Source organism: Pongo pygmaeus, chromosome 8 (genome assembly GCF_028885625.2).
Source record: "Pongo pygmaeus isolate AG05252 chromosome 8, NHGRI_mPonPyg2-v2.0_pri, whole genome shotgun sequence".
NCBI lineage: Eukaryota > Metazoa > Chordata > Mammalia > Primates > Hominidae > Pongo > Pongo pygmaeus.
In genome coordinates, this window is record NC_072381.2 from 17,856,049 (window position 1) to 18,986,535 (window position 1,130,487).

Sequence of the window (1,130,487 nt, forward strand, 5' to 3'; positions counted from 1 at the left end):
CTCCATGACATTGACTTTTTAAGCACCCCTGCCGGTTGTCTCGTAGAATTTCTTATGTTCTGGATTTCTGACTTGATGCTCTATTCTCATTGCCTCTACTCCTAGTACTTATTCCTAAAAGAATTACAATCAGAACCATATGAGTTCTGGTTAGAGGTAATGAAATTAAATTTTTCAGGCTTGCATCAGAAGCTGCACACATAGAGGAACGTTGTTAACCCTAACATGTAGCTGCTCTGTGATAGCCTGTCTCCTCAGGCCATTGATGCTGCCGTAGCTCAGTACAGTTTTATGTTCTTCATCTTGAATTGCATTGAGAGAAGCTGAAGAAAATTTGTGCCCTTTCCCCATTCAAACCCGTCAGCTTTTCTCCATTTATTCAATACCCACCTTATTCACTCTGGATGGCTTTTAGGTAACTCTAGAAATGTAACCAGCAAATAGAGTTCTATGTTTTTAGATGCAAACATTTTGGCACGTTTGTTTTAAAAGACTTCTAGTCATAACCTTCTGCTAAAATACGGAAATCACTGAAGGGGAGGGAAAGTCCTTTCTTTTTAAAAGTTATCATTGTTACTTATTTTCCTCAAGTTGATAACTAAATTGGAAGCAGACTGAATAAAATATATAAACACAGTCAATTTTGAAACACGCACATTACAGTAACATTTGCCATCAGCTTATTAAAGAACTAGTTTGGGACTTAATTTGAGTTGGTTAATGGCATTTAAAAAATAGAATAAATGTTTGTAATCAGTTGTTTCTATGGCAGGATACATCAAGTTTCTTAACTGTAGGGTGATCACATTATCTTGTTACTTTAGAAAAAGATACGCTGTATAAACAGTTAAGAATGTTTTTGGTTAATTATAGGTGATATTGTCTGTTAGCCAGGTAAGATGCAAAATAGGAAAATTTATGTGAGACATCCATGTATGGTTATTTTTCTCTGAACCAAAAATGGAAAAAAAATGTGTTTACTGTTTCAGAATTTGTTTCTATTTCTCCAGAGAAAAGAAGGGTTTGATATGAGTATCTTTGTTATTCTGTAATTTAAAAACATAATACCCTGTAAAGGAGTGGCTGAAAGTGACAAGAAGTTGTAATCAGGAATACAGGTAAGTTCACTTAGAGGAACCATTATAACAAGTTCATTTTTATAAAAGGTGGATGGCTCATGAAAAAATGGTTTCATTAATTTGCATTGTAAATGTATCATACTTTTGTGACTACATGGATTTCTTTTAAAGAAAGGGGTGGATAGTGGTGATGGTATTTGGGGTTGAAGATAAGAATAAGAACTAAATTAAGTTGTAGGAATTTACTTGTCCATTCTGCTATTAAGTGGAAATTTCAGCTCATGGCTCTAGGAATTCAGAGAACTAGATTTTAATCCAGATATATCTTTTGTTGAAACAATATCTTGGTAGATAAGTGATTTGGGGCAGCTCCATGTATCTTTCTGGGTCGTCTACTTATTTATGCATTGTAGGGCTAATGTAACATGATCTTTTGTAGCTTGTATAAATTTTCTGTTTCATATCATCTACCTCTGCCTACCTTAAATATCCCTGCCATTCAGCCTGAATAGTTCACCTATGACAGTGAATGGACCTGGGTACCATGGTACTGAGACTTGGGTGCATGATTTCTAGCATGTAGTTATAGCAGTGTACTTTCTGAATGTAACCTGGGGGTACTTTATCTCCATTAGTATCTGGTGAGCCTTTTGTTCTGAGTGATTTTACCAGGAACATCTGCATTCCAAGTAGAAGCGCTTCAGCCATAGTACTTTAACTTTCATTGGTGTTGATTTGAAAAAATAAAAATAAATAGTTGCAACTCTGGGACAGATACTGTATTTGTATACTGCTTCAAACTAAAGGAAATAAGTAGCATCAGACTACATGAAATTTTATTCTTGATGTTCTTGTATGCAAAGTGGCATCTTGGTCTTGGTGAACTGAAAATGATAATGTCACCAGTATACTACACTTGCCATTCTTTAGCTGTTGTATTGCTGAGATGCTAGAGTACTATGGAAACTAATAGTTTCCATCTTTTGTGCTGGCTAAAATTGTCTACCAAGTAAGGTGCAAAATCAGCAGTGATTTTTTTTTTTTTTTTTGCATCGCAAATATTTGGCCTAGAAAAATGCCATTATATACTGCTTAGTTACAAGTTATTAATATAAATAAGTATTAAAGTAGACATTAAATTCAAGGAAGGTTGATTTGTTTTTTGTTTGTTTGTTTGTTTGTTTTTTTAAAAAAAAAAAAGAAAAGAAAGAAAAATACACACCCATCAAACAAGTAGGATTTATTTCCAAGGCAGATTAGAGAAAGTAGATGTTACATTGATTTGTTTTTTAAAATCAGCTTTTTTCTTGTGTTGTCAGTTACATTTATCTATTATTTTATATAGTTTTATAAAACAATTCCACGAATAAAGAATACTTGTTTTTAGTTTTCCTATTTGCACTTTAGAAGATTAGATACCATGCTGGCATCTAAAAAGCTTTCCTAAAAGTTTATATTATTTAATGGAATCTGATGAAGAAGTTGGGGCTTACTTCAAGTACTAAGTAAACTGGATAAGGCTTTTATACTTGTTATGGGGGAAAGACAAACTTTTCTGGTTGTTTATCAGATTGTGTGTTGTCTCCCTTTGTAAATAGGTACCTTTTAAAATCTTTTTTGCTATTTTTTGCTAATGTTTTATAAGAATGGTCACAGAAAGGAATATTGGTCGGGCTCTACCAAAAAACAAGAAAAAAAGAATTCTTATAGTAAATACCAATTCTGTGTTTATACAATTAATGCCTTTTTTCTTTCTTTTTAAAAAAAGCCACTTAGATTCTAATAGATTTTAGTGAAGTATTTTAATATCAAAATATCAGAACAGTCTCATTTCATTCAGCTGGTTGCTGAATGTTAATTTACATGGGGTGTAGGGGCAGACAGTCAAGTGGATTCTCTTCAGGTTAAGTTAAATAAGCATTCGATGTGGAAAGACCTAGTGGCTAGAATAGAATTACATTAGGCTACGAGTTAAATTACTGTGCTTTTGCTTCCTTCATTAAGCTAAGTAGTAGAGTATTTCTACTTTTCTTCGTGCCTCTCTTGTATTTGAAAAAGAATAATTTTCTTAGGTTTTTAGCATGATGGAAGCAAATTACATTTTAACTTTTCACCAACATTTGTAGATATTTAACTGTGCTGAGTTGTATATTTTAAAGGCAAAAAAAGCCTCCAGATTTTTATTTGTCAGAGCATATTTGTTGAAACATGATTTTGTTTATGCTTGCAGTGGGGAAAATTTAAAATTGAATAAGTGCCTGGTTTATGCTAAATGTTTGTTTTATGTACGTAGTAATTTAAAATGGTCTCGGGATTTTCTTCAAAGTTTATACGAAGATAGTGGTATTAAACACTAAGGGAGCGGTGTGTAGGTAATATGTCTTAGTAGTTTTGTCACAAGTAAGTATTTTGAGATTAAAACTCTGAAGTGCTAGTGCTCGTTTTTGACCAAGTGGTGAACATCACTAAATTAAAATTGAGTAGCATGATCTGAATTACTGTTTAATGTCTTTTGAAAATGACATTTCTAAATATTCACGGCTTATTAATCAAATGCTGTTTATAATTCATTTATTTCTAGATGTTTATTCCAAGAGCTGTCATTTGAGAAATGTAAAATGCTATACAGAATGCTTAAAATAAGAGAACTCTGAACATTGGGGGTGGTTTCCAGCAGATACCTCTTGGATATTGGACTTTAATTGCTATAATTTTGATGAAATTATGCTCACAATAGAATGCAGTGAATCCTGCTGTTAATGCACACTTGCCTTCTAAAAACCAGAATGCTTGGCAAAATTGCACAATAAAGAGGCCTTAGGATATACGGGGAAAACTGGGTTAGAGGCTCAACACCCCAAAACTTCAACAGTGACATACCTAAGAATAAAGATAAGAATCTAATAAGAGCAGCACAGTTTGACACATGTTAAATGGTTAATAAATATGGCACTTTACCTTGGAAAAGACCTGAAGTGTGCCTGTAGAAGTGGGCATAGGAAGGGTTACAGCTCGTGAATTAAGGTGAAGCTGTGGAAGGAGAGTCAGCTGGAGTCAGAGGGTGAGCTCTAATCCCGGGAGTGGGTAAGTGTGACTCAGTACTTGCAGTGAACGGAGGCTGCTCGCTCGTGTTCTGTGTGTTCCGATGCTGGGTGTGGTTTTCCACATTTCACCTAGCGTTGCTCCTGGATGAGACCATGCATAAGCAAATTGTGAAATTTGCATTCTGCTCATATTCCTTGTAGTTCTGCTCATATTCCTTAGTAATTTCCTGGAACAAGTTTGTGTTTTCCAAACAAATGTGATATGAATATTGACTTAAAAGACACTTTGTGGTGGAGAATGAGCGGCTATTTACCATTTATTTCTACCCAGAAAAATACTCTTTGTACTTCTAAATGAATAAGAATTGTGGGCAACATCTAAGATACAAACCTCTTTCTTCCCCCTTACCAGATCAGAAATGATCCCAACTGAACATGTAAACACATTTAGATTCAAATAATTATTTTATGTGTTTTGCTTAAAATGTTTAAAATCTGTGGGAAATTAAATGCCCTGTAAACCCGGTAAGAAAACACAAAACATATAAAGCCTGTGAGAAATTATATGCCCTACAATCCTGCCTCTCCCGAAAAAACAGGGAAAGAAAAGGAAATTAAGGATAAACATTACTTTTTGAGATAAGTGGTCACAGCCATTATGTCCTTAATTTATTTTTGTTTATTAACTGTTGATGGTTTGGTCTTCATTTGCTTGAGTGTTTACACTATTTTCAAGATACACTAACTGCCTTCTTAAGTTTTGCATTTCATAGCACTAAATATGGCAGGCATTTATTTAAATATTTAAGTACCTTTAGAAATCAGAAAACTTGAATCCAGGACTTTTTACAAGTTCATTTTGATGTCAACATGTAAACTTACTAAAAAATGAACAATAAGGAAACATAGCAATGAGCCCACTCTAGTGTTAAAATTTAATTGTTACGCTGTATGTTAGAAGGTCTTTTGCACAAGTCTTCCCTCATTTACGTGTTCCACAAGCTCATTTGTAACATAGTAAGTTCTAGGAAATGTTTTAGAACAATGCTGAATTTGATGACTGGGATGCCAGGCTGGGGTCCAAACCCCATTTAATCTATGATATAACCAGAATGTAGCGTAGTGTTACTGGTATGTCTGGCTCATACCCCGTGAGTGCTTTGTAGGAAGGCACACCAAGTCCAAGGGAGATTGCCAGGGGCACATCTCCTGGTGGCCATCCGTGGGTCCTGAGGCTCCTCCACCTCCCCAGAAGCGGTGGGGCTTCTCATCGCTACCCTCAGAATACATGGTCTAGTCCAGTATGCTGTCATCCTTTTTTGGGAGTCCCAGAGATAAATCTACCTGCCTTCTTTCCACTTTGACAGCTTTACCTGATCCATGGAAAGACTAAAGACAATTTCTCAGCTCCTCCTTTTCTCTCCCTGAAGCAACTCTTTGTGGTTTTCCAGTGGATTGAAGGCTGAACTGTAACGGATAGAGGCCCAAGGCAGGCTAATTTGATACCTGTTTATCATGATAATCCTTAAATTTGTTCATTTATTTATTTTTTTTCTGAGAGGCTACACCTTGTATATCCACCTGAGGAATCCGAAGCCCAACACCCATCCTTAGAGGCAGCTGAGCAACCAGTTATTGGAGCAGGGCCCTTGGTGGGGAAGGGGACAGGGGAAAGGAAGGTGGTCATTTTCCTCACCCCTAAATGCCTCATTAAACAATCTTTTCATTGTAATGCTCTTTCAGGGTTTCAAAGTCAATGTTCATTTCATTATGATTTTCATTTCCTTATGATTCCATCAGTTTTATGGCATGTTTTATCTTAATTCTGCTGTAGGAAGCGCCACGGTAAACTAGGTAAACCTTTGCCCTGTCTTGCTTTTCATTCTTAACTGGGGGAAAATGCAAATACAGAAAAGAATGAGTATAACTAATCAGGAAAATATGTTCTGTTTTCTTCTGGACATTTATGAGTTGGGAAAGATCCTAATGAGAAAAGAGATCTTCTGCTTTCCTGCTTCCCTGTCAAACTGTCCCTTGAGTGAAATGGGAAGCAAGGGTAGGTGGGATGGCATGGGACAGGCTGGGGAAGAGGAACGCCCACTGCCCAGGAGAGGCCTTGGTCCTGGGGGATTCTCCCTGTGTGTGGTCATTTCTTAAAGACTGCAGTGCTGTAGCTCCCCAAAACTTTCAGGAAATAAGATCACTCTGTGTGATTCAAATTGACAAAATAGTAGAGAAGGAACCAAAGTAGGAGATGGGTACCTTAAAGCTGAGGTTAAACGCTGCTGGCTTAGCCAGATCAGTCTGACATGTTTTATGTGGCCTGCAGAGAGTTAAAAAATGTTTTTTGAATAGATGATATCTTATGTCTAGGTGATTTCCCACCAAAAATACAGACTTTTGGCTCCTTGAAAAATCCCAGATCTAGGCCGGGTGTGGTGGCTCACGCCTGTAATCCCAGCACTTTAGGAGGGCTAGGCGGGCAGATCACGAGGTCAGGAGATCGAGACCATCCTGGTTAAAATGGTGAAACCCCATCTCTACTAAAACTACAAAAAATTAGCTGGGCATGGTGACAGGTGCCTGTAGTCCCAACTACTCGGGAGGCTGAGGCAGGAGAATGGCATGAACCCAGGAGGCGGAGCTTGCAGTGAGCCGAGATGGCGCTGCTGCACTCCAGCCTGGGCGACAGAGTGAGACTCCGTCTCAAAAAAAAGAAAAGAAAAATCCCAGATCTAACAACATGAGGCCTGTGTTCCCACAACTATCCATGCTGTCTCCAGTTTGCTACTGAGCCCTCCCAACTGCTGGGGAGAATCAGAGATGGACTCTCATCGAAGCAGTAAAGAGACATTTATTATTATTATTATTTTGAGAAGGAGTTTCGCTCTTGTTGCCCAGGCTGGAGTGCAAGGGCACCATCTTGGCTCACTGCAACTTCTGCCTCCCGAGTTCAAGCGATTCTCCTGCCTGAGCCTCCTGAGTAGCTGGGATTACAGCCATGTGCCACCACGTCCAGCTAATTTTGTATTTTTAGTAGAGGTGGGGTTTCTCCATGTTTGACAGGCTGGCCTCGAACTCCCGACCTCAGGTGATCTGCCCGCCTCCAGCCTCCCAAAGTGTTGGGATTAGAGGCCTGGGCCACTGTGCCCGGCCTGAGAGATTTTATACAGAAACTATTGCAATAGGGAAAAGAGACTTGCGTCCAGAACTGGGCTCAGTGGAATACAGTAAAGACAGATGGGGACTTACAGCCAAGGGTGGAGGGGAGCAATTCATGGTTGGAAAATCTCTAAGAGGAGACTTCAGGGATAGAGAGAATTCTTGCTAAGAGCCAGCCAGGGTGATCAGATAGCCAGGATGGAGTACGAGGGATTTGATGAGATCTCAAGGGCAGGAGGGCTTCTCTCTAAACTGACTTAGCAGGATTCTTGCTAAAACTGGGCTGTGCAGGCCTGGCAAGGATGGTGGCCAAGACGGAAGCCTGAGAAGAGGTTTTGGAGGTCAAGGAGAGCATCTTGTCACCACTTCACTCTTTTGCCTGACCCAGGGGATGTTTGAAGCATTGCTTCCTGCTTTAAAGAGAGGGTGGATCTAAGACCTCACTGTTCATTTGGACTGTTGAGCACTTGGAATGGGGTGGTGTAATTGAGGGACTGAATTTTAAATCTGATTTCGTTTGAATTAATTTAAACTTAAAAACCAGCAGTGTAAGCTATTTCGTAAGCTGTTTTGGTGGGACTGTATTTCATGGTAACCATTGCATCCATAGAATAGTATTGTAGTGTATGTACTTTTCACTTTTTTTTAATATGGTTGCTAGAAAATTTAACATTACACACATGTCTCACATTCTGTTTCTCTTGGACAGTGCTGGACTGTGGCTTCTAGGACCTGGCCGTGATTCTAAAGAATATGTCTATGGCAGACAGACTCTAGAGTGGGTCCCCATGAGCCCTTCCTTGTGATGTTCAGACCTTTATTTAATTCCCTTTCTTTGAGTATGGGCAGGACATGTGACTTGCTGAAAACCAATAGACTATGGCAAATGTGATGGGCCATCACTCGTTGCTGACATTACGTCGTGGTTTTGCCGGCAGGCTGAGCTTGGAAGCAGACCCTTCCCAAGACGAGCCTCCAGAGAAGAACCCAGCCCTGGCCAACACTTGGATCGCAGCCTTGAAGAGGACTCAGCTAAGCCCTGTCCAGATTCCTGGCCCACAGAAACTGTGAGATAATCAGTGTAGGTGGTTTTAAGCCATTAAATGTGTAGTAATTTGTTATGCAGCAATAGAAAACCTGTGGCCGGGAAGGTTTGGGGCACATGGAGAACTATGGAAATCCAGCAAAAGGACGATGCAGGATGGGAGGAGGGTGAAGACCGAAAAACTACCCATTAGATACTGTGCTTACCACCCAGGTGATGAAATAATGTACAGCGAACCCCTGACACAATTTACCCATGTAACAAAACTGCGTATGTACTCCCGAACCTAAAATAGTTGGGAAGAAGGCTGGGCGCGGTGGCTCACACCTGGAATCCCAGCACTTTGGCAGGCCAAAGCGGGAGGATCACCTGAGGCCAGGAGTTCAAGACCAGCTTGGCCAATATGGTGAAACCCCGTCTCTACTAAAAATACAAAAATTAGCCAGGCATGGTGGTGTACACCTGGGATTACAGAATCCCAGCTGCTTGGGAGGCTAAGGCAGGACAATCTCTTGAACTCGGGAGGTGGAGGTTGCAGTGAGCCAATATCACACCACTGTACTCCAGCATGAGTGACAGAGCAAGACTCCATCTCAAAACAAAACAAAAAAATGTTGGGAGGTGAAAAAAGGTAATCTAGCGAAAGGGAACTCTGCTGATGAGAGTGAATCTTAGCTGGTGTCACTTAAGTATCCTGGTCCTGTGAATAAGCTGTTTCTCAGGTGCTGACTGATGCAGCTTTGGTGCTGATTAGCTGGCTGTCCTTGGTGATGATTACTTTCATCCTACGTTGGTCTGCTTCAGGGAGAGGAAGTTCAGGTCCATCTGATTTTTGAAGGTAAACTCATTGTTTGTGAGAGTTAAGTGGCTGGGTCCAGGCCACTGGGGTGTGGTTGAAGTTGGCTTTATCCTACTGCTTGCAGTGTGTTGGTGGTAGTTTTAATTAAATGTGCCATGGAACAGATTGGGCCGCAGCCTCTGTCAGACAGATTAATCATAGTGGCTGATGGATTGGCGTATGCATGGAAAAATTTGCCAAAAACTTAATGGTGTAGAAACGAAAGGTAGAACTTGTTGGGAGATAATCCTCCATAGTTCTTGCACATCTTGCAAGCAGAGAAAATGACAGTGCTTTTTCTAGGCTGTCTTTTCCAGGATATTTGTATAGCACACAACCTTGGGAGATACAGATAGCGTCTCCTCCTGGAGCAAGGGGCAGGTTTGTTTACACCCTTGGAGGATGGAGTTGGTGTCTCTCTTCAGAGCAGAGCGCAGGCAGGCTGACCGTGATGAAAGATTGAGAGATCTAGCTCAGGGCTCCTGTTTTGTTCTGCAGCTCACTGCCTTTGCCCTTGTCACCTGCCCTTCTTGTCTCCCCTGTGCTTGAGGAACTGGCACAGGAAATGATACTCTGGCTCCTGCTAATGCTGTGAGTAGCGTAGTTCTTCGTCTTGGAGCCATGCCTCTGTGCCTTCTGTCAGCATTCCGGGAACTGTGGCCGGCTGACTTTTCAGCTTGCCTTCATAGGTCTTGACAGTTGTGTTGGATAGTAATAATGAAGTCAAAAAGTCGTTTCTTGTGGAACAGAAGTTAATCCACTTATGACTAAACCTTTCCCAGAATAGGGGTGGAAGCCCATGTTTTTTCATTCCCTAGGGTCAGGGGCAGGGATTTTTGTTTTGTTGGATAAAATTACTCCCGTTGATTTATAAAATATGTGTATCAACAAGCAGGTCTTCCCAGGAGTGAGGTGATCACACCTTTCACAGTGGCTTACTGAATTCACCTTTTCTGGGCCTCAGTCTTATCTCTAAAATGAGAAAATTGGCCGGCTATGGTGGCTCATGCCTGTAATCCCAGCACTTTGGGAGGCTGAGGCGGCAGATCACCTGAGGTCAGGAGTTCAAGACCAGCCTGGCCAATGTGGTGAAAACCTGGCTACTAAAAAAAAAAAAAAAAAAAAAAAAAAATGCAAAAATTAGCCAGGCATGGTGGTGTGTGCCTATAATCCCAGCTATTCAGGAGGCTGAGGCAGGAGAATTGCTTGAACCTGGGAGGCAGAGGTTGCAGTGAGCGGAGATCATGCCATTGCGCTGCACTCCAGCCTGGGCAACAAGAGTGAAACTCCATCTCAAAAATAAATAAATAAATAAATATTTAAATAAATAAATAAAATAAAATGAGAAAATTATATTTCTCTTAAAGGCCCTTCCAGCTACAGTGGCTCCAGGTGATGTGAAAAATACCATCACTTTATTTATTCAACAAGCTCTTATCTTGTCCTTACTATGGGACAGGCACCAGTCTAAGTGCTTTTCAAATAACTCATTTAAACTAGGATGATACTAATAACCCCCTGCCATAGGTGAGGATACTGAGGCACAGAGAGATTAATTATTTGCCCAAGGTCATCCAGCAGGTGGCATAGCTGGGGTACGAACCTAGGCAACCTTTGTGCTTGTGTCCGCCATGCTGTGCTATCTCCCATCTTGTCACTGAACAATTGATTCAGTCTCCGCTGTGTGGGAAGCCCCTCCTGAGAATGCTGGAGGCCACAGGGGAGAACGAAGCAGGTCCTTGTTCTCCAGGGTCTTGCACTAATGGAGAATTTTGTATTTTTCTCTCTCCGTGTGTGTGTGTGTGTGTGTGTGTGTTTGTGTGTGCGTGTCCCACAGAAGGACTCCAAAGTAAGCATTTGCACGTAAGAATGCCTCACTAGAATGCAGAAGTCTACATTAAGTGTAGGTTAAAGAATTGGTTCCAGGTTTTTAGTTTGCTTATTTAAGATCGTTTAAATAAACCTTAGTGTTCTAATCTGATGGTAGTAAACTAGGTCAGACTCCTGTGGGGGAACTATAGAGACATAATTGGTCCAAAGTTCTACCTATTCAATACCTAAGATTAATACAATTGTGTATAGAAATTTAAGTAGTTATGCTGAATCACATCCCTTAAAAATGTTTTTTGTCAACCTAATCCCCTTCATGTGTGTAAATTTAAGCTTCTCGCGGAAAATAATGGAATCTTTATTATCTGCTATTACGCCAAGAGCAATCATTTTTGCAATATTCACTTAATAAATGTTGAGTGGGTGGCCAGTTCCACTTCACCGTATGCAAGCTGGGTCTCCAGAGCCCTGGAGAATCACACTCAGGAGCTTCAGGGGACAGGCTTTTCTGAAAGAACTATTTACTGAACGCCAAGGGAACAGACACCCTCAACTGTCACCACCCTGGGCCCAAAGGAGCAAGCGTTCAGTGGCAAGTGTGTACAGTGATTGCTGGGCCTAGGAGGAGGGATGGACTGACAGAGCTGAAACTGGCACAGTGAGTGGGAAAGAGGGAAAAGGGAATCAACACCCTCGCTTCTCCTGCTGCCCATTGACCTCCTGCCAGTCCTCCCACTGGCCAAACCCAACTCGAATACAGAGTGATGGGGAAATATTGAGGACAGGGAGAGAAGTGGAGGAGAGCCAGCATGCTGGAGACATACTCAATTGAAGCAGGCATTGTCTAGCTCACCACCTGCAAAAACATTAAATTTTTCCTTTAGCAATTATATTACCATGCATATTATTTTGTGAAAACCCAAAACATGTTCTAGGTTCTTTTGAGTTAATTGTTTGCTGTGTACATTGCTAAGAATTTACATAAAGCACTGAATTTAAATTATCAGTAGGTGGTGCTGCTGAGATTGACTCTTGAAAAATCCAAATTAGCCATTTAACAGAAGATGATCTAGACTTCAGACAGATTATTTGGGAAAAAATGTAACACTGCAGGACAGTTCATTTATGATTCACTGTTTTTTATGACATCTGGAATGCACCAATTTTTACAATTTTATTTCCTTTATATGTGGACCATTCTGGGTTTTCTCAACAATTAAAGAGCAGGAGCTGATGTTTCTCCGCAGAATTAGAAGGATGGTCATCTTATAGGCTATATGCTAGATGAGGGGTAGCTGTTGCCTTTATGTCTTAATTTTCTGTTAGAGATTCACATAATGAATTATAATGTGGATCAAGATTTTTAAAATGGTTCAATTTGAATTTTCTGGAGAAGAGAATTAGATGCAAGGAACTTCAGAGCCACGTCTTCTGAAAGCATCAGAAGTGAGCCCCTGAGGGGCCATTTTCCTAGCAACCCCTCAAGAAATACAATACTACAGGCCTTTACCAATAGAAATAGGCCCATAAAAATCCGGGAGTTGTGAAATGTTTAACCTGGAATATGGATTTTAAAGATGCCCAAGTCCTCTATTTTCCAAACAACATCAGAGGGGTACTTGGTAAAATACAGATTCCCTGGCCTTTTGCCTGCAGATTCTGATTGAGTCAATCTGGGATGGGACTGGAAAGCTATAATTAGCAGGTGCCTCCCCACCCCCCCAGGAGTCCTTAGGTCACACTAGTTTGGGAAACACTGATACTATGCTGCCTCCTCCTTTCCAACAAGTGTCTTCACCTACTTGGTCTAAAGCTTCACAGACATTCTGAGGTCACAATCACCTTTGAAAATTGAAGAAAGCTAGGGACCCTTTCACCAGAAAAATACTCCTGCCCAGAGTTTTACATATAATTTCAGGTGCTTCGGGGACCCTTTAGAACTCTTTTTTTCTTTTTTTTTTTTCAGACAGACTCTTGCTCTATCACCCAGGCTGGAGTGCAGTGACATGATCTCAGCTCACTGCAACCTCTGCCTCCCGGGTTCAAGAGATTCTCTTTCCTCAGCCTCCTGAGTAGCTGGGATTAGAGGTGCCCACCGCCACACCTTGCTATTTTTTTTTTTTTTTTTGTAATTTTAGTAGAGACAGGGTTTTGCCATGTTGGCCAGGGTGGTCTCAAACTCCTGACCTCAGGTGATCTGCCTGCCTCCCAAAGTGCTGGGATTACAGGCATGAGCCACCACACCCGGCCTAGAACTCTTTTCTGTAGCCTTTCTTATGAACCTCTATCCTAGAGTTGGTTTAAAACTCTGCAGCCTAGATTTCAAGGCTTTGCCTAATCTTGCCCCATCCTACCAGTTGAGCCTCTTGTCTCATTATTCCCATGATAGCCAGGAGCTGTGAAGAGGAACCAGTTATATTCCAAGTCAAAATCAAAGGAACCTCTGTGCTTTCCTTTAAGCATATACGAGGCCTTTGCAATAGAGTGGAGTCTGTTAAGGAAACACACTAGGCAGGATTTTGTAGATTGTGGTCATTGGCATCTTCCAGGGAGAAAAAAGATGATAAAAGTCACTGGTGATCTGCCAAGGCAGACATCTCACTTTGCTTTCTTCTCTTCCCAAGGACACAGTGTCTCATTTGTAGAGCATCATTTTGGGCCCTGTCATGGCACGGCAGAAGTCATTCTTACAACCCCTTGGTGAGCCACAGGGGCTTACTTCAGACTCCACCAGAGTCTTGCTGAAATATCTGTTAGCATCAGTAGGCTTCGATCCTACCAGCAATTAGAGTTGTCCAGTCACTCAAAAAAATTTTTGTTTTTTAAAAGAGACAGAGTCTTGCCATGTTGCCCAGGCTGGTCTTGAACTCGTAGGCTCAAGTGATGCTCCCACCTCAGCCTCTTAAGTAGCTGAGCCTATAGGAGCACACCACCACACCCAGCTCCCAGTCACCCAAATATTTTAAATTATTAAGACTAGTAGGTTTATTACTAGCCTGAATCAATCTATCAACAGTCTGATACTGGCCTCGTACTATAAGTTCAAAGTATTATTGTTATTACAGGGGAGGGTCATATAGATTAATTTAAATACCTTAAGTCAGATCATACATAAATGTTGAAAATAGAAGTCATACCTGGGCCACTACCTCTGTGGTGGTGATTTAAACCATTACATTTTGTTTACTTCTGTACTTATGATAATAACTAGATATTTACATTAAATTGGCTTATCCATGCTTAAATAATATAGGAACAAAAAGTATACTCAAATGGCAAGACACAGTTTTAAAAAATATACATGCAAACAGTTTAAAAGTGTAACTAATTGTTGATATGTATGATGTTTTCATTTAATTCCCATTGTTTCATTTTAACAATGATATAAAGGTGAAAACGGAATTTAGCAGATGTTTAACCACTAGAAGAATCTAACATTGAGTAAGTGGACAGAAAACAGTTAACCGAGCAGGCTGGACTGCTGTCTTTTGAAAGGCCTGTTTACAAAGTTGGCCCTTGGCTGGCTTCTGGGAACTTAAATTTCGGGAGGGTTCCCACAATTCCCAGAATTGATAAGAGTGGCTCACTGTGCCTAAACGATTTGCATCAATGACGTGGTTTATGCTGAACACCTACTTTCCTTCTGGGAGTCCGGAGTTTTGGTGGGTTCCAGGCAGAAGGTGCCTTGGCAACCAGCACCCAGTAAAAACCATGGGCACTGAGTCACTGAGGAGCTTTCCTGGTGGCAACATTTCATGTGTTGTCATGGCCCATTGCTGTGGGAACTCAACATGTCCTGTTTGACTCAACTGGGAGAGGACCTGTGCAAACTGGTACCCCGTTTCCCGTGGACTTCACCCCCTGTGCCATTTCCCTTTGCTGATTTTCCTTTAAGTGCTTTCAGTGTAAAAGAACATAGCCCTGAGTACAATCATATCTGACTCCTGTGAGTCCTAGACATTTATTGAAACGGGTGGTGGTCTTGGGGTTCCCCCAACACAAGATACTCTCACCACCTTTAAGGAAGTAAAATGAATAAGATACATGTGCATTTGAAACTACAGCACAAGGTTAGAATGTAAGTATGATAAGAAGAAATAGGGACCAATATTGTTTGCAGCTGAGTAATTAGATCTAGTCTTTGGTTATCTCAGTGTTTTGTAGCAAATTTAGTGTATTTCGATTAGGACCTTTGAAAGAATCCAGCTAGACTAGTGTTACATGAAATTTATGGGAGGCCATTATTTTGATCTAGGCTCCCAGCAGATCAGACTAAACCCAAATGCAGTCACCAGCTGAAAGTTGAAAGTGCCATGTCATCAAATTGAACTTTGAGAAGTTTTCCAGACACCTGGAGATTTATAGCAGCCAATCAGAAGGGGCCCAGTGTACCTGAGCCAACATGCTAAGGAGGCCCCCTCTGATGTAAACTTATAAAGTAACTATTAAAAGACCAATCTGCTATTCATTTCTTATTTCTGCTTTCTTCAGCCCTTTTCTGTCTATACAGCCAGTCTCTTCTGCTCTACTCATCAAGGTTTTCATACTACTTTATAGAATGAGATGCTGTCCTGATTCATGAATTGCAATAAACGTCTGCTCAATTTTTAAATGAATTTTATTGTAATTTTTTTTTTTTGAGACGGGATCTCACTCTATTGCCCAGACTGGAATACAGTGGCATGATCATAGTTCACTGCAGCCTTGACCTCCTGGGCTCAATCAATCCTGCCACCTCAGCCTCCTGAGCAGCTGGGCTACAGGCGTGTACCACCACGTGTGGCCGGTTTTTGATATTCTGTAGAGATGGAGTCTCACCATGTTGCCCAGGCTGGTCTTGAACTCATGTGCTCAACCTGGAGGTTCAGGTAAAATTTCCTGAATAACAACTGGCACATTCTCTGTGCTTAAACTGTTAAAAAAACAAACAAACAAACAAAATTAGACTCATGCCTATAGTCCTAGCATTTTGGGAGGTTGAGGTGGGAGAATCACTTGAAGATAGGAGTTTGAGACCAGCCTGGGCAATATGGCGAGACCCTGTATCTACTAAATAAAAATTAGCCAGGAGGTGGCTAAGGTGGTGATATGCACCACCTAAGTCCCAGTTACTTAAGAGGCTGAGGTGGGAGGATGACTTGAGCCCAGGATTTCAAGGCTGCAGTGAGCTAGGATTGCACCACTACACTCCAGCCTGGCAACAGAATGAGACCTTGTCTCAAAAAAAATTGGTGGCCAGTCACGGTGGCTCACATCTGTAATCCCAGCACTTAGGGAGGGTGAGGCAGGTGGATCACCTGAGGTCAAGAGTTCGAGACCAGCCTGGCTAACATGTTGAAACCCTGTCTCTACTAAAAATACAAAAAAATTAGCCGAGTATGGTGGCGGGCACCTGTAATCCCAGCTACTTGGGAGGCTGAGGCAGGAGAATTGCTTGAACCCAGGAGGCGGAGGTTACTGTGAGCCGAGACCGTGCCATTGCACTCTAGCCTGGGCAACAAAAACGAAACTCCGTTGCAAGGGAAAAAAAACTGGTAAAAATTCCTGCTGTCAAGAAACTTACATTTCAGTTTGAGGGAGACAGGCAATTAACATAAAAGTAAAATATTATGTTAGATAGTGTTAAGTGATAAAAATGAGGCAGAAAGAGGGATAGGAAGCCAGGGGGAGGTGTTGAAATTTTAGATAAATTGTCTCATGAGAAAATATCACTTAAGACCTGAAGAACGGGAGGCGGTTGGCTTTTTGGATATCTCTGGGGAGTTTTCCAGGCCAAGAGAATAACAGGGCAAAGTCGAACAGAAGCCTTTATGCTTGGTGTGTTTGAAGAATATCGAGGAGGACAAGGAGAGAGGAAATTTAGTCAGAGAGAGAGGTGGTAGGGGAGAGATTGTGGAAGGCCTGGAAAATTATGGTGAAGCCTAGGGCTTTGATCTAAGTGGCTTTTGAGATGGGCTCTGACGTACCTCACTAAATATCAAACTAAATGAATCAAATTTACATAGTTTAAGTTGGCGTATTATCTTCCACAAGACTCACAACTTAATAGCCTAAATTTTAAAAAGCAGTAATTTAGGTTGGAAGATTTCAAAGCTATAATATCTTTTAAAATATCAACTCAAGGCCAGGCACATTGGCTCAAGCCTTTAATCCCAGCACTTTGGGAGGCCAAGGCAGGCAGATCACTTAAGGTCAGGAGTTCGAGACCAGCCTGGCTAACATGGTGAAACCCCGTCTCTACTAAAAATACAAAATTAGTTGGGCATGGTGGCGCATGCCCGTAATCCCAGCTATTTGGGAGGTTGAAGCAGGAGAATCGCTTGAACCCCGGAGGCAGAGGTTGCAGTCAGCCGAGATCGCGCCACTGCACTCCAGTCTGGACAAAAGAGTGAAACCGTGTCTCAAAAAAATACATATGTATATATAGATATCAACTCAAAAATTGTGATGAAAACAGAACAAAACCAAACCTGCACCACCCAGTGGAGTTAGGAAGCACTGCATACAGGCAGATCACTCGGAATTTTTTTTTTTTCTTGAGATGGATTTTTGCTCTTGTTGCCCAGGCTGGAGTGCAATGGTGCGATCTTGGCTCACCACTCCCGACCTCAGGTGATCCACCCGCCTTGGCCTCCCAAAATGCTGGAATTACAGGCATGAGCCACCGCGCCTGGCTAGAAATTTTATTTTAACTTCTATCTACAGTGATCACATTAACTGCACAATTATCATTTTTGCTTACTTTGTGAATATATGGTGGGCAGGACTACTAATAGTTATTTTAAGATATTTTAACTTACGTAAGGGAGAATTGGAGAGTTGCAAACTTATCAAGTCCTCAACAGTGAAGATGTGGGAAATTCAGGTTAAAGCATCCTTGTGAACTTTGGGATGAATTTATGCTAATTGATTAGGCCTGAACCTACATTTTTGCCTGCCTAAATTTGTTACTCTGGAATACCAAAAGGCTAACTTGTTTTAGTCCCTTGAAAAATAAAATTTGAGAATTGTTGCAAACAGTGAAGTGACTTCCTTTTCTCCTTTAATACAGTTTTTTAAAAATTTCTAGCTCATTTACACATTACCACACACACAATTTGTGTGATGACTACATAGTGGAGTGGGAAATTTTAATTCACTTTCTTTCTCTTTTAAGATCTGGGAAATTTTAATGGAATGACATTTTAAGGGAACATAATTTTTTTTAAAGTAAGGATTTCCTGTACATTTTGTTAATTTCAAGAGCAGAGTCGTCCAGGCGCAGTGGCTCACACCTGTAATCGAGCACTTTGGGAGGCCAAGGAGGGCAGATCACGAGGTCAGGAGATCGAGACCATCCTGGCTAACACGGTGAAACCCCGTCTCTACTAAAAATACAAAAAATTAGCTGGGCTTGGTGGGGGCTGCCTGTAGTCCCAGCTACTCGGGAGGCTGAGGCAGGAGAATGGCGTGAACCCAGGAGGCAGAGCTTGCAGTGAGTTGAGATTGCGCCACTGCACTCCAGCCTGGGTGACAGAGCGAGACTCCGTCTCAAGAAACAAAAACAAAAACAAAAAAAACAACAACAGAGTCACCAGTTATAAAAGGGCCAGAAAAGTGAGTACACTGTCGTCTTTGCTTTTACAAAGTTGCTTATTTGATAGCCAAACAGATGAAATAATACTTTTTCCTATAGTATATATTTAGCATAATCTGGACTATGATAGCATAAAGTTGGTCAAGGGGGCTTATATCAGATAGTAATATCATCTTACTAAATTCACTTCAAGTGATTCATTTGGTCATGCCTGCGTACGATGATCAGCAACTCTGGAAATTTTAAATAATCAGTAAACCAGGCCCCGGAACCTACTTTCACTTCTTCCCTAGGCTCTATGTACATTCAGCTCCATCCCAAAAGCAGTTTCACTGCCACTAGCTCCTGTCTTTTTGCACATCATAAGATCACAGGAAACAAACCACGGATATGCCAGAACATTCCTGGCAGTTTGTACATTGTGTTTCACAGACCCTACGCTGAAAACAATGAGCAAACCTTGAGATTACAAATGATCTTCCTAACAATTTTAGAGACTCGATTTTTGACTTCCTGCCTGCAGGAAGGAAATGACAGTTGGAAGTGTGGAGAACAGGTGTTCCCCTGAACAGAATGATATCTTCTGCTTACTAAAATAAAAAACACTGCATCAACACTCCTACATGGAAGTGAACTCTAACCACAAGGCTCAGTCTTTTCACCACGGATCCAGCTTCAGAAACCCAAATCTGTTTCCTACCAGGAAGCTGTTAAACCCAGCATTAAAGAGCGAAGTAAGGCGCAGAGTTCCTCGAATCAGTACTGGGTTAATCCAAGTAAAGAATCTGGGTGGTTTGAAAATGTCCCCTTCCATGTCTTTCCAGTTACCACAGTGCAACTGCGTGGCACACTCATCAGAGGACTTAGAAGGGCAGGAATCAGGATTGGAGTAAACGGGTCCCAGCTGAAGGGTAGGTAGGTGATCTTAAGCCCTCTTTCATCTCCCGTTGTCTTTGTCTCGAAGTCAGGGGTCTGGGATTATTTCCTCCCGGTAGCTTAGTGTTGGCATAATAGCTTTCTTTTTCTTTGCCAAGCTCGCTAGTTGCTCTATCCCTCATGAAGGAACCTTTGCTGCGTCCTAATCCTTTTTGTAAAATTCAGGCAAATGACACCTTAAAAGGGCTGAAGACTCTGACATAATTGAAGGCCATGCCTCGGGTCAGACAAATACCAGACAGTCCTCTCCAGTTTCCTTCATTAATGGTGCAAATCCATTAGGGCGTGTACATTTTCTGAGGGCCCACAGATTGGAGAAGGCTGGGGAAATATTGTAGCATTCACATCTATGAAGCCGTGGTGAATGCTTGGAAAGGGTCATAGTCTTTTTCAACAGGCATCACGAGATTAATCAATTCTGCCATCCGCAGTGACTTTGTCTTTTCTCTTTTACCTTGTGACCGCAAGGAGCCATGCTATGGAGAAAGAGATCTGGTAGCTTTATTTGGAGCCAAGCATTGCAAGGGTAAGGAGGAGCCAGCGAGGAAATTGAAGCCTGTAGACTGAGTGAGTAGATTGAATTGAGACTCATAGAACATGATTTCTCCTTCTGAAATGTCAGCGTGGGAGACAGCTGACTCTCCCTTGGAATAAAAAAAGAGTTAACCATGATCAAATCCCTGCACATTCCTTCTGCTGCCTGCTTCTCTCTCTTTTTTTTTCTCTGCCGTATTCTTGTTTATTTAAATTTTTTTTTCTAATTTTTATTCCCAGCTCACCACTTTTCTCTCTCTTTTTGAGTTGGAAGGGGACAGGGTCTCACTCTGTTGCCCAGGTTCAGAATGCAGTGGCACAATCATAGGTTAACCTCCTGGGCTCAAGCGATCCTTCCTCTTCAGTCTCCTGAGTAGCTGGGACTGCAGGTGCACACCTCCATGCCCAGATAATTTTCCTATTTTTCATAGAGACGGGGTTTCGCCATGTTGCCCAGGTTGGTCTTGAACTCCTGGGCTCAAGCAATCTGCCCACCTCAGCCTCCCAAAGTGCTGGGATTACAGGCATGAGCCACTGTGCCTGGCGGTCTGCACTTCTCTTATACTTCTCTTGTGCATTCCTTTTTTCCAGGAATACATATTAAGGGACTGTTGTGTGCTTGGCACTGTGCTGAGAAATGAGGACACACAGATGAAAAGCAGATGCTCTCTGCCTTCCAGGAGCTCACGGTTTTGTAAGGGACCCAGTGTGTAAATGAATGGTATAAGAACATTTTATCATTTGTGCTACCCTACAAGTATCCAAAAGATGTTTTGGGCCGGGGCACAGTGACTCACGCCTGTAATCCCAGCACTTTGGGAGGCTGAGGTGGGTGGATCACTTGAGGTCAGGAGCTCAAGACCAGCCTAGCCAACATGGCGAAACCCCATCTCTACTAAAATACAAAAATTAACTGGGCATAGTGACAGATGTCTATAATCTCAGCTACTCTGGAGGCTGAGGCAGGAGAATCGCTTGAACCCGCGAGGCGGAGGTTGCAGTGAGCTGAGATTGTGCCACTACACTACAGCTCAGGTGAGAGAGCAAGACTCTGTCTCAAAAAAAAAAAAAAAAAAAAAAAGTGTTTTGAGAAAGGAGGGAAGACTTAATTCCGCTTGGAAAAGGAGAGTAAGAAAAGGTTGCACAGAGGAGCAGAAGAGAAAACAAGTGTCTGTAGAAAGATGAAGCTTCCCTTTTCAGCCTTTTCCTATGAAAGCAGGAGAGGATGATCCAATTCTATACAAAGGCCCAGCCAGAAAACAGTGGTTCAAGCCTGTCTTCTGTCTTCTGCTTGCCTCTTGGCTATTTCACTGCTCTTAGGTACTACCATTAAAAGGATAATTGAAGTGCAGTTTGATTATTTGGCTTCTATAAAGTAAGGGAAATCAAATTGGTGGAGGAAAGATTAAAAAAAAAAAGCACAAAATTGTTATTAAACTCCCTCCTCCCCACTTCACCCATTTTCTAGGGACAGCACTGTGAACAGATTGACAAGTATCTTCCTGGATTTTAAAATTTACGTAGAAACCTACAACTACAATATTTGAAAGCAAAAAGATTGTACCATTGATGTTGTTAGACATAGTATCTGCAACTTGCTTCTCTCTCCCACCCTCTTCCTTGTCTTACTACATCATGAACATTCTTAGAACTATTTTTCCTTGAAAAAAATCGTTATTATTTTTAGTGGCAGGGTTTTGCTCTGTTACTGCAGGCTAGAATGTATTTGCTGTTGACAGGTGCAATCAAAGTGCACTGCAGCCTCGAACCCCTGGGCTCAAGCAATCCTCCCACCTCAGCCTCCCTATTAGCTATTAGCTGGGACTATAGGTGCATGCCACAATGCCTGGCTAAATTTTTAATTTTTTTTTTTTTTTTGGTAAATACAGGGTCTTGCCATGTTGCCCAGGCTTGTCTCAAACTCTTGGCCTCAAGCAATCCTCTCACCTTGGCCTCCCAAAATACTGGGTTTGCAGTATTTCACTGCACCCAGCCAGAACAATTTTTCAAAGGAAATATTATTACACTATACAGAGAAAATTGCTGTAGCAATATACAGCTACTGCTTTGAGTCAACAGAAAGATTGATACAAAGCTTACCTCCTCTGAGAAGCCTTCTCTGATTAACTCTGAGTTTTTTCCATCCTTTTCCCTGTATTTTCTGGTAATTTCCCATGGGATTTCTGAATGGTATTTGGCCTCTGCTCATAAACACACTCCTTTGTCTTATTCTCAAGCCCTTTCTCTAGCAAAGAACAAAGACCACCTTTTGTAAGGACACATGTGAGCTGGAAAGTTCAACAACTCAGACTCCTATAAAGACTGGTCTTTCTTGGCACACTTGCTTCTCCCTGTTGGTCTGTCCTAGCCTTCTCACTCCGAGGTTCCTTGCTCAACTCACTCTTCTGTTCCCTCCCCGCCTGGCTTCTATTTGTTCATTCATCAGATAGAATTGACAACATGCCAGGAGTGGAGGTTCCAGCCCGTAGAGTTTGGCTTGCTCTAATTCTGACTCAAATGCATGACCTTCTTTAGCTCCACTTACCAAATTCTCCCCATGTTTCTGAGTTCAAATTCCTAAGTTCAAATTCCTAAGTGAGAATCCGATTGACCTGGTTTGTGCCAGGCTACACATAGATGGCTGGACACTCTATGGCCCAGGACCCATTCATTCAAGAAGATGTGGCTGGAGAAGGGAGATGGACTGTGGGCAGGTCCCCCTTCTCAGCCCTAACTTGCCCAGTGTACTTACTCCACCAATGTCCTCGGGTCTTTGCAGGGCACTTGTGTTATCTCCCTAAGCAGAGTGTGAGTTAACAGGGACTGCCATGATCTGCACGCAGGAAGTGTTCAAAGGACAATGTGAACACACTCAACTGTTTCTTTACATGGAGTTGGACTTGTGGCGGGTAGAAAGCGAGACTCACAGCCTTCCTCCTAAAGAAACCACAGCCAGTGACCAGGGCATTCCAGGAGGTAGAAAACACTGGTCACAGGTCACGTCACATGAGTGCTAACACTCTTGGGGTCATCTTTAAAGGTAAAGGTGACCGGAAGCAGTGGCTCAAGCCTGTAATCCCAGCACTTTGGGAGGCCGAGGTGGGTGGATCACTTGAGGCCAGGAGTTCGAGACCACCCTGGCCAATAGGATGAAACCTCGTCTCTACTAAAAATACAAAAATTAGCCAGGTGTGGTGGTGGGTGCTTGTAATCCCAGCTATTAGGGAGGCCGAGGCAGGAGAATCACTTGAACCCAGGAGACAGAGGTTGTGGTGAGCCGAGATCGCACCACTGTACTCCAGCCTGGGCGACAGAGTGAGACTCTGTCTCAAAAAATTAAAAAATAAAGGTGGAGGAAGATTATGAACCAGAGGAACATTACAGGTGGGAAATGGAAAGCTAGTGTCAGTTTTAAATTCTCATAAATGGAAATAAAAATTGAGCATTCAAAATGGAATTATAGACCTGGGTAAGAGACTTCTTTCTCAAGACTCAAGCTATTCAATAACTCTCTTCAAATGCTCAATAATTCTTATTCATACACAAAATTTGTAGCAGAAGTTATGATTCAACAGAGCACTAGTGACTCAAGACGGACTGTTAGGAGGTTAAAATATAATTCATATCCAGTATCATTTAAATAGGCATTTTCATCAGGGATGATACTGACAATTGATGTCAATGATAAATTATCAGAAGTAGTTGACAACTGGGTGCAGTGGCTCACACCTGTAATCCCAGCACTTTGGAGGCCGAGGCGGGTGGATCACCTGAGGTCAGGAGTTCAAGACCAGCCTGGGCAACATAGCAAAACCCCATCTCTACTAAAAATACAAAAATTAGCCGGGCGTGCTGGCACATGTCTGTAGTCCCAGCTACTCGGGAGGCTGAGTCAGGAAAATCGCTTGAACCCGGGAGGCGGAGGCTGTAGTGAGCTGAGATTGTGCCACTGCACTCCAGCCTGGGTGACAGAGTGAGACTCCGCCTCAAAAAAAAAAAAAAAAAAAAAAAAAAGAAGTAGTTGACGACAGCACTGCTGCTCAGATTGGCCTCCACCCCATCCTTTCATATTTTATCATTGTTCTTCTGAGTCTCTTCTTTGGCTTGAAAGAACTTCTGCTAAACTTCAATGGATTCAAAATCCAAGTTCAAATAACATAACTAGATGGCTTGAAAAACCTGCTGACTAATTGTTTGGCAGTGGGAGGGCAGAAGGCATCAATCCTCAGGGCCACACCAGGAGCCTCCGATGCACCCTGGAAGTCCAGCAGCACAGGGCCTCTTCTGCCGGGGGCCTTGAGAGAGAGAAGCCTAGAGAAATACAGGTCTGCATCAGTGTGATTGCAGGCACGGGGAAAGCCACAGAAGGGACAGGGCTCAATGTCTGCTGGTACGTCGCCCCCCTCATCACTCCCGCTCCATTTGTGTTGGCCAGGGGGCTCTTACCTCTAGCCCAGGCTCCTCTCTGGTTCCCAGCTGGCCTCCTGCCTCCAGGGTAACACTGCTCTGTCCTTCTTCCCCATCAGCATCGAGCCCCTTTTCCAGATGACCAAAGGACTGCTGTGTTCAGAAAACCTCGCTTTTTCACTGCCGGCTACACATACCCCCCAAATCCTTCATGGGACACGACATTCTTACCCCAACCTATTTTGTTGTTGTTGTTTTGAGATAGGGTCTCGCTCTGTTGCTCAGGCTGGAGTGCTGTGGCACGATCACAGTTCACTGTAGCCTCAACCTCCCAGGCTCAAGCAATCCTCCCACCTCAGCCTCTGGAGTAACTGAGACCACGGGCATGCGACACCGTGCCTGGCTAATTTTTTGTATTTTTTCTAAAGAAGCGATTTCAGCATGTTGCCCAGGCTGGTCTCAAACTGCTGGCCTCCTCAAGCTATCAACCCACCTTGACCTCCTAAAGTGCGGGGGTTACAGGTATGAGCCACCCCACCTGGCCCCCAAACTATTTTTCTAACATTGCCTCCTCCTGTTTCCTGCTGTGCCACACCAGACTCTCTCCAACCCCTGCAGCCTCCTTGGCTGTGTCTGAAATGTCACCGACACCACAGTGCCCCCGTCCATCCTGACCGTGCTTATATGCCTATCCTCTTCCACAACCCCAAGGTGAAGCAAGGTGAAGTTCACCTGTGTCCCTGTAGCACTTCATTTACACTCTTCTGACCTTGGTTTTTTGTTGTGGTTCCTCAGTTTATTTCCTCCATTGGACCTCAAACACATTCGGAACAGGAACTGCTGTCATTCATTCATCTTCACACCCTAACACTTACTAAAATGCTCATTGTAAGTGCTCAAGTATGTTTTTTTTTTGAGAAGGTGTCTTGCTCTGTTGCCCAGGCTGGAGTGCAGTGGCATGATCTCAGCTCGCTGCAACCTCAGCCTCCTAGGTTGAAGTGATTCTCCTGCCTTAGCCTCCCAAGTAGCTGGATTACAGGCATGTGCCACCACGACCCTCTAATTTTTGCATTTTTTTTTTTTTTTTTTTTTTTTTGAGACAGAGTTTCGCTCTTGTTACCCAGGCTGGAGTGTAATGGCGCAATCTCGGCTCACTGCAATCTCCACACCTCCCAGGTTCAAGCGATTCTCTCATGCTTCAGCCTCCCAAGTAGCTGGGATTACAGGCATGCACCACCACACCTGTCTAATTTTGTATTTTTTTCTTTTTTTGTGCAGATGGGGTTTCACCATGTTGGTCAGGCTGATCTCGAACTCCTGACCTCAGGTGATCTGCCTGCTTCAGCCTCCCAAAGTGCTGGGATTACAGGTGTGAGCCACCGTGCCTGGTCTTAATTTTTGTATTTTTTAGTAGAGACGGGGTTTCACCATGTTGGCCAGGCTGGTCTTGAACTCCTGACCTCAGGTGATCTGCCCACTTCAGCCTCCCAAAGTGCTGGGATTACAGGCATGAGCCACCGTGCCTGGTCTCAAGTATGTTTTTCGAAGGAAGGATATTCATGGAGACAATTGTCATCCTTTAAATATTTGATATGCATTTGAGCTAGTCACAGATAGCTGTTAATGTGTAAATCCTGATAACAGGCTTCTAATGTCACCATTTCAGTTTGCTGGGCAGCAAAACAAAAATAACATTAATTTGTGTTGTATGGCAACTAATGCACAATAATGAATGAATATCTTAAGTATTAGGGAGAATCCTGGTTAGAAAGTTGATAAAGTGAATTCAAACTCCCTTTTCAAGCAGTTGAAAGGGAGGGGTGGTTTTCCAAGATGAAGACTTAGGTTTGAGTATCTCCCTTTGCCTGAATTTGCTTTTATGTAAAAATAGAGGGTTGGATTCTGTCTATTCCCCTTTAACTCTAAAATTATATTATTCCAGCAGTTTTACTTAACAAGAGTTGACTATTACACAAATGGTTCCGTGCTAACGTTAGCAATAAACACCTTTTTAAAACCCTGCTTTTACCCATGCTCCTGGGCATGCTCTAAAGTTCATTTGACTTCTAATAATGGATGTGCAAATATGTTGAGTGATCACTTCCACAATGGCGCTGTTCCTTTAAGAGACGACGGTTGTTAAGTTAGGAGATCATTGAACCATATGAGGGTCAATAAAAGAATAAAAAGTCACTGGTTAGCAATTTGAGGACAAGGAACTTGATCCCACTTCGGTGTCTGTGGGTCCGTATGCTGCCCACAGTCAAAGAAGGAGTCCCAGGTTCTTGGCAGCTTGCTTTTCCTCAGGATGGCTTCTGGAAGGCTCATTAAGTTCGTGGTTTTTGAGCTCCTAGAGTTTGCCGCTTTCTCCATCCCCACACTCGTGATCACAGAACAGTTTGCCACCGCCTACCAAGGAACAAGGGCTAGATCTGACAACACACACTACTGGCTGATCGTCTCCTGTTCTATTGCCTATGTTGCGTTAGTGACTCTACTGATCTGGGTTCCTGTAAAAGTTATCCTGCACAAGAAACGTTATATTTACAGAAAAATTAAAGGATGGTAAGTAAAAGAATTTTTTTTTTTTTTTTGATATGGAGTCTCGCTCTGTTACCCAGGCTGGAGTGCAGTAGGGCAGTCTTGGCTCACTGCAACCTCTGCCTCCCGGGTTCAAGCGATTCTCCTGCCTCAGCCTCCTGAGTAGCTGGGATTACAGTCGTGCACCACCACACCCGGCTTATTTTTGCATTTTTAGTAGAGACGGGTTTTTGCCATGTTGGCCAGGCTGGTCTTGAGCTCTTGACCTCAAGTGATCTGCCTGCCTCAGCCTCCCAAAGTACTAGGATTACACGCAGGAGCCACCATGCCCGGCCTGTAAAAGAATCCTTTAGTAGGGAATCCCCGTGATGCTGTCAAAGATATGTTTGTTTGTTTGTTTGTTTGTTGTTTGTTTTAACTTTTAAGTTCAGGGATACAAGCATAGGTTTCTTACATAGGTTAACTTGTGTCATTAGGGGTTTGTTGTACAGATTATTTCGCAGGCATGCACCACCATGCCCAGCTAATTTTTGTACTTTTAATAGAGGCAGGGTTTTCATGTTGGCCAGGCTGGTCTCGAACTCCTGACCTCAAATGATCCACCCATCTCGGCCTCCCAAAGTGCTAGGATTACAGGAGTGAACCACCATGCCTAGCCCGTAAAAGAATTCTTTAGCAGGGAATCCCTGTGATGCTTTTAAAGATATGTTTGTTTGTTTGTCTGTTAACTTTTAACTTTTAAGTGCAGGTTTGTTACATAGGTTAACTTGTGTCATGGGGGTTTGTTGTACAGATTATTTCATCACCCAGGTATTAAGCCTAGTACCTATTAGTTGTTTTCCCTGATCCTCTCCCTCGTCCCACCGTTCACCCTCTGAAAGGCCCCAGTGCGTGTTGTTCCCCTCTGTGTGTGCATGTGTTCTCATCATTTAGCTCCCACTTATAAATGAGAACATGTGGTATTTGGTTTTCTGTTCCTGCGTTAGTTTTCTAAAGATAATGGCCTCCAGCTCCATCCATGTCCCTGCAAAGGACATGATCTTGTTCTTTTTCATGGTTGCATAGTATTTGATGGAGTATATATACCACATTTTCTTTATCCATTCTATCACTGATGGGCATCTAGGTCGGTTTCATGTCTTTGCCATTGTGAATAGTACTGCAACGAACATACGGGTGCATGTGTCTGTATAATGGAATGGTTTATATTCCTTTGGGTATATACCCAGTATTGAAATTGCTGGGCCGAATGGTATTTCTGTCTTTAGGTCTTTGAGGAATCACCACACTGTCTTCCGCAGTGGTTAAACTAATTTAGACTCCCACTAACAGTGTATAAGTATTCCTGAAAGATATGTTCTAACATACTGTGGGTAAGGATGTGAGCAGAGCGTAAGGATAGAGTGTGACATTAATGGGAGACTACAATTACTGCTTCTGTAAATGTATGGATATTATGGTATCTTCCATAATTTTTCTACAGTCATTTATACTGAGTGATAGTCACACATGAGATGGGTTAGTAAGACTGGAGTTTGTGCCAGTTCATGCTATTCTAAGTAGTAAATGTTGGACTTAATTCTCCTGGACACTAAACTACATAAACTTATCGGAATGAGCTTACACAACTCATAATCAGAAGATGATAATGTAGAAGTTTAATTTTGCGTAAAACTGAAAGTAATGTCTATTTTTAATTATTTACATTGCATTTTGCAGGCTTACATCATACTTTGACTATTAACTAAGACTTTTAAAACAACTGATTCCTTTAGACTTTTTATTTACTTATTTATTTATTTTGAGACCGGGTGTGGCTCTGTTGCCCAGGTTGGAGTGCAGTGGCGTGATCATTGCTCACAGCAGCCTCGACCTCCCCAGGGGGCTCAGCTGATCCTCCCACCTCGACCTCCTGAGTAGCTGGGACTACAGGTGCGCACCAACACGCCCGGCTACTTTTTTTGTGTTTTTTATAAAGATGAGATTTTGCCACATTGCTCAGACTGGTTCCAGACTCCTGGGCTCAAACAATCCACCTGTTTTGGCCTCCCAAAGTGCTGAGATTACAGGCATGAGCCGCCAAAGCTGGCCTACTTAGACTTTAAAAACAAATAATTTACTGTGTTGGTAAATTCTATTACCCTTGTAGGGGAGGAAAGTACTTTAATAACAATACAGAGATACTTTAAATAAATCAGGATTTAATGTTAATTTAACTAGCAGTTTAGCTAATGGGTATACTGATCCACATAAGGGTATTGAGAACAAATAGTCTCTGATATCAATGTATTTTTCTTTTTAGATCTTCAGATCTGATTCTTACTTATCTTGGACTTCTCTCTTTTCTTTAATAAGTTAATATAAGCTAATTTTTCTTTCATACTGATGTTTATTTATTTATTTATTTGAGACAGAGTTTCACTTTTGTTGTCCAGGCTGGAGTGCAGTGGCGCGATCTCGGCTCACTGCAACCTCTGCCTCCTGGGTTCAAGCAATTCTCTTGCCTCAGCCTCCTGAGAAGCTGGGATTACAGGATCCTGACACAACTCCTGGCTAATTTTTTTTTTTTTTTTGTATTTTTATTAGAGACAGGGTTTCACCATGTTGGCCACGCTGGTCTTGAACTCCTGACCTCAGGTGATCTGCCTGCCTCGGCCTCCCAGAGTGCTGAGATTAAAGGCATAAGCCACTGCTCCTGGCTGATGTTTTATTTTGCAAGCGAATGACATAGAACACATGTGAAAAGTGAGGCACTGGGAATTTGGACATACACGCAAGGGCAGAAATGTAAAAATAATAGACTCTGCAATAGAGCTAGAAATACCATTGCTGAGGTTGGGAGGATGCTGATGGAGAGCTGACATGTGAAGTCATGGTGCTCTCTTTAGGTACCGATTCCAGATATGGCCACTTCTGCGAACCTTGCCAGGAGATTTTCATTTCCCTGAGAGCAGGGGTCTTAAGGGGTTTCCGGAAATAAAGCATTTTGTTGTTGGCACTGCTTTTATCAGTAAGGTTTTGGGGCTTTCCAAACCTTGACCGCAGCCCCAGGGTCATCTAAGCGGTAGCTTGGAGCTGGGCTTGACCCTCCACCTCTCACACCCTGTAGGGGTGGCTTTGACTGTCCAAGATTCCTGGCTGGGTTGGAATTTTGAGGGAATGGTGGAAGGTTCAGATGACAACAGGAATAAATCAATGGGAAACTGGCCCGCCACGGCCCAGGAAGAAGCTCTTGGGTTTTTTTGTGTTTTGGTTTTTTGTTTTCACATTGACTCAAATCCCTAAGACTCTAGATTCTGAATGTCATTTAGGCAGAAAACCTTCCCATGTAACTTACTGTTATTAGGCTATAATTGATTCTTTATAGATCATTGATTATGTGCCATGTAAGTACTGATATGAGGTGGTACAGAAATATGTACTTCATAGGCCAGGCACAGTGGCTTACACTTTTAATCCCAACACTTTGGGAGGCCAAGGTGGGAGGACTGATTGAAGCCCGGAGTTAGAGACCAGCCTGGGCAACATAGTGAGACCTCCTCTATACAAACATTACAAAATCAGCAGGATGTGGTGGTGCACGTCGGTAGTCCCAGCTATTCAAGAGAATGGCTTGAGCCCAGGAGTTTGAGCCTGCAGTGATCTATGATTGTGCCACTGCACGCTAGCCTGGGTGACAGATGGAGACCCCCAACTCTGAAAAACAAAAAGAGAGAGAAATATCTACTTCACCTTATAAAGTATTTTTTTTTTTGAGATGGAGTCTAGCTCTGTTGCCCAGGCTGGAGTGCAGAGGAGTGATCTAGGCTCCCTGCACCTCTGCCTCCCAGGTTCACACGATTCTCTTGCTTCAGCCTCCTGAGTAGTGGGGATTACAGTTGTGCACAACCACACCCGACTAATTTTTGTATTTTTAGTAGAGACAGATTTTCCCCATGTTGGCCAGGCTGGTCTCGAACTCCTGACCTCAAGTGATCTGCCCGCCTCAGCCTCCCAAAGTGCTGGGATTACAGGCATGAACCACTGTGCCCGGCCTAAAGTAGAATTTTTATGAGTTTATCGTTATTATTCCCTAGAGAAAATTGCTGATTAGAGAGGTTCCGCAACTCTCCCAAAGTCAGTGAACTAGAGAGAGTGGAAGAGGCAGACTTTGGACCTAGGTCTACCTGTCTCCATAATGGGTACTTCTAGCCACTGTCCCAAACTGCCTCTTTGAAGGACAAGATCCCATTCTCCTGGGGCAATTGAGATTAAGGAACAGAGTAGGCTTTCGTTTCTGCCCCTTGGTGCACGTGGTATACCAGTCATCTCTGGTGTCTGTTCAGATTTCATTTTGTACATCTGGCTCAGGTACCTCCCCTGTGCTAAAGTGTTTCGGGTTGTCATGACTACATCTCTCAGTAATTTCTTTTGGGAAATACACGTCCAGTCTTTAGTTTCTGTTTTGCGGGTGTGGCTGGCCACACGTGTTTTAAATAGTGTTTAGACAGTGGACAGGTTATCTGTAATTTCAGTGAAACTGAAACTGTTTCCTTCTGGCCACATTCGTGAGCATGATCATATAGTTATCTTTTACTGGCATAGAAGAGAAGCAGTAGCTACTGAGCACTGTTGTAGGAGCTTTACACCTTCTGTACTGTTAAGTTTAAACTTTCAACAACTCAGTGAAGTGTACATGCTAGTGTTCTCATTTTATAGACAAACTGGAACTTGAAGTAATTAACTCTGTCAACTGATAAAGCTAGCAATTGGAGCCAGGCATGGTAGCTCCTGCCTGTAATCCCAAGACTTTGAGAGGCTTAGGTGTGAGGATCGCTTGAGCACAGGAGTTCAAGACCAGCCTAGGCAACGTAGTGCGACCCTGTCTCTATAGAAAAATAAAAAAATTAGCCAGACATGGTGGTGCGTGCCTGTAGTCTCAGCTGCTCTGGGAGCTAAAGGGGGAGGATCACCTGAGCCCCGGAGATCAAGGCTGCAGTGTGTTAAGATCATGCCACTGCACTCTAGCCTGGGTCACAGAGCAAAACCCTGTCTCAAAAAAAAAAAAAAAAAAAAGCTATGTAATGGGGGAGCTAGGATATATGAGCCTAGGTCTGTCTGCTTCCATACAATTTCCTGTATCTCATACAACTTTCTTTTCCTTTATTTTTTCTGACTTTGAATGCCACGTATGTTTCAAGAAAAACGCGATGCGTTTTTTTTTGTGTTGTTTTGTGTTTTTTGAGATGAAGTCTTACTCTGTTGCCCAGGCTGGAATGCAGTGGCATGATATCCGCTCACTGCAACCTCCACCTCCGGGGTTTAAGCTATTGTCTCATCTCAGCCTCCCGAGTAGCTGGGATTACAGGCGTGCGCCACCATGCCTGACTAATTTTTTTATTTTTAGTAGAGACAGAGTTTCGCCATGTTGGCGAGGCTGGTCTCCAACTCCTGACCTCAAGTGATCCGCCCACTTTGGTCTTCCAAAGTGCTGGGATTACAAGTGTGAACCACCAGGCGCAGCCAGAAAAATGCAATGCTTTTAATATCATTAGCATACATTTCACCCAGAGGTGTATTTCACTCTTATAATATATGGGGTAATATATAGGGTGTCATATCTTGATTGCTACTTGAAGATGATGCAAAAATAATTGCTACTAGACAAAGTAAGGATTGAGCATATGAATTATTTTTGAGGAATAGTCAAATAGTTGTTTATGTGAAATTTCATAGACCCTGAACTTTCATGATCTGATGTTGATGAGGCTTATCTGAGAGCTTCCCTGAAGGTCCGGGCTGGTGTCATGAGCCCTGTGAGGCTGGTCTTCAGGAGAGAGTGAGTCATCAGTCAGTAAAGGGTGTGCCCCAGGAATATATGTAAAAGAAAACTGGCCTGGATTCAAATCCTAGCTTTGACATTGACCGTGAAAACTTATGTGAGTTATTTGAATTCTTTGAGCCTTAATTTTTTCGTGAGCAAAACAGAGACAGCTTAGTTTCTTTCTTGGAGTGCTGTTTTAAGAAATTTCATAAGATCATGCATGTAAAGTTCCTAGCATAGCAACTGGTCTGTAGTAATCATTCAGTGAATATAAGTGTTATGACCTCAGACTGAATTTACTATTTTCATTAAAAATGTGATTGTGTTAAATCTTCAGAATGACTCTGAAAAGTGGTAGAAGTGACAATAAAACTGAAGAAAAATATATCCTGTGAGTAATATTCCTCGATTTTGGAGAATTTTGCAGGTTTCTTTTATTCTTTGAGAAGAATGAACACCATTATGGTGAGATCATTAGTATCTCAGAAATGTTTTACATTAACAGAGGTATTATGTGTTATTTTATGTCACATTTATGTTTTATTATGTTACATTTTTCGTTTCATGTTCTCACTAGGCCTACGTGCCAGTGTTGTAAAGTTGACCAAGCAGACATAATTCCCATTTTCTGAGGGAGGAAACAATTTCAGAGAGCTTAAAACGTACTGGAGGCTGAACTTTAATCCAGTACTTTCCCCTTCTCTCGTTAACACTTCCTGATTTTTCTGGAATTATGGCTCCATTCTAGGGATGCCTGCCAGAATTCATAATCAACAAGTGAGATGCTTGGGGGAATGAAGAAAGCTATTTATATACACACCAAACTGTGTATTCCAGGAAATAAGAGAGTTATTTTCCTGGAATATCAGTAAATGTGTGATAACATTGAGCTACAAGGCTAGCCTGAAACTGGAGCAGATCTTCATTGAGAAGGTACATTGGCAGTAGCATAATCCTAGAGTATTTGTGGAGGTTCCCAGAGTGTCTTGGGACCTAGAGCTGTATTTTGGGTGTTCTTTTGAGTCCTTTGGAGTACAATTAATTCAGATTATGAACACGCCAGGAATCCTGGGCAGGGCAAGTTTAAAAGACCATTTTGGGCAACATTTTACCTGGCTTAAGTTTTTAACATATTGCAGGAGATTTTGCTGTTGATCTGCTTTAGGTAATGGTGGTGGTGATCATAGTAGTAGTAGCTGTTGTAGTTGCAGCAAAGTAAGAGCAAATATTTACTGAGCAAGTACTATGTACCAGGCATAATTTTAAACACATTGTCTGTATTATTTTAGTTGATTTCTTAATCTTGATATGCAAGAACAATGATAGTCTCCACTTTACAAATGAGGAAATGGAGGCACAGGAGTTAGAAGATCACAGAGCCAATGAATAGTTGAGTCAAGACTGCCCCAAGGGAACCATCCTGGCTAACACGGTGAAACCCCGTCTCTACTAAAAATACAAAAAAAAATTAGCCGGGCGTGGTGGCAGATGCCTGTATAGTCCCAGCTACTCGGGAGGCTGAGGCAGGAGAAGGGCGTGAACCCGGGAGGCGGAGCTTGCAGTGAGCTGAGATCGCGTCACTGCACTCCAGCCTGGGCGAAGGAGCGAGACTCGGACTCAAAAAAAAAAAAAAAAAGACTGCCCCAAGGGAGCCTTGAGCACCTTACTCCTCCGCTCTGGCCCCGACAACTGAAACACACAGCACTAGTGACATCTGTGCACTGCTGGACACACGGGCTACCCTGAAGGAAATGGAGCTCACTTTTCAGCACCCCTGAGAGATCATTAATTGGTAAGACCCCATTAACTAAACACTGCTGCTTACCAGTTACTTCTCAGAATATTCCAGTTTCTCTTACTGAGTCTATTATCTATTGTGTTTAACATTTTCTCATAGATTTATTGGCTATTTGTATTTTCTAAAAATTATATATTTTTGTCCTTGATCTCTTTTTCTGTTGGTATGTCCATTTTTTTTTTGCTACTGATTTATGAGTTCTATAAACATTAAGGATGTTCATTTGTTTAAATTGCACAAGATCATCAAGCAATAACTATGTTGAATTTGATGTAGCATACATTTCAGAGTTATCATTAGTCTTTTAATTTTACTTTGGTGTTTTTGATATGGAGAATTTTTATTTTTCACGTAGTTTAAGCTATCCATATTTCCTTTACAGTTTGGTCTTATACATGAAAGGATCAATAATTTTGTCATAGTTGACTGCAGGCTTTATCTTCCTTGCACTACTATATCCAGTGTATTAGTCTGTTCTCATGCTGGTAATAAAGACATAGCTGAGACTGGGTAATTTATAAAGGAAAGAGGTTTGATGGACTCACAGTTCCACGTCACTGGGGAGGCCTCACAATAATAACTGAAGGCAAATAAGGAGCAAAGTCATGTCTTACATGGCAGCAGGCAAGAGTGCATGTGCAGGGGATCTCCCCTTTATAAAACCATCAGATCCATGAAACGTATTCACTATCACAAGAACAGCACAGGAAAGACCCGCCCCCATGATTCAATTACCTCCCACCAGGTCCCTCCCATGACATGTGGGAATTCTGGGAGCTACAATTCAAGATGAGATTTGGGTAGAGACTCAGCCAAACCATATCACACAGTAAACCAGCACGAGCGTATTTACTTTTTCTTTTCTCTCCTCATCCTGTGCAGGAAGTCACCATATTCTGGTAATTCTTCCTCTTCGTCTCTTGCATCAGCTCCTTGTTCTCCATGGCTGTTTCTCTCATCCCAATTAGGCCCTTATTTCCAGACCATCAAAACTTCAGTTTCTGACGTGGTCCCCCAAATTTTCATATATTCAAATCCAGTGTCAGACCTGATTTGTCCTGATTGTTTCAGTTCGAGGAAAAATGAAGACCATTTCATTAACTAACACTTGGGCTCTGGCAACCTTCACCCACTGGTCTTCTTGCCTCTTGCTTCTTTTCTCCCCATGCATTCCCTCCCAGTCCTTGTCAATAGGGTAATTCTCTTCTTAAAAAAGGTTTTCTGGGCCAGGCGTGCTGGTTCACACCTGTAATCCTAGCACTTTGGGAGGCCGAGGCGGGTGGATCACTTGAGGTCTGGAGTTCAAGACCAGCCTGGCCAACATGGTGGAACCCCATCTCTACTAAAAAATACAAAAGTTAGCTGGGTGTGGTGGCTCGTGCCTTTAGTCCCCGGTACTCAGGAGGCTGAGGCAGGAGAATCGCTTGAACCCGGGAGGCAGAGTGAGCCAAGATCGTGCCACTGCACTCCAGCCTGAGTGACAGAGTGAGACTGTGTCTCAAAAAAAAAAAAAAAAGAAAAGAAAAGGAAGTTTTCTGTATCTCAGCCACACCCCTTAAAAATCTCCTCTTCCCCTTGCTTGTAAATCAAATATTGACATTATTCCACAGCATCCTGGAGCTGGGCGTACTCTTAGTGTTCATCTTCAAAACAATTTCTCACAATACAAATACCTCTGATTCTACAGAGAACTCACTACTTTCTGTGGCTCTTCATAGAACAGCCTTCTTTATTCCCTTGTGTTGAAACAAAACCTATCACTATGTAGCTCTCTTTCTCATCCACTTTGTAGACTTCACCTCCTCTGCCCTTTCGTTCTCCACGGCCAGGAGCTGTGCCCATTACTGCCTAATTCCCCATTTCTATTGCTTTCTGAGCACTCCCATCAGCTCGCATAAAGTAAACTGCCACTTGTATGATGACAACTCCCCAAATTGTGTCTCCAGGGGTGACTTCTCTGAGCTTACTGTATCCTTGTTAAATTTTTGCAACATTTGAAAGCAGTGGCATCATTCTGCCATCTCAACCATGCCACATCTCAGTCTGCTAAGTTTTCTCTTCTCCAATGGGCAAAGTTCCATCAGCCATTCCTATCCCATGATTTCTGGACCTTTGACTCTTTTGAAAGTCTCCTTGGGATGCTGGCTTGATTTTTAATGCCTGGATATTATCTCAGTGACACCCTGATGTCCTCTTGATGCAACTACTGACTTCATGTATTGATATAATGCAATTGGCTTCCATTGCAATGATGTCACCTATTTCGTAACAGAGTGTATCATTGACTAAACCTAGTTTTACTAGAAATCCTCTGGGTTAATAGTGATCCATGAGTCTGCTCTATGAGTTTGTTTAAATAGGTATACATTTACCTATCTGAATTTCTTGTGTGTATATATATATATATGTATATATATATATACATATATATATATATTTAGGTTTTATTATATGTAAATATATATATTTAGGTTTTTGTCGAGACAGGGTCTTGCTCTGTCACACAGGTTGGAGTGCAGTGGCATGATCATAGCTCAATGTAGCCTCAACCTCCCAGGCTCAAGTGATCCTCTCACCTCAGCCACCTGAGTAGCTGGGACTACAGGTATGCATTACCACACCTGACTAATTTTTAAATTTCTTGTAGAGACAGGATTTGCTAGGTTGCCCAGCTGGTCTCGAACTCCCGGACTCAGGCAATCTACCTGCCTCGGCCTCCCAAAGTGCTTGGATTATAGACATGAGCCACCACGCCCAGCCTCCCTACACGAATTCTTCATGTTAGCCAGCATTATTTCCAGGCTACTGCAGGCACATGCCTTTGTGCTCAGGTACTGCCTCCATCCTCAGGGACTCTGTAGTCCACTGTGGAGTCTGGACAGTTGTACATGAAAAAACTAGAAAGTGATATAAACCACTGTACAACAAACCACCAAATTTTATGTGGCCCACCACTAGTCCTTTATTATCCCAGAGAAGAGCATCATCAAAACTTAGTACTGACTGGGCACAGCCTTGGAAGGCTGAGGCAAGAAGATTGCTTGAGACCAGGAGTTTGAGACTACCCTGGGCAACACAGCGAGACCCTGTCTCTACAGGAAGTTTAAAAAAAAATTACCTGGGCATGGTGGTGCATGACTGTAGTCTTGTTACTTGGGAGGCTGAGGTGGGAGGATCACTTGAGACCAGGAGTTTGAAACCAGCTTCAGCAACATAGCAAGACCCTGTCTTTCTATTAAAAAAAGAAAATAAAACCCTCAATACTGACAGTAAGGGAGATGTCCTATTTGGTTCATCCTTCCTACCCATCCCTTTCTACCCTGCCCCACCAGCCCACCACAGTGCCTTGAACTCAGCAGCTTTTTAGTACATGTGGTTTATGGACTCAGGTTTATTAGAAAAACACTATGCTTTGGAGTAATCAGAGAAAGTCTCATAAGGAAAGCTTGATTTGCACTGAGCTTGGAAAGATGGGTGTGGGAGGGCATCCAAAGGAGGAGGATGAGTATGAGGAATGAGTTGATGTAGTGAATTATTTAAGGGATGGGAAAAGACCTACTTGCTTAGAAAGGAGCAGGTGGTGAGAAATGGGTTGCCAGCATCGCAGAGTGGTTAGGGGCGTGAGTTTTGGAGTCCTCAAGACCTGGATTAGAATTCATCTTTCACTTTCCAGCCATGGGATCTTGGGCAAATTAATTCAGCCTTCAATGTCAGTTTCATTGCTTGTAAAATAGGGTTGATACCTCACTCAGAGGGTTGTTGTGGGGTTGTTGTATGTAAAATTCTTTCCTGTAGCGCTTAGCCTGTGGCATGATGTGAGCTCACTGAGTTGTCGTAAAGAGCCGAGTGTTAATATATGTTGGAGCGTTAATACTAGATCTTGGAGAGCCGTGAAAGATGGGCAGGGAAACTTTAACTTCATGAGTTAGGTAAAAAGTTTTATGTTTCTGAGCAGAGAGTCATTTCCCAAGTTCTCTTCTGATCCTTTCTACCCACCATGCTTCCTCCATGAGAAATCTCAGGGCCAGAATCCTTGCTACACAAACAGGAATTTGCAACCCAATGTGGCTGAGCTTACTTAGTTCCTCCTTAATGGGTCCCATTCCTAGGAGGGTCCTTCTCATTACCAGTTTATTATGATGCACACAGAGATCTATGGGCAGTACCCTAACTCAGTCTTTCATGTGGAAATTGCACCACATGCCCACATATCCTTTTCTTTAACCAACCCTACTATGGTCGCAAACTTGCATTCTTTGCAGCATGAATAGTCCTTCAAAGAAGTGTCTGTGATATTTCCAACCTAAATTCTATTACTTGTAGTACTTCCTAGGACTGCTATAACAAAGTATCACAAACTTGGTGGCTTAAACAACAGAAATTTGTTTCAAATTCTGAAATACCTAAAAGTTCTGGAGGTGGGAAGTGTAAGATCAAGCTGACGGCAAGGTTGGATCCTCGTGAGAGATGTAAGGAAGGCTCTGTTCATGCCTCTCTCCCAGCTGTTGGTGGTTGCTGGCAATCTTTGGTGTTCCTTGACCTGTAGATGCATCACTTTGATCTGTGCCTTTGTCTTCACATGGCATTCTTCCTATGTGTCCTTGCTTAGTCTTCCCCACCTGCATGTCTGTTTTCAGATTTTCCCTTTTTTTTTTTTTTTTTTTGAGACAGGGTCTCGTTCTGTCTCCCAGACTGCAGTGCAATTGTGCGATCTTGGCTCACCTCAACCTCTGCCTCCCAGATTCAAGCGATTCTCCTGCCTCAGCCTCCCGAGTAGCTGGGACTACAGGCACGCACCACCATGCCCAGCTAATTTTTGTATATTTAGTAGAGATGGGATTTCACCATGTTGGCAAGGATGGTCTTGATCTCTTGACCTTGTGATCTGCCCACCTCAGCCTCCCAAAGTGCTGGAATTACAGGTATGAGCCACCAAGCCCAGCCCAGATTTTCCCTTTTTAAAAGGACACCAGTCATATTGGATCAGAGTCTCCCCTTACACCCTATTTTCACTTGGTGACCTCTATAAAGACCTATTTACAAATAAGGTCACATTCGGAGGTACTGGGGGCTGGGACTTAAACACGTCCGTTTTGGAGTATATAATTCAACCCATAGGATTCCACTCTCTGACCCTCCCAAAATTCATGTTCTTTTGGTGTGCAAAATAGACTCATTCATCCCAACACCTCCAAAAGTCCTAATCATCCCAGCATCAACTCCAAGTTCCAAATCTCAGCTATACATCATCAACTCAAAATCCCAAAACTTTCCCTCTAAATCATCCAAACAAGGTATAGGCAAGACTTGGGATATGATTCCTCCTGGGTCAGAGTTTCTTTCCATCTGCAAACCTGTGAAGCTGGACAAAAAGTTACTTGCTTCCCACATACAATGGTGGAGCAGGATAGACATTACTATTCTGAAAGGGAGAAATTGGAAGGGAAACAGGAGTCATGGGTCCCACGCAAGTTCAAAAGCTAGGAAGGAAAATCCCATTAGCTTTTAAGGTTTAAAAATAATCCTCTGCGTCTTGATGCTGATTCCTCTGAGCCCATCATCCAGGCCTATGAGGGTAGCAGCCCTAACCCTTCAGACTTGCATGATCGTAGCTCTGCCCTGTGGTTTCAAGTTGGGCACCTCTGGGCTTGTGGTTGCAGCACCAGTCTCCCTGGCTTTGGAACCACTGTCAAAGTCATTTTTCCCTTTTCTGAAAGATAACACATTTGCAGCCAAATAGCTCTATCAACCCATTTTCTCCCTAGAGTCCTAGAAGTCCAACAGCATTCCTTCATTTCATCTTATCTCTGCCACCTTCAGTCCAAGACAGCAGTATTTCTGCTCAGATGATTGACTGGATTCACAAACCACGACCTTGGTGTTCTCTTCTGAGCATGGTTTCTTATCATTTCCAATATGCATAGCCTGAGAATTTCTCAAATCTTCAAGTTCTAGTTCCTTTTTGCTTAAAAATTCCTTTTTCAATTTATCTCTCTTTCTTCGTTCACATCTTGTTGTAAATAGCAGGGAGAAAACAGGCTGTGCCTTCAACACGTTGCTTAGAAACATCCTCAGCTAAATATCTCAGTTCATTACTTACAAGTTCTACTTTCTATCCAACAGAGCACAGTATAGCCAAATTTTCTGCCATTTCATAGAAAGGATCACCTTTCCTCCAGTTTCCTATAATATGTTCCTCATTTCTATCTTAAACCTCACCAGAAACACCTTAGCATTCATATTTCTAGCAATACTCTGTTCATGACAATATATCTACTAAGATGCTAACAGCTCTCTCTATATCCCTCCTCTTTTCTTTCTGAGCCCTCACTAGAATCTCCTTTAACACCTGTGTTTCTACCAACAGTCTCTTCAAGGCAATCTAGGCTTTTTCTATCACGCTTCTCACAACTCTCCCAGTCTCTACTCATTCCTCAACTCCAAAGCTACTTCTACATCTTTAGGTGTTACAGCAGCATTCCACATTCCACTCGCAAAATTGGTGTAAGTTTCCTAGAAATGCCACAACAAAGTACCTGGATGGCTTGAGCAACAGAAATTTATTGCCTCAAAATTCCAGAGCTGAAAACACTGAGATCAAGATATTGGTAGGATTGCTTCCTTCTGAGGGATATGAGAGAGAATTTGTTCCATGTCTTTCTCCTTGCTTCTGGTGGTTTTTTTTTTTTGGCAATCTTTGATGTTCCTTGGCTTGTAAATGCATCACTGTGATTTCTGCCTTCATCATCATGTGATATGCTGCCTGAGCTTCTTCACATAGTCTTCCCTCTGTGCAGCTCTGTCACCAAATTTCCCCAATTTTATAAAAACACCAGTCTTATTGGATTAGGACCCACCTTAATGATCTTATTTAACTTGATTATCTCTGTAAAGATCTTGTTTCCAAATAAGATCACATTCTGAAGTACTGGGGTTTGGGATTTCAACATATCTTTTTGGGGAGACACAATTTGATCCATAATACTCAACAAATTATAAGCATATCTAGCCAGGCATGGTGGCTCACGCCTGTAATCCCAGCACTTTGGGAGGCTGAGGTGGTTGGATCACGAGGTCAGGAGTTCGAGACCAGCCTGACCAACATGGAATATAAAAAAAAAAAAAAAGAATATATATATATATATACACACACACACATATCCTAGCAGTAAGTCAAGATTTTCAAACACAGGTTAACATAACTTCTGGTTAAATAAAACATAGACTTGGGTTGTATTTATTTATTAATGAATCCATTCATTTAGTATTTATTGAATTCCTACTATGTGTTGGACATTCTCTAGCATCATGAAGTTCTTGAACTTGGATGAGTAACAATTTACATTGTTTCTTTCATTAACCTCTAATTGAAAGCTACCAATCTTTTCTGATGTGGATGTTGGTAACAAACCACAGTAGTATTAGCAGGACCTGTAACTTTATTACATAGAGCTTTTCAGACCATGTATCACAGATCTTTTCATATGACACAACAGTTGTAGGAGAGATTTCAGTATATGGTTTATGATCTTCACTATCTTGAAGTTATGAGTGATTACAATTTTTACTGGATCTTAAGTACTCCCCCCCCTTTTTTTTTTTTTTTGAGACAGAGTCTGGCTCTGTCACCCAGGCTGGAGCGCAGTGGCGTGATCTTGGCTTGCTGCGAACTCTGCCTCCCGGGGTTCAAGAGATTCTCCTGCCTCAGCCTCCCAAGTAGCTGCGACTACAAGTACACACCACCACACCTCGCTAATTTTTGTGTTTTTTTTTTTTTTTTTTTTTTTTTTGTAGAGACGAAGATTTGCTGTGTTGCCCAGGTTGGTCTCGAACTCCTGGGCTCAAGTGATCCACCCACCTTGGCCTCCCAAAGTACTGGAATTACAGGCATGAGCCACCAGGCCTGGCCTGCTTCAAAGAAAATAAAAAAAAGACAATGTGTTCATAGATAGACACATATATTGTTACGAAGTTAATGAAAGAAATGATGTAAATTGTTTCTCATCCAAGTTTAAACTTTAAAAAGAATTTGGATTACTACCCAATTCTTTAAAAAAGAACCATAAACTGTATACAATTTTTTTAAAAGGCTTTAGATAATTTTTAAAATTTGGATAATTTCAATATAATGGATTTATTTTCTAAAAATCTGTATATTTTATTTTACTCATTTAAAAATGTTGTCCTGAGAAGGGTTCATAGGATTCACTAGATTCTCAGAAGTTTCATCGCACAAAAATGATTCAGAAACATTATTCTAGTTGCTGGAAATAAAGTAGCAAACAAGTCAGATAAGGTCCTGGCTTCCACAGAAGTTACCTCGGGGGATGAGGAGAGAGGAAGATGACAATTAACAAACAATCAGCAGATTTCTAGGTAGTCATAGGGCTATGTATACAACTCATATGTGTGTGTGTGTGCCTGTATGTGTTTCCTATACTATATATGAGAGTAGGAGCAATAAGAGAAATCATATCATGTACAGTATGTAGACTAGGGTAATAAGTTTCAGTTTTCTTCTAATCACATTGTGTGTTCATCAAATATTTTTTTAAATTGTGATAAAATACATATAATGTAAAATTTACCTTCTTAATCATGTTAAGGATACAGTTTGGTGGCATTAAGTACATTCACATTGTTGTGTGACTCTTGCCACCATCCATCCACAAAACTCTTTTCATCTTGCAAGACTAAAGCTTTATACCCATTAACCAATAACCCCTTCCTTTCCCCAACATTGGAGCAGTGACAAGACGTGTTTTACATTTCAAAAGCATGACTTCATTTAAAAAGCATGAAGACGATGTTGCTAGGCAAGAATAGAACCACCAACAGGAAACCAGTTAGGAAATATGGCAGGTGAGAGGTGACAGTGGGTGAACTATGGTGTTGGCAGAAAAGGAGTTTAAAATGGACTTTGGCAGTAAATCAGACAGGATTAGATGATGGGCTGGAACAAGTATGGAGGAGGACTTGGGTTCTGTTTCGGACATGGTAAGTCTGAGTTGTGTCTTTGCCATCAAGTGGAAGTGCCTAACAGTTGGGTAGACAAGTCAGAGTTCAGGAAAAACACCAGAATATATTGTGGAGTCCTGGACAAGTGAGTGGTATTTGAAGCAATGGGAATGGATGAGATAATCCAGGAAGATAATATAGATAAAGAACAGGCCCGGGAATAATCTCTGGGGCATTGTCATCATTTAGAGGTCAAGTTGAGAAGAAGAGAACTTTATGAGTGGCTTGTCCAATCTTACTTAGAGAACTTAGTGTTGTAGGAACGTGGATCTTGGCTCAGACAAACAGAGAAAGCTACCAGCTGAAAATTCCATCAGGCTAGTCTTAGCCAGGTTATACTGGGTCTGGCCATAAGAGAGGGGTAATCTCATCTTCTAATTTATATTTACACCTAGGACATCTAAGATGGCGCTGGGATGGGGGAGGCAAGACAGCAGCACCAAAGAGAAATTGTTATCTATTATTTTATTCTTTATAATTTCAACTTGTATTTTAGATTCAGGAGGCACATGTGTACGTTTGTTACACTGGTATGTTGCATGATTCTGTGGTCTGGGGTGTGACTGATCCTGCCACCCAGTTAGTGAGAATAGTACCCAATAGGTAATTTTTCAACCCTTGACTGCTTTCCACCCTCCCCTCTGTAACGGTCCCCAGTGTCTATTCCCATCTTTGTGTCCATGAGTACCCAACGTTTAGCTCCCACTTATAAGTGAGAACATACAGTATTTGGTTTTCTGTTCCTGAATTAATTCATTTAGGATAGTGGCCTCCAGCTACAGCCATGTTGCTGCAAAGGACATGATTTCATTCTTTTTTATGACTGTGGAGAAATTAATCATTTGAAAGCATTCAACACTGCTTGTACGTAGAAAACATTATATAAATGGAATTAACATAATATATATTAACGAATCAAAGAGGAGGTAAATATTTCATTGTAGAAAACCTTTGAGTAGGTATCTTTTGTTGTCCCATAAATTAAGGATGCTAAACATACATTTAAATTTTCTATTTTTTTAATTAGTTAGTTTATTTATTTTGAGACAGAGTCTCGCTCTGTCGCCCAGGCTGGGGTGCAGTGGCGCGATCTCGGCTCACTGCAAGCTCCGCCTCCCGGGTTTATGCCATTCTCCTGCCTCAGCCTCCCGAGTAGCTGGGACTACAGGCACTCGCCACCATGCCCGGCTAATATTTTGTATTTTTAGTAGAGACGGGGTTTCATCATGTTAGCCAGGATGGTCTCGATCTCCTGACCTCAGGTGATCCACCCGCCTTGGCCTCCCGAAGTGCTGGGATTACAGGTGCCCAGCCACGTTTAAATTTTCTGTGTCATAAGATATACTATTTTCTACATATTATATCTCAATAGCTATTTGATTGGTTGATCATGCAAGGTTTGAGAAGTGGTCCAAAAACAAGTATGAAAAATTATGTCATTTTTATGTATGTATGGTTTTTTTTGGTTCTAGTAAAAAAAGTATATGTTTTTAAGTGATCTTTAAATATTTAATAGTTTATCATCTCTAAATGTACTTTTTGAAATATAAATTTTACAACATGGGATATAATATAACTTGAAAGTCATGCTGTTCATTTATTCAGTTGGTCACTACAGCCTGACCTCTTGGGCAGGATTTTAATTAATGAATTATGAACATGTTGAATGTCATTTGACTTGCGATTTGATGCTTTTAATAGTTTGTGGTTTGCTAATTATTTGGAAATCTCTCACCCCTTTGTTCTAGAAGAAGCATTCTGGTTTCTGCGCGTGTTCCTCTTTGCCATATGCAAACATTTGGGAAATGGAAATAGGGAAGCAGCAGCTTCTTAGAAAAACTATAGATGAATGGAACAGGAACTGCAAAATTAGCAAAATGTAAGAGGAACTGTCGATCTTGTCCATGATTGCTTTGGCTTATTTTTTCTCCTTTGCTAGGAGACCTGTTCTGATGATGTGTGTGGTCTTCACCACAGTGCCCTGCCTCACCTTTTCCATAGCAGTGACTGAGGTATGGAATTTTGATTTCTTCTGCTACAAGATTATGAGATTTTATAATTTCTTGTTATTGGAATTTGATAGAGCGGCGTGCTCAACAAATTTCTTGACATTTATGTAATCCAATCTTCTTCCAGGTTGCAGTATATGGTATTTAAAGTACTAAGATCATTGTTACTTCTGTGATTATGAAGGAAAGTCTAGTAGCCAATTTTTAAAAACTAATTTTCTGTTTGTGTGTGAGAGACAGAAATGATATTTGAACATTTAAAAAGTGAAAAATGTGAAAGTTGATCTATATTTGTTTCTTCTACCAACCTGATGTTTTTCATGATTGTCTTCAATTCTAAATGAATACAACAAGATCTAAGGGAAGGACTGCTTACATTTTAATACCTTTGATAAGATGTCCATTGATAATAATTTGCATGTGTTATTTATTTGAAAATAATGCTAAGTTTATGTTTTGACTAAATATAGCTTCAAAAGGTCTTGGATAGATACCTGCAGGGCAGGAATATCTTAGGCAGAACTTTCAGGCTGTAAGTACTTTATTATCCAAGAAGGTCAGAGAAGAATGCCCCACTAATCTTTTTAATTTGCAAGGTGATGTGAAAGATAACTTTTATTTTTCCAAAGCATACTTAATTTACTTAAATTACTTAATTTACATTGTGATATTTCACTTATATGTGAAGCAAATATTCATTAAGTGTATATTACAGGCCAGGCATTGTTAGGTACAGGGCATAGGGGACTCAGGAAATATGGCTGAGTCTCTGATATAATTTTCTGACATTAGAGAGAAAAATAAACAGGCAATTAGAACAAGTATCACAAGTGTTGTGAGACAGGGCAGTACCGAGTAATGTATGACATTAGAAATTAAATGATTGTTAGAATGCATCGTAGGTTCTACTAGAATACATCATAGATGCTAAATTAGGACAATGTATGAATGCGTAGAATAATTTTGGGAGGCCACACACATGTGCTTTGCTTCCAGTGAACTGCAATAGGTGAGTATTTCAATCTAGATCTGTCTTTTCCCCTCCCAAAGACCTTGTAAATCATTTGGAAGGTTCCCAAAAGCTGTAAAAGTTTAGTTTACAACCTTCTAAGAAACATCACTGTGGTAAACTGGTGGCATATCTGGAGCTTGATAGCCCTTTTTGGTTCTTTTTTATGATGTCTCATCCATTGTTACATCTTTTTCTTTCCTTTCCTTTTTTTCTTATTTAATTTTCACCGAAGTATAACACATAAACAGAAAAGTGCACGAAACATACAAGTATAGTAACAATGGAATACCACAAAGCAACCCCCTGGGTAAGCATCACTTAACTCAAGGTCAAGAAGGAAACCTTGGCCAGCTCCGTGCCCACGCTCCTTTATTTTTATTTATTATTTTATTTTATTTTTGTATCAGAGACCCATTGCTTGCTCATTCTTTTTTTATGCTCCTTTCAATGACTCCCTTTCCCTCCTTTCCAGAAGTCACTTCTAACTTGACTTCTGATACTGCAGGCTAGTTTGCCTGTTTTTGAAATTTTTCCAAGGAGAAATCAAATGATGTCTGGCTTCTTTTATTTAAAATATGGTTGGAGGGTCATTCGTGTTTCTGTGAATATCTGAAGCTCATTTGTTTTCAGCTGTAGAGTATTTCATTTTATGAAAAGATCATAATTTATGAAAAGACCAAGATCTGTTCTACTCTTGGTCGCCATCTTGGTTGTTTCCAGTTTTGGCAATTACAAAGAATGCGGCTGTGAACATCTGTGAATATGTCTTTTGGTGTGCATGTGTAAGCATTTCTGTTGGTGACATATGTAGGATCAGAATTGATGAATCATGAGTTATTGAAATGTTAAATTGTGAGAGATAAGGTCAAACAGCTTTCCAAACAGATTGTACTGATTTCTATAGCATCTCTATAGAACTCACCAGCAGAGAAGGAGCATTCTCCAGCGCTTGCATTGTGTCTTATTTTTTTGGAGACAGAGTCTTGCTCTGTTGCCCAGGCTGGAGTGCAGTGGCGCGTGTGATCTCGGCTCACTGCAAGCTCCACCTCCCAGGTTCAGGCGATTCTCCTGCCTCAGGCTCCCCAGCAGCTGGGATTACAGACACCCACCACCAGGCCCGGCTAATTTTTGTATTTTTAGTACAGACGGCGTTTCACCATGTTGGCCAGGCTGGTCTCGAACTCCTGACCTCAGGTGATCCACCCGCCTCGGCCTCCCAAAATGCTGAGATTACAGGCATGAGGCACCCCTCCAGGCATCACTGTGTCTTTTTATTTCAGCTCTTCTGGTGGGTACAATCCTGAATCTCATTGTACTTTTAAATTACATTTCTCCAGTAATTAACAACGTTGAGCATCTTTTCATCTTGCCCATTTTTTATTGTGTTGCTTATCTTTTAAAAATCTATTTGGAAGACTTATTTTCATGTTCAGATTACACAAGCCCTTTTTGAAGTATTGCAAATATATGTAACTTGTCTTCACACTTTTATATCTTTTTGATGAAAAGAAGTTCTTAACTCAAAAATAGTCCAGTTTATTTCTTTCCTTTATGGATAGTGCTTGGGTCACTTGTAGAAGATTTTGTCATTGTGAATCTGAACTTCAAAGTCTTAAAATCTTTCATATATATATTTTTTTTTCTTTCTTTTCTTTTTTTTTTTTTTTTTGAGATGGAGTATTGCCCTATTGCCCAGGCTGGAGTGCAGTGGTGCAATCTCTATTCACTGCAACTTCCACCTCCTGGGTTCAAGTGATTCTCACCTCTCAGCCTCCTAAGTAGCTGGGACAACAGTCGTGTGCCACCACACCCGGCTAATTTTTGTATTTTTAATAGAGATGGGGTTTCACCATGTTGGCCAGGCTGGTCTTGAACTCCTGACCTCAAGTGATTCACCTGCCTTGGACTCCCGAAGTGCTGGGATTACAGGTTTGAGTCACTGTGCCCAGCCTCCTAATTATATTTTGAAGGCTATATTGTTTCTTCATTCTTTTTTAGATTTACAGTACATCTGGAACTGATTTTTGTATATGTTATGCAGCAGTGAGTTAATTTTTTCCCCACATAACATTCAATGGACCGAGCACTAAAAAATCCATCCTTCCCATATTTCTCTGCTGTGCCACCTTTGTTATAAATCAAGTGTAGGTATACATAATTCCTGTGCCAACTCTACACTGTCTTAGTTCTTGCAGCTTTATACTAGTTCTTCATATCCAGAAGAGTAAATCTTCCTAGCTTATTCTTTTTCTTCCAGAATTTCCTGCCTTTTTTATTTTCGTATAAATTTTAGTGTCAGCCTGTCCTTTTCCTCAAAAAGTTGGAATATTGATTGAAGTTGCATTGAATAGTATCATTTTTTTAAAAAAACTCATATATTTGAACTCTTTTGTCTTTGTTATTTAGAAATAATTTATCCATTTGGGGGAGATTTTCTCTATGTACAATCAAATAGTCTATGAATAATGATATTTTGTTTTTCTTCTTTCCAATATTTACACTGTTAATTTCTTTCTTTCTTTCCTCTCTCCCCTTCCTTCCTTCCTTCCTTCCTTCCTTCCCTCCCTCCCTCCCTCCCTCTCTCTCTTTCTTTCTCTCTTTCTCTCTTTCTTTCTTTCTTTCTTTTTTGGAGTCTCACTCTGTTGCCCAGGCTAGAGTGCAATGGCGTGATCTTGGCTCACTGCAACCTCTGCCACCTGGGTTCAAGTGATTCTCCTGCCTCAGTGTCCTGAGTAGCTGGGACTACTGGCATGTGCCACCATGCCTGGCTAATCTTTTTTGTATTTTTAGTAGAGACGGGGTTTCACCAAGTTGGCCAGGCTGGTCTCAAACTCCTGACCACAGGCGATCCACCTGCCTCGTCTTCCCAAAGTGTTGGGATTATATGCGTGAGCCACCGCACCCAGCCTACACTGTTTCTTTCTTTCTCTGGCCCATTACCCTGGCTAAGACCTCCAGGACAATGTTGAACAGAAATGGCCATGGTGGCATCTTTGTCTTATTCCTGATTTTAGAGGGAAGACTTTCTTTTTTTTTTTTTTTTCCTTTTTTATTTTATTTTTTTTGTTTATTTATTTATTTATTTATTATTATTATACTTGAAGTTTTAGGGTACATGTGCGCAATGTGCAGGTTAGTTACATATGTATACATGTGCCATGCTGGTGTGCTGCACCCACTAACTCGTCATCTAGCATTAGGTATATCCCCCAATGCTATCCCTCCCCCCTCCCCCCACCCCACAACAGTCCCCAGAGTGTGATGTTCCCCTTCCTGTGTCCATGTGTTCTCATTGTTCAATTCTCACGTATGAGTGAGAACATGCGGTGTTTGGTTTTTTGTTCTTGCGATAGTTTACTGAGAATGATGATTTCCAATTTCATCCATGTCCCTACAAAGGACATGAACTCATCATTTTTTATGGCTGCATAGTATTCTATGGTGTATATGTGCCATATTTTCTTAATCCAGTCTATCATTGTTGGACATTTGGGTTGGTTCCAAGTCTTTGCTATTGTGAATAATGCCGCAATAAACATACGTGTGCATGTGTCTTTATGGCAGCATGATTTATAGTCCTTTGGGTATATACCCAGTAATGGGATGGCTGGGTCAAATGGTATTTCTAGTTCTAGATCCCTGAGGAATCGCCACACTGACTTCCACAATGGTTGAACTAGTTTACAGTCCCACCAACAGTGTAAAAGTGGGAAGACTTTCAATATTTCATCATTAATACAATGCTTTCCATAGTTTTTTTTAAATTGTGGTTTGTTTTTATTTCTGTTTTTTGTGGGGCAGGGTCTTGCTCTGTCACCCAAGCTAGAGTGCAGTGTTGCAATCACTACTCACTGCAGCCTCGACCTCCTGGGCTCAAGTGATCCTCCCACCTCAGCCTCTCAAGTAGCTCGAACCAAAGGTGTGTGCCACCACACCCAGCTAATTTTTTAATTTTTCGTACACATGGGTTCTGGCCTTGTTGCTCAGGTTGGTCTCGAGCTCCTGGGCTCAAGGAATCCTCCCACCTCGGCCTCCCAAAGTGCTGGGATTATAAGTGTGAGCCACCACAGCTGGCCTTGCCATAGCTTTTTGTAAACACTTTAAGCAGATGAAGGAAGTGTTCCAAAGTGTAGCCGGAATTATCTGAGTTCTGTCTTCTTGGAAGACCCTAAATGTTAATATTTGTTCCTCTAGCTCTTTGAGGCTGGATTCTTAGAAGCTCTCCTCAGCAGTAGAGTTGGAAGGAATTACTCCTTCAATATTACAGGGAGCCCACTACTATATTTTTGCATGCATTTACCAAGGTCTGTCTTTAACTGAAAATATGCTTCCATTGATATGAATCCTTATGACAGCTTTAGAAATGGTTCAAAACCTTGTGGTGTTTAAAACCTGACAAGTTAAAAACTAACCTTCTAGTTTTTTAGTCAACGTAATTATAATTAATTTAGTGTTACATTCAGACTATTGAAAGCATTTTGAGTAAAGAAAGCACAATAATTTAATGCTTCTAAATGGTTTTCTCTAAACAGGTTCAAAAGAGCATTAATGGATCCGCTGATGTCTTACCTGATATGTTACCTGACCTGCCTGTATCTCTGGTTCTGTCATCCCTGATCATGGTTGATATTATTGAAAAGCTCAGGATATATCCACTTAGAGGGAGTCAAAAGAGTAAGTGTTTTTTTAAATATGAATATTTTTTAAAGTTTGATATGTCTTTCACCTTTCTGCCACTCTGTTATCTGACAACATGTTTAATCATACCTTTTCTTAGGGCTAACATTACTGATAGAAGATTGCAAATGAAGATATCTAAACATAATTATTTTTAAACCTACCTTGATAGCTAGATAGCTGCTTTTGTTTGCTATTTGCATTTTAGTAGTACTGATAAATTAAAAATTATCAAATAGTTAATACCAAAAACCTTAATGTTTATTCCAGCAGGAAATTATCCAAGTAAATTATTATAGATGTATATTTTTCTAGGAAGTCTCTTAAACCTTATGTTTAAATGAATTAATAAAAACTTAGTTTGGAGACTTTTACTACAGGAATTAATATGACTGTGGTAGTTGTGTCCTAGATAATCATGTGTTTTTCATTGTGAATTATAAAAATGCCAAAGATCACACTAATAAAACCAAGATATGGCTGGGTGCGGTGGCTCATGCCTATAATCCCAGCATTTTTGGAGGACAGGATGGGAAGATGGCATGAGCTCAGGAATTTGAGACCAGCCTGAGCAACATAGCAAGACACCATCCCTATAAAAAAATAAAATTTAAAGAAAACCCAACAAGATATGTCACATCTCCTCCAAAGTGATGAGTTGAAACTAAATACAGATTGGCCCTTACAAAAAGATGTTTTGTTAATGGAATATTTTATTTATTTAGTCATAAATTACTCCAACTTTCATTAAATTTCATGCGGTAGTATCTGTGTTTAATTGGCAATATTTGTATGCTAGTTACCGTGTGGCTAAGATTTTGTCATGTTGTGCATTTGAAATGGGTAAGGTTTGTCAGATTTTCTGACGGGGTGAATGGAGTCAACTGAGTGAGCCTCAGGAGACAGCTTCAGAGTGACGGGGTCACCACTGTGGCTCGTCAGTCATTTATGGGTCAGATATCAGTACCTTCCAGTCACTCTTGCTGCTCAGATGGAAAGCAAAACTGAGGTGGGGGCCACTAGGAAGTTGGAGAATCTGAGCCTGTCACTTTGTGCTTCATCCCTGGGTGGGAGATGACGGTCTGTTATGTCTAACATAACACAGGTGACATGTAGGTAGATAAGATGGCAGCCGGGGCCATCTGTTGAGTGGAAAGCACACCCAAGTCACATCTGTCCTCCAGAGTCAAGCGTATTTGTCTTAAACTCAGGAGAGTTGGGAATCTCCAAATCCTTTGCTACATCTCTAGATTCCTTAAGAATGCAAATCTATTTTTAAATTTAATTTTTTTTTCTATTTGAGCTGGGGTCTTACTATGTTGCCTAGGCTGATCTAGAGTTCTTGAGCTCAGGAGATCCTCCTGCATCAGCCTCCTGAGTAGCTGGGATTCTAGCTGTGCACAGCTGCACCCAGCTTTAAATTGGATGGTTTCTGATGACTCTGTATTTTCCATATTAATATAAATTTCCTGTCTAAGTTAAAAGGTCTTTTTAAAAAAGAAAGACACATGTATCTTTTTGGGAATAAGTTAATGACATTTTATTTTTGTTAGTGATAAGTTGTTTTTTTTTTTTTTTTTTTTTTGAGATGGAGTCTTGCTCTGGAATGCAGCGGCATGACCTCTGCTTTCTGCAACCTCTGCCTCCTGGGTTTAAGCAATTCTCCTGCCTCAGCCTCCCAAGTAGCTGGGATTGCAGGCATGTGCCACCATGGGTGGCTAATTTTTGTATTTTTAGTAGAGACAGGGTTTCATCATGTTGGCCAGGCTGGTCTCGAACTCCTGACCTCAGGTGATCCACCCACCTGGGCCTCCCAAAGTGCTGGGATTACAGGTGTGAGCCCCGTGGCTAGCCATTAGTTGGGTTTTTAAAGGGGAATTTCCTTGTATCCATAACTTCAATAATGACATTGAGAACTGAAATAAGACATCTAAAGAAGAAGTAGATCTGGGGGAGAAGACTCTAGCACATTTTGTACAACTGCTTCTCACTTGAAGAGCCTCCTTCTTGAGCTTTTCTCCGTCCAAATTTAGGAAGATTAGTGTCTGGTTTGATAGTTCCACTGTTTAATAAATTCACACTTAAAAAAACAAGCAGTCACTTGAAATGCTTTTGTAAATATGAATGATACATGCTTTTAATTTTTATGTAAACCTTGAACCCAAATAGTCTCCTACACTCATTTTAACATGAAATTAATGATATAAATTATGTAAATTTGGAATCCATGAGGTTTTCTCATTTATTCCTTGGAACATGAATTAATATATGAATACATTAACGTGTAAATCTTAAATACATAAATCTGAACCTAAGCAAATATAACATAAATATAGTTTCACTACAGGTGATACTTGCAAGTAAAAAAAATTGACTAGAGGCGGGGGATGAACAAGATCTAGAATAATTTGGCTCCCTTTAGGAAATGTGGGAAAAGTGAGTATGTTCTTAGCTCTTTCCAGATAGTCTGAAATGCATACATGTCTGTCAGCTAGCAGCAGTTTGGACTTTATGCTAGATGAAACCAACATAATCTACAACGCTTTGATTTATGGACACTCTTACAGCATCCTAACCATCTTCATTCCAAGCTACAAAACTTTTATCTTCGGGTAGCTTTTCTTTTTCCAAAATTTTAAATAAGTTATTCTGCTGACGAAATATGCTTATGCTTAAAGTAGTCTTCACTGGACCAAGGAATCCTTTCTACTAACTTCCTATTACCAGTGGAAATATCTCAGTATCAAGTAATTATCTTGCAACAGCTTCTAAGTGCATCGTTTCATGGAGGTTGAGCCGTGCATGGGAGCATTTTTCTGACACATGGATCTCTGCCGCACGGCAATCTCACAGATGTACGTGGTACCTAGGAATGCCAATCCCCAGTCCTGTGCACAAATAACAAGAATACAAAGGATAGCCTGTGGGTACAAATGAGCACACCTTAATGCTTCCATCTGAATTTTGCTAACTGAATCTCATCTGTCAGTGCTCATTTAGCATTGCAACCATACCTGTTTCTAGGACATTACCATTTCTACGGAGAGATAGATAGGTTGCCAACTCTCTCTCCAGGCCCAGCTCCCTGGCAATCATGACCTTGAACCACCTAGAGGCAAAGTGAGCTCACATCTAAGGTCTTGTGATTGCTGCTGCTGCTCTGGGCAATTTCAGCTTTGTAGGCAGAGTGACCCATCTTGGTGGGGTACACACTGATTTGAGGCTCAACAGTGAAGAAGAGGACTTTCCTCTCCTCTTCCTCACTGTCTTTTCTCTGCTCCCATTTAATTAATTAGTTAATTAATTAATTTTTTTGAGACAGAGTCTTGCTCTGGTGTCCATGCTGGAGTGCAGTGGTATAATCTTGGCTTACTGCAACATTTGCCTCCTGGGCTCAAGTGATCCTCCTGCCTCAGCCTCCCAAGTAGCTGGGAATACAGGAGGGCACCATCATGCCTGGCTAATTTTTGTATTTTTAGTAGAGATGGGGTTTCACCCTGTTGGCCAGGCTGGTCTCGAACTCCTGACCTCAAGTGATCTGCTTGCCACAGCTTCCCAAAGCGCTGGGTTTACAGGCATGAGCCACCGTGTCCACCTGCTGCTGCTGTTTTAAACCAGACCCACAGTGGGTCTCCTGTGCCCTTATTTGTTGGTGCAGACCCCTGACTACCTTGCTGCATCTGCTTTGCACTCAGCTTTTCACTCTCACTTGCAAACCCCTCGGCATGCTATTTTCTACCACCCCTGCTCGGCTCTGCTCTAAATGCTGTTGGTGCTGCTGTTGCCTGTGTCTGGGATATTGGTGGATGTTTTGCTGGTGCTTTAGATTGACTTCCTTTCTTCTGCTGGTGGGAATATTGGCTTCCTGCCACTGAGTTCTAGTTTTCTAAAGAGGTCTCAGACAGAGCACTAGAATAACTGTTTTTTCTTGGAAACAACAGCCTTTTAGCACTTAGAGTGTATATGTACCAACAAATTGGCTGGGCTTCAGTGATTTCAGGTAATGGCCATTCTGCTCCCTTGGAAGCCACCATTTCCCCTCCCACCTGTAGACCTCGTGGCTGAATGTGGCAGAGCCAGACTCCTTCTTTGAGGCAGCTTTTCTCCATGGGGGTCTCATAGGTCCTCGAATCAGGCATAGCTGTATTGCCTGAACCTCAATCCTTGCCACCATTAGAGTCCTCTCCCTGTCACTGCCTTGATTCCTTAACCCCCATCAAAACCAGTGGGTGCAAACAGACCCATGAAAGTGTCCATGATTAGAGAGGGAGTTTTCAGTCCTATCTTCAAGACTTATTTAAATAGGACTTGCAGCCCAGGCCAGACACCCTGTTACAAAGTGCTACAATGGATTATAATAGCTAAACTACTATGGTGCCACAGATGAAGGAAAACTTCATTTTATCTAAGGTGTTGAAGGTAAGAAAAGACTAAAGGGAAGATCTTGGATTTGCAGGAGTTCGTAGGTAGACATGGTAAAGAAAGCTTTCTACATAGAAGAAAGGTTGGGCCTCCAAGAACTAAGGTGTGTATGTAGCAAATGGCCATGTTTGGGAAACGAAAATGAAGCAGTGTTGTTGTCTGGGGTGAATACCCAAGGTTCATCATCTTGTGCCAAGAAGATTAAGGACATGGACACACACAAGGAGTGAGTTTAGGAGCGGAGGTTTAATAGACAAAAGAAAGAAAGGCGAGAAGCTCTCTCTCTTTTGAGACGGGGGGGCTCCTAAATGGGAATTCTGGCCCATGACAGAGTGCACCGGGTTTTATAGACATGCTTTAGGAGGTGGTGTCTGATTTACATAGGGCTCACAGATTGGTTGGACCGGGTGTGATGTTTACATAGCACCCGGAAAAGGCTGGTTGCCCTACCCTAATCTTATTATGCAAATGGGCTTTCCACTTGGCTGGTGCCATGTTGCCTGCTCCTCACTCTACACGCAGCTGGAAAAGAGAAGGGAAGATGGTGCCACCATTTTGACCATGCCTGGTCCCAGGTGGCCTTTTCCTATTGGCACAGCTTCCAGCATTCACCCATGCACGCTTCCAGCTTGCTTGTCTATGTCTACAGCTCGACTTTACAAGCTGCTGTTTGTTAGAAAATGATTTGGGAGTGCTTTTCATTAAAAAGAAAACCTTACCAAGGACTCCTGTACCCTCATATCTGCCTAAATAATTTCTTCTTAACTCCTATATCAAAATAAGCTTGGTTGGATTTCACACCTTGATCAACAAACCTGGTGCTGGGAGGCAAATTGCCTTCTTAAAACCAACTACTGTTCATTAAATTGTCATTTCAGAAACCTAAAATGTTACTTCAAGACTGACTGTAAAAATTTGCATGCAGCCGGGCACGGTGGCTCACGCCTGTAATCCCAGCACTTTGGGGGGCTGAGGTGGGGGGGATCACCTGAGGTCAGGAGTTCGAGACCAGCCTGGCCAACATGGTGAAACCCCATTTCTACTAAAAATACAAAAATTAGCCGGCCGTGGTGGCAGGCGCCTGTAATCCCAGCTACTGGGGAGGCTGAGGCAGAAGAATCGCTTGAACCCGGGAGGCAGAGATTGCAGTGAGCTGAGATGGCACCATTGCACTCCAGCCTGGGTGAGAGAACATGACTCTGTCTCAAAAAAAAAAAAAAAAAAAGGAAAGAAAATTTGCATGCGTGTGTGTGTTGTTGTATGTGTGTGTTTGGGAGAAGGGAGAGCTTCATCATGATGAACAGTATTTTCGTGTGTTTAAGAGTTTATGTTTTATGTGAGATTTTATTTGGGGGGAAAAAGGTTCCTATGCTAAATGTTTAAAAATCATTAATCTAGGGCTTCATTTAGCATTGTAACCGTACCTGTTTCTAGGACACTACCATTTCTACGAAGAGATAGATAGGTTGCCAACTCTCTCTCCAGGCCCAGCTCCCTGGCAATCATGACTGCACCACCTAGAGGCAAAGTGAGCCCCCATCTAAGGTCTTGTGACTGCTGCTGCTGCTCTGGGCAATTTCAGCTTTGTAGGCAGAGTGACCCATCTTGGTGGAGTACAAACTGGCTTGAGTCTCAACACCTTTGAAAAACAGATAAACCTTTTAACATGCCATATTGAATTTTTTCTTTCTAATGTTTCATTTTTCCAAAAGAACACATACTCATTTAAAAAAGTTATAAAGAGAGATAAACAAAAAAGAAAAGGTAAACCAACCATAACCCTACAAACTAGAAATTTTTAACTGGATAGCATCTTGATGTACATTCATCTATTAAGAAAACCTATTCTGCAACTATTTTTTTTTCTTAATATACGGTGGGCATCGTTCTCATTATTACGTCTTCTTTTTGTTTTATTTTGTTTCATTTTGAGACAGTCTCACTCTGTTGCTCAGGTTGGAGTGCAGTGGCATGATCTCTGCTCACTGCAACCTCTGGTCCTGGGCTTAAGTGATTCTCGTGCCTCAGCCTCCCAAGTAGCTGGGACTACAGCCATGCACCACCACGTCCCTCTAATTTTTGTATTTTTAGTAGAGACGGGATTTCACTATGTTGGCCAGGCTGGTCTTGAACTCCTGACTTCAAATGATCCACCCACCTTACCTCCCAAAGTGCTGGGATTACCGGTGTGAGCCACCGTGCCCAGCCTTATTATTACATCTTCTACTGTGTAGAAGGTGTTATTGGTCAAATTATATTCCCTTATGTTAATGAACCATGATAATATACCTAGCAGATCCCCAGTTGTTGAACAACTAGATTTGCTCCAGTTTTTAACTATGATAAATCCTGCTGTTATGAGTCTTATTCAGAAGTAAAAGGGTTGAGAAGGACAAGGATATGGTTAGAATGCCTAAGGTGATATGCTTTTGAGTTAGGCAGGGCAGACAAGTCACGGTTAAAGCACGTGTCCATGTATAGTGCAGGTGGGTTGTGTTTAAAGTGCCCTGTGCTGCGTGTGGGAGTCAGAAACCTCTCAGTGAGTTGACTGGCAAAACAGAAGCTGGGGATGGAGAGAGTTAACTGGATGGGAGTTAATGATATCATTGGATGGGAGCCGAATGATATCAGGATGATGACTGCAGAGTGTCCTCAGAAGGCCTGGAGCATCTGCTTATGCCCAGACTCCTCAGCAAGAACACTGCCAGAAGAAAGTGACTACTAGGGACTGGCTACACATGCTGGGAATGTAGAGGCGCCCATAATGGGATCGTATATACCGTGCGGTGTGGCAAGAGGGGTTTGGCTGCATTAGGGAGAGCCGCATGGTCAGAGATGGCTGGCTAGAGGTGAGGTCAACAGGCTATTTGAGTGGAAAACCTCAGCGCCCTGCAAAGGAGGCGGTTTCCACTATCACATCAGCGACAGGTGCCCGGTATGATGTTGGCAGGGTAAGGTTTTCAAATAAATCTGCTCCCAGTGGCCCTCGTCCAATGCCTTCTGTGTGGTCTTTTAATATCAGAAACTTGAGTCAGTGCCTGCAGGCACCTCAGCAGCATAGATGGTTATTTCCTTAGGTCAAATGTTTAGATGCAGAACTTCTGGCTCAAAGTCCATGCAAGCTTTTAAGGTTTTTGATATGTGTAGTTAAATTGCTCCCTCTAAAGAACTTACCCTCTAAATAACAATGTAAAGAAATACCTGTTTCTCCTTAACCTTACAACCTAGCAACACTGGAAATTTATTCCATTTCCTCTCTTGCAAAATAGTATCGTAGGCAGAATAGTACCTTACCGCCTTTATAATTTGCTTTTTAAAGTAGTAGTTGTAGTTGTGTTTGCCATCTTCTCATAGGCTTATTGGCCATTTGTATTTTCTTTTAAATCATATATTTAAGTCCTTGATCTGTTTTTCAGTTGGTGTGGCCATTTTTCTTTTATTTTCTTCTTCTTCTTCTACTTCCTTTTTTTTTCCCACTGATTCATGAGTTCTATAAATAGTAAGGATGTTAAGTTTTGCCTGTCATAGGTGTAGTGTATGTTTCAGGGTTCTCATTTGCCTTTTAATTTTACTATGGTGTTTTTCATATAGGGAATTTTAAATTTTGATGTCATCCAAGCTATTAGTATTTCTGTATGGTGTAGTTATGCTTAAAAAGTCTTTTTTTCACTACAAGTAAAAATTATTTACCAATTATTTTCCCAAAGCAGTTTACATTTAAATGTTTAATGAAGAAAAATTGAATTCTCTATAGGATACAAGTTGGTTAATTTATAAATAACCAATAAATCAGACAGGATAGTCAACATGTTTATTTACCTGAGCTGGCAAAGTTTTTAGACTTCTGTTTCTATTGTATTTCTTCTGGTGTTTCCAACATATAAAAAAGCACTTAATAGAGTGCTTTAAAAATATCAGTGCCAAGCACAGCTGCCCCAGATGAACTGAATCAGGATCTTTGGGGATGGGATTAGGCATATTTGGATTTTAAAAAAGGAAACCTCATTGAGTGACCCTGATTTATATCTCTAATTAAGAGCAGTGCTTCTCATCCTTGGCTGTACATTAAAATCAACTATGGAAATTAAAAGTTTTGATGCCTAGGGTGCTCCCTGGTTAATGAAATCATAATTTTCTGGAGTGAGGCCCAGGCACTACTAATTTTTAAAATTAGTGATTCCCAGGTGATTCACAGTTGGGAAAATAATAGGAGTGGATAGGGAGAAAGCAAGCAGGGGGAATTTACATCAGATAATGCCCCAATTTCTTCACGAAATAGGAAGCAAATTTTCTGCCGAGAACAATGGAGATGGATGGAGGGGAGAGGACCCAAAAGAATGGGGAAGCTCTGGGGTAACTGCTGTGGGGAATGGAGATGAAGTGGGCGAGGGACAGGGAGACAGATGGATGAGTAATGTTGAGTGTGCAGCAGAAATTGGAACCAGGAATTTGTTCTGGGGCCGATCAAGATAATGTGATTTTTTTCCTCACTGAGGCTCAGAAATCTGGGCCTTGCAGGTTGAAAAGATAGAAGCGTTAGGACTGACCCAGGTTTGGGAGTTTGGAGAGCCGGAAGGAAGAAGGAAAAGGAACTGTTTCTTTCTGAGTTATTTCTTCTTGGTGTTGACTTACCAGAATATAATTTCTGAAAATGAATGCCAACAATAATTTTTATGGAACGTCTAAGCTATTGCCATTGAATCGGGGGCCACTGGTTATCACAAATGCAGGGACTCTTAGCCGTGGGTTTCCACCAGAGATCATCAACGTGTCTTCACTATACATATGCATGAGCTCTACCTACCGATCAACAGACCGGAAGACAGAACCTGGCATGTGTAATTTTTTAAAGCTCCACCATCGATTATGATGCCCACTCTGAGAACCCCTTACTATAGAAAGTACTAGGAGCTGTCATAAATATCAAGTTAAAAGCAGAGAGGCCATTCCAAGCACAGGCCAATCCAAATTCTTAAAGGGAACTGGCTTTCCAAATTTCCTTGAAATGTAACTCATGACACTTTAACCAAATAGCATGTAAGAGATGTCATAGACATTAAAAGGAAAAAAAAAAAAAAAGCACGCAGCTTTTTTTTCTGAATAAAATGAATGGCATTTTGAGTTCCTCTTTAGTTCTTTTTAAGAAATAGCTTATTATACAAGATGAGCCCCGAGTGTGAGCTGGATTTCCATAATGTGTTGTTTTGCAATGTGCTCAGGGGTGAGTATGAGGAACACTGCGTCCGGGGACCAACCGGGGGGGGATATTTCCTTTCCTACCCTCCCTTTGCTATTTAGAAGAAGGAAGTTTCAGGAAAGTATGTTAGTTCTAGGATTTTTTTTTCCTCTTCTCAAGAAATAAGTGGCCATCTACTAGACTGGGGTAAGAGAAGGGTAGGATTTCTGATTTATATCTTCTAATGAAATGCCAGCTGTCTGGATTAGAGATTGGGCCAAAAGCTATACTGGAGTGAGCTGGGTACCAACAGACATAGAATGTCAGGTGCTATCAAAATTTTCAGTGAAGGCTCCCTTTGATTTTGACAGCTTTATATGATTTTAATAATTTGGCATTAAATTGTTTTTTTTTTCTCAGTGGGCAAAAGAATTGTGAATAATTTTAGTTTATTAAATGAGACACTTGCAAGTCACAGAATACTTTGGAAACAAATATTTCAGGGAGACTGATGGGAATAAGGGAATAAAAGAATTCAGCATGTGTTACTTTATAATACCAAGCCTTGTGTTCCATATTATTATGGACCACGAAAAGCTTATGGCCCCAGTTTGACATTAAAGGCATAGGTCACTGATTTTCAGTATTTACATTTTCATATCTTAGGTTAAAGAGAGCTGATCAGCTGCGTAATGTGTGGATGTTCTTTTTCTCTTCTGTTTTTTGAGACAATGTCTCATTCTGTTGTCCATGCTGGAGGGCAGTGCCACGATCACAGTACACTGCAGCGTCGACCTCCTGAGCTCAAGTGACCCTCCTGCCTCGGCTTCCCAAAGTGCTGAGATTACAAGCATAAGCCCCTGGCTCAGCTGATGTTCTTGATCATTTGTTGTTGACATTGTGTGTATACTAATAGTAAGGTCCTATCTAGAAGAACACTGCTTTTCTCACGCTCTGCTTCCACTTGCTATTTTGGGACCCTAAGTCCTTCTGTTTCTGGATGTGTGTGCATAGGTGGGTAGGTGGGGGGACTGGAGGGTTCTCAGGGCTTCTTCCTATGAGATCACAAACACGATCTTCTTGAAATTACACATCTGCCCTGATACAGTTTAGCTGTGTCACTACCCAAATCTCAACTTGAATTGTATCTCCCAGAATTCTCACGTGTTGTGGGAGGGTCCCAGGGGGAGGTAATTGACTCATAGGGGGTCTGTCTTTCCCTTGCTATTCTCATGATGTTGAATAAGCCTCATAAGATCTGATGGGTTTATCAGGGGTTTCTGCTTTTGCATCTTCTTCGTTCTGTCTTGCTGCCGCCATGGGAGAAGTGCCTTTCACCCTCTGCCATGATTGTCAGACCTCCCCAGCCATGTGGAACTATAAGTCCAATTAAACCTCCTTTTCTTCCCAGTTTTGGGTAGGTCTTTATCAGCAGCATGAAAACGGACTAATACATGCCCTTCTTCCCCCTGCCTGGTGACCCCTGACACTACTGGTGCCTGGATGGTCTCTGGCATGCTTTGAAGCACTGCTGCTGCTGTTGGTGCCAACTGTCTGCCCAAGCACTGTGGACTGTGCCATGCCAGTCTGCGCTGGCACCCTCTGTGGGGCCTGATGTCGCATTACATCCTCTCTTAGTGTTGAGCTATGCCGGTCCCCAGCCTGTGCTGCCAGGTGCTCCCCACGTCTTCCAGCATGTGTTAGTGGAATCAATCCTCATGGCCTCGCTTCAGGGGCTCCCTCCAGGACTGGGCCAGAGGGGCATCTGAGCAGTAGACTCTGTGCAGAGCTCCACATTTTACCCATTGACTCTATGGGAACCAGAGTCAATGGTTGGGCTGAGCTTTCATGCTTTGGCTTCCTTGCCTTAGTGCAGGTTTTTTCCCCAGAATGCTCATTGCTCCCTCATGCTAATAGATTCCAGAAAAGAAATTCCTCCGACCTTTTTTTTTTTTAAATTTATTTATTATTATTATACTTTAGGTTTTAGGGTACATGTGCGCAATGTGCAGGTTAGTTACATATGTATACATGTGCCATGCTGGTGCACTGCACCCACTAACTCGTCATCTAGCATTAGGTATACCTCCCAATGCTATCCCTTCCCCCTCCCCCCACCCCACAACAGTCCCCAGAGTGTGATGATCCCCTTCCTGTGTCCATGTGTTCTCATTGTTCAATTCCCACCTATGAGTGAGAATATGCAGTGTTTGGTTTTTTGTTCTTGCGATAGTTTACTGAGGATGATCATTTCCAATTTCATCCATGTCCCTACAAAGGACATGAACTCATCCTTTTTTATGGCTGCATAGTATTCCATGGTGTATATGTGCCACATTTTCTTAATCCAGTCTATCGTTGCTGGACATTTGGGTTGGTTCCAAGTCTTTTTATTCAGCAAATCTTTATGGTGGATCTGTTCCATATCAATACCAGGCACTCCACTGGTGCTGGGGGTACAAAGCTGAGCAGAAACAGGCAGAGGCTGCCTTCTGGGAGCTCCTGGTCTAGACGCTCCAGGGCTCTTCAACTACACTAGTAAATATGCATAAACTGGGCTGACGGAGGTTCTTAAGAATGCAGTGACTCAGGTTTAATCCATTATGCATCAGTTTCTGTCATCCGCTCCTGCTGGGATTGCTAGCTCATGTCTGTATCCAAGCACTTAAAACTCCTGAGTATTTGGAATGAAGGAGGAAATATGGGTAGAGGCATTTCAAACCATTTCAAAGTATAGGATTATTTCTCTTTGGCAATGAGATAACTGTATGCACCTTGACATTCTACCTTACTATATATATATTTTTAAACATATTCAATAGTGTATTACTTTTATATATATTATAAAATAAATAAATGTTTCAGGGACACTGATAAGAATAACAGAACATGAAGAATTCAGCATGCATTTATTTATATATTATATATTTTGAGTAAAATATATCTAGAAAGATATATCATTATAAGTAACATAAATAATATAATTAGTTTTATATAAAATATATTGTAAATTAAATAACATTTTCTAGTCTAACCATGTATCTCTTGGGGAGAAGGACCACAATATGAATGAAAAGCTGAAGATTAGGAATTTTAGATTGGAACATTTTTTCAATATTTAAAAATAGAATATTTAAAAATGGATAATATTAAGATTTTAGCAATACTTGTCCAGTGTTAGATAAGTCTATAAAGCAGCAGTAGAAGGAAAAATGATCTCTAAACCATCCAGTGGGCTGGGCATGGTGGCTCACACCTGTAATCCAAGCACTTTGGGAGGTCGAGGTGGGAGGGTTGCTTCAGCCCAGGAGTTCAAGACCAGCCTGAGTAACATAGCGAGACCTCATCTAACAACAACAAAAAAAAAGTTAAAAAAATTTAAACCACCTAGCTTTCTAGTTGTGTCCTCTGACAAAATAATTCTCTTAACATTTTACATTGTATAATATACAGAAATGATACATTTATTTATTGTCAGATTTAAGCAATGAGTGGCAAGGAACTGAAATGGGATCTTAGGGTTTTTGAATTTACTGAACAACAATCTCATGCTTTCTGTAAAGAAAGTTGCCACAACTATTTCACAGTTGGGAATGCATGCCCACAGGCTTTTCCAGAACTGATGATGGGTTGAATGTTTGTCTTAAATTCATTGTTATTATTTGGTGAAAATTTGTACACAGTTTTGAGCACAGGCAGTAGTATACTGGTCAGTGTTTAATCAATTGCCTTTGTGGAGTGGGGTTGAGGAGTGGGGAAGTCCTGATTTGTAGCATTTGCCAATGTCTGTGGTGTAAATTCTCCCACTATGACCGATTTCAAGCTACCAAGGTGATGTCACCGAACACTGATCGTGGAATTAGGAAGAGATACACACCAGAGGCTCTTGTTAGCTGGTGTAAGCTGCCTTCACCTGTGTGGGTTGTATCTGTAGGGTAGCATTTTTCTTTGTGACGTGAACAGGCAAATATGAGAATTAAACTTATGATCTTGTTTAGTCTCTGTAGTGTGACAGTCTTTCTCTAACTTGTGACCTCCCCTGATATACCAGATAATGAGTTATAGTGTAACTGTAGCCAAAGTTAAACAAATTATAGTCACTCTTACTATTTACTGCATTCTAATATATTCTATTCTGTCCCAATTAATTTAAAACAATAAATTATTTCACTATTGCTACTTTTTATTTATTTAACTCATGCATGACCATTCTATATGCCAAACACTATTTTTAAGTGCTTTACAGATACTGACGAATTCCTTCATTAGAACTGACCTGTGAGGTTGATGTCCCATTTCATCATTTATTGCTTGGCAATATTACTTGTCTTCCCTACCTCAGAGAGAGTGTGTCAAAATAACAGTGTTTAGCTGGGTGTGGCGGATCATGCCTGTAATTCCAGTGCGTTGGGAGGCTGAGGCAGAAGGATCGCTTGAGGCCAGGTGTTCAAGACCAGCCTAGGCAACATAGTGAGATCCCCATCTCTACAAAAAATTAAAAAATGAGCCAGGGCCGGGCGCGGTGGCTCATGCCTGTAATCCCAGCACTTCGGGAGGCCGAGGCGGGCGGATCACAAGGTCAGGAGATCGAGACCATCCTGGCTAACATGGTGAAAGCCCATCTCTACTAAAAATACAAAAAAAATTAGCCGGGCCTGGGGGCGGGCACCTGTAGTCCCAGCTACTCAGGAAGCTGAGGCAGAAGAATGGCGTGAACCCGGGAGGTGGAGCTTGCAGTGAGCCAAAATCGCGCCATGGCACTCCAGCCTGGGCGACAGAGCGGGACTCCGTCTCAAAAAAAGAAAAGAAAAAAAGAAAAAAACAAAAAACAAACCAAAATAAAACAAAACAAAAAAATGAGCCAGGCGTCATAGCGCGTGCCTGTAGTCCCAGCTACTTGGGATTCTGAGGTGGGAGGATCACGTTTGCCCAGGACATCAAAGCTGCAATGAGCCAGGATTGTACCACTGCATTCCAGTCTGGGTAGAGCAAGACGCTGTCTCAAAAATAATAAATAAATAAATGATGAGGTTGAAGTTCTGCTTTCTAAGGTTTAGTCCAGAGTGCTGTATTTGAATGGAAGCTGCTAGAAGGGTGAGAATCATACCTATTGATTGTTGCATCTTCCACAATTCCTAGTACAGTATCTTAGACATTCTAAGTGTTTGAGACAGTGAATAAATGAACGGATGAATGAGTGAGCCTGTAGTCCCAGCTCGTTGGGAGGCTGGGGCAGGAGGATCGCTTGAGCCCAGGAACTTGAGGCTGCAGTGAGCTGTGATTGTGCCCCTGCACTCCAGCCTGGGCAACAGAGTGAGACCATGTTTCTGAAGTAAATAAATAAATGAATAAAGAAATAAATAACAGTGTTTCTAATTTACCTTGAAGTGTATTTTAATTTATTGCCTTTTTCCCCTTGTCCTCTGAAATTATTATGACTGCCACTGCTTCGTGTGCTGAATGTTTTTTCGAAAATCATTTTAAAAGGACTGGTAATTTTCTTCTGCTTCATATATTTTTCTCAGTGTTATGCCTAAATCATTCGTTTTTAGGTTCCTCTAACCATTTTCCCCTTGGGAGAAATAGATTTGGTGGATTGTTAATTAAGACTAGCCATATTTGTTTCTGAGTAATTATGTTTTGGCTGCTGTGAATTGGGTAACAATCTCTTTGCACATCAGCTGCCTCTGCTGACTTCTGTGTCTTCATTCTACTGCCTCACATTCGCCTCTAAGTGGCTACTTTTGCACCAACCTAATAAACTTAGAATAAAATCCAAAACTTTTATCCCAGACCATAAGACTCTCTATAATCTGTCTGCCACAGACAGTGTGGTACAAGGGTTAAGGGTTTGGGACTTAAGTTCTGGTCTCTCTACTTGCTAGCTGTGTGACCTTGGAAATAGTGCATAATCGCTCTGTGCCTCAGTTTACTCATCATTAAAATAGGAAAATAGGCTGCATGCAGTGGCTCATGCCTGTAATTCAGTGCATTGGGAGGCTGAGGCAGGAGGATCACTTGGGTCCAGGAGTTTGAGACCAGCCTAGGCAACATAGCAAGTCATCCATGTCTCTATAAAAAGTAAAAATAAAAAAAAAATTATGTGTGGTGGTGTAAGCCTGTAGTCCCAGCTATTTGGGAGGCTGAGGCAGGAGGATCGCTTGAGTCTGGGAGTTGGAGGCTGTAGTGAGCTATGATTGTGCCACTGCACTCTGGTCTGGGCAACAGAGCAAGACCCTGTCTCTAAAATAACATAAAGTAAGATAAAATGGGAAAACCATAGGGTTTTAATAAGTGAGTTAAAGCATATAAAGGGCTTGGAACAGTGCCTGATACGTAGAAACTTCTTAATAGTCACCAGCTCTTTTCCTCTCCCACTTCCTCTCTGCATCCCCCACCTCTCACCAAACTCCTTTCTTTCAGTTCCTGCTAGCTGAAGGATATTTACACAGGCCATTCCTACTACCTGCAAGTTCTTTTTTCCATTCTTCACCGAATCAACTCCTACTCATGCTTCCTATCTCTGCTTAACTGTCAAGTCTCAGACGAGCCTCCTTTGACTCCCCAGTGAATCCCCTTTGATTATCTCTCATCACAGAATTTACTTTCCTTTAAAGCCCGGCCACCATTTATTATTCTATATTTATTGGTGTGATTGCAGGAGACTCACAGTCATGAAGCTAGGAGCTACTTCCATGCTATTTGGCACACCATTTGCCAACGTCTAGCCCAGGCTTGGTACGGCACTCCCGTATTTGCTCATTACAGGCAGTTGGGAGTCTAATGAATGCATTTTTAGCATCAGCTTTCTTCCTGGATGTTTTTAGATGCTTTTCTTTGTGATTCCTTTTTCTTTTCTTCCTCTTTAATTAATTAATTAATTATTTGAGATGGAGTCTTGCTCTTTCGCCTAAGCTGGAGTGCAGTGGTGCAATCCCGGCTCACTGCAACCTCCATCTGCTGGGTTCAAGTAATTCTCCTGCCTCAGCCTCCTGAGTAGCAGGGATTACACACGTGCACCAACGTGCCCGGCTAATATTGTGTATTTTTAGTAGAGATGGGTTTCTCCACATTAGCCAGGTTGGTCTGGACGTCCTGGCCTCAAGTGATCCCCCTGCCTCGGCCTCCCAAAGTGCCGGGATTACAGGCATAAGCCACCATACCTGCCTCTGTTTTTATTTAGATAACATATTGTTTTCCTGTTCTCTTTGCAAGAGAAATGAACACTCTAGAAAATGCCTCACTACTGAATTGTTATCATGTGCCTTTGTTTTACATTAGGTGTTAAAAACTTTTGGAGAACAAGTTAGAGGTAAAAATAAATCCATAAATAAACAACTAAGTAAAGTGTGTACCAGTTGCCTACTTAGCCTCTTGTCTGCTAACAAAATGACATTTTCTTGGTCATTTAGCTTACACAGTGACGACCAAAAGTCGTTTCAGCAACTAGAATCAGATGTGGGAAACTAGATCAAAAGGCTGCTACTTTTACTTTTTACAGGGCCATGTGAGCCTCTCAGGAGGTGAGGAGAGCTCTCTCTTTATGCTTATATCTTCTATAGATTTTGCACCAATGCATATTGTTTTACCCAAACAGAGCAAATAACAACTAACAACAATGGGAAAAAGAATTCCAGCTCTAAGTGGACATTTAGAAAGTACTTATTTGGAAAGAAAACTCATCCTGGAGCTAAAGGGAATAGTATCAAATCCATGAACCTGTACCTTGCTCTGAGATGTACTTGCTGGTCCCCTCCAATGACCAAAAGATTTCTCAGCTTCCTTAACTCTCCCCAGCCCTCTGGGAGGCCATCAGAGCTTTTGAGTTAATGGTTCTAGTACTTCTCACTTGAAAAGAGGAAGCAGAGTCCCTGTACCCCCTAATTTAATTTGAGCTGTGGAGAGATATGAAGTTCACAGACCTAATCTCACCACATACACATGTATCTCATTAAAACCAAACTCCAGCTAAGAATTCATTGTTCATAGCAGCTGCTCTTAGCATCTGAAATGTTAAGACTCTCACTGACTGTTTAAAAAAATGTTAATGTGTCACTTTTGGGGTTTCCACTTCCTGGCTTTGAAACAATGCTGAATTTGCAGTCATCTCTCAAAAGCCCAAATTATACACTGTGTTCTGAGTGTTGACAAAGCCATTTGGATTTTCATTATGACAGTTTCACCTACCGAGAGGGGAACAAAAGTTCTCTAGGACACGACATATTATAAGGCAATATTTTCTATATTGATTTTTAACTTCATTTTTATTTATTTTATTTTTTTGAGATGGAGTCTCACTTGTCGCCCAGGCTGGAGTGCAGTGGTGTGATCTTAGCTCACTGCAACCTCCTCCTACCGGGTTCAAGCAATTCTCATGCCTCAGCCACCAGAATAGCTGGGATTCCAGGTGCCCACCACCACTCCCAGCTATTTTTTTAAATCTTTAGTAGAGATGGGTTTCACCATGTTGGCCAGGATGGTCTCAAACTCCTGACCTCAGGTGATCCACCTGCCTCAGCCTCTCAAAGTGCTGGGATTACAGGCATGAGCCATCACGCCTGGCTCTGTATTAATTTTTTAAATAATACGAGAGGTGCAATGGATACAAATCAGCATCTGAGTTTAAAAAGATAGTTTTATGAATTTAAGAATAATAAATTGTTATATAATTTTCTCCCTTACTTGAGTATTATTTATTAAGATGATTCCCACTCAGGCCACTGTGAATTCTAATATTGGTAAGGAAGTTTCTAAGGTCATGGGTGCTGACATTTACCTATCAATGATTCATACTGGAAGTAATGTGTCATCAAGAATTCAGATTATCTTTTTAGTTTATAAAAATGCTCAATTCACACTTAAACTTTAAAACTAATTAGTTACTTGTATAAAAGAAACTAGAAATGTATTGTATCCTTTAAGCAAACTCCTACTTACAGTAGTTAAGCATTTTATTAGTTATCAATAATAATTTATTTATTTTAAAACGTTTTCACGTTTCAGTTCCATGCGCTTCAACAAATTTTTATTGACTTTGTCTCTTTGACCTTTAGAGCTATTTGGTCTAATGACTCCCTTTAAGTTTTGTCTTATCATATCATATGGCAGCTCAGCATGTTTGCTGAGTAAACTTTGTCAAGTCCTGATAATTTCTTAGCAACCAAAATGGTGTTTTAGTGGATAAATGTTTGAAAAAGAACTCGTTATACCTTCTGTGCATAAAAAAAATGCCATCAACATTGTTTTAGGTCTTGAGATTTGAGAATTTGTACATAATCCAACCTCAACACCCATGTATACATGGAGAGGAACACACATACACACACACGCACATACACACACACACACACACAATGGTATTGCATCACGTGCCCTATTCATTCAGATCACTGGTGTGTTGACCATGGCCACAGAAGAGATGCTTTAGGTTAACCAATCCTAACGATCACTTCAAGAATCTTTGCAAAAGAACAGCTTAAAAACCTTGGATTCAGCATGTCACTCTTCACTATGAATCTCTAGTGGTCAAACAGATTCCCTCTAGGCCGGGCACCGTGGCTCACACCTGTAATCCCAGCACTTTGGGAGACCGAGGCAGGAAGATCACGTGAGTTCAGGAGTTTGAAACCAGCCTGGGCAACATGGAAACCCCGTCTCTACTAAAAATTAGCCAGGCATGGTGGTGTGCACCTGTAATCCCAGCTACTCGGGACGCTGAGGCAGGAGAATCGCTTGAACCCGGGAGGTAGAGATTGCAGTGAGCCGAGATCATGCTGCTACACTCCAGCTTGGGTGACAGAGCAAGACTGTGTCACAAAAACAAACAAACAAACAAACAAACAAAAACAATGGATTCCCTGTTAGTACCAAACTTCACGCCTGGAGATCTGGGGTATGGTAATCTCTGCGAGCCTCTTCTTACAAAATGGCAGGGCCTTTGTCTTAGAAAATGACAGGGTTGGATTGGGGGACTTTTAGATTCACTTGATTTTATGACACTCAAATGTTTTATAATTAGCTCATGATCTATTGCATCTAGACAGGTAATAGCAGCCATAAAGTTAAGAGTTTGTCAATTGGAGTCAAACAAATCTAGGTGTGAATTCCAGCTCTGCCCAGTACAAACTGCATTTGAATATCGGCGTTCTTTAACCTCTCAAGCCCCAGTTTCCATAGTTGTAAAATGGGATACTAATCCCTATTTCTCAGCTTTGTTCTGAGGATTAAATGAGATAATATGTGAAAGTGTATAGCTTAGAAACCAATAATGTTTGTTATTATGCAGTGGTAAAAAATGACTTCGGATCTGAATCCAGGAAAATACCAAGACACCAAGAGCCTTCTCTACCTCTATGTTTTTTCAATGTGCTACTTCAGTGTTATCTTGAAATTCCATGGGTAAAATCGGCCTCAAATAATAGAATATGCGGGGAGGGAGAGCATCAGGATAAATAGCTAATGCATGTGGGGCTTAATATCTAGGTGATGGGTTGACAGGTGCAGCATGCCACCATGGCACATATTTACCTGTGTAACAAAACTGCACGTCCTGCACATGTATCCTGGAACTTAAAATTAAATTAAATTAAATTAAATTAAGTGAAAAACAAAAGAATACGGAGAATTCCACCTTTAAATGGAATAACATTTAAATTCGAATAACATTTGAGCTAAAATGGATACATTTTAAAAACTAAAATGTAAATAAATCTGTTACTTGCAGGTAGCGAAAATGGACACATCCATTCAACCTCTTTGCAACACATAAAAACTGTGACGGAGCAAGTGAGGCAAAGTCACGAAAACGCTGCATCTCCCCAGGCAACCAACAGCACCCAGGCGTCGCAGCCATCAGGAGCCATGACACTGAGCCAGGTGTCTGTGTTCATGGGACCCCAGGAGCCCTCCTGTGACTCTGGAATCCTGAGAATGATGTCCCGGCGAGATGTCCGGGCAGAGTTATTCTTATGGAGCTTTCTCCTGTGGTCTGACACGATAGAAATGGTGCGTGTGGCTGGTCACCCCAACGTGTATAAGTCAAGCTGGCTATACCCAGTCTACATATTCAGTTTTATTTCTCTCCTTCGAATTACATTCACTCCCCAAAACCCTCTTCTCAATTCCCTGAGCATCCTGCTGCAAGATTTACCATTCGTTTTTGTTAGACTTGGTTTAATCATTGCCCTGGGGACTATCACACCCGTACTGGGCCTGTGTAAAAATATCCTCGTGACTCTCTCTTACATTTACTTCAATTACCTAACCAGACTCAGGATTTTTTCTGCCTTCGAAATGTCTCCATTTTAAAAAGAAAATGGGATCTAGTAAGGCCTCTTTGTGATACCTGTGTACACATTTGTAATCCTTCTATTTTTCTTGGGGTGTAGGTGTTTGCACTATAAAGGAAATGACTAGATTGTAGAGAATAAGCCATTTTTACTAACTCTAGCATATCAGTTTTTTTTTTTTGTACATATACAAATGGTGCTAAATTTAAGTAAAGTAATATTCTTATAAGTTGGCTCTCAGGTATTTCTAGAAAATGTTAGCAGTTAATTTTAGTTAGTTATGCATACTGAGGTCCCCAACCCCCGGACCATGGTCCCAGTACCGGTCCGTGATCTGTTAGCAAGCAGACCGCACAGCACGTGGTGAACCTCAAACTGAGCATTCCCGCCTGCATTCTGCCTCCTGTCAGATGAGCAGCAGCATTAGATCCTCATAGGAGCCCAAACCCTATTGTGAACTGCGTATGCAAGGGATCTAGCTTGCGCTCTTTAAGAAAATCTAATACCTGATGATCTGAGGTGGGACAGTTTCATCCCAGAACCCAACCCCACCCCCAACCCTGGCCGTGGAAAAATTGTCTTCCACAAAACTTGGCCCTGGTGCCAAAAAAGATTGGGGACCGCTGATGTATACCACACTTTTTCTAAGAATACTCTTCAATAGAGCCTTTTTAAAAACTAAGAACCTTTTCCATCAAGTTAGCCCAAGAATAAGATTTTTATCTTTTCTATAGATAGCATTATATGAATTGATTGATTAAATTTAGTTTTAAAAAACACACTTGAAATTATTGAATAATTTTTAGATTATACTTTTTTTTTTTTGAGACGATGTCTTGCTCTTGTCCCCTAGGCTGGAGTGCGATAGCGCGATCTCAGCTCACTGCAACCTCTGTCTCCCGGGTTCAAGCGATTCTCCTGCCTCAGCCTCCCAAGTAGCTGGGATTACAGGCCCCTGCCACCACGCCGGCTAATTTTTGTATTTTTAGTAGAGACGAGGTTTCACCATGTTGGCCAGGCTGGTCTCAAACTCCTGACCTCAGGTGATCCGCCCGCCTTGGCCTCCCAAAGTGCTTGGATTATAGGCGTGAGCCACCACGCCTGGCCAGATTATACTTTTTAAAAATTTGAAAATTGTAGTTTTAGGGGTTCCTTCAAACATGGAATTATATTCTTTATTCCATTGTGGCAAGGGACTTTTATTCAATAAATTGATTTCAGCATAAAAAGTAATTCACTTTAATAGATATTTGGCTCAGTTTAAGGCTTAGCTGTATTGCCAGTACTGAAGTACTAATATGAGTGTTGTTTAGTATAATGAAGTCAAGATACATCTGTAATACCTAGATAAAGTTTCATAATAAAAAGCCATAAAGTGAAGACAGAGATTTCAAAGTAAAAGAATATTTTATTTGTGGAATTTGATACTTTGATAAATAATCAAAGTACAAGCCCTGTTTAAAATTAAAAGTTCAGCTTACAAATATACTAGCCAATGTATCAGGGTCTTATGTGATACTATATCATGGATATATTGATGTTATAAAATAATTAGATACAAAGTCATGCAACTTGCTTTCACCCTGTTGGGACACATTCTGATATTCCCAGTCAGCACTGTTCATTTGATAGGAATTTTCAGATGCTAGAGAGATTTGTGAGAGGCTTATGAATGCAAGAGTAATGATTTATGTAGCCAGTTTCTTCAATGATCTGTGATAACAAATAGCTTAAGAATTTGACATATGGCAGGCTGTGGTGGCTCACACGTGTAATCCCAGCACTTTGGGAGGTCGAGGCAGGTAGATCGCTGGAGTCCAGGAGTCTGAGACCAGCCTGGGCAACATGGAGAGATCCTACCTCTACAAAAAATACAAAAATTAGCTGGGCATGGTGATCTGCACCTATAGTCCCAGCTACTTAGGAGGCTGAGGCAGAAAGATTGCTTGAGCCCAGGAGGTCAAGGCTACAGTGAGCTATGATCATGCCACCGCACTCCAGACTGGGCGACAGAGTGACACCCATCTAAAAAAAATAAAAGAGAATTTGACCTTGTATTATTCTACGCTCCACCAAACACCTCTCCCCCTGCCACCCTGTCTCCCTTTCCCTCTGTTTTAGGATTTTTCTCACACTGTAAAAGAAGATTTACTTACAGTTGTTAAAAGCTTACCTTCCAGCTTTCCAATTTGAGGTAGGTTCTTTAACCTCTGTGGGTCCGCATTTCCACATCTAAAAGATGAACATAATACTAGTACTACATTAATAGGGTTAGGAGGATTAAAAGGTAAAGAATCCTTTGAGCACATTATCTGGCAAACCATACTAACTTGACAAATGCTAAGCATTGGAATGGGTACCAAGTCTCCAAGAAACAAGTATCTCAATGCAGTTTTAGAAATTTCCTGTTTTATTCTTTTCTGTGGCCCTGCTCACCCTCTGGGAATAATCATTTAAACTTTGCATTTGTGAAAAATAATACATACAATCTTAAGGTTACTTCAGACTATACTTTTTCATTGAGCAGTATTGTATTCAAAAGTGATTGATCTGCTGAATATATAAATTAAAATGGACACAAGCCTCCATTCATCAGACATCTGAGTGTCTGTCCTCTGAGTTCCCGTAGAATCTGAATTACAGCACTTAATTCATACTTACATTATGTGTTTACTTTTCTGAGTGTCCTATTAATGTTTATTCCTTAAAGGAAAGCCTGAGGGCATCTTGTTTAACAATGCATCTCTCTCTTCATCAATCAACCCTGCAGGTGCTTACAAGATTTATAACTTAAAAAAAATTATAATACGAGGCCCAGAGCAGTGGCTCAAGCGCCAACAGTTTCAGAGGCCTTGGCAGGCAGATCACTTGAGGCCAGGAGTTCGAGACCAGCCTGGCCAACATGGTGAAACACCGTCTGTACTAAAAATACAAAAATTAGCTGGGTGTGGTGGCATGCGCCTGTAGTCTCAGCTACTTGGGAGGCTGAGGCAGGAGAATCACTTGAACCTGGGAGGCAGAGGTTGCAATGAGCTGAGATTGCACCATTGCACACCAGCCTGGGTGACAAGAGTCTCAAAAAAAAATTATAATACAAGTAATTACTTTCGAATTCTGCCATGGGGATCTTTTTATTATTAAGAAAAGCCTATCATCAGGGGATTCATTTATGATATTCCTAAATATGAAAATATTTTATGTAAGTATATATTTATCTCCATATTAGAACTTAGCAACAGTGCTCAGATAAACTCAAAAGTATTACTTGAGTTTAGAATGCATTTTGTATCTAATATTTTAATATGAATGTGCCTGATGTTTTCGGAAGTCACAACACTTTATACAGATAATGAAGGCATGTACAGAAGATTATGTGTAGGAGGAAAATTGAGTAGCTAATTTAATTTAATTTAATATTTTACTTAGAGTGTATACATGTTTATAGAGTGCAAGTCTATGGGATTTAATAGATATTACAGCAAATTACACTGGGAAAACATTGATAGTTCTACACTGTAATTAAATGTTACATATATTATTAAAATTATTAGGTTGGTGCAAAAGTAATTGAGGTTTTTGCCATTGAAAGTGGTGGTGCATGCCTGTAATCCCAGCTACTCGGGAGGCTGAATCAGAATTGCTTGAACCCGGAGGGTGGAGGTTGCAGTGAGCTGAGATCTCGCCACTATGCTCCAGCCTGGGCAACAGATTGAGACTCTGTCTCAAAAAAAAAAAAGTCAAGTACAGTTAATTATAGGAATGTACATTTAAAAATTAATCTATGATTAGGCTATTAATATATAGTCTAATAATTTTATTGCATTATAATTATAAAATAGTTTTATAATTTTATAAAATTTTATTGATGCTGTAATTTTAATAAAATTTTATTTATTTTATAATTTTACAAAAAATTCTAATACCTGTAATACACTTTTTAGTGCCTTTTCTTTCTAAAAGTTAATGTTTGAAATTACAATGTGTAAATGTTATCTCATCTTGTTTTTCTTGTTAGGGCCCCATTTCACTGAATGACAATTGCAATGAGGCATAGGAAAGAAAAGGGAAATGAAATTGCTTGATGAAGTCCTACTATGTGCTGGGCACTGTGCTGTTTGCCTAATAAATAATTGCTTTGTGCTGTGTACCTTGGAGCAGGGCCTTACATAGTGAATATATCAATAGCTTTTCACAAAAAGAGCAATATACCACTTAGAAGCTACAGAACTTAAAAATAGCTACTTATACTCCATAGAAGATATAGTAAATAATAGAAGAAAAAAATGAAATGGCTAAAGACATTTTGTTTTACAATGGGGCTATTTTCACATGTTAATTAAAATTCTATGTTTAAGCAAATCTCTTGTGATGTCAGTTTCATTATGAGAGGCTGCATTTGTATTAGTCAGTTCTCTAGAGGGACAGAATAGGATAGATGTATATATGAAAGGGAGTGTATTAAGGAGTATTGACTCACAAGTCCCACAGTAGGCCATCTGCAGGATGAGGAGCAAGGAAGCCAGTCTGAGTCTCAAAACCTCAAAAATACGGAAGCCGACAGTGCAGTCTTCAGTCTGTGGACAAAAGCCTGAGGGCCCCTGGCAAACCACTGGTGTTGGTCCAAGAGTCCAAAAGCTGAAGAACATGGAGTCCAATGTTGGAGGGCAGGAAGCATCCAGCACAGGAGAAGGATGGAGGCCAGAAGACTCAGCAAGTCTAGTCCTTCCACGTTCCTCTGCCTGCTTTTATCCTAGCTGTGCTGGCAGCTGATGAGATGGTGCCCACCCAGATTGATGGTGGGTCTGCCTCTCCCCGTCCACTGACTCAAATGTTAATCTCCTTTGGCGACACCCTCACAGACACACCCAGGAACAATACTTTGTATTCTTCAATCCGATCAAGTGGACACTGAATATTAACCGTCACAGCCTTTATACAATGTTCAGCTTCCTGGTTGTCTGTCTCACGTCCACCTTCTGTGCTCTGTAGTAATCGAATGCAAACACACAAACAGTAGAGACAGAAGGTGAAAAAATAGAGAAACAGAGAGCCATGTACACCTGCCCACACAGAGACACTGAGAACCAGATCCAACTGCATTAGAAAGGTGTTTCCAATATTTACAGGTGAGATTAATTAATGAATTCTAACTCATACAGCGCCCCTTCAGGTTGAACAATGCACAACCTCTACATCCCTGAGTACCAGTGATTAATAGCTTTAGTAACCTGAGATATTTGTATTAACAATTATTTACAAGAGCTTTTACATATATTACCATATCCTGAAGTTTATTTTTTGGAAATTTCATTAATTTGCCATTTGACAAATTTGAGTGCCTGTTATAGACTAGGTATGGTTTTATATGAACTTCAGGATAATATTTACTAAAGTAACACTTGCTGTGAAAGTGTGCATTTATATATACACAAATCTTAATTTCCCAAGATATGCCTATTTTTAATAAGATTATTTTTTATTTTAACTCGTAATTATTCTTATATTGAAATGGAAATAATGGATTTTTAAGGAATGCCTTCTTTCTCTACAAAACTTTTTTTCTTGTAAATATTTAACTCAGATGCCTTAGAGGTGTTCAGAATATTTGAGTGAATAAATAGAAAATTTGCGTTTCAAATTGCTAAAAATTATACATAACCTTACATAGTTAGTGTTGTTCTGAAGAACCAGCCCAACATTGTTGTGTCTTGGTTTCCATCTGTAAAGTATAGGTCACTTTCAGATTATAAATACATGTTTAATCTTATTCTTAAAATTTGTTTCTGCCGGGCGCAGTGGCTCACGCCAGTACTTTGGGAGTCTGAGGCGGGCGGATCACGAGGTCAGGAGATCGAGACTATCCTGCATCCTGTCTAACACGGTGAAATCCCATCTCTACTAAAAATACAAAAAATTAGCCAGGCGTGGTGGCAGGCGCCTGTAGTCCCAGTTACTGGGGAGGCTGAGGCTGGAGAATGACGTGAACCCAGGAGGCGGAGCTTGTAGTGAGCCCAGATTGCACCACTGCACTCCAGCCTGGGTGACAGAGCGAGACTCCATCTCAAAAAAAAAAAAAAAAAAAATTTGTTTCAAAAATTACATGGGTCAAATAGCCTTTTAATTAAATTACTTTGTAAAATTTAGTATATTAAAAAGATGTGTGCCAAGACAAACAGAACCAAATGAAACAAAGTATTGGTTATAGAAATACAAAATTCAAAGACCCTTCAAATAGTATGAATCTACACACTGTAAATTACAATAAATCTAAATATATTATCTGAAGACAGTTACAATTGAAGCCTAATTTTATGTAAGTAATTGAATGCAAAGAAATTGGATTGCTATGATATAGTCATTTTCTATTAAACTGTAAATGCATTGTTGATGTTTTGCTGTATTTTGGTAAGGATTGAAAAATATGAGATAGAACATCTAAATTTTTAAATTTTTACTCAAAAATATATTTTTTTTCTTTTGGCTGAGTAGGAATTATGTTGATAAGAGTTGAATAAATTTGTTCATTAAAAAATAGGCTTACTGAAAACACCATTTCTGAAGGGCTTACCAGTTTTATCTGTGAGAAATGATGTAACAGGTTATGAAAAAATTTGCTCAGCTATTTTTCTTGGAACTATCTCAGAGCAAAGCAGACACTAAGTTCATCATACGTGAAACTGAGTGGGTAGGAGGTGGCTGATGTTTGAGAAAGTCTAGGAGGAAATGACACAGTTGATTGTCTTGCCAATAAAAAAATGAGAATTTCCTTTATATTTTAGCTTGAAGAAAGGACTAGTTAAAAATAACCACCATCATCAATAGCTAACCAAAATTCAGAACCAGAACTTAGTAGAAGGGTGTAGACAGGATGGCATGAGTTGGATTTTTTAAAAAAAGTTGGTAAAGGATACATAACACAATTATTATTGTAGTCATTTCAACTGTACAATTCAATGGCTTTAAATATATTCACCATGTTGTTTAACTATCACCACTCTGTATTTCCAGAACTTTTCATCATCCAACATCCAATGGGCTCTGTGCCCATTAAACAATAACTCTCCATTCTCCTCCATCCTCCACCTCCCACCCTTTAGTAAACTCTCTTCTTCCTATCTCTCTGAATTTACCTATTCTATGTACCTCACATAAGTGGAATCACATAATATTTGTCCATTTATGTTTGGCTTATTTCACTTAGCAAAATGTTGAAAGGTTGTACATATAGCAGGTATCAGGATTCCTTTTTACAGCTGTATAATATCCCACTGTATGTTCATACCACATTTGTTTATCTGCTAACAGACACCTGAGTTGCTTCTACTTTTTGGCTATCATAAGTAATACTTCTTTGAACATTGTTGTACAAATATCTGTTTGAGTCCCTAATTTCAGTTCTTCAGGGTATATACCTAGAAGTAGAATTGCTGGATCATATGATAATTATATTGTAATTTTGTGAGGCATTGCCAAGCTGTTTTCCGCCGTGGCTACACCATTTTACATTCCCGCCAGCAATGCCCGAGGGTTCCAATTTCTCATATTCTCACCATCACTTGTTATTTTCTGTTTTTTTAAAATAATAATTCTTTTGGGTGTGAAATTTTATTTCATTGTAGTTTTGATTTACATTTCCCTAATGACTAATGATGTTGAGCATCTTTACATGTGCTTAGCTTATTGGCCACTTGTATATCTTCTTTGGAGAATTATCTGTTCAGGTCCACTGACCATTTTATATTTGGTTTTGTTGTGGTTATTGAGTTGTGGTTGTTAATATATTCTGGATATTCATTCCTTAATCAGATATGTGATTTACAGATATTTTCTATTTTGTGCTGTCTTTTCACTTTCTAGATAGTGTACTTTGATGGACATAGTTTTTAATTGTGATAAAGGCCTTTTTATCTACTTTTCTATTGCTTGTGCTTTTGGTATCCAATCCAAGAAATCATTGTCAAATCCAATGTTGTGAAGATTTTCTTTCCTGACGTTTTCTTCTAAGAGTTTTATAGTTTTTAGCTCTTATGTTTAGGCATTTGATTCACTTTGGGATAATTTTTGTATTTGGTGTAAGGTAAGAGTCCAGTTTCATTCTCTTGCCTGTGGATGGCCAGTTTTCCCAGCACAAATGCTGTTCTTTCCTCATTGAATGCTTTTGGCACATTGTTGGAAATCAACTGCCCACATAGGTTTATTTCTGGCCTCTCTATTCTATTCCATTGGCCTATATGGCTATCCTTATGTCCGTACCACACCGTTTAGATTACTGTCATTTTGTAGTATGATTTGAAATCAGGAAGTGTGAATCCTTCAACTTCATTCTTTTTCAAAATTGTTTTGGCTGTGCAGACTCCCATGAAATTCCATATGAACTTTAGGATGGGGTTTTTCATTTCTGCAAAAAAAAAAAAATCGTTGGGATTTTGATAGGGATTGCATGAATCTATAGATTATATTGGATAATATTGACATCTTAACAATATTAAGTCTTCCATTTCATGAACACAGGGTATCTTTTCATTTATTTGGGTCTTTTTCTTTCAGCAACCATTTGTAGTTTTCAGTGGACAAGTCTTTTGTCTATGTAGTTAAATTTATTCCTAAGTATTTTATTCTTTTTGATTCTATTGTAAATGGAATTTTCTTAATTTTATTTTCAGATTGTTCATTACAAGTGTATCAAAATTCAACTGATTTTTGTGTTTTGATTTTGTGTCCTGCAACTTTGTTAAATTTGTTAGTGCTACAGTTTGTGCGTGTGGTATGTATGTGCGTGTATGTGGTGTGTGTATGTGTGTGTGTGTCTGTGGTGTGTGTGTGTGTGTGTGATGTGTATGTGTGTGTGGTATTTGTGTGTGTGGTATGTGTGTGTGTGTGTGTGTGTAAGCTTTAGGACTTCCTACATTTAAAATCAGGCAACCTGTGTACAGAGATAATTTCACTTCTTCCTTTTTAATTTGGATGCTTTTATTTATTTTTTTCTTTGCTACATGCTCTTACTAGAACTTCCAGTACTAAGTTGAAGAGAAGTGATGAAAGCAAATAAAAGCACCAATCAGAACACACAGTCCTGACATTTGGAGGGCTAAATCCTTGTTGCCCAGGCTGGCCTTACCAAGCTGCACTGGGCATGTGGGTTGCTTCCCCCTTCACAGCTGCCTGACACAGCCATAACCACAGGGACAGGCTGAAATTCGCTGAAGTGTACCAGCCTCTTTATCAAGCTTTCCCTTGGATGCTCCAAGTTTCTGACTAGACTAGTTCCAAAGTACAGATGGTCCTTGACTTAGAATTGTTAGACATAATGATTTACCCACTTTATGATGATGTGAAAATAGAAATGGTGCATGCAGTAGAAACTGTATTTCGAATACCCATGCACCCATTCTGCTTCTCACTTTTAGTACCATATCCAATAAATTACATGAGATACTCAACACTGTATTATAAAATAGGTTTTGTTAGATGATTTTGAAATAGAAGAGTTCCCTTATGACCCTCGCAGGGCGTGCGACAGGAATGAGGCTTGCTCCTTTGGTGCCCTGCTGCTCAAACCCCTAGGGGGAGCATGCAGCATGCAGATGGGCAGGTGCAGAGGCTGTGGGGAGTGCTTTTGGGCTCCGGCCCCACGGCAGCATCTAGGACTCCTGAAGCCCAAGTGGGCGTGTGTTACAGTGTGCTCTTTCAGCTATACCACCTGCAGACAGCTTGTGTTAGCTCAATAGACCCTCTGCCTTATCGCAAGGACAGGGAGCCAGTGTGACAGCCTGAGTTCTTGCCCAGTGTACTGGAAGAATCAGATCACATGTGGGCTGGAGGGCTGAGTGCAAGGTTTTATTGAGTGGTGGAGGTGGCTCTCAGCAAGATGGATGGGGAGCTGGAAGGGGGTAATGGAGTGGGAAGGTGGTCTTCCCCTGGAGCCAGGCTGCCTACGCCCCCAGGCTGTTCTCCAACCACCGCTGGCCAAACTCCCCTTGGTGTCCAGATGTCCTTCTCTCTTTCTCTGCTGTGCCACCCCACTGCTCTCCACCGCTCTATTCCTTCACTCCTCTCAATGTTTAGCGCTTGTGTCTGTGCCCACTAAGGTCTCAGGTTTTTATGGGCACAGGATGTGGGGTGTGGTGAGCCAGAGTGGTCTTGGAAATGTAACATTTGCATATGAAAACAGGAGTGCCTGTTCCCACTTAGGTCTGTGGGCACAGGTCCGAGGGTGGAGCCTTCGCCAGGGATCCTGCCCTTCTCTACCTAGCACTTCTCTGCCTCCTGTCCATATCAGTTTTGCCCAGTTGGAAGCTAATGTAAGTGTTCTCAACACGTTTAAGGTAGGCTACGCTAAGCCGTGATGTTTCGTAGGTCAGGTGTATTAAGTGCATTTTTGACTTACCATATTTCAACTCACATAGGGTTTAACAGGGCCTAATTTGATCATGAGTAGAGGAGCATCTGCAGTTGCTTCAGTCAGTTCCTGTCCATTTGATGGCTGCTTAGACGGACGGATGAATTCCTGGAGCTTCTTACACCACCATCTTCTGTAACATCCCTTCCCCAAGATTTGGATTTATTTTTTGCCCTGGTGGCCTCTTGTAGCCTGATAAATCTTTGTTTCAATGAGGTCAAGGTCATGGGGTAAATTCCTTGTGGGGTGGTTGGCTGCATTTTGTTTAAACTTCACAGATTTTAGTGCTGATCCTAATTTTTAATTTTACTAATGTGATATACACACTTAGGTAATTAAAATACAAACCCTGGGCCAGGTATGGTGGCACACGTCTGTAATACCAGCACTTTCAGAGGCCAAGGCTGGCGGATCACTTGAGGTCAGGGGTTTGAGACCAGCCTGGCCAGCATGGTGAAACCCCATCTATACTAAAAATGCAAAAAGATAGCTGGGCATCATGGCACGTGCCTGTAATCCCAGCTACTTGGGAGGCTGAGGTAGGAGAATCACTTGAACTCGGGAGGTGGAGGTTGCAGTGAGCCCAGATTGCGCCACTGCATCCAGCCTGGGCAACAGAGCGAGACTCTGTCTCAAAAAAACAAACAAACCCTGAGTGTGATTATATACATAATTCAATTAAATTGCATTTGCTTCTGAAATTTATATAAATCTAAATTAGGCAGTCACTTTTTGTATATGATTTATTTATATTTGAAAGCCACAAATGACCCATTTAAACTATTTTTTTTTCATAGGTCAGTGAAACAATGTCTTAGAAAGAAACATTTTTGTTTTCTCTCTTCTATTCTATAATCAACATTTTTTTTCAGTCACGTACAGCCTTAGTGACAAAGAAACACTGGTCCTCTGTCCTACATTTTCACTATCTTTTTCCCTCCAGTCAGAATAATCTCAAATTTACACGTTAAAAACAATCAGTAAGAGAACTGTATCACATTTTTAATAGGATGGAAAGTTTTCAACTTTATCACAAAGACAATGAATGTGGAGGCTTTCTGTTTGAAGATAAAACTATTCATTTAAAAAATTTTAAAAATTACAATGTTTTCAGTAGCTTCTTTTTGAATTACTAACATATTCCACACTCTAGTAATGGTTTGGCCAGCTAATCGTTAGTTTCTGCTTTAAAATGTTCTAAATTCCTGTTCTACTTTTGAAAAATGACAACACAGATGTTTGGAGGGTTATTTTCTGCTTAATGAAAGATCTAGAAACATTTTTTTACTCTAAGAAAGAATTCCACTTGCCTTTAAATAAAGATATATCTTTTGACCAAACAATCAGATTTTCTTTTTCTTTTTTTTCTTTTTTTTTTGAGATGGAGTTTCCCGCCTGTCACCCAGGCTGGAGTGTAGTGGTGCGATCCTGACTCACTGTAACCTCCGCTTCCCAGGTTCAAATGATTCTCTTGCCTCAGCCTCCTGAGTAACTGGGCTCACAGGTGTGCATGACCACCGCCGGCTAACTTTTGTATTTTTAGTAGAGACGGGTTTTCGCCATGTTGACCAGGCTGGTTTCAAACTCCTGATCGCGGGTGATCTGCCTGCCTCGGCCTCCCAAACTGCTGGGATTGCAGGCATGAGCCATTGTGCCTGGCCAGATTTTCTTTTTCTAGCAAGGGGACCCATTTAAACTTGAAGAGGACCGCGATGGTTGAGGCTGGGCAGCAAGGCTTTACTGCAAATCTTTTACCACTGTTTTTTTCTGGCTTTCTAGAGAACGTTCTAGCAAAAGGTTTCTAGAACTTTCTCCTTCCTGGCCTGACTGACATTCCCTCTTAGGTGTAGCCTCCCTTTCACTTTTCTTCTGCCTGGAGGAAATGAAGCTCCACGGAACTTTCTCTTGAAACTGTCCAAGAAAAAAAAAAAAGGCTCTAAGCACTGAATGTGGAGACTGAGGGGGATGAGCTTCAACTCTGAAGTGTTTCCAGAGTAAAACTGTCCTTTCCAGGGCCCGTGGGGCTGTCACTTCAGAGTGGAGGTTGTCTGCTGAGGGACCCCTGACTCAGCTGCTTCCCAGGGGAAGCTTCGTCTTCCGGCACAGGTAATGGCCTGCAGCTTGATCTCCACCCAGCCCCATCTGAGCAGGCCGGGAGCTCCCAGGCTTGTTTCACTTCTCTCCTTCCTGACTCCTCACCATCACCATCGCCCTCTCTCCTCCCCACCCCGCCACTCCTCTCCCACACGTGTCCCTTTCTCTCCTTCCTCTGCGTCTGCTCTTCTCAGAAGTTAGCTTACGAAGCAAAGTTGTTACTTTGAATTCCTGTTTTTCCAGCCACACTCATGTGACAGGATGTCTCCTCAGTAGAGGCTTTCCCTAAATTCAGGAGCCCTTTAAAAGGGAGGGCTTCCTCTGTAGTTCTTTTCAGCTGGGCAGCTCTGGGAACTTGGATTAGGTGGAGAGGCAGTCGGGGGGCCTCGTTGTTTTGCGTCTTAGTTCCGCCCTCCTGTCCATCAGGAGAAGGAGAGGATAAACCCTGGGCCATGAGGCTACCCCTGCTCCTGGTTTTTGCCTCTGTCATTCCGGGTGCTGTTCTGCTACTGGGTAAGTCTGCTCTGAGGCAGGGGGCTCTCTGACTTGGGGGGCCGGAACCACACCTTTCTCTTCTGGGTTACTGTGAATGGGTTCGTTTCAACATCTCTGTGAGGAGGAAACGGGGTTCCCCTGCACCACGCAGTCCACGGCTGAGCCTGCTGCCTTCACCTGGCGGCCAGGCTTGGGAGGCCTGGAGCTGGAGGAGAGAGGAGGATGCGTCTCAAGTCTCGGTTGCTGTCCGGCCGGGAGCCCTGCAGACCTTCAGTGTCCTCCTGACTTCTCTCATCGCTCGTTGTTCCTTCCCTGTTTTCTTCGTGCAGAAATTTCCTGCTCTGTGGTTTACTCTTTCTGGTTTTCAATTCACACTAGTTCTGTCTCACCGCCAACAAACACCTTCTGAGTGTCTTTGGCTGGAAGGAGGGCAGCACTGATATCTCCCCGCGTCTTAGGTCCAAGGATATCATCGCAGATCATCCCCCTAAAAGTGATTCTAGGCAATTTCCATGCTCATTTTTTTTCTGGCAGAATCATTCAGACACTTGATTGTTAGAAAGTTCATCCTTATCTGTATTCTGGACTATTCAAACTGCCGCATAAGCAGATCGATTCCTGTTTTTCTTCTTTTTCTGGAGATTAGAGATTACTCATTAGGAACAGCTCCAGAGTTGTTCAAATTCTCGAATACTTTTTCCAGTCTGTCTTTTCTATTTCTCTGGACTCAGTTGCTTAAACTTCAGGATGGGAGTGCCTCGGGGGATTTTCGTTCCTGGTTCTATTTGGAGATGATATAGAAGAGATTTCAAATTTGATTTTTTGGTTTCTGATCCCCCTTTATTTCTATGAAATCAACAAGCACTTGCAGAGAATGGTTTGTGCCTATGATCTACTCTATGCACTGATGTGAAGGTGGGTAGGAAGTTTCCTAGGAAGAGAGTGTTTTAGTACCGCAGAGGTTAAATCATAGTGAGTATTGAGTAGTAGTGATTATAAAAACACAAGTGAAGGCGGTATGGTTTACACCCTGTCTCTCTCACTCACTAGCTTTGCGACCTTGGGCAGGCTACTTTATTTCTTTGTGCTTTAGTTTCCATGTCTATAAAATGGAAAGAATAATATTACGTGCCCCCATCAGTTCTTGTGACGATTCAATGAGTAACACTATGTGAAATGTTTAGAACAGAGTATGACCCATAGTAAGTGCCTTATAAATGTTAGCTGTTAAAATCAGTGGCAGAAAAGAAGTACATAAAAGGCCAAATAAAAAGGATAGATGAAATTAATTTTATTTTTATTTTTGAAACAGACTCTCATTTTGTTGCCCAGGCTGGAGTGCAGTGGCATGATCTTGGCTCACTGCAACCTCCACCTCCTGGATTCGAGCGATTCTCGTGCCTCGGCCTCCCAAGTAGCTGGGATTACAGGCATGCACCACTATGCCCAGCTGATTTTTGTATTTTTAGTAGAGACGATGTTTTACCATGTTGGCCAGGCTGGCCTCGAACTCCTGACCTCAAGCAATCTGCCCTCCTCAGCCTCCCAAAGTGCTGGGATTATAGGCATGAGCCACAGCGCCCAGCCCTGATTTTATTAATGTATTTTATTTCACCCAGTAACTCGGAAATATTATCACTTAACATTTAATCGATTTGGGATATTGGGATATTTTCCCATTCAATTCTTAAAACTAACTCTTCAAAATCTGGTGAGTATTGTATACTTATAGCACGTCTCAATTCACAGTAGTGTCATTTTAAGTGTACAATGGTCACATGAGGTGACTGGCTATCATATTGGGCAGCACAGATACAGTGCCTAATTTTCTTTAAACTGACTCAATAATGCTTCTGAGCAATAGTGTTTCTCGGTTTGCTCAGGAGTGTTTCCCTCTTCCTGACAGCAGGATGCCCTCCTCTGACTAATGTCTTCCTCTTCATAGGCACCGATATTGGGGAGAGAAGGGGGATGCTGAAGATCTGTTTACTTGGAGAATAAAGAAACAAAAAATTCAAGGGACCCCCCTTCCAGATTTTTTTTTCCTACCTGAAAGCCTGTAATTTGTGTTGTTTGGTTTTTTGAGACGGGTTTCACTCTGTCACCCAGGCTGGAGTGCAGTGGTGTGATCATGGCTCACTGCAGCCTTGACATCTGGGCTCATGCAATCCTCTCACCTTGGCCCACTCCCAACTCTCCAGTAGCTGGGACTTTGGGCTTAAGCCACTATGCCAGGCTAATTTTTAATTTTTTTTATTTTTTATTTTTGTAGAGACAGGGTCTCACTATCTTGCTCAGGCCGATATCAAACTTCTGGGCTCTGGTGATCCTCCCACTTTGGCCTCCCATAGTGCAGGATGATAGATGTCAGCCACTGTACCCAGCCTGTAACTTTTATTTTATCTTTTCTTGGCCCAAAAAGCATGTGATTGGAGGAATTTGTGTAAAGGCAGGGCACCTGCTTAGTTAGCAGCAGGTTAAAGCTATGCTAAGCCTTAAGACCTCTCCCCTGGCTTCCTGCCCACTAGGAAAACCCATGGGAAGGTCTCCCTACTTGCCATCGGTTTATTTCTTTTCAATCCACATCCCTTCTTTCTGCCTTCAGGAGAGCATCCCACAGCATTAGCACCGTAAGTCTCTGTGGGCTGCTGACAACGGATGGGCTGGTTCTACCTGGAGGGGTTCAGGAGGCTAGAGGTTAACAGGGCTAGACGCTCACCTTTCCTACTGTTGTTCTTGCCGCACTATCTTTTTAGCACTAGGCAGCAAGGTTTCCAGCTCAGTTCAGTTATAATCATGGTCATGTACCATGAGAGCCAGTGAGACACAGAAGTTAGACCACAGCAAAGAAGTTTAACTTGGAAATGGGAGGGTTTGGCTCACAGGTAGTTGTGTATTGGCAAACTTAACTACTGGTTCCAAGAAGGAAAGGAAAGGAAGCACTGATTTGATTTATGCTGTTTACTGATGTCCATGCTGTAAATATTCCCACCATGGTTGATTTCAAACTACTGACTTGATGCCACTGGGGGCAGAGTTGGGAAGAGATGCCAACAATAGGCTTTTTTTTTTTTTTTTTTTTTTTTTTTTGAGATGGAGTCTCTCTCTGTCACCCAGCCTTGAGTGCAATGGTGTGATCTTGGCTCACTGCAACCTCTGCCTCCTGGGTTCAAGCAATTCTTCTGCCTCAGCCTCCCGACTAGCTGGGATTACAGGTGCCAGCCACCACGCCCGGCTAATTTTTTATATTTTTAGTAGAGATGGGGTTTCACCATGTTGGCCAGGCTGGTCTTGAATTCCTGACCTCGTGATCTGCCCACCTTAGCCTCCCAAAGTGCTGAGATTACAGGCATGAGCCACCGTGCCTGGCCAACAATAGGCTCTTGCCAGCTGCTGCTATTGGTCCCCGGGCAACATGGAGCCTTTCTAGGCTCTGGGAAGGCGCTCAAACAGTGGGTCAGGTAGTGTCATGATAAGCCTAGAACATCTGCAAAAAATGAAAATGAGAGACGCCTTAGTGGACAGAGAAGCCTTAGAATCATGGAGCGTTAAAGCAAGAAGAAACTTGGAAATGATACATTTTGACATCATCATTTTATAGATGAAGCACCAGGCTCAGGGAGGTAAACTGTCCAGAAGGTGACTGTTTAGCAGGTACACGTAGATCCAGGACTTTGCTCAACAGCTTGTACTTTTCCACGTCCCCTTAGATTTCTTGCTGCGCTGTTAGATCAAGTAAGTGCAAATTAGGTTATCCCTGTTGCCATTTGCGGGGCTTACATTTGGCTGGAAGGGATCCAACTGTGGTTCTGACCTTGACATCACGCTAATGGTATAATCCTGATAGTCCTCTATTTCATTTCCCTCATTGAAATGCTAAGAAAGATAATTATTATCATGTAATTATCACAGTAGTGGTTTTTTACAATCACTCTTGAAAACTTTGATTCCAATATAAATGTATGTCTTATGTTAAATATTGATTGTTCAATGTATTTTTCACAAAACTGAATAAAGTGGGAGAAAAATACAAGCATCTTTCTCCTTTTTAAATTTGGTCTCCATCTTTCTCAGTGTTTGTATTTAGAAGGCTGAGCTAACTTTTATGCTTTGGAACATATGGCTAGATTTTATATATATATATATATATTTTTATTTTATTTATTTTTTGAGACAGGGTCTCACTCTGGAGTGTAGTGGCATGACCATCGCTCACTGCAGCCTTGACTTCCCGGGCTCAAGTGATTCTCCCACCTCAGCCTCCTAAGTAGGTGGCACCACAGGTGCATGCCACCATGCCTGGCTAACTTTTGTGTTTTTTTGTAGAGATGGGGTTTTGCTATGTTGTCCAGGCTGGTCTCAAACTCCTAGGCTCAAGTGATTTGCTCACCTCGGCCTCCCAAAGTGCTGGGATTACAGGCATGAGTCACCATGCTCAACCTTAGGTTTTGACAGTTGTGCAACTTCTGGTTTAATCTGCAAATATTGCACGTGAATAACTGTAGTTGAAACTTAGACCTCAGGGGCCCATAGCTTCCCATAAAGCAGATGGGAAGATGTCACTGTTTACGTTTCCCTATGTGAGAAAGCTGAAGCTCTGAAGATTCAGTGACTTGCAGAAGTCAGGTAGTCAGTAAAGACCAGAGCTAACTCTTCATTATGATCTTTAGACTCTGAGGCTAAGAAGTAGATAAAGTTACTACCTGGAGTGTGTTGATCAGGAAAGATATAATGTGGTTCAAAATAACACTATGTTAAAAGAAGGACTTAGATCCCTTTATCTGTACCAATTTTTTTAGACTTTTCACTTCAAGAGGGGGAAAGGAAGGAATTAATATTTATCAAGTGTGTATTAGATGCAAATGATATGCTGGGTGCTTTACATAAATGATCTCATTTAGAAGTTCATGGTAGCTTTACCAGACAGCATTATTATCCCCATTTTACAGAAGAGGAAGTAGAGGCTAGAATGGCTAATAGCACTAAGGCAACACAGCTAAAAAATGGTGGAACCAGGATTTGATTGCAAGTCTATCAACCCCAAAGAAGATAACCCTCCACACCACGCCCCCTGAGGCTGGAAACCCTGTGGTTCCGTGTTCTCAGTCCTTCCGTCCCTCTCTTTTTTTTTTTTTTTTTGAGACAGAGTCTCGCTCTGTCGCCCAGGCTGGAGTGCAGTGGTGCCATCTCGGCTCACCACAACCTCCACTTCCTGGGTTCAAATGATTCTCCTGGGATTATAGGCGTGCGCCACCCTATAATTTTTGTGCCCGGCTAATTTTTGTATTTTTAGTAGAGACGGGATATCATCATGCTCACCAGGCTGATCTTGAACTACTGACCTCAGGTGATCTCTCCTGCCTTGCCCTCCCAAAGTGCTGGGATTACAGGTGGGAGCCACCGTGCCTGGCTGGTCCCTCTTTCTACACTGCTGCAACAGTTCTCTGCTCTTTCATTTCATCTTATTCTGAAACATCTCACACTGTCTGTACGACTGATTTTGCCAAGTTAACAATAATAATAATGAATATATATTAAGCAATTCCTGTGTCAGGAACTCTTCTAAGCCCTTTATTTAGATGATTTCATTTCATTCTCACGACGATGAGGAGGTCCTGCTATTTCCCCCTTTATTTTACAGACGGGGAGGTGGAAGCACAGAATAATGTTGAACTTGGCCAAGGTCACACAGCCAGCGAGCAGCAGAGTCTGTTACCTGGGAACCAAACCCTAGAGCTCTGATTATGTCATGATCAGATTGACATGATACATACATAAGGTGAACGAATTAGTTAGTGGGGCTATGCATGGGAGAACAAAGAGCAGCGTAGTGTCAGCTTCTTACCTAGTAAAGGGTTTTGTTTATTTATCTTAACGGGGATCTGGGGAGACTGGCATTCAGAGACTGAAGAAATAGGAGTGAGAGCAGAAACTAGCTGTGGAGAAGTAGGAGGGTTCACAATCCAGGACACGGGTAGGGCAGTCAGCAGGAGGAAGGAAGCCTCTTCTACTGACATGGGAGTGAATGGCCCCGGGAAGGTGTAGATATTCATATCTTTAAGGTGGTAGGAGGGAAGTTGGAAGAGTTTCTTGGCCTCTGTTTTGTCCTTGCGGTCAGACCCATACTGGGTTCCTATTTTGTACTTTTCCAAATGGCCAATTGCAATGACCTAAATCAGTAGTTTCCCTGAATATTTTGGGTCTGAATGAAGGATCAAAGTGACAAATGAAGTAATTCTCCATTTTTTTTCTTTCGTTCAACATTTCTTTTCTTTTTCTTTTTCTTTTTTTTGAGATGGTGTCTCACTCTGTTGCCCAGGCTACAGTGCAGTGGCACGATCTTGGCTCACTGCAACCTCCGCCTTGTGGGTTCAAGAGATTCTCCTGCCTCAGCCCCCCACAGCTGGGATTACAGGCATGCACCACCACATCCGCTAATTTTTGTATTTTTAGTAGAGACGTGGTTCCGCCATGTTGGCCAGGCTGATCTCGAACTCCTGACCTCAGGTGATCCGCCTGCCTTGGCCTCCTGTTCAACATTTCTAAGCCTAAGATTCTGACTAACACCCCTCATGAGCCCCCAGCACCTGGCATAGCTTCTTGAATGTACTAGGTGCAGGGTAAATATTTGTTTTTCACTTAATTTGGGGTCTTTTGGGAAAACATAGGTACATTCATTTAACTGAGGCTGGTGAACATATTTCTTAGTTTGGATTCCCCAAGAAGTTGTCCTCAGACAATTGCTCTCTGGTTTGAGGGCAAGTTAGTTTATTTAGGAAGTGAGCCCAGGAAACACTGGCAGGGTAACGGGGAAGTGAGACAGAAAGGGAAGGTGTGTGGACACCCAGTGACCGCCGTGGGCAATGGAGTGTAGGAGCTCTGGGCGACGCTGTGGAATGGGTGCCTCAGACTCATCCCATCCAAGGTGCAAGAGATTTAGAGCCTTCAGCAGTTCTCCTTGGCCTCTGATGAGGGCCTCCTCCTACAGGGCATTCGTTTTCTGATCCATCTAATTTGTGCCATGTTTGAGCCTAGAGGGCTCTGATAGCCAGAAAAAGCCCCCAGGCCAAAAGATGTGGTGCTGGCATTTGGGAGTGGGGCCTGCATGCACCTAAATAGTGAAGGCCAAGGAGAAATAGTATAAATCTGGAGGCATCTGCTACAGCTACTTGCTGCTTTTCCTCTTATCCGGCTTCTCTGTCTTCCAGAAGTTATTGTCTTTTGTGTTCCAATGTCAGCATTTTATTTGCTGATAGTCAGAAAAATCTAAAAATGTATAAGAAAATGTAGCATATCATACTTATCTCCCTGAACAATCACCTTTAATAACCACATTTTCTTTGCTACTAGGCTTGGGAATTTAATGACTTGTTGAATGTTGTGGAATAATTTTAAAAATGGTTAAAAGAAAATCCAGGCCAGGGGCGGTGGCTCACGCCTGTAATCCCAGCACTTTGGGAGGCCGAGGCAGGTGGATCACTTGAGATCAGGAGTTTGAGACCAGCCTGGACAACATGGTGAAACCTCGTCTCTACTAAAAATACAAAAATTAGCCGGGTATGGTGGCACATGCCTGTAGTCCCAGCTACTGAAGAGGCTGAGGCACGAGAATCGCTTGAACCTGGGAGGCGGAGGTTGCAATGTGCTGAGATCGCGCCACTGCACTCCAGCCTGGGTGACAGAGTGACTCTGTCTCAAAAAAAAAAAAAAAGAAAATCCACACCTATGTTACTGGATGTTTAGTCTTTAATCATTTTTAACCTGAGATATTGGGTTGAAACTTATTGCTTCTTTACTAAATGTATTTTGACCCTTGATCTTTTTGCCCTTGAGTTAACCACAGCAGAGAGTGTGCTCAACGTGGCAGGAAACTTCTCTTTTGTTTGTCTTTGTATTGTCATTAGCATAGCATCTGGCATGTGGTCATTGTTTGTCAAATATTTGTTGAAAAATCAATGTGAGATTAGTAAGATCAAGTTGGGATGGAAGGAGAATCACTGCAATTCTGGAAATAAATTTCTGATGTGTAAGTATTAAAGAAAGAAACTCACATATTAGATCCTACAAATGAGATTGCAGAGAAATGAAAACAGCAACTGACTGTGTCGATCTGTTCATCTTTGCCATATTTCTGTTACAAAAACATAATTAGTATGGACAAAAATAGGATGTTTATAAATGTTAGTGTGGTTAATATTGGTAAAAATGCCACAAGTTGCCTTTTGGCCAACGTCTTGAATACGCCTTCAGAGGAAGAAGTATGACATTTTAAGTCAGACGTATTACAGAGATGATGATAAAAGCAAAATGACATGCTGATTACTTGGGGAGAAGAATAATGCATGATGAATGTATCACTACAGAGCAATAATTTTACATTTCCTTGTATTGTCTGGCAAAGGCAATATCAAACTTACACTGCTTCCTAATGGCAAAAGATAAATAAAGGAAACAAGAATAGATAAGTGTGTATTGAAATAGAACCTTTTCATTTCCAAGTACTCTTTTTGTAAGTATACACATTTCTAAATTGCTTTTCAGTAAAAATAAGCTTTCAGGGGAAAAACGAATATTCAGTATACCTGTAATCATTAATCTATCATTAGATAAATAATTTATCTGGGTTACTAGTCAAGATGCTGCCGCCTTAATAAACATTCTTTCATTCATTCAACTAATTACTTGTTGAGAGATTATTTATGCTCCCCAAAGAGAGACTGCAGCACTAAATCAGAAAGATCAAGTACCTCGTCTCATGAAATTTACATTCCAGTAGGGGACTATGGACAGAACATTAGTAAACAAATTGAAGAAGAATATATTTTAAGATGGTTATGGATATTATATGGTAAATAAAAGAATAAAATGAGTTAGGATGATCTGCCTGCTAAGATGTTGACACTTGGCTGGGCACAGTGGCTCACACCTGTAATCCCAACAGTTTGGGAGGCCGAGGTGGGCGGATCACTTGAGGTCAGGAGTTCGAGACCAGCTTGGCCAACATGGTGAAACCCCACCTCTACTAAAAATACAAAAATTAGGTGGGTGTGGTGACATGCACCTGTAATCCCAGCTACTCGGGGAGCTGAGGCAGGAGAATCATTTGAAATCAGGAGGCCGAGGTTGCAGTGAGCCAAGATGGCGCCACTGTACTCCAGCCTGGGTGAAATAGCAAGGGTCTGTCTCAAAGAAAGAAAGAAAAGGAAAGTTGGCACTTGAGCAGTGACCTTAGTGAGCATCCCAAGAAGAGGGAACTCAAAACATGAAGTCACTAATGCGGAAGTGAGCCTGGAGGGTTTGAGGAGCTGAAAGGTGGTGTAGTTGGTGGTGAGGGCAAACAGGTCACTGTTCCCTTTCTAACAAACAATGACATAGGGGCTGGTTGTATTTTTCCTGGGTACAGTGGTTCCCTTTTGCAGGGTTTAAGTTGTTGAGAACTTGTAGTTAGAAACCCAATCTCCTTCCCACCCAGAAAACCTCTCCATAAAGGTAGATGAGAAAGAAAAGAATTTTACTATTGAGTGAACATTCAACCAGAATGTGGTGTACATCGCAGGCAATCTGCAAGAGATGGGAAAAACAGAAAGAAATCTCACTGTTGTAGGTGGCTCAGTGAAGACCACCTATTATATTAGATAGGTTTTGCAATTTGGCATCAGGTGACAAGTCAGGCCCGGCTCCTCCCAGAAAACTGGGAGATCAGGTGTTATCTTTTTTGATGATTCCATTTTCAAGAGAGGAAGACTAGAGCCAAACCATGGTGGCTTCGCCTGGGATGGTGTAAATGGAGTTGGAGCAAAGAGAATGAATTAGGGTATGTGTATGAAGTCAGAGTTGTATGTGTGTGTGTGTGTGTGTACACAGAAAGGGAAGAGAAGAGGGTAGAGAGAGGGAGAGAGAGAGTTATTTAAGGAATTGGCTCACACAATTGTGGAAGCTGGCAAGTCCAAAACCTGCAGGGGTAGAGGATTGCGGGAAACTCAGGAGAGGGTTGATATTGCAGTTCGAGACTGAAGCAGTCTAGAGCTGGGTGAGGTGGCCGATGCCTGTAATCTCAGCACTTTGGGAGGTCGAGGCAGGAGGATCACTTGAGCCCAGGAGTTCAAGACCAACCTAGGCAACAAAGTGACACCCCTGTCTCCAGTAAAAATAAAAAATATTAACGGGGTGTGGTGGCACAGGTCTATAGTCCCAGCTACTCAGGAGGATGAAGTGGGAGGATCGCTTGAGCCCAGGAATTGAAGGCTGCAGTGAGCTGTGATTGCACTACTGCACTCCAGCTTGGGCGACAGAGCAAGATCCTGTCTCAAAAACAAATGAACAAACAAAAACAAATAAAGTAGTCCAGAGGCAGAATTCATTCTTTGGGGAATTCCCCCTTTTTCTTCTTCTTCAGCTTGTTTCTCTTAAGATCTTTGCCTGATTGGATGAGGCCCACCCACACTGAGGAGGGTGAGCTGCTTTACTCAAAACTGGCTGATTGAAATGATCATCTCATCTTTAAAAAAATTCCTTTATAACAACATCCAGTCTGGTGCTTGATCAAATATCTGGGTGCCAAGACCCAGCCATGTTGACACATAAAATTAACCACTGCAGTGTATTTTTGGGTAGAGATGGTAGATGTCACTATTGTTTTAGAATGCAAAAACAAGCTGAAAATCCAGGAAGACTCCTACGTTTTTAGCTTGTGGATCTCGGGGGATGGTGGTGCCAAGAATGAGAAAGAAAAGTTTGGATGTTACTCATTAAATGCTGTCTTAGAGTAAAATTAAGATGAACTGCAGATAAAAATTAGGCATATAAAAGTCAAGTATAAAAACATCTGAAGGAGGAACCCTATTCATGCGTAAAGATTTTTGAACGCCTTCTCTTAAAAGTCTGGTTGCCAACCGGTTAATTGACTGAATTTGACCAGTTAGTAAGACTGTTGTTTGACAATACAATGAAAATGGCCAACGTATAAGGTGGAAGATATATTTACTATTATTAACAATGAGGTATTACTAAGCAAAGCTATCTGAAAAGTGGAAGATAAGTCCAGGTTTTAAAAAAAACAACACTAGGTGGAATAACACAAACAAATTACATTAAATTTAGAGGCCAGTATAGTGGAGTTTACATATATCTATGGCAAAAGTTTCAGAGTTTGTTACATTTTGAGATTAGAGAAGATAATTTACCTTTGCATAAAGTAAATGATCGTTGTCACTGTTTTTTAAAAAACCGTTTTTATTTTCCTATTTCCTGTGTTCCATTGTGAGCAAAGCCTTATATTATCAAAATTCTCATTTTATTGCCAAGGTAGAAAATTACTCATTTTGTCCCACTAGGGCATGAACAGTTACAAAATGAGATCAAGTGTGGAAGGAAGCTCAGCTAGACGGGAGGAGATTGGGACAGGTATTGCATGTTCGGTGGGCAGATGTCAACTGCAGAGAAGCCAGCAGAGGCAGGTGTCCGGATCCAGGCTTTACTGAGTTCCGATTCCAAGAAATCAAAGCAGCATGAATGAGTAACCCAGCAGAGGAGCCCAGGCAGAGGTTTGAGGTTGCAGAGAACTAGGAACCCAGGTGGCACAGAGGCAGCGAGAGTAAGTCTTACTCACTCTAAGTAAGACAGCATTTAATGCGTAACATCCAAACTTCTCTTTCTCATTCTTGGCACCATCATCCCCCAAGATCCATAAGCTAAAAACCTAGGAGTCTTCCTGGATTTTCAGCTTGTTTTTGTATTCTAAGGCAATCGTGAAATCTACCAGCTCTACCCAAAAATATACTGCAGTGGTTAATTTTATGTGTCAACATGGCTGGGTCTTGGCACCCAGATATTTGAACAAGCACCATACTGGATGTTGCTATAAAGGTATTTTTTTTTTTTTTTAAAGATGAGGTGATCATTTCAAGGTAGGATAGGGGCAGGAGGTCTGGAACTAGTGTGGACAAGAGCATATAGAGGAGCATGTCAGGAGAAAATAATCTTTTGAAGCAAAAATTTATTATAAGCTTTAAGCTTATGGGTCTAGAACTGATCTCAGAGTGTAAGTGGTGCTAACCTCCCTGGGGCGTTCAGAACAGGAAATAGAATACGGCTTCAAAAATGCTTTGGAAATACTGAAGGACTCTACTAGTGGTATGATTCTAACTTTGTTTGATTTCACTGGAATTATTTAATTAAAAATAATGAGCTCATTTAGTCAGAACCTCAAACATCTGCACTACTACCAGCTCATTTTGAAAGAACAAGGTGAGTACATGGAATTTAGGAAAACTTCACAAAATGTGTTTAATTTATGTTTATGTCACAAAATTAAAGCACTCAGTTACTTTCATTTCTATATTCCTTAACAATAAAGAAGAAAGAGAAAGCTTTACATGAACTCAATTTTGATTTAATTAAAGGAAAAAAAATGCTTACCAGATCCTTCGTTCCTCTTTTGCAAGAGGAATTTCCGTTTTGCCAGCTAGCAGCTATGTGCTGGTAAGTATAAGCCATCCTTACATATTTACTTAAATCACCACTTCCAAATTACAAATATAAAAAATGTTATTTTTAAAGTTATTCTCATAAAATATTCTCTCCAATGATATAAAACTTACATTGATTTATCCTTTATTGCAAACTTCACTATTAAATTATTAACAAATAATACCAAAATGTGTTGAGATGTGTCACACTTCAAAATCCTATTCTAGTCTGGGCGACGTGGCTCCCACTTGTGATCCTAGCACTTCGAGAGGCTGAAGTGGGAGGATTGCTTGAAGCCAGGAGTTCAAGACCAGCCTGGGCAACACAGTGACTCCATCTCTACAAAAAATAAAAAATTAGTTGGCTATGGTGATGCAAGCCTGTAGTCCCAGCTACTTGGGACGCTGAGGCAGGAGGATCACTTGAGCTCAGAAGTTGGAAGCTACAGTAAGCCATGATTGCACCACTGCACTCCAGCCTGAGCAACAGAGCGAGAACTTGTCCTTTAAAACGACAAACAAACACACACCTTTTCTAGGACATACATGCATTTAATTTCACAGTTTATTCATATTACCCAAATTTTCTTTTCCCAGTTGATATTATTCCTTTCTGTTTTCTGCCTTGTATGTTCCACTCCTGGACAATCCTTGGGCATGTAAGGTGGGCCTTTTCATGAGACTCCTCACAGTGAACTAGGACATTTTGAGGACATCCAGCTGAGTGCTGGTACCTTGGCAGGCCCTCAGTCCAGGTTCTCCCTCCAGCTTCAGGGATCCTCAAAGAGAGCTGGCCCAAGCACAGTCATCAGTACCTCTTTTCCTGCAATCTTAAGTCTTTAGGGAAATGGAAGAGTTGGAAACTTTTGACCTAAAAGATTGTTCTTGTTACATGAATCCACTTACCCATGCTTGCTTTCTTCTTCTTTTCCTGCTTCTTTCTTTTTAAACAGACACCAGGCAATTTTTAATCTATAATGAAGATCACAAGCGCTGTGTGGATGCAATAAGTCCCAGTGCCGTCCAAACCGCAGCTTGCAACCAGGATGCTGAATCACAGAAATTCCGATGGGTGTCCGAATCTCAGATTATGAGTGTTGCATTTAAATTATGCCTGGGAGTGCCATCAAAAACGGACTGGGTTGCTATCACTCTTTATGCCTGTGACTCAAAAAGTGAATTTCAGAAATGGGAGTGCAAAAATGACACACTTTTGGGGATCAAAGGAGAAGATTTATTTTTTAACTACGGCAATAGACAAGAAAAGAATATTATGCTCTACAAGGGATCAGGTTTATGGAGCAGGTGGAAGATCTATGGAACCACAGACAATCTGTGCTCTAGAGGTTATGAAGGTAAGATGCCTGGAATTTTCACCTTTGTGTCGAAATTTTCTCGTCTTCTTAGTTGGAACCTAATTCAAGAAAATCATCATGTTGTTGTTTGGCGTGTACTAGAAATATCAATTGATCAGCATCTTTGTGTTTTCAACTATTCTGTAGGACTATTCTGAGGACATGATGGTGAATAAATGTGGTTAAAAAGTCCTGAATGATACTTCCGCTATTTTTACTCAATGGGAAGGCATTCTTTTAACTTTCTCTGAGGTTTTATTTTTTTAACTATGGGCTACATTTTTCAGAAAATCATTTTCATTGCAGTCTTTGACCCAAAGCCTCCTAGTTAACATTATAAAGTTGTAGTGATAAATACATTTAGCCAAATATTTCTTTTCCTTTAAGTTATCCCTGGAAAAATGATCCATAGAACATTCTTTCCCAATTTAGATTGCCTCAGATGAAATCTCGGCAGGTCCCTTGGCAACATGGGATTCTAAATGTTTCTGATTTATTTTGTCAGGTTATGGGTATTTAGAGACTGTAATAATAAGAAGATTATAAAATCTGAAGTATTAGCTTTTAAATTAATAGGCAGTCTATTTAGTTAGCCATCAGAGAAGGTGATACCTCCAATGCGGTGGGAGGAATCCTCTTATATGTAGTTGGTTTCTTGACCTCTTGAAGGTTAAATAAAATCAGAGTATTTAGTTCTTTCTTATATTGACCAAATTTCACTATCTGGTGGCTGCACAGAAAACAAAACAAAAATACAACACAACTTGAAGCCTTGTTGCAAAGGCTGGTCTCTTGAGTCAGATGATGGTTATAATCACATTTTAGGTTTGGATACTTGGTTATTGTGAAGTGTTATCTAGAACAACCTCAAGGTCAGAGAAAGAGCCTACTTTTGGGGACAAGAGATAACCTGTTTCCAAAATTGCTATGTTACTGGGCTACTAAGATTGGTTGAACCTAGCTTATCTCAGCTAAGACTGAGCATAGCAATTTAGTTCTTTGTAAGGCGATAATTTTTGAGCTTTCTATTTTCCATCTACATACAGAAGAGGGGAGAGTAGGAATTGAAGTAGGGTGAGAGAAGGGCTCAGAAATAAGTTATTTTGAAGCATTTTTCAAACATAATATAGGTTTAGAAGTGATATGAGAGGCAAGCTAAATGAACACAAAAAAACCTTTCAGGAGAAACTCAACAGAAAATTACAAGGAAGGAGAAGGGTGAATTAAACTTGACTGAGTCAAATTCCACAGATGGGACAATTGTGCTAATTGAGGAGTTTCACTTGAGGAAGATTGGTGCTAAGAAATCGGGCTTTTATTTTATTTTAAAATATAATATTATACGTCCTTCACCCCCTATCCTTTCTGTTTCCCTGTTGGTTTTGAGACAAATATGCATAGGGTTTGGGCTAATAGTTCTCAAACTTTAATATGCTTAAGAATCACTTGGAGAGTTTGTTAAAAACACAGATCCTAAGCTCCCCCTTCTGCTAGATTCTTAATACACATATCGGGAAAAAGCCCAGGAATATATTCAATGATTTCTATGAAGACCTGGGTGATTCTGCGGCATAGGGTCTATTGACTACATTTTGCATACTCTCCAAAGATCTCCCAGCACTTAAGATGATCTTGCTCCTCAGTTCTAGCTCCGCAGAGTGACCATGAGATTGGGAACACACATTAGAACTGAAGACAGTGTCGAGAGGATATATTGTAGGGTCTCTGTATCTCTGATGAGAACATGGGGGAGGGGGTGGAATGGTGGGACTTTTTGAAAATAGGAATTATTTTAGAAGAATGGAACCAGAATTGTAGACTTAGATGGATTTGATGGTTGTTTGGAAGCTCAGACTCCAAGAAGAAGACATTGACTGCAGTTACATGATGTGTCAGTGAGGTAGTTGGGGTTCTTTTGGCCTCATCAGTGTTGGGTGTATAGAATGGCTCAGTAATTATTAAATAGAGTTAGTTAATAAAGCTGGCAGGCGTGGTGGCTCACGCCTGTAATCCCAGCACTTTGGGAGGCTAAGGCAAGACGATCGCTTGATTTCAGGAGTTCAAGACCAGCTTGGGCAACCTAGTGAGACCCAAACAAAATGTAAAAATAAGCTTGGTACTGTGGTGTGCACCTGTAGTCCGAGGTATTCAGGAGGCTGAGGTGGGAGGATTACTTGAGCCCAGGTAATTGAGGCTGCAGGGAGCCATCTTTGCACCACCTACTGCAGCCTGTGTGACAGAGTGAGATCCTGTCTCAAAAATAAAATAAGTAAATGAAGCTATATCTCATTGGCATCTATAGATCCAGCATTTCTTCCCTAATGATGGACAGTACAACTAACCCCAAGGTGGTCTTGACTGGTTTCCTTTGTACGAAGAAACAGTTATCCCAGTGACTAAGAATGGCGCAATTATTTCTGAATACAGCATGTTCCTAATACAATATATGATTTGGAGACCTTTCCCATAACTTAGTGGAACTAAAGCTAGAATAGCATTTTAAAGTTATTAACAACTACCTTATTGACAAAAAAGGAATTTTGAGGTCATTAAAAATAAACCTAACATTTAAACAGGACTTGATAATTACAATGAGTAAAGGAAAAAGAAAAGAGGTCAATAACTCACATTATTGTGCTCTTACTATGCGCTACATGTTTTACAAGCTTTATAATATCAGAATGACTAAATGTCTTTTAAGAAATTTTTCTTCCTTTTTTTTAAGATTTATTTTTTGAGACAGAGTCTCACTCTGTCACCCAGGCTGGAGTACAGTGGTGTGATCTCGGCTCACGGCAACCTCCGCCTCCCGGGTTCAAGCGATTCTCCTGCCTCAGCCTCCTGAGTAGTTGGGATTACAGGTGCCTGCCACCATGCCCAGCTAATTTTTCTATTTTTAGTGGAGACAGGGTTTCACCATTTTGGCCAGGCTGATCTGAATTCCTGACCTCTAGTGATCCGCCCGCCTTGGCCTCTCAAAGTGCTGGGATTACAAGCGTGAGGCACCACGCCCAGCTAACAACTTTTTCAAGTCATAGAATCTACAAAACGTAATGAAGAATTCCTACCTAGGATAAATTCTGAATATCAGTTGGTGGCAAGAGGTCAAATACTTTAATTTAAAAAGTTGTTATCTCTACAAAGGTGGAGACTTTAAACATACTGGACAATGTAGCTATGTGCATTGTTTGGTTCTTAGTGGAGAGATGAGCTTCCTTAACCTTTTTGGCTTAAGCCAAACCATTATCACCAATGATTCTGTGTTTGTTTCAATTAACATTTCTAGTTGAACCCAGAGCTTCCCACTCAATCTGTTGGCCTTCACTTGTTGAAAAGAAAAACCTTGATTGTAGATGGTATCTAACAGTTTTGAGTGGTTTATTTTCATGATAGGGATTAGAGAACAATGCCAAAATGTCTATCCTTCCTTATGGTCATTGTTGAGGAACTCAAGTGAAGGCTGGCTTGACAAAAAGTGGTTGGAGGGGATTTAAGTATTGACTATGTGTTTGGGCTATACAGCTTTAAGGTTAATTTTTATCTAGAGATTCCAAAGCTCCATGATTCCAATCAAGAGAAAGAACTGTTTCAGAGGAAATTCAGAAGTTAAAGCTTGTGTCAATAGAGGAAGGAGGAAAAGACAGTGGAAAATGAAGTGGTACTATGAGTTATTATTACCACTTTAACTAGTACCACTTCATTTTCCACTGTTATTGGTACTACTTTGAATTGTACCATTTGAACATTTTCAAATGGTACAACTTAACAAATTAGTCTCATTTGAAAATCTTCCAAAACACAGTGGAAATGAAGTGGTACTAAGAGTTATTTGCTAAGTACAGACTGCTCTATGTACCCAGCAAAAGACTAGGGTAGAAGGAGAAGGAAAAAAAATAACCAAAAAAAAAAAAAGAAAAAAATTCTTGTGTGGGTGCACCAAGTGTGATCAGAAGAGTAAGACCAATTCCTTCAGTGGGCTTCTTATTGGAAAGTCAATGTTCAGAAATACCACTCACATTCCAAGTTCAAGTCAATATGTTTTTCCAGCCATGTATACACTACTAGGCAATGCCAATGGAGCAACCTGTGCATTCCCGTTCAAGTTTGAAAACAAGTGGTACGCAGATTGCACGAGTGCTGGGCGGTCGGATGGATGGCTCTGGTGCGGAACCACTACTGACTATGACACAGACAAGCTATTTGGATATTGTCCATTGAAATGTAAGTACTGTTTATCACCAAGAAAAGCTGGGCACATTTAGTCTGATAATGTAGTGAAAGACCTTGAATTTATCTAGAGCATTTTTCCCCAAAGTTATTTCACATTTACGACCTCATTGTACCTACTACTGCCCTTTACAGATGTCATTATTTCCATTTTCCAATGGAGAAAATGATCTATATTGGCTGAAGACTAGAACACAGATGTTGGACTTTATACTGTAGGCTTTGTATGTGTATTTTGATTTTGCCAGTAAGACTAGACTCACCCCTACTATCTCATCATTCCCTGAGATCATGCTAAGAGGACTAGACTGCACCCCCATGGTCCCACCATTCCCTCCATCAAGTGACCTCTTTATTTATTTATTTATTTTTTGAGACAGAGTCTCACTGCGTCTCCCAGGCTGGAGTGCGGTGGCGCAATCTCCACTCACTGCAAGCTCTGCCTCCTGGGTTCACGCCGTTCTCCTCCCTCAGCCTCCCGAGTAGCTGGGACTACAGGCACCCGCCACCACGCCCGGCTAATTTTTTGTATTTTTAGTAGAGACGGGGTTTCACTGTGTTAGCCAGGATGGTCTCGATCTCCTGACCTCGTGATCCGCCCACCTCGGCCTCCCAAAGTGTTGAGATTACAGGCGTGAGCCGGCGCGCCCAGCCATGACCTCTTTATTTTTACCAACTATCAGTTACTTAGCGAAAATTATCCTGTACACAATATAATATATACTTAACACTGGAGGTAGGTAGGCATGCTATTATTCCCTCATCTCTGAAATGCCTTACCTTTATGAAACCATAGATCAAAAACAGAATTCGAAGGAAGCCACAAGCATGTGGTTTGATGGAGAAAGACGTGAAGGTCCTGAATTTTGTATCAATGTCATCAAAAGTGTTCTTCACAGTGAAAATAATAGTCAGGATACTCTTCTTACGTTTAAATTAAGAAGCGTGCCATTTAGTTTCACACAGCTGGAAATCAGTGGAACTGGGTAATTTATATGCTTGAAGGTTTCTTAAAAATGAAAATTCAAGTTTTATTGCAAGGATGCAAAATAAGCAGTATTGCATTATCTTAGTGGGAAAGCACCAGAACAGATGAATTCTTGGTGTTCTTCCATGCTTGAAAATCTGTGAGCAAACAGTGAAGCAGATTTTAGGTGGGGTGGAGGAGGGCATCATGTTGCAAGGCAGAGCTGGGGCTGAGGAAAGAGGAAAAGGAAGTATTCCTCTTTGCTTCACATTCCCCATCACCAGACACCCTCTTCCTGATGCTGCCTCCACCCTTCCCAAACTTCTTACCCCCGACCTCTCACCTGCTACTTTAGACCAGATCAGAGCAGCTCTTGTTTCCTGGTATCACCCAGAACTCTTTCTCCTGCTGCCCTGCAAAGGGACTGGGCAGAGCAAAGAGCATTCGATATGGTCTGGGATGATTGTGACACCACCTGAGTAACAATAGAATCACAACTATCACAATTCAACTTTCCAGACCACAAATCCACACATAATCACACTATTTCAAGCATTATTGTAAAACAGAACAACTTACAAAAATATCTGAGTTTGAAGAACAAAAGCCAGAATTCTAAGAATTGTCCTTATTTATCTTTCTGGATGATAATCCCTAATTATTGCACTAAAAGTAAATTTAATTTCTGAGCCCCATATACTATTGTAATTGTCTTCAGAGTGCAGTCTCTCCAATCCGAATGAATACTCACAAAATCCCATAGGCTTTCTGTTCATAGCGACACTGCTCTCTCGGTTTTAACTGAGGTAGTTCTATTTGTCTCTCTTATGTCAATCTTTAGAAAGACATTTCATTTCCATTCAAGGTTTATAGATGTCGAATTTTTGTATTCGAAGTATTTTTGTCTGAAACACATTGAGCAATTTTTTTCTCAGATAAAGCAATACTTGGTTTTCAAGTGATTGAAAGTGTCTTTCTCCTTTACTTAATAGGAATGATATTTTCTTAATCTGTTTCATGGAGTTTCTTAAGGGTATATATTTCACGGGTCCAACTATAGCATCCTCCACATAAGTGAAATTGACAAAGGAGTTAGATGAATGTGTGATTTCATGAATGAAATGTGGAGGACAAATGGTAAGTTACTAATCACAAAGAAAACTCACAACCTTGGAAATCCTTGGATGTGTGTTGGAGACATATCTTGAGTTTGTTCAGTGGAATAATTTTTTAGTCTTATTACTTGTGTTTATGCCTTCACTGTCAAATTATATATTTTTTCCTGTTAAATGTAAAATAATCATAGAAAATAAATTGATTTGATTTCAATATGCATTAAAATTTTAAAGCACATTTTTTACATTTAATATCTTTCTTAAAGGGCTTTATAGTCTTCCAGTCTGTTTCATTTTGTGTTCCTTTCAAAAGAGTTTTTATTGTATTTATTTATTTATTTATTTGTTTTTGAGACAGAGTCTCACTCTGTCATCCAGGCTGGAGTGCATTAGCCTGATCTCGGCTCACCACAACCTCTGCCTCCCAGGCTCAAGTGATTCTCCTGCCTCAGCCTCCTGAGTAGCTGGGATTACAGGCACCCACCATCACGCCTGGCTAGTTTTTGTATTTTGAGTAGAGAAGGGGTTTCATCATGTTGCCCAGGCTGGGCTTCAACTCCTGACCTCAAATGATCCACCCACCTCAGCCTCCCAAAGTGTTGGGATTACAGGTGTGAGCCACTGTGCCCGGACGAGCATTTTATTTTATATCAGCCTTAAAACTGGCAGGTTTTATACAGGAGGATGAGGAACCAGTTATTAACCTAGTAACACTTAATAGATGCTCTCCATTTTCTGTTGCATTGTTTATTGTAATGCTTTCCTTCCATGTAGACATTTATTTTCAAGTATCATGAGAACAGGAAAAGGAAAAGTCTTGGTTCTCTCAGTTCTCTGTAGCAACTTTAGCTTCCAGCATCAGTTGTGTTGGATTACTGTGGGAATTTGAACTCCTTGGGGAGATGGTATGCAATCAGCAAACCTAAACATTAATTGAGAAATATGTTGAAATCCCTTGGTTTAAAATATACTTTCTTTAAGTGAAAGGTCAATTGCGTTTCCTTCTTACATCATTTATGTCACTTGCCTCCATTCCTAGGTTTAAAAAACAACAACAACAAAACCCTTTTTTATATCTCACATTTTCTACTATATTTATATATATTTTTGGAGATGGAGTCTTGCTCTGTCACTGAGGCTGGAGTGCAGTGGCATGATCTTGGCTCACTGCAACCTCTGACTCCCGGGTTCAAGCGATTCTCCTGCCTCAGCCTCCTGAGTAGCTGGGATTACAGGCATGTGCCACCATACCTGGCTAAATTTTTTTTGTATTTTTAGTAGAGACGGAGTTTTACCATGTTGGTCAGGCTGATCGTGAACTCCTAACCTCGTGATCCGCCCACCTTAGACTCCAAAGTGCTGGGATTGCAGTCGTGAGCCATGGCCCCCGGCATTTTCTACCATATTATAAGCAAAACCTTCCTCCACTTGTCTAAAACGAGTTGTTTAAAACATCTCTATCTTCAAATATACCCGAAATTAGTCTTATTTGAGTGGTCTCACCGACACAGACATGAAACTAGCAAGACCTCAGATCATTATAATTTAAATTTAGCATTACTGATTCAAATTTATTTTTATATAAACATATAATGATTTTGTAGTTAAAGCATCTTAAAAATTTCTATGCTGTTGCCTGAATCAAATTTTGATATGTTTTCTTCCTCTTCGATATGTCATGGGACCACAAGTTTCATATCATGGTGTGTGGTTTGCATATTACAAAAAGGTCTATGATCGCTTCCTCATCAGATATAAAGGGCAATTAGATACAGTTAAGAGTTACAAGGGTGTAGGCTGTGTGCTTATGGAAAATTGCCTAATTTCTTACCAAATTGAGTATTTCTCAGAACATTTTCAGAGAAGTTATATAATACTTCCTTTTTTCCTTACAAATAAATGAAAAGATTATTACTTCACGTGGCTTGTAAGCAGAATTTTATATTATTAAAAAGAAAAAAGAAATATTCACTACATGAAGCATGCCAAAATATTTCATTTGTTTACTAGCTTCGCAAACATCATATATGTGAAAAACTATCAATAATATTTATCTGTATATCATTGGCCACTTATAGAGTACAACCAGGTTTATGGAATTTATTAGGAATCATAAAATAGCAAAGGAAGAAATCAGCTTGTGATTTTTTACTCTGTGGAATGAAAAAGTTACAAGCAACATTTCCTATTGCTAAGAGCTCCACCCGTATTAAATATATTCTAGCAATGAGAAAATGAGACTTCAAAAGTTAATAATTTATCTGAAGTCAAGTCTCCAGTGAGCGATAGGACCTCAGGTGCAGGCCCAGGCCAGTCTGTCTGCAGGAGTCCGTGACCTTCCCTGCTGACAACCTTATGCTTCCAGAAAGACCAAACTAGAATGTGCAGACAAAGGCAAAATATCCACCTGCTGAGAAGATGTACTTTTATTTTCTTTGCTTCCCCTGCCTTACTTTACTAGATCAAGGAATTTGGGCTGGTATCTGTTCTTTTAAAACATGTTTTATTCACTTTGGGAGGCCGAGGCGGGTGGATCACAAGGTCAGGAGATCGAGACCATTCTGGCTAACACGGTGAAACCCCGTCTCTACTAAAAATACAAAAATTAGCCGGGCGTGGCGGCGTGTGCCTTTCGTCCCAGCTGCTGGGGAGGCTGAGGCAGGAGAATGGCGTGAACCTGGGAGGCGGAGCTTGCAGTGAGCCGAGATCACACCACTGCACTCCAGCCTGGGCGACAGAGCGAGACTCCGTCTCAAACAAAACAAAACAAAACAAAACAAAAAGTTTTATTTATTTATTTATTTATTTATTTATTTATTTATTTATTTATTTATTGAGGCAGAGTCTCGCTCTGTCTCCCAGGCTGGAGTGCATTGACACGATCTCGGCTCACTGCAAGCTCCGCCTCCTGGATCCACGCCGTTCTCCTGCCTCAGCCTCCCTAGTTGCTCGGACTACAGGTGCCCGCCACCACGCCCAGCTAATTTTTTTTTTGTATTTTTAATAGAGATGGGGTTTCACTGTGTTAGCCAAGATGATCTCGATCTCCTGACTTCGTGATCCGCCCGCCTCGGCCTCCCAAAGTGCTGGGATTACAGGCGTGAGCCACCGTGCCCGGCTATTTTTATTTTTATATATTTAGGGGGTATATGTGCAGATGTCTTAATATGCATATATCGCATCATGGCAAAGTCTGCGTACCCGAACTGTGAACATTGTACCCAAAAGATAATTTTTGAATCCTCACCCTCCCACCCTCCCACCTTTTGTAGTATCCAAGGTCTATTGTCTTTATATTTGTCTCACTTCCCAACTCAATTGATCCCGAAGGGGAAATGGTGCCTGCCTCTCTTTCTTTTTTTGTTTTTTTTTGTTTTTTTTTTATTGCCATGAGTAAGATTTTATTTTATTTTTTTATTTTTTTTCTTTTAATTTTTTTTCTCTTTTTTCTTTTTATTTTTATTATTATTATTATTATTATTATTATAATACTTTAGGCTCTATGGTACATGTGCACAACGTGCAGGTAAGTTACATATGTATACATGTGCCATGCTGGTGTGCTGCACCCACCAACTCGTCATCTAGCATTAGGTATCTCTCCCAATGCTATCCCTCCCCCCTCCCCCCACCCCACAACAGTCCCCGAAGTGTGATGTTCCCCTTCCTGTGTCCATGTGTTCTCATTGTTCAATTCCCACCTATGAGTGAGAATATGCGGTGTTTGGTTTTTTGTTCTTGCGATAGTTTACTGAGAATGATGATTTCCAATTTCATCCATGTCCCTACAAAGGACATGAACTCATCATTTTTTATGGCTGCATAGTATTCCATGGTGTATATGTGCCACATTTTCTTAATCCAGTCTATCATTGTTGGACATTTGGGTTGGTTCCAAGTCTTTGCTATTGTGAATAATGCCGCAATAAACATACGTGTGCATGTGTCTTTATAGCAGCATGATTTATAGTCCTTTGGGTATATACCCAGTAATGGGATGGCTGGGTCAAATGGAATTTCTAGTTCTAGATCCCTGAGGAATCGCCACACTGACTTCCACAAGGGTTGAACTAGTTTACAGTCCCACCAACAGTGTAAAAGTGTTCCTATTTCTCCACATCCTCTCCAGCACCTGTTGTTTCCTGACTTTTTAATGATTGCCATTCTAACTGGTGTGAGATGGTATCTCATTGTGGTTTTGATTTGCATTTCTCTGATGGCCAGTGATGGTGAGCATTTTTTCATGTGTTTTTTGGCTGCATAAATGTCTTCTTTTGAGAAGTGTCTGTTCATGTCCTTCGCCCACTTTTTGATGGGGTTGTTTTTTTCTTGTAAATTTGTTTGAGTTCATTCATTAGGCACGTGGAAGAGACTGGATGTAGTTGATACTTTGAAACCTCATCCCCCACCTCCTACTTCATTTCAGGAGTAAAGAAAATCTCAAAGACACCTTAAAAACAAGTAAAACAGTCCGGGCATAGTAGCTCACCTTTGTAATCCCAGCACTTTGGGAAGCCGAGGCAGGAGAATGGCTTGACAACAGGAGTTTTAGACTAGCCTGGGCCACACAGAGAGACCACATTTCTGCAAAAAGTTAAAAAATTAGCCAGGCATGGTGGTGCATGCCCGGAGTCCCAGCTACTTGGTAAACTGAGGTGGGAAGATTGTTTAACCTCAAGAGTTGGAGAGTACAGTGAGCCAGAATCACAGCACTGCACTCCAGCCTGGGTAACAGAGCAAGACTCTGTCTCAAAAAAAAAAAAAAAAAAAGAAGTAGAAGCGGGGAAACAAAAGAAAGGAAAGAAAGAAAGTGCTTCAGGCAAAAATGCTCCTAGGCTAGTTTAAATAATACTATTCACTGAAAGTGTTTTCTACGCACAATGAACCAAATTCCATCTGATTTCTTTCACAGTTGAGGGCAGTGAAAGCTTATGGAATAAAGACCCGCTGACTAGCATTTCCTACCAGATAAACTCCAAATCCGCTTTAACGTGGCACCAGGCGAGGAAAAGCTGCCAACAACAGAACGCTGAGCTCCTGAGCATCACAGAGATACATGAGCAAACATACCTGACAGGTAATGACATGAAAAGAAAAGTCGCAAGTAAAATCATGACTGCTTTATTTTTATATAATTTAACTTAGAAGTCAACAGCACAAGTGTTTATAGATGTTATGACAGAAGCAATTCTTAAGCAGTTTATGCAGATGTCATGACAAATCTGTACTCTGAAAATGACACCAGGGATGGCAAATAGCTCTCATTTCCTGAGCCAACTATTGGTTGTAAGAGTATCTAGAGCCAGTGCTAAGAAGGATTCTGAGGGCTAATCTAGAATCAGAGTAAAAGATGCCACAATCGATTAATGATGTCGTTGTTGGACGCAAGGCAGTGGAACAATCCTGGTCAAGTATCCATCATCCAGGTCTAACCTGAAGCCACAGGTCTTTCATTAGCCTCACAGAGGTCAAAATCATAAATTAAAACACTGCTAGCACTGGCAGAGACAAGTCAGAGGCTGCTTTGAAACCCTGAAACCCTGAGTTCTTTTAGCCTCCTGTCCCTCGAACCCCCAGGCTCTACCGGTTTTCAGGTTTTATTGATTCTCTTTCCACAAGAGTATGATTTTGTTGTTGTTTTGTTTTGTGTTGCGTTGTTTTGTTTTGTTTTGAGACGGAGTTTCCCTCTTGTAGCCCAGACTGGAGTGCAATGACGCGATCTTGGCTCACGGTAACCTCCACCTCCCGGGTTCACGTGATTCTCCTGCCTCAGCCTCCCAAGTAGCTGGGATTACAGGTGCTTGCCACCATGCCCAGCTAATTTTTTGTATTTTTAGTAGAGACGGGGTTTCACTAGGTTGGCCAGGCTGTCATAAACTCCTGGCCTCAGGTGATCCACCCACCTCGGCCTCCCAAAGTGCTGGGATTACAGGCGTGAGCCACTGTGCCTGGCCAATGTGTTTGTTTTTAAAATATCTGTTCTTATTAGATTGTGAAGACTAAAAGGGCTAAAGTTTACTTGAGAAGCGAGTATCTGTTTTAGCTTCTAAAAGACACACTCGGGGAAACAGAGAGATTAGGACCAGAAATTAGTGTGGAAACAAAAGCATCCCCGATTTCTTGCCCCCAAAATCTCCTCCCTCCAGTTTTTCTGGACACAGCTAGATTAATATTAGTCTGTCTCTGCTCCTATGATTGCCATTTTCGAAAAACCCCTTGTGCCTTCTCATTTCCCATCAAATAATTAACAAAATACATTTTGCCTGACGTTCAAGATTGCCACCTGCCGAACATCTGTACCGTTCCCGGTCTTGAATTTTGCGGTCCCGAAAAAAGAAAAGTCAGTCTTGGGTTCCTTGTTTTTCCGCATCCATTCTCACCCTCACATCTTTTCCCATGTCGTTTCTTTTGCCTGGAATTCTCACAATTGCATACAGTTGAAATGCAGTTCTATTTCCATCTGCATTTCTCTTATTTGCTTATTACCACTTTTATTAGTATAATAGCTACTTACACAGATGTCCTACTTCCTTGACAACACTATAAATACATTAATTTGTTATTATTTATTTACTCATTCATTCATTCCCAAGATATCTGGTACCCATGTGCCAGGCTTTCTGCTAGGTCCTGGGGACATCAAAGCTGACCCTGTCTTGTCCACATGCAGCTTAAAGTCCAATGGGAAGAAACAGATGTAAACAAGAAAACAAACAAATGAATAGGTACCAATTATAATAAGTCCTGCATGGAAAGCGAACTGAAGGCCGTGTGGAGATTGCATCAGAGGGGGAAATAGCTGAAAACGGGGAATGTCTTGTGAATATCTGTGCCCCCTCTTCCCCCAAGGAGATTGACACAGAGCCTTCCAAGGAAGAGTCTCACCAAACGCTTGCTGACTGACACGTTGACATGCAGCAAAATAAAAATACTTAGAAATTCAGTCTCCTGTTTGGAAAACTAGACAGTTCATGGCAAGAAGACAGTAAATGCAGTGGTTCTTCTGGGTGAAGTGGCTTATTCATCACCTTGGAAGTGATGATGCCTGGGCTGAGACTCCGAAGACTCTAGATCAGTAGGTGTGACACATGGCACAGTAGGTATGACACAGGGCACAAGAATCTGCCTTTTGTCAAACTCCCGGGTGATTCTGGGGCAGGTGGTTGAAAGACCATATCTGGCAAAACACTGTTTTAGTTCCTGCTGTGTCTAGGTGCTAACACCAGGCAGCAGAGCAGAGGGGCTAAGGGCAAAGATTCTGGAGACAGACTGCCTAGGTCCCAGCTCTGTGAAACTGGGGGAGCTTGTGGGGATTTCCTGAGGCACCTGTGCTTTGGTGACCTTGTCTGTTAAAAGAGCTGATGTGTGTGAACCAATACAAGGGCAAGAGCACACTCCCTACCTTGCCTCATTTCTTAGCACCTACCTTTTTCCAGCTATTTTCAGATGACATCCGTCACCAACCAGAACACATCTCTTCTATAAGTTATTATTAAGGAGACTGAGGTTAGAAAAGCAATATGATGTCACTGTGGATTCATAATCTTAGAGATGGGGTTCTTCCTCTGTCTGCTCAATTATTCTGTTTTGCATTGGCCTTTGGGACCCTTCTAATAGTGGAACAGAAAGGATCAGAGTGATTCATATTTACAACCATGCACAAAAATTAGAAGGAAGAGGAGAAAATACAGAATAGACAAAAGTAAATTTATGTAGATGATTAAGGAATAGAAAAGATGATTCGAGGCAGTCCTGTGGTTATTTGGGCAGACTTGCAGGCACGAGAGAAAATGTATCAGAGGTGGTCTGGGCACAGTGGCTCACCCTTGTATTCCCAGCACTTTGGGAGGCCGAGGTGGGTGGATCACCTGAGGTCAGGAGTTTGAGACCCGCTTGGCCAACATGGTGAAATCCCATCTCTACTAAAAATACAAAAAATTAGCTGGGCACGGTGGCAGGCTCCTGTAATCCCAGCTACTCGGGAGGCTGAGGCAGGAGAATGGCTTGAACCTGGGAGGTGGAGGTTGCAGTGAGCCGAGATCACACCATTGCACTCCAGCCTGGGCAACAAGAGTGAAACTCGTCTCAAAAATAAATAAATAAATAAATAAATAAATAAATAAATAAATAAAGGAAAGAAAATATATCAGAGGTGCAGAGAGGTGAAATGGTTTCAGTTGGTGTGTTTTTGGTTTTTGTGTTTGAATTTGTTTGTGGGGTGTGTTATCTCTTGGAAGCCTGGGGACAGAGCACAGGTTACTTCGTGCGCTCTCCACCAGCTGCAGAGGAGCGAGTGATTTGAGCGGACAGCGGCTTTGCCCAAGCACAGACTCATTTCCTGGTTCCCAGACTCGCTATCGGACTCGGGCTGCAGGAAATACTTCCCTAATCAGCCAGGGCTTTTCTTGTGTCCATGAGGACAGCAAACAAGCCCCAGGAGATCCAGAGGCTGGGTTCACCTCAGATACTTACTTGAATCTTATCCAAGCCTCCGGAATTTCAGTCAGCAAATTTTCACTGGCATCTGGATAAGAATGGCATCTCTAATGAGATTTGTAGTATTCCTGCCTTTCTTTAAGTAAAAAATGTCAGGCATTAGGACAAGAAAAAGTCTGACAGGGAATTTAAAAAATAGGGGAAAGATATTCCCTCCCGACTGTTTATTTGAAAGAAAGGGATGACACTCGCTGTTGATTGAGATATATTGGGGAATAATCTAGAAAACAGTGGTGTGAGTGCATGTTTGCGATCCACTCCATTTTGGGAAATATGCCATTAAAATGAAAAAACAACCTACAAAATATTTACACTTTTAAAATAAGTTTTCTTTTATGTGAGTGTTTTGAAAAGTCAGTATCTTTTTATTTTATTTTATTTATTTATTTATTTTTATTTTTTTTGAGACAGAGTCTCACTCTGTCGCCCAGGCTGGAGTGCAGTGGCACCGGGACTTAAGTGATTCTCGTGCCTCAACCTCCTGAGTAGCTGGGGCTACAGGCATGTGCCACAAAGCCTGGCTAATTTTTTGTATTTTAGTAGACACAGGGTTTCACCATGTTGCCCACGATGGTTTTGAACTCCTGAGCTCAGCTGATCTACCAGCCTCAGCCTACCAAAGTGCTGAGATTACAGGCATGAGCCACCATGCTCGGCCAGAGTCAGTATCATTTTTTAAAAATGTAGAACCTAGTTTGATGACTCTAATTAAATTGTCTGCCAATTACTGAAGAGCTACCATGTACTAGATTCTGAGCTTTAGTTCTAAAGCCCACAGCAACCTCATGAATGAATGTTATTAGCCCCACTGTATAGATGAGATAACAGACTAGGAGGGAGAAGTTAGGAAACTTGCTTAATGCCTCCTGTTTAGAAAACAGCTGAACTGGAATTCAGCCCTGTCTTCCATTTCACCCTGCCTGTGTGTCACACACAGAACACCCGGGGATCCGCTGGTTCCCAAAGCACTGATGAGAATCCTTAATTTTGTCAATATCTCCTGGCTCCAGTAAATGTATTCCAGATTGGTGGTGATCTGATTTCATATTATCTGCCAGGTGAAATGTTTCTGCCCGGCAACACGTTTGCACACTACCCACAGCTGTTTTATCGTCTTCCCTTCTGTTTCTACCCTGAAAAATGTTGGGACGCTCTATGGAGTCTCTGAGTCCTGAATCAGATTTATGGCTCCATGTTTGCAGGATAAGGATTTACAGAACTGAAATAAGATATAGGAAGTGAAATTCGGCTTGTTTCCTCGATTGTTTTTACCAGTTTCCTTTGGTACTGCCTGAAAAACACATTGGACCTCAATTTAAAAAAAGAAAAGAAAAGAAAAGAAAACCAGTGTAATATTGGACATTTGTGTATCTTCTATTACATCTAAGTTCAAACGTTGGTATATAACCATTTCAGACAATATACGCAGAAAAGTTACACCTTGAGCATGTGAGGCTGGGCGCGGTGGCTCACGCCTGTAATCCCAGTGCTTTGGGTGGCTGAGGTGGGAGGATTGTTTGAGTTCAGGAGTTCGAGATCAGCCTGGGCACTATAGTAAGACCCCAACTGTACAAAAAAAATTTCTGGTTTGAGTTGGTGTCTGGAAACAAAGCAAACAACAAAAATTTAGCATGTGGAATTGTTGCTTTGTGCAGCAATACTAAAATATTTTGGTCTGCTCTTTTATAAAATTACAAAAGCATATTAGAGAAAATTATTTGTAGACAACACTCATCTGCTTTAAGAGATATATTTTAACCCAAGATTTGAATTTTGCTTCTGAGTCACACCTTTTGCCAACCTTAATTCAATATGAAGCTATTGATAATAATAATAATAATGGTAATAGTAACAGTAGTAACTTACATTTATGTGGCATATACCATATGTCAGGCCTTGTTTTAAAAAGTATTAACTAATTCAGTTCTTCAAGACAAGTTTATAAGTACTTAGAGCTGGTAAAAAATGTCAAAAGATAATTCTCTTAAAGAGTATTATCATTTCTCATCATGCCAAACATAGTAATTTAGTTACGCAGTCTCAATATCTACTTCAATTCTTCTTTAATCAGCGAATTATTTATAATTTTTAAAACTTAAATACACTTATTTTCTTAATTAAGGTTTTTAAAATCCCAGAGTAAATTGCTTTTGGGAATAGCTAGTATTAAAATGCTACTTTTAGGAGCATGTCCTGTAGGATACATCTGTGCAAGTAGAAAGATAATTATATTCAAGTTAGTACAACTTTAAAGAATTTGTGAAAATTCTGTTAAAGAATTTTTTTAAAGGTTGTTGAGTACAGTGGTGTGCACCCTGTAGTCTCAGCTACTTAGGAGACTGACGTAGGAGGAACGCTTGGACCCAGGAATTTGAGAGCAACCTGAGCACCATAGTGAGACTCCATCTCTAAAAAATAAAAATAAATTTTTAAAATGTTTTTAAAAGCCAAAGGATAGTTTTTATTTTAATTAATTGCTTTTGATCAATTAAAATAACTCAGAACAGAGAATTCTCATTGATGGTTTTAAAAAAGATAGAGGTGGCTGGGTATGGTGGCTCACGCCTGTAATCCCAGCATATTGGGAGTCTGAGGTGGGCCGATCGCCTGAGGTCAGGAGTTTGAGACCAGCCTGGCCAACATAGTGAAATCTCATCTCTCCTAAAAGTACAAAAAAAAAAAAAAAAAATTAGCCAGGCGTGGTGGTGGTCACCTGTAATCCCAGCTACTCAGGAGGCTGAGGCAGGAGAATTGCTTGAACCCGAGAGGAGGAGGTTGCAGTGAGTGGAGATTGTGCCACTGAACTCCAGCCTGGGCGACAGTGCGAGACTCCAACCCAAAAAAAAAAAAAAAAAGATAGCGGTAATAATAGGTTAGAGTGTTTACCGCTGAAGAGCTGAGGTCCGTGTTATTTCTGGTTTTATGACTTCCACATCAGTCCTAGTACAGAATTTGAAACATTCTAATTTTGATTTCTTAACTGCTTAAGCAAAGCATCCTTGGTGTTAGCATAAGCACTTAGTGATTAGTATTTAATCATCACTTTAACGAAGAAGAGAACTTGACTTTAAAAAATCATAAAATAAAATTCTTAGAATAAGTTTTGAAATATGCAGTGGAGGTAACACCTATTCATATTCACACAAGAAGACTTTGCACTATCTTTGAGAAAGTAGATAATAGTCAAGATGATGGGGTTTGAAGCCTCATTAGATCTGGGTTGGAACCTTAAAAATCTTACCAGATTACCTATGCTCCTTCTGCCTCCATTTCCTCACCTGTCAGTGAAGGTGATAATTTTACTTGCCTTAGATTGTCAGGAGAATCAAAGGAGACGTGGTAAGCATGATTATTATTACTTCCCTCAATTACATTTTGATTCAAGCACTTAATTCTGAATTTAATTTCAACTGTTTTCTGAATGCCAAGTTCTTGTTTGTTTGTTTTGCTTTCTTTAAAAATATAGGATTAACCAGTTCCTTGACCTCAGGACTCTGGATTGGACTTAACAGTCTGAGCTTCAACAGCGGTTGGCAGTGGAGTGACCGCAGTCCATTCCGATATTTGAACTGGTTACCAGGTAGGGTTAAGCCTGTCTGTGTCGAATTAATCCAAATTTAAGTCATCTAGACGCCCTGAAGATGTTTATTATCTCACCTGTTGATCTCAAAGAGAAGAGTTGGGAGACTTCATCAAATACAGTTCATTTCACCTTGCTTTGAAATCTACGCTAGATTTCCATATACTGAATTGTAAGGTTATACCAGCTTCCTGGGATAGAGATTTGTCTGCCAGGATTCTCACACAAATCAATAAAGGTGTCTGTTTAAAGTTTCAATTTTCAGAGTATCCCTGATGTGTTGGGTATTATATTCAAAAGCAGATGTTGTGGCTACTCTTAAACATGATTTACTAAATATGCTAGCTGCCTTGTTACTATATACTCGCTGTTGCATCGACTTTGTCAATATCCTTGAGAGGATTAGCCAACATCTCTTTGTAAAGTTTGAGAAGTGGACTGAAATTATTTTGGGTTGGAGAGTTTTTTTATGACTGTACCTTGAGTCATGAGGTATTTGCAATACTGCTGTCCTTGTGACAATGATTTTAACATCTACATTAATGCCCACTTTTCCTGTTTTTGATTTAATAGCATTGGCTTAAAAATACTATCTCAGTTACAGCTTATGATATTCCATACTGGCATAAAAATTCGTTAGAGGTTTCTTGACAGTTTGTAGTTTATAGAAAAACAGAGTTGGGGTTGATAAAACCTACAACAGCTTTCTAATTTTTTTAGAGGATAGAAAATGCTGTGAACTAATTATTTCTACATTGTCATAACATAAAAGTTACAGAATATAAAATAAGTTTACATATTGAGCAACTATTTAGAGAAAACAAAAAAATGATATAAAGTTTTTCTTATTCACCAGTACCAACTGGTGTTAGTAGCCACTTGAGGCCTTCTGTTGGGTATAAATCCACTCCCCACCCCTCAATCCCACCCCAGTGCCATTTTTTTTTTTTTTTTTTTAGGAAAGAGTGAAATTAATGATTAGTGATGTCTGCCATGGGTGTGGGAAAGGAGAAAAGTATCATATTGGTCACATCTTTACTTATCAATTCTCTTGTGGGCCATACCATTATAATATGGTGTTCTTCAGACAGTCAGACATCTCTTTTAAAGCCATTGAGTGGTTTTTGCATTTGGCTTAGAAAACTAAACTCTCCACTTTTTTTTTTTTTTTTTTTTTTTTTTTTTTTTGAGACAGGATCTCACTCTTTGCCCAGGCTGGAGTGCAGTGTCACAGTCTCGGTTCACTGCAACCTCAGCCTTCCTGGCTCAAGTGATTCTTGTGCCTCAGCCTCCCAAGTAGCTGGGATTACAAGCATGCACCACCATGCCTGTCTAATTTTTTTATTTTTTGTAGTGATGGGATTTCCCCACATTGGCCAGGCTAGTCTCGAACTTCTGAACTCAGGTGATGTGGCCTGTCTCAGCCTCCCAGAGTGCTGGGATTACAGGCGTGAGCCACTGCACCTGGCCAAACTCTCCATTTTCTATATTGGTTTATTGTATTAAAAGAAGAAAAACTTCAATAAAATAACATTTCAAATAGATGCTAAAACATGAGAAAATTTTTAGAGAATATATTTTGGCTTAAATAAATTAGATTTTACTATGAAATTCCAGTTTCAAAGCATTAGTTCAACATATGATGGTTACAGTGCTGTCACTCAAGTCTTGAGCTAGTAATCAGTTCTATTTTTTTCTGGAACATGGAAGGTAAAAATTTCTGGAATATGGGAAGACTTACTGCAAGAGAATACATATAAAATATCCTTTTTTGTGGATGAAAATTTAGGTGTCTGTCTACCCATTCAGCCAGATGCAATTAGAGAATACTAGTTGGCCTCAATCAGATTATTAGTCAATAAACCTTATTAGGGGACTAGAATTTATTCTTCTTTGTGTTGCTAAATTTTTATACATATTAGGTAGTCATTTAATTTATTCAATTGGGGGTGATGATTGTATTTAACCGCTTGCATCCTACAAGTTCAGGGAGAAAATTTCTGGGTTAACTTTGGGTGAAGTAAAGAATGAAAATGGAATATGATTAAGAAAGGGAAGTAAATGCTTTTGAAAATTAAACTTCACTTCCTAAGAAGTAGGTGCAAGATTAAATCACCTTGCGAAATGGTATGAGAGTTTCTTCCAACTAAAATTAGAGATCTTGTGGAAATTAAAAATCGGTTTCATATAAGTTGTTCAGTCAAGCATTCAATTGAATAATTACCAAGTAATGAATCTATTAAAATATATTCACTTTTGAAGTGAGGATATTTTGCATAAATGATGTGCAAGTGTGAATTCAAATATATAATAACTATGGTAAACATTAAAACCACTAGTTGATGTCTCAAAGTTGAGAGAGGTATTGTATTGATAAATAAATGTGTAATATGATTTACTAATTAACACATTAATTAATAACTTATAGCTAGAAAATGTATTTTTTTGAAAGTTTCTTTTTAGTGCTGATAACCTTATCTGTTAGTTCAGTTATCCTGTTATTTTAGTTACAGTATCAACAAATGTTTAAGATACCTTTATGCTTATTAGTAACTTTATGATAACTTTATGCTTATTACTGACTTTAAGATAACTTTGGCCAGGTGCAGTGGCTCACACCTGTAATACCAGCACTTTGGGAGGCTGAGGTGGGTGGATCCCGAGGTCAGGAGTTCAAGACCAGCCTGGTCAAGATGATGAAACCCCGTCTCTACTAAAAATACAAAAATTAGCTGGGCATGGTGTGGGCACTTGTAGTCCCAGCTACTCAGGAGGCTGAGGCAGAGAATTGCTTGAACCCGGGAGGCGGAGGTTGCAGTGAGCTGAGATCACGCCACTGGACTCCAGCCTGAGTGACAGAGCAAAACTCCATCTCAAAAAGAAAAAAAAAAAGATAACTTAATGCTTATTACTAACCATTATTTTCTTTGTGTGGTAGTTAAATAAACTTTTAAAAAATCATTTAATTACCACACAAAGAATACCAACAAACCTTTAAAAAGGTTATTTAGGTTATTACCTGCTCCAGACTTTGTGGAGCAGGTAATATGATTTCCGTCCTGCAGGAAAGGAAGTGACATTCAGTCACAGGTTACATACACATTGGAGGTCACAAAGCATAGTTATTAACAGAATGTGGCTCATTCACCCTGTCTTCAGGTGGAAGGTGAAGCTAGTTTGGGGAGTACTGGTTTTTAAATCATATATTAGAGTAGCAAAACGCATGTGAAATGTATCAATGCCTATACTTATCCCTTTAGCAACGTTGACTTTATCTGGTTCTTTAATCAGTTTCCACTAATAAATGGATAAGGCATAGCTGCTGAGAGCATTCTTCAGTAGACTGAGTTGAAGATATTGAGAGAGTTTTAGTTCTGGGAGCACAGCATGTTGCCCTTCTAGCTCTCCCATTAGCTTTTTCTCCTCCGTTTATTTTTATTTTTATTTCTGAGACAGAGTCTCACCCTGTCACGCAGGCTGGAGTACAGTGGTATGATCTCCACTCACTGCAACCTCTGCCTCCCGGGTTCAAGCAATTCTCCTGCCTCAGCTTCCCAAGTAGCTGGGATTACAGGTGCCCGCCAGCTCCCTGGCCGATTTTTTTGTATTTTTAGTAGAAATGGGGTTTCACTGTGTTGGCCAGGCTGATCTCGACTTCCTGACCTCAGTTGATCCACCCCCCTCAACCTCCCAAAGTGCTGGGATTACAGGCGTGAGCCACCGTGCCCAGCCGTAATAATGTGGCAGGTTTGGAACATCGTGTATTTTTTCTTTTTAATAAATTCTACTTTTAGATTCAGAGATACATGTATACGGTTGTTATATACCTAGGTAAATTGCATGTTGCTGAGGTTTGGGATATAAATGATCCATCCCATCACCCAGGTAGTGAGCATAGAACCCAGTAGTTAGTTTTCCAAACTTTGTTACCCTCCATTCCTCCCCCATCTCATAGTCCCCAGTTTCTGTTGTTGCCATCTTTGTGTCCATGAGTACTCAGTATTTAGCTCCCACTTAGAAGTGAGAACATGGCTATTTGGCTTTCTGTTCTGCATTAATTCGCTTAGGATAACGGCCTCTAGTTGCATCCATGTTGCTGCAAAGGACATGATGATTTCATTTTTTTTTTTTTTACGGCGGCATAATCATGCATTCTTTTCATTAGGTACCTCTCTTTGATAATGTAATCCATTGTGACAACTGTTCAAGTTTTAAGGTGTAGCTTTATTAGCTGATAATGGGGGAAAAGGTTGTTTCAAAGAAGTATATTTGCTTTATCAACATTCTAAGTATTGGAATGATCCAACGATAAGAAAACAATAGACACCCATCGTGTCTTTTGCTCTGCAGTCAGTAAATATTTTTTTGTGAATGTGTAGCAAAAGACAGAATGGTGGTCCATTGAATCCGCAGGATGAAGACATGAGGAGACGTGGGAGGGATGCTATCTATCTGCTGGGAATAGCTATAATAGTCCACTTTAACTTTTCCTTTTCCTCGAAGGAAGTCCATCAGCTGAACCTGGAAAAAGCTGTGTGTCACTAAATCCTGGAAAAAATGCTAAATGGGAAAATCTGGAATGTGTTCAGAAACTAGGCTATGTTTGCAAAAAGGGCAACACCACTTTGAATTCTTTTGTTATTCCCTCAGGTAAGTGATCTATGGGATCTGAAGTGCCTCAACTATTAGAATTGAAAGATAAGTAACACTACAGCTTAGGTGTAGCTGTTGGAATGCCGCCAGAGGTTTTGTGGATAGTTGATGGGGTAAACTTAATGATATTACTGCAATATCTCTGTGTGCTGGTTGCTAATATTTCCTGAGTGTGCGGCGGTGTCTGGGTGTTGTGGAGATCCTCTGACCTAAATAAAAATGTTACCTTCACAAGCAGTCCTCTGAGGTAGGTGTCGTGATTCACATGCTGTAGTTGAGGAAAAAAATATTCAGAGGATACAGAAACCTTGCACACATGGCAAAACCGGAATCCAAGCTAGAAAGTCAGTGTTTGGAAGGGATGTTTATATTAGGTCCTCATGGCTCTATCTGGGCTTCCTTGCTATTCAGTGTAGCATCTTATACTGAAGTTTTCATAGAATAGAATAAAATGTCTAAAAAGTTGTAACTGAATTTTATTTATTTATTGAGACAGAGTCTCATTCTGTCACCCAGGCTGGAGTACAATGGCGCGATCTCAGCTCACTGCAAACTTCGCCTCCTGGGTTCAAGTGATTCTCCTGCCTCAGCCTCCCGAGTAGTTGGGATTACAGATGTGTGCCATCACGCCTGGCTAATTTTTGTATTTTTAGCAGAAATGGTGTTTCACTGTGTTGGCCAGGCTTGTCTTCAACTCCTGACCTTGGGTGATCTACCCACCTCAGCCTCCCAAAGTGCTGGGATTACAGGCATGAGCCACCATGCCTGGCCTGTAACTGAATTTTAAATATCGGCTAGACTTCAAGAAAAAAAAAATCAATTGTGTTGTCCCTTACAATTTTATAGGAGAATAAACTACTAAGGCAAGAATTCTTTCTTCCAATTGATGAAAGACAAACTACATATTTTTATTATTACCTCTTTTTGGAGGGACAGCGAATGCTTTAAATGGTTTAATTTATTTCTGTTTTTCTGCTGGAGGAAACTGACAATGTGGCATTCTTTTTTTTTTTCTCATTGGCTTTGAAAGCAATTTCGTGTATTTTAAAATACGCTTGACATGGCTAGAGATTCAAAAGGTACAACATGGTAAATAATAAGGTTTTCCCTACCTCTTACCTGTAACACCCGGTTTACCTTCCTGGAGAATAATTGTTTCTGGGTGTGTATCCTTAGTTATTCTGTGACTATATAAAGAAATATGTTTATAATTATTTTTGTTTCATACAAATGGCAGTATACTATAATATGTTTTTATCCTAAGTTTTCCACTTAATAACAATTTTGGACATCATTCCACGTAGAATATAAACAGCTTCTATGTTTATTTTTATGGCTGTCCAAAAGCTATTGCAGAGACAGCACATATATTTTTTTGACCAATCTCCTGTGTAATGGATTTTTAATTTAATTTACTTCCAATCTTTTATTAATACAAACAGTCCTGAGGTAAATAACTATATACATTATATGCACATCATTTCATGCGTGTGATCATTCCTGGAAGTGGACTTGTTGGATTAGGGAGGAGATGTGTTTGCAATTTTAATTGATATAGATTTGGCCAAGATCCTAAATAGATATAGATGAGGGACATGGATGTTGGGTTGGATTATCCTTTACAGGCTCTCCATATCTTTAGACTGGGTATCTTTAGAGAAAGCCCACCATTTTTGCATTTTACCTCTACTATTCCTCCTCTAGGAGAAATAGCGTATTTTTTCCTTTTTGGAAGCCTTCATACAATTCTCTTTCTAAGACTTGGAATTTCCATGTTGCCAAAGAGGAGAATAGTTATTTTATAGTTTCTCTGGTACAGCATTCAGAATTCTGTAACTTGGCCTTACTGCTTAACCTGCCGGTGCTGGGATCCTCATGTGTAAAATGGAAATATTCATGACTCTTCTTCCTGAGATCAAATTTTGTTCATTTCATCAAACACTCAGTACATTCTTATTTCTCTATGATGCCTCCTTCACTTGCTAACCGCTTGATATCAGTTTCTGAACATCTCTATACTCCCTGGATTAATGATTCTGTTTTATCTATAAACTCAAATAAACTAGAGCTTGGAAAAGCGTATCAGAGTTCAAATTATGCAGCATACAGGATTGGCAACATCCTTAGGCAAGAATTCAACCTCAAACCCTGTGAATTCTTGTAACGCTAACCCGGTTGTCCATAATCCTCAGGTCTCTAGGGCTGTACTCTTCTGGTTTAGCAGCCACTTAACCGCATGTGGCCACTGAGCACATGAGCTGTGGCTAGAGGAACAAATCGTCTTCTGTGGCTGCCGCAGGGAACTCCCCTTCATTTCACTCAAGTTGGTTGTTTTCATGCTTTCAAATATTTTTAAAGTTCATCAGTTCAGTTTTTGAAGGACTCAGCATTGGCTGATACTATTTTCAATTTTCTAGGTAGCAAAATTAAAATAACCCAGCAGAGGGCTCCAAAGCTGTACTAACCTTTCTTTGTTTTTCTTTTTGTTCTTTTTTTTTTTTTTTTGTAACCACTGGAAGTGCACAGAATCTAAATTGTATTGAGGGAATAGAATTTTTTTTAAATATGCATTTTTTATTACAATTGTACAGCATTTGAGCCTCATGACTGAGTAGTTGTATGACTGCAGGGCACAAAATCCTGGGCTTAAACAATGATGTTTCAGATACTCTCCATCTTTAAGGGAAGATACGACCAATTCATCAAAGGAATAGTGAAGAAAGGTACCCTATAACGAACATATACTAAGGCAGCCATTTGAAAACATTTAATATGAGCTTAAATAATATATACGTTCACTTTCATTTGGTAATATAGTCCCCTTCTAAGCAAAACATGTTGCCAAATTACTGTTTGAAATAGTATCTCTAGAATAGTAATAACAAGCAGCCATGTATCAACTATAACTTCAATTCTTTTTCTCTTCCAATACTCAATACGCTTCTATGTACCAGGCCCTGTGCCAGGCTCAAGGCAATAGGGATGAATAAACATCTGCCTTCAAATGTCTTTATTGTCACTTTCCCCTAGCTCATTACTATTAAAGTAAATTTTTGCAGCGTATAATCAAGATTATACAATTTGATCCTATTAGTAGCAAGCCTGAGGATGTTGACAGCTGGTTTAATTAAATAATGATTGTGTGGTGCTTGTGATTTACAAGGTCACTCTCTCTACTCTTTTCTAGTTCAGAAGAACACGGGGTGGGTGGTTTGATATTAGTGTTAGTACTAATCTCATTTAAAAATTTTCACCTGTATGGGTACTTCTGTTCATGTGATGTGACTTGCCTAAGATCACGCAACTTACCGCAAATTCAGGTTTTAGGGGTTATGACTCCAGATCCCTCTCCTTGTCACAAGAGCACATGTCAGTTTTGGGTAGCAAGTAAATGGTAGTGGGTCTGTTCTGAGGCAACAGGTGGCTGACTCATGTGACTATGGTGGCGGAGGCTCCTTGGAGACCGTTTGTCCCCCAGCCATTCCAGCTCTCTACTTCAACACTAACCTGCCTCTCAAGAGTGACTGGCTCCCTAATGTCCATAGAATAAAGTAAATTCAAATCTTTTAGGGGATGTATTTAGTCCCCCAAAGCTTTCAGGCCTCCAGCATTTAAACAGTGCGTAACAGATGCTTAGTTCAGGTTAGCTGACAAGATTTAGATAATCTAATATATATTAGTATAGTCTTGTTGTAGATATAACTTTTTAAAAAGAGATTTCCCATAGCCAAGTACGGTGGCTTATGCCCTGTAGTAGCAGCTACTCAGGAGGCTGAGGCAGGAGGATTGCTTGAGCCCAGGAGGTTGAGGCTGCAATGAGACATGATCACACCACCACACTCTGGCCTGGGGAATAGAGGGAGACCTTGTCTCTTAAAGAAAATAAATAAATAAATAAATAAATAAAATTGATAAAGTGATTTTCCATTTGACTAAAAAGTAGGTTATTTTGTTTTGTGTAAAAACCAACAAAATAGTATATGCCTTGTCTATCTTTTGTGAATATGTATGCTGCAAAAATAAAAACTAAATATTACCTTTATTTGCCTAGTAACTATAAGCTGTTTCATGTATTATATAAAATGATTAAAATATTGTTATAGTTTTAATCAAATCTTTAAAAACTTTTTTCCAACCCCCCCCTTTTTGTTCCTAGAAAGTGATGTGCCTACTCACTGTCCTAGTCAGTGGTGGCCATATGCCGGTCACTGTTACAAGATTCACAGAGATGAGAAAAAAATCCAGAGAGATGCTCTGACCGCATGCAGGAAGGAAGGCGGTGACCTCGCAAGTATCCACACCATCGAGGAATTCGACTTCATTATCTCCCAGCTAGGATATGGTGAGAAAGCTGACAGTGATAATATACTTGGCTTTAATCCTGGGAGCACCCCTCTCTACCCAACTCTGGAAAATTCTATTATAAACATCAAATTTAATCAATGTAAATTAATAATTAAATGAACAACGTATGAATTTAATCAGAAATGCTGAAAATGCCACAATGTGAAAATTGTATAATAATTGAAAGAATTCTTCTCACTGAAAGATAATTCAATTTCTTTTTCTTTTAATGTGTAATCCATTTATGGATAGTTTTAAAACATTATTTTTTTCATGTATTATCTAGATTCAGAGCAGTCTACCTTACACTTGTCAACAATGCTTAATTCCTTGGAATTATCTGTGTGTTTGTGTGTATCTTTTTTTTAGGTCCATATTTTATCTCCTAAAAAAGATTTTCTAAATGGACTGTTTCAGACTTTGGATTTCTTTTTTCTTTGTGAATTTAGCTGATGCTGGGAGGGTGTTGAACAGTGAAAAATATAGGAGTTTTTTTTTTTTTTTGAAATGGTTAGATATCAGCCTAAACCTTTTAAAGAAATATATTTCTTTGCCAAGGTACCACGGCTCACGCCTATAATCCCACCACCTTGGGAGGCCAAGGTGGGGAGGATAGCTTGAGCCCAGGAGTTTGAGGCCAGCCCAGGGAACATAGCAAGACCTCATCTCTACTAAAAAAAAATTTTGTTAAAGAAATGTATGTCTCAATCTTAGGTGCATAATTAAAAATACATAGAAAATGTACTAACCAGAAAAAAAAATAGATGAATAAAATGAGTTGGGAATGCTTGTCCCAAAGACGAGCGGCTTGAGAAACAGCATAATGATAATGGGCACTCAGCAGTGCTTGTTGATTAAATGATGATCATTTTCATCTTCCACTGATGAGGCTGCTGAATAGCTGCAGCTGCTCTTCATTTCCCCCCAGCAAAACAAGAGGAAATGGATGGTGGAGATGGTGGAGACAGCTTCCTGACACATAGTGCCTGGAAACTGATGGGGCTGGGGGAGGGGAGGAAAAAGCAACTAACAAATAGATGAGAAAAAAATAGAGTAGTAGCAGAGAAAGACTTAAAAGTCCCGGAAACACTCCTACTTCTAGCACCTGCCAAATGGTATCCATCTTCCTGTGTTGACCCCATTGAGTGTCTTAGGACATGAGAATAGCCCAGCTGCAGCCTATGAACAATTTCTTGGTTATTCTGTGTCTACCTATCCTGGAAAATTCACAATCGAAGATAATAAGAGAATCAGAACTGATATGTCTGAATAACAATTACTTAAATTTAGTGTGGCACTTATAGCCAGTAAAGTTTGCAAATGATTTAGCAGAAAACAGGTTAGGATGCTATAGAACTAGAGTGCACATTTAACTCTACTTTGTATAACATAATATAGTAAAAGAAAAAAACCTGATGTTTTTATTGCTATAATTATTTTAGGAAATTGGATGGCCAAAGTTGCTTTGAAATTCAGCTTGAGAATTAGTAAATAAATTAGAAAACCTTCCATTAAAATTATTGGTAAGATTTTATTTTAAACAATAAAATAATATTAATAAAAATAAAGTTGTAAAGTTAAAATTATTGTTTCTAAACAAAAGCCTAGAAATTTTTTTTTAGATAGTTGAGATGATACCTTTTGTATTAATCATGGAAGTATATTTCAAGTGGACACATTAAGACCTATACACGTAAGTTATGATTATACCAATGAATACAACTTCCCCAACTGATTGATAAAAATCAGCATGACAACTTTATACTCACATCTTATATATTTTTCTAGGATCAAGATTGTGCTTAGGAATTGAAGAAGCTATGGGGAGAACAATTTAGTGAGAAATATGTATATAGAAAACTCTTAATACTATAATTGTGGGACTTAGGAGTTAGTTTTTCTTTGATCTTCAATTGAAATCTTTGAGGGGTACGTGAGGTCACTTTGAAGCCTGCATTTGTTGCTGAAAAGATCACGATCTGCAAATCAAGTGAAAGGAGAAGAGGATCATCCTGGCAGTGTCATTCATTCTCCACGGCACTGGAAACATCTGCCAGTGCTGGCGCCAGGCCAGCTAGAGACTTCTCCAAAAGCAAAGTTGAATGACAACTTTCAGGAGGAAGAGACTAAACCCCTTAGGGAGATTCTTATACATTGTGATATTTTCCTCATTTTCTACCACAACATCATCTTTACAATACTTTGGCAACTAATTTTATTATACCAGTAAATGATCATACATCAAGTATTCATGATGGGACTCCCAGTCATGTGAATTAGATAGATATTGATTTGTGTATTCTTTAACTTTTTTAATTTAGACATGTTTATTTTTTAGCCATGACATCTTAAACCTTCATTGACTTTATCCCATTTTTGTTGTGATATTTAGGAATTTTTAGCATGGCACCTACTTATAAAATCAATAATGCTCTCCATAGAATTTCAAAACAGAATGATCACGTTTTAAATCTATATTGGTCGTTTTGGTTTTGACCTCATTTTTTATTGAAGTTTTGCTGGAATTTCATGGCATTTCATGATGAAAATGATTACAGATTCATTTGTATATACAGACGAATAAATAGGTTCCAAATGTCAGACACAAGTCTCACCTCTTGGTTTATAATTCTTTCACTATACAGATAACTTTCACTCCCAGTACAGCGATTGATCTTTAACAGAAGTACCTAGAATGTTCTTGATAACAAGAGTCAGTAAAATAGAAGCAGTTTAAAATTTTTGTTATTTGAAAACATTCATCAATTTAATCATAGTCAAATAGAGGTATATAAATAGGGTACCATCAATAATATGAGTGCGGTTGGCATGGTAAATAATTTGTAACAATAAAAGCAGCTTCGTAAGATAGAGCATAGTAATAGACCTACCTCAATTTTGTTTTTGTAACTGCCAGGAGATACAATCTATAATATTTCCACTAAAGAATACAGTCATATTCACAATGTAAAGGGAACACTACACAGCCTAAAACTAACAAAGTAAAATGTAGTTGGCATCTAAGTTGACAGCATGTAGGTCAGATGAGCACTCATGAGGACTGTCTTTCATGATGGTGATCATATCAAGGGAAGTAGAGCCCTGTTGATAAAGCAGAGTGCCTTCCGTTCCTTTTACCCCCCGACCTTTGGAAAGCAACCCTTGTATATACCACTGTGTGCTTCTTCCTGTTTAGAGCCAAATGATGAATTGTGGATTGGCTTAAATGATATTAAGATTCAAATGTACTTTGAATGGAGTGATGGGACCCCTGTAACATTTACCAAATGGCTTCGTGGAGAACCAAGCCATGAAAACAACAGACAGGAGGATTGTGTGGTGATGAAAGGCAAGGTAAGGCCACTTGAATGACTGATATTTATAATGAAAGTCATGGAGGATTTTTCCTTCTGTCCCAGTCAGTTACATATATTTGTTTAGATTGTTTTTATTCTACATAAATTGGCATGGATCCAAGGTGAACCAAAATTCAGATTTGATTTCCTGAATCCCTCTCAATTGTCTGGCAAAGTCAAATTTTCAAGAGGATCACTGACGCAATGGACAGAAACTTTTGGTTCAAGGATGAAATTGGCCTATAATGAATACTCATATTGTTCCTATGGCACTATATATATATATATATATATGGGCATATATATAGTGCCATATTATAATGGTGTGTCTATATATCCACCAAAGCTCTCATTTAACCAATTAAGCCATATATATGGTTATGTATGTATATGTAAAAAGTTATTATAAGGCATATGTATGATTACAAGAGATGTCAAAAGAGATATATATGTGTGTGTGTGTATATATATGTATGTTATATATATGTAAAAAGAGATTGTAGTCCCGTATATAAGTGAGATATATATATACATGAAGTAGATGCAGTTCTACTTAGAACTATGGTGGATTAGGTCTGGAACCTGTACTTGGGGAGCTACGTTCATTTTTTTCAGTTTACATGGAGATGTCATATGAAATCATTGCTTCTATGATTGAAATATGAGCTTAGTGACTGAAAAATGTTATCAAATTTATCTTTTATTAATAGATGATAAACACAGTGATTAAGGGGCTGAGTTTTGCTGTGTGACTGACTCCTTTATTTGCAAAATGGGAATAAGAGCTGTACTCAGCTCACCTGTGGATATGAGGTTTTTGTTGTTGTTGTTTGTTTGTTTGTTTGTTTTTTAAGACAGAGTCTTGCTCTGTCACCCAGGCTGCAGTGCAGTGGTGCAATCTCAGCTCATTGCAGTCTTGACCTCTTGGGTTCAGGCCTCCCAAATAGTTGTGACTGAAGGTGCGTGCCACCACGCCTGGCTAATTTTTTGTATTTTTGGTAGAGAGGGAGTTTTGCCATGTTGCCCAAGCTAGTCTTGAACTCCTAAGCTCAAGCGATCTGCCTGCCTCAGCCTCCCAAAGTGTTGAGATTACAGGCGTGAGCCACTGTGCCAGGCCCAGGATATGAGTATTAAATAATGCATGTATGGTACACAGTTCCCAGCCCATATTTATTGTTCAATAATTTTTGTCATTATGGTTGTTTATTTTTGTCACTGTGGCTATTATTTTTGTCATTGTGGTTGTTTTTATTGTGATGGATTGAAAGTTTAAGAACATATTAGGTATTAACTATCCAAAGAGTAGACAGAAGAAACCAGAAAGCAGGATGCTTGGAGGAGGTGAAAGGTCAGTGTGGTTGAAATCATGAAGTTAGAGCCAGAAGGGTGGGTAGGAACTGAGGTTCAAGAAACATGAGTTGTCTTGGAGGGGTAAAACCAAAGTGGCAATTTATAAATGTTACTCTGGCTAAAGGCTTACGTGTCAGATTGCATTGGGCTGAGACCAACTAAGATATGAGGAGTTAAAGACAGACAATACAGAAAACATTTTATTTATTTATTTATTTATTGAGACAGAGTTTCACTCTTACTGCCCAGGCTGGAGTGCAATGGCGTAATCTTGGCTCAATGCAACTCCTGCCTCTAGAGTTCAAGCGATTCTCCTGCCTCAGCCTCCCGAGTAGCTGAGATTACAGGTGTGCACCACCACATCCAGCTAATTTTTTTGTATTATTAGTAGAGACAGGGTTTCACCATGTTGGCCCGGCTAGTCTTGAACTCTTGACCTCAGGTGATCCACCCGCCTCGGCCTCCCAAAGTGCTGGGATTATAGGCATGAGCCACCACGTTTGGCCCAGAAAACATTTTTTTCAAGATGTTTAGCAGCGAAGGGAAGGAAAGGAGAGGTCCTGTTAATATGAAATCTCAAAGGAAAAGAGAGGGGACAGAATCTGAAATAAAGTGGAAGGTTGAGCCTCAGATCCAGGAGAACACTCATCGGTAGAAATAGGAAGAAGGGAGAAAAGATGACTGTGGTTTCATGATGCTTTCACGTTGGTGTGTTGGGTGCAGGAGATTTTTCTGGATGGCTTATATGAACTTGATTAATTTGAAGACAGAGCTGACTGCAGGGATTGATGAAGAGGCTGCCTGCGGCCGGGCCCGGTGGTTCAGGCCTGTAGTCCCAGCACTTTGGAAGGCTGAGGCGGGCGGATCACGAGGTCGGGAGATCGAGACCATCCTGGCTAACACGGTGAAACCGCGTCTCTACTAAAAATATAAAAAATTAGCAGGGCGTGGTGGCAGGCGCCTGTAGTCCCAGCTACTCGGGAGGCTGAGGCAGGAAAATGGCGTGAACCTGGGAGGCGGAGCTTGCTGTGAGCCGAGATCAGAGCCACTGCACTCCAGCCTGGGCAACAGAGCGAGACTCCGTCTCAAAAAAAAAAAAAGGCTGCATGCAAACCTCTCGCGAGCACTGTCATCTAAGGACTTACAGAGATTTTTAATTTCTCCCTGGATTCCTCTAAACAATGGCTTGGACATCTCAGATATAAAATCATATTGGGGCTCCAATCTCTTTTTACATGTTTGTAGCCAGAGTCAAAATTACTGTTTACATGTGAACATGTCAATTACCTTTCCTTTTAGTAGATGCCGTTTTCTCTCAATAACCTTGGATCTTAATTTTCCTCCTCTGAGGCACAGTTACAAGAAAATAACATCAAAGTCCAAAATTGGCCGGGCTCAGTGGTTCATGCCTGTGATCCCAGCACTTTGGGAGGCCAAGGCGGGTGGATCGCCTGAGGTCAGGAGTTCAAGACCAGCCTGGCGAACATGGTGAAACCCCATCTCTACTAAAAATACAAAAAATTAGCTGAGCATGGTGGTGAATGCCTGTAATCCTAGCTACTAGAGGGGCTGAGGCAGGAGAATCACTTGAACCTGGGAGGCAGAGGTTGCCGTGAGCCAAGATCATGCCACTGCACTCCAGCCTGGGGGACAGAGTGAGACTCCATCTCAAAAAAAAAAAGAAGTCCCCAAACTGATAATCCTTAATTTTTTTTTTTCTCTCTCCACCCTGCAGGATGGGTACTGGGCAGATCGGGGCTGTGAGTGGCCTCTTGGCTACATCTGCAAGATGAAATCACAAAGCCAAGGTCCAGAAATAGTGGAAGTCGAAAAAGGCTGCAGGAAAGTGAGTGCACCAATGCCCACAGTAACTTAAGCTGAGCACATATGAGTTGACACCGTTGGCTTTATTTTTATGTGTGAAAGTGCCTTATTATTGCAGTAGCCAAGGGTTTCCGCTGTCTCAGTCTTCAATAGTTTATTGTTAGTGTTTGATCTCACTGTTCTCCTTAAAGTTTTCTTTGGGAATTCTGTATAGTTAATACGGAGGTACACAAGGCCGGTAGCTCCTTTCGGAATGTCATGGGAATTGGAAGAGAGAGAACAGGAACTAAAAATGGCGCATCAGAGGGAGTCTGGCTAAGTTGAGGACAGGCCATGGGAGAAGGTGTCATCCACCTTCTGTAGTAGAAGGTGACAGTCTACTGTATTCTGTCATCCTATGGGTTGTTAAGAACATTTCCAGTAGATACCCCCAAGTTGCTGATAGCAAATGATCCTTAGTCATTTTCTTCCCATTTATAATATTCCTGATGCGGCATCTGCTGGAGAGGATTCTTCTCAGTAGGTCACCGCAGTTGGGAGGTGGGAAATCCAGCCTCCAACTGGTACCCACAGTAACTCAGTGGTCCCTGTGAAATAGTTTTCTAAAGCACACAGAAGCTACGAAAACACAGGGTTTATGGTTATCATTTTCCTGTTTGATTGCTACTTCTTGTTTTCTCCTTTCTCATTTTCTTTGAATAAAAATGAAGTAGAAACTATTTTTTCCCCAAGAGTATTATGTTGTGGTCACATAATCTTATAACACGTACCAGAAAGCTGATAATTTGGTACTATAAAAATAAACCGTAAAGAAATAGAGCAGATAATGGAAAATCATAGCATGGAAGAGGCACAAAGGACCTGGGTGATTTCACAGTTCCTCTTCTAAGTTTTGAATTCTGGAAACTTCAGTTCAGAGAAGCAATGTAGCTTTCTGATAGAAACAGAGGCAAGGCTAGATCCCAGGTCTCCTGTCCCTAGACAACTATTGTTTGTTTCTGTTCCAGCATACGTTCATATTCTTTGCCTGATCATATGCTTACACACGCTTGTATATTACTGTCATTTTCTAAAATAACAAACCTTACATTTTTATTACTTTTAATCAATCTGTTTTATTTTTTCTATTTTCCTACACATCTAAAATCTTGATAATAATCCTGTTTAATCATTAGGATGATAATAAAAATAAAATAATAGCAGTCCCTTATGAAGTACAATTATTGCATTCTAATAGATTTACAGGGTGAATATTACAGTCCTGATTAAAAGGAAGAGGAAACTGAAACACAAAGAGTTTAAACAACTTGACCACTTTAAAAACACCTGTTTGAGGCAGTGCTTTCCTTACCGGGCTGGGAAGACTGGGGAAGAAAAAATCCACTCATCAACAAAGGAAGATAATAATGCAATTTTTTCTGTCTGGGCTTTGGCATACAGTGGTGTTGAGGGGTCTTTCTAAGAATTCAAAAATCACAGGCTTGTTGTTGTCGTACAGACCTGAGATTTAATTTTCAATTCAATGCTATCAGTGTGGGAAACCCTAAACCAAGAAATCAACCTAAAGTGGCCATAAGTTTCTAATATTCCAGGATTCCTGACATATATAAATGTAAATCCTCATTATAAAGAAGTCTCATTATTCAAGCTGTGGGAACTCCACAGGTGAGACTGAAACCCCAAATTATAAGATATACCACCAAGATCTTCATATGGGGAAAATTTATAGATATGACATTAAAATAAAATGTGTTTTAAAATGTTTACAGAAAAAGACAGAAATGAAACCATTGATCAGCCACCACATTGTCTGAGAATGTCTTAAATTCATCCTCACCCTGAATAATAGTTTAGCTAGGTCAGTTTAGAATTCTGGATTGATGGTTGTTTTCTGACAGCAATTTACATATTATTTTATTATATTTTCTCCTGGCCTTATTTTTGCTACTGGAATTCCTGCTGTCACACTAATTCTTCTTCTGTTTTGAATTGGATATGCTGGTGGTTCTCTCTGATTGATTTTAAAATCTTCTCCTTGTCTTTGGCATTCTGCAGTGCCTGGGTGAATGCCGAGTACCTAGTGGAATGCTGCAGTGTAGCATTCTACTACATGTGCCCAGATCTGGAATTATTTTATTTGTTGCCTTTGCTCCCCAGTGTGATTCTTTTTTTTTGAAATGAAGTCTCGCTCTGTCACCCAGGCTGGAGTGCAGTGGCATGATATCAGCTCACTGCAACCTCCGCCTCCCGGGCTCAAGTAATTCTTCTGCTTCAGCCTCCTGAGTAGCTGGAACTACAGGCACAAGCCACCATGCCTGGCTAATTTTTGTATTTTTGGCAGAGATGGGGTTTTACCATATTGGCCAGGCTGATCTTGAACTCCTGACCTCATGATCCATCCGCCTTGGCCTTCCAAAATGCTGGGATTACAGGCATGAGCCATCGTGCCAGGCCCAGCGTGATTCTTTGAGGTTTCACAGCCATCTTTCAGTTCTTGAAAGTGACCCGTCATTAGTTTTATTCGCTGCTTCTGAAACTTCTGAAACTTATCATAGGCGGTTGTTCAACCTTCTCATTCTATTGTCTATGCTTTCTATCAATATGTTTTTTAACCTCTTTTCGTATCTTCTTCTCTTCCTATGCTATCTTTTCTATCTTGCTATCTTTTTATCTTTTCATCCAATTTACTAATTTCCTATGAAACCCTGATTACTATATTTAATCTGACCATTGAGTTTTTAACTTCATTGCTATGTTTTTCTTTTATAGACATTCCATACTTTGGAGTTCATGTCCTCCTGTTCTTTGTGCATACTATTTTGATCTTTTGTTATTGGATTTATTCTTCTGTTACAAAGTCATCTCAAACATGCTGTTTTTTTAAATAAGATCTTTCTGTTTTATTATGTTCAGTTGTTGAGTCTTCCTTAAAATGGGACATTTTCTCATATGGCTTGTTGTTGTTGTTTTTGAGAAGGAGTCTTGCTATGTTGCCCAGGCTGAGGTGCAGTGGCACTATCTCGGCTCACCGCAACCTCTACCGCATGGGTTCACACAGTTCTCCTGCTTCAGCCTCCCAAGTAGCTGGGACTACAGGCGCCTGCCATCACGCCCAGCTAATTTTTGCATTTTCAGTCGAGACGGGGTTTCACCATGTTGGTCAAGGTGGTCTTGAACTCCTGACCTCAAGCGATCCACCTGCTTCGTCCTTCCAAAGTGCTGGAATTACAGGTGGGAGCCACTGCGCCTGGCTGGTTTGTTGTTTTTGGTTGTGATTTAGTGACCTCTCCATCCCCACCCATCTCCCCAAATGTCACAGTCTCTCTTGACCTGGTTGGTGGGCATATTTCTGATGTGTGGTTTTGCATTCTACTTCTTGGAGTGCTTTAGAGATTCTCCTTTTACAGATTAAGTATGACTTTAATTTTTTGGCTGTGGATTCCCATGCAATGTGGATAGCATAAACTTGGAACTGTCACTCATCTGCGGCACAAACTTGGTATTTATTTTCAAACTCAGGAATTGTTTTTTTCCAGTACTCAGAACCCCAGGTAGATGACAAGACACTGTCATTTTCAGGTTCTGTGGGCAGAATGTTCTAGTTCTCTTTTAACCAAGGGGTTACAGGGGTTACTGGTATCATTTTTATACAAGGACCTTGGTTCCAACTCCCTGCCTCAAGTGAGACAAAGGCCAAATATCATATTCTGTATGGACACTAATACCACAGCCTTTAGGACCTTAATCTAGGATCTCACATGTCCTTGGCCAACAACAATTTAGTTTGTGCATTTTCCATTCAGCTTTTAGTATTCTACTAAATTTGGGTACCTGGAGATTGCCCCCTTCTTCTTCTCAAACTCTAGTATGGATTTTTCATTTATCGTTATGTTTTTATTTAGCATTTCTGTTGTTTTTTTTTCCTGAGACACGGTCTCACTTTGTCACCCAGGCTCGAGTGTAGTGGTGTGATTGATCATGGCTCACTGTAGCCTCCACCTCCTTGGCTTAGTCAATCCTCCTGCCTCAGCCTCCCGAGTAGCTGGGACTACAGGCACATGCCATCACGCCTAGCTAATTTTATAAAATTTTCTGTAAAGATAGGGACTCACTATGTTGCCCAGGCTGGTCTTGAACTCCTGGGCTCAAGTCATCCTCCCGCCTTTGACTCCCAAAGTGCTGGGATTACTGTGCCTGGCCATTTCTGTGTATTTGGAGTATGGGAGAAGGAGGAACAATGCTGAATCATACTGCCTGAAGTTTGAAAAGTGCTCTCCTATGACCAAATGATGTAACTTTATACCCACCTTCTAGTATTGTCTTCCATAGGCAACTAGGTTTGCTCTTCCCCAAATTCTTTCCCGTGGTTACCTATTCTAAAACTGGTATCTTAGCCGTTCTGTTCAGTTTCCTGAGTAAATGTTTCACAAATAGTTTTCGTTGCAAGATACATTATAAGTGGAGAGAATGGCTGCCCCCATTTATTTGCATATTTGTCATAAGAGGAATGATGTACTACTGTTTCTTTTATTCGTTTATGTGTATAATTTTCATTGCATTTCAGATTCTTCAGAGTTGTGTTCTTTAGACATTCCTATTGTTTATCCAATAGTTTCATGATAGAAAAAGTATTAAAATAGTATTTTCTAAGGCTGGGCACCGTGGCTCACGCCTATAATCCCAGCACTTTGGGAGGCCAAGGCGGGCGGATCACTTGAGGTCAGGAGTTCGAGACCAGCCTGGCCAGCATGGTGAAACCCCATCTCTACTAAAAAGACAAAAACATTTGGCCAGGTGTGGTGGCACGTGCCTGTAATTCCAGCTACTCTGGAGACTGAGGCAGGAGAATTGCTTGAACCTGGCAGGCAGAGGTTGCAGTGAGCCAAGATTGCGCCATTGCACTCCAGCCTGGGCGACAAGAGCAAACCTCCATCTCAGATAATAATAATATTTTATAATATATATGTGCATGAACTCTGCTCATTTATTCACTGCTTGATAACATTAATAGGGCTGGAAAAAACATCACTTTTACTGCTATATGATTGGACATACGCTTTCAACATTTGCAGAAGCAAACCAAACCTGTAATAATGAGAATGCTTATTTAACAACTATTGAAGACAGGTATGTAACTATTTTAATTTCATTTTAAAATATGTCAAATAGAAAAAAGTTTCAGAACAGCCCGAGTATCAACATGCTCTAAATTTCTGAGTATATTTTGTGTGATCTTGAGGTATGATTTGTAAAGGTAGAAGCATTAAAAATAATATTCTTATTTGGATTCTTCATTGCAAACATTATAAACCGTTTTTGCTAAATTTAGTAATATAAAGCAACATTCAGAACACATTACAAATAATAATCTAGTAAATGTAGTTTATAGAGCTAACTTTTTAATGATCCATTCTATGTTGAATTTTTTAAAGCAGGAAAGTAACTAAAAGTTGCCAGCTCAAAATCACGTTATGTCTTTACCACTCTCTCCACCAAAAAAGAAGGCAAAGAAGTTTACTGAATAATTCATTCATTCTTTCCATTCTTCCATTCTTTGCTTTGCTTTGCTAGGTTAACAGACTCATAGGTCAGGAAAATCACATGAACATAGAGGAGCTTATGTAATTTTTTATCTCTAGGGTCCTATCTATTTTGAAGATTTATTTATTTACTTTTCACCTACTCTACGCAAAGCTCTGGATTAGCCGCAGAAGAAAGTTTACAAAAATGGAAAAGTATCTATTTCACTTGTAGTAAAGAAGTAACAAAATTATGGAGTTTTAGTACAATAAGTTATATTTAATGGTCTTTTGAGGCAGACCGAATAAAATATAGGGAATACTGTTGATATTAAAAATCTTTGGATAAAAATGAGAGATGTCATAACATTTCATAGTCTTTATAAAAGAACTGTATTTCTATCCACATGCTGCTTTCATATATATTTAAATGTCTAATATATGGTAGTAGCACCCTAATACAGTGCTAACATCTGAAACTCAGAACGTAGGTACTTTTTATCTTCTGTGAGGGAGGTGAACTGCTCACCTTTAAGTACCATGAGATCATATTCTGGTCTGCAGTATAATTGATCTTTTGGTCTGTTGGAGATTATGTACATGATTTCACTATACTTTATATTTAGTTTTCCTTATGTATCTTCTGTAATATTTATACCCAGGAGTTCACTAACTGTTGTTAAATATGGTTTAGAGACATTTAAGGCAACTAAATTGAGTTTGGAACTTTTAATTTTTTTGGTTTGTTTTGTTTAGGGAATGAAATTATTTAGACTATGGTCAAATAAAATGTTGCATTGCTGTTAGGTTTCTCTATATTCTCTTCCTGCTCTCTCTGAAGTCATCTACAACTCTCTCCGTTCCTGGAAACTTCGGACACCATTTTTGTTTTTCTCGAAAGACAGATTTTTTCCTATGTTGCAGCCTCCATTGTTTTATTTGTCATTTTAGACACGTTTTCGGTGCCTTGTCAACTGAATTTTATTGTTCCCAGATTAATGCCAAATAGACAAGAATCCTAAGGGAGAGAAAGTGTTCGAATTCATGATTCTGCCTCTCATTCATTCTGGAGATTGAGTCTCTGCTTCTCTATATTTCATGATAATTTTCTCTTTTGTTTCAGAGCTGAAATATGAGAGAATAAAATTGAGGGGGGAAATTCATGCAGATTATTCCATGAGTATTATCCTTGATAATGTTATTAACCTTGAACTTGCTGAATCAAGAATTGAGTAGAACTATTTGAAGAGTGGACTGATTTTTTAAAACATTGTATTTTAAAATACATTAGTTTTCTTCTTTGTATTCTCAAAATTCTCTGACATTTTGAGAATAGGCAGAGGGGCTGGTGAGGGCTAGAGGGAGATGGTTTGAGTATCTCTGAATGATTTTATATACTCAGCTATATGGTATTTTTCCATCATAAGCTCACATTTCCTTGGTGACAATGTGTATAATGTAGATGACATACAAATATAACATAATATATTTAAATTACCGATTCAATTATAGCTCAGACATAGAACTGAGATAGTTTTCAGGTTGATAATTTTGAAAACTGGCGTAAATGTTTCGAAAACTTAATTGAATGTTAATTCTTCTTTTTAAAGATATGAACAAGCGTTCCTGACTAGTTTCGTTGGCTTAAGGCCTGAAAAATATTTCTGGACAGGACTTTCAGATATACAAACCAAAGGGACCTTTCAGTGGACCATCGAGGAAGAGGTTCGGTTCACCCACTGGAATTCAGATATGCCAGGTATGGGCAGCGCTTAGGTTGAGGGTGCATTCACCCTACGAATCCGTTGGATAAAGTCTGTTATTCCTCCGGGTATCTCTGCAAATAGACTAGGTAAATTGGTCATGCTTTTAGTAACAATTTATATTTCATTCTTTTTGTTTTTTCATTTCTTCCTATTTTTCTTTTCTAGAAATTTCCCAATGGGTTTAGTGTTCTAAAGAAAAAAGGAAGAAAAAAATTGCTAGGATATCTTGCTGGGTTATCTGGTACTGGTCTACTTAAAACCTATTCATGAAATTCTCAGTGGTCACAAAGGTTTCAAATGGTTGACTTTTTCTTTCTTTTTCTTTCTTTCTTTCTTTTTTTTTTTTTTTTTTTGAGACAGTGCCTCACTCAGTTGCCCAGGCTGGAGTGCAGTGGCCCCATCTTGGCTCACTGCAACCTCAACCTTCCGGGTTCAAATAATTCTCGTGCCTCAGCCTCTTGCCTCCTGAGTAGCTGGGACCACAGGCATGTACCACCACGCCTGGTTAATTTTTGTGTTTTTAGTAGAGATGGGGTTTCACCATGTTGTCCAGGCTGGCCTCGAACTCCTGGCCTCAAGTGATCTGCCTGCCTTGGCCTCCCAAAGTGCTGGGGTTTACAGGCGTGAGCCACTGCACCTGTCCTGGTTGACTTATTTCTGAAAACCTAAAACTATATTAAATGGACATAAAGCTTTTCAGTGCAATTAGGAGTTGAAATATTAGAGTGGTTGGGTGGTGCAGCAAAGGACATTGCTCATGCGGAACTTATTATTTTCATATCTTCCATGTGCTACCGTGTTTAGTCTTTTATTTGCGTTGGATTTTATTTTGTCATCATAAAACCCTGCCAGGTAAGCTTCAGTATCTTCATTTAAAAGAAGTGGAGGTCGGGCACGGTGGCTCATGCCTGTAATCCCAACACTTTGGGAGGCAGATGTGGGCAGATCACCTGAGGTGAGGAGTTCGAGACTAGCCTGGCCAACATAGTGAAACCCTATCTCTACTAAAAATACAAAAATTAGCCGAGTGCAGTGGTGCATGCCTGTCATCCCAGCTACTTGGGAGGCTGAGGCAGGAGAATCGCTTGAACCTGGAAGGTGGAGGTTGCAGTGAGCCGAGATTGTGCCATTGCACTCCAGCCTGGGTGATAAGAGCAAAACTCTGTCAAAAAAAAAAAAAAAAAAAAAAAAAAAAAAAGTGGAAACTGAGACTCAGGAAGTTTATGTGACTAGAAAGCTTCCAAGCATGAATTTAGACTAATCTGTGTCATCCCCAAATCTGTGCTACTTACACTCGCACCACCCTGCCTGCCTCTCTATATATTTTGATTTACCTTCCCTCGTAAGATGTTGTAAGTTGTTTCTGAAGTAGTCTCGGAAAGATTCTTTGACTTTTTATACAGTGGTATCACTAGCACACAACATTGTTTAGTATGACAACACACAGAGAAATTTCAACATCCCTTATAGCAAATATTTCATTGTGCTTGGGTGAAAAGCTAAAAAATAATAGCTCAAGTCTATGAATTTACTACCTGACCTAATATGTCCTAAACTTCAGTGTTCTGTAATTTGCATTCTCACCTTTCAATAAGGGAAACAGATCAGTAACCTAAATGGTGTGATTTTTGTTTATGGAATTATTGAACTTTCTGAAACATAGCAAGATTTCAGTTGATTTAAAAAGTAACAGGATGGTGTAATAAGAGCTGAGTACATACTTTAAAAACACATCTTGGCAGTAGTGATAAGTCTCACTCTGTAAGTGAAGCTGCTGAACTTTGCCTGTGGTGTCATCCAGCAGCAGGATTCTGAGGAGTTAGCCCTGGAATGTCCTTAGGGACTAACAATGGATGGAACTGGAACAGAACTCAGTTGCAACCACTGTCGTGGTATATCCTTGATGGAAGGATGGTGGCTGCCCTCTTTGGCTGAGTTTACAGCTGCAGGAGGAGTGGGCAAGGAGCCTGGGGCTGGGGCCTGAGCATCAGGTCAACTGAATTGATTCTGATAGTTAACGGGATGCCGCAGCCTCTGTAGTCATCTATTCCACAGTTACCAGGTTTTAACTCGGTGCTACAAAGAGAAGGAGACAATCTTAGGAATCAGGGAAAATCCTTGAGGTGTCAGGGAATCAGAGATTTCAGAGAAAACATTCCAAAAAAGGTGTACCTCTCCAGAACTTCATGAATGACTTCTAAGCACTTCATGTTCTTTAAAAGTCTGATAATAAAAAAATTTCTTCATCATAGCAGCAAAGAATTCTGATAATTTCAAAGCTGTGTCTTAGTTAACTGCTATTTGGAAATAACCTTGACTGTAAGGCAGAATTATAAATTAAGCTCAGTGCATCCTCATTTTGTTTTATGTACTTCTTTGTTCGTTAAAGCTGGCACTCCTTACAGCTCTATGAGGCAGGTCTTGGTATTTGCATTTGAAGAGGAGAAAGCAAGTTCAGAGTGTTTGAATAACTTACCAAAAATCTCTAGTTGAGACGTGTCTCATTTTGAAATCTGTGAAAAACTTTGGTCCTGGAAAACCTACGTGGACCTTAGTGGGAGGAAAAGAATCTCAAAAAATTAAGAAAGAAGAGAGAAAACCAGAAAGGGGGAGGAAGGGAAGAAGGAAGGAAAGAGGGAAGGAAGGAGGGGAGGAAGGGAGGAAAGGAGGGAGGAAGGAACGAAAGGAGGAAAGAAGGGAAGAAGGAAGTGAGGAAGGAAGGAGGGAGGGAGAGAGAAGCAGTAAACTACTATTTTTGCCATTATGGTGAATTTGATAATTTAAAATATTTTATCATTAAATGACTGTGTGTGGGGCACTTTGCCAAATGTTAGAAATATAAAGTGTTACAAAACCCCCTACATTTGAGATCATAATTGGGTTGGGGTTATAGACCACACAAATACCAATGAAACTGATTCAAAACAGCACAGACCAGTTGCTGAATGCCCCTGGCACAGCCAGCTGCATCTCCTCATCACATGCAGGCTTCACCACATCCCTGATGCTTGGTTCTGAGTGCCTTCTGTGAGCACGGCACGCCTTCGGCAGGCACCTGTCAAGTGAATTCTACTTTATATATTTAATACAGGGCGAAAGCCAGGGTGTGTTGCCATGAGAACCGGGATTGCAGGGGGCTTATGGGATGTTTTGAAATGTGATGAAAAGGCAAAATTTGTGTGCAAGCACTGGGCAGAAGGAGTAACCCACCCACCGAAGCCCACGACGACTCCCGAACCCAAATGTCCGGAAGATTGGGGCGCCAGCAGTAGAACGAGCTTGTGTTTCAAGGTGAGTATCAGTTATAAAGCTGATAAGAGAATCTGGAGTATGCTTCAGCCTAAAGAATCATCTAAGGACATAAAAAACAAACAAAAACCAAAACACTCTGCCCAGACTCTACCATAGGTATTTAGAAATTCTGATTTGATTAACCCGGGGATCAGTTGTTTAAGAGCTCCTTGGGTGGATGCATTTAGACCCACAAATACAACCAACAACATAAACACAACTCGCAGAAGTTTTTCCTCACCTGCTCTGCCACTATCACCTCCTCTCTGCTTCTCTCCTTTCTCCCAGGCCTTCTAGATCTACCTCCCTCCTTTCCCCCCTTCCCCCCTTCCTCCATCCCTTCCTTACCCCCTTACCTTCCCTTCCTCCCTTCCTCTTTTCCTCCCTCCCTTCCTCTGTTCCTTCCTTCCTCCCTTCCTTCTTTTCTCCCTTCCTCCCTTCCTCCCTTCTTCCCTTCCTCCCTTCTTCCCTCCCTCCTCCTTCCTCCCTCCTTCCTCCTCTCTAACCCTTCCCCCTTCCCCCTTCCCCCTTCCCCTCCTCCTCTCCTTCCTCCTTTCCCCTTTCTCCTTTCTTCTTCTGCTTTCTTCTTTCTTCTTTTTTCCTCTCTCTCTCTCCTTCTCTTTCTTTCTCCAGTGGGGTCTTGCTCTGTCATCTAGGCTGGAATACAATAGTACAATCATGGCTCACTGCAGCCTCAAACATCTGGGCTCAAGTTCCCCTCCCACCTAAGCCTCCCAAGTAGCTACAGGTATGCACCACCATGCCTAGCTAATTTTTAAAATCTTATTTTATGTAAAGATGGGATCTCACTATGTTGCCCAGGCTAGTCTCATACTCCTGGCATCAGTTGATCCTCCCACATAGACCTCCAAAAGCTCTGGAATTATAGGCATGAGCCATTGCACCCAGCCTCTTTTTGTCTTGATAGAAATTTCTGTTTCCTGTCACGCTGTGGCATTGCAATTCATATTTTTCCCATGCTCTTGGAGCCCAAGTTTTAGCTAATAAAATTGATAAAATATTCTACAATAATGCCACACAGGTATTCTAAAGAGAGTCCTCCCTTTTTCTGATTTAACCCTGATGATTATAATGATGGGTGAGGAAAGGAAATGATAGGTTGGGGCACGTGGCTTTTCAGTGCCCATTAAATGGCAGTTCAATATTCTACCATTATTTAATACATTCATAGTTTAGGCCATTCATTTTCTCCTTATGCAATCAAATTCACTAAAGCAAACAAACAGACAATAAAGGAAACCCAGAAAATAACAAACAAAAACCCCAATGAATTAAGGAGTAGGGTCTTTTACTCTCTCTCTTTTATAAGTCACATCCTTTCTAGAGAAAATTAGACTTAGCCAAATACAGAAATGTACCTACGGTATTAGTCTGTTCTCACACTGCTATAAAGATACTACCCGAGACTGGGTAATTTAAAAAGGAAAGCGATTGAATTGACTCCAAGTTCCACATGGCTGGGGAGGCCTCAGGAAACCTACAGTCATGGTGGAAGAGGAAGCAGGCACCTTATTCACAAGGTGGCAGGACAGAGAAGAGCATTTGAAAGTGTAGGAGAAGCTACCACTTACAAAACCATCAGATCTTCTGAGAACTCATTCACAGGAACAGCATGGGGGAAACTGCCTTCATACTGCAATCACTTCCCTCCCTCAGTGTGGGGATTACAGGTCCCTCCTTCGACATGTGGGGATTACAGTTTGAGATGAGATTTGGGTGGGGACACAGAGTCAAACCCTGTTACCTACCTACTGCTTAATGATACTGTTTTCTAATAGTCCTGCTCTCTGTACTTCTTTTATTCAATCCCTTTGAATGGCATATAGCCATGATATGCCCTGTAAGACAGTTTGGCAAGACTGATGAAGAATTTGCATCAGGATGAGGCTGTGCAGTCTTTTCTAACTCAAGAGGAGTATGGTTAATTGAGCTGGTCACTCCCACTAATAGAAATAGGAATCCAGGGAGTCTTCAATCCAGATTGGCCATCAGATCTAATAACATAATTTACATAGAAGGCGATGTATTGGGCTAAGACAGAAGAGGTTTGTAAATGGATTATTTGAGGACTAACACAAAGAAAATCAAGTATTTTATTGTTACCTCTGGAAACTTTTGAGTTACTACACAAAGGCCAGATTCATCTTATTCCTAGCCTTCACCTGAGGATGTTAGGCTATGGAGATTTATTGCAGTTTTTTGAGAGAATCATCAGTTTTACCCAGAGCTGAGAAGTGTATCAGGGGCTTCAGTAGAGAGAATTTTCTGGTGGATCTTCAACAAATGAAAATATGTGCTTGACTAGAAATTAGGTGGTTTTACAGGTACTTGGGGTAGGGTTTGTTTGGAAATATATAGACCACCTTTATAAAGATTAAGGTGTGAGAATTATTAATGAAATTCAGCTGATAGTAAATTTAGTTAAGAAAATAAAATCTTATATCATAGTCTAGCAAGTTGAGGCATCATAGGAGTCTGGGATATACTGATGTGGATACTTACTTAAACACCTTTGTCCAGATAGCTTGATTCAAGTTAGGGTCAAGGAGAAGGTTGTCTTCGGCTGCTTAATGACAACTTGGGCAACCATAGTGCCTTGGAAGCAAATTTTTTTTCCCACAAGGCTGTGATGTGGGAATGATGAGGAGCAACGCATGAGAATTAGAAAAGTCAATGGCCAAAATTACCTCCTTTCTATTTGCATACTGGTGGGTGTGTCCCAGACCGTCACTGTTGACTGCATTTCACTATTCTCTGCAGTCCTCTGAATATTATGACACAATTCCTAAATCATATAATCTTTTAAATGTAATTTTGCTCATAACTCCCTGCCAGATGGTTGTCTGTGGTTGCATGTGCTTCAGTAGTTGTTAAGATGTACAACCATAATGAAAAATACAAGGCGGTATTGAAGGACATTACCAACAAAATATCGAAACATTGCCAGGTTATTCATTGTTTAAGCTGAACACAGTAACAAACTGTGCACAATTTTAGAAAAGTTATTTTCCTGAAAATTCTTCTTCTTCATGTTTACTTTCTCTGTATCAAAAGTGTCTTTCATTCTTTTCCATCTCAATGCCACTTTTTACACTTAACCAAATTAATCTTGTCTTCCACATAGAGCTGTATACATAACCCATATGCCTAAAGCTCCTAAGATTTTCATCTAATTTCTCTTGTGCTATAAAATAATTTTATTTTCTAAGGTTTTCTCAATAAAATAATCCCCCAAGTTTTTTTACCCAACTATTCACTCATAAATTGATTTTAAAGCAAAAGAATTACATTGTATTGAGTCATTACAATGTTTTGTTTTTCTGTAAATGAACTCTCATCAAAAGTAAATAATTGTTTCTCTTAATCTGATAAACTACAAAGCATAAAATAATTTTTGTAACCATATCATCTTCAGCTGTATGCAAAAGGAAAACATGAGAAGAAAACGTGGTTTGAATCTCGAGATTTTTGTCGAGCTCTGGGTGGAGACTTAGCTAGCATCAATAACAAAGAGGAACAGCAAACAATATGGCGATTAATAACGTAAGTGGTATTTTTATGGATTCTTCCTTTTTGTTATCTAGTTCGTGCTTATGAAGTTGAGAAAATTTGTCTGTTTCTGAAATTGTTGTCTCAGGATGCTAGTTTGAGCACCTGTATCATCTCCCAAATCTGGGGGCCCTGTTTGATCTAGTTTCACTTTCAAATCCTTTAATTTTATAAGTGTAAATTCTGCTATGACTTGCTCTATAAAAGTTCAAGATGCTTAATACATATTTGTCTTTCAATACTATGCCATTATTTACTCTCAGGCCGTGGCCTGTTTTTAAGATATTTATGGGATATACCAAAATGCACATCTATTGCATAAGTCTTCTATTTAGCTGTTAAATCTCTTTACTTGTGTACTATTAATTTACATTTAGGAGATAACTTTCAAATATGGTTAGTCCTCATAAGTTACTGAACTTGCTTCATGCAATAGCATATGCTTTCTTTATGTTTTGGATTTCATAGAGCTAGTGGAAGCTACCACGAACTGTTTTGGTTGGGATTGACATATGGAAGCCCTTCAGAAGGTTTTACTTGGAGTGATGGTTCTCCTGTGAGTAATTTGACTTACTATGTAACTTTCTTACTTTATCGTGTATTTATTTTGATGAATCCAAACTTTTAGTAAGACAGGTCATTATGATAGGCACTATCCTGCCATGCAAAATTGATGTGCAGGTAAACTTCCTAAAACTTGAGTGTTTTATACCCTCTTTTAGATCAATAGAAATGGAAACATTTTTTATATTCCCACTAATAATGATTAGGCTTCGTCAGACTTCTCCATTTCCAGGAATGAAGAAGTGAGAGATTCTGGCATGTGCTGGCAATATTTAGAAGCCCTAGTTGTCACAAGAAGTGATTTTGTATAATTTCAGTTCTGCCTGCACCAGCAACTTTTCAAGGAACTTGAGTGAGGTGGTTTATTTGATGGCTTCATTGACATTTGGGTTTTATATTTACATCTCTGGAAAACACATCACCGTGCTTAGTCCAAAACTCTGTGTGTTATGATTCCACACTGAAAACTCCATAGAGGACCTAGACCCAGGGCCTCTGTTTGTTTCTGCTGTTCATTTTGGCAAAGTTTAGTAGCTGTTAGCAATATTTTCTGGGTCTTTTTCTTTTACAAGAAGAATTAATTATATTTCTTTATCCTACACATTTAATAAAGAGAAAACTTCCAATAACACACTGAAATATTATCCTTTCCATTGGGTTGTAAATTTAGGAACTCCCGACACTGAGAAGTGGAACTTTGTTGCCAAGTTTTTCCTGTATATAAACCCCCATTTGTGGCCCTTGGAGCCATTCTATTTAATAAGAATAAAGAAAATGTTATAATAATCAATTGTGTACGTTATTCAACATCACAATGTTCCATGTAATGAAAGCTGTTTCTTTTCTACTGTGTTTGTGAACTGTGCTTTCAAAGCAAAGCTATTGTGAAAAAAAACTAAATTGATAAAACAATGCAAACATATCTTTCGTTTTTTGTTTGGATGAATGATTGGCATTGGCTTGATACAAATGGTTAATGGTTGTAGTTTAATGTTTCTAATATAGGTTTCATATGAAAACTGGGCTTATGGAGAACCTAATAATTATCAAAATGTTGAATACTGTGGTGAGCTGAAAGGTGACCCTACTATGTCTTGGAATGATATTAATTGTGAACACCTTAACAACTGGATTTGCCAGATACAAAAAGGTATGATCACCTCTTCTCTCCTTTATCTCAGCTTGGTAGACTAACCTCCTGACACCCCAGTATCTTTCCTTTATTAGCAGAAGCAAACAAACAAAATAACAAAACCAGGAAACTGTCAGTGGCCATCATTGCATAGGATAAGCATGAAGTTGATAAGCACAGATAAATGTGCCAAAGGAACAGAGAAGATCAAAAGGCCACCTGGGAGTTCTGGGCAAGAGTCACGTCCTCCCAAATAGTTCCCATGAGCAGCTCTGATCCTGGCCCAGGTTCCATAGCAGTAGAAGTTTGTGGGTGTCCTATGCTGTCAACAGAATAATGCAAATACAACTTCCGTTTTGGAATTTTCACCTTCTGACCTACGTTAATCATCAAATAGGTGAACATTTCCCCAAATCTGAATATTCTAAGTATTGATTTCTCAGATAAATGTTCCACACAGTGAACAATCACCCTGGAGTGGCCTCTGATGCTATTAGCCCCACCATGTTATTGATGGTGAAACAATATGCATGCTGACAGTCATTATCTGGGACTCAGAAAGTTCTGCATATTCAAGTCAGGCCAGAGGATCCGAGTTCTAATGTTAAGAGAAACCAGCACACCAACAAGCAAATAAACAAACCTACCCTCGAACCAAAATATACATCAATACCTCCGTTGTAAATGGTTAAATGGAACTGCATTGCCCTCTGCTGTTGGGGAATCTTGGCAACCATTTCAACTCTGGCTGGAGATGACTTACTGCTCTGTTTATTTTCCATCCTCCTGCTTAGATTATTGCTTTCAAAGTTTCCAGAATAGAAGAAGTCAGTGGTGGCCAGTTGTCCTTTAATGGTCTCTTAGCTACCAATGGCTGGTATCCTTTTTGCATTATTGTAGCTCTGCTCTTGTAGATGTTAAATTCATTAACCTAAAAGCTAGGTAACCTGAGTCCCTTTATCAGCTTTCAACAAAATCCAGATATATCATTAACTAATTGGAAAGAAAAAATATTTCATTTAACTTTTAGTAAACCATACATTTAAGAAAAATAGATTTTCTTAAAAAAATGCATTTTCTGTTTTATAAATAAATAGTTCACATTTAATCGTTTCAAATCATGAAATCATAAATAATTTCACAGATTATAAGATGTCTGGAAAATGAACAGCTGTTAAACACCTATTACATACTAATAACTCACATATTTTCACAAACTAATCTATTTGGTTTAGTTGACAAAATTAAGGCTAAATGATTTAAACCCAGGCTTGGGATTTGAAGCTAGGCTTTCTGATTCTAAAACTTGTGATTTGTTTTTTTTTTCTTTTATATAATGCTACTTGTGCCTGAAAACTGTGGTGGTTGTAATTTCTGTTGGCTATTATTGCACCTAATTTGTTTAATTCTTCACTTCTTATTCTCTTTTCCTTCATTCTGCCCTCCACAACATGATGTGCAAATTAGAGAAAGAAAGGGAAGGGAGAAAAGAGAACAACTAAGTTTTTAGCAATATTGACTCATGAAAATAGTGAAAATAGAAGGATATGTAATTAGCAGAAGTTTAAGTACTTTATTTCTACTTTTCGCTTGTTTTACAGGACAAACACCAAAACCTGAGCCAACACCAGCTCCTCAAGACAGTAGGTGTTTTCTTATTTTCTGATCTCTGTACTGATAACCCTTTCTCTGTCTCTTTCCTTTCTCAATGAAAAAATTACTTGCCCTAGGAAGGTAGAGAGCAGAAGTCCTTAATACCTTTGAGTGAGAATATCATGGAAGTTTGGGTCTTCTTCTCCAGAGAGAAGCTCATATGCACAAACATAAGGCATGTTAATACAGTTTCTCAAGGGTTCATGAATCAATTCCAAGGTCCCAGGTTCCTTCTTCTTTAGCACATGTATTAGTGTCCACAGGCTGCTGTAACCAGTTACCAGGAACTTGGTGGCTTAAAATAACATGCAGTTACTCCCTTACAGTTCTGGAAGTCAGAAATCTGGAATCAATTTCACTGGGCCAAAATCCAGATGCTGGCAGGACCATGCTCCCTTTAGGGGCTCTGAGGGAGAGTCTCTTTCCTTGCCTTTACCAGCATCTAGAGCTGCATTCTATGAACTCTTCAGCTCATGGCCCCTTCCAGCAATGTAGCATCTTCTTCCAGTGATCACATTGCCTCCTTCTCTTGTAGTCAAATCTCCCTCTGCCCCTCTGCATAAGGATACTTGTTACTACATTTAGGGCTCACCTAGACGATCCAAGATAACCCTTCCATCTCAAGATCCTAACCTAATCACGTCTATAAAGTCCTATTTTCCATATAAGCTAACATTCATAGGTTCCAGGGGTTAGGAACTAGATATCTTTGGGGGCTTTTATTCAGCCTACTGTAGCACAGAAGTATGGAATCCCATGGGTTGGAGAAAGCCTGAGGGGCCCACTTGATACGTGAATTCCTTGCTTCTACCCTGAAGCACCCAAGTCCATCTATTAGAAGTTTGGCTTTTTTTTTCTTCTTATACTGGGGTGAAAGCTGCTTTCTCATAATTCCCACTCCTTTGATGTAGAACATTATGGGTGCATTATATATAAATCCTCACAGCTATGCTATCGTATTGATGAAAGTGACACCCGGAGTTCTTTTACCCAGTAATGAAATATGGAACTTAGCTGGGAATACAAAATGGGCCCTTTTTACCAGATTGGTAGAAAGTGGATATTTGGGCTGGGGTTCAAATGTCTGTATTTGATGTGGACATTCTGCTGTTCTGGTCTCTCAGAATTGCAGATACCTCTTGATATAGCGGCTCTGTCCCTTTCACCTTTGTGTGCTGTATACACCAGATTCTTGAATTTGTCTACGTAAAACTCATTGCCTTTTCTCATTAACTTTTCAGATCCACCAGTCACTGAAGATGGGTGGGTTATTTACAAAGACTACCAGTATTATTTCAGCAAAGAGAAGGAAACCATGGACAATGCGCGAGCATTTTGCAAGAGGAGTTTTGGTGATCTTGTTTCTATTCAAAGTGAAAGTGAAAAGAAGTTTCTATGGAAATATGTAAGAACATCAATCATTTAAAAAAATTTTAATAGTTTTAGGGGAACAGGTGTTGTTTGGTTGTATGGAAAAGTTCTTTAGTGGTGATTTCTGAGATTTTGGTACACCCGTCACTTGAGCAGTGTACACTGTACTGTCTTTTATCCCTCACCACCCTCTTACCTGTCCCTGCGTCCCCAAAGTCCGTTGTATCATTCTTATGCCTTTGCATCCTCATAGCTTAGCTTCCGCTTATGAGTGAGAACATACGATGTTTGGTTTTCCATTCCTGAGTTACTTCACTTAGAATAATGGTCTCCAATTCCATCCAAGTTGCTGCAAATGTCATTATTTTATTCCTTTTTATGGCTGAGTAGTATTCCATAGTATGTATATACCACATTTTCTTTATCCACTCATTGGCTGACGGGCATTTAGGCTGGTTCCACATTTTTGCAATTGCAAATTGTGCCAATATTATAAACGTGTGTGCAAGTGTCTTTTTCATATAATAACTTCTTTTCCTCTGGGTAGACACCCAGTAGTGGGATTGCTGGATCAAATTGTGTTTCTACTTTTAGTTCTTTGAGGAATCTCCATACTGTTTTGCATAGTGGTTGTACTAGTTTACATGCCCACCAGCAATGTAAAAGTGTTTCCTTTTCACCACATCCTTGCCAAGATCTGTTATATTTTGATTTTTTAATTATAGCCATTCTTGCAGGAGTAAGGTGTTGTCACATTGTGATTTTGATTTACATTTCTCTGATAATTCGTGATGTTGAGCATTTTTTCATAGAACATCATTGATTTAAGGATGGAACAGTGACATGTGATAAACAAAGTGTCTACAATTGGTAACCCCTAGTACAATTTCTAATTATGTGCTGAATTTGCACCTCCAAAGTTCAAGGTAAAGATGGGAATGCATGAGGAGGAGGAGGTCGTAACACAAGTTATGCCCTATTGTTTAAATATTTAGTGCAGAATTGCAGAACTCAGAATCTTTTTTTTTTTTTTTTTTTTTTTTGAGACAGTGTCTTGCTCTGTTGCCCAGGCTAGAGTGCAGTGGTGTGACCTCGGCTCACTGCAACCTCCATCTACTGGGTTCAAGCAGTTCTCCTGCCTCAGCCTTCTGAGTAGCTGGGACTACAGGGGCACACCAACATGCCTGGCTAATTTTTGTATTTTTAGTAGAGACAGGGTTTTACCATGTTGGCCAAGCTGATCTTGAACTCCTGACCTTAAGTGATCTGCCTGCCTTGACCTCCCAAATTGCTAGGATTGCAGATGTGAGCCACTGTGTCCAGTCCCAGAACCATTTTTTAGCTTGGATTTTGTGAAGATCAGTACTTGATTGCTTTGAGTTCACTAATTTGAGTTCACAAATTTGATTTGCAAAGATTATAATTCTTAACTAGTTGTTATATGTCAGTCCTGGACCCTTTGTGTATCATATAGCTTAATTTTTAATTTAAAAATCTGGCTTACTTGGCCCAAATTTTTGGCCGTATAACACAGTTTGATTATTTATTATAATCATCTTTCTCGGTTGTAACAAAATTGCGATACCATTGATATACCTATCAGTGAAGGTATAATTTATTTTTTCCAAGAGTGCTTTTCTCAGTATCTTTCTGATTAAAATTCTTCATGGCCTCATTGCCAGAGAGGAGGTAACAGAGCAGGAAAAAATAAGTTGAACAGTACTGAAAGAATAAAAATTCATTTGATTTATAAAGGTACTAGAGTATACTCTGACTTAACATCATTTTGTGGATATACCTTGCTTTGAAATTCTCAAGATGTTTTCTAATATTGCACAACTATATATATATATATATGAAAATCAAATATATCTATATATAGTAAAATGGTACATTATAATGAAATTAATACATTTTGGGGTTCCTTTCCTTGTTCATGAACACACATGTTCTCCCAAGTTTGAAGAACAGATATATCCTCCTGGCTCATACACAGATATAAATTATAATATATATGTAATATATACATAAAATATGTATATAAAATAAATACTTAAAAAACATATGAAATAAATATATGATATATGTAAAATACATATAGAAAATATATGTAATATATGTATAATATACTTTATATTATACATATAAATCCTCTCACCTCAGCCTCCCAAGTAGCTGGGACTACAGGTGTGCACCACCATCTCCCACAGGGTGACTACTTTTCATATATATATTTTGTATATATATTTGACATATAGATTTATTTTACCTATATCAGTGTTTATAATGATATAGGTAAAATAAATCTAATATATGATTATTTTTTATTTAAAAAAGAAAAATTTGTACACAATTTAATTACTTGAATTTGTAAAGCAAATACCTTAAATCATTCTCTGTAATACTAAATGCCTATAATAGTTACATTGTTGAAGACATTCTTTAAAACAAAGTAGCCAGTCAGGATTATAGGATTATGCATCAAAGAAAAGACTCCTGCTTTACAAATTCAAATTATTAAATTGTGTGCATATTTTTTTTTATTTCTAGGAAGAACGTAATATAGAATGTACTACATTTCTGCAGAAATTCCTCTCTAGAAAAGGTTTCGATTAGGCTGCCTCATTAACATGTGTGTTTTGTTTAAGAACTTGCTGATTGTGTGATTCTAAATTGAACTATACGTAAACTTCCATGTTTCAGGTAAACAGAAATGATGCACAGTCTGCATATTTTATTGGTTTGTTGATCAGCTTGGATAAAAAGTTTGCGTAAGTAAATCAAGCTAAAAGCACCTTTGCTTGGGTTAGTGTTCTGACCAATACCTATGAGTTATTTTGAGATTTTTCTTTGTGGAATGCATTTTTAAAAATCCTACAGCATTCTCAATTGAAAAAGCAACTTTAAAAAAAGAATTTAAAATCTATTCAATATTTTCAGCACTATAAATTCCAAACAAACAACTCAAAATTGGATTCAGTTTTGCAAAACTACACTTTTCTTTGTTTTCAGATGTCATCATCTGTCAGTAAATCATCTACTAAAAAGTTGTTGTTTTAGACATATACAAATACTGAATTTATTTAAAAAATTATAATCCCATCTGGGATGATAACCTTGCTAACCTTGCTGCTGGGAACCGCAGTATCCTTTCCTATTGCCCTGTTCCCTGTGTTAGCAGCACTATTTTGAAGCACACTTTCAATTTGCAGGAAATACTTTCCCTTTAAAAGGGTGATTGTGCCATTTTCTATTAGATATAGGAGCCAGGAGCCAGAAAAAGCTGTAGGGACATGAGGAAATTAATACATTTTATGTTCTTTTTTCTTGTACCTTAATACATATGTCCTCTAGAGTTTGAAGGGCAGATATGTCCTCCTGGCTCATGTACAGAATTTTTTAGCCTCATATATTCCAGAGGACTGCTATTGTCATCTTTGAGCAATAGAGACCTAAATTCAAGGTCATTATTATTATTATTATTATTATTTGAGACAGGTCTCGCTCTGTTGCCCAGGCTGGAGTACAGTGGGACGATCACAGCTCGCTACAGCCTTAAAATCCTGGGTTCAAGCAATCCTTCCACTTCAGACTCCCAAGTAGCTGGGATGACAGACATGCACCACCATACCCCACAGGGTCATTGTTTTTAAAGACTAAAAGTGTTGGATCTTCCTTTAGACAAGGAACGTCATTTTATCATTTCTAAAGTGAAAAGATCAAATTTCATGATCTCATGGCTGGTCCCCTTCTGGCTGTCACAGTCTGAATTTTTGTAATTTATAGACATAAGTTTAGCCCACCTACATTACAAGAAACTAGAGTAAACATGAGAATCAGAGAATGAGTCTAATGAGAAATTCTATACACTCTGCCTCTCCGTGGGTGGTTTGGTTTTGTGGGAATCATGCCCGGGGAGTACAATGGGAGGATTTTTGTCTCTGGCTCACTTCCAGAGTAATCAGGGTCTCCACTTTGCGACTAAAGGTGGTTTCTTCCTGGGAGGGAAAAGAAGGTAGCCTGGACATGGTATCAGGGTTGCTGCTGCGGAGCATGACGCATGGGACACACCAATACTCAGGCATTGGGGGTTTTCCTGCCACTCTCTGGAGGTCTCCCTCTTCTGGGTTGACTTGTCCTGTCCCACCAGTAGGCTGTAGCCAACTATTCTTTTTTATGAGACGGAGTTTTGCTCTTCTAGCCCAGGCTGGAGTGTAATGGTACGATCTCGGCTCACTGCAGCCTCTGCCTCCCAGTTCAAGCGATTCTCCTGCCTCAGCCTCCTGAGTGGCTGGGATTACAGGAGCCCACAACCATGCCTGGCTAATTTTTTTTTTTATTTTTTATTTTTTTTTATTTTTAGTAGAGATGGAGTTTCCCCATGTTGGTCAGGCTAGTCTCGAGCTCCTGGCTTCAGGTGATCCACTCGCCTTGGCCTCCCGTAGTGCTGGGATTACAGGCGTGAGCCACTGCCCCTTGGCCTGTATCCAATTAGTCTAATGATTGGATCATTTCAAAATGCCTGAATTTTCTTTTCCAGTTGGATGGATGGAAGCAAAGTGGATTACGTGTCTTGGGCCACAGGTGAACCCAATTTTGCAAATGAGGATGAAAACTGTGTGACCATGTACTCAAATTCAGGTAGGCAAGTCATGCGTGTTGAATTTGCTTTGTGGCATGGAGTGTCATTTGCCACATCCCTAGACTAAAAGTAGCAAGTTGTGTGCTTATATCAGGCAAGATAAAAAGAGAGAATAAAGGAGAATTCTAATTTTAGCAGCATAACAGTTCAACTTGTAACGAGAATGGATGCTTAACATTTACACTAGTAAATGACATAGTTAATGTTCTCACTTGTTCCCAAATTAGGAACCATTTTTTTCATGTTCTGATTTGAAAAAACTTATCCAGAATTTGTTTATCTATCTCCTTTATTTCTCTCTAGCTCCTTATTATTCTGCGAAATGGGAATAATGACAGAATCTATCAATTGTTGAGAAGATAAAATGAAATCATACATCTAAAATACTGTGTAGATGTTCGGTGTATACAAAGTTTGCTATTGTTAGATTATTATTATTAGCTATGACCATTTAGGCAATATATCTGCAACATCAAGTACATGTTTGGTTCATAGGATGCTTTCTATAAAGTGGAACTATTATTAGTTTAAGTAAAACAGCAAAAGGATATTGCATGGATACCTCTAGTCACATATAAAAATAAAGTTTGATTCTAGTCTAAATAAGTTTTGAGAATTCTTGTAAAATAGAAATACATTTTTTAAAATAATGTTTTAAAACATAAACATATGAATCTAATTTAACTATTTTTCTCTTTGCCAGGGTTTTGGAATGACATTAACTGTGGCTATCCAAATGCCTTCATTTGCCAGCGACATAACAGTAGTATCAATGCTACCACAGTTATGCCTACCACACCCTCGGTCCCATCAGGGTGCAAGGAAGGTTGGAATTTCTACAACAACAAGGTACTAGGAAAATTAGTTGCAATCTTGGCACTGATCAGTATGGAGAGTGATGCAAATCTTTCAGCTCAAAGTTAACTTTTTGCTAGCCTCATCACTTTAGAAAATTTTTGGCAAGAATAGGTGAAAATTCGCGTGACAAACTCTTTATGGAAATTGAGAGCATACTTGAGATATTATCCACATTGATGTATCCTTTCTCCCAAGGGAGAATAAAACTTTGCAAAGAAAGTGAGTGGGTCATAAAACTAACAATTTTTTAAATCTCCAGTTGGTGGTGAGAAAATTCTGATTTAGCTATAATCTTCATGAATAATTTTGCTTTTTGTAGAGCAAAGTTGATCATCTTTACTTAACCCCTATGGTTTTTCTTTTTTTTTTTTCCACCCCTCTTCCATCCCAGTGTTTCAAAATCTTTGGATTTATGGAAGAAGAAAGAAAAAATTGGCAAGAGGCACGAAAAGCTTGTATAGGCTTTGGAGGGAATCTGGTCTCCATACAAAATGAAAAAGAGCAAGGTGGGCAGGCCATTTGCAATTAGATGTGCATTTAAATATGGAATTTTGACTGCAAAATGGTAAAATATTGCTGACAGTAACTGACTTTTTGGTTTTCCACTGTAAAAGCTAAAAAAGTGGAAAAAATCAAATGCCTATTGAAAACTATTTTATTCAATTATAGCACATATTAAGCTGTTTATTTTATATAAAGTCATCACAACTCTAAGAAGCAGGTATCATGACCCCATTTTGTGAGTGGGGAAATCGTGCATAGACAGCTTTGAGTGAAGGAGCTTGCCTGTTAAGCAGTAGAGCTGGGAGTGAAACCTAGGTTTGTCCAGCTTTCTACCAAATCAGTTTGCTCCCAAAGAGTCAAAGAAGAGTACTTCTAAGAATAAGATGAAAAATTGCTGCTTTCTCATTTATTGCTCTTCTAGTCACTTGATCATAGAACTTGTAATGCAACATAGTTAATATTTTAAATATGAACTTTGAACAAATTTCGATTTTTCTTTTTTGAAACAAGGTCTTACTCTGTTGCCCAGCATTATAACTCACTGAAACTTCGAACTCCTAAACTCAAGCAATCCTCTTGCCTCAGCCTCCTGAGCAGCTAGGGCAGGCCTGGGCCACGATGCTCGGCTAATTTTTTTTAAAAGTTATTTTTTGTTGTTTTTGTTTTTGTTTTTGTTTTTTGTAGAGATAGAGTCTCACTATGTTGCCCAGGCTGGTCTTAAACTCCCACCTCAGCCTCCCAAAGTGTTAGGATTAGAGGTGTGAGCCACCATACCTGGCTTTGAAATATTTTTTGATAAAACATGAAAATAAGCCAGAACTATGTTGGAGAATATTCACCATATCCATAGAGCAGATGGTAAAATTCATGATATTGTCGTCAAAAGAAAGGTACCCACCATTTCTGCATGATCTTTCTGTGGAGGCATCCACTGAAATAGGTATCAGGTTAAATTGTGACTTGCCCTTTGAGGAGGGTGTTGACCAACTGCAGGAGATTAAGATTAAACTGATGAAAGGTTTCGAAATCACTGCAAGTGAGTCAGAGTTGAAAGACCCTCAAGTTATACAGCTTGGAAAAGAGAGGATGTGGACTTTGAAGGATCACCCTGTGTCACCTCAGATAGAAGACCTGGAACCAATGAGTGACGGTCACAGGGAAATAGATTTAGGCTCAAAATTAGGGGGCCATTGTTACAGAACTGATTGGATAGACTGCTTCATGAGTAAGTTGAAATTTCTAAAGGGCTGTGAAAATGCTTACACTGGAAGATACTCAAATGGATGCTAGAGCATCCTGTATGTTGGCTGGTATGTAGTATAGAAGATGCTCAACAGTTGTTTGTTGTATATATAACTTTATAAGGACATGGTAGGAGACACATGGACTGAATGTTCTGTAAGCTGTCTTTTGGTTCTGAGATTCTTTGACTTCTAGAATCATTTATTTCAAAAATGATGTGAGAAATAAAATAGAAGAAAAACATAGGAAATAAGAAGGCACTAGAAACATGTAGGGTGCTCTCTCAAAAGTTTATTTGGCTTTGTGAATGCCGCCATGTGCTCTCTGAGAACACATTGTACAATAAATCCCAACCAAGCTTTTACTGAGAACGTTTGACAAGTTGAGCAATTTGTCAGGCGCTGAAAGAAAAGAGTCAAACCAAAGCACACAGTACAAGAACATAACATTCACATTTCTCCAACTGGCCTACCCCATTTTGGGCTTAGCTACCCAGCAGAGAAACACAATAATTGATTTCCCCTCTTAACCACAAAGTGCTGATTCCTGGCACAATGAAATTGAAACTGGATAATAGAGATGTGCAGAAGGAATCAATTTGCAGATAAAATAACATTATTCCTGGCAAAACAGGCACACGTCGTTGAATTCTTATTGTGGTTGTTGGCAGAAAAAAAGTGCTGAATCTTGGCAGGTAGAGCTTTTCCATGTTTCATTTCAAGCTGGGGATGAGGCAAAAGTTACGATCTTATTTGGAAAACAAAATAAAATCAAAACAAATATCTACCCATGCTCTTTTCTTTTTAGAGATAGGGTCTCGCTTGATCACCCAGGCTGGAGAGCATTGATGTGATTATAGCTCACTCCAGCCTCCAACTCCTGGGCTCAAGTAATCCTCATGTCCCAGGCTCCCAAGTAACTGGGACTACAGGTGTGCACCATCATACCTGGCTAATTTTTAAATTTTTTTTGTAGAGAGAGGGTCTTGCTATGTTGCCCAGGCTGGCTTAAAACTGCTGACCTCAAGTGATCCTGCCACCTTGGCCTCCCAAATTGTTGAGATTACATGTGTGAGCCACCATATCTAGCTGTACTCATGCTCTTTTTCTTTTCTGAAAAACGTTGGAAGAGTTTTTTTCTTTTTTTTTTAAATCCTTAGTTAATTGAGAAAAACAGAAGTCTCTGAGATGGTAGCTGCCTCTTCTACTCTGCAGAAAGAGTAAGCGTATAGCAATGGAATTGCTTGAAATTCTATGAAATTGTTCATGAATACACAGATAGTTACATCTCTGCAGATTTCTATTTTGCATTTTCTATAAGTAACCCTGAATGCTTAGTCATTCTATTTCCTATTTATGTTCAGCAGATGTGTTTAAGTGTAAATGTTTGCAAAGTATTGTTCAGTAGAGTAGGTACTTGTCGGTCTAGGAGTTAATGGCTCAGGTAGTGGTGTTGGCCCCAGATGGCAGCTGCCATGGGAGGCCTGGAGGTACGCTGAGGGAAGGGGAGGGGCACATGTACAATTCAACCTTTTATGTCTCTTGGATGTTTGCCACCATCCTCTTGGCCACGGAATTGATAAGCAAGAAGCCATATTCCATAGTCTCATCCGGTGATGTGAGCACTTTATTATTGATTGATTTGTGTAGCGATGGGGTCTCCCTCTGTTGCACAGGCTCAAGTGCAGTGGCACAACCATGGCTGTCTGCAGCCTCGACCTCCTTGGCTCAAGCAATCCTCCTGCCTCAGCCTTTTGAGAAGCTGGGACTACAGGCGCATGCCACCGATGCTTTGTTAATTTTTGTATTTCTTTGTAGAGACAGGGTGTCGCCATGTTGCCCAGGCTGATCTTGAACTCCTGGCCTCAAGCAATCTTGCTGCCTCTGCCTCGCAAAGCGCTAGGATTACAAGCACCAGCCACCATCCCCAGCCCCTGATGTGAGCATTTTAGCATCAGGATGGTACCCTAGATCCAAGCACACTGAGTAGATGGGCAACTGATCTCAGGGATTTCTCCCCCACCTCCCCAAGAGGAATCTCAATTGGGAAACTTTTGGTTTGGCAATCTGAGATACTGATAATTTGACAGCTGTATCGGTCTGTTCTCACGCTACTATTCAGAGCTGCCGGAGACTGGGTAATTTATAAAGGAAAGAGGTTTGATTGACTCACACTTCCACATGGCTGGGGAGGCCTCAGGAAATTTACAGTCATGGTGGAAGGGGAAGCAAACATGTCCTTCTTCACATGGTGGCAGGAGAGAGAAGTGCAAAGCAAAGCATTAAAAGATAAAACCATTAGCTCTTGTAAGAACTCATCTCATTCACTATCATGAGAACAGAATGGGAGAAACCTCCCCCATGATTCAATTACCTTCACCTAGTCCCACCCTTAATACATGGGAATTATTACAATTCCAGGTGAGATTTGGGTGGGGACACAGAGCCAAACCATATCAACAGACTAATGATTCTCGTTTTGACAGTTTTTATTTTTTCAGAACTGTCTGGGTTAAGATTCCTTTGTCCCGTAGTTATTATATAAATCAGATTATCTTATTTACAGAATCAGGACAGCCGCTAATCCAGACGGTGACTTTCTGTGAATTAGAAAAGTTGTGGTTGTAGGCAGCCACAACCCAGATAGGGGTGCACAGAATGGAGCCCTCGGGCAGGGTGCAACTTGCACAAGTGTCTTCAGTGGCCTAGATAAAACCTAGACTTTTATTGTATGAAACTTTTCAAAGTCCAAAGCTCAAGTGACAACACAATGCTGATATTAGAATGTTTGTGTGTTCATGAGTGTTTTTAAGTAACAATGACACAAGTCACATGGTAAATATTTTGAAATTCATATATTTTGAATATTTTCCATATTTTGAGTATTAACCCTCAAAGTTTAAAATTATTTCATGAAATTTTCTTTCAGCATTTCTTACCTATCACATGAAGGACTCCACTTTCAGTGCCTGGACTGGGCTGAATGATGTCAATTCAGAACACACGTTCCTTTGGACGGATGGACGAGGAGTTCATTACACAAACTGGGGGAAAGGTTACCCTGGTGGAAGAAGAAGCAGTCTTTCTTATGAAGATGTAAATATCAGATTCAGGTCACCTCTCTACACACCATCAGCTTGCACAGGGTTATCATCTTATTGATTACTCTTCCATGAAAGAATCTACCAGAATACTCCTTGATCTGGTCTATGCTTGCAGATTTTACCTATTTCAGACTGAGCTGACTTTGAGGGAGGGAGTATAAATTCAGTTAAAAAATCTTTGGCTTGGGGAAGTGGCAATAGTGAGAGGTCAGGAAACCCAGTTCCATTCTGAGCCTAACTTGTAGTCAAAAGAAACACTTCAACCTAGAGTTATCAGCTTTCTTTGTATCACCTTCCCCTTATCCCTTGTAACTGTTTTAGTATTTGGGGTGTAGGCCTGGAAGCTACTACTGCTTCTAAAGATCACATATCATCATCCATCATCATCATCATGATCATGATCATGAGCTAATATTTGTAGACTGCTTATTATGTGCCAGATGCTTTTGTACATTAACCTGGGAGACAGATTGCTACTTTATTTTACTACTTTTATTCTTATATAATTGAACAGCCAACTTATCAACATCAACACCATGTTAGGGATTATAAAAAGTGTGAAGAAATAGAAGATTTTGTTTTTACCTTAATAGTGTGTACACTTAAACTAGACCACAAGTCTTATATAAGAAGGAAGATAGGAAAGAAATGAACATGTCTAGTGACAGGATCAGCTATAAACACTGTAGTAGCTAAGAGGAAAGAAACTCACTGTGGGATGGGGTGATTTAATCAGTCGACATACATCTATGGTGTCCTATGTGCTAGACACTGTCTGCATGACATGGTGGAGGGAAGAAATATAAAAAAGAATCAACTACGGGTGTTTCCTTCCTTCCTTCCTTCCTTCCTTCCTCTCCCTCTCCCTCTTTCACTGTCCTTTTCCCTCTCCCTCTTTCACTCTCTCAGTCTCTCACCCTATCGCCACCCTGTTGCCCAGGCTGTAGTGCAGCGGCATGATCTCGGGTCCCTGCAGTCTCCACCTCCCAGGTTCAAAGATTCTCCTGCCTCAGCCTCCCAAGTAGCTGGGATTACAGGTGCCCACCACCATGCCTGACAAATTTTTGCATTTTTAGTAGAGATGGGCTTTTACCGTATTGGCCAGGGTGGTCTCCAACTCTTGACTGCGAGACACCCACCTGCCTCGGCCTCCCAAAGTGCTGGGATTACAGGCATGAGCCACCACGCTCAGCCAGGTTTTTGTTTCAAGAAATTTAAAACATAATAATTAGGGGAACTTAGCAAAAGGATGAGAAAGGCCATGTTAGATGGTCAAGGTGGGCAGTCTTCAAGCAAGAGATACATGATGTGTTTGGGCAAATGGAGTAAATGGCTTTGAATACAGCAGGAGTTTTATCCAGAAAAAGAAGTAGGAGTAAGCTTCAAAAGGTGGGAAATAGAATTTAGAGAAATGTAGATGCCCTGTGATGAAGGCTGAACTTTGTTGAATAAGCAACAACAACAACAACAACAAAAAAAACCAGTGGAAAAATGACCTATTCAAAATGGCGTTTTTATGACCATTAATAATTTGGTAGCTATTTGCCGGGTGAATACATTCTGGTGATGGAGCCAGACAGCAGCCCATAGGGTTGCTCTGTCTGTGAAGTAGCCATGCTTTTGTTTCTTTACTTCTCTAATAACATTGCTTTTACTCTAGATAAAAAATAACTGGTGGTCAGGAGATTGAGACCATCCTGGCTAACATGGAGAAACCCCGTCTCTACCAAAAATAAGAAAAAATTAGCCGGGCGTGGTGGCGGGCGCCTGTAGTCCCAGCTGCTCGGGAGGCTGAGGCAGGAGAATGGCGTGAACCCGGGAGGCGGAGCTTGCAGTGAGCGGAGATCGCGCCACTGCACTCCAGCCTGGGCGACAGAGTGAGACTCCGTCTCAAAAAGAAAAAGAAAAAAAAAACCAAAAACTGGTGATGGGTAAATAATTTTCTGTGGAGAAATTCTTTCATTTTCATGATACCAATGAGGGCTGAAGACTTACTGAAGAAGTGAAAGTAGAATGGAGCGAGAGACAGCATTAGCTTAGACAGATTTAATGGATGAGAGGCGAATTTCTTGTAAATCAAAAACATTCATTATTGCACATATTTTTGTGGTTTTTAGAACATAAAGAAAGGCAGAAACAATAAAAGCAAACCAACAAACAAAATCTGTAATCTCACCAATTCACCAAACAACAGTGCTCATTTTTTGTTGAATTTTTCTCCCAGACTTTTTCATAGTGCATATAAACAGATAAAGTTTATATTTCACAAAAATGGAATCAAAATACACATAATACTTTTTATTTTATTTTGTTTTTTTGAGATGGAGTCTCATACTGTCTCCCGGCAGGAGTGCAATGGCGCCATCTTGGCTCACTGCAACTTCCACCTCCCGGGTTCACGTGATTCTCCTGCCCCAGCCTCATAAATAGCTGGGATTACAGGTGCACACCACCACAACTGGCTAATTTTTTTGTACTGTTAGTAGAGACGGGGTTTCACTATGTTGGCCAGACTGGTCTCGAACTCCTGACCTCGTGATCCACCTGCCTTGGCCTCCCAAAGTGCTGGGATTACAGGCGTGAGCCACTGCTCCCGGCAATAGTTTTTTAAAAACAATTTCAGGACTTTAAAATGGAGAGGATTAAATATAGTTAGAAAAAGAGAATGGGAGAGAACTTTTAATATGTGTTTTATGGTGGATATATGCTTGGATTGTAACAGGTTTTCTGGATCAGAGACTCTGAGCCAGGCTAATGGGGGGTAAAAATAGTTAAGAAAGGAAATAGGGTGAGTGGAGAACTTTTGAAATGTAAGTTTCAGGTTGCTTGATAGTTGTAGCACATGAGATGAAGACACTGCAGGTTGACAAGATGTCTGTGGCAGGAGTGTAGGCTGTGATTCACTGTAGCTCAAGGGATGGGTTGAAGATGTGCTGACTTCACAGTGACATGTCTCTTAAGTACTTTCATTCAGAAAAAGTGCAGTCACCTTTTTTCGGTTGTCTTTGTGTATCACTATTAGTGTATTATTATTGACTTAACATTTTCTTTAATTTCTAGGTGTTTTGGAATTTTCCAACTGTTACTGATTTCTAGTTTAATTCCATTGTGGTCTTAGAGAATATGTGTTTTCTATTCTTTTAAATTTGTTAAGGCATGTTTTATGGCTCAGAATATGGTCTATCTTGGTGAATGTTTCATGTGATCTTGAGAATAATATATATTCTACTGTTATTGGATAAAGTAGTTTACAGATGTCAATGAGATCTGGTTGATTGATGGTGCTGTCCAGTTTAACTATGTTCTGACTGATTTTTTGCCTGCTGGATCTTTCTATTTTTGATAGAAGAGTATTGAAGTCTCCAATTCTAATCATGGATTTATCTATTTATCTTTGCAGTTCTATCAGTTCTCACTTTACATATTTTGATGCTCTATTGTTAGCCACATACACAGTAGAGACTGTTATGTCTTGGTGGAGAATTGTCCGCTAGATCATTATGTAATGTTCCTCTTTACCTCTGGTAACTTTCCTTGCCCTATAGTCTGCTCTGTCTCAAATTAATATAGCTGGTCCAGCTTTCTTTTGATTAGTGTTAGTATAGCGTATCTTTCTCCATTTTTCTTCACTTTTAACTTGTGTATCTTTATATTTAAAGTGAATTTCTTATACCAATACATGAATCTTTGTCTATTAATTTGTGTAGTTAGACCATTAACATTTAAAATGATTGTTGATATAGCTGGGTTAACATCTATCATATTTGCTATTGTTTTCTGTTTTTATTCTGTATGTCATTTTTTTGTCTTCCACTCTTTCTTGCCTTCTCTGGTTTTACTTCAATATTTTGTATGATTTTATTTGTTCTCCACTCCTAGCATACCAATTATACTTTAAGAAAGCTTTTTTCTTTTCTTTTTTATTTTTATTATAAATAAGGATGGGGTCTTTCTGTGTTACCCAGGCTGGTCTTGAACTCTTGGGCTCAGGCAGTCCTCCTACCTTGGCCTCCCAAAGTACTGGGATTACAGGCATGAGCCACCACTCTTGGCCTAAAACAAAAACAGAAACAAACTTTCTTTAGTGGTTGCTCTTGAGTTTGCAGTATACATTTACAACTAATCCAAGTCCTTTTTCAAACAGCACATAAGAAAGTATCTCCTATTTCTTCCTCCTCTCCCGTGTAACTTTGCTATAATTCATTTCACTTATCCATAAGCTATTATCACCAAATGCATTATCACCAAATACATCGCTGTCCACTTTTTACATTAGAGTCCTTAGTATATTATTCATAGTTGTTTAACAACGACTATAGTTGTTTGAACAAACCGGTATCTGTTAGATGAATTCAGAATAAGGAAAATGAAAAATTCTATTTTTCTTTCATGTATTCCTTCTCTAATGCTTTTCATTTATCTATAAAGACCGGAGTTTCTGACATATATAATTTTCCTTGTTTTTTTCCTTTTAACATTTCTTTCAAGCTAAGTTTACAGGCAACAAATTTTCTCAATGTTTGTTTGTCTGAGAAAGCCTTTGTTTTCTTTTCACTTCTTAAGGATAATTTCACTGGAGACAGAATTCTAGGTTGGTGGGTTTTTTCTTTCAGCACTTTAAATATTGCATTCCACTCTACTTGCTTGCATGGTTTCTGAAAAGAAATCCAGTGTAATTACTATTCTTGCTTCTTTATAGATCAGATTTTTTTTTGGTCTGGCATCTTTCAAGATTTTCTCTTCATCTTTGATTTTCTGCAGTTTGAGTATGATTTGTTTAGATGTTGTATCTTAGTATTTATCCTGCCTGAAGTTCTCTGAGCTTCCTGGATCTGTGATTTGCTGTCAGTCGTTAATTTTGGGAAATTCTAAGTCATTATTGCTTCAAATTATACTTCTTCTGTTCCTTTCTCTCATTTCCTTGGCCACACCCAGTGAGCCTATCAGAGATAGTCTTCATTTCTGTTAAAGTGTTTTTGATTTCTAGAATTTCCTTTTGATCCTTTCTTAGCATTTTCATCTCTCTGCTTACGTTACCTACCCAGTCTTGCTTGTTGTCCACTTTTTACGTTGGAGCCCTTAGCATATTATACACAGTTGTTTAAATTTTTGATAATTCCACTATCTTTGTCACATCTGAGTCTGCTTATTATGCTTGCTCTTCGCTTCAAACTGTGTGTGTGTTTTTAAAAAATCTTTTAGTGTGTCTTATATTGTTATGTTGAAAGCTGGGTATATATTATAGTGCAGGGGTCTGCAACCCATGGATCGCAGATGGGTGCCAATCCATGGCCTGTTAGGAACTGAGCCTCACAGCAGGAGGCAGGCGGCAGGTGAGTGAGCGAAGCTTCATCTATATTTACAGCCATTCCCCGTCACTCGCATCACTGCCTAAGCTCCGCCTCCTGTCAGATCAGCAGCGGCATTAGATTCTCATAGAAACGTGAACCCTATTGTGAACTGTGCATGCGCGGGGTCTAGGTTGTGCGCTCCTTATGAGAATCTAATGTCTGATGATCTGTCACCGTCTCCCATTACCCCCAGATGGGACCATCTAGTTGCAGGAAAACAAGCTCAGGGCTCCTACTGATTCTGCGTGAGGGTGAGTTGTATCACTGGTTTTATTTATTTATTTATTTATTTTTGAGATGGAGTCTCACTCTGTCGCCTAGGCTGGAGTGCAGTGGCGCGATCTCGGCTCACTGCAAGCGCCACCTCCCGGGTTCACACCATTCTCCTGCCTCAGCCTCCCGAGTAGCTGGGACTACGGGCGCTCGCCATCACTCCCTGCTAATTTTTTGTATTTTTACTAGAGATGAGGTTTCACTGTGTTAGGCAGGATGGTCTCGATCTCCTGACCTCGTGATCTGCCCGCCTCGGCCTCCCGAAGTGCTGGGATTACAGGCGTGAGCCACTGCGCCCGGCCCTCATTATTTTATTACATATTACAATGTAATAATAACAGCAATAAAGTGCACGATAAGCGTAATGCGCTTAAATCATCTCGAAACCACCCTCCACCCCAGGCTGTGGAAAGTTTGTCTTCTATGAAACTGGTCCCTGGTGCCAAAAAGGTTGGGAACTGCTGATGTAGTGGATAAAGGGAACAGAGGTAAATAGACATTTAGTGTGAGGTTTCATGTTTATTTAGCTACGAGTTAGGCTGTGTTTGCTGTTTGCTGTCACTTTAGGTGTCAGAGGTTAAAATCTCTGGTGTCCTTGTTTCTGTCTCTCCTGTTGTCTTCGGGTTCTCCTAAAGACTTCTTAAATAATGTCAGAGAGGCACAGTTCTTCGGCTGTATCTGCCTGTTATCATACGGGAGCCCCAAGGATATGGTGGTAAGATATTGAGGAGGGGAAGTATTTCGTAGTCCTGTGATGGGGACTCTGACTTTTAGGGAATCTGTGCTGTGACCTTAGAAAGGGCTTCTCAGTTTTGTTTTGTTGCTTTTTCCTTTTAGGTGAGACAGGAAAGCTAGAGAGGCTGGAGTTGAGTATTTCTTTTCTCCTAGGTTAGTTAACATGTGGTGAAACCGCAGTCAGTTAGGCACTGGTAAACCTGTTGCTCTTGAGTGCTGGTGTTATTAAGAACAGAATGAAAGCTCTGTCGTATTTAAAAATGGCTCTTTTCCCACCTCTCCTGTTGGAAGCAAGAGGAGATTTTTCTCCAGTCTGCACTGTAAGAATCTGGTAGGACTCACGGAAGGAAAACTCACAAAACTCTGCAATCTCTCTAGGACTGCCTCCCCAAGCACTCCTCTGCCAACAGTTTTTAATTTTCAAACTTGTCCACACTGAACATCCAGCAATGTGTCAATGACATTTACTATCTCCTACCTCAATACTGGTTCCCGTTTTCTGCTCCTGGGCTTCTGCTCTGGTCAGTTCTGATTTCCTATATCCATCAGTCCGTTTCTCCAATCTGGGGGGCAGCTGTTTGTCTTGTGACCTCCTTTTCCAATGCATTTAAAAGAAGTTGTTGATGTTCAGCTTTTCTAGCCATTTTCTTGCATTGTGGATGGCAGTCACAACTTCCAAGCTTCTTACATATCAAAGTAGACACTTAAGTCCTCCGCATTTTCTTTAAGTGTACTCCTTTTTTTTTTTTTGCTTACATTTACTTTAAAAGAAAACTTCCTTTTAGAAGAAAGTAGAAAATTGATATAGTCACCATAAATAGAAGATAACCGGCCAGGCGTGGTGGCTCATGACTGTAATCCCAGCACTTTGGGAGGCTGAGGTGGGCAGTTCACGAGGTCAAGAGATCGAGACCATCCTGGCCAACATGGTGAAACCCTATCTCTACTAAAAGTACAAAAATTAGCTGGGCGTGATGGCACACGCCTGTAGTCCCAGCTACTCGGGAGGCTGAGGCAGAAGAATTGCTTGAACCCAGGAGGCAGAGGTTGCAGTGAGCCAGGATTGCGCCACTGCACTCCGGTCTGGCGACAGAGCGAGACTCCATCTCAAAAAAAAAAAAAAAAAAAAAATAGAAGATAACTGTGAAAATAAACATAGCAAAATTTGGGGGCTCCAGCAAAAAAGCAAAATGATTTGACCAGGTCTCTTGTCTTTATTTCTGGCTTCCCACAGCCCTTCCCTCCCTCCCTCCCTCCCTTCCTTCCTTCCTTCCCTCCTTGATTCCCAAGGTCTTGTTCTCTCAGCAAGGCTGGAGTGCAGTGGTATGGTCATAGCTCACTGCAGCCTCAACCTCCCAGGCTCAAGCGATCCTCCCACCTCAGTCTCCTGAGTAGCTGAGACCACAGGCATGCACCACCATGCCCAGCTAATTTTGTTTATTTTTTGTAGAGTTGGGGTCTCCCTATGTTGCCCAGGCTGGTCTTGAACTCCCAGGCTCAGGCGATCTTCTAGCCTTGGCCTCTCAAAGTGCTGGGATTACAGGTGTGAGCCACTGTGCCTGGCCTTCTCTTACTTTAAATGAGCAAAATACCATATTTCAAATTAAAGTATAGATTGTACATTGAAATGGGGCAGGCAGCATGTGTTTCTCTCACCTCTACTCCCACAGGACCAGATATGAGGATTAGAATGGAAATAATGGCATTTCAGAAAAAAAAAACTGAGATATATTTAGTACACAAAGGAAAGAAGGATTTGGAATGGCAAACACATTCACAACCAAACAAATATAATATTGTTCAAGTCCTGGCATACTCCCCTGTAAGATTATAAATAAGATGTGAAACTTTCTGGCTATACCAGCCACATACTATGAATCTATAATAATACTTTTATAAATTTAACAATGAAATATATAGATCGTACTCATTTCCCTTTAAAAATATGGTACCTACTTTTGGGTTTGAATACTGGTAATTAGTATGGAGAGGATACTGTGTTCTCCTACTTTCTTTGGTTTGTAAGTTTTTATAGTGATTGATAAAAGGTCTGATAGCAAAATTTCTCAGTCCTGTCTCCAAAATTTATCCAAATCAGTTGGGTTTTTGATTCATATAGTGAGAGTTCAAATGTGGAAGATATGCATAGTAGGTAGAGTTGGGTAGAAAGTAATGATGGATTGAGCATATCTTAAGTTAGGACAATCTTAAAATTTGGAAATCAGGGATAATGAAATATTTTTTTGCTTATTAATGAATTGATTTCAATAGTCGTTGATTTATGATTGTTTTCTTTTTCTTTCTCCATAAATATACAGGCTGACTGTGTTGTTATTATTGGAGGTGCATCAAATGAAGCAGGAAAATGGATGGATGATACCTGTGATAGTAAACGAGGCTACATATGCCAGACACGATCTGGTAAGTTCTACCAAACCTCACCTTCCTGAAAGAGCTGGGTTTTTTTGTGGTTTTTTTTCACTTTTTTTTTTCTTTCTTTTTTTTTTTTTTTTTTTGAGGCAGAGTCTCACTCTGTCGCCCAGGCTGAAGTGCAGTGGTGTGATCTCAGATCACTGCAACTTCTGCCTCCCAGGTTCAAGCAATTCTCCTGCTTTAGCCTCCTGAGTAGCTGGTATTACAGGCACGCACCACCCTGCCTGGCTAATTTTTGTATTTTTTGTAGAGATGGGGTTTTCCATGTTGCCCAGGCTGGTCTTGAACTCCTGACCTCAGGTGATCTACCTGCCTCGGCCCCCCAAAGTGCTAGGATTACAGGAGTAAGCCACTGTGCCTGACCTCACTTTTATTTTATTTTATTTTACTTTAAGTTCCAGGATACATGTATAGAACATGCAGGTTTGTTATATAGGTATACGTGTACCATGGTGGTTTGCTGCACCTATCAACCTATCACCTAGCCCCACATGCATTAGCTCTTTGTCCTGATGAAGAGCTGTGTTTTTAACTGTACTTTAAAATATATAATCATGGTTGGGCACTGTGGCTCATGCCTGTAATCCCAGCACTTTTGAAGACTGAGGTGGGTGGATTGCTTGAGCCCCTGCATTTGAGACCAGCCTGGTTAACACAGTGAAATCCCATTTCTACAAAAAATACAAAAATTATTTTGTACTTTTACAAAATTATTTGATTTTTGTAGCTGGGACTACAGGTGTGGTGACTTATGCCTGTAGTCCTAGCTACTTGGGAGACTGAGGTGAGAGGATCGCTTGAGCCAGAGAGGCTGAGGCTACAGTGAGCTATGATTGTGCTACTCACTCCAGCCTGGGTGACAGAGTGAAACCCTGTCTCACAAAAATAAAAATAAAAACAAAAATAAAATAAAATAAAATATATGATCATTCCCTTGCATAGCAACAGGTTTGATTGTTGCTTTAATCCATGGAAGCCTGTGACAGACAAAAAGGGTAATATTTTCTATACTTAATTCATGAATCTGCTTTTTTTTTTTTTTAAAACCAGACAGTTTTGGGCAGACTAAACCTGTCACTAAAACTTTCTATTAGAAATGTGGGATATTTGCTTACCTGTACCTTTTTTAAATGTCAGAATAGTAATACCTCCATTTAATTCATGTAATTTGAGAACTTTTGGCATAAAGCATCATATATGCCTCATTATTTGTCCTATGTCTTGTGTGCCTTAAACATGTGGATATATGATCTGAGTTTCTTTTTTCATCTTAGGAAGCCAGAATATGGTTAAATGAAAATAACACAGTATGCAGATATTTGCTGTCAATTAAGATGGTTTTTATACACATTTTAGTTTCTAGAGAAACTGGAATAAAAATGCCTAGTTGACAGGGCAGGTGAGCCCCAAAATTGGGGCTTAGCCCAGGAGGGTTCTTGGCTTCACCGAGGAAGGAATTTAAGGGCAAGCTGGTGGTGTTAACAACTTTTATTAAAGTGACAGTGCACAGCAGCAGCAGACATACTGCTTCTTGTGGAGTGGAGCTTATGCCATAGACAGTGAGTTCTGCACTCATATTTATACCCACTTTTAATTACATGCAAATGAAGGGGTGGGTTAGTCAGAAATTTTTGGAAAAGGAATGGTAACTTCTGGGGGCTGCCACAGTAGTGGTGGGTGTGCCTTATGGAGAGGTTTCAGCCAGTCTTCAATCTGGTCTGGAGGGAGTCCTGCCTCCTACCTCATAGCTATACAAAAGGGTCAGAAATTTAAAAATAGATTAGACAAGAGGGTCGAAGGTGGGGAGGGTTGCTGTCATCCTGAGTGGAGTTCTTAAAAGATGGGTTTGAGTTGGAAGGTACTTATTCTCCCAGACCTAAGGAATTTTTCTATACTATTTGGGAAATCAGGGAACTAATGTCAACTCATGACAATGACTGAAAACCATCTAAGATATTTTCAGATGGTTGAGAATTACTGTAGAAATCCTAACCTTCTCTTAATCCAAAAGCTGTCCCAGTGCATGTCATTTTTCTCTCTATACTACACTCTATAGCACCAGAATCTCAGGTCACCAGTAATACCAAAGCATGCCATCTTTGCCTCTGTTTTTGGGCCAAGAGGCGACACTCCTTCCAGGAGTGAATGGTGATTCACACACATTTAAAAACTTCTCTTTCTTTTCCTTATACACATACATGATAGACTATGTTGCCACAAATAAAAATCGCTTGCAAATTTTTAATGACTTAAGGAAAGATTCACAGTATTAAAGTGAAAAAAGGTAGCATATAAACGTTTATAAACTATAATTTATCACCAGGTGTGGTGTCTCATGCCTGTAATTCTAGCACTTTGAGAGGCTGAGGCAGGAGGGTTGCTTGAGGCCAGGAGTTCAAGATCAGCCTGGGCAACAGAACAAGACCCTGACTCTAAAATAAAATAAAATGAAATGAAATGAAACAAAAAAGTCGGCACTTCCGTAGTGCAGGACAAGGCCGATGGCAGGTCATGTAGGCATAAAGTGGAACACGTTGGAGAATTGGCCAGGATACACACTGGTAAACAAGGATATCTCGATCCCTAGACCAGAGTAAAGAACCAGACTGCAAATATTTTAGGTTTTGCAGGACATACAGTCTCTACTGCAAATACTCAACTCTGCTATGGTCACAGATGGTCATAGGCAATACATAAACAAATGAATGTGGCCGTGTTCCAGTAAGACTTTATTTATGGACACAAATTTGAATTTCATGTAACATCTACATGTCATGAAATATTATTCTTCTTTGATTCTCCTCTATCCCCAACCATTTAAAAACTTTTGTAGCTCATAGGATGCAAAGACAGACAACAGGTCAGATTTCATCCTCTGGCTGTTATTTGCTGACTTCTAGGGCATCAGCTAAGACAGACAGAAACAAGCTCTTTTGGGGGTCTTGACATGAAGTGGCTCAGAGTACAGGGGGCACAATGCAGTGATTAGAAACACATTCTAGGAGCTTGAGGATGAAAGATCAGAAAGCTGAAGTGATTTGGCTTGTAGGGGCTCCAACCCCAGGTCAGTTTGGATAAGATTATGGGAGGCTTTACCCATAGGCGAAGGGCATAGAAAATCATCAAGAGTAAAGCTTGATCTTGAGATCAAGGTTAAACGAACCAGGGACTTGTGTATGGCTGCATTCCAGAACCTAAACCTGTCACCTGAATGTGCATTACTCACAAGTGAAGTCAAACAGATACAAACTCATGGATCAAGTAGAACAAATGAGGGAGGAAGAGTAAGGCTTTTCTTGACCTTGACTTTTAACCTACCTTGAAAAATAAAGATTAGCAATGACACAGTCATCTATGTTGTTTAATTTGTGGGATTAAACTACGGCATTTCTTTCATCAAGATACTAGATGGGATTGAATTTGTCATATGTTTTGTTTGTTAGTTTAGAAACTTGATCATGTATTTGCCTTAATATTCTAAATATAGTTTGGAATTTAATTTGATCAGGGATACTGATGAAAAAATGTTTGTTTTCTAGTGTGAAATGGCTTATAAAATATTTCTAACAGCTGAATGTTTGGAGTTATGCTATTTTGCTTATTTTTATGATAGACGAGATACACTTGTAGTTCCTGATAGGTCTCAATTACTGTTTATTGGTAATGCTAATGAAAATAATGTTTTTATCTAGACCCTTCCTTGACTAATCCTCCAGCAACAATTCAAACAGATGGCTTTATTAAATATGGCAAAAGCAGCTATTCACTCATGAGACAAAAATTTCAATGGCATGAAGCGGAGACATACTGCAAGCTTCACAATTCCCTTATAGCTAGCATTCTGGATCCCTACAGTAATGCATTTGCGTGGCTGCAGATGGAAACATCTAATGAACGTGTGTGGATCGCCCTGAACAGTAACTTGGTAAGATGCTGGAAATATGTGCAACTTGACATGATCAGTGAATTATGGTTGAATATGATTATCTTTCTGTTTGTTCTATTGAATACTCATTATGTGTAAGAGACCGTGCTAGGCAATGTGAATGATACTAACATCAACAAGATCCAATCTTTCAGGGACGTGATGCCTTTAAGGATCTGGCAAGCTAGTGATGTGTGTCAGAAATCAAACTAAGAATTATCTGATGAATGTTAACTCTCCTATTGCATTAGACTATGAAAATTATATTCCAAATCTCAACGGTTTAATTTATTCACTTATTGCTTCAAGGTCATGATTTAACTATGGCATGAGAATTAAGAAAGCAGGTTAGGGACATAGTTGCCAGTGATGGGGATACTTTTTATTTGTTGTGGCAAGACATTCTAGACTTGTTGTAGGTCCTGAGGTTGTGGAGCTTCCATCCATTTGTGAGAAATATTTCATTGCAGTCAGTTCCTTGTATTCCATAATAGACTAAGGTTGGCAAAGACTAGGGATGAGGCAGAAAACTAAGAATGCTGATAGAGTTGCCAAATTATTCCTAAACGAGTCTTCTCTGATGCCTGGTCATCCATCTATCCTCCCTCTATTCATCCTTCTAGCTAGCCAACCAGCAAGCTTCCTAGTAGAAGTAGATGTGACAGTCAGCAACTAAGATATAAGAAGTATCAAAGAGAGGCATATAGAAAGTGTCATGAGAAGAGAGAAAAGGGACCAGTTGGGCTAGTGGGGAGGACCAAGAAGGTTCCTCAGAAAAAGTCAAAGTTTATAGATACAGTCTAGAATGGTAGAACATAAGGAAGGAATATCAAGAAGACAAAAAAAAAAAAAAATAGGAGATAAACTGGAGAGTAGATGAGTGTCACATGTTATGGAGCTCCCAAGGCCATGATGCAGAGATAGAAATTTACAATTTATACAATGAGTATTTCCTAAGTAGGGAAGTGTGTATTTAAAAGTAAGTAGTTTCAGAATGATTTCTGTGATTAAACTTAGGCAAGACATTTTTACGTCCCTGTTGACTAAGTTTTTATAATTAAGTCATTTGATAAGTCATTTGTTTTCTTCTCACAGACATGTTCACAATTCTCTTATGAGTTTAAAGTAAGCTTTTATTTTTAGAAAGATTAAGTAGTTTTTCATTGTGGCAATATTTATGACTACAACAGTATTATTATCTTCCTTATTTCGATAGAGTTAATGATTATACAAGCATTATTTGATTAAATATGGTTTAATACTACAAACTTCTAATTTGAGATAACACATACTTCTAATTTTTGTCACTGGATTTTTGGCAATTGGCTTGGTAAATTAAATAATGCAGTCAAAAGGGTGATAATTGCTTGAATCTTTGAAAAATTCACCTACCTCTCATTAATATTATATATCATCTATTCTTTTTTTTTTACATATATATAATTTTTATTTGTAAATCATGCGCTATAAAGACACATGCACACGTATGTTTATCATCTATTCTTAAACAATACCTGTAAAATCTTTATTAGACTGTTAAAAGGATATTATTGATAAATAATATTTTTGATGTTTATCAATATTCTGTATGTGATCATAAATTTATTTCACTAAATTTAATAAGAAATTGACTGTGCAGGCTGGGCACGGTGGCTCACCCCTGTAATCCCAGCAGTTTGGGAGGCTGAGGCGGGCGGATCACCTGAGGTCAGGAGTTCGAGACCAGCCTGGCCAACATGGTGAAAACCCGTCTCTACTAAAAAATAAAAAATTAGCCGGGCATGGTGGCAGGCGCCTTAATCCCAGCTACTTGGGAGGCAGAGGCAGGAGAATCATTTGAACCCGGGAGGTGGAGGTTGCAGTGAGCCTAGATCGAGCCATTGCACTCAAGCCTGGGGGACAAGAGCGAGACTTCTCTGAAAAAAAAAAAAAAAAAAAAAAAAAGAAAAAAAGAAAGAAAGAAATTGACCGTGCGAGTAGACTAAAACGACTGGCTTTTTACATCATATATATGTGATGTCATATAGCTGACAGACCACCTCACTAGAATATAGCTGAAAGACTGCCTCACTAGAAATCAAGAGACCAAGGCTTCTCTCTTCCATACCCATATGACCTTAGCTAAGCCGTTTACCATTGGTGCTGTTTCAACAACAGAATAATGAGAAGATATGAAGAGATTAGTATTTCTCTCAGGGGTCCATGAATTTAATGAAAATTACTTAATTTTTATTATAATTTCAATAATAATATAAGAAATATTTGTTATGAAGATAAAACTTCTCTTTTGCCCTGAAAACCTGCAAACAAAGAGAGTTTCATGGAATAAGAGATAAATTTTTTTTTTGTTAGTGTTTTTTGAAATAACTTCCAAGGATATATTCCTGGGGATCTCTAAGAAATAACTGTTTCTAAGAAAGGCTGCATTTACTGAATTTGAGTTGACAGAAATGATTTATAGTGTTCTTTTTATTCTCAAATGTTCCAGGTTTTATGTCAAATCACAGTCTTAAATATACTTTGTATTCTTGAACTGGTTCTTTTAGTATTTTCTAAATGAAGCAAGGCTGCGTGTTAATGCTTGTTTTTGCTGTTGCAGACTGATAATCAATATACTTGGACTGATAAGTGGAGAGTGAGGTACACTAACTGGGCTGCTGATGAGCCCAAATTGAAATCAGCATGTGTTTATCTGGATCTTGATGGCTACTGGAAGACAGCACATTGCAATGAAAGTTTTTACTTTCTCTGTAAAAGATCAGATGGTAATTGAATATATAAAAACAATCAGGGGATCTGAAAATTTCTGAATAAGCTACTACATACCACTGTTGATATTATTAAACAGTAATGTATCTTGGATAGCTAAGAATAATATAGAACATACTCCCTCACCTATCAAAAGACTATCTTTATAAACCAATATACATAGATCAAAATAATGGAGATAAACATCTCCCTAGGAAATTTTGCTTACTTTTGATGTTGGCAACACATCTATATCAAAGGAATTTTGTCAGAATAAATGTAGATTCATCAGTCAATGATGGACACCATACTAGAATTCTAAATATAGCCTTTAGTTATATCCCAGGTGCTATTAATAGCTAAGAAAGAGTTGTAGGGATTAGGATCCCAGAAAAGGAAAACAGTGACTTAAAAAAGGAAAGTCACTTTACAAATTACTTTGTGGTGACTTTTAAAAAATTTATCTTTGGGCCGGGTGTGGTGGCTCACGCCTGTAATCCCAGCACTTTGGGAGGCCGAGGCGGGCAGATCATCTGAGGTCAGGAGTTCGAGACCAGCCTGGCCAACATGGTGAAACCCCTTCTCTACTAAAAATACAAAAATTAGCTGGGCATGGTGGCAGGCACCTGTAATCCCAGCTACTCGGGAGGCTGAGGCAGGAGAATCACTTGAACCCAGGAGGCAGAGGTTGTGGTGAGCCAAGATTGCGCCATTGTACTCCAGCCTGGGGGACAGGAGCAAGACTTCATTTCAAAAAAAAAAAATTATCTTCGTAGGTATCTGTAGATCGATTGTCTTAACTATGAGTGTAACTGACTGCCACTATACCATAGGACATTCTATAGAAATATATTTAAAGTGGAAAAAATTGATAAAAGGAAACCCAGTAATAAAAATGGTGATCCAAATGATAACCATTGGAAGATTTTTTAAAATAATGATCAATGATCAATTTTTGTAGCTGCTAATGTATTATACTACATACTACAGAAACTTCAGGTTTTGCTTTATTTAAAATGTGCTTTTATTAACAGAAATCCCTGCTACTGAACCCCCACAACTTCCTGGCAGATGCCCGGAGTCAGACCACACAGCATGGATTCCTTTCCATGGTCACTGTTACTATATTGAGTCCTCATATACAAGAAACTGGGGCCAAGCTTCTCTGGAATGTCTTCGAATGGGTGAGTGCCACATTTCCTGAAGGAAAACTCCGTAATCATCTATTCTGGGGTCCACTGACACTATACATGATATATACAAAGAATGTAAAAATACCCGTTTATATTTTTAATGATTTATTTTATAACAGAATGGCCAATATCATGCTCCCCAAATGTAATCTCTAAGTTTGTAGCCTCAAATTTTAGAGAATTTAGAGAATTCAGGTAGAAAACAGCATGTTCTAAATGGTTTCTTCCTTTCAGACTTCATGTTCTAAATTGTTAGGATTCTCATTCTCAGTAATTCCAAGTGTTGTACTCACCTCTTATCACTGATAAGCTGAAGTTTTACAAGTGCCCAGGAACCATTTTGTTTTACCATTAATAGAAAAGTATTTCTATTTATTATTTTTGTGAAGACAAATAAAACTCAAATAGACACCACAAAGATGAATGATTTTTCCCCCTGAAGTAAAAAATGTCAAATAAAGTTTATTTTAAGGGTACATTTAAAAGCTACTTAGTTAAATCCCGTTAAATATTTTACTGAATTATATTTACTTCATGTTTTTTTATGCCTTAACTCAAGAGTTCTCCATCCAACAGTGGTACACACAGTTTATAACCTCATTTCCTCCATGTTCTTTCAAAAGTCAACCTTGACTTTTGACTTTAAATTCTGAGTGAGATGAAGTTTGCTTTAGCTTTGCACAGTGGCAGTATCTTAGCCAATGAGGTTTATCCGAGGCACGATTATTGCTAATTGAAGTTTGCTTTGTCAGTTTTTGATTCATGTACTTTGGGGCCCTGTTGTTAGGTACATATATGTCTACACTTATTACATCTTCCTGATGTATTAAAAATTTTTTCACTGTGAAATGTCTTTATTGTCTCTAGTACTAATGTTTATCTAAAAGTCTATTTTATCTAATATTTGTGTAGCCACTCCAGCTCTTTTTTGGCTATTGTTTGCTTAGTATACATTTTTCCATGCTTTTACTTTCAACCTATTTGTATCTTTGAATCTCAAGTGTCTTTTTTAGACAGCACATAGTTGGATCTTTCTTATTAATTAATTTTCATTCTGCCAATCTATGTTTTTTGATTGGAGTGTTTACTCCATTTACACTTAATAAGTAGAATTTATGTCTGACATTTTGCCATTTGTTTTCTTTATGTCTTATGGTTCCCCTATTCCTCTGTTACTGCCTTCTTGTGTATTAAGCAGATAATTTCTTGTGTACCATTTTAATTTTCTTTTTCTTTTTTTTTTTTTTTCTGAGACAGAGTCTCATTCTGTCGCCCAGGCTGGAGTGCACCGGTGCAATCTTGGCTCACTGCAACCTCCGCCTCCCAGGTTCAAGCAGTTCTTCTGTCTCAGCCTCCCAAGTAGCTGAGACAGCAGGCACGCACCACCTTGTCCGGCTAATTTTTGTATTTTTAGTAGAGACAGTTTCACCATATTGGTCAGGCTGCTTTCGAACTCCTGACCTCAGGTTATCCACCTGCCTCGACCTCCCGAAGTGCTGGGATTACAGGTGTGAGCCACCACACCTGGCCTCCATTTTAATTTTCTTGTTGTTTCTTTTACTATTTATCGTTTGGTTATTTTCTTAGTGGTTGCCCTAGGGATTACAAGTAACATATTAATTTACAAAAATCTAGTTCAAAATTAGCCATGCGTGGTGGCGGGTGCCTGTAATCCCAGCTACTTGGGAAGCTGAGACAGGAGAATCACTTGAACCCAGGAGGTGGAGGTTGCAGTGAGCTGAGATCGCGTCACTACACTCCAGCCTGGGCAACAGAGTGAGACTTCACTTCAAAAAAAAAAATCTAGTTCATATTAATATACATATATACATTTAATTGTAATAGTGTACAAAAACTTTGCTGTTACGTAGCTCCATTCCCTCTGCCTTCCTTTGTGCTGTTATTGGCAGACAAAATCCATTGCATACCCATAAGCACAGATTTACAAGTATTGTTTTATGCAGTTATCTTTCAGTTAGAAAAGATAAAGAAGAGTTATACATAAAAAGTACATTTAAACTATTTTTTATATTTACCCATGTAGTTTCCTTTATTGATGCTCTTTATTTCTTTGTGTGGGTTTGAGTTACTGTTGAGTGCCCTTTTATTTCCACTGGAAGTATTTTGTTCAGTAGTTCTTATAGTGATAATTTCTTTCCATTTTGGTTTAGGAATGTCTGACTTTTTCCTTCATTTTTTGTAGGATAGCATTGTTAAACAGAAAATTCCTGCTTGACAGTCATTTTCTTTCATCTTTTTCACTATGTCAGCTCATCGCTTTCTGGACACCATGGTTTCTAATGTGAAATTAGTGTTAAGATCCCTGTACGTGATGAGACCCTTCTCTCTCACAGATTTTAAGACTCTCTGTCTTCTCTCTCACAGATTTTAAGACTCTCTGTCTTTTGACAGTTTTATTGTGATGTGTATACATGTAGCACTAGATGTGTTAGGTGCAGATTTCTTTAAGTGCCTAGAACTAATTAAGTCTCCCAGGTTTTGCAGAGGATCTGTCTGTGTGTTGGGATGTGCCTTTAATATTTGTCAAAGCAGTTACAAACTGCCTTAGCTTTCACTTCCTGCTTGTGTAGTGCATCTTCAGCCAGATGTGAGAACTTAGGACCTTCTCAGGTCTTTCTCAGACGTGCACATAGCCTTGGGCAAGGGCACACTTCAAAGCATATCTGTAGCCTTCTACATTCCCCAGAATTTGTCAATGCTTTTTAAAGTCTCCTATGAACATCTCATTCCCCAGCTTTTCCTTTTAAGTTTTTCAATTCGCTAGTTGTTTGCCCCAACTATTATCACTGCCTTAGATGGTTACAATGTTAGACAATTGCCACTGATAGTTTTTTACAAACACTTGCAGGGAAAAGTCTGTTTGCACTGACTGAGCTCTGAATCAGGTCAAATAAAGACAAGCTTTGCGAGTGGGGTTTTCTAGGGAGCTGTAAGACAGGTCAAGTAATGGAGATTCTCTGAGAATGGGGCTTGGAAAGAGCTCCAACCCCATTTTAGCCTCTCCTGTGGCTTCTAGGCTGCTGGTTTTCACTGTGGTTGTGGGGCTGTTGGTTTTTAAGGCTACCGCAGAACTGGAAAGAAGGCAAAGGGATTAGGACAAGTTAAAACACTATAAAACTCACTATCATTACCAAGACACAATTATTTTTCTTGCATAAATGCTTCTTGAATTGTTGCAAGCCTTTGATTAATTTTCAGCATTCCGAAACAGTGGATTTAGAGTTTTCCAGTGTTCGCATTGGTTTTATAGAAAAAATAATTTTCAGAAGAACTTATTCCGCATTTCTCATGATGCCACCTGATGCCTTCTTTGAACTTTTGTAATTAAAAAAAGTTTTTCTTCATATTGCTAAGTATTTTTTTGGAAAAAATTGCAATGAATATGTAGAAACTTTGTTTTCCATTTTAGGTGACTCTTTTCTGGTAAATAAAATGAATGCTTCTCATTGTCATTCTCAAAATATGAGTCATAAATATTTTGAAATGGCTAATGTTTGTGAAATATATTTAATAATGGATTATGTAGTCATGCAGTGAAAACAAGGCGATAATTCAGAACTCAGCAATACGGGATACAAGTGTATGGTTAGGTGCGGACCCTCAAGGTTCAGAAAGCCTGGGTCATACCGTGACCTTCCCTCTGCTAGTGTTAGGATCTTGGCAGATTACTCATCCTCTGTGCTTTAGTTTCCTTAGCTATAAAATGGGGCAAAGATGGTACCTATTTAACGAAGTGATTGTAAAAATTTAATGGGTTAATGCTTGTAAAGTCCAAAGCAAAATGTCCAGAATGAAATGCTTAAAAGATATTAGTTATTATTAAAAAGCTAGAGATTTTTACTGTAAAATTTAATGTTGACAATCTAATGTGGGTTGTCACTTCCTTAGCCATCTAACTGGTCTTTCTGTTTTATCTCCTTGCCTTGAATTGTCCTATGCATAATAGCTGGATTCTAATAATAACTAATATAGGACCTTTCTTAGGTGGAGAATCTAACTGTTATGTATAGGACCAGTCAAAGAAGGCGATGGGTTATTGCATCATTCAGCTGCCTGAAAAAAAACTAAGTGTTCTTTATCACCACGGTGCTCTTAATACCAATCTCTGGCCTTCTGCAATGAGACCTAACCCATGTCTTTTTTTTTGTTTGCCTGTGGACCAGATTTGTGCTATACTCCAGCCAAACCAAGCTATCTTTGTTCCTGAAGAAGTTCTATGCTTCCCTTCCTCTTTGTCTTTCCTCTTATTACCTCTTTTTCCTGGAATTATTTTCTATCCTTTTTACTTGAAATCCTATTCTTCTCTCTACCGAAATTCTGTTTCCTCTATCCTCCCTTTTAGCTGCTTCACCAAGAATGAATATTTGACATGTCCATAGCATATGGCACTTAATTTCTCTTCTATAATATTTCTTTGTACTCTTATTACAGGCCACTGAACCATAACTTTCGGAAGACATACTCTACATCCTACTAATCTTTGAATATCCTGCAGGAACAAGTTCAGTGCTTGTACTCAAATGATGCTAATGATGCTTAAAAACGTATTTCAGAATGAAAACTAAAATTCTGAGAAAACAAACACCTGCCCTTTGAAATTCTTCCCCTTAAGTGGAGATGTTAGGCTGATTTTTGTTGCTCTCAATAGCAGTGTTGTTTACAAAAATATTTTCAGCCACTTAAATGTGCAGCTATCATATTTATCCTTTTATGCTTTCTAGGTTCCTCTCTGGTTTCCATTGAAAGTGCTGCAGAATTCAGTTTTCTGTCATATCGGGTTGAGCCACTTAAAAGTAAAACCAATTTTTGGATAGGATTGTTCAGAAATGTTGAAGGTAATTTTTGCAGCATGCTTATTTAATCACAAATGTTGTAAAATGTTGTATGTAAAACAAGGCTTCGTTTCCAAAATGTGTTGCCTTAAAAATGATTAATTCATGAGGAATTTGAAAATTCAAACTCATATTTTTATTTAAGAACTGAAACTTAAAATGAGTTTCATATCATGCTATCCTCAAAGTTGCTAATTAAAAAATATCTTTCGTAGCTAAGATAGTTTGAGAAGCTTTAAAATGCATTTTCTATGTTTTCGTGGGGCCAGGAAAAAAATGCTAAGGAAAGGATAAGTATAAATATTTGTACTAAGTAGAAATACATTTTTAACTAAAGCTATGTCGTAAACCTATTCTTTTTCGTTTCCTTCCCTGTAATAATTAGTCATTATAGTCTTGCCTGTTACGTCTGGTTATAAATGACTGTTGATTCTAGTATAAAAGAATATGCTTAGAAATTTCGCATAAATTGGCTGAACTTATTTTAAGATAGGTTATATTTAACTTTTGTCTTTATTGGTTTTATCTGATGACCAGGGACGTGGCTGTGGATAAATAACAGTCCGGTCTCCTTTGTCAACTGGAACACAGGAGATCCCTCTGGTGAACGGAATGATTGTGTAGCTTTACATGCGTCTTCTGGGTTTTGGAGTAATATTCACTGTTCTTCCTACAAAGGATATATTTGTAAAAGACCAAAAAGTAAGTAAGAAGTTTGTTGCTTGATGCATATCACTGGCTGCCATTTCTTTCAAGTAGTAAGATATCAGGTATGGAATCATAATGTGATTACGAGGCCATTGCAAGCTCTGTCCTTTCATCCGTGAAAAATCCATTCCGCCATTGTAGTTCATTACTGTTTGCAGCTCTGTGTGAGTGAGAGACACTCTCTGTCTGCTTAGCTGTTGTAATGATTTTTGCTTATCAATGCATTTGTAATGGGATATCTGAAGGATCTGCCAAGCTGCAAACAGTCAGGAGAGCCCATCTACAAAGCCTTACTGCATGAGGGAAAAGGTGGTAAAGCAAGTACCAGCCCAAACCTGAGGAGACCAGTGTTCTGAAGAGGGATCAGAATTGATTGTGGAATGAGTCACATCAGACTAATTCAGTCTCTTTTTAAGATGGAAAGTGAGACCATAAAAGGAACGGGATCAGGGAATTCATAGTGTTGAATGCTCACAAGGTACCTCTATCTGGAATTTAAAAATATTTTGTTGCCATGTCATGTCACATAATATCCCTCCCAATAATTTACTGATTAGATAATAGAGGTTTTTTCTTTGTTTTTTGTTTGTTTGTTTGTTTGTTTTGAGACAGAGTCTCGCTCTGTCGCCAGCCTGGAGTGCAATGGCGCGATCTCAGCTCACTGCAACCTCCACCTCCCGGGTTCATGTGATTCTCCTGCCTCAGCCTCCCGAGTAGCTGGGATTACAGGAGCACACCACCATGCCCGGCTAATTTTTGTATTTTTAGTAGAGACGGGTAGAGTTTACCATTTTAGAATTTGGCAGGTCTTTAGCCTTCTCTAACTGTTCTAAGACACACCACATCCTCTGGTGCAATGTTGGAGTTGTTTTATTTGTTTTGTTTTGTTTTTGTTTTTGAGACAGAGTCTCACTCTGTTGCCCACGCTGGAGTGCAGTGGCGTGATCTTGGCTCACTGCAACCTCCGCCTCCTGGGTTCAAGCCATTCTCCTGCCTCAGCCTCCCAAGTAGCTGGGATTACAGGCACATGCCACTATGCCCAGCTAATTTTTGTATTTTTAATAGAGGTGGGGTTTCACTTTGTTGGCCAGGCTGGTCTTGAACTCCAGACCTCAGGTGATCCACCTGCCTCAGGCTCCCAAAGTGCTGGGATTACAGGCGTGAGCCGCCACTCCCAGCCTGGAGTCTTATTTTACTTTTCATTCAAATGCTTTGTAACATCTTAGGCTTCAGTGGGCTAATTTCAAAACCCCTGTCCTTGAATGTTTTACTTATGGGTAGATTGGGTAGATTTTAAGGGTGAGTATCACTGGCTCAAATGCAGCTTGGAGAGTCACATTTCCAGATCTTCTAATGTACTCAAACTCACCATACAGCCATAGGAGACTGCTATAGCTCAGACAGATAGAGAGACAGATAGATGATAGGTGGGTAGATATATAGATAGAGATACAGATCTTTTTTTCTACCTATATTTTTATATCTATCTATCATATCATATATCAACACCCATCAAATGTGGAGGATTCCATGTATTTGTGAGCCAAATAATATTTGCTATCTACCTGCAATTATTCTGGGTTTTTATAAATATTATTTTTTTTTTTACACACAGTTATTGATGCTGAACCTACTCAAGAATTACTTACAACAAAAGGTAAGGCCATTGCAAAATTTCAAGTTCCGTGTTAGTAATACATCCGTACTCTTTGTTTTAAAAGGCATAATACTAATCCCTTCCAACTCCCCTGCTCTCTCAGTAGAATTTGCTTAAGCTGAACTATCCTTTGTCATCAACCTACTTTGAATAATACTTTAGAAAAAGAGGTCTTGGAGTCAGGTTGGTGTTTTTACTATAAGCAGTTATTGAAGGCATTTTTTTTTCTGCTGTGTTACAAACAGCTGCCTTGAACGCGTGGAAGAAATTTCTCTTAAGAATCTCTGTGGAGTTTTTTTCTTTTCTTAGAATTATTTTTTGTTTTAATTTTTATAGACTACTTGAATTAGGTGACTGATATTATTTCACTCATTTTATTGGCTGCTTAAAAAAATCTGAAAGTGAGATTTATGGCTTGCCTGTAACCTCCTTATTAACATCATGAGTGCTATTTGTTTACTAATTACATCTATGAGTTCACGTTTCCACTATTCTTATTTTATTTTTCTGTTCATTTTTCATTTCCTTTTAATTATTATCATTATTATCATTACTAATCTATTTATATTCTTATACTGTATTTTTAATAGCCTTAAATTATTTTGAAATAAGGTATATATATTTTAATACATTGATGAACTAGCCTGCTGCTACATAGACAGATGGATTATTCTTGCAACTGAATACTCATCTTAACATTCTTAATAATCCTCTATACTACAGGGACTCTTGTTTTCACGTCTTTCGTTTCTGTTTGACAAATGTCACTGCAAAGAATATTTATGCCTTTTAGTTTTTCAACAAGCAAAGTTCTGCATAGCATGCAACCCTCTGCCTCCCTCTACCTTTTCCCTAATGATTTTATTTATTTATAGCTGACACAAGGAAGATGGACCCTTCTAAACCGTCTTCCAACGTGGCCGGAGTAGTCATCATTGTGATCCTCCTGATTTTAACGGGTGCTGGCCTTGCTGCCTATTTCTTTTATAAGAAAAGACGTGTGCACCTACCTCAAGAGGGCGCCTTTGAAAACACTCTGTATTTTAACAGTCAGTCAAGCCCAGGAACTAGTGATATGAAAGATCTTGTGGGCAACATTGAACAGAATGAACACGCGGTCATCTAGTACCTCAGTGTGATTCTGAGATATTTGAATTTCATAAAATTGTAACTGAAATTTAAAATTTTTAGTTCAATGTGATTGTTTTCTTTGAAATGAGTACTGAATTATACTAGTCTGTCCTTTTTTTCTTTGCCTAATTGAAGAAATAATTGCTTGTTTTCTAACCTGGCAAGATATTTTCTTAAAAGAGGGATAATAATGCTGATTACTACCTTTTAAAATATTTTAGATAAATACACAGCACCACAGCACCAACATCTAAGCATTAGTGATGTGTAGCTGATGTCAGCTTCATGTGGATTTTAAGTGCTCTAAAAACAATGAAGCTTCTTGGCATATTTTAAGGAGCTCCCAAAATGTGTTACCTATTAAATTGTAACTCAGCAAGTAGAAGACCATTTGAAAAGTCAGGTACAAATATCCTCAAGTGGCATAAAAATGTAGTCAGTTTTCTCTTTTACCAGTTTTTATTTCCACTCCAATTATTTAGAACTTTATTTGTACATGTGTAGGAGAATAAGGCAGCTGAGAACCTTGTTTCCCCCAAGAGAGTTTTACAGGCTGAGTGTTGCAAATGTGTTCTTTGTCCTGTTATATGTATATCAGGAATACAAGGATGTGAAATAAAACTGTAAATTTGCATAACTGGATGTACTTAGATAATGTGAAATAAACATTAAAGACAAGTTCTATTTTTAATAGATTTGCATTTTGGTGATCTTAGTATAAATTTGCTTTTAAATGAGATGTATTTATCCACTCACTTTACACTTTAACTTGATACTTATGATATTATTTGTAGAGAAATTCTTTAAATGAAACTCATGAACTGTTTTGAAAAGGAGTGTTGCTAAAATGCTGTGTGTAAAATGAATTTTTTACCATAATGATTTTGCCAGATCTTCCCCTATAACATGGACTCAATCAGAATTCAACAATCAAAGCCACTAATACTATTGAGAATCAGAATTCAGAATATCCTTTTCTCCCTTTAATGATTTCTTTTCACTTAACAATTTTGCCTTAAAGTTTGAGGTATATTGTGAAATATTTGGGAGGTTTTACATCTGTATTAGTCAATTTTCATACTGCTGATAAAGACATACCCAAGACTGGGTAATTTATAAAGAAAACGAGGTTTAATGGACTCACAGTTCCACGTGGCTGGAGAGGCCTCATAATCACGGTGGAAGGCAAAAGGCACATCTTACAGGGTGGCAGACAAGAGAGAAAAATGAGAGCCAAGCAAAAGGGGCTCCCCTCATAAAACCGTCAGATCTCCTGAGACTTATTTTCTACCACAAGAACAGTATGGGGGAAACCGCCCCCACGATTCAATTATCTCCCACCAGGTCCCTCCCACAACATGTGGGAATTATGGGAGCTACAATTCAAGATGAGATTTGGGTGGGGACACAGCCAAACCATATCAATATCTCACACAGGTACCACACTGGCAGCTCACCTTCACTTTTTTATGAGATTGCCCATGAGCAGGAGTCTTTACCTAGAATCACTGGCTGGGACTCCTTGGATGGCTTTAAGGGGTCTAGGAAGGCCCCCAAATTGCAGGGCAAAATGTCATGTTTGTTTTGTGCCTTTATTTTTCTGGAAAGAAAACAGCTAGATTCTCAAGAAAGTCAGTCATTCAAAAAAGAATAAGAAACGGCATAGTATTTGGGGTAGGGTGGAGTTTCCAATACTCCAACTTAGAAACAAATAGGAAGTAAGAAGTAGGCTGGGCGTGGTGGCTCATGCCTGTAATCCCAGCACTTTGGGAGGCCGAGGTGGGCAGATTGCCTGAGGTCAGGAGTTCAAGACCAGCCTGGCCAACATGGCGAAACCCCATCTCTACTAAAAATACAAAAATTAGCTGGGCATGGTGGTGGGCACCTGTAATCCCAGCTACTCAGGAGGCTGAGGCAGGAGAATCACTTGAACTTGGGAGGTGGAGGTTGTAGTGAGCTGAGATCGTGCCATTGCACTCCAACCTGGGCAACAAGAGTGAGACTCTGTCTCAAAAAAAGATAAATAAGTAAAATAAAAATAAAAATAAAAAAAGTAAGTGGGCAACTGTTGGAAAGGTTTCTGAGCACAAACAACTCCACTCAACACCTCAAATAATAGAAATCAAGTTGCTTTTCATTTTCTTGGTAAGAACAAAGCAAGTTCAACTAGAAGAAGTTCCAGTGGAAACAGTGGTTGCAGCGTCAAAGCAGTATGTGGTGAATTACACTAAGGCAATCCCTTTCCTTCTGTCTAGCTAGCTAGCTAGCTAATTTTTTCCTCAAAGATAAAAGACAGAAATATGGAATGAGAAGAAATGCTTGAGTGAGTACAGTTTACAAATTCTTTACACAAATCTTTTTCATTATAATTCAGAGCAGCAGTTTCACAGAAAATATTTTGGACTCCATGCAACATATATCTCAGACTAAATGTCTTATCATTTCAGGAAACAGTCTGTGTTTGACAGGGTTGCTGAGTATTGTATTTCACACTCTCACATTATCCACCCAAACACATACTCAACGAGATAAGTCGTGTGTATCTCTTTAGTACTGTACTAAAATAGCAAGGATATTTTTTGGTGGAGCCGGCGGGAGGTATTGGGTAGAGAAGAGCAGTTTCTGTGTTGTTCATTTATTCATTTGTTTTTGGTTTTGGTGGTTGTAATTTATGTGATTGCACTTGCTTGAGGTTTTCATCAGGGTTCAGGAGCTGGAAAATTCTTAAGGCTGTTTTTTCCCAGTTGAACTCAAACAGTGTGGATTGTTTGTAAGCTGAGCTCTGAAAATGATGGGGATATCTGTACAGACTGGCGGACACATGACACATCCATTTCTCAGTATTCACTCCTGCATCCATTTATCCCTTTATTCATTTTTTCATTAAATATTTCTTGAGCATCTAATACGTGTGCCAGGCATTGCGCTCACCCTTGTATGTTCAGATACAGCTAAGAAGCAGGGCCCGTCCACAAAGTGCAGTCTAGTGGCCGTCCAGACCGCAAACAGATCATTTAATAACCATATGGCAGATGCATTGGTAGAATGTGCTTAAGGTATTAATGAAGCAGCAAGAAATGCAGAGATGGCTGTTGGCAGGGGCAGAACCAGGTTTTGTGGGGCCTGGAGATGTTGCTCTTGGGGGCCCTCTTTAAGAAAAAGGCTGGGTGTGGTGGCTCATGCCTGCAATCCCAGATCTTTGGAAGTCTGAGGCAGGAGGATCGCTTGAGGCCAGGAGTTCAAGACCAGACTTGGCAGCATAGTGAGCATCTGTCTCTACAAAAAGCTTTTAAAAAGCTAACCGGGCATGGTGACAAGTGCCTGTAGTCCTGGCTACTTAGGAGGCTGAGGTGGGAGCATCCCTTGAGCCCAGGAGTTTCAAAGCTGCAGTGAGCTGTGATCATACCACTGCACTCCAGCCTGGGCCATGGAGTGGGACCCTGTCTCAGAAAAAAAAAAAAAAAAAAGAGAGAATATTAAAAAATAGGTACAAAAGTGAAAATGTATTCAGAACAAGAAAAATCAGGAGAAACTGCAAATTATTAAAAGCTGGTAACTGCAACAAACATCACACACTGGGGACAGTTACACGTTATTTTTAGTAATTACCTTCCTGATGTACTTCCTATTACTTTGCTTGGGCTGTCATGATAAAATGCCACAGGCTGGGTGGCTTAAACAACAGAAATATATTTTCCAATATCTTCTCCAGGTAAACAAAACAATTGAATATATGTGTATGTGTATAGTGTGTGTGTACAGTATATGTGTGTACAGTATATACATGTGTGTACAGTACCTGGGTGCATACAGTATGTGTGCAGTATATTTGTGTGTGTACAGTATGGGTGTGTACAGTATATATGTGTGTGCTTACAGTAGACATCTGTGTGTGTACAGTATATATAAGTACGTACAGTAGATGTTTGTACAGTATGGATGTGTAGAGTATATATGTGTGTAGTATATGTGCATACAGTATATATGTGCATGCATGCCATAGATATCTGCAGTATATCTGTGTGTGTACAGTATATGTGTGTGCATGCAGTAGACATCTTTGTGTGCCATATATATGTGTGTGCATGCAGTAGATATCTGTGTGTACGGTATATACAGTATATGTGCACACACTATGTGTTTTTACAGTATATATGTGTGCGTGTACAGTGTGTATGTATAGACATGTGTATGTGTATGTGTGTACAGTGTGTACAGTATATGTGCATGTACAGTACGTGTGTGTGGTATATATCTGTACAGTATGTGTGTGTGCAGCATATATGTATGTGTACAGTATGTGTACACAGTATGTATGCATGCATTCTATATCTGTGTACAGTATATATGTACAGTATATACATGTGTGCAGTACATATGTATGCACAGTATATACATGTGTGCAGTACTTATGTGTATACAGTGTATATGTGTATGTACTTTAAGTTTAAAGTATATATGCATGTATAGTATGTGTGATGTGTGTACAGTGTGTGTACAGTATACCTGTGTGTGTGCAGTATATGCATGTGTGGCATATATATATTTGTGTGTATGGTATATGTGTGTGTGCAGTATATATGTGTGTGTGTGTGTATTTGGAAGGAAGAGAGAGATTTATTTTGACGAATTAGCTTGCACAATTATGGAGGTTTGAGGAGTCCACAATTTACCGGGCAGGCCAGCAGGCTGGAGACCCACGGAAGGGTTGCAGTTCAAGTCCAAAGGCAGTCTGCTGGCAGAATTCCTTTTTGCTTGCGGGAGGCCAGGCCTTCAGCTGATTGAATGAAGCCCACCTACATCATGAAGGGCAATCTGTTTTACTCCAAATCCATCTATTAAAATCTTAATATCCAACACCATCACAGAAGCAGCTAAAATAATGTTTGGTCAAATATCTTGGCACTGTGACCCAGCCATGTTGACACATAAGATTAACCATCACACTCCCTTATATGGCAATGATTTTGTAATATTTTTTGCAGAGAGAATAGAAAGATAATTCCATCTTTAGCACAGTCAATCAGACATTTTAAAAACATTTGATAGTTTAGAAATGCTGATTTCAACTATACAACTTGTTATTGATAATGTTTAATTTTTAGGATTGTTATCACATATGGGAGAACTATCACATAATAGGTACAATATACCCATAATAGGTACATAATAGGTATCATATACGAGCACTAATAATTTAGGACATTAATTTTGAGTTTGTGTGTGAGAGAAATAAGTACTCTTATACAGTTTTTGATGTGACGATATTAATCAGTTTATTGATATTATTTTTATAATGGCCTATGAGTTTTGGGAAGGCTGTTATTTTATGTCAAATCAGCTAAAAATTTAAATCTTTTTCTAATATGTTTGTATGATTTACTTTTCTTTAGGAGCTAAATTATATAATCTAAGAATCTCTTCAATACTTCAATTTGAAACATCTCTTTCTTGTTATAAAGTATTGTTTTGGAAATGATCTGAAAATTCTCTTCTATTTCCTTTTTGATCTCAGAATAATTTCTATGGGTTTCATGGCCAATTTTTTCCTGTTTTATATCCCCATTAATCTCATATGCATTTTTCCTATTTCTTTAATAATTTTTAAAATAATATATACTTTCTATACATCCAAACCTTCAGTCTGCCAGTATTTACAGAAGAACTTCTCAATTGTTTTAGTTGAAATGTTCCAAAAATGTTTTTCCAAGTTGCAGTTAAAATGACATATTTGACAAAACTCCAACACCACCTTCCTATCAAAACAGAAAAAAGAAAAATATGCAGTTCTTTTATAATTGCCTATTATAGACAATAATACACCTTTCATTTAATTACTTAGACCTTCTTTTTGTGTTACTTAAACCTTCCATTTTGATTAAGCATCGATGATAATTGAAATTTCTTTCTTTCTTTCTTTTTTTTTTTTTTTTTGACACAGAGGCTCACTTTGTTGCCCAGGCTGGAGTGCAGTGGCGCACCTCGGCTCACTGCAGCCTCTGCCTCCCAGGTTCAAGCAATTCTCCTGCCTCAGCCTCCTGAGTAGCTGGGATTACAGGCACCTGCCACCATACTAGGCTAACATTTTTGTATTTTTAGTAGAGATAGGGTTTCACCATGTTGGCCAGGCTGGTCTCAAACTGATAATTGATATTTCTACTTACATTTTTTATACTCTGGTGATAAAAATAATTTCTATAGACTAGCTTCATGTTTCACATATTTCAAACCTTTTTCCTCCTCTAATCCCCACTTGCTTTGCTCGTGGGTCCCCTAGGATACGCTAATAGTACTCTGTAAAATCTGGCCTTCAACCTTCTAGCAATATAGTTGGATGTTTTTGCAAAGGGGATGATAGGTATATTGCTAGAGCCCATTCATGAGGTGGCTTTCTGATGTGTTCATTTCATGAAGCTAAAGTATGGTACTCAGTGACCCAGTCAATATAAATCTAGGTGATTTGTGAAGGGATATTGCAGAAGTAATTAAAGTTCCTAATCAGTTGCCTTTAAATTAGGGAAGTTATCTGGAGAGGGCCTGGCTTAATCAGTTGAATGGTTTTGAAATTGAGCTCAGGCTTTTCCTGAGGTTGAGGGCTTCTGATTATGGAACATAGCTTTGGCTCGAGAAGTTCCACATGAAGTTCCAGTTCCAGTTTGCTCCTGATCTCCTCCCCTCCCCTCCCCTTCCTTTCTTTTTCTTCCATTCTTTCTTTTTCTTCCCTTTCTCTTTCCTTTTGTTTGTTTTCTTTTCTTTTTTTTCTTTTCTTTCTGACAGGATCTCACTTTGTTTCCCATGCTGGAGTGCAGTAACATGATCATAGCTCACTGCAGCCTCAAGCTCTCAGGCTCAAGCAATCTTCCAACCTTGGCCTCCTGAGTAGCTAGGACTACGGGCATGTGCCACCATACCTGGCTAATTTTTTTTGCTTTTTAATAAACATGAGGTCTCCCTGTGTTGCCCAGGCTGGTTTCAAACTCCTGGCCTCAAGCAATCCTCCTGCTTTGGCCTCCTAAAGTGATGGGATTACACATGTGAGCCACCATGCCTGCCCTAATCTTCCCTTTCTGATGACCTGTCTTATAGACTTTGGACTTGCTTAGCCAGTCTGACACAATTGCATAAGCCAAGTCCTTGTAATATGTCTCTATATATGTGTATGTATGTATGTATTCATGATCATCAATCTATTTTCATATTTCCTACTGGTTCTGTTTCTTTGGTTGAACTCTGACTAATACACCATTCCATTATTAACAACCACATTAATACACCATTCCTATATATATATGTATTTTTTTTTTTGAGATGGAGTTTCACTCTTGTTGCTCAGGCTGGAGTGCAATGGCACTATCTCAACTCACTGCAACCTCCACCTCCCACGTTCAAGTGATTCACCTGCCCCAGCCTCCCAGAGTAGCTGGGATTACAGGTGCACACCACCATGCCAGGCTAGTTTTTGTATTTTTAGTAGAGACAGGATTTCACCATGTTGGTCAGGCTGGTCTCAAACTCCTGACCTCATGTGATCCACCCGACTCGGCCTCCCAAAGTGCTGGGATTACAGGCGTGATCCACCGTGCCCGGCCACACCATTCCCTATATTAACAACCACGTAAATATATTATTCCACTAAAACCCAAACTAATGTATTCCAAACTCAACATCCGTTTACCCTGATTCCCCAAAATGTCCCGGTCATTCCAACGCCACCTATCACAAGAGGAGGTACCCTCCCACCCATCATGGAGGGGTAGTTGAAATGGAGAGTCTAAAACAATTATGGTTAAAATATTATCTACAGATTTTATTTTTAAAGACATAGCCATATGAAAACACTGCTAAGGCCCTCCCAGGGCCTTGGAAAGGACCCATGCAAGGTAGTGGCCCTGAAACTTAAGCCTCATTAGCGTCACTATAGAATCACTCTGAATGCCAAGGACAGCTTCTGAGAGAAGCCACTTGAAGTGAAACCAGAACAGATATTCAAAGATGAGTAGAAAATAAAGCATCGTAAGGGAAAAAGGAAGGCAGGAATGGACACTGGGCAGAGGAGAAGCTTGAGAAAAGCCATTGAGATGAGCAACAGCTGGTTTATATAAGATGTAAAGTGAGATGAATGTTGAGAGGTGAGCAAGGGATCGTGCACTTGAATAATGACAAGAGGCATTCTTCCATTTGGTCCTCCTACTACTTCATCTATACTCAGGGCCTTTTGATGTGGTGTCAGGCTCTGCCTGTGTGACTCAAGCAAGGAGATTACATGTTTCACTATATAATCAAAACTACACATGTCATCTGGCCTAATTTAAAAGAGAGCAGAAATCATACCCCTTTACATGCAGATTGATATGGTTTGGCTGTGTCCCCACCCAAATCTCGAGTTGTAGCTCCCATAATTCTCACATGTCATGGAAGGGATTCAGTGGGAGGTAACTGAATCATGCAGTGGGTTTTTCCTGGGCTGTTCTCATGATAGTGAAGTCTCATGAGATCTGATGGTTATAAAGAGGAGTTCCCCTGCCACGTGAGATGACCCTTTGCTCTTTCTTTGCCTTCTGCCATGATTTTGAGGCCTCTGCAGTCATGTGAAACTGTGAGTCCATTAAACCTCTTTCATTTATAAATTACCCAGTCGTACGTATGTCTTTATTAGCAGTGTGAGAATGGACAAATACACAGACATTCAAATGTGAGGTCATAAAGTTACTCAAATAGACTCATGAAGAATTAGAGACTCCTGAAGGTTTAGGCCACATAGCTATGGGATGCATAGAACAACTGACTTTTCTCCATAACAAAACTGGAGGTGGAAAATTCTATCTTAAATTGGAAACCTTTGTATTACTAAGATTATAAAGCATATTCGTGAGAATTTATTCTCTGCTGATAACTTATGGAAAATCTATTTCATTGACTATAAATGAGTGTTCTCAACATTGGTAAACATTGTAATCACCTTGACCTCACCCCAGACCTGAAATTGTTTTTGCCAAAATTAAAACAATGAGAAAATGATGACAGTGAAGAGATCTGACCTAACCAACTGCATCTTGCTTCTAACCTCCAAGATGCCCTTGTTCATTCTTCAGCATAGGCTGAACTAACTTTGGGAGGAACTTGGTTTATAGTTTAATTTTGAGACAAAGATAACAGCCCTTTTCTGAAACAAACCCCCTTCTTGCCTGGGGTCCAGAGTGCCCTGTAAGACTAACAAGTTAGCCACAAGATTAGAAATTATGGTTTAGGACTCATGCAGCCAGAGGCCACAAGATTCTGAACCTCCCCAATTGCTCCTAGGGATAACATCACTATCGTAAAATCTAAGGCTGGTACTCAAGATATTGTTTCAGACCTTGCATTCTGATGCACCAGCTAGTGCCACCCAGGTTGGTAATCTGCCAGTTCTATGATCCCACCCAGGAGCAGAAGACAGCAAGAAGAACCCCCTTCGATGTCCTGTGATTTCATCTTCAACCTGACCAATCAGAACACCCTACTCCCTGACCCCTACCCATCAAATAATCCTTAAGAAATTCCATCCTCTGACTTTTTTGGGAGACTGATTTAAGTAATAAAACTCTGGTCTCTCATTCATCTGGCTCTGCATGAATTAAACTTCTCCATTGCAATTCCTCTGTCTTAATAAATCTTCACTATCTGGGCAACAGGCAAGGAGAACCCACTGGGTGGTTATAGACCCATTAAACCAGAATCTGGGAGTGGCACTCAGGCATTTTCTTAATTAACAAAACAGAACAGATCAAACCAACGGAAACTCCAGGTGCTTCTATGAACTGGGTCCTGAGGGCTATGGTTTGAATGTGTTCTTTCTAAAACTCAGATGTTGAAACTTAAGGGTCAGTGTGATAGTACTGACAGGTGGGGCTTTTGAGAGGTGATTAGGTTGTGCGTGAGGGCTTCTCCCTCCTGACTGTAATTCCGGCCCTTGTAAGAGAGGCTTCTGGGAGCGTTCAGCTCTTTTCTGCTTCCACCTTTTACTACATTCAGCTCTCTCCCGCTTCTGCCTTCTACTACCCGAAGACATGACGTTTCTCCCCTCTAGAGGATGCAGCAAGAATGTTCTTGCCCTATGCAGGTGCCTTGACCTTGGGCTTCTCAGTCTCCAAAACTGTGAGAAAAATGAATTTCTGTTCTTTATAAGTCACCCCTGTGTCTGCAGCACCAATGGATTGAGACATGAAGAAATAAAGTTAACTGGTACTGGTTTGAAGGTATTAATCCTCAGTATTCTCTCTTTGGTACAACATAGTAAATCTCTCTCACAATTAGGGGAAAACAGTTGGTAAATTTCCTGATGTAGAATGGCTACCCCAAATCTTTTTTTTAACCAAAGAGAGGATATAACCAAAAAATTTCACATTATAATTTTCAACTTTTCATGCTTCTGTGATTTTTTTTTTAAAGAAAATCCATGTTTAAATACTAAGACAACTTTTAGTTTTCTTAAAACCGTTAGTTTCTGTGTGTGTTTCTTCTAAAACTCAGATGTTGAAACTTAAGGGTCAATGCAATCATATTGACAGGTGGGGCATTCAAGAGGTGATTGAAATTGTTTTCTTATTGAAATAAGTTTTCAATAAGGAACTAAAAGTTTGCTTAGTGTTTAATTTGCTGAGTTAATATTTAAATATATGGATTACATAATATGGATTATATTTAAATATTAAATAGAAAATAGCATGGATTTAAATATGGATTATAATTAAATACTAAATAAGAAAGTTTCCTTAAAATATTGTTCTTGGTCAAGCCTCAGTAGATGTTATAAAAATGTATCAGGAGACTGCTTCCCCTGGTAATTCCACCCAAACTGCTCACAATATACCAGAAACACATACTTGGTACTAGCATTTCTTTGGTGTTCTGTAAATGTTCTTTATTCGGAAATGCCTCCTGACAGGCACTTTCTTTAAAAGTGACAGTGACATTGGAAAGGCTCCTTGAGTTGGCTGGAGATCTGACTCTTCTGTGGTGCTTTAAAATATTAACACTATTCACGACAGCTCTGCAAGAATAGGTTTTGGCAGTGGTTATTGATCTTATTCAACTAGCTCTGTGGGAGCTTTCTCCTTGTGGGTGTGATTATAGCTCATGTACACACAGTTGCCTCAGTTTTAAGGAACTTTACAAAGCTACCATGTTCTTTTTCCATTGATTTAATTTTTTTTTTCTTTAAGTGCAAGAAAATTCAAGACTCTGGGCCTGTCCCTGATTGAGGATTCTAGCAGGAGTTCTCAAATACTGCTGGGCCTAAGAGCCACATGAGAAGCTTATTCTAAAGCTCAGATTCCTCTGGGTCCATGCTTGTGATTCTGATTAGGTAGACCTGGGGTGGAGCCCTGGAATCTGCATTTCAATCAATTTCCCAAAAGATTCTGAGGCACACAGCCCTTAGACTATGACTTTCAGGAGCATTCTCTTTTGGAATCCTTTTGCATTGAAATTGCATTTTCCCCAAACTGCTTGTTAGAAATCTCACCTAATCCATGAGGGAAAAGCAGTGTAGCTCAAGAGCATAGGAATTAACTAAAGCTGCAGCTTCTCCATGCTTTTGTTAATCAGGAATCACAGATACTAAAATCCACTCCCGCACTTTTCCCTAAACCCCTAATTCTCTTCCAGTGCGTGACTCCTCACATCCCTTTCATAATCAAAATTAATGAGTATGTGTGAGTGAAGCTTGGCCTCTCCTATCCAATCTTAGAATATGAGCTCCGAGAGTCAGACACCATAGGCCAGATATCATGGAGCCCTGGGCAGAACCCTAGGTCTTTGTGAAAAGAACCATCTTTCCGGGCTATGAGTAATAACAGGAAATTGGTTTGAGACAGGAATAATACACAACGGTCACAGAATAAAAAGATTGCAGGCAGCAGTTTCACGTGACTAGAGGCTAGGGGCCAAGATCCTGAAAAACCAGGGTGTGAACCAAGCTGACTAAGACAGACTGCACTCAACATAGTGCTGGATTTGACCTAGGTTTCACCTAGGACCTCATTATATGTTCATTAACATACAAATGACATACCCACTAGTACTATGACAGTTCTGAGAAGACCCCTATTGGATGTAAAAATGGCTGGCACCATAGTTCAGAGAAATCACTTGCTTCCAGGAATTCTCATGAATAGTCCACCCTTTGGTTAAAAAAATCCATAGAAGTAGCAGCTCTAAACCCCATTGCGGGACTCTCTTGAGTACACGGAAGGAAGTACAGCACTTCCTTTCTGGAGTGTGTACTTTATACTTTGCAGTAAATCTCCATACTTGGACTATTTTCTGAATCCTTGAATTTCTTCTCACAGTGGTGTCAAGAGCCTGGACATTGGCTGGAGTTGAGGTCCCACTGGCAGCCGGGAACCTCACCCAGCCCAACAGTGTCAGTTTGACCTATGGAGATATCCATCATAAAGTGCCAGTCTCCTTGGGCCAAGGTTTGCTCACCTTCTAAAAGGAAGTTAATGGAAACTTTCTGATACTCGTAACCATCAAAATTAGATAATTAAGCTTTATTCTCTCAAAGTTAGAGGGCAGAAGAAAACACATCCAGTTTTTGGAGGAAAATTGCAATAAATATTTTGAAGAGAGTTCCATCTCTTATTCTACCTCAATTTTCTGAAAGTCAGAATAACACTTGGCTATAAAAGTGATAGGGAAACTAAGTGCCTATCATACACCAGGCACAGTGGTGTGCAATCAAGTGGGATTTCATATTTTTCCCAAGTGTGTTTTGCTGGCTGCCATGTAAGACCCTCGGGTTAATTCCAAAACTCAGAGGTCCTGGCTCTTGAATGGGTGGGGACAGGAGGTGGATTTAAAGTTTCCAGCAGAGAAGAAGTGTGGGACTGATCGTCTGCTGGAACCAGTTCTCTGAATATGATGGTTTATCTGGCAAGGTTTGATTCCCTCAAGGAAGTTCTGGGCTAAAAGAGGAGCTAAGCTTCTACAGTCTCTGAGCTTTTTGTGTTACTGATCTTGAATCTTATTAAAAAAAAAAACAAAACCCTGACTTTATCTGGCCATGCCAGGCTCCCTTCTGGGGCCTTGCTGCCCTGTGTCAGTAGGCTGTAACTAGAGATGGATTGTGTAAGAAATGCTTTTGTCAGAAGAGGCTATTCCAGTATTTTATGTGCCCTGGTGCCCAGCACCTCTGCTGTGAGTCCCCTCCCCGTGTGAGTTGCAGCCTGGCTGGATACACCTGCTACTGGTCTCAAGCACCTGTGATTTATTGGTCATGAAGCAGGTACTGGGACTCCTGCTTTTATTGTCTGCACGGCCATCCCTCAGCCAGTATAGATGCCCAGGCTAGAGTTGCAGAGCATGAAGAAGGAAGCAGAACCAGTTTGGGACCTTCGCCTGAGCAGCTGACTCAGCTGCTCACTGCCAAACAGCCAGGAATCTGGCACATTTTCTGAGATGTCTCAGCCAACTGGTATTTGTGAAGCCACAGTTTTCCTCTGAGCTCCCCCTCAACATGGGTATAGTCATTGTGCTTGTTTTGCTTCTTCCTTGTTCTTGTTTAAAAGCCAGTTTTCTTCCTTGAAAGGCAGTGAAATCTCTGGGTTTTCCATGTGGGTAGAGAGGAGCAGGCAGAACAAGCTTAGAGAGGCCAGGCAGTATCAGGTAACCATTTCTTGAAGTTGATCCTCAGAGCATCCAAGCCAGTGGGTTCATTTGGATGATCTTCAGCCAGGCATAGTCCCTGATGCCAAGCCTCAGGATATCAAAGAACTACTTACAAAATTTGTGTTCCTTCATAAGAAAAAGAATGTTTTAGCCAAGAGGGCATGCCTGCCAATAAATCGCACATAGGTTAAGACACAAACTGAAAAAATCCTCAAGGACCATGAGCCACAAGTCGCTCATACTCCAGCAGTTGCCCTTAACTGCCTACCAAAGGTCCTTAGATAGCTGCCATCAACCCCTAGGAACTCACAAAAAGACTATCAAAGTGAAAATGTGTTTCAAGGACTATAGTGGGTGTAACACCTGGGTAGCCAACAACATCTATAATTCATGCGTTTTTCAGCTCTAATTTTGTCTCTTTGACTAATGGAACTTCCATTTCAACTGCATCTAATATTGAAATAACAAGTTGTAATATTCCGTAAAGAACCAAAACAGAAGACTGATAGTGGCATAAGCTATGAGTTCAAAAGCTATTGCTGGGCCCTAGCTGAGAGCAAGTGGTCAAATACTGTACTCTATTCTTAACAAACCAATTATAACATCATGACTCCTCAAACATTTGATAGATTAGCAAAGACTATCACCCTAGAGGTCCTGGCAGGCTGTTCTGCAGTTAGCACAGAAAGCAGCACTGAATGCATCTGCTCGAGCTTTGGGACCAAAACTATAACCACAGGGATGATCAATGCCATCGCCCCTATAGACTCATACCTAAGACGTCAGTGATCACCACCAAGACATGAAGAGTTGAGTCAACAGCATATGTGCCAACTGCTCTGATCAAAGAGCTGAAGGTCATGTTCAATATCACATAGACACTGCCAAACTTAAAACTTTCAATAAGAAACTTGAGATGTTATGTAGGTTGTTGATGACAGAAAAGTCTGAGGTGGAAGGTCCTCTCAGTGCTGTCGTGGCAGAGCTTAGAGATGTTGAAGGTGCTAGGAGCAAACCCAAGGCAGTGCAGATCCATCAGGTAGTGCCAGCTCCTTGTTACAAAAGCTTCTGAATGGTGCTTGGTAAACAGGTTTGCCTTTGGTGACCCTCTTAATTCCGTTGCCATAGTCACCTTTAAAAGCTACAAGTAGGACTATAACCATCAGAGCACTTAATTAGTGACTATATGTAGACAGATTATGAAGGAGTCATTGGAAGGACATTTAGCCAAATGGCTACTTCTGTATTAAGGGTGCCTGAAAGATTTGGGGGCATTTCTCCTCTTTTGGTCTGTAAGTCTAAACCAAATGTTGTGTTATGAATTATTTGCAATTTAAGAAAAATGACATATTTAATAGACATGAAATTATTTCGTTATTACTGAATCGTTCCTTCTCTTTTCAAAATTAAAATTATGAAGTTGACCAGAAACAGGAAATAATTCCATCAGTGTAGGTGGTAGGTGATCCTAACCTCAACGTGGACTTGGTCTATTGGGTCATTTTTCTACTTGATGAAATCTAAAAAGGAAATTCTTGGGGAGTTTGACATTTTTCTTTCTTTTGATATAATGTAATGTTTAAAATCCATTCTAGTTAGAACTCCTGTGAAATGCATGATGAGTAATAGGTTTTGTTCCTGAAAATAGTCATTTAATTAAAAATAAGATCCTAAAAAATGTACGAATGAATAAATGTAATTTTCATGCTGATGAACCTCATATTTACATCTTTAGCTTTAGATTCGACTTGGAACATTTAACTTGCCTACTTGACTGTTCTCCTTAAATGCATCATAGACATCTGAAATGTAACCAAATAGAACACAGTATTTTCCCCATGTGGTTACCACTCCGATGGTTTCCATCTTAGTGAATGGCAACATGATCTACTCAGCCACTCTATCTAGAAAACTGGGAGCCCTTCTTGCTTCCTCTTTCCCTCACCCTCCGTATATATCACCAAGTGTGTTCAATTCTACTTTTCACTTCTACTTGCCCAGGTCTGTCTCTCCCTGGCCACTCCCTAGCCCAGCCGCCATTATTTCTTGCCTGAAATACGATAAACTTCTTTTTTTTTTTTTTTTTTTTCATGATTTTCTTTCTTTTTTTTTTTTTTTTTTAAGTATTTATTGATGATTCTTGGGTGTTTCTCGGACAGGCGGATATGGCAGGGTCATAGGATAATAGTGGAGAGAAGGTCAGGAGATAAACACATGAACAAAGGTCTCTGGTTTTCCTAGGCAGAGGACCCTGAGGCCTTCTGCAGTGTTTGTGCCCCTGGATACTTGAGATTAGGGAGTGGTGATGACTCTTAAAGAGCATGCTGCCTTCAAGCATCTGTTTAACAAAGCACATTTTGCACCGCCCTTAATCCATTTAACCCTGAGTTGACACAGCACATGTTTCAGAGAGCAGGGAGCTGGGGGAAAGGCCATAGATCAACAGCATCCCAAGGCAGAAGAATTTCTCCTAGTCAGAACAAAATGGAGTCTCCTATGCCCACCTCTTTCTACACAGACGCAGCAACAATCTGATCTCTCCTTCCTTTCCCCACACTTCCCCCTCTTCTCTTCAACAAAACCACCATCGTCCTCATGGCCCGCTCCCGATGGTCGCTATCTCTTTGGAGCTGTTGGATACACCTCCCAGACAGGGCGGCCGGGCAGAGGCGCTCCTCACCTCCCAGACAGGGCGGCCGGGCAGAGGCGCTCCTCACCTCCCAGACAGGGCGGCCGGGCAGAGGCGCTCCTCACTTCCCAGACAGGGAGGCCGGGCAGAGGCGCTCCTCACTTCCCAGACGGGCGGCTGGGCAGAGGCGCTCCTCACATCCCAGACGATGGGTGGCCGGGTAGAGGTGCTCCTCACCTCCCAGACAGGGCGGCCGGGCAGAGGCGCTCCTCACATCCCAGACGATGGGTGGCCAAGTAGAGGCGCTCCTCACTTCCCAGACGGGGCGGCCGGGCAGAGACTCTCCTCACTTCCCAGACGGGGTGGCCGGGCAGAGGCTCTCCTCACTTCCTCGCAGACGGGGTGGCAGCCAGGCAGAGGTGCTCCTCACTTCCCAGACGGGGCGGCCGGGCAGAGGCGCTCCTCACTTCCCAGACGGGGCGGCCGGGCAGAGGCACTCCTCACTTCCCAGACGGGGTGGCAGGGCAGAGATGCTCCTCACTTCCTCCCAGACGGGGTGGCAGCCAGGCAGAGGCGCTCCTCACCTCCCAGACGGGGCTGCTGGGCAGAGGCGCTCCTCACCTCCCAGACGGGGCTGCTGGGCAGAGGCGCTCCTCACCTCCCAGACGGGGCTGCTGGGCAGAGGCGCTCCTCACCTCCCAGACGGGGCGGCCGGGCAGAGGCGCTCCTCACTTCCTCCCAGACGAGGTGGTGGCCAGGCAGAGGCGCTCCTCACCTCCCAGATGGGGCGGCCGGACAGAGGTGCTCCTCATCTCCCAGACGGGGCGGCCGGACAGGGGCGCTCCTCACTTCCCAGACGGGGCAGCCGGGCAGAGGCGCTCCTCACATCCCAGACGATGAGCAGCGGGGCAGAGATGCTCCTCACTTCCTATACGGGATGGCAGCCGGGCAGAGGCGCTCCTCACTTCCCAGACGGGGCGGCCGGGCAGAGGGGCTCCTCACATCTCAGATGATGGGCGGCCAGGCAGAGACACTCCTCACTTCCTAGACTGGGTGGCGGCAGGGCAGAGGCTGTAATCTTAGCACTTTAGGAGGCCAAGGCAGGCGGCCTGGAGGTGGAGGTTGTAGCTAGCCGAGATCATGCCACTGCACTCCAGCCTGAGCAACATCGAGCATTGAGTGAGCGAGACTCCGTCTGTAATCCCAGCACCTCGGGAGGCCGAGGTGGGCAGATCACTCCAGGCCAGGAGCTGGAGACCAGCCGGGTCAACACAGCAAAACCCGGTCTCCACCAAAAACACAAAAACCCGTCAGGCATGGCGGCGCGCGCCTGCAATCCCAGGCACTGGGCAGGCCGAGGCAGGAGAATCACAGGAGCCCGAGGCAGGGAGGTTGCAGTGAGCCGAGGTCAAGGCAGTACAGTCAAGCTTCGGCAACAGAGGGAGACCAAAAAAAGAAGTAGAGGGAGACCGAAGAAAGGGGAGACGGATGAGGGGGAGGGGGAGGGAGAGGGAGCGGGAGAGCGACAAACTTCTTTTTTTTTTTTTTTCATTGATGTATCTCTCATTTTCATTGCTTTCATTGATATATATTTTTATTTATTAATGTTTACTCTTTTTCTTTTTATTATTATTATTATTATTATTATTACACTTTAGGCTCTATGGTACATGTGCGCAACGTGCAGGTAAGTTACATATGTATACATGTGCCATGCTGGTGCGCTGCACCCACCAACTCGTCACCTAGCATTAGGTATATCTCCCAATGCTATCCCTCCCCCCTCCCGCCACCCCACAACAGTCCCCGAAGTGTGATGTTCCCCTTCCTGTGTCCATGTGTTCTCATTGTTCAATTCCCACCTATGAGTGAGAATATGCGGTGTTTGGTTTTTTGTTCTTGTGATAGTTTACTGAGAATGATGATTTCCAATTTCATCCATGTCCCTACAAAGGACATGAACTCATCATTTTTTATGGCTGCATAGTATTCCATGGTGTATATGTGCCACATTTTCTTAATCCAGTCTATCATTGTTGGACATTTGGGTTGGTTCCAAGTCTTTGCTATTGTGAATAATGCCGCAATAAACATACGTGTGCATGTGTCTTTATGGCAGCATGATTTATAGTCCTTTGGGTATATACCCAGTAATGGGATGGCTGGGTCAAATGGAATTTCTAGTTCTAGATCCCTGAGGAATTGCCACACTGACTTCCACAAGGGTTGAACTAGTTTACAGTCCCACCAACAGTGTAAAAGTGTTCCTATTTCTCCACATCCTCTCCAGCACCTGTTGTTTCCTGACTTTTTAATGATTGCCATTCTAACTGGTGTGAGATGGTATCTCATTGTGGTTTTGATTTGCGTTTCTCTGATGGCCAGTGATGGTGAGCATTTTTTCATGTGTTTTTTGGCTGCATAAATGTCTTCTTTTGAGAAGTGTCTGTTCATGTCCTTCGCCCACTTTTTGATGGGGTTGTTTGTTTTTTTCTTGTAAATTTGTTGGAGTTCATTGTAGATTCTGGATATTAGCCCTTTGTCAGATGAGTAGGTTGTGAAAATTTTCTCCCATTTTGTAGGTTGCCTGTTCACTCTGATGGTAGTTTCCTTTGCTGTGCAGAAGCTCTTTAGTTTAATTAGATCCCATTAGTCAATTTTGGCTTTTGTTGCCATTGCTTTTGGTGTTTTAGACATGAAGTCCTTGCCCATGCCTATGTCCTGAATGGTAATGCCTAGGTTTTCTTCTAGGGTTTTTATGGCTTTAGGTCTAACATTTAAGTCTTTAATCCATCTTGAATTGATTTTTGTATAAGGTGTAAGGAAGGGATCCAGTTTCAGCTTTCTACATATGGCTAGCCAGTGTTCCCAGCACCATTTATTAAATAGGGAATCCTTTCCCCATTTCTTGTTTTTGTCAGGTTTGTCAAAGATCAGATAGTTGTAGATATGTGGCATTATTTCTGACGGCTCTGTTCTGTTCCATTGATCTATATCTCTGTTTTGGTACCAGTACCATGCTGTTTTGGTTACTGTAGCCTTGTAGTATAGTTTGAAGTCAGGTAGTGTGATGCCTCCAGCTTTGTTCTTTTGGCTTAGGATTGACTTGGCGATGCGGGCTCTTTTTTGGTTCCATATGAACTTTAAAGTAGTTTTTTCCAATTCTGTGAAGAAAGTCATTGGTAACTTGATGGGGATGGCATTGAATCTGTAAATTACCTTGGGAAGGATGGCCATTTTCATGATATTGATTCTTCCTACCCATGAGCATGGAATGTTCTTCCATTTCTTTGTATCCTCTTTTATTTCCTTGAGCAGTGGTTTGTAGTTCTCCTTGAAGAGGTCCTTCACATCCCTTGTAAGTTGGATTCCTAGGTATTTTATTCTCTTTGAAGCAATTGTGAATGGGAGTTCACTCATGATTTGGCTCTCTGTTTGTCTGTTATTGATGTATAAGAATGCTTGTGATTTTTGTACATTGATTTTGTATCCTGAGACTTTGCTGAAGTTGCTTATCAGCTTAAGGAGATTTTGGGCTGAGACAATGGGGTTTTCTAGATATACTAACATGTCATCTGCAAACAGGGACAATTTGACTTCCTCTTTTCCTAATTGAATACCCTTGATTTCCTTCTCTTGCCTAATTGCCCTGGCCAGAACTTCCAACACTACGTTGAATAGAAGGGTGAGAGAGGGCATCCCTGTCTTGTGCCAGTTTTCAAAGGGAATGCTTCCAGTTTTTGCCCATTCAGTATGATATTGGCTGTGGGTTTGTCATAAATAGCTCTTATTATTTTGAGATACGTCCCATCAATACCTAATTTATTGAGAGTTTTTAGCATGAAGGGTTGTTGAATTTTGTCAAAGGCCTTTTCTGCGTCTATTGAGATAATCATGTGGTTTTTGTCTTTGGTTCTGTTTATATGCTGGATTACATTTATTGATTTGCGTATATTGAACCAGCCTTGCATCCCAGGGATGAAGCCCACTTGATCATGGTGGATAAGCTTTTTGATGTGCTGCTGGATTCTGTTTGCCAGTATTTTATTGAGGATTTTTGCATCAATGTTCATCAAGGATATTGGTCTAAAATTCTCTTTTTTTGTTGTGTCTCTGCCAGACTTTGGTATCAGGATGATGCTGGCCTCATAAAATGAGTTAGGGAGGATTCCCTCTTTTTCTATTGATTGGAATAGTTTCAGAAGGAATGGTACCAGCTCCTCCTTATACCTCTGGTAGAATTCGGCTGTGAACCCATCTGGTCCTGGACTTTTTTTGGTTGGTAAGCTATTGATTATTGCCACAATTTCAGCTCCTGTTATTGGTCTATTCAGAGATTCAACTTCTTCCTGGTTTAGTCTTGGGAGGGTGTATGTGTTGAGGAATTTATCCATTTCTTCTAGATTTTCTAGTTTATTTGCGTAGAGGTGTTTGTAATATTCTCTGATGGTAGTTTGTATTTCTGTGGGATCGGTGGTGATATCCCCTTTATCATTTTTTATTGCACCTATTTGATTCTTCTCTCTTTTTTTCTTTAATAATCTTGCTAGCGGTCTATCAATTTTGTTGATCCTTTCAAAAAACCAGCTCCTGGATTCATTAATTTTTTGAAGGATTTTTTATGTCTCTATTTCCTTCAGTTCTGCTCTGATTTTAGTTATTTCTTGCCTTCTGCTAGCTTTTGAATGTGAGGGGGATGGGGAGGGGGAGGGGGAGGGAGAGGGAGCGGGAGAGGGAGCGGGAGAGCGACAAACTTCTATTTCCCTACTTTCACTTCCATCACCCTCCAATCATTCCCCACAGTGCACCGAGTGGTCCTCCTAAAATGTGAGTCACTCTATATCACTCTTCAATTTAATACCTTTCAATATCTTCCAATTTCATTTAGAAGAGGACCCAACCTTCTTACCACAATCTAGAGGACCTGTATCACCTGCTCCTGGCCTGCCTGCCACATGCTTACTTTCTATGCTTTGGCCACACTGGTCCTCCCTTGGCATCTCAAACCAGTTGAGCTCTTACCCCAGGGCCTTTGCCCATGCTGTTTCCACTGTTGGAAACCCTTTTGATCTCTCAGGTCATTCTTCCTAAGGCAGCCTCCTACCCTGTTGTTCAACTCAGCCCCCTGATTATTTTCATCATAACACTGGTCAGAATTCTTTAATTCATTTTTTTCTGCTCTGTTCCTTTCCCCTGCAATATAATGTAAATTCCATGAAGGCAAGAACCAGGTCTAGTTAGGTTAATTAGTGAAATGTCTGGAGCCTTTGACAGTGCCCAGTACATGATGGTGCTTGATAGTATTTGTCGACTCCACTGAGTCAATGAAAGAATTGGAATAAAAAAGAGGGCTTTAGACAGAATCTAGGAGAGCACTTACATTACCATTTGAAAGGCAGGAAAAAACCTACAAGGAAACCTGGGAGAAGCAGCCAGGGAGGATTCTACAAGAGTTTCCAAAGGCCAAGGAAAGAGTGTCTGCCAAAGACTGCCCTGCATCAGGTAAGACAGGAGTTGAAAGCTGTCTACTAGATGTAACATTAGAAAAGTCATCGTGACCTTGCCAAAAGCAGTTTCAAGAAGTTTGAAGGAGACAGACCAAGCAAAAGCAGCTAAAGGGAATGTTTTCCGTATACCTGAGTACAGAAAAGAAGCTAGGGGAGGGGCAAAGTGTAAGGACCCACAGGTGAGAGGCTGTAATCATTAGAATGTGGCCTCCCTGGGATGGCGGGAGGAGAGCCCAGGGCCCACGTGGAAGAAAGAAGAGACTTCCTTTAGGAAGTCTATTAAACTACTGCCCCACCCCAATATAATTAAGGCAAATCTCTGGAGGTGAAGTCTGGAGATGGTATTTTTGTAAAACATCAGGCTCATCCAATGGCAGCCCATGGTTGAAACACTGGTTTATATAACCATCTTCCTGGTGGTGGCAGTGTTTTTTTTTTTTTTTTTTTTTAAATTGAAACAACTCTCGGGAAGAGAGATTTGGCCTTGTGAGAGAGACAAACTCTGACTTAGGGAAGTGGGCAGATTCACCAGCAGGAAGTGGGAAAGAAGCTGGTAGTTACCTTTACCTCCACCCAGCCAAGCTGCCTGGAGTCCATATACAAATTCATTTTGTTGTAATTGTGATAAAATACATATAAAACTTACCATCTCAACCAATTTCAAGCACACAGTTCAGTAATAAGTACATTCACGTTTTTGCACAACGGTTACCACCATCCATCTCCAAAACTCTTTATCTTGCAAACCTGAAACTTCGCACCCATTAAACAACTCACCATTTCTCCTCCACCCAAGCCCTGGCCACCGACACTGACATGCTACTTTCTGTCTCTATGACTTTGACTACTCTAGGAACCTCATATAAGTGAAATTATATAGTATTTGTCCTCTCATAACTGGCTACTTTCATTTAGCATAATATCTTCAAGGGGTCTATCCATGTTCTAGCATACCAGAATTTCCTTCCTTTTTTTTTTTTTTTTTTTTTTTTTTGAGACAGAGTTTTGCTCTTGTTGCCCAGGCTGGAGTGCGATGGCATGATCTTGATCTCGGCTCACCGCAACCTCTGCCTCCCGGGTTCAAGCAACTCTACTGCCTCAGCCTCTGAGTAGCTGGGATTATAGGCGTGTGCCACCATGCCTGGCTAATTTTTGTATTTTTAATAGAGACAGGCTTTCTCCATGTTGGTCAGGCTGGTCTCGAACTCCCGACCTCAGCTGATCTGCCTGGGATTACAGGTGTGAGCCACTGCACCCAGTCTCCTTCCTTTTTAAGACTGAAAACTATTCCACTGTATGAGTAGACAAGTTTGTCTATCCAGTCATCCGTTGATGGATATTGGGTTATTTCCACTGTTTGGCTATTGTGAACAATGCTGCTATGAACAGGGTATACACATAACTCTTCGAGACCCAGCTTTACATTCTTTTGGGTATATAGCCCAAAATGGAATTGTTAGACCATGTGGTAAATTTATTTTTAATTTTTGGAGGAAGCGTTCCATTCTGTTTTCTGTAGCAGCCACACAAATTTACATTCTCACCAAGAGTGCATAAGAGTTTCCAATTTCTCTACAATCATTGCCAACACTTGTTATTTTCCAGTTTCTTTTAAAACACTGGTAATGATCATCCTGATGGGTATATGGTGGTTGCATCCATTCTTTTTTGATTTAGTTTTTTTCTAAACTCTTTGAGTCAGGCTGTCATGGGCATTGTTGGATTTTTCAATGGCAGTCCACTCTCTGGAGGAACAGGAGAATGGCCATTGGACTTCAGCAATGTCCTGGCTCTTTTTTTTTTTTTTTTTTCACCCTTTTTGAGTTGAAGTTTCTGATGTTTTGAAAATAAAGAGGCTGAGCGTGGTGGCTCATGTCTGTAATCCCAGGACTTTGGGAGGCCGAGGCGGGTGGATCACGAGGTCAAGAGATCAAGACCATCCTGGCCAACATGGTGAAACCCTGTCTCTACTAAAAATAGAAAAATGAGCTAGGCGTGGTGGTGCACGCCTGTAGTCCCAAATACTCGGGAGGCTGGTGCAGGAGAATTGCTTGAACCCAGGAGGCAGAGGTTGCGGTGAGCCGAGATCACGCCACTGCACTCCAGCCTGGGGACGGAGTGAGACTCTGTCTCAAAAAAAAGAGAGGAAAAAAAAGAAAAATTTATAAGTAATTGCCAATTATCTCCTGCCACCAGATTCTCCCTCTCTGGGGAAGACATGTACAAACAGACTTCTCTAAAGTTGTCTCTCACTCTAAAGCCTTGAAGGAAACCAAAATATTTTACCCCCAAATATACCACTTTGACCTATTAGGTTGGTGCAAAAGTAATTGTGGTTTTCACCTTTAAAAGTAATGGAGAAAACCGCCATTACGTTTGCATCAACCCAATATTTCAAGATGGCTATTCAGAAGTGCTGGAAATATAAGAGTAGTTGAAAAGCTGTCTTTTGTAGGGGAGACTCGCATCTGTACAGAAAATCTGCACTGATGCAGCCTGGCTTTCCTTTTTCTGAATCTAGGAAAGATTAACTGAGAGTCGGACACCTTAAAGGTCTGAAAGAAACATTTATCCATCTGTTCTGAGAGCAGCTACCTATGGGCTTTCATCTACGTAAGAAGACCACCTTTGCAAACCAGGCCTTGTAGTCTTTCTCCCATAACCTGCCTTGCCAGCATAACCTGATTTACCACCATAATCTGTTTCTAGCCATGCTCTAAGCTCCCATTCTTTGTGTAACCTCGAGATGGTATACATGTTTCTGAAACCCATTAGGGACTGGGGTAATCACTCTGTGTTTCTTACCCAAGCACATACATTTGTATGACTTTTTTCAATCTGGCTTTTGTCAGTTTTGTTTGTTTGTTTGTTTGTTTGTTTTAAGCAAACCTTCAGAGGATAACAGGAAAATTTTCCTTTGACTTCTACACATGTCAGGAAAAGAGATTTTACTTCTCAGTGCTGCTAAGTTTTCATAGGGTCAAGTTGGCCAGAGGCTAACAAAGTGTGCAAGGGAATAGGTGGGCCAAGCTACTGACCTCTTTCTCTGGCCTTATCTGTACAGAATAAATCAGGCTAGGAGAGAAAACTAAGAGTGCCTACTGATGGGTTCAGGAGTAGAGATTTTTAAAAATACATATACCAACATGTGAAAGAAATGGTGCTGAGAACTGTACATGGTTTATCTCATCACATTTCGGCAGTAACTTATGATATACTTACTGTTTCATAGATTTTTAAAACTGGGTCTTTATACTCTGCCCAAGTTCATGCAGCTAGTACATGGTAGAGACAGACTTTCAACCCAAGTCTGGGTCCAGGTTCTGGTTATGTAACCACTCCTCTATGATGCCCTCTGTTGACTGGCCAGCTAGGACTCAACATCTTTTTTGGAGTTTGAACATAGCAAGAGAGAACTGGAGCTAAGTGGCTGTAATGGTGCAGTACGGGGGTGTAGCTCGGTAGCCTCCTGTTGAGGAAGATCCTGATAGGGCTTTGGTTTTCCCTTTCTCAGGCCTGAAGTTTCAATGCTTTCATTTTTTAATCTCTTTTTTTTTTTTATGACAGAGTCTTGCTGTCTCGCCCAGGCTGGAGAGCAGTGGTGCGATCTTGGCTCACTGCAACCTCCACCTCCTGGGTTCAAGTGATTCTCCTGCCTCAGCCTCCCAAGTAGCTGGGACTACAGGTGCCCACCACCATGCCTGGCCTTTTTTTTTTTTTTTTTTTTTTTTGTATTTTTAGTATTTTTAGACAGGGTTTCACTATGTTGGCCAGGCTGGTCTTGAACTCCTGACCTTGTGATCCACCCACTATGGCCTCCCAAAGTGCTGGGGGGCGTGAGCCACTGTGCCTAGCCTGTTCGAATGCTTTCTTAGATTCTATGAGACAGTTCTGGATCCTTTAATAAAAAATCCTTTTTTCTTTTCTTTTTTTTTTTTTTGTGATGGAGTCCCACTCTGTTGCCCAGGCTGGAGTGCGGTGGCACAGTCTTGGCTCACTGCAAACTCTACCTCCCAGGTTCAAGTGATCCTCCTGTCTCAGCCTCCCAAGTAGCTGGATTACAGGCGTGAGCCACCACACCCAGCTAATTTTGGTACTTTAGTAGAGACAGAGTTTCACCATTTTGGCCAGGCTGGTCTTGAACTCCTGACCTCATCTGATCCGACCCCTCAGTCTCCCAAAGCACTGGGGTTACAGGTGTAAGCCACCACATCCAGCCCAAAAAAAAAAAAAAAAAAGACATCCTTTGTTCTTTTGCAAGACTTATTTTAGCTAGATGTTTAACACGTGCATCTAATTGCTCCTTGACTAGGAATGAGAGTAGATACAGAATTGCTCTGTGATTCCACATCAAGATTCATGACCTAGGCAGAAAATAATTCATTAAACTGTACATTTTTAGGTCTCTCTGAAGATCATGTATTGACACTCAGAGACCTCAAAATGATGCCCTCCCCGAGTCTAGTTTTGATATTTTCAGCAATATCCCTACCCTCTTGACACTTGGTATTTGTGATGGTTGATTCTATGTGTCAAGTTGACTGGGCCATAGGGTGCCCAGATTAAACCTTGTCTTTGAGTGTGTCTGTGAGGGTGGTTTTGGATAAGGTTGCATTTGAAATGCTGTACTTAGTAATGTAGGTTGCCCTCTCCAATATGGGTGATTGTCATACAATCTACTGAAGCCTGAATAGAACAAAAGGCAGAAGAATGGAGGGGGAATTTGTTGCTTTTGCTTCTTCCTGCCTGCTGGAGCTGGGTCTTCTCCTGCCCTTGGACCGGGATTTACACCATTGACTCTGCTGGTTCTTGTGTCTTTGGTCTCAAACTAAATTCCACCACCTGTTCTCCTGGGTCTCCAGCTTGCAGATGGCAAATCTTGGGACTTCTCAGCCTCCCCAATTTCGTGAGCCAATTCCTAATAATAAATCACTGCATTGGCTGGGCATGGCGGCTCGTGCCTGTAATCTTAGCACTTTGAGAAGCTGAGGGGGGCAGATCACCTGACATCAGGAGTTCGACCTGGCCAACATGGTGAAACCCTGTCTTTACTAAAAATACAAAAATCTGCCGGGTGTGGTGGTGGGCACCTATAGTCCCAGCTACTCAGGAAGCTGAAGCACAAGAATGGCTTGAACCCCAGAGGTGGAGGTTGCAGTGAGACAAGATCGTGCCACTGCACTCCAGCGTGGGTGACAGAGTGAGACTCCATCTCAGCAACAACAACAAAAATAAATCACTTCATTTATACACACACACACTATTATCTCTGTATCTCTAGAGAACGCTGAATAATGCAAGTATTTAAAAAATTTTTTTAAACTACTTGTACAATGAGTGGGTTTTGTAAAATAAACCTATATTGTGAATATCTTAAAGATCTAAATGAGAGAAAAAAAAAACAACCTTTCCAAGTTCCTGCTTCAGTGAGCAGGGAAGATTTTATTTTAAAGATGGAAAAAGCCCCATCAAGTTCACTTTATGAAAGTTCCTATGTCCGAGAGACATTCTAGAGTGTGCCAGCACAATGCTTACAGAAATCTGAACCCCAATGTGAATTCAAGATTCAACCTTATGTGCCTTTCTCAACACTCCCTAACTCTCTTCTCAGGAAAAACCTGCACAGCCCAAGCCATTAAACCAAGTAGGCACTCAAAGGCCTCTGCTGAGTCAATATCAACTGTGACTCCTCATGCATGGGTCATTTTGAGGGTCTTATTTATTTGTCACCAGAGGAAACCTTGGGTTGTAGCTAGATGGTGATTTGTGTCCAGTGATAGCCACTTTGTTCACGGACACTTCTAGCCTCTCTGCTTCATTTGATGTCATAGAGACCTCTACATTTTATTACAGTGCTAAAAGCCACCTTGCTTTTTGTTGTCTCCTACGGCCTCAGTACTGGGTTAAGGATCCCCATTGCACACACTGAGTATCCCATATTATCGTACTGACTCTGCTACATTCTGGCTAACTGATCACCAGGCTTTCTTTGACAAACTGGGAACTCAATGTGGGCAGTGACTATCCTGTTCACCATGTGTCACCAGCACCTAGAACATAATAACATAGGTAGATACTCAAATACCTGAGTATGATACTATGTAAATGTATACATAATTCCTAAGCCTCATGAACATTTCCTGTGTGCTATGTTTGTCATTACTTGCATAACTATTTATTTTATTTATTTTGAGACGGTTTTGTTCTGTGGCCCAGGCTGGAGTGCAGTGGCGTGATCTCGGCTCACTGCAACCTCTGCCTCCTGGGTTCAAGCAATTCTCCTGTGTCAGCCTTCCGATTGGCTGGGATTACAGGTGTGCACCACCATGCTTGGCTAAATTTTGTATTTTTAATAGAGATGGGGTTTCACCATGTTGGCCAGGCTGTTCTCGAAGTCCTGACTTCAAGTGATCCATCCACCTCGGCCACCCAAAGTGTTGGGATTACAGGCGTGAGCTACGGAGCCTGGCCTCATTACTATTTATTTAACTCCTCACAACAGCCCTATGAAGGTAAGTTTCATTATAACCTTTACTTTATAGTTGAGGAAACTGAGAGAAAATCTCAGAAGCTCATCCCACAGCCAGCAAGTGGCAGAACCGGAATTTGAGCCTGGGGATTCCGGCTCTTGAGTCACTAAGTGGATTTTGAATGAAAGAAAGGAAAAAGGAAGGAAGGAAAACCAGCACTTTTATCCGTTTGAATTTTTTTCCTAGGCAAGAGTGAGCCCAGGTCACTGAAGGTAGACTAGGTCAGAAACAGAACTGGCTCTGGGATAGAGTCCTGGTGAAAACAAGACTGAAGGCCAGCACAGGCCAAAGGCCCCAGAGCAAAAACTGTACTCACGAAAAACAGCCACCCAGAGCAAGGGGCTGGTGATGAGGATGGGGGTATTGGTGGCAGGCAAGGTCTCCTGGGCTTCCCAGTGCCATTCCACTTCTTCCTGCCTGGATATGGCTGGCCCTTAAGGCCTTCCCGTGAGGGAAGAGTGTGATACAAGAGCTTCAAGCTCCTTTTCCACTCTCAGCCCTGAGAACAACAAATTGGGTATCTTATGATGTTTGTTATAGTTATCATCATCAAAGAATAGATGATGCAAATACATGTATACAAATTTTAAAATGCAAATTGTGTATATAATATATAGATATAGGTGTATGTATATGCACTCATATTTGTGTATATATAACATTTTGGCAGAATATAGTAAACTTTTAACAGTATATATATGTGTGTGTGTTTGTGTATATATATATATGCATATATATGGAGAGAGAGACAGAAAGCAAGCTTTACCTTCCCTCGTGTTTCTTTTTACACAAATGCAGGAATAAGTGCCTTATTTTTTTGCTTATGATTATGATTGATAGATAGGGTCTTGCTCTGTTGCCCAAGCTGGAGTGCAGTGGTGCAATCATAGCTTACTGCGGTCTTCAACTCCTGGACTCAGGCAGTCCTCCCACCTCAGCTTCCTGAGTAGCTGAGACTACAGGTGTGAGGCACTGTGCCCAGCTTATTTATTTAATTTTGCAGAGATGGGGGTCTTACTATGTTGCCCAGGCTGGTTTCAAACTTCTGGCCTCAAGCAGTCCTCCCACCTCAGCCTCCGAAAGCATTGGGATTACAGGTGTGAGCCCCTGTGCTCAACGTATGATTACTTTTAGTGATTGTTTCTTATTAGTACATATAAAATGAGTTTATTAATTTATTGGCTGCATATAGTCAACTGAAAAATATAAATACTATTGCCCTATTGATGGTCAATTAGGAGGTTCTAGATTTTCATAACAGTACTGATAAGAAGATCGCTTAACATGTTCCTGCTTCTTTGAGAGAAAGATGCAAGTGTTTCTCTAGGATCTATAACCAGAAGCATGTTATTTAGCAGCTCTTTCAACCACTGCCCTCAAGAGTTCCTTTATCTTCATCCTCTCAACAAAGTTATCACGTTTTTTGTTAAACCAATATTCAGTGCTATTATGTTACACTATCATGAGCCATATAGTAGGCTTTTATGTCTTATATTACTTTGTTTTGCTTTCCATTAAAATGTTCTCTCTTTTTTCTTTCTTTGAAGGCTCTATCCCTAATTTAATTTCTATGCTTAATGATTAATGTCATCTTCACCCAAACATATAGGGCCATCTATTAGAATTATGGTTTTTCTAGGAGACATTCATTCTGGATTCTCTTCTCTCCTTTCTTGTGAATTGGTTTTCCTAAGAATTTTGAAGAAATTATTATACAGTCTCTCAGCATCCAGAGTTGCTATCAAGAAGTCCGGTGCTATTCCAATTCTGTACCTTTTTTGTATGACCTACTGTTTTTTCCTCTCTGGAGGTGATTTGGATCTTTTATTCATCTCCAGCGCTCAGTAATTTTACAATGCTGGAGTTACTAGCCTCCTTCAATCTGGAAACTCATGTCCTTCAATTCTAGGAAATATTTTTGTGTTATTTATAATTTCATCTCTTTTTCTCTGTTCTTTCTGAACTTTTATTATTTGAAAATTAGACCTGTAGTTTTTGGGTTTTTTTCAATTATCTCTGCTCATCTACAATACTTCTTTTCTAACCCTATTATTGAAATATTTACTACTGCTATCACATTAGTAATATTCAAGAGCTCTTTAAGAATTTTTTTTACATTATTCTGTTACTGATTCATAGATAAAATACCTTCTCTAGAAATAAAAGCTGTACCTGAATGGAGCCAACATTTAGGATAGAGTATTACATTTATACCTTTCTTCATAGAGTCGTCCTCCTCTCCTACCCCAACCCTACACGTATATCCAACCACATCTATTATCCCCAAGTTCAGAATTCTGACTCAGCCTTTCCAGAGAGTAAACTTTGGTCTTTCTAGGGTGAGGGAAAAGTACTTATGCAGTGGTGTGGCTTGCAGAAGAGGACTGCAGTCTAACTATTTCTTGCTATGACTTTCAGCTAGTGGTGTGCTGGAGTTGGCTTACACCCAGCTCTTCCCAGTAGATGGTTCAGTGTTCTCTTATTGGTAGCCTGAAGTGAGCCACGGTGGGAGTGTTCATACTACAGAACTCAGCCATCGTTGGGAGGTGGTCCTCACCTTTCATATCAGTTACATATAAATCGGGGCACTACCGTGTCCAGCCAGTCCCCATTTTACTTTCACCCTAGTCCAGGTCTTCAAAGGTACCAGGTGCTCCATTCCTGAGCCTCCTTGTTGGACTATGATACGGGGTTTTGTTTCTCTTCAGTTCCCTCTTCTTCATGCAAGTAGATTTCCAATTTGGCATGGCAAGCCATGTCTACTCATCCATTTTCAGCTTTTAGATTTCTTTATTGCTGTTGTCCCTTCTCTGTTCTCTTTATTCAATTATTTATGCTTTTTTATAATCCCCTATTTTCATTATAAATGTGTTTGGAGGAAAGATTTGAGATAAATATATACCGTGTTAACCAGAAGTCTTGTTACATATTTATAACCTGAAAAGAGGTATTGATGGTATTGATGTAGCACAACTGGAAATTGGACCCAGAATTGGGCAGTTATCCTGGATATCTAAGGATGTTTAACCAACTTAAAGAAGAAATGAATTTAACAGAATTCTGGCTTTGCTAATAATGCTTAGCATTTGCAGTGCTGATGCTACGCTTCACATGGTCTATGTCATTTAATCTTGCCATGAAATTGGTACTAAATCATTATCCACCTTTTAGAGATAAAGTCATTGAACTTCAGAAGGCTTCCAAGGTCACAAATCTTATGAATGACCATGGCAGGGATTTATATTTACATCTGCCTGAAACATTTAACTCTTGGGCCTGTTTATTACATACTCCTATGGGAGATTCCTGACCAAGAATAGATTCAGGATCAAACTTCAGTTTGGTGAACCAATGTATGCTAGAGAAGAGAAGGATGCTCAGTGCAGGTTTCCAGGGTCTATTCTCCTCAAATGGCATTTAAGAAATAACAGTGCCATCTTAGAAACTGGTTGATAAGAATGAATTTGTTTAGTTCTATTTGATGACATTCCATCCATGATTTCCAGTGCCATTCTAAACACACTGCACCTCCAGCATTCCCCTAGATTGGCCTTAATCATTTTATACCTTTTTAGACTGTAAAGTCTGAAGAGGTTCAAATGGTATATTAGTCCATTCTGTTTTCACACTATTATAAAGAACTTACTGAGAGACCGGGTCATTTATAAAGGGAATAGGTTTAATTGACCCACAGTTCTGCATGGCTGGGGAGGCCTCAGGAAACTTAAAATTATGCTGGAAGGTGAAGGGGAAGCAAGGACCTTCTTCACATGGCGGCAGGAGAGACAAGTGCAAGCATGGAAATGCCAGATGCTTATAAAACCATCAGATCTCATGAGAACTCACTATCATGAGAACAGCATGGGGGGAACTGCCCCCGGATCCAATTACCTCCCTCCCTCAATACATAGGAATTACAATTCGAGATGAGATTTGGGTAGGGACACAGAGCCAAACCATATCAAATGGGAAATGCTACGTATCCCCAAAGAGAAGCTTAAGTTTCCAGAAGTTCTAATATAATAGGATGCTGAGTTTTAATAATATTACATTGGTGTGATTATTAATTTTAGTGTCCACTGGGCCACAGGGTGCCCAGATAATTGGTGAAATGTTATTTCTGGGTGTGTCTGTAAGGGTGATTCTGGATGAGACTAACATTTGAATTGGCTGATTGACTAAAAGAGATGGACCTCCCCAGTGTGGGTCAGCATCATCCAATCCACTGAAGGCTGGACTAGAACCAAAAGGCAGAAGAAGGGTGAATTCGTTCCCTCTGCCTGGTGGTCTTCAAGCTGAGACATCTCTCTTCTTCCACCTTTGGACGGGAACTGGAACCTATACCATAGGCTCTTCTGGGTCTCAGCTTTCACATTGTAGATCCTGGGAAATTTCAGCATCCGTGGTCTTAAGAGCCAGTTCCTTATAATAAATCTTTATGTGTGTCTATTTGTGTCTAGATCTATATTTACTTCTTCTATTCCTCTGGATAACCCTAACTAATACAATTGGATGCCCTCCCAAAGTGCATGCTACAACACTGCATCACATATCTCTAGGGGTGCTACGTACATCGTGGACTATGTGAATGACATCTAGTAGAGTTGTGTGGTCTATGAGGCTAGTTACCTTTACTCTCATGAACCTAGGCTCTTTACTAGTAGTTATGGGATCCCAGTGAGATCCCTCCTTATAATAGACAATATCTTCCAGTTCAAGGAAGATCTTACCTGGGTTTTTATAGTAGGAATGTGGGAGACAAAGGCTATTTAAACAAAAGTGCTTAGTTTAGCAAGTGAGGCACAGCCATTAGCTGGAGCTACTTTTTCTCTTCAGAAGAGGGGGATTGTGAGTAAAACAAGAGATGAAGGCATAGCTCTCATGTCACCATTTTCTCTATTCAGCACCTTATCTTTTTCATGGATTTTTTTTTTCAGTGATTGAGTCACATTCTTCTAAGCTAGCCCTCCCCTCTTCTAGTTTTGGATCTCCTGGTCACATCAATTCCCTTTTATCCATTCAAGGATCAACCAATTCTAATTAACTTTCCCTCCTTTGGCTCATATATTCAGTTATTTATCAAATATCCATTGAGAACTCACTATATGGCAGGCATGATGTGAAAACTGGGGATACAGCAGTGATAGAAAGATATAGTCCCTCTCCTTGGAGACTTTACAGCCCTGCAGGAACAGAGTTTAAACAAATAATGACAAATAGCTTATTTTTATTTAATGGAACACAATGAAGGAAACTTACAGGAAGCCATGAAGGTGCATAATGGGAATTACGCAAGGCGTGAGTAAGTAATACATAAACTGAACGATAATGCATGAGTCAGTTCAGAGAAATGGAGAATGGAGGGTTGGGAAGTAGTTTGGGAAAAGTATGTGGGAAGGAAGGTGCAGAGGGAAAACAAGATCAAGACCCACTGCTTAAGGTAAGGCTGCCTCATTTTGTGGCTCTGTGTCTTTATGAACCCCCCATTGGGTTTATCTTTTTATATTCTTTTCAATTATCCAAAGTTTAATTAAAAGGAAAATTCTCTTTACTGGTAGAACACAGGATGTATCCTCAACCCTTTTACATTAGGATGGGCCAAGATCTCCCATTAGACCAAGCACATGGGAGAACAGGGTCTTGATGCTATACATCTTTGTGTTATATAACACTGTAGCTATAGCAGTGTATTTCACTTGGCAGGCACTAAACATGTACTTGCTGAATAATTTGTTGAATTTTTCTAGAAATTATTTCTGAAAAATATATTAAGGGAAGCATTTCTTTAATACATGTTAATAATTTTTATCGACTTTTATGGTGCTAATCATTCTGGGATTATCTCTTTAAAAAAGCTGCTCTACTTCCTTTCCTATTCCAAACCAGTAGCTAGAATCTTAGTGCTCTTTTGCCTTGGGAATTTTTGCACAGAGCAAGCAGAACTGATTGATATCAAAGGGTCTTTCTGGCTTTTATAAGAGCCAACTTTCATGAAAGAGACGATGCCAGGGGCCCTGAGGATGAGGGAAGAGATGAAAGCATCTTTGAGAAGAGGAAGGAAAGGAAAGGAAATGTCGCCCACACAGGCATTGGTTCCAGTGAGAACCGGAGCCTAACCCACTGTGCTGAAACTGTGTCCCGGGTGACACAAACCTCCGAGGCCAAGCCTCAGAGGAATGCCTAAACCGAGACAAATGTCTAGTCTTGGCAAAGATTCTGAGCCCCATGAGCAGAGTGGAAATAGCAGAGTCCATGAACGAAACCAGACTGACCGGACTATAGAGATTAAGATGTGAGCGTTCTCAGCATTACTCAGGTGCACCACTGATGAGTTTCCCTGGTGTTTGACCTGGGACTCCAGCCCCACCTGAGGATGGAATTCCCCACCATCAGCCAACATGGAGGCTCAGATTTAGACTGAAGGTGACATAAGAAAATAAAAGCCACATTTTTCACATGAGTTTACTGTTCTGTCACAGCACTGTGGGTAATTATCGACTGATAGATTTAGCCATTTGAGAAAGCAATGGTTTTCCTCAATATTGGATAGATGGGTTTAACCAACTCACTGGGAAGTACTATTTCCTCAATGAATTTAACATCTTGTAGGAAAAGTTGCTGGATTCACTTGAGGTCCGTGTCCATAGTGTGGGGCTTTTGCCTGCCTCTCCAGCTCAAGGGCATTTTGATACTTCTGTATTATCACTATATAGGAATCTTCCATTGCTGGTTCCAGCCCTTCCCCTCATAGTAGGAATTCCATTCATTCATTGATATCCTCTGATTCTACATTTAGCAGTAGATCCCAACAATGTTGACTTGCCTCTTCTTTTTGTAAAAACTGGTAATAGTCTGTTTAATGGAGTTCAGTGTCTACATTACAGCTGAGTAATAGTGGCCATTATTTCCCATTCATGGATACTTATTAGTCATCAAATATAGTACTAGATGCCAGGGGACACAAAAATGACTGATGCCCATGCCCCACTAATGCGTAAGATATAGATGTGAACATTTAATTACACCATGCGACAAGTTGGATTAAAAACAGTATTATGGAGCACAGATGATGGGTATTCTATCACTGCAGAGGAATCATGGCCATTTTTTAAAAGGAAGTAGTGTTTGAGCTGGTCCTTGAAATAAAACCTACAGATTTGGCAGCTGAGGGGAGAAGAGGCCATTCCAGCCTGAGAGAAGACATGAATACCAGAATCTGGGGAAGCTCAGTGTGGCAGAAGCAGAGGGAAGGAGTTTAGAGAAGGAGCCAAAGAGAGGGATCTTTCTCTAGAGTAATGCTGTAGAGCTTGGATGATAACTCCAGTGTGATCATAGTCCTATTTGATGAGCTCATGGATGTGCTAGGTACAAAGGTGTCATAAGGAAAGATGATGCCCCCATTTTAAAAATGAAGAGAATAAGGCTCAGAGGCCCCTTAGTAAGTCCTATCTGGAGCCGGGATTCTTTTCCCTAGGTCTGTCGGACTCGTACTTTAAAAACATAAACAAAACAAACAAACAAACAAAACTGGTAATAGTCTATGTCTAATGGAGTTAAGTGTCTATATTACAATTGACTAATAGTGGCCATTATTTCCGATTCATGGATACTTACTAGCCATAAAATACAGTACTAGATTCCAGGGGACACAAAGATGCCTGAGACCCATGCCCCAATAATGGGTGAGATATAGATAAGAACATATAAATAACACCATGGGACAAGTAGGATTAAAAACAAAATATTATGGAGCACAGAATTCTTACAGCCTGTTTTAAGGAACTTTAGAAACCTGGCCCCGTCGTTTTTGTGGAGTTCCACAAAATAAAATACTTCCCAGGACACAATAATTGTTCTCAAATTTATATATTAGAGTTCTTTTCAAGATGTCTTTTAAAAGAAGAGTTTTGATGCTAAAACAAATTAGGCAAATAAATACCATTGATTTTGGATAATTATCTTTTAAAAATTATTTCTACAGTCTGAATGTGTCCCCCAACATTTATGTGTTGAAAACTTAATTGCCAATGCAATAGTGTTGAGAGGTAGGACCTTTAATGGGTAAGTAGATTATGAGGGCTCTGCCCTCGTGAATAAATATCACTTTCATGGGAGTGGGTTTGTTATAAAAGCAAGGTCAACCCTCTTGCTCTCATGCTCTTACACCATGTGATGTCTTCTGCCATGTCATGATGCAGCAAGAAGGACTTCACCAGATGCAAACCCTCAAACTCAGACTTCCCAACCTCCAGAACCATGAGCCAAATAAAGTTCTGTTGTTTATAAATTACCAATCCATGTTATTCTGTTATAGCAGCACAAAATAGACTAAGACAATGATTTTTTTTTCTGGCTGTACTAAATTATACAAGTTTTCAATAGAATTTGGAAAATATAAAAGACAGAAGGAAAAATCACCAATATTCCTACCACCAGTGGGTTACTATTATTAGTTTATTGATACCCAATGTTTTTGCCATGAATATATTTTACATAGTTTTAATCTGTGTATTATGCATAAATGCTTTACATTTTATTGTATGTTGTGCTAATAATTAAATATTAGAATGATCCCTTTTTATACTGAGACTAAAATCCATTGAATAATCATTGAACAATTTATTTGGTAGAATGCTGTCAATGCCATTAGTTCAATCCACATAAATAACATCAAATTATTCTTTCTTGGAAATAATTGAGTTCATGTTTTAAAAAGTATCATTAAGGGCTATTTAAAAGACAGGAATTTTAGCATGAGTCACACAATTTTGATACATCCATCAATTGACATCAAAATCTTAAAAGCAGGATAAAGTATTAAATATAATCCCTCTGTTTTTCTAAAAAATTTCTGAAAACAGTAATGTTTTTGGTTTGTGGAGTAAAAATCTACATCTGATAGTCCTGTACTTTAATAGTCTTTAATATGAAGTTAGAGTTCTTAATTTTAGGATCAAGTAAATAAGGCTAATTTAAAAAGAAAATTTTCAGTATTTTCCACTAATACTTAAGATTCTGAATAAATATCAAACATTGAAGATGTCTTTTGCTTGGTAATATTTGTAGCTAATTCAGTGGGATTTAAAGACAAGGTTAGAGAGTGAGTTAGGAGATACAGAAAATGTCATTAGAAGTTCCATCTACCTCCCCTGAAGAGAGTACAGGTGACAAACACAGGCTTCGGAATGTAAATTGTCATATTGACTCATAATTTTCTACCCCTACCCTCGATGCCTTATGGCACCCAGTGATCCCCACCTCCTGGTATTCTTGCCTATATGGTGTCTCCTCCCCTTAAGTGTGAGTGGGGCCTGCAATTCTCTTCTGACCAGTAAAATATAGGATGTCATTCTGTGATTAGATTACATTAGATTATCAACAATCACATGAGCATGAAAGGGGATCCTTCCCCATTTGAGCCTTCAGAAGAAACGTCAGCCCTGGCTGACACCTAGATCGCAGTCTTGTGACAGACCCAGAAGCAAAGGACCCAGCTGAGCTGTGCCTGGACTTCTAACCTACAGAAATTATGAAATAATCCACTTGACTTGTTGTAAGTGATTAAGTTTGTGTCGATTTTCCATGCAGAAATAGATCATGAATACACCTGTGTGCACAGTGATTCACTCAGAGTGACTCAGAATAGCTATGAAATGAAGTGCCCACACCCACCAGGCCCCTTGATACCAATTCTGCATTTCCACCAGCCTCTTTTATGCCTGAAAGTGTCACTTTAAGAAACAAGATGACAAGACATATCATTGTCTCAAGCTCTATGAGTGTTTGCCTTTGGCTCAAATCAACAGAAAACTTCATAAAAACAATCTCTTGGGGATAGGAGTTTATTGGTTTCATTCAACCAAAACTCCAAGGATAGGTAGCCAGGGGTTCGTAGGGTGAGTTGGATGATCCTCAAGGCCCAGACCCCTCCTTTCCTTTTCCTTCTCTGAAAGGTGAACTTTTGCAATGAATAATAAAACAGATCCAAGGTCAGGCATGGTGGCTCAAGCCTGTAATCCTGGCACTTTGGGAGGCTGAGGCCGGTGGATCACTTAAGGTCAGGAATTGGAGACCAGCCTGGCCAACATGGTGAAACCTTGCCTCTACTAAAAATACAAAAAATTAGCCAGGTATGGTGGTAGGTGCCTGTAATCCCAGCTACTTTAGAGGCTGAGGCAGGAGAATCTCTTGAACCTGGGAGGCAGATGTTGCAGTGAGCTGAGATTTTGCCATTACACCCCAGCCTGGGCAACAACAGTGAAACTCCCTCTCAAAGCAAAAAAAAAAAAAAAAAAAAAAAAATCCATATTTAATAAGAATGACATAATATTGTAAAAAGTAAAAACAATAAACTGCAAAATTACACATATAATCCAAATACACCAAGAGACCAAAGAGAGAGAAACCAAATGATAACAGATAATATCAGTTACCTCTGAAGAGATTGCCTTTTTTTAAACTCTTAGATATTTTCTACAGTCTTTTATTAATGATATTATAGGACTTTCATAAGAAAGATATTTTTTGAGAGTTGCACATAAAATTTAGAGTTTTTGTGTAATCATATTTACTATCAGCTTCCAAATCAAAGACCAAGGGGTACGTTCAGAACTGACATTTTTTAATTGATGAAAATATTATTTTGAAAGGATCACAGAGACAGAAGATATATAAGACTAGTTCCACATCTAGGAGCTGTCTTTTCAGCTGAATACTCTGCATCTATTCAGAAAAAAAGTTTAAAGAAGCAGTAAGTCCAGTTTCAGTTTTCTGCATCTGGCTAGCCAGTTCTCCCAGTATAATTTATTAAATAGGAAATCCTTTCCCCATTGCTTGTTTATGTCAGGTTTGTCAAAGATCAGATACTTGTAGATGTGTGGTGTTATTTCTGAGGTCTTGTTCTGTTGCATTGGCCTATATATCTGTTTTGGTACAAGTACAATGCTGTTTTGGTTACTGTAGCCTTGTGGTATAGTTTGAAGTCAGGTAGCCTGATGACTCCAGCTTTGTTCTTTTTGCTTAGGATTGTCTTGGCTATATGGGCTCTTTTTTGGCTCCATATGAAATTTAAAGTAGTTTTTTCTAATTCTGCAAAGAAAATCAGTGGCAGCTTGATGGGGATAGCACTGAATCTATAAATTAATTCAGGCAGCATGGCCATTTTCATGATATTGATTCTCCCTATCCATTAGCATGGAATGTTTTTCCATTTGTGTCCTCTCTTATTTCCTTGAGCAGTGGTTTGTGGTTCTCTTTTAAGAGGTCCTTCACATCCCTTGTAAGTTGTATTCCTAGGCATTTTCTTTGTAGTAATTGTGAATAGGAGTTCACTCATGATTTGGTTGTTAGTCTGTTATTGGTGTATAGGAATGCTTGTGATTTTTGCACATTGATTTTGTATTCTGAGACTTTGCTGAAGTTGCTTATCACCTTAAGGAATTTTTGGACTGAGATTATGGGGTTTTCTAAATATACAATCATGTCACCTGCAGACAGAGACAACTTGACTTCCTCTCTTCCTATTTGAATATCCTTTATTTCTTTCTCTTGCCTGATTGCCCTTGCCAGAAATTCCAATACTTTGTTGAATAGGAGTGGTTAGAGAGGGGATGCTTGTTTTCTGCTTGTTTTCAAAGGGAATGCTTCCAGTTTTTGCCCATTTAGTATGATATTGGCTATGGGCTTGTCATAAATAGCTATTATTATTTTGAAATATGTTCCTTCAAGACCTAGTTTATTGAGAGTTTTTAGCATGAAGGGACGCTGAATTTTATTGAAGGCCTTTTCTGGATCTGTTGAGATAATCATGTGTTTTTTGTCATTTGTTCTGTTTATGTAATGGTTTACGTTTATTGATTTGTGTATGTTGAACCAGACTTGCATCCCAGGGATAAAGCTGCCTTGATCATGGTGGATAAGCTTTTTGATGTGCTGCTGGATTCAGTTGGCCAGTATCTTACTGAGGATTTTTGCATTGACGTTCCTCAAGGATATTGGCCTGAAATTTTCTTTTTTTGCTGTGTCTCTGCCAGGTTTTGGTATCAGAATGATGCTGGCCTCATAAAATGAGTTAGGGAGGAGTCCCTCTTTTTCTATTGTTTGGAATAGTTTCAGAAGGAATGGTACCAGCTCCTCTTTCTACCTTTGGTAGAATTTGGCTCTGAATCTGTCTGGTCTTGGGCTTTTTTTGGTTGGTAGGCTATTAATTACTGCCTCAGTTTCAGAACTTATTATTGGTCTATTCAGGGATTCGACATCTTCCTGGTTTAGTCTTGGGAGGGTATATGTGTCCAGGAATTTATTCACTTCTTCTAGATATTCTAGTTTATTTGCATAGAGATGTTTATAGTATTCTCTCATGGTAGTGTGTATTTCTGTGGGATCAGTGGTGATATCCTTTTTATCATTTTTTATTGTGTCTATTTGATTCTTCTCTCTTTTCTTCTTTAGATGAAGAGTCAAGACCCATCAGTGTGCTGTATTCGGGAGACCCAGCTCACGTGCAAAGACACACATAGGCTCAAAATAAAGGGATGGAGGAATATTTACCAAGCAAATGGAAAGCAAAAAAAGCAGGGGTTACAATCCTAGTCTTTGATAAAACAGACTTTAAACCAATAAAGATCAAAAAAGACAAAGAAGGGCATTACATAATGGTAAAGGGATCAATGCAACAAGAAGAGCTAACTATCCCAAATATATATGCACCCAATATAGGAGCACCCAGATTCATAAAACAAGTTCTCAGAGACCTACAAAGAGACTTAGACTCCCACACAATAATAGTGTGAGACTTTAACACCCCACTGTCAATATTAGACAGATCAACATGACAAAAAATTAACAAGGATATTCAGGACTTGAACTCAGCTCTGGACCAAGTGGACCTAATAGACATCTACAGAACTCTCCACCCCAAATCAACAGAATAGACATTCTTCTCGGTGCCTCATAGCATGTATTCTAAAATCGACCACATAATTGGAAGTAAAACACTCCTCAGCAAATGCAAAAGAACAGAAATCATAACAGTCTCTCAGACCACAGTGCAATCAAATTAGAACTCAGGATTAAGAAATACACAAAACTGCACAACTACATGAAAGTTAAACAACTTGCTCCTGAATGACTACTGGGTAAATAACAAAATTAAGGCAGAAATAAATAAGTTATTTGAAACTAATAAGAACAAAGAGACAATGTACCAGAATCTCTGGGACATGGCTAAAGGACTGTTAAGAGGGAAATTTATAGCAATAAATGCCCACAACAGAAAGCTAGAAAGATCTAAAATTCACACCCTAACATAACAATTAAAAGAACTAGAGAAGCAGGTGCAAACAAATTCAAAAGCTAGCAGAAGACAAGAAATAACTAAGATCAGAGCACAACTGAAGGAGATAGAGACATGAAAAACCCCTAAAAAAATCCAGGAGCTTGTTTTTTGAAAAGATTAACAGAAGGATCACTAGCTAGACTAATAAAGTTCTACAATTTTTTTTAAAATTAATTTTTTTCTGAGACTTTGGGCTGAAGAGGCTTTGGAGAGAATGCAAAAATTAAAAAGTAGTAGCTTATTTCCCTTTTTGATGAGTGTTTGTCTGAGTCATTTGTGTATCCATACAGCATTGTAAAAAGAATCTTAGATTACAGATAAAAATATGGGGTTCCATTGCAACAGGTAATTGCCCAGTAGCACAAGCACAAATTGACACAGAGAGACCTGCATTTCTGGTGGTACCTACTAGCTGTGTGACCCTGGGTGTTTCTGAATTGTATCGTGAGAAGTTCACTAGGTTTCATTGCTATTATCTGAGAAAATATAATGTTACTTAGCAGAGTGCCCAGACATAAGAGATGATCAATGTTAATAAGCATTATTATAATTATTATTTAGCAAGGTTAGTGCCTTTGAGAAGAGGGAAGATGACATCACAAAGGGACATATGGGGAGAAGCCAGGCCTAGAGGTAGATCATAGTTGAGGGACCTCATACAACTGCCAGAGAAGGCCCCACAAGAGGTAGGCTGGGTGCTGAGGAGGAGAAGCCTCCACTGTCCCAGGAGTGCACTGGTCAAAGTGAATCAGGATCCAGTCCTGCAGCAACAAGGCAGGTTATCCAGTGAGACTTGAGCAGATTTCATGATCTGCTCACTGGAGATGGGCCAGGAAGTGGGGGTAATTGCAGGGACAAGGGCAAAGGACAGGTACTTGGAAGTATCAGGTGTAAACTAAAAATCCTAAGCCACCCAATTGACTGAGTGGATCCCCTCTTGGCCAAAGGGACCCAAGAGAAAGCTTAAAAACTGAGTTCCTGGCTATGACTGATGGAAGGTCAGATATGCCTTGTCGTACCCCTTCTCTTTTGCAGTTTAGACACAACCACTGACCAGCATTCATATTAAAATAGCAACTGTAAGATTGGAACAGCCCTTTTGTGGCAATAAGATGCCAAATTATGAACAGGTCCTAAGACCATACCATATAAGGGTTGAGTACCATACTCTAAGCTATGTTCTAACTGCCACTAGGTTTTTATTTTTCTCTAGCAGCTAAACAAGCACTGGCCTTGAGGTAAGCAATATGAAAACAATTACAACTCATCCAGCCTGCAGGCACTGACTGACACCCCATTCTACCAGCCAGAACTACAGCTTTGATTGGCAAGAGACTGATTTCAGTAATTTTCTCCTGATTGGAGACCACTGGCCATGGACTGGTTCTAGCCAGTTTTCAGAAGCTACATACTGAATACCTTTGTGTGTCTCCTTCACCTTTTGACATATAGGACCTAATTGTAATACATTTAAACTTTAAGTCTCCACCTCAAGGTGAACATGGGTTGTGTGTTACATGCATGTTCAATATACATGTATCAGGATGACCTTTAATGAATATTCATAGCACCTCCTGTAACCTATTCAATATGTATGTTTTGCCAACCTGTTCACAGCATAAGTCTCCTGCCCCAGTGCCTCCTCCTGTGAAGAGCCTGCAAATGCTGGATGGCCAAGGCTGTGATTCCCAGCCTATCACAGTGGCCACCTTGCAGGCTGTAACCCATTTATAAGAAATAAAGTCTATTTTCTAAATTTGTGTGATTTTTTTTTTTTCAAGTTAACATATGTGATAGTGGGACCAGAGAACTTGCTGAATTGGGATTGGACTATTTTTCCTTAGTGATCTCATCACCAAGTGTTAGAGGCTGGGACACAGCTAATAAATGATGCTCAATTGAGACCACCCTGGCTAACATGGAGAAACCCCGTCTCTACTAAAAATACAAACAAATTAGCTGGCTATGGTGGCACACGCCTGTAATCCCAGATAGTCGGGAGGCTGAGGCAGGTGAATTGCTTGAACTTGGGAGGTGGAGGTTGCGGTGAGCCGAGATCACACCATTGCACTCCAGCCTGGGCAACGAGCAAAACTCCGTCTCAAAAAAAAAAAAAAAAGAGATGCTCAAGTGGTCCCTGTGGGGATGAGAGCTGGCACTGAGAGGAGCTCACAGGGAGCTGTGGTCGGGTGCCCCTCTGGTCCTGAGCCTGCTCCCTCCTTGATTCTCAGCCTCCACTGGACTCTCAGCTTAAAGGGCATGACTTTCAGTCCCAACTCCCTGCTGCCCTCTTTGACTGCTGATTCTAGACTCTGACTTCAGTTCATCTCAGCACAGAGCTCACAAGACACAAGCCAAGTCCCTTTCCTTGACCGTTTAGTTAAGCCCAACTGTTCCCTGAGGGCTTATTACAGAGAAGCCCGGGCTGGGCGCAGTGGCTCACGCTTGTAATCCCAGCACTTTGGGAGGCCTAGGTAGGCAGATCACCTGAGGTCAGGAGTTCGAGACCAGCCTGGCCACCATTAAATGGCGAAACCCTGTCTCTACTAAAAATACAAAAAAATTAGCCAGGTGTGGTGGCACCTGCCTGTAATCCCAGCTATTCAGGAGGCTGAGGCAGGAGAATCACTTGAACCCAGGAGGTGGAGGTTGCAGTGAGCCGAGATCAGGCCACTGCACTCACGCCTGGGTGACAGAGGGAGACTCTATCTCAAAAAAAAAAAAAAAAAAAAAGCCTGGAATTTTCTAGGAATATTTGCCTTTTGTATTTCCATTAGTGTTACTGTGTCCAGAATTGGTGGGTTCTTGGTCTCACTGACTTCAAGAATGAAGCAGCGGACCCTCGCGGTGAGTGTTACAATTCTTAAAGATCGTGTGTCTGGAGTTTGTTCCTTCAGATGTTCAGATGTGTCCGGAATTTCTTCCTTCTGGTGGGTTCGTGGTCTCGCTGACTTCAGGAGTAAAGCTGCAGACCTTTGTGGTGAGTGTTAACAGCTCTTACAGGCGGCGCGTCTGGAGTTGTTTGTTCCTTCCAGTGGGTTCGTGGTCTTGCTGGCTTCAGGAGTGAAGCTGCAGACCTTCGCGATGAGTGTGACAGCTCATAAAGGTGGCGTGAACCCAAAGAGTGAGCAGCAGCAAGATTTATTACGAAGAGCAAAAGAACAAAGCTTCCACAGCATGGCAGGTGACCTGAGCTGGTTGCCACTGCTGCTCCTGTTGCCTGCTTTCATTCCCTTATCTGGCCCCACCCACATCCTGCTGATTGGTCCGTTTTACAGAGAGCTGATTGGTCCATTTTGATGGCGTGCTGATTGGTGCGTTTACAAACCTTTAGCTAGACACAGAGTGCTGATTGGTGTGTTTACAATCCTTTAGCTAGACACAAAAGTTCTCCAAGTCCCCACCAGATTAGCTAGACACAGAGCACTAATTGGTGCTTTTACAAACCTTTAGCTAGACACAGAGTGCTGATTGGTGTGTTTACAATCCTTTAGCTAGACACAAAAGTTCTCCAAGTCCCCTCCAGATTAGCCAGACACAGAGCGCTGATTGGTGCTTTTACAAACCTTTAGCTAGACACAAGAGTGCTGATTGGTGTGTTTACAATCCTTTAGCTAGACAGAAAAGTTTTCCAAGTCCCCACCAGTCCCAGAAGCCCAGAAGCTCTCACTGACACTAGCCAGGGGACTTTGTGGCACCTAGCCCCAGCACTAGCCCCAGCACTCGGGCAGCCTAGAGGGAGCTCCTCCCAGACAATCAAGAGGAAAAGAGGGGAAGCAAGAAAGAGATGGAGACCCGCCATCGTGGCCAACGTGCTGGTCCACGCAAGGGATTCAGTCTCCGATCAGGCCCCAATTCCTGCCCACGCCTCTCCCTCCACACCTCAAGGCAAGCAGAGGGAGCCAGCTCCGGCCTGGGCCAGCCCCAGAGAGCGACCCCCACAGCGCAGTGGCGGGCTGAAGGGCTCCTTGAGTGCGGCGAGAGCCGAAGCTGAGGCTGAGGAGGCGCCAAGAGCGCGCGAGGGCTGCTAGCACGTTGTCACCTCTCATTACTAGCATTCTCTGTGGAATATCCTACCGCGTGGTTCCCATGTTTCGTATCCAATTAGTGATGAGGCTAATCATCCTGATCTCAAATTTCCTCTGCCTGCCCACCAGCTGACTTAAACCCCTATACTGTGGGCATGCATTCTGCCCACTCTGAAATCTTAGGATTTAACTTCTCTTGCTTCCTAGAAAATGAACCACTTTGTTCCTTCAGTCATTTACTCACTAATAATTTGTTGAGAAGCTTTGTTTTGAGGAGCGTGAAGGATCTGAGGTAAGAACTACCACCGATGCTGGTGATCACAATATGTGCAGCTGATTAAAGTTCCTCGTTTACACTACCTACATCCCGGGTAAGAATTTCATTCCCTCAACCAATACTTTTCGTTTGAAAGCATCTCATTACGAAAGCCTTCAATCTTTTAGGCTTCTGCGTCCTGCAAAACAAATATGATTCCAAAGAGCCTATCTTTTCAACAAATCCTTGGTTTGAGCCTGGATGAAACGGTTATTACAGAATCAACTGGAGAGGAAAAAATCTTCATCTAACACTAAAGTCTTTCTATTCTGCAAGGTGAAATCCTTTGACCTAGATTCTGTCCCTTGAAAGGCAAGTGACAGTAGGCGAGCCTAAGAAAATTGGTTAATTCTTGATCTAAAAAGTTGAATTCATGAACCACACTGATTTGATTACCTTGAAAATCTACCAGACAGAAAGTTCTCCCTTTTATCCACCTTCATTGTTACCTTCAGAGCAGCTCTCTCCATAGCAACTGAAAACTTTTCTGGGCTGAAATAATCCTCTCTAGCTCCCAGTGCACAGTCAAAGAATTTTAAAAACAGGGAACTTTGTAACTGTGAAATACTCTCCAGGATTTAAAAGGCTGTGGAGCTCCAGATAAAGAATCGTTTATCTTTCTTCTGAAGGTAAGCACTGGGGTTAGAAATGGTTGCATCATCCTCTGTTACTTTTAAATTGCTAACATAACAACCTTAAAGTGTTGTTGTTGTTGTTTTTAACTCATAAAAGTAATCCCAGTACCTTTGTTACTAGCCCACAGTCATTTACCAGCTCATCTCTGGTCCAAGATTGGACGTGAGATGCTGTTAACATTTTACATGCCTTAAGCCATCAACAGAAAGATAATTTTTTTTTCCAGGAAGTTGATTGGCTCTAAAGTCATCCCCCACTCCTTTAGTCACACTGAGTGAGTGTGTGTGTCATGTTCTTGAGGTCTTGAAAATTCTGTTTTTCTAAGATGCTTCCTGCTCTAGAATCTTGATTGTTAATAAACTAAAAAAAAGACCTGTGTTTTCTGAACATTACTATTTTCTTCTAGTACTTTTCCTTGTCTAAAACTTTTTTTTTCTTTTCTTTTTTTTTTTTTTTTTTGAGATGGAGTCTTGCTCTGTCACCCAGGCTGGAGTGCAGTGGCACGATCTCGGCTCACTGCAACCCCCACCTCCCGGGTTTAAGCAATTCTTCTGCCTCAGCCTCCCGAGTAGCTGGGACTACAGGTGCATGCCACCATACCTGGCTAATTTTGGTATTTTTAGTGGAGACGGGGTGTCACCATATTGGCCAGGCTGATCTCGAACTCCTGACCTCGTGATCTGCCTGCCTTAGCCTTCCAAAGTGCTGGGATTACAGGTGTAAGCCACCGTGCCTGGCCTAAAACTTTTAAGCTCGACATGATGTTGGTCATTTAGTAGAATTTATTTGCTCTTTTTATTTAGGGATGAGGACCGTGAATCACTCGGAGTTCTTTATAATGGGAGAAACATAAGGTGTTTCCCAGCCTGGGTCCTGTAACTTGTACCACCTGTTGGTAAATGGAGAAACTTATGTGATGCTATGTTTAGTTTAGGGAGAGATAATCTAACAAGCTTTTTTGGCTGCTGAAAGTCTATAGCCATGGTACTTTCCTGCCATTTGGGGTTAGAAATTACCTACAGACCCCCTGCTGTGTAGAAACAGCTTGTTATTGCAAATCAGCTTAGCCACCCAATTAATGAATCCTTTCAAACATGTTGGAGGCACAATAATTGAAGGCTTTATTTTTCCCCTTTACCACAGAAATTCCTTTGGTTACAAGTTTACCCCGTAAACGGCAACCCACTCATCTCCATCCAAGACAGACTCAAGGTGGAGGAAGCGTGGAAATGTGCTTCCAGACAAAACTTTCAGTATCCTGGGTGCCATTGTTTCTTCTACTCAGCCGTGTTTTTTCTACTGAGACAGACAAACCCTCAGCCCAGGACAGCAGAGGCCGTGGGAGTTCAGGCCAACTGGCAGACCTGCTACAGGTTCTCTCTGCTGGTGACTACCCACCCCAAAACCACTCAAGAAGCCTCATCAAAACATTGTTGGAGAAAACTGGGTGCCCACGGAGGAGAAATGGAATGCAAGGAGATTGCAATCTGGTTAGTGAAATAGAATGGGGTCAGGTATCAGAGCATGTCCAAAAGAAAGCAATGGATTCTATAGGGATTTATTTCAGTAAAGCAAAATCACAGGCAAATCTTCCAATATGCAATTGGGCAATGCATTCTGGTAAAATAATTTCCATATTTGGGATACAGCAAATCAGCATTCTATGTATAGCACCTAGGGACATTTTTGTTTTTGAAAGGATGATGTTTATGTAAGGCTTTCTAGAACCCTTTTGCATATTTAGAGGTGTTTATTTGTGAGCATGAACTTTTAGTCCTCTTTTCTGATTGACTAATCTTTTTTTAAAGCCTTCAGTGCACTTGCACGTGACTAGTTTTAGATGCTATTTGTTTGCTGGAGCATAATGTGATCTGATATTTGTCCAACATTGGATTTTTGAGTACTTTTTCCTGGCCTGGTATTTCCTAATATTATGCATGGCGGGTAGTTAATGATTGGATAATCATCTTAACGATGAGGAATCTGAGCTGGGGAGACAGATGCTGCAGGTGGAGCTGAAATCGCACCCATGGCTCCTGAGGCCTGAATCACAGCCTGATCTTAGCCTACAAAGTGAATCTCAACCCTGATTGGAATCAGCTGCATAGGTTTCCCAGCATACCCATGTTTAGGTGTCATCCTCTAGAGACTGAGATTTTACTTGCCTAGGATAGAACTTTTAAAAGTCTCTCCAGGTTATTATTTTATTTTATTTATTTTGAGACAGAGTCTCTCCCTGTTGCCCAGGCTGGAGTGCAATGGCATGATCTTGGCTCACTGCAACCTCTGCCTCCTGGGTTAAAGTGATTCTCCTGCCTCAGCCTCCTAAGTAGCTGGGATTACAGGTACCCAGCACCACGCCCAGCTAATTTTTTGTGTCTTTAGTAGAGATGGGGTTTCACTATTTGGCCAGGCTGGTCTCAAACTCCTGACCTCGTGATCTGCCTGCCTCCACCTCCCAAAGTGCTGGGATTACAGGTGTGAGCCACGGCGCCCGGCCTCCAGGTCACTTTCATATGACGTCAGTGGTGTCTGAGAATTTCTTCATTAGGGAGGGTGGGGTAGGATGGAAGGTGAGAGCTCATGTGTTTAAATGACTACAAAAGAAAAAATAAAACCTACTCCACCATCCCATTCCTGACCCACGAGATTTTTTAGGATGAACTCATAAATACGTAAATGAAAGCATATATAAATAAGTAAAACAAAAGCTAACAACCGTCTCCAAAATATATTTTGGCAGACTTTCTCAATCATGCAGAGGTGAGGGAGGGAGGGGAGGGGAACATTTTCTGACCAAGTGTTTTGTTTTTTCATAACAGAAGAGGTCTTGCTCATAGAGAATTTTTCTCTGCTTTGTGTGAGCAATAAATAATTCAATAATTATTAAAATACCCAATGGTTCCCAGAGGAAATGTGTTATAATAGGCAACTCATCTGTGATGACATTAATATATATAGATAGCAACACAAGACGTCCCACTGGAAATAACCAGAAGTCATCTCTTATTCATGTCCTCTGAGGATTCGCTTCAGGGGAATGTTCTCCTTTAATGACGTGAAGTGCCTTATTAAGGCAGGTTGAATAGTAGTTTTGCCGGGGGGAAGGTAAATATGCAAAATTGTTCTCCATTTTCAGGGCTGGGGGAAGGATTGTTTAGCACTTATTGTTTTCTGTGACAGTATCAGGAGTTTAGCCAATTTGGTCCCCATTTGAATCAGTTCCATTCCTAAGACTTGAAACACCATCTTTAATAGCTTCACCCTCCTTCTCTGTGAAAGAAACGCAGGTGAAGCAGAAGTGAGTCTCAGCTTTACCTGCTCAGAAGGCTTCAGTTCACCCCAATCACCCATCAGGAAGGAGCTTAGGAAACGTCTCCCACCATTCATGAAAAGAGGGAGGAAACAGAGTCCTCTGGATTTCACAAACACGCCGGTTCTGGCGCAAACCACAGGGCTTCAGCTTGTGGCCAAGTCTGTTCTGTCATCTGAGGGGCTTTGTCTGCTGACAGGCAGGGTTCATGCTACAGATTCCGTGGTAAAAAGAGAGGTTAAGGGGGTTTCTTCATATCCCTAAATGTCTGAAAAAAGAGGGAAGTAGGTATGTTGAATTTGTTGGGAGGAAAAATGCTTCCAATTGTAGGTCTGTATAAAAAGTGAATTTTTTAACAAGCCAATCTGAAGTATCTGAGAGCACTGCACATTTAAAATAAATTCAGTCAAGCTGCAGTCTTTGAAAATTAATAGTTCTGGACTGATCCTGGCTTTTTCTTTCTTTAATGAGAAGGGTTAGAATATAGTTTTAATGAACTTCATGAGAGATTAAATAACTCCAAAACAATACATTCCACTTCAATAATTATGAGAAGCATAACCCTACACAGGTTTCTGAAAGGAAGAGAGCCCTTTTCTGGCACCTTCTAGTGTTGAGACATGTGGAGCCTCAGCTTCCTCACCCGGAAGGCTGGGATAATAAGCCCCTCAGGGAGGTCTGTGAGGACCATATGGACAAACCCATGTTCCTCAGGGGTCAGATGTCTGTGAGGGTCAAATGGATGTAGATGTGCCTCTGAGGGAGATATCTGTGAAAATCACATGGACATGTGTGCTCCCCAGGGAAATCTCTGCAAGGATCACATGGACACATGTTCTCAGGGATCAAATCTCTGAGAATCACGTGGACATACATGTATTATGTCCCAGGAAGATCTCTGTGGACCTCATGGACATGTGCTCCTCAGGGAGATCTCTGTGGGGATCTCATGGACATACATGTTCTTAGGAATCAGATCTCTGAGGATCTCATGGACACATGCAGAAAGTCAGATATAGGAGCTCAAGTTCCTTCTGTTCCCTCTGCCTCACAGCAATGTCTGATTCCTCCTTTTCCAGGGACACTACAGCAGCGCCATTCCTCAGAATCTCCCACCCACCTGTGTCCCAGGCCCTCCTCCACTGTGCTAGATTCAGAGGATTTTGAACCAAGTTCTCCAGGCAATTCTTAGACACATTCAAAGCAGAGAACCACTGCTTTAAGGGTCTCCATTTAATTCACACCTGGCCCTAGCCCCTGACATAACTGTCATGGAATAAAGTGGGGAAAACACCCAGCTTTGTCTTATTATCTAACAATTTTATCTTAACTCTTCTCAGTTAAAAACTTTTTGTCAGTCAGAAGACCCACTAAATCTAGTACAGACCCTAAAGAGCCAGTACCTGCCATCAGCAACATCCTTCCAGCTCTTTGTCAGGAAAAAAACACATACACGTTCTCTCTTATATTTACAATCAATTGTTAGCCACACCCCACCTCCGAAAAAAAAAAAGACCTTATAGAAACCTGAGAACTTAAAAGAGACTGTCTTCTTTTAAGTTCTCAAGTTTCTATATATAAAAATTCCCATTATTTAAAATCAAATGTTTAACATCTTTCAGTCTAAACCCCCTAGAGTTTATCCTGGAGGCCTGACAGCTGTCTTACTGATGTAGGAGAAGACAGCAACCATGTCGTTTTTTGTCAACTGAGGCTCTCACCTGGCATAGATCATAAGCAAAGTTGAATTTCAAGGCTGGGTGAGGCCATGTGATGCGGCTACAGGATGTGGTGGACAATTACTACCAAGTGTCCGAGTAGCCTGTTTAGCTTGTAAGGGGAGCCTCTCCTTGCATTTTAATCAGTCTTTTCCCAAAGTTTATTTCCTTATAAAGTCATTAAAACTAATTCCCAGAATTTATGAGATATCCCCCCCTTAAACCTTTTTCCCCCACCTGACAAGATTGAAAGGAAAATCAATGGATTATTCCTGAATGAGTCCATTCTTCTTAAACAAAGAATTGCTTCACCAGAGGCAGCAGCCTTGGACAGATCTTGATGCCTGTGGGGTGGCAGTATTTGCAACATTTTGCTAAATATCCTCTCCCAAACACAACTGAGCCAACTTCTAAAACCTTAACAACAAAACAAATCTAGTGGCGTTGAACTGAAAATTCCAGCTCTGTCCTCATCCAACAGCCCCAGTAGTGCTTTTTGTCATATCTATGTCCAGGGGAAGAATTCTTATTTTATGTTAGCTTTTCTGAGGCTTCCACCCGTATTCTTTCCTCAAGCCAATGCCTTCTGTATTAAAATAAATTCTTTAAGATTCAAATATTATAAAAGGGAGAAAGGTTTCCAGCCCATGGTCATTTGATTCACAATTAAGCTTTGATTTAGCAGGCCTCAAAAAATCAAAGCAAATGTGACGCAACACCTGTTCATTCAAGGTTACCAAAATCTCTGTTCAGACAAAAGAAGATGCTGCTACAACTGTTTCAAGCTTTCCAAAGCCAGAAACCAATTGTACCTTCCATATTGTGTGCCTTTCACACAGTTCTGGAATGCCTACCCACACGATTACAGTGCGGACCCTGCTCTCTGCTGTTCCATGCCATGCATTCCAATTCCAACCCTGGAAAGGTACATGGCAAAGACATTGAGGAAGAATGATGCATGGACAGGAGTCTCCGCATCTCAGATGGGTTGAAATATGGTCACAAGTTCTGCCACGTGCTCATACACCAAGCCTTGCCCTGGTCTCATGGCCCCATGAGCATCCTACTCCTTGCATCATAGACATTCTTCTTCCTACCTACCCAGCCCCATCAAACAACCTGAGTACCACTTGAAAGTATAACATAAACTCATTAAACGCTCTCGTTGTACCATGTCCTTGTTCTGATTGATGTTAGACTTGGACCAATCTCTTAGCCACCTAACTGACCTCTACTCCCATCAAATAGGAGGGAGAGAAAATTACCTGTCAAAGTGGTTGCCTATCAAGTACATCAGTGAGTCCACAGCCTGTGTTCTCCATGGCACAAAAGGAAGGAATAAAAGAATGGGTCCTGTTCTTCGAAGAGCAGGAATTGTGACTAACAGTGCTCTCAACCATTAGCTGTGTAGCTTTGGGCAAGTTTCTTACCCACTTTAGTCTTGGTTTTCACACATTCTATGAGTAAACTTTTCTCGTGAAGAAAGGTGTAATTCATGTGTTCTTTGCAGTATCCTTGCATACTGTACACAAATGTATCCATTAATTCATTGTGCATGAAATAATTGAGTAATTGGTCTTCTAGTTGCTTTATACTGTAAAAGTCAAACATTTAGAAACATTTGGTGGATTATTACATAGGCTGGAGACATTTTGTTTTTCACATTTAAAATAATAAAATAGGGTTCTTATTATTAAAAAATTCATTACTTTATGCATTTTTCTGAACCGATTAGATTATGCACCAAGGAATAACTGAATGCAAAAGGTACTCTGCACATTGCTGGGCACATGGCTACCAACAAATTGTAGCTAATAGTACCAATAGTTTAGTTTCAGGAGGTTATTTGGTACAAAGAATGGCTTTATTACACTTTTATTTCAATGGATTCGCCTTTTGGGTCTTGGTGTCAGCCTTACAATCAGCTACCAAGGTGTGGACTTTTCTTCTGGGCTACTTAGGGAAAAGAAAAGGGATGCTGAGGTTTTAGAAGTGGAGCCTGATATCCACATTGAGAGTTGGTCTTAGCGGAACCCCTGGGTCCCCTCTGTTTGAGTACTTGACCCCCTGTAGTTGGGTTCTGGAGAGATTAAAGTCTGTGTGGTTTTATGAAGAATGTGATTATGCTTTGATTTGGAGATGGATGACATTTGTTTTTTCCTGACTCAGATGATTATATAAGCAGATGCTACACAGTGGGTTGTACAGCAGACCTGGAATTAAAACCCCCAAAACTTCCACTTCAAAGAAGACTAGATTAAAAGATATTGTAGTACAATATCCCCACCATGGAACAAATCTGTCTGGGAGTCAGCAAAGGCGTTTCTCAATGCTTTCACTCTGTGGCTGTGTCCTGGGGCTGCTTCTCAGATCCTGTGAGAATTTTCAGGAGCTCCCCAACTGTCTCTGAAGAAAGGCAGCTTCCCTCTTGCTGAGAAACTTCTGGTCCACAATTCCTGTGTCCTTTTCTCACTTTCCCACAACATTTATCCAAATCCCTTATGCCACGTAAACTTCTCAGATTGCAGGAGCTGGGCATGTGCTTGTGGTTTATGAAACACAGTGGAGGGGAGGAAAGACTTTTCCTCTGACATCTTAAATTCTGTAGCTGGAGGTTGTGAACTAAATGGACAAAAGATGGATTAACAGGAGAAAAAGCACACACATTTGATGTTAATATTTTTATGTGGAATAGGGGCATCATAGAAAAAGTGAAAACTCCAAAGAAGTGGTTAGACCCAGGGGTTTATATACCATTTTTACAAAGAGTAATAAATTGTGGGGATGTGACAAGAGTAAGAAAAAAAGTGAATTTGGACCAGAGATGGTAAATTGTGGGAAAGTGACTAGGAAATATGTATGGGAAATCAAAATGTTTTCTTTAACATTATACCAATGGAGGATTATTTTAGTAAGGTTCATTTGTATAGGTTCATCTCAGCATTAGTTCCCCATCTCCAGTGATAAGAATGTTCTCCTCTTCCTGATACAGCAAGGATAACTTTCTCATGGGAAATTCATGCCCTGCTTTTAGATAGTAAGGGGAAGGGCAGAGAATCCTTCCTGTACCTGCTGTTTCTCAGTTGCCTTCAGCTCAAAATAATCAATATGCTACAGTGGCATATTTTGGGGCAGTATATTCTGATTCCCTTCAACAAAATCATTTTTGGCAATTTCCCTAAATAGGATAGAAGAGGGGCAGACGGAAGTCATTTGTAAAATTTTTATACCTCTTAAGTGCCAGGTATTGTGCTATATGCTGAGGACAGAACTACACAAAAAGCAGATGAAATCTGCTCTTAATGGACCACTGGTTCTCATAGAGAAGAGAGAGAATAAACAAGTAAACAAAGCAATTTTACAATACGAGTGCTATGAAGAAAAATTTTTAAATGGTGTGTTCCAGAATTGTGCTGTCCAGCACAGTAACCACTAACCCGCATGTAACTGTTGGGCACTTTATTCGTGGCTCATCCAAATTGAGATGTGCTGGTAAGCATAAAATGCACACCAGTTTTCAAAGACTTTGTTCAAGAAGAAAAATATAAAAATCTTAATTTTTAAAAATTTTGATTACATGGTAAAATAATTTAATCTTGGATGCATAAGGTTAAAATATTACAAAAGTTACTTTTAGCTGTGTTTACTTTTTAAAATCTTGCTGCTAAAGAACTTCAAATGACATACGTGGCTCATATTTGCAGTGTGCCTTGTATTTCTATCAGATAGTTCTGTACTAGGGAACGCAGGTTGGGAATCTTTAGGAAGGTGTTGTGAGAGGGTGACAATTTAGGCTGAAACCTGAAAAATGAGGGGAACAAGGAGACCTGGAAGATTGTGGGAAAGAACTTGGTGAAGCTGACATAAAATCACAGGGGCAGAAGTTGAGTGAGATGATGGACTAAGGCTAAGAGAAGGAAGGAGGGTAGATTAGACAGGAGCCATACCAAAAAGAAGATTGCAAGGAATTTGGATTTTATTCTAAACGCAAATGGGCATCACTTTAAAAGCCAAAGAATAATCTGTTTTACACAAGGCAACAGATCAACAACTTGTGGCCAATCTAGTTGGAGACAGGAATTACTCTTAGTGGAAAAAAAGGGTTCCCTAGACGAGCATCATTGTTATGTGGGAGTCCAACTCTCTGAATCTGGCTATTGGTCCTGCCTGCTTTTCCTTTCTATTTATAAAATGATAAGCAATGAAGACCCTGGTGGTCATTAGTGTTCTGGAACTATTTGCTAAGCTTCGTTTCTTTTGTTGTTGTTATTGTTATTGTTTTCTTCCACAGTGCTTTGAACCAGATGCACTATTACTAATAGCTGGAGGAAATTTTGAAGATCAGCTTAGAGAAGAAGTGGTCCAGAGAGTTTCTCTTCTCCTTCTCTATTACATTATTCATCAGGAAGAGATCTGTTCTTCAAAGCTCAACATGAGTAATAAAGAGTATAAATTTTACCTACACAGCCTACTGAGCCTCAGGCAGGATGAAGACTCCTCTTTCCTTTCACAGAATGAGACAGAAGATATCTTGGCTTTCACCAGGAAGTACTTTGACACTTCTCGAAGCCAGGTAAGAAGGCAAAATTGCTAACTGGCTCTGCTGCTAAGATACAGTCCTAGAGCCTTATTTTCTGTTCCTTATTTATTTCTAAGACATTCAAGGACTTCTAAGGGGGGTAAGTATTTGTGGGTTTTGGTTATGAGATGTTAAATGACATAATTTAAAATTCCAAGTCCAAAGGAGGAAATGTAATGACTAATTGGAAGAGGAGTTTTCGCCAGAAGTTGGGTGGGTGGACAGGCAGTCCAGGTGACAGGGCAGCTGTCTTCTCTTGGGTCCCTTTGAGCACTCAAATCAGTGTGACCCAAGGCTTTTTGACCAATTTCCAAGGACTGAGTTGTAGTGGTGGAGAGCAATGTTTCTATTTGCCTTGCCTTCTGGCTGGGAAAGGAGAAGGCAGAGACATTTTGAAAGAGATAAATTATCATTAGTTATTTCACTGAAGAAGCAGCTTGCAAAAAGCATTACTCGTGGTTGCCAGCCCTAGATGATATCCCTTTGTGGCGTTTGAATTGTGCTGCCTGTGTAGAGGGTCTATTCAAATGCCTCTCCTCTCTCCCAGCTCCCACCTGGTCTCTGTTGCCTTCATTACTCTTCTAGCAAAACTGGCCTTTCAGTTAGGTTTTTGCTTTCTGGTTTGCAGCGGGAAATCTCAGCAGATAAAGTTCTCTGAACATAAGGTTTATTTAAGCCATGTTTTCTTTTAAAGAATTAATTGAGAAGCCATTACTACATTTTGAAGAGTATGGGGAAATCATTTTTTTCTTGAATTATTCATAATCATGTGTACACAAATTTAGTTCCTGCTCTCAATTCTGGCATTCTGCAGCTTAACGACCAGCAAACATATCCTCTAATTTGCTGTAAATATGTTTAATTTCTTTTATTGGCAGAGCAAATGGAGAAGCTGTTTGCTAAGGACTTTGTGACTATCACATCTGCAGCTCTAATCCTGTTAATTTCAAAATGCGACCATATTTTTATTCCTATTTTCATTTTAGGAAAAGGGATTCCTAGGCCCAGTGCAGTGGCTCATACCTACAATCCTAACACTTTGGGAGGCTGAGGCAAGAGGATCACTTGAGGCCAGGAGTTTGGGATCAGCCTAGGCAACATAGCAAGACCTTGTCTCTACGAAAATAGAATTTAAAAAATTAGCTGGATGTGGTGGCATGAGCTGGTAGTCCCAACTACTCAGGAGGCTAAGGTGGGAGGATGGCTTGTTCCCAGGAGTTTGAGGTTACAGTGAACTATGACTGTGTCACTATACTCTACCCTGGGCAACAGAAAGAGACCCTACCTCTAAAAGAAAAAAAAAGAAGAAGGGGAAAAAAAAAAGAAAAGAAAAACGGGTTCCTTTACAGAACTGTTTTCTACTTAAACCAGGAGGCGTGCCTACATATAATTTCTTCAGTGCAACATCTATATAATCCAAGTTTGATTCAAACTGGCTGCTAACATTTTAATCCTACCCATTACTGCCTCATGGGTAACTCAGCACTTAAAAGCACTTAAAAGGTGATGTGGTGTGTATTTCTAGGTTTCTGGTTATCCCACACATACTGCAAATACCCAGGCTTCTGAGTATTTCTGAGATAAAACAGCCCCAGAACAGAATAAATCAGTATTAATTCTAGAACTCTTTTTTCCAGCTAGTTTCAGTCATTAAGAGTTGAACACCCTTTGTCATTAAGGGTTGAACCCCTGCTGAGTCATAACCCTTTGCTACACCTCAGACCAGTGAACACCTGGATGACACCACTGTCTCTAGTTCCTAGGAAGGGTCCATGAGCTCATTCAACTGGACTAGGATTCTCTAGGAAGTCAATCCGTCAAGACTTTGCAGAAGGCTTTTGGCACTTCACCACATCAGCTGTTCTTTCTGACTAGATGCCGTGAGGTCAGATGAGGTTCTGGCTCACCAGGCCCATCATTACTTGAATTTGCAGGTCTTGGTCTGCACGGGACCCAGCTTCCACAGATCAAGTCACTAACGGCTGCTCCAAGTGGGCCTCAACCAGATCCCTAAGAGAATCAGCTTGATACCCTAATCCAGGCAAGCTCCCTAATGGCTCAGAAAGCAACATCTCTCCATTCCTTCAATCTGTTTTGTCCAAACCTCTCTGTGTTTTATCTTCCTGACTCAATCTCTTAATGTTCCCACCACTTGAATTCTCTCCACTGTTGGCTGATTCCATGGTAAATGAACAGGGATCTCTCCCTAGTGTTCCCATAGCCCCACCTACTGCATGGAGGCTGGGCGTTCCTGACCCCACGCAAAGGACTTCAGGGATGTGAACAATGGTTGGAATTCTCCTTTATCCTCAATGGTGTTTTGAGACCATTATTGTTTCACAACCTGCATGAAACACTCATGCTTCTGTGAGGTTCAAATTCTGTTATTTCAACTTGTTCTTTTCACCCATTGAACTTCTGGCTACTTCTCCAAATTTATCAAAATTTTGGTAACTGATTCTTAGCCTTCCACTCTGCTCTGGACCATGGTTATAAATATGTTCCTGCCAAGCTCTTCAATTACAGACTTTAAAAAAATAAGTTCAATGGGCACTTTTTCTCCTTGTCCTAAGTCATTAGAATGCAACCTTGACACAATAACCTTCGCTTGATCTGTCTTTTGATGAATTTATTTTCTCCTTCACTTCATATGAAATGGGCTTAGTACAGTGCCTGGCACATCGTAGGCACTCAAATGTCTGAATGGGAATATGAATGGGAGATAAAGCAAAATTAGAGCTTTTCACATGCTTATAATTTAATTGAGGAAAATTGATATACACATTTGAAAAAGGTCCTATGTCCTCTGGGAGTTCAAAGAACATGGACAGTGTGCCAGGTTTGATGTGCAGTGAGCACATACTGAGCTTGGGACCAGAGGCAGATGAGAAGTAGAGGGGCTCTGTGATGATGCAAGGCAGCAGAGCATGTGTGAAGTCAGGGTAGGGAATGTCAGCTTGAAAATCATTCTCCTGCAGGTTGCACTTAAAGCGGGGAGAGAAACAACCCACCAGTTTTAATGATGTTAAACAATAAGAGCAGGAGATCCCCTTGGAGAAAACACATCTTTAAGAGGATAGTGAGGCTGGGTGTGGTGGCTCATGCCTGTAATCCCGGCACTTTGGGAGGCCAAGGCAGGTGGATCACCTGAGGTCAGGAGTTCGAGACCAGCCTGGTCAACATGGTGAAACTCTGTCTCTACTAAAAATACAAAAATTAGCCAGGTGTGGTGGCAGGCATCTGTAATCCCAGCTACTCAGGAGGCTGAGGCAGGAGAATCGCTTGAACCCGGGAGGTGGAAGTTGCAGTGAGTCAAAATTGTGCCACTTTACTCCAGCCTGGGTAGCAAGAGCTAAACTCGGTCTAAAAAAAAGAAAAAAAAAAAAAAAGGATAGGGAGAAAAGCTGGATAAATAAGGACCAGTGAGATGAGGGTTAGAAAATTCAGTGCCATGGTAGATAAACACGTAATTTCCAAATAGAGTTGTATCTGAGACAGGAGAAAGATGATGGTCATATTCCTCAAATGATTCAATTTTCTTTTAGACAAACTATTCCTTATCACTTTAGGGGGAAATTTCAGAGATGTTTGAATCAAAATAACTTCAGAAGTTACAATTTTCTCTTTATTTTGTATCTGATTTCAGTGTATGGAAACCAAAACGCTGCAGAAAAAATCTGGAATAGTGAGCAGTGAAGGTGCTAATGAAAATACGCTTCCTCAGTTGGCAGCCACGATCATTACTTTGTCCCTCCAGGGTGTTTGTCTGGGACAAGGAAACTTGCCTTCCCCAGACTACTTTACAGAATATATTTTCAGTTCCTTGAATCGTACGAATACCCTCCGCCTATCAGGTAAGGATGTTTTCACGAATTTGACTTCCAAGTCACACCTACTAAATAAACTATGCCAAAAACAAAGGCCAAAGCTCTTGATGACTGAATTCGTTCAGGTATGTTTTAAATACCATTTTTTATAGAGTCATAAAGTCAGACAGCTTACGTGGCCTTTCAAGGCAAGCATGCTATGAAAGCTATGCGGTGATGAGGCAAAAACAAGGACTTGGCCTATTTCTAAGTGATTGGAATTGTGGATGTAGAGGGAGTAGGAGATTTTATGATTTGCCCTAAATACTAACTGAATAGTTTCTTATTTGGGACGTAATGCTGGGCCAGGCCTAACAAACTGTCGTGTAGAATGAAAGAATAGTATTCCAAATTGTGCAAGACATTTGGCAGCAGTTTCCTTGCAATCATGAAAGTCATTTAATTTCAAATAGAAGTAATGTGAAATAGCCATCCTTGCTGCATTTCTGACTACCTGCTTTTTGGGGCTCCAGGATGAAATGGGATGTCAGAACTGGAATTAGAATGTTTGTTTTGCACATTTCTTTGTACTTGACAAGGCATTAAAAATGAAATGACTAATTCTTAAAATAGTCACCAAAATGCCCCTGAGATGGATTTTTGTTGTTGTTTTTAGAGACAGGGTCTCATTCTGTTGCCCAGGCTCAAGTGCAGTGGTGGGACCATAATTCACTGTAACCTCCAACTCTTGAGCCCAAGCAAGCCTCGCACTCCAGCCTCCTGAGTTGCTGAAACTACAGGTGTGTGTCACCATGCCCAGCTAATTTTCTTATTTTTTGTAGAGACAGGGGTCTCACTATGTTGCCCAGGCTGGTCTCTGATTCCTGGCCTCAAGTGATATGCCTGCCTTGGCAGTTGGATTTTATTTTTTTAAAGCAACTCATTATCATGAGTAAAAAATTGATAACGATTCCTTAATATCGTAAAAAATTCAGGCTGGGTGCAGTGGCTCACGCCTGTAATCCCAGCACTCTGGGAGGCTGAGGCGGGTGGATCACTTGAGGTCAGGAGTTCAAGACCAGCCTGGCCAACATGGTGAAACCTACGTCTCTACTAAAAATACAAAAAAAATTAGCCAGGCGTGATGGCATGTGCCTGTAGTCCCAGCTACTCCGGAGGCTGAGGCAGGAGAATCGCTTGAATCCAGGAGGCAGAGGTTGTGGTAAGTCAAGATTGCGCCACTGCACTCCACCCTGTGAGACAGAGCGAGATTCCATCTCAAAAAAAAAGTTCAGTTAGTGTTCATGTTTTCATAATTAAAAAAAATTATTTTTATTGAATCAAGATCAAAATAAAGTCCATAAAATGCAAATTGTTGGTTTGTCCAAGTTTCTTTTATACATGTCACACTTCACACTTCTTCCATCTTTTCTATTTTGTTGCAAGTTTTTTTTGTTGAAAAACAAAGGGGGTTGGTTTCCATCTGGAGTTTGCTGATTGCAGTCCTAGTCATCTACCACGCATTTCTATGCATTGTGTTTCTTGTGTAGGGGCTATTATATGTAGAGGCTTGATAAGGTTGCTTAGCTGTTTTACGTTAGTACCTTCCATTAGGAAGCATGTAACATCTGGTCATCTCTTTTTCAGAAGTTATAAGCTATTGGTGATAGTTGCCTAGATTGATTAATTATTTAGGACTTATAAAATAGTGATCTTCTAACTCTCATTTCTTCCTTACTAGTGTAATAATCCCATAATAGAAAAACTTCCTCTCCTCACTACCTCATCTTGTTGAGGTTCTTAAGGGAAGGTAAAAATAAATTCTTGACACTTTAATTTGACAGTTTTAAAAATAGTAATAGTGGCCATGCATATTTCAAAAGAGAACAGTTTGCTTTTAAAAATATTTATTTCCCGGGCCAGGCGTGGTGGCTCACGCCTGTAATCCCAGCACTTTGGGAGGCCAAGGTGGGTGGATCATGAGGTCAGGAGATCAAGACCATCCTGGCTAACACGATAAAACCCAGTCTCTACTAAAAAATACAAAAAAAATAAGCCAGGCATGATGGCGGGTGCCTGTAGTCCCAGCTACTCGGGAGGCTGAGGCAGGAGAATGGTGTGAACCCAGGAGGTGGAGCTTGCAGTGACCTGAGTTTGTGCCACTGCACTCCAGCCTGGGTGACAGAGTGAGACTCCGTCTCAAAAAAAAAAAAAAAAAAATATATATATATATATATATATATATTTCCCTCACATAGATTGTAGGCATTTGTTGTTATGTTTATACCTATGCCTTTAACATTCTTTTTGGCTCTCTTAAATGAAGTCCTCTTTCATCTATCTTCTAGTTGATCTTTGTGTGTGTGTTTCTAATTTTTATAGGTTAATTTTATAACCTGCTTCATGATTATTTTTGTATGATTTTTAGGGGTTTCAGATATATAATACTATCTCTAAATACATATAGTTTTGCCTATTTATTTCCAATTCTCATGCTTTTATTTACTTTCTCATCTAATTGCATTGGTTAATAACCTCAATATAATGTTAAATAGTAGGGGGGATGATCTGCATCCTTATTATGTTTCTGACTTTGAAAGAGAAGCCCATAGTATTTTCTCATTAAGTTTAGAGAACAAATGAGAAAAAATATATTTATGGAGTCTTTCATATTAACCCACATTTTTACATCTCCACTGCTGGTCATTTCTTTAAGTGAACTTAATCAAAATGGGAAATTTACCCAGGTGGTAAATTTGGTCATTTCTTTTCAGCTTAAATAACTTCATTTTGTATTTCTTATAAGGCAGGTCTGCTAGCAATAAATTCTCTCATTCATTGTTTATCTGAGAATGGCTTTTTTTAAACCTTCAATTTGAAGGATTATTTTGCTGGATATAAAATTCTTGATCTTTTTTTCTTTTTCTTTTTTCAAATTTTTGTGGGTACATAGTAGGTGTATGTATTTATGGGGTACATGAAATGTTTTGCTACAGGCATGCAATGTGCAATAATGACATCATAGAGAGTGGGGTATCCATCCCTTCAAGCATTTATTGTTTGTGTTACCAACAGTCCAATTATATTCTTAGTTATTTTAATATTAATATTTACAATTAAATTATTATTGACTATAATTACCATGTTGTGCTGTCAAATAATAGGTCTTGTTCTTTCTAGTTAATTTTGTTATACCCATTAACTATCCCCCTCCCCCAATACATTTCCTAACCTCTCGAAGCCATCCTTTTATTCTCTATGTCCATGAGTTTGATTGTTTTGATTTTTAGATCCCACAAATAAGTGAGAATATGATATGTTTGTCTTTCTGTGCTTGGCTTATTTCACTTAACATAGTGTTCTCCAGTTTTATCCATGTTGTTGCAAATGACTTGATCTCATTCTTTTTTATGGCTGAATAGTATTCCATTGTGTATATGTACCAAATTTTCTTTTTTTTTTTTTTTTTCTTTTATTATTATTATTATTATTATTATTATACTTTAGGTTTTATGGTACATGTGCGCAATGTGCAGGTAAGTTACATATGTATACATGTGCCATGCTGGTGCGCTGCACCCACCAACTCGTCATCTAGCATTAGGTATATCTCCCTATGCTATCCCTCCCCCCTCCCCCCACCCCACAACAGTCCCCAGAGTGTGATGTTCCCCTTCCTGTGTCCATGTGTTCTCATTGTTCAATTCCCACCTATGAGTGAGAATATGCGGTGTTTGGTTTTTTGTTCTTGCGATAGTTTACTGAGAATGATGATTTCCAATTTCATCCATGTCCCTACAAAGGACGTGAACTCATCATTTTTTATGGCTGCATAGTATTCCATGGTGTATATGTGCCACATTTTCTTAATCCAGTCTATCATTGTTGGACATTTGGGTTGGTTCCAAGTCTTTGCTATTGTGAATAATGCCGCAATAAACATACGTGTGCATGTGTCTTTATAGCAGCATGATTTATAGTCCTTTGGGTATATACCCAGTAATGGGATGGCTGGGTCGAATGGAATTTCTAGTTCTAGATCCCTGAGGAATCGCCACACTGACTTCCACAATGGTTGAACTAGTTTACAGTCCCACCAACAGTGTAAAAGTGTTCCTATTTCTCCACATCCTCTCCAGCACCTGTTGTTTCCTGACTTTTTAATGATTGCCATTCTAACTGGTGTGAGATGGTATCTCATTGTGGTTTTGATTTGCATTTCTCTGATGGCCAGTGATGGTGAGCATTTTTTCATGTGTTTTTTGGCTGCATAAATGTCTTCTTTTGAGAAGTGTCTGTTCATGTCCTTCGCCCACTTTTTGATGGGGTTGTTTGTTTTTTTCTTGTAAATTTGTTGGAGTTCATTGTAGATTCTGGATATTAGCCCTTTGTCAGATGAGTAGGTTGCGAAAATTTTCTCCCATTTTGTAGGTTGCCTGTTCACTCTGATGGTGGTTTCTTTTGCTGTGCAGAAGCTCTTGAGTTTAATTAGATCCCATTTGTCAATTTTGGCTTTTGTTGCCATTGCTTTTGGTGTTTTAGACATGAAGTCCTTGCCCATGCCTATGTCCTGAATGGTAATGCCTAGGTTTTCTTCTAGGGTTTTTATGGTTTTAGGTCTAACATTTAAGTCTTTAATCCATCTTGAATTGATTTTTGTATAAGGTGTAAGGAAGGGATCCAGTTTCAGCTTTCTACATACGGCTAGCCAGTTTTCCCAGCACCATTTATTAAATAGGGAATCCTTTCCCCATTTCTTGTTTTTGTCAGGTTTGTCAAAGATCAGATACTTGTAGATATGTGGCATTATTTCTGACGGCTCTGTTCTGTTCCATTGATCTATATCTCTGTTTTGGTACCAGTACCATGCTGTTTTGGTTACTGTAGCCTTGTAGTATAGTTTGAAGTCAGGTAGTGTGATGCCTCCAGCTTTGTTCATTTGGCTTAGGATTGACTTGGCGATGCGGGCTCTTTTTTGGTTCCATATGAACTTTAAAGTAGTTTTTTCCAATTCTGAGAAGAAAGTCATTGGTAGCTTGATGGGGATGGCATTGAATCTGTAAATTACCTTGGGAAGGATGGCCATTTTCATGATATTGATTCTTCCTACCCATGAGCATGGAATGTTCTTCCATTTCTTTGTATCCTCTTTTATTTCCTTGAGCAGTGGTTTGTAGTTCTCCTTGAAGAGGTCTTTCACATCCCTTGTAAGTTGGATTCCTAGGTATTTTATTCTCTTTGAAGCAATTGTGAATGGGAGTTCACTCATGATTTGGCTCTCTGTTTGTCTGTTATTGATGTATAAGAATGCTTGTGATTTTTGTACGTTGATTTTGTATCCTGAGACTTTGCTGAAGTTGCTTATCAGCTTAAGGAGATTTTGGGCTGAGACAATGGGGTTTTCTAGATATACTATCATGTCATCTGCAAACAGGGACAATTTGATTTCCTCTTTTCCTAATTGAATACCCTTGATTTCCTTCTCCTGCCTAATTGCCCTGGCCAGAACTTCCAACACTATGTTGAATAGAAGTGGTGAGAGAGGGCATCCCTGTCTTGTGCCAGTTTTCAAAGGGAATGCTTCCAGTTTTTGCCCATTCAGTATGATATTGGCTGTGGGTTTGTCATAAATAGCTCTTATTATTTTGAGATACGTCCCATCAATTCCTAATTTATTGAGAGTTTTTAGCATGAAGGGTTGTTGAATTTTGTCAAAGGCCTTTTCTGCATCTATTGAGATAATCATGTGGTTTTTGTCTTTGGTTCTGTTTATATGCTGGATTACATTTATTGATTTGCGTATATTGAACCAGCCTTGCATCCCAGGGATGAAGCCCACTTGATCATGGTGGATAAGCTTTTTGATGTGCTGCTGGATTCTGTTTGCCAGTATTTTATTGAGGATTTTTGCATCAATGTTCATCAAGGATATTGGTCTAAAATTCTCTTTTTTTGTTGTGTCTCTGCCAGGCTTTGGTATCAGGATGATGCTGGCCTCATAAAATGAGTTAGGGAGGATTCCCTCTTTTTCTATTGATTGGAATAGTTTCAGAAGGAATGGTACCAGCTCCTCCTTGTACCTCTGGTAGAATTCGGCTGTGAATCCATCTGGACCTGGACTTTTTTTGGTTGGTAAGCTATTGATTATTGCCACAATTTCAGCTCCTGTTATTGGTCTATTCAGAGATTCAACTTCTTCCTGGTTTAGTCTTGGGAGGGTGTATGTGTCGAGGAATTTATCCATTTCTTCTAGATTTTCTAGTTTATTTGCATAGAGGTGTTTGTAATATTCTCTGATGGTAGTTTGTATTTCTGTGGGATCGGTGGTGATATCCCCTTTATCATTTTTTATTGCATCTATTTGATTCTTCTCTCTTTTTTTCTTTATTAATCTTGCTAGCGGTCTATCAGTTTTGTTGATCCTTTCAATAAACCAGCTCCTGGATTCATTTATTTTTTGAAGGGTTTTTTGTGTCTCTATTTCCTTCAGTTCTGCTCTGATTTTAGTTATTTCTTGCCTTCTGCTAGCTTTTGAATGTGTTTGCTCTTGCTTTTCTAGTTCTTTTAATTGTGATGTTAGGGTGTCAATTTTGGATCTTTCCTGCTTTCTCTTGTGGGAATTTAGTGCTATAAATTTCCCTCTACACACTGCTTTGAATGCATCCCAGAGATTCTGGTATGTTGTGTCTTGGTTCTCGTTGGTTTCAAAGAACATCTTTATTTCTGCCTTCATTTCGTTATGTACCCAGTAGTCATTCAGGAGCAGGTTGTTCAGTTTCCACGTAGTTGAGCGGTTTTGAGTGAGATTCTTAATCCTGAGTTCTAGCTTGATTGCACTGTGATCTGAGAGACAGTTTGTTACAATTTCTGTTCTTTTACATTTATTGAGGAGAGCTTTACTTCCAAGTATATGGTCAATTTTGGAATAGGTGTGGTGTGGTGCTGAAAAAAATGTATAGTCTGTTGATTTGGGGTGGAGAGTTCTGTAGATGTCTATTAGGTCCGCTTGGTGCAGAGCTGAGTTCAATTCCTGGGTATCCTTGTTGACTTTCTGTCTCGTTGATCTGTCTAATGTTGATAGTGGGGTGTTAAAGTCTCCCATTATTAATGTGTGGGAGTCTAAGTCTCTTTGTAGGTCACTCAGGACTTGCTTTATGAATCTGGGTGCTCCTGTATTGGGTGCATATATATTTAGGATAGTTAGCTCTTCTTGTTGAATTAATCCCTTTACCATTATGTAATGGCCTTCTTTGTCTCTTTTGATCTTTGTTGGTTTAAAGTCTGTTTTATCAGAGACTAGGATTGCAACCCCTGCCTTTTTTTGTTTTCCATTTGCTTGGTAGATCTTCCTCCATCCTTTTATTTTGAGCCTATGTGTGTCTCTGCACGTGAGATGGGTTTCCTGAATACAGCACACTGATGGGTCTTGAGTCTTTATCCAGTTTGCCAGTCTGTGTCTTTTAATTGGAGCATTTAGTCCATTTACATTTAAAGTTAATATTGTTATGTGTGAATTTGATCCTGTCATTATGATGTTAGCTGGATATTTTGCTCGTTAGTTGATGCAGTCTCTTCCTAGTCTCGATGTTCTTTACATTTCGGTATGATTTTGCAGTGGCTGGTACCGGTTGTGCCTTTCCATGTTTAGCGCTTCCTTCAGGAGCTCTTTTAGGGCAGGCCTGGTGGTGACAAAATCTCTCAGCATTTGCTTGTCTGTAAAGTATTTTATTTCTCCTTCACTTATGAAGCTTAGTTTGGCAGGATATGAAATTCTGGGTTGAAAATTCTTTTCTTTAAGAATGTTGAATATTGGCCCCCACTCTCTTCTGGCTTGTAGGGTTTCTGCCGAGAGATCCGCTGTTAGTCTGATGGGCTTCCCTTTGATGGTAACCCGACCTTTCTCTCTGGCTGCCCTTAACATTTTTTCCTTCATTTCAACTTTGGTGAATCTGACAATTATGTGTCTTGGAGTTGCTCTTCTCGAGGAGTATCTTTGTGGCGTTCTCTGTATTTCCTGAATCTGAATGTTGGCCTGCCTTGCTAGATTGGGGAAGTTCTCCTGGATAATATCCTGCAGAGTGTTTTCCAACTTGTTTCCATTCTCCCCGTCAGTTTCAGGTACACCAATCAGACGTAGATTTGGTCTTTTCACATAGTCCCACATTTCTTGGAGGCTTTGCTCGTTTCTTTTTATTCTTTTTTCTCTAAACTTCCCTTCTCGCTTCATTTCATTCATTTCATCTTCCAGGGCTGATACCCTTTCTTCCATTTGATCGCATCGGCTCCTGAGGCTTCTGCATTCTTCACGTAGTTCTCGAGCCTTGGTTTTCAGCTCCATCAGCTCCTTTAAGCACTTCTCTGTATTGGTTATTCTAGTTATACATTCTTCTAAATTTTTTTCAAAGTTTTCAACTTCTTTGCCTTTGGTTTGAATATCCTCCCGTAGCTCAGAGTAATTTGATCGTCTGAAGCCTTCTTCTCTCAGCTCGTCAAAGTCATTCTCTGTCCAGCTTTGTTCCGTTGCTGGTGAGGAACTGCGTTCCTTTGGAGGAGGAGAGGTACTCTGGTTTTTAGAGTTTCCAGTTTTTCTGCTCTGTTTTTTCCCCATCTTTGTGGTTTTATCTACTTTTGGTCTTTGATGATGGTGATGTACAGATGGGTTTTTGGTGTGGATGTCCTTTCTGTTAGTTTTCCTTCTAACAGACAGAACCCTCAGCTGCAGGTCTGTTGGAGTACCTGGCCGGCCGTGTGAGGTGTCAGTCTGCCCCTGCTGGGGGGTGCCTCCCAGTTAGGCTGCTCGGGGGTCAGGGGTCAGGGACCCACTTGAGGAGGCAGTCAGCCCGTTCTCAGATCTCCAGCTGCGTGCTGGGAGAACCACTGCTCTCCTCACAGCTGTCAGACAGGGACATTTAAGTCTGCAGAGGTTACTGCTGTCTTTTTGTTTGTCTGTGTCCTGCCCCCAGAGGTAGAGCCTACAGAGGCAGGCAGGCCTCCTTGAGCTGTGGTGGGCTCCACCCAGTTCAAGCTTCCAGGCTGCTTTGTTTACCTAAGCGAGCCCGGGCAATGGCGGGCGCCCCTCCCCCAGCCTCGCTGCCGACTTGCTGTTTGATCTCAGACTGCTGTGCTAGCAATCAGCGAGACTCCGTGGGCGTAGGACCCTCTGAGCCAGGTGCGGGCTATACTCTCCTGGGGCACCGTTTCCTAAGCCCTTCGGAAAAGCACAGTATTCGGGTGGGAGTGGCCCGATTTTCCAGGTGCCGTCTGTCACCCCTGGAAGGGGAACTCCCTGACCCCTTGCGCTTCCCGAGTGAGGCAATGCCTCGCCCCTGCTTCGGCTGGCGCACGGTGCGCTCACCGACTGACCTGCGCCCACTGTCTGGCACTCCCTAGTGAGATGAACACGGTACCTCAGATGGAAATGCAGAAATCACCCGTCTTCTGCGTCGCTCGCGCTGGGAGCTGTAGACCGGAGCTGTTCCTATTCGGCCATCTTGGCTCCTCCCCCCGGCCCAAATTTTCTTTATCCATTCATCTGTTGATGGACACCTAGGTTGCTTCCAGATCTTAGGTATCATGAACAGTGCTGCGACAAAAATGAGAGTGCAGATATCTCTTCAATATACTAAGTTTGTTCTTTTGGGTATATACCCAGCGGTGGGATTGTTGGTCATATGGTAGCTCAATTTTTAGTTTTTTTGAGAAACCTCCAGATCATTCTCCATAGGGGTTGTACTAACTTACATTCCCACCAACAGTGCACCAGGGTTCCCTTTTCTCCACATCCTTGCCGGTATTTTTTATTGCCTATCTTTTGGCTATAACCCATTTTAACAGGGGTGAGGTTATATTTCATTGTAGTTTTGATTTGCATTTCTCTGATGATCAGTGACGTTGAGCACCTTTTCATATTCCTGTTTGCCATTTGTATGTCTTATTTTGAGACATGTCTATTCAGATCTTTTGCCCATTTTTGGATCAAATTATTAGATTTTTTTTCCTCTAGAGTTGTTTGAGCTCCTTGTATATTCTGGTTATTAATTCCTGGTCAGATGAGTAGCTTGCAAATATTTTCTCCCATTCTGTGGGTTGTCACTTCACTTTGTTGTTTCTTTTGCTGTGCAGCTTTGTAACTTGATGTGATCCCACTTGTCCACTTTTAGTTTGATTGCCTATGCTTGTGGAGTATTACTCAGGACATTTTTGCCCAGACCAATGTCGTCAAGATTTTCCCCAACATTTTCTTGTAGTATTTCATAGTCTGAAATCTTAGATTTAAGTCTTTAATCCATTTTGATTTGATTTTTGTATATGACGAGAGATGGGTTCTAGTTTCATTCTTCTGCATGTGGATATTCAGTTTTCCCAGCACCATTTATTGAATAGACTGTCTTTTCCCCAGTGTATGTTCTTGGGACCTGTGTCTAAAATGAGTTCACTTTAGGTGTGTATATTTGTTGCTGGGTTCTTTATTGTGTTCCATTGGTCTATGTGTCTGTTTTTATGCCAATACTTCCTGTTTTGGTGACTATAGCTCTGTAATATAGTTTGAAGTCAGGTAACATGATTCCTCTAGTTTTGTTCTTTTGCTCAGGATAGTTTTGACTATTCTGGGTCTTTTGTGATCCCATATAAATTTTAGGGTAGTTTTTTCTATTTCTTTGAAGAATGTCATTGATACTGTGATAGGGATTGCAATGAATCAGTAGATTACTTTGGAAAGTATGGACATTTTGACAATATTTATTCTTCCAATCCATGAATATGGAATACTTTCCACTTTCTTGGTGTCTTCTTCAATTTCTTCCATCAGTGTTTTGTAGTTTTCATTGTAGAAATCTTTCATTTCTTTGGTTAATTCCTAGGCATTTAATTTTATTTGTGGCTATTGTAAATGGGATTACATTTTTATTTCTTTTTCAGATTGTTCACTGTTGGCATATAGAAATGCTGCTGATTTTTGTATGTTGATGTTGTATCCTGCAACTTTACTGGATTTTCTTATCAGTTCTAATAGTTTGTGTGTGTGTGTGTGTGTGTGTGTGTGTGTGTGTAGATGAAACATAAATTGTGTCATCTGTAAATGAGGATAATTTGACTTCTTCCATTCGAATTTGGATGCCCTTTATTTCTATCTCTTGTCTGATTTCTCTAGCTAGGATGTCCAGTACTATGTTTAATAACAGTGGTGACAATGGACATCCTTGTCATGTTCCAGATCTGAGAGAAAGGGCTTTCAGTTTGTTCTCATTCAATATGATACTGGCTCTGAGTCTAATGTATATAGCTTTTATTATGTTGAGATATGTTCCTTCTATACCCCATTTTTTAGGGTTTTTATCATGAAAGGATGTTGAATTTCATCAAATGCTTTTTCAGTATCAATTGAAATGATCATATGATTTTTGTTCTTTATTTTGTTGATGTGATGTATTACATTGACTGATTTGCATATGTTGAACCAACCTTGCATCCTAGCTAGGGGATAAATCCCACTTAGTCATTATGAATGATCTTTTTTAATGGATTGTTGAATTCAATTTGCTAGTATTTTGTTGAGGATTTTTGCATCAATATTCATCAGAGATATTGGCCTGCCCCTCTCCTCCCCTCCCCTCCCCTCCCCTTCCCTTCCCTTCCTGATGTGTCTTTGGTTTGGGTATTAGGGCAATATTGGCCTCATGGAATGAGTTCGGAAGTACTCCCTCCTCCTCTATTTTTTGGAATAGTTTGAATAGAATTGGTATTAGTTCTTCTTAAATGTTTGGTGGAATTCAGCAGTGAAGCCACTGTGTCCTGGGCTTTTCTTTACAGGGAGGATTTTTATTATAGATTATATAGATTTTTCTATATAGATTATATAGATTGTATAGATTTTTCAAATTTATTGGCATATGGTTACTCATAGTAGCCATTAATGATCTTTTGAATTTCTGCAGTATCAGTTGTAATGTCTCTTTTTTCATCTCTGATTTTATTTATTTGGATATTTTCTCTTTTTTTCTAAGTCTGCTTAAAGGCTTGTCAATGTTCTTTAACTTTTCACAAAACCAACTTTTTGTTTCATTGATCTTTTGTATTGTTTTCTTCATTTCAAATTCATTTACTTCTGCTCTAATCTTTATTATTTCTTTGCTTCTACTCATTTTAGGTTTGGTTTGCTCTTGCTGCTCTAGTTCTTTAAGATGCATTGTTAGATTGTTAATTTGAAATCTCCTCTTTTTCGATGTAGGCACTTATAGCTATAAACTTTCCTCTTAGTACCACTTTTGTTGTTTCTCATAGGTTTTGGTATGTTGTGTTTCCCTTATCATTTGTTTCAAGACATTTTTCTATTTCCTTGTTAATTTATCCGTTGATCCATTGGTCATTCAGGAGCATATTGTTTAATTTCCATGTATTTGCATACTTTTCAAAAATTCCTCCTGTTATTGATTTCTAGTTTTATTCCATTGTGGTCAGAGAAGATGCTTGATATTATTTCAATTTTTAAAAATATGTTGAGACCAGTTTTGTGACCTAACGTATGGCCTGTCCTTGAGAATGACCAAGTGCTGAAGAAAAGAATGTGTGTTCTGCAGCTGTTGGATGAAATGTTCTGTAAATATATATTAGATCCATTTGGTCGTATAGTGCAGATTAAGTTTAATCTTAGTTTGTTGATTTTCTGTCTGGAAGATCTGTCTTATGCTGACAGTGGGGTGTTGAAGTCTCCAGCTGTTATTGTACTATGGCTTATGTTTCTCTGTAGATCTAACAATATTTGCTTTATATATCTGGGTGCTCCAGTGTTGGGTGCATATATATTTAAAATTATTAAGTCCTCTTGCTGGATTGACACTTTTATCATTATATAGTGACCTTTGTCCCTTCTTACAGTCTTTGTCTTGAATTCTATTTTGTCTGATATAAGGATAGTGACTCCTGCTTTTATTTTTGGTTTCCATTGGCATGGAGTATCTTTTTCTATCCCTTTATTTTTAGTCTATATGTGTATTTATAGGTGAAGCGTGTTTCTTATAGGCAATAGATCAATGGTCTTTTTTTTTTCTTTAATCTATTCTGCTAGTCTATGTCTTTTGATTGGAGAGTTTAGTTCATTTACATTCAATGTTATTATTGATAAGTGAGGACTCGCTCCTGCCATTTTGTTATTTGTTTTCTGGTTGTTTTATGGTCATTTTCTTTCCTTTCCGTCTTCCCTTAGTAAAGGTGATTTTCTCTGGTGATATGATTTAGTTTCTTGCTTTTATTTTTTGTGTATCCATTGTATGTTTTCTGTTTTGAGGTTATCATGAGATTTGCAAATACTATCTTATAATCCATTATTTTAAACTGACAGAAACTTAGCACTGTCTGTATAAACAAAAACCAAGCAAAAAGAAAATTAATAAAAACTCTGTGCCTTAATTTTGTCCCCCAACTTTTAAACTTTTTGTTGTTTCTATTTATATCACATTGTGCTGTCTATGTCTTGAAGAGTTGTTGTAGTTATTGTATTTCATTGGTTTATTATTTAGTCTTCCTGCTTGGGATGGGAGTAGTTTATACAACAGTTACAGTGTTATAGAATTCTGTGTTTTTCTGTGTAATTACTAGTGAGTTTTGTAGCTTCAGGTGATTATTATTATTTATTAACATCTATTTATTTCTGATTGAAGTAGTCCCTTTAGCATTTCTTATAGGGCTGGTCTAGAGTTAATAAAATCCCTCAGCTTTTGCTTGTCTAGGAAAATCTTTATTTCTCCTTCATGTTGGAAGGATATTTTCACAGGATATACTCTTCTAGGGTAACAGTTTTCTTCCTTTGGCACTTTAAATATGTTATGCCACTCTCTCGTGGCCTGTAAGTTTTCCACTGAAAAGTCTGCTGTCAGACATGTTGGAGTTCCATTGTATATTTATTCCTTTCCTCCTGCTGCTTTTAGGATCCTTTCTTTATCTTTGATCTTTGGTAGTTTGCTTATTAAATGCCTTGAGGTAGTCATCTTTGGGTCAAATCTGCTTGGTGTTCTATAACCTTCTTGTACTTGGATATTGATGTCTTTCTTCAGGGTTGGGAAGTTCTCCGTTATTATCCTTTTGAATAAACTTTCTACCCCATCTCTCTCCCCGTCTCCTCTTTGAGGCCAATAACTCAGATTTGCTAGATTCAGTAGTTGTGCTTTATTATTTTTTTTAATTCTTTTGTCTCCTCTGTGTATTTTCAAATAGCCTGTCTGCAAGCTTACTAATTTTTTATTCCACTTGATCAGTTCTGCTATTGAGACTCTGATGAATTCTTCAGTATGCCAAATGCATTTTTTAGCTCCAGAATTTTTTAAATTATTTTAAAATTATTTAATATTTTAAAATTTTTTATTTTTAATTATTGGGTTCTTTTTAATAATTTCAATCTTTGTTAAATTTATCTGAGTTCTGAATTCCTGCTCTGTGTTATCTTAAATTTCACTGAGTTTCCTCAAAACAGCCATTTTGAATTCTCTATCTGAAAAGTCACATATCTTTGTTTCTCCAGAATTGTTCCCTAGTGCCTTATTTAATTCATTTGGTGAGGTCATTTTTTCCTGGAATATCTTGATACTTGTAGATATTCGTTTGTGTCTGGGCATTGAAGAGTTAGGTATTTATTGTAGTCATCACTGTCTGAGCTTGTTTGTACCCACTGTTCTTGGGAAGGCTTTCCAGATAGTCCAAAGGACTTAGGTGTATGATCTATGCTGTATCTGCTTTAGGATACAGATCTGCTTTTGCAAATCTGCTGTGATCTGCTGTATCTGCACCCTAAATCCTGTAACACTGTAGTTCTTGCAGACTCATACAGTTATCTGGTCCTGGACAAGATCCTGGAGAATTCTTTGGATTACCAGGCAGAGACTCTTGTTCTCTTCCCTTTCTCCTAAACAAATGGAGTCTCTCACTCTCTGTCCTGAGCCACCTGAAACTGACAGTGTACTGACACAAGCACCACTGTGGCCACTACCACTATGACCACACTGGGTTAGACCTGAAGCCAGCACAGCACTGGGTCTCACCCGAGCCCCACTGTAACCACTCCCCGGCTATGTTTGCTCAAGGCCTTGGGACTCTACAATCAGCAGGTGGTGAAGCCAGCCAGGCTTGTGTTCTACTCTTCAGGGTGACAAGTTACCCCAGTTCCCAGGCAGGTCCAGAGGTGCCATACAGGAGCCAGGAACTAGAGTCAAACACCTTAGAAGTCTACCTGGTGTTCTACTGTGTTGCAGCTGAACTGGCACTCAAATCACAAGACGTAGTCCTTCTCACTTTTCTCTCTCCTTTACAAAGGCAGAGGAGCCTTACCCTGTGGCCAACACCACCACAGGTCCATGGGGACAGCTGCCAGACTACCGCCAATGTTCCCTTAAGGCCCAAGGGCTCTTGAATCAACTTCTGGTGAATGCTGCCTGGCCTAGAACTCACGCTTCAGGTCAGTGGGCTCTCCTAGGCCCAGGACAGGTCCAGAAATCCCATCAAAGGGCCAAGTCCTGGAATCTGGGGCCCCCCACCCCAAGAGTCTGCTTGGTACTCTAACACACTGTGGCTGAGCTGATACCTGAAGCCAGCAAATCTCAGAGCCTCACCCAAGGCCCTTGACATAGTACTTGGGTATCACTGCTGGTTGTTTAGGGCCCAAGAGCTCTTCAGTTAGCAGGTGACAAGTCCTGCCCGGACTAGGTCCTTCCCTTCAAGGCAGTGGGTTCCTTTCTGGCCCAAGGCATGTCTAGAAATATTGTCTGAGAGCAAGGACCTGGAAACAGGACCTTGCAACTTTCACCACTGCCCGATACTGCTGTGGCTGAGGTGGTATCCAAGATGCAATACAGAGTCCTCCCCACTCTTTCCTCTCTGTTCTTTAAGTGGAAGTAAGGGGTATCTTTTGGGGTAATGAGCTGTGCAGCCTGGGGTTAGGGAGGGGTAATGCCAGCATTGTCCTGGCTGGTGTCTCAGTAGGTCATGTGCCCCACTCTCCAAGTCCAGTGTCTCTGGGTCCAGTACAGCACTAGGACTTATGTAAAAGTCACCGTCCTTGTGACCTAGACTGCCTTTCAAGTTTATTAGCACCCCAGAGCACTTTAGCCTGAGGTTCCAAGGCTTGTGGGGGAAGTCAGGTTCTAACTGCTAGGATCAGGGGTTCCCCTCTGGCTAGGGCTGGTTTAAATGCTTCCTCCATGGGCAGATGTCAACTGAGTTTGGTCCTGTTTTCCTTTCTGCTATAACAGGACAGCATTGAGTTCAATGCCTCACAATTGCCATGCCTCCCTACTGTCAGCACCCAGAGATGCTCTCTGCACCACACTGCTGCTGCTGGGGAGGTGGGAGAGGGGTGACATCAGAGATTCAAAACTGTTTTTTCTACTTCTTCAGTGCCTGTTTCAGTAATATGAAGTTAAAAACACGTATAATGAGGGCTCACCTGAATTTTAGTTTGTGTGAAGGTGCTTTTCTTGTGTAGATAGTTGTTAAATTGGTGTCCTTGTGGGGAGATGATTGGTGGAGGCTTCTATTCTGCCATCTTGCTCTGCCTCCTCCAGTTTTTTCTGTAGCCCTTTGAATATATCATTTCACTACCCTTCTGTCCCCCATTATTTAGATGGGAAGTCAGCCATTAATTGTAGTGATGTTCCCATGTAGGTGATGAGTCATTTTCTTTTGCTGCTGAGATTTTATCTAGTGTTGTAGTTGTTGTTTTTTGTTTTCATTTTTGTTTTTTTTTGAGACAGATTCTCACTCTGTTGCCCAGGTTGGAAGCGCAGTGGTGCCATCTCAGCTCACTGCAACCTCCACTCCTGGGTTCAAGTGATTCTTCCACCTCAGCTTCCTGAGTAGCTTGGATTACAGGCGAATGCCACCACGCCTGGCTAATTTTTGTATTTTTTTTTTTGTAGAGAAGCGGTTTCACCATGTTGGCCAGGCTGGTCTTGAACTCCTGACCTCAGATGATCCACCTGCCTTGGCCTCCCAAAGAGCTGGGATCACAGGTGTGAGCCACCACGCTGATCCTCAAGATTTTATCTTTGACTTTCAGCAGTTTGACTGTAATGTGTCTGGGTGTGAATCTTTTTGTATTTAGCTTACTTGATGTTTGATATGCTTCTTGAACATGTATGTTCAGGCTTTTACTTCAGATTTTGAAAGTTTTGGCCATTATTTCCTCCAATATTTTTTTCTAATCCTTTCTCTTTCTCCTTTCTCTGACTGCCAATTTATATACATTAGTATACTTGCTCTTGTTTCAGGTCTCTGTCACTTGTTCTTTTTCTTTTTTCTTTCTTTTCTTTAGAATGAATTATTTCTGTTAATCTATACTCATGTTCAGTGATTTTTTTTCTTCTGCCCTCTCAAATATGCTGTTGAGTTCCTCTAGTGAACTTTTTGTTTCACTTATTGTCTCGATATTCTTCAACTCCAGAATTTTCATTTGGACATTTATATAATTTAGATTTCCTTATTAAAAATTGCTATTAATTGACTTAGTATTGTCAAACTTTCCTTTAATTCTTTAAATATGATTTCCTTTAGTTCCTTAAATGTAATAGCTCCGTTAAAGTCTGCATTTGCTGAATCCAACATCTGGAAATACTGAGATGTATTTATTGACTGCTTTTTTTTTTTCTACCACTGTTGATAACATTTAGGAAAATTCCATTTTAATCATAAGTAAGAAGATGTATAAATCCATATAAATTTACTATTATGTTTATTTCTTCTTTGTACAAATTATTTTTTAAAAGCCTAGAGCTGTACTGAGGGAAACTAATTTGTGATCTTTAAACTGACTGCCATACCATAGTTGCATTAGAAAACAAGATCTAGTTTGTTTCTGGAATCTTGTCTCCCTTTCAGGGCTTTTCTCTCTTTTGCATATACACTTAAAAGGAAAACAATTTGATTGACTTAACTAAAGTAATAATTAATCTACGATGGATGTATAATGCCCCCAGGGAATAATTTCCTAAGGATTAGGCCAGTTTCATCTTTAATTTACATTTTTATAGAAAAAGAAAATCCTTGACTCAATGGAAGGCATTTTCATTGGTGGAAATGTCCATTCCATCATCTCTATGGCTTAAAAAATGATGAGAATTCTTTGTAAGGGAATATCTATGCTGTAGCTATGTGAAATTGTGAGTATTCTGAACTTATCTATTCTATGTGACACCAGATTTTATATGAAATTTCTAGAACTAGACCACCTCCTCAACACTCTCTGGACCAGAAGTACTTGTATCAAAAATGAGAAAATCCATCAATTTCAAAGGAAACAAAACAACATAATAACCCATAATCAGGACTATTCTAATTTCTCTTCATCCATGGAAAAAGAGTCTGAGGATGGTCCAATTTCCTGGGATCAGGTATTGCCATTGTTTCTCTTTTTCAAGCATTTGCTACTGTCAAAGGAAGCTCAGCTGTGAAAGTTTTATTAGAGTTGCAGAAAACTTAAAGAATATTGTGTATTATCTTGAAAAGTAAAAATATTCTAGTTCCACCAATTAGTTACGGTTTTCTTTTTCTACAAGTGTATCTCTGTAGACATAAAGCCAGGGTCTTTAGGGGAATGAAATATATTGCTTTTTCCTCCCTTGGGTTCAGATTGAATGAATTAATAATTCAGAAAACATATTGAGCATTTTATGCACACCACTAATCATCCTGGGCATGAGAGATACAATGTTGAACAAAAATAGGCACATATTTTTGCTATTATGTATCTTAAAAGTTATTTTCTGTTACTTCTGCCATGTATAATAGGAATCTGTTGAAGTTGACTCTTTCAAACTCAAGTTTACTGTATTCAACGGCAGGTGACAAGAGTTGATCTCCATATTAATCCATGTTTGTGAGGTTTCCTTAATTAGGGCCAACTCTCAGGAAGAGAACAAATAGGGTCTCTTCATGGAGACCTTATTTGAATAAATAATAATTCATTTCTTATAATTTAGGGGTTACTTAAGGCATGCATCTTCTAAGAATGCTAATAATCATTTTCTGTGCAAAACAAACACAACAACCTTTTCTCCAATAATTCTTCTCTGTTCCAACGTGTGACTTTCTTTGTGATTCTTGATGGTATCCTAACGTGGGACACCAGATTTGAAGACTCTGCCTATATTATTAGGTCAGTGGTTTTCCAAGGGTTGTGCCTGGGCTAGCAGCAGCAGTACCACCTGGGAACTTGTTGGAAATGTACACCCTCAGGCCCCAACCCAGAATCTACTGAATCATAAACCCCAAGAGTAGAGCCCAGAATTCTGTCTTTTAACAAGCCCTGCAAGTAATTCTCAAAACTAAAGATTAGAAACCACTGCTTTTGAATATGTTTGTAAAGCTTCTGTAGAAATCTGATAACATCAACACAAGTACAAACATATTTCAAAATTACATAGGAAGGAATAAAGATGTTTTAAAGATTGTTGGCTGCATAATCTAAATTTTCATTTTCTTTATAAAAAATATGTCATGTTCAAAATTTTATAAAATATAATGAGTCCCCAGTGAGGACATTTATATTAGTGATTTCAGAAGAAATTTACTTAATGACCTAAATGGCACAAGAGCAGCAAGCGAAGATCAAGGGCGCAGAAGTTTGTAATAGAATAACTTACTCTCTGAGAAGGTATTCTAAAACTAGAAACTATTCGGCTTCTTGACAACAAACTGGAGAAAGACACATGGTATTCTCTTCTTGTTTCTCTCTCCATTCCTTTATTTACCAGTCAGGCTTTTTCTGATAGGAATTGTATTATGAAACTATCATCAAAAGTTTGTTGCCAGTGTCCCTTTATTTTTGTCAATATTATTGATGATGAAATAATTACATTGTGCCAATAACAAGTGGTGCAAAAAAGAATCTTGTCTTTGGCATACATTATTTTGATAAAGGGAGAAAAAAACACAAGTTTAGCTTTCTGTGGATGCTTTTTGTAGCAGAAACTTTCTGGAGTTCTTGCCCAATCCCTTACTAAGAAATGCCTTCCTCACCCACAGGAGTGAGGTTGGCACCCATGTTTGAACAGCTTTATTCCATCTCCTACTACTTCGGCAAAACTGATTGAACTAAATGGACACCTGACTCAAGAGATACCATGTGTGGCTTTGCTGAATCAATCAGATCTCTCTCAGGACTTATAGGTGCAGCATTCTTGGGTTCTTGAAGTGAAAAGTCACTTTAGAGTTGGGGCTTATATGGCCGTGAGTTTACGAGAGAGGGCCAAACTGTGAAAGGAAATAGATATATGCAGAGGGAAACAGAAAAAAGAAAATACTTGGCTCAGGGATGGGGAGGGGGTGGGGGTGGGAAGAAGTTTGTGGGTAGAGATCTTGCATCTTTGATTTCCCAGCTTGAAGTTCTCATTCCTTATGAAGCGTGGGCATTCTTTCAATCCCTGGGTTCTTTGAGACCATCTATGCCTTGCTAATACAATCTCCTCTTGGTTTTCTGATTTCAGTGGGTTCTATTCTATGCACCCAAACATTTCCTGATCAAGATAAAACTTTGTATCCATGAAATCATCTCTAAAGATTTTTATTTGGGGAAAAAGACAAACAGCAACTATGTCATCATTATTTACAGATTAGCAAAGTGCCTTCATTAAAAAAAATCTATACCGTGTGGCAAACCAAATCAGCTTTGCAAACCACTGATTTTTAAAACAATACCTTACCGATCGCAACTAAAGATCACAAAGACATTGCATTGGGGTCTTATTTCAATAGAAAACATCCATTTGTGAGAGTGAAACTACCCATCATTCTCATTCACCTGTTAAAACTTTTAAATTGTAATTTTTGAAGTGCACAATGTCAACCTTTATTCTGAGATGGACAAATGTCTTGTGGCCATTTTTAGAGACCGTGGCATTTGTTCTTTCCTTATTCTTCTCTCTCATAAATATGCCTGTACAGTATGAAAACAAATTGTAAATATTTAGGTAAAAATCAGTAAAGTCAGTAACAAATAATGATTTTTTCAACTGTGTGTGTGTGTGTGTCTGTGGAGAAGGGATATGCCGATTGAGAGAGGTAGCTATATCATTTGGTATTTACACAGCAGCTAGTTGACATAGCTTTACTTTCAAAAATTTTACCTTTACTTTTAGGACTTTTCAAAGTACACGTTGCCTACACAGGCTGACTAAATCAAACAGTATTAAAGACAGTGACCTCATTACCATAGGACTTCTGTTTATTGTATGAAGTCTTTATTAACACAAAGCTATCCTCAATGAAAAAGAACAAAAACATGAAGACATTCTAAGGCTGCTGGTTAAAACACCACTCAACACATTGTAAAACACAATGTGTCTTTCTAGGAAAGAAAAAGTGTGCAAAACTCTACTAAATAAGGCTCAGAATGAAAATGAGGTATTGCAGACTTTGGTCAGAGATTTAAAATATCCTTAGGAATTACATATAGCTGAGAGTTTGCAGGGAAACACATGTCGTACTGGCTTCATGTGTGTGTTCTAGCCATTCCATCTAGAATTCACTCCTCAAGAATGACAACTGGTGGAGAATCTAGTTTAAATATGCGGAGATTAGTAACAATGTTATGTTTTCCTCACACAGACTTGCTTCTCTGCTAGGCAGCTGGTGGAGATATTTCTACAGAAGGGCCTCTCACTCATTTCTAAGGAGGACTTTAAGCAAATGAGTCCCGGGATCATCCAGCAACTCCTCAGCTGCTCCTGCCACTTGCCCAGGGACCAAAAAGCAAAGCTGCCACCTACCACTCTGGAGAGTAAGTTCTAGATCTTCCTTCAGGAAGCTGATGTGCACAATGTATGCAATAATAATAGTAAACGCGGGATACTTACTATATACCAGGCTCTGTTCTAAACATTTTACATTTATCAACTCATTTAATCCTCCTAACAATGCTACAAGGTAGATATTATTATTCCCATTTTACAGGTGAGGAAACTGAGGCACAGAGAGATTTAAGTGACTTTCCCAAGGACACACAGCTGGGAAGTGATGGAGTTGCCATTCAAACCCAGGCAAGCTGGCCCTGGAGTCCTTGTTTCCAACCACAATACATACTACTCTTCAATGAATATGTTATTTTTGTATATGATTTATATGAATTAATTATGTCTTCTATAGTTGACTCCATCATGGATCAACATAAAAGGCCATAGCTGAGAGGTGGCATGGTAAAAGAGAAAGCAATAGCATTGGAATGTGGAATGCAGAGCTGAGTCATGCTTTTTTTTCCTCACTTTGTGATCTTAAGCAATTTCTCCCCAAGACTGTTTCTTTTCCAGCCCAGTGGAAAGCAGTGATATCCTATAGGGCTGCCTTTCTCACATCATGGCATGTATAAAAAATGAAAACACATTACAATAAACCAAAGCTCACTGGGCTGTTGTGGGATGAAGGTGACCCATGCAGGGAGATACCAGCCTCCCAGACGTAGCTGTCAGCCCCAGGAAGGGAAGGGATCAATATTTGCAGTTACCTGTATCCCACTGAGTCATTGCAATAGATGAGATCTCTCCGAGGGCTTCACTGGGTACCTGTGAGGTTCAAATGGGATAATGTGGACAAAAATATCTTCAGTAAATTTAAAGCTCTGTATACTTAAAAGACAAAAAAAAAATGGTTGAGAACAATCCATGTTATCTAGTAAAAAATGTGACAATTAACTTACCATTGATCTGAGAGCCTTAGATATATTATTTTCTCAGAGTTGTGTTTCTTTGTCTTTGAGAGAACCTGCAATACCAATCATAGCTGAGTTGTTCAGCTACCCACCTCTAACTCACAGTGGATTCTGTAACATCAAGTGGCCTAATTGAAAATGTTATGTGAACAAAAACATGCCAGGCCTGAATATCTAAGATTCCACATTCACTAAGAGAAAAAGAGTTCATTAATAGTGAGCAGCTAAATAACCCAGCACTTGGTGGTCATTCAATGAGGCTCAGAAAACGGATGAAGACAGCACTGTGGCACCTAGAGCATCCCTGGGCGCGTTTACATTCCTACCATCTGGCTTGGGGCTGGAATGTACAGGCCGCTTGGAAAAGGGTTTTGAAGTTAAGACCTATGAAAAAAGTTGTATCTCCTCTCACATGAACTTCTAGACACTTCTGGGGAATAGTCTTCCTGGGAAACAGCCCAACACGTCACACTCACTAAAGAATCTAGAAAGGGGCCGGGCGCGGTGGCTCACGCCTGTAATCCCAGCACTTCGGGAGGCCGAGGCGGGCGGATCACGAGGTCAGGAGATCGAGACCATCCTGGCTAACGTGGTGAAACCCCATCTCTACTAAAAATACAAAAAAATTAGCCAGGCGTGGTGGCAGGCACCTGTAGTCCCAGCTACTCAGGAGGCTGGGGCAGGAGAATGGCATGAACCCGGGAAGGGGAGCTTGCAGTGAGCCGAGATCACACCACTGTACTGCAGCCTGGGCGGCAGAGTGAAACTCCGACTCAAAAAAAAAGAATCTAGAAAGGCCAGGTGCAGTGTCTCACTCCTGTAATCCTAGTACTTTGGGAGGGCAAGGCAGGAGGATTGCTTGAGCCCAGGAGTTTGAGACTAGCCTGGGCAACATAGGGAGACCCTGTCTCTACAAAAAGAAAACTTAGCCAGGCATGGTGGCACATACCTGTGGTCTCAGATACTTGGGAGGCTGAGGCGAGAGGATTGTTGGAGCCCAGCAGTTCGAGGCTGTAGTGAGCTATGACAGTGCCATTGCACTCCAATTGGGTGACAGAGAGAGACCCTGTCTTAAAAACAAGAACCTAGGCCAGGCACGGTGGCTCATACCTGTAATCCCAGCATTTTGGGAGGCCGAGGTGGGTGGATCATGAGGTCAGGAGTTCGAGACCAGCCTGGCCAACATGGTGAATGAAACCCTGTCTCTGCTAAAAATACAAAAATTAGCTGGGTATGGTGGCGGGCACCTATAATCCCAGCTACTCGGGAGGCTGAGGCAGGAGAATTGTTTGAACCCGGGAGGCGGAGGTTGCAGTGAGCCGAGATCGCGCCATTGCACTCCAGCCTGGGCGACAGGGCGAGACTCCATCTCAAAAAAAAAAAAAAAAAAAATCACTGTCCTCAATCGAAAATGTTGCATTATGTGAATAGGGAAAAGCTTTAATTTCAAAAGTTCTTTCGAAATTATAGAAATGTATGATATTATATTGAAAGGAGGAAGACTTGGGGAGACATTATTAAGAAAATACTGTTCAGTATGCTGAAACTCAACCTCTAAGCACCACTTTCGACTGAGTTTCCAGGAAAGAGTATTATGGCCATGAACAAATTAAGTTTCAGACCTATTCAAAGTAGCTGCTCAGAAGTGGCTAAGAATTTAGTGGCTAGGTCAAGCTCTATTGTAATAATGGGAAACTTTAGAGCCTGTCTGCAATTTGCCTGACGCCAATCAAGACTTCATGGCACCTATGCAGGGACCTGGGGTAAATTAGCAGAGTCCTGTGACCACAGGTCAGATATTTTATGGTTTTGAGGCTATCCTTCCTACATGAAAGCAAGTGAAATATGACTCACAGAGAATCTAAAAAGATTTGCTAACCTCTGAAGTTATGAAACATTCATTGTCCTGCATGGGTAGGAGCCCACAGGGGTGGGGTGTAGCAAAATAACTGAAGAAGTTTCAACTTTGCTTTTTGCCTGGGAAATGTCGTACCCTGATTTGTCATTGTGCTTTCTTGGCCTTTTGTGGTCTTTTGCAGTTACCACTTCTAAAATGGGACAGCTTTAAATTTTATTAGACATCCAGATGCCCATGTTACTATTCAAATATCTTTAATTTATGTAATAATTGAAAAGAATGGCATTCCCATATAGAATCTGTGTGGGAAAGAATGGGATATGAAACTTGGTTGAAGATTTTCAGGGAAGTTTCTATAACATGAGTATTTTTATTACATTAGAATGATGAAAGATACGATGACGTAGGTGTCTGAACAATACACATGACATACAGTTTGCCATCTTAACCATTTGTATTTGCACAATTCAGTATATTCACATTGTTGTGCAATAGATAATAGAACTTTTTCGTCTTGCAAAACTAAAACTCTATACCCATAGAAGAACAACTCTTCATTTCACCTTGCTTCTAAACCATTTTATAGGGATTCCATAGCAATGAAAATGTGGTAGTGGGGGTACGGGAATAGATGCTTAAAAGTTTTTTTCCTCTTCTGAGTTTACTGCCAACTCTATTTTAATATTAAACCCCTGGGTAGTTTAGAACTTATATTTCAGTAAAGGTCCTCTTAATATCACAAGCCTATTTTTCTGTTACCAGTTATATTATTAAAATGATCTAGGCTGGGCATGGTGGCTCATGCCTGTAATTTCAGCTCTCTGGGAGGCCAAGGCGGTGGGTCATTTGAGGTCAGGAGTTCGAGACCAGCCTGGCCAACATGATGGAACCCTGTCTCTACTAAAAATACAAAAATTAGCCAGACATGGTGGCGGGCACCTGTAGTCCCAGCTTCTCAGGAGGCTGAAGCAGGAGAATCACTTGAGCCCAGGAGGTGGAGATTGCAGCGAGCCGAGATTGTGCCATAGCACTCCAGTCTGGGTGACAGAGTGAGACTGTCTCAAAAATAAAAATAAAATAAAATGATCTAATTTAAAGAATGAACCTTTTAGAAAAATGCAAGGATGATGAGAATGAAATATTTTCTGTTTAACAAACTTTAAGAGGATAGATTTTTTAAAAAAAATTGCAGTGAGCTTTAAGTATTTTGATACCAGGATTGTTTGATTTAAATTGTTGTATATCTATAGTCACTGAAGAAAGTGATAGTTTAATTTCATAATTAGCTTTCCTCATTGTTTACTAACTAGTTTGCCATGATGAAATGATGAAAATGATGCCATAGATAACTCCTTATCTCTATGTTGTCTGTACTTGACTCCGAAAGTCATTTCCTCCCTCTCTTTTAATCTTATCTCTTCCCCTTTCTCCTTTATTTCTTCTCCCTTCATATATACATATACATATATATATATTTGTTTTTCTTTTGAATAACCTTACAAATTGTACTTTATAAATATTTTTTGAAAAGGAAGCCTAGAAACATGAAATTCTAAGGATTATAAAAGTCATTGCAATCATCCAAAATGTAGATCGTTCAGATTTTTATTATCAACTGTTACACATTCATTGATCAGTTTTCACCAATAACATCACTCATTTTAGTCACTGAAAATAATATCACTCTGGACATTACAAATAACTCAGACAGCTTTTGGAAGGAAGTTCTTCCAAAACGTGTACTCATTTTGTACACAAACATAGGTCTACAATGCTGCCAAACCTTATGCTTCCTATGTAAGGGCTAGTTTTTTTTTTTGCCTTTGAGAAGTTTAAGATATGATTAAAGGGAAATTGTTACTAGTGTTTGTCAGTGGATGTTGTAGTTTCAAGAAATTGTTTCTTTGAGAATTATTTCTTTGGGAATTATTTCTTTGAGGGTTGGAGGTAAGCTCAGTCCTTGATTGGCGCAATAATTTTTAGTAAGGGGTAGTCAGAGTAACTTCAAAACAACAGGGTTATTTGAAAAAAGTCTTGTCTTAGTCCTTGCTATAACAAAATACCACAAACGGATGGCTTATATAAACAACAGACATTTATTTCTCACAGTTCTGGAGGTTGGGAAGCTCAAGATCAAGGCGTCAGCAGATTCGGCATCTGGTGAGGGTCTGCTTCCTGGTTCATGGACTGGTGAAGGGAAGAACTCCAGTCCCTTTAGCCCCTATAAAGACCCTAATCCCATTCAACAGGGGTGAAGAGTGTATGGCCTAATCACATCCCAAAGGCGTTACTTCCTAATACCACTCACCACCTTGGTGGTTAGGTTTCAACATGTGAATTTTGGGGAGACACAAACATTTAGACCATAGCAAATCTGTTCATTCTTTTTGTTAAAAATTTAAAAACTTTTTACCGCATATAACACTTATAAGACTGGGTGTTGTGGCTTATGCCTGTAATCCCATCACTTTGAGAGGTGAAGCAGGAGGATTGCTTGAGCCCAGGAGCTTGAGACTAGCCCAGGTAATACAGTGAGACCCTATCTCTACTAAAAAGAAAAGCTTAGCCAGGCATGATGGCACCTGCCAGTAGTCCCAGCTGCTCGAGGGGCTGATGTGGGAAGATCACTTGAGCCTGGGAGTTCAGGGTTATAGTGAGCTATAATTACACCACTGCACCCCAGCTTGAGCAGCAGAGTGAGAACCTGTCTCAAAAACAAAAACAACAAAACGCTTATTTAAAAATTCCAAGTTGGGGGCAGTGGGCTTACAACTGTAATCCCAGCAATTTGGGAGGCTGAGATGAGTGGATTGCTTGCGTCCAGGAGTTTGAGACCAGCCTGGGGAACATGACGAAACCCCATCTCTACAAACAAAAAATACCAGAAAATGAGTCAGGCATGATGGTGTGCACCTGTAGTCCCAGGTACTTCGGAGGCTGAGGTGGGAGGATCACTTGAGCCTAGGAGGTGAAGGCTACAAAGAGCTATGATAGCGCCACTACATTCCATGCTGGGTGACAGAGAGAGAGCCTGTCTCAAAATAAAAACAAAACACTTATTTAAAAAATCCATCTCCCTACTGGCTGTTACTGTAAGACCGATTCTTCTGGCATTTTTGCCAGCTGAGGCCAGAATGGAGGGCACTGGGCACTGACTGTGTTTACGATCTCCTTTGACTTAGAATACGGCTACAGCACGGTGGCTGTCACCCTTCTCACACTGGGCTCCATGCTGGGGACAGCGCTGGTCCTTTTCCACAGCTGTGAAGAGAACTACAGGCTTATCTTACAGCTGTTTGTGGGCTTGGCCGTCGGGACACTGTCTGGGGATGCTCTGCTCCACCTTATCCCTCAGGTAATCTGGTCTTTTCCATTTCAGGTAAAGTTTGCTTCATTTCTCTTCAGTTTTAACCACTGGAGGTATTTATGCAAAATTTTACTGAGACTTCAAAGAGAGTATCATGGCTGGTGTTTTCCTTAAAAAGAAATATTATTTCCCCAAGGCCTCTCTGCACTTGTAGAAGAGAAGAGATGCCCCAACATTAGGCTCGCCACATAGTAGTAGTATTTTTGAAATAAAGGAAAGAAAAGGTGGCAGGGCACGGTGGCTCACGCCTGCAATCCCAGTACTACGGGAGGCTGAGGCGGGAAGATCGCTTGAGCCCAGGAGCTCAAGACCAGCCTGGCCGACGTGGTGAAACCCCATCTCTACTAAAAATACAAAAATTAGCTGCACATGGTACATGCGCCTGTAGTCCTAGCACTTTGGGAGGCCAAGACAGGTGGATTACTTGAGATCAGGAGTTCGAGACCAGCCTGAACAGCATGGTGAAACCCCGTCTCTACTAAAAATACAAAAATTAGCTGGGTGTAGTGCCATGCGCCTGTAATCCTAGCTACTCGGGTGGCTGAGACAGGAGAATCGCTTGAACTCGAGAGGCGAAGGTTGCAGTGAGCAGAGATCGTACCACTGCACTCCAGCATGGGTGACAGAGTGAGACTCTGTCTCAAAAAAAAGTTGCCATTCAGTTAGTTCACCCAAGACCTGGTTGTTTAAAAGTCCAGAACCTTCCTGTCTCCCTCTCTCTTGCTTTCTCTCTCTCATTATGTGATGTGCCTGCTTCCCCTTCACTGTCTGCTGTGATTGGAAGCTTCCTGAGGCCCGCATCAGAAGCAGATGCTGACACCAAGCTTCCTGTACACCCTGCAGAACCAGGAGCCCATTAAACCTCTTTTCTTTATAGATTATCCAGCCTCAGATATTTCTTTATAGCAACGCAAAAATGGCCTAATTCACTAGTCCTTCTTTCTATTCTGCCCAGAAGGCTGCATCTCCTCAGCTACCTTGCAGGTTGGATTTTTGTTTGGGGTCAGCCAATAAGGGGCACAATGGAAAACTCAGAGGAGGAGGAGAGAGGGGCAGTGGCATTTGTGCTCAGCTCCCTCCTGGCTCCGGTATCGCTCTAGAAGTGGCTGATTTGCTGTGGGCTACGTCTCCAGTGGACAGCTTCCCCACAGCTCCACGGCTCACTGGCCTTCCTCCCTTTTCCCTTTCACCCCTAAGGTTGGCAATGCTTTCCTGCGATTGCCAGTCTCTGGGTGCCTCATTATCCTTTGTTTATACCCTTGACCCTGCCCACCTCTGTGATAGTCTTATCTTTCATGTCTCTTTATTTCAGCCATCACAGTGGAATTTTCCTTCTTGCCTGACTAACAGTGTCTAGATTTCTCTTAAGAAGCAGGTGAGCACCAGGAGGCTGCCTCCTACTGACGCGTGCTGAGGCTCTTTTTCAGAAAGGAAAGGAGTAAAACTTGAGTTGAGGTCATCTACAGATGAGGTTTTCTCTTCCCTCTGAAATCTCTTACCAGGGATAATGATGGTGGACCAATGATCCCCATTCCAGCAAAGCCTGAGCTGGTTAAAATTTTCCACAAGCCTCTGGCAATTTCCTGCAGGGTCACTCTTGTTGCTTAGAGGCTCAATTGTTATTCAATGTTCTGAAAATTGCAAAGGGAGCATTGGAAAAATAAAACTATTATGAGTTTTAATTGCCCTCATAATCTAATATCCTGGAAATATTTCAGGGCTTATGATTGAGTAGAGGCTGTGGCCGAGGCCTTTTTTCTAGGTCAAAGCAGTGGTGGCAGAATTGTTTACTGCCCAGGAGCCTGAGAAGCAGAAAAAGCTCTCAGGTCAGCCTGAGTCTCCCCCAATGAGGGAGCCCACAGCAAAGGTGGACTTGAGGATGGGTGCAACATGTTACAGAGGAGAACTTCAGAGATTAGCTGGGTTTCACGAAATTTTGTAGACAGTCTTTTTTGCTTAAGAAAAGAGATGAGAGCCGGGTGCAGTGGTTCATGCCTGTAATCCCAGCACTTTGGGAGGGCAAGGCAGGCGGATCACCTGAGGTCAGGAGTTCGAGACCAGCCTGGCCAACATGGTGAAACCCCGTCTCTACTAAAAATACAAAAATTAGCCAGGCGTGGTGGTGGGCACCTGTAACGCCAGCTACTCAGGAGGCTGAGGCAGGAGAATCACTTGAACCCAGGAGGCAGAGGTTGCAGTGAGCCGAGATCATGCCACTGCCCTGGGCAACAGAGCGAGACTCTGTCTCATGAAAAAAAAAAAGAGAGACGAGGACAAAAGTTGTTGGAAAGAGGAAGAAAGATGCAGAACAAGTGTGGTGGTGTGCTAGAAGAATCAGTGATCTGTGGCAAGTTTTCAAACGTTTGCACAGAAGTGAGAAAAATGTTACTCATATGATTGCCTTTTTTAGTCAGCTAAATTTGTTCAACTGAAAGATCTACATTTTATTTTGAGATCTGGGGTTTTTCTTCTGTTTTGTTTTATGATATTACAAATGTTCTCTATTTTGTGCAATAATGGTCATTAGAAGTATTAGGTGGGTATCCTTTAATGCCCTTAGCAAGAGAAAAAGTTGACTAACATATATTGGTTTTTAGTGATATTTACACATACAATGTATATATGTAGATACATATGCATACTCACATATACACACATACATATATGTAGGTACACATAAATGCCTATACACATATATGTATGAATGTATATACATATAATCTATACACATATGGTTTCTTTTTCCTTTTTAAAATTTAATAGTAACATTCTAAATCTGGAAACCATTTATGAGCTACTTCATAAATTGCCTTCTCTGAGAGAAGGGATATGGTATAGAATGATCTACTGGCTCACAAGAAATCATGAGTTTGACCAATGGAATGACTCAACCAATGGGATGAGTCAATTACAGAAAAATTCCCGACACATTTCTCGTATCCTTTTGTGTCCCAGAGACCTGACAATATTGTCAGTCATACAGTATGCTCCCAATGGAACAAGTTCTTCAAGGTGGATTTCTTTCTTATCTGATATTTAATAAAAGTTTACTTTGATTGCTATAGGGCATGAGAATAAACCCCAGATGAAATATAAAATTTATTAATATTTTATGAAGCATTGTTGTACAAACAGATGCAGATTGGACTCCTGAAAAACAATTTGGCCGAAGGACTGAGTTTGTATGAAAATCTAGGGCACTTGCAGAAATAAAGCTTAGGCCTCATTCTGTTCATTAGCACAAGCTATTCAAAGCTCTCTTTTGTTTTCTATTGTACACAATTTATTTGACCCTGATTAAAGCGTACAGTGGAAGCATTCATATACCCAAAAGCAAACTGGACTTTTAGTGATTGTATTAATAGTTGTCATGCCATTTCCCAGAATGAAAATTAAATATATTCAACACTGGGCCTACTATTTAATAGTTAAGTCATCAAGACTTATCTCCTTCTTTCTCTCTGCCTTTTTTTTTTTTTTTTTTTCCTGAAGGTTCTTGGTTTACATAAGCAGGAAGCCCCAGAATTTGGGCATTTCCATGAAAGCAAAGGTCATATTTGGAAACTGTTGGGATTAATTGGAGGCATCCATGGATTTTTCTTGATAGAAAAATGTTTTATTCTTCTTGTGTCACCAAATGACAAGGTATATTTTTAAGCTTTATTTGTCTTGTGCTTTAAAGTCTTATAATACATTCATCTGTTCCTTCACAAGTACTTGTTCAAAAGTAATGAAGTTGCCTGTGTAGGGGATGTCTAATGGAATGCTGATTTCAAGGATACACAGCTCCTTCTAATAGATTATTAATTTTTTAAAACATCTATTCCTGGGCAGTTAATGTACTTGTTACGACCTTTTGTTTAACCTTCATGGTTGGTTTAGGAACTGGGGACTATTTTATGTCTGGGGAATGAAGGGGCCCAACATTCTAGCTACTAATCAGCATTTTGGATGTCTTTCTTAACCTAAACAAATAAGCAAACAAAAGCTTTGAAAATTCATAAAATCGTATGTCATTTTCTATCTTAAAGGCATTTAAAATTACAAAAACAAGCATCTTAGGAATTTTGAAATTTGCGTCAAATCTTTTTTTCAGCTTTAGTAATTTCTTTTATTATGCCAGTAGCTGATAAATGTCTACAAATATCGGCCGGGAGCTATGGCTCACACCTGTAATTTCAGCACTTTGGAAGGCCAAGGCAGGCAGATCACCTGAGGTCAGGAGTTTGAGACCAGCCTGGCCAACATAGCAAAACGCTGTCTGTACTAAAAATACAAAAATTAGCCAGGCATGGTGCCATGTGCCTGTAATCCCGGGTACTTGGGAGCCTGAGGCAGGAGAATCGCTTGAACCCAGGAGGTGGAGGTTGCAGTGAGCCGAGATCGCGCCACTGCACTCCAGCCTGGGCGACAGAGTGAGACTCCATATCAAAAAAAAATAAAAAATAAAAAATAAATAGCACTTATTGTTTTTCATTCCTAAATTTGTTCAAAATTCTGTTTTATGAATCAACAAATAAAATGAATTTATGGATGGATAGAGGGATGATAGATGGATAGATACATGATAAAATAGATTTATCTATTTATCCAGGAAGTGGATAGGTCAGTATTTACATTACAATACAATTCTTTCAGCTTTCTATATATTTGAAAACTTTTCAGTAATAAATAGAGGTCATGAATTCAACTAGACTACGAGTCAACTTTTATAAAAGTTTTCTAATAAAGCAGGACTTTTCTTTGGCCTGGGGCTTAAACTAGAATGCTATGGTAATTTGGAAATTAGGAATGCCAACTTCTATTACAGTACTTACCCTAAAAGTTTAGGAACTTACCCTTCATAAAAGAAGTTCTAATCCCAAGAAGCATTAAATAAATAACAAATCCCCACTTATACCCAATGGATTAACATTTCTGGGTTGGGAAAACTAAATTAGAAAGCCAATATACCAATAATTCAGTAGTTAGAAATCCAGTATGGTAATGAGTGAAAGAAATTCTGAACATCCAAAAATGTAGAGTTTATTCAGATTGTTTATGGGCTTGTCAGGGAACTTAAAATGAGTCTTAACTGAATTCCAAGATTTGTAATATTGCCTAAAATAAAAGGAATGCATATGTTTTAGGAACTGCAAATGCTTTAATAGATGAATACGTTTCCAGAGACATTATTTTAGTAGTCACAGGTTACGATACAGTTTTGATTATTATCGTTGTGGTATCTCCATGAGAAAGAATTCAGAATTTAATTTTGTGTAAATATAATTTTTTTTTTTTAGTAAATCAAAAGACAGTCTAAAAACTACCACTATTCAAGCCTCATTCAATCATCACTAGACATTTTTGAAGTTGCATTCCATTCTTAAAGCATCCTAGTTCTCTTTTGTGGCAACTACCATTTTGGCCAATAGGCAATGGAATGGAACCATGGCATTGACAAAGACTGCACCTGTGTTCTTCTGGCTTCAACACTAATTTTAAACCATCCTCATCCAGCAGGGCCTGTCATTGGTTAATGGGCACGTGGGACATTCCCACCATCTTGCACTCAGCTCTGAATTAAGTGACCAGGCAGGCAGAGGCAAATCTGCTTCAACTATCCAGTTGGTAGGTTCCTCATCTGAAGCATTCTACTGATCTGATTACCTTCTCTCCTTTATTCCTCAATGAACAAATGAAAATCAGTAGGGTAGATAAACAGATTCCATACTCCTGATTTGCCTGTTCTTAACTATGATAAATGCTGTTTAGAAAACTCTGCCAAGCCCCTGAAAGCTGTAGTGAAGAGCAACAAGCACCCTCCACAGATTCAAATCATTCCTGTCTGCATCACTTTCAAACATGTATGGGTCAGAATGACATCATAGACACGTCCTTAATCCTTGTGTTTACAAGTTTTCATAAACCAGTTGATCTTTGGTTTTGCATTCTGAGTAATCCATAGCCATGACTAGGTGGATGAAAACAGATGTGGAGCAAGGGATTACTTAGTGCACCTAGGACTGGGTTGTTGGTTTCGTAATACAGGAGATAACTGATTCTGCCCAATGAGATGTTTCATAGTAAGTGCCTTCATTCTACTAAATTTTCCACAACAAAATCTTCTATATTAATTCTCAAAGCACAATGTCCAATCATGTTCAAAACAATATTCCCATTCAAATTCTTAAATTAAGAAGTATAGGAATGGGAAAAATACGAAAGTAATATATAATTGTTAGAATCCCTGCCTCCTGGAACCGTGGCCTTAGGGTAAAGGGTTTACAGTGTAAGGACTGGTTCCTCAGTAGAAATGAGGAGGCTATTCCTGAGAGATTGACATAGCAAAATAGATGTTTGGGAGTAGATTTCAGATCTCGTGCTAACTCAGAGATAGGAACCAGAAATTTCCTTTAAAATATGATTTTAAGAGCCTTAATTGTATTTATTGCTTGGATGTTCTAAATGTGGTTTGAAAGAAGATAACTTCAGGTGGGATTAGTTTTAAAAATCACTTTAATACTGACATTATTCCTTCTCTTTGAAGTGTCCAGAGCCCCAGGATGCATATAACCAAATCTCTGAAGGTACTTTAGTGAGTTTTGAGCTATTTGAACACTCCAGCTCACTAATATACACGTAATTCCTCTTGTTATTTAAGCTGCAAGTTTGACCTAAAGCATAATAGAAATTGTATAAACTTTTAGGAGTGTTTGATGAGTTTAATTTCTTGTTTTTTTCAAGAAACTCGAGGATAAAGAAGAACGTCCGTTTTTTTCCCAATCAATAAGAAGTCCTGAATGTTTGGCTCTAAATTACTTTACATAATGTGACAATAAATAGCTTTTTTTGAAAAACAAGACAAAACATTCTAGAATAAATATCTGAATTCTGGTATTTTCACAGAACTATAAAGCATTGTGATGATAATTAGGTTTTTGATATAATATAAAGGGATCACATTGTTTTTTGTTTCTATATCCTCCCAATTTCAAGTAAGAGGTCTACTTCCTGCTGTCTGTATCCTACAGGCTCTACCTTACTTCTCAGCCATCCTTCTCCAAAAACAGCCTATCATTATCTTTTGAATAGCTGCTATTATTCTAATATGCGAACTTTACTAATATGTAAAATTTACTTTCTCTCTTTTACACACATACAAAATGAATTCATCTCATTACATTTGTGTCAAAATTTGTACAACTTTGGGTGATAGACTTCTATGCATATGCTTTTAAAAGGACATATTTAATATGCAGATAAAAAGTTTTTTAGAGAATTGAAATCAGAGGTGTCAAGAGGGAAAATATATTTTCAGAAATTGGACTATGAGTCAGTCTCTGAAATAAAATCATGTAATCTTACCTCATAAAGTCAATTTCAAAATCTCACTTCTCTGTCATATAAAAGGATTAAAAAAAGTTTGAATCTATTATTGTTGTCTTTTATAAGTCAGTGGATCTACTTTCTTAATGGGCAAGATTCTTTTACTGACTGACAAAGCAGTTAACACAGAATATTATGCTGCAGTGAATGAAATGAGGTGTTGAGTTTGCATGGGTGTCTTTTCCATCCAAAATACATCGACTGCTCACAGGTTAGAGGATGGATCTTAAATCGACAATCCACCATACAGGAGAAGTGCTGAGTTAGGCCAAGAATAATTTTTTTTTGATAGCTTTTGAATTTCATAAAGGCTTACATAATTTACGAGTCTGAATTACAGACTGTCTCAGTAGCCTTCAGCTCTCTATGGAAGATTCTGACCTACCTGAGAGTGCTATTTTCATCTAAATATGAAGAGTGCAAAAGGCTTGCTTTGCCCACAGACTTTCAGCTCTACATTGTGTGTGTCTATGAAACCTAGAGGTTCTACTATACATCTAGAGTACTAAAATGTCTTTAAAAACCAACATAACTCTCCAGATGTTTCATTTTCCAACAAAATGATGGCCATTACTTATCTTTCATCAGTTATTTTTTAATTTAAAATAGAAAAGCCCAGAAGATTCACAGGCAGCTGAAATGCCTATAGGCAGTATGACAGCCTCCAACAGAAAATGTGAGTACCAAGCTAAACTTTACATGTGGAAAGTGCCATAGAAAACAGTTATGTCTGTTTTAAAATAAAATGTCAAAACCATATAGATATCATATTGGGTATGTAGTTTATTATGAAAAACTTTACAATAGAATTTGTAATAAAAACTAATTCCTATCCAGCTCTCAAATTTACTACATATTCATATCAATTTTACTCCTTCCTTTAAAAATGAAGTTTTTCTTAGTTGATTTAAACTAATTCCCTTTAGGGGAAACTTCAGTTAATGGAAACACATGTGTGTTTATCATAGCTCATTTCTAAACATATTTGTGTGATGATTGAGGCTTTTATTTCACTGTAAAGTATGGATATATCATTGGTTTTTCATCTTCTAGCACAGTCAACTGAAAATTCATCACAAATGTGTTTTATTTATCATACTGTCATTGAGATGGTAGAGTTCAAATCAGTCATCTCATTTATTCACATCTTATTCTAGAACTCATTTGTTCATTTAATTTTTAATTAACAAAGGTTGATTTTTTTTCTATGATTTTTTCTTCTTCTGCATTTAATTTACCAATTTTGGATAGAACTTTATTAACCTGTGCTTATGTTTCTGAATAATTCTTGAAAGTTTTTTGGGTTTTTTTTGTCTGTTGTGGTTTTCATCTGTTGCTCTTGAAGTTTTACCCTATTTTTCTCACTTATTTTACCCTGTTGTGACACAAACTTCTTAAGGTTTTAACGTTATGCATCATGATTAGTTATTCCCATTCTGCCATAATAACATAGCAAATAGTAAAAATAGCTAACATGTATTGAACACTTCTTGTATGCTAGGCACAGGGCTACCCAGTTGATGTGATCTCATTCAATTCTACAACTTAAGTAAGAATAAATATTATCTGAATTATACAAATGAAGACAATAGTTGTTAGGTTAAATCACGGCTCAGGATTATATAGCTAGTCAGCTCTAGCACTGGGGAACTAAAGAAATGCTAATGCACCGGCGGGCGCGGTGGCTCACGCCTGTGATCCCAGCACTTTGGGAGGCCAAGGTGGGCAGATCACGAGGTCAGGAGATGGAGCCATCTTGGTTAACACAGAGAAACCCTGTCTCTACTAAAAAATACAAAAAAATTAGCCGGGCGTAGTGGCGGGCGCCTGTGGTCCCAGCTACTCGGGAGACTGAGGCAGGAGAATGGAGTGAATCTGGGAGGCAGAGCTTGCAGTGAGCCTAGATCGCGCCACTGCACTCCAGCACTCTAGTCTGTGAAACAGAGCGAGACTCTGTCTCAAAAAAAAAAAAAAAAGAAAAAAAGAAAAAGAAAAATGCTAATGCACCAACAATTTTTTTGTGATCATTCAGTCATGCATGCATCAATGCATTCTTTCACATTGTTTTATTCATTCAAGAAATGTTTGAAGACATGCCCTGTTTCAGGCATGTTTTGTGCAGTGAAGAATAAAATAAGCATGGTCTTTATCAATGCAGAATAAAATAAGCATGATCTTTATTCTTAGCTTGGGATGTAGTCAGGGATAGAAATACTACTAAGAACAAACACCATTATAACAACTACTGTTCTAAATGTTTTAGATACATTAACTCATGTAATTTATGTATTTGATTCAAAATATGTGATTACATATTTTGTCCATTTATGCTTTTAGAACATTGCTAGTAATATTTTTCTTTCTAAACTTTTAGTTCCAAGAGTAATTTTAGAATGCTGGGCACATAGTAGGTCTGCAGTAGACTTTTTTTCTCTTTGGTTGTGGTCTTGAAAGAAGGATATGCTCAGTCAAATCAGGAGCTGAAAGAGGATGCTAGATTACGGAGTAAGGATGGTCTTCTTCAAACATTTTGTAGGCCTCCTACCTACCTGCTTACTTCCTGTCAAGCTTGGCATGCAGAATGAATAGTGAATTCATTCTGCATGCCAAGCTTGCATTACTCAATGGCCCCTTTGCCAGGGACATATTGAATTAAGCTTCAAATATTTGATGACTTGTTTTGTATTACCTCATCCATGGAACTCAACTTGTGTTTCAAAAGACAAGATGCAAAAATTCAGTCCACAGTCTGATTTAAATTTTAAAAAAGCACAATGATACCACTTCCAGCCCCCATGTTTTACCATGGAAAACCTCTGATAGTTCAGAAACATGGAACTCCATATGACTGCCAAGTACATGAATAGAGGTAAAATATTATAGGTAATTCTGTAATGAGTGCATTAAATTACCAGTGAATACTGGTCTTATCTTCCACTAAATAATTTTTTTTTTCAGATGGAAACTCGCTCTGTTGCCCAGGCTGGAATACAGTGGGACGATCTTGGTTCACTGCAACCTCCGCCTCCTGGGTTTAAGTGATTATCCTGCCTCAGCCTCCCGCTAAATAGTGTTTAAATTATTTTAAGAAATATACACAGTGTGTTCTTTATGGCTTACATGCAAATGTTTATATTTGCCTGTGGCTTGTTACCTATCCACGATCTGACATTTAGAAACCCATGATCAGAGATAACAAAATAATAGCAAATATAGGCCACACTGGTTTCTAGCAGAGTGTAATATTGGCTAAAAATCCTCCTTTGGAATATATGCTATTAATATCAACGCTACATGTTTGCATGTGGAAATTACAAGTTTATTGGCATGTTACAGTGTTGTCAAATGTATCACTTTAAGTTTTCTTAAATTTCCTTTCACAAAGAAGAGCTTTATCTCTGAAAATTGGCAGGAGCAGTTAAATGATCTAGTAGCATTATTGGATTCTGAGAGTTTCCGGGCAATGTCAATAAGAACTCGCTGAATTCAATGATTCAGTATTTATTCTTTGTTCTTATGGCTGTTGCCTGAAATCTTTCCCTTTTTAGCAAGGACTAAAATAAGTTAGTGAACCACAAGAAGGATGTAAGTTCATCCTACAGTGATATTTCTAAATACCCATGATTTTTAGAAGTAAAATACACAGGCCATCTTTGAAACACAGTAAATGGAGCTATCTCCTAGATGGTAATTTGGGTTATATCTGCTATTTACTGAAGTTATTTATCTCACAGTGTGCGATATGATATGAATCAAATCATATTCCCCAAATAAGATGGCAAACCACATTATAATGCGATCTCCCTTGTAATCTTAGGCCATGTAACAGTTAGAAACCAGGAATTATCCTCTTTCTATTTTTATTTAACACAATTATTAGAATTATGCATTTAGGACAGGTGCAGTGGCTCATGCCTGTAATCCCAGCACTTTGGGAGGTCAAGGAGGGTGGATTACCAGAGGTCAGGAGTTCGAGACCAGCCTGACCATATGGTGAAACCCCGTCTCTACTAAAAATACAAAAAACTAGGTGGGCGTGGTGGCATGTGCCTGTAGTCCCAGCAACTCGGGAGGCTGAGACAGAATTGTTTGAACCAGGGAGGTGGAGGTTGCAGTGAGCCAAGATCACGCCACTGCACTCCAGCCTGGGCAACAGGGCAGGACTCCAACTAAAAACAAAAAAACAAACAAAAAAAAAGAGAAGCATTATGCATTCAGTTCTAACAGTAACAGTAACAGTAACTGCTACTCACACCTGTCACACAATATATACGCAACTGAATAATTAATGAAAGTTTAGACTGTGACAATTGATTAATGACTATTCTTAGCAAATGGTCTACCTAGGCAGATTACTACCAAAATAAGTACTATGCTCAAAATGCTTTTCATGTCTGTGAGCTGTTCAACTCTATAATTGAGTTATGCTAACATACAATTTAGAATTTTCAGAACAGAAATTCTGTCCATTAGAAAGCTGAACCCAATTATGATCAAAATTATTTCATTGGCTCTCTCCTGACCAGATAATATATATTATGCAATAGAATTCCATGAAGACAGAAGCTTCTCTTTATTTTGTTCAACATCTAACTGGCCTAGTGCTGAAAGTTATCTTGCAGAAAGACGAAAACTTTGAGTAATTATTCCAAAGCTAACTTTGGGGCCAGAAACGTTGGTCGTGGTTCTATTGAAGTCACAGTGGAGAGTGAATGGGGCGCTTCAGGGAAGTCATTAGCACTCACCAGAAAGGGAAACAAAACAATCACACAGTGACAGAAAGCACACTGCTCTAGATTGACACAGAACAGTCTGACTCAAATAAACAGCTTTGGGAAATACACTCCATTTTAATGACATTCCACTGGGAAGTTTGTCTTGGCCCACTCGGTCTGCTACAACAAACTACCATAGACTGGATGGCTTATCAAGAAAAATTTCTTTCTCATGGTCCTGGAGCCTAGAAGTCCAAGATGAAGGTGCAAGACAAGAGCCAACTTTCTGGTTGTAGATGGCGCCTTCCTACAGCAGGAAGTGGCAGAAGGGGCAAGGGAACTCCTTGGCATCTTTTATAAGGGTATTAATTCCATCCCAAAGGCCCTACCTCCTAATACTACCACACTAGGGGAATAAGTAGAAATGTATGAATTTTGGAGAGACACAAACATTTAGTCTATAGCAAGTTTCTTAAATTATTTTTAAATGCATTACAAAAGACAGACGGGAAGGTCATCACTGGTATTTGGGGAGGCTATAACATGGGTTTTACTTTCTTGTTTTGGCATAACTGCATAAGGTGTTAAAATAATGAATGCCAGCATGTAACTTATCTCATTAGACCAGTTAGCAAAACAGTGACCATACGTTTAAGTGTGTTGGTTATCACACTTGAATCTCTAATCTTGACTTTTGCTGAAACAAAGTGATGTTATTTAATCAGATGGAATATAAGAATGTCAAGTGTAGGTGGGAAGCTTGGTTGGTTTTGAAGCATTTGGTGAAATTTGTAGTGCTCTGTTAATGCTTCTTCTGTGTTTATTTGGTTCCTTAGGTAAAGCCGTTAGTTTGTTAGCAGTCATGATTCTGGTTGGGGACAGCCTGCATAATTTTGCAGATGGCCTAGCCATAGGAGCAGCCTTCTCATCGTCATCCGAGTCAGGAGTGACCACCACGATTGCTATCTTGTGTCATGAAATCCCACATGAAATGGGTAAGTTCAGCAATGGAATTACTGTTTCTGGCCTGTTGAGAAAGAAATAACATCTTTCCAGCTGTGGTTTACTAGGATTCTTTTTCTAGCCTATGATTTAAAGATGAATACTTTCCTTTTATAATTTATTTAAACCATAAGAAGAGGAGGACTAGAAAAATAACTCCTGTACCTTGGAATAAAACCCAGTTAAACTCCTTTTTGATGTTTCCCCGGGCCAGAAATGACTGTATTTGGATTCCAGAGAATTCCATATGGGAGAGAGTCATTCAGAGAAATATTTTAAAGAATTTTGACAGGGACTTTAAAATCTGCATATTAAATGTGAGAAAAATATTGGGAGGGGAACTTTATCCATCACTTCAGCAAATGGGCCAGTAAGATAAAATAACATTTAAATTAAAACCAGCTGGGTGCAGTGGCTCACACCTGTAATCCCAGCACTTTGGGAGGCCAAGGCAGGTGGATCACCTGAGGACAGGAGTTCAAGACCAGTCTGACAACAGGGTAAAACTCCGTCTCTACTAAAAACAAAAACTTAGCCAGGTATGGTGGCCCAGGCCTGTAACCCCAGCTACTTGAGAGGCTGAGGTGGGAGAATTGCTTGAACCCAGGAGGTGGAGGTTGCAGTGAACTGAGATTGTGCCATTGCACTCCAACCTGGGCAATAGCGTGACACTCCGTTTCAAAAAACAAAAGCAAAAACAAAAGACCAAACCATGGTTTCATCAACCTGACTCATACAAAATGTTTAAAGCCAAGCCTAGCATTGAAATGACAGGTGTGTGGTGGCAGATGCTCATAAATCTCTTTTTCTGGATAATCTTAGTTGCCCTGTAACTTTTTTTCTTTTAATTTTTGTGGATACATAGTTGTTGTATATACATACAACTATGTATGTAAACATCTCATGTATTAATGGAGTACATGAGATGTTTTGATACAGGTATGTAATGCGTAAGAATCATATCATGCAAAATTGGGTATCCATCCCCTCAAGCATTTATCATTTGTGTTACAAACTATCCAATTATACTCTTTTAGTTATTTTTAAATGTACAAATTAAATTATTATGACTGTAGTCACCCTGTTGTGCTATCAAATACTAGGTCTTATTCATTCTTTCTATTTTTTTTTGTAGTGATTAACTATCTTTACCTCACCTCCACCTTTCCCTACCACCCCACTACCCTTCCCAGCCTCTGGTAACCTTCTTCTATTCTCTAACTCCATGAATTCAATTGTTTTGATTTTTAGATCCCACAAATAAGTTAGAACAATATAGCCCTGTTCTTTGCCTCCCAGGACGCAAGATGGGTTAGAACAGACATTTCTGAAACAGACCCAGAAATAGTAGAGGCTGGTCTGGCATAGGCTCCCAAGGGCAAGGGCTCTTCACAGTCTCTCTGCTTCCACTTTCGCACCTACATTGCCCCTAGGAAACTCTTGCTCTCTTGTGCTTGGAGTGCATTGCTCAAAGTCCTGACACTGACTTATTATTGACCTATCCTTCTTGGAGCAGTTTATCCAAGGTCCTTCCTGGGCTCATTAAAATGCACCTGGTCTGGAAGCCATCCGCTATCTATGGTCCTGAGTTTTGCTACTATAACAGTGATGTAGCCCCCAGTCCTCAACCCAAAACCACAGGGCAGTGTGACAGTCTGCAACAGGCCAGCAGAGATGTTTCAAGCCCCGTTCATGGGAACAATTATGCAATGGAACTAGAAAACTGGGTCCCCAAGCTGTCTACTGAATTTTAGTCTCAATCCCCCAAACTAACAAGTAGATGTTCTCAGATTTACTAACAGGTCAATCTTCTCTTGGAGGGAAGGCATGGAGAGAATGAGATCATTTTCCTATAATCATTTTCTAAACGGAAAAATTTGTTTCCTGACCAACTTTTGCAATGCTGTAAGAATCTCATATTAAGTAGTTTTCTCTCCCCACGGCAGTTTCTGCATAAGTAAATAATAAAAGCCCGTATAGTGTCATGATTTCACGTGGCAAATTTCCAGGCCCAAAGATTTAGAAACCCTGGGACAGTGAGTGACTATTTTGCATTTATCTAAGTTGGAAATGTCACAGGATATCAAGAACTCAAGAATATGTCACAGACCTCTCTGTAGATACAATCTTTAGGAGCAACCAAAGGTATGGAACTCTTGAAATGCAACTTCTTAATAGTACGATGAATGGGCTATGAATTCTAGAGAAATATAGGAAAGCATTTTATTTACTGATCACTCAACTCTACCTATAAAATTGGTTCCAGTGCTGACATTCGAAATAGCTAATAGTGCGTTACTTTAGCAAAGGCATCTTCCATTAAATGATAATTACATTTTCCTTTCTTCTTAAACTTCAGGAGACTTTGCTGTGCTCTTAAGCTCTGGACTTTCTATGAAGACTGCCATCCTGATGAATTTTATAAGCTCCCTAACTGCCTTCATAGGATTATACATTGGCCTTTCCGTGTCAGCTGATCCATGTGTTCAAGACTGGATCTTCACAGTCACTGCTGGGATGTTCTTATATTTATCCTTGGTTGAAATGGTAAGCTTGGCGGCTTTTCTATTTGGTTTTTCTAAACACTGAAAATGTGAAACAGAGAAAAAAAAAAACAGTAAAAATGGAAGGATAAATGAGTAGAAGAGAAAAATTTATAAAACAATATAAACCATTAAGGAATATTCTTTGTACTCCAAGAAAGTGCATTCTAGGCAGAAAGAACGTAATTTGAGGTACAGAAAATATTGACATTTTCTGTAGCGTTAAAGTGACAGGTGTGTGATAGCAGTTGCATGTAAGACTTTTTTCTTTTAGTGAATTTAATGGAAAGAATGAAATGTTTGCAATCTTCAAAAAGTAATCATCAGCTCATTCGATTCCAGCTTTGGATCTATATGTGATGCCTGTATTTCCAGTTGAAAAATGAAAAGTTCTGTCAATCAGCCAGCTATTTTATTTATACAATGCGGAAGTTCTGTTAAATAGCCAGCTATTTTATTTATACAATAGAAAATAATTCAATGAATTTGTCATTGAATTAAATCACTGTTTGACGTAATTAACCACACGTATTTTTAAAATAATGACTACATCTTTGAAGTTTTAATGGCCAAAGGACCATTGCGCTGATGAAATGAGAAAGAAAGATTTTTACAGTATTTGGTCTCTAAAATTGCAATGTATGTTTCCTATAGAGGTCCTTGCTGACCCTAATGATAACTCAGTCATTAGTTTTCTTCCTGTATACCTGATTAGGGAATTGAACCTGGGAAATTTCACATTGTCTTGCTTCTTAAATTCTCGTCTCCATAAGATAAAAGTCTTTTTGAAGGTCACTCTCTATTGGGCTTGTTTACAACTTTAAAAACATCTTAAGGTAAAATCATATTGATCATCCCTTCTCATGGGTTGGAATATGGCAAATAAAAATAAAATAAATTAACAAAAGAAGTACTTAAGGCTGAAATCAGGCTGAGTAAAAGTCAGATATGTTATTACCTCTGTCCTGGAGAAGAAAAAGTAAATTAATCTTGAAGGTAATATGTGGAACAGATTCATTGAGATTGACTACTAATGAAGCAGAATCCAACCATTGTCCTGGAAGTAAAAGAAATATTTCAAAAGGAAAAAAATATAGGAGGCAGAAACCTGTGCTAGTACAACCAGAAAAGCAGTGCGTTGTTGAAGTTAAGTCTTAATAAGGGGATTCTCAAAGTAAACCCTGCCATTTTTAAACCCCACTCTAAGGCTCCTGAGTTTCTGGATGTTTTTCTTAATTCTTATGAGATGCATGCAGATGAGGTAAACACCAAATGTCCTTCCATATTTAGAAATGTTCTTATATATTATCTGTGATGCTCTGAGAACATTCTAATTTTGATAGTAAAGTGAAAGTGGAGCAAATTTTGACCCAGCAATCCTATTACTGTGTATATATTCAAAGGAATATAAATCATTCTATTATAAAGATACATGCAGCACTATACACAATAGCAAAGACATGGAATCAATGCAAGTGCCCATCAATGATAGACTGGATAAAGAAAATGTGATACATATGCACCATGGAATAATACGCAGCCGTAAGAAGGAATGGGACTGTGTCCTTTGCAGGGACATAGATGAGGCTAGAAGCCATTATCCCCAGCAAACTAATGCAGGAACAGAAAACCAAACACTGCATGTTCTCACTTATAAGTGGGAGCTGAGCAATAAGAACACATGGACACAGGGACGGGAACAACACACACTGGGGCCTGTCGAGAGAGGGTAGGGGTGGGGAGAGCATTAGGGTAAAGAGCTAATGCATGCTGGTATTGATACCTAGGTGATGGGTTGATAGGTGCAGCAAACCACCGTGGCACACGTTTACCTATTTAACAAACCTGCATATGTACCCCGGAACTTAAAAAAATAAAGTGGAGCAAATTTTACCCCTTTTTCTGAACCTATCCCCCAACCTGAGGTCAATGTTATGGAATCCTGCGATTCTTTCAACTTGAGAAATCTGGATTTACAGCTTTGTTGTGACTTTGAAACCACTGTCACTCATTTAATGAAGTGAGCTATACTTTGTTTAAACAGTCTTGAAGGTAATGTGTGGAGCACATCAGTCCTCAGATTCACTCTTGAGCTTCCTAATTTTCAACTTTCGATTTCTAATTTCTCTTTATGGATCAGTTCAGGGCAATTTCTGGATTCTTTCAAAATTTACTCTGTTTTTCACACAGACTGGTTCTCTCTTCAAGTAGGATGAATGTCGATGTCTGTAGTCAATTTGTTTTCTTTGCTTTTGTCTACTCTCCCAGAATTGACCTGGGAAGGTTATCAAGAGCCATTTGTCACGCGGTACCCTAAGCTAAATATGTCATTTTCCTTTCAATGTTCCTGCTCCTTTTCTTGTAAGGGTAAGCAATTGCTTAGAAGAAAGCAATGTGACTGATATCCTGTGAGATTCCAGCTGGCATAAATCTTGACCCTATTGCAAATGGCTATTAGCCGAGGAAAAACCAGCATCCTGGCAGAAAGACAGGAAAAAAAAAATACTTGTGAGTTTCCCGGGGCTACTTCCTATCATCCAGGTCGCTTGCTCTCACGGCCTTCTGAGCAACTTCTAAACAAATGCAGCTCTTTCACATAGCAATAAGTTTAACTGTTGCTGTTCTCTGGGGCCATGCCAAAGAAAATAGTGGGTCATTGAAAGGGAAGAAAACAAGGTTGCAAAGACTCTGAAACAGTAAAGAAAATAAATGCAGCAACTAAAGGGTAAAGGGGAACACTAGATAGAATATACTAGTTAATTGCTAAATCCTGGATATTGACCAGGTACCTTCTGAATAAGGTTAATGTGAAAAGACTAGCTAGATCTTTGTTTGTTTGTTTTAAAGAAGTTGGGTGTGTTATTTCAAACTCCCAAAAGAATAAGAACTAGAGACATAAATGAGGCCATTAGCAATGAGGTCAGCAAAGAAGAAAGTCCTCTCCGGGGAAAAGTGCCAAACTTAATTCTCCAAAGTAGAATTGGCTTATTCAAGTATACTAACTCCAAATTGCCCTGAAGCATGGCTAAAGGAAGTTAAGAATGAATGCCGCTCTGGGTGGCCGGAGGAAATTAATGCTCTGTTATGAAGATCAGTGTCCTAGACTGGGTTTCCTTCAAAGCAGCTGGGAAGACAAAGGACAGGGTGAAAGCAAGTCATTTTGGAGGTGATCCCAGGGAGCAGAAGTGAAGGGCCGGCAAACTGAAACAGAGAAGGAAGAAAAGTCAATACCATCTGTGTTTTTATTAAGTTGACCAGGACTATGGGAACACCATTACACAGGACCTTCTGATGAGGCTCAAGAAATATGCCTCAGAATAGTTTACCTGGGAAAGGAAGAGGCTTTATCTACAGGCTCTTGTCCCTGTGTTCAACACTGGCCCTGCCAGCATTATCTCCCCATCTCCACTTCCAGGTTATACACACTTGAGTACTAAGAGCATTCCCGTAAAGGGGCTCAAGCCATCACATCAGAGAAGCGCAGGGCAGGAGAAAGAGGAATGCAGTGTGGACCGGAAGCAAGACTCTGCAAAACCAATCAACACCTCCTTGGAATGGGTCTCTGCAGCAGTGACTGGGGTCAGAGATGGGGCTGAGTGCATCTGAAATAGCACATGTGATGTCCATTAACGATTGGCCCCTTCCACTCCTCAAGTGCCTTCTTTTCCTCTTAACACCCATCTCTCCCCAAGTCCCTTCGTGGTGGTAGCCAGCCAAAATACTACAAAGACTTAATACAAAATAATAAGTGGAAGAAGCTCCAAACCCTGCTGGCCCTGAGGCCATAGTTGATATTCTTCATCTCTGCTCTCCAGCATCCAATCCTGATTCTCCTCAACTCCAAGCAGCTCTTGGGTTGATCTACATCAACCCAACCCTGGGAGGGGCAACTTAGGTCTTCAATGAAGGGTCTGAATGTTCACTGCTTTGTCCTTGTTAGGCTGTGTATCCTTTAGTTGCCTGGTGACCATTGTTACCAGGCATCAAGAAGCACCAAGAGATGCTCCAAGAAATCTGAATTTGTAGCTGTGTTCCTTCTCTCCTCACCATGCAGCAGCACCCCTAACTCCTCATGGTAACTGTTACAGGAAAGGAGTCCTAATCCAGACCCCAAGAGAGGGTTCTTGGATCTTGTGCAAGAAAGAATTCAGAGAGAGTCCACAGTGCAAAGAAAAAGCAAGTTTATTGAGCAAGTAAAGGGATAAAAGAATGGCTACTCCGTAGACAAAGCAGCCCCATTGCTGCTGGTTGCCCATTTTCATGGTTATTTCTTGGTGATATTCAAACAAGGGTTGGATTATTCATGCCTCCCCTTTTTAGACCATTTGGGGTAATGTCCTGACATTGCCATGGCATTTGTAAGCTGTCATGGCGCTGGTGGGAGTGTAGCAGGGAGGATGATCGGAGGTCAGTCTCATCGCCCTTTTGGTTTTGGTGGGATTTTGCTGGCTTCCTTACTGCAACCTGTTTTGTCAGCAAGGTCTTTATGAGCTGTATCTTTTGCTGACCTCCTATCTCATCCTGTGATGTAGAATGCCTTAACTGTATGAGAATGCAGCCCAGTTGGCCTCAGCCTCATTTTACCCAGCTCCTATTCAAGATGGATTACTCTTATTCACATGCCTCTGACATAATCACTAACAATTACTCTTACCATTATAGTAACTTTCTTCACTGTTGGTTGATCCACTAATATAGGGAGCCCCAAATGAGCAGGTGGTAGTGATAGTTTCAAGTTGACTGGAAACTTTATTGCAGGAGTTCTCAACCCCTGGTCCTGCTGGGAACGAGGCCGCACAGTAGGAGGTGAGCAGCAGGTGAGCAAGCGAAGCTTCATCTGTACTTACAGCCGCTCTGCATTGCTCACCTGAGCTCCACCTCCTGTTAGATCAGCGGGGGCATTAGGTTCTCACAGGAGCGTGAACCTTATTGTGAACTGCGCATGTAAGGGATCTGGATTGCACACTCCTTATGAGAATCTAATGCCTGATGATTGGTCACTATCTCCCATCACCTCCAGATGGGGCCGACTAGTTGCAGGAAAACAAGCTTAGGGCCCCCCACTGATTCAATATTATGGTGAGTTGCATAATTATTTCATTATATATTACAATGTAATAATAATAGAAATAAAGTACACAACCAATGTAATGTGCTTGAATCATCCTGAAATTATCCCCTTCACCTCCGACCCTCGGTCCATGAAAAAACTGTCTTCCATGAAACCGGTCCCTGGTGGCAAAAAGGTTGTGGACCACTGCTTTCTTGTATTCCCTGGTGCATTCTCCCCAGGAACAGGAATCTGTGGTCTGACAGTACCTAAGTTTACAGGAACAGGGAGCATAAATACCCCAAGTGAAAAAAATAGCAATACTTATCTATCAATTGCTTTATAATTTTGTACTGTTTCTAATCGCTATTATTTCCTTCCTTCTTACTTTGCATTTAATTTTCTCTTTACTTTCTTGCAGCCGTGTAAGAGCATCTCATTTTGTCTGAGAGCTGAATATTCCTTCTAAGAAAATTCTCAGAATTGGAAATCTAGAGGATTTCTTAAATCGAGCTTCTCTAAAGTTTATAAAAATTGCCCAAATTGAAAAAAAAAAGCCCTCAAAGTATTGTTTTTTTCCAGCGTTTGGATAAAACAGACTTTATTTTTAACTAATATAATTTGTTATTTAAAGCATAAATTAATTAATTAAAAAAACATAAATGGGTTATGCCAAGGGACGGTTTATTTTGGATCTGAAACAAAGTTTCAAACGTTTAGGCATTTTTCCTAGGGTTTTTAGATCCTGCCAAAATGGTGTTTCCATAGCAACAAGACTATAGAAACCTCAAGGGGCTATCACTGTAGATGTAACTAGAGATGTCCCTACAATGGGGGGAACTGGACAACTGCCCAGGAATTTAGTACATTAATAGAACCCAAGCTGATGGAGGAGCTGTAACTTAGGGAGGGAGCTAATGGAGAAGGAAGTACCTGTCCAATTCATGCCAAAACACAATAAAACATAGCCCAGGTGCCCCCTCCAGATGTATCCAAGGCAAATGAATTGGAATAGGGGAAATATCCAATTTCAAACCCTCTTCCCCCATCAACCTCCCTCATCATATAAGGTTCTAGATCTCTTCCCCCACCCTCACGTTTTTTGGATGCTCTTTAAAAACTTCATTTCCTCTCCAAGACTATCCCTTATGTTTCTTCAACCTTATTTTACTTATCCAATAACTTTGCAGGCAGGGGATTGGGGGGAGCAGGCACCTCAAGAATAAAAAGCAGTCACTCAGAGCAATTTACTTATCTTCCCTCTTGTGAGAAGTGCCTACCAGAAGTAATATCACAGCCAGACCTTTGCCTGGAGCACTTTCAATTTCCAGATAATTTTCCTTATGTGAAAGGCAGGATAAAAGGTATTTTGAATATGAATTTAAGATCCTCTACCTTTAAAACATATCCAAAAATGCAAAAATCAAACCTAAGTATTAAATCTGGCCAATAAATAGGATTATCAATATAGTTCATCCTCTCTACACTTACTGTAGGTCAGTAAATGTAGCAGCTTCAAGAACATGAATTGGGTAAAAACAAAAAAACATTAACTGAGTGACAAACATCCACCTTTCTAGCCAGGCTTCTCTTCTGTTCTTCATCATATAACTATAAAATTTAAACTAGAATCCTAGACTTTTAGAATATTGATCCCATTCCCTCCTCCCCATTTTTCTTTCTTTTTCTTGTGATTTATTGAGTTTGAATGAGTCTTTATCAGAGAAATCTAGACTCCAGGGCAATTCATTCAAAGATCTACAATCACCAAGTCGGGTCTGGTAAATGAATCCTTTCTCCATCCAAAGGATGAGTAAGTCTTCCTTTCTTTGAAGTTTGGCAATACCTAAGTGTAACTCTGTTAAACATCCACCCACAGGAAGAGATTTTGTTTGAAAAAGACATATGAAGTAACCTTGATATACGTATTTGTTTTCAACAAATATTGTAGTTAAAATCAATGAGTTCCACTGGCATCATTTTAAATATCCTTTGGCTGAGAAAGAAATAGCAAGCATTCAAAACTCATTTCAGGCAGCAAAATTAATGTAATTTAACATTCACAATTATTTCTTAACAAAAGCAAGAACGGTGAATCATTCTTACCAACAATTTTGAAAGACTTCTATCCTCTTTCTGTAAAAATCAGTCAAACCCTACACTTAGAAATTTTCTACTGAGAAAATGAGTAATTAAGCCAACTTTGGTGAAGGCTGAATTCTCTCTGTAATTAAAAGAAATTGACCAATCAGAAATGCTGGTATTTTTCTACTCCTCATTCCTCTTTTCTTCTAACTAATTTCTCAAATCATACACACACATACACACAGATCTTCCAAAGCAGTTATTTTAAAAATGCAGTTGGCCCTAGAACAACATAGGTTTGAACTGCATGGGTTCACTTATTCTTAGATTTTCTTCCACCTCTGCCACCCCTGAGACAGCAAGACCAACCCTTCCTCCTCTTGCTCCTCTGTCCCCTCAATGTGAAGATGAGGATGAAGACCTATATGATTGTCCACTTCTACTTAACTAGTAGTAAATGTATTTCTCCTCTTTATGATTTTCTTTTCATTTCATTTTGTTTCTCTTTTCTTCTCTCCTTTCTTTTTTTCTTTTCTTTCCCAAAACAAAATAATACAAAGCCCAAGCACCCCCTCCAGGTATTTCCTTCCTTCCTTTCTTCCTTTATTTTTTTGAGACAGATTCTCACTCTGTTGCTCAGGCTGGAGTGCAGTGGGGCGATCTTGGCTTACTGCAGCCTCTGCCTCCCAGGTTCAAGCAATTATCCTGCCTCAGCCTCTGGAGTAGCTGGGATTGCAAGCATGTGCCCCCATGCCCACTAATTTTTATGTTTTTAGTAGAGATGGGGTTTCGCCATGTTGGCCAGGCTGGTCTGGAACTCCTGGCTTCAAGTGATCCACCTGCCTCAGCCTCCCAAAATGCTGGGATTAGAGGCGTGAGCTACTGCATTCATCCCCCTTACGATTTTCTTAATAACATTTTCTTTTCTCTAGCTTACTTTATCGTAAGAATACTGTATATAATACACAGAGCATATAAAATATGTGTTAATTGTGTTATTGGTTAGGCTTCTGGTCAACAGTAGGCTATAAGTAGTTAAGTTTTGGGAGAGTCAAAAGTTATACATGAATTTTCAACTGTGCGGGGATCAGCATCCTAACCCCCACATTGTTCAACTGAACTAAAGCTGGCTGACGTCTGTCTTTGCTGAGCTTTACGACTAAGAATTTGTCTAACTGAATCACTTCCCCTAAGGAAAAAAAGGAGAAGAGAATTGTTAAATACAAGTTTAAAGCAGGTAACATCTTAGTCTCTCCTAATTGTGTGTGACAGTGATGTGCTCTTTATCGTGTAACTCACAGTTTTCAAAAAAATTTAATTTATATTCTGCCGCAAACTGCTTCATGAATTGCCTTGACAAGATCCCATTGGGAAGTGATAGACATATAAGATTCTGTATTTGAATTATTCAGCAAATAAAATTTTTAAAGCTGAAGATTTTAAAATAACCTTGAGAAAAGCCTCCAGGTTGGATATCCCATACAAGTTGAGAGCTGTTTGGTCTTTGCCTTCTTGCATAATAAGGAAGGTTAAAACAGCTATGTTAAGTTGTTTATTGAACATAAATACTAGTTGAAGAAGACCTAAATTCAAAACAGTGGGAACAAACCTCCCGATTTCAGGAGATTCTTGAGTCAACAGAGTGTTGAGGATTCTACTCTCACTAATCAAATATGATTCTAAAATAGAACATATTCTAACATCCCTCTTTTGATTGATGTCAAAAAGGACAACCAAAAAAATGAATTCCATGAAAAAAAGGAAAAGCACAAGATAGCCATAACCAAACTTTTATTTGAATTCAACCCTCAGAAGATTGTTAAAAGCGAGAATTCATATAATATTTGTAAGCGAACATTCCAGAGAAGATTTTTATTCTCCAGAATGTTGTAGAAAGAGAAATCCTGGAGGACCTTTTTAAGACTCTGTGGCTGATAAAACTCATCTCTGTGCATATGTAACCATCTCCACCAAGGTCCAGTCAGAGGGTCAGCCAGGTTCATTAAAAGAAAGACACTCCAGACTTCCCTCCGTCTTGTTTACAGCAAACCATCACAAAGAAACTAGAAGTAGAAAACCCTGCAGACTATTGAAAGGGCGGCTGGGCATGGTGGCTCGCCCGTAATCCCAGCACTTTGGGAGGCAGAGACAGGCGGATCACGAGGTCAAGAGATCGAGACCGTCCTGGCCAACACGGTGAAACCCCTTCTCTACTAAAAATACAAAAATTAGCCCAGCGTGGTGGTGCGCACCTGTAGTCCAGCTACTCGGGAGGCTTAGGCAGGAGAATTGCTTGAACCCAGGAGGCGGAGGTTGCAGTGAGCCAAGATCGCACCACTGCACTCCAGCCTGGGTGACAGGGTGAGACTACGTCTCAAAAAAAAAAAAATAAAGGGCTTCAATTCTGCAAAAATGGATTCGTTTGTGGTTGTTAATGAAGCGTGAGGACATGAGAGCTGAGTTTATGCTCAGGGACTTTCAGATCTAAACAAAAGTCAGAATTTCATGTTTTTTAGTGGAAAGTAATGACAATGAATCTTTACCAGGCAGTAAGTGACATCTCTTATTATCACATAGGTTCTTAGATCTAACCTAAATGGTGCTTTATTAAAAATATTGTAATATTATAATCTTTATATTATAATAAGCTAAAAAGCTAAACAATGATATTACAATAAGTTAAAAAGATAAGTAGTTAATAAGCATATTACAGTAAGCTAAATATATCACAATAAGCTAAAAAGCTAAACAGTTAAAGCAAACTAAGAATTTTAAAGTTTTAGCTATCATGTTTGGGTCTGATCCATTTTAAGTTAATTTTTATATATGGTATTAGGTAAACATCCAACTTTATTTATTATCATTATTAGTATTATTATTAGAGACAGAGTCTTGCTCTGTTGCCCAGGCTGCAGAACAGTGGCATGATCATAGCTTACTGTAGCCTGGATCTCCTAGGATCAAGTGATTCTCCTACCTCAGCCTCCCAAGTAGCTGGGACTACAGGCAACTGCCACCATGCCCAGCTAATTTTAAAAAATATTTTTTGTGCATATGGCATGTCACTATGTTGCCCAGGCTTGTCTTGAACTGTTGGCTTCAAGTGATCCCCTTGCCTCGGCCTCCCAAAGTGTTGAGATTACAGTATGAGCCACCATGTTCAGCCTGTTCTTTCGAATGTGTGTATCCAGTTTCCCCAGCACCATCTGTGGAAAGGACTCTCCTTTGTCCATTGAATGGTTTTGGCATCCTTGTTGAAAATCAATTGATCATGTGTGCAAGACTTTGTTTCTGGGTTCTCCATTCTATTCTCTTGGTCTATATGGCTGTCTGTAGCCAGTACCACACTCATTTGATTATTCTAGTTTTGTAGTAAGTTTTGAAATCAGGAAATCTAAGATCTCCAAATTTATTCTTTTTCAAGATTGTTTTGGCTATTTGAGGATCCTTTGAGATTTCATATGAATTTTAGGGTTAATTTTTCTATTTTTTTAAAAAAGTGATAGGGATTTTGATAGAGATTACCTTTAGTCTGTACTTTAAGTAGTATTGATATCTTAATAATACTAAATTTTCCAATCCATGAACATGAGATGTCTTTCCATTTATTTGTTTTAAATTTCTTTTGGCAATGTTTTATAGTTTTCAGTGTACAAGTCTTTCACTTTCTTGGTTAATTTTATTTCTAGGTATTTTCTTCTTTTTGATGATATTGTAAATAAATTTGTTTTCATTTCCTTTTTGGATTGTCCATTGTTTGTATTTATAAATGCAACTAATTTTATGTGTTTATTTTGTCTTTCAACTTTGCTAAATTTATATATTTGGATTTTGTTTTAACATCTTGGGAGTGAAAAAATATATACCTACGGCTTAACAAATTATTATTTAACAGAAAGATGTGTTCTGCAAGCAGTATTTTTAAAAATATAATGCTATAATGCATAAAAATGTGTACATTAAAGACGCATTTACAAGTCAAAAAGATTCTATAATAACCACATAAGCCCTTTCCTCTTGTTTTGTTTTTGAAACCCACTGGAAACAGAAATCAAAATTTAGCTCATTCAGTGTCTGTTTTTCCCTTCTTCAATTTTAAGTTGTTTGAATACAGAAATATGCATTTATGACAATAAATAAAGGAAATCTCTATTGTCTTTAAATGTTAGAAGGGATCATGTCTTTTTAAGTCCTTGTGCTGTATGACAAAATTAATCCTTGCATGAATTTTTTTCTTGTTCACTAGGGCAACTTTTCTGGTATTTCCTTAAAGTTTGTGATAGTGAATGCCAGGTACAAACTGCCTTGCTTGTTAGGACTAATATAGGTTTACAAATCTGATGCATCTACAGTTTGAGTGTCATAGTGATCACAGCTGTGAAGAGACAACCTATGTATGGTTTCATGTTTCTAACTATCTGGAAGAAAAGTAAAAAAGTAGTGTGATTGACTTCATGGTGAAGCACTACAACAACTAGCAAGATGGCTAGATGATGTATGGGAGAAGAAAGACGAACTAAGCCAGTTCATGCACTTTTTGGATTTATAAAGGCCAAACGGTCTTCCTAATTTATCAATTTTTCAGCAAGTTGTGATCTCATAGATGAATTTTTCAGTAAATTTTCTTGGAGACACTGCATGGATAAAGGATTATACATATTATTAGGTTGGGCAAAAACTGTATAAACTTTTGGGTACCACTAAGAACCATATTAAATCTATCTATCTATATATCTGTTTAATGGAAAGACTATTACATGTCTCTTTGTAATCATTTTTTAGTTGACATGTAAACAATAATCATCAAAAGACTCCAAAAAATTGAGATAAAAAATTAGCTGAATGCCTTATTAACATTGTTCTCAAAATGTGAATAAGTGAATACTCAAAAGATTTTTTTTTCGTTTTTTCTCTGTGTTGGATATTAGGGAGATGTTCCAGTGACTCTTCATAATAGTGATCACATTTGGGAAAAAAAATCTAGGTGCGTTGGTGGTATAATATTGTGGAAGGTGCTTGGACTAAATCTTGTCCTGAGTATCAATAAGACTGTGAAAAGGCACAGTCTAGTTGGGCCTTAGACATCAAACACTCCAGTAACTTGAAATATGCTTTAGTTTTTCCTTCTTTTTTATTTTTAAAAAATTTTTAGAGTAAGAGAACTATGGGGGTGGGACATAAAAAGTACAGAATGAACCATAATCATGATGATTCTTCTCAAAGTGGATGTGTAACTCTTGTTAAGAGTGCTTCTAAAGATAAATAATCAACTTTTTTTTTTCACCTACACTATCCAAATGGTGGCCAGTAGTCACATGTGGCTATTATGCCTTGAATGAGGCTAGCATGACTGAAAAATGGATTTTTTTTAGTTAAACTTTATTTTTAGGGCAGTTTTGGGTTGACAGCAAAACTGATCAGAAAGTACAGAGTTCCCATATGTCCCCTGTCTCCACACATGCACAACCACCCCACTATTGACATCCTGCAACACCGTGATACATCTGTTACAATTCACAAACATACCTTAACACATTATCACTCAAAGTCCATAGTTTATGTTAGATTTCACTCCTGGTTTTATACATTCTATGGGTTTTGACAAATGGATGATGACACATACCATTGTATCATATGGAATAGTTGAACTGCCTAAATGTCCCCTGTGTTCTGCATATTTGTTTATTCTTCCTTCCCCCAAATCCCTGTCAACCACTACTATTTTTACTGTCTTCATAGTTTTGTCTTTTTCAGAATGTCGTATGGTTGTAGTGATACAGTATGCTGCCTTTTCAGATTAGCATCTTTCATTTCATAATACAAATCTGAGTTCCCTGTGTCTTTTTACAGTTTGATAGTTCATTTCTTTTTAGTGCTGAATAATATTTCACTGTCTGGATGCATCACCATTTATCCATTTACCTACTGCAGGACATCCAAATTTAGTTCCTTTCAAATTTTGGTAGTTATGGATTAAGCTGCTGTAAATACACTTAAGCAGGTTTTTGTGTGATCAGACATTTTCAAATCTGTTGAGGAAATGCCAAGAAATATGATTGCTGGATCATATGATAAGGGTATGTTTAGTTTTGTAAGAAGTTACCAAACTGTCTTCCAAAGTGGCTGTACCTTTTGGCATTTCCATCAGCAATGAATGAGAGTTCCAGTTGCTCTACATCCTCACCAGCACTTGTTGCTGTCAGTGTTACGGGTTTTGGCCATTCTAATAGGTGTATGGAGGTATTTAATTGTTGTTGTAATTTGCAATTCCCTAATAATATAAAATGCTAAGCATCTTTTATATGACTACTTGCCATCATACCTCTTCTTTGGGGAGTCTCTATTCAGGTCTTCCCATTTTTAATTGGAAATTGTCTGTTTTCCTATTAACTTTTAAAACTTCCTTGTCTATTTTGGATACCATTCCTTTATCAGACATTTTGCAAATGTTTTCCCCCAGTCTGTGGCTTATCTTCTCATTCTCTTGACATTGTCTTTCACTGAACTGAGGTTTTAATTTTGGGAGTATATATTTAGGGCAACTTGAATCTATGCTCCTGGATTGCAATCCTGAAGCTTGGCCCAAATACATTATTTACTTATATATTTTTAAAAACATATTTTAATTTTAATGAAGCCCAGCTTATGAATTCTTTCTTTCATAGATCATGTCTTTAGCATCTTGCCTGAAAAGTCATTGCTATACCTAAGGTCACCTAGATTTCTTTTATCATAATCTTCTAGGATTTTTATGGTTTTGCATTTTTAATTCAGGTCTATGCTTTATTGTGAAGTAATTAATTTTTTCTTTTTGAGACGGAGCCTCACTCTGTCACCCAGGCTGGGGTGCAGTGGCACGATCTTGGCTCACTGCAACCTCTGCCTCCTGGATTCAAGCAATTCTTCTGCCTCAGCCTCCTGAGTAGCTGGGATTACAGGTGCGTGCCACCATGCCTGGCTAATTTTTGTATTTTTAGTAGAGACGGGGTTTCACCATGTTAGCCAGGCTGGTCTCGAACTCCTGATCTCATGATTCACCCACCTTTTTGTGAAGAATGTAAGACTGTGTCTAGATTCACTTTTTTTGTAAGTGGATTTCAGGTTGTTCCAGCACCATTTTTTGAAAAGAAGCCATTGCTCCATTTTATTGTGTTTACTCCTTTATCAAAGATCAGTTCACTGTATTTATATAGGTCTATTTCTGGACTCTGTTATATACCATTGATCTATTTGTCTATTCTTTTAGCAACACAGCAGTGTCTTGATTCCTGTAACATTATAGTAAGTCTTGAAGTCAGGTGGTGTCAGGCCTCCAATATTTTTCAGTGTCAGTCTTTAATATTTAGTTGGCTATTATGGATTTCTTCCACTCCATGTGAACTTTAAAATCAGTTTGTTGATACCCATTAAATAACTTGCTGGGACTTTGATTTGGATTGAATTGAATCTATACATCAAATTGGAAATAACTGACATCTTGAGGATATACAGTCTTCCTACCCTTGAACGCGGAATACCTCTCCATTTATTTAGTCTTTTGATATCATTTGTCACAGTTTTGTAGTTTTTCTCATATACATCTTGTGCACATTTTGTTAGATTTATAACTGAGAGTTTCATTTTTGGAAGTGCAAATGTAAATGGTAATGGATTTTTAACTTTAAATTTCACCTGTTCACTGATGATATAGAGAAAGGCAGTTGACTTTTGAATATTAACCATGTATTCCATAACCTTGCTATACTTGATTATCTGTTCTAGGAGCTTTTTTGTTGAATCTTTTAGCTTTTCTTTACAGTTATCATGTCATCTGTGAACAAAGGCAGTCTTATTTCTTTGTTTTTAATCTGCATGCCTTTATTTCTATTTCCGTCTTATTGCATTAGCCAGAACTTCTGTTATGATGTTGAGAAGCAGCGGTGAGAGGGCTCATCCTTGCCTTTCTTCTGATTTTAGTGGGAAAGCTCCTAGTTTCTCACCATTAGGTATATGTTAGCTACAGGTTTTTGCAAATGTTCTTTATCAAGTTGAGGAAATTACCTTAATTCCTAGTTTACTGAGAGTTTTTATCATGACTGAATGTTGGATTTTGTCAAATACTTTTCCTACACCTATTGATATGATCATGTAATTTTTTTTTCTTTAGCTGTTGATGTGATGGATTATGTTAACTGATATCCAAATGTTGAATCAGCCTTGCATACCTGGAATAAATCCCTCTTGATTGTAGTTATAATTCCTTTTGTACATTGTTGGTTTTGATTTGCCAATACTTTGTCCAGCATTTTTGCATCTATGTTTTTGAGAAGCGTTGGTCTGTAGTTGATCTATTGGTGTTCTTTGTTTGTAATGTCTTTGCCTGGTTTTGTTCTTAGGGTAATGCTAGCCTCACAAAATGAGTTAGGAAATATTCCTCCCACTTCTATCTTCTGAAAGAGATTTTAGAGAATTGGTAAAATTTTTTCCTAAAGTGTTTGGTAAAGTTCACTGGTGAGCCCATCTGGGCCTGGTGATTTCTGTTTGGGGAGGTTATCGATTATTAATTCAAATTCTTTAATACATTAAGGCCTATTCAAATTTTCTCTTCCTTCTTGTGTGGGTTTTAGCTGACTTGTTTTTCAGGGAATTAGTCCATTTCATCTATGTTATCAAATTTGGGGGCATAGAGTTGTTCTTAATATTTCTTTATTATCCTTTATTGTCCACGGAATCTGTGGTGACATCCTCTCTTTGATTTCCAGTATCAATACTTTGTATCTTCTCTCCTTTTTTTTGTTAGCCTAGCTAGAGGCTTATCTATTTTATTAATCTTTTCAATGAACCAGATTTAGCTTTGTCGAATTTCTGTATTGATTACCTGATTTTAATTTCATTGATTTCTGCTCTTTCATTATTTTCTTCTGCTTGCTTTTGGATTTAATTTGCTCTTCTTTTTCTAGTTTCCTAAGAAGGAAGCTTTGAATATTGAGTTTAGATCTTTATTCCTTTCTGACATATACAATGTCTGATTCTTTTCTGAAATTCAGTGCTCTGAATTTCCCTTTGAGCATACTTTCACTCTTATCTCACAAATTTTGATAAATTTTATTTTTATTTTCATTCATTCAAAACTTTTTTAGTTTCTCTTGAGATTTCTTTCTTAACTCATGTGTTATTTAGAGGTATGTTATTTAATCTCCAGTTCTTTTGGTATTTTCCAGCTATCTTTCTGTTATTGATTTCTAGTTTAATCCATATGTTCTAAGAATAGAAATTGTATGACTTCTATTATTTTAAATTTGTTAAGGTCAGTCTGATAGCCCAGAATGTGGTCTATCTTGGTGAATGTTCCATGTGAGCTGGGGAAGAATTTGCAGTCTGTTCTTGTTGGATAAAGTAGTCTATAGATGTCAATTATGTCCAATTGATTGATGTCCTACTGAATTCAATTATGTCTACTGATTTTCTGCCTGCTAGATCTGTTCATTTTTTTATCTTCCAATTTTTTTTAGGTTCAAGGGATACATGTGCAAGTATGTTACATGGGTAAGGTGCATATTGTGGGGATTTGGTATACAGATAATTTTGTCACCTTGGCAATCAACGTAATACCCAATAGGTGGTTTTACAATCCTCATCCTCCACCTTAAGTAAGCCGTAGTATCTATTATACCCTTCTTTGTGTCAATATTTATTTCCCACTTATAAGTGAGAACATGTGGTATTTGGTTTTCTGTTTCTGTTTTAATTCACTTAGGATAACGGCTATCAGCTTTATCTATGTTGCCACAAAAGATGTAATCTTTTCTTTTTCATGGCTGTATAGTATTCCATGGTGTATCTGTACCATATTTTCTTTATCCACTCCACCATTGTCAGGCATTTAGGTTGATTCTATGTCTTTGATACTGTGTATAGTGCTGTGATGAACATATGAGTGCATGTGTCTTTATGATAGAATGATTTATATTCTTTTGGATATGTAGCCAGTAATGGGATTGCTGGGTTGAATGGTAGCTCTGTTTTAACTTCTTTCAGAAATCTCCAGACTGTTTTCCACAGTGGCTGAACTAATTTACATTTTCACCAGCAGTATATTAACATTCCCTTTCTCTTCAACCTCACCAGCATCTGCTGTTTTTTAACTTTTTAATAATTGCCATTTTAATGGGTATGAGATGGTGCATCATTGTGGTTTTGATTTGCATTTCCCTAATGATTAGTGATATAGAGCATTTTTTCATATGCTTGTTGGCCATGTGTATGTCATCTTTTGAGACATGTCTGTTCCTGTCCTTTGCTCATTTTTTAATGGGGCCATTTGTTTCTTGCTTGTTAATTTATTTAAATTTCTTATAGATTTTGGATATTAGACCTTTGTTAGATGTATAGTTTGCAAATATTTTTCCCATTCTATAGGCTGTCTGTTTACTCAGTTGAGAGTTTATTTTGCTGTGCAGAAGCTCTTTAGGTTAATGAGGTCCTACTTGTCAACTTTTGATTTTTTTTTGCAATTGCTTTTGGAGTCTCTGTCATGAAATCTTTGCCAAGACTGACATCCAGGGTGGTATTTGCTAGGTTTTCTTCTAGAGTTTTTATAGTGTTAGGCTTTACATTCAAGTCTTTAATCCATCTCAAGTTGATTTTTGTATATGGTGAAAGGAAGGGGTCCAGTTTCAATCTTCTGCACATGGCTAACCAGTCATCCCAGCACCATTTATTGACTAGAGAGTCCTTTCCTGCTTGTTATTGTCTGCTTTGTCAAAGATCAGATCATTGTAAGTGTACAGCTTTATTTCTGTGCTTTCTAACATGTTCCATTGGTTGGATAATTAAGTCTTGTTGAATCAAACCTTTTATCATTATGTAATGCCCTTTTTTGTCATTTTTGATCATTGTTGGCTTAAAGTCTGTTTTGTCTAAGATAAGAATAGCAGCCCCTGCTCTTTTCTGTTTTCTGTTTGCTTAATAGATATTTCTCCATCCCTTTACTTTGAGTTTATGGGTGTTCTTGCATGTGAGACGGGTCTCTTCGAAGAAAGCATAATTTAGGTCCTGCTTCTTATCCAGCTTACCACTCTGTGCCTTTTAAGTGGGGCATTTAGCCTGTTTATGTTCAAGGTTAATATTGATATGCATGGATTTGATCCTGTCGTCATGTTGTTAGCTGGTTGTTATGTAGACATGATTGTATATTTGATTTATAGAGTCAGTAGTCTATGTACTTGAGTGTGTTTTTGTGGTGTCCGGTAATGGTCTTTCATTTCCATTTAGCACTTCCTTAAGGACCTCTTCTAAGTCAGGTCTGGTGGTCACAAATTGCATTAGCATTTGCTTGTCTGTAAAGGATTTTATTTCTCCTTCACTTACGAAGCCTAGTTTTGCTGGATATGAAATTCTTGGTTGAAATTTCTTTTCTTTAAGGGTTCTTAATTAGGCCCCCAACATCTTCTGGTTTGTAGGGTTTCTGCTGAAAAATCCACTATTAGACTGATGAGTTTCCCTTTGTAGATGACCTGCCCCTTCTCTCTAGCTACTTTTAATATATTTTCTTTTGCATTGACCTTGAAGAATCTGATGACTATGTGTCTTGGGGATGGTTGTCTTGTATAGTATCTTGCAAGGGTTTTCTTCTCTGAATTTTCTGAATTTGAATGTCAACCCCTGTAGTAAGGTTGAAGAAATTTTCACGGACAGTATCCTCAAATATGTTTTCCAACTTGCTTACTTTATCTCCCTGTCTTTCAGGAATGCCAATGAGTCATAGATTTTATCTCTTTACATAATCCCGTCTTTCTCAGAGGTTTAGTTTATTTTTTTTAGTTATTTTTTATTTATTTTTGTCTGACTGAGGTAATTTGAAGAACCACTCTTCAAGCTCTCATATTCTTTCCTCATCTTGGTCTATTGTGCTGTTAATACTTCCAATTGTGTTATGAAATTTATATAGTGAGTTTTTCAAATTCTATCAGCTCACTTTGGTTCTTTCTTAAAACGGCTATTTTACCTTTCATTCTCCTGAATTATTTTACTGGATTCTTTAGATTTCTTGGAATAGGTTTCAACTTCCTCTTGAATCTCAATGATCTTTGTTGCTATCCAGATTCTCAATTCTATGTCTTTCATTTCAGCCATTTCATTCTGGTTAACAGCCATTACTGGGGAGCTAGTGTGGCAGTTTGGATGTAAGGAGACATTCTTAATTTTAGAGTTGCCAGGGTTCTTGTGCTGGTTCTTTCACATCCGTGTGGGCTGATGTTCCTTTAACTGTGGTGTAATTTGAGCCTGGTCAGTTAGCTTCGTTTCTGGATGTTTCCAGAGGGCCAAGGCTTTATGCAGGGTCTTTTTTTGTGGCTGAATTCTAGTTCCTGGTTTCACAGAAGTCTATATTAGCATAGTATTTTTAGTATTGAAATTTGGACTCTAATCCAGTGTATGGTGCTTAAGAGTAATGACCAGTAGACAGGCTCTTAGCCTCTTTGTTCCTCTGTATTTTCTTGTGTTTGCATCCATGCCCCTTTTCAGTGCTGAGAGTGTAGGCTCCTCTCCTACTTGAGTGCTGGTCACAGATCTCAGCTTGGCCCTCTGGGGCTGTGCACCACAGCCCTGGGGCAAGCTCAGGCTTTTTGTTCCTTCCCTAGCTAGGGGGCAGCAGGGATGGGGACCTTGACAGTGGCAATGACAGAGGCCCTTTCACTTGTCTCTTGGGGCTCCACCCAAGAGAAACACAGAACTGCTGTCAATTAGAATGATCAGCCCAGGGTGGAGTGACTGCATTGCAAGCCCAAGCTGCCTGGTAAAGAGCAGGGATGTCAGAGGGTTCATGGGGAAGACAGTCTGGCCTCTCCTTTCTAGGGCAGCTGGGTTATGCTGGAGGTGCAAGTAAGGTACTCAGTCTTTTTGTTCCTTCCAAAGCCTGGTGGTAGGGAACCAGGTAGTACTGGTAAGGGAAGGTTCTGCTGCTACAGCAGTGGCAGAGGGGCTGTCAGTTTCCTCTGGGAACTCCATGATGGAGAGACACAAAGCCACTGCCAATGGGAATGTTCACTGGGGTGGGGTGGCTCCACTGCAAGCCCAATCTGGGGGCCCTGCCTGGTAAAGAGCAGGGAGTCCAGGGCTCACAGGGAAGAGAGACTGGGCTCCTCTCCTTATGCTGGTTGCAGTGTGCTGGAGGTGTCAGCAAAGTGATCAGGGTCTTTATTCTCTTTCCAGCCCAAGGGCAGCAAGGGTAGTTGCTCTGTAGCAGCATAGCTGAGATTCTGGGTTATCTCTGGGATTTCCTCCCCAGAGAAATGCAGAGCCACCACCAACCGAAGTGCCCAGGTTGGGGCAAGGAGGCTGTGCTGTAGACCCAGGTCAGGAGGCACTGCTCAGTGAGGAGTAGCAGGGACAGGGACCCCTGTGGAAAACAGTCTGGCCACTTTTCCATAAGGCAGCTGTGGTGTGCTGGAGGCCTGCAAGTCTTAGACTCTTTGCTCTAACTGCAGCCTGAGGGCAGAATGGGTGGGGGCTGCAGCAGTGTCAAAAAGGGCAGGCCTGTTGGTTACCTCTGGGATCAGCATGCCAGAGAAATGCAGAGTGGCTACTGGCCCTAGTGCCCAGGTGGAGGTGGGGTGGCTGTGTCGGGGTCCCAGGCCAGTGGGCTTTGCCCGGTAAGGTGTTGATGAAAGTGAGGCCTGTAGTCTGTCTGCTTCTCAATACTGTGGTTGCAAGAGAGCCTGGCTTCCCTTCTTGGTGGAGCTAAGACAGCTGGTGCCATGTGTTCAGGAATCCAAGGCCCTTGGGATTCCTCATGGGCCTGAACAGTGGCTCTGCCCTGACTCCATGTAGCTGTCCATGTCAGTCTGGAGGAACTGAGGGGAGGTCAGGGGGATCTCTTGTGCCCAGGATTGCATAGGTCCATGGAAGAAATGTGGGTCCCCAGGCACTCTTGCTCACTTAATATTTCCCTTGGTGGGTACCCTGCCTTGGCTCCATTTCTGTCGCTAGTGGGCAGCTCTCCTTTCTCACTCTTCTCCACTCTCCATGGGTCTCATTACTTCCTTGATGATTCTAAACATGCCCTCCTGGATGATCTATTTGAAGAGCTAGTGTTTACTTGCCACTCTTTGTCTTCTCTGTCAGAGAAGCACACACTAGCTACTTCTAGTGAGCCACCTTGACCCAAAATCCCTCTGTTTATTTCTAATGGACGAATGTTAAAGTCTCCAAATCTAGTTGTGAATAAATCTGTTTTTCCTTGTAGTTCTATCCATTTTTGTGTCACATATTTTAATGCTGTCTTGGTAGGTACATACACATTAAGGATTTTATGTTTTCCTGGAGTATTAAATCATTTATCATTATGTAATACACCATGTATCCTTGATAACTATCCTTGCTCTGAACTCTGCTCAGTCTGAAATTTAAGATAGCTACAACAACTTATATACCTTTCTCCAACCCTTTACTTACAATCTATATTTTCTTTTTATTTAAAGCATGTTTCTTATAGATGGCAAGTAGTTTGGTCTCATTTCTTGATCCACTCTTATAATCTCTGTCTTTTAATTGGTATATTTAGATAACTGTTATAGTGATTGCTTAGTTGAATCAATATCTACCATATTTGTTACTGTTTCATATTCATTACCTTTGGTCTCTGTTGCTCTCTTTGTCTTTCACACTTTTTTTGCCTTTTGGTTTCCAATGAAGCATTTTACATGGTTCTGTTTTCTCTTATTTTTATTTTTATTTATTTTTTTATTATACTTTAAGTTTTAGGGTACATGTGCACAACGTGCAGGTTAGTTACACATGTATACATGTACCATGTTAGTGTGCTGCACCCAGTAACTCGTCATTTAACATTAAGTATATCTCCAAATGCTATCCCTCCCCCCTTCCCCCACCCCACAACAGGCCCCGGTGTGTGATGTTCCCCTTCCTGTGTCCATGTGTTCTCATTGTTCAATTCCCACCTATGAGTGAGAACATGCAGTGTTTGGTTTTTGTCCTTGCGATAGTTTGCTGAGAATGATAGTTTCCAGCTTCATCCATGTCCCTAAAAAGGACATGAACTCATCAATTTTTATGGCTGCATAGTATTCCATGGTGTATATGTGCCACATTTTCTTAATCCAATCTATCATTGTTAGACATTTGGGTTGGTTTCAAGTCTTTGCTATTGTGAATAGTGCTGCAATAAACATATGTGTGCATGTGTCTTTATAGCAGCATGATTTATAATCCTTTGGGTATGTACCCAGTAATGGGATTGCAGGGTCAAATGGTATTTCTAGTTCTAGATCCCTGAGGAATCGCCACACTGACTTCCACAATGGTTCTCTTATTTTTAGCATATAAATCATGCTTCTTTTAAAATTTATTTTGGTGGTTGTGCTAGAGTTGCATTATACATTTACAACCAATCCAAGTCTATTTTCAAATAGTATACTACTTCACAAGTAGTGCAAATACCTTGTATAAAATATTTCTAATTTTTCCCTCCTGTCTCTCGTATCACATATTCATTCATTTCACTTACACATGAGCATACATAATTGAATCCAATACTGTAATTATTAACAACTGTAACCTGTTAGATCAACTAAGAATAAGAAAAATAAAGGTTTTTATTTACCTTCCCTTATTCATTCTCGAGTGCTATTCTGTTTTATGTAGATCTAAGTTTTTGACCAGTGTCGTTTCCCTTCTCTCTGAAGAATTTTTAACATTTCTCAGAAGGCATGGCTACTGGCAACAAACAAATTCCCTCTATTTTTGTTTTCTGAGAGAGTCTTTATTTCTCCTTCACTTTTGAAATATAATTTAGTCGGGTGCAGGATTTTCGGTGGGCGGGTTTTTTCTCTTAACACTTTAAATATTTTAGTTCACCCCCTTCTTGCTTGCATGGTTTCTGAGAAGTCAGATACTTTTCATCTTTGCTTCTTAAAAGGTGAGATATTTTTTTCATCTGGTTTCTTTCAAAATTTTCTGAAGTTTAAAGTCGATATACATAGATGTAGGGTTTTTTTTAAGCATATCTCTTGCTTGATGTTCTTGGAGCTTCCTATATCTATAATTTGGTGTTTGACATTAATTTGGAGAAATTCTCAGTATTGTTTCAAATATTCCTTCTGGTGTTTTGTCTCTTTCTAATATGTTATGCCTTTTGTAGTTGTCCCAAAGTTCTTGGATATTCTGTTTAGTTTTCTTTTTTCAGTCCTTTTTTCTCTGCTTTTCTGTTTTTCAAGTTTGTTTTGTAAAATCCTCAAGCTCAAAGATTCTCTCTTTAGCCATTTCTAATCTACTAATTAGCTCATCAAAGACATTCTTCATTTCTGTTACGGTGTTTTTAATCTCTAGCATTAATTTTTTGTTTTTCTTATAATTTCCATTTTTCTGCTTACATTTTCCTTCTGTTTTGAATGTTGTGTCCTTTTTTATTAAGTTCCTTAACATATTAATCATAATATTTTAAAACTCCTGGTCCAATCATTTCAACATTTCTATTACATCTGATTTTGATTCTGATGGTTGTTCAGTTTCTTTAAACTGTTTTTTGCCTTTTAATATGTCTTGTAATTTGAAAGGTGAACATGTTGTACTGAGTGAACAGAGTTGTGCTAAATAGGCCATTAGTAATGTGGTAAGAAGGAATACGTAGGGGAAGGGGAAGGCTCTATAGTCCTTTGGTAGATCTCAGTCTTTCAGTGAGCCTGTGCCCTTGGACTATGAACTTCATCAGTGTTTCTCATTATCCCTTCCCCCAAGTAAGACAGGATAGCTAGAAAGGGCTGAAATTGGGTATTTTCCTTCCCCGGGTGGATTAGGCTTTGATAAAACCCCAACAGGTTAGGTTCTGGTTAACCAATTTCCCCTGAGGGAAGATCTTGTTAAGAGCAGAATGCTCTGGTATATTTCAAAATGATTATTTTCCCTATCCCCCCACCAGAAGCATGAGAAGATTTTTCTCCAGTTTTCACTGTGAGAAACCGTGGAGCTCCTGGAGGTAAAACTCACAAAATCTGGGGGCCTTCTATGATTGGGTCTTCTGGAATTTTAAACTCAGAGTTGTCCAGGCTGAGTTTTCAGCAATTCATTGATTGCAGTCAGATTTTCTTAACATTCCACTGACTGGTTCTAGCAGAGGTTTCTGCTACTGGGCTTTTGCTCCAGTAAGTTGTGATTGTCTGAGTCTACCTGCTGTCTCTCCAATGTCTGAGACAGTGTGTACCTTTCTCTGATGCATCTAAAGAGAGTTGTTGGTTTTTCAGTTGATCAGCTTTACTTGTTAGGAGAGAGTGGCAATTGCTCATTTGTAAGCCAAATGGTGACTTGCACCATCAAGTTCCATTTTGTTCTTAGATGCCTGCCTTCTGCAAGGACAAACTAAGCCATTTACAAATGGGCTGGAGTTAGAGACTCCCACAGAACGTGTGTTCCTCCAGAAATTAAACATAATTAGGATGCTCCCCAAGATAAGTTTCTGAGTTTTCTTCTTTATCACAATTCTTAGAAACAAACATGGATGGTTCTGCTTATCCAATGCAAATGTATACCTGCCTCCGTGTGCACAGTGACTTTTAGGATCCCTCTTGGAAACAGATGTCATACATCAGTTAAGTGAACTTTATGAATGGAGAAGCAAATCACTTCTAAACATTCATAATGCCAAAAGCTATGCATTCCTGAGAGAGAAAAATGCTTAAAGTACAACCTTACCTTCATAGGAGACATCTCTAAATGTCATCAGTAAATGAATATTGTTTCTATATTTGAATTGCAAATTTTTATCAGTGAAAGCTCTTTGACATCTTTATCTTGGAAGCATTGGAAGCTGATCTTTCTTCTTCAGTGTGTATATTTATAAATCATGAATAAAGGTAAATGTTGAAATATTTGATAATGGGTCTTTAGTGATGCCAACAGGAAACCAGTTTCAGGTTACAGATGGAAGTGGACAGAGAAGGCTTTGCTTGTCATGAGAGTCTGAAACTTAGATGTACAAGAAAGAGGGACAAAATACGAGTTCCAGAGGATGTTTTATAGATCATCCTTCTTTGTGACAGGTCCTCCCTAGTATACAGTTATCACATAGGACCAGATGCTGGTATTTGTCTGCTTTCTTTCCTGATAGTTCTTCTAATTTTCTTCATGAGTATTTATTTTAAAGCTTCGACTTGACTAGGAAGGCAGATATAGGGATTGACTCAAATTTAAAACAGTTTCTTTCTTTTTTTTTTTTTTTTTTTTGAGATGGAATCTCGCTCTATCGCCTAGGCTGGAGTGCAGTGGTGTGATCTTGGCTCACTGCAACCTCTGCCTCCCGGGTTCAAGCAATCCTCCAGCCTCAGCCTCCTGAGTAGCTAGGATTATAGGCACCTGCCACCACACCCGTGTAATTTTTGTGTTTTTAATAGTCGGGGTTTCACCATACCGATCAGGCTGGTCTTGAACTCTTGACCTCAGGTGATCCACCCGCCTCAGCCTCCCAAAGTGCTGAGATTACAGGCATGAGCCACTGTGCCCCACCAAAACCTTTTCTTTTTTTTTTTAATTTTTATTTTTTAGTAGAGATGGGGTTTTGCAGTGTTAGCCAGGATGGTCATGATATCCTGGCCTTGTGGTCTGCCTGCCTCAGACTCCCAAAGTGCTGGGATTACAGGCGTGAGCCACCACGCCCAGCCCAAAACATTTTCTTAATGTCACTTTCTAAAGTGTTCAGAAATGCTACTTAGCAGTTAGCCATCATAAATAGTTTTCAATTAGGTAACAGAACTTGCGAGGACCATTCTCTGTGGCTAAGTCGTAGTTTGTAGACTCTGCTGCATTTTAAGGAATTTCTTACCTGTGCCTTGATTCACAATTGAAAACAGAACTCAACAATGGCAGACCAAAGGGATGCACTTTAGCTAAAGATTTTTTATTTCCAGAAAACTACAACTACTTGACTAGCAACTCTTTGCATCTACTGATTTGAGTTGGACAACTTGTGAAACATAGTGGTAAAAAAGGAAGTTACTTCTCTACTTCAAGGTTTCCAAGTTTCTGGCAGAAATCTAAAGAACATTTCTCTTAGCACTACCTCTGGGCAAGACACTTTTGCTAAAATGTCCTCCTTTTTCTCTGTACCTTTACGTCATTGTTAATATACTCTATTCATCATTTTCCCTCCTCTACTCTTAGAGTATAAATCAAGATCTGTAAAATTGCTCAATCACAGGACTTAACTGCCCTGGAGGAAGAAGGGATTTTTCTTTCTTTTTTAAAATTCAGAGGGAAAATGGTGGCATTTAAACTCCTGCCAAAAATTTTTAATTTCTAACAAAAAAATAAAATAAATACTCTTGAAAATTAATTCATATGAACCTTTATTTTCCTTCAAAATTTACTGGCTAAAATGATGGAAAAAATATATACATATGTGGAGATTAAGAGAAGGTGGAAAGCTGTAATTAGATAGGGTTTGAGTTTTGGCATTTCGTATTTGTAGCTGTTGGAAAGACTTTCAGTAGGACTCTCTGGTATTTGGTATCCAAGAGATATTATGGTTCATATGTTCATCCATAATCATACTAAAAAGAGCCAAGTATTGTCACAAAAGCAGGTTTAGCTGGGTTTCTCACCAAACTGATTTACATGTGAACATGGAAAGTTCACATATGCCACCGAAATTGAAATTGAAACTTTTATTTCAGATGAGAATCTCGATAAACTTTTTTTGAAATGTTGATTTGCACTGTTTATCCATATCTATGAGCTTGCAAACTTAGTCTTTTCTTTCTTTTTTTTTTTTTTTTTGAGATGGAGTCTCGCTCTGTCGCCCAGGCTGGAGCACAGTGGCGCCTCCAAGGTTCACGCCATTCTCCTGCCTCAGCTTCCCGAGTAGCTGGGACCACAAGCGCCCACCACCACACCCGGCCAATTATTTGTATTTTTTTAGTACAGATGGGGTTTCACCATGTTAGCCAGGATAGTATCAATCTCCTGACCTCGTGATCTGCCTGCCTCGGCCTCCCAAAGTTCTGGGATTACAGGCGTGAGCCACCGCGCCCGGCCAAGTCTTTTCAAACACGTATTGTCTGCCTTGAAAACATAGAACCAGTACTATGATATCTTTTACAACAAAGGCAGCCTAATAACTATATCGTTGGCATCTTGTAATTAGCATTTTAAAAATTATATATATATATATATATATATTTTTTAAACGAAGTCTCACTCTTGTCGCCTAGCCTGCAGTGCAGTGGCACAGTCTCAGCTCACTGCAACCTCTGCCTCTCAGGTTTAAATGATTCTCTTGCCTCAGCTTTTCAAGTAGCTGGGATGACAGGCACCCGCCACCATGCCTGGCTAATTTTTGTGTTTTTAATAGAGTCTGCGTTTCACCATATTGGCCAGGCTGGTCTTGAACTGTTGACCTCAAGTGATCTGCCAGTCTAGGCCTCCCAAAGTGCTGGGATTACAGGTGTGAGTCACTATGCCCAACCTAAAAATTATTATAGATTATACCTTTTTCCAAAATTTTTTGGACCATTTGATTTTCCTCCTCTTGAATTACCTGTTTGGTATCTTTTGCCTGATTTTCTATTGGTGTGTTTGCTGTTATTGTTTATTGATTTATTAAGTGTTGATTATTGATTATTGATAACTAATTCATTATTGATTGCATCATGTATTTTATCAAATTTTCATCAAGTGCAGTGATATTTTTATGCTTAATAGGACATTTCTACCATTGATATTTTCCGTTTTTTTCTAATTAGACCAGTTTGCCCTTGGTCATAATAGACAAGGATGAATTTCAGATAGAAAGGGTGAATCTCAGATAGAGAGTTGGTCTTTGCAGTTCTCTGTATGTTCACTACAGTTACGAGGTAACCTGGTTTCTTGTCCTCCTTCTGACATCACAACAATGTGACTGTGGATGAGCTGTTATCCTCTCTGAGCTAATGTTTCTTCAAAACTGAAAGGAGTGAATAGTTTTATCACTTGCAGGATTATGAGAAGTGAAAGGGGGGAAATATATAAGAAAGGATGTGACAAATAGACATAAATGAAAGACAAATAAAATAAGCATTGCATAAGACTTTGTAGCCAGGACAACCTGAAAGACCTGGCAGGAAAGAAGTGCTGCTAGAAGGCACAGCTAGGCCAGGTGCAGTGGCTCACACCTGTAATCCCAGCACTTTGGGAGGCCAAGGCAGGCAGATCATGAGGTCAGGAGATAGAGACCATCCTGGCCAACATCATGAAACCCCCTCTCTACTAAAATACAAAAAATTAGCCAGGTGTGGTGGTGCGTGCCTGTAGTCCCAGCTACTTGGGAGGCTGAGACGGGGGAGTTGTTTGAACCCGGGAGGTGGAGATTGCAGTGAGCCAAGATCACACCACTGCACTGCAGCCTAGCAACAGAGTGAGACTCCATCTCAAAAAAAGAAAAAAAAAAAAAGGCACAGCTAACTGTATGGCAAGTTATCATAGGGTCCATTATTTTGATTAAAAAAAATGCAGGAGCCTGTTGCAGCTCCTGAAGACATTGTATTCCACGTAAATGTTGCCTCTGGAGTTGTGCAAATATTCATGGTGTTTTCTGGTGGATAATGCCGTCATCTATATGCAAGAATAAAGAATTCTTGATTTTCTCACTGGGAGTAAGGTCACTGACGCTCATAAAAGATACATTCAATTCAGTAGGTATTGAATCCTCCAAGCAAGCAGCAGGTCTATAAGCTTAGGCTAGTGAGAAAAATAATAGATTGAACAAATGTTTTAAAAATTTGGGACAATTTTGTAATCCCAGCACTTTGGGAGGCCAAGGTGGGCGGATCACCTGAGGTCAGGAGTTCAAGACCAGCCTGGCCAACATGGTGAAACCCAGTCTCTACTAAAAACACAAAAATTAGCCAGGTGTGGTGGTGTGTGCCTGTAATCCCAGCTACTTGGGAGGCTGAGGCAGGAGAATTGCTTGAACCTGGGAGGCGGGGAGGTTGCAGTGAGCTGAGATCATGCCACTGCACTCCAGCCTGGGCGAGAAGAGTGAAACTCTGTCTCAAAAATAAATAAATAAATAAATAAATAAATAAATAAATAAATAAATAAAAATAGTTGGGACATGTTTTGGATTTACCAGAAACAGCTTGAAATTCTGCTATAATTTATAAGATATTAATTCTAGCTCTGTGTTTTTGTACCTAAAACATTTTGGTGATTAAATCGACCCTAATCTAGGATCTACTTCTCCGCAGCCAAAGAACCTTGCTGGAAGTGTGAGGCAAAGATGGAAATTCAAAAGTGAGCTTTCTAAAATGTAGGTTCATGAAGATATTGATTATTTGAAAAGTCATCTCAAATTCTATCTCTTGAACCAGAACCATTTTCACTACCATGCTTCTATCTTGCCTGAAATACTTTTCTCCGTAATAGTCCACTCAAAATAATCATGATGGTTCAATAAATGACATATACTTTATAAGTCTTTGCCAACAAAACCTTTCCAGAAAACACTTCTACTGTGTACTTTATCGAAGACTAAGAACAGCCAGGTGGCAGTAGGGACAGAGATGGGATATGCTGTTAATTCAGCCATGTTTTATAAAAGATAATTAATAATCTTGTTTGAAAAATGAGGAGGAGGAGGAGAGGGAACTACACAAGGTCTTATTCCATATTTGGAAATTAGATTAATCAAAGTTTGAGCCTGTAAATGACCACAGATAGTATAATTGTGTCTCACAGATGCAGTTTGAGATGCAGCTTACTGGGACAAAGGAAGGTGATGGCCTATGTTGTCTGGCTTTGGACAAAACTATTTAAAAATACTGAAAACTGTTGAGAATCAAAGTTTTTGGGCCTGAGTGTGGTGGCTTATGCCTGTAATCCCAACACTTTGGAAGGCTGAGGTGGGAAGATCAGTTGAGCCCTGGCGTTTGAGATCAGCCTGGGCAACATAGCAAGACCTCGTCTCTATTAAAAATTTTAAAATTAGCTGGGTAGGGTAGTATGCACCTGCATTCTTAGCTACTCAGGAGGCTGAAGTGGGAGGATTGCTTGAGCCCAGGAGTTCAAGGCTACGGTGAGCTATGATCACATCACTGCACTCCAGCCTGGGCAACAGTGAGACCCTGAATAAAAAAAAAAAGAAAAAAAAAGTATTGGAAAATTCCAATGTATGTACCTTGTTAATCCCTCAAGAGTACCATCAAATGCAAGCTCTTTGAGAACAAATACCATTTCTTCCCTATACATGTAAGCCTTAATCTACAATTCTGCCATGTCCACTGTAGATGTTGAATTAATATCAAGGCATTTAGAAACCAAAACACTCTGAATGTTGAACTAATACCAAGGCATCTAGTAAATGAAAGATATTCATTCACCACATACGAGGAAATGGGGAAAGTTTATCATAAATCCATTGTTAACTGTATGAGAAACTTGCAACAATTACGTCTAGTTCAAACATTAAATAAATGTAATTTAAAACATATATGTAATGTATAAAACATAAAATTAAATGTTTCAGCTGCTTTTTGCTGTCACTTTACTACAAAATTGAAAATATAGACTGTTTTATCCACATTCCATAGATTTTCCAAAATGGCATTTTGAATTTATAATTGATGAATCAGATAAGATTTTTCTAAAGCATAACATGTTTAAACATGGCATAAAGACACCAAAAGGGCATGTAATTTGTTTAAAATGGTCCCCCCAGGAGAGCAGTTCTGGATCCTACTTTGTCTTTGAGTCCATTGCTCCATGCCAAGATGTCAGATGGCAGGTCATAGTAAACCACCCTCGTGCCATTGAAGTAACTACCTAAGATGAAGAAATATCTCAAACAGAGCATTCAGGGTGCTCCTCTCCATGTACTTAAAAATCTGTCACCCTGGCCGGACATGGTGGCTCATGCCTGTAATCCCAGCACTTTGGGAGGCTAAGGCAGGTGGATCACCTGAGGTCAGGAGTTCAAGACCAGCCTGGCCAACATGACAAAACCCTGTCTCTACCAAAAATACAAAATTAGCCAAGCATGGTGGTGGATGCCTATTGTCCCAGCTACTCGGGAGGCTGAGGCAGGAGAATCGCCATAACCCAGGAGGCAGAGGTTGCAGTGAGCCAAGATCATGCCACTGTACTCCAGCCTAGGCGATAAGAGTGAAACTCCATCTCAAAAAAAAAAAAAAAAAAGTGTCAAACCATTTTCTATTGCCATAAACCTATTGCCATAAACCTAAAGTCCTTGATCATTCATTTGACTGAAAAAATAATCTGAGTCGTTCTCTACTGGAGGTGATTTTTATCCCCCAGGGAAAATTTGACTATGTCTGGAGGCATTTTTGGTTGCCATGATTGGGGACAGAGACACAACTGACATCTAGTAGGAGCCAGAGATACTGCTACACATCCTCTAATGGACAGGAGAGGGGTCTCACAATGAAGGATTATCTGGCCCAAAATGGCAAGATTGAGTTAAATCTCCAATCCTTGTTGACACGAGCCTGTGTCCCAATGGAAATGACTGTGTAATGAAAGATGTATGCTTGCTCTGACCTTCTCAGGGTGAGGGCTTTGAAATAATTTGAGACAAATACACCTTGGGGCACTTCACATAGATGCGTGAGTGAACCCTTCCCTCTAAATGGTGTTAGGCCATTTCACAAACATCAAATAGTTGCCATGTGTTTCTCTGAGAATAAAATATAGCCACAGGACAGCCTGGTCAACACAGTGAAACTCTGTCTTTACCAAAAGATACAAAAATTAGCCGAGTGTGGCAGCACATGCCTGTAGTCCTAGCTACTCAGGAGGCTGATGCAGGAGAATTGCTTGAACCCGGGAGGCAGACATTGCAGTAAGCCAAGATCCCACTGCTGCACTCCAGCCTGGGTGATAGAGTGAGACTCTGTCTCAAAAAAAATAAATTTTATATATATATATACACACACACACACACACACACACACACACACACACCATATATATGTGTGTATATATGTATATGTATATACATATATACATATATATACATATATATGTAGCCACAGGACATAATGTCCTTACTGTTCTAAAGATCAGGAAGACCTTAGTCATCCCTCTCTCTCTCCTTTTCTTCCTCCCTCCCCCCACATATGTGTATATATGCTTGGTCATATATGCATATATGCCTTATATCAACCTGTGCATATAGTAGTTTTATAAACCTAATAGAACTGTCCAAAATAATAATTTTCATGCATTATCTACTTCACATTTAAACATTTTCTGAAAAGTAAGAGTTGGGTTTGTTTTTGGTTGGTAACTATGTCATTTTAAGACTGCTACGAAAGGCCAGGTGCAGCAGCTCATGCCTGTAATTCCCAGCATTTTGGGAGGCCGTAACAGGCAGGTTGCTTGAGTCCAGGAGCTCGAGACCAGCCTGGGCAATACGGGGAAACCCCATCTCTACAAAAAATGCAAAAATTAGCTGGGTGTGGTGGCGTACACCTGGAAGGCTGAGGTGAGAGGATCGCTTGAGCCCAGGAGGTTGTGGTGAAATGTGATTGCAGCCGTTGCGTTCCAGCCTGGGTGACAGAGCAAAGACCCTGCCTCAAAAGAAAAAGAAAAAAAAAAAAACTTTGCCAATCCCGGGATCCTCATAACCACAATCAAATGGCTTAATTTTAGCTTACATTTCAAAGTCACAGTAGAGTAGGTATTCAGCATTTTGTAACTGTTTTGGGAATTTTAAAGGTTATTAAGTTCTGAATAACAGTCGCTCATGTTTTCCCACCAAGCTTTTCCCAGCAGTTGAATATATCTGGATCTTATTCTGGTTTTTTATTCTTTTTTTAGCTTCCTGAAATGACTCATGTTCAAACACAACGACCCTGGATGATGTTTCTCCTGCAAAACTTTGGATTGATCCTAGGTTGGCTTTCTCTCCTGCTCTTGGCTATATATGAGCAAAATATTAAAATATAAGTTAGGATCTTCAACCTCTTTCAAAAATGCATTTATATAGTCTTACTTTGTTTCTTTCATTGCACTCTATAGTGATTTTTAAATTAAGGATTTTTTATCTTAGGCAAAGCATGTCTCTTTCAATTCATTAACTTATTAATTTTATAATGCAGTTTTATTTTTGGAAACATATGAATATCAGACTGTCCTTAATTGAAATTTTGTCTTTGGTTTCCAACACCATGATGAAACTCTTGCTTTTTAAAAAGTAGTTAGTAAATACTGCATGAATTTTAGTAAACTTTAAAAAATAGATTTTTTCCCTAAGAAAGAATGTTTGTAGCATTTAAAGTGTACAGATGCCTGTTGGGATAAAATCAACTGCAACTTCTTTGATGTTAATTTTTTTTCCCTGTGCAATTATAAACTATAAGCAAGTTAAGTGACAAGCAAATGTAATAAAGACTAGTTTTAATATGGTGGTTTTTATTACCTTCTGTTACTGGATGTCAGATTCTGAGTCATCGCTTAAAAAAACAATATATAGTTCACCCACTGACTCTAGAGCGCTCGTGAACAAGCCATCTTGGGAGACCTAAAGGATAACATGTCAGCATTCTTCTATGTAAGTCATCAAATGAAATCTGTTCCAGGGAAGGGGAGCTGGAAACACAAGATGAAGTTTAACATTTTTAAAATAACAAAACTGGAGTCAGGCAGTAAATGAATGGCTAAACTCTCTCAGATTTAACAGAGGATATTTATGGGAATAATCTCACTAACACATGAGATATATTTTATCTTCTTTCTGAGGAAACAGAATCCTGAACAGGATTTCAGTAGGTAAGTTCATGAAATGTATATGCAATTTACTGATAACCTAGCAAAAGTATTAAAACAGAAAATAACCCTGGCTTTAGAAATTTTTCTTAGAAAACAGATGCCTTATATTTTTCTTATTTTTTAAGTGATATGTCTTGACAAGGGAAAAAAGCCCATTTTACTGCCAAAATGACTCATGGTGCTCAGTCAAAAACATCTCTCCTATCTCTTACTCACCAGTAGGTTTTTTGTTGTTGTTGTTTGTTTGCTTGTTTTTGTTTGTTTGTTTGTTTTTTGCTATGCCCTACCCAAACACAATATTTTTTTTCAACTACCTTTCTTTGATTTCAAAATGAGGTGGATTTCTTCTCCAGTTGTCTTTAGAGCTTAATTTAAGCAAAGGCCATGCATCATCAATGGATAGTGCAATAGTTCTAAAACTTTGGCACAAACAAGAATTAACCAGAATACTTATCTATGAAAAACACAGACTGGCCAAGCGTGGTGGTTCATGCCTGTAATCCCAATGCTTTTGGAGGCCAAGGCAGGAAGATCATTTGAGACCACCAGGAGTTTGAAACCAGCCCGGACAACATAGCAAGACCTCAACTCTACCAAAAAAAAAAAAGTTAGCCAAGTGTGGTGGTGCATACCTGTAGTCCTAGCTACTAGGGAGGCTGAGGTGGGAGGATTGTTTGAGCTCACGAGTTCAAGGCTGCAGTGAGCTATGGTCATACCTTTGCACTCCAGCCTGGGCAACAGAGCAAGACCCTATCTCAAGAACTAAACAAAAACACAGATTGCTGGGCTCCATCCCTCTATTCTGATTCTGTAGGTCTGAAGTGAGGCCTGTGACCTTGATTTTGAACCACTTCCATGTGATGCTGCTTCTGCTGGATGGGGCACCACTCAGTACCACTGGTGTGATAGATGTTGGGCCTACTTGGCTTCAAGAAAGTTTAGGCACACACCTCTGTTGCCCAAGAGTCAAGTCATGTGCTTTTGAGTAAGTAGGCTAACACATCTACAAACCACGTGCTAGATGCGAGCTCCTGGGCTAAAACTCCCTTTTCTTTGTCTTCTTGCCATGGGACATCAGATCAATCCCAGGAATTATTGGATTAGGACTCCATGCAGCAGTTTTTTTCATATTCATATTTTCCCTAAAAGGTAAGCAGATTTGACACATAGAGCTTTGCCCTTAATTTTTAAGAGGATAAACTGCAGCTGAACAAAAATCTCTTTGTACAGGTCAGCATGGTGTGGAGGTCAAAATACTTGGCACTGTCTGTGTTTGGGTTTCTATGACCAGGTTCTGATTTTGACATTAAGCATTAATTTATGCCATTTTAATTAGAAAAGTTCTGATGGACGACTTTGTTCCAAGTTCAAGTTTGGAGTCATTTAGAGCTGGCTAAATTAAAATTCTTGGTATGAGCTGCTCACCTTCAAGTTAGAGGAAGTTAAGTTTAACCCCCTGCTGAGGTTGGAAATAGTATGCAGAGAGACCTAAAGGAAGTGAGCTGTCAGAGGATTTAGGAGGACATCGTCAGTGGGTGTTTGCAAGCCTATCACTAAAGTGCCTTTATTGTAAGCAGAAACCTGTGGTCATCTGCAGAAGTCATTTGAAGAGCAGTGTGCTGCCTTGGACCCTGGGGACACCTTTCTAGATCACCATCTCTCCCCTCCTCTGCCTTATCGCTGGTTTTGTGTTCTTCCAAGGAGTTCAGGTTCCAGATAACAAACCCTAGCCTGAGATGGACCTCCAGCCACAAGCAGACTTAGAATTGCTAGAAAATCACTATTCCTCAAAACTGAGTGGCAAGAATAAAAGGATGATGGCAACTATTTTCTTTCTAAATATGTGCAGAGTCTAAATTTGACTCTCCATAGCGTCATCGCTTTAAGCTATTTAAGTTATGTGTTACTCACTGATCTTTGGGGTGAATGGTGTTTTCCTTGAAACCAGATTTCTCAATAGCATTCGGGTATTTATGTTTCCCAGGCTTAAACTTAGCATTCCACTGTATTTCGACTTGGTGATTGACTTGTCATTGTTATTTCTTTCTCTGAACTAGAAATGCTTCTGGAGAAAAATCAAAGAGCATATCACACAGAAATCTTATGTGAACATCTATCATCCATAGACAGGGCCATCTTTAGGGATGGGGAATTGGCCCATGTTTCTGTAGTGCTGAGAGCAGAGCCTGGGAAGCTGGTTCCACTGCTTTATGCTGGACAGGACAGAAGTCTTAGATAAACGTGTCCATCAATTGTGGTCACTACAAATCCCTCCCCCACTTCCCAGAACCCAGATTTGGAGGTGAGACTGTGCCTCTTCTTATGAGACACACCTCTCTGGGTTCTGCACATTTACAATTTCATTTCCCCACCTAAACTGGAAAGGAAGGGCTGGGTCATGAGGCTACTAACCACTTGGGTAGACGGCACTAATCAGTTGGGTTCTAGGCAGTCATTAAGAATTCAGGCTCTAAACTACAATTTTGGTTCAAATCCCAGCTACACTGCCTAATAGCCTTGTAACTTCTTAGAACAACAGTTTCTTCTTATGTAAAATAGGGCTAAAAAGAGACCCTCCCTCACAGAATTCTGGTAAGGTCAATATGGGATACTGCTCGTGAAGCACTTAGCACTGTGCCTGGAAAATACTAGTGGCTCAATAAATGTTAATTTGTTATCACTAACATCATCATCATCACCATCGGTCCTCCCTTCTTTCATCACAGTTTCACAGTTTACCTCTCAGTGCTGTACCTTTGGTCAATGAGACTTTTTTTTTTTTCTTGGTGGAAAATGGAGACCAAACCTTTTTATATAACTGCAATCTTCAATAAGCTCTCCAAACCAGCTCCCACCAGCCCTTTGAAGTTGTCCTGAATGTTTTTTCATATTGACTCAACTTCCAGAGCTGGAGACATGGGGGCCCCCTCTGGTGTGCCCCATTCTGCCCATTCTTCCAGGCTTACAAGCAGCATGAGCCCCTCTCTCTTCTTCTTTATCTCTCGTAACAACTGAAAATCCATTATGTTCCACTCCAGTTACACTTCTAAGGCTGAATAATGGAGACTCACAGAGAAGAAACTATCTGAGGTCATTGTTATTGTCACAGTTTGATTTCAACTCAGGGAAGACAAAAAGCAGTTCAACTAATTTCTCCTATTAGCAATGCACCTGCTGAGGAAATCAAACCACCTCTGAAAAGAGTCTAAGACCATCAAGGTAAACAGGGCGTCTGCTCACTGGGTCTCACGGTCTCAGCATTTCCATTAAATTTCAGGGTATGTAGAGTGATCATAGACAGCCCACAGTATCACATAGTGCTAGCCCTGGAACCAGCTTCAGAGATTTAATCCAACTCTTTGATTTATATTGGTGATGTAATAGCAAGTATTTTTATAGCACTTATTATATACCAGATACTGCTAACAGTGCTTTATGAGACTCATTTAATTCTAAGAACCCTGTGATTATAGGTGTAATGCGGTTTTCAATTCCATTTTACAGACGAAGAAATTGAGGCCCAGAAAGGTCAATTAACTTGCTCAAATTTACAGAGCTGAAGTAAGCTCCAGAGTCTGTTATACTAATCTCTACCTCCCACCCCTTCTGCATAGAGAAACTGGGGTTCAGCGAGTCTGAATTACTACCTAAGCTCTTATCTCTGGAAAGGAGTTTACCTAAGACTAAATTCTAGATCTCTGAATTCTAGTCCAGCAATCTTAATCTTTACAATCTTCCCTGGTCCTGCTCAATCAAGCCTTCTCACCTATAAGGTCTCAGTCATCTGAGGTTACTTTTACTATTCCAGTTCATGTTAATATCCCCCTATCGGGACCTGCAACCTATGCAGTAAGTTTTTGCGTTGCCTTCTGGGTTTTCTAATTGTTGATTTATGGGATGGTAAAGAAAGTGATCAGAAGTGCTAGCGTCTGTGAGTTTTCAGGCTTCCACTTCCTCCTCTGAAAAATGGGAGATTAGACTAGATGATCCTTTAAGATCTCACTGAATACAGGCCATTCAATCCTGAACTAAGGACTCTCTTCCCAGTGGAAGGAGTGGTTCATCCACTGCACATCAAATAGCACACAGCTTATGGCAGGTTCTGTTATTCTTGTAGAAGCCATTAGTACGGTAGGTTGAATAGTATTTCCCCAAAATTAATGTCCAGCTGGAACCTCAGAATGTAGCCTTATTTGGAAATAAGGCCTCTGCAGATATAATTAGTTAAGGTTGGATGAGATTGTATTGGTTTTGGGTGGACCCTAAATCCAATATGACTGGTGTCCTTGTAAGAAGAGGAGAGGACACACACACAGAGAAGATGGCCAGCGGAGGACAGAGGCAGAGTATTGGATGATGCAGCTATAAGCCAAGGAATGCCAGAGATTGCCAGTAACCACCAGAAGCTAGGAAGAGGCAAGGAAGGATCCTTCCCTAGTGCCTGCAGAGGAAGCCTGGCCCTGCTGACACCTGGATTTTGGATGTTAAGCCTCAAGAATTGTGAGAATACATTTCTGCTGTTTGAAGTTACCAGTTTGTGGTTACTGGTTGTACAGCAGCCTTAGGAAACTAATGAACTTTCTTTTTTTCTTTTTCTTTTTTCTTTTTTGAGATAGTCTCGCTCTGTCACCCAGGCTGGAGTGCAGTGGTATGATCTCGGCTCACTTCAACCTCCACCTCCTAGGTTCAAACAATTCTCCTGCCTCAGCCTCCTGAATAGCTGGGACTACAGGCTTCCGCCACGACCCTGGCTAATTTTTGTATTTTTAGTAGAGACAGGGTTTCATCATGTTGGCCAGGCTGGTCTCGAACTCCTGACCTCAGGTAATATGCCAGCCTCAGCCTCCCAAAGTGCTGGGATCACAGAAATGAGCCCCCACGCCCAGCTGGGAAACTAATGAACTTTCTAAAGGAGGAATATTCCCAAACATTAAAGCCCTTGGGATTCTCCTCAGCATAAATATTTGAAGAATTACATTTTTAAAACCTAGGTTAAGGACTGCAAACTAGAAAGTGTCACTAAGGGTCACTCTCTCTTTAGGTTCATTTTCTTCAACAAACTCAACAGACTGGACCCAACAGAGAGAACATGGCTATTACCTTTGTAGATGACACAAACCAAGAAGACACGTAACTATGTCTACAACAGAATGACGCTTCTAAAAAAGTGACAATCAAGCTGAAAGCAACTTGAATGATGGATGATAGGGTTACGTAAACGTCAAAAGTAAACCTCACACAGAATGCCCTTCAGCTCCTGAGAATGATGCTACAGATGAGAAATCTACATACAGAGCAGCAGCTTTCAGTATATAGGTTTATATTTTAAGCAATAAGACCTTTTTATTACAGAAAAACTTGTGTGGAATCTGCACAGATGCTCTTAAAACTGCCTTGGTAAAAGCCAAGGAATGGAAATCAGGGCCCTAATTTCTTGGTCTCTCCCTTCTCTTCCTGTAGAAGTCTCCAAGGGATCCCTACTAATATTCTTGGAAGAATAAAATCCTGTATTGTGAGTAAATATTTCAAATATTTATAGTTTAAAAAGTATTCACGACCCATTGAGTAAAAAAGCAATTTACCAACTGAGCATATAATTCCATCGTTGTGAATATACAGTATGATATACTACATATATATCCATATTGAAAATTTTCTGGAAGACTATACACTAAAATGTTCATAATATTTCCTAAGGGGTGGAATTTAAATGACACAATTTTGCTTTTTTAAAAAACAACCTATATTTCATTATTTTTGGCACTGCTATGTTATATTTAGCTTTGGAAATAAGAAACGAGTAAAATAAATTAAAAAAAATATGTAAGAACTCTGGAAGATTGGGCCATTATTAAACAACCTAAAATTTCAAAAAGATAATGAGTGAAGTCGCCTATGTGTTCAAAAATCTGCCATATGGGACTTCTGGATTCCACTCTGACATGTAAGGAGCTTAGAAATCATTAGAAGAAAAAAGTCAAACACACCAAAAAGCAACAATTCTTCTAAGGTCCTTCAGAGAGCAAAGGTCGCAGAGTAAATTGTTGGCCTCAAAATGTAAGAGACAGATACAGAGAACTGCAACTTACCAAAGCAGAAGCCCAGGAGCAGAAAACACTGCAGGACCCAGGACCAGTATCCAGTAACAAGGCAGAAAAAACTTAGATTGGCATTGATTAATTGCTCAAATCATACTTTAGAGAAGTTCGAGAGCTAAAACCCTAGGATGGCCTAGTTTTGCATGGAGGACCCTCACGTGCATGATTTTTACCTCCAGGAGCCCTACCAGGTTCTCACAGTGAAGACTGGAGAAAAATCACCCTGTGCTTCTGGCATGGGGAGGGGGAAAGTAGCCATTTGGAAATACACCAGAGCATTCTGTTCTTAACAAGATCTGCCCTCAAAAGAAGCCATTTTACCAGAGCCTATTTGATAAAAATACCAGAGACTGCCAGCCTGGAAAAAGAGAAATGCCCAACTCCAGCTCCCCCTAACCTTTCTGTCTACCTAAGAGAGAGAAAATAAAAACTGAGGTCACAGCCCAGGGACACGGGCTCATGAAAAGGATGAGCCCTAATCATAGGATTTTAGAACACTTCCCCTCCCCTACACCTTATCAACACATCAACAGAGCTCTTGTATAATAACAAGGCCATGCAACTGTAAGCACTGTGCATCTCACATGTGATTTCAGAAGAGGCATCTCGGAGAAATATAAAGACAACATGGGAGACAAGAACAAGGATACCAGAGGAAATTTTAGCCTCTGACAACTACAGCTCCAGCAAACACTAATTATAGCCTAACCCCTGGACAGATAAAGGACTAGTACCTCAGTTCCTTTCATTTTGTGTATCGTGTTGGCTTTCAACATAAAATTACAAGGCATACTAAAAGACAAAAAACATAGTTTGAAGATACAGAGCAAACATCAGAACCAGACTAAGATATGGCAAAGATGTTAGAATTATCAGGCCAGTAATTTAAAACGTCTATGACTATGACTGAAAGACAAAAGCCTCTAATGGAAAAAGTGGACACCATGCAAGAATGAATGGAAAATGTAAGCAGAGAGGTAGAAACTTTTAAGAGAACAAAAGGACTGGGTGTGGTGGCTCGTGCCCTATAATCCCAGTACTTTGGGAGGCTGAGGTGAGAGGATCACTTGAGCCCAAAAGTTCGAGGCCAGCCTGTGCAATGTGGTGAGATCCCATCTCTACAAATAATTCAAAAATTACCTGCACATGGTGACATGTGCCGGTGGTCCCAGCCACTCTGGAGGCTGAGGTGGTAGGACTGCTTAAGCCTGGCAGGTCGAGGCTGCAGTAAGCCGTGATCATGCCACTGCACTCCAGCCTGAGAGAGAGACAGAGACACAGAGAGAGAGAGAGAGAGACAGGGAAAGAGAAAGAATCAGAGAAAGAGAAAGAAAGAGAGGAGGAACGGAGGAAGGGGACGGAGGGAGGGAGGGAAGGATGGAAGAGGGAAATGCCATAAATCCCAAACACTGGAACAGAAATGAAGAATGCCTTTGAAAGCCTCCTCAATAGACTGGACATGGCCAATGAAAGAATCATTGAACTTGGAGAAATGTCAATAGAAACATCTCAAACTGAAATACAAGGAGAAAAAAGAATAAAATAGACAAAATAGAATATTGAAGAACTGTAGAACAATTAGAAAAGGTGTAACATGCACATAATGGGAATGTGAAGGAGAAGAAAGAAAAAAGAACAGTAACCATTTGAAGCGATAATGAGTTAAAATTTTCCAAAATTAATAATAGACATGAAACCCCATATCTAGAAAGCTCAGAGAACACCAAGCAGGAGAAATACCAAAAAATGTACACCTAACCATGCCATTTTCAAGCTGCAGAAAAAGGCAAAGAAAATACATTGAAAGAAGCCAACAGAAAAATATTTTTACCTTCCTTTGCAGGAGCAAGGAAAAAAATAAGAATTATATTGGCCTTCTCTTCAGAAACCATGCAATCAAAAAGAGTGGCATGAAATATTTAACGTTTCAAGGGATGTAAGCCACCAATCTCTAATTCTCCACCTAAAGAAATTATTTTTCAAAAGTAAAGGAGACATGAAGACTCTCTCAGACAAACAAAAATTGAGGGAATTCATTGTCAGTAGACTGGCCTTGCAAGAAGTGTTAAATATAAATTCTTCAGAAAGAAAATGAAGTAGAAAGTTGCATCTACATAAAGAAAGGAAGAGCACTAAAGAAGGAATAAATGAAGATACAATAACATTTTTTATTTTTCTTATTCTTAATTGGTCTAATAGATAACCATTTAATTAAAATAATATCAAAACTGTATTTGGTAATTATTGTTTACAGGTAGTTGAAATGAATGGCAGCAGTGTTATAAGGAATGGGAAGAGAAATTGGGAGTACTCTGTTAAGGTACTTGCCCTACATGGGAAGGGATGCAGTGTTATTTGAAAGAGGACTTGGATTAGTTGTAAATGTATATTGCAAAATTAAGAGCAACTGCTAAAAAAATTTTTAAATGAAGTTTGATATGCTAACAGAGTAGAAAAAATAGAAGCATACAAAATGGTCAATTTAAACCAGAGAATGCAGAAAAAAGTGGAAGACCAAAACAAAACAAGTAAAAAAAAAAGACCATGAATAGAAAACAGTAACAAATGTGATAGATATTAAATCAACTGTATGAATCACTTTAAACACCAATCATCTAAGTACATCAATTAAAAGACAGGATATTGTCAAAGTGGATACAAAAACTAAGACCCAACTATATAAAGAAAGCCAGTTTAAATATAAAGACACATATTTAACATTAAAATTAAAAGGGGCTGGGTGTGGTGGCTCGCGTTTATAATCCCAGTCCTTTGAGAGACCAGGGCACGAGGATCTCTTGAGGCCAGGGGTTCAAGACCAGCCTGGGCAATATAGCAAGACACCATTTCTACATAAAAAATTTAATGCATTAATTACATTTAAAATTAAAGGGATGACATTCCACTCCTGGGTATGTACCCCAAAATTTGGAAATCAGGGATTCAAACAGATATTTGTATACCAATGTTCATATCGCATATTTGCGACAGCAAAAAGGTGAAAAATTTTCACTGAATGAATACAATAAAAAAAATGGTGTATACATACAAAAGAATATTATCCAGTCTTAAAAAGGAATAAAATTCTGACAAATGCTATAACATGGGTGAACTGTGAAGATATACTCAGTGAAATAAACTGACACAAAAGGACAAATATTGCATGACTCCCTATATGTGAGGTATCTAGAGTAGTCAAATTCACAGAGATAGAAAATAGAATGGTAGTTGTCAGGGATTGCAGAAGGGGAAAATGGGTACAAAGTTTCAGTTTCAGATAGCGAAACGTTGTGGAGATGGATGGTGGTGATGGCTACACAATGATGTGAATGTACTTAACACCACTGAACTGTACACTTCCAAATGGTTAAAATGGTAAACTCTATTTTATGTATATTTTACTTTAAGAGAAATAAAAACAAAAGAGATACTCTATGCTAGCATTAATGACCAGAAAGCTGGAGTAGCTACATTAATTTCAGACAAAGAAAACTTCAGAGAAAGGAAAATTGTCAAGGATAAGGAGGAGTACTACATGATAATAAAAGAGTCAGTTCTCCAAGAAGACATAATAATTCTTAATGTGTATGTGCCTAACAACAGAGTGCCAAAATATGTGAGCCAAAAACTAATAAAACTGCAAGGAGAAATAGATTAACCCACTATTGTAGTTGAATACTTCAGTTGGCCTCTATCAGTAGATAGAAGAAATAAATAGTAATTGATAGATCTAGCAGGCAGAAAATCAGTAAAGACGTAGTTGAACTGAACAACACCATCAGTCGATTGGATCTAATGACATCTATAGACTACTTCATCTTCATCCAACAACAGCAGAATATACATTGTTCTCAAGCACACACAGAGCGTTTACCAACACAGACTACATTATGGGCCATAAAACACACCTTAACAAATTTAAAACAATAAAAGTTATATAATGTCTATTCTCAGATCACAGTGGAATTAAACTAGAAATCAGTAATAGAAAGATAGCTGGAAAATCCTCAAATAGAGATTAAACAACACATTTCTAAGTAACACATGAATCAAGGAAGTAATCTCAAGAGAAACTAATGTATTTTGATTAAATAAAAATGAAAATACAACTTATTAAAATTTGTGAGATGTGTGAAAGTAGTACTTAGAAATTATCATCTTAATCTATTAGAAAAAAAAGAAAGGTCAAAAATCAATCTATGGTTCTACTTTAGGAAACTAGTAAAAGAAAAAATAAACACAAAGTTAAGCAGAAGAAAATAATAAAAGAGAAACTGAAATTTAAAACAGGAAATTAATGGAGAAAATCAAAGAAACCAAAAGTTGGTTCTTGAGCAATATAAATCTCTGGTGAGGTTAACTAAGAAAAAAAAAAAAAGAAACAGGACACAAGTTAGTAATATCAGAAATAAAAGAGGTAACATCCCTGCAGATCCCACAGTTATTAAAAGGATCACACAGAAATACTATGAACTGCTCTATGCTCACAATAGATAAAATGCACCAATTCCTTGAAAGACACAATCTGCCAAAACTCACAAAGAGACCGAGATAACCTGAATAGGACTACAAGTATTAAAGAAATTGAAACAAACATTAATAACCTTCCAAAACAGAAAGTACTGGGCCCGCATGACTTTACTGGTAAATTCTATCAAACATTTCAGAAAGAAATTATACCAATTATCTGCAATCTCTTCCAGAAGATAAAAGCTGAGAGACTACTTCCTAACTCACTCAATGAAGCCAGCATTACCCTAATAACAAACCAATATCTCTCATAAATATAGATAGAAAAATCTTCAACAAAATATTAGCAAATAATTAAAAAATGTATAAAAAGAACTATATACTATGACCAAGTGGGATTTATCGTAGGTACGCAAGTATGATCAACATTTGAAAACTGATTATTCCATCGTATCAGCTAAAGGGGAAAAATTATATGATTATATCAATAGATCCAGAAGAAGCGTTTCACTAAATCCTACACCCATTCGCGATTTAAAAATGGAAAAAAGACTCTCAGCAAACTAGGAATAGAGAGGAATCTCCTCAATTTGATAAAGAACATCTGCAAAATCCTGCATCTAGCATCATGCTTCAATGGTGAGAAACTTGAAGCTTTCCCACTAAAATCAAGAATAGGACAAGGATGTCTCCTCTCACCACTCTTTTACATCATGATCCTGGAGGTCCTAGCCAATGCAATGTGACAAGAAAAGGAAATAAAAGATACACAGATTGAGAAGGAAGATGTAAAATCGCCTTTGCTTATAGATTCCATGATTATCTATGTAGAGAATCTGAAAAAATTGACAAAAAACTCCTGGAACTAATATGCTGTGATAATGAGTCAGTAACAGATTATTTAGGCTACTGCCAGTTCCAGAACTCAATTGTTGACTTGCTACTGCTCAGACACTTCCTTTATGGTTAACATTAAAAATTAGGTAAAAATATGACAAGTTAGCCAGGTGTGGTGGTGATGCACACCTGTGGTCCTGACTACTCAGGAGGCTGAGGTGGGAGGATCACTTGGGCCAGAAGGTTGAGGATGCAGTGAGCCATCATTGTGCCTCTGCTCTCCAACCTGGGTGTCTCAGTCTCAAAAAAAAAAATAGATAAAAATTTAAAAATAAAAAATAAATATGACAGGATCTGTGTTTAGTTATCTTAGTTTAGAAGTGAGCTTTGATGATAAATTTCACATCTACATCATATGATGTAATGAAAATAACTTCCCCCAACCATACCACTGCCAGTACTAGAGTCATCTTTATATGTTAAGCACTGACTCTGTACCCAGCACTCTGCAAGACAGTGTATCTTCTCCTTTAATCTTTAATGAAACTTTGAGGCAGTTAATCTTACATGAGTCCACTGATGTTTATAAGATATTGGCAAGGGGTTAATAGCATCTATCTTTCAGGTTCAGTGTAAGGAACACAAGAGAGAATGCATTTGAGAGTACATGCAACCATAATTCTCTATACAAAACAGATGACTTTGTTGCTGACAATTTATTTAAAGAAAAGACACAATCAAATTTGAGGTCAGGTACTAACATTTGTCTGACTGTCCAATTATGTCCTGCATCAAGACAATTGTCAGTCTGGTCACTTAGAGCCTAAACAGTCAAACAGAATTTTTCTCTGAAATAGATGTGTGATGTGAGCAGATACAGTTTCTTACACAGAATCATGGGCTGCTATCAAAGGAGGCTTTGATAACCTACAGCTCAATGTGGTGTGATCAGAAATATGTTGTTAGAGGGTTATGGATGACAAGGGGCTAGCAGCAAAGGAGAGAAAGCAACAGAAAGGGGTTTGCAGAGGCTGGCTTAGCTGAGGGGAAAGGAGGAAGTTGGGAGAGGGAATACAAGCTGTTCAGACATGATATTAAAGAGGTGTCACAGCCTCAATTCTGATTCCAGAAGTCCTCCTTCCACAGGACCTCAAAGAATCCAGATGTCAGGGTCTAGTGGGCTGTGGTCCAAGGCTCCCACCAGGATCATGGTTGGGTCCCCGCACCTCAGCCCTAGAGGGGTGTGTCTGAATTCCAACACCAACCCCAAGGTTAGCTCTGCTAGACCGATTGCTCCTGCTCCTGCTCCTGCTCTTGCTATGGGCTCAGCAGAGGATTTGAGAATCCAGGGCATGGCAACCAAGGGAGCAGGATGGCCCTGACCATAGCACTGCAGCTGGTGAGGGGCAGAGCTGCACCCTAAACCCAGCCCTCCTGACCACCTTTTTGAGTCTGTTTTCTGTCTTTTGCTCTGATCTTCTTTTTAGACTTCAACTGTCTTCCTCTTAAGCAAGAACTTCCTTTGCAAAAAGATTAACAATATTATTTATGCAACTCTAGAATGAATATATCCACATCACATAATGGGAGTAGCTACTCCCTCCATATCAAAGACTGCCAGCACTACAAGCAACACCTCCATTTGTCAAGCACCAGCTGTGTACCTGGCACTGTTCCAGGCAATATGCAGATATCCACTACTCTGAGGTAGTTATTCTTAAATGAACACGTTGGTGTTTAGAGAGCAGACAGCCATATATAGGGATCATTCAACAATTCTCATAAACTTACATTTTGTAGTCTGTTTACTGATGGTGACATCTGTTTATTAGTTCTACCCTCTACAACATGAAGTATGGGAAGAACATAGGTTTTGGAGCCTGCCAAAACCTTGCTGTGTTAATTTGGGCAAATTCCTCAACCTCTCTGAGCCTCAGTTTCCATCATGGATCTAATACTTTCTGCCTTGCAAGATCGTCATATGTGTAAGGAACCTAACACAGCTCCTTCCATGTAATCAGTACTCAATAAACCACAGCTACCATTATATTGTCACTTCTGTTAATATTATTTACCTGCCTGGTTTCTAGAAAATGAGTAAAGCTTAAATTGAGTTCATTCAAAAGCAATCGTAATAATAATAACACTAGCAACATTTGTTGAACATTTTCTATATTTGGAGCACTGTTTATAAATGATCATATTATCTCATTTAATCCTCACAACAACCTTTACTACCTACTTCACAGTATCATTATGAGAATTGATGAGTAAACACAGTCATGAACCTCACAACACTGCTTCATTCAACACCATGCCATATCTATGATCGTGGCCCCATAAGATTATAATGGAGTTGAAAAATTCCTATTGCCTAGTGATGTCTTACCCATCATAACATCATAGCAAAATTACTTAAAAAATAAATTTAGTGCAGCCTAAGTATAGAGCGTTTCTAAAGTCTACAGTAGTGTACAGCGTGAACCCTGAATATCTGAGACAGGTCTCAGTTGATTTAGAAAGTTTATTTTGCCAAGGTTGAGGTGACACAGCCTCAGGAAGTCCTGACTACATGTGCCCAAGGTGCTCAGAACGCAGCTTGGTTTTATACATTTTTGGAGACATGAGACATAAATCAACATAAGTAAGATGAACATTGGTTCCGTCCGGAAAGGTGGGACAACTCGAAGCAAAGGCGGGACAACTTGAAGATGGGAGGCAGCTTCCAGATCACAGGTAGGTAAGAGACAAATGGTTGCGTTCTTTTTTTTTTTTTTTTTATACTTTAAGTTCTAGGGTACATGTGCACAATGTGCAGGTTTGTTACATATGTATACGTGTGCCATGTTGGTGTGCTGCACCCTTTAACTTGTCATTTACATTAGTTATATCTTGTAATGCTATCCCTCCACCCTCCCCCCACCCCACAACAGGCCCCGGTGTGTGATGTTCCCCTTCCTGTGTCCAGGTGTTCTCATTGTTCAGTTCCCACCTGTGAGTGAAAACATGCAGTGTTTGTTTTTCTATCCTTGCTATAGTTTGCTCAGAATGATGGTTTCCAGCTTCATCCATGTCCCTACAAAGGACATGAACTCATCCTTTTTTATGGCTGCATAGTATTCCATGGTGTATGTGTGCCACATTTTCTTAATCCAGTCTATCATTGATGGACATTTGGGTTGACTTCAAACTATACTGCAAGGTTACAGTAACCAAAACAGCATGTTACTGCTACCAAAACAGAGATATAGACCAATGGTTGCATGTTTTTGAGTTTCCAATTAGCTTCTCCAAAGGAGACAATATGCATTTATCTCATATCAGATATGCATTTATCTCAGTGAGCAGAGGGATGACTTTGAATAGAATGGGAGGCAGGTTTGCCCTAAGTAGTTCCCAGCTTGACATTTCCCTTTAGTTTACTGATGTGGGGGCCCCAAGATTTATTTTCCTTTCACAACAGTAATGTCTTAGGGCGTCACAGTCACTCACCACTCAGTCACTGACTGACCCAGAGCAAAGTCCAGTCCTGCAAGCTCCATTCCTGGTAAGTGCCCCAGACAGGTGGACTTTAAAAAGTATTCTAAGTCTGGGTGCGGTGGCTAACGCCTGTAATCCCAACGCTTTGGGAGGCTGAGGCAGGCAGATCGTGAGTTCAGGAGTTTGAGACCAGCCTGACCAACATGGTGAAACCCCGTCTCTACTAAAAATACAAAAATTAGCCAGGCGTGGTAGCGGGCACCTGTAGTTCCAACTACTCAGGAGGCTGAGGCAGGAGAATTGCTTGAACCTGGGACACAGAGGTTGCAGTGTGCTGAGATCTCGCCACTGCACTCCAGCCTGGGAGACAGACCGAGACTCTGTGTCAGAAAAAAAAAATCTTCTACACCATATTATGACCACACCTTTTCTATGCTGAGATATGTTTAGATACACAAATACTTATCATTGTGTTATAGTTGCTACAGAATTGAGCACAGTCACGTGCTGTGCAGGTTGTAGCCTTGGAGCAATGGGCTGTGCTATCTAGCCCAGGTGTGTCGTAGGCCGCACCATCTAGGTTTGTGTAAGCACATGCTATGATGTTCACACAACCACGAAATTGCCTACTGATGGATTTCTCAGAATATAACTCCCTTGTTAAGCGACATACTTTTAAGTACTTAGAATCATTTCTGGCATACAATAAGTGCTATATGTGTTTCTTAAAGTGAAAAAAGGTCAATACTCATATTTCCTCCATTCACTTAATCACAGAGATTACGTTTACTTAATCACAGAGATCAGGGAACTCAGCCAAGTCACACAGCTAGAAAGTAGTGAGGTTGGGACCCAGCCCCGGCAGGCTGACTCCTGCGGCCGCTACACTTAACTGTCACAGCGAACTGTGCTGGTATTTTCCATGGATGCACCCCATGACGGAAATGAGAGGTGTGACTTACTGTTGCGTTGTTCTGCATGTTACCTCTTTCCCTCCTTTCCTCCGATAATAATTTCATTCAATTCCCTAACATCCAGTTCTCTCTCTCTCTTCATCTGCTTGGGTGGTCCTTTGTTTCTAGAGAGCAACCCAACGACACATGTCCCTTTCCTCTTTCTGGTCACATAGTGGTCTTGAAAAATCGCCATTCTCTCTCAAGAGACTTGCCGTTCAAAACAACCTCATTTCCCTTCACACTGTGTGGTGTAGGTCAAGCTTTTTATTAAAAATGTTCCTGCCTTTCTCCTTCCCTCTGTGAGAGTCCCAGATTGTTCCTCATTCCCCCTTTGCCCAAATCTGGATATCATTCCCCCAGAGTCTCAGGAAACACGTTCCAGAAAATCTGTATTTGCATTTCATGATTATGCAGGAGAAGTGTGGGGACATATGTTACCTTTCAGCAGCTTGTATCCAAAGAGCCAGGCCTCACCACAGAATGTAGCCTCAAAATTAGCGCAATCGTTTACCTTGTCTTCTGAGTGATCTGTGTTCCGTGTCTTTGCACAGAAAGCTCTGTTCGTGTTCTGAGTCTGTTATTTTGATCTATACGATAAGAAAATCACTATCATTTGAATCCACAGCTTGAGAGGGCTGCTTTGCTTTTCATGTATGATAAGTTCTTAAACACAAGTGAGATGGAAAACATATTGTGCAACTCTCGGGAACTATTTAAAATGTAAAATATAAATATTTCTCCTTTGAATGTACTTAACTTAGCGAGCCCGTATCTGGTTTGTGTCCTTTCAGTCATCACACTGACATTGTGTTTGCTATTCCTTCATTTAGCTGAGTCAAAATGAGCTAGAGAAGTGAAAATCAGCACTTCAGCCTGCTCTGTGGAGCAGAGCGCAGGAAGGTTGCCAAGCCTCCCTTGATCGCATAATGCCTCTCAGATAAGGTTAACGCTGCAGTAGGCCCTGCCTCGTGCTAGTATTTTATGGTGACAGCTCGAGTCTCCCATTGCAATGAATCTATTGTGAGGAAAAGCAAACAGAAAAGTCAACCCGCTGAGGGTAGCGGGGCCCATACTTGGCCTTTCTCATGCTAAACCTGGGCCCATGGCTGCCATTGTCTGGTCAGGGCCGACTCAAAACCACCCACTTCTTTTCCACTCCCGACTGGAGGGATTTAAGAATTTCTGGGCCAGGCGCAGTGGCTCATGCCTGTAATCCCAGCACTTTGGGAGGCCGCAGCGGGCAGATCAGGAGGTCAGCTGTTCAAGACCAGCTTGGCCAATATGGTGAAACCCCGTCTCAACTAAAAATACAAAAATTTGCCAGGTACAGTGGTGCGTGCCTGTAGTCCCAGCTACTCAGGAGGCTGAGGCAGAAGAATTGCTTGAACCCGGGAGGGCAGAGGTTGCAGTGAGCTGAGATCATGCCACTGCACTCCAGCCTGGGAGACAGAGCGAGACTCTGTCTCAAAAAAAAGCAAAAAGAATTTCTGACTGTAAGAGTAGTAGGGAGGAGGGACAAAGAGGGGTTGGATAATGGGTACAAAAATATAGTCAGATAGAATAAAATACAGTGTTCAAAAGCTCAATAAAAATTTTGGTTTATTTCAAAATAACGAGTACATTTTGAATATTCCTAACACAAAATGATAAATGCTTGAGCTGGCGGATAACCCAATGACTTAAAATTGATTATTACACATTGTATGCTTGTATCAAAATGTCACAAGCATCCCATAAATATGTATACCTATGTATCCATAAACATTAGAAATTGAAATTTTAAAAATTTAAAAACTAAGACTCTCTGAATGTAGAAAAACAAAGTAAGAGGTAGCGTCTTCCCTCCGGCATCCTCCCATTCCGCCAGGTTGAACTGCCACTATTTAAATAAGACTGAAATCCCATTCTTCTCTCACATGTCTTCATCTGCAGACGTCTAGCGTGGGCCCCTTCCTTCTGCCCTATAATTTAGGACTGAAGACACGTAAAGTTAAAGGAACAGGGGGAGTGGGGCTGTCCGATTCCATTCTGTGAATGGAGCATTAGATAGCGATGCTTGTAGCCAGGCATGGTGGCTCATGCCTGTAATCCCAGCACTTCAGGAAGCCGAGGCAGGTGGATCATCTGAGGTCAGGAGTGTGAGATCAGCCTGACTAACATGGTGAAACCTCATCTCTACAAAAAATACAAAAATTGGCTGGGCGTGGAGACTGGTGCCTATAATCCCAAGTACTTGGAAGGCTGAGGCAGGAGAATTGCTTGAACCCTGGAGGCGGAGGTTGCAGTGGGCCGAGGTGGTGCCACTGCACTCCAGCCTGGGTGACTGAGTGAGACTCTGTCTCACACACAAAAAAAAGATAGTGATGCTTGTGGGATCACTATCTCATGCTGCATTAGAGTGGATGTGGTTTTCTATATGTCCTTTTTTCAAGTCTTCTTTTGTTATGAGAAAAATAAAACAACAAAAGAAACTTTATAGGGTAAAGGTAAAAAATATCTTTGCTAAGACGGGATAGTTAATACTCGGGGGACAGCTCTGGTGAGAAGGTGGCTTCCAAGTTTCCCAACCATGGAACCCTTTGCTCAAGCAAAATCTCACAAAGTCCAACCATCACTGAGGTTTTTCTGGCTATAGGAGTGTGGTGGGAATCCTGGAGCTTCTCTGATTGGCGCCTCTATTTTCTGTCTTATGAATTGTCTATTCTAGATAGTTCATATAAATGGATTTATGCAAATTGTGTCCTTTTGTGTCTTGCATATTTCGCTTAGCATAAATGTTTTCAAGATTTATCCATATAATGGGATATTTGAGAACTTCATTCCCCTTTATTTCTGAATAATATTCCACTGTGTTGATGCCACGTTTTGTGTATCCATTTATGTGTTGGAAGACACTTGGGTCTTTCCACCATTTAGCTATGTGACTACGCTGCAATGAGTATCTGTGTGAGTTCCTGCTCGCCATTCTTTTGGGCATATGCCATACTTGGAATTGGAATTGCTAGATCACATAGAAACATCACATTTAGATTTTTGAGGCACAACTAAAGTGTTCCCCACAGCAGTTGCACCGTTTTAAATTCCCATCAACAATGTAAGAGGGCTCCAATTTCTCAACATTCTTGACAACAGTTGTTATGTTCCATTTTCTGTTTGTTTTTTCCTATACTCATTCCAGTAGGTGTGAAATTATCTCATTTTTTGATTTGCATTTCCCTAATGACTAAGGATACTAAGCATCTTGTCATGTGCTTACTGTCCATTTGTATATCTTCTTTGTAGAAATATCTATTCAAATCCTTTACCTATTTTTTGAAAAGATAGACTGGATTTTTAGAGCAGTTTTAAGTTCACAGCAAAATTTAGTGAAGAGTACAGAGATTTCCCATGTATTACCTGCCTCCATTCATAAACAGCCTCTCCTATTATCAATATTCCCTACCAGAGTGGTATGTTTATCACAGTTGATGAACCTGCATTGACTCTTCATTATCATCCAGCATCCATACTTTACATTAGGATTCTACATAGCATAACATTAGTATTGCATTATGACACTCCTAGTGTTATAGAATGTGTAGATTTGGACAAATGGCTAATGACATATATCCACCATTGCACTATTCTGCAAAGTAGTTTCACTGCCCTAAAAATTCTCTGGGTTTCACCTGTTCATCCTTTCTTCCCCCTAACCTATGGCGACCACTGATTTTTCTCTTGTATCCATAGTTGTCCCTTTTTCAGAGTTTCCTAAAGTTGTAGAAATACCATATTTAGCCATTTAAGGTTGACTTCTTTCACTTAGTAATATACATTTAAGTTTTCCCTATGTCTTTTCATGGCTTGATAGCTCATTTCTTTTTAGCACCAAATAATATTGTATTGTTTGAGTATACCACAGTTTATCCATTCACTCAGTGAAGGACACTTCGGTTGCTTCCACATTTTGGTAATGATTAGTAAGGAGGCTATAAACATCTGTGTGCAGATTTTGATGTGTATATGAGTTTTCAGCTCCTTTGGGTCAATATCAGGGAGCATGATTGCTGGATTGTATAGTAATGTTATGTTTAGTTTTGTAAGAAATCACCGAACTATCTTTCAATGTGGCTGTACCATTTTGCATTTCCACTATCAATTAATGGGAGTTCCTGTTGCCCCATATCCTCACCAGCATTTGGTGTTGTCAGTGTTGTGATTTTGGCTATTTTAATAGGTATACAGTGATATCTCATTGTTGTTATAATTTACATTTCCCTGATGATATATGATGTGGAGCATCTTTTCGTATGCTTATTTGCCATGTGTGCACAGGTCAAGTGTTCGTTGCTGAAATGTTTGGTACTCGAAGTGTTTCAGAGTTAGGACTTTTTTTCAGATTTTGGAATATTTGCAGTATACTTACTGGTTTAGCATTTCTCATCTGAAAATCTGAAATCTGAAATGCTCCAACGAGCGATTCCTCTGAGCATCATATCAGCACTGAAAAAGTTTTAGATTTTGGAGCATTTCAGATTTTCAGATTAGTGATACTCAATCTATATCCTCCTTGGTGTGGTATTTGTTCAGATCTTTTGCCCCACTTTTTAATCAGGTTGTCCATTTTCTTATTGTTGACTTCAAGAATTCTTTGTATATTTTAGGTAACAGTCTTTTATCAAGTAAGTTTTTTGCAAACATATTCTCCCAGTCTGCGGCTTATCTTTTCATTTTCCTGACAGTGTCTTTCAGAAAGCAGAAGTCTCTAACGACGTCTGTCTTACCAATATTTTCTTTCATGGACAGTGCCCTTAATATTGCACTTAAAAGTCATCACCGAACTCAAGACCATCTAGATTTTCTCCTATGTTACTTTCTAGGAGTGTTATAGTTTTACATTTTATAATTAGATCTACAATCCATTTTCAGTAAATTTTTGTGAAAGGTGTAAATCTGTGTCTATATTCTTGTTTTGTTTTGTTTCATTTTGTTGCTTGTGGATGGCAAGTTGTTCCAGCACCACTTGTTGGAAGGACTATCTTTGTCCCAAGTTATTGTCTTTTCTCCTGTGTCAAAATCCGTTGACTATATTTATGTGGGTCTATTCCTGGACCCTTTTTTATGTTCCATTGATCTATCTGTAACTTTATAGTGGTTGCTTATCCCTAATCCAAAATTCTCTAAAATCTAAAACTTTTTGAGTGCCAACATGATGCTCCAAGGAAATGCCCATTAGAGTATTTCAGATTTCAGAATTTTGGATTAGGGATACTGAACTGGTAAGTAGACTGCAAATATTCCAATCTCAAAAAAAGTTTTTATATTAACCTTGTATCCTGCAAAATTACTGTAAGTGCTTATTAGTTCCAGGAGTTTTTTTTTTTTTTTTTTTTTTTTTTTGCTGATACTTTTGGATTTTCTGCATAGACAATTATGTCATCTGCAAAGACAGTTTTATGTTTTCTAATTGATGTAACTTTTATTTTCTTTTTTTTTCTTGTTTTATTGCGTTAGCTAGGACTTCCAGTATGATACTGAAAAGGAGCGGTGAGAGAGGACATCCTTGCCTTGTTCCTGATCTTAGCATGAAAGCTTTGAGTTTCTTACCATTAAATATGATGTGAGCAATAGGTTTTGTGGATATTCTTTATCAAACTGAGAAAAATCCTCCTCTTTTCCTCATTTACTGAGAGTTTTTTTTTAATCACTAATGGGTGTTGGATGCTTTCAAACGCCTTTTCTCCACCTATTCATATGCTCATGTGTTTTTTTCTTTATCCAATGGATGTGATGGCTTACATTAATTGTTTTTCAAATTTTGAACCAGCCTTGCATACCTGGGATAAATTATACTTGGTTGTTCTGTTGTATAATTTCTTTCATACGTTGTTGGATTTGATTTGCTAGTATTTTGTTGAGAATTTTTACATCTATATTCATAAAAGATATTGGTCTATGGTTTTCTTTTCTTATAATGTCTTTGTCTGGTTTTGTTCTTAAGGTAATGCTAGTCTCATTGAATGACATAGGAAGTATTTCCTCTGCTGCTTTCTTCTGAAAGATATTGTAGAGAATTGGTATAATTTCATTAAAGGTGTGGTAGAATTCACTGGTGAACTCATCTGGGCCTGGTGCTTTTGTGTTTGGTAGATTATTAATTATTGATTCAATTTCTTTAACATACCTAGAGCTCTTTAGATTAATTATTCTTTGTGTGTGCAAGTTTTGGCAGATTGTGTCTTTCAGGGAAATGACCTATTCCATCTAGGTTATACAATTTGTGGACATAAAATTGTTTATAATAGTTCTATATTATACATTTAATGTTCATGGGATTTATGGTGATGTCCTCTCTTTTGTTTCTGATATTAGTAATTTGGATCTTCTTTTTTTCTTTGCTAGCCTAAGAAAAAAGTTAGCCTAGAGTCTTATTGATTTTATGAAAGAATTAGTTTTTGGTTTCATTGATTTTTCTATTAATTTCCTGTTTTCAACGTCACTGATTTCTGCTCTAATTATTTATTATTTCTTTTTTTTCAAATTATTTTGGATTTAATTTGCTCTTCTAGTTTTCTAAAATGAAAGTTTAGATTATTGATTTTACACTGTTCTTCTCTTCTATCATATGCATTCAATGCTATAAATTTCCCTCTAAGTACTTTTCTGTCTTGATAAGTTGGGTTTTGACTTTCATTTAGTTCAAAACATTTTAAAATTTCTTTTGCAACTTCTTCTGTAACTCATGTGTTATTTAGAAGTGTGTTGTTTAATCTGTATTTTGAGGATTTTAAGGCTTTCCAGTTATCTTCTTGTTCTGGAGTTCTAGTATAATTCTATTACGGTCTGAAAGCGGACATTTTATGATTTCTTTTAAATGTGTTAATATGTATTTTTATGGCCTAAAATATGGTCAAACCCAGTAAATATTTCATGTGAGCTTGAGGAGAAAGTGTATTCGGCCGTTGTACGTCTACAGGTGTCAATTATAGTCACTTGATTGATAGTGTATTGAGTTCCACTGCGTTCTTACTGATTATCTGCCTGCCAGGCCTGTTCCTGATAGAAAGCTGTTGAAGTCTCCAACACTAATAGCAGATGCATCTATTTTTCCTTGCAGTTTACTTGGCTAGAAGTTTGTCAGTTTTATTGTAACAGAAACTGCTGTACGTAGACCGTTAGTAATGTGGTGGTAAGGCGAAGGGGAAAGAGGATGATTTTATAGTTTTTTGATTAGGACTTTTAGTGACCTGATGCCTCTGATTGTGAACTTCACAAGTGTTTCTCAGTGTTTTTCTTCCTCCTTTGGTGAGGCTGGATGGCTTGCGTGGGCTGGATTTTGGCATTTTTCCTCTCCCAGGTGGAAGGTCTGAGCGGCTGATGGCTGGCATTTGGTATTTCCCTTCCCCAAGGTCAGTTAGGCTCTGATAAAGCCCCAGCAGCCTGGGCTCTGATTAACTAACTAGATTTTCCTGAGGCAGACCTTGTTAAGAAGAACGCAGTGTTCTGGTTCCTTTTCTCTCCCACCCTCAGAAGTGGGAAGAGATTCTTCTCCATTTACTGTAAGAACCTGGTGAAACTCCTGGAGGTAAAACTCACAAAGGGATGGAGACGCCTATGACTGGGTCTCCTGGAGTTTTTAATGTTCAGGCTTGTTCCTACTGAGCCTCCAGGAATTTGTCAATTACAATTAGGCGGGACACTTACTGGTTTCTGCTCTGGTAAGTTGCAATTCTCTGCATTGGCCTATCTGTCTCTCCAATTTCTGGGGCAGTGCTGTGCTTGTGAAGCCTCGCTTCTTTTATGGATCCAGGAAGAGTTGTTGATTTTTCCATTTTTCAGCCTTTTACTTGTTATTAGGACACGCTGGCAACTTCCAAGCAGTACAGGAAACTGGAAATCCCTCTGCCTATTTTTTTATTGCATTGTTTGTGTTTTTGTGGTTGGGAGTCGGGAGTTCTTCATATATTCTGGTTTGATGATCAGATACGTCCCTTATAATTTGCAAATATTGTCTCCCATTCTACAGGTTATCATTTCACCTTCTTGATAATATTCTCTGATGCATACAATTTTTAACTTTGGTGAACTTCAATCTATCTATTTTATCTTTAGTTGGTTATGTTTTTGGTGTGTAAGAATCTGTTTACCCAATCTAAGGTCATGAAAATTTACTCTCATACTTTTGTGAACTGTTTTTTTTTTTAACTTGTCTCTCAGGCACTTCCCATATATAATCTTACTTAATCCTTGCAACAAATCCAAATGATATTATTTTCCCTTTTTGATAAGGATATCTAACCTTATAATAATTTGCTCAAGACTCTACTACTAGTAAAATGGTAGGGCAGGGATTTAAACTAGTGTTTTAAAATTCCTGACAGGTACTAATTTGGAGGATTCGGGAATAAGATACCATAATTTACAAGATTTCTCAGGAATTCCGCAATCATAAGTTATTTAAAAATAATTTCAACATTTTCATACACTTTACTTATGATTATGTCTATCTTTGGAAGGTATGTTTGACAAATGAGAAGTATTTAGTAGCGTTTATGAAGTATAGTGAATGTTCAAATACTAGAAAATGGTAGGAAATGGTATCGAGAGGTATTCAAATAATGTAACATTTGGATTTCCTAGCAAGCTTAACAGAACTACAAAGAATCCCATGTAGAAATGTGCCAACGTAAGGATGTATGTGCTTCTAAAACTTGGTATTTCTTAGAACAGCATTCATAGAATTTAAATGGAGCATGATATGGGTATAAGCTTATTAACATTTATTTTCTGTGCCAATGTGACTTATTGTCAGCGTCACACAAGGCCAGAAACATACACGCACAACACAGCAACAGCCACAAGCCAAACTGATTCAATTGTGAATGCATGTCTCCTATATTGATAAGCTTCAGTTCATGCTACAGAATTATAATACTTCCCCAAGTTTTCAACTGATTTTCAGGATTTGGAGAAATCTAAATTTTCTGAGAAATGCCAAGAAAGAATTCTTGCATAGAAATAGTAATTAGAACCAGGTCTGGGTTTTTTCCCCCCTTCTAAAACTCATGTTCTTTCCACGACTATATCTGGCGGGCTCCCAAGAGCCTCTAAGAAAGAGGAAAAGAAAAGACCATTGGGTTTTATGGCTAGGAGGTCTTTGGTGTAACATCTTGAGAGCGATTATTGGGTATGTTAGTTTCTTATTGCTGCTGTAATAAATTACTACAAATTTATTGGCTTAAATCCATGCAAGTTTATTCTCTTACAGTTCTAGAGGTCAGAATTCCAAAGTAAGTTTCACTAGCTAAAGTTAAGGTGTTGGCAGGGCTGGTTCCTTCTTGAGGCTCCACTGGAGAGTATGTGGGGTTTTTTTTGCCTTTTCCAACTTAAAGAGGCTATCTTTATTTATTGGCTTGTGGTTCAGTCTTAGCCTATTTGTAGTCTGTTTGTGGTGCCATCACAAAATACCACAGATTGGGTAATTTATAAAGAAGAGAAACTCAGTTCTCATAGTTCTGTAGGCTGGAAGTTCAAGATCAAGGCACCAGCAGGTTCAGTGTCTGATGAGGGCTCAGTCTTGGCTTCCACAGTGTTGCCTTATTGCAGCGTCCTCCGGAGGAAAGGAACACTGTGTCTTCCTATGCAGAAGAAATAGGAGTGAAAAGGGACAAACTCCCTTTAACAAGCCTTTTCATAAGAGTACCTGATCCCATTCATGGAATTGAATCCCTCATGACTCAGTAACTTCCTAAAGGCCACACCTCTTTATAATCTTGCACTGGGGATTAAGTTTGAACATGAGTTTTGGAGAGGACACCATCTTTAAAACCATAGTGATATGGACAGGAGGCAGTGAAATACTGAGTAGAAGAGAGAGGTTCCCTGGCAAGGGCCCCACCCTCAAGTCTGGAGACCCACAGCACTAAATGAGAACAGGCATTCTGTTTTTATGCTCAAACTGGCCTTTTAGCCTGCCATTCCCCCTATCCTGCCTCCATATCAGCCCCAAATTCCAAGCACCAGGAGAGATCAGCAGACCAGTGATGGTGGAACGATGCAGCAGAGAAAGAAGAGGAGGGATGCCTGGACACCAAGAGGAGTCTCGCCGGAGGTGGTCGGAGAAGAGTCCGGCACTTGGGTGGCCTGACTCCGGGGAAGGACCACCTTCCCACTCCATTCCCCTTCCAGCTCCCTATCCATCTCACTGAGAGCCACCTCCTCCTCATAATAAAACCTTGCACTCATCCTTTGAGCCCTGTGTGATCCGATTCTTTCGGGACACTGGGCAAGAGCTTGGGATACAAAAGGCTGTCACACTGGCCTTCTGCCGTTGGCGATAAGGCAGACGGTCCATTGAGATTAACACACAAGCCATCTGTAGATGGCAAAGCTGAAAGAGCATGGTAACACTAGAGTTACAGGCACCCACTCCTAAACACTACCGCAGGGTCGATAGCCCAAAGCACTCATCCCAGCCTCTGTGCCTCCCTGTCTGCATGCACCCCTAGGAGTTTGAGCTGTGGGGCAACCAAACAGGTGAGCCATATCCCTGTTGCACATCCTGTGAGGGGAATCGGGGGGCTCTCCTGTTTCAATAGCAGGCCGCTTCCTCCACCTTCAAAGCAAATCAGTCCAATCAGTGCTGTCGCTACACTGCTGTCTCCTCTCACTTGGTGACGCCTTCATTTCTCTTGAAGGACAACTGTGATTACATGAGGTCCATCACATACTCTGGAAGAATCTCCTCATCTAAGGATCTTTAAATTAATCATATCTTCAAAGTCTCTTCTGCCATACAAGGAGACATTCACAGGTTCCCAGGATTAGGACAAGGTTATATTTCTGAGGCCATTGTTCAGCCAACCATGACTCTGGGGAATGTGGCTGCTTATTATTTAAGCATAAAAGACATATGGGATGGGCAGAACCTGGCAATCAGTGAGCCACCTATAGCAGGGTCCTAAAAAATGTGCCCCACTGCCACTAAGACCACATCCCACTACACAAAATCCAGGGTCCAATAGAAGTCAGCAGGCTCCTATCCTGATCAAAACCAAAGGCTGGTGATGGCTCTAAACTGAAATTACAAGTGGCTCAAAGTGGAAGGAAAGGAGATAAGGATCCAGGTGGCCAGTGCTCTGAAACTCCAGTGAGCAGCCACCATGGGAGTCTATAGATAGGGCCTGAGCTCCTGCTTAAGCTCTCATTTCAAAGCAGTTCCAGGATCTCTGAAGGAGGACAGAGAGGAGCCGCATGTGGCTTCAAGGCTTGCAGGATAACCGGAGGAACCAGCTTGCTCCTGCACTAGAAATTCGGATTGTAGAAAAAAAAATGCAAAGGCATAGTTCTTATGACATGAGGATCTTGGTAGAAAGCTGGCTTTGGAAATCATGCTATCCAGCTGGGCGTGATGGCTCATGCCTGTAATCCCAGCACTTTGGGAGGCCGAGGCAGGTGGATCACAAGGTCAGGAGATCGAGACCATCCTGGCCAACATGGTGAAACCCTGTCTCTCCCCAAAATAAAAAAAAATACAAAAAATTAGCCAGGCATGGTGGCATGTGCCTGTAATCCCAGCTACTCAGGAGGCTGAGGCAGGAGAATTGCTTGAATCCAGGAGGCAGATGTTGCAGTGAGCCGAAATCATGCCATTACACTCCAGCTTGGGCAACAAGAGCGAAACTGCATCTCAAAAAAAAAAAAAAAAAAAAAAAAAAAAAAAAATTCATGCTATCCAAACTCAGCATGGTAAGTTATGGGTGCAGTGGGTGAGCTATGACTCAAGAACAACATGAGACCCGTTGACTGGAATTGGGAATAGGTTCAGCAAATCAAATCTAAAGAAAGGAAGACTTTGTTTTTCTTAAGGTTATTGAGTTTTATAACTATTGAGTTTTGTAACTGTCTGTACGTGCACATGTGTGGGCATGTGTGAATTTTAAAAAGAGTACATTTGACTTATCTGATGTCAGAATCATGCACGAATATTGCCTATGGCTTCCTGCTGCCAGGTGCAATGTTGCAATAATTAAAGTAAAATTCTTCTCCATATAAACCCATGTGAGAGTTCCTTGAATATATTCCTGGAATGGAATTCCTGGGTCATAAAGTATACTCAAGTACCGGATCATCTCCAGATTGATGGCCTCTGACCACATTTCCTAGCAGTGCATAAGGATTCAGGTATTCTCACATCCCTGTAAACATTTGTCATTTTACAGCTTACTAGGTTTTGCCAATCATTTTATTAAGTGATAGCTCTTTGTCACTTTAATTTGTATTGTTCTGATTACTGATGAGTTTCACCATCATTTCACATGCCTTATTGCCATGTGGCTTTCCAATGCTATAAATCTCTTTGTATCTCTTGCTCAGTTTTCTGTGGGACTTACCTTGTTCTTGGTTGATATCAAATGCCTCTTGCATTTTCTACATATTAATCCTTTGTCAGTTCTGGGTATTGCAAACGACTTTCTCCATTACTTCAATCTCTTTTTTCCATGATGTCTTTCACTAAACAGAAATTCTTAATTTTAATATAATCAAACTCATCAAGTTTTAGCCTTGTTGTTTGTGCTTTTGAGATTTTGTTAAAAAATTTCCCCTATCACAAGTCACAGAAATATTTCTTTATATTTTCTAATAACTTTAGACCTTTAATCTATTTTGGGTTCACTCATCTGGTGCCAGACAGTAATTCAGCATTATTTTTTTTTTCTGCTAGTGGTCTAGTTTTCCTAACACTAGCTATTAAATAATTTATTCTTTCCCTAATGATTTGTGGTGACATTTTATGACATAGTAAGTCCCCCTAGATATATGGGTCTGCCTGTGAGCTCTCTCTTTTCTGTTCTGTTGGTCTACTATGCTGCCAGAATCATACTTTAAAAAATTACTGTGACTCAGATAATCCTTAATGATTGTTATGGTGTGTTCCCTTTATAGATTTTTTTCATTTATTTATGTATTTATTTACTTTTTAAAGACAGAGTCTTGCTATTTTTCCCACCTGATCCCAAACTACTGAGCTCAAGCAATTCTCCTATCTCAGCTTCCTGAGCAGATGGGATTGCAGGCGTACACCACCATGCCCAGCCTTAGATTTTCTTTTAAGAATGACTTAGCTTTTGAGGACCTGCCCTCTTTTTTCTTTCTCTTTTTAAAGTTAAAATATATCGTAGTTTTTAAAAGTTGTATTAGTATAGCACACGTACAGAAAAGCACACAAATCATGACCGTAGGTCAGGCGCGGTGGCTCACACCTGTAATCCCAGGACTTTGGGAGACTGAGGCAGGTGGATCACAAGGTCAGGAGTTGGAGACCAGCCTGGCCAATATGGTGAAACCCCGTCTCTACTAAAAAATACAAAAATTAGCCAGGCATGGTGGCAGGCACCCGTAATCCCAGCTACTTGGGAGGCTGAGGCAGGAGAATAGCTGCAACCCGGGAGGCAGAGGTTGCAGTGAGCTGAGATTGCGCCACTGCACTCCAGCCTGGGCAACGGAGCAAGACTCTATCTCAGAAAAAAGAAAAAAAAAAAGACCGTACAGCTCAATGACTTTCCACAAGGTGAACACACCTGGATAACCAGTACTCACATCAAGAAACGAACCACAACCCAGAAGGCAAAGGAGCAGAGGAGGCCAAGGCAAAATAAACGGGCGATACAATAATGCCTCTTTTAGCTAAAACAGGACTGTCTTTCAAAAGGTGAGCTCTCACTGAAATATGTGCTTGATACTCCTGAATTGCCATAATGAGCACATCTAATCATTCATTGTGCGCATACTTGGGATGCAACTTACACTAGCATTGTAGCTTTTCTCTCTTTTTAAAAAATGAACTTAGTTTATTAAGTCAGAGCTAATTTTAAATACATGTGGCCATTTTGCCTTTTGATATTGTAAGTGGATGGCTCCCGGGACAAGAAGGGCAGCAAGGCACTATCTGACCTTACTCTGAGATAACACTCTCAAAACCTTGTCACTTCTGATTCTCAAAAGCCTTGTCCTGGGGTCCAGGCACTCCCTACAATAAGCAAAGCAGACAAACAGCTACGCCCCAGAAGTGCTGAGAAAATCTCGAGCTCAAAATGTCCCTCCTGAATTTGTCAGATTTTCCTTCTATTTCTTTAGCTCAAGTGTTATCGACCTTGACTCTTTTTTTTTTTTTTTTTTTTCCAGACAGGGTCTCACTCTGTTGCACAGGCTGGAGTGCAGTGGTGCTGTCGCGGCTCACTGCAGCCTCCACCTTCTGGGCTCAAGCAATCCTCACACCTCAGCCTCCTAAATAGCCAGGACCATAGGCATGCACCACCATGCCCGGCTAATTTTTTAAAATTTTGTAGTGACAAGGCCTCACTATGCTGCCCAGGCTGGTCTCAAACTCCTGGGCTCAAGCAACCCAGCTGACTCGGCCTCCCAAAGTGCTAGGATTATAGGCATGAGCCACCATGCCCAGCAACTTTAACACTTCTTACCCTTTACAAAGGCGAGTGCCCCTGGGTACCACTGAATGCACCATTTAAGCCACTGTATTTAAAAAATTCAACAAGTTTTACATCTTTCCCTGCTGTAATGTTTTGAGGGAGTATCACAGAAAGATGAATACCCAGAAAGGGCAGAAAAGGAGTAGGCAGGGAAAAAGTGACATCTGTGAGAATTAGTACAGTTGAGTGGTTAAAATATCCATCACAGGCTGGGCGCGGTGGCTCACGCCTGTAATCCCAGCACTTTGGGAGGCTGAGGTGGGCGGATCATGAGGTCAGGAGCTCAAGACCATCCTGGCTAACATGGTGAAACCCCGTCTCTACTAAAAATACAAAAAATTAGCCAGGTGTAGTGGCAGGTGCCTATAATCCCAACTACTCTGGAGGCTGAGGCAGGAGAATGGCGTGAACCCGGGAGGCAGAGCTTGCAGTGAGCCAAGATCGCGTCACTGCACTCCAGCCTGGGCGACAGAGCGAGACTGTGTCTCAAAAAAAAAAAAAAAAAAAAAGATCCATCACAGGAGACATAGGTTCAAATCCTAGCCTTGGCTACTGTAACATCTGTGTGTTTTAGGGGTCATTGCATGTAACTCCATTAAGTGGTGGGTTCATTATTTATAGCATAGAAGAATGATAGTCCTAAGGTTGTGAGGCTCTGGGAAATGGAAATAATAATGGTAATAGTATGGTGAGAATTAAGTGAAATATTTGTGGTAGTTAGAAGAATGTCCCTCAAAGATGCCCATGTCCTAAACCCAAGCATCTATAAATATATTGCCTTATATGTCAAAAGGGACTTTGCAGATTGATTACTATTAAGGACCTTGAGGAGATGGCAAAGGGGAACTAAGTTTGCAGATGGAATTAAGGTTGCTAATCAGCCGATTTTAAACAAGATTATACTGGATTATCTGTGTGGGCCCAGCATAATCAGAAGGGTCCTTAAAAGTGGAAGAGGGATGCAGAAGAAGAGAGGCCAGTGTGATGTGAAGAACTGGACCTGTCGTTACTAGCTTTGAAGATGAAGGAAGGGGCCATGAACCAAAGAATGTGGATGGCCTCTAGAAGCTGGAAAAGGAAAGAAAATGTTCCCCTTAGAGATTCCACAAACAAACACAGCCCTGCCGACACCTTGATTTTAGCCTCACGATAACTGTATCAAACTTCTAATCTACAGAACTATCAAATAAAATTGTGTTGTTTAAAGCCACTAACTTGATAGTAAATGATTACAGCAGCCATAGAAAACTAATGCAGTATTAAAAATCATAATGACATGCTGGGTACATAACAAATCATCAATAATCACATGTTAATTATGCAGGATAAATAGGAAAAATACTGAATGCTTCTAAAGAAAATTTAATCTTTCACAGTTTTGCCCAGAGCTGACCCTGTGGAGGTCCTCAAAGGCCTGCTCTTAAAACCACATAGAAACTCACAGAGCTGGGTTTGGAAACTAAAATACTTCTTAGTATTTAGCATTTGGGATTGTCACGTCCAAGTTTACCCCATCGTTGTTCTGCCTGAAAAGCACTTGAAAAATGTGTTATAAAATGCATGTATGTATGTATGTATCCACTCTAATTCATAGAAAATTAAGTCTATTCCTGGACTGTAGTAATTCTAAATGGATGTAACCCTATCTTATTGGTTGTCCTCATTCTAGTGCAGGCTCCCATTACCTCTCACAAAGATGATTTGAACAGCCTTCCAACCAGTATTAAGAACATCGGTGGCTACTGCCTGCCAATCCGTCTTCCACAGTGTATCCATGGTGACTTTTAGAAAGAAAAATCTGGTTATGTCACCCCCCCAGCATAAAGCCTTCAATGTTTCCCCATCACTTGTAGGAGAAAGTCCCAAATTCTTCAGTGATTTTCAAAGGACTTTTCTGTTTGTTTCAAGCCCCTTTCTTTTCTAGCTCGAGATTTCACAGCCTGCCTACTTAAATTGGATGCTCTGAGCCACCAGGGTAACCCCATCATTCAAAACCATAAGTTGCACCCACCTGCCTCCTTACTTTTGCTCTGCAGTTTCCTCCTCCAGAATGTCTTTCTCTGACAACTTAGCAAGTCTGAGTCTTACCCAACATTGTCAAAAGCCTTTACAGATCACCCCAGCTTGAAGTCATCTCCCCTCTGAGTTCACAGAGCATGCCATACTGTCCATCTGCTACCTTCTAGAACAGTGATTTTCAAACAAACCTTAGCTTCTCTATAAACATGTAAGTCTTGGAGGGGAAAAGAGTGGGAGGTGGAGGGAACAATAGCTTACATTTTGATGAGTCCCACACAGTAGCTAGAATAGTGCCTTTCCTTACAGTAGCCACCACCACATGTGACTGTGTACATTTAATTCAGTTGAAATTTATCGAATTAAAAATTCCTGAGTCTGGTCTTGAGATTTGGGAAATAGAAAATGTTTATCTAAAAATGCAAGTCTTTTTGATTATCAAACTCAGACATTGAAATGAAAGTGCAGTTATGTCATTCTCCCATTTAAATTATGTATTCATCTCTTGAAACTGTTCACTATTGCCACAAGTAGATATATATTAAACTAATAATACTGCATTGGACACTATATCTCATACCCTAAACCATAATGATATATGTCTAATCAATAACCAATTGTTACTTTAAATAAATAAAAATTTCTGACAACTAAAAAAAAAAAAAAAAAAATTCCTGAGTCACACCAGCCACATTTCAAATGCTCAGAAGCCACGTGTGGTTAATAGATGCCATACGGGATAGCATAGACACAGAGCATTTCTATCATCACAGAAAGTTCTACCAGTCAGTGCTGATCTAGAACGCAGAAAATGATCAATAATATCTGAGGAGTAAAAAAACAAGAAAGGGAGAGAGGAAAATTAGGAGGGATGGAAGATCACTCTGATTTTCAAAGGGTGTCAGGAAAAATTGTCCAAGACTTGGAAATGAGCAAAAGAGATTATTAAGTGTCCTTCCTGCAAAGGGTTGGCAAAACTCTCTGGGGATTCTTTGGTTCTATAGGGCTGTGCACCTTTGACTGACTTTTTTTTTTCTTTTTCTTTTTTGTGATGGAGGCTCGCTCTGTTGCCAGGCTGGAGTGCATTGGCACCATCTCAGCTCACTGCAATCTCCACCTCCCGGGTTCAAATGATTCTCCTACCTCAGCCTCCTGAGTAGTTGGGATTACAGGCAAGTGCCACCACGGCCAGCTAATTTTTGTATTTTTAGTAGAGATTTCACCATGTTGGCCAGGCTGGTCTCGATCTCGTGATCTGCCCACCTCAGCCTCCCAAAGTGCTGGGATTATAGGCGTGAGCCACCGTGCCCAGCTTGACTGACTTTTTATTATCTAGGCAATTTTCCAGCTCTGTAAAGGAGGAAGTTAACATGCAGAAAGCTGACAGAAATGCAAATAATTCTTGCCTGCAGTGATGAAAATAAACTTTGTTCTACTAGAGAAACCATTCATTTCATCTTCTTATAAAAGATAATCTCAAATATTACATTTCATTGCCCCATAAGATATTAACACATTTTATATCTATTAGTAAATTTATTTCGGTATTCTTAACTGACTAGATCTCTGTTCTTCAAAGTCTCTTTGAATATATCTTAGAATCTTACTAATTCTTTGATTAAGTTGGATAAAATCTCAAACATCTTAATTTTTATATATGCATGAGATGTATGTTTTTAACATTTTAAAAATTATACCTTAGGTATTTCGGAGGCTGCAGTAAGATACCCGAGTGGGCTGGGTGTGGTGGCTCACACCTGTAATCCCAGCAGTTTGAGAGGCCAAGCTGGGTGGATCATGAGGTCAGGAGTTGAAGACCAGCCTGGCCAAGATGGTGAAACCCCGTCTCTACTAAAAATATAAAACTTAGCCTGGTGTGGTGGCGCATGCCTGTAATCCCAGGTACTCAGGAGGCTGAGGCAGAGAATTGCTTGAACCCAGGAGGCGGAGGTTGCAGCAGTGAGACAAGATCGCGCTACTGCACTCTAGCCTGAGTGACAGAGCAAGACTCCGTCTCCAAAAAAAAAAAAGACCCAAGTGGACTCACCTAGAAGCCTGATTAAAATGCATTGCCAGAGCAGTACACTTCACGGGCTGTGCAAGCCCAGGTCTGCCTTTTCTTGGCTCCCAGACTGAATATTAAAAAGCAGTAGAATTTTAACTTTGCTGACTCTCTGTTTCTTTAGGTTATTTTATCCTCTCTATTATTTTTGGGGTTTTGTGCATGTATTTGTTTTTGATTCTTGTTCATACAAAGCCACTAAGTCATTCAACATTATTTGCAAAAATGGGATTTAGTTTTATAATCTCTTTTGGTGATCCTTGTCAGTTGAATGATGGAGAGGAATGAGAGTCATGTTTTTAACTTTTTAAAAATTATACTTTAGGCCAGGTGCAGCGGCTCATGCCTGTAATCCCAGCACTTTGGGAGGCTGAGGCAGGAGGATTGCTTGAGGCCAGGCATTTGGGACCAGGCTAGGCAGCAAAGCAAGGACCCTATCTTTACAAAAAAAATAAAAATAAATAAATAAATAAATAAAAATTAGCCAGGTATGGTGGCGTGTGCCTGTAGTACTAGCTACTCAGCAGGCTGAGATGGGAGAAACACTTGAGCCCAGGAGGTCAAGGCTGCAGTGAGCTGAGATCACACCACTGCACACCAGCCTGGGTGACAGAGCAAGATCCTGTGTCTACCAAAAAAAAAAAAAAAAAAAAGAAAAATTACACTTTAGCAGGGCAAAGCGAGTGACAAATGAGAAGCTCCTTTGCCAAAAGTCCCTTTTAAGATACTGGTCCCCATACACCTAAGCAAAGAGAATTTAGAGGAGGCTTTGGAAAGAAAAAAATTGCCAAATCTATAATCCAAAGATCTCCAAGACAGTGAAAATTGACAGGATAACAGACAAAAGTAATATAAAGGTGAAAATGTGCTTTGTAGTCCCCGAATATGTAAAAATAAAGGATATAATAAAGGTGGGACAAGAAGCAGAGACTTTTTGAGTTTGTTTTCTGGGTTGAGATATTAACGAGAAGAAAAAGTCTCAACAGCATCCCATGTGGTCAAGGTAGAAGTTTGCTACTTTTACATTATACTTTGAAATATTAAAAGAGGAAATAAAGAATGAGAAATAGTATAGCCAGGACAAAGGTTTTTTATGAATATAAAAAGAAATAAGAATAAAAAAAATGACATCAAAGAAAAAATATCTTTACCCTCTTGGGTTCAGTACCTGGTGGCCTGCAAATTACAGTAACAAAAGATTGATCAATAGGAGAAAAACACAATTTGTATGAATATCTATTGGTGTTCACAGAAAAGAAGTAAAATTCAAAGAAGCAGCTAGACTTGGGCTTTTATGTCCTTTTAGCTAAGGAAATGTGGTTAGGGCTTTGAGGAACAACAAATTGTGGGGAATTTATTTACTAGGAAATGTATTGGGAAGAGATGTCCAATCTTTGGCTTCCCTGGGCCACACTGGAAGAAAAAGAATTTGTCTTGGGCCACACATAAAATACACTAACACAAATGATAACCGATGAGCTAAAAAAAATTGCCGAAAAATCTCATATTTTAAGAAAGTTTACAAATTTGTGTTGGGCCACACTCAAGGCCATCCTGGGCCACATGCGGCCCGTGGGCAGTGGGTTGAATGAGCTTGATATAGTGGAACTGATGGAAAACAAGAATTATTTCAGTAAGATTGGTTTACAGACTTGTCTCAGGGTCAACGCCCAGTCTCCAATGATAAGAATTTTTCCTCTTTCTGGCAAGGGTGGAGGGAACACCCTCACAAAGGGAAATTTGTCTGCTACTTTTAGGTAGATAGATAACTCTTCTTGCATCTGTTGATTCTCAGTTGCCTTCAGCTCTAAATCATCTTTATGCCGAAATGGCATATGTTAGGGTGACATATTCTGATCCCCTTCAATGACTTTCTACAACTGTATTAGGTTCTGATGTGTGCAGATCAGCAAAAATTGAAGAAAGCACTTATTCATTCATTTATTAATTCCTTCAATGAACATTTATCAAATACTAACAGTGTGCCAGGCACCTGGCCAGGAGTTCAAAATAGAGACATTCTTTGCTCTCAAAGGCATTCAAGCTGGTAGGGTCAGATATGGAAGTTAAGTAAAATACAATCCCAAGTGACTGTGATATAAGTATGTGCATGATACAAAAGGAACACAATAGCATAAATTATTTCATCTGAGAAAAAAAATACCGAAAACATGAATGTTGCAGTTATTTTCCAGGGCTTCTGACCAACTCTGAGTGCAATCAGAAGTCAGAGTCACTCTGTGACTCAGCAGTGATTACTGTCAAACAGCAGACTTAGCTAGCAAATTTGTGTTTACTGGAAGCTATGTTCAATAAACAATTCGTCTGGAGACATTACTTTAGTTGAAAACGTATGTCTTTAAAAGTTTTACCCGTTGGTATTTTCTTCAAAAGAAAAGTAGACCAATGAAACAATAGTAATTATAGCTACATCCAGTAATATATCACTGTAAATATATAATATCTATTTTTAATTATATATAATATATATTTTAATGATGTATATCATACAATTATTTTATTATATAAATATATTTTTTCATTTATATGTATATATATAATTTGGGGTCTTGGGAAGATTTAGTGGTATCTCCAATCTACTTCAGACTGTCTGTTGCACTAACACACACCAAATACCTGTGTCTGACTTACTTTTTACCTAGTCTGGGAGCCTTTTGATGAAATGCTTTGGATGGAATTTTATGTAGTGACCTCTGTTCACTGTGAGAAAATGCATTAGCTGGATTTGTTTAGTTATTTCTATGCCTCCAGTCAATCTTTTTCTTAGAAGTTATCCTATAGCTTACATGCAACTGCTCACCAGAGCTCAAACTTATGCAATAGGCTTTTCTCAACTAGCTAAACAGATCTAATATCCGTGGCTGCTGTCCTAACTGCTTGATGTCTTTCTATGTACCTATTATAATCCAATCTCAAGTCTGTTACAAATAAACTTTACCCTTTCTTAAGCTATCAATCATAGGCAGGAACTCTGTGAATTAAATTAGTTGCCCTGAGCAACACTGGAGTGTTGCATATTTCGAGGAAATCAGCATGGCTCTTTGAAGTAAACAGGGGTAATTTTCCATTCTTTTTTAGAAGACTTTGTGCCAGTAGAAAAATCAACCCTCAGTGTGACAATAATATAAATGTGCCGATCTCCAACCACTGTCTAATTCTACTGCTGCTAGTGCCAGAAGAAACGTTCTTTTGTGTGGAAATTCATTCTGTGATTTGGGGCAGTCTGCTGTGTATGGGGGCAACAGAAAAACACACAATCGAGATGGTTGTGCAGGTGGCCCTGTTAGGACATGACAGCTGTAAGTGGCCATTTATTCTGAAAGTCAAGCTGCTTACTTCAGTTTGCAGAAAACGTAGCAATTATTTTAAATTACTTTTCAAAAATCTTATCTCTGACTTCATCTTTCTCTGTTGTAAAAGCTAAGTTCATGTTAGCTGGTCCATGTTGTCAAAAGGATTTCCAGAATGCACTTGTGTCTGGGGCCATTTTGTTTTCCCCTGGATCTTTCTGTCAGTTTGCTGTGTGATTGTGAGCATCTAATTCACCCTCCCACCCCACTGGCCATTTTACAGAGAAGGAAACAGAAACAGAGGGCCCCAGAATAGTGGCCTCAAGGCCCTCCAGCTGTTCAGACAGGATCCAAGGCTTCTAATTACAAATCCCACTTGAAGTGGGACTAAGTATTCCTTCTAGAGATTTTTGTTTAATCAATTGTACATAGAAATGTCTTGCTACAATACAGTAGTTCTAATTATGTCCCTTGAAACCTAAATGTATATGTATTATGTGGCTTATACTTGGAACCACTGTTTCTTTTCTCTCAGTTGTCCACCGCTCGTGAGCCATGAGGATCTGTGAATCCTGCCTGCCTTCCACCCTTCTTTCAAAAGACCTCCCATTCCTTCCAATCCCAGATTTTTAGCCTGTTCACCTTCTGCCTCAACTATTTTCATGGCTACTGAATTACAGCTGCGTCTAGCTTCTCCCTCACCCAACTAGTTCCTCCCACACAGTGTCAGCAAAAAGTAGTCTGACCGTGCTCCAAACTGAGAAATGGCTCCCTGAACCTAAAACTGGGGCTCACTGACCTTGAGGTATTTGGGGATGTCTTCTCAGGGCTCTGTGAATTTCTATGTATGTTGAACAATGTTTATGTCATCATTTTGATGGGAATGTGTAAAATATAAATATGGAATGATTAGTGTGGATGGACGATTTCAGCATTCACATTTGTTTTTTGCGTTGTCCCCCATAGAGCAAATTTTTAAAAAGCTAATTCAGTTTTTCTTAAATTTGTGTTTAGAGCTATAAGGACCTTGAGATTGAGTGAAACAATGGAGCAAGTTTTGGAGGGGCTATTTGGACAGGACATGGGTATGTTCAGAATTGAGCCACATTTTACAGATTTCTGTAAAGACTGAACATAATTATGCCCAGTGGTAGGTGATTTTCAAAAATAATTTCCAACGCCAAAAATCTCAATCAGTTGGATGTCAGTTCTATGTGCGCTGCAAAATACAACATGGGTCTATTTGCTTTACCCCGTGAGTTGGTTCTTTGGTTTTCTGATGGTTCCATAAGGCTGGGAGTTTGTCAAGAGCATTGCAACTGGTGCTTTAGAGCTCGAGAGCATTATTAAATATTTCCCCATGCGGCTGCCCAGTCCTTCCTCCCACTCTTGTTATCTCTTCTCAGAGTCTGGTGACTAAGGTTTCTGAATTATAAGGTACACTTTTCAGGTGAACAGTCATCCTCCCCCATTTTCTGGCTGCTTGGGGCTGTGTTTCAGCTCCGAATCACCAAGCTGCTTCTCTCGTATCCTTCTGGTTTTAAGATAGCTGATATTTGCATCATGTCTTCTCCGAAGCCCCTTAGATCTCAGCTGAAAGTAGAGGGTGGAGATAGGAAGATGGGACGCATGTTCTGGATCTTTGAGGGGCTGCATAGATTTGTTTATCTTTTCAGCTTGGGTACCCTTCTCATTTGTTACTTCTTGCCTTCTTGGCCCTCTACTTTGTTTGTGTTCCTATTCTTTCTCCTCCTTCCCTCCATCGCTCTCTCTCTCTCAGTCTGTGTCTCTGTCTCTCTCTCTGTCTCTGTCTCTCTGTCTCTGTCTCTCTGTCCTTCTATGCCTCTGTCTCTCTTTGTCTCTCTCTCTCTCTGTCTCTCTTTGTTTCTCTCTGTCTCTCTGTATCTGTCTCTGTCTCTCTGTCTCTGTCTTGTCTCTCTCTCTCTCTGTCTCTCTGTCTCTGTCTCTCTCTGTTTCTCTCACTCCCAGGTCATGTCTGACAAATCACATAGATTCCTTTTGACTCCCAATTTCTGTCCTACATAACAACACTTTAAAAAAGTAACAGCAATTATGAAACCCATGAAATATATCAGGTGCTCTGCTGTTAACTTTTATACTCTGTATTTCATGAGACTTTTAAGAAAACCAGCCCTGTCATTCAGGCAAGAGAGGGAATTTCCTGGCTCCTGTCAGTAGATGAACTCCACTTCTCTCCAAAAGCTAATATCATTTGTATTTCACACCCCAGGATTTCAGCCAGGAGAGAAAGATGAACTGTATTCATTCTAGTTCATGTACAAAATACTACCTGCCTTTGTCTCATGAAGCTTTTTGGTCTCACCTGGGCCAGGTGCCCACATTGGGACTAGTCAACTGGGACCAGAGACAGGAACATGCTTTATTAATATAGTAACTCCCATTTGGATCCAGGGATGGACAGGGAGAGGCAGGCAGGAAGGAATGGGTACCCAGAAGATCATCTTAGGTATCCATTTCATATATATGTGACAGCATTTGGCACTCTCAGCAACAGCTGAGGTCAACATTACTATTTCCACTTTACAAATAAGGAGAGACTCTTGGGGAAGTTAAACCACACAGATGATAAGTGGTTGGTCAGATTGATTTCCAAATCAAAATGTATCACACTTCCCACAATGACATGACACAATGTTTCGATGAAGATAAACACTGGGTTGCTTTAGTAAAATAAAGGAATTCTTAACCAATTGTTATCTAATATTACACACTGGATGTCACTAAAAAGTCATCACTTAATTGTTGGTTACTTTCATAAATCCAAATAATGTGATGTTAGAGATACAAGGGACCTTGGGACATGATCTTCTCTAGCCCCGAACCCAATCAGAATCTCAACTGCCTTCACTATCTGCATAAGCACCTTTACATCCTATACTCTAAGCTCTCAGTTCTTGGACCACCTGAATTCTGATCCTTCCTCATTCTCTCACTTCTTACTCTCATCTGCATACCCCAGATATATCACTCAAACTGGACATCCAAATGTCACATTCTCTGACTACACCTTGTCTCTCTGTCTCTGTCTCGCTGTCTCTGTCTTAATCTGACCAACCATTTATCATCTGTGTGGTTTAACTTCTCCAAGAGTCTCTCCTTATTTGTAAAGTGGAAATAGTAATGTTGACCTCAACTGTTGCTGAGAGTACCAAATGCTGTCATCCTCATTCCAGCTTTCTCAGGTTGTCCTACTGCCTGCCATTTTCTCATTGAGATATCTGATCCCTTAACACTCCCTCTCCAACTTCCACCCCTGCTGTGATGTCCCCTGCTCCTCCCTTACCTCCCTATTCAGCCAAAAATGAATGTTTCTTCCTGTCGGTTGCTCTCTGTCCATTTCTTCCCCGTCTTGCCTCCTCGGTCTTCACATAATGTTTGTGCAGCAAATCTCTAACCTTGAACCAACTAAATTGTTTTTACTTTCTACCTATTACTACTCTCTGGAAAACAAACAAACAAAACAGCCAAAACAAAGCAAAACACAAACCTCACAAAAGCAGATTGCTACCACTAAGAATTAACACTTGGGATCTCATTCTCCCATCCTTGCAGTGGTTAGTTCCAGACTTCACTGTTTTTGCAGACTTCCTACCCCACAGAATTCTCCTCACTCTCAACAGGGCTGCGCCTTCTACTACAGAGGGAAAACTGAAGCCTTTATATGACAGTTCTCTTATGTTCCAACATGAAAACCTTATACATCGAGCTTCTTTCTCTAGGGTCTGGGAGTCATTTCCCATCCTTTTCAGACAGCATCATCTATGAATTTTCTTCTTCCTGTTAGTGATCTTCCACTTCTTCCTATTCAATAGCTCTTTTCTGTTGAAATGTTTAAAATATGCACTTCTGCTCACCAAAAGAAAACAAAAAAGCCTGCCTCTCTTTTGTAGGCTGTTTATGATCTGTCACCAGTAGAATATGAACTCCTCAAAGAAAAAGATGATCTTTCCCCACTATAGTTCCTGGCTCTTCATAGAGGTAATTATTAATAAATATTTGATAAAATGAATGAATACACCAGTTCGAATGCCTTGTTTGATTGATAGATAAGGAAACTGAGGCCAGGTTGATGTGATGACCAACCGGGTTTTATTGGACATTTGTAAATGATAAGTGTTTTTCCCAACATTTGACTGATTGATTGATTGATTGGAGACAGAGTCTCCCTCAGTCACCAGACTGGAGTGCAGTGGCGAGATCTTGGCTCAGTGGAACCTCTGCCTCCCAGGTTCAAGTGATTTTCCTGCCTCAGCCTCTCGAGTAGCCAGGGTTACAGGCACCTGCCACCATGCCTGGCTAATTTTTCTATTCTTTGGTAGAGACGAGGTTTCACCATGTTGACCAGGCTGGTCTCAAACTCCTGACCTCAGGTGATCCGTCCACCTCGGCCTCTCAAAGTGCTGGGATCACAGGCGTGAGCCACTGCACCCAGCCCCAATACTTGATTTAGTCAACTGATACAAGTATAGCTATACAAATATAACACGTATCATGATTTGCATTTTGTTTGGGATGCTTCTGAGATGAATTCTTGGAGTTACTAAAGAATAACGTTGCCAGTGGATATGGTGAGATGACTTTGGATTTAATAGAGGAAAGAAAATTCCTCACAAGGAATGGCTCTTTGGGAAAGATTGTTGTCAACACAGCAGCAAGAACCTTTTAAAACTGATGACAGATTATGACACTCCCATGCTCAAAACCCTTAAACGCTGCCCATTTCATGCAAAATAAAAATGCAAGCCCTGACCGTCACATCCAGGACTCTCCAAGATCTGACCTTCCTTCTAAGCCCAATCTTCCCATTTCTTATGTCCTCCCTAACTCACCAAGCTTTCTCCCCACAGGGTGTCTACTCATGTTGTCTTTTCCTGAAAGCTCATCCCCAGAGAGCCACGCCACTCACTCCCTTTCTCTCCTTTGCTCAGACACCTCCTTCTCAGTGAACTTTAGGAGGCTCCATGTCAGTCCCTGAAACTTCAAGAATACTTTCTCTGCTTATAGAAAATAATCATTGTGCAAACTTTCCTGTGGTGTTGGAGCAGGAATGGCAGCCACCAAGGACCTAGGAAAATGTCAAGGCAGAAGTTTTGGGTTAGAATGGCTCCACCTCCCCCATCTACTTCCTCATGCCCCCTTTCCTTATCCCAGAAGCTGCCTGTGAGCTGGTGTGTGGATGCTTCCCTGGGTCAGGGCAAAGCCTCACAGGTCTGCCACATCTGAAAATGCCTGTTCAGTCTGTTCTCTTCCCATCCCTAGCCTCCGTCATAACCTCCTTTTCCTCAGAGCAACTAAGTTGCTGAGTTAATAAATCTGACACTCCAGCCTGGGCGACACAGCAAGACCTCATCTCTACAAGAAAAATTTTTTTTAAATTAGCCAGACATGGTAGCATGCACCTGTAGTCCCAGCTACTCAGGAGGCTGAGGCAGGAGGCTGGCTTGAGCCCAGGAGTTAGAGGTTACAGTGAGCAATGATTGTTCTACTGCTCTCTAGCCTGAGTGACAGAGTGAGAACCCCGTCTCTAAAAAATAAAATAAAATACAATAATAAAATATAAACAATATATAAGTAAATAAATGTATCCATACGTCCATACATTCAACACTATAGGTAAAAAAAAGTCTGCTGTGTTTATTCCTCTCACAGGCTGTTTGCATCTTAAAAGATGATCTTTCCATTAATTCAAACAGATGTGGAATTGGGAGTTCATATAGGGAAGCCACTTTTGACTAGGGAGAATCTTGCAGGACCCAGGCCTACTTTGGGACACAATCCAATTCTGTGACAAAATGAGATGGATGCCTTACTTTGAGAGTTGCTCAAACCCTGAGAAGTAAGGAATTGCTTCTTTAAAAGATCCATAAAAGGCAACTTGTTGCTATATTGATATTTTAATAGCAATATGTCCCTCAAATAATGTTATTCCATTTCATATTTCATATATATATGTATATATATATATATATGCTTTCACATTTCATATATATGCATATGCTTTTTCAAGTGTCATTTTTTTGGGAAAGTCGTTCCTGTAGCATTTGAGCAGGGCCGTAGTTCTGCAGTTGTTTTTGACTAAAACTCCTCATTAGTTTCAAAGTGCAGAGTTTGATGATCATGGCCTTCAGGTTGTGCTTTGTTTTTAAAGGAAATATTTAACCATAGAGCAGGACACCCTATCACAGGCACTTAATTTAATGTGGAAACCCAGCTGTTACTTTCTCTAAAACTTTTAGTAACTATTAAGGAAGGTGAACTGGCAGAATTGGAACCTGAACTATGGTTCATAACTCTGGGCTGAAACTGTTTTCGGAAGAAAGCTCTTGGGTTGGTTGAAAAGATAACTCATGACATGGCGGACAGCCCCAAAACCTAGAGCCAGAAAACATGGAATGCTTCAAACAAACAAAGCCCAGCCTCATCTTCAAGCTGTTGTTTGTTGGTCCTTGGCCAGAGGAAGAAATGTGGGACTCCTGGGAATTGTGCCCAGTGCAAGAGTTCAAAGCTCCCTTTTGGAACGGATTCTGAGTACCAGCAGATAAAAGGCCATCCTTATTTTAGAAAAGATTTGGGCTGCTTTACTCAGTGGCCTGATCTCGAAATAGTCCAGAACGTGCTGGTCTCCCTGTACCTATTGTCCATGTCTGTTTCCTTTAGTCATCAGCTTTCCTCAGGCTGTATTTTGGGTGGGCTTAAAAAAATATAATAGCTTTAGAAATTACGTAGTAGTTAGAATGAAGATTTTATGTAGAAAGAGCAGTTTATATAAACTCCAAGCATGAAAATTACTCCAAATGATAGGATTCTGACTTGGTGCATTTGCAGAATTTCAGACTGGATTACTGGTTTTGAAATGAATCAAATTGTGTGAACGCAAAGTAAAATTTCTTCATCCAAATTGAACGTGATATCTCCAGAGATTCCCCTGACTTTGCCTCCTTTCTTTAAATATAGACAAAATAAAATAATAATCTATCACTCAGCATTTGGTTTTTAAAGTTTATGAGCAACAGTAGAATAATATGGGAGGGAATTCGAGTGATTCTTTGTGTATTAATGAGGATGAAGGAATATAATAAGACAACTGGAAGCTTTGTCCTTTAATTGGTATTGTGTAAGCTCCTGGGGGAGTTACTATATTTCCCCCAGGAACATAGTAATTCATTTGAACGCAAGGATCGTTTTCTCAGTGGATTATTTTCCCAGAGCCTAGCACAGTGCCAGGCAAGTTGTAAGTGCTCAGTGTCTGTTGAAAGAATGAATACATTGTGAATAGTGCCGCAGTAAACACAAGTGTGCATGTGTCTTTATAGCAGCATGACTTATAATCCTTTGGGTATATACCCAGTAATGGGATGGCTGGGTCAAATGGTATTTCTAGTTCTAGATCCCTGAGGAATCACCATGCTGACTTCCACAATGGTTGAACTAGTTTACAGTCCCACCAACAGTGTAAAAGTGTTCCTATTTCTCCACATCCTCTCCAGCACCTGTTGTTTCCTGACTTTTTAATGATCGCCATTCTAACTGGTGTGAGATGGTATCTCATTGTGGTTTTGATTTGCATTTCTCTGATGGCCAGTGATGATGAGCATTTTTACGTGTGTCTTTTGGCTGCATAAATGTCTTCTTTTGAGAAGTGTCTGTTCATATCCTTCTCCCACTTGTTGATAGGGTTGTTTTTTTCTTGTAAATTTGTTTGAGTTCTTTGTAGATTCTGGATATTGTGGCACTACTCACAATAGCAAAGACTTGGAACCAGCCCAAATGTCCATCAATGATAAACTGGATTAAGAAAATGTGGCATATATACACCATGAAATACTATGCAGTCATAAAAAATGATGAGTTCATGTCCTTTGTAGGGACATGGATGAAGCTGGAAACCATCATTCTCAGCAAACCATCGCAAGGACAAAAAATTAAACACTGCATGTTCTCACTCATAGGTGGGAATTGAACAATGAGAACACTTGGACACAGGAAGGGGAACATCACACACTGGGGCCTGTTGTGGGGTGGGGAAAGAGGGGAGGGATAGCATTAGGAGATGTACCTAGTGTAAATGACGAGTTAATGTGTGCAGCACACCAACATGGCACATGTATACATATGTAACCAACCTGCACGTTGTGCACATGTACCCTAGAACTTAAAGTACAATAATAAAAAAAAGAATGAATACATGGAAGAATACTTTTTAGTATAATCTTTTAGGGACTATAAAAGAAAAAAAATCCTTGTGGTATTTTAAAACAGTATTGGAAGGGCTATATATTTGGAAAGTTCAGATAAATCACTAATGGAGATACTGTCCAGTAACCCAGTGAGCAGTTGGGTTGGGAGGATTGGTTGTGAGTTGGGAAGAGACAGAGAATGAGGTACACAATATAATTTGAGTCACAGTTCATTGAGGCCAGATAAGAAATGGGAAACGGAATAGATTGAGTGTGGTCACATGATATCTACGGACTATTGGGAAAATATTGAAAGCTCCTAAGCAGAGACAACTCAGAAAAGGTGAGTCTCATTTCATGGACTTTCTTGGGCAAATATACATGGGAATACATGTTCGGGGTTAGTTCAACATATTTTTTAGTTTTAAGACCTTAACTAAGGATTCCCCCAGAACTCCTGAAAAATAAGCTTGCACTGACTACTATTCTGAGCCTGCACAGGTTTGAGCCTTATATTCTTATTTGCTTTTTTTTTTTCATGCTTGTTAAAACTGGCAACATCAACTACTTGGGCTCCTCTAAGCAGACCTTAGCCCAGGCAGCCTGGCATGGGCCCCCACCCAGCAGGTGCCCACAACCTGCCTGGATGTCCCATCTGCTAATAGATGGACTTGACAAGCAAGTTCAGGCCTGTGTATCTCAGGTATCATTCGTTGTTTACCATATTGTGACTGACTTGGGTCCATCGTCATCCATGCTCAGTGAACTGGTCGTTCCTGGGGTTCTATATGTTTAAGATCTGAGGTCTATACTTGCATGAAGGATGTGGACCTTAAAATTAACCAAAACACAGGTTCAGTTTCTCGCTGCTTACAAACTCCAATTAGCAAGAGCAAGGTCTGGTATAAAGAAAGTGACTTTTTATTCCATAGTTAGCTTAAGAGAAGAAGCACAGGCTTCCTGCCTAAAAGGTCCTGCTTCACTTTTGGAGCAGAAGGTGGGTGCCTTTAACGGGGAAAGCCTGGCATGAATGGCATACAGAGGAGGAATCAAGCAGGTGGAGAGTCCACATATCGATGTCAGGCGCTGTCTGCCAGGTGGTCAAGCTGGTGACTTTTGGTGCCTTCCTGGGAAGGACTAGGTCGTAAACGTGGCTGAAAACTCTCCAGGTGGGAGAGTCTTGTAGTAGGTATACTTTGGGTTGTAGACGGACTGTTTTTTGTGTGTGTTTTTTTGTTTTGTTTTTTGTTTTTTGTTTTTTTGAGACAGTCTTGCTCTGTCACCCAGGTTGGAATGCAATGGCGTGATCTTGGCTCACTGCCACCTCCACTTCCCGGGTTCAAGCAATTCTCCTGCCTCAGCCTCCCGAGTAGCTGAGATTACACTCATGCGCCACCATGCCTAGCTAATTTTTGTCTTTTTAGTAGAGGCAGGGTTTCACTATGTTGGCCAGTTTGGTCTCGAACTCTTTACCTCAGGTGATCCACCCGCCTCTGCCTCCCTAAGTGCTGGGATTACAGGCGTGAGCCACCGCACCCGGCCCGGACTGTTATTTCTTGAGGCAACCTCCTGGTGGGTGAGAGTTCCACTTTGGGACTTCCAAGCACATGGTTAGATAATCTCACCCTGAAGGGAGTATCTGGTGAAGGGGAGGTAAAAGGCTATCACTGCATTTCCAAAGAGCTAAGTAGGAACTGGGATAAAGGAGGAAAAAGAAAGGAAGAGAGAGAAAAAATATAAACTATCTCTTAGAAAAATGGGGTTATTCGATTACAAAAAGTCATGCTTTGCCAGCGCCTACTTATGTCTTGTTGGAAGAAATTGTGAGGGGGACAGTGAGGTTGGGAGGGTCCACAGTAACCCTGAGGAGTCATTGTAAAGGACAATTTTCTAAAATATTTTATATGGCATCCTTGAGATTTGGGTCACTAGTTCCAAAGTCATTTTCATTTATTTTTGCATTTGACCAAATTAAAATTTCTATTTCTTTTCCTCTTTATATCACATTCCCCTTTATACCAAGGCATTTTATTCACTTTCAAAATCTTTTTGTCCTCTGTAAACATTCTCACTCTAATCAGAGTCCCTTGGGATGCACTGACTGCCTGCTCTGAGCTCACGGCTGTGCTGGATACTGGAGAGACCATTCTGCCTATCAAGTCTTGACACTCCATCCCTTCAAAGACACTATCATCTAACTAAGGAAACAGAATGAATACAGGAGAGCCCTAAGTCCTGCAGGAATGCAGAGGGGTATTCATGAGGGATGGGGTAGTCCAAGCTAGAGCACAGGCATGGTACGATGAGAAGGCGTCAGAATGTATATGGTGCTGGGGGAGGATGGTCTAGACAGTGTGTGTGTGTTGAGGGGAACATCAAGGGTTGATCTGTACTGGGTCACAGAGCGCAGGGAGTTGCTATAGCAATTCAGGCATACAGTGGTTAGGGTTTGGATGAGGATGATGAAAAGGGGAATGGAGAATAAGCTGAGGTCACTGAAACATATGAAAGGAAAATAAATAGAAAAGTCTATATGATGAATAGAAGAGCTGTTCGTTATTACTTCTTGTTTTTCTTCTTCCTAAAGTATGCTCTAACAATCCTGTAACATAATGTTTTCTGAATTTCTGAGTATTTTTAAGATAACATGCTTTTTGGCTAATGAAATAGTTATAGCATGATACAGTAGAGAACAGAATGAGTATAGGATAACTTAGAGCCATAGAAACCTACATTCCAACCTGGGCTCTTAGTGATGTGACCTTGGGCAAGCTAGTTCACTTTTTTGAGTAAATTTTTACCATCTGAAAATTGAAGATAAGAATTCTCCCTAAGATAGTTATGAGGAATGTGTGATAGGGAACCCCTTCTCTTGTGTATCTTCAGATAATTTATGAAAACCTAAAGAACTTCTGGGATGTGTAGCCCCAAATTTTAGGCCATAGGTCACCAAAGACCAGCCACAGACCTTATAAGAGGCCTTTGCCTCTCAAGTTGCAAAACCAACATCCCACCACTTATGTAATCTGTATGAACACATGTCCCAATCCCTACTTTATATATTTAATTTTTAACGTTTGCAACTTTAAAAAAAATAAAAACACAAATATAGGAACAAAAATAATCCTTGGTTTCCAGTTCCCAGTGGCTCTTCTTTTTATTAGGTATCGATCTGAGCTTCCTCTCAAGAATGTCTCTGTATTTGCTGCAATTATCTTATAAATGAATTGATCTTTTCATGAGTGAGTTTTATTTTTTTTTTTTACAAAAATAGAAAACTTCTGCAATAACAAGGTTGAGCATTTAGCTTTTCCCTTTCAGGAAATACATCAAATAACAATAAAGTACAAGAAACATTGCATTTGAATTATTTTTTAGCTTTCTAATTGTCATTATTTTAATTATCAGCCAGGTTTTCTCTCTAGCTCTTACTCAGCCACAGCCTGGGTAGGGAATGCAGACTGTTGAAAGTGTACTTGGGATGGGAGAAGAGGTCTTTTTTTCGTATTAATCAAGAGTAAATTCTCTTTGGTAAGAAAAATGCAAACTCCGCAAGGTTTAGAGAGACATGAGCCAGGCCAGATCTTGATGTGGAAAGCTGAGGGACTAGAGTAGAAGGAAGGAAGACTTCCAAGTTTCATGTGAAATCTAATGGTTTTGTTTATCTAAGTTGCACAATAACAGGATTTTGTTGTTGTTGTTTTTGAGATGGAGTCTCGCTCTGTCACCCAGGCTGCAGTGCAGTGGCACCATCTCAGCTCACTGCAACCCTCGCCTCCCAGGTTTAAGCGATTCTCCTGCCTCAGCCTCCCGAATAGCTAGGACTACAGGCACACGCCACCACACCCAGCTAATGTTTGTATTTTTGGTAGAGATGGGTTTTACCATGTTGGCGAGGATGGTCTCAATCTCTTGGCCTCGTGATCCGCCCACCTAGGCCTCCCAAAGTGTTGGGATTACAGGCGTGAGCCACTGTGCCCGGCCAATAACAGGATTTTATTGAAGACTCAATGTGTGCTAGGGCTGGAAATTCAAAGGCTGTTCTCAAAGAGCGTGAATCCTTGTGTAAGTAGAAAAAAATCCTCTTATTTTCAAAGCTGAGAGTATTGTGCAGACTGTCCTGGGCTCACGGGGTGGTGGGGACAGAATACTCCTTATGTAGAAAAATGGTCTTTTTGTGGGAAAATATCTAATAGGTCTTTAGATTCGATGAATACATTTTAGTGCCAGTCTGAATGAGAAAGAGAGAGAGAGGCTGACCTCCCAGTAGATAAAAGAAGGAAAATGTCCAGATAAGCAGAAGAGTGGAGGTGGGTGAAGAAGACCCTTCTCCGAGGAGCAAGATGACCAATGAGAATTTCTTTGCTATAGATAATGGGGATTCAAAGTAAAGTGGCACTCAATATCCTAAGTTATCTTCAGCTTTTCTACGTTTTGCGATTATTCATTATTGTCCCACATTTTTAAAGTCCTAAAACTTCAATGAAATATCTTAAAAATAACAACTTTCTTTGGAGAATAAAGCGGAAAATACAAGATAAATCATGAAAAACATTTTAATGGGCAAAAACGATGACTGAGTGTCCAATAGTCTAACACACTCTTTTTCGTTACTTTCACCTTTCATTTCTTTTTTTTTTTTTTTTTTGAGACGGAGTCTCTCTCCGTAGCCCAGGCTGGAGTGCGGCAGCGCCATCTTGGCTCACTGCAAGCTCCGCCTCCTGGGTTCATGCCATTCTCCTGCCTCAGCCTCCCGAGTAGCTGGGACTACAGGTGGCCGCCACCATGCCCTGGCTAATTTTTTGTATTTTTAGTAGAGACAGGATTTCACTGTGTTAGCCAGGATGATCTCAATCTCCTGATCTCGTGATCCGCCCACTTAGGCCTCCCAAAGTGCTGGGATTACAGGCATGAGCCACCGCGCCCGGCCTCACCTTTCATTTTCTGTGAGCCATTTTACAACTCTGTAAGGTAGAAAACAGTAGCAATGCAAATGCTTTTTGTTTAAAAAAGCGCAAATTGTATGGAGATGTAGTTGATTACTGCCATGTAGATATTGACTACTTTTGCTTTGGCTGTAAATATTTTTTTAGCATATATGTGTATATTTCTAAAAATTCTCATTTGTAGCAGTGGTAACATCTTACTAGTTCTCTCATTAATAGGTTAAAGGAAATCTTTGGTGTTGTTCATTTTGTATTTGTTCTAGGCATCATGATTTAACCATTTAAAAAAAAAAACTTTTAACAAAGGAGAAGAGGGCAGAGGAGAAGGCACATAAGAGGGAAGATGGTGATATAGGAGATAGAAAGAAATTATTTAGGCAGATAGTGAGGGCAAAAGAGTCCTTGGCAGAACTTCACTTCTAACAAAAAGCACCCCAAGAAATCTATTTTTTTTTTCCTAACAAAGATCAGCCTGAAAGATTGAGCTGCAGACATAGATAAGAAAACTGGAAGCTTGCATGGAGGAATGCTGGCAGCTACACTGATGGAAAAGGGCTACCTGGGGATCAGGCCTGTCCACCATGGGGCTCCACCTTCCCTTTTTTGTTAGCATGTGCACGTAAGAAGGAACTAGGCAACATGAAGAAGCTCAGGCAGAGAATCCACCTGCATAATAAAAGATTGGGGTGGGGGCTGCCAGAGATTTGTGCCCTATGTAGATGGCACACCTGGTCCTAACCAATTTCTCAAGCCCTATGTAGATCAGACACCACCTCCTCACCAGCCCATCTATGAAACCTGCTGCATTTGACTTCAGATTGGCAATCCATTTTTCTAGGACCCTGCTCTGTAAGAGAGACCTATTCTCTTTCTTTCTTTTTTTTTTTTTTAATTTTTTTTTATTTTTTGAGACAGAGTTTCGCTCTCGTCACCCAGGCTGGAATGCAGTGGTGTGATCTTGGCTCACTGCAACCTCTGCCTCCCGGGTTCAAGCAATTCTTCTGCCTCAGCCTCCTGAGTAGCTGGGATTATAGGCGTGCGCCACCATGCCTGGCTAATTTTGTATTTTTAGTAGACGTGACGGTGTTTCACCATGTTGGCCAGGCTGGTCTTGATCTCCTGACCTCAAGTGATCCACCCACCTCAGCCTCCCAAAGTGCTGGGATTAAAGGTGTTAGCCACCATGCCCGGCCCTGTTTGCTTTCTTTGCCTGTAAAATTTCTGCTCTTAACCTCACTCTTTATGTGTCCACATCCTTGATCTTCATGGCTGTGAGACAACGAAACTTGGGTGTCATCCCAGACAACGAGGCTGCTTCAGTAGGGGCTAAATTTTGAGAAAATCTAGGCAAACTGTGAACAACAGAGAAGTAAGCAGCAATTGAGAATGTATCAGGTATTAGAGCCCGGGTTCTAATGCTTGATACATTCTCAATATATTCATAAAAACAACCGCCCTTCATGGAGATTCTATAGACTTCTTAGGACTGTGTGCTATAGTTTTCAACAAGGAGGGGCATTTTAAGACATTCTCTTTGAATATTAAAGAGTAATTTCAGTAAAGTGAGAGATCTCGATTCTAACAAATATGTTGGTAAACACATAATTACAACAGTGTGATAATTGTCAGGTTGGAGACATTTGCAAGTTTTATTAAATCACAGCAAGGACCCCTAAATCTTTTGACTATATCAACCACATTTTTTAAAATTTCCATTCATATTTGAAAGTTAAATCAAGGTTTCAGAACTAAAATAAGAAATATCTATGTTTCTCTACATCTAATCTATCTGTCTCATCCATCTATCTTTTCTGCCCCTCCTTTCTATTTATTGCCACTTTAAGTACTTAAAGTAGCAATATTATTAGATAGCAATAAATAGACAGGAAGGAAGGAAAAGAAAGAATAGTAAAAGTAAACTATTACATTCAGTCAAGTTCAACATTGTAAGAGTAACTGAGAATCCCTTACCTGCGTAATATTAACAGATTTTTTAATAGAGTAACAGTGTCTTTCCTATGTCAGAGGGAGAAAAGATGCCCCTTCCCTCCAAATAAAACGTGCATGAAGTGACACTGTAGAAAAGGGAGACATGACTCTTTTGTTCTCCAAGGAGCTTGAACCCTCCCAGTGGGGGCAGTGCTTAAGAAGTAGGGGTTGGTTGGCCGGGCGTGGTGGCTCCTGCCTGTAATTTCAGCACTTTGGGAGGCCGAGGGGGGCGGGTCACGAGATCAGGAGATGGAGACCATCCTGGCTAACATGGTGAAACCCCGTCTCTACTAAAAATACAAAAAAATTAGACGGGCATGGTAGCGGACGCCCGTAGTCCCAGCTGCTTGGGAGGCTGAGGCAAGAGAATGGCGTGAACCCAGGAGGCAGAGCTTGCAGTGAGCCGAGATTGCGCCCCTGCCGTCCAGCCTGGGCGAGAGCGAGACTCTGTCTCAAAACAAAACAAAACAAAACAAAAAGAAGTAGGGGTTGGTGAATTGCTCTGCAAAGGAAAACCTCACGTCTTTTCTCAGACTCTGCAGGGCTATCTCCTTTTCTTTGTGCAACCCCCACTCAGTAATCACGGGGAATTACCATCCCAGTTGGCTTTACCTTAGGAGCAAATTTATGGAGCCCCTGCTAGAGGGATCCTAGCTACAAATACCAAAATTAGAGGTGGCTTTGTGGTCAGGTAAAAATAGCAAAAAGTGTGAAGTCAGACAGACCTGTGTTTTCTTCCTACTCTCGTGCCTTACTGTCTGTTCAAATTTGCACTAAATGTCTTAACTTCCCAAGAGATTTCTCATATGTGAAACGCTGAGATAAAAATGCTAACCTTGAAGTTTTATTGATAAATTGACATGGATAAGACAATACAAAGAACTTGGCATAGGGTGAGTGTTCGGCATCATTTCCACTTCCCTATTTGGCCAACTCGAGAGAATGAACAAGATCTGAAACCCTACGAAGGAATTTTAGGGAAAGGAAAAATGAGATTTCCAAACAATAATTTTTTTACAAGACATAACAAAGAGAAAGGATTTAGGGGTTGGGTTTTCCTGTCTTTCTGTCTTTCTGAAATTAGGTTTGCATCCAGGAACAAATACCTCGTTCTCAGTGGCAGTGGATTTGGTTTCTTTTCTAACCCTCTTTGTCCCCTTTGTAGCAACAGAAGCATCTTGATTGATCAATAAATAGTCTGCCCTCCATTAGTTACCAACCAGCTCACTGGGAAGGGGTTTAGGCTGCTAAAGTTTTAACCTTTGAGCATCTACATAAAAGAGTCACGAATGAAGGGGGTGGCAAATGCTGTCTTTTGTACTCATTATTCAATACCAGGATTTTCTGATTTTGTTTGTGGCAGGTAATCTCAGCCTCAAGACTCTGTCACCCCCACATCTAATCATCTATTTGACTTCTACCCACAGAACTGCCTTTAGCTGGGAATAATGCCTCCTCTTAATCAGCATAGATGACTCAGCTGTGAGTTTTTTGGTTTTTGTCTCTGATTATTTTCCCGTAGTTTTGACTTATGTAGTATAATGCCATGACCCTGGTAACATTCCTTTTCTCATCATAATACCATCTATAAATGCACTGCTATTTCAGAAAGTGACATTTTAAAGCCAAGGCTAGGTAAAAAAATTTCCAGAATAACCTAAGAAGGCCTTTTTTTTTTTTTTTTTTTTTTTTGAGACAAGGTCTCACTCTGTCACCCAAGCTGGAGTGCAGTGGCACGATCATGGCTCACTGCAACTTCAGTCTCCCAGGGTTCAAGCTATCCTCCCACCTCAGTCCCCCACATAGCTGGGAGGCTGGGACCACAGGTGCATGCCACCATGCCCAGCTACTTTGTGTATTTTTTGTGGAGGCGAGGTTTCGCCATGTTGCCCAGTCTGGTCTTGAACTCCTGGGCTCAAGCGATCTACCCACCATGGCCTTTCAAAGTGTGGGAATTATAAGCATGGGCCATTGCACCCATGAGAGAAGGTCATATCTTAAAGGGATTTTCAGGCATGGCCAAGAGCACTCGGTATATTGGCTCAATTCACCCTTCAACATCAACACTCCTTGTGAAATCTTTCTACCTCTACTCTGGAGGAGTAGGAGGAAACTGAAAAGACTGGCGCTGTGGGGGCTTCTCTTTGTGGAAGGAAAATGTCGTTTTCTAGCCTACTCTCATAGCACTACATTTATCAACATCATTTTTACAAAGTTATTTTGTAATACAGGGTTTTTAAAGCTAAGGTTAGTTACCAAGTGGTGAAGTTTTATTAGAATATGCCAAATACTGTGTTAACCCTATATAGACCTTTGAACACTTATCCATATTGTAATCTGTATGTGAAATATCCTCAGAATTTTAGACTGGAAACTAAAGCTTAGAGAGGTCAGTTGACTTACCCAAGTTCACACAGCTTAAAAGTCCAAAGTGCATCAAATTACTTTTATTTTGCTTAAGCTTATAAGGAATAAGATGTGATAACGCATCTTGATAATGAAACATTCACTGTGTTATTTTCCTTGTTTTTCATTAAGTAGAAAGATGTTTTATGAGTATTTTATTCCAGTTTTCTCTTTAATAGCTTAAAATCAAGATTACCTTAAATTGAAAAATAAGCAATCTGAGACGGTCAAAAAGAGGTAATTCAACCTAAGAATTCAATATGAAAAAAAAAAAACAAGCAAACTTAGGAAATTGTTACATGCAGTGCATATTAATTTGGCCTTGCGGCTCTTCATTGTGCTCTTACCTTTAGGTACCTCCTCTTCTCTACCACATCCAATTGACAACAGATCCTTTTTTTCTTTTAGTATCTTATTATACTCAGTCTGGTTGCAAGGTCCAGGGAGTTAAAATCAGATTCTTAAAGGTGGTTTTGCATATGTCTGTTCTACTACGAGTTAGTCTTATAGGTAAACTCTTACAGGGAGATCTTCCTTACTTCCAAATTCTTAGTAGCATCACATTGAGTCAGTCAACAGGAAGGACTGTTCACTTTACTAAAAACTTCTCAATTCCACTAAAGGATCCCCAGTAATTTCCTTTATATGATTCTTGAGCAGACTTAAGTGATTCACTCAAAAACATAATGGAAGTCCTAGGAGGCATATGCCATGAGTTAGCCTGAATGTAAGAAATTCATATAGAATTAAGAATGAATTACTATTTCTGCCCCTGGTTTTGATCATACATATATGGACTATCTGAGCCAGGTAGACTAGTTTGAGGTTTTCTTCCTGTGGTAAGAGCTGTTCTGTCTTGCCTGAATATTAGGCAGCTTACGCTAGACACAGAGGCTAAGTGAGGCTATGACTAAAGCATCATTTCTATTTCGTAGTCTTGGTCCTGGGCCAATAACACCAGTCTGCAAATGAGAGAGATGTTCCAGACTACACATACTGCAAAACAAAGTTAACTGGAGTAGAATCTTTGATGTGGCATTTGAATAAACACCTGAATTGAATTACTGATAGACCAGTGCTGAATGTTGTTCCAACTGGTTCTCCAATAAGTGGATCTGTCCCAGATACAGGTCACTTGGGAAGCTTGAACACCACAGAGTGGGCTTAGGACCAAGCAGCAAGCACCTTTTGCTTTGAGGAACATTTACCATGTTTTCTATAACCATAAAATATCCAAATATGGAAGGTACAAACTCTAAATCTTATGTTTTAAACTCTCTGAAATAGTGATATGATTTGACTTTCTGTACTATTCATCCTTCTATTAAAAAGTAAGTGAGTTGTGGTCACAGAAATGTAAAGCACAAAAGAGGTTGTTGTAGAAAGAAAAAGGAAGGTAAAATAAGATTTCTGTGAGCATAGGTCTTTCACAAACAAGGTGCATCAACGCCGAAGGAAAAACAGTCCACTGGCTGCTTTTACGCATTGTAGGAAAGACCATAAAAGTCACACTGACCTTGTATTAAAAGGTGACAGTCCTGTGTTCATGGCCTGCTGGTGAAAATTTTAAATCATTGAGATGCTACAGGCAATATATTTCTCAAGCTATTAAACCCTGGAGGAAGGTAAAGATTGCAGAAAACCACACAATTGAGCTGAACCTGGTATTCCCCTTTGCAAAACAAGGAGACTGTCCTCAGTCTGTCTTGCAGGAATATTAAGAGCTCTTCTTTCACAAAATATTTTGAGTTTTTTCTGACAGAGAAGCTCTGAAAATATTGAGACTGTTTTTTTTAACATAGCAGCAAAATATTCTTTTTTTAGTAAACTATATTTGCACATGTGAACATTCTCAGATTTTAAAGTCTTACTCTAAGTCTTACTCTCTTTAAGTGAATTTTTATGTTTATGGTACTTTGTGAAAAATCAAGAGCAGCAAAACTGAATTACAAATAACATTGCTGTTTTACTATAGCTAAGAATGAAAACAGATGGTAATTATGTCCACTACAAATTGTCCCCTGAGTGCATGTGTCATCCATGTTTCTCATGGATGATCAGTTTCTTAGAGGTATAGAAGAACCATACCTTGCTACATCCTTGAAAAATGAATTTTTGCTATAATAAGTGAACTTTCAGGATGTGGTGCAAATATGAACACACTCAGTTGCATAACCTATGGTTTCCTAAGCAGGATTTCCATTTGAAAATGCCCAGGGTCTGTTAGAGAAGAGAAAAATCTAAATAGGATCTTAAATGACATTGATGCTTCAGAGATGTGAAGGTTAATCATGATTTTTTTGGGGAGGGGGGCAACTCCATTTTCTTACTTATATCTCTGAGTACTGACATACAGTCAATAAAAATATTTCCTTTGCCAGATACGAAGTCCTTGTATTTTTGTTGGTACTATTTGTTAAAACTTACAGGTACTACTGTGATAAATCATTATAATAATTATAAATCTATTGTAATTTTAATAATGGCTGCCATTTGTTGAGGTCTTGACAGTACAATGAAAAAGATTTTACACAAATTATCTCCTTTAATCCTCATAATAACCTGTAAAGCAAGTACTATCCCCATTTTGCAGTGAGAAACAGAGGCTTAGAGAGGGAAAGTAGCGTGGCCAAGACAAACCTCCAGAAACCAGCAGAGATGGAAAGTATTTATACAAATAATTAACTGTTATGGGTTTTTTTCTAATTTTCAGTGATCCCACATAAAAGAATAGTATAAAATGTTTGTCAGTTTTCTGTATATGTTATTTTCTTTCTGATCAGTTACAGGACTACAAATCATGTTAAAAATTTTAATAATTTCTGTTATCCTGCCTCACTGATACAGAGGTCTAATTAATCTGGTGATATGTTGATTAATTCATTCATTTAACAATTGTTTCTTATGTGAGCCCTCTGATTTTATTCATCCTTCATCCTTCAAGCCCCTGTTTAAATCTACCTCCTACATAAAGCCTTCCTTGGTTTATATTTGTCTTTTTTAGTTTATAACCACTTAGTTGTTTTTCTTTTTTTCCAAAATGTGTGGTGTGTACCACTAGGGATACATGAGATAGTTCTAAGTAATACACAGGCAAACATTTCTAAATGTTTCAGTATTATGTTGTTAACTAGAGAAAAAACCTAACTAGCACATAAAATCTGTGATTTCACAAATACTATTTTTATAACAAAGCTAAATTTATTTGTATAGTAAAATATTAAAGAAGTGATAGTAGAGTTGAGAAGATGGTATGTGTCTTCTGAAATTCAGGAGATGGGGAATCCCATATGCTTTGGCTCATTATCGTTCTATAGTGGTATTTAATTGTTACTATGTGTACGTTTCATTTGCAAACAAGATCATTATCATTAACACATACTGAATACTTACCATGTGACTACTTCTGTACTACACATATGACTACATCATCTCAGTTCCTTTTTATAACAACTCTGTAAAGTAGGTACCATTGTAAATCCATTTCATAGCAGAGGAAACTGAGGCTTAGGAAGAGGTTAAGGAACCTGCTCAAACATAGTAAACCATAGAACCAGGATTAAAATCCAGGTTTGTTTAATTCCTGACTTCATCTTCTGTCTACCTATGCTACCTCCTCAAGTAAGCATATTCCTCAAGGAGAGATGGGGTCAGCAGATATTGTGGTATCTGAAATTATTGCTGGAGTACCTTTTCTTGTCAATGAAAGTTTGGCAAGTTAGAGCTTCTCAGAAGCAGGGATATTTTTAGAAAATAAGGATTTTTCTCTTTTAGAAGAACATTAAGTATCGAGAACTGAAATAACACTATGGTCTTTTCAGTAAAAAGCAGATTATGTGAAGCTCTAAGGTAATCATTCTTTGCATCTTCACTTATTCCTTAGAGATACTGCTGACTAGGCAAAGAAAAATCTTCCAATACCTTCTTTGCTCCAACATACATACATACCCTCACACATGCATACATAGGGCACACATGCATACCCACACATAAACACACATTCACATTGCAAAGATACACACAAATACACATACACACAAATAGACACACACAGTCTGTTTTTTAGCTATCAAACCAAGTTCAGTTTCAGGAAACCTGATTTGAGGAGCATGCCTGATTTGATAGATAAGACAGGCTTTGGGGAGTCATTCTGGGGAGCATTTGCTGATTTTGTACAATGCATTCACTCTGCCTACTTTTTCATTACATTGTTTGAACTAAGGCTGTCAAATTTATTCTCATTGCACTAGACAAAATGATAAGAATGTCAACCTATTAAAGTCTGAGTTAATTTAACAAACAAAATTATACAAAGCATCAACAGCCAGATTGACTTCACTTCAAATCCTTTTCCTTTTTAATACAGCAAAATCTCCTTTTCCGTTTGCTGGTGAACTCTAGAGAGTGGTTTAGATTTTTGGTACATGACATTCTCAAGTATTAAAGTAGGTTTATTACAGTGATTATGCAAAGTAAACTCCATCCTATTTTTTTGAGTCATTACTTTTCTCAATTTCAGTCTGAAACTTAAATGCTGAATTCCCCTTGGGTAGGTAGTGAATGACATTAATTCCTTCAGTCCTGACCCAGGTTTCCTGTCAATTTTGGAGTGAAGCACATTTAGACTCCATATGTTTGAATGCTTAGTCCCCAAGTGTGCTTATAACCAAGCCAGAATGAGTTATAAGCTGCTTTTATGTACTTCAATGCTGGGCCCTTAGTAATGAATCAATGAATGTTGCTGAAATGAAATTTTTTTTAATGTCAGGGACAAGAAAAGCTTGAGGAGGAGGGTGACAATAGATTCCATCAAGTCAACTACTTTCTATACGCTCATTACAGATGCTAAGAAACTAGATGGAGCTCTCTAAGGACAGGGACAAATGAGGCTAGCAGACTGCATAACATATTGTAGATAATATTATATTGAGGGTACTCAGGAGTGCCATAAAAGGTACATTGTCACCAGTGTATCAGATTTTAATATTTCCATAATTGTTAAAATGAGATGGTTAAAAAAAGAAAAAGCATAACCACTAGAAGTTACCATAAATTAATAATATTTTCAGGCAAACATTTGCTCTCATAATGAATTTTGGTATTTGGTTTCAAAAAGGAACCAAACAGTTGAAATACTTCCACACATTCTAGAAAATGAAATTGGCATACAGGGTTTTGAGGATGACTATAAACAACGGTTTGCATTTTCTTCTCCATTGCCCAAAATAATGTGAATCCTCTCTGGTGCTCATGACAGGGAAAATAAATGACTTTTGTCTTTCCCTTTGTCAGATACACACTAAATCATTCAGGATTGTTTGAAGTAACTTCCTCTATTTTTGGTCCTGTTTTTATGAGCACAGAATGTCTCCTCGGGACCTGGAGAACACTTTCTGTTAAAAAGCCATATTACAAAACGTTAATTTGTGATGGATGTTAGTATGCACATCCCATGGTCTTGAGGGACTCAAATCACTTCGGGAAAGTGACCCCTCTTCTTGACTTGGGCATTCAGCCAGAAACTGGGGGTTCTCTCGTTCCTGAACATTCTACTGGACATATGACAGCACACTGACACCATGTGTCAAAACTATTTTTTAAGAAAAATGGGCATGCACTATATATTCTGTAGCAGGCAAATGACAATAACCTTGAGTCCCACCACCATCGATAACCTCTTGCCACCCAGTGTCATTTTTAATAAGTTCTCCATGAAACTAGTTCCATCGTCTGTCACACTGCCCTCTGCTGGCCTGGACTGTGTTTACTGACACAGAACATTAAAAACTTAAAATATTAGGAAGGGAATCCTCAGAATCCTCTGGATTTGACCATTGATTACAGCTCTTCCAATACAACCCACAAGTCTATCCATTTTAAAATGCCATTTATTCAACACTTATGGAGCCCTGACTCGTGGCCGGGCAATGTAGGCACTGAGAATATAGCAATGAACAAATCGCATACCGTGTGCTAAAGAAGTGTCCAGCCTAGCAGGCAGGATGGTCTCGTAAACAAGTAGTTATAGTAAGAGGTGAAAATGCCCATATCTGGGTAATGCAGTGTTTATTTTCTTCCTAATCGTGACCATAGATCTTACTCATTCTGTTGGTGTAAGAAAAAGGCCATATCCTGGTCTTGATGCGCTTACCATAAATTTGGCATCATAAGGTTTATGTCAATTCATGTTTCCTTTAGGTCTAGTTCTATTTCATTATCTGGAAGCCCCACGCTAACTGATGCCTGTCTAACAAATTGGGTATGGATAAAATATGGTGAGTGCTTGGGCGCCATTTTTCAGCCCACAGTCATAGAGATATTTTATATAATTAAGGTGCGTCTAGAACAGCAGCCCAAAGTTCTAATACATTTGTAAGTCTGCTAGTTTGGACCAATATTTCTTGCTTGAGAAAATCACCTTGGCAATATAATTTGGTTGGGTTAAAGCTAAAAGAATAGCAAATGAATCATTTGTGATTATATTAAAACTATGGCCAAAATTTTATTCCAACTATTTTTGAAGTATGTAGGAATACAGGTTGTGTGAGGTCAGAGTAAAGGTTGAACCTGGGAAGGTAATGGTGATGAGAAGAGTCTTCATCTTAACTATACTTTGAAGATATGAAGCTGCAAGATCAGAATCCCAGGGGCTATTGTTTTTTCCTGGTTATTTTACTTTTCAAAAGTTAGAGTATTTGCTATTCAGTGGAATCTTGTTCCAAAGATATTGGTTAACTGAGTCAAACTCTATGGTTTTCCACCCAGTTTTTCCTGTTCTATGATAGAATTCAATTTTCTTAAAGTCCAATTTAAAAACTATTTATAAATGCAAGAAATGTAAGTAGATATTTTGTTCTCTAATTATAAATTTGCATTAATCATTACTTAGTTTAACCGATTTTTCTCTTATACTTGAGAAGAATATACCTGCGTAATTCACCCTGATTTTGTTGGTTTTGTTTTGTTTTGTTTTAACATAGCCATGGCTCCAAGATCCCTGTTGCTATTTTTTCTTAAAAATACTACATTGGTGTTTTTTTTTTATGGCTCTGGAATTTTCTTAAGTGAAAAACTCAGTAACTTCCAGCTTAATGAAAGAAGATATCAATGTGCCTTCTTAACACTCTTAACTAGTTCTCTGAGTTCTAAAATGTTCTGTTGTGTCCCTTATGACATCCATTTATCATCTCCCTTACTATAGAAAATAAATGTTCAGTTTGTGTGCTGCAGAATTGTCCCAGCTCTCTAATAGCAGATGAAGTTAAATTGCTCTTAATTTATTTAAACTGGAAAATGTTCATCTAAAAACAGACTTCAATCATGGGACCAATGAAGAACATATCCGAAGATTCCTCCGTCAGAAATAGCCAGCATAACACGGGAAATGGGAGCCTTTTTTGGACACCTAGTGAGGGCTCAAGGGCAGGTACTTTGACATTCTCTGATAAGTGAAAATGACTTAGCATTTATCTGGATTAGGGGTTTGACGAAAGGGAGAGTTGAAGCATTGTAGCCCGAAATTATCTACAGGATAGGAATGAAGACCAGCTTTTTTTTTCTTTGAGTGCTTTTCAAACGTTTCTCTTTCTATGTTTTTAATAAAATAAATAAATAGGTTCCAACACTTGGACTTGTTTATATTACTATGGCCCCATCATCAATCTACTCATATTTTAATGTCTCTTTTATTATATGCAGGTTTATTCTTAATCACCAGCATTGCTTTCCATCACTGTGAATCTTAAAATTTTATCTGAGATCTTCTAACTTTCTTACAAAAAGATAGGAAGGGAAATTCTTAATCTTTTTCATCCGATTAAATACTCACAAAGTGGCATGTCACTAAGGTTGAATGTAGGGCAGGAACTGAGGTAGACGGGCTGTTCAGACTCAGATCCTAGCTTTGTCACTTGCTAAAGGGCTCTGACCTTCGGACAGCAAGTTTTGAGCCTCAGTTTTTATATACTTCATGGAAATGTTAAAACCCACATAGAACTGTTAAGAGGAGTGGATGTAAAGTCTTAGCGCAATACCCGTTGGGTTTTTTTTTGTTTTTGTTTTGTTTTGTTTTGTTTTGTTTTTTTGAGACGGAGTCTCACTCTGTCACCAGCTGGAGTGCAGTGGCGCAATCTCTGCTCACTGCAACCTCTGCCTACCGGGTTCAAGTGATTCTCCCATCTCAGCCTCCTGAGTAGCTGGGACTAGAGGCACGTGCCACTACCCCCAGCTAATTTTTGTATTTTGTATTTCGTATTTTTAGTAGAGACAAGGTTTCATCATGTTGGCCAGGATGGTTTTGATCTCTTGATCTCGTAATCTGCCTGTCTCAGCCTCCCAAAGGGCTGGGATCACAGGCGTGAGCCACCGTGCAGTTTTTATTGCTGTTTTTGTTTCCTCAGCCCTACTAAGGATCTGACACTCTAGAATTAGCAGAAACGTCAAGAGGGTGTGATGGAGCAGGCTAAGTGGGGAGTGTTCTTTTGCAGCTTTTAGTACTTTGATGACTTGGGATCTCATTTTACCGTCAAAGAAGGGGAATGTGTGTGTGTGTTGCAAGGGGCGGTGGAGACAGGCAAGAGAGAAAGAGAAGTGATCTTGAAACTTTTCTTAGTTTCTGGCTTCTAAATAGCCCTTGGTTTTTACATAAACAGAACAGCATTGCAGTCCATGCCTTTTGGAGTCCATTTTGACTATCTCCATCTTTTCAAGGCCTTCTCTTTCTCTGTCCATCCCTCTTCAGTCTGCCCTTGCATCTCTTGTTTTCCTCATTGTCCCTAGATGATCACATCCATACCCACGGCTTCAGTGCTCACACTTCTGCTCATGGCACCCAAATGTCTATTTCCAGCCCCTCAGAGCTTGAAGATTGGTAGTCAGATAGCTCTTTGGGCATGGCCTTTGAATGTCCAATAGGCTATTCAAACTCAACGTTTAAAAATCTGACCACATGACTTTTACTCCCTCTCTCAGCTGCTACCTGGTTCTTCCTGGGTTCATTTTCTTGGTCGGTGATGTCTTTATCTACTCCAAACCTCTAGCTTAATAACCGTGGAGTCATTCTGAACCTGATCTTTGAAATCTGCTTCTACATCAACTCTTATTTCTTTGTAGGAATGCTTATAGGGTGAAATTGGGTAAAATTCGGTAGTGACAAGAGTGACACGTCTCTGAAGAGACGTGCATATCACACACAGCTTTTCTTTCTTTTTTTTTTTTTTGGAGACAGAGTCTTGTTCTGTCACTCAGGTTGGAGTGCAGTGGCATGATCTCGGCTTGCTGCACTTCCGCCTCTGGGGTTCAAGTGAGTCTTCTGCCTCAGCCTCCCACTTAGCTACCACACCAGCTAATTTTTTGTATTTTAGTCGAGACAGGGTTTCGCCTTGTTGCCCAGGCTGGTCTCGAACTCCTGAGCTCAGGCAATCTGCCCGCCTCAGCCTCCCAAAGTGCTAGGATTACAGGCATGAGCCACCATGCCCAGCCCAAACACAGCTTTTCTTACCTATCTTTTATTCTTCCCTAGTTTAGAACTTTCACCATCTCTCCTTCTTTACGACTGGAAAAATTGCCTCTTTAATTTCCTCCACCAGACTGTCTATTTCCAATTTCTCACCAAATTTAGCATAGATCTTGTTGTTGATTCCCTTCTTAAAGTGAAATGTCTCCTTATTGTCTGTAAGATGTAGTTCAAATCCCTTAGCTTTCATACCCAACTGTTTACCCCTGGCTATAGTATATTTTCTAGCCCTATCTGCCAATGCTCTGTCCTCTACATACCTGTACTTTAATTGCTTCAAAGCCTTTGTCATTCTCCAGTACAACCAAATGCTATACTGAGTTGCCTCGAGACCAGTCTCAGCTCAGTGTTTCATTGAAAACCAACACAAATTGATTCCAAAATGCACGGGCTACAATTTTGCGCTTTACTGAAGTTTTCTGGTAAAGAAAAATCCCAGCACTTTGGAAGGCCTAGGCGGGTGGATCACTTGCAGTCAGGAGTTTGAGACCAGCCTGGCCAACATGATGAAACCCCGTCTCTACTAAAAATACAAAAATTAGCTGGGCGTGAGCACCACTGCACTCCAGCTTCGGTGACAGAGCAAAACTCTGTCTTAAAAAAAAAAAAAGAAAGAAAAAGAAACAACTGCATAGCTTGGAGAAATATTTTCTGTCTAAAATCGCAGCCTTCATTGCAGCTCAAAGTCTTCCCAGCTTCTCCCTCTTCCTTTCCTTGGCTCTGTCCCTACTATCACCCTACTATCACTTCATCTACCCTCTTGGATCTCTCTTTCTGAATATCTTCCTTCCTTTATCTTGTGCAGTAATGTTGTCCTCTTTGTGCTTGTTCAGTTCAGGAGTTATAGTTACAACCTTATCAACCAGTGATACAGACAGGAGACAGGGAAACACTGGGTGGAAGAAGGCAGTTCCCCAGCAAAGACCATGCCCTCAAGCCTGGAGACCCATGGCCCTAAATGGGGACAGGCATTCCTGTTTTCACACCCAAAAAGTTGCCTTTTGGCCCGCCATGCTCCCTATCTTGAACCCACATAAACCCCAAACCCCAGGCTCCAGAAGCAGAGGAGCAGACAAGATGAGATAAGTAGATGAATGGGTGAATGATGTGGCAGAGAAAGAAGGAGGAATGTCTAAACACTGAGAGGAGTTCCGCTGGGGGTGATCAGAGTGGAATCGGCTGCTGGACGGCAAGGCTCCAGGGAAAGATCATCTTCCAATTACATCCCTCCTTCAGGCTCCCCATCCATCTACTGACAGCCACCTCCACCACTTGATAAAACCCCCACATTCATCCTTCAAGTCTGTGACCCGATTCTTCCAGGATGCTGAACAAGAGCTTGAGATACAGAAAGCTGTCACACTGGCCCTCTGCCCTTGCAGAAAGGCAGAGAGTCCACTGAGCTGGTTAACACTCAAGCCATCTGTGGATGGCAGGGCTAAAAGGGCACACTGTAACACATACCCACTTGGGCTACTGCGTTCATCCATCCGTGTGCTCCCCCTTCCCTCAGGGGTTTGAGCAGTGGCAGTGACCGAACAGACAAGCCACACCCCTGTCACACGTCAGGTGAGGTGGATCAGGGAACTCTGCTGTTTCAACAGAGTCCAGTATCTAAGCAGAAAAGTAAAACAAAAAAAGATGATAGAAGGCAAAGTCATTCAGTTCTTGACTTCTCTCAGTGTTGAGAGTTGATTCTAAGTGTACAAGGATAATATGCAGGGGAACTTGGTAGGAGTCTATTGTAGTTATTCAGATGAAAGGGTGGTTGCTCAGTCCAGGGTAGTAGGAATTGAGATGGCAAAAATGGTCAGATTCTAAGTATATGTTGATGGTGTTATGAAAACGATTTTGAGAAAGAGGAGTCAAGATGACTCTTGAATTGTTTGGCTTGAGCAACTGAAAAGGACTTTCTATTTACTGACTTAGGAGAGACTTCACATGAAGTAAGTTTGAGAATATCAGCATCTTATTTTTGGGCATAATGAGTTAGAGATGTCTCCTCTACATCCAAGTAGACATTTGGATATTTTGATTCAGAGCGTGAGCAAGAAGTCTGAGCTGGAGGCGAAAATGTGGGGACCATTACTACGTAGATGGTATTTAAAGCCATGTGACTGAGTGAAAGGATCATGGGAGTGAATGTAAATGGAAAAGGGAAGGAGACCAAAGACAGCCCTGAGACCCTCCACCATTAACTGGTCAGTACACAAGGGAGAATCAGCAAAGGAGGCTGAGGAGCCCCCAGCAGGGTACGAGGAAACCCAAGAGAGTATGGTGCCTGGAAGCCAAGTCAAGTGACATAAGATGCAGGTTAAGATGCAATAATTTCTGTAGAATGTGGGGAGAAGAGGCCTGCTTAAAGTGGGTTTAAGAGAGAAGTGGGGAGAAACTAGAAACAATGTAAACAGCCCTTTTAAGGAGTTTTGTAAGGGAATCAGAGAAGTGAGTAGGAAACAGGTCAGAGGAAGTGGGTTGGGAGGGAATTGTTGGTTTGTTTGTTGCCTTGTTGGTTTTAAGATGAAAATACCTCTGTGTATTGGTGGGAATGATTCAGAAGGAGTGGTGCGGATGGATGAAATAGGGAAGAAATGGGAAAATTGCTAGATCCATGTCTTTGAGCAGGTGAGAGGGTATAAGTTCTAATGCATAAGCACTGGCTTTATTAGTTCATCTGTTTTAACAGAATCAAGATTTATCTTTGTTTTCCTGAACTATCACAATACTTTGTCCATGATGGATGTTCAATGAGTATATATTTAATGGTTTGCTCTTTCTTTCTTTCTTTCTTTTTTTTTTTTTTTGAGACGGAGTCTGGCTCTGTCACCCAGGCTAGAGTGCTGTGGCACTATCTCGGCTCACTGCAAGCTCCGCCTCCCAGGTTCAAGCTGTTCTCCTGCCCCCGAGTAGCTGCGACTACAGGCGCCTGCCACCATGCTGGCTAATTTTTTGTATTTTTAGTAGAGACAAGTTTTCACCGTGTTAGCCAAGGATGGTCTCGATCTTCTGACCTCAAGATCCACCTGCCTCTGCCTCCCAAAGTGCTGGGATTACAGGCGTGAGCCACCACACCCACCAGTTTGCTCTTTCATTAATGTAGAGAAGAAAGGAAAGCATGCTCTCTTCCATTCCTTCTCTCTTCTATCTGGACCATGTTGTCCTATAGCTCATTCCAGTGGTTCACTGAACAGTCTCACAAGAAGAGCAAAAAGACTGCAGTATGGGGAACTGGGGGAGCAGAGAGAGAGGGAAGAGAGAAGAGACGGAGAGGAGAGGAAGAAAGAGAAGAAGGAGATCAAGAAGAAAGAGAGCAAGAGGATGGGGCAGCAAGGGGTGGGGAGCACGAGGAGTGGGGGAGCAAGAGGAGATGGGGACAAAAGGAGGTGAGGAGAGAGGGGAGAGAGCGAAAGATGCAGGGAGAGGGCAAGAGAGAGGAGAGGGAGAGTAGAGGGAGAAAGAAATAGAGAGGAGGCCAGGCACGGTGGCTTATGCCTGTAATCCCACCACTTTGGGAGGCCAAGGTGGGCAGATCACTGGAGGTCAGGAGTTAGAGACCAGCCTGGCCAACATAGTGAAGCCTCATCTCTACTAAACATATAAAAATTAGCCAGGCATGGTGGCACACTCCTGTAGTCTCAGCCACTGGGGAGGCTGAGGCAGGAGAATCACTTGAACCCAGGAAGCAGAGGTTGCAGTGAGCCAAGATCCTGCCACACTGCACTCCAGCCTGGGCAATAGAGCAAGACTCCATCTCAAAAAAAAAAAAAAACAGGAAAGAAATAGAGGAAAGTTTATTTTCCTTGTATCTCACAACCTGCAAAACTTCATAAAACTTGATGGTTCAATTATTTGACAAATGGAAGCCAAGCAGTTAGGGAAATGCTGTGTTCCCTGTCCCTCCCTGACATTATGTCGCCCGGCAGTGTTCGGGGTAACCTCGTCGTGAATCAACCAAGTCCCCTCTCTCCTGCAGTTTCATCCCTAGTAAAGAGAGACTGTTTTCCTTCCCACTTTCCCTTCCTCTATTCGGATGCAACAGTGTTTTGACCTCCTTGGCTCTGTCCTGATGTACCCAAGTGTCTCTCCACCTATAAACAGAGAGGCTGATTTGTTCTGTGGGACAAACTTCATTTTTCTTATATGACTTTAATGTACTTTGTGTTGCTAAATCAGTTCTCTTTCTGTCCCATGTCTACATGGCCTGTTCTAAACACTGGTGAGAACTGACCCAGTATAGAAAGGCCCTCCAACTTCCCCTTCCTGACATTTTCTAGTAATTTAATAATTAAGTATCTTCTTGGGAGGCAGAGGCAGGAGAACAGCATGAACCCAGGAGGTGGAGCTTGCAACTGTCTCAAAAAAATATATAATAATAATTCTCTTCATTATCTATTGTTTTTCTGACCTAAATCTCTACTAATGAAGCAAATCAGACCATCCCTAAACTACCTAAAGAATAATTTAGTAATAATTGGGTATGTCTCACTCATCATAAATGTGTTTGATTTTTGAAGTCTGTGTGTCCCCTAATGAGTGGCACACACTGGAAATCTGATTGCTCTGGGAACATCTGTGATACCCCCACCCCTCCATCTCAGGAATACAGGGTGAGCAATGATATTCCAGAGAAGATTTGTTCTGGGGCTATTTTAAGGTCTCCCTAAGTCAGGACCTCTGAGACCAACAGTAAGTCCAGAGAGCACAAGCTGATGCCAAATTTCTATGGATCTGGAACTTTCTATTCCATACTTAAAAGTTACAGAATCTTGACATAGCCTTACCTAATTTTCACAATGAAGTTTGCATGTCCTATACTTTAGCCTCTGGACTTTCAATCAAAAACTGAGGTTCTCTGTTGAATGAGAGATGTGAGTATAACAGATGGTGGTCAGAGCCCCTGCTGAAGGAGTAGATGGTGGCGGTGTGTCCCGTGGGGCCCTCCTGTGTCTCTGCTAGAGACCTGACACAAGAGCAATCATTTCATAGGTTGTTCAGTGATTTATGATGTAGTCTAGTACAAAAGGACAAGCTGAGCCAATCCCCATTTTACTCTTGTATTTTAACTGGGAAACATTGAAAGAATTATACAGTTGCTAATAGGAGAGACTTTGACTTTTCATCATGAAAGCAAGATCATAGGTCATGGGGGACTGAGTTCACCAGAAAACAGAAAATTTGGGTAATCATCAGACGTCGGTTTGTAGGCAGAAGGAGAAGCCTTACTGTGGAAATGAAAGGGTTAACTGGCAACAAAGGGCAGACCCAGGTATCCAGGGCCAGAAGTTTACACAATTTTAAGGGTCTTGTATAAGAAAAAGAATATAAAATTACAAATATAAAATCGCTGGAGGCTCTCCCAGATTCTTGTTAAAGATCCTAGCCAGTCATAGGTCTGAAGCTTAGCCTTTCTTGGATTCACAGAATACCCATCTCTGCTAATCAGTAAGCAGGGTTGATGTCTGATGGTGTTCACGTCTTTCTTTTTCCAGTTGGTGTCCTCCAAATAAACACCATTTAACTTTTGTGAGGTGTTTTTTGCAACAGAAAGCTTGATTAAAAGATGTAATGTGTACATTAACTGCATTGACAAATCAGTAGATGTGTTTATTTGTCTGATCATTGTGGCCACAGAAAAAATACTGAATCCATTCACGATAAATTATCTAGGTTTTCTCTCCCATTAGCAAGGTACATACATCAAGTCTTCATTATTAGAATACCCTACCTTCTAAGCTGTTGTGGTTTTGCGGTTACCTTCTGAGGTTTCAAGCTGCTTCTTACACATTATTTGTTCTATTAGAACCTAAGTCTCCTATAGTATTGGAAAGGGGCCTGGAGAGAAAAATATTTTTAAAAGGTATCAGTAAGAATGCATTTTCTTTAAACTTTATGCATATATGAGACACAGTTTAATTCCAATTTGTAACTTTTTTTTTTTTTTTTTTTTTTGAGATGGGAGTCTTGCTCTGTCACCCAGGCTGGAGTGCAGTTGCGTAATCTTGGCTCACTGTAACCTCTGCCTCCTGGGTTCAAGCGGTTCTCCTGCCTCAGTCTTCCAAGTAGCTGGAATTATAGGCACGTGCCACCACGCCTGGCTAATTCTTTGTATTTTTAGTAGAGATGGGGTTTCACCATGGTGGCCAGGCTGGTCTCGAACTCCTGACCTCCAGTGATCCGCTCACCCTGGCCTCCCAAAGTGCTGGGATTACGGGAGTGAGCCTCTGCTTCCTGGCTGTAACTTTTTAATGTAGTCAAATTTATCAAATTTTCTTTATGGCTAACATATAGAAGTCCTTTTAATATAATTTTACCCACCTTAAAGTCGTAAAGATATTTTCCTATTTTGTCTAAAGTTTTATTGTTTAACCTTTTATATTTATCTCTATAGTCTATCAAGGATTGTATTATGGTGTGAGAGTAGGAATCAAGATGAATTTTTTTCCATATTTATTTTTTCACACCTATCCCATTGACCGAAACCATTTACTTAAAAGTTGAGGACTTTTCCCACTCAACGTTGTCAGAAAATCAGATAATCATGCAAATGTGAGTGCTGCAGTCTCGATGCATCTCTCCTAAACTCATGTTGAAACCTAATCCCCATCATAGTAATATTAAGAGGCAGACCTTTGAGAAGTGATTAAGTTATGAGGGCTCCACACTCATAAATGGGATTAGTGCCCTTAGAAAAGAATGGAGATTTCTGGCCCTCTCTGCCCTTTCAGCATGTGAGAACACACAGAACCACTATCTATAAGGAGCAGGCCCTCACCAGACACCAAATCTGCTGATGCCTTGATCTTGGGACTTCCTGACCCCTAGAACTGTGAGAAATAAATTTCTGTCATTTATAAATTACTCAGTATAAGGTATTTTTCTAGCATCTCTAATGGACTAAGACAGTGAAGTGTCTGTTTCTGGACTCCATTTTTTCCATTGTTTTATTTGTCTATTTTTGGGCCAGTACCAAAATTGAAAATGTCTTTGTCACATGGCATATTAAGATAATGAAAAGATAAGCCACAGGACGAGGGGAAGATATTTGCAAAACATATGAGACAAAGCACTAGTATTCAGAACATATACAGAATTCTCACAAATAAATGAGAAAAACCACCACCACCACCAGACAAACCAATAGAAACATAGGCCAAGACACCTGAACAGGCGCTTCTTAAAAAAGGGTATTCAAATGCCCAATAGACATGAAAAGGCACTCATCTTCATTAGTTATCAGCAAGATGCAAATTCAAACCATAATGTGTTTCCACCACCGTTGAGAGAGAATTCTCCATACGTCTTTCATGCTTCTGCGTGTCTTGTAAGACATGCTTTGAGAGTCTGCTTTTTGTTGTAGACTACCTTCTCAAAAACATCTGTATCATGGACAACCTTAGACAATGAAAATGGTGTCTCTGTGTGGAGCAAGCAGGCATGCTTACTGCCCACTATAAAAGATTCAGGTTCCCTAAACTCAGGATTTCTCACATGTAACACAACCCACTGCTCTTGCAGGTGCCATCTGGCTTTCTTTGCTTTGCCTTGTGGTCACTGGGGCTTGGGGAGCCAGTGCAGAAGTGTTGACACTCTAGTTACTGTTATTGCTGTGAAGTAATCAGCTATCCTTCATCTCTGACCCAAGAATATCAAGTCTTCTTCCAGGCTCCATAAAGTTGTGGCAAGTTAATTAGCCTGATTTTAGTATAAAAATCTCAGACCCTTTTTAGTTCTTGACAATGTACATCTTGCACAATGGCTAGAAATACAAAGACTGATGATACTAAGTGTTGGAAAGGATGTGAAGCAGTTAGAACTCTCCCTGTTTTGGGGACTACAAACAGGCACATTCACTTTGGAAGACTGTTCTACAGTATCCACGAAAGCTGAACATCATACTTAATAGCTAAATAAATTGCTCTCATAGACTTATGTCCACAGAAATGTATCCATATGTTTACCAAAAAACAAGAATGGTCACAGGCATACTCTTCACAATTGCCCCAAATGCAAAATAACCCAAATATTCATTGATGTAGAGTGGGCATATTCACACTATGGAGTATTCTACAGAAATTAGAATGAACAAACTGCAACTACACACAACAAAGGAAAATTAAATACACGTGTGGATTGAACATCCATTTTGGCAAAGTGTTGTGCTAGTTTAGGCAAACAAAGATAAATCTTGATCCTGTTAAGGTAGATGAACTAATAAAGCCAGTGCTTATGTGTTAGACCTTATACCTTCTTCTTGTTCAAAGACATTGATCAAGAATTTTTCCATTTCTCTCATATTTTATACACTCCACCATTCTTTCTGAATCATACCCATCAATACACAACAATCTAGATGAATCTTCCCAACATAACATTGAGTGAAAGGAACCACATGCCAAAGACTGCCTACTATAGTATATTCCAAAATAGAAAAGCTAATAGCATTAAAAGTTATGACAGTGGTTTTCTCTGATGGTGGTTAGTGATAAGCAGGGAGACTGAGGGAGTTTTGTAAGGTACTAATAATGTTTTATTTCTTAATAAGTACTGGTTATACATGTGTGTGTTCGTTATGTGAAAATGCATCGAGATATACACACATAATTTGTACATTTTCCTGTGCATATGCTGCTTTTCAATTAAAAGACTAAAAACACATAACTCTGAGGCCTGTTGACATACTGTGTTATGTCAAGATAATAATTCTGTCTAATAGTTACCTCATTCACAACTAAGCTTAATTTAGAGTCCCAATGGGTTTGGAGGACTTGGTTTAAAAATTCCATAAAGAAAACAACCATAATACTAAAATCACTTTAAAATGAAATGTTTTTATGTTTAAATGTTTTTTTGTGTGTGTAATCCACAATTTCTATTTGAAATGTTGAAATATGTTATAGAATGAATGATACTGATGTAGGTTATATTCATTAAGATAAAAAATAAGAAATTTACTGAAGTCAAGATTGCCTAGAGCTTAAAAAAAAATCCAGACATAAGTTTAGTAATAATGACTAAAATCCTACTGTTAGTAAGTAACCTTTGCTGAGGGCTCACTATTTCAAAGCAACCTTAATCTTTGATGGGATTGTTCCATTTAATCTTCACAACAGCCGCATGGAGTTTTATTATCTTTGAACCCCATAAACATTCCTTACTCAAGCATTATACTTGGACCATTTTATTACTTTAAGGAACATTACAACCTACATCATCTACATCATCAACTGCCAATATATTGCAATAAATGTAGCACAGGTCATTTGTGAAAAAACAGCCCATCATGGTAAGAAGAATTTAAAGAATAATTTTCAAGTGAAAAATTATTGAAAATTGCCATTATTCCCTCAAAACCCCCTGCTCTGCAAGACTTCAAAAAAAGATTGATTCCCCATAATACTTGCTTGTTTGTGTTCTGATTCATTTGCAATTTAATACTATGTTTAATGAGGGTAGCAACACAAAGTTAACCCAAGCTTGTCGAAGTGGGCAGTACAGAATTATCTATAACACATTTTAAACAATGTCATATTCATTTACTCTGTTTAAAAATCCTTATTTTTTGAGGCTACAATGTATTCTTACATTGCATAATACCAAGGAAATGGGAATAATTACATTTCTCATAATGCTCTTTTTGATGTGCTACTTTTAAAGCTTTCTGCTGTTGGCTGATGGTGGGGCCAGGTAGGGGAAATTCTTCACATGTATTTCTAATCCTTATTTTTGGCAAGATATAGAACTGTTTTTGAGAAGATTTTAAAATAAAAATTAAATGATTTTGTTCATTTAAATGAGCAAATTATGTAAAAAGAGTAGTTTTGGGTAGATTACCTATTAAGTTATAAGATGGGTAATTTACCTGAGATAATAATATAAATTTTTATAAAGTTTGCACTGGGCACAATGACTCATGCCTATAATCCCAACACTTTGGGAGGCTGAGGCAGGTGGATTGCTTGAGCCCAGGAGTTCAAGACCTGCCTAGGCAACATAGTGAGACCTCATCTTTACAAAAAATAAAAAATTAGCCAGGCGTGGTGACTAGCATCTGTAGTCCCAGCTACTTGGGAGGCTGAGGCAGGAGTATTAATTGAGCCCTGGAAGGTTGAGGTTGCAGTGAGCTGAGATCACGCCACTGCACCCCAGCCTGGGCGACAGAACGAGATGAGACTCTGTCAAAAAAGAAAAATGTTTGCTTCCAAATTGATAAGAGATGCCCAAAATAGGATTAAATAATCTTAAAAATTGTCCTTGAAAAGCTAAAGGGTTTCTATAGTTGTACAAGAATTGTTCCTGTATCTTCTTATGAGGGCACTAATCTCATTATGAGGGCTCCACCCTCATGACCTAATCGTCTCCCAAAGGCCCCACCTCTTAATGTCATCACATTGGGAATTAGAATCTCAGTGTATTAATTTTAGGGAGATACATTCAGTCCATAACAATTTATTTTAAGGACTTTTATTCCTGAACCAAACATGTGTACATACAAGGTAGTAACAGAAAGATTTCTGAAGTCTTCGGGGACCCCACCAAATGTCCTTCATAAGGTTCAATTTGTTCTTTTTTGCTAGAATTTTTGATCACTTGTTTACTTTGCTTTTACTATCACAAAAAATATAATAATGAATAGTTCTAAAGTCCTACATTAGTAACACATTTAAATTATATGCATCTATACATATACAAGTCACCCTCTTGTAAAATTCCCTGAAAAACAGAACATGATTAATAGTAGTTTGGCTGTGTCCCCACCCAAATCTCATCTTGAGTAGTTCCCATAATCCCCATGTGTTTGGGAGGGACCTGGTGGGAAGTAATTTAGTCGTGGGAGTGGTTACCCTCATGCTGTTCTTGTGATAGTGAGTGAGTTCTCATGAGATCTGATGGTTTTATAAGCGGATTTTCCCCATTTTGGTCAGCACTTCTCCTTGCTGCTGCCATGTAAAGAAGGGCTTGTATGCTTCCCCTTCTGCCATGATTGTAAGTTTCCTGAGACCTCTCCAGCCATGAAAAACTGTGAGTCAATTAAAACTCTTTTTTTTGCATATTACCCAGTCTCAGGTATGTCTTTATTAGCAGCATAAGAATGGACTAATAGAATGATTTATTAAGGCAACGATGAAAATAAAATTGACTTCCTAAGACATTTTTAAGTCATCATTCTCCCATCAGATTCACATTTATTAAGTTAAAGCATGAACACTTAGATATGCAAAGTGACTCTGTGTAGAGTTTGCTTTTGTAAATTGAGGAAAAAGCCAAAGGCTTTTTCTTTATGGATAAGTTGAAGAATGAGCTCATTCATTCATATACAAACATATGCATATATATGCATATAGATATATAGATATATGTCACTACTATATGGCAGATATAATGCTAGAAACAAACAGAGAGGAAATTGAGTTAAGTTTCTAAAGTTAGAGAACACAGGAGTTTGGGGAGAATTGGTAATGGCAAGAAGAACTTCCACTAGGGGCAAGAGAGGCTGAGACTCCCAGCAGGCAGAACTTGTTAAAAAGTTTTCTACATATCAGAGACTTGTCAAGACTTGATCAGACTTATCAGCATAAGCAGTGTTTTGTTGTTGTTGTCGTTGTTGTTGTTTTAAACAAATCCGCTGTCAGTGTTCAGATGTGGATAGAGAAAGAGGCCTCCAGGCCACCACACTACAGAGGTGTCCAGATGTAAAGAGAGAAATCCAGATTTTACATTGTTGACTAGGATGAAGACAGTGAGAAGAGAAAAAAATTGAATTTCTTGGAAAGATATATGTAAGGGAAAATTAATAGAATTTCCTATCTGATTGGATGGAGAGACAGAAGAGAAGAATGACAGCATGGAAGATTCCAGCCGAAGGGATTAGGAAAACAGTATTTCTAAGATGGACAAGGAAGTCAAGACATTTGGTGACAAGGTTTCATTTTAGATCTATTCAGGGCTTTTTCTTTTGTGTGTTTTGTTTAGATGGCACTAATGTCAGAGTTGAATTTGTTCATCAGCAAGAAGATACAAATGTAATATTTTATGATCTGAATATAGGGCTCCTGTGATAATATCTTAATCAAAATTAATATTTTCTTTTATATATTTTTTTATTATACTGTAAGTTCTAGGGTGTATGTACACAACGTACAGGTTTGTTACATATGTATACATGTGCCATGTTGGTGTGCTGCACCCATTAACTCGTCATTTAACATTAGGTATAATCTCCTAATGCTATCCTTCCCCCCTCCCCCCACCCACAACAGACCCCGGTGTGTGATGTTCCCCTTCCTGTGTCCATGTGTTCTCATTGTTCAGTTCCCACCTATGAGGGAGAACATGCGGTGTTTGGTTTTTTGTCCTTGTGATAGTTTGCTGGGAATGATGGTTTCCAGCTTCATCCATGTCCCTACAAAGGACATGAACTCATCATTTTTTATGGCTGCATAGTATTCCATGGTGTATATGTGCCACACAAAATGAGTATATTCTATTTGCAATTACTTGGTATCTGCCTCTGTATATTGCATGTGGGAAAAAATTTTTAAGAATATTAACCTTCTACTTTTTTTTTTTTTTTTTGAGACACGGTCTTGCTCTTTGCTCAGGCTGGAGTGCAGTGGCACAATCATACCTCGCTGCAGCCTCAGCCTTTTGGGCTCAAGTGATCCTCCTGCCTCAGACTTCCCAGTAGCTGGGACCACAGGTGCATGCCACCACAGCTGGCTAATTTTTAAAAAACAATTTTGTAGAGACAGAGTCTCACTATGTTTCCCAGATTGGTCTCAAATTCCTAGGCTCAAGGGATCCTCCTGCCTCGGCCTCCCAAAGTGCTTGGATTACATGGTGCTGGCCTTTAGCCTTCTGCTTTTTATGAATGTCTTTTTTCCCGCTCTCATCCCTCAGGATTGTGTATGTGTTGTGTGCAGTGTGTGTGTTGTGTGTAGTGTGTGTGTTGTGTACAGTGTGTCTGTTGTGTAGTGTGTAAGGTGCATGTGTTTTGTGGCGTGTAGTTGGGTTGTGTAATGTGTGTGGTGTGTGCAGTGTATAAAGTATGTGTGTTGTATATGGTGTATGAGGTATGTGTGTTATGTGTGGCATCTGTGAGTTCTGTGCATGTGAGGTGTGTGATACATGTGTCCTGTATATGGTGTGTGTGTGTGGTGTGTGGCTGGGGTATGTTGTGTAGTGTGTGAGGTACATGTGTTGCATGTGGTGTGTGTGAGGTGTGTGTGTGTGTTGTGTGTGAGGCAGGTGTGTATGGTGTGTGGTGTGTGGTTGGGGTGTGTTGTGTGTAGTGTGTAAGCTATATATACATTGTGTGAGGTGTGTGTGTAAGGTGTGTGTGGTGTGTGAGATATCTGTGTTGTGTGTGTTAATGTGTGTGGTATGTGAAGCTTGTGTGTTATTTGGACAGCCACGTTCATCGCTGGGTGCAAAGGAGGCAGTGTCTTTATCCTGCACATTGCAGGCAAATAGGCCCCAGGGCCACTGTATAAAAATCCCGCGTTTGAAGGATTAACAGCTCCAGCCAGTTTTTCAGATAAGACATTGAAGGAAATAATTATGGCAGAACTGTTAACATGAGCTTTTCAGCTGTGAAGTTCTTTCACCTCTACTACTCTGATCTCGTTACTGCTCCCACATATAAGTGAAATCAACCAAACCTTAGAGAATATCATTTCTTCTCCCTTCCAGTAGGAAAGCAAAGAAAAAGAATGATGAATATTTATTTCCGGTTACTATTTGTTAAACTCCTTGTTTATTAATACACTTAATCTCCACAACTTCAAGAAGAAGAGATTATTTTTCCTAATTTACAGGTAAGAAGCCTGATCTATCTTCAGAGGGGCATTCCTCCAAAGCCACATGGAGTGGGGTGCTATTTGTGGGTATCCAAACCCAGGCCATAGCCAGTGTCCTGAAGCATTGAGCCCCTTTGAACACTGTGGTTTTATTCATATGTGAGGGCTTGGACTACCTGGCCTGTTTAAAGCATGCTTAGGACGTTAATTAAATAACTGCCTTGATTCAACAAGGTTTCAGCAGACTGTTCCCTGTCCTTCATCTACTACCCTCTTGCTCTCTTTCCTTTCTTTCCCTCCCTCCCTTCCTTCCTCTCTCCCTCCCTACCTCCTTTCTTCTTTCCTTCCTTCTTCTCTTTCAAAACATTCTTTTGTTTCATAGGTTAAAATTCAACTACAATGCTAGATGATGACAAAATTCTGCCATTTTGAACTCCCGTTTCTTTATCGATTTTTAAATTAAATCACTTCAAGACAGGTCTCTAATATGAATAGCAGAGACGATAACACTCCAAACAATACATATACATACATAGATATATGAACACACATATATACATTTCTTATCAATATTTGTGGCCAATCATCTGTTTCGCCTTGGGCAAGATTTCTCATCTTGCTGAGCATCTATACAGTGGGGATAATAATGTGGCTCACCTCACAGAAGTATTGTGAGGATTAAATTAAATAATCTGCAAAGCAATTGCACAGTGCCTGGTACATAGTGAGCGCTTAGCACATGTAAAACATTCAAATTGTGCATACATTTCATTGAAATATGTTTCTGCTGTTTCGTGTTTAATTTGTGTACTTATTTTTGTAAACTATGATTTCTTAGTGAGGCAGGAGACTGGCAGGGCGTATTTCCCGGTCCCTACAAGATGAAGTGAAGAAGACACTAGAAACCAGCAGGAACCAGCAGATGGCAAGGAAAGTGATCCCTAGCTACCCTCAATGCTTATTAGCCTAGCATACTCCTGCCAGTGCCATGACAGTTCACAAATGTCATGGCAACAACCTGGAAGTTACCACCCTTTCCATAGCAATAACCCAGAAGGTATCACCCCTTTTCTAGAAAGTGCTAAATGACCCACCCCTTCATTTGCATTAACCCACTCCTTAATTTGCATGTAATTGAAAGTGAATATAAGTGGATATAAATACAGTTGCCAACAGCCCATACTGGGTGCACTACCTTTGAGTTAGCCCTGCTCCATAAGGAATGGTACTGTTCGATAAAAGGCTGCTGTCTAACACCACCGGCTCATCCTTGAATTCTCTCCTGGGCAAAGCCAAGAATCCTCTTGGGCTATGCCTCAATTTTGGGGCTCATCCGTCCTGCATTATCAGTGTTCCAACATGATCTTTATCTCTATCATTGAGGAATCCTTCCCTGCAGTTTCAAGTGAGTATAACCCTTGCTCAAACTGTTCTGTAGTGCTAACATGTGTAATCAAAGGCACACTTCTGTGTTCTAGTCTAGAGGCGGGCTGTGTTTACCATATTCACTTACATTTACCAAACTCTTTGGGATTTTTCAGGACGAAAGAAAAGCATTTTCTATATTGCTATTGCCATATGGCATTTTGTGTCTGTTTTATTTCTACGGCTTAAGTGACAACAGTATGTCACTCTTCCCAAAGTCCTTAATGTGCAGTGTGAAATCTAGTTGCTGAATATTATTAGGCTACATTAATTTGTAGAGTCCTTTGGAACACTTGGATTTAATGTACTATATCAGCAGAAAATACCATTATTAGCACTCTTAGTAAAGACTTTTTATCGTGCCTTGAAGTATGATTGAGACATTTTCCTTAAGTATGCGATTCAGAGAGCTAGTAATCCTGGCATCTGGATGACTTATAAGAAGAACATAAAATACTTCTAAATGTGTGATGTCTTTACTCCTTCTATTCTGTAGTAAGAGATTAGGCTCAAGGAAATATTCTTTTATATTCCCAAATACATCAGCACACATCTTATTATTGAGCATGACAATACAGGTTTTAGATTCTCTCTGATACTTTCTTTGGAATATGATCTAAAAATATTGAATGATCTGGGAATCTATTTTCAGAAACTATTTCCTTTGAAGAAGGCATCTCCAAACAAATGGTAACGGAAAGAGTGGTTCATTGGCTTTTAACTATTCTTCTTAAAAACATAGGATTTCAGAGCTGACAGGAACCTTGAAAAGTAATAAAAATTTACTCTAACTTCCTCATTTGACAATGAAGGACATTGAGGTTAAGCGGCAAAGGCCATTTGTGTTTAAATCTAATGAGCCACAGCGGCAACCTGTCATCTTAAAAACACTATCTAGATTACCATGGGAAACTGCCTATTGTGTTTTGTGATTTAGACATGTCGCTTTTAAACTTTCAATGCCTAAAACCCTCATCTAACTGGAAACAGTTTTCCACATGCTTAGAAAAAGGCAGAAAACAGGGGAGGTGGGAGAATCAATTCAGTACATCTCTTTACAATAACAGTACATAAAATCACCTAGAGCCTGGCTAGTTTTACCATAATAATTGTTCATAGTGATGATACTTCCTGGGACTTCAAGGTCAGAAAATACTTAACTATTTTGAAAGATTTTTCGGTGTCTCCTCAGTTTTCCTCTGAATTCAATAAATAAAAGTATTACATCCCCTGAGAACTCTGACTGATATTTTCTGACAATGGCTTTTATTTTCAACATTTCACGCTTTAATTTTGATATGCTTTAAAGAAGGTGTAACAAGTAAAACATATAGCCAGAGTTACCCACTGAAGTCGGATTGGTAATTCTAACTTAACTGTTTTTACTTTTGTTAAGTCATCACAAATAATTTCTTTGTGTTAAATTATAAACATAGGCCACATAAACAAAGGCCACATGCTGAGTACAAATTTTGTCCTGGCGTCTAGAATAGGTTTTATGTCCCCTGGGCCAGACTCCTTATTGTAGAGCTAGGATGTTGAAAGCCTTACCCACGTGGTCTCAGCTGGTAAGGGTCAGGACTGAGAAGAAAATTAGGCCAAATTAGTCTCCAGATTAGCACTTGCAAAAATTGGTCAAGACAGCTTAATCATTTCCACTTTCTATTTTCCCCAAATTATTTTTTGAAAAATTACCTACTTTACTAATTGTCCACTTTAAATCTGTGATAGTTCTAAGAATGATATACTGAAAGCTGTATTCAGTGAGCCAAAGTTCTATATAATAGCCAAATGCTTTTTTCTGGCCTATCTGGAATATTCGATAACTCAACTATTGTGGGGAGACTTAAAAATTTCAATTTTATTAACTTTTCTATGACCAAGAATAAAAAAAAAACAGACTAGATTTCTATGGCCTGATTTGGTGAGACAAATGAAAGCAAAATACTACTAACTTAGCTAATAATTTGGGAAAGCCCAGTTCTGCAATTGCAAATGTGTCCTGCTTTTAGATGCATAGGGCAATTTCTCTCCCTTCACAAATTATCAGGATGCTAAATGAACAATTATTTATAAATTACATGTATTTATTTTTTATTACTTGTAGGCAGTTCTGACAGAAAACTGGATCTGCACAGTAATGAAAGCATTTATCCTACAAAACACTTTATGGCATAGTAAACAGAAAAATAATTGTTCAGAATAATCAAGAAGGTATTATTAAAGTAGGCTTCTGTCCTTTTCCAAAAATATGAAGGTTGTTATATGAACACGGTCATGGACCTATTTCCATGAGTTTACATATTCCTAGGTTATAGGAATAATAATAATATGATCTAGGCTACCCATACTATAAACTAAGATTTAAATTATAAAGATAATAGGTTTAAATTGCTTCAGAATGCAGATGAATGGTCTTATTATAATAGGGCTGACCTTGAAGCAGCTATACTATTTAAAATAATTAAACTAGGAATGGAAAGGAATTTCCTCAATACGATAAGAAGCATTTATGAAAACCCATAGCTAACAGCATACTCAGTGGTGAAAGACTGAAAGCTTTTCCATTAAGATCAGAAAAAAGACAAAGACGCCCACTCTCGCCACTTCTATTCAACATTATATTTGAGTCTAAGCCAGAGCAGTTTGGCAAGAAAAAGAAATATGAAGCATCCAAATCAGGAAGGAAGAGCAAAGTTATCTGTTTGCCAATAACATGATCATATGTATAAAAATTCCTAAAGAATCTGTAAACCAATGGAGCTAATAAACAAATTCAGCAAAGTTGCAGGATACAATGTCAACATACAAGAATCAGTTGTATTGTTATACTCTAGCAGTAAGTACTCTGAAAATGATACTGAGGAAAAATATCATGTATAGTAGAATATTATAAAAATAAATACTTAATAAATTTAACCACAGAGGTGTATAATACTTGAACAATGAAAAATACCAAATATTGCTAAATGAAATTAAGACCTAAATAAATGGAAAGATATCCGATGTTCATGGATTGGAACACTCAATGTCATTAAGATATCAGTGTTTCCCAAAGCCATCTACAAATTAAATGCAATCCCTATCAAGATCTCAACAGCTTTTTTTCAGAAATGGAAAACCTGATCCTAAAATTCATATGGAATTGGAAGGGAGCCCAAATAGTCAAAACAACACTGAAAAAGAAGAACAAAGTTAGAGAAGTCACACTTTACAGTGTATCAAAGTGGAGTTTCTGTTTGGAGTGATGAAAATGTTTCAGAACCAGGTAGAGGTGATGGTTATATAACACTGAGGGTACTGAGTGCCTCTGAATTGTACACTTTAAAATGCTCACTTTAAATTTTTTTGCTATGTAAATTTTACATCAATAAAAAAGTTACACTGTCAGGTTATTTACTAGCCTAAAATAAAAAAGAGAGGTTCACAAATATGTCATTAAATACTGTAGGAATTGCTGGAAAATTTTTGTTCTAAATACGTCTTAGAGATTTGGAAAATGGTGAACATTTGTTCCCATATCCTCTTATTAAAACGAAAACCTTAGGCCATGTAAATAAAGACTCATCCAGTAAAAAGTGCTAGAACTGCTGTAACTAAAAGTAAAAACATAACAAAAAAATTAAGAATGTTACCCTGACAGCTTGAGTGGCATTTTACTGTGGATCTGCTTGCCAATGAATATGGTGGGAACAGCTAAAAATAGACATGAGGAAGGAATCATAACAAATGCTAGGGATACATCTGTAATACGATTGAAGTTGAACTATAAAAATAAGCTCCTTTCATGGTTGACACTAGTATTTATTCCTTTCCTATTGAAATAGGGGTTAATGTTTTTCTTCATTTTATAAGAATTTTACTGGTTATTAACTGAATGTTTGGAGACAAAGTGTGTCTTTTCTGAGTCTCAGGTTCCTTAACTGTAAGGTGATGGTAACAACTCCAAGCATATGAGGAAGATAGCATGAGATTATTTATATATGCTTTACTGCATAACACAGAGTAAACAATTATTAAACGTTAGTTCTCCCATTTAAAGAAAAAATCTGTATCAGAAAGCCATCTCAGTGAGGTTTTTGTTTAATACTTTTACCATGTTTTAGGTTTTTGAAAGGTAGGGGTAAGAGGAGGACTTATCTGAAAAATGGATCTTCCTAAGGAAGAGTACCATGGGGCTTTGAAGATAAACATGAGCCTTTTTCCATGCTTTAACGAATGGGCTAATGACCGTACTCCATATAAAATTCTTTATATAGTTAAAGATGATCATAAAGGGTCATCTCTAAATCACCCCATTCCTATTACTCTTTCTCATAGATACAATTTTCTAATTGCTGATTATCTAAGAAGATACACGACTAAAAATTGGGAATGCAAAGTTCTGTATTTTCTCTGTACCTAGCTCATTTGAGGCTTTATGTCGCAACTTGGTCTCCTGTTGTTTGCAAAAAAAAAAAGACAGTGGAAAGACTCAGTTGTCTTCCAGGAGCACTGTGAGAATTGGTGGTTTTTCAATAGTTTGAAAATGAGGTTTATAAAGAGATTAAAGACATACTACAAACTGATCATTCTGAAATTATTTTGTTAAAGTTAATGAAGTTAGAATGCATGTTTTAAAATCAGGTGGGTAAATAGTTGACAATTATTAAAATTGAGATCGTGAATTCCAAAGGAATGTAAAGATACTCATTTTAAATGCCTGTAATTGTGAATGTTTTGAGTTAATTTTTTATATGTTATACGTGCAGTTTCAAATTATTAATTTGATAGCAATTTAAATTGCTTAAAAATAGAGTTGGTAAGAGAAACTAATACTACAGGTTACTTTGCAGGTATTGAATTTTGATGCAATAATAACTAATCTTTTTTCTCAGATAATAAATATCTGTCTATGGTGCTTTTCACCCATAAAAATGATGTACTTGGTCAGATTCGGTGGCTCACACCTGTAATCCCACCCCTTTGGGAGGCCAAGGTGGACAGGTCACCTGAGGTCAGGAGTATGAGAACAGCCTGCCAGCATGGTGAAACCCTGTCTCTACTGAAAATACAAAAGAAAAAAATAATAGCCGGGCGTGGTGATGCAGGACTGTAATCCCAGCTACTCTGGAGGCTGAGGCTGAGAATCGCTTGAACCCAGGAGGCAGAGGTTGCAGTGAGCCAAGATCGCGCCACTGCGCTCCATCTTGGATGAAAGAATGAGACTCTGTCACATACACACACACACACGATGTGCTCGTTGACTTCTAGGTTTTTTGCAGAAAGATAGCACCATAGTTTTAAAACACTGAATATAGTGATCAAAACAGTGTGGTACGGGCATACAGACAGACATTTAGACCAGTGAAACAATAGGGTGCCATGAAATAAAACTTTGAATATATGGTCAAATGCTTTTTGACAAGGAAGCCAGGACGTAAATGTAAGACCTAGAACTATAAAACTGTTTAAAAGCACAGGGGAAAACTTCATGACATTGGATTGGTAATAGGTAGCAAAAGAAAAAATATACAAATTGGTCTTCAACAAAATTGAAAACTTTTGTGCATAGAAGGACACTATAATGCTTTTGTGGTCAAAGGTCATTTTTCACTTTGTTGAATGAAAAGTTAACCCACCGAATGGAAGGAATATTTGCAAATCATATATCTGATAAGGATTATTATTCAGAATACATTAAAAACTCCTAGCTGGGTGCAGTGGCTCACACCTTTAATCCCAATGCTTTGGGAGGCCAAGGTGGGCGGATCACGAGGTCAGGAGATCGAGACCATCCTGGCCAATGTGGTGAAACCCTGTCTTTACTAAGGATTCAAAAATTAGTCGGGCATGGTGGCGGGTGCCTGTAATCCCAGCTATGGAGGAGGCTGAGGCAGGAGAATCGCTTGAACCCAGGAGGCGGGGGTTGCAGTGAGCCGAGATCGCGCCACTGCACTCCAGCCTGGCAACAGAGTGACACTCCATCTCAAAACAAAAACAAACAAAAAAAACCCCTGCAACTCACAACATAAAAACAAACAATGCAGTTTAAAAATGAGCAAAGGACTTGACAGTTCTCCAAAGAGGATATACAAATATATTCTATTATATATATATGCCATATTTTGTTTATCTATTCATCCACTGATGAATGTATGGGTTGTTTCCACATTTAGTCTATTGTGAATAATGGTGCTGTGAACATGGGTGTATGAATATCTCTTAGGGTCCCTGCTTTTTAAATAAATTTTGTGTATATATCTAGAAGTGGAGTTGCTGGATCGTAGAGTAATTCTGTCTGAATTATTTGACAAACTGCCATTCACTTTTCCATAAAGGCTGCACCATTTTACATTCCCAACAGCAGTGCACAGAGTCTCAATTTCTCCATATCCTCAGCAACGCTTGTTATATTCTGTTATTTTGATAACGGTCGTCCTAATGAGTGTGAAGTAGTATCTGATTGTGGTTTTCATTTGCATTTCCCCAATGATTAGTGGTAGCGAGCTTTTTTTTGTTTGTTTTTTTGGAGACAGAGTCTCTGTCACCCAGACTGGAGTGCAGTGGCACAATCTTGGCTCACTGCAGCCTCCGCCTCCTGGGTTCAAGTGATTCTCCTGCCTCAGCCACCCGAGTAGCTGGGACTACAGGCATGCACCACCACACCTGGCTAATTTTTGTATTTTTAGTAGAGATGGCGTTTCAGCATGTTGGCCAGGCTGTTCTTGAACCCCTGACCTCAAGTGATCTGCGTGCCTCAGCCTCCCACAGTGCTGGGATTACAGGCGTGAGCCACCATGCCCGGCCTAGAGCTTCTTTTTTACGTGCAGTCTAAACAAGGTAGACAAAACTTAAGCGGTTCTAGTATACCACTGTGGTGGTGATCTACTTAAAAGACCTTCCTCAATTTGATAACATGACAAACTAGACATGTGAAAATTGACTACTAAATGCAGAGGTCCAGGGAATACCTGTTCATGGACTTAGAACCCGAGGAAAAGACAGCTGGCTGTGCTTCCTGGGATGTTTTGTTTATTTCTGGCTGGGGAGGCAAAGAACGATCCAGGGGACAGTGGAGGGATGAGAGAGTTACTGAAGCAGCAGTGAGCGGGTGGTGAAAGACAAGTTAACAAAGAGGCATCTGTGTTTGGGAGGAAAATAGAATTTTATCTTGGGACTTTTTCATCTTTACATCACCATATCCTAAGTCCAAACAATTTATTCCCCCATAGGGCTATGAGAGTTTGAACATGTTATTTACCAAGTGCGAGTGGGCTGCATATTGTCTTTCTCCGCTGTTTATAGCTCAGTACTCTAGAGATTAGGTCATATATTATGTGCTGAAAAGCAGGCAAAGAATTAAAATCAAATATTGACTTCATTTATGCTTTGGTAACAGATTAAGAAGACAGAAATGCTCTCTAGTTGCTTCTGAATAACTACATTTGCATATGTTTGCTTTAGTTTAATGAATTGTTAGTGTGGTACTGGGTATCAAGGCATATAAAAATGAAAGAAGCTCCCTGCCCAGCCAGTATAGTGCTGAAGACAAATGGTCATTTTTACTCAATATGGGAAATGCAAAATACAAATAGTAAGTAAAGGAAGGCCTTCATCCCACATTAGGATGGTGAGGGTAAGCTTTTGGGACAGAAGTTGGAGTTAGCCTAGTAACTGTCCATCCATGAGAAGAACTTCAAAGGTACAACTTTCTTTGTCCAGAAGCATTAGCCATTTACGGCCTGTGTAATTTACTACGTGTGTGCTAGTTAATTTCTTGATTCTGAAGATACTAACCAATTAGCTTCTTGTTTGAAACAGTCGCACATGGTGACTGTGGAAATTTAGTAACGTTGAGTGACTGGTTTTATGCTTTAAATGAGTTGCTTAATGTTACTAAATTACTAAATGTTACCAAATTACTAAATGTTACCAAATTTGTAGACAGAGATGTAACGTGTGAAATGTGATATGAATTCTTTGCGTTTGTAATTAGATTGCAAATAAGAGAATTGCAAATAGTTTAATTGAAAATCTTAATATTTAATTAAACTTCAAAATAGTAGGTAACACTTTGGTTTTATTTATAATTTTACTTAAAACAGTTCATATTCATCAGTTACAACTTATATTGACATTTACATTTTAATAGAAAATGTTTAAATTTTAGAAGAAAAATATCTGGTTTAAATCATATGCAACATAATTTTTGTATCTTAATATTTACCTTATTTTTCTTTTCTAATGAAACATTTAAATTGTATACATTCTAGTTTTTATTCCTTTATATTAAGTGTTGGCAAACTATAGCTCACAAGTTAAATGGTTTAAAAATCAATGATCTAAATTTATACTTTAAGTACCTAGAAGAAAGCAACTTAAACCCAAAGTATGTAGACTAACAGTAACAATAAAGATAGGAGTGGACATTAATAAATTAGAAATGGCCAGGTAATATAGAAAATAAAATAATATAATATAAATAAAAGTTAAAGACAACAAAAACACCTAGACACATTAAACTGCCAAAAACCTCAGATAAAGAAGAAGCTTCACTTATAGAGGAACAAAAATAAGAATTATAGCAGATATCATGTGAAAACCTACACAAGCCACAGCAATATCTTTAAAGTACTAAAAGGAAAACAAAACAAAAACAAAAACACTGTCATTGCAGAATTCTATAAACAGACAAGATACATGTTTAAAAAAGTAGGTGAAATAAATATTTTTTCAAACAAAAGCTGAGAGAATTCATTTCCAGCAGATGTGTACTATAAGAAATGTTAAAGCAAATCTTTAGGCAGAAGGAATATGATACTAGCTGGAAATTTGGATGTACACACCAAAATAAAAGAATATGATACTAGACATGGTAAAAATTATGGTAAATATAAAGTATTTTTAAAATGTTTAATATCATTAAAGCATCACTGGTTCAAGCAAAACATGTAATAAAGCATTGTCAGGTTTATAACACATGCAGAAATAAAACACAGAATAACACAGTGGAAGGAACATTTGGAAGTAGACTATTTTTAAATTTTATTTTACTTAAGTTCTGGGATACGTGTGCTGAGTGTGCAGATTTGTTACATAGGTATACATGTGCCATGGTGGTTTGCTGCACCTGTTAACCCATCATCTAGGTTTTAAGCCCCACATGCATTAAGTATTTGTCCTAATGCTCTCCCTCTCCTTACCCCCCATCCCCCAACAGGCCCTGGTGTGTGATGTTCCCTTCCCTGTGTCCATGTGTTCTCACTGTTCAACTCCCACTTATGAGTGAGAACATGCAGTGTTTGGTTTTCTGCACATGCACACGTACGTTTATTGCAGCACTGTTTAAAATGGCAAAGACTTGGAACCAACCCAAATGCCTATCAATGATAGACTGGATAATGAAAACGTGGCACATATACACCATGGAATACTACGCAGCCATAAAAAGGAATGACTTCATGTCCTTTGCAGGGACATGGATGAAGCTGGAAACCATCATCCTTGGCAATATATTATTTAAAGATTCTTATGCAACTGGAAAAGAAGTATATTGTTTGAATGTAGACTGTAATAAGTTAAAAATATATATATGGTAAACCCTAAAGCCACCACGAAAAATGTTTAAATACAGTGTAACTAGTAAGCCAGTCATGGAGATTTTTAAAAATAATTCTAAAATGTACTCATTACTACAAAGCAGTACAGGAAAACAGAGGAAAAAAAAAGACCAAAGAACAGATGAGAATAAGGAAAACAAATACTATAATATTATATTTAAATCAAATTATATCAATAATTAGGTTACACGTAAATGTATTTAGCAATCCCCTTAAAACTCATGTTGTCATATTAGAAAATAAGACTCATACAACAATGTGCTGTCTACAAGAAACCCACTATAAACATAAAGATATGCAGCATGGAAGTTAAAGGATAGGAAAGTATACCATGGAAGTTAAAGGATAGGAAAGTATACCATGGAAGCAGTAATCAAAAGAAACCTGAAATGGCTTTATTAAAATCAGAGTAGACTTTAGAATAAGGAATATTACCAGAAATAAAGACAGACACTACATAATCATTAAGGGGTCAATTCATGGCAAAGCTATAATAATCTTTATAACAGAGCTTCAAACTACATGAAGCAAAAATGAGAAAACTGAAAGGTAAAATACAAATCCAGAATTTTACTTGGTAAGGATATAGAAACGTAAAAAACACTCTAAGCAGCATAATGTAATTTGCATTTGTCTGACATTCCACCTTACAACCGTTTCAGCTAAAAACAGTTTTTATAACAAGGAAGTATGAGCAACTAGGAATATCAGCTGCAGACAAGCTGACTACTTTGAATATGTAAATTCAAATGTGTTTCTTACTAAGTGGGTTTCATTAGTGTACATGCCTATGACACGAACACACATGTGGGTATGGGTGTGAGTATGTGTATCTTCCATAGGAAAAAATTAAGATCGCTTGACAAGAAGAGGCATGGGGTAGTCAAAGGCAATGCCCATGAATGGAACATTCCTATGAAAAGATAGGTTGGATCCACATGACAGCAAAAGATATGAAAAGTTGTATATTTTTCATAATCAATGCCTACCCATCTTTTCACCTTCCTACTGTACTTTCAAGCTGTACTGAATTTCTTGCCTTCCATCTTTGAATTTTCTTTTTGCCTAGAACACTTTTCCTTATCTTTAAAATTTCTCCCATAGTATTTTGCACTCGTATTCATCATAGTTTATCTGTGTCTTCCCTGATCTACTATGCTTTGTAATACAGGAACCACACCTTGTTCAATACTGTTGTCCCTATTGCCAGGGTCATAGCAGGCATACACATATACACACAAGATGCCATAAATCAATAACATTTCTGCTATTCATAGCTGTTTGTGAGATCAGCCCCACTTCTAGTAAGCATATTGCTGTAGTCATCACATTCCAGCATGCACACAAAAGAACTATGTAAATCTGTTTCTCCAACCATCAACCCAGTCTTAACCTGAGTGGCAGGGTTCTTCGAGGTCTACCAGACAGACAACTGTGGTGCATGGAAAAGGAGCCTGAGAGTTGGTGTTTAAAAGACGTGCGGTTAAGTCCCACCTCTGCCACCTTTAGCTATCTAGGCTTGGTTAAGTCAGTCCTTGGCAGCTGTTCAAAGTCCACTCTCCTTTCTTCCTAAGGCGTACAATTGGACTGTGTTTCTCAGACTGTCTTGCAGCTTTAGTCATGTGACAGAGTTCCAGCCAATAAAATATAAGTGGAAGAGATGTATACCACTTCCAAGTTTGGACAATACAAACTTGCATTCACCACCGTCTACCATCACCTAAGGCACCAATGTCCTTTTTCCTCCTTGTAAGTAACCCCGGTGGGAATAACATGGTGACGTTGGAAGTTGCATTGTGTAGATGGTAGCTAGTTACTCAAGCCTCGGTTCCTAAATGTCAGCATGATGCAGAGCTATTTCTAATGGGGAACTTCTACTCCAGCATACATTTCTTTCAAATCCATTGAATATTCAGACTGTTTGTTACAGCAGTTTGACTTACCCTAATTAACATGGAGGAATAGTAATATCTACCTCACAGGCAAAGATAATGCATTTAAGTTCTTAATAGGAAGCCTGGCACCTCATATGTAAACAAAAGTATCAGTTGTTATAACAAGGTTTAGATGAAAAATAAATCAGATAGATCATAAATGAATGTGCTTTATAAACTAAAAAGTGCTTTATACTATTGAATATTCCAGAGTGCTCTCCTGGCTAGTTTTAGGAACTCATGGAATCTCATTTCTGTGAAGTCTTTGCTCTGGAAGTGAAATTAAGCTTTCTCTGAACACTTGTACATTTCAGTTTTAAACTTTTATCATCCATACAGACACATTCAATCCCATTATAATGGATTTGCTTGCATCTTTATATGCTTTGAAATAGCAGTCTGTAATTCAGGGCATAGGTTTACAAAAAGCAAACATGCAACTTCATGGAATGCATCATACCAAGTCAGGCCAGTGGCCAATACAGCTATATATCCTTATGAAAATGCTACTAATAGTGGTGGAAATCCAGGACTTTCAGTGAGGTGTAAAATGATTTACTGAGTAAAATGAGAAATCATACATGTGTGTCTGTCCTAAAAAGCTCTTTCTTTAAGGTGTTAAATGTAGTCACAAATCTGCAAGCAGGAGAGGATGAATAAAGCACTTGTAATCACTGTTTCTTCCACTTACAGAAAAAATAATCTTTTAAAACATCTGGCTTCCTTAGCCAGTGTCTCTTACCAGCCCCTGTTCCTATTTCAGAGCATTAGTAATTCCCAGAATATGCCTGTCCATTACAACAACTAATGAGCATAAGGAAGTTAACATACAGCTTGAAGAAATTAGTCATCTGCATTTGAATGCGTCGATGGCACATCCATTATTGCTGGAGTCTCTTGCATCTGCTTAACTTTTAACATTAAAAGAATTAGGCTTTACTTAACAAATTTTTGCTTTCCTCTGTGGCTTTTAAATATTGCGCAAGTCAAAGAATCTTAAAAACAAGATCAACCATGATTGAAGGCATCCATACATTTTCCAAGTCTTTTTATTCTGTTTATTCTGATTTTGCTCCCTTTTTCAGGAGTAACATTTTGTTACTCTGTATTTGAAATCTTTGACAAGCCAGACAAGAGTCTGAATGGGTACATTGTATTGGATTAGTGTTCAATACATGCTAATTAAACTAGTCTGGGTTATAAAGGAAGAATTAGTATAATGTTCTCATGGGAGTCAGGCTTAGGTAAATGTTGTCATTGTACGTTAAAACTAGCAAAGTTGTATGCTATGTTCTAAGACGCAAGAAGTCATTCAACATTCATGCATTCATTTAGACAACAAATGTTTTCACTTTCTAACTAAGTGCCAGACGCCATGCTGGGTGGTGATGGGGATACTAAGATGAAAAAGACGCCATCACTGCCCTCAAGGAATCCTATCTAGTGGTAGGGAGAAACATAAAAAACAGGAAGTTCATAATATAAATTATGTGAAATGAATATATTGTATTACATTTGAACATTTAATTCAAACTTTACTTGCCCTCTGGTTATAAGCATTATTAAAATTATTTTCAAGGTTTTGATTTTTTGCGGTCTCTTTAAACATCTGACGAAAGATGAAATTCTACTTTCCAAATGGTCCTAATTGAAAGCGAATGCACAAATAAGCATGCTATAAGAAACTGGACAGACATCATGAGAAAACACTCAGTTTCACCAAACCTGGTGTTTTTTTAAAAAAAAAAATGTTCCTTCTTTTGTTTTCTCCTTCTTTCCTTCCTTCCTTCCTTCTTTCCTTCATTTATTAATTGGCTTTTAAGTGCTAACTAGCAAGAATGTAAGCCCCATGGAGCTGGTAACCTGGTCTTTGTTGGCTGTGCTCATCGGGTGGCACAAAATAGAAGCTTGATTCATACTTTATTGAATGAATATTGAAAGAACTCAGAGGGCAACTTGCCAGATTCTGAATGTGTCCTAGAGAATAAGTGTGGTTCCTGACCACACATAGTTTACAGTCTGAAATGGATTTAATGTTATCCCTAAGATTTAAACACATGCTCAAGAAAACTTCAGTTTGATTAAATGAGTAGGCCTAAAAGAGTGATATTATCAACAGGGCATGAGGCAGAAGTAGACTATAAGTCAAAAACTTTAAACACAATTTCTTTTCCATTTTCACACACACATACACATAGGCATACATATAAAAGCATGGCTGATTGTTGCTGTTCAAAATGTTCCCATTTTAGAAATTATTACAAACCAATACTTAAGTGCTTCTATTTAACATTCAGCAAAATTTAAATAAAAGTGGCATTTTAATTTTTTATTTTTCCATAAGTTATTGGGGTACAGGTGGTATTCGGTTACATGAGTAAGTTCTTTAGTGGAGATTTGTGAGAACCTGGTACACCCATCAACCTAGCAGTATACCTTGCACCGTATTTGTTGTCTTTTATCCCGTGCCCCCTCCCACACTTCCCCCCAAGTCCACTGTATCATTCTTATGCCTTTGCATCCTCATAGCTTAGCTCCCACATGTCAGTGAGAATATATGATGTTTGCTTTTTGCATTCCTGAGTTACTTCACTTAGAATAATACTCTCTAATCTCATCCAGGTCATTGCAAATGCTGTTAATTTATTTCTTTTCATGGCTGAGTAGTATCCCATCATCATATATATCAGAGTTTCTTTATCAACTCGTTCATTGATGGGCATTTGGGTTGGTTCCACAATTTTGCTACTGTGAATTGTGCCACTGTAAACATGCATGTGCAAGTATCTTTTTTGAATCATGACTACTTTTCCTCTGGGTAGATACCCAGTAGTGGCATTGCTAGATCAAATGGTAGTTCTACTATTAGTCCTTTAAGGAATCTCCACACTGTTTTTCCATAGTGGCTGTACTAGTTTACATTCCCACCAGCAGTGCAGAAGTGTTCCCTGATCACTGCATCCGTGCCAACATCTGTTTTTTGATTCTTTGATTATGGTCATTCTTACAGGGGTAAGGTGTTATCACATTGTGGTTTTGAGTTGCATTTTCCTGATCATTATTGATGTTGAGCATTTTCTCATATGTTTGTTGGCCATTTGTTTATCTTCTTTTGAAAATTTTCTACTCGTATCCATAGCCCATAAAAGTGGCATTTTTAATACCAAAGATTAGGAAAATCAATAATGCTTTATGGCTAAATCTTTAACTCTATCAAGACCCATTCTTTAAGCCTGGCTCAAATCAGTGCTATGGTGGAGAAGATAGGTTTAAAATGTCTATGCTTATCTTTGAGGAGAAAAGTACTATATCTCATAAAATTTAATATATCATAGTAAACTGTAGAAGGCAGTTGAAGCCTATTGCAGTAAATTTTTGCATGTATATTTCAATATACCAAACTTTCAGTTTGTTGTTACAAAATAACATACAAATAGGTTTCTGGAGCTGGATGGGTGCGGTGGCTCACACCTGTAATCCCAGCACTTTCGGAGGCCGAGGTGGGCGGATCATGAGGTCAGGAGTTTGCGACCAGCCTGGCCCACATGGCAAAACCCTGTGTCTACTAAAAAATACAAAAATTAGGCTGGATGCAGTGGCTCATACCTGTAATCCCAGCACTTTGGGAGGCAGAGGCGGGCAGATCACCTGAGGTCAGGAGTTCGAGACCAGCCTGGGCAACATGGTGAAACCCCAACTCTACTAAAAATACAAAAAATTAGCCAGCTGTGGTGGCGTGCACCTGTAATCCCAGCTACTCAGGAGGCTGAGGCAGGAGAATGGATTGAACCCAGGAGGCGAAGGTTGCAGTGAGCCAAGATCGTGCCACTGCATTCCAGCCTGGGTGACAAGAGTGAAATTCCGTCCCCCCCCCCCAAAAAAAAAAAAAAAAAAAGCCTGGAAAACTCATTACAGAAGTTTCCACTGTCGTAAAATTTGTTGAAATAAGATGCACTCAATCATGTAAAAATGTGCCTCCTTGGGACTATCTGAACGGAATGTTGTAAGTGAAACACCCTCACCATAGTCACTACCCTGTTATCAAGAATTCTGGATCTTAAGGAAGTGCTTGTTTTGTCAAAAATGTGACACTAAGACTTTTCACCCCTATAGAAAAACTTCAATCCTGGCCTGGCGTGGTGTCCCACGCCTGTAATTCCAGCACTTTGGGAGGCCGAGGCCGGTGGATTACTTGGGGTCAGGAGTTCAAGACCAGCCCGGGCAACATGGTGAAACCCCGTCTGCACTAAAAACACAAAAATTAGCTGGGCTTGGTGGCATGTGGCTGTAATCCCAGCTATTCGGGAGGCTGAGGCTAGAGAATCACTTGAACCCAGGAGGCGGAGGTTGCAGTGAGCTGAGATCGTGCCATTGCACTCCAGCCTGGGCGACAGAGTGAGACTCCGTCTAAAACAACAACAAACAACAACAACAACAACAACGAACTTCAGTTCTGTCTGGAAAGAAGTGCTAATTTAATCTGGCAAAGATGAAGACAGATTCCCACCTAGTTGACGAGGCCAGCGGCAGATTCAGGTGGGTTCCCCTGATGATCTTTATCAATGCCATTTCTTTTTCTGGATCCTTATTACTGACATTAGCAAGGGCTTTCAGCTGCCCAGGAGATGTTCTTTGCAGACATTTGCTCTCCCGGGCTGCCAGCAGCCTTTACAAATTTAAAACTTTCAGTGTAGGAACCCAGCCTCCGTCGTCGTTCCCCTCTAAAGTTAATAGATCTGCTCTTAAAGTTCCTGAGAGGTGGTTTGGGGCCATAGGAACAGGATCAAGGCCCCCTGAGCGCCGAGCCTGGCTTCTGTGGCTTCGCAAACTTTTCAGCCTGTGTGCCACGGCGACGCGCAGCGGCTGAGTCGGAGCCCACGCGGCGCGCGCCTCCCGCGAGGAACTTTTCGGCTTGTAGGCTGCTTGTCACTCTCGCTTTCCGACGCGCCTCCCCCTGGCTCGCGCTCCCGGAGTTCCCTCCCCTCCTGGCGAGGACCTTTCCCGGCGCCCGCGGCTCCGATCCCCGCCGCGCTGCGCCCGCTCTCCCGGCCCCGGCTGCCCCGCTGAGGGCGCCCCTCTCCCAGGCACCGCAGCCGCGCCCCCGCGTCCCGCCTCCCGCCTCCCGCGCGGCTCGCTTCGCCCGATGCCCCGGCCCCGTCCCGCGCACTGAGCGCCTGGCAGCGGGGCACCGAGTCCCGGGGCGCTGCGGGGAGCTGCGCGGAGAACGGCCGGGCCTGAGCCCTGGGAGGCCCCCAGAGCCGATCCGAGCGCGGGGAGGCGGGGGCGAGAAGGAGGGGACCCGCCGCCGGGGGCTGGCTGCTTCGCTCCGAGCCGACTTTTCGCCAATGGTCCAAAGCGACATGTCCAAGTCGCCTCCCACAGCGGCGGCGGCGGTGGCGCAGGAGATCCAGATGGAACTGCTGGAGAACGTGGCTCCCGCGGGGGCGCTCGGAGCCGCCGCACAGGTAGCGAGAGCGCGGCGCCTTCTCCTTCCTTTGTGAGCCGCCGGGCAGGGCACCGACCTCGGGCTCTCCCGGCGCCTCCGCTCCAGGGATCTCTAGCCTCTCACCTCCTCGCTGCCTGGGTCTCGTCCGCCACCTCCTACCCTCGCTGCTTGCCCACCCTCTGCTCCTCTCCTGGCGCCGGGGACCCTGCCCCTTTGCGCCTTTTCCTGGCTCTGCCGCGGCTTCCATTTTTCTCTGCTTCCGAAAAGCCAGTGGGGAAGGGCGGGGGAGACCTGCCAGTCCTCCCGGACTTCTCCCGGGTTGCCCCAGCCGGCCCTCCTCGCCCCTTGCCGGGAGAGGCACATGGAGAGACATGAATCAGGGGAGTGGACTGGACCTGCTGAAGATCGTGAGTCCGGGTGGGCGGGAGGGGGCCCGCTTCCCGCAGCGCTTTCTATGATGCCGACTCTCCTGGCCACGCTCCGAGCCGGGGTGGGCGTGGGTGTGAGGATGATGGGGTGCAGGTGGGCAGGAGGGGAGCGAATATGGGGGTGCCCTGCCGGATCCCCCTCAGAGCTGCCCGGACCACGCTGCGCACCTGGGGCTCACAGCGCTCCAGTCCCCTCGGGCACTTGCCAAGGTTTGCCTGTCCCACCTCGTGCCTTTCCCTTAAGAAGTGAGCGAGCTGGGGACAAGAAAGTTTTTATTTTTCCGTCTCCCCTGAAATGTTAGCCATTTCAGGGAGCTCCAGGATCCCCTTTCTCTCTGTTGAGTGTTCGCAGTTTCTGGAAAAAGTCAGCTTCGCTGCAGGTTGTTGTGAAATTGGAGATGTCAGTTGTAGGCGCTGGGCAATGACAAGGTGGTTTTTACGTAAGGCTTCAGCAGGTACAGTTTGGGTTACAGACACCTCCAGGTCTCAGCGGTGAGGAGTCGCTCAACTTTTCTCCCGGCAGGGAAATGACTTGAGACTCCTAGCTGCGGGCTGGCTGTTGGCTGGCCAGTGATGTGAAGAGGTCATGGTTACATTTCAGGCAGCATTCTGGAGTAATGTCTCTTTGCTTAACCGTATTGGCTTGTTGATTTCAAGCCTACATTTGCCAGATTTTAATTTGTGGTAAGATATACGTGTGTGTGTGTATACACTTATATGTTAATACACAGACACACATACACACTCTAGAGAACATGTTAGAATATCATTTGCTGTAGTAGTGGGGGCAGGAGTGTGACAAACTAATAAAGGTGGCAAATGTTTTCTTGCTGTTGTTTTGATAGGTGGAACGTGAGTGCGCTAGATATTTTGATACTGTAGTCATGGCAGTTCCAAGTGGCATAGTAGTCTAGCTTTATTGAACTTTTTTTACCATTGGGAAATTAATGTGCTAACTTAAAACACATAATTCACTTTGACTTGAGAAGGGGAAGAATGTGGAAACCAAGGACTTGTGTAATCAGAAATCTATTTCTTTTGTAGTGGTAAAACAGCTAGATTTTGGTCAGCCCTGGGCTGTTTGCTTCACAAGCCGAGTAAGGACATGTAATGAACCAGCTACATTCCCATCTGGCCTCTGCCAGAGGATCTGAATTTTAACCAATAGAGTTTGTGTTTGTTCTAGACTCCTGATTTTTATCTAGATGCTTGCCAGGTTAGACAGAATGAAAAATGTACCCGGAGACCTCGGTTATTCTAGGATGAAGGTCTTGAATACTATCAATATTCGAGTCCTCCATCAAAGGAAAGGACATTTAGACCCTCATTTGCCTTTGATCTTCCTTGAGGGATATTTTAGAAAAGTTTTTATTCTTATGATAAAAATAGAGTTCCTAAATTCCTGGACATCAAAGTCAGGGCTCACATAACTGCATTCAGATAAGAGATACTAATTTACTTTGTGATTTATGTATAGTGATTAAATATAAGTCAAATGATTGTACAGCAGCTATGTGGAAATGATTCTGATGTGAAAAGACACAATTTCTGCCTTCAAAGAATTTATATTCCAGTAGCAGCAATTAGGATATATGTATAGGGGCTGTAAGAGAAGTTCTGACTAGTAAATGGCTTCAAAGGAATAAAGATAATAAACACGCTATTTGGAGGGATCTGTAAGGACTTCATTGATGAGGTGGCATTTGCAAAGAGATGCGAAGGATGGGTCAGATTACGCCAGATATTTTTGAGTTGGTAAGCAGTCGTACATGAAACAAAGTCCCAGAAGTAAGAAGTCTTACAGTATATATTTATCGTTTCTAGTTTAAAAAGAGCATGGTAAGGTCAAGATTGGACACAGGCATAAAACTGACAAAGCAATTTGAGACTACATCTTGGGGACTTGGAATCTTTAGTGTATTGAGCGACAGGGAACTGTGGAAGGAGTTCAAAAGAGGACCCACATAACAGCTCATTTGGGAATATTCACTTGGAAATGTTCTGTAAGATAGTTTCAAGTCTCAGGAGTCCAGAGGTGAAGCTGCCAGGCAGCAGACAGATGTAACAGTTTGGGCCAGAGGTAATAAGGCCTAAGTGAAGAAGAGATGAAAAGATAATGGATATGACAGTTCTGTGTATCAAACATTTCAAAGTTAAATTCACAGGAATTAGCAAGTGATTGCATAGATAAAGGAGAGAGGAGAAAGGGCAGAATGGATTTTAAAAGCAAGCTTAAGAGATAGAAATATTCAACTGCATCAACATTCATCTCCTTGCTTTCTCTGCCTTCCAAAAATGAAAGCAATTTGACTTGAATTGCGTTCATCTCACATCCATTATTTGAGGGAAACATTACCTTGTTTATTTTATATCTAATAAATCATGGCATCATAGGGTTGTGTGAGGCTTGGCAAAGCCGAGATCTCTTCCATCTCTCTGTTTGGGCAGAACAGACCAGCAGTAAAAACTGCCCGAGAAAGGAGGCTGGCTCTAGAGCATCTTCCTTGTGTGTGGCACTGAGTAATTCTACTCAGAATTATTAGGCAGTTCTACCTAGAAATAGAGTTTCTATTTACAAATGGAACCTCTAAAGCAATGATTGGTTTTAGGAATCATTCTACTTCACCTCTGGATTACAGTATTATATTTGTATGAAGAAAGCAGAAGATGTAGATTTGCAAACTCTGCCATTTTCTTTTTCTGTATCAATCATTTTGCCTAGAGAGAGGAAGCACCCTGATACATTCTGGTCCCTTTGCCCCAGTACATTGCCATAAACAAAATGATACATTTCTCAAAGCCCTGGTTTTTGTTTTGTTTTGGTTTTGTTTTTGTTCCGTTTTGTGTTTTGAAATGGCGTCTCGCTCTGTCACCCAGGCTGGGGTGCAGTGGCGTTATCTCAGCTCACTGCAACCTCCACCTCCTGGTTTCAAGCAATTTTCCTGCCTCAGCCTCCTCGGTAGCTAGGAGTACAGGCGCCCACCACCATGCTCAGCTAATTTTTTCATATTTTTAGTAGAGATGAGGTTTCACCATGTTGGCTAGGCTTGTCTCAAACTCCTGACCTCAGGTGATCTGCCCGCCTTGGCCCTCCAAAGTGCTGGGATTACAGGCGTGAGCCACCATGCCTGGCCCAAAATGGATACGTTTCTTACATGAGAAATGAATGGCAATCTAATTGCAAATTCTTGAAAGTCCCAATTTAAGAAAATTGTATTGCTTTTTAGGTAACCTGTTGAACAGTTACAGCGTGAACCTGGACACAGTCTACTTCCAAAGTTCAGGTGCTCATGGAGGATCCTTTCTCCAGGCTCCAAATCTGTCTGTTCACTGCGGTAGCCGCTAGCCACCTGTGGCTTTTGAGCCCTTGAAATGTGGCTAGTCTGAACTGATATGTGCTGTAAATGTGAAATACACACCAGATATCAAAGGCTTAAGATGAAATAAAGAATATAACACACCTTCATTAGTAAATTTTAAATCGATGACATGTTGCAATGACCATGTTTTGGATATGCTGGGTTAAATAAATGCATTGTTACAATTAATTTCACCTGTTGCTGTTTACCGTTTTAATGTGGCTGCTGGAAAATTTCAATGATATATTTGGCCATATGATATTTCTGTTGGACAACATTAAAGTATGAAACTGGTAATTCTCCGGGGAATTGAATAGTTCCTGCATGAAGTTTGGGTGAACGGGAAGCAGGTGACAGGGATTGATAGGTAACAGAAGAGGAAACGAAGGAGTAACAAGAACAGTATCTCAGCACTTTAGGCCTCAGAGAGATTGTCAGTGGCACTTCCAGTCACACCTGAAACTGAACAGACAGTAACCAGTGGGCCTGTTTGTTTTGCTCCTAGCAACAGGTCCCAGCTGGTCCCAGCCCAGCCGAGTCTGCCAGATGCTTTTCAAGCATGTTGTGGTAATACAGCCTGGTGATGGCAACATCCTCAATGGCTGTAGCAAGGAGCTTTATCGAAAAAGAGTTGCAGCTGTTTTCTAGTGGCTCTTGAACTACATCAACACTGTTTTCCTGAAATATTCTTAGGTCCCATGTGCAAATGAGTTTTCTGCAGTCTCCAAAGTTGGTGGTCATAGGTCCTGTGCTTTATGTTTTGCTGAAATCTTCACTCCTAACCACCATCACTTTCCTCTTGAATGGTATTTTTTTTTCTAATGTGGCATGGGAGAGATTTACAGACATGCCAATCAGAATTTCTGAGTATGTTTTAGAATTTGAAATATATCTGAGTGATTTGAGGTTTTGTTATTCTTACAATCTCATGCTCATTTTATTTTTATCTCTCTTTTTATGTGAAGACTCAATTTACCGGTTGCTGTATTTAATTCCTTTGAATTATATAGCCTTGGCCCTTTCAAGAGAAGCTAAGCAAAATATGTTAACCTCATAGGGGATGGTGATACTCTACAATTTTGTGGCGTGTCTCTCTCCTACACATAGTCTAGGTCAAAAACCATGTTACAAACTAATTGTAACAATGCATTATTTCACAACTGCAGAGAGAGAAAACTACTTATGACATCACTTAAAGGAACTGGGCCTGTCTTACTGATCTTTCCAAGCCTGGCAGGAGGTAGATTGTGAAGAAGGCATGTGTTGTTCCTGGCTTTCTGCCCTCCCTGCCTGTGCTCCTCCTTACTGGGCAGATAGAGCTCTGCTTCCTGGCCGCCTCCTTCCTCCCTCCTTCCTCCTCTACCTGCTAGACACTCACCCCCATCCCCAAGAACTCTATTTATGCAGGCTTCTTGTTCCTTTCTGCTTTTGTGTGAACTGAGCCATATAAAAGGCAACTTACTTTTCTCCTTTTTCTAGGAATGTCATTTAGCTATTTCTTGCCTAGTAAAGGATCTTACCCTTAGCTTATTCACACTAAGCTATTGGTAAATTAGGAGATTTGATACATGATTTCTCTCTGGATAGTTTTGGCTTTGTTTGTTTTAGGTCATAAGATGAGGAGAGTCTGGAAATTCAAAGGGATAAACATCAATGAATACGAACTGAGAGAGATGGAGACTAATTTTTTTTTTTTTTTTTTTTTTTTTTTTTTTTTTTTTTGAGACGGTGTCTCACTTGGTAGCCCAGGTTGGAGGGCAGTGGTGCGATCTTGGCTCACTGTAACCTCCACCTTCCATGTTGAAGCAATTGTCCTGCCTCAGCCTCCTGAGTAGCTGGGACTATAGGCACATGCCACCACGGCCAGCTAATTTTTTTTTTTTTTGAGACAGAATCTCGCTCTGTCACTCAGGCTGGAGTGCAGTGGCGCGATCTCGGCTCACTGCAACCTCCACCTCCTGCGTTCAGGCGATTCTCCTGCCTCATCCTCCTGAGTAGCTGGTATTACAGGTGCCCGCCACCATGCCTGGCTAATTTTTTTGTATTTTTAGTAGAGATGGGGTTTCACCATGTTGGTCACATTAGTCTTGAACGCCTGACCTCAAATGATCTGTTTCCCTCTGCCTCTGCCTCCCAAAGTGCTGGGATGACAGGTGTGAGCCACTGCGCCCAGCCTAATTTTTGTATTTTTTAGTAGAAACAGGGTTTCGCCATGTTGGGCAGGCTAGTGTCAAACTCCTGACCTCAGGTGATCCGCCCACATTGCTTTCCCAAAGTGCTGGGATTACAAGCGTGAGCCACGGTGTCCGGCCTCATTTTAAGTGTCAGTATTTTGCTCATGGGAAGTAATCTGTAGGTAGGAGAACTGTCACAATAACCATCAACGCACAGAAGCCACATCATTCTTCAGGTTGTCCCCAGGGGCTGCCAAGACAACTCTGTGTGCACGGCTAAAATCTCCAGTTAACTGACAACTTCTATAATTAATTACTCCTGTCTCCTTCAATCATACAGAAATTAGATTTTCATTACCTGTGAAAAGGTCAACATTTATTTGCTGATTTTTAAGTCTGGAGTCCATTCTTAAGTTACTTTGTGTCAAGGAAGATGGATATTCATTCACACTAAGCTGATACTAACATCATGATGGATTTTGAATGTCTTTTTAATAAGTCATTAATATATTTTTGGAAATTTCTTAAGAATTTTTTTCCCTAGTTTCGGAAATCTTAGCTTGATGTTTTGGAACAACTAAAGGAATATAAATATAAGGTTTTTTTTTTCTTTTTACTATGGTGATATAATTTGTTTTAAGCTTCATATAGCTAATAGCAATTAGTGGAAATTAGTGACTTTTGGGACTCTTTCAAGAAGGACCTACAGACCTGCATGTGTCAGGGAGAATCTATAGGTAACACCTTGTACTATAGCCAAATCCCCTTTCCTGTCTCCCCTTTTCCTGCTACAACCTGGGCTGCACTAATGATTAACTGTTCCAGATATTGGGCATTCATATATTTAATGTTGGTAAAAAATATTTAGAAAAACTATTGTTCACAAAAGTAGCTGCACTTGAAGTAGCCAGTTAACTAAAACAATTACATGTATATATTTTTTTCAAATTTAGTCAGTTAAATATTTGAACACTTAATCTTACCTGTCTTTTCTATTTGGGAGAGGTTTGGCCTTCACTCCCCCCCCCTCCCCCTTAATTCCTTCAGAAGAAATAGTCTAGTCCTTATTTTCAAGGATTTCAAGTAACTGAAAAGCAAATCTTTCGAGCAAGATGGACTTAATTTTAAATACACATTAGATTAAAAGAAATTTAATTTTGTAATAGCAGGATGAATTTTCACTAACATTTTTAAAGGTATATGAAAATGGACTATTAGCTTTCCAAAGATGCTTTAAATGTTTTTTTGTTTTTTGATCCTGTTATTATTTAAAAAAAAAAAAAACTGGTCAGTAAGTCATCACTCTACAGTTTAAAAAAAAAAAGAGAAACTTTAGAAGAGAAATTACTGTGGAAATTAGTAAAATAGCAGAATAGAGATATAATTAAGCATATATATTTATTTTGTCTTTTAATATGATATATGATAGGGATTTGCTCTAACACTCTTATGGCATGAGCAAATGAATACTTTAAATAAATCATCCCTTATACACTTAAGTAATTGAAGAACAACTTTTTTTCTGAAAACTATCACCAGCATGCATGCAGTTCAGTGTGCCATAGTTGTTTGGTGTATAAACTATCTTAGTACAGTTGAAAACTGTAATGATTTTATTACATATACTTTGCATAGGTAGCTAAGTACGCCTGAAATAGCGTTTATGAACAGGATTCCCAGGGGCCTGGAAAATTAATGTGAGTTTTTAAATGTGTTCAACTTCTTGCAGAGAACAGCCACCTCCTCTGTGACTGAACGTCTTCAACATTGTGTGGCTCTCACAGTGCCTGTTGTACCATTGTAAGCAACCACAAAAAAGCTTACACATCCAAGAAGTTGCATAACGAGACATATTTATCACTAAAATGCTAAAATTAAAGGACAACAGAATTGCGAAGATACTCTTTTCTGTTCATTTAAAAATGGTACTGGAGGCTGGACATGGTACCTCACTCCTGTAGTCCCACCACTTTGGGAGGCTGAGGCGGGAGGATCGCTTAAAGCCATGAGTTCAAGACCAGCCTGGGCAACATAGTGAAACCCTGTCTCTACAAAAAACAAAAATTAGCCAAGCATGGCAATGTGTGCCTGTAGTTCCAGTTACTTGGGAGGCTGAGGTGGGAGGACTGCTTGAGCTCAGAGGGTGTGGGGGGTAGTCAAGGCTGAAGTGAGCCATGATCATGTCACTGCACTCCAGCCTGGGTGACAGCACAATACTCTGTCTCAAAAAAAAAAAAAAATGGGATAAGATTATATTTTGTCTTTGTTCTCAAAGATAATTTATGTTCCTCATGAGGATAAATGGTGAATTTAACAAAGTTTGTCCCTACACCCCCAAAGAAACAGGTTAGGCCTTAAAAATACTTTCAAGGTAATAAGTATTTTTGCACATGGGTTAATATAAATTTAAAAGAAAATTTTAAAGAGATTTTCATACTTTATTTTAGCCTTCTTAGGCCTTAGAAAATGCATCTGTCCAAACCTTTACATAATAATTGGAAAAGAAAAAAAGTGGTTAAAAGAATGTTATTTTTCAACAGTTTACTGAATAATGTTTACACAAGTAAAAAGAATGAGCTGTTAACCGAGGAGAACCTTGTATATTACATTATGAAAGCCCAGCGTAGCTTTCTTGCCATTTACGAAGTCGAGAGTTAATTAAATGCCATGGAAACACTATTGTATAAATCCCTTAGATACTCTGCATAGAACAAACATCTATAAGAAAATTTTTTGTTTTAAGATTATACCACCCTCTCACTGATAGCAAATTCGTCTAAATTACTCATAACGCAAATGTTTGTAATAGATTTCAGCTTGCCTAAGTGCTACATATATTATGGCAGATATTTTAATGAAAACCATATGAATAGAGAAAGCATAACCAAATAGCATTTTCAGAACCTGAATGTGATGATTTTTAAAATAAATGTTATAAATTCTGATAATCTAATGAAGTCTCTATGAGCCTAATAATTCTCAACATGTTATACGCTTTAGTCCAGTTTGTTTCCACATCTTCCAACCCCTGTATAGGTATCACTTTTTATATATTACTTTGAGTCCTTACAATGTGTTAGATCTTATGCTAAATGCTATAAATACATTATTTCATTTCATACTTAATCCTATGAGGTATTATTTCATCTAATACTTAACCCCATTTTAAAGATGAAAAGATTGATGCTTGAAAAAGTTCAGAAATTTGGTCAAGATTTACTATGGCCAAGATTCTAACCTTTGTGCTGCATTTAACTCTAAACTCACTGTTAAGCTATTGTTCATTTATATTTTAATGTTTAATATTTGCACTTACTGTATCTGTGCTTAGAATTAAACATAGATTGATGTGTAGTTTATTCTTAGGGTTCTGAATGTAAACATAATAGGAAAAGCAAGTTCATTGTTAGATGTTTGTGCTTGGCCCAATCCTATTATTGAAACAAATCATCTTACCTTTAACTTCCTGTTTTAAATGCTTATTTTTAAATGCTTTATCATTACAGGCTTTTGCCTCTTGCCTGCTAACACATTTATAACAGACAACATCCATTGTTTTAATTCACTAGTTATTAAATGCTTTGCCAAGAAAACCCTCCTCGGCAGGGCGCAACGGCTCATGCCTGTAATCCTAACACTTTGGGAGGCCGGGGTGGGCCGATCACCTGAGGTTGGGAGTTCGAGACCACCCTGACCAACATGGAGAAACCCTGTCTCTACTGAAAATACAAAATTAGCCAGATGTGGTGGCATATGCTTGTAATCCCAGCTATGCGGGAGGCTGAGGCAGGAGAATCACTTGAATTTGGGAGGCAGAGGTTGCGGTGAGCCAAAATGGTGCCGTTGCACTCCAGCCTGGGCAGCAAGAGCGAAACTCTGTCTCAAAAAAGAGAAGAAAAGAAAACTCTCCTCCCCACGTCATCACTGATTGGAAATAGATTTGTGGAGTCCCACCAGTATTAACTTTCTGATGATACTTACATGATGGGAATGTATTACTTGTTTTTGGTCTTTGACATTTTCTGCAACTAGCCTACATTCCTGTTAAAGGGTCTCATAATAATCTTATTTGTCTTTTTTTTTTTTTTTGTAGTCATATGGAAAAGGAGCCAGAAGGAAAAACAGATTTAAAGGATCTGATGGAAGCACGTCATCTGACACTACCTCAAATAGTTTTGTTCGCCAGGTAAGACAGTTTTACGTTCATGGTTTTGATAAGTACCTTAAAATGAGTTTAGATTTTTAAAGGTGGCTTTCACTCTTTTCCTTAAGATTTATGTGGTATGATTGTACTTACTTTTAATTGAAGTGAAAACGGTGCTGTTTAATGTCATAATTAAAATATTTTAATTTTAAGTGAGACTCAGTAATAATTACACTCTTTCCTGGCAAGTTGAGGAAAGACAAGTGTGGCATTCATTACAGAGGATTTCATTGAAACTGAGAGAACTCCAGCAGAAATTATTATGGATTTGGGGGGATTGGTTTTTTTTTTAGTGGGACAGAGAGCTGGTGTGCATCTTTATCCCCACCTGTGAGATACTGGGGTTCTTCTAGTTGAGCTTTCTTCTTCTCACTTTGGGCTTGCATTGAAAACTAGAAAATCATTCTTGGTCTTGAAATGGTTGAGGCTATCTAGGTTAAACAGAACATGCGGTATCACTGAGACATAATTTAAACCATTTCTGCCTTTGGAGACATAGCCTTCGTCTCATTTAACGTGTAGTATCTTCCTGCCAAGCAGCCTGGAACAGTCCCCTAAACAGACAGTGCCAGGCTCCCTAACATATAAACACGCTTATATATGGTAACAGAAAGGAATTCCGTTACCAGAGGAAGAGCATAGAGGCAGCTGGACCTCTGAGGGTTGAGGTTGTGGTTATGTGTTGAGAATGAAGTCTCATCAGGAATGAGTGAGCTTGTTTCTTCCTCTAAGCCTTCTCCATGGAGTGGAAAGTAGGGGAGGAGCCTGCGGCAGAGAATCCGCTCTTGTGGCCCAGGGATGTCCAGTGTCTGACCAGTGCTCTCATCATCTCCTGTCAATGACAGCTCACTCCCCAGAACAGTGGTTGTCAACTGGAAAAGCTGCTCTGTGTCATTTGGATGCCACTTTCCCCCGTGCCACTTGAGTCCATCATCATGGCCATAGATTCCACCCCTGCCTCCTGTTTGTGTGGCAGGAGGGTCTCCTATAAATCCTATATGACCTTTTGGGTTTTATTTTTATTGGGGACAGTTACATTTCACTAGCTGTCTACCCTTATTGGCTCCTTGTGGCACTCCCCAAGTGCCTCCCTTATGTTTCCTTCCCACAGTTAGCTGCAGTTGAACTTGAACTTGTCCACCTGCAGCATCGGTGGGGATTTTGATCTTGGCTGGTTGCTGCTTTTTTGCACTGTCCTTAGACGAAGGATGATCTGTCCCCAGCCATCAGTCCCCGCTTGCAACATTTGAGTACGCCAGTGGTACTTCCAAGTAACTTGGCAACTGGGAAAAAACTGGTCCTGGTCCGTGCCAATTGGGAATTGTTGTGGTTGCAGGAAGTGAGAAAAAGTTACTTAAGAAGGGGCAAAGCTGTTTTGGTTAGAAACATTTAGAAAGAAAAAAGATGAAGCCACGTGAGGCTCAGCCCTAGAGCTATGTTCTAATGGTGTCAGCAGGAGCTAGGAAGGCTGTCAGAGGAGGAGAAGGTGTATGCGTTGGCCTGATGTTATCGTGGGCAGAATCCAGGCATCATGGTCCTGCTGATGAAGGGAGGCCCTTGGGACATAGTGACTTGGGTGAGTCAGTTAAAGGAAAGTTACCCATCACCTTTTCCATTTCAAGCATGCATATTTATTCTGCCTCTGAGACAAGGAGATTGAACCTGGAGAGCTAGAGTTAGAATCTACAACTCTGAGTCATCATGCGGGACCTGAAACAGACAAAAACAACAACAACAACAACAAAATTAGCTCGTTAGTGTGCATAGTAGCTGCAATAAAGCAACAAATAATGCCAAGCCGCTTGTTGAAATTGCGTGGAAACAAAAACTGACATGTTTCAAATAAGCAAGACATAATGAATAGAAACGAACAGTGTAGAACCCGTTATTACTCATTTAATCCCTGTAGAAATGCCACATAAAGGCAATCGCTGGACTCCATTTTCAAATTGTATTTTTGGCTGTGAATTCCTTTTTCATAGAGTTTTGTTAAGCCAATTCACATGGCAAGGAGGGATTACCATAGTGTGTATAAGTAAACTGGAATTTGTTTTTCTTCACGGTAGTTTTCTTTTGTGTTATTAGTAATGTATGTAGCTTAAAACACCATTATAAGTGATAACAAGGGTTGTTAAATGATTTAATGTAAATTTTAATATATATTGCCAAAACATACCTGAGCATGTAAGAAAGCAAAACCAAATTTATCCCAAAGGGTAAATATACAGGTCTGTTTCCTAGAATATCAATAGGACGAAGTGTTTGCCATGGCATGGATTTTGGGGTAATGATTTCACAGGCACATCATTGAAAACCCTCAAATGCTGGCTTGCATCTGTCACAAAAGGAAAACTAGTGTCTTTAGCAAGAGTTCTGAGTTAAAAATTGTATTTCTCCTTTGGTAATTTAATCTCTATTCTGTTAAAACAGCATTCCTATTTTGCTGCCATTTGAAAATAAGTAAAAGCTACCATAAGATAGCCAGATATTTAATAGAAATGGTTTCCTGGAGTGTTTGCAGGAATGCATGGCAGGTAGTGACAATGGGCATATTAGATTATTATTATTATTGTTTATTTATTTTTGAGACACAGTCTCACTCTGTCACCCAGGCTGGAGTGCAGTGGCGCGATCTCGGCTCACTGCAACCTCTGCCTCCCGGGTTCAAGTGATTCTTCTGCTTCAGCCTTGCGAGTAGCTGGGATTACAGGCACAAGCTACCATGCCCAGCTGATTTTTGTATTTTTAGTAGAGATGGAGTTTCACCATGATGGCTAGGCTGGTCTCGAAGTCCTGACTTCAGATGATCCGCCCACCTCAGTGTGCCAAAGTGCTGGGACTACAGGTGTGAGCCACCGTGCCCAGCAGCATGTTAGATTATTAATTAATTTGAAAAAATACCTTTACATGTTGTTTTTTAACATAAGTGTATGTTTTGTAAACAAGTGACTTGCATCGACGCATATTGCTTACTTGTCTGTAGCTAGGGAACATATAAAATTGATATTACAAAGATATTTGCCCAATAGAAATGGATTTTGTTTTAAAATATCTTGCAGTGAGAGTCTACTATTGCCCTTTAATTAAAAATAATTCCTATATAATTTTAAAAACCTTAGAATTTTATTGTTATAAACAGTATATTATTTGAAAGAAATTTAAAAAGTAAAATATTCAGAAACACTAGGTATTCTTTTAGGTAGTCTTTATATAATACCAAGATTTAAAAGTTTTAGAGGTTGATAATGTGAAAATTTGACATAAAGGAAAGGAATTAAAACTTAAAAAAAAAAACAACTTGGAGAATATCAGAGAATTTGTGAAAGAATAAATTGTCTACCTATCCAACGCTCAAATTCATCTTTAGAAGCACAGACACCCAATGTGACTATATTTGGAGATAAGGCCTCTGGGAGTGGGGCTCTAGTTCATTAGCACTGTTATCCATTTTTTTTTTTTTTTTTTTTTTTTTTTTTGTGGTGGAGTCTTGCTCTATTGCCCAGGCTGGAGTACAGTGGCCTGATCTTGGCTCACTGCAACCTCCATCTCCTGGGTTCAAGTAGTTCTCTTGCCTCAGCCTCCCCAGTAGCTGGGATTACAGGTGTGCACCACCATGTCTGGCTAATTTTTGTATTTTTAGTAGAGACAGGGTTTTGCCATGTTGGCCAGGCTGGTCTCAAACTCCTGACCTCGAGTGATCCGCCCGCCTCGGCCTCCCAAAGTGCTGGGATTACAGACGTGAGCCACTGCACCTGGCTGTTATCCTTTTAAGAAGACAAAAAGAGAACGAGGATGTGTGCACACAGAGAAAAGGTCATGTGAGGACACAGTGAGGAGGCAGCAGTCCGCAAGCTAAGGAGAGAGGCCTCACCAAAATCCAACCCTGTTGACACCTCGATCTTGGGCTTTTAGTCTCCAAAACTGTGAGAAAATTAATTCTTATTATTGAAACCACCCTGTAGTAATCTGTTATGGCAGTTCAAGCAGACCAATAGAGATTAATATATAATTAGGCTTGAAAATGGGCCTTTTAAAATCAACCTTCTTATTGATCATGTAACATATATGCCAAAAAGTGCACAAATCATGCGTTCAGTCTGGTGAGTTGTCATAAGATCAACCCCTGTGGAGCCAACACCCAGGTAAAGTAATAAGCATTCAGCCCCACCTGTCCCCTTCTGGACCTTTCTCAATCATATTCTCTCTTTCCACACTAAAGATAATCACCATCCTTACTTCCAACACCATACATTTGTTTGACCTGTTTTTGCAGTTTGATATAAATGGAATCATTTTGTATCTGAATTCTTTCACTGAACATTATGGCTGTTATAGTTATCTATGTTGGACATTTTAGTAATTTGTGGATTGTCTGGTTGATTTTGGTTTGTTGGTGTGATTTTACAGCCTTCCATTGTGTGGAAAGACCACATTTGATTTATGTGCTCTACTGTTGGTAGACATTGGGCTGTTTCCAGTTGAGGGAACTGAGACTGATGTTCCTATGCACATTCTTATGTGCCCCTTTGATACACATATGTATGCATTTTTGTTCAGTGAACAGAGTGGAATGCTAGGTAATATGGCATGCCTGTGTTCAGCTAAAGTAAACACTGTGAAATAGTTTTCCAAGGTGGTTGTACCAATTTGCACTCCCACAAGCAGTGGGTGACGGTTTCGGTTGTCTTACATCTTTGCTAACACTTAGTAGTGTCAATCTTTTTCATTACAGTAAGTTTTATGACAGTGCAGTGGTAGCTCATTGTGGTATTAATACCCATTTTTCTGGTATCTAACCCACAATTTAACTATGGCTAGACCTAGGGAACATCTAGAGAACAGAGAGAGAGAGCGAGAGAATGAGAGAGAGAGAGAACATATTATATATATATGTGTGTCAATATGTCATATACATACCATATATATCACATTATATACATGAAAGGTTTTATGAGAGCATTTTATCACTCTTTATAGTCAATTTCTCATTAGTCATAATTAATTCTGTAGCAATTTAATTAAAATTACAAATATTTATTGGAATATGGTGAAATATATTTGAATATATTGTAACATCAGCAGAAAAAGGCTACAAAGTAAAAGGGTAAAAAGCATTTACCAGTGGTTTTATCTTTCCAAACTTTTAGTTGTATAGTTTAGTTAGGTAACGAAACTTACCTTTAAGAAGAATCACTGGTCTTAAGGAAAGTTTTCTTCTGGATATGTTTCTGTGTTAGGCTCTAAAGCAGAACAGCAGCTACCTTGAAAGAATTTTTGCAGTTATATAGATGAAGGTTCCATTTTGTTAATAAACTAGTTCACCACTAGTGAATTAACTAGTCTTCTGGCCCTTGACATTATCAACTTATTTGAAGTCAGTGATATGTTACAAGAGGATTGGGGAAATGACATGCCTCATGAAGTTAGTTAATTTTCCCCTGGACATTGGCTCCATGTTAGCCTTTGGGGTAAGGGCTAAGTCTTGATCCAGTAGTACAGGAAGGGGTCTGTCCGTAGGGTCATTGGTTGTGTGTGGCATATGTTAGTGGGATTTCCCATGAACTGTGGAAGATGAGGTTGCTGTTGGTTCTATTCCATATAAACTTGTTGTAAAGTGATAAACTAGCTCATCTTATACAGTATATCAAATATTTCAAAGACAGAATCTGTTCTTCCTTGCAGTTTCCTAAAACATTAATTGGAACAAAAGTTAACTGTGGGCCAGGCGTGGTGGCTCACGCCTGTAATCTCAGCACTTTGGGAGGCTGAAGCAGGAGGGTCACCTGAGGTCAGGAGATCGAGACCAGCCTGACCAACATGGAGAAACCCTGTCTCTACTAAAAGTACAAAAAAAAAAAAAAAAAAAAATTGGCTGGGTGTGGTGGCGCATGCCTGTAATCCCAGCTCCTTGGGAGGCTGGGGCAGGCAGGAGAATTGCTTGAACCCAGGAGGCAGAGACTGCGGTGAGCCGAGATTGCGCCATTGCACTCCTGCCTGGGCAACAAGAACAAAACTTCGTCTCAAAAAAAAGAAGTTAACTGTGGTTTATCTGATTGGTTTTTAAATGTCATTCTTTTAGGTTGCAGACAAAAATGTTACCTAGATGCAATACATGATCACTTATATACTGAACGTATAATTTCTATATTTATCTTTTACGTAAATTATGATGTTATAAGATTTATTTAAACAGTTTTCTTCAAGAAGCTGGTTGGGGTAAACGCCTGGACTCGGAAACCAGGCTACATGAGTCTGAATTCTGGCTTTACTATTTATTAGTTGGCCTTTGGACAAGTAACTGAATCTTTCTGTATAGCAGCCTTTTCCTCTGGAAAAAAAAAAATGCTTACCTCAAAAGTTAGTTGTAAGGATTACATGAGTTATCACTTGTAATTTGTTTAGAACCATACCTAATATGCATTATTTAAGAGATTATTACTATTATTTGTAAATATTACTGCCTATTTGTAACATTAGTTAAAACCTGAATAAGAAATAGACTATGGCAGAGGGAAATAATAGTGTTCATTAAATGCTTACTGTAAGTTCTGTCTCCCCATTTTACAGATAAGGAAATGGAGGTGCAGAGGTAAAGTGACTTTTCCACAGTCACATCAAATGTAAGGTTGGAGTGAAATCTGAATCTAAGTGATTGACTCCAGATTCTTGTCCTTATTGGTTACGCTATACTTCTTTGTAGCTAAAGGAAATGAATAAATGATAATAACCATTTCATTCTTTCATCTAAGGAAGACATGCAGGAAAATTCCTACGACAGATACATACAAAGATAAAAGTTAGTCTTCTACTTTTAACTTCCTTCTGTACCGGAAAGTGAGAATGTCTTCAGCGTTGTAAGTTTTCACTAGGCATCATGATTTTTTTTTAGATCAGCATAATTCCCTTCTCTCATGAAAAGTTCCTCAGATTCCTAGTTTGTGATACTGTTTGGCATCCTCCAGCACTCTTGCTGGTCTTGAAAAGTGGAATTGGAATTGGAGGAACATTTATTTTTTTCCTTTCTCCCACAAAAGTCATAGGAACATAAACTTTTTGGAATTCTGAAAGTCGTTTTTTGAAAAGAAAAATAAACAGAAATGAAATCAAGTATGAATCACCTGTTTTGAGGTTTGGCGGAGGCTGATGTGGGCCCATGAATCACTCTTGTTGTGAATCTGGGTAAAGTTAGGCATATTTATGGCACCTAGTTTTACAGTAACCCCGTTTTGGAAACTGTGTTGCAGTTCGTAAGGGCTTTTGCTTTGTAAATTGTCATAATTTTAATTTATTATGGAGAACCAAGTGTTAAACATGACCTCTAGGCACTGTTATTAGAATGAATGAATATTATTTTCAAATTGTTTATGTGCTATAAGAGATTCAGTACATAAAGCTATAGTTATCTTGGACTTGTTATTAAGATTGTTGTAGCTATTGAGGTTCTCTTCGATTCCCATATAAACTCTTTGGCTATGTGTTGAGAACAGATACATGAATGAAAAAATGTCATTTATCATTGTAATAAACCTGGAAAAGCTATAATTCTTAATCTTTTGTATTTGGTACTTTGCACAAATTTATAGCCTGTTAAGTGAATTAGTTTTTCATGTCACTTCTTTTCTCCTAACTTCATCAAAAGAAAGGAAAAAAAATCTCTAAGGTTAGTTGTCTTAGAAGTTTATTTTAGAGCCAAAATCTAAGCAGATAAATTAACTTACTGGAAGAAAAATAGGTGGGGAAGAGTAACAAGCCCTGCTTGGCATGGATGGGTAGAACATTTGTGCTGTTCTTTTCAAGAGATTGTGCAAGAATTGCTAAGTGTATAAATTATTTGATATTGCCAAGGTCAGGGAAAAATATGTACATCTGCAAATAAGTACTGGTTATCAAAGTTAAAGCAGCTTTGATGAGGGGGGAGGTAGAGGAGGCAGTGTTAGTAACTGCCACTGCTTATTTAGCGCAGTTCTGTTCTCTCTCATTCTCTCTCTTCCTCCCTCCCTCCCTGTTTTCTCTTCTTTTTCTTTTTTGAAAATGTCTCATTTTCTTAAAGACATGTGTTCTCCTTGGCTACGTTTACGTACCTGGCAGCATTCCAAAGTTGAACACCAAATGCTAAGAGGATGACTGCCAGCTTTGCTTTATTTTTATGATTCCACAGCATGGCCATTTTCACTGAAAGTACATTGTCATCTGAGCTTTCTACTCTATGCTCCTGCCGTGTATAGCCCAGACTCGCGAACTGTTTACACTGATTTTTTTCCGTAGGTTGCCGCGTTGCACACTGGTGTCCTTTGTGCAGAAAGTTGAACTTTAGGAATCCACAACTCTTTTTGGGATCTTCAAGCGCCATTATTCTTTGGGGTGAACGGGGAAGAACTTTGCAACTGATCAGGGATTTTGCTCACCAACATATGTTGTGGTTGTAACGAAATTATCCTGTAGCTTCTAACGACTTCCAGAATACAAATCAGGATGACAAAATGGAATGAACCAAATATTTAACAGAAGGTTGCATGACACTTTCAGAACATGGTATTCTAAACAAATTCCATCGTCTCTCAGTACCTTGTTCTTGGTGCTGCATTTTTGGATCTTTTATATTAGTTCAAATTGGCTTTAAATGCAAATGATTAATCACAGAGGCACACAGTCTAATTTTTAGTTTTGTTTTGCAAAGACAGATTAAACTGCGATAATGATTACAGACTCCAGGCCCGCATAGACTGATATGTTTAAGGTTGGATAAATCTTTCAGCCCTTAAATACTGGCCTGTTGCCTTGTTATGCTGTATGCGTCACAAACACACTATAAATAATAATTCAGTAGATTTATTGCCACTGTGATTTCCTGTAAATTTCTTTTTATCTTATTATGGATTCACTTAGATTTTGTGAATGGCAGAGTCTGTTTGGTGTCCTAAGAACTCATCTTAAATATATCAGTATAAAAATATTGACCTTTTTAAATAAAGAATACCCTTGTTTTTTCTGTAGGATAAGCCTATATACTATTAAAACATTTTACTTTTTTCTTTTTAGGAGATATATGTACTTTAGAAAGTATTAAAACAAAATTTAGATTTTGCACTTCAACATATCATTAATTTTAACATGTCTCTTTGAACATAATTTTGTGGGAGAACAAGGGTTTGATTATAGAAAAAATCTTCCTCATTCACATATTATTTTTAGGTATTTGGAACACTTTATAAACTAGGCTTGATTAAGCGCTCTAGTTATTGTTTAAATAATTTTTTAAATAAATTTAAAATAATTTTGTGGATTGAGATGTTTTTTATGTTTGCATATATACTTTTCTATGAAGATACATCATTTTAAAACCAAGAATTCTTTCTGTAGTTGCTTTTATTTTCTTCAACTCTCAGATATGCTTTGAATTACACTTTCCACCTATACTTCATTTTCTTCCATTTTTATTCATCTTCTGTTTGGTTAAACCACATAAAGTCTTAGAAGTCACGCAAACTGAATTAACCCTAATAGATTGGTTGAAAGTTTATCTAGATTATCTAATATAAAGTAACTAGCAAGACTAGGAAAATAGAATTTCCTTAAATTCTGAATTTACAAAAAGCATGTGTTTCAGATGAACCATAAACTTTTAGGAGTACTACTGAAGATTACTTACTTAGCTTAAAGTTAATTATTCTTGTGTCTCAGGTGTTCCCAGGCATGGCATCTAAGGTGGTGGTCTGGTATGATCAAAGAATACTTCCCTCTTCCCTATTCTGTCACTTATAGATGTAAATATAGTCAGTTCCTTTCTCTATTGTTGTGTTTTTGGAAATTTTCACATTTGATGATTATAACATGCTGGATAAGTCATTTTTGAGGGTTCAGCATTGAGACATAGTCTCAAAAATATTTGCTATGGCTTATTTCAATAAGTAAGTTTTCCAATTTTTATCTCATCTTTAGTCCACAATTGTGACCAAGCATGTGTGTCTGTGACAAAGACCTGAGTTGGCGAAAAAGAAACGGAGTCTCCCCCTACCCGCCTCAGAGCTGATCATGCTCCCATTCACCATGTATTTATTGCAGTTGGAGGATAAAGAAGAGGGGAAAACAGGAAGATAATCCCAGAAGGATGGAAGAAGCTTTGTAGAGTCTTTCATTAATTCATATTTAGGAAAATGTAGTAAAAGTTCTTCAGGAAGTCCCTGTCCCCTGCCATTGCCTTGGCCATCTGTGTTATCTTTCCAACACTGTCATCAGGTTCTAGAAAATTATTTTGGTTTCAAGCCTGACATCTTCATTAGTATTTTCTTATGTCCTTAGTATCTGTAGAAAAGTGCCAGCCTCCATTTCTTCTTTTGCTTAGAGTATGGGGATCATGTGATTGTTTAGACTTCTGTCAAGGTTACTTTGCCCTGACCATACTTTCTCCTCCTCATCCTATCTCAGAGTCTGAACACTATGACCCTACCAGCTTTTCCTTCTTGGAAAGCACGTCTCTGAGCCAGGGGTCTTCTTTCTCTTGTAGGTGTAACCTTAAAGTTTAGTCGTATTCATGACCCCCATTCTCATTGCCATGGAAAGATTTATTGATTTCTTGGTGGAGCAGTTGCTGCATCTGAAAGTTGGAACATGGCAAATCTCTTTTATTTTTTTATAACAACTCCCCCTTCCCACCAAAACAAACAAGCAAATTTGAGGCCCAGGCAGGCGAATCACCTGTGGTCAGTAGTTCAAGACCAGCCTGGCCAACATGCTGAAACCCCGTCTCTACTAAAAATATTTTTTAAAAATTAGCCAGGCATGGTGGTGGGCACCTGTAATCCCAGCTACTGGGGAGGGTGAGGCACGAGAATCACTTGAACCTGGAAGGCAAACATTCCAGTGAGCCAAGATCACACCACTGCACTCCAGCCTGGGTGACAGAGTGAGACTCCATTTCAGAAATAAAATAAACAAAATATAAAAAATAATACGATAGATGAATTGTATTAATTTCATGACAGCCATGAATAGACACATACATTTGTACATATATGTGTGTGAGTACGTGTTCTATAACTTTTAGGTTTTCCTTTTATTCTTTTATCTCTCATATTTAAAAACAAGGCTGTATTTTACAATGTAATTATATACCTAAGTCAGTATCCTTCACAGTATGCTAAGATTATTTAGAAGTAATTTTATACTTCCATTTCTCATAGCACATTACCTCATCTATTGAGTTCTTGCAGTTATTACTTTAAGCTTATAGAAATTTAACACCCAAAAGAATGAGAAATAAAGAGCCTCACTTAATGTTTCTCTCTGATAATTATAAGGAGAGCTGAAGCAATGAGAAAACCCACATGGTAAGCCAGAATGTCCTGCTGTGGAATTATTACTTGTCAGGAAAAAAAAAAATCGAGGATCCGATATCATCTCTGGCTGATTTATTCGATGACGCGTACTCATTCACCAATGTGTGGATCATATTGAAGAATATTGTTTACTCTTTTCAAGGTCTGATTTCCAGTCATGCTCCTTTCTGAACAGAATGTGTTTAAGGAGTAAAGTCTAGAAATCTCTAGGAAATATTTCTCTGTCAATTAGATTATTATTAACATCAGGGATCTGAACACGTGCATTTTGAAACCAATTCCCAGTGGATTCTCTATGACCTGGAAGAGCTCAAGGGGTCAGACTGGGTCATAAAAACCTTAGGGAATAATCAGCTCCTAGGGAATTAGTAAACCAAGGCATGACTTACTTACATAACATCAGCCATTCATGAACCTGGAGCAAGTATGTGTTCATAGAGGTGCAAAAGAAAGCCCTGTGTGAGCCCAGAGGAAGTGATGTTTTACTCTGAATAGTGAGCGTAGATAGCTTTTGCAAACTGATCCCAACATTAATGTAAAACAATGGGGGTGCACAGTGTGTTTCTGGGATGGTAAATACCTGTAGGCTCAGATTCTGGGTTCATGGAGAAATGGATAGAAGAGATGGATGGATGGGTGAATGAAGGTTGGAAGCTTACAAAGGCACCAGGCCGTGAAGGACCTCCAAGCCAGGATAGGTATGAAGCAGAGTGCTGGAGGGGATGAAAGGCTTACAGCATACACAGAGGTCGAAGAGTTGGAAAATCAAGCATCGTAAAGGAAACATTTGATAGAAGGTGGTAAAATAGTGGACGCATGCTGACCATGTGCTAGCCACTCTAGTAAGTACTTTATTTGATCATTTGCACAACTCAGTGAGATGGGTGATGTTAGTATCCCCATTTAACAGATGATGAATGAAGACCTTGACAGATTAATTAATTGGCCTGAGTATATATCCTTATAAATATGTAGTATTTATTATATCAAATTGGTATAATCTTGGGAATGTTTAGGTGTTTGTTAGGCAACAAGAGACTTTTCAACAACAGTGATACCTGAGATCTGGTAGAAAAGGGGGTGGTGATTCTAGACCCTTAGTGCAAAGCCAGTGACCGTGACCATGGGCATGAGGCACTAAGTCTTGGCCCCTGAGCCAGGACTTTGGCAATACCTTGGAAGAGGGTTGCATCCCAAGAGCTGAGTTGGCCTCAGGCAGGGCCGCATCACTGACATCAAGAAATCAGGGGGTCATGTGTTTCGTATTGAGCATATATCAAGAAACAGAGGTGTTCAGTTAGTGAACCTACAGAAAGGTTATATAGGTGTTCATTGGACCATTCTTTTGCTTTTTCTACTGGTTTGGAATTTTTCAAAATTAATAGTGTGGGGCAGGAGGAAGTGGTAGAGTGGGTGGGAATGGACAGGGGCTAGGTCAAATAAAGGGCAGGAGTTCTGTGAGAGAGACCAGGACCCCTGGGCGGGGTTATAAGGGTGGTGCTCGGTTGACTGTGTAATCTACTATGGCACGTGGACAAGCAGTGCTTTCACTCATCCTAAGGCAGAGTGGAATTGTGGGAAGAGGAAGGGAGTTGGTGGAAGATTCCTTAGATGATGTCCTGCCTATCTGCCTCTTCAGAGATGTTTTGAGGGCCAAAGGGCACGACTAGATCAGAGTTGGGAGGTAGAGGTTGATGCTTTCTATTGGCAAGGTTATTACAGAGTTTCGCAGTTTTAAAAAGATCTTTGTAAACTTTTACAACAGACAAAATACCACCATGTGCAATCACAATGTAAACAGGTTTTCTACTAGATGTCAATTGAAGGTCACAGGGTTTAGAGCTGCAGACAGCTGTTTATCTTAAGTCGCTATTGTGGCTTTTTCTGTGAACTTATGTAAACCCCTTTGAACCAGTGCCGCTGACTAATAGACGTTTTCCCTTGTGCAGAAGTGGTCATTAGTGGTCATATAAGTTGAAAATCAGCCATTCTCTCTCTGCCTCAGGCCATTTGTTTGTGGGAGAGCAATCGTTGGAAGAAATTAGGTTATTTGGTTACCAAGAGACACTGCCCTTTACCCTGAGTAATTACCCTCTTTTGGAAGAAGAATTGGTTAGTGTGTGTTAGACAACTCTGCAGGCGATAGGTCTTTGGGGGAGATGTTTACAATATTCCTAGAAAAGAGGCCAAAACAATTTTACTAGCATTTTTCATTGTTTCTGGCTCTTGCAATTAATACAAGAAGCATGAACATCCTGAAGCTGTGATCTATAATGCAAACGAGATAAACTGTATAAAAATGATGGTAGATTACACATAGCCTGATTTTCAAACCCAGATGTTTCAGCCCGGACATCTGTGTTTAGTCTTTTTTACTCAAAGCAGAAGAATAACTCTGGATTTAGGACTTGGAGGTGTCTACATTTTATTATGAAACTATTTCTCTGACCATTTTGCGTGCGTGTGTATATGAAAACTGTGTGGGAAACAGGCCAAAAATACATGGACTTCCTGACTCTGCTAGACTTTATTTGTACTAAGTTCTTGTTCCGGGTTCTCACTGACTCATTCATTCATTTATTCATTCATTTTTTTTCCACCAACATATGGAGTGCCTTTGCCAGGCAGTGGGCCAAATGTAGCACAAAATAGCACGGTTCCTAGATTAAAATATTAAAGTATTGATGTACTCATGATGTAAAGTCCAGCATTAGGAGTTCTGCAAAAGAGATGAATATAAAAATATGGTGGGTACTCGGGGAGGAGACTGATTAATTCTACTGTTGGGAAGAAGAGGGAGCATTGCCAAGAAAGTCATATTTGAGCTGGATATTGAAGAATGAGTTGAAATGTTCTAGGAGAAGAAATTGGGAAGGAATGCGTCATCTGAGAGCTCATCCTGTGGAAGGGCAGAGAGGAGGGATGGAAAGTGATGAGTTCCATCTGCTGCGGCTAGTGGCTGGCTGAGTCCAGATAGGTACAGTGCAGCCAACTCCTGAAGGTGTCGACGTCAAAACGGAGAGAAATGATGTCACTGCACCTGTGCCCTCTTTTGGAAGAAGGCACAGGCTGAAGTGCAAAGGCACGATCTATCGCCCAGGCTGAAGTGCAAAGGCACGATCTCGGCTCCCTGCGACCTCTGCCTCCCAGGTTCAGGCGACTCTTGAGCCTCGGCCTCCTGCGTAGCTGGGACTCCAGGCATGTGTCACCATGCCCAGCTAATTTTTGTTTTCTAATAGAGACAGTGTCTCGCCATGTTGGCCAGGTACAGGTAGTATACCTGTGGTATCATGTTGCTTTTCTCAAGACCACTATTATGCCAGGAAAGATGTTTATACATCTTTTGAAACACCTTATTTACATATACCAATTCTGAATAACCTGTACAGGAAGTAGTCTATCCCAGGAAACATCAAATAAGAGTGTATTTTTATAGCTTGCTCTATTATTGTGGAACATTTTAAAGGGCAGTGTGTTTATTAACAAATGCCACATGTCTTTTCATTTCCTTTGCAACTGACATTAGATTGACCATAGATGTTTACATTTCTATGGTTTGAAGAGTTGTAAGTTTCTGGGTCCAAAATATTGTGTTTCATGTTAGATTTTAGATTGAAAGTAGTCTATTAAGAAAGTTATATAGCTTAAAAATCAGGCTGTGAATATCAATTGATCTTATATTTATAATATATATGACTATATATGTACAAGTATACATCTATTTCCTTCTATGGATGACTTTAGGTTTACATTTAGAATGTAAATGTAGTACCTGCGTGATCGGGGGACGTTATATTAACTCCAACTCTCAGCTCCTCTGGAAAGTAAGGATAATACAGAATGGCCCAGGGGTAGCCGTGCGGAGAGAAGTAGTTCAGCTTGCTCATAATCTCTATTGTCACAAACAAATCTATAGTTTAAGGAAAACCAGAACATTCGCCAGGTAAGTGTAAATGCAGCTTTAAGACGTGTCATTTAGTACATTTAGATTACTTATGTAAACTGATGTCATTATTAAGGTCATAAGTATTTCTAGGATAAATAAACAGTGACAAATCTTGAAAATTAAGACACTTCAATCCTGATTCGATTAATAATACAGATATTTATGAGGATTTTTTTTTTTTTTAGAGACAGACTGTAGTTCTATCACCCGGGCTGAAGTGCAGTGGCACAATCTTGGCACACTGTGACCTCTGCCTCCCGGGTTCAAGCGACTTTCATGCCTCAGCCTCCCGAGTAACTGGAACTACAGGCATTTGTCACCATGCCCAGCTAATTTTTGTTTTTTAGTAGCGACAGGGTCTCGCCATGTTGGCCAGGCTGGTCTCAAACCCCTGACCTCAGGTGATCTGCCCACCTCAGCCTCCCAAAGTGCTGGGATTACAGGTGTGAGCCACTGCACCTGGCCAAGGTTTTTGTTTTAATTGTTAACTCGTAAATATTCCTAGATATGCTTCAGAGATTAGATACCCTTTATTATTTTGTGGATAGTTACTTCACCACCAGTTCTGTTGGCCTGTGAAGTCTAGTCCAGGATAGAGTAGAGGAGAGTAAAAACCATTGAGGGCCCCAGATGGCTCTAGAATGGAGACAGGAGAAAAGAACATCACACACCGGGGCCTGTTGTGGGGTGGGGGGATGGGGGAGGGATAGCTTAGGAGATATACCTAATGCTAAATGACAAGTTAATGGGTGCAGCACACCAATATGGCACATGTATACACGTGTAACAAACCTGCACGTTATGCACATGTACCCTAAAACTTAAAGTATAATAATAATAAAAAATAAATAAAATAAAATAAGAAAGAAATGCACAGAGGAGGGAAGTGCTTTGAGACCCCTAAAGCCCCTGAATCCCCAAGTCTTCCCGTTTCCTCTCCTGCTCATTGAGAATAAGACTGGAAATCCTGGAAAGCCCTGGGCTGGCCCTCCAGCCTCCCTTGCTACTCCACCTGCACCCTGTTCTTCAAGGTGAAGGTACCTAGAATAATTCTTAGCTGCTTAAAAAAGAATGAAATCATGTCTTTCACAGCGACATGAGTGGAACTGGAGGGTATTATCCTGAGTGAACTAACTGAGAATCAGAAAATCAAACACTGCCTGTTATCACTTACAAGTGGATGGGAGCTAAACAATGGGTACATATGGGTACAAAGATGGAAACAGTAGACACTGGGGCCTCCAAAAGGGGGGAGGGTGAGAGGGGAGGGGAGGGTCGACAAATTACTCATTGGATACTGTGTTCACTATTGGGGTGATGAGTTCAGTAGAAACCCAAACCTTACCGTCATGCAATATTCCCATGTAAGACACCTGCACAGATATTCCCTGAGTCTAAAATAAGATAAAAAAACAATAAAGGATTAAGGCACAATGGTACAGCCTGGGGGAGGAGGGCCAGTGAGGGGAAAATGTTCACCATTTTTCCTCTTATTGGGCTATTCAACCCTGCATCTCATCCCAGAAATGCTTGCCTTGACTGTGAAAAATTGTCTTTATTTTATTTGAGGCCCTGCAACTCAGTACCTGCGTGATCAGGGGAAGTGATATCAACTCCAACTCTCAGGTCCTCTGGAAAGTAAGGATAATAATACAGAATGGCCCGGGGGTAGCCGTGCAGGGAGAAGTAGTTTAGCTTGCTCATAATCTCTATCGTCACAAACAAATCTATAGTTTAAGGAAAACCAGAACATTCGCCAGGTAAGTGTAAATGCAGCTTTAAGACACGTGTCATATATTCAAGCAATTTTATAGCCCCAGTGAAAACCCTGTGTTTACTACACCAGTGAAGCTTCTCAGTAAGTTCCCTCAGGTCACCTCCCCACCCCAACCCCATTCCAAGCAGTTTGTTGCCTTGAAACCCCTTTGGTGTGGAAATTCTGGTGAAGCCACTTAGGATACATACCTCTCTATCTTAATGAGTAATCATGCAGACATTCTATGTTCCATATTGCTGGGTTTTAAAAAAATTGTTGTTTGTTTGCATTTTTTGTTCCCTTTTTACTTCTCCTGCGAAAGCAAACACTGCTGGCCATGATGGCTCATGCCTGTAATCATAGCAACTTGGGAGGCTGAGGCAGGAGGATCCCTTGAGCCCAGGAGTTCAAGGCTGCAGTGAGCTATGATCAAACCTGGGCAACAGAGCAAGACCCTGTCTCTAAAAATATAACTAAAAGAAAGCAAGCTTGGGAGGCTGTTAATCAGGCTGGAAGAACTGCTGCTGAATAAACCAACTAGTAGGAGAAGAATTCTTAATCACCAGATAACTAAGTGATTTTCCCCCCAAAATTGACTGAGGCAGTATCTTACCTAAAAGGGCCTTCATTCTGCAAAAACAGATGATTTCTTGATAATATCTTCATCTAAATTTACATCTTTCTTCCTTCTTTGTGTGTGTGTGTGTGTGTGTGTGTGTGTGTGTGTGTGTGTGTTTTGTTGCTGTTGTTGTTTTATGGAGTAAGGAGCTAAATTTTGAATATATGAAGCACCTCACACTGCCACTTTTTTGTTCTCTGTTCTCAGGAGCTAAACATCCATTTTGTCCATTAAATTTTCCACATTTTACTGAAACATTTGAAAACCAAGCTCTAGGTTCTTTTTATCAATGGGTATTTTTCTTCTGATGCTGTGTGATCCTGGAAGATGGATTTAGGGCATGTAATGGAAAATTAGCTAGATTATAGAACTCTGTTTTGAGAAGCAAATGTATTATTTTCCCAAACACAAGCTCCTTGTGAATGATTTTTAACTGTGGTTCCTTGACATAGGCCAATGATGTCGATATGGTTAAGGCTTGTGTTTCTCTGCAAAGACCTTATAAAATCTACTTGATCTTGGAACTTTTTAATACAGTCCACTTACAGCCAAGAAATTTTCAAAACAACTGTTTTCCTCTGTTTAGTTCATTTATAATCCTCATCTTATTAAGTATACATAATAAATGGTGGCTAGCTACTAGCCTAAATAACCTTATTATACTAATAATAGCTGTAATAGCATACAATTGCAAAGAAAATGGAGCATGATCATACTGTTGCATTGGTGGTAATTTAAAAGGAAACTGATTCTTCTTTTTTATTATATTTTTGGCATATATATATTTAAAAAAATAAGTTTAATTTAAAGATGATCAGAAGTCAGTGGTATAACTGTGGGTTGGTAGGGCTAGAAAAGTCTTGTGTGCAATGAGTAATTCTTTTGTTCAGGAAAGAATTTGCATGTTTACCAGATGATTTAACTTAAAATATATGCTACTCTCATTCTTGTTTTATGTTTACAAATAGGTTTCTTCTGATTACAAAATGCATATAATACTCCCTTGAAAATAACCCAGAAAATAAAGATTGCCCAATACCTCACAACCCAGATCTATTTACATTTTAAAATAAAATGTAGAAAATTAGTGATAACAGGCGTAATTATATGGGAAAAATATTGCTCTCTGAATAAAGTCATCTGAGTTCAACCTCAATTTAGAGTACTTTGCCCATTCACTTTTAGGCTTTTAACCAAATGCTTATATTTTATAAGGTAGGTGTTTCATAGTAGGTAGCGGAGATTAACACTTTATTGGGAACTCATACTTCTTGGGTCACAGTGTCTTCATACTTGTCACTTGTAGTTACAGAACCAATCTTCCCACTTTTTCACATCCTTCCCCCAGAATTTCCCTATGCTGATTGTCTAAAAGAGGGAAAACAGGGTACATCAGTTAGAATTCTCTGTTGCAGGAGACCACAAACGTGACTCAGGCTGGCTTTAAAGCAACAAGGACATTTATGGACTCATGTAACTGCAGGGCCCAGTTGTCAATAGCTCATTGATGTCATTGGGCAGCTGATGTCTTTCCATCTCTGGCCTCTACTGTCTTCCATGTTGGTTTCATTTTCAGCTCTAGGTGATGACAAGATGGCTCCCAACAGCTTTAGGCCCACTTCCTTCCTGGTTCACACTGCAGTGCACCTCATTGGCTCTGGTTGGATGATGGCATGTCCATGAACTAATCACCGAGGCTGGGGATCTGTGACCCACTGATGGGCCTGGCCCAAGCCATAAGTTCACTTTAGAGGTGGGAGAAAAATCAACTCCACACAAGGCTAAGAATGAGGAGGAGTGTTCCTCCTCAGAGGGCTATTACTGGAGGAGGAATGAATGGATGTAGGATGGTAACAAAAGAAAACTGAGGTCCACTTTACAGAATGAATGAATGAAGTTGACCTGAGAGCTCTTAGATTCCTACAGATGGCTTAGGAAAATACCAGACTCCAGGGAAAGGTGAAAGAATAAGTCCTTGCCATCCCTCCAGCCTTTTTCAAACTATAGTGTGCCCTTTTCTATTTAGTAGAAGTGGATTCCTGATGGCATTGAGAGTGAGTCTGTGAAAATTTATCTTCCTGGGAATATACATGTAAATATACTGGCATCTGAACATGCATTCAGAGTCATGTGTACTGCCTCTATATTTTTAAAATTCTCAATTCTTAGTCTTCGTGATAAAACCATGCCCCACTGCCATTAAAAATTAGAATGTTTGTGGGTTGTGTGTTTGTGTGTCGAAAAACCCTTATGAGGACAAGAAGACTAACTAAATCGAATTTTTATAGTCTTAATAACATTTGAGCAGCACTGATGTGCTAGAGGGGAAACAGTTATGTTGGTTTTAGAAACCAATACGTTGTATTCTTGACAATGCTCTTTTAAGCTTGATTATAGTATTGTCACATTTTACCACAATACTAGACATCTTGGAGAAATTTAATAACATGTTTGGGAATCATACTAATTGGGGGAAATTAACATATTAAGATTTTGCATATATTTTTTAAAGTAATAATGATAACTCTTGCATGGAATCTTAATTCAATGGAAGGGAAGATTCATTTACCACCTTGCAAGGTGCTCAAGACCGTGTGTGCTCTATTTGGTACTGCTGGCTTCATTATTAAACGCACACTCTGCCTACCTGCAGAGAAAATCGCTGTTCTTGTTGTTTTTAGATCTTTGTAGTCATAATTGTCCATTATGTTTAACAGCACTGGAGATTTTGCAAGTGGAATTGGCTAGATCTGTTAAGGACATTCAGTCCTGTCTTCTGCCAGGCGTTAGGGTCTCTTCTAGCATGTTTCATTCAATTTCTCCAGCCAAGAAACGGAGGGTTATTCTTTGGAAAGGGGATTGTGATAAGTTAGGATATTTTGGTTGTAAGCTTCAGAATCCCATTTCAAAGTTGCATAGGCAACAAGAGATTTGTTGCCACCCATAACTGTAACAGTCAGGGGTGTTCCTGGGGTGGGGGCAGGATGCTGCCTGAACTATGTCTCCCCGCATGGGTATTTGATTCTCTGTAACCCAAACCAGATTTCTCCATGCAGGCAGCAACATGGCGGTTGGAAGCTCCAGGCTCCCTTCTTCCCGGCTTTGATAGCAGAAAAAAAAAAACAAAAAGGCTGTTTGTTCTTCTTCATCCTTCTTAATTCCAGTTAAAAAAAAAAAAAAAGGAAGGACTCTTGTTTGACTTACTTAGTTTACACAGCACGGTTCAGACACCACCGTTTGGACTCATCTGTTTGGACAAGGATGAAGTACTATGATGAACCAGTTGGGATCAAGTACCATTAGAGTTGGCGGCAGGGTACAATTCTGGGTTTAATGCAGAAAGGAGGGTGGGAATTGTTACCAGGAGAAGTCAAATACAATAAATAAAGATGTTGGGCAAGCAGATTATTAGTGGTAATAACACGCTTCTGTTATTACAACAATGCTTACATCAGTGTCTGCTCCCCACCCCCCACCCCACCATGTGCAGAGCAAAAGCTGACATTTCATAAATACTCTGTTTCTTCTCTGTGGAGCTAACTGATCCTCCTTTAGGCATATATCTAGATGAATAGTAGAGTAAACTAAGAAGGTAGAAAGTCTAGGACCCTGCGAGATTACAAAACCAGGATCTTGGCATGTTTCAAGAGGCAAAAAGCGGCAGGGCACAGTGCCCCATGCCTGTAATCCCAGCACTTTGGGAGACTGAGGTGGGCGAATCACTTGAGGTCAGGAGTTCGAGACCAGCCTGGCCAACATGGCAAAACCCCGTCTCTACTGAAAATACAAAAATTAGCCGAGCGTAGTGGCAAGTGCCTGTAGTCCCAGCTCCTCAGGAGGCTGAGGTGGGAGGATCACTTGGACTGGGGAAGTGGAGGTTGCAGTGAGCCAATATCATGCCACTGCACTCCAGCCTGGGTGACACAGCAAGACTCCTTCTCAAAAGAGGCAAAAAGCTAGCACTTCCATCTGGAGAGTTGATTGGAAATGCTTTTCTCTTCTCTTGAATCTTCACTGTTTCCCTGAGATGCCATTTGATTGTGTTTTCTAGTTTTCCACGCATTCTTTTTTTGTAATTTTTTTTCAAACTGTACAATATCCCTGAGAGTAGGGAAGAAAGACATGTTCAGAGCTGAAGGTGTCAGAGCTAGGAAATGGCAGAGACAGGATGTGAAACCCTTGTCCTGTGCCCACTAGCCCACTCCAGCCTGCCCTTGCTATCCAGGTTTTACTAATTTTAGTGTCATCAGCCTTCACTGCCAAAAGCCTACACCTATTTTACTTTATTTTCAGTGGATGGTGTAGCTAATGGACAAGTATAAGACTAGCATGTCTGTGTTTGTCCTGCATGTAATGTCCAGAATTCCCTAGTCATTACGAAACCAACTCCAAGCCTGAATTCAGATCCACGCTCCTGAACTCTTCAGTCATCTCACATTGGGCAAGCTACTTAACCCTTGCGAATTTCAATTCATCTTCAAATGGGGAAAATAATAAGGCCTATCTTTTTTTTTTTTTTTAGATGGAGTTTTACTCTGACACCCAGGCTGGAGTGCAGTAGCACGATCTCGGCGCACTGCAACCTACACCTCCCAGGTTCAAGTGATTCTCCTGCCTCAGCCTACCAAGTAGCTGGGATTACAGGAGTGCGCAACCATGCCCGGCTGATTTTGTGTTTTTAGTAGAGATGGGGTTTCACCATGTTGGCCAGGCTGATCTAGAACTCCTGACCTCAAGAGATCCGCCTGCCTCAGCCTCCCAAAGTGCTGGGATTATAGGCATGAGCCATTGCACCTGACCATAAGGCCTGTCTTATAAAGCTATTTTGAGAGATGAAAGAGATGATGGAGATGAAGTAAGGATAATTTATTAAATACTCTTTAATGGGATTCTGACATTTACAACCAAAATGTCTTAACTTGTCATAATTGCCTTTCCAAAGGCCATTTGTACATTACCTAGTACATGGTAAACTCTATACATGTTGGCTCAAATGGTACTAATAAAACATCCAGATCAGTGGCTTATGTTAGGATGGTGTGTATATTTCCAGGAAAACCACAGGTGAGAGATATATTCCCGGTTGAGAGATTTTGGAACCTTTTAGGAATGAGGGTCCTGAGAGCTGAGGCTGTAAGAACTTTGAGTATGGTTTTGACTTGTTTGGGGGTGGGTTTAGGGTTCCTTACAATATCAAGTTTGTGGTTTAATATTTTTTTGCTCTTGGAATTAGCATTATATAATGAATCATTGTGGGTTCTGAATATGGAGAGACATTTCTACTTCTTCTAACCTTTTAGTATGATATGTTTTCTAAGCATAAAAGGCCAGGACATTGTATGTTTTGTTGATATTAAGTTTGTATCTGGTGGTAGGGCTGTGTGTTGTTATATTTTTGCAGGTTTTTAAAATGCTTGGCCATTTAGAAACTTTTAAATGTTTAGATTTTACATTTCTATAAAAGTGCCACAAATATTCCTGCAAATTAGTAAGTTCAGGGAAACTGGTGGTAAAAAGTTGGTGAGTCTCAGATGGCCTTTATTAAATTAGTACTTTATTGGTACAACTCTAGTAACAAAAACTTATAGAGAGTGAAAAAGAGGATTCATTCTGTAAGACGTAATAAAAACAGACTGTTCTCTAATAGTTCCTTTTAAATAATTTGTAAAAATTTTCTTGTCTTTGCTTAATCTTACCATTGTTTGAGAGAAGTGAAAACTTAGCACCTTTGAAGATGGGAGTTTGAGACATTTCCTTCTTTCCTTACCTCCCTCCCTCCCTCCTCCTTTCCCTTCCTTTCTCCTTCCCCTTCTGCTTCCCCTTCCCTCTCCCCTCCCCTTCCCCTCCCCTCCCCTCCCTTCCTTCCCGCCCTCTCCCTCTCTCTCTTTTCCTTCCTTCCTTCCCTCCCTCCTTCCCCGCTCTCTCTTTTCTTCTTTCTTTCTTTCTTTTTTTCCTTCCTTCCTTCCTTTTTCTTTCTTTCTCTTTCTCTTTCTTTTCTCTCTCTCTTTCTCTCTTTCTTTCTCTCTTTCCTTCCTTCTTTCCTTCTTTCTTGAGTTTTGCTCTTGCCGCCCAGGCTGGAGTGCAATGACACAATCTTGGCTCACTGCAACTTCTGCCTTCAGGGTTCAAGCAATTCTCCTCCCTCAGCCTCCTGAGTAGCTGGGATTACAGGTGCCTGCCCCCATGCCCAGCTAATTTTTGTACTTTTAGTAGAGATGGGGTTTCACCATGTTGGCCCTGCTGGTCTCGAACTCCTGACCTCAAGTGATCCACCCGCCTTGGCCTCCCAAAGTGCTGAGATTACAGGCATAAGCCACCATGCCGGGCCAAGACATTTTATTTCTGACTTGAGATTTGTTCTGTTCTGCTTGATTCAAGTATTGCAGACAAGTATGTGTGCCAGATGTCTGTTCTAACATGAGTTCAAATTTAAATACAATTCAGATTTCTGGAGTATTACTTTTACAGTTTTCCCTCAACTAATAAAAATGTTTAAAATACTAATTCATTGGAAGGAATTGAAACTTAACTTTTCACTTTGGTTTTCAGACAGAAAAATTTAGAAACACAAAATTGAAGAGTATTATAGCAGCACTAACATCACAATCATTTATAAATAGATAAATAAAATAACACTTACACCTGTTCTGTTAGCCACTTTCAACCAGAGATTAACAAGACTATTTCATGTGGCTGACGAGAATTGACCTCTCTGTGGTCTTGTTTTAAAGTCTTCTTAAATAGACGTATAGAATCTTAGAATTTTCCAGGTTTCTTAATGTTAGAAACAATGTAATTATGTTGGTCACTGTCAAAACTTGCAGTGTTGTTTGAAATATGTATTTACAGCAACAGATAGTCATTGCGTCTTTCGTTGTCCACAATGGTACCAGTTTCGTACTGAGGCATCTGACTAAAGACCTCAGAGAAGCACCAGAAAATGGAAAAGAAAGATCTGCCCCCAAATACACAGCTGGCCACCTTTTTGCTACTAGTTTACTTTGTTGCATATAAAATAAGGAAGACAGATGCATGTCAAAGGATGTGCGTATTGGGTCAGAATAAAGACATGCACAATTTTTTTATGAGGATCACTCGTTTTATGAAAGTTCACAGGCTCTTATTCACTTAAGTCTTTAGAAATTTCTGTCTCTTTGTCCTTCACACACACACCCACTGCCGGGGGATACAGAGCTCCAGTCGTCCGGCTTTTTGATATATATTTTTTTAAGTATTTGTTTGAGATGGAGTCTCACTCTGCCGCCCAGGCTGGAGTGCAATGATGCAATCTCGGCTCACTGCAACTTCTGTTTCCCAGGTTCCAGCGATTCTCCTGCCTCAGCCTCCTGAATAGCTGGGATTACAGGTGCCCGCCACCATGCCCAGCTAATTTTTGTATTTTTAGTGGAGACGGGGTTTCACCACATTGGTCAGGCTGGTCTCAAACTCCTGACCTCAAGTGATCCACCCGCCTCAGCCTCCCAAAGTGCTGGGATTACAGGCATGAGCCGCTGCACCTGGCCTCTGGCTTTTTAGATTCAGAACATTTTCCCCTAGAATTACCGTGGTGATCAATAGAAAGAAAGCCCATTATACATATTTATGGTAGGAACCTGAGAGCAGTGAGTGCTTGTTCTTGTGTGAAAGACACCTACAGCATGTTGTAACTAGACTGAATTCTGAATGCAGTCTGTTATACATGAGAACGTTTCATCCCTAGTATCATTTCTAGTATGCCAAAGACAGTGGTGCGCTTCCATTCATGACCACGTGGTGCTCACCACACAATTGTACCAGTGCATATTTGGCTTTGTACAAACAGGATTAGGACAAGAAAATTACCAGTTATTGTGGGGGTCAGTAACCCACCAATATAAAATAGAAGACACTGATGAGGGTGAACAGTATTATGAAAGAGAGACAGTCTCTGATTCCAGGAAGCTTACTGTTTTAATGAGGAGCTAAAATGTGCACACGATGTATTCAAAAGAAGAAAATGGGAATGCTTTCAATAGGGAAATAGAGAAAGTGCTCTAGGAGTTTAGTGTAGGAACATATTGTTCTTACTAGGGGATCACAAAAGCGTTGCAGAAGAAATTAAATGTGAACCTCCAACAGTGGGGATGGGAAGGATGGGTGTTCTAGGAGTGGAGACCAGAGTAAGTGAAGCTACAGAAGAAGGAAAGTCACAATTCCTATAGTTGAGCAATATTTTTCCTGGCATTGAAGGAACGTTGAAAGTGATTGGAAGGTAAGTCTGTGAAGGTGGGTTGTAGCAAACCGTGGAGATCTAGAATGTCAAATGGAGGTTAGCATTTACAGGGTGCAAGTCAAATGGTCTCCACCTACCGGCTTCCATGTGAGGAGCACCATAGAGGTGCTGGCCTATGGGCAGCCATGTTTCAGAGAATGCTGGGTGGCCAGGCACGGTTCAGTTGAAGAGGTGAAGGATGTGGGGATAGTAGTTCATTGCAGTTCGGAGTTTCAGGGGACATTAAGAAGGTATGCGGGGAATGAGTGAAGATAAGGAAGAGATGAGTGGGACTTTTGGTTAGGGGTACAGAATTCCAGAACTTGTTAGTGATGGCAGTGAGAAAGCGTATAGAGGTGAGGGAGGGAGGTACACTCCATGTTTTAGGTAGTGACTGAGGGAAAGTGTTGTTTTCACTGTGTAGCCTCAACCCTAAACCCTAAGGCTGGGGTTTAGGTTGCAAAGACGTTTAGCAAGGAGAACATACAGAAGCAGAAGTGCCTGTTAGAGTCCTACAGATCACCCATCAAATCATGTGCATATACATGTAGTAAACCAAAAAGTGACTGAAGCAGATCTCAATCCATCAGAAGTGTATTTTGCCATAGTTGAAGATGAACTTGAGAAAAAGAAACATGTACCTCAGTAGGATCTGCAACCTGTATTTTATCCACAGAGGGTTTTGGGAAGTTCAGTATTTAACCAAGAAAGAGGCTGAGCACAGTGGCTCATGCCAATAATCCCAGCACTTTGGGAGGCCAAAGTGGGTGGATCACTTGAGGTGAGGGGTTTGAGACCAGCCTGGCTAACGTGGTGAAACCCTGTCTCTATTAAAAATACAAAAAAAAAAAAAATAGCTGGGTGTGGTGGCAGGCACCTGTAATCCCAGCTCTTGAGCTGAGATCACACCACGGCACTCCAGCCTGGAAGACACAGCAAGACTCCATCTCAAAAAAAAAAAAAAAAAAAAAAAAAAGAAAGAAGAAGAAGAAGAAGAAAGAACAAGCATTTGGGGAAGAAAAAGAAAAGCAGGACAGGTAGGCAGTGAGGCAAGCGGCTCCATCTTGGGAGGCTCTGATTAGCACTCAGTGAATCTACATGTTACATGTGCAAAGAAGAGTACAGGAAAAGCCAATTTTGCATTCTTCTCTTGCTTGGTTAATCTACATTTTAACATATTACATAAGATAAAGTAAGCATGTAGAATTACAGCTATTTGGGAACGAAAAGGAAGGCAGTTTTTGCGTGACTCAGTTTCTAAGCTTAACTTTCCTTTTGGCATAGTGAGTTTGGGGTGCCAAGATTCTATTTTCCTTTCACGGTATATATGTAGGTATTCAAGAGGCATATCATATGCATTTTGAAGCTAGACTCCCATCCACTGGCACAATGACCATCCTGGGAAAAGATACAGGCATGAAGCTGATTGCAGAATAGTGGTGCCTCCTCTCCTATCTCGGTTTTGCATTGGGATGCATACTTCCTGAAGTTCTCCTTTTCTTGGCGGTTGCTACTGAGGATGTAGAGTTGAATCTGGGTAATGTAGACAGGAGTATGATGCGACTTTATCATTATCTCCTTAAGTCATAAGCCTGTAGGGATTGGGGACTTTACCTTTGAAATGAGCCTTTTCTTTTTCTTTTTTTTTAGTGATGTTTGCTGCCAGAGATCTTCAGAGAGATTTAAAAGTCATTTTAAATGGCACTTTTAGCATTAACTCTACCTTGTTAGGCTTTGTTAGAGCCTAATCTTCTCAGATTCCTTCTCATTCAAGAAATGTTGATTAAATATCTGAATTGTGCTTGTATATCATAATTTAAATACATGGTAAATACTGAAAATCATACAGAGATTAATCAGATAGAGGTCCTGTTCTCAAGGATCCAGTTGACCCACAGATTTCTTCTTTTTTGATTCCTTTTATTTTTATTTATTTTTTTAGATTAAAGAAAGGTCACACAAAGATAGTGATTTGGGAGAAGTTTCTTTTCCCTGTTTGCTTGTTTCATTTAGCATGGGTGATAGAAACATCTTTGGGTAAAAGCAAACATCTGGCGAGGGTGCGTCTTAGATGGAAGGTTGAACAGACATTCGGTGAAATATGAATCAGTGTTCCTGCTTTTGCTACGTTCAATTCTGAAGTTTGTGTTGCCATGGGGATGGAGACTGCTAGGAGAGCCGCCATTAGCAAGTCTGTTTGAAACTCTGTGAACCTTTGAGCCCCAGGGAAGAGAGGTTGGATAGGTCTGGTAATAGACCCCTGGGGGATCCTTGGGCATTTCTGCTGCCAAACCTTGTAGGGACAGAGTGGAGGTAGAGGATAGCTGAAACATAGAGTGGAAGTTGGGTCTACAGAAAGCACTTGAGCCTCTTTTTAAAGAGGCAGAAACCTTCCAGCAGGTCTGTGCTCTGGGTGAGATAGTCACATAAACAAATTAGAATTTTCTAGGCCTTACTGCGGAACAGGCTTTTACCAGTTGAGTAACCACAAACACTTTTATTGCAAGGTAAACTAAACACTATAAAATAAATGTCAATAACTTTAATTTTCTTCTACTTTTTTTAGCATAAGGAATAACGCTTTAGCAGAGTATTAGTAAACATATATGAGGAAGTCTGGACAGAGAAAGGGTTTATAAATAGCAGACATAGCAGCCCTTGCTATCTGAGAAATTGTTATAGGGAGGTGATAGTTTTCTTAAGACCACTAATAAGGGTCTTCTGTGCCTCTGGGTAAAAGGGACAGTGAGTCAGTTACCCTGTTCTTGTTCCTGTTTTTCTGCCTGCATCCCACCCCTACCATTACGTTCTTTCCATTTAGTCTATAACATACCTGGTCATTGTTGAATAAAACTTTGATTTTTGTGGTCAGGTTCAGTTTTTTGGAACCAAATGATTCTGAAAGTGCTATAATAAGACATGCATGTTTGTCTTTTCATTACATTTTTTAGGATCTTTGGGTAAAGATAAGCTCAAATCAGCAGATTTTTTTTTTTTTTTTTTTTTAATTCAGGGATTTCTTCCAAGTGCTTAATTTAGCACTGTGTGTTTTAGTTTGGTGTTTAACTTTTTGTGTGATGCCTGATTGCATACCGGTTCTTTCCTTTTGCTTGTAAGTAAACACGTGCATGCCAATATTTAAAATCTACTTTAAACAGAAAGAATAATATTAAAACTCTTTCAGTTCAGACAAGTCACTCAAACTAAATTTCCTCTCCAGTAGTCTAACTTGTGAATTTTACCTTTCCCTTACTTGCAGAATTCCACTTGTAGCTCACTGGTGACAGAGGGGCGTGTTATTTTTCATAGTATTCTCCTTGGTATAGATGAGGCTTGCAAAAAGGACGTATCCTGAAGATTCCATTCCTGTGCTTATATGCACAAGTTGGCATGACTACAGGTCTGCTTCCTCTGCTGGCTGGAGCTGGGGCTATTTATAGTTTCTCTTCTTGGCCTCTGATTTAGCGTATCAGTGTGTATTTATGCAAGGGAGAACTCCGAGGCCATATAAGACTGTAGTTTAGAAACCTACTAGCCTCATTTGCCATTTGCTCTCTGGAGGGAGAGGAACGATCTTATATTTTGCCAACATAGAACTGTAACAGGCTGGAAGGGAATGACGCACCGCACATCACTCTGGCTTCTCTGCAACAGACAGAGGGGTGGTCCAAGAGCCTATGATGGGGCCATCTTCCCAGATGGAAAGACTATTCGATCCATTGCACTAGATGAAATGTTTAACTCATTTAATAAGTAGGCAGTACTTCAAATCTCCTTGTCTTTTTCTTTTACGTCAGGCAGGATGATATAATGGGAGAATGTGGACTGGTTAAGGCTGCCTTTTAACCTTGGGTCCTACAGTCACAAATCCTCTTGCGTCGCAGAGGTCAACCTCCCTGATCTTCACTGTCTTCATCTGCAAAATGGGAAAATTGTATCCCTCCCTCATGGGGCAGTTACGAGGATTAGCGACAATGTAAACCACACATCAATGTCTGGCACAGAGCAGATACTGAGAAAATCCTGAAAACTCAGTCAAAGAAATAGAGGAGGCCGGGCACGGTGGCTCACACCTGTAATCCTAGGACTTTGGGAGGCACAGGCCAGTGGATCACGAGGTCAGGAGATCGAGACCATCCTGGCTAACATGGTGAAACCCCATCTCTACTAAAAATACAAAAAATTAGCTGGGCGTGGTGGCACGTGCCTGTAATCCCAGCTACTCAGGAGGCTGAGACAGGAAAATCGCTTGAACCCGGGAGATGGAGGTTGCAGTGAGCCGAGATCACACCACTGTACTCTAGCCTGGGCAACAGAGCGAGACTCCATCTCAAAAAACAAAACAAAACAAAAAAAGAAATATAAGAAATGGAGCAGAGGCTATTTTTCCCTCAAGGATTTACATTGAGGCTTTTAGCCAAAATAGAAAAAAGAAAAAAAAAGAGGTCAAGCATATCTCGAGGATCCATTTCTCCTTCCCTTTTCTTCTGTCTCTGTCCTTGGTATCCATTGACCCAGGGTCACCTTGCCCTCTAGAACTATGCGTCTGAGTAAATGCAAGCACTGGAATGACCTTACCTAAATCCCTACTTTTTCCCATGAAACTTCCCTCTTAGCAAAAGCTAGTCCATCCTCACACTGCAAATTTTAAGACATTCTCACAAATCAATAAGCTGAATCTTATTTTTCTTTCTTTCTTTTCATCGATTTAAGTTTTTCACAAGAAGCTCAATCTTAATAGTGAGAAGATGCAAGACTGTAGCCCTGGTTAAACCTCTCTACCTGTAAGGAACTTGGTACCCTTCTTTATAGAACTCTTTCTAAAGTTAGCCCTTTAAGAAAATTACCTATTTGCAGTACTCTTTTGCCATTTTTTGAAAAAATGGCCAGTAGTCAGAGTTTTGAAATTTGAGGATAACTTTTTTATTTTATTTTATTTATTTTATTTTATTTTATTTTATTTTATTTTATTTTTGAGACAGGGTCTCACTCTGTCACCCAGGATGGAGTGCAGTGGTTCAGTCATAGTTCACTGCAGCCTGGAACTCCTGGGCTCACGTGATCCTCCCACGTCATTCTCCCATGGAGCTGGAACTGTGGGCACATGTGACTATATCCTGCTAATTTTTGTATTTTTTTTTTTTTTACAGAGATGGAGTCTTGCCATGTTACCAAGGCTAACCTTGAATTCCTGGCCTCCAGCAATTCTCCCATGTTGGCCTCCCAAAGTTCTGAGATTACAGGCATGATCCACTGTGCCTGGCTTTGAGGTCAACTTTAAACAGCTTCCAAACAAATCCTCAGAAAAATTAGTGACCCTGTGAGGTTCTCCTAGTACTTGGCTTGTCTGTGTTGTGTGGGCTGATTTTGGTTCCAAAGAATAGGTCTGCAGGGCAATGAAAGACTATGAATCTGAGGAGGACCTTCCTGGGTCACTGGCAGAAGCAGCCTCCCTTGAGCATACCCTAAGCCACCTTCCCTTTGGTCCAATTATGTCTGGGGTGTTTATCAATTTTGAAGTAAGGGCTGGGTACAGTCACTCATGCCTGTAATACCAGCACTTTGGGAGGTTGAGGCAGGCATCCACCTAAGGTCAAGAGTTCGAGACCAGCCTGGCCAACATGGTGAAACCCTGTCTCTACTAAAAAGACAAAAAAAATTAGCTGGGTGTGGTGGCACATTCCTGTAATCCCAGCTACTCAAGAGGCTGAGGCAGGATAATCACTTGAACCTGGGAGGCGGATGTTGCAGTGAGCCAGGATTGCGCCATTGCACTCCAGCCTGGGCAACAGAGCAAGACTCCACCTCAAAAAAAAAAAAAAAAATCTTTGAGGTAAGGTAGAAGGGGTAAAAATGTAAAATATAAAAAAGTAGGTAACATTTTATAGTAATCTGAAAACTTTGAGTTCAATAATAATTTATTATGTTGCAATTTTTGTAAGCACAAAAGTAACACATGCCTGTAATAGAAAATTTGAAAAAGGAAAAGCATTTCAGGAAGAAGATTTAAAAAAAAATCACCCAGGCAGGAGGTGGTGGCCCACACCTGTAATCCCAGCACATTGGGAGGCAGAGGCGGTCGGATTGCCTGAGCTCAGGAGTTAGAGACCAGCCTGGGCAACATGGTAGAACCCCATCTCTACTAAAATACAAAAGATTAGCCAGGCGTGGCAGCTTACACCTGTAATCCCAGCTACTCGGGAGGCTGAGGCAGAAGAATTGCTGGAACCGGGGAGCCGGAGGTTGCAGTGAGCCAAGATCACACCACTGTACTCCAGCCTAGGTGACAGAACGAGACTCTGTCTCAAAAAAAAAATATCACCCATAATTTCTTTCACCTGAAGTTTTAACCATTATTAATATTTTGGGGTCTTTTTACCCAAATCCTTTTATCTCAATCTCTTACACTCATGCATATGTAATTATTACATACATATACAGTAGCTGAGAAAATAGTATACAAATTGAATTGTAGCATCTTTTTTTTTTTTTAATTAGGAGAAGCAAAGGAGCGGTGTGGTTGAGAGATTATTTATGCAGCTGGGCAGACCTGTTGGAATCCTCATTTTGCCGCAAAGTATTATGTGATAGTGGAGGTAACTTTTCAAGGCTCTTCTTTCTCATCTGTAAAATGCAGATCCCAGTATCCACCCACACACTAGGATTAAATGAGATATTATATGTGAAGTGCTTAGGACCATGTCTGCCATGTAGTCTGAGTTCTCTAAATTATAGCTGAAGCAGACAGCTATCATCAGGCTTTTCTGCCTCTGTAACATTTGTTTTCTGTCCTCTCCTTCTGCCTGTTCTTTATTATTATTTTTTCATTAAAAAAATCCTGCTGGTCATTTAAAGTCTGCTTCACATTTTGCCACTGTGTTAGTCCATCCTCACACTGCAAATAAAGACATACTCAAGACTGGGTAATTTATAAAGGAAGGAGGTTTAATTGACTTCCAGTTCCACATGGCTGGGGAGGCCTCACAATCATGGTGAAAGGGCAAGGCACATCTTACATGGCAGCAGGCAAGAGAGAGCTTGTGCAGGGGAACCACTCTTTATAAAACCATCAGATCTCGTGATACTTATTCACTATCACGAGAACAGCATGGGAAAACCCCACCCCCATGATTCAGTCAACTCCCACTGGCTCCCTCCCATGACATGTAGGAATTATGGGAGCTACAACCAAGAGGAGATTTGGGTAGGGACAAAGCCAAACTGTATCAGCCACATATATGGAAGTGCAGGGATTCTCCTAGATGTGAACCTGTGGGTGCCCTAGGAGGCTGGGTGGTACAATGGTGTAGTGGTGCATAGTACGGTACTTCACTGAATGCCCTAACTTCAATGCCACCTCTGTTATTCACTAGCTCTGCAAGCCTGGGAGAGTTATCGAATTGCTCTAGAGCTCCGTTGCTCCTCTGTGGAGATGAAATAATTATAGTACCTTTCTAATTGAGTTTTTGAAAGGATTAAAAGAGTTGATCCAAGAAAGATGCTAAAACAGTGCCCAGCCGAGGTTAGCTATTATTAACAGAACTTGCTGCATTGGGGCATTCATCTTTTAGGAAAGTATGGATTTAATCTTAATCATCTTTGTATTCACTCTAAACTTACCCCAGTGCCAGACCTATGGTAGATGTTCAGTTTATACTCATTGAACTTTGTTGCATGGGTTTAAAAACTGCAAGAGAAAGGCAGGACTTCTTGAGATGATGACAGACCTCCACTTTTATTGCTGAGGCATCATGGTTATGGGAAGTATTAAGCACCTAAGTTTAAAACACAAAAGGAAATGAAAAATGCTTTTCTTAATTTACTTTTTACTTTATGACAAGTTTAGATTTACCAAATTATTGTGAAGATGGTACAGAAATCTCATAAGCCCCAGACTCAGTTTCCCCTATTATTAACATCTTATATAAGTGTGGTACCTTTGTTATAATTAATGAACTAATATTGATATACTAACCAACTAAAGTCCATACTTTATTCAAATTTTCTCAGTTTTTCCTTAAGTTATTCTTACTGTTCCAGGACCCTATCCTAAATGCCACATTACATTTAGGATACAGTCTTTTTAGGCTTCTCTTGGCTGGGACAGTTTCTCCGACTTTGTTGGTTTTTTTTTTTTTTTTTCCAGTGTTGTGTATTTGCTTGTTCTTAATTTCATTCGATCCAATTCAATTTAATTTAATTTTACGTTCTGGGATACAGGTGCGGGACATGCAGGTTTGTTATGTAGGTAAACACGTGCCATGATGATTCGCTGCACCTGTCGACCCATCACCTCGGTATTAAGCCCATCATGCATTAGCTGTTTTTCCTGATGCTCTCTCTGTTGCCCAGGCTGGAGTGCAGTGGCCTGATGATGGCTCATTGCAGCTTCAACCTCCCAGGCTCAGGCAATCCTGCCATTTCAGCCTCCTGAGTAGCTGGGACTACAGGCATGCACCACCACGCCTGGCTAATTTTTTCATTTTTTGTAGCAACAGAATCTCACTATGTTTCCCAGGCTGGTCTCAACCTCCTGGGCTCAAGCAATCCTCCCACGTTGGCCCATCCCAAAGTACTGGGATTATAGCATGAGCCACCACACGCACTTGACTTCGTTTGCTTTTGGTGACCTTGACGGTTTTGAAGATTACCAGTTAGATATTTTGTAGAATTTCTTTCCATTAAAAAAAAATTGAGATGTCATTCACAAACCTTAAAATTCACCTTTTTAAAGTATACAGCAAACAAAATTCAAAATAGTTTGTTGGTAGCTTGATTCTGTTCAACCTAAAATTTATTGACAGAATCAGATTAGTTAAATTGTATACAGAGTATTTCCAGATAGGAAATGTATTATTTAAATTCCATTTATCTGGTGAGCTCAGATGCTTCTGGTGAGCATTTATTTGAGCAGGGTTATAATGCATTTTGGCAAGGCAAACTTGAAGGTCATCTTGGGTTTGCTGTTGCCCTGGAAATGTTGAAAGGAATGAATTTGTTCTGGCATCTTGGACTGTTTTGGACACAGTTTCTAGCAGGGTACTTGTTTTTATATACTAACTGAAATAGTACTGAGGTCAATAGCTTGCATTTGGAAAACAGAAATGAAAATACATCTTTTACCTTGACAAAAGGTTGGCAACCGATGGCAGAGATGATCAGAAAGTAGAAATAGGGTGTGTGAGTGGGATTCCCATTTGCGTAGCTTTCTTTGCGTACCCAGCACATTCATTCATTTAGTAAATATTTATTCTGTGCCTACCATGTACCAGAAACTGTTCTCGGTGCTTGGGATATGGTAGAGAACAAAGCAAACAAAATCATGTTGTCATGGAGATGACATGCTGATGGTGCCAACAGAGAGTGAACAGGTGAGTGCGAGTCAGGGGTGATCGGTGGTTTGAGGAAGTGTAAGTCATCGTAAGGTGATAAAGAATGGCTGGTGGGAGGTGTTACTTAAAGAAAGCTTATTTTAGTAGACATGTGAACAGAGACACAAATGTATATTTGAATAAATGTGTGTCTGCCACATGGAAGTTATCTTTGGAATGAAGGGAATATAATTTTCCTGTATTAGACCATTCTCACATTACTATAAAGAAATACCTGAGGCCAGGCATGGTAGCGCACACCTGTAAGCCCAGCACTTTGGGAGGCGAAGGTGGGCGGATCACCTGAGGTCGGGAGTTCGAGACCAGCCTGACCAACATGGAGAAACCCCATCTCTACTAAAAATACAAAATTAGCTGGGCATGGTGGTGCATGCCTGTAATCCCAGCTACTTGGGAGGCTGAGGCAGGAGAATTGCTTGAACCTGGGAGGTGGAGGCTACGGTGAGCTGAGATCATGCTGTTGCACTCCAGCCTGGGCAACAAGAGTGAAACTCCGTCTCAAAAAAAAAAAAAAAAAAGAAAGAAAGAAAGAAATACCTGAGACTGGGTAATTTCTAAAGAAAAGAAGTTTAATTGGCTCACGGTTCCACAGGTGGTACAGGAAACATGATGCTGGCGTCCGCTCAGCTTCCGGGGAGGCCTCAGGAAACTTACAATCATGGTGGAAGGCAAAGGGGGAGAAGGCATGTCTTACATGTCCAGAGCAGGAGCAAGCGAGAGAGGGTGGAGGGAGGTACTACACTTTTAAAGACCAGATTTCATGAGAACTCACTCACGATCATGAGGACAATACCAAGAGAGATGGTGCTAAGCCATTCATGAGAAATCCACCCCCATGATCCAGTCATCTCCCACCATGCCTCACTTCTAACACTGAGGATTCCAATTCAACATGAGATTAGGGCGGGGACACAGATCCAAACCATATCACTTACTATCATGTGTTCAAATAAAATCAGTCAATAAAACGAATGGGGCAGCTTTTGTACAACTGTCACTGTGTAGCGCCCTAGGGGTTTAATAGTAAGATGCACATTGTCTGCTTCCATGGAACTTATGGCCTTGAGCAGGAACAGGATGTTAATCAATTAAAATAAGCCCATGGGTGACGAACCATGGAAAGTGCTAAGAAGGGAGGGTATAGGGAGCTATGAGTCACGAGAGGGGAATCAGTCTAAGCCGGGTGGTCAGGGAAGGCTTCCTGGTGGAAGTGATGCTTGAGCTGAGAGGCAACACAGGAGGTACAGTTAACAGCCATCAAGATGGGTCAGGAGGAAGGCCAGTGAGTCTGTACAGTAGGAGTGGGCTTAACTGAGAAGAACCTACTGTGGGGATGGCAGCTAGGAGAACCTCACTTAACACTGGGCACAGTCTGTTATTGGAATTTGATATTCTTCTTGTTATAAAATGCCTAGTAAATGGTAATAATTGAGGATACATTAATCTGAAAAAGCCCATCCAATTGACCTGCCTTGACATTTTTAGAATGTACACTATCTGTTAGATTCTGCTAAGATAAGCTAAAATATGCTGTTATGTATCAAATTTCTAATACTTTGTTTGAATCACCAAAATGAGAAGAAATAGATTTATGGCAATATTTTAAAAGTGACTGTGTTAGTAAGAAAAAGAAAGGATTCTTTTTAGGAAAACAGATTTTAAGTCAAAACATAGAGGGTTCTTATATTTTTCTTTCTTTCTTTCTTTTTTTAACTATCATCAAGTGAAATTTTAGAGAAGGCATTTAACTGTGTTATACACCATGGTCCTGAGAGGCAAAACAATCTTTGGGGAAGGCTTTTTAATCTAATAAAATGAATTATCTTTAAAGCTGTTCTTCTAGTACATTCAGTTACTTAATGTGTGGTGCATCATCTTTTAAGAGTGTTTTTGATATGACACGCTCAGAGTCAAATGACTTTATAAAGACCGAACGATGCTTTTGTTAAGGATGCAAAAATGCCTAATCTCTGGCCTTCAAAATGTTTCTGCCTTTTTAGGAAAATCCAGATGTAATTGTGGAGAAGTCTTAAATGAAGGGCTGACAACAGTGGTGGTGACGAACAAGGCTGAGAGTGATGGCAGCAGTGTGGGTTTCTTGAGCTGCTGAAATATTGTTTGGATTAAGGTAGAGAGTAGGATCTGCTTGGTGACATTTGTATACTGTTTTGTATTTCTGTTAGTTGACATCAACAACAAATGTACCACCAGAAATTCTATTTATTATTTTAAATCTTTTAAAATAGCTCTTTCAGAGCTTCAAAATTTTTAGCAAACTTTACAGGGCCATTTTGCTTGCTTGTCTCCTTCCTTCCTGCCTTCCTTCCATCTTGCCTGCCTGCCTGCCTGCCTTCTTCCCTTCTTGCCTTCTTTCCTTACTGCCCACCTGCCTTGCTGCCTTCTTGCCTTCCTTCCCAGAGTCCCACTCTGTTGCCCAGGAATGCATTGGTGCAATCATAGCTCACTGCAGCCTCCAACTCCTGGGTTCAAGCAATCTTCCCGCCTCAGCTTCCCAAGTGCCTAGGACTAGAGGCACACACAAATGCCACCATGCCTGGCTATTTTTTTGTAGAGACAGGGTCTTACTGTGTTGCCCAGGCTGGTCTTGAACTCCTGGGCTCAAGAGATCCTCCTGCCTTGGCCTCCCAAAGTGATGGGATTATAGGTATGAGCCCTGTGCCCAGCCTTGTTTGTGTATTTCTGATAATTTTTTAAATTATGAAAATAGTATATGCTTATTTTGGAAAATTTGGGAAATACAGGCAAGTATAAGGAGACAAATTTTCAATCTCATAATGAAATCATCTCGTTTTAGCACATGGAAGGGATATTTTGAATGAAAATAGGTTTTCTCTGATTATAAAAATGTCTACTTAGTATAGAACAAAAAGACAATCATATAGTGAGATTACGACTGTTAAGACTGTGGACTACTTCTATGCGTGTGTGTGGATCATACTATGAAACTTGAACTCACATTAGTACCAGGAAAAGACTCTGAGAAGGGATAAGAACTGCACTTGAGAGGATTGGCTATTGTTATTTCTTTATATTTTTGAGACAGGGTCTCACTCTGTCACCCAGGTTGGAGTGCAGTGTACTGATCATATAGCTCACTGCAGCCTCCAACTCCTGGGCTCCAGCCATCCTCTTGCCTCAGCCTCCCAAGTAGCTGGTACTACAGGTGTGTACTACTGTGTCCAACTAGGGATCGTTTGTTTTTTTTAAAAAAATAATTCCTCGAAGTAGTTTCTTCTTGAAAATCTTGGGCTTTTACAGATTTCTAATTTCATAATTTCAGTTGTGGCTTTCAGGGCTTTTAAACGAGAATTTAATGCTCATGAACGTGCCATTAAAAATAGTTACTAATCTATTTAATGAGTAATTCATATCAATTGACGAGAAATTAAAAAATAATATAGCAAAAAGTGATAAATGCACAATCCACAACTTCCCAGATATTGTAATTTTACATTCTTCCAGAGCTTTTTGGATGCATGTATTTAAATTGGGGATATATGTATATTTTTTATGCAAAATGACTTCGTATTATTTGCATTGTTCTGTAGCTTATTTTCCTGATTAAGTTGAATACTGTGAACCCTTTCTATTTTGTTCAACAGAATTTTTTCTCTTAGCATTTGCTATGGCAGGATACTATTTGATTTTATAGTAGTACCATAGTTTAAATACTTTTTTATTATAAAACTTGTGTTGTTTTTATTTTTTCCATTATTAAAAGTAGTGCAATGGTGAGCATTGGTGTCAGATTATTGCCTGAAGCTATCTTTTTAGAAGTTGAATTATTCAGCATTAACAGTGTGAATACTTTTGAAGCTTTTGTTACATATTGCCAACTTTTCCTCCTAGAACACTGGACCAGTTTAGATCACCACTGCGTTTACCATCACATCTTGATCAACACTGGATGTTATTCCTTTAGATCTTTGCGTGTTTACTAGGCAAAGAAAAGTGACTGTTGGCTTTAAGTTGTTTCCCGACACCCTGGGCACCTTGAAGATACTGTGTTTTTAGACAGTTGAGTTCATAAGTACGTATGGAAAGCCCGTAAGCAAATGCTGTTAATCTTCAGCACTTGAATGATGATCTCACAGAGTTTGGACAGGCACTGGGGATGTGCTATGGACAAAGAAGCAAGGAGCTGATTCTCTTACCCCCGAAGCCCTTCACGGGTGGAGCTCCTTGAGACCCCTGGCTGTATTTAGCTCATGTCCGCATCCTCTGCATGCTCTCAACAAACACTATCAAAAAGGGACATGCTCTCTGGGATTTGCACCTATGACCCACAGGCAAGAAGATTCATCCAGTAATACAGTCACAATCACGTAGGTTTTCTCAGATACAGAGGGTTCAAGAACATGATGGCACAGGGGTCACTTCCAGTTCCTCAGTGTATTCCCTTCAGTTACTATTCCAACAGGAGAGGACCCAGTCCCCCACGTGTCATGTATTTTCCACCCACCCTGCCCCGAGAGTGACCCTTCTGTGTAAGAAGGCACGTAATCTAGACTTGGAGGGAATGGTCATGGGAGATGTCCTGGACGAGGCAAACAATTGCTTCAAACAAGAATTTAATGCTCATAGAATGCTGTTAAAAATAGTTACTAATTTATTTAATGAGTAATTCCCATTCATTGAGGAGAAATTCAAAAATAAATATAGCAAAAGGTAGCAAATTCCCAATCCACAATCTCCCAGATATTGTACTTTGATATTCTTCCAGACTTTTGGGATGCATATATTGATTTATGTCCTATTGAAACCTCATGATGGAATTTGATCGAATTTATTCAGGCCAAGGGTTTGAGAAGGTGGTAGCAGTAGGAGTGATGGGAAATGGAGAAATGGGGAAACTGTTTCAAACAGCATGAAGAGTTCAAGAAACTCCAGGTTAGGTGTTGACAAGGGAAGGGCAGGAAAGATAAGATGAGTCTGTATCATCATAGGTCTTGAAGCTATATTAGGAGTTTGCTCCGAGGGCAATGGGAAACTAGAAAAGGGTTTTAAGCAGAGGTGTGATATCATTAGATTTGGTTTTGAAAGATCATCTCCTGACAGAGCAGAGAATGCATGGGAAACGCGCAAGCTGTGAGTAGGCTGCCTTAGAAGGTTACAGTAAACCAGGTGCGGGACAATGATGACGTCAGGAACTGGGAGAGTGAAAATGGAGGAGAAGCGAAATAAATGGATTCAAACAATATTAGGAGGAAGAAACAGGAATCAGTAGCAGGATATTTACTAAGTGCTTTTACGTTTCTTTTCTCCTTTGACAATTGAAATAACCCCGTGGATAAATAGGGTAGCCATTCCTGTCTATATTTTATGAATGAAAATACTGAGATTCAGAGAAGCTAAAGGATTTGTCCCATGACACAGAGCTGCGGAAGGAACTAGAACTTGACACCAGCTGCCCCCCCTGTATTGCTGCTTTTGCAGCCCCGTGCTTCTTGTTTCAGTGATTGATGAAGGTGGGGAAAAGATCAAAACACCTCCACATCGAGTTTTTTTTTCTTTCTTATTTTTTTCCATAAGTTATTGGGGTACAGGTGGTATTTGGTTACATGAGTAAGTTGTTTAGTGGTGATTTGTGAAATTTTCGTACACCATCACCTGAGCATTATATACTGTACCCTACTTGTAGTCTTTTATCCCTCACCCCTTCCCAGTCTTCTCCACAAGTCCCCAAAGTCCATTGTAGCATTCTTATGCCTTTGTGTCCTCATAGCTTAGCTCCCACAATATCAGAGAGAACATACAATGTTTGGGTTTCTGTTCCTGAGTTACTTCGCTTAGAATAATAGTTCCAATCTCATCCAGGTCACTGCAAATGCCGTTAATTCATTCCTTTTTATGGCTGAGTAGTATTCCATTGTATAAATATACCACAGTATCTTTATCCACTTGTTGATTGAGGGACATTTGTGTTGGTTCCATATTTTTGCAGTTACAAATTGTGCTGCTATAAACATGCATATGCAAGTGTCTTTTTCATATAATGTCTTCTTTTCCTCTGGGTAGATACCCAGTAATGGGATTGCTGGATCAATTGGTGATGTCCATAGTTGTAAAAAGGACTAAAGTGTGCTCTCATATCAATATAAGGTACAAGTGAAATGGAAAGACTTGAGGCAGGAATCTAGGATGCTAAATAACTGAATCATGAACAAATCATCTCCTCTGATCTCCAGCAAATGCAGAGGCAACAAGAACAAGGCCAGACAAAGGTGCACTCTGTTGTTTGGTATAGCTTTGGATCAAAGCACCAGTGGATTTCATCACCTGAACCTTCAAGGATTCTTTGTCTGTACCAGGCAGGCCTAAGTGGCATCAGACTTACGTTCGTTCATTCATTCATTCATTCATGTATTATAATTCATTGAAGTGAAATTTATGTAACATATAATTAATCATTTTATTTTTATTTTAATGAATTATTTTAGAGACAGGGTCTCACTCTGTCACCCAGGCTGGGGTCCAGTGGTGTGATAATGGCTGACTGTAGCTTCCAACTCCTGGGCTCAAGTGATCCTCCCGCGTTAGCCTCCCAAAGCACTGGTATTACAGGTATGAGCCACCACCTGTAACCATTTTAAAGTGGACAATTCAGTGGCATTTAATACATTCACGATGTTGTGTAACTACTGTCTCTTTCTAGTTCCAACACATTTCCACCACACCTAAGTAAAATTCCTTACCCATTAAACAATTTCTTCCTCTCCTTCCCATCCCCCAGGCCCTGGCAACCACCAATCTGTGTTCTGTCTCTATGGATTTATTTATCCTGGGTATTTCATATAAATGAAATTATACAACATGTAACCTTTTGTGTCTGGCTTCTTTTATTTAACATAATTTTTTAAAGGACCATCCACATTGCAGCCATCCTTCATTCTTCTTTATGACTGAATAATATTTTATAATATTATCATAATAATATTTGTGTGCCACAAATTATCCATTCATCCACTGATGGACATGGGCTGTTTTTGCCTTTTGGCTATTGTGAATTGAGCTGCTATGAACATGTATGTATCTGTACTTGTTTGAGTCCCTGTTTTCAATCCTTTTGGATATATACCTAGAAATAGAATTGCAGGGTCATGTGATAATTCTTTATTTACAATTCATATATAATTTTACATATTTATGGGGTACATCTGATGTTTTGATACTTTTGAATACAATGTATAATAATCAAATTGGGGTAATTGGCATATCCATCACCTCAAACATTTATCATTTCTTTGTGTTGGGATCATTTCAAATCTTCTCTTCTAGCTATTTTGAAATATATAATAAATGATATAATAATCCTGTGTGTAACTTTTTGAGGAACTGTCAAGCTTTTTTTTTATAGTGAATGAATCATTATACATTTTCCCCAGCAATAAACAAGCATTCCAATTTCTCCACATTTTTGCCAACACTTATTATTTTCTAGTTTTTTGATTATAGCCATCCTGTGGGTATGAAGTGCAGGTGGCTTCTTTTTATTAGGCCATTCCTGGTTTCCACTCGAGGAAAAGGCCCCTTTAACGTAGAAGGAAAACCAGGCCTACCTTATTATGCTAGCTATTAGAAAAGAAATCTCCAAGGAGATAGATTCCAGAAGGGCCTCTGCAGGGCAGTACTACCTTCTGGAACCCAAGGCTTTACTCTCTTGGCCAGCATCTGAGCTCCCCACTCTAGTGTGGTGGGTTGATGTGTGTTTTACCTCTGAGGGGCTCACTACAGCCCTCTCTCCTTGAAGATGGAGTGAGCTGGTGGGCTATGGAGGAGTGCTTGTAGAAAGGAAACTAAAGCTTTCTGGACAAACAGATAAACTCCTAGATTCATTCATTTATTCAGTAAATATGTATGCATCCCAATTATATGCTGGGTACTCCTCTGGGTGCTCATGAAGCATCAGTCACTCAAACACATGAAGCTTGTTGCTTTTGTAAGCTTCCATTCTGCAGGGGAAGATAGACATTGAGCAATAAGCCTAATAAATACGTCCTATGGTATGTTAGGAGGTGATAAGTGCTACAGAAAAAAATAAAAAGAAAAAGTAGACCAGGATAGAAAGCTTCTGGAGTATTGGGTTGGGGAAAGTGGGGTAGACCTTTTGGAGAAGCTGTGGTGTGAGCACAGTCTGGAAGGAGTTGAGTATGAAGGATTCTCTGAATCAGAGTTTACCCAGACAGAGATGTCCCATGCCTCTGAGCTCACTGCTTTGGTTCCTTTCCTGTCATCTGAGTCCCTGCTCTTCCAGGTTTTCAGAGTCATCTCTTGATGTTCCTTTGTCTACTTCACTTTGCTTAATACACTAAGATGTCTTTGCAGTTGCAATTGGTTAATGAACGATGGTGAAAATTAGGCCCCTAGGGCTGTCAGCAACTCCAGGCCCCCCAGCTGAAGGAAGCCAGGTGGGAGTGAACCAAATCTTCCCAATTTACCTGACATTGAGACTCAAAGTTGTAAAGACTGTAGGCTATAGCTCAGTTTGTCAGGGATTCTAGAAGCCTCTAGAATAGGCTTCTAGAAGATTCTGGACATCTTTATAGCTCAGAAAATTTGTAATTATCAGATACTCCTTGGGCTTCTGGTGTTGTGCCCTGAGGGCAACCAACAAAGGCTTTATCAGGTTCCTCTCTGTGATGTCCTCCTTTAAATCAGACCTGTTCGTTCTGGGACAGGCAATCACAGCTGAGGCATGGATGGGTATGGGGGAGATATATTTTGTTTAGTGTCTCCCATTAGAAGATTTTTACTTGAAAGATGAGAATTGGAATCTTTTTGTCTCTGAGAAAATATCCAGATTCGACCTTATCTTTGCAGGCCTTTTACAAAATTCTGTGCTGAAGTCTGTGTTTTATGAAACGAGCATTCCTACAATTTTGTTTTTAGCGGTTCCAGTCATGTGACATGGAATACAGTTTCGATGTCATGATGTCCATTCACTTTATAGTGATATTGATTTCCAGTTTCTCAGAAGACTCATTTCAGAAATAAGAATTGCTCTGGTTTCAAACTTTTAGCTCTAAATGCAGCATTTGGAAACCTTCAATTAGGCTGATTCTTAGGATGTATATTGTCTCAAATTTTTTTCCTTACAGTTTAAAAATATATGACCAGGTATAATGAAGATATGGCATTTCTTTAAATATCCAGCTACTGCAAAGGAGAGTTTAAGATGGCCTCAGGAATGCTTTCCCAAAATGTAATGGGCTTTGCTCTTTTTCACTCCAGTTATTTTAGGCAGTCATTAAACAGTTGTTAGCAGTTTAGTAAGTTTATATAAAAGTGCATATTTTGAGGCTTTACATGCCACAGGAGAAGTTCCATTGTAAACAGAGGAAGACAGAATCAGTGCTTCAAACGGAAGCGCCCAGCACTATATTCTCATACCAGTCGAGGAAATGCTTACACATACAAGCCCATCAACACACACTGACCCGCCCCAGCTATCAGACAGGTTCTGGGATAATTGATCTCTCAGGGGGTAGCAAGTGGGACCAACCAGGCGAGATCCCAGTTCTAGTTCTGGGTGGGTCAACGAGATTCACTTTGTGCTGGGGTTACAGATTGTGTCTCAGCTTTTGGTAAATGTCTCATAAATGCATTCCACTCATCAAGAGAGCGTGTATTATGAGCTCCTGGCTCTCGGCCGGAGAGATGCACAGCAATGCTCGGATGCACGTGCCAAGAATGTTCTCTGTTCTTTAGACTGTTCGGACTGTCGGTGCCTGACCAGGCAGAGATGGCTCTTTGTCACTGTCATACCTGTGTTCGTTGATAAGTGGTGGGGCTCACCCCTCAATCTGCGGACTGGCTCTGACACTGGTCCATTTCTCCTTGAGTTGCTGCAGAAGAAAAAAGCGGTAAAAGCTGTTGCTTTCTGTGTAATGTCTATGAACTTGCATTTGTCATCAGAGTCAACTCTTCGGTACAGAGCATACTCTTCTTTGTTTCATTAATTAAAAAGCATCTGTAGTCTTCAAAACAAGCTTTTATCTGGATCTCTGTGATTCCTTTTTAAGATTCTTCATTTCTCTCTCTGTGAATCTCAGCGGCAATAGTAACCCTAGTGATGGCCAACACTGAGCATTTGCTATGTCCCCAGGCTCTGTTTTGCATGAACTTTACACATAGTAACTCATTTGATCCACAACATAACCCTGCCAAAAGGAAGCTAATATTATTATGACTATTCTTATTTTATGGATGTGACACAGAGATTAAGTAAATTGCTTATAGTTACACAGCTTGTAACCGTGGGGTTTGTACCCGCTATGTGGCTTCAAAGTTGACTTTAACCGACTCTACTAAGCTGTTTAACAATACAATAGCAGCACCACCACCAACAAAACTTTTTTTTTTTTTTTTTGAGACAGGGTCTTGCTCTGTTGCCCAGGCTGGAGTGCAGTATCCTGATCATGGCTCATTGCAGCTGCGTGGTCATGGCTCATTGCAGCCTCCACCTCCTGGGCTCAAGTGATCCTCTTACCTCAGCCTCCCGAGTAGCTGGGACTACAGGGGTGCTCCAGCATGCCTGGCTAAGTTTTTGAATTTTTTGTAGAGAAGGGGCTTTGCCATGTTCCCCAGGCTAGCCTCAAAGTCCTGGACTCCAGTGATCTGTCCACCTCAACCTCCCGAAGTCATGGGATTACAGGTGTGAGCCACTGCACTGGCCAAAGAAACATTTTTGAGTGCTCCCTGTGTGCCAATGACTTACTGATGCAAGACTTAGCTTATATCACATCGATTCATTTCACTGGTGTCTAAAACAAACTCATCTTCCTTCCAAAGGGGGTTATCTTTTTCTTTAATGCCATCACTGTGACCTGAAATGCCTTTTGTGTGTGTGTCCCACTTTGTCCTAAAAGTAATTTAGGGAGACTTTAGAACAATTGTTTTCCAGGTAACTAGCCTTAAATTACCAGTCAATTTCCTTGTCTTCCTGGATTTTTCATTGTCTTTTGATCCAGCCCATCCTGAGTTTATCTTGCTATTGTTGAATTCAGGATGCTCTGTTGGGCTTCTTTCTCCTTTCCCCTCCTCTCCTCCCCTCTCTTTCCCCTCTTCTCTTCTCTCCTTTCCTCTTCTTCTCTCTCTGCCTCTCATTCTCACTCTTCACTCCCCATAGGGAACCTCGTTATGCCTTTTAGCCCCCTGGGCAGTGCTTCCCTATAATGATCATGACATTGGTTGATAGTTATCAGATTCAGAGCTCTTTGATGGCAGGCGTGTGTTTCGTTCATCGTCTTGTTCTTCTAGCCCCTAGCATTTGGGCCTGGCCCACAGGGAACACTCAGTAAATGCTTCCTGAATGAGCAAATCCCTTCCTTCTCATCCTCTCTACCTCTTGGCCTATAACCTACTCCAGATACTCATTATTATTTCATGCCTAAGTTATATCATCTGGAATGTTTTTGCCTGCAAGGAACAGAATATACAACTCAACCTGGCTTAAACAATAAAGAATTTTATTGGCTGACAGAACTGAAAGTCCAGACATAAAGCAGGCCCCAACACAGGCTTAATCCAAGCACCCCAGCATGTTTCTTTGTGATTCTCCTGGCTCTGTCCTCCTTCAGCCAACAGTGTGGTGGTTATAGGATTTCAGATCCTCATATTAGGCCATGATGACATCCAAGATGCATCTTAAGAGGGCGCTTTTCCTGGAAGTTTCTAGGAAACCTCTCTTTGTATTTCATTGTTAGAATTGGGCCACATGCCGGTTCCTGAACCAGTTCCCATAGCCAGAGCATTGCCATGTTCTGACTAATTTACAGCTGGATTTGTGGACCAGACAAGTGACATGGAGAATGGGATTCCTTTGAGCCAAAAAAACAGTCGGGTCAACGTCTCCAGGAGCGTGAGACCTCTTATGAAGGATGGGTGGACACCTGAAAGAAATGTGGGGTACTGCTGGAAATACATGAGCTTTGCATCTATTAACATGTTATTTATATATTTTATAAATTATATATGAATCTATATTAATTGTTAATATAGTCAATTAATTATATTATAATAATATACTTAATTATAATTAACGTTTTTTATATTATATATTAGTAACAATATAAATTTACATAATACACAGAAAATATACATAAATAATAAATGTTAATTTATGTAACATATTCACATATATAATTAACAGGTAATATATTCACATATATCACATATATGTAATATATTCACATATATCACATATTACATATATGTAATATAGTCACATATATCACATATATTACAAATATGTAATATAGTCGCATATATCACATATATTACATATATGTAATATGTTCGCATATATCACACATGTAATATATTCGCATATATCACATATATAATATATTCGCATATATCACATATATAATATATTCTCATATATCACATATATCACATATGTAATATATTCGCATATATCACATATATTACATATATGCAATATTCACATATATCACATATATGCAATATTCACATATATCACATATGTTACATATATGTAATATATTCATGTATTTCACATATGTCACATATATGTAATATAGTCACATTTCACATATGTCACATATATGTGATATAGTCACATGTGTCACATATATCATATATTACATATATTCACATATATCACATATATTACAGATATGTAGTATATTCACATATATCACATGTCACATATATGTAGTATATTCACATATTTCACATATGTCACATATATGTAATATTCACATATTTCACATGTCGCACATATGTGATATATTCACATATTTCACATATGTCACACATATGTGATATATTCACATATGTCACACATATGTGATATATTCACATATGTCACACATATGTGATATATTCACATGTCACACATATGTGATATATTCACATATGTCACATATGTGATATATTCACATATGTCACATATGTGATATATTCACATATATCATATATTACATATATTCACATATATCATATATTACATATATTCACATATATTACATATGTGTAGTATATTCACATATATCACATATGTTACATGTATGTAGTATATTCACGTATATCACATATGTTACATATATGTAGTATATTCACATATATCACATATGTTACATGTATGTAGTATATTCACGTATATCACATGTTACATATGTGTAGTATATTCACATATATCACATATGTTACATATGTGTAGTATATTCACATATATCACATATGTTACATATGTGTAGTATATTCACATATATCACATATGTTACATATGTGTAGTATATTCACATATATCACATGTTACATGTATGTAGTATATTCACATATATCACATATGTTACATGTATGTAATATATTCACATATATCACATATGTTACATTTATGTAATATATTCACATATATCACATATGTTACATTTATGTAATATATTCACATATATCACATATGTTACATTTATGTAATATATTCACATATATCACATATGTTACATTTATGTAATATATTCACATATATCACATATGTTACATTTATGTAATATATTCACATATATCATATTAACTCGAATTAATATTTGAGTCAATATATGCAATAATATATGTTAATAATATAATATATATATAAAGCTCATATGTTCCCAACAGTACCCCATATTTCATATAGTGGTTGATATATGTAAAGCTCATATCAGGGGTACCTGGGGGTATATGTAAATCTCATAGGAAGATTCTTGGGGCTAGTAGCCATCAATCTTCACCATGCTGCATTCTGCAAAGCTTCCTGGTTGGTGCTACTTTTTTGGGCATGCATTGTTCTGGTGCTTTCCATGGTCTGTCAGTGGAGTCATTGCTCTGAAGCATGACATTTATGATATGACATTGATGAAAAGTGTTAAATGACTCCCCGTTGTCTTCTGGAAAATAACCTGACATTCAAACCTCTGTTCAAGACGATCCCATTTTGTTCTTGCAGGCTCATCTTCCAACCCTCTTGGAAAGTAAAGCTGGGTTTTGGCCAAATTGGTTTTCTACTCATGCTCCGATAATGTATGCCCACACTTTTACTTCCACACTTTCATTTCCTCCACCCAGTGTGACTGCTTTCCTTCCCTGTATGTGTCAAAGTTCTAACCTTGCTTTCGAGATCCACCTTCCATTCTCCCTGACACATTGCATGACCACTCTAGTTTGAATCCATTTACTTCTATTCCAAATATAAATGTAAATATTCCAAATGTTAAAATGCATTCATTAATATAGTGTGGCATTCAACTTAGATTGTTTTGCAATGTTGGATAATGTCTCATTTAAATTTCTCTTTTTTTCAGTCTCCACAGAAGTAAAATTAGATGCATTCGTGATTCTCCTAATGTCTGAGTTAGTACCTTGCAACTCATAGGTGCTAATAAGTATGTTGATATGTGTCCGCTGAGAAAAGTACTAGCAAAAAAGCATGATAGGCACATTAAAACTGTGAAGGTACCATCCAGCTCTTTGAAAATTAGTCTAAATTAAATAATTAGTACAAATATTTACTGGGAACCTACTATGCACAGGCATTGTTCAAGGTTCTAGAAATTGCAACAAAGCATATACCAAGTCCCTTCCATCAGTGAGCTTATATTTCTAGTGGAGAGACATACAATAAACAAATTAATATTTAATAAAATGTCATGTAATGCCAACTTCTAGGAAGAAAAGCAGAGAAGGGTGAGAGGACATTGGGCTGATATTTTGAAGGTAGGGTGACCAGAGAAGGCTTCTGAGCGAAGTTCTGAATAAACCTCCCTGAGATGACATGGGGCAGATGGAACCCCATGAGAAAAACCCCTGGGGAGAAAGCCCAGGGGAGAAAGCCCTTAGTAGGCCTGAGAGAGAGCCAGAAGGCTAGCATGGTTGGAGTGCACTGATGGAGAAGGAGTAATAGGAGACAGGATTGTCAAGGGATAAGGGTTTGGATAATGTCAGATCTTATAGGGTACACCAGATATTCAGTTTAATTCTAAGTGAAATGGAATGCCTTTGATGGACTTCGATTAGGGTAATCATCTGACTTGATATATACTGTAAGATAATTAATTTGTCTTCTGTATAGAGCAGAGATTTTGAGGGAGCAAGACTGGAAGGAGGAAGACCAGAGAGGAAGCTATTACAGTATTGATAGTTCAGGTGAAGTGTGATGGTAGCTTGGTCTACAACATTGGTGGAGAATTGGGAAGAAGCGGTTGGGATCTGTATACATTTGAAGGTAGAAGCAACCTGTAGAGTTTGCAATGCATTGTATATGAAATTGTGTGTGTGTGTGTGTGTCTGTATTGTTGTAAACAAAGATGAGCAAAAAAGAATCAAGTAATATAATAGTGGCTTCTCAAATCAAGCACTTCATTTAGTTTTTGTTTTTAAAAATCAAACAGACATCCTTGAACAGTAGACATTTTAAAACATTGTTCCTAAAAATTACTAAAAAGTTCCAATATTGTTTAAAAATACTAAATACATGATAACAATTGAAAAGCACTTAGGGTGATCATTTGCATTTGTGCCATTAATTTAGACATCTTTTTGTAGGTATTACATTAATTATACTTTAAAAAACGTTTTTTGTGTTGAAGATCTTCATTATTGCAATTGTGAATGAATTGAGGATATTTTGACTTCTGTAATCCATATATTGTACTAATTTAAAACTCATTCTGCTTGGTGTAATCTTTGGTATATCATATGACTTACTTGAATTGGAATATGTCTCGTTTCCATTCATGAAGGGAAGGGGAAATTTGAATTAGTGCATAAGAATGAGCATAAATATAAATAATAAATTTTTTATAAAAAATAAATGTTTTAAAATAATAAAATTTAAAACTTCCAGTGAAAATGATCCATTGTGTTCATTACTATTAGGTATATTTTCTGTACAATTGCATTGTTTATTATTTTATCTACTTAGAGGAATTAGTCTACCTTTTTCCCCCCGGAAAAAGTACTGCTTACAAAATTGAAGCATTTAGTCTTCTTATACTAGATTTTTCTAAGAAACTTGTAACTTTATCAAATTTATTCACTTTTACAATAATTTTATAGTTGCCAAGTAGCAGTCACTTGCCCCCATTTCTTAAGTAAGAAAAATTTAAGAGATAGGGAAATGAGTAATTGCCATTTAGAAATCGTTTTCTAATGCCCACATATCTGAAGGAAGCAAGCTCCATCTGGAGTGCCTTAGCTTCTAGAAATAGATCTTTGCACTACATTTATTTTTTTGTGTTGAAATTTACCTCCATGACATCTACACCAACTGTGTTTGTGCGGTAAGAATTTGGTTTCGGTAGTATAATAGGGCTATAATTGGCTTCCATTTTATGGCCAAATTAATTCTATTGGGTGATCATTTTAATGCCCCTCTAGGAGAGTTATGTGTTTGTGTATTTCTTGATAACTTACTACTTGGAACATTTTATCTATGCATTACTATTTTATTCACTCAATGGACATATAGTGAGCACTATCATTTTCTAGCCACTGTGGTTGGTTGTTCATTAGAATTTTCAAAACAGTAGTCCTGATCGATTTCTCACATACCTGCCTTATAATAGGGTCCAGTATCTTTTTTTTTTTTTTTTTTTGAGACATAGCCTCACTCTGTCAGCCAGGCTGGAGTGCAGTGGCATGATCTTGACTCACTGCAACCTCCGTCTCCTGGGCTCAAGCAGTTCTCCTGCTTCAGCCTCCCAAGTAGCTGGGATTACAGGCATGCGCCACCAGGCCCAGCTAATTTTTGTATTTTTAGTAGAGATGGGGTTTCACCATGTTGGACAAGCTGGTCTTGAACTACTGACCTCAGGTGATCCGCCCACCTTGGCCTCCTAAAGTGCTGGGATTGCAGGCATGGGCCACCACACCCGGCCCAGTATCATTTCTATGTGTTGTTTTTAATTGACAGATAATAATTTTATATATTTATAAGGTATATAGTGATGTTTCAATACATAAAATATAGAAATGATCTACGATAGCATATACATTTTCTTGAACACTAAGTTTTTGATGTAGGGAATATTCAATATCTCCTCTTCACAGCTATTTTAAAATGTATAACATATTATTACTAATTGTAACCATCCTACAGTCTTCTGGAACACTAGAATGTATTCCTCTCATCTAGCTGTAATTTTGTATCCTTTAACAAATCTCTCCTTGACATTTTTAAAACGTCTTGTACAATTTGAAAGCCAAATGCTACAGAACAGGTGGAATTTCAATGATCCCTGTTCTCTACCTTCTCATCTGCTTTAATTCTCATAATTTCTTCAACAAGTGACAAAATCTTTCGTTATGTAGCCAAGAAGAAAATGAGTAAGATACTAATTTTTATGAAAGTGTCCTCTCACCAACATTTTACCAGCTCAGTGTTAATAGACAGTTCCCTATTTTGGTGGCAGTTTGATTAGAGAGGGAAGAGTACATGCTTTGGACCCTTAAAGTGGAATTGACTTTCTCTGGTGAAGGAAGTCAATGAAAAAGTTGGCTGACAACACACAAAAAGAGGTGAATTTGGAAGCCGTCACAGTATTGCTGGGGATAACCCTATTGACTTTCCCTTTGGTTCTGTCAAGCAGAACTGTGAAGGTTATCTTGCGTGATTTGGATGATGAGGATCCTCGGTTACACAGATCGAATTTCTAGTTTCTTCTCTGGCTATGATTGAGTACATATACTGATCTTCTCTGGGCCTTGGTTTCTCTAACTCTCAAATGAGCCACCATATATTATAAGGGCCAACCCATGGGATTTTGGGGTCAAAAATATCCTGGGTGTAAGTATCAGCTCTCCTATTTACTTCAAGTTTTTTTTTTTAACTCCTTTAAAAACTTCACATTCTCGTCTGTAAAGCAAGGATAATAATACTCAATCTATAAGGGCTTAAGCAAATTAGAGATGATATAGATTAAGGATTAAGGATAGTTCCTGGAAGAGTAATTGCTCAGTCAGTGGCCACCCAATGGCATGAATTGAAAAGGTTGAGCCAGTGTCTGTAGTTCAGAACCATTCTCAGGTTCTATTTTGGGATGTTTATCTATTTTGTGTTGTGGCTGTGGAGTAAGATCCATCTGGAATGTTGTAACTTCAAGAAACAGCAAGTTCTTTGCCTTTCTGTCTTTGTTTCAGGAAGCACATACTTTGTAATCTGTGACATTTTTATGCTGAAATTCCCTTTCTTGACATACAGACTGACACTGTATAATTCAGTCAGTTTCCTATTATCTCTGTTGTTAAACAAGACTGGATTTTCATCACTGGGAAAGCTGTTAACAGAGTCCCAATTACATTTTCCTTGATTGATACTTTAAGCTTCTGTCACTCACTCTTTGAAAATATCAGACTACAGGCTCTGAAGCAGGTTTCTGCAATATTCTGCAGAACCTCACGGGTACAAAAGAGACACAAGAATATGCCACAGCATCTAGATCCAATTCTCAGTGAAAATTTTGTTCTTTCATCTGTATTCTGGTCAGCCAGCTTGAAGTAGACACAGGCAGATGCTTGGAGAGTCGAAATTATAGCAGAATGATATCACAGAGTAGTTAAATACCAACCAAGCTGTGGTCGGAGCATGGCAACTTTACAAACCAGGCAGGTTAGCATGGATGCTGTGAAATGTGACCCCTGTATCTGAAAAAGCGTTTTGTACCTTGGCTGGTATTAGTCACTTTTCCTTGTTTGATATTTACAGCTTTCTCTTGTCCTTTGTATCCTTTGGGTAACACACCATGAATGAGAGCAGAAAAGCTTTCCTTATAAAGGTAGCAATTTTATTCAAGATTAAAATGCTCTATTTTTCTACATTACATCAATGAGTACCTTCAAAAAAAGATGACTTAACGAGGGGGAAACATGAATAAATAAACACCCACACGTACATACATATGTATGTGTGTATATACATAGAGAAACATAACGGGGCGACTGATCGTTGATTATTTTAGCAGAGGCTGTAGAGGGAACAACACAATTACATATATGGCAATGAAGAATGAACAAGTAATTGTGTTGTAATTTCCCTCTGCTTTTTGCTAGTGGTGACTATTATGAAAAGCAGGTTGTTGGAATAAAAAAAAAGATACTAAATAAAGAATCGTAGTTCTTATAATAGCATTTTATAATCTGTCTTTTGAAATATACTAAAATTTTTCACAATCCATGTTTCTCTGCTTTTGTCAATTGTGTTTGTACTTGTTCATTTGTGCATGGAAGTTTCAGTAGGAAAATACAGTTATTTTCGTAAAGGTTGAATTTATAAGCTTCAATAAAAACAGGCTAATTCAAACAAAAAAGCAATCAGATTGCAAAATGGCAAATAAAAGAGGAAGCTTATCCTTATAGAAGAAAAAAACGTTTAATTTTAACATTATGTTTAAATAGACAAAGAGACCTACTGCAGACTTTCAAAGTGTTCATTTTGCTTCCGTTGCTGCAGTTCAGCTTACAGATGGTCCCTATGATAGTTGCTATAGGAACCAAACCTTTTTCATCAATCTCTCCCTGTTGCTATGGTGTGTTTGCAGCCACTGCACGTAAACTTTTGTATAAAGTGTCATTTATGCTTTTCATGACTGACCTTATAATGAAACGTATTGATTACGCATTAACCAACAAAGTCTAGCATGAAATGACACATCACCACTAAACACCCGTTACTAAGTAGAATAGGTGGACCTAACATTATTTGTAGATGTGAATTGTGCCTTTGTTAACCAGGCTATTTGAAATATCAGTGGGATAAAGAAATCTTACTCTAATTGACAGAAGCAGAATCTTTTATTTTCTTTCTTGAAAGTGATAGTTTTTCTTTTAAAATTTAGTTTCTTCAAAGTTAAATCTGTCATAGGATTCAAATTTCCTGCTTTGTAATTTTTGCTCTGACATTTTATGTGTGGCCTCAGGCCACATAATCATTTAACCTCTGGATTTAGTGAGATAACAAAACTATGGCATGATAGATTTGGATGTGTTAAGCTCTGCGAAGGCAAGTACACTACCTGTTTTGTTTACCGTTATACATTCAGAACTTGGTGGTATCCGGACAAACAACCTAGAACACGGTAAACATTCAAAAGTACTTGTTGAGTAAATGAATATACATGTTATTGCTTCTGATCACATATGCATTCCGTACTGTACTTTCTGTATAGAGTCAATTTCAAGAGTAGGCTTCATTTCATTTCAATGCCACAAATATTTAAAGAGTTCCTACTAGTGGTAAAATGCTTCACTTCTTGCTGGATTCTTTACACTTTACCAGAAAAAAAAAAAAGGTCTGGCTTTCATGCCCAAGACTCTATATTCCAAACTCTCTAATTTTTATACATTTGTAGATGTCAAGTGTTTTTTGCTTTTGAGGGTTTTTTTAAAAAAAATTTCTTAAGATATGTATCATTGAACAGAAATTTCCTGGACTTTCCTTTCAACATATGTTATTAACATGACAGTTATCTATCCAGTGGTTAGAAGCATGATCCTTTGAATCAGACAGACTTGAGCATTAACTTACTACCTCTGCACTATTGGGAAGGTTACATCCCTTTGCTAGCCTCAATTTTCTCATCCATATAATGGGGACACTAATACCTACCTCATATAGTTATTGTGAGAATTGAGTGGGATTTATAAAGTACTAAGCGCAGCAATTAGCCCAGCGAGCACTCGTAAATGGTAGCTGTTATTGTTGTCTATATATGCATAGAGGATGCATTTGACTAGTTTGTTGAACAGTCGAAAATCTGTGAATTTTACTATTTTATATTTCCATTCAATGCCTCTAACTGTGCCATGACAGCTCTTTCTTTTCCACTGGGTGAGCACGTTTTCTTAATATTTGGTGTATTGTTTAATGTACCAGTCATTTTGGATTTAAACAACAAAGTCCTATGCAGCTTAAAATTCCATTGAGAAATATGAATGAAATCTGATCTCCATGACCTCCAAACCACACTTCTGAGTCTTAGAATTGGGTGGGGGCCTTGGTCTGGTCTTCAGTTCTTTCTTCTATCCCAGCTTATTGGAGTGGAGAGAAGAGGGTGGTGTTTCAGTGTTCCCTGCTCCTTATCAAAACCTGACTCCTCCAGTGATTTAGATCAGAAGTCAAGGAGGCAAAGAGTTTCTACAACCCACCAGAGACAGGAAGGCATCTTTGTTCTTGCTCCAATTTGCAAGGGTTCCATCTATTGATGCTGACCTCTGTGGGGTGGGTCCAGGGAGAGAGAATCTATGGTTTTCAGTCTCCCCAGGCCCTCTCCATCTATGAGAATTTTTTGTTTGTTTGTTTTGAGATGGAGTCTTGCTCTGTCACCCAAGGTAGAATGCAGTGGTACAGTCTTGGCTCACTGCAATCTGCACCTCTTGGGTTCAAGTGATTCTCATGCCTCAGCCTCCCAAGTAGCTGGAACTACAGGCATGCGCCACCATGGCTGGCCAGCTAATTTTTGCATTTTTAGTAGAGACGGGGTTTTGCTGTGTTGACCAGGCTGGTCTCAGACTCCTGCCCTCAGGTTATTCACCCGCCTCAGCTTCCCAAAGTGCTGGGACTACAAGCGTGAGCCACTGCGCACGGCCATCATCCATGAGGATTCTTAGAGACAATAGCTGTATCTCCTTTGTCTCCTGAAGGCAATCTTCTTCCTGACTTCCTCTCTCCAGATGGGGCATCCACTTGCTTGGGCTACTGCCTGGGCATCCCTACTGCGTCCACCTCATCCTCCCACCTGTGTATTGGGTCACATGGTACCACAGAAACGGTAGCATAGTGCAGCCACTTCCTTCTCTCCCATTCCCCTCATGTTGTGCATGCTCCTTCTTTTCCCTGATGGGACCATTTGCTCCAGCCAGCCACTTTCTGGCTTTCAGACATGTCTAAGGAAATGTTGGAACAAGACGCAGTCTGTGTCCATGTACTTCCCTCAAATTCCAGAGAGGGGCACATGCAGATTCTCACATGAACGTCCCAGTGTGCTCCAGTCCTCTCCAAAAAGCATGCTGGGGGGCGCAGTAGTGGTGCCTTCTGCGCTGCAGCTTAGCAAGCAAAGTGGAGAGGGTGATGTCGGGCTCCATTTTTTGTTGGAAGGTGAAGTAAGACATGCCAGTGTAAGCGTTAAGCCAACCAAAGTTTCAAGTCCGCTGTTGGGGAGGGATTGGTGCAGTACTTCGCCATTATCCATGGTTTTCTTTCAAGGTTTCAGTTAATCGAGGTCAACTTGAGTACAGTACAATAAAATATATTGAGGAAGAGGGAGAGACCACATTCACATAACATTTATGACAGTATATTGTTATAATTCTTCTATTTATTTATTTAGAGACAGAAATAAATTCTTCTATTTATTTCTCACTCTGTCTCCCAGGCTGGAGTGCAGTGGCATGATCTCAGCTCACTGCAACCTCTGCCTCCCGGATTCAAGTGATTCTCCTGCCTCAGCCTCCCCAGTAGCTCAGACTACAGGCGTGAGCCACCACACCTGGCTAATTTTTGTATTTTTGGTAGAGACAGGGTTTCACCATGTTGGCCAAGCTGGTCTTGAACTCTTGACCTCAGGTGATCCGCCTGCCTCTGCCTCCGAAAATGCTGAGATTACAGGCATGAGCCACTGCACCCAGCCAATAATTGTTCTATTTTATTTTTAGCTATTGTTAATCTCTTATTGTATCTGACTTAGAAATTAAACTGTATCGTAGGTGTGTATGTATAGGAAGAAACAGTATATCAGAACTATCTATGGTTTCAGGCATCCACTGGAGGTCTTGGAAGGCATCCCTCATGGATAAGGTGGGGTGGGGGAGCAACTATATATCTTAGTTAATAAGCATTACTAGAGTGTTACAAAATATATTAAAATTTGTAACATATAGGAATCATGTGTCACTTAAATCTGTAATGTAAACACCTGCAGTACTGCAAAGCTTAGAAAATCGTTTGCACACATTCACTTACCTTTTGACTAATTTTTGTTCTTTCTTTTCGAATATATTTAACATGTACATGGGCATGATGTATTATGTTGCATGTTGCATATTACATAGCAAAACTTTAGCTTCATTTGTTACTTAAGAACCATTATTATTAAAAGCATCATATTGTATACTATCTAGTTTCTATTTGTCAATTTAAAAAATAGTTTACAAATAAGTAAGAAGAATCATTGTTATGAAAAAGGAATTATCATTGTACCAGCAAAAAGGAGATTGAATTAACAGTTTTGATGTAGAATTCTGCATAGTGTAAGTTGACGTATGTATGCTTTGTATGTGCTGCTTTTAAAAAATCTCAAGTTTCTATTTAAACCCTGAATTTTAGAAACCTACAAATATTAGTTGCATCTTTCTCGTCAGAGGAACTATAAAAGAACAGTTTAACACAAATGCTAAACCCTAAAACCCAAACATGTAAATGAGCCCAAGGTCTGATAAGCCCTTAGCCATTTAGAAGGAGCTTCAAAAAGGCTGTTTTAGCTGGGCACGGTGGCTCATGCCTGTAATCTCAGCACTTTGGGAGGCTGAGGCTGGAGGATGGCTTGAGCCCAGGAGTTCAAGATCAGCCTGGGCAACACAGTGAGACCCTATCTGTACACACACAAAAAACTTTTTTTAATTAGTGGAATGTAGTGATATGTGGCTGTTGTCCCAGCAACTTGGAGTGCTAAGGTGGAAGGATCACTTGAGCCTAGGAGTTCCAGACCAGACTGGGCAACATAGTAAGAGCCCATCTATACAAAAACTAAAAAATGAGTGGGGTGTGGTGGTGCACGCCTGTGGTCCCAGCTACTTGGCAAGCTGAGGTGGGAGGACTGCTTGAGCCCAGGAGTTGGAGGCTACAGTGAGCCATGATCGTGCCACTGCACTCCAGCCTGTGCAACAGAGTGAGACCCTGTCTCAAAATAAATAAATAAATAAATAAAAAGATTGTTTTAAAATGAATCTGATGATATTCCTCATTCCTTATTGTTTGTTCACCTTATTTGTTAAATTTTCAGACTGGAGCCCAGCCTGAAAAAGGACTGAAGTCCTTTTCTGTAGTCATCTCAGCTACTGGAAAGGCAACTCTTAAGCACACTGTTTTAGAGAAGGGCTGAGCCGTAGAAGATATGACTTTTAGAGAGAGAAAGCCCCTGAACACATATTAATTCTAAAGAATTCTAAGGAACTGATGCGTATACATCCACATATGAACCCAGGGCGATGTTGAGTTCTTCTGGTGGGATTCCGTGGGGCACATCATCGTTGTGTTTGATGACTGTAAAATCGCTGGAAGTTGAATGTGCACACTTAAATAGAAACTAAACGATGCAATGCAAAACTAATGTAATCTTTTCCAGATTAGCTGCCATTCCACATTACCTGCAGAACTGCTTCCTTCCTCTTTTGTAGGTAATGGGCTTGACTGTGAAACATAATGTAAATGTTATGTCTTATTAATGCATCCAGGAAATCTGCCTTAAAAATTACTTTTTACCACACAAAAACGTGGCCTAATTTTTTTTAATCGTATGCCTTAGGCAAACAATGGTTTGATGGCACCATCAACTGCATGGAGCACTGAATCTATTATTTTATTTTTTTTCATAGATGGATACGTTTCTCCAGGGGCTTTCTGCTTTAACTTACAAATGGTTATTAAGTTTTCAAGAAAGGTATTCTCTTAACTCTGAAAGTCTATCTATTTTTAGACTTTTGCAGCAGGAAGTAGAAGTAAGGATGTGCTTTTCCAGATGTTTCCAGCTTGCTTTTTCGTCAGCTATGTGGTTCTACAACTTGATACTTAACATTTGGAATAATTCTGAGCTGTATTACACAGGCAATGAAGGGGTCTGTTTGAAAATTTGTAGACAGGTTATTTTTTCACTTATAATTAAATATCTGTTGCTGGTTTGGGAAGAATTGACTATATTAGCTATTGATTTTTTTTATATGTAGCATACCCAAACTTGATGTTTTGAACATTTTCATGTTTTAAGTAGTGCCGACAAATTTGCTTTTAGGGCACCATACTATGGTCTTTTTTGACTTTAGAAATTAGTATTTCTAAAATTATTGATTGTCTTGAGTCATTTACGTGTTGAATATTTCTCTGGACAGGTTTAACAGGACAAACAAAATGTAGTCCAAAAAATAAAATTCTTTCAAGACCTATATATTTTTGTGAAGATAAAATACTAGTTCGGATAGTTTGTCACTGACAAACTATCAAAAGCTCCTTGGTGGATGTCTAGATTTTGAAATGGATAGGAGAAAGAAAAGGATGTCTTTCTGAATACTACTGGGCCCTTAAGACTAGTTTTTCAGAGAAGCTTTGCTAAGGTTGAGAAGAGGTCTCCTTTTGAGTTACAGGAGGAGGGAATGTCATATCCCTGTTTGAAAGTGAACAGCTCTCCCTACCAATGCCACATTTCCAGTGGTCCCACTTGGGAGCTTGGCAGGACAGGGTTGATATCTGCTAGGTGAGTAATGAGGCTTTTAGATTGTATTAAAATACACTTGCGGTGGTGGCTATAGTCAATCTTAAGCCAGTCTAAGTGTGTGGAAGAGAAAACGCAGCTCCAGAATGAAGAGAAATGTATATACATGCAGGTACACGTGTGTGTATGTATACATATAACAATTTTAGAGTAGTTATCAATGGTATGGTAATTGATTGAGATTCGAAACTGCATACCACTCTTTATAAAACTGTCTTTGAACAAAGGTGAAGAATGATTTTTTTTCCTATAGGCCTTAGAAGCTGGCGGGGGTTGGGGTGTGGTATGAATCTGTAGAGGCGATCAATAGAATGTCGTAGTTAAGAATCCAGGGATTAGGGAGAAGACCTGGGTTTGATTGCTGGTTCTGCCACTCTCCACCTGTATAACGCTGAGTTATATTTATTTGTCTTTCTAAGTCTCAGTTTCCTTGTCTGAAAATTGGTTACAATAAAGGACTCTACCTCCTAGATTTGTTGTTAGCATCAAATGTAGTAACATTAATGTGTCTTTAATTATTACAGACCCCAAATCTGTAAGTAACTCAGTGAATATTTCCCCTCAACCTATCTCATCATTGAGATTGAGGAACTTAAATGCTTTTAAGTAAATGTAAACTATGCATAATATATTGCATGCACATTTTGGAAAGTGGAGTGGTAGTTGATCAGAGTATGGCTTTTGGACTCAGAATATGAGTACAGGGATTATGCATTTACCATTTCTTATCTGCGTGCCTTCAGACAAGTTTCTCAAGCTTGATAAATTCCTGCTTCCTCGTGTATACATGGACACCATTGGAGTAGCTACTTTGTAGAATTGCTGTGAAGATTAAATGAGATAGTATCTGAAGCACTGAGCCTGGAGCTTTGCTCATGGGAAGACCTCCATGACTATTAGCTATTATTTTTGCTGTTGATGTTGTAAACAGACTTGGAGGAGGAGGGCTACGCAGTAAGTTGATGTGAAGGAGAGCAGTAGAGGGTGAGAGAAACAGAGGAGTAGAGAAAGAGGAAGATGGAAAAGAGAAAGCAGGGTACTCAGTAAGTAGGTTTCGAAGTGCAGGATCGCCGTGTATGTGACACTAGGCTTGGACATTGTCTAGGAAACTAGTTTTTGAAATGCATAATTCCCCTTTCTTTATGTAATCATTTATGAGTAAGTAGCTTGACTGGTTCTATTTTTAAATATTTATCATTCAACTTTTAAGATATACAAAAAGGCTCAAAGAATAATAAAGCATTACATACCTATCACCCAGCTTCATGAGCTGGGTTCATTTTTATTGCCAATAGAGTTGCTTCCCTTTGTGTAGCACTCTTTCCCACTTGCAGACTACCTTAAATTTCTTAAACCAGTTCTGTGAATTTTAAAATATTTTTATTATATACATGTATCTCTTTAAGCAATGTATAGTACTGAGTATTCTTACATGTTTTCCTGTAAGATGTATTTACAGGGTTCAGATTTATATAAATAGCGGAATACTGTAGTGTGCTGCTAACACCTCTGTTGCTGCTAAACCTGATGGTTGTAATTTATCAGTAATGTTACACATGGAGCAGTTCATTCATTTTCATGCAGTAGAGTATTCCATGGTGTGAATGCAACACAATTCACTTATCACATTTTCTGTTGACAGGTATTTATTTATGTAGTTTCTTTTTTTTTTCTCACCATTACCAACAATGACGTTATAAATATGCAGGTGCATTAGTTCTGGTACAAACGTGCAGACGTTTCTCTAGGGCAGTGCTTTCTCAATCTTTTTTGAATTATGACATATGTAGAAAATAATATTTTCAGGCTGTTCACAGCTGTACCAACAGGCCCAAATCCTCCAGGCCTCAGGTGTTTTTACAGCTGAATAGATTGATATCTCAGGCACATCTGCAACTCAGTCAGTCAGTGGGGAAGTTCTGCTTAAGGCTGACCTTGCAGTGGAATGGCTTAGTTGTAGGGTATGCATATTTTTACCTTTACTCAATATTGCAGTTCTCCAAAATCATGGTACCATTTTACATCTCAACCAGCAGCATCTGAGTTCTCATTCCCCCACATTTTATGAACACTTGGAAATATTTTACTTTGACCATTTTGTCAGTCTGATCCTCTTCTGCTTTTATACCTTGACTTGATACCTTTTGCTGTATATTGTGTTTTGTGCTTTTTATATTGATTTGTAGAAGATATTTATATATACTTACTGTAATACTTTGTCAGTTTTATGTGTTGCAAATATCTACCCCCAGTCTATGAGTTGGTTTTCCACTGCATTTTGATGAATATGAGTACCAAGTTGTGATGTTGTCAACTTGAACCATTTTTCCTTTATGTTTTCCATTTCTCATCTTGTAAGAAATATTCTTTTATATTTACTGCTAATATTTTTTAAAATGTTTGCTTATTTTTGTTTATAATATGAAGGAGGAATCTAATTTTAGGTTTTCTATTTGGATAAGGAATTATTCCAGGGTCGTTTATAAAATGTTTTTTCCCCCACCACAGATCTGCAAGGGCAACCCTGTCATATATCGAACAGCCATTTGTTAAGTTTGTTTATCAGACTTAAACATAAAATCAGAATAAATAAAAAGGTAAAACCTGGAATCCCCCCTTTTGCCCATAACACAATTAAAAATCACCAGATTAAAAGAAGACTTGGGTTCTGAGCCAAACTGGAAGTGAGAGCCCTGGCAATAGTTAATTATGATATATGACCTCGGATCAAATGTGTTAGACTTTTTGCCTTTGAGCACTGGTTTAAGTTTCTCTGCCTTGTGGGTTTGTGAGGAAGCACATAAAGGAAGTAAGGGAATAGAAGGATCCCATCTCTACCGATAATCATCTGGCCTCATGCAACCAGCATGCCGCTTGTTGGAGAAGTGTGTTCAAAACTCATTTCTGGTTCGTGCACCTGTGGCCCTTGGCGGCAGGTCCTATAACACACAGCCTGACCACTGATACAGAGGAGGCCCCTGGGACTGCTTTCCTTATAAGGGTCCTGTGCCTTGGTAGAATTTAGATTTGGAGTTGCAGAGACTCAACTCAGGAAAGCAAGTCTTTAACCTCTTTGATCTTGGTTTTCTCACCTGTTAAGCTCGGGACGTGGAACCGGTGATTTCTCATGCCTTTGATTTTTAAGAGTATGTGGAATAGAATTGTGCATAACTGTAAATCACAGTCACTGTAGAGCCACAGAGCTGGCTGGTAGCTTTCAGAATCTGTTAGTGGCTTTATCTTTGCTCTTTGAAAGATTGGTGCTGTTCCATTTCATGATGCCAGAAAGTCATGTTGGGGATCGGTGTTAATTTTTCTGGGCTCAAAAAATCCTGTTTCTTGACTATTTTTCCTACTTCTTTCCATAATGTGAACTATTCTGCAAACAAAAGCACTTTAGTAAAACTCTCTACTACTAGAAATGTGTTTAGCATTATTGGTGTGTTTTCAACAATACACATCAAACTTTCAGAGCCACTCTTGTCAGTGAAATTGCTGTGGAGTATGGAGAAGTTATTCTTTGATCTATTTTAGGCTACTTGCAAAGAAATATAATAGAATGGCTAGAAGAGCCATCTCTGGAGTCAGATCAGAGTATCTATGGCCAAGAATTAGCAGGATGACCCTGTAGAAGTTATTCACATAACTGAATTTTTAATGAGATAATGCATGTAAACTACTAAGTTTTAGATTGCATAGTATCTGATCAGTATATGGTAGCTACTTATTATTTGAATATGTTCTCTAATTCTTGATTTATTTGTATTTATTAAAGATTATTCTATAGATTCAACTTGCGCTGATGTCTTTCCACTGGCTACAGAATATTCCCAGTTTACTTCATGTATCTGAAAAAAATAATTTCTTATTTACCCCTACACAACTGGAGGGGGGGGGCGGTGTGTGGGAAAGGTGAATTTTTATATAAGTATAAATTCTTCTGAAAGGGACCCAAGTTAAAGTTTCCATGACAGGGTTTCAAATTCATTTTTTAAAACAGGTGTAGCACATCCCGGTTCTGATTTGGAAACAAGCATTGCTGCCTGGAATGGATTAAAAACAGAAGATCTCTACCTCTGCATCCATTTGTACCTTACACAGGGATGCTCTTAAAAATATTTAACAACTGTGACTGGGTGCAGTGGCTCATGTCTGTAATCCCAGCATTTTGGGAGGCCGAGGCAGGAGTATCACTTGAGGTCAGAAGTTTGAGACCAGCCTGGCCAACATGGTGGAACCCCATCTTTACCAAAAATATAAAAAATTAGCCGGGTGTGGTGGCACGTGCCTGTAATCCCAGCTACTCGGGAGGCTGAGGCAGGAGAATCGCTTGAACCCGGGAGGCAGAGGTTGCAGTGAGCCGAGATCGCGCCACTGCATTCCAGCCTGGGAGATGGAGTGAGACTCCATCTCAAAAAAAAAAAAAAAAGTTTTAACAACTGTATGGCGTGGCAACAACTGGTCGGGGAGGTTGCCCACCATTGCCCTGTTGGAACAGATTTGTAACTCCTTTAATTGTAGGATCCTGGTGAGAGGTTGGGACAGTTGATGTAATAGGACACATTTGGGGGCTTGTAACAGTGGCCGTTTGTGAAGTAGCAAGGAAGCATTTTGGTGTGGCAACAACTGGGATGGCTGTGCCCGTGTGTACTGGCTGAATGTCCCTGTGTCATGTCCACGCCAGGGATGTTTTGCCCAGTTTGTCATAGAAGGAAGGTAGAGTGTAATGCTTATGCTCACAATAAGAGTAATACTAATTATTTACGTGGATTTAGTTTTTAAGAAAATTATTGGCTGAAAATCCTTGGGTCTTATTGGTTGTGAAGTGCTGAACCCACTGTGCAAAAATCAAGACACTTAGAATACAAGAAATACTGAGACTTTCTTTCCCTTCACGCAGATTCCCAGTATGGTATTCATGCGAGCAGTGACATCTAGCGTTCCCTCCCAAGATAGCAGGCACTCTGAATGAAGTCAGTGTGTTTATTTCAGAAGTAGCCTACAAACTCAGTTATTTCATCCAGGGCCTGACTTTTACCATTTTTGAAAGTACGTCACATTCATCTAAGTGAGGGGGCCTGGTTTGTTCCAAATTTTCATGACCATCGGAGCAGGTCTGATGGCGAGGCCAGACATTTTGCTTGTATTTCTGGTTCAGCTCCAGCTAGGGCTGAACTCAGGGGCCCCCTAGAAATAGGGCATTTCTGGGACCAATCTCAGGATTTGCAAAGAATTGTAAGTAAGCACAAAACTTCTGATTAGAAAGGAGGGCACAAACTCAAGCCCAGCCTTTGTTCCTAACACACTTTGACAAAATGGTCATTTTGAATTAGATATGATTAGAAACCTCTTAAGAAATAAAAATGAAAACTCGCCAAACTCTTTTATGGCTATGCATGTTCTGTCCTTTGCTGCTCTATGTCAGATAATTTTTCTTATGCTTCGGATGTCCTGAATATGTATTTTATTTGTACTTTTTGATGAGCACAGCACTAAGGAATTAAGCAAGGTGAAGAATTTAAGAAAGGAGATGGATCTTTTTAGGAGGCTATAAATTCTCCTCATCCCTCCACCGCCCACTCCCAAGGCCATGTTGATGTTTAAGAGAAGCCTGTAGTTTGGTTTTTCAGTCTCGTGTTGGTCCCAAGTCAGTGCTTTCATTACTTCTTACTGAGATCGGTTCTAGATGCTCTGTGAACAATTGTGCTCATGGTTATGTGGACTTTTAGAATCCTTAGTGATTGTCATTCTATAATTCTCTCCTGTTATTTTCATTTAAAGTAAGTCTTGAGGCCGGGCGTGGTGGCTCACTCCTGTAATCCCAGCACTTTGGGAGGCCGAGGCGGGTGGATCACCTAAGGTCAGGAGTTTGAGACCAGCCTGACCAACATGGTGAAACCCCGTCTCAACTAAAAAAAAATAAATAAAAAATAAAAAATAACCAAATGTGGTGGTGCATACCTGTAATCCCAGCTACTTGGGAGGCTAAGGCAGGAGAATTGCTTGAACCTGGGAGGTGGAGGTTGCAGTGAGCCAAGATTACACCATTGCATTCCAGCCTGGGCAAAAAGAGCAAAACTCCATCTCAAAAATAGTAATAATAAATAATAAAAAATAAACTAAATCCTGAATGCTTCTCTGAGATTCTTGAGTATAAGCACTATCTGGTAAAGTCCATCAAAAGAAGAGCTTCTCTGTGGATCCCTTGAGCCCCTTCAGTCTTAAGCAAACCAAAAAGCTACATGGTGATTATTATTAGTGGACATATCCCATGAGTAGAAGCGTGTACAACAGTCTTAACACCTGGTTTCGTTAGATATGGCCGTAATACAGCTCTAGAATGCCTGTATTTCAGTGGTTTATAGACGCTTAGTTTTCGTAGAACACTTGTTTTTCTTTCTTTGTTTTTCAGTGATAGCTTGTGCAGAAGAACGTAAATGCAAAGCTTGTTCGTTGAGACTGGAGAGAGGAAGGCCAGAGTGCCATCTGCTGGCTCCTTCCCTTTCTCTCATCACCCCTCGTGGCTTTTAAAAAATCCATTATGTGAAATTCAGCTATTCCTTAATCTCTCCAAATTCCAAAACAGAGGTCTCATGAAAAATTCCTTAAAAGCCAGCATAAATAAATACATTGAGTTATAAATTTCTGCCCGGGTCATAGAACCAATGACAACCTACACGTGAGACCAGGTCAGAATGGAGGTGCTATAAGTATCTTATTTAACCAGTTCATTTATTTGGGCCAAGTTGAACTATTTTCTAGTGATAACCCAGAGATCCTTCCTAGGATATAAATAGAATCTTTTTATTCATTTATCTTTTCATACATTTATTGAATAAATATTTACTTCACCTCTGCTCTTGGCAGGCATATGAGATGCATTGGTGAGCAAATATTTCTTGGGACCCTGTAGGCACCCCAGGAAATCCCCTTCCCACATGGGGCTTCCATTTTGGTTGGTAGATAAAGCTATAAACACATTTTATAAACAAGTCGGCTGTGCAAGGTGGCTCACGCCTGTAATCCCAGCACTTTGGGAGGCCGAGGCCGGTGGATCACCTGAGGTCAGGAGTTTGAGACCAGGCTGGCCAACATGGTAAAACCCCATCTCTCCTGAAAATACAAAAATTAGCCAGGCAGAGTGGTGTGCACCTATAGTCCCAGTAACTCGGTAGGCTGAGGCAGGAGAATCACTTAAACCCAGGAGGCAGAGGTTGCAGTGAGCCAAGATCGTGCCACTGTACTCCAGCCTTGGCGACAGAGTGAGACTCCATCTCAAAATAAAGAAAGAAAAATGAAATAAACAAGTCAGTTGTTTAGTATGCCAAAATCGTATAAATGTTATAGAATGAAAGAAAACGGAGATGAGGATAAGGGAGGTCAGAGTGTGTATTTCCATCTTAAGCAGGGAGGTCAAGGTGGTCCTCACTGAGAGAGTGACATTTGAGCAAAACTTGATGTGAGAAAATAATCACATACTTATCTAGGAGAACATTCCAAGCAGAGAGAACACCCATTGCAAAAGCCTGAAGACCGTGTGACTGGTGTGTTCAGAAATACCAAGGCCAGTGTAGCTGGAGCAGAAAGAGGGAAGGAGGAGAGGTGGGAAGGGGAACCAGGCCAGTTCATGCACTAAAATATGTCTTGTGACCCTGTCTCCACCCCAGGAAATGCCTGCCCCTGCGTTACCCTTGGTAGCCTTTTCTTGGTTGAGATGGTGGTGCGTGCTTTAGTTTTTCAGTAAGAGTTTCACACTACTCGGAAGAGCCCCTTGTATCTTCAGTATAATACTGGGTCATGACTGATATGTCCTTCATTCCCTATATTATATTTTGCAGGACATTCTAAAGGTTTGGGGGAGAACTGAATTCTAACAGATGGTGCACACTGCTGTTGTGATCACAAAGGCCTGAGGCAAACCACTTCGGTCTAACATGTCATTACCAATTTAATACAAATATTTCTTGTTGGACTAGTCTGTAACAAATGTACATTGTTTGTGAGAATTGGTCTTACTGAATTCTGAAGGTATTTTTGTCCTTACTGGAGTGACAGCATAATATTTTGACAAATCAATTCAGTTAAACAACCTATTGATTAAGTCAGACAGACGAACTGATTTGTTTTCCAGATTATTGACTGCCATCCCTCAAATTCCATACAATTTATTTGACATAGTAAGAGTATAGATTGTTCACAATCTAGATCCCAAGAGACATTAAATGCTCTTGGTTATAACATTTTTATTCTGTAGATGAGAAAATGGAGGCCCAGAGATGTGTATGAATGTGTATGTGTGGCACTGCCATTCAGTTAGCTGTGTGTGTGCACGTGTGTGTGTGTATGTATGTGTCTGTCTGAAATTTATCTCCAATTAAAAATACTTCTGGGCAGGGCACAGTGGCTCATGCCTGTAATCCCAGCACTTTTGGGTGGATCATGAGGTCAGGAGATTGAGACCATCCTGGCTAACACGGTGAAACCCCGTCTATACTAAAAATACAAAAACTTAGCCAGTTGTGGTGGCACGCGCCTGTAGTCCCAGCTACTTGGGAGGTTGAGGCAGGATCACTTGAACTCTGGAGGCACAAGTTGCAGTGAGCCAAGATCATACCACTGCACCCCAGCCTGGGTGACAGAGCGAGACTCCATCTCAAAAAAAAGTACCTCGTGTCAAGCACAGTGGCTCACGCCTGTAATCCCAGCATTTTGGTAGGCTGAAGCAGGAGGATCTCTTGAGCCCAGGAGTTTAAGACCGGCCTGGGCAACATGGAGAAACCCTGTCTCTACAAAAAAAAAATTAAAAATTAGCCAGGTGTAGTGGTGTGCACCTGTGGTCCTGGCTACTTCAGAGGCTGAAGTAGGAGGATTGCTTGAGCCTGGGAAGTCGAGGCTCCAGTGAACCATGATCACGCCATTGCATTCCAGCCTGGGCAACAGAGCAAGACCCTGTCTCAAAGACACAAAGCAGACTTCTACCTCCAGAATTCAGAATGGTATTTTTCCATTCTTGTCACAAGTGAATTTCAAAGATTTGCTGGTTATAACATGTTCCTTTTTTTGCCTCAAATATTAAATGACTCAGCAGTCATTGTTCTCTGAGGGTGGGGAATGAAGTGATTTGAGCTGGTGATGAAAAACAGGAGAGAACCAGATGACCTGATAATTCAGTTTCCATGTGCTGCTAGCAAAGACATTTGACCTTCTGAGAAAAGTCAGCCTCCATAGACTAGATATTGTTAATTTTTAAATATAGTTCTAGAGAATGCTTTTCCTAATCCTTTTACTGTAGTCCTCTTAATGCCTATAGCCCTGGGACAAGTTGTCCAGCACCAGAAGTGGACTTGCACAGAGGAACATATTAGTAATTTCCATCTGGCTCTGTACATGACTTGTAGATTAAACAGCCAATTGGGGTCTCCTTTAGAATACAAAAACTTGGGGAAATTCATCTGTTATATATTCTAGTCATTTTTTACACTTACAGTTCCCTAAACTTCAATAGCTTCAAACTGTTATTCATCTTATCTCTGGCTTTCTGGCTTTTCTCTGGCAAATCTTTCATTTTTTTTTTGAGACAGAGTCTCACTCTGTCATCCAGGCTCTAGTGCTGTGGCACGGTCTCAGCTGACTGCAGCCTCCACCTCATGAGTTAAAGCACTTCTCCTGCCTCAGCCTCCTGAGTAGCTGGGACAGACGCCCGCCACCATGCCTGGCTAATTTTTGTATTTTTAGTAGAGATGGTGTTTCTTCCTGTTGGCCAGGCTGGTCACGAACTCCTGACCTCAACTGATCTGCCCTCCTAGGCCTCCCAAATTGCTGGGATTACAAGTATGAGCCACCGCCCCTGGCCAAATCTTTCCATCTTAATTCCTCTTCTCCTTTTTTATTTTTTAATTTATATATATATACACCCACACACACATATACATATATATACATATACATATACATATACATATATATATATATAGAGAGAGAGAGAGAGAGAGAGATGGAATCTTGTTCTGTCACCGAGGCTGGGGTGCAGTGGTGTGATCTCAGCTCATTGCAACCCTCCTCTCCTGCACTCAGGTGATTCTCCTGTCTCAGCCTCCCAAGTAGCTGCAACTACAGGCGCCCGCCACCATGCCCAGCTAATTTTTTTATATATTTTTTTTTAACAGGGTTTCACCATGTTGGCCAGGCTGGGCTCATAATCCTGACCTCAAGTCATCTGCCTGCCTCAGTCTTTCAAAGTGCTGGGGTTACAGGTGTGAGCCACCGCACCCAGCCTTATCTGTGTTTATTTCTTTAGACTAGAGCAGAGGCCCCCAAATCCCAGGCAACAGACTAGTACTGGCTTGTGGTCTGTTAGGAACCAGGCCGCCCAGCAGTAGGTGAGCGCCTGGCGAGCAAGCGTTGCTGCCTGAGCTCCACCTCCTGTTAGATCAGCAGCAGCATCAGACTCTCATAGGAGCGCGCAAACCCTACTGTGAACTGCACGTGTCAGGGATCGAGGTTGTGCGCTCCTTATGGGAATCTAATGTCTGATGATCTGAAGTGGAACAGTTTCATCCCAAAACCATTCCCTACAATCCCCCCAGTCTGTGGGAAACTTATCTTCCATGAAACCGACCCCTGATGCCAAAACGTTTGGGGACCACTAATGCACAGGGCCCTAAAAGGATGAAGTTTGAATGGTTCCCTTTTATAGAAAAATACAAATACTCATGCTTGTGATCTAAAGAAATCAACCTGGATGGGGGCTGGGCAGTTCTGCCTGCCTGGCTCTTTTCTGTAGTTAGAGAGGCTCAGAGAAGAGGGAGGAGAGAAGGGCAGGGGACAGCCAGGCCACTTTATGACTTTGGTAAGACGTTCTTCTGAAAGATATTCATCTTTTTCCTCGAATCTTAAGAATTTTCAGAACTTGACACCTGCTTCTATTCTAGCGTGACTATATAAATTTGTTCCAAAGGCAAGTAGCAGTACTGTTGATGGTGTCATGGAACAATATGGGAGTTAATAATTGACTATTACTCATACAAACACTCACATCTGCTAATTCCTGGACCTATTACTGTTCTTTCAGAATTCATTAGATAGTTCACAAGTCTCAGTTTAAAAAAAGCACCAGGCATGGTGGCTCATGCTGGTAATGCCAGCACTTTGGGAGGCTGAGGCAAGAGGATCACTTGAGGCCAGGAATTCGAGACCAGCCTGGCCAACATGGTGAAGCCCTGTCTATACTAAAAATACAAAAGTTAGCTGGATGTGGTGCCTCTTGCTTGTAGTCCCAGCTACTTGGGAGGCTGGGGTGGGAGGACTGCTTAAACCTGGGAGGTGAAGGTTACAGTGAGCTGAGATTGCACCACTGCACTCCAGCCTGGGCAGCAGAGCGAGACTGTCTCAAAAAATAAAAGTAAAAAATGAAAACCTTTGTGTTCATGAGCACTGAAAACCATTTTACAAGACCTTTATAAATTCATTGCAAAAGAAGTAAAATGTTTGAAAGTCATATCTTTCTTTCCTCTAGTATAGTTTTCTTTTTATCCATGGAAACCAATGCAGAATTTTGGAAGGCATTTTGTGTTCTGTCTTTATCAAAAGCTTGCAATGTTTCCTTTTGGAAAGTAGCATTGGCCCAATTGGTATTGAGGTAGTTTCTCTTTATAGAAGTATTTCATCTACTACACAAAGGAGGGACCAGAGAATTGTGATTTCACCATTCTGCAGTCCTAGAGATTGGCTGGCAAACTTGCCAGAGAAAGGCAGTGATATCAGTAGTTGCTAATGTTACAAGGAAAGGAAGAATCTGGCAATATGTATCCCTGGTAGGAGTAGACAATACACCTGTGACGTGTCCTGCCACATTCACATCACAATCCGATCCAACCTCTAGATTGAAACAGCAGCCTACACTGGAATATGTTAAATGACCACACGCTGAGGCAGAACCCAGATTGTGTGAAATTCCGTAGGACAAGTGACCAGTTTTCTTTTATGACCCCATTGCTAAGGGGACAATGGGAAGAAATGGGGAATCTGCAGATGAAAGAAACCTAAGACCCAGCAACCAGTTGCAATGTTTAGACCTTATTTGGATCCTGATTTAAACAAATGATTGAAAACACACAGACACACACACACACACACACACACAAATTCTGTGAGACACTCTGCAAAATAAGAAAACAGACTGGATGTTTGCTGATATTATAGAGTTACTGTTTTTTGTTTGTTCGTTTGCTTGTGCTAATGGCTTTTGTTATTAGGTTCTGTTTAAGTAGTACCGATCATTTAGAGATGCCTGCTGAGATATTCATGGATGACATGCAAAAACTGGCATTGGATTCAAAAGTACATTGAGCATAAAAGATGTGACATGGCCAAGCACAGTGGCTAATGCCTGTAATCCTAGCACTTTGGGAGGCCGAGGTAAGTGGATCATCTGAGTTCAGGAGTTCAAGACCAGCCTGGGCAATATGGTAAAACCCTGTCTCTACTAAAAATACAAAAAGTAGTTGGGCATGGTGGTGGACGCCTGGAATCCCAGCTACTTGGGAGGCTGAGGCAGGAGAATTGCTTGAACCCAGGAGGCGGAAGTTGCAGTGAGCTGAGATTGCACCATTGCACTCCAGCCTGGGCGACAGAGCGAGACTCCATCTCAAAAAGAAAAATTAAAGCTGTGAAACTTGCCTCAAAAGTAAGCTTTCATTCCATTGTTAACTTTGTTGCTTTGAGTGTTCTGTGTGTTACATAAATGACTCAAAAATCCCATCTGACACAACTCCAGAAGGCTTTCTGGTTTGCTGTCAGTCATGGGCATATTTATGGGCATGACACACACACAGATGAGCCATTTAAATAGGATTTTGAGCATTGCTAATTTTGCTTCAGAAAGATTTATTTGATTTTGATGCCTTTTGCTTAATCCCTACATATCTGGTCTTCAAATATGAACTATTAAATCATGTATCCAACACCTTCTATGTGTGTAATACTGAATATTAATAATTGGCATAAATAATTACAGCTCCACAGCACTGCAGAAGAGAATGTCATTAAAGAGGCTAGTCGGTAATGTACGTCCAGCCGATGTTTGTTGAATGAATAAATGAAATTTCATTTAGCATATTTAATTTTTGTGAAAGCAAAAGAATATTACACTACTAATACATTCGTCTTGTTCCATGAATAATTATTGATTAGTTAATGTATTTTACATGATTTTCAGGAGCAATTGTTATAGTAAAAATGTAGTAGTTTTTAATACTTATGAAGAAAAGCACATAAAACAATGCTTCTATGTTCCCTTCTTTTTACATTAAGAAACATTTTTTTCTTTATTTAAAAATGACATTTTTCTGTTTAAACTATTATATGGTAACTAACAAAACATTTAAAAGTACTACAGTCTTTTTATTTCATCACCAGATACAACCACTATTAATATTTTAATTTCCTTTTTAGTTTTTAAAAATAAGGCTGTAATAATATTAAGGAGAATTTTTGTCTTCAATTTCAGAGACAGAATCCTATTGCAGAAATTTTATTCTTAAATTTCCCCTTTGTATTGTTTTTTCCCCCAATAAAACAGAAACTGCTAGGCTCTTAGAAAATGGGAACTCTTCCATCCAGTGAAATATGTACAGAAAAATAGATAATAGGCAGCCTACCCCTTCCACTAAAATATCACTGCATCTTAAACTAAGGGGCCTATTTTTTTTTTTTTTTTTTTTGCCCTGGGAAAAGTGGACTCATTTTCATATCTAGAATTAATGAGGTTTAGTTTGATAAGGACTGCTTTTAGGTGGTCCTAGAGATGAGTAATAAGGACAAATTAGATATAAAATAAAATATTACTCTTTTGCAATGTTTGCTTTCCCTAAACCTCTTAGTGAATGTCTCTGCTGTTTCTTGTCTTTTTTGCATAGAATGGTTTCTAGGACTATGAGCAACTACTTTAAACACAGCAAACTTTCTAACTCCTTTTTATTGGGCTTAAATATGATTAAGACCTACCTTCCTTGTGCCTTCTCCCTCCTCTTCCCTCCCTCTTTCAACTTCTCCCTTCAAAAAAAAAAAAAAATCCAATTGCTTCGTAGTCTCAAAGCTTAGCTGATATGAAATCGATTTTGGGAAGTAAGTTTCATACAAAATTAAAGGAAGTCCATTTTATTGAAGAAAATTGCCTGGCTCTTTAAAGTTCCTCATTTTGTAGCTACTTTATACTTTCCAAAGAATTTCTTTCTTAACCCATGAAGGGTTGGGACACATGCTGATATTCTCACTTTAGCCCAACTTAGTTAGCAACTTGGATCAGGTTAAGAAGCTCGTTCTGATAGAACCTGGATGAGAACCTGGGCCCCCTAATCTCCTGTGTCAGAGAGTAGGAGGTTATGCTTGGCAACAGAAGGCCTATGTCCTACAACCATGACCAGCCCAGCGTTTGTGGGAGTTCAGTCCAATATAGGATCACTCTTCCAAGGTAATAACTTCATTGCAGGCTTTTACGGCCTGCCAAGCCAAATCGAAGCCATGCCATCTCCAGATTGCAGGAGCAGAAACAGGTTAAAGGGCCTCATTCCCCCCTTGAGGTGGCCTAAGCTCCGCCTCCTCCCTGCTACATCCTGACAGGCACATTCATCTATACCCTAGCCTGTCAATTTCCACTCCCTTTTTCAGGATGAGCTTAGTGCGGACACCAAGAAGTCCACGTGTTTCGCTCTGTATGGCCTTTGTTCTTTTCTGATGTCAGCCAATCCTCTGTTTGCTCAAAGCTAAGGCTACATAATTACTTAGCATGGACATTTCATTTCCTTCATTTTATGTGACCTGCTGTTTCTCAGGGTTTTGGCTGCATATAATGAGCTTTTTTTTTTTAAAGTGATCTATTATATTTTTCCATGTTCTGTTGAGCTGGGAGGAGTCAGCAGAACCTTTTTAATATCAGATATTACAAAATCCCTGGCAGAGGATGGGGGATGGGGGAGGGGAAAGACTGCAGAGACAGGGCTAAGCAGCTTAAAAACCACACCACTCACTTCCAGTTTATTAAGTCCCTACTTGATGCAAAGATTTCGTATGTCACTTCAAAATATTACAACAGCCTTTCATGATAAATATTAGATGCCCCATTTTACAATGTAAGAAACTGAGGGTTTAAGAAGTATGGCCTGGGTCCAGGACTGAACGAGGATTTGTGACACCACAGGTAGGCTCTGTGTTAGTCTTCATTCAAATAGTTTTCTCTCTCTCTTTTCTTTTCTTTTCTTTCTTTTCTTTCTTTTCCCTCCCTCCTTCCCTCGCTCGCCCCTTCCTTCCTTCCTTCCTTCCTTTCTTCCTTCCTGCCTTCCTTTTCGTTTCTTTCATCTTTTTGGCAGGGTGTCCCTCTGTCACCCAGGCTGGAGTGCAGTGGTGCCATCACAGCTTACGGCAACCTCCACCTCCCAGGCTCTAATGATCTTCCCGCCTCAGTTGCCCTAGTAGCTGGAACTACAGGTGTGCACCATCACAGCTAGATAATTTTTTAAGTTTTTGTAGAAATGGGGTCCCACTATGTTGCTCAGGCTGGTCTCCAGCTCCTGGGCTTAAGTGATCCTCCTGCCTCAGCCTTCCAAAGCGCTGGGATTACAGGTGTGAAGCACTGGGCCTGGCCTAATTTTCAAATATTAAAGACATGTTCTTAGTGGACGGCAGGCTAGCATGATGAGAGATGCTTTTTTTTTTTTTTCTTTTCTTTTCTTTTTTTCTTGAGACAGGGTCTTGCTCTGTAGCCCAGGCTGGAGTGCTGTGGTGTGATCTAGGCTTACTGCAACCTCTGCCTCCTGGGCTGAAGTGATCCTCCCACCTCAGCCTCCCTGGTAGCTGGGACTACAGGTGTGTGCCATCATGCCTAGCTAATTTTTGTATTTTTGGTAGAGAAGAGGTTTTGCCATGTTGCCCAGGCTAATCTTGAACTCCTGAGCTCAAGTGATCCACCCACCTCAGCCTCCCAGAGTACTGGGATTACAGGTGTGAGCCACCGCCCCCAGACGGATGGTTTTAAGTTTCTATTGACTGGCATCGGCTACTTCAGCAGAAGCTGGATCCATAATACGTTTTTTTAGCTTTGTAAGAGTTACGGTGAGATCGGAGTTAACTATTCCTTTTCCCAAATTACCCTAGTGATGTTTTAATGCTCCTTATAAACCAGTCCCCTGCTGTGGTTCCTTCATTTTCTATGACCCCAGGCTACACAGCCAGTAAGAGGCAGAGACGAGGATTTAAAACCTGATCTTCATGTTTGTTGCTTCTACCATCTTCCAGCACTTCTTGAGATTCATGAGCATGTGGCCACGTGATCACTAATGAATTAACTCAATCAATATCAATTGAATGTCTATTCTGTCTTACATTTGTATACTGTTTAATGGTTTACAAACAGTTTTCGCAGGTATAATCTCATTTAAATCTTACCCAGAAACACAGGAAAGAAGTAAGCCAGGAAATATCAAACCATCCCCGAGACACAGGCAGAACAGAGTCAGGACACACCTGTCTTTTAACTCCCAGTTTTGCCACACGGTACAGCTCTGGGGTTATTGGTGTCTCTTTCAGATGTTGCTACTGTCCAGCCTGGGAATATGGGAAAAAAAGTGGGGGAGGGGAGAGCGAGGGTTGTTTAGCTGTACTTTCAAATCAAGGAGAATGGCCACTTAAATGAGACTATTTCTTCACCCATAGCTCTAAGGATGGCGTTAGCAGCCCACATCAGAGGCAGAAAAAGAAATCTCTTCTGAAAAGACCATAATGATAAAACAACACGTTTTCTGAAATGATAGGGAGAATTTTATGTCGAATATCGTAATGGGGTCAGTAGCACTTCTCAGAAGTGAGGTCAGCAGAACTGGGTCTTGGTGAGTGCATCAGATCAAAGCAAAAGAAGGAGAACTGCCTTCTGTACTGAGAGGAGGAGCAGAAGCACAGGCATAGGTGTGATCAAGAAGCGCAGATTTGGGGCCCCTGGTTGCTGGATAGCCAGGGGGAGGATTTGGTGTGGGCTGGGGAGTGGCTGGAGGCTCTGGAGGCTACCATGCCAGAGGGTATACAGTCAAAGAGAGATAGGAGAAAAAAAATACCCCAGCTCGGAATGAACTGATGGATGGAAGGAGGAGGAAAGCACAGAGATGGGATACTAAGGTTATTTCAATTCAGTAGTGTTCCATGAAAGGCCCATAAAGGCAAAGCAAACCCAAATGCCAAAGGAGCTGAGAAATCAAAGAGGCAGTTTGTTGAAACTGGGTGATTTATTGAGGGAAGTTAACAACAGAAAGGTGGTCTTGGGCGGCCGCAAGACAGGCAGATCTCTGTGCTGTTACTTTCCAGACCCAGCGCTTATCTACTATAGGGAAAGGGAGTATGCGCTCCAGCAAGATGATTAAAAGCACCCTCCAGAATAGACAAGTATGCTGTGTGCCTCATCGCCTATAATTTGTGCAGTGACGTCAAGGTTGACATGTTGTCATACAAGAGACAGTAAATAAAGTAGGAATCAAAAGGCATTCATTGGACTGGGGCTCATCAGAAGTCAACATGGTGAATTAACATCCAAGATAGAGTCACTTTTGTCTCCACTCCAGCATCATAAATTTGATGACTGAGAGAGTGAGAAGGTGCTAGTGCTGTCTTCAGTGCATGCTCTGAAAGGAGGGAAAAAAAATTTGCAGTCAACATTTTTACATTCTTTCAGGGTAGGGGACAGCCTTTTCCACAGAGTGTCTCTTGGTATACAAATGAAAACCTCACCCTCAAAAGGTTGGGTTAGTTGATGGTTCATTTGGGGGGGAAAAAAATAGGCCAAGCGCGGTGGCTCACACCTGTAATCCCAGCATTTAGGGAGGCCGAGGCGGGTGAATCACCTAAGGTCAGGAGTTCGAGACCAGCCTGGTCAACATGGTGAAACCTTGTCTCTACTAAAAAAAGTAAATTGAAAATTAGCCGGATGTGGTGGCACATGCCTGTAATCCCAGCTGCTTGGGAGGCTGAGGCAGGAGAAGAATCGCTTGAACCTGGGAGGCAGAGGTTGCAGTGAGCCGAGATGGCGACATTGCACTCTAGCCTGAGCAACAAGCGCAAAACTCTATCTCAAAAAAAAGAAAAGAAAAGACAAGAAAAAACATAAACATAATGCATTGTTTTTAGGCAAAGATGGAAAGCATCTTATTAATCTTACGAGACACGAAAGAATAGTGAAGGATGTATCCTCAAAAGACAACCTCCTGTATTTGAATCCAGGTCTTCCACGTCCTGGATGCGTGATCTTGTATGAGTTAGTGTTGGTAGCATAGTTGGAAGAGCACATGGGACAAAGATCACTCAATGACTTGCAGAGACAGCCTGTGTCAGTTTTGTTGTGAGTGGCTCAGTTTTACTCTCTTCCCTCTTAATGGATTTTTTTTTTCTTTTGAGATGGAGTTTCACTCTTGTCACCCAGGTTGGAGTTCAATGGTGCGATCCCGGCTCGCTGCAACCTCTGCCTCCTGGGTTCAAGGATTCTCCTGCCTCAGCCTCCCAAGTAGCTGGGATTACAAGCATCCGCCACCATGCCTGGCTAATTATTTTTGTATTTTTAGTAGAGATGGGGTTTCACCATGTGGGCCAGGCTGGTCTCGAACTCCTGACCTCAAGTGATCCGCCTGCCTCAGCCTCACAAAGTGGTGGGATTACAGGCATGAGCCACTGCACCTGGCTCTCTTAATGCATTTCTTTACAGTTCTAAAAAGCATTGTTACAGCAAATATATACACAAGCAAGATAAACTATCTGAACTGTGTTTCTTATTTGGTCGTGTAAGTAATGATAGTGTAATTAGTGTGAGAAATTAGTATTTATTAGTATGCGTAATATTAGAATATTAATTAAGGAAAAGAGACCAGTGTGTTGGCAATCTGAAGACTAAATCCATAATTTCAATTACATGATTTTGTTTATTCTTATAAAACAAGAATCGTTAGTCCCATATTGAGGGGTTGAGGCAGAAGTTCAAAACTTTAGTTGTATTTCTGCTTGGGAAAATAGCAGAGATCTAAAATTAGTCTTATTAGACCACAGATATGTACCCAGCCAAATTTAATGTGGGATTTTAAAGTTCATGGAGTTAAATAGTTCAAAGTAGCACTGTACAAAGCAAATAGAAAATGCACTTTTAAACCTTTTTCAGTTTTACTTGGTAAGATATCAAAATCATTTAAGGAATGTATTTATATTTTTATGATAATCCTTAAAATAGTTAGCAGCATGAAAAATGTATTAATATTAAAATATTCACAAAATGACAGGCTTTTTAAAAGGACAGTTCTTTAGTAGGTATCACATTTGTTAAATCAAAAGAAAACACTCTTTTATGGTAAACAGTCCTAGTTTTTAGCTATAGATTCATGTATTTATAGGTTAGTTTATAGTTATGTTTGGCAATGAAGTATTAAAGCTATGATGTTAGAGCCCTTTTTAAAAGGATGTTTATGCTAATTTTTATGTAGTTGAATAAATTCAAATTAAGATTTACTACAGTAAAATTACATATAGCATTACTCCTACCATTTGGAGAAACTGGATTATACCATGCAACCTTTAGTATCGAAACTCGACACCCACTTTCAAAGCAGCAAGCATAGAAAAATCTTGTGATTTATTCCTCCATAAGTCAGTCTCATGAATTCGGTGACAGCAATTATTTTAATCTGAATCACTCAATGACCAATTCTTAGTTCACTGATTGCATTCCATGAATATTACAGCATCATCTGTACCTAACATAGGAAATTATTGGCATCATATTTTACATAGTTGGTTCAAAAGGGCTAACTCATTAGACTGCGGGAGACAGGAGAGCATCCCCAACTCCCTTGTTCTCCAAGATAGAATTGTTAGAAGAAAAAGTAATAGAAATGTCAGAAATAAATCAAATCGACAACATACATTTCTGCAGCAATGAACCTTCCTTGTTGTTAGGAAATAAAAGCAAGAAGAATGAACCCTCTCTTCTACAGAAAGTGTCTTCTTTCACACGCAAGTTGCCTGTTCCCTCGATCTTTTTTTTGTACTGTTATTAAACACATGAACATAAATTCATATGGGGAAAAGTTTATAGACTATGGTATGATCGGAACTAGTCCCAGAAAATAAAGGCATCTAACAGCACGCATGTACAGTATGTATTGTTATAGGGCAGTTCCTTGAGATTTAAAAACCTTAAGATATATGGTACTAAATAGGAATAAGGAACAAGAATGAAAGGAGGTAAGAAAAACACGAGTTTTCTCTTGGAAAAATCTATAAAAGATTACTGAAGTAAAATATGTCATTCTGAAAGAATCATAGGCATTTAGAAATTAGACAGAGTATTAAGAATATTAAAGATCATGTCACCAGAAGTCCTCACCTCTTACTAAATGGGGAGATGTATTTTATTTCTTTAATGTAAATGATAAATGATCATTTCAAGTCCCACATGAGGTGAAACTGACCATAAGAAGGAGGTCATTTTTTGTAGCCTTTTTTTTTTTTGGTAATACTTAACTAGAAAAAAAATACTTTTTTTTTCTAGTTAATACTTCTATACAAGAAGGGATTAAAATGAACCATAAATTCTTTCCAGACAAAAAGAAAAACCCAGAAATCTCTCAACGGCAATGTGCATATTCTGCAGCTTGTGTCAGTTAGGGTAGGAGAGGAAGAAGGTTAGTAGGCTGAAATGAAAGGATGCGTCTCAGTATTTTGTGTATTCTAACAGCATGTACAGAAAGAAATAGCCCTGGCTAGGAATGGTCCACATGCAAACTAAAAAGTATTGCCCTGCATCTTAGGCCTTTGGTTGCCATAATGCATGGCTTGTGGTATCGTGTTCAACTCTTATTTCTTCTTCTTCTTTTTTGAGGTGGAGTTTTGCTCTGTTGCCCAGGCTAGAGTGCAGTGGCCTGATCTCGGCTCACTGCAACCTCCGCCTCCCAGGTTCAAGTGATTCTCCTGCCTCAGCCTCCCAAGTAGCTGGGATTACAGGCAGGTACCACCACACCCAGCTAAATTTTTTGTATTTTTAGTAGAGATGGGGTTTCGCCATGTCGGCCAGGCTGGTCTCAAACTCCTGACCTCAGGTGATCCACCCGCCTCAGCCTCCCAAAGTGCTGGGATTACAGGCATGAGCCACCATGCCCGGCCATGTTCAAATCCTTATGTCTTGTGTATCTTTTTATGTATTTGAATCCTCTTCCCAACTAGACTGCAATCTCTTTTAGAGAATGTGGCTTATTATTAGCATCTGTTTCTTATCCATTGCACCTCCACTGGCACATAAAATGGCGCCTTATAGAAACTTGACAGTACGGTTAGTGATTGATTGACAGCTGTACCTTTAAAATAGAAACTTGCTGTTCTGGATCTATGTGATTCAGAGGTAAAGCATGATGAAGACATAAGTTCTAAATCAGATTGTTGTTTGCTCCCTGAGTCTGTCTGAGAGTTCTAATTGCTCTTTTATTCAAGACTCATTGTTCACTGTGTATGTCTCAAAGTAGTTTCAGCCCTCATCACTCCCCTGCTGAAACCCCTTTGTAAGCAACAAGAAGTATTTCTTTTCTTTTGTACAACTCTTAGCAGTGATTGTGATAATATCTGTATAAATACATATTTGGAATGCTCCAGACCTCCATGCAAAATGTACTAACACCTTCTTTTGGAAATTGTCCTTTATTGCTTTTATTTTCCTTCCCCAAGCACATAAAAATGACCACAAAGGTATTTATGTGAAACATTCTTAGTTCTCTTCTGAAGGTAACAATGATACATAGTTTCTGATTTGTTTTTCTTTTGGGGTTGATCATTGGAGGAAATATTTAAAACCATAGTGAGAAGAATTTGCTCTAAGGAGAGAAGATATAATGTTTCTAACACTGTCCATGGCACTTTATATGTAATCACTCATTTAATTCTCATGACCAATCTATTCACTAGCTCATTATTATGATTATTATCATTATCATTTTGCAGAAGAGTGAACTTAAGAACAGAAAGAAGCCAAGTAATTTGTTCACAGTTACTGATCCAAGTTCTGAGCACAAACCCAGCTCCACAGGTTACAGGTTTAACCGTGAACCACAGGTTTAACCATACAGCCTTCTTAATAGGTAAGAAAGGTATAGGAAAGGAATAATTTAAATCTCAAATTTGTGGTTTTCAGTGTTTAATATAGTGAGAAAGTTGAGTGAATTGTCTGTGGCTCTTTAAAAATATGCTTTTTGGGGGTCAGAATGATATTAATCTCTTCCTTTAACTACCGGCCTTAGAGTAAGTTTGAGTTATCAGGTTGCATAGCTGAGCCACGTTATGTCAGCTGTGCCTAAAATTTGCTATCATAAAAGATATGAACTGTTGTTTGCATTGCTATTGCAATTTTTGGAAACAGTTTTTTAAAATTCTTTTTTGTGTATTCGTTACAAGCATAAGTCCAAATATCCCAGTATATTTTGAATAGCTTAGAGAGGCTGGGTGTGGTGGCTCACGCCTGTAATCCCAGCATTCTGGGAGGCCGAGACAGGCAGATGGCTTGAGCCATCTTTCAAGACCAGCCTCAGCAACATGGAAAAACCTCATCTCTACAAAAAGTACAAAAAATTAGCTGGGAGTACAAATTAGCTGTAATCCCAGCTACTTTGGAGGCTGAAGCGGGAGGATCTGGAGCTCAGAATGTCAAGGCTGCAGTGAACCATGATCACACCACTGCACTCCAGCCTGGGCAACAGAGCAAGACCCTGTCTCAGATAAGTAAATAGTTTAGAGAGCTTGAGAAAAAAACATAGATGTGTTCCTGACACATACTTCTGCCGTGAAATTGATGAGAATCTAGGACAGGGCGGCAGATAAGTCCAGGTATCATATTAGCATCAGCTCACCTGTCTCAAGATTTACTGTCATCCCAGAGGACACTGACGTTGCACAAGGCAGCTTCCTGCTGCTCTACAGTTTATGCTTGAGGATGGGACACTCAAGTCTCCTCTCTCCAGCCATGAGCCATATTGCCACTTTTCTACGTTTACTGACCTTAACTGGTAATTTTTTTTTTATCACTTTCAAAATTTGTAAGCACTTGAGACTTGGGAGCTAGTCTCTAGTGGAAACATCTTTTTTTTTCTCTCTCTATTGCTCTGCTAGCTAGGTTTCTTTTTGTTAGGTTAAAAAAAAAAAGAATGATGTTCTTATTTTTTAAAAACTAGGTACTGCGCTGAGAATTACAGATTGGGGTTTGATCACAAGCTCTGCCAAAGCTGTGAATTGAAGCAAGTCACATCAGCACTTTGAACATCTTTGTTGTTCGAAGAGCCAAGCAAATATTGAATATCGAGTGCTGGTAGGTAGGTATTGTGCTAGGTGCATTGTCTGTTTGAACTTTTATCAACAGGCATCTTTCAGGCTCCCGCTGAGTGTGAATAAAGTACTAGGCTAGGTACTGTGGGGCACAAAAGAATAAAAAATAAGATCCCCGCTCCCAAGAGCTTATTTATCAACACATGAATAGCCTCTTTTACGAGGGTCAGCCAGTGTCTGAGCCATGTAGAGAAAGGTCACTGCCACTGAGTGTTAAATCAGCTGAAATCCCTCAAATCTCCAGTATGTTCCTGCTCAGAGCATAGGCATCCCCTACTGTTGCAAACCTAAGACTGCAATCCAATAAAGGAGACCAGCAATTCCGGATCCTGATGGTACTTAGACCTACCAGCTACCCGGAGAGGCAGGGCTGGGCAGCGGGCAGCAGCCGCGAGGTTAGATCCTAGCCTTAGAGGCTGGTTCATGACTGAGACACATTCTCTAACTAGGGGAGACACATGCTCTTCCACCTTGGTCCGAGGTTGTTGGGGAACATCGCTGGGGTCTTTGTCTCTGATGTGCTTTGTGCTGAATGGAGGTGTCTGGGTCACTTTTCTTATTTAAGATATCTTAAAATGGGAATAAAGGAAGCAGATTTGGTAGGAATGGAAAAAGAAGCAGCCACTGCAGAAAACAGTATGGCAGTTCCTCAACATATTAAGCATAAAATTACCATGTGATCCAGCAGTTCCACTTTTGGATATACACCCAAGAGAACTGAAAGCAGGGACCTAGAGAGAGATTTGTATAGCCATGACCTAGCAGCATTATTCACAATAGCCAAAAAGGTGGAGGCAACCCAACTGTCCATCAGCAAATGAAAGATGAGCAAATCGTGGTCTATACACATACATGGAATGATTTTCAGCTTTAGGAAGGTATTTCTCACACGTGAAGACATTATGTGAAGTGAAACAAGCCAGTCACAAAAAGGACAAATATGGCATGATTCCATTTACTTGAGGTACCTAGAGAAGACAAATATGTAGAAATAGAAGGTAGAATGATGGTTCCCAGGGAGTGGAGAGAACGGAGGAAGATGAGTGATTGTTCCATGAGTACAGAGTTCAGTTTGGGATGCTGAAAAGTCCTGGAGATGGATGGTGGTTATGGTTGCACTATGATGTGAATGTACTTAATGCCACTGAGCTGCACATTTAACAGTTGTTAAAAGGAGCTGGGCGCAGTGGCTTATGCCTGTAATCCCAGCACTTTGGGAGGCTGGGGCAGGAGGATTGCTTGAGACTGGGCCTTCAAAACCAGCCTGGGCAATGTAGCAAGACCCAGTCCCTATAAAAAATAATCTAAAAAAATTAGCCAGGCACAGCAGTGCATGCCTGTAGTCTTAGCTACTCAGGAGGCTGAGGCAGGAAGATCCCTTGAGCCTAGAAGGTTAAGGCTGCAGTAAGCTGTGGTCACACCACTGCACTCCAGCCTGGGTGACAAAGCAAGACCCTGTCTCTAAATTCTTTAAATTAAAAAGATAGTTAGAATGGTACATTTTAGGTTATGTATATTTAGCAATAATAATAATCATAATCATAATAATAGAACACAGTTTCCTTTTCCAGAAGAAAGAAGGGATCTATTTGGTTAAATGAAAAGGATATGGTACAGAGTGGTTAAGAGTAGATGCTGTTCAGGCTAGGGGCTGCTGCTGCTCTCTGTCTGCCAACAGCCAAAGGCAAGTCGGTTGGAGCAAACTGATTGGTCTTGGCTCTGCCTCAGAGCTGCCCTAGACCTTTGACTCTATCAGGAAGAGGGGCAATGAGGTTTTGGTTGGTTAGATATTACAGCAGCCATGGAGGTATGGTTTGGATTTGTGTCCCCACCCAAATCTCATGTGGGATTGTAATCCCCGTTGTTGGAGGAGGGGGCTGGTGGGATGGGATTAGATCGTAGAGGCAGATTTCCCCCTTGCTGTTCTCATGATAGTGAGTGAGTGATTTCTCACAAGATCTGTTTGTTTAAAAGTGAGTGGCACCTCCCCTTAAATTCTCTTCCTCCTGCTCCAGCCATGTAACATGCCTGTTTTCCCTTCTGCCATGATTGTAAATTTCCTGAGGCATATTCATCCATGTTTCCTGTACAGCCTGTGGAACCATGAGCCAATTAAACCTCTTTTCTTTATAAATTACACACTCTCAGGTATTTCTTTCTAGCAGTGTGAGAACAGACTAATAAACAGGACTTCTGATCCTGTGGCTTCAGTGTGACTGCAGCCTGATCGGGACCCCACACCTGGCTGATGCCGTTCTATCACTCTGTCTACTTACAAGCAGAGACATTCGCCATTGGCTAAAACCAAACACAGAGGCATGATCAGCTGCTGCAGTACCACCTAGTCTCCAAAATGGCAGGAAAGGGTGCAAGCCCAAGGTATGGACATTTCTGTATTGATGGGAGATCACAAATCCATAAAAAACAGGTGAGGTAGAGAGAAAAAGAAGGAAATTCTGCAGGTGCCTACAGTTTGCCATTACACGTCTTGGACAATCTTATCTTAGTTGTATTTCCAGAGCCCCTCAGTAGGCCCCCCAAGAGCAAGGGGCCACCTTCTGCAGAAACTTAAATGCCAGGTGTTGGTATTAGCCAAAGTGGAGAGAGAGAATGAAACTTACTAGTTTGAGATCAAGCTATTGCAGAAAAGACATATCATACCAGAAGACATGTGTTTGTGTTATTGAAAAAGGTAGTTCCCCCAAAATGACAGTCTCTGCCTCATAATCTACCTGCCCTTTACCCCTACCTGCCATTCCCTGAAGCCATCGGTAACCTTGGAAATGCTTGCATCAGTGATCCAAGCGTTGATCTCCCAACCCCCACCCTTTCTTATTCAGAATTTTGCAGTCTGAGCCTCCTCTCGGCTAAGGATCTCCTTTGGGGGATTGTTTCAATCTGACATTTTGGCTTATCTATAGGGAATATGCTAGGAAGCTGGGGATATTCCCGAATTAAGCTGCAGAGAATTATGTTCATTCATGGGCCTGGAGTACTATGCACCAGGCAAAGTGCCAAGCAAGGCAAGCACAAACATGGAAAATAGAAAGAAACAGACTCTGCTTACCCTGGGATCTCAAAGGAGAAAGAGTGAGTGCCTTGCAGTTGCCTCCAGTGTGGTCAGTGTTATTGTAGGGTAAATGCATAGAGGTAGCAACCTACTCTTGGGGTCTGGAGGAGGAATAGAAAAAGGTGGTGTTCTGGGTTGAATTGTGTTTCCCCAAAAAGTATATTGAGGTCACAATCCCCAGTACTTATGAATGTAATCTTATTTAGAAACAAAGGGTTTTTTAAGATATCATCAAATTAAGATTAGATTTTACTCAATTAGGGTTGCCTCAAATCCACTATGACTGATGATGTCCTTATAAGAAGAGAAAACCAAGACACAGACACACAGAGAGAAAAGATGGTCATCCAAAGGTGGAGGCAGAGATGGGACAGATGCATCTACAAGCCAAGGAATGTCAAGGACTGCTGGCAACCTCAGAGGCTAAGAGAAAGGTGTAGAACAAGTTCTCCCCTAGAGCCTCAGAAATGGCATGGCCTTGCCAACACCTTGATTTTGAATGTCTAGCCTCCAGAACTGGAGAGTGTGTATTTCCATTGCTTTCAGCCACCTAGCCTATGGTGCATAGCTGTGGCAGCCCCAGGAAACAAATGCAGATGGTATCATTTGAACTTGGTCTTGACATTGGAATGGTTCTTCAGGTGCATCAACAGACAGGATGCACCTGTATCTATCTCTAGCCCCTATGAGAAGGGGCTAGAGAAGGACAAGAGCTCTTCAGAAAGCAGCTTAGATTCAGTGTGGTATACCCAACAGGGGTAATGGTATGTACCAGTGTACCCCAGTATACCATAGATGGAGTTGAGTTGTGTTCTGGAATGATGGTAGAAAGGTAGGCAAGAATTAGCCCAGACGGGGGATTTTTTGCTGTGCTAACGAGGCTGGACTTTGTTCACTGAGGGTTTCATGGCTGAAGGATTGTAAAGGCTCCCATAGCCTCACTCATTCTGCTCCCCACTCTCTCTCTGTAGCGTGGAGCATATCCTAGTTTGGACCTCATGTTGTCTTGCTCTCTGGAGTTCTTCCAGATGGAAGATTGGGCCAAATGTAGACTGACTTTAGGATGGGAACTGTGAAGGCTATTTTCTGAAACATCTCTCCCGCTTGCATTTGGCATGTGGTTTTATAATTCCCCATGTCCACCCCAGACATAACCTTATGATTGGCATATAACGTACTCGAATCCAAACCAAGATTAAAGTCTGTTTTGTTTTGCAAATTCTTGGCACTGTTTTTGTGAAACTCTTCCAGTTCTAGCTTGGTCCTCTCTTAACAAAACCAAAGCTTTTGATAGCAAGTATTCCAAGGTTGTCTTACTCGCGTGCCCTGATTCTGTACTGATGAAAGCCATCGTTTTGAGATCTACCTTGGTTCCATTTTCCAATTCTTTTTTTCTTATCAGAAACACTTCATTCTCTTCATTTTTCTCATTATTAGATTAATGATTTTCCAAATCTTTTCTGACTAATATGTTTTCCATCCAACGTGAACCTAAAAATAAGGAAAAATCTCAATCCAACATAAGGGACTACTTGCTACACTTTCTTAAAGGATTATTTTAAATCTTTTGAGCTTCTTAGTTGCTTTAAATAGTATAACATGAATGAGTTGACTGCCAAGGAGTATGGGATTGTAGTGATTCAAAATTTCTTCGTGATCGTTCTAAGAATGACTTCTTATTTGCCAGAGTAAATTCATTCTGATAATAGTAATTATAACAGTGCTACAGTTTTAGAAAACAATGTGGAAAATTACTACAGGAAGATGCTGGAGGCCTGAGTGGGAGCCCATCTCTGCCTTTAACTAACACGACAGTAAACCATTCAACTATTTTTGGCTTCAGTTTCCAGAAAATGAAAAAAGACCTGATTCGATTATTTCTAAACTCCTACAATTGTGAAGTCACGAATTTGCTTTTTAATTACAGAACCCTGAAGAAGTGTTTTAAGATTTGATGGCAGCTGGAACCCAAATGCTTTCAGGAAGATTTGCATCTTGCAAAAATCTTTTCAGTGGGGGCAGTATTCTTTAGCAAAGTTTGCCATCTAGTGGCCACCGGGACTAAATGGGGCTTTGCTTAAAGTGTTGAACAAAAGACTCCTTGACTAAGTTTATTTATTTTTAATTTTTTTATTTTTATATATTTAGCAGGTACAAGTACAGTTTTGTTACACGGATATATTGTGTAGTGGGCAAGTCTAGGCTTTTAGTGTAACCATCCCCCGAATAGCGTGCATTATACCAGTTAGGTCATTTCTCCTCCTTAACCTCCCTCCCACCTTTCCGAGTCTCCAGTGTCTATTATTCCACTTTATGGGTCCATGCATACACACTGTTTAGCTCCCACTTAGTATTCGACTTTCTGTTTCTGAGTTATTTCACTTAAGACAATGGCCTCCAGTTCCATCCATGTCACTGCAAGAGATGTGACTTCATACTTTTTAAGGGTTGAGTAGTATTCCATGGGGTGCGTATATGTGTGCATGTGTAAGTAGGTATATACACCCCACACATTTTCTTTATCCAGTCATACATTGATGGACACTCAGGCTGATTCCATATCTTTGCTATTGTGAATAGTGCTGCAATAAATATACAACTGCAAATATCTTTTGTATGTAATAGTCATTATCTAAGTTTCATAGACAGTTGAGTACAATTATATTAATTAAGTTTTGAAGAATTGAGTCGACTTTAAAAGTAGAGAAGTGTTCTAAATACCAGTTAATCATGGATCTTAGTTCTTCTAGATTTTCTTTATAGTTTCTCGATCACCTTCCCCAGCTCCAAAGATTATAAAGCACTAAATGCTTTTATTTGTTTCAAAAAAGGACTTATGGAATCCAAGTCCTGGAATTACATATCAAGGAATACGCATATTACCTGATCTTTACTGATTCCTTTGGATTAACATGTCTTCTCATATCTGATAAGTTAGATAGCTGCCTCTCTGCCTTATCAGCTGTAACAATCTCACATGCCTTTTGGTAGCTTCATATTTAAAGACTTTTTAAAAAATCTTCAGTATGGCAACTTATGTACTATTTTTGTAAAAATATTGAATAACTGGAATAATAGAAATGGTTCATGCTTTGAACTAGCATAACAAAAACTATGAGTATTCTGTTGACATTAGAGAAATGCCTAAAAACACATTCTCCTTGACATTTTGTTCCATCCCACTTGGACTCTGTGTTGGACAATATTAATCTACAATCCAAATAACACGTTGCAAAACAATCGCAGAGTGACTCAAATCGCTAAACATCTTTTCTTCCTGTATAAAACTTGACAAAAGCTTTGATTAAAGTCTCATGCAGGTTGCGGATTCGGTTCCACAGCAGCCTGGTATGTGATGGCGTACTCAAAACTAGTCTGGCTCAGCTGTACAGTTTTATAATTGGTCTGCAGGGAGATACTGAGAAGGTGGAAGGTGTAACCAGGTCACTCGCTATTAATCTTTTAGCTGGGGAAAGAACAAATCCAGCTTCTTTCTTGACATCTCCTCTTGGTTTTCTCAAAAACACCTCAGACTCAACACATCCAAGATTGAAACTTACGATCTTGTCTCCCCATATCCTGGCACATTTCCACTGTTTCAGCAAAAGGCATTTCTCTCTAACTGGTTACGCAAACCAGTAACCTCAGAGTCATTCTCAATGACCTTCCTCTCCCTCAGATGCAGAACCAGTCTGTCGCCCAGTCCTTTGGTCTCATCATTAAGAATCCTGAGCAGATGCCTCCCTCCCTTCTCTCCCCCATCCTGCCTGCCTACTCAAAGCCAACACCCCCTCTGCCTGCCCATGGCATTGGTCAGTGGCCTCCACTCTCTCGCTCTTGTTTCCCACGTGACAGTTACCCAGAGTAATCTTTTCCCAGTGAAAAGAAAAACACAGAAGATGTTGCCATAACGAGTTTTACAATGCCGCCTAGGACAAACCTGCCTCCTATTCTGTTCACGGTTATCCCTCTGCTCAGCGAGATAAATGCATACCTGATTGCCTCCTTTGGAAAAGCTGATCAGAAACTCAAAAACATGCAACCGTTTGTCTCTGAGTTGTCCCGGCTTTCCGGACTAAACTCATGTTCATCTTACGTATATTGATTGATGTCTTATGTCTCCCTAAAATGTGTAAAACCAAGCTGTGCCCTGACCCCACCTTGGGCACATGTCACCAGGACCTCCTGAGGCTGTGTCATGGGCACACATCCTTAACTTTGGCCAAATAAACTTCTTAAATTGACTGAAAAAAGATAAATAAATAAAATGCATTAAAGAGACTACATTTAAGAGGCGAAAAAGTGCTTGCTTTTGTGCTTTTGACTTTGTTCCATTAAAGATGCAGGTGACCTACAGGGAGGGAACATCACACACTGGGGCCTGTCACGAGGTGGGAGGCTGGGGGAGGGGATAGCATTAGGAGAAATACCTAATGTAGATGACGGGTTGATGGGTGCAGCAAACCACCATGGCACGTGTATACCTATGTAACAAACCTGCACGTTATGTACATGTACCCCGGTACTTAAAGTATATTAAAAAAAAAAAAAAGATACAGGTGACCTATAAAGAGGTACATGGGAAACAAAAGTAAAAAATTAACCATGAATACAAAAATGAGAAAAGGGGAAAGAAATGTAAAAACTAAAAGGATTTTGAAATCAACCTGGGCAATTTAGATTATATTTTAATTATTTTTATTTATATCTATATTTACTGAACTTTTTTTGAACTTTTAACCTTTATATCCTGCTGAAAAGCCAGAGAAATGACTTTTGGAATATTTGTACAAATAGTAAGTGTCAACTAAAATGAGCTTCTATGTCATGTAATATTTTGAAAGAGAAGAATTGTAAGTGGATTAATCATCTTGATTATATTCAAGTCACAATAAACAAAATATTCAAATAACAATAACTATCCAATTACGTATATAGTCAACCACCAATTTCATATTTATTTCAATATTCAAATTCAAGTACATAGTCAAGTAACAAAAGAGAAGGATACATTTTTTAAAATGCATGTATATATGCATATATGTGTGTGTATATATATATGTATACACATGTGTGTACAATAAGACACTTAAGAAAATGAATGTCCTATTATAAATTGAACTCCCAACTGGCTTTCAATTTATGTAATATTTATAAAAAATATAAAACAATAGTGCAAAAATTATTTAACAAACAATATAAAAATTGCATTGGGATAACTAGTTAAGTACTTAAAGAATTAGGCCCACACCTTGTGTCAAAACCAATTAGAGAGTTAAATGGAATATACTTGAGTAGAGAGTTGGATATAAAACAAATCATAATTAGAATAAATGTGTTGATTTATTAGAACAATGGAAAGGTTGAAAAGTCTTTCTTAGTTTTGATATAATAAAAATATTCACAAAGCAACACATACTGTTATTTTAAAATAGTAAACTGCATTACAAGAAAACAGGTTGAAAAGGTATGTTGGGAATATATTTGAAGCAAATATATAAATGAAGAATCAAAACATCACATAAACAGTTTCTATAAATTGGTAAGGCTGCAGCAATGTGAAAACTGATTTCAGAAGTGTCTGTATTAGAAGTACAATTAAAAGTAGTGAAATTTTAAAGAAAATATGCAAAAAGTTAGCCGGGCACGGTGGCTCGTGCCTGTAATCCCAGCACTTTGGGAGGGCTGAGGCAGGTGGATCACAAGGTCAGGAGGTCGAGACTATCCTGGCTAACACAGTGAAACCCCGTCTCTACTAAAAATGCAAAAAAAAAAAAAAAAAAAAAAAAAATTAGCCGGGCTTGGTGGCGGGCACCTGTAGTCCCAGCTATTCAGGAAGCTGAGTCAGGAGAATGCCGTGAACCCAGGAGGCGGAGCTTGCAGTGAGCAGAGATTGCACCACTGCACTCCAGCCTAGGCAACAGAGCGAGACTGTCTCAAAAAAAAAAAAAAAAAAGAAAATATGCAAAAAGTCTTGAACATATATTGAGATAAAGACTAAATTTTATTTGATACTTTCTAAGTTGTCAATATTGTTATATTTTCAATAAAATTAATAAAACAAATGTATGAAACATCCTGGTAGATATTAAAAGAGACTATTTTAGAATCTACAGGACTAGTAATACACAAAGTCCCTGAATTTTAACAGCATTCTAGATATACTGTTGTATTAAATTTGTTCAAGAATAAATACAAAGTTCCCATTAACACATTTATTCAACGTAAGGGGAAAAGAAGGTGATTCATAAGAGTCCTGGTTAGGCCCAGGTAAGTTGGAGAATTTTGTGTTTAAGGGTAGGATCACCCTGGCTGTTTACAGGGATCATGCTCAAGACTATGGAAACAAGGAGAATAGTGAAAGAGACTCAACTCAAGACAACATGGCAGAGTTTAAGAGTGCTGTGGCTTGGATGTAGTTTGTGCCTCCCAAAACTCATGTTGAAATTTGATCCCCAATGAGGTAACGTTGGGAGGTGGGGCCTAGTGGGTGGTGTTTGGTTCATGAGCACAGATTTCTTATGAATAGATTAATTCCCTTCCTCAGGGGTGAGTGAGTTCTCACTGTCTTGGGAATAGGTTAGTTCCGGCAAGAGCAGGATGGTTAAGAAGAATCTGGCTCCTCAATTTCTCTCTCTTGCTTTTCCTCTTGGCACGTGATTTCTACACACACCTGATCCCCTTCCAGCTGCTGAGTGGAAGCAGCCTGAGGCCCTCACCAGATGCAGCTGTCCAATTTTGGACTTTCCAACCCCCAGAATCATGAGCCAAATAAGCCTCTTTTCTTTATGAATAACCCAGCCTCAAGTATTCAGTTATAGCAACGCAAATGGACTAAGACAGGGAACAATGAGAGCTTTGGTATCTGAGAGTGCTGAGTTGGAAACCTAACTGTAGTACTCATCAGCAATGTGTCCCCAGCTATGTCTCTTTACTCTTAGAACCCTGTTTCTTCCATTGTGCAACTGAGCTACCACTAACTGTAGTGCTGCATTGCTGGGGAGAACTAATAATGCAATGTGGCAAGGAAGATGTTGCTGGCTTTTATTTAAAAGCACTCAGTCAATCAGGTGATGCCAGACCTGCTTCTCCATAGTGCAGTGTCTTTGATATTTACTCAAATGATGTTGGCTATAATTCTGTTACATCATAAAAGAGATTTCATGAGTTTTAAAAACCCCATCAAAAAAAGAGTTCATTCTGGAACCACAGATATCTGGTTTCTTTGCTGAGATTCATATAGAATAAGATCATTGAATTTAGCAATGAATTTCAGACATCAAATTCTACCTTTAAAAACATCATTTAAAAACTAAAATTAGAATCATCAAACACTTCTCAACTACCATATGTCAGTGATTATGGGGATCCCTAAAGGATATGGCTTTTCCTAATGTGCAAAACAGTCTCTCATAAAAAATTGATGCACATATTCAGGTGAAGCATAGTACTGATTCTTGCCTATGGCAGAAATTCTTTTAAGTACACCTAGCAATTTTGTTGGAGAGTTCTGATTTCATTTGTTAATTTCAAATTTCTGGACAGCTCTTTGAATTCTTTTGTCAACCTTATGTAAGAAGACTTAAGAGTTGTTAGGCCTCCATAGGGAGGTATCCTTAGAGAAGGATGACTCCCTACCAAGCGCACACAGATGTGGAGCACTAGAGTAGGCTGAGTAATCGCCCCCCAAAGATGTCCATGTTCCAGTCTATGGAACCTATGCATATGTTACCTTATGTGGCAAAATAAAATTTTGCAGATGTAATTAAGTTAAAGATCTTGAGCTAGGAAGATTTTCCTGGATTAGCTGGGTGGGCACAGTGTAATCACAAGGGTCCTTGTGAGTAGAAGAAACAGGAAAGTTGGAGTCAGAGAGGGAGATGGGACAACAGGTGCAGCGGTCAGAAGGAAACTGCAGTTGCTGTCTTTGAAGGTGTGGAGGGGCCATGAGCCAAGTAATACAGCAGCCTCTAGCAGATGGAAAAGGCAAGAAAACACACTCTTCCCTGAAGGCTCCAGAAGGAACACAGCCTTGGATTTTTTTTTCCCCCAGTAAGACTCATTTCGCACTCCCAACCTCCAGAACTGTGAGATAATACATTTGTATTGTTTTATGCCACTGTTTATGGTAATTTGTTACAGCAGCAATAGCAAACACATACAGGCACACAGTGTGTAGAACTATGTTCTGTGTGTCTTTTGTGTGTGTCCAGATGAACTAAGGTAGAACTGCTGTAAGGAACACTGCAACATTGTTGCCCGTGTTCATTCTTTTTGTTCTTTTTTTGAGACATGGTCTTCCTCCATTGCACAGGCTGGAGTGTACTGGTGCAATCAGAGCTCACTGCAGCCTCTGTACTTCCTGGGCTCAAGTGTTCCTCCTACCTCAGCTTCTTGACTAACTGGGACTTACAGGCATGTACCATCATACCTGGCTATTTTTTTTTAATTTTTAAAAATATTTTTTGTGGAGGTGGGGTCTCACTATGTTTCCCACAGCTGGTCTTAAACTCCTGGGCTCAAGCAATTCTCCTGCCTCAGCTTCCCAAAGTGTTGGAATTACAGGCAGGAGCCATCGCACCTCGTCTCCTCATGTTCATTTTTATTTTTGCCAACAGCAGCACGAAATGTGTTTGGCCTTTTGAGTTAACCATGTGATTACCTCTGCTCCACCAAGACATGAGAAGGTCAGCAGTCACTAGTCATTCTCCTCTCCAGCAAGGTATAGTCTAGTAATCAGAGATTCAGAGTCCTGGGTAGGTGAAGGTATGGGGTAGGAAGTGTTCCTCTCTGTACAAGACCTTTCATTTATTTTTAATCTGACCTTGCTTTTAAATGTGCATAGTGCTTACATTAATCAGGAGTTGGGAAGCAATCCATGGGCATCAGTGGGTAGGTGCTGGGGAAGGAGTGAAGAAATAGCACTGTAGCACTGGAAATACATGGTCAGAAAGGATTCTGTTGGCTCTTCTATTCCTGGAATCCAGAGAACAGCTCCAGGTCAATAGGTGCAGTGACCCTCTTGATCCCCGAGGGGAAAAATCCTCAGATGAAAGACTGTGTGTCTAGTGGGTTAAACACACCAATTCTCCATTCAGACTGCCTAGAATTGAAGCCCACTATCCTTCCCTGGCTCTGAGAGCTTAAGCCAGTTAGGAAACCTCTCTAGGCTCAGCTTTCCTGTGTGCGAAATTGGTACAAAAATATTATCTTAAAGGATGGTTGCAATAATGAAATGTGAAGTGCTTAGCACATAGCAAGCACTCTATAAATGTTTAACTAGTATTATATTAATAATATTATAACCTTAGGGAACTTCCAAATTTTGAGAGGAGGATAAGAGTCCTAGTTCTCTCTTTCTTTTTTTTAAAAAAAAAACATTTTTACAATATCTTCTCTACTTCCTCTGTTACATAAATGAGGTAAAGATAGACTCTGTGTATTGGTCCCCAGGTTGTTTATTTCTTCAATGGAGGTTGAAATGCATTATCTCAGAAGCCTAATGGTACCAAACTCAAATTTTTACACACCCAGCTGTTATTTATTTATTTGTTTGTGTTTACAGGCAGGGTCTCACTCTGTCATACAGGCTGGTGTGCAGTGGTACGATCATAGCTTACTACAGCCTCCAACTCCTGGGCTCAAGTGATCCTCCCACCTCAGCCTCCTGAGTAGCTGGGAATACAGGCATGCACCACCAGGCCCGGCTAATTTTCAGGGTTTTTTAGTTTTTATTTTTGTTTGTTTGTTTGTTTGTTTTGTAGAGACAGGGTTTCACTATTTTGCCCAGGCTATTCTCGAACTCCTGGCCTCAGGCAGTCTTCCAACTTTGACCTCACAGAGTGCTGGAATTACAGGCATGAGCCACCAGACCCAGCCCATCCAGTTGTTTTAAACCTAGCCCAAATAAGTAGTTTTTTTTAGCCCTTTTGCCTGCCTTGCATACCCCGTGAAACCTCATCTCCACCTGCTGACCGTAGGTAAGATGCAGCCTTGTGGTTGTAAGGCATAAGCTGCTGGGGCCTTCAGAGCTCTCTGACCCAGAGACTGCCACCGTACTGCTGAATGACATCACCTCGACACGTGGGACCCGTCTGCTATCTCCTCTCCTGGGAATTCCCTGGCCCTTCTCCCCTTCTAAGTAGCAACCTCTGTGTGCCATAGCCTCCGCACAGAATCCTGCTGTGAGGGGCTTCCTCCCATGCAGAGTTGTCATAATTACCCAGTAAAGCTGTGTGTGCTTTAGCCACCTCCTAGACATTGTATCTTTTCCCTTGATCAGTCCCCAAATCCCTCAGGATCTTCTTCTTGTCCAACTAACACCAACTCCCAATAAAAGACCATTCAAAAATATTTTTCCTTCTCCGCTTCATCATAAGCCAAAATAGAACCAAGAGACAGAAAAGTCAATGTCTTAGTTTTCCTTAGAGTTGCCCAATAGGGGGCATGAAGTGCCGGCTGGATATAGGAAGATTGTCAGGGTTGCCAAATATCCCAAATGATTACATTCTTTCCATCATCTCTTAAAAAGAAATCATACTGTGATTTTAGGCACATCTGTAGGTACTTTGCAAAATAACTTTGTCTAAGTCCATTCAGGCTGCTGTAATGAAATAGCATCACTTGGGTGGCTTATCAAAAACGCTTTTATTTCTCACAGTTCTGAAGCTGGGAAGTCGAAGGTTGAGGCAGATTTGGTGTCTGGTGACAAACTCTCCCCCTCTGAGTTTCCATAAATTTTAGATAATTTTACTCCATTACCTTCATAGTATCTGTGAGGACCACCTTTTCTGGGGTAAAAGAAACCATGATTTCATTCTTGATTCTAATGCATATGACATAGAGCACCTCTAATGATGTTACAGTAACACACAGCTTCCCCTGTTTCATAAATGGTACCTTCTTACTGTGTCCTAACATGGTGAAAGGGGCAGTGGATCTCTCTGGGACCTCTTTGATAATGGTGCTTAATCCCATTCATGAGCTAATCACCTCCCAAAGGCCTCTCGTAATTCCATCACATTGGTGATTAGGTTGCAACATATGAATTTTGAGGGAAATGCAAAGATTCAGACCACAGTACCTACCAAATCAGAAAAGAGAAATTGAAATCCACAAACCTTAGCCTTCAAATTCAGTAGAAAAGCCCCACTTTTCCAAGCTAATTAAGCTGATGTTAGGACCCAAATGAACTGTTCTTTATGAGGAAGTAGAGAACTTACTGTTTGTATCAAACATAATGAGTTGGATCTTTCAAAAATTAAAAATTCGTAGTTCAATTAATTTACCTTCGGTAAATGTCTGATTCATAAGTAAGAATAATAGAATACTTCTGTGGTCTAATAATTAAAAAGTAATTGGGCAAATACATTTTTTGAAGTATTTTGTCATCATATGTGTCTCCCCAAGTTCTACTATTTCTGATCTTAAATTTGAGAAGAACTTTTTCTGTTGTATCTGCTGTCATTCTTATAGTGTTCTCAACTAAATCCAATAGGAAAAGAAAAATTGAGATTTTCCTCATTCATTTATTTGTCACTATGTAGCTCATAGATAATTCAATATTAGGAGAAGTGAGCTTCTTTTAAACATATCTTAAAAGAGAATGTCTATGATCTCGTTGGACATATCCGATATCACTCTCTGAGAAGTCTTCCTCTTGTTCTGTCCTGTAATTTTATATCTTTGTAACCAACATCGTTTGATAGCCCATCACCTCCTCTCCTCAGATCCTCATTTCCTTCCTTATCTGAGTTCCTGTGGTGGAGACAGACATTCTCAACTCTCTGTTCCTCTTTCCCTCTGTCTTATTCTACTGGGAAATCTGACATCAGCCTAAACCTGACTCTCATTCACTCTGCCCTTGAATTTCAGCAGACACACATAGTGGGGGAAAAAGACCACTCTGGGGACTGTTTTCCTGGAAGTTCATGACCACAAATATCCACCTGCACTGAATTCTACCTGTTGATTCTGTTTTCTTGGCCAGTCCACTCACCTACCCCTGAGAGGTCTCTTTCACACCTTCCTTGTCCTCAAATCTGCAACAGTTTCTCCCATCTCCTCATTCTCGGTTAATGATCTTTTTCCTAATTTCATCTGAGAAAATAGCAACTCTCTAAAAAGACCTTCCCACTACTGCTACCATTAAATCCACCCACTGGTACCCAAATCTTCTGCTTCCTTCCTGCGACAGTGGGTGAACCAACTAAGAGTTTATCTGAGCCAACCACTCTGCTTATGCATGGGGTTCCAGCCCCTTGGCCCAACCAAGGACTTTGTTCCTGCAATTATCTCTGATCTCTGTTGCAGTGTCTTTTGTTTTTCCTTTCTTACCTGTAATACCTCCTATTCCAAGAAAAAAATGTCTTATTCCTGCATCTCTTTGCAGCTTTGTTTTCATTTTTCTACTCTCTGCTAAAGAAAATCTCCTTGAAAAATATGTGTCCACCCACTGTATCAAATTGTTCACCTCGCTCTCTTTATTGAACTCATTTCAGACTCTTGACCCAGTCCCCCCATTGACTTCACTTGAGATGCTATCATCAGTGGCCTCTACCTGACCAGATCTGATGGTCAGTTCTCAGTCTTCATCTTAATTGACCTCACCTCTAATGGGTGAGATGCTCCAGGAGTCAGTTTTCAGCTCCTCTTTCTTGGGAAATTTCTCAAGGGAATTTCGCGAAAGCTTGTGGTTCTCAAGACCATCTATATGCCACCTTCCAAGTTTATTTCTCTACTCACACCTCCCTTCTGGACCCTGGGATTATATATGAAATTGCCTACCTGACTGCTCCACATTGGTGTCCTATAGACTTCTCAAAATTAATATCCCTGCAAAAGTATTTTTTGTTTTCTCCTCTGAACCTGCTCCTCCCTAAATGTTTTTCTTCTCAGGAAATGGAGTAACCATGTGAATGGTTGCTCAGCCCCATCTCCCCCTTCCAACTTCCAATTGGACTCATTCTTGTATTCTTTCTCTCCAATAAGACATCAATCTATAGGTCAATTCTGTCACCCCGGACTTTAAAATATATCCAAAATCCTACCACTTCTTAAGATGTTCTCGCACGAACACCTTAGACCAAGCCTTTCTCTGTTATCTGAACTATTCTAATAGCCTAAAAAATCATCTCTGTGTTTCCTCATTAGCTCTTGGCAGTCTCCACACAGCAGGCAGAATACTACTTCTGAGATATAAATCAAGCTAGGTGTCCTTTTCAAAGTCCTCCAGTGGCTTTCCTCCCAATTAGAAGAAAATGCAGTCCTTGTTGTAACTTGGTGAACCTACATGATCTGGCCACTCAACGGGCTTCATCCACAGGCAACTTCTTACTGTCCTTTCTGTGGGCAAAGTGTGTTCCTGCCTCAGGGCATTTGCCTGGACTTTTCTTCTGCCATGTTGTCTGACTCCTTCATTTTATTCACTTTGTTCTGCTCAAAACTCATCTTTCTAAGAGGTCAAGGAGGTCTGCCTATTGTCAATTTTATCTTTTTTTTTTTTCTGAAAGTTGTCCGTTCTAAATGTAGAGGGTGCCTAAGCCAGCAATGACTATGGACGAGTGTCTTTTATTTTTGGAAATTTAAATATTTAAGATTTAGGATATCTAGATATTTACGACCACTGTACAGCCTAGTGGTAGAATCAAGACCAATGCAAAGTGCTTTTGATTGAAACAAAATCCATCTTTGGCTTCCTCCATTTCTGTTTCCCCATCTCTACTTTCTTAAGCCCTCATCCAATTATCTAATACTGTGCAGGTTTATGTTCCAACTCCCTCCCAGGTCTGCTCTTACTCCTGAAGTGTCCATGCACCAAAGCTACCCACCTCATCTTCTCCCCAATCTCTGGAACTTCTCATTGGTAGTTAGGTGTTCGGAGGAAAAGCCATTTGCTTTAACTACAGCTGGAAGCTGAGGTGGATGGCCTTCCCTTAAGTGTCTTCATCTTTTGTTACTTCCAGCTTTATTAGTAAATGATATGCATCTGTGTTGAGTAGCCTCAAGGTCATTGCCATCAAATATTTATCTGAAGCTCATTGATGAGAAACAATACTCAGTGGGATTGTTTAATAGACACAGAATCCATTCACTGTCTACAACTGTGGTTGGGAGCTAGATTTTTACAGTTCAACAAATTTGGGTTCAAATCCTATTTCTGCTGTGTATGAATTTCATAGCCTTAAGCAAGTCTTTCAACTTTTTTTTTCTTTTTTTGAGATGGAATCTCACTCTGTCGCCCAGGCTGGAATGTGATGGCGTGATCTCAGCTCACTGCAACCTCCACCTCCTGGGTTCAAGTGATTCTCCTGCCTCAGCCTCCTCCTGAGTAGCTGAGGTCACAGATGCCTGCCACAATGCCCAGCCAATTTTTGTATTTTTAGTAGAGATTGGGTTTCACCACCTTGGCCAGGCTGGTCTTGAACTCCTGACCCCAGGTGATCCACCCACCTCGGCCTCCCAAAGTGCTGAGATTACAGGCATGGGCCACCATGCCCGGCCTCAACTCTTAAGTCTGTTTCCTCATTTGTAACTCACTGTATTAGTCCATTCTCACACTGCTCTAAAGAACTATCTGAGACTGGGTAACTTATGAAGAAAAGCGGTTTAATTGACTCAGTTCCACAGGCTGTACAGGAGGCATGGCTGAGAAGCCATCAGGAAACTTATAATCATGGCAGACAGGTGAAGGGGAAGCAACCACATCTTACCATGGTGGAACAGGGGAGAGAGAGAGCGAAGAGGGAAGTGCTACATGCTTTTAAACCATCAGATCTCGTGAGAACTCACTATCACAAGAAAAGCAAGGGGGTAATCTGCCCCCATGATCCAATCACCTCCCACCAAGTCCCTCCCCCAAAAATGGGAATTACAATTCAACCTAAGACTTGGGTGGGGACACAGAGCCAAACCATGTCACCCAGGGATAAAGAGTAATAGTCTTCTTCATAATTGATATGAGGATTAAAGGAACAATGCTCACTGGGTGCCTGTATCAGTAAATAAATGTTAATGTTTCTTGTCATTGTTTTTATTATTATTCTTGGGTCAAGCCAAATCTGTAAGGAGTTAATTATCTTATCTAACCTATTCTCCTTTCTCTCTGCCCAGATTATTTTACTGAATGTTCCTATGGTGGGAAACCTTTAGCTTCCCCTGACCATCAGTCTAAGCAGCAGCTTTTCAGAACCCACTGTGGCATTTACCGGAAGGAATGCTGTTCATAAGTTTACACAATGTTCCTTTTTATGGGGCCTCCAGGAGAAATTGGTGTCTGGTGTTAGTGCCAAACAGAGTCGTTCTTCTGAGCATTTGGTTTATTTTAAGCTTATGGATGGTAAATTACATAACCGACCGAGTTTCCCTTTTTGAGTTGGCTGCTCGAAAGCTTACAGCCAGATCTATGGCTCATAGTAAGAAGTACTTCCATTATTATGGGATGCATTTCGAGCCTTGTTTCTGCATTTTGTATTGCCATCTTTGCTTTGCTTTTTTTCTTTTAATCCCTCTTTTATGTTATTTAAGTGTCCTTTTAAAATTTATCCTTGTAAATTGCCTTAAATTATTTCTGAAACAAGGTGAGGAATAGATAGATACATAGCTATAGGTAGATGAAATATGGTTTTAAATAATTTGTCATAGTGCTTATATTTAAGAGAGGTTTAATTTTTATAAGAAGATTCTTGTGGCATAAAATGAATTTTCCAATTGGTAAAATTTCAGACTTTGCAGGAAAGGGGAAGGAAAAAGTATAAGGTGGGAATGTTTTTGCAGAAAGGTGATTTGGGAAACTGCTAGAAGGGGAACATCTGAAAGGTAGGCAGATGATGGCTTGGGTGGAAAAGTGTCTGTTGTATGACTGGATTGCTTAATTAACCATATGTGATCCTCCAAGGTCAGCTTTTAATTTTCACCTTTCAAGGAGAAGGTGGGAAGAGGTTTAAAGCCATGGGCTCAGGAGTCAAACATCTGGCTAGAAGTTCTAACTCTGCCATTGCCCTGAGCAACTTACTTGACTTCGCAGTGCCTCAATCTCTTCATTTATGAAATGGAGATGAAGGGCTTATGGAGTTGTCATGAGAATCAGAGGATGAGCTAGTGACGTGTTTAGAATAGTGACTGGAACTTAACAGGAGTCAGTGCAACTCTTTTTACCTCTTCACTTGAGTCCCTGGGTTTTTAAAAAGTTGCAAACAATCCATTTCTTAAATGAATTGCATAGTAAGGTAAGTCAGATACTGGTGGGGCTAAGTACATAGCAATATTTATGGCAAGTATGAATTTTAATAAAAATATATACAGTTTATTAGGTATGTCATAGAATTCTAAAATCTATCAGGAGTATTTTATGGCAACTTCAAAGAAAAAGTATGTTTCTCTTTCATGGTCTTTCCAAAGAAAGAGGAAATGAAAATTGCTGCTGGGAAATATTTTATCCTATTCTCATCCTAGATTTGTTCATGAAATGTTACACTATGAATAATAACCTTTCTTGTCTTTTGCTACCAAAAAGCTACCATTTTCTTTCTTATATACATGTTGTATTTTCTTAGATCTACAATGAATGAAATGAACTTGTCAAATGGATTCTCTGAGAGTGTGGAAAATTTAAGACATGAATATGCCTCACCTTTTCCCCTCTCCTTCCTCACTTCCCCCACTCCCTGTAATAAAGAGAATTTTACTTTTCTCTACTCAGCACTTCTCCTTCCATCCCCATCTAATAATGTTTTATTATTGCCCCCCACTCTGGAGCATGAAACCTGAAGATTGGGCACGAAGAAAATTGGCTGAAGATACAAAATAAAAGGAATCAGATTTTTGTTTCCTGGCTCTTCTTGTTTAGAATCTGAATGATGGGTACAATAGGGCAAATGTAAAGAAAAATTTTTAAAAGCACAGAAACTAAGCAAATTTACATCATACGAAGCTGAGAGATGTAGGCTGAGGGAGAGAGAGTCAGGAAGCTCTCTCTGGGAGAGTCCATTTTTGATGTTTTTGTTTGTGCTAGAAAGTATAGGTCCCAAATGGCTCTGGTTATGAGAGAATCAGGGAGGAAAGGAAAAAGGATGTTAGAGAAGTGTTGCTGTGGGTTATAGGATCCTGTGTTACATTCTTTGAGCTATGCAATTAAAGATTGGCATTCGATTTTCAAGTTTTTGTTGCTGCATTGTATTCCTTTAAGTATGACTGGGCTATCAGAGAACTGGGATTTATTAGGGTTACACAATCGTGTGAATGTAGCAAGTGTAGTCTACCTCAATAACAAAAAATATGTTTTAAATTTATCATTGAGGTTTAGTGTGCATTCTATGATTATTAGTAATTTCAAAAGTATGACTTTTTCCTTAATTACATTGCTTTTAGTTATCTTATTTACTTCTCCTGCTATCTGCGTATTGGTGGTAAATAAACAAATGTTGCAAAGGAAACTACCATCAGAGTGAACAGGCAACCTACAAAATGGGAGAAAATTTTCGCAACCTACTCATCTGACAAAGGGCTAATATCCAGAATCTACAATGAACTCCAACAAATTTACAAGAAAAAAACAAACAACCCCATCAAAAAGTGGGCAAAGGACATGAACAGGCACTTCTCAAAAGAAGACATTTATGCAGCCAAAAGATACATGAAAAAATGCTCATCATCACTGGCCATCAGAGAAATGCAAATCAAAACCACAATGAGACACCATCTCACACCAGTTAGAATGGCAATCATTAAAAAGTCAGGAAACAACAGGTGCTGGAGAGGATGTGGAGAAATAGGAACACTTTTACACTGTTGGTGGGACTGTAAACTAGTTCAACCCTTGTGGAAGTCAGTGTGGCGATTCCTCAGGGATCTAGAACTAGAAATTCCATTCGAGCCAGCCATCCCATTACTGGGTATATACCCAAAGGACTATAAATCATGCTGCTGTAAAGACACATGCACACGTATGTTTATTGCGGCATTATTCACAATAGCAAAGACTTGGAACCAACCCAAATGTCCAGCAATGATAGACTGGATTAAGAAAATGTGGCACATATACACCATGGAATACTATGCAGCCATAAAAAATGATGAGTTCACGTCCTTTGTAGGGACATGGATGAAATTGGAAATCATCATTCTCAGTAAACTATCGCAAGAACAAAAAACCAAACACCGCATATTCTCACTTATAGGTGGGAATTGAACAATGAGAACACATGGACACAGGAAGGGGAACATCACACTTCGGGGACTGTTGTGGGGTGGGGGGAGGGGGGAGGGATAGCATTGGGAGATATACCTAATGCTAGATGACGAGTTGGTGGGTGCAGCGCACCAGCATGGCACATGTATACATATGTAACTTACCTGCACATTGGGCACATGTACCATAAAACCTAAAGTATAATAATAATAATAATAAAAGAAAAAAAATTAAATTAAATTAAAAAAAAAAAACAACAAATGTTGCCACTCTTATTACTGAGAAAAAAAAATGATTGATTGTTGGTCTGAAAAACAAAACAAAAACCAAAAAAATCCTCTAGATCAAAAGAGAACCCAGACACTTTGGTAAGAAATAAAGGAAAATTAGAGAAAGGTTTTCAGTTCTGCAGAAGCTGGAATGAAATAGAGTGTGCATTTTGGTGGCTAAAGAAATGGACTTCAGTGGAAGCTGCAAGCAGCCAGATAGAGATTTTGTTCAGGACCCTAAGGAGAGAAATGAGGACTGGACCAAGAAATAGAAGCACACTGGCACCAACGTGAAAATAAAGGTTTATCACAGATTGGATTACCGAAGACTGAACTTCAGAAATGCATGGAAATGTTCAGGAATGAGAGAACACGGGAACGTGTATGTATTACATTGAGTTTCATTTTCTGTTTTCTGTACTTGCACTTACCTACTTGAATTCCCCAATGTCTAATAGATTCATTCATTTTCCTTATCTCCCATCTTCAGCTCCTTAGCATGAGACAATCATCTTTTGCTTGGATAAAAGTACTTCCTAGCTGGTCTCCCTGGCTTCTCTCTAGCTGTCTTCCAGTCTGTCTTCAACTGTACTGCCAAAGTGGATTTTAAATGGCACAAATCTGATCATGCCTCTTGAGGGAAAGAAATCCCACTGCCCTTAATAGAAAGAGAAAAGATCCCCAGCGTGGCCCTCATGATCTTCCCTGATAATCACCTTCCTCTCTAACGTCATCTTCTCCTCTCTCTCTCACTTTATTCTCCAACTGCTTAAGCTGGGCCTTCTCCCTTCTATCACAAAGACCTTCCCTCTCCCTGCCTTATCTCCCCTGCATTTAGTTAACTCCTTCCCACCGTTCAGCCTCAGCTCAGGTAGCAGTGCCCCAGAGACACCTTTTCTGACCCTTCTAATTCTTGAAGATGTCAACCCGCTCTACATTCTCATAGTATTCTGTACGTCATGCAAAGATCTTATTAGCTTGTAATTATATGCTTATGTGATTATTTGATTCAAATTGCCTTGCCGCCTGGATTTTAAGCTCCTTGAAGGCAAGGACATTAGTTGTTTTACTTGTCGTTTTCCTACTGGTGCCCAGCAGAGACACGCACTTGATGAGCAGCACTCAGTTGATATTGTTGACTGAATGGATAAATAGAGACAGTTGGTTCTTTTTTGGTTTTTACTGAAATTAGCAAGAGTTTTTGGTCAACTTAAGGACCCTAGGCTCTTCATGGTTGCAGACGTACTCTGAAGGGAGAGTCTAATGAGTATTTGAGCAGGTATCTGTCGGAGGAGGGACCCTTCTTTCCTAAAATCACAGCCACAGAAAAGCCAGAAGCACTTAAGCAGAGTCAGTTCTGACCAAACATCTTCAGTTCTGCTACAGAAGGCTTCTTTGGGTCTTTCATTTCTTATTATCAAAGAGTTCTCTTCTTGCAGGAAGAACTTCATCTGATGTTTAACTTTGACTGTGTTCTTGCCACCCCTAACTATTAGTAATGTAGAAAGTGAATAGTAAAGAAACATTAATCCTCATATTTTCAAAAGACTGGCCAGGAATAAATCCCTTGGATTAAAAAAGATATATCTTCCATCGATATTATCTACATTTACCTTTGATTACTTTTAATTTGTTGATTTTTGTCATTGAGCCTCTTCTTATCGCTTTTCAATATTTTGCTTTTAAGATATCTCATTTTATAACAAAAAAGCTAATTTAGTAATTCATTAGGTTTGTAATTTAGCTACATGAGCCAAGCAGCTAGTTTTTATTGACTTTATTTGATTATTTAGTAAATGAACAGTTATCACAGACAAGTATACAAGCTCAAAAGCTTTCCATTTCTTGCTGAAGTTGAACTATTGACCAGGTTATTTTTAGACTCAACAGTCTGCAATTTTCTTTTCTACTTCTTAATAAAACAACAGATATTTTCACATTTAAAAGTTTCAATAATTCTGTATGTACTACCAGTTCAATTCTAAACTCTTTGCTGTGTCTAAACTCTTTTGCTGGGACCCAGGTAGTCTCAGCCTGAGTTCCTGATTCTCTTCTCCACTCCTGCCTTTTCTTTTCCCTTCTTCCACTCCCCCGCCTCCTCCACAGGCTTGGATCTGTGAATTCATCATTCATTCCGGAAACACTTTGAGGTGCTTTTGAAATACATATTTAGGCCGGTTGTGGTGGCTCAGGCCTCTAATCCCAGCACTTTGAGAGGCTGAGGTGGGCAGGTTGCATGAGCTCAGGAATTCAAGACCAGCCTGGGCAACATGGCAAAACCCCATCTCCACAAAAAATAGAAAAATTAGCTGGGCGTGTTGGCACATGCCTGTAGTCCCAACTACTACTTGGGAGGCTGAGGTGGGAGGATCGCCGTGAGCCTAGGAGGTTGAGGCTACAGTGAGCTGAGATTACACCACTGCACTCCAGCCTGGGTAACAGAGACCCTGTCTCAAAAATTAATAATAATAGTAATAATAGTACAAGTTTAGCATCTATAATTGAAATCAGAGCAAAAGTGCCAATATAGGAGTTAATGTCTCTTTCTTGGTGTGGTTCAAATGTAAACACTATTGGGCCAATATGGCAGCTCCACTGTCCTAGGGACTTAGGTCTGTCTTGTCGCTCTGTTCTCCTGAATGTGCAGCTTTCTTATTATAAATGGCTGTCCCAGCTCTCAGCAGTGACACATGACTTGGGTATTGGCACATGCCATTTCTGCATCTGCCCATTGACCAGAATCTAGTCCCGTGGCCATCCAAGTTGCAAGAGAAGCTGGGACATTCTTCTTAGTCCAGCAGCCAATGTCTATTTCTATTACTGTAAATGAAGTAAAGAATGGATCAGGAGGGGACAGCTATGAATCTTTGTGATACCTACTATGTTTCAGTGACTGTGCTAAGTGCTAGGGATATAGAGATAAGTAAAGACTGAATCTGGGGGAGAACTGAGTTTAGAATGAGGACTTGGGGTAGATCCCTGTTGTCTGAAGATACCCTTCTTCGTATACACTATAGAAACACAATTTGTTCTGTGTATGTTCTGTATGTAATCTTCTGTGCTTTTGCATCTTCTGCCCATTGCCTGGGATTCTTTCTCCCTCCCACTTTCCACTGAATGCAATTCTATCCATTCTGCAAGGCTAGCCCAAGTGTCATCATCTTTGTGAAGGCTCTGCTGTTCCTTCCAGGGATGGTTAGGAGTTGTTTCCTTGGCGTTCCCATTGCTCTGAAACACTGTGTTCTCTTTCCTCTGTTTTTTGAGATGGAGTCTCCCTCTGTCACCCAGGCTAGAGTGCAGTGGCATGATCTCAGCTCACTGCAACCTCTGCCTCTCAGGTTCAAGCAATTCTCCTTCCACAGCCTCCCGAGTAGCTGGGATTACAGGCATGTGCCACCCTGCCCAGCAGATTTTTGTATTTTTAGCGGAGATGAGGTTTCGTCATGTTGATCAGGCTGGTCTCAAACTTCTGACCTCGGGTGATCTGCCCACCTGGGCTTCCCAAAGTGCTGGGATTATAGGTGTGAGCCACCGCGCCCGGCCTCCTCAGTTGTTATAAGTGCCTAGAAGAATACATGGATTGTATTTTATTCATTTCATATCCCCAGCACCTTAGCACAGCACTGAGCAAACAGAAGGTGCTCTATAAATGTTTGCCAAATCAAATTAGTTAGTGCTTGGAATCCTTTTGTGGATTCTTGAATGACAAGGTGGGTGGAATCTCTAATGAATGGGGGAATCTCTCTTATATGGTGTATAAAAATATCATAGTTAATAAAAAGTTAAGTGAATTCCAAATCAAATTCAGAATCATAGAAGAGATAGATCGTTTCCCCAGTGTTTTCATCTTATTCTAACTTTAAGCTAAATTTTTATTCCTTATTCAGTTATTCTAGTAAAAATGTGGTGATAGAGGTGATGAAGGGGTCTTAAGAAAAAACTTGAGGCCGGGCACGGTGGCTCACGCCTGTAATCCCAGCACTTTGGGAGGCCGAGGCGGGCAGATCACAACGACTGGAGTTCGAGACCAGACTGCCTACCATGGTGAAACCCCATCTCTACTAAAAATACAAAAAATTAGCCAGGCTGGTAACGGGCACCTGTAATCCCAGCTACTTGGGAGCCTGAGGCAGGAGAATTGCTTGAACCCAGGAGGCAGAGGTTGCAGTGAGCTGAGATCATGCCACTGCACTCCAGCCTGGGTGACAAGAGCGAAACTCTGTGTCAAAAACAAACAAACAAACAAAAAACAAAAAAACTTGAATTTGAATTATGTATTCTTTTATATTACTTAGTGTTCTTCTCACTAAAGTTTCTTTAAAAAATCAAATTGAAATCCTGCCTACTAGGAATATATCATGTATGGTTCAGAAAATGGTGAGGGATTTTTTTTTTTCCAGGATGTACTTCAAGAGCCAATTTGCAGTGTAATTCAGAAATTTTGTTTTACTCTAGGTTTCTGATTTAATCACTAAAGTGTCCTTATTGTCTATCTATAGACTATCTGTTATTTTCCTTTTGGACCTTCACATCCACAAAAGTTTAACTAATATATGATAGGACCATAGACTTTTCGCAGACTATGTAGATTGTTTAAACCCTGTAATTTAAGTTACAGGGCTTAAATTATGCTATTGCTTATATTACTGATAAACAAAACATGGAATCATTTTGGGACCCAGGTTGTCAGTCAAATAAGGAGATTAAGGCAGAATTTTTTTTCACCTCTCTCAACCTCTTAGACTATTAATAACAATATAAAAGTGTTGCTTTAAATCATAGATTTTAAGAGCAGGCATGGTGGCTCACACTTGTAATCCTAGCACTTCGGGAGGCTGGGGCAGGAGAATGGCCTGAAGCCAGGAGTTTGAGACCAGCCTGGGCAACAAAGGGAGACCCCTGTCTCTACAAAAAAATTTTAAAATTTAGGCTGGGCACTGTGACTTACGCCTGTAATCTCAACACTTTGGGCGGCCAAGGTAGGCAGATCACTTGAGTTCAAGAGTTCAAGACCAGCCTAGCCAACATGGTGAAACTCCATCTCTACTAAAAAAAAAAACAAACACAAAAAGTGGCCAGGTGTGGTGGTGCACACCTGTAGTCCCAGCTACTCAGAAAGCTGAGGCAGGAGAATTGCTTGAACCCTGGAGGTGGAGGTCGTAGTGAGCTGAGGTTGTGCCACTGCACTCCAGTCTGGGTGACAGAGTGAGACTCTGTTTCAAAAAATTAATTAATTAATTAATTAACCAGGTGTGGTGGCATGCACCTACAACCCTAGCTACTTGGGAGTCTGAGGTGGGAGGATTGCTTGAGCAAGACAATCAAGAGTTCAAGGCTGCAGTGAGCCATGATTGCACCACTGCACTTCAGCTTGGGCAGTAGAGTAAGACCCTATCTCAAAAAAGCCTTGAGAAAATACTGGTAAAGTGTTGAGAATTGTCTTTTATTTTTCCAGGAACCTAAAGGATGTAGTGGTGGTTAATCTGTGACGTGAAATCATTAACATACCTTTTTAGGTCTCAACAGAATATGGAATGACTTGGGCATGGGGGCAAATTTGGATCAATATCTATGACACACTAAAGGGTTTTATGAATCATTGCGTATTAGAATGGCTGATATCATACCAATGAACAGCTGAATCTCCACATGTCTTAATGATTCATCTTTAGGTGTGACATATACAAGGTCTTTAGGGAGAATATTAGGATCAGCTCAGTCCCTGAAAACTGGGTCTTTAGGGAAAGATCTAAATAATAGCTTACAAAGAGTATTGACTTGGGAGCTCTCACACTTGGAAGGCAGCCTTATGTAGTTTATTATATCTAAATCATAGGTGGTATGTGATCTAATGAATTAATGAGGTCTGAGTCGGATCAAATTTGCCTTCCAGAGTTATGTTTATTTAACATGCTTTAACCCAGAAAATGAATATTTGCCAGTGAGCACCAAACAACTGTGCGCCGCAGTGCTTGAGCGAGTCAGGTCCTGAGGCCACTCTGGCGATCCTCCTTACGATTCATGTGAAATACCTACTGCAGGACAAAGCATCTGACGGTTTGGAGGATGTTTCTGTAGTCCTAGGAATCCACAGTGAATTCGAGTCTAGACTCAGTCATTTTTCAGGGTCAGGGGAGGAGGGAGAAGTAGCAAATCAGATATGCCCAAAACGTTACAGAGGTAACAGTGAATCCAGGATGCTGCTGTCAGCTTGTGCATTGTGAAGAAGGCAATCATAGGCGAGCAGCCGCGGGAGCAGGAACAGCAGCGTGCTAAGAAGCAGTCACATAAACAGCAGCAGGAGTAGGCCTCCTCCTTTTTAAAAGCAGGATACTGCAGGGTCGCGAAATGCAAGACACTCAGATGTTTGAAAATCTCCCCAGTTGAGAATGGCTACTGTAAAAGCGTCACCAAGAAACTCTGATGATCTGGACAGTCCTAACTCTGTGTTAGCAATACTTACTTCCGGCAAATTAATGCTACTTCTTGTAGATTTTTGCAAATAGGAAACCCCCTTGAAGAAGATCTCAAATTACGCCCCCCACCCCCAAAAAAAGACAAACAGGGGAGAACAAAGTTTTGGCATGCCTGCAGGAACGGTGGCTTTTTTAGAAACTACCTAGGAGGCAGAAGCTAAGTGATTTGCTCATGCCTCTTACCTGGGAGTAGAAGGTGGGAAGAAATGGACCGAGGCTGTGACGAGAAGACAAGGCACAGTGCAGCTTGGTGAAGCCACACGCTGACTGCGTTCTGCCCCCTCTTCATGCAGTGCTGCGGGCTGGTGCATCGCCGGCGAGTACGGGTGTCCTATGTAAGTTTCTATTGCTGTAGAATTGCAGCTGGGAGCTGAAAATACTATTCGTGTCTGTCTGGTGCATGTTGCCTCTTTCAGCTGTTTTTATTCCCTGTGCTGAACCAACCAGACAGTCGATCATTTCGTACCATGAGTTTTCAAGGAATCTGAGGTATAGGAGATTCTGAGATATTTATTTTTTCCCAGAGATGTTTTTATCTATCTTTTGTGCCTTGTGACTTTGATAAGGTTGGAAATAACTTGCGCAGGGATTGGTTTGAGAAGTCCATTGTCTCAGAGATCTGCCTCATTCAAACCAGTTGATACTCTCTTTTACCTAGAGTAGTCCTGTTTTCATATTTGAATGATGGGATGGTGGGGGGGAAGAAATACCACGGAGTTTGACAAATTATAGATAGACGCAGAGGCTAACACTAAATCCCATTTTGAGCAGCTTCAGAAAAATAGCGGATAATAATCACTGGATGGATGACACAGCTGTTGCAACAGCTTTATCATCCTGTGCCTCTTTCACTGAAATAGCCCTTGTTTCATGGTCCTGCTGTGTTTTGCAAAATGGCTGTCTGAGTATTAAATTCTACAAGGCAGGCTCACACAAATATTGAAGTATCACTACTTAACATGATTGGATGCTAATTGCAATATGCTGTGCCGTACACTAGCCGACCAGCTCCGAGCAAGCGCCGGCTTGATTTTCATACTCCTTTTGCGAGCAGCTACTCTATTTTCAGGGAGGGATGTGAAAGGGAACAGGAGGTTTATGCAGGCTGAGCAAACTGCATTGCTGAATTGCTTAACACTGGTTTGACATTCCTGGCTGCAAAACAAACAGAAAATTGACAAAGCAAGCTAATCAATACTTAAAGTATTGAAGGTAAAGAAACCCGTGACCTTGGAAAATTGGCCACAAAAAAGAGATATATGTGAGACTTAAGGACAAACAAGGTCAAAATCTGATATGATCTCAGTAATAAAGTTGGAAACGGTGAGGGGGTGGGGTGGGAGGGCAGGGAGAGAGAACTATACTCTCAAACCTTAAAGAGAGTATTCAATTTTATTAAAAAAGTAAAAGCATGAAAAACCCCTTTTATTTAAAGGTTTTTGGTGCCATTTGTCTTTTGAATGCAACAGTTGACATATCAGAAATCAATGGAGTAGTGAGGTAGCCAGCCAAGATTTCTAAAGACGACATCTGCAGGGATGGATGGTTTTTATCCAGTCAAAAAATTAATTGCTTTTTAAATAAGATTTGGGGATAAGTGTTACAAACTTTTTAGAGTATAAGATTAGCCGCCTAAAGAAAACCTTAAGTTAAAAACAAAAATAATTTTAATTTAAAAACCCATAGTTTCTAGAATAATGAAGAGTGAGAATTTCTTAGCTTTCTGTGTTTCTGTTTATTCTTGTATAATGAATTAGAAGAAATCCATGGTTATGTGTGCCTATTGAATACAAAAATTCTGAAATAAGGCCTCCAACAAAGTAACAAATTTTTACCCTACTTATTTTAGTTCTTCTTCTTACATTGAACATGTAAATAAATAGAAAGAAGAGACAACATTATCTGGATTTTTGAAATCTTGATTGAAAGATACAGAGACTTGGTTCATCTGCTCATTCTCAAATATTTTTACCCTGTATTTTGTATAAAGTACCACAAAATATAGAGCACAGATGTCTTTTAAAGATAAAATAAATGCATACCCTTGGTCACTAGAAATAAATTTTCATTTACTTTAGAGCGTTTCTCTCTTGGGAAGCCTTACCTCTAACCCACCTGCTGCTGTTTTAACCTCTCTTCTTTGACACTTTATGGATTGCAGTTTTCTTTACAGATGGCCAACCCAGAGTGGAAGATAGGTTAAATCTGAAACCTATTTTTTTCCTTGAAGCAAAAGAGCCCACTGTGCATCTATCTGTAATGGAGACTTTAGATTTGTCTGCAAAGCAGATGAATCTAGAGGCTGCTCATTGAATACAAAGGGCAGCCAGACCCCTATGTGGTACTAGTGGTTAGGACCTCGTCACGCTGGTTGGGCTGTCCTGGTGTCCTTTCTCAAATCTGTTGTCAGTTTCCAGGAATCACAATTCTGATAATACTGGAACTAAATGTCAATATTTATATACATACATGTATGCATATATCTGTTAGATCTAATTACATAAAGAATATATTTTAGATGTAATATAAATCAATTGATAAATATGCACCTGTGTGTGCATGTATCTTGATCTTTCACTAGTTCTTATACCTTTTCTTTTTAGTATGACAGCTTTCTTAGGAATTCCTCCTACTCAAACATTGTCTCTCAGAAAGAATATGAAAGTTATGTGGGTTTCAAAGAAAGTTATACGCATATGCCATAGTTCTTTATTTCTAGGTTTTTACCTTTCTAAGCTGTTGCTCTTATTAGGTTGCCTCCCCTCACTTGTTTAACGTTACCTTCAGATTCGAAACTTCTCTGAGCAGTGGGCTCACAGAAGTAGGCTGTAGGCTGTAGCCCTGTCTTGTTCTTTAAGACTCAGTGCTTAAGCCTTTTATTCTTGACATTATTATTGATGTTCAATATCTAGTCTTCATTCTTTTGTTTACTCCTAACCATCATTCTTTTAGAACTCAGCTTCACAGCTCAGAAGTAATTCCTGTGTTTACCTAAACTGTCTTGCTATTTCGTTAAGGATACGAAAATCTGTGAGCTGAATAAATACTCTTAAATTTAAAAGGATATATAAACATGGTAAGCTCTGTGTGCATTTCTGTGAAATGCTTCTCAAGTATTGACATTTGCATGCTTTGGAGAGCAGAGATACTAACTCTTTTTGGTAAGCTTTTTGAAAAAATGTTTTAATTTTTGTGGGTACATAATAGGTGTATATATTTATGGGGTACATAAGATGTTTGGATGCAGGTATGCAATGCATAATTATCCCATCATGGAAAATTGGGTATCCATCCCATCAAGCATTTATCCTTAGTGTTACATACAATCCAATTATACCCTTTATAGTTATTTTTAAATGTACTATTATTGAAGTATAACATACATGCAGAAAAGTGGGTGCAGAAATTATATAAGCATTGAGCTTGAAGAATGTTCTCAAAGCAAACATGCCTGTGTAACCAACACTCAAATCGAGAAACCAAGCATTGCGAGCAACCTTCTCCTCCCTTCCAATTCCAGCTGTCTCCCACCTCCCCCAGGGTACCCACTAAACAGACTTCTAACATGGTGGATTGGTTTTTCCTGTTTCTGAATTTTATTCAAATGAACTCAAACAGCATGTACTCTCCTCTCATCTAGCTTGTGTTGCTCACCATTGTATTCGTGTTATTAACCCACGTGGCTGCACATAGTTGAAGCTGCAGTTTCTCATGCTCACGGTTGTACAGTATTCCATTGTGTAGCTCTACGATGACTTAGTGTTCCATGCTACTGTTGTTGGGCATTTGGGTAGTTTCCAGTTTGGGGCTATCATAAATAGTGCTGTTATAAACAGTTGGGACATGCCATATTGTGAATGTTTATGTATGCATTTCTGTTGGATGCGAATCAAGGAATGAAGTTGCCAAGTCATAGGGTACAGTATAAATACATTGTGCTTAAGTAGATGCTGGTCAGCAGCTTTCTGAAACATCGGATCAATGTTCACTTCCACCTGCGTGCCTTCCCCGTACACCTAGTATTGTCATTTGCATTTTAGCCTGTCTGATGAGTATGTCAGAGTATCCCATTATGGCTTTGCTGTGCATTTCCCTGATAACTAATGAAGTCAAGCATGTTTTCATATATTTATTGACCATTTGGCCATCTTCTTTTTTTTTTTTTTTTTTTTTTTTTTTTTGAGATGGAGTCTCACTCTGTTGCCCAGGCTGAAGTGTAGTGGTGCAATCTTGGCTCACTGCAACCTCCACCTCCCAGATTCAAGCCTCAGCCTCCTGACTACAAGTGCCTGCCAATTTCACGCCTAGCTAATTTTTGTATTTTTAGTAGAGACGGGGTTTCACCATATTGGCCAGGCTGCTCTTGAACTCCTGACCTTGTGATCCGCCCACCTCAGCTTCCCAAAGTGCTGGGATTACAGGTGTGAGCCACTGTGCCTGGCCATTTAGCCATCTTCTTTTGTGAAATACCTGTTCAAGTATCTTGCTTCTTTTTGTCTTAGGTTATCTGTCTTTTCAGGCATTTTCCTTCAGAAAAGAACTGGCAAGGAGAAAAGCATCTGGTGATTAACATAACAAAATCATTAAAGACAAATGTTACTGATAGAGATATATACAAATGCAATCAGACTTAGCCTGGGTTTGAATTTTGATATAATCATTTACTTACCATGTGATAGTGGAGTTCTTTTCTTTCTTTGAGTCTCAGTTTTCTCATGCATATAATCAGGATAATAGTAAAATTTCAAAAGTTTATTGTGAGAGTTAAGATGAAATAATGTTTGTGTGCACTTACTTCTGGCCTGATATGTAGTTGTTTTTGAAAAATTAGTAGTTACTGTGATAGGAGATCATGAAGCAGGGGAATTTGCTGTCTGCTTGGTTGCTGCCTGTGTTAGCTGCTAACTACTAATAGTCTTGAAAAGCTTTAATAAATGACTAGATACTGGAAGGTAACGTAGTCCACGTGTTACTAATCTCTTATAAGATCCACACTTTCCATAGTGTGTGATCACGTTTGAGCTTTTAGAGCATTTAAATGTCACCAAATACATTGCATTTGTATATATACCATAACTTAAGCAATTCGGTACTCTAGTTAAATTCTGATCGTTCCAATGCACATTCACTTAGTCCTTCAAAGTTTACAAAATGCTTTTATGCCCACTATTTCATTTGACATTAAAGCAATCAGTAGGGATAGGTAAAGGAAGTGATGATGTCTTCATTTTATAGATGAGAAAATTTCAAATCAGGGAAATAAACTGTACTTCCAAAGGCCACAGAGTCTGAGGATGGTCAAAATGAGATACAAGGTGAAATTGACACTTATTCCATGTATAGTGCTTTGGTCATCTTGTTTGGAATGTCTTTCCAAGTTTAAATAATGGGATTATAATTACATTTAATTAACATGAAAATGTTGTAGTGCTTTTGGGTATAAAAATCAATTATCACTGGGCTAGAGAAGTGCTGAAGTGCCAGTTCACAGAGATTTCTGGTTAGCAGAATGTAGGTAGTATACTTTTTTTTTTTAATTGTGGTTTTTCACTCACAGTTCATACTTTTCACAAGTGATCAGAATTGTCCTGCCAGTTAAAATAAGTGTGAGTGGGCCGGGCACGGTGGCTCACACCTGTAATCCCAGCACTTTGGGAGGCCAAAATGAGTGGATAACTTGAGGTCAGGAGTTCAGGACCAGCCTGGACAACAGAGTGAAACCTTGTCTCTACTAAAAATACAAAAACTTAGCCATGCGTGGTGGTTCACGCCTGTAATCCCAGCTGCTTGGGAGGCTGAGGCGGGAGAATCACTGGAACCCCAGAGGTGGAGGCTGCAGTGAGCCGAGATCGTGCCACTGCACTCCAGCCTGGGAGACAGAGTGAGATTCCATCTCTAAATAAATAAATAAAATAAGTATGAGCTATACACTTATATATGCCTTGGGAAATATATTTGCACAGTAAATGATTTTTAAAGGCACGTGTGTATGTATGTGTGTATATATATATGTGTGTGTGTGTGTGTATATATCTGTTTCCTTAAATCACTCAGAGCTTTTCCAGATATGTCTTAAGATGTCCTTTAAGGGTGATATATGGCTTTTAAGACCTCTCTATCTTTGAATGTCAAGTTCATATATGTATTTTGGTAAGAAATTGATAACTTTTCATATTTGGAACTGCATGTGTTTTTATTAATAATAGCTTTTAATATTGGCCATGTTAAAATCCTTAATTTTTTCAGAGCTTTAAATTTGGGTTTAATTATAAACCTCACTACATAATGACATTTTATTAAAAGAAAATAAGAGGCCAGGTGTGGTGGCTTGCTCCTGTAATCCCAGCATTTTGGGAAGCCAAGGTGGGCAGATCACTTGAGGTGGGGATTTCAAGACCAGCCTGGCCAACGTGGTGAAACCCCATCTCTACTAAACATACAGAAATTAGCCAGGTGTGGTGGCGGGCACCTGTAACCCCAGTTACTCAGGAGGCTGAGGCATGAGAATCACTTGAACCCAGGAGGTGGAGGTTGCAGTGAACCGAGATCATGCCACTGCACTCCAGCCTGGGTGACAGAGTGAGACTCCATGTCAAAAAGGAAAACAAAAAAAATAAAAGAAAAAAGAAAACAAGGTAAACTTTCATATAAACATTAAGAAGCACAGAGGCGGGAAAATGAAATTAAGTTGGTGGTTGGCAACCTCTGGGCATGTGTAGAGAATGAGCTTGTTGGTGCATGTTCAGGGGCATGGGACCCTCCGGTTGCCTTTGCACCTCCCAGCACGGTCCCAGTTAACACCGATCACTTTTTCTTCCCATTGGAGAGGCAGTTTCATGTGTGAATGACACTTCTGGGGCAGCGGCCCAGCCTTTGCACACCGGAGAAGCTCCTGCAAGTTACTCCATCACTCTGTGCCTCAACTTGCCTTTCTATGAAACAAGAATAATAATAGAGTCTTACTCTTAAGTTTTCTATGATTATTAAATGTGTTAAACTATGAAAACACTTGGCACAGAGTAAGTACTCAAGTAAATGTGAACTGTTTCAATTGTGATTATTCCCACCTCCCTCTGCATCTGAGCACAACTTCTCCAATGCTGAAAAAGAGCAGTCCCTTTTAGAAGGATGCCTTCATTGTTTTAAAGAAAGCTCTTGTAAAGCGTATCGAATTATGTAGGGCTGTAGTGGTCATCATCTAACTGTTCATTCATGAAGCAGTTACTGAGTCCCTGCTCTTTGCCCAAGGCTATTCTGAAAGTTAGAAATGTAGAGAGGAATTGAACCTTTCATCTCTGTTCTCAGAAAAGTCTAGTCTAGCGGTGGAAATATATGAGTTTCTGGAACATTAAAATGTATTTGACATAACTGGATTATCTGACAATAGGAGTAAATAAATGGTATACCACCTATAGTAGGAAATAGCATATAGGCATTAAAGAGAAAAGGCTAGATTTGTATAGACTGACGTAGAAGGAGGTTTATATTCTGAGAATATATTATATAAAAACTAAGACGTAGAGCGATGTTTATAGTATGATTGCATTTATTCTACATGTGTTTGCATTTATATTGGTGTTTGCATGAGTAGAGGTCTAAAAGACTTTACCAATATATGAACAGCACATGAAAATGAGATTATAGAGGAACAGACAGGATTTTACCTTTTACATCATTAAGTATGTTGTAATAAGTATGATTTAATTTAATAATACATATTTAATGTGACAAATGCCTTAAAATTAATTTATCCCTCACCTTTTTCCAGAAAGGCTTATAAAATTTAAATAATATGTTATCTCCTACTCACTAGAAAACACTCAATCTGAAATGCATTGAGCAAAAGTAATTCATAAATTGAGGAGTCTATTGATTGAGAAATTGTCATATGTACTCAACGTATTTTGGAATAAAGAAGGGCAAGGTCTGGCCTTCTTCTTGATCAAGAAGTGTCTCATAGCAACACTGCTATGAGCTCCCAAATGTCCTTTAGGTCTGGCCTTCATGAGATGTTATATGTGGAGGTGCTTAACTGTGGGTTAGGGTTAAGTCCTTTGCTTTGCATGATAAGAACCTGTTTCATGAAGGGTGATCAAGTCCTACTGAGTTGATTTGCACTGTGGTATGCCTTTGTTGCTGGCAGATTTCCTAAATAAATAAAGGTCAGAAGGAATATATGAGATCTAAGCAGGTGAATTTACATCATCTTAAGAGATATTTCCATTAATTTGTGCTAGCCTACTGAATTATCATCCTCCACTAAAGATACACACAACTCATGATGGTCACATCTGTTGGACATGGACCCATCCCACTGTCTAAAACACTTTTCCCTTCACTTCTGTGATACCACATTCTCCTGTCTCCATTTTTTCTTCCTATTTCTCCTAATCTACATATGATATATTCAATGTCTTGCCATATTGCTATTCCTTCAGGTGGTCATGAGTCCATCAACTCTAGAGAAGCTAGTGAATGGCAACATAACATTTGAGGAATGCTCAAAAGAAAGAAAATCTGAAAAAAAAATAGACCTAGAAAAAATGGCTAGAGAAATTGAAGTTAAACTTTTCTGCACATATGCTGATGGCTACCAAATCAATATGCCCAGCCCAGATCTTTCTTCCAAGTTTTAGACCCATATTCAAAAGTTTCCAGACATCTCTGTTTGGAAACTCTCCAGGCACTGTAAACATGGTTATGCAAGACTGAGCTCCATCCTTGTGGTCCTGTTCCTCCCTCTCTCTGCTCCTCCCTTCCACCCTCCCACCACTACTTATATCTACTCCTCATTTACTGGTTAGATTAAATGACACTGTTATACTCTCCATTGTCCAAGCCAGAAACATGGTCCCTGTCCCTCTTCTTTACTTTCTGATCCATTCAATCATGTTCAATCATTCCTACTTCCTTGAGAGCTCTGGAATCTTTTCTTTCTATTCCACCTATCTCAATCCTAGTGCAGGCAGTTATTTCCTTCCCAAGTTACCACAGTAACTGCAGTAGTCTATTCTCACCCTGATGTAAAGTAGTACTTAAGACTGGATAATTTATAAATGAAAGATGTTTAATTGACTCACAGTTCCTCATAACTGGGTAGACCTCAGGAAACTTACAGTCATGGCAGAAGGCAAAGGAGAAATAAGGACCTTCTTCACATGGCGGCAGGAGAGAGAAGAGAGCAAAGGGGGAAGAACCCCTTATAAAACCAACAGATCTCATAGAAACTCACTATCAGAAGAACAATGTGGAAGAAACTGCACCCATGATCCAGTCACCTCCCACTGGATCCCTCCATCAACAAGGGGGGATTATGGGGATTACAATTCCAGATGGGATTTGAGTGGGGACAAAGCCAGACTATATCAGCAGCTTCCTAACTTGTCACCCTATCTTACTCTTCATCCTCCAACAATCCATTCTCCACATTGGAACTGCCATTGTGATTTTTTTCAAGAGCAATCATGGTATTTCTCTGCTTAAAGTCCCCAGTTGTTTCCCATTTTCTGAGAATATGAATGCAATCTGAGCAATGTTGCTATGAGACACTTCTTGATCAAGCCACTGCTTGTCTCCTTAGCCTTAACTCTCAGCATCTTCATCCTCTGAAGTCCCCCATTGGCATTGAATTTCATACAGTTTCCCAACAACCAACACTCTTTTATATGCCTGTGCTCCTCCACAGAGGCTGTTCCCCGGTCTTGGTTAGGTATCCTTACTTTTCCCCTATGGTAACACTTACCCTACCTTATCCTAATTATCCCTTTAGTTGTCTGCCCGTCTTTGAACTTAAGTTTCTTTCATTCCCTTTTTGATTGTTGTATCTTGCTGTTGCCCAGCGAGAATGCCTGGCCTCTGACAGACACTCAAGATGTAATTGTTGAATACGTATATACATAATGCTGGGGAAATACCAGATTTTTACTTTTTCACTACTACCTCTTTGTTCCTACTTGTCATTATAATATGTTATTTTGGGGGATGGGGGTAATGCTCTCAGTGAGTCTACGAAGCTTCCCCTAGATACTTCATTGATTTATGTGATATATGTGAAATCTACTGTATACTTGTGTGTATAAACACACATACACAGAGCTTTGTGATGGTATAAGTGTTCCTTGGTCTCATCAATATGCATAAAGTAGAAGAGAAATTTGGTTGATATGCATAAAGTAGAAGAGAAATTTGGTTGCTACAGTTTGCAACTATGTAATCATTTCCTCTTTTGGCCTCTTTTCCCGATTTAGATGATATTCCTTGTATTTCTTTTAAGAATGTAAAGCAAGAAGCAGCTTATTTACCCATAACAAGGACCTGCTGAAGTGCAGAGGAGATCTAAGTTCTGATTGAAAGCACGAAATTGACTAAAACCCACAAACTAACTTCATTTTAAAACAGCAGTTACAAAAGTAGGTAAATATGTTTAAAAACAAAAACATATTTAAAAACAAAAACCTATCTTCAAGCACAGCCATTTAAAAATAAAAACACCAGCAGATTATTTAAAGCCTTGAGTTAAGGGCTTTAATGGCTATATGTATGGAAACCTTCCCTAACATCTTTTCCATATATAAAACAAGCAGCTCCTATTTTAGGAGATGTGTCCTTCCTCCTTCCTTCTCCCGGTTGCAGCACAGGCAGGTAGCCGTTCTCTGAAGCAGCCTTTTGTGTTGTTGGTTTAGAGGCTTTCATTGCCAGCTGACCTTTCTGCTGAATAGATCTGTTTCCCATTGAGCCAGACTCCTGTGTGTGTTCTCTTCCTTGGTATTACATTGAGATAACAGCCAATTCTCTTCTGTTTGAATCATCAGAAGTAGCTTTATTTTTTGTTTATTGGGGTTTTTTTTTTCTTCCTTGCACTTTTGTGATGTGCAGGTCACCATTCTCCTCCACACCACCAAAGGAATAAATAATTTATGTAACCTACCCTGATTTCCAAACAATAAACCTGAATAAAGAGAGTAAGGGACAAGGGTTCTGTTGCAATTTCCATCTCTTACCATTTTTTTCTTTCTTCCTTTCTTTTTTCTTTTCTTTTTTTTTTTTTTTTTTTTGGTAATATTTCCAGTGAGTCTGTGAAGCTTCCCCAGAGTGTCCCATTGACTTCTCTATGGTAGTTTCATTACTGGGTGAATCAGTTTTTTCTTTGGAACAGATATGATATTATGAAACAATGTGATAGCTATTCAAAAGAGTGGATCACAACCTTTTTTTTACAAAGAGGAGTGGGACATAGTTTTAATTGGAACAAAGCCTTCTTAATGACTTTCAAGGCTCCTAGTTAAGGGAGACAGGGCAAGATGTCAAGGAATGGTGAGCTAAAATAATCTACTTGGAAGATGTGGAATCTCTCCCTTCCACTCTCCCTCAAGGTTCTGTGCTTCTATATTCATAATTACCCTCCAAAACTTCAGAGAGGGTGGATAATATAATTTGGTGGTACATACTAGAAATCACCTCTTTCTAATTTAAAAGATAGAATTCATTGGAGATTTGTTGCAATCCTGCTGATATGGTTTGGCTGTGTGTTCCCACCCAAATCTCGCCTTGAAGTGTAATAATCCCCACAAGTCATGGGAAGGACCTGGTGGGAGGTAATTGAATCATGGGGGCAGATTTTTCCCATGCTGTTCTCATGATAGTGAACAAGTCTTACAAGATCTGATGGTTTTATAAAGGGGAGTTCCCCTGCACAAGCCCTCTTGCCTGCCGCCATGTAAGATGTCCCTTTGCTCTTCCTTTGCCTTCAGCCATTGATTGTGAGGCCTCCACAGCCATGAAGAACTGTGAGTCCATTAAACCTCTTTCCTTTATAAATTACCCAGTTTCAGGTATGTCTTTTTCAGCAGCATTAGAATGGACTAATACAGCTTTTTAGTGTGTTCTTTGGGTCACTAGCATTAGGATTCCCAGGGATGTTGGTCCCCAAAAAAATGCAGATCTCTGGGAACCATCTTAGACCCATAGACTCTGAAGCTCAGGGATGGATCCTGATAATTTAATGTTTAATAATCTCTCAATGTGACTTCATTGCATCTCACTATTGTTTGAGGGCTACTGGCCAACAGCAGAGCTATGGAAGGAAAGCTGAAGGTTGGATCAGGGCTGCTCTGAGAATTTCAGTATTAGGAACTGTGGCTGGGCTCCTTGGAGTCTATCTTTTGAGGTGAGTCAGCTCACCTCAAGTCAACTGGTGTCAAGTGTCTCAAGGTTCAAGTTCCTAGGAGAGGGGATCAGAGTGACCTGGCTTGATCTCCCCAGGCCAGGAGAGGGGAGGGCTACTTGACTGGCTCTCTCACCATGCCTGCAGACAGTGGAGGACGAGGAGGATTTCCCTGAGGAAAATCCAAGTGCTGTTTTCCAGAAAACAAAACAAAACAAAAACAAAACAAAAAAAAAGAGAGAAATGGATCCTGGGCAGATAAAAACCACAGATGTTTCTTTTGCACATACACAGAACCTAATGATACCATTTTTAAAAGTGAACCATGCTCTCCTGTGGTGAAAGCTTAGAAAGTGAAAAATTAACATATTTAAGCTTAGTGATGCTGATGTTCCTCATTACATAAATGGGGATTATGGAAATGGTGGCTAATAGTGATGGAGTTTATAAGGAAACATCCAGAATTCAAAATACAGAATTGCCTTTCCAGTAGGATTTGTACCTGGCAAAAACTTGCAGAGTAGGGATTCAGTATTTGAATTAATTTAAGTAGTCATGGCAAAAAGATTTTACTCAGATATTCAGTAAGCATTGGCAACTTACTGAATTATAATATTGAATTACAGTAGGAGCTTGCAGAATTGACTGAACAACACTTTGAAGAACATATTTATAAAACAGCTAAAATGAAATACCACATACTCTTTAATTCCTTTCAAGGTACAACTTTAACTACTAGATCCAGTTCATACCATTTGTTTCTTCTTCTTGTTGGAATTTCTTCTTGTTGTTGTTGGAACCACAGGTCTGAACACACACAGTTCGGTTGAATATCTAGAAGGAAAGATACAACTTGGATTTTGCTTTTCCAGAAAGTTCCACTCCTTGGGGGTCCTACTAACCTCTAACTTTGACATCATTATGGATGCTGCAGAAAGAAATCGGATGTCCTGTGCGCAGTGGACTACATTGTGAAGCCTGTTGGCAACATCCCTTATATAAGGTTAATTCGGGTGAAATAAATCAACCTGACTACTTATTTTGATGAAAATAAATGTCAGTCCAGGAAAAAAAGAGGAGAGAGAAGGCATCTGCAGTGGAAAGGAATAAGAAAAGTATTTTGCAAATTGTTCAAACTATAAGTAACTATCAGCACCCCTCAGCACCCATTTTTATCTGAAAGAACACTGCAAATATCTTAAAAAGTGAGTTAAGGTTGTGCAAGAAGCTTCCTCAACGTAATCCTGAACGCCTAACTCTCAAATCTGAATATGGCAGCAGGACAGAAAGACCTTAGAATTTCTCACCTTGTATGTAAGTACTCTAAGCAAGGTTTGCCTATGAATTTTTGTTTGATTAAAGACGGGTGAAGGGAGGGTCAGAACTTCTCTGTGTCACGACCTCTCTTCCTTCAGGGTTGTACATGTTTTGAAAGAGAAATCCACAGTTTTTTTTTCTCATATAGTACACACCTTCACTTAATTTAGTCTTATGGCTTTAAAAATGTATCATTTTAAATAACCTTCAGTCAATCCTCCTCAAAGCACCAATTTCATAGGATTTTCATTTCTGAACTATAATTACAACATGCTTATAATCATTTAAAAATAATAGGATTCTTATTTCTACAGACCAAAAAAAGCACTTAAAATTTCAAAATGAATCCCCACTTCAAAGGGAAAAACCATCAGGGCCGGAGAGTCCTTTTCTGATTTTTCATTTTTTTTTCTCTGTATGATTTCTTATTGCTCAGTTTTATTTTTTTTCAATGAACTTAACTCTTGAGCCGTGATTGACAATACAATCAGATTAAAGGATACTCTCTTAAAAGACACTGATTTGGACTCTACTCCATAAAAAAGGAGATGAAAGCTGGCTTTTTCTGGCTTGATTGACTATTCCGTGTTTACCTTTTTATGGCCTTGATGAGACAGGTGTTTGTCATGGCATTTTATGCAGTCAGTCAGTCAGCCAGGATTTCACTCTGACAGCTGTGCTCCATCGCTATCTGGAGAAAATGGCAGCAGCTCAGAGTTCTTACAGATACCCCTGTGATTTGATTTCCAACTATAGACTTTCGTTTTCTGCCAGGCCTCTGATGGGTCAGATTTAAGTACCAATGTGCCATCTAAATACCAGCTTTCTGAACTCATTTCCCAACTTTATGCTGTTAATGCTAAACTTCTTTATGAAGGGGGAAGGTTAGCTTCATAATAAGGGAACAGATACAAGAGACTACATACACACATGGTTTTGAATATCAGCTTCTAGGAGCTGATGGAAGAATGTGCACAGAATATTAGTCTCATATGAAGCCTCAGGAAGAATAGCTAGTGGATGCTGGGCTTAATACCTCGGTGATGGGATGATCTTTGAAGCAAACCACCATGGCACACGTTTACCTATGTGATGAACCTGCACATCCTGCACATGTACCCCTGAACATAAACTAAAAGTCGAAGATTTATAAAAAGAAAAATAAAATTTGTTTTTCTGAAAAAAAGAAAGTTTCATATTAAATGAGTGGCTCATGAAGAAAATAAAATTGGATTTTGTTCTCCCATACAACTCATCATGGTTTTAAAAATTTCTTCTTGTTAAATAATGGCTCTGTTTTTTGTAAACTGCATAGAATAACACAATCAATGTTTTGTTAATGGTTTCTAAATGACCGTGCAGACCAGAGAAGCTCAAGTTTTTAAATTTTGAAGTAGGACTTTACTATCACTTGTTATTAGTAATTTGAACCAATTTCTCTGGTTTCATAATACGTGACTTAATTGCCACGAGAGTGGTGAAACTTTGTTCAGATTTAATGAGGAAATTCTGGTTCAAGTTTTCTTTGTTCCTTGTCTCATACATTTCAACATGTCAAAGTATTCACATATATTTTATAGTAATCTCAAATAATAACTAATCAATAAATTCAGAACATCTCTATACTATGCAACAATTTCAGTTTCACATGATATAAAAGATTAGAACTGTTACAGACTTTGGGCAAAAGTGGTGACCTCAGACAATTTCATGATAAATTAAACTTAGAATCAAAGGGTGAAACCAGAATAAGCAACGTTAAGAAGTGGATGATCAGGCCAATCTTATTGGAAACGTCAATCATGTACTTGCTAACCTACAGCCTTCTACTACATGAAGCCGCCCAACTCATAGTCACTGCCAAATGGCAGCTCTGTATATACAAACTATATGGACGGCACCCTCACCCCACAAACAAGCAGCCAAAATGTATTCGGTTGAGCATTTTGACTTAGGAATTTGAATGGAGAATTCATAGTATCACTTAGCAGTGGAGCAGGAGCTGAAAGATTACCATGTATGAGAATTAAAGTCACATGGGGCTGGATACAGTGGCACGCACCCAGCTCTGTAATACCAGGGCTTTGGGAGGCCAAGACAGAAGGATTTTTTTTTTTTACGATGGAGTTTTGCTATTTGCCCAAGCTGGAGTGAAGTGGCGTGATCTTGGCTCACTGCAACATCTGACCCCCAGATACAAGCGATTATCCTGCCTCAGCCTCCCAAATAGCCAGGATTATAGGCATGTGCCACCACACCCAGCTAATTTTTGTATTTTTGGTAGAGACAGGGTTTTGCCATGTTGGCCAGGCTGGTCTTGAACTCCTGACCTCAGACAGTCCACCGACTTCAGCCTCCCAAAGCACTAGGATTAAAGGCGTGAGCCACCACACCCGGCCTTGCAGGAGGATCTTTTGAGGCCATGAGTTCAAGACCAGACAGGGCAACATAACAAAACCTCCATCTCCACAAAAAAATTTAAAAATTATTAGCCTGGTATGGTGGCACGCACCTGCAGTCCCAGCTACTTGGGAGGCTGAGGTAGGAGGATCTCTTCAGCCTGGGAGGTAGAGGCTGCAGTGAGCCGTGTTCATGCCACTGCACTCCAGCCTGAGGGATGGAGCAAGACGTTGTCTCTTAAAAGAAAAAAGTCATGGAGACTCATGGCAAGCCAAATTTTGAGTAAAGAATCCCGTGAGGAAGTGGAAGCTATGTGATAAAGAATCTGCATGGAAAAGGGAGAGAGTCAGCCAGGTGGCACCGGGTGCAGACCACAGAGCATGCAGGAGGAGTGGCCTATAAAGGCAGCACCCTTTATAGACAGAAGGTTGTGTTCATGGCAGAACACCAGAGTGAAAATCAAAAGTCATCTTGGTTTTTCTGAAGTCTTATGGTCCAGCTTTTTTGAGTTGCCACAAGTGTATATTCTTTAAGTAAGGCCCTGCCCCTTGTGGGGACTTCAGTGATCTCTGTTCTTTTCCACCAAGTGGCCAACACTCTAATACAACTAGGAAAAAATATGATCAACCAAGGAGACAAAAGTGAGTGAGCGCTAAATGTTAGCATAAGCTTAAATGATGTGACATGATAAATCAATATAGAGATGAAATATATATACAGAGGTTTCTAAAACACAAATGATAATTAAAACATATCTCATAAATTATGAAGTGAGACATACTTAATCTTCAGCTTAACAATGTCTACACTTATTCATTTAATCAATATTTATTTAATGCCTAGCATGTCTCAGACACTATGTTATTCTTGGGGGATGTAAAGATGAATCAAATAATCTTTTCCCTCAAGGAAATCAGTCTAGCAGCTAGAATGAGACATCTCTTACATTTTTTTCTTTTTTAAAAAATGGATTGCTTTTGATTCCTGAGTCAATCTGTTATCCTCACTTAAGCAGATCATGTATGGGAATTTGTCTGGGAACCAGTTTCCTATAACCAGCTATAACACAATGTGATTAATTATACATATATTTTGGCTCAAATCTTGGATTTAAGTGGGTAACCTAGGTACTATATAGAAATGGATATTTTTCGGGCTAATGGATGAAGATTTGTGTTCTAGTAAATCAAGTTACAAGGAAAAGACTGTCCTTAATATTGCTGTTACTATGTAGATTAATTTTAAGCTTAATTAGATAACTGCTATGCATACATCATGACCAAAGAAATGCAGGATTTGGCATATGACTTGATGTGGTGGCGGGGCACGGTGTCTCACACCTGTAATTCCAGCATTTTGGGAGGCCAAGGCAGAAGGATAGCTTGAGTCCAGGAGTTTGAGACCAGCCTGAGCAACACAGTGAGACCCTGTCTCTACCCAGAAAAGATTTAATGTGGTGAGTAATGATGATCATGAGTCTGCATTGATGTGGCAAGAGGCACTCCAGAAAGACTTCTGGCAACGTAGGCAATTGGATTTGAATGGAGACCGTCAGGAAGGCTACAGTCTTATATATTCCCCAGGTGAGGTGATCAAGGGATGAGAAAAGTCACAGTGACAGGGGCTATTGAGAGAAAAAAAAAAAGAAAATGAAACATAAATATGATGATTTCATCTTTTTCTGTTTTACTCATAAAACATGATTTATGTAGACTAAAATTTTATTTGCAATAAGGGAAATGGAGATAGAAAATGGCTAAGTCAGAAAAAGATAGTTATTCTGCTTTTCACAGCCTATTTTGGGCTAATTGCTCCCTGAAAATAAATTTTTTAAAAGAACTTCTAGGGCGCAGTGGCCACACCTGTAATCCCAACACTTTTGGGGGCCGAGGTGGGTGGATCCCTTGAGTCAAGGAGTTCGAGACCAGCCTGGGGAACATGATGAGACCCCCTACTCTACAAAAAATACAAAAATTAGCTAGGCCTGGTGGCATGTGCCTATAGTTCCAGCTACTTAGGGAGGCTGAGGTGGGAGGATCGCTTGAGCCCAGGAAGTCAAGGCTGCAGTGAGCCATGATCATGCCACTGCACTCCAGCCTGTACAACAGAGAGAGATCCTGTCTTAAAAAAAAAAATCTTTAGTATATTTTGGTTTGAAATTGAGCATATTGGAAACCTCCTGAATTCTTCCTCTATACATTCCTTCACCCATTTCTTATCAAGGACATTTTAATTTAGTTGGTTGGCCAAATTAATCAAATCTGAAAGGATTTGGCTGTCTTTTTGAAAGCTGTCCCAGAACTGGTAAAACAAATGTTTCTTTCCTTCGTGGAAGAAATTCAGAGAGCCCCTCCCTCCCGGATCTCCCCATTCCCTTTTTTCTCTACCTTTCCCCAATGATCACAGTCAGGAAGAGCCAGAAATGGCTTTGTAACTCTTACGAATAATGAAAAGTCATTGTTGATGACTTGCACCAAGGGGGAAGGGTGCTGTGGTTAGACCCTTGCTTAAGAAACGATTGTTTGTAGCATTATTCATGTCTTTGTCATCTCTGGGTTCTGTCACTGCAGCATGTTCTACTGGGATGTGTCTTTGAAGTTCACTTGGCAGACATTTGTATTATCATTTTAGCAGCATTTTCTTGCATATAATATGCCAGAGTAATATATACTAAAATGATAAATATAGTTTTTGCCCTTGAAGAGTTGATAATCTGACAAGGGTTGGCATTTAGTTACTAAGTCATCCAAAGAAAAGTTATCATAAGCAGTATCATGACCTATTGACAAAGTTTTAGGCAACCTGTTAGAAATACTCGGCTTGGTCTAAACTAAATACAGAGCTCTTCAAAGTCATTGGTACTAAAAGCCTGGCTTGAGCTAAAGAAAACAATTTTCCACCCGAGAGCCAGGTGCAGTGGCTCATGCCTCTAATCCCAGCCCTTTGGGAGGCTGAGGTGGGCAGATCACTTGAGGTCTGGAGTTGAAGACCAGCCTGGCCAACATGATGAAAGTCCGTCTCTACCAAAAATACAAAATTAGATGAGCATGGTGGCATGTGCCTGTAATCCCAGCCACTTGGGAGGCTGAGGCAAGAGAATCACTTGAACCTGGGAGGTGGAGGTTGCTGTGAGCCGAGATCGCGCCGCTGCACTCCAGCCTGGGCAACAGAGTGAGACTCTGTCTCAAATAAGTAAATAAATACAAATTATCCACCCAAGAGAATAAATTCTGGTGGCCACTTATTCAAAGTAGAATAAGTTTTACTTTGAATTATTACTACTGTGTGTAGTTTGACCATAACTGACACATGGGGATTATAAGTTACATTTACAAGAATAAAAACTAGAAAAATTAACCATGAGTATTTATTGAGCAATTACTATTTAGCAGGTAGTATCCTAAGTGCTTTACATATATTCATGAAATACTCATAACCTATGAGCACTATAAAAATCTTTTAGTTTGTAGATGATGAAATTGAGGCACAAGGGCACTGTGTCCAAGGATGCCCAAGCCAAGATTTGAACCCATCGAGCCTGGTCCTAAAGTCTACTATTGAATTCATACACTTAATCCCTCTCCTAGTCACTGCGGCCCCTCTGTGTGTATTATAAAAAGGTACTCTCTTTGAGTGGGAAAATTAGAAAAATGCACCCTCACAGGGAGGATGTAGCCTCTCTTTATTTCACCCCTAACTCATCCTTTGGCCTGGGCTTTTGAACAGTGCACAGAATGTACAACTGTACATGACAGCCCTATCTTCACTGCCTTCACTACCAGTCAGTACCTTTACAAATGTCAAGTAACTTTGACATGCATAATCTTATTTGATTTTGGCTTCAGTCACATGAAATAAAAATGACAGTTAATTACCTTTCCCTTACAAAACAGAAATCTATTCTATTTATGTATTGACGTATTGGTCATACAAAAACCAAGCAGTAGCCCAGGGGCAGGAAAGATCCTGGGTATGAACCACTGTGTGCTTTACTATATTTCATGCTTTGCACATGATTTAATTTACTGTTCACAAAAGCCCTACGAGGTAGGGGATCACTAACGCCTGTACACAGATGAGGAAACGGCTTCAATAAAGTGAGTTACCTTGCTGGGATTTCTATATTTTGTAGGTTGAGGTGTCTGAATTCAACCCTGGGCTATCTGACTTGAAATCTATGCTTCTTCCACCATTCTTACACCACCTCTATTTGAGTCTATCTGATTGGTGTAGACATGTTCAAACAAAATACTACTCATTAGTGTTGGACAATTGAAGATTAGGATAAAGCGTGCTTCAAGCAGAGAAAATTGCCCAGAGGAGATACACTAGGGAAGATACTGCCTGCTTTTTAATAAGCTAGAACAAAAAGAGGTCACACTCAAGATTATGAGCCACTTATTTTGTTAATCAGCACATACTAATGGAGCACCTGTTAAATGCTTGGCAGCCATTTAGGAGCTGTGTGGGAAACAACAATGAAAGTCAAACCACTTACCCTCAAGGGGATCACTGTCTAATTAGTAAGATAACTAACAAGCCTGAATGTGAACACTGAAGCTACTTAGTAATCTCCAAGGACCTCTTTCAGTAGGGACCCATTTAGTGAATTTGCAGAAGAAACACACACAGATTGGGAGCTTCACTTCCATTGTCTCCACTGAATGGTAGGGTACTGTTTACTGTTGTGTGTGTCCAATAATAAACCTCTTTCCCAAAAAGCACAGTCTGAGACAAGGATTTAGTGTAGGTAATTTCTTGGAGTGGATGTTTCTGGAAGACAGAGAAGGAAACGCCAAAATAAAGGAACATTATAGCACTTTGGGAGGCTGTGGCAGGTGGATCACTTGAGGTCAGGAGTTCGAGACCAGCCTGGCCAACATGGCAAAACCATGTCTCTACTAAAAATACAAAAAATTAGCCAGGCATGATAGTGCATGGCTATAGTCCCAGCTACTTGGGAGGCTAAGGCAAGAGAATCACTTGAGCTCGGGAGTTGGAGGTTTCAGTGAGCCGAGATGGTGCCACTGCATTCTAGCCTGGGTGACAGAGTGAGACTCCATCACAAAAAAAAAAAAAGGGGGGGGAAATAATATTATTAAAGTTGTGGACATAAGGAGTCTGGATTCCATCAGACCCCCCTGGAAAATGTACCAAAACCTTCCAGAATTGTCCACTTTAGGGATGGCAGTGGGGAGCAGTTGTTCACAGCCTCTGTCCCCTATTCATTGAGAGTTGTCTCTAGGGGAAGTCATTACCCCACATTTCTGGGCTGGCTGGTGAAAAGAATGGATGTTTACAGGTCGTAAGACCCTGGAGCAGAGTGGAGAGTCCCATGGCTTAGGCTTGAGGTAGGACAGAGGACGCTGCAGCTGTGGCTGGGTTCAGAGGTGGGTTGACAGAATGGAATGCAGAGCAACAGAGGTGTCTGCTGCAAATCTCCGTGTGTGAGCACTAGATGGCTGTCCTTGTCATAGGTGAAAGTTAGACCAGCCACCTGGGGAGGCACTGGCATCAGCCTGGGAAATGGTCAAAGCTGGGTTTTACCAGTAGTCATTTAAAGTCTCTTGGTCTCCATTTCCCATAAGATGGAAAGAGTAATAGGACCTGCCTTATAGATTGTTAGGAAGACTTATTAACTCAGTGTGAGAAAATGTTTCATAGAATGCTGAGCACTCTTTCTGGCAAATATGAGTATTCAATTTGTTGGGAAACAGAGATCTCAGAAGGCTTATATTGACCGGACAAGGAGTTACTTTTTTTAAGTGTGTTTTTTTCCTTTTATTGTCTGCCTTGTTCATTCACCTAGTATATTAGTCCGTTTCCACACTGCTGATAAAGACAGTCCCTAGACTGGGTAATTTAGAAAGGAAAGAGGTTGTTGACAAATGGGATCTAATTAAAGAGCTTCTGCACAGCAAAAGAAACTACCATCAGAGTGAACAGGCAACCTACAGAATGGGAGAAAATTTTTACAATCTACCCATCTGACAAGGGGCTAATATCCAGAATCTACGAAGAACTCAAACAAATTTGCAAGAAAAAAATCAACCCCATCAAAAAGTGGATGAAGGATATGAACAGAGACTTCTCAAAAGAAGACATTTATACAGCCAACAGACACATGAAAAAATGCTCATCATCACTGGCAGAACTTCAAATCAAAACCACAATGAGATACCATCTCACACCAGTTAGAATGGCGATCACTAAAAAGTCGGGAAACAACAGGTTCTGGTAAGGATGTGGAGAAATAGGAACACTTTTACACTGTTGATGGGAGTGTAAACTAGTTCAACCATTGTGGAAGACAGTGTGGCGACTCCTCAGGGATCTAGAACTAGAAATACCATTTGACCCAGCCATCCCATTACTGGGTATATACCCAAAGGATTATAAATCATGCTGCTATAAAGACACATGCACAGGTATGTATATTGCAGCACTATTCACAATAGCAAAGACCTGGAACCAACCCATATGTCCACCAATGATAGGCTGGATTAAGAAAATGTGGCACATATACACCATAGAATACTATGCGGCCATAAAAAAGGATGAGTTCATGTCTTTGTAGGGACATGGATGAAGCTGGAAACCATCATTCTGAGCAAACTATCGCAAGGACAGAAAACAAAACACTGCATGTTCTCACTCATAGGTGGAAACTGAACAATGAGAACACTTGGACACAGGGTGGGAACATCACACCCTGGGGCCTGTCATGAGGTTGGGGGAGCGGGGAGGGATGGCATTAGGAGATATACCTAATGTAAATGGCGAGTTAATGGGTGCAGCACACCAACATGGCACATGTATACATATGTAACTAACCTGCACGTTGTGCACATGTACCCTAGAACTTAAAGTATAATAAAAAAATTAATAAAAAGTGTTCTTCAAACAACTGTGAGCAAAGATGGACTGGCAGATATAGCTCCCCTGAATACTGACCATTAATATGCAAAGAAGATCGATTTTGACAATGTCATGGACAACTTTTTAGATGTTTCCAAAACAGAAATTGTAGTGTTATTATTATTCATCACTGATACCAGCCTATATGTAAGAATAAGTTTTTCCTTTTTTCAAAAATACATTAATGTGATTAAAACCTAAAAAAAAAATAAAAATAAAAAGATAAAAATAAATAACGGAAAGAGGTTGTCTAACTGACTCATAGTTCCACATGGTTGGGAAGGCCTCACAATCATGGCAGAAGGCAAAGAAGAGCAAAGTCACATCTTACATGGATAGTTAACAGGCAAAGAGATAACTTGTGCAGGGAAACTCCCTCTTAAAAACCATCAGGTCTCGTGAGACTTATTCACTATCATGAGAACAGCAGAGAAAGACCCACCCCCATGATTCAATTACCTCCTACCAGGTCCCTCCCACCAATACGTGGGAATCGTGGGAGCTACAATTCAAGATGAGATTTGGATGGGGACACAGCCAAACCATATCACCTAATTGATCTGTTTTCAATTTTTATTCCACTGAAAGGTCAATTCAGATTTGCTAAAGTATCCTTGATTGATGGGATATACCTTGTTGGACACAATAAAAATCAGTTCCTTTACTGGAAACATGTGCACTTAAAGGAGAATGCTGAATCCCATCAAGGAACAAAACTTTCTCCCATTCTGTCCCCAGAAACTAGTCACAGAAGGGTTTGCATATTCTTTGTGGTGAGTGCATACTGATGACAACTTCTGTTTATTCCTCCAACCCACTTCCAAGAGCCAGGATAGCTTTGTGCATCTGATTCTTATGATGAAAATTGTTAGATTATTTTTGGGGAACTGCTGTGTATGAGGCAGTATGCTTGGTCCTAGAAATGTGAAGGGTATGAAAACAAAAAATATATAGAATGCATTTCTTGTCTACAAAAAAAGACTATTCTGGTTGAAGGAAGTGGATGCGAATGGTTGAGCTTTTAGTGATAATGGGGAACTAGGGAGTACTAAATCACAGATTTGGTCCCATTTTTACTTATCCAAGACCAACATAAGAAATTCAATGGAAAAGGAATTCACCTGGGGCTCTTTGAGAAATAATGAGCTAAATGTATTGGAGACATAAGTGAAAAAGGCCAGCAGTCAGCAGTTCTATGCTCATCAAATTCAGGTTATGCACAGTCCTTTTCCTAGATATGTATGGTAGTTTTACAGATGTGGCACATCTGGTCTCCGGAGATGCACCTCTCCCAACCCATGAGCCATATACACTGTATTCCTGTCTGTACAGTCCTCTCCCTTGAATCTGGGCTGCCTCGGTGACTCATTTTTGGCAGGTCTAACATGGTGAAAGTAATGCCATGTGACTTTCAAGGTTAGGTGAGAAGCTTTGCAGCTCCTTAAGGTTTCTTGGAATGCTTGTTCTTGGCATGCTGTCTCTTGGAACCCAGAAAACAAGCTGTGAGAAGCTCAAGCTACACACAGCGGTCACATGTTTTTCTGCGGTCACCATCCCCAGCTGAGCTACCAGCTGATAGCCAGCACTGTCAGCCACGTGGGTGAGCCATCATGGATGTCCAGCTGAGATGTCCAGCTAAGGCTTGAATAAGCCTTCACATGGCAGCCCCAGCAGCTATCTGACTGTTACCATGTCAGAGTCCTCAAATGAAAACTGCCCAACTGAGCTCAATGAATACACAGAACCATAAGATAATAAGTTGTTCTTTTAAGCCATTAAGTTCTGAGAGAGTTTGTTACACAGCAGTTGATAACTGGTACAAAATGTAATTTATGTCTTAAATATCAGCAAGGTTTTAATTTTTTTCACAGTTGTTACGTGACATTTTGAAGTCTCCATTTTTTTGTTTTTGCTTTTCTTTTGACATACTATAAACTCGATCCTTTCAAATAGCTTTATGGAATAATATTGCTGTTCATTAGTTTTTAAATCATAACCTTACAGATGAAATTCTTAAGTGTATTGTCAACCCTTTTGTAGTCTGGTGAAGCCTACAGAAGTCTTTTATTATTAAGTGAATAATAAGAAATTTGTAGAATCACAAAAGAAACCAATCATGTGGGAACACAGTTTTTGAAATACTTTAAAACCCAAATCTGTGGTGTAGTAATATATGTACATCTATGAATACATTAAATAACACTATTGATGGGCACAATTATAATTTTGAAGTATCAATAAACATAATCTTTTTCTAACATTTTGTAACATTTTAGTATGAACATTTTTAAACATGCAGCAAAGTTGGTCCCACAAAGAATATCCGTATACTCACTGCCTAGATTCGCGCATTAACGTTACTTATGCTTGCTTTATCATGTTATCTAACCATCCATCATCGATCTTAATGTTTTTATGCATTTTCCATGTAAATTGCAAAGCAAATTGCAATTCTCCATGAATAATTCAGAGTGTGTATAATTAACTGGAAGATGGACATAAGATTGTGATGGTGATATATATGAAAATATTGTAATCTGATGGAAAAATGTTGGTGATTCCTATTGTTGACATTACTAGGTATTGCTGTTATCCCTGTGGCTTGTTACCAGTATTCATATGTTAAAGCAATGCTAAGTTTCAGTCAGAAGTTACTGAAAATAAAGATGTAAATTTGTTCACATTCAAGTTCATGACCCTACCTTTTAATAGACCCCATAGAGTCCACGATCTCCAAGTTAAAGGAGACCTAATAAATGAAATGTGCAGACAGTCTATGAATAAGTTAAAATTCAAGGCAAATATATAAACTAATACAGGCATACTTTAAAAATCAAGCCATAGGCCAGGTGTGGTGCCTCACGCCTGTAATCCCAGCACTTTGGGAGGCTGAGGTAGGTAGATCACTAAAGGTCAAGAGTTCGAGAACGGCCTAGCCAACATTGTGAAACCCCGTCTCTACTAAAAATACAAAAATTAACCAGGCATGGTGGCTTGTGGCTATAATCCCAGCTACTCAGGAGGCTGACGCACGAGAATCACTTAAATATGGGAGGCAGAGGTTGCAGTGAGCTGAGATCACACCACTGCATTCCAGCCTGTTTGACAGAGTGAGACTCTTTCTCAAAAAAAAATCAAGTCACAAATATAAATTCTGACATTTTTACCTTTAACATTTTACAGTGACATTAATGAAAGGAGCTTGGAATACTCCGAAGAGTCATGGAAAAGGAGAAGGGAGCGTTAGTGATTTGACATCTGTATTAGCTAGGGCTGGTGTAACAAAAGTACCAAGGTGTGGTTTAATACAACAGAAATTTACTTTCTCACGGCTTTGAAGCCTGGAAATTCAAAAACAGGGTGAGGCACAGTGGCTCACGCCTATAATTCCAGCACTTTGGGAGGCCAAGGTGGACAGATGACCTGAGCCCAAGAGTTTAAGACCAGCCTAGGCAACATAGCAAAACCCCATTCCTACAAAAAATACAAAAATCAGCTGGGCATGGTGGCATGCCCTGTAGTCTCAGCTACTTGTGAGGCTGAGGTGGGAGGATTGCTTGAGCCCAGGAGGTTGAGGCTGCAGTGAGCTATGATCATGCCACTGCACTCCAGCCTGGGTGACAAAGTGAGACCCTATCTCAAAAACAAAACAAAACAAAAAAACAGAGGTGTTATTAGGGCCGTGCTATTGCTGATGGTTGTAGGGGAGGATTCTCTCTTGCCTACTCCAGCTTCTGGTGTTTGCTGACAGTCCTGGCAATCCTCAGCTCCTAGCTGTGTCACTCCAATCACGCGCTGTCTTCTCCTGTATCTTTACATCATCTTCTCTCTGTGCAGGTCTGTCTCTGTGTCCAACTTTCCTCTTTTTATAAGGACACCAGTCATATTGGATTAAGGCCCACCCTAGTGCCCTCATTGGAACCTGATTACCTCTGTAAAGACCTTAATTTCTAAATCAGGCCTCATTCTGAGGTCCTAAGGCCTAGAATTTCAACACAGCTTTTTGTGGGGTCATAACTCAAACCCGTAACAACATCAGAACATTGTAATTCAAAGGAACACAAATTCAGGTTTACTTTGAAACTAAATATTTCTAGAATTAAATTTGTCCAGAGTTACATGGTCTAGTCTTACTTTCGTACAACTCTCTTCTAACACACACTGTTTGTGCTGGATATCCCTTTATGAGTTTTAAGAACTCTGAAATGTAAAAAGTACAAATAAGTAATCTGTTGCATTCCTATTTTAGTCAAAAGATCAGGCTCCAAATTGCTTTATTCATTTTTTAGTAGTATTGCAGACGATTTTAACTGAAAATTATATTCAAAATACTGTTTTAAATTTCCTAATGGAACTGTAACCAATTAGTCAACAACAGTTATTGAGCAACCATGAGTACTGTATTCCCTGAGGAGAAAAAACATAGTTTTTAGGCACCTATAGCAAAATGCAGCAAATGAGATTTACACACACACACACAGATACCCAGTAGACTCAGAATCAAGGCAGTCTTTTATTTAAAAAATGCTTTTCTCTACCAGGCGCGGTGCCTCACACCTATAATCCCAGCACTTTGGGGGGCCAAGGTGGGCAGATCACTTGAGGTCAGGAGTTCGAGACCAGCCTGGTCAACACGGTGAAACCCCGTCTCTGCTAAAAATACAAAAATCAGCCGGGTGTGGCAGCACATGCCTGTACTCCCAGCTACTCAGGAGGTTGAAGTGGGAGAGTTGCTTGAACCCAGGAGGCAGAGATTACAGTGAGCCGAGATCACATCACTGCACTCCAGCCTGGGCGACAGAGCAAGACTGCATCTCAAAATAAATAAAAGTAAAGTAAAAAAAATTTTCTCCAGTTTTGTGTCTATTTTAATTTTTCTTCTGATTTTGAACTGATTAAAAATTTCATATCTGCAACTTTAGTTGTAATATCAAGTTTTACTTTTTTAAAATTAAATGCTGGTTAATACTGCCTCTACCCCCGCCACCCTCCCCCCAAAAAAAATCCAGAATCATTCAAAATCAACCTTATGAAGTTGTCTTCATTTTTTGTTTTGTTTTGTTTTTGTTTTTGTTTTTTTTGAGACGGGGTCTCACTCTGTTGCCCAGGCTGGAGTGCAGTGGTGTGATCTCGGCTCACTGCAAGCTCCGCCTCCCAGGTTCATGCCATTCTCCTGCCTTAGTCTCCCGAGTAGCTGGGACTACAGGCGCCCGACACCACGCCCAGCTAATTTTTTGTATTTTTAGTAGAGACAGGGTTTCACCCAGTTAGCCAGGATGGTCTCAATCTCCTGACCTCGTGATCTGCCCGTCTCGGCCTCTCAAAGTGCTGGGATTACAGGCATGAGCCACCGCGCCCGGCCAAAGTTGTCTTCATTTTGAGTAAGATTTTTAAAAATGTAAAATACTTACCACAGAGAACATTTTCAGCAAGTGGTAGCTATTATAATTGTAGATGCTGGATGGATGGCACAGAGTTATCAGTGGCTTAAGCCCCTGCTGATCGCACTGATATTTACGTGATGTTTAGCTGTGTGGTCCCCTTTAGTTGTTTTATCCTTTATAAAATTTTACTCCAAAATATGTTTTTTGAGGAGTCCTGGAACATTATTATTTTTAAAATAAGTAGGAACCATAATTCCAAAGAATTCTTAGACACATAAGGGCAACATATGGTCCTTTAAAAATATATAGATGAGCAATTCTTTTAGAGTAGGTTGAAAGAGACTGAAAGAAAAAAATCCAGATGCCATTTGATTTCAGTGAGAGAAGAGTCTAAAAAGCACTCCTTTGACTTAATAGATCTTTTTTGAGAGGTATATGACATCTCTTTATCTTAATTTCCTTCTCTTTAAAGTTTTTTTCTTTTTTCTTTTCTTTTTTTTTTTTTTTTTTGCCTCAGCCTCCTGAGTAGCTGGGAATATAGGCGCGCGCCACCATGCCTGGCTAATTTTTGTATTTTTCTAGAGACGAGGTTTCACCGTGTTGGCCAGGCCAGTCCCAAACTCCTGACCTCAGGTGATCCGCCCACCTCGGCCTCCCAAAATGCTGGGATTACAGGCATGAGCCACTGAGCCTGGCCTCCTTTTCTTTAAAGTGTTTATGTTAATACCTATTTCCCAGATTGCTTGAGGCTGAGTATATATAAATGTCTTTGTGCATATAATAGAAGCTCAAGAAAAGTGACATCCAGTTTCTGGCTCCCTCTGTCACCTCCCATCACCTCAATCTCTTGGTCAAAGTGACCATTCTCCTAGGAAGAAAAAAATCTCAATGAAATAAAATAATAACATGCATTTCTTCTGTAGTAACTGACCTTTCAATCTAAAACAACGTCAGAATTTGGAAGAAAAAGTACAGTGAAATAGATGGTTCCTTCCACCTCTATTTGTTTCTGAGCAGCTTCTGGTGGCCAAATGTTTTCTTGGTAGCATATTCCCTCCAGCAGAACCTTCCAGAATGCTTCAGTCCGGTGAAGAGAAGGACAACAGGCTTTCTAATCACACGGTGTTGCTTGCTGAGGGGGAAGGCAGAGGTCCGCTTGTATAATCCGATTTCATCAACTCACACTAATCACTACTGATAGTAGCAAAATTTAGCCTGGATCTGCGCTGTTAATCTAGATTGACAGGAGGTAAAAGGAGAGGAACGCAAGGGCACAGGAACAAAGGGCGGAGCGCCAGCACTGATTTCCAGCCTTGCTCTTCCATCTGGGGCTTCTAATTTGCTCCCCTTTGGGGCTTCTATTTTTCTTACCTTATAAACAAATGACCCTGGTTGTTAGGATACCAGCCTTTCACGGAGCGGTTTCATCAACAACAGGTGCGCAGTGAGCTTCTGGAACTGCAGGGAGAGCGATAACCTATGTCGTGAGGCTGCACAGAAGGTACTTACAGGTACTCATTGTACCTGAGACTATGTATTATTTATTGAAACTGAGCCCTGAATTATCTTTATCCTCTGAGCGGCCCTAGTGCCTCCTAAAATGGATGCCAACAGCAGCTAATCTACAAGAGCTCCCACATGCTCCTTGCTCTCATTATTTTTCTTATTAGTAATTGTAAGTGGTAGCTACCAAGCTTCTTATTAAAGCTTGGAGAGTAATTGGGAATTGCAATTGAATAGCCGAGAGAGGAACACCTCTGTGATTTTGGACGTTTCCACGTGGACTCAAGTTTTAATTTTTTTAAGAGACTACTCCACTTCGGATGTTGTGGCTATACAGAAGATAACATGTTGCAGATGCTGCCTCCATAGTGATCAGAGTAGCAATCTGTGATGTGTGTGTTCACGTGCTTAATGCCCAGAAGGAAGATGGGCTATGGGAAGGTTACTTTCGCTGTTACTTATGATATCTGTGTCTGGCAAACCAGAGAACTTTTTGCATTTGGATAACAAAGACGTTTGGAAATATACTCCATTGGATTTTCCATGTTGGTGAAACTATTGTTGACCGCTTCAGTACTGTATGTTGCCATGCCAAAATCACCTAAGGGCAAAAATGTCTCCTGGGTAAGTAGATGATGATTTTATATCTCTTAAAAAGTATATTTTAAGCAGAAACACATGCTTTAAGAACTTAAAGACATCTAGTTGTTTCATGTTGGTAAGACTATTTGGAAAAACTTCAGAAAGCATTTGTCCTAGAAAAGCATATAAATATCTTTGTAAATGTTAGAAATCCTTTGGCAAAGTCACGGTGGTGTGCTTGCTAAAATATGAACTATAAGACATGTAAACACTCAGCTTGTTTTGCCATTTTTAGGTTTTTAGGTTTGCTTCACCTTCGCATACACACACGGAATTTAAAGTGCATTCATACAAAGTCAAGGTTATGATTTTAACATGTTTTCAACTCCAAAACTGTTTGTGTTGAGTAAAGATTGCCTAGATTTCTCTTTTGGGGTAAGTCAAATGTTAAGGGTAGAACATGCGATTTTCATTATTCAGTGATATTGTTGGTGTGTTCCTTTTTTCCTTGGAAACAAGGTAGCATAGCTGTTTCTTAATTTTATGTATCTAAGTAATTTCCCTCAATCAATGATAGACATGTATAAAGTTTAACATTTCAGTAATAACAACGGCATGTTAATCCTGATCAAATTTGACTCCTTAATATTATTTCAAGGTGGCTGGGTGCAGTGGCTCAAGCCTGTAATCCGAGTACTTTAGGAGGCCGAGGAGGGCAGATCACGAGGTCAGGAGTTCGAGACCAGCCTGGCCAATATGGTGAAACCTCGTCCCTACTAAAAATACCAAAATTAGCTGGGCCTGGTGGTGGGTGCCTATAGTCCCAGCTACTCAGGAGGCTGAGGCAGAAGAATCACTTGAATCCAGGAGGCGGAGGTTGCAGTGAGCCGAGATCGGGCCACTGCATTCCAGCCTGGGAGACAGAATGAGACTCCATCTCAAAAAAAAAAAAAAAAAAAAAATTATATATATAGGTTCAAGGTAGTTTCCTACCAAAAACACAAAACATACCAGATTGAGCTCAGAATAACGAGAACAATCTGTAAACTGTTAAAAAACGAGGGCTTTAGTTTCCTGCTATCATGTTAAGTGAGCTTGATACATTAAAATTAATAGGCAAATGGATTCCTTCCTATTCTCTACAGAAAGTTGTGTGTCTAAACACCAAATTTTTGACCACCAGCCCATGCAACCTCAACCATACTTATCATAGAATTTATTATTAGATCATGATTATGGTTTTTTTTTTGCAATAATGTAGGAAAAATAAATAATTCCATCTTTTCAGTCAAGAGATAATGTTTACTACCTTAATTTGAAATTCGCCAATTAGGTTATTCTTACTTTATATGAAATAGCACAGTATTTGTCTAAAAATGGTTATTGTGGCTTTTTTCTGTTATAGACAGTTATTCTTTAAGAGTGCTTAATTAAAAGAGGTATACCTTAGTTTGAAACACAACTCTCAAAATTCTTTCAGAAAAATTGACAAAATTTTTGAAGTTAATTCACTTTTAATAATGGATACTTTTTGTCTTGATATTATTGCTGTCGTTGATTCTTCACTTCCTCTTAGTAAAACCAAGAGGTATGATTCAGGGACCTTTGGCTTAACTGGTGAGTTTCTTTCCCTTCTTATACGGATGGGTCCAAGGGCTAGTTCTGATGTCCAAATATGAGTTGGCTACTTTCTGCCAGCATATAAACATTAAAGAAAAGAGTCGTTTCAGAAGTACATCCCCTCCTTCATCTGATTAATCCTCCTAAAAGATTAATTCTGTCAAAGTAGTGCCTGCCTAATGGCATGTTTCTACCATGAAAGCAAAACTTGAAACATTAAGCTCAGTCTCTACCCTTGGGTTGGGTTTACTTCCCACTCAATTATGCTAATATTTTTTGAAAAGTTCAAGTTGTTGGCTAAAAATTTAGGAGCACTTATTTCAAGAGAGTCAGCATAGTTTCATTTCCTCAGGTTAAAAATTCCCTCGTGTATCCCACACTATTACAAAATGCCTCTGTACCAGGTTTGTCCAAAGATGAGTTGTGAGTTTAATGACTGCCATATTACAGGGAATACAGTCATTTGGTTGGTGTGTGCTGATTATGCAGTGGTCCAATCCTTCATGTTAATGACTATGATAAAATTCCTTAGTTTGACTTTAGGGCATAGAGAGAGACTTTGAAATGTTGATCATTGCTTCGATTTTCACCAGTCATGGTTTTTTTAGGTATTGAATGACGTTTCTCTGCATTTTTTGGCTATGTGAAGTGAAATGTATCCGGTCTTCCTGCTTTTGCCATTGGCCAGTTTCCATTTGGATATTTACTTAGACTTGAGCTCAGGAGGAGAATAAAATGATTCCCCTTGTCTCTTTAACCACATAGTAAACTTCCCAGTGGTGAAAGAAGGTCATGTAACTCTTCGTCCCTGGCCCCTCGGGTACGTTTCTGAGACCTCCTTCACTCCATGTGATAAACGTGAACACATCTTGTGGAACACTGCAAGCCCCAGAGTGGACCACCACCTTCTTTCTCCTGTTCATGCCTGGTCAGTGGTATCTAGGCAACTGGTTAAACTGCTTGACAGTGTAGCTGTCTGTGCAATGGAAAAGATGATAGCAACCACCATTTTCTCTGAGATGTGCTGAGGATTATCAGATCATCCTGGTACAAGGGTTCGACAGTCATTCAACAAGTGTTCATGGAGTGCCTCTTCTATGATCCTCTAGGTACCAAGGACACAGCAGTGAAAAAGATCTTTGAGAATCTCCAACATCATGGAGCTTACATTCTAGGGAAGGGAGAAAGACAAAAAGCAAATACATAAGTAGTACGTAAGATGGTGAATGAAATAGAACAGGGAAGGGGTTAGGAAGTGCCAGGAATTGAGAGGCGGTGTTGCCAATTGATTTGTTAAACCTATTTGAGCAGAGACTTGAAGAAGGTAACAGAGTCAGCCATGGGGAAATGTGGGACTCAAGCATTCCCTGCAAAGGAAAAATGCTCAGATGCAAAGGCAGGAGCCTGCCCGGAATGTGAGGAATAGCCGGAAGGCTAATATGGCTGAACCGTAGTGGCATTCTTTCAGTTTCCTGTGTCTCTTGTATGTATTTGCATATCGTTAGTAGTTCTTCATGGGGGATTCCAAGACAGGCCTCAATTCCTCTGTTCAAATCCCCAGAGAATTGTGACATGTAGGAACTTCGTAAGAAGGTGCACACCAGCGCCTGCCAATGAAGGTTATAGGCGACAGGAGGGAGGGGGCAGAGCACTGCAGGCACCCATCACGTCACCCTGACACAATCTCAATACCCTGACACAGTCAAGCTTCATAAGCAGCCCTAAAGAGTTGAGAATTGTGTTATTTTTATTTTTTTACTGATATCAAGGCAGTTTTACGAATGAGTATTTTGGCATTTTTATAATAAGAGAAGTTAGGAAAAATTTTAATATTAAAGATAGTATTAAAAGGGGGGATTTAAGGATACAGGCTAATGGAACACAGCACTTCTAATAACAATGCATACTTTTTGTTAGAAAATCGTTCACAATTCCAAACTTTATTATAGAATCTCCATATATTCTTTGACTATAAAAATACTTCCTGTTTTTTGAGACATGATCCTGCTGCCACTTGTTCATGACAACTGCATAGACCCCTAATGGCTGGAGACCTGACTTTATACCACACTAACCGAGTTTGTTGAAAAGTCACTTTGCCTTGGCAATACAAAAATAATGGACTCCACTTAGGATCCTGATGCTAGGCAGACTCCCTTGCTGTTCTTTTAATTCTCAGGAGCTGAAATCAGTCACACTGAACCTTCCTGTATTCCAAATCTATGGTCCTACATATAACAATGATTACTTGTATATAGTACATTTCATTGGTTGTTCTTAATTTTTTTATTGTGTATCTTATGACACTAATACCGTTTATTTAAGAAAATGAAGGGAAGCTATAAAGAACATAAATGAGTGACTTAGGTTCACATAACAAAGAATGCTAGAGATTAAATAAGAACTCAGAATTTTGAGGTTTGCTTTCTATTTCTTGATTGAGATACTCCTAGCAAATACATTAAGTATGTGCATGTTATTATATTATAAAAGTAGATGTTACTAGAAATTGGCTAAAAGACTAACATGACAATTAAACATACTGCATAGATGATGAGACGCTGACTCATTTTTGAAGGGGACAAGGAAAGGGTTCTGCCAGGGACAGGAGTCCATCACCTTTCCTTGGTCATTGAACATTATTTCCATGTAGATGTCTCTCTCAAGTTGTCAAAAATCACTATTCTTTTTGCCTGTTTCTTTTTTTTTTTACCCTCCATGATCACTGTATCTGTCTTGATGATTTTTTTTCAAACTGAGTGGCTTTAAGTTGTGACTTTGTCAGAGACCTATCTCTTGTTGCTTTTGCCTCGTTTGATATGCAGATTTCACTGCAATGTCTACATTACTGGTCTTTCCGACAATAACAGTTTCTAAAAATATCTGATTTTATATTTTTTCTTTTTTATTCTCTGAATGTTCACCACTGTCATCAGAAAGAGCTCCTTGTTACTCTCCTCTGTTCCCTTTTTGGGTTACATTAGAAGGTTTACTGAACTTGTTCAAACATCTCTGAAGATTTTAATTTTTTCAACTTTACTCACAATTGACAGGAAATCATAGTGTGTCTGGTGATACAGATACGTTATTTACTTATGCTCACAGCCATGAGGATTTTTTCAGACACTCATACGTTGAGAGAGTATTTTCTTCTCCAATAAATAAATAAGCATATATATATATATTTTTTAAATAGATTACTCTATGTCTAGGGAAACCTGAGAGATCACACCAGGTGGCTTCAGTGAATATGAATATTCAATAGCCAGCCATAAAGCATTAAGAAGTATGTGCTTGTATACAGCCTGCCACTACCGATTATATTTAATATTCAAATGTGTACCTTTTAAAAATCAAAGTTCAGACTTACAGAGTACTTAGAGATTTAAAAGGGAACAAGTCATCAGTTCCTGTCTCAAAACTGGCCCATTTACCCTTCTTTCCTCTTTCTCATTTCTGATCCTGGAGACAAAATAATTTTCTCATACTCCAACATTGGAAGCATTGCAGACAATGTACTATAGTGAGAAAGTATGTGCGGTGGAGGCAGATTCTGAGTTTAAATTCTGATTCTGCTAGTAGTTGTTGACTTTGGACAAATTATTAACCACTAAGGTTTCCGTCATTCATCTATAAAATAAGGATAATACTACTTTTCCTGTAGTAGTATTTTTTAAAACAACGTGTAAAAAGTGCGTGTTGTAGTGCCAGTGCATATAAGTAATTTGTTAAAATCATTTCCTCTTTTTGTCTGCCCTTTCTTTTCCAATCCTACTGCTATAACACGAATTCAGGGGTTTATTGTCTTGTATCTACTAGACACTGTGGCAGCCTGCACACCAGTTGCTAACTTCCCTTCTCCATTCCATTCCAAGCACTTCTATTCAATATGTTTCCTTTAATTCAGATTTTCATCAGTTTCCAAGCACATCAAAATTCTTTAAAAATTCCTCAGGCCAGGCACAATGGCAGATTTCTATAATCCCAGCACTTTGGGAGGCCAAGGTAGGGGATCACTTGAGCCCAGGAGTTTAAGACCAGCCTGGGCAACACAGCAAGACCCTGCCTCTACGAAAACATTTAGAAGAATTTTTTTTTTAATATCTGGGTGTGGTGGCTGCATGCCTATAGTTCCAGCTACTCAGGAGGCTGAGGAAGAAGGATTGCTTGAGCCCAGAAGTTGGAGGCTGTAGTGAGCTATGTTCATGACACTGCATTCCGCCCTGGATGACAGAGCGAAACCATGTCTTTAAAAAAAGAAAAATTTCTCACCATCCATAAATAATTAAGCATTTCCAGGCCGACTGAATTCCTCCATGGAGAAGACAGGAGAGGGATTCAGAACCAACCTGAGCCCAGGGTTGGACCTCTCCCTGCTCTCTACCTTCTTCCCCTTGGGTTTGAGCCCAGGTTTTAGGTGAGATGAGCTTTCAGCTGGTGGAACATCTCTCTTCCGTTTTGCTGTGATAACAACTCTAGTTCTTATGTGGAGGGAGGGATTAAAGTGCATTGGGGTGTACTATCCCTCCACAAAAGTGCTTCACCCTGCAGTGCAAACATGCTTCCTCCCAGGATGGGCATCTAGCCCGGGTGTTTCTGAGTCTGACAATCATGGAGTGAAGGCCGAAGAATGTGGATAAAGAAAGGGGAGGAGAATCAAATAATGCCCCCCAAGTTACTAAGTCTCTTGCTGAACTCTTGCTTTTTCTATTTGGGTGAAGGTAAAAAGAAAGAACTCGAGACAGTGCAGGAAAAATATCATTTAAAACCTAACCTTGAGACTGGGCGTAGTGGCTCACGCCTATAATCCTAGCACTTTGGGAGGCTGAGATTGGTGGATCACCTGAGATCAGGAGTTCAAGACCAGCCTGGCCAATGTGGCAAAACCCCATCTCTACTAAAAATACAAAAATTAGCTGGGCATGGTGGTGGGCGCCTGTAACTCCAGCTACTCGGGAGGCTGAGGCAGGAGAATCACCTGAATCCGGTGGGGTGGAGGTTGCAGTAAGCCGAGATTACGCCACTTCACTCCAGCCTGGGTGAAAGAGCAAAACTCTGTCTCAAAAAAAAACCTAACCTTGAGATCACCATATCCAGACGAAACAATGAAGAGAATGTACATTGCGAAATTTCTAGAAGAAGATGTTAATCTGTGTCATAGATCATTTTAAATGCCACAGGTGAGGCCTTGAGGGCCCAGGAATGGGAGAACCAGTTGTGAATCATTCCCTAAAATCAGGAGGTGATACAATGTGCAATGTGTTACCAACTCATAGCCAGTTCAAAGAGATCTGGGTCTATATCCAGTTTGGGGATTTTGTCTCCACTACTCCAGCCTTAGTGCAGGCTGGCTGTGAGTTGCAGCCCTGGTGGACATTAGATGTCTTGGCCAGCAGGTCACCGGACCTTTCAGAGAAAACGTGCCGCATTCTTGTAGTTCAACTGCATTGTGAGAGGGACAGATGGGGAATCCCTCATTTAAAGGTAAGAGGTAAAGCAGAGGTAATAAGAATAGAGGGTTTCTTCCACTCTGCAAAAACTGCTGTATGGGCTGTGTGGGCACCCCTTTGAGCTCTTAGATGGAGACGAGCTCAGAGATGGTGCCTTTGGAGAAAAGGTTGGAGAGATTGTACTGTGAGAGGCTTCAAATCAAGTTACCAAGTAAATAATGGGTGCAGCACACCAACATGGCACATGTATACATATGTAACAAACCTGCACGTTGTGCACACGTACCCTAAAACTTAAAGTATACTAAAAAAATAAAAATAAAAATAAAAAATAAAGAAAAATTTAAAAAAAAAGAAAAAAAAGTTACCAAGTAAATATTGACCCTTTTGCAAGAATTCATTAAAACTAGGAGGACCAGAATTAACGTATAATGCCTATTGCCCACAATTCTTAATAGTTCTCTTTCTTTCTCAGAGGTGTTCTGGATTGGACAATATATGACATGCTCACCCTAACTGTAGTAACAGAGTACGGGTGGATGATCATGGTGGGAAGGAGTAGGAAGAAGTAGGGCCTGGGAGGTTGTGAATTTTCCCAAGGAAAAGCTCCACTGTGGTTACTCAGAAATTCAGTGGAGCAGGGGAGCAGGAGCGTGGCTGCACCTCTCGCCTACTCTGGCTTTAGGCATCAGTTTTGTGACTTTGGACATACTAATTGGTCTCTTTGAGGGTCACTTTCCCAGCCTGGGCAACATGGTGAAACCCCATCTCCACAAAAAATACAAAAATTAGCCAGGCCTGGTGGCATATACCTTTACTCCCAGCTTCTCAGGAGGCTGAGGTGGGATGATCAATTGAGCCCGGGAGGTTGAGGCTGCAGTGAGCAGTGATCGCGCCACTGTACTCCAGACTGGGTGACAGAGTCAGACCCTGTCTCAAAAAAAAAAAAAAAAAAAAAAAAAAAATCACTTTCTTTACCTGCAAAATGGAGATCATTATAAGTCATGTTGCTGATGGTTGTGAGAATGAATCATGTGGGGTGGGGGGAGGGGGGAGGGATAGCATTGGGAGATATACCTAATGCTAGATGACGAGTTGGTCGGTGCAGCACACCAACATGGCACATGTATACATATGTAACTTACCTGCACGTTGCGCACATGTACCATAGAGCCTAAAGTATAATAATAATAACAATAATAATAATAAAAAGAAAAAAAAAAGAATGCAAAGAATATGTATATTGATGATAAGAGATGTCATGAGAAAGAGCATTTGGGATTATGCTGGACCATGCTACTTAAAATCACTTCTGATGCCAATCTAGATTTCTTAGTCTGGTCTTCAGGAACATCTATAGTCAGTCTCAATCTACATTTCCGACCCTGTTCTCCACCACTTTCATAGGTAGAGCCTCTACCCAGTGAGTGCATGTTGCATTTCTTTTTTTTTTTTATTTCGAGACGGAGTTTCACTCTTCTTGCCCAGGCTGGAGTGCAATGGCACTATCTCGGCTCACTGCAACCTCCACCTCCCGGGTTCAAGTGATTTCTCCTGTCTCAGCCTCCCAAGTAGCTGGGATTATAGGCGTGCATCACCATGCCTGGCTAATTTTTGTATTTTTAGTAGAGATGGGGTTTCACTATATTGGTCAGGCTGGTCTCAAACTTCTGACCTCAGGTGATCCACCCACCTCGGCCTCCCAAACTGCTGGGATTACAGGCGTGAGCCACCACACCCGGCGGCGTTGTGCGTTCTTATCTCTGTACGTCTGTTGCCATGCCTTGGGTAACAAGTTGACTCCTACACTCCTGAAATTTCGTTGCTGCTACTTCTACTAAGCCAAGATCAAAAGTAAGTCTTATCAGCAAAAGTGATGTGAAAAAAAGAGATCATTGGAAAGACTCTCACCTTGTCTAAAATACATTTGTGTTTATGTTACTAAAACTAACAGAATCTATTACAGCAATGACAACGTATTTCAAAACTCTAGGTGTTTATTATGTCTTTTGGCAATTAACACCTTTAAAAAAATGCAATCTGACGGGTGAATCACGAGGTCAGGAGTTCAAGACCAGCCTGGCCAGGATAGTGAAACCCCATCTCTGCTAAAAATACAAAAATTAGCCATGCATGGTGGTGGGCATCTGTAATCCCAGCTACTCGGGAGGCTGAGGTATGAGAATCGCTTGAACCCGGGAGGCAGAGATTGCAGTGAACTGAGATCGTGCCACTGCACTCCAGCCTGGGTGACAGAGCGAGATTCCATCTCAAAAATAAAAATAAAAATAAAAAATAAAAAGCGCAATCCAAATCAACAATGATGCATTGACTTCTGGGAAAAAAAGTAACAGAATATTCAGAGTAGTCGGGAAAAAAGTAAGATAGGATTTCCTAAGGACTAGTGTCGGTTCCCAAGAAAATGAGTGAGGAAAGAACGCTATTTTAACTTGCATGTTACCCAAAAGTGAAAGTGAGATGGAGACTCTCAAGGTAGAGAGAAAACCGCCACTCCTTTCCAAAAAGAGGGCTCATGTGTTCGGAAGTGCAAACATAGCAGTGTTCCTGGCACCACAGAAGTTTGGTGTTTTTAATGCTGACACCATTTGCTGCTTCTAAACTCTTACATTTATCATTGTTATTAACTTCCCAAGTCAAATCAGGGGAGTGATGTGAGCTGACTTTGCGGTCTCCGATAGCATGAAGGAAAGCCCCAACAGGTGAATGACATGGTTCTGGCATCTTTTCTGCCTTGATAAACAAGCTCCACAGTAATCCCAGCACTTTTGGAGGCTGAGGTGGGAAGATTGCTTGAGGCCAGGAGTTTGAAACCAGCCTGGGCCACATAGCAAGACCCCACTCTACAAAAAAAATACAAAAATTAGCGAGACATGTTGGCACATGCCTGCAGTCACAGCTACTCAGGAGGCTGAGATGGGAGGATCATTTGAGCCCAGGAGTTTGAGGCTGCAGTGAGGTATGATTATGATACTGCACTCCAGCCTGGGTGACAGGGCGAGATCCTGTCGCAAAAACAAACGAAACAAGCTGTTCAGGTAAATCCACTAAGCCTCTTTCTCTTGTTTCTTTTTTTTTTTCTTTTTTGAGATGGAGTCTTGCTCTGTCACCCAGGCTGGAGTGCAGTGGCACAATCTCAGCTCACTGCAACCTCCACCTCCTGGGTTCCAACCATTCTGCTGCCTCAGCCTCCCGAGTAGCTGGGATTACAGACATCTGCCGCCACGCCCAGCTAATTTTTGTATTTTTAGTAGAGACGGGGTTTCACATGTTGGCCAGGCTGGTCTCGATCTCCTGACCTCATGATCCTCCCACCTTGGCGCCCCAAGGTGCTGGGATTACAGGCGTGAGCCACCGCGCCCAGCAGCCTCTAATACATAGGAAGGAGATAAATATGTCACACTTCCTGGAACCCAAGAAAATAACCCAAATTATGCATTCTATAAAAGTAAACATAGCCTTAAGAAAGACTAGGAGGAAAAATCTTACCAAGCAGAATGAAGAAATAGCATAGTAATTGATTTATCAAAATTGCCCACATCAGGCCTCCCAACTTGACGTAAAGAAATCAGAATGAAATCATCATTTAGCAGTCAAAGTTGTAGAACAGACTTTGAGATACTGTCCCAGTGATGCCCAGAACCTGAATAGCAGCAGTCCAGGGAGTTTGGTGGGGTCGGGGGTGGGTCGGGGGGCGCTTTTTTGCTGTAGCAGTCTTCCAAGCTGCTTGCAGATCTGCAGCGTAGCAGCAGCAGAAGCAATAGCGCCTGTATTTAAATGTGAATGACATTATACAAAAAAGATACTTGCACGCACGTTTATAGCAGCAGAATTCGCAATTGCAAAAATGTGGAACCAACTCAAATGCCCATCAATAAACGAGTGGATAGAGAAACTGTGGTGTATGTACACAATGGAATACTACTCAGACATAAAAAGGAATGGATTAATGGCATTTGCAGCAACCTGGATGGGATTGGATACTATTATCCTAAGGGAAGTAACTCAGGGATGGGAAACCAAACATTATATTCATATGTTCTCACTCCTAAGTGGCAGCTAAGCTATGAGGATGCAAAGGCATAAGAATGACAAAATGGACTTTGAGGACTCAGGGGGAAAGGGTGGGAAGGGGGTGAGGGATAAAAGACTACAAGTTAGGTTCAGTGTATACTGCTCAGGTGATGCGTGCACCAAAATCTCACACATCACCACTAAAGAAACTTACTCATGTAACCAAACACCACCTGTTCCCTAAAACCTATGGAAATAAAAAATAAAAAATAAAAATAAAATGTGAAAGACAGGTGTACAGTAGACTTTTCTAGACTTGCAGGCATATTGCAGCTTTGTGTAATCTGTGCCGAACAGAGATCGCTTCTGTCTTCATAAAGCTGTTTTATAGTTTCACACCTGTAAGCAGGTGTCCTTTAAACTCTGAATCTTCACGGGGGTCTCCTTAGAGTCGTTAGTCTCATGGTGGCACTCACAGTGGACGACGTCCTTGTTGGCTACTGGTGTCACCTTTAGAGTTGAAGGAATAGACAGTTTATTCTTGTTTTTGCTTTTCTCTCATGGCTGTGCGGCAGTGCTGGCAAAAAGATAAGGATGTGAGAAATGTTTAAGAAAGGGAGAAGGCCAGGCATGGTGACGCATCGCTATAATCCCAGCACTTTGGGAGGCCAAGGTGCGAGGATCACTTGAGCTCAGGAGTTCAAGAACAGCCTGGCCAGCATAGTAAGACCTCATCTCTGAAAACAATAATTAAAAATTAGCCAAGTATGGTGGTGCACGCCTTTGTTCCCAGCTGCTCAGGGGGCTGAGATAAAAGGATCACTTGAGCCCAGGTGGTGAAGGCTGCAGTGAGCCATGATAACGCCACTGCAATCCAGCCTGCGTGATAGAGCAAGGCCCCATCTCAAACCAAAAGAAAATTTAAAAAAAACGGAGAAAAAAGAAACACACCCCAGGGCCACGTGTCTCAGATGTCACTGTTACTTCTCTTCATAAGAGCTAGTACTGAATTCTTAGAAGCTGTGCAACCCGTATGAAGGCAACCCATATGAAGGTTTTCGTTTTCTGCTACTTTTTCAGTTATCCTGGGAAAAGTACTGAGAGGCAACACGTGCTAAGGCAGGCTGTCCTTGGGGGTGCATGTCCAGCACTGCCCTTGACTAGTTGTGACACTAGTTACTTATCTTCATGAAGTCTGTTTTCCAGTCTGTTTAGTGGGGGAGCGTTAAACCTGTCCTACCCACCTCAGACAATGAATTGCAAAGAAAATTATGTCTGTGTAAGAGTTTTGACACTATGCAACATTATATGAGATTAAAATTTATTCAAGTTCTAGAAAAACCACCAGTGTTTTTATTTTTTATTAGTATTACTTGTTGAGACAGAGTCTTGCTCTGTCATCCAGGCTGGAGTGCAGTAGCACAGTCACAGCTCGCTGAAGCCCCAAACTTCCAGGCTCCATCGATCCTCCTACCTCACCCTCCTGAGTAGCTAGAATTACAGGCTTGCGCCCCCACACACTTCTAATGTTTTAATCTTTTGTAGAGATAGGGTTGCGTTATGTTGCCCAGGCTGGTCTCAAACTCTTGGGTTCAAGCGATCCTCCTGACTCAGCCTCCCAAAGTGCTAGGATTATAGGCGTGAGCCACTTCACTCCGCCTAATCAGTGTTTTCATATGTAGAATTGCAAGTCATGGTGGCAGTGGGCAAGTTTATTTCTCAATACACAATGGGCAAGTATATTACCTCAAATGAGAAAACGAACTATGTTTCCACCACCTAAGAGTTGTGGAGCTTAAAAAAAGTATTCAGCACATTTAAGGAAGGTATTAAATACATTTTGTTTCAAATATTGCATTGAAAACATTGTTTGTTTCCCCAAATTTCCAGGTGAAGGATAAGCCTGTGCTCATTTTCACTCCATTTTTTTTCCCAATGTAACCTAAACCTGTTAATATCTATATTCAGCAAAGCTGCCCTGGTTGCCTGGCAACCAGGCTTCGTGGGCTAGGGAAACACCAAGGCAAGGAACCAAAGGCAGCGAACACAACCTTGACTTTGCCTGCCGCTGCACAGGCGATCATCCTCTCTGTATTCTGTATAAAGCTCTATTTCCAAAACATAAGTAAATCTTGCAAGAATGTTAGCTCGATGCTATTAGGAGTTTAAAACTTATGGTTTGTGGGATAACATTTCAACATAATTAAATAAGCATGAAGAAATCTCTCTCTCTGCGCTTCCTTAATTAAAACAAGGGTGGTGCCTTTCCTCGCAGGTCATGCTGTACATTTCAATCCCACTTTTTATTTCTTCTGCAGAAAGATGTGTGCATTATTCTTGGAATAAGATGTAATGGAAATTGAAATGTCAACTTTGAGAAATAGAAGTTTAGGACTCATTACTGCCAAACATATATTTTTGTGTCTTATACAAGAAAGTCAAAAGAAGAATGAATGAAAATGATTTTTCTTATTCCAGTTCTTCCATGTTTCCACCTTTATCTCATTCCCTTTCTTATATTCTCTCCTGTGGGAACTTCATCACTTTAAAAATTAAGAACAAGGAAAGCCTTTGGGTTACAGGAAATAAATGTCATCTACCTCATGGACAGTAAATGCCATGAGACTGAGACAGAATTTAGAATTTAAAGCTTACATTATCTATTGTTTTATTATGTCACTTGTTTCATAAGGCAGCTTTTATTGGTTAAGTTCAATATTCAGAGGAAAAGTAAACTGAAGGACCCTGAAGCAGATCCTTTTTGAAATAAGATTGGAGAATAATATAAGATAAAACATGTAACTGGGGCTGTTGAAGTGGAGATTTGGCTAAGTATGACAAAAATGAGAACAGAATACAGAGAAAATTAACTCAATAATATCTCAGCACAAATCCTCAAAATCTGCAATGAACGTATCATTTGATTCCTAAGTCATGAAAGAAGACAGTCTTTCATTATTACTTTGCCATGTAATAGCCATTTGTATCGATTTCACATTCTACTTTCTTCTATCCTCATTCCATAGCTGGTGTGAGTTAGTTTTCAAGACAACCTGGAAGTCCAAATGTTAAGTAACATCTCCTAATTTGTAAGTGTTGGCTTCAGTAAAAATGAACAACCTCACTCTGTGGGTCAAACAGAACCCATCTGGAAGCCAGGTTATGCTCATAGTTGACATTTGTGACCCCAGGTATAGGGGGAGAAGAAGGGTAACTGAGGAATTCTGAGGAATTCTCACATGTTAAGAGGCTGCATATAAAAATGATAAGTGTTGGGAGGCCGAGGTGGGAGGACTGCTTGAGCCCAGGAGTTGGAGGCTGCAGTGAGCTATGGTTGTGCCACTGTACTCCAGCCTGGACAGCAGACCGAGACCCTGTCTCTAAAAAAAGGAAAAGTAAAGTGATGAGTTGTCAAGGAGGTCAGACAAGAAACAGGGTCCTGCTTCACACTTTGATAAGTAAGGGCGGAAAACGTTTCAGGAGGAAGAGAAGAGACAGCCAGGGGGCCAAAACGGAATTCAGCAAACAGGCATTTAATTGTGATCTTGGGAGAGGAGTTTCGAGAGGATGGTGGAAGTCAGGCACAGATGCAGTGAGTTATAAGGAGCGTGTGGGTGATGAAAGTAGAAACAAGCAAATATAGCCTCCTTCTAGAAGGAGGAAGTATGGCCACAATCACTTGAGGAGAAGTGAGTTGAGGGAACATGTAGGTATATTTGTAGACACAGAACAAATTTCTGGAGAAAGTAGAAGACAGGACAAATACAGAGGTCTAGGGTTTGAAAGAATTAAGAATTAAAGGGTAGCGGAACACATAGATAAATATGTAAAGGGTTTCCTGTGGTTAATGACAGAAGATTTTGAGTAGATTCCATTTTGGTTCCCATCAGCCTTGTTGCAGTAGAAATGAGGTCCTTGGAAAATGAAGAAGGCAATGTGAGAGAGGCAGAAGAAGGAGAAAGAAGAGTCTATTGTAAAATAATCATAAGCATTACAGTGGGGTCAGGGTGAAACTGGATTAAGTGTTATGTATGGACATTCTCCAGCAATTTGCAGTAACCTCAGAGAAAATGTCTGACATGCTTTTCAGGGTTAGTAGCTAGGAGCCAAAGATAGTTAAGGAGTGAGGGCTTCTTGGTTGCCAAAGAGTGAGCTGTTGAAGTTCTAGTCCTCGGGAAGTCGGCCAGGGAGAAACGCAGGTGATTCCAGGAGGTTAATGGACTGAAGATACTGCAGAGGGTTAGAGATCATGCAAAAAGCTAAGTGTAGGTTTACTTTAAAAGATGCAGCAGATAGGGTGAAAATATAAAAGGTTGTGATCTGAGAAAAGTGTCTAGAGTTGAGGTCCTTGGGTTAAAATAATATGGGGTAAAGGCAAGAGGCGGTAAGGATGATGCCCGTCAGTTCCTGGTTAGGAAGTGAAATTTCCTCTAGAAGAGGAAAGACAGGGTCCAAGGGTAAAGACAGGATTTTGTATTTCACATCCTGATGATGGCAGAGAAAATGGTAGAGAGAAAAAAAAAATGAGCCAGGTGAAATCGTGTTTAAAAAACCAGAGGAATACCTCAAAGGTTGGTAAATAAATGCCATACTTTTAGGGCTAGTCACGGTGGCTCCCGCTTGTAATTCCAGTACTTTGGGAGGCCGAGGCGGGCGGATCACGAGGTCAGAAGTTTGAGACCAGCCTAGTCAACTTAGTGAAACCCTGTCTCTACTAAAAATACAAACATTAGCCAGGCGTGGTGGCACATGCCTGTAGTCCCAGCTACTCGGGAGGCTGAGGCAGGAGAATCACTTGAACCTGAAAGGTGGAGGTTGTGGTGAGCCGAGATTGCACCACTGCACTGCAACCTGGGCAACAGAGCAAGACTCTGTCTCAAATAAATAAATATAAATGCGATGCTTTTTCCTTCATGGCATTTATTATACGTAACAATTGTTTGTTTTTTAATCCCCACTTCCCTACCAAATTGAAGGCAGACTATATTTCATCTATTTTGTTCATACCAAGTTCCCAGCACAGTGATGGCTTATATAGTAGACAAGTCCAATAAATATTTGTTGCATGAATTAAAAGACAGAACCAAGGATGGAAAAGTGAACATATAATTTGATGCCACAGACTTAAAAAGATGTGAGGTCACTGAATAAAATAAATGGGAAATGTTCTGGCAATGGAACAAAGGAGCTTATCTCTTAATAAAAATAGAAAAACATAAAAATGTTCACATCAATGATAATGAAAGAAATATAATTAATTCAAACATTTGCTTACCCTGCAGAAGGCAAGAAAGAAGAAAGTGCTTTCATTTTTCTGCGAGTAGCATGTGTGTATTACACTGCTTCAGTCAGAGAAATTAAAAAGTAGGATAACGTAAGTCTAAAATAATATATGCCACTTTTTTTTTTTTTTTTTTTTGAGATAGAGTCTTGCTGTGTCGCCCTGGGCTGGAGTACAGTGGTGTGATCTTGGCTCACTGCGACCTCCACCTCCCAGGTTCATGCGATTCTCCTATCTCAGCCTCCTGAGCAGCTGCGATTACAGGCACCCACCACCATGCCAGGCTAATTTTTGTATTTTTGGTAGAGTCCTGGTTTCACAATGTTGGCCAGGCTGGTCTCGAACTCCTGGCCTGAAGTGATCCGCCTGCCTTGGCCTCCCAAATTGCTGGGATTACAGGCGTGAACCACCAGGCCCAGCCTACACCAACATTTTCTTTTCAAAAACGTTCACGTTCAGGGGTACATGTGCAGGTTTGCTGTATAGGGAAGGATTGCTATCACAGGGATTCGATGTACAGATTATTTTGTCACCCAGGTAATAAGCATAGTGCCCTCTAGGCGATTTTTCGATCCTCACTCTCCTTTCACCCTCCGTTCTCGTTCTCCAGGGGGCCCTGGTGTCTGTGTTCCCATTGTAGTGTCCTACACCAAAATTTTCTATTCCTCACATTTCTTGAAAGATCATTGTAAAATGGCAAGTGTATTTTAAAATGGTAATGCTGTAAAAGCACTCACAGTGATTTCTTGGGTTACCACTCAGCTTCCCCACAAGGTCACTTTCATGAGATCTGGCTGTTGGGGTCAGAATGAATTGTACGTTGGATACACATCAGCCTGCCAAAAACAACCCCAAGTGTGCCAAGTATGGGAGCCAGCAACGTTACAGAAGGCATACGGTATGCCTGACACCTTTGGCTCTTGGCAAAATGAGCCAAGGGTATGACTTGACAACTTTTTTGGGTGAACAAGTTGTCCCTTTTTTATCAAATGTCATCAGCTCACTGATGTGTATTTGCTGATGTCAGCCAGAAAATGAAGCACTTGCAAAAAATGCAATTTTAAAGCAGTCATGTTTGAATATTAACTTCCGCTGATTCTCATTTGGGTTTGGAAGCATTGCACAATTGCCCTTAAAATAGAAAAAAAAACTTATTCCTCAGAAGTGATGCTGTCCTTCTCCCCTCGTCGTTACCAATTTTTTCACTAAAATGAATATTGTCAACCGTGAAGAAAAAGTGAAGCTGTCATTTGATATGTTTCTGAAATTTTAAAATATCGAATGGTTATTTTCAGACTAAATATGTTATCTTATTTTTTATATGTTTAAAGGTAGCAGGAAAAGTGACTCTTGTATTTATGACGGGAAAAAGGGGACAATTCAGAAACAGAGAGGGAGACCAATAGAGTCAGAATGTCTCCAACAGTTACATAAGCACCAGACTGCCAAGAATTTTTACACTGAAGCTGAAGCTTGACTGGGAAGTAGATGTACACATCACATGAGAACACAGGTGATTGGGTCGGGGCTGCGTGGTACAGTTCAACAAGGTAGACTCTTCAGAAAATGTGGATTTTTCTTTTTTCTTTTTTTTTTTTTTTTAGTGGAGTCTTGCTCTGTCACCAGGCTGGAGTGCAATGGTGCCATCTCGGCTTACTCCAACCTCTGCCTCCCGGGTTCAAGCGATTCTCCTGCCTCAGCCTCCCGAGTAGCTGGCATTACAGGCCTGCACCACCACGCCCGGCTAATTTTTGTATTTTTAGTAGAGACGGGGTTTCACCATGTTGGCCAGGCTGGTCTCAAATCTCCTGACTTCATGATCCAGCTGCCTCAGCCTCCCAAAGTGCTGGGATTACAGGTGTGAGCCACTGTGCCCAGCCCAGAAAATGTGGGTTTTATTTGATCCAGTGTATTTCTGTTTGTTTCAGAATAGTCCCCTGAGAATGAGGAAGTTGTATGTTTTCAAACATGCACATAACAAAAAGACTATTAATAAGATTATTAGAATGGAGATAGAAAACTAATTTTAAAATTAACATTAGATTTTGCCATTTAGAAATGAATAAAGTTATTTCTGATACCAGTTATTTGAAGAAATATTATCAGAGGACTTAATTTATATATCCAACTAAAAATGATGGCAGTGCTGCTGTTTCTAAGCTGTGTATAAATACTCAGTTACAGTTTCTTCATTTGGTCTCAAATAGATTTTTTTTTTCAACTTGCATACTACAGGTTTATTTTTCTGTTGTATTTTCAGCAACGTTTTAAAAGTCATTCTTTGAAATTCTAAAATTTGCCAATTAAGGTTGGGTTTTGTAGTTCTTAACATCTTTTATCCTTTCTAAAATTAAGTCTACTTTGATGGTAATAATTAGGTTTACTGTGTTGATAAACTAAGGAAAGCATACAATTTAAAAAAGTGATTTTTTTAGGCTAGGCGTGGTGGCTCACGCCTGTAATCCCAACACTTTGGGAGGCCGAGGTGGGCGGGTCACCTGAGGTTGGGAGTTCGAGATCAGCCTGACCAACATGGAGAAACCCCATCTCTACTAAAAATACAAAATTAGCTGGGCGTGGTGGCAGATGCCTGTAATCCCAGCTACTCGGGAGGCTGAGGCAGGAGAATCAGTTGAACCCAGGAGGCGGAGGTTGCAGTGAGCCAAGATGGTGCCATTGTACTCCAGCCTGGGCAATAAGAGCAAAACTCCATCTCAAAAATTAAAAAAAAAAGTTAAAAAAAAGAAAATTATAAAGAAAAGAAGCCCACCCACTGGGTTCGAGCAATTCTCCTGCCTCAGCCTCCCTAGTAGCTGGGATTACAGGCATGCACCACCATGCCTGGCTAATTTTTTTTGTATTTTTAGTATAGTTGGGGTTTCACCACATTGGCCAGGCTGGTCTCGAACTCCTGACCTCAAGTCATCCACCCACCTTGGCCTCCCAAAGTGCTGGTATTACAGACCTGAGCCACCGTGCCCAGCCTGTTTTCTGTCATTTTCTGTTTTGGTTTACAAACCTCCACTTTAGCCTTCAAATACATTCATTTTATTAATTATCCTGACCATTGAATTTTTTTATGCTGGCAAGTGTATTTTAATTTCCAAGGACATTTCATTGCCTTGTCAGTACTTTTTCATAGCTTTTTGTTCTTGCTTTATAAATGCAATAATCTCTTGACTCTCTCTGAAGATACCAATTTGGATTTTCTGCTTGTTTAAATTTGCTTAAGTTCCTTGTATTTTTGTTTCCCTGAAATTGGTTTATCTGCTTATTTTGGACCTTCTCTTTTAGGCTCTTCTTTCTTTTTATTTTCCAAATATCTGCTTTTACTTATTTGTCCATCCATATTTGTGAATGATTGACTACTTTGGTTCATTATAAGCGGGTGGCATGGGTTCCTCTGGAACCTTTTACTCTTGTTTTCTTAGTAGGCTTGTCGTCTCTAAATGAGAGGGCAGCTGTGGCTCCATGTAGCTAGGTAGGAGTATAGACAAACCTTGAGCAACGTGGTGGTTAAGGGTGTTGACCCATTGCACAGTTGGAAATCCATATACAACTTTTGACTCCCCATAGCCTTACTACTAATAGCCTGCTGTTGACCAGAAGCCTTACCAAGAACATCAACAGTCAGTTAACACATATGTTGTGTTGTGTGTACTATGTACTGTATTCTTACAAAAAAGTAGAGAAAAGATAATGTTAAGAAAATTATAAGTCAAAAAATATATATTTACTATTCATGAAGGAGAAGTGGATCATCATAAAGTTCTTCATCCTCATCGTCTTCACATTGGGTGGGCTGAGGAAGAGGAGGGGTTGGTCTTGCTGTCTTGGGTGGCAGAAGATGAAGGAAATCTTCATACATAAGTGGACCCACATGGTTCAAATCTGTGTTGTTCAACGGTCAACGGTAGATGGCAGTTAGACTTCCCTATAAGGTGTGTAGTCAGGGAACCGCCTGGTAGGGACCCCTACAGTCACCTGACTTAGGAAGTATGTTACTCTTGGGGATGGAGCACTTCATTTCTTTTACTCCTGGGCAGAGCTGCCTTTTCTTCTCCAATGATAGTCCCCTTCTATACTTCTGGGTATGTCACTATTTACTTTAAACTGCTCTATTCCTCTTTCAATCCCACACCTTTCGAAATGCATTTATATATTTGATGCTTCTTATCTTTTTTAAGCATGTAAGTTGTCTGACTAACAGAAATTTCCCAAGTAGGTAAATCTTAGGAAACAAATTAAAATGATAAATATGGTGAAATTTAAGACCTTCTAAATGATTAATAAAGTATATAAAATTCATAAGTTTGCAACTTAAAATCTCAAATCTAAACCAACTACTCAGTCACACATTTTCAATTGGAATTAAATGACTGATCTGTTTCTATTGAGCCAAACGCTCTTAAACACTAAAAATATGTGAAATGTGAAATATGCACAAGCTCCTTTACATAAAAAATATTAGTTATATTTGTTTAGTCATTGAAATAGCTCTGCTTTTAATTATAAATTTTTCTGGACTTGCCCACAAAGGAATAATTTATATCATCCTAGCTCAGCCAGTTAAGATTATATAACAGCCAGAAATATTGGCCCAGATGCTGAATAAATCCTTGCCAATGACTATAAGGAGATACACAGAGCTCTGTTAAGGTCACTGTATCAGTGTCCTTTAAGCATATGTGTTTGAAGGTGTGGGTTGGCAGGATGCAGGGAGGAAGAGCTCTTATAGCCCAGGTCATTCAGATCCCTAATCTGCTCTTTTCTGTCTTCATACACTGAATTAGATTTGGCCTTTCTTTAGCTTTTAAGATTTATGTGTGCCTTTTCCATCTAACTCTAAATACCTTTGATAAGTCCTGCCTCCTTTGCCTGTATTTTGTAACACTTAGGACTACAGAACTCTTGGGGGCAGGGGCATTCAAATGACATCCAGAGGTTTAGTGCGTTCTCATGACATTGACTTTTTTAGCCACATTTCAAGGTCGTGCTACTGACGATTACGGACCAAGAGAAGAGCAAGTGACTGCTGACCTCTAGAGGATACTCAATGCAATAAATGATTGTTTTTCTGTGCTAATAATAGCACTGACATCATATGGTTGTAATAAATTTGAACAGGATGATTGAAGCAAATGTACAGCGCCTAGCATGCACTAAGAATTTGGTCACTGTGATCATTTTTTATAGTTGCATTAGATAAAGAACTGTCCCTGAAAATTATTCCTCGTTAGATAAGAAAGAAACCTTTAAGCAGATACTTAGATAATGGGTGTTTTGTTTTATATCTCCAGTATTTTCCCATCAGCTCTGAGCAATGTTTTATGAATCTAGTATCACAAAAACAGTTTAGATTTATAGCAGGTTCTCAGCCTCAGCACTGTGGCCATTTGGGGCTGGATATCTCGTTGCTGTGGAGCTGTTCTGTGCATTGTAGTATGTTTAGCAGCATCCCTGGCCCCTACCTACTAGACGCCAGAAACACTCCTCTCCAACTGTGACAACCGAAAATGTCTCCAGAACCTGCCAGATGTCTCCTGAGAAAGGCAAAATTACCACCATTTTATAACCATGCCAATTGCTGTATTTTTTTTTTTAATCTATTTTCCTATTTGCTTCTCTGAACTCAGTTCCTATCTTTGGAGCTTTCTATCTTTTGACCTAAAAGTGGCGTGGAATATCTCAACACTTCCTTTTCCTCCCCAGCTCGGGGTCTAAAGAGGAGAATGTAATTAACATTAAATCCAAAGCTTTATTTAAATAAGTAATCAATCTATTAGGGGGAAAATATGCTCCACTAAAGCCATAAAGCCATCGGCTATCACTCCTTCTTGTGAGCCTGACTTGTTTTTTTGGTTTGTCGCTGGTTAAGAGAATTGCAGATGTATTCCATTGAGGAAAGTGGTATGTTCCCACACTGGCGAAAAACATTGTATTCTTCTAGTTAATCATTTTCAAAGAGCTGTTTCTATTTATGGTTACTATAAAAATAATGGCCTGCAGGTCATCTATTTATGATCAAGTAAATTCTGCTTCATTGAAATGTTGTAGACTTTAGAAGAAAGAAAGAAAACACACTAAAGGCTTCTGCACAATCAACAAATATTTTAACTTGAAGTGTGAAACACCAAATTAATCACACAGTAACTTCAGGCTGTTATTAGCCTTTTATGGTCAATGAATATTGATTGTTGAGTGAATGAATGATTGGACACATGTATACATGGATTTTATCACTTGGAAACTCTATAATTATCATACTAAGATCCCAATATTGTGGTTAACAGCTTTGTAGAAAAAAAGAGTTGTTATAAAATCATGATGTACTACTGTTAAAAGTTGGGATTCAGGGAAAAGAAAGAGCTGTATAATTAATCCACCTATCAAAAAAATACTCCTAATTAATATTTTTATTGTTAGTGAATTTGAATGTTAGTTGAATTGTTCATTTTGGATAAGGAGATTACAAAGATGTTTGACTCTGTTCACAACATGGGGAAAATGATTGGGCTGTCTGAGACTGAGCTATCAATAGAGTATACTTTTTGTTTGTTACATCAGTAAATATCAGGGTTTTTTTTTTTTTCTGTTTTTCCTCCTTCTTCGAGTCTGAAAAATTATTTGCCTAGAAGGGGAAACATATTCAGACAATTGAAATTCCACAGTTCATCTTCCCACATTTGTGAGAAAAAAAAAAAAGTGAGCCACTGTAAAATAACCAAAACAGCCAAATCAGTCTATTACCGTTGTCCTCAGTTACCACTCAAAAACTGTCTGCCATACAGCAAAACATTTCTTCATACACACGAACCCTACAGTACCCACTGTAACAAACACAGCAAAAATATTACATAATAAAAAGCTTTCCAAGGTCTAATAAAAGATGTTTGTTTGATACAGTAGCAATACCAGTGCACATGGAGAGTATTACTTCATCCTGAAAACCTCTTAAAATCTGTACCAAAAGATTAAAAAACACGCTAAAAAGTTACTAACTCAGAAAAACTCGTGGGAAAGACAATTGGAATTCTAGTGGTGTTTCGTTTCTTTTTTTAAAAAATGCTTGCCCTTAGAAATTCACATACTAACTCTAACCTAATAAGTTAGATAGACATGCATAAAGTAGTTTCTAATTCAGAGATTAAAAACAGTGGGACCAGGTGCCGTGGCTCATGCCTGTAATCTCAGCACTTTGGGAGGCCAACGCCGGCTGATGACCTGAGGTCAGGAGTTCGAGACCAGCCTGGCCAATACAGTGAAACCCCATCTGTACTTTCAAAATACAAAAATTAGCAGGGCGTGGTGGCATACATCTGTAATCCCAGCTACTTGGGAGGCTGAAACAGGAGAATCACTCGAACTTGGGAGGTGGAGGTTGCAGTGAGCCAAGATCACACCACTATACTCCAGCCTGGGCAACAGAGCAAGACTCTGTCAAAAACAAAACAAAACAAAACAAAACAAAAACAGTGGGCCAGTCACTGTAGCTCACACCTGTAATCCCAGTGCTTTGGGAGGACAAGGCAGGAGGATTGCTTGAGCCCAGGAGTTTGATATCAGCCCGGGCAGCAAAAAGAGACCTTGTCTCTATAAAAAAAAAAAAAAGTTTGTTTTTTTTTTTAACTAGCCAGATGCAGTGGTGCCTGCCTGTGGTCCCAGTTGCTCTGGAGGCTGAGGTGGGAGGATAACTTGAGCACAGAAGTTCAAGGCTGCAGTTAGCTATATGATAGTGCCACTGCACTCCAACCTGTGTGATAGAGTAGGATCCTGTCCCAAAGAAACAAAACAAAATCAAACTAAAAAGAGTGGTGTGTTGTTAAATGTTTAATATTCCACTATCCAAAAAATAAAGAGAAAATAAGTTCTGATGTGTAGCACTTTCCAGTTTCCATGGTATAAATACTCCTACCGTGGACAACTTCAAGCTACAATGTCACCTCACTGAAAGCAGAGCTGAAAAGTCATGCCGCTGACACCATTCTACAGAGTTTCCATCATAGACGTAATGACCTTCGGAGTACAGACAGCTGCAAAATCATTAGGAAGTTATGAGTTTTGATATTGTCTTTGTTTTTAGCATAATTTATTTAGTCATAGGTTTTAGTAACTTCTAGTAATGGCTGTATTTGACAACTGACTCTCAAAATTCCCAAAATTTTAACAGTCAGCCAGGCCAGCTCCAGGAGCACACCTCTGAGATACATTATATATGTGTGTGTGTAATTTACATTTACATTTACATGTATATGTAAATTTTCTAAAGGTTAATCGGTACTTGAAACATCTATTTCCCAGGTGTTTTAAAGTAATTTTTTGCAGTATTAGCATCCACTTATTCAATTCCCTAGTTCTAGTATCTAAAACAGGAGCTGGTATAAATTAAGTTCTCAATAATGTTGGGTAACTGCCTAGTTCCTAACAATGTGAAATAGGCCTGATAAATCAAAGGAAAGTTCAGTTAGCCTGTATTATCTCAAATTATCTCTGAATTAAAAATCTGTATTGATAACTAGAAAACATCTTTCTTTTTCTTTTTTTCCCTCTCTTTTTTTTTTAAGACAGGGTCTTGCACTGTCACCCAGGCTAGACTGCAGTGGTATGGCCATAGCTCATTACAGCCTCAAACTTCCAGGCTCAGGCAATCTTCCCACCTCAGCTTCCTGAGTAGCTAGGGCTACAGGTACATGCCACTATGCCTGGTCAATTTTTGTATTTGTTGTAGTGCCAGTTTCACCATGTTGCCTAGGCTGGTCTTGAACCCCTGGGCTAAAGCAATCCACCCACCTCAGCTTTCCAGGGTGCTGGAATTACAGGCATGAGCCACCACACCCAGTCCGTAGGAAAGATCTTAACCTACTCAAGAAGACTGTAAGAATAAATAAGTGGCTTTCCTCCAGGTTCTCTGTCGTTTTCTTTATTAGGATCCTGCAAATCTTAGCACTGTCTTGGCCCCAGCAGACCTTGCCAACTTACTTCATCCTTGGGTATTCTTTTTATAATTACCCTCAAGGAAGCCACGCTTCTTAGGAGAGTGGAGAAGAGAAAAGGTAAGCTCCTTTTACAAGAACAAACTTTGCTTTTTACCTCTGCCACCTCCACAATCTAGCAAGAATGAAAGAAAACACATTCTTACCTCCCATGCACTCATAAACCCTACAGCTGTCTCCCCATTCCCCCCACGCCACCCCCTGCCCCCCCCACACAAAACCTACTTTACAAAAACTGTCCTCTCAAAGGTCTCCAGAGACCTTCTCCTTGCTTAATCTAATGACTTCCTTTTGGCCTTCATCGTACCAAACTTTTCCCTAGCTTTTTTTCTTTTTTTTTTAAATCTTTTTTAAAATTTAGATTTGGGGGTTACAGGTGCAGGTTTGTTACATAGGTATACTGTATGATGCTGAGGTTTGGGCTTCTAATGATCCCATTGCCTAAGTAGTGAACACAGGACCCAATAGATAGTTTTTCACCCTTTCCTACCTCTCCCCTTTTGGGACTCCAGTGTTCATTGTTCTCTTCTTTGTGTCCAGGTGTACCCAATGTTTAGCTCCCACTTGTAAGTCAGAACATGTGCAATTTGATTTTCTGTTACTGTATTAATTTGCCTAGGTTCTTGGCCTCTAGCTGCATCCATGTTGCTGCAAAGGACGTGATTTTATTCTTTTTTATGGCAGCATAGTATCCTATGGGTGTATATGTATCATATTTTCTTTATCCAGTGAACCACCAGCAGGCGCCTGGGTTGATTCCTCATCTTTGCTGTTGCGAACAGTGCTGTGATGAACATATGAGTGCAGGTGTCTTTTGGTAGAATGATATGACCCTAAGGAACATCCATTCTTTCTTGAAAATTTCTGACACTTATTTATTCATTTATTCCATAAATATTTATTGAGTGCTCCTCTGTTCTAGCCATTGCTCTGGACATTGGGAAATCAGCTGTGAATAAAGAGCATGAGGTGTTTGCACTCGAAAAGAATCTATTTTAACTTACGAATACAGCTTACAAGGGACATGAAGGACCTCTTCAGGGAGAACTATGAACCACTGCTCAAGAAAATAAGAGGACACACACAAATGGAAAAACATTCTATGCTCATCGATAGGAAGAATCAATATCATGAAAATGGCCAAACTGCCCAAAGTAATTTATAGATTCAATACTATTCCCATCAAATTACCATTGACTTTCTTCACAGAATTAGAAAAAACTACTTTAAATTTCATATGGAACCAAAAAAGAGCCTGTATAGTCAAGACAGTCCTAGGCAAAAATAACAAAGCTGGAGGCATAATGTTACCTGACTTCAAACTACACTACAAGGCTGCAGTAACCAAAACAGCATGGTACTGGTACCAAAACAGACATATAGACCAATGAAATAGAATAGAGACCTCAGAAATAACACCGCACATCTACAACCATCTGATCTTCAACAAACCTGACAAAAACAAGCAATGGGGAAAGGATTCCCTATTCAATAAATGGTGCTGGGGAAACTGGCTAACCATATGTGGAAAACTGAAACAGGACCCCTTCCTTACACCTTATACAAAAATTAACTCAAGGTGGATTAAAGACTTAAATGTAAAACCTAAAATCATAAAAACCCTAGAAGAAAACCTAGGCATGGGCAAAGACTTTATGACGAAAACACCGAAAGCAATTGCAACAAAAGCCAAAACTGACAAATGGGATCTAATTAAACTAAAGAGCTTCTATACAGCAAAAGAAGCTATCATCAGAGTGAACAGGCAACCTACAGAATGGGAGATAAATGTTTGCAATCTACCTATCTGACAAAGGTCTAATATCCAGAATCTACAAGGAACTTGAACAAATTTACAGGAAAAAAATAACCCCATCAAAAAGTGGGCCAAGGATATAAACAGAGACTTCTCAAAAGAAGACATTTATGAGGCCAACAAACATATGAAAAAAGCTCATCATCACTGATTATCAAACAAATGCAAATCAAAACAATTAGATACCATCTCATGCCAGTCAGAATGATGATTATTAAAAAGTCAGGAAACAATAGGTGCTGGTGAGGCTGTGGAGAAATAGGAATGCTTTTACACTGTTGGTGGGAATGTAAATTTGTTCAACCACTGTGGAGGACGAGGTGGCAATTTCTCAAGGATGTGCAACAAGAAATACCATTTGACTCAGCAGTCCCATTACTGGGTATATACCCAAAGGAATATAAATCATTCTACTCTAAAGACACATGCACACGTATGTTTATTGTGGCACTGTTCACAATAGCAAAGACTTGGAGCCAACCCAAATACCTATTAATGACAGACTGGATAAAGAAAATCTATATATACACCACGGAATACTATGCAGCCATAAAAAAGAATGAGATCATGTCCTTTTCAGGGACATGGATGAAGCTGGCAGCCATCATCCTCATCAAACTAACACAGGAACCGAAAACCAAACACTGCATGCTCTCACTCATAAGTGGGAGTTGAAAAATGAGAACACATGGACACAGGGAGGGGACCAACCCATACCACGGCCTCTCAGGGGGTGAGGGGCAAGGGGAAGGAGAGCATTAGGACAAATACCTAATGCATGTGGGGCTTAAAACCTAGATGATGGGTTGATAGGTGCAACAAGCCACCATGGCATATGCATACCTATGTAACAAACCTGCACATTCTGCACACGTATCCTGGAACTTAAAGTAAAATTTTTAAAAATAAAATAAATAATTAAAAAATAAAAAGGCACAACAAAGGGAAGGAATTTAATTTTTAAAAGAGAATATTTTGTAACTGAGAAAGACAGTAAATAAACAAACCAAATAAACTGACAAATTAAGGGGAAGTGTGAGTGTTTTGCAGTAGAGCGAAGGACTCTCTAACAAGGTGACCTTTGAGCTGAGATCTGTATGACAAGGAAATGCCACAGGGTGAGCTAAGGTGGAGAGAGTTCTGGACAGAGGCAAGTGCAAAGGCCCTGAGGAAGAGTGAGTCTGGTGGGACCCAAGAACAGAGAGGCCAGGGCAGCTGGAGTGGAGGCCAGTGGTGAGGATAGCAGCACGTGAGGCCAGACAGACAGGGAGGGACAGATTCACTGTCTTCCTCCTATAGCTCTGCTCTTTGGCTCCTTCCAAAGGCATCATTCCACTGAGTATCACCTTCCCCTCCGATCACTTCCCGATCTACTTTCATGCCGACCCCGCCACTCCAAGGACCTGTCAGCACCTCCATAAACTGATATCTCATCGGTTCAAATTAATTTCTCCCTCTTTGATTCACACGTCAAACTCTGTTGACCCTTTTATACCCAATCCTCATGTACCCTCCAATTTTTCTGCCAGATTGGAAGCTGTTTGAGCTCAGGGAGCTTTTGTCTTACTCATCTTCAGTGAGGGCAAAGTCTTCGTAGCTGCATTGTTACGTTTGTTTCATTTGCTTTGCTTTGGTTTTGTAGTCTATGACATAGTTAAGTACGAAACAATTTTTTTTTTGTTTGATGGAATGAGTAAACATATATTTAATAAATGTTGTTCTGGCAAAAATTTTGAAAAACTAGTGCTTAAAACATAGCTTAGAATTAAGTCTTTGCATGAAAAAAGTCACGATTATTAGAGGCAGTACAATGTGATGTTTGAGAGCACAAAGTATGAATTTAGACTGCAGGGACATAATCCCAGCCCTGCCACTTACTAACTGTGATCTTGGGCCAGTTACTTAACTTTCCATGCCATTGTCATCTCATCTGTAGAGTGGGGATAGTTGCATGTAACCCACAGGGTTATTTTTTTAGGTTGAATGAATTAATGCATGGAAAGCACTAGAAAAGAACATAGTTAGAACTGCATAACTATTGGCTATTCTTTACTTATTGATGGGCTGAAAAAGAATGTACTTGATTTTCACTTCCTGTCCATCAACATTTGTCTGATTTTTTTGCACATTTTGGAATGCTCTCAATAGTCGTTTCATTACAAGTAGAATAACCGTATCCAAGAAACCAAGGATTTGAAAAAGAAATAATTGTCTTACTTAACTAACTTGATCTGCAGGTAGAACTACGGATGATAACATGCAAGGGGACAGAAAGCTCATATTTTTCCTTCCAAGACAACTATTAGTAAACCCTTTATTTCCCACACCACAAACTGAAGTATTTCCGAAGTGCAGTCCAGGAAGAAAATGTGTCTCTTAGAAACAGGGAATTGAGAAAGCAGAAACAGACCTTCTAGGTGAAGCTGAGGACTTCTGGTGCATCCCTGCAGGCCATGAGACGTTTTCTCAGATAAGTGGGAAGTTGATATTGAGCCTCTGATTACTCTAAACACCTTCCCTCCACCTCCAACTGATTGCATTTATTGATTAGATCAACTTGGGGTATAAGTGCAGTGATATAACTAGACTTTGAGAGATTGTCTTAGGATATGTTTTGACTATGCATGTATTTGAGAATACCACAGTACTTAGAAAATTTAATTTATTCCACCAGCTACCAGAAGTATGACAAATTAGTGATTGACAAGGCAATCGCCAGTAGGAAAAAAAAAATGAATAAGACCTACTGTTTGATAGCACAATATGGTAACTATAGTCAATAATAACTTAGTTGTACATTTTTAAATCACTTGAAGAGTATAAATGGACTGTTTGTAACTCACAGGATAAATGCTTGAGGGCATGGATACCCCATGCTCCATGATGTGCTTGTTTCATATTGCATGCCTGTATCAAACATCTCATCTACCCCACAAATAAATACATATACTGTGTACTCACAAATTTTTTTTTTAAAAGAGAGAAGGCAATTGGTGTTTGGTATTTTAATCATCTCACTAGTGTGGATATGTGACAATCATAGGAGTCATTACTTCATATTAGGTCCTGGCCTGTTGATGTATCTTTTGCCCTCTGCCCCTCTTTTTGAATTGTTTTTTGGGATTCATGGGTTGTTGATAGGGGGAAACCTTTCTAAGCCAGGGGTGGTGGCTCACGCCTATAATCCCAGCATTTTGTGAGGCTGAGGTGGGAGGATCGCAAGAGGCCAAGAGTTGAAGACCAGCCTGAACAACATAGCAAGACTCTGTCTCTACAAAAAATTATTAAAAAGTTAGCCGGGCATAGTGGCGCATGCCTGTGGTCCTAGCTACTAGAGTGGCTGAGGCAGGAGGATCTCTTGAGCCCAGGAGTTGGAGGCTGTGGTGAGCTATGATCGCACCACTCCTCTCCAGCTGGGGCAAGAAGCAAGACCCTGTCCCCACAAAAGAGAGAAACCTTTCTAGGATGTTAAAATCCCTCAAACAGAAATCTTAGAAATCAGAGAGTATTAACTCTGATTTCCAAATTAATATCTTGGAAATCAGAGAATATAGCTAATGACAAGAATATTTAAAATGAGCTGAATAACACTCAAAAAATAATGCAAATCAACGTTCATGGATGAAATCGCATGATTTGTAATAAGCAGGCAGTGAGCAGATATTTTGTGGTTAATGTTTGTTGATTAAGGTTCTTTGCTGTTCACCAACTCAATCAGTAATTTGTTTTTGCTGTTTTTATATGTAACAAGTTTGTTGTCCTACAAAACATCCCACATTTCAATAATTTTACAAAATTACCCTGAATGAGATGGAATAAGCCGATTAGAAACAAAGATCTGAGGGAAATGTGATATCTCTAATTATATGATTTTATTTCCTCTTACGAAAATAGAGTAGCATTTAATGTTCTATTAATCTCTGATTTCAAAGTGAATATGAAAGAAATAATGACTATATTTGTGAAACTAAGGTAGATGATTATCAAAACATGACATTAAAGGAGTAAATTCTTAAAGTATCTTACTTTTGCATTAGAGACCACAGCTGGCTAAGTCATTTACATTGATAGACTTGTAATGCTTTTACATGTGCAGTAGTGATAGTGTATTAAATTTAAAGGTTTTACTTTCTGCCTAAAAACATCAAGAAATATTTTTAAATTTTTTTTAATTTTGGAAATGAGATGCCTATAGAAAATTGCAACAAAAATGATAGCCACTACCTTAACTTTTACGGTGATATTCTTTTTTTTTTTTTTTTTTTTTTTTGAGACAGGATGTTGCTCTGTCACCCAGACTGGAGTACAGTGGTATGATCATAGCTCATCGCTGGCTTCTCCTCCTGGGCTCAAGCAGTCTCCAGCCTCAGTTTCCTGAGTAGCTGGGACTACAGGCACATGCCACCACACCCAGCTAATTTTTTTTTTTTTTTTTGTAGTGATGGTGTATCACTATGTTGCCCAGGCTGGTCTTGAACTCCTGGGCTCATGCAATCCTCCCACCTCAGCCTCTCAAGGTGCTGTGATTACAGGCGCGAGCCACTGCTCCTGACCTCTCCTTGTTTTTCTTTATTATTTTTCAATATCTGTACACATCCCTAAGCAAAATAGAATGATTTTGCCTATTTTTGTATTTTGTATGTAAATGCAATCATATTCTAAGTATATATTTTTTGAGGGCTTGCTTTTTTTACTGAATATTACATTTCTACATTTGTTCTGTGAAATTTGTGTAATATTCCATTTTAGAACCTATATCACAATTTATCCACTCTACTGTTGGTGAACATTTAGTCTTTTTTTAAATTTTGGAGCACTCATCAAATCATAGTATAGTAATGTTCATAATTATGAATCTGAATCATCAAAAAAAGATTGACTTGGATTCCATATTTCCAGTGTAAGATTGTATGGAATTAGAGATTATTCTCTCCAGAATGGATCTCAATGTGATATTTTTGAGCAGTTAAGAGTGAGTCTCAAGACCGGAAAATTCACTTCCTTGGAATGTCCTAATGAAAAGAGATAATCACATTCAATAACTACACTGAACAGAAAGCAAAAAGTTGGAAAGCTGTATGTTGTTAATAGATTTTCCTATTTTCTCCATCTAGAAAATAAGTAGTGAGTTTCTTTCAGGCATGTTTTAAGCTGTTACAATATGATTACACTTCTTTGAACACATTGAAATGAGACAACATAAATTCAGTCATCTCCATCTTAAAGTCATTTGTAGAAAATGGCATGTTATATTCCATGAATAGCCTGCTGATGTACAACAGATAAAACATTACGCAAAATGATAGAGGAAAATACCATTTTAAACATCTAACTGATCATATGAATGAGTGTAATGGCTAGGAAGGCAAATGAATCTTTGATGATGCACTTGCAAGGAATTTAAAAAATCATTCATTCACTCATTTGTCACCTATTAATTAGGTGCCATCTATGTGTTTCTGTTCATGAGGAGCTTCGGAGTTACAGGGAGGAGAATTATATATTAGATAAGTATTTGCATACATAGGGTGGCTGGCGCTATCATAAACAATATGGAATGGATAATGAAGAAAAGCTTTCTCTCTAATAAGGTTAGGGAAGGCATCTGAAAGGAAGGGAAGCTTCCAATGAATTTAAAATATGGATTGGAGTTTGCCAGGAAGACAAAGAAGGAGGCCATTTCAGAATGCAGAAATTTTGCTAGCCTTGCCAGTCGCAAATACTTACAGAATGAATGAATGGTATTGGTAAAGGATGTGCAAGGAGACATAAATAAGCCAATCGTGAAGTCCGTAATATGGAATGCAAAGTAACACAAATAGTATGTTTTAAACAGTTAATGTTTATTCAGAACTTACATGTGGGGTCAGGTGCAGTGGCTCACACCTGTAATCCCAACACTTTGGGAGGCCGAAGTGGGTGGATCACTTAAAGTCCAGAGTTTGAGACCAGCCTGGCCAAAATGGCGAAACCTCGTCTCTACTGAAAGTACAAAAATTAACCGGGCGTGGTGGCATGCGTCTGTAGTCCCATCTACTCAGGAGGCTGAGGCAGGAGAATTGCTTGAACCCAGGAGGCGGAGGTTGCAGTGAGCTAAGAGTGTGCCATTGCACTCCAGCCTTGACATCAGAGCAATAGAGCGTGGCTCCATGTCAAAAAAAAAAAAAAAAAAAAGCAACTTACATGTGCCAGACACTATACTCAGCACTTTACATATGTTACTTATTCCTACCTCTTATGCCATGAAAGATGTACTATTAGTATTAGCTTCATGTGCATGTCACCTGTGCTGAGAAGGGCTCCACACTTGGATTAATGCTCTGCTGTTCTTCTGCTATGATCCTTCATAATTTGGAACAAGAGACACCACATTTTCATTGTGAACTGGGCTCCCCAATCATGCAGTCAGAGCTAGTCCAGAGTGTCCCCATTTTTTAGTTGCAGAAACTGACCTACAAAGCAAAGTCATTTGCCTTAAACCTAGTTGGTTTTTGTCTTTTTAGGGACAGGATCCCACTTTGTCTCCCAGGCTAGAGTACAGTGGCTCAGTCATAGCTCACTATAACCTTGTCCTCCTGGGCTCAAGGGATCCTTGTGCCTTAGCCTCTCAGGTAGCTGGGACTACAGGCATGCACCACCATGCCCAGCTAATTTTTTTTTTTTTTTTAAGTTTTTGTAGAGATAGTGTCTCGCTACATTGCCAAGGCTGGTCTTGAACTCCTGGTCTCAAGCAATCCTCCTGCCTTGGCCTCCCAAAGTTGCTGGTATTACAGGCTTGAGCCACCACACCCAGATGAAACCTAGTGTGTCTTTCTTTCTCTTTCTTTCTTCCTTCTTTTCTTTTCATTCTTTCTTTTCTTTTCTTTCCTTCTTTCTTTCTCTCTCTTTCTTTTTTCTTTCTTTCCTTCTTTTCCTTTCTTTCCTTCTCTCCCTGTCTCTTTCTTTCTCTTTCCCTCCCTTCCTCCCTCCCTCCCTTCCTTCCTTCCTTCCTTCTCTCTCTGTTTCTCTCTCCCCTTCCCCTCCCCTTTCTTCCATTTCCTTTCTTTCATCTGGCTCTATCACACAGGCTGGAGTATAGTGGCACAATCTCAGCTCACTGCAGCCTCCACCTCCCAGACTCAAGCCAGCCTCTCACCTCAGCCTCCTGAGTAGCTGGGACCAGAGGCACACACCACCATGCTCAGCTAATTTTTGTATTTTTTGTAGAGATGGAATTCCTCCATATTGCCCAGGCTGGTCTCGAACTCCTGGGCTCAAACAATCCTCCCACCTTGGCCTCCCAAAGTTGCTGAGATTATAGGCATGAGCCACTGTGCCTAGCTGAAACCTAGTTTTTCTTCATGTTGATTCCTGCTGTGTTAATCCTGTGCTAACCTGACTCTCTTGTCTTCTATTTTCAAGATAAATGATTAACAGAAGGTAGGAGCTATTACAATTATTCAGAGTTAGTGCACAGAAACAGAAAAAAATAAAGCAGTTTAAAAAAGGAAAAAAAATGGACTGAATGATTAGGAATAAATGAAACATGCGAATATTACCTTGAGTCAAAATTGGAATTCCAAAATGAATAATTAGTAGATGTAAGGCGTTCCTCCAGTGTAATTCATGGCTTGAATTCAAAATCATGTTCCAAGGTAAATAAATCTGCTCCATCTTGCTTATCCAAAGGGCAGTTTGTTGGCTTAGTTCTGTTCTTTTTTGGTAACTTATTCAAGAAAAGCAAAGAGCAGAAAATTCGTGGTGTTTTAATCCAGGGAGAAGGAGCGGGTGGAAGTAAGCAGAGTTCCTCCTTCATCAGACTTCATCAGAACTGCTATGCCCTCTGACTGCATTAGATTAAATACTGCAAATAAATTGGATCCCATTTGGTACTCAATAAGCACAGCTCACTTGGAAGAAGTTTTACTTCAAGATATCTTCACTTTTCTTTGGAATATGACAGTTTACCCCTCTGACCACATGAACCTCTTCAAAATTTTATTTATGCTCCTTCATGTTAATTCAGAAAGTAGAAAGTAATAATTTTTTTGAGACAGGGTCTCACTCTGTTGCCCAGGTTGGAGTACAGTGGTGTGATCAGGGCTCACTGCAGCCTTGACCTTCTGGGCTCAAGCAATCCTCCCGCTTCAGCCCTCTGAGTAGCTGGGACTACAGGCATGTGCCACCATGCCCAGCAACTTTTTGTATTTTTAGTAGAGACAGGGTTTTTTGTTTTTTTTGTTTTTTTTTTTTTTGCCATGTTGCCCTTGCTGGTCTTGAACTCCTGGACTCAAGTGATCTGCCCACCTCAACCTCCCAAAGTGCTGGGATTACAGGCATGAGTCACTGCACCTAGTGAAAGTAATGATTTTGTAAAGTATTCCCATAGGCCATCCTTCCTTGAAGACTAATAAGCCAAATTTCCATGATAGTAAAGAATAGTACCCTAGAACATTCCAGACTGGTTTTCATTCTTTTTGAGTTAAAGATTTGAAATATGTTCTGATGTTATTCCAGAGCACCTGTGGATTTGAGGGTGCAAGTAAAATAACCACAAAAGAGCATACCTATTAATTATATAAAGAACATGTTTTTCATAAGTATATCCATTATATTTTCTTAATAAAAATAACATGATTTTATTTCTATTTATTTCTTCAGCCTCCAAAAATATCAGATATACCTAAATGTTCTCTTGTAGAAATATGCACATCTGGAAATCCTAAATTGCCTAGTCATTTTTATTTGTTTGTTTGTTTTTATTTGTTTTGAGACAGAGTCTCCCTCTGCCACCTAGGCTGGAGGGCAGTGGAGCGATCTCGGCTCACTGCAACCTCCACCTCCTGGATTCAAGCGAGTCTCCTGCCTCAGCCTCCTGAGTAGGTGGGATTACAGGCACATGCCACCATGCCCAGCTAATTTTTGTATTTTTAGTAGAGACGGAGTTTCTCCATGAAACCAGGCTGGTCTCAAATTCCTGACCTCAAACAATCTGCCCACCTCGGCCTCCCAAAATGCTGGGATTACAGTTGAGGCATGGGCCTCCGTGCCCAGCCCCAGTCATGTTTTCAGTGACCACATTTATGCCCTGTATTCTGCTGAAGACAGAAGTTTAAGGCAGTATCCGACTAACCTCTTCTTAGAGATGAGCAAGGTTTGGCACACTAGGGCCTCTGGAGCCAGGACTGAGGGTTGTGGGGTGTCCTGGCAGGACTAGTTCAAGACTTTAGGGCAAGGGGAACTTTTGTCAAATGCTTGAGGAAAGGCAGAGTGGAAGTTGAGGACAGATCAGAAGTGTCAAATTCTTGAAGCAGATAGGATATGAGAAGATGGGCTGCCTTAAGGGTAAGTGGTGAGCTTTTGTAGCCAGTTCTGGAAAGAGGACCTGAGAAGATCCAGCCTCCATGTAGCGGTCTAAGAATCTTAGAAGTCATCAAATGCTGGGTTTCGTGGTAGAAGTTCAAGAGCTGCCAGAATTCAAGGGTCAAGACTGAACAATGATGAAACATGCAGAGAAAAGAGGAGAATTTACATGGCCCTGAAACAATAATTTGCTACCTTGGCCACACATTAGAATCATCTGGGGAACTTTAAAAAATTCACATGCTCAACCAAGTTGCATCCCAGACCAATTAAGTTGGAATCTCACAGGGCGGGATTCAATAGTTGGTATAACTTAAAGCTCCCTGTGATTCCACTTTGCAGCAAGGCTGAGAAAGACTGATTTAAAGCAAGTGGGAATGCTTACCTGGGTTCTTTCGGCCTGGTTCATCCACTTATGTATCATACTCATTATATTCATAGTTAGAATAATTCACTGTTCTGTAAGTATAACCACTATTATACTTAAGTATAAATATACTTAAATTGCACTTACACTGTTTGTCTACACAGGCACTTAAAGGGTCCTGCTTACTACGGTTCAATTCACATCATCAAAGACTGAAACCTCTATAAAATTTTAGTCCCCCTAATTTAACAAACCAGTGTAGAATAGCAAGACATTCATCCTAAAGAGACTAGTACATTGACGTCAATATAGATTTGGGACTCAAGTCAATGAATTGCTCTTTTATCAGGGGTTGGTTAAGCAAGCTTCAGGGCTTCCGAGCTATTTGTGTGAACCAAACATAACCCTAGGTCAGAGATTTGTAGAACTGTATATGATTTCATTGGATCTGTAGAGAATAAGGAAACAAAAAACCTCCACATCTGCCAAAGACTGTATTTATGTTGGGGGTATATCCAGTTTTTCATTTGATACTCAGAGAATAGTTTTGACTTTCCAGACCTCCTGATTGCTCTCAGGGCTCTCAGACTACACTTGGAGAACCCCACACAAGAGGAATATGCATAGTGAAAGAAGTGAGGGCTGCAAGTTCTTGGATGCATTATTTTCTCGTTTTCATTGGTAGGGAAATACATGCTCTGTCATTGACTTGCAAGGATTTTCTTTTTATTCTTAATTGCCTCCCTAATCCTTTCTCCACTCAGCTGTGATACTCAATGCATTCAGATTAAATGTGTGTGTTCTTCTGGGCCAGGAAGGACTAGATACCGTTGATGTGGACCCTCAACTGTATTACAGAATAGGGTGATAAACACTCAGGAAAAACATTCTCCCTGGTAAAGTGCTAAGCAATTGTTAAACAGCATTTTAAAACATGAATGAACATCTTGCTTGTACATTCCAAAGTTCCACAAACAAAAGAAAAGTTCTTATTCTCAAAGGAGCAGGAGATGAATCCTGCCGATAATGTTTTTTATAATGTGGCTGTGAATATTTTTTCCCAGAGTTGGTAGTCCTGAATCACCTCTTACAAGTAAAAAAAAAAAAAAAAAAAAAAAAAAAAGCAGGATAAGAAGAAAGATATAAGCTTAAATAATGGGTCACTGTAGTCAAAATCAGGGAGTAGCCAATTATTTTTGCGATTTACACTAAGTGTGCATTTAGAAAGTAGGAGTAATCTCACTACTTCACTGCAGAAATTAATGAGATGAAATCACATGGTAAAAATCAGTGCTTTGTACCTCATGATCTCATTTTTAGCAATCTTGTATGTCCTTGTTTTGTAGTACTTTTATCCCAAATTCATTGTTTCCAATACAATATTTTGTTTATTGTATCCTATTATATTTATAGATTTATGTTTTGTTGTTGTTGTTTGTTTGGTTTCTTTTTTTTTTTTGAGACAGAGTCTCACTCTGTCTCCCAGGCTGGAGTGCAGTGGTACGATCTCGGCTCACTGCGAGCTCCACCTCCTGGTTTCAAGCAATTCTCCTGCCTCAGCCTACGAAATAGCTGGGATTACAGGCGCTCACCACCATGCCCGGCTACTTTTTATATTTTTAGTAGAGACGAGGTTTTGCCATGTTGGCCAGGCTGGTCTTGAACTCCTGACCTCAAGTGATCCACCCTCCTGGGCCTCCCAAAGTGCTGAGATTACAGGTGTGAGCCACTACACCCATCCAGATTTATGGTTTAAAAATTCAGTTATTTATAAAGATAACACAAAGAAGTCCTAAAAATCACATTCATTGTTTAATACTCAAAGTATTTGACAGACTTCGTATAGGTAATTACACATTAGTCACGTATCATGCATATGCTTACGTAATCTAGTGTGAATACAATTATCAGGTCTATTCCTTCTAAAACTCACAACATCAACAAGCTTTAGTTTAAATAAAAGTTAGATGGCCAGGTGAAGCGGTTCATGACTGTAATTCCAGCACTTTGGGAGGCTAAGGTGGGAGGATCACTCGAGCCTAGGAGTTCAAGACCATCCTGAGCACAGCAAGACTCTGTCTCTACAAAACATTGAAAGATTAGCCAGGTGTAGTGGTGTGTTCCTGTGATCCCAGTTACTTGGGAGGCTGAGGTAGGAGGATCATTTGAGCCCAAGAGGTTGAAGCTACAGTGAGATGTGATTGTGCCACTTCCCTGGGTCACAGAGCAAGACCCTGTCTCCAAAATAACTAAAGGTTAAAATTAAAACTAAAATTTTTTTTTTTTTTTGAGATGGAGTCTTGCTCTGTTGCCCAGGCTGGAGTGCAGTGGCATGATCTCGGCTCACTGCAACCTCTGCCTCTTGGGTTCAAGCAATTCTCCTGCCTCAGCCTCCTGAGTAGCTGAGATTACAGGCCCCCGCCACCACGCCCGGCTAATTTTTGTATTTTTAGTGGTGATGGGGTTTCACCATGTTGACCAGGCTGGTCTCGAAATCCTGGCCTCATGATCTGCCCATCTCGGCCTCCCAATGTACTGGGATTATAGGCATGAGCCACCATGCCCGGCCTGTTTTTTTTTTTTTTTTTTTTTGGAAACCGAGTCTCGCTCTGTTGCCAGGCTGGAGTGCAATGGCGCAATCTTGGCCCACTACAACCTCTGCCTCCTGGGTTCAAGTGATTCTCCTGCCTCAGCCTCCTGAGTAGCTGGGACTACAGGCATGCGCCACCATGCCCAGCTAATTTTTGTATTTTTAGTGGAGACGGGGTTTCACCATGTCGGTCAGGATGGTCTTGATCTCTTAACCTTGTGATCTGCCCTTCTCAGCCTCCCAAAGTGCTGGAATTACAGTCATGAGCCACCGTGCCTGGCCATAAATTTTTTTTTGATTAGGTGATGCTGGGCACAATGGCACAAACCCATTGTCCTAGATACTTGGGAGGCTGAGGCAGGAGGATCACTTGAGCCTAGGGGTTTGAGGCTACAGTGAGCTATGTTTGCGTCATTGCAGTCTAGCCTGGAGAACATAGCTAGATGCCATCTCATTAAAAAAAAAAAAAAAAAAAAAGGTGGGGGGCAGTGAAAATTGCACCATTTCTTCTGACTTTTTTTTAACTTAACGGAGAAGCCCTAGAGATTATAACTGTTACCTCTAACTGCTTGAGATTCTTGCATAAAGTCTTGTTCCTCCAACATGTTTAGTAGAATAACAGCTCCAGAACTGCTGATTTGAAGACTAAGTCACTAGCCTCCCTCTAGGTGATGAGTTGAACATCCTCTCATAACAGAAGACTCAGAGTCTCAGGCCTATCAAGCAACTTAGCCAGTTAGTTAATGGCAACAGAGCCGGGCCTAGCTCAGATCTCCAAATCTAAATCTGGTATACTCTTCACTGTACTGAATGAACTTCAAGGTTTCCCTGGATTGTGGGCCAAATCATATCACTCTAAAAGTACCAAGTGTGTTCATGGTGGCAGCCATGCAGGAGTCGATTAGGGGCGCAGGGTGGGGGCAGTGAGGGGAAAGCACTCTAAGGAGATGGAAGAGAAAGTGCAGAGGCCCCAACGCAAGAATGCTCTTGGCTCAGTCAGAGGACAGAAGGACACCAATATGGCTGCAGTGTGGGGATGAAGGGGCAGAGAGAGGGGAGAGGACGTCTGAGATGTGAGTGGAAGCCGTATCTCCCCAGGCCCTGCAGGCCACAGTTATCTCAGCTCCAGCAAGAAATGAGTAGAGGACTTTAACTTTAAGCAGCAGGGTGATGCAAGCTGTCCGTGCCTTATAAAGACCTCTTTGGCTGCTCTATGGAGATTGGGCAGCGTCCAAGAGATGAGCTGGGGATATTGCTAAAGGGAGTGGTGGTGAGAGGTGGCAAGGGTTGGATTTGCGAAATACTTTGGAGTTAGCATGGACAGGACTTGGTAAGTGATTAGCTGGGAGGATGGGGGAGCATGGGGGTGCTGTTTGTTGTAGTATGAGGAATTAGTAGCTCTTTTGGGGACACAGAAAGATCAAGAAGTCTATTGGAAATCCATGCAGAGTCATCAAATTGTCATTAAATGCAACAATTTGGAACTCAAAGACCTTAAATATTTAGGAAAATCCAACCTCGCAGAAACAAAGAGTATTCCAGGACTACAGAATAAGTATTCCTTCAGCATAGGTGAGAAGTGAACATTTCAGGAGGAAATCTCTTCAGATGGCAGGTCAGAGAAAGGCTGGGAGACGAGGATTAGGAAACGGGGTGAGAGGGGGTATCTAAAAAACACAGTGGGACAAAAATAGCACTTTATGTAACCTCCCTAGTCCCCAGCACTCCTTCTATTAGTCCGTGGAAATTGTATTAAGGAGAAATATTGAAACGTTATACATAATACATTGAATTAGTTAGATTCATTTAACTACCATAGAACATAATCAGCAGTTCATTTACAGTTAACTCTGAAAAGATGTTTAATTCATTTTAATGGTATGAAAAAGGGACTTTACCATGTTAAATGCAGGTTACAAGTACCAAAAAATTGCAAGCTATGATTTTCAGTGTCAAATTTACAATACAACAGATCTATGGGGTTGGGGAGTAAAGGGGCCAAAAAAGCCACCAAAATACCCTTTCCTCCCATTATTTCTAGAATTGTTTGAAATGGCAGCTTTCATGAAGATAAAATTACTATGCCTCTTCATTAATAACAGTAGGTTCTCATTTTCAAGTGTATCTCATTCAGCAGTAGGGATGGGGGGATGGGAAAAAGTCCTTTTCAGTTTTTGCAGTTAGTTGTAATATGCTTGAATTCAACGGGCTGTCTCAAAAAAGGCTCATTTATTTGAGTGGCTCTGATCTGAATAAAGTCTCACCTTATCTGAAGCTGCTGAATTGCAGGCGGGATTGATCATGGCTTCTTAGAGGGATAAAATCTGAGGAAGGGATTTCCACAGTACAACTACTTGCCTTAAATAGTACAGCTTTGGGACAAAAGCACTTTGCTCTTCTCAGTCAATAGCAATAGCTCAGTTGGAAATTTTGTTAATGTTAAAAAAAAAAAAAACCTGTTAGAGACAACATAGATTGCTATGTTGAAAGAAAATTCTATTATGTCTGTGACTATTTCCATTTTGTTTTTTTACTATGGCATGTGAAATTGTTTCCTACTTTTATTTTTTGAGAAAAGCATGTGTTGGCTGTTATTTACCAAAAACACATGTGAGCCTTAGTGTGTACACACACACTAGAGTTTTGTTTTGCTATTATGATTCACTGTCTGGCTAACACGTACCATAATTATCCATATTTGTACACATAGCATGGCATTGTATAATCAAAGATGACACTGTTGAGGCATAAACTCTAAACTGGGGTGTGATCAAGGGAATTTTTCCACAATCCTGTATGGTTGGATAAATAGTCTGGACTTTGAAGTCTGGACCGACCCCTTGAAGTATGTGACCTCCAAAATTCTGCATTTTTTTTGTCGTCTCCTGGCAACGTAACATATTTATACTTTGGCCACTATTTCCCCTTCCAGAAAGGTCTGCTGCTGTTTTAAAGTTTAAAACAACAAATGAGAAAGTTGTCTCGATTGAAGGTTCAGAATTCCTGAAGCTCTCCTCTCTGCTTTCTGTTTATGTCGACAGATAATAGCAATAGCAATGCAGACTACAAATAAATCAACAGAAAGAACCTTTCTCTTTTCAGATTAGTGAGCATGCATCTAGTTATAATGTCATTTTCATTAAGCCCTTTTCACCGTTTAGCAAAGACAACTTGGGGGCAAGTGGCGGGAGCAGAGGATGGAAGGAAATTGGAAACAAGCTAAGGACAAATGTTCCACGGTGTGAATATGAGCTGGGACTGCAGAAACCTCAGGTCCTTCCATCTGCAATCTGACACCCAGCTACTCCAGTGGCCTCTGTGGGCTTCTCCCAGAATCACAGAATAACTGGGCACTTAACTGAGATCCCAGGAGGTGCTTTTGAGACCCACAGGGATCTGGTTTTTCTCCTCCTGCATTTTGCCTCTCCAGTCTTCTGTCCTACTTTCAAGCAACCTGAACAAGATGGAGAAAGAATTTGAATTTCACATTCTGGGATCTTAGGTTATACTTGAAAGCACTTCACATTGACAGCTTTGATGTAAAGGGCACCTTCAATTCTGGCCGGTTTCTTGTTCTCAGTACTATGGACATATTGTGCAGGGTTGTTCTTGGTGATGAGAAGCTCTCCTGTGCATTGTAGGATGCTGAGCAGGAACCCTGGCCTCTGCCCACTAGATTCCAGTAAACTCCTCACCCCTCCCCATTGTGGCAAGCAACAATGGCTCCAGAAATTGCCCAATGTCCCCTGAGGGGTCAAAATCACCCCCAGTCGAGAACCACTGAGTTACAGCAAAGGAAATCAACATTTATTTGGCAATTCTGGTGTGCCAGATGTGTACTAGATGTTTTATGTCATTCTGGCAATTATCCTTTGAAGTCTTATCCTCTTTTTATAGATTAGAAACCTGGGAGATGACAAGGAGAGGCATTGTTTTGTTTCGTGCTTTCCTTTTACTGATTTTCTGGTACTCAACAATGAAAATATAACCAGAAAAATTATTTTATACCTAGGAAAAAGCCCTGAAAACATGCTATTTTAATATATTTATCCCATAATATGACCGTGCATTTCAGACATTCGTTACCTAAGTTACGGACATCTAATGTGAAAATTTGTCAGAAGTATGAAAAGTAAAAAAAAAAAAAAATACTGTTGGATATGGACTTAACCACTTAAATTAAGATAGCCTTTCTTTTTCTATTCTCTTAACACTGGCAAGTGACCAAATTGTCTTGGATTTCTTATTTCTTCTGGTGTCAGGTATGACAAATTATCTATCATCTAAACCATCACTTTCACAGGGTGTGATGGCGCACGCCTTTAATCCCAGCTACCTAAGGAGGCTGAGGCATGAGGATCACTTGAACCCAGGAGGCAGAGGTTGCATTGAGCCGACATGCTCTCCAGCCTGGGCAACAGAGCGATACTTCATCTCAAAAAAAAAAAAAAAAAAAAAAAAAAATTAAGTTCATCACTTCTTGTCTCACCTGAACCTCAATTATTCTCTTTTCTGTGTTTCAATCTCAAGTCTATTTCTCATTGACACATACATTTTTTCCTTAGTTTTTCCTCATTAGTTTTTCTCTTTATGCTCTTCCCAAGGACCTCAAGAAAATAACTCTCAGTCTTGTTTGAGAGCAAGAAAACGCACACACACACATACACACACAGTTATTTAGTAGTAGAAAATTTATAGAAGCTTGGAAAGGCATTGAAATTCCTATATGTTCCATTTCGAATTTCCATCCTCATCCTTCTCTTCAAACCTCACCAGTTGCTTTTGGTTACCCGAAATCATTATTAGTTAACATTTTTCTTTTGTAAATATGTTTTAGTGGCATTATAAATTAAAGTGGGCTGGGTTTGGAAAGCTAATACTCAAATATGCCATTGTCAGAAGAGAGAGGAACTGTGGCTTCAAATTTAAAACTGGCATCTAAATATAATGTTTCCAAACTTTCAGAACATGTCTTTCAAACAAATATAGATTGAATACAGGCCAAATTTTTTTTTAATTCATTAAAGGAGACAGCATGGTTAAGCCAGTTTGAAAGATTATGGGAAAGGTTTAAATATTTATAGTCATTGAAAGAAAGAACCCTGGGCTATGAATTGTTCAATTAGATACGAGACCTGGTTAATACTCCCCAGAACAATAAAATGATGACTTAGGGTGGGCCAGACGTGGCGGCTGATGCTGTAATCCCACACTTTGGGAGGCCAAGGTGGGTGGATCACCTGAGGTCAGGAGTTCAAGACCAGCCTGGTCAATATGGCAAAACCTCATCTCTACTAAAAGTACAAAAATTAGCCACGTGTAATGGCGAGTGCCTGTAATTCCAGCTACTCGAGAGGCTGAGGCATAAAAATTGCTTGAACCCGGGAGGCGGAGGCTGCAATGAGCCAAGATTGTGCCACTGCACTCCAGCCAGGGTAACAGAAAGAGACTCCATCTCAAAAAAAGAAGAAAAAAAAAAGATGACTTAGGGGATAATCTTTCCTACAAGACAGCAATCATTTGCATTTCTTCTAGACCAATTTATTTATATTGGACGAATTCATTTGCATGTCTGTCAGTTTTTGACAAGTTAAAGTCTGTCCTCACAGAGATAAAAAATATCCCAACCCATAATAAATGCTGAGTTAAACAAAGGGTTCTAATTTCCCTAGAAAATTAGATAATCCGTCGTTGCGTGTTAGACACTTAAACTTTATTTGAGGTTGAAAAGTAATACCAACCCATTGTAGAAAGTTTGAAAAGTACTAAACTTTTTAAAAGGAAAGAAAAAATAAATACCCTCAAACCACTACTTAGTAACCCACAACCACTGTTAATATAATTCATATGCTTCCTTACAAGTTTCTTCTAAATATTTTTAACAGTGGAATCTTTACTGTAAAAACAAATTCGTAGTCCACTTTTTTCTTTTGCTTTTTGCTTTTCTTTTCTCTTCTTTCTTCTTTTTTTTCTTCTTTCTTTGTAGACAGGGTCTCACTCTTGCCCAGACTGGTGTGCAGTAGCATAATCTTGGCTCACTGCCCTTTCGACTTCCTGGAGTCAAGCAATCCTCCCATCTCAGCCTCCTGAGTAGCTGGGACTACAGGCATGCACCACTATGCCTGAGGTCTTTCTTTATTGCCCATGCTGGTCTTGAACTCTTGAGCTCAAGTGATCTGTCCATCTCGGCCTCCCAAAGTGCTGGCATTGCAGGCGTGAGCTGCCATGCCAGGCCTACTTTTTCTTTTATTTACTCTTATCTATTGTAGCATTTGTTATACAGTGGAAGTGTCTCGTAAGCATTTTAATGGCCAAACAATGGTCTAGCACTTTTTGTATCAAAAATTTTTAACAGTTTTTCCTAACTTTAGACGTTTATTTATTATAAATTATTTCAGAATACAAAGAAGCATAGAAAATATTATAATGACCAGTGATGTAGATATGATCTAGTTTTGAAAACATATTACTGATAAAGTTGCCCCTTCCCCTCACTAACCCTTCCAAATATACTCCTCTCCAGACATAACCACCATCCTGGATTTGGTATTCATTATTTTCATATTTATTTTTTACATGTTTTACCACCTACATAAAATATATAGTATTTCTGCATATTTTCAGATTTGCTGCAAATCATACCATAGGTTCTTTTTAAAAAAGTCTCTATATATTAAGGTGTACAACATGATGTTTTGATATTCATATACACAGTGAAATGAAACTGGATCATTATCTTATACCATGAACAAAATCAACTCAAAGTGGATTAAAGACCTGAAACCATAAAATTCCTAGAAGAAAACATTGTGGAAAAGCTGCTGAATACTGGCCTTGGTAATAATTTTTTTAAAACATCACACCAAAAGCTCAGGCAAGAAAAACAAAAATAAACAAGTGAGATTACACCAAACCAAAAAGCTTTCTCATAGCCGAGGAAATAGTCATCCAAAGGAAAAGGCAGCCTGTGGGTTGGGAAAAAATATTTTCAAATTACATACCTGATACGGGGTTAATACCCCAAATATATAAAGAACTCACAGAATGGAAAAAAGACATAACCTGATTTTAAAATGTATGAAGGACCTGAATGGACATTTCTCCAAAGAAGACATAAAACTCTGGCCAACAAATATATGTAAAGGTGTCAACATCACTAATCATCAGGGAAATGCAAGTCAAAATCACAGTGAAATACTAGTTTACTCTTGTTAGGATGGCTGTGATCAAAAGGACAAGAGATAACAAGTGTTGGTGAAGGTGTGGAGAAAAGGGAACACTTGTACACATAGGTTCTTAAGGTACCTTAAGGTTCCAAAACTTGATTTTTCTATCAACATTGTGTTTGTAGGGATTTACTCAAGTAGGGAACTTCCAGACCCTTCACTTTCACTACTGAATAGTATCCAAAATTTTATCCACTTTTCTGTTGATATGCATCTAGGTTTTTTCTTTCCTTCTTTCCCTTCCTTCCTTCCTTCTTTCCCTCTCTTTTTCTTTCTTTTTCTCTCTCTCCTTCCTTCCTTCCTTCCTTCCTGCCTGCCTGCCTTCTTTCCTTCTTTCCTTCTTTCCTTTTTTTTTTTGAAACAGGGTCTCGCTCCACCCAGGCTGGAGTGCAGTGGTATAATCATAGCTCATTGCAGCCTCTACCTCTCAGGTTCAAATGATCCTGCCAAGTCAGCCTCCCAAGTAGCTGAGACCACAGGCACATGCCACCATGCCTAGCTAATTTTTAAATTTTTTTGCAGAGATGGGGTCTTCCTTTGTTGCCCAGGCTGGTTTCAAACTCCTGGGCTCAAATGATCCTCCCACCTCGGTTTCCCAAAGTGCTGGAATTATAGGCGTGAGCCACCATGCCCAGCCTGTTTGCCGTTTTTTACTACAGCCCCTCAGTGTAGTTAGGGACATTTCGTTCATGCACCTCCCTGTGTACTCATGTGAGGGTATCCCTGGGTATGTATTGAGGGGTGGGATGTCAAGTCTAAGTACTTGTGCATCAACAGTTTCATTATATCCTGCTAAATATCTAATGTGACTGTACCAGTTTATACTCCCGCCAACAGGCGGGGCACAGTGGTTCGTGCATGTAATCCCAGCACTTTGAGAGGCCAAGGCAGGCAGATCACTTGAGGTCAGGAGTTCGAGACCAGCCTGGCCAATATGCTGAAACCCCATATCTACTAAAAATACAAAAATTAGCCAGGTGTGATGGCACTTGCCTGTAATCCCAGCTACTCAGGAAGCTGAGGCAGAAGAATGGCTTGAACCTGAGAGGCAGAGGTTGCAGTGAGCCGAGATGGCGCCACTGCACTACAGCCTGGGTGACAGAGCAAGACTCCGTCTCTAAATAAATAAATAAGATATTCTCTCACCAACAGTATGTGAAAGTCTAGTTGCTCTGCATCATGGGCTTACAAACCTTTTCTGTAAAGGGCCACGTAGGACATATTTAATGCTTTGTGAGTTACATGGTCTGTGTTGCAACGACCGCTCTTGTAGCACAAAAGCATCCATGGAGCATACATAAATGAACAAGCTTGTATGTTCCAATAAACCTTTATTTAAGAACATTGATTTGAGTTTCAGGTAATTGTCATGTGCCACAAAATACCGTTCTGTTTTTCATTTTTTCCCAGTAATTTAAAAATGTAAAACACATTCTTAGCTTGAAGGTTATACAAAACAGGTGGCTGGCTGAGCTTGACTGTGGGCCATAGCTTGCCATCCCCTTCTTGACATTTTCACCAAGATTTGAGATTTTCAGATTTTTAAAAAGTATTTCCACTGTGATGGGTGCAAAATGGTAAACTGTGATTTCAGTTTGTATTTCCTGATTAGAACGGAAGTCCTATTTATTGACCACTAGAATTTTATCTCCTAAGATTTATCTATTCATGTCTTGTCTTCCATGTTCTTTTAGTTGTGAGTCTTCTGATTTATAGGAGTTGTATTTCCTGGATAGTCATACCTATATGTATACATATATGTGTGTGTTGCAAGCGTGCTCTCAGAATATTGTGTTTATTATTTCAATTTTTAATGCTGTCTTTTAATATAAAGAAGTTTTTAATTTACAAAAGGTAAATGTCTCCAAGTGATACTCATTTGACTGTGAAAAAAAATTAGGTTTTCCATACACACTGAGAACTTGAAAGGCAACAAAAAAAGAAAGATATCACTTTCTTGTGTGCAAAAGAGAAAATATTTCTTCAGTGGGTGGGAGTAGAAAAATATTTTTACTTTTATTGCAGACTTTCAAGGCAGTAGTTTCTTTGAATGCTAACAGCTTATCCAGTTATGCAACCTATTGTTCTGTTCTGAAGAAAGGATTCTCGAGCAGGGCTGGAGTCCTGGCTGCCCGGAGGGACCTGTCGCATCTGATACTAGTGAAGTGTTACTGTACTTTGACAAGTTTGCAGGCGTCTGTCTTCCAAGCCAGCTGACGTGATTCGGAGGAGAATAAGACCCTCCCACTTGCGTTTGTTAATTGACTTTGATGAGCTCCTCTGCTCTGCCTAAGTGGTTCTGGAAGAGAGAGCTGTTGTGATCTGACGAACTTTAGAAAGTCACACTAAGACTACACACCCCAAGCCAGCAAGAAAAAGGAAAGCAGTTGCTATGCTGTTCAGCAAAGCAAGACTTGGCTGCCTTTAGCTAGTCCTGAATTCTTGCTCCTGTGAAGAAAATTCCTGCTGGAGTGCTGGGCGCACTTGGAATTGGTCTAGCATGCTTGACAGACGCCTTATAGCTCCTCAAACTAAATACATTATTCCTGGGGTAAGCATACGGGAGAGAAGCCGGCCAGATGCACGGTGTGGTTTAAAGAAAACAGGAATGCATAGAACTGTTGCCGAGCTTGAGCTAAAATCATACTAGTTACTTAACTTTTTAGACTTTCTTATCTTGCCAGAAATGTTGCCATTCACAGTGTTATTACTTTAATGCTGTGGTGATTTAAGCAAGTGAAACTGTAACTCTGGTTTTAAACTGTATCTTACTGAGCTTCATTTAGTAGCTTAGGGAGAGAGTCCCGGTGCAGACAAATTTAGTGGAAAATGAAAATGCTTTTTTTCAGCTACAGACCAGCACTTGTCTTGAGTATCATTCTGACAGCTTAGCCACTGACTTTTTGTGTGTCTGAGACCTATCTGTGTAAATCACGATGGTCTGACTTGCTGTGTTGCTGCAAATTAAGATTCTTTTACTGTTCATCACTTTAGAAATTTTGAATTTAGTAAAATACAAACATGAGAGTCTAAAGTTTAAAATACTTAAATATAAAGCTTTGCCACACGAGGACTGACTGTTTGGGTCTTCGGATTTTGTTTAGAACTTTTAAAGAAAAGACCATATTATTATTTATTGGTGCCTTTTTAGGAAAGGATGAAAACATGCACAAAAAAAGCCCTAAACCTAAAACTAAACCAGAGCCTGTAAAAATAAAAGTCATAAAGTTACAAATATTTGTGCTAATAGGACATGAAGATACCATTTTAAAATTAATACAGTTTGTCTAAAAATTATTTTAAGTACTTCTTTTGTTTCTAATTGTTCCAACCTATACTAAATTTAGTATAATAGAGAAAAAAAATGCTAGCCAGGAAATATCTTTGTGGTCATTTCTTCTATGTTGTATCGTATAAAACTGGAAACTGAGATACTTTTTATGTGATTTTGATGATTCTTTTATTAGATTTTACTTTAAGTCTTCTAAAGATACAGAATTTGACTTGCTGAGTTGGCCCTCGTTAAGTATTGTACGTGACAATTGTATTTCTTTAGGTTCTGACATGCTGGCAATGTATACACTAATTATCAATGGTTTCTGGGCATTAGATGTGTCACACCCACCTATCAAATGCTACTCATGTCCAATTTAGGAATTATTCAGTACCTGTTTGAGTACATCTGGAATCATTTCCTATAAACTCGCTTGTTTTTTAAGAATATTATCAAACATGAAATAACTGCTATATTTTTTCCTGCAGAGGAATTCTATGAATTATGAAAACATGTATAACCTGAAATGCAAATTGCCAAATCATTCCATTGGCCATTTTGAATATTTTCAGCAACCAAACTGATCACAATTACGTCACAGTTATTTAATAACAATGACAATCTATATGATATTAAATAGTCACGAGGCCAGGTATGGTGGCTCACACCTGTAATCCCAAAAGTTTGGGAGGCCAAGGTGGGGAGATCGCTTGAGGCCAGAAGCTAGAGACCAGCCTGGGCAGCATAGCAAGATCTGTGTCTACAGAAATAATAATAATCACATGAATAATTTATCCTACAATTAATTTTAGTCCTGTCTTTGAGGATTATGGGGAATCTGCACAGGGATGTTTATTCTTTCAAATTACTTCTTCCCTAAAAATAGACTTTTTGTTTCCTATGGCCTGGCTACTTCTCATTTTAACTAATAACTATGCTTGAATAGGGCTTATAAATACATGGATTTTTGGATTTTTGAATGGTTAAAGTTTAAAATAAGTCTTTATAAGGTCTTTATAACCATTCAACACTTTAAATTCAGTCTTTCTCAAAGTTCTCCAATAATGAGAGAAATGTTTCTTTCAAGTTTGGACAAGAATATAAATGGAGAGAATTTTTAAAATTATACATATATATATTTATATATGTGTATTTATATGTGCCTGTGTATGTATTATGGGATAGTTGTTTAGAATGCTGAATAAACTGTGTGGTCTTTATTTTTGTTCTAATCCCAAGTATGATTTTAGTTTTTATATCAGTTTCAGTTTATTTCAGTACCTTCTAAAGTCATTCCAAACCCCAAATGCAGAAAACACATTTAGAAATTACCCATTTAATTCTCATTGTGCATTAAAGTGAAATCAATAAACCAATGCAATTTGGTGTAATTACTTTCTACTGCCAAAGGCAAATATATATAGATCAGTCTAACTAGTTTTAAATGCACAATTTATTTATGTATCCTGGTATTGTTGCATTGTAAATTTCTTGAACATGGTATCTTTAATAACTGCAATTGAGTGCCATTATTCTTAGACCCAGATGGTCACTTCTTCTCTATCCTTTCTTCCGTTCCTCCAAATAACAATGATCTCTCTGATTTGGGCAGGTTTTTATTATTATTATTATTATTACCCGTATTTTTTGTTTTTTCTGACTGTGGTTAAGAGCAAGTATTTGGATCCAGTCAGACTTGACGTTGAATACTAAACCATCCCCTAAATAATGGTGTGATTTGGCAGATTTTACCTTCTCTGAGCCTCAGTTTCATCATCTTTAAAATTAGGAATAATGATAACTGTGTTTCAAGATACTTGTGAGAATTTTTTAAAAAGATCAGAGTGCATGCATAGAATATAATTATATAGATGGCTTAGCATAATTCCTAGAGTTATTCAAGGAAGGGGTATGCCTTCCTGTATTTTCTGCAATAGCTAGGAATGAAAGAACTTAGCTCTGAAATCCCAAACTGTGATATTTCTGATAGGCAGCAAAGGAAAGTGATGAGTTGATTTTTTATTTGCATATTAGAGGACAGGGGGAAAGATTAAATGTCCCCCTTGTGAAGTGTGACTCCTAATTGGAGACCTGTGGGTCAGCTATCAGCGGGCTGGGAGGAGAAAGCAAATACAAACGCTCTACAACTGTGTGCAGATATTTCAGTCTCTGCATATGTGAACATTTTCTAGCTTCTGTCAATTATCAAAGTGGTCCTCAACTTCTAAATGGTAATAAATAAATCCTGAGTGGGCGTAAACCTGAGACAACAAATCAGATGATGATGATGAAGTATTCTAAGAAGGCTAGTAATTTTGGGTCAATTATTTTTTCTTCCTCTTTACTTTTATATTGCTCAAGCATTTATCAAAAAAAAAAAAAAAAGAAAAGAAAGTTAGCATGTGACTGTGTATTCCTGTATGTTATAAGACAAATAATGATCTAAGGCTGCAGGCTTCTACATCACTCTTCAGATATAATTTGTATTTAAATGTAAGTATAATGTTCATAAGGCCTGGTGGCTAATGTATGTACATGGAGATGCTGGCTTCAGCATCAAGAGGAGCCATCCTGTTTGATTTTACGTCGCCCCGTAAAACGATCAGTTTGTGGAAACAGTCATTTTGTGCAGTTGCGATAGAGATTTGCAGTTATTTTCATTATTAAAATTGACAAAACTTTTTTTTTTTTTTTAAACAGAGTCTCACTCTGTCACCCAGGCCGGAGGGCAGTGACATGATCTTGGCTCACTGCAGCCTCCACCTCCTGGTTAAAGCATTTTTCCTGCCTCAGCCTCCCAAGTAGCTGGGATTACAGGTGTCTGCCACCACAGCCAGCTAATTTTTTTGTATTTTTAGTAGAGACGGGGTTTCACCATGTTGGTCAGGCTGGTCTCGAACTCCTGACCTCAGGTGATCCACCCACCTCGGCCTCCCAAAGTGCTGGAATTACAGGTGTGAAAACAGCTTTATTCTTCAAAGTAATTAAAGTTTTTACTACAAAAAATAGAAGAAATAGGCTGGGCACAGTGGCTCATGCCTGAACAACACCAGCCTGGGCAACAACTCCGTCTCAAAATAAAATAATAAAAGAAAATAAAACAGAAGAAATATTAAAAGAATGTGGGTGTAGGAATACCCCACAAGCTCACCATGCTGTGGTCAGATATTTTTATGCTGGCATATTGTACTGCAGTTCTTTTCTACAAGCATACATATTTTTATAGTTGTAACTGCAGTGTTCAGACAATTGTGGGTTCTGCCTTTTTTCCTTCAACCTTGTTTTGAGATCACTGTTTAATCAGCGTAATATAACATTGTGCCAGTCTGCCATTGATTGTCCAATAAAATGGTCATTTATTTTTGGACTTTTTAATTGATTTTATAATTTTGTTTTCATAGATAAATCTATAATAACAAATTTGAACATATGGTTTTCAGCTCCATTAAATAAATTATTTGAGATAAATGATCAGATATGGAATTATTTGCACAGTGAGTGGGTTTGAATGTTCTTATAAGTCCCTGGCTATGCCTTTGATATCTTTTTTTCCAAATTCTACCAGTGGACAATGCCAATATTATTCATATACTAATTTTATCACAATGTATGCAGTATTATGTATTAATGATTGCTTCTCATGTAAATAGTTATACAGCATTGTTTTAATTTCTGTTTAGTGGATTACTACTGAAAGTGAATATTTATATACTCTTTGTATTTCTGTGCGAATTGTTTCATTAGGCTTCCTGCATTTAGATTAAAAGATTACTTTTTATTTGTTAGATATTAACAGGCTTTCCCTCTCTCGCCTTGGAACTCCCGTCCGTCTGTCTCTGTATGGGGGAGCTTCTTCCTTCTTTCTTTCCTATTAAACACACTCCGCTCCCTAAAACAAAACAAAAACAAACAAAAAATGAGTAGCTCCTTACAGAATTAACTGTGGAATAGTTTTTCCCCTGTCCAGTACTATGCTATCAAAATACTGTCTTTCATATAAATTTATCTTAAATTTATATTGTAATACCCTCCTGATATCTCTAGAGGTTGGCTTGAAGAAATGGAGTATTCGTGTAATTAGAAATCAACAGATAGACTAGTCACAGGATTAAGCCTCAGTTTCGGAATGTGGAGCAAAAAGCTTTTGACTTTATTAAGATATCTCACTTATTTTTGACAGGGAGCTAATAACCATTACGTAGAATAAGGAAAAGGTCACATCTGACCGAAGCATGCTTAATATGAAAAGTGCATTCTGTCTCACCTTTCTGTTCGTAGGTTTTACGTTGTCAGGGATAGCACAAGCCAACATAGAATCACGTTTCTGTTGATTCAGGACTGGCAGGGCCTGGCAGGGACCCTGTGGCTTTGTAGCTTTCTGCAGGGCTCCCCCTCCAGTGGCCATTCAGAGATCTTCCACTCTCCTCTTAAGAGTTGGAGAACTGGAACTTTCTTTTATTTGTTTGAGATGGAGTCTCACTCTGTTTCCCAGGCTGGGGTGCAGTGGCGTGATCTCAGCTCACTGCAACCTCTGCCTCCCGGGTTCAAGCGATTCTCCTGCCTCAGCCTCCCGAGTAGCTGGGATTACAGGTGCTCGCCACCACACCTGGCTAATTTTTGTATGTTTAGTAGTGGTGGGCTTTCACCATGTTGGCCAGGCTGGTCTCAAACTCCTGACCTCGAGATCTTCTCGCCTCGGCCTCCCAAAGTGCTGGGATTACAGGTGCGAGCCACCGCACCCGGCCAGAACTGGAACTTTGTATATGGTTTTCTGGTAAGGGATCTGCTAGTATTTTGATCTTAATGTAATATCATGTCATTCATTAATTCACAAATAGTCATCACTTTTCCTTCAACCTTTGTTCAGTTACCTAGCTTTGTTAATGTTAGTGGCTTTTTTGGGGGGTGGTGGGGAGAGCTGGGGGGGGACAGGGTCTCACTCTGTTGCCCAGGCTGGAGTGCAGTGATATGATCTCAGCTCACTGCAACCTCCGCCTCCCAGGCTCGAGTCGTCATCCCACCTCAGCCTCCCGAGTAGCTGGGACTACAGGCGTGTGCCACCGCGCCTGGCTAATTTTTGTGTTTTTTTGTAGAGACAAGGTTTCACTTTGTTACCCAGGCTGGTCTCAAACTCCTGAGGTCAAGTGATCCACCCGCCTTGGCCTCCCAAAGTGCTGGGATTACAGGTGTGAGCCACTGCCCCTGGCCTGTTAGTGGCTTTTTGGACATCAGAGAAGAGAAAAACCTGACCCGTGAAATCACATCTAAGATCCTTAATTGTGCCACAACACACAAAATAGACCTGCTGCTGTCAGTCAGAAGGGGCCATACTCATTGATAAAAGTGCACCCTTTAGAAAGTCTGTTTCGTAATGTTCTGTGCCGCCTAATCTTCTTAATAGAAGAAAAAGGCTTTGATTTGAAAACATGCTAGGTTGGACATATCTGACTGCACTGAAAGGACAAGAACAAGATTTTATTCTTTTTTTTTTTTTTTTTTTTTTTTGAGGCGGAGTTTTGCTCTGTCACCCAGGCTGGCGGGCTGGAGTGCAGTGGTGAGATCTTGGCTCACTGCAACCTCCGCCTCCCAGATGTAAGCAATTCTCCTGCCTTAGCCTCCTGAGTAGCTGGGACTACAGGTGCATGCAGCCACGCCCGTCTAATTTTTTTTTTTTTTTTTTTTGTATTTTAGTAGAGACCATGTTGCCCAGGCTTGTCGCGAACTCCTGAGCTCAGGCAATCCGCCCACCTTGGCCTCTCAAAGTGCTCGGATTACAGGCTTGAGCCACCATGCCCAGCCAAGATTTTATTCTTAATTCTAGCACTGGCTCCTTAGTTTTTGAGCAAGTTGATTAACATCTCTAGGCTTTTTTTTTTTCTCCTATACAATGAAGGCAATAATTTTTATCTCTCTACTGCTCTGTATGGGAGGCTATAAAAGCCTATACAGGTAATGCAGTATCCTTAAAGCATCTGAGAATAGCTGTCCATAGTTTTGTCTTTACTTTGAAGCCCGAGTAATTACTTGAGGAAAGTACCTTCAATCTTGAGACCATGTTTCTAACAACACAGGTATTTTTGCAACCTGAAACCTGATGAGCCTGAGATCCTTTCTGTTGGACCCGGGTTGATGACTATTTTTGTGACTTCGCTTAATAAGATTTAATGGTCAATATAAACACTTGAAAGGAATTTTTCAAGGCTAAATTCTGCATCAGAAGGTTTTGAGCATCATGCACTGCTCAGCTTCCAAGTCTTTTACAGTGGGCTGTGAATAATTAATGCTGATTTGATAGCTGGGCATTCTTTAAAAAAACGCATATATCCACCCAAATATAACAATATAGAAAAAAGAAGAGCCTCATGATATTGCCCAAAATTTTAATGACTCACATGTGATGTGTCGAGTACTATCTAGGTGAAGTTAAATGTGGCCTCTGTTGAGGAAATTCCCACTTACTTGGATAACATAACAAGATAAAAACACGTTTACAACCATGTACATTTTGAGAAATCATGAATTTCTATATTATAGACATAAATAAAGAACTCTCAGGGTAAAAGATCAGTTGAAAATTTGGAAATTGTGGAATTAAGTTCAATTTAGTATACTTACTGAATGACAACAATTAGAGCATAATTTTGTCAACTGTCTCTTTAAAATGATTTAATTAATATACATATGTTTGGCACTGTAGCTGGAATATAGAGGCCCAAGGTGGTTATATGGGCTAAATTTGAACTCAGAAAAAGGACGGACGGACGGATAGATAGATAGATAGATAGATAGATAGATAGATAGATAGATGGATGGATAGATGGATAGATAGATTGTTTGTTTGAGACAAGAGTCTTGCTCTGTCACCCAGGCTGGAGTGCAGTGGCCTGATCTCGGCTCACTGCAACCTCCACCTCCTGATTCTCCTGCCTCAGCCTCCCAAGTATCTGGGACTACAGGTGTGCACCACCATGCCTGGCTATTTTTGTATTTTTAGTAGAGATGGTGTTTCACCAGGTTGGCCAGGCTGGTCTGGAATTCCTGACCTCAGGTGATCCACCCACCTTGGCCTCTCAAAATGCTGAGATTACAGGTTTGAGCCACTGTGCCCAGATACAAAGTTTATATTTCAAAGAGACCTCAGAACTAGGCCAGGCAAGATGGCTGATGCCTGTAATCCTAGCACTTTAGGAGGCCAAGGTGGGAAGATCGTTTGAGCTCAGGAGTTTGAGACCAGCCTGGGCAACGTAGGGAGATCCTGTCTCTACAAATATTTTTTAAAAATTAGCCACATGTGGTGGTGTGTGCCTGTGATCCCAGCTCCTTGGGAGGCGGAGGCGAGAGATCGCTTGAGTCCTGGATGTTGAGGCTGCAGTGAGCTGTGATCGTGCTTCTGCACTCCAGCCCGAGTGACAGAATGAGTCCCACCAAGCAGAACAAAGAGACCTCAGCCTTTCTTCACTTTTTTGTATTTTATATGAAGGGTGGGCATTCACAGGACATTGCAGGAGGTGTGATAAGATTCAGAGTTCCCCATACAGCCTCCACTTGACCGCTTCTATTTGAAGGATGTGATGCTGTGACTGGAACAACTGGTTGGTGAAAATGTTGTTGAAAGTCGTTTATTTAAAGAGACCTAAAAAGAACCGTTTTCCCGGAGCTCCAGCATACTACAATGACCTAAGTTAATAGACCACAGCGTGTGTGAAGAATAATGGGTCCAATTGTTGATGCGGTATCTGCTTTTAGGCTGAGAAAATATATATTGATTTAATTTCCACAACTGAGTTTGCCAGACTTCTCTGGGACCATTTTCCATTCCAGCAGCATAAACCTGGCTCAAAATGCTATTAAAATTGATGACAATCTGCTAGGTGAGACAAGCCAGGCACAAAGGGACAAATACGGAATGACCCCACTTATATAAGGGACCTAGAATAGACTCACAGAGTCTAGAATGGTGATTGCCAGGGGCTGGGAGAAGAGGGGAGTGGGAAGTTAGTGTCTAATGGGGACAAACTTTCAGCTGGGGATGATTTAAAAAAAAAAAAAGATCCTGGAGGTAGAAGATGGTGATGGCTACCCAATACTGTGAATGTATTCAATGCCATTGAACTGTATGCTTAAAATTGGCTCAAATGGTAAATCGTATGTTATGCATATTTTGTCACAATGCTTAAAATGCAATTTAATAAAAACCCACCTGTATTGCACATGTATGTTGCATGAGGCCAAATGCTTTATATCTATTATTATTTTTTTAATTCCGTAATAGCTGGGCGCGGTGGCTCATGCCTGTAATCCCAGCACTTTGGGAGGACGAGGTGGGTGGATCACCTGAGGTCAGGAGTTTGGCCAAGATGGTGAAACCCTGGCCAAGATGGTGAAACCCTGTCTCTACTAAAAATACAAAAAATTAGCCAGGCATGGTGGCGAGTGCCTGTAATCCCAGCTACTCAGGAGGGTGAGGCAGGAGAATCGCTTGAACCCAGGAGATGGACGTTGCAGTGAGCCGAGATTGTGCCATTGCACTCCAGCCTGGGCAACAAGAGCGAAACTCAGTCTCAAAAAATTTTTTTAAAAATAATAAAAATAATTATCATAATTATCATAACAACCCAGTGAAGTAGACACATGATCATCTCTAGTTGGCAGATGAAGCATCTCAGCACAGTCACGTTTGTCACTAGCGTGGGGTCCCACAGGTGTCAGTGGCAAAAGCAGGAATTGGAAGCAAAAGGGCAGCCTCTTCCATGCACACAGCACACACAGCACTGCCTGTGCCTCCTTGTTGTTTTTGTTTGTTTTGCCTCTGGTGACTGCACTTTCTTATGGCTCCAGCTGCTAGAGCAGCCAGCGTTCCCTAAGGAGTAGCGCTTTAAGTTCCCTGAATCTTCACCCAGGGGCACCTCCTTGACCTTGAACCCTGCGGGTCCTGTAGCAGGAGGTGAGATTGCCCATCAGCCCTCCAGGAGTCCACCAGACCTGTCAGGCCTTCACGCAGCAGAACAAAAGGCCAGCTGTTTATTTCCTAGGCACAGTTAATGAAAATCACCCAAACACCGCATATTCTCACTCATAGGTGGGAATTGAACAATGAGAACACATGGACACAGGAAGGGGAACATCACACTCTGGGGACTGTTGTGGGGTGGGGAGAGGGGGGAGGGATAGCATTGGGAGATATACCTAATGCTAGATGACGAGTTAGTGGGTGCAGCGCACCAGCATGGCACATGTATACATATGTAACTAACCTGCACGTTGCGCACATGTACCCTAAAACGTAAAGTATAATAATAATAAAAATAAAAAAAAAAAAGAAAATCACCCCATGGGTGTGATACCAAGATCATCTTAAAATTAACTTGTATTTTAAAAATCGTTTTCTGTTTGGTTGTTTGCTGGTGGTGGTGGTTTTTGAGACAGGGTCTCGCTCTGTCATCCATGCTGGAGTGCAGTGGCACAATCATAGTTCACTGTAGCCTTCTACTCCTGAGCTAAAGCCATCCTCCCATTACAGTTAAAAACCATTTTTAATCTTCTCTAAACAAGTAACTTTTGTTAACACAGTTTTCAATCTTCTAGAATGATCAACTAGAATTTTTTTAAATGAGCTGCTTTTTTCTTATTATATGCCAGCCACTTTTCGGAAAAACAATAGCATAGAGTCATTCTCACAGGAGAATGTATATAAAAACAAAGTAAATATATTTTTATAAAGACCACATATACACCCTTTCTTTTTTTTTTTTTCTTTTTTGCTAAAATGTGTATTTATAACCAGATTTCTCATCAGGCTTTCTTGGGGTCTTTAAATTATGTTTCTTTGGCAAATATAGGCTTAGGACTAAATATATTCTGTATCCCGTCGTCATGTTGTATTACAGATGAGAAGACAATTAATTCTGTGATAAAGTATCATAAGGCAAGAAAGAAGGTGCTTGGGGAAATTGGACTGTGCTAGAGGTCTTTTCTGATTCTGCTATCTACTACATATTCAGTGATCTGCTCTATACAATGATTACTGTCTCTTTACATTCCTCTACCTATGGTTTTTAATTGGGTGAGATGATGAACTGGAAAATGACTTGCTACATCCAGAAATTTCAAAGCATTCTTCAGGATTTTCTGGGAAACACATGTTATTCTATTGTTACCGTTTTCTGCCTTTTTCACTCTACCATGGAAAACCAGATGGTCTGTACAAGCCGAGAGAAATAATTTCCAACCCAGTGTATTTGCATAATTTCCTCTCTAACCTTAATCTGGAACAAAAGGAAACAAAATGAATTGAGTTCAACATAATAAACTAGATCAGTTCTTAATTACAGAATTAGGAAAGTTTTTCACATAATTTAAGATTCTTTGGTTGTATTGCTTTCAAAGTTAGAGAAAGTCCTTTTAAAGTGTGATTTCTATTAGAGGCTTTTTTTCCTGATGAATTCATTGATTCAACAAGTCAAAATGGGTAACAGTTTTTGCAAACCAAAGAAAGAGAGTGATGACATTTAAAACACATATATAGACATAGAGAATTTCAAATGTTCTACACTCCTGCTGCTCTCTCAAGGCCTGTTCAGAGTCTCCTAAAAAGGATGTTTGACCTGTTTGCAGAGCTCTGACAGATGATATTTTGACAGGTCTATTTCTTCTGCGCGTTCAGTGCAATGCCCAAGATGAATAGGCATTGAACCTAAAATTGTTATATGAACTTAAAAGTACATTTTTGTATCCAAGCCAGCCTCTGCGTACTTCATTTTTATCCTTATATAAGAGTAAGATATTTGATATTCTGATATTCCTGTTACCTTTCTGATCGCATGAGTTGAGTGGACTTCTACGCATCACGTCCCATGACAGGGCTCCTCTGTGAAGCAGGGAAAAAGCATGGCATCTGATCTCCTTAATTCTTACAACACCAAGAGAACATAATTACTTTATCGTACAGGGCTATGAAGATAGCACATGTCACCACTGTATGAAAGCTCTTAGGTTGTGGAATTTGGTCTAATGTTATCATGGAAGAGTACTGAAATAGGGAACAGTAGGATTGATAAATCGAGAAAGAAAAGAGAAACCAGGAATAATCAGTGAATGATAAGCAAGTAACATGGTTTAAAAGCATTCCAGGAGTTCCATTTTTAAGCACTCTTGTTTACTTAGTTTTGCTACCCACTTGTTGCTTTGGAAGAGTTTCTATTAATTAGACGTCATTTTTCAAAAGTGTGTACTTAATTGTTATATGAATTACAAGGGACTGCATAGGTTTCGTTGCAAAAATGTTTTTCAAGTAATACTTAGAAGAAACATGCCTGAGAGCATTTCATAGTATATGACATTTTTAAGGGAGAATGCTTTACATGTAATATTTAGCACAATTTGGAATTATTAGTATATTGGATTTTCTCATGTTCTGGGCAAATGAAGGAACGTATATGTTTGTATCAGTAAAAGCTGTGAACGTTTTGAATCCATCAAATGTATTACATCATCCTGGTAAAGCTATAAATTATAGAATACTTTAATAAAGTTATTTTTCTTAATCATGAAATATTATGTCTGGTAGCAGGAAAACGTGATCTGTTCAGAAAAAGGATAATGAAAGAAATCTTTTATTAGAGAAATATGATTGCTATACAATAATGTGGAGTACATTTAATTCTACATGTTTTAAAATTAGAACTTGGCTTTAAAAATTTATGATTCTATGCTGGGTGCGTTGGCTCACGCCTGTAATCCCAGCACTTTGGGAGGCCGAGGCAGGTGGATCACAAGGTCAGGAGTTCAAGACCACCCTGGCCAAGATGGTGAAACCCCATGTCTACTAAAAATACAAAAATTAGCCGGGCACAGTGGTGGGCACCTGTAATCCCAGCTACTCTGGAGGCTGAGGCAGGAGAATCACTTGAACCTGGGAGGCGGAGGTTGCAGTGAGCTGAGATTGTGCTGCTGCACTCTAGCCTGGGCAATAGAGCAAGACTCTGTCTCCAAAAAAAAAAATTATGATTCTATATGAAACGTATGTTTTTATGGACTTGGAAAAATTTTAGTTAAGGACATAGGCCTTCTCAACTGTTTTTAACTCTGTAACTTTATGATATAAACGAAATATGTAAGCATTTCTTTTCTTCATAGTTCGCCGATCTACGTTGGTTCAGTATAAGGTACACATCAAAGTAAAATTAACCAAAGACTTTAATTTGAGGTAAAAATAAAGCAAATGGTTTATAAGAAAGAACACAATATTCCAGGGGTTATGAACTATTAGCATTTCTGATTCATGGCAATCCAATTTGAGAGTATAAATTTGGATTACCAGCTTAGTTCTGAAAAACTTTCTTTATACTGCTGTATGGCAGCTGAGGGCTTCCAGTTCATCACATGTATCTGTTTAGTCTGTTAACGCTGACAAAAGCCATTATCTATTTTTTTGCCCAAAGGCATTATAAGGAAATAATATGAGCAAAGTTTTCTTTCTAGTATCAACAATAAATCTTACTAGGCATTGGGCAAACTCATATTCTGGTAAATATTTTGAAAATGCTTGGCACTCATTAATACCAGCAAGTGTCTAGTAGCTTGATGAGTACTTGGTAGTATTTAAATGGAATGTATAGTCCGTCAAAAAATATAGTAGGCCTTAATTAGCTGGGTGACATTGGACAAATCACCCGGAGTCAAATCCCTGAGAGTCGATTTGCTTATCTTTGCATTTGGAGTAATAGTGATGTATGACCCCTATAGACCTCAAGGCTCAAATATAATTTGAAAATCTTAAAAATAGTAAAGCGCTGTATGATAATGAGGTATTAATAATCATTTAACAAACACTAGTTAAGTGTTAACTCATTTTTTTCGTCCTGACTTGGGCCCTTAAATTGCTTGCCTATCTTGGGAAGAGTCTCCTTGGTTAGGTCCTATGAGAACTTTCCATTGTGCCTGGTCCCAACCACCACCCAACTCTCCTCCCTTCCACCAACTTGTGCTGGCCTTGAAAAGGTCAGAAGGGCTGTTGGAAGAGTCTGGGGGAGAGAAACATGGCAGCCGAACCCAAGACAGTTATGGTGGGGCCTGGAGAGGAGCCAAATGTTATCATGGTGTGGTTGATTGTGTTGGATGAAGCTGAGGTCACAGAAGATGAAGTCTGAGAGGAAAGCTAGGATTATTTTGCATGTGCTTTTTTTTTTTTTTTGTCATTGTTGTTGCTGTTTTTCCTTGTATGTTTGTTTTTCAATTACAGCTATGGGGATGGGGGAACTATCTTTAGAGGAGTCTCAGGACCCAGCAGGCCTAACAGCAGAGGAGTGGGTACTTATGAGAAGTCTGGCAGAGCAGGTGGTGGACAGTGGCTTTTCTGGTTCTGAAGATACCTGCATAATCTACACAGGGGTCAGCAGGGTTCAGAGAATTAAACTAAAATACAACCGTAAAACCATGTGTGGTTTCTTTCTTCAAAGTCACATCTGAAGCTCAGTATTACAGGTTGAGCGTTCCAAATCCAAAAATCCAAAATCCAAAACTTTTTGAGTACTTACATAGGCTAGAGACACCTTTGCTTCCTGATGGTTCAACGTACACAAACTTTGTTTCATGCACCAAATTATTTAAAATATCATATAAAATTACCTTGAGGCTGTATGTATAATGTGTACATGAAACATTAATGAATGTTGTATTTAGACTTGAGTTCCATCCCCAATATAGCTCATTATGTACATGCAAATATTCCAAAATCTAAATAAAATTTGAAATCTGAAACACTTCTGTCCCAGGCATTTCAGATAAGGGATACTCTGCATGTACACTCTAAGTGTTTCAGGGTGCTTAACATAGTACTTCTATCACTTCTTGTTATTTGAGCTTTCTAGATTTTGGAGTTCTGGATGAGAAGCTTATCTTTTACAGACATTACTTGTAGTTATTCATTTCCAGTTGTAAACCTAGGTAGAAAAAAGTTGTTATAAATGAAAATAAAAATGTATTGTCCTTTTTTTAAAAATGGGGCTTCTATATGTAACTAATGATTTGGTGTTAGTATTAGCTATGATTTGTTCTCGGGATGATGAATGATATCACACAAATGATTACAACACTTGAATAAATGTGGTCTTTGTTTAATTTTTTGATGCTATGGCAGAGCTGCTGCTAACACTCAGTCCTAGTTATAATCACAAAAGTATCTGCCATAAGCCCAGCTGATTAGGCTCTGCAAGTTTGATCTGATTTTTCTTTTTTGTTTTTTTATTTTTCTGAGACTGAGTCTTGCTCTGTCTCCCAGGCTGGAGTGCAGTGGCGTGATCTCGGCTCACGCAACCTTTGCCTCCTGGGTTCAAGCAATTCTCTGCCTCAGCCTCCCGAGTAGCTGGGATTACAGGTGCCCGCCACCACGCCTGCCTCATTTTTTTTGTATTTTTAGAGGAGACAGGATTTCACCATCTTGACCAGGCTGGTCTTGAACTCCTGGCCTCATGATCCACCTGGCTCTGCCTCCCAAAACGCTGGGAATACAGGCGTGAGCCACCGTGCCTGGCCTCTGATTTTTTGTTCTTCTCTATAATGTCTGAGTCAACTAACATGCAGGTAAAATATGCAAAAACCCCCACAACTTTCTGGAAGGTTTCTGTAAGAGTTGCTCCACGGACACTCTGGCACCCCAAAGCTGCAGCCCCCTGGAGGTCCCAGGAGACCTGGATCTCTGCCCACTGCCCCGTGCATTGACACAGCCCTCCCTTCCTACCTTCCCCGCTGTGATATTGCTTACACATCTTGATTCCTTCAAGAATGAAGCTGTCATAGGCTGGGCCTCTGCTCCTGTTTTTTTTTTTTTCTGATGCTTCATTCATGCGACTATCCCACCTGCCCAGCACCCACTTTGCATCATGCTAATTCTGGGCACCATCAGGAAGCCCACTGTCTATACCCCGTGCTCTGTCTCACTCCACCTCATCATCACTGCTTATTTTCCTCACTTTCTCCAACAAGCCAACTTCTTTCCACCTTTCTGGTCTTGCTGGATTATTATTATTGTTATTGTTATTATTTTAAATCTGGAATATTCTTCTCTGCCCTTTACTTTGATCCTAAACATCTCAGACTGTGGTTCTGCAGAAAAGTTTTTCCTGACTACACTGCACAAAGGAGCTTCTCCCATTGTTCACATCACCCAGTTTGCTTCATATAAATGTAATTATTTGACCAGCAATTCACATTTTGGTCCTCTCCCCTCTCCTGTCTTCTCCTTCTCCTTCTTCTTCATTTTTTTTTTAAAACAGAGTCTCACTCTATTGCCCCAGCTAGAGTGCACTGACATGATTGCAGCTCACTGCAGCCTTGACCTCCAGGGCTCAAGCAATCCTCCCATCTCAGCCCCCAAGTAGCTGGAACCACAGGCACATGCCACCATGCCTGGCTATTTTTTTTTTATATTTTGTAGGGATGAGGTTTCCCCATGTTGCCCAGGCTGGTCTTGAACTCCTGGGTTCAAGCGATCCTCCTGCCTCAGCTTCCCAAAGTGCTGGGATTACAGGCTTGAGCCACTGTGCCTGGCCCAGGCTCAATTTCTTTTACCTGTATTTCAGCACTCGTCCTTTATCATCCTGAAGTGAAATTTATAGTTAATGCAAACAACCAACACACAAATTTTTAAAAACCATTTGGGTCAAAATACTGACCCAATGAATAAAAAGATTAATTTATTCTCTGGTAGTGTGTATTTCAATGGGTTATTATGCTGGCATAACCACCCTAGAAAATGTGAGGAAGCAGTCCCATGGATAGGGCCACTGCACATGCAGATTAGCGGTGATGTACACCTACAGGTGTGTGGCTATTAAAGACAATAGTTAACAATTTGGTAAAGTTCCAAACAAAGTACAATCTTTCATTGATTGTCACAGTACTTTCATTTCTGGAAAATTCAGTATATTTTACAACTGTGCAAAAAGATTTGTACTCATATCCAAAAATGACTTAGATTCTAGGTTCAGATAATTTTATATTTTTCACCTACATGAATTCCAGCAAGATAGTCAAAGATTGTGAGAGGAGGTACACGTCCATCTTGTAATCATATAGGATTGTTGTGTAAAATGCAGGACATGTATATTCCTAGCCACTATCTACAAGCATCCTGTAATGCCTCTCAATCGTTGAAACAACCAAAAATCCAGCAGTACTTTCTGGAACACTCCTTTTGGGGACCCACTGGTTTAAACAATAAACTCCATAAGCTCCTCCTGCATGGAGGGCGGGTATCATGTTTGCCTCATCTACTATAGAAGCCTCAACATCCAGCACATCATTGTCGCAGTGCATGGCAGATATTTAAGGAAGGAATAAAAGAATGAGTGAATGGAAGGGAATATGCAGAAACAGGAAAACACATTCATCCATTTAATTGATTGATTAACTGGAGACAGAGTCTCACTCTGTCACCCAAGCTAGAGGGCAGTGGCACGATCTCGGCTCACTGCAATGTCTGTTTCCCAGGTTCAAGTGATTCTCCTGCCTCAGGCTCCTGAGTAGCTGGTACCACAGACACGCACTACCACACCTGGCTATTTTTTGTATTTATAGTAGAGATGGGTTTTCACCTTGTTGGCCAGGCTGTTCTCAAACTCCTGGCCTCAAGTGATCCACCCACCTCAGCCTCCCAGACTGCTAGGATTACAGGTGTGAGCCACCAGGCCTGGCCCATCTATTCAATGTATAAATGTTTACTGAGCAACTAGTATGTGCCACCTGCTGTTCCAGAACCTAGGAATACAGCAATGAATGAGGGAAATTCCTTTTCTAATGAGCGCTCTCTCTCTCTCTCTCTCTCTGGAACTACTTTGTGATTGCAGTATGACATCTGGTTTTCCTATACAGGTACAAGGTGGCTGTGCTTGTGACATGCTAAGTTTTTTTTTAACTCAGAATACTTACCATATAAATAGAGCAATAGAGTATGATAGAGAAAGCTGGCTAGGAAATAAAAAGCAGTGGAAGGAATTCAGGTTGATGACAAAGAAGTGTGAATGGTGCTTAAGAAACAAACAATAGAATAAAATGAGAGCCCGAAAATAAATAACTTGGTTATTTATAGATTTCTTGTGTCTGTCAATACAGCATCACAGACTAAAACATTTAAATTCAGGGGTTTTGTTGTTGTTGTTCTTTTCATAAATATGGCCATATTAGAAAAACTTTACGTGGTGTTTTTCTCCTCTGCAATCTTTTTTACGTAGCAGTTTCCTGAGAAATGTTATGTCACCTTTAATACAGGCCTGAATTTAACTGGCAGACAGTGACACAAACAGTCATGATGGAAAAGTAACCTTTTGGGGGTCTTAATAACCATTGAAATACTGATAGCCATTTTCTTTTTTTTAACTTCTATGTTATTTAGGGACCTATTTTGCAGACATAACCTTAAACTAAAATACCCCGTGTCCTTTGAGAAGCCTACCCCCGCAAAAATAAATAAATAGATGTGGGCATGATATTTGGAGTTTGTGAGTAATGTTTTTTTGTTTGTTTGTTGTTTGTTTGTTTTGACACAGGGTCTCATTCTGTCACTCAGGCTGGGGTGCAGTGGTACAATCAAGGCTCACTGCAGCCTTCACCTCCCAGACTCGTGATTCTCCCACCTCAGCCTCCAGAGTAGCTGGGAGTACAGGTGTGTGCCACCACGCTCAGCTATTTTTTTTTTTATTTTTAGTAGGGATGGGATTTTACCATGTTGGCCAGGCTGGTCTTGAATTCCTGACCTCAAGTGATCCACCCACCTTGGCCTCCCAAAGTGTTAGGATTACCAGCACGAGCCACCACACCTGGCCTGGAGCTTATAAGTAACATTCTTTTTTTTTTTTTTCTTTTTCATACTTCAAGTTCTGGCGTACACGTGCAGAACATGCAGGTTTGTTGCATAGGTATACATATGCCATGGTGGCTTGCTGCACCCATCAACACATCATCTACATTAAGTATTTCTCCTAATGCTATGCCTCCCCTAGCCCCCAACCCCCCAACAGTCCCCAGTGTGAGATGTTCTTAAACTGGCATGTTTCTTGGCCACAGTTCTTGAATTTTAATTATTGTACTTTCAATTATTTTGATGTTAAGATTAACTTTTATGCTTATACTTATTGCTGTCGTGAGTGGTACTAAAGAGTCCTGGGTTGTAAATTGAGCCACGAGTGCAAAGAGGAAATTAAACCATTCTATATTCAAATTAAGCCATAAACATAGGAACTTGCCTGTATACTGGAAAGGGTGGGTAAGAACAGTGCAGGAGCACAGGGTGATCCAACGTCACACAGAACAGGTGCTCAGGAAAGACATCAATAAACTGCTGATGAATCAACATTGTAAGAACAGGGGAATGAACTTTGAAGTTTCTTTGACATCAGTTATTCCAACAACCTCAGAAATAGGTGCTGCTTCCTCTCTTATATAGAGGAGGAAACTGAGGCACAAAGAGTTCAGTTTAGGTTTATTTTAAGAGACAGAGTCTCAGTCTGTTGCCTAGGCTGGAGTGCAGTAGAGCAATAATTGCAGCTTACTGCAGCCTCAAACTCCTGGGCTCAAGCGATCCTCTTGCCTCGGCCTCCTGAGTAGCTGGGACTACATGTGTGCACCACCATACCTGGCTAATTTTATTTTTTATAGGGATGGAATCTCACTTTGTTGCCCGGGCTGATCTTAAAGTCCTGGCTTCAAGCAATCCTCATGCCTCAGCCTCACAAAGTGCTGGGATTACAGGCATGCACCATTGCATCCAGCCTTATTTTGCTTTTAAGGCAATATTTATGCTGTGTTTCTAATAATTCATCTATCACTCACAAGAGTCCTGTGAGGCAGACCTATTGTTTCCATTTCACAGAGAAGGAAACTGAGGCACAGAACTTTAAGTGGCAGCTTTGATCACGGGGCTGAGATATGGTGGCCACACGTAGTCATGAGTGAAGAGAGCAGGCTCCATAACTTGTCCTCTTAGACAACTTGCTGGCTGTATATTCCCCTGCATCTGGGATGTCAGATTGTGCACCTGCTGAATACACAGCCCGCAAGGAGCGGAACAGGACTGTCTGATTTCAAAATCTATGTCCTTTCCTCTATCCTTAGCTGCAAAACCAGTGATATTCCCTACTCACTGTGGGAGGAAGCATGAATGCCTTCCTAATCATCAAAGCCAAGAGGTTTTGTTCACAATTCGAATTCCTGCTGACGTTTCTTTTCTGTTCATTATTCATCCCTCCTTCATCTCATTGTGGTTTTTTTCCTGCCTCCTACTTCTCTGAGCATGACCTGTCATTCTTGTCTGACTTTTCCCGCATCTACTAAATGTGTGTGTTCCCTGAAGTTTTATCTTAAACTCTCTTTATTCTTTTATCTGCTTGGAGCACCTGTGTCTTAGCATTCTCCTCTACTTCCCAGGCTCATCCATTACCTTTATGTAGCCATCCTAAAATAGACTTTTCAAAAATTCCACCTGTAATCCCAGCAACTGGGGAGGCTGAGGTGGGAGGATCGCTTGAGCCCAGGAGTCCAAAACCAGCTGGCAAATTAATGAAGCCCTGTCTCTACAAAAAATAAGAAAAAAAAATAGCTGTGCATGATGGTGCACACTTGAAGTACCAGCAACTTGGGAGACTGAGGCTGGAGAATCGCTTGAATCCAGGAGGTGGAGGTTGCAGTGAGCCAAGATCGCGCCACTGCACTCCAGCCTGAGCAACAGAGCAAGACTCCATCTCAAAAAAAAAAAAAAAAAAGAAAAAACAATTCCAGTCATATAAGTCCAATTGCTTATTATACATTTCTCCATGGTTGTTTTATTACTGTTATCCTGTCTGAGGTAAAATTCTTTTTTTTTTTGAAACAGACTCTTGCTTTGTTGCCCCGGCTGGAGTGCAAGTGGCATGATCTCAGCTCACTGAAACTTCCACCTTCCGGGTCAAGTAATTCTCCCATCTAAGCCTCCTGAATAGCTGGGATTACAGGTGCATGCCACCACGCCTGGCAAATTTTTGTATTTTTAGTAGAGATGGGGTTTCACTACCTCGGCCAGGCTGGTCTTGAACTCCTGACCTCAAGCAATCTGCCCACCTCTACCTCCCAAAGTGCTGGGATTACAGGCGTAAGCCACCACACCCAGCCTTAGGCAGAATTCTTAATTGCTGTTTCCCAAAACCAACCTCTGTTTCTAACTTCCATATTATTACTGCTACACATCTTTTAATATTTTTTATATTTTGTAGTGATGAGGTTTCCCCATGTTGCCCAGGCTGATCTCAAACTCCTGGGCTCACGCAATCCTCCTGCCTCAGCTTCCCAACATGTCACAAGTATAAGACAATTTGTTTAACAATTAACACTCAGTTTATCTAGTAGTGGTTCACCTAATGATTGAAGCCTCTTTTGAGTGTTTTTGTATACATGCCTATATCCTGTTCTTTTTAGCCATATTGTTTTTCTTGTTAAGGACTTCTTAAACATGCTTATTAAAACATTTTCAACTTAATTTGTATTTCTAAAAAGTCGTGATGAATTTTGTTTCAGTTATAGCTATTAAAGGTTATCTAAAGACCCTTTCTTCAAAATGTTTTGTTAGGAGCAATAGATACTTGTAAAATTTATGAAAATTTGACTAGTTTTTTCTAATTACTTCTTTACATTGTGTGATTACTGTTTCCTCCTTGTTTTCTTTCCCCCCTAAGTGATTATATTAGTATTCTATTTTTGTCATTTTAGAGAATGGACACAGAAGTCACCATAGGTGAATTGACTTAAAATCTTTTAAGTATAAGAAAAATAGTAAAAATGATAACCTGTGAAGTGGGTGATCAATTTTTTAAGTCTATAATGTGTTAAAAGTCCATAACAAATATTGCTATAGAAAATGCATGTAGAGGCTGGGCGCCATGGCTCACGCCTGTAATCCCAGCACTTCGGGAGGTCAGGAATTTGAGACCAGCCTGGCCAACATGGTGAAAACCTGTCTCTACCAAAAATGTACAAAAATGGTGGCACATGCCTGTAGTCCCAGCTACTTGGGAGGCTGAGGAGGGAGACTCACTTCAACCCGGCAGGCGGAGGTTGCAGTGAGCTGAGATTGCTGACACTGCACTCCAGCGTGGGTGACAGAGTAAGACTCCGTTTCAAAAAAAAAAAAAAAAAAGAAAAAGAAAATGCATGTAGGATGTTAGGCCAGGTCTTCATTAAGTGAGTTCATTAACTCTGGGCTAATTGGCTCTACCTGTGAGCAAAAGCTGATTGTCTGTGTTGAAGACAGTTTATACACCTGTCTCTCCTCGGTCATATTCACACGTTACCTCTCCCCCATCTTCTCTGCTCACACATCTCAGAAGCTCCTAACCAGCTTTTCTTCCCATGAAAAGTAAAATAGGTCTCCTAAATAAAGATTTTGACATCCCAGCCCCTTGTGTTAAAATCTGGGATGGCTCATTATTTACAAGATCAATTTCAAACGTATTAGCCTGGTGTTCCAGGCTCTCAACAGGATGGATGGCTCAGGCTTGGCTTTTCAGATATAACACCTATGGTTTCTGTACAAGCACCAAGCAGCAGGTCTACTCGCTTGAGGATGTCTTGTACCCAGTCACCCCCGCTTTCTTCCTGGTTCAAATCGTGTCGCCCCGTGGGGCCTTCTCTGATCCCCATGGAGGTTTCATCCTCTGATCCTCAGTGCCATATGGTATTTGTTGTGCTAGTTATTTCTTGACACGTCTGTCTTATGCTTCCAAAGGGTGTGCACTCTCTGAAGGTTCAGCGTGAAACTACCAGTACCTTCCATTCCCTTCAGTCTTCTATTCTAGTAAGCTCAAAGCTAGCAGTTCAAAGCTAGTATTTAATAGCATATTTAAAAAATATATATGACTAGACAGTGTGGCCAAAGGAAGTGTCTGAGCCAGAGGGTCTGAATTCAGGTCTTTGCCTAACATACTCCTTATAGCTATGTGACACTGGGTATGGCACCTAACCTCTCTGGAAATCGGTTCTTTTTTTTTTTTTTTTTTTTCTTTAAATGGTAAGGATAGTTATACCAATCAAATAGGTTTGGTTTAAAAACAGATCATTTTGGATACGTGCATTCTATATCATAAACTGCTTTAAAAATGTTAATACTGGCAGTATTTTTATTAATGCTGTTGCGAATAGTAGGGCCTTGAAGGCAGTTTAATTTTTTTTTTTTTTTTTTTTTTTTTTTTTTGATGATGTTTTGCTCGTTGCCTAGGCTGGAGTACAATGGCACAATCTAAGCTCACTGAAACCTCCGCCTCCCGGGTTCAAGTGATTCTCCAGCCTTGCCTCCTGAGTAGTTGGGATTACAGGCGCCTGCCACTACACCCAGTTGATTTTGTATTTTTAGTAGAGATGGGGTTTTGCCACATTGGCCGGGCTGGTCTTGAACTCCTGACCTCAGGTGATCAGGTGATCCACCCACCTCAGCCTCTCAAAGTGCTGGGATTACAGGCGTGAGCCACGGTGCCTGGCTTCTACATGCATTTTCTATAGCAATAGTTGTTATGGATTTTTAACTAATTTTTTTGTGTGTGTGAGATAGAGTCTTGCTCTGTCACCCAGGCTGGAGTGCAGTGGCAAGATATCGGCTCACTGTAACTTCCGTCTCCCAGGTTCTAGCAATTCTCCAGCCCCAGCCTCCTGAGTAGCTGGGATTACAGGCACACACCACCATGCCTGGCTAATTTTTGTGGTTTCAATAGAGATGGGTTTTACCATGTTAGCCAGGCTGGTCTCGAACTCCTGACCTCAAGTGATCCACCCACCTTGGCCTCCCAAAGTGCTGAGATTACAGGCATGAGCCACTGCGCCCAGCCAAGGCAGTTTAATTTTTTTCTTCTGGTCTTGTCTTCTCTTTCTTTCTCCATTTCTCACCCTCTTCTTTCATTTCCTGCCTGTTCTACATCTGTTACCTCTGACGTGCATTTGTTGCCACCGTTTCTTTTGTGTGTATCAATTTACTTTCCTCTCCTTGCTTTAGATATCTTTAATCTTCATTCCCAATCTTCCTCTTTCTGCCAAAATGTCATTTTCCATGCGGTATTTCTTTCTTCATTATTCTTTAGCTTACTTTCTGGTTAGTATGTATAGTAGGATTTAAAAGTAATAGGAGATTAAAGAATCATAAAATCCAGAAGGCCATACAATTTCTCTTGCACTTAGGATAGCATTTTTTTCAAGTGCTGTTTTATTTGTAGGCACAGAATTTTTGAATGTTAGTAGTAGAAAGAGGTGTAGAAATTAATCTGATCCAATCTACTTGGGTTAAGGATGAAAGCAGATGTCTAGAGAAGTTAAGGCACTTGTCCCGGACCTCAAAGTTAATTACTGATTGAGTTGATAGTTAAGACCGTTTCCCGAGTTCAACTTACTCTTGTCTCATTTTTTGTTAACCACTGTATTGTGTTTCCTACCCCAGAGTTTGGTTAAGGGCACCATCTGGGAGTTAGTTTGTTTTCAGCATGCAATCAAGCTGATTGGCTTTGAACAAGGTATTTACCCCTCTGGCCTTGACATTCTCATCAGAATATGAGAGGACAATATAGAGATTCTTTAAGGCCTCTTTTTAATTTTCAACCTTTCTTCATCCATATTTGACAGTTATTTGGTGACGGCCAATTATTTACAAATAAAAGCGATTTGGACTCTTACACTCAGTTTACCTTCATGTTTTATTCCAAATGCCACCCAAGTTTGGGCTTCTTTTGCGCATTACTGTATTTTAATCTATACAACCTCTTAAGCTTCTCCAGGATTTGTTTAAATTATTTCTAATTAAAACATGATGGTTTTCTGGGCAGAAATCCTGTCCTTGTACTACAAGGATGTTTGGCAAGGTTTTTGTTATTTTTTTAAGAGGCTGAAGGAAAATTAAACATTTTGCTGAAATATTTTCTCTGGATTATAATGTTGGGACAGAACAGTGCAACATTCTTAGTGTGTACTACCTGAATGTTGAAAAAGAGAGCCTCCGTTATTCCTTATTTGGAGAACAATGTAGTATTAACCATTCATTGATTTCATTGAATACTTTCTCACACAAATTATTCACAATGTGAAGCCAACTCAGATCAAGAAAGAAAAGAAATGTATAGAAGTGTCTTTGTTGAGGATGTAAGAATCTGTCAGTTTGGCCTGTGGAGGGTAGGGATTCCAGGAAGTTTCTAAGCCCTCTAACTTCTCACAAACACTCACATTCCCTTCAAATTCATAGAAAACCATTCTACCCATTTAAATAAATGAGAAATAAGTCTTGCTTATTTCATTCTGGTTCATTTGGGTTCTTTTCCCACCTACCTGGGTTACTGGAATGTTGGCTGGTTCTACCATTCAAATGTAGGAGCCTTTCCACATCTAGGTCTGGGTCCTGTGAGTAAACAGAAACTTGAATGAAATTCTCGCTGGGCGCAGTGGCTCACGCCTGTAATCCCAGCACTTTGGGAGGCCGAGGCGGGCGGATCACGAGGTCAGGAGATCGAGACCATCCTGGCTAACACGGTGAAACCCCGTCTCTACTAAAAATACAAATAATTAGCCGGGCGTCGTGGCGGGCGCCTGTAATCCCAGCTACTCAGGAGGCTGAGGCAGGAGAATGGTATGAACTCGGGAGGCGGAGCTTGCAGTGAGCCGAGATCGCGCCACTGCACTCCAGCCTGGGCAACAGAGCAAGACTCAGTCTCAAACAAATAAATAAAAAATAAAAATTCTCCTGGCTCAGCACTTTCTTTGGTTTATTTTGCTTTTAATAATCAATTAATATAGTCCATCAAATACTGATTTGGGGCTGGGCAGAGTGGCTCACGCCTGTAATCCTAGCACTTTGGGAGGCTGAGGTGGGCAAATCACTTAAGGTCAGGAGTTCAAGACCAGCTTGGCCAACATGGTGAAACCACGTCTCTAAAAATATAAAAATTAGCCGGAAATCACTTGAACTCGGGAGGCAGAGGTTGCAGCGAGCGGACATTGTGCCACCGCACACTCCAGCCTGGGCAACAAAGCGAGACTCCGTCTCAAAAAAAAAAAAGCTGATTTTGGCTGTTTATGGAATTTTCAGTCAGTTTGCCAGAGCATCATTTCCTGAAGTGCTTACAAATAGTCATTTTTTTGTCTTTTGGTGTCTGAGAGCCTATTTTAAGAGCATTGCCAAGCGTGGGAAACTAGTATCACTATATTCCAGCTGTGGAAACTGTATCACTGTCATAATGCACTTTAACTTCCTATGAAAGGATTTCTTAGCGGACATGCTGAGAATTTACTTCGAGGTGTGTACGAAACATGTATTACGATGACGATGAGCCTTCTGAAGTGGTAAGAAACATATAGCCATTGACATCTGACATTTTTCATCATTTTTTTTAACCGTTTCCAAGTTTGTTTTTAAACTTCCCACTCAAGTGCTTGCTGTCACTAACAGTAATATAAAACAAATAGTTGTTTTTTTCCCCTTAGGGACTAGCACAAATGTTGAAATACTTTGGGACAAAGTTTGAAATGAATACATTTTATAATTATATTATTTGTTATATGCGGAATTATTTTTTGTGCTTGAACTTGGATTTTAAATAGTTTTCAATATCTTCACACGTCTTCTGAAAAGGTATTTTTAAAAGGTTTTATAAGTGTAACTATAGACAATTTAGATTCTTTTTTAAAAAACTTGATTTCCTAGTGAAATTATATCTGTTAAATATAGTTAAAAGTAATTGAATTGAGAATTGTATATGTTATAAAACTTTGAATCATTTGTAAATACTTAGTAGACTGTTAGTGAAACCTCACCTTAAGAAATGTTTCTCTTAAATGTTAAAAAGAGTATTTAAATTAAGAGTGTATAACTAATTAGGATTGTATATTGTTCTCAAGACATAAAATTATGTAAAAATTCACATTGATCAATACATATAGCAAAACTGACAGTAAATGGAGTCACCTGTTCCTTGTATGCAAATAAAAGATGAAGCTAAACTTAAGAGTTATGGATACATTTTTGAAATTGTAGAAAGCTATATTAAACCATATACTTCTTTGAAATAGTATATAATTCAATTCAAATTTAATAAGTATGTTTCTGCTTCCTTAATATCTTATTGAATTGTGATGGTAATTTGATCTCATTTTAGAAAGACTTAAGAATTCTAAGTTTGACTGTTAAGAAACGAACCTGTGTTAAAGAATATATTTTGGCTTTCTGGTCATATTCTACTAAAAATGAAATTCCCTTTTTAGGTGTGTTTGGGGGTACAATAGAATGAGATTATTTCACTTTTTGTCATATGGCCAGGAGGAAAGAAATTTCTTGAAAAGCATCTGAGCTCTCTCCTGTAAACACAGCAAGTTGAAATCTCACAGCTCCTAAATTGGTGTCTTTATTTCAATCATTGGAGTAAGATTATGAACAATAGCCATAATTCCATTCTGAGAGTTAAAAGTTTTCATTGTAAATTTCGAAATGGTCATTTCTACTAATATGGCCATTATTTTTCCAAAGACCCACTTCTGTCTCTTGTTTTTCGCTCTCGGGTCACTGTCAGTATGGAAAAAAACTTTCAAAAGAGTAGGATGTGACTCCATTCCAGTGTTCCCAGGAACTAAAAGTGATTGCAAAATTATAAGCTTCCAGAATAACACAGAGAAAACTTCTACGAAACAAGTAATGCAGAAATGCATCCAATATTTAGGCCTTGCTCTCTATTTTTATTGTCTACATCACATGTGGCTCATACAGAATTTTCAAACTATTTAAGAGTTGCATTTAAGCATATGCTACCAAAAAGGAAGAAAGTATTTTGAGGAATGGTGTTAACATTTTAGAGAAAGCATTCCTGAAAATGAGTTCCAGGTTTTGTTATTTTTTTAATAAAGAATGTAAATGTATACAGAAATTATTTCCTAGAATGTACTCGAAGGAGTATTTTAGGAATACAAACATTCATTAATTAACCCTCATGTGTTTAAAATATACACCTGTTATATATGATTATGTGCAAAAGCCAGTTTTTCATGAATAATTTGTGTCTTTTTTACATAATTTCAGAAACCATATGCTCTATAATGAAGAAAAAATATTTAAAGTATGTAATCATGTTAAACAGTTACAGCATGAGTCACTCTATTTAAAAAAAAAAAGAGAACCAGTCTGCACGTGACAACAAGAACTTAAAGGATCTGGTGTTCATTTGAAATGTACTGGTAATTTAACATCCCTGTAAATTCATTAACTTAGGTCATTCTGGTTATTGAGATCAAATTTGAAATTTTCTTTTGTTAAGTATTCAAATGTTTAAAAACCCTGTAAACCAGATCAGAGTATTAGGACATAAATTTGAGTGTATTTTTTCTGTAAAATGAGGTCTACATAACTGTTTTAAAATTGCCTCTGGGAATTCTTCTAAGTCTTATAGTAAAATTTGCCAGAGGTGTACTATTTCAATTACAATTAAGCTATCAAATTTAAAAATTACTTTTTGATTTCTTTTAGTTCTGTTTTTCTCCCCGTGAATCAAATATTGTTTGTGCTACTAATAATTTTTTGTGGATTTGTCATTATTTTTGAATATTTAAAATATCCTGTACTTTGCTGTAGTATAGGTGGCAGTAGTCTAAATCTTGATCTTGATCTTTTTAATGCATTCACATCAGGATTTTAATTTTTGTGGGAAGGTAAGAATCATTATTTTCCCCTAAGGTCCTTGATGTGGTCTTATTTTTAAGAAGAAACATGCATCAATAAGAAACATAAAAATAGGCTGCCTTTGAAAGGACTACTTTATTTAAGAAGGTATATTTTCTTATTGTGTCTTGTTAGAGGGTGGAACTGGGCCAGTAGTGGACAAAAGGGACAAGAGGGCCGAGCATGGTGTTTCACTCCTGTAATCCCAGCACTTTGGGAGGCCCAGGCAGGCAGATCACCTGAGATCAGGAGTTCAAGACCAGCCTGGCCAACATGACGAAACCCTGTCTCTACTAACAATACAAAATTAGCCAGGCGTGGTGGCACATGCCTGTAGTCCCAGCTACTCGGGAGGCTGAGGCAGGAGAATCGTTTGAACCTGGGAGGCAGAGGTTGCAGAGAGCCGAGATCGTGCCATTGCACTCCACCCTTGGCAACAGAGCAAGACACTGTCTCAAAAAATAAAAATAAAATAAAAATAAAAAGGGACAACATATGTCTCTTTTCTGTTTAGAAAATAATAAGTGAGCCCACTGATAAATGAGCTGCCAACCTCCCAGTTCTGGAAGTCTTCTGTCTTGCTTTTGGCATGCTCTAGTCAACACTGTCCAATAGAAGTTTCTCTGATAATGGCAATGCTTATATCTGCACTGTCCAATATGGTTGCCACTAGCCCTGCCTGGTTATTGAGCAGTTGAAATGTGGCAACTAAACAATTGAATATTGAGTTACATTTAAATAACCACACATGTGGCTTCTACTAGACTCCTTTCTATCCAAAATGTGCTCCCTGCACCAGGAGTGCCGGCATTACCGTGGAGCTTGTTAGGAATGCAGAATCTCAGAACCCACATCTTTTTCCGTTTGTTTTTTTGAGGCAGAGTCTTGCTTTGTCATCCAGGCTACAGTACAGGGGCACTATCTGGGTAGGCTCACTGCAGCCTCCACCTCCTGGATTCAAGTGGTTCTCTTGCCTCAGCCTCCCCAGTAGCTGGAACCACAGACATGCACCACCATGCCCGGCTAATTGTTTTGTGTTTTTAGTAGAGACAGGGTTTTGCCCTGTTGGCCAGGCTGGTCTCGAACTCCTAGACTTAAGTGATCCTCCCACGTTGGCCTTTCAAAGTGCTGGGATTACTGGCATGAGCCACTGCACCCGGCCAGAACCCACAGCTTAACAAGACCCCCAGGTGAATTCATAAGCTCATTACCATTTAGAAGTCCTCATAGGGCTGGGGAGCAGCCTTGTAGAACTCATGCTTACTTAAAATTTCCATCATTCTTTAGGCATTAAAAAAGTAATCCAAGCTTACATATCATAATTTTTAAAGTACTCTTTATAATTAAACTTTCTCCCATTGTTGGGCATTTAGGTTGTTTACACATACACACAGGCACATATTTGTATAGATACACACATAGATGTGTATATATTTCAACATCTATATCTAGATATGTAAATATGGATAGGTACACATGTATATATCACATGGTGAACATTCTCTTACCTAAATATTTTCCGTGCATCTTTTTCTTTCACAAAGATTCCAAAAAAAGAGAATTACTGAGTATTTACTTTTGAAAGAGTAAAATGTGTTCATACACTGCTTTTCAGAAAGATTGTACTAAATTTAGACTTCCAACGGCCAACAGTGTTTGAGTTCCACTGTATTAATATTATTTAAAAATAGTTATTTGATAGAGAAAAATATTATTTCATTCTTAAACATCTGCATATTTCTGATTACTGTTAAGTTTACTGTTTTTATTTTGTTTTTTTTTATTATACTTTAAGTTTTAGGGTACATGTGCACAACGTACAGGTTTGTTACATATGTATACCTGTGCCATGTTGGTGTGCTGCACACATTAACTCATCATTTAACATTAGGTATATCTCCTAATGCTATCCCTCCCCCCTTCCCCCCACCCCACAACAGGCCCCGGTGTGTGATGTTCCCCTTCCTGTGTCCATGTGTTCTCATTGTTCAATTCCCACCTATGAATGAGAACATGCGGTGTTTGGTTTTTTGTCCTTGCGATAGTTTGCTGAGAATGATGGTTTCCAGCTTCATCCACGTCCCTACAAAGGACATGAACTCATCCTTTTTTATGGCTGCATAGTATTCCATGGTGTATATGTGCCACATTTTCTTAATCCAGTCTATCATTGTTGGACATTTGGCTTGGTTCCAAGTCTTTGCTGTTGTGAATAGTATTGCAGTAAACATACGTGTGCATGTGTCTTTATAGCAGCGTGATTTATAATCCTTTGGGTATGTACCCAGTAATGGGATGGCTGGGTCAAACGGTATTTCTAGTTCTAGATCCCTGAGGAATCGCCACACTGACTTCCACAATGGTTGAACTAGTTTACAGTCCCACCAACAGTGTAAAAGTGTTCCTATTTCTCCACATCCTCTCCAGCACTTGTTGTTTCCTGACTTTTTAATGATTGCCATTCTAACTGGTGTGAGATGGTATATCATTGTGGTTTTGATTTGCATTTCTCTGATGGCCAGTGATGATGAGCATTTTTTCATGTGTCTTTTGGCTTCATAAGTGTCTTCTTTTGAGAAGTGTCTGTTCATATCCTTCGCCCACTTGTTGATGGGGTTGTTTTTTTCTTATAAATTTGTTTGAGTTCTTTGTAGATTCTGGATATTAGACCTTTGTCAGATGGGTAGATTGCAAAAATGTTCTCCCATTCTGTAGGTTGCCTGTTCACTCTGATGGTAGTTTCTTTTGCTATGCAGACGCTCTTTAGTTTAATTAGATCCCATTTGTCAATTTTGGCTTTTGTTGCCATTGCTTTTGGTGTTTTAGACATGAAGTCCTTGCCCATGCCTGTGTCCTGAATGGTATTGCCTAGGTTTTCTTCTAGGGTTTTTATGGTTTTGGGTCTGACATTTAAGTCTTTAATCCATCTTGAATTAATTTTTGTATAAGGTATAAGGAAGGGATCCAGTTTCGTTTTTACTTTTGAGATGGAGTTTTGCTGTTGTCACCCAGGCTAGAGTGCAATGGAGTGATCTCGGCTCACTGCAACCTCCGCCTCCCAGGTTCAAATGATTCTCCTGCCTCAGCCTACCAAGTAGCTGGGATTGCAGATGCCCGCCACTATGCCTGGCTAACTTTTGTATTTTTAGTAGAGACAGGGTTTCACCATGTTGACCAGGCTGGCCTTGAACTTCGGACCTCAGGTCATCCACCCGACTTCGACTCCCAAAGTGCTGGGATTACAGATATGAGCCACTGTGCCCGGTGCTGTTTTCATATTTTTAAGCCGTATTTCCTTCTTCCTCATTTATGTGTCCTTGGATAAATTATTTAAACTATCTGCACTTTACTGTCTTCATCTTAAGTTGCTTTGTAAGGTCACTGAAGACCAAATGAGTTAGTATATTTCACATACTGGGAACAGCAGGTGCTGTATAAATTCTTAGCTACTATTACTCTTAGTCCTTGGTGAATTCTGAATGTATGACTTTTGTCCACTTTCTCATTTGAGTAGCTGAGACTACAAGTGTGAGTCACCACACCCAGCTTATTTTTTTTATTTTATTTTTTGTAGGAATGGGGTCTCACTATGTTGCCCAGGCAGGTCTGAGACTCGTGGCCTCAAGCGATTCTCCCACCATGGCCTCCCAAAGTCCTAGGATTACAGGTGTGAGCCACAGCACCCAGCCCCATATTTCCCTAAAGACTAGCAGAACTCACCTCAGGCTGCACTGTCAGGAGGTTATAAAGAAGCCTCTTTTTGAGGGTTCCTATTATCTGTGACAGAAGCAGAAACATACCCCTCTCCTTTCATTCATTCACTCAGCAGGGATTTATTAAACCTTTATGAAATCCAGGCACTGCTTTCTGCTGCTCTGAACTCAGTGTTGATTTGTTATTGATTCTACAGCTATATTTTGGTCTCCCAAACAAGGTAGGACAGCCTTCCTTAAGGGCCTTCAACCCGCCATGATGATAGCAGCTATTTTTTATTGAATATTTATGGTAAGGCATTATATTAAGTGATGTACATATATTATTCCAAACAATGTTTTTATATGCAAAATTTACAGATGAGGAATTTGAGGCTTAATGAGTTTGAAAAATGTGCCCAAGATCACATAGTTCATAAGAGGTAGAACCAGAATTCAAACTTGGGCCAACCAACTGCAAAATCCAAGCCTCTTCATTGCTTTACTCTGTTCCTCCCATGAAGTCACCCTCACAATTTTTCATTTGTTCTCTCAAGCCTTTGAGGTTAGCCTAGATGTTCCTTCAGATTTTTCATTAGTATTTTTTTGATTTATATTTAGTTAATGCATGAGATGTTAGAATTATTAATGCAGTTGCTATGTGATTTGCTTTGGGGGAAGAATTTATCCAGTAGATCTCTACTGAAGTCACTGGTACTTATGCCGGTTGTCTCTCCAAGACAATACTGATTTCCACACTTCCAAAACAAAGTTAAGATGTAAAAACAGAGAATACAGTGTGGGAGGAAATCTTGAAGCCTTATGTAGAGGAATAGAAGCAAATGTAAACAAAATAAATAAATTAGCCTCCCTCCTTTCACACTCCCGTATTGCATTGTAACACTGTATTGATTTAGAGAAAAAATATTATAATTACCAGCATATCAGGGATAGATAGAATAGTAGAAGAAGAAGAAGCTATACAGTGATTAAAGACATAAAGTACTGTTTTGATTGAGGTGGAAAAGCCTGCAGAGATGATTCACAAAGCTATAACCAGAGCACTGGATGAGCAAGAAAAGATTTGAACATGAGGTGTTGCCTCTGAAGTTTCCAGAATAGGGAAAGCTTAGGAGAAAGTCAGTGGATGAAGAGATGCCAAGTAGACCAGAGGGAAAAATGGAATCACAAGATCACCTTTCAAAGGCTGAAGAGAGAGGGATTGATCCTGATTTAATAAGAAAGAGAGGTGTCCCTTGTGATGAGTATAAAGGGGAACAGGTGACCTGAGAGCTGAACCACAGGCAATATCAAATTAGTCAAGGCAAGGCCGGGTGCAGTGGCTCATGCCTATAATCCCAGCACTTTGGGAGGCTGAGGCAGGAGGATAGCTTGAGCCCAGAAGTTCAAGAGCAGACTGGGCAACATAGTGAGACCCTGTCTTTATTTTTTTAAAAAAATAGAAAATTTAAAAGAAATTAGTCAAGGCTAAGGTGGTGTAATCTGAATAATCTTTTGAAGTCCTTTGTCACCTAGATAGGCTTTTCTTATTCTCAAAAGTAGTTCAACACTCTGCATGATGTATGTAGCATTTCATGTCCTGTGCAACAGCAGTACCACAACGTAGCACTAAATGCCACTTTCCTTATGCGCACCCACTGTCCTTAATGTGTTACTTAGCATCAGCTCTATGCACAGGGTACAGCCTCCTTCCCAGTTTTCAGATAAAGAAACTCAGCCTTAGAACTGTAATGTGATTTGTCCAGTAGCCCCCAGACTCTCAGATTTAGTATTTGTCACACTACCCCCTAAAGACAGGGTACTTTAGTAAAAGCAAAAGGCTGTGTCCCTAAGATTTAGCCTAAGGAGAAAGTTCTACTTTCTCTGATGTTAAAACTTGAAAATGCACATGGCAACATGGCAAGACCCCATCTCTACAAAAATTTAAAAAATTAGCCAAGAGTGGTGGCACACACCTGTGGTCCCAGCTACTCGGGAGGCAGGAAGACTGCTTGAGCCCAGGAGGCTGAGGCTACAGTGAGCCATGATCATACCACTGCACTAAGCCTGAGCAACAGAGCAAGACCCTGTCTCAAAAAATAAAAAATAATTGGGAGCTGAATGTGTCCAAGTGTCTTCTTCTCTTTTATTTTGTCCTATGAGTTCTCCCTCCCAATCCTGCACCAATGCCATAGGGAAAAATATACATGTATCATTATTAAGATAAAGATTATCTCAATTTGCTAATGGGAATGAAGTCTGTTGTTAAATTCATCATTTTCTAAGTCTTCTGAGAGGTAGTGTTTACTCTTTGGATTGAGCTTTCAGACCTATGCATTGGGAAAATGTCAGGCCATTTAAACTAGAAAAAGTAACTTTTAATTGATGAAGACCTTTGTATTTCTTTTCCCTGAGTAGCCTCTTGTTCCTTAAAACTGGGAAAGAGAAGGCAATATTTGTCACAGAAATACTTCTAGCAAGCAACTGAAATTTAATTTTTCTAGGACCCTTACTGGGGATGTGCAGGAGCCCATTCTCTGAGTGACATCTCTGATAATCGTAGGCCTGAGCATGTTTGTTCGCACATCTGAAGCCCAGACAGCAAATGCCTGAACAAATGGTATTGCCTGTGTCTACAGTTGAAGGATGGTTCAATGTTACCGGTTTGTTGATATGCTGAAAACCACCATGAAATTGCCCCCAAATACCTTTGACATAGATTTGGATAACAGAAATATTTTTACATCAGTTGAGGTAACTGGATTTAATCACTGGATTAAAAACCACCTTTACTAACCACTATGGAGAACAGATGGAGGTTGCTCAAAAAACTAAAAATAAAGCTACCATATGACCTAGCAATCCAATTTCTGGATATATACCCAAAAGAAAGGGAATTAGTATTTGGGAGAGATATTTGCACTCCCATGTTTATTGCAGCACTATTCACAGTAGCCAGGATTTGGCAGCATCTTAAATGTCCATCAGCAGATGAACGGATAAAGAAAATGTGGTACATTTACACAATGGAGTACTATACAGCCATAAAAAATGAGATTCTGTCTTTTGCAGCAATATGGATGAAACTTGAGGTTGTTATGTTAAGTGAAATAAACTAGGCACAGAAAGACAAATTTCTCATGTTCTAGCTTCCACTTATTTGTGGGAAACTAAAAATTAAAACAATTGAATTCATAGATATAGAGAGTAGAAGCATGTACCAGAGACTGGGAAAGGTTGTGGTAGGGGCAGGCAGTGGGGGACAAGGGTATGGTTAATGGGTACCAAAAAATAGTTAGAATGAATAACACCTTGTCTTTGGTAGCACAACAGGATGACTATAGCCAATAATTATAAGAGTTAATGAAAGAGGAAAGAAACACAAAATGTGGCTGGACAGTTAAAGGCAGAATTATTTTAGAGAAAATAAACCTGAGAGGGGCTTCTGGCCAATTTTGGTCAGGAGCATTTTCTCTCACAGGCTTAGAGTGGTTTTAGGGTGAGGAGGCTTATCACAAGCTTGGAATGTTTCTGTGTGAGGGAGAAGTTTTATGGCGGGGTTGGGCTATCTCTGCATGGAGGGGAGGTTATCTTGGGGCAGACATCTTTCCAGCTGGGAGGAGGGTTATCTTAAGGCTGGCATCTTCCCAGGAGGTTTATCTCGGGGCTAGCATGTCCCTGTCAGGGAGGAGTTTGGAATGTTTCTGCTGGGAGATGTTATTTGGTTTATGGTCGTGCTGACCTTAGCCATTAGTCTGATGCCCTTTGGATTTAGGCGGTTTTTGATTAAGGTGAACTTTAGAATGAGGGTCTTGTCCAAGATGGCGATGTTCCGGCTCTGTAAATAACAATTTAATTGTAAATTTTAAAATAACTAAAAGAGCGTAATTGAATTGTTTTTAACCCAAAGGATAAATACTTGAGGCAACGGATACTCCATTTACCCTGATGTGATTATTATATATTGCATGCCTGTATCAAAATATCTCATATACCACATAAATATATACACCTGCAAAAACCAAAACCAAAAACCACCCATTCTAAGATACCAGTTTAAGTGTAAATAATTTTAATTAGTGGGTATGTGAGAAGGGGAGGAAATTTCTTGTACTACACAGATGACTTCTAAAGTTAAACTCTTCCATTACTTTTTGAGAAAGAAGAATTGGAGTAAGGAATGACTTGATATCAATATTACCAGTATCTGTATCGACATCTTGTGAGCTATATAATATTATGTCTGGTGTATCCTGTAATACAGAGGTTGACAAAGTTTTTCTGTCAAGGGCCAGGTAGTAAATATATTTGGCTTTGAGGCCATAAGATCTGTGTTGCAACCACTCAGTTCTCCATAAAAGCAGCCATGAACAATTCGTACAAGACTAAGTGTGGCCATGTTCCAATAAAATTGTATTTAGGGACACTGAAATTTGAATTTCATGTAATTTTCGCAACATGAGATGTTCTTCCTCTTTTGATTGTTTTCAACTACTTAAAAATGTGGACATCATTCTTAGCTCAAGAACCATACAAAGAGGCAGTGGATCAACTTAGGCCCATGAGCTATAGTTGGCTGATCTCTGATATAGTCTGTGTGGTTAGAGTGGGGAAGGTATTTTTATACCAGCAAAAACGCTATGCTTTCTCCACTAGCCTGGTATAAAAATTGGGAATGTGCTACAGATGCCGCTTGGTAGAAAGCTGTTTTATTAAGGTTTCTGGAAATTAGACTTGCCAACACAAACATTAACCTTCGCTCCTTTATTCAGATGTTACATTTAAATTTTTACCCAGACCTGGGAACTGAGTAAAATTATAATTATGATAGACACAGGGCCCTTGAACTCTTTCTTTTGGCTGTTTTGAAAGGTCGTTGTCTTCATGTTAATTAGGAGCCAGGAACATTCTGCTTCAGCTGCTTGTTGGGAAGGCATTATCATTAGGGAAATGATCTAATCAAGAGTTTGCATGGGAGGTGGGGTGTGGGCCTGGAGGCTAGGAAACCTGAGAGGTTGAATTACAGGGACACCCAACCGATAATTATAATAAACTTCTCCCTAGGCCTGAATGCAAAGCTTGGAACCTGTCAGTTTTCACATTGGAATTATTATACTCAACCAGTGACAGTGTATTTGGTGATATGTCAACATTTTCATTGTGAATGAGTGCTAATTGGGTATTTTAGTGCTTGAAATTATTTGTTGCCGAAAACACTGACACAGTCTGACATTCTCTGCTTTTGATAATTCTGTAGCACCTATAGAATTTCTTTCTCTAGATTTAATTGCTTTATACAAAATATGTACATCAATTAATCAGAGCTGTAATTATTAGACTCCACAGTTGGCCAGGCATGGTGGTTCATGCCTGTAATCTTAGAACTTTGGGAGGCTGAGGCAGGGGGATCACTTGAGCCCAGAAGTTGGAGACCAGCCTGAACAACATAGTGAGACCCTGTTTCTACAAATAATTTTTTGAAATTATACAGGAGTGGTGGTGTGCGTCTGTGGTCCCAGCTACTTGGGAGGCTAAGGTGGGAGGATCACTTGAGCCCAGAAGGCCAAGGCTGGAGTGAGCTATGATGGCACCACTGCACTCCAGTCTGGGGAAACCCTGTTTCAAAAAATAGAAAATAGACTCCATGTTGGCCTGACGGTTAAGTCTGCCTAAATCAGCCAATTCACAGGTCGGGGGTTCTGAAAGGGGCTCTTCAGAATTATAAACTTCAATTTTAAAACCAAAAATTACCTCCCTTCCACTTTCTGCTCCCAACTCGTTAGAACAAATTTGAGTTGAGTAGTCTGCCAGCCCAGGACTGTTCTAGGTGCTGGGGGCCAACAGCAGAAACCAGTGTTCCAAAGCCAGGAACCCTGGCTTTCTTCCAGCAGACTTTTATTTTAATGCATCCATTTGCTTACTAGAGAGAATTTCTTCTGTGTGTCAGTTTTTTATTATAAATTTTGAGGCTTACTCTTGAGTTCTCCACCTGAAATCAAATTTGGATTTGTCTTTTCTTAAAAATTATTTTATTATGGCAAAACATACATAATATAAAATTTGCCATTTTAACCACTTCTATTTATTTTTATTTATTTATTTTTTGTTTGTTTTGAGACAGGGGTCTCACTGTCACCCAGGCTGGAATGCAGTGGTTTGATCTTGGCTCACTGCAACCTCTGCCTCCCAGGTTCAAGCAATTCTCGTGCCTCAGCCTCCCTAGTAGCTAGGACAACAGGCGTGCACCACCATGCCCAGCTAATTTTTGTACTTTTTGGTAGAGACATGGTTTTACCATGTTGACCAGGCTGGTCTCGAACTCCTGACCGCAGGCGATCCGCCTGCCTCAGTCTCCCAAGGTGCTGGGATTACAGACGTGAGCCACTGTGCCTGGCCGCATTTTAACCACTTTTAAGTGTACAGTTCTACAGCACTAATCCATCACATTGTTGTACAACCATCACCACTACCCATTTCTAGAATATTTTCATCTTTCCTAGCTGAAACTCTGTACCCATTAAACACTAACTCTCCATTCTCACCACTCTCCAGCCCCAGCACCCACCATTCTACATTTTTGGACAAGGGGACAGGGTTTCACTCTGTCACCCAAGCTTGGAGTGCAGTGATGCGATCATAGCACACTACAGCCTTAACCTCCCAGTCTCAAGCGATCATCCCATCTCGGCCTCCCAAGTGGCTGGGACTATAGGCACGCACCACCTCGCCTGGCTAATTTTTGTATTTTCTGTAGAGACAGAATTTCACCATGTTACGCAGGCTGGTCTCAGACTCCTGGGCTCAAGCAATCCTCCTGTCTTGGTCTCCCAAAGTGCTGGGATTACAGCTATAAGCCACCGCGCCTGGCCCACTATTCTACCTTCTGTTTCTATGAACTTGACTACTCAGGGATTTCATATACATGGAATTATACAGTAGGTTCCCTTTTGTGACGGGCTTATCTCAGTTTGCATGTCTTCAAGATTCATCAGAAACTTTACATTTTTAAAAAGTTTTCAATGAAAATTTTTAGGTTTAATTCAATCAGGTTAAAGGTCATATCTCAAGAATGAACAGTGTTCCTCATTCCTTCTTAAAATATTTTAAAAATGTTTTTTGAACCACAAAATGGCATTTTCATTTTGTTTTTTTCTTAGCAAAAAAATGAAACAAAGAAGGTCTTATTGGTTGAAAACCCTTGAATATTACAGTCTAACTAGGAGAACCAAAGTGCATTCTTTGCTTGGAGGTCAGGAACTATTTTAAGAATAAATTCTGCTTTACTTTCTAAAGTAAATGAGAAATTGCTAACTTGAAACATGTATTTTTCTTTTTTTTTTCTTTTCTTTTTTTTTTTTTTGAGACGGAGTCTTGCTCTGTCACCCAGGCTGGAATGCAGTGGCGTGATCTCGGCTCTCTACAAGCTCCGCCTCCTGGGTTCAAGCGATTCTCCTGCCTCAGCCTCCCCAGTAGCTGAGACTACAGGCACGTGCCACAACGCCCGGCTAATATTTTTATTTTTATTAGAGACAGGGTTTCACCATGTTGGCCAGGCTGGTCTCGAACTCCTGACCTCAGATGATCTGCCCACCTCGGCCTCCCAAAAGTGCTGGGGTTATAGGAATGAGCCACCACGCCCCGCCAAAACATGTATTTTTGAGGTTAGGTTTAGAGAAAGATGCATCATAATATTCTTAATTTTTCAGCGCATTAAAGAAAAGATGAATAGGAAAGGAAATAAATAACATCCCAACTGGGGGATCCTACTTTTTAAGAAAAGTGTAGACTTTTCACCATGCAATCCTCATACACTCTTGATCTTATATTAATTAGCATATTTCCCCTATGTGAGGAAATCTGTAATGCCCTTCCTCTGTGGTGGGCTGCCTTGCTTTGAAAACACCACTAGGAGACCCTCTGAAGAAGGACAGCAGCAGGTGTTCTGAGAGAAAGTAGTGAGATGGGACAGAGCTATGAATACTAACTGCAGAGACCAAGTCTCCAGACGCAGGGCCAGCTGGGGAAATTCTACTGCTGGCTGCCATTCCTTGGTTCTGTTGTCAGTAATGGCAGGTCACAAGCCTCGCCTCTCCTGCCTACTTGATTGTTCATTTTGGCCGCGTGCGGTGGCACATGCCTATAACCCCAGCGCGTTGGGAGGCCAAGGCCTCCCCAGTGTATGAACTCTCGTACATTACTGGTATGTAAATTGGTAAGACCATTTGGTAATATACCTATTAAGGCTAAACATGTGTATGCCCTATGATCCAGGTGTCAAGAGACATGTATAAGAATGTAGCCGGGCACCGTGGCTCACGCCTGTAACCCCAACACTTTGGGAGGCCAAGGCGGGTGGATCATGAGGTCAGGAGTTCAAGACCAGCCTGGCCAATATGATGAAACCCCATCTCTACTAAAAATACAAAAATTAGCCGGGCTTGGTGGCGTGCACCCATAGTCCCAGCTACTCAGGAGGCTGAGGCAGGAGAATCGCTTGAACCTGGGAGGTGGAGGTTGCAGTGAGCCGAGATCAGGCCACTGCACTCCAGCCTGGGCAACATGAGTGAGACTCTATCTCAAAAGAAAAAAAAAAGGTTCATTTTAATGTAACTTAATTGACTATAGAGTTTAGAATGTGAAGGGATAGGATTGTATTAATGAGTGTTGTGTTCGTGTATTACATCATGCTGTACCCATAGAAACAGGTCCTAAGAAATGTTATTCTCTAACAATACACATTCATGATGTGGCTCACCCAGAGCACCAAAACCCTGTTGGCCATAGCAGGTAGGGTCCACTTATCCCCGGCATCACCTGAGACATCATATGGACATGTTCTTTTACTTGGTTCTTCATGGAAAGCACAAAAGCATAACTTGAAACGGATTGAACTTACATTAGAATGAGACTTTTATGTATTTTTATAATATCGTCATCTTAAGCAAAATTAAATATGTTATAAATGATGTATGGTGGACCTCTGATGTTCATGTGTGTTTTTCACCTCACCGAAGAATGCTAAAAATTAATCTTAAATATAGCAAAATTACAGCAACAATAATAATAAAATATACTTGCTCAGTATGGATCTTCTGTCCTCCAGCATTGTCTAGAATTTTCCAGATTTTTCAGGAGGGCTGTCTCGTCTCATAATCTCTATGAATGTATATCACTCCAGAACTGCCTTTTTTCTTTGCTTAGACAGTAGTATCTTTCTCTGTATTGAGTATTCTTTGGTGAGTTTGCTCAGTGCCTCTTTTTTTAAAATTTTTTATTTTCATTTTAAGTTCCTGGGTACACGTGCAGGTTTGTTATATAGGTAAATGTGTGCCATGGTGGTTTGCTGTACCTATCAACCCATCACCAAGGTATTAAGCCCAGCATGTATTAGCTATTTTTCCTAATCCTCTCCTTCTCCCTTCCCCACCCACCAGCAGGCCCCAGTGTGTGTTGTTCCCCTCCCTGTGTCCATGTGTTCTCATTGTTCGGCTCCCAATTATAAGTTAGAACATGCAGTGTTTGGTTTTCTGTTCCTGTGTTAGGTTGCTGAGGATGATGGCTTCTAGCTCCATCCATGTCCCTGCAAAGGGCATGATCTCATTCCTTTTTATGGATGCATAGCATTTCATGGTGTATATGTACCACCTTCTCTTTATCCAGTCCATCATTGATGGACATTTGGGTTGATTCCATGTCTTTCCTATTGTGAATAGTGCTGCAATGTACATATGCGTGCGTGTCTTTGTAATAGAATGATTTATATTCCTTTGGGTATATACCTAGTAATGGGATTGCTGGGTTAAATGGCATTTCTGGTTATAGATCTTTAAGGAATTGCCACAAGCTTGGTGTCTCTTCTGTGTTTTCCTATAGCCCACAGGATGGCACGGGTGCTGTTTCACTCATGATGGCATTCCCCATTGGTAGGAAATATGCATATTATATTATATGCGACAAAATCCACGGAACACTCACCAAAGCCACAGAAGTTGTCTTTTTACCTGCTTAACAGCCGGTATCATCCAAGGTTTGATATGACAGACACAGACTTTATTCTGTTAGCTACAAATATTTATTCTGGTACAGGATGTGTTTAAAGGTATAGGCAAAGGCCACATTACACAGGTAAGGAGCTTGGATTTTATTTTAAGTGGAATAGAAAGAAATTGAAGTCTTTTAGACAGAGGAATGAAATGATCTGCCTTATGTTTCAAGATGAACCTGGCCACTAGAATATAGAGGGGCTAGCGGAAGCGGGTATAAGCAGAGAGACTAATTACAAAGGCACTGTTAGAGTCTACCAGTAGAGGTGAGTGACTTGACTAGGGTTATGGTAGTGGAGTGGGAAGAGTGAGCCTTGATATTTTCATAGAGATAAATAACAAAGCAACATCGTCTTCATGTGCCAGGCCCTGTGCTAGGTCTTGGGGATTCAACAGTGACAGAAGCAACACAAATCCCTGCCTTCATGAAGCTTTCATATTAGCAGCAAGGGTTAAACCATAAATAAATACATAAGTACGTATATGGTGCACCAGAAGGTTGGGGAGATATTAAGCAGAGAAGAGGAATACAGAGTAGCGTATAGAGTGCCATTTTTTTTTTTTTTTTTTTGAAATGGAGTCTTGCTCTATTGCCCAGGCTGGAGTGCAGTGGCACAATCTCGACTCACTACAACCTCCGCCTCCCGGATTCAATCGATTCTCCCACCTCAGCCTCCAGAGGAGCTAGGATTACAGGCACGCACCACCACACCCGGCTAATTTGTGTATTTTTAGTAGAGATGGGATTTCACTATGTTGGTCAGGCTGGTCTCGAACTCCTGACTTCAGGTGATCTGCCCACCTCGGCCTCCCAAAGTGCTGGGATTACAGGCATGAGCCACCACGCCCAGCCATAGAATGCTGTTTAAAATGCCAGTTATTTATGTAAAATCTGTGATCTTTCACATTGTTAGGAGAAGGTAAAAAGTGCATCCAGAAGCAAGGTTATCAGGGCCAAAGAGGCACTGTGTTCCCAAGGAACCTGTAGTCACTGATAGAGTCAGTACTGAGACTCCCGAAGATCAATAGGGCTGGCATCTGGCGTCCAGACCATATCGTCACGATCTGTGGTCATGTTTTGAGGGCAGCTTGAATATTTTTCATGATAAAAATATAGTGTACCTCTTTTTCTCTAATTGAAAAACAATTTCCAAGTAATGGCTGTGTATATTACAAGAAAAATTACCACAGAAATCGAGAGTGGAGAAAGGTATCGCAAGTCTCTCATAGAAAATGACCTAGAAATTTTCCTTTTAAATGTCTCGTTTTCAAGTAATATGAATATGGTTGGCCAGGCGCAGTGGCTCATGCCTGTAATGGCAGCAGTTTGGGAAGCCAATGGGGATAGATCGCTTGAGCTCAGGACTTCGAGACTACCCTGGGCAACGTGGTGAAACCCTGTCTCTACAAAAAAAGAAAAAAAAAAAAGCTGGGCATGATGGTGCACACTTGCAATCCCAGCTGCTTGGGAGGCTGAGGTGGGAGGATCACTTGAGGCTGGAAGGTGGAGGTTGCAGCGAGCTGAGATTATGCCACTGTACTCCAGCCTGGGTGACAGAGTGAGACCCTGTCTCAAAACAACAACAATAAACAAAAAACAAAAAACCCCACAAAACCAAAAATAAAGTAATACGAATATGGTAAAAAAAAAAAAATCAAGCATTCCAAGAGGTTACCCAGTGCAAAGTTAAGTCCCTTCCATCTCTGGCTGCAGTTTCCTCAGTTTTCTTCCCCACAAGCAACCACGGTGACCAGGTTCTTGGTGTCACTCTGGCATTGTGGTTCTCAACCTTGGCTGAACGGTAGAATCACATGCAGAGCTTTGAAAAGAACAGTTGCTGGCTGAGTGTGGTGGATCACACCTGTAATCCCAGCACTTTGGGAGGCCGAGGTGGGTGGATCATCTGAGGTCAGGAGTTCGAGACCAGCCTGGCAAACCTGGTGAAACCCCATCTCTACTAAAAATACAAAAAAATTTAGCTGGGCGTGGTGACGGGCACATGTAATCCCAGGCACTCGGGAGGCTGAGGCAGGAGAATCATTTGAACCCGGGAGGCAGAGGTTGCAGTGAGCTGAGATTATGCCACTGCACTCCAGCCTGGGCAACAGAGAGAGACTCTAAGAAAAAAAAAAAAAAAAAAAAAACGGTTGCCTCATCCCACCTCCAGAGGCTCTAATTAAATTGCTTTTGAATATGCCATAGAGATTTGTAATACCCCCCCCGCCCCCCACAGGTTTTAAAAATGTGCAGCCACTTAAATGTTCTAGAGCTAGCCTACATACTCATAAATGTATGCATTCTTTAAAATGCACTTATCAAAAAATTAGCTGGGCGTGGTGGCAGGCGCCTATAATCCCAGCTACTGGGGAGGCTGAGGCAGGAGAATCGCTTGAACTCAGGAGGCAGAGCTTGTGGTGAGCTGAGATCGTGCCACTGCACTCCAGCCTGGGTGACAAGAGCAAAACTCCATCTCAAAAAAAAAAAAAATTATTCAAATGACAGCAAAACAGTATATTTCTACCAATGATAGCAAAAAACTCTCTGATGGTTTTTTCTTTTTCTGATGCTTTTTTCTTTTTCACCTGTAAAATATATCTTGGAGATTATTTCACATTAGCATGTATCACTAGAGATAACTTATTTTTTTAAATGTCCAAATGATATGCCATCATATGGATTCAACAGAATTTTATCAGTCCCCTACTGATAGATAGTTATGTTATTCAAAGTAATCTGTTAACACAAATAATGCCATAACAAATATTCTTATATATACATCCTTATGTACATATTTGTATATATCTATAAAAGTCCCAGAATCAGAATTGGAATTATGGATCGAAAGGTAAGTTTTCAGTTTTGATGAATTCTACCCAATTTTATCCATAAGGGGCAATGTGTGAAAGGACCACACTAACAGTACATTCGCTTTGCTTGTAATCTTTGCCAATAAAAATTAAAACTAGTGTTGTCTTTGATTTTGCCCCATTTTAACATCAGGACTAAACTTAGGCATTTTCTTTTAGCTTAAAACCATTTCTTTTTCTCTGAATATCTCTCCTTCCCCTGCTTTCTTGGCCTATTTTTCTAGTGGGTTGTTGGTGTTTTTCTTATTGATTATAAGATGTATCAATATATAAAGGCATCAAACTTTTGTCAGCATATGATGACATATTCTGTATATATCATCAGTATATGAGCATCTTTACTGTTGCTCTTTTATTTATGATTTTTTTTTTTTTTTTGAGACGGAGTCTCGCTCTTTCGCCCAGGCTGGAGTGCAGTGGTGTGATCTCGGCTCACTGCAAGCTCCGCCTCCCGGGTTTGCACCATTCTCCTGCCTCAGCCTCCAGAGTAGCTGGGACTACAGGCGCCCGCCACCATGCCTGGCTAATTTTTTTGTATTTTTTTTAGTAGGGACAGGGTTTCACCGTGTTAGCCAGGATGGTCTCGATCTCCTGACCTTGTGATCCGCCCATCTCAGCCTTTCAAAGTCATGGGATTACAGGCATGAGCCACTGCGCCCTGCCTTTATTTATGATTTTTAATCTGATATAGTAAAATGTATAGTTTTTATGTTTTGGAGTGTTTCAAGTATCAGTTGGTAAGAGAGCTAGGTACTGGAAGCTACTGGAGAACAGAGAATATGTCATCTATATTCTTAGATCCTCAGTGCCCAACACATGGTAGATAATTGTTGACCGAATAGTTGGATGTAAATGTGATGATGATGATGAAGGATCATGAAAGTTGATCCCAGGTATTCATCCAGAAGAAATTAAGGCAGTAACAGTAATATCATCATTTAATTCCCTTCATAATTAAATGCTCCAGCATATAATAACGGTGTATAATACTTCTGGTATAAACTGGAAGTACTGAGTTTCAGAAGGCAGATCCAGCTGAGTTGTCTCAGAGCCGTCATCTTGGTCACTAAGCTCTTGCTCCTTAGAAACTCGAAGATCCTCCACCCCTTCCCATTGGTCCTTCTGCCTCGGAATGTTGTTCCCTTGCCTGTCTCTATAACTGTTTCCTGCCAGCTGCAAAACACAGCCTAAATATCTATTTCCCTTTAGAAGCTTCTTCTGAGTCCCATCTTCATCTCCCTGCCATCTTCCCTCATAGCGCCCCATGCCTTTCCTTTATAGTAGTTATCAAAACTGTCATAAAATAATGTTTTGTGTTACTGCCTCTGTGATGTGTTTCCCTCACTCGACTGGGAACCCCAATCATTTCTTCTTCCCTCATGTCCACTGGGAGTGCTCTGGGATTGGGGAACAGAGGTAAACAAAAAAAGCTCCCTGCCCTCCTTTGAGTATTACATTCTACTGTATATATGTATTGGGAAAAGGAGATAATAATAAGACTGAGTTGTGCATCATATCCAGTGATTGTCATTTAAATGAAGCAGAAAAGCCAGTAGGTGCATTTTTTGGCTTGGAGTATCTGAGTCTGGTGTGTGTCTTAATAGTAGAAGGATCTAGCACATAACATATGCAAACACTGCCAGGCTGTAAGACTGTGGTCACCCTCGTGCAAGTCAACAGGCAGCTGTCAGCATAGTCACCAATCCATTTCTTTCTCTCTCTTTTTTTTTAGCGACAGGCTCTCATTCTGTCACTCAGGCTGGGGTGCAGTGATATAATCAAGGCTCACTGCAGCCTTCACCTCCCAGACTCAAGTGATCCTCCCACCTCAGCCTCCCAAGTAGCTGGGACTACAGGTGTGTGCTACCATGCCCAGCTAATTTTTAAATTTTTTGTACAGATGGGGTCTCGTTATGTTGTCCACGTTGGTCTCAAACTGCTGAGCTCAAGCAATCCTCCTGCCTTGGCCTCCCAATATGCTGGGATTATAGGTGTGAGCCACTGCACCTGGCCCAAGCCATTTCTCATCCTTACCAAACTTGTCTTCTTACCGAACTGTCAGGCCATTTTTGCCCTGCTTGATGGAAGTTTTGCTATCATTAAAGTCCATTACACCTTCAAATGCAAAATACAGCAGATATTTTCATGCAACAAAAGATGCTTTTTCATTTGCAAGACAAGAAATAGGGTATAAACTACTTTTGACCAATGGTATATGTCCAGTATTTTATTAAATGTTCTGAATAGTCTAGATTTTCTAATATTAATATTATATATGAGTGGCACATTTCCAGCTAAATAATCCAAAATTTACAGCCTTTTTAAAACACAGAGGTGAATGAACCAGATTGTCTCTAGTTCTGAAATCACCTCCTGAAGGTGGGTTTGCTGCTTAAGGGATGCATTAACTATATTAGGTCCCTAGGGTACTTTCCAGTGCTTTATTTCTGAGTACTCCACACCACTGGCATTTTTCCAGACAAATCCCTGATGGTGTAGCCTGTTTTTTTAATATTGAGTCTCTCTGAACCAAAGTCATATCTTTCCGGAAGGTTAGACTTTTAGAACAGTATATTAATATTTTACTACCAAATTACTGAGTCATTTTGGCCTGCTTAAGTACCTAACCTAGCACCAACAACTTATTTAAGCAATCATAGGAGAAAAATCCCGTATTTCAGGTAGACACTTAAATAATCATTTCTATACATTATACACAGAGAAATTTACTTCATAATCATAAAATTTTATGTCTAAGTACTTTTCTTTTAATTATTTTCTTACCTGTCATAATTCCCATAGCAACCTTTACTTTGTTCTATGTTTTTAATGTGCATAAAGAGGCTTTTAGGAGACCTGGTCCTTGCCTCCGTTCCCCATATGCAAACAACTATGAAGGTCAAATCAATCAATTACAGAAAATATGTATGTATAAATCATCTCTTTTACAATATCAAAAATATTTTCAGGGTACTTTGTGAGAAATTTCAATTGCAATAGGAAGGGCCTTTTATTCACAAACATGGGAACATTACAGGAAAAGAATTTAACTGAACTCCCAACATTTTTTGAGAAACTGGAATCCAACCTTATCTCTTCTGTTACTCTTTTTGTTTTTTTGAGATGGGAGTCTCACTTTGTCACCCAGGCTGGATTGCAGTGGCGTGATCAGTTCACTGTAGCCTTGAACTCCTGAGCTCAGGCAATCCTCCTGCCTCAGCTTCCCAAGTAGCTAGGACTGCAGGTGTGTGCCACCATGCCTGGCTCATTTTTTAAATTTTTTTGTAGATTCAGGGTCTCCCTATGTTGCAAAGGCAGGTCTTGAACTCCTGGGCTCATGCAGTCCTCCCACGTGGGCCTCCCAAAGTGCTGGGATTACAGGCATGAGTCACTGTGCCTTGCCTCTGTTATTTGTTTTACATACATGAATGTATGTATATATAGAAATGATTCAGTTTTGTTTTTGTTGTTATTTTCTGGTTTTATTAAATACAGTCATCATAAACATTTGCTTGTAATCATCTTTAGTCTTTGTAACTATTTTCAAGGTTGTCTAATAGTCTACTAAGTATGTGAACCATAATTTTAAAATTTTCTTAAACTAGTTCCCAGAAGTGAAATCATTAGCCTAGGTACATCTAAATGCATGTCTGGATACACACAGAAAGTAAATTGTCCTCCAAAGGCTTGCGTGAAAGCCAAAAACTATCAACAAGGTGTGAAAGTATCAATTTAAGTGTGTCCCCCTGACATTGTGATTGGGACTTTGCAAAGAGCATTGGTTTAATGATGGAAAATGGTATTGTGTTTAATTTAATGAGGTTGAACATCTTTTCCAGATGTTTATGGCTAATTGATTTTTTCATGAATTTTCTATTAATATCCTTTATTTATATAAATTCATTTCTTACTGTTTTACTTATCAATTAGTGTGCCTTTTATATAGGCAAAGAAAACGTTAAACAGTAAAATATTTAAGGACTGAAGCCATATCCCTTTTCACAGGTGTGTAGTTCCCTGGGAACACATAAGTTAGCTATTCATTCATGCCTGTAGATTAATTGTTCATTGCCACCTGGGAGAACTCACCTTGGAAGGAAAGAGCCCAGATTCATTTGTCTGATTGTTTCGCTGCTCAAGAAAAGGTCTAGCACTTGGATGTACCATCTTTTGACATGGCCTTTCTTTTTTTGAGACGGAGTCTCACTCCTTCGCCCAGGCTGGAGTGCAGTGGCACAATCTTGGCTCACTGCAACCTCCACCTCCCGAGTTCAAGTGATTCTTCTGCCTCAGCCTCCTGAGTACCTGGGACTACAGGCACCCACCACCATGCCTGGCTAATTTTTGTATTTTTAGTAGAGACGGGGGTTTCACCATATTGGCCAGGCTGGTCTCGAACAACTGACCTTGTGATCTGCCCACCTTGGCCTCCCAAAGTGCTGGGATTACAGGCGTGAGCCACAGGGCCCAGCCAACATGGTCTTTCTTTGGTAGTAGAAAGCCTATTAAGATATTCTGGAGTTTTATATTTATTTGTCCAGTTATTCAGTTTAATTCCTTTATATTACCCAACATTGCTTGAAGAAATATCTTCTCCCTGTACTGGCTTGATTCTTGAAACATTCCGAATTATTATAAGTTATATGTATAGTCACATTTTCTGCTGTAAATTTGAACTCCATCTCTATAGGAATGCCAGAGATAGTGCATAAGAAGTAAATCAACAATCACTCACACAATATGTTATATTTACAATATATTCGCAACCATCTGTAAGAAAATTTGCAAGAGCATTGTTTCTAGTAGCTTCAATTTAGTATACTCATTTTACAAATGAGAGAATTAGCCAGGGAATTATTTACATGCCTTGCCTTTGGCTATGCAATGAGTCACTGGTACTTTTAGGATTGGAACTTTAAGTTCCTGGAATGGAGAAGTAGAATTAATGGGAAAAGAAGCTTCACAAAAAATAAGTTCTAATCATATTTTCAAAATATAAAGTCTCTCTTAGATTCACTGGAAAAAGGATGCTAAACAAATTTCAAGTACAATGACTGTTTTTGGAGTGGCTTGCTTGTTATGAAACATGGTTATTTAATCAACTGGCCTATAGTTGACATTTGCACGAAGTTAATTAAGTTGGCATTGGTGGAGGTTTGTGATAAAACACTGGGGATAGCTTCAAGCAGAAGCCTTTGTTTTATTCTTTATTCATTATAAATATTTATCATCTGTTCATCATGGAAAGTCACATTTCTGTTTGTGTTTTTTAATTAAGGAAGAGACATGAGCACATTTAGGAATATTTAAGAATGTTTAGGAATGCTAAAATGGATTGGGAGAGCTCTCTTGTAGATTGGGAGAGCTTTAACTTATAGGATGTAAGAGAGAAGAGGTTTTCTCTCTTTCAGTCCTTATTCATTCATTCAACAAATGTTTGTTGAGCATGCATTCCATGCCTGGCACTATTCCAGGCACTTGGGATATAGGAGGAAGTGAAACATTTAAAAAAATCCACCCTTGTGGGTGTTATATCCTAATCAAGGGAGACATATACTAAACAATATCGTAAGTAAATTATATGTTAGAAGGTAAAAACACTAATAGGCTGGGCGTGGTGGCTCATACCTGTAATCCCAGCACTTTGGGAGGCCGAGGCACATGGATCTCTTGAGTCCAGGAGTTTGAGACCAGCCTGGGCAACATGGTGAAACTCCATCTCTACAGAAAATATGAAAAATTAGCTGGGCATGGTGGTGCTCACCTATAGTCCCACCTACTCAGGAGGCTGAAGTGGGTGGATCCCTTGAGCTCAGGAGGCAGAGGTTGCAGTGAGCCAAGATTGTGCCACTGCACTCCAGCCTGAGTGACAGAGTAAGACCCTGTCAAAAAAAAGAAAAAAAAAAAAAAAAAAGAAGGTAAAAGCACTATTTTTTAAAAAGTAGAACAGGGTAAGTGAGATTGGACATACCACCGCAAGGCAGTGGGGGTTACGATTTGAAATAGGATGGTTGCCGAAGACCTCATTGAGAAAGATTTTGAGCAAAGACTTAGAGGAGGTGATAGAGTTAGAAGGGTAGAAATCTAGGGGAGGAGAGTGTCTGGTGCCTCTGAGGAACATCAAGGGGCCCAACAAGGTTAGAGCAGAAAGAAGGGAGGGCTAGGTGGCAGGGAGAGCATGTAGAAATCAGTGGAAGAGGAAGTTACTAACAAAGGAGACTTAGAAGGAGCAGCCAATGGGAAAAGAGAAAGACCAAGAGGGAGTGGTTTCTGGGAAGTCAAGTTGAGAAAATAAAGAGAGGACAGGGGATGATCAGTGATGTTAAAGGCTGCTGATTGCTGGAGTAAGATGAGCACTGAGAATCAGCCATCGATGTAGCCTTAGAGACATCATTGATGACCTTGATGAACAGTTTTAGTGGAGTTATAGGAGGAATAGGAGGAAGTATATTTAAGAGAGAACAGGAAGAGAAGAGTTAGAGGGAGCAGAGCCAACTTTTTCTATGCATTTTTTTTCTGCAAAGGAGAGGGGAAAAATGGACAAGAGCTGGCAGAGAAAGTGGAGTCAAGGAAACGTTTTCTTAGGAAGAGAGAAATAATCACGAATGGTTCGAATGATTCAATAGAAAAACCCTAAGTGTAGTGACATCCATGCAGTTTCTGGAGTACCTGTAACCAGCATGAATTTCTATACCAAAAATTCCCTACATAAAATTTATTCACTCCTTTTCTCCCATTTCATTGAATTTTCTGCAGCTATGTATTGAGACGGTTCAATTCTCCCAAGCCACTATTTTTCTGCTCCCTGCCTACTTGTTTTCAATTTCATAACTGATAAGACAGTTTGTATATAAAAATTATATTAGCATGAAAAAATTCTTGTCATTGGCTGGACGCAGTGGCTCACACCTGTAATCCCAGCACTTTGGGAGGCTGAGCCAGGTAGATCCCCTGGGTTCAGGAGTTTAAGACCAGACTGACCAACATGGTGAAACCACGTCTCTACTAAAATTACAAAAATGAGCCGGACATGGTGGTGGGCACCTGTAATCCCAACTACTCAGGAAGCTGAGGCAGGAGAATCGCTTGAACCTGGGAAGCAGAGATTGCAGTGAGCCAAGATTGCCCCATTGTACTCCAGCCTGGATGACAGAGTGAGACTCCATGTCAAAAAAAAAAAAAAAAATCATGTCATCTGTCATCATCAGTAGATATATATTAAAGGCCTAGAAAATTTTCCCAAAACAGACATACACATACATAATGTTCTGATTTTTTTAAATTATTTAGTCTATGACTGAAATCCAAAACTCAAAATAATATCAAAATTGCCCCTCTAATTTTAACTTTTTCAAAATGGTTCTTTTGGACAATGTCAAATTTTGCAAATATTGAGCAGAGGCTCTTCTATAAACTGTAAATAGCCATCATACCCTCACGTTAAGGAATAATTTGGTGGTAACAGCATTTTGATATGTTCATTTTTAAAAATATGAAAGTCACATGTCTGAACTTTTTGCCTACTATTTGTACTTTATAATAACTTCAGCTTCATTACTGAAAACCAGCAACTGTTTCTTTTGAACTAAAAGAAGACACTTGAATCCTAGCCAGTTTCAGGCAGGATGAGCTGCCGACCAGACTTCTGAAGGCCAGCTTGCCAAAGTTCTATTCATTTTCAGCGAAGAGAGAAAAACTTAAATACCGGTGTCTTGGCTTCTATTGTTTTCCGATTCTAATCTACTTTCCCTTGTGGATAAGTAATGAAAAGAATGCTTCGTGATGCTAAGATACTCTGAAGTGAGGAAAATTTCAGAGGAGCAGCCAAGTCTTTCCACAAAACAGCATTCTATTAATGAATGTAAAATGAACCCTCGGTGTACTTTCATTGTGCCTTTTTGGAAAGATAAAATTTAAAATTGTTTTTTTTTTCCAAGTAGGAGTGTCACTCTGTCACCAGGCTGAAGTGCAATGGCATGATCTTTGGCTTACTGCAACCTCTGCCTCCCAGGTTCAGGCAATTCTTCTGCCTCAGCCTCCCGAGTAGCTGAGATTACAAGCGCCCGCCACCATGCCTGGCTAATTTTTGTATTTTTAGTAGAGACAGGGTTTCACCATATTGGCCAGGCTGGTCTCTTGGCCAGGCTGATCTCGAACTCCTGACCTGGTAATCCGCCTGCCTCGGCCTCCCAAAGTGCTGGGATTACACCGTGAGCCACTGCACCTGGCCCAAATTTGAAAATTTATAAAGATGTGTGGGAGAGAGAGCGAGCGAGCATGCCTAAAGCTTAGCAAAGACATAGCTAAGCATTACGAAACTATCACGATGCCTTTATGATTGTTAGAAATGGCTATACCTATGACCAACAAACAGAAAAAAAATATGCTTTTGATGAACAAAAACATCAGATGCATGTAGGAATTTGTCCTAGCTTTACTTTTGATGAGCAGACGCATGCATGGCACTTGAAATTTGACTGCTAAAGGTTTACTCCTAACTCTGTGAATCCAATCTGTTGTACTCATTTTACAAAGGGGGGAATTAGCCGGGGACTTATTTATATGACTTGCATTTGGCTACGCAATGAGTCCCCTGCTTCGCAGCCTTGCTCAGGTAGCTTCTCTATGTCTCAGTTTTCTCATTAGTAAAAATGAAGATAATCGAAATTACATTAAGTAATACTTGTGAATCAGCACAGTGCCTGACACAGTGTAAGCATTTATGAAATATTTGCAATTATTATCATTAATAAGATGTATTAATATGTGCATAGCCTGATCTTAATTGATTATCCTCATTATGAGTATAATATAGAACACTCTTCAAAACACACTCTTTTAGCCTCTAAGTAATTGTGCTGGAATGAGAAGGAAGAAAATACAAGAGCTCTGTTTATATTCTCAGGAGACATCATGTTTCCAGTAACAAAAACTTAAATGTAACTCCGAATTAAGGAACTCACACAGGCTGAAGGAGTTTTTCTGGGAGGTAATCCCATGTCTATGGAGTCTCACATGTGTATTCCAGGAGTGCCTGAGTATGTATCACATGTAGAGTGAGAGAAAAAGAGAAGGGAGAGAGAGAGACTGAGCAAGTTTAAATAAATCTCACTAAAAATTAATGTTAGCATGTTAGATACACTGACCTCTTTTCAATTCCTCAGACATGCAAGCATTTCTTGTACACAAGGCCTTTGTATATGCTGTTCTTTCTGCCCGGACATCTCTCTTCTCATTGCGTTGCAGGGCTGAGTTTTTTCTTTCATCATTTAGATTTCAGCTTAGTGTCATCGCAGACTGTCATCTCATTACTCTAACTAAAATACCATCCCTCCCACCATCATTTTATTATCTCAGCTTTTTTTCTTGTCTCTCATAGCCGTTATTTTTCTGGTGCCTTTTAAAAAAAATCAGTTTCCTTCACTGAGATATTAAGTTTCATGACAGAAAGCTTTAATCTTTTTTACAGTCCTGTTTTCAGTATTTAGCTTACAGTTACAGCACAGAGTTTCAAAGTAATAAGTACTCAATAATTGCATGTGGTTTGGGAGTTGTTAAATAAAATTTAATCTCTTCATTAGTACATCCTGTAGCTATATGTTTATAAATTTTCATATTGTCTTGAGAAAATTGAAACTGACATTTTGGCTTTTACAGGATCATAAAAGCATCACACAGCGATGACCCTGCAGCGATGTATTGCTATCACCTCTGTTACCATTTTGACACTTAGCTAAATGATAGGTCAATCACATTTGAGATTTTTATCATCGTATGAATTTGAATAATAATTACACGACAGTTTGCAAACTAAGGTATACAATGTTTATGCAACCGTATCTCATCTTGTCACACTATGTCATTTTTCAATGTTTAGAGTCAGGATCTCTCATCAGTACATAGTTGATGATTTTATTGTTATTATTTTGAGACAGGGTCTCCCTCTGTCACCCAAGCTGGAGTACAGTGTTGTATTCTCTGCTCACTGCAGCCTCTGCCTCCTAGGTTCAAGCGATTCTCCTGCCTCAGCCTCCCGAGTAGCTGGGACCACAGGTGCCTGCCACCACACTCAGCTAATTTTTGTATTTTTAGTAGAGATGGGGTTTCACCATGTTGCCCTGGCTGGTCTTGAACTCCTGGCCTCAAGTGATCTGCCTGCCTCTGCCTCCCAAAGTGCTGGGATTACAGGCATGAGCCAGCATGCAGCCCATAGTTTATGATTTTATTTATGAAGAAACCAGTAAAGCAGAGAATAGCAATTCAGATTTCTTACATCTACATTGCACCAGAGAACAGAAGGTAATTCTAAACTGTGAAAAGAGATGACAACACCATGAAAAATGAAAGAATTATCTCCCTTCCCCCACAGACAATACAAGACAGAATGCTTTCCCCTTGGTCCTGGCCCTCTGAAGTCTATCCCATTTTGATTGATGATTGATTGAGACGGAGTCTCGCTCTGTTGCCAGGCTGGATTGCAGTGGCACAATCTCGGCTCACTGCAACCTCCACCTCCCGGGTTCAAGCGATTCTCCTGCCTCAGCCTCCCGAGTAGCTGGGATTACATGCATGTGCTACCACGCCTGGCTAATTTTTGTATTTTTAGTAGAGACAGGGTTTCACCATGTAGGTCAGGCTGGTCTCGAACTCCTGACCTCAGGTGATCACCCACCTCGGCTTCCCAAAGTGCTCGGATTACAGTTGTGAGCCACTGTGCCTGGCCCCATTTTGCTTTATTTTAAAATATGTGGGCCTGACCAGTAGGCAATAAATTTGCCATTGGGTCAGCATCGTCCTATGCATGAGGAGGTGGTCTAAAATCTTGAGGATTTTGATGAGTTATAGCTTTGTCTAGAATCAGACTGGCTTTTGGATTCACAAAAAGTTGATTTTGCTCAAGAACATGGCTTTAAGGCTTCATATAAAGATTTCCTACAGAAAGAGAAGACACAATTTGGGATCCAAGATGCCGCTATGAAATAGGCTTACAACTCTTATCTTTTGGGCTTTAAAAGAGAAAAATACAAGAATGCTCCAAAATACTGATGCTGAAAATATAGATGACTGTGAAACAGCAGAGTACAGCATCAAAACAGCAAACTACATAAATTTCTTAAAGTATTAAGGAAAAAGGGTGGCCAGGCGTAGTGGCCAAAGCCAGTAATCCCAGCACTTTGGGACGCCGAGGTGGGCAGATCACCTGAGGTCGGGAGTTCAAGACCAGACTGGCCAACATGGCAAAACCGTGTCTCTACTGAAAATAGAAAAATTAGCCGGGCGTGGTGGCGCATGCCTGTAATTTCAGCTACTCTGGAGGCTGAGGCAGGAGAATCACGTGAACCTAGGAGACAGAGGTTACAGTGAGCCGAGATTCAGCCATTGTGCTCTATCCTGGGCAACAGAGTGAGACTATCTCTAAAAAAAAAGAACAAAGAAAGGGTGACGCTTTCTTGTGTGAACATTAGACATAAAAGTGGAAAAAGAATGAAACCCCGTCTCTACTGAAAATACAAAAATTAGCTGGGTGTAGTGGTGCACATCTGTAATCCCAGCTACTCAGGAGGCTGAGGCAGGAGAATTGCTTGGAACCAGGAGGTAGAGGTTGCAGTGAGCTGAGATCACGCCATTGCATTCCAGCCTGGGCAACAGAGCGAAAGCGGGACTCCGTCTCAAAAAACAAAAAGTGGAAAAAGAAATTGAAGAGTAGATAAAAGCATAAATTAATCCAATGATATGCAATTTTCCTATGAGCAATGAACCCACATAGTGAGAACTCTGAGGATAAAAGGTGATGATCCTGGGAGGAACTATTAGTACACAGTAGTACAAGTTACATTTTCGGAAATGTCCAAATAGAAATGCAGGTATTAAGATGTAGAAAAGGAAATCTGGGTAGCTGAAATGTGATGCACTGACAAGGACAAATACTGCAAAAGACCAGCTAATCACGTTGTAAGAGCCCTAGAGATCAAGGGTACATTTTGTAATGAACCTATTCCGGAGTTATGGAAACGACCGCCAGCTGTTCCTGACTGAAGACTACTTGAGGCACGATGACCCAGAAAGTCCATATGTTTCCAAAGGTAAAAGCTTAATTAGATATATCACTTCTAACTGCGTAAATCCACACTCCCAGAAGAAAGGAGATTAACTGTAAGGCGTATGTCAGGAGGGTGACTTTCAAACATGGAACAGCTCCAGAGACTGAAACATGCTACTATTTAACTGTGGCTGTCTGGATGGGAGACTTTCAGGGGATTGTTACTTGTGTCTCTTTCAATGCTGGGTGCATATAACTTCTATAATGAAAAATATTTTGAGGCCGGGTGAGGTGGCTCACACCTGTAATCCCAACACTTTGGGAGGCTGAGGTGGGAGGATTGCTTGAGCCCAGGAGTTTGAGACCAGCCAGCCTGGGCAACATAGTGAGACTCATCTCTACAAGAAATAATTTAAAAATTAGCTAGGAATGGGGGCACACGCTTGTATTCCCAGCTGCTTGGGAGGCTGAGGCGGGAGGATCACTTTTACCCGGGAGGTCAAGGCTTCAGTGAGCCATGGTTGCATCACTGCAGTCTATCAAGCCTGGGTGACAGTGAGACTTTGTCTCACGAAAAAAAAATATTATTTGTGTGTGAAAGTATATACTATCAGAGATACAAGGAATGAAGGTAATCCAGCTATTTCTATGAATTTATGAACTACTCTAAAGATCAATTGGTAGTCACATCCTATATTATAAAATAGTCAAGCCATTGCCAAAAGTCATTGAGGAGATTTTTGTTTTTAACTGCTATTTAAACCTGGAAACAGGTCTCAAAGTGACTATGCAATGTAAAAGCTCCATCTGAATATTAGCAAAGGAGTTTTTATATCTTATTTTATTTAAAAGGGAGTGAGACCACACAAAATTATGTGTGGGTGTTGTGCGGCCCTCTCTTTATGTACTTCCTGTCATTGCTGCGTTCTTACTGATAGAAGCTTTGTCTTTTCATTGAGGTGTGACTTGAACCTGTAGTGGGATGATTGGGTCTAACATGGCAAGACTGGTGACAGTGGGGACAGGGGCCCCTTATGGGGTATAATTATGCTTCCTGGTAATTTTCTACTGTGCTACTACTACTGTAAGAAGCCCTCTAGGAAGATCAGGAATCCCCTACCAGGTGTGTCTGTGTTGACACACTCATTTCTCCCTTTTAAATTTGCTTAAACAAAGAGTTTGCAATGCACTTTTATTCCCCGTGCATTTTGCATTCACATCGTAACAATAGGTGGTCTATTAATTTACATCAAGATACCACAATTGAGGTAAAATTAATCACTAACTTTCATTCTGAAACCCCTATTCTATGTATTTTCTAGTATTTGGGTCTTGAAGATTATATTAGTGCAGAGTGTCAGGTGAGGAGGGAGGAAGGGTAGAAGGGAGGAGGAGGGAGGAAGACTTTTTGAGATAGGGTCTCACTATGTTGCCCAGGCTGGTCTCGAACTCATGAGCTCAAGCAATCCTCCCACTTTGGCCTCCCAAAGTCCTAGGGTTACAGTCGTGAGCCACTGCAGCCAGCTGTGGTTCGTAAGTATTCTTAAGAACACTTTTTTTTTTCATTTTTATTTGTACAAAATATTCTCCCACCACACTAAAACAAATGCAGTTTAGACTACAATGAGAGCATTTTGTTTATGTCAAGAAAACAAGTGTATATTTCTTCATAAGTGAACTTTTAAAATGTAATTTCATTAGTACAGGAAATTAATAACTTTAGTGTCTTTCCTTCAGCCTCACCTCATCTACAAGCAAAGTTGGGACTCAATTATTCTGTGAATTTTAACTCCAACTAATAAATTAACCAAGCTTTGAAATTTCTTTGTAAGTATGGTTATAACAATTCGCACTGCTGTTTATGCTAGTGGCTTTATTTCAAATGGTAGTTTCTCAGTTGGAGAAGCAGTTCGAAGTCATTTTGAGCTCCGTTAAACTCATCGCTTTATAGAGCTGTGATTACTTTCATGTCCTAATTAAATGGCCGCGTCTCTCTCTCGCATCTTGTTTGGAAAGTCACAAGCAATAAAGAACTGTGTTATATTACGACTGATGAGCATTATTTGATTTTTGCTATGCAATATTGCATATGATATTTACTACCTGTGAACCTCCTTGTGTCATAGGACACACTTTCTGGAGCAGGTAATGGAAAGGGATTATTAAAGGAAACGATCTCATGCCTTGTTTTTTGAGAGGAGGTTTCATCTGAAACAGAAACAGACACACATACCACGAGCCCGATTACTATAGAACCGAAGAGACCTTTCCAGCTGTTTACACTTCGGATGTAAAATGGCAATTTGACATAGACTAACAGTGTGATGTGAGCATCTGCGTAAAAAGGCGACATATGGAGCATGCCCAGTGTGGGAGTGCGTCCTCCTCCCTCCGCCTCCCCCCTCCCGCTCGAGATCTCCAAAGATAAGGCTTGAACTTTGCACTTGCAAATGTCACTGCATACGTTTTTGCACTAGTTTTTTTTTTTTTTTTCCTCTGCGATTCTTTTACAACTAATTTCCTTTAACAATTTGAGCGCAGGGAAGAGAATGTTTAGGGTTATGAGATGCATTAAGTTTAGAACGAGTTGATGCTCGGCTTTTGAATGCACTTGTCTTCTTTATTTTTAAAGCAATATAAAGCACTCGAGTGTGTGTTTTCAGCCCCTCCTGGAATGGGAAAATAAGAATCTCCCTGGATGGGCGTCCTCTGGGGCAGGGAGTGAAAGCCCCGGAGGCAGAAAGGGACGGAGAACAGGGGCTTGCCCAGAGCATGGATAGGAAAGGAGCTGGGGTTCTCCGGGGCTCAGCGCGCACTGAGAACCTGTGCCCGGGGCTGCAGCTGCGGACGATAAAGGCGCTGTCTGGCTCATGAAGGCCACCTGGATCAGGCTTCTGAAAAGAGCCAAGGGAGGAAGGCTGAAGAATTCTGATATCTGTGTAAGCGCAAGGGCTTTCGTTTGGGGGGAGAGGTTATTTTGTCTCTGCTTTTCTGTTGCAGTGAGTGCAGGTAGAGAGGGTGGTTTGATTTGGTTAATCGGATCATGATTGCAGGAGAGGGAAGCTAGGGAGATTCCTCTCGTTTTTTGAGCTCCTCTTCCTGGGTTGTGATTAATTGCCAGATGAGCTATCCCAGGCAGGTGTTTTTTGTAGACGGCTTTTTATTAAATCTAGGTAAAGGTATTTTAAAATGTGTTGCTGGAAGATGGAGTGAAGTTAGCTGCTAGTGTCTTACAGTTTTATCAGAGAAAATAGCAGGTGTATAAAAAGGTAAACAAGGATTCTTCAGATTAAAGTGGGAATCATGTCACGGTAGTGACATTTTGGAGAGTTCAAGTTTATAACTCAGACTTTCTTTCATGTTTTTGTTAGGCTTAATATCCTCCTAGTTTTAAATACCTGCTTTAGCATGTAGATTGTTCTTGAAGCTATCCTTGAAACCCATCGTTGTCCTTCAGTTCTGCACTGCACCATCAAGCTGTTTAATTATAAAACCAACTTGTTCTGGCTTCCAGGAAGGATAGTTTTTTGAAATATAAAGCTTGGGAAGGAATGGCAACTCAGTAGACACAACTATTCTATTGAATGTCTGGAAACCAGAGCATGGTTTTCTAGATAGGTTACTGCAAAATGAATTATTTTTTCCTCTTTTCAGGAACGTATAGAACAATCCGGGAAGCTAACTGCTGTGTCGATGAGACTTTTCCAATGCAAACCTCATAGACTGAATCTACTTTAAAATGTACATTTTCCTCTCCAGGGTTCGGCAGACTCCTACACTAGCCGTCCATCCGATTCCGATGTATCTCTGGAGGAGGACCGGGAGGCAGTGCGCAGAGAAGCGGAGCGGCAGGCCCAGGCACAGTTGGAAAAAGCAAAGGTAAAATCGTTTCCTCCCTGCCAAGATCTTTCTTTGCAAGTTGTGCTGTGCCCCTGATAGACCACCTGTGGGAGTTTCCCCTAAAGCTTGTTTGATCTATTAAAGCATTTCATTGTCTAGTTTTAGAAAGGTACAAAAAATGGAGCCTAGTTTCTTCCCTTGGTAGAAAAAGGAAGTGTGGTGTATAAGACTGGTCTTCTATGTTGTTTTATAATCCAAGCAACTCTTTTCTGTGGGTGGTTGGCTTATTTGGACACATACAAAAGGATCCTTGAATTTGCCAAGAGGAAAAACTGTACCTAATATCAACATGTTTTACTTCATTTCCCCAGTAAACTATATCTCTGTTAAGAAAAAAAAAACAGACTGACTTCAAGCTATTGTTTATTTTCTTAGATTTGAACAGTTTTTCCCCTGAATTTTACTTCATAGGTGTTTTATATTAGCATCCTTTTATTTTCAAAATGGACTACATTATGCTTTTCGAAAAGCAACAGAGGATTTTATTGATTTTTAAAAGTTTCTTCTCTTAGAACATGTTCTTCTCCATCCCATCTTAATAAAGTGTGTATATATGGAGGGGAGACTGCAAAGCAGCTATGAAATAGATAGTTACAGGATTTATCTCAGGCCGTGTCTCATTTCAGTCATTGCAATGATTTGAATTCTTTTTCCCATGCTGTCCTTGGAATAGTGGCTATTTCTAAAGCATAGATTGTTCGAGTTGAAGGTAGCTTGGTTTGTGGGATACTCAGTCACTTCCCAATGAACCTATTTTAACGTGGTTCTTGAATTTCCTTTGAAAAACTTGTTTTGAAAAAGGCTAAGTGCCTTGTTGATCGTGCTAGAAATACCAGGATAGCATTTCTACTGGCTGCTTCATCTCTGAGATGAGTAAAATCTATGTGTGTTGCTATGGGAATTGTGGTTAGGAGATTCTGGTTTGAATGCATGGACAGCTCTTATGTAATACATTATTCGTGACCTCTAGTACGGCTGCCATCATAGTCTACTGAGGAACTGCCAGGAGACCTTGACTTCTAAAAAGCAGTACTTTTGTATATCAGAATGATGTTCTTACCTCGCCTGGCAGGGAAATTTTCTCCAGGACTGACAGTCTTCTCTGAAAGGCAGTTCATAAATAGCAGATGCAGGGAGGGTTTTGTGATGGTGGAAACTGATAAAACTGGATGTGGCCCAGTTGCCATCAATGAATCTGCTCTACCAATGTTAGCCACTTAGAACATTGTGAAGTTGAAATTAAATAATGAAAAACATTAAATAATGTATGACAGTCGGCACTGTAGTTAATATAGGTTGCAGCTGAGAGTCTGAATTCTATATTCTATATTTTGCATTGTGTGTAAAGAAGAGTATAGAAAAACTACAATTTGTATTCCGAAAATAAGATTGTTCTATTTGCAGCTAATTTATTCATGTAAGTTTCACATACCAAAATTGAACAGTTTCTCGGGCTCATATCCCATCATGATACAGCCCAATAGACTGTAGGTTTGGTTTTCAATTGTTATGTAATTGGGGCATTTTCGTTCATGACTCTGTGGCTATGTCATGAGTTAAATGACATTGCTGCAAAGAACTTTTAAAATATATTTCAACCAAGTATGGATTGAAACATTGCTCCTAAATCAAACCAGGTTCATGTTACTTGTACTACAGCCTAAAAAGTTGATAGTTAGAAATGATGTAGAAGGCAAAAGAAAATGAAGAGACTTTAAAACAAAGGCAAAATAATTGAAAAACTATTTCCTATGTTTAATGAAAGATAGTTTATTTAATGGGTGAGATGGGAATGGTTAATGGGTACCAAAAAAAAAAATAGAAAGAATGAATAAAACCTATTTGATAGCACAATAGGGTGACTAAAGTCAATAATAACTTAATTGTATATTTTTAAATAACTTAAAGTACGTAATTGGACTGTTTGTAGCTCACAGGATAAATGCTTGAGGGGATGGATGCCTCATTCTCCATGGTATGCTTATTTCATATTGCATGCCTGTATCAAACCATCTCATGTACCTCATAAATATATACATCTATGTACCCACAAAAATTTTTAAAAAATAGTTTATTTATATTTTTTCTTTAAAATTAGGTCAATATTTTAAAACTTCGATGTATTCAAATGAGATACAGTAGGGTAAGTGAGAATTTAAATATGTCTCAAAAAGAGATACAAAGATGAGGACTGAATTTTCCTTTATATTAAAATCATGGTTTGGTAAGTCTGGTTTATTAATCCCAATATCTTTGAAGAAATAATGCAAAATAGGGATTGTAGAAGGCTAGTTCCCTCTATAAAAATAACCTCATTCTTTGCCAGAATTTCATCATGCCTTCATGAAACCTACTTCAAAATGAAGCCTTAAAGTTTAAAAACATAACAATTCATGCTATTTAACTTTAAATAGTTAAAAACACTTTGCACAGCCATTTTGGAAGAATCAGACATTTTCTACATTTACTTTGTAACCATCGAAGCATCTCTCAAACAGAAAGACTTTACAAGTTAGTGCTTTTACTCACCTTACAGATCACATGTAATAAATAAGTCTGTGCAGATGACCTTAGCAGTGCTTTCAGATCCTGGTCCTGTATAAATACAAACACATTATCCACGAATTGCCTAATAATACCTCTGTGAAATAACGTGATTAGCAAGAAGTGAGACTAGAGATACTGTCTTTTAAAATTTAAGTGACCTACAAAAGATTATATAACGAAGTACTCTGTGCTGTCAATAAACCTATTACTCTCCACTACCACTTTGTTAAGGCTTTTCTTAACCACTAAACTCCGCAGTGAACAGATTAGATGTTAATTTTGAGGCCAATAAATACCAACTGACATGACATTGTTTTTTAACGTGGTGTTTTCTGGTTCCAAATGTGTGTTTTGATGTTGTACAGTTATGGCATACTTTGCAAATCCTGGTCATTTCAGTTTGTGCTATCTGATATTACCTTAAAGACAAGTAATATGTGAATCTGATTTATTCCCATGTTGATCTTCTCTTTGAAAACAACTTTAATGAGATATAATTCACCCATTTAAAGTGTATAATTCAGTGGTTTTTAGTATGTTCAGAGGTGTACACCCATCACTATAATCAGTTTTAGAGCATTCTCATTGCCCCATAAAGAAATTCCAAACCTGTTATCAGTCACTCTCCATTCTCCCCAACCATCCCCCTGTCCCCAGGCCTAGAACCACTATTCAACTTTTGTTTCTACAGATTTGTCTGTTCTGTATATTGCATATAAATGAAATCTTACGATAGGGATAGGTGGTCTTTTGTGATTGGCTACTTTTGGACATCTGGATTGTTTCCACCGTTTAGGTACCATGCATAATGCTGTTACAAACATTCCTGTGTATACTTTTTTGTGTGTGGGCATATGTTTTCATTTCACATATGTATGTACTTTGGAGTAAAATTGCTGGGTCACATGATCATCTGTTTTTAATTGAAATAATGATTTTCTTCTTTTCTCCTTTGATCCTCAAAAACGATGCCTTCTGCCCTATATGCAGAGACTCTGAGTTGGGAAATCTGGATGCAGAAGGAGTTGAAGCAGAGATAAGATAGACTCGGCCCGGCACGATGGCTCATGCCTGTAATCTCAGCACTTTGGGAGGCTGAGGCGGGTGGATCACTTGAGGTCAGGAGTTTGAGACCAGCTTGGGCAACATGGTGAAACCCTGTCCCTACTAAAAATATAAAAATTAGCTGGGTTTGGTGGTGTATGCATGTAATCCCAGCTACTTGGGAGGCTGAGGCAGGAGAATCACTTGACGCTGGGAGGGAAAGGTTGCAGTGAGCTGAGATCTCTTGCTCTCACGTGGGCAACAGAGCAAGACTGTATCAAAAAAAACAAAAAAACAAAAACAAAAAAAAAACCAGTGGACTCAATGTGATCTTCTTAGCCGAATAGAATAACCTTCAATCTTGAGTCCATTGTTCTTTTATCATTGAATATCTGATATATTAAAGAAAATGTTAGACCCAGTTGGTGAGTAGGAGGGACTGCAAGGCCGGAGCCACAAAGAAGAAATGGGCAGGTCTTTTGCCTGCGAGAGGCTTCCATTGTTTGTTTTGAGAGAAAGTCGTGGTCATAAAACGTGGAATACAGTATGTTGTGGGGAAGGAAGGGATAGAGAGGTCTGTGAGCACCCAGATTTAGACTGCATCCTACTGGCAGGAACAGAAAATCCTTCTTGGAGGAGGTAGTGGCTTAAAAGTAGACCTCACAGCAGGGGTTCATGTTCTGTTAGGAACCTGTTATGTTCCTGTTAGGAACCAGGCTACACAGCAAGAGGTGAACAGCAGCGGCCAGATAGGAAGCTTCATCTATATTTACAGCCACTCCCCACTGCTCACATAACCACCTGAGCTCTGCCTCCTGTCAGTTCAATGGCAGCATTAGATTCTCATAGCAGTGCAAACCCTTTCGTGAACTATGCATGTGAGGGATCGAGGTTGCGCACTCCTTATAAGAGTCTAATGCCTGATGATCTGTCACTGTTTTCCATCACTCCCAAATGGGACCATCTAGTTGCAGGAAAACAAGCTCAGAGCTCCCACTGATTCTACATGATGGTAAGTTGTATAATTGTTTCATTATATACTACAATGTAATAATAACAGAAATAAAGTGCACAATCAATGTAATGTGCTTGAATCATCCTGAAACCATTCCCAAACCCCAGTCCATGGAAAAATTGTTTGCCCTGGTGCCAAAAAGGTGGAGGACTGCTGCCTTACAGGATGGGCAGATGAAGTTTAGCTCTTGAAGTACAAAGGGGGAAGTAAAGAAGAGAGAAATGCCTCCCAGGCCCTGGAATACAATGTATATAACAGTCAGTGTAAGTAAAGGCTCTGCAGCAAGAAAACATAGACCCTTCCAGAGAAAGGTTAGTTTCTTGAGAAAATGTCTTCATTCTACCTTCACATTTAATTAACAAATTCGCTGGTTATAATATTCAAGAATGAAAAATGTTTTTCTTCAGATTTGTGAAGGTTTACTTCATGGTCTTCTAAAGTCCAGGCCTGTTGTTCTGTCTTTTTTTTTTTTTTTTTTTTTTTTTTTTTTTTTTTGGAGAGAGGGTCTCCCTCTGTTGCCCAGGCTGGAGTGCGGTGATGCCACCTCAGCTCAGTGCAACTCCACCTCCCGGGTTCAAGCGATTCTTGCATCTCAGCCTCCTGAGTAGCTGGCATTACAGGCATGCACCACCACACCCAGATAATGTTTGTATTTTTAGTAGAGACAGAGTTTCTCCATGTTTCCCAGGCTGGTCTCAAACTCCTGTCCTCAAGTGATCCATCCGCCTTGGTCTCCCAGAGTGCTAGGGTTACAGATGTGACCCACCATGCCCGGCCCGTTCTGTCTTTAAGTGTGATTTTTGATTTTTTAAAAATCTCTGGTATTTTAAGAACTGATCTTCCTTTGGTATTTTGACATTTTGACATGACATGCCTTGGTGTGCATCTTTTTGTTTATTGTACTTGGCTTCTGTTATGTTCACTGTGAAGGCCTATCAATTTAGTTCCGGAAACTGTCCTTTTTTTTGGAATAATTTCTTCCCCTATATTTTCCTCTTTTTATTGGCTCTCTGGTTTGTGAGATATTTGATTTGAGCCTCTCTGTAATCATTTTTCTCACTTTTTCTCCATCTTTTTGTTGTACCTGAATTTTTCTCAACTTCTAACCCATCTGCTAAAAATATATTTGTCAAAATGTCTAATTTCCAAGAGCTTTCTTCTTTTCTTCATTTATAGCTTCTTATTTTTATTCCATAGCCGTAATATTTTCTCTTATGTCTCTTAAGATATGTCTCCTCTAATTTTTTTGAAGTTTCCTATGCTGTCACTGTTTTTTAAGCTTTTTAAATATTTGATGTTACTTTTACATAGTGGAGACTTTCTTCAAATGTTTGATGTTTAATGACCGTATTTATTATTTCATTGCTATATTTGAAGTGAAAATAAACTGTAAGAAGCAGCAAAAGCATGCAACTTCATGAAGATTATGAAGTGGAAGCATCTATTGTAGAGGGTTAAAACTGAGTTATCCTGTAGGAAGTACAAGGACTACCTACACAAAGATCATCAGAGGTGAAATTATTGACTGCCTTTTGGAATTTATACACCAACAAGAAGTTTTCAAATGAACTTAAGAAAACATTCACTATCCCGACTTTTTTTTTGTTTTGGGGATGGAGTCTTGTTCGTCACCCAGGCTGGAGTGCAGTGGTGCAATCTCAGTCCACTGCAGCCTCTGCCTGCCAGGGTCAAGCAATTCTCCTGCCTCAGCCTCTGGAGTAGCTGGGACTACAGGTGTGCACCACTGCGCCCAGCTGATTTCTGTATTTTTAATAGAGTCAGGGTTTAACCAAGTTGGCCAGGCTGTTGAACTCCTGACCTCAAGTGATCTGCCCATCTTCGCCTCCTAAAGTGCTGGGATTACAAGCATGAGCCACTGTGCCTGGCCATACCCTCAACTTCTTAGCTAGGGAGTATAGGTGAGAAGACATGAGAAGATGTTGAAAATCTCTTACAAACACATAGGTTTACAAAACACAAGCCTTAAACCAAGATGCTCAGGCAGTGCTGAAATTTGCTCTTGGGAGGAAATCCCAGTTTCATGATGTTTGAAAATATTCTTTCTCTTGCTGGATCACATGTCATCAGATAGAGAAGGCCAAAACTGCAGAGTCTACAAGGTTCTTTAGGGATGAGATTATGGACACAAATTTTTTCTTCAAGGGAGGAGTATTTTTTCTTCACTACTAGTTTTCTTCAGGTTTGTTTATTATTATTTTTTTAGACAAGGTCTCACTCTGTTGCCCAGGCTGGAGTTGCAGTGGCATAATTACTGCTTACTGCATCCTCAGGCTCCTGGGCTCAAGCAATCCTCCCACCTCAGCCTCCAGAATAGCTGGAACCACAGGCATGTGCCACCATGCCTCGCTAACATTTTTAAAAAATTTTTTGTAATCCCAGCACTTTGGGAGGCCAAGGCAGGTGGCTCACCTGAGGTCAGGAGTTTGAGGCCAGCCTGGCCAACGTGGTGAAACCCATTTCTACTAAAAATACAAAAAAAATAGCTGGGTGTGGTGTTGTGCATCTGTAATCCCAGCTATCCCAGAGGCTGAAGCAGGAGAATCACTTGAACCCGGAGGCGGAGGTTGCGGTGAGCAGAGGTCGTGCCATTGCACTCCAGCCTGGGCAACAAGAGGGAAACTCTGTCTCCAGGAATAAAAAAAAAAAAGTAGAGACAAAGTCTCCTTATGTTCCCAGACTGGTCTCGAACTCCTGGGCTCAAGTAATCCTCCTGCCTCGACCTCCCAAAGTGCTGGGATTACAGGTGTGAGCCACTGTGTCCTGGAGTTTATTCATTCAGTTTTGACCTGTCAAACTTCTCTACTTCCAGCAAGTTCAGCTTATCACTTACCTTGACTAAAAGAAAGCCTGAAGGCTTGAAGTTTCGGGAAAGGCCGTCCGCTGGGCTGAGACTCTGTCTGACTCTGGACAAGGTTCAAATGTTTAATTTTTCATCATCTATCCATACTTAAGAGGAAGACATTGTAAAGCTGATTGGAAGCTCTAAATGTAGTGGCAAAGCTTCTTGACAGGTCGTCTTGTATAGGGTAATTGGGGAGGGACTGAAGAACTGGTGGGAGGGGGCACCATTATCTTTTAATCTGGCCGATGCGTCGGAGAGGACTCCCCCAGCCTCCTGTCTAGCTCTACTGGACCGGTCACAGGCTTCTGGCAGTTGTCCAGGAAAAGGTGGCTAGAGTTTCATCACTTAGGATGGAGATCTTAAAATTATTTAATCCTCCTATGTTCAATATGTCACTCGCCTTTACTCTCAGCTATCCCTCTGATTGTCTGAAATCTCCTTGTCATCCTCTCCAGAGAATAAACCTTTGGTCTTCCGGAAGTGAGGGGAGAGAGAAAGTGGATTCTGATAAGGCCAATGTCCAGTCAGTGCTATTTTCAGCCCCAGCCATACTTCTTCCTTCAGAAGTGCCTGTTACCTCCAGTTCCTCCTCCTTGCCAGGGCCCTGCAGCTGCAATCGGCTTTCTACTCCTTAGCCGTCCTGCCTGCCTCTTGCAGGTACTCTCATTCTAACACTTTCTACTCTGCTAGTTAATTACTGCTTGTTCATTGCGTTCTATATTCTATGTTTCCACATACTCTCATCTGGTTTCCTGTTCTTTGTATCTGTGGGTTTATACTTTTTCTGAAAACGTATTTTCAGGAGGAAGCATTAGTTCAGTTGACCATGTTTTATTCCCAGTAGTTTTCAATAAACATACTACAAAAAAGAAAAAATATTTCTCATCTTGCCTTAGTTCGTAAATGCCTTACGGATTGAGAGAATTCCCCTAACTAGCCTTTGAAGAAAAAGAAGAAACATGAACATCTTTATGTCCCATCAGCCTGAAGATAGTTTTTTTTATTTCAAAAAAATATTAAACATGTTTTAAAAATATGTCTTATTGCGAACATTATGTGGGAGGTAGGAGAGAAATATATACATATGTCTATAATGCATATGTTCTTAAACCTACAAGATAGACTACTGGAGAATCCAGAGAATAGGTGGCAGGTGTGAAACTAGAGGGCTACTTATGGGGAAAAAAAAAATGTGTTGGTCGGGCGCGGTGGCTCATGCCTGTAATGCCAGCACTTTGGGAGGCCAAGGCAGGCAGATCACAAGGTCAGGAGTTCGAGACCAGCCTGGCCAGCATGGTGAAACCCCATCTCTACTAAAAATACAAAAATTAGCCAGGCGTGGTTGTGGGCACCTATAATCCCAACTACTATGGAGATCCAGGCAGGAGAATCACTGGAACCCAGGCGGCAGAGGTTGCAGTGAGCTGAGATCATGCCACTGCACTCCAGCCTGGGCGACAGAACAAGACTCCATCTGAAAAAAATAAAAAAGAAAGATAAAAATCCAGCAGCGATATCTTATGAAAAACATAAGCACAAAATATGTCACACATTCTTACGAAAATATTTTAGGCTGAAATTATTTTCACAATGTACATTTTCATGCTTCTTGCATTAAAAAATTGTCAACTCTTTGCTTATAAGCACATAACTTTCAAGTAGAGTTAGAAAACTGGCTGAATATGTCTAATTTCTAGCAGCATGAGTTTGTTTGTTGTTCAAATACGTATCAGCTTAGATTGCGTTTTTCTACCTGTGATAAATAAAAAGAGTGCAGAAGCCCGCTGGACCTGTGTTAGGCTTCTCTTCCCTGTTGACATATACTTATGACTGGGTAAGTAACAACCACACATATTGGTACTGTCATTCTTCCACTCATCTCTAATGTTAATTGATGGTAATATTAATAATGACAACAGTAATAGCACTTAATGCCCTATCGCTGCTCATTATAGACAATTTGAAAGATATAAAAGGAAAAGGCAAAACTTGTGTCTTTGAGCATTTTTTTTTTTTTTTTTTGAGATGGAACCTCGCTCTTTTGCCCAGGCTGGAGTGCAGTGGCACCATCTTGGCTAACTGCAACCTCTGCCTCCTGGGTTCAAGCAATTCTCCTGCCTCAGCCTCTGGAGTAGCTGGGATTGCAGGCGCCTGCCACCATGTGGGCTAATTTTTGTATTTTAAGTAGAGATGGGGTTTTACCATGTTGGCCAGGCTGTTCTCGAACTCCTGACCTCAAGTGATCTGCCCACCTCGGCCTCCCAAAGTGCTGGAATTACAGGCGTCAGCCACTGTGCCCAGCCTCTTTAAGCATGTTGAAATATATTTGAGCAGTCATGACCATACAATATATACAGCACTGATGACTACGCTATCAGCAAAATCCTTACTCTCCAAGTTCTTGCTCCAAAACAAACAGATCTCAGCCTAGTGGCGTTAAGTCACCATTTTATTTAGGTTACACTTCTCTGCCACACATCCTTGGCCAGCTGTCCGGTTAGTTGGTGACCAGGTGACCTGGGATGGCTTGTCACAAGTGTCTGGAGGCTGATAGCTGTCAGCATGTGTATCTGGTTCTCTTCCATATGGTTGTTTATCCTCCAACAGGCTGGCTAAGGTTTGCATGCTGGTCCCAGGGCTGCTTCATGAGAGAGCAAGCTCCAAGGGGGTGATAATCACATCTCTACTTGTGTCATGTTTGCTAATGTCCCATTGGCCAAAGCAAGTCACCGGGCTAAGCCTGGAGTCAAATGAGAATTACCAAGGATGTAGATTCAGGTGGGATATGTTGCACCCACTTTCTGCAAACAACCTGCCACGTTCATCTTTTTTCTTCCTTACCCCTTTGGAAGAAGAAATGTCTGCATGCCTTGTGAAATAAACAATGCTGTCATCCCTTCTGTCTTATTCTTTTCCCCTCTTTCTACTGTCAACCCCAGGCTTAATTCTCCTGCTCCAATTTCTTCCCTACTTACTCTTTAACACCGTGAAACTGATTTCTGTCTCCATCTCTTTACTGAGAGTCTCTAGTGACTTCCTAATCACAAAGCCACTGACCTTTTATTAAACCTCCCCTTGCCATCTCTGCAAACTTCAATTTGTTTTTCTTCTCTGGTAAGTCACTTTTGTCTTCCAGGTGCTGGTACACACGAAGTCTACTTCTGCAACCAGTCCGGTGGTTCCTGTTCAGTCTCTTCTGTTTGGACTTTTAGTTCCCTCACCTGAAATGTGGAAGTCCATTCAACTAAATGCTCAGGCCTTGGCCTCCTGATGTTTGTTGCTTTAGGCATGTCATTGGTTTCCAGACTGAGCTCTGTAGAGCCCCAAGAGATCCATGGATTCTTCTGGAGTCACTGCAGAGGCTTAGGATGCCCAGCAAGCTGTGGTCTGCACATTGTACCCAGGGTTCAGCCAGAGCAATGCTACCTTCACATGTTTTATTTTATTGTATTGTATTTCTATTTTATTTTTTTTGAGATGGAGTTTTGCTCTTATTACCCAGGCTAGATTGCAGTGGCATGATCTCAGCTGACTGCAACTTCTGCCTCCTGGGTTCAAGTCATTCTCCTGCCTCAGCCTTCCAAGTAGCTGGGATTACAGGCACACGCCATCGCACCCAGGTAATTTTTTTGTATTTTTAGCAGAGATGGGGTTTCACCCTGTTGGCCAGGCTGATCTCAGACTCCTGACCTCAGGTGATCCACCTGCCTCAGCCTCCCAAAGTGCTGGGATTACGGGCGTGAGCCACTGTGCCCAGACACACATATTTTATGTATTGGGACCTTTATGTGCATTTTCCTTTGAATGAAGAGTTTCACCTCCAGAGCGAGCTTTAAACCACTGCCATCTTCCCTTCTATTCTCTCATACTTCTCCAGGCTTCAGCCATCACTTATAGTTAGTGCCTTTGGTCTTCGCCTCTCTCCCTAGTGCTTGGATCTCACCTCTTTTTGGATCTCTGTCGGTTCTGCCACCCACTTAAAATTGAGCTCCGTCTTTTCCTTTAAACCCTTTCTTCTCTGCATTTGCCATTTCCATTCTCATTACCTCCTTCCTTCCAAACCTGAAACCTTTGTCGAAGGGTCAACAAATCTTTTCCTGGGAATTATCAGAAGGGATATATTGCAGGGGCAGGGGCCATGCAGTTTCTATGCAACTATTCAGAAACCTGGATTTGGATTCCATCTCTGCCATGGACTAGCTGTCTGACTTTTTGATAAATTACAGGTGAAGCTAAGTTTTGCCAATTGTAAAAGGACACTAAGCTCTGTTTGACAGGATTCCAGTGATAATTGAATAAGCTGTTACTTACAAAGCACAAGCTTCCTGGACCTGTCTTTCCCTACTCTAGCCTTTCTGATGGGCACAGGTAAGTGGGACACACAGCACCTGCCGTGGAGCAGTTCAGGGTGTTGTGAGGAATCTGAATGGAAAGTGATCAAACGAGTGTCTTTGCCTCCTCTGTAGTTACGTGCGGTCTTACACTATTTTACATGGTCACTATCAGCTTAGTTGTTTGTCACTTGTTGGTGACTGCTGTAAGGTAGATTTGAGATGTCCAGGGACTGCAGACCTGCCTGGGATATGACTGGCATTGACACACTTGCTTGATCTCACGGCAGTTGCCATGGCAGGTCAGGTTGCATCCCCATCCATCCCAGTGACAAAGGCACGGGACTTGTTTCCTGTACTCTAACTTTGAGATGTGCTTTCTGCTTCTTAGCCACATGGGTGCAGATCTCTGCCTGAGTTATCAAGAGCAATTGAACTCTCTCTTGCTTCTCTCACAGGCTCTTTTCTGAGTAACACCGAGTATTTGGGAATGAAATTACACATTGCTTTCTGTTTATTTATGGTTATATTTATCTTGGCAATCGACCTGTTAAGCTAGTTTTAACTTTCTTATGGGTGACAGTCACATGTTTTAAAAGGAACCTGATGGTTCCCGAATCCTTGTTACTACTACCTTTTTTTTTCTTTTTTTTTTTTGGAGACAGAATCTCTGTCACCCAGGCTGGAGCGCAGTGGCACAATCTCGGCCCATTGCAACCTCTGACTCCCGAGTTCAAGCAGTTCTCCTGCCTCAGCCTCCCAGGTTGCTAGAGGTTGCTAGGATTATAGGCGTGCACCACCACGCCTGCTAATTTTTGTATTTTTAGCAGAAATGGGGTTTTACCAGGTTGGCCAGGCTGCTCTCATAGACTTCTGGCTATTTTAAAACTATAAATGGATTAAGGAAGGATTATTATAAACTTTGCAGTTCAAGGTTTTGTTTTTTTTTTTTATCTTAGAGCACTACAACTGAATGTCTTTGTTGTATCATTGTAAACACAGCTATAAATACGCAATTCTTCCCTCCCTTTTTCTCCACCAGATATGAACAGGGAATGACATGAAGACTTTTATGCAGAGCTTGAAACAGTCAACCCTCTCTGTTCTTACGAGTTTTTGCCCCATCAATGGCCAAATAAAAGATGTTGAAAACTGTGGAAAAAAGTAGAATTTATTTAATTAGCAAATGTTTGATGAGTGGTATTATGCTATCGAGTTAGGAGTTTAAGGAAGGGAAATCGAAGATGTGTTAGATGTGGTTTCTTCCTCATGAAGCTCATGGTCTAATGGTCATGCTAAAAATGTGTGTCACTGTGCAATGTGGTACCTATCAGACTTAAAGCACTGTAGGCTTGGCATGGTGGCTCATGCCTGTAATCTCAGCACTTTGAGAGGCTGAGGTGGGAGAACAGCTTTAGGCCAGGAGTTTGAGATCAGCTTGGGCAACACAGTGAGACCTCATCTCTATAAAAAATAAGAAAAAATAGTTAGGTATGGTGGTACATGCCTGTAGTTCCAGCTACTCGGAAGGCTGAGGCAGGAGATTGCTTGAGCCTAGGAGTTAGAAGTCACAATAAGTTATAACTGCACCAATATACTCCAGCCTTGGTGACACAGAAAGACCTTGTCTCTTAAAAAAAAAAAAAAAAGAAAAAAAAGAAAAAAACCTTATGAGCCAAATGGCAAATGGGTGGACCCCAACACTGCTGGAGAAGGAAGTGCTGATGGCCAGAGAAGGGCACTTTAAATTATATAAGCCCCCACTGTTAGTGACTGACCCTCTGGAGGCAGAGCCTACGTTAACCAGCAATGTGATAACTGCAGGGTCCAACAAAGGCTGTCATTTTAGTTTAATTTTGTTTTAAATCTCCATTCGCAGTTTACTTAACGGCCCAAGCATTTTTTCATCCTCATAACCATCCGTAAGTGTACAATTGTGTTAAGTATTTCACACTGTTGTGCCACAGATCCCTAGAACCTTTTCATCTTGCAAATCTGAAACTCTATATCATCTGAGCAATTCCTCATCCCCCTGCCCCCAAGAAGCCCCTGACAACTACCATGCTACAATATTTTTTTAATTTGCTCAAATTTATAGGGTAGCTGAGACTTTTTTTTACAGGTATATAATGCATAGTGATCAAGTCAGGGGACTCAGGGTGTCTGTCACCCAAGTACAGCAGTTTTGTTGAGTATAGTCATCCTACTCTGCTGTCAAACACTGAATTGATTCCTTCCTTCTTACTGTATGCTTGTACCCTTTAACCCACTTCTCTTCCTCCTCTCTGCACCCCCCACTCACCCTTTTCAGTCTTGTATTTTTTCACTCTGTATCTCCGTGTGTTCAATATTTGCCCCTTTGTGACTGGCTTATCGCAGCATGATATCCTCAAGATTCATCTATGTTTTCCCATGTGACAGAATTTCCTTCTTTTTTAAGGCCGAGTAATATTCCATTACATGTATAGACCACATTTCTTTATCCATTTATCTCTCAGTGGATATTTAGGCTGCTTCCACTTCTTGGCTACTGTGAATAATGCCATAAAGTTTTGTTTGCTTGTTTGGTTTTTGAGACCAAGGCTCACTCTGTCACCCAGGCTGAAGTGCAGTGGCACGATCTCAGCTCACTGCAACCTCCGCCTCCGGGGTTCAAACAATTCTCCTGCCTCAGCCTCCTGAGTAGCTGGGACTACAGGTGTGTGCCATCATGGCCAGCTAATTTTTTTTAGTAGAGACAGGGTTTTGCCATATTGGCCAGGGTGGTCTTGAACCCCTGATCTCAGGTGATCCACCGGCCACAGCCTCCCAGATTTTTTTTAAATCTTGAATTTTTTTTCAATGAGCCTGTCAAGGTGGACTGTCAGCAAGCAGGAACTATAGCGTATGTTTCACAGCGGCTCAGTGTTTAACTTCCCGTTGTATTGATTTGCTTGGTCCTTAAGAAGTACTAAGTGGGGAAGGGGAAGCAGATATAGTTACCCCGTTTTATGGATGAGCAAACTGATGGTGGATATTGAAGGATCTTGCCCAAGATCACTGAGCTTATAAGTGGCAGAAATAGGGCAAGGACCCAGGCTTCTGTCTCAAAGGCTTTTTTTTTTTTTTTTTTTAATGTTCTTTCACCTCATCAAGGGGCTGCTTTTAGAAAGACACAGGCTTATGAAAGCAGAAAGTGCATTAAAAAAAAAAAGACACCAGCTGAGAATGCATTAATGTTTCTTCTTTGTTTCATGCTCTAGAGAGATTAAGGAAATAAAAGCTTTTTTTTCTCTTTAACTATAAAAGCAAAAATAAAGCAGGGCGGCTATTAAGACAATTTTAAAAGTCCAAACACCATTGTGCAATTTTTTTTGCTGTTCAGTCTGGATAGAGTTTACAATTAAAAAAACTCACCTTTTGTCCTGCTTTTTAAAGTTTAGTTTATCATCATTACACCATTGATGTGAAACAAGTCAATTTTTACACTTCAACATTATTTAAACAAAAATCTTGAGCTAAAAATTCTTTTTTTTTTTTGAGACGAAGTTTCACTCTTGTTGCTCAGGCTGGAGTGCGGTGGTGTGATCTTGGCTCACTGCATCATCTGCCTCCTGGGTTCAAGCGGTTCTCCTGCCTCAGCCTCCCTAGTAGCTGGGATTACAGGCACATACCACCACACCTGGCTAATTTTTGTATTTTTAGTAGAGACAGGTTTCACCATATTGGCCAGGCTGATCTTAAACTCCTGACCTCAAGTGATCCACCCGCCTCAGCCTCCCAAAATGGAGATAAAAATTCTTGAATTTAATATGTTCTTGGTTAAAGGAAGACCTTCCAGGATGTCTGTGTACATCCTTGTCTTGGTTAAATTGAGATACAAATGGAACGTACTTAAAACTATTTGAATATGCCTTTTCCTGTAGAGAAATGGAAAAATAATCAAATATCTAGGAAATAGATTGTATGAAGAATGCTGAAAAAACAAAATTTAAATAGAGCAAGGAAGAGAAAATTGAAGTTACAATGAAATGATTTAAAAAAAGATTTTATTAAGTGTTGCCTATTCGTAAGGGGAAAAAAATGAAAGGAACAAACTAAAAATTATAGCAGGCAAAAATATAAAGTTAGATGTAACAATTGACTAGAGGAAGATGAGGACGAGTTATAAAGGAAGATTAGGAGACTGCTGTAGTGCAGGAGTGCAAGGTTGTGGGTTTTTGTTTGTTGTTTGTTTGTTTGTTTTTGAGAAGGAGTTTCGCTCTGTTGCCGGGCTGGAGTGCGGTGGTGCCCTCTTGGCTCACTGCAACCTCTGCCTCCCAGGTTCAGGCGATCCTCCTGCCTCAGCCTCCCGAGGAGCTGGGCCTACAGGTGCGTGCCACTACGCTAGCTAATTTTTGTATTTTTAGTAGCGATGGGGTTTCACGATATTAACCAGGATGGTCTCGATCTCTTGACCTCGTGATCCACCCGCCTTACTAAATTCTGTTTTTAAGGAAGGAAAATGAATTGCACAATCTGCTGTCAGTTGTTTATTCTGATTTCCTACTAAAAATTATTTCAATTGATATTTGCAGGATTAACACATGTTAAAGCAAACTAAATATGGCCCGAGAAGGCCGCCTTACTTCTACATTTGAATCCTCGTGGACGAACTGTAACCTAGCTTAATAGGTAGATAAGATTGAAAACCTAACTTGGAAGTGTGTGCCTGTAACAGTAACTGAGTCTTGGCCAATCCCAGCGGCCGTACTTCAACCACTCACAGACTGCTAAGTGTTCAAACCGTGTTCAAATAAGACAAACGCCAATATGTAGCCAGTCCAGCTATTTCTGTACCTCACTGCCGATTTCTGTATGTCACGTCCCTTTTTTTTGGTCTATAAATGTGTTCTGACCACAGGGCATCAGGGCGTCAGTTCTTGAATATTTGACACCAGTATCATGGTCTCATCCTGCCCTCACTAGACTGGACAGGAAGTGAATTCAATAGGAAGTAGGCAAAAATGTAAACAGTCTAATATTCTCATCTTTGGCTTTCTTGTTTCATTCCCTGGATTTTTAAACAACCAACTATCCCTTTGTCTTCTTAGAGGAACTATAGTCATCCTTGAATGAAATATTTATTGGACCAGTTGTAACCTTACATTTGAGTCAACCCACATTCCTCACAGATGAGAGTTAAGTTACAAGATCCTTTATGAGGCAACTCAGTGACACACATCCCCAGGCAGAATTAAAGGAGATCTTTGGCTGTGACAAACTAAAGCTCTTTGGCTATGACAGAACAAGGAAAGTTACCATGGTTGAACTACATGGTAGGAACTACTTGCTTCTCCTCTGAGTGTATTGTGACTTGCTTAATTCTATGAGTTTAAGTAGCCTGAGGACTCAGTAGGTCACATAATGGATATGCAAAATGGATTATAGAAACCCATTAATAAGTAAAAATATCCACGTGCTATATTCAGCATACTTGCATGGATCCCTGACACTGTGGTGTATGTTAGGCTAAGACATAGAAAATGCAATAGTAACTGTATTATAATGTACACAACCATTGTCTTCAACTCTACTTTAAAATGAGAGAGAGAGAAGGTGACACGGAACCCTAGTCACACAGCTACGATTGGACTAAGGTTATGAACTAGTGTCCGTTTTACCACGTGGTCCATCTACTGAGTTGCAGTTGAGTCAGGACTCTCTTATTCAAATGATCAAAAGTCCGATAAAGGTGTCCCTGGAAAAGGGGTCTTGTCCAGACCCCAAGAGCGGGTTCTTGAATGTCACATGGGAAAGAATTCAGGGAAAGTCACAGAGTATATTTAAAACAATTTATTAGCAACTGCTGTATTACAGAGTAGAGCATCCTCAGAAAGAAAGGGGAGGAATGTCCCTACCTTAAATGGAATGCTGGCTTATATGGGTTATTAAGGTTAAGAATAGTGAACTTTATTACAAAAGCTTGTGATCAGCTGTGACAGGCTATTAGTATTGTTATTTTCCTATGTTACTGTTGATTTCAGCAAGAATTTAGGAATGTACTACTATCTTTAAAGCAAAACTTCTTATTAAACTAAGAATGTTTTTTGTGTTTAAAATATCGGGACATTTCTATAAGTTCTAGGTTTTTATTTAGTTAGTTAGCATCATTAACTTGTTCCGTCAGCTGTAAGTATCTTGTGACCAGGTGTGCCCAACCCCCTGGGAATGTAACCCAGCCAGTTTGGCCTTATCTGGCCTTTGTTCAAGATGGAGTCACTCTGGTTAGGATGCCTCTGACCAAAGGACATAGCCAAAACTTGAATGTTTCATCTCAGCCTAATACACTGATGAATGTATACTCCAGCATTAATCTTTTGTTATGAAACCAAGGCCTATTCTTTAAGTAGGAGTCTGTGTATTAGTCTGGGTTCTCCAGAGAAACAGACCTAATAGGAGATACACACACACACACACACACACACAGAGAAGTAAGTATATGGAGATTTATTATAAGGAATTGGTGCTCATGATTATGGAAGCTAAGAAATCCCACGATCTGATCTGCCAACTGTAACTGGGGACCCAGGAAGGCTGATGGTTTAATTCCCACTCCAAGAACAGGGAAAAGATCAATGGATGTCTCAGCACAAGCAGGCAGGCAGGAAGAAAAATGAGTGAATTCCTCGTTCTTCTACCTTGTATTCTATTCAAGCCCCCGACAGATTGAATCAAGCTCATCCACATTGGAGAAGGCAGTCAACTTACTGAGTCCACCAATTCAAATGCTAATCTCACCCCAAACACCCTCACAGACACATCCAGAAATATTGTTTAAATTTGCAACCTGTGGTGCAATCAAGTTGACACATAAAATTAGCCATCACAGTCAGCTAACTGAAGTTACTACTCTACTTATATGACCACCTTCAGTCTAGAATTTAGTTAAACATTTGAGTTGGACCATTATCCATAGGAATTTGGGTTCCAGGAAATACAAGAAGAACTGAAAAGAATTTTTTTTTTAACTTAAACCATAGTCATGTTTATGCCTCAAAATAATACTTTAAATTTTTTCCTAAATATTCTAGAAATTAAAGTTTACCAAACATGAACCATTTGTTATTAATATTATACTTTTCATGAATGACTTGATAAAATACAAAAGAAGGAAATGTATTTTTTAAGAGAGGAACTTGAATAATTCTTCCCCTAAAAATTCATATGTGTGTAAAATATCTTGATGTTAGTAAAGGTCCATTAGCCCTTGTTAACTCTGGCCCAAGAGAAACTATCAATTCGAGTTAGAAAAACAGGTACTTAATAATCTTAGCCCTTGACATTTTTCTTTAAATTTCTCTGAAATACATATTTTTTTTTTGTTTCCTTGGCTGAAAAGTGTTCGTTGTAATATTACCAGTATGTTTTTTGTTTGTTTGTTTGTTTTTTGTTTTTTGTTTTCTAAGACAGAATTTCACTCTTGTTGCCCAGGCTGGAGTACAATGGTGCAATCTCGGCCCACTGCAACCTCTGCCTCCCAATTTCAAGTGATTCTCCGGCCTCAGCCTCCCGAGTAGCTGGGATTACAGGAATGCACCACCACACGCAGCTAATTTTTTGTATTTTTTAGTAGAGACACTTTCTCCATGTTGGTCAGGCTGGTCTCAAACTCCCGACCTCAGGTGATCCGCCCACCTCAGCCTCCCAAAGTTCTGGAATTACAGGCCTGAGCCACCGCGCCCTGCCCAGTATGGTATTTTTAAAAGGTTTTTTAAGTGGTTATTTTTTTCTGGCTCATGAATATCTTTGAATATATGATAAAAATCTGTGAGCCTTCTCCAAAAAATAGCTTATATCTAAACAGCTTGGCTTATATTTCCAGGGTCTCCGCAGGCCTCTGAAACAAACCCATATACCCTAAGGGTATACAAAGTACAAAAATCTCTTGTTAATAAGCCCAGCCTTTTTCCTTTTAGAGTGGCTGATGCTTGAAGAACTATGGAACGTTGTGGTGTATTCCTTTGCTCTCAGATACTCGCGGAGATTACCACATAAATTCTTAGAGTTCTGGGTTTAGCTATAGTGTTTAGTCTAGTGTCGAAGCAGAGGTTGGGCAAATATACACTACTCTAAATACTTTCTTGTGCTATAGCTGTTAAGCATGTTCTAGTTTAAACAGTTGTCAGTGATTAGCGATTTTGATGTTCTGTTTTAAGATTTTGTAATGGTCCAGACGAACATGAACAAAACCAAAAGACTGTTTCAAGTTCAGCAGATAGTAGGAGCTAATCTTTTCTGTGGTTTGGTTTGTTCGCCTGCCTTAGGTTGGTTTACTAGTCTGTGACTTTCTGAGTTGCTTTATCTTGTGTTAACTTCCATCAGATACAATCTCCATATTGATTTCTGTTTATTCTTGCCTGGATGATCTATTCCATTTAGATAGCTAGAACATTCAGTAGCTCTCTTGAGGGAATCCCACCTGTAGGTTACAGAAGGGTAAGGCTGTCTGATGCCCGACTGTCCTTTTTCCCTGGATTAAAAAGAAACCTTTTGCCATTTTTCTGGCTTCTTGGAAAAATAAATGATATATGAAATGTTCGCAGCAGCAGGACTTTTTCCTGCCCAAAGTTTTAAGATTCCATGGACACATTTCCTGGTCTCGCATGCTATTGCTCTTTCTCATCAACTTTCCATCTCTCCTCACTTGTCACCTCCCACCCCAAATAACTTGTTTGTGTATTCCTCTTACAGCCTTTTTCACAGCGTATTGGGTTATTTGTTTCTCTTGCCAAACATGTACAATTTGGCGTACCTGGGACTGAGGAATGGCCTGTTGACACTTAAAAAAAATTTTTTTTAAGATGGAGTTTCATTTTTGTCACCCAGGCTGTATTATGAGTGCAGTGGCGGATCTCAGCTCACTGCAACCTCCACCTCCCAGGTTCAAGCGATTCCCCTGCTTCAGCCTCCCGAGTAGCTGGGATTATAGGCATGCGACACCACACCCAGCTAATTTTGTATTTTTAGTAGAGACGGGGTTTCACTATGTTGGTCAAGCTGGTCTCGAACTCCTGACCTCAGGTGATCCACCCACGTTGGCTTCCCAAATTGCTGTGATTACAGGCATGAGCCGCTGCACCTGGCCAACACTTAAAATTTAATTTCTTTGTAGAGGCGTAATAAATATGTGTGGACTGAATGAATCACATGATCTGAGTGATAGGAAATGTGTGAATGGAATCCTAAACGTTTGGAGGTCATCATATTTTGCCATCTTTATCCTTTATCTTACCTGTTTTATGGGGTTATGTCTTGTTTCTACAATTACATGTGACCTCAGTGAGGAATCAGGATTGTCAATTATGTCTCCATTCCCAGTGTAGTGAGTGATACATAGAATGACTTTTGGTTGCCTTATGACAGTCTTTAGTGAAAAGTAATGATTAAATAGTTTGGGGTGGAGGTAACATGAAGAGATCTTTTTAGAAACTTTCTGTTTGGTGCAGTAGGATACCAAGGCATGGGCCGGAGGAAGATATAGTAGGAGGTGGTCTCTGCCAGGAGAAAGAATTCCCCCTGTAGGAAGCCAAGTTCCTGACTAGCAGTTGCCAAGGCTTTCTGTGTCCTGCCATAAGCAACGGTCCCTTCAAGCCCAGTTCCCGCAAAGCTGTTCTGTTACATAAAGATGAAATTATAAATACACTGGGGTATCTTTCAAGTAAAATTAACTCTATAAATTAAAATTCACATTATATGTATTCCACAAGCAAATGTCCTGAATTCTTGGTCCATGTGAAGTTTGATTATTGCAATTTTGGGAATAATTAGGGAAGAGAATATATAGTAACATAAAGGACTCAAGCGTAAGACATACAAATGTCTAATATTCCCCCTTCCATGTGCAGACTATTGGATTATTCCATTTGCTTTTCTGATATGGGAATACAGCTGAAGAAGAAAATGCAATGACATGACCTCATGATTACTGGAAAGAGTTTTTTCTCTTATTTACTGATAAATCTGCTATCCTTTGAGATCAATATGTAATATTTTTCTGCAGGTGTTGACTATAAATACATCCCTATATAATAAAAATTTATTGAAAATAGGATGTCATCTTCTCAACTTTTTTGAAAAATTAAATAATATATGAGTATTTATTATAGTGAGATTAAAAAAAAAAAAACCTCATGTACCCACCTCCACAATTACAGATACAGAGTGTCACTAATTGCTTTGAAGGCTTTCATGTTATCCTTCCCCAGGCTACACTGATTCAGAGCAGAGACGCCCCAAAGTGGAGCTTAGCCCACTGAGTTCTTGGATTTTCCCAGGAAAGAATTCAAGGGCAAGCCAGAGGGAGAGGAAAACAGCTTTACTGAAGAAGCAATGTTACAGCTCCTCTACTGCCCCTGCAGAGCAAGGCTACCCTGTAGGCAGAGAGTAACAGCTGAGGGGAGTTTTGCAGTCGTATTTATACCCACTTTTAATTGCATGCAGATGAAGGGGCTATTCGTGCAGAAATCTCTAAGGGAGAAGTAGTAATCATTGGGTCATTGCCATGGAAAGGGGTGGTAACGCCTGGGTGTAATGGTAAATTGACATGGCACACTGGTGGGTGTGTCTGATTGAAAGCTGCTTTCACCTGGGCCCTGTTTTAACTAGTCCTCAGTCTGGTCAGGTGTCTGAGACCCACCTCCTACCTCAACCCCCTCTATCAGAGTTTATCATTATGCTGAATGTGGTGTTTCCCACTCCTTTCCTGTTCATTACATTATGTCTTACCACCTATATTTATTTTCTACATGACATACTGGTTAGTTTTTCTGTATTCAAACCATTATTTAAGTAGAATAATCAAGGTGTTCTTTTGAGACTGTTTTTTTGGCTCAACATTAAATGTGTAAAATTCATTCTTGTTGATTTGTATCACCGTAATTTCTTTTTACCAATATGTGGTCTTCCAGTAGGGGATGTGGCACAGTCAATCTGTTCTGTGTCCCTGGGCATTTAAGGAATTGCAAATAATCCCACTCTGGAAGCGTTTATCCATGTCTCCTGATGCATGTGTGCAAGAGTTTCTCTTGGGTATATTAATTAGCAGTGGAATTGTAGGTTGATAAAGTATGTGTATCTTTACCTTTACTGGGCAGTTTTTAAAGTGTTTGACTTCATTTACACTCATAATATCACGGTAGCAGAGTTTTCATTCCACCATTACTTTCATTGAATACTTTTCATATATTAACCTTTTGTTTTCTTCTGTGAAATGACAGTGCATGGCTTTGGACTACTTTTTAATTATTAAATTGTATTTTTCTATAAACGTACAAGAGGACTTTCTATATTTTATATATGTCATTATTTTTGTTGGTTATTTGTATTGCTGAAAGGGTTTAATTTGTAGCTGTTCCTGTCACATTTATATAGCATTCTTAATACCAATCAAGTCCGATGTATCTATCTTTTCTGTCACTGTTTGTGCTTTTGGGCTCTTGTTTAAGAAATTCTTTCTGGCCAGGTGTGGTGGCTCATTCCTGTAATCCCAATACTTTGGGAGGCCAAGGCAGGAGGACTGCTTGAGCCCAGGAATTTCAAACCAGCCCGGACAATGTAGTACTTCGTTACTACAAATAATTGAAATATTAGCTGGCCATGGTGACAGACACCTCTGGTCCCAGCTACTTGGGAGGCTGAGTTGTGGGGGTTGCTTGAGCCCAGGAGGTCAAGGCTGCAGTGAGCCGACAATGGACCACTGCTCTCCAGCCTAGACAACAGAGCAAGACCACATCTCAAAACAAAACAAAAAGCAAAAAAGGAAATTCTTTCTTACCTTGGCCTCATAAAGAATTCGTCTATCTTTATTTCTAACAGTTTTAAAATTTCATCTTTCATCTTTAATTCCTCGATCTTTCTGGAACTGGCTTTTGTATATGGAGTGAGATAGGAATCTGATTTCATGTAGGATACCTATTTGTTCCAGAGCTATTTTTTGAATAGCTTGTTATCTCCCCTTGGTCTGAAATGCCTGCTCAGTCATAAACCAATTTTCCACATATGAGTAGGTCTGTATCTGGGCTGCTATTCCTGTTTCAATGCCATACTACCTGAATTTCTGTAGTTTTAAAATAAATATTGATACAGTTTGGACATATCAACCCACCATATTCTTCAAGATTGAACTGACTACTCTTGGACCTTTCTGTTCCATATAAATTTTAGATACCATATATGAAGTCCAACAGAAAAAGAAAAAGAAAAAACACAAACATACCCTGCTGACATTTTGTTTGGGGTTGCATGTAAGTCTGTAGATCAACTTGGAGGAAAATGCCTTTGTTATAATATTGAGTCATCTTATCCATAAATAGGAACTGTCCATTAATTTAGCTGTTGAATGTCTTAGAATATTTTCTATAAAAGTCATACTTACATCTTTTAGATTTGTTTCTAGATATGTTAATTTTTTAGTTACTCCAGTCTGTCTCACCTTTCTTTCCCTCTCAAGTTACAGTTTCTGTTGGCTAATATAGAGAAATTCAGTTGATTTTGTCTGAAAAGCTTTGTATTTATCAGTCTTTCTAAACTTATTAAATGCTTATGAATTTTCTGTAGATTCTTGGGTTTTCTATCAGACATCGATAGGACAGTCATAGCATGTGAATAATGGAAATTCTATTTCTGGTTGAGCACAGTGTCTCACACCTGTAATTCTAGCAATTTTGGAGGCCAAGGTGGGAAGATTACCTGAGGCCAGGAGTTCAAGACTAGCCTGGGCAACATGGCGAGAATCTGTCTGTAAAAATAAATAAATAAATAAATAAAATTATGTTTCTTCCACTCCAATCCTTTTAACTTTTCAATTATTTTTCATCTTACTCTACTGGCTAGACTCCTCACTGCAACATTAGGTTATTCTTGTCTTAGTGGTGCTCTTTAAAAGCATGTATTTGATTTGGGTTTTCTATAGAGGTACTTTATCATGTTAAGGAAGTTTTCTTCTATTTCTAGTTTGCTGTTTTTTTCTAAAAAATTATGAATTGGTACTGAATTTTATCAAATGTCCCTTTTCTACATCTTTTTTTTTTTTTTTTTTTTTTTTTTTGAGACCGAGTTTTGCACTTGTTGCCCAGGCGGGAGTGCAATGGTGCGATCTCAGCTCACGACAACCTCTGCCTCCTGGGTTCAAGCGATTCTCCTGCCTTAGCCTCCCTAGTAGCTGGGATTACAGGCATGTGCCACCACGCCCGGCTAATTTTGTGTTTTTAGTAGACACAGCATTTCTCCACGTTGGTCAGGCTAGTCTCGAACTCCTGACCTCAGGTGATCCGCCCGCATCCATTTTCTACATCTTTAAAGATGATCATATGATTTTTTTGTTGAATTTCTTATTGTGGCAAATTCTATTAATAGATTTTCTACATGAAACTGTTTACTTGGATAAACAACATGTTCACGATGTTTTTAACATCACCTTTTTTAACATATTGCTGGATTTGACTCTTGAAGATTTTGGGTGAGAGTGGGGGACTTACTATATGTATAATCGTGAGGGAAACTAGCCTCTAATTTTCCTTTCTAATCCTTTCCTCCAGCGGTTTGACACTGAAGCTTGCTGCTGTCGTAAAGTTTTGTTTGTTTCTTTGTTTTGATCTCCCTTCTCGGGAAGAGTTTGTTATGTTCTGATTATGTATTCCTTGAGTATTTTCTATAACTCACTGGGAAAATTCCTAAACATACTGTGTTTTTTGTACTTTGGGAAGATTTAACTATTGATTCAAATTCTTTAACAGAACCCTTTAGGGTTTTCACTCTCTTCTCATGCCAGTTTGGGCATTATAGCTTCCTAGTTGTTTTTCTATGTCATCTAGATTTTCAGAATTTTACGCACGAATTTATAATCTCATTTTCTTACTAATCTCTGCGGTATCTACAGTTACATCTTTTCCTTCTCTCAATTTTTACTCAATAAATCTCGCTAGATATTTTTGAATAATATTTTCAGAGAATAAAATGTAATTTATAATTCTATTTTCTATTTCATTAACTTCTTTTTAAATTTGGTTCTAATTTCTTTTTCATTTAAGTCAGGTACTTAGCTCATTATTTCTCAAAGTATCTTCTGTTAATCACACAAGCTTTTTACATTTCTTTTTGAGAACCTGGTTTTCTGTATCTCACAAAATTTCATACGTAGTATTTCATTATTGTTCAGTTCTAAGTGTTTTCTATTTTCATTTTGATTTTTTAATTGGGATGGTGAGTTATTTATAAGTGTGCTAATTCCCAAAGATATGCAGGTGATCCTACTGTTGTCATTTCTGTCTCTGATTTCAGGTTTGTCAATTTCAAATAGGAGATAGCTCATTTTTTTTTTTATTTTTTTAGTTTAGTGGGACAATATTTATCTTTTTAAAATGTAACATTTAGTCATCTTACTTAGGTTGTGATTACACATGTTTGCGCTTAGTTTGCACTGCAATCTTATTTTGTCCCTTTTGCATGCTGCAGTTTTTCTTCATCACCTCTTATCTCCCTATTTCTTTCTTTAAGAATTACTTTCTGGCCAGGCATGGTGGCTCATGCCTGTAATCCCAGCACTTTGGGAGGCCAAGGCGGGTGGATCACTTGAGGCCAGGAGTTTGAGACCAGCTTGGCCAACATGGTGAAACCCCTTCAATACAAAAATGGAAAAATTAGCCAGACGTAGTGGCGCACGCCTGTAATCCCAGCTACTCTGGAGGCTGAGGTATGAGAATTGCTTGAATTCAGGAGGCAGAGTTTGTAGTGAGCCCAGATCACACCACTGCACTTCAGGTTGGGTGACAGAGCAAGACCACTGTCAAAAAAAAAAAAAAAAAAAAAGGAATGATTTTATTTATTTATTTTAACCAGGTTTTTACCCTTTATTAGTTTGGAAGTTACACATTATAGTTCTGGGCTTTTTTAAATGGATACCTTAGAAATTTCAGCATGCATTCTTAAAATCTAAAGTTAACCAGTTAAGGACTTTGGAGCATTTAAGGCTGATAACTCCTACTTGGTTTATATTTTTGCCAATAATTTGGTTTTATGTTTTCTTAACCTTACACACCAAATATTTTTACCATTTATCTTTTAAAAATAAGTCTGTGTTTGTTTACATTTATTCACTTAATTACTACTGCCTTTTCTTATTTCTTTCACATATCAAAGATTCCTTTTGATATCACTGTTGTTCTTGAAGCTTGTCATTGACAAGTTTCTTTCATGAGAAGATTTTTGACAATGAAGTCTCTTTATGTGTCTGAAGGAAAGTTATTTATAGAAGATAGTTTCGCTTGAAAAATGATTGTAGGTTTATACTTTTTCCTGGAACTTGAAAGATGGTGTTTGATTGACATTTGGCTTCTGACTGTTGAGGAGTCAACTGTCATTATAACCATGTCAGCTCTTTGTATGTAGTCTCACTTCCTAAATCCTTTCAAGTCTTCTTCTCTGTCTTTGGTGTGGTGTCATCTCACTGTGATCCATCAAGGTACAGGTTTATGTTTCACTTTTTCCTGCTTCGGATTCATTGTGCCTCCTGAATATGAGGATTTGAGAATTTTGTCAACCCTGGAAAATCCTCAACCATTAGCTCTTAAAAGTTGAAAAGTAAATGAAGTAATCCAGCATTGTTAGGTATTCCTCAGTGGAATGTTTGTTCAAAATGTCAAGTTAGGCCAGGCATGGTGACTCATACCTGTAATCCTGGCACTTTGGGAGGCCAAGGCAGGGGGATCACTTGCACCCAGGAGTTCAAGACCAGCCTGGGCAACATAGCAAGACTCTGTCTCTACAAAAAAAAAAAAAAAAAAATTAGCCAAGCATGATGTTGTACACCTGCAGTCCCAGGTACTCAGGAGGCTGGGGTGGGAGGATCACTTGAGCGCAGGAGTTCAAGGCTGCAATGAGCTGTGATCGTGCCACTGTACTCCACTGTGGGTGACACAGCAAGACCCTGTCTCAAAAAACAAAACAAAAAAAGGTCAACTTAGCTCCATTGCCCGAATTTGCAGATACATTAATGAGGTTTTACACCACATTATTTTATCTGAATTTTGGTGTAATCTAATTATTTTACAATTATTTACTTAATTAAGCAGAAAATCAAGACGATGCTAAAAAAAAAAAAGGGACATATTACCTAAAATGCTAAGGAAGAATAAACTGTGTTTATAAGTAGAATAGGCCAAATGTCAACAGACATCCAGGCTACTAGAAAATGATGAGACACGTCTAAACACACAAACCTGTCTTCGAAACTCTAGTCACACAGCATGTTTGCATTCTATATTTCCATGAAACATGGAATGAGGAGGGAGAAAAAAGACATTATTTTTATCCTCTTTAGTTAAAATTACATATTAAGATTTTTTTTTTTAGGAGTTGCAGGCTAACTTCTAAAGTTATTTCCCACCTGCACAACAAAGGGAGACCCTGTCTCTTAAAAAAAAAAAAAATTAATTAACTGGGTGTGGTGGTGGAGGCCTATAGTCCCAGGTATGTGGGAGGCTGAGGTGGGAGGATCTCTGGAGCCCAGGAGGTTGAGGCAGCAGTGAGCCGTGATTGCGCCACTGCACTCCAGCCTGGGCAACAGAGTGAGACCTTGTCTCAATCGATCAGTCAATCAGTAGTAAAGTTATCTCATTACAGTTCAGTGTCTCAACATAGGACTGGGTAAAAGGAAGCCATCTGCCCTGTGATTTGTGTTGCTCTCATACATTCCTAAAAAGAAACTATTAAGAGGGGTAGATATAATTCTAACATGTAAATGTGTTGAGGGAAAGGTGAAAAGTACATATTACTTGATTCCTACTTATTCACATGGAAGCCATTTTTGTATTTGCAGTTAGTGTCAACCAAAGGGATTAAGAAGATAATCTCTATCGTTTATATTTGGGTCTGGTCAGATGCTTCTGTATTTATATTTCTACTTGATGCCTCCTTTATCTGAGATTTTATATATATTTTTAAATCTGGAGACAGGGTCTCACTCAGTCACCCAGGTTGGAGTGTAGTGGCATGATCATATAGTAGCTCACTGTAATCTCAGCCTCCTGGGTTCAAGCAATCCTCTCACCTCAGTCTCCTGGGTAGCTGAGATACAGTAGTGTACTACTACATCTGGCTAATTTTTAAATGTTTCTGTAGCAATGGGGTCTCGGTGTGTTGCACAGCCTCGTCTCAAACTCCTGGGCAAGGGATCCTCCTGCCATGGCCTCCCAAAGTGCTGGGATTTTAGGCATGAGCCACCATTCCTGGCCTGAGATTTTATAATTCTTAAAACAACCACACAGTGTTGGCTCATTTAACTTCTTCATCCATTCACATTTGCATGTGGGTCCAGAATGAATCTGCTTTTCTACTGATGCCTCAAGTAGGTCCGAACTTCTTTTTATAAATTTATAAAAATCTATTGTCTTTTCCTGTGGTTACTGCTTGTGAGAGAAAACATACTCGATTTATATCTAGAATGAACTTCAGCAAAGTTAGTGAAAATGTCAACATAAACACAGCTTTTACCTCTGAAAGTCTATGATATGAAACATCAAGAGCCGATCAGGATTTTTCCCTTTAAGAGCTTTACATATAAATTACAATATTTTCCTCCTTAAAAAAGCCAAAATGAGGAAATTAACTGAGATGAAATTACTGTCCACTCATTTGATAAAAAAGCCAAGAAACAAAATGGATAAGCCCCAAAGATATCTTTGTTGACCTCACTGAATCTCATTTCTTTTTTTTTTTTTGAGACGGAGTCTCGCTTTGTTGCCCAGGCTGGAGTGCAGTGGCACGATCTCGGCTTACTACAACCTCTGCCTCCTGGGTTCAAGCAATTTTTCTGCCTCAGCGTCCTGAGTAGCTAGAAATGCAAGCGCGTGTCGCCACACCCGGCTAATTTTGTATTTTTAGTAGAGACAGGGTTTCACCGTATTGGCCAGGCTGGTCTTGAACTCCTGACCTCGTGATCTGCCCGCCTCGGTCTCCCAAAGTGCTGAGATTACAGGCATGAGCCACCGCACCCGGCCCAAGACTATTATTTATGTTTTTAAAGAAATATCAATTAATTTTAGAAATAGAGATGGTGATTCCAAGTCTTGGGGGGGGGGTGGGGGAAGCTCTGTTTTAATTATCCAAAATGTCAAGCTACTCACTAAGATTTTTCCCTTGACTTGTAGCTAGCCTCAGTTTAAACAAATACCACATATATTCTATTTGAAGTAAGATTTAAAATGTTAAATGTGACAACAAATCTGTCACCCAAAAGCTTCTTCACACTCCTTGATAATCCTTCCCTTCTGCCCCTTCTGATGTCCTGATCTGCTCATTATCTTGGTTGCAGTAATGGTTTCACGGATAATCACATAAGTTAAAGCTTAACACAAATTGCACTCTGTGGAGGGATGGATGTGTGTGTCTGTGTGTGTGTGTGTGTGTGTGTGTCCCTGTCCCTATACCTCAATACTACTGTTAAAAATACAAAAATACATTTTCAAAAACATTCCAGGCCGGATGCAGTGACTTACACCTGTATTCCCAGCACTTTGGGAGGCCAGAGGCGAGCAGATTGCTTGAGCTCAGGAGTGCCAGACCAGCCTGGGCAACATGGTAAAACCCTGTCTCTACAAAAAAATACAAAAATTAGCCCGGCGTGGTGGGGTGTACCTGTAGTCCCAGCTACTTGGGAGGCTGAGGTGGGAGGATGGCTTAAGCCAGGAGGCAGAGGTTGCAATGTTGCAATGAGCCAAGACTGTGCCATTGTACTCTATCCAGGGTGACAGAGTCAGCCCTGTCTCAAAAAAAAAAAAAAAAAAAAAAAAACTCTAGTGAAAAGAAATTCGTTGGTGTTGTATTTCAAACCTATCTTTTATGACTGCCCAAATAACACTTCCCTTTGGGCTTCCTGTGTCTGTGCTTACGTTTTTTTTTTTACCTTGTTAGAAAGTAGCTGTTTAGATAACACTATTTATTCATTAAAATACATATATGTACATGCATATATTGATATGTATTTATTTGAGATCCTATTAAGTACAAGGCAGTATGCCAATGGCACATGCAGGTAGATATAGCAAGATGATCAAGACGGAATATTTCATGCAAGGGGACCGGCATATTCCCAAGAGCATGAGAGAGAGCGAGATTGGTTTTAGAAATGGCAAGCAATTTAATATAACTGGATCAGCAACCACAAAGAACCAGTTTCTCTTTTATAAAGCCAGGCTACTTTACAGCATTTCTCATAATTCAGTTTTAGTGGAGACCAGGTGATGGATTAAGCATCCAGTTCTGCCCTGCACAGACCTCTGTTGATTGTAGTGCTGTTGTTATCCAAGACCAAGCACTTAGGAAAAATAGCTGATGTTTCTGCAACGCAGAAGCTTTGTATGAGTTGCTTTGGTTTATTATAGAGTGTTAAGAAGGTGTAATAATCTGTGCTGGTGATAGCTGGTCTTGGTAAAGAAAAGCCCTTTCTCATGCAAATACTAGATGTAATGAAATGATGGGTCTGTGAGTGATATTTAAGGTTTATAGCTATATTTTTTTCTTAAGCTAGTCAAGTACAGTGTTGAGAAGGAGGAAAGAGTGGAACAAGGAGTTCAATCTGTAACTTCTAGCTACATTACAAAAATAAGAATTATGTAAATACTTATAGGGAACAGTAAACATGTTATGGCAAGTTTGAAACTGTCTATCCCCTAATCCTTTCTTCTACCATCAAAACTATTGTCTTAAATCAGATTTTTTATTGTTGTTGTTGTTGTTGTTTTAATAGCTTGGAACTTCTTGGAACACAATTGTGTTAGAACATACTGTGCTACAGTATTCCTATCCATTCCAACAAGAGCTTTGGTAGAGTTGTATATGAAGCTTTACCAGTTAATTTTGAGCTTTCTCTGAAAAGCATATGGCATGTTTTATACAGAAAAACCATTTTAAAACATAGAACATTGAGAATTTTGGCCATGAACTGAAAGAAAATGGTTTGAAGATATGATCTTCTGATTCATTATAGGAGTGGGGAAGAGGTTTCTCATATGGTAGGATTTTAAAGATCTATTAAAAACAAATTTATATTATTTTGCATTGAACGCTATTCATGGTTTAGTCAGGAAGACAAAAACCACTTCAAATATTTCAGGGATAAAGTGATTTAACATAGGGAATTAGGAATGTACAAAATCTGAAAGGACTGAAGGAATAAAGTCAGAGAAAGCTGCCAGTTCTCAGTGTAGCCAGTAGCATTTGGGGAATCAAGAAGTTTCCAGAATTACTAAAAATCAATGCTGATAATTGCAGCTGCCTAAGGCATTGGGTGGGTGATTTTCAGGACACAACCTGGAATAGCATTTCCCAAATGTTTTAGTCTCGTGACCACTTTACATTCTTAAAAATTAATATGAGTATTATTATATTTTTTATAGAGACAGGGTCTTGCTAGGTTGCCCAGGCTGGTCTTGAACTTCTGGGCTCAAACAATCCACCCAACTTGGCATTCCAAAGTGCTGGGATTATAGGCATGAGCCATTGTGCCTGGCCCTAAAAAATTTTTGAACACCTCAGAGAGCTTTTGCTTATATAGCTTATGCCTATTGGTATTTTTTGCATTAGAAATTAAAACAGAAAAAAATACATTACAAGAATAAGCAAGCAGGCACTCCCCTAGCTATCAGAATGATAAAGTCATCACAGGTCATGTAAGTGTTTGAAAAATTCCCATCTACCATCATGAGACAATGAGAGTATTAGAAGGCAAATAATGTCTTAGTGCCATTAAGAAAATAGTTTTGACCTTGTGCAATCCCTCAAAGGGTCTCTAGAGCTTCTAGGGGTTCCTGAGCCAGACTTTGAGAACTGCTGGCCTAATGGAACTGGAAAGTCTCTGGTCTGCTGGATCCCACGTAAATGCCTTCTGCTGATGGTGGCTTCTCTTCTGCCTTCTGCGTGTCACACAAGGATAATCTGGCTTCTCCTCTGCCTTCTGCGTGTCACACAAGTGCCTCTCATTGCAAGGAGTCCAACCTGGAACCCTGTTGGCAGAGACTCTGAAAATATCATCTCTAGGAATTCATGCTCTTTGATAGATGGGAAAGTATAAGGCGGGCGAAGGCATAGTGCCGAGCTGACAATAGACAATCCACCACATTTTGTTAAAAACCCTGAAAATCCACCTGAGTTGACAATAGGTGGCATCTACGTGAACAGAAAAATTTCTGAGAGTAGGGTCTTCACTTTTACTGAAACTCCCTACTCCTTTCCAATGATCACTTCTTTCCCTCAGTCTTTGACAGTCATAAGATCGTGAAATAACTACCAAATCAATCTTTGACTGCTTTCCCCTGCATATCTTTTTTGATATAGGGTCTCATTCTGTCACCCAGGCTGAGGTGCAGTGGGGTGAACATAGCTCACTGCAGCCTCGACCTCCCAGGCTCAAGCGATCCTCCCTCCTCAGCCTCCCAAGTAGCTGAGACTACAGGCACACACTACCATATCCAGATAATTTTTGTATTTTTTTTGTAGGGATGGGGTTTTTCCATGTTGCCCAGGCTGGTCTCAAACTCCCAGGCTCAAGGGATCCACCCGCCTTGGCCTCCCAAAGTGCTGGGAATACAAGCATGAGCCACTCCACCTGCCCCCCAACCAACCCCAAATTTTTAATACGTTTGTTTATCCTGAAACTTTGTTTTTCGTGTGCACCTATATGTAAAATCACTCATCAAAATTATTGAGATCTACACAGAGCCCGACCAATTCTGATTCTCTTTGGAGGGCTCAGAGCATCTGTGAGCTGAGAACACTAGCGGTTTTGCATAAGTGAGCTTTTGAAAGTACGATAACTTTAAGTACTATAAAATGCTTAGATCATTTTTAGAGAATTGATAAGTTTAACAAAAGGAGAACTTCAGAATGAAAATGATTATTCCACCTTCTATGAGGAATGTTTTAAAAGATGAAAGTTGTTAGCTATTACCTTGAAAATCTTAAGCTATGTGCAATAACTCACAAATAGTGAATTAATTGATTTAAAATTTATGGTCATTAATGATGAGTTTGCCACTAAGAGTTTTTCCCCTCTTTGGTGGAGAAGTTTAGAAACTTCTGTTTCATTTCAACTTTGAACAAAATCCTAGAAGCCATTTCAAGTATACTTTGCTAACCCACAAATTTTGGCAAGAAAGTATAAACTTGAGCCTTCTCGGATAATCTGTTCATGGAGAGCAAAGCAGAGAATGATAGCAAAAGCAAAAATCTAATCAACCAATCAGAACAATGCTACTTCTTTTCTATTAATCATTGCCACATTTCTCTTCCCTGTCCTCCATCAATAGATCAAAATTAGAATAGGACTTGTACGTAAAAATTGGCCCTTGAGAAGGTATGCGTGGATTACTTTTATTTGACTTACATGTGGCTTTATAGTCAGAAGTACTGTTGCTTGCAAAGCATATATATATTTTTTTAACTCAAAAGCACCTGAAAAAATAATCAGAGGTTTTTATACCTGCAAAATGTTACTGGGTTCCCCATTCCATGTAGTTGCCAAAGCCAAATGAGCTTATACAACTGAACAAAAATAAATCATGTTTATTTTTTCCATATGCACATAGAGAATATGCAAAAATAAGTGTCCAGAAATAAAAATTTGCCAAAGATTGCCACATATGCCTGAATATAAGATGAGGCTTTTTTTCCCCTCAGAATTATTCTTCAGAAAAGAGAGAGTCACCTTATATTTGAAATCTCATAAGATCTCCCGTGGTGCAAGAAGTACATTTTCCATTACTTTATTTTGAACAACAGTGTGCTGCTTGCTGGAGATACATCGGCCTGCACGATGTCAATCAATCTTATTTTGGTGTGTTTATATAAGTCACCTGATACATTCGACTTAAATGTTTAAATAGAGATTTAACATTTACTTCTAGAGACATGACATCACAATTGTAAATATTGGATGCTATGATAAACTCAAACATTCAAAACAAATACTGTTTCCAATTAGTTGAATGGAAGTTTCCATTAGAAAGGGGTTAGGTGATCCAGTATCTCTACTGATATCCACAAGACAGACGAGAAGTTTTCAGAGGATTTTTTTTTAATTAAATATGGATAAGGATTTGGAGAGAGGGATACTTCTAAGTTAGTACAGTTGGCCATTGAACAATGAGAGGTTATGGGCATGGACCCCCTACAAAGCCAAAATCCATGTGTAACTTTTGACTCCTCAAAAAACCAAATAGTGTATCGTTGACCCAAAGCTTTACCAATATCATAAAATGTTGGTTAACACATATTTTGTGTGTTATACACTGCATACTGTCCCCAGAGAAGAGAGAAAACATGAGAAGACCACATAGGTCCTTTTGTTGCCAGGCTGGAAAAAGGCAGGCATCATTCTCCACGCATTTCACTGGCCAAAATTCAATCACTTGGGCCAATCTAACTGCAAGGAAGGCTAGAAATTTAGTTGTCTGTATTCTGAGGAAGAAAATGGAGTTAGTAAGCATCTTGAATCTCTGCCACAGTATCTGACTATCTTCCACAGCTCTGAGAGTCAGCCACAAGATGTTTATTCTTTGTAAAATGTGACATCACCTTATATTTGGAATCTCCTTCTATTTGGGCATATATAGCAGTTGCCTCAAAACTTCAAAGTCATAGAAAATTATTTATGGCTAGATCTTTTAAAGAGTTTTTGTAATCGAGGCAAATTGACATAGAACATGGAAATGTATTTAAAATGATTGGAAACTTATTATAACTGGAAATGTATTAAAACTCAGGGGAATGGCCCTGAGTCTGGGGGTATCGGGCTACCTGGCCCAGTTGGAATTTTTTTGTTTTTATTTTTTTTGAGATGGAGTCTCGCTCTGTCACCCAGGCTGGAGTGCAGTGGTGCCATCTTGGCTCACTGCAAGCTCCGCCTCCTGGGTTCATGCCATTCTCCTGCCTCAGCCTCCTGAGTAGCTGGGACTACAGCCGTCCGCCAGTACACCCGGCTATTTTTTTTTTTTTTTTTTTTTTTTTTTGTATTTTTAGTAGAGACGGGGTTTCACCGCACTAGCCAGGATGGTCTCCATCTCCTGACCTCGTGATCCGCCCGCCTCGGCCTCCCAAAGGGATGGGATTACAGGCGTGAGCCACGGCGCCTGGCCCCCAGTTGGATTTTTGTTTCCAACCACTGCTAAAGCATTCCTATGCCATTTGCTCTGAACCTTGGGCTCTCAGGAACTGGGTTTGCCAACCACCGATTTAATCCATCTTGCTGTGATGGAGAGAACTTATGCCCAAAATTGTTGATTGGCAGTCAAGGCCCCACAGCCAATGGGCGGTAGCTGCAGCCTCGAGGTCCCGCACCACCTGTGCTCTGCTCGTGTTTACCCTGCGTGCCGCCAATAGTGATTCAAGCCAGTTATCCATCTGTTCTCCCACACCACATCTTCCCAAAAAGGCCGTTTCTTCTCCTCTTGGCTGGAAGCCTGTGCCCTCTGCTCACAGTTCTGTTAGAGCATTCAGATTTATATAGAACGAAGGTTTGCTTTGCTTTAAAACATCAATTCCTTGATCCCAGTTCTGTTCTCTCTGGGCCTTATGGAGTATACGACCACCTTCTTCCTCTTTAGATTTTTTCTTCTCTGGGCTAAAAATCCCAAAGTCCTCATGTGACATATTTTTATGCCCTCTTACCTGATTTCCTCCCATGTGAGTGTGCTATAAATATAGCTCTTCCAAAGCAGAACACATCAGATTAAATACTTGTGATCTGGCAGGGCACGGAATACAATGGCGTAGGCCAGCACGTGAATTGGTGGTAAAGTGAAGGTCATCGGGGAGAAAATAACTTCTCTACCCTCTTAGGTGTAGTATTTAAGGCCAGTGAATTAAACTAAAGAAAGACACATCTCACAGGATACAAGACATGCAATTTTATTAATATTTTACATGCACTGGAGTTCACAGAAAAGGAGTGAAAGTCGAAGTGGGAGGATTGGGGGCTTATATACCATTTTAAACAAAGAAAAGGGTGTCTGCATTTCACGAGATGCTGAATTGCAGGAAGGTGACTAGGAAGAATATGCGGAAGCTAATGGAAGATGAGGGTTATTTTAGTAAGGTGTGTTTCTGCGTCTCATCTCCATGCCAACTCACCATCTCCAGCAGTAAGACACAACTTTTCTGTTCCTGGTACAGCAGAGGGGAATTTTACAAGGGAAAATTTGAGTCCTGGTTTTAGGCAGATTAGGGGAAGGCAGAGAATTTCTCCTGCATTTGTAGATTCTCAGCCACCTTCAGTTCAAAATAATCCTTATGGCAAGGTCGCATATTTTGGGGATGACCTATTCTGATCCCCTTCAAGGTACAATTTGAAACCTTCTCCAAGTATTCTGAATTGCTTTCCTCTGGAGACATTAATTTCCCCACCTCTACCATCACCTTTGAAATCATGCTCTAAGTAACCCTTCATATGACCACACTGTAAATTGGGATCTTTAAATTTTGGTTGTTTATGCAGTTATAAATCAGCTTAATTATTTGTCATTCAGCTTGTAATAGCTTCTCTGCAAGAATAAGAAAGCTCATCTGATACTCGGCTGAAATCCAGATTCGCTCATCCTTCCTCCCTCCCTCCCTTCTGCCTACTGTGTGCCAGTGATGTCCCAGCCACCAGGAACAGAGTAAACAAAACAAAGCCCCTGCCGTCAGTAGGATTACAGTCTAGCTGGGAGAAATAGGCCACATGCAAATATATATGTAGATAATGTGTTGTAGCAGTAAGTGCTAAAAAATAGTCTCTGTTCCTGCTGCTGTAATAAAATATCTTCACCCGAGTGATTTATAAACAATAGGAATTTATTTATCACAGTTCTGGAGGCAGAGAAGTCCAAGATCAAGGCACCGGTAGATTCAGTGTTTGGGGAAGGTTTGATCTCTGCTTCACATATGGCACCTTGTTGCTGAGTCTCCATGTGGGAGAGGGAGTAGAGCAGCAAAAAAGGATGGATAGGCTCCTTCAATCCCTTTTATAAAGGCATAATCTTATTCATGGGGGCCCCACACTCATGACCTAACTACCTTGTTAAAGCCCCACCTGCTGATAACTATTGCCTTGGAGATTAAGTTTCAACATATGAGTTTTGGGGGAACATGTTCAGTCCGTAGTAAAAACTAGGAAGGTCAAGAGGATGAGGAGTTGGGGAGTGATTAAAAATGGCTTCTGTGGGCCAGGCGCAGTTGCTCACACCAGTAATCCCAGCATTTGAAGTGTCTGAGGCGGGAGGATTGCCAGAGCTCAGGAGTTTGAGACCAGATCGGGCAACATAGTGTGACCCCCTCACTGCAAAAAATCAAATATTAACTGGAATGGTGGTCCACACCTGTGGTCCCAGCTACTCAGGAGGATCACTTAGAGGTTGCAGTGAGCTGTGATCATGCCACTGCACTCCAGCCTGGGTGACAGAGCAAGACCCTATCCCCTACCCCCCAGTAAAAACTTCTGTGAAGGTGACATTTGATCAAAATTGTGAATGGAGTGAGAATGTGTCCATGTGGATATTTCAGGATAGAGTATTTCAGGCAGTGGAAATCATAAAGGCAAAGCTCTGAAGATCCTTCTAGGAACAGCCCAGAGCCCAGTGTGTCTGAGTACAGAGAAAGGGGAAAGAGAGGCAGGTCAGAGGTCACACAGGGACTTGCAGGCCAGAGATGCAGGCCATGGGGAAGCCTTTGGACTGTGTTGTGAATGTTAGAACATCTGATGGAAGGTGCTGAGCAAGAGTTGGCATGATTTGATATAAATTTCAAATCTTAAAAGCCCTCATAAAAGAAAAACACTGATTGCTTTGTGGGGAAAAAGCCATGGGATTGGGAACCAGTGTGGAAGCGGGAAATGGGTCAGGTGGCCAGTAGTTCAGGGGTGTTGTTGATCTCAGTCCTTACTCCAGTTTAATAACCGTCTGACTGGGTGTGGTGGCTCACGCCTGTAATCCCAGCACTTTGGGAGGCCAAGGTGGGTAAATCACCCAGGTCCGGAGATCGAGACCATCCTGGCCAACATGGTGAAACCCTGTCTCTACTAAAAATAGAAAAAATTAGCTGGGTGTGGTGGCGCATGCCTATAATCCCAGCTACTCAGGAGGCTGAGGCAGGAGAATTGCTTGAACCAGGGAGTCAGAGGTTACAGTGAGCTGAGATCGCGTAACTGAGCTGTAGCCTGGCGACAGAGCAAGATTCCATCTCGAAAAAATAAATAACCATCCAAAAACTGAACTATACGGCTTCCTTGATGGGGTTTGTTTTTCATCAACTTTTGCTGGCTCCTAGCAACTCTGCTTTTCATCTTTTTCTTTTTGTTGCTACAAAATTTCCTTTTTTCTTTTTTTTTGCCAGCTTTACTGAGGTATAATTGACAAATAAAAATTGTATATACTTATGATACATAGTGTGTGTGGTTTTGTGGGTTTTTTGTTGTTGCTTTTTAAATTTTTTTTAAAGACAAGGTCTCACTGTCACCCAGGCTGGAATGCAGTGGCACAGTCACAGCGCCCTGCAGCCTTAATCTCCTGGGCTCAAGCCATCCTCCCACCTCAGCCTCCCAAGTAGCTGGGACTACAGGCACGTGCCACCATGCCCAACGAATTTTTATATTTTTAATAGAGACTTGGCCAGGCCAGTCTCAAACTCCTGGGCTCAAGTGGTTCACCTGCTTTGGCCTCCCAAAGTGTTGGGATTACAGGCGTTAGTCACTGCATCCAGCCTCAGTGTGATGTTTTGATATACATGTGTGTTGTATACATATACAATTAAGGTAATTAATGTATCCGCTTTTATTTTCTAAGTACTTGCAAGCTCCTCTCCTCATAATTCCTTCTAGAACCTTCCTTGATTGAAAATCTAGTTCCCTGAATGAGGTGGACATACCACGACAGGATGAGGGAGGTGGAAAGGATTTGTTCCTTGTAGTGGGACACACCTGGTTTGAATCTGGCTATTCTTTTTTTTTTTTTTTTTTTTTTTGAGACAGAGTTTCACTCTTGTTGCCTAGGCTGGAGGACAATGGCGCGATCTCTACTCACTGCAACCTTCACCTCCTGGGTTCTAGCAATTCTTGTGAGTCAGCCTCATGGGTACCTGGGATTACAGGTGCCTGCCACCACACCCAGCCAATTTGTTGTATTTTTAGTAGAGATGGGTTTCACCACATGGGCCAGGCTGGTCTTAAACCCCTGACCTCAGGTGATCCACCCACCTCGGCCTCCCAAAGTGCTGGAATTACAGGCGTGAGCCACCACACCTGGCCGAATCTGGTTCTTCTTTAGCTCAGGCAGAGTAATCGTATTACCTTTTTTTTGTTGTTCATAAAATAAAGAAGATTATGCTTCTCTAAGAAAGAAGTAGGCTGCGCACAGTGGCTCACGTCTGTAATCCCAGCAGTTTGGGAGGCCAAGGAGGGCAGATCACGAGGTCAGGATATCAAGACCATCCTGGCCAACGTGATGAAACCCCATCTCTACTAAAAATACAAAAATTAGCTGGGCGTGGTGGCATGTGCCTGTAATCCCAGCTACTCCGAAGGCTGAGGCAGGAGAATTCCTTGAACCAGGGCATCGGAGTTTGCAGTGAGCTGAGATGGCGCCATTGCACTCCAGCCTGGAGACAGAGTGAGACTCCACCTTAAAAAGAAAGAAAGAAAGAAATATAGTGGAGACTATTAAAGAGCTTAAGTGTATCCATGTTGTTGGGTCTACATGGAAAAACAATATATATATATAAAGAAAGAACTTTACATAATTTCTGCAGTATGAAGGCTGAACAGATCTTAATTTTTCTACACATTTTTGTTGTACTTTAGCATGCATTTGACTGAGTCGTGAAGTTTTTAAGGGTGTGAGATATGCTTTTTTATGTTTTAATCCCCAACTCAGTGCCTGAATGCTGACGGGTGCTACGCGGAGAGTGAAACAGTGGGTCTGTGCACACGAGGGCCAGTGAGAAACACCCTAGTGTCCTAACTGAAGGAAGAGGCCATTTCCAGTGACAGCACGCTCATCAGTTCACCTGGAGTCTCGGAGGCACATTTTCAGATTGACTAGGGGACCAATGAGGCTTCTGACAAGCAGGGGACTTGGGTGCAGGGCCAGCAGGAGCCCAGGCCGCCTTTCCAGCAAGCTGTGCTGTTCTGCTGGACTTCTCCTGCCATGGGTTATTGAGTTCTGTTTCCTGAGAGGCATAAGGGGAAGGTGTAGACCCAACTCCTCAAATTGTCTTAAAGTAATTTGAGTAACTAATGGGCATTAAGTAATTTGAGCAAATATTGTTCTTCAAAGGTTGAGAATCCTTTATTGTCCCTTTCCTCCCAGGACCACTCAGTATAACATTAGAAGAGAGCCTGCTGTCCTTATCCAGGGGCAGGGAATGAACCAGACGATTCAATTCCTACATACCTTTTTTTTGTTGTTTTTTTTAAAACGGAGTCTCACTCTGTCACCCAGGCTGGAGTGCAGTGGCATGATCTCAGCTCACTGAAACCTCCACCTCCCAGGTTCAAGAGATTCTCCTGCCTCAGCCTCCCAAGTAGCTGGGGTTACAGGTGCCTGCCACCACACCCAGCTAATTTTTGTATTTTTAATAGAGACGAGGTTTCACCATGTTGGCCAGGCTGGTCTCAAATGCCCGACCTCAAGCAGTCCGCCCGCCTTGGCCTCCCAAAGTGCTGGAATTACAGGTGTGAGCCACCAAGCCCAGCCATGCCCTTTCTTAGACTAGAAAAAAGATCCCTTTTCATCACTCCCACTGCTCTTGAGGATTCTACCTGCTGTGGTCTAAATGTTTGTGTCCCCAGAATTCAAATGTTGAAATCCTAATGCCAAAGGTGATGGTTTTAGGAGGGGGTGCCTTAGGGAGGTGATGAGCTCATGAGGGTGGAGCCCTCATGAATGGGATTAGTGCCCTTAGAAAAGAAGCCCCTGAGAGCTCCCTCATCCTTTCCACCAGGAGAGGATGCAGAGAGAAGGTGTCATTCTTTCCACTGAGGACACTCGAGTGCAAAGAGCCAGAACGATCTGCATTAACATCCCAATTCTATCACTTATTTCACTGTGTGTCCTTCAGCAAGTTACTGAATTGATTGTATTTTCTGTTTATTTAACAAATATTTATACAAAGAGCTTACCATTGCCAAGCATTATTCTGAGTCCTTCACAGATGATAATTCATTTAATGCTTGCAATAACTGCAAAAAATAGAAACTATCAGTATCCAAGTTTTATGGTAGGAGCAGTGGGGAGACTATGAAATCACTTGTGCAAGGTCCCACAGCTAGGAAAAAAGTAAGCAGGACTGCAACCCACGTATTTAGTACTAGAGGTGTTTAGTACCAGAGTGAGTTCACTTAATCCGCTCTGCTATGCTACTCCAGATTTCCATAATTTGTAAGTAATTTGTAAAATAACAGCTTGACAAAGATTGCTGTGAGAATTCAGCCAATGCTAGCTAGCTTCCCTTCTCCCCTTCCATTTCATAGACAGGGTAAAGTAACACACTGGTTTGAGTATTAGTGAAAGATGATGGAATTTAGAATTGTAAATTGAGGGAACAAAGTAAACAATGATATCATGAGAAGCAAAAAAGGCTTTTTTGGACTTTTGCAGTTGTACTAAGTTTCTATGGTTTTACCATTTGTTTTCTGGAAAGATTAAAAACCATTTTGTTGAACTGCTAATTCCAAGCTTTTAATTTTGTTTTTACTAAGTGTTTGTTGCTCATTTATTACATACATTGAATTTGTCCCAGTTTTTCCTAACCGCAGTATCTAATATAGTGAGATAGGTGTTTTGCTTCTGCCCATGGTTTTTTGGGTGATACCTGACATGCTAACATTCTGTTATTTTTTCAGTTCATTATTAAAGTTGTTTGGGGGAATTTGAACACATCTGATTCCTCTCAGGAGCAAGAGGGGAAATTGTCTAGCAGCTGGCACCCTGAGAACTGGTACAAATTACTATGTCTGATAGTTTATCTTGCACTATGGTGTTTATAACTACCAACAGAGCATCAATTTAACAAAAATTACGGTACTTAGTATTAAAAGAGGCTCACACTTTAAGGAAGAATGTGGAGAATTTTCTTTTCCATTACACGCATACTGGCCATAGTTTGGCAACAGAGTTTCCAGTGTCATTGGCTCTGAATTGAAAAACATGAGTGAGTTTCCTTCTCTATGTACAGGAGATTTCCGAGGTACGTAATGTGATTGTTGTTCATTATTCAGGTTACTTCTAGAGCTCTCTGAGCAAGATGTTGCATGGGGAAATAAATATGAACAAGAGAGACCGTCTGTGTCTTCTTGTTGCCTCCTTCTGAAGACAGAAGGCCAGATGTAACAAGCACAGTGAATACAGTGCTCTGGGATGTCAAAAGGAGAAGGGGCACCAGGAAGCCCTGTAGAAGTGGTGGGATTGGGCCAGGTGTGATGGCTCATGCCTGTAATCCCAGCACTTTGGGAGACCAAGGCAGGCAGATCACATGAGGTCAGAAGTTTGAGACCAGCCTGGCCAACATGGTGAAACCCTGTCTCTACCAAAAATACAAAAATTAGCTGGGCGTGGTGGCACATGCCTGTAATTCCAGCTACTCAGGAGGCTGAGGCAGGAGAATCGCTTGAACCCGGGAGGAGGAGGTTTCAGTGAGCCAAGATCACACCATTGCACTCCAGCCTGGGTGACAAGAGTGAAGCTCCATCTCAAAAAAAGAAGAAGTGGTGGGATTGTAGCTGAGCCTTGGAGAATAAATAAGACTTGGAGAAGTTGTGATGCCTGAGGAAGACTTTCCATGATGAAATAAAGAAAGAGCTAGAGCCAGAGCTCAGATGAGAGGAAATTTAAGGACCGGGGTCCTTTTGGATGAAGTATGAAGTACAGAAGAATGGAGGGAAGGAAAGGGATGACAGTCTGTGTGGGAAAGAACCTGAAATGGTATTTTCTGTATGATTGACTGTTTTCTTTCATTGAGTGAAGATTTTGAACCAGGAAATGAAATCATCAGAGCAGAATTTTAAGCAAACTAATCTGGCTTGAAACTAATTAGGCTGGAGTAAATGTTCAAGAGTGTGAAAGTGAGGTCATCTTTTGCAATACTTGGGCAGTAAGTAGCAGGGGCCTGATATGTATAGCCTAGACCATAAGGCTAGAAACAAGATCTCTGCAAGGAAAAGAATCAAGGAGGCTGGACAAATAACTGGAGACAAGAGAGGAGATGGGTGATAAAGGGAGTGCGTTCTAATGTGTATTGGTAGATGTTTCCAGTGACATTACTTAGTATCACAAATGATACTGAGACTTTGCTCGTCAACTTGTATGCACTGTTTTTTCTGTATAAGACCTCTCAGAGCGTATAATATGCTAATACGCACTGTGACACTCCAAGAAGAAGATGGTGTTGTCTCATTTCCCATACTTATTTGTCCATAGAAACTCTTTTTTAAAAATAAATAAGCTAGGCACAGTGGCTCATGCCTGTAATCCCAGCAGTTTGGAAGGCCAAGGCAGGAGAATCGCTTGAGCCCAGAAGTTTGAGACCATTTTGGGCAACACAGTGAGATCCTGTCTCTAAAAAAACAAAAAATTAGGTGTGATGGTGTGTGCCTGTGGTCCTAGCTACTTGGGAAGCTGAGGTAGGAGGATTGGATGAGCACAGAAGGTTGAGGCTGCAGTGAGGCTGTGATTATGCCATTGTACTCCACCCTGGGTGACAGAGCAAGGCTCTGTCTCAAAAAATAAATAAATAAATAAAAAGTTGATAAGTAAATGTCTAAAGGATCTAGGATTTTCTGGAACACTATTTTGAGACATGGTGTACTACATTTGGAGGATGATGGTGTGATTTATAAAAACTGGGAAGTTGACATTAGAATATGGTTTCCACTAAAGTTAAGTTGACGTCACCTTATCTTGATGTTAAAATGTGTTAAATTTGAGGTACCATAGACCGTGTATTTGGAAGCATGGAGAAAGTTGCGTGTTTTGTGGAAGTAGAGCTAAGATGAGAGATTTGGATAGCAAGATTAATCTGGGGTTATCACCTAGGCATGATCCTTGAGTTCATAAAGGTGAAATAGTAGGGAAAGGAGAATTTGAGTGGAGCGAATGACAAAATGTTGGGAAAGATCTGGAAGAGACAGAAGAACTGGCAAAGGCTACGAAAAAGTGGTTGGGGAGAAGGAGAACTAGGATCTTGCATTTTCAGCAAACTAGAATAGGACTTTGCAGAGTCAGGGAGTGTTCAGCAATGTCACATGCTGCAGAGAGAGGAGTGGGGGAGCTTTAAAGTTTGGAAAATAAGACATGATCACTGGCTTTGGAAAGAATTGTTTTACTAGAACATGGTAGGTGTGGAAGCCCAATTTAAGAAATCTTGGAGTGACTTTGAAAAAAAGCATAAAGAGAAAGTACATCACATCCCTGGTTAGAGCATTGTTAATGATATAAAATAAAGATTTAATGAAAGTTTAAAGGAAGAACAAGATTCAGATTTCTTTTTTAAAAAATCTTTACATTTTACTCCACACATGGAAATTCTTTGCCTCCAAACCCGAGAGCTATTTTTGTTTTCTTTTAAGGGCATGGGCAAAATGAACAGGATTAAGTAGAAGAAAAGAAGCAGAAAAGAAGGGATAATGGAGAGGGAAAGACACTTTCTTTTTGTTTTTTGATAGAGATAGGGTCTTGCTCTGTTGCCCAGGCTGGAGCGTAATGGTACAGTCACAGCTCACTGTAGCCTCAAACTCTTGGGCTTAAGCAGTCCTCCCACCTCAGCCTCCCAAAGTACTAGGATTATAGGTGTGAGCTACTGTACCTGGACCTACTACTAAATTTCCTGGAACAGTAGTTCTTAAATGTTAGCTTGGGCCGGGCACGGTGGCTCACACCTGTAATCCCAGCACTTTAGGAAGCCAAGGTGGGCAGATCATCTGAGGTCAGGAGTTTGAGACCAGCCTGGCCAACATGGTGGAACACCATCTCTACTAAAAATACAAAAATTAGCGGGGCATGATGGTGGGTGCCTATAATATTATCCAGCTACTCAGGAGCACTGAGGCAGGAGAATCGCCTGAACCTGGGAGGCGGAGGTTGTGGTGAGCTGAGATTGTGTCATTGCACTCTAGCCTGGGTGACAAGAGCAAAACTCTCTCTCATTAAAAAAAAAAAAAAAAAAAGAAAAGAAAGAAAAAAAAGTTAGACTACATCAGAATTCCCTGCAGGACTTGTTGAAATACAGACTTCCTGGCCTCAGCCCCAGAGTTTCTGTTCATCAGAAAATGTGTACAGCCTGAGAACCGGCCTTTCTAACAGGTTCCCAGGTGATGCTGATGCTGTTGACCTGGGGATGACAATTTGACAACCTCCACCCCGGAGAAGGGAAAAATGTAGAATCTAGGTTGCAGGTCAAGGTGTGCCTTGGGAGAGAGAAAAGGCACATCTTTGTCAGGAAGTTACCAGGAATGAAAGAAGAAAGGGTGAATAAAAATACATAACAATTTGAAATACAGTTAGAAGACAGATGACAGTCACTGGAATTGTAGAATTGTGTCCTAGAGTCCAGAAAGTTGTCACTGTAGATTGTGAAGTTGTGACAGTGAAGGTGGACAGGTAGAGATGAAACTGAACCCAGTGCTGAAACCATCCAGGAAGGTGTCTGTAAGTGAACAAATGGACCTTATGAAGATAGGTCATGTCCTGTGGTCGGGAAATGGTGTTGGGGCAGCAGAATGGCTACCAAACTCCTTAGGCTAAAAAGAGAACGCACCCGGGTGTGGTGGCTCACGCCTGTAATCCCAGCACTTTGGGAGGCTGAGGCGGGTGGATCACGAGGTCAGGAGATCAAGACCATCCTGGCTAACTCGGTGAAACCCCATCTCTACTAAAAATACAAAAAATTAGCCAGGCATGGTGGCGGGCGCCTGTAGTCCCAGCTACTCGGGAGGCTGAGGCAGGAGAATGGCGTAACCCGGGAGGCAGAGCTTGCAGCGAGCCGAGATCGCGCCACTGCACTCCAGCTTGGGCGACAGAGCGAGACTCCATAAAACAAAACAAAACAAAAAAACAGAGAACTCAAGTTCTACCTCTCCTGCAACAAGTCAGGAGGAACTTGCTATGATGAAGCTAAATTTCTCTTTAAGCCAAAGCAGAGTCACAGGGGGTTTCATAAGAACCATAGATACTTACATCGTGGTTTGCATAAACTCACTTTTTCTATCCTCACAAGGACCCTATGGGATTCCTGCTATTATCTCCATTTTATAGTTAAAGAAATAAAGTAACTTGCCAAGTTCACAACTACTGAATGACGAGGCCAGGAACGGAATCCGAGCAGTTTATGGGAACTTGACAGAATCTCTCTCTGCCTATTGGCACGTGAGACTTCCCACTTCCTTTAACCAGGTTAAAGGAACCTGGAGCACATCCCAGGGGCTGCACTGCGTGTCATAGGATTGTTCCCAGAGTGGCACTATATGATTGAGGATGCAGGCCAGTTACAGGAGAGAAGGGGCCTCAGCAGGGCCACACATCGGGACCAGTGTTGAGAACAAGAGGTAGGATGATGCAGGCTGGCTCAGAGCCCATGAAGGGCTCGAGCCCATTCTCACCAGCTTGGAAGACCCAGGGCTGGCGGCATGAGGCAGAAAGAGAGCACTTCATCAGGCTCAATGGCACCAAATCTCTTCAGTGGAAAAGTTCTGCTGTTTCCTCTGTATATCCCTTGGGTCTGTATCATTCTCAAAATGAGAAGTCTGTAAAGCCCAAAACTATCTGGTTAATGTGCAGTTTCAACCAGCTTAAAGAATAAATGGTAGGTAAAATGCCTGTGTGTTGTATTTCTCTTTATGTCTGCCTTTTAAAAACTGAAAGTGCATGTTTACTAAATCACAGGGTTTGAGTTGGGGAAAACACTACCATTGTATGCCTACAGGCATGCATTAAGTAGGGCTAAAAGCATCCTTTAGCAAAAGCAGTTTTCTCTTTTCCTTGCTAAATATCTTGTATGCATTGTACCTGATCACCTGAAAGCCAGTGCTTTTAGTAATTATTGAAGAATAAGAAGAGCCTGTGGTGAATAATGTCAAAACAGCATGATGGAGGAGCTCACACGTGGTTGGAGTTGAAGGCAGAGAAGATGTGGGCAGTAAGGAACCCCCCAGGACTGGGTGTTCCTTCTCACTGTTTCTTCAGAAAAGCATTGTCAGAGTAAGGGAGAGGGGGCAAACTAGTGTAAAAATGACTCTCACCAGCTCCAGTTGCTTTTTTTTTTTTTGAGAAGGAGTCTAACTCTGTCACTCATGCTGGAGGTGGTGGTGCCATCTCGGCTCACTGCAATCTCCGCCTCCTGGGTTCAAGCGATTCTCCTGTCTCAGTCTCCTGAGGAGCTGGGATTACAGGCATGCACCACCATGACTGGCTGATTTTTGTTGCTGCTGTTGTCGTATTTTTAGTAGAGACTGGTTTCACCATGTTGGCCAGGCTGGTCTCTAACTCCTGACCTCAGGTGATGCACCCGCCTTGGCCTCCCAAAATGTTGGGATTACAGGCGTGAGCCACCACGCCCAGCCCCGTTTGCTTTTTTATGAAAAGAATCACTACCAATATTTTAACGTGTTACTTGGGACATGTTTCCGCAGCTAGGATAACACGTAATTGGGGAATCACTGGCAAATTTTGTCATCTTACCTATACATGCGATAAAAATCTATTAAAGTCAGCTCTATATCCTGGAGCAGATCTTGGGGGAAAATTAGTGCAGAGCTGGGATTTGAAGGATGGTGGGAATTGGAAACATTTGAGCATTTCCTCAGTGGTTCTTGCATTTCTCCTTATTTATCAGCCTCCTGATGTGAGAAAAGTAACTACTTAATGAAGAGATCCAAAATAAAGAAGCAGCCATCTGGGTAGTTTAATCTTATAAATACCCAGCTGCAATTTTAAGAAGAGATTTAGAAGCATAGTGAGGGGTCTCGGGTTCCTGGACCAGGTAGACCCACAAGTTCTCACCTCCCACCTGCCCCATGCTCTGTTTCAAATTTTGTTAGTTGCAGTCATGGATAGAGAGTTTCCGTCATGAAGACACATCACATCTGCCACATCAATTTAGCACTGCTCTAAACTAGATTGCGACAGAATTTGTTCAATGTGAAGTTTTTCTGATTTGGTATATATTAAGAAACTCAATGTCTTTAGGGCTGTGTTTTTCCGATAAACACATTTTTCCCCTACAGAGGGTGTTTGACCATTTTCTTTGTTACTTCTCTCCCAGAGGAGAGGGAGCTTCTCACCTGTAAGGACTTTTTGCTCGCACTTCCCATCACACTCACATATTCTCCTGTGTCACAGCTCTGGGATGTGTCTTACGCTCACTCATCACGTAGTTCGTTATCACCACTACAGATATTGACAAGCTAGTGAAACCTGCATTTTCATTGCATTTAACTTTGAAGGCACACATCTGTTGAACAGAATGCTAGGTGCTAATGTCATAGCTTACATCTAGACAGGGCTCTATTTATGATGCCGTTGTGTTGTCTTCAGAATCTATTGTGGTCTTCAGCTCATAACAGCTGTATAAATTCAGGTTGCCAAGGGTAAAAGAGGTGACCCAACCTGCCATCTGGCTGTATTCCCCTTGCACACTCATATACTTGTCTTTTCTCGATGCCCTAGTTCTGTCTCCTATAAAAAGTTTGCATCTTCATGAATTATTCCTATCTTAGTAAATTAATAAATGGCCTTTCAGAACAAGTCGTAATAAAAATACAGCTGGGCACAGCGATGCACACCTTTAATTCCAACACTTCGGGAGACTGAGCAGGAGGATTGCTTGAGGACAGATGCTCGAGACCAGCTTGGGCAACAAAGTGAGACCCTGTCTTTACCAAAAAGAAAAAAAATTGAATGGGCCCATGTGGTGGAGCATGACTGTACTCCCAGCTACTTAGGAGGCTGAAGCAGGAGGATTGCTTAAGCCCAGGAGGCTGAGGCTGCAGTAAGTCATGATGGTACCACTGCACTCCAGTCTGGGTGACAGAGAAACACTGTGTCTCAAATAATAATAAGTAGAACCATAGCACATTTAAAAAAAAATTATCTAGCTAATATCACATCAAAAGACTATCTTCCATTAATCTTTGCGAAAATAAAGGTTATCATGGTTGACCTTTTTAATTTAATATTTTAAAGTCAGGGTCTTGCTCTGTTACCCAGGCTGGAGTGCAGTAGCACAGTCATAGCTCCCCTGTAGCCTCAAACTCCTGTGCTCAAGCGATCCTCCCACCTTGGCCTCCTGAGGAGCCAGGACTACAGGTGCACGCCAACACACTGGGCAAGGTTAGCCTTATAGACAGAAGTTCTTTACCTAGGATGATTTCTATATTTTTGTTCACCAGAAAAGGTTCCCTGGCCCACCAGCAGCACCGTGGCTGCTTTTGCTGACTCTAGTCATTCCTTAATGAGTATACCTGGTGGATTCTTACTGGACTACACCTTAGTTGCAGAAGGATATTAGAATATCCCACGCTTAATAGCAGACCTGGTTGAAGAGGCCAACACAAACCAGAGTCAGGGATAAAACCAGGGTAAAAATCTCATCTCCGCTGACATCCATGCAGTTGCTCAAGCCGAAAGCATCCTCGATTCCTCTCTGTTTCTCTCCCCTGCTCGGATGATCTGTACTGATCCACTTTTCTCCATCTCTGCTGCTACCTCATTAGTCCAAGCCATGTTTTGTCTCCCTGGAACTATTAATATTAGAACAGCCTTTTGACCTGTCTCCTCCTCTCTCTCTTGCTTTTCCTGGTTTTCTCTCCCCACGACAGCTTGAGGGATTTTCTTAACACTTAAATTGGATCCTGTCTCTGTCCTACCTAAAAACCTATTGTGACTGTCTATTGCTCTTAGATAAATCAAACTCCTTCTCATGGTTTAAAAGGCAGTGCGTAAACTAGCTTGAGTCAGCCTGACTTTCCAGTGCCCTTCCTGCCAGTCCCACCTCATTGCCTAGCAGGTACTCTTGTCTCCCTCCATTGCCTCCGCAGGCCTGCCCCCTTGAGCTCTTTCTGTCCCTCCATGAGGCTTGGAATCTCTCCCCTCCTACCTACTCACTGTCATCTATGTCCCAACTTATTGTCACCTCCTCAGCGACTTCTTGAGCACTGCTGCTCGTATCACCCTGTTTATTTCCTTCACAGAACATTAATGAAAGAGTTTATAGATTGTCTCGTACACGTACTTACCAATTTCTTGTCTTATTTTATTTTGAGATGGAGTCTCGCTCTGTCGCCCAGGCTGGAGTGCAGTGGCACTATCTCGGCTCACTGCAACCTCTGCCTCCCAGGTTCAAATGATTCTTGTGCCTCAGCCTCACAAGTAGCTGGGGTCACAGGTGTGCACCACCATGCCTGGCTAATTTTTTGTATTTTTAGTAGAGAGCAGGTTTCACCATGTTGGCCAGGCTGGTCTCAAACTCCTGACCTCAGGTCATTTGCCTGCCTGAGCCTCCCATGGTGCTGGGATTACATGTGTGAGCCACCATGACCAGCTGATTCCTTGTCTGTTTTTAAACAACTAGCATGGAGGTGCCGGGAGGCCTGCGTTTGTGTTTCACTTGTTTCTGATTGTAGTCCCAGGAAGAAGCCCAGTGACTTTCCCACAATAGGTATTGTATAAATAATGAATGAATGAAGACAGTCTCTATTCTCTTGAAATGTAAACAGGACAGTGAGGGGTAAAATAAAATGGACAGTTATCATTTAGAGTGATGGGTGCTTTGATGGGAGAAGGGTTCTGTCCCTTAGGAACATTCAGGAGAAGTAGTACCAAATACTCAGGAATAAGAGAAAGGGTCCAACAGAAAATAATATCTACAGATTTCAAGGATCCCTAATAAGTAACTGTATTGTGTTACTGTATTAACATTAATGTTTCATTTAAAACCAGCGTTTTTCAACCTTTGTCATTATCGCCCCCTTAAGGAGCCTTTTTTAGGCAGTTTTTTTCCTAATCACCATCCCTCCCTCCATAAAATTTTATACCACAGACATGTCTATACCACCCTGTATTTTTCTAGGTACTGTATGTGTATCTCTACTTTATACTCAAAATGAGTAAGATTTTTTTTTACCCCCTAAGAACAAATGTTTGCCCCCTTGGGGATGAGGTTGCCCCTGTTGGGAATGCATATATTAAAGCATTTAATATCGATCATAGGACTAAGTTTTAAAGAAAATGCAGTTGGTACGTCTGCACAGTACTTGCGCTTTAAATGTCAATGGACTGTGTACTATTTAAAAAGCACACACATGCACAGTTTTCTTTCCAGTGGAGGAGAAAGATGATATTGGTTTTTTTAAAAGTGTGATATCGATGGATACTGTGGCTCACGCCTGCAATCTCAGCATTTTGGGAGGCCAAGGCAGGAGGATTGCTTGAGGCCAGGAGTTCAAGGCCTGCCTGGGCAACATAGAAAGACTGCCCCCCCTCCACCCCGCTACAAAAAAATTAAAAAATTAGCCAGATGTGATAGCAGGCACCTGTGGTCCCAGCTACTGTGGAGACCAAGGTGGGAGGATCACTGGAGCGCAGGAGTTCAAGGCTGCAGTGAGCTATGACTGTGCCACTGCACTCCAGCCTGGGTGACAGAGTGAGACCCAATCTCTTAAAAAAAAAAAAAAATCATATTCATACTCATTGAAGTGAAAAGTCGACACCAAAGTCATAATGAGAGTTCACATAGTAATATCCACCAATATGTGCCTCTGGAAAAAGCATTAAAAGGTGCATCAGAGGAACTTATATTTTTAGGAAAAAGTGTGACAGACAAATGCACAGCAGTCATTGCACAGTTTGGAAAGGAACATGTGGGGGACTGGTTGACTCCAAGAGTGCTAGGTGATATATTGGGTTGGTGACTTAGAAAGAAAGTGTTGCCTAAGACTTTGATTTAGAAATGGCACTTAAGTTATTAGGTAGATGAGTGCTGATAGAGTTACTTGGAAGAACGGAGGTAGGAGAGCTGTGTTTGAAGATTCCTGGAGATAAGAAAACATTTTCAGAGAAAGAGTGAGTAATCTGGTTTACATTCTGCTATTGCTATTGTTGGAGGTTAATTCTGTTTGGAACACTTGTGTTCACACAGGTAAATACCAACTTGCTCTTCCTTAGGGGATAAATAGTGTATAAAGTTGGTATAGAAAATGCTGGTGAAGGAGTTTTTAATAATGGAACTTAGCCCAAGGGCAAATTGTATATCACTCAACACTTTTCACTTGCTTATCTTTCAGGAATTTTAAGAAGGTTAAGGCACTAAGGTTCCTTAAGTGTTTTAACTCTGCAGGCCCCATCTGTGTTCCAGCTGCTATTCTGCAACTGCAAATGGATTCTGCTTTAGTATGATAATAAGAAGGTCATAACCCAGCAAAAGTGGTGGGCTTCTAGCTCTATCCTTTTAGCAGAATTTCTTTTCATTAGCCAAGTAGAATTGAGCTTCACTGGTTGGCAGTGAAATGAGGCATGGGCTAGCTCGATGGTCCATGAAGGATGCTCACTGAGGGTGACATTTTCTTCCATTAAAGCTGATGTTTCTATTTATACCAAGGATAGTTTGTGCAGTTACACCAGAAATAAGATATTTCCTGCATTTACAGACATGTACATGCTTGCCATTTTTTCCATTTCCCACTGAACCAGTCTCGTTGTTGTCAATTATTCTTCTTCCTCTATTTAATGGAATCTTCGCTTTCTTGACAGATGAATGTACATGACCACTTTCATAATGCCTCTCCCTTAGGAAACTTCCTACTGATCTCGGCCAGGCACGGTGGCTCACACCTGTGATCCCAGCACTTTGGGAGGCTGAGGTGGGCTTATCACTTCAGGCCAGGAGTTCGAGACCAGCCTGGCCAAAACCCCGTCTCTACTAAAAATAGGAAAATTAGCCAGGTATGGTGGTACACGCCTGTAATCCCAGCTACTTGGGAGGCTGAGGCAGGAGGATCACTTGAACCTGGGAGGCGAAGGGTGCAGTGAGCCAAGATCACACCCACTACACTCCAGCCTGGGTGACAGAGCAAGACTCCATCTCAAGACAATAAAATAAACAACCAGCTCTCATGAGAATTCTGTCACGAGAACAGCACCAAGATATAGTGCTAAACTATTCATGGGCCACCCTTATGAGCCAATCACCTCCCAGCAGGCCCCACCTCCAACATTGAGGATTACAATTTGACATGAGATTTGGGTGGGGTCACAGATTCAAACGGTGTCACTCTCCATTCCTCCGGCCCTAGCGACCACTATTCTACTTTCTGCCTCTATGATGTTGACCATTCTAACTACCTGGTATGAGTGGAATCACATATTTGTCCTTTTGTGACTGGCTTATTTTACTTAGGATAATGTCCTCAGAGTTCACCCATGTTATAGCATTTATCACAATTTCTTTCCTTTTTAAGGCAGAATAATATTCCACTGTATGCATATACCACAGTTGGGTTTATTGATTCATCTGTTGGTGGACATTCGGGTTGCTTCCACCTTTTGGCTACTGTAATAACGCAGCCTTCCTCCTGTCCTCTTTCTCGCCTGAAGGGCCCTTCAGACCTCTGCCTTCTACCACTGGGCGTAGTCTACACACAGATCATGACTTTTGGCTACTGGCAGTAATGATGCTATGAGCGTGGGTGCACAAATACACCTCCAAGAACTTTGTGTGTGGGTGTATGTTTAAAGATGGAGTTTCACTCTGTGTCCAGGCTGCAGTGTGGTGTGCAGTCATGGTTCACTGCAGGCTCAACCTCCTGGGGCTGAGTGATCCTCCTGCCTCAGCTTCCTGGGTAACCAGGACTACAGACATGTGCCACCACAAGCAGCTAATTTTTCATTTTTTATAGAGATGGGACCTCTCTATGTTGCCTAGGCTGATTTTGAACTCCTGGGCTCACAGTATCCTCCTGCCTTAGCCTCCCAAAGTGCTGGAATTACAGGCATGAGCCACCACACTTGGCCCTCCAAGAACTTTTGAAAGAAACTCTATTAATTATATTCAGAAAACTTCATGTTATCACCTTAGACTGTATAGCATAAATTAAGTTCCTCCCACATAGCAATGCCTCCTTTTAAAATGCTGCTGGGTAATAGTCCTTAGTTTAAATATGTCCCAGCTCTCCTTAGCACAGCAGCGGTCTTTTACATTAAATTTTTAGAGTAAAAGAAAAATTAGGAGAGGGCCGGGCACGGTGGCTCACGCCTGTAATCCAAGCACTTTGGGAGGCTGAGGTGGGTGGATCACCTGAGGTCAGCGGATCACCTGAGGTCAGAAGTTCAAGACCAGCCTGACCAACATGGAGAAACCCTGTCTCTACTAAAAATACAAAATTAGTCGGGCATGGTGGCACATGCCTGAAATCCCAGCTACATGGGAGGCTGAGGCAGGAGAATCACTTGAACCCGGGAGGCGGAGGTTGTGGTGAGCCAAGATTGCACCATTGTACTCCAGCCTGGGTGATAAGAGCAAAACTCCGTCTCAAAAAAGGAAAAAAAAAAAAGAAAAAAAAGAGAAAATGTTTAGAGAAGTACTAAATATAAAAATCAACTTATTTTTAGTAGAATGTATTTGTTCTCAACACAGCTAATTGTTTTAGATAATTACCAGCCTTGGACTACAGGCACATTTCACTAAGCCAGAAAATTATTTTTGAAATATTTTGATGATGCAGAGAAATCATTTAACCAATTCTGCTATCTCATTGTCTTTTATGAAACACTCCCTTTAAAAATATACAAGTATTTTGGACTATGCATACATTTAAGCTTGTTTGAAACTAAGTAATAAAATCTATTAAGGTTTTCTGTTGCAAATGAATTCATATCTTTCTGTGGAGTCATAATTTAAGATAAAAATATTGAGATTCAAGTTCAAAAACAAATTTGGCAAATCAAGTATTGTAAAAGTCTAGGAAATGTGAAAATTTTATTCTAGTTGACTTTCATGTTTTACTATTAATTTGCATGTGGTGAATTCCTACTTGCATTGATTCTAAAAGGTTGTATAAACTGTATGAGGATGAGAATTGTGTCTGTTTCATTTACTGCATACTCAGTACATAGTAGTTCTCAACACATACTAGTCTCAATACATGCTGGGTATATAGAAATGAATAATTACAACAGTATTATTTAGAAACTCTTCCATAGTCTTTCTTCATGCCTTAACATGGAATTAATAAACAAAATTTTAAGAAATGTCTTACATATAAGACAAAAAGGTCCCAAAGGATGTAAATAATAGTCCTAATAAAATCAAGATTTTTTTTCCACTTGTTATTAACATCTTAACTGTAATGGCCAACTAATTCAAAGGCCTATGCATACTATTATACTATTAACAGTAGGAAAAAAATAAGGTGAACTTTTTTTTTTTTTTTGAGACAGAGTCTCGCTCTGTTCCCCAGGCTGGAGTGCAGTGGTGTGATCTTGGCTCACTGTAACCTCTGCCTCCCAGGTTCAAGCGATTCTCCTGCCTGAGCCTCCCAGGTAGCTAGGATTACAGGCACCCGCCATCATGCCCAGCTAATTTTTGTATTTTTGTAGAGCTGGGTTTTCACCATGTTAGCCAGGCTGGTCTTGAACTCCTCACCTCAGGTCATCCCCCTGCCTCGGCCTCCCAAACTGCTGAGATTACAGGCGCGAGCCCCTGCACCTGGCCCAAGGTGAACTTTCACAAACATTTTTTTAAAGACTTCTGCTCTTGTTGATAGCTCAACATTGAAGATATTATGAATTTTTATGTTAAAATTTTTTAAAACATACAGTTTTGGCTTTTGTCAAAAGAACATTGCTGTCTCATTGTCACAGCTATAGCCAAGAACATTAAAATCTCATGTACTGATGACACTAGAAACATTAGACCAATTGTCATTTGCCCCTCCCAGCTATCATTTTTCTATTTCTTCTGCAGAAATATCACTATCCTTTGGAACAATTTTGAAGTAAGGAGGTGGCTGAGATTATCCCATGGGACTTGTGGTTTTCTGGACTGAGGCCATTCTTTTAGAGTTTCATGGGGCTGACTGCCGCTGCACCACAGATCACCTCAATGCTGTGAATATGTGAATCCTCCAGGCTTTACAGAGCCATGCAGTGGTGCTGCCAGTTAGGAGCTAAGAATTTCTCACCTGGCTGTGGTGGTCTACGGCATGACCAATGCTTGGGTGAAATTCACCAAAAACAGCAAATAGTTATTTCTCCCTTTTTTATTATTATGTATCATATTATTGCTAACTAAAAAGATCCATAATGTTCTAGATATGTTATGTAATTATTTGGGCAATTCTTACTCTCCAGCTGTTTGTAAAAGTAGAATACTGGCCGGGCGCAGTGGCTCACACCTGTAATCCCAGCACTTTGGAAGGCCGTGGTGGGTGGATCACCTGAGGTCAAGAGTTTAAGACCAGCTTGGCCAACATTCAGTCTCTACAAAAATACAAAAATTACCTGGGAATGACGATGGGTGCCTGTAATCTCAGCTACTCGGGAGGCTGAGGTGGAAGTATTACTTGAACCCAGGAGGCGGAGGTTGCAGTGAGCCGACACTGTGCCACTGCACTCCAGCCTGGGCAACAGAGCGAGACTCCATCTCAAAAAAAAGAAAAAAAAAGTCGAATACTAACATATTTGGGTTTCCTTTAAGAAAATCGTATCTTACATTATTATATATGTATGTATATGTCCATACATATATACACACATACACACGTATTCTCAAATGGCAAGTGGATCATGGACATCTATAATCATGCATAAAAGAAAGGCCTGGGAGAGATTAGGAGTGTTGTCTTAATTCATGTTTTACCTCTTTGTTTGTGGCTGTCAGTAGATTAACATAAAGCATGTTGGAAAGAACCAGGGATTATCTTCTAACCCAATGTATTCAACTTCTGTTTGCACATTTACATTCTTTCTCTCAATGATGAGCTCTCGGAGGTTTAGTAGGGATAAGTTCCAAGGGAAGCCTTTCTCAAATTCATCACTTACAACATTTATACACACAGCTCTGATAGTTAAGTAGGACTGACTTTTTCTAATATATGTAGGGATATTTCAAAATTATTTCTATTTTTTCCTGTGGGAGTTTTGATGTATACAAGCCTAGAGGTTGAGTTCAGTGATGGTGCCAGGGAGGATTTTCTTTTTGGCAGGTTAAAAAGTCTTTGAAACCCTCCCATTTAAAAAAATAAATAAATAAAGGATTCTGGCTGAGCATGGTGGCTCACACCTGTAATCCCAACACCTTCGGAGGTCAAAGCGAGATCACTTGAGCCCAGGAGTTTGAGACCAGCCTGGACAATGTAGTGACACTCCATCTCTACAAAAAATACAAAAATTATTATGTATGGCGGGGCACGCCTGTGGCCCCAGCTACTCAGGAGGATGAGGTGGGAAGACCACTTGAGCATGGGAGGTTGAAGCTGCAGTGAGCTGTGATAGCACCACTGCACTCCAGCCTGGGTGAAAAAGCAAGATCTTTCCAAAAAAAAAAAAAAAAAAAAATCCGCTTTTTGCTCTGTTTCTTTTCTTTCCTTTTTCTTTTTCTTTTTTTTTTTTTGAGACCGAGTTTCATTGTTGCCCAGGCTGGAAGGCAATGGCGTGATCTTGGCCCACTGCAACCTCCACCTCCTGGGTTCAAGCTATTCTCCTGCCCCAGCCTCCCGAGTAGTAGGGATTACAGTCATGCGCCACCACGCCCAGATAATTTTGTGTTTTTAGTAGAGATGGGGTTTCTCCATGTTGGTCACCCAACCTCAGGTGATCTGCCCACCTTGGCCTCCCAAAGTGCTGGGATTACAGGCATAAGCCACTGCGCCTGGCCTTTCTTGCTCTATTTCTTTACACCAGCATCCCTTCTTCAATTACCCACAATTCTTTCGATCCCTATCCTCAAGGTCCTGGGCGCTATTCCACCTTTATCTTTTGAACTTTGTCCAGAGTGACTCTGTTGCTGTAAGAGATCACTCTCTGGACACACCCCTTTCGAGGCTTTAACTTTCTTGTTAGATAGCATTCTCCCTTTTCAGTTCCCTTCAAATCCAATGTTCATGACTTCCTTGATTCTATCAAGATATATTTACATTTTTTGAATGTGTGTCCTTTAAGCCAGTGGTCCCCAACCTTTTTGGCACTAGGGAACGAGTTTCCTGGAAGACTATTTTTCCACAGATGGGGAGGGGGTGGTAGATGGTTTTGGGATGAAACCGTTCCACCCCAGATCATCAGGCATTAGTTAGAGTCTCAACCTAGATCCCTCACCTGTGCAGTTCACAACAGGGTTCACGCTGTGATGAGAATCTAATGCCATCCACTCGCCCCCTGCTCACTCCTAGCTGTGCAGGAGACCCCTGCTTTAGGCATTTCGATAAAGCTTTTCTTTTTTTTTTTTTTTTTTGTTTGTTTGGCATTGTACCATCACCCAACTCTGGAACTCCTCGAACAGTATGAGTGGGAAATGCCAGTGGCTTCCAATCTATCCTTTGGCACTCGAGGAGGGAGTTTACCCAGTATCTGATAAGACATAGCTGCCTTGGCATCTGCAAACCTTCCTGGAGCTCTGGAGAGATGTCTGAAATTTTATTTTTTCCATCTTGGATGTTCACTTATTTTAGGAAGAGATACCTCTCCACCCTCACAGCCAGGAATCCATCCAGTTCTAGAGAATCGGTACTGTGTTTTGCTCATTTTCCCCATGCACACAAACTTCTTGCATGAGATTCCCAGCAGTCTAGATTTCATAATCTTTCTCCAGAGCTTTGTAAAATGTCCAAGGATCCTGGGACAGAATATTCATTATAAGAAATTATTGAGCTGTCTAAAAACAGAAACAGCTTTTGCACTGCCTATAAGACAGCAAATAGGAGCATTGGTTGATTTATTGATTGATTGAGACAGGGTCTCACTCTGTCACCCAGGCTGGAGTGCAATGGTGCAATCGCAGCTCACTGCAGCCTTGAACTCCTGGGCCCAAGCGATCCTCCCACCTAGTCTTCCAAGTAGCTAGCACTACAGGTGTACATCACCATGCCCCCAGGTAATTTTTGTATTTTTTGTAGAGATAGGGTCTTGCTGTGTTGCCCAGAGTGGCCTCATAATTCCTGGGCTCAAGCTGTCCTTCCACCTGGACCTCCCAAAGTGTTGGGATTATGGGCGTGAACCACTGCACCTGGCCTAGGAACTATTTATTAAGCAAATGTAAACAGTGTTCACTTTCATATCATCTGAGAGGACTTTCATACCTTTCCCTCTCCCTCAAACTTTGTATTCTCTTTTGCGTTTAGTATTTTTAGCATCTTTTTTTACTTTTGAAAAGTGAAACGTATCTCTTTCATTTTTTAGTATTTTATATTTTTTACTTACGCATTTTATTTTTTATTTTTATTTATTTATTTTTGAGACAGAATCTCGCTCTGTTGCACAGGCTGGAGTGCAGTGACATGATCTAGTCTCACTGCACCCTCCACCTCCCGGGTTCAAGAGATTCTCCTGCCTCAGCCTCCTGAGTAGCTGGGATTACAGGTGCGTGCCACCATGCCCAGCTAATTTTTATATTTTTAGTAGAGACGGGGTTTCACCATGTTGGCCAGGCTGGTTTCGAACTCCTGACCTCGTGGTCCACCCACCTTGGCCTCCCAAAGTGTTAGGATTACAGGCAAGAGCCACCGCGCCCAGCCACTTATTTCATTTATTGACCTCACTTCATGCTCCACTAAGAAATAAAAACTTCACAGATAGCAACACCCTCATCTTGCCACCACCAAATCTGTAAACCTGCCTTTATCTGTGCCCCTTGTGTGTTCCCCTTCTTCCCTCCTGTTAGAAGAAACATCTCTCCTCCTGTCAGAATCCTCCTGTTCTTGGCCAGGCATGGTGGCTCACACCTGTAATCCCAGCATTTTGGGAGGCTGAGGCAGGAGGATCATTTGAGCCCAGGAGTTCAAGATCAGCCTGGACAATATAGCAAGACCTCTTATCTATTAAAAAAATTTTTTTTTGTTCCTCATTTCTCACCTTCCAAGACTTTTTCTTTCTTTTTTTGGAATCAAGGTCCTTCTTTGTCACCCAGGCTGGAGTGCAGTGGCACAAGCATGGCTCACTGCAGCTTCACAGCTTCGACCTCCCAGGTTCAAGTGATTGTCCTACATCAGCCTCTGGAGTAGCTGGGATTGCAGGTGCACACCACAATGCCCTGTTAGTTTTTGTTGTTTTTTTTTTTTTTTTTGTACAGATGGGGTTTTGTTATGGTGCCCAGGCTGTCTGGAACTCCTGGTCTCAAGTAATCTGCCCATAGTCTGCCCACCCTGGCCTCCCAAAGCGCTGGGATTACAGGTGGGAACCACCGTGCCTAGCCCCAAGACTTCCTATCGTGCAGCATCTAGTCGTCCCCTCTCTACTGGATCACTCCATCAGCATGACATATATTATGGATTTTATGGAGTGGCCCATCATCAGAGCCCAAAACACCCCAAAACATCCCAGCTCCTCCCGCTCCATGCAGCCTCCTAGTTCTGCCCCCCTTCCCAGCCAGGCCTTTGAGAAATGAGTGGTCTGCACTTAACTTCTCCCTTCCTCTCTCTTCATGTCCAGATATTCCTCCCACAACTCTAACACATTGCTCCCAACAAGGCCACTAACAATCTCTGTGCTGTCAGAGAAGTCATAAACATTGTCTTATCTTACCCAAGCTGTCAGCGGCCTTCACAATTGTTGAACCCTCCCTCCAACTTGACATGTTCTCTGCTCTTGGCTTCTGAGACACCATGTTCTCTGGACATCCCTTGCCAGGTTTTTTTTTTTTCTTCTTTTGGGGAGGGAGCGGTAGGGAGAGACAGACTCCTATCCCTCTACATAACTTCTCAAAGTTAGGGTTCTTTAGCACTTAGAACCTGGCTCTTTTCATTAGCCAGGTGTGGTGGTCCATGCCTGCTACTTGGGAGGCTGACATGGGAGGATCACCTGAGCCTAAGGAGGTCGAGGTTGCAGTGAGCAGTGATCACACCACAGCCCTCCAGCCTGGGCAACAGAGTGAGACCCTGTCTCAAAAATTAAAAAAAAAGAAAAAAGAATTTTGCTCTTTTCTCTTTACTTCTCACTCTGAGATTCAATTTTTATTTCCAAGCTTCCCCACTTGTATATTCACATGGACCTCAAACTTACCCAAATCGGAGCACTTGATTGCCCACCTCTACCCCCCAGCATGTTCCTCTCTCAGGCTCCCCCTTTTCAATAATGGCCCTAGCCATCAATAAGCCCTGTTGTTTCTATAATAGCTCTAAAATACACCCAGCTTCGCCACTACCACACAGCTCCAAGCCACCATCCACTCTCATCTGGACTCTGCTTCTGCTCTTATTCCTTTCCAACTTGTTCCGAAAGTTAAACTGGAGAAAATTGACAGCATCTGCATTTATGCAGGGACGGTAGGAATGGGAGAGGAGGGGAGGCATTTTAAAACTATTATTTAGTGGTAAGAACGTGCAGATTCTAGTGAACCAATGCAAAGTGGGAAAGAACTAAGACGAAGGAGTCCAGGTTAAAGGGATAGTCAACAGAATGGGGCAGATGGGAAGGCTAGGCTTTGAACAGGTGACTTCGTCTTGGGACTTGTTGAGCTGTGGGAGAATCAGATGGATATTCTTGGAGGTGGTTGGATATAGAAAACTAGAAACAGCCGGGCACGGTGGCTCACGCCTGTAATCCCAGCACTTTGGGAGGCCAAGGCAGGCAGATTACCTGAGGTCAGGAGTTCAAGACCAGCCTGGCCAACATAGTGAAACCCCGTCTGTACTAAAAATATAAAAATTAGCTGGGCTTGGTGATGCGCACCTGTAGTCCTGGCTACTCAGGAGTCTGAGGCAGGAGAATTGCTTGAACCCGGGAGTGGGAGTTTGCAGTGAGCCAAGATCACACCACTGTGTTCCAGGCTGGGCGACAAAGCAAGACTCTGTCTCGGTAAAAATAAATAAACTAGAAACAAGACTTCAGGGCTAAATATGTACACATAGGAATCATCCGTGATAGGATGTACCTGAAGCCATGGAGGCAAATAAAGTTAGCTGGGAAAAAATGTACAGATGAGAACGTGAGAGTGTAATCCTGCTTCTTGCCGCAGGTTGAGTTTTTGGAGCACCCTCGTTCCATCTTCTAGTCCCAAGCATGTGTTCCTCTTCTCTCCATAGCATCACCCCACCTTCATGTGGTCCTGGTTACTTCCTCCCAGGATGCAATGCAAAAGGCAGCACAGTGTTCCACGTTCCCTTTTAGTCTTGTTGATCCCGAAGATAAGTACATCATCCAACTTCTTTTTTTTTTTTTTTTTGAGATGGCCTCTCACTTTGTCAACCATGCTAGAGTGCAATGGCATGACTGCAGATCACTGCAACCTTCACCTCCCAGGTTCAAGCGGTTCTCCTGCCTCAGCTTCCCGAGTAGCTGTGATTATAGGCACCCACCACCTCACCCAGCTAATTTTTGTATTTTTAATAGAGACAGGGTTTCACCATGTTTCCCAGGCTGGTCTCGAGCTCCTGACCTCAAGTGATCTGCCTGCCTCAGCCTCCCAAAGTGCTGGAATTACAGGCGTGGGCCACTGTGCCCTGCCCCAACTTCTTTATAAAGGTTTTGTTGCTGAACACTTTGGCACTTAATGAAATTATCTAAACTTCCCAAGAGAGTGACAACGCTTGACAAACACATACAGGCATACCTCCCTACCCCAGGGATGACTTATCTGACATTCCAGTTATGTTGCACAAAGCCAAGAATCCCTAAGCAGCAAATAAAACCTTTCAACCATTGATGTAGAATTATAACTTCCAGGCACTAAAGCTGGAGTTCATCTTTTGTCTATTTAATCTATATATTTTTTATTTTTTAGAAACAGTGTTGCTCTGTCACCCAGCCTAGAGTGCAGTGACATGATCATTGCTCACTGCAGCCTCAAACTTCTGGGCTCAAGCAACCCTCCAGCCTCAGCCTTCTGCATAGCTGAGACTACAGGTCCCAGCACGCCACCATGCCCAGCTAAATTTTTTATAGAGACGAGGTCTCACTATGTTGCCCAGGCTGGTCTCAAACTCCTGACCTCAAGCAATGCTCCTGCCTCAGCCTGTCAATATTTTACCTGTATTTCTCATCAGCTTGTTTTTTTTGATCATGGTTGTTAATTTTTGAATTATATGAAAGTCCTGCATAGAAGGTTCTCTCCTGGTGTTTTGGCAGATGTAAGAAAATTGATTTCCTTTGTAGCCATTAATTTGAGAATCCATTGTAGGTACTAGGAATTTCTGAAGGAATAAGAGATACACACTTTAATGGGACTTCACAGTCTTTCATCTAAAAATCCTAGCTCCTGGTGGGGAGACAAGTTCCAGACCCACAACTATTAGAAATATATGTTAATAAACTGGGCCCCGGATTGAAGCATGTCTAAACAAACTATGGAATTTAATAATGTCTGAATAATGTGGAAATAATGTTTTCAGTGGAATAGGATGAGGCTGGATGTGGTTCTCACACCTGTAATCCCAGCACTTTGGGAGGCTGAGACAGGCAGATCACTTGAGGTCAGGAGCTGAGACCAGCCTGGCCAACGTGGTGAAATCCTGTCTCTACTAAAAATACAAAAATTAGCTGGGCTTGGTGGCAGGTGCCTGTAATCCCAGCTGCTAGGGAGGCTGAGGCAGGAGAATTGCTTAAACTCCGGAGGAGGAAGTTGCAGTGAGCCAAGATCGCACCACTGCACTACAGCCCAGGCAACAGAGCAAGACTCTGTTTGTTAAATAAATAAATGGAATAGGATGAAACAGAAAAACATTGTTATTTTTTGAAAAGTCTGAAATAATCTAAAGTAATTCAATTGAAATAATAAATTCACTTTGCATTCTCCTTTTGCCACAAGATCCAAATATTTACAAACTGGCGTCAACACTGGTGTTCAAATTCAGTATTGGCTATTTCACACTTGAAGACTGTCTGTGTTCCCAGAGGGTGTTAAGCCTGACTTTGAGGTCCACAAATATTTATTGGTGTCTGGCGTATGCCAGCAACTGGGAAAACAATGAATAGGAGGTGGTTCCTACCTCAAAAAGCTTGCAGTTTGGTGAATTTACAGTCTAGTAAGACTAGACCTATGTAAAAGATACAGAGCAATGCAAAACAGTAGATGTCAGATGCCATTTGAGTGACATACGCGTTAACTGCTGCAGGATTTCTAGGGAAGGAGAATCTGGTGGGCTGCAGTAGGAGAAACTGGAAAATAATTTACTATTCTCCATTGACAGTGGCAGTCAGGAACCTGGGAGCCCAATTTATTTGTCCCCTCAACCCAACTCAAATGGGTTCTCCCTTGGGAATTTTGCTGCCAACTTGCTCCTCTTCTAAACCCCTCCCCAGACACAGTCTATCAACCCCATCTTTGCAAAACTTCCATTTTTTGTTCTTAACTATGCTAAAGTACTCACAATGCATTGCAATTGTTTGTAAGCCTGTCTCCTCTACAAGATTTGGATTTCTGTTTTGTTATGTTCGTCTTTGAATTCCCCTACTGCTTAGTATGATACATACAATATTGTTAGTGCCCCCAAAAAGTGTTTTTTTTGTGTGTGAATTAAAGAAATGAATGAATTCACAATGTATGACTTGGGCCTTAAGGAAGATCGCATTCCTACATTTTAAAATTAGTAAACAGCATAACTTTACCAAGCACATGTTGATCAGAAATAAAGGAAAGTAAGTAGCCTGTAGAACTGGGGTGCTCAAACACCAATTTTTCTCAGGATTACTGAAAACCTTAAATATACAGGCCAGGTGTGGTGGCTCACACCTGCAATCCCAACATTTTGGGAGGCTAAGGCAGGCAGATTTCTCGAGCTCAAGAGTTTGAGAACAGCCTGGGCAACACGGCAAAACCCCATCTCCACAAAAAAACACTAAAAAAATTAGCTAGGCATAGTGGCATGCATATGTAGTTTCAGCTACTTGGGAGGCTGAGGCAGGAGAATCGCTTGACCCTGGGAGGTGGAGGTTGCAGTGAGCTGAGATAACGCCACTGCATTCCAGCCTGGAGCCAGATCCTGTCTCAAACAACAACAACAACAAAAACAAAACAAACAACCTTTAAAATATACAGCTGAATATAAACTTCACCCCAAACTTAGTAAATCTGAATCTGTAGGCATTCAGGCAAAAAGGCAGACTGAGCATCTGATTTTTTGTTTTGTTTTGTTTTGTTTTGTTTTGTTTTGTTTTGTTTTGTTTTGAGACGGAGTTTTACTCCTGTTACCCAGGCTAGAGGGTAATGGCACAATCTCAGCTCACTGCAACTTCTGCCTCTCGAGTTCAAGCAATTCTCCTGCCTCAGCCTCTGGAGTAGCTGGGATTATAGGCACGCACCACCACACCCAGCTAATTTTGTATTTTTAGTAAAGATGGGGTTTCTCCATGTTGGTCAGGCTGGTCTTGAACTCCAGATCTCAGGTGATTCGCCCGCCCTAGCCTCCCAAAGTGCTGGGATTACAGGCATGAGCCACCATGCCTGGCCATGCGTCTGAATTTTTTAAAGGTGCCATAGGTGATGTACAGCCAAGTATGAGAATCATTGGTATACAAAAATATTTAGTTGTTGCCTTTGGGAATGAGAAATTCCACACGGATATGCCAAAAACATACTAAATACATCATGTGGGATGACACTAGAGAGGTATAAATATTAGCAACGAAATAAAGGAAGATGGGGTAATTGACATACTGGTGTGAAGGAAGGAATGATAAAAACCAACACATCCAGTGGCAATGTCCATGGTGCTGACCTTGAACCCCCAAGGGTGATATACCAAACTAGGCTCTGTGTTTTCTCTCTTTTTCCTCCCCGAGGCAGGGTCTCCCTCTGTCACCCAGGCTGGAGTGCAGTGGTGCACTCATAGCTCAGTGCAGACTGGACCACCTTGGCCAGGTGGTTACGATAAAATGTTTGCAGATAACTGGCACTGGTTGCTATGAACAAGCAAATATTTTAAAATTTAATAATTTTAAGATTGCTTGACACAGGAGTGCAAGAGCAGCCTGAGCAACAAAGTGAGACCCTGTCTCTACAAAAATAAAAATTAAAAAATCAGCCGTGCATGGTGGTCCCAGCTACTCTGGAGGCTGAGGTGGGAGGATTGCTTGGGCCCAGGTGGTCCATCCTGCAGTGAGCTATGAGTGCACCACTGCACTCCAGCCTGGGTGACAGAGGGGAGACCCTGTCTCGGGGAGAAAAAAAGAGAAAGCACAGAGCCTAGTTTGTTATATCACCCTTGGGGGCTCAAGGTCAGCACCATGGACACTGCCATTGGATGTGTTGGTTTTTATCATTCCTTCCTTCACACCAGTCTGTCAGTTACCCCATCTTCCTTTATTTAGTTGCTAATATTTATGCCTGTCTAGTGTCATCTCACTTGATGTATTTAATATGTTGTTGGCAAGAATGGCAGATAGCTCAACTTTTTAGCAGCTGTATTTTGAATGAAAACCAACCTCATGTTCCAAGTCTCTCTTGCTTAATTCTAGCAAATTCCTAAACCATATCCAAATCTAGAATTCTGACCCCTATGTGGGGTGGTTCTTAGGAAAACTTATTTAGACAGTATTACAAATAGTTCAGTTCTAACCTCTTAATTTTACATTTGTACAAATTGAGGCTCAGAGAGATGACGTTCGTGAGATGGAGAACTACTGATAATAAACTAAGTTCAACAGTGTTTTCATGGTTTGGTCCAGAAGTTACTGTAAAATTGTAACCACGTCCATGGAAGGAATATCTAGTTTCTAATAAAAATAAATTTGATGGTTGATACGGTTTCTCTAAATCCTCCCTGCTCTTTATTAAAACGTATTTAACCCCATTTATACATGTTTATGTACAATGTTTTCCACCCCAATAAGTCCTGGGATCTTGAGGTTAAGAGTCCTGGTTCTATTCATCTTTGAATATACCCCAACAACAAAAACATAGATTAATTATACTCATATTTTTTCATCATGCTATAAATCCACTTTGCAATTAATATCTATGAAAATTAATGAACATTTAAAATAAAGTATTCAACTTAGGAATTGATGCCTAGAAATATATTTATTGAATGCATTTTCATCTTTATTTAAGGAAACCAGATAATTGCACCAGCCAAAATAAAAAAATTTAAAATCAACGTTAAAAAGAAATGTATTTAGGGCCAGGCATGGTGCCTCATGCCTGTAATCCCAGCACTTTGGGAGGCTGAGGCTAGAGGATCACCTGAGGTCAGGAGTTTGAGGTTAGCCTGGCCAACGTGTATATCATATATACATTGTTTATGATGTATAGTATATATCATATAGACTGTGATATATTGCATATATTATATATAGACTATGATATGCAGCATGTGTTATATATAGTATATAATATGTAGTATATATTTGGTATATATTATATAGAGGCTATGATACACTGTATTGTATATATTACATATGATATACTGGATAGACTATGATATACTGTGTATATTATATGTACTATTTATGTTATTCTGTATATATTATATATACACTATATCTCTGGCCTTTCTCTCTAAACCTGCTTCAGTTGCATTGCATGGAGCCTTTGCATACGGTTTGTTCACCCCTAAATTATACATACAGTTCACCAGATCCTATTACACTATGTCTGTTCCCCCTTTAAATCGATTTTTCACAAGCACTCAGCTTGGTGTCTTCAGCGTCTGGCACCTGGTAGGCATTGAGATGTTTGTTGCAATCATTCTCAAATGCTGGGTGTGGATGGTGGTGGTAGAATTAAAAGATAAAGGAAACCATCTGTCCTTAAAGGAACTCACCCTGGTCACAGAGACTGACATGCAAGGGGAAAGGGTATGAATGTATGAGCCAAGCATGGCAGTGTCCATTCTCCTGGTTCCCAACAGCAGTCTTAATTTTATGGTAGATGCCATTTCAAGCCCCACAGCCATCGATGTGGTCAAGTGAAAGGTGTTACACAGGGCCGGGTGCGGTGGCTCACACCTGTAATCCCAGAGCTTTGGGAGGCCAAGGTGGGTGGATCACCTCAGGTTAGGAGTTCAAGACCAGCCTGGCCAACGGTGGTGAAACCCCATCTCTACTAAAAATACAAAAAATTAGCTGGGCATGGTGGCGGGTGCCTGTAATCCCATCTAGTCGGGTGGCTGAGGCAGGAGAATAGCTTGAACCCAGGAGGCGGAGGTTGCATTGAGCCAGGATCACGCCACAGCACTCCAGCCTGGGCAACAAGAGTGAAACTCCATCTCAGAAGGAAAGAAAGAAAGGTATTGAACAGAATTGAAAAGTTTGTCAGATGAGTGTTTCTGGAAGACCTTAAAATTAAGAAATTATTTGCTCATAATAAAGACTACCCTTTTCCCTACAGAATGTAATTAAGATGTTTATTTTTTATATCCTAAAAATTCATCTTTGTCAGTATCATTTTCTGCAAGATAGGAAGCTATTATCCTGTAGCCACTGGTTTTTGTGAAATTGCCCATGGTTTACGCCTTTGTATTTTTTTCCTGTGTCCTCTGGAGCACTAGTTAGCCAAAGTCTAAAATTGGAGCAGAAATTATGGGGCAGTGGAGTTGGAATTACAGCTTAGAGTCCTGTCTCTACCACATATAACTATGGCCTGCCATCTGATGTTCTTCATTTGCAAAGTGGGAATAATAGTACTTAATACACCTGTTGAAAATATTTGACTTTCTGACTCAGAAGGGATCTTAAAAAATGTCCTTTTATAATTGAGGTAAAGAAGAAATGGCTAGGTAGGGAAATGTACGTAGTAAATGATGAAATCTGTAAAGATGTTTTAAAAATTATGAATACCTCCACAAATATCATATACTAGTCAAGCAACATCCTAACATCACTAGGCATTTGTTTTCTGTTTAACTGCCTTTGGAAGACCTGCATGTAAAGTAACAAATATGTCTCACCCTAGACGTGTTCAACTCCCGTATCTCCCTTTTTTATTAGTCATCTCTCTGGTTCCTTCACAGCCCCCATTCCTGTACATCTGCTCTTTGATGTCGTATGCACCTTACAGGTTTCAGTTTCTCTTCCTGGCTTTGCTTTCTTTTCTGTCTTGAGCCCCATGGTTGACCAACTGAAGCCTTCTTGAATAAGGAGTCTCAATTCCTTTAATATCCGGCCCACTTTACTTCTTCTTCTTTTTTTTTTTTTTGACATGGAATCTCGCTCTGTCACCCAGGCTGGAATGCAGTGCTGGGATCTCGGCTCACTGCAACCTTCACCTCCTGAGTTCAAGTGATTCTTTTGCCTCAGCCTGTCGAGTAGCTGGGACTACAGGTGCACGCCACCATACATGGCTAATTTTTGTATTTTTAGTACAGACGGGGATTCACCATGTTGGCCAGGCTGGTCTTGAACTCCTGACCTCAGGTGATCTGCCCGCCTTGGCCTCCCAAAGTGCTGGGATTACAGGCGTGAGCCACTGTGCCCAACCGCCAGCCCATTTTTCTACTCTTCTTGCCTACCTTGGCTCCATGATAAAAGCCACCTCCTTAGCCTGTTAACCCATACAATGGAGGTTTAGGGAGTGGGTGGAAGAGCTTTAGTGTCTTTGGTTTAAATTTAAGTCTGTTTTAAAATTGTGTCTGATACAACTACATCTCCTTAATAAACGTATTGGTTTACTATTTTCAGTTCAATCTTTAGAAAACAAGCAGCCTTTCAGGAAAAATTTCAGAGAGGTTTGGTTCTCAAATTTTGTGTGCTTCTAAATATTCTTTATACCTTGCTTCAAAATGTAGCTACCTGAGCTCACCTTTCTGTAGCCATTTCAGTTTATTAGGTTTGGGGTGAGATGTGCCATTTGTATTTTCAAGAAGACCCACCGCAGCTGCTGAAAATGATGCAAAATCAAATTTGAGCATCGCTGCTGTAGAATACATTCTCTCTTTCTTCCAGTGGAGAGTTCCATTCCTGAACGTGGGATATGTTGAAATGGTGCAGCCAAATTTGCATTGTTGTTCGGTAATATCAGTGGTTCTTAATCAAAGACACATATGAGAATCAACTGTGGTGCTTTTGAAGGTCATCACTAAAAATTGTCCATGCTTTAGCTCCACCCACTGGCAATTCTGTGAAATACTTTTCAGGTGGTGCCCCGCTCACCTGTTAACGTATCACAGGTGATTTCTACTTGGTATAATACGGTGTGACCCATCTGCAGTGGAAACAGATGCCTGTTTTGGGTAGGAGTATTTCGATTCAAGTTAATATGAATTGATAAATACACAGGTAATATGTGGGTTGTTATTCAAAGAACTTATAAAAGTAATATCTTGTAAAAGTCTATAGATTTATTACAGCCTTTTAAAAAATATTGCCAGGTCCCAAGCCCTGAAAAGATGTGCTTTCTCCTTCCCTTACTGAAATCACATTTAAATTCAGAATCACCAGTGCTAGTTTACTTTCAATTCAAGACAGCAAGCCTGAAAATAGCCTTAATGACGCATGTAGAGCATTTTCCTAGGAACAGACTCTGGACTTATTAGTGTCTCGAGCCATCAGTCAATACTCATCTGGTGCACTGGTGTGTTAGTAAGGGATGCCAGAAATGCATGCCTTCTCTTATCAGTCACCCAGAGAATTCACGTAACTTGCTTTAAATAGCCAAAGTGAAGAAGGAGATTGACTTTACAGTTGCGTTTGCTTCTTTAAAAAATATACTTATCTTTTCCTAGCTGTAAAATAGCAATTGAAAACTGCCATCTAAAGTGAAAAATAATTCCCTAAGGTTTCAATAGGGTTTTTCATGTATCAGAACCAAGGCCAGGGTGTAACTGGATTTAAGTGCCAGACAAGGAGCTAGAAGCTGCAGGTGCAGCTCCCCGCCACGCTGCTCTCTGTGACCTTGAGTGAGACACAAAATTGCTGGGCTTCCGTTTTTCATTTTAAAATGCGAGAGTTGGATTTGCTCACTAAGAGCTCTTTTATCTCTAATAGTTAAGATGATGGAACATGATGTTTTGAGATGTTTTGCTGAAATTTCTCACATAGAAAATGGGCCTTCTGAAAACATATAATTATAGTTTTGGGTAGGAAGAAGCTGTCATGGTGGCGAAGGGGAACATTGCAAGTCTGAACATGACCGCAGCTGGCGGGAGTATAATGTGTTAGAATTGAAAGGCACCCTGCAGACTTGCTGTTTAATATACAAGGAAGCCTAGGGCCAGAGGAGCAGGGGGACTCTCAGGAACGGTGGACTCTGGCTCCACAGTCACCCTCCGGTAGCAAGCAAGACCTGTCTCTGTGACAGGTCTCAATCAATGGAGAAGCTTATTTTGCTAACGTTAAGGACATGCCTAGGCTCAGGCTCCTAAACTAAGCCAGGTGCACCAGGCCAGGTGCTCAGGCTCCTAAACTAAGGTGCCATTATGCAATCAGCATGGATTGTTAAAAGGTGGAGATGCCAACTCCCCAACTGTTTTCCTGGGGATTGTGTTCCCATGCATGCACTTTCTCCTTAGTAACAGCTCACGGTTCCAGACCTGGATGGGTGACCTTATAGCTGTGAAGCACGTCTACCTTGCCTTGAGAAAGATGCAACTCAATGTTGGCTTCCTTAGCTCCGTGCCACTCAATGTTGGGGCACCGAAAGGAAAATTGTTTCCTCTCTACTCTCCCACTACTATCAATTCTTCCAACAACAGATGTGGGTTGTTTCTTCCCCCAACAGCAAGCAGTTCTCCAGTTCTCTGCAGATGCCACTGCCATGTCTTGCAATTCAGTTCTGACATTATCTACCTGGAGTTAGTGCAGACCCAACAGGTTGAAGTCTCAGTCCCATAAGACTGTCCCACTTCAGATGCCAGTGGCACAAGTAATGAGTCTCCAGGTTACCCTCAACTTCTGTCCAACTCGGCTACAGATCACAGGTTCCCACGGCCCCCTGCTGAGGTTCTGTAATTTGCTAGAAGAGCTCATAAAACTCAAGAGAACAGCTGACTTACTAGATGACTAGTTTATTATAAGAGGATACAACTCAGGAACAGCCAGAGGGGAGAGGGGTGGGAGAGGGTGCAGAATATCCATGCCCTATCGAGGTACGCCACCCTTCCAGCACGGCCCTGGGGTCACACACCTGGAAGCTCTCAGATCTCCATCCTTTTGGGTTTTTATGGAAGCTTTGTTACTTAGGCATCATTGACTAAATCACTGGCCACTGGCGATTAAGTCAATCTCCCACACTTTTCCTGTCTCTAGAGGTCAGGGTGTTGGGGCAGAAAGTTCAAAACCTGTAATATTAGGGTTGGTTCCTCTGGCACCCAGGCCCCATCCCAAGGCTCTCCAGGAGACCCCAGCCACCAGTCATTCATTAGCATGCCAAAAGACACTTAACACTCAGGAGAGTAGAAGAGTTTTAGGAGCCTCATTCCAGTAAACAGGTGTGCAGATCAGATAAGCATTTCTTATTGTATCACAGTATCACAGGTGATGCTCACCGCTGGACCACATTCCTAGAGTATGGCTCCACTTATTGATCTTTCAATGAAGGGGTACCTTATTGATCCTCCCCCTGACCTTACCCCAAATAACAAATCATACTAGTACTAAACTGGCAGAACTCAAGATTGGTTAGGAAAGATCCTCTGAAACTTCATGTAATGACGGTTACCTTGTTTTGAGTGTGTCCCCTGTGCCAGGCACTGTGCTGAGAGCTTTGTGTGTTCAGACTCACTTCACAGTTACAAAACCCTCTTTAATATGTGGGAACTGGGCTTGAAATGGTTTAGGTATACTGGCCAGTTCATAGCCAATGTTGTGTTACTAGAAAAGGATCCCAATACAGACCCTGAGAATGGGTTCTTGGACCTTGTGCAAGAAAGAATTCAGGGCAAGGCTATAGAGTAAGGTGAAAGCAATTTGTTAGAGAAGTTAAAAAAAAAAAAGAAAAAGAAAAAAGAATGGCTACTCTATAGGCAGAGCAGCAGCATGGGCTGCTTGACTAAATATACTTACAGTTATTTCTTGATTATATACTAACCAAGCAGTGGATTATTACGAGTTTTCCAGGAAAGGTGTGGGCAGTTCCTGAAACTGAGGTTTCCTCCCCCTTTTAGACTATATAGGGTAACTTTCTGACATTGCCATGGCATCTATAAACTGTCCTGGCACTGGTAGGAGTGTCTTTTAACATGTTAATGCGTTGTAATTAGTGTATTATTGTTACAGTGGAGGGTGTCCAGGTTCTTGGCATAGTGAACAAAGAAGTGGACCAAACCCGCAAAGCAAGGAAAGAATGAAGCAACAAAAGCAGAGATTTATTGAAAACAAAGTACACTCCACAGTGTGAGAGCAGCCAAAGCAAGCAGCTCAAGAGCCCAGTTACAGAATTTTCTGGGGTTTTCGTACCCTCTAGAGGTTTCCTGTTGTTACTTGGTATACACCCTATGTAAATGAGGTAGCAGCTCTCGATCAGTCTGATTGGTTGTGGAAGGAGACTAATCAGAGGGTGAAGCGAAGTTACAAAGTTATACCCTATGCAAACATCTGATTGGCTGCAGAAAGTGACCAATCAGATGCTGAAGTGAAGTTACAAAGTTATACTCCTTTGCAAATGAAAACTTGGCCCCAGACCAGCCTGATTGGTTGCAGGAGGGTTCTAAACAGAGGTACTTTCAATTTCAGTGGCCGAGCACGGTGGCTTATACCTGTAATCTCAGCACTTAGGGGGACCGAGGCAGGCCAATCACTTGAGGTTAGGAGTTTGAGACCAGCCTGGCCAACATGGTGAAACTCCGTCTCTACCAAAAATATTTATTTAAAAAACCAGCCATGTGTAGTGGCGCACACCTGTAATCCCAGCTACTCAGGAGGCTGAGACAGGAGACTCACTTGAACCTGGGAGGCAGAGATAGCAGTGAGCCAAGTTTGTGCCACTGCACTCCAGTCTGGGTGACAGAGTGAGATTCCATCTCAAAAAAAAAAAAATTCTCATCTGCCACACAGAAAAAGGAGGGGGAGGGTATTGCAACGGACATAGCCTTTGGTCCTTTTGTTATTTGAGCGTGGAAAGTTGGGGTTTTCCTTTTGATTTAGTTTTAGGAAGCCAGTGTGAATCAGCCTTAGGTTCCCTGTCTCCAGACCCTATTCTCCTGCCTCATAATAAATAATAATAATAAACAGGGAAGACGGCCAGAGATCACTTTCATCACCGTCTTGATTTTGGTGGGATTTGGCCGGCTTCTTTACTGCATCTTGTTTTATCAGCACGGTCTTTGAGACCTGTATCTTGTGCTGACCTTCCATGAAGAAGAATGCCTAAACTCCTGGGAATGCAGCCCAGTAGGTCTCAGGCTTATTTTATCCAGCCCCTATTCAAGATGGAGTCGCTGTTGTTAGAATGTCTCTGACAGCTGGACTCATCCAAAGCCTTTTTAGTAATGCCATGACTGTGTAAATCCAGAAGTCTCTGTGACAGGTCTCAATCAATTTAGAAGCTCACTTTGCCAAGATTAAGGATATGCCCAGGAGAAAAGAACATGGAATCACAAAAACAGTCTGTGGTCTGGGCCTTTCTCCAAAGGTGAATTTGAGGGCTTCAGTATTTAAAGGAGAAGAGTGGGCTGCAGGGGGAAGATGGAGGGTGTGGTCACTCACATATTGCAGGAGAAAAGGGGCAGGTGGGGGAAGAGTCACTTATATATTCCTCCGGCCCTCAGTAAATTGGCACTTTACAAAGATAAGGTGGACACAGAGTAGGAAGTATTTAACCTTTTAGTTGTAGTTGTCTGCTTAGGAACAAAAGGGAAGGTAACTTCTTGCATGGCTCAGCTTTCAGCTTCATTTTTTTTTTCTTTCGGCAGAGTGAATTCGGGTTCCAAGGTTTGTTTGTTTGTTTGAGACAGTTTCACTCTTGTTGCCCAGGCTGGAGTGCAATGGCGCCATCTCCACTCACTGCAAGCGACTCCTGGGTTCAAGCGATTCTCCTGCCTCAGCCTCGCGGGTAGCTGGGCTTACAGGCCGTGGCCACCACACCTGGCTAATTTTTATATTTTTAGTAGAAACGGGATTTCACCATGTTGCCCAGGATGGTCTCAAACTGCTGACCTAAGGTGATCCTCCCACCTCGGCCTCCGAAAGTGCTGGGATTACAGGCGTGAGCCACCGCACCTGGCCGGAGTTTTTATTTTCCTTTTACAACTGCATCCTCTTCTATTTCCCATAGAACGTTCTGGAAAACCACCAGGGTAGAACCCTGACTTCTATTTGACCACAGCTCACAATTCTTATATGTTTTGTGATTTTCATTTTCCCTTAAGAATTGTCTCCAATTGCAACATTCTTCAGAACTTATTAAAGATATCTGAAGTGTATACGGTGAAAAATGTATAGAATGGTGGTGTCACCACTTGATATTGAGTATGAAATGCATGCGTAGTAAACTTCTGAAGCTGCTGCTGTAAGGGCCAAGGGAAACTTCCCCTTCACCCTGTGAAAATGTGCAGAAAAAGCAACTCACTAAAGACAGGTTAATTGGAGAAAAGGCATACAAATGTATTTAATGTGCACACGGGGAGAATCTCAGATTACTTATTCCCTAATAGAGTTCAGAAGCTTATACAGTGTCCTGGCCAAACAAGTCATGGGAGCAGGGAGAATAGGAATTCCATTGAGGGGATTACTAGGGAGACTGAATGGATCCAGGAACAGAGATAAATTTGTAAATAGTCTCTTGACAGTTCAGGTTTGGTTGCATTCTTGGTCTTAACAGGGAGGGGAAGCAGAAAGCATTGGTCTCTTTGGTGCCTCTGGGTCCTGGGCAGATACAGCCTTTGCTGTGGGAGGGATGTGGGGGACCTTGAGGCGGCTTCTTCATTTCAACAGGCCAACTACTCAGGAGGCTGAGTCAGGAGGATCGCTCTAAGCCCAGTAGTTCAAGGTTGCGGTGAGCTCTGATCCTACCACTGCACTCCAGTCTGGGTGACAGAGTGAGACCCGGTATCTAATAAAAAAAAAAAACAGAAGAAATCTCTTCAAATTTTGACATAGTTTGACTCTTTCATCAAAATACATATATATTTTATGTAATATGGATCATTGATATATATACATATCTGTGTGTACATATTGTTATCTATACATATATCTGTATTATATAATATATATAATCTGTGTGTATATGTACATATCTTTTTGTATGTCTATCCTTCCTGACACCTATTCCCTGAATTCCATTCTGGCAAGATAAATGCAAAGAGCCACAGAATCTGTGATCCTATCTCTTAACAGATCTGTGCTGAGAAATTACTGTAGGTATACCTGGAGTTCTTAATAAAAATTCTAGTTAGATGACTTTTGAGAACCATAAAAAAACTTAAAACTTCTGGGATCTCTAGTAGGGACTAACTTTCTCTTTACAAATGTTGACAAATTGTTGAGATTGTCTGCGGAGATAGTACGTGGTGTGGTTTGGCTCTTTGTCCCCACCCAAATCTCACATTTAATTGTAATCCCCACGTATCAGAGGAGGGGCCTCGTGGGAGGTGATTGGATCATGGGGGTGGATTTCCCCCTTTCTGTTCTCATGATCGTGAGGTTCTCATGAGATCTGATGGTTTAAAAGTGCCTGTCTCTCTCTCTCGCTCTCACTCTTTCCTGCTCTGCTGTGATAAGACATGCTTGCTTCCCCTTTGGTCATGATTGTAAGTTTCCTGAGGCCTCCTGTTAAGCCTGAGGAAGTGAATCAATTAAACCTCTTTTCTTCATAAATTACCCAGTCTCAGGTAGTTCTTTACAGCAGTGTGAGAACAGACTAATACAGTATATGAAGTACACAAGGAAGACAGCTCATTACTTTTAGAGTCAAGCAGTGTTTTTAATTTAAAAAGGTTGTCTCCCAGGTTGATCATAGGCTGTATTCATTCAGCTTGCCTTTGAATGACCCTGGGCTGTTTCCTAAAACTAACTTGTCCTCAAAGGAAAGTGAGTTATGAATATTAGGGGCATTCAAAATTTTATGACTTTGGTTCTGATGATACTTTCAAAAAATAAATTTTAAATAATTTTCAAACGAGAGAAACAACCCTCAAATATATGTTCATTTTTTTCCAAGGATTTTTTTGAAGGGGTTCACATTCACTTGGATAGGTTTGTATATGCTTGACTTTTTTTAATTACTCAAATTATTTGAGGATCACAATTCATTTTTAATTTTTTTTAAATATTGGAGATGTGGGATTTGGTTTTTTTTCTCTTTTGGTTGTTAACCTCGTTACTAACAGGCTCATTCTCCTTGAGCATCCAAAATAAGACAAGCCCATTGGTTTAATAGTTATCTGTGCTAAGTACCGTCATACACAGTGTGTCTCCTTTGTAAAACTTAAGTGCAATGAATGATGTTGTTACTAGTCCAACGTGTTTCTCTCTTGCTAGAATAATAGCCTCACAGAGCAAAATCTCTGTCTTGTCGAGTTCTGTGTTCCCATTGCCAAGAAAGTATCCTGAGCATAAGAGGCACTTAATAAGCACTTAATGAATTACAAAAGAAATGATTTGATTACCAAACTAAGTCTACCAAGTGTAGCTAGTTCAGTTGCAGAAAACAGAATCCAGAACTTTTATGTTTCCAGTGCATCATTTTGTCTCTTACCGCTTAGGAACTGTGCTTAGGGCTAAGAGAAAATAGATGAATTTATCCTCTGCTGGTGGGCATGAAAATTAGCACATCTCCCTGGAGGAGAACTTGGTAATATGTATCAAATCTTTTCAGACGTAAACACTTTTTCTAACCACATAGGAGACTTATATAAAGATCTTTTGGTCAATAATTTGTCTAAGGAAATAAGGATAAAATATTTTGGATATGTTTTTAATATCAAAAGAAATGTCTAATAACAGTGTAGACCCCTCTTAAGCACCCCTTGAGGTCCTCTCAGCCTCACCTATCTGTTCCACCTGTCTCTGTGGCAATTCCTCTGCATCAGGACAACAGGTCTTCCTTGTTGGCCATAGCTGGTGTGCTGTGAGGCTGTGCTCATCGTGTTTGTGTACACAAAGCACTGGGCAGACACACCCAGTGCAGAAAATCTTTGACCAAGGGGTGACCAAAACTGATAAATTACATCCTCACTTTTTAAATTCATATATATATATAAAATATATTTATATATTATTTATATAGAAATATATATTTATATATAATATGTATTATATATTATATATTAATATATTATATAGAAATATATTAAATATATCTTATATAATATATAACATATAATATATAATATACAAATATATGATATATATTATATATATTATATATAATATATATTTATATATAATATATATTATATATAATATATATTATATATAATATATCATATATTTATATATAATATATAATATATCATATATTTATATATAATATATAATATATCATATATATCATATATATATTTTATATATATAATATATGATATATATGATTATATTATATATAATATATAATATATATGATATATATAATATATATTTTTTTGAGACACAGTCTTGCTCTGTCTCCCGGGCTGGAATGCAGTGGCATGATCTCGGCTCACTGCAACCTCCGCCTCCTGGCTTCAAGTGTTTCTTTTGCCTTAGCCTCCCGAGTAGCTGGGACTACAGGTTTGTACCACCATGCTCAGCTAATTTTTGTATTTTTAGTATAGATGGGTTTTTACCATATTGGCCAGGCTGGTCTCAAACTCCTGACCTCAAGTGATATGACTGCCTTGGCATCCCAAAGTGCTAGGATTACAGACATGAGCCACCATACCCGGCACCCATCATCCCTTTAACAGAGTGTCTTGAGATGTGGCTTATGGCTTCTCAGAAGATAGTCCAGAAGGATTGAGCCATCAATCAATCACACCTAGTGGCAGCCAAGTCTATTACAGCCCCTCAGATGGTCTCTTCCTCTCCTTCCCTGATGCCTTCTCTGGCCCCTCACTTCTCTTCCCTGAGATTGTACTCTTCCCTGAGATTGTACTCTTATATAAGCTCAGTGCCTCAGTATCTGCTCTCTGGAGGGCTGGAGGGCTGGAGTGCAATGGCACGATCTCGGCTTACTGCAACCTCTGCCTCCTGGGTTCAAGCAATTCTCTTGCCTCAGCCTCCTGAGTAGCTGGGATTACAGACACCTGCCACCATGCCCTACTAATTTTGGGGGTTTTTTTTAGTAGAGATGGGGTTTTGCCATGTTGCCCAGGCTGGTCTCGAACTCATGGCCTCAAGCAATCCATCTCGGCTTCCCAAAATGTTGGGATTACAGACGTGAGCCACCACACCTTGTCTCTTATTGGTTTTTACAGTGACTAACTGAGATATATTTAAGCACCAGGACTTCTACATAGGAAGCACAATATAGTTGCAAATTAAGGCAGTTATTAATTATTGCAGTCTAATAGTGTCTGAAAAAAACAAGTCTGTTTTATCACGCTGAATCACATCTCTATACTGTCACAGGTATACCTCAGGGAAATTTAGATTTGTACCCAAGAGCCAACCGCTGCTTCTGAAACGTCAACTGACAGAAGAACCTACGGAAGTTATAATATCTCCTGGCTAGACTGAAGATGCCTTCAGCAGATATTCGGGGTGTTTTGTTTTGTTTTTTGTTTGTTTGTTTGTTTTGAGATGCAGTCTCGCTCTATCGCCTAGGCTGGAGTGTAGTGGCATGATCACGGCTCACTGCACCCTCCACCTCCCAGGTTCAAGAGATTCTCCTGCCTCAACCTCCCAAGTAGCTGGGATTACTGGTGCCCATCACCATGCCCAGCTAATTTTTTGTATTTTTAGTAGAGACAGGGTTTCACCACGTTGGGCAGGCTGGTCTCGAACTCCTTACCTCAGGTGATCCGTCCACCCCACCCTCCCAAAGTGCTGGGATTACAGGCATGAGCCACCACGCTGGGCCTGGGGTATCTTAATTAAAGACCTTTAGAGTTACTACAAGTTATTCTCAGAGTTTATTTGTAGATGTTCCAATGATAACTTTGCCTCTAAAAATGCACCCCAGTCATAGTAGAGCATCTGTCATTTTAGAAAAGTTTTCATATATTCAGCTCATCTGTGCCTTCCTCCCGTGTCTGCTCTTTGGACCTTGTTTCTGCCCCTTCAAACAGAGCAACAATTGGTCACAAAGCTTTCCTTCAGAAAGTCTGATCTCAACACTGAAGTAAGGGCAGCAGCAAAGGTTTTAAGAGTTTCTAGAGAGTGAGCAATCACACGGGGTTTCATGTTCAGAACTCACCACCCACAACTCTCTGCACTAATCTAAACCCTGCCAAAACATGTGATTTGGGTCATGGAGATGCTCAGCTCAATCATTTTGGTTTAAAGAAAACACCAAAACAGGCTGGGCACAGTGGCTCATGCCTGTAATCCCAGCACTCTGGGAGGCTGAGGCCAGTGGATCACCTGAGGTCAGGAGTTAGAGACCAGCCTGGCCAACATGGTGAAACCCCATTTCTACTAAAAATACAAAAATTAGCTGGGCTTGGTGGCGGGTTCCTATAATCCCAGCTACTCGGGGGGCTGAGACAGGAGAATCGCTTGAACCCGGGAGGCGGAGGTTGCAGTGAGCCAAGATCACTCCACTGCACTTCAGCCTGGGCTCAATAAGAGCGAAACTGTCTCATAAAAAAAAAGAAAAGAAAAGAAAAGAAAAGAAAACCAAAACATGAGTGTAAAATAAATAATGAAATAAAAATGCTGAAATTTGTATAACTTTTGGTCGCTAGACCTCTGTGAACTTAGCTAAAACCGCAGCTGTTGCAGTGGAGAAGAAAGTGAAGATTACTGAATTAACATAAAATATAATGTGTCTCCCCGTGGTTGTCAGCATGTACTTTGTAAAGGCTTTCCTGGTGTTTGTTTAGAATGCTGCTTTGGAAATTCTTTGTAGTGTATAATTTTCTAAATAAGTACAGAATAGACATTCTATAACAATTTAAATGCCAGCATCAGTTTAAAAGGGATACCACTGTTGGAGTCTCTTACCTCTTTCATTACTGTCCTTGCCACAGAATACAATTACTGAGTGGAACCGTGGTGACAAAAGTGAAAACAACTCAGTGTTCAGGGTACTGTGAATATTTGCTGGGTCACATTTCGTGGGCTGAGACTCTTCAAAAAATGATGTCACTGGTGTCTAGCAAGATAGACTTACATCAGGCTTTTTATTTTGTTTTTGAAATTTTTGTACTTTAAGAAAAACAAGGTCAGGCATAGTGGCTCACACTTGTAATCCCAGCACTTTGGAAGGCCAAGGCGGGCAGATCACTTGAGGTCAGGAGTTCAAGACCAGCCTGGCCAACATGGTGAAACCCCATCTCTACTAAAAATACAAAAATTAGCCGGGCGTGGTGGCGGGTGCCTATAATCCCAGCTACTTGGGAGGCTGAGGCAGGAGAATCACTTAAACCTAGGAGGCAGAGGTTGCAATGACCTGAGATCATGCCACTGTACTCCAGCCTGGGTGACAGAGCCAGACTCTGTCTCAAAAAAAAGAAAAAAAGATACAGTATTAGAGAAAACCAACTAAGAAATGGGAGAGCTAAGTGAGTGAAGTGTAACTGATAAGCAAAGAGAAGGAATAAAAATACCAAGTTATCACTCAGGAGTTACAGGCAGCAGCTACACAAAACATGTAGCCAGCCAAGGGAAGAAGAGAGTGAGCAAATTAGTGTGAACCCAGACACCTGAGAATCCAAACTTTTCAATTGCTGTAGCTAAAGTTCTTTGGCTTGGTGTAGACACAAGCTGCCTCACTGGGGTCTCAGGAAACATAAGGATTAAAGCCCTGTCTCTCATGCCACTCTGTCCTTTCAACGACACAATGCTGGATTTTAAACAGGTGCAAAGTAAAATGTTTGTTGTATTTACCCCTTTGCTTAATTCTTAATCATTTTAAATTTAATAGATATGTATATACACTTGCACTTACATATATACATGTTGATCATATAAAACAAAATCCTGGCTGGGCGTGATGTCTCACACCTGTAATCTGAGCACTTTGGGAGGCTGAGGCGGAAAGATTGCTTGAGTCCAGGAGTTGGAGACCAGCCTGGACAGCATAGTGAAACCCTGTCTCTACAAAAAATACAAAAAGTAGCCAGATATCGTAGCGCATACCTGTAATCCCAGCTACTTGGGAGGATCATTGGAGCATGGAATGCAGAGGTTGCAGTGAGGCAAGATCACACAATTGCACTCCAGCCTGGGTGACAGAGTGAGATGCTGTTTATATATATATATTTGTTTCAAAATATATTGTATGAATTTTTGCCCACATATAAAGAATAAAGTTGAAAAGTTTCCTTCTATAATGGAAGGATTTTTTATATCATTGAAAGTTAGCAAGATGATACCGAGAAGTTATAATCAGACAAGGGTAACTGGAAAGTAAGATATCAGTAAGTGCTAAATAAAGCAGATGGCTGTGACCTGGTTCTTATAAGTATAGTCAGTACCTCTTCAGTTCCTGGGTGCTTCCTATATAAGACTGGATAGCTATACTTCCACCTGAGGCATTTAATATAATAAAAGAGTAGAACAAGTTTTATAAGAAGTTATTGTACACAACAAGTAAGTGGATAAAAAAACGGATTAGATCTTCTTGACCTGTCTTTTCTTCACCATGTTGGCCAGGCTGGTCTTGAACTCCTGACCTCAAGTGATCTGCCCGTCTCAGCCTCCCAAAGTGCTGGGATTACAGATGTGAGCCACTGTGCCCAGCCTCCGTAGTCTCTTACAATAGGGATCTGGGTCATTTTTTTTTTCATTTCTCTAAAAAGAGCAAATTGAGAGTAGTTAATATTTAAGACAAATCCATTATAGACATTAAAACAAACTATGAATTTTCCTTTTATGTTATTAGTGATTGACAGTTTCAGTATGAAAATTGAAAACCATACTTTGCTATTTAGCATAGTAAAATTCACCTTTGTATTAGGAAATGAAGAAATCAATGCATAAAAATCTAAGTAACTATATCAATCATGATCAGAAGTTTATTTCTATCCTTGAGTGAATTTCATTTCACTTTTTAATAGTAGGTATTCATTCTACCACTGGCACATTTTTATTAAACTTAAGGTATGCATTGTGTTATAGCATTCAGATTATTAGCTTCACTATTAACTCATTAGTCATTGTTTAAGAAGAAAGCTAGAACTATGGTGCTGTGAAATTATAATGTGTTTATTCTATTTCATAACCAAAGATATTTTTAAGTTAATTATCTCCTCTTATAATAATTGGTGCTTAGCAGCCTTAGGCCTAGTGATTCCAGAAGGCTATAAGAAAATAAAAGTTGTTCCTGCTCTAAACATTAACCACATCTCGGACAGGAGCCTGTGGGCCTCCACACACCAGGCCTCTGTGGAGCAAATAGAGTTTCCTTTGGATGTGAGAAAAAGCAAGTCTTGCGGCCAAAAAGCTGTCCACTAATATCCTTCCAGCCCTGCCAGACTGGTTCTTGCGTATACCCATATGTTAATGATGGGGTCCAGGCATCTGTCTCTAGGCACAATAGAGCGTATGGCAGTGAGATCAAGGCCAGGTGATAGAGGGCATGAGTCAGGGCAGAAGCATCTAGAAGGTGGGAAGTTTGGGGAGCTTGAACAGATGTTTCTGGGCCATCCTTTTGGGTCTGTAGGCCAGACAGTAATGAGGCGTTGTTGTCTGGGGTAAATATCCGAGGTGCGTTGTCTCACAGCAAGGAAATCGAGGACGTGGACATACAAAAAATGAGTTTAAGAGTAGAGGTTTAATAGGTGAAAGAAAGAGAGAATAGCTCTCTCTCTTGCAAAGAGAGAGGGGCTCCCGAGTGCGTCATCTGGTTTCATGGTGAAATGCACAGGGTTTCATGGTTGAGCTTGAGGAGGCAATGTCTGCTTTACATAGGGCCGGAGAGATTGTTCGGACCAGGTGTGACATTTGCATGGTGCACGAAGATGCTGGCCAGCCCACCCTAATCTTTTATGCAGATGGGGTCTCAACCTGGTCAGCACCATGTTGTCTGTTCCTCACTGTACTTGTGGTTGACAAGCAAAAGGGAAGATGGAGCCACCAGGTTGCACATACCTGGCCCCCAGGTAGCCTTAATCTATTGGCACAGCTGCGGCATTTACCTATGCAAACTTTTAGCTTGTTTATCTATGCTTGCAGCTTGATTTTTCAGGCTGCTTTGTGTTAGAAAAGAAACAATCTGGCGGCTGTGTTTTATTAGAAGGAAGCCTTACCGAGGACTCTCTTACCCTCACTGTTTGCGGAAATAATTTATTTCTAGCTCATGTATCAGTAATAGTGCTGGAGTCAGAGTGGGAAGGGAGGTGGTGAAACCAGGTGTTTGGTCTCTTCAGCAGCCTTCTCAAGATGAGTGACTTGTGGAGGGGCGCGGTGGCTCACGTCTGTTATCCCAGCACTTTGGGAGGCCGGGGTGGGCGGATTACCTGAGGTCAGGAGTTAGAGACCAGCCTCGCCAACATAGTGAAACCCTGTCTCTGCTAAAAATACAAAAATTTGCTGGGCGTGTTGGCGGGCGCCTATAGTCCCAGCTACTTGGGAGGCCGAGGCAGGGGAATCACTTGATCCCAGGAGGCAGAGGTTGCAGTGAGCCAAGATCCTGCCACACTGCACTCCAGCCTGGGCAACAGAGCGAGACTCCATCTCAAAAAGAAAAAAAAAAAATGAGATAGGAAGATATACATGGTTTCGTAGTTTATAAAATTCCACACCAAGGACCCTGCACAGGAAACACTGAAAGGCCATAGCAACCTTGGTTTTACAGAGGGATTAAAAAGCCATGCAAATTGTACTTTTAGTAGAGACAGGGTTTCACCATGTTGCACTGGCTGGTCTCGGACTCTTGACCTCAGGTGATTCACTTGCCTTGGCCTCCCAAAGTACTGGGATTACAGGCGTGAGCCACCGCACCCAGCCATTCATGAAATACAGCTTTACAGATGGTGAAAAAGAGATGTGAAGAGAGAAACGGAAGATCTAAATAAATAAAAATCATGATTTGGGTTGGGCACGGTGGCTCACACCTGTAATCCCAGCACTTTGGGAGGCCGAGGCGGGCGGATCACGAGGTCAGGAAATCGAGACCATCCTGATGAACACGGTGAAACCCCATCTCTACTAAAAATACAGAAAATTAGCTGGGTGTGGTGGCGGGCGCCTGTAGTCACAGCTACTCGGGAGGCTGAGGCAGGAGAATGACGTGAACCTGGGAGGTGGAGCTTGCAGTGAGCCAAGATCACGCCACTTTACTCCAACCTGGGCCAAACAGCGAGACTCCGTCTCAAAAAAAAAAAAAAAAATCATGATTTGACATCACTATTGATTTCCTGAACCTCGAGTTTTTTAAGTGCATCTTTGCACTTAAAAGGAATAGGTTACCTTTATGAGGAACACCCATCGTTCTAACATGTGAAGGTGTTCATTTAGTGTCACACTGCAAGGCAGACCTGGGCCCAATCTTTTTTTGCCTTTCTTTATACCAACCAATTTTTAGCATTTTGTAAATCATAACTTTCGAGTCTTCAAAATTTCACATAAACATGTAAATGTTGTCGAATTGCCGTCTACACACCCCTTTAAATGAAAAGCACTCTAGTACTATAGGAGGAACACAGGCTTTGGAGAGAGAGAGATTTTAACACCACCTCTAACGCTTATGGCCTGGGAGAACATTTAAAAAAAAAAAAATCTTCAGCCGGGTACGGTGGCTCATGCCTGTAATCCCAGCACTTTGGGAGGCCAAGGCAGGCAGATCACGATATCAGGAGATCAAGACCATCCTGGCTAACACAGTGAAACCCCGTCTCTACTAAAAATACAAAAAATTAGCCAGGAATGGTGGCAGGCACCTGTAGTCCCAGCTACTTGGGAGGCTGTGGCAGGAGAATGACATGAACCGAGGAGGCGCAGCTTGCAGTGAGCCACGCCACTGCACTCCAGCCTGAGTGACAGAGCGAGACTCTGTCTCAAGAAACAAAAAATACAAAAAATTAACTAGACATGGTGGTGGGCGCCTATAATCCCAGCTACTCGGTGGACTGAGGCAGGAGAATCACTTGAACCTGGGAGGCGGTGGTTGCAGTGAGTCGGGACCTAACCATTGCACTCCAGCCTGGGCAACAAGAGTGAAACTCCATCTCAAAAAAAAAAAAAAAAATCTTTCACAAATGTTGTCTCAAAATTTTACTTATTTTTTTTTTCTTCAGAGAAAGGATCTTGCAGTGTTGCCCAGGCTAGATTCAAACCCCTGAACTCATGCCATCCTGTTGCCTCAGCCTCCTGAGTAGCTGAGACTACAAGCGTGTGCCACACTGAATGGATGGAGAATTTTTGAGCCTCGATTTATTCACCTTGGAATAAAACAATTGTAGCTGGGTTTAAATGAAATGTAGCAATCTATGTATAATATACAGCACATTGTTTGTCCCTTGGCCGACATTCCGAAAGTGGTAGCTTTCATCATTTTACAGTAAGTCCTGTCATGTACAAGGTAAAGAAGGACCTAGAAGAAGAGAATATGAATTTCTTAACATCTCTTATCACTTACACATTCCCTTCTCAATAAATATTGATTAGAAACATACTGGAGACACAGTGTTGAACAAGACATGGCCTTGATGTTTTAGTTTCTGTTTTGTGAGACAGGGTCTCTCTCTCTTGCCCAGGCTGGAGTGCAGTGGCATGACCTCCTGGGCTCAAGCAGTCCTCCCACCTCAGCCTCTTGAGTAGCTGGGACCACAGATGCACGCCACCACAACTGGCTCATGTTTGTATTTTTGGTAGAGACAGAGTTTCACCATGTTGCCCCGGCTGGTCTCAGACTCCTCAGCTCAAGCAATCCACCTGCCTCTGATTACAGTTGTGAGCCACTGCACCCGACCAACCTTTTTTTAAAGCACTTTTACATTATTGTCTAGATAAAGAGATGCCACTCTTCTACAAATTGGTACTTACGAATTTATTTTGAGGATCTGTTCGGGTTTAGTCCACAAACCAATATGTCGCAAACTTTTAATTCTTTATCCCAAAAACGGGGCTACAATGCATAGGTGATTTACCAGTCGCCCTCATGCTGTGTAGCATGTGCTCATATGCCATGTTGAAAGTACCAGAAACTGGAAAAGGAATCAATTCCTTTTTTTCTTGGCTTGGAACAGGGAGAAACAGAAACTGGTAGAAAAGTCTGACATCACCTCATGGGCCTGACCCTCCATAGCCGCAAAACAAGTTGGCCAGGAATCCAGGTAGAATCTGCAAAAGCAGACTCCAGCTCTCACACTGGCCTGGCAATAAAGTCCTTAGGATGTTAATAGAGGTTGAGTGAAAGTGAAATGAAAGACCATATTGTCTCCTAACCAATGCAGTGTCCTAATGATTTTGTAGAGCAGGATGAATCTAAATCTAAATGTGGATTTCAATACAATTCCGCAATAGCCATCCCTGAAACTCCTTCTATAGGATCCTACCTAGGGCTGTGGGCTATTTCTATATCTGTGCCTTCTGCTTTTCTTCCCCATCTTACCCTACAGCTATGACCAAGCCTTTCAGATAAACTGGGAGGGTTGGGGGCCTAGAGTTAGAGGGTGGCAGGAAAAGGACAGCTCGAAGGACAACCTATTAACTAGAGCAGACCGCAGTTACATTTGGCCTTGGGATCTGGAATAGCTTTGCTTTCCTCAAGAGCCAGAGCACCTCTTGTGTCCCAGCATGTCCCAGAGCACTGTGTCACTCTTTCGTCACAATCCCCACTGTTCCTGGTGTTCCCGTGAAGCCTCTGGAACACCAAGATTACTTGGCTTCTGTTTGTTCTTGCTTCTTGGGACTCTTCTTTACCTTAAGGAGGAAGCAAAATAAGAAGAAAGGGTAAATGGCCCACTGGCCTCAAACATTCATATCCAAGAATCAGTTCTATTCATCAGTATTTATGATGGACCATGTAGGAGTGAACTAGGAATGAGCTGAACCATGCCCCAGGGCCATGATGCTGGAAAACCATAAAAATCTGGTAGGGCTGGGTGCGGTGGCTCACACCTATAATCTCAGCCCTTTGGGAGGCCAAGGTGGGAGGATCACTTGAGGCCAGGAGTTCAAGACCAGCCTGGGCATCAAAGCAAGACCTCATCTCTCCAAAAAGTAAAAAAAAAAAAAAAAAAACAATTAGCTGGGCATGGTCGCATGAGCCTGTAGTCCCAGCTACTCATGAGGCTGAGACTGGAGGATTATTTGAGCCTAGGAGGTTGAGGCTACAGTGAGCCATGATTGCACCACTTCATTCCAGCCTGGGCAACAGAAAGACCCTGTCTGGGGGAAAAACAATCTGGTAGGCTTCCAGACGAAAAGTAAATTTTGGAGTTTGAACAAAGGCAAGAGCCCTGAATGGTAAGAGGAAAGAGTTCCATGTGGCTCTTTATCATTCTGAGATTAAGCCAAAAATGAAGATGTCAACTTAAAACAGGATACATTTGATTAACAAATGGTTTCATGGATAAAAGTTCAATGATTCCTTAAGGGATATTCCCCTGGAACTTCAAGTTGTTTTTTTTTTTTTAAAAAAAAAAAAAAAAAGCCTCAGTGTTTGAGGACTATCAAAGAAAATCGGAATTAAAGAGATATGTATCAGTACGTTCCTGCATTGTTACACTGTTATAAAGAAATACCTGAGACTGAGTAATTTATCAAGAAAAGAGGTTTACTTGGCTCACAGTTCTGCAGGCTGTATAGGAATCATGGTATTGGCATCTGGCTTCTAGGGGAGGCCTCAGGAGACTTACTCATCTAGGAAGGTGAAGGGAAAGCAGGCATATCATACATGGCTGACACTGGTGCGAGAAAGAGGCGGGAGGTGCCACACACGTTTAGAAAACCAGGTCTTATGAGAAGTCTTATCATGAGAACAGCACCAAAGGGAAAAATCTACCCCTATGGTCCAATCACCTCCTACCAGGCCCCACCTCCCACACGGGAGCTTACAATTCGACATGAGTCGGGCCAGGGACACAAATTCAAACCATATCAAGATGGAACACTGTAAACAAAGTGAATATGGGAAAACCTGGCCGGGCGCGGTGGCTCACGCCTGTAATCCCAGCACTTCAGGAAACCGAGGCAGGCGGATCACCTGAGGTCAACAGTTCAAGACCAGTATGGCCAACACGGCAAAACCCTGTCTCTACTAAAAATACAAAAATTATTAGCTGGGTGTGGTGGCATGCACCTGTAGTCCCAACTACTTGGGAGGCTGAGGCAAGAGAATTGCTTGAACCCGGGAGGCAGAGATTGCAGTGCGCCAAGATCACACCCCTTCACTCCAGCCTGAGTGACAGAGCAAGACTCCGTCTCAAAAAAGAAAAAAAAAAGAAAATGAATATGGGAAAACCTTACCATTTGCTCAAGTCCCAGAGACTATGAAAGAATCTATATCACAGAAAAGCATCTTGACTTTAATAGTGAGTTAGTTTGTGTCGTGCATGTGGCAGATATTAAACTGTGTTGATGAGTTTAGTTTGAGGATGTTTACAGTGGAAGACCACACAGGAGATGACTTGTATTGGGCCTTAATGGGGGGTAAATACAGAGAAATATTTACTTATGTGTAGCATTTACTTTGGTATATAGCAAATGCGTATTAATAAGCACTTAATATATATAGTCAGCCATCTTTATCCATGGGTCCCACATTCACAGATTCAACCGTGGATTGAAAATGTTAAAAAAAAAAATTACAACAATAACAATGATAGACATAAAGAGCAATACAATTGAATATTTGCATAGCATTTACCTCGTATTAGGTATTATAAGTCATCTAGCGATAAAGCATACAGAGGATGTATGCATTTATGTGTAAATAGTACGGTGTTTTTTGTTTGTTTGAGGTGGAGTCTCGCTCTGTTGCCCAGGTTAGAGTGCAGTGGCACAATCTTGGCTCACTGCAGCCTCCGCCTCCTAGGTTCAAGCAATTCTGCCTTAGCCTCCTGAGTAGCTGGGATTACAGGTCTGTGCCACTACACCTGGCTAGTTTTTGTATTTTTAGTACAGACGGGGTTTCTCCATGTTGGTCAGGCTGGTCTCAAACTCCGGATCTCGTGATCCGCCCACCTCTGCCTCCCAAAGTGCTGGGATTATAGGCGTGAGACACTGCACCCGGCCAAGTACATTGTTTTATATCAAGGACTTGAACATCTATAGATTTTGAGGGTCCTGGAAACAATATCATGGCAGATATCAAGGGATGACTATATACCCAATACTAGCCTAGCCTGGTGCAATCCATTTTCTGTAATGTCGTTACCTTAAAGAATGGTACCCTTGTTTGAGTACCCAAGTACCCAAGGGTACTCTTACCCTTGTTTTAGCCATGTGAAAATATGCTTAATGAGGCTAAGAATTTGCCCAGGCCACTCACCTAATAAATGGCAGAATCAACATCCAAATCCAAGTCCACTTAAAATCCCTTGTTCTTGAACCCATACGAATGAAATTAATATGGAGAATATCTTCCACGTTGTAGACACACTGCAAGCTGAAGTGAGACCAGGGAATCAGAAGTGACATTGTCACTGGCCTCTTCGGTTTAGCATCCTGGGGTCTTTTATCTTGGCTACATCTGTCCCCCACATCCCTTGACTGTACTCTAGTCTAATTCTAGAAATATAGTTCCTGAAGTAAAGATATTGAGGAATAGGTATCCGCTGCTCTTCTTTCCTAGTTCTATAAAGCTAATTCCCATATAAACCACATCTAATGGTAGCATCGTTGGTTACAGGAGGTGAGGAAAGAAAGAAGGCACGTTCCAACTTAACATCTTAATCTAAGAGCATAAAATTATTACCTATGGTCTATGGAATTATACACCAATTTCCACCACCACTTTAATTTCTTTTTCCTTTTTCAGTCCCCTGTTTCTGCTACTCAGATGATCGAAAAGTGATAAAAAGTTAGTAGAAGTCATAAGATTTTCTATGGGGTCTTCTGTCCAGTCAGGCATTAAAAATGTGTCTTACATTGATGAAAAACTATATGCGATGGTTAAACTCCGTATCTTCCAAAGAATAAAAGAAACATCTGGGCCGGGGCGGTGGCTCACGCCTGTAATCCCAGCACTTTGGGAGGCCAAGGTGGGCGGATCACGATGTCAGGAGATCGAGACCATCCTGGCTGACACGGTGAAACCCTATCTCTACTAAAAATACAAAAAAAATTAGCCGGGCGTGGTGGCGGGCGCCTGTAGTCCCAGCTACTCGGGTGGCTGAAGCGGGAGAATGACATGAACCCGGGAGGCGGAGCTTGCAGTGAGCCGAGATCGCGCCACTGCACTCCAGTCTGGGCAACAGAGCGAGACTTCCGTCTCAAAAAAAAAAAAAAACATCTGAAAGACGTGAAAGACCATGCTAGGATTTTTTTTTTTTAAATCTTGGATCTATACTTTTGTGAACAGAAACTTTTATGAATAATGGATGGATCTACTCATGGAAATTGTATTTCTACTGGTAAAACTGAGTCTGATGAAGACTACATCCTTGGGAGGCTGAGGTGGGGAGGATTACTTGAGGCCAGGAGTTTGAGACCAGCCTGGGCAACACAGCGATACCCTGTCTCTACAAAGTTTTTTTTTTAAAAATAAAATGTAAAAACTTTAAAATATTTTTAAGATTACATCTCACTAAAAAGTGTACCTTGCTTTAGTGCTGGGTACAGTATAAAACAGTGTGGCCCATTTGGACAGTAGTTTAGAATAAAAATTTAAGTCTTAATAACTCATGTCTGACACATGCTACCTCTGGGACTCCATCCTAAGAAAAGAATTCTAAGTAGAAAGAGGCTTTTGTACAAAGATTTTTCAAAGCAGAATATTTTTCATATTGAATACTGTTGCGAACCTAAGTATCAAAGAAGGGTGAATGATGAATGGTTGAGGTAGTCTTTTTTTTGTTTTGTTTTAGATGGAGTCTTACTCTGTCACCCAGGCTGGAGTGCAATGGCGCAATGATCTTTGCTCACTGCAGCCTCTGCCTCCCGGGTTCAAGTGATTCTCCTGCCTCAGCCTCCCGAGTAGCTGGGATTACAGTCATGCACCACCATGCCTGGCTAATTTTGTGTTTTTAGTAGAGATGGGGTTTCTCCATGTTGGTCAGGCTGGTCTAGAACTCCCGATCTCAGGTGATCCTCCCGCCTCGGCCTCCCAAAGTGCTGGGATTACCGGCATGAGCCATCGTGCCCGGCCAAAATATATTTTTAAAAGTATAAAAACTGTGTGTGTGTGTGTGTGTGTGTGTGTAAGAGATGAGGTCTCACTTTGTTGCCCAGGCTGGTCTCAAACTCCTGGGCTCAAGTGACGCTCCCACCATGCCCTACCAAAGTGTTGGGATTTACAGGCATGAGCCGCGGCACCTGGCCTTTTTTAAAAATATATATTTTTTGTTTTTTCATTTTTTTATGTTTAATATTGGATGAAATGCAATATATTATGATTGTAGCTCTGGAAGTAAACTTTATATACTTAAGAAAATTTCTAGAAAAAATAGAAACATCATAATATCAAGGATTGTGTTTCACTGGTACAGGTATAGGCACCATTTATGCATATTTTTAATTCCCATAATTACACACAAGAAGCAGGATCCCTGGTATCATTAAAAATTATAGTGGATGTCATTCAAGACCAGCCTGGACAATATGATGAAACCCCATCTCTACTAAAAATACAAAAATTAGCCAGGCATGATGGAGGGTGCCTGTAGTCCCAGCTACTCAGGAGGCTAGGGTAGAAGAATCGCTTGAACCTGGAAGGCAGAGGTTGCAGTGAGCTGGGATCGTGCCACTGCACTCCAGCCTGGGCGTCACAGTGAGACTCAGTCTCAAAAAGAAAAAAAAAAAAATTACAGTGGATGTCAATAACTGGCTTCCAAATATTTAAGTCCATTTCATGTCTATTGTGCCTACATCCAGAATTTGGTTCTCCTTGCCCAATCTGCAAATTGTGACTAGACCATAGTAACATCAGGGCTCTTAACTCAGTCTTAACCCAGACAAGAGTCAGGTAGAACAAATTAACTTTGGAAAATTTGGAAATGAAAATGGGTTCTCTCTACTCCAACTCCCCCGTGTCTTCTCTGGCAAGTCCAGGTAGAGAGTTTATTGAGTAGGGAGAAACTGCTCCCTCCTCCTGAGAGGTCGAAATAATTTTTTTGAAGAATAGGTTAAGCCGGACGCGGTGGCTAATGCCTATAATCCCAGCACTTTGGGAGGCCGAGGCAGGCAGATCACCTGAGGTCGGGAGTTCAAGACCAGCCTGACCAATATGGTGAAACCCCATCTCTACTAAAAATACAAAAAATTAGCTGGGCGTGGTGGCGGACGCCTGTAATCCCAGCAACTCAGGAGGCTGAGGCAGGAGAACCGCTTGAACGCAGGAGGTGGAGGTTGCAATGAACCGAGATCATGCCATCGCTCTCCAGCCAGGGCAAGAAGAGCGAAACTCCGCCTCAAAAAAAAAAAAAAAAAGTAGGTTAAAAGGAATATCACATGAAAAACTATGTTACTTCGTATATATCGTGTATATAAGAAACATATAAAAGAGGCCAGGCACAGTGGCTCGTGCCTGTAATCCCAGCACTTTGGGAGGCTGAGGCAGGCAGATCACCCAAGGTCAGGAGTTCGAGACCAGCCTGGCCAACACAGAGAAACCCTGTCTCTACTAAAAATACAAAAAATTAGCTGGGCATGGTGGCTCACGCCTATAATCCCAGCTACTCGGGAGGCTGAAGCAGGAGAATCAGTTGAACTCCAGAGGAGGAGGTTGCAGTGAGCTGAAATTGCACCACTGCACTCCAGCCTGGGCTACAAAGTGAGACTCTGTCAAAAAAAAGAAAAAAAAGAAATATAGAAGCAATCCACTTGCCCATAATGGGAAAGAAATACAATACCACTTAGAACAATACCATTTTCACCATTTCTGAGCTTACCTGTTTCTTTCATCTTGTGGATAAATAGGTATTAGCTAAAGAGAGAATAAATGCTTATCTGTAAACTCTTTTGGTTTGATTTGTTTTTTTCTTTTTTTTGAGACAGGGACTAACTTTGTTCCCCAGGCTGGAGTGCAGTCGCGTGATCACGGCTCACTGCAGCCTAGACCCCCTGGGCTTAAGTGATCCTCTTGCCTTAGACTCCCAAGTTGTTGAGAGTATAGGTGCCTGCCACCACACCTAGATAATTTTTGTTTTTGATTTTTAGTGAGAAGAGGTCTTCCTATGTTGCCTAGGCTGATCCTGAACTCCTAGGGTCAAGCAATCCTCTTGCCTTGGCCTCACAAAATGCTGGGATTACAGGCATGAGCCACCACTCCTGGCCCTTTATCTGTAAAATTTCAAAGCATCAAATAAGGAAAGACAGCTTAATTAATATCTTTAGTAGTTGAACAAACTCAAGGAGGAGAAATAATAGAAGAAAAAGTCATTGCTTTCATAATTCGTTGCAGCCATGAATAAGAGTTGCTATAGTTGTAGCATATTTTCCCCGGCTCTTTTTTCATTCAATGATTGTACCTTTCAGAATTATGTCATTAATGATTAATTAATTAAAATAGATGTTTGGGGTAGTGAGGCAGTGACTAAGTCCTTTCCACTGAAACCGAAGAACTGGGCATTTTATTCATGTGTTTGTGTTTCCTGATTTACAGTTGCTACAAGCACCAATGTTGAAAACACATATTTCCGTGGGTCTTCTTCACCTTCATTACTTGTAGTGCTTTCAAAGAGAACAATGGCCTTTTTCTAGCTCAGAAATGGATGTTATGTAGCTCAGAGCTGGGAGATTTCAAGTGTTTTGAATACGAACAAGCTGTTTTGTGATAAAGAACCAATGCAGAGGGGAAACCAACAATGATTACAGTAGTTATTCGGGGAAAAAGGAGGGACACTGTTGTTTTGCTCTTATTTTCTTCCCTCTTCCTTTTCCTACTTTAGACAAAGCCCGTTGCATTTGCGGTTCGCACAAATGTCAGCTACAGTGCGGCCCATGAAGATGATGTTCCAGTGCCTGGCATGGCCATCTCATTTGAAGCAAAAGATTTTCTGCATGTTAAGGAAGTAAGGAGAATAATGTCATTTTCTAACAGCATGATGTTTTACCTTGACATACCATTTCTTATTTCCTATTCATATGCCGTTTCTGTGAAGTAGCATTGCACATCGCTGCAGTTGTGTAACATACATACTAAATCCATGGCTCTCAACCTCTGCTAATATAAATAAACCTTTTAAAGTGGAAAGAAGTCACAGGCCTCTTGCAATAACTTCAGCGCTCCCTGGGGCTTTGTGGCCCAGAAATTGGGAACTGCTAGAGTAGATGATCCTTTTTTATGCTTAACCTGTACTTCTTTTTTTTTTTAATGTTTCACCTTGACTAGGTGTAGTTTTTCCTGATGCCTGAAGTCTAGCCATCTGGGGAGGGTTTAATAATAATATCTAGAATTCATGACTCTTCTCTCTGCTGACAGTGTCTAAATTCAAACTACTGATGCCCTTTTTCCTCCTTAAATGCTAAATTTCTGCAGTGGATGAGAGAATGGTAAGAATTGACACCAATAAGGCAACAAAGAGGTATCAGGAAAAGTCCTTTTCCTACATGCTAAATGTCTCCACCTTCTAGTGAGCAATGACTCAACCTGCAAATTGGAAACTTTCATCCTTAATTAAGGTTTGTTTGGAGTCAACATTTATCAGATGCCTGCCTTGTGGAGCACTGTGTAAACTGACCAGAAATTTCCCCTGTAGAATATTCTCAGTGTGTGATCCTGAGGTTTTTCTTGGACCTGAAGGAATTTATACTTGGAGCTCTTCCATCTAGGGTATAATATGTCATAGGAAGCATGTGTAAATTGAAACTCTTCACTGCACTAAAGGCTGTCAGCAAAGGAGTTGATAACTGTCAATTAAAAGAACCTAGGGCTGGGCCCAGTGGTTCATGCCTATAATCCCAACACTTTGGGAGGCCAAGGTGGGCAGATCACAAGGTCAGGAGATCAAGACCATCCTGGCCAACATGGTGAACCCCGTCTCCACTAAAAATACAAAAATTATCTGGGTGTAGTGGCACATGCCTTTAATCTCAGCTACTCGAGAGGCTGAGGCAGGAGAATAGGTTGAACCAGGAAGTCGGAGGTTGCAGTGAGCCGAGATTGCGCCACTGAACCCGAGCCTGGTGACAGAGTGAGATTCTGTCTCAAAAAAAAAAAAAAAGAACCTAGAAGCCTGGGTACTATGGCTCATGCTTGTAATCCAAGCACTTTGGAAGGCCGGGGAAGGCATATCTCTTGAGCCCAGGAGTTTGAGACCAGCCTGGGCAACAGGGTAAAACCCCATCTCTACAAAAAAAAAAAAAAAAAAAAAAAAAAAAAAAATTAGCCAGATGTGGTGGCACACACTGGTAGTCCTAGCTACTCAGGAGCCAGTGGATTGATTGAGCCTGCGAATTCAAGACAGGAGTGAGCTGGGATCATGTCACTGCACTCCAGCCTGGGCAACAGAGCGAGACCCTATCTCGATTAAAAATAAAATCGCCTAGGGAATTTAGAGCCTGCCATTTTGGTAACCTCTGAAAAGAGATGTCAAATACTGGCTAGGTGGGAACAATAGAAAAAGTTATCAGAAGTGATGCTGTGCCTGGAATCTCACTTTACACCAGGAAGTTAGATTATTACGGGGTTTCTTCTTGATGATTGATGCTGAAAGGGGGATCTTTCCACCATGAAGGGAAAAGAAAAACAGAATGTGTATTCTTCTTCGAAGTGTTCAAGGACAGATTTATTCAATTGAGGAAAATGAAGGCAAATCACAAAGATTTAAGATACATATTCCACCTGCAAGAGATAAATTGTCAACATCACACAAGTAGAGAAATCATCTGTGAACATCGCATTGTGTAATTATAAAACTGTTTGCACAAAGGTAAATTGTCCTGTGACATGAAATATTTAAGGTACACTTCAATATTTATCTCTTTCAATACTTCCAATTGGTCTGATTATATAAGGGGAAGATTTCTGTAACAGTACTTCCTAAAGATATCTTGGTAGGATGGGCTGTTATTCTTTGAACCCAGAGAGCTTATCCCTACTCATGGTGACAGCAGCTGCTGCAACGGAATTCAGCCTGGTCCTACGGCAGCACCAGAACAGACAAGGAACGCAGAGCCTTTGACAGATTGCTGAGGACACTAAAAGCATTTCTTACATGCGAAACCCATGAGCCGAAGGGTTTCTTGAATGATAATATTTAAGGCATAGTTAATTGTCATTGCCATATTTCTCTCGACTGAAAATAGTGTGGAAGAACAAGGATTTGACCTTCTGTGCACTGATTTTTAATGCTTTTGATTTTGTGTTTAGAAATTTAACAATGACTGGTGGATAGGGCGACTGGTAAAAGAAGGCTGTGAAATCGGATTCATTCCAAGCCCAGTCAAACTAGAAAACATGAGGCTGCAGCATGAACAGAGAGCCAAGCAAGGGAAATTCTACTCCAGGTATGAGACAGATGTCAAGTGTTTGCATAAAACTTAGATTATACCACTATCTGTGTACTGTTGTCTGCTGTATTCTATATCCTTTATTATGTATTAACAAGGAGGCTGGTGATATGGTTTATTGATAGCATCACAAATCTTGCATTTTCCTGCATTTAAAAAACTTCAATCCAGCACCTGATTTTCATCCTATTTGTGAAAGTATCAAATTATTATCATTAATGAAAAGAGCTAAGGTCATAGAGTATTAAATTCAGGCTCCAGTGCAGAGGAAAATCTGAAACCTTAATCATTTACTGAAAAATAGTCTGGCACATCATAGCCCTGGTGACTAATCCCACTGTCTGTAGCTGCCTGGTATGGCTGGGAGATGTTTGAGAGATGACAGTCTCAGACATCGTCAGGAAATGGCAGCTCTTGTCATCCGTTAGTTTCATTTTCACCTGAGAAACTGAATTTTCAGTTCTACCCACTGTTAAGCACTTAAAGAGAAGCGAAGTATGAAACAAGTTAAAACTGCCTGTGCAGATGGCAATTAGATGAGTTATGTAAGAAGCTGGGCTGAATAATCCCTCCTAGGATTCGTGAGGTTGTCTGTCCCTCTCTAAAAGAATCACTAGAAAGGCTTCTCATACATGTACTGAATTTTCCATGGAATCCTATGCAGACGGGTCTAAGGATGCAGCATGCCTCTCCCGATGTGAAAGGATGGGACATGGGCAAGGCCTTTCTTAAATATGAATCGCTGGATTTCTCTTTTCTCCATCTTACATCTTATTTGTTTATCTAAGATGCAAATCCCTTTGTCAGTCATAATACTTTACTGTGAGCAAGTATCTTTTTCAAGCGTCAGCAGATGAGTGAAACAGAATACGCTTTGTGGTTTGGAACACCCATCCTCATTAACTGGCTTTTTATAATTGTCAAGTTCATTTAGTTCAGACGGATTCCTCTGTGTTTTGAGACCTCCACCCCAGAACTGACCTTCATTAATTCCTGGGTTATTGAGAGCGCTCAGATGGTGAGATGCGTTCAGTCATATAAAAGCAGAGGCATGCATAAAAAAGAACAAGACTGGCTGGGCACGGTGGCTCACGCCTGCAATCCCAGCACTGGGAGGCCGAGGCAGACGGATCACCTGAGGTCAGGAGTTCAAGACGAGCCTGGCCAACATGGTGAAACCCCATCTCTACTAAAAATACAAATATTAGCTGGGCATGGTGGCAGGCACCTGTAATCCTAGCTACTCGGGAGGCTGAGGCAGGAGAATTACTTGAATCCAGGAGGTGGAGGTTGCAGTGAGCCCAGATTCGTGCCACTGCATTCCAGCCTGGGCGACAGAGTGAGACTCTATCTCAAAAAGAAAGAACAAGATCATGTCTTTTGCAGCAACATGGATGGAGCTGGAGGCCATTATCCCAAGCAAACTAACAGAGGAATAGAAAACCAAATACGGGGGCTGGGCACGGTGGCTCACACCTGTAATCCCAGCACTTTGGGAGGCTGAGGTGGGCAAATCACAAGGTTAAGAGATTGAGACCATCCTGAGCAACATGGTGGAACCCCATCTTTACTGAAAAAAAAAAAAAAATACAAAAATTAGCTGGGTGTGGTGGTGCGTGCCTGTAGTCCCAGCTACTCGAGAAGCTGAGGCAGGAGAATCGCTTGAACCCGGGAGGCAGAGGTTGAAGTGAGCCAAGATCGCGCCATTGCACTCCAGTCAGGCAACAGAGCGAGACTCCATCTCAAAAAAAAAAAAAAAAAAAAAAAAAAAAAAAAACCGCATGTTTTTACTTATAACTGAGAGCTAAACATTGAGAACATACAGACACCAGGAAGGGAACATAAGATATTGGGGACTACTTGAGGGCGGAGGATGGGAGGAGGGTGAGGATCACAAAAACCACCTCCTGGGGCATATTATGTTCATTATCTGGGTGACAAAATAATCTGTACACCAAACCCCTGTGACATGCAGTTTACCTGTGTAACAAACCTGGACATGTACCCCGAAACTAAAAGTAAAAAAAGAAAAAAAAGTTGCCTGTAAAGATAACCCTCTTAGGATTAAAATACTTTACTCTGAATTGTTATCATTGTCATTAGCACCAGTAAATTATTCATTAGACCAACATACATATAATGCATATTTTGATATGCAGTATTAAATATTAAACTTTTGTTGAAAATGCATTTCTTAATTAGAAAAAAAAGTAGAGACATGTAGATGAACAGCGCATGTGCATTTTGCCTGCAGGGTGTTTGAAGACCCGATAGTATTCTTTTAATCCTTGATGTTCCATTGGCCTTATTTTGTGTTCTCCTACCCTCTGTATTGAAAATGGTATCATAATACTAGCTAATAAAACCTTATGGACAAGCATAGTGGCTCATGCTTGTAATCCCAGCACTTTGGGAGGCCAAAGCAGGTGGATCGCTTGAGGCCAGGAGTTCAAGACCAGCCTGGCCAATATGGTGAAACCCCGTCTCTACTAAAAATATGAAACTAGCTGGGTGTGGTGGTGCACACCTGTAACCCCAGCTACTCGGGAGCCTGAGGTATCAGAATCACTTCAACTTGGAAGGCGGAGGTTGCAGTGAGCCGAGATCATGTTCCAACCTGGGCGTCAGTGAAACTCTGTCCGAAAAAACAAACAGAAAAAGAACCACCTTATATGGAAAAATTTTGTTTTAATAAGGTGTAGACATTGCTCCTATCAACTAGGTAGTATATCGTTTGTTGAGGTTTGAAGTTATCCCAGCTGGGGGGCATTTTGTTTTTAGTTAGGACAATTCAGCTTTTTTCAGAATTTTCTTGTCAAATGACTTGAGAAAGGGGTTCCAAGATGAAATAAATTGAGAATAGTTCTAGGTAATAGAAAGTTACTTTAGGATTTTTTATAGCCTTTTAATGTCATCATGTACACTGTGAATCTCTGGTGGAATGGGAATTTTTTTAAGTATAGTATTTACTAAAATTGCTTTCTCATAAAAACTCTGGTTCATGTCATAGGAATAGTGCTTTGTAGAATGCATTTTGGAAAGTTTGGGATGGATTTTTGCAGAGGCAGGCTTGTGTGTCTTTCTTTGCCTCTTCATATAGAAACTGAGAAATGAGAACAACTTCAAAGGGTGTAGAAATTTTTCCCAAAATTGTTTGAGAAATGTAGTCTCCTGTGTCTCCCAAATGGGCTTGCCTAGGCTAATGTTAGTGCTCCACTCATCTTTATAAGGACCTGTGGGAGCAGTGGGTATTAGATCTTACAGGTCACAGATGAGAAAACAGGTTAAGAGAAGTTAGGGAACTTGACCGAGGTCGCAGAGCTAGTGAGTGTCAGAACCAAGATGGCAGCCTGACCTCCATGCTGTACAGACTTCCATGCTGTACTGCAGATTAAGGAGCCAGGTCTTGCCTGGCACAGCAAGCCCAGGACAAATGGTTATTGCCATCTGTTATTATTTACTTGATTAGATATGTTGTTTTGCTCTTGCATTTTTTTCCTTAGGACTCTGAGTTATCCATATTTGAGGGAATGTAACAACTCAGAACTTACTCCAGAGAACTGGATTACCTTTTCTTACAGCCGTATATCTTTTCCTTTGATTTTCTTCATTTTATTTTGGCCCGAGATTTTGCCTAAGTATGTGAAAAATACTTCTACTTGCTTTCACAGGTTTTTACATTTCTCTCTTTTTTTTTTTTTTTTTTTTTCTGAGACAGAGCCTTGCTCTGTCACCCAGGCTGGAGTGCAGTGGTGCAATCTCGGCTCACTGCAACCTCTGCCTCCCAGGTTCAAGTGATTCTCCTGCCTCGGCCTCCCAAGTAGCTGGGGCTACAGGCATGCGCCACCACACCCAGCTAATTTTTGTATTTTTAGTGGAGACAGGGTTTCACCGTGTTGGCCAGGCTGGTCTCAAACTCCCAACCTCAGGTGATCCGCCCACCTTGGCCTCCCAGAGTGTTAGGATTACAGGCGTGAGCCACTGTGCCCAGCCTCTCCTAACATTTTAAATGTAGTTTTGTTTTGAGGACATCACCAGAATCTGGCAGTCTTTAAAAACTTTGATACAGAAATTATAAAAATTGACAGAACTCAATGGAAATGGAATTGGGGTACAGTTCAAGAACTTGGCATTTTAATAGAATTAAAAGTCAGGGACAAATCTACATCCTGGTCATTGTCACCATTTGCAGTATTTGTCACAATTTTATATAACTGAAATAATATTTTGGCTGTTAGTAAAATTCAAAGGGAATATAAAACCCATGAACTTGAACTGAAATTAGACTTAATAATTTAGAAAAAAAAAAACTTCTGGGGAAAAAAAATGTTTGGGTCTTGGTAACAGGTCCTTGTATAACTGCCAGAAACTGCTTCTATAAATATCACTTGTCATTAATTTCACATACTGTCTGATGCCTTTATTAAATGTATTTGAGTATCTCTTAAGAACCTTAAAAAGATATAGAGCCTTCCTGCTAATTGCCTAATAAAGTTTTTGATGCTTATACATTAAAATGCTAGAACTGTAGCAATAACATTCAGCCTGTTACTGATATTTAGTAAAACTTTTATTTCCATATTAATATTTACATAAGCAAATATTGCCCTTCAATGCATAAACACTGCAGCAAATTCTTTCAACTAGACCCTGGCTCGGCCATAATAATAAACATTAGGCAGTGAGATCATTTTGCCCAAATTTAAAATGTTCTTCTCATCTTCATCTGAGAGAGGGGTCATTCAGTAATATGTTATTTAGCATGCCGATAGGCTGGTGAAAAACACAAATGCTGTTTTTCTAATATTAACTCCAATGTTTCTGAGACATTGAAGTATATCTTATATCAGACTTTTGAATTTGGTAGTTCTGAAATGTATGATCTTCAAATCATTCCTAAATTAACCAAGTTTCATTCTCCATGTGAGTCATGCTTGAGAAGTATTCTGGGTGCTATCTGATGGCTACATCATATCATATTCTGTTTAGTCGTGTTTCTTCGTGTGTCTTTTAGTGGTTGGCAAGTTTTCATATGGCTCTGTTGTTCTTTGATAGATTGCTCATAAAAGCATAAGTGCTTTCAATCTTAGTGTACTATTAATAAAATAAGCCTAAAACAGAGGAGCTGCAACAAAACAAGAAGGAAATATTAATCTTGGGTGTTAGCCTTAAGGTTCTGTGCATTGCCTCTGAGGGTCTCTAAAATAAAAAGCAAAATAAATCTGTGCTGTTTCGCTATCTGTGATCTGGGCAAGTGACTTGAGGGCTGCAGAAATTACACTGGTTCTCTTCCATTCTCTCAGGGCCTTTTAAAATTAAACCTTGAATTTGAAATCAGAGACCATCATGTGGCTCTTTCAAGTACTCCAGCAATCTCCACTGGGAAATATTGTTTTCCTCCTTAAATGAAAGATAAATTTAAAGTTGAATAAAAACATAACGAATTATGTTTACTGAATAATATAAATGTTTGAGGATGTGAAATAAGTGTCAGATTTAACAGAAATTTTTGCTTTACTCCAGTAAATCAGGAGGAAATTCATCATCCAGTTTGGGTGACATAGTACCTAGTTCCAGAAAATCAACACCTCCATCGTCTGGTAAGTAGGTGATAAATGCTGAATAATACATACCACATTTCATGCTTTCCCCAGCCCTATCCAGTTTTGTGAATTTACATATACACTGAATCACTATGTTAACCCTACAGATGTTAAAAGGAATCAGAAGTGAGCATGCCCTTTTGGAGTTACAAACAATATGGGGAAATGTTTTTTTCTGGCTGGAAAAAAAAGTATGTCAAAGTGTTTACATTGCTGTAGATGATCAAAGTGATTAATGTATTTAACTTTTTTTTTTCTTTTGAGACAGAGTCTCATTCTGTTGCCCAGGCTGGAGTGTAGTGGCATGATCTTGGCTCACTGCACCTCTGCCTCCAGGGCTCAAGCGATCCTCCCACCTCCGCTTCCCAAGTAGCTGGGACTACAGGTGCACACCACCATGCCAGGCTAATTTTTGTATTTTTTGTAGAGATGGAGTTTCACCATGTTACCCAGGCTGGTCTCGAACTCCTGAGTTCAAGCGATCCACCTGCCTCAGCCTCCCAAAGTGCTGGGTTTACAGGTGTGAGCCACCACACGCAGCCATATTTAACCTTTAATCCCTAGTTCCTGTGATGGTGCTTGTCATGGGCAGTAAATGGGTAAACACTTGCCAGCAACCATAGCACAATGTGAGATATAACCTTAACATTAAATAGAAGGATAAAAACTCTAGAAAGGTAAGGAACAGAGAGTAAAGTGAAGATAGAGGACTGGCCTGTCATGGGCTCTACCAGAAAAGTTCTGTGGAAGACACAGACAAGAAGTATAGAAAAAAGATGAAAATGTGTGTGGGAAGAGTAACTACTGTTTTCTTTCCAAAGCAGTGGGTTCATCCTAATGGTTGCTGGATAAAATAAAGCACACCTACTTACGTTTGAATTTCAGATAAACAATAATTTACTGGTTTAAGTACATATTGCATGGGGCATACTTACACTAAAAATGTATGGAACATACTTATACTAAAACATTGTTTTAAATTCAAATTTAACTGTATTTATATTTGCTAAATCTGGGAACTCTCCTATTCTGTGTAGAACATGGAATTCTATATAGACAGGAGACTAATGATTTGAATTGCAAAAAAAGCACATGATCAGTATCTTAGTTTGCTAAGAGAATTGTAACTGGGAATCAGAGTAAGATTGTAAAGGTTGACTTCCAGGGTGTTTCAGCAAAATGATACTGTGTGTGATTTCTAGAAAGCTGGAAATGGGAAGAGATAAAAAACAGAGAGTTGCACAACTATGCGGAAATCAAGGAACTAGTCACACAGTGACTGATGTGCTTTATGGACAAGATTTCTCTATTACTAATAATCAGCTTCATTCCTGAATGGTGGTGGCCTCTAGAGACCAATCAAGGACTTCTTAGCAAAAACTATAGGATTTTTTTTTTTAAGAGAAGGGGTCTCACTATGTTGCCCAGGCTGGTCTTGAAACTCCTGGGTTCAAGGGATCCTCCTCCTCAGCCTCCCAAGCTGCTGGGATGACAGGCATGAGCCACCATGCCCAGCCATTGGCAAACTAAGATACTGATCATGGGCTTTTTTTGCAATTCAAACCATTGTTCTCCTGTTTATATAGAATTCCAAGTTCTACACAGAATATAGGACTTTTTAAGTGAGCAAAATCTGAGCACAATAAATGAATTGCTTTAGGAAGCAAATTAATTTCAAAAACTCTCTACTTATAACTTGAAGCAAGCAATTCTAAGATGCTCAAAATTAAGTAAAGTAGTATGCATGAAATGAAAATGAAAGCCCCCGTAGGTACTATGTGAAGCTTATACCTTTCCTTGATAATTACAGAGCCCCTGAATCCACAGAGGAAGGGAGGCCTATCCTGCTCCTTCTCAAATGTGTGAAGTTGCAGGGATTCCTATATAAACCTTACACTCTTCTTACATATCTCAAAGATGATTTCGGTGATTTCTAGGGACTGCTACTAGGCTCTTAAAGTGGAAAAAGACTATGTCACCTTGCGATAAAGCAACAGTTCTGCCTGCACATGTCAGCCTCACTTCTTTCTGTATACCAGAAAAATTCTTCCATTCCCTCCAGCCATATTGTAGCCCTCCAGTGGTTTTGGCAACACAGATGCTTCTCCACTTATGATAGAGTTACACTTCACTAAACCCATCATAAATGGAAAATATCGTAACTCAAAACGCACTTAACATGTAGACAGACCCAGTAAAAAGTCCTAAGTTGAACCATCGTAAAGTTCAGACGTTCCTTGACTTCTGATGAGGTTATGTCCTGAAAAATTCGTAATAAACTTGCACAATCTTAAGTTGAACCATTGTATGGTTCAACTTGTATGTCCAGGACTGTCTGTATAATGAAAGGAGGCACATGCATTTTGAAGAATAAGTTAGTATACATGTAAAATAACATTCCGTTTTGTAGGCAGATGTTTGCCATTACTAAAAGTAAAATTCCATGAAGAGTGTAATATTTAAAAAGGTGATTTAAATGTTCACCAAGGTTTTGTAGAGATACACCAACTTTCAAGTGACTTTTCTGGTGATTGAGTCACTTGGAGCTATAACCAACTACAAAATGTATAATAAGCATATCAGGACTCTGAGATAATTTTTATATCAATAGCTCAACTGATTTAAAGGAAAACTTCAGAAAGCTCTAAAGAGAAGTTCTCCCAATCCACCTGCAGGCACAACTGATCCAACTATCAAGTGTGGATGGGCCTGGAATGATCATTTTCATCTTGTTTCCAGAGGTCTCATCTACTATTCTCCTCACTCATTGCCAGACCAAAGAATCTAAGTATCTGCCTAAGGTATATATGCTTGGATGCTGTCAAGAACTTGGAAAATTTCCCACTTGACATCTGGGCATTGGTGTCATAGCCAGTTGCAGAACACATACATCGCACCCACACACACATGTGTGTACATATGTCTCAACCCCAAGCTCTGCTTAACTTGACCCAAACCTTTAACGCCAAAACTTAAATTTCAAAAAATTGTCCTGGGTGCCGTGGCTCACGCCTGTAATCCCAGCACTTTGGGAGGCTGAGGCAGGAGGATCACTTGAGCCCAGGAGTTCAAGACCAGCCTGGACAACGTAAGTGAGACCCCGTTTCTAAACAAACAAAAAAATTAGCTGGGTATGGTGGTGTGCACCTGTAGTCCCAGCTACTTGGGAGGCTGAGGTAGGAGGTTCACTTGAGTCCAGGAGGTTGAGGCTGCAGTGAGCCATGATTATGTCACTGCACTCCAGCCTGGGCCACAGAGGGAGACCCTGTCATAGATAGATAGATTAGATAGATAGATAGATAGATAGATAGATAGATAGATAGATAAGATAGATAGATAGATAGACAGACAGACAGACAGACAGATAGAAAAAATGTTCCCAAGGCTCTCTATCACTAATAATAATATATGCATGCTAGTGAGGAAGAATGAGACTTTTCAAATATATGAAAGCAGTTCTTTCCAAGTAAATACTAATGTTTGCGAAAGCATGGAAATACAAGTATGAAATTTAAAAAGAGTAACATCTCTCATTAAAAGAAGAACCATCTGAGTCTAATAAAATACATGTAGCTGAACAGATTTGAAAATGCTTCTTAACTGCGTTGGTAAGTTTCTTTAATATGTTTTGAAAGTGACCACGTTTCAGAATTCTACGTATTTCAAAATGAACTCAGATGTTTTTAGACCTGAGTTAACCAAATGTCAGAACTAGTACATTATAGAAAGTTCTCAATTTGGGATTTCCATGCCTCATGTCCAGATACAGGTAAATTTCAAACCTGACTCAGGCTATGTGTGTGGAAAGCCAAACACCTGGGCAACGTTGCAGCCAAAGATGTATACGTTTCCACTCTTTCTTTCTTTTTTTTTTTGAGATGGAGTCTCACTGTCACCCAGGCTGGAGTGCACTGGCACAATCTCAGCTCACTGAAACCTCCACCTCCCAGGTTCAAGTGATTCTCCCACCTCAGCGTCCCAAGTAGCTGGGATTACAGGCACCGGCCACCACACCTGGCTAATTTTTGTATTGTTAGTAGAGACAGGGCTCTCCCAGGTTGGCCAGGCTGGTCTCGAATTCCTGACCTCAGGTGATGCACCCACCATGGCTTCCCAAACTGCTGGGATGGATTACAGGCATGAGCCACCATGCCCAGCCTCACTCTTACTTTAAAAAACAAAAATACACCTGATGATCACAGCAGGCTAGATTCAATGGGCAAATCACAAAATTCAACTCATGAACTTGACCAACCAAGGGTCCTGTAAATTCTGACATCCAACTGGTTATCTTCATTTTAGAAAAGCCCTCAAAGGGTACTGTCCCTTGAATGTGGTCTTCATAAGCCCAATGAAAGATGAGAAAGATACAACATGTGGGAATTTACCACCAGCAAGGAAACTCTTGATTTTGGTTAACGTGTATTGTAGGAATAATGAAATTCTTACCCAGATCTTGTCCTTCATATCCAGGAAAGTGCTAACAACATGCCGCTTGAGTTGAGATTCAAGGAAAACCATTTCTGAAGAGTTTTCTGAGACTCTTTCCTGGTTTATGCCATTCAATAAGCCCCATACGGAAACTTTCCTATATGAGAAAAGGATTAGCTATAGGATGGTATAAAAGTCAGCATTGGATAAAGCCCTAGGCACATTTTATGTTTTCTCTACATACCACATGTTAAACCTTTTAGCACATCAGTATGCATAGATGGGGGCAAAGAGGAAGACATAGTTACTATGTTAAGCCTACCTATTTGGAATTCAGTCAGTCCATCATTACATTTTTTTGATAGAAAATCATACCTCCTGCATTATGCAAGCAATAGCTGATTATTTGTAATAGTGTACAAACAGTGGCAGGTATTCACTCCATCACAGGTTTCCTACCTCATCAAATGAAAAGGAATAATTAAATAAGAGATCCTAGTTTTCAAAAGGCTGGTTCATTTAACATTCATAACAATTTCAAAACTGAAAAATAATGTAATGCCTGTCACATGATCTTCCATCCTTTGAAAAGGTTAGAAGAAGCTGCTGTGAGCAGTTCAGCTTGTGTATCACAGGGAATGGTAGCTGTATTGTAACACCAAGCTGTTATTTCAAACTGGTAATTTGTTCCTTCCTTCAATCTAAATGTACTGTGGTTTTTGTTAGAGAGCTAACATGTATAATATGATGCTTTCCTGCGGTAAGTAAATTTTTTTTCTTCTCCTTGACTGATTCTTAACCATAGAATAATTTTCTAGCTAGCTTAGCTCTACGATGTCATCCTGACTCCTGACACCAAGGACATGACCCCATTCAGGATGTGAAGGGAACTGAAAGAGGGCACCCAGATTGAAAAGGGACTTCGCCTGGATGGGCAGTGTGGTATAGAGATGGTTACAGACTCACTTAGGTGGGCAGCGTGGTATACGGAGGGTTATAGACTCACTTACGCGAGAGGAGTAGGTCTGAATCCTGACTGCCGAGTTTTTGCCAAGAACAAGTCCCTTAAATTTTGAGTTTTTTAATCTTAAAAATAGAGCCTTGAAGTTGATCTTTATTTCCATCTCTGATTCTGCAGTTGATAAAATTTTGTAGCTATTTCGATTGCACGTGGAAGCATTTTGTAAAATTTGAAGTGAGATTATGCATCTTTTTTTCTTGTAACACTTTTTAAGTACTATATTTTCAGGTGGAACAATGGGAAAAGTAAAAGCATGTCAAGCAACAAAGCTAAACCCTTCATTTCACAGATGAGGAAACCAGTGGCATATCCTCTTGGGTCCTCGTGCCCTTCCACTCTGCCTCTTTTGTTAAACCCAGTGGCTTTGCATAAGTCACCAGAAGTCTTCCAATGTCATTTTATTAGACTGATTTCATTCAGATATCTTGGGACCCAGTGTTTTCCCATTAGTCTTCATCAGCCTAAAATCAGTTTAATCCTGTCCTTCCTGGAGCCCTCCCTGAATCATTGGCCTTGTGTATGACCCCTTTGCATTGATTGGATTGAGAATTTTTCCATTCTCTCTTTCTCTCAAATGTCTGTTGCAATTTTAGTGAAACTTTTCACGCTGTCATTATTTTTACACAAAATCTGCAAAAAGAAAAATCTTTTTTTGCACATTGTATTGTTGGTGCAAATGTAATTGTGGTTTCGGACCATGGATTTTAAATCATAACTAGGCCTAAATACATCTTTATTAATCAAAATAGGAAGCATTACAATCAACACATTTTTGCCAATGAGAAATAAGTGTGTTTACTCCTGTAGCACAAAACTTCGTGCTTTGGGATTCGGCAAACTCTTGGAAAGCACTTTCTCCATCCTGCTGGTTGTGGAAGAATTTTCTCTGCAAAAAGTTGTCGAGATACTTGAAGAAGTGGTAGTCGGTTGGCAAGAGGTCACGTGAATATGATGGATGAGGCAAAACTTCGTAGCCCAATTCATTCAACTTTTGAAGAGCCGGTTGTGCAATATGCAGCCAGGCGTTGTCACGGAGAAGAATTGGGCCCTTTCTGTTGACCGATGCCGGCTGCAGGCGTTGCAGTTTTCGGTGCATCTCATCAATCTGCTGACCATACTTCTCAGATGTGATGTTTTCGCTGGGATTCAGAAAGCTATAGTGGATCAGACCGGCAGCAGCCCACCAAACAGTGACCATGACCTTTTTTTTTTTTTTTTTTTTTTTGTGCAAGTTTGGCTTTGGAGCTTCTCAGTCCAGCAGCTGAGCTGGTTGTCAGTGGTTGTCATATAAAATCCAATTTTCATCCCACATCAGAATCCGACTGAGAAATGGTTCACTGTTTATGCATAGAATAAGAGAAGACGCTTCCAAACAACAATTTTTTTTTTTGCTTGGCTCATGAGGCACCTACTTATTGAGTTTTTTCACCTTTCCGATTTGCTTCAAATGTAGAATGACCGTAGAATGGCCAAAGTTGAATTCTTCAGCAACTTCTCGTGTAGTTGTAAGAGAATCAGCTTTGATGATTGTTCTTGAGTAATCGCTGTCAACTTCCAATGGTCAGCCACTATGCTCCTCATCTTCAAGTCCCTCGTGTACTTTGCAAAGCTTCGTGAACCACCACCGTGCTGTACGTTCATTAGCAGTTCCTAGGCCAAATGCACTGTTGATATTGCAAGTTGTCTCCACTGCTTTACGACACATTTTGAACTCGAATAAGAAAGTCACTCAAATTCACTTTTTGTCTGACATCATTTCCATAGTCTAAAATAAACATAAAAAACAGCAAGTAATAAGTCATTAGCAAAAATGCATAAAGTGAGAAATGCCCATTAAAATGATATATAACATAACCACATTTATTTAAGAATGTATTCCAATATCAAATGGCAAATTCCAACAGTGCAAAAACCGCAATTACTTTTGCATTCACCTATAATAAAGGTTTTCAAAGTAGTTGTTTGTTATCTCAAAGCTGGTTTAAGATATTGTAATGAAGTCAAATGTTCTGTACTCCACTTTTATACAGTTGATACAGAGAAAATCAACATTATATTTGAAACTACAGATTTAAAATGTTTCTCTGAAAATATTCAAGAGGTCTAGCATGAAACTGATTCATTCAAGCAGATTATAAGTGTATCTTTCAGTTTCGTTAGATTTGATTACCTTGCATTCTTAACGTGCTTTACCTTTAAATTTAATTTTCTTTGCTTACTGTGTTGAGCACTCATGATAGTTTTTTTTTTTTTTTACTATGGTTAGTTTTATTTGCTTTCATCTTATTTTCTTTATAACCTATTTTTCCTCTCCTGTCCACCTGATTTTTGAATTGTTTGTCTGTATATAGCTATAGACATAGATGCTACTGGCTTAGATGCAGAAGAAAATGATATTCCAGCAAACCACCGCTCCCCTAAACCCAGTGCAAACAGTGTAACGTCACCCCACTCCAAAGAGAAAAGAATGCCCTTCTTTAAGAAGGTAACATTAACTTCCAAGCTCCCATTGTCCACCTGCTCAACTGCACTGCGTCACATTTCTAGTCCTGTTGACTGTCTGCGTCCTTTGACAAGCCAATAACGTGCATGCTCTGTTATTTGTTTCTTTTCCATGCTGCTGTAGCTAAGCAGAAGCAGAAATCGGTAAGTTTACATTGACATAAGCTGTGTTTATCCTGCCACTGGCATCATTAGCATTAATTCCCACAGTTGTATTAAATACAATCATTTCTGTCCCAAGCAAAGAACCTATCAACAGCTAATTGAGTTCATGCATTTCAAACCAACTAAATTCAGGGAGTGACCTGTTAAAACACCATTACAGTACTTATCCTTTTTGATGGAATAATATCTACCACCAAGGGAATTTGTTTCAACATTCAAGGATGTCAAACACCGACAGCTCCATATAATGCACCTAAATTGTGCATGCTTATTCTGTGTGTCTCTTCCTTTTATCCAGAAATTTAACTTATGATCAAACATATTAAAGCAGTTATTAAATTCTGACTTATGATATCCAGACACATAGCTTGTACTAACAAAAAAAAAGTATTCAAGTTTTAATTTAGTCAGTATGTAAACTTCTAATCCACTAGGTGCAAAATCTGCAGATGAACAAGACCAGTGGAAAACTGCAGGCTTGTTTTGGCGGTTTACTGTGAGTTTTTCCTATTGTCATATATAAATATTCTCCCGATGTTCTTGCCTTCTCCATCAGTCAGATTTTAGCGTCTCACCCGTTGGACAATGCAGCCAGTGGTCATGCGTAGAGCGTTTGCCATTGGCCATCCAAGATGCTACACAGTGAGGCTCCTTGTCCCCTAAATGGAAACTATAGGGTATTCCTGAGCTCTCGTTACTTCAGACAAAGCCTTTTCCTCTCACCCGTTTTGTAGCTTTAAAGCATTATTTTTTAAGGACCACTACCCTCCCCCCAAATTTCCCTTTTTTTCCCCTCTTTTCCCCTCTTTTCCCCATCAGTTTCCACAGCTACCATGCTGTCTTTTAGGGTCTTACTAATGTTGCCGAGTCTGGCAAAACCATGGATATATTCTCACACGCACATGTGATGTCAAGTCTGTCCATCTTCTGCCCCCAAACTCTCCACATAATGAACACTTTTCCACTGCAAACAAGTATTTTGGTTTGCGGAGGAACTCATTAATGAGGTGTCAGATACTGAACTGTAAAGTTGGCTTTTTTGAATCAATTATGATTACTTTAATAAGGGAAAACTTCAGCATTCCAGGCAAAAATTGCAACACTTGGATTTTTGTGTTAACATAGCCTCAGCTTGATGTTCACCCACAACAGTGGGCCCATCTCTGGGGTCCGATCTTCTTGTTATAGCTAAAGCTAGCAGCCAAGTGACTAACAGTGTCCATCATTCAGAAGTTTAGAAAATCGGCATCGCTAAGACATTCGGGCCTTGACAGAGAAGGAACGTGAGCTAAAACCATGTTTGTCAAGATAGGTTTTTGAAGTTTGCTTATCTTTAAATTCTAAAACTTTAAAAACATTTATCACAATTTTTTCACTAAATAATTTGAGCAGGCAGGGCGCAATGGCTCACACCTGTAATCCCAGCCCTTCAGGAGGCTGAGGCAGGTGAATCATCTGTGGTCAGGAGTTTGAGACCAGCCTGGCCAACATGGTGAAACCCTGTCTCTGCTAAAAATACAAAAAATTAGCCTGGCATGGTGGCAGGCACCTGTAATCCCAGCTACTTGGGAGGCTGAGGCAGAAGAACTGCTTGAACCCAGAAGGTGGAGACTGTAGTGAGCCGAGATCATGCCACTGCGCTCCAGCCTGGGCAACAGAGCTAGACAACTCTGTCTCCAAAAAAAAAAAAAAAAAAAAAAAATCAAGCTAAATAGGGTTAACAGGAAAGAGTAGACAAAAATGACGGTGTCATTCTTCATAGGGCACAAAGCACCAATATTCCATCAAATAAGGTAATTTCTGTAGCTACCCTATTGATTAAGAAGCTGATTGATTACCAGCAACGGGTGACCCTTTGCTAGTTGGCAGTTATAGATTGAAGGAATCAAAGACCTATCAAACACTGGGCCACTTCAGAATTAAAGTCTTGAGATAAAATTTCTTGGTAGCTGTTACTAAAATGCAGGAAATTTACATTCCTAATTTCAACGGTGAAAAGGTGTTCTTACACCGCATAGTTATAAGGACTTCGCTTCTAAACATTTTCAGTATGATCCCAGGTGGTATACATGAAATAATTTAAGAAATATGCTTATGATGCCTTCGGCACTGGTATTCATTCTTCTTATGTTATTGATAATGTGGTTAACATCCATGTAGAATTCAAAAACAAAACAACAGCCTGAGATTCAATGAGAAGATCGTTTTCTATGTTTTAGGTTGCTTTTAGAGTGGTGCTTGTGTGGTATGTGTGCTGTCACTGTATTATGTTTGTCTTTTTTTGTTGTTGTTGTTCAAAACTGTATTCTACGTTGATTGTGTCAGTTAAAATTAATTCTGAATGCTAGGTGAAATTTTAATTAATTAAAATTAATTCTGAATGCTAGGTGAAATTGTAATTAATTAAAATTAATTCTGAATGCTAGGTGAAATTTTAGGCAGTGCAATTTGACAGCCCAGTCACGGTAATATTTTTCTCCCCTCTGATTATTTCGTCTATGACTACGGGTAAAATCTCAGATGGAAGCTTTTGAATTTCAAATGCTTTCTAATTCCCCCCGAGGCAATGTGAATTCAATGAAGCCAGAAAAGTTTGTAATGGGCAATTTTAAGCAACAATAAAACATTCTTGAGTGACAGGCAGATGCAAAAATGACATTCATATCTGCACATCAGTGTACTGAATTCTTAAAATCATTTACAGAACATTTTTCTGTTGGTGTGTGTGATTCTCAAATTATATTTTTTGACACTCCTTAGCCAGAAAGATTCATATAGCAATGATTTGCTTACAGTGTCTAAGGCCATATCGCTCTTACGCATTTTTTTTAAAAAGTCATTTTTGGGTCAGTTTAGTATTTTATGCTATCAAAAGAGCCAATTTTAATATAAACCAATTAGCTGTTACCTAATTTTTCGAAAGATGTTATTCAACCATTTTATTTGAAGCAATTAACATGAAAAGTGTTGACAGTTTTAGAAATTGCTACAAAATTTAGCTTCTCCCCTCTTATTAAAAAGAAATAAATTACTGCAGAAAGACGTGATTAGTTATCTGACAGAAAACTACTTTTGAGAATCATATTAGATATGCACATTGATAATGAACCTTTTGAGGCCACTATAGCATGGTTGAATATATTATTATACATTAATCACCTTCCCTCGAAGACACGTAAACCTTACCTTTGAAGTACCAAGGTATAGAAACCAAAAAATTCAAAAGCATTAATCACTAAGCTGTGATCAGGGATCATGATTACTCTTTACTAAAATAAGCATGCATGCTCATTTAAACTCTCACAATGAAAGAGAATTTTGATAGTAGTGAGAGTTAAAATATTTTGAGATTAGGTAAAATATTGGTAGTGAGAGTTATAATATTTTGAAATGAGGTTTTAGACAGGTAAGACAAACACCTAAGATGCAAAGGTAACGCAATCTTTCTTTCCTCTGTAATTAACCACGTTAGGTCTAATCACTACAACTCTTTAGAAAGTTCAAACGCAGCCGAAAAGCAATATTAACTCCTAGTCAAGCCTAAAGCACCTATCTTGCATGAGGCATGTTTCTCTTTGTTCTATCAACTAGTTTCTTTTCAAAAGCAGCATCTCTTGCTTTAGGAACGAATAGGTCGGTAGCATTTCTTGAGATAAGCAAGAAAACTGTAGACAACAGTAACTTGAAACTTTAGGAAAATGAACCCACCAATCTTTGACTGGGTTTGTGTAGAAAAGAGGCAAGTGGGGAAAATAAAATGTGTGGAAAGCCAGTGCCTCATATTACAGAGTTCAGAAAGAGTACCTTATACATAAAATATTTATGTTCTACCTGCCTGTGAAACATCTAAAAGCCTCTCCTCTCTCTGCAGACAGAGCACACTCCTCCGTATGATGTGGTACCTTCCATGCGACCAGTGGTCCTAGTGGGCCCTTCTCTGAAGGGCTACGAGGTGGGTAGCAGCCTTCCACAGGAAGCTTAACTTGCATGCTGAACTTCTTTGTGATGCTGCCTCCTATTCCTGACCCTCTCTCTGAATTTTACAGCTTAAGGAGCCAACTTGAGAGCTTAGAGAGGTCACAGCAGCAAAGCATGTTGTTCTGCAAGCTGTGGTATACACTGCTTCGTCCTTTTTCTGTTTTGTTTACCTGGCTGTTGCTTTGAAGATTTCTGCTAGCTGCAGTGTACTCAGTCCAGGAAATAGTGTCAAATGGAGACCGATTGAAACCACTTGCAATGTTATTTGTCACTAAAACATCATGATAAGTTCAGTTTAATTGTCATTGCATCAGAACTCAGAAGCAGAAAAATGCGGCAACCTCATATTGCCACTCTTTCCAAATGCGAAGCTCAGGTTTTCAAGCGTTCCTGAGAGAAGTAAAATTGTTGTATCATCATTAGTAATGTTTTTTTTTTCGGTCATATCTTAATTTATTGCTTGCTCAATTGCAGGTCACAGATATGATGCAAAAAGCGCTGTTTGATTTTTTAAAACACAGATTTGAAGGGCGGTGAGTATTTCAGCATACTGGGTTTTGTGGATTTTGTCTTAAAGATGGCAAAACGCTGCTGGGACAGGTGTGTGATTCCAACAGAAAATGGCCCTCTGATGTCTATATGATGACAGGAAATAAGTTTCACTCAATTTAATCTGATTCAATCAATATTTATCATATTTGCTTTGTACATCCTTAACCCCTGATGTGTAGTTCCTGTACCTGCATCCATAAGCTGACCTTGGGCAGGATGCCACTGGCCGGTCTCACCCTCAACTCATGGTCAACTGGCCCTCTATTTCTGCCCAGCCATCGCACTAAATATCCCTCTTCCATTCACTTTTCCTCTCTTCTAAAAGACTTCTGTGCCATCTCCCCCTTCTTAAACCTCTGATAACCCCTTCTGATCTCACGCTCCCCCAGTGAACTTGCTTCCCTGTGTCGTTGAGAAAATAGAGGCAAATGGAGGAGAACATCCAGGCATTTCCATAACCCCGCCTGTGGAGTTGCATGTTTGCCTGGATGCTGTTTTATCTCCAATGACTATGTTCCCAGCAAAGGCCAACCCACCATGTGGGCACTAGATCTCATTCCCCATCCCCTCTCTGCTAGACGTATCCATACACAGCTGTAATCATCCTTTGCTCTCTCCTCATCAGTATTTCCTGTTCTAATGGAAACTCTGTCAACGTGTAAAAATGTCAATTCCTCTCACATTTGACCTCATATTGCTCTAGGTGTCTTTTTTTTTTCTTTACAGGAAGATTCCTTGAAACAATTGAGTGTACTGGCTTTCCTTCCACTTTCTTCAGCCTACCCCAGTTATGTTTTCACCCACACCACTCAGCTAAACTAGTGATGTCAGGATCACCCATGACCTTCACATTGCTAAATCCAGGGACAAATTTTCAGTCCTAATCTTACTTGACTATGAGCAATAGTTGACATGGTGGATTATTCCATCCTCTTTGAAATACTTTATTTGCTTTGTTTCTGGAACCACACTTTTCTGGTTTTCCTTCTGTCACACTGACTGCTCCTTTGTCTCCTTTGCTGGTACTTCCTCATCAACTGGAAATCTTGGACTGCCTAGGGCTAAGCTCTATGATGTCTTTTATCTACGTTCGTTTAGTGATTTCATTCAGCATCAGATTTTTAAATTCCATTCCTTTGCCAGTCTTTCCTCTAAATTCTAGACCCATGTATACAATTGCCTATTCATTATCACTACTAAGATGTCTAATGGACTTTTCAAATGTAACCTCCTCCAAAACTTACCCCTCCCACGGTCTTCCCTATCTCAATTAATAGCTTCTTCGTCTTTCAGTCCCAAGACCCTTCAGCCCAGATGATTTTCTTTGACTGTTCTTTCTCTCTTATATTTCACATGCAAATGCTGTTGTCTGTATCTTCAAAATATATTCAGAGTCGAAGCCCTTCTCACACATCCTCTGCCACCATTTTGGTCTGAGACATCTTCATCTCTTCCATGGATTGTTGCAACAGCCTCCCACCTTGTCTCCTTGCTTCTGTGGTTGTTCCCTTAAAGCCTGTGCTCAGGTTAGCTGCTGTATGACCCTGTTAAAATGTGAGCTAGTGCTCACCACTCCTTTAGTCAAAACCATCCAGTGACTTCTTTTTTTCCTCTGAGTAGAAACCAAAGTCCTACAGTGGCCTACATGACCTCCTATGGTCTATTCTTCCACACGCCCTTACCTAGATTTTCTCTTGCTGCTCTTCCCTCGCTCATTCTCACCCTGCCGTACTTACTCCCTTGCTGTTCTTTGAGTGTTCCAGACAGACAGATTACACGATCACCTCAGGGCTTTGGCACTTTGCGGTTCCTTCTGCTAGGAACACTTTTCCCTCAGATATTCTCCTTGGTATACGTGTGTACATGTATGCACACATACACATGCGTTCATTTGTTCTGTCTCTCCTTTCCCTTTGTTTTCTAGTGCTCTTTTATGTATTTCCAGTACTATTTTTGTTTATTGTCATTCTCCCATAATTAGACGATAAACTCCATGAGGGCAGGGTTTGAGAATGTTTTGTGAACTATTGTGTTCTCAGTGCCTGGAGCAGTACTCAACATGAGCAGTGGCCAGATGAATTTTGAATGAATGTCTGCTGCATACTCTCTGCTAGAGAAATGCAGAGATGGTGAAGCCAGTCTCTGCCTATGAAGAGCTCTCATGGAAACCATAAATTGAAACCTGTAGCAGTAACACTGCATATAAGTAAAAGGGCAACTTGGTTATATGCATGCACAAGGTGCAAGTAGCATAAAGGGAGGCGTAATTAACACCAACATCAGGACATCCACATCTGGAAGAGTTTTTAAATGGTGCCTAAGATTTGACCAAATGGATTACAGGGAAGAGAAGGGTATGTTCAGCAGATGGTATACAGGGTGTGAAGGCTTTGAGGTACGACACAGCATTATGTGTAAGGCAACTTACACCCAGATCTTAAAGGACATGGGCAAGGAGTGACTGGTAACAAACCCAAGGGTCATATCTAGTGTGTCGCGCCAATGGGCTTGGACTTAATCTTCTTTCTCCTCCTCTTCCCCCCGTTCACTATTCAACTTGCCTCAGTAAGTATCTATTGAGTATATTCTATGTGCCAGGCACTGTGAGGAGCAAAAACAGACAGGGGCCTTGGCTTTGTGGAGCTTAAAGTCTATTGAAAGGCAGTCTTGAATCAAATAATTAATGGGTGCCATCATTCAATGTTAAGCCAGCTCCTGAAGCATCAAAGACATGACTAGAGTCCAAAATGGAAACCTCAAAGTTTAAGAGTTGGTTATTACAGGGGACCTGGAACATACAGGGCTAGGGTATATTTCTGTATTTTTAACCAGATAAATGCAGTGCGTCTCTTCTCCACATTCCTTTCCTCCTCCCATCCTAACAATGCAACTACAATAGATCAGGAGTCCCCAACCCCCGGGTCACAGATCAGTACTGGTCCATGGCCTGCTAGGGGCCACACAGCAGGGGGTGAGTGGCAGGGGAGTGTGCAAAGCTTCATCTGTATTTACAGTCACTCCTCATCACTCACACATTACTGCCTGAGCTCAGCCTCTTGTCAGATCAGCAGCGGCATTAGATTCTGATAGGAGCACAAACTCTACTGTGAATTCTGCATGCGAGGGATCTAGGTTACATGCTCCTTAGGACAGTCTAATGCCTAGTGTTCTTTCACTGTCTCCCATCAACCCCAGAAGGGACCATCTAGTTGCAGGAAAACAAGCTCAGGGATCCCACTGATTCTACATTATGGTGAGTTGTATAATCATTTCATTATATATTCCAATGTAATAATAATAGAAAGAAAGTGCACAATAAATGTAATGTGCCTGAATCATCTCAAAACCGTCTCCCCACTCCTACCAAACCGGTCCATGGAAAAGCTGTCTTTAATGAAACTGGTCCCTGGTGCCAAAAATGTTGGGGACCACTGCAACAGATAGTATTTGTTGGTTTCAGGATTCTTTTAGATTTCTTACTATAGTACTTTCTTTCCAGACCACACCTACTACTACAACCATTTCTAATTTATATTGACTTTTGGCAGAGGAGGCAAGGGCAGGGAGGAAACTTTTATAGGAGGACAAGTCTTGTTAGTAAGTGATCAAGCAGGCTGGTCATGGTGGCTCATGCCTGTAATCCCAGCACTTTGGGAGGCCGAGGCGGGTGGATCACGAGATCAGGTGTTCGAGACCAGCTTTGCCAACATGGTGAAACCTCGTCTCTACTAAAGATACAAAAATTAGCTGGGCGTGTTGGCGCGTGCCTGCAGTCCCAGCTACTCGGGAAGCTGAGGCCTGAGAATTGCTTGAACCCGGGAGGCAGACGTTGCAGTGAGCCGAGATCGCGCCACTGCAGTCCAGCCTGGGCAACAGAGTGAGACTCTGTCTCAAGAAAAAAAAAAAAAAGTGATCAGGCAAAGAACTGAAAGGAGAGAATGAGGAAAACAAAAACTATTATAAGTTTCAAGGTATGAAAAGACTTTATAATCAAGGTCTTCCAACCAAATATTCCTAATTAGATTTTTTTAATTTTACCTGTCTTTAAGAAATATTTTTCAGTTTGTGAGAGGAAAATAGAACCTTTAACTTGGACCAAGGCTACTAGGCATTGGCCAAGTATAAAAGGCATACCTCTAATCTGCTCCATTTAGCTTTTGTTTCTTTATCCTTGGCTTTGTCATTTATCACAATTTGGAATTGTCAACATGAGCCTGAACACTAAAAAAAATTCTGCTAACAAAGGCACTGTGTTTTCCATGCCTAAGTCAACCCACTGCCCTTTCCTAAATGCCAGAGATGGGGAAGTGGGATGGAATTTCCTGGATTACTACTTGTACTTAAACCTGAGTAAGTTTTGAATCTGGAAGACACATTCCAGCCAGAGAGGGTGGATTTTGGACCCATGTTCGAGTGTATCAGCCAACCAGATTGGTTTTATTTAAGAAACAGATAAACAAAATATCTTAAAGTATCTGTTATTTCTAGCCAGAAGTAACTTCCGTATGGTTTAATTAATAGACCTGCCTTGGCTCATCTTGACTTGTAGAGCTGGGGTTCTATATTCTAGCCCTGTTGTCCCCAATTAACAGTCCTCAGAAGAAGAAACGAGTCCATAAGGCAGAATTTAAAAGCCGTGTACAAATTTAACATTTTTACCCATGGCAAGACATCTAGAGTAACTGAATTACTGACTGTCTTTGCTTCTGGCAAGGCAAGACAGCAATAGAGGATGAAAATTCAACAAAAGCATCAGGTGTGTATGTACATATGACATTCTAAAAGGGAAAAATGAATTATTCCTTAATCATCTATTAAATAAGCTAAATTTATTTTTTAAAAACGTTTAAGCCCAAGAGGAGAAAATATGAAAGGAAATGTTAGTTATGCAAAAGGTTCTAGGTAGTCAAGAATTCCTTTTTCTTTTCTGAAACCCACTTAAATTCATTTGCAGCAGCCCTGGGGGGTTGTCAGAATCACATTCTGGTTGTTAAGTAGTGTCAGTGTGTCAGATCAAAGAAGAAATAAATCATCCTCCTCCTCCTGTTGTGTGCAATAAAGTAGCCCATTCAAAACTGGATTCACAGTAACCAACTGTGTCACGTAAACAAAGCAATCTTCAGATTCACCTTGTAGGATGGTGACAGGTAAATTAACAAGGAAATTGAGAACAAGAAGGAAAGCCACCCAGGATAAATTCAGGTTTTTTGTTTTTTTGTTTTGTTTTGTTTTCCTTCAGTGACTTTCAAAACGTCAGCAATCAGCACTGAAGTGTTTGGAATGCATACTGAATTGCTACAGGGATAAATATACCATTGCCAGAATCTTCTGCAGGACAATCTTACTAGAAATCAATAATCCTGAGGCTGGGCACAGTGGCTGTCGCCTGTAATCCCAGCACTTTGGGAGGCTGAGGCAGGCAGATCACTTGAGGCCAGGAGTTTGAGACCACCCTGGCCAACATGGTGAAACTTGTTTCTACAAAAAGTATAAAAATTAGCTGGGCTCAATGGTGGGCACCTGTAATCCCAGCTACTCAGGAGGCTGAGGCAGGAGAATCACCTGAACCCAGGAGGCGGAGGTTACAGTGAGCCAAGATCACGCCATTGCATTGTAGCCTGGGTGACAGAGCGAGACTCTGTCTTTAAAAAAAAAAAAAAAAAAAAAAAAAAAATTGAGCAAATAAAAAGTTGTTTATCTCATGGAAACCACGAGGAAAATACACAAGAAAGTACATTAGGCTGGGTGCAGTGGTTCACACCTGTAATCCCAGCACTTTAGGAGGCTAAGGGAGGAGGACTGCTTGAGCTCAGAAGTTTGAGACCAGCCTGGGCAACATAATGAGGCCCTGTTTCTACTAAAAAAAAAAAAAAAAAAAATTAGCTAGGTATGGTGGCATGCACCTGTAGTCCCAGCTACTTGGGAGGCTGAGCCAGGGGGATCGCTTGAGCCTGGGAGGTTGAGGCTGCAGTGAGCTATGATTACACCCTTGCACTCCAGCCTGGGTGACAGTGAGATGCTGTCTTAAAAAAAAAAAAAAAAAAAAAAAAAACGCATTATATGACATAGTTCATTTGACTGTTATTTACATAGTTTCAATAAATATTAAATATGGAGCCAGCCAAAATTAATTTGTCTATCTGAATCCTTCTGGGACATTCTAGCGTGCTGCAGTCTAGATCTTTCTGTGCTGGGTGTCATTCTGGAACATTCCGTGTTATATCCTTGGGGATTCCTTTCACCTTTGTTTTGGGTTGAAGCTCCTGTTTCCCAGATCCCTTGATTTCTTTCAAGCTTTACTATCATTTTAGTCAAAAACCTTCTCCAGTCATTTCCCTAGGAAAGGTACATAAACATTTTTTTCAATAGCCTGCATGTTTACAAACCTTTCTGTTTAATTGCTAGTTTAAATGCTCATGGAATTCTGATTGAAATAGTTTTCCCTCCAAATTTTGAAGGCTTTTTGCTCCATTACCTTGTGGCTTCCATTGTTGCTTTGAGAAGTACAAAGCATTCTAGTGCTCAGCCCTTTGGGACCTGTCTTTTTCCTCTGAAAGCTTATGGGTTTCTCTTTGTCCCCACTGTTATGAAATTTATAAAAATAAGTCTTGGTGTGGATCTTTCAACCCGTGTGCCGGACCCTTTCAATTCGGAAAATCAGATCCTTAATTCTGGAATTAATTCTTTATTTTCTTTCCTCTGTCTTCTTTATTATCTTTTTCTGAACTCCTGTAATTCGGAATTTGAACCTCTTGGGTTATCTCTACTTTTCTTACTTTTCTTCTCCTATCTTCCAACTCTTTTTTGTCTTACCCTTTGGAAATGTTACATTTCTTTTAACCTTTCTTTTGCTTTTTTTTCTATTTCTATTATCATGTTACTTCCAAAAGCTCTTATTCTAAGTCTTTAAATAGAAATTTGTTCTAGTCTCATAGATAAAACCATCTTTTAGCTTTTAACTATGAATAATTGTCATGATTGACTTTTCTGTTTGTTTTGGTCTCTCGAGAGGTTTTCTGAAGATGCCTGACAAACTGTCCTGTGCTCAAATTTTAAAATAAGGCATAAAATAATTAATCAGAAGTTCTGTGCTCATAGGCGGAGCTTGTCAACTTTGTGTTTCTGTGTATGGCAATCTCGTTAGACAATTTACACAGGAAACTTCCAATATCATTATCTTTGGGTCCTTACAATTTGGCAGTCAGACTCCCCAGAGAAGAATCTTCCATTCTGACCCCTGGGGATATAAATATAAGCCTGGCTACCAAAACTGTACAATGAGGAAAAAGGCTGAAGACTCAACATTCAGAATCCTTTCTTTTCCATCCAGTATTCCATGCTCCTGTTCTGTCTAGGGTTCCCTGGTCAGAGGCCCTCTTGTATTGCCTGCAAGATAAAAAATGTAGGGTCTTGTACCACACAGGAAAAGAATTGTCACCTGGCTATTTGATATTGTGAGGGGGCAGTGGAGGGCTGTAACTGAAACAGACTTTTTAACCAAACTTTTCCTTTTCGCCCCACCTTCATTCTCTACCTTCTTTAGAAATATTGTGAGCCTTCAATTTTGCTTCACAGCTTTTTCCTACTGCTGACTTGAATATTCAGCTTTCTCCAGTCTAAGTCATTTGCTATTTCCAGCTCCCAAATTTTGTTGCTCTCATTTCTACCTTATCTAAAATGATACTCCCAATTCATTATTGTCTCTCATAATACCCTGTATGTTCTTTCCACAACAATCATCACCTTTAATTATTTTCCTTTATTATTTATCTCTGCCACTAGACCATTAGCTATGTGAGGGAAGACTGGTTCTTATTTATTTTTCATGCCTATCACAGCACTGAACTATGGCACAGAGGCTAGGAATATAGGGTCAGGAGTCTGGGTTCAAATCCCAGCTCTCCCACTTAGTAAGTACATACCCTTGGATAAATAATCTCTCTGTGAGTCTCATTTTTCATCAGCAACAGTGGGAGTAAACGTTTCTCCTAGAGCTTTTTGGATCATTTAGTAATTCAAATAAAGTGCTTAGTACTTATCTGATAATTGTAAGCAACCAATAAATGCAGTGTAAGGCAGGTGTAGGATAGGGCCGGGTGCAGTGGCTCACACCTGTAAAGTAATCCCAGCACTTTGGAAGGCCGAGGCAGGCGGATCACTTGAGGCCAGGAATTCAAGACCAGCTTCGATAGTGAAACACCCTCTGTACTAAAAATACAAAAATTAGCCGGGTGTGGTGGCACACACCTGTAATCCCAGCTACTCCAGAGGCTGAGGCAGGAGAATCACTTGAACCTGGGAGGTGGAGATTGCAGTGAGCCAAGAACGCGCCACTGCATTGCAGCCTGGGCAGCCTGGGCGAGACTCTGTCTCAAAACAAACAAAAGACAAAGTAAGGCAGGTGCAAGATAAACAAAAATGAATAAGTTAAAAAAAAATGAGTAAGTAAGTATCCTAACACATATGGTTTGAAAATATGGTCGCTATATATATTTCATACTTAGATGAATCTGGGGCATACACTTCTATCCCCTTTGATTAGCCCAATAACCTTAAGTTCTTCTGTGACTTTTTCCTCCAACAGGATATCCATCACAAGGGTCACCGCTGACATCTCGCTTGCCAAACGCTCGGTATTAAACAATCCCAGTAAGCATGCAATAATAGAAAGATCCAACACAAGGTCAAGCTTAGGTAAGTCTGTGCAATGAGCTTAAGCTTTTTAAACTCTCCTCTCCCGATGTTGATAATAAGAAGATCTAACAAGATGATAATTCCATGTGTCACAGAGTATAGAAAAAACAGGTGTGTGCTGCCAATAGCTGTTGCTATGGTCTTGCTGATTTCATGGTGTGGAAGGATTTGTTATGATAGTTTCAAGTTAAGAATTCCACAGGCTGTCAGCATTAATGTTTTGGTTGTGGTTTGTTTTCACTAACGTGAGCTTTGGTGTCTGCAGACTCTAAGATCTCCTGGCTTTGCATCAGTGTTACCATGAGCAAGTTTATTAACCTTTTGAAGGCTCCATTTCCTCATCGTAAAAAAGAAATAAAATAACTACCTCGTAGAATCATTGCAAGGATTAAACATGATATGTGCTCAATAAATGATAGCCATTATTATCCTAAATATTCCTTAATTCCTGTTGTATATCAATAATGAAATCATTCTCAGGAGAGTATAATTTGTGGGTGTGGAAATTGGTAAAGGATGAAGTCAATTCCTGGCTATATTTATTGATAGATATCGATATGTTTGTTTTATTTGTAAAAACAATGTAGGGAGTTATTGTGTTTACAGGGGTGGTATGTGGATACTGCTTATTAACGTATACTGAATTGATTACATTGAGACCCTTCAGCTGCTATTTAATCTTTTTGGTATGTGCTTGGAGTTTTAGGCTAATCACTGTTACACATGTTGCTTACTGGATGGTTAGGTTTCTGTTTTTATAAAGTAAACTTTCTGAGAGTTGTGTCAGATCTTTGAGCTTAATTTTTCTCTGTTTATAGGTTAGATATACAAATCCTCTGAGAGGCTGGTTTCTAACATAGAACTTCTTCGTTTACTCTGAAGCATGATTATATAAATAATAGAAAAACTATTATAAATAATAAACTTTATCTGTTAGCAATGAGCATGATACATTATAGAACTCAGTTTTGTTTCTCACCTAACAACCCTTCATTGGCAAGACTTCAGTAACAGGTTTAGAAATATATTTGAGGAAAAAATGTAATCATGTGTTTTGCTTACAGCAATTCCTTTTTATGTCCTCATCATCTGTCACAGTTAAAACTCTTTCCACACAACATTTGATGCTCACAAGAATTACTTTTTATTTTGACTTTTTTGAGAGAGGGTCGCCCTCTGTTACCCAGGCTGGAGTACAGTGGTGTGGATCATGGCTCACTGCACCTTGACCTCATGGGCTCAATCAAACCTCCCACCTCAGCCTCCTGAGTATCTGGGACTACAGGCACATGCCACTACATCGGGCTAATTTTTTGTAGAGATGGTGTCTCACTATGTTGCCCAGGCTGGTCTCCAATTCCCAGGCTCAGGCAATCCTCCTGCCTTGGCCTCCTAAAGTGCCAGGACTATAGGTATGAGCCACTGCACCTGGCCAAGAATTATTATAAAATGCTCATTTCATAAATTAAACTGAATTAACGAAGTCAAGTAATGTTTTAGACTCATCAGTGGAATCAATTACGTAACAGATTTCCTTAGATTGCCAAGATGTTTTTTACAACTACTGATTATACATTGTTTTTAAATGAATCTTCCAGTCTATGTATTTCATTGAGCATACACTAGATACCAAATATCATGTGGAAGCCCGTGAATAAAAAAATAAACTGATGAAGCCCCTTCCCATAAGGAGCAAGGTGTAGCCATAAGGTGAATCAGTGAAGAGCCCGTTGAGATAGAGGGTGATGAGCAAAGTGGTCCAGCCATGAACTGGCTGCCAAAGAGCTGTTGCTGCAGGAGGCACAGGGAAAGGCTTTTCCAGGGAGCTGATCCTGAGCTGAGGTTGGAAGATGCCAGGATTTAGCCAAGAAAAAAAGGGAAAGGAGTGGAGAGGTTGATAGTGATTCGAGACAGTGAAAGCCACAACAGGTTTCTGAAAAACATAGGTGCTTCATTTAAGCTAAAATATATGGTTTTAAAAAGGAGGACATGGGAGATGACACCAGAGAGAGAGGCAGGGGTAAGACATGAAAAGGTTGGAGCTTATTTGTATTAGTCTGTTCTCAGGAAAAAATGTGATCATGTGTTTTGCTTATAGCAGTTTCTTTTTTATGTCCTTATCTGTCACACTTAAAACTCTTTCCACACATCATTTGACGCTCACAAGAATTACTGCTAATAAAGACATACCCGAGACTGGGTAATTTATAAAGTAAAGAGGTTTAATGGAATCACAGTTCCACATGGCTAGTGAGGCCTCACAATCATGGTAGATGGTGAAGGAGGAGCAAAGTCACATCTTACACGGCAGCAGGCAAGAGAGAGCATGTGCAGGGGAACTCCCCTTTATGAAACCATTAGATCTCATGAGACTCATTCACTATCAGGAGAACTGCATGGGAAAGACCAACTCCCATGATTCAGTTACCCCCCACCAGGTCCCTCCTATGACAAGTGGGAATTATGGGAGCTACAATTCAAGATGAGATTTGAATGGGCACAGCCAAACCATATCATTATTCTTAAGGTGGTAGGGGACCATGTACAGACTGGAGGCATTCATTCATTTAGCAAATACTTGAATACCATCCATGTGCCAGGCATTATTTTGGTGCTCAGGGACACAAAAGTAAAGGACACAAAGTCCTCTTTCTCATAGTGTTTGTTTTACAGGAAGACATGGACAAAATCTTGTATATACAGACAGACAGAGATGGTTGGTCAGTGGTTGAGAATTCTAAAAGCAGCAGCAGACCAAGGAATAAAGAGCACAAGGCAAGGAGGAGGCTGTAATATTATTATAATGAAATGCAAAAAGTACAAAAATGCAAAAAAAAATGCAGTTGGGCAAACCAACTGCATCTAACACCGAACCCATTTTATAATAAAGTGTAGAGTATCTCATGTAATGTATTGAATACTAAAAGTGAAAAACAGAATGGTTGTATGGGGACTCAAAGTTCGGTTCCTACTGTACGTATATTGCTTTCACACTCTTATAAAGTTGAAAAATCTTTAAGTCAAACCATCATAAGTCATGTACTGTCTGCACTTACTGTAGGCCAAGTACTGCAATAACTGTAACGGAAGTTTGCATGTGGATTAATTTAGTCCTCATTTCCGTAATACAGATAAGAATACTTAGGTTCTAAGAGGTTCAATATGTTACCCAATGACCATACAGCTCTATGAAGCGATGACGCTTCACTTCTGCCCCCCAAGCCACTTTGATATGTGGCAGTGGGAACAGAGAGGCAGAATTTACTGAGCCTGGGGAGAAAGGTAGTTAGAGAAGGCTTATACAGATTCTTTTTGCAAGATAAGGCAGGCACTGGTCAAAATTAAGAGTTTTGTGTGTAGTAATTATGAAAATGGTATTGGAATTACACATATGACATTAAATAACTCATACTAGAGCTACCTCCAGGTCTTACTAATTCTTAACTGACCACTTAGGTGTCCCTCAACACTAGCCACAATGAAAGTAACCATCTCCACTCTGTTATTACAGTATTGTTTGATTACAGAAACCTCCTTCTAAATAAGTTAACTTCTGTTTTTTGTTTTTTAACTTTTAAGTTCCTATCACCCAGGTATTAAGACTACTACTCATCAGTTATTTTTCTTGATTCTCTTCCTCCTCCCACCCTGATAGGCCCCAGTGTGTGTGTCGTTACCCTCTATGTACCATGTTTTCTTCATCCACTCCATCATTGATGGGCCTTTAGGTTGATTCCACATCTTTGCTATTGTGAATAGTGCTGCAGTGAACATACACATGCATGTATCTTTATAACAGAATGATTTATATTTCTTTGGGTATATACCCAGTAGTGGGATTGCTGGGTCAAATGGTATTCCTATCTTTATGTCTTTGAGGAATTGCCATACTGTCCTCCACAATGGTTTAACTAATTTAATTTACACTCCCATCAACAGTGTATAAGCGTTCCTTTTTCTCCATAACCTCAACAGCATCTGTTATTTTTTGACTTTTTAATAACAGCCATTCTAACTGGTGGGAGATGGTATCTCATTGTGGTTTGATTTGCATTTCTCTAATGATCAGTGTTGTAGCTTCTCTTCTTTATCTTAGAGGAAACATTGATTGTTCCTGGTGTTGTTTATAGATTTTAGAGATATAAAGCATAGAAAGGTGTTCTTCATTTTTCAGTTTAATTCAGTGGGTATAAGAAACTGTGGGATGTGGGGAGATGAGGAAGGCTTGCCCCCTCTTCAAGATGCTGACCTGCATTCTTTCATTAGCTAGGACAACTGGAAAGAATCAAATTTACTTTCAGTTTCAGAAACGAACATTGGGGAAGTTTCTGACATTTCTTTATTAGAGTAAATTCTAAGCATGATATACTCTGTCAAAGGAAAATTCCTAGCATGGATACATCCCTTTTTAAAAGCATCATTTTTACTTTGAAGCCAAAAGTAGTATCAGAATTTGTCATCGATCCTTAAGGTTGTATCTACTAATATGGTGTTGCACCAGGATTCTGAAAGTCCACTTCAAAATATTTTAAAACTCTTTCCCTTTAATTAAAGGAGTGTAAAGTATGTACATAGGGATACCACAAATATCTTTATATATGTGTATATATTAAAACATGTTAATATATTGACATAATATAAATAATATCCGTATATGTAATATATTTTAAGGCTATCCAGGTTTTATACAATGAGTACATATTAGGGCTGGGTGCAGTGGCTCATGCCTGTAATGCCAGCACCTTGGAAGGCTGAGGAGGGAGATCACTTGAGGTCAGGAGTTTGAGACCAGCCTGGCCAACATGGTGAAACCCCATATCTACTAAAAATACAAAACATTAGCTGGGCCTGGTGACACATGCCGGTAATTCCAGCTATGTGGGAGGCTGAGGCGAGAGAATCGCTTGAACTGAGGAGGTGGAGGAGATTGTGGTGAGCCGAGAATGCGCCACTGCACTCCAGCCTGGGAGACAGAGAGAGACTCTGTCTCAAAAAAAAAAAAAAAAAAAAACCCACATATTAAACTTATAATCAATAAAAATAGTGCTCAAACCTTTAAAAAGGAGTTACACAGGATGCTGTGACTGTCTGAACACTTAACAGATGAAACAAAGATGAAAATCTTTGTGATCAGATTTCTTAATGCTTACAATAAATATTAATTTAGGTTGTAACTTGACTGGGATTCAGTGGCCCAATGTTATTTTAAAGCTAGTATCTCATGTAGTTTGGGCCCTGATTTTTTAAAGATATCTAGGTAAACAAAAGGACTCAAGTCATAACATATTGTGAGGCAGATGGATTACTGACCAGAGAGATACCTTTTCTTCAATAATGTACTAGTTAAAATTATCTCCAGGAAGCTTCTGGCAAGAATCGAACTGCCTAAGAGGAATTAAAAGGTAATTGTAAATCCACATTTGCTGGCATAAAAGTCTCATGGAATTCAACCTCCACGACTGCAGTGGGAACTGAAAGCTATGTACTATGCTTTATAGACCTATGCTGCCTAGTAATAGCTTCTGGCAATTTATGAAATTTTAAAAATTTACATGCCTGTTCAAGTGCTCAGTAGCCCATTAGCTGCTGCCACGCTGGACCACATATAGAGAATATTTCCCTCATTGCAGAAAATTCTGTCAGACAGTCCGGATTTTGAGTCTTTGGAGATCATGGAACAGATGAACTGAATGTAATTTTCTTGGAGTTCAACTAGATATTTTAATGTTTTGTGATAAGTTTCTATAAATTTTACACTTTAGATTTCTGTAGTGCTGCCTCTGAAAACTGCCCTTTTAAAACATGACTACTTTGGTTGGAAAATATGAGGTGTGTTTTTGGATATGTTTGTTACTGGTGCCATTCACGTCTTTCCTGTTTTATTTTGTATTTCATCTTGTTAATAAACATATCTAGACGGCATACAGGTGACATGTAAACATAGATCAGCCCATGCAGTGAAAGGAGTTGCTAGTGCAAAGTGGTCTGCAATGAACACACGGAAGATATCTCAAGGTTCTTATTTTACAGCAGTTTTATGAAATGATTTCATAGAGTGCAAGCACAAAGAATGTCAGCAGAGAGCTAAAAATTTCCACAATCCAAGTATTATACTAAAAGTAAATTCTGTAGCCGGCTGAGAGAAAAATTCCTTAAATCCTAATGATGTGTGGAGAAAGAGCCCTTTCCAAAAGGATAAATTACTGTTGTAAATTTTTATCAATTCTATTGCCTGTAAGCATTAACATAATGGCTGACCTACTCACTTCTCTGTTGAAGAAACAGTATGCCATTTTACTTTATCTTAAAAATACTGCACTTTAACTGAACTGTTTCACCCTTTACAGCGGAAGTTCAGAGTGAAATTGAAAGGATTTTTGAACTTGCAAGAACACTGCAATTGGTGGTCCTTGACGCGGATACGATTAATCATCCAGCTCAACTCAGTAAAACCTCCTTGGCCCCTATTATAGTATATGTAAAGATTTCTTCTCCTAAGGTAAGTAGGATTGCTACTGTCTGCTCTATAATCAAACTTTCCTAAAATGTATTTTATGTTCTGCTTTCTATAATTGGGCTATTGCAATAGCCTTTATGATGTATACAGAATTTGAAGAGACATGATAGTCAAGAATTTTTAAATTGATATAGTTTCATGGGTTAGAATAGCTGTTCTCAAAGTGTGGTCCATGGATCCCTGGAGAGTGTTGAGACACTTTTAGAGGGTCCATTTAGTCATAACTACTTCCATGATAATACTAACACATTATTTGCCATTTTCACTGTTTTGATATTTGCATGGCTGATGCAAAAGCAATGGTGGGTGAAACTGCTGGCGTCCAAACATAAATCAAGACTGTGGTATCAAAGTACCAGCAGTTACTGTATTCAGCACCACCATGCTTTTGCAGTTTAAGGGGAAAAAAAGCCAATTTCACTTAATGTCCTGATAAAGTAGTAAAGTTTATTACTTCTATTAAATCTTGACTTTTAATATTCAGTGTAATAAAACAAAGTAAAGTATACACAAAGCTCCTGCTGCATACCAAAAAGTAAGGACAAGCACTGGTTTGATTGAGTTGTGAACTAAACTAGCCATGTTTTTCATAGAATACCATTTTTATCTCAAACAACAACTGACAGGCTATGCTTATTCTGACTTGGTGTAGCAGATATTTTCTTGGACAAAATAAGCCTGTCGCTTAAAGGAGAACAGCATGTGTTGCCAATGATAAAACTCAAGCTTTCAGACAACAATCAGAATTTTAGAAAACTTGTATGCACCTCTGAGAACTTGTAAGCTTCTCAATAAAGATTTCTCTGAGGAGATCAATGGTAATATTAATGAATATGATGTTTTAATACTGTATAATGAGATATGTCAACATTTTAATGAATATGTCAACATTTGGAAGATCTGAAGTCAGTGAACCATTATTGTTTGTATGATCAATGAATAATATTAATTTCAAGACAGACCAGTGGAATGTCATGGAGTAAGAAAATTTCACTGCAGGTTCAGATTCCACATAACAAATAGTCTTTAAGGAACTACCATTTGTTGAGTTTTAGTGTAGTATCAAAGAAGACTATACTAAATTGTTTCTCCTTTTCTCAATTACAAATCTGTAGGAGGTTGGATTTTCTTCACATATTTCAACCAAAACAAGACATTGCAGCAGGTTGACTGTAAAAGCAAACAGGAGACTGCAATTGTCTTCTATGAAGCCAGGCAGCCATTAGAGAGATTTGTAAAAAATGTAGCTATTTGTATTAAAAAAAATTTGGCCGGGCGTGGTGGCTCATGCCTGTAATCCTAGCACTCTGGTAGGCCGAGGTGGGAGGATCATGAGGCCAGGAGATCGAGACCATCCTGGCTAACACGGTGAAACCCCGTCTCTACTAAAAATACAAAAAAATTAGCCAGGCGTGGTGGCAGGCGCCTGTAGTCCCAGCTACTCGGGAGGCTGAGGCAGGAGAATGGCGTGAACCTGGGAGGCAGAGCTTGCAGTGAGTCGAGATCGCGCCACTGCACTCCAGCCTGGGCAACAGAGCAAGACTCCGTCTCAAAAAAAAAAAAATATATATATATATATATATAAACATGTATCAGATTTATTGTGAATTTTTAAATAAATGTATTAATAGTTTTCAATTTTAGCTTCTTTAAAGAGGGTTTGAGAGCTGCTAGCTTAGAAAAAAGAATGTGAGTGCTTAAAGCTTGCAACTGTGATTTATGTTAACATGTTAATTTTGCAGATGATCTTATAGCTCCATCTATTATAAGCCCCTTGTGCTGTATATAAAAAGGCCCCAGAGAAAGGAGTCAATAATGTACCTTGTACTTTACCTGGATGTAGTTATTACTCTGTTAAAAACTCATTATCTTTTACAGGTTTTACAAAGGTTAATAAAATCTCGGGGGAAATCTCAAGCTAAACACCTCAACGTCCAGATGGTAGCAGCTGATAAACTGGCTCAGTGTCCTCCAGTAAGTTATCTCTATGTACAGCATAATCCAGTTACAGAGATCAGACCTGTTTTTTTGTTTGTTTGTTTTTGAGACAAGGTCTTGCTCTGTTGCCCATGTTGGGAGTGCAGTGGTATGGTCTTAGCTCACTGCAGCCCTGAACTCCCGGGCTCAAGTGATCCTCTTGCTTCAGCCTTCCAAGCAGCTGAGACTATAGGTGCATGCCACCATGATCGGCTAATTTTTTTTTCCCCCTGTAGAGATGGGGTCTTGCTATGTTGCCCAGGCTGGTCTAGAACTCCTGGCCTGAAGTGATCCTCCTGCCTTGGCCTTCCGAAGTGCTAGGATAATAGGCATGAGCCGCCATGCCTGGCCAGAACTGGCATTATATTTTGAAAAAAACAGTCAAACACCTGTCAGTCAGGGAAGAGAATCCTCATCACTTAAAGTGGTATTCATTCCAAAGTAAACTGTCCTCCCTCCTTCTATGATCACGTGTTTTGAGCTCAAGTAATCCAAATGATGATCATAGCTTACCAAAAGCTTCAGTACATCCTGCAGTAACGTCACTTTGTTAATATCTAACACAAGATCCTGGTTCCAAAAATTTGGCTTGTATGACCAGTCTATTTGGAGTTGGTATATTATTCATTTCTGATCATAGGGAGCAAGTTGTCTGCTCTTAATAACTGTCTGAGACATTTACTTTCACATGGTCTCAAATCAATTTCTAAGTAATAAGTTACCTCGATTCTCACTTGTTGTCTGTGCTTTACATGCAATGCCTTGAGGTATTAGAGCTTTCCTAGGTTTAGTTTTGGAGGCAGGGTCTTGCTTTGTTGCCCAGGCAGGGGTGCAGTGGTGGCCACTCGGCTCACTATTGCAACCTCTGCTTCCCGGGCTCAAGTAATCCTCCCACCTCGGCCCTCCAAGTAGCTAGGACTACAGGCACATGCCACCATGCCTTGCTAATTTTTATATTTTTAGTAGAGATGGGGCTTGCCATGTTGCCCAGGCTGGTCTCAAACTCCCGACCTCAAGTGATCCATTCACCTTGGCCTCCCAAAGTGCTGGGATTACAGGCATGAGCCACTGCACCAGGCTTTTTTTTCTTTTTAAGCGTAGCCATTTCAGGGTCTATAAATATTTGATTGCTTAATGTATGTTAAAATTTATAATAAACACTAAAAAATCTTTTGAAAAGTGACCTTTTTTTCTTCTCTACTGAACTACTGTGAAGTTTGGACAATCTCAAAATTTCACATCCTAATCTTACCTTATTAATTTCTAAATTCAGACTTCATAATCTTGGGCCAGGCATGGTGGCTCATACCTGTAATCCCAGCATTTTGGGAGGCCGAGGCGGGTGAATCACTTGAGGCCAGGAGTTCGACACCAGCCTGGCCAACATGGCAAAACCCCACCTCTACTAAAAATACAAAAATTAGCCAGGCTTGGTGGTAGGCACCTGTAACCACAGCCACTTGAGAGACTGAGGCAGGAAAATCACTTGAACCCGGGAGGCCAAGGTTGCAGTAAACCAAGATAAGGCCACTGGACTCCAGCCTAGGTAACAGAGTAAGACTCTATCTCAAAAAAGAAAAAGAAAAAAGATTTCCTGATCTTGATGTCAAGAATAGGTTTCTTCCCATTCTGTTCAAATATATATACATCTCATCTCTTTTTCTACCATAGTATCCATGCCTTTTTTCATTGCTGATAGACAACTTTTCTGTGCTGCCATGTCCTTAACAACTGTTACCTTTCTGGCCATTATTAGTTAAGCATTCAGTGCCCTCACCAATGATTTGAGGTAGTCAGACACTTGCTAACTAAATAAAAAGGAAGATAGTAGCAGCACTTATAGAAGCAGGAGCAAGTACAAAGGGGTGCAGCTCATGAGCCCCTTCCTCCTCTTATGGAGGTGGGAAGGGGGTGAAAACTGGGCTGGCGTCAATGTGGTCTGGAATGTCTGCCTCTGCAGGAGTTGTTCGATGTGATCTTGGATGAGAACCAGCTTGAGGATGCCTGTGAGCACCTTGCCGACTATCTGGAGGCCTACTGGAAGGCCACCCATCCTCCCAGCAGCAGCCTCCCCAACCCTCTCCTTAGCCGTACATTAGCCACTTCAAGTCTGCCTCTTAGCCCCACCCTAGCCTCTAATTCACAGGTAAGGGGAGTTTTTATATATATATCTATATATACAATCTTCATAGAAAAAAAGTTGCCTATGGTGGCACCTCTAGGATCCAAGCCCAGTAGCCTGCTTGGGGCTTGTTTTAGTATATTAACTCAAAGCAAGTCCAGCATGAGCTGTGTATGTACATGTAAGAAAAGCACCATCAACAGAATATACTGGGAACATACACAGACTACAGAAACTTTCTAAACAGCAGCATAGGCTGTGGAAGTGGATCACCTAGATTCAAATCCTGGCTGCACCTCTTACCACTTGTGGGGCGGATAACCTGGGGCAAATTTCTTAACTGTTCTTACCTCAGGAATAATAATGGCAACCTGTCCAAGACGCTGCTGGAATTAATAATCTCATGAGATGATCTTATAGGGCTGTTGTATTAATGAGTTATTATATACAAAGGGTCTAGAACAGTGCCTGTCCCATATTGTATCATTTTATCATGTAAGCATTTGCTATTTTTAATATTCTCACATACAGTCAAGCAGAGGTTGTTAAGTTTACACCACTGTATAGAAAAATCTCAGGGACCTGCATCTGTATTTGAGCCACAGGAGAATATATAAAAGAACATTTTCCCTGCTGCTGCTTTTTTTTTTTTCTTTTTAAAGGAAAAGGTTACCATGGGCACTGTTCTAGGCACTTACAAAAAGTCCAATTTAATATAGTATAAGCCTTATAAATGCCACTGGATGTTACCAAAGGGATGAAGCCAAGTTAGACTTCATTTCAGCTTTCTGGATGCTTAAAAAGGACTCTGCTTGAATGGGGTTGCTCTGGGACATGTTCTTTACACACTGACCTTGGTTAACTCCTGGTGTGCTCCTTTCGCTGCCAGGGTTCTCAAGGTGATCAGAGGACTGATCGCTCCGCTCCTATCCGTTCTGCTTCCCAAGCGGAAGAAGAACCTAGTGTGGAACCAGTCAAGAAATCCCAGCACCGCTCTTCCTCCTCAGCCCCACACCACAACCATCGCAGTGGGACAAGTCGCGGCCTCTCCAGGCAAGAGACATTTGACTCGGAAACCCAGGAGAGTCGAGACTCTGCCTACGTAGAGCCAAAGGAAGATTATTCCCATGACCACGTGGACCACTATGCCTCACACCGTGACCACAACCACAGAGACGAGACCCACGGGAGCAGTGACCACAGACACAGGGAGTCTCGGCACCGTTCCCGGGACGTGGATCGAGAGCAGGACCACAACGAGTGCAACAAGCAGCGCAGCCGTCATAAATCCAAGGATCGCTACTGTGAAAAGGATGGAGAAGTGATATCAAAAAAACGGAATGAGGCTGGGGAGTGGAACAGGGATGTTTACATCCGCCAATGACTTTTGCCCTTTTGTGTTTTTTTTTTGTGGTTTTTTTTTTTTTGGTTTTTTTGGTTTGTTTTTGAAGTCTTGTATAACAGCATCCCCAAAACAAAGTCTTTGGGGTCTACACTGCAATCATATGTGATCTGTCTTGTAATATTTTTGTATTGCTGTTGCTTGAATAGCAATAGCATGGATAGAGTATTAAGATACTTCTTCTTTTGTAAGTAAGTGCTACATAAATTGGCCTGGTATGGCTGCAGTCCTCCGGTTGCATACTGGACTCTTCAAAAACTGTTTTGGGTAGCTGCCACTTGAACAAAATCTGTTGCCACCCAGGTGATGTTAGTGTTTTAAGAAATGTAGTTGATGTATCCAACAAGCCAGAATCAGCACAGATAAAAAGTGGAATTTGTTGTTTCTGCAGATTTTTAATACGCAGGCACCTGATTTGCATATTCATTCATGGACCACTGTTTCTTGCTTGTACCTCTGGCTGACTAAATTTGGGGACAGATTCAGTCTTGCCTTACACAAAGGGGATCATAAAGTTAGAATCTATTTTCTATGTACTAGTACTGTGTACTGTATAGACAGTTTGTAAATGTTATTTCTGCAAACACCTTCTTATTATATATAATATATATATATCAGTTTGATCACACTATTTTAGAGTCTTAATGCCAAGTCAGCAGATTTGCTTTATGAATTACAGGGACTAGAAATGCCCACATTCAGGAAATTTGTAATAACATTGTCTAGACACTTATCCTCATTCTAGTAGAAAGTGTGTACATACTGTAAATATGTGTGATTGCTTGACTTGAAAAGGTTTGAATTCTGAATGTTATACCATCCTTGTAAGTTTGTAATTTTCACCATAAATTATGGTAAATATAAAACTCCAGAGGTTGTTCTACTCCATACATACAGTTCACACTGATTGATTGTGACACATTCTTAGTAGCTAGTGTCTGTTCTAGTCACTGCACTGGAGTCTACGAGCCGGAACTCGCTATATGCACGTGTGTGTGTCCGTATGTAAGAAAGAGTGTGCACGAGTGACTGAATGGTTGAGATGAAATGGAATGCTGAAGACTAATGAAGAAACTAGAGACTGATATCGAGCATTCTGCCCACCTGGCTCTGTATTGAATTGTGCTATATGTTGCTTTAATAACCCATTGAGCAGTCAGGGAATGTGAGTAAGCTTGCTGCCAAAGGTAACTAGGAAAGCATTCATCTGCTGCCTCCTTGTTTTTGCTCCTAGAGAGTAAAAATAAAGGCAATTTTACTGTGAGTGTTTCACTGGAAATGTACAATCTTTGTGTGTTTGTTAGAGTATTTGTTTTAGTAAGAAATGTTTACACAGCTTGTGGAATTATTTCGTGGGAAAATAAATTTTTATAACTTCTCCCACTTCATTTTCTAACCTTGCCTATTGTTCCTGTTGTTTACCTCCTAGTTACCTGCCATTCCTCCCTACCACCGACTCCAGCAGGTTCACTGTCTGTCTGAACCCAGAAGTGCTTTTTATAACCAAAGTTTCTGTTCTTCAAAAGAAATCAGGGCAAAATGGGGTGACTTGAAGTGAATAAAATGTTAAGAATATTATCCTACATAAGACATGTACACGGAAGGGGAATCTTTGAAGACATTATATCCATGCCTCAATTAATTACACTGCTGTAAGAAGCTTACAATGTCATCACGTTTAAGGCTAAGACCTTTTCCGTGTCTCAAGTGTACATTTTGTCCAGTTATAATTGGATGGTAAGACAGTATTAAGAGTGCAAGTACCTGGCACTTGAAGTTTGTCCCAGGAAAATGCCTGTGTATAATTACCTAACTTCAGATCTGCACATTAGCTTATTTAACAAAATAAATGAGCCGGGTACGGTGGCTCATGCCTGTAATCCCAGCAATTTGGGAGGCCGAGGCGGGTGGATCACCTGAGGTCAGGAGTTCAAGACCAGCCTGGCCAACGTGACGAAACCCCATCTCTACTAAAAATATAAAAAATTAGCCAGGTGTGGTGGTGCACACCTGCAATCCCAGCTACTTGGGAGGCTGAGGCAAGAGAATTGCTTGAACCCAGGAGGTGGAAGCTGCAGTGAGCCAAGATTGCACCACTGTACTCCAGCCTGGGTGATACAGTGAGACTCTATCTCAAAAACAAAACAAAAAAAAAAACAACAAAAAAAAACTATCCAGCAAAATTATAGTTATAAAATCTACTTTGTTTTCCTTCCTTCATTATTCCAAGTTCTTGCCAAATATTCTTAGCCTTTTATAAGTAAAACTGTTTTACATTTAACTCCTTATTTCCCTTACCCCCAAGAAAATGCAATATTAAAAATGATTAAGCTGGGATGGTGGAGTATACCTGTAGACCCAGCTACTTGGGAGGCTGAGATAGGAGGATCCCTTGAGCCCAGGAGGTGGAGGCTGCAGTGAGCCATGACTATACCACTGCACTCCAGCCTGGTGACAACCTGGTGTCTAAAAAAAAGAAAAATTAGTTACATACATAATATTTTATCAGCTAATATATGAAAAAATTTCCCTCAATTTGTTAATTAGCCCTACACTGTTTACATGAATTTATTTACCGAGTATAAAAACAGTAGTCATAATAAACAACAATTCTTACATTGGTAGGAAACCATATTCTAATTAAAATTGCTTTTACAAAATATTTCTGATAAAACTTTTGTCATGGTAAGAGATTCACAATTACTAGTTCAATCCTTTATTATTTCATCCCAATTAATGATTTTGGAATATTTAAATTCTTGAAACATAGCTAGTATTTATCTTACTTGCTGCTATCATTAATCCCTTTCAAAAAGTAGAGGTGAGAGTTTCCATCTTTTTTATTTTGTATCTAGATTCTTAGCTTGAACTTTACTATAGAACTTATTAGTGCAAATCAGAATAGTCCTCAAAAAACTAGCTTGAAAGACTTGACATAAGAGCAGCTATATGTGAAAAACGATATAGTGGACATATGTGTAAACTGTGTAGTAAATCTGTAAATGAGGAAATAATCCCAAGGGCAATGGGATATTTACTGACTTGTGGAATGTAAAGTTAGTCTTTTCACACAACAAACGCTTAACCTTAACCTACTCAGTTGTAGAACCATGATTTTTGTAGTCAACCTAGAAAATGCTGGAAATGTATTTAATAGTTTTTTTTTTTTGGTCATATCCATTTCAGTCTTTCCTATGCTTTTTCTCTACTGCTCATTTAAGTTACTGTTACAAAAAGGTGCTGCTAAATGTAGGATGTCTTAGTCATGTTGTACTTTGGGACAATGCCACATTTTTAACACGGTCTGCTATGCATTCCTGTTAAACATTCACTGTCAGCTACACTGAACTGTCTAACAAACCTGGTTTAAAGTAATTCATATAAAACAAATAAAGAGCTGGCTTCTGCACTGTTTACTAGTAGTAGTATTAATTGCCATGTTAGAAATGATTCATGTAGTTGAGACCATATTACATATTCAACACTTCCCAGCTGCAGGGCATCTTTCTTGGGGCAATGCTGAACACTTTATGTTCCTTTAGTAATCTTCCTATTATGTCTGATTAAAAAAAAAGATAACTCCACGTAGATAAAATATTTTTTTCAACATGAGCTCTAGTAGAATAATCTGGGTTATGAGTTCTGGATCAAGTCTTTAATTTCTGCTGCGCTGTACTTTTAACTATTTGTACTTTGCTTCATTATTTAAACTAAAACATGACACAGGGTTTTGAAGTAAATGTACTCACTGTTGAACTTAAGTACTTTTTCTGTTTCATAGAAATGTTAATATTAAATGTTAAAATATATATTAATTTTCCCTCACATTTCCCTGATTTTTTCACCTTGTTGCATTTTTTTCTTGTATTGCTATATCCCTTAAGTTTATGTGATTTTCCAATTTGCTTAAGTTTTTGAAAGGAAGAAACCCACTGAAAATTAGCTCTGTTCAAGGAAAAATTCCAAATAGCATTCTTTGTCCTGTTTCCAATATGTAAATACTTTTCTTCTATTTACTGGCATTGATTGTTATTTTGATATTTGTTGGTATTAATCAAACATTTACACCAGTACAAGTTTGTTGCTAGGCTGATTTTCTGCCATTTTCATCCCAGCTTAGCAAATAAGGATGTGCAGCAAGCATTACAGAAAATGATTTTTGTAGAGTTTCTTAAAAGACATTTAAAGTTTAAGGAGGTATGCTGAGCCCTAAAAAGATAAGTCCCACAGGAAAAGTGTTTCTCTTTAGTCAAATGATAGCTACTGGATATAAGGCAGAATGAGGGATGTAAGAGAGACACGTGTTTGCTTGAAGTAATTTTTCTCTCAAACAATAATCATCTATTGACTGTCTGCTCTGAAGCTGTGACTGAGAGAAACGGCAGGACAGGGTCTCTGCCTGGAGGATGTTTCCCAGGCGTGGGGCTGCGGCTTAAGGTGCATGGCTAGAAAATTTGAATGAGAGTGTCATAAGTGCCAGGAGAACATTAGATGTGGGTGCCAGGGGCACAGAGAAGGGCAGCAGTGCCTATCCAACCTCAGGGAAAGGTATTCAAGAAAGCCTTCTTTAAAGAAGAGGCCGTCTAAAGGTCTAACCTGATCCAAGAGATCTTGCAATCCTTATGGATACAATAAATAGTTACGAGAAATTCCTAAAGAAAACCTGTGGTGGGGGGCGGGGGGGGTGGAAATCAAACTATTAACCAATTGTCCATTTCTTAAGCCCAAGGCCTAATAACTTTTGGGTGATTTGAATGAAAGTTAACAAAACAGTATGGATTTAACACCACGAGACAGCCTGAAAACTATGGCTGGGTATTAAGTATTCTGATTGATCTAAAAAGCCAATAGGAAGGCAAAATCCTAAGGCTGTAATGTTTTTTAAAAGCTGGCTGGGTGCAATGGCTAACATATGTAATCCCAGTGCTTTAGAAGGCCAAGGCGGTGGGACTGCTTCAGGCCAGGAGTTCAAGACCAGCTTGGGTAACACAGCAAGATCCCATCTCTTTAAAAAAAAAAAAAAAAAAAAAAAAAAATTAGCCAAGCATGGTAGCACCCAACTGTGTTGTCCTAGCTACATGGGAGGCTGAGGCAGGAAGATTGCTTTAGCCCAGCAGTTTGAGGTTGCAGTGAGCTATGAAATCATGCCACTGCACTCCAGCCTGGGTGGCAGAGCAAGACCTTGTCTTTAAAAAGTAAAATTAAATTGAAAAGCAGTCACTTATTTTGGCCACTACAGTGGGATGCTTGATTTTTGCAATTCGAAGGATGATCTGTTTTTTGTCTGAATTCAGACTTGATTGTGGTCTTTTTTTGTCTGGATCTATGATAGGTACAGCTGCCTTGTCTGATGTTGGTGTTAGGTGAAACTGTTTATGTTCAACAGGAGAACACCAAGGCCCAGCTGTAAGGGTCAGGCCAGGCCACTACCCAGCTGCCAGAGCTGGTTTTTTCTTTCTCACCAAGCATTTTCTATTAACTTATATGTTTCAAATACATGATAAGTTATCCAAATTGTAGAATAATCTCATTTTCTAAATCTACAAAGTGAAGAAAATACTCATTTTACTTTTTCGTTTAAAATTATGAAAAACATTAAACATAGACTATCATTTAGACTATGACAGTCTTTAGACTATCACTTCACACTATCATTTAGAGGAGGTCCAGACTTCATTTGAAAGGGGGTTGATTTACTAAATAAGCAGACAGAGACTCAGGTAAAATACTTACCTCCATTATTGGCACATAGTCATTGTTTTATTTCCCACGCCCTGAATCCTTAAGAAACTAGGAACCTAGGAACAAAAACAACTTTTCATAACCACATCAAATATTGCTAATTTATTTCTTTTGTTAGATTCACTAATTTTTAACGTTAAAAATGACTTGGATACTTTACAAATTAAAACATTAGATCACAAATGAAAATATGCTCCAGACATCTATAGGTATCTGCTTTTCTTTATACTCTACTAAATACACAAAGAAAAAAATTCTTTTAAAAACAGAAAATATAATCTCATACCACCCCCTACTTCCTCTATGTCTCTGGATCCCTGGTAAAACAGCTGGCAGCCTTTTCTGTTTCCTTAGCAACCACGTCATCATTCAGTTGGCCTGACAACACTTTGGTTTAAAAAAAAAAAAAAAAAAAAAAAAAAACCACAGACAGCAAATGTTTGGAATTTTCATTTCTGAGCATCCATCCCTCTCCTATGTGCTTTTGCATTTTACAAATTTTGCAATAAAAAAACCTATAGAGTCCTTATTAGCCAGACGCAACATGTCTTCTCTTCTGGCCTCTCTAAGAGAGTCCATGTCAGTGTCCGGTAATGGCACAGCCGACGGATCAAATCGCTGCAGCTGTTTCAATTGTTCACATGAGAGCCCAGCTCCCCTCATTCCTTCTCCTCCAATCTGCGGTTCCTGTTTGGAGAAAGTGGATCAATATGGATGAACATCCTGTAATTAGCAAGTATGCCTGCTACAATTTAAGTTAAAAGACAAATTGGGCTGTAACGACTACATCTTCCAAAAATAGAAAAATGAGTAAATGCCTTTCATTTTGGTGGAAAATACGTGCTGCTTTCCAGACAGTAAAGTGGGAAAGCAATACTATGCGTCACCTGATGAACAAATACCTATTATTACATGCTTATCAAGCACTGTGACATTACCAAAGGCCTGAGCTTCCTAGCTGGAAACAAGTGAACTCAAATTGCAGCTCTACCACATTTTAGCTGTGTGACTTTAGGTAATGTTAACTAACCACATTTCCTCATCTATTAAACAGGGCTTAAGTAAAGAAGGTGGTATCACACCTAGCATACAGCAGGGACTCAGTAAATGGAACATTATTATCAATAAAGCAGCAAAAGCCAGGCACAGTGGCTCACACCTATAATCCCAGCACTTAGGGAGGCCGAGGCGGGCTGATCACCTGAGGTCAGGAGTTCAAGACCAGCCTGGCCAACAAGGTGACACCCTGTCTCTACCAAAAATACAAAAATTAGCCAGGTGTGGTGGTGCATGCCTGTAATCCCAGTTACTTGGGAGGCTGAGGCATGAGAATTGCCCAGGAGGCAGGGGTTGCTGTGAGTCAAGATTGTGCCTGGGCAATCCAACCTGGGCGACAGAGTGACACTCCGTCTCAAAAAATAAAAAATGAAAAAAAAGAAAAGAAAAGAGAAGGAAGGGAGTGGGGACGGGGAGGGGAAGAAGAAGAAGAAAAAGAAAAAAGAAAGCAACAGAAAAAATTCAGCTTTATTTAACATTTTCCAAAACTGAAAGGTGGTCTTTAGGCATCTAAGGTACCTCTCTCTGACCCATACCAGTTGGGTGAGAAAAGTTTCTAGAAAAACAAACATTAGAAAGGTAGACATAATTTAAGGCTGTATCAATTAGTTTAGAGGAATCATAAGGCCTTGAGTGACACTTGCAAACTACTGAAGAAGATCTACAATCCTAAGTCACCATCACAGACAATCATTTGCATGTTAATGAAGATAGGTTTTCAGATATATACTTAAGAAAACAGATCGTTTATTACCCCATGGAGGTCAGGGGAAAACTTCCCATCCCTTTTAGGTATATATTTTGAGTATGTGTATATTTCCAAATGAATTCCGAAGTCTTCCTTTCATCTACAATGTAATTATCTTAATTTACGAGACTAGAAACCATCTCTGAATTGTCTTTATTTATGTATTCCCATTACCTAATTTCTGTATAGAAAGGTACTAAAGTTAGATGCTCAATGTATCTGAATATATGCGAGCATTATTACAGATTTAAACTTAATCTCAAATATCCTGGGCTAAAAATTGAATCAAAAATACATTTCTAATAAAGACCATAACAGAAAGAGTTGTGTTAGGTAAAAGAAAGTGTAACAAAGCTTTTTAAATATTATACATTTTATATAATAAGCAATAATCCAGAAATACTTTTTTCCCTTTCAGCTGGTCTTCTGATATCCCACAGTTATTAAAGCTCATTTGAGCTTTGATGTGACATGAGAGAAAATGCTCAACATTTTCCACATCAGAAAAATATAGGACTGGGAAGGAAGAAAAAAATCTTTTTAGAAAAATGGTGCCGAGTAACATGAATAGCTACAAGTGGAATAAACACATAACAAAAACACTCCCAAGCTCTGTGCCATTTTAACACAATGGCAGGAACAAAGATGAGAAAAAACTTTGTCAGGACATGCAAATTATGGGCAGTCTAAAGCGGATTTAATTAGATAAGCATTCTTGTTTATTACAGTGTTCACTTTGGAAGTTTTACTTATTTCTTCGTTAACACCCTGATTACCACAGTGCTTCAGTTTCTGTGATTTATCTTATTACACAGAGAAAAATGAAATTACTCCTACCTGGGGCTGAAGCTGAAGGCAAGGAAATTTTGTCAGGGCCCAGGCAACTTGTTCTTCATTTTCGGCCAGTGTTATAGTGCACGTGCTATAAACCAGCACACCCTCTGGCTTCAGCAGCTGAACTGCCTAAAGAAAACTGTGATCAGACCACACATAGCACAAGACCAGATAAACATGTGAATGATATCACATAGCATAAGGTATAATGTCTTTCAAATGTTTAGGATAAATAAAATGATGTTCTACCTGACAAGGATTCCTTCTGTAATTAGAGTACGCAAGAGCAACACTTGCAGCCTAGACTAGGTGCATTTCATTATCTTGGAACTGTCATACTCCAGATGGACCAAGACTTCCCCAAATATAATCATTCACCTTCATGCGTTTGGATACCATTTTTTATGCTGAAAACTCACAAATTTACATTTTTAGGCCAGATCACCTTGTTAAATTCCCTACTTAAATGTTCAGTTGGCTTATTAACATTTCTTTTTTATTCTTATTTTTTTAAATAGAGATGAGGTCTCACTGTTGCCCAGGCTTGTCTTACACTCCTGGGCTCAAGCAATCCTCCCACCTTGGCCTCCCAAAGTGCTGGGATTGCAGGCGTGAGCCATGGCTCTGGCCCTTCTCAACATTTCTATAATACTATCAAACTTGACATGTCCCAAAATGAACTCCTACTTTCCCTCTGAAATCTACTGCATAAGTTTTCCTATCTTTCCAGAATCTCAGGTCCCAAACCTCAGATTTTCCTTTATGCCTCTTTTTCTGACTCCCCCAACCATCAGCAAGTCCTATTGGCTCTACCTTCACATTCTAGCCAGAATTTCGCCACTTCTCACCACTTCCACTGCTATCATTGTGGTCCAAGCCTCTTTATTGTTTGCCTGGATTATTCCATCCGCCTCCTACTTCATCAACCTGCTTTATTCCCTGCCCTCCTGCAATCTAGTCTCAGTACAGCAGCCAAAGCAGTCCTTTTAAGCTTGTCTCTTCTCAGCCCCAAGCCCCTCACATGTCCTCCATAATCACTTACAGTCAAAGCCAAAGTCCTTACATGATCACTTAGAGTCAAAGACAAAGTCCTTACAGAGGTCTCCGAGGTCAGACATAAACAAGTCTCTTGTTGCCTCTCTGACCTCCTCCTGTACACCTGTTACTCTGGCCCATTTGACTTTGGCAACACTGGCCTCCTGCTGTTTCTGGAACACACAAGACACACTGGTACCTCAGAATCTTTGCAGCAGTTGGGAAAGCCCTCTTAATTCTCTGCACTGCTTACTCCTTATCTTTGCATGTATGTCACGTTCCTGGGCACTCTGTAAATCTGCAACTATTCCAATCCAACACTCCTATCCCTAGTTCCCTTAGTTTGCTCCATAGGGCCATTGCATTATTGCCTTCTAATATACTAAAAAACTCATTTATTTATTTCCTTTCCTAGTTAGAACAGAAACCTTGTGAATGGTTTGTGTTTGTCTACTTTCTCAATGCTGTACCGTCAACATCTAGAATAGCGTCTTGCATACGGTAGGTGATCTATGAGTACTTGTTGAATAAATTAATCAGGAGATAAGGTACTGTGCTAAAATGGATTTGTCTCAAATACCTAAAGTTCAACTTTTCAAGCTCCTAATTTTAAAAAATTTAAAGGAAATCTTTAAAAATAGAGTATACATACTTGTGCTTTTTAAATCAGAGTATGCTGATCAAAATTTAAACTTTATTACTATGTGCCAGTTACTGTGTGAAACACTGTACATGAATTTTTCTCAATAAATCCTTATAACAACCACAAAGTAAGATGACTATCATCAGTGAGGTATTCCTAATAGGTAGAGCTGTTATCCCTGCTACTCAGATATAGAAAACAATGTACCTAAAGTCACTTAGGTAGAAGAGCCATGGCTCAAGTCAACATGGCTCAAGTCCACATTCTCGATTTCTCTCCATGCCAAATGGCACACCTGCTATATTCTCAAGTTCTCTCTCATAAACTGTCAGCTTTTCCTTCTCATTGAGATCATTCATCTACTCCTAGTAGCCTTTTAAAATTCCATTTTTGCTGTGACCTAATAAGAACAGAAATCCAAGTCCTTTACAGAAGTATCCTAATTTTATTCTGAAGTCAAAGTGGGTTTCGGCTGTAAGTAAAGCTTCCTTTTTGCTGCTTGCTGTTTTAATTCTGAGGATGAGTTCTGAGACTTCATAGAAAAAGACGAAGTTAAATAATACACAACCAGTGCTACCTTTGTGTATGAAAGGAAACACCAGGAGAGTTGAATCAGAATGTACTCAAAGACAGCTTTAGAGACTAAATCATTATAGAACATCCATTGTTGCTCTAGCTGCGTATTTTGGAGGACTGGGAGGAAATAATGAATTCATCTATGATCAAACACGGCCTATACACTCTGAAATCCACTGAGTCATTTTTGAAAGACTAGGAGAAATCCTCAAATGTTCTATCTGGGCTTCTTCTGAAAGTGCTGGAGACAAGTTAAATTTGTACAGTTTTTATGGTTCTCCTATATCCTATGCTGGCCACTGTCTCTTCCTGTTTTTATCAATGAGTTTTGCTTCCTATTGGGCCTTCTTCTAAAGATGACCCAAAAAAAACTCCTTTTTTTTTGAGACAATCTTGCTCTGTTGCCCAGGCTGGAGTACAGTGGCATGACTCCAGCTCACTGCAACCTTCGCCTCCCGGGTTCAAGCAATTCTCCTGCCTCAACCTCCCAAGTAGCTGGGACTACAGGCGCCCATAACCACGCCCAGCTAATTTTTTGTATTTTTAGTAGAGACGGGGTTTTGCCATGTTGGCCAGGCTGGTCTCAAACTCCTGACCTCAGGTGACCAGCCCGCCTCAGCCTCCCAAAGTGCTGGGATTATAGGCGCGAGCCACCATACCCAGCCAAGAACTCTATTTTTTTTTTTTTTTAAAAGAGTAATTTATTTTATATCTAATTCTTTACATCAATTAGTAACTACAAGTTAACAACTCAGTGACTTTTTTTCAGATAGAGAATATTTGAAATTTATTAAATATCTCAGTGATGAAATTCTACTATTGCCTGTATATCTTAAAGGTGAGTCAACTTAAAGGAAAACTTCCTATATTTAAAACTAGGTCCTCTCAGTTGTATGTGTGTGTGTGTGTGTGTGTGTGTTAAAATATAAATAACATAAAATTTACCATTTTAGCCATTTTAAGTCAATAATGACATTCAGTACAGTCTCATTGCTGGGCAATGATCACCACCATTCATCTCCAGAACTTTTTTATTATCCCAAACTGCAAGTCTATACCCATTAAACAATAGCTCCTCAATCTCCCAGCCCCACAATGCCTGGTAATATCTGTTCTTCTTCCTGTCTATGAATTTCCCAGCTACCTCATATAAGCAAAATCTTACAGCATTTTTCCTTTTGTGTCTGGTTCATATTACCAAGCATAATGTTTTCCAGGTTCACCCATGTTGTGCCTGTATCAGAATCTTATTCCCTTTTAAAGCTGAATAATGTTCCATGTATGGATATAGCACATTCTGTTATCCATGTATCTGTCAACAGACTCTTGGGTTGCTCCCACCTTTTGGCGATTGTAATGAACGCTGCTATGGAGATTGCTGTCAGTAGTTTAAACATCAAAGTAGCAAAAGTTAACTTTCTTTCATAAAAACAGACCACCACATACTGCAGTGAAGAGTTTTCGCTGTAATGGCTGATATGATGCCACTTCCTTCAAAGACCAAGTACAGGCCATGTTTGGTCTCTGTCCCATTCCACTACAGGGTGCATCCAGAAGAATTCGGTCAAAGGATTCTGGTAGAAATGGAGGATCCCCTATAAAGAGAATTATAAACATGTTTACTATCTTCCATATAGGTTTCAACTAGAAAACTGCTGAGATGAGCAGGAATTTAAAATCATAATCTAGAATAAAAAATAAAACAATTTCTCCCTTCAATCAAGTAGCTGGTTAAACTAATTTTGACTTATACCTAATATAGATTTGATGTGGCAGAAAGGTTAAAAATGTAGTTATAGTTGAAAGTTATTCTGTTTTCAAGCATGGAAACATTCCATGTCCATTCCGCATTCCATTCCATTCCCCATTCCATTCCATTCCATTCTCCATTCCATTCCATTCTGCATTCCATTCCATTCTCCATTCCACTCCATTCAATTCTCTATTCCATTCCATTCCATTCTCCATTCCATTCTTCTCCATTCAATTCCCCAATCAATTCCATTCTCCATTACATTCCATTCTCCACTACACTGCATTCCACATATCATTCCATTCTCAATTCACTATGAATTCTTCATTCTTCTTCATTCTATTCCATTCCACAATCCATTCCATTCTGCAAGCCATTCCATTCTGCATTCCATTCCATTCCGCATTCCATTCCATTCCACATTCCATTCCATTCTCCATTCCATTCTATTTCATTCTCCATTCTCCTTCATTCTATTCCATCCCGCAATCCATTCCATTCCGCAATCCATTCCATTCTGCATTCTATTCCATTCGCCATTCCATTCTATTCTCCATTGCACTCCATATTCTATTCCTTTCTCCATTCTATTCCATTCCATTTTCCATACCATCCTCCATTCCATTCTATTCACCACTGCATTCCATTCCATTCTCCGTTACATTCTATTCTCCATTCCATTCCATACTCCATTTTCCATTCCATTCCATACCATTCTCCATCATTGCATTTCATGCTCCATTTCATTCCATTCCCCATTCCATTCCATTCTCCATTCCGTTCTATTCACCACTGCATGCCATTCTATTCTCCATTCCATTATAGAGAATGGAGATGGAATGGAACGGAATGGAGAATGGAATGGAATGGAGATGGAATGGAATAGAATGGAATGGAATGGAGGATGGTATGGAGAATGGAATGGAATGGAGCATGGAATGAAATGGAGCATGAAATGCAATGATGGAGAATGGTATGGAATGGAATGGAAAATGGAGTATGGAATGGAATGGAGAATAGAATGTAACGGAGAATGGAATGGAATGCAGTGGTGAATAGAATGGAATGGAAGATGGTATGGAAAATGGAATGGAACAGAATGGAGAAAGGAATAGAATATGGAATGCAATGGAGAATAGAATGGAATGGAATACAGTGATGAATAGGCTGGAAGGGAGAATGGAATAGAATGAAATGTAATGGAGGATGGAATGGAGAATGGAATGGAATGCAGTGGTGAATAGAATGGAATGGAATGGAGGATGGTATGGAAAATGTAATGGAATGGAGAATGGAATAGAGTGGAGAAAGGAATAGAATATGGAATGCAATGGAGAATGGAATGGAGAATAGAATGGAATGGAATGCAGTGGTGAATAGAATGGAATGGAGAATGGAATAGAATGAAATGTAATGGAGGCTGGAATGGAGGATGGTATGCAGAATGGAATGGAATGGAAGGGAGCATGGAATGAAGGGAGCATGGAATGGAATGTAGAATGGAATGGAATGGAGAATGGAATGAAATGGAGTGGAGAATGGAAGGGAATAGAGAATGGAATGGAATGGAGAATGGAATGGAGTGGAGAATGGAATGGAATGGAATGGATGATGGTATGGAGAATGGAATGGAATGGAGAATGGAATGGAATGGGCAGTGGAATGGAATGGAGAATGGAATGGACAATGGATTGGAATGGAGAATGGAAAAGAGCGGAATGGAATGGAATGGAGGATGGAATGGAGAATGGAATGGAAAGGAGGATGGAAAGGAATGGAAAGTGGAATGAAGTGGAATGTGGAGTGGAATGGAGAATGGAATGAAATGGAAAATGAACTGGAATGGAGAATGCATTCCATTCTAGTTCATTCTCTATTCCATTCCATTCTGTAATCAATTACATTCTCCATTCCATTCTGCATTCTCGATTCCATTCCATTCTCCATTCCATTCCCTTCCATTCTCCATTCTATTCCCTACCATTCTCCATTCCATTCCCTACCATTCTCCATTCCATTCCATTCCATTCTATTCCATTCTCCATTCCATTCTATTCACCACTGCATCCCATTCCATTCTCTTCCATTCTCCATTCCGTTCCATTCTCTACAATTCCATACAATTCCATACAGTCGAATTGTATGGAGAATGGAATGGAATGGAGAATGGTATGGAACGGAATGGAGCTCCATTCCAGCTCAATCTCCATTCCATTCCATTCCATTCTCCATTTCATTCCATTCTCTATTCCATTTCATTCTCCATTCCATTCCAAACCGTTCTCTATTCCATTCCAATCCATTCTCCATTCCATTCCAATCCATTCTCCATTCCATTCCATTCCCCTTTCCATTGCATTCCATTCCGCATTCAAATCGCCATTGCATTCCATTCCCCATTCCCTTCCATTCTATTCTCCATTTGCTTCCATTCCATTCTGCATTCCATTCCCTTCCATTCTCCACTCCATTGTCCATTCCATTCCATTGTCCATTCCATTTCATTCTCCATTGCATTCCATATTCCAATACATTACATTTCACATTCCATTGCAGTCTCCCTAACATTCCATATTCCATTCCATTCTCCATCCATTTCACTGTGCATTCCATTCTATTCCATTCTCCATTCCATTCTTCATTCCATTCTATTGGCATTCTATTCCATTCTCCATTCCATTCTTCATTCCATTCTATTGGCATTCCATTCCATTCTCCATTCCATTCCACTTCCCATTCCACTCTATTCCATTCTCCATTCTTCATTCCATTCCATTCCACATTCCATTCCATTCTCCATTCCATTCCATTCCATTCTGCATTCTATTTCACTCCATTCTCCATTCATGTCCATCCCATTCCATTGCATTCTATTCTCCATTCCATTCCATTCAATTCTCGATTCTATTCCATTCTCCATTTTCCCTTCCATTCCACACTATTCTTCATTCCATTCTTCATTTCATTCCACTCTATGCTCCATTCCATATTCCATTCCATTGTCCATTCTATGTAATTCTCCATTCCATACCATTTTCCATTCAATTCCCTTACATTCTCCATTCCAGTTCATTTTCCATTTCATTCCATTCTCCATTCCACTCCACATTCCACTTCATTCCACTTTCCATTCCTTTCCATCCTCCTTTCCATTCCATCCTCCATTCCATTCCATTCCGCTCTTTTCCATTCTCCATTCCAATCCATTGTCCATTCCATTCTCCATTCCATTCCACTGCCCATTCCATTCCATTCTCCATACCATCATCCATTCCATTCCATTCTCCACTCCATTCCATTCTCCATTCCATTCCATTCTCTATTCCCTTCCATTCTCCACTCCATTTCATTCCATTCTCCATTCCATTCCATTCTCCATTCCATTCCATGCTCCCTTCATTCCATGCTCCCTTCCATTCCATTCCATTCTGCATACCATCCTCCATTCCATTCTATTCACCACTGCATTCCATCCCATTCTCCATTCCATTCTCTTCCATTCTCCACTGCATTCCACAGCATTCTCTATTCCATTCCATTCTCCATTACATTCCATTCTACATTCAATTCCATTCTCCATTCCATGTTCTCTTTCCTCCATTCCATTCCCATTCCATCCTCCATTCCATTTTCCATTCCATCCTACTCACCACTGCATTCCATTCCCCATTCCATTCCATTCTCTCCTTTCCATTCCATTCCATTCCCTTCTCCGCTCAATTCTCCATTTCATTGCATTCCATGCTCCATTCCATTCCACTTTCCATTCCATTCTCCATTCCACTATCTATTCTATTCCATTCTTCACTGCATTCCATTCTCCTTTCCATTCCCTTCCATTCTCCATTCCATTCCCTTCCATTCTCCATTCCATTCTCTTCCATTCTCCATTCTGTTCCATACCCTTCTCCATTCCATTCCATTCTCCATTCCATTCTTCATTCCATTCTCCATTCCATTTTCCATTCCATTCCATTCCTTTCTCCATTCCATTCCATTCTCCATTCCATTTCATTCTCCATTCCCTTCCATTCAATTCCTTTCTCTATTCCATTCTATTCCATTCTCCATTGTATTCCATTCTTCATTCCATTACATTCTCCATTCTCTTCTCCATTCCATTCCATTCTCCGTTCCACTCCATTCCATTCCATCCTCCATTCCGTTCCATTCCATTCCATTCTCCGTTCCATTCTCTGTTCCATTCCATTTTCCATTCCATTCCACTGTCCTTTCCACTGCATTCTCCATTCCATTCCATTGCATGCTCCATTTCATTTCATTCTCCATTCCATTCCATTTTCCATTGTCCATTGCATTCCATTCTGCATTCTACATCCCATTCCATTCTCCATTCCATTCCATTCTCCATTCCATTCCATTACCCATTCCTTTCCATTCCTCATTCAATTTCCAATTCCATTCCATTCTCCATTCCATTCCATTCTCCCTTCCATTCCATTCACCATTCCATTCCATATTCCATTCCATTCTCCATTCCATTGCATCCTCCATACCATTCTACATTCCATTCCATTCCATTCTCCATTCCATTCTCCCACAGTCTTTTTGCCCAAATTTTACAACAAGTTCTAGAAAAAGTTGTCATCCCAGAACAAATATGCCTTCTCTAGTAAGTGGATGACCTTCTTAAATCTGATGAAGATACAGGGAAGGTAACTGACTTCTCTACACATATTCTTAACCATCTGCAGTTTGAGGGTCGCTACGAGTCTCAAAAAGAAAGCTTGAGTATGTAAAGCCCAAAGTTAAATATTTAGGCCACTTAGTAAGTGCAGGCAAGTGAAGAATAAGGCCTGAACAAATCGAGGGAAACATGTCCCTACCCTTTCCTCAAAATAAACAAGAACTCAGGAAATTTTTAGGCTTAGTTGGATACTGCCACTTATGGATTGACTCATATGCACTGCAAAGTAAACTGTTATATAGAAAATTTGCCCAGGAGAAGCCTAACCATATCCTGTGGACTTCTGGGGAAGTTAATCAAGTCGAGGAGCTGAAGGAAAGGCTCATAACTGCCCCGTTTTAGCCTTACCCTCCCCAGAAAAGCCATTCCACCTTTTTGTTAATGTGGACGGTGGAGTAGCTTTAGGACTGCTGACTCAAGAACACGGAGGCTGCCGGCAGACCGTGGCCTTCCTATCAAACGTCTTAGACCCAGTCACTTGTGGATGGCCTCAATGCATCCAGTCCAACATGGCTACCACAGTATTAGTCAAAGAAAGCAGAAAGTTAACCTTTGGAAGAAAACTGACAGCAAGCACGCCTCACCAAGTTAGAACTACTTTAACCAGAGAGCAGGGAGATGGCTTACTGACTCGAGAATCTTAAAGTATGAAGCCATTCTGTTAGAAAAGAATGATTTAACATAGACCACTGAAAATTCACTCAACCCAGCAGGTTTCCTAGCAGGAAATCCAAATCTAAGGAGGGAACACACATGTTAGATTTAATTTATTACCATAGAAAGGTTTGACCAGACCTAGAAGAAACTCCCTTCCAGACTGGATGGCACTTATTCATAGATGGTTCCTCCCAGGTGATTGAGGGAAAAAGACACAATAGGCATTCAGTGATTGATAGAGAAACTCTTGTAGAAATTGAGTCAGGAAACTTGCCCAACAGCTAGTCTGCTCAAACGTGTGAGCTGTTTGCACTCAGCCAAGCCTTACAGTACTTACAGAACCAGGAAGGAACCATCTATACCAATTCCAGGTATGCCTTTGGAGTGGCTCATACATTTGGGAAAATTCGGACTGAACGGGGTCTCATTAATATTAAAGGTCAAGACCGTGTTCACAAGGAGCTAATCACCCAAGTATTGAATAATCTTCAGTTGCCAGAAGAAATAGCTATTGTCCATGTTTCCGGACACCAGAAAAGCCTTTCTTTTGAAAGTCGAGGAAATAACCCAGCAGATCAGGTAGCCAAGCAGGCTGTTGCAGCTTCTGAAATGCGTATTTTTCACTTAACTCCCCACCTCCCTCCTCCTACTGTAATCCCCATTTTCTCTTCCATCAAAAATGAAAAACTAATAAAAATAGGCGCTAAAGAGAATTCAGAATGAAAATGGTTATTGCCAGACCAGAGAGAAATGTTGTCTAAACCCCTTATGAGGGAAGTCTTATCCCAACTACATCAAGGGACCCATTGGGGGCCCCAGGCCATGTGTGACATAATTCTCAGAGTTCATGGTTGTATAGGAATTTATACCCTGGCCAAACAGGTTATAAATAGTTGCTTAGTATGTAAGAAAACTAATAAACAAACTATAAAAAGATTACCTCTCAGGTGAAGGAATCTGGGCTTAAGTTCAGTCCAAAGTATCCAAGTTGATTACACAGAAATGTCTCCAATAGGCCATCTAAAATATTTACTAGTGATAGTAAACCACCTCACTCACTGGGCTGAAGCTATCCCCATTTCAAATGCGACAGCCAATAATGTAGTTAAGGCCCTAATTGAAAATATAGTATCCAGGTTTGGACTAATAGAAAACATTGATTCAGACAATGGAACTCATCTCACCACACACATTATTAAAAAGCTATTCCAAACAATAGACGTTATATGGCAATAACATACTCCCTGGCACCAACCCTCATCAGGGAGAGTAGAAAGAATGAATCGGACTTTAAAGAACCACTTAACCAAGTTAGTCTTAGAGACTCGATTGCCATGGACCAAGTGTCTTCCTATTGACCTGCTGAGAATTCGAACTGCACCACGGAAAGATACTGGTCTTTCTCCCTATGAGATGCTCTATGGATTGCCTTATTTACACTCCGCTGCTGATATTCCTACCTTTGAAACAAAAGATAAATTCCTAAAAAATTATATACTTGGTCTATTTTCTACTTTCTCTTCTCTTAAAACTAAAGGTCTATTAGTACAGGCGCCGCCCTTAGAGTTCCGGGTTCATCAAGATCAGCCTGGGGATCACATCTTCATCAAAAGCTGGAAGGAGAAGCTCAAGCCAGCCTGGGAAGGTTCTTACTTAGTGCTCCTAACTACTGAGACCACAGTCCGTACAGCAGAGAGAGGATGGACTCATCACATCTGAGTCAACAAAGCGCTGCTCCATCCAGTGTCATGGGCCATAGTCCCAGGGGAAAACCCTACCAAACTAAAGCTAAGAATTTAACTCTTTGATCTATTACTCTTTCTTCTTCCCTCGCTCTATTGCTGACCATCTAGTATTAACATAACCAAGTCATTTTCACCTCAAACTACTGCATTTGATGCTTGCCTTCTTATACCCTGTAAGGACTTGCCAAGTCGAAGACAGATCTCCACTTCAGAAAAGTACCTCTGTCCCTCCTGGCTCTCCTCAGACTAGGTATTAGTGAATTGGGACCATTTAATCCAGGGAGATTTCAATAAAGACCCCACTGTCAACCAGGAGTGTTACCCCCAATGTAGAGCTCTTATGCCGTAGTTGGTCCAACATTCTGTGGACCACTAAAGAGCAAGGATGGACTGCCCCAACTGGTTTTTGTAATTTCCTAAAACTAAACTACAACTCTTTTCCAGGATTCTACAGCCTGGGGTAACAAGTCATGCCAAGCTCTCTCTCTGCTACATCCCGAAGTTTGACACCCTGCAGGTCAGCCTCCGAGGGCCATCCAGCTTCCATCCCCCAACACTAAGTTCACTTTCTGTCTCTCATGACAGGGAGGAAACAGCGTTCCTTGGAGACCAGAAGGGATGCAGTGAGCTTAAGAATTTTTAAGAGCTTACCAATCAGTCAGCCCTTGTTTGTCCCCAAGCAGATTGTGATGGTATTGTGGTAGACCTTTACTGGATACTCTGCCGAGTAACTGGAGTGGCACCTGTGCTTTAGTCCAATTAGCTATCCCTTTCACCCTGGCATTTCATCAACCAGAGGAAGAAAAAATAAGACATTGTAAATCAAGAGAAGCCCCTTATGGGCCCTTCGACTCTCATGTCTATTTAGATGCAATTGGAGTCTCATGGGGAATACCAGATCAATTTAAAGCCTGAAATCAAATAGCTGCAGGATTTGAGTCAATATTTTGGTAGGTGACAAAAAAAATGTAAACTGGATACACTACATCTATTACAACCAATGGCAACTTATTAACTACACTACAGATGCTGTTAAAGGAACAGCTGAGCAATTAGTGGCTACTAGCCAGATAGCTTGGGAAAATAGGATAGCCTTAGACATGATATTAGTAGAAAGAGGAGGAGTTTGATTCATAATTAAAACTCAATGTTGTACCTTCATCCCAAACACCACCGCCCCTGATGGAAGCATAACAAAGGCATTGCAAGGTCTGACTGCTCTGTCTGAGTTAGCCAACAACTCAAGGGTAAATGACCCTTTTACAGGATGCCTAGAAAAGTGGTTCGGTAAATGGAAAGGAATAACAGCCTCAATTCTTACTTCCTTCACGGCCGTAATGGGTGTACTTCTTCTTGTCGGGTGCTGTGTCATATCACGCATCCGTGGGTTGGTACAGAGGCTCATAGAAATGGCACTTAATAAAATCTGCCTTACCTATCTCCACCTTATCGAGAAAAGTTTCTTCTTTTGGAAAATCAAGCAGAACAACTAAGCCAAGACATGTTAAAGAAGTTTGAAGAGAAAGAGCTATAAGGAAAATGCGAGAAGAGGGAATTATTAGATATGAGCTCTAAATTTCTCTTCAAAGAATCAATATGTCAGTATGTTCAATTCTTGGCCTTCTACTTTTAAACTTAACTTCCTCGTAAAGCAACCTTTATTGATCACCTGCTCTACCCTGACTCACTCTGACTACCTGCTCCTCCCTGACTCATTCTGATCTACCCTGACTCCCGCCAAACCACTCACCCTGTCACTCTCTTTAAATTAGCCAACTGGAATTAGTTCAGCCTGTGTGGTCTAACCCTAGCCAATAGGGGAATGACACAGCAGCAGGAGCCATGTGCATAAGGGATAAGAACCCCTTCCCCTCCCTTGTCCAAGTGTGAGCTTACCATTGCTCCATCTGTAAGGGCGTACCCTTCTACAGAAGTAAATCGCCTTGCTGAGAAGTAAAAAAGAAAATTGTATATTCAAGTGCTATTTCTTTTGCACCACCAAAACTTTACTTATAACACAGCTCCAGGAGGTGCCCTGCTCTGAGTCCTGAGTAACAAGCAGCAGCTAGGCAGGACCTTTGAGCTGAGAAGCCCAGCTCCATGGAGCCTCTTCTCTAAGCCTTTTTTTTTTTTTTTTGAGATGGAGTTTCACTTGTGTCAACCAAGCTGGAGTGCAGTTGCACCATCTCAGCTCACTGCAACCCCCGCCTCCTGGGTTCAAGCAATTCTCCTCCCTCAGCTTCCTGAGTGGCTAGGATTACAGGCACACGCCACCACACTCAGCTAATTTTTATATTTCTAGTAGAGATGGGGGTTTCACCATGTTGGCCAGGCTGGTTTCAAATCCTCTAAGCCTTTCGGTTGTGGTAGGTGGCCCTTCTCTTCATTTCTGCGGCTCAGGGGAAAGGGCTGCTCCCTGCACTCATCAGCTCTAGGTTGCCCCAGGGCTCTCCTTTGCTTTACAGCCCCCCAACATCTATTCAACTAGTTCCTTAGACTGTTGGTTTATATTCTCTCTCTGGCATAAATCTGTACTAAATTCTCTCTACTGAAATACCTTCTGGTTGTCTTTTAATCCTGTGGCCAGCTGAATTCCGGTAAAACACAGCTCACAACAGTTCCTTAAAGGCCCAGGCTACCTGAAAGCCCACAAGCTACCTGTGGTAAAAATGGAATAAGGTGCCCAAGCTCCATATCAATGGTCTTGTACCATGACGAAGAAACTATGGGCTGCATTTCAGCGCACTCACCCTCAATCATATGTCTTATATAGGACACAACTGTAAATGGTGAACCTGTGAACGGTAATGGTAATGTGTCATCTCTGCATTCACCACTTCTAATATTCTAATTGAAGTACTAGATGATAATTATATAGACATTAAATTATGAAACTCCTACAAATATTCCAGACCTTTCTTAGAACAGGCTAGGATCACCAGAATGACCCCCAGACATACCTGGTGTGAGTGAAGTTTCTTTTATTCAAAATTAGAAAGGCATGAGATATATGCTAAGAATTATTTCTAGTTTAAGAATACTCATATTTTAACTTTTTTATTACTAATTTTTTTTGAGATGGAGTCTCGCTCTGTCGCCCAGGCTGGAGTGCAGTGGCGCAATCTCGGCTCACTGCAAAGCTCTGCCTCCCGTTCACGCCATTCTCCTGCCTCAGCCTCGTAAGTAGCTGGGACTATAGGCACCGGCCACCACACCCAGCTAATTTTTTGTATTTTTAGTAGAGACAGGGTTTCACTGTGTTAGCCAGGATGGTCTCGATCTCCTGACGTCGTGATCCACCCGCCTCGGCCTCCCAAAGTGTTGGGATTACATGCGTGAGCCAACTCGCCCGGCCTCATATTTTTATTTATTAAACGCTTTTTCACATAATATATAGTCCTGTGTGAATGCAAAATATCTGAACCAGGTCTCAGTCAATTTAGATAGTTTATTTTACCAAGGTTAAGAATGCGTCCATGACACAGCCTCAGGAAGTCCTGAGACATGTGCCCAAGGTGGCTGGGGGTACAGTTTGCTTTTATGCATTTTAGGGAGACATGAGACATCAATCAATATGTGTAAAATGTACACTGGTTCTCTGGTAAGGTGGAAGTGGGGCTTCCAGGTTAGGAGTAGCTAAGAGACAGAGGGTTGCATTCTTTTGAGTCTTGATCAGCCTTCCACTGAATACACAATTTAGTCTGGCTCAATAAATCTGCATTTTTACATAAACAATAGGGGAGAGAAGGCAATCAGATGTGCATTTGTCTCAGGTGAGCAGAGTGATAACTTTGAATAGAATGGGAAGCAGGGGTTTGCCCTAACCCGTTCCCAGCTTGACTTATCCCTTTAGCTTAGTGATTTGGGGTCCCAAGATTTTCCTTTCGCACCTGTAACTACACTTAGGGATCTCTGAAACTGTATTACTTTGAGGTGGTGTGTAATTTAGGAGCAATTTTGTGTTAAATGAGATTGACATCACTTCTGGAATAAGGGCATGGAGAGTTCTGCAGACGCTCTCTCCAGCGGCACAAACAAAAACAACCTCTGGAAAATGAAAGCCTCTGGAAACACTGAAGCCTCTGAAACAAACAACCTCTGGAAAAACTGAAGCCTCTGGAAAATGTCCTAAGACCACACAGCAAATGAAGAAACATTTATTTAAGAAAATCAACCACATCTTAATAAGAACAGTGAGAATCTGTGCATTTGTGCCATGACCCACTCTTTTCTCCCTTTTCCAACTGCCTTCCTCTTCTCTGAAGCTCAGAATAAGATCCAGTTCATGTGGGTGCAGCCAAGAACACAAGACTCCCTCTCTCCTTAAGCTCCCAGTCAAGGAATGAAAGGACTGTGGTCTCTCCCTAAGAGGGACAGGCTTGTCAGCTTGTCTCATGTGCCCCAGCGCCACCTTGCACAGGCTATAATTTCAGATAAGAGCCAGAGAACTGGGGCTATCTTCCTCCACCCAGCCCCCATTCATAGGTGAGAAGCTCTACCCAGGCACAGTAGGCTGAGAATATTTAACCCCTGATTACCCTCACCTAAGAGCAAAGTGAAGAGATTCCATCCCAGAAGAGGCAAGCCAAAAGACCAGAGGCTGCCACCCCAGCCCAGCATCAAGAGTCTGGCTCCAAGAGAAACAAACCACTGCCCTGCCCCCATCTCTGCAGCAGTGGCCCAGAGGTTTTACCCAAGATGCAGAAAGGAAGAACAGAGTTCTGAAGGTCTCCCCAAGTGAACTTGTTAGCAGGAGTAACTCTGTGTGGGTCTGCAGCAACCTCAATTCTTGCCCCCTCAGGAGAAAGAGTTCGACCAAGGGGCACAAGGCAGAGTGATCTTGGTTGAGGCAAATTTTAGAGCAGGAGTGAAAAGTTTATTAGAAAGTTTAAAGTACAAATGAAAGGATGTAAAGTACACTTGGAAGAGGACCAAGTGAGTGACTTGAGAGATCAAGTGCACGGTCTGACCTTCTGATTTGGGGTTTTGTATGCTGACATACTTCTGGGGTCTGGCATTACTTCTCCTGATTCTTCCCTTGGGGTGGGCTGCCAGCATGGACAGTGGCCTGCTTGCACTCGGGAGGGGAGCACGCACAGTGTGTTTATCAGAGGCGTTTGAACCACCCATTTTGAATGGGGGCTGGGTAAAATAAGGCTGAGACCTACTGGGCTGCATTCCCAGTAAGTTAAGGCATTCTTAGTCACAGGATGACATAGGAGGTCAGCACAAGATACAGGTCATAAAAACCTTGCTGATAAAAACAGTTTGCAATAAAGAAGCCAGCTAAAACCCACCAAAACAAAGATGGCGATGAAAGTGACCTCTGGTGGTCCTCACTGCTACACTCACACTGGCACGACAATTTACAAATGATATGGCAGCATCAGGAAATTACCCTATAAGGTCTAAAAATGGGAGGTATGAATACTCTATCCCTTGTTTAGCATATACTCAAGAAACAGCCATAAAAATGGGCAAACAGGCCAGCCGTGGTGGCTCATGCCTATAATTCCAGCACTTTGGGAGGCCGAGGTGGGCGGATCACAAGGTCAAGAGATCAAGATCATCGTGGCCAACATGGTGAAACCCTGTCTCCACTGAAAATACAAAACATTACTTGGGTGCAGTGGCATGCGCCTGTAGTCCCAGCTACTCAGGAGGCTGAGGCAGGAGAATCGCTTGAACCCGGGAGGCGGAGGTTGCAGTGAGCCGAGATCGCGCCACTGCACTCCAGACTGGCGACAGAGTGAGATTCCATCTCAAAAAAAAAAAAAAAAGGAAACCAGCAGCCCTCAAGGCTGCTCTATGAAGCAGCCATTCTTTTATTCCTCTACTTTCTTAATAAACTTGCTTTCACTTTACTCTATGAACTCGTCCTGAATTCTTTCTTGCAGGAGATCCAAGAACCCTCTCTTGGGGTCTGGATCTGGACCCCTTTCCAGTAACTTATTTACTGGAGTTGTGTGCATTCTCGCTGAGGCGTTCTTCCCTTACCAGCCAAAAGTCCCTAGGAGGTCATATACCAGTTAAACTTCCACAACTTTGCCTTCGTGTGCATGTGTGAGCCCACTCAGCCAACTCCTGAGATCTTATCAGAAAGCTGATCACCAGTTTCATGTTTTTTTCTGTCTTCTGGGAGACTGCCTTTCCCTGGCACTGGCTGCAACCAATTATTATTTTAGAGAGACAGTTAACAACCACCTGGCCATCACCTGATGCTTGCCTGACATTCCTGGTTGTGGAGGCTCTCTCCTGCCCTGTTTATGTCTGACTAGCTACCTACTGTAACAAACTAACTTTATTTTGAACAGAATGTGTGGAATTTTAAGCCTCAGCACACTCTTGAAAATAACGGAGATTGTGGTGGTGAGCAATTAAGAGGAGGCTAGGAGGTCCATGAGAAGAATCAGCTAAACCAAAGACCAGAGAAGTTTATGAGAGAATCAAGGTATGAGACAGTGAGAAGAGCCTTCTGGGCTGGGAAAAACCTCAAAGACTGTTCAGAAAGATTACCTATGCAAAGGATCTCATATTCATTGGATCAGATGGTGGGGCAACTTATGTCCCAGGGCACTGTTAAAAAGAATAAAGCAATCAATCTGCAATTAGTGGAGGGTAACAGTGCTCTGTAATGCCAACTGAAGCACACAGTTTAACACAAAGAGCAGGGAAAGAGACAAAGTGAGCCCTGCAAAAACTAAAACCACTGTAATACCAGGAGTACTATGCCCATGTCAAAAAAGCTGCTGAGGAGTGACAACTCAGCTGCACATGCTGAAGGAATACAGTTTACTAAAATAGTGGAGCCATGACACTAAACAAATAAGCAAACTATCACAACACGCCTGGGGAGGAGGTGAATTAGCATTCAAGTTGTTACGATGTATTTGTCAGGCCTCTGAGCCGAAGCTCAGCCATTATAAACCCTGTGACCTGCACATACACATCCAGGTGGCCTGCAGGAGCCAAGAGGTCTGGAGCAGTCAAAGAAAAACCACAGCCAAAAACCACAGCCAGTTCCTGCCTTAACTGATCAACTAAAATTATAATATTTTACTATTGTGACGTGTCCCTGCCCTACCTTGGCTGATGAATTAACTTTGTGACATTTTTCTTCTGGACAATAAGTCTTATGATCTCTCCACCATGCATCTTGCAACCCCCTCCTCTGCTAACAATAACCACCTTTTACCGTAATTTGCCATTACCTACCCAACTCCTATAAGGCAACCCCTTCCTTATCTCCCTTTGCTGACTCTCTTTTCGGACTCAGCCCAGCTGCACCCAGGTGAATTAAAAGCTTTGTTGCTCACACAAAGCCTGTTTGGTGGTCTCTTCACACGGACGCGGTTGACAGTATTACCTAAAATGTCCAGTTTTCAGCCGAAAAAAGAATATGAGATATGCAAAGAAAAAGGAAAGTGTGACCCATTCGTAGGGGAAAAAAAGCAGCAAAAAAAGTTAACTTTGAGAGAGTTTAGCTGCCAGACTTAGCAGGCAAAAACTTTAAAGCAGCCAATAAAAATATGTTCAAAGAATTAAAGGAAAGGAAAATAAGCTTAAAAAAGTAAAGGGAGATATGGTCGTCATGTTTCATCAAATAGAGAATATCAATAGAGGGAAATTTTTAAAAAAGGAAATCAAGATGTTGAAAGTACAATTCTTAAAAATTCCACTAGAGGGGCTCAACCAGAGTTAAGCCCACAGAAAAAAATGAGCATACTTGAAGACAGATGAATATAGATTATGTAATCTTGTAACTGAGTGCTTGCATTTTTCTAAGAAAAAAGGAATGAATTACTATTTTAAAAATTATTTTCTGTTCTCTTCTCCCCTTTCCCCATTCCCTGTTTGTTTCCTACTCAGCCCTTCAGAAATGCAAATTTAACCTTTTACACACTTTCCCCTCACCAGACATTCCCTGCAGGGCAAGTTCTTCTAACTAAGCCTCCAAGACAGATCTCTCCTAGGGAACTGACAGTCAATTAGCAGACCAAACCATACTGGCCAGCGAACTTTCACCTCCGGGGGTGGTCTTGAAACTTCCACCCTCTAGGGGTTGCCACTCTTGTGGGGAGTAGGGGGGACTTTCATCCACCAGGAGGACGTATCGAAATCATGCCTGCTTGGCCACTTTTACAACTTACTTCTGCCCAGGAAGGTGCCAATTAAACTGTGTTAGATTAGGCACCAGCTAGCAGCGGGAGCCCTGCCCTCGTTCACTCCCCTCCTTACCTTATAAAAGGGTCCGCTTTCTGCTCCAAAGGTGAAGCAGCACATATAAAGGCAGGATGCTTTATGCCTCATTCCCTAAGCTAGCTTTGGAAGAAACCATTTTCCTTCTACCTTACTCTTGTTAATCAGACTCTAAATGTGGCATGCAGCTAGCTAATCTGCTTTTTGGTTACAATCTGAAAGTCAGAGAGATATAAAAATGAAAACAAATGACCATAAACTTCAGAGAAACTTGTGACATTATTAAGACAACTCAGGCATTATTAACACAACTTAGGTAGGCCCAAAAGGAAAGAAAGAAAAAAAGGTAAGAAAATATTCAAAAAATTATGGCTGAAAATGACCCACATTTGATGAAAAGCTATCTACACATCCAAAAAGAACAACTAGCTCTGAGGTGGACAAATGCAAAAAGATCCACAACCAGACACATCATCGTAAAAATGTTGAAAGTCAAAAGCAAAGAGAAAATGTTAAAGGCAGCAAGAGAAAAACAACTTGTCATGTACTAGGAAACTGTAAAAGATTAGCAGTTGATTGTTAATCAGGAAAAAATGGAGCCCCAAAGATGTAACATGACATACTCGGAGTACAGAAAGAAAAAAAAAAACCTCATCAACCAAGAATTTAATATTCAGTAAAACTATCTTTCAAAAATAAAGACCTATTTCAAAATAGGTCTTTCAAAAATAGAGACCTATTAAAAAGAGAGAGAGAGAGAAGTACCTAACAGACATACAAATAGCCAACAAGTATATGAAAAAATGCCCAACATCACTAATCATCAGGAAAATGAAAATCAAAACAACAATGAGATATCACCTCACCCCAGTTAAAATGGCCATCATTTTAAAAAAAACACACACACAAAATAATATACGCTGGCAAGGATGCAGAGAAAACCAAACTCTTTTACACTGTTGGTAGGAATGTAAATTAGTACAGCCATTACGTAAAATGGTATGGAGGTTCTTCAAAAGTAAATAGAACTACCATATTACCCAGCAATCCTACTACTGGGTATATAGACAAAGGAATTGAAATCAGCAGGTCAAAGAGATAGCTGCACTCTCATTTCACTGCAGCATAATTCCCAACAGTCAAGATATGGAATCCATCAAGAAATGAATGGATAAAGAAAATGTGGTACCTATACACAGTGGAATACCATTCAGCCTTTAAAACAAAAAGAAATTATGTTATTTGCAACAAAATAGATGAACCTGGAAGACATCATATTATGCTAAGTGAAATAAGCCAGGCAATGAAGGACAAATATTACATGATCTCACTTAAGTGGGGAATCTAAAAAAGTCAAACTCATAGAAAGAGAGTAGAATAGTGGTTACCAGAGGCTGGGGGAGGAGGGAGGACCAAGGAATGGGAGACACTCTTCAAAAGGTACAAAGTATCAGTTGGACAGGAGGAGTAAGTTTTTGAGATCTACTGCACAGCATGGTGACTATACTAATGTATTTTGTATTTCAGAGCTGCTATGAGAGTAAATCTCAAATTACCACAAGACAAGGATAAGTACAGTGATGGATATGTTAATTAGCTTGTTTTAATCATTCCACATTGTATACAAAATTATATACATGTCAAAACATCACACTGTATGCCTCATATATGATTTGTCAATTAAAAATAAGAAAATCAAAATAGCTCACCTTCTGTGTCCTCCACCATATCAAGTTTAACCGCCTTTGTTCCATCAAAACAAAATGCCCTGATGGAATTCAGCCCTAACAATAAGGCATTCTGCTTTATTTTTTCTACTTTGTTGAAGATTTTATCCAGTGCTATAACTTCTCCCTAAAAAGAAACAAAACACACACACACAGAAAAAAAAAAAGAAAGAAAATTATAAATCCAAAGCTGTCATAAAAATAATGAGAAAAACTGATGAAGAATTATGGTCTTTTCCACCATATTCCCATCCCTAATTTAAAACCTCTATCCATTGACCAAACGTATGTATCAGGAATTTATTCCTTCTGGTGGGTTCTTGGTCTCGCTGACTTCAAGAATGAAGCCGCAGACCCTTGCGATGAGTGTTACAGTTCTTAAAGATTGTGTGTCCGGAGCTTGTTCCTTCAGATGTTCAGATGTGTCTGGAGTTTCTTCCTTCCGGTCGGTTCATGGTCTCCCTGACTTCAGGAGTGAAGCTGCAGACCTTCGCAGTGAGTGTTACAGCTCTTAAAGGTGGCGTGCCTGCAGTTGTTTGTTCCTCCCGTTGGGTTCGTGGTCTTGCTGACTTCGGGAGTGAAGCCACAGACCTTCGCAGTGAGTGTTACAGCTCTTAAAGGTGGCACGCCCAGAACTGTTTGTTCCTCCGGGTGGGTTCGTGGTCTCGCTGACTTCAGGAGTGAAGCCGCAGACCTTCGCAGTGAGTGTTACAGCTCACAAAGGTAGTGCAGGCCCAAAGAGTCAGCGGCAGCAAGATTTATCGTGAAGAGGAAAAGAACAAAGCTTCCACAATGTGGAAGAGTACCCTAGCAACTTGCAGCTGCTGGCTTGGGTGGCCAGCTTTTATTCCCTTATTTGGCCCCGCCCACATCCTGCCGATTGGTCCATTTTACAGAGCACTGATTGATCCATTTTACCGAGTGCTGATTGGTGCATTTACAATCCTTTAGCTAGACACAGAGCGCTGATTAGTGCATTTACAATCCTCTAGCTCGACAGAAAGGTTCTTCAAGTCCCCACTCGACCCAGGAAGTCCAGCTGGCTTCACTTCTAATGTATATCCAATTTACATTAAATACTTATGGCTTTCCACTAAGAAAATACACATTCTTGCCAGAAAAATAATCTTACAATAACTAGCTACTTTTAATCAACAAAACTCAAAACCAAAAGTATTTGCAATCTTCTAAAGAAACTTAAAAACATCCACTGGAGGCAAACATTAAAAATCACCAATTTGATGTGCCTTGTTCACCTCTGGAAGAACATGAGCTAATGCTATTAGACAGTGGCCTTAAAGTGCTTTGAGATGCAAATGAATGTTACTTGTATGATTGGTCATTTTAATATTTTCCAGCTAGCCACGTATAATTCCTGTGAACCCTGGCAACCAAAACTGGAAAAATATGAGCCAAAACCTCTGTATAGCATAGCAAAATATTCTGGTGTGGTATAAAACGCAGTTCAAGAAAATTTTATATAGTAACACTTTAAGTCAAGGTCAATAAAGATAAGAGGTCAAAATTTGGGAGGGGCCAAGATAGCTGAATAGAAACAGCTCCAGTCTGTAGCTCCCAGCGAGACCAATGCAGAAGGTGAGTGATTTCTGCATTTCTAACTGAGGTACCCAGTTCATCTCATTGGGACTGGTTAGGCAGTGGGTGCAACCCACGGAGAGCAAGCAGAAGTATGATGGGGCATCATTCACCCAGGAAGTGCAAGCAGCTGGGGGGCCTCCCTCCCCCAGCCAAGGGAAGCTGTGAGGAACAAACTGTGCTACCCAGCCTGGGTACTACGCTTTTCCCATGGTTTTTGCAATCCACAGATCAGGAGATTCCCTCATAAGCCTACACAAGGGCCCTGGGTTTCAAGCACAAAACTGGGCGGCCATTTGGGCAGGCACCAAGCTAGCTGCAGTTTTTTTCTTGTACCCCAGTGGCACCTGGAACCCCAGTGAGACAGAACCATTTACTCCCCTGGAAAGGGGGCTGATGTCAGGGAGCCAAGTGGTTTCACTCAGTAGGTCCCACTGTCACAGAGCCCAGCAAGCTAAGAACCACTGGCTTGAAATTCTCACAGCCAGCACAGCAGTCTGGAGTCAACGTGGGATGATCGAGCTTGGTGGGCATCCGCCATTACTGAGTCTTCAATAGGCTGTTGTCCCTTGACAGTGCTAAGGAGACTGGGAGGTTTGGACTGGGCAGAACTGACCACAGCGCAGCAAAGCGGTTGTGGCCAGACTGCTTCTCTAGATTCCTCCTCACTGGGCAGGGCATCTCTGAAGGACAGGCAGCAGCCCCACTCAGGGGCTTACAGATAAAACTCTCATTTCCCTGGGACAGAGCACCTGGGGGGAGGGGTGGCTGTGGGCACAGCTTCGGCAGACTTAATCTTTCCAGCCTGCGGGCTCTGAAAAGAGAAGCTGATCCTGACAAGGGGGATTCTCCCAGCACAGTGTACCAGCTCTGCTAAGGGACAGATTGCCTCAAGTGGGTCCCTGATCTCCGTGCCTCCTGACTAGGAGAGACCACCCAACAGGGGTCGACAGACACCTCATGCAGGAGAGCTCCAGCTAGCAACGGGCCAGTGCCCTTTCGGATGAAGCTTCCAGAGGAAGGAACAGGCAGCAATCTTTGCTGTTCTGCAGCCTGCACTGGTGATACCCAGTCAAACAGGGTCTGGGGTGGACCTCTAGCAAACCGCAGCAGAGCTGCAGAAGACGAGCCTGTTAGAAGAAAAACTAACAAACAGAAAGCAACAACATCAACAAAAAAGACCCCCACAAGAATCCCATCCAAAGGTCATCAGCCTCAAAGATCAAAGGTATATAAATCCATGAAGATGAGGAAAAAACAGCACAAAAAAGATGAAAATTCCAAAAACCAGAATGCCTCTTCTCCTCCAAATAATCGCAACTGCTCTCCAGCAAGGGCACAAAACTGGACAGGGAATGAGATTGACAAACTGACAGAAGTAGGCTTCTGAAGGTGGGTAATAACAAACTCCTCTGAGCTAAAGGAGCATGTTCTAACCCAATGCAAGGAAGCTAAGAACCTTGATAAAAGGTTACAGGAATGGCTAACTAAAATAACCAGTTTAGAGAGGAACATAAATGACCTGATGGAGCTGAAAAACACAGCACAAGAACTTCTTGAAGCATACACAAGTATCAATGGACAAATCGACGAAGCAGAAGAAAGGATATCAGAGATTGAAGACCACCTTGCTGAAATAAGGCATAAAGAAAAGATTAGAGAAAAAAGAATGAAAAGGAATGAACAAAGCCTCCAAGAAATATGGGACTATGTGAAAAGACCAAACCCATGAATGACTGGCAGACCTGAAAGTGACAGGGAGAATGGACCAAATTGGAAAACACACTTTAGGATATTATCCAGAAGAACTTCCCCAACCTAGCAAGACAGGCCCACATTCAAATTCAGAAAATACAGGGAACACCACTAAGATACCCCTCAAGAAGAGTAACCCCAAGACACATAATCAGATTTTCCAAAGGCTGAAACAAAGGTTAAGGGCAGCCAGAAAGAAAGGTCAGGTCACCTACAAAGGGAAGCCCATCAGACTAACAGCAGATGTCTCTGCAGAAACCCTACAAGCCAAAATAGAGTGGGGGTGAATATTCAACATTCTTAAAGAAAAGAATTTTCAACCCAGAATTTCACATCCAGCCAGTTAAGCTCCATAAGCAAAGGAGAAATAAAATCCTTTCCAGGCAAGCAAATGCTGAGGGATTTTGTCACCACCAGTCCACCCTTACAAGAGCTCCTGAAGGAAGCACTAAATATGGAAAGGAAAAACCAGTAACAGCCACTGCAAAAACACATCAAAATATAAAGACCAACGACACTATGAAGAAACTGCATCAACAAATGTGCAAAATAACAAGCTAGCATCATGATGACAGGATCAAATTCACACCTAACAATATTAACTTTAAATGTAAATGACCAAATGCCCCAATTAAAAGATATGGACTGGTAAACTGGATAAAGAGTCAAGACCCATCAGTGTGCTGTATTCGGGAGACTCATCTCATGTGCACAGACGCACACAGGCTCAAAATAAAGGAATGGAGGAATATTTAGCAAGTCAATGGAAAGCAAAAAAAAAGTAGGGGTTACAATCCTAGTCTCTGATAAAAAAAAACTTTAAACCAACAAAGATCAAAAAAGACAAAGAAGGGCATTACATAATGACAAAGGGGTCAATGCAACAAGAAGAGCTAACTATCCTAAGTAGATATGCACCCAATACAGGAGCACCCAGATTCATAAAACAAATTCTTAGAGACCTACAAAGAGACTTAAGACTCCCACACAATAATAGTGGGAGACTTTAACACCCTACTGTTAATAGTAGATCAATGAGACAGAAAATTAACGAGGATATTCAGGACTTGAACTCACCTCTGGATCAAGTGGACCTAATAGACATCTACAGAACTCTCTACCCCAAATCAACAGAATATACATTCTTCTCAGTGTCACATGGCACTTATTCTAAACTCGACCACATAACTGGAAGTAAAACACTCCTCAGCAAATGCAAAAGAATGGAAATCGTAACAAACAGTCTCTCAGATCACAGTGCAATCAAATTAGGACTCAGGATTAAGAAACTCACTCAAAACCGCACAACTACATGGAAATTGAACAACTTGCTCCTGAATGACTACTGGGTAAATAACACAATTAAGGCAGAAATAAACAAGTTATTTGAAACCAATGAGAACAAAGAGAAAATGTACCAGAATCTCTGGGACACAGTTAAAGCACTGTTAAGAGGGAAATTTATAGCACTAAATGCGCACATCAGAAAGCCGGAAAGATCTGAGATCCACACCCAAACATCACAATTAAAAGAACTAGAGAAGCAAGAGCCAAAAATGGTAGCAGAAAACATCAAATAACTAAGACCAGAAATGAAGGGGACAGAGACATAAAAAACCCTTCAAAGAATCAACGAATTGAGGAGCTGGTTTTTTGAAAAGATTAACAAAACAGACCATTAGCTAGACTAATACAGAAGAAAACAGAGAAGAATCAAACAGACACAATAAAAAATGATAAAGGGGATGTCACCACTGATCCCAAAGAAATACAAACTGCCATCAGAGAATACTATAAACACCTTCATGCAAATAACCTAGAAAATCTAGAAGAAATGGATAAATTCCTGGACACATACACCCTCCCAAAACTAAACCAGGAAGAAGTCAAATTCCTGAATAGACCAATAACAAGTTCTGAAATTGAGGCAGTAATAGCCTACCAACCAAAAAAAGCCCAGGACCAGATGGATTCACAGCAAAATTCTACCAGAGGTACCAAGAGGAGCTGGCACCATTCCTTCTGAAATGAATCCAAACAATAGGAAATGATTCCTCATTTTATGAGGCCAACATCATCCTAATACCAAAACCTGGCAGAGACACAACAAAACAAGAGAATTTCAGGCCAATATCCCTGATGAATATCGATGCAAAAATCCTCAATAAAATATTGGCAAACTGGATCCAGCAGTACATTAAAAAGCTTATCCACCACAATCAAGTCAGCTTCATCCCGGGGATGCAAGGCTGATTCAGCATACTCAAATCAAAAAACGTAATCCATCACATAAACAACCAATGACAAAAACCACATGATTATCTCAATAGATACAGAAAAGGCCTTACATAAAATTCAACATCCCTTCATGTTAAAAACTCTCAGTAAACTAGGTATTGATGGAACATCTCAAAATAATGAGAGCTATTTGTGACAAACCCATAGCCAATATCATACTGAATGGGCAACAACTGGAAGCATTTCCGTTGAAAACTGGCATGAGACAAGGATGCCCACTCTCACCACTCCTATTCAACATAGTACTGGAAGCTCTGGCCAGGCTAATCAGGCAAGAGAAAGAAATAAAGAGTATTCAAACAGGAGGAGAGGAAGTCAAGTTGTCTCTGTTTGCAGATGACATGACTGTATATGTAGAAAACCCCATTGTCTCAGCCCAAAAACTCCTTAAGCTGATAAGCAACTTCAGCAAAGTCTCAGGATAAAAAATCAGTGTGCAAAAAAATCACAAGCATTCCTTTACACCAACAACAGACAAGCGGAGAGCCAAATCACGAGTGAACTCCCATTCACAATTGCTACAAAGAGAATAAAATACCTAGAAATGCAACTTACAAGGGACATGAATGACCTCTTCAAGGAGAAATGCAAACCACTGTTCACAGAAATAAGAGGGGACACAAACAAATGGAAACAAATTCCACACTCGTGGATAGGAAGAATCAATAACATCAAAATGGCCATAATGCCCAAAGTAATTTATAGATTCAATGGTATTCCCATCAAGCCACGATTGTCTTTCTTAACAGAATTATAAAAAAATACTTTAAACTTCATATGGAACCAAAAAAGGGCAAGTAGAGCCAAACCAATCCTAAGCAAAAAGAACAAAGCTGGAGGCATCATGCTACCTGACTTCAAACTATACTACAAGGCTACAGTAGCCAAAACAGCATTGTACTGGTAACAAAACAGACATATAGATCAATGGAACAGAACAGAGACCTCAGAAATAACAACACATATCTACAACCATCAGATCTTTGACAAACCTGACAAAAACAAGCAATGGTGAAAGGATCCCCTGTTTAATAAATGGTGCTGGGAAAACTGGCTGTCCACATGCAGAAAACAGAAACTGGATCCCTTCCTTACACAAATATTAACTCAAGATGGATTAAAGACTTAAATGTAAAACCCAAAACCATAAAAACCCTACAAGAAAACCTAGGAAATACCATTCAGGACATAGGCATAGGCAAAGACTTCATGACTAAATCACCAAAAGCAATGGCAACAAAAGCCAAAGCTGACAAATGGGATCTAATTAAACTAAACAGCTTCTGCACAGCAAAAGAAACTATCATCGGAGTGAACAGGCAACCTACAGATTGGGAGAAAATTTTTGCAATCTACCCATCTGACAAAGGTCTAATACCCAGAATCTACGAAGAACTTAAACAAATTTACAAGAAAAAAACAATCCCATCAAAAAGTGGACGAAGGATATGAACAGACACTTCTCAAAAGACAACATTTATGCTGCCAATAAACATATGAAAAAAAGCTCATCATCACTGGTCGTTAGAGAAATGCAAATCAAAACCACAATGATATACCATCTCACACCAGTTAGAATGGTGATTAAAAAGTCAGGAAACAACAGATGCTGGCAAGGATGTGGAGAAATAGGAATGCCTTTACACTGTTGGTGGGAGTGTAAATTAGTTCAACCATTGTGGAAGACTGTGGCAATTCCTCAAGGATCTAGAACCAGAAATACCATTTGACCCAGCAATCCCATTACTGGGCATATACCCAAAGGATTATAAATCATTCTGCTATAAAGACATATGCACATATATGTTTACTGCAGCACTATTTACAATAGCAAAGACTTGGAACCAACCCAAATGCCCATCAATGACAGACTGGATAAAGAAAATGTGGCACATATACACCATGGAATACGAAGCAGCCATAAAAAAGAATGAATTCATGTCCTTTGCAGGGACATGGATGAAGCTAGAAGTTATCATTCTCAGCAAACTAATACAGGAACAGAAAACCAAACACCACATGTTCTCACTCATAAGTGGGAGTTGCACAATGAGAACACATGGACACAGGGAGGGGAACATCACACACGGGGGCCTGTCAAAGGGTTGGAGGTAAGGGGAGGGATAGCATTAGGACAAATACCTAATGCATGTGGGGCTTAAAACCTAGATAACGGGTTGATAGGTACAGCTAACCCTCATGGAACATGTATACCTATGTAACAAACCTGCACATTCTGCAGGTGTATTGCAGAAGTTAAAGCACAATTTAAAAAAAAAAAGGCCAAAATTTTAAGAATGCATTGTGGGCCAGGCACACTGGCTCATGCCTGTAATCCTAGCACTTTGGGAGGCCGGGCGGGCAGATCACTTGAGGCCAGGAGTTTGAAACCAGCCTGGCCAACATGGTGAAACCCCATCTCTACTAAAAATACAAAAATTACTTGGGCAAGGTGGCGTGTGCCTGTAAGCCCCACTACTTGGGAGGCTGAGGCATGAGAATCGCTCAAACCTGGGAGGCGGAGGTTGCAGTAAGCCAAGATTGGGCCACGGTGCACTCCAGCCTGAGCAACAGAGCAAGACTCTGAGAAAAAAAAAAAAAAGAAAGCAAGCCTTGTGACATTCATGTATTTTAAAACATACCACGAAATGGAATTGCAAATACAGTGAGAATGACTCTTCTATATATTTTCTTGCTTTGTTTTCCCTTTTCTTTTACACTGCCCTTGTACGCCATATGCAGCAAAGGCATAGCCTACAATGCAGAAAATTTGTAAATATTCCTCAAATACTACCAGGTTTAGTGATAGACACTTTATTTTTTTATTTATTTTTATTTATTTTTTTTGAGATGGAGTCTCACTCTGTCACCCACACTGGAGTGCAGTGGCACGATCTTGGCTCACTGCAAGCTCTGCCTCCAGGGTTCACGCCATTCTCCTGCCTCAGCCTCCCGAGTAGCTGAGACTACAGGCGCCCGCCACCATGCCCAGCTAATTTTTTCTATTTTTTAGTAGACATGGGGTTTCACCGTGTTACCCAGGATGGTCTTGATCTCCTGACCTTGTGATCTGCCCGCCTCGGCCTCCCAAAGTGCTCAGATTACAGGTGTGAGCCACTGCGCCCGGCCAAACACTTTCAATTAATACCTTGATGAGCAGGAAAACCATTTAAAGTGATCTGAGCTAGTAAAGTAGTCAACAACTAGAATAAGGTTCAAATGTATTACACAGTAAAGGAGAAACTAGCTGAAGGCTACTTTTATAAAACTATAACCCTGGAGGCTGCAGTCATAAAAGATTTCCTTACCTACTAAAACAAATAACAAGTTAAAAGCAGCAACAAAATTTAGGATTCATTTCTGGATCAATTTTTTTTTTTTTTTTTTTGAGACGGAGTCTCGCTCTGTCGCCAGGCTGGAGTACAGTGACACGATCTTGGCTCACTGCAATCTCTGCCTCCCAGGTTCAAGCGATTCTCCTGCCTCAGCCTCCCAAGTAGCTGGGACTACAGGCGCACGCCACCACGCCCAGCTACTTTTCTTTTGTATTTTTAGTAGGGATGGGGTTTCACATGTTGGCCTGGATGGTCTCGATCTCTTAACCTCATGATCCAATTGTGGCTCAAATATTTCTATTCTGGTTGTTCGTGTCTGCATTGCTGCCCCACTGTGGCTGACTGCCTACATAGCCTCAATTCTTCAACTTTCCATGTATATTCATCCTTCACCAGATAATCCTGCAATACCCAATATGCTGTCACTCTGATGGGATTCAGTCATGTGATTTGTTGTGGCCAATAAATAGGATGACAGTAGATGTCATGTAAGCAGAGATTTTTTTTAATACCATGAAAGGCACTTGAACAGTTGGACTTGCTCTGCTTTGCTCTCTGCCATCAACTACTGCCCTCTGCTGGGCCAGTCTGCTGGTCCCAGTCAGGGGAGAACTTACACATCGGCCAGAGGCAGGGCATCCTTGTCGTCGCAGCTGAGGCCACTTTAGATGAGCGAACAACCATCCAAGCCCAAGTGAATGGGCCCACCCAAGATCATCAGAAACACCCAATTCACCTGCAGCTGACCAGTACATGAGTGAGCCCAGCAGGGATCAGCTGAATCCCACGGACTCCTGAGCCCCCAAAATGTTTAGTTGTATGCCGCCAAAATATTGTGTCTTCACACATCATAAAACCAACAGAAAACTGATACACCCATAATATCCAGACTCCCTTTGGAAAGACATTTTTACTAAGAAAGAATCAAATCTCTATGAATAATTACCTTTAAGCAAATACGATAAATATGCCATAATTTAATGCAGAATTAACACTTTCTCAAAGCCTATCATGATCAATCTTTAATCTTCCATATAAAGTGAAAAACGATTTGCATTAAACATCCAACTCCACAAAATCAACTCTTGTTATTTCAGGTGCTTTATTTTAGGCCCTAGTTGTATTTAATACATTTTTCCTTCAAGAGTTTTTGTTACCACCTTAAATTCTTTTGGGGCAGAGAAGAGAAAAAATAAGCAGACAAGTATATCCTTCCTAATGAGTATTACATTCCTCAAAATGTAAACAACAAATATCCTTTTCTCTTTTTTGATTTTCATTCTCAGTATTTAAAAAATATCCTTTTTTATTAGAGATATTTCTTAGACCAAAATAACTTCAAATAGTAAATATTCTATATGTATGTGTATATGTTTATGTATTATACAACTATGTTTATACATCTTAACATATACATATTTCACACTTTGATAATATACTTTGAAATTAGTTTTTAATGGAAGAATATATTTTAATAGTTTAAACTATGAAATCTCATAAGAATATGAAATAATCTCTAAATGTATTAAATTTAATTTCATAACAGATTAAGTCTATAATCATATTAGCAAATTGTAAAATTCAAGAAGGTATTGAGACAGTCTTCATAAATGATTCTTGTCTACTGAGCTTAATATGTAGTGACTGACGTAACTGAATAGTTTTCATTTTGGCTGAATCTGAACTAAATGAGACTGTCAATGGCTCTATGTTTCAGAAATTACACATTGTGAAATATACACTACTTTGACAGTGGTTTTGCTGTGAAGACAGTCTCACCTGATCATGCATTAGTGCTGCAATGTGTGTTGTTTTCCCTCCAGGTGCTGCACACAAGTCTAGAATCTTCTCTCCAGGTTGAGGATTTAGTACATGAGTTACTAAGGCAGATGGCAAATTCTATAAGGAAAAAAACGTAATCGATTATCAATAATCCTAAAGCATTTTTAATTTGAGAACCAGAGAATATAAAGAACCCTTTTGGGGGTAATCCACTACAGCATCCTCACATCTGCCAAGAGGACGGTTTTTATAAATATACTCAGGTTAGGAAATTCACAATTTCCTAGAATATCCTACGATCTCCTAGGACTTACACACAAACCACCTGCACAAAAGCACACATGACACACTTTTCATTCAACTGAACTAAAATGCCTTATCAGTATTTTCTGGGTACCAACAAAAAATAAATAAATAAATAATCCATATTATTTCCTTTTCTGAATCCCAATGGTTCTCAATATTCTGGAAGCCAGAGACCTCTAAAATTGCAGGACCACTCTGGATTTTTTTCCCCAAAAAATGTACAAAATTTTGGTCTCAGTGGTCACTACTCAACAGTTTAGTACAAAAGCATGCCATTTTCATATAGACATATCATCTGAGAGTACTTAAATCTCAGCATTGTTCACTTTAATAATTTAAACTCCACTTGGGAACACATAAATATTAAATAACTGGTTTATTCCAGTTAACCAAGAATATAAGAATATAACTTTGCCATTTTGGCCACCTCGTCATCTAACTCTCATTTAAGACACCTTGTTTTATGCTGCTAAATCATCCAAAAGGCATGTTTGGGTCCCTGCTTCCACCACATTTCGATAGGAAACGAAATAAAATGCAAAAACAAACCAACAAACAAACAACAACAACAAAAAACCTCAAAACCTGGCTGTTTCTGACTGGAACCTAAAAATGTATTATGAGATTATACAACCAAAACATATCTCATCTACAGCCGTAAGTCGTATTAAATCATTAATTCGTTATTAGTATTAATTACATAAGGACTACTTACTATAGAATGACAGCCTTGAATAAAACAGAAGGAACAGTATCATAAAATAACCCATTTCTAAAATTACTTGGCAAGAAAAACAGAGTCTAATAAGCATGGAGTTATTTATTTGGTTATTTTGGAGACAGAGTCTCATTATTTTGCTTAGGCTGGGTTCAAATTTGGGATCCTCACAATTGTGCTTCTTAAAGGTTAAAGGTTTCAACTCATTCTTACCAAAAGACTGAACAATACATCCATTAGTACATCCTCAAGAACTGTGAGATGGCTGGGCGTGGTGGCTCATGCCTGTAATACCAGCACTTTGGGAGGCCAAAGCGGGAGGATCGCCTGAGGTCGGGAGTTTGACACCAGCCTGACCAACATGGAGAAACCCCGTCTCTACTAAAAATACAACATTAGCCGGGTGTGGTGGCACAAGCCTGTAATCCCAGCTACTCAGGAGGCTGAGGCAGGAGAATCACTTGAACCCCAGAGGTGGAGTTTGCAGTGAGCAGAGGTTGCGTCACTGCACTCCAGCCTGGGCAATAAGAGCAAAACTCTATCTAAAAATAAATACATACATACATACATACAAAAAAACTGTGAGATGGCTGCAACATTCTCAAGGGGAATCTAAGATCACCACTTTGAAACAACCTCAGTGGTGAGAAAGGAGTTTCAAACAAGCAAATTTCTTCCTCTGAATATATGAAGCATTAAAATCAATGCAAACAATTTAGGCACCCAAAGAGCTAAATGTCAGGCCTCTGAGCCCAAGCTAAGCCATCATATACCCTGTGACCTGCACGTATACATCCAGATGGCCTGAAGCAACTGAAGATCCACAAAAGAAGTGAAAATAGCCTTAACTGATGACATTCCACCACTGTGATTTGTTTCTGCCCCACTCTAACTGATCAATGTACCTTGTAATCTCCCCCACTCTTAAGAAGGTTCTTTGTAATTCTCCCCATCCTTAAGAATGTACTTTGTGAGATCCACCCCCTACCCACAAAACATTGCTCCTAACTCCACCGCCTATCCCAAAACCTGTAGGAACTAATGATAATCCCATCACCCACCCTTTGCTGACTCTTTTCAGACTTACCCCACCTGCACCCAGGTGAAATAAACAGCCCTGTTGCTCACACAAAGCCTGTTTGGTGGTCTCTTCACAGGGACGCATGAGACACTAAACACTAAAAATAGCTTAACTTACTATAGTTTATCCAGCAAGTTCTACTTATTTATTTTTGAGACAGGGTCTGGCTCTGTTACCCAGGCTGTCAGGGTCTCAAGTCTGTCACCCAGGTTGCAGTGCAGTGGGACAATCACGGCTTACTGAAGCCTCAACCTCCTGGGCTCAATCAGTCCTCCCACCTCAGCCTCCCTAATAGCTGGGACTACAGGCACACATCACCTCACTCAGCTAATTCTTTGTATTTTTTTGTAGAGACAGGGTTTCCCCCACGTTGCCCAGGATGGTCCTGGGCTCAGGTGAGCTGCCCACCTAGGCCTCCCAGAGTGTTGGGATTACAGGTGTGAGCCAGTACACCTGGCAGCAAGTTTTATTTATTACAAAAATATTTAAATTGAACTCCAAGATGAAAACACTAATACACGTTTAAAGCGGCTAAAGATTAGGTGATTCTTTATCTAGAGACAGCTGGCTATGCTTCACTCCTAAAAATGATAACATTGATGGATTGGCCAAAGATTATGTAAGTTTCCATTCAAACATAAGAAATATATTAAGAACTTTCTGATTTGTAGTAAGTGAAAAAATATAAAACAGCCCATGTGATGAGGCTTAATTAAATATTCAAATAGCAGGCTTATTTTTATTTTTGGAGACAGAGTCTTGTTCTGTCACATAGGCTGGTGTGCAGTGGTGCAATCAAAGCTCACTGCCACCTTGAACTCTTGGGCTCAAGAAATCCTCCCACATCAGCCTCCAGAGGAGCTAGCACTACAGGTGTGTGCCACCACACCTCACTAATTTTTTTAAATTTTTTGTAGAGATGGGGTAGCACTGTATCGCTTGTCGGACTTCTGGCTAAGATCAAGTGTAGAAATGGGGTCGCAGCATGTTGCCTAGGCTAGTCTCAAACTTCTGGGCTCAAGTTATCCTCCTGCCCTGGCCTCCCAAAATGCTGGGATTACAGGTGTTGAGCCACTGTGCCTGGTGACACAGTTTTCTTAAAATAATTTACAACCTTCCTCTATAATATTCCTTTACACTGGTTATGCAATATAATCACCTGGTAAGCTTAGAAAGAAAAGTCTGGGCCTTATCTAGTAAAATCAAGTCAGAATTTCTAACACTGGAGCATCCGTGGTTTCAAAATCACCCTAGGTGATTCTAGTGGGCATGGAGCCACGCACCACTGCTGGACTACACTGATTACCACTTAGCTGCACATTAGAATCACCTATGAAAGCTTTCACACATCTGACCCAGGCTCTAACCCAGACAAAGGAAGGCCACCACAGGTGGAACGGCCAGGCAGGAGTATTTATTTAATGCTCCCTAGATTGTCCAACCTCTTTAAATTGTTTACAAAAAATGAGGCAATTAAAAAATTAAGTTTCAGCCACCATTTTTTTCTTCCAGTGAACCATGAATATAACTTTGAAAACAGTTGCTGTATTTAACTGTTAACCATTTATTAATTAGACAGTTCAACTGAAGGGCATCTAATACTTCTTAATTCTGTGGATTCTGTTTAGGCAATTTAAAAGTTTCTGATTTTGAAAAACCAAATGATATAGTACAGTTGTAATTTTAATGATTGTGTATAACACTTCTATTAACTTTACAAAATATCTTTGGGTAATTTGAGATGCTAAAATTAAAAATAATCCCTTATCACTAGCCACTCACCATACACCCCGCTCACCACTAAAAAGCCCCCATCACAATGTGAAGCTTTTACATTGGCTGTTGGAAGCCACAGAGGGTATAGGCTTGGGGGGATAACAGTTTTCCAGGAAAAGGCAAGAGGCATCAAAAACCAAACCAAAACGAAAAAAACCCCACAAATTTCCCAAATACTTTTCCAAGAGAAAGCACGTAATTATGTCCTCCTGTCCTGTACAATAACTTCAGTAATCACATAGAATGAAAAAAGAGGCCAGGCGCGGTGGCTCACGCCTGTAATCCCAGCACTTTGGGAGGCTGAGGCAGGCGAATCACGAGGTCAGGAGATCGAGACCATCCTGGCTAGCATGATGAAACTCTGTCTCTACTACAAATACAAAAAATTAGCCAGGCGTGGTGGCGGGCGCCTGTAGTCCCAGCTACTCGGGAGGCTGAGGCAGGAGAATGGTGTGAACCCGGGAGGCGGAGCTTGCAATGAGCCGAGATCGCGCCACTGCACTCCAGCCTGGGCGACAGAACTAAACTCCATCTCAAAATAAATAAATAAATAAATAAATAAAAAGAAAAAAGAGGCCAGTTGTGATGGCTCATGCCTGTAATCCCAGCACTTCCAGAGGCGTAGGTCGGAGGACTGTTTCAGGCCAGGGGTTCCAGACCAGCCTGGGCAACATAGTGAGACCTCATCTGTATAAAAAAATTAAAAATTGGCTTTGCATATAGTACTGTGTGCCTATATACTCCCACCAGCTCCTTGGGAGGCTGAGGCAGGAAGATCACTTCAGCTTGGAAGGTCAAGGCTGCATGAGCCATAATCACACCACCACACTCAGCCTGGGAGACAAAATGAGACCCTGCCTCAATAAAACAAAAAAAGAAAAGAGACTACTACATGGCTGGTGCAGCGGCTCACGCCTATAATCCCAACACTTTGGGAGGCTGAGGCAGGTGGATCCCGAGGTCAGGAGTTTGAGACCAGAATGGCCAATATGGTGAAACCCCACCTCTACTAAAAATACAAAAATTAGTTGGGTGTGGTGGCACACACCAGTAATCCCAGCTACTCAGGAGGCTAAGGCACGAGAAACTCTCAAAACTGGGAGGCGGAGGTTGCAGTGAGTGGAGATCATGCCATTGTACTCCAGCCTGAGTGAAAGAGCAAGACTCCATCTCAAAAAAAAAAAAAAAAAAAAAAAACCTAGCTGCCTAACTCTTGTGCCTAGTAGATAAATTTCTTCAAGGTGTAACTACTTTGGCCACTCACCTTATGAACTACCTCATCTTCTCAAGTTAACCAGTTACTGAATGTCATTCAAGAAACCGTATCAGTTTTCTTAAGTTATAAACCAGTGCAGGCTTGAGATAATACATATTCAAAGTGCCTAGCACAAAACCAACTTTAAATCAAAACTGGCATAGATTCCTAGGAAGAATAAAAAATGTTATCTTGCAAGAAGATGCAGCTCATGATTTGGGTATCTTTTCCCTGTATTTTAAAAGATATTTTGAAACACGCCAAGAAAAATGGAATTTTAAGTTCAAAATGAAACTACGTCACAGATTTCTCTGTGGGCCCAGATTTCAAACGGCAGAACTGCAGGAAAGCAGCAAAACAGAGTAACACCTAGATTTCAATCGGAACCCTTTGTTCCAAGGAACCGAGTATTTCAGTGTATGTTCAGCTCCCTTTATCTTCAGAGCTCCTTCCTGAGATGTGGCAGGAGTAATTTTCCTCTCTAGTGAGGAAAACCAAGTGGCTGGGCTAAGACATAACAGTTATGAGCAGAACTAAGAGCAGGAAACAGGGCATTAGAGCTGAGGTTCCCTATATTACTGCTGGATGAGTTTTGGGGGTTGGGGTAAAGAAAGACTTTATTCCCCAAACTAGCTGGATTAGCAGCCCCTCATTTTTTTATAAAAGGAAATAAGGCTAGGTGTGGTGGCTCATGCCTGTAATCCCAGGACTTCGTGAGGCTGAGGTGGCCAGATCACGAGGTCAGCAGTTCGAGGCCAACCTGGCCAACATGGTGAAACCCCATCTATACTAAAAATACAAAAATTAGCTGGGCACGATGGCGGGCACCTGTAATCCCAGCTCGGGAAGCTGAGGCAGGAGAATTGCTTGAACCCAGAGGCGGAGATTGCAGTAAGCTGAGATCGCGCTACTGCACTCCAGCCTGGGTGACAGACCAAGACTCTATCTCGGGTCAAAAAAAAAAGGAAATAAATCCATCAAGATGCTGGGAGAGAGTGGTATTGTGAGACAGGTAATTCCCCCTTCCTGGAAACACCATTGTGTTTCGCTCTGTCACCCAGGCTGGAGTGCAGTGGCGCAATCTCAGTTTACTGCAACCTCCGCCTCCCAGGTTCAAGTGATTCTCCTGCCTCAGCCTCCCAAGTAGCTGGGATTACAGGCATGCACCACCACATCCGGCTAATTTTTGTTTTCTTTTGTTTTGTTTTGAGACAGAGTCTTGCTCTGTTGCCCAGGCTGGAGTGCAGTGGCATGATCTCGGCTCACTGCAAGCTCCGCCTCCCAGGTTCATGCCATTTTCCTGCCTCAGCCTCCCGAGTAGCTGGCAATACAGGCGCCTGCCACCATGCCCAGCTAATTTTTTGTAGAGACAGGGTTTCACCATGTTAGCCAGGATGGTCTCGATCTCCTGACCTCGTGATCTGCCCACCTCGGCCTCCCAAAGTGCTGGGATTACAGGCGTGAGCCACTGCGCCTTGCTTAATTTTTGTATTTTTAGTAGAGACGGGGTTTCACCATATTGGCCAGGCTGGTCTTGAACTCCTGACCTCAAGTGATCCACCCGCCTTGGACTCCCAAAGTGCTGGGATTACAGGTGTGAGCCACCGCGCCCGGCCTATGGTGGGTTTTGCATACTCACAGGGCAGCCTGGCAGCCTTTGGTACAGTCCAGTCTCTTACCTACTTCCAGAAAAATCTATTTTTGCTATTGGGTCTTTTCAGAGTCTGAGTGGGTTGGAGGGTATATCAATGAGGGATGCATTTGTCTCTCAGCATTTTTTTGAAACTACCAGTTACTCTTGCATAGTATTCCACCTCAACAAGGAAGTAGCTACAAGTGGTAAGTCAAAGTTATTTACAAGGCTTATCAAGCTAATATCAGACTAATAAGCACTTACTGACCAAAATATACCACCTCTAGGTAAGTCCTAGCCTATTAATGCTTTTAAAATTCACAATTAGGTCGGGCGCAGTGGCTCACACCTGTAATCTCAACACTTTGGGAAGCTGAGGCGGGCAGATCACTTGAGGCCAGGAGTTCGAGACAGCCTGGCCAACACAGCAAAACCCTGTCTCTACTAAAAATATGAAAATTATTCATAGTCAACCACAGGTGTGGTTGACTCATGCCTCTAATCCAGCTTCTTCAGAGGCTGAGGCATGAGAATCGGTTGAACCTGGGAGGCGGAGGTGGCAGTGAGCTGAGATCACGCAACTCTGTCTCAAAAAAATAAAATAAAATACAGAATCAAAACAGTGGACAGATGGTTTATTCATTTACTCCACAAAATGTAATGAGTGCTTACTATATATCAGACATTGGTCTATGCACTAGAGTTAAGAAAGTAAATAAGATCTCTCTGCTCAATGGAATTTACATATTGGTGGAGGTGCAAGAACAGGACTCCTGAACTGTGTGCATGCTTTTTTTTTTGAGACAGATTCTTGCTCTTGTCACCCAGGCTGGAGTGCAGTGGCGCGATCTCGGCTCACTTCAACCTCCGCCTCCCGGATTCAAGTGATTCTCCTGCATCAGTCTCCCAAGTAGCTGGGATTATAGGCGCTGCCACCACACCCAGCTAATTTTTTGTGTGTGTATTTTTAGTAGAGACGAGGTTTCACCATGTTGGCCAGGCTGGTCTCAAAAAGAAAAAAAAAAAAGAGAGAGAGAGAGAGAGTCTCGTTCTGTCACCCAGGCTGGAGTGAAGTGTCACAATCTCGGCTCACTGCAACCTTCCCCTCCCGGGTTCACGCCATTCTCCTGCCTCAGCCTCCTGAGTAGCTAGGACTATAGGTGCCTGCCACCACGCCCAGCTAATTTTTTGTATTTTTAGTAGAGACGGCGTTTCACCGTGTTAGCCAGGATGGTCTCCATCTCCTGACCTCATAATCCACCTGTCTCAGCCTCCCAAAGTGCTGGGATTACAGGTGTGAGCCACTGTGTCTAGCCGAGAATCTCTTTAAAAAAAAAAAAAAAAAAAAGTGTAGGAAAATTGTTTTATACTATGTGGATTAAAATTAATTTGGGAATGGGCTCCTACAGGCCAAATCTGGGATAATTTCAGCACCAAAATAATTAAATACAGTAATGAACTATAAACCATTGAAAAAATAGGAATTTGTGAGTGTACGCTGTTAATAAATAAGTAAATAAAAAGGGAAGAAGGGAGGCCTCTTATACTGAAGTGCCCATTCCTGACTGGCAAAGTTGGAAAATCATTGTTCTGTAACAGTAACAACTAGCTCAGGCAAAAATCATCAATGGATGCAAAATCGAGGGGGAAATTTGAATTAAGAGCAGGATTTGAAGGATTTTTTAAAGTGTCTCCCCAAAGACTGGTTATTAGTTACAAGGGGGAGAAAACATAAACATATGTGTTGTGGTGAAATCAGTTGGCGTATAGATAGGCTGTCAAAACAAACATCACCAGTAAGGGACACATGGCTGTGGTTTGACTCCAGATGTGACACTCTGAGGCTTACACGTCAACTTTTGTTGCACACATGGAAAACATCCTACAGCATCAATAAGTAATGGTAAGGGGGTGCAACAGTATGAAACATCATACAACCTAAGGATTCTAGCAAGTTTTCTTATGACAGGGATCTAATAAAAAAAATACATTCAGCCTACAGAAATAATGGAAGCACATGAGAGACAAACATCATTCTCCAAAATGGAACAATTCTATTAAACAACTTATGACAAAATGGAAACTTTTATTATAAGAAATAAAAGTTGACTGAAGATAATAAGTGAGAATGCTGGATCAGAGATGGACATGATGGGGGAAAAAAAGAAATTACACAAGGCCTAAAAGTGTTCAGCGCAGTGCCTGATGCATAATAAATATTTTTAAATTATTGGTCATTATGTTAGAAAAAAAAAACTAAAGTGGACACTTCTTTGTATGATGGTTCCCAAATCTGGGTCTGTACCACAATACTCTTAAAAGTGCAAAATATGTAACTTACCTGCACGTTGCGCACATGTACCATAGAGCCTAAAGTATAATAATAATAATAATAATAAAATAATAAAAAAAGAAAAAAAAAAAAAAAAAAAGAAAGAAAGCTTTCCCAAAAAAAAAACAAAACAAAAACAAACAAACAAAAAAAAGTGCAAAATACACAAACAGCAGATTCCTGTAGGCCTACTCACAATCTCCAGGGGGTTATCATGTACCCCCTGATAAGGACACTTCATCTCTGTGGTATTCTTCGCAAAAATCCAACAACCCCAGCCTAGATGAATCCAAAACGAGAGACATTCAACAAAATACCTTAGTCTCAAAACTGTCAAGGTCTTAAAAACAAGGCAAGACTGAGCAACTATCGCAGGCCAGAAGAGACATCACGATTAAATGCAGTATGGGATCCTGGATCGGATCCTGAACATAAATAGGACATTATGAGAAAAACTGGTGAAATCTGAATACCAGCTGGAGTTTAGGGTAATGTGATATTCACAGCATTTGGAGTTATGTACGTAACATTCATAACATAGTAACACACCAGTGTTGGTTTCTAAGCTTTATAAAATGTACCATGGTAGTATATTACCCTTAGGAGAAACTGGGTGAAGGGTATATAGAAATGACTGTCTTTGCAAATCTATAATTCTAAAATTCTATTCTGTAATTCTGAAATTATTCTTAAATAAAAACTTTTCAACCTCATGAGAGGAAGTAGGAAAAAAATCTTTATTAAAAAGAAAATCCAGGAATAGACTCTAGGTACCTATATTACAAGTTTTTCAAGTGATTTGATACATACAAATTTACTGCAGTCTTGGTCAACGGTGTGATTAAATTATAAAATTTGTGAGATAATGAGGCTCCCTGTGTTGGCTGAGACCTATGAAAGGCTTGGGCATCTTCCATATTAGATCTAAGCTAATCAATTCCTAAAACCAAAACGAAAACTGCCAATTATGGCTACCAGGAGCTTCTCAGCTGTTAGAGAAGTAAAGCATGGATACTGACAAAAGCAAAAATAATTTTCAATTTGTTATTAAAGTATCAGCATCTATTGCAATGATTTAACACTATTGAAAAGTATTTTCATTTAGATGATGCCTCTCACATGATGTACTTTCAGGGACTCTCATTTAATCCACTTTATAGTCACTTGAGTTTTCAAGTATGTTTGCCTGAAAACAAAGGCAACTTGTTAAAACATTCCAAATGTGTTTTATATTACTATTATATGTAAATATGAAACTTGTTCTATTTGTGAGAATCATTATGTATGTAAAAATTCAAAGATAATTATCAATTTTTAAAATTCCACATTCTTCTTAAACTTACTCTTCTGTACACTCTTTCAGAATTTTCCTTAGAGAAACGAATATCACCTGGTTCTGGTCTGCATTGAATTAAGCTATTTAGATTTTATGGATCAGATAAGACCCAGTTAAGAATCTCGCAGTTCTGAACCAGTTTGAAAAGGAAGTTATAACACAAAAAGATCAACTAACTAAACACTGACCACAGAGTTTTTGGGAAACCGTCGAAGAAATTGAGAAATTTAATGTAATATGTGAATTGCTTAAAGTCCTTACCCCCTGAACTTGGAACTCATTAAATCTAAATTAGGACCCACGAACTGCATTTTCAAAAGGCCCTGCTGGTGATTCAGATGCAGCTCTACCAAGGGTTACATCTGGAGCATTGGCATGGGGCCAAGAATACAGGCTTGAAAGAAATCAGAAAGACCTGGATTCAAATTTTGACTGCAAATTTTTACGTATGCAGCACACAGCAAAACCACTCCTTTAATCACTGAAAAACTACCAATGCCTACTACAGGCTATACACTTTACTTTTCTAAGCCTCTGTTTCCTTATCTATGAAACTGAAGGTTTGTAAGAAGTAAATGAAATAATATATGTAAACACTCAGCTCAGTACATGGACTACAATAAGCAGTCAGTGTTAGCTGTGATTACCATTAGTATCCCTTATAAGTTTCAATGGCCATCAGAAACTGGCCATCAAAATAGATTACATAAAATAAAACAGCTTTCACTAGAGAAATGACAAAAAGTTAAACTCTGCCCTCAGAGGCAAAAGCTTCATTCTGGCAGGAAATTCTTACGCCCCTTGCTATTCGGTGACAAAGAATATGGCTCTATGGTAGTCTGGACAGTATGAATCACAAAACGACTCACAATATTTCATAAAGTCATCATTAAAGTGATTTTAAGGTGAAGGAGTGCAGCTATAGATAGCAAAAAAATGTAAAAAGAAAATTTGCACTATACTAGATTTCTCTTTTTATAGAGTCAAAACTAAACAATGACCAGGCACGGTGGCTCATGCCTGTAATCCCAGAACTTTGGAAGGCCAAAACAGGAGTATCACTCGAGCTCAGGAATTAAGACCAGCCTGGACAATATGGCAAAACCCCATCTCTACTAAAAATACAAAAAATCAGCTGGGTGTAGTGGTGCATGCTGTAGTCCCAGCTACCCAGGAGGCTGAGATGGGAGGAGGATCACCTGAGCCTGGGAGGTCAAGGCTGCAGTGAGCCAAGATGATGCCACTGCACTCCAGCCTGGGTGACAGAGTAAGATCCTGTCTCAAAAAAAAAAACAAAAAACAAAACAAAAAAAAACACTCTAAATTATGAGATGAGCAGGTACTGTCAAACCAAAGACAAAACTAACATTGCATTAAACATTAACTTGAAGGAGTGCAGGTATCACTAGCAATGACTCAGGGCTACGTTGCCAAGTGAACACAAGTGTTTGAAAATGAATTATATAATAAACAAGCACAAAAAAACTCCACTGAAACTAAAATTAGGAAACTAAAATCCCCAAAATGATTCATAAACAATTATATGTTAGATTATATACCCTAATGTGTTAGAACGTCACCAATGTGCAAACAGATAATAATAAACATCCGTTTTTCTGTTTGTTCACACCAGAAATAATCCCTGATTCATAAAATGTCTGTTGGCTAAATACTTGGCAAAGGCCAGGTACGGTGGCTCACACCTATAATTCCAACACTTTGGGAGGCCAAGGCAGAAGGATCACTTGAGGCCAGGAGTTTGAGACCAGCCTGGGCCACAAAGTGAGATCCCATCTCTACAAAAACATCAAAAAAATTAGCGGGGCATAGTAATGCACACCAGTGGTCCTATTTGCAAGGCTAAGGCAGGAAGATCGCTTGAGCCCAGGAGTTTGAGGTTACAGTGAGCTACGAATGTATCACTGCACTCCAGCCTACACAACAGAGTGAGAGCCTGTCTCAAAATAATAATAATTATTATTATTATTACTGGACAGAGAAGGTGGGGCAGCACACGGCATTTGAACTTAGGTTTGAGTTCAGATACCACCAATTACCAGGAGTGTGACATAGGCCAAGAGTCCCAACAGATCTGCTCTTCAGTATCTTCATCTTATATTGTGAATTATAATAATACTACCAAACCAGCAGACTATAACAAATCAAATGGTTTACTAATGGAACACCACACATGTATATCAAATGCATGCAATATTCAGGGATTAATATTTTGAGATGGAAAGCAGTCATTTTAATCAGTTATTAAATCACCTTTGGGCAAAGAAAGACAGAAAAAGTAGTTTAAAAATCAAATGAGAAAAAGAAAAGAAAGGAGAATGCTTGTAAAGTTTTTTCTTACTGCTTAACCAAAGGTAGATCAGTGTATGAAAGCAGACCACAGAAAAAATTTTAAATTTAAAAAAATCCTAGATTTCAAATAATTCACTGATGTATGTTTCAATGTCACTAAATATTTTACTTTTATACATACTTACCTGTAAAAATAAGTAACGGGGCAGTACATTGTCAAATGAAGGGCTGAGATATACTGGTTCTGTCATTCTTATGCCCGTGCCTCTGAAAAACAGGAAATCTAACATTAGTCTGTATAAATTCCATGGCCTACACAAACTATGTTTCCAGAAACATTCTCAAATAGCCTGTCAAACATAAGATGCTCTGTCTTTTTAAGAACTCTTTTGGCCGGGTGTGGCGGCTCAAGCCTGTTATCCCAGCACTTTGGGAAGCAGAGGTGGGAGGATCACTTGAGGTCAGGAGTTCAAGACCAGGCCGACCAACATGGGGAAACCCTGTCTCTACTAAAAATACAAAAAATTAGCCAAGCGTGGTGGCGGGTGCCTGTAATCCCAGCTCCTCAGGAGGCTAAGACAGGAGAATCACTTGAACCTGGGAGGCAGAGGTTGCAGCGAGCCAAGATCGCGCCATTGCACTCCAGCCTGGGCGACAAGAGTGAAACTCCGTCTCAAAAAAAAAAACTCTTTTTACTCAACAACGAAATACATAAAGTAGTCCTGTGAATTGTCTTTGAATTTTTACCTGCAGAATAGGAAGCCATCAGAACTAAAAAGGAAAAAGTTACATAAAATTTTTCATTTAAGCACAAATGTGTTTCTGTAGAGATTTGAACAGACTAAAAAGCAAATGCCACCTCATTCTTTACTACTTTCTGTCAGCTCTTTATAGAATAATTGCCTGGTACTGACACAATCCCAAGGATAACCTTTTCCACCTTTGACCCATTTTAGGAGTGGCATTGGAACCGATCAGAGCAGGAAGGGCCAGGACCCAGATGGCCTGGTGGAGAGTGACTCATCAAGACAAACATCACAATCTCAGAGATGTTGTCAGAGGCTACAGAAGCAAAGAAAGAACACTCAAATCCTGTCAGACAAAGCCAAGCCTGCCCTTGTGTGTCAGGCCAAATCAGACAGAGCAAGCGAAAGGAAAAGAAATCTGGAGAAATCCAAAGAGTTCTGGGGATTAGGACGGCACAGAAAAAAGTATAGTCTAATTAAAAGGGAAGTATAAATATCAGGATTTAAGCCGGTACAGTGGCTCATGCCTGTAATCCCAGCACTTTGAGAGACTGGCACAGGAGGATCACTTGAGGTCATAAGTTTGACACCAGCCTGGGCAACATCTCTACACAAAATTTAAAAAATTACAAAGGCATGGTGGAGTGTACCTGTAGTCCCGGCTACTCGGAAGACTGAAGCGGAGGGATCCCTCGAGCCCAGGAGTTTGGCGGCTGCAGTGAGTTAGGATCCCGCCACTGCACTCCAGCCTGGGCGACGAGCACCCAAATAAATACAATTTTTAAAAAATGTTTTTTTAAAAATCATAACTTATACCTAGTTTAAGGGTACAATCCAAGGAGAGACCCATTAGGATGAGCAAAGATAAAGTCTTAGAAACAGTATGCTAGACAAGTTCATAGCTAGCTTATGGAACAGCTTACGAGTTGATCTTGGCAGAGATGCATCTACACGAATGGTGTGTACTCTATCTAATGTTGGCAGGATAAGTTTATGTTGGTCTTTAGGGTAAAGTAACGTCAGTAGATATCTGTGGACTATTACTGCAATGGTATGACTATAAACTCCCCTCGGTTTTGTTGTTGGTTTTATTTATTTATTTATTTATTTTTAGACACAGGGTCTCTGTCACACAGGCTGGAGCACAGTGGCACAATCATAGCTCACTGCAGCCTCTAACTACTGGGTTCAAGTGATCCGCCCACCGTAGCCTCCCCAGTAGCTGGAACTACAGGCACACACCACCATGCCAGGGGTGTGTGTGTGTGTGGACAGAGTCTCACTATGGGGTGTGTGTGTGTGTGTGTGTGTGTGTGTGTGTACAGTCTCACTGTGTTGCCCAGACTGGCATCAAACTCCTAGACTCGAGTGATCCTCCTGCCTTAGCTTCCGGAGTTCCTGGAATAACAGGTACAAGCCACCATGCCTGGCTCCCTCAGTTCCAACAGCCTTTAGCATACAATAAATGCTGACTCCTTTTCTTCCTCTTCCCATCCCTTTACCACCTTACTCATTTGTTTACCACTTGAAATCCATGAATGTACACTTTTAATCAGAGGTAAAACTCAGTTGCTGCTCCAGTCAGGACCAAATCAAACCACTGTATCCACTTCCAAGGCAAATATCCCCTGCTCCTGAGCAGAAAATATACAAACGAAGCTTCTGAAATGTCACTGACTCACATTTGAAAGCCAGTCCTGGCTGGGTGTGGCGTCTCATCCCTATTATCTTAGCACTTTGGGAGGCCAAGGTGGAGAACTGCTTGAGACCAGAGTTCAAGACCAGACTGGGCAACAGCAAGACCCCCATTTCTATGAAAAAAAAAATTAAAATATCAGCTGATCATGGTGTCATATGCCTATAGTACTAGCTACTCAGAGGCTGAAGTAGGAGGATCACTTGAGCTCAGGAATTCAAGGTTATAGTGAGCTTTCATCACACCACTCCAGCCTTAATGACAGAGAGAGACCCTGTCTCTAAAAGAAAAATCAAAGCAAGTCAGTCCTTTGTTGTGACACCTGGTACTCTTACCTTGATCAATACCCAGAATCTACAACTATTATTGAATATCTTGAATTCCATAGTCTGATCACTCCATAATTTAAATGACTTTCTGACTTGCAGGACTCCAGTCCTCTAAAAAATACTGAAACTTGAAAATGTTCATGCCTGTCTTCCTAACTCAGTTCCTAACTACCACTTTAGATTCTGGTGCTCTTCGACTATCTCCTTCTGACCATGCCTACCAGAACAAGTGAGTGCTATAAATCACTGAACTTAAAATAACATAACGAAGAATAATTTAAGCCAATTATTATTCAGGTATGAGATTACATGTTTCTTTAAAAAATACTTTTGTAGCCACATATCTCCATATAATAATGCAAAGTACAAGAATGCATATGTTAATACAGTCTGTTAGTAAATTAATCTGCCTCCATGAATCTATGAATGATTCAACTCACCTGGAATTCAAGAAAGCAAAGGGCTGAAATTCACTAACTGAATAACAACTGTACCATTAGTTGTGTTGGTTTAAAATTTTTTAAGGAATATAAATAAGAAACAGGGTGTACATGTAGCATTTCTGTTATAGCAGCCTGCTTCTTCCACCGGAAGAGACAAAACTTCCAGCAGTATAACTGAATAACTTGAGTTTAAAAACCAATTTCTTTTTCTTTTTTTGAAATTCTGAAGTCTCGCTGTGTCACCCAGGCTAGAGTGCAGTGGTGCAATCTTGGGCTCACTGCAACCCCCCGGGTTCAAGCGATTCTCCTGCCTCAGCATCCTGAGTAGCTGCGATTACAAGCACCAACCACCACACCTAGCTTATTTCTGTATTTTTAGTAGAGACAGGGTTTCACCGTGTTGGCCAGGCTGGTCTCGAACTCCTGACCTCAAGTGATCCGCCCACCTTGGCCTCTCAAAGTGCTGGAATTACAGGAGTGAGCCACCACGCCCGGTCAAAAGGTGGCTGAAAGTTGGTTGCCTCCTAACTTCCACCAACAAAAAATTATTCAGAACATTGTTCAGAAAACATTATTCAGCACAATAACTGGAACAACATCAAATAACCTAAAAGAATGAAGAGTATACCATTAACAATGAACTAATGGAGGCAGTCAAAATATCAATTATCTATTACAGGTCCAAAGATAAACATAGCAGATATATGCATAATCTTTATATTCATGAAGCCTTCTAAGGAGAATAAAATCTTTGTTCTTGGCCATTTGGAAAGTGCTGCTACCTAGATCTAGGGAATCCAACAGTCAACTTCTTCAGAAGAACGAATGAATTTCAACTACAAACCCAAACTGTTGCAACATGAAAAACTGTTCCACCAATCAGGGATATCGTCCAATTCTAAATGGAGAAATTCACAGCTTTCAGCATGTCTATGTCAGCCGTGAACTTTGGAGTAATGGAGCTGTCCACAGAATTCAAAAAGCCTAAAAAAACTAAGTAAAATAAGAGCCCGGATTTTCCACCAATTTATTTAGGGCCACTAGCAATCAGGAATGATTTAGAACAGACTATATTTTAATTCAGTTTGAACTAACCTAAACATTCATTTTTAACCACAAATACTCATGTGAGTGATAGGTTTCTGGTAAAATTTATTTTTAATTAAAAAATATGTTTAATTTATATTAAAATTAAACTTTTTCTTGACAAATAAGAACGTTAAAAATGATCTGGATAGATCATCTAATCATTCTCCATCCTAGTGAGCACTGTTTTTCAAAGATGCAAAATATTTTGAAAAAAATAAAATTCAGAAGGACAAGTAAAATTATTCGACAATTAAAATGTAACTGGTTGCTTAATGAGGCTCTTTAATTTGATCAGTTACCCTTTTTGACCAAAAATCATGCAAATATGGGTTAAACAATTTTTTTCCAGTTGGATTTATACCAAAAAAAAAATTTCATATAATGCAACTAGATACATTTTACATTATTTTTAATTTTCATGGACCCACAGAAAGGATGCTGATTTCCCCAAAGCACCTGATGACATACTTCAGTTCAGGTAATCCACTGAAGATTTCTTTGCGGCTTAGTTCAGAAATCCCATTTCCAAGAAATACTTTTGTTCCATCAAATTCTTTGGCTCCTTTCTTACATTTTCCTTTAATATCAGAGTATACCGAAATAACATCTCCAGCTTTCATAACTAGAGAAAGAAGAAAATCAGATTACATTGATTTATACTTTGGCAGAAGAATCGTAAAAATTCTTTGAGCTAGACTGGTGATCTCTAGAGGCATCAATAGTGGGCATGAAGCAGTTCAAACTGGCTCATTATCTCAATTAATCTTTAATAGAAAATCTGACTTTTTACTTTAAAATATTCCGTAACAATAAAACTCAATGAAGAATCTTTTTCAGTGAAAACAAAGAAATAGAACAGCTTCAAAACATCCTACCCTCAACTGGAAATCTGTAGCTGAGCCAAATTATTTCCCCCAAGCCTTAAAAGATTTCTTATAAATCTTGACATCTCAGCTCCAACCTCAAAGTTCTAAGTTTCCTTCAAAAGGACTGTTCAAAAATGTACCCTAAAATCCTTCAAAGAAATATTTCTAAATCCCATAACCCTGTTTGTATTTGCTATTTTGATGTGACAGCACAATTAAGGCAGAGACTTTAATGATAAGCATATATAGTCATTCATATATACATATACACACACATGCACACATATATACGTGTGTGTATACACTTAGAATACCTTTTACAGTATACAGTGTACAGAGCTGCTTTATATGGCTGATTAAATCCAGTTTTTGTAGGCATTTATTTTCTGTAACAACTCCCAGTGTTATTTCTAATGGGAAATTATATTCCACCTCCAAAAAACATTTTTAAACCTAATCTATCATAAATTTATTTGGTCTATTACCTGACAACAGTAGTGAACAGCCTATTAGCTAGAGCTAAGAGAACTGTTAAAATCATGTAGATCAGATGTCAACACACTTTTCCTGTAAAGGGCAAATAAATATATTAGGCTTTGTAGCCACATAAGGTCTCTGTGGCATACTCTTCTTTATATATGTATCTTTTCACAACATTTTAAAAATGAAAAAACCATTCTTAGCTTATGGGCCACACACAAACAGACATGGGCCAGACTTGGCCAGCAGGTAGTAGTTGACCCAATTCTGATACAGATCAAATTATTCATTTCAAGGACACCATAACTGAGGCCCAGAGACTCAGTAAGTTTTCTACAGATCAAAGCAAATGTTTCTTGATTTCAAGTCCAATAAGGTACCACTGAACCACAGTGACTAACTTACTAAGCATATGTAACACAGGTATGTCACCAACTGGGTGAATACATTAAGAATATTAAGTTTCATCCCAGTGTTCAGATTCCAGGTTCTGGATGTTCTCTCACTAATGATACGACAGCTTTCTGAGGTTTTAAGGCAATGCAGTCAAGAAAACAAAACAGAAGTTCACTGACCTACTCTCTCTATTTATCAGTAATGATCCACTAAAACAGCCATCATCACATACATCCTTACTTGGAAGGAAAAAAAAAACTGTCAGAAAACCTTATATGATGACTAGTTTGTTAGTCCTTATCGGATAAAACCCTAAACGCAAAGCTGGAAAAATATCCGACCAAAGAAAATTTGGAATACATCTTAGTGACAAATCAATAAATTTTCCATTTGAAAATGCACATAAATGTTAGAGAACCTTAAAGACAAATCTAAACATTATACTTACATTTTGACGCTGACACAATTCCTGGGGCATAGACATGGGCTCCTCTTAAAACTGCATTGCCACACTGGGCTCCAACAATGGCTTCACACTGTTGTTTTTTAATATTCTTTCTAGAAATGTAAGACACGAGAAGTTTAATAGTAACATACCTCCAATGCCTACCAATTTTTCCCATGTTCTATCTGAACTCTAATGCCTCTTTAGTCTTAATTGTCCTGAATACATAAGAAAAAGCTGAAAACAGAGGCATACATATAGAGGAAACAGGGAAAACAGCAACACGAAGATGGGCACTTGAGAGGAAGAAAAAAATCTAGAGGTCCATCTGGTGGAAGGCAATAAAGCGGCACCAGAAATTGCTTAATCATTTAACAAGCATTACTGTTTATCACAGCATTAGGAGAAAAATAGACTTTCTCTGTCTTCAAAGACCAAAATACAAAAATACACAAGGAATTATAAAAACATTTCTAAAGTGGTAAATTGTTGCATGGTAAATTATGAATAATTTAAACAAGACAGGAAAAGAAGATAAGTCTTTTTTCCTTCCTTTGCTGCCCAACCTTTTTGAGTCTTTTCCAATTTCTCACATCCATTTCTTAGACCACTAAAATCTGTATTACTTCAACACTCAGGGTTCCAAAGATCAGGGACCTAATGTGATCAGCCCTAAGTAAAAACCCTTAACACTGAGTCTCTAATAAGCTTCCTTGGATGTGCTGTCACAACTCATTGCTGGGGGAATGAGGTGCATCCTGTCTTCAATTCCATGATCGCCAATTCATCAAATCTTACTAATTTTTCAGCTTTATACCCACTCCTTTCTGGTCCCAAACATTCTCATTGCTCATTCTCTGCCTACTTCTCCCCGCCAGGTTCCAAAACATGCGACCATCTCTCCTCACCTTGCATTCTATCCCTTGGCAATCTCATGATTTCAATAATCACTCACAAAAACAATCCACAAATTCTAATGTTTAGCCTTTCTAGATTTTTTTTTCTTTTTGAGACCAAGTCTTTCTCTGTCACCCAAGCTGGAGTGCAGTGACACAATCTTGGCTCACTGCAACCTCTGCCATCTGGGTTAAAGTGATGCTCATGCCTCAGCCTCCTGAGTAACTGGGATTACAGGTGCTCGCCGCCACACCTGGCTAACTTGTGTATTTTTAGTAGCGACAGGGTTTCACCAGGTTGGCCAGGTGGGTCTCGAACTCCTGACCTCAGGTGATCCACCAGCCTCAGTCTCCCAAAGTACTGGGATTATAGGCATGAGCCACCATGCCCAGGTTAGACTCTTAATTGGTATTTCTAATTACCTATGGACAGCTATATAGAGATGTCTCACAGTTACTTCAAACTCAACAAGTCCTAAACAATATTAGTTTTCCCTCATCCATTCCTCCACTCCTTGGCAGGATCCCAAATCTTTTCATCCTGTTTCCAATCTTGAATGAGGCGTCATTATCTGCCCAGATAACCAAACTAGATGCCTCAGTGTTACGGTCTAGATGTGTCCCCCAATATTCATGTGCTGGCAACTTAATCCCTAGTGCAACAGTGTTGGAATATGAGGCCTATTGGGAGCTGTTTAGGTCATGAGTGCTCTGCCCTCATGAATGAATTAATGCTATAATAAAAAGGGCTTGCAGCAGTGAGTTTGCTTTCTCTTGCCCTTGTGCCCTTTACCATGTACGGATGCAGCAAGAAAGCCCTCACCAGATGCAAATGCCTTGATCTTGGACTTCCCATCCTCCAACACTACAAAAAATAAATTTATGTTCTTTATAAATTACCCAGTCTCAGGTATTCTGCTATAGCAGCACAAAATAAACTAAGACACTCAGCGTCATCTTAAAGTCCTCCTAAGCCTTGACATTGTTTGATTTAGGAATCAAGCTATCTTCTAGTTCTGATAGGTCTTGTGGGCCTATCTCCTGATGTTGGACACATATCTCTTTGTGATTACTGAAATAGCTTCCTGCCTTTTACCACTGGTTTCAGATTTTCTCTATGTCTTTGGTGTTCTGCAGCTTCACTCTGAAGTATGTAGACATGAATCTATTTTTACTTTTGGCTTCAAGCTCACACTTCTTAAATTTTTCATCAATGATAGAAATTCATAGTCATTACACTTGTGATTATTGTCTTTCCCCCATTATTCCTATTCTCTATACCTGGGACTCATTAAAAATATAAATGCTGGTCAGGTGCAGTGGCTCACGCTTGTAATCCCAGTTACTTTTGGAGGCTGAGGCGGGTGGATCACATGAGGTTGGGAGTTCGAAACCAGCCTGACCAACATGAAGAAATCCCCGTCTCTACTAAAAATACAAAATTACCCATGCATGGTGCCGCATGCCTGTAATCCCAGCTACTTGGAAGGCTGAGGCAGGAGAATCACTTGAACCCAGGAGGTGGAGGTTGTAGTGAGCCGAGGTGGTGCCATTGCACTCCAGCCTGGGCAACAAGAGCAAAACTCCATCTCAAAAAAAAAAAGAAAAGAAATGTAAAATGATTTTCATGACTCAATTTCACTTTCATATTTTTAATTTCTCTCTGCTGCGTTCTAGATAATTTCCTAAGAGTCATCTCCTAATTCAAAAACTTTCTCATCAGTTGGGTCTAATCTGCTGTTTAATTCATTGCATGAGTTTTTAATTTTAATGATATTTTATTTTTAGAAATTTGTTTTCAATTCTACCTTTTTATCCTTAGGGTCTTTTATGTTTTACTCTTTCATTTGTAATCATTTTAAGAAAACTGTTTTGTCTACAGCCATACCACTCTGAACATGCCCGATCTCACCTGATCTTGGAAGAAAACTGTTTTTATAGTCTCTGCCAGAGAGGTCTATTTGTTAAAAGTTCTGAGGGAAATCCAATCCTGCAGCTTATTATATATGCTGATTCCTACTCATAGTGGTTTGATTCCCAGTGTAGCTTTTAACAATGCCAAGTGTTTGGCTTGGATTGAATGAGTGCTGCTCCAGACTGGTGTCACTTAGTTTTTGCCAAGCACCCAGGAATTGGCTTGGGACCAAATAGTTAATTTCCCAGTTTGCAGGTTCCAAGACAATTTAAGTTGCAGCAATTTGCATTCCAGACCTTTATGACGGAGGGAACTTACGGCTGCACATTCTCAGAAACACATTTTTCTCCAACCTATATCCTAAGGCAAGAAAGACCTACTTTTAATTACTGCCTTGTAATGACTACTGGGTATTTCTTACCCTTAATGTTAACATTTAATTGTTTAAACCAAAGACCCTAAATTTAGAAGAAAGACCACCTCCTTTCCCATACCTTCAACCCCCCAATATTAGCTCACATGCTTGCTGTTCTCTTTTCAATTATTCTGCATTCCTAACCTCTAATATATGAACTACATTTTTAATCACTCAACTACATCATTTTGTGGCCTACTGTTCTTTTTTACTTAGCCCTCCTCGGTGTATGTAGCAAAAACATCTTCATGTTATCTAATTCACCATACATATTACTGAAGCTAAAAAACTCTGAAATACTTTTCTAACTTTTCTCCAGGTTTGCAATTCAACTTTTGAAAAAATTTCTGAAACTTTTGACTGTAAGTTGATGTAAGAAACACACTTGATAAAAGAACTTATTTCAAGTTTTCATATCATTTGAGAACTTGATATAAGAAACTACACATACATGTCTGTGTGGTATAACACATAACATTTCATTAAATGTTTTTACTATATGCAATGCAATATATTATAAAACATCCCATTTATTTTTTAAAATATTCATTGAAAACATTAAATTGATTTCACAAGTTACTAATGGGTCATGAACTCCAAGCAGTTTGGAAGACTACTACCACTATTATATTTCTAACATACACATCTAATCATTACTAATAAAAAAAATTTTTTTTTTTTTTTCAGACAGAGTCTCGCTCTGTCTCCCAGGCTGGAGTGCAGTCGCACCATCTCAGCTCGCTGCAAGCTCCACCTCCCGGGTTCACGCCATTCTCCTGCCTCAGCCTCCTGAGTAGCTGAGACTACAGGCACCTGCCACCACGCCCGGCTAATTTTTTGTGTTTTTAGTAGAGATGGAGTTTCACCACGTTAACCCCAGGATAGTCTCGATCTCCTGACTTCGTGATCCCGCCTCGGCCTCCCAAAGTGCTGGGATTACAGGTGTGAGCCACCGCGCCCGACAATAAAAACTCTTTAGCTTCTAAAGTCTATGAAAAAAAAATTCCTTAGTACGAAAAACACTTCATACTTCATACCTGCCTCTCCCAACTTCTTCAGTTTCATCTTCCACACATCCCCCAACTCTGAAAACAAATAGCCAAACCTGATCACTTTTATCAGCAGCCACCATATTTTCATGCATTCATGTCTTTCCTCATGCCTTCTCTCTGCCTAGCATAACCTTGCCCACCTTAACAGCCCTTCGGCTTAATTTCTCCTCACCTTCAAGGCTCAAATGAAATAATATCTGCTTAGAGAAAATACTTAACAATTTCTTTGTACTCAGTCCTTCCTATTCTATGCTCCAATGGCATTTAATTTATACTTCTACTGTGACTATCGTAACAGTCTGACTTGTACCAAAGTCTCCTGACTTTAGACTATAGAACTATGTCTCATTCATCTTTGTAACACCATCACATCTCACATATAGCACAAATTCAAAAACATGTTTTGTGGAAGTGAAATCTGTAGTGTTAGATTTTATGAAAATAACATGGAGGGGAAAGGATGAATTCTGGAACAGAGAACTGTGCAGAAAAAAGTTAACATAGTAGGCCTGATCTGTTATCTTTGAAAAGCCTGCTTACAAGGCTGGCCCTTGACTGACATCTGGGAACTGAGATTTCAGGAGGTAAGAGTGGCTCACTGTGCCTGAATTATTAAACTATGATTTATGGTAAATACCAGCTTTCCTTCTGAGAATCCGGAATGTGGGTATGTACCAGGCAGTGGGAATCTACATGATGAGCCCTGAATAGGAATCCTGGCAATGAGTCTCATGTGGTCGCAGCTCATCACTGGGGGACTTCCTGTGGGAGTCCTGTGTGACTCCCCTGGAAGAGGACTCTGGAAGCTTGTGATGGTTTTCCCTTTGCTGATTGTGCTTCATATTCTTTCACTGTAACAAATCATAGCCATAAGTACAAGTATGTGCTGAATTCCCTAAGTCCTCTTAGAGAATCACAGAACCAAGGATGGTCTTGGGGATCCATCGACAGCAGGACCGACAATATAAAAACATAGTATGTCATATGTAAGTATCAATATTTAAGTCAGCTTTGTTGAAAGCAAGTTTTTACTAGGAAAAATAAAAGAGGCAACGTAAAAGTTGGTGCAGGGCCATAAAACATGCTAAAACCTTGACTTTTACTGAAATGTTTCCAAATAGACTGCATCAACAACATTAAAGAAAGATTACGTTCCAACAGTTTAGTAATATAGGTTGGAGAAAAAAACTATAAATACACCTAGATTAAGAGAACAGTATTAGAATAGCTAAAAAATGAAGTAGCTAAGGAATTAAAAACAGATTATGGGAATGTCCTGTTAAGGAATCTAAAATCATGTATTTTTATCTATTTGGTATTTTAACTGCACATATCCACAACCCTACACATACTAACAACCCTACACCAAATGGAAGGTGATTGATGAAACTGTGAAACAGCACATGATATTGCTGCATGCCAAATACTTCTTTGCAGCAGGGCTGCCACCTTTATTTAATCAGTAGTCTTTGTGCAACAGCATTTCTTCAATATTCTACTGCAATAACACTATTCATACATATAAACATATGAATATCTGAATATATATATATATATGTATATACACAGACACACACACACACACAGAAATTGAAATCTTAAAGTGCTTGTTATGGATGGAATGTTTGTGTCCCCAAAATTCACACGCTGAAACCCGAACTCAATGTGATGGTATTTGGAGAAGTCTTTGAGGGTAATTAGTTATGAGGGTGGAATGCTCATAAATGGGATCAGTGCGTTTATAAGAGACCAAAGAGCTACCCACTTTCTTTCTGCAATGTGCGAATACAATGAGAAGTCAGCTATCTGCATCGCAGAAGAGGGCACTCACCATAACCCAAGCATACTGGCACGTGTCTTGGATTTCCAGCCTCCAGAACCATGAGAAACAATCTAAGACAGTACTGACACGAGTGACAAGGCAACTACAAAAGATGGAAATCAGATGCGCACAGTGACTCATGCCTGTAATTCCAGCACTTTAGGAGTCCGAGGCAGGCAGATACCTGAGGTCAGGAGTTCGAGACCAGCCTGGCCAACATGGTGAAACCCTGTCTCTACTAAAAATACAAAAATTAGCTCAGCGTGGTGGCAGGTGCCTGTAATTCCAGATACTCAGGAGGCTGAGGCAGGATAATCGCTTGAACACGGAGGTGGAAGTTGCAGTGAGCAGAGATCGTGCCATTGCATCCTAGCCTGGGCAACAAGAACAAGACTCCGCCTTGCGGGGGAAAAAGATGGAAATCGAGTAGGCTGAAAGAGAAGACAAATCCAGTCTCATTTGGATATCAAGAGATTTATGCTGCTGAATTACATATTCAATTGTGAAAGAAAGGAAGAAAATTAATTTTCTGGCCTGCTTTAACTATTTTGAGACTTTTATCAAAAAGGGAGGAGCACCGAGAGAATACAGAAATTCTTTAAAATTACAAATTGATTTTTAGTCTAAAAAGTTCTACTGATCCAAATGTAGTCTTTAGAAAATGCTGGCTGAGATGTTTTAAAGGCTCTTGTATCAAGACAAGTCTGGCATTCAGTTTTCTCCTAAAGTCATTAAATTACCAGAAAAAAATCTTCTTCCAGAAATTAAAATATATTTCACCAGTACATGAAATCTCATTTTAAGCAAACTGAAGAAACCAGTAATTCAGTGATGCATTACTTTTAAAATTGTTTACTGTATATAAAGTTTAACTGATGCATTTATATTTTAAATAATTGTGATATTGAGCTTCTACTAAAAAATCAGAGGAAGAAAACTCCTTTTTCTAAATCCCATGGAAATGAAAAGGGGGGGAGAATAAAAATCCTAGGAGAAAATTCCATTTGCAAGAAAACTAAGAAACAGCTATAATCCCAATGATGAGAAATAACTGGCTGACAGTGAAATTTGAGCCAAACCTAGTTTCTCAGCAGGGTGTGGAGTCTCTGAAAAGGAGAGGCTCCTGGAGGCCTAATCAAACATTTATTACTTAGGACCAGAACCACAGGCTTAGTGGAAAAAAATCAGAATCTAGGAATGTCTTACCAGTATCCTGTTCAGAGCAGACAATCTGAAAGAAGAAATGGATTGTCAGAAATGGCATAACCAGACAATCTGTTATTTTCTCTAACAAACCTGGATCAACTGCCTAAAAGCAGCCCAGGAAAGAGAAAAGAAATAGCAACCAACTTTGCTGCTCCTGCCTTAAGTTAACGAAGCAGAGATTAAATAAAAAAGAAAGCCTTCCTCACCCTCTGGAAAAAAGGTATGAGCTGAAGCATTCACAGAGAGCTTCGGCTCTGCTCACCAGGACTAGAGATGAGCCAGCAAACAAGATTCGCAGTACTTCTGAGAAAACATATCTGACTAGTCCCATAGGCATGCTCTTTCCCCCATTCTGGATCTTTCTTGAGCAAACTGCAAATGAGGATGTAACTGTTTCCATTCAATGCATGATAAGCAGAAAGAATTCATTCTGCATTCATTGGTGGCACACACATACACGAAAAGCGGAAGGTAGATTTTAAAAATGTAAACCAAATAAAAGGAAAAATATTTCAAGTACTACTGTATTTTCAGAGAAATTACCGGAAAAACCTCAAAAAAAGGATAAAAGAACAAAGACAAAAGTAAACTAGCAGCTAAGAAAATAAAGGACAATGAAACTTCTGAATAAGGATTTAGAAGCAGAGAGAGGTAATACATCCTTATGACTAGAAAGTATTTTGAATGCCCATTTTAGAGATAAGAAAAGCAAAGCCCAGACAAGATAAAACTTATCTCCTATACTATTGACAAGAGAGCCACTTTGAAACAGAGCCCATGACCAAGACAGGCTTAAGAACAAACCGGCGCGGTGGGTCACGCCTATAATCCCAGCACTTTGGGAGGCTAAGGAGGGTGGATCACGAGGTCAGGAGATTGAGACCACCCTGGCTAAAAAAATACAAAAAAAAATTAGCTGGGCATGGTGGCAGGCGCCTGTAGTCCCAGCTACTAGGGAGGCTGAGGCAGGAGAATGGCGTGAACCCGGGAGGCGGAGCTTGCAGTGAGAGCTCCTGCCACTGAACTCCAACCTGGGAGACAGAGCAAGACTCTGTTTCAAAAAAAAAAAAAAACGAACGAATGCAGAAGAAAAAGATCAGTGAATGGAGTTGAAGAATATGTTAACAGAAAAAACAAAAAAGTTAAAGTAACAGGCTTGAGACTGCGGTTCTTAGGAAGGCTTGCTTGAGAGGATGGGTCTTGGCTAGCTAAGCAGCTAGAAACTGGAATAAGTTCCCAACGGTAACATAAAACCTTCCCTAATGATAAATAATAGTGGCTCACAATTCCTAAACTCTGTACAAGCAAGGTACAAACACATGTTTATTAGGAGCACCTGCTTTCCTTTTGGGAGTCTCGGGATTTTGGTACATGCTACGCAGAGGGTGCCTAAGTGACCAGCCCAATAAAATCCTTGGACACTAAGTCTCTGATGAGCTTTTCTGCTAGACAACTATTTCACACGTCACAATTAGGTGCTGGAGGAATTAAGCACATCCTATGGGACTTCACTGAGACAGTTTGTGTCTGGTTTCTTCCAAACTTCATCCCATGCCTCTTTTCCCTTGCTGGTTTTGCTTTTGTATGCTTTCATGTAATAAACCTTAGCCATTAGTCTGACTGTATGCTAGGTTCTGTGAGTCTTAGCCAATCACTAAACCTGAGGGCTATCTTGGGAATCTCTGATGTAGGTAATATCTGTGCCAGAAACACAGCACACGAAGTCCTGCTGTCTTTATAATAGAGAATACAGAAAATGTAAGAGAAAAACATTCAAAGAAATAATGGAAGACCTATATAACTGAAAAGCTACACTGTGTCTCATCAAAAGCTAAGAGGAAATAGGCTGAGCATGGTGGCTCACACCTGTAATTCCAGCACTTCTGAAGGCCGAGGTTGGTGGATCACCTGATTCAGGAGTTCAAAGACCAGCCTGGCCAACATGGTAAAACTCCGTCTCTACTAAAAATACAAAAATCAGCCGGGTATGGTGGTGGGCACCTGTAATCCCAGCTACTCGGGGGGCTGAGGCAGGAGAATTACTTGAATCCGGGACACAGAAGTTGCAGTGAGCCGAGATCACGCCACTGCACTCCAGCCTGGGTGACACAGTGAGACTCTGTTTTCCTTAAAAAAAAAAAAAAAAAAAAAAAACACGACGAAGAAGAACTAAGAGGAAATAATCAAAATCAAGCATTACACTGGCCAAATGTCTAAAGTTCAATAAGTAAGAATTCCACAGATCCCCAAGCAGAAAACAAGGTACTGTTACGAGGAGGAAAAGTTTTTGGTGGGCCTTTTTTCTTCACAGTAACATTTGATACCACAGGTTATAAAAACAATGTCTACAAAGTGCTAAGGGAAATACTATGTGGCCTGAAACAACCAGACTCAGCCAACTTGTTTTATAAACATAAAGGCAACAGGCAGACATTCTCAATCAAGAAAGTAATGCAGTACTAAGAGGCAACCTTCGGGAAAGGGCAGGGGGTGCGGAAGATCTGCTAAGTGACTGTACTCACCAACAAAGACATTAATAAAGATAAATGAGAAACTGGGCCATGAGGACTGAAAGCAAACACTGCATCCATGTGAATTATACTTGGGAAATAACAATGTCATAAAGCTTGACAATGTTTAAAAAAAAAAAAAAAAAAAAAAAAATGGCCGGGCATTGTAGCTCATTCATGTAATCCCAGCACTTTGGGAGGCCGAGGAGGGTGGACCACTTGAGCTCAGGAGTTCGAGACCAGCCTGGGCAACACGGCAAGACCCCATCTCAAAACAAAAACAAAAAAAAACAGTAAATACAAATTAGCTGGTAAGAATTTTATGGAAAATTTAACTTCAGGAATCTCATTTCTCATAATGGAAAGTCAAAACAGACTTAATGGGCCGGGCACAGTGGCTCACACCTGTAATCCCAGCACTTTAGGAGGCTGAGCCAGGCAGATTACCTGAGGTCAAGAATTCAAGACCAGCCTGGCCAACATGGTGAAACCCTGTCTCTACTAAAAATACAAAAATTAGCTCAGCGTGATGGCAGATGCCTGTAATTCCAGATACTCAGGAGGCTGAGGCAGGATAATCACTTCAACACGGAGATGGAGGTTGCAGTGAGCTGAGATCCTGCCATTGCACTTTAGCCTGGGCAACAAGAGCAAGACTCCATCCTGGGTGGGGGAAAAAAAAAGATGGAAATCAATAGGCTGAAAGAGAAGACAAATCCAGTCTCATTTGGATTTCAAGAGATTTATGCTGTTGAATTACATATTCAATTGTGAAATAAAGGAAGAAAATTAATTTTCTGGCCTGCTTAAACTATTTTGAGACTTTTATCAAAAAGGGAGGAGCACTAATTGAGAGAAAACAGAAATTCTTTAAAATTACAAATTGATTTTTGGCCTAAAAAGTTCTACTGATCCAAATGTAGACTTTAGAAAACGCTGGTTGAGATGTTTTAAATGCTCTTGTATCAAGACAAGTCTGGCATTCAGTTTTCTCCTGAAGTCATTAAATTACCAAACAAAAATCTTCTTCCAGAAATTAAAATATATTTCACCAGTACATGAAATCTCATTTTAAGTAAACTGAAGAAACCAAAATTTTATTTTAAATCTCATTTCAAGTAAACTGAAGAAACCAGTAATTCAGTGGCGCATTACTTTTAAAATTGTTTACTGTATATAAAGTTTAACTGATGCATTTATATTTTAAATAACTGTGATATTGAGCTTTTAGTAAAAAATCAGAAGAAGAAAACTCCCGTTTCTAAATCCCATGGAAATGAAAAGGGGGGAAAAAAGAATAAAAATCTCAGGAGAAAATTCCGTTTGCAGTAAAACTAAGAAACAGCTATAATCCCGATGATGAGAAATAATTGGCTGACAGTGAAATTTGAGCTAAACCTAGTTTCTCAGCAGGGTGTGGAGTCTCTGAAAAGGAGAGGCTCCTGGAGGCCTAATCAAATTATTACTTAGGACCAGGACCATACGCTTAGTGGAAAAAAAATCAGAATCTAGGAATATCTTGTCAGTGTCCTGTTCAGAGGAGTCAAGTCTGAAAGAAGAAATGGATTGTCAGAAATGGAATAACCAGACAATCTGTTATTTTCTCTAACAAACCTGGATCAACTATCTAAAAGCAGCTCAAGAAAAGAGAAAATAAATAGCAACCAACTTTGTTGCTCCTGACTTGAGTTAACTAAGCAGCGATTAAACAAAAAAGGAAGCCTTCCCCGCCTCCTGGAAAAAAGGTATGAGCTGAAGCCTTCACAGAGAGCCTCGGCTCTGCTCACCAGGACTAGAGATGAGCCAGCACAAAAGATTTGCAGTACTTCCAATAAAACATATTTGATTAGTCCCATAGGTATGCTCTTTCCCCCACTCTGGATGGTTCTTGAGCAAACTGCAAATGAGGATGTAACTGTTTCCATTCAATGCATGATAAGCAGAAAGAATTCATTCTGCATTCATTGGTGGCACACACATACACGAAAAGCCTTAGAAAGCAGAAGGCAGATTTTAAAAATGTAAACCAAACAAAAGGAAAAATATTTCAAGTACCTGCGTATTTTCAGAGAAATTAAAGGAAAAACCTCAAAAAAGGGATAAAAGAACAAAGACAAAAGTAAACTAGCAGCTAAGAAAATAAAGGACAATAAAACCTCAGAATGAAGATTTAGAAGCAGAGAGAGGTAATACATCCCTATGACTAGATAGTATTTTGAATTCCCATTTTAGAGATAAGAAAAGCAAAGCCCAGACAAGATAAAACTTATCTCCTATACTATTGACAAGAGAGCCACTTTGAAACAGAGCCCATGACCAAGACACTTAAGAACGAACCCGCCCGGTGGGTCACGCCTGTAATCCTTGCACTTTGGGAGGCTAAGGAGGGTGAGTCACAAGGTCAGGAGATTGAGACCATCCCGGCTAACATGGTGAAACCACCTCTCTACTAAAAAAATACAAAAAAAAAATTAGCCAGTCTTGGTGGCAGGCGCACGTAGTCCCAGCTACCAGGAAGGCTGAGGCAGGAGAATGGCTTGAACCCAGGAGGCGGAGCTTGCAGTGAGCTGGCGCCACTGCACTGCAGCCTGGGAGACAGAGGGAGACTCTGCCTCAAACAAACAAACAAAACAAAACAAAACAAAACAAAAAACAAACGAATGCAGAAGAAAAAGATCAGTGAATGGAGTTGAAAAATGGGTTAACAGAAAAAAGAGTTAAAGTAACAGGCTTGAGACTGCGGTTCTTAGAAAGGCTTGCTTGAGAGGTTGGCTCTTGGCTAGCTAAGCAGCTAGAAACTGGAATGAGAAACAGTTCCCAATGGTGACATAAAACCTTCCCTAATGATAAATAAGAGTGGCTCACAATTCCTAAACTCTGTACAAGCAAGGTACAAACACATGTTTATTAGGAGCACCTGCTTTCGTTTTGGGAGTCTGAGAATATTGGTACATGCTACGCAGAGGGTGCCTATGTGACCAGCCCAATAAAACCCTTGGACACTAAGTCTCTGATGAGCTTTTCTGCTAGACAACTATTTCACATGTCACAATTAGGTGCTGGAGAAATTAAGCACATCCTATGGGACTTCACTGAGACAGCTTATGTTTGGTTTCTTCCAAACTTCACCCCATGCCTCTTTTCCCTTGCTGGTTTTGCTTTTGTATGCTTTCATGTAATAAACCTTAGCCATTAGTGTGACTGTATGCTAGGTTCTGTGAGTCTTAGCCAATCACTAAGCCTGAGGGCTATCTTGGGAATCTCTGATGTAGGTAATATCTGTGCCAGAAATGCAGCACACGAAGTCCTGCTGCCTTTATAACAGAGAATACAGAAAATGTAAGAAAAAATATTCAAAGAAATAATGGAAGACCTATGACTGAAAAGCTACACTGTATCTCATCAAAAGCTAAGAGGAAATAGGCTGAGCATGATGGCTAACACCTGTAATCCCAGCACTTTGGGAGGCCAAGGTGGGTGGATCACCTGAGTTCAGGATTTCGAAGACCAGCCTGGCCAACATAGTAAAACTCCATCTCTACTAAAAATACAAAAATCAGCCAGGTATGGTGGTGGGCACCTGTAATCCCAGCTACTCGGGAGGCTGAGGCAGGAGAATCACTTGAACCCGGGAGGCAGGGGTTGCAGTGAGCCAAGATCCCGCCACTGCACGCCAGCCTGGGTGACAGAGTGAGACTCTGTCTCCAAAAAAAAAAAAAACAAAAAGATGAAGAAGAACTAAGAGGAAATAACCAAAATCAAGCATTACACTGGCCAAATACCTAAAGTTCAATAAGTAAGAATCCCACAGATCTCCAAGCAGAAGACAAGGTACTGTCATAAGGAGGAAATGTTTTTGGTGGGCCTTAGATTTCTTCACAATAACATTTGATACCACAGGCTATAAAAACAATGCCTACAAAATGCTAAGGGAAATACTATGTGGCCTGAACAACCAGACTCAGCTAACTCGTTGTATAAACATAAAGGCAACAGGCAGACATTCTGAATCAAGAAAGTAACGTAGTACATAAGAGGCAGCCTTCGGGAAAGGTCAGGGGGTGCAGGAGATCTGCTAAGTGACTGTACTCACCAACAAAGACATTAATAAAGATAAAGAAATGAGAAATAAACTGTGCCATAAGGACTGAAAGCAAGCACTGCATCCATGTGAATTATACCTGGGAAATAACATGTTATAAAGCTTGACAATGTTAAAAAAAAAAAAACAAAAAAAAAAACTGGCTGGGCATGGTGGGTGGCACTTATAATCCTAGCACTTTGGGAGGCCGAGGAGGGTGGATCACTTGAGCTCAGGAGTTCGAGACCAGCTTGGGCAGCACAGCAAGACCCCATCTCAAAAACAAAACAAAACAAAACAAAAAACAGTAAATACAAACTAGGTGGTATGGATTTTAGGGAAAATTTAACTCCAGGAACCTCCTCATTTCTCATAATGGAAAGTCAAAAGAGACTGAATGGGCCGGGCACAGTGGCTCACGCCTGTAATCCCAGCACTTTGGGAAGCGGAGGCGGGCAGGTCACAAGGTCAGGAGTTCGAGACCAGCCTGGCCAATATGATGAAACCCAGTCTCTATTAAAAATACAAAAATTAGTCGGGTGTGGTGGCACACGCCTGTAGCCCCAGCTACCCGGGAGGCTGAGGCAGGAGAACTGCTTGAACCTGGAAGGCAGAGGTTGCAGTGAACCAAGGTCACATCACTGCACTCCAGCCTGGGCAACAGACTTGAGACTCCGTCTCAAAAAAAATAAAAACAAAAAAATTTTAAAAAGAGATACTTAATAAAAATCAGGAGTTAAAAAAACAAACAAAAAGGAATTGACTTATTCTTTTTAGGAATGAAAGGTGGGTATGTGAATTTACAATCCTATTTTTTCAGGCTTCCCTGCAATAGCTCACCATTTGTATTTATACATTCACTCATGTTCTGATGAGTAGCTTAGATCACTACAAAGAACAGAATGAAAGGATGATTAAGGCCATGTAAAAGTAAGTATTGAAAATAATTAAAGTTAAATCATCCAAATATTTTAGAGAACCAAAATAGCCAGTATTGGAAAGAATGAAAGCATCAAAATCTCTCATATACTGCTGAAACATTAACTGGTAAAATTTTGTAGAGGGTAATCTGGTAATATGTCTCCAACTAAAATAAGCACAGACCTTTGAACTGGTTATTCTGTGTTATATCAGTTTGTTCTGCAGACATGCTTATGCAAGTCCACAAATATTCACTCTAACACCTCTCGTAATAATGAAAAACAGGAAAAAACTAAATGTCTATCAATGGAGGATAGAAGAATTTAAACTGAGTTAAATGATAAAATATACTGTTCATGAAGCCATTAAAAAGAATGAAATAGTGTTATATAATCGTGGAACGATATCCATTATACATTTTTAAGTGAACACAAAAGCAAATTGCAGAACATTATAATCTTTTCTATTTTCTAAAAATGAGTACACATGATTACACATGTGCATTCATGTATGCAGCTATAAGCACAGAGACGGTCTAGAAAAAATCATATTTGATGCTCAGAGAAACAAAATTGGGAGGTGAGGTGGGACAGGAGATGTAACGGATGATTACTTTTATATTTATGTACAACTCTGATTTTTACTTGCTTCTATAAAGAAAAACCTAATTGAACTCTATCTTTAGGGAAACTAAATAAAACTAAAGAATAAAGAAGAAGTGTTTAACAGAATAAGACATGGCCAAAGTTTCAACCTAAATAAGTACAATTTTGCATCCTCATAAGGAGTGTAGTAACCTCCAAAGATCTGTGATTATGGTCTATTATAGTAGCAACTAACTGGTCCAAAACTAAGAGATGACAGAAATCAGAAGAGCAGTTTCCTGGTAGGGTAGCTGAGTACAAGAGATGTTTCTGGGATAATGGAAATGCTCTATCTTGACTGGGGTGGGTCTTGGCTGCACAGTTGTATGTATTTGTCAAAACTCAACAAACTAAACATTTAAGATCTCTTCATTTCACTGTATGTAAATTTCACCTTTAAAAAACTGAATATAAGATGAAAAACTTTAAAAATTAAACTAAATAGAATGAGCCTATACAAATCAACTTTAATTGCAAAAAATACATTCTTATAGTAAAAAAAAAAAACGAAAATATTACACATGAAAATTTCCTTTTATTTCCCCCCTGTCTCCCAATCTAATTTCCTCAGAGTTAACCACTATTAAAAGTTGGGTATGTTACAGCTTCCAGACGTTTTTTTTACATGTAAATAAATATACATAAATCCATAGTTGTGTACTTTTATGAACTGCAAAAAAAGTAATTATCCCAAGTACAGCAATTTGCTTTTGATACTTAAAAACTGATCATAAACATCTCCTCTGATTGGTAAGTATAATTCTCCCATATTAAAGGCCATATACTATCCCATTGCATGGACAAATCATAGTTTATTAAACCACTGCTCTATTGCTGCCCACTAAATTGAAGTTTTAACAAACTTCAATTTTAACAAAAGCATTTCTATATTTATTATAATTCTTAGGAGTTTAAGAAGATTTTAGACCATAATTAGGAATTTTAAAATGCTCCATAGGAATAAAACTCCATTATAATCATTATACTATGAAAACTTATTTTTCCTTTTTTTTTTGAGACAAGGTCCCACTCTGTCTCCCAGGCTGGATTGCAGTAGCACAATCATGGCTCCCTGCAGCCTCCACCTCCCAGGCTCAAATGATCCTTCCACCTCAGCTTCCTAAATAGCTGTGACTACAGGTGTGCACCACCATACCCAGCTAATTTTTGTAATTTCTTTTAGTAGAGGTAGGGTTTTGCCACGTTGCCCAGACTGGTCTCCAACCCCTGGGCTCAAGGGATCCGCCTACCTCAGCCTCCCAAAGTGCTGGGATAACAGGAGTAAGTAAGCCACCAGATCCAGCCTGAAAACCTATTTTTCAATTTTCAAACATATGCTTTCCAAATACGTAAAAGCATAGAACATAAATGGCACACAGTAGTTTAACATAATTGTTGAATTATGAATAAAATTTTATAGGCTGGGCAAGATGGCTCACATCAGTAATCCCAATACTTTGGGAGGCTAAGGTAGGAGGATTGTTTGAGGCTAGGAGTTCAATACCGGTCTCACATAGTGAGACTGTTTCTACAAAATAAAAAATAAATTAGCCAGGTGCAGTGGTGCCCACCTGTAGTCCCAGCTACTCAGAAGCTGAGGTGGTATAATTGCCTGAGTCCAGAAGTTCGAGCCTGCAATGAGCTATGCTTGTGTCCCTGCACTCCAGCCTGGGTAACAGCAAGACACTTTCTCAAAAAATAAAATTTTACAAACATATCAGCTATGAAAGTAGAAAACAGGTTACTCTATATTTTTGTTGCAGCTCAAAAAAGAGTTTTAATTTAGCACTGAAAATTCATACGAAATACAAGTAAACAAATGAAATAAAACTTCGCAGAAAGTTGGGGGCGGGGGGGACGGGGAACATCACTGCACTAAATGGACCTAGAACACATTATTCTCAAGATCCTTGGGCCCGTTCCTAGTCTTCTTTTGTATTATTTTCCATGACAGAGTCTAAAGTCTGCATTTATAAAGTTTTGAATTCCTGTTATCTATAGAAAGTTGCTAACAATGGACAAACTTAGTATTATCACTGAACAATTAAAAAGCTCCCTGTGACAAACTTTTATTAAGAATCTAATTTGGAAATGAAGTTCTTACAAACCTGGGTCCAATAACAGGAATAAGTAACACATCTTGAAGGTCTGGATGTTGAAGAATAGGAACACTTAATCCATTAAACTGCTGTTAAAGATAAACATGATTATAAAGCAATCCATACATTTGATACATTTCAACTTATGAAACTTTTCAGTATCATCATCTACCACAGCATGAAGCCCTAGTAGCTCTGCGGCACTTTCACCTTATTCCACGGGATACTGTAAAAATCCAAAAGACCTCAAAACAACAATGTTTTCTCTATTTTAATTCTGAAGTATCCTGACTTCCTTATAAGACTCAATTTTGCTTACTATTTGGCATTATAAACACAAACCGTGGTTACCCTAAATGATTTACTTTAAAAACATTTAATATAGAATTACATGTAGTATTCCTTTAAGAAAAGTTTCTGAATAAGATGTTAAAGACTGAGATTACTATTAATAAATACTACCTAATATACACAATCAACACTGGCATCCATGTCAGCTTTGGTGGGAAAAAGAAATGTTTATGGTACAGGTTCGGGATTTTCAGTATTCTCTATTATAAGGGAACCAGAAGATTGTCACACTGAAAGCAGGTACAGGTGCGGGAGCCAGCTCATACCAGCTCAGGAGAGCCACTGCATGCATCTCTTTCCAATTCCATGGTCACACATGTAGCCACCAGGGAACATGCTGAGTACTTATACCACAGAAATAAACGAACACCACAAATTGGGGTTATTTTTCCCAGAAAGGGTTTGTTAAATATGTACCAGCATGCCACTGTCACAAACAGAAGACAATTGGGCACCCTACACAGAATAAAAAACAGCTGCATAGGGGACTGGAAGACAGGGACCATATACTCTACTAGAGGGCAGCACGCAAATATTTGAGAACAAGACTGCCTTGTAGGTTAGGGTTTATCAACTCCATTTTCACATACTACATAAAAGAGCAATCACCACAATGCATGTTTGCATTGCCCCACAGGATTCATACACTATCTACAGAAAACTTCTGAGATCAACTTACTGATTTTTAAGTTGATAAGGAAACAGAAAATAATCATGCATATTTTAGAAATATAACTTCATATCTACCAAGTCACCAGCTCTCTGAACTTCTGCTTCTTCCAAAGGGTATAGTTATCAAACAGATAACTAATAAGCAATCTGAAAAATAAATTCCACCTCAATCAATCAAATCCTTCCTCCTTTCTCTTTCCCTCCCTCCTTCATCATTTTGATAGCCTTACGGTATCAATTATAGGGAACAAATCTTGCCAAAGACAAGATAATGAACTTTGACTTTTGTTTTATTTTGTAAGTAACATTTGATTTAGACTGTAGAAATATCTTATACAGAGATCAAAGCTTCTCAAGCCAAAGGTCATTGTCTCTTCCCTTTGATTAGGAGCATGATAATATACAAATAAAACCCATAAAACCACACATGTACATACCCTTCATAACACACGTTTTTTTCCAAACCAAGCATATCATCAGCTTCTTTTAATGTTGGTTTCTGCCCTATGCTATTTTAAAACAGCCTTATTGAGATAATTTACATACCATAAATTTCACCCATTTTAAACGTACAATTCAATGATTTTTAGTAAATTTAAAGAACTGTACTCCAGTTTTAGACAATTTCCATCATCCCACAAAGATCCTTCATGCTCATTGGCAGTCAATCCCTGTTCCCATTGCTAGGCAACCACTATTTTTCTTTCTCTATAAATGTGCCTTTTTCTGGACATTTCACATAAATGGAACACAAACCGAGCATCCCTAGTCTAAAAATCTGAAATGTTACAAATCCAAAACTTTTTGAATGCTGACATGATGCCAGAAGTGGAAAATTCCATACTTGACCTGGACTGGTCAAAGTCAAAATGCAGGCTCACAACACAGTTTATCCAGCCTACTGTGTTTTTGTTGTTGTTGAACAGCTAATTCAGGTATTCTGGTGATGCTACTGTGCTGCTTAGTTACCCTGAACACATTATTTTTTTCACTGTATTAAGGTATGTCTTTTTTTTACTGTTAAGTGGTTACATATGAGTAAGTATAAGAAAACGTGGGCCGGGCACGGTGGCTCACGCCTGTAATCCCAGCACTTTGGGAGGCCAAGGCGGGTGGATCACGAGGTCAGGAGATCGAGACCATCCTGGCTAACATGGTGAAACCCTGTCTCTACTAAAAATACAAAAAAAAAATTAGCCGGGTGTGGTGGCAGGCGCCTGTAGTCCCAGCTACTCGGGAGGCTAAGGCAGGAGAATGGCGTGAACCCAGGAGGCGGAGCTTGCAGTGAGCCAAGATCGCACCACTGCACTCCAGCCTGAACGACAGAGCGAGACTCCATCTCAAAAAAAAATAAATAAATAAATAAATAAACTGAAAACGTATAGCTCAGGCATGGTGGCTCACTCCTGTAATCCCAGCACTCTGTGAGGCCGAAGCAGGTGGATAACCTGAGGTTAGGGGTATGAGACCAGCCTGGCCAACACAGTGAAACACTGTCTCTACTAAAAATACAAAAATTAGCTGGGTGTCGTTGAGCGCACCTGTAAGCCCAGCTACTCAGGAGGCTGAGGCAGGAGAATTGCTTGAACCTGGGAGGCAGAGGTTGCAGTGAGCTGAGATGGCGCCATTGCACTTCAGCCTGGCTGACAGAACCAGACTCCCTCTCAAAAAAAAAAAAAAAAAAGAAAATGTATATAAATACAATTTTCTCTGTATATAAACTCAGAGTCAGGAATGATAGTAATGCCAAACAACCAGATTGTCCACATGGCTATCTGAGATAGTGACACCTTTGCTTTCTGATGGTTTAATGTATATAAACTGTTTCCTGCACAAAATTATATAAAATATTGTATAAAATTACCTTCAGGCTATGTATACAAGGTGAATATGAAACATAAAAGAATTTCATGTTAGACTTGGGTCCCACATCCTATATCTCTCATTATATACACGCAAATATTCTAAAAGCTAAAAAATCCAAAATTTGAAACAATATGTAGCATCTGTGTCTACCTTCTTTAATATTTTTGAGGTTAATCCATACTGTAGCATGTATCAGTTCATTCTAGTTCATGATTTTTATTGCTGAAGGATTCTACTGTATGAATATATCACATTTTGTTTATCTCCTTAAGAGCTGATGAATATTTGGAGTATCCCCTTTTGATTATTATGAGTAGTGCTTCTATGAACATTCATGCTGGAGAATTTATATGGACATATGTTTTCATTTATTTCGGGTATATACCTAGGAGTGGAATTGCTGGGTTTTAGAGTATGTTTAACTTTTTAAGATACTACCAGTGTTCCAAAGAGATCATATTATTTATATTTCAACCTACAATGTTTGAAGATTGCAGCTTCTCCATATTGTCACCAGCCTAATTAAATTTTATATTATTAAATTTCAGCCCAGGCACGGAGATATATGGGATTCACGCGTGTAATCCCAACACTCTGGGAAGCCAAGGCACGCAGATCACTTGAGGTTAGGAGTTCGAGACCAGCCTGGCCAACATGGTGAAATCCCATCTCTGCTAAGAATATCAAAATTAGCCGAGCATTGTGGCCAGTGCGTATAATCCCAGCTACTCGGGAGGCTAAGCCAGGAGAATCACTTGAACCTGGGAGGCAGAGGTTGCAGTAAGCCAAGATCGCACCACTGCACTCCAGCCTGAGCAACAGAGCGAGACTCCATCTAAAATATAATGATAATAATAATTCAATATGTTGTGCAGAGATATTGGGGACAAAACACTTACTTTTATATCATCCTGTTCAGGACATCTCTTTAGGACATGTGAACTTTTCAACGTGAAAGGAAAAAGAAATCCACAGCCTAAAACCTCCTCCAAGTACGCTTTCTTACTAGAATCGGGTACTGCTTTACCATTGGTTTCCTATCTAGTGACTCGGACCCAAGCTTCCCTGTCCAACGTTAACCTTCAAGGAAAGGGACCCAAAGCCCAGAGTGACTGATCCTAGCCCATGGGATCTTGTATATCCAGAGTAGGATACTAAAATATCCAGGTTCTGGAAATCATTTGTTATGAAAAAAAAATAATAAGGCCGGGCACATGGCCTCACACCTGTAATCCCAGCACTTTGGGAGGCCAAGGTGGACGGATCACAGGGTCAGGAGTTCGAGACCAACCTGGCCAATATGGTGAAACCCCATCTCTACTAAAAATACAAAAATGTGGCAGGCGTCTGTAGTCCCAGCTACTTGGGAGGTTGAGGCAGGAGAATCGCTTGAACACAGGAAGCAGAGGTTGCAGTGAGCCAAGATCATGCCACCGCATGCAGCCTGGGTGACAGAGTGAGACTGCCTCTCAAAAAAAAAACAAATCTGGATCTGAGTTATGGATACTTCCAGTGGGCCTCAGAACAGTTTCCTATTTATTAGCTGAAAACATACACATGGTTATGGAAAAGTAATGATTTTAGCTGCTTAGGGCAACTACTTATATTTTATACCTGTCATTACTCTCAATAAGATTATCACTATCTATCAATAAAAATCAGATTATTTTTTTTTAAATCTTATTTAATTATTATACTAAGGTTTGGTCTCATACACTGAGATGCCATAGCTGGTTCTTCTAATAACATGGTCGTCTATTCACAACTTGGTACTTATAGAATTGTTCTTAAAGAGAGTATGACAAAGAGTCCATAAATGTAATAGAGAGATTTTTTAAAAGGGGATAAGGGACTCAATGATAATTTTCTGAAGTTTTCTAAATAACTAAACACAGCTTGGGATTTACAAATGGAAACCCTTTAATCATGGTTGCCTCTCGCTTTTAATTCAGACACAAATAAGGCAGAAATGAGTCTGCTGACACCCACGTTACATGTTACAAGTCACTGAATAACTACAGTATACAATTTATGTGGTACCTCTCAGCATCTATTTTTCTACATCCTACATTGCTTTTGAGGTAAATTTCAGTGTACAGAGTATGAAACACATAAGGCAAAGCTTTCAAAAGCAAAAAAGTATATACAAGATAACTCAAAAAAATAAAAACAAGATAACTCAAATACTTTCTGCTTAGAAGTCATAAATGCCATTTTATAATATTGTTTTATCTGTAAGAGGAATATTTTGCCAAAACTATTTTATTGGTTGGATAAAAAAAAGTCTCATGTTGTTTTACATTGAAAATAGATTCAGATTCATTATCTTAATTTCCTGGTTTTATAAAACATAAGGTGCTCAACACCTTTTTTTTTTTTTTTTTTTTTTGAGACAGAGTCTCATTCCATCACCCAGGATGGAGTGCAGTCATGCAATTTCGGCTCACTGCAACCTCCACCTCCTGGGTTCAAGGGATTACTCGTGCCTCAGCCTCCCAAGTAGCTGAGATCACAGGCATGTGCCATCATGCCCGACTTTTTTTTTTTAGTAGAGCCAGGGTTTCACCATGCTGGCCAGGCTGGTCCCAAAGTCCTGGCCTCATGTGATCCACCCGCTTCAGCCTCCCAAAGTGCTGGGATTACAGGCATGAGCCACCACGCCTAGCCCAACATCTATTTTTTTATGTCAATTAACAATATAATCTCACAGGTACTTAGTATGTACCTCCTTACCCCTGGGCTTATCTCAGCTATACCATCTGTCCTCCTGGTCATTATATGCTGCTTATCACAAAGCCACAGGTTTTTAAGGTTAGACTGGACTTCTTCACATGTATTTTAATGATGAAGCTACTAAGGCCCAGTTTAATGTGGCCCAGAGGGGTTTAATGAGCTATTTAGTCACCAAAAATGAATAAATTTAGAATCAGAAGTACTAGGTTCAAGTTCTAGCATTACCACCTAGGATAATTTTGAAGAATTTACCATTCATGGTCCTCAATCTCCTTATCTGTAAAATTGGAAGTGTATTACATCATTCATAGGATTTTAATGGAGAACATGGTAGATTGCAAAAATGTAATTATGTACAAACGACAGAAAATTTCCACAAACCTTCTGAAGTTCATCAAGTAACAGATTTTTCACATGTTGTACTGAGGCTAAATGTGTATTCACTCTGACAGTTGTGAATGACGGAGGATGTGACAGGTGCTTTAACAAAGTTTCAAACTTCCTTTCTGCTTCTTGTTTACCTAAAGCAGTCACAATCTAAAAAGAAGAAGTTAATGTTTAAATTTCCTGAGAATTAAAAACAGTCGGCAGAACATGCTTATATATTAATTCCATCTAATGAAACACCACTTAGCAATTGTTCAGCTCCATTCTATTTTGCTGTATTGTTTATACGTTAATAGCAACTAAGGAAATAGTAATACCTCACGGGGTTCTTGGGCTTAAACATGGTAATAAACACCTAAGAAAATGCCTGAAATAAAGGGCTTAGAAAAACATTGCCTAAACTTCAAAGCATTACGAACATTTTCCAAATATTAGTATCTGCTACATGTATTCACATAAATTCAGCAATTCAGTCTATTTATAATGCATTACCATTACAGCATCTCTGTAGAGTTAACATTATATTCAAGTTAGCTGGATGTTAGCTAATTAGCTAACATCATATCCAAGAGCAAACTCGGTGGTATCCTTTTAAAACACCAATATTTAAAGAATAAGTAATATTGATATAGTCACTGTCAAAGATTCCCCTAGGACATCAGCTTTTTAATATGGTGTTATTAAATGTAACAAATATATATTGTCCAAAAAAGATGAGTAGCAAAGACACCTGTGAGATATGACGGTATAAAGACTCAAACAACAATATTCCCTTGTAATTAATCGAAGCGTTTCAAGAAACGTATTTTTTTTCCTATTTGACTAAACCCTGCTTTACAGAATCTTCACAAACCACTTGTTAGCCTACTCATGCACCAGCCTTAAAAGTATTCATACTTTCTCAAGGTTTAGTCTTATCAAAACTGAACATTCAGCCTGGGCAACAGGGTGAAACCCCATCTCTACAAACAATACAAATATTATTAGCCAGAGTGGTGGCCCCTGTCTCAGGTCCCAGCTACTCGGGAGGCTGAGGTGAGAGGATCGCTTGAGCCCCAGAGGTCGAAGCAGCAGTGAGCTGTGATCACGTCACTGCACTCCAACTTGGGCAACAGAGCGAGACCCTGTCTCAAAAAAAAAAAAAAAAAAAAAAAAAGGCATAAAACTTAATATTCCTTTCCCTTCAATACTTTTCACAAAGGCATAGCTTTTCATTTTGTAAAACCATACCATTGATGAGGCTCTGAGGCAGAGGCAGTGTCAAAGAAAGACGGTTGAATCTTTACAAAAACAATGTTCTCCACTTTAAAATCTGCTGGAAAAAATTGTGGAATGCCCCTACTTCTCCTAATATGTGCCTTATATTTTAAGTCCCTTGAAATCAACAGAATATATTTTCTCTTTCCATACAGTCTAGTCCCTTAACATAATCTTTGGAAATGAAACGTAGAAATCAAATCTAAAAGGCATAGCTTCAATAACATATTCAAAAATGAGTAACATTTAAGTGGTGTTAATCTGACTAAAAAAACAAAAGATTTCAAAAAAAACAAAGTTGCTTAGAGGCAACATGGTAAAGTGGAAGAAAGGACAGGCTTTGCAATAAAAGACAATCAACATTTACTGAGGACTTCTGTGGCAGAGAATGCCAATAGCAAACAAAATTAACATTTTTTGAAGACTTACATGCCAAGACAATGCAAGTTGTTTTCATTTACGTTTAATATCCTAAAACAACGTGGTAAAATATTATTAATTTGGCTAAAAAATTAAAGATTTGGAAAAAACAAAGTTGCTTAGAGGCAGCATGGTAAAGTGGAACAGCCAACAGGCTTTGCAATCAAAGATAATCAACATTTACTGAGGACTTCAGCACATAAAATTAACATTTTTTGAGGACTTACATGCCAAAACAATGCTAGTTGTATTCACTTACGTTTAATATCCTAAAACAACCTTGTAAGATATTTTTAACTATTCTCAATTTTTCACAGAAGAGAAAAATCTAGGTTAAGCCACGTAATTTACAAAGCACTAGAATGCAAATCAAGTGCCTGAGATTCAAAAGCTGTACCTTTGTTCATTACACCTGAACTCTCCCTGCAGATTTCAATAGTTACTTGATAGCTGTGTCAACTTGGATCAGTTACACAATTCCTTGAGTAGTCAGTTTTCTCCTCTATTAAAAGAGGAACAAACCTCTAAGAAAAAAAAGATTGTGAAGATTAAAGATGCAAATCTCCTAGCACAACTGCTGGCATTTAAGAGGCACTCAACAAATTACAGAATCCTTTTCACCTGAGTGCCAGAGCCAGCGCTCTTTTAAAATTCGACTCGAGTTCTTGAAGACAGGGACCTTTTCTTGTTCATCCTTGTAACCCTTTGTGCCATGCCTGACAGGCACATGCCTTTTTTCCCTTCTTTTCCACTCCTAAATGTTAAAACATATACCTTATTCACTTCGTATCTCAGTAAGCTTTAATACCTGTAGAAACATATTGGTATTTTTACACTTGATAGACAAGTAGTAAGAAACGATGGCTGTCAAGATTTCCCTTTATACTTATTTCTATTTCTCTCAAGTGTGCGAATATTTGAGTTTTTGCAAAATATCATCTAAGATCTTTACCTGACCTACCTCCTTATTCATAAAGCCTTCCTTAAGATAGTTTTCAACCTCGGGTCTCAAAGATATCTTAGGGAAAACAGACATTTTTCCTGTTGTTTAGTTCTCCACCAAGAGAAATGCTGGAAAACGGTGTTTTTTTTCCTTTCCGAATTAACAGTGACGAGTGTCTTGACACCAGATGCTCAGGAAAATCTTGCCGATCACGCTGAGTTAATTTCAGAAATGCAAAGGTACACGCTTTCTCAAGCCTAGCCAATTAGAAGGGGCTGCCGGGCTTCCACCACACCTCATCGAGGCAACGTTTTCTCGTAGAGATGCTCATGGAAATCACTGAGCCAATGCCACTCACGTTGCAAAGAACCAAAAAAAGAAAAAAGTGCTTAGTAACTGATTCCGTGGTGAAATGGACGCAGATCAGTAAGCCAGGCTGACAGCAGCTCGGTCCCTTTATCTTTTCTATCAGTTTCCAAACACGCGCCCCCTATTTCTCGGCGGAAAGTCCTTTCCTGCTTACGTCACGTCCGGCGCCTGCGGCCCACCCCTCCCTTTCCGGTCCCCCAATCCACAGCCGCAAATTTCCCCAACACTACCTTACGCTACGCCACGCCTCGCCCCCGGAGGTTCCTAACCCTGCGTGAGGCGCTTTTACCTGCCTCAGGTTAAGTAGGCAGAGCCCGCTGGCGGGATGGTCGAAGATATTTAGTTCCCGGTACCGGAGGGCTAGGTGCCAGGGGCAATGGGGAAACTGCCAAATGGCGTGGGTTGAGTGGAAGATGTTGCTGGACTGAAAAAAGGCAGAGCCCAGTTGCTGTCCTGCCAGTTGTCCTCCAGTTAGAGGATGAGGCCAGAATTTGGGCGCATCAGCCACCGTTTGATTTCATGACATGATTTTACTTCTCTCAGGCATATAGATCTGGTTTCAGTTGTGAAGTTCATAGGGTTCATATTTTTGAAAGTTGGGTTAATGGTCTGTTAATATCCAATGCTCAGGTAAAACTTAAAACCCACAGATAGTGTTTACAGTTAGTTATAAGGCTAACTGCTACTTGTATCATAGTTGACATATTCTTTAGAGTTTGGAAGACCCTTGCCATTTTTTTTTCTTTTTTTTGGTCATAAGCAGACGAGGATATAGAGTCAAAGAACGAGGATATCTAACCAAACTCACTGAGTCATTTTATAATTGTACAGGAAAGTCAAAATAATTCTATCACCTTGACATGTTTTTTGCAGCACACCATGGTAATTTACACATAACTATAGGAAAGGGTTTTTTATTGTTTTTTTCTCTTTAATTTTCACACCAAATTATACACACAGACACACACACATAGAACAGGTACTTTCCATGACACACCAACTCTTTACCAGAAAAAGTAGAAAATAATGTATGACCATTATACCATACAACAACCTGCAAGTTGTTTATCATTTTTTCTGCTCTTTTTTTTTTTGAGTCTCTGTCGCCCAGGCTGGAGTGGAATGGTGGGATCTCGACTCACTGCAACCTCCACCTCCTGGTTCAAGAGATTCTCCTGCCTGGGCCTCCCAAGTAGCTAATATTACAGGCATGTGCCACCAGGCCCAGCTAATTTTTGTATTTTTAGTAGATACGGGGTTTCACCATGCTGGCCAGGCTGGTCTCAAACTCCTGACTTCAAGTGATCTGACTGTCTAGCCTCCCAAAGTGCTGGGATTACAGGCGTGAGCCACCACACCCAGCCCATTTTCTCTGTTTTAAAGAGTAAATCAAGGTTGCTAGGGTTGAAACAACTCTCCATGGTCTCACAAATAAAAAGCCAGGATAAAGACTAGTAATTCGGCTTCTAGAGCCAATACCTTGTCCTTGACCATAGCATATTTCTTCAATAAATCCATGAGATTCTTTCATGGCTAAAACATCTGAAAGTGATAAATGTCTAAATCAGACATTTCCAAAGGAATTTCTGTAGCCTCAATTTCATGGTGACCATAGCAGCACTGATGGCTGGAATCTGTATTTTAGTGATAAAGGAGAAGGAGGAACAAGTTGAACTAGATTTTAAACTCCACAAGGATACAGACTTTATTACACCACTATGTACCCAAGCCTAACCCATAATAGGCACTCAAATACTTACTGAATGACTAAATGAAAAGATGGATGAACATCTCCATAAACTATGGAAAGAAAATGCTGATAAAGCATTTGCCAGAAATTACGTCACTAGTGCCACACACGGACGGTATTGAGGACATTTAGACTTTTTTGTCTGTTTGAGATGGAGTCTCATTCTGTCGCTCAGGCTGGAGTGCAGTGGTGCTATCTCAGCTCACTGCAACCTCTGCCTCCCAGGTTCAAGTGATTCTCCTGCCTCAGCCTCCCCAGTAGCTGGGATCATAGGTGCCCACCACCATGCCCGGCTAATTTTTGTATTTTTAGTAGAGATGGGGTTTCACCATGTTGCTCAGGCTGGTCTCGAACTCCTCAGCTCAAAGTGATCCACCCACTTTGGCCTCCCAAAGTGCTGGGATTACAAGCGTGAGCCACCACACCCGGCCATTTAGACTATTCTTGACTAGATGTTATTGTAATGACAGTTAATGTTGATGAAGATATCTCTTGGTGTTCTAAGGCTGGATCCAAGAAAAGCATATTACAAAACAAGAGGTTGGCATAGTAGATATGTGCTATGTAAGCAAAGGAAAACTACTCTATGAATACACCCATATAAGATTTATTTAGGCTACAAGTTCTTAATATGGGTGATATGGCTCCCCAGGGTGTGGGGAACTCAGGGGGGACTGAAACAATTTTTGATATAATCTCACTCTTTTTAGTTTGTGGAACTCCAAAGCTTAACCTTACCAAAACAATCATTCCTGAGCATTTAATTTCATGGTAAGGGTATGGGAGAATTAGCAGGAAAAAATGTCTAGAAAGGCTCTTTAGGGGGAAGATAATTTTAAAAAGTTGATAAAACACTGATTTAGGTGATCACTTCCCTCGAATCTCGCTCTGTCGCCCAGGCTGGAGTGCAATGGCATGATCTCGGCTCACTGCAACCTCCGCTTCCTGAGTTCAAGCGATTCTCCTGCCTCAGCCTCCTGAGTAGCCGGTATTACAGATGCCTGCCACCATGCCCAGCTAGACAGTTAACTAATTTCTATCTAGTCCTCCCTTTTTCTGTTCTTCCAAGTTGCCTTTTTATTTCTTCTATGACAGGCATGCCTCTTTCTACTTGCCAAAATGTTATTTCAGATTGATCTTGGAAGAAAGGTCTTAATTCTGCCTCTGGCTATCTCTATTCAAGGGAACTTCTTTCCTTCTTAATTTCAAACCTGAATGGTTCTATGAAAATAACATGACACCTATAGTCACCCATTCACCCATAAATCCAATCCTGTATCAGTACAGCAGCTCCAGTCTAAGCTCAAATTTATTTGGCATTTGAGACACAATAAATTAGGGCCTATATCTGGAAAGTGGCCTGGTGCAGTGGCTCATGCCTGTAATCTCAACACTTTGGGAAGCTGAGGCGAGTGGATCACGAGGTCAGGAGTTCAAGACCAGCCTGATCAATATGTAAAACCCCATCTCTACTAAAAATGCAAAAATTAGCCTGGCGTGGTGGCGCATGCCTGTAGTCCCAGCTACTCGGGAGGCTGAGGCAGGAGAATCGCTTGAACCAGGGAGGCAGAGGTTGCAGTGAACCAAGATTGTGGCACTGCATTCCAGCCTGGGCGAGACTCTGTCTCAAAAAATAAATAAATAAATAAAATAAAAAAGTCTGGAAAGTAAAGGGAAGAATGAATACGATTTAGTTCAGAATACTGCCAGGATTAAACAAACAAAAAATCAATCTTGGATTGGTTCATATTTATTTCTAGAAATAATACTATATACCTTACCGAGAACTTCCCATTTTTCTTGCCATGCTTATGGAACATTGGAAATTAGCACCATAATTTGCTTTGGGGAACGCTTCTCTGAAAATCCAGCAGTCCAACTGTTGCCAGACTTAAATCCCTGGCTGCTTTATCTTGCACATATCCTTCACACCTAAGTAAGGAACAAACAACATAGATTCTTACAAAGAAAATGGTATTAACATATGACTGAAGTTTAGCAGGGTTCCTGGGCAATCTATATCTTTGACACCTCTGGTGTCAAGCTACTAGGGTGCAGATTCCAGTTCTTGCAACCTCAGGCAAAGTATTAAAGTTCTTTGCACTTCAATTTCTTCATCTGTGAAATACAGATAATAGCTCCTGCTTCATAATTTTACTATAAACCAAACAAATTAGGTAGATTGCTTTAAATGGTACTAGAACAAAGTCCTCTGTAAATGTTAGATAGTATTATCATACATGTACTGAAGGAATGGCTATAGGATAGTGAAAAGTCATTTGTGAGGAAAGAACTAAAGTGACCCAAATTCTGACATGTCAAGAGAGTTAACTTTTCTATCTAAGGGAGGAGTGAAGATTTCAGGTGTTTAGGAAATGTAAGAGGCTCCACCCGAAGGAATGGGACTGTAGTAAAGAGGGGCAAAGCTGTTTCCAGAGAAGAGAGGACCAGAAACTTCAAGAAATTGAGTCAGCTTCAAAAGCCAAAAACCTACTATAGATGGGTAATTTATAAGCCACCATGACTGCCACTGAGAGCCCCTAAAGGACTACATGTGTTGATGATAGAAGCTTTGAAGTACCTGTTGGAAGGAGCATTTATCAAATGTAGGAAGGCTGGTCACATTGAGCCCTAAACTACAGAAGAGATGTCAACTCTCATTGATTGAATTATGACCAAAGTCATAGACCTTTGGCTAGTTTGATCTAGTAGATATTTTGAAACTCAGGATATTATGGCTTCTCTTTGTAAACATAAAGCAACTTTGTCAGAAATTTATCAACATTTTATCAACATACTTTTCGTAATGACAGGAGTGAGACGTGAGTTTCTTCTATATTACTTACAGCATCAAAAAATTCTTGGTCTCTCAATAGATATTTACAGAAGGCGATCATATTGATTTCAGACCATATGGCAGGGAGAATTTTCTGACAGGAAATCTATCAGTCACACCTAATCTGGAGACTGATCAACTAAACTAAAATCACAACGGGCATTACCTTAAAGGTTGAGGAAAGTTAAAAAATGGTGGCTTCCAGCACTTTGGGAGGCCAAGGCGGGTGGATCACGAGGTCAGGAGTTCAAGACCAGCCTGACCAACATGGTGAAACCCCATTTCTACTAAAAATACAAAAATTAGCTGGGCATGGTGGTGCGTGCCTGTAATCCAGCTACTCGAGAGACTGAGGCAGAAGAATTGCTTGAACCCGGGAGGCAGAGGTTGTAGTGAGCTGAGATCACACCACTGCACTCCAGCCTAGGTGACAGAGTGAGACTCCGTTTAAAAAAAGTAATGGACAAATTGATCAGAGTTGTATAAGTAATAAATTGAATTCAATTACAGCTACAGCTAGCTCTTCCAAGTATTATCTGAAGTTAATTTGTAATAGTTCCTTTTAAAAACATATTATAGTTTTATTTTTTAAATTCCCGAGTTGTTTGACATTTTTCTTCCTTGAACCCTTTAAAATATTTTGTTGAACTGGATAGAGATTTTACTGGGATTCCAATTTAATTAAAGGAAGTTATTTCCAATGAACACTTAAGAAAATTAGTTATAATCCTTTTTTTTTTTTTTTTGGTTCAGACAAGATCTCACTGTCACCCAAGCTGGAGTCCAGACGCATGACCTTAGCCCACTGCAGTCTTGACCTCCTTGGCTCAAATGAGCCTCTTGCCTCAGCCACCCCATTAAATGGGACTACACATGTGCACCACCATGTCCAGCTAATTTTTGTATTTTTTTGTAGAGACAGGATTTCCCCATGTTGTCTGGGTTGATCTAAAATTCCTGGGCTCAAGTAATCCACCTGCCTTGGCCTCCCAAACTGCTAGCATCACAGGCATGAGCCACCACGCCTCTCCTACAAAATGCAATTGAATGTATTTTTTCTAACAGATCAATAAGTACATCAGCATGATTTCTGTTTAGATAATACACAACTATATTCTGTTAATCAATCATATTACTTTTGATAATTGTGGCTATTTTTCTTTCCCTCTAGTTTGTAAAAATTTTAGATTTCCAAATCAGCAAATAAAACTTTTAAATATGAAAAAATATTTTTAAAATATTAGAACAGTCTCATTGTCAGGCCAATTGTTCGTAAGAAAGGTGTTAAAAGTAAGTTAAAAGTAAATTTTAACGAACTGAAAACTTCAACACTAAAGTTTTCTGAAATTTCATAGAAGCAAAACCAATAAAAATATCAAGAGCCATGTTCAAATAAATACATTCATTCCACTTAGTTAAAAGTAGAAGTATAATTCAAACTGACTGTCTCTAAAATATCATAAAAATGTTGAAGAAATCTATAGTTTTTTTTCTTCAAATCTCTGCATTTTCTTTATTTTTATTTTTATTTTTATTTTTTTAGACAGAGTTTCACTCTGTCGCCAGGCTGAAGTGCCGTGGTGCGATCTCTGCTCCCTGCAACCTCTGCCTCCCGGGTTCAAGCAATTCTCCTGCCTCAGCCTCCTGAGTAGCTGGGATTACAGGCGCGCGCCACCACACCCGGCTAATTTTTGTATTTTTAGTACAGACAGGGTTTCACCATGTTGGCCAAGATGGTCTCCATCTCTTGACTTCGTGATCCACCCGCCTCAGCCTCCCAAAGTGCTGGGATTACAAGCGTGAGCCCCAGCGCCCAGCCAAATGTCTGCATCTTCATATAAAAATGCTTTGTCCTTTTCAGAAATGGTTTAATAGAAATCCGAAAGCCAGAAAAAAAAAAAAAAGCAGAATGTGGTTTATATCCATGTCTAACAATTGAAGAAGCTGTTACAGAATCTAAAGTTTGTTTTGTGATAATGAAGCTAGGACTAAAAATGTCCTTTTAAGCCATTACTTACACAAACACAAAATTATTCACATTTATGGTCCAACTGATAGTCATGAAAGTTAAGTTTGCATACGCTCAGTACATTCTTTTTCCTCTACATAGGAGGCTGAAACTTGCCTTTAATGTCGTAACGTTGGAGCATATTATCCTGCCTCTAAGTCTTAAAGGGTCTTTAAACCATAGCACTGGGAGGACGTAAGTCATACATTCTCCTTGTACAGGTTTACTCAAGAGTTTGGCATGTTAAAAGGCCACGTTGCCAAGGTTAAAATCCAATCATCTGACTGAAGTCATAGTCTTTTAAGCTTGCTCCTCCGTCAACTGGTTTCAAGGACATTCAGTTTCGTTTCATTCCAGGCTGTGAAGCTTTTCTTTTCAATGCTAGAACCTAACCATGGAAAGTGGAATTGAAAACAATTACACAGCGAATTGGCTTATGCGTGGACTTCGATCTGGGATCCACGAACATACCTAATGCTTGGCAAAATGGAGAGGGGTGCTATATGTTATTATTATGTGTTATTATTAATCACATAACTGAACTCTGTGGCTCCAGGCCTTCCATGGTTCGTCTCCCAATCAATTCTTTTCAGAACTAAGAATCACGACAGGGGCCGGGCGCGGTGGCTGAGCCTGCAATCCCACCACTTTGGGAAGCCGAGGCAGGAAGATCACTTGAGCCCAGGAAATTGAGACCCCCTGGGCAACACAGTCCGACCTCGTCTGCAATCGATCAATCAATGAGTACATAAATGCATAAGCCAATGAATGAATACGTGAATGAATAGATTAATAAATGAATGAAGAAGAATCACGGTAGAACTCCTAACCCCTAGCACGCCTGCCTAGGGGAACAGGAAGAAGTCAGGAAAGAAACACTCTTCACTTCTGAGAGTTTTCTAAGGGCAGCAAACCGCGGCTGCTCAGTTAGAGAACCTATGGTCTTTCCTGGCTTTAGAGGTCAGGGAAGCAGCTGCTAGCAGCAGAGAGACTCAAATCAAAGGGGAGTCCCATAAACGCTTTGAAGGCTGCCATCAGAGGGAGCACGCACCAAGGGAAATTCCCCACCTCCCCGCGATACCGCAAATTCCCAGCCGCTGGCCGTTTGGGACTCTCCCACCGGAAGTGAAACCGAAGAAACGCCACGTCGAAGGCGTGGGTTGCCGTAAGCGCGCCGACGTCACGCGCCTAGCTTCCGGCGATGGGTGGTCCTGGGATCCGGAGGGGAGGCGGGGTGTAGGCGGGGCTTGGGGCTGAGAGTGGCTGTGGTGGGTAGGTGGGTTCAGACCGAGGGGACTACGGGTCGGCGTTGGGCTCAGTAGGCTCGAAACAAAGGGCTGTCCGGTGGGGACTCGCCGCGGCGCTTTCTGACGGGTCGGGTCGAGGCTTCTCGGCCTAGCAGTGCCCTCGCTGCGCGATCTCAGGCGGGTTCTCCTCGGCTCTGCGCAGCCCGCGCCGCGGTGGGGGACCCGGCGCAGCGGCACCTGCTGCCGAGGGACCCCGCGGCTCGCCCCGGTGCTCGTGATGGGGCTGATATTCGCCAAACTGTGGAGCCTCTTCTGTAACCAAGGTGAGAAGGATGGAGCTGCGCGGCGGCTCGAATCCGAGGCAGAGAGTCCGGCCGCCGATGGGGACACCGGAGGCAGGGGGCAGAGCGTTCGGAGACGCGGAGGAGGAAGGGACTTAGGCCAGGAGGCGGGCAGAAACTCAGTGTTTTAGACCTGGAGGATGTACCGGAGAGACCTGACGTGTGGGAGAAACAGGGAGGCAGAAGAGAAGGCATTTGGCGTCCCACAATCCGAACTGAGAGTGTTTGGATATTGGCGAAGTAAAGCGGGATACAGCTAACGATGCCAGGAGGCGTATGGAGGGCCTTTCTCGTCTTTATTGAACCGTGCTTGTGTCTATGTGTAGCCCCAGGATAAGTGTCCGCCCAGAAACCTAGAACTTTTTTTTTTTTTTTTAAATAATGTTGGTGCTTTGTTTTCCCGCCCTGCCGTTTGAGCCATAGGCCAGTGCACTTTCACTCTGATTTCGCCTCCTTTCCTCTAGGACTCGGGAATGAGTTGTCCTATTCAGATACACGAGTTTTCCAGCGTCTTCATTCTAAACTTTTTTTTTTAAAGGCATTCAGAAATTAAATGCTTTTCGGTTTTGTATAAGACGTTACGTGTCCGTAATTAGTCTATAACAGGTAATGAGACACCTGGAAGTGGCAGGTCCAAAGGGCCGAGAAGTTGCAAAACCTGTTCTGAATCAGAATGAGATGTGATGTCTTCTGAAGAGAGAAAACACCCAGACCAAAAAAGGGGCCGACGATAAGTTAAAGTTTTAGGCGTCCTTTGAACAGAATGGTTTCTTAGTAATTGAAACCAGTTTTGAAAATCAACTCGTTTCATTTTACATTTAAGAGCCGGGCATCATTATCATTAATAAGCCAGTTTTATTTCCTTTTACGTTGGTACTAATTTGTTACTGCTAATGTAGGTATCTAATCTTTTTCTGGGTTTAAGAAGTTGTGTAGGTAATGGAATGGCTTTAGTTGACTTGTTCTGTAGATTGATAAGAACACTAAAGTAGTCTTTTTCAAGGTTATAAATATAGATACAGGCACACACATGTGTACATATATGTATATGCCTGTATCCAGTAACCACAGATAATATTACTTATCAAATGATTTGAAAGTGAGCAGAGCTTCACACTTTGTGGGTATTATCCATACATTTAAAATATCATTTTTATTTATTTATTTTTTGAGGCAGTCTTTCTCTGTCGCCCAGGCTTCAGTGCAGTGGTGCAATCTCAGCTCACTGCAACCTCTGCATCCTGGGTTCAAGCGATTCTTGTTCCTCAGCCTCCAGAGTAACTGGTATTTATAGGCGCCCGCCACCACGCCCGGCATATTTTTGTATCTTTAGTAGAGACGGGGTTTCGCCATGTTGGCCAGGCTGGTCTCGACCTTCTGACCTCAGGTGATCTACCCACCTCAGCCTCCCAAAGTGCTGGAATTACAGGTGTTAGCCACCGCGCCCGGCCGTAAAACAGCATTTTAAGACATGCTTAAAGGTATAAAGATTAATACAAAAATCACCAGTTTTCTCTTTCCCCTGAGCTGGAGAATCGAAACGTTACGAAGTAGTTGGTTTTCCCTTCATATCCTTTCCCGTTTTCCTTTCTCCCTTTTCTGTTACATGGCTGCTCTCTTGTCTTTTTTCGTTGGAGGTGTCCTTACTCAGACTAGAGGTAATAAAAGATGTAAGGGGAAAATTTAGATGATGATGAAAGACATCCAGTGGCTACTTTTATAATCGCCTAATTGTTCAGGCCTCCTGAATCTCCATTTCTACTTAGAATTTTTCTTTTCCTCTAACTTTCCTGTTGGAAAATTTAGAACCAGTGGTTATTCTGTTATTTTATTCTTATTTATTCATACAGCCATAGGCCAGTCTTCAGAGTTTAGCATAGGAGATACAAAATTAAAGAATAAAGATACCTTACTTCCTGGCAAAGTACTCAAACATCAATAAACGAGACAAACATGAAAAAAAAATGCAGTATGGTAAATTATTTAACAGATAGTGTAAAAATATAACGTTGGCTGCAGCATAAGGTATACTTGGACTGTAATGTAATGATGAGTAGGAATTTGGGTAGCATGCTAGACAGACCAAATAGAAGGGACATGTTATTCTAGGCAGAAGAGCTAATATGCAAAAGGGAGAGGAATGAGCTAGTTTGGTACTTTTAGGGAAGCTGAAAATAGTTGAGCTTGGCTGTGTGTTAGTTTGCTTGCAAGGAGTGAAGAGGAGATGAGATTGGAAAGACAGCCAGGAGAACCTTATCACAGAGGGCCTCCAGTGTTGACTAGGACATTAAACTCTCTAGAGCAAGGAATGGGACTCATTGAAGAGTTTAATCCACAGATGTATCTTAGCCTATATTTTTGTTTTCTGCATCAACAAAATTAACTACCAATCTCAGCATTTTCTATTTTTGTCACTATATATATCTATTCCGTGGAATTAGATGTATTAGAATAACAGGCCCAAAGCGCCACCTCACACCAACTAAATCAGATTGGGGTGTAGAGGCCTGGGCATCAGTGCCAAGGTAAATCGAATGTGCAGCCAGTGTTAAGAACTACTGATCTTTATGTGCTCCTTTCCCTTGTCTTTCTTCCTGTATTTCCACATTCTCATCCTTTTTTTCCTGTAGCATTTTAGAGTCTCATGCATCTTATAAATTACATACCTTTCTGTGAATAAGTACACTAAAGCATGTGTTGTCTAAGTAAAGCAATGTAAAAGTACATTAATTCCTGCAATTTTGTATTGTTTGAACTGGAAGTCTGTTTACTTCGACAGTTATTATTCAAGGAAATAATTTCAAATTCTGATTATCTCTGCAAACATTTTATATATCAATGTAGTTCTGTGAAATACATATGTGTTATGTGTGTTTGATAGCTCACCTCTAAAGTTTTGCATTGTTTTTTAAATTTCTTTTGAACTTTCGTAGGCATAGTCTTTTTCTCTCAGTGTTATGACTGTACAAACCTGTCATCAGTTATTTCTTTTATTGTTGTTTGTTTGGTTTTTTTTTTTTTTTAATGAAATGGAGTCTCACTCTGTCGCCCAGGCTCGAGTACAGTGGTGCAGTCTGGGTCCACTGCAACCTCCATCTCCCGGGTTCAAGCAGTTCTCCTGCCTCAGCCTCCTGAGTAGTTGGGATTACAGGCGCACACCACCACTCCAGCTAATTTTTGTGTTTTTAGTAGAGACGGGGTTTCACCATGTTGGTCAGGCTGGTCTTGAACTCCTGACCTCAGGTAATCTGCCCACCTTGGCCTCCCAAAGTGCTAGGATTACAGACGTGAACCACTATGCCTGGCCCAGTTGTGTCTTTAAATTTTATTTATTATAATTTTTTGAGATGGAGCCTCGCTCAGTCACCCAGGCTGGAGTGTGGTGGTGTGATCTCAGCTCACTGCCACCTTTGCCTCCCAAGTTCAAGCAATTCTCCTGCCCCAGCCTCTGGAGTAGATGGAATTGCAAGCACCTGCCACCATGCCTGGCTAATTTTTGTATTTGTAGTAGAGACGGGTTTTGCCATGTTGGCCAGGCTGGCCTCGAACTCCTGACCTCAGGTGATCTACTCACCTCCCAAAGTGCTGGGATTACGGGCGTGAGCCACTGCACCTGGCCAGTTATTTCTAGTGTTACCCAGAATTAAGAACAAATCAAATACAGTTTTAATTGTAGTTCTTTTTCAGAACCATGTCACAGTAACATCTTAATTTCATAATTTAATCATTTCTTTCCAATCCATGAATTTCATGTTATCATTTTGAACATTGGTTGCCAATTGCGTATGATTATTGTCCTTTACTTGTGACTGCTCAGATCTCAGATCTTGTGGCTCACATTTCTCCTTTAGCTTATTCTGCTCTTTTTTTTTTTTTTTTGAGACGGAGTCTCGCTCTGTCGCCCAGGCTGGAGTGCAGTGGCGCGATCTCAGCTCACTGCAAGCTCCGCCTCCCGGGTTCACGCCATTCTCCTGCCTCAGCCTCCCAAGTAGCTGGGACTACAGGTGCCCGCCACCATGCCTGGCTAATTTTTTGTAGTTTTAGTAGAGACGGAGTTTCACCAAATTGGCCAGGTTTGGTCTCGAACTCCTGACCTTGTGGTCTGCCCACCTCAGCCTCCTGAGGTGCTGGGATTACAGGCGTGAGCCACCATGCCTGACCTGGCTAATTTTTTCTTAAGAGATGGGACCTTACTGTATTGCCCAGTTTGGTGTCAAACCTGATCACTTCTCCTTGGCTTCCCAAAGTGTTGGAATTACAGGTGTGAGCCACTGTGCCTGGCCTAAAACATTCTGATTTACTATAACTGATAGTAACAATAGTGTCTTTTTTTTTTTTTTTTGAGATGGAGTCTTGCTCTGTTGCCCAGGCTGGAGTGCAGTGACCAGATCTCAGCTCACTGCAAGCTCCCGTCTTCCAGGTTCACGCCATTCTCCTGCCTTAGCCTCCCAAGTAGCTGGGACTACAGGCACCCGCCACCACGCCTGGCTAATTTTTTTGTATTTTTTGTAGAGACGGGGTTTCACTGTGTTAGCCAGGATGGTCTCGATCTCCTGACCTCGTGATCCTCCCCCCTCGGCCTCCCAAAGTGCTGGGATTACAGGCGTGAGGCACCACGCCTGGCCTAACAGTAGTGTCTTAACCTAAAATTTCCTCATGTTAGGGACCTACCTATCAAAATGGTGCATTAGTGGTGAGTTTTACCATCACAGGCCTTCAGTATTATATTAAGCATCATAGTGCAAAATGTGAAGCAAGGAGCAGGATTGTTTGAAAATGACCTGGGTCTTCATTTCAGTTGCTTCAAGAAGGAGCCATCTGGTACTGTCCTTCCATTCCTTTCTCCCAACAGGATTATCTGCCTTCAAGTTTTGCTTATCTTTAAACTAGTGGCTTCCTTCTCACCACTGCAGGCATGTTGTTTTCTGTAGATGCTTGGTAGGTGGAGCTTCTAGCTGTCACCAAAATTTAGAATGCTTAGTGCCAGGCAGTCTGTTTGTTCCTTCACTGATACAGGTTCTTGTACTTTAAGGGATAACAAACAGGGTAATACTTAAAGATTGGCTTCATTAGAGGATATGTAGCCAGGCTTGGTGGTGTGCACCTGTGGTCCCAGCTATTCAGGAGGTTCAGGTAGGAGGATCACTTGAGCCTGGGAGGTCGAGGCTGCAGTGATCATGCCCCTGCAGTCCAGCCTGGGCAACAAAGCAAGATCCTGTCTCAAATAAATAAATAAGGAGAATTATAGTGAGTTATACTAAGCAGGCAAGTTTTGTTTTGTTTTACAAAGCAGCTTCTACCATAGTGAAAATAGCCCTTCCAGAGGACCATGTCTGTTTATCCTACACTGTAATAGGCTGTACCTAGAGTGTGTAGGTCATTGGAAGACCTGCACATCTCAAGAACTTAACTTTTCTTGGTCCCTCTTTTTTTGGCTGATGAAGTTTTACAACTTTAGAGTAGGAATATGAGCTGATAGTTGATTATATGACCCGAATGTTGACGTTCACCAGAGGTCATCAAGAAGAGCGGGGTTCTGATATGAGATGTGCTCAATCGTTGCCTACAAATCAACTGTGTTGTGATTCTGTGGCAACTTCCCTACTTACCCTGTTGATGTTAACTGGTAACTTTTTAAGCATTCTTCTGCCTTGGAGAAGGGGATCTTTAGTATACTTGGCATAAGTTAAAATCTAGGAAAGATGGTATCTGGGTTGTTTTCTGTATTCAAAGGACATTGCAGAATATGTACCACTTAACAGAATAATTAGATGAGCTTTAGCAACTACTTATTAAAAGAGGTGAATATTTAGTGCATGGCACCCAAAGGAGGAAAGAACTGAAGAGATTTTCGTTGTACAAAGAGCAGAAACAGAATCTGCTCAAAAGAACTGTAGAAGCCGGTTGAAAAATGTTAAACAGTGAGTAATTTTGTAAAAACTTGAGAGTATACGTTTGTCTTTGTGACAGATGAAACGTTTCAATTTTAAGCTTACATGGGATTTTTAAGTGAGAGGAAGAAACAGATCCTGGTATACATAGGTGGGGAAACTTACAGATATGAAAACATTTTGATAAAAAGCTAACTTGATTGGTTAAAGGTATGTAACCTTTAACCTTTAACCTTTTAGCTCTTTAACCAGAGCTAAAAAGATGTGTAAAACAGGCTTTTTAAAAAACTTACATTTAGGTTATAATTTTTGCCTAGATTAATATTTGGGTCTCCTCTCCTCTAGATGCAATGTAGGTGACCAACTTAGCTGATGTTTCCTGCCTACCCATCTCCCACATTCTTTTACAAGAGAACTAGACAGAGAATCAATGATAATTGATTTTGTTACTTAACCTAGGTAGCCTTAACATCATAACATTTCTTTCTGTATTTTAAGTCTAGTAATAGATATTCAGTGAATGATTCTCATTAATGAGCTAACTAATGATCATTGTTGAAAGCATGTAATTGCAGTAATGCAGTAGTGTTAAATGTTTATGATTTGCTTTCTTTTTGTAGAACACAAAGTAATTATAGTGGGACTGGATAATGCAGGGAAAACCACCATTCTTTACCAATTGTAAGTATGGGTGTTTATTAAACAGTTTTCACTAGCTATTGAAACTAATGTGTTTATAATTAATAAGAGATGCATTATGAATAATGACGGAAAAACTTAAATATGTTTTTTGGTGTTTTTCTTTTTAATTTTACCGAACACAATCTATAGAAAAGTGAGTGAAATAAACATTTGCTAAACCCTTCACAAACACTTACTGTTTTCTGGCCTTGAAAGAAAGAAATTAATATTAAATAAAGCGCATATTAAAAGTGCTGGGGTGAGGTGATAAAGTGGATTTCACTTAGTTCTTCCCACACTTGGGTTTATGTTAATAAATTGATAGCTCTAGGAAGCCATTGCTACCGTCCTGACTAATAGCTTTGGAATTTTTTAACATAGCCAGACTTGTCAAGTTAAAAGAAATGTGATCACTCCTGAAAATATTGCTGTAGTAGCTTGCAAGAGGGAGAGTCTTGAGACTTTCAGAGAAATCTATTAATACCTTAGGAAATTTTCACAGCTCATCATTCCACTTGTCATAGTACCTTCCATTATCCTTTCAGTACCAATGAAATGATAGTATTAAGCAGTAGAAATGGATCTACCAAGCACTTTAACAAAATAGTTCTACAGTTCTTTGCACCATTGTGTGGCTCTTACCTCTTCCCACTCATGTTGCATTAGAAGACAGCCATCAGCTCACCAGAAGTACTTCATTAGCCAGTGATTAACGCATTTTTCAACTACTTTGCTAAAAAGCTACTGACTTAAAGTTTGTTGTTTCAGAGTTGAATAATTACTTGTTTCTCTTGAAAACATTTTCATTCATTGGTGATTATGTGTTTAAATATGAATTAGCTTCTAAACATCACATATAAACATTTCAGAAACCTGTCATCTTTGTTGAAATAATTTTACACATGGCTTTAAAAATATACATAAAACCCAAGAGAATTGCAAGCCTCCTCCAACACAGTACTGACATGTTACCAGCAAGGGCATATTTGTTGAATTAATTGATTAATGTAGCTTGACCAATGATTATGATAATACAAGGGGTATGAGCATCAGTATTCTAAATACACACACACATACACACACACACACACACACACACACATATTTGAGACAGAGTTTTGCTCTGTTGCTGAGGCTGGAGTGCAATGGCGTGATCTCCACTCACTGCAACCTCCACCTCCCAGGTTCAGGCGGTTCTCCTGCCTCAGCTTCCAGAGTAGCTGGGATTACAAGCGCCCACCACTACGCCCTACAAATGTTTGTATTTTTAGTAGAGACGAGGCTTCACCATGTTGGTCAGGATGGTCTCAAGTTCTTGACCTCAGGTGATCCGCCCAAAGTGCTAGAATTACAGGTGTGAGCCACCACACCTGGCCTTCTAAATATATCTATATTTAATTTAAATTTTCACTTGCCCATGGTCATCTTTTTAGGACTACTTTAGATTAATATGCCTGAATTAATTTTTGTGACTAAGTCTCAATTTAGACAGTCTTCAAAATTATAGATAGCCTGCTATCCAATATTTGCTATTTTGCAATCACCTAGAAGCTTGCTTTTCAGGATGGGATGGGACATTGGGTCTTATCCAGCCGATAAAAGGGCATGGTGGTATTGGAATTTTTGGCCACAGAAATGCAAATTCACACCACACTGTTTCCTTTCTTTTCCATCAAGCTTGCAATTCCTTCCATTAAAAAAAAACCAAACGAGAAACAAGTCTTTCTTCTGGAGTTGTTGTCTAGATATTTATTTGCACAAATGTTCTCCAGGTTTGTAATTTTCATGCTAATGATCATCATCATTGGTGCAGAAGGTTGATTGATCTTAAAAATACGGAGATAAAAGTTGCTTCAGATTCTCAAGATTTACAAGAGCTTTTATGGTGTCTGTTTTTCAACAGCTTAATGAATGAAGTGGTTCATACTTCTCCAACCATAGGAAGCAATGTTGAAGAAATAGTTGTGAAGAACACTCATTTTCTTATGTGGGATATTGGTGGTCAGGAGTCTCTGCGATCATCCTGGAACACATATTACTCAAATACAGAGGTATGCTAAGATGAATTTTGAATTTTAATCCAAAGGTCCCGAGAGTAAACATAGAAAGTAATTAGGCTGCACCTGGGCGTATTGACAGTTGCCTTTTTTTTTTTTTTTTTTTTTGATACGGAGTCTTGCTGTGTCGCCAGGCTAGAGTGCAGTGGCGCGATCTTGGCTCACTGCAAGCTCCGCCTGCTGAGTTCAAGCCATTCTCCTGCCTCAGCCTCCCAAATAGCAGGAATTACAGGCGTGTGCCACCACGCCCAGCTAATTTTTGTATGTTTAGTAGAGGCAGGGTTTCACCATATTGGTCAGGCTGGTCTTGAATTCTGGACCTCGTGATCCACCCTCCTTGGCCTCCCAAAGTGCTGGGATTACAGGCTTGAGCCACCACGGCCGGCCTTTTAATAAGATCCTTACTTGTAGGGAATTTGGGTTTCCTTTTTTTAAAAAATAAATAAATAAAAATTTCATAAATGAGACTTAAGAATTTGGGTTTTCGAATAAAAGAAAAGGCAAATAGAAAGATTGTTTGGAGCTATTATTAGTTGAGTGCTTACTGTTTGGCCAGGTTCTCTCCATTCATCTTCACAAGATTTTCATGTCTCCAGGGTTGGAGAGATCTGACACATGGAGAAATTACATAGCTTTCCCCAAGATCTCACAACTTTCTAAGAGACCCTGACCGGTGGAGGAATAAAGTATTTTGTTAATTAAAAATTTTTTTATAACATGAACATTCAAAATGTTGGTAGATTTTTTTTTTAATTAGAAAAAAGTGGATTTGCAAATCATCTCTCAAAGTTCTCTGCCACTTACGAGTTCAGAGCTAACTTAGGGAACAAACCTGGATATATTCATATTCTATTTCTGCTTTTATTCTTAGAGGCAGATTTTTTTTTAAAGCCATTCAATGTAGTTTAGAGAGATTTATCCTTGAGAGTATGAGTTCACAATTGCATCCATTTAATTGTTCTTTGCAAAGAAGTACACCTAACCAATTATTTTTTCTAAAATGAAACCTTTTAAAAATTGGAGTTGGGCCAGGCACGGTGGCTCACGCCTATAATCTCAGCACTTTGGGAGGCCGAGGCGGGTAGATCATGAGGTCAGGAGATCGAGGCCATCCTGGCTAACACAGGTGAAACCCTGTCTCTACTAAAAATACAAAAAATTAGCCGTGCGTGGTGGGGCAGACTTGTAGTCCCCAGCTACTCAGGAGGCTGAGGCAGGAGAATCGCTTGAACCCAGGAGGCAGAGTTTGCAGTGAGCCGAGGTGGCACCACTGCCCTCCAGCCTGGGTGACAAAACGAGACTCTTAACTCAAAAAAAAAAAAAAAAAAAAAGAAAAAATTGGAGTTGGAAGAAGGGAAGAGGTAGAAAAGGATGTAATATGAAGAATTTTTGGTGAACAAAGTTGCCTTTTTAAATAAACATGTATTGTTCTAGGTTTATATTATAATAGCATGTGTGTATGTGTGGATATATTCCAATGCAATGTGTAAATAGTAATCAAAGATGGCGTATCATAGATACTCAGAACTTTGGTAGCACTTAATTATTTTATTGGGTATGCAGAAGCTGTAAGCAAATAGTATAGTTAAAGGGTAGCTTATACATGTATACAGTAAAATAATGTTCTGAAACTAGAATAAGTTAGAAAGTAAGGGAAGGGCCAGGCGCAGTGGCTCAATTCTGTAATCCCAGCACTTTGGTAGGCCGAGGTGGGCAGATTGCTTGAGGCCAGGAGTTCAAGACCAGCATGGCCAACATGGCAAAACCCCATCTCTACTAAAAATACAAAAATTAGCCAGGCATGGTGGCATGTGCCTGTAATCCCAGCTACTCCAGAGGCTGAGGCATGAGAATCGCTTGAACCTGGGAGGCGGACGTGGCAGTGAGCTGAGATAGCACCACTGCACTCCAGCCTGGGTGACAGAGTCTTGCTCTCTCTCAAAAAAAAAGAAAGTAAGGGACAAATGACATTGTAGCATATGATTAATTTAAACATCAGAGCTGTTAGTAGTTTAAAGCTCACAGTTAACTCCAGCTGTGAAAAGGGCAGTTATCATTGATGAATAGGTCAAAGTTGATTCTAGTAAATCCATATGTACTTAAAGTATGTCAGAAGGGTAGTTCTTGAAATGACTGAAACTCTGGAGGACTTAGCATGGGTCCAGAAAGAGATATCCATTACTGATGCATTTGCATGAAATGTTCTTTTAATAAGTGATCTCTACAAGAATATCAAAATTACTACAAAGAGCAGTGGCCCCTGTCACTTTGCATTTTGAAAATCCTTCACGTGGAAGAGTCCCCCAAAAGCTGCAGTATGTCCGTTATAATACAAGAAATTACAGGTATTAAGTAATTATTGACACCTTCCTCTCATTAACTCACAGTTGCATCCCCATATTCTGTCAATTCTTCCTTTGCCACGTGACATTCTTTCCATTTATTCCCTTCTAAGCCCAATTCAGTTTATATTCAGATTAGTTGTCTGTTTCCCTAATTTTATTTATTTTTGTTTTTTATTTATTTATTTTTTTGAGACAGAGTCTCACTCTGTCACCCAGGCTGGAGAGCAGTGCAGCCTCCGCCTCCCAGGTTCAAAGGATTCTCCTGCCTCAGCCTCCCAAGTATCTGGGACTACAGTACACACCACCACACCTGGCTGATTTTTGTGTTTTTAATAGAGACAGGGTTTCACCATGTTGGCCAGGTTGGTCTTGAACTGTCCTCAGTGATACGCCCACCTCGGCCTACCAAAGTGCCGGGATTACAGGTGTGAGCCACTGCACCTAGCCTGTTTCCCTAATTTTGAAGTCATCTCTGTAATCTAATTCCACCCTTCATGTCTCAGTTTATTTTGCATCTGTCTCCGGCTGTAATAACATCATTTCATCTCATTTCTTAACTTTTTATTCTGTGTAAAGTGTTCAGCTTAAGGGCGCTTTTTCGCTGTATCATCTCCTCCTCCTCCTCCCCCTCACCCACCCCCCCACATTTTTTTAAAATGAGTTCGGGCCTCTCTGTCACCCAGGCTGGAGTGTAGTTGCATGATTCTCAGTGCAGCCTCAACTTCCTAGGCTCAAAGCAGTCCTCCCACCTTAGCCTCCCAAGTAGGTGGGACTGTGTGCATGGCTAATTTTTATTTTTTGTAGAGAGACAGGTTCTCACTGTGTTGCCCAAGCTGGTCTCAAACTCCTGGGCTCAAGCAGTCATCCCACCTCACCTCCCAGAGTGCTGGAATTACATGTGTGTGAGCCACCATGCCTGGCCTATGTCTTCTTATTTTTTAATATGCAAACTACCTTTTTTCATGTATAGCTTTACCAACAGATTTCTCCTCTTTTTTTTTTGGCTTCTTGCCTTTATTTAATTTCACCTGAATCTCCAGTATATAATGTCTAAGTATATATATTTCAATCTTGAGCATTTATGGTTGATACTGTTTTATAAAATTGTCTTATTTTTAAAATATATTTATCTTTTTCTTTCAAACTAGCTTTTCTTTCTAAGAGTTAGGAGATAGTGGTATACATAAGTAAGCAATTATTGACTGTTTAGATGAATGATAATGGAGTACTTTGAAGTTTTAGTGAAAAATATTATTGAAATTAATGTAAGTTTCTTTTCAAAAATTACTTTTTACTACCAGCATTTGAAAACAAATCATAGTATTCTGTATTCGGGCATCACAAAAAAAATCAAGTTGGGCACAGTTTTTATTTGTTGAAGTTATGAGTTATTTTCTTATTGTTAACATTTGGATTTTACTGCTTGATGTGGTTCAGTATTACAAAAGCTGTTTATGGTGAAAAAGCAGTAGATGTTTTATAGTAATGATGATGCCATGTAGAGAAAGTACTTAGATTACTTGAGTAGTTTTACAGAAAACTTTTCAGCATCCCATTCAATTTTGTGTCTTTTCTTTTAATTTTCTTCTAGTTCATCATTCTTGTTGTTGATAGCATTGACAGGGAACGACTAGCTATTACAAAAGAAGAATTATACAGAATGTTGGCTCATGAGGTAAATTTTTAAAGTAAATCTTTAAAAATCAGTGTAGTAAAGTATCTGTACGTTGCCTTTGCTTTTTTGCAAAGATTAATGTGATATGATGTTGGCTATTTTATTATTAACACAACTTTACATACTAAACTGATAAAAGTCTTGAGGTAAAAATGTTCATTGCTTTTTCAAACTTAAAAAACCCTAACACATTAATTTGTAGATTACTACTGTTATTGTAAAAATTTTTCAAAGCTAAAGTTACTTAAGCATGCCTTTAAAAGTCTGATAAATTGAGATAAGCAAAAGGAAAACTTAAGGGTCTTTTCCCCAAAAGTTTATAATAACTGAAAGTTTTTGTTTTTTGTTTTTTGTTTTTGTTTTTGAGACGGAGTCTTGCTCTGTTGCCCAGGCTGGAGTACAGTGGCGCAATCTTGGCTCACTGCAACCTCCGCCTCCTGGGTTCAAGCAGTTCTCTGCCTCAGCCTCCCGAGTAGCTGGGATTACAGGCACCCACCACCACGCCCGGTAAATTTTTGTATTTTTAGTAGAGACAGGGTTTCACCATCTTGGCCAGGCTGGCCTTGAATTCCTGACCTCGTGATCCACCTGCCTCAGCCTCCCAAAGTGCTGGGATTACAGGTGTGAGCCACTGTGCCTGGCCTGTATTCCATGTTTTTAAAACTTATACTATATAATATATATCTTTTTGAATCTTGCTCTTTTTATACAACATTGTGACTTATCCATGATAATACATTCTGATTATCCATCTTAATATGTACTGCTTTAGTTCATTCCTTTTAACAGCTATATAGTTTTCCACAGTATGAATATATCACAATCTATTCTTCTAATGTTTTCATAGTATAAACAATGCTGAAATGAATATTAACCAATGAGCTTATGTTATACAAAGACTAGTAAGTAATAAGTATTGCCCAGCTCCTACCACCAGTACTCTACTTTTAAGTTTTGGAGAAACTCTAGTATTTGGCAACATACTACCATATTTGCCTATTAGAATATTACTTATGTAGTTTTGAGTCAGTATTTAAAATTCAGGTGTATTTTTTTTTTTCAGTTTGACCAATTCGACTCAAAAATAAAAAATAATTATTTAATATTAATCTGTTAGAATGAATAATGAAATTACAGGTATTTGAGATTATTTTTATATTAAATACTAGTGCCCAATTATGTTAAAGTAGAAGCACTTCATTATAACTGTTCAGCTGGGTAAATTTAAATTGTGGTATTTCACATATTAGAAATATTTTGTCTTGATTGCAGGATTTACGGAAGGCTGCAGTCCTTATCTTTGCAAATAAACAGGATATGAAAGGGTGTATGACAGCAGCTGAAATCTCGAAATACCTCACCCTTAGTTCAATTAAGGATCATCCATGGCACATTCAATCCTGCTGTGCTCTCACAGGAGAAGGGTAAGTTCATCGGTCTGAGGCGAGGTACGACTTCTTTCAAATTTCTTCCAACTTTTTAGGCCAACTTGTTTTCTTCGTGGGCCCTGTTCCTTTTCTGTTTGTTTGTTCTTAATTAAAGGTGACTTTTCTAATGTGTCTCAGGCTTACAACCTAGAAATAATTCTAGTAAAATCACTGGCAACTTAAAAACTTTTAATGTAAATATAATGTTTTACCAAAAAGCAATAAATTATTGAATTAAGTTTTCATAATCCAAGTTTTTTTCTTTGTTGCCTTTATCATATACTGAGAAAAAAACTGTAATGTCACCTTTCTTTTAAAGAGGAAGCTTGAAAGAAATTTCACATTTTCTGCAAGGACTTCAACCTAAGCTCTCAGCTTTTTGCAAGAGTACATCTTCTTTATTATTTGGAGGTCTTTTGGGAGGCATATTTCCAGACAATAAACAGTTGAGACAAATGCTATATAGTCTATTCTTCCATCTCTAACAATTTGAATGTGGGTATTAGGCCAAGAAGAACCCAATGTTATTTACGTATTACCCTGTTTATATCAGAGAACTTATCCTCAAATCAACCTCACCTTCTTAGTTTTTGTCTTAGTATTTATCAGAAATAGCTTGCAGTAATAGCTGTGTGTAGGCCTTTTTGACTCATACTTTTAAGACTGGGTCTAAGTATTCCATTCTTAGTATCCTCCTCGGAATTGAGGACAAGTATCCTCCTCAGAATTGAGGAGGATAAGGTGAAGTTCCTGTTAACTTTCTCCAGTCGTTAAGTTTCAGTTAATTTTAAAAGGCGGGGAGTATTTGCAGTCTTCATGGCAAAACTGGCAAAGTTGTATCTTCAAGATGAGACTGAAGCAATTTCCCACAAACTGATTAAGAATATTTAAGAGAACATTCCATTTAAAAATTTCACTTATTATAGTGTGACTTGAATGTTGACACTGATATATATAAATAATGATTGTGCTACCAGCCTTTGGTTAAGACTTAAAAATAATAAGTATGCTTTCAGTTTTTGAGTATAAAGTTTTTAATTAAAAATACTTCTATCTTTTGTTCAGGTTATGCCAAGGTCTAGAGTGGATGACCTCCCGGATTGGCGTGAGATAACTCTTTTGCTTGAAAGAGACTGCTCTATTTATTCTGTGACATGAACATTTTTTCCTAGTACTTTTGGCTGCTAAAGCAGCAGCATGTTTAATTTATAACAACACAAACCTCTGAGAGCAACACTTGAATCAAGTGCAGCTGAACTGGAACATAAAAGATTTTTTCTTAACTTTTTTTTTTAACACACTAATCTTCAGTTGGATGAACATAATGTATAACTGTGTTTTCAGCAACAATTCGTCTGTTTATTCTAATTATTCAGTGACTACCTTGTAAGAAATGTTTGTCATATGCGTGATGTCTTCTGAAATATTCTTATAACCTTAATGACCAATGGCTTTCAATTCTTGACCACCACTCCCTCGCAACCAGAGAATTGCTGGTTTGATAGAGTAGTTGTGGAAGCCATCAGGTACTGTCTGCAAACTTCTCCAGCACTAAATATTTGTTCCCTCTAGAAACCATTCATCTTTCGGACAGAACTTACTGTAAAGAAGGAAACGTGCCTAGAGGATATATGTAAGGAAGATTCCACATCATGAGTACTTGCCTGTTAACTTCCCCACATTCCTGTGAGTCATGGAATAATGTTTAAGTTGTTATTTGCATGGAAATTAAGTAGGCTGTTTATTTATCTAAAGGAATCGAGTTCACTCTTCTGCCCGCAACATTTGGCCAAAAACTAACTAAGGTAAAATATTTATTTGAAAGCCCAACTTTGATGTTAAATATTCTTGAATAAATCTGATATTTTAAGAATATCACATTATTCAATGCATATAAAACTATCAGAAGTTAGTAAATCATACTAGCACTAAAAATAAGACAATTGGAATATATTTTAGCATCAGTTTACAAACAACTTTATTATTAACAGAAATTTGAGCTCTTTTCTTTGCAAGATATATCACAGCTGCTTTGGGCAGTAGCTGAAGCCGAAGTATGAACAGTCCATTTTGTTTCTTAAAATTTGAAGTTGTGTCTGTCGTAGCATTTTAACTACCAGCAGTATATTACTTAAAAAACTACATGGCTTTCCTTGAATTTATTTGAAGGTATTATGTAATAGACTTGAAACAATTGCCATCTTTATGCCTTGGGTTCTAAAATCTTATAGGAAACTGCTGAATTGAATCCTGGCTTTTAGAATATTAATATGAGACTCAAAGTTAATATTCTTAACAACTTAAAAAGAAAAAGTCATAATCTATCAAAAGTTTATTTATTGGATGGCATTAAAACATTTTTGAGGCAGTTGTCTAATATGAACAATAATCTAAACAGTATATTCCTTAAATTAAGAGGAAAGACAAGTGTTGTATTTCTATCCTGTTTATTCAAATGTGTGATTTTGCTGAAATGAAAGGGATAAAATGAATACTTAAAGAATAGTATTTCATTTTTGCAGTATTTTTTAATTTTGATAAAAAAGATACAGTGTTTATAATATCAAAATATGTGTTCAAAATTGGTATTTTAATTTTAATATTTTTGTAAGTTGATTTAAATTTTGCTCTTTTTTCAGGTGTGCTTGGTTTATTATATTTAGTCAAGTTAATTTAGTCGAATGTGGTAACATTTTTCTGATTTATCTTTAGTTGTAGCACACCCTTGAACTGAACAGTGGCCAGAGGAAAGCTTTCTGGGCTTTGGAAAGTAGTTGTTTAACTTTGTTTTAAACCGTTTTCTTAGTGATTCTGTATCAAGTAGAGGATAAGTGTAGTTTAACTTAGTTTTTAATATAACCCATAATCAAGAACATGAGCGAAAAGCAGACATAAATCAATATGGATGGTTTGTAGCGTGTATGGGGTGTGAGGGAATTAAGAAAATGCCGTTTACCTAAGCACAGTTTGCCTGAATTTCTGCTTGGTTGTGTTGTTTACCGTAAGTACTGAGGATAATTTCCCTAAGTCTGTCCTGAGAAAAAGCATACTTAGTACTCCTGTATTTGTTCTTATGAAATGACTATCTGCCTTCTTGTATCTGGTAAGATTGGCTGGCTCAATTTTCTTCTGTCAAATTATATGGTTATTTTTTATATTACCACATCAGCATTATATTAAAAGTGTTTTTAATAATTGATTGTATTTTGCCAACTACTAGTATAGACTCAAATTTGCTATTTAATTTTTAAAATACAACTTATTTTCTAAATCCTTTAAAAAATATTTGGTTAGTTTTGGATTAGAAATGATTTATGTTAGCCATGTGTTGAAGATGAAATTGGCATCGGTGTAGACTGCGCTGATTGGGAAAAGTTCTTGATTAGGAAATTCATGTAAGACTTTTTAAGAGTATTTTTTAGGTTTTCACTCAATCTTTCCTGTTACAGTAACGTGAAAACTGATTATTCTTTACTCCAAGAGAATGTTTTAACCCAAGCAAGTATCTAATACTAGAGCATTGGTTCTGACATTCATTGTAAATCAATGAACTATAAGATACTGTCTGAAAAATGTACATTTGTAATTAGTGCCTTTATTCATATTTTGAAATAAGTTCTTAGTTTTATATTATACCTGTTCTTTAGAAGTCATGTTAGCAGCTAATTATTTCAGTGATGAAATAATTTGTGTTTTATATCCCCCTTCACTTCCATGTATTGGTTAGCACAGTTTATAGTAAGTGAAAAGCAAGGGACCCATCTACATTACCTTCAGGAGACTGTTCTATCTTTTAATTTGGAAATAAGGAGATTAAATTTTAACAGAAATCTTTTAAGTATGTTATAACCAAAGTGTTCAATTATCCTTGCAAGTTCAAATACAGCATTTTTCTTAATTTTGAGCATGTCATGTCCTTCATCTTTAAATCCATCATTCTTCTTGAAGCGCATTTGAGAACTCTTAGAATTAATAGAACCTTTTATAAGGGAATATACTGAATATTTTTTATTGTTAATGTAACTTAATTCCTTAAAAGCTGGAATATTTATATATATAATCTATTAAAAGCTGAAGATTAAATATGTAATTTTTGCTTTTAGTTTCTTGTGTTAGTATGCTTAAAGGTATCAATACTTTTATTCTATATTCATTAGAAGAAAGGTAATAAATTTAAGTTTCATTGCTGAAAAATTTTAAATGGGTGCCACCCCATAGCCATAGTCATTTTGATTAAGCATAATTTAACTTTCATTATAGCATAAAGAGAAAATAATTATTTTGCTATGGAAACAGTGATAGGCAGTGCTGTAAACAATATTCTCTGAAAAGTTGTGGGGGTCACAAAGAAAATTTTAAAGAATATAGAAGCTTTTTAAAAACTTTTTAGTGTAGTTTCTTAGAACAAATTATAAACATAGTTGTTCTGAATAATCAATTTTTATTTAGTCCTTAACTATGTAAAACCGTATCAGTAGAAAAATGTACTGGTGTCGTGTCTAAAGATGGATAAATTTCATTGGAATTTATCTTTGGAGACCAACTTTATGAGGCAGACTTTTTGTCTATGGCTTTGGAACCAAAAAAACTTCACTCTAATTCAGTTCTAAAGGTTATTTTACATTTTGCCGGGGTAAAGTGACTTCAAGATACAGCATGGTGTCTTGTATCTAGTAGAATATTGTGCTAGCCATCTAAAAAAGTGGATTTGAGCCTTAATTTGGCCGTTTCTCAATTGTCTAGTTGACCTTAGACAATTAGTGTCCATGGCTTTCCTTTTGTTTTTCCCATACTGAGGAACTTAAACTACAGCTCTAAAATGTCTTTTGGTTTTAAAATTCTGAATGCTTATATACTACTATTAAAAATTAGAAATCCCCCAAATAGTAGGGAAATATAAGTAATATGAAATTAAATGTATTTTTGTCCATTATTTGATTCCCACCTATTATTTTATTTAGAATACGAATACAACCAAGTAGGGAAAAAAGTATCAGTAACTGCTATTCAACTTAAATTCAGCGAATAGCTAATGACAATGCAAAAGAGAAAACAAGCCATATTGCTAAGAAAAGGGTAGTAAGCTGCTTAGAAAGAACCAGCCTGTGTTGGAAATAATTCTCTTTTAGATAATTCACCTTATTTTCTTGGCTTGTACTAATTGAATGGAAGTGGTTAATTTGTTCAGAGTTTATTGCCTTTTGATGCCACCCCAAACTATAGTCCTGTGTGACTTTCCATATTGAAAGAGTAGAGTCAGTAGCCAGGTTGTCAGTCTTTTACAAATGTCTACATAAATGTCTACATAAATCTGAAAGTGGTTTATATTCAAGGTTAGTTTTTCAGTAGCATCTCCTCCTTATTCATTCACTTTTACTGTGAAGACTGAAATCCAAAAGCCAAGTTCCCCAAAAAAGTATTTTTTAAAAATTTTAGGGGACCAGAATAAATAGAGGAAGACCAATATAAAAAAAAAATGTTCAATTATTTTTTAAATTTAAATTTAAATTTTAAATTTAAAGCAGAAAAAAAATTATGCCCCTCAGACCTAAAGGCAGCTTTAAATGTATACAGTTCGGTGAAACATTTGGGAAATATTAATTTGGAGGTTTAGAAGCATACTGAAAAACAAATTCAAAGCACTTGAAAGTAAAGACAATACCATGAGGTCGAAAAACCTTCAAAAGGATATTAGGTAAGAGAAAATGTGAATGAAAGCAGTGAATTTCTGCCTCTCCTCGTATTTAGGGTACTTAAAATTACTAAAAAATACGGTCTTTTTACCATACAGCTAGATGGCCTGTATTATTCTTAATGTGGCCAAAGGAGTGAAGACTGATTAGGGTTTTAGAATTTGGAACTGTAGTCACATAAAGGCATCTTTTGCATTTCTTAAACCAGTAATCTACAGTTTCTCCTGGAAATGGAGAAATATGAAATGTGCTGTGCATAGCTTTTGGAATAGAAAACAAAGTTTTAAAAGAATGTTTTCTTGCACAACTTGTAAAATTTTAATTAAGAAATTACCTCATTTTTCAATCCATAAGGTGCTTTGCTCAAGTTTGTGGGATGTTTGTACCATCCCATAAAAACCCCCTTCACCCAAACTGTATTTGAAATATGCAGAATTCATAACTAAGGGATAGCATTCCTTGGAGATTTTGTTTTGTTTTACCCTTGTTTACCAGCTGGGCCAACATGGTAGATATATCAGATTCACATATGGTTTCATTAAAGCACATAGGAAAGTGCTCAGTCAATATTTAATTAGTTTAATTAGATAAGGGAAAGGAGAAATCCTAAATTTGATGGATTCTATTATACTGTGAATATATTTCCATCAGTGTTGGTAAGATATCAAATGACTATCAGTTGATCCCAGTCATCAGTGACTTATTTGCATATTTAAGCCCTATTCACAAGAGACCATAATCATTTTAATCTTATATTTTCCCTCAGGAAATTTAGGGACTCTGAAGCCCCTATTTTATTCTCTTGGAGTAAACTGTTGAGTGTAGTTACAAAAACTTTTATTTATGACTTAAAAAAAGTTTAGCTGCTATTTCATTGAAAGTGTAAAATAAAATGGTCATGATTTTTTCAATACAAATTTTACCATGTTCATCTATTCCACAGAGCATGTTAAAAACAACAACAACAACAACAAAAACCTAACAGCAATTGCAACCTTGGTGTTGCGTTTATTCTAATCAGAGTGAATGATTATAATCACACTTTGCTATTTTAACATAAATTGGTGCTTTAGAGCATTAAAGAGGAAGCAGCAGGCCCTGTACTCAATATTTATTATTTCTTGCCTCAGAATGCAAAACAACTTTAAAGTGTCTATATTCATCTATATGTGCATTTCTTAAGATTTAAATACAAACTGTTGTTACTCCTTAAGCTTCAGGCTTTCTGCGAAAGCTCTAAGAATATCTTAATTACTATGCTTGGTCAACTAGAGGATGGTATTAATAAGGTCAGAATTAGGAATTGGATCGCTCTGTGGGTCCTCTGGTGTTGTGCAGAGGAAAGAAAAATGTCTTTCACACCACAAACTGTGTGTCTGAACCGCAGCCAAACAAATGTGTTCCACTGGTCCAATATATAAGCATTAACAACAACAAAAAATTTAAAACAAGTAAATTAATGCATTCACATGATCACTTCTTGAAAATGGTTCAAAGCCTGTTTTCCTGATGGTGGGGTTGTTTAAATGACATGTTTTAAAGTTTTTAATACTTTATTACTGTTATGAAGTGCTTCTTTTATATGTTAAGTTTAGGTTGCCAGTACTCATAATTTTTATTTCTGCAATTATGTTATAATGAGTTGTTTGCATGCCTACTTAACCCAAGTAAAAGGATGCTGTTTGCTCTGGAATGTTCATCTTTTAGACAGGTTTTTGCTCATTTCCAATCATGGTGCAATATAGTGTAACATTCATTTGTTTTCATTCAACAGTTTTATTTTTGTCATAATAAATAATTACTTTTCCAATACGAAGCGAATCCAGTGTTTTCTTTTAAAGATAAAATCTGCTTTAAGTTATTTGCTTGCAAATAATAGAAACCCACCTATGCCAACAAAGAGAGGATAATTGGGGTGAGGTGGTGAAGGCTCACGGAACCCACGGAACAACTGGATTTGTAGAACAGACTGAGACTAGAGACTGGACCATTTAGGAGCAAGCAGGAAGTTACCTTTTTTCCTACTCATCTCTTTCTGTCTTTCACCTGACTGGATTTCTCTGTTTCCTGATCCACATAACAGATAATGTCCCAAGTCCAGTAGCCTCCTAAGTTTGTACGAGGGAGAAGTCAGATTATTGTTAGACTTTCCGTTACAATTCCATATTCCCCAGGGAAATTGCTCATTAGCCTGCACTGGGTCATTTCCTCTCTGATCTAAACAACTGGCCAAGTGGAAGGTGCATTTACCAGAGAAGGGGAATCCCTGACCTGGGAAGGTGATCCCGATTGGTGTGTACTCCATTGTGGGGTAGAATTGGGATCATCTACCAAAGTTGTGTCCTTGTAAAAAATAAAATAAAATTGAGATCTAATAATGAGTGGGATAACATTTTCACTATGTTCATTCTTCAGATTCCTCTAAAGTGGTTTTAACTCCACCATTTTTGCTCACAGACCTCTTTGGGAATGTGATAAAAGTTGCCTACATAGGAAAATTACTCATATTTACAGAGTTAGGAATTTTGAGTAGAAGGTTAGGAATCTCAGGTACCTAAGCTTAAGAGTTCTGCTACACATGGAACACTCAGATTTCTTCTGAAAGACACCAGAAACTAGTAAGATTTCATTCTGCCTGTTATTTTTTAATCAGTAAACTTAAGATTGGTATCTTTTTTAAAGCATGTTTTATGTAGGTATTTTTGTAGGTATAATGAATGCATTAAACTGTTCATGGTTAAAGTGTACAATTCGGAAAGCTTTGATGTGTATACATTTGCAAAATCATCACCACAATCTGGGTAATGAAAATATCTGTCACTCCAAAAGTTTCCTAATGTCACTTTGTAATCCTCCCTTCTGCTTCACTCCCCATGCGCAGATAATCACTGGTTTTGACTAATTACCACCAATTTTGTGGTTTAAAACAGTCTAAAATTAAGGTGCCAGCAGGGCTGTGTTTCTCCTCAAGGTTCAGGAGAGAACTCATATCCTCACCTTTTTCAGCTTTCAGAGGCTGTGTGCATTTCTCAGCTCATGGCCCCTTCCTCACATCACTCCACCATCTGGCTTCTGTCAACACATCTACCCATTCTCATCATCCTATGCTTTTCTCATATTAAGCACCCTAGTGTTTCTAACTAGGTTTTCCTTGATAATCCAGGATAACCTTCGCGCCTTGAGGCCCTTATGCCAGGTAAGGTAACACATTCACATGTCCTGGGGAGTTAATTCGACTTCATGTGAGCTAAAAGAGCATCCCGAACAAAACCCTCACATGCTGAGGTGGCCACTTGCGATCTTGGCTCACTGCAACCGCTGCCTCCCAGGCTCAAGTGATCCTTCCATCTCAGCCTCCCGAGTAGCTGGGACCACAGGCATGTGCCACTACACCCGTGTAATTTTTTGTACTTTTTGTAGAGATGTGGTCCCACCATGTTCCCCAGGCTAGTCTCGAACTTTTGGGCTCAAGCCATCTGCCTGCTTCGACCTCTCAGAATGCTGGGTTTACAGGCGTGAGCCACTGTGCCCGGCTCGTACACTGATTCTTGATTTAACAAACCTTTCTTTGTTTAAAAAACCCTTCCTACTGAGAAAACAAATGTGTACTCCTCAGCAAGTTTGAATTCCCATCTAAGATTTTTGACCTGACATTTTTGTGAGGACTTGGAGATTTGATGATATTGCTATACTTGAGAATTATTCTGCAACAGAAACAAATGTAGTTTGAGTTCGATAATAACATTGAATCCATGTCTTCCAAAATGGGATTGGCTATTTTATCACTTCTTTCAAATTAATTACCTTATTTTGGCAGATGACACTATATAACTCAACATCAAGATACTTCATACTTGATAGGGATCATCTAATTTATTCTTTGACTCTGTTCTGAATTACGGTATTTTCATATTCAATTTAAAATTACACTGCAACTCTCACTGCAACCTCTGCTTCCTGGGTTCAAGCAACTCTCGTGCCTCAACCTCCCAAGTAGCTGGGATTACAGGCATGCACCAATTACAGGCAAATTTTTTTGTATTTTTACAAAAAACTCCTGACCTCAGGTGATCTGCCCGCCTTGGCCTCCCGTAGTGCTGGGATTACAGGCGTGAGCCACCACACCTGGCCCAGATGCATGTGGTTCTAAAGCTGTTCACTACCGTGGACAAAGGTTCAAGAAACTTGAGCTCTGGCTTCATTTTCTCTTATTAACAGAATGAAAGGGAAATGAAAGAATTTCCTCCAGATATGCTTTGCCCAAAAAGGAAGTTCAGGGGATGCATAGGCATAATGGAAGTCACTCGGCTAGCAACGGCAATCTGTATTCAGAACAGGGACCCTGTGGCTCAGAAGAGGTGGAGAGAAAAGGCTTGGAGAAGGATTTCACATTCTGAGGGAATTCTTAGCTATGTGCCTGCCTGAGCTAAATAGGAATTCTAACTCCCTCTGCTTATAAACAAAACAAAAAGCAAAAATGGATGCAAACCAGAACAGTGGCTCCTTTTCAAACCTGTTTTTTCTTTCCTTGTCAAAGTTGTAATTTCCTTTGTGAAAATTATAACTTACACGAAGTGCATGAAACAACGTGCACAATTTAACAAATCAATAAAGTGAAGATATGTCCCCACCACTTATTATTGTATCCAGTATTGCTCTCTGGAAATGGCCAGCTTCATGTGGTTGTAGTTACCACCCTCATTCAAAAGTACTTGAGACCATGTTCCACCTCTGAGGGTTTCCCAGGGTGAGATTAGGGCTGTGGCTGATTCTCCCCCCAAACCCACAGAATGCCCCAGTGATAGTTATGTGTATGACTGTGGTAAGGAGAAATTTGATAGGGAAAAAGAGATGTTGATTTCCCATCCATCTCCTTTGTTTCCTGGAGCCTGTGGCATACATGAAACCACCATTGCAAAATAATAACTGAGACAGTGAAAGAGATCTGACCTAACCGACTCCATCTTTTAACAGCTTTTAACCTCCAAGCTGTCCTTGTTCATTCCTGGGAGCTGGCTGAACTAACTTTGGAAGAAACTCAGTTTATAGTTTGAAACAAAAACGATAACAGCCCTTTCCCAAGACAAATCCCCTTCTTGGCTGGCGACTAGACTGCCTTTGTAGGACTAGCACATTAGCCAAAAGATTAGAAATTATTGTTTAGGAGTCATGCAGCTGTAGGCTGCATGATTCTAAACCTCCCCAAATTGCTCCTGGGGATAACATCAGTATTGTAAAACCTAAGATCAGTGTTTGAGACATTTTGTAGACCCTGTACTCAGTGGATCAGCAGGCACTACTCAGATCGATAAATTGGCTCTTGTCTTGTGGTCCTCACCCAGGAAGTGACTCAGGGCAGCTTCAACTCCCTGTGATTTCATCTTTGACCTGACCAATCAGAACCCCCGATTCACTGGCCCCCTACCTACCAAATTATCTTTAAAACCTCCAATCTCTGAATTGTCAGGCTGTGCGTGGATTACTCTTTATTGCAGTTCTTCTGTCTTGATAAGTCATCTCTGTCTAGGCAGCAAGCAAGGCGAATCCACCTGTAGGGTGGTTATATACAGATTGTTCAGGTCTGAGTTAATAAGGAAAAATAAAGAATTACAACAATTCAGTCCCGATCAATTTTGCTGAATGGTGGAGTCCTCAGTAGAGTTATAACTTCCAGTGACTCCAATGAATCCCACTCTGTAGACGAGCCCCTACATTTTTACATGAGACTCCTTTGATGATTACCTACCAGTAAGAAAAATTGTGGTGCACTCTCTTAATGGGAGAAACTAATATCCCTGCTTTTGATGGGGAAGGGCCAATATGGGTATGCGCCCATAAAAGTGAGAATAAAAAGGTTTTGTACTCCAGATTCAAGAAAGGAAAAATACTGTCTTTTTGCTATATCCTTACAGGTAGGAACGACAGCCTCACATGAATGCATACTGACAATCAATCAGTGACGAGTCAATGCTTCAGAAAGTCAGCCAGTCAGTGAAAGTGAATGATCATGCTTCCACTGGGGAAATTTGATAAGGAGATTAAAATTCTTCCAATTCCCTATGTTCCATTCAAACCATATTTTTGCTCATAGAGACTAACCCTTAGAGTGGTTCTCAAACAATGATGTCAGCATCAACTAGGAACTTGTTAGAAATGCAGATTTTCAGACTCCATCCCAGACTTTTTATATTAGCAACTCTCAAGGTAAGGGCCCAGAAATCTGTTTCAACAAGCCCTCCAGATGATTCCAATGCAAGTTAAAGTTTGAGAACCACTGCCTTATAAACCCAACTCTTCCTTGCTTTGGAAGAAATATCTGTTTTACATATTCACTGGTGGCCTTTTGCTTTAACAAAGTGAGACCATTATTATTTCTGCAGGAAAAGTCAAGATATGGACCGAACACACTGTGCGGGGAGAAAGCTGGTGGAGGGGACAGGGTGGTGCTCATCAGTCATAGGGAAGAACCCTGAGAGAGGAAAAGAAGGGTTCCTCAGCTGAACATTGATTGGGAATTCAGATAGAATACATCAACATTAGCCATAGCAACCCAAGCTTGCTGGACTTACAGTAGGAAAAAGAGCCTGGCAAACTCCAATCTGAGAGCCTGGAAACTGGCAATATCCAGCTTTATTTTATTTTTTTTAGACAGAGTCTCACTCTGTTGCCCAGGCTGGAGTGCAGTGGTGCGATCTCGGCTCATTGCAACCTCCACCTCCCAGGTTCCAGCAATCCCCCTGCCTCAGTTCCCGAGTAGCTGAAATTACAGGCGTGTGCCACCACACCTGGCTAATTTTTGTATTTTTTAGTAGAGATAGGTTTTCACCATGTTGGCCAGGCTGGTCTCAAACTCCTGACCTCAAGTGATCTGCCTGCCTCAGCCTCCCCAAGTGCTGGGAATCCAGGCGTGAGCCACCACGCCTGGCTAATTTTTGTATTTTTTAGTAGAGATGGGTTTTCACCATGTTGGCCAGGCTAGTCTCAAACTCCCGACTTCAAGTGATCTGCCCACCTCGGCCTCCCAAAGTGCTGGGATTATAGGCATGAGCCACTGCACCTGGTGCAGCTTTTAAGGTGACTTTATCTCCAGGCTAGTGGTGAGAGTGAATGAGACACAAACCCTACCCAACCAATGGGGTGACTAGGAATATCCTGAGAATGGATAAAAGCCTTTTATATCCTTAGCAAGCAGGTTTGGGAGAATGCAGAATCAAACAGTTGCCAGGGATACCCCTTTCCTTTTTTAAAAAATAGACTTTATTCTTATTTTTTTATTTTTATTTTATTTATTTATTTATTGAGATGAGTTTCACTTTTGTTGCCCAGGCTGGAGTGCAATGGCGCGATCTTGAATCACTGCAATCTCCACCTCCCGGGTTCAAGTGATTCTCCTGCCTCAGCCTCCTGAGTAGCTGGGATTACAGGCACTCACCATCATGCCTGGCTAATTTTTGTATTTTTAGTAGAGATGGGGTTTGACCATGTTGGCCAGGCTGGTCTCGAACTCCTGACCTCATGATCTGCCCACCTTGGCCTCCCAAAGTGCTGGGATTACAGGTGTGAGCCACCACACCTGGACTAAAATAGGCTTTATCCTTTAGATTCAAAGAAACATTGAGCAGAAAGTATAAAGGGTTCCCATATACCACCTGCCATTCCCTCCCACCCCCACACAGCCTCCCTTACTATCAACATCCTGTACCGCAGTGGTACATTTGTTGTGACTAAAGAATCTACAGGGCACTTCATCATCACCCAACAAAGTCCATAGGGTTTACTCTTGGTATTGTAGATTCTATGGGGTTTGACGCATGCATAATAACATGCACTCACCATTATAATATCATACAGAATACTTTCACTGTTCTAAAATCCCTCTGCTCTGCCTGTTCCTCCTTCCCTTCCACCTAACCCCTGACAGCCACTATCTTTTTGCTGTCTCCATAATTTTGCCTTTTTGAGAATGTCATATAGTTAGAACCATAAAATATGTAGCCTTTTCAGATTGGCTTTTTTCATGGTAATATGCATTTAAACTTCCCGCATGTCTTCTCATTGCTTGACAGCTCATTTTTTTTTCTTTCCCCAAATTAACTTTTCATTTTATTTGCGAGTTTTTAACTTGAAGGGTAATATAGGTACAGGAAAGTGCACATTCCAGAAGTGGACAGTTAAGGAATTTTCACAAATTGAAACTATGCATGTCAGCAGTACACTGATCAAGAAAGAGAACAGGAGAACAAGCCAGGTGGCTTGTGCAGCAACCTGGTGGCTCATGCTCGCAATCCCAGCACTTTGGGAGGCTGAAGTGGGAGGACTGCCTGATCCCAGGAGTTTGAGACCAGCCTGGGCAACATAGTGAGACTCCATCACTACAAAAAATAAACAAATAAAACAATACCTGGCTAATTTTTATGTATCTTTAGTAGAGATGGGGTTTCACCGTGTTGGCCAGGCTGGTCTCAAACTCCTGACCTCAGGTGATCTGCCCACCTCAGCCTCCCAAAATGGGATTACAGGTGTTGAGTCGCCACCCCCAGCTGACATAGATTATTCTTAATGTTCCTTTCTGTTATGAAGTCATTTGATTATACAGGATGCCCTTTGTTCCTGATTTTTAAAAAATTGTATATGTAATATGCTCTGAAAATCAAATACAATGTACCTGTAACAGATATATTGCGGTTTATAATACTGTTTAACAGTAGGTATATATTAGCTAAGAAAATTTTTAAATGTGGGCCAGGTGCGGTGGCTTACATCTGTAATCCCAGAACTTTGGGAGGCTGAGGGGGGCAGGTCACCTGAGGTCAAGAGTTTGAGATCAACCTGGCCAACATGGTGAAACCCCATCTCTACTAAAAATACAAAAATTAGCCAGAGCATGGTGGTGCGTGCCTGTAGTCCCAGCTACTCAGGAGAATGAGGCAGGAGAATTGCCTGAACCTGGGAGGCGGAGGTTGCAGTGAGCCAAGATTGCGCCACTGCACTTCAGCATGGGCAGCAAAGCCAGAATCCATCAAAAAAAAGAAAAAGAAAAAGAAAAAAGAAAAAAAAGTTAATATGGTATTGGAAATCTACAATGTAAACAATCACAAAAAGATAGTTTAAGCTGAAGCATTAGCAATAAAATATGTAATCAGCAAATGAGAGGCTTTGGGGTTTGTTTTCCTTCTCATCCTCTCTCTCTTGTCTTCCTCTTCTTATTTTCTTCTTCCTCATTTTTCTCTCTCCTCTTCCTTCCTTCCCTCTTGCTTCTTCTCTTCTTCCCTCTGCCTTCTTCTTCCTCCTCTTCCTTCTCATCGTTCTCTTTCTCTCTCCTGCCTTCTCCTTTTTTCTATTCTCTAGTCCTGACAGTCAGTAAACCCATGTCACAGTAAGTTAAGGGATGTATTTCTTGTTCTTCTTGACCTTGTTCGGAGTCTCACTCTGTCACCCAGGCTGGAGTGCAGTAGCACAATCTAGGTTCACTGCAACCTTCGCCTCCCAGGTTCAAGTAATTCTCCTGCCTCAGCCTCATAAGTAGCTAGGTTTACAGGCACGTGCCACCACACCCAGCTAATTTTTGTATTTTTGGTAGAGATGGGGTTTTACCATGTTGGCCAGGCTGGTCTCGAACTCCTGACCTCAAGTGATCTGCCTACCTCGGCCTCCCAAAGTGCTGGGATTACAGGTGTGAGACACCGGACCCAGCTGACCTTGTTCTTCTTGATCTTCTTGTTCTTCTCAACCTTCTTGTTTTTCTCTTTCTCTCTCTCTCTTTTTTTTTGTTTATTTGTCACTTAATAAAGAACTCCAGAGGAGTTTAAATGTGAATATAACTTAAATGTGATTCAGAAGAGGAAGACAGGTGAATGCTGTTTTTTAAAAAGTTCTTTTTGAAATATTATTTTCTTCTCTTTGATAAAATCTGATATGGTGGCATAGAAAAAAATATATACAGCCTCTCACAACTCCTCCCCTCTCTTTTTAAGTAGAATATTTCTTCTAATTTTAAGCTTTCAGGGGCCATCAAGAGGTAAATTAGTTTCCTAGACAGTGTGTTTCCTCTAGATGGCAGAATAGGATTTTGTTTTGCACTGTTGAATCCTCTTGGCTATTATTTGAACGTTTCTTATTACAGAAGTTTTAAAGTTATTTGGTAACTGAATACATATTTAAAATTTCCTTTGTACAGATAACACCTCACCAGCCTAAAGTCACAGGAAGAATAGGCCTAGGTATACAAATGATAAATGTAAATAATAATTTTTTTAAAAAAATTCAGAATGTTTGATAATCAAAGCTATGCCATCTTGAGTACATTGCTAATTACTTTGCCAAAATATAGATCCCACTAGACTGGCTTTAATGGGTAGATGAGATTCCTTAACTGACATTTATTATTGCTGCCCAGTGAATGTTGCTGGAGTCCTTGAAAATTACCCTCTTATTTGGTGAAATACACTGTTGCATTTACTTTTATGTTGCAAATGTGTTTACTGGTGAAATACACTGTCGCATTTGCCTTTATGTTGCAAATTTGTTTACTGCAAATTTTTTTTCCCAGTAGAAATTTCAAAAATAAACTTTTTAAGAGTTTATTTCAAATAGACTAGAATAGACTTGGCTTAGTTATTAAGAAGTTTGAATTCATTGTATCTGAAAGATGGAACTCAAATCAGATCCCTTAGCAATCATTATTTATTTGTAAGAGTTTCTCATATTACGCAGTGTTGTCTCTGAATACAATTGCTATTGGGGATCTATTAGTTTTCTTCCATTTCTCAATAACCTGTTTCTACCAGAAAATGAATTTTCCACATAACAGACACTCTAGAAATACTTATGAATTAGAATTGATTTGAATACAGGTCACATTCCCAACTTTGATCTGAAACATCTAAGGAGATGTACTCAGGGGTTGAAACTCAATCTTTCTTTTTAAAAGGGATCATCTTTTCCTACAAAAAGCCTGCATCACATGCCTCCCAAATGAAGATCACTCTTTATTTACTTGTACAGGGATGAAGTAACAAAGACTGATTTCAGTATTTTAGATTTACCCGTATTGAGATCTGAGGTCTGTAAGTTTTGTTTTAGCAACAGAGCAAGGTAATGATTTGTGATTTCTCACTCTGATAATTTTGCCTATGAGTGATTGATACAGTCATGTGCTGCAAACAATGTTCTGGTCAACAAGGGACCGTATACACGATTATGGTCCCGTAAGATTATAATGGAACAGGCCGGGCACGGTGGCTCATGCCTGTAATTCCAGCACTTTGGGAGGCCCAGGTGGGTGGATCACCTGAGGTCAGGAGTTCGATACTAGCCTGGTCAACATGGTGAAACCCCATCTCTACTAAAAATACAAAAATTATCCAGGTGTGGTGGCATGTGCCTGTAATCCCAGCTACTTGTGAGGCTGAGGCAGGAGAATCACTTGAACCTGGAAGGTGGAGATTGCCGTGAGCCGAGATGGTGCCATTGCACTCCAGCCTGGGCAACTGATTTCTGGAGTGTGCCACTGCACTCCTGCCTGGATGACAGAATGAGACACTGTCTTAAAAAAAAAAAAAAAAAAAAGAGAGAAAGAAAAAGAAAAATATTATAATGGAGCTAAAAAATTACTGTTGCCCAGTGACACTGTAGCCGTCATAATGTCACAGCACAAAGCATTGTTGCACACAGGCTTGTGGTGAAGCTGGCATAAAGAAATCTGCACTGCCAGTCATGTAAAAGTAAAGCCCATATAATTATATAGAGTACATGCTGCATGATAATGATAATAAACAACTATATTACTACTTCTTGTACCTACTATAACATAGTTTTTATTGTTATTTGAGAGTACTCCCTCTACTGATTTTAAAAAGTTAACTGTAAAACAGCTTCAGGCAAGCCTTTCAGGAGCTATTCCAGGAGAACGCATTGTTATCATAGGAGATGACAGCTCCATGCATGTTATTGTCCCGAAGACCTTCCAGTGGGATGAAATGGGAGGGTGGAAGACAGTGATATTGATGATCCTGACCATGCATAGGCTAATATGCTTGTTTGTGTCTTGGTTTCAAATAAAAGCATTTAAAAAGTAAAAAAGTAGGCTGGGCATGGTGGCTCACACGTATAATCCCAGCACCTTGGGAGGCTGAGTTGGACGATCACTTGAGGTCAAGAATTTGAGACCAGTCTGGCCAACATGGTGAAACCCCATCTCTACCAAAAAAAAAAAAAAAAAGAAAAAAATTAGCCAGGTGTGGTGGCACAAGTCTGTAATCCCAGCTACTCAACTCAGGAGGCTGAGGGAGGAGAATCACTTGAACCCAGGAGGCAGAGGTTGCAGTGAGCCGAGATCACACCACTGCACTCCCACCTGGGTCACAGAGACTCTGTCTCAAAAAGAAAAAAGAAAAAAGTAAAAAATAAAGTAAAATGAATTTAAAATAGAAAAAAAGCTCATAGAATAAGGATAGAGAGACAGAAAATAGTTTTGTAAAGCTGTAGAATGTTTGTGTATTATGAAAGAGGCAAAAAGTTAACAATATTGAAAAGTTTGTAAAGTAAAAATTTAAAGTAAGCTAACGTAAATTTATTATTAAACTTTGTAAAAATAAATTTAGTGTAATGTAAGTGTACAGTGTTTTTAAAGTCTACGGTAGTATACAGTAATATCCTAGGCCTTCACATTCATTCACTACTCATTCATTGACTCACCCAGAGCAACCTCCAGTGTTCATGGTAAGGGCCCTATGCAGGTGTACCATTTTTTATCTTTTATACCATGTTTTTGCTGTACCTTTTGTTTTCTTTTTTTTTTTTGAGACAGGGTCTCACTCTGTCACCCAGGCTGGAGTGCTGCAACCTCCCCCTCCTGGGTTCAAGTGATTCTCCTGCCTCAGCCTTGCTAGCAGATGGGATTACAGGCACACGCCACCAGGCCCAGCTAATTTTTGGATTTTTAGTAGAGATGGGGTTTCGCCATATTGGACAGGCTGGTCTCAAACTCCTGATGTCAGGTGATCTGCCTGCCTCAGCCTCGCAAAGTGCTGGGATCACAGACGCGAGCCACAGTGCCTGCCCCCACACCCCCCCAACTTTTTTTTTTTTTGAGGCAGAGTCTCCCTCTGTTGCCCAGGCTGGAGTGCAGTGGCATGATCTCGGCTCATGGCTCACTGCAACCTCTGCCTCCTAGGTTCAACCGATTCTTCTGCCTCAGCCTCCTGGGTAGCTGGAATTACAGGTGCACACCACCACACCCAGCTAATTTTTGTATTTTTAGTAGAGACTGGGTTTCACCATATTGGCCAGGCTGGTCTCGAACTCCTGACCTCCTGATCCGCCCGCTTCTGCCTCCCAAAGTGCTGGGATTCCAGAAATCAGCCACTGCGCCCAGCCTTGCTGTACCTTTTCTATGTTTATATATGTTTACATACACAAATACTTACCACTGTGTTACAATTGCCCACAATATTCAGCACAGTCACATGCTGTACTGCTTTACAGCCTAGGGGTAATACGCTATACCATACAGCCTAGGTGTGGAGTAGGCTAGACCCTATAGGTTTGTGAAAGGACACTCTATGGTGTTCACACAACAACAAAATCACCTAAGGACAGATTTCTCAGAATGTGTCCCTGTCGTTAAGTGACACATGACTGTATAAGCAACAATGACAAATGTCATCTAGAGTACTGTCTTAGACCATTTTGGTTGCTATAAATGAATATCATCAGCTGGGTAATTTATAACGAATAAAAGTTGATTTAGCTTATTGTTCTGGAGGCTGGGAAGTTCAAGAGCATGGTGCTGGGGTCATGTGAGGACCTTACTGCTGTGTCATGACATGGCAGGAGGAATCACAGAGACACAGAGCAAGTACAAGAGAGCCATGGAAAGCTTGTTTTCATAAGAAAACCATTTCTGCTGGGTGTGGTGGCTTATACCTGTAACCCCAGTGCTTTGGGAGGCCAAGGTAGGTGTATCACATGAGGTCAGGAGTTCAAGTCCAGCCTGGCCAACATGGTGACACCCCATCTCTAGTAAAAATACAAAAATTAACCAGGCATGGTGGTGTGTGTCTGTAGTCCCAGCTACTTGAGAGGCTGAGGCAGGAGAATTGCTTGAACCCGGGAGGTGGAGGTTTTAGTGAGCCAAGATCTCGCCATTGCACTCCAGCCTGGGCAACAGACCGAGACTGTCTCAAAAAAAAAAAAAAAAAAAAGAAAGAAAGAAAAGAAAAAGAAAAGAAGAAAGAAAAAGCAAAAGAAAGCCATTTCTGGGATAATAAACCCATCCCTGTGATAGGGACATTAATTCATTTATGAGGGCAGAACCCTCATTAATCCATCAATCCCTTCGTGAGAACAGTTTCCAGTACTTGAACTTTTGGGGGACGCATTCAAGTAGTGCTTGCCATGGCTTCTAGTAGAGTCTTGCTGAGGAATCTGGGGCTGAGGTTAGGTTCAGAGGGAAAGGATGTTACAACTGACAAGCATTTTCTCTTGTGTTGGAGGAATAGGTTGCGGTGCAGGTCCACAGGTATTTGCCTTCTCCTCTAGGCTCTGACTGTGATAGAAAATTTCAAGTTCATTTCTTCAAAGGAATGTAGCAATGTTGCTTTTAGACTGCAGAATTAGGCTAGCTCCACTAAGAGGTCTTTTCAGGTCCACTCTGCTAATAATTTAGGCCAGAGATGAGCAATTTTGAATTTCTAATCTCTTTATACCTTTCAGAAGGCTCTACCAGGTTCCTCTGCAATTGCATGTTTTTTTTGTTGTTTTTTTTTTCTTTCCTGGCTGGCATGTAGTTAGAAGGTTTTGGCTGAGAAAAATATTTTATTGCACCTTTGAAGAATCGGTAACACAAATTCTTTTCACTTTGGGCATTTATTCATAAATTTCAACAACAGATACTTATAAAGGATTGTGCAGTATGGCACTTTGTTAGGTACGAGAGTTTAAAGTGCTAGAGACAAAAACTTCTTGCCTTTCTGGATTCGAGTTCCGCTACAATTACTTTGTCGACTGGATCTTCTAAGTGCTCTTGACTCTTACCGAGACCATCTGTTACTCTAGGCGGCAGTGACTACAATAAAGTTCCTGCTTTTAGGAGGCTTTCATTGTATTAAGAATAATAAATCAATGAATATATAGTGTAATGCCAGGGCTAAATACTATACAGAAAAGCAGGACAAGGTAATAAGAAGCGAAAGGCTGCTCAGGGAAGATCTCTCTGTCGGTTTTTGTTGTTGTTGTTTTCTTTTCTTTCTTTCCTTTTTTTCTTTTCTTTTTTTTTTTTTTTTTTGATATGGAGCCTCCCTCTGTCACCCTGGCTGGAGTGCAGTGGCATGATCTTGGCTCATTGTAACCTCTGCCTCCCGGATTCAAGCAATTCTCCTGCCTCAGCCTCCCAAGTAGCTGGAATTACAGGCGCCCGCCACCATGCCTGGCTAATTTTGTATTTTTAGTAGAGATGGGGTTTCATCGTGTTGGCCAGGCTGGTCTGGAACTCCTGACCTTAGATGAACCGCCCGCCTCGGCCTCCCAAAATACCGGAATTACAGGCATAAGCCACCATGCCCAGCCTTGAAGAAAGAATATTAATTGTTATTATTATACAATGAAATCTGAATATATTAACAGTATTGCTTGACCTTCAAGTTGAAAAGAAAAATAAAAAAGATTTTCTGTGTGTGTGTGTGTGTTTTTTTTTAGTTGTGGTCTCACTGTGTCGCCCAGGCTGGAGTGCAGTGGCGCGATCTCGGCTCACTGCAAGCTCTGCTTCCCGGGTTCACGCCATTCTCCTGCCTCAGCCTCCCGAGTAGATGGGACTACAGGTGCCCACCACCACACCCGGCTAATTTTTTTTGTACTTTTAGTAGAGATGGGGTTTCACTGTGTTAGCCAGGATGGTCTCGATCTCCTGACCTCGTGATCCGCCCGCCTCGGCCTCCCAAAGTGCTGGGATTACAGGCGTGAGCCACTGTGCCCGGCCAAAAGATTTTCTTACAGTGATATTTGATGGGAGATGTGAGGGGTTGTCATTAGAGTTGTTTTCAAACATTTCTGGTTCTCCCAATTCTGGGAAAATGGAAATACTGAACATCCTGATCCCTTCTGGTTGGGAAGCCGTTCATGGAGGTCTGGCCAGTGATTTGAGGGTGGAAATGACATCTGTCACTTCGGGACCAAATCTTTAATTGCTATTGTAAGATCTTCCAAAACTCTCTGTTTTCTCTGGAATCATGACCAACATTTGGGATAATCTTCCTCAACCAGCTTGCATCTCTGAATCACAGCAAGGAGCAAATTCTTCCCCACCCTCACCATGCCCTCCGTGTAGCAGGAGTAGAAAATAAATCTTAGTAGTTTTTTGCCACTTAATATTTAAGGTTGTTTGTTACACAGTCTAACCTAGCCCCTGATGCAGGCAACAAAGTTCTCTATGAGTGGAATTGTCCTTCAAATGCCATTGCTAATAAATCAGCATGTTTGCACTCAAATTTAATAATAGGCCTTTATCACTCACCCAAAGATATTTTAACAGTGTAACACCAGGTGGAATTTAAAAAAACCCCAGCAAGTCATATAAGAGGTTAACTAGGAAAGTATACGTACAAAACACTAAATAGCTGAAGAAAGCCTGTGCTTTTCCTTTTTCGATGACTGCACATCTTGGTTTCGTTTTTTGTTTTTTGTTTTTTTTTGAGACGGAGTCTCACTGTATTGCCAAAGCTGGTGGTGCAATCTTGGCTCACTGCAGCCTCCACCTCCCGGGTTCAAGCAATTCTCCTGCCTCAGCCTCCTGAGTAACTGGAATTACAGGCACATGCCACCACACCTGGCTAATTTTTTTATTTTTAGTAGGGACGAGGTTTCACCCTGTTGGCCAGGCTGGTCTCAAACTCCTGTGATCAACCTCAGGTGATCCACCCACCTCTACCTCCCAAAGTGCTGGGATTACAGGCATGAGCTACTGTGCCCTGCCAATGACTGCACACCTTGGATATATTACAGGTTTCACGCATTATTCTTCAGTCTTTCTGTCATCTATGGCCATGTTCAACATCATGAACTAAGAAGAAATCCAAACCTAAGGTACTAAAATTAATCTAGTTGTCAGCACTAAAGTGACCCTCACTGGACTAACTTTGAGAAAAAAAAATAACAACCTTCAACGAAGTAAAAGAGTTGAAATAGAATCTAACAGAGGCCAAAATGAGGTAGCCTGGAAGGAAGTCTGTAGTAAGCAGCCTCTAAGATAGCCCCATGATTCCTGCCTCCTAGTATTCATGCCCTTGTATAGTCCCCTCCCCTTGAATGTGGGCTGGACCTAGTGATTCACCTCTAATTAATAGAATATGACAAATGACACATATAGCTGTCAGTTCTGAGATTAGGTTACAGAAGTCTGTGGCTTCCTTCTTCAGCTGTTCTGTCTTGTTCTTTTGCTCACTTTCTCCAAAGGAAGCCAGCTGGCATGTTGTGAGCTGCTCTATGGAGGGGCAAGAAACTGAGAATGGCCTCTGACCCACAACCAGTGAGGAACTACAGCCCTCAGCCCAACAACCTGTGAGGAATGGAATTCTGGCAATAACTATATGAATGGGCTTGGAAGTGAATCTTCCCCCAGTTGAGCTTTCAGATGAGTCCTCACTTCAGATAACCTCAGTGTGACTGCAGCCTCATGAAAGACCTTGAGCCAGAGGTATACACCTGAGCCACATCCAAATTCCTGACCCATAGAAACTGTGAGACATTATAATAAATGCATGCTGTTTCAAGCTGCTAAATTTTGAGATAATTTATATAGAAATAAATAATACAGTATCTTAAGTATATCCTGGAGCATAATGCCAAAGAATATAAATGTAAAGCTCTGATTTTCTGAGAGTATATTTTAAAAGCATCTGGGCTAAATCCAATAATCATAAAGTATATAGTCCTTTTAGCTAAACATTAAGACCATGTGTCAGGCTGGGCGCAGTGGCTCACACCTGTAATCCCAGCACTTTAGGAGGCTGAGGTGGGCGGATCGCCTGAAGTCAGGAGTTTGAGACTAGCCTGGCCAACATGGTGAAATCCCGTCTCTACTAAAAATACAAAAATTAGCTGGGCATGGTGGCAGGCACCTGAAATCCCAGTTATTCAGGAGACTGAGGCAGGAGAATCGCTTGAACCTGGGAGGCAGAGATTGCCATGAGCCAAGATCGTGCCACTGCACTCCAGCCTGGTGATAGAGTGAAACTCAGTCGCAAAAAAACAAAACAAAACAAAACAAAACCCAAAAACAAACCCATGTGTCAAAAAGCAGAATGGCTTTATAATGCCAAAATACATCATGGAAGAGACTGTAAATACACACCTGTATCTTTGCTTTCCTCTACATTTGTCATTGTCCTAACAGTTACATTCACCTTGTGACTAGTTCTGTTCAGTGGACTGTAAGTGGGAGTAAATTGTTTTACTTCCAGTTTGTTTTCTTCCCCCTATATTCTGGCTAAACTTTAAACCAGAAGATGATGGGACCTCCAGGTGGAAGATGTATGTAGCAAGAGAGAGAGGAAAAAAACAAACAAACTTGTGTTCTATTTAGCACCAAGCTTTCAGGTTTTATTTGCTACCACAGTGTAGTTCATCTTATCCTGGCTAATAGATCCACTGACAGTCATAATGCAAAAGGCATTACGATAACAGTTTTTAAGTATTCTGACTGCTTCCTCCATATAGAGACAACATAACTAGCCCAATTTCAGGTCAAATTCTTTGTGTGTTTTCATTTTTCTCCCATCACCGTGCCCCAGTGAGGAGATTTCTCTTCCTCTGCAGTGGTCCAGTTACACAGTCTAGAGGGGCCTACTTGCAGTCTGTGCCCATGGAAATCAGTGCTACTTACAGAACCCCTTCACCTGCCATCTAACGCTGATGGCCAGTTTACTTAGTTTGAAACTTAGATTTATTATGGTTTGGCTCTGTGTCCCCACCCAAATCTCATGTTGAGTTGTGATCCTCAGTGTTGGAGGAGGGGCTTGGTGGGAGGTGATTGGATCATGCGGACAGTTTCCAATGGTATAGCACCATCCCCCTAATGCTGCTTGTATACAAGTATATAGCACCCCCTCCCCCACCCCTCCTTCTGGTCATGTGAAGACCTGCTTGCTTTCCCTTCGCCTTCCACCATGCTTGTAAGTTTCCTGAGGCCTCCCTAACCATGCCTCCTCTACAGCCTGTGGAACTGTGAGTCAATTAAACCTCTTTTCTTCACAAATTACCCAGTCTGAGGTAGTTTTTTATAACAGTATGAGAACAGACTAATACAGGATTTTTAGTCGATTTTTTGTGCCTTTTGGTTTTTCTTTTAGGTACATTTTTTTATTCCTTCAACTCCTTAGAAAATGACAAATTGCAAGAGTATGTGCTTTAATAAAGAACAACTTACTTTTTAGTCTTGATGATTGATGTGGAAACAGCCCAGTTCATAAGACGGGACTTCTGGTTTCACATTTGTCTTGAAAGACACATCTATACCTGGGAATCTAGACATGGAATATTTAATGGAACAGGCTGGGAAAATCCCCATGCTGTCACATTTCTAAGGCAACAATCTCCTGGTTCCAATTTACATCTCTCCTTTAAAAGTACATCAAAATGCCGGGATTCATTCATTCTTACATTAATCAATGAATTCAACATTTATTGAGTGCTTAAAAATGTGCCAGGCCTCATATTAGGTGTCAGGACACAAAGATGAAGAAGACCTCGTCTCAATCTTCATAGAATATCTATGCCAGGGAGAAGACCAGTGCTGAAAATCATTGCAAGTGTGAAGAGCATTATGAAGGCAGTGTGGGGCAGTAATGAAGTTTAAGTGTGCGAGAGAAGGAAATCTGAGTGGGGGACGTTGTGTCGAAGATAATGTGGTGAGAGAGTGATGTTTAAGTTGAAAGTGAAGGATAAGTGGGAGTTAGATTGGGGGGGACGGGCATGGAGAATGTTCACAACTGAGTAAACTGCAAATGTGAAGGCTCTGAGGTGAGGAAAAGCTGAATGAGTTAGAGGATCTAAAGTAAGACCAGGATGGCTGGAGGCAAGTGATCTTCCAGGGCCTAAGTTTGACAACAGCATTTTATCATGGTCAGAGAAGCTTTGTAGAAAAGACACTCCCTGGCTAGAGATTCCCAAATCCAACAGGAAAAAGAAAAGAATTTTTTTCTTTCTGATTTTGACTGCTCTCTTTAAGATTGTCCATGTTCTGTGAAATGAATTTGATCAAATGCATTATTTTATTTTTTTTTTCAAGTATTACTGATGGCTCAACATCCTGTATTTGGTTCAAGCTCTCCATTCCTGGCCATTCTATTTATTTAGGATTATCTGTAACATATTCATATGTGAGGAAAGTTGAGAGCTTAAGTGCTCAAGGTTTAAACAGTTGTGTAATAAATTCTGTAGTAGAGATAATGTTTAATTTTCAGTGGGGATGTTAATCAAAGGAGTCACTCAAAATTCTTGCAAAAAGTATCATAAAGCCACGTGTGTGTCTGCCCTTTGATCTTGGAAACTCTCATTCTGAAACTTGAGTCAAAACACAGTCTTTTACTAATTTCATCCCAGACAAATGTGAGAGCCACTAAAATGTTCTATTATTCTGTCTGCACTATGTAACTCTCTTTGCCAGTAGCTTGGAAATCAATCAATTGGACCATTTTAGAACTAATCTCTTTGCAAAAGCAAACCATAGAATACACTAGAGTGTATTCTTTGATGACAATCAGTGGCTGGCAAAGCAATGTGGCCTGCAAAAAGGAGGCTTCCAGGTCCATCAGCCACATCCTAGGTGCCGAGAGAGAACTGTGGAATGACACTACTTTGTGCTCAGCTACATGGTGTGGCAGGACACCCTGTGCTGGCAGCTCATTTATCAGTAAGTAGCACCATTCTCATCAGTAATGTTTGCAATTAGAGCCTATTAAGCCTGATTGAAAATGAAGCATCAGAGGTGTTATGCAATTTGAGAAAGGGGAAACAACATCTGGAGCCCTGTCATCTTGGTGGGAGAGAGTAATGAAAACCCGGGGCAGAGCAAATGCAAGCTTTTTTAAACAAGAAGGAAGTTGTGGGACAATTTCTTTAGAGAGTAAATTTCATATCACTAGGGATATTTAACAATATTAGTCATGTGGTTTGGATCTGTGTCCCCACCACATCTCAGGACCCATTGTAATTCCCAATGTTGGTGGTAGGGCCTGGTGGAAGGTAATAGGGTCATGGGAGTGGATCCTTCATGAATGGTTTGGCACCATCCCTTTGGTGCTGTTCTCACAAGATCTGGTTGTTTAAAAGTGTGTGGCACGTCCCCTCTCACTCTCTTCCTCCTGCTCCTGCCATGTAAGACGAGCCTGCTTCCCCTTCGCCTTCTGCCATGATTTTAAGTTTCCTGAGGCCTCCCCAGGCAGCAGCCATGTTTCCTGTTCAGCCTGCAGAACCATAAGCCAATCAAACGTCTTTTCTTTAGAAATTACCCAGTCTCAGGTACTTCTTTATAGCAGTGCAAGAATGGATTAATACAATTGATTATAAGTATAGAATGTCACAGATAGTGTGCCAAATGTTTACATATGTCAACTCCCTGAACACTCATCACAGCCCTGTGAGATGGTGTTGTTGTCATTCTCATTTTACAGTTGGAGCTTTATTAGTATGAATTGAAGAAATGAATGAGCCCACCAATGCAATGTCCAAGATGGAAAAACTGAGGCTGGAGCTACTGACAAGAAGTTACCTTGGACTTAAGCTTCAGGCTTCTGATTCTCCACCTACTTCTTTTTATGATACCTCACATTTCAATTTCACCAACGGAAACACCAGGAGTAAAGGCTTTTGAGGTTTCATGAAAAATAAGGAGCAGGACTGGCTTAATATAAGAGAGTGAGATGCTCTTCTATGTGATTAATCATGAAGGATGAAGTGCTTGGATCTCCCCAGATATTTTCTGTTATCCGCCAACTGAGGCTGAAATTCCAGGGCCTTAAGCATTACACTCTAATCCTATCAAAGTATTTTTTTCCTGTCATTAAAATGCAGGAAGGGTACATCTTTAAGTCATAAATCAGTTTTGGTATTTGTAATTTGTAATATGAATGACAGGCATGGGATCTGGTTTTCCCAAGAAATACTGTGAGACCACCTAATGGAACAGGCTATTTGCAAGAAAGAGAATGAGCCCAGAATGGGAACAGTTATTTAGACTACATTGTGAATGGTGTTCCCAGAAAATTCTCAACAGAGTGGTGGACAGAGAGTCCAGGAAAAGTGTGTGTGTGTGTGTGTGTGTGTGTGTGTGTCTGTGTGTGTGTGTATTTAATTAAAGAGGAACCGAGGACATACTTCTCTTGCTTGTCAAACACTTCTTATACTAGTTTCCAAGGCACTTCCATGATCAACTTTAAGAGTTTGCCGTCTGATTACAATGGGCTCAGTTTATGAAGGTTTCAGAAACCTGAACTGATCCACACATTTCCTAAAGTCAAATAGACTTAACAACTCTTCTATGTTGGGGCCACAGAGAATGTACATGGCATCAATACTTGGTGTTACTCCATTCTGGTTAAAAACAGAAAAGGGATAAACTATTAGCCTCAGTAGTTTATAAATATTTTTTTGAGCTTTGATTGAAATGGGAAAATTCGAAAAATTTATCTAGCATTGAAGCTATAAAAAAATTAGTCCTTTTACAAATTGTTCCTTTAGGCAGCTTGTTTTGAATTATTCCTAAACAGAAAAAAATAAGGGCCACTTTAGGGCCAGATGATAGAAAATGAAAACTACATGTAGTTTTTCTAGCAAGTGTTCCTCAAGGGGCCCTGACCACGGAGTACATGCTTTTGATTAAATTCACTGAGTTTTCTGCATTGTGACTGTGATGCTTGGGTTGGCTGCTAAATGTGTTGCTTTCATGGAGATTTGGCATTAAAAATCATAGGAAGGTGCTTTCTGAGGAAGTTATATGAATATTTTATAACATTATCTGAATGTTAACCATTTCGGGTAATGATGTTAACTTCAAGGTAATTGCACCCAGTGTACTCTTTGGGTATCCAAAGATTAGCAGGATGGAAAGCATATTTTGTATACTTCCTGAAGTTTCCTTGTCTCTGTGTGAAATGCCCCTCTAAACCGTATTTTACTGACAAGCATAGATATTAGAGTCAGACTGCCTGGGTTTGAATTCTGGCTCCACCATTCCTTAGCTTCACCACCTCGAGCAAATTATTTAACCCTTCTGTGTCTTGGTTTGCTTCTCTGTTAAAATGAGAATGATAACAATACCTACCTTATGGAATTGTTGTACAAATTAAATGAGATAATATATGTAAAGGGCTTGGAATTGTGTGGCACATAAGTTCTTAATAAATATTTTAAAATTATAACTGTTCTTTCTAATTTGCGTTTCCTAGCCTTTCCCCTAAACCTTCACTCCATCATTCTTGCATCAAACATTTCTTTCTTTTTTATTTTATTTATTTTTTTTTGAGACAGAGTCTCACTCTGCCCCCCAGACTGGAGTGCAGTGGCACGATCTCAGCTCACTGCAACCTCGGCCTCCTGGGTTCAAGCAATTCTCCCTGCCTCAGTCTCCCAAGTAGTGAGGATTACAGGCGCCTGCCACCATGCCCGGCTAAAATATTTCTTGACATCTTATGACATTTGCTAATAGCTCTTTAAGTTTCCTTCCAACAGTGAGTTTATAACTCCAGGATTTTAATAGATGTGCTGGAGGTGATGGGTACGAAATGAATACGATGTGGTGTCTGCCCTTAGATTACAGCCCTGCAAAGCAGATATGACTGTCTCAGCTAATTGTAGCACCACACAGAATGCAGTAAGTGCACTTACCTGTGTATAAAATGAATTGGTAATACAAGAAGAGGGAGGAGAGCTACATTTCAATTTGGAGAATGAAATAAGATCTGGGAAAACTTTTCAGCCACAGTGGCCTTTGCATTTGATCTTGCATGAGGACATTTTAAGACAAGGGAATATGTGAGCAAACAGCACTGAGGCCAGAAAGCCGAGAATGAGCCTGGAGAATCTGAGTGATTCTGTCAAGCTGGAACCTAGAGAATCATGCCTGGAAATGCAGCCTGGGAATCAGTGACAGAAGGATGAGCATAACATCCTAAGAACGCTGGTATTTATTTTACTGGTAATGGGAAGCCACCAGAAAAGAACAAGGAGGGGCAAAGCCAGTCTTTGTCTTTCTTTCTTCCCATTCTGTTCACTTTTTTTTTTTTTTTTTTTAACAAGGTCTTGCTCTCTTGCCCAGGCTGGAGTGTAGTGGTGTGATCATACCTCACAGTATCCTCGAAATCCCGGGTTGAAGTGCTCCTTCAGCCTATAGGCACATGCCACCATGCCCAGCTGATTAATTTTTTTTCGTTTTTGTTTTTGTGGTAATGGAGGTCTCACTGTGTTGCCCAGGCTTGTCTCAAACTCCTGAGCACAAGCAATTCTCCTGTCTTGGCCTCTCAAAGGGCTGGGATTACAGGTGTGAGCCACCGTGTCCCACCCATGTCTTTTTCTTTACCGCTGATGAAAGGGTTGCTTTCATTAAGAGCACTTGATCAACCCACCCTAAACTTACCCTTTGCCTTAACACTAGATTTTCCAGAGCCCTAGGGAGGGAGTTCTGAGTATCCTTGGTTAAGGTTATCTACTCTTTGCTATGATCTCTTAACTTATATTTACATTTTCTAAACGACAAATTCAAAGGGAACATTATTTGCAATGCAATGTATCTTCTAATGACTTGAGCTTCTTGCGTGATTAGTTTGGAATAAATACCTTATAGTTCAAGTTTGCTTTGAGTCAAATGTTGATCATGTAAACTAATTGGTAAATGCTTTCTTTTATTAGCATAAAATTGGGGTTCTTTTGAAATAGAGTTCCTTTTTGAGTACTTGCATTACAAACCTATATAAAGCTCAAGTTTAAGGTAATGCTAAATGAAGAAAAATTGCATTCTGGATCCACGAAAAACAATGTAATTTTCTGTTGAGATTGTCATACTGCCATGTAGTTTAAAATTCTGGTTAGTATTGTAATTTAGCGTAAGGAATATAAAATTTCAAGGTGCTTATTATGAGTAGGACTCTAATGTCCCCAAATTGAACTATTTTCTTTCATTGTTTCCTCATTCCTTCCTTCCTCTTTCTCTTTCTTTCTTTCTTTTCTTTTTCTTCTTTCTTTCTTTCTTTCTCTCTCTCACTCTTCCTTCCTTTCTTTCTTTCTCTCTCTTTCTTTCTTTCTTTCCCTCCCTTCCTTCCTTCCTTTCTCTCCCCCTCCCTCCCTTTCTCTTTCTTTCTTTCTTTCTTTCTTTCTTTCTTTCTTTCTTTCTTTCTTTCTTTCTCTCTCTTTCTTTCTTTCCCTCCCTTCCTTCCTTCCTTTCTCTCCCCCTCCCTCCCTCTCTTTCTTTCTTTCTTTGTTTCTTTGTTTCTTTTTTCTTTCTTTCTCTTTCTTTCTTTCTTTCTTTCTTTCTTTCTTCCTTTCTCTCTCTTTCTGTCTCTCTCTCCTTCCTTCCTTCCTCTCTCTCTCTTTCTTTCTCTTTCTTTCCTTTCTTGCTTCTTTCTTTTTTTGTGTGATGGGGTCTCACTCTGTTGCCCAGGCTAGAGTGTAGTGCCACAATCATAGTTCACTGCTGTCTTGAACTCCTGGGCTTCAGTGACCCTCCTGGCTCAGATTCCCAAGTAGCTGAGGCTACAGGCACATATCACCATGCCCAGCTACTTTTATTTATTTTTTGTAGAAACAGAGTCTCAGTAAGTTGCCCAAGCTGGAATGCAGTGGCATGATCATGCTTCACTGCAAATTTGACCTCCCTGGGCTCAGGTGATCCTCTCACCTCAGCCTCCAGAGTAGCTGGGACTACAACTGTGCGCTACCACACTCAGCTAATTTTTAAAATTAATTTTTTTTTTTGTATAGACAGGGTTTCACCATGTTGCCCAGCGTGGTCTTGAACTCCTAGGCTCAAGTGGTCCACCCTGTAGTGCTGAGATTACAGGCATGAGCCACTGCACCCAGCCAAGAGTTAATTTTTTAAGGACAATTCTGTCTTTTGTTTTCCCAGAAAGCAAGAACTACCCATGTGTTTCTACCTTCTCGGCAAGTTACTGATCCTCACTGAATAAAAGCAGCTACCTCATAGAAATTAAGTGTAATTATGTACACAAACCTTTTTGAATATGTGTGACACATAGCAAGTTTTGCGTCTCAGTAAATGTATATTTTAAAAAGAATTAAGCTGCTTTATTTTCTTGTAAATTTTCTTCACTCATTACTCTGGATTTTTTTTGTTGTTGTTGTTGCTGTTGTTGTTTTTGCTCTTGTTGCCCAGGCTGGAATGTAATGGCTTGATCTCAGCTCACTGCAATCTCCTCCTCCCAGTTTCAAGCGATTCTCCTGCCTCAGACTCCCAAGTAGCTGGGATTACAGGCATGTGCCACCACTCCCAGCTAATGTTTGTACTTCTAGTAGAGACGGGGTTTCAGCATGTTGGCCAGGCTGGTCTCAAACCCCTGACCTCAGGTGATCTGCCTGCCTTGGCCTCCCAAAGTGCTGGGATTACAGGCATGAGCCACTGTGCCCGGCCTACCCTGGGTTGGCCAATTTTTAAAAAATATACCTTATTTTTAAAAGCAGTTTCAGGCTCACAGCAAGCTTAAGTAGAAAGCATAGAGTTCCCTAAAATCTCCCTCCCTCACATATGCACGGCCTCTCTCACCATCACATGCTTCATCGGTGTGATCACATTTCTTATAATCAATGAACCTGCATGGACACATCATTATCACCCAAAGTCCGTAGTTGACATGGGAGTTTGCCCTGGGTGCCGTACATTCTATGGGTTTTAACAAGAATATTCACCATTATAGTATTATACAAAGAGGCTGGGTGCAGTGGCTCATGCCTGTAATCCCAGCACTTTGGGAGGCAGAGGCGGGCAGATCACAGGGTCAGGAGATCAAGACCAGCCTGACCAACATGGTGAAACTCCATCTCTACTAAAAATACAAAAATTAGCTGGGTATGGTGGTGTGCACCTGTAATCCCAGCTACTTGGGAGGCTAAGGCAGGAGAATTGCTTGAACCCAGGAGGCGGAGGTTGCAGTGAGCCGACGCCACTGCACTCCAGCCTAGGCAACAGAGCAAGACTCTGTCTCAAAAAAAAAAAAAAAAAAAGTTTCATTGCCACACAAATCCTCTATGCTTCACCTATTCTTCCTTCCTCCCTCTAATCCCTAGCAACCACTGATCTCTTTATGATTTTGCCTTTTTCAAAATGCCATATAGTTGGAATCATACATTATGCAGCCTCTTCAGATTGGCTTCTTTCACTTAGTAATATGCACTTAAATTTCCTCCATGTCTTCGAATAGCTTGGCAGCTCATTTCTTTTTAGCACTGAATGATATATTACATTGTCTGGATGTGCAATAGTTTATCTGTTCATTTATTGAAGGACATCTTGGATGCTTCTAAGTTTTGGCAATTAAAGATTAAGCTGCTACATGTTTATACTATTTATTTACTTTTTTTGAGGTGGAGTTTCGCTGGTTGCTGAGGCTGGAGTGCAGTGGTGCAATCTCAGCTCACTGCAACCTCCACCTCCCAAGTTCAGGTGATTCTCCTGCGTCAGCCTCCCAAGTAGCTGGGATTACATAGATGCCTCCCAAGTAGCTGGGATTACAGCCATGCATCACCACTCCCAGCTAATTTTGTATATACGTATTTTTTTAGTAGAAACGAGGTTTCACCATGTTGGTCAGGCTGATCTCAAACTCCTGACCTCAAGTGATCCAACCGCCTCAGTCTTCCAAAGTGCTGGGATTACAGGCGTGAGCCACTGTGCCTGGCCTATTTATGGTGTTTAGGGGTAAACACATAGGTGCAGGTTTTTAGGTGGATATCAATTTTCAACTCACTGGGTTAAACACCAAGGAACTTGATTGCTGGATTGTATGGTGAAGATATGTTTAATTTTATACAATACTGCTAAATTGATTTTCCAATACACTATTTTGGATTTCCACTGGTAATGAATGAAAATTCCTGTTGATCCACATCCTCGCCAGCATTTGGTGTTGTCAGTGTTCTGGATTTTGGCCATTCTAATAGGTGTATAGTTGTATGTCATTGTTGTTTTAATTTGCATTTCCCTGATGGCATGTGATGTTGAGCATCTTTTTATAAGCTTATTTACCATATGTACACGTTCTTGTTCTTCAATGAGGTACCTATTCAGGTGTTTTGCTCATTTTAAATTGGGTTGTTTTCTTATTTTCTTATTATTGAGTTTTAAGAATTCCTTGTATATTTTGGATATCAGTCCTTTATCATATATATCTCTTGCAAATATTTTCTCTTAGTCTGTGACTTGTCTTCTCATTTTCTTGATCCAGGCCAATCTTTTAATTTAAATTTTTTTTTTTTTTTGAGATGGAGTCTCGCCCTGTTGTCCAGGCCGGAATGCAGTGGTGTGATTTCAGCTCACTGCACCCTCTGCCTCCCAGGTTCAAGCTATTCTCTTGCCTCAGCCTCCTAAGTAGCTGGGATTACAGGTGTGCACCAACATGCCTGGTTAATTTTTGTATTTTTAGTAGAGATGGGATTTTGCCATATTGGTTAGGCTGGTATCAAGTTCCTGACCTCAAGTGACCTGCTGCTTCAGCCTCCAAGAGTGCTAGAATTACAGGCATGAGCCACTGCACCTGGCCCTAAAAAATTTTTAAGTTAGAAAATACCACTGCCTGGTGCAGCAGTTCATGCCTGTAATCGCAGCACTTTGGGAGGACAAGGGAGATGGATCACTTGAACCCAAATGTTCAAGGCCAGCCTGGGCAACATAGTGAGACCTTGCTTGTCTCTATAAAAAATGAAAATAATAACAATAAAAAAGAAAATACCACAGAGTGACAAGAAACCATGCTTGAACAGCCAAAAAAGGTTGTGCGTGTATGTCTGTCTGTGTATGTGTGTGTGTATGTGCTTACTATAAAATACTGAGATAGTAGCTTGTTTTTCTAGTCATCTAATAAGACTTTTTATTTCAAAATAATTTTAAACATTCAGAAGAATTGCAAAGTCAGTACTGGGAATTCTAATTTATCCTTCACCCAGTTTCCCTTAATGTTGACATCTTACATAACAATGACACAATGATCAAAATAAAGAAATTAACATTAGAGCAACACTATTAACTAACCTACAGGCCTTACTAGGATATGACCAGCTTTTCTCCTAATGTCCTTGTTTTGTTCCAGAACTGAATGCACGATACCATGTTGCATTTTAGTTGTCATGTCTCCTTAGCGCCCTTTGATCTTTTATGGTTTCTCTATCTGTCTTTGTTTTTCATGACATCGACACGTTTAAGGAGGACCAGTCAGGTCTTTTGTAGACCCAATGCGTGTTTGTCTAATATTTCATGATACAGGCTTTTAGGAAGAATACTGAAGATGTAATGTGTACTTGACTGATACCAATGATGTTCACCTTGATTACTTGGTTAAGGTGGTGTCCGCCACATTTCGCTCCTGTAAAGTTAGTATTTTTCCCATTCCTATGCAAATATTCTATGTCTCCTTAAAGTTTTGGCCGCTAATTTTAGGATTCATCAATGAAGTTTACGTGCAGTGATAATTACTGTGGAATTCTAATGCTGCTTTTCTATTCCTCTCATTCTTCCACATTTATTATTTAGAATTCTTCTGTAAAAAAGATTTGTCCCTTCTCTCCCACTTGTTTATGTATTCAACCACCTACTTATAAGTATTTATTTTATTCTTTGGGTTTTAACCCACTACTCCTGTTGTCTGTTTTATTGCCCTAATTGTTCTAGCTCTGGATATCGGGAGCTTTTTTAGGTTGGTTCCTCTATCCCTTTCACGTGTCTCCCCCCCACGTCCCCCCGCCCCTTTCTTTTTTAACTTATCTGGAGCAGTTCCTCACTTTCTGGCACCCAAAGATGCTCATCTTATATTTTTCCTGCCCCAGAATTAGAATCAGCTAGAAAAAAAAATCCAGGTATATGTGTATATATGTGGACTCACATACATACAAATATAGCGATGTTTATATGCATATCTATCAACTGTGGTTCCCCCATCATCTGCAGGGGACACATTCCAAGGCTCCCAGTGGATACCTGAAACCACAGATGGTACCAAACCCCATATATATATATATATATATATATATGGTGTTTTTTTCATGTATACATGATTATGATAAAGTTTAATTTATATATACATATGAGGCACAATTAAATTAGAGAGGAACAACAATAACTAATCATAAAACAGGACAATGCTAACAATATATGGTAATGAAACTGATGTGCATTGCCCTTCTGGCTCGGCCTCCTTCTCTGCGGCTGCGCGGGAAACCCCACGGCTTCCCCTCTACGTGCCTGGCGGCGGCGCCACCGCGCGCCTTCCTCAGCCGCTGTTAACCACGAGGTCTGAAGAAGCACTGAGAGAACTCCCCAGCCTGGTGAGTGGCCCGCAGAGGACAGCGCTCGCCCCGGGTGCCTTAGCCTCAAGGAGTCAGGTCCCCTACCCGGGCGTGCAGGCGGGTTTGGAGGGGTGGTCGCAGAGGAAGGGGGCACAGGTATACCTGGCCCCACAGCGACCCCAGACGTTGCCCTCCTCGGGGAGGGGACCCCCGGGAAGCTCCTGCTGCGGCTGGTGGGTGTCTCCTGCAGTAGGGCCGGGGCAAGGGTATGCCACCAGTCAGGACTGCCACCTCCAACCTTCCTGCAGCCCGGGGACGCTGACCCCCGCCCGGGCAGCAAGGTGTGTCACACTGGTGTTCACTTCCAACACAGAAACCCCGAGTCTAAGCCTCCCCGCCTTGGACAGATGGAGTTACGCCCCGCAGCCCCATTTTTCTCTTCACCCTGTTGCGCGGGAATTCAGCTAAATACACAGAGCGGCCTCCTTCTCCCCGAGTCAATGAGAGAAAGCTCAAAAAAGGACCGAGCCATCCCCGTTTCTAGCTCGACTTCATCACTTTACGCGTCCTGAAACTACTATAGATGTTTGCTCTTCTCAGAAATAGAGGGGGGAACACATTTCCTTATTATGTTTTTAGGCGTTTCAGGTGTTGCCATTTATTTTAATTTAATTTTAGTTTTTGAGATGGAGCCTTACTCTGTCGCCCAGGCTGGAGTGCAGTGGCACAGATCTCTGCTCACTGCAACCTCCGCCCTCCCGTTTCAAGTGATTCTCCTACCTCAGCCTCCCAAGAAGCTGGGATTACAGGCCGGTGCCACCACGCCTGGCTAATTGTATTTTCAAGTAGAGATGGGGTTTTACCATATGAGCCATGATGGTCTTGAACTCCTGACCTCAAGTGATCCGCCTACCTCGGCCTCCCAAAGTGCTGGGATTACAGGTGTGAGCCACTGTTCCCAGATGTTGCAATTTAAAAACCAAAAACAACAACCAACCCCCCACTCAAAGTGATGTGAATGTGGTCCCTCCCTCTCCCCCTCCCTCTCCCCTCCCCCTCCCTCTGTACACACCTATTTTCCCACTTTGTTTGACCCCTTCTCCCTTCCTCTGTACACACCTGTTTTTCACCGTGGTTGACCGCAGATAACTGAAAGTTTGGAAATAAAAATCCTGGTGGCCAAGGGGGATTACAGCACATCTGTCTCCATCTGTCTCTCTAAATTACAAGCCATGAATTTATACCAGTCACCCTGTGAGAAACAAACTCACCTGTCCAAACCCAAAAAATGGACTCAGAGACCTGAAGAAGAGCGACAGTGAGACTTTTAATGACGGTCTTGCAAGATCGGGTGTCTGATGGGTAGGCACACCCAGCACAGTTACAAGCAATTTATCCCCTCAGGTCCCTCCCCTGGTTCCTCATAGGCTGAGTACTATGGGGTCACAATCTTCCTGGACATTGCCTATCGGTTGTTGGGTTGGGGCTTTAGATGTTTTTATTTTAGGGTTGTCTTGCTGCATTTTGTTGTAGCCGACAGTGTATCACAATTCTAGTTAGCTCAGGGGCTGTTTAAGTATTTGACTTATGACCTAAGTAGCTGGGCAGTCTGATAAGAGCAGACAAATATATATTTGATATATAAAATATATCAATTTGCTTACACATGCCCCTCTGATCCCAGTCTCCTGACCACACTCTGTAATCACAGCTCACCATTTTGGCACCTCCTCCCTTCTCCCCTCCAATGGCCTCAGTGCTGCTGTCCCCACAGGAAAAGGAAAGGAGAGGAGCAACTTATTTTTAAGAAGCAGGTTTCACAGATGGAAATCAAGATGGGACCACATGGCTGCCTTGGAATTCAGTCTTGGGAGCTGAAAGCCACCCACTGAATCTGTCTTTTCCAGGAAGGCTTGTGAGGCAAATGTTCATTAGATCTTAAATCTGGAGTCCCAGGGTTTCCCCTGTAAGCCTGCCCCTAAGACACACTCATTTAGCAAGGCAGCAAGGCAGGTGCTGCTTCAGAGGTGCTGCAAAGGGTTTACTTCAGACCAAAATATAATTGTCATAGGATTGGTGATTCCTGAGATCACTTCATGGTGAGCAGAAGAAGAAAGCCTTTCATCCCAAGCCGACCCCGTATTGACCCCCTCTTGTGATCTCACTGACTATCCCAGACCTGCTCTTGGACATCCTGGTTAGGACCAACTCTGCTACCTGCCTGGTGTGTCTTCTCAGCTGCTCCTGGGTAGGAGGCAGCAGGCTCCCTTCCTAGTAGAAGATCTGTTTGTGTGATATAAGAACACAAACAGGATTATGCCACCCTCTGCTTCAGACTTTCTTTTGGTTTTCCTTGAATTTAAAACCCAAACTTGGCTGGGCATGGTGACTCACGCCTGTAATCCCAGCACTTTGGGAGGCCGAGGTAGGTGGATTGCTTGAGCCCAGGTTTGGAGACCAGCCTGGGCAACATGGCAAAACCCCATCTCTACAAAATATACAAAAATTAGCTGGGTGGGGTGGCGTGCACCTGTAGTTTTGGCTACTTGGGAGGTTGAGTTGGGAGGATTGCTTGAGCCTGGGAGGTGGAGGTTGCAGTGAGCTGAGATTGCACCACTGTACTCCAGCCTGAGGGACAGAGTGAGACCTTGTCTCAAAATAACCCCTAACCACCCCCTCAAAAAACTCCAAACTCCCTCATTTGTGCTATGAAGCTGAAAAAAATGAACTCTTTCTCACCATACCTTCCTGTCTGAATGCTCCTCACTGTCATTAAACCAATCTTGACCCAGGCTCTGAAGGCCTTTGACAATCTACAGTCACAAACGTGGCTTAGAAGTCCAAAGTTGAGTACAGGTGACATAGCCACTGAATCCTGTTCTGAAAACCAGAGGTTGGTGGAGTTGGCAAGTTAGCATGTTTGTCTGAGTCAGTATCACTTGAACTAATTAAGTTTTCTTTGCTCACTGTGCTTTGCTGGGCTTTCTCAAGCTTTTTATGACTCATAGAAATACAAGCTTGTGTTTCTCTTATGTTACATAATAGATCGGCATGTCAGCAGATAACTCGTTTGCAGGGAGCTGGTGAAATGCTGGGACAAGTGACAACTGCTCAATGTCTGTAAGGAACACATCACCAAGTAGAACAGGTTGGAAAATGAGTACAGATACTCGAAAGCTTTAATCTGCAATTTCTAGGTCATCATGCAGAATGGATTAATATAAAAATGGAGAGTGGGCCTATTACTGAGAAAAAAATACATCAGGATATTCCTTTTGTGCGGTATTCATTAAGCAATGACAAGGCCAATGTCTCACCATATTTTGATTTTCCTTATATATCAGAGACAGAAATTGAATTTTTAAAAATCTGGGCCTGTCAAATCTGAATGCTGAAAATTGCTAGTAAATTAGCTTAAAAAGTTTACCGTGCTGAATATGAACTGTTTGCTGTTTGGCATAGTAAGAATTGAGATTTTAGAAAGAGGATCTTTGGAAAAGGTGAGAAGAAGGAGTCATTACATTTCAAAGTAGCACCTTTTAAACTTACACAGAAGAAGAAGCCAGTGGTATTTGCTGCATGGTTGATTCTACTTTAGGTGGTCCACATTAAAAAATATGGAACATCTTTTGTGTGTGTGAATGATAGTGATGAAGATGGTGATTGACAGAGATAACTTTCCGTGTGGGGAGATGGGTGGGACTTCTTTGGTGGGATCTGTGCGGTGCCTGGGACTTGCCCACATCACTGTGCTTCTAGAATTTTCAGTGGTGTTCGAAATTTCTCCCATTAGAATAATAATTATGACTTTGTATCATAACTTGGGGTTCCAAATGCTCTGGTTATCAGGACAGAGAAATATCTTAAACATTAATAGCCATCAAAGGTTGAGTGCAGTGGCTCATATCTGTTATCCCAGCACTTTAGGAGGCAGAGGTGGGAGGATTGCTAGAGGCTGGGAGTTTGAGACCAGCCTGGTCAACAGCAAGACTCCATCTCTGAAAAAAATCCTAAAATTAGCCGGGTGTGGTGGCACATGCTTATAGTTTCAGCTCTTGGGAGGCTGGGGCAGGAGGATCACTTGAGCCCTGCAGTGAGCTATGATTGTGCCACTGCACTCCAGCCTGGGTGACAAGAGTGAGACCTTGTCTCCAAAAAAAGAAGAAAAAAAATTTATCAGAATTCTGGATCCACAGCTACCCTGCCAGCACTGAGAAAAACCCACTAAAACAGGATGGGTTATTCTGAACAGTAAATGATTACAAAAGTGGGGATAGTTCTGCTGAAAGTGGAAGAAGAGGCAAAAAACAAATACACAGAACATTCTAGAGAAAGAGCTCAAGCTATGAATCTTGAACGTTCAGATATCCAGATGTGCTGAATGAAAAATAGGTCTTTGTGTCATATGAGCACAATCTGATATTTTTTATTTTCTTTTTTCCCTTTTATTTATTTATCTTTTACTATTAGCCATACTTGCTGTCACTTTTATTTAAAATGCACTTAATATGACTGAAGCACAGTGGTATCAGTAGAAACCATTTTTTCCTAGGCACTGATCCCAGTTCTGCATAAATACCAGGTGACTCCTAAAAAATTTCTGTCTAATTGTATAATATTATAAGCAATCTACAGTTATTTAAATCTTCAATGCTGTAGGCAAAACACAACTGAAATATTACATTATGCATATTTTATTTCAAATGAATTAAGCAATAAAACCTTAGAAGCAGCCGTTAGCTTTAGGTAATTGTCTGCATCTAAAAATTAAATGCTCCAAAGAACTGCAAAGAACGCTTAGTGGGCAAAGTCATGCAAAAAGGGTGCCCTCTTTAGATGTGATATTCAACAACATTTCATTAGACAGCGGTACCAACTTGAGCTTTTAATCTTTATAGTGCTATGATTTGGTAGTAATTTTTGTTGTTAGGGTTTGAATTGTTAAGATGCCAACAAAAATCAATTTTCAAAAATTAGGTGAGGAATAATATGCTTTTCTTTAGAGTACTATACGTCAACTTAGTTTTCTCTCTTTCCTGTTTCTGCTCTTACCCCATTACAGTCCATTTGCATATGACAGCTATGCAATGTAAATTTTTCAAAATACAAATAGGATTATGCCACCCTCTGCTTCAAATTCTCCATTTTTTTTTTTTTTTTTTTTTTTGAATTTAAAATCCAAATTCTGGCAGGCCACGGTGGCTCACGCCTGTAATCCCAGCACTTTGGGAGGCTGAGGCGGGCAGATCACCTGAGGTCAGGAGTTTGAGACCAGCCTAGCCAACATGCTGAAACACAATCTCTACTAAAAATACAAAAATTGGCCAGGTATGGTGGTGGTTGCCTACTACTACTCGGGAAGCTGAGGTGGGAGAATCACTTGAATCTGGGAGACCAGGGTTGCAGTGACCTGAGATTGCACCACTGTACTCCAGCTTGGGCAACAGAGTGAGACTCCGTCTCAAAAAAAAAAAAAAGAAAAAAAAATCCAAATTCCCTTACTCTTCTTCAGAAGCTAAAAAAATGAACCCTTTCTCTCTGTACTTTCCCACTGGCTCAGTCTGTTCCAATTGCACAGATCATCTTTCTGTTTCTTGATGAATTGCCTGCCTCCTCCCTACATTAGAATTTTGCCTTCGCTGTTCACACTGCCTAGAAAGCTCTGTTCTCAGGTTTTTGCAGGGCTGCTTCTGTCAATCAGATTCCACTCACATGTCACCTCCCCCATAAGGTCTTCTTGCTTTCCAAACCTAAGGTTACCTGGATCGTAGTCAATATCATGACATCTGGCTTTCTAAAATTATTCATTTTTAAATATCATTTTTCATTGTCTGAAATTATTTTGTTCAAGACTCTGTTTATTTTGTGTCATTTCTCCTAACAATGTAATCTATATGGATAAGGGGCATTATCTGTCACTTCTTCCCCCTCCCATGCTTCCAGATTAGTAATAGAAGTGTGGCATAGAGTAGGAGATACATAAATTTTTTTTTTTTTTTTTTTTTTTTTTGGAGGCAGAGTCTCACTCTGTTGCCCAGGCTGAAGTGCGGTGGCGTGGTCTTGGCTCACTGCAACCTTGGCCTAATGTGTTCAAGCGATTCTCTTGCCTCAGCCTCCCGAGTAGCTGGGTTTACAGGCACCCCACCATGCCTGGCTAATGTTTGAGACAGGATCTCACTGTCATCAAGGTTGGAATGCAGTGGCACAATCAAAGCTCACTAAAGCCTCAAACTCCTGAGCTCAAGTAATCCTCCTGCCTCAGCCTCCTGAGTAGCTGCAATGATAGGTGTGTGCCACCATGGCCAGCTAATTTTTAATTTTTGTAGATGTGGGGTCTTGCTATGTTGCCCAGGCTGGTCTTGAACTCCTGGCCTCAAGTGATCCTCCCTTCTTAGCCTCCTAAAGTGCTGGGATTACAGGCAAGAGTGAGCACACCTGGCCTTCATAAACATTTCTTAAATGAGCAAATTATTTCTTCTTGGTTGGTTAATTGACAGCCCACAAATACTGTGCACCAGTAAACTAGATGTGTTTCAACTACTTTGTACCCACAGTTTGGCAAATTAGTGTAGGGGAGGAAAAAATTTTCCTTGACCCAGGGTCCCTGGCTGGGTCTGAAAGGAAAACTAACAGATTAATAAGAGAAAAGCATACACATTTATTGACTATTAGTTGTATGTGACACAAGAGCCTTCATAAAGCAATGAAGACAGGAAGGAATGGTGAAACTTGCATATTTTTATGCTAAGTTTGATGACGAGTGGACAGTCATGGAGAATTATGATTGGACGACGGGGGTGTGATCTAATGGCGATAGACAGGAGGCTTAGCAAGGCCACTTCATTCAGATCCCTCTCTGTCCTTTCATCTTAAGAGATAAGGATGTTCTTCTTTTCCTCCAGATATAGGGAAGGTCTTTCTCATAAGAGGGTTTTTTTTTTTTTTTTGAGATGGAGTCTCACTCTGTCACCCAGGCTGGAGTGCAGTGGCACCATGTCGGCTCATCGCAACCTCTGTCTCCTGGGTTCAAGCAATTCTCCCGCCTCAGCCTCCCGAGTAGCAGGGATTACAGGTGCCCACCACCACGCCCAACTAATTTTTATATTTTTAGTAGAGATAAGGTTTCACTGTGTTGGCCAGGCTGGTCTCAAACTCCTGACCTCAAGCAATCCACCCGCCTCAGCCTCCCAAAGTGCTGGGATTACTGGTGTGAGCCACTGTACCTGGCCGAGGGTCTTTTTTAAAATTCTTATTCCCTGACCATCATATGAGTGTCTTATGAACTGCTTCAGGGAAAGGTCAGAAAATCTTTCCTAGGTTTTATGACCTGCTTTAGGAAAAGGTTATAAAAGGTCAGAGCAAACTTTCTCCTCCTGCTGTTTTCTTCAATATGCCAAGGTGCTATATTTTGGGGTAGCCTGTCCTGAACCCCATCATTGTTATCAACGATTAGGAGATCAGGCACATCTTGACTTTCACTTAGTAAGAGTGAGCCTTTGTGTCTAAAAAAAATCATACTAGTTTATTAAAAGTCTTTTTACTGGGTTAATTAATCAGACAATAAAAATTAGAAAAAGGGGCTAAGGAGGGAATTCAACTGATTTTGTAGGGTGGACGTGTATAGAGATCAGACAAGAAAATTCTTTTTTTTTTTTTTTTTTTGTGACAGGGTCTGGTCGCCCAGGCTGCAGTGCAGTGGCATGATCTTGGCTCACTGCAACCTCTGCCTCCTGGGCTCAAGCCATCCTTCCATCTCAGCCTCCAAAGTAGCTGGGACTATAGGCACACTCCACCATGGCTGGCTAATTTTTGTATTTTTTATAGAGATGGGGTTTTGCCATGTTGCCCAAGCTGGTCGAGAACTCCTGAGCTCAAGTGATTCATCCACCTCGGCCTCCCAAAGTGCTGGGATTACAGGCATGAGCCACCATGCCTGGCCTAGATTAGCCAAGAATATGCTTGTTCTCATTGCCAAGGCCTGGGGATAGGCCTGCGACCTGAAAGGACCTTGACAGAGAACTTCGCGGTGATCCTTTCGTGCTCTCTGGATATACCAGGAAAACTGCACGATGTGAGGCACACAGTGAGAAAGCCAATCTGTGTATTTATTTATTTATTTACTTATTTTGAGGTGGAGTTTTGCTTTTGTTGCCCAAGCTGGAGTGCAGTAGCGTGATCTCAGCTCACTGCAACCTCTGCCTCCCAGGTTCAAGTGATTCTCCTGCTTCAGCCTCCCAAGTAGCTGGGATTACAGGCGCATGCCACCACACCTGGCTAATTTTTGTATTTTTAGTAGAGACGAGGTTTCTCCATGTTGTCCAGGCTGGTCTCGAACTCCTGAGCTCAAGTGATCCACCTGCCTTGACCTCCCAAAGTGCTGGGATTATAGGTGTGAGCCACTGTGCCTGGCCCAATCTGTGTATTTAACTAGTGGTAGATACTCAGTAAGGGCAAGTTTTCCACAAAAGAAAAAGTGGAGGATGCAGCAATTGATAGCATGTTAGAGAATGAGTCTGCCTGTGTGTGTGGCCTTCCTGGTAAGGGGAAATTAGGTTCTGAGAAGGAAGGTAAGATTGTGTGTGAAAGGAGGAAGGTGCTATCTCAAGCTTTGTCCTTAATGATGATTAAGGAGGAGAAATGGAGTGTAGTATAAGGAGACTGATAGCAGGGAAATGAAACTCCAGCCATTTGAAACCAGTCAATAGAGTCAAATGTTTTCTGTCTGCTGTTCACCTTCTTGAGCCACAGTGCAGATGCAGGCAGCAAAGAAATGACAAACAATTACCTCCCTGGGCAGGTGAACCTATTTCAAAACCCATGGGCAGGAGTTTTAACCTGGATTCCATGAGTAAACTCCAGGAATATGTGAAATCCTGAAACCCACACATCACACATGTTTACGATGGTCCCTTATGTGTATTTATTTCTGGGAAAATTAGTCATAACTTTTTCTTGGATTTTCAAAGAGGTCTGTGAGTTTTAAAAGGGAAGATGCTATCACACGTTTACAATGATCCCTTATGTGTATTTATTTCTGGGAAAATTAGTCATAACTTTTTCTTGGATTTTCAAAAGGGTCTGTGAGTTTTAAAAGGGAAGATTCTCTGCTGGATAGCTTTGTCCAGTGCTATACTTTTTTTTTTTTTTTTTTTGGAGATAGGGTCTTGCTCTGTTGTCCAGGCTGGAGTATAGTGGTGTGATCATGGCTTACTGCAGCCTTGACTTCCTGGCCTCAAGTGATCCTCCCACCGTGGCCTCCTGAGTAGCTGGAACTACAGACATGTGTCACTATACCTGGGTATTTATTACTATTATTATTTTTGTAGGGATGGGATCTCACTATGTTGTCCAGGCTGATCTTGAACTCTTGGGCTCAAGTGATCATCCTGCCTTGGCCTCCTGAAGCGCTGGGATTGCAGGCATGATCCACCATGCCCTGCCCAATGGTACACCTTTCCGGAGAAAACTCTTCCACTTCTGTCTTAGGTAGCAGCAATGAAGATGAATCCTAGATCCACCAAGGGGACAAAATTGTTACTAAAAAACTTTCTATAGCGTAATAAATTTGTAGCCTGGGGAAGGCTTCAACCTGTTAGGCTGAAAGTAGCTATGACTTTCAGTAACTCTGAAAAGAGCATTCCTGTTGCAGAATCAATGAGACTGTGTAGGCTTTGGCTGATAGACAAATGACTCGCTGTCTTCAAAACTACTATAGAAAAGGCTATGCTTTGCATCTGTCTAGGGTATAAATTTGCTTTTGATTGACAATGTGATAGCAAACAATTTAAAGGGAAGAAACAAAGAGAAAATGTCATCTTTGTGGGCAGATGCTTTTAGGAGCTGAAAGTGTGATGGAAGTACTTTTGAAAATGTGTTATTTCTCCGTGTTCTTATTGCCACTGTAAGCAGAGAAAAAAACGTTTTTATTCTTACCCTTGTCTAAGAAAAGTCAGCAGATTCAAAATTCACTGTAAGCACAAAAGGTTTGTGAATCTGCATTTTATGGTGGGTACATACTGGCTTGGTAATAAATGGTTTCGGGGGGCTTGTAACTTCAATTATTGTTGCAATTTAGAATGATGGAGCAACTATTTTTGTGAAATACTGTTTGGTGAAAACTCAAGTGTTTATTGGGAATTCTTTATAAAACATGGGGTACTTATTATCTTAGGGCTTTGGGCTCAAAAATGTTGATTTATTGGGTAGAATGAATTGTTCTAGCCTGACATCAGAAGTACCAAGATGCCTTGTGGATCCTTAAATTCAGTTCCTGTGTTTGGTATTTGCAGATGATACATTAATTTTAAAAATCTTTAGGGAGTCTTTAAATAAATATTGCCATGTAAGCCTGAAAAAAGTCCATGCCTCTTCTTCCAGGGAGCTGCCCAGACACTGGGCAAATCAGATTTCATAAATATAGCTTGTTGTTATCCTTTACCTATCCTGGAAAGATAAGACAGGAAAACAGCACACCTAACTCAATAACAGATAAGAAAAGCACACTTTTTCTTTTCTGAGAGCTGTGTAACCTGAGGGTCAATGTGAATGTTTAGAAAATTTTTCTTTTTGAATTTTGTGGGCATTTTAAAGATATATATTTATATATATTAATATATATATTTTAAATATATATGTTTTATATATATAAAACAATGAGTTTATATTAAATGTGACCTGCTTAAAATAGAAAAAAGAGAGCCAGTTCCATTAATCTGAGTCAGCAGAATCTGAAAATCCTTTATACCACTCTTTTCTTTTTTAATTTCCTCAGCTCACGTTCTCAGATGGCCTTTCTCACTGCAGAGGGGCTCTGATGTGCCAATGCGAACGTTTCAAATGTACGCTGCAGGTTCTCTCTGCGGAGACCTTTTGGGCTGTTCATCCGTATTATTATCTGATAAGAAAGAACTTACATTGAGAAGCCAACTGTCACTCAAACTCCCTCCATTCCAGCGAGCCTTGAGGGTGCCCTATCAGCACAGATCTGCCAGCCTGCCCTCATGGCGCTGTCTAAAATAGCATTGCCTGCCTTGGCTCCCTGGATCAATGAATCCGCAGTGAGGCTTTATTGTGCTTTGCTACTCCATTGCCACTTGTCTTTTGCTGATCTTCAGGCATCAAGATTTTGTCACCTTCTTATTCTCAAGCGCCTGCATCACCTTGTCATTCTTTTCTTCACTTTAGCTACTTATTCCTTGCAGAACCCAGAGAGCATTCCAGAAAGTTGAAAGTTTAGAAATGTCTTCACAAAGCTGAACACTCTGACTTCCAAGGACATAACCTTCCTACTTTCCTGTATTCATTTCTCTGAGAACTTTTGCTGCTGTCACTGTTCTTCCCCAGATCATGTATGGCCAACATGAGAATAATCCCCAGTACTTACTTTCCAGGTATTAAGTTCGAGTAGACACGAAACCTATTGCTTATTAACCTTGCTTCTTTTCTCTGGGAGACACAGAAAAAAAGAGACAGAGAGGACTGAGAGAATATGATGTGTGTGCGTGTGTGTGCTCATGAGCATAGGCGTATAGAAGAAATTGATACCCAGAATTCTAGAATGAAAGGCCTACTTTATCACATGCTAAATAATTATTGTATCACACAACTCTAGTTCTTTTATGCATTTTTAAAATGAAAATTTCAGTTTAAAATATGGCATTCTTAGTCATAGTCTTACCTTCTTAGAACTTTTTTTTTTCAATTAAAAATTTATTTTTGGGCTGGGCCCAGTGGCTCATGCCTGTAATCCCAGCACTTTGGGAGGCTGAGGCAGGTGGATTGCTTGGGGTCAGGAGTTCGCGACCATCCTGGCCAACATGGTGAAACCCTGTCTCTACTAAAAATACAAAAATTAGCCGGATATGGTGGTGCTCATCTGTAATCCCAGCTACTTGGGAGGCTGATGCAGGAGAATCGCTTGAACCCAGGAGGCAGAGGTGCAGTGAGCCGAGGTCATGCCACTGCACTCTAGTATGGGTGACAGAGCGAGACTCTGTCTCAAAAAAAAAAAAATTGTAGAGATGGGGGTCTCAGTATGTTACCCAGACTGGTCTCGAATTCCTGACCTCAAGTGATCCTCCCATCTCAGCCTACTAAAGTTCTGGGATTATGGGTGTGAACTATTGCGCCCAGCCAACTTTAGAACATTTTATTCTGAGAAAACCTGAGGTAATTTATTTACACATTACAAATTTGATAATTCTATACAACCATTTATCGGTCATAATATTTTGGATAGCTTTAGGAGAACTTTGTCAAATCTGAGATTGTTCTTCCTAACACCATTATCAATGTGGCTAGATATATGGGCAGCTTTATTTTTATTTATTTATTTATTTTGAGACAGAGTCTTGCTGTGTCATCCATTCTGGAGTGCAGTGGTACGATCTCAGCTCACCTGCAATCTCTACCTCCTGGGTTCAAGTGATTCCCCTGACTCAAGCCTCCCATGTAGCTGAGACTACAGGCATGTGCCACCACACCCGGCTAATTTTTGTATTTTAGTAGAGATGGGGTTTTGCCATGTTGGCCAGGCTGGTCTCAAACTCCTGACCTTGGGTGATCCACCCGCCTTGGCCTCCCAAAGTGCTGGGATTACTGGCATGAGCCACTGCACTTGGCCTTCTGGGCAGCTTTATGTGAAAAGTGCTTTATCTCCACACACAGGTGGGACAAGGTGGGACAGAAACCTACCTACTGACTCAGATCTCTATTAAAATGTGATTAAATTTAAATTGTCAAATTTAAAAATAAGAATATTAAGGGTGATTCAGGATCCATTAAGAAATATCAGAATTCTACATAAAGATAAAAACCAGCCAGGCACGATGACTCATGGCTGTAATTTCAGTACTTTGGGAGGCTGAGGCAGGAGGATCACTTGAGCCCAGGAGTTTGACACCAGCCTGGGCAACAGAGCAAGACCCCATTTCACAAAAAGTTAAAAAAAAAAAGAGCTGAATGTGGTGGCATGCTCCTATAGTCCTGAATGCTTGGGAGGCTGAGGCAGGAGGATGGCTTGAGCCCGGGAGGTAAAAGCTGCAGTGAGCCATGATTGCACCACTGCACTCCAGCCTGGGTGACAGAGTAAGACCCTGTCTTCAAAAAAATAACAAAAACCTGTATTTAAAATATCTCAAGACATGACATCCTATGAATAGTCATTTTCTTTGTGTTTAGACTGGGAATGATTTATTCATTTTAGGAAGCTGAGTAAATTATTTTATATTCAAGGCTACCTAGTGGATGAATTTTCGTGTGCGTTAGAGTCAGGATTTGTTTAATCTGTGACAGCACCCTCTAATGGTTTCAGTCACGCCTGAAAAATATCTGAGTGAACTTCATGGACTTCTTCTCTGATTGTTCCCCTCAAGTCTGAAATTTTATTAATCATATTTGAAATCAAGCAGACAAAGTGCTCAAGTAATCTGAAAAATAAGAGCTGGTGCGGTGGCTCATGTCTGTAGTTCCAGCTATTTGGGAGGCTGAGGCAGGAGGAATGCTTAAGCACACGAGTTACTTATAAGTAATTCTATAATTTTAGGCAACTTGATTACACATAAAATTTCTTTCGTAATATATATCTTCCACAAACCTATACATTTCTTATATTACTTCAGTCCTTTGTCCTATACATTCCCTCTTTCTCCTTTTGGACAAACCAGTTATTCTATTTCCAAACAAAAATTACTCACTTTTTCTCTTAGCCAGAGCACATCTTCCATACCACGTAGCTTCACTTACCAGAAACATGTCTTACTTTCCTTACCACATGAAGTGTTTCTTTTTTTATTTCTAGTTTTAATTACCATATGTTGATTAGAATTTTTGACTCTTAATAACCTTAATTTCTAATGAAAACCTAGGGAAAAAGCAATTTTGAACTGTCATATATCAACATTTTATGAATATACATTTTATAACTTCCAAAAACATGTGCTTCCTCATGGAACAATTTTTTCAGGTTTACCAACAGACTCAAATATATTTAGCTTCTTTATACCATATAAAAACAAGATGCCAAAGTGTGTATAGTTTAAACATATGTTTAGCAATTAATGTTAATATTTTAACTTAGAAATGACTCAGATATTTTATGAATATCTATTAATATTACATGAGATTGAGATTTCAAGTTGCTGAAAAAGATTTTGATAACTATGACAAGTTCATTTATAAAGCTTTATCTCACATTTATTTCCTTTGTTCTTAACAATTACACTTAGATTATTCACAAAAATTGAGACATTTGACAGAGTTAGCCATCATCTCAAGCTATTTTCCCATGAAGTGTCTCATAGCACACGCATATTGGGCAAGTATCATTAAAGAAAAGCTCTAAAAATTAAATATATGGGTCCTTATTTTGCTTCTGTGCTTGATATACACAAAGTAATGGACACTGTGCTGTCCTCCCACTTGCAAATTTATTCTTAGGTCAAACTCATAATTTTATGATCTTAATGATCTAATAGAAATAAAGATTGTTTCTGCATTATATTTAATGCTGGCAATACTGAAGACATGCCTGTTTTCAATTTTTTGTTTTCTATTTTTATTTTGGTGGGTACATAATAGGTATATTTATTTAAAGAGTGTGTAAGATGTTTTGATACAGGCATGGAATGTGAAATAAGCACATCATGGAGATTGAGATATCTATCCCTCATAAAGCTTTTATCCTTTGAGTTACAAACAATCCAATTACACTCTTTAAGATATATATTTTTTAAATTTTATTATTATTATACTTTAAGTTTTAGGGTACATGTGCACAACGTGCAGGTTTGTTACATATGTATACATGTGCCACGTTGGTGTGCTGCACCCATTAACTCGTCATTTAACATTGGGTATGTCTCCTAATGCTGTCCCTCCCCACTCCCTCCACCCCACAACAGTCCCCATTGTGTGATGTTCCCCTTCCTGTGTCCATGTATTCTCATTGTTCAATTCCCACCTATGAGTAAGAACATGCGGTGTTTGGTTTTTTGTCCTTGCGATAGTTTGCTGAGAATGATGGTTTCCAGTTTCATCCATGTCCCTACAAAGGACATGAACTCATCATTTTTGATGGCTGCATAGTATTCCACGGTGTATATGTGCCACATTTTCTTAATCCAGTCTATCGTTGTTGGACATTTAGGTATCTCATTGTGGTTTTGATTTGCATTTCTCTGATGGCCAGTGATGATGAGCATTTTTTCATGTGTTTTTTGGCTACATAAATGTCTTCTTTTGAGAAGTGTCTGTTCATATCCTTTGCCCACTTTTTGATGGGGTTGTTTGTTTTTTTCTTGTAAATTTGTTTGAGTTCATCGTAGATTCTGGATATTAGCCCTTTGTCAGATGAGTAGGTTGCAAAAATTTTCTCCCATTCTGTAGGTTGCCTGTTCACTCTGATGGTAATTTCTTTTGCTGTGTAGAAGCTCTTTAGTTTAATTAGAACCCATTTGTCAATTTTGGCTTTTGTTGTCATTGCTTTTGGTATTTTAGACATGAAGTCCTTGCCCATGCCTATGTCCTGAATGGTATTGCCTAGGTTTTCTTCTAGGGTTTTTATGTTTTTAGGTCTAACATTTAAGTCTTTAATCCATCTTGAATTAATTTTTGTATAAGGTGTAAGGAAGGGATCCAGTTTTAGCTTTCTACATATGGTTAGCCAGTTTTCCCAGCACCATTTATTAAATAGTTAATCCTTTCCCCATTTCTTGTTTTTGTCAGGTTTGTCAAAGATCAGATAGTTATAGATATGCAGCATTATTTCTGAGGGCTCTGTTCTGTTCCATTGATCTATATCTCTGTTTTGGTACCAGTACCACGCTGTTTTGGTTACTATAGCCTTGTAGTATAGTTTGAAGTCGGGTAGCATGATGCCTCCAGCTTTGTTCTTTTGGCTTAGGATTGACTTGGCGATGTGAGCTCTTTTTTGGTTCCATATGAACTTTAGTTTTTTCCAATTCTGTGAAGAAAGTCATTGGTAGCTTATGGCGATGGCATTGAATCTATATACAGTTATTATTATTGGCTATAGTCAACCTGTTGTGCTATCAAATAGTGGTCTTATTCTTTCTATTTTTCTGTACCCATTAACCATCTTCACCCTCTCCCTATCCCATTTTAATTAGACCAACAGTATTCTTATTTACCAAATTTTACTGAAGTCATATGAACTTAAAAAGCATTTGAGTTAGTTTCTTTTTTTCTTTTCTTTCTTTCTTTTTTTTTTTTTAGGATGGAGTCTTGCTCTGTTGCCCAGGCTGGAGTGCAGTGGCATGATCTTGGCTCACTGCAACCTCCACCTCCTGGGTTCAAGCAATTCTCCTGCCTCAGTCTCCTAAGTAGCTGGGATTACAGGCGCATGCCACCATGCTTGGCTAATTTTTGTATTTTTAGTAGAGACAGGGTTTCACCATGTTGACCAGGCTGGTCTCGAACTCCTGACCTCAGGTGATCTGCCTGCCTTGGCCTCCCAAAGTGCTGGGATTACAGGCATGAGCCACAGTGCTTGGCCAATGCTTGCTTCTCAACTGAATTTACTGAGTTCAGGGTGGAGCCCATTAACATATGGGGCAAAAAAAGCATTTTCTACACGTGAACTCAGGATGGATAGCTCTGAACAAGCAGCAGATCTACCCTGACCTTTATAAATACTTTATCTCACTTTCTTTTTGCCTTAGGGAAGGGAGAATAACTACATGAAAAGGTTAGCAGATTCAGTTTTTCTCATCTGTTAGTCACTTAAGCTTTCCATTTGCCTTTGTAAGGAGTCTTTTTAAAAAAGTATAAACATTTTAAAATTCATTTTTGGAAGAGTCTACACATCAATAGACAACCCTTGGTAGGCCCCCTATGAGAGACTCTCATTTTTAAATGCATTTCTTAAAGTGCAATGTGGTTCATCTGGAATATTCCACATTATGGCCATCATAATTCTAAATTATCTGTAGTATGATTTTGCCATTTTTGTAAGAAGCTTCTGGGACCTAATATTTACACATGTAAAAGGTAGTCCTATGGCGTATTCAGGTCTTTAGAAATTAAGGATGAAATTTTTAGGTTGAATCTTGGCTCTCTTAGAGCCAAGATTAAAGCCTGAAGAAAGCACCTTGGACTTGTGTCGTGTAATGCTTTCCTGGCGTACCTCATTGCATGAAAATATCCTTGAAGCTGGTGAGCAGCCTAATGTCAGCTAGCCCATTCTGTTACCAGCTTATTTTTTTCATGGAAGTCTTATTTTTTAGTGGTGAGCACTGTAATAGCTTTATTTTTTTTTGAGAGACAGAGTCTCAGTCTGTCCCCCAGGCTGGAGTGCAGTGGTGCAATCTCAGTTCACAGCAACCTCCAAATCCCAGGTACAAATGATTCTTCTGCTTCAGCCTTCCGAGTAGTTGGGATTACAGGTGTGTGCCACCACACTAGGCTAATTTTTGTATTTTTAGTAGAGATAGGGTTTCAACATGTTGGCCAGGCTGGTCTTGAACTCCTGACTGCCTCGGCCTCCCAAAGTGCTGGGATTACAGGCATGAGCTGCTGCACCCAGCCGCAGCTGTAATAGCTTTTAAGTTCTCAAACTATGCCCACCAGTCAGGTTGTAGCTTTGGCTCTGAGATCCCCTTGACCAATTTAGCCAATACTTACCCAGTTTTGTCTGACCCATTCAGTCCCCTGAGGCCTCCCTTACTGAGGCATTCAAGAAAAAGAAAAGAAGAGGACAGAAACCCAAATACCTAAGATTCTTGAGGAGTTCATGCCTCCTACAATAACTACCATTTATTGCAACTGCTGTCACTTACCTTTTTTTTTTTCTTTTTTTTTTTGAGACAGAGTCTTACTCTGTCACCCAGGCTGGAGTGCAGTGGCGCAATCTCAGCTCACAGTTACCTTTAAAATTGTAGCTCTTTCATGTTCCAGAGCTTCTCCCAAAGATAGCCAAAAGAAAGGAAGACTTAGACAATTCCTTGAGAGCTGGCAGCAGTCAATACGCTAGCTGTACATGGGGTACACCCACATTTCTGTCTGGCCATATTCTTGGGGGCTTGACTTAAGACCAAAACAAGTAAGCCTCTATGACTTTAACCAAGACATCTCCAAAGTGGGAGCAGAAAGATGCAGCTCTTACCAGTTACTTGTCAGCCACCACAAACCCAAAGGCCAAGTGCCTTCTCATAGCACAAACTAACTCTGGATTTGAAAGCCAAAAAAAACCAGGAGCGCAATGCAAAAGGAGCAGAGTCTGACTTGAGAGAAACTTACTTACGACTCTCAGGGCTCCATGAGGACGACAGGAAACCTGAAAAGGGGTCAGTGGTGCTTCTCCTGCATTCATTCCTCAAAGGGTCTTGGGGGGTGATCAGCAGTGTACTCTGGGTCCCTTCGGGGTCGCCAGAAGTGGCAAAAGACAAAATCATAGCAAGTTTAGTTTATTTTTATTTTTTTGAGACAGAGTCTTGCTCTGTCATTCAGGGTGGAGTGCAGTGGGCCGATCTCAGCTCACTGCAACCTCCGCCTCCCGGGTTCAAGCAATTCTCTTGCCTCAGCCTCCCGGGAAGCTGAGACTGCAGGCATGCACCACTACCCCTGGCTACTTTTTTCTATTTTTGGTAGAGATGGGGTTTCACCATGTTAGCCGGGATGGTCTTGATCTCCTGACCTCATGAGCTGCCCGCCTCAGCCTCTCAAAGTGCTGGAATTACAGGCTTGAGCCACCGCGCCTGGCCAGCAAGTTTAGTTTAAAGATCTTAGTTGGCTTTATTTGCGATTCCAGAATCAGGCAACCCTTTATTCTGTAAAATAGAATGAGTGTTTCAAAGAGCTGAGCAGATGTGTTTGGTTTTATAGACAGAAAAGAGCTGAAGAAAGCAGAAACAGAAAACGAAATGTGGATTGATAGTTTCAAAGTTACTTTTCTTGTAAAAGTTAAAGCAGAGGGGACTTCAGTCATGCCAACTAAAACTAGCCTATTTGGAGATGTGGCTATTTTCTCTCTCTCCTGATTTCTTGAAAGTTCAGATGTATAACTTAGCTTCAGTTTGGTGACATGGAACTTTATTACTTATTATTTTTTGAGATGGAGTCTTGCTCTGTTGCCCAAGCTGGAGTGTGGTGGCACAATCTTGGCTCACTGCAACCTCTGCTTCCAGGTTTCAAGCCATTCTCCTGCTTCAGCCTCCCAAGCAGCTGGGATTATGGGTGGAATTTCACTTTTGATAGCATTAAGAGGTGCCATTAGCTGTAAATCACAAGAAATAAGAATAGAAATTGATTTAGCAGAGAGGAAAAGGGTGATATTAACAGCTAATTGCCTAAGGTTTGTGGGATACCAATACAAAGTTTGCCCACTTGCTCTGCAGCCCAGAGGAGCTGAAGGCACTGGCTTCCATGGAGATGGTGGCACAGGCCCGGGGCTGAAAACGGAGGAACTGTTTTTGTCTGTCGCAAGAACACTTTGACTCCAAAGCCTAGCGAATCCCCTGTATTAGTCTGCTAAGACTGCCATGACAAGATATTACAGACTGGATGGCTTAAACAATAGACATTTATTTTCTCGTAGTTCTGGAGGCTGGAAGTCCAAGATTAAGGTGGCAGCACCTTACTTTCTCCCAAATCTATGTCCTCAGCCTTCAGATGGCTGCCTTATCACAGTGTCCTCACATGCCCTTTTCTGTGTTCATTTGCAATCCTGCTGGATTAGGGCCCCACCGTTATGGTCATATTTAACCTTAATTACTGCTTTAAAGACTCTCTTGTGGCTGGGTGCGGTGGCTCATGCCAGTAATCCCAGCAATTTGGGAGGCCCAGGCAGACGGATCACCTAAGGTTGGGAGTTCAAGACCAGTCTGGCCAACATGGTGAAACCCCATTCTACTAAAAGTACAAAAATTAGATGGGTGTCATAGTGCACATCCATAATCCTAGCTACTCAGGAGGCCGAAGCAGGATAATTGCTTGAACCTGGGAGGCAGAGGTTGCAGTGAGCCGAGATTGCACCACTGCACTCCAGCCTGGGCAACAGAACAAGACTCTGTCTCAAAAATAAAAATAAAAAAAGACTCTGTCGTGAAATACAATAGCATCAGATGTTAGGGCTTCCACATATGAATTTTGGGGAGACATAAATCAATTCATAACAATCCCTTTTCCCACTCCCCAGGCGATGAGTAGAGTAAGGAGGATAAAGCAGCAGAGGGTCAAAAGGATTCCCTGGAAGTTGCCCTGCTAAAAGGTGAAGATCTCAGGCCACTTCTCTAGTCCTGAGGCCTTTCACGGTCAGCTCTCAGGCACAGGGCAGATGAGTTGTTCCTTCTTGGAACTGCTGTAAAACATCCATAGAATGCCTTTTATTAATCATGAGGGTGGAAAAAAGGGTGTGCCAGATAATTCATGGGAAGATCCTCTTGAAATTGATGTGTACTGCTCCGTAATGGAGAGGTCAAGCAGAAATATTGTGAAAGTTCTAGACGTTGTTAAGTCCTTTATTATGGTTCATCTTGCTACCTAAGGAATAGATGGTTTGTTTGCAATCCTTGCAAACCTTTGCAGTATCTACAGCAATACCAGAGATGATGTTTATGACGTGCCATGAGCTTATTGAAGGTAGATAGGTATCTAATTCAGCTTTACATTTCCTGGTGCAGGGACAGAGGCTGTCCACAATTGGTGCTAAAAACATGAATTCTGAGGTTTGCAAGTGGCTTTTTCTCTCCCATGCATTATTATCATAACTACTTGGGAAAAAATTTGTGGTATTTGAAAAACAATTTGAAAATTTTAGAGGTAACCAAACTCCTTTTAACCTTACTTTTGTATACAAAAGCACATTTATGTTATATTGTCATCCTTTGGTATCTGTGAGGATTGGTTCCAGGATGTCCCACAGATACCAAAATCTGCAGGTACACAAGTCCTTGATATAAAATGGTTTAGTATTTGCATATAACCTATGCACATTACTTACATATACCTTATTATATTTTTATTATTTTATTTTGTTTTTTTGGAGATGGAGTTTCACTCTTGTTGCCAGGCTGGAGTGCAATGTCACAATCTCGGCCCACTGTAACCTCCGTCTCCTAGGTTCAAGCTATTCTCCTGCCTCAGCCTTCTGAGTAGCTCTGGCCACCACACCCAGCTAATTTTTGTACTTTTAGTAGAGATGGGGTTTCACCATGCTGGCCAGGCTGGTCTTGAATTCCTGATCTCAGTTGATCCACCCACCTCCGCCTCCCAAAGTGCTGGGATTACAGGCTTTGAGCCATCATGCCCGGCCCTTCACATATAGTTTAAATCACTCTAGATTACTTATAATACCTCATACAATGCAAATGCAATGTAAATAGTTATGATCATTCATTGTTTAGGGAATAGTGTCGAGTAAGTAAAAGTCTGTACATGTTCAGTGCAGACACAATATTTTTTTGAATAGTTTTGATGTGCAATCAGTTGAATCCATGAATTCAGAACCCATGGGACCCACAGGACCCATGGATATGGAGTGTGTTTGTGTGTGCGTGTGCATTAGATCTTGGCAAAAATCCATTTGTAGATAAGGAAACTGAAGTTTGTAGAATTTAATGATTATCAGGACTAGAACACAGATACTGTGCTTCTCTTTTACTTCATTATGCTAGCATAAGTTTTAAAATGCAAATTCTGTGATTACTTAAGCATCAATTCTGAAATGCTTAAAAGTTGCATTTAAACTGCAGAGCATGTTGTTGTTGCCCGACACTAATTGAATTTTCTTTGAAAGGCAGTGCCAGATAATTTCCACTGGATATTAATAAGGTGAGTAAAAAATGTTTAAATAAGCCACCGTCGAGTTTTGCTTTGGTCTCTGAAGGAGAAAAAGATATAAGGAGTCTGTCAGAACAACAACAGAAAAAGTTTGAGACATTGCTTTTGTGTGGAAAAAAATCCTCCTTGCTGTGCAGAAATCTCTAGAAATGTTGCACTCTGGGGTTTGAGAGGCTGAGATGATGCAATAAAAAAGAAGCTTGCTTTCTTAAGAAACATGGGCTGAAAACCAATGAGTTAAGAATAGTGCCAAGGTTCAGTCATGTTTTGACCGCACTTGCCCACCTGTATTCAGATTGTGCAGTCATGAAGGGAAATGAGTTTGTCTGTTTATGCCTGTTGGACATTTGTCTCCACAACAAGCTCACTCAGTGATATAAAGGCAAGGATCCTGTGTATCAAGCCATGTCCAAATGTGGTTTTCTAATCAGTGTAAGAGCCCGAGACCCTGGTATGAGAATTGACTAGATAATTCTCCAGACTAATTGTTGTTAATACTTATATATATTTCATTACTTAATTTATATACCACCATATTCCACAAATAATATGAAGCAACTTAATTATGATATTTATGTAGTTATTGACATTTCATGTGTTTTAGCAGGTTTTTTCTTAAGTTCGAACAATGAGCTTCTAAGGTCAGTATGAACAGTCCATTTTTACAGCAGGAGGAACTATAGTTCATATAGATTAATTGACTTGCTTTGCTATGAGGTAGTTATTAATATTGTCTTCCTACTGGTAGGAAAGTAAAGCTTAAAGGAAAGAAGTAAATTGTTAAAGAAGACACACATGGTTTGAGGTGCTTCTGAGAGGTAGGATTTCCTCTCAAATCTACTGACCTCAAAGACTGTCCTTAACCCCTATGGTATCCTACCTCCTCAAAATGGAACCGAGTTGCTCTTCTGTTGGTTTTAGCCATTAAAAAAAAGAGTCATTCTGTTGATTCATATTTCCAAACATGATGTTTTAGAATAGGGATGCAATTTACAATTAATTTCAAATTATTTTGGCAATATGAGACACTCCATTTTTATTTCTAAAATATTAGTCCATCCAGAGAATTATGCTTGCATTTACTCATATGATTTTATCCAATAAATACAAGGAGAAAGTTAACCACAGTAGAAAAACCTCTGCTGTCTTATTTGTGGAGAAATCCTAAGTTGGTTTGAATTAGGAGTCCTAAGTTTTTATTTTTTATTTTTATTCTTTTTGAGACAAAGTCTCGCTGTTGTTGCCCAGGCTGGAGTGCAGTGGTGCAATTATGTTACTGCAGCCTCTACCTACCAGGCCCAAGTGATCCTCCCACCTCAGCCTCTCAAGTAGCTGGGACCACAGGTGTACGCAACCACACTTGGCTAATTTTTTATAGAGACGGGGTTTCACCGTGTTGCCCAGGCTGGTCTCGAACTCCTGGGATCAAATGATCCACCTGCCTCACCCTCCCAAAATGCTGGGATTACAGACATGAGCCACCATGCCTGGCCTGTAGTTGACTTTTAAGAAGGGATTAGAGTATTAACTTATTCTGTTTATCTTGTGCTCTCAACAAATACATTTTCAACTTGGCAAAATATGGTTGATTACCTGTGACTCTTTTTTTTTTTTTTTGAGTCAGAGTCTTGCTCTTTTTGCCCAGGCTGGAGTGCAATGGCGCGATCTTGGCTCACCGCAACCTCCACCTCCTGGGTTCAAGCGATTCTCCTGCCTCAGCCTCCCAAGTAGCTGGGCATGCGCCACCACGCCTGGCTAATTTTGTATGTTTAGTAGAGACGGGGGTTTCTCCATGTTGGTTAGGCTGGTCTCGAACTCCTGACCTCAGGTGATCCGCCCACTTCAGCCTCCTGAAGTGCCATTACTGTCAATGGCAAAAACTGCAGTTACTTTTGCACCAACCTGGTAAGAAATTGTAAGAAGTGACAAGGGAAACTTAACATTGGATGCTATCCCTTTTGAAATCTGAAGTTCTTTTGGTGGAGACTAAAAGCCAAGGTCACCTTGAGAAACATTTTCTGAGAGCTATTTACCATGTGTATAGTCAAAGTAAATAACTGAATGCGCTGTCTGCTTTTTGCTAATACTATGTAACCATAAATATTATTCTAACAGCTATTGCTCCTTGCTATATAAGATTATTAGACTAAGAGACAGATATAAATAAGCCTGGAACTCTGCAGCTCAGCCCCCCACGTCCTCTAAGGGTTGCTCGAACCTAGCCTCTGTCCTTCTCTGTCTGGGGTGGGGCTGGTGGTCCTTGCAATTTTATGCAAACTGCCATTTATCTTCTTTGTTTTATTGATGTCAGGGATGTCAGCTTTGAAATGCTCACTGAAGGGGTCCTCTAAGAATCTAAAGCCTGGAGCTAATGGCAGTGCTGCACTAATGCTCTTGTGGACATGGTGAGCATTTCTCTGCGGCCCAGTTGCTGATGTTACCCGGCCAAGGTGCCTCTTTGTGGGTGGCTGAGATCAGCCACTGAGCTGGCATAATTCAGACTCCTGCAACAGGTGACAGCCTTTATCTATTTTTTTTTTTTTTTTTTTGCAATGGAGTCTCGCTCTGACCCCCAGGCTGGAGTGCAGTGGGGTGATCTTGGCTCACTGCAGTCTCTGCCTCCCAGATTCTCCTGCCTCAGCCTCCTGAATAGCTGGGATTACAGGCCCATGCTACCAGGCCTGGCTAATTTTTTTTTTTTTTTTTTGTATTTTTAGTAGAGACAAGGTTTCACCATGTTGTTCAGGCTGGTCTTGAACTCTTGACCTCGTGATCCACCTGCCTCAGCCTCCCAAAGTGCTGGGATTACAGGCTTGAGCCACCATGCCTGGCCTCCTTTATCCTTTTTTATACACTTGCATTCTGCTCTGTAAATGGTTTTTAGGATGGAAAATTAATCCTCCAGTCTCAGCATGTGTACTTGAACCATTCTCACAGTCTTCATCTCTGATTGAGATCTTTCCATCTTGCATCAGCTCCACTTCTTTTCTGGAACTCAGTCTTTTATTATTTTTGTATTTTTTGGCCAATCATTTCCCTAGGATTCTGCCAGCAGATGAGATGTAGGTCTTCTCAAAGCTTTTACAACAAGTAGGTGACTAGCTTTTTACTTCGTAATATACAATGTAGACTTTTGCAAGTATGTTGTGAATAATTAAATTGAGAGTATTCCACAATCACTGGGGAAAAAATTAAGTGTAAAAACATAAACATTGGTGGTGTTTGACCCGTTGGTCTGATGTGAATCCAAGGAAACGAAAGGAAGAGGTTCCGAGTAGCAGTTGCTGAAATGTTCTGGTGTGGAGGCCTTGTGGTGGGTGCTTTGAAGCAGAAGCTGGTGCCCTTGGTGCAGATGGTGTGTGTCTGCAGCCTGAGGCAGAGGAACTGGCTTCTAGGAAACTTGTTCCAGCACTGGCGTGTTCCTCTAGAACTCCAGATGACGTGACAAATGGCTAGCTCTGGTGCACCAGGAGGCAGAGTAGATAATTCTGTTAAGTCCTTATTGTGGGCTTATCAATAGCAGGAGCTGGTACATATGCCTGCAAAACTATAAAGGATAACCAAAAAAGATATAATGAAAGAATGCTAGGGTTAGGGCTGGCATCAGAAGAGAAGCAAAAAAGGGCCACATTATCTGCTCTAGATGGAGAGCCAGTTCCTCAAGCCAGCGTACCAAATCATGTCCCTTTCCTGCTAACTGGCGGAAGAACTGCTGTTTTTGCTGCAGCCAAAGCCACCTGGGTTCGGGATCCTGGGACCGGGGTCCTGATTATGTCTGAAGATCCTGAGCTGCCATACATGTGATCTCCTCTTTGAAAAGAACCATGGTACAAAAGTTGACAAATGGGACCTAATTAAACTAAAGAGCATCTGTACAGCAACAACAACAACAACAAACTATCAACAGAGTAAACAGCCTACTGAAAGAGAGAACATATTTGCAAACTATGCATCTAACAAAGGTCTAATATCTAGAGTCTATAAGGAACTTACACAAATTTACAAGCAATAAACAACCCCATTAAGAAAATGGGCAAAGGACATGAATAGACAGTTTTCAAAAGAAGACACGGCCAACAAGCATATGAGAAAATGCTCAACATCATTAATTATTAGAGAAATGCAAATCAAAACCACAATGAGATCCCATCTCACACCAGTCAGAATGACTATTATTAAAAAGTCAAAAAATAACAGATGCTGGTGAGATTGCTGAGAAAGGGAATGCTTATACACTGTTGGTGGGAGTGCAAATTAGTTCAGCCAGTGTGGAAAGCAGTTTGGTGATTTCTGAAAGAACTTAAAACAGAATTACCATTCAAGCCAGCAATCCTATTAATGAGTATATACCCAAAGGAATATAAACCATTCCACCATGAAGACACATGCACGTATAGGTTCATTGCAGCACTATTCACAATAGCAAAGATATGGAATCAACCCAAATGCCCATCAGTGGTAGACTGGATAAAGAAAATGTGGTACATATACATACACCATAGAGTATTACATAGCCATAAAAAGAGTGAAATCATGTCCTTTGCGGCAACATGGATGGAGCTAGAGGTCACTATCGTAAGTGAACTAACACAGGAACAGAAAACCAAATACCACATGTTCTCACTTATAAATGGGAGCTAAACATTGAGTACATATGAACAAAAAGAACAGAATAATGCACACTGGGGCCTACTTGAAGGTGGAGGGTGGGAGGAGGGTGAGGATCGAAAAACTATCGGGTACTATGTTCATTACTTGAGTGATGAAATAATCTGTACACCAAACCTCTGTGACATCCAATTTACCTGTGTAACAAACCTGCACGTGTACCCTTGAACCTAAAATAAAAGTGAAAAACAAACAAAAATTCCAAAAGAACTGTGGTTTTCAGATGACTCAGATGTCACAAAGACACTGTGATTCAGACAGTGGAATGGAAAAAGAGAGAAGCGTGTATTTCCAGCCACCTCTTTCTGTGTCTCTGCCCAGGACTTGCCTCACATTGAGAATGGTGTTGTGGCCATTCTCACCAGGTAGAAGATGGTATAGCTGAAAGTGAGAGGCAACACAGTGAAACTTAACGATGGCTCCCAAATAGCCTATGAAAACTGCTTGATTGCAACAAGAGGTCCTCCAAGAAGTCTGTCTGACATTGATGAAGCTGGATCAGAGGTGAAGAGCAGAGCAACACTCTCTAGAAAGATTGGAGACTCTAGGACTCTGGAGAAGATTTCATGGAAGTCAAGTCAATTATGGTTATCGGTGGGGGCTTGTTTGGTGGTGAACTGGCCTGTGCTCTTGGCAGAAAGGGTTGGAGCCTTGGGCACAGAAGTGATTCAACTGTTTTCTGAGAAGGGAAATATGGTAAAGGTCTTCTGCAAATCCCTCTGCAACTGAACCATGGAAAAAGTCAGACGAGAGGGGGTTAAGATGATACCCATTGCTATTGTGCAACCGGTTGGAGTCAGCAGTGGCAAGTTACTCATCCCGTTGAAAGATGGTGGGAAGGTAGAAACTGACCACATAGCAGCAGCCGTGAGCCTGAAGCCCAGTGCTGAGTTGGCCGAGAACTGGTGGGCTGGAAATAGGCCCAGATTTTGGTGGCTTCTGGGTAAATGTAGAGCTATACTCATGCCTAAACATCTGGGTGGCAGGAGATGCTGCATGCTTCTATGATATAAATCTGGGGAGGAGGCGGTTAGAGCATCATGATCATGCTTTTGTGAGCAGAAGATTGGCTGGAGAAAATATGACTGGAGCTGCTAAGCCGTACTGGCATCAGTCAGTGTGCTGGAATGATTTGAGTCCTGATGCTGGCTATGAAGCTATTGGCTCACAGTTGGTGTTTTTGCAAAAGCAGCTGTGCAAGACAACCCAAAATCTGCCAAACAGCAATCAGGAGCTGTTATCCGCTCAGAGAGTGAAACAGGGTACAAGGCCTCAGAAATTACTCTTCCTCCTAGAACCCCTGCAGTTCCAAGTCTCCTCTCCAAGGAGGAGACTACGGCAAAGGTGACATTTTTGATCCCAGGGACAAAGTGATCATGGGGCTCATGCTATATGGAACGTCTTTAACCGAATGCCGATAGCAAGGAAGACCACTGAGGATGGTGAGCAACTTGAAAATCTCAATGAAGTGGCCGAACTATTTAACATTCATGAAAACGGAAGCCCACAGTGGAATAGACAAGCCCTTCAGTGTCCCAGAGAGTGGGTTGCATGGGTAAAGGAGCATTTTTTTTTTTTTAATTCAGCAAACTTTCTCTGTGTATATAAATGTGAATAATCAAGTCTCTTGTGAATGTTTTCAACCACGTAGGCAAATTCTTAATTTTCACATCATGAAAAAATCTGATTCTCCAAAAAAAAAATTAAAGAATTAGGAGTTAGACATTAAACATTAAACAATAAAACACGAGCCAAGATGGCCAAATAGGAACAGCTCCGGTCTACAGCTCCCAGCGCGAGCGACGCAGAAGTCGGGTGCTTTCTGCATTTCCATCTGAGGTACCGTGTTCATCTCACTAGGGAGTGCCAGACAGTGGGCGCAGGTCAGTGGGTGAGTGCACCGTGAGCCAGCTGAAGCAGGGGCGAGGCATTGCCTCACTCGGGAAGCGCAAGGGGTCAGGGAGTTCCCTTTCCAGGGGTGACAGACTGGATTAAGAAAATGTGGCACATATACACCATGGAATACTATGCAGCCATAAAAAATGATGAGTTCACGTCCTTTGTAGGGACATGGATGAAATTGGAAATCATCATTCTCAGTAAACTATCACAAGAACAAAAAACCAAACACCGCATATTCTCACTCATAGGTGGGAATTGAACAATGAGAACACATGGACACAGGAAGGGGAACATCACACTTCAGGGACTGTTGTGGGGTGGGGGGAGGGGGGAGGGATAGCATTGGGAGATATACCTAATGCTAGATGACGAGTTGGTGGGTGCAGCGCACCAGCATGGCACATGTATACATATGTAACTTACCTGCACGTTGCGCACATGTACCATAGAGCCTAAAGTATAATAATAATAATAATAATAATAATAATAATAATAAAAGGAAAAAAAATTAGCAAAAAAAAATAAATAAATAAAATAGTGAAAAAAAAAAAAAACCAATAAAACACTTCACAAAAAAATGACATAGAAACTTAGGGGTGACCGAGATAACATTTCACAAGCATTTCTTGTAAACCACGTAGTTTTAGGCTTATTCCCAGGCATGTTGGAAATTTGAGTGATTCACATATAATGTCTTTAAAATGGCCATTGGCCTATTTTACTAAGAATATGTTGAATGCAGCTGTTGCCTAAAGATTGGGAAACAGATATGCATTGTGAGTGTTGTGTGAGAACCTTCCGTGGGCTTTTGAAGAAACATTGTTCCCAGCATTGACTTTACTTTTGGAATCTAGGACACAGCTGAAATTGCTTAGTGCCAATGACTGGCTGTCTCATCTGGTGTAATCTTTCTCTCAATCTTTTTTGGCCTAATAAATATTTCAGTCTCACACATTTGCCAGACTTCTGCTTTGTTTTCTTCACACTGTTTCCTTGAAGAGAACTGATAGTTCACTGGAATGAGAAAATAAAAACAAAATAACAAACTTTACTTTCTAAAACAATAGTGTTTTAGAACTAAGATTGCAGCTTAACGTGAGATAAAATAGACTTGTTCATCTAATAAACTTTGGAGCCCTTAGTATATATCCAGACGTTACCTAATTTAGCATTGAAAAACAATAATTTTTGTGTATCCTTTTGCCAGTAGATTGATAATTGGATTATTTCCAGTTTTTAGTGTTTATGAATTAAGCTGCTATAAACACTTTTACTGGTTTTTATGTGAACCTAAGTTTTTGTTTCACTTGTGTAAATACCTAGGAGTAGAATTGCTGGATTGTATGGTAAATGTATGTTTAATTTTAAGGAAACTGCAAGACTGTTTTCCAAATTGGGTGGATGTGTATTTCATATTCCTGCTAGGAATTGAAAAGAGTTCCAATTGCTCAGCATCATTTTGAGCACTTTGTATTGCCAATTTAAAATATCACAGCCCACAGCCATTTAGGCGGATCACCTAAGGTCAGGAGTTCAAGACCAGCCTGGCCAACATGCCGAAACCTCATCTCTACTAAAAAAAAACAGAAATTAGCTGGGCATGGTGGCAGGTGCCTTTACTAATCCCAGCTACTCAGGAGGCTGAGGCAGGAGAATCACTTGAGCCTGGGAGGTAAAGGTTTCAGTGAGCCGAGATTGTGCCATTGCACTCCAGCCTGGGTGACAAGAGAAAACTCCATCTCAAAAAAAAAAAAAAAGTTATAGCCATTATAATAGGTATGTAGTGATATCTCATTATGGTTTTAATTTTGATTTCTCTGATGACTAGTGACATTGAGCATCTTTTCACATGCTTATTGGCATCCATATGTCTTCGGTGAAGTGTTTGTTCAAATCTTTTGCCCATTAAATAGTTTAAAAAATGTTACTGCATTTTAAGAACTCTTTATATATCCTGGATACAGGTCCTTTATCAGATATGCTGTTTGCAAATATTGTCTCATAGTCTGTGGCTTTTCTTTTCATCTCCTGAGAGTGTCTTTCATAGAGCAGGAGTTCTTAATTTTGAAGCAAATTCATCTATATTTTTTTCTTTATGAATTGGTCTTTCGGTGTCATGCATCTTAGGGTATAACTCAGCAGCAAAAGGGAACAAACTACTAATATACAGAACAACACTAAATTAAGTGAAAGAAGCCTGCCCCCAAAGGCTACATGTTATATGATTCCGTTTATTTGGTATTTTGGAAAAGACAAAACTAGAAAGACAGAAAGTAGATCTATAGTTGCTAGGAGCTAGAGGTGGGAGTGGGGGCAGAGGAGTTGACTGTGAAGAGGAAAGGGGAATTTTTTGGGGGTAATTCTGCTATCCTATATCTTGATTGTGCTGCAGATGGCATAACTAAATGTGCTTGTCAAAACTTACAGATCTGTCCACTAAAAAGGGTGGTTTTATCGTATTCTGTGTGTTCCCCAAAACTATTTTATCTACTTCATGGGCACATTACAAAATAATTTCCAGCGTCCTTTGTAATTATGTCTGGCTGTGTAACTAAATCTTGCGAAGTTATGTGTTCCCTTCCAATACCGATCCATTAAAACCTCTTGGAAACTGCCATTCTTTCACTTCCCCCAGATTCTAGGTAGATGTACAAGATCCAGCAACAGATTCTGTGAGGTTGAGGTTCTATGGCAGGGTGCAACCATGAGATTCTATGGCAGGAGGCAACCATAAGGTTCTATGTCATTGTAGAACCACGAGGTTCTATAGTTGAGGTTTATGGCATGGTGGAATCATGAGGTTCTATAGTTGAGGTTTATGGCATAGTGGAATCATGAGGTTCTATAATTGAAGTTCTGTGGCATTGTGGAACCATGAATTTCTATAGTTGAGGTTCTGTGGCATGGTGGAATCATGAAGTTCTCTAGTTGAGGTCCTATGGCATGGTGAAAGCATGAGATTCTATAATTGAGGTTCTATGGCAGTGTGGAACCATGAGCTTCTATAATTGAGGTTCTATGGCATGGTGGAATCATGAGGTTCTACAGTTGAGGTTCTATGGCATAGTGGAACCGTAAGGTTCTATGAGGTTCTTTAGTTGAGATTCTATGGCATGGTGGAACCGTGAGGTTCTATGAGGTTCTTTAGTTGAGGTTCTATGGCATGGTGGAACCATGAGGTTCTATGAGGTTTTTTAGTTGAGGTTCTATGGCATGGTGGAACCATGAGGTTCTATGAGGTTCTTTAGTTGAGGTTCTATGGCATGGTGGAACCTCCAGGTGGAAGTTACCTGGGTCACTGTGTGACCATATCAGTTGGTGGTCATTCAACTGGATTGTAAAATGAATTAAAAAAAAAACCTTTGTTTTGTTAAGCCAACTGAAATTTATTAGGTTTGTTTGTTACAGCACTTTGTATTACTTAGCCTAAACCAAACAGGAACAAGCATTTCCTTACCTGTTAAGGCATATTAAAAGGTTGGAATTTTTGGTAGGAGGATAATGAGGTGATTCATCCATAAGGTTGGAGAGCTCCAGATATCTGTGGATGTGGCATTTGCAGTGGGATATTTTTATCTTTGGGTTTTAGGAACACTTTTGCACTTTCATTTAGGCTAGACTGTAACAAGATGTCTGATTTATATGTTGATTAATGGAAGAGGTATATTAAAATATTCTATGTTGAGAGTGTTTTTTTCTTTCTTGTTGTGTTTACATAATTTTTTGCTTTGTATTCATTGAACTTATGTTATTAGTTGCTTATAATTTTGGGACTGATAGTTGTCCATGTGTATTGAACCTTTTATCATTATGAATTGATTTATTTCTATCAATGTTCTTCATTTATAAACAAATTGTTTACTGTTAATGGAATTATACAAGCTTTCCTCAGTATTTGCTTGGCATATACATAACAGTTTTTCTTCTTTCATACTGTATATCTTTATGTTACAGATATATATTGTCTATAAACAAAATATAGCTGGATTTAGAAAACACAGTTTATAAGTTTCTTCTTTCTTAAATGGGAACATTTGCTCCATAAGTTTTTAAATTAATGTATTTGGAATACTCTTTATCATTTTATGATTTCTGTGTATTTCATCCACCGTATGATTTTAGTGAAGGAGTTAATATATAGATCAATGGAACAGAATGGGAAATCTAGAAATAAACTCATACCTATACCTACTAAATAATTTTCTACAGGATGCTAAAGCAATTTCATGGGGAAAGAAACGTCTTTTCAACAATGGTGCTGAAGCAAATGAATGTCTGTATGGAAAAAAAATAAACACCAACCCTTCCCTTGCCTTACATACAAAAATTAACTTGAGATGAAGTATAGACGTAAATGGGAAAGTTAAAAAAGTAAGACTTTTAGATGGAAACATGGGTTAAAATCTTTTGGCAACTTTGAGTAGGAAATTTTATTAGTTATTACACAAAAAGCATGACTCATAAAATAAAAAAATCGATAAATCAGATCTTATTATTATATTTTTTTGAGATGGAGTTTCACTCTTGTTGCCCAGGCTGGAGTGCAATAATGCGATCTTGGCTCACCACAACCTCCACCTCCCGGATTAAAGCGATTCTCCTGCCTTAGCCTCCCAAATAGCTGGGATTATAGGCATGCGCCACCATGCCCGGCTAATTTTGTATTTTTAGTAGAGATGGGGTTTCTCCATGTTGGTCAGGCTGGTCTGGAATTCCCGACCTCAGGTGATCTGCCCAAAGTGCTGGGATTATGGGTGTGAGCCACCACGCCTGGCCAGCACTCTTCTAATTAAAAAATAAGAAGACAAACTATCCAATTTGAAAATGGGCAAAAAATTTGGACAGATACTTTAGGAAACAATGGTCAATAAGACATGAAAACGTGCTTGACATATCAGGAAAATAAAAGTCCAAATCACAGTAAGATAACACTACATATAATTAGAATGCTTATGGTAAAATTTCTGGGAATACAAATATTGGTGAGAATTTGAAGCAACAGGAATTCTCCTACACTTCAAACTACTTTGGAAGATTGTCACATTTTGAGAAGTACACATATGCCTACCATATGATCCAGGCATTTTATTTTAGGTATAAAATGAAAACATGGATCTACACAAAGATGAATGTTAATAACTGCTTTATGCCCAATAGCCAAAAAGTGGACACAACCTAAATATCTGTGAATGGATAAGTGAAATGTTGTATATCTATACAACTGAATAGTACTCTGAAATAAAGAATGAACTACTGATTCATAATACAGCATGAATCGACCTCAGAATTATTCTAAGTAAAAGGATCAAGACACAAGAAATGGATATTGTGTGATGCCATTCATGTAAAAAAGTGCAGAAAATGCTATACTATAAAAAATATATAGCAGCAATTGTCTGGTACCAGTGGTAGAGAGTGGTAGGTAATATAAAAGCACTTGAGGTAGCTTTTGGGGTGATAAAATAGTCTGTATTTTGGTTGTGGCAATGGTTTCATGATCGTAATAATCTATCGAAGCTCACTGAATTGCACACATTAATCCAGCTTATTTTATATATACCTTAATAAATTTGATTAATTTTTTTCATTAGGTTTAGAACTCTTACACCTAATTTGTCTCAGTATGTATATAATTCCACTTTCTTTTGGTTCCCATTGTTGCACGGGATAAAATTGGCTGTCAGTCTCATTATAATTCCTTTGCGTGTGATGTCTATTTTTTCTCTTGCTTTATTTAGGATTTCTCTTTTTCATTGTTTTTTGGCAGTTTCATTATGATGTATATTTCTCTTTTTAATCTTGCTTGATATTTGTGAGGATTCCGAATTTGTGGAGAGGGATCTTCCAGAGATTTTAGGAACTTGAAGTCATTATTCCTTCAGATATTTCCTATATCATTCTTTTTCCTTTCTCCTTCTATTAAACTCCTTCATTGGACATGCTTTGGGCATTGTTATCTTCCTGTACCTTTAAAGTCATGAAAAATTCCAAAACTTAAAATTACCAAATTTAAGAATTGACTTCCTTTAAGGAATGATCTGTTTTAAATTCTCTTCTTACCTTGTTGCGTTTCTTTCCTCACTTAATTTTTGACATCTAAATATTCCTTACTTTTCTTGCTAGCTAGCTATAGACATTTAAAAAGATTAAAAATATACTTCACTTGGCATTTTAACTTGTTTTTGGTTGGAGGATTGGTTATCAAACCTGGTCTGTACTATCAGAAAATAGAATTGCATGGTACATATCACTCCATTTAAAAGCTGTATTATGATATATCTATTAATATTTAAATTATTTATTTAACAGTTCCTTAGTCACTGCAAAGCTCAAGGTCTAAAATAGTTTCTACAGGCTGAAAAAAAGTTTATAAACACAAAACACATGCAAAAATGCTGGACAGCTTTTGCTTTGATGGTATTGTATAATCTGAGGCTCATTTACAATGAGATTGCAATGAGACCTAAAACATTTTAAATTGAACAGGAGATTACATTGTTAAGAGTCCATTATTTCTTAACAATTCACTTTAGAAAATGTATCTGCATTTCAAAATGATCTCAGAATTATAAAAAGCAAAATTTGGTAGCCGTCAAGAGAACCTTTTGAGACAGTTGTGATATTGGAAGGAAAAGGAACAATTCATTTCTTTTCTCTAGGTTGGTGAAATAATATTTCAGAAATGACAGATCTTACAGATCAAAAGCTTTAACTTTATTATTATTCAACTCATATCAATGTTAAGCCTGTATTCAACAGCCCAGTTATTCTTAATATTTTGGAATTTGATACCTAGTTTGACTTTATTATCCATTTTACTTTATTTTAACACCTTTGAATTTCAGATCCTGTGGTGATGTTAACCGGGTTTGAGCACTAGCATTCCTAATGTGCATTGAACACATCCTGTCTTATGCTTATTTATGCCAGTTTTAGCGGTTTTCCAAATCTCTAAGGTAAATTACTGTACTTCTAGCTTATACAATTGATCACACAGACACACAAAAACAAATATGTCAATGAAATACGCATTCACATTTCAGTGCTTATTTTTAGTCCAGAAATATTTATATAAATATTTTAAGTGAACTAATTTATATCTCTGTATTATTTTTATTACTGATATCAGTGTCCTAAATGTGACTGTTGTTTAACGTTTATTAAGAAGAAGGAGACCTTGAATTTACATCTCATTGTGTGTTGTTCTAGAAGAGATTCTTTTTTTGGATAAAATATCTCTAAGTTGTCACCTTTTCCAATGCATTCTAAAGTTTGTTATTTCTGTATTCATATTTTAGATGCATAATTTTATGTCACGCTATAGTTGTGAAAAAGTATTATTTTATAAGCACTACTTTAAATTTCTAAACAGAATATCAACGGGAAACTTTAGAGCAGTGTTGAATTGTGAAAGGAACATGGACTTATATCAGGCTCTAATTTTAAAAAGTGTCCATTAATTTAATAAACATTGCTTTAAGTTTCTGAACAAAAAATGATATGGAAGATAGAGAACAATATTGGATATTGTAGAATGAACACAGTTTTGAGGTTTGAGTGTGGCTGTACTCTTCACTGGCTATGTCCACACCAGAAAAAGTATTTTACAAATATTCAATAGCTCGAAGCTAGAATGAGTTGAATATTATCTACCCACCCGAGTTATAATGCATTTCTATTAAGTATAATATGTATGATGACTATTACATAGGTACTAAAAAATGAACTTTACTATTTTTGGGTCAACTCTGCAGATTTATTTATTTATCTGCAGTTCAAATTTATTTAATTTATGGGGCAAGGGTTATAAGACTCTACAACCTATGCTTAAAGCTGTATAATACAGCTGGTGGTTAGAACATTTAGTGGCAGTTTCTAAAGGTCTGCACTGAGAAATGCTAATTTCAAGGTCTTCCTTTCTTTATTCCATTTACTCCCGGTGGATGACAATCAAGGAACATCATGCAATCCACAGAGCTGTGAACAATGAGGAAAGAAACCTCTGCAGCTTAGAGGCAGCAGTCTATCACCCTTTTGTCAGAGAACCTTTGTAGAAGAGTGAATGTTTTTTGCCCTTTGAAAATCTCTGTTTCTGCAAGATGCCATGCTAGGCACTGTACACAATTAAAATGAGTTCCCATCTGCAAGGAATTTGCAACCATAGACAGCACAGTGAAGACAGGTGTTAACTTGAAGGCTGTACACAAACAGTGAATTCTCAAGTCTCCTCCCCTTCCCTCTCCTAGGCACTGTACACAATTAAAATAGCAGAGTTCCCATCTCCGAGGGATTTGCAACCATAGACAGCACAGTGAAGACAGGTGTTAACTTGAAGGCAGCACACAAACAGTGAATTCTCCCCTCCCCTCCCCTCCCCTCCCCTCCTCTCCCCTCTTTCTCCTCTGACAGAGTCTCATTCTGTTACCCAGGCTGGAGTGCAGTGGTGAGATCTCGGCTCACTGCAACCTCTGCCTGTAGGGTTCAAACGATTCTTGTGCCTCAGCCTCCCGAGTAGTTGGGACTACAGGCAAGTGCCACCACACCCAGCTAATTTTTGTATTATTAGTAAAGATGGGGTTTCACCATGTTGGCCAGGCTGGTCTTGAACTCCTGACCTCAGGTGATCCTCCTGCCTCTGCCTCCCAAAGTGCTGGGATTATAGGCATGAGCCACTGCACCTGGTCAAGATCCTTGTATTTTTAGTATTTTTCTAAGCATCACTGAAACATGATTTCTGTTTGAAGCAGCCCATTATTTTCTGTGAAATAAACCAGAACATCAAAAAGCTATGCAGTACTCCATATTGATTTTTTTTTTTTTTTGAGACAGAGTCTCACTCCATCACCCAGGTTGGAGTGCAGCGGCATGATCTCTGCTCACTGCAATGTCTGCCCCCTGGGTTCAAGGGAGTCTCCTGCCTCAGCCGCCAAAGTAGCTGGGATTACAGGTACCCACCACTACGCCCAGCTAATTTTTGTATTTTTAGTAGAGATGGGGTTTCATGATGTTGACCAGGCTGGTCTTGAAGTCCTGACCTCAAGTGATCCGCCTGCCTCAGCCTCCCAAAGTGCTTGGATTACAGGCGTGAGCCATCATGCCTAGCTTGATTTGGTTTGTTCCACAAATTCCTTCTAAATTTCTTTTGCATCTGCCCCTCCAGTTAATTTCATTGTTGGATGCATATATTTTTGTAATGCAACCCATTCTTGCATTTATTTTAGGGAGGCAATTGAAGTTGTCACGTACTGTACAACACAGTGGCCCTTGAATGAAGATCCAAGACACATATGGAAATTAAAGATTTAATTATCACTCCTTTGGAGGATTTGTTGGCCATCAGCAACTTGGGCTTAACTTGGGTCCAATTTTATAATTTTAGTAAATTATAATAATATCTATAATTATATACTAGTGCTTGGTCTTATTGTTCAGATATAGCCATAGTTTTTCTTGTTTAATTTTTGTGTTTGTTTTTTATTTTGTTGAATTAATTTTGTCTTTCATCAGTATTTGTTAGTTCCTCATTTTTTTTGTGTCTTTCTGTGTATGTAAATAGGTAATTCCTCTAAATAACATTTCTTTTATTATCAACATTCTGTCGGTGCTGGTTTACTCTTTGTATTAATTCCTGACAAATTTTTCAGTATAATACTCAGGGTAATATTTTTAACATATTAAAAAGAATTAAGGAGGAAGAGAAATTGGAAGTATGTAAAGATGGGAAAGCTTAATAGTTGTAGCTATTTGGGAAGACAGTGATGTGAAGGAAATAACTATTACCTACTTACATAAAATTCAGTGTTCCTTATAGTTTCAAAGAGCTAGTCTTTTAAGAAAAAATTGCCATTTTTTAAAAAAATAAAAATATTATACATCCCCAAAGAGAAAATTTCTGAGGTTATAAATCACAATGCTTACAATTGAGTACTTTGTGAATCCCCTAACTTCCTTCCCCACAAATAAGCAATTTTTTTCTACCGTTTAGATAATCAAAATATGCTTTGCTTCTGGGGATTGATGAAACTGCCATTTAATTAAAGAATAGTTTTTAAACCAAATTTCATTTGATCACTTCCCTTAAGCATAATACTTGACTAGTGTGTCCCTCATGGAACTCTTTTAGTATTCTCACTGCTTGAAGAAAATCTTAGCTATAGTTTGAAGTCATCAAAAATTTATTAATATTTATTAATTTTTTAGTTATGTATCACCTTTTCTTAGGTGATCTACCACGGGGGTATGCAGTTAATTACTCTATTGTCTTTGAAATTTTTTTTTTTTTTTTTTTTGAGATGGAGTTTTGCTCTTGTTGCTCAGTCTGGAGTGTAGTGGTGTAATCTCGGCTCACCGCAACATCCGCCTCCCGAGTTCAAGCGATTCTCCTGGCTCAGCCTCCCGAGTAGCTGGGATTACAGGCATGTGCCACCGTGCCTGGCTAATTTTGTATTTTTAGTAGAGACGGGGTTTCTCCATGTTGGTCAGGCTGATCTCCAACTCCCGACCTCAGGTGATCGGCCCGCGTTGGCCTCCCAAAGTGCTGGGACTACAGGTATGAGTCACCGCACCTGGCCCAAAATTCTTTATTTGGTGTCCATTCTGTCCTGGTTTTCCCTTACCTCACTGGCTTTCCTTTCTAATTTACCTGCTTGGTACTTAAAAAAAAAAAAAAAAAACCCCAAAAACCTCCCTAGCCTTTGAAAACTGGAATACTCCTTGGGTGCTTTTCTTCAGACCAGCTCCCTAAGAGATCTTACATGGTCTTGTGGCTTAAAAATATTATGTTGACAACTTCAAAATTTATATCTCCAGACCTTGCCCCTAAACTGCAGTCTTGTATATGATATCTGCAGCTGGATCTCAAATCTTTCACTCTTTTTTTTTTTCTCTTTTGAGACGGAGTCTTGCTCTCTCGCCGAGGCTGGAGTGCAGTGGCGTTATCTCGGCTCACTGCAACCTCCACCTCCCAGGTTCAAGTGATCTCCTGCCTGAGCCTTCCGAGTAGCTGGGATTACAGGCATGTGCCACCATGACTGGCTAATTTTTTTTGTGTATGTATTTTTAGTAGAGATGGGGTTTCACCATGTTGGCCAGGCTGGTCTCAAACTCCTGACCTCAAGTGATCTGGCCGCCTCAGCTTCCCAAATTGCTGGAATTACAGGCGTGAGCCACTACGTTTGGTCAACCCTTCCATTTCTTAAACTTAGTTTCCAATTATTTCCAAAGCTGGATCCTCTCAGAATCTTCCCCAAGTCAGGTAAATGCAGATAGTTGTCGAAGCCAAAAATCTTGGAGTTATCTTCAATTCCACTTTTGATTTCACATCCCGAGTACAATCTGTCAGTCTTCCTATTGGTTCATTTTCAAGATATGTCAAAAATCTGACTGATAACTATTGTTATCACTCTGATCCAGACCATCACCGTATTAGACTTGGATAATAGCAATAGCCTCCTATGTTAGTCATGACACTAACTGCTTAGCAAACAACTCCAAAATCTCAGAGTTTTAGTGCAATAAATGTTTATCATTTTCTCACATGACAGTGAGTAGGTGAAGGAGCTCTGATCCACATGGCCATTCAGGGTCCCAGAATTCTTCCATATAGTGGATCTACCTTTCTTTACAACATGGAATTAATTCCATATTGGATTCTCTGCATCTGGCAGAGAGTGTGTATGTGTTTTCTCATGGGTCGGGACTGGAAGTAGTGTAGCATCATTTCTGACTACTTCTTTTTGGCGAGAAGTCAGTTGCATAGTCCTATCTAGCAAGGGAAACTGGGAAATAGCATGTAGCTATGTATTAAGGGAAGCAATAAAATTATTTGATGAACACATAGCAGTCATATGATCCTGTTAAAATGTAAGAATCAAATTGCTTTATTGTTTAATACTTTCCAATGTTTTCCTTCTCTCTCTCTCTAAAAACAAAACAAAACAAAACAAAAAAACAAACAAAAAAAAGAAACAACTCAACATGTATAGTGGGTTATGGAGCCCGGCATGTTCTTTGACTTTATTTCCTACTTTTCTTCCCCTTGTTCTCTCCTCTCCAGTCAAACTGGCTTCTTTTTAATTTTTTTTTGATTTTTAATGTTTGTGGGTACATAGTAGGTGTATATATTTATGGTATACATGAGCTGTTTTGATACAGGCATGCAATATGTAACAGTCATATCATGGAAAATGGGGTATCCATCCCCTTAAGCATTTATCCTTTGAGTTACAAACAATCCAATTATACTCTTCATCATTTTAAAATGTACAATTAAATTATTATTGACTATAGTCACCCTGTTGTGCTATCAAATCATAGGTATTATTCATTCTTTCTATTTTTTTTTTTTTGTACTCATTAACCATCCCCACCTGCTCTCCACCCTCCCACTACCCTTCTTAGCCTCTGGTAACCATCATTCGTCTCTCTATCTCCATGACTTCAATTGTTTTGATTTTTAGATCCCACAAATAAGTGGGAACATGTGATGTTTGCCTTTCTGTGCCTGGCTTATTTCACTTAACATAATGATCTTCCGCTCTATCCATGTTGTTGCAAATGACAGGATCTGGTTGTTTTTTGTTTTATTTTTTGTTTGTTTTTTGGTTTGTTTGTTTTACACACTGGCTTCTACGATGGTCTTTGAATGTGCCAGGCATGCTCCCACCTCAGGGCCTGTACACTGGCTGTTTCTGCTCCCTGTAGTATGTTTCTTCTAGATAGCTGCATGGCCTTCTGCCTTACTATCTTCATATCTTGGTTCAAATACCACTTCTCAGTGAGTTCATGTCTGTTCACCCGAGTTAAAATTGCAACCAGCACTCTCAGTCATTTTTTTTTTTTTTTTTTTTTGAGATGGAGTTTTGCTCTTGTTGCCGAGGCTGGAGTGCAATGGTGCATGCGAACTTGGCTCACTTCAACCTCCGCCTCCTGGCTTCAAGCTATTCTCCTGCCTCAGCCTCCCAAGTAGCTAGGATTATAGGCATGCACTACCACACCTGGCTAATTGTGTATTTTTAGTAGAGACGGAGTTGCACTATGTTGGTCAGGCTGGTCTTGAACTCCTGACCTCAAGTGATCCACTGGCCTTGGCCTCCCAAAGTGCGGAGATTACAAGTGTGAGCCACCGCACCTGGCCACTCTCAGTAATTGTTATCCTGCTTCTCTGCTTAATTTTTTCTAGGCATTATCATGTGCTGTCATATGATTTATTTATTTTGTGTATCGTTTTTCTCCTCAGACTAGAATGTGAGCTCCAACAAGGTAGGGATTTTGTTTGTTGTGTTCACCACTGTATCCTCTACCCTAGGAATAGTACCTGTCATTTAGTAGGTACTAAATAATAATTATAGTAAATAGGATTACAAACTTGTATAATAATGACTTGTCAAGTGAATGAATTCTTTATTCTCAAGAACTTAAAAATCAAGCTAGGAAGAGAGAGAGACAACTGTAATGTATCACTACAGGAGAAAGATGTCAAGAGTCATAGAAACAAAGGAAAGACTGATTTGTCTCTGCCTAGAATCCGTCAGATACCACAATGGGCACAATGTTTATCTGGGCATTGAAGAACGAGACAGTGTTTTCTAGGTTTTGAGGAGAGAGCCTTTCTAGGGAGAAAAATGTCACAAACAAAGGCTTGAAAGCAGGAGTATTGTGACATTTGGGAAACAACTGAGAAATCTGAGGAGACTGCAGATAAATATGTGTGCCTATATTTAAGAATGGGGAAATTAGGTTGAAATACTAAGTTAGTCCAAAAGTGTCTAGCACTATAACAAATTTGGATTTCATGCTGCTGGCAGTGGAGAAACTTTGCAGTCCTTAGTAGGATTATGCTGAGTCCAGGTGTATACATATGAAAAATAGACTTGGTGAAGAGTGCAGGAAGACTGAAGGGCAAGTGGCCTGGAACTCAGGTGAGAGGCTATTCTGATACCCACAACAGAAATGAATACTTGATCTAAAATAGTGTTAGATATGAGTTCTAAATTTCTTTTCAAATAATCAATGTTAGTGTGTTCAATTCTTTGCCTTCTACTTTTAAACTTAACTTCCTCATAAAGCAACCTTTTTTGATTACCTGCTCTACGTTGACTCATTTCAATCACCTACTCCACCCTGACTCATTCCGATTACCTGCTCCACCCTGACTCATTCCGATTACCTGCTCCACCCTGACTCATTCTGATTACCTACTCCACCCTGACTCATTGCTTGCTCTGTCGTAACCATTTTTCCAGCCAAACCACTCACCCTGTCACTGTCTTTAAATTAGCTGATCGAAATTAGTTTAGCCTGTGTGGTCTAACCCTAGCCAATAGGGGAATGACACAGCAGCAGGGGCCATGTGCATCAGGGATAAGAACACTTTCCCCTCCCTTGTCCAAGTGTGCGCTCACCATTGCTCCATCTGTAAGGGCGTACCCTTCTATAGAAGTACCTTGCCTTGCTGAGAATTAAAAAGAAAATTTTATATTCGAGTGCTATTTCTTTCATGGCACTGAAACTTTATATATAACAATAAGATATTAAAAAAGGGCTCATATGGATAAATCTAATCTACCTGACCTAAGATATTCAACAAGGGGACATGTGGGGATTATGGGAGCTACAATTCAAGACGAGATTTTGATACAGGAGCTAAAAAGAAATTATTTAAGCAGTTAGTAAAGGTAAGAGATCCTCAGGAAGGCTACCTTTTTAACAAAAAGCAGCCCCCAAATAATTTCTTTTCTAACAAAGAGCAGACTGAAAAATCAAGCTGCAGACATGGAAAAGCAAGCTAGAAGCTTGCACTGGTAAATGCCAGCAGCTGTGTCAATAGGAAAAGGCTACCTGGGGGCTAGGCATGTTCACCATGGTGGCTGCATCTTCCCTTTTCTTTGTCAACCACGTGTACAGTAAAGAGGCAGGCAGAATGGCACTGACCAGGTAGAGAATCCACTGGCATAATAAAAGATTGGGATGGGGTGGCTAGCTTCTTTGTGTGCTATGTAAATGGAACACCTGGTCTGACTAATCTTTTGGACCCTGTGTAAATCAGACAGTGCCTCCTCAAGCCCACCTATAAAACCCCATACAACCATGGAATAGGAAGACCCACTTGGGAACCCCTCTCTTTCTGCAGGAGAGAGAGCTTTTCTCTTTTCTCTCGCCTGCTAATCCTCTGCTCTTAAACTCACTTCTTGTGTGTCCCTGTGCTTGATTTCCTTGGTGTGAGATGACGAACCTCGGGTATTTCCCCACACAATGACGCCACTTCACCATGGGTAGGGACACAGCCAAACCACATCAAAGGAAGAGACTGATGGCTCTCTCTCTTTCTGTGGGGCAGCCTGAAGTTATAAGACACACTCCTCTTTATGCGATGCTGCTGAGGAGAACAAGCCCCAAGCTCAGGCTAGCCTGCCAGAAGACAAAACACCATCAAGTTGCCCCAGCTGAGTACATTAGATCATTCAGTCCCTAGCTGACCTGCCAGCTGATGAAAGAAGCATGGGCAAGTCCACAGATCAGTGGTGCTTGGTCCAGATAAGCAGAGCTTCTCAAAATTCCATAGATTCAAAGTTTTGGAGTAGTTTGTTACTCATCAGTAGTTAATGGATACAAATATCTTAAAAATTTACGATACTTATGAACATAATATTAACAATGAGAAAAGAAATAACCTGCATAACCAAAACAACTACAGTTAAAAGTGTATAATTCTGTTTGAAAAAAAGATATTCAACAAGGGCTCATATGGACAAATCTAATTAGTCATGAAGATATAATCTAAATTGCTTGCCTGTCTCTAAATGATAGTGGAAAGAACCCTGTCCAAATGTGGCTACCCTTTAGAACTTAGAGATCGTGGGATTATTGGCTTTGGCTTAAATTTAGCATTATACCTCTCCATCCATGTAGAAACTGTTTCTAATACTTTCCATGGCCATTAGAACAAGGTCTTTAAAGTTTGAATCTCCAGCAGTTTATTGTGAAGATATTTTATGAACAACAACAAAAAAAAGACATGGACATTTACATGACTAAATGTTGACAAATGGTTTGGTTTTGAATTTGATCCTAATTCGTCAGACCTATTTAGCCTTTCTCAAACAAGCTTCATCATCTACAAATGGTTTATGTCACAATTGACTTTATTCTGTGCAATTTAAAAAGTATTTATTAAATATGATCTTCACATTGTAAGGTACTACAAGCATACAAACATGACTCATATGCAGAGAAAAGCATTCGAGTCAGTGCCTATCTGTCACTGGACCATTCCAGTCATCCCCATAATCAAGTGACAATAGAACTTGAGGGCCTTGAATATAATGCTTAATAGGATTGCTTCTCTGGCAAGAAGACGTTCATGCTTATATTAACTTTCTAAATCTGAATTGAATGGTTTCCAAAAGATGGTCCTTTAATTTTTGTTGTTCCTAAATGTTCTGCATTTTAAAATTTAGCAGTAATGTGATATTGGATATTCTAAGTTGTGTGCTTGTGTATGTGTGCGCTTATGTCATGGGTATGGGGCTGATGAGTAACTAGGCTTTGACCAAGTAGGTATTAAGAAATCAAGACCATCCATCAGTTTTTAAGTGACATAATATGCTTATCCTGAGAGATAGTATAAAATCCAGAAAAATTCTTGTTTTTTTTTTTTTTTTTTTTTTAGTGATAAAATCTGTTTCTTAACACTTTCTTTCTTTTCTCTTCTTTTTCTTTTTTTTTTTGAGACAGAGTCTTGCTCTGTCACTTAGGCGGGAGTACAGTGGTGTGATCTTGGCTCACTGCAACCTCTGTCTCCTGGGTTCAAGTGATTCTCCTGCCTCAGCCTCCCAAGTAGCTGGGATTACAAGTGCATACCACCATGCCCAGCTAATTTTTGTATTTTTAGTAGAGATGGGGTTTCAGCATGTTGGTCAAGTTGGTCTCAAACTCCTGACCTCATGTGATTCTCCTGCCTCAGCCTCCCGCGTAGTTGGGATGATAGGCATGCACCACCACGCCTGGCTAAATTTTGTATTTGTAGTAGAGACAGGGTTTCACCATATTGGCCAGGGTGGTCTCGAACTCCCGACCTCGTGTGATCCTCCCACTTTGGCCTCCCAAAGTGCTGGGGTTACAGGCATAAGCCACCACACCTGACCCTGTTTCTTAATAACACTTTCTCATTAACCATATCTATATATTAATAGGGAAGAAATCTCAAAGCCCAAGTTTACCAGAAATTGCACATTTAAAACATCTTCTACTGTAAAACATCATAGTATAAAAACCATGCCCTTTCTTAGCCCTGGGGAAATTGGTGATCTAAAGTGTCTGAGCCTGGATTATAACCCCACTGTTGAGTTCATTTCACACTGAGTAGTAGAACTCGATAAAAATATACTTGACTAAATTCTGGGCATTGAGGATTATTTTATTTTTGTGGGTGTTCTTAGCTTCACTGGACTAAGAAATAACCTTGTTCTGGGAGTGTAAATAACTGTCTTCTCATAGCCGCCTCATCCTTTCTCAGCTTCTGTGCTGGGTTCTCATTCTTCCTCTGGCTTTCCCAGCACAAGTGAAATACCCTGAAATAAGAAACTTCCTTTGGAATCCTGACCTTAGCAGTCACCATCACCACATAGCAAACTACTGCAGATGTTTCTCTTTCCTTTTTGTCTTTGTATAATCATTACATTGAAGAGGCTTTGCATCCTATTGGGTTCTCACTTTTGGTTTTATTTGGGAGGAAATTATATGGCTTTAGAAAGTTAAGTAGAGCATTTTTTCCCAGTGTTATAAGCCTTCTGAAGAAATATAACAGCATGGGAGGCATACTTACAGCATTTTAGAGTAGAGCCTAAACAAATAAAAAAATACTCTCCATAGGAAAATGAAATAGGACATTGTTTAATAGTTGTTACTTTAAGAGAAAATACTGGAGTTTTGTATTTTGTGTGAAACATTTTTTTAAATTTAATGTAATTTTTTTTTTTTTTAAGAGACAGGGTCTTGCCCTGTCGTCCAGGCTGGATTGCAGTGGGGCTATCTTGGCTCACTGCAACCTTGACCTCTCAGGCTCAAGTGATCCTCCCACCTCAGCCTCCTGAGTAGCTGGGGCCACAGGCATGCACCACCATGCATGGCTAATTTTTGTATATTTTGTGGAGACCGGTTTTTGCCATATTGTCCAGGCTGGTCTCGAACTCCTGGGCTCAAACGATTTCATTGCCTTGGCCTCCCAAAGTGCTGGGATTATAGGTGTGAGCCACTGCACCTGGCTTATATTCTGTTTCGAGACGACTTTTGATATTTCCAACAAAAATGGTAACATCACAGCAGCAATCATTTGTGTGGAAGGGTGAGCCGATGATCACCAGGGAAGCTGGTAAGTCCTAATCCGGGCAGGTTCAAGAATTAGGCTGTGATGAGGGTTGAAGCAAATAAATCTGAAGGAGCTTATTAATAAAGCAAGAGATCCTGTAGACTACATTTTATCAGATAGTATTACAATATTCCATGATGGCAAAAAATTTTTTGGTGTATAATTTTCTATATAAGATTTCTATAATACACAACCCATTCCCAGTGTTCTATTCCTGAACTGCTATATTAGAACAGTGCCTGGTGTGTAGTAAGTGCTGAATAAAAGCTTTAGTGAATGAATAATTCTTGATACATTTTGGAGGTGATATTTACTGAGCAGTTACTTTGAGCCAGGCACTTTTCTAAGCACTGATAATACGGTGGAATATACATGTACATGAGTAAAACAATTGGATTTTCATGGGGATTCTTATTCTTCTTGCCACTGGGATTTATAAGCCATTAAACCATAGGTGGCACTTTTCCAAAAGTGGAGGATGTGTTGGAATCTGATACTTCTTCTTCTTCTTCTTCTTTTTTTTTTTTTGGACAGAGTGTTTTTCTTGTCGCCCAGGCTGGAGTGCAGTGTGGCATGATCTTGGCTGATTACAACCTCTGCCTCCAGTTTCAAGTAATTCTCCTGCCTCAGCCTCCTGAGTAGTGAGTAGCTGGGACTACAGGCGCCCAGCACCATGCCTGGCTAATTTTTGTATTTTTAGTAAAGACAGCATTTTACCATGTTGGCCAGGCTGGTCTCGAGCTCCTGACCTCAGGTGATCCATGGGCCTCAGCCTCCCAAAGTGCTGGGATTACAGGCGTGAGCCACTGTGCCTGACTCTTACTCATTTTTTGGATTTTCTAAGATATGAAATGACATTGTGTTAGCTCATTAGAAAGTTAGATTGACATTGTAGATGACATTAATTTGCCATAGATATTCACTCAAAGAATGACAACATATATCCTAAGCTTTTACTTTTAGAAGATTATTATTTTAAAAAAGCCACATGAAATAAATTGATATTGAAGATATTTACATTTAACAGCTTTCATTATGTTGTTAAATATTCTCAATAAAGTAACTGGCAGGAGCCTTTCTCTCCTGAAAATGAGAAGTGCAATAGGTAATAATCATTTTCTTTCTTTACTTTCCATTTCATGAATAGTTTTACTATTTTTGTGGGAAGCCAAATGTTAAATTTTATATTTAGCTGATCTTCTACCAAGAATTAAAAAAAAATTTCTTTCTGACAGTTTTTAAAGGAAGTACACCTTAAAGAGTCCTTAAAAAGTATGTTTTAAAGGTTGCCATGGAAACGGTAAGATTGAGAAAAATAACTATTTGGCTGTTTTTTCCTTTGACTTTCTAATGACTTTATAATGAAACTGCGTATTGATTTTATAATGAAGCTACATAACTGATATTTGCCAAGGGATAATATAAGGATGAATCTTTTTACAGCTCTGGAATATAAAGGCTATTTGAAATCTTTCCCATTCCCAAAACCTTCTCTTGACCCCCTCTTCTCCCATCAGCTCTTGTCTAATTTCTCTACCTTCCTCACTTAGCAAACTTCTTTGAAATGGTTATAAATACTTTCTGTCTTCTCTTTCTTTACGGAGCCCACTCCATTAGGGCATCCTTTCCATGCTTCTATTAATACAAGTGTTTCTGTTCCGTGTCCTCTGTGTAGCTAAATTCAGGGGCCAATTCCCAGTCCTCATCTTAACTTGACTGAGTAACAGCATTTGATGTCATTGGTTGTTCCTTCTTTGAAGCTGTGTCCGCTGTCTATTCACCACCATAGCCCTCCCTTTTTGTTTTATATGGACCTCATTGTGTGGCTGCTGTGCAGTTTTCTTTGCTGGATTCTACATAGCCTATCATGACCTCAAATATTACAGTCTTGCAGGGGATAGCCTTTGGATCTTTTCTCTGTCTATATTCAGTGACGTGGTTATCTCATCTTTTTTAAAAAATCAAAATTGGTACATTTTATTTGTGTAAATTATATCTCAGTAAAGCTGATATTTTAACAAAGAGTAAACTAAGTCATTCATTACTTTAATTTTTAAAATTATCTGTACTTATCCTGTTGAGATATTATTATTATTATTTATATTTTTTTATTTCCATAGGTGATTGGGGAGCAGGTGGTGTTTGGTTACATGATTGTTCTTTAGTGGTACTTTGTGAGATGTTGATGCACCCATCACCCGAGCAGCATACACTGCACACAATTTGTAGCCTTTTATCCTCACCCTCTTCCCACCTTTTCCTGCTGAGTCCCCAAAGTTCATTGCATCATTTTTATGCCTTTACATCCTCATAGCTTAGCTCCCACTTACGAGTGAGAAGATATGATGTTTGGTTTTCCATTCCTGAGTTACTTCACTTAGAGTAATAGGCTCCAATCTCATCAGGTGGCTGCAAATGCCATTAATTCATTCCTTTTCAAGGCTTAGTAGTATCCTATTGCATATATATATATATATGTATATATATATAGTATATATATACGTGTATATATGTATATATATACGTGTATATATGTATATATATATACGTGTATATATGTATATATATGTATATATACGTATATATATATACATATGTATATATATTTATATGTATCTCACAATTTCTTTATCTACTCATTGATTGATGGGAATTTGGGTTGGTTCTACGTTTTTGCAGTTGCTGATTGTGCTGCTATAAACATGTGTGCAAGTATCTTTTTTGTATAATGATATCTATCTATCTATCCATCTATATAATGTATAAAGTATCTTTATTTTTCCTCTGGCTAGATACATCTTGAGTACAGAGATTTGGCTGTCAAAAGTTGTCTACCTTTCTTTTAAACCCTATACTTCAAAATATGAGAAAATCCTGTCAGCTCTTTCTTCAAAATATATCCTAATTTTGAGCTATCAATGATATATTTTTAGTTCAAGGCAGTTTCATTTCTTACTAGGTCTACAGCAATCAGTTTTTATTGTGTTTTTCAGTTTCTTCTCTTGCTTTCCTCACCCTAGGGCCACCAATGGCTTATAGTTTCATTCAGAATGAAACTGAAGTGCTTACCATGACATTTAATGTCCTCTATGAAATGAACTTGACTTATTTCTCTTTCTGCATCTCTTAGCAATCTTGACCTCCCCCATAGTACTTCAGCCACATTTGCCTCTTTGTGATATCATTAGTCATGCTAAGTCTTCTGGGGCTGTGACATACAGGGCTTCTTCTGCCTGAAGTACTTTAACCTGATAACTTGTTAGCGCACTCTTACTTCATCCAGGTGTTTTCTCAGTGTCACCTAATCACAGAGTCCTTCCCTGCCCCTCAATCAAAAACATGAGACCTTCCAGCCTTTTCACTGCTCATCCTCTTACTCACCTTTATTTTCTTTAAAGCAGCAGTCCCCAACATTTTTGGGGACCAGTTTCTTGGAAGACAATTTTTCAGTGGATCAGAGAAAGGGGTGTGGTGATGGTTTCAGGATGATTCAAGTGCATTAAATTGATTTGTACTTTATTTCTAGTATTATTACATTGTAACATATAATGAAATAATTATACGACTCACCATAATGTAGAATCAATGAGAGCCCTGAGCTTGTTTTCCTGCAACTCCCCTCACCATCTGGGGGTGAGGGGAGGCAGTGACAGATTATCAGGCATTAGAGTCTCATAAGGAGCCTGCAACCCAGATCCCTTGCATGCACAGGTTACAATAGGGTTCATGCTGCTGTGAGAATCTAATGCCACCACTGATCTGACAGGAGGCAGAGCTCAAGCAGTAATGTGAGCGACCCCAAACAGCTGTAAATACAGATGAAGCTTCGCTCGCTTGCCCACTTCTCACCTCCTGCTGTGTGGCCCTGTTCCTAACTGCTGTGTGGACCAGTACCGGTCTGTGATGCAGGGGGTTGGGGACCCCTGCTTTAAGTCACCTATCAATATTAATTATCTATCGATTCAGTTGACTGATGGCTACCTTTCTCCAGTAAGATGTAGCCTCTCTAATAGCAGCGATGTTGCCTTTGTGTTTGAAAGTATATCCTCAGTGTTGGAAGAGTGCCTGACCTATATATAGCAGGTACTCAACAAATTTTGTTTCCAATGAATGAATGGAAGAAATAATGAATGGGTTTTAGTGTGTTGGAATGGAAGTGTTTGCCTTTCTCACGTATCCATAAAATGCTGGTTGTGGCTATATGATTAATCAACTTGATGATGCTTCACCCTGGGCATCCCACATTCCACTGGTGAGCCCATGCAGAGGTAATGGAAGGGTCATTCTAAATGCTTTTTGCTAGAAGAGTATCTTGCTGCTTGGAGTTCTCCTGGGAAACTGATCCATTGCTGCTGAGAAACATGATTGCTGTGTAGTTTCCACAGCAACACCATTGATGATCACTCCCACTCCATCAAGAATGGATCAGAGATTGAGCAGGAGCCATACTGTTTAGTCGCTTCTTCGCAAGAGCAGAATTTATTTTCAACTCTATGTAATTATTTGCTGGAACCTCATTTTGCAGAACTGTTATTTTACAGTGGGGGTACTGGGGAAAGGTATTTAAACTGCTCTAAAATAAGGACACATTGGAAGTGTTTTCTCTGTAAAGGAAATTGTCCAAATTTGACTTTTGAGTCAACATTTTTATTCGATATTTAGGGCTTATCAAAATTGCTTGCAGCCCAAATAAAACATCAATCAGAGGGATACATTTTACTGGTAGAAATTCATGACTTCATTGGGTTAAGATTTTATAGTATTTTTGTGATCTATATCTCTTCAAGTTACAGTTTGACAGAAGTTGCATTAAATCTGCCATTTTCAGATGAATCCTGAAGATGGAGAAATTATAAATAATTTTTATAAATGACAAAGCTATGTTCTTCTCTAGCAGTGAATGCCACAGTCAAAATAAATAAATAATTTAAATGCTTATTTGAGATCAGAATTGCTTTCAGAAAAACATACCATTAAAACTAATGACAGAAAAGTCATAATGGAATAAATATTACAACAGGAAGATGATTAAAATTCTCCAAAGGAACTTTGTACATTTTAAAATTAATAAAAATTAATGCTATTTGCTATTTCATTCATTGAAAATATTCCATGTTTAGTAGGGAAAATATTTGTTAGACTTTTGGTGGTGTATTATAAAATACGATAGGTTAGAATAGCAAAAAATATTATAAGACTGTTTTTTTGAAGTATATAGAGTAATTACAAAAGGAAACCTAGAAGACAACACGTTACTGAAACACTGATGATGGTGTGTAAAATCAAATTATTTCAAATTTAAAATTATTATAAAATTTAAAAATTTAAATGAAAGAAATGTGAACATTTTGACACATAAATTACATTTATTTTTCATGTTTTTTCCAGTACTTATCTAAATCCATATTCATGTTTAACAGACATAGTCATAAGGTACATGCAATATTATAGCTATAGTTTTCACTTAAAATCGTATATATTTTTATATCTTGCTACATGACCTTTTGTGAATATCATTTTTTGTTTGTTTTTGAGACAGTCTTGCTCTGTTGCACAGGCTGGAGTGCAGTGGCGTGATCTCGGCTCACTGCAACCTCCGACTCCTGGGTTCAAGCGATTGTCCTGCCTCAGCCTCCCAAGTAGCTGGAATTACAGGTGCACACCACCGTGCCCATCTAATTTTTGTATTTTTTTTTTTTAGTGGAGACAGGGTTTCACTATGTTGGCTAGGCTGGTCTCGAACTCCTGACCTTGTGATCTGCCTGCCTCAGCCTCCCAAAGTGCTGGGATTATAGGCGTGAGCCACTGTGCCTGGCCATGAATATCATTTTTAGTAATCACTTGCTATTTCATTCAGGAGATTGCTGGAATTTGCTTAAACTACTTTTCTAATTCTGTACTCAGTCACTTTCTATTTGCTTTCTGAGTAGGCACTCACAATATTTAGTTATAATAAATAACTCCCTATGTGGTATGATTGGAGTAATGACAAAAGAGATTTCTCATTTCAGAGTTTCCATGCTAAGTTATACCATGGCCTGGATCAGTTAGCATGTTGGTTCCAGCCAAAATATAAAAAATACATTTTGAACAGAGAAGACATGACAATAGGGTTTGAACCTAGGCTCAACTCAGGAGACCAGGTCTGGTGGGTTGACATTGAGAAAGGATTTTGAGTAAGGATGGACACCCCCAAGGGTCCGAGGGGACACCTCATTTGCAGTATAAAATCTGTTACTGGACAAGGTATAAAAATTGTACAATTTTTGTGGAGTTTGGTTTTATATAGATGAAAAATTTATAAATGAAAAGAAACAGCTATAAATATTTTTTTTTCCTGTCTTTGGGCTGAAAGAAGTTTAAGGAGATGTTACTGATTCACAATGCATATCATAGTGTGGGCAGAAAAATAATAAATTTACCTAATCCTAAATGTACTATAACACAAGAACATGACTGTGATATGGTGGTTCAGATCAGTAAAGTCAGAGCTGCACTTGTCAGTTCTGTTGTCATTAAATCATGAGGAAAATAACAATGACTAGCAAGATTTTAGACGCTGATCTATTTTTTCAGATTCTTTCACAGTCCAAATGACCAAGACATCACTGGAACAAGGGTTCATTTAAATTGTAAGGCAGTATACAAGCAGCAATTAAATGATATCTTTTTCCATTAATGGCTGTGTTATAATTTAAAAGAATAATTGTTGTTCACCTATGTCCAGCGGTGGCCATTTATGACCAAAATGATAATACTCAATTTTAAGGATTTAATTAGAGCAATGAAGTAAATTGTAAATTACATAAATTGTAAATCATGTCCATAAATACAGCAGTAATTATGTTCATTTACTCATGTAAAATATTTTTTGAGCTTTTTGTGTGTGTCAGACACTATTTTAGGGTACAAAGTGGTGAATAGAACAAAGTCCTTACCCTCATGGAGTTTATTTTCTAGTGAAGTGACATAGACACTAAACAAGCAAATGCAATACACAATTTCCAGTTTTGAACACATAGTAAAAAATAAAACTAAAAACACTGGAAGAAGACCTGGTTTATATAGGGTGGTCAGAGAAGATCTTTCCAAGTTTGAGATGTTTGAATCAAGACCTAAAGAGGGGACAGAACCAGCCTGCCATTAAGAGGTAAACGATGCTCCAGGTGAAAGAATCACATGCGCCAAGGTGTTGTAGAAGCATTCTGGGCATTGCCCAGGGAAAGTGATGAAGCAGGTGGGAATGGAGCAGAGTGACTGAGGTTAGGAGTGGTCTGAGAGGAGACAGGGAGGGTGGGCGGCTGGTGGTGCAGATGGTGTAGGAGCTTTAGACCGCTTTGATTATTTTGTTTTTTTCACCCAGGGTGAGACAGGAATCCATTACAGGGTTTTGAACAGAGGAAGGACATGCCTGGTTTGTTTTAAAAGATTGACTCTGCTGTGTGGAAAATAGGCAATATCAAGATGAGGAGCAGAAAAAGAGAGGCCTATGAGCAATCTCTATAGAAAAGAGGCAACTGTGGCTTTGACGTGGTGGAAGTGGTCAGATTCAGGATGTATTTAGAAGGACGAGCTGATAGGTCTTCAGATAGTATAGTGTGATGTTAAGTGAGAACGGCAAGGACAACTGATGCTTCTGGGCTGAGCATCTGGTAGGCTGAGGTTGCCCTTTGCTGAAATACAGAACAGTGTGGAAGAATCAGTGTGGCATGGGTGCAGCTGGGACCAAGAGCTTGATTTGGGATGTGTGAGTTCATGATGTCTATTAACCAAGTAAATGGAGATGTTGTATAGACAGTTTAAGATATATCTAAAGCTCAGAAGTTTGTTCTGGAAATATAAATATTTTAAGTCTGTTCATAAAGCAAGAGCATCGGTGATATGGTTGGGCTTTGTGGCCCCACCCAAATCTCATCATGAATTATAATCTCAGGAGTTGAGGGAGAGACCTGGTGGGAAGTGGTTGGATTATGGGGGTGGTTTCCCCCATGCTGCTATCGTGATAGTGAGTGAATTCTCATGAGATCTGACGGCTTTATAAGTGGTCGTTTTTCCTGTGCTAACACACACTTGCTCTCTTGCCTGCTGCCATATAAGACATGCCTTCTTCCCCTTCCTCCATGATTGTTAAGTTTCCTGAGGCCTCCCCAGCCGTGTGGAACTCTGAGTCAATTAAACCTCTTGCCTTTGTAGATTACCCAGTCTCGGGAAATTCTTTATAGCAATGTGAGCATGGACTAATGCGATCAGCAAAGACTGAAACTGAGTAATCATATCCCTGGAATGAAAAATGAACGTCCCAGAGTATTCAGACAGCAGCGTATGGCCAACAGGGGACCGTGAATGATGATCCAGCAGATTATAATGGACAACCCCTTACATACGCTGACCCATCTGTCTGGGAGTGCTTCTTAATCCCCTGTGATTTACTGTACTCACTTATTTTATAATTTGTTTATTTATCTGATACCTTTTAGCAGGATATAGAAAGGGACCTGTAAGATTATCCTTCCAGACTGGTCAATTGAGGAGCTCAATAAATTGTACTGAATAGAAGTAAGTTCTATGAATCCATAAGACAAATGCAACATAGTCATCCATTTGGATAAAACATTTCCATATGATATTGATGGCCATTCATTCTTTCACTCACAATTATTTACTGAATGCTTACTATGTATGCTTTTGTGCTCGTGATGGGGATGTTTCAGTGAACAAAAAAGAAAAAAATTCTGTGGAACTTTCATTCTGTAGGGAAGATATAGACAATAAAAATAAAAGTAAAATATATATTAGATGGTGGTATTTAGAAAAAACAGGCCAGGAAAATGAGATTGGCTTTATAATTTTAAATAGGAAAAGGCATTATTAGGAAGGTGACATATGAAGTTTTATTTTTTCTCCCCAAATTTTATTGTCCATGGAACAATCCTCGATAGTTTCTCTACAGGTGCCTGACTACATCCTAGATGAGATTTACAACTAGCCTAAATTCTGTTGTGAATCAGCACCAGCCTCAGCTTTCTTGGTACTGGGGGAAGAAGGGGTTTGTCTGTAGTTATCTGCATCAGCTTCACCTCCAGTGAGTCTTACGGGTCGCTCTTCTTCAGTCTTTGGGTCATGAGATTTTCAGTGTTGGTATACAGTGTTGCAGCTTTTACCATCTATTAGGGTATCACTGGATGAAAGCCATCTCTCTCCTGTTCTAGGATGCTGCAGGTCCAGTTATAGACCAAGACAAGCATCAGAGAAAAAGAGACCATGTGATAGTCTTGCATCAAGCCAATCTTGCATCAGCTTCTTGTAAATAATACATATCTGTGCAAGACCTCCACTAGGAAGACATTCTAGAACTACAATTATTAGTGTCAGAAGGATTAGTAGAAATTGGACAGATAAGGCAAATATTTGAAGGCCTAAAGACTCTCTCTCATTTTTTTTTTTTTTTTTTGAGACAGGACCTTATTCTGTCACCCAGGTTCTAGTGCAGTGGCGTGGACACAGTTCATTGCAACCTCTGCCTCCTGGGCTCAGGTGATCCTCCCACCACAGCCTCCCGAGTAGCTGGGACTACAGGTGCACATCACCATGCTGGGCTAATTTTTTTGCATTTTTTGTAGAGGTGGGTTCTTGCCATATTTCCCAGGCTGGTCTCAAACTCCTGGGCTCAAAGGGATCTGCTTGTCTTGGCCTCCCAAAGTGCTGGGATACAGGCATAAGCCACCATGCCCGGCCTATGAAGACATTTTTAATCTCTCTGTTATCTATATCTGGGTATGTTCTACAATTGCTAAGTTAACTTGGAAAATGACTACCTCACTTTCAACTGCAAATTTCAAAATTTTTGAGTTAGGTATAATATTGAATCTTTTGATTGATGGATTTTTCAGCTTTGAACTGTTAAAAAGAAAAAATACCATATTCACCTATTATTTTTCTTAATTTCTAATTTTTGTGGGTATATAGTAAGTGTATATATATGGGTATATGGTATATTTTGATAGAGGCATACCATGTATAATAGTCACATCAAACTAAATGAGATGTCTATCACCTCAAGCATTTATCTTTTGTGTCATAAACATTATTTATGGTAATTAAAACCAATGTTGGGGCTGGGCGCAGTGGCTCACGCCTGTAATCCCAGCACTTTGGGAGGCCGAGGTGGGTGGATCACCTGAGGTCAGGTGTTCGAGATCAGCCTGGCCAACATGGTGAAACCCCGTTTCTACTAAAAATACCACAAAAATTAGCCTGGCCTGGTGGCAGGAGTTATTCAGGAGGCTGAGACAGGAGCATTGCTTGAATCCAGGAGGCAGAGGTTGCAGTGAGCCGAGATCATGCCATTGCACTCCAGCCTGGGCAACAAGAGCAAAACTATGTGTCAAAAAACAAAAAAACAAAAAACTGATGTTGGATAAGGTAGAAACATGTATATATACTTACAATATTCGTGCACATCTATCTATTTATCACAACAATAATTAATGTAAAGTATTGTTTTGTTCTTGTTACTCATTGTGCCTAGGAATTTGGTTCACGTGTGACTGCTAATGTCAGTGCTACTGTGATCTCAGGTATACAAAGTAATGAATGAACACTTGGCCTCTGGAGTCCATAGATGGGGCAGAGATCAGTTCCTCACTTGTGTACTGAGTAACTTGGTAGCTAAACTCTTTTAGCATCAGTTTCCTCATTCAGAAAATGGTGATCATAAAATAATTCTCATGAGGCTGTTGGGAGGATTGAATCAAATTAGATAACATAGGTGATGTGCCTCATCTTGTAAGATATATGGGAGGCACTTAGAAAATGGTAGATGGCACAGAATGGTGGGAAGTTAATTGGATCCCAAAGGACTCATACATGTGAACTTGTCCTTCATAACTTATTCTTCAGCATTTCAAGACTGCTTCAAAACAATATACTACTCTATCATTCATCATTTTAGTGACTATCTCTATTACCTATGTTGTACCAGTTCTTCCATTAGTAAAATGAATTTATTTTTAGATATTAAAATTCTCTTTCTGATTGAATGCCATTTCCCCAATATCCCCCAAGGCAATGTTTTCAAAAGTTTTCCACAGAACAGTAACACAGATGGGAACTCTGCCAATTAAATGCTGTGTGGACAAAAGAAGGTTGAGAAACACTATGTATACTGTCTCTCTTTTGCAGAGTCACAGGCATAACAAGAAATCTTTTAATAAAAATACCAGTTTTTCTTAGTGTAATCTTGTATTTCCCAAGCAATCTTGATAACTGAATTCTTTTTATTTTTACTTTATTATTATTTTTAATTGGGGGTGAAATACACATAATATCTTAACCATTTTTAAGTGTACAGTTTAATGGCATTAAGTACATTCATATTGTTGTGGAATCATCACCACCATCCATCTCCAGGACTCTTGATCTTGTAAAACGGAAACTATACCCATTGAATTATAACTTCTCGTTTCTCTCCCTTCACCTCCAGCAACTGTGATCTTACTTTCTGGCTTTATCAGTTTGTCTGTTCTAGGCACCTCATGTAAGTGGAATCATGCAGTATTTGTCCTTTTGTGACTGGCTTCTTTCACTTGGCATGATGTCCTCAAGGTTCATCTGTGTTGTAGCATCTGTCAGAATGTTCTTTCTTTTTAAGGTGGAATAATACTCCCTCGTTTGTATGTACTGCATTTTGTTTATCCATTCACCCATCAATGGGTGCTTGGGTTGCTCCTAACTATTGGCTATCATGAAAAATGCAACTATGAACATGCGTGTACAAACATCCTATGAAAGAGAACCTGCTTTTAATTTTTTGGGTATATACACAGAGGTAGAATTGCTGCGTCATCTGGTAATTCTGTTTAATATTTTGTAGAACTGCCATACTGCATTCCATAGTAGCTGTATCACTTTACATTGCTCTAACAGTGCACAAGACTTCCAGTTTCTCCAAATCCTTACCAATACTTGTTATTTTGTGTTTGCATCTTTGTTTAATAATAGCCATCCCAAAGGGTGTAAGGTGTATCTTGTCGTAGTTTTGACATGCGTTTACTTACTAATTAGTGATGTCTAACATGTTTTCATGTACTTCCTGGCCATTTGTGTAATTTATTTGGAGAAATATCTATTCAAGTCCTTTGCTTATTTAAAAAATTTTTTTCTTGTTCAATTGTAGGAGTTCCTTATATGTTCTGGATATTTATGATTTGCAGATGACTTTTCCCATTACTTAGATTGCCTTTTGTTGATTCTGTCCTTTGATGCACAGTAATTTTAAATTTTGAGGTAGTCTTGTTTATCTGTATTTCTTTTGTTGCCTGTTTTTGGTGTCATATCTAAGAAATCATTGCCAAATCCAATGTCATCAAGCTTTTCCTTCATGTTTTCTTAGGAGCTTTGTAGTTCTAGATTTTATGTTTAGATCTTTGATCCATTTTGAGTTAACTTTTGTCTGTGGTGTAAGGTAAGGGTCCAACTTCATTCCTTTGCACGCAGACATCACGATTTCCCTATATCATTTGTTGAAAAGATTGTTCTTTCCCCATCGAATGGCCTTGGCACCTTTGTCCAAATCATTTGACTATATATGTAAGGGTTTGTTTCTGGGCTCTTTGTATGCCTGTCTTTATGCAAATACCACACTGTTTTGGTTATGGTAGATTTATAGTAAGTTTTGAAACCAGGAATTGTGAAACTTACAACTTCGTTCTTTTCTTTCAAGATTGATTTTTTTGTTTAGGATCTTTTGAGATTCCATATGAATTTTAACATGGTTGTTCCTAATTCTTCAGAAAATCCCATTAGGATTTTGATAGGAATTGCATTAAATCTGTAGATTGCTTTGGGTAGTAATGACATTTTAACAATATTAATCATTCCAATTCATAAACATGAGTTGTCTTTCACTTGCTGATTGTGTTAATCTGTTCTCATGCTGCTAATAAACACACACCTGAGACTGGGTAATTTATAAAGAAAAGAGGTATAATGGACTCACAGTTCCACATGGCTGGGGGGGCCTCACAATCATGGCAGAAAGTGAATGAGGAGCAAAGTCACACCTTACATGGCAGCAGGCAAGAGAGTGTGTGCAGGGGAACTCCCATTCATAAAACCATCATATCTCCTGAGACTTATTCACTACCACAAGAACAGTATGGTAGAAACTGCCCCCATGATTCAATTATCTCCACCTGGCCTTGCCCTTGACACATGGGGATTATTACAATTCAAGGTGAGATTTGGGTGGGGACACAGTCAAACCATATCATTAATATCTTCTTTAATTTCTTTCAGTAACATTTTGTTTTCAGTGTACAAGTTTTCACCTGCATAGTTAAGTTTATTACTAAGCATTTTATCCTCTTTTGATTCTATTGTAAATATAATTGTTTTCCTAATATCCTTCTGGGATTGTTCATTGTTAGCGTATAGGAAGCAAAGGATTTTTGTTGAGTTCTTTTTATTCCCACATAATATCTCAACATCCTTTAAAACTGGTGTTCTGAAAAGCACAGTTTACTACTCAAAACAATAAGCTTTGGAAATACCACTCAAAGGGAGATATTTTTTGTTGTTATTATTGCTGTTGGAAAATCTTTCTTTCAGCTTATTTGCTTTTTCACATCATTTAGAGAGCTTTGTTGATGTCATTTGTAACATTTATGATGAATCATGTTCTTATTTATTTTGAGGAAAAAAACCCTAGAATATTTGAATAATATTGTAGTTGAATAAAAGTTGATATTTTTTTTTTTTTTTGAGACAGAGTCTCACTTTGTCACCCAGGCTGGAGTGTAGTGGCACAGTCTCAGCTCACTGCAACCTCTGCCTCCTGGGTTCAAGCAATTCTCATGCCTCAGCCTCTGGAGTGGCTGAGACTACAGGTAGGCACCACCATGTCCGGCTAATGTTTTTGCATTTTTAGTAGAGACAGGGTTTCACCACATTGCCCAGGCTGGTCTTGAACTCCTGAGCTCAGACAATCTACCCACCTCAGCCTCCCAAAGTGCTAGGATTACAGGCATGAGCCACTGTGCCTGGCCAATAAAAGTTGATTTATTTATCAACCAGATCTCCATATTTACTTGCGTTTTATTATTATTATTATTTTTTGAGATGGAGTTTCACTCTTGTTGCCCCGGGTGGAGTGCAATGGCATGATCTCAGCTCACTGCAACCTCCACCTCCTGGGTTCAAGTGATTCTCCTGCCTCAGCCTCCCAAGTAGGTGGGATTACAGGCACCTGACACCATGCCCAGCTAATTTTTGTTATTTTTAGTAGAGATGGGGTTTCCCCATGTTGGCCAGCCTGGTCTTGAACCCCTGCCCTCAGGCGATCCACCCGCCTTGGCCTCCCAAAGTGCTGGGATTACAGGCATGAGCCACCACTCGCGGCCGTACTTGCATTTTATTAATTCAAGAGTGAAAAGTTCGAATATGAGTTTTACTGCATGTAAACTATATGACTTTGCACATTGTGCTTAATAATTCTGCACCTAAGCTTTCTAACTTGTAAGACATAGTAACAACACCAAACACCAAATGTATTTTTGTTATAATCAAAGAAGATTTTATATCTATCTATATATATATAGATATATTTCATTTTAGGGAGTGTTTTGAATTGAAGATGAACAGTGTGTATTATATTTGTACTTTGCTATCGGTTCTATATGTTCTAAGTTAAAATATTAAAAAACTTTTAAACATTAAATCTCTTAGTTCATGGAAAAATGAAGAAATATATGCAAATGGTAGGGTTTGAAATACCATTAATTTGTTTCTATAATTTAGGCTTGTCAGTATTGCTAGACTTATTAATTTCTTTGACATTGATCAGATGTCTGTTGTTTGAAAGCACAAAAGACAATTGTATTTTCTGAGTGGGGGCATCAGATGAGAAGTTCCTAAACATGATTTCTGAGAAACATTGAGCAAACTAGTAAGTGAGAAAGAATCAGGTCCTTACTTCTTGGCAGCAGTCTTCCCTTCTCTTCATTATAAAACCCAACTGTTTTTTTTTGAATTTAGGCCTATGTATAATGTAAGAATTAATTCATTGATAAGGATAAAACGCCATTGCTGCACTTCAAATCATTGACTGTAGAGACTAGTAATCCATAGAGATATGACCTGCTATCTTTTCTCTTTCCCTTATTCAAGGTTGTGGAACAGATTTGCCCCCAAAGATTGCAATTATTTTTGTCTTTAATCTCAGTCCTTTCATAAGACTTTAAACTAACTTCTTATCACTACCCTTGGAGGTGGCATTGCTATTATCTCTGAGGTGATAATGGGCTTTCTGCTGCACAGAATATTGTTGCAGTCATTTCCCAAAGGGCTTACCACCTAAGTAGGAAATCCCATTCTAGGGTAAAATATCTTAAATGAGAAACATCACCAGTGCCCGGTTACTTATTCCCTAACTCTGGTTAGAAAGAGATTTTAGTTCCTTGAGAAGTCCTACTATTATGAGAGGGGGATCAGCACTTGTGTATCTCCTAGAGGTGTCCCTGGTTTTCTGAATGTATAATCTGGTGTCTGGAGGCAGCTTTGCTCTGTGCTTATGGTCAGTGAGAAGGCTGCATTTAGTATCATCAGTTCACCCTACTTGCCAGAGCCCTCGGTCCCAGCAGCATTCAGAAATAGCAGTTTTCTCTCTAAAATGACAAATGCTGAAGAATGCATTCATCCTCTCATTCTTTTATTTGTTGATGTACTTATTTGTTCATCAAAATGTGGCCAGATGTAGTGGCTAATGCCTGTAATCCCAGCACTTTGGGAGGCTGAGGCAGGTGGATCACTTGAGATGAGTTTGAGATTAGCCTGGCCAACACAGTGAAACCCCATCTCTACTAAAAATCCAAAAAAATTAGCCAGATGCTGTGGCACATGCCTGTAATACCAGCTACGTGGGAGGCTGAGGCAGGAGAATTGCTTGAACCCGGGAGGTGGAGGTTGCAGTGAGCTGAGATAGTGCCACTGCACTCCAGCCTGGGCAATAGAGTGAGACTAGAATCTCCAGAAAGAAACAAACAATCAAAAAGAATGTACAATGTGTAAGGCATTTCTAGGGGTACACAGATGAAAAAAACTATTATTTCTGACCTCAAGGAACTGCCTGTTGAGTGGTAATAAATATGTAACTCTCCTACATTGTGCATAGTAACAGCACACACAGGAAAGACATCTTCAAGGTGGCGGGGAGGGAGCTTACAGTTGAGATTGGAAAAGAGCTGAGGAGGGTACTGAGGTGGGAAGACAATAGAGAGAGGCTTTCAGGAGGGAGGGAAGTGTTGCGTCTCCATCCTTGAGGCTGCAGATGAAAGAGAATACCTGCCTTTCTGGGAGGGTGGAGGGGCCGGAGTGATTGGAGTGGAACTTTCCCCTGCCATTCCAAGGGGCCTGAGGTCAGGGCGTGGACAGAACTCCAAGGTGCCACCTTCACAACAATAAAGTGATTCCTTCCTTCAATCAAACAGACCCAATTACTGGGAGGAAAAAAACCAAGACATTTTAAACCAAGCCATTTGACAGGAGAAAGTTAAAATAGTCACCATGTCACCGCCGGAGTCAAGCCAGGATTTTAACAGGTGAAATCTATTCCATTAGTAATTCCCTATAGGACACCATGACAGCTGCCTGAGCTCCCAGTTCCCACGTTTGCACTATTAATTTTCTGAGGCCCCATTGTTTTCCTTAGGCCCCAGATACAAACCTGGGGTAATCGACAAACTAATTTTGTGCCCTTTTTCATGAACTCCCCAGCAGAGAATTACTCCACTTTTTTCAGTTCCAAGATACTGCCTTATCTGAAAGTTGCTAGTAGGATGGCATCTGCCTAGACAGGGATCATAAATATTCAGATCAATTCCATGTAGTACTTGTTATGTGCTCAGCTGTGGCTCTGACAAAAGATGAGTAAAACATAGTTGTGATCCTCAGAGAAACAGAGTAACTGTTTGTGGGGGGAAATGAGGAGATGCTAAAAATTAAGCATTAAAGAGTCTTATGTTTACAGGAGAATTCTACACCAAAACACTAAAATTCAGGGCGATACATAGCAAAGGACCCAAATGGGTCTAAAATTCTAGAGAAGGAATTTTAGTATATATGTGTGGGGTAAGTCAGATCAGTGTGGGTTTGGGGTAATACAGGAAGGCTTTGTGAATGAATTGGGACTTGGTCTAGAGGAATGAATAGGAGTTGGGTAGACAGAGTGGTTGGTGAGAGGACATTCCAGAAGGAGAAGCAGCACAGCAGAGTATTGGGAGAAGGATACGGGCATGAAGCTCAAGGAGAGAAGGACACAGCCTGATTGAATTAAGTGGGGGCAGGGAAAGACAATGTTAGGAGTGACAGGTTACCACTAAATTATGGGAGGCTATAAAGATGAAATGGTTGCTCTCATTTTTTTTTTCCAGAGAAATTAGAAACTATTGAAGTTATTTGAGCAACAGACTTGTGAATGGATAAATTTACTTATTAATTTCTTGGGAAAAAAGGAGTGCTTTAGATGCTGAGAAGCAAGAAGCTAGGGAGACCAGTTGAGAGACTGATTTAGCAGCTTTAAGGGAATGAAATATTCTTGGATTAAAGTTGTGGCAATGAGGACAGAAATGATTAGAAAAAAATAACATAAGCCTGGACAACATGGTGAAACCTGTCTCTACAAAAAATACTAAAAATTTCAGCCTGTCTCAAAAAAAAAAAAAAAAAAGCCCAAAACATAGCACTATGATGTGCCAGATGCTTTTCTGTCTTTTACTATAATTATATTATTTATTTACTCCTTGGAAAAACTCTTAATGAGGTATGTAAAATGTAATCATTCCCATATTGGTGTAATTGTACATACCTCACCCATTTTATAGATCGGAAGACTGAAGCAATGAGCAGTTGTGTAACTTTTCCATGGCACGTGGCAAAGCCTCGATCCAATCAGGCAAACTGATGACACAGTCTGTACTCTTAACTGCTAAATCCCTTTGCCTCTGGGATGGGTAAAGGGGATGTTTATGAAGAAACACAGATAATATTTGGAAAATCTATAATGTATGGGAAGACAGGCAGCATGACTCTCTGGATAGCTTTTAACTGTTTTTTTTAACATAGTGTATTATTTGAATTAAAGATATGTAATGTACTTTTAAAATAGAATGATGGGAGATAAATTTAAAAATTTATGTGATTTGCTTTTAAAGGAGTAGAGAAAACTTAAATCTGTTTATTCAAATGCTTCTAAAATGATAGGTTTTTATATTTTCTAGGAAAAACTTGTGCATTTTGAGGTGTTGATTTGTCAGAAATGCAATTTGGAATTGTAAGTGTAAATGATTGATTTATACTGTGTCTTGAACCCAAATGAGGCCTTCTGTACATAACACATTAGTTGATTATAGAATTTGTAGCAAAATCCACACATTTTCCTTATATGGTGGGCAATTTGCCAGAAAGCTTTTGGGTAACTTGCTAATGTGCCAATAAATAGCCTGTTTTTAGCTCCATTGTCATAAGAATTCTCCATTCTTATATTTGAAGACATAAAAAGACCTATAGAGAAGAAGATTTTTATGACTTCCTCAGTTCTTACTCTTTATTTAAGTGGGGAATTACATTTCTAAAGAAAGGACAGTCTCTCATTCGGCATTGGTTACTAAGTATGTAGTTTTTATCTTTCTTTGGGGGAAAATTTTAAGTTATTTTATAAAAATTCTAATAGTTTATTAGATTACAAACCAACCCTGGAAGAACATTTCCATTAATATAATGTTTGACTGGATTTGTGTTTCTGAGCTTAATGATGGGAGAGATAAAGTATTAAAGATCTCAAAATGAATATATGAAAATATTTTACTGGTCTTGCCCTAATTATAATTTCTTTTTAACTCTGTTCTGGTTTAAAGCACATTTTATTTCAAACAAGGTGGATACATAGAAGTAGACTTTTATTTGATTAATTTTTAAAGAAGAACAGAATCGTCATTAAAGTGTAATAGATCAGGGTAACTTTTATTTTTAAGAGAATTGAAATTTTCTTTGTCGTACAGATAATTTTGGACATGTTGGATATTTTAGTGCAAAGATTCAAGTTCTTTCTTACATTTGTGGTTATTTGCAAAACAGGAGAAGAATATTCAAGGCTCTTGGCAAAAGAAGCCTGTCTTTTCAGGAAAAACACTTCTCTTCCCAGGCATTTTCAGAATTTGCTTTGGAAATTTTGTTAGTCATTTAATTCTTGTTCGTGTTACCTAATGTAATTGAGTTATTTCATTTCCATGCAGGAATATGTGACTTAATAAATCATTTGTAACAACACTTAGAATTTCTTTAGTGTTGCTATATGTAAACACAACAGGCAAGTTAACTTCAGAATTGCTAGGAGATAAAACACCAGACTAATTTTTGTAAAGTCTTGACTCACTAGATTTACCTAAAGGAAGGAAAAAGAAAAAGAAATAAAACCAAAGTGAAAGATCTGTTTGTCTCCAAATGATATTACTCAAGCAGTAACATCATCTGATATTTACTCAAGCAGTGATTGCTGTAATTTAAGTTGCAAGTTTTGTGATGTGCAAATAAAATCAGCCAGATTTATGATAGCAAAAATATAGTCTAATAAGTTGCTATGTATTTGATGACTTTCTAGTCATTGTAGATCTTAGGATAAGGATATAGTTTCTCCATATGCATAATATTTCAATATTAACATGATAGGAAAATGCAGAAGTTTAGTTATGACCTAGTGCCAAAGTTGTACAGGGCTGCATGAGTTGGTAAAAAGAAAGTGCACTGGGAGGAAAAGTAATAAATGAATATTTAAATTATATTTCCAATTATAAAAACAACACATTGGCAATATCAACAACGTGAAAGTACAGAGAAGCAGAAAGAAGGAAGAAAAACTACCTATAACCCACAACCTGGAAACAGCTGTTGTTAAGTCTATTATATTTCCTTCCAGCATTCTTTATTCTGCCATATGAATACAACTGATTGGAATCATATTTAATTATATATTTTTCTTTATTCATTTTTCACTTAACATTATATCAGGACCATATGATTAAAATTTTTTGAACATTTAATTTTTAATAGCTGCAAAATAATCAAGATATAATGTGTTATAATTTATTTAATTACTCCTTTATTTGGACATTTGGTTCAATTTCCACTTCATCTTTATTACAAATAATGGATAATGACCATCTAGATATATACATTTTTGTCATCTTTACTTCATTGTTTCCTCTGAGTTGATTTCTAGAATTAGAACTACTGGGTTATTTATTCGTTTAATCATTCTGTTACAGTAGGTAGCTAGTCAGGCATGAGCAGGGCAGGAGAGGCCCGCCACCCCCACCAGGAATGTCAGGCGACCATCAGGTGGTGGTCAGACCGTTGTTACACTAGTTCTCTAAAATAATTGGTTACAGCTGGTGCCAGGGAAAGGCAGCCTCCTAATAGATAGAAAACACCTGAAACTGGTGATCAGCAGGTTCCCAATAAGATCTCAGGATTTGGGTGAGTGGGCACAAGCATGCACATTAAGAGGCCAAATGGCAGCGGTTAATTGGTATATGGCCTCCTAAGTACATTTGACTGGTAAGGGAAGAACACCTCAAGTAAGCGTGCATGTAACGCCAGTAAAGACACTGCGTATGCTCACCTCCCAAGCGCTAGCAGGCCATTGAACATGCGGACAGCCCACCTCCAGGGAAGAATCGGGAGAAGGGATGGAAGGCCTCAGAAGTATGCCAACATATAAAACCCTACCTCAAAGGTTAAATGGGGCACTTGATCTCTCAACTCGCCTGCTTTGTCTTCTTCCGAGTGTTCTTTCCTTCCTTTCATTCCTGTTCTAAAGCTTTTTAATAAACTTTCACTTCTGCTCTAAAACTTGCCTCGGTCTCTCCTTTTGCCTTATCCCTCTCAGTTGAATTCTTTCTTCTGAGGAGGCAAAAATTGAGGTTGCCTCAGACCTGTATGGATTCATGGCTGGTAACAATTCCTGCGACAAAAACATTTTCAAATGCTAACTTTGTGCTATAAAACATTTTTTCCAGTTCAGCTGTTTTTAAAGTTTATTCACAAAGCTATGCAACCATCACCACTATCTAATTTTAAACATTTTCAAGTCCTCAGAAATATATTCTGCTGCCTCCCTTCTCCATAGCCATTCAAGTGTCACTGTCCATTCTGCCTTTTCCTCATCCCCAGTAAACCACAGAAACCATGAGCTTTCCATTTCTAGAATCTGCCTACCCTGGAGATAGATACATATATATACATGTGTTTTTTTTGGGTATAAAATGTTTTTAAGTCTTTTGATACATGTTGTAAAATTGCTATCCAAAGTGACTCTGCCAACTTTTTGGTGCTTATGCCAAACATACCTACCTCTTGGTATTTATGCTCTTGTGTAGTCCTTTTCATAATGAATAGCATCGACCTATGTAAACCATCATGTGGTTACAGAAACACAGACTGGTCATAAAGGACATGATGGCATCTGCTTTGCTTCCTCTTAGATCTCCTGCCCTGGGAGAAGTCAGCTGCCATATCATGAGAACGTGTAAGCATCCCTAAGGAGCGGTCCATGTTGTGAGTGAGGAACAGAAGGCTCCTGCCAAAAGCCAGCAAGGACTTGCGTTCTCCAGTCAACAACTGTAAGCGTGAGCCATTCTGCAAACAGATCCTTCAGTCCTCACCCAGCTTTCCAGTGACTGCAGCCCTGGCCAACATCTTGATGGCCTCCTCATGAGAGCTGGTGAGCCAGGACCACCCAGCGAAGCCATTCCTGGATTCGTGTCCTGCAGACACGGTAAGATAATAAGTATTTAGTTTGCTACATTTGGGGGGTAATTTGTTACACATCAATAGATAACTAATATTCATTCCTATCAGCATTTGTAATAGAATTCTTGCTGACGTTGTCATTTTCCAGTTATTTTGGCAGATAAAAAATCATCTTATTGTTTTACTTTGCACATTTTGGTTAATAGTTTTCTTAGGTTTATTAACCATTTTTTTTCTTCTTCCAATGGTCATTTACATTTATCCATTTTTCTGTCAGGGTTTCAGTTTTTATTCCTTTAGGATTTGCACTTCTGCTAAAAACTAATACAAAAGCAAAGTTATCAATAGGGGCCATGAAGAAGCCTCAGAAATGCACAATTCATAGATTTTCTTAGATTCACAAAGTGACAAGATTTGGGCAACAAATTATGCTTAAAGATGATGTTTGGCATTTCACCTGGTAACATTTGCTTCTTTGATAACTGAAGCAAAATGTGGAAGATTTTGTATTCCAAAAATGCCACAGCAGCATTTCCCCCCCTGCACCATGAGTTTGACACTCTTGCCACTAAGTGCTAGGGTCAAGAGTGGCCTTGAATCTGGGTGGGCTGGGGACTGTGCAGCCAGGCCATGTGACTTTTGAAGGGGAATCATAGAAGATGCTATATAGCTCCTGCCTGGATTTTTTTTTTTTTTTTTTTGATGCTCATTCTTAGAGCTCAGAAACCACGTTGTGAGGAAATCCAAATTAGCCCACTTTAAGAGGCCACTTTGAGTGGCTACTGGTAGGTTTTCAGCCAACCACCCAGCTGAGGTTCTAGTCAACAACCAGCACCAATGGCCAAATATGTGAGTGAAGTTGCCTCTGCGTGATTCTGGCTCCAAGGAATTGTCACCTCCAACCTTCTAGTTTTTCCAGCTGAGGTTGTAAATATCTTGGGGCAGAAACAGCCAAGTGCACTCTGCTTTGTCTGAATTCCTGACTTAAAGAACCTGTGCATGATATAATGGTGTTGCTTCATGCTTGTAAGTTTTGGGTGGTTTGTTATGTAGCAATAGGAATTGGAACAGCTACCATATAAGGAAAAGCAGATTAGTTAGACATTTTATTATTGTTTAAATTTTTTCTTTGTATTTCTATGGCTACAAATGGTTAGGTATTTTTAATCCATGTTTTAGGATGCTCAGGAAATACAGGCAAAGAGAGAGAGGGGCGTGGCATTTTCAGGATGTATTAATCGGGGCTTTCTATTGAAACAGAGCCAATGGGATGGAGAGATATGTGTGTGTGTGTGTGTATATCTCTATACATATATAAGTATAACATTTATATATAAAATTATATACATTAAATTATTATATATAATATATTTTATATATAAATATATAATATACAAATTATATGTTATACAAATTATATAATTTAATATATATTATATATATTAAAAATTTAAACAATAATAAAATGTCTAACCAATCTACTTTTCCTTGTATGGTAACTGTTCCAATTCTTATTGCTACATAACAAACCACCCAATATATATAATATATATATAAAATTGGCTTATGCAATTGCAAGGCTGATATGTCCCACTATCTGCCATCTGCAAAGTGGAGAACAAAGAAAGTATTTGGTATAATTCAATCTGATTCTGAAGGCCTGAGAAACAGAGGATGGGAAGGGTTGGGTAGGATGCTGGTATAAGTCCTGAGTCAGAGGGCCTGAGATGTCCGGGGCAAGAGAAGATGAATGTTCCAGCTCAAGAAGACAGAGGACTCACCTTTCCTCCAAATTTTTATTCTTTTCAGGCTCTGACTGTTCAGGCATTGAATGCTGCCCACCCTCATTGGTGAGGGCAGATCTTTTTTACACAGTCTGCTGATTCTAATGATAGTCTCTTTTGGAAACATGCTCACAGATGCAATGAGAAATAATATTTTACCAGCTATCTGGGCATCCCTTAGCTCAGTCAAGTTGGCACATAATATTAACCATCACATATGATTTCCTAATAAGTTACTATTAGTCCACTAGTGGATTCTTTCCATACTTTTTCAAAGTTATAACTAGTGATAAAAATATAATGGAGACATTTTACAGTTAATCATTTATTCATAAATATATATTGAGAAATATTACTAGGTGCTGGGATTAGACTAGATACTGAGGGTTCAATAGTGAGCAAAAACCAGGCATGGGTTCCACTTGCATGGAGATTACAGGCCAGTGCAGGGGTAGACATTAACCAAGTAATCCTGCATATATATAAAACTTAACAACTGGGAATACCAGATGAAGGAGGTCATAACAGTTCTCTGAGAGCAAGAATGCACTGATTGTGGTCAGGAAAACTTGTCTGAAGAACTGGTATTTTAGTTGAGAGCTGAAGGATGAGTAATTGTATTTAGCTATACTTAGGTTTTCTTTTTATGTAGTATCTAGTTTTTAATTTGTCCATTCGCTTTCTACCATTTAATTATACACTGCTTTAGGCCAGAAAATGGCCTTTCTGTTTCACTTGAATAACTTTATAGAGCATATTTATGCTCATAGTCCTGCTTAGCCTTCTGCAAATTACTTATAGGAACATGTTGGGCTTGAGAATAATTTAACTTAGGCTTTCATTTCTGTAATTGTTTTACAATGCTGCTTTTATATCACTCACCTACAGGGTTTGGTTGAGATCTCTGTATCATTTGCACAAAGCTGTTCTGATGAGCCTGGTACCCATGGGTTTGGATACTGATCTGTGGTGGAGGTTCAGTTGGCTGATGAGCCATGCATTGACTTGGCAAAATGATGAGTTATTTTTACTGATGACATTAGTGACTCCTGTACTGTTAAGTTACAAGAACATTTAACGGTTATTAATTGGCAAGATAAACTAGTAGCAGTTTATGAAGATTGGCAGAGCAGATTTTGTTTCTACTAATAATGTAAGAATGGAAATAAAATGATAGAAAGGTAGGATCCAAGATCCTCTAAATCTCTAAAGCTCATTTGACAACTTACTGCCTTAAGATTCTCAGTATTTTATAACGGAATTTCTACAAAGGGGTTGTAACTATAAAGGAGTCTTTCAGTGGACCCAGACTTGGAGGGTCTGCTGGAACTCAGGATGGATATGCAAGGACTGAACATGAGGCAGAACACCATGCTTTCTCTAATTTAGTCAAACACTGGTATTCCATCAGGGTTGTAAAGAGCAGATATTCTGAGATGAACATCTCTCTATAATTTATCTGTGGTTTAAGCCCTCCTTCCTTTTGAGGGGCCTACTAATTTTGGTATTGAGCTTCTTCTACACTTGCTGAGCTACAGTCCATTTATCTTTTTGTTGGAGACTTAGCTAAGGGTTGGGCAGTCATTGAAGTGGACCAGGTGGTAGCAGAAGTGTGATTTTTTGATGTTAGGGACCAAGAGATGCTGCTAAAGGGGCAACATTTTTGGTGTTTGTGCTGATTTGTGTCAGGGACAAGTGGATGGCTCAATTGTCTTTGTAGTACTTTGGGTTAAATTAGAGCTATTTCTTTCACTTGAAGTTAACTTACCACTCTGATTAGCTGTATGGCCAGGCAAAATGCAATCATTTCAGAAACTTGGAAGAGGACACCTTAGCTACAAGAAAAGATTATGGGTCTTTAGCCCATGGTGATGTGATCTGGGAAGTCATGGAGCCAAAAGTCTTAGAATAGGGTTTCTCATTAGATAAACTTAAGGAAAAGACTGATTGTTCTATGCTCGTGGCAACCATTAAACTAACAAAATTGGTTCTAAACCTGTTTAATCATCCAATGACAGTTCAATAGCCATAGTAGGAAGTAATAACCAGATGTGGTTTCAAACCTCTTTAGTGGACTAATGACAAATTGCTTCAGTTTAACAGACACCTGGAAGCCAACCATGAATGATGATAGCCTCTCACTTTTTTTTTTCAACTTTTATTTTAGGCTTAGGGGATACATAAACAGGTTTATGACGTGGGTAGATTGTGTGTTGTGGGGGTTTGCTGTACAGATTATTTTATCATCCAGGAAATAAGCATAGAACCTGATAGGTAGTTTTTCCATCTTCACCCTCCTCCCTTCCTCCCCCTTCTCCCACTCTTCACCCACAAGTAGGCTCCAGTGTCTGTCGTTCCCTTCTTTGTGTTCATAGTGTTAATGTTTAGCTCCCACTTATAAGTAAGAATATGTGGTTTTCTGTTCTTGCATTAATGAGATTAGTATAATGGCCTCCAGCTCCATCCACGTTTCTGCAAAGGACGTGATTTTGTTCTTTCTTATGGCTAAGTAGTATTCCATGGTGTATATGTACCACATTTGCTTTATTCAGTCCATCACTGATAGGCATCTAGACTGATTCCATGTATTTGCTATTGTGAATAATGCTGCGATGAACATATGCCATGCATGTGTCTTTATGGTGCAATGATTTATATTCTTTGGGGTGTATACCCAGTAATGGGATTGCTGGGTCACATGGTAGTTCTGTTTTAAGTTCTTTGAAATTCCCAAACTGCCTTCCAATCTCTAAACTACTTTTTTTCACTGATGAGCTAATTTGCATTCCCATCAGCAGTGTATAAGCATTCATTTTTCCTTGCCGCCTGGCCAGCATCTGCTATTTTTTGACTTTTTAATAATAGTCATTCTGACTAGTAGGAGATGGTATCTTATTGTGTTTTTATTTGCATTTCTCTAATGATTAGTGTTGCGCACTTTTTCATATGCTTATTGGCCATATGCATGTCTTCTTTTGAGAAGTATCTGTTCATGTCCCTTGCCCATTTTGTAATGCAGTTGTCTGTTTTTTGCTTGTGATTTAAGTTCCTTATAGATTCAGATATTAGACATTTGTTGGATGCATAGTTTGCAAATATTTTCTCCTATTCTGTAGGTTTTCTCTTTACTCTGTTGATAGTTTCTTTTGCTGTGCAGAAGCTCTTTAGTTTAATTAGGTCCCACATGTCAACTTTTGTATTTGTTGCAATTGTTTTTGAAGACTTACTCATAAATTCTTTGCCAAGGCCAATGTCCAAAGTGGTATTTTCTAGCTTCTCTTCTAGGGCTTTTAAAGAAATAGTAAATATTTTTAGATTTTACATTTAAGTCTTTAATCCATCTTGAGTTGATTTTTGTATGTGAAAGGAAAGGGTGGTTCACTTTCAATCTTCTGCATATGGCTAGCTGGTTATCTCAGCACCATTTATTGAATGGAAGTCCTTTCCCCATTGCTTGCCTGTGTCAACTTTGTTGAAAATCAGATGGTTGTAGGTGGGCAACTTTATTTCTGGGTTCTCTAATCTGTTCCATTGGTCTATGTTTTTGTTTTTATACCGTACCATGCTGTTTTGGTTACTGTAGCCTCATAGTATAGTTTGAAGTCAGGTACTGTAATGCCTCCAGCTTTGCTCTTTTTGCTTAGGATTGTTTTGGCTGTTCTGGCTCTTTTTTGGTTCCATATGAATTTTAGAATAGTTGTTTTTTAATTCTGTGGAAAATGATGTTGGTAGTTTGATAGGAATAGCATTGAATCTGTAAGTTGCTTTGTGCAGTATGGCCATTTTAACATTATTGATTCTTCTTATCCATGAGCATGGAATGTTTTTCCATTTGTTTGTGTCATCTCTGATTTCTTTGAGCAGTGTTTTGTAATTCTCATTGTAGAGATTTTTTACCCCCTTGGTAAGCTTTATTACTAGGTATTATATCCTGAAACTTTGCTGAAGTTGTTTATCAGTTCTAGGAGCCTATGGGCAGAGATGATAAGGTTTTCTAGGTGTAGAATTATATCTCTCTGAAAAGAGATAGATGGACTTCCTCTCTTTCTATGTGGATGACTTATTTCTTTCTCTTGCTACATTGCTCTGGATAGCCTCACACTTTGAAAGTGAGACAATTGATGGTGGACTGATTGGGCCGATTGGAAGTCAATATTTTCATCAATCTGTATTCTATGAGCACTACTTCTCTTAGACCTTGAAAAGCCCTTACAAATTGCATTTTTATATTTCTGTTCTGTTTTTAGCATTGGATGTTTATAGTTCAGTGTTTAAAGCGCTCAATACATATTTATGTATTTGTATTTTATTTTTAGATGAGGGTTCAGTTGACATTCACCTGAGCTGCTTTACAGAAGTCTCTAGGTGCTGCTAAGGAAGAGTAATGACTCAGGAACCATTGAAGCCCCGTTGCAGCTGGATATTGGTAGAAGTCAGAATGTAGAATGATAAAAATGTGGAACAGAGTTAGAGACTACAGACATAAAGGGATAGAAACATCTAAGTTTAGTGAATGCATAAGTATTAACTTCAAGACAGCATAGATATTAATTATTGGCCCTAAAACATTCCAAAATTTATAGTTTTATAATAAATTCACTATGATTCTAAAAGTTAAGGATTGCTTCAAAGCTCTGTTCACAAATATGTTAACTCCAGAAACAGAGACATATTTCTGGTTAAACTTCACAGATTATCACATGTAACAGCCAGATAAATATACTGTATATATTTTTCATTGTCTTTGTCCCAACAGCCACTTGCCCACTCTTTTAGTTTTGATTCTCTTTAACTCCCAGAACTTATGGAATACATTTTTAGAAAAAGACCATTGCATAGAACACTGAACATATAAACTCCTTTAGAATCTGGCTTCTGTTTTTCTGCCCTAATCTCTTTCCATTCCCACTTCAAACATAGAGACACACACAAGCACACAAACACGCGTACCAAAATATTAATCGTCATCTCAGCATGCTAAAGCCTGCCTTTGTATCCATAGTCCTGCATTTTCTTTGCTGGGAAGGCCTTCTCAGAGTTGTACAAATCCTCATCCTATAAACCTCAGTTTGGAGAGGGCTTTGAAATAAATCTGTTTTCATCCTAGGAAAGGAGTTGATTATTTCAAAGGCTCATTTGCATCTAAACAACTTCTAGCACTTACCACGAAGAATTGTAGTTATTTTCTTACATGTCAACAGACTCCAGAGAGGAATAGCTCAAATATTATTATTATTATTATTATTATTATTATTATTTGTATTCTGAATCTTAGAATCAAAGACGACTTATAGGTAATGTTTGAATGAATATAAAGAATTCTTTCCAATCGGTAGTACAGAAAACAATCCATTGCATCTAGTAAATAATTAATTGATCTGTATTGTATGGCCAATAGATGAAAAGCTTCTATGTTGGCTATATGTCCTGAAGTTTAAGTGGTCTTTTAAAAATATAATCATAATGAATGAAAATTCTTAAGAAGAACTCTACCTATCCTAGTTTACAAATGTTGCATCATGATAGAAATTACACCAAACTTCAACATTTTTTTGGATGGAATTTGTTCTTTATGATTGTCCCATTTGATAGCTTTTTAAAAATTCCACAGATCTAAACAAGGCATGCCTGTTCATAGCATTAGTTGCATTACGTTTTACTAAACACGTTCTTTCCTGGAATAGAATCTCAGGTAAAATAGCACTTCCCATCAGAGCTTCCCAGCCTCTGGTAAGTGCAGGAGTTGTTTGCTAAGCCTGTTTTCCCGAGATGTGTGCTAATGTTTTCTCTTACTCAGAGCTTCCATTAGCAGGCTTTTAAGACCCCTCCAATCAACCTCTAACAAGTCTGATGCTCAGATAAATGTAAGTTGAAGGAAAAAGAAAAAGTGTATGTACATACACACACACACATATATATATACACTCACGAAAAGTTTCAGAAAAATAATTAGTGTTTACTTTGAGGTTTTCACTTTGAAAGCATCTTTTTAGAAGCAGATCTGTAGATCATTAGGAAGACTTCCGAATAACACAATAGTAGATAAAAACTCTAGTGAAAAAGAGTTATTTCTTTCTGAGTTAATTTTGAATATAAGGTCAAAATGTATCATTTCAGGGTTAGAGCTATATTTAGGTTATTTGGCCTAAACTCATTTATAGGCAGGATTAATTCACGCCAGGAAGGCTGGGAAGTATTGTTAGAAAATGTCAGGAAGGAACTGTTTTTACCGTGGGGTAGGTTTCTGCTTGATGCAGAGACGTCTGGGCTTTTATAACATTATACCACAAAGGTCAAGGCAGTACTCAGGATCAACAAGCAGCCCTTTAGGGTCAGTTTCTTCAAAGGCTTGGATTTCACTCTCACTCAAAGTGGTAAACTGATAAATGTGGAGTCTGGGTAAAGAGATTGGCTGAATTAGCAAATGTATTATCGCTGAAACCAAAACACAACATGACAAACAGCAAACAAAAACCAAAATCAAAGCCAGTATTAAGCCAAGTCCCATCCCCTCTCTTAAAAAAATTAACATTTAAGGAGGACAGGCCAGTGTCTTCCTAGTATATAAAAAGTAGTATATTAAAAGAATTAAGTTCTTGCTTTCATAACCCCTAGGTTCGGCCTTTCATTAAAAAACCAATAACCTTAATTTGAATTAGCAAGTCTGTAATAGAAAGAACTGGCTATGGTAGTATTAGGGACCTGATGTTTTGAGCTCTATGTGCCAAAATTAGCTGTGTCACCTTGGGCATGACCTTGCCTTCAGATTTTTTTTTTTTTAACTAAGAAAATTTAATTAGATGAACTAAAAGGTCTCATCTGGCTCTGGTGTTAAGAAGGATTTCTGAAGAAGGATTATTAAATTTGGAAGCATAGGTCTGGGGTGCCAATTGATACTGTATTAGGACATTTCCTGGAGCTGAAAGGTGCTGGAAATTTTAATTATTCATCATGCATGACGCGACTTTCAGTTGATTTCTGGTTTGAGGGCTGAAACAATTGAAATTGTTCTCCAAGAGATCTTGGGTCTCCTTGTGAAAAGTCCTCCAGCAGGCCTCCACCATAGTTATATTTCAAGTCAGGAATCTTCTCTTCTCTTCTTTCTTTCTCTTTTTTTTTTTTTTTTGAGACAGAGTCTTGCTCTGTCTCCCAGGCTGGAGTGCAGTGGTGCATTCTGGGCTCACTGCAAACTCCGCCTCCCGGGTTCAAGCGATTATCCTGCCTCAGCCTCCTGAGTAGCTGGGATTTCAGGTGTGCACCACCACACCCTGCTAATTTTTATATTTTTAGTAGAGATGAGGTTTCACCATGTTGGCCAGGCTGGTCTCAAACTCCTGACTTAAGGTGATCCACTTGCCTTGGCCTCCCAAATTGCTGGGATTACAGTGAGCTGCTGTGCCAGGCCAGGAATGTCACTTTTCATATTAAGATATCTTTTTATTCCTTTTTCTCCATTAGTATGGTTAATAGCTAGTATAGAAGTTTTCAAAATTTATTGTGCAATTGTATTACTTAAAATACAGATTCCTCTATTCCACCATTAAGGAGTCCCCAGCTCTGAGTTAGGTCAAAGGAATATGCATTTCTAGCAAGCTACCAAAGGGAATGGGCCACACTTGGACAAACTGATCCCAGAGACCATGGTTCCTCTTACCTTCAACCATGTACCTTCCAGTCCCTTGCTATCTTTTGCTGTCTTGAATCAGAACAACTCAAGCAGCAGCAACTTACTTTTTTTTTGTTTGTTTTTTTGGTTTTTTTTTTGAGACAGAGTCTCACTCTGTCATCCAGGCTGGAGTGCAGTGGTGCGATCTCGGCTCACTGCAAGCTCCACCTCCCAGGTTCACGCCATTCTCCTGCCTCAGCCTCCTGAATAGCTGGGACTACAGGCGCCTGTCACCACGCCCGGCTAATTTTTTGTATCTTTAGTAGAGACGGGGTTTCACCGTGTTAGCCAGGATGGTCTCGATCTCCTGACCTTGTGATCTGACTGCCTCGGCCTCCCAAAGTGCTGAGATTACAGACCTGAGCCACCACGCCTGGCCAGCAGCTGACTTTTGACAGTGACATTTCTAGGAGGTGGTGCCTCCACCATCATCTGAGAATCATTTGTTCTACAAATAGATTCCTGGTCCCAATTCAGAGGTTCTAGCAGTATAGGAACTTACATTTCTCAGCAGAAAAATTAATTTAGGAAACCACAGGCTTAATGAACTTGATTCTTAAGATTTCTTGAGTTATTATGTGATATTAATCATTATTCTATTGGAGGAAGTTACCAGAAGTCCTTATAGCATTATGAAATCATTGTGACCTTTGTTTTTACTAAGGCTTTGATATAAAAAATAGCCATATGTTGAATGACATTCTTTGTTCTTTATTGCTTTAGAGTTCATGGCCCATTACCTTCTCAATGTTCCTTCTATTAAGACCCTTGGGACAAATTTTTTCTAACACACAGATTTAAAAAAACGTTTGTTTCTCTTGATGAATTGATGTGATTTCTTCTACTAGACAATGAGAGTTGTGTAACATATATTACCCTTTGCGTAGGCTGCTAGGAAGCTCAGGGCAAAGCTTTGAGTTCAGTTGTGGTAGTGTTCATTAGTCAGAGTTTTCTGGATGTAATTTCTACCTTCCATCTTTATAAATTGGCATTTTTGTTTTATTTGATATCAGTATATTTGTGGTTTTATTGTTAGCCAGTTAAAATCACTAATCGAAGTGGAAGGAATAAGCAGATTTAGTGAGAATGATTCGTTTTAAAAGCTGTGCTTCTTAACTACTCTCTAGTATGCTCTGGCAAAATAGTGTCTTCCTTGTTTTTTACATCTAAGGCACTGTTTTCATCCCTTTCAATCTACATTAACTATCTGATTCTTTGTATTTATTGGTCTAAGCATTATTTGGTTATTCCTACATTGCATTTATTTCCCCCCTGGTTCAGTGTTTCCAAAACTTCCCTAATCGTAGAATCCCTTGGAAGTGCTTGTTAAAAATACTCAATCTCAAGACAACCTCCCCTGTTCCAAAAATCTGATTTGGTAAGTAGATGACATGGTAGGTGATATGGTTTTGCTGTGTCCCCACCCAAATCTCACCTTTTATTCCCATGTGTTGTGGGAGGGACCCAATGGGAGGTGATTGAATCACAGGGGCAGGTCTTTCCTGTACTGTTCTTGTGAAGTGAGTAAGTCTCACAAGATCTGATGGTTTTAAAAACAGGAGTTTCTCTGCACAAGCTCTCTCTATTTGCCTGCTGCCATCCATGTAAGACGTGACTTTGTTCCTCTTTGCCTTCCGCCATGATTGTGATGCCTCCCCAGCTATGTGGAACTGTAAGTCCATTAAACCTCTTTTGTAAATTGCCCAGTCTCAGGTATGTCTTTATCAGCAGTGTGAAAACAGACTAATACAGTAGGGTTGCATTATCATTTTAGTATGCTGTACTTGAGAAACCCTGAAGTGGGCATGATCTTACACTTAAGGAGCTCATTACCTAATAATCTAGATTAGTCATCCTGATGGTAACATGCCTGGAAAACATCTTATGAAATAAAGTTTTGAACCCCATCGTGGTTTTATTGAATCAGAGTCCTTTGGAGTGGAATAAGAAATTTATATTTAAAAGAAAAATCTGAATTGCATCTGATTATCAGCTGTATTTGAGAATCACATGTGAATATCAAGGGACTTTGGAAGAAAGGACTTATAAGACAATTTAATTAAATGATCTTTGGAAGGGCCAGTATCCTGCTAGCTAATATCTGGGAGGTTGTAAAATTCTATAGCAATATTTTTTTTCTAATTGTTGATCTGATGATGGCTAAGGTTGAGTTTTACCATATCGCATCTCTCTTACCTTTCTCTTCCTCTGTGATTCCTCTAGTCTTTTCTTTCCCTGTTTCTCTTCATAACCCCCTCCCTCATTTTTCTCATTCATGTCTGTAATTTTCTCATGTAATTCTGTAATATATTACAGAATTTAAAGTTTATTATGTTATATTATTTATCTCAGAAAACACTGTTGAGATACAATTTTTATTAAATTCACAGCAGAGGTTCTCAAATCTAACCTTATGCTACAATTATTGGGTCATCTATGATTTCTTTCAGCAGTGTTTTGTAGTTCTCCTTGTAGAGATCTTTCATCTCCTTGGTTAGATGTATTGCTAGGTACTTTATTTTTTTGTGGCTATCGTAAATGAGATTGCATTCTTTATTTGGCTTTCAGCTTGAAGGTTATCGGTGTATAGAAATGCTGCTGATTTTTGTACAATGATTTTGCTGGTGGGGCTAGAGAGAATAGGGAATGCTTGTATATTGCTGATGGGAATGTAAATTAGTTCAGCCACTGTGGGAAGCAGTTTGGAGATTTCACAAAGAACTTAAAACAGAACTATCATTTGACCCAGCAATCTCATTACTGAGTATATATCCAATGGAAAATCAATCATTCTACCAAGAAGACACGTGCAGTTATATGTTCACTGCAGCACTATTCACAATAACAGAGACATAGAGTCAACCTAGTTGTCCATCAGTGGTGGGTAAAGAAAAGGTGGTACATGTATACATGGAATACAATGAAGCCATAAAAAAGAATGAAATCCTGTCCTTTGCAGTAACATAGATGCAGTCAAAGGCTGTTATCCTAAGTAAATTTACACAGAAACAGAAAACCAAATACTGCATGTTCTCCCTTGTAAGTGGGAGCTAAATGTTGGATATACATGGACATAAAGATGGGAACAATAGATACTGGGGACTACTAGATGTAGGAGAGGGAGGGACAAGGGTTGAAAATCTACCTATTGGGTAGTATGCTCACCACCTAGGTGACAAGATCAATCGTACCCCAAACCTCAGCATCACACAATATACACATGTAACAAATTTGTACATGCACCCCTTGAATCTAAAATAAATGTTGAAATTATATATAAAAAAGAATTATTTGGGGAGCTTTAAAACATGTAAACCTCACCTTATGGTAATTAAGTCTGGGGTTGGGGTCCTGGTATGTGTATTTTTTCTGAAAATTTTCCAGTTAATTTGAATGATATTCAGGCTTGAGAATAACTAGTTTATTTTGTTTTACATTAATGCATTCAAGTTTTTGAACTTGAACTGAGGTCTTTGCATTCTGCCTTTTTTGTTGTCACTCTTCGTATATTTTTAATGCAAAAATTTTGTTATATTGGATAGCCTTTAATGAGACAGTAAAACTGTTGCACTGAGGCCAAAGAGAAAACCATATAATAAGACATTACTTTATGTCTCGTAATCAGAAAACTTACCATCAGGCTCTGACATCATCTATGGGAAATATGGATGTTATCCCCACAAAACTAAGGTTTTGGGTTTTCTGTTGTCATCCATTTTTTTTTCCTGTATAATTCTAAATATTTTGTAGTGAAGTATGCATCTTCCTTAGTGACTGAAGTATTTAGTCCTTATAACTTCCAAGACATGCCATGGCATATCCTCTTGTTTTATTTTCCAAGTAAGGAAAAGCTTAGATTGTGAGTATTTTAACAAAATCTTTTTTAAACCCATTTGAATGCCTGTAAATTGAAGGAAGCATAATAATGAGATGTTTGTCTCTGTATTAGTCTGTTTGCACGCTACTGATAAAGACATACCTGACACTGGGTAATTATTTAAAAAAAGAGGTGTAATGAACTCACAGTCCCAGCCCCATGTGGCTGGGGAGGCCTCACAATCATGATGGAAGACAAAAGGCATGTCTCACATGGCCACAAGCAAGAGAGAAAATAAGAGCCAAGCAAAAAGGGAAACCCCTCATAAAACCATCAGATCTCGTGAGACTTATTCACTACCACAAGAACACTATGGGGGAAGCCCCATTATTCAATTGACTCCCACTGGGTCCATCCCACAACATGTGGGAATTATGGGAGCTACAATTCAAGAGGAGATTTGGATGGAGACACAGCCAAACCATATCAGTTTCCTTCAGAGAGTTTATAGTTATTCACCAAACATTTAGGGAGTCTCTGTGCTAGATGTGTTGCTGGGCATTGGGAATGGGTATAGGAAATTCCTATGGGAATTCCCATAGGAAACTCACAATCGCATGAATGAAAAAGACACACTAAGAGATATGACAAAGATCGAGTTGGGGAAATAAAATCAATACTTATGAAACAAATAGTAGGAAATTGTTATTAGATCATAACTGGAAAATAATTAGAGAATGATTAAGTGCTAAAATAGAGTGCTACTGTTTAAAGTGTAATAGGAGTTCAGAAAGCATAGTGTCCAATATGGGCTAGAGTAGTTGGAGTAAGCGTCATGGAGAAGGTGGTACTTTACTGTGTCCTGAAGGAAGGACAGACTTTGCTAGATGAGTGTGGAAGGGGAGGCCATTCCAGGCATAGGACTTAGCAGTGCATAGGTCCAATAAGGATATTGGACCTATCCAGTAAGGATATACATCATCTGTATGTGTAGCAGGGCAAGGTATGTGCAGAGACAGAAGAAATGCTTTCTTTTTTTTGTTGTTGTTTTTTTGTTTTGAGACAGAGTCTTGCCCTGTCACCCAGGCTAGAGTGCAGTGGCATGATCTCAGCTCACTGCAAGCTCCACCTCCCGGCTTCACGCCATTCTCCCTCCTTAGCCTCCCAAGTAGCTGGGTCTACAGGCGCCCACTGCCACCACGCCCAGCTAATTTTGTTTTTGTATTTTTAGTAGAGACAGGGTTTCACCGTGTTAGCCAGGAGGGTCTCGATCTCCTGACCTCGTGATCTACCCGCCTCGGCCTCCCAAAGTGCTGGGATTACAGGTGTGAGCCACTGCGCCCGGATAAGAAATAAGTTCTTATATTTTGGAGGGGTGTCATGAATCTTTTTGATGACTGAATGAAATCTATACAACCCTTTCTCCAGACAAAGGAGGCATGTATAAACATGTATACATATGTATACACATATATAAAGAGGCAAAGATTTTGTAACTAATTTTAGGGGTTTTATAGCTTCCTTAAAAGCAAACGGAGGAAATAAACTATATGTGTTTTTTTTTTTTTTTTTTTCAAAATGACTATAGGTTTATGAGCAAGGGAGTGAGATTATTATCTTGCTTTAGGGACGTTTTCCTGGTTTGGGGAAACTTTCCTTCTTGTATCCGTGTAATTACAAGCATCAGAGCCAGGAAAGAACTGGAAATGGAGGAAATGAAGATGACCTAGACTGGGAAGGCAGTTGTTAGGATGGAGGTTAAAGCAATAAAAGAAAGATATTGTGCATTAATTAACTGACGATGAGTCTTTTGAATAGATGGAATGCAAGGAATAATTTTTTATGTGCATTTTAATTTTTACATTTAATGTTCCAAATATTTTAGGACGTATTCTATGATATCAAAGGTTATGTAGTTAGCTATCTTAAGAAGCAGTAAAACTGTAGTAAACATTTTTAGAAGTGACCATTGTAAATGAAGAAAAAAGTAGTATTTTTCACCAGATTAATTTGAAGGATAAAATAGAGGAGGGTAAAAATATATTCAGTGCTATCAAATTTCTCAAAATGGTTTGAATTTGGAAAGAAGGAAGGTTGTGTTTTTAGCATGAGTTCAATAATGAGCCATTTAAAAAAAACCTACTTTTAAAGAAGTTTTTATTTACTCGTTCATTCATAGCTGAATTAGGTAACTTGGTTCTTTATAAAAAAGTATAACACAGGAAATCTGTGTGTAAGGGAACCATATGTTCAAGGAAGAGATGATGAGCTTGGATGTCCTTGAGGTTGAGGAAGACAGCTGTTAACCAGCAGAGGGAGTGTGTTAACTGGATTTTTGATAGTGTTAATATTTTTCGCACAAGCGACTGAGTGATAGTAAAAGCTTTACTCTGATAGGGTGAAAAATCAAAATTATAAGTGTATCGTCTAACTTAGTAACTAGGATCAATTACTTTTTTTCAGGAGAATCTCTGCATTGTGCTTTTATGAAATTAGATATGAGATTGAAATTGACAAACTAAAGAAAATATGGTAATAAATATTGTTTTATTCCTGTTTACTTTTGCAAAGTTCATAGCTTTTCTTGCTTTCTGCCAGAATGAAGGAAGGGATGTCTGATTTTCAAGAAATGATGTGTGGCAATGAGTATGTTCACATTTTTGACTAAAATATCCTTGGGTAACTTTTATTTTCTTTAAGAAAGGACTGGATTATGTCAATCTGTCTTCCATTGAAGTTTTATATACTATACATTTACTTGAAGGGTATGATTAACTTTACACAATACTTTTAGAATGAAAGAAAACTGATTTTAAGAAGTCTGTGCTCATTTTGCATTGCCTGCCAAAAATGAATGCATGAAATAACACAGCAAAAATAACAGTAGTTTAAGCAATCTATCAGTTGCTTTTAGATAAATACTTGTGACAGTTCTTCAGTCCTTCTGTTTCAGATGTAAAGAAATCCCTGAAATAGCACAGACTTAACCAGTTTCTTAAAAAATAAGCCACAAAAGGTAAAATATTGCCTGTAATTAAATGAAGATGAGATTTTCAAATAGGTGAAACTCAACAAATTAAATTTTTACATACATTTTAATTTTTCTCTCCTTGAAAAAGAAATTTCAAATCCGGTATGTATTGTTACTGTAAGACCAGGTTTGCCCAAACCAACTGGTTAAAAGAACAAAGCTTAATTAAATTAATAATAATAACAAGTTTAATTAAAGATTAATAGTACACATCATTCCAGAAAGAAAATGAGGCAGTGTACAAGTTTATCTAGAGAATAAATAGATGCAAAATAAGTGAAAAAGTTAGGCTTAATGTGTTTGTGAGAGGAGAGATGAAAATATAAGGTTTAGGAAATGGAAGATGAAGCTAGGTTAAAATCACTGTTTTAAAAATCTAGGGACCTAGGTAAGATGGCTGGCTAGACAATCCCACGAGACAGACCAAAATGTTGAGTAAATGGGCATACTCCAAACAGATCATCTGAGAGAACACAATGAGTGAGGGTGGAGAGATGAACCATATGCCGGGAGTGAAGGGGGAGGAAACTGGGAACCATGCATGGGGTTGCTGCGCACTGGGACAAATTCCAGGCCCTGAACAGCTCCAAAGGAATGCGTGGCTCTGACCTGTGTAATCTGCCTGACCTGGAGAAAGCAGGGCTCTTTCCCATGGGACTGGGATGAGTGTAATGTGCGTGCCAGCCCCTCCCAGAGTCCCTGCCTGAACATACAGGCACACATCCATTGTGGTCTCTGCTACCCTGCTGGAATGCTTTTGCCAGCAGCCACCGCCATTGTGCTTTCAGCAGCGGTCCCCGCTGCCCCACTGGAGCACATTTGCTGACAACCTCCCACTGGAACATGTTTGCCTGCAACCCCACCACCATCCATCCAAAGTACGTTTGCCTGTGGCACCCCGCCAAACTGCCTCCTGTCTGCTGCACTCCTGCTGTCCCTGCTGGAGCACTTATGCCCACGGCCCTTCCCGTTGTTCCCTATGAAGTGCTGTTGCCAGCAGTCTGGGAGTACGTTGGCCCTTCCAGCTCCACTGGGGCTTGACCTTGGGGGACCAGAAGACAGAGCCATGGACCCAGTCCCAGCCACCTCGGATTAGAGCACACAGACCAGGAGTGCAGAGCTGAGCCTTGGTTTTCTCCAAGCATTGGAAAGGAAGCCATTCAACTATACCCAACTTGCACTGCAGTTCAACCCTCAAGGTCAATAAAGGTCATAAAAGCAAAAAGCCCACCCAAAGGACAGCAATTCCAAAGGATAAAGGAACATCAGCATTCACAGATGAGAAAGAACCTTCAAAATACAGTTGTAAGCATTAACAACATGATAGGCCAAGCAGAGGAAAGAATCTCAGAGCTTGAAGACCACTTCTCTGAAGCAACACAGGCAGACAAAAATAAAGAAAAAATAATTTCAAAAAATGAACAAAACCTCCAAGAAATACGGGATTATGTAAAGAGACCAAACCTATCACTCATTTGCATTTCTGAAAGAGAAGAAGAGAGAGTAACCAATTTGGAAAACATATTTGAAGATATAATTTACAAAACTTTTCCCAATGTCATTAGAGAGATTGATATGCAAATTCAAGAAATTCAGAGAACCCATGTGAGATACTATGTAAGATAACTATCCCTAAGATACATAGTCACCATTTTCCAAGGTCAATGCAAAAGAAAAAATCTTAAAGGCAGCTGGAAAGAAGAGGCAGATTACTTACAAAGGGAACACCATGAGGCTAACAACAGATCTTTCAGCAGAAACCTTATGAGCCAGAAGAGATTGGGGGCCTACTTTCAACATCTTTAAATAGAAGATGTTCCAACTAAGAATTTCATATTCTGCCAAACTACAAACTAAGCTTCATAAGTGAGGGAGAGAGGAAATCCTTTTCAGAGAAGCAAATGCTAAGGAAATTTATTACCATGAGACCTACCTTACAAGAAGTCTTAAAAGGAGTGCTAAGCATGGAAATGAAAGAACGATAATTGCCACCACAAAAACACACTGAAGTATATAGCTCATTGACACCATGAAGCAACTATACAATGAAGTCTACATAACAACTATCTAACAGTATGATAACAAGATCAAAATCTAACATCTCAATATTGATTCTGAATGTAAATGGGCTAAGGTATAGAGTGGCAAGTTGAATAAACAAGTAAGACCTCTTCTTCAAGAGACCCATCTCACAAGTAAGGGCACCCCTAGACTCAAAGTAAAGGGATGGAGAAAGATTTATAGAGCAAACAGTTTACAAAAAGGTACAGGGCTTGCTATTCTTATGTCAGATAAAACCAACTTTAAGCCAACAATGATCAAAAAGGAAAAAGAAAGGAATTATATAATGATAAAGGGCTCGATCCAACAAGAAGATTAACTATCCCAAATATATATACACACCCAACATCGAAGTGCTCAGATTCATAAAACAAGTTCTTATAGATTTATTAAGATATTTAGACAACCGCCCAGTAATAGTGGGGCACTTTAACATCCCACTGACAGTGTTAGACAGATCTTGAGGCACAAAAATAACAAAGACGTTCTTGACTGAAACTCGACACTTGACTCACTGGACTTAATAACCAACTATAGAACACTCCACCCAACAACAACAGAATATACATTCTTCTTATCTCCACACAGCACAAAGTCTAATGTTAATCACATGCTTGGCCACGAAGCGAGTCTCAACAAATTCAAAAGAACTGAAATCACATTAACCACACTCTTAGACCACAGCACAATACAAACAGAAAGCAATACCAAGGAGATCTATCAAACCCATACAATTACATGGAAGTTAAACAACCTGCTCCTAAATGACTTTTGGATAAAAAACAATAATGAGGCAGAGATAAAAATGTTCTTTGAAACTAATGAAAACAGAGACACAATGTAACAGAATCTTTGGGACACGGGGACAGCAGTGTTAAGAGGAAAGTTTATAGCACTAAACACCTATATCAAGAAGTTAGTGGCCGGGCGCAGTGGCTCCTGCCTGTAATCCCAGCACTTTGAGAGGCCAAGGTGGGCAGATCATGAGGTCAGGAGATGGAGACCATCCTGGCTAACACGGTGAAACCCTGTCTCTACTAAAAAAAAAAATACAAAAAATTAGCCAGGTGTGGCGGTGGGCGCCTGTAGTCCCAGCTACTTGGGAGGCTGAGGCAGGAGAATGGTGTGAATCTGGGAGGCGGAGCTTACAGTGAGCTGAGATCACGCCATTGCACTCCAGCCTGGGTGACAGAGTGAGACTCCATCTCAAAAAAAAAGTTAGAAAAATCTCAAATTAACAACCTAATGTTGCATCTAGAGGAACTAGAAAACAAGAGCAAACCAGCCCTAAAACTATCATAAGGAAGAAATAATCAAAATCAGAGCTGAACTGAATGATATATTGAGACACAAAAATCTGTAAAAAAGATCAATGGGACCAAAAATTGGTTCTTCAAAAGATTAAACACAATTGATAGACCACTAGCTAGATTAATAAGAAACAAAAAGAGAAAATCCAAATAAACACAAAAACAACAAAGGTGACATTACAACCGACCCCACAGAAATAATAAAAAAAAAAAAACCATCAGCAACTATTACTGCTATGCATCCAAACTAGAAAACCGAGAAGAAATGAATACATTCTTTCGGTCTTTCCCAAGGTTGAACAAGAGGAAATTAAAATCCTGAATCGACCAACAATAAATTCCAAAATTGAATCAATAGTAAAAAGCCTACTAAAAAGAAAAAGCCCTGGACCAGATGTATTTACAGCTGAATTGTACCAGACGTGAAATCCTACTGAAATTATTCCAAAAAATTGAGGAGGAGGGACTCCTCCCTAACTCATTCTGTGAAGCCAGCATTATTCTGATACCAAAGCCTGGCAGAGACACAACAAAAAAAAAGGAAAACTTTGGGCTGGTATCACTGATGAACATAGATACAAAATCTTCAACAAAATACTAGCAAACTGAATACAGCAGCACATCAAAAAGTTAATTTATTTTGATCAAGTAGGCTTTATTCCTAAGATGCAAGGTTGGTTGAACATATACGAATCAATAAATGTGATTCATCACATAAACAGAATTAACAAAAACCACATGATCTTCTCAAGAGGCACAGAAAGGGCATTCAATAAAATTCAACATCCCTTCATGTAAAAAACTCTCAACAAATTAGGCATCAAAGAAGCATTCCTCAAAATAATAAGAGCCATCTAAGACAAAGCCACAGCCAACATCATACTGAATGGGCAAAAGCTGTAAGCATTCCGCTTGAAAATTGGAACAAGACAAGGATGTCCAATTTCACCACTTCATTTCAAAATAGTACCGGAAGTCCTAGCCAAATCAATTGGTCCAGAGAAGGAAATAAAGGGCATCCAAATAGGAAGAGGGCAACTCAAACTATCTCTCTCCATGGACAGTATGATTATATACCTAGAAAACCTCATAGACTCTGCCAGAAGGATTCTAGAACTGATAAATGACTTCAGCAAAGTTTCAGAACACAAAATCAGTGTTCAAAAATCAGTAGCATTTCTATACACCAATAATGTTCAAGCTCAGAGCCAAATCAAGAACACAGTCTCATTTGCAATAGCCACAAAAGAGTAAAATACCTAGAAATGCAGCTTACCAAGATGGTAACAAGTCTCTACAATGAGAATTACAGAATACTGGTTAAAGAAATCAGAGATGATACAAACAATGGTAAAAATTAATATTGATAAAATGGCCACACTGCCCAAAGCAATTTATAGATTCAATGCTATTTCTATCAAACTGCCAATGATACTTTTCACATAATTAGAAAAAACTATTTTAAAATTCATATGGAACCAAAAACAAGCCCGAATCACCAAAGCAATCCTAAGCAAAAAGAGCAAGGCTAGAGGTATCACACTACTCGACTTCAAACTATACTACAAGGCTACAGTACGAAAACATGATGATACTGGTACAAAAACAGACATACAGACCCATAGAACAGGATAGAGAACCTAGAGATAAAGCCACACACCTACAACGACCTGATCTTTGACAAAGCTGACAATAACAAACGATGGGGAAAAGATTCCCTATTCAATAAATGGCGCTGGGATAATTGGCTAGCCGTATGCAGAAGATTGAAAGTGGACCCCTTCCTTTCATCATATACAAAAATTAAGACAAAATTAAAGAGTTAAATGCAAAACCGAAAACAATAAAAACTCTAGAAGAAAACCTAGGAAATGCCATTCTGAACATTGTCCTTTGCAAAGAAGGTAAGACTAATTACAACAATTACAATTGCAACAAAACCAAAACAATTACAACAAAAACAAAAATTGACATGTGGGACCTAATTCAGCTAAAGAGTTTCTGCACAGCGAAAGAAACTATCAATAGAGTAAACAGACAACCTACAGAATGGGAGAAAGTAATTGCAGACTATGCATCTGACAAAGGCCTAATATCCAGAATCTGTAAGGAACTTAAATTAACAAGCATAAAACAAATAACTGCATTAAAAATGGATAAGGGACATGAACAGATACTTTTGAAAAGAAGACCCACACATAACCAACAAATATATGAAAAAATATTCTTCACTAATCATTAGAGAAATGCAAATCAAAACCACAATGAGATGCCACCTCACACCAGTCGGACTGGCTATTATTTAAAAGTCAAAAAATGACATATGCTGGCAAGGTTGCAGGGAAAAGAGAACACTTATATACTGCTGGTGGAAGCATAAATTAGTTCAGCCACTGTGGAAAGCAGTTTGGAGATTTCTCAAAGAACTTAATACAGAACTATTATTTGACCCAGCAATCTCATCACTGGGTATATACATAAAGGGAAATAAATTGTTCCACCAAAAAGAGAAATGCACATGTATGATTGTTGCAGCACTATTCACAATAGCAAAGATGTGGAATCAACCAAGATGCCCATCAATGGTGGACTGGATATAGATAATATGGTACATATACACCATGGAGTACTATGCAGCCATACAAAAGAATGAAATCATGTCCTTTGCAGCAACATGAGTGCAGCTGGAAGCCATTATCCTCAGTGAACTAAATCAGGAACAGAAAACCAAATGCTACATGTTCTCACTTATAAGTGGAGTGTTAAACATTGAACACGTATGAACACAAAGATGGGAGCAATAGACACTGGGGGCTGTTGAGGAGGGAGGGTAGAAGAGAGGCATGTGTTGGAAAGCTGCCAGTCAGGTAACATGCTGACTACCTTGGTGACAGGATCATTTACACACAAGCCTCAGTGACATGCAATTTACCTATGTAACAAACCTCTATATGTGTCCCTTGAACCTAAAATAGAAGTAGAAGAGGAAAAAAAACAATAAAGTTTATACATTTTTCCAAAGTTGTGCAGAACCTTGATTCTGACTCCTTCAAAGTAGGAGCTAAAATATGCTTTGTGATTTTCTTCTCTTTTTTTTTAAAATTAAATAACAGCTTCATTAAGATAGAATTCGCATACCACACAGTTCACACATTTAAAGTTTATCATTCAATGGTTTTTAGTATATTCATAAATACATACACTAATCACTGTAGTCAATTTCAGAGCTTTCATCACCCCAAAAATAAACCCTGCACAACCTGGCTTTTTCTCTCTATCCCTGAGTATCCTCTCCCCTCAGCAATAAGCAACCACTTATCTATTTTTGGTCTCTATAGATTTCCTTATTCTAGGATTTTATATAAAATGGAAATATTCAGCATGTATTCTTTTTTGTGGCTGGCTTCCTTCACTTGACATAATGTTTTCAAAGTTTATCCATGTTGTAGCATGTTACCAGAACTTCATTCTTTTTTAAGGATGAATAATATTTTATATATTCCTTCATATAAAATATTTTATATTATTCATTCATATATATTTTGTTTATCCATACATTAACACGTAGACATATAGTTTGTTTCCAGATTTTGGCTAATAGGAATAATTCTGTCATAAACAGTTGCGTATGGCATGTCTTCATTTCTCTTGGGTACATCTCAAAGAGTGGACTTGCTGGATCCTATGGTAACTCTATGTTTAATCATTTGAGGAACTGCCAGACTGATTTCCAAAGGAGCTGCACCATTTTATATTCCCACCAGCAGTGTATTAGGGTCCAATTTCTCCAAATATTTCTCAACACTTAGCTGACTTTTTGGTTCTAGCTATCCTAGTAGATGTGAAGTGGTATCTCATTGTGATTTTGATTTGCATTTTCGTGTTGACTCATGATGGTGTTACATGATCTTTAATGATCATAGGGTAAAAAGAAATAATTTTCTTAATAGAATATATTAATTTTTTTATGTACATGGACCCAAGGGAATGTTATCTTATACGCCTTCATGAAGAAGTCTATAACATTTGTATAGTCAATGGAATAATATATTCCACAGGGTAAGGTGCAGTTAATAAATGATTCTGTGTCAGAATTGGGGGATATGAAGCCCTGCAAGAATGATTAAGCTTTACAGTTATGTTTTATAATCAGCGCTACCGAATATTTCCTTCAAGCTATCGATTAAGGAGACATAGCTGTTCAATAAGCATATGTTTTCTCTGAGGCACAGCTACTAACAGCTGAGGTCCACCTTTATTTGTCCTTATAGGTGTGCTCATCTTACCAAAGGTAAGTCAACAGTCTGTTTACTCTGATTGTTCTGCTTGAAATTAGCATGAAACAATTTAAGGCTCCTCTGAAGAGCTCATTCTAAAGAGTGCAATTTCTACTTTTTCTTTGTAGAAATCCTGTGTTATCAGCTGGCCCTGCAAAGATCATGAATCCTGTCTTTTGCTGAATGTTCGCCCCATCAGAAACTCAGTTTCACTCTGCTTTTATCCACTTTAGACCCTATGTTGATCTTTCTGGATCTTAACAGACAAAAGCCCTATGGAGCCTTCATTCCCTCAGGTGTTTTTGCTGCTGGGACACAAATAGCACAATTTTTCTTTGTTCCCAAAATTGCAGCAGAGCAAGCTGAAACTGTGATATTATTAAGAAAAAAGTGCTCTCCTTTTCCTTCAGATTAAACCCTGTGGTTCTGAATTAGTCCCTGGAGGTGGTTGAATAGGGATAGTACATCTGTTCAAAAATTAGATGCTTTCCAGTTAATAAGACTGCATTGGATGCTATATTATTCTCTTGTCAGAACATTATAAATTATTTCATAATTTTGAAAGTATTGCATGAAGTTATAATAAAACTTTGCTGTTCTCATTAGCAACCCTTTGTTACCAATAGTCTCCTCTAGCTTTGAGGACTTAATTTTTTTGATGACTTATTTAATGTGCTCCAGATTCTCTGAGTTTGGCAAAGAAAACTTTCAATTAAAAAAATAATTAACTGCCCTCTTTGTGAAATTGATGGGTCTCAATCACTGTATGGTGAATTTTTACCGAATGGAAGAAACGAATTCAGCAATATAGAAAAATCTTGTTAGATAACCTCAGCAGATATTATGAGATAACTAGGCAAAATTATTCTAATTACCTTATCATAGAACATATACATAATTTTACTACATCTTCTTTTTTTTAAATAATTTTTTTTTTGAAATACAGACAGGGTCTCCCTATATTGCCCAGGCTGGTCTCAAACTCCTGGGCTCGAGTGATCCTCCCACCTCAGCCTCCCAAAGTACAGAGATTACATGCATGAGCCACCACACCTGGCCGCCTTCTTCTTCTTCTTCTTCTTTTTTTAACAATGAACTTGCAAGTAGTGGGGAATTAAATTTAATGGAAATTAGATTAAAATTTGTGGATCTCTATGGCAGTACAGTGAGTGAAAAAGTAAATTTGGCTTGAGTAATATGTAGAAACTGAGAAAGAAAAATAGATTTATTTGCTAAACATTTTAATATCCAGTAACAGCAAAGCTGCTAATTAAATATGTCAGGAATAATAAACATGGACCAATTCAAAGCACTTCCCAGAAAGTCTCACTTTCACTGCAGATTTGGTTAAATCTCATTTGTCTTGTCCCAGCAGCTTAGTAGAATAAGGTAAAATATGGAAAGGAGAATTTTGGGGTGCCAGAGGAGCCATTTCCACTGGTGCCTTTGGCTCTAGTTAATTATAATTTAATCAGTTAATATATCCTGGGCTCTGACCCTCCTCTGCTATCAAGACGGGCTTCATGGACATGCAACCAGTGCAGCTCACAGAACTTAGGGCTTAATGCTATATGAGTCTATTTTAACACTGCTATAAAGATACTACCTGAGACTGAGTAATTTATAAGCAAAAGAGGTTTAATTGACTCACAGTTTTGTAGGGCTGAGGAGGCCTCAGGAAACTTACAATCATGGTGGAAGGCGAATGGGAAGCAAGGCACTTCTTACCTGGCAGCAGGAGATGGGGGCAGGAAGCACCAGACGCTTATCAAACAACCAGATCTCATGAGAACTCACTTGCTATAATGAGAACAGCATGGGGGAAACCACCACCGTGATCCAATCACCTCCCACCAGGTCCATTCCTCAACATGTGGGGATTGGAGTTTGGATTACAATTTGAGTTGAGATTTTGGTGGGGATGCAGCCAAATCATACCAATTGTTGTCCTGAAATTCTGAACAATTTAATCTTTCCGTTTGTGCTATGCAAGTGAAATCTGACAACTGGGACAACTGAGTATGGGCTAGGGGCTCGGAGCCTTGGTCCATGTGGGATTGCAGCTCCTGCCTCCTCCACACCTCCTAGGATGGATTCTCAGGCACCTGCTCCCCGCCCCTCCCAACTCCACCTGTGACCTACACCCCCACTCCAAGTAGGATATGGATATGTGTCAGAGGTTAAAGTTGGACTTATGCAACATTAAAAGCAAGCAAAAAAACAAAACAAAACAAAACAAAAACCCAAAAAGCCACTGTGGCAGGTCAAGAGACAAAACTTGGAAAGAAGGGAGAAAGCTTTTTGTCAGTGCTGCAAACAAGGGGCCCTACATTTTCATTTTGCTCTAGGCCTTGCAAATTATGCAGCTGGCCCTGTCTGTTACTCAGTGATGCTCCCTGTCTTCTTCTTGCTATCAGGTTGTTTTCTTTTGAAATGAGTGGATAGAATAAAAATATCCTCATATTTTCCTTGTTTCCTTTTCCCCATGCATCTGAGTGCTTCTACTGTGATTCTCCCTGTTCAGATCCACCCTGAAGGCACAAGAGCTGTAATGATGCTTTCTTACAAAGACCATTGTCCTGAATGCTTCAGGGATTAATGTCTCTTTGAAAGAGCCAATTTTTTTTTTTTTTATTCCAGGTGATCTAAGAAACTAGTATGGAAAATATTTTTGTTATGTTTGTAATGCCCCATACTTATTTTTGTTATTGTCTGTATTGATTAGCAACATAATCTTACAGACAAAATCTTGCCACTGGAAGCATAACAGAAAGGTCTCTCATTGGTTTTCTTAATAGTTTTTTTAAATTGGACTAGCTCCACTCAGGTGGGTATGCCCTAAGATGAATTGTATTTGAAGGTACTGAAGACTGCTGAACATTTTACTCCTCTCTTGTACCATAAAGTAGAAACCAGCCATGCTGCCCTAAAGATCACTCAGAAAATACTTTCTTTCAGGCATTTATCTAGTCCTAAATATTGATATACTGTAGGACATATTTTTTCTAATATTGGTAGTGATTAGAATTTGATTACTTTTGTGTTTACAGAGAGTCAACACTGCCTATGCCAAGTTAAAATAGGTAGTGGCTTAAACAAAATTGAGTAGATATACTGAGCATCAAACTGAACGAAATGGAAAGCTGATGTCAGGAGATAGTTTCAGACTTTCTCTAGACTCCCTTCTCCTTCTCTGCACCTCCCAGGAGAATATGCCTACAGCTCTCTAATGTCTTGCATTCCTTTATGGATACGACCTTCCCATGTTAACTTCGTAATGTTTGTGCGGTCTAGCGAAGTGTTTTGCAAACTACTATCTATACACTCTCATTGCTTCCTGAAGTTAATCCTCCGTAAAAGGGATAGACAACTGGAAAGTGCTGCAGACACCAAACTTCCCCAGGGGAGCCTCGGCATACATCAGTCCACTGAAGGCTCTCAGTAGGCTTGGAATAAGATTGGTATTTAACCCTGGATTTTCCAAACTGATTTTATCATGAGGCATATTTTTTTTCTCATTATTATCTATTAACATTTTGAGGTCAAAGCAATCCATGGCAAACCCTTTGGTAATTTCCAATATAGCTAGTTAGAACTAGTTTCAGAGGGTGGGGGAGAGATTTTGGCCTTTAACCAGTTTTATTTCGATTGTTGTAAAGATATATATGAACTCAGTGATTGGTGTCAGAAATGTGACAGAACATATTTCTGATGCTTTAAGTTTATGGTAATTGCAGCAGCCATGGGAATCTAATCCAGCGAGTAAACAGAATAATAGTTAAACTTTTCAAAGTTTTCATCACTGATCTAGGCTGGAGACCATTTTTCTTGCTTCCACAAAACTGGAAAATCAAGGTATCTTTAGCATTTCTTCAGATTCAGCCTGCAGACTCAGATCTATTTTAGCTATGTTATTTTAGGATTTCTTAGGAGGCCATGGTTACAGGAGGAAACATACATGAGAGGGTGGAACTTGGAGCCAGTAATAGGAAGAATTGCAGTGGTGTTCAAGGTGAAAGAGTGGATAGCGATTATGAAGTTGATATACTACCTTGTCAGCCAATTACGTTGAGAGGTTCCCTCAAATTTGAGGCAACTCTGGCTACGTAGTCTAGGGAGAGCAAAATCAAAAGGGAAGATTGTTTTTTATCACAGATACATATTGTTTGTTTCATGGAATCTGTCTTGAATATAAGGTTAGAGTCAATTGGGATCAGGTGGAGATAAACTGAACGTACTTTATTTATTTAATTTTTTCTTTTTGAGATGGGGTCTTGCTCAGACTGGAGTACAGTGGCACCATCATGCCTCACAGCAGCCTTGACCTCCCAGGCTCAAGTGATCTTCCAACCTCAGTCACCTGAGTAGCTGGGACCACAGTTGCACACTGCCATGCCTGGTTAATTTTTGTATTTTTTGTAGAGACAGGATTTTGCCATGCTTCCCAAGCTGGTCTCAAACTCCTGGGCTCAAACAATCTGCCTGCCTCAGCCACCCAAAGCACTGGGATTACAGGTGTGAGCCACTGTACTCAGCCACTAAATGTACTTTTATATCTATACAAACAAAGATGGATAAAATCATCCATCTATCTAGCCATCTGCCTGTCATCTATATCTATCAATGTATGTTTTAACATTTTGTTTGAATTATGACAGTGTCATTATTAACTTTTATATCACTGCAAAAGAAGTAAATAATCAGGTAAATTAGTTCAATAAGGGCCCTAACTAAAGACTGAAAGGATAACAAAAAAAAAAAAAAAAGAAAAAAAAAGTATCTTACTGTCTTTTAGCAGAAATTTGCACTGTATAAAAGCAAATATGGACATATTCAAATTGGTGCTGAATAAATATGAGAAGGCTAGAATGCCCTGGCTCAGAAAAACTATCTCTACAGTCACAACCATATAATGATATTTAAATTTTATTTATTTCTAAGTTCCCATTCACACCACAAAGCTCCTGCTTGTAATGCTATACCGTTGAGTAAGAGCAAAATTTTCATTTCAAAATCGAAAAGGTTTAGTGAGGCTCAACTGAATGGATGTGTGCATAAAATGGTATTTTTCCCGGGGAGGTGAGATTTTGGTAATACAAAAGCCTCTCCCTGACTGAATTGGCCACAAGGAGGAATCCATCCCTGTATAATCAGGCCAGGGATGGTCTAGCATTTCTGGAATGAAGCCCCTTGGAACTGCCATGCTGATTTTATCACACCTGAGTACAGCAACAAGTTGTTGACACTGGGTTCTGTTGCACAGACAGAACTGGGAATGCTGGCCAGTGGTGGATTGAAATGGAAATGAGAAACCTTCTGTGCTCCACTGGCTCAAAACTACCTGCTCTTGTCCTAGCATGCAGGTTGCCCCTAGTATTACCCCATCCCTTCACTGTCCTTGTCCTACAGCCTCAGTCTTATCTAAAATACCTGAAGTTTGTGATTTAGACACACACTGAGTATTCTGGTTCTGACCCAGGCTGAGTTTCCTGGAGTAATTCTTCACCTGTCATTAGTGGCTTTCAATCTCTTCCCCTGGTTTGCTTATAATTCTTTATGATACTCATCACTGTTATTTTTTTTTTTTATTTTAGTGTGTCACTCAAGCTTCAAATCCTGATAATTGGGAACTCAGCATATTGGGGACTGGAAGGGATCATAATTTTTTCTTTCTCATCAAATATTAAGCTCAATTATCTTTCCCCCATCATCAGCAATTATATAGGTTTGCATAAATTTACATTGCCGCAGCAGTCATATTGCCCAACTGAATTTCTGGCAAGTATAAATGTTATTGTCAGAGGCAATTTATAGTGCAAGTCAAACAGACATCCTCCTCCACCCAAATCTCTTTCCCCTTGGCTCTCTGGAAGTATAATTAAGAGAAATGTAGAAAGCTGCATGTGAAGAAACATGGAAATATAGCTGCTGTGTTAAGGGAAGAGAGAATGAACAAAATAAAATAATTATTCCTAACTTCCTTTCCTTGGAGTGTTGTGCGTGTGGGTGGCAAAGATGGAAATTGGAAAGAGAATTCCTCGTTTTCCTATGTATTTGGGTCAATTCAGTTAAAAATTCTTTCTAAAAACAGACATCATTTATTAATGATGCAACTCAACTCTGTGCAAGTAGGGATACACTAAAGAGTAAGACAAAAAGGCCGGACATGTTGGCTCATGCCTGTAATCCTAGCACTTTGGGAGGCTGAGGTGGGAAGATTGCTTGAGCCTAGGAGGTCAAGACCAGGATGGGCAGCAAAGAGAGATTCCCATTTCTACAAAATAATAAAAATTAGCTGAACCTGGTAGTGCACTCCTGTAGTCCCAGCTACTTGATGTGGGAGGATCTCTTGAGCCCAGGAAGTAGAGATCATACCATGATCGTACCAGTGTACTTCAGCCTGGGTGACAAAGCCAGACTCTGTCTCAAAAAATGAATATAAGAGAAAAAAAAAGAAAAAGGAAAAAAGAAAAATCTTGCTTGGAAGGGGCTGGTTGTGTGATTGTTCATTCATTTTGGTTTTGGTGAATTCTCTCCCTTGTATTTAATGGGACAGATTATGGGTTCCATAATAACTTAGATCAAGACCATTCTGGGACTTTGAAAATAATTCTACAGTCCCAAATAATTAAAGAAAAAATGGCCTAATACTTATTCATTTTCTATTTTGGAGATAGTTTCAGAGAAAAATGGACAGTGGTCATCCCCTAAGATTTTGGTCTACTTATCCTAGGAGATGCTGGGGTTTTTGGTATTCAGTGGGTGTATAGTGTGGACAGTACATTTGATAGCTGGTAAGATAATGGAAAAGATGCTCTTCAATTATTAAACTCTTAAAGTTAGACAGCACTCTAATGGGACCTTTATTCTAAGTTAAAGAATTTCCCCTCTGGATATTATTTTTCAGCATAGTTCCTTTACTCTCTATGCTTGTTTAATGACTGCTGCTTAAAATTCTTTCATTTCTGATACATTTAGTGGGATAAATGGAGAGAATGATGGTTCAGAATAGAAATAATAATCTTTTCCTGTTTCACCCTGTTCATTCTTTTGGGAACAATCACAAATTGTGTTTGAAATCAGAGTGTTCATCCTTTGAAGAAATACTGGGCTTGAAAACCATCAGAGTAAAACTGCGTTTTTCTCAAGGAAAATGACTGACTGTCTCCTGCTCTAACATTGCTTAGAAAATGCCATTATAGTTTAAAGTAAATAGCAAGTACGTGCATTCTAATAACTCCTGTGGGTAGGTGGCATTTACTCTCCAAGCTGAACCCAAATAAAATTTTCTTTATGGATTTATAATTTTATAATGTTCTTGAACTCTTATCTTTTAATGGGTATTATTCAGAAAGCAAAAATGGTAACACAGGTAATTAAATACATTTTGAGGTGGAATATTAAGTATTTCACTCAGGAGGGATTTTATTTAATTAAATTGACTCATCATGAAGACTTGAAGCAATCAATTTTATTTTTACAGGGAGTACATTCTTGTTGTTAGAAATCACCTTAATATAGACCCTTCACAAGTCAGAGAAATTTACCTTTTAGCTTTATAAGATACACGAACTATGCTTGTAAGCAGGAATAGTGTGGTATCCCAGGTACATGTTTTATGCCTGCATTATTGAACAGTAATTATTTGGTGATTTTAATTTCCATCATGAGTTGAAGCAAAAATTTCGATTTCATTAGGAAGTGAGCTATTATGATACAACAAGTTATTATAGGATATTATGGCAATTTTTTTTTATGTAATGCATTAGGGGTTAAATAAAAAAGGAGTGGATAGTAGAAAATTCCAGTTAGAGGGAGGCAGATGTTGCAGTGAGCTGAAATCACGCTGCTGCCTTCCAGTGTGGGCGACAGAGTGAGACCGTGTCTCAAAAAAAAAAAATAATAAAATTCTGGTTAAAGATATTGGATTAAATGGAGACTGAAACTTCCTGTCACCCTTTAAAAACAAAATGACTTCATTGAGTATGATGGGCATGTAAAAAGCTGTACATATTTAATGTATACACCTTGATGAGATTGGAGATAAGTGTACACCTGTGAAACCATCACCACAATCAATGCTGTAAACTTTTCAGTCATCTCCAAAGACTTCCTCCTTCCTATCCTTCCTCTCTGCTCCCATCCTCCCTCACTGTTGCTCCCTCCCTCCCTTCCTCCATTCCTCCATTCCTCCCTTCCTTCCTCTTTTCCCTCCCCTCCCCTCCTCCTCTCTCCCCCCCTCCCTCCCATGGACACAAGGCGGGGAACATCACACACTGGGGCCTGTTGGTGGGGGGTGGGGGGCTGGGGTAGGGATAGCATTAGGAGAAATACCTAATGCAAATGACAAGTTGATGGGTGCAGCAAACCAACATGGCACATATATACCTATGTAATGAACATGCACGTTGTACACATGTACCCTAGAACTTAAAGTATAATTGAGAAAAAAACCATGTTGAAAAAAATTATATTCTTAAGAAAAATACTTGTGACATGTTATCAAAGAAATGAATTAGACTACATGAATATGTTCTAAGAATAATTATTCTGATTTTAAGCATTTAGATACTATGAAGAAATATTTTTATACTATTGTTCATGAGTATATGCTAATTTTATTTTGATAAATAATTTTTTTGAAAATAGGTTTTGAAAGGAGCTATTTCATAGGTTTACCAGCGTAATGAAACCAATTCATCAGATGGTTTTAATAACTACACAATTATAATAATTGTAGCACCACCTTTTATTCACCAAAATGTCCAAGTTGGCACTGTAATTGTACAGTTACCCTACTAATGCAAAAGCCAAAAAAAAAGAAAGTGAAAAACAATAAAAGAGGAAAAGAGAGCCAAAATTTGAAGAAGATGGAAAAATTTGGGCACATTAAAACCTGAAAACATTTAGCAAAAGAAGGTATAAAGTTGAAAACAACTGGTAGTCTTGGGAGGACAATATGTGCAACATATATCACAGACAGCCTATGTATCAAAAGAAGAATATGAACAGCATATACAGCATATATAACACTTATGATATATGAAAACTCCTTTTGCTGGCAAGCAAAAGACCAGCAACCTAATATAAAAAAAAAATGAACCAGAACACAAACAGCCAATTCACATAAGGAAAAAGTGGAAGAATATCTTCATTGCTTTCAAGTTTTGACAATTATGAATAACATTGCTATCATATTCCTATACAATTTTTTGGTGTACATACATTTTTAATCTATTTAAGCAAATACCTAGGAGGACTGTTTTTAAATTGTATGGTAAAACTATGTTTAACTTTGTAAGAATTTCCAAATTCTACCCATCAGCAAAGAATGAGAATCCACGTTACCCTGCGTCCTCACCAACACTTGGCATTGTTAGTGTGTTGGATTTTAGTAATTTTAATAGATGTGTAGAAGTACTACAAATTTATTTTCAGTTTTCTAATGACAGATGATGTTGAGCATCTTTTCCTATGCTTATTTGACATTTTTATAACTTCCTTGGTCAGGTCTTTTCAGATCTTTTCTATGTTTTTTAACTGGGTTTTTTTTAATTGTTGAGTTTTATTTTTGGAGTTTATTTATTGGAGTTTTGGAGTTTATTTTGGAGTTTATTTGTTGAGTTTATTTTTGGAGTTCCTTGTATATTTTGTATACCAATCCTTTATCAGATATATATTTTGTAATATTTCTTTCCCCTCTGTGGTTTATCTTTTCACTGTCTTGGAAGTGTCTTTTGTAGAGTGAAAATTTTCATTTTAATAAAGTGCAACATGCATATTTTTTTTTCTTTCATGGATCATGCTTTTGGTGTTGAATTTAAGAAGTCATCACCATACCCAAGTCACTTAGATTTTATCCTATGGTATCTCTTAGGAGTTTTTAATGTTTTACATTTAGGTCTGTGATTCATTTTGTTTTGGGGTAACCTGCCCCCAATATTTTAACGTATGTTCTTTCTATTTTCCGTAAGTGTCAGCCGGTTGAGAAATAAAGAGAGATAGTACAAAGAGAGGAATTTTACAGCTGGGCTGCCAGGGGTGACATCACATATTGGTAGGACCATGATGCCCACCTGAGCCTCAAACCAGCAAGTTTTTTATTAAAGGTTTCAAAAGGGGAGGGGGTGTAAGAACAGAGAGTAGGTACAAGGATCACATGCTTCAAAGGGCAAAAAGCAGAACAAAGATCACATGCTTCTGAGGGAACAGGACAAAGGGCAAAGCAGAACTACTGATAAGGGTCCAACAAAGATCACAAGGCAAAGGGCAAAAGCAGAACTACTAATAAGGGTCCAACAAAGATCACAAAGCAAAGGGCAAAAGCAGAACTACTGATAAGGGTCTATGTTCAGCGGTGCACGTATTGTCTTGATAAACATCTTAAATAACAGAAAACAGGATTCGAGAGTAGAAAACCCATCTGACCACAGATTTACCAGGGTGGAGGTTTTCCTCACCCTAGTAAGCCTGAGGGTACTGCAGGAGACCAGGGTGTATCTCAGTTCTTATCTCTACCGTATAAGACAGACACTCCCAGAACGGCCGTTTATAGACCTCCCCCCAGGAATGCATTCCTTTCCCAGGGTATTAATATTAATATTCTTTGCTAGGAAAAGAATTTAGTGATATGTCTCCTATTTGCACGTCCATTTATGGGCTCTCTGCAAGAAGAAAAATATGGCTCTTTTTGCCTGACCCCACAGGCAGTCAGACCTTATGGTTGTCTTCCCTTGTTCCCTAAAAATCACTGTTATTCTGTTCTTTTTCAAGGTGCACTGATTTCATATTGTTCAAACACACATGTTTTACAATCAATCTCTACAGTTAACACAATTATCACAGTGGTCCTGAGGTGATGTTCATCCTAAGCTTACGAAGATAGCAGGATTAAGAGATTAAAGACAGGCATAAGAAATTATAAAAGTATTATTTGGGAACTGATAAATGTCCATGAAATCTTCACAATTTATGTTCCTCTGCCGTGGCTCCAGCCAGTCCCTCCATTTGGGGTCCCTGACTTCCTGCAACAATTTTGAGTTAGTTTTTATGAAAGTTTTAAGGTCTGTGTCTATATTTATGATTTTGCATGTAGATATCCACTTGTTACAGTACCATTTGTTGAAAAGACTTTCAATGAAAGGTAGTCTACTATTTTGGATCAAATTCTGCTAAACTGAATTTCATCTAGTTTGTTAACTTCCTTTCTATGTCTTTTTCATGAATATTTTAAGTGTTTGAATTGCCTTTACTCCTTTGTCAAAGATCAGTTGACTATATGTGTGGAGGTTGATTTCTGGGCTATTTTGATCTAATTCTCTATTTGTTCTTTTACTGATACCACACTGTCTTCCTACTGTCTTCAGTACTGTACCTTTATAGTAAGTCTTCAAGTCATGTAGTGTCAGTTTTCCAACTTTGTTCTTTTCTTTTACATTGTATTAGGTATTCTGGACTTTTTATCTTTTCACCGAAACTGTAGAATCTGTTGGCTTCTGAAAAATAACTTCCTGGGGTTTTAATTGGAATTACATTGAATCTATACAACAAGTTGGGAAGACTGACAGCCTAACAACATTGAGTTCTTCCTTTTCATGAACTTGCAATGTCTTTCCACTTAATTTAGGACTTCTATGTTTTCTTTCAAGAGAGTTGTATTTTTCCTCACATAAATCTTGTACATATTTTGTGATACTTATGACTATTTCATTTCTTTGCTAATGCAAGTGGTATTGTGTTTTAATTTCAAATTACAGTTGACCATTGCTGGTACATAGGGAAGCAATTGACTTTAATATATTAACTTTATATCCTGAATTCTTATTAGAATCGCTTACTAGTTCTAGGAGTTTATTGTTGCTTCTTTGGGGTTTTCTACATAGAAATGATGTCAATAATGTCATCTGTAAACAAAGATGGTTTGATTTCTTCCTTGTTAATCTATATAATTTTAATTTCCTTTTCTTGTCTTATTGCACAATCTAGCACTTCCAGTAGGATGTTGAATAAGAGTGAAGAGAGCAGAAATACTTGCTTTATTCCCAATTATGGTGGAAAAGTATTTATTTTCTCAATGTTAAGTATGATGCTAACTATGGGTTCTTTTGTAGATGGCCATTATCAAGTTGAGGAAGCTTCCCTCTGTTCCTAGTTTGTGGAGAGTTTTTTTTTTAAATCACAAATGGGTGTTGGACTTTGACAGATGCTTTTCTGAATATATTGATATGATCCTATAATTTTTTTCTTTGGCCTGTTTATGTGATTGTTTACATTAACTGATTTTTGAATGTTGGTACAACATTGTATACTTGGAATAAATCTCACTTGGTCATGGTGTATAATTCCTTTTTAAAAATAAATTACAGGATTTGGTTTGCTAATATTTTGTTGAGACTTTTGTATTTATGTTCATGATATGGATTGGCCTATAGTTTTCCTATTTAGTAATGTCTTTGTTTTTATATTAATGTTGGTTTCATAGAATGAGATCTTAAGTATTCCTTCTAATTGTTTCCTGGAAGAGATTATAGAGAATTCATATTGTGTCATCCTTAAATGTTTGGTAGAATTCATAAGCAAACCCATCTTTGCCTGGTATTTTCTATTTTGGAAGGTTATTAATGATGGATTCAATTTCTATGATAGACACGGGCATATTCAGGTTGTTTCTTCTTATGTGAGTTTTGGTAGAGTGTGTTTTTCAAGGAATAGGTTCATCGCAATATAAAAATGTGATTATAGAGTTGCTCATACTATTTTTTTATTATCCTTTTAGTGTCCATAGAATTAATAGTGTTGACTCCTTTTTCTTTCCTGATATTAGTTATTTGTGTCTTCTCTTTTTATTCTTGGTTAGCCTGGCCAAAGTTTTACTGATTTTCTCTGTTGATTTCCTACCTGTTTTATTGTTATTGATTTCTGCTCCAATTTTTATTATTTCTTTCTGCTTACTTTGGATTTAATTTGCTCTTTTCTTATAGTTTCCTAGGGTGGAAGCTTAAATTATTGATTTGAGGTCTTTCTTTCTTTCCATAATATACATTAAATGATATAAATTTCCCTCTACGCACTGTTTCATTGCATTCCGCCTAATTTGATTCTTTGTGTTTCTTTCAAACTCAAAATTCTCTTTCATTCCCACCAAAAAGGACATGCAACTTTGATTTTAATTGTGAATACAAATTTGAGAAAGACAATAGGGCTGATCAGTTGTGAAAACTTTTATTTCAATAAGTTCAATGACACCTATAAATGGTTAGTCATGCCTGTAGTTTGAGTTAAGAATGAAGCCTATGATTCTTAAGTTTTACATAGGCCACCTCCAGATGTATGTGCTTTCAGTCAATTGGTTTTGAGTCTCAATCTCATGTTGCTTTTGTGGAAATAATACTTTTAATGTCTTTAGAGTTCACAGATTATTGTAATTCATGTACAAAGCTTCTAAAAAACCAAATAATTATTTTTAATAAACTAGTCATAAATATAATGCACCAGAAAATAGTCTTTATCCTTACTGTAAATTTTTATCGCTTTCTTTTTAAAGATGTAAAAACCAATCTTCATGCAGTATGAAAGAAACACATACAATTGGGTCATTTTCTCCAATAATTCTACATAAAATACCATCCAAGTTTACAATTTACTTTGTAAAGAGAAATTTCAGTTCTGAGTATCTGAGACTAGCGCTGGTTATTAGTGCTTTATTTGAGATTTGTAGTAAGTAAATGTCCTCTCTTTTCACCTTTATTCCAGAAAACCACATTCTCAGGCATAGCACATCTTGAACTATCTTGATTAGCTTCAGTTGTCAGACAACCAAATGTGTAAAACACGCATAGAAAAGCCAGTTTTTTCCCTTTAGGATAATCTTTTCCTTTATGAATTTGTATGACCTCTACCATATTTGAGCTTAAGATTTCTCATAGGCTGTTAAATGCACTTGCAAATGTCACTCACATGCTTCATTAAGTAGAAAAGTGTTTGGAAAGTGATTACAATTGTGTAACTCTCTGTTGGAAAGTCCTATGCCCTATGAGATATGCATGTTCAACAGTAAGAACAAGATGTAGAAAGTGGCTGGAGTTGGGGGACTGGTTGAAAAAAGCCTGTAGTCTAAAGCTGTAACATCCTGGCTATTTGCAACTTCTCCATGAAGGTAGAAAAAAGCAAAAGTATATGAAATTGTAAACTCATGGAACCCCTCCACATAAGTTAAAAAAAAACCCAAACCAAAAATCTCCAAACCCAAATGAACTTCCAGAGTGTACTCTCTCTCTCTCTCTCTCTGTCTTTTTTTGAGACAGGGTCTCACTTTGTTGCCCAGGCTGGAGTCTAGTGGTGTGAACATGGCTAACTGCAGCCTCGAACTCTCAGGCTCAAGCAGTCCTCTTGCCTCAGCCTCCCAAGAAGCTGGGACCACAGGTGCACACCACCACACCTGGCTAACCAGAGCTCTTCTGTACTCCATATTATGTCTAGTTTATCCTCCATCTACTATTTTGGATCAAATTCTGCTAAATTGAATTTCATCTAGTTTGTTAACTTCCTTTCTAGGTCTTTTTCATGAATATTTTAAGTGTTTGTTTACTTTTAGCTTTATTTTTTAAGATGAGAAAGATACCACTTGTAATTCTTTGGGTAAGTTGTGTGTGTGTTCGTGCACACTAGACTCATATTGTGTGATTTCTCTAAGGACAACATTGCAAATTTTTGTTACTCTTCTTATCCAAATTAATTCTGTGGAGTCACAGGAAGTACATACTTTTTGAAAACTTTAAAATGAGATAGAATTTTATCTCACTTCTATGTCCTAACTTTATTCATGTAACTATTTCATCTGTGGCTATACTGATGCCACCTAACTTGAAAAGGAAATGAAAAGTAGGCATTCACAACATGATGATTTGCCAATCAAGCCTATTTTTAGTAGTCAGTAAAAATTCCTGACTGAATATCTAATTTAACAAAAAGTGAATGAGCTATGAAGATTGCTGAGAACAGGTAGTTTAAAATTATCAGACATAATTGGCTTCTAGTGTCTCTCTTAATGTAACAGTCCTATTCTGTCATTTTATAATAGTGGTTCTCAAACTTTAGCATACATCAACTTCGACTAAGCGGTTTGTTAAAGCACAGATTGTTCGGCTTCATTTCTAGAATTTATGATTTACAGAATAGGGTATGGGATGGATAATTTGCATATCTAACCGGTTCCCAGGTGATGCTGGTCTGGGACCACAGTTTAAGATCTACTATTCTAAGCAGTAAGATCAGTCTCTTCCCTGACCTCCCAGCAATAGCTAATCTGAAATGGTCTACATTATTCTTTTTATGCTTAAAAATGTTGGTTTCTTCTTCTCTGAAAGGATTATTTTAAAGATTTACTATTCCCTGTCCTGAAGATTAGAAGTTAAGGAGAGGGCAGTTTTGTCACTTAGAGGTTAATCTTGAGAACACACAATAAAATTGTACCACATACAGAAGCCATCTGTCTCATGTAGGGAACACCTTCAATTTTGTTTCAAAGTTCTCTACATTTTGTATGTCTTTATGCTTCTTTATTGTTGACAAATTAAAAATACATATTCATACAAATAAAACTATTTAAAGCTATAAATGAGTATCAGTACCAGATTCAGCCAGAGAAGCCATAATATTCCACATCGAATTTTGAAAATCCAAATGGCCATACTGCCCAAGGTAATTTATAGATTCAATGCCATCCCCATCAAGCTACCAATGAGTTTGTCCACAGAATTGGAAAAAACTACTTAAAAGTTCATATGGAACCAAAAAAGAGCCCACATTGCCAAGTCAATCCTAAGCCAAAAGAACAAAGCTGGAGGCATCATGCTACCTGACTTCAAACTATCCTATAAGGCTACAGTAACCAAAACAGCATGGTACTGGTACCAAAACAGAGATATAGACCAATGGAACATAACAGAGCCCTCAGAAATAATGCCGCATATCTACAACTATCTGATCTTTGACAAACCTGACAAAAACAAGAAATGGGGAAAGGATTCCCTATTTAATAAATGGTGCTGAGAAAACTGGCTAGCCATATGTAGAAAGCTGAAACTGGATCCCTTCCTTACACCTTATACAAAAGTTAATTCAAGATGGATTAAAGACTTAAATGTTAGACCTAAGACCATAAAAACCTTAGAAGAAAACCTAGGCAATACCATTCAGGACATAGGCATGGGCAAGGACTTCATGTCTAAAACACCAAAAGCAATGGCAACAAAAGCCAAAATTGACAAATGGGATCTAATTAAACTAAAGAGCATCTGCACAGCAAAAGAAACTACCATCAGAGTGAACAGGCAACCTACAAAATGGGAGAAAATTTTTGCAATCTACTCATCTCACAAAGGGCTAATATCCAGAATCCACAATGAACTCAAACAAATTTACAAAAAAAAAAACAAAACCCACCAAAAAGTGGGTGAAGGATATGAACAGACATTTCTCAAAAGAATACATTTATGCAGCCAAAAGACACATGAAAAAATGCTCATCATCACTGGCCATCAGAGAAATGCAAATCAAAACCACAATGAGATACCATCTCACACCAGTTAGAATGGTGATCATTAAAAAGTCAGGAAACAACAGGTGCTGGAGAGGATGTGGAGAAATAGGAACACTTTTACACTGTTGGTGGGACTGTAAACTAGTTCAACCATTGTGGAAGTAGGTGTGACGATTCCTCAGGGATCTAGAACTAGAAATACCATTTGACCCAGCCATCCCATTACTGGGTATATACCCGAAGGATTATAAAACATGCTGCTATAAAGACACATGCACACGTATGTTTATTGCGGCACTATTCACAATAGCAAAGACTTGGAACCAACTGAAATGTCCAACAAGGATAGACTGGATTAAGAAAATGTGGCACATATACACCATGGAATACTATGCAGCCATAAAAAAGGATAAGTTCATGTCCTTTGTAGGGACATGGATGAAGCTGGAAACCATCATTCTCAGCAAACTATCGCAAGGACAAAAAAACAAACACCGCATGTTCTCACTCATAGGTGGGAACTGAACGATGAGAACACATGGACACGGGAAGGGGAACGTCACACACCAGGGCATGTTGTGGGGTGGGGGGAGGGGGGGAGGGATAGCATTAGTAGATATACCTAATGTTAAATGAGGAGTCAATGGGTGCAGCACACCAACATGGCACATATATACATATGTAACAAACGTGCACATTGTGCACATGTACCCTAAAACTTAAAAGTATAATAAAAAATAAAAATAAAAAAAGAATTTTGAAAATCCTATCAAATAACTAAATAGTCTCACTTTTATGTCTATATTTTTGACAGAATTTTAAAAGGGAATTCCACCTTTGGCTTTCTGAGGGTGCTTCTCCATTTTCTTAGACAGTGGTATCAGTTGCTTCCTGTTATAAAATAACACTTCAGTAAATTTCTGTAGTGATTGCTCCTTCTACCTTTGCAGACTTCTGTTGTCCAGAGGAGAGATATCAAACTCAGGGAAAATGATGGAGTTAAGTGTGTATGTTTAATCTCAAGTGATAAATGTACTGTTTGCTTACTGCTGTAGGCTATAGACATCTCTTTTTATATGAAGGCAGCCAAAAACATACCCAATTTAGAACAATTTTATTAATCCACTCTGTAATAGTCTAATCTCTAGAAACTTTATAAATTACAGTTTATATTGTCAGAGGAACTCGGACATTCTTTAGGTGATAATATTTCTTTCCATGTGAAAAAGCTTGAAATAATTACAACATTAAAATTATTTTGGCTGGTCGCAGTGGCTCATGCCTGTAATCCCAGCACTTTGGGAAGCTGAGGTGGGTGGATCACCTGAGGTCAGGAATTCGAGACCAGCCTGGCCAATGTGGCAAAACCCTGTCTCTACTAAAAATAGAAAAATTAGCTGGGCGCATGGTGGCACGTGCCTGTAATCTCAGCTACTTGGGAGGCTGAGACAGGAGAATTGCTTGAACTCAGGAGGCGGAGGTTGCAGTGAGCTGAGATTGCGCCACTGCCTCCAGCCTGGGTGACAGAGCAAGACTCCATTTCAAAAAAAAAAAATAATAATAATAAATTGAGGAGAAATAGTGTATATTTCATGTCATCTCAAAGCCTTATATTTTTAATAAGTTCAGGGTTTCTTTTAATAGGTTAGATAGATCTAAATAATTCAAAAATTGGATTCACTGCATTTGTATTTTTACAGGGTTCCCTGTGGCATATTATAAAAATGGCTATAGATGTCTTTCACCCCTGCATGTGCATTACTTTATATTGTGACTTTCCATTTTCCTTCCATAAAAGGGTGGAGGCTGTTTGTTGATTCTCTGGCTCAGAACATGGCATGCAAATTACTTTGGACAATGAGGAAAATATGTCACAAGGATAAGCTTTTAAAATGCCATGCAGTGGGGCTTGCTTTTTGCTGAATTTGGAACCTCAGATACATCATATGAATGAACATAGGCTATCCTGGTGGAAAATTAGAAGCAATGTAGAAGAGAACTGAAGCATCTTGGCTTCTCTTGAGCTAACCAGCTAGACATGTATGTTAGACCACTCTAGACCAAAGATCAGCAAACTATGGCCCGTGAGTTGAATACAGCCCATCAGCTGCTTGTGCAAATAAGGTTTCATTGAAACACAGCCATGTCTATTTATGTACGTATTGTCCATGGCTGCTTTTGCACTAAAGCAGCAGAGTTAAGTGGCTGCAAGGGAGACCCTATGGTCCACAAGGTCTTGTACACGAAAGGTTTGCTGACCTCTGCTATAGACCTTTTAGTCTCAGGTAAGCTGGCCCAAATCAGAAGAACCATCCAGCCAGCCCACAAAATCATAAACGATAATACGTTTGTTGCTTAAAGCTGCTAAGTTTTGGGGCATTTTTTTTTAATGCAGCATAAACTGATGCTAACTGACACTAACATAACTAATTCCATCCCTACCACCTCAACCCTAAGCTTTACTTTTATCTTTCTTAATAATGCCCATTCTCTGATGTTCTTAAGCTTGGAGGTTTGGCCCATAAGCTCAGTGAGTATAAGAGGTGAAATAATCTTGGAGATTATTTCTTGGCTCCAGTTTGCAGCCAAGAAAATAAAACCTAGGGAGAGTAACTTAAGGCTGCAGAGATAGTAGTCTCTGCCAACTGACTGGGAATAGGCATTTGACTTGTGCAATTCAAACCTTTCTTCCTTTCCAAGTTGATTGTGAAAATGCCTTGATTTGATTATCTGAGGAAGTGATTCAACATTTGTTTAGTTATTCTTAAGGCAACTTGAACTTCTTTTATATTATTTTTTTCTAACAGGGGCTTTGAAAATAGGGGGATGTAATGACTTGTGGTTACTGAGAATTCTGCTACAATGGTGTTTGAGAGGACTGTTTAAGGGAAGTGACACTTCATCTTTAATCACATCCGAATGGGCAGCTTGGTCTAATGGCTATGTATAATTTTTTTTTTGATTGCTTGTTTCCCAGTTTCCCTGAGTAACTCTGATAAACTTCAGATAAATTCTTTTATTAATTAGATAAATTCATTAACTGGTTTGCATTTACCTTTCTCAAAAACCTTTATTTGGATTGTATGGCAGACACTTTGAGTGCAAATTGTCAGAACTCTTTTGTCCACTTGATTTCAGCACTAATGTCGCAGACAGTTCCCTCCCCTTGTCTGCTTTCTGCACCCCTTGTCTGCTTTCTGCTTTCTGCCCTTGTCTGCTTTCTGCCTACTCTGTAGGCATACGCTGTTCTGCTTTCTTGAAACCTGGACAAGCCATTCAGATGCAAGCAGGTGCAACCTTGAAGTTCAAAGAGAGGTCAAACACTGGGGCAATCCTTCGTCAACAGAGGATGAGCATTGATGGAAACATGACCCAGAATCCCTCTACAGGGATATTTGGAGGCTCTTTCTCCACATTTCCTTAGAGGGTTTCCCACAGGACTCAGCTAAATGGCCAACTGCTTCATTGCACACCTTGTTAACTTGTTAACATCTTTCTCACAGGAACAGACTCCAAGATCTTATTCAATTATTGCATCTAACTCCATGCCCAGTGTCTTTGGATGATGTGTAATTTTTCTCCCTCAAGTATCAATCTGGTTCCCCATAGTTCAGGTTTATAGAGAAAATAGAACTTAATCTTCTTTTTCACATATTCATTAATGGATTAGAAACGCTAATCCATTAGTATTGTCTACACATTTGTAAGAGGGGAGAATGGGAAACACTTTATTTCCCTAGAAAGGAACAATGAAGACTTTTGCTAATTATGGAATGAAACATGAAAGGCCAGAGGAAGGAGGGGTGGTTCTGGAGGAAGGAAAGAAGGATGAAAGAATGGCTAATGTGTAGACAACCAGTGTAGACAACCAATGTGGTATATCTGCTGGTGTACCACAAAAGTATTTTCTATTTTGTTCTATTGAGATTTAAAAAATCTGATTTTTATCAAATGACTTTTCAGCATCTATCAAGATAATCCTATGCTTTCTATTTTACTTATTAATACATGTATTGGTAGATATATTAATATAAAACTAGTAACCAGCTCTATTTGTTCATTATATATTATACTTTTAATACATTTCTGATTTGATTTGTATGGTATTTATTTAGTCTGTTTGATTGTATTACATGTCAGATTAATCTGACATTTTTTGTCTGTTTGCTTATTGCCTGCTAATCTTATTTTCAAGATTGTTTTAGCTGCATAATAAGAATTAGGGTGCTTCCCATTTTGTCTATTCCTGGAATATTTTAAACAGTATGGGCATTGTCTAGTTTTTGTATCTTTAAAAGAACTCAGCAGCAGTACAGTTTCATTGCAGTGTTTTTATAGAGGTTATTTTTAATAACCCAGAAATTCAGCCCAGTACCCAGCAGTGATCTTTTCTGCTCTTCTCCCTCCTCCCACACCACACCCTTAAGTAGACCCTAATGTCTGTTATTTCCATCTTTGTGTTCCTACGTTCTCATCATTTAGCTGCCATTAAGTGAGAACATACGGTATTTGGTTTTCTGCCATTTCGATATTTCTAACGAGATTATATCATGGTATTCTTCAGCAACTTGCTTTTGATTATGTGGCCTTGGGTTGGCCAATTAAATCCTCCCCTCTTGGGTGTAGTATATGATTTTCCTCATTCCTTAAATGATTTCATGATAGTCTATTGTTGTTTAATTTGGTTAAATGTTTTCCTTTTTTTAAAGTTATACTTTAAGTTCTGGGGTACATGTGCACAATGTGCAGGTTTGTTACATAGGTATACATGTGTCATGGTGGTTTGCTGCACCCATCAACCCATCATCTACATTAGGTATTTCTCCTAATGCTATCCCTCCCCTACCCCCGACCCCCAACCAGCCCCTGTGTGTGATGTTCCCCTCCCTGTGTCCGTGTGTTCTCATTTTTCAACTCCCACTTATGAGTGAGAACATGCAGTGTTTTGTTTTCTGTTTTTTGTGTTAGTTTGCTCAGAATAATGGTTTCCAGCTTCAGCCATGTCCCTGCAAAGGACATGAACTCATTCTTTTTCATGGCTGCATAGTATTCCATGGTGTATAGGTGCCGCATTTTCTTTAGCCGGCCTATCATTGATGGACATTTCAGTTGGTTCCAAGTCTTTGCTATTGTGAATAGTGCCGCAATAAACATACTTGTGCATGTGTCTTTATAGTAAAATGATTTATAATCCTTTGGGTATATACCCAGTAATGGGATTGCTGGGTCAAATAGTATTTCTAGTTCTAGATCCTTGAGGAATCGTCATACTGTCTTCTCCAATGGTTGAACTAATTTACACTTCCACCCACAGAGTAAAAGCGTTCCTAGTTCTCCACATCCTGTCCAGCATCTGTTTTTTTCTGACTTTTTAATGATCACCATTCTAACTGGCATGAGATGGTATCTCTTTGTGGTTTTGATTTGCATTTCTCTAATGACTAGTTATGATGAGCTTTTTTTCATATGTTTGCTGGCTGCATAAATGTCTTCTTTTGAGAAGTGTCTGTTCATATGCTTTACCCACTTTTTGAGAGGGTTGTTTGTTTTCTTCTTGTAAATTTGTTTAAGTTCTAAGAGCCAAAATTAACAAATGGGATCTAATTAAACTAAAGAGCTTCTGCACAGCAAAAGAAACTATCATCAGAGTGAATAGTCAACCTATAGAATGACAGAAAATTTTTGCAACCTATCCATCTGACAAAGGGTTAATATCCAGAATATTTTCATTTTAAAGGACAAATAAAGATTTCTTTCTATGACAAGTAGGATGTCAATGGAAACTTCGTGTTTGTGCTGGTACTAATTTCTAATATTTCTATGGAATGGTCTCCCAGAAGCAGACTGGCTGGCTTAAAGTTCATTCACATATAAAGTTTTATATTTCTTCCTAGCTAAATTGCCAATTTATATTATTTGTCCATTTTTTTTCTATTGAGATACTTGTCTTTTTCTTATAACTTTATAGGAACTTTTGATGTAATATAGATATTACTTGCTTTATAGAGCACATATAGCTTCAGTGTTTTTGTAGATTTTAATCTTTCCTTATGGTATTTGTGTTAAACTGAATTTTAAATTTGGTGACCTTAGTTTTTATGGTTCTTATCTTGCTTACAAAGTTCTTCACCTAAATCTTATAAATTATTACTGTATTTGTTGGAATACTTGTTTTGTATTCACTACGTTTAGTTTTAATGAGTACAACTTATTTTTTCTCAAATAGCCAATTGTCTGATAGCATTTACTGAATGGCTCTCTATTTCTTTATTGATAAGAATTTATATATCACATTCTCAATGAATATGAAAGTATAAGCATGTGTTCATTTTTATGCTTATTTCTGAATTAACAACAAGCCAGTTTAATTACTGAGTCTTTATTGTAAGTTTTGAGATTCCTTGCTATTTTTGTTTCAAAAATGTATAGGTTTGCCTTGAGTACTTACTTTCCCTTATGAACTTTAAAATCAGTCTGCTATTCCCTAGTCAAAAAATAAATATGTATTAGAAATGGGATTGAGATTGTATTTACTATAAAGATTTGGAGGATTTGTTCTAGCCAATTTCAGATTGTTATTACAGCATAAATAGGCAGTCTCCTTGAAATGCATTAAAATATTGGTTAAATAAATAACTACATAAAACTAGAGTGTTACTAAAGTTTACCTATGAATGTATGCAAACTGCAAAAGCAAAATAACCATTTAAAAAATAAATATATGGTATCTTTTTACCTTCTGCAAGATTAATTTTGATCCTGAATATTATAGAACTGACGAGGAGAATGATAATTTTAAGCTTGGCTTCATTTTGATTCCATAGTTTGGAGTTTATATATCTGGAGACTACTGTCACAGATATATTCCTGTAAGACTGAGAATGTAAATGAAAACTCAAAATTCCGTTTCTGTGGATGCATGTTAGTATTGCTTTTTTTCTGTACTAATTAAAAATGTCAATGTATAAGGTTAGTTACATATTTATTATGTATCAAATTATTTTGTTGACAGTATAGACTTGTTAAGTACATATTACAATGTAATAAAGTGGATTGGCTATAATTTTTTGCCACATACTCTATGCACAGTTCAAAGGAAGTTATCTCTTACTTCCTAAGGTTAACTACTATTAATATTGAATGTTATATTTTCAGATAGCTTTCTTTTAATTTACATGTATATGCATAATATGTCTGTATTTGTCAAACACAATGGTATCTGAATGTATATATGGTGTGCCACCTCAATTATTTTACTTATATTTTGGGAGAAGGTTTTATGTTAGAACACATAGGTATTCCATTTTCTTTTTAACATCTAAATATAATTCCACATAGTAGATTATCATAATATATACAATTTTTTAAATTGAGTCACTTAAGTTATCTTAATTTTTATTATTATAAGCAACGCTTTCATAAATGCTTTTGTGCACATATTGAAGTATTTCTGAGGGATAAATTTATAGCAGCGACATACCTGGATCTATGTTTGTGCACATTTTAATGTTCTCCAAAATGGTTGTGATATTTTATATTCTTGCCAGTAGTATAAAGACATGACAACAGTAAATTTTATCAGTTATTATAATTTATGCTAGGCTGATGATAAATTTGAATTCCTATGGTTCCTAATGATTTTATCATTTCAAATGTTTATTTGAAATTTGTATTTCTTCTGTTAATTTCTTATTCATATATCCCAGAGACATTTATATTTATTTAAAAGTAATTTATAGATATTCTCTATACAGTATAATTAAGAGATTTTTGTGATTCAAAATTTGGCTTTTTAAAAGTCAAATGATAAATTTTTATGGTATTGGGATTTAGTTTTGTTTAAGGCCTTTCCTATCAAAATATAATCTCCTAGATTTTCTTCTAAAAGTTTATATTTTTATTGTTTACATTCAGATGTTTATTTATTATTTTTTTTTGAGTCAGGGTCTCACTGTCATTCAAGCTGCAATACAGTGGCAAGATCATGGCTCACTGCAGCCTCAAACTCCTGGGGCTCATGTAATCCTCCCACCTCAGCCTCCTGAGTAGTTAGGATTACAAGTACATGCTATCATGACTTACTAATTAGATTTTTTTTTTTTTGGAGATAGATTCTTACTGTGTTGCCCTGGTTTTTCTGAACTCATGGGCTCAAGCAATCCTCCTGTCTCGGCCTCTCAAAGTACTGGGATTACGGGTGTGAGCCACCACTACCAGAACATTTAGATCCTTAGTATGGCAGGAATTTATTTTTCTAAATGAGTGATATAGAGATCTGTCTTTAGTTTTTCAAGTATATAGCTGACTATTTCAATGCAACCTTCCCTAATTATCTGAAATGTCACTTGCTCATATATTAATTCCTTGTATGTGCATAGGTCTGTTTTGCACTGTTTAGGGTGATTTATCTACTTCACTGTTCCTTGGGGTTCCAAAACTTTCTGTTATGTTTTGGTATTTGAGTGGTCAAGTGAATAATTCTTTATTCTTTTTTATTTCTTTGAGATTTTATTGCCTATTTTGCCCATTTACTTTTTCAATTGAATGTAGAATAACTTTGGAAAGTTCTATAAAATAAAAGTTTGCATTTGATTAAAATTACATTGGTTTGATAGATTTATTTAAGAAAAATAAATAGGCTTATGGTACTTTTCCCTTCAATCCAAAACATGGTGTTCCTGTCTCTGTGTTCTGGTCTCATCTTACACCCATGAATAAGGTTTAAATATAATAACTTTGTTTATATATCTCTTGAATATTCTCATGTTAATTCTTAGGTATTTGCTAGTTTTTGTTACTATTATAAACTGAATCTTTCTTAAAATAAAAAGAGTGCTTCAGCCAAAAATTGTTGTGCACTTGTTGAAATACTCAACTGCTATTGTGTCTAGTTTGCCAGTCTCCAAATACATTTTAAGGTGGAAGTGGTTTTGAAAAACCACAATGAGATACCATCTCACACCAGTTAGAATGGCAATCATTAAAAAGTCAGGAAACAACAGGTGCTGGAGAGGATGTGGAGAAATAGGAACACTTTTACACTGTTGTTGGGACTGTAAACTAGTTCAACCCTTGTGGAAGTCAGTGTGGCGATTCCTCAGGGATCTAGAACTAGAAATTCCATTTGACCCAGCCATCCCATTACTGGGTATATACCCAAAGGACTATAAATCATGCTGCTATAAAGACACATGCACACGTATGTTTATTGCAGCATTATTCACAATAGCAAAGACTTGGAACCAACCCAAATGTCCAACAATGATAGACTGGATTAAGAAAATGTGGCACATATACACCATGGAATACTATGCAGCCATAAAAAATGATGAGTTCATGTCCTTTGTAGGGACATGGATGAAACTGGAAATCATCATTCTCAGTAAACTATCGCAAGAACAAAAAACCAAACACCGCATATTCTCACTCATAGGTGGGAATTGAACAATGAGAACACATGGACACAGGAAGGGGAACATCACACTTCGGGGACTGTTGTGGGGTGGGGGGAGGGGGGAGGGATAGCATTGGGAGATATACCTAATGCTAGATGATGAGTTGGTGGGTGCAGCGCACCAGCATGGCACATGTATATGTATGTAACTTACCTGCACGTTGCGCACATGTACCATAGAGCCTAAAGTATAATAATAATAATAATAATAATAATAATAATAAAAAAAAGAAAAAAAAACAAACAAACCAAAAAAGAAACTAATGAGGAAAGTGTTAATATGCAGATTAAATGTACTTAAAAGTGAAAAAAAAAAAAGAAAATTGTTTAAAAATCAAGGATCTAGTATTTCATTTTTCTGTCATCAAAAAATCCTGTCTGTTTGATACTTGTTTGAAACTGTCAATATATGTCGTTTTCATTCCCTTTTTATTCTATCTTATTATTCTATATTCCATGTTTTGTCTGTTATTGGCACTCATCAGAAGTCATGAACTTTCCATGCATCTGTCAATTTTTCTCCATCCTTTGGGGGAAAGAAATTTATCATACAGAATACAGTAATTTTATTGTACTTAGGAACATCTTACTTCTTTGAATGTCTCATTAGAGCTCCAGAGTGAGAACTATAAGAAAAATATGACTTGAATAACCATAATTTTTCCAATCTTTTTTAATGCCTCCTCTCAAATGTGTCACTACCAATGCAGTATTTGTGGTATAATAGTTGTAAACAGTTGTTTATTTATAAAAACATTTTAATCTAAATTTTTTTGGCATCTTATATATCATCAATATAATTTCTATGTTGTGGTATTTCTAAAATCTTGGACATAGTTATTCTGGGCATAGTTATTTCTTGGGTACAGCCTAGAAAGTAGCATTTGAATATTTCAAATCTGATGACTAAATGGCACAAGTTAAATTGAAGCCAAGAGTTCTCCTAAATTTAACCTTAATTTTACCTAAATTTAGTATTACATCGGCTGTTATTGGCACTTAGGTTTTTTATGCCTTATAGTCTTAGCCACTAGTATATAAACACCAAAACACAATTCTTGAAGATATAAAAACGAGAACTCATGTTTTCAAGCACTTAATAAATTTGAGGTACATTTAATTCCTAATGTCAACACTATTCTGACTTTTTTTTTTTTTTTTTGAGAGAGAGAGTCTTTGTCACCCAGGCTGGAGTGTAGTGGCACGATTTCGGCCCACTGCAACCTCCACCTCCTGGGTTCAAGTGATTCTCTTGCCTCAGCCTCCTGAGTAGCTGAGATTGCAGGCACGCACCACCATGCGCAGCTGATTTTTGTATTTTTAGTAGTGATGGGGTTTTGCCATGTCTCCCAGGCTGGTCTCCAACTCCTGACCTGAAGTGATCCACCCGCCTTAGCCTCCCAAAGTGTTGAGATTATGGGTGTGAGCCACCGCACCTGGCCTATTTTCTGACATTCTAAGTGCAGTACAATGTGGAGTCTTTAAAAGTGTGGATAATGCATTTCCATTTTTAGTTGTTAAGGAACACCCATAGTGAAAGTGTAGTTTCCCTCAATTATGAAACATTAGGTTGTGATGTTATATGCAGAAATTTTATTTAATGATAAACATAACAGCTTGGGATTTGACATGGTGACAATGGCTAGAAAAGTGCAGCTTAAGTGCTTTTCAAGCTGTGCTCGCTTCATTCATGCAGAATTGCTGTCTTTGCTGACTTCTGGTTTATTGCTTAGGCACTGACAATAGAAAGTATCTGTCTGTAGTTTCTAATACTAGTGTTAGTCCAATCATAAAGCCAGCACACCTTTGTCTCATATAACACAAAGTTATTAATCCGCTCCCCAGTGTCTCTTGTAGAAAGAATAAAAGGAAGTATTTTAAAAATTACATATTCTATAAATATATTCTTATTTCCCATTCTTAGAGTTTTCATTTGTTGAGCATCAGTGTACCAGGTAATTTACAGACTTCTACAATCTTCATAATTATGGTATAGGATAAATTTTTTTCCCCTATTTTACAGAAATGACTATTTTTTGTAGTTGTATGTGAAAATTATAGAACAGTTTTGGGGCTCTGCACAATGTTATGTCCTCACACAGAGAATTTGCCTTTGTTTCTTGTATGCAGGTAGTTTGGAGAAGAACAGTTAAATCTCTTTGGGAATTAAGTTGATTTGCTGCTCTATTGAAGTTTCTAGAAGAGCTGTTCTATTTCTAGTTGCCCTTACTCCAATAGCATAGCCCTTCATGAGTCCCAGGTGAAAGCTAGGAGTGTTTACTAAGCTCCTTCCCTCTCCAATTTTTGTTTTCTCAGTCTCACGAACCACTGAACTCCCTGCTGAACTCTGCTCAACTTTTCAGCCTTTGAGTTGCTGCTTCCTGTGTGGCTTTTTAGTCTCTCAGCCAGCACTTTAAAAAAAAAGTCTATGTGACCCAGCAATCCCACTACTGGATATTTGTCCAGAGCAAAGGAAATCAGTATATCAGAGATATTTGCACCCCTGTGTTTACTGCAGCACTATTCACAGTAGTCAAGATTTGAAATCAACCCAGGTATACAATATCAGATGAATGGGTAAAGAACATATAATATATATATATACACAGTGGAATACCATTCAGCTATAAAAAGAATGGAATCCTGTCATTCCTGTCATCCATGCTAACATGGATGGAATTGGAGGACATTACGTTGAGTGACATAAGCCAATCATGGAAAGATAAATACAGCATGTTCTCACTCATATGTGGAAGCTAAGAAAGTTGATCTCATGGGAGTAAAAAGTAGCACAGAGGATATTAGAGGCTGGGAAGTGAGAGGGGAGAGGGGACATAGGGAGAGATTTGTTAAAGGATACAAAATTACAGCTAGTTAGGAGGAATAAGTTCTTGTGTTCCATAACACTGAAGAATGGCTGTAGTTAATAATATATATTTTTTCAAATAGCTAGAAGAGGATATTGGATGTTCCCAAAGCAAAGAAATAGTAAATATTTGAATAATGGATATGCCAGTTACCCTGATTTCATCACTATACATTTTATGTATCAAAAACACACTATGTATGCCATAAATATGTACCATTATTATGTGTCAATTAAAAAATAGATTTTTTTTAAAAAGTCAATGAATTGAGGAAAAATATGATGAATTTGGGAGTTACCGTTCTGTACTTCCCTTCTCTCAGGGATGTCAGCTGTCAAGTCCTTGAAACTTTGGTTGCACATTGCCTTCAGATTTTAAATTAATTAGTTAATATTTTTTATATCCAGGATTTCTAGTTGTTTTCAGCAACAGCTGGCCGATTGCAGGTAGTCCTCCATAACTGTAAGTGGAAGTCTTTCCTGGAGTCCTTCTTCTGGAAGCTTACTGATTTTGTTCTGGAAACAAATTCCAGTATTATTTTGAATCACATTGATTTGGTTATTGCCCTTATTTTACCAGTAACAATTCACAGTCCATGAAAGCTGGAAGCATGTAGTGCTTCTACAGTGTTTCTCTTACATGGTAAGCTTTGTCCATCTGACAGGCAGTTGACAGGTACCCACTTCCAAGGCTGCTGCTGCTAATGTATAACTAGCACAATGACACACAGTAAAATGTTATAAGAATTCAGGAGCATTTCCTAACCCCTCTTCTGGTTATAATTTAGAATATACTAGATCTTTAAAAAATTAAAAAAAAATTTTTTTTTGGAGAGACGGAGTTTTGCCATGTTGTCCAGATGCAGTATTTCGAGCCTATTGTGTGTATAACGTAAAGACAATTAGAAAATTTGACAAATTATCCCATGTTAGATAATCCCTTGTCATGAATTGCGTTACCCTGACTGCCATTTTTCTCAGTAGGTGAGCCATGAGGCACTAGATGAAACAGTGATGATTAACAAGGGTATGTATTAGAATCACTTGGAGGGTTTGGACTATAGATCACGCTTCAGGTCCTATCCGGGGAGATTCTGATTGAATTGATCTGGGGTGAGATACAAACGTCTTCCACTTCATATTCCTGATCCTCTGATTCCTACTTAGCCAAGGTGTCCTCTTCTCTGTAATATTTTCTTTTACATCCCTGGACTCTATTTTTTCTCTTCTCTGAATTTCCAAGTTTACAATACTCCCAGGGCTCTTATGTATATACTCATTTCTTATTAACTCATCTTTTTTTCTTAATTCAGCTTTTAATGTTTTTACATTTTTCATTCATTTATATTCAGTCATATATCCCAACTGATGTTTAGCATACTTTATATTATTATAGTTTTTCTTGTGTCATTCATAATCAAATCATATGGTCTTACCTCACCACCTAAATTGTCAACCCTTTGATTAGGGACTATATCTCATATTTATTTTGTAAAACGATAGACACGGCCCTTTCCCTGGTGAAGAAAACATTCTTAAAGATTAAAAACAAGCAAACAAACAATATCACTCAGGGAAAAGCACTACCTTTATGTAAGAAAATACTTTGATAAGCCACTTATAATTGAATGTAAGTATTAGATGGTGGGCCACTAAGGCTGAAGACTACACCTGAGATAGTCGATGCAATTGCTAAATGTCTTTATTTTTATTTTTAGAGATAGGGTCTCATTCTGTCATCCAGGCTGGAGTGCAGTGGTACAGTATTGGCTCACTGCGGCCTTGACCTCCTGGGCTCAATTGATCTGACCACCTCAGCCTCCCTAGTAGCTGGGACCACAGGTGCACGCCACCACATCTGGTTATTTTTGTATTTTTCTTTTTTCTGAGTGACGGGTTTTCATCATGTTGCTTAGGCTGACCTCAAACTCCTGGACTTAAGCTATCTGCCTGCCTTGGCCTTGCAAAGTGCTAGGGTTACAGGTGTTAACCACTGCACCCAGCCTTTACTTCAGAATGAAGAGAAATGCAGGGGTGATGGAAAAGCAAAAAACTAGGTAAGACAGAAGGAATCTGAGAGAGAAAACAAGACAGTGGGGTGTGGCTGAGCAACCAGCTTAGTCAGGTGGCTGGAGAAATTTTAATAAAAGGGAATCCTTATTCAATTTTAAGTTATCTTGCTACACTTAAAAAGTAATAAACTCTCTGTTTCACCTAAGAAATCAGTAAAGAAGTTCGCTATACATTACCCTATAAAACCTACCATTTAGTTTAGTTTTTTTTCTTTATCTCCACATGAATGAAACATGGGCAAGTGAATGCAGTAGATAGGATGCTGCTTGAACTGAGCTAATTCAGTGAAAGCCACACCTTGGAGTCAGAACTCACCACCTGTCAGCCCCTGTGTAGACATCTCAGATATGCAATATAATACAGATAATTCAAGCCAATTTCATTTAAATCTTACATTATTTAAGCTTTAAGACTTTGAGAATTATGATCTTAAACTACTGCATGGGCTACAGAAATAATTGCTTTTTCTTAGCTGGTGTAAGGAACATGTGTATGTATTTATGGCAAACTGCCTGGGATGAAATCCTAGATCCACCGTATTACCTTGGGAAAGTTACCCAGTTTATTTCTGCCTCAGATTTCTTAGCAATGGAGGTAATAATAGTCCCAACCTCAGAGGGTGGCAATGAAGATAAAAATGAGTTAAGACACTTAAATCCTTTAGCCAAGTCCCTGAATGGCACATGCAGGAATGCAAACAGTGTTAACGACATTATCATTTTACTGCTGTGGTGTAGTTCTCAACCCTGCTTTGCATCAGAGTCACCTGTGGTATCTGAAAAAATGTACATCCTCAGGTTCTAGCCCACACCGATTACGCAACATTTCTGGCATTGGAAAGTGGGCATGCATAGAAAAAAACCACAGGGATCCTAAGAGACAGTCAGCTCTGCAGAGCACTTCTGGGATATGTTTGCAGGTAGCAAAATGTGAAGAGAAGTGTGAATGGTGAGCTCCTATAGAAATTAGATCGCTAAAGACACATAACTCAAGCTACCAATCCCCAAGCTCATTAATATCAAAATGAGTGCTGTCCAAAAGTCTTTGGCTGTCAAATGGAGATGTGAGAAACCAGCTGTTGAACACCTTTCTGGGTCTAGCTGGAACCCAACCTTGAGGAAAGAATGTTTGTCATTCCAGCTGGTTCTTATTGAAAGAAAATAGCATTTTTCTCTCTGCTTTGAGAATGAATTCAAGGATCCAGAGAACATAATTGGCGTCTATGATGATGAATGTTTACATGACAATTCTGAGCTGTCTTTTCTTCAGTGTGAACCTAACTGTTACTGCTTTATAGGATTTTGCATTTTAGAAGACTAGAATGACAGTAGCAATTATGTCATGACCTCAGGAGGAGGTAGACTTTTCCAGATAGTTGTGATTTTTCTGGAATCCCTCTTGCCTGACACTGACTATTACATGGCCACTATTTGTGTTGCTCAATCTGACACTTGACCGCATGTACGTGCTTGTAAGTTCTTGCTCAGATTCTTCAATAATTCTTTATGATTGTGTTTCCAGGATAATAAAGATGAAACTCCGTGGCTGGCATTCAAGATTCTCTAGTGTGAGTCTCAGTTACTTTACTCTTACTTTAGCCAGTTGAGCCTATTTGTGGTATACCAAACATTTGGGAGATAGAGATGATGTGATTGTTACACTTAGCCCAGCAGACTCAGCTCTTCTCTCCTGACCTTCCCCCTGTAGCCTAATGATAGGCCAGCGATAGTAATAAGAAGGCAAAAACTTGTCTTAGTAATATGGATTTTAGGGACAACTATATACTCCAGTATCTATCAAATTATCATTTGGAGGAGGGAAGAAGACTATAATGGTTAAAACCATGTACTTTGGAGATAGATTTTGCTTCAGGATGTTCTTTAACCTCTTCATGCTTCTATCTGTAAAATGGGGATAAATTGTAGTAAGTAATTCATAGATACAGGAGAAGGAATTGAGTTTTATTTTTCTTTCTATTTTGTTTTGTTTATTTAGTTCTAGTTTATTTTAATTTTATTTTGTTTTACTTATAGAACAGTGCCTGTCACTTAGTAAGTCTTATATTGGTGTTTGTTAGAGGGAAAGAAAAAGTTACAGCAATGGAAGCTCTTAGCACAGTGGAGGCTTCCAAGCACGGCTTCCTCTACTGATTCTTGCCTAGTATTAAGATGTTAGACTCTGATCTTAATGTTTGACTTATTCTTTACCATATTGATTACATACTTATTCTTTACCATATTGATTACATCCTGGGTTTGTCAAAAGTAAAAGGAATAATTCTTACCCTTGTTATTTTAACCAGTATTTTTTTTACTTTTATATAAAAGGGCATTTTTTACAACTATTATAATTTTTCTAGAGTATAAGCAAATCCCACTTGAGTATTCCCTCTTTGCTACTTTCTGGAGGAATTTTGGGTTTCATATCTGGTTTCTAAAGTACAGCAAAGAAAGGAAAACTAGAGTCTTATGCTCTGCTAGTGTGTCCTTAATCTTTTGATCTCTCCTCAATTCCTGTGTTTGGGTCATTTTATAGTTTCTGTAGAACTAGAACTTTGCTGCTTAAAATCATCCCTGGACTCTTAATCATTGGCCAGCCCAAGCATGCTGTTGGTTCTTGATATGGTTTGGTTGTGTCTCCACTCAAATCTCATCTTGAATTCCCACATGTTGTGAGAGGGACCCAGTGGGAGGTAACGAGTCATGGGGACAGGTCTTTCCCATGCTGTTCTCATGATAGTGAATAAGTCTCACAAGATCTGATGGTTCTGTAAGGGGGAGTTTCCCTGCACAAGCTCTCTCTCTTTGCCTGCTGCCATCCATGTAAGACGTGACTTGCTTGCTCCTCCTTGCCTTCCACCATAATTGTGAGGCCTCCTCAGCCACATGAAACTAAGTCCATTAAACCTCTTTCTTTTGTAAATGGCCAAGTCTTGGGTATGTCTTTATCAGCAACATGAAATGGACTAATACAGTTCTCCACTCATATTTCTCCACTCCTATTTCCTTACTACATTAGTGCCTGCCATCAGACTTCCAGACACTGTGGCCTGCTGGAGGACTTCCAGAGGACTTTCTCTGCTGCTAAAGAATGCACCTCTGCCTGTGCCCATGACTGGCCCAAAGTGCAGGAGAATTGACATTGCCCAACCAATGACTGATAAATATACCATGTTCCTTCCTTCTCAGGTTAAATCTAGGGCTTTTCCAGTGGGATTGAGCTCTAGAAACTCTCTCTATTGAATGCCTCACCATCCTTCACTGACTTCTCCACTCCCTAACTGTTGTTCTTTCCTTTTGCAAATAAAAGACTTGGACTCCAATATTTATATCAGCTTCTGCTTCTGGGGGAACCCATGCTCAGGCCTACGAGTTCTTCCAATGTGTAGCATAAATGTTGGAGTGATAAAGTCCAATTTGATCTGTTCTGCAGGTGCAGCAGGTACTGGGGACTGGTTGCCACCATTACAGCAGTAGTTGGTACTATAGACTGAATGTGAGTGTTCCCTGAAATTCATATGTTGAAACCCTAATCCCCAATGTGATGGTATTTGGTAGTGGGGTATTGGGAAGTAATTAGGTCATGAGGGTTGAGCCCTCATAGAGGGATTAGTGCCCTTGGAAGAAGAGGAAATGACAAGAACCTCCTTTCACCCCCCAGTCTCTGTGCATGCACCAAACAAAGGCCATGTGAGGACATACTAGGAAAAGGCCCTCACCAGACACCAAATCTGCCAGCACTCCGGTCTTGAACTTCCCAGCTTCTAGAACTATGAGAAATAAATTTCTATTGTTTAAGCCACCCAAAAGTAGAGTATCTTGTTATAGTAGTCTGGAATGACTAAATCAGTAGGTGACAGAAGTGATATGGGAGATAACATCAAGTAAAGAGTTTATATACCATGTAAAGAGCAAAAGTGCCTAAGGGGCCAGGTGCAGTGGCTCACGCCTGTAATCCCAGCACCTTGGGAGGCCAAGGAAGGTGAATCACCTGGAGTCAGGAGTTCAAGACCAGCCTGGCCAACATGATGAAACCTTATCTCTACTAAAAATACAAAAAGTGAGCTGGAAGTGGTGGTGTGTGCCTGAAATCCCAGCTATTTGGGAGGATGACGCAGGAGAATCTCTTGAACCCAGGAGGCAGAGGTTGCAGTGAGCTGAGATTGCACCACTGTACTGCAGCCTGGGTGACAGAGAGAGACTCTGTGTCAAAAGAGAAAAAAAAAAGTGCCTAAGGGATAAATACATCCTTGCTTTTTTATTTTGAGGCCTGTTCCTAGTTTTACTCTGGATCAAGTATCAGGGCTGCTTCAGAGATTACATAGAACAATTACTAGAAATAGATGCTGAATAGATGTGCCATTCCAGATCTTTCAAAATGACATGTACCAGCCCTATGTATATGAGGACTAAGCAATTGAAAAATTCCTTGCAGACTACTATTATATACATGTCTTAAATCCTCTCCTCTCTTGCCCCATCAACCCTTCAATGAGTCTCTATTTCCCACTATTTGTGGACATTCAGAGACTATATTTGGACCCCTTCCCATAGATACAAACCCATTTTGTCTATTACTAGCTCCTATATATCCTTGACTTCAGTGAATTTGTTATGTTCATTTTTTCCCCCAAATACTGGATGTTCATTTTTGGATATGGTTATGTTTTCTCCTGTTTTTTTCCCACCTGGATTTCCTTCTCATTCTTCTCTGTTGAACAAAATTCTATTCTCTGCTCAGGCTGCATCCACTGGGATAAATTTTAATTAGAAATAGCAGAAACTCAACTGATAGTGGTAAAATGAATACGAGGTTTATTTATATCATACGACAAGAAATTTGGAAGTAGGATATCTTAGGCTGGCTGAATAGTATAATGGCTTCATACCTCGGTTCCTTTTGTGCTTAAACTGTGTCTTTTATGGCCATGGTTCCAAAAGGCTGTTGTACCTCTAGGCATTGTATCCATGTTCCAGGCAGAAGAAAGGGAAAGAATAAATCGCAAAAGCTAAATGCCAAAATGTATAACTTTTTTCATTTTAGAAAGCCTGTCTAATGACTTCTGCTTAAGTTTCATTGGCTGGAAGTGAGTTGCATGGCTAAACCCAGCTGTGGGGGATTCTGGAAGGATTTCTTAACACTCTAGGCTCCGTTTCAGAGAAAATTCGGGGAAAACAAAATTGTGAAAGATTTTCGCGTAGCTGATTCACAGCATGCAAACATTCAGCTTTTTAAATTCCGTGAACTCCAGCAACATTTATTGATGGCAACCATTTTGTTTTTTAAATTTAACCCATGATGTTACAGATGAAAAAATATTATAGATATATGTTTTAGCTTTTTGACTGGATTTGAAACAAATGTGAATTTCATCTTGTCATATGACTAGCAACTACTACTTATAAGTTTCTCGAAAATAAACATATGCCATTGAGGATGAATTAAGCAAATGAAGAGTAACTGTTGCAAACTGGACTGGCCAGATCCCTGATCATGATTTCACTGGCTCTTCCTCCTTCTTGCTGATACTACGTAAGCCCCAGATTTCATGGATCTGGTCGAATCCATGTGCTAAGAGGTCAAAGCCAAGTGCTAAGAGGTGAAGAGGAGATGTGAATAAAAAGCCTATAGGAAGATGAGTATAGGATGTTTTTCGAAATCCTACTGTATGTCAGTTGTGTGTAAAGAAACAGTATTGATGCAATTCTCATTAGACAGTGAAGGAAGTCTATTGGCGGGCATTCAAAGAAGTCAAACAGCTTGCATTAGATAATATAATGGTAGAAAATGAAGCTGGGATTGTCTGACATGTATACATTCAAAGTTAACTTCTTTCTACTGTTTCAGGATAAAAAACTAAGGGAAATTATCTGGGTCAAAGGTTAGCCAACAGCCAGAATTATTTTTCTCAAATCACTTTTGGAAGGATGTTAATTCAGAATTCATCAAGGTTAATCACTTCTGACTATAAAGTAAATATCTAGGCAATGTCTAGCAATGACATTAGCAGACATGCTAATGTAATAATCCATTACATTAACTAATTATTGTCATGTAAGGGGGAGTAGGCCGGATGTTAGGGAGGTTCCCTGGATAACTTCTGGTACTCAGAAGTGAAAGGGGGCTATTCCTATTTTTATTGCTAGGGCTGTTATAATTATTAATGATGAATACTCGTTGGTGGCGTTGGTTGTGGTTCATTGCCCGGAGAGTATGTTGATAGAGAGGATGGCTATTAGAAGGATTATGGATGCGGTTGCTTGTGTAAGGAAATACTTAACAGCGGCTTCTGTAGAGCGGGGGTTTATTTTTTTGGTTAGGATTGGAATGAAAGCTAGTATATTTATTTCTAAGCCTAGTCACGTAAAAAATCAGTGCGAGCTTAGTGCTGCAATGAATGTACCTGTGAAGACGGTGAGGTAGATGATAGGTTGGGCCAGAGGGTTAATTAGTACGGGAAGGATGTAACCAACATTTTTGGGGTATGGGCCCGATAGCTTATGCTCCTCCTCCTACGCTTAAGCGATCCTCCTACTTCAGCCTCCGTAGTATCTGGGACCACAGTCATGTGCCATCACGCCCAGGTAATTTTGCCCAGGCTGGTCTCAAACTCCTGAGCTCCAGCGATCTGCCTGCCTTGGCCTCACAAGGGGATTATAGGTGTGAGCCACCGTGCCTGGCTCCAAATTATTTTTTCCTGAACATATATTCTCTAAATTGCTTGATATTTTAAGTTATCATAGTCTTTTTAGCTGCATAATAACCTATTTAGGAGTAATTGGTAACATTTTAATGTGTCTCTATATACTGCAAGGAATTCCAAATGGAATTCCTTATATATATATAAGGTCTTAAAACAATTTTGTTTTATGGTGGAGCTAAATCTTTTCAGAATCAATTTGAGCAAGTGAAATGAAAGGCTGAAAAAATACAGCTTTATAAATAATGGAAGTCTTGACATTCTTTAATACTACAGAGCAAATAGCTCTACACTCTAATTACTGTTGTATGGTGTTTGAGTATCTTTGGTGATGTTAATTAAAGAGTGACTCTTGCATATTTTACTCAAAATATCCATGCATCCCTTTCATGCTGCTAAATTCTTCCAAAAACACATGCCAATAACTGGGAAGAAACACAGACCAGACTACATTTCTTTTCAGGCTCTTTATCTCAGTTATTTGCATGAAGAGGCTGCAAAAATGGATATTATTTATGCTGGAAGAGATAATGGAAGGGTATCCTAAATATCAGTATTAGAGCTTTTTGCTCTTTTAGGTTCTTAGGTGCAGGTGATGAAGTATTTTATTTTAGGGGCTTTTCATCTTCTGCTTGTGGGTTTTTTCTTTGTCTAATATTACAATCTTGAACAATTGTGAAGAAGATATTACACTACTTTTCCTGGTCAAATTACAATAAACCAAATAGAATGGAAATTTTACTGTTTAAGGATTAGTGTAGTGGTTTCCAGCTTTTTCAGCTATGCGGAATTCTTTTTAAAGTAAGAAATAAATTAATAGAAACATTCACATTTTATTACTTAATAGTATTTTTCATGGTGGTGACATAACAAAAATGCTATGAAAATAATACTTTCACATTACTTGTAATTTGTTAATCAGTAAAATCTGCATAAATTTGAAATGTAATAACAAGTATATGTGTAAGACACATTATTTATTCCACTACATTCAATGCTTAGTGCTTTGTGAATCTGTGGATTATTATGCTACCTTTTAGGATTCAATGGAAATGATCTAGAAGATACCTTTGTAGAGAATTAGAAGAGAAGCTGAGCAAAACAGTTCAGGGCAGGAGATATGTCCAGAGGGGCTGCTAATTGTCCTGTGGTTTAAAGAAATTTCTAAAACTTCAAATAAGAGTCATTCAGCCATAACATCCTAAATTTTTCTTAAGAAATGTTTACATTCAGTATGGTAAACTAAGTGCGAGACGTTCATGGTAGACTGTGGTTCTTCTGAAGGTAAACTTGTCATTTGAGCTTCCTACAGTAGTTGGTACTATTTTAAATAATACATAATTTAAGACATTAAATAATAGACATTCTGCTCAGACATATTTAGCCTATTCTTGGATTAAGTGCTAATTTTAGGGAGATTCACATTCAGAACATTTTGGTATTCATATAGAAACTACTAAAAGTCTAAAACTAAGTGAGGTCATTGTTAATGAGAGATCATGTTCTATAGCGGTGAGCATAGGTTTTGGTTTGGGACTCAGATGTTGATGCATAGTCTAGCTTAGTGATTTATTAGATTTTTTCTTCTTTTTTTTTTTTTAGATGGAGTCTCACTGTGTTGCCCAGGCTGGAGTACAGTGGCATGATCTCAGCTCACTGCAGCCTCTGCCTCCTGAGTTCAAGTGATTCTCCTGCCTCAGACTCCCAAGTAGCTGGGACTATAGGCATGTGGCACCACACCCAGTTAATTTTTGTATTTTTAGTTGAGACGGGTCTCTGCATGTTGGCCAGGCTGGTCTTGAACTCCTGACCTGCCTGGCTTCCCAAAGTGCTGGGATTATTACAGGTGTGAGCCACTGTGCCTGGCCAGCTATTTGTTTTTGATCCTTTGTTAAAAGAAATCTTGGATTTCTCAAGAGAAACTATTATTAGGATTTTTATAGAGATTAAATATATTATGATTAATATATCTATTATAGGTTTGGCCCATTTTAGTGCTTATTAAGTTATAGCTATGGTTGTTATTCAATTTCATCTTTTCTAGATATAGCAACAATTTCTGAAACAGAAGCTATGATTTCAGAGTTGCATAGGTAAATACTAGAAACACAAAGGCTGATATTTTTCAATATGGATATATTTTGCTAATATTTTCAATAAAACCTTTTGGAGAAGTCTTTTAGAATATGAATCCTATATAAGTGGATTGGCTATGCACTTAAAAAGTCGGTTTGAGGGAAATAGCTAATGTCAAAAGCCATGTACGTGGGATGCCTAAAGTGGTCAGTGTTCAGAGGGAGGAACTGCAAAGAAGCATTGATATTTCGAGTAGTCTACATCAGTGATGCCAAACCTTTTTGGCACCAGGGACCGGTTTTGTGGAAGACAGTTTTTCCATGGACCAGAGAAGAGAGGGAAGGTTTTGGGATAGTTGAAGCACATTACATTTATTGTGCAGTTTATTCCTATTATTATACATTGTAATATATAATAAAATAATAATGCAACTCACCATAATGTAGAACCAATGGGAGGCCCGAGCTTGTTTTCCTGCAACTGGATGGTTCCATCTGGGCATGATGGGAGACAGTGACAGATCATCAGGCATTAGACTCTCATAAGGAGCACACAGCCTAGATCCCTCACATGTGCAGTTCACAATAGGGTTCATGCTCCTCTGAGAATCTAATGCTGCTACTGATGTGACAGGAGGTGGAGCTCTGGTGGTAATGAAGCGATGAGGAGCAGCTATAAATACAGACGAAGCTTCACTCATTCACCCGCCACTCATCTCCTGCTCTGTACTCCTGGTTCCTAACAGGCCACAGACTGGTACAAGTCCATGGCTCAGGGAGTTGGGGACCTCTGGTGTATATGGTCCCCAATACAAGAAAGAAATACAATACAATAAAGAAAGTATATGGTACTTTCTTTCTCATGGATACCATGTCCTTGCATATGAAACTGTTAGAAAGCAGCTCCTCCCTCTTATTTTCCATCTACTATTCTATATCTGTTTTCAGAAGGCCAAATCAAGGAAATGAATATATATATATATATATATATATATATATATATATATATAAAACAATGGTGATCTTTATCCAGTCATTTCTAAAATAAATCTAGAACCAGGACAAAGCAATGGACTTTTATAGATAGTTCTAATGGTACTTAAACTAAAAAAGATAAATATTTACTTTAAAATGAGAGTTCAAAAGAGAAGCAATAATGAAAGTTAAATTGATTGCCAAATAAGCAGAATGTACTTTAGGGGTAAAACCATGGAGGAATAAGTTTTTTTCTCAATTAGGATGGAGTTGGAGTAATGACATTCAGTTTCTTATTGCATATTATTACATATAATATGTGCAAATGTTGCTGTGTAAAGACATAAATTAAAAAATCTAATTGAACTGCATCCTATTACCTGGTCTTGAAATAAGGAAAAAATACTAAACTAAAAAAGTAGCTCTGCCTTTTTATTTTGGATATTTCAGAATCGATTTTTGACTTTTCTGAGAAGTAACATGAATAATTTAGGGAAGAGAGCATAATGCTGTTAAAAATGGTTAAAGTATAATACCACAGAGGCAACTGTGTAAAAGTCCCTGAAAAATCACAGAGGTGTTTAATGTCTCTAATTATGTTTAAGGAATTCAGTGTCGAGGTCTGGGAAATGACTCGCTGAGCTTGTCAGCTCACTCACTGACACACTCAAATTCCTAAACAGAAATCTGGACTCTTTCTAAGTCATTACTTCAGCTCAGGAAACTTTAGGCAATTTCGTTTTGCCTTAAGTGGACTTTGAGACTCCGGAATGATTTGGGGGAGGGAGTAGGTTAATTGAAGTAGAAATGAAGCTCACCTATAATGATGGGGTCTATAGGGATGAATATTTCCTATCTAAATGTATTTTCATCATAGCAGCTAATTACTACCAATTTGAATCTATCTTAATAGAAATAAAGAAAAATGTTTTCTCCACTATTGTTTAATGAGCAATACATATGTTAATGCCAAGGGCTTATTATTTTCAAGGAAATGTATTTATACAGTTGACCCATAAACTATGCTGAAGTTAGGAACACCGACCCCTGTGAGGCTGAAAATTCCTGTATATAACTTCTTCTTTTTTTTTTTTTTGAGACAAGGTCTCGTTCTGTCACCCAAGCTAGAGTGCAGTGACGTGATCTTGGCTCACTCACTGCAACCTTCTCCTCCTAGGCTTAAGCAATCCTCCTACTTCAGCCTCCGTAGTATCTGGGACCACAGTCATGTGCCATCACGCCCAGCTAATTTTGCCCAGGCTGGTCTCAAACTCCTGAGCTCCAGCGATCTGCCTGCCTTGGCCTCACAAGGGGATTATAGGTGTGAGCCACCATGCCTGGCTCCAAATTATTTTTTCCTGAACATATATTCTCTAAATTGCTTGATATTTTAAGTTATCATAGTCTTTTTAGCTGCATAATAATCTATTTAGGAGTAATTGGTAACATTTTAATGTGTCTCTATAAACTGCAAGGAATTCCAAATGGAATGACTTGAAGAAATGTGCTAGGTTGTGGATAAACTGTTAGGTAGCTCGAAAAATTATTTGTAAATAGCTATTTGCAAAAGGTAAAGGTAAAAAAAGCAGAATGTGAGAAATTGATTTTGAGGAACTAGTTCCCTTGTTACAAAAAGACTCCAAGAAAACCTCTCAAGAACTAGTTCTAGAGATAGCTGACACATAATATTCACGAAATCAAGGTAATACAAAGAAAAGATTTAACAAAAATTGTGTATTTGAGAACTCATGTGCAGGTAAAATGAGTTAATTTGCGTTTGCATTATGCCATTTACATTATGATGATGCTAAGACTCTCAAAATATTTTGGTTTCTGAGGAAAGAAGTGATATATACAAACATATATGGAGGACTATAATGAAGGATTTAATGGTCAGATGATCTCTACCTTCTCTGTAGGTGGAGTAAAGGCAATTGGCTTCATACAAGCAAACAAAAATGATGTGGGCGACATGTAAAAAATTATCCAATTGTTAAATATGAAATCATGTATTGGGTTGTCTAATTTTCTTTATTGCAGATTTCAGAGCAGCCAAGTTTTCATCTTAGTTTAGGTAGAGCTCTTTGTTTAGATGCAGAGCTGAGAAGTTAATCCTCTAATGTAGAGGTCAGCAGACTTTCCGTAAAGGGCCAGATAATACATGTGTTCAGTTTCCAGGGCCATGTAACCTCTGTTGCTGTACTCAACTCTGCTATGGCAGGATGAAAACAGACATAAGCAATATGTAAATGACTGATCATGACTATGTCCCAATAAATCTTTATTTATAAAAACACTAGGCAGAAGGGATTTGACCCTTGGGCTGTAGTTTCCTGACCCCTCGTTGGGATTACTTTCCTGTGGGAAACATGAAAATTTGCTTGATAGGGTTTAAGGAAAATGAAATCAAAAGTGATCATTTCTGTGACTTAAAAAAAACTTGATTATTCTCCAGCTTTAAAAATTCTATAATAGCTTATTATGGGTATGACTTTTTATGGAAACAAGACAAATCTTTAATTGCTTTTTTTTTGAGAAGGAGTCTCTCTCTTCTTGCCCAAAATGGAGTGTGCAGTGGCGCGATCTCGGCTCACTGCAGCTTCCACCTCCCAGGTTCAAGCAATTCTCCTGACTCAGCCTCCCAAGTAGCTGGGATTACAGGCACCTGCCACCAAGCCTGGCTAATTTTTGTATTTTTAGTAGAGATGGGGTTTCACCATGTTGTCCAGGCTGGTCTCAAACTCCTGACTTCAGGTGATCCGCCTGCCTCAGCTTCCCAAAGTGCTGGGATTACAGGCATAGTCCACCGTGCCTGGCCTCTTTAATTGCTTTTTATCTGTCTGTATAACTCTGGGACCCATTCCCGCCTCGATGCATTCTAAAGACAGAACTGATTTACTTCATTTCTGTATTCCCAATGCACAGTATACTACCCATCACTAAATAGGTACTTAATAGATATTTTAACTGAAGCATCAAGTATTTACACATTTTTAGGCTGCTTTAAGTGCATGGAAATTTTGACAAAAGTCTAGAAACAAGGAAATATTCAAAGGCTCTTTTTTATACAATGACAATAAATGTTTTTCTTGCTTTTGGAAACATTTTTATTGCTGTAGTACAAAAAAGTTCTTGATTAAAACCTTTGATTCAGGAGTTCCATGTAGTCTAAGACAGACCAGTTAGGTTTATGTCAGAGTACTATCAAATACAGTGTCTGGAGAGCTAAGATCCAATTTGGCAATATTGTAAAAATTCCAGTATCTATGGTGCTGCAGAAACAACTTGCAGAGTGAATCCCGATTCCATTATCAAGCTCTTTTGTGAGAGCAGTAAATATGACCAGGGTCTAGCAGGTTTTCTTTAAGCTCCAATAACAGCTGATGGACAGAAAATGTTGACTGGAAAACTTCCCAAGGAGAAAAGTAAATGTCTCATTCCATGAGAATGTTTTACAACTATTGTTTAATAAAGAGAGGTTACAGTTATAGCAATAGCAGTAAAGGATGGTGTGGATGAGTAAACCCCATACTCCTGGTCATGAAAGTTTTTTCAGTAGTTGAATAACGGGTACAATGAACAAGAACAACCTGTGGGATGTAATGAAAAGATAATTTTTTTTTTCTCTAGTAATGTCTCTACATTTATTTGATGGATATAATTTGTCCTCTTCCCTGACTGAAAACCAGTCCTTGTCTGATTACTCTTAGGAAATAGGAAGTCCTACTGTCACTTAAGTCATAAGCAAAATTTCATTTCTGAAATTAAAAATGTTTTAACTCTACTGGATTTACATTCCCTCCTGAAACAAAAACTGGACAAAATATATGAAACAACACTTTTGAAGATGTTGGATGTCAGGTAATGAAAGACAGTGATGTCTGAAAGACAGGAAACACATAAGGTTGCCTTGAGAGAATTTCCAGGCTTCAGTGCAGGAAGAAGGAATGTGGGCAGGGCCCAGTAGACATCCTGAATTGAAGACAAGGAGCTGAGAGTACAAGAGGACCAAATCATCTGTAGTGTACAGGACAGAGTCCTGGAAAAGAGAGATTTACACAAAGAAAGAACCCTTGAGATCTGCACGAGGACTCTATAGGATATTTAGCCAAGTGCTTATCACCATATGCATGTGAGCAAACAACAGACTTGAGTCCAGGGATATAAGTATATGAAAGGAATAGCAGGTCAGTCTGTGGCAATCGATCAAGGTTGGAAGGGTGCCTTTCCTTATTAGCCAGCCTGGAAAACTTCACAATTAATGGGGCATTGAGTAGATTATTTAGAAGGGTCTTCCCTCAAAAGTATGGAATAAGTAACCCAGCAGTTAAACACTGTTTTAAATATTCAGTTTTTCAAAAACTTAAGTAGAGATGTGAAAGATATAAAAAAGATCTAAATCAGACTTTTAGATCAAAACTACAATGTGGAAGATGAAAACTACACTGACTTGGACTGATGTAAGGTTTGATATCATGGCAGAAAAGATGAATAAAGTTGAAGGCATGGTACTGTAATAGTAATAGACTATCCAATTGAAATGCAGAGAAAAAGAAATATAAAAACATGAACATCAGTGAGCTGTGGGACAACTTCAAGTATACTAATGTGCCTGTTATTGCCCCTAAGGTGGGTGAGGAGAAAAATACTAAAAAAAAATGGCTGAAAATTTGTCAAATATGATGAAAACTGTAGATCCATGGAACCAGGAAATTCAAACTCCACACAGTGGAATAAAGAGCACTGGAAATGGTAACTACATCAGTTAATGCATAAGGTGTTTTCCTTATTTATCTCTCTTATAGATATAATTGCCTATTAAAACAAAAACTGTATTATGGGGCTTATAGCCTATATAAGTAAAAATGTAAAAAATAGCATAAAAACAAGGATGGGAGACATTGAAGTACATTACTGGAAATTTGTTATATTGTATATCATAGTATAGATGAAGGTGTGTTGTGGTAAGTTAAAAACGTAGTCTATAAACCCTAAAACAACCACTAAAATATCAAAACAAAAGTTTATAGCTAATATACCAGGAAGAAAATGAATTCATAAGAACGCTAAATCTGAATTAAACAAGAAAAAGATAAAAAAAAGAAAAAACAGATGAAGCAAATAGTAGACAAATAGCATGATGATAGACTTAATTACAGTAATAGCCATATTGAATGTAAGTGTTATGAAGAGCCCAATAAAAACAGGGTTGATAGCTTGGATCAAAAAGCAAGACCTCATTTATATGTTGCCTTCAATAAATCAATTTTAAATACAAAGACACAGATAGATGAAAAGTAAAAGAATAAGAAATATATGCAGTACTAACACTGGTCAACAGAAAGTGTCTCTATTAATAAGAGACAAAATAAAATTCAGAGAAAGGAATATTACCAAAAAAGAATAAGTGGTCATTGTGTAAAAAAGGCATGCCATTCTGAAATGTTTTTTTAACCAAATAACAGAACATTAAAATACATGAAGCAAAGCAAAAGAAAACAAAACTTTATAGAACTACAAGGAGAAATAGGCAAATTCACAGTTGAAATTAGAGATTTGAATACCTTTCTGGATAATTGATAAAAAACTTGATAAAACAAATCAGCGAAGATATAAAAGCCTTGATAAACATTCTCAACCAACTTGATCTAATTGTCAGTTATAGAGTATACCACACAACAAGGCTTGAATGCAAGTTTTCAAGTCATATGGAACATTTGTCAAGATATGTCATATTTTGGTTCAAAATACATGTTTATATTAGTTTATAATGATTCAAGTCATACAAGGTATATTCTGTGGCCACACAGAATAAAACTAGAAATCTAACAGAAACTTCTCTAGAATATTCTCAAATATTTGGAAACTAAATAGCATAATTCCAAATAACCCATAAGTCAAATAACTAACTAAAAAAGTTTTTGAGAATATTTTAAATTAAATAAGCATGAAAGCTGGGCCAGGCACGGTGGCTCACACCTGTAATCCCAGCACTTTGTGAGGCCGAGGTGGGCGAATTAGTTGAGGTCAGCTGTTCCAGACCAGCTGGACCAACATGGTGAAACCCTGTGTCTACTAAAAATACAAAAATTAGCAGGCATGGTGGTGGGTGCCTGTAGTCCCACCTACTCGGGAGGCTGAGGTACGAGAATTGCTTGCACCCAGGTGGCGGAGGTTGCAGTGAACCGAGATGGTGCCACTGCACTCCAACCTGGGCAACAAAGTGAGATTCCGTTTCAAAAGAAAAAAAAAAAGCATAAAAGCACAACATATCAAAATTTATATCCCCAAATGTCTTTGTTATAACAGAAGAAATTTCTCAGATCAGTGACTTCAATTCCCCCTTAAGAAACTAGAAAAATAACAAACTAAACTCAAAGTAAGCAGAAGAAAGAAAATAAAGTTCAGAGCAGAAATCCATGGTTCTTTGAGAACATTGATAAAATCAATACATTTCTAACCAGAGAAACTGGGGAAAAAAGAAAAAAGAGATAAATTACCAATACAATGAATGAAATAGGGAGCATCGGTGCTGATTTTATAGACACTAAAAGGATAATATGGAAATATTCTGAACAGCTTTATCCTCATATATTCGACAATTTAGAAAGAATGGGAAAAGTACACAATTACAAATATCATTCAAGAAGAAATAGATTTATGATGAAATCTTGCCATGTTAAAAATAAAAGAAGAAATAGACAACCAGAATAGTCCTATATTTATTAAAGAAATTGAATTTGTAGTTAAAAACCTTCTCACAAAGAAACCTCAAGTTCAGATGGCTTCATTGGTGAATGCTACCGAACATTTAAGGAAGTAAATATCTCCAAAAAATTAAAGAACAAGGAAGGTTTTCCAACTTTTTCCATGAGATCAAGAATATAATTATCACAAAACTAGAAAGATGTTAAAAGAGAACTACAAATGTCACTTACGAACATACATGTAAAAACCCTAAACAAAATATTAGCAAACCAAATTCAACAATATGTGAAAAGGATAATACAGCATGGATAAGTGGACGTTAGCCACACAAGGTTGGTTTACCTTAGAAAATTAGTCAATGTAATTCACAACAAACTATAAGAGAAAAACCAAATGATCATATTGATTTATGCAGGGAAAGCATGAAACAAAATTCAGCATCTGTTCCTTATAAATACTATCAGTTAGTGGGACTAAAAAGAAACATCTTCCAACTGATAAAGACAATTAGGAAAATTTACAAATATCATACTTGATAGTGAAAGGCAGAATGTTTTTTCCTGAGGTGTGATCTCACCACTTCTATTCAGCATTATGCAGGAACTTTTTACTAGTGCAGTGAAACATGAAAATGAAAGAAAAGCAAATGATAAAGGAAATAAATAAATAAAACATCTTTATTTACACACGACCTGATTGTCCATTTAGAAAATCTGATGGAATCTGTTAAAACAAGCAAGCAAGCAAACAAAACCTAATAGGACTAATAAGTGAATTTAGCAAGGTTTCCAGACGCAATATCTATATGCAAAAATCAATTGTATTTTCACTGTTTGCTTGATGGGTACTCTAGAAACCCAGGCTCTACCATTCTGCAGTATATCCATGTAACAGATCTGCACATTATCCCTGAATCTAAAATAAAATAAAAATTTAAAAACCTAAGAACAGAGAAAGCTAATTTATGGTAGTAAAAATTGGAAGTTAATTACTTGAGGTGGTAGGGGAATTTATTAGAAAGAAGCACAAAAACAATTTCTGGGATTATATGATGGAAGTATTCCATGTCTTGAATTGGGTGGTAGTTACATGAGCATACACAATTATTGTAACTCATCCAACTGTATAAAACTCAATTGTAAAAAAAAAAAAAAAAAAAACCTTGTTGGAATTTTGAATGGGATTGTGTTGCATCTGTAGATCAAGCTGGGAAGAACTAACATCTTGATGATATTGTCTTCCTATCCATAAACATGGAATTACTCTCTATTCATTCTTTGATTTCTTTCTTCAGAGTTTTGTAGTTTTCCTTATATAAAATTTGTATATATTTTCTTAGATTTATACATAAGTTTTTTTTAAGGTGCTAATGTTAATTGTATTATGTTTTCAATTTCAAATCACAACTGATAATTGCTGGTGTATAGGAAAGCAACTGACTTTTTAATATTAATCTTGTGTCTTGCAACATTGCTATAATTGTTTATTAGTTCCAGGAGTTTTTGTTATTGTTGTTGCCTCTTTGGGCTTTTCCACATAAACAATCATGTTATCTGCAAGCAAAGACAGTTTGATTTCTTTTTTTTTTCATCTGTATATGTTTTCTTTTCTTTTCTTGTCTTATTGCCTTAGCTATGACTTCTAGTACAATGTTGAACAGGAGTGCTAAAAGTGGACATCCTTGTTGTCATCCTGATATTAATGGGAAGCACCTATTTTCTCAGATTTCAGCATGATGTTAGCTGTAGGTTTTTATTTTATGGTCTTCATCAGATTGAGGAAGTTACTCTCTCTAGTTTGCTGAGAGTTTATATCATTAATGGGTGCTGGATTTTGTCAAATGCTTTTTCTTCTTCTGTTTATATGATTATGTAATTTTTTTCTTCTTTAGTCTATTGATGTGATGGATTACATTAATTGATTTTTAATTGATTTTTGAATGTTGAACCCATTTTGCTTACCTGAATTAAAGTCCACTAAGTTGTTGTGTATAATTATTTTTACACATTGTTGTAACCTTTAACTTTTTCCCATTTAGTATGATGTTGGCTGTGGGTTTATCATATTTGACCTTTTTTATGTTGTATGTTCCTTCTATACCTAATTTGTTGAGAATTTTCATCATAAAGGGTGTTGAACTTTGTCAAATGCTTTTTCTACATCTATTAAAATGATCGTATGTTTTTTTCCCTTCATTCTGTTAATATGATGCGTCACTTTATTGTTTTGTGTATGTTAAACCATTCTTGCATGCCTGGGATAAATCATACTTAATCATAGTGGATGATCTTTATAATGTGCTGTTAAATTCTGATTGCTGGTATTTTGTTGAGGACTTTTGCATCCACAGTCGTCAATGATATTGGGCTGTAATTTTTGTGGTTGTTTTATTGTCTGGCTTTGATATCAGGGTAATGCTGGCCTTGTAGAATAAGTTTAGAAGAGTTTCCTCCTTTTTAGTTTTTTGGAATAATTTGTAAATAATTGGTGTTAGTTCATCTTTAAATGTTTTGTAAAATTCAGCAGTGAAGCTATTAGGTGCCAAACTTGATGGGGGACTTTTTATTACTGCTTCAATCTTGGTTTCTTCTATGCTTTCCAACTGTTGACATAATTGTTCATAGCAGAATCTTACGATTTTTTTTTTATTTTTGTGGTCTCAGTTGTAAGGTCTCTTTTTGTTATTTATGATTTTAATTTTTTTAGTCTTCTCTCTTAGTTAATGTGGCTACAGGTTTGTTGATTCTGAGATTATCTATTATAAAAAAACTTTTTGTTTTGCTGATCTTTTGTATTTTTTTAGGCTCTATTTTATGTGTGTTCTGATGTTTATTATTCTTTTGTCCTACTAATTTTGGGCTTCATTTTTGTTTTTCTAGTTCCTTGAAATGCATTGCAAGTTTGTTTATTTGAGATTCTTTCTCTATTTTGCTGCAGGCATTTATTGCTATCAGCTTCCCTCTAAGGACTGCTTTTGTTGTATCACAGAAGCTTTGGTGTTTCAATTTTTATTTGCTTCAAGAAATTTTAAAATTAAAAAAATTGTATTGACCCATTTGTTGCTTAGCAACATTTTGTTTAGTTTCTATATATACTGTTTTCAATGTTCTTCTTCATATTGATTTCTAGTTTTATTCAATTATGGTCAGAAAAGATATTTGATTTTGATTTTTCAAATTTGTTAAGGCTTATTTTGTAACTGAACATGTGATCTACCCCGGAGAATGTTCCATGTGCATTTGTGAAGAATGTGAACTCTATAGCTGTTTGATATAATGTTTTGTAAATATCTGTTATGTCCATTTGGTCTATAATGCATTTTAAATCTGATGTGCCTTTGTTGACTTTCTGTCTGGATGATCTGTTCATTGCTGAAAGTGGAATGTTGAAGTAAGCTATTATTATATTCCTTTCTATCTCTCTCTTTAGATCTACTAATGTTTGCTTTTTGTATATGAGTGTGCTGATGTTGGGTGCATATATCTTTATTGTTATATATCTTTTTATATTGACCCCTTTATCATCTCATAATGGTGTTTTTTGTCTCTTTTTATAGGTTAAAAATAAACTTTAAGTTATTTTATCTGATAGAAATATAGCTAGCTACTCCCACTTTCTTTTGGTTTGCATTTGCAAGGAATATCTGTTTTTCATTCATTTTCTTTCAGCCTAAGCGTGTCCTTCCAAATAAAGTGAGTCTCTTGTAGGTGGCATATAGTTGGGTCTTGATTTTTATTCATTCAGCCACTCCATTTTCTTTTTTTTGAGGCAGAGTCTTGCTGTGTTGCCAGGGTGGAGTGCAGTGGCGCAATCTTGGCTCACTGCAACCTCCGCCTCCTGGGTTCAAGCGATTCTCATGCCTCAGCCTCCTGAGTAGCTGGGACTATAGGCACGCGCCACCATGCCCAGCTAGCTTTTGTATTTTTAGTAGAGATGGGGTTTCACCATGTTGGCCAGGATGGTCTCGATCTCTTGACCTTGTGATCCGCCCACCTCGGCCTCCCATAGTGCTGGGATTACAGGCATGAGCCACTCTATTTTCTAATTGGAAAATTTAATCCATTTACCTGCAAGGTAATTATTGACAGCTAAGGGCTTGGTACTGCCATATTATTTGTTTTCTAGTTGTTTTGTAGCTCCATTCTTCCTTTTTTCCCTTCTTACTGTCTTCCTTTGTTGTTAAGCAATTTTCTCTCTCAGTATGTTTTGATTCCTTGATTTTTGTTTTTAGTGTAGTTATTAAAGATTTTTGCTTTGTTGTTACCAGGAAGTTTACAAAAACCATTTTATTGTCATAACAGGTTTTTTTTGATGTGATAACAACTTAATTTTGATCACAAACAAGAAAATACTATTTATTTTGACCCATTCATTTTACTTATTCATAAGCTATAGTCACCAAATTCATTGTTGCTATTATTGTTTTGAATGAACTATTGTCTCTTAGATTGAATATGAGTAAGAACAGACGGTTCACCCAAAAAGATATGTTTGGCATACAAGCACATAAAAAACACTTAACATAATTTGTGCTTAGGGCAATGCAAGTAAAATTTCAGTGAGATGCCATTATTTTACCCGATAGAATTAATAAAATTAGAAGGCAAATTTTATCAAGATGTGGTGGAGCCCTCACATACTGCTGGTAAGAATATAAAAAATATGATAATCACCTTGGAAAACTGTCAGTTTCTTAAAAAGTTAGACATATACCTAGCATCTAACCTACCACATTACCTGCCATATAACCACAAGAAAATAAAACATGTGTCCAATGTTCATAGCAGCTTTTTTTTTGCAATAGTCAAAAACTTGAAACAACCCAAATGTCCACCAGCACATGAATGGATAAACAGATTGTGGTGTATCCATACAACACAACTCAACAATAAAATAGAATGAACTATTGTTACATACTACAATGTCAGTTTATCTCAAAATAATTATGCTGGATGAAACAAACCAGATAAAAATATTATACATTTATATGATTTCATTAATATGAAATTTTTAAAAATGCAAACTACCGTGACAATAAGCAGATCAGTGGTTGCCTGGGGGGTGTGGTGGAGGACTTGAAGGATTGAGATAGAGCAGGGAGTGATGTGTTGGTTAAATGTCTTTCCCTTGAATGCCCAGTCCTCTGGGATTTTATCACCATGGCTTCTGCTGCAGTTCAGAGATGTCAAAGATGGACTTGGTGAAACAGGTTTGAAGAATTATTCTACCTCAAATACCAATTATGTCTCTACCAAGAAACCACACTTTTAGGATCTCAGTGAAACATTCATTTTCATGTCAGTATGCAGTTATCTATGTAATTAGAAATAAGAGCAGAACACAAATTTTGAAAACATTTTAATGACATAGTGAGTCAAAATAATCTATTCCTAGAGAATTAGCATGGATATGACATGAATCTGAATCAAATGTGTTTGGAGGCTTTATTCATATTTTAGTGCCTTCCCTAGTTCCATGTTATTTTAGGGAATTTAACTTGAATCTCTCAGAGTAACAAAATTACAGAGAGCCAGGTGCGATGGTATGCCTGTAGTCCTGATCATTTGGGAGGCTGAGGCAGAAGGATTGCTTGAGCCCGGGAGTTCGAGTCCTGGGCAACATAGCGAGATCCTGTCTCAAAGAAAATTAGAGTCAATTTTATTAAAATCATTAATGAGTCAGAGCTTTTTATTACAATACTTGGTGATAGTTACACAGTAGTAATACCTTGTGGTTAACGTCCACTAGCTTTATAGTACATGTGTCCTATCTAGTAGGACATTCATGTTTTCATTCCTTAAATTTCAAGTAAGTAGCATCAAGACAGTATTTCTATGATATTTCTATAGTAAGATGTGGGCCAGAATCCTGAGTTACTTGACTCTCATTCAGTCAACTTCCAGCTGTAAATTACCTCCCCTCCATACACCTGGCCCAGGCCACCAAAATGTTCTTGAGAACTAGAAGTAAGTAGAAAAATGCATCTGGTTTGGGAGTCAAATTTTCTCCCCACATTCTCTGATAACGAGTAGTAGAATGACCAAAAGGTAAAAGAACAGTAATTTCTGCTTTGAAACGCTATTTTTCTCTGTTTTATATTTAAAAATTTAAGAATATATTTTTTAAAAATAATTACTTGAATGATTAATACTCTATCTTCAGTAACATTAGTGATAGCTATCATCTGAGGATAGGAACCATATAAATAACCTAGTACTATTACTTCATTCTTTATTTTCTCATTTCCATAATCTCTGTAATTTCCTCTCTCAATCCTCTTTTTAGTACTTAAAAACATCACACAAAGTATCATTTGCATTTTCAGGTTTTTTCCTTTCTGTTTTAGCAAGGGCCTTATGACAGCTGTGGAATAAGCCCTCCTGTAAAGCACCCTTCCTTTAAGATAGAAATTTTGGTTAATTTCCTTGAGAATTATGAGGCTTATATGCGTTATGGAGGATTTGTGATTCACCTGCAGGTTGCAATTCTAGTTGTTGAGTTGAAATAAAAAATGTTACCATTGGGCTTTAGTTACCTTAGAAAAATCTCTTTTTCTCATGCAGTCTCAAAAATAAGAAAGATCAATCTGCGTGCTCTCACACCCATTTCTGTGATGAAACTTCAAGGGAAGCAGTGATAAGATACGGTGTTCACATCTTTGGATTTTGTACCTGCTCTTTGTCTGTCACTGTTATATTAATAAAATAAAATATTTTAAAGCAGTGCAAAATTTATATTTTGAAGAGTTTATCTGTACAGGTGGAATTTGGCAGGGCATATTTTGTCACCCAGTTCTGGCCATTTAGAAGGATGATTCTATTACTTAAAAGGATATGCTTGCAGGGTAACTAAAAAACTCCTTCTTTAGAAGCATTTTTGCAAACATGTAAAACTAATAATTCTGTCTGCAAGTCATATGGTTAAACTGTTATGTAATCATTAATAAAGATGTTTATATTTATATGTTCATTATACATAACCAAGCATATTTATAAAATATTCTTTTTAAATATAAAAATATAATTATAGCAGTTTACCAGAAATAATAGTTATGAGCCTTTGAAATATCTTCACAATATGCCAGAATGTCTTGGCCTGTTTTGTAATAGAGTTTCTACTATGAGATTCATTTGTCAACTCAGATATTTCCATTGCCTTGCAAAGAGGCACTAAGCTACATCCTCTTATGCCACAATGCCATGTTTATTAAGAATGCAAATTCTTGTATTTTTTTTTATTGTAGAGGACATACTATTCTTTGACAATGCAGTGTTGTTTAAGGTATTTCTGCAGAATAAAATATAGTGAGAATTATATTGCTTATACACATTTACCTTTTAATCTATGACTACAGAAATATTTTAAAATTTATATTTTCAGTTACTTCCCCTAGACTTTTTACAAGTACAGAATTTAACTAATGTGCATATTATAGGTTATGCCTGTTCTGTAATGTGCATGCTTATGATTTTTTTTAAATATAAGGCTCTAGTAAACATTGATATTTTCAGTGGATATACCTTTTATTGTTTTCTGTTTTCTAGAAAAGTACTCTCAACTATAGGCAATTAGAAATAAAATTTAAAACTATTATATGTTTTGTATTAAATTGGTGAATTATTGGACATTCCCGTACATGGTAACATTGAGTAGGGTGGAGTTGGCGGGAACAAATGGATAGATCCAAGAGATATTTAGAAAGTAAAATTGTTAGAATTTGGTGATGTCTTTCTCCCCTATTTCAACATATTTCTTCCCCTCCTTCAAAACTTGGCCCTCAATTCCTTGATTTTAGCAGTTCTTTTTTTTTTTTTTTTGAGACAGAGTCTCCTGTCTCCCAGGCTGGAGTGCAATGGTGCGATCTTGGCTCACCGTAACCTCTGCCTCCTGGGTTCAAGCCATTCTCTTGCCTCAGCCACCCGAGTAGCTGGGATTACCACCACCATGCCAGGCTAATTTTTGTAGAGATGGGGTTTTACTATGTTAGCCAGGCTGGTCTCAAACTCCTGACCTCAGGTGATCCGCCTGCTTTGGCCTCCCAAAATGCTAGCATTACAGGCATGAGCCATCTGCGCCAAGCCTAGCAGTTCATTCTTGACCTCCAATTTGTTCTATTCATTTTCTTCGACTTTCTTGAGACCTTCATCCACCGATTCCACTATTATTTTCATCAATCGCCGCTCCCTTTTAGATTAACTTCTCTAATACTCATCATAGATTTTATGATTCATAATTATAATCACTGTCTTGCAATATCCCCCAATTCCTTGTCCTTCTCTTCTGTATACTCATCTGTGTTGGGGAAACCAGCCCCTCATTACCCAGCGGGTACCCCGAGTCCGGCGGAGACAGAGTTAGAAAGAGACAGAGTAAGCGTTTAAAAGGCGGGTCCAGGGGACCAGAGCATTGGAGGCTAACTCAAGGTCCAGAGCTCTCGGTCTCCGCCCAGTTAATTGGTTTACAAGCTCTTTGTTCTTAGGGCAGATGGGAGGGGGAGGAAGGGATGAGGAAAAGGATTAATCAGTGAAAGAGAACTCGTGAGTCATTCAATAAGATGTATAGCAGTGGCGGTTTCTGTGAATTTCCTTGAGCAAAGACGTGTGTCTAAACTACTTAAAATCTTTAACTTACCGGGACTGAAACAGGTGGGAGTGGGTTTCAGAAGGAGCCAAGATGTTTGATTACACTCCACTACTTCAAGGGAGTGTTATCTCCCTGAGCAACCTGTGGAATGCCGCTGAGCGGTTATGCTCTCTGGGCATAAGGACGTGAAGGCAATAAGGAGACTTTTCTCCTGAGAGGCTGCCCATGGCTCCCCATGGGTGTCTCACACAGGGGAGACCAACTCAACTGGCACCCCAGAAACTCTCTTTCCCAATCTGGAAAAACTCAATCCTAATTAAACTCTATGGTCTGACCTTTGTACCAGCTCTGACCAGCTGCATGTTTCTAGAGCAAATCATACAACTTTATTGGTTGATTTCACTTCAAATTAGTTACAGTAAACCCTAAACAGGCACTCAAAAGTACCCAACAATCCCCCAGGAGGCATGAGTGCACATACACATACCTGCACAAATACATGTAATTCATAGATAGATAGATAGATAGGAAATGAAGAAATAAATGAAAAGGAGATGTCAGGGAAACTCCTGCTTTTTCTAGCATATAGGCTCAGATGTCTTGTGAGGAACACACAAGGCAAGTTGGGTCGAGGCAAGGTGGATGAATTCAGTTTTGTACATTTTGCAATTAAAGCGACTTTGTGACATGTTAGAGGAGATGTTAAGTGTGCATTTATTACATAGATTTAAAATTTAGGGTAGAAATCTGGGTGAAAAACCCTGATTTAGGAAATTCTGGTAAACCTAGGAAGAGAGTATATAATGGTGAAAGAATGGGGCAGAAATGAACCTAGACACCCTATAGCATCTAAAGGCAATAAGGGGTGATGGGCCAGCAAAGGCTAGCCCAGAAAGTAGAGAAATCACCAGAATAATTTGAGATCAGGGAAAAGAAGGCTTTAAAAAGAAATGGGGGGCAAGCATGGTGGCATATACCTATAAATCCCAGCACTTTGGGAGGCCCAGACAGGAGGATTGCTTGATGCCAGGAGTTTGAGACCAGCCTGTACAACATAGCAAGACCTAATCTCTACAAAAAATAAAAAATTAGCTAAGTGTGATAGCACATGCCTGTAGTCTCAGCTACTAGGGAGGCTGATGCTGCAGTGAGCTATGATCACACCACTGCACTCCAGCCTGGGTAACAATGAGGCTTTGTCTCAAAAATCAGTCAATCAATCAATCAATCAATGGAAAAAAGAAGAAATGGTGGAGGGAAGGAGTCATCAGTGTAGCAGTGTAGAATGCTGTGAAGATACTTTTTCGTAACTTCATAACTAAGATATTTCATATCTTCATAGCACAAAGGTAAAACTCTAAGATTAAAATATTTTATTCTTGACATTAAACAGACAGCATGGTCACTGGTTGCCTTAGGTGGAGAGTAACTTTGATCAGTTGTGGAAGCCAAATTAGAATGGGTGGAATAATTGGAGGTGAGGGAACGGAGGCACATGCAGACAATTTTTTAGAAAGAGACAGCATGAAAGGAAAGCCTGAGAGAGGGTAGGTCTGTACCTGGAAGAGGAAGGGAGATGAGGTGAGATTTTAGTTTGTTGGTTTCCTATTTTTTGCTCTAGGAAAGATTGAGCAATGAAATATAATCATAGCTTAATTGGTAGCATAAAGTCATCTGAAGAAAGACAGGTGATCTGTAGCCTGGGAAAAGGGGAATTTGATATTAGGAATCTGGCAACTTTTATTCTGCAGAGAGAGAGAAGGAGAGAGAGAAAGAGAGTGAGAAAGGCTGAAGTTAGAAGGAATTCCAGTTTATTGTGCATTTCCTAGATGAAAGAAATGCCTATTGGGATCATACTACTCCAGAGTTTTGGCTTCTCTCACTACTAATTAAGTCTCCCCACCATCTCCACTGCAAGTTAATAAATTGATGGCAAGGTTTATTTATTAGTCTTTTATGTGTTGAGTTAATTTTAATTGGGTTTTGAGAAGTTTTCTGGGTACGTGGATATAATGGAGTTTGTAGACCTTCAAAAACTAAGGTATAGACTGAAGAACAAGGTGCCTGAATTTAAATATCACTGGTTCAAATTGGTATAACGGTTTAGTTCCTCAGTTAAGAAGAAGAAAAAAATAATAATTACTGTTTGTCAAGCCCTTATCTTGTGGCATACATACATATCGTATGTACTTCACATATTTCTAATCCTTTCTGTAACTTTGCAAGCAGGCTATTATTATTTCCTAGGTGAAAAAACTGAAGCTCAAATTAATTCTTTTTTTTGATTCAAATTTTACCATAGAAATATTTAAATGTAAAGAAAAATAAGGAAAATAGTGTAAATAACCCCTATGGAATCCAGATTCAAGAATTACTGATATCTGCCCATCTTGTTTCAGCTCTGTTCCCCCTACTCTGCCACCCCCAGATATATCTCTTTCTCACCAGCTTGGAGAATTTAAATGCCTTGCCCAAGGCCACTCAACCAACAGGCTTTCTAAGTATCTTCTATGGGTTAAATACTAAATGAGCAATTGAGGGTATAGACAGAATATCTGGTCCCTTCCAGTACGACCACAAACAGCAACAAGTGTTTGCTAGCCATTTTTCTATGAGAATTAACTCAGTTAATAATTACCATGATCCCATAAGGTTGGTATTACGCCCATCTTACAGATATGGAAACTGAGTCACAGAGAGGATAAAATGACCCACCCAAGAATGGGAAAGCTGGAATTCTGACTCAGATGGTCTGGTTCCAGAACTGGTGCAGTCAGGTAGGGAGAGCAAACTATAAAGAATTTGGAATGATTAGTGATAGGATGAAAGGATCTGGAAGGTTCATCCTTTTGGTGACATTGGCCAGCTGGCAACCTTCTCTGCTACCTTTTTCATCTTCATCTCCAGATATAATCCTGCAAGGTAAGCAAACATTTGTATGACAGCACCCATGACATCATTAGAACCATGGCCTGGCTGGGTCTATCTCTTTGGTAGTTTCTGCAGCCAAGTCAAAGTGAAAATAGGGAAAATTCAGAAGTTAATGACAGACTTTTTGGCCTGCTTGGTTTTTCAGAAAGAGTTAACTGAATGATGTGTATGACTAAACACATTTAGTATAAGTTGGCAGGGCCGGCCTCTGAAAAGCCTTCAGGGGGATAAAACTGGGACTGCTTTTTAACTGCCAGCTAGACATTGTTTCAGCCATGCTGAATTCCAATGAGCTGGGCTTTATCGGCAGCTTGTTCACCGTATCATCATGTTACTTTAAATTAAATAATACCTCAGTCATTAATAAGCATTGTTCTTTTATCTGGAGTAGTGAAGAGTAGAAAAATTGCATTAGGAAGAAGACGTTCCTCTTGATTTATTTTCTTGGCTCCCCATGGATATTCAGCTATTATGTGACATACACTCAGATTAATTGCTTATGTGATTAGTAGCGATTTTTGCCTCTGCTCTGGTGACTAAAATGGCGGCTCTGTTACCCTGCAATTCAAAGGCAAATGGATAGGGATGCAAACTTATAGCCGCAGTGCTGATATGAAGAGGAAAAGGAGAAAAGACAAGAGAGGAAATGAAAGGAGTAGGTCGTAGAATACAATTTTTCTCCTTTGTTAAGAATCAACGATATTGGGTGTATGAGAATGATCCCTTACAAATGAAATTCTTCTTAGAGGAATCAGTTGACGTTAGAATTTTTATCTCCTGACTTGAAGTCTGGAATTGTGCAATTGCTGCAATCTTACTTTGTCTTGAAATTCCTTTCTTAGAAATTCAAGCCAAGCCTTCTATTCATCCTGGTAACTGAAAGGCAGTCCTCTTGGCTGATTCAGAGTGTGCCAGTGGGAAGTCAGGTTGCTTCTGACTGATGAACTGTCTTGAAGAAATGTTGTACTCTAAATTCCTTCCAAGTTTATTTAGTAAAACTCTATGGAAGGCTGTATTTTCTAGATGCTTGGCAAACTGCTGGAGAGTGGTGTTCAGTAAGCAAACCATTTTAGTTATTCATCAAAACAAAGTCTTACACTCCCACTCACCTTCCAAATTCTCATTGAGCTTTTGATGGAAAGAGACTGTAACTCAGAAGGCTCACTTTCCTGTTAAAAAACAAAAAGAAAGAGGGAAAGCAGCCTCTGTCACAATGATTCATTAGAGGCAACTGCCCATATCCCAGTTCATCTAAAGTTCATTAAGTTCCAATTCCCCCAAATGCCAAGTTCCAATAACAATTGTAATCCAAGAAGTGAAGGAAATAATTTATCCCAACAGTTTATACACTTGTAAATGCCTTGCTAGGCTTGTGATGTACATGGTTGTATAGAGCTCATTACTATATTTGACAAGTTTATACTTTGGGCAATAGGAATTTTGCTTACATCCCGTTGGTCATATGTTGCTAGAGAAACATTTGAATTCTGTTAGTTTGCATAATTTTAAGGTTTGAAATCATTATTTTGAAGAATGCTCTACTCTTCAAAAATTTGCAGAATCTGAAGAACATAATTGCAAATTCTACTCCTTGACTTGCATGCCTCTTTAAAAAAAATCGCTTTATTGAGGTGTGCTTAACATATAAAAAGCTGTACATAATTAATGGACAATTCGATGAGTTTGGAGTGTATGTCTCTCAAAATTATTGTTGCACAATACCATGAATTATTATGTGGCTAATGAAAATGAGGAGAAGGCATGGTGAAATATTAACAGGTGTTTTACTATATATATAGTTATTAAAGAGCATGAAAGTTTAAAAAGGTAAATTTGACTTTGAGAGAAAAATGAATTGTATCATTGGTGAGACTTAACCCACTAGGGATTTTAATAAATATCATGAAAACATTCAATATATTTTATGTTTGAGTTAAATATCAAATTTGCAAGAGAACTACTTGCTGAATTTGCATTGATTTTAGATATTGAGATTATTTTTGTGACATTGTCTGGTAGAATCAGTTTTTGTAGAGGATTAGTTTTTCATATTGGTCACTGACTTAATGGGATTATAACTGAATTATTATAAATATTGGTTGTTTCTGAGCAAGAAAAATTGTATTATAGTATATTAGGGTTCTTCAGAGAAATAGAAACGCTAGGATTCGAAATACTGAGTTCAAAGGCCTGAGAACTGGAGAAGTGATGATATAACTCTCAGTCTGAGGCTGAAGCCTGAGAACTGAATTGGGGATGTTGGGGGTGGCTAGCCTGGGGCTGACGATGGAGGTCTGAAGGCCTGAGAACAAGGAGTTTTGATGTCTGAGGGCAAGAGAAGATGGATGTGTCCCAATTCAAAGGGAGGAGAGAATTTGCCCTTTCTTCTCCATTTGGTCTATTCAGGCCCTCAGCAAATTGGATGGGGCCCACCCACATGGGTGAGGACAGATCTTTATTCAGCCTGCTAACTCAAATCCTGATCTCTTCCAGAACACCCTCATACATACATCCAGAAATATTTTTTTACCAGCTCTCTGGACATCCCTTAGCCCAGTCAAGGTGACACATAAAATTAACCATCATATATAGACCACAGGAAGGGGAAATATGAATTGCCCAATTATTTGACTATTGCTATAATGGAAAGAAAAAAATTTTCAATGCTGATAAAACAAAGTTAATTAAACAGGTATATATTAAATAAGAATTGTGATTTGAAGAAAAATAATACATATTCTCTTTTTTGTCGTCTCTCTTTTGGGGACTATAGCCTAAGACTTCCTTAAATTTTTTTTTAACTGAAGTACATTTTATTTTGGTTCATGTAGGGCATGTCTGTCTAGACTTTTCAGTTACTTTTACAAAAATATCCACTGGATAATTCATGGATCTCATCTTCATCCATTTAACAATAAATATTTGTTCAGTAGGTATTGCATTTCAAGAACTAGGCATTGGGAATATAGCAGTGAAAACAATAGGCAAAGCCCTTTATCTTAAGGGGTTTACAACCTAATAGGGGAACAGACAACAGATCAATAATCATGTATAAACCAGTTTCTATATCTTAGGTGGACATAGATAAACATGTATTAGGAAAATAAAGTAGGGTAGTAGTGTTTTTGAGTCATTAAGAGAGGCTCTCTAATAAGAGATTTGTTTTTTTGGACCAGAGATCTGTAAAATACAAGAGAACAGACCATTCTGTTCTAGACAGAGGAACATGCTATGATGGGTGTGGGTTTGACATGTTTAAGGATCATCCAGGAAGCCACTATAGAGGAGGAGCAGTAGGAAGGGATAGGAGAGAGTAGCAGGTAGCCTGATTATACAGAACCTTGTGGTTATTTTAAGACTTTGATTTTGTTTGTTCTAATCTAAGAATTTTAGATTAGAAATTTTCTAATTTTCTAATTTTTATTTTTTTGTTAGAGTCTGGGTCTCACTCTGTCGCCGAGCCTGGAGTACAGTGGCACAATCATAGCTCATTGAAGTCTTGAACTCCTGGGCTCAAGCAATCCTACTACCTTAGCCTCCCAAGTAGCTAGGACTACAGGTGTGCACCACTGTGCCTGGCTAATGTTTTCAATTTTTCTGTGGAGACAGGATCTCTCAATGTTACCCAGGCTGGTCTCAAACTCCTGGCCTCAAGCAATCCTCTTGCTTTGGCCTCCCAAAGGTCTTAGGTTTTGATACAGAGAAAAATGGGAAGCCATTGAAGGATTTTGAGCGAGAGACATAATCTGATTTACAATGAACAGGATTACTCTATTTTTATTTGAGACACATCTCACTCTGTTGCCCAAGCTAGAGTGCAATGGCATGATCTCAGCTCACCACAACCTCCATCTGCTTCCTGCGTTTGAGTGATTCTCCTACCTCAGCCTCCTGAGTAGCTGGCACAGTAGGCACATGCCACCATGCCTGGCTAATTTTTGTATTTTTTTGGTAGAGATGGGGTTTCACCATGTTTGCCAGGCTGGTCTCGAGCTCCTGACCTCAAGTGATCCGTCTACCTTGGCCTCCGAAAGTGCTAGGATTATAGACGTGAGCCACCGTGCCCAGCCAGGATTACTCTGATTGCAGTGTGGAAATAGAATGTAGGGACACAAGAAAGTAAGAGAGACGTCAGTTAAAAAACTACTACAATAATTCAGTTGAAAGGCAATGGTGGACTTCGGGGAGGTGGTAATGGTGAAGTCGGGGAGGAATGAGGAATTCTAGATATATATATATTGCTAGTGGTAGGATTTCATGATGGATTGGGTGTATGGTGTGAGAAAAACAGACCAACCTAAGAGCTATCTTCTCTGATTTACAGAAGAGTAACACATTTTACTCTATTTCCTTCTTGTCTCATTGGAGTGGTGGTAGAATGGAGTGTGTGGGCATGTGAGGTAGGAGACTGTTGAGGAGGATTCAGTTTGGGTTTTTTGCAGCCTTCATATTTGCTGTTCTCATAGGCTATTCCCCAAGCCTCAGATTGTTCATTCACTTTTGCCGTTGTCATGCTTCCTCTGAGACTTTGGGTGGAATCCTCCATTGTCTTCTTAGCTTCTGATGGTGGCCAGCAACCCTTGGTGTTTCTGGGATTGTAGATATTAATATATCACTCCAGTGTTTGCCTCTGTTTTCACATGGTCATCTTCCTGTGCATCCCTGTCATCTCCTCTTCTTATAAGGGCACCAATCATATTGGATCAGGGACCCATCCTACTCCAGTATGATCTTATCTTAATCATTCACAACCACCCCTTTTCCAAATAAGGTCGCATTCTAAATACTGGGGACCAGGGCTTCAACATGTTGTTTTAGGGGACACAATTAAACTCATAATGGTGATGGAAATGATGAAGCCTGCTGGTATTCCTTGTAGACCCAATTACTCTTTGGTGGTTGTAGTGCCTGTTTCTCCTAAGAGTTTATTTTTTAGCCTACCACAGTTTTACGAATGCTGGCAGAACAAATATGCATCTTGGGTCAAAGATGAAGGAGAATTTATTACCCATAGCAATAGGAGTAGTCAAAATACCAGCATTTTGGCATCCATTGCCCAAGCCCCACTTCCCACATGGTGATGTGAAGAGAATCAGATGACATTTGCACACTCAGTGGATTACATTATGAGAGAAAGATGCTGAGTTTAGGGAACCTGGATCTTTTAATGGGCAGTAAGCATAGCTGCTGTCTGTTTCAGAGGGACTCCTGGAGAATTGTCGTCCAACAACTGTTATGAGGGGTTATTTCCTCATGAGAACACATATGATGTTGTAATATTTTTCAGAAAATGTGATGATTTGTATAAAGTTTTACAGTGAAATATATTTAAATGCTGTTACAACATCACTGCATAGAACAGTAACTCTAAGCCACGCACTTCAATGTGTAATTCGTACATGGTCCTCAAAATGGTATTGTATAAGTAGGTAAAGTAGGAGCTTTGGAGACAGACAAAACTTAGTTTTATCACTAATTGGGCCAATTCTTCATCCATGGGCAAAAAAAAAAAAAAAAAAAAAAAACTTCAAAATTGCTTCCTTAGGCTGGGTGCGGTGGCTCATGCCTGTAATCCCAGGACTTTGGGAGGCAGAGGTGTGCGGATCACTTGAGGTCAGGAGTTCGAGTCCAGCCTGGCCAACATGGCGAAATGTCGTCTGTACTAACAATACAAAAATTAGCCGGGCATGGTGGTGGGCACCTGTAATCCTAGCTAATTGGGAGGCTGAGGCCGGAGAATCACTGGAACCAGGGAGGCGGAGGTTTCAGTGAGCCGAGATCACGCCACTGCGCTCCATCCTGGACAACAGAGTGAGACTCTGTCTCAAAAAAACAAAAAACAAAAATATTGCTTCCTTGTTGAATCCAACTTAATCCTTACAAAAACACATCAGATCAAAGAGCTTTGGTAACTCTCCCAGTGTCATAGTGCTAACAGAAGAGAATCAGGACTGAAACCCGAGTCTGCCTGGTTCCCATTCCTGATTCTTAACTACTTTATTATGACAAAGATGTAAAGTACATGGTATAATTAATAATAGGTGTTTATATTTAGTAGTCATAATTTAGTAGTTAGAATTTATAGAAGTCAACAGATTTCCAAAATGAATTCTGAACTATTTCTTGCAAACAGACAAAGACACAGTTGTGTTAACATCAGAGAAATCAAAGTAGAGCACATCCCTAGAAAACAGACATCTGTCATTGCCCTTAGAGCAGTTTTTTTTAGAGAAAAATTTGATATAAAAAAGGAATTGTCATCCCTCCGGGCATGGACATTGTCTGTTAACTAATGAAATTGTTTGGCTTATAACAGCCAGCGAATGTGAACTATAATTCAGATTTATATATTCATTTGATTAATATCTGCCAAAACAAGAGAAAAAACAGGGACAAGAGTGGGGAATTTATTTTATTTTGCAAGTCAGAAGAGTAGAACATTTCCTGTTTGATTGTCTTGGTGTAGAAGGAGTCCTGAACAGTGCTCTAGGTATTTTGGTTGAGTATACACATGAGATTTACCATCTGCTTACATTTTCTCAGTGTGTACTTGGCTTTATCAGGTTTGTCTCATCTCTACCACTGGACATTTTCTTCTTTGGTTTTGCTGGTATAAACTTACTAGGCATTAATCACATGCAAGCACTGTAGAAAATACCAGTTACATAGGATCCCTTCTCAGTAAATTTGTGATAGAAATGGAAACATCAAGTGATATTTTCTAGGATGGTGATAGGGTTTGGTTGTGTCCCCATTCAAATCTCATCTTGAATCGTAGTTCCCATAACCTCCACATGTCATGGGAGAGACCCAGTTGGAGGTAATTTGATCTTGGGGGTGGTTACCCTCATGCTGTTCTCACGCTAGTGAGTTCTCACCAGATCTGATGATTTTATAAGGGGCTTTTCCCTATTTTGTGCAGCACTTCTCTTTGCTGCCACCGTGTGAAGAAGGACATGTTTGCTTCCCTTTCCACCATGATTGTAAGTTTCCTGAGCCCTTCCCAGGCATGCTGAACTGTGAGTCAGTTAAACCTCTTTTCTTTATAAACTACCCAGTCTTGTGTATGTTTTTATTAGCAGCATGAGAATGGACTAATAAAGATGGCAAGTGGATATTTCTGTTTTTAATTTATTTTCAGTGATGGGTCAGTTAGATTCTCAAGTGGCATCCAAACACAGCATGTCACGTGACATATTTCTTTTGCTAAGAGTTAACATTTTCTTTGGCCATAGTTTTTGTTATTGCTGGAGCTTATACTGTTCTATGTTGCTTGCTTGTTCGTATAATTGAGTGTACTACCCAGGTGTTTGGACAGTCTTGTTGCCAATAATTAATAAATACTATCACTTGAGGCTTAAGGAAAGAACTTTGATTCTAAAATAAATGTTTACATCTGGGACATGCATTTGACTTCCAATGTAATACGAGTTTCCTTTAACTTGATTAGCTCTGGGGTTATCTTTTCAAGAATGCCAATTAAGTGCAGACCTGCCGTAGAAAACAAATTCCTTCCAAACACAGGCTGCCAGCAAAGGGGCACAGGCTATTGGCAAGACATGGAAATATCAAAGTTGGAGGCCAAAGGATTGCATTTTAATCCTAATGCCTCTTCTCATTAAATTCTTAATTTTGGGCAAATCTCTAAACTTTTTGGTGACCATCTTTCCATTTACAATGAGAGCACCTGAATATCTCTAAAACTGATAGGTGCATATAACCTCTTTTATTACTTGTTAATTTTATTTCATCTAACTTTGTGTGACATTTAAGAGTTTACTAAGATATTATATAAAATTCTGTGTTCCAGTTTCTATTGGTGTAAAATAAATCATCCTGAAATGTAGTGACTCGGCGTGGTAATCTTTTCTTCTTTTTTTCTTATGAATCTGAATTTTGGACAGAGCTTGACAGCAAGGAGCTCATCTCTGCTGAGTTCCAGCTGGGGCTGCATGGTGGTGGCTAGCAGGTTCATTAAAAAATTTTTTTTGGTAGAGATGGGGTCTCAATACATTGCACAGGCTAGTCTTGAACTCCTGGGCTCAAGTGATCCTCCTGCCTTGGCCTCCAAAGGTGCTGGCATCACAGGCATGAGCCACTGTGCCTGGCCCAGATCCATTTTTAAGATGCTAGCAAATTGATGCGGGCCATTTGCAGGGACCTCAGTGCTGTGGGTTAGGGGTCTGGTTCTGATTCAGCTGGACCTCTCCATGGGCTGTTTGTAGATCCTCACAGCATGATGTCAGGTTCCAAGAGCAAGTACCCCGAGAGACAAGTGGAAGCCGCCAGTTCCTAAAGCCTGGAGTCAGACACAGGTACAGTGTTGCTTTTGCTATGTTCTGTTTTTGAAGTTTTTACAAAGCCCCATTTCAAGAGGAGAGAACCTAGAGGCCACCTTTCAGTGAGAGGTGTGTCCAAAAAATTGGAGGCCATTTAAAAAAATTTTTTTAAATACATTTATCTAAGTTTTTTATTTTTATTTATTTATGTATTTATGTATGTATGTATGTATTTATTTTTGAGACGGAGTCTCACTCTGTCACCCAGGCTGGCGTGCAGTGGCGTGCTCTTGGCTCACTGCAACCTCTGCCTCTCGGGTTCAAGCAATTCTCCTGCCTCGGCCTCCTGAGTAGCTGGGATTACAGGCATATGCCACCATGCTCAGCTGATTTTTGTATTTTTAGTAGAGACAGGGGTTTCACCATGTTGGCCAGGCTGGTCTTGAACTCCTGGCGTCAGGCAATCCACCCGCCTCAGTGGAGGCCATTTTTAAAACCACCACACCGTTTCTGAACTACTGACAATTTATCATGCATCCTTGTAAGTAGCATTTCCTATGTTTAACTTTTTTCTTTAAAATAGGAATGTTCCCTTGATAGCCTACATCTCTGAATTTGAAACTTCCTCCCAATAGTTATTATATATATATATATATATGAATTTCTAATGAAGCAAATGGACAAAGAACTAGAAGACAGAAGAAAAATTTGTTGTCACCTACATCTAAGAGTATTAAAACCCTCATAAATTAATTCAGAAAAATTAATTTAAAATTATCACTCAACTTAATTCAGAAAAATAAAACATCTTGTTGAGAAACTCTCAATCAGTGACATCAATGTATCATTAAAAGAAAAAGGCAGAGTAGAGCTAGTGGCAGTCAGTCTGATAAATTATAACATAAATACACTTTGTATGAGAACATTCTCACCATTTAATCAATGTCACTGATAAACATTCTCAACAGGAAAGGGCAGGAGTTCCAATCCAGGTTGGGAAAGCATTCCACAGATTGAGTAAAGAAGGCTTTGTGAACATTAGTTCTGGGTAGGTAGGAGGATTTCTAAATACCTCCAGAATATTAAGATAGAGTAGAGATACTAAATGGATAGAATAGCCACAAGTCCTTTTACAACATTGACTGGGGCACAATTTCAGAAGCTTGAGCACAAGTACAGCTTTAGAACAGTTAAGGTTGGAAGATAAATAAACCTGATATGAAATAGTCTAAAATGGGATGAGTTTTTTTCTATAGGAGAAAATATGAGTCAAAGAGGGGAAGGCTAAATTAACATTAGGTATTGAAAATACCAGCCAAAGCAAAATCTGGAGACTCCTGTAATAGTGAGAGCATCTGTTTTGGCTATCTTCTTCCAGGGGTCCTGAGGGAGAAGGAGGTGGCCACGTGAAATACCTGGTGTCCTGGACACCTTCTCTGAGGACCTTCCCGCTTCCCCAAGCACTAATACCTTCATGTTCTTTTCTGCTGTCCTGACAATTAGCCTTCATCAGATGGCTCTTTTATGTCTATTGCAGATTATTGGGTTGCATGTGCATCTCCTTCACTTAATGTACCTTTTTACCATAATGACTGAATGAATATGGAGCTTTTCACGCTACTTTGTTAAATCTACTTGTTCTTCATTATTGGCATGAAATCACCTTTTTGTTCTTCTACATCGCAGAAGTTAATATTGAGTGTCAACTTGATTGGATTGAAGATGCAAAGTATTGTTCCTGGGTGTGTCAGTGAGGGTGTTACAAAAGGAGATTAACATTTGAGTCAGTGGACTGGGAGAGGTAGACCTACCCTCAATCTGGGTGGGCACCATCTAATCAGCTGCCAGTGTGGATAGGATTAAAGCAGGCAGAGGAGCATAGAAGGACTAGACTGGCTTAGTCTTCTGGCCTCTATCTTTCTCCCGTGCTTGATGCTTTCTGCCCTCGAACATCAGACTCCAAGTTCTTCAGTTTTGAGACTCTTGGACCTCCGACCATAGACTGAAGGCTGCACTGTCAGCTTCCCTGCTTTTGAGGTTTTGGAACTTGGACTGGCGTCCTTGCTCCTCACCTTGCAGATGGCCTATTGTGAGTCTTCACATTGTTATCATGTGAGCTAATACTCCTTAATAAACTCCCCTTTATCTATCTATTCTATTAGTTCTGTTCTTGTAGAGAACCCTAATACAGTAGGTCTATGTCTGCCTTTTATCTTAACGTAATAAATTTACTTATATAATAAACTGTTGAAAGGACCATGTGAATCACAAATTGATTTCTTTAATCAAACTCATATCTACTAATAATTTAGGATTGTTCTTTCAACCAATTGCTAACCACAGCATCATGCACAATGATGTTGAGTAAATGCTTTGATATTTGTCCCACTAAGAAAAAAGATCTACTTATTTATATTTGCTTTTGTTATTGGACAATAAGATAAATAACCAATTCACTTTTTAAATCATTAATTTGAAACTTTATTAAATAAATACAGTATATATAGTACATATATGTACATATATACTATATATACATATATACTGTATATTGTATATGTATATATATACTGTATATTGTATATATACACGTATATATACTGTATATTGTATATATACACGTATATATACTGTATATTGTATATATACACGTATATATACTGTATATTGTATATATACACGTATATATACTGTATATTGTATATATACACGTATATATACTGTATATTGTATATATACACGTATATATACTGTATATTGTATATATACACGTATATATATACTGTATATTGTGTATATATACACGTATATATATACTGTATATTGTGTATATATACACGTATATATATACTGTATATTGTGTATATATACACGTATATATATACTGTATATTGTGTATATATACACGTATATATATACTGTATATTATATACATACACGTATATATATACTGTATATTATATACATACACGTATATATATACTGTATATTATATACATACACGTATATATACTGTATATTGTATATACATACACGTATATATACTGTATATTGTATATACATACACGTATATATATACTGTATATTGTATACACATACACGTATATATACTGTATATTGTATACACATACACGTATATATACTGTATATTGTATATACACAGTATATATACTGTATATTGTATATATACAGTATATATATACTGTATATTGTATATATACAGTATATATATACTGTATATTGTATATATACAGTATATATATACTGTATATTGTACATATACAGTATATATACTGTATATTGTACATATACAGTATATATATACTGTATATTGTACATATACAGTATATATATACTGTATATTGTACATATACAGTATATATACGGTATATTGTACATATACAGTATATATACGGCATATTGTACATATACAGTATATATATACGGCATATTGTATATATACAGTATATATATACGGTATATTGTATATATACAGTATATATACGTGTATATTGTATATACACGTATATATATAGTATATTGTGTATATATACACGTATATATACACGTATATATATAGTATATTGTGTATATATACACGTATATATATACGTGTATATTGTGTATATATACGTATATATATACTGTATATTGTATATATACATATATATACTGTATATTGTATATATACAGTATATATACTGTATATTGTATATATACAGTATATATACTGTATATTGTATATATACAGTATATATACTGTATATTGTATATACAGTATATATACTGTATATTGTATATACAGTATATATACTGTATATTGTATATACAGTATATATACAGTATATATACTGTATATTGTATATATACAGTATATATACTGTATATTGTATATATACAGTATATATACTGTATATTGTATATATACAGTGTATATATATACTGTATATTGTATATATACAGTGTATATATACTGTATATTGTATATATACGTGTATATATACTGTATATTGTATATATACGTGTATATATACTGTATATTGTATATATACGTATATATATACGTGTATATTGTATATATATACACGTATATATATACGTGTATATTGTATATATATACACGTATATATATACGTGTATATTGTATATATATACACGTATATATATACGTGTATATTGTATATATATACACGTATATATATACGTGTATATTGTATATATACACGTATATATATACGTGTATATTGTATATATATACACGTATATATATACTGTATATTGTATATATATACACGTATATATATACGTGTATATTGTGTATAAATACACGTATATATATACTGTATATTGTGTATAAATACACATATATACTGTATATTGTGTATAAATACACATATATACGTGTATATTGTGTATATATACACGTATATATACTGTATATTGTACATACACGTATATATACTGTATATTGTACATACACGTATATATACTGTATATTGTACATACACGTATAT

The 1,130,487-nt window shown here is 39.7% G+C and overlaps 6 protein-coding genes, 1 long non-coding RNA gene and 2 pseudogenes across 30 annotated transcripts; 7 read left to right on the plus strand and 2 right to left on the minus strand.

Annotated features, from left to right (window-relative positions):
• Nucleotides 1–26,759: 26,759 nt before the first annotated feature.
• On the plus strand, nt 26,760–72,214 carry TMEM236 (transmembrane protein 236). The gene is made up of 4 exons (XM_054436620.1): nt 26,760–27,016; nt 45,551–45,623; nt 51,165–51,306; nt 71,631–72,214. The coding sequence occupies exons 1-4, from the start codon at nt 26,760–26,762 to the stop codon at nt 72,212–72,214; spliced, it is 1,056 nt and encodes a 351-aa protein (XP_054292595.1).
• Nucleotides 72,215–84,933: 12,719 nt separating this feature from the next.
• On the plus strand, nt 84,934–187,830 carry MRC1 (mannose receptor C-type 1). 2 transcript variants are annotated; one of them, XM_054435976.2, is made up of 30 exons: nt 84,934–85,201; nt 98,604–99,005; nt 103,053–103,226; nt 110,227–110,391; nt 117,277–117,390; nt 121,894–122,040; nt 126,200–126,385; nt 129,584–129,741; nt 132,829–132,939; nt 137,929–138,044; nt 140,047–140,195; nt 143,294–143,493; nt 146,930–147,057; nt 147,532–147,619; nt 148,633–148,777; nt 150,361–150,402; nt 151,654–151,817; nt 154,487–154,554; nt 156,324–156,424; nt 157,129–157,274; nt 157,675–157,789; nt 161,958–162,124; nt 170,810–170,912; nt 174,617–174,849; nt 177,449–177,614; nt 178,632–178,781; nt 183,533–183,646; nt 184,181–184,345; nt 185,967–186,008; nt 186,884–187,830. In XM_054435976.2, exons 1-30 carry the CDS (start codon nt 85,141–85,143, stop codon nt 187,132–187,134), a joined length of 4,371 nt encoding a protein of 1,456 aa, XP_054291951.1. In that variant the 5' UTR covers nt 84,934–85,140; the 3' UTR covers nt 187,135–187,830. The 2 variants fall into 2 exon arrangements, with proteins under 2 accessions (XP_054291951.1, XP_054291952.1); XM_054435977.2 differs by lacking the exon at nt 132,829–132,939 and having other exon boundaries at nt 85,017–85,201.
• Nucleotides 179,463–179,645, plus strand: LOC129007055 (U4 spliceosomal RNA; annotated as a pseudogene).
• A 45,826-nt stretch (nt 187,831–233,656) lies between the features above and the next one.
• Nucleotides 233,657–324,242, plus strand: SLC39A12 (solute carrier family 39 member 12). Of its 2 annotated transcripts, XM_054435559.1 has the most exons (13): nt 233,733–233,764; nt 234,915–235,261; nt 243,094–243,375; nt 247,028–247,235; nt 265,389–265,561; nt 268,776–268,947; nt 274,912–275,084; nt 278,589–278,741; nt 280,596–280,706; nt 283,074–283,140; nt 288,016–288,174; nt 290,541–290,728; nt 323,660–324,236. In XM_054435559.1, exons 2-13 carry the CDS (start codon nt 235,001–235,003, stop codon nt 323,786–323,788), a joined length of 2,076 nt encoding a protein of 691 aa, XP_054291534.1. In that variant the 5' UTR covers nt 233,733–233,764; nt 234,915–235,000; the 3' UTR covers nt 323,789–324,236. The 2 variants fall into 2 exon arrangements, with proteins under 2 accessions (XP_054291533.1, XP_054291534.1); XM_054435558.1 differs by lacking the exon at nt 280,596–280,706 and having other exon boundaries at nt 233,657–233,764; nt 323,660–324,242.
• Nucleotides 289,160–297,914, minus strand: LOC129006167 (uncharacterized). Its single transcript, XR_008491931.1, has 5 exons — nt 297,881–297,914; nt 297,026–297,114; nt 295,910–296,043; nt 291,683–291,781; nt 289,160–290,766 (listed from the first exon to the last, which is right to left on the minus strand). It is a non-coding gene; the product is annotated as an uncharacterized LOC129006167 (long non-coding RNA).
• A 96,879-nt stretch (nt 324,243–421,121) lies between the features above and the next one.
• On the plus strand, nt 421,122–823,265 carry CACNB2 (calcium voltage-gated channel auxiliary subunit beta 2). Of its 10 annotated transcripts, none has more exons than XM_054503028.2 (14): nt 421,122–421,604; nt 431,640–431,732; nt 684,288–684,407; nt 780,353–780,475; nt 782,776–782,912; nt 788,439–788,515; nt 797,072–797,133; nt 800,509–800,589; nt 801,090–801,148; nt 809,752–809,861; nt 816,209–816,360; nt 818,257–818,352; nt 820,316–820,501; nt 821,367–823,265. In XM_054503028.2, exons 1-14 carry the CDS (start codon nt 421,485–421,487, stop codon nt 821,859–821,861), a joined length of 1,911 nt encoding a protein of 636 aa, XP_054359003.1. In that variant the 5' UTR covers nt 421,122–421,484; the 3' UTR covers nt 821,862–823,265. The 10 variants fall into 10 exon arrangements, with proteins under 10 accessions (XP_054359003.1, XP_054358996.1, XP_054358999.1 ...); XM_054503021.2 differs by lacking the exon at nt 797,072–797,133 and adding an exon at nt 796,322–796,455 and having other exon boundaries at nt 421,123–421,604; XM_054503024.2 differs by lacking the exon at nt 797,072–797,133 and adding an exon at nt 796,597–796,616 and having other exon boundaries at nt 421,123–421,604.
• A 4,429-nt stretch (nt 823,266–827,694) lies between these two features.
• On the minus strand, nt 827,695–915,585 carry NSUN6 (NOP2/Sun RNA methyltransferase 6). Of its 12 annotated transcripts, XM_063669615.1 has the most exons (13): nt 915,527–915,580; nt 914,576–914,846; nt 911,396–911,546; nt 904,870–905,025; nt 898,876–898,955; nt 881,309–881,418; nt 879,587–879,740; nt 875,001–875,082; nt 862,066–862,185; nt 851,285–851,429; nt 833,960–834,108; nt 830,263–830,388; nt 827,695–828,308 (listed from the first exon to the last, which is right to left on the minus strand). In XM_063669615.1, the coding sequence occupies exons 3-13, from the start codon at nt 911,432–911,434 to the stop codon at nt 828,096–828,098; spliced, it is 1,374 nt and encodes a 457-aa protein (XP_063525685.1). In that variant the 5' UTR covers nt 911,435–911,546; nt 914,576–914,846; nt 915,527–915,580; the 3' UTR covers nt 827,695–828,095. The 12 variants fall into 12 exon arrangements, with proteins under 12 accessions (XP_063525685.1, XP_063525687.1, XP_063525686.1 ...); XM_063669617.1 differs by lacking the exon at nt 914,576–914,846 and having other exon boundaries at nt 915,540–915,585; XM_063669616.1 differs by lacking the exon at nt 914,576–914,846 and having other exon boundaries at nt 915,527–915,585.
• Nucleotides 915,341–937,627, plus strand: ARL5B (ADP ribosylation factor like GTPase 5B). Of its 2 annotated transcripts, none has more exons than XM_054503030.2 (6): nt 915,341–916,028; nt 922,558–922,618; nt 924,522–924,669; nt 928,612–928,695; nt 929,968–930,119; nt 931,188–937,627. In XM_054503030.2, the coding sequence occupies exons 1-6, from the start codon at nt 915,983–915,985 to the stop codon at nt 931,234–931,236; spliced, it is 540 nt and encodes a 179-aa protein (XP_054359005.1). In that variant the 5' UTR covers nt 915,341–915,982; the 3' UTR covers nt 931,237–937,627. The 2 variants fall into 2 exon arrangements, with proteins under 2 accessions (XP_054359005.1, XP_054359006.1); XM_054503031.2 differs by having other exon boundaries at nt 929,968–930,143; nt 931,188–931,321.
• A 53,767-nt stretch (nt 937,628–991,394) lies between these two features.
• On the plus strand, nt 991,395–1,011,005 carry LOC129044973 (apoptosis-inducing factor 1, mitochondrial-like; annotated as a pseudogene).
• The last annotated feature ends 119,482 nt before the right edge of the window (nt 1,011,006–1,130,487 follow it).

Excerpts from the sequence above, each read along its gene's own strand:
- NSUN6 (XM_063669608.1), bottom strand. The coding sequence starts at position 907,588 with ATGTCTGTTTTCCCTAAGATATCTTTGAGACCCGAGGTTGAAAACTAT. Across the intron at positions 862,186-875,000 it reads CCCGTTACTTATTTTTACAG|AATTTGCCATCTGCCTTAGT; the intron begins GTAAGTATGTAT and ends TTTTCCTTATAG. Across the intron at positions 834,109-851,284 it reads TATGGTGGAGGACACAGAAG|GGGATCCTCCATTTCTACCA; the intron begins GTGAGCTATTTT and ends TTCTCTTTATAG.
- SLC39A12 (XM_054435559.1), top strand. The coding sequence starts at position 235,001 with ATGTGCTTCCAGACAAAACTTTCAGTATCCTGGGTGCCATTGTTTCTT. Across the intron at positions 235,262-243,093 it reads TGCAAGGAGATTGCAATCTG|TGCTTTGAACCAGATGCACT; the intron begins GTTAGTGAAATA and ends TTTCTTCCACAG. Across the intron at positions 280,707-283,073 it reads CTGCTTCAACTATCCAGTTG|AAAAGCCCAGAAGATTCACA; the intron begins GTAGGTTCCTCA and ends AATTTAAAATAG.
- CACNB2 (XM_054503021.2), top strand. The coding sequence starts at position 421,485 with ATGGTCCAAAGCGACATGTCCAAGTCGCCTCCCACAGCGGCGGCGGCG. Across the intron at positions 800,590-801,089 it reads CTTCTCTGAAGGGCTACGAG|GTCACAGATATGATGCAAAA; the intron begins GTGGGTAGCAGC and ends GCTCAATTGCAG. Across the intron at positions 820,502-821,366 it reads CCCTAGCCTCTAATTCACAG|GGTTCTCAAGGTGATCAGAG; the intron begins GTAAGGGGAGTT and ends TTTCGCTGCCAG.
- ARL5B (XM_054503030.2), top strand. The coding sequence starts at position 915,983 with ATGGGGCTGATATTCGCCAAACTGTGGAGCCTCTTCTGTAACCAAG. Across the intron at positions 916,029-922,557 it reads GAGCCTCTTCTGTAACCAAG|AACACAAAGTAATTATAGTG; the intron begins GTGAGAAGGATG and ends TTCTTTTTGTAG. Across the intron at positions 928,696-929,967 it reads ACAGAATGTTGGCTCATGAG|GATTTACGGAAGGCTGCAGT; the intron begins GTAAATTTTTAA and ends TCTTGATTGCAG.
- TMEM236 (XM_054436620.1), top strand. The coding sequence starts at position 26,760 with ATGGCTTCTGGAAGGCTCATTAAGTTCGTGGTTTTTGAGCTCCTAGAG. Across the intron at positions 27,017-45,550 it reads TACAGAAAAATTAAAGGATG|GAGACCTGTTCTGATGATGT; the intron begins GTAAGTAAAAGA and ends CTCCTTTGCTAG. Across the intron at positions 45,624-51,164 it reads TTTCCATAGCAGTGACTGAG|GTTCAAAAGAGCATTAATGG; the intron begins GTATGGAATTTT and ends TTCTCTAAACAG.
- MRC1 (XM_054435976.2), top strand. The coding sequence starts at position 85,141 with ATGAGGCTACCCCTGCTCCTGGTTTTTGCCTCTGTCATTCCGGGTGCT. Across the intron at positions 132,940-137,928 it reads TCGAAAAAGGCTGCAGGAAA|GGCTGGAAAAAACATCACTT; the intron begins GTGAGTGCACCA and ends TAACATTAATAG. Across the intron at positions 157,275-157,674 it reads GGAATTTCTACAACAACAAG|TGTTTCAAAATCTTTGGATT; the intron begins GTACTAGGAAAA and ends CTTCCATCCCAG.